The sequence below is a fragment of the Microplitis mediator genome, chromosome 2, assembly GCF_029852145.1.
Source record: "Microplitis mediator isolate UGA2020A chromosome 2, iyMicMedi2.1, whole genome shotgun sequence".
NCBI lineage: Eukaryota > Metazoa > Arthropoda > Insecta > Hymenoptera > Braconidae > Microplitis > Microplitis mediator.
The window spans coordinates 12,501,367-13,633,120 of NC_079970.1; the positions used below are offsets into that span (position 1 = coordinate 12,501,367).

Sequence of the window (1,131,754 nt, forward strand, 5' to 3'; positions counted from 1 at the left end):
AGAGCTTTACAAGGCGATTAAAGAAGAGCGAACTCGCGAATGTTTGCGGCCTGCTCGGAAACGCGATTCTAACGAATTTTCGCGTAATTCTCATAAAGATCGTCGAGACTACGACGGAGACTATAACAGACGATACTCGAAAGACGATTATCAGAGACCTCGTCGAGATTACAACGATTACGATGATCGTAGAGAGACTAGAGGACGAACGTTCAGTTACTCTAAGAATAACCACAGACGAAGTAAATATGACACAGACGACGAAGACAGTGTAGACTCTGACGCCAGTGCAGAGTCCGCAGACTACTTAACTTACGCTTACACCTCAAGTAAAGGGGGACGTAGCCAGACTCGTGACGATGATTCGACTCCACGAACGTACAAGAAAAGCACTTTACGTTCTCGTACAGAAGAGCAGTTTACAGCCAGACCAAAGACTGTGACGTTTGATCCTGCTGACATAGACGCTGAAAAACTGGAGCATCTGAAATTAAACGCTCCATGTTGCGACTGTCCGTTCTGCCCTCACCGCGATTCGAATAAATCCGCCCCAAGGAAAAACAACGACGATCATTTAAACTTAATGGGCGCTCGACAGGCCGAGGCGACTGCGAGTATGCCCCGCGAGCCTCGCCGATCCATGAGTGCCCAGCAGAGGCCTCAGACTGCGAAGGAATTCAAAATCCTTCAACGCCCGAAGCCCTCGCACTAGTAATCGGTAAAAGTCCGAGAGTCTGGATGAAATCTCCAGACCTCTTCCAGGGTGGTTGTGAAGTTCTACTGGATACAGGTTCTGACCTGAACCTCCTTTGTATCGACGCTCTGGGGGATGACACCATCGTTTACCCAGAAAACGGAGGTAAAGTGGGCGGCATAGCGACCAGCAGTATGCCAATCATTGGAACTGTGACGCTCAAGGTCTTTGAAGTAGATATTTGTTTCCAAGTAGTACCTGGATCACCTGGAGGTTACCCGGGTATCCTTGGAAACGAATTTTTCATCAAAGAACGAGCTGGCATTTCCTTTTACTGGAATACGCTGGTCCTCAAAAATCGACCTACCCGTCCTATCCCTTTCACAATGGAAGACGACCTCGAGGGAGGATATATCCTGTCGCTGGGGACAGGCCTAAAAATATTCGATTCATGTAATTCTCTTCATGGAGAACTACAATGTTTCCTCGTGGATACAGGGGGGGATGTATGTCTAATAAATTCTTCTGCCCTTAAACCCGAAATTAGAGTGGATCGTGGTGACACGATGCTACTCCGAGGTTTAAATGGGCATCCCATGGAGACGATCGGTTCTGTCGAACTGAAAGTTTTGGGATCTAAAATTCGATTTCACGTTTGTGAGGGTAATTTACCCTTCAATGGCGTGGGCATTTTGGGAAACAACTTCCTGAGAAAGGAACAGGCCGAAATCTCGTATCATCATCAATCTCTGAATTTATTGTCCAGACCTTCCCGACCCCTATACTTCAGCTTAGGGGTAAAGCCATCACGTTCGTATGTCATTCCACCCCGTATGCGAATGTCTGTCTCCGTACCTGTCGTGAATCCAAAAATCAGACAAGGCTATCTCCGTAAGGTTCCTCTTAAGGAAGGACTCTTAATGGGCGAAGCCGTTGTTTCTGTGGATGATGGCCAGGCGATGTGTATGGTGATCAACACGACATCGGACCCAGCAGAAATCAACATCGAGCCTCAGATTCTCGAAGAATTCGAATACGACCATCCAGATCTTTCAGATGGAAATTCGGAGATATCTGATTCCTCACCCGAAAGGAAATCCTTTTCCAGAAGGGAGCGTATCGACGCGATCCTTAATAAAATTCCGACGGACCATCTCAATCGACTCGAAAAAAGACAAATATTTAAACTCATACAGAAAAATCATGATATTTTTCACCTTCCTGGCGATCGCCTGGGACGATCTAAAAAGTTCACTTGTAAAATCGAAACCACGTGTGATACGCCAGTCCGAATCAAACAATACCGTTTCCCTCAAGAACATCGCGAGGAAATTAAGAAACAAGTCGATAATTTACTTAAACAAGGAATTATACGTAAATCAAAATCTCCGTATAATTCGCCCTTGTGGATCGTCCCTAAGAAATCTGACGCGCAAGGTAATAAAAAATGGAGAATGGTTATCGACTTCCGAAATTTGAATAAAATAACCATCGGGGATGCTTATCCCTTACCACTCATAATTGACATTCTAGATCAACTCGGTGGAGCGAAATATTTCAGCGTGTTTGATCTTGCAAGTGGTTTCCATCAAGTACCAATGGATCCCAGGGATGCTGAGAAACCTGCGTTTTCTACCCCTGATGGCCATTGGGAATATTGCTGCATGCCTTTTGGGCTTGAGTGCGCTCCGGCAATTTTCCAACGCATGATGGACTCCACTTTGAGTGGTTTAAAAGGCACCGAATTGTTCATTTACCTGGATGATTTCGTAAGTTACGCATCTTCACTTGAAGAGCACGAAGTACGAGTGCAAAGACTTTTCAACCACCTTCGAGAGGCTGGGCTAACTCTTCAGCCCGAGAAATGTAAATTTCTCTGCCCCGAGGTGGAATATTTGGGTCACATTATCACTAAAGATGGCGTAAAACCCGACCCAAAGAAAATTTCATCCCTTAAAAATGCGTCCCACCCCCGTAATCATACGGAGGCGCGCAAATTTATGGGGTTAGCTAACTACTACCGACGTTTCATCGAAAACTTCGCTGAAAGAGCGAAACCAATCACTGACCTTACCAGAAAAACTAAACCGTTCGTCTGGTCAGCTGATTCTCAAAAAGCTTTCGATGACATAAAGAATGCATTGTGCGAGAATTCATTCCTCGCTTACCCAGATTTTAATCGACCGTTTATACTAGCAACTAGTTCATCCGATGTTGGCATCTCGGGTATCTTGAGCCAAGAACTCGATAACGAAGATCAAACTCCTGAAAACCCGGATGCAAATGCCGAGAAAATTGTCTCATGTACATCTAGAGTTTTGCAAGAAACTGAAACCAGATATACACATAACGAAAAAGAATGTTTGGCGGTTTTGTATGCGGTGCAACAATTCCGGCCTTACCTCTATGGTAAGCCCTTCACCTTGTATACAAGCAGCCTTTGTATGTCCTGGTTGAAGGATAGCCAAACCGTTACAGAACGCCAAATCAAATGGAGATCTAAATTAAGTGAATATAAATTCTCTGTTGTTGTTCGTCATAAAATCTCCGAGCAATATGCCGAAGGATTATCTTACAATCCCGAAGGAAGATCTCCGGCAGAGATTAACTCAGAAGAAACACCCATCAAAGAAGCTGTAATGTTACCGCTCAAGAAAAATTCTTGTCCTGACGACGAAGCAATAGCAGCAGTAAAACGAGGTCGAAAACCGGGAGGTAAAAATAAACCCCGTGTCAACAGCGCTCCACAACCTCGTGATACAATCGCTTCTCGTTTACGTATGAGACGAGCCACAGAACTAAACCCAAATCGGAAAAAGATAAATTACTGTGAGATAAGTACTGCCGAACCTGACGTTTCAGGGGGTATTGAAGACGACGTATTCGAAGAAAATCAACCACCTGCATCATCAAAACCTCAAGCTCCAGTAGATCCAGAACCAGAGCCTGAAACGAATTCTGAAGAAACAGACGAGGAGGAAGAAGAAGCAGTCCGACTCATGAACGAAGAGTATCTAATGAACGAACAGGATAAAAGTTCCAGCGATCAGGGGGATGAAAATTCGCCCGAGGCGATAGATCGACAACAATTGCGGGAAGATTTGAGAAAATCATTCGAACGTTTCAACAGAGCTCTTGAATAGCGAACCGTTAACATCCCAGATAAAGAAGCGGATTGCTCTGTCCATCCAGACGACTACTACAATCCACTGCCAGTAGTCAGCCCTCAGGTAGCCAAGGAAGTCAGAGAATATCTTGAACAGAGTTACCTTCCGCACGAATATGATGAAAACGAAGACCCGGACGAATCCGAAGGAATAGAAGAAGAAGAAGAAGACGAATTTCTTCGAGATAATGAAAATACTGAAGAAGATGAAGACTCCAGCGAAGCCAACTGCTCTGAACCAGAAGTCCAAGTTGAAACAAATCCAGCAACTCCACCGTTGTCGCGAGCTACCAAACTTCGCGAAAAATATTTAAGTGGTGGTTCAAGCCCATCTACTCCCATGTGGAAACACACTGTGTTGAAAGCTGCACAGAAAGAGCATAAAGGGCTGGAATATGATGACCATTCTAAAACCTTTTATTGGAATGACGATGTAGAAGCAGACAGTCGGAATTCTACCATCACAGCAAGACCTTCTACTTCTCAAACCTTAAATACTGAAGATTTTCCAGCTGCATCTTCCAGTATAGCACCAAGGGAAACTCCCAAGCGAATGGGGGAAGTTTCTCCAAAAAATAATGATAATGACAAAACGTTGCTGAACGAAAGCCAGCAACCCAAATCACCAAATAAAAATTCTACAAAAGATCTGACGAGAGGGGAAGAGAGCTCTTCTCAATCAAACCAATCAGAGACCACACAATATGACGAAGCCACGGTGATTCAAGTAGAGGTACACCAAGAACAAGACGTCGGAAATGAGCAGGCAAATGAATCGGATCTTCGCCATGTGACACATCCGGAAGTTGTTGACGAACAACTGGGGGATGAGCCGGCTGTGAATGATGATTTGCCACCTAAATTTCCGAATCAAGCTCCATGGTGCGTCTTCGACCCTCCATCTTCGGACATAGCCGAAGATTTGAGTGGTCAAAACTACTCACCGCCCGAAGTTTCTTCTTCATCTGGCTCTGAATCTGACAGACCTCAGAAACTGCCTAAAAATCAAATTAAATTCAAAGACAGTCGAGATGGAATCACGTATGTGAGAGATCACATGGTGCATTTCCTGTCCTTGGATTGTGAAATGATGAAACCAGTTTCAAAGCTGTTGAGAGATCTCACTTTCATCAATCGAGAAGACCTGAAAGCGGCTAGACCAAAATTGGGTGACGTACTTGTCACAAAATTGGGTCAATGTTCCATCTTTACCGTTTTCGTCAAGAAAAATCATTTTGAAAAAATCGACTTAACAAATTTAATTGAAGGACTACGAAATCTACGAGCATCCATGTTCAAACATGAGATTTATACGTTCCGCATAGCGAAACAGGGGGATGACTTCGACGATTTGAACATAAAGTCTTATCTCATACAAGAGTTGGGCGATTGTCCAATCGAGGTAACTCTTTGCGAAGGAAATATAGAAGTTCCTGCCGAAGAATTACGCGATAAAATCATCGAAGAAAACCACTGTAGCCCTATAACAGGCCACAAAGGTGTCGTGAAAACTTATTGGCGAATCCGCGAGAGATTCTACTGGCCCGGCATGAAGGAAAAGATCTATAGATTTATCCAGAAATGCGAAATTTGCCAGAAAAACAAACTCACGCGAATAAAAACTAAACAATCAATGATGATAACCGATACTCCCTTCGAGCCCTTCGAGAAAATTTCCATCGATACCGTTGGACCACTTCCAATGACCAGAAGTGGAAATGTCCATATCCTGACGATCCAGGATAACTTTTCGAAAGCCGTAACCACGATCCCAATACCCGATATCCGATCGACAACAGTGGCTGAAGCCCTTGTCGATCGATATATGTGTTATTATGGGTGCCCGAGAGTCATCCTCTCAGACAAAGGTACGTCATTTACCTCGAAAATAATACAACAGCTTGCAAAAGCTTTAAAAATACAAAGATTAACGACTTCGGGTTATTACCCCCGGTCAAATGGATCCTTAGAAAGGAGCCATCAACCATTGATAGACTTTTTGCGAGTAATTTCAGATAAGTATCCGAACTGGGATCGATATGTGGGTCTTGCTGCGTTGAGTTACAATACAAACGTGCACACCTCTACCAAATTCACTCCATTTGAGTCGATGTTTGGTCGGAGAGCTCGATTGCCAACCCAATTCCCTGATTATTCCAGAATCGAAACTTATTCTGATTATCTCGCTGACCTTATGGGAAGATTATCAGAAGTTAGAGAAATCGCTGCTGATTGTCTCAATAAGGCAAAACAAGATTCCAAAATTCGTTATGATCGACACATACATGCCAGAACCTTTAAAGTAGGTGATTTTATTTATGTTCTAAAAGAGCCGAGGAAAAATAAACTCGATGTTTATTACACCGGGCCTTATGAAATTGTCGAAATTAACGAATTTGGAAGTCTTATTTACCTGAATGACAAAGGGAACCGAAAATTGGTCAACCCTAATAAGGCTAAACCTGCTGTCGATCAAAAGGCTAAACCTTTATAAAGTTCTCTGTTTCAGATCCAAGGAAATAATTTACCACCATGAAGGCTTTGTTGATATTCTTGGCCATCATCATAGAAGGCAGCCAACCCAAGGACGTCATGACCATTCAACCATTGGCGGACAACCCAGGGTTATTGTATGACCCATTTAAGAGGATTCACTTGATTGAAAAAAATTGGTGCATCATTTCTTCCATTAACGTCAAGGGGTTGGTAGACCTGTACCCCTTCGAGTTGGAACATATACATTCAACCATGCTCGCTTGTGCCAAGATCATCGACGTCGGGTCCTGCATGCATTATCTGAAAATCGACATGATAAATGAGGTACAGGTTCAAATATATCAGGCCATGCATCGCTTAGACCAACTCCTCGACGAAACGAATTTTCAAACACCGCCACTTGACCGTAACCAGAGAGCTCCATGGTTCGGTTTCATAGGCACGATTTCTCGAGAATTGTTTGGGACCATGGATTATGAAGACAAAGAACACATTAATAAGGAAATTAACAAGTTATATCAAGATAATGCCGAAATGGTGCACCTGGTACAGAACGCCACTCACATCGTCAAGAGTGAGATTAATACCATCCTTCAGAGTGAGGCTCAGATGCAGTCGAATCAGAACAAACTCGCGGACGTCACTCACGCATTCATAAACGCAACGCTCAACTCCTTAGAAAAAGTCGTTTATGTCACGAAAGTCCTCATGCTGGGGGATGAGCGCTTAGAAGTCGCCAATCACCACCTACGAGTCCTGAGAGAGGCCGAAACCATCATCGAAGAGGCAAAAGCCGGCAGACTCTCTCCTCAAGCGATATCGCCAAAACAACTTTACAAAGCAACGATCGACATCATGCGGAAACATCCTGATTTGAACCCACCTCAGCCGATTGACAGGATGGACCTCTCAACCTTGTCAGCAGTATCGACAGTAAAGGTAGCGAGGGCAAAAGGTTATTTACTCATTATAGTAACCTTGCCTCTGTTCCACAAGATTCCGCTACTATCGTATGAAATGAGACCGTTGCCAAAACCAGAAAACGTGAACGGAAAAATTCAAACTTTGACCATCTTACCATCCAAAAGGTTCTTGGTTACAGATCCAGGCCTCCGAAGATTTTTCCTGGCAGACTCTGAATATATAAATAAATGCAGAACCATCGGAGAAGATCTATCGTGTCGTCCCGATATTCCATTTCAATCTACAGAAGATCCTGAAGAAGTCGACTGCGAAATGAAGCTGCTCTTGAAATCGACAGAAGATATTTCGAGAACTTGCAACATCCGCATTATGCCCGATTGCAAAACTACGTGGATAAAGCTAAATCAACCAAACTCTTGGGCTTACTCGACCTGCAAAGAGGAAAAATTAAGTCTCAAATGTTTGGACCCAGTCGAAAAAGACTACTACATCAATGGAACAGGGATGATCCATATCCAGGGCAGATGTGAAATGAAAAACGGAAAATACTTAATCAAAAGTATAGATGAGGAAATCACCCAGCTGAATATCACGCTGCCGAAGTTAAATTTAACCTTGGAAGCACTGTCAACTAATTTAACAGCGGAGCCCAAAGTCTCAGGGTTTCTCTTCAAAAAGAACATCGACCCGTTAAACACAATCGATAAATTTCAACCCTGGGGAGCAGGACTAGAAGAAACAGAAAACCGGATGTCTGAAATATCGCTGCATCATCAGGAGGACGAGATACAACGAACGATGACGGCGGGAAATATGTCTATCCTCGTCATCTTGTGTGTCATTCTCATCGTGCCAGTTTTCCTCAAGTTTTGTATCTGCTCAGGCAAGAGGCGCTGCTTCACCTACAAGAAAAACAAGCAGCCAGTCGAGGTACTTCATAAGACAATAACAGAAACCAAACGTACCTCCAATCTCAAACCAAAGGCAGTCCAAATTAAGGACCAACCAGAGGTCATCGAACTCCAAGATCATCCGTCGACACCAACTCATGTCTCATTCTCCGCAAATCGGCGAACAACTCCAACTCGTACATCCAGAGGTCTCCGTCTCTCCGACTTCAATGCACCAATATAATCAACCTAAATAAGATAAGAGAAATGTATAATCAAACAAAAAAAATTCGCGTGGTAAAAATAGCAATCTTCTTCTAATTATTTAGGAACTGATCCAGAAGTAATTTTCGGGGCCATTATTGAAAACATCTACAAATTTTTGTATTCAGTTAAACATATCTATGGTTATCTTCGAAGAAGATTCCTATTTTACCACCTCTTTACTTTAAAAAAGAGAAAAAAAATTTTAATTAAGAGACATATTACTAGACTAGACTTAAATTTTATGATAATTTTGAAAGAAAAAGAGTAAATTTAATAATAGATTTTTACATTTAAACTATTAAAGAAATTTGAAATCACCTGAACATTCGAGGAAACAGGATAAAGGGTAAATTCCTGTTAAAAACCGCGAAATTACTTTTGAAATTTAAGCAAATTATTTAAACGTTTACCTTTCATAGCGCATGCGCGAATCCAAACGCAGATGACAGCCGCTGACAAATATTATCACAGCCTTAACAAAAATTTTCTTACAGGACGCCATTTCTCTGCCAAATTCTCCTTTTGAAAATTTAAACCCCATGGAAACTCCTTAAAAAAAAAACTCCTTTTCACCACCTATAACAAGAAAATGGAAGCAGTAAATAGAAAGAAATTTTTCTTTCAAAAACCAACTTCAGGATGTTACTCACCTCAGACTAGTCACATGTTCCATAATAAACTAAAAACACTTACCTGGCAAACTAAACAATTGTGCCGTAAAATAAAAAAAAAAAAAAAAAGGGGAGAAAGAAAGGGTGAAACTTTAAACTCAGACAGAAAAAGGAAAAACCAAGTTTTCCTTACGTATACACTTGCATATTCAATCATATCCAAGTTGTATGCGGTTATTTTAAGGAATGTGTGAATTTCTGGGTTAAAAAGAGGGAACGCACGATCTTTAAGCTGATTTTCCTTTTATTAATAAGAGAAAACCGACAGCTGAACTTGACTTGCAAGTAGTAACATCATTTCGGTTACCCAGCGAACGCTGGTGATGGCTGAATTGCCCCATTTTCTTCCTCCATCTCGAATTCCTCTTCTTCCGGCTCGTCTTCTCCATCCTCCCTAAAGAGCCAGGAAATGGATTTCCAATCCTCCATCCAATCATCCAAATCCTCGTCCTTTTCCCTCCAAAGATGCTTGCTCCATGCCAGAAAAAGCTCACGCTTTAAACGGGATGGACAGTCCGGCAGAAAACCCCGACTCAAATAATACTAGACAAACAAACCGACATTTTAAATGACACTAAAATCACGATCAACTAGACTTTTCACCTCAACACTTACGTGTAGCAAATTATTACGCACACCACAAACATTATAACACTCACAAGTATGAATGTTGGGGGCCCAAATTTCAAAAATCCTCCGAATATAAATAAATTCGGAATAAGATCTTATAAAATAATAAATGGGATCCCCAAGGTTATACTTCTGACCGAAAGACTTACACATTGTACTAGTTACAAATCAGATGACTGAATGCCCGACTTAACGCATAAACGCGTCGTCAGCAGTAACAAGACGCGCTAACCGTGAGAACGGTTGTCGAAGTCACACAAACTAAACTTAAGAATAAAACAATGAGAATGATTTTTAAAGACTAAACAAATAAAACGCTATACATTTTTCTAAATTCGTTCGCAATTTATTTTGTCAAATTCAAAACATTAGCGCCTTTTGAAAAGCCAGGCGATACTAGAGTCTTTCAGAGTAGAATTTAACAGACGCAAATCATTTCTGCATCCTCGAATGCGACGGATATATCTCAAGACTTCCATTAAATAGCTGTTACCAATTAGAACATCGTCCGTAAAATACCAATGTAAGTTGATCACGACATACTAAAATGGTCAAAAATTATCATTTTTAAAGAATGCCTTCTTATATAAAGAAAAATATGAGTATATAAAAATACCTCTAGTAAGGTAAGAGCGCGACCATCCGCTCCTATTGGGGGCAAGGGTGGTGCTATTGAATGGATCCAGTCAACCTCATATTGATGAGAAACGAACAAAAAGATTGGATCCGAATCTAGGTACCAACGAGCTCGCACCTCCATCAAAATTTCATCCAGTAAAACTGGTAAAGGATCCATTTCCGGATCAGCAATCTCGATAGTTTGACGAGTAAAACACATTTTCAGTAAATCCTGAAATTACGAGTTTCAATATATAAATAATTTTTTTTTGGGAGTTATCAAATTCCTTAATTTTAAATTGAAAATGGGTTTTTATACCGACTTACCCCTCAACTGTAACGAGCGTCCACTAGCTTTAAGAACTACTTGATGTAAAGAAATATGTTAAAACCATCTTTTCTTACCTTATAAAAAAAAAACAACAAAAACAATAATAACCGTGGCCTTGCTAAATCAGCAAATTAAAAACTGACCGTGAATTAAACCAAGCGATATATGCAAGAGCAACGAAAAGAATTCAAAAAAAAAAAAACAAAATTTTTCCATAAAATATCACTGAAATACTTATGGGTATTACTGAGAATAATCTCTAAAAATCATTCCTCATGCATGCTATCTATATAAGTGACCTTCATTCTTAATTTTCAGGTCGAATTCTTCAACATTATCATTAAAAAGCCATCAATTATTCAAAATTATTTACGATATAAAACATATCATTGATTTATACATGAAATAAGCTGTTTAGAGAATAGTCCTTTCGGGGACTGTAAGATGGAGACACTTACCGGTAAATCTAAGATCAATTCAACGGTCGATACTTAGCATCTCGTTGATGCCACACCGTCGCGAGAGTTGCGAACGCGGGCAAAGAAGAGACCGATTAGCGACAGCTGTCGTCCACGGTCGCACAACGCTCTCTCTCCATCTCACGTCCCGACTTAAATCTATCGCGCTCTCTCACTCTTACACGACTATTCCATGCGGCCAATAACACTATTTAATTAATTGGTAATTATTATCAATAGAAAAATTTATTTTTGAATAAGCTGCCATCAACATATAAATAAATAATACTAAATTAAAATTAAATTTGGATTAAATTAAAACCTAAAAAGTGCAACAAGGACAGTTCCGTTCATTCGATGAATGCGAGAAGGAGAACAGATGAGAAACTCTCTTAACCTAATTAAATTATAATTGATTAACCTAAAGATAAATTACCACTAATTACTAATTATTACTAAAGGGAGGAAGAAAAAATTTTTTTTTCACAAATCCGGTACATAATTATGAAAAATTTTGCTTTATTTTTTTTTTTCCTCCAGAATTAATTTTTTTTTGTTATAACATATATTTTTTTTTTAACATCTGATTTTGGAGCATCTCCAAACACGGGCTGGACCACCGACCGAGTACTACTCTCCCTCGTTGTCCCTGGCCAATCCAGTTGCGGATCTGAAAAAAAAAAGAAGAAAATTTTTTTTTGAGAAATATTCTTTTAAAAAAAAAAAAAAAAAAAAAAAAAAAAAAAAAAAAACACGAGGATTGTTTATCTTCGCTCACCTGATCATATCATCCGCTGTTTCCATCATACAGGTGGCAAGCACCTGCACATCCTGGATGTTGATGGCCTCTACTGGAATTCGAGGCCCCACAAAAAACCAGGTTATGCCAAATTGCCCCTCGACGATCTCCAGCTCCGGGGGTAGCACCTTCACCATTCTCCTCAGCTGCCTGAGGAGCTCCAACCCCACGAGGGGGCTAATCGGGCGTGTGAACGCCTCCACTATAACCCCGATCCTAACTAATTGCTGAAAAAAAAAGGGGGGGGAGACAGACTTATTACGAGTTTTTTTTGTGTTGTATATTTTACGAAAAAAAAAAGGAAAAAACTTACATCAAAACGACACCGGCTCCTCATGCTCTGGAACCAGGTTGAGTAGCCCGCATACTGCCGTTCAGTCATGTACATCTTGATTTTTTTTTTTTTTCCTTTGTTTCGTCACGAAGCAGTTTGCTCTTCGCTAATCGCTTTCACACTGAACGCCCGCACACGCAAATTATACCAAGAGGCAGTTGGAATGCGTACCGAGATAAGACGGTAGCCAGAGATCAAATTCGCTCGTGCAGACGCGGCAAAACGAACTCGCAATTAAACATCGCTAGATGTCGGCTCAATGCAGATTTGCAGCTAATCGCGAACTATTCTCTCCAGCTTATTTCAGTATTTGGACAAACTTTATATTTCTCAAGGTCACCTATATATCTATATATATTCACAACTATATGGGAATGCATCATATGAATGGAATTTTATATTTAATCCTTATACTTATAAATAATAATTATATTTTTCTTTGGTGATGGAAATAGTAGATTTTAGGGGAAAAACTATATAAAATTCATATTAACATATATATACATACATATACACCATAAATATTGGGAAACTCAAATGTAATCTTCTATATTTTAAATATTTTCATATATCTAGTTGTAAGTTCTTTTTAACTAAATTTGTAAGCGTTATCGCGAGCTTCTTAAAAGAGAGGACATATGTTTAGGAAAGCAAGAGAATTTTGCAACCCTCTTACTTTCCGGGGGATTGTTATGTCCAAATAATTTTTTTTTTATTTTAATAATTATTTAAAATAATTATTACTGAGCTCCTCTTTGAAAAGCGCGCGAAAACGCAGCGTCAGCTTTTTCACCTTTTTATGCGGCAAAGAATAGTGGGAAGACACCTGCAATAAGTTTAACGAATAAATAATAAACTGTCGTCACTTTCCACCAATGACGATAATTAAAAATTCCCCATCAATTGTCAAAGCAAAGTTTATAAAAAGCCTGAGCACCATGGCTCAGGGCCTTCAGTTCATTTTTAACTTCTTGGTCCGCGTAAACGGCGTCGATAGCCCGTAATCTTATTGCAGAAATCTTCCGACGTGACAATAAGTAATCGTCGCTGATTGAGGTATCCGGCTGATTAATTTCGTGTAGGATATTATTTTATCAGTTACGGTTTTCCAAATTCACTTTAAATAAATTGTAAATCGATCTAGGTATCCGGCTGATTAATTTCGTGTAGGATATTAATTTATTCATTTACAAAAATTCAAATCGATTATACCGTAAATCGATCTAGGTATCCGGCTGATTAAGTTCGTGTAGGATATTAATTTATTCATTTACGGTCATTATTAATAAATTAAATTGCCAATTGAGTTAGATACTCGGCTGATAGTCAACTATCGTGTAGAGTATAGTTCTTAATTGCAATTGAAAGATCTCGAAGATCTATCCGGTTCGAGTGAATTGTGACACAAATCACGTGAATTTGTGATCTCACTTTGTGCCGAGTTTCTGCGCATAAAACCCCTTTTGGGTGTGAAAAAGAACGCATTAATAAATAAAAATCTGTTTAAAATATCCGATAAGATAAATAATCTTATAATACAAATTACATAAAAGTTGTGAAAAACTAGAGTGAACAAGTGACGTTCTGTTAAAACGTTGTAAATTAAAATATAATAAAAGATCAAGTTCATCACTCAAGCCGTTCGATTTTCATTCGAAAGTAGTACATAAGATATCATCCTATCAACCCAGCCGCACCCATTCTACCAACCTTACAGGAAGGCCGAGTGAGCTGATTAGTTCTGGAGGGATAATAGCTGCCGCACTAGAAGAATTGACATCGAAAGGTAGGTGAAAGAATTATTTTTCTATCATCATAAAATACTTTTGGCTTAAACAAGAGCACCAGTCTCTTCGAAGACGTTTGGGTTCTTAATTTTCGAAAAGATCCACTATAAATAATAAATTATAGGAAGATAATTTCTTCCTCGTATTCTTTATTGTTGTCCGCACCCTCCAACCCGCTTGTCCAAAAATTACTATCGCTACCAAAGGGAGAAATCCCGGATAAATAATTAAAAATTAAGCGGCGGACATAACAGGCCTAAGGCCTCCCACAGTAATTAATTATTATTTGTTTTAAATTCTAAACTGAATTTTCATCACAATTAATTTTTTTCCATCCTCTTCACTCTTTAAAATTAATTAGCCTTAGGCCTCCCACAGTAATTATCATTCGCATTAAATTCTAAATCAAATTTTCATTACAATTAATTTTTTTCCATCCTCTCCACTTTCTAAATTTCATTCGCTACTGGCCTGAGACAGTAAATAATTATTATTTGTATTAAAATCTAAATTAAATTCTCATGACAATTAATTTTTTTTCTATCCCCTCCACTCTTTAAAATTAATTGGCCTCAGGCCTCCCACAGTTATTAATTATTATTTGTATTAAAATCTCAATTAGATTTTCATCACAATTAGATTTTTTCCATTCTCTCCACTCTCTAAATTTCATTCGCCACAGGCGTGAGACAGTAACTAATTATTATTTGTATGAAAATCTAGATTAAATTCTCATGACAATTAATTTTTTCTCTATCCCCTCCACTCTCTGAAATTAATTGGCCTACAGCCTCCCACAGTAATTAATTATCATTCGTTTTAAATTCTAAATTAAAGTTTTATCGCAATTGATTTTTTTCCATTTCCTCCACACTTCATATTTCATCCGCCACAGGCCTGAGTCAGTAATTAATTATTATTTGTATTGAATTCTACATTAAATTATCATTACAATTAAATTTTTTCATTCTTTCCACACTTTAAATCTAATTGGCCTCAGGCCTCCCACGGTAATTAATTATTATTTGTATTAAATTCTAAATTAAATTTCCATCACAATTAATTATTTCCCATCCTCTCCACTCCTAAATTTCATTAGCCACTGGCCTGAGACAGTAATTAATTATTATTTGTATTAAAATCTAAATTAAATTCTCATGACAATTAATTTTTTTTCTATCCCCTCCACACTCCAAATTTAATTGGCCTCAGGCCTCCTGCAGTAATTAATTATTGTCTGTATTGAAATCCAAATTAAATTCTCATGTCAATTAATTTTTTTCCTATCCCCTCCACACTCTAAATTTAATTGGCCTCAGGCCTCCTGCAGTAATTAATTATCATTCGTATTAAATTCTAAATTAAATTTCTATCACAATAAATTTTTTTCCATGCTCTCCACTCTCTAAATTTCATTTGCCACAGGCCTGAGACAGTAATTAATAATTATTTGCATCAAATTTTAAATTAAATTCTCATGACAATTAATTTTTTTTCTATCCCCTCCACTTTCTAAATTTCATTCGCCACAGGCCTGAGACAGTAATTAATAATTATTTGCATCAAATTTTAAATTAAATTCTCATGACAATTAATTTTTTTTCTATCCCCTCCACTCTCTAAATTTCATTCGCCACAGGCCTGAGACAGTAATTAATAATTATTTGCATTTAAGTTTAAATTAAATTCTCATGACAATAAATTTTTTTTCTATCCCCTCCACTCTCTAAAATTGATTGGCCTCAGGCCTCCCACAGTTATTAATTATTATTTGTATTGAAATCTAAATTAGATTTTCATCACAATTAATTTTTTTCCATTCTCTCCACTCTCTAAATTTCATTCGCCACAGGCGTGAGACAGCAACTAATTATTATTTGTATGAAAATCTAGATTAAATTCTCATGACAATTAATTTTTTTTCTATCCCCTCCACTCTCTAAAATTAATTGGCCTAAAGCCTCCCGCAGTGAATCATCATTTTATCGCAATTAATTTTTTTCCATTTCCTCCACACTTCAAATTTCATCCGCCACAGGCCTGAGTCAGTAATTAATTATTATTCGTATTGAATTCTACATTAAATTTTCATTACAATTGATTTTTTTTTATTCTTTCCACACTTTAAATCTAATTGGCCTCAGGCCTCCCACAGTAATTAATTATTATTTGTATTAAGTCTAAATTAAATTTTCATTACAATTAATTTTTTTCCATCCTCACCACTCTCTAAAATTAATTGGCCTCAGGCCTCCCACAGTAAGTAATTATCATTCTTATGAAATTCTAAATGAAATTTTCATTACAATTAATTTATTTTCATCCTTTCCACACTTTAAATTTAATTGGCCTCAGGCCTCCTGCAGTAATTGATCATTACTTGTATCAAATGCTAATTTAATTTCTATCACAATAAATTTTTTTCCATGCTCTCCACTCTCTAAATTTCATTCGCCACAGGCCTGAGACAGTAATTAATTATTATTTGTTTTAAATTCTAAATTAAATTTTCATCGCAATTAATTTTCTTCCATCCTCTTCGCTCTCTAAAATTAATTGGCCTCAGGCCTCCCACAGTAATTAATTGTCATTCGTATTAAATTCCAAATTAAATTTTCATTACAATTAATTTCTTTTCATCTTTTCCACACTTTGAATTTAATTGGCCTCAGGCCTCCTGCAGTAATCAAATAGCATTCGTATTAAATTCTAAATTAAATTTTCATTACAATTAATTTTTTTATATCCTCTTCACTCTATTAAATTAATTGGCCTCAGGCCTCCCTCAGTCATTAATTATCATTCGTTTTAAATTCTAAATTAAATTTTCATTACAATTGATTTTTTTTCATCCTGTCCACACTTTAAATATAATTGGCCGCAGGCCTCCTGCAATAATTAATTATCATTCGTATTAAATTCTAAATTAAATTTTTATCACAATTAATTTTTTTCTATCCTCTCCACTTTCTAAATTTCATTCGCCACGGGCCTGAGACAGTAATTAATAATTATTTGCATCAAATTTTAAATTAAATTCTCATGACAATAAATTTTTTTTATATCCCCTCTACACTCTAAAATTAATTGGCCTCAGGCCTCTCACAGTAATTAATTATTGTTTGTTTTAAATTCTAAATTAAATTTTTATCACAATTAATTTTTTTCCATCCTCTCCACTCTCTAAATTCCATTCGCCACAGGCCTAAGACAGTCATTAATTATTATATGTATTAGAATCTAAATTAGATTTTTAACACAATTAATTTTTTTCCATCCTCTCCACTCTCTAAATTTCATTCGCAACAGGCCTAAGACAGTCATTAATTATTATATGCATTAAATTTTGAATTAAGTTCTCATGACAATACATTTGTTTTATATCCCCTCCACACTCTAGAATTAATTGGCCTCAGGCCTCCCACAGTAATTAATTATAATTTGTTTTAAAGTCATAATTAAATTTTCTTCACAATTAATTTTTTTCCATCCTCTCCACTCTCTAAAATTAATTGGCCTCAGGCCTCTCACAGTAATTAATTATTATTTGTATTAAAATCTAAATTAAATTCTCATGACAATTAATTTTTTTTCTATTCCCTCCACACTCTAAATTTAATTGGCCTCAGGCCTCCCACAGTAGTTAATTATTACTTGTTTTCAATTCTAAATTAAATTTTTATCTCAATTAATTTTTTTCCATCCTCTTCACTCTCTAAAATTAATTGGCCTCAGGCCACCCACAGTCATTAATTATCATTCGTATTAAATTCTAAATTAAATTTTCATTACAATTAATTTTTTTTCATCCTTTCCACACTTTAAATTTGATTGGCCTCAGGCCTCCTTCAGTAATTAATTATCATTTGTATTAAATTCTAAATTAAAATTCTATCACAATAAATTTTTTTTCATCCTCTCCACTCTCTAAATTTAATTTGCCACAGGCCTGAGACAGTAATTAATAATTATTTGCATCAAATTTTAAATTAAATTCTCATGATAATAAATTTTTTTTATATCCCCTCTACACTCTAAAATTAATTGGCCTCAGGCCTCCCACAGTAATTAATCATTATTTGTGTTAAATTCTAAATTAAATTTTCATCACAATTAATTTTTTTCCATCCTCTCCACTCTCTAAATTTCCTCCGCCACAGGCTTAAGACAGTCATTAATTATTATTTGTATTAAAATCTAAATTAAATTTTTAACACAATTAATTTTTTTCCATCCTCTCCACTCTCTAAATTTCATTCGCCACAGGCCTAAGACAGTAATAACTGATTATTTGTATCAAAATCTAAATTAAATTCTCATGACAATTAATTTTTTTTCTATCCCCTCCACTCTCTAAATTTCATTCGCCACAGGCCTGAGACAGTAATTAATAATTATTTGCATTTAATTTTAAATTAAATTCTCATGACAATAAATTTTTTTTCTATCCCCTCCACTCTTTAAAATTAATTGGCCTCAGGCCTCCCACAGTTATTAATTATTATTTGTATTAAAATCTAAATTAGATTTTCATCACAATTAATTTTTTTCCATTCTCTCCACTCTCTAAATTTCATTCGCCACAGGCGTAAGACAGTAACTAATTATTATTTGTATGAAAATCTAGATTAAATTCTCATGACAATTAATTTTTTTTCTATCCCCTCCCCTCTCTAAAATTAATTGGCCTAAAGCCTCCCACAGTGAATTATCATTTTATCGCAATTAATTTCTTTCCATTTCCTCCACACTTCAAATTTCATCCGCCACAGGCCTGAGTCAGTAATTAATTATTATTCGTATTGAATTCTACATTGAATTTTCATTACAATTAATTTTTTTTTATTCTTTCCACACTTTAAATCTAATTGGCCTCAGGCCTCCCACAGTAATTAATTATTATTTGTATTAAATTCTAAATTAAATTTTCATTACAATTAATTTTTTTCCATCCTCACCACTCTCTAAAATTAATTGGCCTCAGGCCTCCCACAGTAAGTAATTATCATTCTTATGAAATTCTAAATGAAATTTTCATTACAATTAATTTATTTTCATCCTTTCCACACTTTAAATTTAATTGGCCTCAGGCCTCCTGCAGTAATTGATCATTACTTGTATCAAATGCTTATTCAATTTCTATCACAATAAATTTTTTTCCATGCTCTCCACTCTCTAAATTTCATTCGCCACAGGCCTGAGACAGTAATTAATTATTATTTGTTTTAAATTCTAAATTAAATTTTCATCGCAATTAATTTTCTTCCATCCTCTTCGCTCTCTAAAATTAATTGGCCTCAGGCCTCCCACAGTAATTAATTATCATTCGTATTAAATTCCAAATTAAATTTTCATTACAATTAATTTCTTTTCATCTTTTCCACACTTTAAATTCAATTGGCCTCAGGCCTCCTGCAGTGATCAAATATCATTCGTATTAAATTCTAAATTAAATTTTCATTACAATTAATTTTTTTATATCCTCTTCACTCTATAAAATTAATTGGCCTCAGGCCTCCCTCAGTCATTAATTATCATTCGTTTCAAATTCTAAATTAAATTTTCATCACAATTAATTTTTTTTCATCCTTTCCACACTTTAAATTTGATTGGCCTCAGGCCTCCTTCAGTAATTAATTATCATTTGTATTAAATTCTAAATTAAAATTCTATCACAATAAATTTTTTTTCATCCTCTCCACTCTCTAAATTTAATTTGCCACAGGCCTGAGACAGTAATTAATAATTATTTGCATCAAATTTTAAATTAAATTCTCATGATAATAAATTTTTTTTATATCCCCTCTACACTCTAAAATTAATTGTCCTCAGGCCTCCCACAGTAATTAATCATTATTTGTGTTAAATTCTAAATTAAATTTTCATCACAATTAATTTTTTTCCATCCTCTCCACTCTCTAAATTTCCTCCGCCACAGGCCTATGACAATCATTAATTATTATTTGTATTAAAATCTAAATTAAATTTTTAACACAATTAATTTTTTTCCATCCTCTCCACTCTCTAAATTTCATTCGCCACAGGCCTAAGACAGTAATAACTGATTATTTGTATCAAAATCTAAATTAAATTCTCATGACAATTAATTTTTTTTCTATCCCCTCCACTCTCTAAATTTCATTCGCCACAGGCCTGAGACAGTAATTAATAATTATTTGCATCAAATTTTAAATTAAATTCTCATGATAATAAATTTTTTTTATATCCCCTCTACACTCTAAAATTAATTGGCCTCAGGCCTCCCACAGTTATTAATTATTATTTGTATTAAAATCTTAATTAGATTTTCATCACAATTAATTTTTTTCCATTCTCTCCACTCTCTAAATTTCATTCGCCACAGGCGTGAGACAGTAACTAATTATTATTTGTATGAAAATCTAGATTAAATTCTCATGACAATTAATTTTTTTTCTATCCCCTCCCCTCTCTAAAATTAATTGGCCTAAAGCCTCCCACAGTGAATTATCATTTTATCGCAATTAATTTCTTTCCATTTCCTCCACACTTCAAATTTCATCCGCCACAGGCCTGAGTCAGTAATTAATTATTATTCGTATTGAATTCTACATTGAATTTTCATTACAATTAATTTTTTTTTATTCTTTCCACACTTTAAATCTAATTGGCCTCAGGCCTCCCACAGTAATTAATTATTATTTGTATTAAATTCTAAATTAAATATTCATTACAATTAATTTTTTTCCATCCTCACCACTCTCTAAAATTAATTGGCCTCAGGCCTCCCACAGTAAGTAATTATCATTCTTATGAAATTCTAAATGAAATTTTCATTACAATTAATTTATTTTCATCCTTTCCACACTTTAAATTTAATTGGCCTCAGGCCTCCTGCAGTAATTGATCATTACTTGTATCAAATGCTAATTCAATTTCTATCACAATAAATTTTTTTCCATGCTCTCCACTCTCTAAATTTCATTCGCCACAGGCCTGAGACAGTTATTAATTATTATTTGTTTTAAATTCTAAATTAAATTTTCATCGCAATTAATTTTCTTCCATCCTCTTCGCTCTCTCAAATTAATTGGCCTCAGGCCTCCCACAGTAATTAATTATCATTCGTATTAAATTCCAAATTAAATTTTCATTACAATTAATTTCTTTTCATCTTTTCCACACTTCAAATTTAATTGGCCTCAGGCCTCCTGCAGTAATCAAATATCATTCGTATTAAATTCTAAATTAAATTTTCATTACAATTAATTTTTTTATATCCTCTTCACTCTATAAAATTAATTGGCTTCAGGCCTCCCTCAGTCATTAATTATCATTCGTTTCAAATTCTAAATTAAATTTCCAGTACAATTGATTTTTTTACATCCTTTCCACTATTGAAATATAATTGGCCTCAGGCCTCCTGCAGTAATTAATTATCATTTGTATTAAATTCTAAATTAAATTTTTATCACAATAAATTTTTTTTCATCCTCTCCACTCTCTAAATTTCATTCGCCACCGGCCTGAGACAGTAATTAATAATTATTAGTATTAAATTCAAAATTAAATTTTCATTACAATTAATTTTTTTTCACCCTTTCCACACTTTAAATTTTATTGGCTTCAGGCCTCCCACAGTCATTAATTATCATTCGTATTAAATTCTAAATTAAATTTTTATCACAATTAATTTTTTTCTATCCTCTCCACTTTCTAAATTTCATTCGCCACGGGCCTGAGACAGTAATTAATAATTATTTGCATCAAATTTTAAATTAAATTCTCATGACAATAAATTTTTTTTATATCCCCTCTACACTCTAAAATTAATTGGCCTCAGGCCTCCCACAGTAATTAATTATTATTTGTTTTAAATTCTAAATTAAATTTTTATCACAATTAATTTTTTTCCATCCTCTCCACTCTCTAAATTCCATTCGCCACAGGCCTAAGACAGTCATTAATTATTATATGTATTAGAATCTAAATTAGATTTTTAACACAATTAATTTTTTTCCATCCTCTCCACGCTCTAAATTTCATTCGCAACAGGCCTAAGACAGTCATTAATTATTATATGCATTAAATTTTGAATTAAGTTCTCATGACAATACATTTGTTTTATATCCCCTCCACACTCTAGAATTAATTGGTCTCAGGCGTCCCACAGTAGTTAATTATTACTTGTTTTTAATTCTAAATTAAATTTTCATCACAATTAATTTTTTTCCATCCTCTCCACTCTCTAAAATTAATTGGCCTCAGGCCTCTCACAGTAATTAATTATTATTTGTATTAAAATCTAAATTAAATTCTCATGACAATTAATTTTTTTTCTATTCCCTCCACACTCTAAATTTAATTGGCCTCAGGCCTCCCACAGTAGTTAATTATTACTTGTTTTCAATTCTAAATTAAATTTTTATCTCAATTAATTTTTTTCCATCCTCTTCACTCTCTAAAATTAATTGGCCTCAGGCCACCCACAGTCATTAATTATCATTCGTATTAAATTCTAAATTAAATTTTCATTACAATTAATTTTTTTTCATCCTTTCCACACTTTAAATTTGATTGGCCTCAGGCCTCCTTCAGTAATTAATTATCATTTGTATTAAATTCTAAATTAAAATTCTATCACAATAAATTTTTTTTCATCCCCTTCACTCTCTAAATTTCATTTGCCACAGGCCTGAGACAGTAATTAATAATTATTTGCATCAAATTTTAAATTAAATTCTCATGATAATAAATTTTTTTTATTTCCCCTCTACACTCTAAAATTAATTGGCCTCAGGCCTCCCACAGTAATTAATCATTATTTGTGTTAAATTCTAAATTAAATTTTCATCACAATTAATTTTTTTCCATCCTCTCCACTCTCTAAATTTCATTCGCCACAGGCCTAAGACAGTAATAACTGATTATTTGTATCAAAATCTAAATTAAATTCTCATGAAAATTAATTTTTTTTCTATCCATTCCACTCTCTAAATTTCATTCGCCACAGGCCTGAGACAGTAATTAATAATTATTTGCATTTAATTTTAAATTAAATTCTCATGACAATAAATTTTTTTTCTATCCCCTCCACTCTTTAAAATTAATTGGCCTCAGGCCTCCCACAGTTATTAATTATTATTTGTATTAAAATCTAAATTAGATTTTCATCACAATTAATTTTTTTCCATTCTCTCCAGTCTCTAAATTTTATTCGCCACAGGCGTGAGACAGTAACTAATTATTATTTGTATGAAAATCTAGATTAAATTCTCATGACAATTAATTTTTTTTCTATCCCCTCCCCTCTCTAAAATTAATTGGCCTAAAGCCTCCCACAGTGAATTATCATTTTATCGCAATTAATTTTTTTCCATTTCGTCCACACTTCAAATTTCATCCGCCACAGGCCTGAGTCAGTAATTAATTATTATTCGTATTGAATTCTACATTGAATTTTCATTACAATTAATTTTTTTTTATTCTTTCCACACTTTAAATCTAATTGGCCTCAGGTCTCCCACAGTAATTAATTATTATTTGTATTAAATTCTAAATTAAATTTTCATTACAATTAATTTTTTTCCATCCTCACCACTCTCTAAAATTAATTGGCCTCAGGCCTCCCACAGTAAGTAATTATCATTCTTATGAAATTCTAAATGAAATTTTCATTACAATTAATTTATTTTCATCCTTTCCACACTTTAAATTTAATTGGCCTCAGGCCTCCTGCAGTAATTGATCATTACTTGTATCAAATGCTAATTCAATTTCTATCACATTAAATTTTGTTCCATGCTCTCCACTCCCTAAATTTCATTCGCCACGGGCCTGAGACAGTAATTAATTATTCTTTGTTTTAAATTCTAAATCAAATTTTCATCGCAATTAATTTTCTTCCATCCTCTTCGCTCTCTAAAATTAATTGGCCTCAGGCCTCCCTCAGTCATTAATTATCATTCGTTTTAAATTCTAAATTAAATTTTCATTACAATTGATTTTTTTTCATCCTTTCCACACTTTAAATATAATTGGCCTCAGGCCTCCTGCAGGAATTAATTATCATTTGTATTAAATTCTAAATTAAATTTTTATCACAATAAATTTTTTTTCATCCTCTCCACTCTCTAAATTTCATTCGCCACAGGCCTGAGACAGTAATTAATAATTATTTGTATTAAAATCTAAATTAAATTTTCATCACAATTAATTTTTTTCCATCCTCTCTACTCTCTAAAATTAATTGGCCTCAGGCCTCCCGCAGTAATTAATTATTATTTGTTTTAAATTCTAAATTAAATTTTTATCACAATTAATTTTTTTCCATCCTCTCCACTCTCTAAATTCCATTCGCCACAGGCCTAAGACAGTCATTAATTATTATATGCATTAAATTTTGAATTAAGTTCTCATGACAATACATTTGTTTTATATCCCCTCACACTCTAGAATTAATTGGCCTCAGGCCTCCCACAGTAATTAATTATAATTTGTTTTAAAGTCATAATTAAATTTTCATCACAATTAATTTTTTTCCATCCTCTCCACTCTCTAAAATTAATTGGCCTCAGGCCACCCACAGTCATTAATTATCATTCGTATTAAATTCTAAATTAAATTTTTATCACAATTAATTTTTTTCTATCCTCTCCACTTTCTAAATTTCATTCGCCACGGGCCTGAGACAGTAATTAATAATTATTTGCATCAAATTTTAAATTAAATTCTCATGATAATAAATTTTTTTTATATCCCCTCTACACTCTAAAATTAATTGGCCTCAGGCCTCCCACAGTAATTAATTATTATTTGTTTTAAATTCTAAATTAAATTTTTATCACAATTAATTTTTTTCCATCCTCTCCACTCTCTAAATTCCATTCGCCACAGGCCTAAGACAGTCATTAATTATTATATGTATTAGAATCTAAATTAGATTTTTAACACAATTAATTTTTTTCCATCCTCTCCACTCTCTAAATTTCATTCGCAACAGGCCTAAGACAGTCATTAATTATTATATGCATTAAATTTTGAATTAAGTTCTCATGACAATACATTTGTTTTATATCCCCTCCACACTCTAGAATTAATTGGCCTCAGGCCTCCCACAGTAATTAATTATTATTTGTTTTTAATTCTAAATAAAATTTTTATCTCAATTAATTTTTTTCCATCCTCTTCACTCTCTAAAATTAATTGGCCTCAGGCCTCCCACAGTCATTGATTATCATTCGTATTAAATTCTAAATTGAATTTTCATTACAATTAATTTTTTTTCATCCTTTCCACACTTTAAATTTAATTGGCCTCAGGCCTCCTGCAGTAATTAATTACACCGGCACACAAAAAAAAATAAGTTCTCTGTACTTTTGACGGGCCCGATTTATTCCCATGTATTTTGACCCGCTGAATCCGAATCCGAGGTCCGTTTAACCCGTACACCCTCAGATTTTTAGAAAACTTTAAAAAACCTCAAAAATACACAAAAATCGACCGTTTTTTAAATTTATAAATTTTTTTAACCCTAACTAAGCATGATTTTTATGTATTTCGGTCCTCTACATACTAACCTGAAGTTTATTTAAAACATTAGCCATTTAACGTCTGAGTAAATTCCAAAAAACCCCATAAAATTGCAAAAAAGCAAAAAAATTCTTAGTGTTGTGATAAAAAAAATTTTTTGAAGCATATTAAAATTTTTTTATGGTTTAGGCAAAAATATTTTTTATATATATATCACAGATCGAACAATATGATTTCTTTTATTTATTTCGATTTAAAAATTGATTATTGTTATACCAAATTTTATTTTTTTCGATTTTTTGGGAATTTTTGCCATTTATTTAAAATTTTAGAGATGTCTGAGCCATGGATGTTCGAGAATTATATGTGACAGATAAACATACATGAAAATAATTATTTATTTAGCCCTATAAAATTTTTTTCATCACAATACTAAGAATTTTTTTGCTTTTTTGCAATTTTTTGGGGTTTTTTGGAATTTACTCAGACTTTAAATAGCTAATGTTTTGAATAAACTTTAGGTTAGTATGTGGAGGACCGAAATACATAAAAATCATGTTTAGTTAGGGTTAAAAAAATTTATCAATTTAAAAAACGGTCGATTTTTGTGTATTTTTGAGGTTTTTTAAAGTTTTCTAAAAATCTGAGGGTGTACGGGTTAAACGGACCTCGGATTCGGATTCAGCGGGTCAAAATACATGGGAATAAATCGGTCCCGTCAGAAGTACACAGAACTTATTTTTTTTTGTGTGCCGGTGTTATCATTTGTATTAAATTCTAAATTAAATATCTTTCACAATAAATTTTTTTCCATCCTCTCCACTCTCTAAATTTCATTCGCCACAGGCCTGAGATAGTCATTCATTATCATTTGTATTAAAATCTAAATTAAATCCTCATGACAATTAATTTTGTTTCTATCCCCTTCACTCTCTAAAATTAATTGGCCTCAAACCTCCCACAGTAATTAATTATCATTCGTATTAAATTCTAAATTAAATTTTCATTACAATTAATTTTTTTCTATCCTCTCCACTCTCTAAATTTCATTCGCCACAGGCCTGAGACAGTAATTAATTATTATATGCATTAAATTTTGAATTAAGTTCTCATGACAATACATTTGTTTTATATCCCCTCCACACTCTAGAATTAATTGGCCTCAGGCCTCCCACAGTAATTAATTATAATTTGTTTTAAAGTCATAATTAAATTTTCATCACAATTAATTTTTTTCCATCCTCTCCACTCTCTAAAATTAATTGGCCTCAGGCCTCTCACAGTAATTAATTATTATTTGTATTAAAATCTAAATTAAATTCTCATGACAATTAATTTTTTTTCTATTCCCTCCACACTCTAAATTTAATTGGCCTCAGGCCTCCCACAGTAGTTAATTATTACTTGTTTTCAATTCTAAATTAAATTTTTATCTCAATTAATTTTTTTCCATCCTCTTCACTCTCTAAAATTAATTGGCCTCAGGCCACCCACAGTCATTAATTATCATTCGTATTAAATTCTAAATTAAATTTTCATTACAATTAATTTTTTTTCATCCTTTCCACACTTTAAATTTGATTGGCCTCAGGCCTCCTTCAGTAATTAATTATCATTTGTATTAAATTCTAAATTAAAATTCTATCACAATAAATTTTTTTTCATCCTCTCCACTCTCTAAATTTAATTTGCCACAGGCCTGAGACAGTAATTAATAATTATTTGCATCAAATTTTAAATTAAATTCTCATGATAATAAATTTTTTTATATCCCCTCTACACTCTAAAATTAATTGGCCTCAGGCCTCCCACAGTAATTAATCATTATTTGTGTTAAATTCTAAATTAAATTTTCATCACAATTAATTTTTTTCCATCATCTCCACTCTCTAAATTTCCTCCGCCACAGGCTTAAGACAGTCATTAATTATTATTTGTATTAAAATCTAAATTAAATTTTTAACACAATTAATTTTTTTCCATCCTCTCCACTCTCTAAATTTCATTCGCCACAGGCCTAAGACAGTAATAACTGATTATTTGTATCAAAATCTAAATTAAATTCTCATGACAATTAATTTTTTTTCTATCCCCTCCACTCTCTAAATTTCATTCGCCACAGGCCTGAGACAGTAATTAATAATTATTTGCATTTAATTTTAAATTAAATTCTCATGACAATAAATTTTTTTTCTATCCCCTCCACTCTTTAAAATTAATTGGCCTCAGGCCTCCCACAGTTATTAATTATTATTTGTATTAAAATCTAAATTAGATTTTCATCACAATTAATTTTTTTCCATTCTCTCCACTCTCTAAATTTCATTCGCCACAGGCGTGAGACAGTAACTAATTATTATTTGTATGAAAATCTAGATTAAGTTCTCATGACAATTAATTTTTTTTCAATCCCCTCCCCTCTCTAAAATTAATTGGCCTAAAGCCTCCCACAGTGAATTATCATTTTATCGCAATTAATTTCTTTCCATTTCCTCCACACTTCAAATTTCATCCGCCACAGGCCTGAGTCAGTAATTAATTATTATTCGTATTGAATTCTACATTGAATTTTCATTACAATTAATTTTTTTTTATTCTTTCCACACTTTAAATCTAATTGGCCTCAGGCCTCCCACAGTAATTAATTATTATTTGTATTAAATTCTAAATTAAATTTTCATTACAATTAATTTTTTTCCATCCTCACCACTCTCTAAAATTAATTGGCCTCAGGCCTCCCACAGTAAGTAATTATCATTCTTATGAAATTCTAAATGAAATTTTCATTACAATTAATTTATTTTCATCCTTTCCACACTTTAAATTTAATTGGCCTCAGGCCTCCTGCAGTAATTGATCATTACTTGTATCAAATGCTTATTCAATTTCTATCACAATAAATTTTTTTCCATGCTCTCCACTCTCTAAATTTCATTCGCCACAGGCCTGAGACAGTAATTAATTATTATTTGTTTTAAATTCTAAATTAAATTTTCATCGCAATTAATTTTCTTCCATCCTCTTCGCTCTCTAAAATTAATTGGCCTCAGGCCTCCCACAGTAATTAATTATCATTCGTATTAAATTCCAAATTAAATTTTCATTACAATTAATTTCTTTTCATCTTTTCCACACTTTAAATTCAATTGGCCTCAGGCCTCCTGCAGTAATCAAATATCATTCGTATTAAATTCTAAATTAAATTTTCATTACAATTAATTTTTTTATATCCTCTTCACTCTATAAAATTAATTGGCCTCAGGCCTCCCTCAGTCATTAATTATCATTCGTTTCAAATTCTAAATTAAATTTTCATCACAATTAATTTTTTTTCATCCTTTCCACACTTTAAATTTGATTGGCCTCAGGCCTCCTTCAGTAATTAATTATCATTTGTATTAAATTCTAAATTAAAATTCTATCACAATAAATTTTTTTTCATCCTCTCCACTCTCTAAATTTAATTTGCCACAGGCCTGAGACAGTAATTAATAATTATTTGCATCAAATTTTAAATTAAATTCTCATGATAATAAATTTTTTTTATATCCCCTCTACACTCTAAAATTAATTGGCCTCAGGCCTCCCACAGTAATTAATCATTATTTGTGTTAAATTCTAAATTAAATTTTCATCACAATTAATTTTTTTCCATCCTCTCCACTCTCTAAATTTCCTCCGCCACAGGCCTATGACAGTCATTAATTATTATTTGTATTAAAATCTAAATTAAATTTTTAACACAATTAATTTTTTTCCATCCTCTCCACTCTCTAAATTTCATTCGCCACAGGCCTAAGACAGTAATAACTGATTATTTGTATCAAAATCTAAATTAAATTCTCATGACAATTAATTTTTTTTCTATCCCCTCCACTCTCTAAATTTCATTCGCCACAGGCCTGAGACAGTAATTAATAATTATTTGCATTTAATTTTAAATTAAATTCTCATGACAATAAATTTTTTTTCTATCCCCTCCACTCTTTAAAATTAATTGGCCTCAGGCCTCCCACAGTTATTAATTATTATTTGTATTAAAATCTAAATTAGATTTTCATCACAATTAATTTTTTTCCATTCTCTCCACTCTCTAAATTTCATTCGCCACAGGCGTGAGACAGTAACTAATTATTATTTGTATGAAAATCTAGATTAAATTCTCATGACAATTAATTTTTTTTCTATCCCCTCCCCTCTCTAAAATTAATTGGCCTAAAGCCTCCCACAGTGAATTATCATTTTATCGCAATTAGATTCTTTCCATTTCCTCCACACTTCAAATTTCATCCGCCACAGGCCTGAGTCAGTAATTAATTATTATTCGTATTGAATTCTACATTGAATTTTCATTACAATTAATTTTTTTTTATTCTTTCCACACTTTAAATCTAATTGGCCTCAGGCCTCCCACAGTAATTAATTATTATTTGTATTAAATTCTAAATTAAATTTTCATTACAATTAATTTTTTTCCATCCTCACCACTCTCTAAAATTAATTGGCCTCAGGCCTCCCACAGTAAGTAATTATCATTCTTATGAAATTCTAAATGAAATTTTCATTACAATTAATTTATTTTCATCCTTTCCACACTTTAAATTTAATTGGCCTCAGGCCTCCTGCAGTAATTGATCATTACTTGTATCAAATGCTAATTCAATTTCTATCACAATAAATTTTTTTCCATGCTCTCCACTCTCTAAATTTCATTCGCCACAGGCCTGAGACAGTTATTAATTATTATTTGTTTTAAATTCTAAATTAAATTTTCATCGCAATTAATTTTCTTCCATCCTCTTCGCTCTCTCAAATTAATTGGCCTCAGGCCTCCCACAGTAATTAATTATCATTCGTATTAAATTCCAAATTAAATTTTCATTACAATTAATTTCTTTTCATCTTTTCCACACTTCAAATTTAATTGGCCTCAGGCCTCCTGCAGTAATCAAATATCATTCGTATTAAATTCTAAATTAAATTTTCATTACAATTAATTTTTTTATATCCTCTTCACTCTATAAAATTAATTGGCTTCAGGCCTCCCTCAGTCATTAATTATCATTCGTTTCAAATTCTAAATTAAATTTCCAGTACAATTGATTTTTTTTCATCCTTTCCACACTTGAAATATAATTGGCCTCAGGCCTCCTGCAGTAATTAATTATCATTTGTATTAAATTCTAAATTAAATTTTTATCACAATAAATTTTTTTTCATCCTCTCCACTCTCTAAATTTCATTCGCCACCGGCCTGAGACAGTCATTAATTATTATATGTATTAGAATCTAAATTAGATTTTTAACACAATTAATTTTTTTCCATCCTCTCCACGCTCTAAATTTCATTCGCAACAGGCCTAAGACAGTCATTAATTATTATATGCATTAAATTTTGAATTAAGTTCTCATGACAATACATTTGTTTTATATCCCCTCCACACTCTAGAATTAATTGGTCTCAGGCGTCCCACAGTAGTTAATTATTACTTGTTTTTAATTCTAAATTAAATTTTCATCACAATTAATTTTTTTCCATCCTCTCCACTCTCTAAAATTAATTGGCCTCAGGCCTCTCACAGTAATTAATTATTATTTGTATTAAAATCTAAATTAAATTCTCATGACAATTAATTTTTTTTCTATTCCCTCCACACTCTAAATTTAATTGGCCTCAGGCCTCCCACAGTAGTTAATTATTACTTGTTTTCAATTCTAAATTAAATTTTTATCTCAATTAATTTTTTTCCATCCTCTTCACTCTCTAAAATTAATTGGCCTCAGGCCACCCACAGTCATCAATTATCATTCGTATTAAATTCTAAATTAAATTTTCATTACAATTAATTTTTTTTCATCCTTTCCACACTTTAAATTTGATTGGCCTCAGGCCTCCTTCAGTAATTAATTATCATTTGTATTAAATTCTAAATTAAAATTCTATCACAATAAATTTTTTTTCATCCTCTTCACTCTCTAAATTTCATTTGCCACAGGCCTGAGACAGTAATTAATAATTATTTGCATCAAATTTTAAATTAAATTCTCATGATAATAAATTTTTTTTATTTCCCCTCTACACTCTAAAATTAATTGGCCTCAGGCCTCCCACAGTAATTAATCATTATTTGTGTTAAATTCTAAATTAAATTTTCATCACAATTAATTTTTTTCCATCCTCTCCACTCTCTAAATTTCATTCGCCACAGGCCTAAGACAGTAATAACTGATTATTTGTATCAAAATCTAAATTAAATTCTCATGAAAATTAATTTTTTTTCTATCCATTCCACTCTCTAAATTTCATTCGCCACAGGCCTGAGACAGTAATTAATAATTATTTGCATTTAATTTTAAATTAAATTCTCATGACAATAAATTTTTTTTCTATCCCCTCCACTCTTTAAAATTAATTGGCCTCAGGCCTCCCACAGTTATTAATTATTATTTGTATTAAAATCTAAATTAGATTTTCATCACAATTAATTTTTTTCCATTCTCTCCAGTCTCTAAATTTTATTCGCCACAGGCGTGAGACAGTAACTAATTATTATTTGTATGAAAATCTAGATTAAATTCTCATGACAATTAATTTTTTTTCTATCCCCTCCCCTCTCTAAAATTAATTGGCCTAAAGCCTCCCACAGTGAATTATCATTTTATCGCAATTAATTTTTTTCCATTTCGTCCACACTTCAAATTTCATCCGCCACAGGCCTGAGTCAGTAATTAATTATTATTCGTATTGAATTCTACATTGAATTTTCATTACAATTAATTTTTTTTTATTCTTTCCACACTTTAAATCTAATTGGCCTCAGGTCTCCCACAGTAATTAATTATTATTTGTATTAAATTCTAAATTAAATTTTCATTACAATTAATTTTTTTCCATCCTCACCACTCTCTAAAATTAATTGGCCTCAGGCCTCCCACAGTAAGTAATTATCATTCTTATGAAATTCTAAATGAAATTTTCATTACAATTAATTTATTTTCATCCTTTCCACACTTTAAATTTAATTGGCCTCAGGCCTCCTGCAGTAATTGATCATTACTTGTATCAAATGCTAATTCAATTTCTATCACATTAAATTTTGTTCCATGCTCTCCACTCCCTAAATTTCATTCGCCACGGGCCTGAGACAGTAATTAATTATTCTTTGTTTTAAATTCTAAATCAAATTTTCATCGCAATTAATTTTCTTCCATCCTCTTCGCTCTCTAAAATTAATTGGCCTCAGGCCTCCCTCAGTCATTAATTATCATTCGTTTTAAATTCTAAATTAAATTTTCATTACAATTGATTTTTTTTCATCCTTTCCACACTTTAAATATAATTGGCCTCAGGCCTCCTGCAGGAATTAATTATCATTTGTATTAAATTCTAAATTAAATTTTTATCACAATAAATTTTTTTTCATCCTCTCCACTCTCTAAATTTCATTCGCCACAGGCCTGAGACAGTAATTAATAATTATTTGTATTAAAATCTAAATTAAATTTTCATCACAATTAATTTTTTTCCATCCTCTCTACTCTCTAAAATTAATTGGCCTCAGGCCTCCCGCAGTAATTAATTATTATTTGTTTTAAATTCTAAATTAAATTTTTATCACAATTAATTTTTTTCCATCCTCTCCACTCTCTAAATTCCATTCGCCACAGGCCTAAGACAGTCATTAATTATTATATGCATTAAATTTTGAATTAAGTTCTCATGACAATACATTTGTTTTATATCCCCTCACACTCTAGAATTAATTGGCCTCAGGCCTCCCACAGTAATTAATTATAATTTGTTTTAAAGTCATAATTAAATTTTCATCACAATTAATTTTTTTCCATCCTCTCCACTCTCTAAAATTAATTGGCCTCAGGCCACCCACAGTCATTAATTATCATTCGTATTAAATTCTAAATTAAATTTTTATCACAATTAATTTTTTTCTATCCTCTCCACTTTCTAAATTTCATTCGCCACGGGCCTGAGACAGTAATTAATAATTATTTGCATCAAATTTTAAATTAAATTCTCATGATAATAAATTTTTTTTATATCCCCTCTACACTCTAAAATTAATTGGCCTCAGGCCTCCCACAGTAATTAATTATTATTTGTTTTAAATTCTAAATTAAATTTTTATCACAATTAATTTTTTTCCATCCTCTCCACTCTCTAAATTCCATTCGCCACAGGCCTAAGACAGTCATTAATTATTATATGTATTAGAATCTAAATTAGATTTTTAACACAATTAATTTTTTTCCATCCTCTCCACTCTCTAAATTTCATTCGCAACAGGCCTAAGACAGTCATTAATTATTATATGCATTAAATTTTGAATTAAGTTCTCATGACAATACATTTGTTTTATATCCCCTCCACACTCTAGAATTAATTGGCCTCAGGCCTCCCACAGTAATTAATTATTATTTGTTTTTAATTCTAAATAAAATTTTTATCTCAATTAATTTTTTTCCATCCTCTTCACTCTCTAAAATTAATTGGCCTCAGGCCTCCCACAGTCATTGATTATCATTCGTATTAAATTCTAAATTGAATTTTCATTACAATTAATTTTTTTTCATCCTTTCCACACTTTAAATTTAATTGGCCTCAGGCCTCCTGCAGTAATTAATTACACCGGCACACAAAAAAAAATAAGTTCTCTGTACTTTTGACGGGCCCGATTTATTCCCATGTATTTTGACCCGCTGAATCCGAATCCGAGGTCCGTTTAACCCGTACACCCTCAGATTTTTAGAAAACTTTAAAAAACCTCAAAAATACACAAAAATCGACCGTTTTTTAAATTTATAAATTTTTTTAACCCTAACTAAGCATGATTTTTATGTATTTCGGTCCTCTACATACTAACCTGAAGTTTATTTAAAACATTAGCCATTTAACGTCTGAGTAAATTCCAAAAAACCCCATAAAATTGCAAAAAAGCAAAAAAATTCTTAGTGTTGTGATAAAAAAAATTTTTTGAAGCATATTAAAATTTTTTTATGGTTTAGGCAAAAATATTTTTTATATATATATCACAGATCGAACAATATGATTTCTTTTATTTATTTCGATTTAAAAATTGATTATTGTTATACCAAATTTTATTTTTTTCGATTTTTTGGGAATTTTTGCCATTTATTTAAAATTTTAGAGATGTCTGAGCCATGGATGTTCGAGAATTATATGTGACAGATAAACATACATGAAAATAATTATTTATTTAGCCCTATAAAATTTTTTTCATCACAATACTAAGAATTTTTTTGCTTTTTTGCAATTTTTTGGGGTTTTTTGGAATTTACTCAGACTTTAAATAGCTAATGTTTTGAATAAACTTTAGGTTAGTATGTGGAGGACCGAAATACATAAAAATCATGTTTAGTTAGGGTTAAAAAAATTTATCAATTTAAAAAACGGTCGATTTTTGTGTATTTTTGAGGTTTTTTAAAGTTTTCTAAAAATCTGAGGGTGTACGGGTTAAACGGACCTCGGATTCGGATTCAGCGGGTCAAAATACATGGGAATAAATCGGTCCCGTCAGAAGTACACAGAACTTATTTTTTTTTGTGTGCCGGTGTTATCATTTGTATTAAATTCTAAATTAAATATCTTTCACAATAAATTTTTTTCCATCCTCTCCACTCTCTAAATTTCATTCGCCACAGGCCTGAGATAGTCATTCATTATCATTTGTATTAAAATCTAAATTAAATCCTCATGACAATTAATTTTGTTTCTATCCCCTTCACTCTCTAAAATTAATTGGCCTCAAACCTCCCACAGTAATTAATTATCATTCGTATTAAATTCTAAATTAAATTTTCATTACAATTAATTTTTTTCTATCCTCTCCACTCTCTAAATTTCATTCGCCACAGGCCTGAGACAGTAATTAATTATTATATGCATTAAATTTTGAATTAAGTTCTCATGACAATACATTTGTTTTATATCCCCTCCACACTCTAGAATTAATTGGCCTCAGGCCTCCCACAGTAATTAATTATAATTTGTTTTAAAGTCATAATTAAATTTTCATCACAATTAATTTTTTTCCATCCTCTCCACTCTCTAAAATTAATTGGCCTCAGGCCTCTCACAGTAATTAATTATTATTTGTATTAAAATCTAAATTAAATTCTCATGACAATTAATTTTTTTTCTATTCCCTCCACACTCTAAATTTAATTGGCCTCAGGCCTCCCACAGTAGTTAATTATTACTTGTTTTCAATTCTAAATTAAATTTTTATCTCAATTAATTTTTTTCCATCCTCTTCACTCTCTAAAATTAATTGGCCTCAGGCCACCCACAGTCATTAATTATCATTCGTATTAAATTCTAAATTAAATTTTCATTACAATTAATTTTTTTTCATCCTTTCCACACTTTAAATTTGATTGGCCTCAGGCCTCCTTCAGTAATTAATTATCATTTGTATTAAATTCTAAATTAAAATTCTATCACAATAAATTTTTTTTCATCCTCTCCACTCTCTAAATTTAATTTGCCACAGGCCTGAGACAGTAATTAATAATTATTTGCATCAAATTTTAAATTAAATTCTCATGATAATAAATTTTTTTATATCCCCTCTACACTCTAAAATTAATTGGCCTCAGGCCTCCCACAGTAATTAATCATTATTTGTGTTAAATTCTAAATTAAATTTTCATCACAATTAATTTTTTTCCATCATCTCCACTCTCTAAATTTCCTCCGCCACAGGCTTAAGACAGTCATTAATTATTATTTGTATTAAAATCTAAATTAAATTTTTAACACAATTAATTTTTTTCCATCCTCTCCACTCTCTAAATTTCATTCGCCACAGGCCTAAGACAGTAATAACTGATTATTTGTATCAAAATCTAAATTAAATTCTCATGACAATTAATTTTTTTTCTATCCCCTCCACTCTCTAAATTTCATTCGCCACAGGCCTGAGACAGTAATTAATAATTATTTGCATTTAATTTTAAATTAAATTCTCATGACAATAAATTTTTTTTCTATCCCCTCCACTCTTTAAAATTAATTGGCCTCAGGCCTCCCACAGTTATTAATTATTATTTGTATTAAAATCTAAATTAGATTTTCATCACAATTAATTTTTTTCCATTCTCTCCACTCTCTAAATTTCATTCGCCACAGGCGTGAGACAGTAACTAATTATTATTTGTATGAAAATCTAGATTAAGTTCTCATGACAATTAATTTTTTTTCAATCCCCTCCCCTCTCTAAAATTAATTGGCCTAAAGCCTCCCACAGTGAATTATCATTTTATCGCAATTAATTTCTTTCCATTTCCTCCACACTTCAAATTTCATCCGCCACAGGCCTGAGTCAGTAATTAATTATTATTCGTATTGAATTCTACATTGAATTTTCATTACAATTAATTTTTTTTTATTCTTTCCACACTTTAAATCTAATTGGCCTCAGGCCTCCCACAGTAATTAATTATTATTTGTATTAAATTCTAAATTAAATTTTCATTACAATTAATTTTTTTCCATCCTCACCACTCTCTAAAATTAATTGGCCTCAGGCCTCCCACAGTAAGTAATTATCATTCTTATGAAATTCTAAATGAAATTTTCATTACAATTAATTTATTTTCATCCTTTCCACACTTTAAATTTAATTGGCCTCAGGCCTCCTGCAGTAATTGATCATTACTTGTATCAAATGCTTATTCAATTTCTATCACAATAAATTTTTTTCCATGCTCTCCACTCTCTAAATTTCATTCGCCACAGGCCTGAGACAGTAATTAATTATTATTTGTTTTAAATTCTAAATTAAATTTTCATCGCAATTAATTTTCTTCCATCCTCTTCGCTCTCTAAAATTAATTGGCCTCAGGCCTCCCACAGTAATTAATTATCATTCGTATTAAATTCCAAATTAAATTTTCATTACAATTAATTTCTTTTCATCTTTTCCACACTTTAAATTCAATTGGCCTCAGGCCTCCTGCAGTAATCAAATATCATTCGTATTAAATTCTAAATTAAATTTTCATTACAATTAATTTTTTTATATCCTCTTCACTCTATAAAATTAATTGGCCTCAGGCCTCCCTCAGTCATTAATTATCATTCGTTTCAAATTCTAAATTAAATTTTCATCACAATTAATTTTTTTTCATCCTTTCCACACTTTAAATTTGATTGGCCTCAGGCCTCCTTCAGTAATTAATTATCATTTGTATTAAATTCTAAATTAAAATTCTATCTCAATAAATTTTTTTTCATCCTCTCCACTCTCTAAATTTAATTTGCCACAGGCCTGAGACAGTAATTAATAATTATTTGCATCAAATTTTAAATTAAATTCTCATGATAATAAATTTTTTTTATATCCCCTCTACACTCTAAAATTAATTGGCCTCAGGCCTCCCACAGTAATTAATCATTATTTGTGTTAAATTCTAAATTAAATTTTCATCACAATTAATTTTTTTCCATCCTCTCCACTCTCTAAATTTCCTCCGCCACAGGCCTAAGACAGTCATTAATTATTATTTGTATTAAAATCTAAATTAAATTTTTAACACAATTAATTTTTTTCCATCCTCTCCACTCTCTAAATTTCATTCGCCACAGGCCTAAGACAGTAATAACTGATTATTTGTATCAAAATCTAAATTAAATTCTCATGACAATTAATTTTTTTTCTATCCCCTCCACTCTCTAAATTTCATTCGCCACAGGCCTGAGACAGTAATTAATAATTATTTGTATTTAATTTTAAATTAAATTCTCATGACAATAAATTTTTTTTCTATCCCCTCCACTCTTTAAAATTAATTGGCCTCAGGCCTCCCACAGTTATTAATTATTATTTGTATTAAAATCTAAATTAGATTTTCATCACAATTAATTTTTTTCCATTCTCTCCACTCTCTAAATTTCATTCGCCACAGGCGTGAGACAGTAACTAATTATTATTTGTATGAAAATCTAGATTAAATTCTCATGACAATTAATTTTTTTTCTATCCCCTCCCCTCTCTAAAATTAATTGGCCTAAAGCCTCCCACAGTGAATTATCATTTTATCGCAATTAATTTCTTTCCATTTCCTCCACACTTCAAATTTCATCCGCCACAGGCCTGAGTCAGTAATTAATTATTATTCGTATTGAATTCTACATTGAATTTTCATTACAATTAATTTTTTTTTATTCTTTCCACACTTTAAATCTAATTGGCCTCAGGCCTCCCACAGTAATTAATTATTATTTGTATTAAATTCTAAATTAAATTTTCATTACAATTAATTTTTTTCCATCCTCACCACTCTCTAAAATTAATTGGCCTCAGGCCTCCCACAGTAAGTAATTATCATTCTTATGAAATTCTAAATGAAATTTTCATTACAATTAATTTATTTTCATCCTTTCCACACTTTAAATTTAATTGGCCTCAGGCCTCCTGCAGTAATTGATCATTACTTGTATCAAATGCTAATTCAATTTCTATCACAATAAATTTTTTTCCATGCTCTCCACTCTCTAAATTTCATTCGCCACAGGCCTGAGACAGTTATTAATTATTATTTGTTTTAAATTCTAAATTAAATTTTCATCGCAATTAATTTTCTTCCATCCTCTTCGCTCTCTCAAATTAATTGGCCTCAGGCCTCCCACAGTAATTAATTATCATTCGTATTAAATTCCAAATTAAATTTTCATTACAATTAATTTCTTTTCATCTTTTCCACACTTTAAATTTAATTGGCCTCAGGCCTCCTGCAGTAATCAAATATCATTCGTATTAAATTCTAAATTAAATTTTCATTACAATTAATTTTTTTATATCCTCTTCACTCTATAAAATTAATTGGCTTCAGGCCTCCCTCAGTCATTAATTATCATTCGTTTCGAATTCTAAATTAAATTTCCATTACAATTGATTTTTTTTCATCCTTTCCACACTTGAAATATAATTGGCCTCAGGCCTCCTGCAGTAATTAATTATCATTTGTATTAAATTCTAAATTAAATTTTTATCACAATAAATTTTTTTTCATCCTCTCCACTCTCTAAATTTCATTCGCCACCGGCCTGAGACAGTAATTAATAATTATTAGTATTAAATTCAAAATTAAATTTTCATTACAATTAATTTTTTTTCACCCTTTCCACACTTTAAATTTTATTGGCTTCAGGCCTCCCACAGTCATTAATTATCATTCGTATTAAATTCTAAATTAAATTTTTATCACAATTAATTTTTTTCTATCCTCTCCACTTTCTAAATTTCATTCGCCACGGGCCTGAGACAGTAATTAATAATTATTTGCATCAAATTTTAAATTAAATTCTCATGACAATAAATTTTTTTTATATCCCCTCTACACTCTAAAATTAATTGGCCTCAGGCCTCCCACAGTAATTAATTATTATTTGTTTTAAATTCTAAATTAAATTTTTATCACAATTAATTTTTTTCCATCCTCTCCACTCTCTAAATTCCATTCGCCACAGGCCTAAGACAGTCATTAATTATTATATGTATTAGAATCTAAATTAGATTTTTAACACAATTAATTTTTTTCCATCCTTTCCACGCTCTAAATTTCATTCGCAACAGGCCTAAGACAGTCATTAATTATTATATGCATTAAATTTTGAATTAAGTTCTCATGACAATACATTTGTTTTATATCCCCTCCACACTCTAGAATTAATTGGCCTCAGGCGTCCCACAGTAGTTAATTATTACTTGTTTTTAATTCTAAATTAAATTTTCATCACAATTAATTTTTTTCCATCCTCTCCACTCTCTAAAATTAATTGGCCTCAGGCCTCTCACAGTAATTAATTATTATTTGTATTAAAATCTAAATTAAATTCTCATGACAATTAATTTTTTTTCTATTCCCTCCACACTCTAAATTTAATTGGCCTCAGGCCTCCCACAGTAGTTAATTATTACTTGTTTTCAATTCTAAATTAAATTTTTATCTCAATTAATTTTTTTCCATCCTCTTCACTCTCTAAAATTAATTGGCCTCAGGCCACCCACAGTCATTAATTATCATTCGTATTAAATTCTAAATTAAATTTTCATTACAATTAATTTTTTTTCATCCTTTCCACACTTTAAATTTGATTGGCCTCAGGCCTCCTTCAGTAATTAATTATCATTTGTATTAAATTCTAAATTAAAATTCTATCACAATAAATTTTTTTTCATCCTCTTCACTCTCTAAATTTCATTTGCCACAGGCCTGAGACAGTAATTAATAATTATTTGCATCAAATTTTAAATTAAATTCTCATGATAATAAATTTTTTTTATTTCCCCTCTACACTCTAAAATTAATTGGCCTCAGGCCTCCCACAGTAATTAATCATTATTTGTGTTAAATTCTAAATTAAATTTTCATCACAATTAATTTTTTTCCATCCTCTCCACTCTCTAAATTTCATTCGCCACAGGCCTAAGACAGTAATAACTGATTATTTGTATCAAAATCTAAATTAAATTCTCATGACAATTAATTTTTTTTCTATCCATTCCACTCTCTAAATTTCATTCGCCACAGGCCTGAGACAGTAATTAATAATTATTTGCATTTAATTTCAAATTAAATTCTCATGACAATAAATTTTTTTTCTATCCCCTCCACTCTTTAAAATTAATTGGCCTCAGGCCTCCCACAGTTATTAATTATTATTTGTATTAAAATCTAAATTAGATTTTCATCACAATTAATTTTTTTCCATTCTCTCCAGTCTCTAAATTTCATTCGCCACAGGCGTGAGACAGTAACTAATTATTATTTGTATGAAAATCTAGATTAAATTCTCATGACAATTAATTTTTTTCCAATCGCCTCCCCTCTCTAAAATTAATTGGCCTAAAGCCTCCCACAGTGAATTATCATTTTATCGCAATTAATTTTTTTCCATTTCGTCCACACTTCAAATTTCATCCGCCACAGGCCTGAGTCAGTAATTAATTATTATTCGTATTGAATTCTACATTGAATTTTCATTACAATTAATTTTTTTTTATTCTTTCCACACTTTAAATCTAATTGGCCTCAGGTCTCCCACAGTAATTAATTATTATTTGTATTAAATTCTAAATTAAATTTTCATTACAATTAATTTTTTTCCATCCTCACCACTCTCTAAAATTAATTGGCCTCAGGCCTCCCATAGTAAGTAATTATCATTCTTATGAAATTCTAAATGAAATTTTCATTACAATTAATTTATTTTCATCCTTTCCACACTTTAAATTTAATTGGCCTCAGGCCTCCTGCAGTAATTGATCATTACTTGTATCAAATGCTAATTCAATTTCTATCACATTAAATTTTGTTCCATGCTCTCCACTCCCTAAATTTCATTCGCCACGGGCCTGAGACAGTAATTAATTATTCTTTGTTTTAAATTCTAAATCAAATTTTCATCGCAATTAATTTTCTTCCATCCTCTTCGCTCTCTAAAATTAATTGGCCTCAGGCCTCCCTCAGTCATTAATTATCATTCGTTTTAAATTCTAAATTAAATTTTCATTACAATTGATTTTTTTTCATCCTTTCCACACTTTAAATATAATTGGCCTCAGGCCTCCTGCAGTAATTAATTATCATTTGTATTAAATTCTAAATTAAATTTTTATCACAATAAATTTTTTTTCATCCTCTCCACTCTCTAAATTTCATTCGCCACAGGCCTGAGACAGTAATTAATAATTATTTGTATTAAAATCTAAATTAAATTTTCATCACAATTAATTTTTTTCCATCCTCTCTACTCTCTAAAATTAATTGGCCTCAGGCCTCCCGCAGTAATTAATTATCATTAGTATTAAATTCAAAATTAAATTTTCATTACAATTAATTTTTTTTCACCCTTTCCACACTTTAAATTTCATTGGCTCCAGGCCTCCCACAGTAATTAATTATCATTCGTATTAAATTCTAAATTAAATTTTTATCACAATTAATTTTTTTCTATCCTCTCCACTTTCTAAATTTCATTCGCCACGGGCCTGAGACAGTAATTAATAATTATTCGCATCAAATTTTAAATTAAATTCTCATGACAATAAATTTTTTTTATATCCCCTCTACACTCTAAAATTAATTGGCCTCAGGCCTCCCACAGTAATTAATTATTATTTGTTTTAAATTCTAAATTAAATTTTTATCACAATAAATTTTTTTCCATCCTCTCCACTCTCTAAATTCCATTCGCCACAGGCCTAAGACAGTCATTAATTATTATATGCATTAAATTTTGAATTAAGTTCTCATGACAATACATTTGTTTTATATCCCCTCACACTCTAGAATTAATTGGCCTCAGGCCTCCCACAGTAATTAATTATAATTTGTTTTAAAGTCATAATTAAATTTTCATCACAATTAATTTTTTTCCATCCTCTCCACTCTCTAAAATTAATTGGCCTCAGGCCACCCACAGTCATTAATTATCATTCGTATTAAATTCTAAATTAAATTTTTATCACAATTAATTTTTTTCTATCCTCTCCACTTTCTAAATTTCATTCGCCACGGGCCTGAGACAGTAATTAATAATTATTTGCATCAAATTTTAAATTAAATTCTCATGACAATAAATTTTTTTTATATCCCCTCTACACTCTAAAATTAATTGGCCTCAGGCCTCCCACAGTAATTAATTATTATTTGTTTTAAATTCTAAATTAAATTTTTATCACAATTAATTTTTTTCCATCCTCTCCACTCTCTAAATTCCATTCGCCACAGGCCTAAGACAGTCATTAATTATTATATGTATTAGAATCTAAATTAGATTTTTAACACAATTAATTTTTTTCCATCCTCTCCACTCTCTAAATTTCATTCGCAACAGGCCTAAGACAGTCATTAATTATTATATGCATTAAATTTTGAATTAAGTTCTCATGACAATACATTTGTTTTATATCCCCTCCACACTCTAGAATTAATTGGCCTCAGGCCTCCCACAGTAATTAATTATTATTTGTTTTTAATTCTAAATAAAATTTTTATCTCAATTAATTTTTTTCCATCCTCTTCACTCTCTAAAATTAATTGGCCTCAGGCCTCCCACAGTCATTGATTATCATTCGTATTAAATTCTAAATTGAATTTTCATTACAATTAATTTTTTTTCATCCTTTCCACACTTTAAATTTAATTGGCCTCAGGCCTCCTGCAGTAATTAATTACACCGGCACACAAAAAAAAATAAGTTCTCTGTACTTTTGACGGGCCCGATTTATTCCCATGTATTTTGACCCGCTGAATCCGAATCCGAGGTCCGTTTAACCCGTACACCCTCAGATTTTTAGAAAACTTTAAAAAACCTCAAAAATACACAAAAATCGACCGTTTTTTAAATTTATAAATTTTTTTAACCCTAACTAAGCATGATTTTTATGTATTTCGGTCCTCCACATACTAACCTGAAGTTTATTTAAAACATTAGCCATTTAACGTCTGAGTAAATTCCAAAAAACCCCATAAAATTGCAAAAAAGCAAAAAAATTCTTAGTGTTGTGATAAAAAAAATTTTTTGAAGCATATTAAAATTTTTTTATGGTTTAGGCAAAAATATTTTTTATATATATATCACAGATCGAACAATATGATTTCTTTTATTTATTTCGATTTAAAAATTGATTATTGTTATACCAAATTTTATTTTTTTCGATTTTTTGGGAATTTTTGCCATTTATTTAAAATTTTAGAGATGTCTGAGCCATGGATGTTCGAGAATTATATGTGACAGATAAACATACATGAAAATAATTATTTATTTAGCCCTATAAAATTTTTTTCATCACAATACTAAGAATTTTTTTGCTTTTTTGCAATTTTTTGGGGTTTTTTGGAATTTACTCAGACTTTAAATAGCTAATGTTTTGAATAAACTTTAGGTTAGTATGTGGAGGACCGAAATACATAAAAATCATGTTTAGTTAGGGTTAAAAAAATTTATCAATTTAAAAAACGGTCGATTTTTGTGTATTTTTGAGGTTTTTTAAAGTTTTCTAAAAATCTGAGGGTGTACGGGTTAAACGGACCTCGGATTCGGATTCAGCGGGTCAAAATACATGGGAATAAATCGGTCCCGTCAAAAGTACACAGAACTTATTTTTTTTTGTGTGCCGGTGTTATCATTTGTATTAAATTCTAAATTAAATATCTTTCACAATAAATTTTTTTCCATCCTCTCCACTCTCTAAATTTCATTCGCCACAGGCCTGAGATAGTCATTCATTATCATTTGTATTAAAATCTAAATTAAATCCTCATGACAATTAATTTTGTTTCTATCCCCTTCACTCTCTAAAATTAATTGGCCTCAAACCTCCCACAGTAATTAATTATCATTCGTATTAAATTCTAAATTAAATTGTCATTACAATTAATTTTTTTCTATCCTCTCCACTCTCTAAATTTCATTCGCCACAGGCCTGAGACAGTAATTAATAATTATTTGCATCAAATTTCAAATTAAATTCTCATGACAATAAATTTTTTTATATCCCCTCCACACTCTAAAATAAATTGGCCTCAGGCCGCCCACAGTAATTAATTATTATTTGTATTAAAATCAAAATTAAATTTTCATCACAATTAATTTTATTCTATCCTCTCCACTCCCTAAATTTCATTCGCCACAGGCCTGAAACATTAATTAATAATTATTTGCATCGAATTTTAAATTTAAATTCTCGTGACAATAAATTTTTTTTATATCCCCTCTACATTCTAAAATTAATTGGCCTGTCACGATCGGAGTGAGTGAAGGCGACGGGCGAAAGAGTTATTTTAATTTATTATTTAATATCGGAATACCGAATTACCTCGTTCTATAACTCAACCAAGGAGTTCGATTGAACCGTCACGTGGCTAGTGTGAGAACATACGAGTGATTGGGGACCGATTATTAATTTATAAGTTACAATATGAAATTATTTCTATTCTGTCATCCAACCAAGGAATTCGGCTCACGTGGCTGATATACGAATGTTATAATTTCGTATCGTTTATAACTTATTTGTCTATTCTTACCGAGCGGATGTACTATAGACTGTCCCGTTCAATGACCTTCGTGGCGTTAGGGTAGGTCCGGGATTTCTGAGCGAGAGGGATGTTGGGTCGTTGAATATGGGCCCTCGAGAAGACCGTGTTCTTTCTCTGTCTTACTTAAATTTACTATGACTCAAATTACAAGCACTTGAATGCCGGAGAAAAAGGATTGTAAATGAAAGGACGAATGTATATAAAAAAAAAACATGTGTAGTATATTGATAGGTTAAATTTTACATAAATATATTATAATTTTAGACTTACCCAGAAGGGTTGATATACCTGCACACACGCTCACTCCAAAGTCACCAGTTTGAATTTGTGCACACAGGAATTTACAATGTTTATGACAGTTTATTGAGATTCACAGGTTGAATCTATTCAAACGAACGCACTGCACGCTGAACCGAAAGGCCGGCTTTGCCTTCGAGTGAATTTTCTATGATTTTTAGGTTTTTATTAGCGGAATTAATTATTCCCGAACAAGAACTCCGATTTGGACGTCACGTGAAGGGGTTTAATTGATTTTAATGCGAACTCAAATGATTTTATTTTAGGTATCCAACCTAGGAGTCCAGATGCCTAAGCAAAGGATCGTCACGAGGAAAGGTTTTAAAAATAAAATTTAAGTCGCGTAATTTATAATTTTCAGTAAAAGAATCGAGTTGCGTTTATCAATCTAGGAGTCCGGTTGCCTAGGCTGTGGACCGTCACGAGAACGAATTTTGGAATCTTGCTCGCGGATAGATCCGACAAGGGTTTTAGTTGCGGCGGTAATGACTTTTAGATGTTGAATTTTAAAATAATAAAAGAATTGAATTGCGATTATCGATCTAGGGAACGAATTTTGAAGTCGACTCAGTGAGTCTTACTCTCGGATCTAGATAGATCCGACAAGGGTTTCCGTAGTAGAAGTAATGACTGAATTTGAGTATTTTTCCTGGGTTTATATATGAAAATGTTTGAAAGAAAAGTAAGACCGAAGATGAAATAAAGAATGGGTTAAAGAAAGAGGAAAAATTATATATAAGGGTTTGATTTTTGAGCAGCTGAGAATGACATATTTATTGCGGGAATTCTTGGTATTTTGTAGTAAACAAGATATGAAATAGAAAAATAAGTCCGCGGTGGGCTGTTCGAAAATAACTTTTATAAAAGATATGATGACATTTGCTGAGAAATATAATTAAAAATTTGAGAGAAAAGTTTTTCTATGGCGGTAAAGGGGGAAGTGAGGATCCGCGGGGAATCGTGGGATTTTAAAAACGACATCTCTTTGACAAATATATGATGACTTTTATGGTCAACATATTTTTGTACTCTAGAAAAATATAATTAAAAGAAAAATAAAATTGAGAGAAAAATTCGGGTGATAGAAAAAGGGAATAGAGAGGTTCTGCGGGGGACCATGTAATTTTTAAAGACAACGTCTCTCTGACGAATTTATGACGACACTTGCTACCAATATTTTAGACGGTTCTGAGAAATGTAATTAAAAATTAAGAGAAAAATAAAATTCGAGAGAGATTTGTACATTAGAAAAGAAATAGTAAGGATCCGCTGAACAGCGGGACCTATTGGTAACAGATGTAAAAATTCAATTCAAACTAGATCACGGAAATATCTTAATGAATTTATGTGACATTTACGATGATTTGAGGAACTTGCATTGGACATGTGAAAAACATTGAGACAGTGAGCTCTTCGTAAGGGACCTGCCGTAGCGGTGCAGCTGTGCATAGCGGGAGAGAGATATACAGAGTTTTCTTACTTGATTACTCCTATTTTCCTTTCTCTCTCACTCTTCTGATTTGACCATTCGTATCCACACACTCTTTCGGTGAGAATTCAGAACAAACCCAAAAAGAGCTAGATGAATTTATAGGTGTGAAAGAATATACATGTGAATATACCCTCACATATACGTATACGCATTTTTATACATATTATTGGGTGTGCTTTGAACTACGCAGTAAAATTCTTATTTTAATAAAAATAAAAAAATTAGAAGAATTGAAAAAAATTAAAGCACGGTTAAATCGCGATCCATTTGTAACGATCGTTACACCTCTTTCCCCAGAGTCGTCATCGCCCTCGATGACTTCGATTTATGCAAATCTTGCTCAAATAAGAAGTGAGGTAAGTGGACAATATGGATTGCGGTTTAACTTACATCGAATATTCCTTCCAGCTATTCCTTAAAACGATAACTATATATATTACGATAAGGTGTAGATGGTCCTGAGTGGTTGCTGCATGTTGATCTGTCTTCTATGATGATTGTGTTACTGTGAGTGTTTTCTTGTTTCTAATTTGAAAAGTAAATTTCCAGGGGGAACCATGGTTTATGCCCTCCGTCCCATTGAACATGAGAAATTACCGATCAAGTTTGGAAGTATTGTTGGTTAATTGGAATATTTTTTTTTTTCTCTTTTTTTTTTCCTACAAGAATTAAAGTTCTTTAAGTGGTTGCTTTTGTAGATGGTCAACATTGTTTATCGTTCATCATTTTGCCAAGACTTTTGAAGGACTTCAATGAAGTTAATAACGTGCTCGACTGATAGGTTAGGTGGTTGGATGTGGTGACTTCTGTACTGTTGTACACAGAGCGTCTTGAATATTTCTTGATGATGCATGCGATTATTTCAGGATGCTTGAGGCTGTCATTTTTGCTTTCACCAAGTGTTTTGATGTCCGAACCAGTCCTAGTGATTAATTCGTTTTGCAATTGATGAAGCGGTTAATCCAAGACTCAATTATTGTTCAGCGTGAACAATCGTTGCTGCTGAAGATTTACGAGGCCTATGTTCACTTGCTGGATTATTAATTGCAGGACAAGGCGTTTACTATGGTCCTGTTTTCTTGTTGCATTTTGTTGTTTATGTTATTTTGTTTTGCTGCTGACGGCTCGTGGTCGTCATGAGTGATTGAAAATTCAGAGGAATGGTCGTACAGTTACAGACTGTAGCTTTAGACTTATATTTGGTCCTGAGTTATGAACTCTTATGTACTGTAGGTCGTGGCTTCACAGAAGTTTTAAGTTGACATTGGTGTTGTTTTGGCCCAATGATGTCATTAATTTGTCTTGTTGATTCGAAAATTTCATACGATAATATGCATGTTTCCATTGTGATATTTGTTTTCAAACCTTTCGGTTCTTTTCTCACACGCTGTGGAAAGAAAGCAACTCATTGTTTCCCTTGAAAATTTACGCTACTAAGTCGATTGTTGCTTATGATGGCTCCCAATCTTCTGTTCCGTATGCGTGATGGTAACTTGTATTGAAATTACTTACAATTTATAGAGTACACGTATATTGCTTATTTATAAATATTACAATTATTTGTTAAACGTAACCGACATGTATTCATATACTTATCTTCTGGTATATTGTTTATTTAGAATAGTATTTCATTTTATAAATTTCGTTGTATCTACTGGTTTTCGTTTCTGAATACATCTTATCGAAATACTTCTAACAAAAAAAATAGATAAGCGCATGTATATATGTTCAACTTAAATAGAAACAATTTAACTTAGATATAAAATGAAATTATATTGAAATATTTCTTGTAAATTCACTTATAATCTATATGTAATTGACCTTACGCGCTATCCTATAATATAGTAGTGTGTTATAACCTAAATAAAGCTATACTTTTTGCAGTATTTCTTAACATTTTTTTAGAATATTTTACTTTCTTAACGATTCATTAAAAGATGTTGTATAAAGATATTATATATGGTTTAAAAAAAAAATTTTTTTTTTTTTTGTTTTTCTTTTGTTTTTAGTTTTTTTTTCTGTTTTGTATTTTATAGTTTTTTATTTTTTTTTGTTTTTTTTTTTTTTTCTATGTGTATATGATATATCTAATAATTATTGATATTATACTTATGTACCAGTAAATTTTCTTGTGTACTTACACATACTCATGATTAAAGGGTATTCTTTCAGTGGTTATGATATCGGTACTGAGTAGTTGATCATTAGTTAATTATTATCATAAGTATGAGTATTTACACGTATTCTTAAATCACTATGTTAATATTTTTATGTGTATATATGTATTATAACAATAAAATAAGATGAATATACATGTAGGGTACAATTTGTTTGGTATATATTGAGACAAATCGCTTATTATCTTCTCGATTTTTACCAGCAGCCACCAGAATTCGCGGGTTGAACCCTGGCTTAGGCTGGCCTCTAACAAATTTTATTTTTATGCTGGACAGAGCAGTGGGCTGGGGTTCTTGCAAAGCAAAGACCCGCACTTATTCAAACTCGGCAACGTATATAAAAAAAGCTTATCAACTTACCTCACGGCTGATAATTTTTATGCTGCTTTCTTACAGCTAATTTACTTATTATTTCTAACTTAATTAATAGTAATTTATCGTATTAAATAATCTCACCAGTATAGTAAGATAGGGATAGAATAAGGTGATGAATACAATAAGGAAATTATTAGGACAATGTGCAAGTTTATTGCCAATTATAATAAATTCAATTACTTACAATAAGAGTTCACGCAGAATACAGAATAATCGTGGTCCTGGCTGGCACGCAGGATACGCAGTAGTGAGCACGTGGAATGAATCCTTATCACACTGATTTTATTATTTAATTTAATAATATTACCGCGAATAGGTCGCCGGTAACGTATAATATTTTATATGCTTAACTTTAATTATAACTAAAAACTAATAAACAATACAAAAGATACTAATTTTGCAAGTTAATTGCCAGAAAGGAATATAAATTTCACAAAATGTAAAGTACGCTAATATTGCAAGTAGATTGCCTGATTAATAATTAATACTGAATAATAGAGACGTCTGAACGCTAATTGATCCAGGATCGAAGTGGTGACCGATAAATTTTGGGCATAGGGCTAGCCTCCTGACTCTGTCCCCACTTCCTTCAGACAGACATGCGTCGACGTGACGAGCTGTCATGTGACCACGGCACTATGACATCAACGTCAGACGGCAACGAGACGGATCAAAGCAGGAACCGCAAGGCTGAGAGTGATGAAAGACAATTCACATTGTCTCAATTCCCCCCACCAAGCCAAGGTTACCCCTTTGGATTCCCGTCTAGGTTGTCTGACTGTTATAATAATACAAAATAATAAAAAAAATATTTACATCACGCTATTTACAACGGTGCGAATAAATCGCCCGGGGGTTGCAAGTGACTTGCCAGTATTCGAAACGAATTTTTAGTTGTAAGAATCTTGCCAGAGAAAGTAAGAGGAACATTGCTGGTCAACCACCAGTATTGCAAGTCAATTGCCAGATTGGAATTCTTAAGTCGATCGCAAGCCGCTGAGAATACTGTGGCCAAATATCTGCGTCCAGCCACCAAATTTCAGGCCCACCTCAATCCTGGGACTTCGACCTGGATCAATAATTACTCCTGACAAAATAAATAAAATAATTTGTGAAATATTTCAACTTAATGCTAGGTATATAAAAAAACGTCGTTTGAAATATTTAATTTCCAGCAGCCCCTAGGCTGTAAAAAAAAATTCTTTTTTTTTTTTTTTTTTTTTTTTGTAGTTTATCTGCCAACTGCCACAGGACTCGAAGCTGTAAATGAAAGTTATTACAATTGGCAATAATTAAATGAATTAATGAGATGGATATGATTTAATGTCAGTGTGTTTATTTAGATTTACATCTAAATCGGTAACGCAAAGAGGTAATTTTATTCGAATTTTTTAGTTGCTCGCAGGTGACTACGGTGAAACTGCTCTACGTCCTCCTGGCTGTATTTCGCTGAGATCCAGTCCTTGTACCCCGGGTATCTTCGATTACAAGCATTGCAGTATGGGTCGAACAATTGACTTGGGATACCGCAACCTTGACAGCGTCCCCGAATATAATCCTTGTATTGTTTGTCATGGGGGCGGAAACACGTTGCCGTTGTGACTTGGTCTTGGTAGCAGACATGACACATGTCAGGCCGCCATGGTAACTGACATTCGGCAATTTTATGGTCCCGTTGCCGACAATTTTGACACGCGTTCGTAATATATAACGACTGAGCTTGCGTCGTTACCGTTTGTGTCCATGACTCTCTGAGCTCGGTGTGGCATACGCGAGGCTTGACGGTGACGCAGATTTTTTCAATGGCCTTGCAGAAGGTGTTGAAATCCATAAAATGGAGACCGTTGTGGATTACGACTTGTTGTGACGTATCTTGAGCCGCTGCAGTAGGGTTTGGCGATGATACGGTGTTCATTCCAGACAAAAATTGTTGGTACGCCTCTTTTGGCTGCAGTGGGACCTGATACTTCGGAGCTGCGGTCGTCTGGGAATATGGTAACGAATTGGCGAACGTTACCATTTGGATTTTGGTCTTGATGTCCTTATGAATAGCACCGGAAGCTCGCAGTGTCGTCATTTCCTTCTCGGTCAGCTCTTGACGCGCCATTCTTCTGGCGAGCAGTGACGATGGTGGAAATCTGGCATTTTCTGGTAGTGGACGTTGATACGCGCCCTCACGGATTTTAAATCCAGGATTTGGACCACACGCTGACGATTGTTGGGCCAGTAACGGTAAAACCGATTTATTGTTTGGGGTAGTACCAATATCATATTCTACCTTGGCTGGAGTAGAAGGTATAACCGGTGTCTGTGTTGCTTGGCAACCGATTTCTTTAGTGATTGGTGGTGTTGGTACGGTGACGGCTTGAAGCTTCTGCATGAGTACTTCCAGGCTTGGCATCTTCAATTCAGAGATCATCTGCTGACTTTGCTGGACTTGCTCCGATAACTGTTGGAGTTGGGCCGTGAGGTGATTGATCGAATTTGATTCGGGAACAGTTGGGGGTGTTTTTAGTGATTCCAACTGTGTCTGTAGGTCTGCAACCTGCTCGGTATTGGTTTGGATGATTAGCTGGAGGTCTTCGAGTCTCTCGTCAATACGCTCCATCCACTGAGTATCAAATCTTGATACCCCAGAGGCCGATGATGTCGCCGTAAGACGCTGACTTGTAACTCGATCAATACGAGCGTGGAGCTTACCGAACTCATCTTTCATAAACTTGGTCAGTGTTTCGACCATCACTGACGTAGGTGTTGTAGCAGGACTTGGTGCATATAGTACTGACGAGGGTCGATTAAATTCCAGACCAGTCGTAGTTTGCCATGGCGGCAACGAATTTTGGGACCCAGCGAATGATGCTGATCCAGTTGACCACGTTGATGATGGTGCGACTGTTGTGGTGATGACAGGTGCAGCCGGTGACGAGGTTGGCGATGTTGTTGCAGTGGTAGATGGTACTTCTGATGTAGATGTAGATTCGGTGTCTAATGAAAGTGACAATGAGACAGATGGTGGTGTAGTTGGATGAGTGGATGGTGTTTCTGAGTCGGATATTTCACCCTCAGACTCATGAAGTGAGACTTCGGTATCCGAGTCTCCAAAAATTTTCACTTTCATGATGAGTGATCTGGAATATATCGAAAATAATCAGTTACGTCTTCGAGACCGTCTGGGAATTTTTAAGTCATTGTAATAATATGTGCCAATATCGTTACCGGCATCATCTTGCAATTTAACTACTAGAGGACTTAAAATTTTAGACACAATGGCGGGTCCCGAATATTTCGGTGCTAATTTAGCACTGTAACCATCTACTTTTTTACTCAATTTTTTATTTAAGTAGTAAACTTCATCACCGACTTTTAAATCTATTGGAGTATCAGAGAATTTTTGTTTATTTTGTTTACGCGTACGTTCCCGAGCTTTCAACATATTTTGCTCAACAAAATGTCTTAATTCGATCGCACGGTCCATTCGGGCTTGCCAAACGGTAACGTCAGATACGTCTAGATTTTCGAGAGGGTCGGTATCGTTAATTAGTCGTGCGTCACGTCCGTGATTTAAATAGAATGGTGACACTCCTAAGGCAGTGTGTACCGAGGTATTGTACGCGAATTTTAAATCATCGAGATGTTCATCCCAATCTTTTTGATTTTGACTCGTAAACGCGACAATCATAGGTTTAATTGTGCGGTTACAGCGTTCAACAGGATTTGCACAGGGGTGACCGATAGGGGTTGGTGTGAATTTTATGTTAAATTGGCTAATTAAATTAATTATGTCTTTATTGATGAATTCTTTGCCATTATCAGAGATAATTTGACAAGGAGGGCCCCAATGATTAAAGACAGCCGTCAGGTGATGTTTTATAATTTTACCCGATTGTTGTTTCAGCGGAAAGATCTCGAGATAACGCGTATAAAGGTCTTCAATAACGAGAGCATATTGATTTCCCATAGTTGATCGAGTATAGGGACCAATAGTGTCAATCGAGATAATGGACCAAGGTTGGGTTGGTGGTCTTGTGCCGATATATCCTTGCGGTTTTGTCTGGTCACTTTTGGTCATTATACAAGTCTCACAAGCTGAGACGTAAGATGCCACGTCTTTAAACATTCCTGGCCAGTAAAAATTATCCCGTATCCGTTGGTAAGTTTTATCGATCCCGAGATGGCCTGATTGGGCTTCGCAGTGGGCTTTTTCGATAGCTGGACGAATTTCTGGCTCAGTTAAGACAATTTTCCAGGGATTTAATTCACCGAGTATTTCCTTGACAGCTAGTGGACGGTAGAAATACAATTTATCATTCTCATATTTCCACTCACGGTGATTATCCGGATATTTTTGAACAACGCGGACTTTTTCATCATACCAAGCGGAATTTTGCGCAATTACGCACAGCGATGGAGAATTAGGATCCGAAACGAGTAAATTGGCAGTCTCTGATTCTTCATATCGACGTGAAAGCGCGTCTGGAGCTTCATTCTGCGTACCCCGATAGTGAACAACTTCAATATCGTAAGCAGAAATGTCAATAGCCCACCTGGCTAATCTACCTGCAGGATCTTTTAGCGAGTGAAGCCATTTCAATGCGGAATGATCAGTATAAACCGTGACTGGTAAACCCTCGATGTAACCGCGTAATTTCCGTAAGGACCACACGACAGCAAGACATTCTTTCTCTGTTGTCGTGTAATTCATTTCTGCTTTATTTAAAGGTCGACTCAGACAGATAATTAAATTTTCTCGATCAAGTTCTGGATCATACTGTGTTAAAACAGAACCTAATCCAGTGTTGCTAGCATCGGTACATAAACGATATGGTAAGTCTGGGTGAGGTAATGACAATGTTGCAGCCTTTAACAGAGCTTCTTTCGTTTCAACAAAAGCTTTCTCTTCAACATCTGTCCATTCCCAAGGAACTCGAGTACTCGTCAGCTTGTTCAAAGGACCTTGGACTTGTGCGACATGTTTAAGATGTTTATGGTACCAGTTAACTAATCCATTAAATCTTCGCAGTTCCTTACGGTTAGTGGGTCGTTTATAATCTGCAATCGGTTCTAATCGAGCTGGATCGGGTTTCAAACCCTTTTCATTGATGATAAAGCCCAGAAAATGAACTTCAGAGCATCCAAAATGACTTTTTTCTTCATTCATTTTTATTCCAGCCTTGCGGAAGCTTTCGAAGACAGCTTGAAGGAGAATTTTATGTTCTTTTAAGTCATCGCTGATAATTATCCAGTCGTCGAGATAAGCAAAAATTTTATTTTCAGCTTCAATGTGAGAAAATTGTGTTTTTAACGAATCAACAATTTCTCGTCGTACCGTATCCGAGACTTCTTGGTAAGTACTGGGGGCATTTGTAAGACCAAACGGCATCCGGACCCATTCAAAAAGACCTCGTCCATCTACGCAAAATGCTGTATATTGACGGCTATTTGGCTCAACTAAAACATGATGAAAGGCATCACTGACATCAAGTACTGAAATTACTTTAGCACCCTGCAGACTTGACAAAATACGGTGCATGATCGGTAACGGATAAGCAGATTTTTTCGTGACTTTTTTTAATGGCCGGTAATCGATGCACATGCGCCAGGTATTATTTTTCTTCGGTACCATTACCGGCGAACATGCCCAAGCACTATTCGAAGGCTGAATATAACCCTTCGCAAGTAATTCATCTACTTTATCATGCATCGCTTTCATTACTGGAGGACTTCTACGATAAGGTTTGGTACGCACCGGAGTGTCATCAGTTAGTTCGATTCGATGTTGAACCACGTGTGTTAAACCCAACGGAACTTGTTTGTTTTTCCCAAATTCGGTTGTTAAAAATTTTTCGAGATCATCACGTTCAGCTGAGGATAATGCATTCAACGTTGCGAGATTAGTGAATCCAGACCGAGAGAAAAATGAATGAAGTACATTACTGGTATTTAATTTCCAAGTATTTTCCTTGGAATTTACTTGAATATCTGCTAGCTGCCAGAAATCAAGACCAAGAATAACTGGAGTAGATAATTCAGATAAGACACTCAACCAAGTAATGATATCGTGACCGTCAAGTTTTATTTTAAATGGCGCTCCACCACGTGTTTGCGTGGACTTGGAGTTAGCCATTGTTACCCCATGAGTGCTAGTGGGATCAGGTGTGAGATCTTGCAGCTGATTTTCTTTGATTTGTTCATAAGCAATCTCAGAAATATAGCTGCGCTCACTCCCACTGTCCAGTAATGCTTCCAATTCATATTTACCGATAGAAATTTTAGCAACCATGCGACTGACTGTTGAAGGTGCTTTAAGACTCGCTGAAGACGTCATTAGACTGTAATTATAATCATTACTGAGCATCGGCAGTAATGTACTTTGTTTAGTGTCTGCATTCAGTGATATCGTGAATTTTGGGGCATAAGCAATTTCTTCACTGGAGTCAGAGCGATACTCATCGATCTCTGAGTCATATAAAGGACTAATATCCTCCCTTTGATCACAGAGAAGGGTATTGTCTGTCTCTGAGTCGGTCTCAAACTTTGTGACAGTTTGTCGTTGCCGTTCGTCGATCTCACAGTCCAGTATTGAAATTTTAGGTGGAGATTTTAGTTGATTTTGATTAATTTTATTTTTAGAATTACGCGACGGATTTATGGATTTTTTAATTTTAGATTTTAAAGTTTTTATCGGATTTTTAAATTTTGGTGTTTTGACATTTAGAATTTTCTGTGACGCTTCAGAACTCGTCTCCCAATTGGACTCTGCATCTGCCAACCTGTCCGTAATTTGGTCGAGAGGAGTTGTGAAATCGATTAAGTCGACGTTGGAATTTTCCGAAACGTTACCGACCAATTTTGGAGCATCCGAAGCGATAGGATAATTCAAAAATAATTTTCCGTTACTGATCATAAATTCAGGCGCATCGGGATTTAATTTAGACAACTCAGATGTGACGTTCGATTTATCCGAATTTTTAATTGACACAGAGGCCCTGGTAACGTGATTGGTGTCTACCAGGGCACTTACTCGTTTTTTGGAGGTGAGGGACGAGAACGAAGGGGCAATCCCGCTTTAATACGTAACTCATCAGTTACGGGCCCACAACAAACTTCAGCAACATGACCAATTCTCCCACAACGACCGCAGACAGGAGCTTTTGGTGTAATATTTGGTGACACTGGGGGTGTACTGACTTTTCCCGGTGACGTATTAACAGTAGTTTGATTTAACTTCTCTAGAATAGTTTTCATCATCGACTCAAAGTTACTTAGTGAGGTAGAAAACTCAGAGTTTGGACTTTTGAAATGTGAATCAAATTGAACCGGGTTTTGCATGTTTTTAAAATTATTGAAATTTCTATTTTTATTAAAATTATTATTTCTATTGAAATTATTTCTATTGGGATCATTATTTGAAAAATTATTATTACCGGGGGCTGAGACAGATACCTGTGCAGTTTCCATACTGTTTAATTGGTCTATTTCTGAATCTTTGATGGAATTTAATTGAGTACGCGTTTTGATTCTACTGTTATTCTCTTTATGACTTTTAAAGTGGGGATTCAGTGCATCAGCCGTTGGCTGCCAAGCGCTGACCCGAGTCTACAACTCCGCGTACGTCATTATGGTCGTGTCCGAAAATTTTTGTAAAAATTGCGGATTGAATCGCGACGTTATAATTCGAATTTGCTTTGTCTGCGGTAACGGGTCTTCTAATTTTGCAAATTCACTTTGCATACGATTAATGAATGCAACTCCTGTCTCGTCGTTGCTTTGTTTGGCCGAGTAAATCCCCTGCAACACCGATTCATCCGTCTGTTGCACTTGCCAAATTTTAAAATATTCTTTAAACGCCGAGCAGCTGTGAAATAAATGCTCGTTGAGATAGTACCATTCCAGGACGTCGCCGTTGAGAGTGTTGGTTACGACTGCGTGAAAATTCTCAAACGAAATTTCATTACTGACCATTCGCTGCTCTATTAATTTTAAATATTTCTTTGCATCGATAGGGGAAGACCGATCACGAGAAGGAAACGGAACACCCCAAGATTTGACGAGACGACTGAGATCGTATAACCGCATAGAGTTAGAACCACTCGTGTTTGAATTTCCCGCTGGAATTGTATATGTGTTATACCACACTGATGGCTGTGTTTGTGGGTGTGTGGACGGCAATGGGGCTTGTGCGTTGATGTTCACATACGCTGGTGCATGGTTGCTGCTGTGTGCTTGTGTATGTGTGCATGGGAGCGAAGGCTGTAAATTCATATGTGGTGGTAATGTATGAACTGGTGGTGGGACCATCGAGTGCGCGTACGGTTCACGCGCAGGTAAGCTATACGTGACGGGCTGCTGCCCGCTCGCTTGCGTTGCCGGGGTGAATGCATGTGGGTATGAGTTGACATAGCTGGTAGGGAGAGGGTTTGCTGCTTGTGACGTCACAGTGGCAGCGGGAAATAATTCTCTCGGAGTCCACATGCTCGATACATTTGGCTGAATACTTGGGGGTGGTAATTGTGCACTTGAGGGTCGCAGAGCTTTAATTTCTGTCCGTAGTCCCGAAACTACGTTTTGCAATACGGCGACGGAAGTCGTATTTTGAGATTCCGAGATGGGTATAACCCCAGTAACGTTGTGAGGGTTAACATCAACATTAACACCCGCGCTGGTGGTAATGACATTATTATGGTCGTTTACAGCTTGAGTTTGAGTACATATGGTGCTGTTATGTACACCGTCAGCCTGCAAAAGCCCAACGAGGTCGTCTATTGCACTCGTACTTGCGAGGGCCGCGCCCGATGTCGTGGGGAACAGTAGAAGATCAGCGGGATTGTTAGCTGAACTGACCGAGGGGGGTGGCTGTGCGATCGGCGTCCTTGGGAACGGCATACTTTGGCCGAAAGATTTTCTTTATTCGTCAAAATAAATTCTTTGCAGCAATGACTTATCAAGATTGTATAATTGATACTTTTATTTAATCCGACTAATTAAAAGTTTTATCGGATTATAAGTAAATTTGTTCAGTCAATAATTATCGAGTTGAGATTTTAATTAAAGCTGTAAAGATTATTTATTTATTAATAATTTATTTTGGTACGTAGGGTTCTTGATGAGTCATAAATTTTAATTTGTTACTGCAAAGATTTTATTTGTAATTTGTTTAAGTGTTTATTTTAATTAGTTATGGGTAAGAGTTTTGATGAGCAAAAGCAAAAAATAATTATATTTTATTTTAAATCGGAAACGTAGATAATCTTTTGTGTCACTAAGGAATTATTTACCGTACGAACAAAGATTTTATTTTAAATTTTTAGGTATTTATTTTAATATTTACTTTAGGTGGTTTTGTGCGTAGCACAAGATCGTAGCCGGAAAAAATAAACTCTAGTATCTTGGATCACGACGTGTATAGCTTAGTATACTCTCAAGGTCAAAATGCACGAAATGTTTATGAGAACGAAGCCGGCACAAAATATTACAATGACAAATTTTATTTTATATTATTTTAGAAATAGAATAAATAATTTATAATAAGAAAAATTTGGAGATTAATTATATAGTGAAATTAGGTAATGATTATGACATGTTATGATGTGATGATTGTAAGGGAATGGGAATCTTTTTTTTTTTTTTTTTGATACTGGTAAGAATTTTATAAAAGTTATTACTGGAAATTTTATGAAATTTTACCGTAAGGCCGTGAGAAAAATTAATAAAGACTTTTCGTTACCCGTTTGAACTACTGCAAAGTCCCTGTTCGAGCGCCAGTTGAGACAAATCGCTTATTATCTTCTCGATTTTTACCAGCAGCCACCAGAATTCGCGGGTTGAACCCTGGCTTAGGCTGGCCTCTAACAAATTTTATTTTTATGCTGGACAGAGCAGTGGGCTGGGGTTCTTGCAAAGCAAAGACCCGCACTTATTCAAACTCGGCAACGTATATAAAAAAAGCTTATCAACTTACCTCACGGCTGATAATTTTTATGCTGCTTTCTTACAGCTAATTTACTTATTATTTCTAACTTAATTAATAGTAATTTATCGTATTAAATAATCTCACCAGTATAGTAAGATAGGGATAGAATAAGGTGATGAATACAATAAGGAAATTATTAGGACAATGTGCAAGTTTATTGCCAATTATAATAAATTCAATTACTTACAATAAGAGTTCACGCAGAATACAGAATAATCGTGGTCCTGGCTGGCACGCAGGATACGCAGTAGTGAGCACGTGGAATGAATCCTTATCACACTGATTTTATTATTTAATTTAATAATATTACCGCGAATAGGTCGCCGGTAACGTATAATATTTTATATGCTTAACTTTAATTATAACTAAAAACTAATAAACAATACAAAAGATACTAATTTTGCAAGTTAATTGCCAGAAAGGAATATAAATTTCACAAAATGTAAAGTACGCTAATATTGCAAGTAGATTGCCTGATTAATAATTAATACTGAATAATAGAGACGTCTGAACGCTAATTGATCCAGGATCGAAGTGGTGACCGATAAATTTTGGGCATAGGGCTAGCCTCCTGACTCTGTCCCCACTTCCTTCAGACAGACATGCGTCGACGTGACGAGCTGTCATGTGACCACGGCACTATGACATCAACGTCAGACGGCAACGAGACGGATCAAAGCGGGAACCGCAAGGCTGAGAGTGATGAAAGACAATTCACATTGTCTCAATATTCATCTCATCTTACGGTTAGTTCCGTAAAAGTTTACTTATTAATATTATTATTATTATAAATTTTTTTTTTTTCAAGTTTTCGATAAAGTCTTTGTTAGTAAGGGTTAGTATCTTTGACTTAAATTATGGTTAGCTAAGTTAAGTTTATGTGTATTAGTTTATTTTTATAAGTATTGTTAGCTTGTCAAAAATATATGTGTTTCTTTAGTATATGCTAGTAAATCAAGAAGTTTTATTACACTTATCCAAAAAATTAAAGGAACAAGAAAATTTTATAAATTTTTTAGTGATTTTTGGAAGGCTGTATTTTCGTGAAAAATGATCGTATCGAAAAAATAAAAAAAGCAAATTGAAGCTTGAAATCTCTAGTTTGAAGATCTTTCAGCAAAATATTTTTTTGAGCCACAGTTTTTGCGGAATCAGAAGAAAAAGGTCGAGACAAAATTTTTCTAAATTTTTTGGTTTTGTTTTTTAGGTCTACGGGGCCGGGAAAAATTTTTTCAAAAAAACGAATTCATGGCTTGTTTAGAAAATTTATTCAGCTACAATTTGCTTTTTTTGTTTCTTTGTACGACAATTTGCTGCTGCGATATCAGCCTTCAAATGAAAAAGGATCCATTTGTCTTTGATTATTGATATCTCAGCAAGAAATGGTCACACAGTAATTTAAAGGGCAGTTTAATAAACTTGAATAAATCCCCTACAAGCTCCATTTTTGATTTTAAAAAAAAAAAAATTTTTTTCATCCTTGATATCCATTTGAAAAACCCTTAAAAAATGGCCATTTTCTGGTTTTTTAGTCGACTCATCGCTACTCTGCAAATATTGATAAAAAAAATAATGTTGCCAGGTAATTTTAAAGCTTAATGTACCCCCAAAAACCCTGGAAATTTTCAGATTGATCCATTGAACCGTTTGTCCGGTCCGATCGCTCAAAGTTTTACAAAACAATTAAAGGAACAAGTTTTGTTCCTTAATGTGTGTAATCGTTATCAAAATGAAAAAATCAATTTTTTTCGGATTTTCTTTTATTTTTGCGTTAGTTATTCAGTAAATGTAGGGTAAAGAGGAAAAAAAAAAAATTTTCCAAAAAACGAGACCAAACAAAAATTTTTTCCAATTTTTTTTTTTTATGTTTTATTCGGGGGGGGGTTATTTTTTTTTTTCGTTTTCCGGAAAAAAATTTTTTTTTTTCTTTACCTTACATTTACTGAATAACTAACGCGAAAATGAAAGAAAATCCGAAAAAAATTAATTTTTTCATTTTGATAACGATTACACACATTAAGGAAAAAAACTTGTTCCTTTAATTGTTTTGTAAAACTTAGAGCAATCGGACCGGACAAACGGTTCAATGGATCAATCTGAAAATTTCCAGGGTTTTTGGGGGTACATTAAGCTTTAAAATTACCTGGCAACATTATTTTTTTTATCAATATTTGCAGAGTAGCGATGAGTCGACTAAAAAACCAGAAAATGGCCATTCTTTAAAGGTTTTTCAAATGGATATCAAGGATGAAAAAAAATTTTTTTTTTTTTAAATCAAAAATGGAGCTTGTAGGGGATTCATTCAAGTTTATTAAACTGCCCTATAAATTACTGTGTGATCATTACTTGCTGAGATATCAATAATCAAAGACAAAAGGATCCTTTTTTATTTGAAGGCTGATATCTCAGCAGCAAATTGGTGTACAGAGAAACAAAGAAAGCAAATTGTAGCTGAATAAATTTCCTAAACGAGCCATGAATTCGTTTTTTTGAAAAAATTTTTCCCGGCCCCGTAGACCTAAAAAACGAAACCAAAAAATTTAGAAAAATTTTGTCTCGACCTTTTTCTTCTGATTCCGCAAAAACTGTGGCTCAAAAAAATATTTTGCTGAAAGATCTTCAAACTAGAGATTTCAAGCTTCAATTTGCTTTTTTTATTTTTTCGATTCGATCATTTTTCACGAAAATACAGCCTTCCAAAAATCACTAAAAAATTTATAAAATTTTCTTGTTCCTTCAATTTTTTGGATAAGTGTATTTCCTCATGTGGTTTGTGTGATGTGAGCTTACCTCAATTACTGTTGATTGGTTACATACTTATTAATGAGTAATTTTTTGATGCCTTTCCTTCAGGACTCTTCTGTAGTATGAATATCCTTGGTGGTTGCATATTTGTGAACCGGTCGGACAAAATTTTTATGAAAAATTTATTAAGAAAATATTCGTTTCGGCTCCTCCTGATAATAGTTGAACACATTTGCTTGATTTCTGATTTTTATTGAAATATTGTTATTAAATTTGATCAACTGCAAGCTGTTCAATAATCAATGATTGTATCACAATACCTATAATAATCTAATACAACTAAAAGATAACGATAATTAAAACAATAATATGTTAATCAGATTGGATGTCAGTATTAGAGTTAGTAGAATTTCTAGTGTTACATATTTTTAACTTGTCTATATGTTTAAGTGATCGATTACCCTTTTCATCTTCTATTATAGCTGTATTATTGTCTAATAATTCAACTATAACATACGGGCCTTTATAATTTGAATCGAATTTACCTTTTCGTGGCTCTTTAATAGCGTAAACCTGATCTCCAACATTCAAAGTACTGGGGTTCAAGTGAGCGTCATAGTAACATTTAGAACGATGCTTAGATTTAATTAAACTAGAGGCCGCGAATTGTCTCATGTCATCCATACGGTTGACTAGATCATGTAAATAAGAACCATAAGTTTCAGTTTTATCAGGTGGTGGAAAGGAACTAGGTATACGGGCTCTTTTACCGTATATAAGTTCGAAAGGAGTGAAATTAGTGGATTCATGTACCGAAGTATTATATGAAAACATTGCGAAAGGAACAAGCTTGTCCCAGTCATCATATTTGTTTACATAATGTTTAATGAATTCTGCTAACACGATGTGACTACGCTCTAGGGCTCCATTCGTTTGTGGGTGATACCCCGAGGTACTGACCTGTTTTATTTTGAAGAGTTTAGCCAAATGATGAAATATTTTACCAACAAATGATCGACCTTGATCGCTCAATATTACGCGAGGTGAACCAAACTGAATTATTACATGTCGTGCAAGTGCGTCTGCAATAGTTTCAGCTTTTATGTTGGGAATCGGTACGGCTATACAGTATTTTGTGAGATTATCTTGTATCGTCAAAATATGCATATTCCCGGATGGTGTTAAGGGTAATGGACCAACTGTATCGATTGATATTTTATCAAAGGGTTCTGCTGGAGTGTCAGTGATGATCATCGGCTCTTTAGTCTTGATTCGGACTAATTTTTGCTCTTGACAACTTCTACAGGTTCGAATGAATTCTGTGACGTCATCTCGCATGTTAGGCCAGTAGAAACGTTCACGGATTCTTCGATATGTTTTGGTAATACCCTTATGAACACCCGTCAGACTTTCGTGATATTCTGCGATGATGTCTTGGCGGACGTCTTCGTCTGGCATTGTTACACTTCCATGACAAATAGTTAGTGAACATTCACAGTCGTTGAGGCATTCTTTAAAAAGGTCAGTGACGACTGATTGACTTAAACTTTCTAACATATCTCCAGGCTTTGAGATTCGTAGTGTTTTTATACTGTAATGGCTTAATACGTTTTTAACGGTTTTTAGTACATCTTTTAACTCTTGTATAGAAAAGAGTCAAAATGGATTTTCTTTAACACTGCAGTGAGGATTTTATGCTTACCGTGTGGTGTTATAAGTACTTGATTAATTTTTGGCTTTTTCAATTTTAAATCGTGAGGATCTATTTTGTCTGTCTCTATTAATAGTCGTGATGTAATAGTTGTAAATTCACAATCGGCGGAGATAAAGTGTAAATAATTATCTCTGAAGTATGTCAGATTTTCATTAGATGTGTGCAGGGTTAATTTATTCTCATTGTCTTTCATTCCAGGATAGAATAAATCACACGGAACAGTATCAGCTACGGATTTTCTTCGTATCGGTGGTAGTTGAACTTCTTCATCCGTACCTGTACTTGAAGGGCTTTCATGGATAGGCGGTAAATCAGCCCATCGTCTACTTGCTGCTTCTTGCGGTATTCTCTCCTCAACCTCTGATCCTGATGGTGATTCTTCAGAAGTAACTGCAGGGGTTGATCGTCCTGCAGGATGTCGAAAGGTTATATCAGATGGTCTGCTTAGTTGAGGTTCTGGTATTCTAATGGGAGCTTCCGTTCGAGGAGACTCATATGATGGGTTCTCACCACGTCGATCCCAGTAGTAATTTTCATTTCCTGAAGACGGTCCAGGTGACATTTCAACAACATTTTTAGGCAACGATTTTTGGACAGGTTCAGTTAGTGAGGGAGTTTCTTCATCTTCCCGATTATCTACATATGTTAGTTGATAATCGGTCGCTCGAGTTTTCGTGGACAAAGGTCCTGGTTTGTCAGAACTTTTAGAGGGTGGAACACGATTAGTTGTGAGATTAGGGAAAGCACTACTCCTACCGTGAGCTACTGGTGGTACTGGAGCCGTGGTTTGCGTAGTCTGTGACTGCTTGGGAGGTCGACCAGGCTTACGTTTTTCTGCTTGAGGTATTGGAATTCGAGTGATGGTTTTTGCACGCTGAATTGCAGGTGGCCGTGCTAATGAAGGATTACTCGCTAATCTTCGTAACCTCACTCTCTCACCTATAGTGCTAGCGTTTGCTATTGCTGCGTTTGTGGCAGATGATCGCAATCGCTCCAAATGTTTGGCGATCGAGCTAGATTGTCTTGCAGCTGTGTCAGTTTTGCCCGCAGATAATATCATGACAACAGGATTTCTTGATAATGCATCTGCATTCAAATTTAATCGACCTGGCTTGTAGTAGAAAACATACTCGTACTCTCTGAGTCTTGTTCTCCATCGGACTGAACGTTGTACAGGTGGCTTGACAGAGTCAATCCATTTTAATGGTTCGTGATCACACACGAGAGTGAATCGCCGACCGTACAGGTATGGTCAAAAATGTAGAATACCATAAATGACTGCTAAACACTCTTTCTCGGTAGTCGTATAATTTCTTTCTGCCGATTTGAGTAATCTCGATAAGTATGCTATCGGTCTGTCTTCGCCAATTTTTCCTTGACTCAGTACAGCGCCAATAGCAAGATCTGAAGCATCAGTAGTAAGTATGAAAGGTTGAGAAAAATCGGGATATGGTAGAACTGGGGTTGTGCATAATGCTTTACGCAAGTCGTCAAAACTCTCTTGTTGAGCAGAGGTCCAGACGAACTGATTATTTTTCTTTAGTAGTTCTGTTAGTGCTTTTGCACGGCCCGAGAAATTTTCGATAAAACGACGATAGTATCCGGCTAGGCCGAGAAACTGCCTGATGTTAGTTACTGTTTTAGGTCTTGGAAACTTCTCGATAGCTTCTGTTTTCTTTGGATCTGGACGTACACCACCATTGCCAATAATATGGCCAAGGTAGGCGACCTCGAGATTCAAAAATTCACATTTGTCAGATTGTAGAACTAGATTAGCTTGCTCTAATCTATTGAAAAGTCGTCGGACACGTTTGCCGTGCTCTTCGAGTGATGATGCGAAAATAACAACATCATCAAGGTATACAAAGAGTTCAACGTCTTGTAGACCTAGAAGAACTCGGTCCATAAGTCTCTGGAAGGTAGCTGGGGCATTCTTCAGTCCAAATGGCATTCTATTATATTCATAGTGGCCATTAGGTGTACTGAATGCAGTTTTCTGTTGGTCTTTTGGATCCATTTTAATTTGATGGAAACCACTAGCCAAATCAAAGACTGAAAAATACTTAGCCCCACCAAGTCTGTCAAGTATTTCGACTATGTTTGGAAGAGGATAAGCATCGCCAATGGTTTTCTCGTTTAAACGACGAAAATCGATAACCATACGCCAGCGCTTATTACCTTTAGAATCTGGTTTCTTTGGAACTATCCAAAGAGGCGAATTATATGGAGACACAGATTCGGTTATTACACCGTCATTCAGCAATTTATTCACCTGTCGAGCAATCTCTTCTTTATGAACAGGTGGAAAACGATACTGTCTGACAGATATAGGAACTTCGTCTACGGTCGGAATAGAATGTGTCATCATTGTTGTAGCTGGGAGATCGTCTCCAGGGAGATGAAAAAGAAGAGGAAATTCCCTAATGAGTTCATGTACATGCTCTCTTTCTAGAACGTTTAAATGATCGAGTCGGAGACTAGCACATATTCGCTCAAATCTATCTTGATCGGTTTCTGGTACGTCACTTTCTTCGGAATCGTCAAAGAAATCTTCAGAGCTACCATTACAATCGAAGGGAATAATTTCTTGTGGAGGTATAACTAATTCTATATCATCTTCATAGGCATTAATTGCATGAACGTAGCAAGTGTTATTATGATTTGTAACCAAAGCATTGCCAATAAAAATATTTTCGCGAGTTTCTATACGGGGCAAAAATCCAGTTTTCAAATCTGTTTTGCAAAGATTAATTGGAACTACCGTACGAGTTCGAGCTTTTAATACGATTATTAAGGGTTCGTCTTCTGACTGAAGTGTAGTTACTTGTGATGTGTCAAATGGTTCACCGTTAGTATTTTCAAGCGGAATCGGATGTATAGGCTCGGAATCTGCAACTATAGTATTATGATGAAAAGATATTTCGACCTTTTCATTTGTTAGAAAGTCAATACCTATTATTCCGTCAGTTGGAATAGGTAGCGGATTCTCGAGAACGTGAAATTTCTCAGGATTCGAGAAGAATGTGATCTCTGTTGTACCCAGAGTATCAAGTCGTTCTGTAGTGATCCCTTTTATAGATACAGAGTCCCAGGTATCGATTACTGTGCGTGGGGCCAGTGCGTCCTTCCTAATTACATTTATATCAGCACCTGTGTCGACTAGGAAACGAGCTTTGCCGTTTCGCAACTCAGGGGCTGTTAGGGTAACGACTGGTCCTCTACCCTGGACTTCGGACCACATTATGAATTTTCGACTGTTAGGAATCTGATTGTTGGTGGACGCGTTTCCGTAGGGTTCGCGCTGTTCGGCGTCGCGTCGTTCCGTCGAACCGCGTTAGAGTTTAAAAGCTCCTTAGGAGGTGCAGGGGAGTTTGGTCTCGAATTGTTTTGTTGGTTTTGTGGATTACCATTATTATTGTAATTCCCGTAATTATTTCTGTTGTAATTACCGTAACCATTGTTGCCATACCTCTGATTATTATTATCATAGTTATTGCGATTATTATAATAGCTGGGATTACTGTTAGTAGGGTTATTCTGATTATTATCCGGTGGTGGATAATTGTGGTAGTATGGTGTATTATAAGGTGCTGGAGGTGAATATGCTCCAGGAGGAGGGTATTGGTAAGGCATCGGAGGTATATATGGCATTGGAGGGAAATAACCCGGTGGAGGATAATATGGATAATAATTTCCAGGTGATCGACTTCGCGGACGGTAAGGTGAGTTACTACGCTCAGGATAGTCACGTTTATCACGTGGTGGCGTTGTGTCTCGCACCGGAGATCTACTATATGAATTAGAAGATCTAGTATTGTCTTCGCGAGCGAATCTAAACGGTATTGTGTTTCGGCGTTCTTCGTCCTGAAAGCTTACTGTTCGAGTTCTACGCGGTAGATCAAGATTTGCGGATTCGGATTGCGCGTAGGCTAAATAATTAGAGTTGCGATGAGAGCTACCGCTCAGGTCTTCCTCGAGCCGTAATGCGATTTTATATGCGTCGTCGAGAGTACCAGGATTTTGCACGCTTACTCCGTATATTAAATCGTCTGGTAGTCCGCGTTTAAATGACTCGAGTGCTAGACCGTCTAGCATTTTCTTCATCGCAGTTACCTCGACATCATTATTAAAGCTTTCGTTCAATGCGGTTACTGCATTAGCGCGAATTTTCTTTATTCGGGTATAGTAACTTAGAATTGATTCGTTTTGTTTGAGTCGAATAGCTTGGATATCCGCACAATATTGTGGATACGTTTTCTTGCTGGCAAAATATTCTTTAAGCGCGTCTCTAAGAGTATTCATTGTATTAATTGTTTTATCCGCGATCGCGTCTCTAGCTGTGTCCTTAAGTATGGACTTAACTCCGTTAAAATAGGTATTTTCGAGGTTTTCTGGTACAATTGTGAGACCATTTTCTACGTCTTGTAAAAACACTTGTAAGGGCATATTTTTACCGTCAAAAGTCGGGACTTGCATTAACGCTTGATGTAGCGTCATACTTTCCCCGAGGGACGTGATCATTTGATCTGTTATATTTGCATGCCGGGTGATATTATTGAGTTGTTGGTCGACTTCATTATTATTGCCTCGTCGGCCCAACCTATTATTGTCAATTCGCGGGTGCGGAATATTATCGGCACCTGGTGGCGGATCTTGGTGATCGTCTCCTTCATGATCATCCATTTCGATTAATTATATGAGAGAAGGTTATAAGAGTAAAAGAAATAGGAAAAGTGAGAATCCTGGTAATTATTAAGAAGCTAGCAAGGAAAAGGATATTTACGATAGTCAGACGCGAGTAAAAGGTTACGCTGATCAAAACAAAAATTTATTTATTGATTAATTGTTACCAAATTTAAATAGCCTTGTATTTAATTTATAATTGTTTATTGTAAAGTAATTAGTGTTGAAAGTATTTTAATTATTCAGATATAGGTGTTGTGTGTCAAAAATAAAAATTAAATAAGTTTATTTTATAGAACTGCAATTATTTTTCCCTTCCGAATGTGGGTGATTTATTTCCTGATTTTGTGAATTATTTTCTGGATTTTGTAAGGATAGTGGTATTGTTACAGGAGTGTATGGTAATTCTCCCCTATGGTATATTGCAACTAATTTTCGCAACTGATATTTTCTACCAGCGCGTTTACTCCGTTTCATTCGGTAGTTCTAAGTTGTGCGCACAAAGTACTTTTCATAATTGCTCCATAGATCAATTTAAAAGTAAGAATACTAAAATAACTGATCTGACGAAATATTACAAATTTTTATGTCTTCTAGAAAATGAGTGAGTTAGTGGAAAATGAATGAACCGCCTGGAGTGCAGCAAGAAGTCTGCGCAATCCCAATTGATTCGATGAAAGATTGAATAGAATTCGACAAGAAGTCTGCGCAATTCTAAGCAACCGTAATTAATGAGATGAGTAATAAGTGGATGAGTGGATGATTGAACAATGAATGAATCGCCTGGAATGCGACAAGAGGTCTGCGCAATTTAAATTGATTCGATGAAAGATTGAATAGAATTCGACAAGAAGTCTGCGCAATTCTAAGCAACCGTAATTAATGAGATGAGTAATAAATAATTCAAGGTTTAACAAAAATACTTGCAATTTCGGGTGCAAAAGTTTACCAATTGTTTGTACGCAAAACTCAGCAGTGTTATAAAATGAAAGAATAGACTTATCCTTAGAAAACCACAAATTATTTTCACTGAAATTGACTCTAAGTTCAATAATTGAATTTATCTGTAATAAATTGAGTTTTCGTCTAATATTTGCATACGTGGGTCAAGAGGCGATAATTTGTAATTAAATTTTAAAGATATTTTAGGTATATCGACTGGTATAAGTTTGTAATGAATAAAACTTTTTGATCTGTTAGCGAGTAAATATTTTTTTATAAAAGGGCACGATGGTGCGTCTTCTACGATTGAAATTAATCTTTCAATGTGAAATTTTATTTTTGTTTGTTTAGTGCGTTTTAGTGTAGATGAGTTAGGCATAAACGTGTAGTGGTAATAATTGTGTAGCTGAATAAAATTGTAGGTAACAATAAATTGCAAGAGTATTTAAAATATTAAAACTGAAAGTGCAGAACTTTACGAATAAAGTTTTTATTTTTTGAATATAATGAAAATTAGAGATTTTCAAAAATAAAGTTGCAAACAAGTTTTAAGAATAGAATAATCTAATTTTTGATTGCAGATAAATTTCTTTTTATTTTTATATAAATATAGTTTTTGGGAATACTGTGAAATTTTGATTTCAAGATTTTGATTTTATAAGGAGTAAAATAAAGATTTATAGAAAAAGGATCTCAGATAAAGGTTAAAAGTTTTGAGAGTTTAAATATTTTATTTTGAAATTATATCGAATTGATTTTTGACGCGTTCCGAGTTATCTGTGATAGATAGAATTTTTAGGAAATTATTTTTATTTTTTTTTTTTTTTTATGGAGATAATTATTTTAGTTATGATTTTTAGGAAAATAATTTTAATGATCGAATGAAGATAAATTAAATCAGAGTTATTTTTACTTTTAAAAAGGTCAAAAGAAAATTTTGCTTTTTAAACTTAATTTGTAAAGAAAATTTGTGAAGAGATTTCCTTTGGAAAAATAGTAAATATTTTTGATTTTAAAGTTTTAAAATCTCCAGGGAAGGGAAATGTAAAATTTTCGAATTTTGAGAGTTTCTAGAATTTATTTTGAGAATTAAATAGGTACTTAAAATTACAAGTTGAAATTTAACTCGGAAATTTCAACAAGGCAGGACGTTGGATTTTAGATTTATAAGAATCGAATAAAATTTGAAAAATTAAATGAAAACAACAATTCACCAGCGTATGCCACCGCTGTCACCAAATTTTTTGACTGTCACGATCGGAGTGAGTGAAGGCGACGGGCTAAAGGGTTATTTTAATTTATTATTTAATATCGGAATACCGAATTACCTCGTTCTATAACTCAACCAAGGAGTTCGATTGAACCGTCACGTGGCTAGTGTGAGAACATACGAGTGATTGGGGACCGATTATTAATTTATAAGTTACAATATGAAATTATTTCTATTCTGTCATCCAACCAAGGAATTCGGCTCACGTGGCTGATATACGAATGTTATAATTTCGTATCGTTTATAACTTATTTGTCTATTCTTACCGAGCGGATGTACTATAGACTGTCCCGTTCAATGACCTTCGTGGCGTTAGGGTAGGTCCGGGATTTCTGAGCGAGAGGGATGTTGGGTCGGTGAATATGGGCCCTCGAGAAGACCGTGTTCTTTCTCTGTCTTACTTAAATTCACTATGACTCAAATTACAAGCACTTGAATGCCGGAGAAAAAGGATAGTAAATGAAAAGACGAATGTATATAAAAAAAAACATGTGTAGTATATTGATAGGTTAAATTTTACATAAAAATATTATAATTTTAGACTTACCCAGAAGGGTTGATATACCTGCACACACGCTCACTCCAAAGTCACCAGTTTGAATTTGTGCACACAGGAATTTACAATGTTTATGACAGTTTATTGAGATTCACAGGTTGAATCTATTCAAACGAACGCACTGCACGCTGAACCGAAAGGCCGGCTTTGCCTTCGAGTGAATTTTCTATGATTTTTAGGTTTTTATTAGCGGAATTAATTATTCCCGAACAAGAACTCCGATTTGGACGTCACGTGAAGGGGTTTAATTGATTTTAATGCGAACTCAAATGATTTTATTTTAGGTATCCAACCTAGGAGTCCAGATGCCTAAGCAAAGGATCGTCACGAGGAAAGGTTTTAAAAATAAAATTTAAGTCGCGTAATTTATAATTTTCAGTAAAAGAATCGAGTTGCGTTTATCGATCTAGGAGTCCGGTTGCCTAGGCTGTGGACCGTCACGAGAGCGAATTTTGAAGTCGATTCAGTGAGTCTTACTCGCGGATGGATCCGACAAAGGTTTTAATTACAAAAGTAAAGAAAATTGAATTCCAGTTATCGATCTAGGAGTCCGGTTGCCTAGGCTGTGGACCGTCACGAGAACGAATTTTCGAATCTTGCTCGCGGATAGATCCGACAAGGGTTTTAGTTGCGGCGGTAATGACTTTTAGATGTTGAATTTTAAAATAATAAAAGAATCGAATTGCGATTATCGATCTAGGACCCCCGATTGCCTAGGCGTGGAGCGTCACGAGAACGAATTTTGAAGTCGACTCAGTAAGTCTTACTCTCGGATTAAGATAGATCCGACAAGGGTTTCGGTAGTAGAAGTAATGACTGAATTTGAGTATTTTTCCTGGGTTTATATATGAAAAGGTTTGAAAGAAAAGTAAGACCGAAGATGAAATAAAGAATGGGTTAAAGAAAGAGGAAAAATTATATATAAGGGTTTGATTTTTGAGCAGCTGAGAATGACATATTTATTGCGGGAATTCTTGGTATTTTGTAGTAAACAAGATATGAAATAGAAAAATAAGTCCGCGGTTGGCTGTTCGAAAATAACTTTTATAAAAGATATGATGACATTTGCTGAGAAATATAATTAAAAATTTGAGAGAAAAGTTTTTCTATGGTGGTAAAGGGGGAAGTGAGGATCCGCGAGGAATCGTGGGATTTTAAAAACGACATCTCTTTGACAAATATATGATGACTTTTATGGTCAACATATTTTTGTACTCTAGAAAAATATAATTAAAAGAAAAATTCGCGTGATAGAAAAAGGGAATAGAGAGGTTCTGCGGGGGACCATGTAATTTTTAAAGACGTCCAAATCGGAGTCCTTGTTCAGGAATAGGTAAGTTCGCTAATAAAACCCCAAAAATCATAGAAAATTTACTCGATGGCAAAGCCGGCCTTTCGGTTCAGCGTGCAGTGCGTTCGTTTGAATAGATTCAACCTGTGAATCTCAATAAACTGTCATAAACATTGTAAATTCTTGTGTGCACAAATTCAAATTGGTGAATTTGGAGTGAGTGTGTGTGCAGGTATATCAACTCTTCTGGGTAAGTCTAAAATTATAATATTTTTATGTAAAATTTAACTTAACAATATACTACACATTTTTTTTCATGTACATTCGTATTTTCATTTACTATCCTTTTTCTCCGGCATTCAAGTGCTTGTAATTTGAGTCATAGTAAATTTGAGTAAGACAGAGAAAGAACACGGTCTTCTCGAGGGCCCATATTCACCGACCCATCATCCCTCTCGCTCAGAAACCCCGGACCTACCCTAACGCCACGCAGGTCATTGAACGGGACAGTCTATAGTACATCCGCTCGGTACGAATAGACAAATAAGTTATAAACGATACGAGATTATAACATTCGTATATCAGCCACGTGAGCTGAATTCCTTGGTTGGATGACAGAATAAAAATAATTTCATATTATAACTTATAATTTAATAATCGGTGCCCAATCACTCGTATGTTCTCACACTAGCCACGTGACGGTTCAATCGAACTCCTTGGTTGAGTTATAGAACGAGATAATTCGGTATTCCGATATTAAATAATAAATTAAAATAACCCTTTCGCCCGTCGCCTTCACTCACTCCGATCGTGACAGTCGAAAAATTTGGTGACAGCGGTGGGATACGCTGGTGAATTGTTCTTTTCATTTAATTTTTCAAATTTTATTCGACTCTTATAGACCTAAAAAAAACCAACGTCCTGCCTTGTTGAAATTTCCGAGTTAAATTTCAACTTGTAATTTTTAAGTACATATTTAATTCTCAAAATTTTATAAATTCGATAAATTATCGAATTTCAAAATCTACACATTGAAAATTTGAAATTTAAAATCCAAAATATTTTTCTTCTTATTGTTCAAAAGAAATTTCTCTAAAAAATTTCTTGACAAATTTTCTTTTGCAATTTAAAATATCTGTATTTAAAAGCGAAATTTTTCTTTTGATATTTTTCTTAAAATAAAAATAACTCTCATTTAATTTCCTTGCAATTATTATTATAATCATTTCAATTTTTAAATAATTTCGCTGAAAAAGAAAAAAAAAATTAATAAAATAATTATTTATCGTGGAAAATTCGCAACACGTCAACATCATTCCGAAATCCTTTCAAATAATTATATCCAGTAACCTTTAACCAGGGGGTCCTCACTTGAATAGGAAAAAAAAATGTGTTTATTCCCAAGCTCGGACGTTAGAGTAGATGGCGCATTGAGCGAGCCTAACAAGAGCCATAGTATATTTATAAAAAGTTCCTAAAATTCACAAAATGCAGCTTATGTATAGGATTACATGATCTTTCCTGAATTATGTGATGGTCGTGTCGTTGCGACTAATGCAATTGTCTTTTGCGTCCAGGGTTCGAAACTGAGGCTGAAATTATTTATTTTTTTTTTTTAATTAAAATTTTTTTTGTATCATATATTATAAACATCAATGCTAATTATAATAAATAATTACTAAAGAAATCATATGTTCTTTTTTTTCAATAATATAATAATATAAATACTACCGTAATTTATTCACGAGCTATAATGATAATTATAATAATAATAATAATAATAATAATAATAATAATAATAATAATAATAATAAATACCGTGCGAAAGTACTCCAGATGCAGCTACCCGACACATCGTGTAGGGTATGTAAGCAACATCCTGAGACGCTTATGCATCTCTTGTCAGCATGTCCTGTGCTGGCAACAGGTGCATACATCCAGCGTTACAATGCTGCTCTGCGAGTACTTTATTACCACCTTAGACATACGCACGGTATCGATAAAACACCAGTGCTGCCTTATCTGCCAGGAGATATTCCGCAAGTTGTTGAGAATGACCGTTGCCGTATTTATTGGAACGTGCCATTCGCAACAACTCGGAAAATCGATCACAACAAACCTGATATTGTGCTCTTCGATAAAACCACTCGTGACATTCATGTCATTGAGTTCTCAGCACCTGCTGAGTATAATATAACGGTTAAAGAAGAGCACAAACGCAAGATATATCAGGATCTCCTGTTTGAAATTGGCAAACTTTACCCCGGCTACCGTGTCAAACTTGTCGTCCTCATTGTTGGCGTCCTTGGAGGGATGAAACAGTCTTTTGTATCTGCTTGGCTAGAATACCAACTTGTTCAGCGCAAGTTGAGCTTCTGGCATCGCGGATGCAAAAGGCTGTTATTCTCGGGTCCCTCCGTCTCCTAAGGCAACGAAACTTGGCCTGCTGCGCATGCTGATCATCTTGTTGATGATGCATCGCAGCAGTTACGATTTGGCGCTCAGCTGAGGCCCTCGGTAGAGTCGGACTACCGGGGATAACCCCCTGAGCATTTACTTAAAAAAGAAATAATAATAATATTAATAATAATAATAATAATAAATTGATCAATTATTATTTCTTTCTTCCATACGTATTTTTAGACTCTGTAATCTGCATCCAGTTAGTAATTATATTTTATATTATTCAATAATTTTGTTGAACAATTGTTCAATAGAATTTTTTTAATTAATACATACAATTTGTAAATTATGATAATAAATAATAATACAACTTTTGCCCATTTATTCATTTATATATTTATTTATTTACTTACTTAAGAATATATATGATGTTTAAACTATCGTATCTATTGATTTGGTTGAGTATATAGTTGAAGATAATGATGATCTATAATAATAGCTACAACTATGATCGATTATATGTTTTATACATTAATAAAAGCCCTAAAAAATTTTTTTAAAATCTAATCACCGTATTTATAGTAAATTTAAAATAATCATTGTAGCTAACAATAAACTAATTGGTGAATTAAAAAATCCTAGTATATGAAAATATAAAATTCTGTTAAAAATATTAAAAGTAAATAAATTGTGTAATCCATGTATAAATATAAATAATAACTGTAAAAAAAAAAATATTTTCAAAAATAAAATAAATATACTTCAAAAAACTTTTTACGAATTTTTTAATATTGATTTTCTGTAATCGTGAATCCTTTTAATATATTTCTTCATATCTTATAATAACATTGAAAACATATTTCTAATTACTAATAATAATTTTCACACGATATGTCTGAACATGCTAAACAATTTTCAATTTTAAGATATGAAATTAAAAAAAGAAGTGAATGAATTTTCAAATTTGGAAAATTAAAGGTTTATTTTTATTAACAACAAAATTTTGAATTGCTATATTGATACCTTAACGATACCCTTCAGCAATCTTCTTTTGTTTTAAGAAATTGTCAATTGTTGGGTATTTTTCCAACAGTAGACTATCGTAAATTATAAAGACAGTGAATTAATTCGTTATACCTTAAAAAATTTTTCAACAAATTGAATTTTCTGAACATTAACATTCTGATTAAACTTTAATAAATATATAAAATAATTTTTACCATGGGATATTTGTGTGTAGTATTAGGATGTACTTCAAGGACTGGTATAAGTGGTCATTATTTTCCCAAAGATCCGATTAAAGCATGCGTTTGGAGAGAGATGATTAAGTATTCACGTCAAATAAAGGACATTTCTTCTGATAGGCTAAATAAATTTCGTATTTGTTCCAATCATTTTTCGGAGTCAATGTATCGTAAAGATGGTGTAAGAAGAAAGCTAATTGATGATGCTTATCCTGATCAAAATCTAGACTTACAGTCGACTATTAATAATCTCAATCAAAGTGACAATTTTCCCAATGCTCTTACTGATAATGTCATGGTAAATATTTCTGTTCTATTTTTATTGCCTATTTTTTAACTGAGTATTCTGTGTATTGAATTTGACATTTTATTATTTAGGCTATTGTAATCGATGGTGACGTTGATGTTCTTGATTCAAATTCTGATAATAATAAGACTCTTTATGACGTTAAAAAATCTGGTGTTGATTCAATTACAACTAATCATTGTTATGCTGCTAAAAATGAAGTCGCTAAATTATTAATTGATATACGTAAACAGAAAAAAAAATATAACAGATTACAACAACGTTTTAAACGGCAGAAACAATTAAACAGAAGACTCGATTTCAAAAGACTTGAAGCTCTAACACCACTTCAACAAATTTTTATACAGATGCAGCTAAGTCAATCGCACAAAAAACTACAGGTCAGTTTAAAAATTAAAGAAAAATTGTTTTGCTACAATAAATAATAAAATAGATAATACATATTAATAGCTACACTCAGAAAATTAAATAATTGAAACTACTATCAAGTTATGGTAAAATTTCTACCATCAATCCGATAGTAGTGAATATTATCTAGATGATTATATAAATCAAAATGCTCCAATCATTCTAGATGATTGGAATTTAAAATTTTGCATAATAAACACAATTACTTAATTTTCTGAGTGTAAGATGAAGTGAAAGTGTAATTTCCGTTTTATTTAAAATTTATAGGCAAGACGTTTTACAATACAGCAAAAATTACTTGCATTAATCATCCATGAACGATCTCCCACAACTTATCGGCTGATGTCGTCTATGTTTACCATGCCTAGCTCTGGAATAATCACTAAAGTACTTGAGAAAGTTAATTTTGATACAGGGGTACCTGCTGTCATCGCTCATCATTTGAAAAATGAAGGCAAACGTTTGTCTTCTTCGTTGGACAGATTTGTCACTGTTCTCTGGGATGAAGCAGCGATATCAGCTCACCTAGATTATGATATTAAAAATGATAAAATCATAGGATTTGAAGATTTTCAAGATAAAAGGACTGCGAATTTTGCCGATCACGTCCTTGTGGTAGCAATTGCCTCAGTAAGTGGGGTTTGTTTTTACCAATTTATCATGGCTTCTGCGAAAGCCAAACTAGCCCAACAGACTTAACTCGAATTATTAAAAGAGTTTTTAATACGTTGATTGATAGCCATCTTATCCCCGTTTCTACTGTCTGCGACCAAGGAACAAACAATGTTCGAACTATAAAAAATTTAGTTCTCCAAACAAATAGGCAAAGATTTCAGCATGGAAAAAATCAAGGTAATTGTTTTTGTCAAATAATTTTATTTCACTATTTGTTGATTACTGTATTTCTTCAAGTAAACTATTTTTAATTACTTTCAGATGATACAATCATTATACGAGGACATGAAATTGTACCGCTCTTTGATAGTCCACATCTTGCTAAAGGTTTTCGCAATAATTTGTTGACAAAAGCTTTAGAAATAAACAACGGGACTAATGCTAAAAACGTTGAGTATGCACTGTGGAAATATATTCAAGATGCGTATGAAATGGACAAATTTCGTACTGATGGGCCACGAGAATTGAAAAAATTAACAGATCAGCACATTTACGCTGACAAAATTTCAAAAATGCGGGTAAATTCTGCTGTGCAGGTCTGCAGTCAAACTGTAGCTGATTTTATTGAAAAACAATCAACATCTCAAGGTAACTAACATATACGTACTTATTATTTTATTTTACCAGCTGTTTTCCTTCTTTGGGCTGTTTTCCTTTTTACTGTGAGTGATAATTAATTATAGTCTCATTATATTTATATATTCTCGCGCCAGCTCACTGTTTACTGATTCGAAGGATTTACATATCGTGATACTACACAGAAAAAAAGGATTTCTTGACGCAAAAAATATTTACTTATCCCAAGAAAATTTTTACTTGCCCTAAGAAATTTTTCACTTTATAAATTAAAAACAAAAATTTTCTTGGGGCGCGAAAAAATTTTCTTGAGTGTAGAGTTGGTGCAGACAGTCACAAATACGCGGTAAAAATAATCACGTAATGTTTTAAATGATGTTTTTTATCTTTAAATTATAATTTCATATAGTCTCCCAATTAAAATCGTCAATTAATTAATTGTAAATAGAAATAATTGAATTATATAAAAGAGTAAAAAACAATTTTACCTAGTTCAATCATTTTTATCATAATATTTATTTTATTCTAGTTCCTGTGCCAACTGTTAACGGAATGCAAACACTGCCACCACAAGCGTTACCTACGGCGAAATCTCTTCGCTTTTTTAATGATCTAATGGACTCTATGAACGGCTCTTCTAAGCAGCAAAAGAAAAAAATTTCCGTTCCTTTACGTCAGCCTGTAACTGATAAAAGCCCACATATTGCTTTTTGGAAAGCAAGTTCAATAACATTGCGAAAGATGAGATTCGTTGATTTACGAACTCGTAAAAAAAAAGCCTCAGTCCCGACACTTGATAATTGGCTATTAAACGCAAAGGCTTTTCCAAAACTGTGGGAATTATTAAAAAAAAAAGGATTTCAACAATTTTCTCCACGCGCTATTAATCAGGATCGCCTGGAAAATTTGTTTGGACGTTTGCGACAAAGGAGTTGGAATCTGAAGCCTTCTTGTTATCAAACCACGCGTATCATTCAAAGTTTGGTACTCGATGACATAGGAAGATTCAAAATTCGTCATGGTAATTGCAAAGCGACCGATGATGTAGAAGACTCCGGAGGAAACGGACCAGACATTCTTTCCACATTTGAAAACTTTTTAATTCATATACATGATGATGATAATGCTGATGAAAAGAAGGATACTAATAATAATGATGCTGCTATCGATTATATTCCTGACCTTCTTACAGAACAAGATGAGCGTACATTTAAATCTGAGCGAACCACTGTTACAGCTAGCATCAACTTAGTTTTATCTCGAACGGCAACACATCATGCAGCAAGTATTAAAATTTGCCATCCATTGTGGAAATTGTATGAAGTCTTTTTTACGTAATCAAGGGAAAACTGAGAGTGATTCTGCTTTTGAGACTATGTACTCACAGGTACTGACAATAATCAGTGATGCGATTACAAAACATTGTTTCCGTAAAAACATCAGGAGTATTTTGAAGTCAATGATTGAGAGTCAGATAATGAGCAACAAATGGTTATCATGCCCTATTCATTGCGAAGAATTACATGATAAAGCCATTACCATAATTATAAATAAATTTATTCGTGATTGGTGTGAAGCATTTAATGGGCATTTAAGTGGAAAAAGCGATCACTTGAAAAATAACAATTTTATGTTCCATAAAGCATGGAAAAAGCACCAAAAAACAAAAAAAAAAAGCTCTTCGAGAGGTGGAGGATGATTAATTTGTCAGAATTGTAATTATTTAAATCGGAAAAAAACTATTAGACGAATTACAATACGTATTGGAGAAAATAAATAATAATTGATCAATTCATTATTATTATTATTATAGTTCGTGAATAAATTACGGTAATTTTTTTATATTATTGAAAACAAATAGCATATGGTTCCTTTAGTTATTATTTATTATAATTTGCATTGGTGTTTATAATATATGATACAAAAAATTTTAATTAAAAAAAAAAAATATATTTCAGCCTCAGTCTCGAACCCAAGACGTAAAAGTCAAAAGCATCGGTCCTAGTGACACGGCTAACACAGAATTTGAATGGGCAACTGTAGTTCTATATATAAACTGTATTTTGTGAAATTTAGAAACTTTTTATAAATATACTATGGCTTTCATGAGCTTCGCTCGATGCGCCACCTACTCTAACGTCCGAGCATAGAAGTAAAGAGAATTTTTTTTTAACACGGTAGTCAAGACCCCCTGCCTTTAACCCCTACCTGACATCCTTTTTCTATATTAATCTTCATTTTACTCTTATTGAAATAAAATCCTGGAATAAAATTTCAAACTTATTTCTGAAAATCCTTCTTGTAAAATTTTTCTCTGTAATCAAAAAGTTAATTATTCTTTTCTTAAAATTATTGACAATTTTATTTTGGAAAATCTTTTCTAACTTTTATTACATTTAAAAATAAAATTTTTTTTAAATAAAAGTTCCGAACTCCCAATCTTAATACTTTATTCATTTTAATACTTCATAATAATTCAAACACTCTTGCAATTTATTGTTGCCTACAATTTTATTAGCTACACAAACTATTAATATTACACGTTTATGCCTAACTCATTGACACTAAAACGTACCAAACAAACAAAAATAAAATTCCACATAGAAAGATTAATTGCAATCGTAAAAGACGCACCATCGTGCCCTTTTATAAAAAAATATTTACTCGCTAACAGATCAAAAAGTTTTATTAACTACAAACTTATACCAGTCGATATACCTAAAAGATTTTTGAAATTTAATTAAAAATTAGCGCCTCTCGATCCGCGAATGCAAATATTAGACGAAAACTCAATCTATTACAGATAAATTCAATTATTAAATTTAACGTCAGTTCAGTGAAAATAAATTTGTGATTTTTCTAAGAATAGGCCGATTTTTCATTTTATACACTACTGGGTTTTATGTGCAATAAACTTGTTACCTTTTGCACCCGAAATTGCCAATTATTTTTGGAATCTTGGAACACTTATTACTCACTCATTACTCATCTCATTAATTTTGGTCGCTTAGAAGACCGCAGACTTTTTGTCGGATTTTATTCAATCTTTCATCGAATCAATTGGGAGACCGCAGACTTCTTGTCGGATTCCAGGCGATTCATTCATTATTCACTCATCCAATCATTTCCAAGAAGCCATAAAAGTTGTAATATTTCGTAAGATCAGTTATTGTAGTACTCGCACTCTTTAATTGATCAGTGGAGCGATTGTGAAAAGTACCTTGTACGTACAGCTTAGAAATATCTAATGAGAACCAGAAAACGTGCCGGAAGAAAATATCAGTTACGAAAACTAGTTGCAATATACCATAGGGGGGAGTTACCATACACTCCCGTGACTATACCACTATCCTTACGGAATCCAGCAAATAATTCACAAAATCAGGAAATTAATCACCCACATCCGGAGGAGAAAGAAAAATAATTGTAGTTCCACAGAATAAACTTATTTAATTTTTACTTTTGATACACAATTTAAATATTATCCAATGAAACGTGGTAAGCGCGCCGGAAGAAAATATCAAATACGAAAGTTAACAGCAATACTAGATAAGGGAACAGTGGGTCCATATCCTGTAAAAAGGAAAAATTTAACACAAACTGCAAAACTTCAAGAAAAAGATAATTCACCCAACGGCAGTATCAACAACAATCCTGAAACTAGGGATAAACAAACACAAACAGACACGACACCTATATCTGAATAATTAAAATACTTCTAACACTAATTACTTTACAATAAACAATCATAAACTGAATACAAGGCTATTTAAATTTGGTAACAATTAACTAATAAATAAATTTTTGTTTTGATCAGCGTAACCTTTTACTCGCGTCTGACTATCGTAAATATCCTTTTCCTTGCTAGCTTCTTAATAATTACCAGGATTCTCACTTTTCCTATTTCTTTTACTCTTATAACCTTCTCTCATATAATTAATCGAAATGGATGATCATGAAGGAGACGATCACCAAGATCCTCCACCAGGTGCCGATAATATTCCGCCCCCACGAATTAACAATAACAGGTTGGGCCGACTAGGCAATAATAATGAAGTCGACCAACAACTCAATAACATCACCCGGCATGCAAATATAACAGATCAAATGATCACGTCCCTCGGGGAAAGTATGACGCTACATCAAGCGTTAGTGCAAGTCCCGACTTTTGACGGTAAAAACATGCCCTTACAAGCGTTTTTACAAGACGTAAAAAATGGTCTTACAATCGTACCAGAAAATCTCGAAAATACTTATTTTAACGGAGTTAAGTCCAAACTTAAGGATACAGCTAGAGACGCGATCGCGGATAAAACAATTAACACAATGAATACTCTTAGAGACGCGCTAAAAGAATATTTTGCCACCAAGAAAACGTATCCACAATACTGCGCGGATATTCAAGCTATTCGACTTAAGCAAAACGAGTCAATTCTAAGCTATTATACCCGAATCAAAAAAATTCGCGCTAATGCAGTAACCGCATTAAACGAAAGCTTTAATAATGATGTCGAGGTAACTGCGATGAAAAAAATGCTAGACGGTCTAGCACTCGAGTCATTCAAACGCGGACTACCAGACGATTTAATATACGGAGTAAGCGTGCAAAATCCTGGTACTCTCGACGATGCATATAAAATCGCATTACGGCTCGAGGAAGACCTGAGAGGTAGCTCTCATCGTAACTCTAATCATTTAGCCTACGCGCAATCCGAATCCACAAATGTTGATCTACCGCGTAGAACTCGAACAGTAAGCTTTCAGGACGAAGAACGCCGAAACACAATACCGTTTAGATTCGCTCGCGACGATAATACTAGATCTTCTAATTCATATAGTAGATCTCCGGTGCGAGACACAACGCCACCACGTGATAAACGTGACTATCCTGAGCGTAGTAACTCACCTTACCGTCCGCGAAGTCGATCACCTGGAAATTATTATCCATATTATCCTCCACCGGGTTATTTCCCTCCAATGCCATATATACCTCCGATGCCTTACCAATACCCTCCTCCTGGAGCATATTCACCTCCAGCACCTTATAATACACCATACTACCACAATTATCCACCACCGGATAATAATCAGAATAACCCTACTAACAGTAATCCCAGCTATTATAATAATCGCAATAACTATGATAATAATAATCAGAGGTATGGCAACAATGGTTACGGTAATTACAACAGAAATAATTACGGGAATTACAATAATAATGGTAATCCACAAAACCAACAAAACAATTCGAGACCAAACTCCCCTGCACCTCCTAAGGAGCTTTTAAACTCTAACGCGGTTCGACGGAACGACGCGACGCCGAACAGCGCGAACCCTACGGAAACGCGTCCACCAACAATCAGATTCCTAACAGTCGAAAATTCATAATGTGGTCCGAAGTCCAGGGTAGAGGACCAGTCGTTACCCTAACAGCCCCTGAGTTGCGAAACGGCAAAGCTCGTTTCCTAGTCGACACAGGTGCTGATATAAATGTAATTAGGAAGGACGCACTGGCCCCACGCACAGTAATCGATACCTGGGACTCTGTATCTATAAAAGGGATCACTACAGAACGACTTGATACTCTGGGTACAACAGAGATCACATTCTTCTCGAATCCTGAGAAATTTCACGTTCTCGAGAATCCGCTACCTATTCCAACTGACGGAATAATAGGTATTGACTTTCTAACAAATGAAAAGGTCGAAATATCTTTTCATCACAATACTATAGTCGCCGATTCCGAGCCTATACATCCGATTCCGCTTGAAAATACTAATGGTGAACCATTTGACACATCACAAGTAACCACACTTCAATCAGAAGACGAACCCTCTATAATCTTACTAAAAGCTCGAACTCGTACAGTAGTTCCAATTAACCGTTGCAAAACAGATTTGAAAACTGGGTTTTTGCCCCGTGTAGAAACTCGCGAGAATATTTTTATTGGTAATGCTCTGGTTACAAACCATAATAACACTTGCTACGTTCATGCAATTAATGCCTATGAAGATGATATAGAATTAGTTATCCACAAGAGCTTATTCCCTTCGATTGTGATGGTAGCTCTGAGGATTTCTTTGACGACTCTGAAGAAAGTGACGTCCCAGAAACTAATCAAGATAGATTTGAGCGAATATGTGCTAGTCTCCGACTCGATCATTTAAACGTTCTAGAAAGAGAGCATGTACATGAACTCATTAGAAAATTTCCGCTTCTTTTTCATCTCCCTGGAGACGATCTCCCAGCTACACCAATGATGACACATTCTATTCCGACTGTGGACGAAGTTCCTATATCTGTCAGACAGTATTGTTTTCCACCTGTTCATAAAGAAGAGATTGCTCGACAGGTGAATAAATTGCTGAATGACGGTGTAATAACCGAATCTGTTTCTCCATATAATTCACCTCTTTGGATAGTTCCAAAGAAACCAGATTCTAAAGGCAATAAGCGCTGGCGTATGGTTATCGATTTTCGTCAGTTAAATGAGAAAACCATTGGCGATGCTTACCCTCTTCCAAACATAGTCGAAATACTTGACAGACTTGGAGGAGCTAAGTATTTTTTAGTCTTCGATTTGGCTAGTGGTTTCCATCAAATTAAAATGGATCCAAAAGACCAACAGAAAACTGCATTCAGTACACCTAATGGCCACTATGAATATAATAGAATGCCATTTGGACTGAAGAATGCCCCAGCTACCTTCCAGAGACTTATGGACCGAGTTCTTCTAGGTCTACAAGACGTCGAACTCTTTGTATACCTTAATGATGTTGTTATTTTCGCATCATCACTCGAAGAGCACGGCAAACGTGTCCGACGACTTTTCAATAGATTAGAGCAAGCTAATCTAGTCCTACAATCTGACAAATGTGAATTTTTGAATCTCGAGGTCGCCTACCTTGGCCATATTATTGGCAATGGTGGTGTACGTCCAGATCCAAAGAAAACAGAAGCTATCGAGAAGTTTCCAAGACCTAAAACAGTAACTAACATCAGGCAGTTTCTCGGCCTAGCCGGATACTATCGTCGGTTTATCGAAAATTTCTCGGGCCGTGCAAAAGCACTAACAGAACTACTAAAGAAGGATAATCAGTTAGTCTGGACCTCTGCTCAACAAGAGAGTTTTGACGACTTGCGTAAAGCATTATGCACAACCCCAGGTCTACAATATCCCGATTTTTCTCAACCTTTCATACTTACTACTGATGCTTCAGATTCTGCTATTGGCGCTGTACTGAGTCAAGGAAAAATTGGCGAAGACAGACCGATAGCATACTTATCGAGATTACTCAAATCGGCAGAAAGAAATTATACGACTACCGAGAAAGAGTGTTTAGCAGTTATTTATGGTATTCTACATTTTCGACCATACCTGTACGGTCGGAGATTCACTCTCGTGTGTGATCACGAACCATTAAAATGGATTGACTCTGTCAAGCCACCTGCACAACGTTTAGTCCGATGGAGAACAAGACTCAGAGAGTACGAGTATTTTTTCTACTACAAGCCAGGTCGATTAAATTTGAATGCAGATGCATTATCAAGAAATCCTGTTGTCATGATATTACCTGTGGGCAAAACTGACACAGCTGCAAGACAATCTAGCTCGATCGCCAAACATTTGGAGCGATTGCGATCATCTGCCACAAACGCAGCAATAGCAAACGCTAGCACTATAGTTGAGAGAGTGAGGTTACGAAGATTAGCGAGTAATCCTTCATTAGCACCGCCACCTCCAATTCAGCGTGCAAAAACCATCGCTCGAATTCCAATACCTCAAGCAGAAAAACGGAAGCCTGGTCGACCTCCAAAGCAGTCACAGACTACGCAAACCACGGCTCCAGTACCACCAGTAGCTCACGGTAGGAGTAGTGCTTTCCCTAGTCTCACAACTAATCGTGTTCCACCCTCTAAAAGTTCTGACAAACCAGGACCTTTGTCCACGAAAACTCGAGCGACCGATTATCAACTAACACATGTAGATAATCGGGAAGATGAAGAAACTCCTTCACTAACTGAACCTGTCCAAAAATCCTTGCCTAAAAATGTTGTTGAAATGTCACCTGGACCGTCTTCAGGAAATGAAAATTACTACTGGGATCGACGTGGTGAGAACCCATCATATGAGTCTCCTCGAACGGAAGCTCCCATTAGAATACCAGAACCTCAACTAAGCAGACCATCTGGTATAACCTTTCGACATCCTGCAGGACGATCAACCCCTGCAGTTACTTCTGAAGGATCAACATCAGGTTCAGAAGTTGAGGAGAGAATACCGCAAGGAGCAGCAAGTAGACGATGGGCTGATTTACCGCCTATCCATGAAAGCCCTTCATGTACAGGTACGGATGAAGAAGTTCAACTACCACCGATACGAAGAAAATCCGTAGCTGATACTGTTCCGTGTGATTTATTCTATCCTGGAATGAAAGACATTGAGAATAAATTAACCCTGCACACATCTAATGAAAATCTGACATACTTCAGAGATAATTATTTACACTTTATCTCCGCCGATTGTGAATTTACAACTATTACATCACGACTATTAATAGAGACAGACAAAATAGATCCTCACGATTTAAAATTGAAAAAGCCAAAAATTAATCAAGTACTTATAACACCACACGGTAAGCATAAAATCCTCAGTGCCGTGTTGAAGAAAAACCACTTTGATTATTTTTCTATACAAGAGTTAAAAGATGTACTAAAAACCGTTAAAAACGTATTAAGTCATTACAGTATAAAAACACTACGAATCTCAAAGCCTGGAGATATGTTAGAAAGTTTAAGTCAATCAGTCGTCACTGACCTTTTTAAAGAATGCCTCAACGACTGTGAATGTTCACTAACTATTTGTCATGGAAGTGTAACAATGCCAGACGAAGACGTCCGCCAAGATATCATCGCAGAATATCACGAAAGTTTGACCGGTGGTCATAAGGGTATTACCAAAACATATCGAAGAATCCGTGAACGTTTCTACTGGCCTAACATGCGAGATGACGTCACAGAATTCATTCGAACCTGTAGAAGTTGTCAAGAGCAAAAATTAGTCCGAATCAAGACTAAAGAGCCGATGATAATTACTGACACTCCGGCAGAACCATTCGATAAAATATCAATCGATACAGTTGGCCCATTGCCCTTAACACCATCAGGTAATATGCATATTTTGACGATACAAGACAATCTCACAAAATATTGTATAGCTGTACCAATTCCCAACATAAAAGCTGAAACTATCGCAGATGCACTTGCACGACATGTAATAATTCAGTTTGGTTCACCTCGCGTAATATTGAGCGATCAAGGCCGATCATTTGTTGGTAAAATATTTCATCATTTGGCTAAGATCTTTAAAATTAAACTACCTCAGGGTATCATCCACAAACGAATGGAGCCCTAGAGCGTAGTCACATCGTGTTGGCAGAATTTATTAAACATTACGTAAATAAATATGACGACTGGGACAAGCTTGTTCCTTTCGCAATGTTTTCATATAATACTTCGGTACACGAATCCACCAATTTCACTCCTTTTGAACTTATATACGGTAAAAGAGCCCGTATACCTAGTTCTTTTCCACCACCTGATAAAACCGAAACTTATGGCTCGTATTTACATGATCTAGTCAACCGTATGGATGACATGAGACAATTCGCGGCCTCTAGTTTAATTAAATCCAAACATCGTTCTAAACGTTACTATGACGCTCACTTGAACCCCAGTACTTTGAGTGTTGGAGATCAAGTTCACGCTATTAAAGAGCCACGAAAAGGTAAATTCGATTCACATTATAAAGGCCCGTATGTTATAGTTGAATTATTAGACAATAATACAGCTATAATAGAAGATGAAAAGGGCAAACGATCACTTAAACACTTAGATAAGTTCAAAATATGTAACACTAGAAACTCTACTAATTCTAATACTGATACCCAATCTGACTAACATAATTATTACTCCCTACTTGTTCTACTAATTATTGTGTTTTAGTTAAATAAATTACTACAGGTAACCAAGTAAGCTCAACTGTACACTATGGAGCTTGCGAAGTTTATTCTCTGGTTAATATCAGCGATCCAACTGGCGTACGGGTTTATCGCTTACGATTGCGGGACTCCATCAATAAACGTCACTTCATTATCCCTATTAGATATTAAAGATGGCAACATACCCATCGGAAAACCAACAATAAAAGAAACCCGAGTTCAGCTACTGCAATCTACTAGTTTTGCAAGTATTAAAATTATTCAATGCAAACTTACTATCCAGCGTACTATCTACCATTGCGGAGACATTGATCATCTATTCGGAGAAGTAAACAATAATACGGAATTTGTTCAGGAGTTAACTCACGAAACTTGTAAGACAATCCATGAAACCGGACTCTTCATGTATCGAGACGCAACGCATGCAGGTATCCAGAAAAATGCGACGACCAGATTCCCAGTCACACTAGCAGGGTCGTTTACGGCCGGTGGTTGGTGTCATAGAGGAACATACTCCGACGCTTATGGTAAATGGGACGGCGTTACCGTAACTGGATATGCCACTTTCACCTTACAGGATTACTATACTCCCGTCAATTTGGATCAAAATGAAGTGATATTAAGATCTGGAGTGCGTTGCAAGTATCAACATGGAAAATGTATGGATATCGAAGGAGGAAATACCTTCTGGGACTTGCTACCTCCAGATCAATGTAATTCACGCAAGTTTTCCATACTCTACGAAGGAAACGCCAACAAAATACAAGATCATGTCAACCAAAAATTCAGAGAGGAAGTATATTCTGTCACTACCGGAGGTGTGACATTTGCACTAACAGCTAAAGGCCAAATTTCCAACTGTGCAACTAAGTTAATCAAGACCGAGCATCCGAGACTTTTTATACTAGATTCCGACAACAGTGAATTTTTCGATGATGCTAATCATATAGATACAAAATCAATGGATCTTTTCACATACGTAAATACGAAATTTGTTTACCTCGAGCGGCATGTACAAAGTCAAGTTATGATGCTCTACCACGACATGATCAGGCAAGAATGTGAACTCGAAAAGAAAGTCCTACAAAATGCACTTATTTTAGCCACCTTAGCACCTGACGAATTTGCATTCCAGTTCATGAAGAAGCCTGGATACATCGCACACGTGTCAGGCGAAGTAATAAGGTTTGCCAAGTGCATAGCTGTTGACGTAAGGCGACGAGAGACGAAAGAATGCTATCAAGAACTGCCTGTACTCAGAGGTAACGATACATTCTATATGTTGCCACGAACCCACATATTAGTCAAAACTGGAACGCAAATAGACTGTAATCCTCTATTAGCGCCGATGTATCGACTAGAAGATTCATGGTATGAATTGAACCCGAAATTATCATCAGTCCCAAATCCAGAACAGCTAACTGCCTCAACAAATCATTCCTGGAAGTACATCCCAGCCCAAGGATTGGCCACAGGCGGTATTTATTCTGATATCGACATTGTGAAACTTAAAGACTACATGATGTTTCCGTTGGAACGAACTGCGGTATTAAACACTATCACCAGAGGAGCGACAGGTCAATACGTGGCCGATAACAGCATCAAAATTAATAATCTACTAGATGAAGAAGCCATCAGATTGTCTCTCGCGAAAGCTTGGGGAAAAGTATATAATTTCTTCAACACCGTAGGAACATTTAGTGTAACGCTCTTTGGAGTTTATCTCACGTTTAAAGCGATAAAATTCGCAATGGACACTTTAATTCACGGTTATGCCCTACACACTGTTTATGGATGGAGCGTGTGGTTAATAGGAGCACTCTGGGACTCTGTAACCAACCTTCTTTTACATCTACCAAAGACCGGAAAAAGCTCTGCACCTACAGATGCAGAGTCATCGCAAGCAAAAGAATACCAAGAAGTGAATAATATTCGACCTATCTATCCGTACTTGCCCTACGTACCACCCGATCACACTAGGGAAGTTATTTATGCTGCCCCTAGAACTCGAACGGTTAACATCCAGTCTAACATTACTGGAGAAGCTAACTCTGAAGAACCCCAGGTTCCAAATGAGAATACACGACAACTTCCAAACTAATCCCATGTATGCCGCACGTCTACATTCCTTAAGTTACTTTTAAGATTAGTATAAGTTGTCTCAACCTTCAAGAATACAGTAAGAATTTAAAAATAACTACTTTTAGCAAACAACATGGCAACATTGCAATGGATCCTCATAAACATCATCGCCATTGCGTTCAACGCAAAAGGAAGTGCAGTCCATCTAAGACCAATGGAACCCAGCGCAGGACTCTATTACGAGCATGTGAAGGATGTTCATTTTACCCCAGATGAATGGAAACTAACCACCATAGTGGACTTGGATTACCTTGAACAACAAATTCCTTCTGTTACAGACATGGGAATTCTTGGAATCTATCAAGATTGTATGACATCGATTGCAGAATCAGAATGCCGACACTACATAAGGTTCGAAGACTACAAACGCATGTCTCGAAAATTATTCGGACAGATACAGATAATAAGACAACTGATTGATCCAGATCAAGTGAATAATCACTCTTCACCTACCGATGAAAATACGAAAGCCCTCCTCCAAGATTACCTCCAAAAATTTGATGAAATCATGACTGCTTCTATATCGGTTAAGGCGTTGATATTTGAAAATAAAAAGCAAATTACTCAATCCGACCTATATGAGGACGTGATACGGCTAGCATTCCAACACAAAGACTACCATATATATTCGGAGCCTATCAAGAAAATGTCTGGTCCACTAACGAAACAAAACATATCACACTCAATGTACATCGAACGCCTTAATACTTGGAGCATGCATACCCAAGCTTGCTTCGAGGATTATCTTAACCTCATGAAAAACGTCATCGAAGCGATAAACTTCATTCTGGTCGGAAAATTCCCACCACAGCTTCTTAGCCCAAAAAGAATTTCTAAGGCTATGGAAATGTTTCTTGACAAGAATCCACAGTATCAAATCCCCATAAAAACAGAAGATCTTTATAACAAGAAGGCCTCCAAATTAATAAAGTTCGATTTCAAGTTTTTCGAGGGTAAACTATTTCTGACACTCCGCCTGCCCTTAGTGCAGTTACTCAAATACAATCTGTACAGACTTCATCCTTATCCAGTCCATCAAATTTTCGGAAATAATACTAAGGGATCTGCTTACATACAGCCACGAGCCGACTATTTGATGATATCCTCGAATCATGAATGGTACACATTAATTCAATAAGACGAACTTAAGCAATGTCAAGAATTAAGAAATCTTTATATCTGCCAACCCAATTTTGTAATATACGAAACGGCTATCCATCCTTCATGTGAAGCCGATATATTCGCAAATTCAAGACTCGATTCATTTAGCAAATGTGACATCAGGTTGAGCAGGACTCATTATTTGTTCTGGAAAGCCTTAAGGGAAGTAAAAGGGTGGATATACTCCATACCGCATTTAAGCTTGTTGCAAGTTTTACATCATGGGAGTTCCACCGAATACGTAAAAATATCCGGTATGGGAACCCTAACTCTTAGCTCTGGCTATTCTGCAAGAGTCGGTTATACCACTCTATTTGGATCAGAAGACTCTACAGTCCTGCTACAACCTCAACCGAAGATCGGACTTAATATAACGCAATTATTTCCCGGAATTCGTAAATATAAACCCCTCAGCTCAGTGAATTATAACGATGACAGTCCAATACCCATATCTCTCATCGATTCTTATGGGTTTCTTTCTTACGACTACACCTTAAAACAAATAGAACAAGAACTACAACTTGTCAATCCCATCGAAACGCATGAAGAATTGCAACTTTATTTCCTGCATGGAATATTAGTTATTACATTAGTCTTAACGGTGTATTTAATTCTTCTAACACGCAAACTAACTTACGAACTATTTCTTTGTTATACTAGGAATGATTCTCCTGTGATAAACGTTCAGTCTACTTACCGAAGAAGCATCCTAGTCGACGAAGGGGTTGACCCAAATCTTGAAGTAATAATCGGAGTTTTACCTTTGACGTCCTCAACACATAACGATGAATTATGTGTAAAGGCCTCATCGAAAACAGACTCGACACTGACCAAGAGCGAGACGCTCGTATAAACGAACGTCAAATACAATCTGAGTACCAAAGAGGTTTCGAAGATTTCCATCGACTAACTGCTCATTTCATCCTTCGAAATTTCTGGAGATCAGCACAAGTTAAGCGAGCATTTAGACAACACCTAAGATCCAGAAACGACCTAATACACCAAGACTTTTTCAACAACGAAGCTCACGACTTTGATCCAACGACAGATCTTAAACTTTACGAAAAATATTTGCAACCATATAAGATAAGAAAACCTTCTTCATTAAGCCACGAAGATCTTGAAAACGCCTGCATAGCTGGCGAAAATAAGGCTCTCAGAAATAGCTATTTGCGAGTTTATTGGTCAGAAAATTTATTGTATCGTTGTACCCGTGTCAGCTATCAAAGAAGTTCAGCTTACAATCAATTCGACGAATTACGAGACATGTTCTTTTCCTTTATTTGAAAAATTAATTAATTAAGTACTACTGTAAAATAGTATGGATATAGTGATTGACATCCAAGGATTTTGGAATAATAAAGAGGAATTCATCCCGAAAGAAGTTGCCTTGGTCGTCACTACTGAAGATATTTTAGGCCACTGGATAATAGAACAACCATTCCCATACCACAAACTGACACCACGTAATCAACAAAGAAACGACTGGGTAACTAAGAAACATCACGGTATTCATTGGGAAGACGGTGATACTCAACTCCAAGAAGTAATAAATATCCTTGAAAGTTACGCTAAAAACGCAAGAAAAATCTACACTAAAGGATCAATTAAAGCTACGTATCTACAAAAGATCCTGAATCGTGACATAGTAAACTTAGAGATTAAAGACTATAAGTGTCCTAAGTTTGACGTAATCCGCACCTCATCAATTACTTGTACGACTCACGGGCTGAAGAAAAATTATTACTGTGCTTTAACTAATGCTATCTGCATAAGACAGTGGGTACGAGATCATCAGTCAAAATCCTTTCCTTTATAAAACGAACAACATGCCTCACGAAACAACAGACGGATACTCTTCGAAAAGTCACCCCCTTGGTGTCGATACACTGTTCATCTACCTCGTCTCTTTAATTGTAATACGAGACCATTGGCATCGACGTATGCGCCTAAGAGCCTTAAGACGTCTACGTCGCAGTGATCGATATAAGGATCATCCAAATCCACGGACTTTAGAAGCAGATTTTTGCATCCCATATGGACCTTTACTCATAAAAACCACCGATAATATCAAGCCTAGCTATGAGGAAATACAAGCCGAATGGATCATAGCCCAAAGTGAAGTTATCAATAATCAAGTCATGAAAAACTACTGGGTCAGTCATCATTATCTGAAAAGGCAACGCAAATACAAGAAAATTCGAGCCCAGTACGTTCATCCTCTTTCTAACCTCGACCTACCACGGCTGTTTGAAGAAATACCATGGGCAACTGACAACATAGATCCATCTACTAGTTATCCAATTAACTGTGCTTACAGATCAATAAATTTACTGATGGTAGGACACTTCTATCAGCGAGAAAGCACGCAGATCTATCTAGATGCGATAATTGACAACTATAGGCAGCCTTATGAATCTTTAACCACCGATCTACAGGAAGCATTTTCCTTCCCCCAAATACTGGACGATCTCGTATCTTGGAGCAACGAAAGAGAAGATCTCGCGCGCCATACGCCTATCAACCTGCAATACTCATCGCCATCAACTTCTTCAAACCACAAAAGACTTCGTTACCATCCATATCCGACGCCTCAAAATCAAGCAAGACTACCAGAGTACCTTGACGATGTAGAATCCACTTCTTCCAATTCAATTTTGAATAGGAATCATAGTACCAAAAGAAGGAAAGAACAACGTTGGCGTCGACCAGTCAAAAAGCAGAACAATCTAAAGCGAGCTTTAAGACGGTATTCTCGTATGAAAACACCCCATAGGAAAAGACGTACCAAAAACACAGCACTTTATACATAAGATTTACATACTAAAACTACTAACGTTCTTTAACTTGCATGTACTATTAATATAAAAAAATTATAATAATAACAAAACCCAAAAAAAAAAAACAGAAAGAAATTTAAAAAAAAAAAAACAAAAAAAAAATATATATATATATGTATATATATATATATATATATAATAAATATAATCCTTAATTTCTTATTTACTAACCTATAATAAAACACATATTTTTGATGAGCTAACAATACTTATAAGTATAAAACAATATACATAAATTAACTAAATTAATCATAATTTGTCGAATCATTAACCCTTATTAAAGACTTTATCGAAAAGTTGGAAAACTCAAAAATATATTAATTAGACACTAACAATACTCTACATACACCTAATCAGTTAACAATAATGCATGCTAATATTACTACTCATGATGATGATTAAGTAGTTCTTAAAACTCCTTCATGGGTACAAATAGGTATATATTCAAATATTTTACCTATACTTAATTTTGAAACTGCGTAAAAGAAAAAGAAAAAAAAAATAATTGTCGATGGTTAATAGTTTTTTTTTTTTTTTTATTTAATTTTAACCGACAGTGATATTGATAAAGACAATAAATCTCAATTAAACTACTTAATTAATAATTTACAGATATTCTAAATGAGATTCTAAAAATGACTATATTCGTTCATGCACGATTATATATAATCATTGAGACAATGTGAATTGTCATCTTCTCCCTCAGCCTTGCGGTTCTCATTTTTCCCGTCTCGTTGCCGTCTGAAACCACCTAAAGCTAGTTATAGTGCCATGGTCACATGACTAGTTATCACCTCAACGCATGACCGTGAGGGGAAGTGGGGAGCGAGCCCAAAAACTCAGCCCTAAGACCCTACGGTGATTGCACTTCACTTCGATCCTGGATCAATTAGCAATAAGACGTATAATTCAATTTCACTGTCATATACTAGCAATTTATTTGCGACTTTGTTAATACGGATAACTACTTTGTAAATCGGGAAATTAACTTGTGTTATAGTTGTATTACTAGCAATTTTCTTGCGATATACTTTACTGTTCAAGTTTACTGATTATTATAAATAGAGTGAGTTCAATTAAATATTACTGTACGTCACCGGCGGTATACCCGCGATATAAAATTATACTGTGCCACGAATCTGTCTACATTATATCCAGTGCTTGCGTTTTCTTGTAAGTAATTTTGATTATTATAATTGGCAATAAACTTGCAAAGTATTCTGATTAATTCCTTTTATTCCATCTATCACTGTTCATCCTACTTATTTCTTATTTTACTGGTAAGATTATTAAATAGTCTGATAAAATAAATATTAATTAAGTTACAACTAGTAATTTGACCATTAACAAGAATATTCTATAATTTTATAAGCCGTGAGGTAAGTTGATAAGTTTTCTCATACGTTGCCGAGTTTGAATAAGTGCGGGTCTTTGCTTTGCAAGAACCCCAGCCCACTGCTCTGTCCAAGTAAAATAAAATTTGTTAGAGGCCAGCCTAAGCCAGGGTTCAACCCGCGAATTCTGGTGGCTGCTGGTGAAAATCGCGAAGACGAAAAGCGATTTGTCTCATCATATATGATCATGTATAAACAGATCAAGTTATGTATGATCAGACCTGGCCAATTTTTGGATCTGATCATATATAGACAATTATGCATGATCATATATGATTAGACAAAATCTTTTTTCATCGAGGAAGTACATAACGCAAATGCAAATGCAAATGCTTTTTGCCGGAAAAAAAAAAGTGATGTTTGTTGTTGCAGACCCGAACTTCGAAGATACAAAAGCATTTAAATCTATTATTATTAATTACGACTCACAATTAATTAATAAATTATTGGAAGATTTGAGTAAATTTTGGAAGAAATGTATTTTTAAACGATTATTCAATTCTTTATACAAAACAGAGCAATAAAATAAGATCAAAAACGTATTATTTTAAGACACTTGTATGTTTTGAATGTTAATAGATATATACATAAGCTTATTTACTGTGAATAACAAAATTTTGTAAAATAATTAATATTATATTTTTAATTAATCTCTAATGTTACTTATGTTTTTTTTATCAGTGGTCCTTGTAAATTTGTTAAAGCAGCGACGATCGTGATAATATTATCCATTTGCGGAATCAATTTAATATTAACAGATGAATGAGGTTCACAAATATGAAATTCTCTGATTCTTCTTATTAACCTTTCAATGTGAATTCGAAGGCTAGCGATTCGTTTCGTCGCAATGATTTCATCATGAGTTGGTTGCTTATTAGAGCTTACTGTAGGAGGTGTAATCAATGTACATTTTTTCGCAACTACTAAATTTTCAATATGTTTGAAACCTCTATCTGCTAATACAGCTGCACCTGGCTTTAAATAATCCAAGTATCCAGAGATTGAAACTATTCCTGCATCAGATGCTCTACCACCATAACCTGGTGATGTGAAATTAACTATACCATCTGGAGTACAAGATACTAAATATTTCAAAGTATTACATTTTTTGTATTCTGACCATGTTAATGATTGTTTAACTGGGTCTGTTGGCTTTTCAATTTCAATTTCCAAACAATCAATGATCGATTCAACTGCGGCATAACGACTCCTGAAACTCATTGGCAATTGTTGTTTAATTTTTGCAGATGGCCAAATAATGAAGTCTTTTAAATACTTAGTTATGATTGGCAAGGTCTTAGTCAATGTACGACTTACATTAGAAGTAGACATCCCAAAATCATCTGCTAAAATAGCAAAACTTTCATTTAGTCTTATTTTTTTTAATGTGAGAAAGATTTCAACATCACTTAATTTAGCAGTCCGTAAAATATCGATAATATCCATACAGTCGTTTGGAATACCGATATATTTACGAGGTGATTGTTGAATTTTTTGGAAAGTTTGTTTTAAATTTAATTTTGAAATTCTTCTTGTTGATATTGGCTTTTCCACTCATTTTCAGTGCTTGGATTTGTCGACAAAAGGTTATCTGAAGAAGTTGGGAATGAACTTACTGTTGTATTTGATGTGTTCATTACTCGATTATTACTAATTGATGAAGAACATGAGTCATCCAAATTTTTTACTTTAGAGAATATTTTAATGGGAGAAGTTGCACGGTCTTTTGTTTGAGGTTTACACTGAATTTGTGTACTCCTATACAAATTTCTTATCTTGACTTGAACTGCAGCATTAACTTTTATAGATTGAGGAGGAAAATTATCATAAAAAACATTAGATGCACTGGCTTAAAAATCTGGAGATGCAGTAGAATTTACAGTATCCAAATATTCCAGATCCATATTATTGATATTATTGCTTGAATTTCGACCTATCATTTTATCATCAAAATTGGAGCTGGATTTCTCAGAACTTTGTTCATCTACTTCCATTGGAGAAACTTCTACACTTGTCAGTTTTGATTCTTCAATGTATTTATGTGGCAAAATATTACTTTTCATCCGTTTGTTACCACCAATCATTTTCCACTCTAAATAATTTTCCATATCTATTTTTAACTAAAATAAAAATAATTAATTACTTATTTACAGTCAAAATATTTAAAAAATTTGAGGTTATAAGTTGATTATAAACAAATTATTTTGATTTTTATTATTACTTACATCAAAATGATCCTCACAACAATAAAGTCGACTTGATAAAGAATAATCACTTTTATTCCCGCATGCATCCAACCACATTTTTCGTTTTAATTTATTTGATGTAACATTTATAAAAATTTTATTTGGATTAGATTTACCGGTATTTTTACATGTTGGTACAATACACCAACAACCACTGTTTTTTAATGACATATTAAAAAGTTATAAAGTTTATGTTTTTGATTTAAAATAATTTAAACTGTTATTTTTTTTTAATAACAATCACAACAGCTGATCAGGCGTGTTTATAAAAAAATTCTGTGAGTGGATTGGCGCGAATAAATTTGAATGGAATATGCACAATGACGTCACATACGCAAGAGGGAGCTACCTATTCGTTTATAATTTAACAATTTTTTTATTGTTAAATAGTTTAAATGTTTATAAATAAAAAAAAAAAAATTTTTTTTCAAAAATTTTAAAAAATTTTAAAAAATAATAAGACATAACTATTTAATGGATTGGAAAATCATGCGAATACCCAATTACTCGTTACGGCTGGTAATTATTTATACATATATTAAAATATAAATATAATTGTGGCTTAAACATGTTAGATAATAAATCATCTGGTGGCATCTAAAGAAGTAATTGAAAACATTTTTTTTTTTTTTATCAAATTTATAAAATTTTTTTGATAATTCCACTCATGTGTTTAAACACTCATACTATTTCTAAATTTTTTAAAATTTAAAAATCATGAATAATCAACAGTTAAAAAAAAATAACATGAAGATTTTTTTTACAGTTTAATAAATATAAAAAACTCCAAATAACACTTTTCACAGCTGTACAAATTTTCTACAGGAAGTTTTAATACACAAAGAAAATTCCTCTTCGGCAATTAAATTGGTTTTGTTAAATTCTATTAAACGAAAATTGATTTAGGAAAACTTAATTTTATTATGTTGACATGATCTATTTTCTCATTTTTAATAAATGATTTAATAGACTATATTTGGTTGACATTAATAATTCTTTCTCTAAGATAATAAAATCATTTGGTTAAGTTAAGAAAATATTTATTTAATAGACAACTAAATTATTTTACAGTGCCAACAACCCCAAATATTAAAGCAACATATTATTATATCAGCTCTAATAAATATTACTTAGACACAAAAAAATATATCCATTTAGAATAAATATATATATATATATATATATATATATATATATATATATATATATATATATATATATATATATATTTGTTCGAGATTAATGAATATATATTTAATCCTAATGATTATTGATTTAAAAGTTATGATGCTAGGCAGCAGCAGCGGAAGTAGTTCAGTGCTCACCACTAGATCGCGCCCACCTTTTGTAGTGTCCCTAGTAAGATACTTATTTCAGAAGTTATAAATTCTGATCTTGAGGCATTCATGGAATGCGTTACTCGCTGAATGTTAGCAGAGAGATGATAATCCATTTTTGATAGTAATACAGGGGTATCTTGTATTACACTATGACATTAATGTTTTCTTGAACAATTTTCGTCAAAGTACAAAAAAAAATACGTGTTACGGAAATCAATTATTTTTCTAAAAAACTCTAAATGACTCTTTTGACAGCTGCACAAATTTTCTACTGAGAGTTTTATCAACTCGGAATAACTCTTCTGAAAGAGTCCAAAATCTTGGAATTACTCTGACTTTATACGTCAAATTAAAAGTTATTCCGAGTTTATAAGACTTCTTCAAACTTCGAAGAATGCTTGAACAACTTTTTTTCTGATAATTTAAAATCACCATAAAACTATAGTCAAACCACCATAAATTTACTGTGGAATCATGGTGAAATCACCATAAATTTACTGTGGAATCATGGTGAAATCACCACAAATTTACGGTGGAATCATGGTGAAATCACCATATATTTATTGTGAAATCATGGTGAAATAACCATTAATTCACTGTAAACTCGCAATGAAATCACAGTGAAATCACTACTAAATCACAATGACAAAATGGCACAAAATCACTGTGAATTCACTATGAATTCACCATAAACACACCGCAAACTCACGGCGAAAGTGAATTCACTGTGATTTCACTGTGATTTCACAGTGATTCCAAGTCCGCGAGGAAATTGATTGCACTGTCAGATTATTTAAATTGTTACTTAGCTTTGTTATCATCATTATTATTATTATTATTGTTATTATTATTGAGTTTCTCACTCAGTTATGTGCATTAGTAAATGTAATTGAAGATAGAAGTGATTTTTATTATAATAAAATGTATAAACTTAATATTTAATTACAAAATAAAGAAAGCTGTATAAATCGATAACATCGATTGAACGACACGTATATAATTTCATGAGGAATGATATGTAGAAATATAGGTTATCGTCCTTTTCAGTTTATTGACTTTGATATATCTTTATCATATTAAATTATCAACAAAAGCTGTGGCTACGGTTATTTTTTTCATAAAATAAAACTATAATTAACAAAAAAATATTATTATACAGAAATACAGTGATAACCATATGGGAAATCCACATAGAAAACTGGACACCTGCATTTCCATATAAGAACTTGAGATAAGAACTTGGATATATGTTTTGTGGGAAATTCATATAGGAGTTTGGGTTTCTATATAAGTGCCCTATCAAAAAAATCCATGTAGGATTACAAGGGAACCCATAGGGATCCATACAGGAAAGTATGGATTTATGTAATAATTTCATAAGAACTAATATATGAGTGTATGGATTTATGTAAGAATCTATGTAGGAAACAATGAGAACCTGGATTCCTATGAGAGAATCCATGTAGAAAACCATGTGTATCTGGATTTCTACATGGGAAATTCATATAGGGAACTAGGTATCTGCACAACCCTGTTTAGAAAATCTCAAAGGATCCAATAGGTTCTCATAAATTCCCATAGAGATTTTATAAGAATGAATGAGTTCTATGAGAAATGTTATAGTTAAGTATAGGGTCTTATACATACAGCTATAAGAATCTATCGGATTTTTTAAACAGAGAAGTAATTTCAATAAAATCGGGGGTATCTGGATGTCTATGTCTATCATCTATTGACACGTGTATATGAATAAAAGGACAGATGAATATTCCTATAAGCTAAGCTGGACTACCATAAGGATATCTTTTATAGGGTTGTATATTTATCTTAGGTAAAGATTTGAATGAAATGAACAAAAAATTTTTTAGTGTGAAGCCTACAAACAGAAATCATTAACGGTAATAATTAAACTTGTGAAAATTAATTATGAAAAAAAAAAAAAAAAATTATAATACTGAGAAAAAAGTCTTACTGTCACTGTTAGTTTTTTAATTTTGTGCGCGTCATAAATTGTAGAACTCAAAAGTCACTTGACTTATAATTCACTGTTTGAAAGATTTTTCTTATTGTTAATATATAAAAAAAATACACAATTTAATCTATTTTTGTGCTATGAAAAGAGTGTAGAATTGTTTTTGTATGAGTGAAATTGTCATCGTGGAAGAACCGTCAGTAAAGCACCCCTAGCGCTTTCGCGCTTGAGGTGTGCAATAAATCAATGGACATTGAAAAATAATATGATCATTTGTAAGTAATTTCAATTACTCGGTTTCAATAAACTACTTTTCAAAAACGTTAATTGTAATTAACAGTAAAAAAATAAACGAAATAATAAATTTATTTGTAATAAAAATTTAGTTAAAAATCTAGCATGGCTATTATAAGGGTCTTCGACAGAAATAATTTTTTTTTTATGATAATGATAATAAATTTTTGAATTTAAAATTAACTTAAAGAATAATTATTTGTTTCGATTGATTAAAAACCCGATGTTCAAATTATTACCAATTAATCGAAGCTATTGACAGGCAGCGCCACAATGTTGATGTATGAAATATAATATCCTTACAATTAGTATCGATTGTTTATAATAAAATTACTCAATTAATACTATTGTATCGATAATTTTAATGAACCGGCAATCACCGACAAACGATTTGCTAACAATTGGAATCAAAAAATTTGTAAAATATCGAAGTAGAGGGGTTAAATAAAAAAAAAATATAGGCTAAATTTTATTTATTTTTTTATAAATAAACAATTACCCAACAAACAATTTTAATAGACCAACATTGACCGACAAACGACCAACAAACGATTGCAATTAAAATAAATCGGATCGGTTCACAATGAGGGGCTCAGTAAGTGGAGCTCCAGAAAGATATTTCAATGATACTTAGAGGATATGTAGGTACTAATGAAATACTAAGATCCTGAAAGTTTCAGATGTCTAACTGAATCCGTTTCCAAGAATATAATTATTATGTAAAAAGTAGAAAATTTTTTTTTTCTCAGGATTGGCTTGATCGATTAGTCTAAAAATTTAGTGTGTTTTGGGGGTTTATAATAGCTTTCAAAAAAAATAATTAACAGTTTTATAGCTTCATAAGATCCTTGAGAAAAAAATTGTTTTTTTCTAAATTGTTTTTTCTAACTATGATACAATTTTGGAACAATTATGAAACTATTTTTTTTTAAAGCCTTATGTACTCCCCTATAACACATAATTTTTTCAGATTTTTAAAAATAGGTACTCCATCATTAAAAAAAATAAAAACCATTTTTCAGCTCAATTAATGCATCTATTCAAAAAGTTTAGGCTAAACTTTCTTAATTTAATGCATATTTAGATAGTTTGTAGCTATCAAAAATAATATTTTGTATTTAAAACAATGACAAAAATTTTTTCATCAATGTAAAAAATTAAAATAGTTAAAAATAATTAATTATTTATTAATTTTAATAATTATTTTTAAAAACAACTTTTTGTTTCACAGCTAGCCCGTGTAAAGAAAATTTATCCCGGAGGGATCCCGCATTTAAAACCTGCCGCTCATGAGACTGATCAGAACTTCAAGCAGAAGATTGGCGAACCCTTTTAAATTGGTAAAGAGCATATAACTAGCCTTAAAATTCTTAAGAAAAATGTTAGCATCTATTTTGAACGAATATTAGTGAATTCTGCTAGCTTTTATGATGTCTAAGATTTTAAATAGTGCCGCTGAAATTCCTGAAATCTTCCGATAAAAGTATTTTGGGTATTTTCAGGTGAAACTGCGGAATACCTAAAATACCAATACTGCCGCGTAAATTTCGAAAGGAGATCGTGGGGTACTTTCAGGTAAATCTGCGAAATACAAAAAATACCAAAACTACCGCGTAAATTCTTGGAATCTTCCAAAAAGAGTTCGTAGGGTGCTTTCAGGTGAAACTGCGGAATACAAAAATACTAATAGTGCCGCGGCAGTGTTGGTATTTTTGGTATTTCGCAGTTTCACCTGAAAGCACCCTACGAACTTTTTTTAAAAAATTCCAGGAATTTACGCGGCACTTTTATTTTAGTATTTTTTTTATTCCGCAGTTTCACCTGAAAATACCGAAAATACTCTTATCGGATGATTTCAGGAATTTAGCGGCACTATTTAAAATCTTAGACATCATAAAAGCTAGCAGAATTCACTCATATTCGTTCAAAATAGATGCTAACATTTTTCTTAAGAATTTTATGGCTAGTTATATGCTCTTTACCAATTTAAAAGGGTTCACCAATCTTTTGCTTAAAGTTCTGATCAGTCTCATGAGCGGCAGGTTTCAAATGCGGGATCCCTTCGGGATAAATTTTCTTTACACGGGCTAGCTGTGAAACAAAAAGTTGTTTTTAAAAATAATTATTAAAATTAATAAATAATTAATTATTTTTAACTATTTTAATTTTTTACATTGATGAAAAAATTTTTGTCATTGTTTTAAATACAAAATATTATTTTTGATAGCTACAAACTATCTAAATATGCATTAAATTAAGAAAGTTTAGCCTAAACTTTTTGAATAGATGCATTAATTGAGCTGAAAAATGGTTTTTATTTTTTTTAATGATGGAGTACCTTTTTTAAAAATCTGAAAAAATTACGTGTTATAGGGGAGTACATAAGGCTTTGAAAAAAAATAGTTTCATAACTGTTCCAAAATTGTATCATAGTTAGAAAAAACAATTTAGAAAAATAACAATTTTTCTATTTTTTACATAATATTTATTTTCTTGGAAACGGATTTAGTGAGACATCTGAAACTTTCAGGATCTTAGTATTTTATTAGTACCTACATATCCTCTAAGTATCATTTAAATTTCTTTCCGGGGCCGATTCACCATACTTATACCCCTATGGCCTTTGACGAAAAATTCGACGAAACTTTTGTAAAGTAAACTTTTGCTAAAGAGACTGTACTATTACCCTGTGGAAAAGGTCTTATAAAATCTCATAAAAAAAATTGGCTATGAAAAAACGATCAGTATTTGTCCACGAAAAATCTCAAAAATTCTGATACAATTATTTCCTCATAGATGGTGCATCAAAAAAATTTTTTTCTTAAAATTCTCATATAAATTATCAGAATCTATAAGAAACAGAAGCTGTAATATTGTGATTATAAGTATTTATAAGTTTTCGAAAAATGTAAAGTTTACAATTGAGTAGATTTTGGAAATGAATAAGATTGTATGAGACGATTTCTGAAGTAATCATCCAAGATTTGATACTGATTAATCAATGTGAGTACAGTTATTTTCCATATAGTAACGAAAAAATTTATGAGATTGATTAAGTTATAGTTTCTTAAGTATTGATTAAGGTTTATATGCTAAATTATTGAATTTTTTAGCATGAATTCAAAAAGTTTCTATTATGTATACTCAAGAATATTTGTATGAGTATTTACGCGGAAAATCTTTAGCAATCTATTCACGAAAAATCTATGAAATTGAGTCCGTTTATTTATTCATCAAAAATTACTCAAGTAAACATTAATATTAAATATTAAAATAACTATTGAATTCGTAGGAAATAGGACCAGGAAATAAATGAATTACTTTAAATAAATTGAACGTTTCGTCATTTATTTATGACTTCCTCAGCAACTTATTATTGTAATTCAATTGTCTATTGTATAGAAACAGGAATAATAATATAAATTATATTTGAAACCGTTGTGACATAGAGAAAACCGTAATAGTTAAAAATTTGAGTTTATTTAACAATAATTAATTTAAAATCAAAGTTTTACAATAATAATGAGTCTGATTATGGCAATAATTTTAAGATATAAGGTCTTTCTCCATAGTTTCTATACAATAGACAATTGAATTACAATAATAAGTTGCTGAGGAAGTCATAAATAAATGACGAAACGTTCAATTTATTTAAAGTAATTCATTTATTTCCTGGTCCTATTTCCTACGAATTCAATAGTTATTATTAAGTATGGACACGAATGTCAGTATATTAAATATTAAAGTCATAATGTATTATGGGATATACCATAGTACAACCCAAACAGGTACTTGTTGGTCTGTCAAATGACAGAGGAGTACTCGAATAAAATCGTATTGAAATTTGGAATATAAAACTTCTGAAATAAATGTCTTACCAGGGACACTACAAATCGTAGACGCGATCTCGTGGCGAGCACCGAACTACTCCCGCTGCGGCTGCCTAGCACCGGTGACTTTCCCCTTCTCCATATCGATCTTTTCTCCCGAGAAATTTTTTCTCTTGGCTTAAGCAACTTTTGTTATTTTGGTCGAAGAATACAAAAAAACTTGCGTGAAAAGAATAGTACTTGTTCCGAGAAATTTTATTCTGTTTAAGAAGCTGTAGGACAGTGAGGTGTTGGTAAATCCAGAGACACAGTAGTGTCTCGCGCCAAGTACGCGTTCCAAACATGTACAACATGTGTGTCGCGTCGGTGTGAGACGACCGTGTCTCTATTCTCGAACCATATGTCACTTTAACCTCACTCATATTTTAAATCCAAATTAATAAATTATTGGGCTTTGTCAGCCTATAATATTAGTTCATTTATTCATAATTATTATATTCCTATTTGATTTTCATAAATTTAAACTTTTTTTGTTAATTTAATAAAAAATTAAAATTACAAAATTTTGATGCCCCCGTTTTTCGGATATAACGAAGAAATTACTACGATAAGACGAATTTTCGGCTATTGGCTACCTTCACGTTACACTTGATGATATGAAGTTAGCTTATGCTTACTTTCTAGCTAAATTCTTCTCCTTCGATTTAATAGCAATTACACGTCAAGTTCTGTTTTTTATTTTTCTGAATACTAGTTGAGTGCAATATACAGTGCAAGTTGACAAAAAATCTCACTGCAAATCTTTTGCTGTTTTACGTCAGGTGTACATTTTGAGCAAGTTGACGTCAACTTGCAGACCGAGTCGCTTTGGGGAAAGTGAGGACATCATCAAGTTGAAAACTTAGCTTGCCCGAAATTAATACCCGACACTTGACGGCAAAATGACGGTAAAAAAGGTAAAGAGCAAGATTTGTGGTAAACTCTCTGTCATTTGCACTGTATTTCACACTAATGATGTAGTTAAAATACTAAACAACAAAAGTTGACGTATATCAACTGTTATATTGAAGAAAAATTTGTTCACCCGGGAAGAAATGTTTTTATAAAATTTTATACAATTTTGTAAGATTTTGTAAGATTTTATAAGATTTCACAGCAAAATTTTATAAAATTTTACCAGGCCATTTTCTGTATAATAACTTAAAAAAAACGTTTTTTCCCGGGCAGAAATTTTAAATTTCACCCCTGATAGCCACTTTATCCACAAATTAACTTCAAGCTACTGCTGTATTCTAAAGCCAACTTTAAGGAAAGTGTTGGAGAGCAACCAGTTACCTTTAAGTTGACAGTAAATTGTCTGTACCTTGAATTCAATTTGATTACAAATATTACTGCCAGTCAATGACGTTAAGTTGATTGAGTTTCACTTCAAATTAACGGCAAGTTTTTCTATCAAATTACATTCAGATGACGGTGGTAAATTCGCATCAACTTGCACGCAAGTATTCTCCAGCCAAGGCTTGCCAGAAATTTGTCGTTAAGTTAGCCGTAAATGTTTCACTGCAGAACTTGCTGAACAATTATCTTTAAAGTGTGGCTATCAAGGATTCCGCAGCAGTCTAGGATACCAGAGTATCAGCTCCGAAATTGAAATGATACTTTTGACATCTCGATGACTACAGTATATATAAAAAATATCAGTCTAACTTTTAGCTCTCATATCATATACGTAAAATAACGTGTACAATTGACGTGAAATTATAGCTGTTTTATACAAAGTTTATATGTGATTTTATGTGTGGGAGCGAGCAATAAATTGAAATGACAGTTTTTGCGTACTAGACCTCATCGAGATGTCAAATGTTTCACATCAAGTTTTGAGTTAGAATGTTAATCATCTAGAAAGCTAGAGATCTAGAGAGATCATTCTCGCCACCGGATTGGTCTAGTTAGATTTCCAAGTGTACGACAATTTTTTGCTAAAGTCGTTATCAGGATATATCCTCATTCCGTTGCAATGACCCTAAAGCCACTCTAGGTAGAAATTGACAGTAATTTGACGTTGAAATTACCTGAAATTTGCTGCCCGAGTTCAACTCGCCCGCAGGGTCAACCGATAGACCAATTTTTTTTTAGTCAATTTTTGAAGAGAATTTGCATTCTAATTCGGGTAGTAGATTTACGTCAAATTGTAGAGAAAGTTGCATACAAACTATCGTCAAAAACGGAAAAGTCCGAAGTTGACGGATATTTGACGAAAAATTCAAGGAAACTTTTGTAAAACTTTTGCTAAGGAAACTGTGCGATTAGGGGAGTTAATGTTTACGCTGTCAATTTAGAAGTAAACCTTATTTTCTTACCCTTTTACTGAAATTTTCTAGTTATATTCTCTGTAAAATTACCTCTTCATAAGAGGCGTAAAATTACGCTGATTTGTAGTTCATGTTGTACCCCGTATTTTTAGTCAGAAACAGAAATTTCTCAATTGGCATAGAAATATCTCAAGTTGGCACTGATTTATCGTCAAATCGAGGAGATTCATCATTATTGCTAACCTAAGCATCTGGTAACTTCAAACAATTTATTCATTCTCGTTAATATATTTGATTTGACTCTAATTAATTAATTTATAATAATACTGTGAAAAAGCAATTGATAGTTTTTTATTAATTCTGGCAGTTAACAGGATATTTTTTATTATTCAAATTTTATTTATAAGGTGAGTGATAAAGATTAGATTTATTATTTTGTAATCAATTTAAAGTGAAACTTTCAATCAACTTAACGTTATTGTCTGACAGTAACACTTGTAGTCAAATTGAATTCAAGTTACAGACAATTTACTGTCAACTTAAAGGTAACTGTTTGCTCTCCAACACTTTCTTTTAAGTTGGCTTTAAAATACGGCATTAGCTTGAAGTTAATTTGTAGATAAGGTAGCTATCAGGGTTAATGACAACTATTCCTAATAGCCACTTTAGCTTGAAATCGACAGTAATTTGACAATTGAAATGACCGAAATTTGATGCCAGAAATCGCTGACAATTTGACAACAAAAGTCAGAAAAAAAATTTGCGGTTAAATTTTCATCAATTTATAGGTAACTTTTGTTACTAGAAAAAAAACCCTGAGAAAAGTTTCCTTTCCTAATAGCCACCATAACCGCAAATTAACTTCAAGCTACGGCCAGAATCTGAAGTCAACTTGACAGCAAAAGTTAAAGAGCAAAAAGTTGCGGTTAAGTTGTCAGTAGATTGTCTGTAACTTGAATTCAATTTGACTTCTGACGTTACTGTCAGATAATGACTTTAAGTTGATTGAAAGTTTAACTTCTAATTATTAATCGGCAAACTTCATAGCTAAGACTTGATGTCAAACTAATTGCATAAAGTATGTGAAAAATTAATGAATGTTAACTTGCTATCAGTTTAGAAGCAACTTTAATTTTTTATTTGACTTTTAAAAATGAGTTGCAGATTCGGTTTATGCATATATGTATATACGTAATATAATGTGGATAGTTGTCATTGACTATCAGATTTAAGTATCGTTGAACAAATAACAAACTGTGTCTTAAGAACAGTTTTATTGTTATTGGTTTATTTGTATTTTAAAAATATTTCAGACCGATTAATTGTTCTACAAAAAGGAATGAAATCCCACCAAAAACAGATTCTCTGTAAAAAGTTGCGCCAAGTACACGTTCAACATTAATCTTAGACTACATTAAAAATAATATTCTTACAAAAAAAAATACAATCATAAGAACACCAAGTACCTTAAATTTTTTTTAATTTATTAAAAAAAAAAAAATTGTCACTATAAAAATTAAAAAAAAAAAAAAAAAAAAAAATACTTGAACGTACTTGGTGTGCGCGGTTAAAGGCAGTTTAATATATTATTCAACTATGAATTCTTTAAAAGATATAACACGACCGAATAATTAATTTTTTGCATAACGCACACCAAGTACGTTCAAGTATTTTTTTTTTTTTTTAAATTTTTATAGTGACAATTTTTTTTTTTTAATAAATTAAAAAAAATGTAAGGTACTTGGTGTTCTTATGATTTTATTTTTTTTTGTAAGAATATCATTTTTAATGTAGTCTAAGATTAATGTTGAACGTGTACTTGGCGCAACTTTTTACAGAGAATCTGTTTTTGGTGGGATATTATCTCCTAGGATAACTCTTACTAAAACTTATAAATTCTGGAAATATCGTGAATCAAGAAACATTGGTTTTGCTATATATTACAGCTAAGACCATTACAGGAGCTCATAAATTCCATATAATTATTCGAAAAAGCTACGAAACTGTATTACAAACGTTTTCAATTATTTTCGTGTTCTTTCGAAAATTTTACATTACTGATCTTTTTATAAACTAGAGTACTCATGAGCAAATATAGCTCCGTCGCTTTTTCGAAGAATTATATGGAATTTTTGAGCTCCTGTAATGGTCTTAGCTTTATTGTATAGCAAATCTAATGTTTGTTTTGCTTCGAAATAGTTGCTTTTTAATAAATAAAAACATTTATTATAACTGCTTATAAATAGCATTAACTTTTACTTACTGCTTTTAAATCCGTACTCAGAACAAAAAAATATCGAAATCAATTTATAATATGCAAGAAAAACAAGTGTACAATGTCAAAGATCGGTATTGATAATAATTTATAGCGAAAAAAAAATTTTTTTAATTTTCAAAAATCTAAATAAAATAGTAATTATGGAAGGCCCACTACCGGACCAGGCTTAAAAGTTGCAAAATGGATAGAAGTTTAAGATAGAAAATTTTCAAGAAAATCGAAGGATACATCTTTTTTTAAAAACACGGTTGAAAACTTATAATTCAAATGTCTCGATTAAAAACATTTCGTATGTTTGTTTTGTATTTTTTTCTATAAAGGCCATCTAAAAACGAAAATTTTAAGAAAAAAACCATTGAATTTCGACCATTATTACGAAAGTTATGATCAAAAAAACCATAAAAAAAGCGGTTTTTTTGAAGTTTAATATTTTTTGAACCATTGATCAAAAAAATCTCTAAATTTACCAGGAAGCCTCCTTTGAGGGGTACTAAAAAATACAAAAAAATTAAGGAAATCGGAAAAATCTATTATTGAAACCGTCCGATTTGGCGTGGAATGCCCCATCTATATACATTGTAATATACTAAACGTAATAACCCTGAATACATATATCTTATTTATTAATTACCTGCCTGCCCTTATCATCATTATTGAGCTAATTTTTTTTTTAATATTGTAATCGGTATTTTTGTTGAATAATGATATATTTAGAGAAAAGTGATCAGTTATTTAAGTTTATTAATAAAATATTATTTTTATTTTAGACATTAAATGACAAAGAAGAAAGAATGGAAGCTGTGAAAGAATTCATGAGAAAAAAAAAATTGCACTTTCAACCTCGGCCAGTGATTGTTGGACCTCTAGAAAAATTAGAATCTATTGAAGTTGTAGTCAACAAGACATTTTACCAAGCGGGTAATATTCTGGATGCTGTTAAAATTTCGTTTTTCGTTTATTTTGCACTAGGTTTAAAATACCCTCCAGAAGCTGAATCAACGTGGCTTTTAATACGAAAAGTAATATTTGATATTAATATGAACGATGATGCGAATCTCCCAATGAGCTTAATAACATTGATCGGAGATTTCAAAATAATTTGTGAACGATTACATACAAAATTAGATTAATACTAGCTTTCTTTATGAGACAAATTACGTTTGAATTTTTTTTTTAAAACAACGTTGAAGTTTTACGATAATTTATAATTTCAATATTATATTTATTATGAGTTGTCGTGTCCGTGATTTAACATAATATATAGGATATCAGGGAAGTGGACAATAAATGATGTAAATCATTGTACCAATTATTAGTTCACAAAAGGAGGGAATGATTACTGGATTGTTGGTGAGGATGGTCAGATTAAGTGATAGTCAATTTTATGAAAAAAACTTTGATATCATTCGAGCATTACTAACATAAAATAGGTACCAGAAGTCTTTTATTGATGCTATTATATTAAAATTTTAGCAGGAATTGAACAGTCGTTTGTCGTTTGTTGACTTGGCTCGTAGAAAAAACACTATTAAGTATTGTAGGGTTCCCCTTTATTGCAGGGTTATCGCACAGTGTTAATAGGTATTTGTTGGGTACGAATGTCAAACTGGCGTTTTATGATTTGTCTTAAATTAACAGCATATATACAAGATTAAAAGATTCATCAAGCAAAGAACAACAGGCTTGTGTGGTGTACAAGATTTTTTGTGCTTGCGATTTGTGTTATGTTGGACAAACGAAACAGTTGTGGGGTCGAGAGTAAAACAACATATAAACGACTGTAGGAATATTAATGTTAATAAAAAAAATCAAACCGATTTGACGACTCACCATTTTAATTTACATCACAATTTTGATTTTGACAGAGTAGAAATTCTAGACAAAGGCCAATTGGCTAAAGCGAAATATTAACGAAATTATTTTTGTTAGACTGAATGAGATAGTAAATAAAAGAACTGAGAGTAATAACTTGAGTACTTTATATAATGAAATTTTAAATGATTTTAAGTCTGCTATTAAGGAGAAGTTGTTTAACAGAAATATATTTATTTTCTTTTTAAATTGATGTATATAGCGACATCTGGAGACTGCGTCTGTAATCATGGATAATGTCTTTGTTATGTGTTTTGTTATGTGTGCAATATTACAAGTTACATGTTTATAACATTGTTTACTCTTATAAATTCATAACTTTTAACAGATTTATTAATTGTGTAATGGGATTAAATTTAAATCTATAGTGCTATGCATATGATGTTTATTATATACTGTATATTAAGGTAAATATACTGATATTTGTAAACTGTCATGTATTGGTTATGTACTATAACATGTAACATGTGCTGTATTTATTTATAGATGCCTGATGAAGGTCAAATATATGACCGAAACGTCGCTGAATTAATAATTGGTACAATGATTTACATCATTTATTGTCCACTTCCCTCATATCCTATTTTATAACCGGGTACCCCTCGACTTTCGTGGTCTTGACGACGAGGCTTGCGAGGTCACAATTTGGACACCTTTTGAACTCAAAAGTTCTTAAGGCGCCACTGAGAGTAAAATTGCACGATCTCTCAGTATCGTGTGCAAATAAAGCAGAGAATAACAGAAATCTCAAGGATGAGTCCGGAAATCTCCTTATCAAGGCTGGACCACACAGCTGCAGAGTTAAGTTCTAATATTAATTTAATCAATCACTTAATGAGTGGTCGCCAGACTCAACATCATTAGTCGATCAAGAATAACTATTTCAATAAATTAAATAAAATATATCCAAATTTATTTATGGCAATTTTGTGGCAAACAGATATGTTCTCTAATTTAATATTCAATATTTTTAACAATAATAAATCTTTAAATTTCCCGATAATGTTAACGTGTTTTAAAATTTAATTAATTTTCAGTTTAATATAAATTTCTCAAATTATAATAACAATTATCACTTCCTTTATTCTTAACAATTTGCTGGCGAGGAAAGATTAAATACCAGATCACACACACACACTCTGTCCGCAATTATAATTTTTTAATGCCGCAAGTTCTGGGTTGACTTTCCAAACCTGAATTTTATTTCAATTATTTTTTTTTTTTTAATGAATTTTATTTAAATAAAGTTTCCAGTGATGCGGTCGGTGAGACTCAGCACCAAGGTCACAATATTTAATAAGACGCTACCAACTAAATTTCAGCACCTTCTAGAGAACGGTCTGTGGGACTCAGTATCTCTAAAAGAATACCTGCTAAATTAAATCATTACTAAATTCCAAAATTATTATTTATTAATTAATTAACTAGTGGTCGTTAGACTCGACTGAATTAATTACTTAATACGATGCTACCTAACAAAGACAAACCCAGATACTTAAACAAAATAGCGACCGAATGCTCTCGAACCCACGCCGTAAAATTCACTATTTTTTTTATAATTTATATTTTTACCCTAAATAATTTAATTACCAAATTTTCCCGATAACCGAAACTTTCTAATAAAATTTATAATTTACATTTTAATTTCTCCTTTTTAATAATATAACCGGACCGTTATTTATTACCAAAATTTTCTGTTAAAACGTGGGTGACTTGCCTCCGCCATTACATGTCCACTGAACGTTCTGCTGTTGTGTTTGACTCGTCGTTGTACTCCTTAGCTTTTGACGCAGATCTTGCTTTCCTGAGTATATGCTATCTCAGCAACCAGGAGAATGTTGAATTTATATACGCGGTCTTTAGACTCAGCGTATTAATTATTTGAAAAACTGGCTTCCACTGCAGCCACAGCTTTAAAGACGTTATTTTAAAGATGATTTGTTCGGGGTCAAATTAAAACGCACCGAGACGACGATGTCCAATAAGTTAATATAAAATTGGGGTCTTTCGACTCACCATAGCAGCAACGTGATGTTAAGACTCACTCTTATAAATACTTGTGTAATGTATGGCTGATCTTAAATGAGACTGATCGCCAGCAGCACCAGGCAGTGAGTGTCGCAACTTGCGACTCTGAGTCGCTACGAAGCAGCGAAGTCCCCACTCTCGGACGTTGTCAGTACCGTATACTTCTTTGTAAAATTTATTGTCAACCTATAACAGGCGGGACTCGGGGCCTCTCATGGTACTCGTTTGTCACACGGCCGAAAGATTTTAACCAATCAATAACAGTCCCAGTATTGATTTATTTGACGGCGTGGGGGCAACGGTAATGCGTGGGCCGAGAACGCAGTCGAATAAAAATTCAAATAAAATAATTAATTTAATTAAAAAAATCCCTGTTATAATTTATTATGATATTTATTATTTATGACTAATAACTATCTAAGACGGAATAGTTTTCTTTTATATTTAATATAAAAAGTGAATTTATAATTTTAAATTCAGAAATTAGTGTTACAGCAGTAATTAAATTACAAATTTTTATATATTTTCAATCTGTTGAATATTAAAAATAATAGGTATAAATAATTATAGAAATACGTTGTTTATGTTTGATAAAATTGATAATTTTAATGAAATAAAATCCACAGCTTCAGATATAAATGTTAGCATGCAGTCTGAAAGCATAGATATCAAATTAGATACCATTAACACTCAAGTTATCAATAATGCATCTTCTTGGCGTGACATTTGTTTAAGCCCGACGAATGAATTACTAGCATATTATCAAATTTACGCTAAAGATATTGCATTCAATATGTCTCTCTTGCGGAATCGTCTGGAAAATATGTTGCGAGTTTAGAAAAGTTTAAAATTCAACGAAATGTCGTACAGCAAACTATCGACCATACTACCGATTTTTTAAATGATAGTGCTTTTTAGTTTTTTGAAAATGAAGTTATGCAGTATCTTATTGACGGTGGAATTAGTAACGAAAAGCAAGATTTCTTTTCATCTATGTTTAATAAATTTAAACAACCATTTGATGGATTAAATACAGATTGGCAACGATAAAAAAAATTTAAAGAAAGGTGCGACTTCATAACTCCTCAACCTGTTGTAATAGGTGTTGATACACAGTTGAGAAAAAAAAAACAACCAGAAAACTTCATCCTGAAAATGCAACCATTTAATAGATACCGATAGCCTCTGTATTAAAACGCTTTTTAGAATTACCATCTGTTTTAAGTCGGATTAAATTATATGTCGAATTTTTAAAATCACAAGACGAAATTGGTGTGGCATCTAATTTTATTCAATACGAATTATGAAAGAAGATTATGAGTAAAAGCTCAAATAAATTTATTCTTCCTCTTTTTATTTACAATGATGACTTTGAAACTAATAATTGTCTTGGTAGCCATGCCGGTAATGGTGGGAAACTCACGGGAGTTTATGGGCAGGTCGCCTCATTACCGCCAGAATTCGCAACTAAATTAGATAATATGTTTCTTATACAAATTTTCCAATCCCCTGATAGCAAAATTTATGGTAATCAAGCAGTATTTCATCGATGGATTAATGACGAAAGATTTGTCTACAAACGGTATTAAAGTTCTAACTCCTGAAAGTGTAGAAACTGTTTATTTTGAACTGGGTTCAATATTAGGTGATCATCTCGGAATACATGAGATACTTGGTTTCTTCACTTCTTTCTCCGCTTCTCACCCGTGTAGATTTTGTGAAATTCCGAAAGATTTGCTAAAAATAACAATAAAGGAAGTTCCTAGTTTGATACGAACTAAAGCATCCTACGAAGATGCAGTTAAATTGATTAAAAACGGTAAACATGTAAATGGTATAGATGAAAAATGCGTTTGGCATGATCTTCCAAACTTTTACGTCGTTGATAATTTTTCTGTTGATTTGATGCACGATTTTCTTGAAGGAATATGTAAAATCGTATTAGTTAAACTATTACAATCTCTTATATCTGATGCCCGGGAAAAAATGTTTTTATAAAATTTTAGTACTAACATTCTATAAAATTTTATACTGAAAATGGCCTGGTAAAATTTTATCAAATTTTATAAAGTTTTATAAAATTTTATAAAGTTTTATAAAAATTCATAAAATTTTATAAAAATTTATAAAATTTCGTAAAATTTCATAAAATTTTACCAGTCCATTTTCAGTATAAAGTTTTATGAAATTTTATAAAGTTTTATAAAAGGATTTTTTTTTCCGGGATGGGTCACCCATCCAATTAATGTCCAACCTCGATGCTGCTTAACTTTTGTTATTGAAGAATCGTAGTCTGCTCCGCTTGTCTATTGGTCACTTGTAGCTTGGGAAAATTCGTGGCTGTATTTATGATTACTCATGAATTCTTATCATCCATATTTCATAGTATTAATTTATAATTATATATAAGAAAAAGATTTAAATAATTCAACTATCGATTGTTTAATGGACATAAAATTTTAAAATTAATTAAATTTATTGATTTTTAATGATTTATATTTTTGAACTAATGGCGAAACCTTTGAACTTTTCCTTTAGTAACGACGATTTAATTTGAATTGCTAGTTGACAAAATAAAAGTTTAAAAACATTAAATTCAAAACTATCACATGTAATATATATATATATATATATATATATATATATTTAAGAGAAAGAGGTGGCGGGGGTAGGCAAAACGAGGTACTTCTAAAATTTTATAAAAAAATTTTTTTTTTTTAAATCGATTATAACCATCTCAAAATTACTTTTGTAAATATAATTGAGCATTATTTTGAATTTTTTTCGTTAAACTTTTTCAAGAATCGAGTGCCGGTCGAAAAATGTTAAAGACTTTTGTATTATAATAAAAACTATTAAAAACTTTTTTATCTTCCTTTGCATCCAATAATTGTGTAAAATAAAATTTTTCTTAATGTAAATAACTTACAAAAAATTTTAATAAAATCAAACTTATTCAATATTCAGAATTTTTTTTTTCTACATTTTTCCGGGGCTACCCTGTATATATTTAAGTAATCAATTATATTTTTTATAATATAATTTTCATATTTGTTTATCACCATATTTTGCCTGCAAAAATGAAAATTTTTTTTTTATGGCCATTGAAAGTTTTGTCTATTTACTTTGAATTTCTAACAATTTTTATAATAATTTGTAATAAACTTTATAAAATTGTGTGAAATTTTATCAAAATTTACAAAAAGATACCCCACACTAGATGCAATAGTGACATCAATTTCTTCAAAGTTTTATGAAATATTATAAAATTTTATATAATTTTATAAAATTTCATACAATTTGTGATGGTAAAATGAAATCACCGAGTGGACCAGTATGGAGGGCACCTGTGATTTTTTGTTTGTGCTGTGAAAATTAATGCTCAAAAACTATTTTACTATTACTATTTTTCTTATTACTATTTCTTATATGACTTAATAGTACTTTTTATTCGTATGACTATTTTTCCTTATATTATTAATACTTAGTATTTATTTAATTACTATTGATTTACTTGTTTCTATTAGCATTATCTAAAAGTTGTGCTTATAACTAATTACCACTAGTTTCTTATTTCTTATTACTACTTGTATTATTGTTGGATTTTGACTAATTACTACTGTGATTTACTTTTCTTTTCTACTATGACGACGTATTATCATTTATTCTGTATTAATATGGCTGTGTTTAGTTACTATTAAGTTTAAAATGAATGAAATATAAAATTATACGAGTGTACCGTACGAGTATATGAATGCGCGCTCGAGCGAAAATTATTTTAAGTCCCGAGCAGGTAAAGTCAAAGGAAAAAAATAATAACGCTGATAAAGATTTCAAATGAATCTCTTAAAAGATTCAAGAGATCGAATAGAAATACAAAATAAGGCGAAATACGAGAAATAATAGGTGAAATTGAAATTAACTCTAATATTTCAATCGTTCATTCTTTCATTTTATATCCATTCCTTGGTTTACCGTCGCTCGCACGGCTAAGTTCTCGGTATTTAGTATTTACTTAAAGTCTTAAACGAATTCTTTTTTCTTTAAAATCAGTTTTACATTTGATAAAATTATTTTTTTCTCAATCTCCTTTGATTTTATAACTCTGGACTTAAAAAATTTTACAAACAGTATATTTTCGCTGTCGAAAATAGAGGGCGATGGAATTTATTCCCGTCCATATCTACAGCGGATAGATATGATGATAGAACCGCGCATATAAGCCCGTAGAGGCAACTTAGTCTCCAGAGAGGTTGTCCAGGAAGGTCATTCCCAGTCAACCATAAGGAAGTCACTTACCAGGAGTCCGGCCGGGCCAGGTAAGCGAAATCTATTCTCTCATGGAAGGTTGAGGGACCCCACCCTGAGGCCTTCTGCCAAGGGGTGGTAGGTATTTGTGAGCCGAGTAGGTGAGGGTCTGTTGGAGACCATCCACTTACCCTCAACGGGGGGTCGGACGCGTGTATGGCCGACGGGGTAGTCGATCAGACTCCCCTTAAGCAACCGGGGAAGGGGTAGATCCGCGAAATTTGCTATTGGGGTGTGTGTGTGTATTTGTGTGTTACTTGACCGCGTGAACCGGGATAAATGGTTGAAATCATAGCAAACCGCGATAATTTGTTTAAAAGAGTTACTGTAAACCGAGATTAGAAATAATTAACCCGCGTTTAATTATTGATAATCATTGTAGAGGTAGTAGAACAGAGCATTGAAGCTCATGTAAAAAGGTTTTTGTTTTGTTTTCTTGTTTAAATAAAGTTTAGATTATCGTTTATTTTTAAAATTGTCTATACATTAAAAACCCCTTTTGAACCCTGGACTCCGGCGAGCTAAACCGAGCAAAAAGGGGTAACTGTTTATTTGAAATTATCAATGTGATGATGTACAACCCGACTAGAATTTCTTCCTGATTTGCCTAAAGTACCATAAGGACATCAGGTTAATATAAGGTTTTCCTTATAAAGGCAAACCTGACAAGTTCCTTGTCAGGACCTCATCAGGGTATCCTTATTCAAAAAAAAGTTATTTGCCATCGGGTCAACCTGACGAGTTCCTGATCAGGACCTCGTCAGGATATCCCTATTCAAAAAAAAAGTTAGTTGCGATTGGGTCAACCTGACGAGTTCCTGATTAGGACCTTGTCGGGATATCTCTATTAAAAAAAAAGTTATTTGCGATCGGGTCAACCTCACGAGTTCCTGATCAAGACCTTGTCAGGATATCCTTATTAAAAGAAAAAGTTATTTGCCATCAGGTCAACCTGACAAGTTCCTGATCAAGACCTTGTCAGGATATCCTTATTAAAAAAAAAGTTATTTGCCATTGGGTCAACCTGACAAGTTCCTCATCAGGAATTCGTCAGGATATCCCTATTCAAAAAAAAAAGTTATTTGCGATCGGGTTAACCCAACGAGTTCCTGATCAAGACCTTGTCAGGATATCCTTATTAAAAAAAAAGTTATTTGCGATCGGGTCAACCTGACGAGTTCCTGATCAGGACCGTATCTGGATATCCTTATTCAAAAAAAAGTTATCCCATTCCTTCAAATATTTCATTTACAGGGTAAAAACTTAAAAAAGTACAAAAGAATATTATATAAAAATCACGTCAATCATTGTAGCACAGATTTTTTACTTCTTCATCAGTTATTCTTTGACATCATAATGAATATTATATTTACACTTTCAAGATCACTTGTGTATGTCAGTCCAGTGGATAGCATCAAGGACTTTGAATCGAAAGGTCGCAGGTTCGAGCCCAGCAGTTATCGGGATTTTTTCATCGATAAAAAATATGTTTACTTCCTCTAATTAATGCTCTCAATACAATAGATAACATTCTCGATCGAATTGAAATTCTCTTATTTTTTTTTTGCAATTTAATATTTTTTTAAAAATAATTACTAATAAGATAATCCTGATAAGGATTTGATGAGGATATCCTGGTAAGGACCTGATAAGGCAATCCCGATAAGGATCCATGGGTCTTAAGCGTTACATCCATATCAGGATACTCGTCAGGATACCCTGATCGGGACCTTATTTGAAATAAGGTTAACCCCATAAGGACCTCGTCATTTAAAATGATTTTTCATAATTAATTTGGCTTATACGTTATACTTAATTAATAATTCTAATTTAACCCTTTACTTTACTCGTTACAAATTATATAAAATTTTATCTAATTATTACTCCCCTTTTGAAATCTTACTTTATAAAATCGTATAAATTTGTATAAGATTTTATAAGATTGGATATAATTTTATGAAATCGATAAACAACTTTATAAAATTTCATCTAAATATTACTTCTCTTCTAAGGAATTACTTTATAAAATTTTATATAATTTTATGAAATCGTATAAAACTTTAGAAAATATCATACAATTATATCAAATTTCATTTAATTATTACTTCCCTCACTAAGATCTTACTTTATAAAATTGTATAAGATTGTATAAAAATTTATACACTTATCCAAAAAATTAAAGGAACAAAAAAATTTTCTAAATTTTTTGGTGATTTGTGGAAGGCTGTATTTTCGTGAAAAATGATCGTATCGAAAAAATTAAAAAAGCAAATTGAAGCTTGAAATCTCTAGTTTAAAGATCTTCCAGCAAAATATTTTTTTCAGCCACGGTTTTTGCGGAATCATAAGAAAAAGGTCGAGACAAAATTTTTCTAAATTTTTTGGTTTTGTTTTTTAGGTCTACGGGGCCGGGAAAAATTTTTTCAAAAAAACGAATTCATGGCTCGTTTAGGAAATTTATTCAGCTACAATTTGCTTTATTTGTTTCTCTGTACACCAATTTGCTGCTGAGATATCAGCCTTCAAATGAAAAAGGATCCTTTTGTCTTTGATTATTGATATCTCAGCAAGTAATGATCACACAGTAATTTAAAGGGCGTTTAATAAACTTGAATAAACTCCCTACAAGCTCCATTTTCGATTTTTTCAAAAAAAAATTTTTTTTCATCCTTGATATCCATTAGAAAAACCCACAAAAAATGGCCATTTTCTGGTTTTTTAGTCAACTCATCGCTACTCTGCAAATATTGATAAAAAAAATAATGTTGCCAGGTAATTTTACAGCTTCATGTACCCAAAAAAACCCTAGAAATTTTCAGATTGATCCATTGAACCGTTTGTCCGGTCCGATTGCTCAGAGTTTTACAAAACATTTAAAGGAACAAGTTTTGTTCCTTAATTTAAGTAATTGTTATCAAAATGAAAAAATTAATTTTTTTTTTATTTTCTTTCATTTTTGCGGTAGTTATTCAGTAAATGTAAGGTGAAGAGGAAAAAAAAATTTTTTTTCCGAAAAACGAAAAAAAAAATTACCCCCCGAATAAAACGTAAAAAAAAAAATGTAAAAAAATTCTTGTTTGGTCTCGTTTTTTGGAAAAAATTTTTTTTTCCTCTTTACCTTACATTTACTGAATAACTACCGCAAAAATGAAAGAAAATAAAAAAAAAATTAATTTTTTCATTTTGATAACAATTACTTAAATTAAGGAACAAAACTTGTTCCTTTAAATGTTTTGTAAAACTTTGAGCAATCGGACCGGACAAACGGTTCAATGGATCAATCTTAAAATTACCAGGGTTTTTTGGGGTACATGAAGCTGTAAAATTACCTGGCAACATTATTTTTTTTATCAATATTTGCAGAGTAGCGATGAGTTGACTAAAAAACCAGAAAATGGCCATTTTTTGTGGGTTTTTCTAATGGATATCAAGGATGAAAAAAAATTTTTTTTTGAAAAAATCGAAAATGGAGCTTGTAGGGAGTTTATTCAAGTTTATTAAACGCCCTTTAAATTACTGTGTGATCATTACTTGCTGAGATATCAATAATCAAAGACAAAAGGATCCTTTTTCATTTGAAGGCTGATATCTCAGCAGCAAATTGGTGTACAGAGAAACAAATAAAGCAAATTGTAGCTGAATAAATTTCCTAAACGAGCCATGAATTCGTTTTTTTGAAAAAATTTTTCCCGGCCCCGTAGACCTAAAAAACAAAACCAAAAAATTTAGAAAAATTTTGTCTCGACCTTTTTCTTATGATTCCGCAAAAACCGTGGCTGAAAAAAATATTTTGCTGGAAGATCTTTAAACTAGAGATTTCAAGCTTCAATTTGCTTTTTTAATTTTTTCGATACGATCATGTTTCACGAAAATACAGCCTTCCACAAATCACCAAAAAATTTAGAAAATTTTTTTGTTCCTTTAATTTTTTGGATAAGTGTATAATTTTATGAAATTGTATCAAAGTTTACACAATTTTATAAAATCATAATATTTCGTACAATTATATAAAATTTTATCTAATTATTACTTCCCTTTTAAGATCTTACCATATAAAATTTTATAAAATTTTATAAAATTCTATGAAATTTGATAAAATTATATAAAATTCTATGAAATTCTATAAAATTTTGCTGTACAGTTTTATAAAATTGTATAAAATTTCATATAATTTTATACAATTGTATAAAACTTTATAAAATTTTATTACATTTTATACAATTTTATAAAATGTCATACAATTTTATAAAATAACATTTATTTATTACGTTCCTTACTTAGATTTTACTTTATAAAATTTTATAAGATTTTATAAAATTTTATAAAAACATTTTTTCCCGGTTGTATTTATTAAAGCAGAAACATTAAATAATAGAATGGCTACCTTTGATTTTACCGAAAGCTGTAAACAAAATAAGCCTCCAGATATATTACCCGGACAATGTAAAAAATTCTCATTTGAAATCATCTGCGGGTGAATGTTTGTGTTTAATGAGGCATTGGGGGTTACTAATCGGTGATTTAATACCTGATAACTATCCTCCCTGGAAAGTTTATACGACTTTAAACGAAGGACTTAATTTTTTATTAGAGAAAGTTCATCACCGTTCAGCTTATGATTTGATTGATACATTAATTACTGAACATTGAAAGCTATTTCGAGAAGTTTTTGAAAAAAATTTTGCTAATAAACAACACCACATCACTCATTATTCTAGAATTTTGAAAACAGTTGGACCTGCCTTTCAAATGTCAGGTATGAAAGGTGAGTCAAAAAATAAAGAAAACAAAACCTATGCAAATTTATCATCATACAAAAAAACTTTACCCTATACCGTTGCTTCTCAAAACTAACTTCATCAGTTTCAGTACTTTTAATCATTTTCTCCTGATAATGCAAAGACAATAATAGGACCAAGTGTATCCATTAACATTTTTTCTATAAAAAAATATGTTGCTCTATTTTCTGAATTAAAATCAATAGTAAGGAGTGACATTACATAATGTAATTGGGTTACCTATAAGGGTAATGAATATGTTCATTCCAGTATTATAACAATAAATAATGTTAAAAAACCTGATTTTTTTTTTAGTTCATGAAATTCTGCTTGACCCTTGTACTGATGAAATATTTTTTACAACTAATAAAATAGATTCGAATTTTGATCCCCATTTTCAAGCTTTTAATTGAAATATTACTAAATGTAATTAATATTACGCTACTAATAAAATATTATTAATGAAGTAGAACAAAGATCAATTATTACATGTATGAAGAGATAAATATACGTTAATGATCACGTAATAATATAATTAAAATAATGTAAGTAAAATATTTAAAAAATTAAACACAGTAGGTTGTTATTAAGTTTTTTTTTTATCAATATCACGAATTACAAAAATCAATTAATATAATTACAATGGTTAAAGCAATAAACAACTTATGATGTATAAATGAGAATTTTTAAACTTATATTTTTAAACAAATATATTTTTTGCCATTTGGTTAGGTTGACAGTGAACAAGTAACGTCTGTTTTTTGTACACTGGTCACAAAAATTAAAGGATAGAAAAAAAATTCTAAATTTTTGGGTGATTTTCAACATGCTGTAACTCGGTGAAAAATGGTCGTAGAGTATAAATAAAAAAATCAAATTGTATTCTCACGTTCATAGTTTTTAGATCTGAACTTCAAATTTTGATCATAAACGGTTCCGGAGTAATCCTAAGAAAACCAACGAAAAAAAAATTTTCGAAATTTTTGGTCGTTTTCCAACAAGTCTATGGGCTTCAATAAATTTTTTTGGATCAACTGACCTCATGACTCTTTTACGAAATTTTATGCTCTTTAATTTGACAGCCTCAAGAAGTCTCTACGACGATTTGGCGCCGAGTTATCATTGATCAAAGCAAACAAGTCTATTTTGGCTTTGATAATCAATAACTCCGGACGTATTGGTTGTACAGAGAATGGAAGTAGGGTTTTGAAAACTGCAAAACATTCTCTATAAGGCAAAATTAGTGGTTCTTGATGAAAAAATTCTTTTTGAAGCGATAATTTTTATTAAACAACAGGTAAAAATTCGCATATTTAAGGATATTCGGAAATCTTGGTCTAACTTTGGATATAACGGATGAACAAAGGATATCGTCGTTTTTTTTTCAACCTCAAAGTGTCCTGAAAAAACCCTGAAAATTTCAAAGCGCTATGATTTTTCTTTCTTAGTGTCCCGAAGCTTTAAATTTATCGATTTTGCCAATAATCACCATAACTGGTAGTTTCTCCGTTTTTGTTCATTTTTTCGGTTTCAAAATGTTTTTATCACCGATAATCTCAATTTCTTTGATTAAAAAGATTGATTATCGGAAAAATTAAAAAAACAATAATTTTGAAAAAATTTTTTTTATTATTCAAAATTCTTTTTTTCGAAAAATTTTTTTTTTCGAAATAATGTTTTTTCTCAATTTTTCCGATTGTAATTCGTGATATTGATAAAAAAAATCTGAGCTTCGGTTGGCCGTGCGGGCCAGCCCTAAAACTTCCCGCTGTTTTCGAGCTCAAGGAGCTCGAAAATAGTAGTGAGAATATATTTTCAAGCTCTTCGAGCTCGAAAATCCTCTTGCATGCTATTGTTTTTTTTATAAGCTTTTCAAGATCTAATAAGTAAAGTTCAATGCTGAAGTTTGAAAATTTAAGAATCGAAAATCATTAATGAAGAACGGCTTTTAAATTTTAATTCCTGATTATGTTCAATTAAATAAACGTATTGAGGCAGAAATCATTGTCAGTAATCAAAATCAAGATTTAAATAAGTTGTGACTCATGTCAAAGCAATAATATTAAAAAATTTCCGAGAAAAATATTAAAAACTGTGTTTTATCAATTTTTTTGTTGATGATTTGATTTAAACTAAATAACAAGTTAGATGACCATTGTATGATAATCAAAAGAGACCATAAAGAGGAAATGTTTGTATGATTTAAGACACATTTTAAAACATTATATTATGATTTATCCGGAAAAAAAACATAAAATGTAATTTATTTGAATTTTTAACGCTGATGGCTTTTGAACTAGTTAACCGATTGAGATGGTTAAGGCGGCGATCGACGAGTTTTATTAAGTTCTAGGGTTGATTTGATTTTAAAGTCGATCGTTTAAGTCGTTTCTGAGAAATCACTAAAAAACTAAAAAAAAATTTTTTTTTCTTAGTAATTCGCCAATATTTTTGAGTCTACTTAATTAAATGATCTGAAATTTTCACACTCGGACATCATTCTGAAAATCGTCAGAATAGCTTCCTAAGACCTCAAAACGTCGACATCTGATGAAAACCCGAGTTTCGAGAATCGGGGTGAAAACAATAAGTTCCCGAATTTTTCGAAAATCATCGATTTTCTGAGTGGGGCGTTAAAAAAATCAATAGAAACCTACTGTGTTCAATTTTTTAAATTTTTACTTACATTCTTCTAATTATATTATTACGTCAGCATTAAGGTAAATTTATCTCTTCATAAATGTAATAATTGATCTTTGTTCTACTTCATTAATAATATTTTATTAGTAGCGTAATATTAATTACATTTAATAATATTTCAAATAAAATTAATAATAAAGTTATTTTCAAATTTCAATAGATTAGATTTAAAAATTTACGATTGGTAAGTGACAAATTAATATTTATGCAGTAAAAATTCAATTGAAAAAATCACATTTACTCCAACAAAACTCCAACAAAAATTCAATTGAAAAAATCACATTTACTCCAACAAAACTGTAAAGCCAATATTTTATAATTGTCGAATTACTATCTTAATTAGATAAATTAAAAAAATAATAATAAATATTATTGGTTAGAGCTTTAAGATTCGCATGCCCGAATACTTATTGCTATTTGAATGGAATTATTTGAAGAAAAGAAGGTAAATATCACAAGATGAAAATGTCAAATTTACATTACATACTTGTGATATTAATATTGATGGAGACAAAGTATTTAAACAGTTGTAGTAAAACTTTTCAGATGAAACTGTAAATTTTAATGCGTATCGAGTACTTCAAGGAAATGTACGAAAAATTGCAGTATGAGACAGTAACTTGAATACATTGTGAGACTGCCCAGAAAAAACAGTTAACTTGAATCAAGGAAAATATTTTTGATTCAAGAAATTTTTTTTGATCTATTCGGAAAATAAAAATTTACTTGCCCCAAGTAAACAATTATCTTCAAATTTTTATCTAGAATCAAAATTTATTTTCTCACGTCAACATATTTTTACGCCTAAATCAAAAAATTTTCACTTGTTTTAAGAGTTTATATTTTTTAAAGTAAGAGATATTTTTTTTGGAGCAAGATAAATTATTTTTTTGTAGCAATATTGCATTTTTTTGGTTAAAGAAAATAAAATTTCTCGGAACAAGTACTATTCGTTTTACGCAAGTATTTTTGTATTCTCCGACCAAGAAAACCAAAGTTGCTTAAGCTAAGAGAAAAAATTTCTTGGGAGAAAAGATCGATATGGAGAAGGGGAAAGTCACCGATGCTAGACAGCAGCAGCGGGAGTAGTTCGGTGCTCGCCACGAAATCGCGCCTACGACATGTAGTGTCCCTGTTAAGACATTTATTTCAGAAGTGTTATATTCCAAATTTCATTACGATTTTGTTCAGGTACTCTTCTGTCATTTGACAGAACTACAAGTACCCTTTTGAATTGTACTATAGTATATCCTATAATACATCATGATTCATGACTTTAATATTTAATATTAAAGTTACTTGAAATTCAAGTCTTGAATAATTTCGCTCGGAAAAAAAACACAAAAAATTACGTTTTAAATAAAAACAAAAAATACAAAAAATCCACACGTCAACCTTTCGGAGAGAGAATACATTTTTTACTGAGAAAAATTTAAGTCTTCATTAAAGAAACAAACTTTTGGAGCAAGAAATTTTTTTTTCTTGGCCCAAGCAACTTTTATTTTCACTTAAGCAATTTATTTTTCGGAGCAAGAGAATTTTTTTCTTGGGCCAAGAGATTTTTTTTTGGCCGAAGTTAACTTTTTTTCGTTCAAAACTTTGAGTTTTTGGCGTAAGAAATTTTTTTTTTTGGGGCAAGAAAAAATTTTTTGGCCGAAGTTAAACTTTTTAACTTCCCGCTACGAAAATTGAAAATTTTCAAAAATTCGGGAAGTTATTGGTTTCGGTCTGATTTGCAAAAACCGAATTTCTATCAGATTTTGACGTTTTGAGGTTCTAGGAAGCTATCCTGACTAATTTCACGATGATGTCCGAGTGTATGTATGTGTGTACGTACGTACGTACGTACGTATGTATGTAAATATTCATAACTCTTGAATGGATGAACCAATTTTGATCTTTGAGGTGTCATTCGACGCGGCTTGTTAATATCTTGAAGCCGTGAGAATTTAAACTTAATCGGTAGGGTGCGTACAGAGATATTTCAAAAATAAAATTTTTTCGAAAATGTTTTATTTGGATAACTTTTAATTTGCTCGATGAATTGATTCCAAAATCTAATCAGCTCTAAAACTCCATAAGCCGCGTCGAATGCCACGTCAACCATCAAAATCGGTTCATTCGTTCAAGAGAAACCGCTGACGAAAGAATTGAAAAAAATTTTTTTTTTGTTTTTTCGAAATTTCTCAAAAACGACTCGATAAATCGATTTCAAAATTTTATCAGCTTTAGAACTTGATAAAACACGTCGATTGCCGCCTCAACCATCAAAATCGGTTAATTCGTTCGCAAGATATCGTGGGAGAAAGAAATGCTAAAAAATGGTTTTTTACAAAACAATGGCATACAAAAGTATTTGCGAGTTCGAAGAGCTCGAAAATGTATTCACAAAAAATTTATTCACAATAATGTTTTCGAGCTCGTTGAGCTCGAAAACAGCGGGAAGTTTTGGAGCTGGTCCGCAGGGTCAACTTATAGACCGATTTTTTTCGTTCAAAACGTTGATTTTTTGGCAAGAGATGACTTCTTTTCGGTAGCCAAGAATTTTTTTTCTTAAACCAAGAAATTTTCAATTTCGCTTCAAGAATAAATTTTTTTGGAGCAAGAGAATTTACTGTCTTGAACCAAAAGAAAGTTTTTGAATCAAGTGTTTTACTTTTATTAAATCAAGAAAGAAAATTCGGAAGACAATATTTTTCTTGAACCAAGTTAACTGTTTTTTCTGTGTGCAATATTACAAATTTAATGTATGTATTCACTCTGGATACTTTCTGGAAACACTGGGTTCACTCTAAAAAAAGGGCACAAAACCGTTCTGGAAATACTCTGGAGTCCGTATGGTTGCAAGGGTTTGTATACTGTATATATAATGGTATATAACTATATATTATTAAGCAAAATCATTTTTTCTTGGGAAATTGCACCAAATCTTCTGAATAAGTAATTATAAAAAGTCTTTAGAAGTGCCATAATACTATCAACCGTTTATACTTTTTATTTGTGAAATTCTTCTTTTCTACTAATAAAACAATTGAATAGACATTCATTTTTTTATTGCATTGACGAATAATGAAAACTATTAGAACATGGCACTTGAATTCCTTATGGAAGACTCTTTGTAGTTCAAGGTAGCTTAACTATACTATTTACTTCTTAGCTTTCTCAATTACAATTTCCAGTGGAGCTTTCGAGCTTATGTGAGCGTGCTCGGCTTCGCGACAGCAAACGAGCTTAAGTTGCTAGTAATCCAAGCCCATAGTGTTACGTTACAAACATAAAGTGAAATACTTCCCATTACATGGTTTCTATTTCAAATTTTTTCAGTTTTTCTTTGAAATTGAAGAATTTGATTGTGTTTTCGTTTTTATTAAAGCCGCGTTAACAACAAAATAGCGAGAAAGTTCATGTCAATGTAATTTATTATTTAACAATTATTACACTTTTAATAATTTTAGGTGGCTCAAAGTTTAAGGATTATCTTATGTGTTGGTGTATGATCTTATTATTTATCGTTTGATAGTTGATAGCTAATACCTCAGAATAATATGATTGAGTATCAACAATAACGATGTGATGAATGATATTACATTATGCTTCGATATATACATTTATTTAGCTGTCTAGTTGTTGCGCTCAACTAGTATGTTCTCATTCTTGGCTCACTCAACTGATTATTTTTCCCACTCGAAAAATGTCTTCCACTACATTTTAGAAATATATATATATATATATGAAACACATGAACTTTGTCCCAGTCAATAAACCGAAGTCGTTTATACTGGAAGTTCGAGAAAAACAAAGATTTATTCTTGGAAATTGAATCCACACTTTTTTTTTATTTTTATCTTCTTACCAAGCAGATATTACTTTAAAGTATCCTTAAATTCATGGTTCCATGTTAATACTTTCGGAAATGAATTAATTGAAAACCCAATTGTACTTTGAAAACTTCTAGGAAGTATTACTATCCCGTTAAAACGATAAAATAAATGGGATACTTAATTTCGATTGATTTCAGATGATTTACTTCATTTTAAGCGTTAATTTATAAATATTTAAAGCATTAAACTACTAAAATTTAGTAAGTATGAAAATTTGTGTGAAGTCAAGACCACAGTTTATTCTTAACTTGTTTATCAATACAGACACTTCCGTCGCGATATATATATATATATATATATATATATATATATATATATCCTATAATCAAACAGCTATTGCAAAATGATTAGGATAAAAGAGGAAGCAATGTCTGATTATTAAGTAAGCATATTCTTTTCTTCGAAAAACTAATTCAATTGATCATTTTTTAATGTCAGGCTTACTATTTGATTCATTTCTTTTAATGATTACGCATATTGATTATATTGTATTGATTATAAATTAGTAAGATTCTTATTGAGTTTGTTCACTCAGTCTCTCTTATTATTGCTGTTGTCTCATAAATAGTTATGAGGTGGAAATAGGCAGAAAATATGTGCAAATAATCATATAGATATTTTTTCATGTCACAGAGGGAGACGAACATATTTAAAATTTCTCGTACGTTGACTAGAGCTCTGGGGAATGGGAAAGGTAACTTTATAAGTGCATCACCGCTAGCCCCGTCAGTGCATGTTAGTAGAGGACCCATGACCAATTCATCGTTCCCCGGAGAGCGATTGCGAAATGCTATTACACGCTTTGAATATTGTATATTTTATGCATGTGAATAAGCGTTTGAAATCTCTGGAGTCTTTATCTATGGGTATTAAAAGTTTAATATTATGAAGTACCTTAAAATACTGATAGTTTTTGATTTTATTTTATTCAACCCAATTTTCTTCACTACTTCAAATTTGTATTAAACATGGTTTTGATTGATTTTTCTTTCTATCGTGAGTTTTCTATTCGACTTTTTGTAGAAGGGAGGGCAAGATATTGTGCGAAATGTGAAACGGTGCAACGGAAAATTATTTAGGTGGGACATCCGCGAGATGGGGACGCCCAGTTGGGCGCTTAGCCTCAGTTTACTGGCAGTAGTGTTTATGACGCCGTCACTGCCACGTGTGAGAACCAAATTTGAATTTATGTCCGAGTGAACTACACGCGTTATAGTTATACATATATATATATATATATATATATATATATATATTCGTAAAATTGTTGTCAAATTAGTTGTTTGTGATTAAATATATAGTTTTGTCAATTCTCGGTTCTTACTTTTATATATTCAAAGTGATTTGTCACGAATACTGTGATCAGTAAAAGACTGCAAAAAAAATATCCTCTAATCAAAAAATAATTTCGAATATAAACTAATTTAGAAAGAAAAACTCAAGAATATCAACTTATTTGATATACAAATCAATATTGATTATCTTATTAAACACAAAAATATTTCTAACGATATTCCTTTAATTACTAGAATAATCGATCGACCTTGAGTAGGGAGGACTGACCTTGTCAATAGGAAGGCGCCACCTTTGGAATAAGGAAAAAACGAAAACAATCGGAAATTACGATGTTTGTCGCAATCAGTGTCAAGAAATGACTTTATGACTGATAGTATAAAAGATTGAAACAGTGGAGCCCGTTTCATCAAGACATTGAGGAAGTAAAAATTGAACAAGCCATAACATATTTTGAAAAGTCAGACTCTTTTTTATAGAGCTAATGCAATGTTTGTAATATTCAATAAGCAATCCAAAAAGTAATGTTTTTTGATATTTATCAATTTTGTTTTTATTGATCAACCATCATTTTAAGATACTAATAGCACAATAAGATTGTGCTAACTTTTCCTCCATAAACGTATTTTATGACTATGATTATTAACTATAACTAAGACGCTGTGATCAGTTGGTGAATAGAAATTTGGTGATAAAATCTACTATACATCTAAAAATAATGTGAAGCTAGGTGTATATTTAAATAGCGTGTATATATAAAAGGTTAAAGTTGACAGACGATTCTCTCAAATCTTATATAGAGATTAGTGCAGCATTTACTTGAATGAAACTTCGCTATTTCCAAGTTATTCTGTCTGTAAAATACGACAACATGTTCTATAAGTAAGTGAAATATTTATAATTTATGGAATACTTTAGCCTTCCTGATGGGAAAATACGATTAATGGTGATTGAACATTCAAAAATCATTAACCATCTTTTATACTCATTATCATTAAGGTTTTTTACATTTAATCATCCCTAATCATCAAAATATTATTAATTGTTTGAGGATTAAAAACGATTCATGATGATTAAAAATTTTTAATCGTCATAAATCAATTTTAACCGTAAAAAAATAGAATTTTATCTGTTCACGCTTGAGAATTTAAAGCGATTCAAAATTTCAATCGTTTTTAATAGTATTCAATCATCAATTTACAATTCATGAGTATTTAAAATGGTTAAAAAATTTTTAATCATCATTAATTGTATTTTCTAAATAGGGATATGTCATTTATAAAGTCACTTTTTGCAAGAATGATTCAATCTAGGATGAAATTTGAGATCATCAGTTACAACTATAGTGAAAGCACTTTAACAAGGAGAGAATTAAAATTCGTAAATTGAAGTTACAAATTGCACGGCAGTGGTCCGATACTTCTTTTAATTTTCTATAGGAAGTGGAGGGGTTTTTAAATTTTGAAGAATAAAAGTTAGAGAGATTCTACTGTATGTTAATAACCAGACTCATAAAAAGTACCACTTCAGAATTCATATATGTATACATTTACACACACACACACTCTTCGAGCTCAAGGATTTCGAAAACAGCGGGAAATTTTGGGGCTGGCCTGCAGGTTCAACCGATAGACAGTTTTTTTCTTTCATTGCCTTCCATTTACCGAGTTGAATAAATTAATTTTTTTATTTTGACGATGATTACACAATTAAAGTGACAAATCTTGTTCCTTTGATTATTTTGTAAAACTTTGAGCAGTTGGCGTAGACAAACGGTTCAATGGATCGATTTAAAAATATAAAAAGTTCTTGGGAGTACATTAAGCTGTAGGATAATATGGTAGCATGAACCCTAGTGGCAATATTGATCAATTCTGGAGGAAATTTTAAGCAATTCACGGGGAATACTGCGAAATATTGTATCTATTAGGGTGTCTGGTATTTCCCAAATCGATTTTAATTTACCGATCGCCCCTGAATCTTTAGTTTATAACCTGAAAAAAAAATATCCAACACAAATAGGCTCTTAATTTTCACATTAAACCGTGCCGAAATCATTTTATATTTCCCATTTAAATAACATGGGATTCTTAGACTTTTAACATTTAATTTTTTTTCTCAGAAACAAACGAGAGTGAAAATTTGATCGAAGCATTATCTGGAAGGAAATTGAATGCTCTAAAAAAAAGTTATCTTATGAATTTTCGATAAAATAACTCCTTCAAATGTTATTTAACATTAAACTTGTGTTTAATGTCAATTCTATAATATTTTCAATTCCATTTTCATTTTTACCTTTTTTGACTATAAAATCATTGAAATAAACGATAATTATTATTATCACTAGAGTACCGATGATCATTTATGTAGATTTCATGGCCTAAACAGAAAATCAAGGGGAAAAAAACATTGTTTTATGAGAAATAAAAGAAATAACATACCCTTTCTCATACAGACGAACTTTAAAATGAATTAATGAAAAGTGGTGAAATAAAAATGTCAAAATTTCTTTATCTATAATATTATAAGCAGATTAATTATCATTTTTGCTTTCTTTATAATTTTTTTGTTAAGCAAGCTTTGGTCGCATCAGGATATTTTGTTTTGTACTCACTTACAACTTGTATCAAATATTGTTTTTGGTCTTCTCGTGTTGATAAAATGTTGATATCGTCTTGAGTTAATTTAATTGCTTTTTCGGCGATATCATTAATTACTTGTAAACTGTAAACAATCCGTAAGCCTTATAAATAGTCGTTATTACCCGCCCACGTTTCAACATCTAATTTCCAAAAATTTTTATCAATGTTAAATCTTTAAAAAAATTGTAAGGAATCCGAATTTACTTACAGAAAAACAGCAAACAAACTCAAAAAACAAAACTAAAAAACTTGGAAAATTTTTGTCTCGAGCTATTTATTATTGGCAGGGTGCGCGACGAAAACGACATCTGTTGATCGCATTAAATCATCCTCAAAAAGCACAGAGAGAATACGGAAAGTTTTTATAAACGAATAATTAAAATCTTAAAGATTGCGAAATATATGTGTGATACCACATTTGAGAGGTGGAAAAATATAGAGTAGATTGTACTGAAAAAAATAAGTATAAAAAATTTTAATAAAAACAAATAAATATTATTTTGAACGAAATAAGGTTAGTTTGTAATAATAATAATAACAACAATAGTAGTCATAATAACAAATGAGTTAAAATAATTATAATTATAATTTTTTCAAAGTTAAAATTATTAATTTGCATTAAGTAAAGAAATTAAAGTGATTTCAATTATTCGTAATTTTAAATTTTATAACTCAATAATTCAAAATACTTTGTGTTAAAAATTTGTAATTTTAAAAATTCCCCGTAAAAATTTTTAGCCAAAGATGAACATCATGGATGGAGATGTATAAAACTTGCAATTACTATATCTGTCAGTATTTTTGCAATTAACAACACAATAACTACTTGTTTTTATTTTTTAACAATGCTTTCATTTAACTATTCACAAGACAAGTGCGATTTAACGCGTATTTCGTCTACTGCAGGCGCTACAATCGATTCGATTGTCCCCACCCTATACTCCGCACCCTGCCTATAATTATGCAAGAATCGTGGCTCAGAATGATTTTTTGCCGAAAGATCTTCAAACTAGAGATTTAAAGCTTTAAATTGCTTTTTTAAATTTTTGAATACTCTATTTTTCTTAGAATACAGCCTTCCGAAAATCACGAAAAAATTTCTAAAATTTTTCTGTTCCGTCAATTTTTTGGAAAAGTGCACAAATCCTGAAACGACTTTTATTTTCCTTATTCATTTATGTATTCTTTTTCTTCGTTTGTTTTACTTTTCTGTATTCATTCACTACGACGGAACGTTAAGAAATGGCTGACGTTAAAATTACATTGACCCGCATGAAAAAGCTATATACTGTTACGAATATATAAAAATATATATGGTGAATATGTGATAAAGATATGGCGGCAAAAGTATATATTTATATTTTATATAGTTTTATTTTTCCAATATATTAAAAATTATATTTTTCTCGATATATTGAAAATTATAGTCTTTATATATCTATATTTTTTGAGAAGCTGCCCGATAGCACAGAAATGAAAATTACAAACTAAAATGCATGGTTTTTATTATGGCACATACCACAGTACGAAAAATATGTATAGTACCATATATTTTGCAATATACTGGAAAACGTATATAAATAATATACATCACACTGTATATTAGTGAATATACTACTTTCAATGCAATATATTAATATATAATAAAATATACGAAGATAAATATACTAAACATACATAAAAAAAGTTATATTGATAAATATATAACTAATATATTATAGCAATATATTTTTTTCAATATATTATCATATATTAATTCGGCAAAAATATAAATATTATTTTATATATTGTGCAATACATCACATTATAATATTCATATATTTTAAAGTACACTCATGCCATAAATTAAAGGAACAGAAAAAGTTTAGAAATTTTTTAGTGATTTTTGCAAGGCTGTAACTTTGTGAAAAATAATCGTGTCGAATAATAAAAACAAGCATTATGTAGCTTAAAATCTCTAGTTTCGACGCATTTTGATCAAAACTTTTTTAGACCTTCAGCCATTGCGCAAACATGAGAAATACCACGAGACAACCATTTTCAAAATTTTTTCTTTTTTTTGAGAGAGTCCACGGGCTGCGAATAAATTGTTTCAGCTAAACCAACCCGTATAAAAAAGTTGCGGTATTCCGCAGGTGATCCGCTGAATATCATGTGGAAGTCATATTTTGACACAAATATGAATTCCGGATGAATTCCTGATGAATACACAAAGCTAGTATAGAAATATACTTCTAGTGATAGATTGTATGAAAAATTCTATTACAAAAAATTTTTTTTTTCTTGCGGGGAAATTGTGAGTTTTTTTTTTAGCCGAGTGATCTCGGAGTGAAGTGGATTTTATTTCACTCCCAATTCACTCCTGTCCGGAGTTGTAACATTTTAATGAATTTATATTAAACTGTTAAACACTTCGCGAATTTTCTTTAGTGTATTGACCTAAAAGAGCTTTAATTAATAAATTTTTCAAATTCATTTTAGTTTAGAAAAAAAAAATTGTTTCTGTAGAAAATTTTTTTACAGGTGGTCCATTATGCCCCAGATATAGCAAATCAGCTTAAAATATCAGAGATAACATGATTTGACCGAAAATGAAAAAAAAAAAAAATTTACTAAATTTTTGAGGGGGGCCTTCATGCCCCAGGTTCCCCTATAACTTTGTTACTGCTGATTGGATACTCATCCGAAAATCATCTGAAATTCATATTTGTGTCAAAATATGACTTCCACATGATATTCAGCTAATCACCTGCGGATTACCGGCGGAATCCCGCAACTTTCTTGCACGGGAATGCATACACAGTAAAAAATATTGTGTATCTGTGTTAAAAACGGTCCGTGTTAAATTTTTTGTGTTGATTATTCTGTGTCAAATCAACACAATTCTTTGTGTTACTTTAAAATTTCCAATCGATCTCCTATTCAACACTTTGAAAGTGTTACCTAGTACAAAAATCGATATTATCATCATTTATTAAGTGTTACTTTAAAATCAACACAAAAAAAGTGTTGAAACGACAGTTGAATTGTGTTAAAAAAAATGTCTTCCTTCTATTCACGCGGGAAGCGCCATTAAGCATCAGTTTTGCTTGGTTAGATCATTTTTTGGACATTGATTTTATTTATTTTCAATTTGACATGAAAAAATTAAGTTGACAAAATTCATGATTCGTATAGTTTAAAAAAAAAAATATTTAAAAAATTGAATCTGTAGCTTCTTCATTTTTCTACATGCGCATATTTTTATTTTTTTTTCGTAATTGATTTGTTGATTAAAAAATTCAAAAATTGTTGACTGTCTGCTAACTTTAGGATGATGTTTACTATCACAAAATAGTTAAATGTTAAATAATAATTGTTGACACTTTTGATAACCTAAAAATAATCCATGGTACAAATATAAAAGTTAACATTTTTTTTGTGTCACCATTAACATTTAAAAAGTGTTGAAGTGACTTCCTATGTTACTCGAATTTTGTGTTGAAATTTTATCACAAATTTTGTGTTGAAATTCAACACAAATAGTCTGTGTTGAAAAATAACACAAATATTGTGTGGACCGTTTCTAACACACAAATTGTGTTGATTTTAACACAATATTTTTTACTGTGTAGATCGGTTAGCAAATTTAATCAGCTTTAATATGTATTTTTTTTAGATCCGTAGGGTATTTGTCTCACGGTATTTCTCATGTTTGCGCTGTCGCTGACGGTCTAAAAAAAATTTGATCAAAATGCGTCGAAACTAGAGATTTCAAGCTACAAAATGCATTTTTAACTTCCCGCTAAAAAAATCGATGATTTTCCAAATTTCGGGAAGTTATTGTTTTCACTCCGATTTGCGAAAATCGAAATTTTATCGGATGTCGACGTTCTGACCCGACTAGAATTTTTCATAAGGGCCTGACGAGGATTGCCTTATCAGGTCCTTACCAGGATATCCTCATCAAATCTTTATCAGGATTACCTTATTAGTAATTATTTAAAAAAAAATACTAAATTGCAAAAAAAAAATAAGAGAATTTTAATTCGATCGAGAATGTTATCTATTGTATTGGGAGCATCAATTAGAGAAAGTAAACATACTTTTTATTGATGAAAAAATCCCGATAACTGCTGGGCTCGAACCTGCGTCCTTTCGATTCAAAGTCCTCGATGCTATCCACTGGGCTAACATACACAAGTGATCTTGAAAGTGTAAATATAATATTCATTATGATGTCAAAGAATAACTGATGAAGAAGTAAAAAATCTGTACTACAATGATTGACGTGATGTTTATATAATATTCTTTTGTACTTTTTTTCATTTTTAGCCTGTAAATGAAATCTTTAAAGAGATGGGATAACTTTTTTTTGAACAACGATATCCAGATAGTGTTGACCATACTGCAACGTTATCAACTTATATATATATATAGATATCAATTATTCATACACACATACATACACAACTCTTACTATAGTACATACTAATTGTAGTGTCACCATGAGTTTAGTCGTTGTTAGCAAACCGTACAGTGCAGACGTGCCTTATACGTTACAACTAACTCTTATCATTACACCACGTATCACCATCCATATTCCTTGTAGAGATCCAACAGATAAGGTCCTGATCAGGAACTTGTCAGGTTGACCCGATGGCAAATAACTTTTTTTTAATAGAGATATCCTGACGAGGTCCTGATCAGGAACTTGTCAAGTTGACCCGATGGCAAATAACTTTTTTTTTACTAGAGATATCAAAACGTCAACATCTGATGAAAACTCGATTTTCGAAAATCGGGGTGAAAACAATAACTTCCTGAATTTTTGAAAATTTACAATTTTCTTAGCGGGAAGTTAAAAAAATTTTTTTTTAGTTTTTTATTGATTTCTCAGAAACGAGTTAAACGATCGATTTTAAAATCTAATCAGCTCTAGAACCTTATAAGCCGCGTCGAATGCGACTCCAACCATCTCAATCGGTTAATTTGTTCGAGAGATATCGTTGGAGGAAGAAATGGTAAAAAACGGTTCTTTTCGATTATCTTTGAAGTGACTCATTCAATCAATTTAAAAATCTACTCAGCTCTAGAACTCAATAAAATGTCACGATTGCCACCTTAACCATCAAAAGCAGTCAATTCGTTCGAGAGTTATCGTGGGAGAAATAAATGGTAAAAAACGGTTTTTTGCGAATATCTTTAAAACAACTGAACGAAACTTTTGATCTCTTCGAAAAGGTATCAGAAAGATAACATTTTTCTGATGTCTAAAGGTCTAATGGTCAAAAGATAAAGGATCAATTATATTATAAAGTTATTTCTAACAAGATATGTTTTTGAGGTTACTTAATTATAATCAATTTTTAAAATTTTTTTAGTTTTTACTGTTAATTATATATAAGAAAGTACTACCAATCAAAGTTATATACACTGGTCACAGATATTAAGGGATAGAAAAAAAATCCGAAATTTTTAGGTGATTTTCAACATGCTGTAACTCGGCGAAAAATGGTCGTATAAATAACTAAAAAAAGCAAATTGTAGCCTCAAGTTTCTAGTTTTCAGATCTGGACCTCAAAATTTTTTATCATGTACGGTTCCGGAGTAATCATAAGAAAACCAACGAAAAAAAAATTTTCAAAATTTTTGCTGGTCTTTCAATACCTCTATGGGCGACAATAAATTTTTTTGAATAATCCGACTGTCTGACTTTTCTCGGAAATTTTATGCCCTTTAATTTGGTGGGCTCAAAAAGTCTCTACGACGATTTGGCGCCGAGTTATCATTGATCAAAGCAAAAAAGTCCATTTTGGCTTTGATAATCAATAACTCCGGATGTATTGGTCGTACAGAGAATGGAAGCAGGGTTTTGAAAACTGGAAAACATTCTCTATAAGGCAAAATTAGTCGCATTTGATAGAAAAATTTTTTTTAAAGCGATATTGTTTGGTAAAAAACAGGTCAAAATTCACAAATTTAAGGATATTCGGAAATCTTGCTATAACTTTGGATATAACGGATGAACAAAGGATATCTTCGACTTTTTTTCTACCTCAAAGTGTCCTGAAAAAATCCTGAAAATTCCAAATTTAATATTTTTTAAACTTAACTTTCCGTTGACATTTCAAGCCCTGTAACTTTTTACTCATTCATTTGACGTATATATGATATCAGATACTTTTTGTAGGAGATTAAATTTTCTACAAGAATGTGCTTCTCAAAATTCGAAAAAAAAAATTTTTTGATAGAATAAAAATGAAACATAATTTTTAAAAAATTAACATTGAGGAAACTACATTTTTGTTGATCTTTGAAACCCAGTGACTTTGTCCCAGTTCGTTTGACGTATATAATGCTTGAACACTTTTCTGTAGAGGATTTAATTTCCTACAAAATTAAACTAGGCGGAATTAAAAAAAAAAAATTTTTTTTCATAGTCTTAATAACAAAAAACTAAAATGAAAAAATTTCGCTTGTATTTTAAATGGGAAAAGGGAACTCCCTTTTTGATAGCTCAATTGTAAAGATATCTGGCTGAAATTCGGTGAGGATTTTTTTTATAATATAAAGTAACTTTTGAGCTCATAAGACGTTGAAAAAAAATATATTTGTTTTTTTTTGGGACACCATAATAAGAATTACATTTAAATGTCTTTTGAATCATTAATAACCCTTATAATGACTGTAGGCTACTGATTTTTTATGTTTATCTTTTGCAAAGATATATTTTTGGTAAAAAAAAATTTTCTACGTATTTATTTGTACTAAAAAAAAATATAAGTTTGTTAAAACGCAAGATTTTAAGAAAAAAATGAGTTTTTAATTTTTTTTTAATTGTTCCACCAATTCAAAAAATTCAAAAAAATTCCTGAGTATAGAGGAGTATGAAAGACTGTTTCTGACGAATTTTGGTGAGTGACATATTTCAAAAAGGCTAAAAAAAAAAAGATTATAATTTTCTTTTCTCCGTTAAAAATCGGCTTTCCGTTTAAGAATCACGATCATATGATTTTTTCATGTTTTAGACTCGTAAGCATTAGGGAAAAAATCATCATTGATTAATTCCGAATTTTACTATAAAAATAAAAATAATTTCGAAAAAACAGGTTTTTTTGAAATTCTCGAATACCGTTTGAGTTAAAGAGCTAAAAATTGAGGTGAATTATTTTCATTCGACACCAAATCGACCCCCTAAGTTTGAGTCAAAAAAGCCATGGGGGCAGAATTCCTATATTAATCCGGCTATGCCCTTTATAATAATTCCAATGCTGTTTGAACTTAGCGCCTAGTAGAAATGATCGCTATAGAGATTTTCAATATGAGAGATATTCTCATGTAGAGATGGATCGATGTGAAAATAATCGTTTGTAGAGTTGTTGCGATGAAAAAATTTCTCTGTAGAGTTGACTCGTGTAGGGAAAAACTTGGTGAGATTTTATAATGTAGAGAAATTCTCTGTAGGGATGCACCACACCCGATATAGGAATATTTCATATAATTTTATAAAGTAAGACCTGAATAAGAGAAGTCATGATTAAACGAAATTTTATACCATTTTATAAATCTTTACAAAATTAGATCCTACGAATGCATCTAATGTGAGGTCACATGTTTTAAAATTCTATAAAATGTCATAAAAAATGTAGAATATTTAATTTTATAATATATTTTGATCTGATCAGACACGACTGATATAATCTCGTATATAGTTATGCATAAGTTTATACAGGATCAGACCTGATCACGCTTGATTGATACGAAACGTATATATGTTTAATTACGGATATATCTTAGAGTGGTCCATTTGGAACAAATGTTTTTTAATTTTTTTCGCTTCCACTTTGAAATATAGTTGCAGACATTGAAAAAAAATTCTCTGAAAGTTTCTGCTCTTAATTTTAGTTTTGAATACTTTACATTTGATTTTGAAGTTTTTCCATTCAAAATAGGGGAAGATTAGGCAAAACGGGGTACCCCCGAAATTTTATAAAAAAAATTGAATTTTTTAAATATTCCAAAATCACTTCTGTAAATATAATTGAGCATTCTTTTGATTATTTTTTGTTAAACTTTTTCAAAAATCAAGTGTCAATCGAAAAATGTTGATGGCTTTTGTTTTATGATAAAAACCAATAAAATTTTTTTTTCTTCCTTTGCATCCAATAATTGTGTAAAATGTAATTTTTCTTTATGTAAATTACTTACAAGAAAATTTAATTTAATCAATTTTATTTAATAGGAATACAAATTTTTTTTGTTTCAACGGTAAATGAAATTTTTGTTTATTTACTTTGAATATCATTAAAAACAAAAAGATTTAGCGTATTTGAGTCCTCGAAACCTTAGCATTTTCTGAAGTATATCCCGCTTTGTCCCCCCTTCCCTTACGTGTGAAAGTTGGGATTTTTTTTTCAATTCCCGTCCACTCAGCCACTTTTCAAATTATCAAGTCGTCGTTTGCAGTATTTCGTAGGTCGTAAGTAACATTTTTATATTAGACAAAGTGGATGAATATTTAAGAATAGTTTATTCTGGTAATTTTTAATTGTTTTTAAAAAATCACTTATCTATAAGAGATTATTTTTTTCCGAGTTATTGATTTTCAAAGTGAATGTAGACTTCCTTGCACTGATCAACGATAACCGCAAAACTTCTCAATTTCTATGGGAAGTATTTAAAAAAATCTATTGCGTGAAGTTTTTTTCTTAACGATTATTTAAAAACTTCCCTTTGGAGTGAATTTCACTACTGAGGGGAGTCAGTTAACTGAATAATATCTCTTTTGTATTCACTCCCATATCACTCCGTACTCACTTCGAATTTTGTACGGTGTAATTATTCTGGAAATCAGTAATCAGAGAAAAAATATCTTTTAATTATTCTGAAAATCAGTAATGAGAGAAAAAATATCGTCTAATTATTTTAAACATCAATAATTAGAGAACAATTATTTCCTGATTATTTGATAAATTAATAATTAGACACAGAAATTTGCTAATTATTTCTAAATAAATAATTAAAAGTAAACGATTTCCTAATTTTTGAAGTAATTAGTAATTAGAAACAAATAATTTTTAATTTTTTTGAAAATTAATAATTGGAGGAAATTCGATCCTAATTTTCAAGAAAATTAAAATTATCGAAAAAAAATTATCTAATTGCTTGTCAATTGAATAATTATCAGATGTAACAGGGTAAAATAGATTCCAATGGCTATTTATTAAGATCTAAAATTGGATTTGTTCACGGTCGATAACGGGCCCTAATTATAATTCGGTTTATTAAATTGAGTGATTCGACATGTCACCGGGTGTCGCTAATCAGTGAGACCCGAACATCCGCCCCTCTCTTTTGCTAATTAATTTAGTAGGGATGAGATTTCCGGGGGTGAATCGAAGAGTTATAAGGGAGTGCCGTACCAAAAATCAAGAGAGTTCGTTGGACATCCAGAGAGTCAGTCGGACGACCGAAGGCGATGGACGCCTAAGTGAAGACAAGAGTTAGTGAACGACAAAAGTGATCAAACACATTGTAATACAAGGTTATCTATCATATTACGAACGAAATAATAAAATTGTGACAGAAGGAATTACGAGGACAAATAAAGCCGGACAACGGAAAACCTGAAAACTCAACTAACACCAGAGAGATTGGTAGCAGCCCGAAGCAAATCATCACCTGAAATTTCCAAGGACTGCTGAAATAAAATTTGGAGGTAAATCATAATTAATTCAAGCCGCTGATTAATTTTGTTAATCTGGCAAATTAATTATAAAATATTATTTAATATCTTCCCGTTGATCTCGCGTAAAGGAACGGATAGTTCAGGCTCTCCAGCCGTTCAATCTCGTCTTCTCGAAAGTCCTATCGCGTCTCGTTTGGTCGCCATTAAGTGTTCAAAATTCTGTAGTAATTATTCAAGGCTCCACAGCCAGAATAAAATAAAATTGTCGCGTAAATAATCCGGTCATTAAAACTATTAATTTATTAATTTATTCCAGGCTCTCCAGCCGTTATAAATTAATTTATTAATTGATCTTAAGATTAATACAGGCTGGAATTTATTCCGTCGGCCGCATTAATTCTAAGATTCATTAATTCAATCGATTCACTCCATCAACGTCAAGAAAATCGGGAACCGCGTGACGCCGATTTATCGGTCGAAAATTCTAGTCAACCCGAAAACAAATTCTAGTCAGAACGTGATTACTAAATTAATTTTAAGTTGAATAAAATATCTAAAATTTAATTAAAGGATACTAGAGTTTGGGTAAATTAAATTGTGAGTAAAATTGAGAAAACGGATTATTTTAAAAGTGAAATAAATTTATTGTGAAAATTGTCAATGGAAAAATTAGGAATTGAAAATAATAATTGTATAAAAATTTTGGCAAATTAATTATAAAATTTAATCAGAGAAAGTTAATTAGAAAAATTATAAAGTGGAAAAGATTAATTAATTTATAAATTATATTAAACAAAAATAAATTAATTAATTGGAAAGGACAGTAAGTCATAGAAAGAAAGAATTTATATTGAGTATTGGAAATTATGAAGTGTTGAAAAATTGAGTGAGAAAGTTAATGAGTAGAGTCACTTAGTTATAGAGTCAAGTTAGAGTAAAGAAACTGTGTCTGTGATGTAAGTCCGGTGGACAAAGATTAAGTTAGGTTTAGGATATGTCCGGTGGACACTAGGAAATAAGAAATGCGGGTTAACGTCCTGTGGACGGTTTTTTAAAGTAGTAATTAAGAAAAATAAGGTCTAACGTCCGGTGGACGGTTTTTTAATCAAAGTGTATTAAGGTTCAAGGTTTAACGTCCGGTGGACGGTTTTTTAACGAGAGTGTGTGTGTGTGTGTGTTACGTCCGGGAGACGCTTAAAATACGTGTGTGTGTGGGAGTGTGAAAAACGTCCAGGGGACGATATTTAGTTTGTCATAAGGAAAACCGTCCAGGGGACGAGGTTATTAGTTTGTCATAAGAAAATTAGTTTGTCATAAGGAAAACCGTCCAGGGGACGAGATTATTAGTTTGTCATAAGAATATAGTTTGTCATAAGAATATAGTTTGTCATAAGCATAGTTTGTCATAAGTATATTAATTGTTATAAAAAGGATTAAATAAATAATAAGTAAGGTGCTTGAAATTGTTAAAATTTAAAAGTGAAGTTTAAAATAAAATTTATTTCAGCCTGTTCACTATTCCTCTCCTCTCTCACAAAATATAAATTTACGAACGACCCTGAGCATCTAAATAAAATCTAATTAACATCCGGTTCTGGAAGGCCGAGTCCATCTTCCAGTGGCGCCCTAATATTCGACCATAATACTTAGGTGCGACCAGACTTGGCAAGCTAAACACTCTGTCATACAGATATGAGTATGAAATTTTTCTAGAATTTAGAAATTTTTGTGAAGAAAATGATAAATACTCTGCTAATTATTAACTATAAAATAAATAATGGTTGAATTTTTCGGCAATTGAAATTTCTTTTTCAGATAATTTTAATTTTTCTTTTAATTAAAATTATCAATACTCAAATTTTTGATTTCGAGATATTTAATAAAATAAGTTTAAAAAATACTTATTTTTGAAAAAATTCGTACTAATTTTTAATAAATTATTAATTAATTGAAAATTTAATTATTTAAGCGAAAAATAGTGATGAAAATACTATTTTTACCCAACCCTGCGTGTGTGTCTTGCTGCAGATATTTTTGACCGGATCTAAATTGCAAGCCTTACCCAAGAAATTCGTGCCAGATTATAACTCAATTCCGGAGGAACACTACGGTTGAAAATAGTTGCGCATGGCTTGCTCAAGATCTGCTCAAGGCTCAAAATTGACCTCAAGTCTTGAGCAGATCTTCAGCAAGCCATGTGTAAGTACCTACTGTGAGTTACTGGTGCAAGAAATGCGTCAGACACTTTTCATCGCACGTGTTCAAGGTATCTTTAATATTCTTGCGTACGATACCATGACCAACCCTGGTGAAGAATTCCGATTGAGTCCGATTAAAATCCGATCGGGATTCGATTGAGTTTAATCGGAATGAATCGGTTTCAATCGGAAAAAGCGCATAAAAATAAAAACATTATTTTCCGGTTGAATTCCATTCTGAGTTCTCAATCGAAATGAATCGGTTGTAATCGGAAAATAATATTTTTATTTCATTGTTATTTTCCGATTAGAACCGTTTCATTTCGATCAAAAATTTTGAATGGGATTTAATCGAAAAATAATATACTTTTAGGAAATTTCCGATTCATTCCAATAGGATTCTAGATACACGATCCTGCGAAAGACACATACTTAAAATAAGACACTAGCAGCTTAGGGTCTTGCTCAAAATACTAACTCCAGAATCTTGCTCAAACACGTGTTACTAGGAAATACTCGCAGTAATAATAATATCAATGATAATAATCTTCAACTTCACTTCAACTTGTTTAGCACCATAGTCGCTATTGTCACCATTATTATTCTCACTATCATCGCTGTTATTATTTATACTACACTTCTCCAAAAAATTAAAGGAACAAGAAAATTTTGTAAATTTTTTAGTGATTTTTGGAAGGCTGTATTTTTGTGAAAAATGATCGTATCGAAAATATGAAAAAAAGCAAATTGAAGTTTAAAATCTCTAGTTTATAGATCGTTCATGAAAATAATTTTTTGAGCCACGGTTTTTGCGGAATCATAAGAAATAGCTTGAGATAAAATTTTTCTAAATTTTTTGGTTTTTTTTTTTTGGATCTACGTGGCCGGAAAAATTCAAATTATTCAGCTACAATTTGCTTTTTTTTGTTTCTCTGTACGACAATTTGCTGCTGAGATATCAGCGTTCGAATGAAAAAGAATCTTTTTATCTTCGATTATCGATATCTCAACAACTAATGGTTGCACACTAATTTTGAGGGCAGCTTCAGAAACTTGAAAAAATCCCCCACAAGCCTCGTTCTCGATTTAACCCCTGACAAGCACACTGGGTACAAAGTACCCATCCCAAAATTTTATTTCGTTATGATTCTTTGTGTATATTCAACAAAGGACTCTCCCTTCCAGCGATGTTTTGTTGAAACCTCGAAGAAGCGTGTTCAGTAGCCGTTGGTGAGATTCAGTTATTACAACGCAGTGATCGCGGAACGTTGTGTAGTCTACTTGCCCTACTACGAAACTTTGTGGTGAAAAATTAACGTAGTCAAATAAAAAATTGAATAAAATAGAGAAAAATCTCGTGAATCTCCCGGTACAAAAACCCGGCAAAAAAAGGTGTAATTTTTTTTGTTATTAACAAAAACGTTTTGCAAGTAAAGCCTCAGTCTACTTTAACGGAATACTGGATAAAGATTTTTCTCATGCAGTTAATGAAATGTACAAAATAGTATAATTCAATCTTTTATGAATCGTTTGGTCACAAATTTTATACGAAAATGTTAATTATTAATTATGAAAATAATTATTTAATTTAATCAACACAAAAAAATACTAGCCTAACAGTTGCTGTTTGTACCGATGTGGTCTGCGCATATCCATAGTGGGCAGAAGTTGTGCGCGTCGCCATGATTTATTTAAAATTCCAAGCGCGTGAATCATTTTATTTCAGGCAATTATTTATTTTAATACTATAAATTCAATTAATAAATGAGAAATTTTCATAACAATTGATGAAATTATTAAAATTATTAATATATACTGTGCTTGGAATTTTAAATAAGTCATGGCGACGCGCGCAAGTTCTTCCCACTATGGATGTGCGCAGACCACGTCGGTACAAACAGCAACTGTTAGGCTAGTATTTTTTTGTGTTGATTAAATTAAATAATTATTTTCATAATTAATAATTAACATTTTCGTATAAAATTTGTGACCAAACGATTCATAAAAGATTGAATTATACTATTTTGTACATTTCATTAACTGCATGAGAAAAATCTTTATCCAGTATTCCGTTAAAGTAGACTGAGGCTTTACTTGCAAAACGTTTTTGTTAATAACAAAAAAAATTACACCTTTTTTTGTCGAGTTTTTGTACCGGGAGATTCACGAGATTTTTCTTTATTTTATTCAATTTTTTATTTGACTACGGCAATTTTTCGCCACCAAGTTTCGTAGTAGGGCAAGTAGACTAGTGGGTACTTTTAACCCAGTGTGCCGGTTAAGTGTAGTCAGTCAAGCATTTAAGAGTTTTTTCTCGGATCATATCAGTGTTTTTTTTTTATTTACAGTAAGTAATAATTCATGATTACAATTGTAGCACAAAATATTTTATAAGCTTATGAAAATTTATGTATTTATATGCATGTATGTCACATATATACATATAACATTTTTAGAGACATTTTGAATAGTTTCATAAATTGTGATATTTGCTTTAGATGAGTAAACGAAGGAGAAATTCTACTGTGCTTGTTGAAGACGAAACAACTGATGACGAGATTACTGATGAAGACCATGGGGAAAGTGAAGGTGAAAATTATAAAATTTCATCTTTGTTAGAAAGTGAGGATGATGAGGATCCGGATTACAATATTTACCAGCTATCTACCAGTAATCTACGAGGTATTAGAAAGAGACGTCGGATTGAATAAAAGCCGACCGGTGGTCGACCAGTTTCGGTTAAAAGGGGACAAGGGGACGATAGAATCAAATGGAGTCTAAAACCTGTCATACGTCGTCTATCACAAACCAGGCAAACATTCCATTTACCTGGCGTTATTGGAGAAGCCCGTCAAGCTGAAACTCCGATTGATACATGGTCTTATCTTTTTTCAGATGATATTCTCGACATAATTGTTGTTCATACTAATAAAGAAATAGATCGTGTATGTGCTAATATAGAAAAACTTTCAAGTTATCATGGTAAAACCGATATTGTTGAAATAAAGGCTTTGATTGGTTTACTCTATATATCAGGATACAGGAAGCAATCTACAGTAGATGTGAACGAGTTGTGGGGTGAAGAATTTTGCATTACAGTATTCGAAGCTACTATGTCTTCTCACAGATTTCAGTTTTTATTGAAATGTCCTAGGTTTGATAACAAACATACCCGTAACCAACGTCGGAAACTTGATAGGTTTGCTCTGATACCAGAAATTTGGGATAAATTTGTATCAAATTGTGGAAAATATTACAGACCATATGAAATTTGTACTGTAGACAAACAAATGGTTGGATTTAAATTTAGATACATTTTCAGAATGTATTTACCGAGCAAACCTGATCGTTATGGTATCAAATTTTTGATGTTAAATGATTTTAAGACCTCGTACATGATGAAAGCTGTGCCATATCTAGGAAAAACAACGCAAAGATCATGTAATGAACCACTTGCGAATTTTTTTGTGAGAGAATTAGTAGAACCAATTAGATATTCAAATCGGACAGTTGTGATGGATAATTGGTTCACGTCAGTTAGTCTGTTTCAAATACTATCCGATGAATATAATTTAAAAGCAATAGGTACTATTCGTAAAAATAAAAAAGAAATTCCACGCAGTTTTACAGAAAAAGCATCACCATCAACCACTAAATACTGTTTCGCAAATAATCAAACTTTACTATCTTATGCTCCAAAACGAAATAAAATAGTTTTGACACTTTCAAGCAATAGTACAAATACCGAAATTGATTCGGAAACAAAAAATCCCAAATTAATATTACAGCATAATCAACACAAAGGTGGAACAGATTCATTTGATCAAGCTTGCAAATTATATTCAGTTGCACGTCGAATAAGAAGATGGCCATTAAAAGTTTTTTATGGAATGCTAAATACGGCTAATGTTAACTCAACAATTTTATATAATTTGAATCATGCAGAGGAAAAAAGACTAGATTGACTTTCATGAAAAACTTGTCATTTGAGCTGATAAAACCATTACTAATTAGACGCTATGGGATTTCACAACTACGAAAAAACATTGAAACTGCAATAGTTTAACTTTTTAACTACGATACGCCTGCTGTTTGTATTCTGAAGTCGTATCAATACCCAAAACAAGATGTTCATATTGTCATAACTCATTAGGAGTTTAAACAACCATGATGTGTCCGCAGTGTGAAAAATATATGTATAAAAGACATCGATGCCTTATGTGCGTGGAGTGTTGTAACAAAAATTCTATTTAAAATATATATTTTATGTTTATTTATATTTTTGTGCTTTAAAATGAAAACTACGATGAGTAATAGATCTCTGATTTATTGAAAAACCCGTCCTGTACCTACTTTTTAGCATACGCTACTTTAATGCATTCAAGTAGCAAAATAACTATACTTTTTGAAGCGGATCAAAAAATGAATCTCACCATCTTCTAGAGCGCTATTTAAGCTTTCCAAAACACTATAATTTTTTATATTTTCGTCTATTAGAATCAAAGATACGGCCCAAAAACAAAACAATCTCAAAAACGCACTTTTTTTAGCTTCAATAATATTTTTATCTATTTCAATTGACACTAATTAATTTAATATTGTATCTATATTATACAGAATTTTTTGAGCTTTAATTTAAAAAAAAAAATTCTCTAACTTTAAGACAGAGTGATTACACTTGCCAAGTCTGGTCGCACCTAGTATTATGGTCGAATAATGTCGACCGCAAGAGGGCCGCAAGTCAGTTGGATGGAAAGTCAGCTCGTGGTATTTTGTGCTAATTATTAATTTATAATAAAGAATTAAATACTAAATCTTTTTTTAAAGTGAAGCAATAATTTTTTGCCATTCGTTGGATATACAACTTATATTTATACGTTAAATAATTATACGCCATTCCACCAACTAAGTCAGTGTTACCTAAGCAGATTTGTGGTTACTGTTCGGAGCTTATAAGAGAAAACTCGTCCAGCATCCAATGTGCGTTTTGCAGCAATTGGATTCATGCAAGGTGCACCGGCATAAGTTCAGCCGAATTTAAGAAAATAGCCATTGACATCAAGAAGAACCATTTTAAATGGAAATGTTCATCATGTGAAAGTGAGGTTAGCGTCATAGTGTCGGATGATTTATTTGATGAAGATACCGATGATGAAGCAACAGCTGGAAAACTTGATAAAATACTTAGTAAGTACTTCTCGATGTTTAAAAGAGACTTCGAGAACCTCAAAAGCGATATTGAAAATAATTTAACTGGTATCAAAGCGGAGGTGAGTAAACTAGCCAAACACAATGCGTCACCAGCTAACCAATGCTCTAATTTAGACAGGAGAATCACTATGGTTGAAAATAAAGTAAACACGTTCAACGGTTGTGTATCATCTCCTGAAGATGTAATTGCAGAAGTCAATGAACGCAAGAAACGTGAAACCAATGTGATAGCGCTAAATGTTACTGAGTCCAAGAAATTAGATGGTAAAGAACGTCTTGAAGACGATCGTGTCCAATTATCTAAAGTTCTACCAGATGAAATAGCCGGCAAAGTATCAAGTTTTAAACTACGTAGACTAGGACGCCCTACTGATGGTCGAATGCGGCCTCTTTTGATTGGAACCGCATCCATTACTGAGGCCAGAACATTATTATCACTAAAGCCTTCTACTGATAGTGATACTCCAATATCGTTTAAGCCTGATCAAACCCCGACTCAGTTAGCTCACTTGAAAGCACTCCGTCAGGAGCTAAGTAACCTAGTAAAAAATGGAGAGGCAAACAAAACTATAAAATACGTAAATGGTACACCTAAAATCATAGATACCAATTTTCGCACGCTCAACAAAAAAGATCAAACCTCGACAAAGCCTAATAGTATACTATCAGAACTCAAGAGGCTTGAGAACAAAACTCACTAATTTTCTAATTGCATCATCGAGTAGTCAATGTGATGTTATCTGCATCACTGAATCTTAGCTGCACCCATCTATATCTGATGGTGAATTAATTGATAATACGTATGTTGTCTACAGGAAGGACAGGGACGCTGCAATTAGTGGATGTGAACGTGGTGTTGGCGTATTTGTTGCTCTGAAACGCACCATACAAGCTGATCTAATCCCAACTGAAAAAAATGAATTGGATTCCATCTTTGTCAAAGTCAAAGTGCTACAACTCTGATGTCATAATAGGATGCGTCTATATACCGCCACATTCAACTCCTGATACTTACCGTAAGTACCTGGAAGTCTTATCTCATATTATGAGGAAATTTATTGATAAAAACTGTTACTTATGGGTGATTTTAACTTACCTGGTAGTATCCAACGTGAGGAATGCGAAAAATTGATACATGAAAAATTCTCGTTATTTGAATGCAAACAACTCAACGTAATTACTAATGATTATGGCAGAATTCTCGATCTATGCTTTAGTAATATGGACATCTCAGTCGATAGAACTTCTGCGCTCACGACCGAAGATAAGCACCATCCTGCGCTAAACATTTGTCTTAAGTTCCGACCTAGATTAAAACCTGAAAATTCTCCTACGTTCGTTTTTAAGAGCCTTGACTATGTCAAACTTAATAGTTTCTTTCTTAGAACAAACTGGATTGACCTATATAAAACTGAAACGGTGGACGATAAAGTCATCTGGTTTTATGATAAAGTCCTCGAAGGTATCTCGCAATTTGTCCCGGTTTACTCGAAGAAAACTACTGACTACACATGTTGGTTCTCAAGAGAACTCATAAAGAAAATCAAGCTCAAGAAAGCTGCCCATTCTACTTATAAAAGGAGAAATACAAGATCTAACTACAAGAATTTTAGCAGTCTCAGATCAGAGTGCAAGAACCTCGGGGTTGAGTGTTACAAAAACTACGTTACTAGAGTCGAAAACCAAATGAACACGGACTCAAATGAGTTCTGGAGGTTTATTAAAAACAAAAAGCAGAAATCTTGACCGACCATCTATAATGAATTGGAATGATTTATCAGCAAACACAGGTAAAGAAGTCACTAATTTATTTGCGGCTTTCTTTGAGAGTACGTATACGCTGGACACGAATGCTGATAATGCAAATATAAATATGATTGGAGAAGGTCATAGTGATTACGATGCGAATTTGTCTAATTTTGAAGTAACTTTCGATGATGTGTTCAAGCAGCTAACTACTCTTAATATCAAAAAAGGAGCGGGGCCTGATGGCCTCCCGAATATCTTTCTGCGAAACTGTGCTGCGGGGCTCTGTGAACCAATTACACACATCTTCAGACAATCGTTACTCCGTGGTGTTTTTCCAGAGCAATGGAAGGTGTCATATGTTACCCCAATTCACAAATCTGGGCCGAGATCCGGTGTAACTAACTATCGACCTGTATGTATTCAGTCATCCATTGCCAAGTTACTAGAGAAGCTCGTTTTACCTCAGTTTACTTTTGCATTCAAAAATATTATTACCACGAAACAACATGGGTTTATCAGCGGCTGATCGACAACAACTAATCTTTATATCTATGTTAACTACATACTTAATGCTATGAATAGTGGATTTGTACACGGAATTTACACGGATTTCAGCAAAGCTTTTGATAAAGTTGATCATGATATCCTGTTAGGCAAGCTAAGTGATCATGGTGTCAGTGGGATTGCACTCGAATGGTTCCGCTCATACCTGACTGGCAGATATTTACAAGTGAGAGTGGATGGGCATATCTCAAATGAATATGTAGTTACGTCCGAGGTCCCGCAAGGCTCTCATCTTGGTCCGATCTTATTCAATATTTTCGTTAATGATATCGGCAGCAAGATTATATCCGAATACTTGTTGTATGCGGATGATCTGAAGATATTTAGAAAAATAACTGGTAAGATTGATATTGATATACTACAAAATGACATCAATGAGATTCACAGATGGTGTCAAATCAACAAGCTTAACTTAAACATAAAAAAATGTGCAGTGATGTCTTTTTCTCGGTCTCACACCAGAACTCCAACAGAGTATTTCATTGGTGACCAGCGCGTTCAAGAAGTCTCAGATATTAAAGATCTCGGCATTGTTGTTGATAACAACTAAACATTTGCCAAACACGTGGACAAGGTCACTCTTCAGGCCTACAAGGTGCTTGGACTTGTCATCAGATCCAGCAAGGACTTTTGTAACGTATACTCGCTCGTTACTCTATACTCTTCTCTTGTAAGGCCCATACTGGAGTACGGAACCATTATATGGTCTCCTTTTACTAGTATACTTAGCAACAGAGTGGATTCGCTGCAACGTAAATTTCTCAAGTCTCTATACTACTTTATCAGGCCTAAGGACCCTGCCTACAGCACTGAAGAATTGTGCTTGATGTTTAAAATCAATAATCTATCCAATCGAAGACATATAACCGACCTGACCTTCTTCTATAAAATCATTAATGGATTGATTGATTCGCCTGATATACTAGGAAGCTTTGGTATAGTCTGTAATAAACCATGTCTCAGGAGCAATCGAATAATTAATACGCTAACATCTAACAAAAACTACGTAATTGATGGACCGTACAATAGAATAGCTAACCAAGCCAACGAGTTCAATTCAGACATCGATTTTTATGGTGGATCTCTGGTGGATCTTTTTTTGGTATATCAGTATTTAACTCAAATATTAAAAATCTCTTGAATAATTAACAAAGTTTTTTCTTTCATCAGTCAAAAAGTCCAAGTTGAATTTATAATTGTATTTGTTTTGCCTCTTAATTAATAGTTTTCCTTATAATTATTACTATATATTTGTAACTAGTTGTATATAGCCGATTGGCGTTTAATATTAATAAATAATAGGGCGCCACTGAAAGATGGACTCGGCCTTCCAGAACCGGATGTTAAGTTGATTTTATTTAGAAAATCAGGGTCGTTTGTAAATTTTATATTTTTGTGAGAGAGGAAAGGAATAATGAACAGGCTGCAATAATTCAATTCAAACTTTAATTTCAATTTCTTATCAATTAAGTACCTTGCTTTTATTTATTTACCCTTTTATTAAAAATTAATAACCTTATGACAAACTAATATCTTGTCTCCCGGACGGTTACTTATGACAAACTAATCTCGTCTCCCAGACGGTTACTTATGACATACTAAATATCGTCCCCTGGACGTTTTTCTCATGACAAAACGAAATATCGTGCCCTGGACGTTTTACACTGATAGAAGGATTTAATACTGAGTACTAAATAGATTTAGTAACAAAATTTTGAGTCACTTATTTGGGAGAACAAAATATTTTGTGCCCATCAATATAATTTATTATAATTTAATAAATCATTTTTTTATCTCAATTAAATCTTATTATGGTAAAATAAATATTTGTTTCCACCAACTAAATATTTGGTAATCGGTACTAAATATTTTTTTGGTAAGTTTTGTCGGTAGATGGCTTGTTTGGGATTGAAAACTATGTATGTATTTGTAGGAAATATCAGTGTAGCGTATGTGTGTGGATATATCACCACTTTCACAGTATAGTGCGTTTCATCTCAATCGGAGTTAGTGTTGTGATTTCCAAATCAATTTAGTGATTTTAAAAACATTAATTTTCAATTGATTTCAACTGAATTATTTCAAATTATGGAGGAGCTCTTAAAATCTTTATTTTTAACATATAGTATTTTTAATATATACACGGAGAAAAAAATATCGCCAGAATGACTATCCAATGTATCCTCAAATGACGTATCGTCAGAATAATGATTCGTAAACCTAATTTAGGAATACTCTCATATTAATTTAATAATCTATAGTATCGTTAAAGTAAAGATACGTTTTTGGGTTAGGTTAAGTATTCATTTATTAATTTAACAATACGACGAATAGCATTTGTAACGATATGTAGTTTCGTTGATATAAGTATCTGTATTGCCAGCGTGAGGATCCGTATAGCTAAATTGGCTATACGTATCATCGTTCTCGTTTGCCGGATGCCCAAATACAGAGTTTGCGCAATAGTCATGTCAGCGATTCATAAAATGCCTAAAATAAGGATACGGATCGTCATTTTGACGATCCACTGTGAGGATACTCTGTATAGCTGAATTGGCTATACGGCATATCGTTAAGTAAGATGACTATACAGCGTATAGCCAGAATAGCGATACGTATACTTAATCTGGCGATATTTTTTTCTCCGTGTAGACAAAATAAAAATATATCAAACCGTTACAAACTTATTTACTACTAAATGGCTCTTATATTTCATTTCTCATCGGAGTTTAATTTAAAATTTTTAACTTATGTATTTTAAAAGTATGTGTGTTATTTGTATAATTAAAATTTTTTTAACTAAAAATTTGTTATTTATCTTAAATAAAAAATTATAACAAAATGAGGTTATTTTCTTTATAATACTGTATATTTTTACTTAAAATTATTTATTATTATCATTTTAATTTATTTTAAGTGGAACAATTAGGTTATGCGCTAAAATAAGTTAAAAGAATTAGTTCTTTAATCCTAATAAATGATTTATTGTGCCCCAATAAATCATTTCTTAAATACTACTAAATATTTATTTGGTGGAAATAAATGAGCTTTACTAAATGATTTGGTACCTGTAACCAAATATTTAGTATTGCAAGGTTCGTTACTAAATCATTTAGTAAATACAACCAAATCTTATTAAATACAACTAAATCCTTCTATCAGTGTACACATGACAAAACTAAATATCGTCCCCTGGAAGTTTTCCACACACACACACCCACGTTAAAATACCGTCCCCTGGACGTTAAACCTTAATAATCTGTACCCTGGACATTGACCTTAATTTTACCATTAAAATCGTCCCCTAGACGTTAAATCTTATTAAAACTAAACATCCCCTAGATGTACCTTAATTTTTCCACCGGACCTAAATCACAGACACAGTTTTACTTACTCCAAATTGACTCTACTAATTAATTAACTCTATTTTTAACATTACTCAGTAAATTTTCCACTTTAATTTTATAATTCCAATTTTCAATTAATTAATTAATTTTTGTTTAATATTTATTAATTAATTTATTTTACCACTTATAAATTTCCACTTTAATTTGTCATTTAATCATTCACCTTATTTTCGATTTATTCATTAATTAATTAATTTTTCCACGCATAAAAATTTTACTATTCAATTCGCCACAATAAATATTTATTAATAACTTTTAATTTATAATTTTCTCACTAATAATTTCCACAATTAAATTTAATTCACTCACAAAATAATCCCTTTCTCAATTTTACTCAATGACTAATTTATCACCAACTGCAGCGTCTTTTATTTATATTTAGATATTTTACTTGAATTACTTAAAATTTATTTTGTAATCACATAATGACTAGAATTTGATTACGGTTTGACTAGAAATTCGGCCAGTGAGTTGGCGTCACGCGGGTCCTAAATTTTACTGACGTTATTCGAGTAAATTGATCGAATTTCTTACTTAGGAATTAATGCGGCTGACGGAATAAATTCCAGCCTGAATTAATTTTAAGACACAGTAATAAATTAATCTATAACGGCCGAAGAGCCTGGAATAAATAAATAAATTAATAATAAATTTTATTTACCGGATTATTTTCGCGACAACTTCATTTTATTCCGGCTGTAGAGCCTTAAATAAATATTACAGAGTTTCGAACACTTAACGGCGGCAAAACGAGATGCGACGGAACTTTCGAGAACACGAGATTAAACGGCTGGAGAGCCTGAACTATCCGTTTCTTTACGCGAGATCAATGGAAAGATATTAAGTAATATATTATAATTAATTAGCCAGATTAATGATTTAATCAAAGGCCTTTTAATTATAATTTACCTTTAGTTTTTTTTAGCAGTCCTTGGAACTTTTAGTGATTTTCTGCTCCGGGCTGCGATCGATTGTCGATGTTTTCTTTCAAATTTCCAGGGTTTCCGTTGTCCGGTTTTCCTCGTCGTCTCTCTTCCTCTTCGCCAACAATTATAAGATTGTATTGTCAATTTAATAGATAACCTTTTGTTTTCTACGTCTGATCCTGTTGGGTGTCTGACGCTCTGTCCATTCCTCCCCGAGTCGAAATTCGAGTTCTGTTTTAATGGTAAAAGGATTCAAATCCTTTGTAGTTCAATTTGCCGCTTTATAACGTATATCTAGCCTGAAAATCCGCGACGGAGACGCGGATCAGTCGAATATAGCGTATGCGGTCGCCCACGCATGATAGATTAGTAATAATAAACGATTTCCAATATCTTTATCAAATTAAAACAGATAATAAATTCAAACGATAATTAAATAAAAAAAAAAACTGATTACTTGTTGTGCCTGAACCAGCTCCTCAGGCTGGGCTAGTGCACGCAGGCGCCAGACCGTTTTCCCAAAAACGGACAAAAATTATTCAGGGGGAAAATTACGAGGAAGATCCGAGCAAGTGACTCGTGACAAAGCGGATAACTCGAATGAAATAATAAAAAATAAGAAATAATCAGAGAAAGAAGATAAGCACAGGTGAAAAAAAACATATATAAATAATAAATTAAATTAAATATAGCAGGAAAAGACCCAGGAAAAAAAAATATAGAGTGTTTCCCCCGAGGATTGTTGGATACAATTATTTATAAAAATTGTCAAAAATTCTTTGATACAATATTTCAGTGATTACAACTTATAATCTTTAGTAAACCCCTGGGGCTGAATCTATACAATGCAAAGAAATTCTGAATTTAAATCCAATATTCAAATTAATAATGAAACATAAATAACTACCGATAATTCACTTAATTAATTAACAATCCCTCAAGATTAATTAACATAAATAAAAATGTATCGACACCTCGAACCTTGGGTTCCCCTTTACACTTTATAGGGGGAGAAAGATACGGCACACACTCACTTTTAATATAAATTTCCGAAAAAAATCATTACATACATTATGTTAAATAAATAATTATCTCTCTGTTTGTAATTATTTATAAATACAAAAATTATAATATCAATTATTTGTCCACTGGGGTAAACAAAAAAGAAAAATATAAATAATAGTTAATCGCGATTAATCAATTAAATAATAATAATAATAACTATAATAAATAATACAACAAATAGTAATAATAATAATTCCAATCTATAATTATTATTATTGGCTCAGGAATTTCTCCTCTGAATTATTACGTCGCCGGCTCAGGAATTTTTCTTAGCCGGTGTATAGCTATAGCTATAGCTATAGATATAGGTAGCTATCGATATATCGATATTTCGACCTACCTCAAACGCGCAACTTCCAATATTAAGTTATAAATTAAGCAAAATATAATTATTTAATTATCCTCAATCCCCTTTATATCTGAAAATGTATCATTCAGGGGTAGTAAAATGTACAATCTGTCGAATTATTCGACTCGCGAATTCCAACAATCCCGGGGGGGGGGGGGGGGGTTACAAGTAACAATGCGTTGGAGGACAATGCAAGAGTACTTACTCAAAATAATTTCCAGCTGATCCTAGACTTAGAGACACTAGAAATAATCGCCCGGCGAATTTATTTGACAATCGATTCAGTTCACTTATTTAATTGTTGATGAACAGAAAAGCGTAATTACGACGTATATTAAAATTTTAACTGATATGACAGCGTCCACTCTATCGCACTCACCGTACCTTTCTGAGTACTTTATGGGCCCGCCACTTGTTGGCCACCCACGTGGCGCAACAATCGCCCTTAATTATTATTATCATTGTTACTTAGCCCCGGACCTTTGAATTTATTAACTAAATTATAAAGACAATTTTACCCCACCTGAATGATACATAATAATTGAATATATATATGGTATTTATCTACCCCAAAATAATGGTTGTAAAATACATATATAATTAAATAATAATTATTTAACACTGTACGTTATCCGTCGATATGGTAGGGGAAAATATCGATTTTTCCCCTCCTCTATGGTGAGTATTTTCATTTCTCCGATACCTGGACATGAAACTAAATCGAAATAAAATAAAAATAATAATTGGGGCATAATGTGATCACACATTATGTCCCCCTGGATAACGCCAAATAATAAATATTCCCATATAAACAATAAATAATAAATGTAATTATTTTTAAATTAAAAATTAAAATTTTTGCACACACGTGCTCTCAATCATACCGCGCGCATGCGCGAGTAAACGCTGTCTCACCGGCATGGCGACGAAATGCCCGCGCAACCATTCAAATTTGAACTTGAGCACTATTTTTATAACTTATAACTAATTAATTATTAATTAATTTGAATGGTTACGTGACAGCTTCTCCAAACGCCTGTTTTGATCGTATAAGATGACGCGGACTAAAAGTACAACCAAACCAGACCTACAAAATGCTGTTTTGATTGTAAACATTACCCACATTATTTTTATTGTTATTATTTCTACAACATTTTTTACAACGAAACCAGACGTAGAATAGTAATAATAATAATCATTATTATTATTATTATTATTATTATTATTATTATTATTATTATAGTAAGGATAATAATAATAATGATTGTGCAAATAGTCTTTGAAATCTACGGATGCGGGTTCGAGTCTCACTTGGAGTCAATTTTTAAAAATAATAATAATAATAATCATGATAATAATCATCATAATTGTAATGATTAATAAACCATTAATTTATAATATATTAAAATAATAATAAGATATTATAATAATAATAAAACAATTATAATTATAATCTATATTATTAAAAGAATAAGGAAAATTTTGTTCCCGCAATATCTATATGATAGAATTAGTTAATGCTATTGCAATTGGTATCATTAGATAGGTATTGACTTGAATTCGTGCCTTTTCATAGTTTAAACTCTTTTTGTCACTGAATGTCATTGAATGACACTGAATGTCATTGAATATATAGCTATATTATTTATATCGCGTTACTCATTCTAAAATGACAGATTTTTATACTCCCTTTTGGTTTTAGGAAGCTTCTCAAAGCCAAAAAAGTGTGCATAGAAAAAAAAAGGATTCATTGACACAAAAAATTTTTACTCGCCTAAAGAAAATTTTTACTTGCCCCAAAAAATTTTTTGCATTATGAATTGGAAACAAAAATTTATTTAAAACTAGAAAAAACTACTTGGTGCAAGGAATTATTTCTTCACTAAAAAAATCTTTTTTCTACCCAAGACAATGTTTGTATTTAATTAATAATCCATAAAATTTCTTGGTGCAAATTAAAATTTTTTGCAGCAAGAAATCTTTTTATTCTACGTATTTTATAAATTTAGTAGCGATATTTGGACAGCCACGTAGTGACTGCGGGTTGCTCGTTATAACTAATATTAATAATATTATTGTATAAGATTCTTCCTAATTCAATAATCGTGATAATATTTGTAATTACTATACGGAATACTGAAAATAAAAAAAGTTGGAAAATCCAAAAGTGCACACCTCAATCGCTCATTTTATTTTTAATTATTATTTTTATTTTATTTTTATTTAATAAAATTCGTTTTTTTTTTAATCATGAATTTTTCTATTCACCTTTTATGTTATTAATTTAATTTCATTCAATTTTTTTTTTTACACATCTCATACTCCGAGTGATGGGGGTAAAAATTTACTCTAAATTCGCTCCCGCTTATTTACAGTGTGTACATAATAATTTCACATGTGATCGTGAGTTTTTATCTCCTCTCCCTTCAATATTTAACCCAATGGACTGTTCATTGTAGAGGCGTGGCTTACAACTCGGTTATATGAACTTACTAAAGTTCTCGGTTGCATATCGGTTGCGTAGCGTTGCGGTTAGCGTATAAGACTGGCGAGCGTTAGGTGATAGGTTCGAATCCCGGGAGTTGCGATTTTTCGTCGATTATTTCTTTCTACGGTAATCTTAATTTGGTTAATAGCATAGGTGTAGTAATTCATAGAATCTGATAGATATTCTGCCTCTTTCACATCCTACCTCCAGAAGTTCCTCGAACTTCAGAATAAAAAAAGTTCTACGTGAAAAATTTTTTTTGTATTTGAGTCAAATTTAATTACTTTATCATGTATTTATAATTTGGTAATAATTATGATTGTATAATTATAAAGTGGGGTTACTTCTAACATGTTGAAGTGTTTTTAGCTTCTTTATTTTTTTTATAATAAATAATAATTATTTTTATTGTTATTACTATTAGTAGTAATATCATTTAAAAAAAAAATAAATGAATAAATAATGGGTCTGAGTGGGATTCGAACCCGCGCCCTCAGAACTGAAATAATGTTAACATTGTTATTATTATATTTAATATTATGATTATTCAACGTCTGGTTTCGTTGTAAACTTGTTATATTGGGACAAAACTCCTCAAGTTACAACTAAACCTAACGTACGTTCATACAGTACCCAATAGCACAAGGTCTGTTTTGATTGTACATTTTTCTGGAATTAAGTCGAGGAAAAATTACAACGAAAACGGAACTTAGATTTCGACTCGGGTCGTTCCATTGACACATTTTATATCACGTTCCACCATTTTCGGTTCACTCCCGGAAACTTAGTCTAGGGGAGTGGCAAATATTCGGGTCTCGGTAATCGTGTGACACCCAGTGACTAGTCGCGTTACTAACTCGCAACTTACGAGGTCGTTGGCCGGCTACCGGCGGGAAACGAAATTCAAATTCAAATATTTAATTCCACAGGGAATTCTAATTCACCCTGTTACACTTTATTAGGGACCAAGATATTTGAAAATAAAATATGTTGGGTAAGTTTCACCTCCAATGCCTAAAGAGGTATACCGTTTAGATGTGTGCTTGTCAGGGGGTAAAGAACAAAAATTTTTTTTTCATCCTTAAGGTGGTTCACTCGCAACACGACTTTACTTAGAAATGCAATGAAATTAAGACATGATATTAATAAATGTCTAATATTTAAGGAAAAAAAAACCGAAATTTTTTCACCGATTTTAATACGAGATATTAACAATCGAAAAGTGCATTGTTAACATGCTGGAGATCTACCAAGTATAAAAAAACGTAAAGTTTCCTGAATATCTTGAAAACGGTTCTTACCATTTTTTTGAAAAACTTATGCACTGGTGAATAAAAAAATTATAATTTTTTTCAAAAACTCTGAATTTTTTGACCGATTTGTTTAAAAAGTATTGATTTTTGAAATATAAATAATATTAAAACACTTGACGTGTGGTGGGATACAGTGATCAGAACTTGGCAACGTTGCAGTCGTCATACTTAACGCGCGGAATTTCAAGTGTCAGTTTGTTAGGTTAATTTGTGAACATGAATGTACTGTAGGTTGAAAACTTATTTTAAAATTTTTTGAAATAATTTTTATGAGTATTAAACATTAATTCAATGATATTAAATAAACAAAAAAAATTCATTTTTGATATTAACTTACATTAATGAAGGCTTTTCCGATAGCTTTACAGTCCTAAAAGATTATGATACCGAAAGTAGCAGACATCCGGCAATTTTGTAATCATTATAAGCTAATAATTACTAGTAAGTAGGAAAAAATAATTAAAATATGCAAAAATATCTTTTTGATATGATTTTTTTTTCCTCCAAAAATTTTATTTATCTCTCTAAAAAAAAAAAAAAACATTATTTAATGTCTACTACTTTCGCTATCATGAAAAATTAATATGAGGTTATTGTCATTCAGAAAAATTAAAACAAATAAACAAATTTTCATATTTGTTTTTATAATAAGTAACTTAAGAGTTAGAATACATATTACTTTATCAACATTGCTGCATGTAATAAAATAATATCATAAAATTTATTTTCAAATCAACCATTCAATAAATTTTTTTCAACAATAAATGAATAAATAATCCCCAATTCTTTATTACAAACTATACGTTACACAAAGTAATCACAGTGCATAGGGAATGAAGAAATAAATTACGCTATCTCTTGATTTTTTATCTAAGAAAGCATTAATTTTTTTTGGATACTTAATTGAAAGGCATTCTTGGATTTATGTTTAGCTTAACCAAAAATGCAATCACATGTGATTGTCAACAATAACAAACTGTATGTACATTTAAATCACAATATATTAATATTACTACCTATACGTTAAATCTATAGACCATTCGATATGAATATTTGCGGCGTTGCCACATTTATTATACTCATCAGTGTGATTGTATTAGTATCGGTAGATTTAAAACTAAAATGTATTGGATACAGACTTTTCCAAAAATAAAATATTCTGGCATCGAGTATCTCTAACTTTTTGTAGTTAGGGTTACGCTATACTTTTGGCTACGAGTGTCGCGATTGAACTACCTTAATATCAATTTGAAAAACCTACGAAAAATTGACTTTTTATGGTTTTTTAGTTAATCAACCGCTGCTTTAAGAATATTAACGGAGAGGGAAATGTTGCCAGGTGATTCTACAGCTTCATGTACCCCGGAAAGCTCTGGAAATTTTCAAATCGATCCATTGAACCGTTTGTCCGGGCTGATTGCTCAAAGTTTTATAAAACAATAAAAGGAAGAAGTTTTGTTCCTTAATTTGTGTAATCATTACCAAAATGAAAAAAAAATTTTTTTCGGATTTTCTTTTATTTTTGCGTTAGTTATTCAGTAAATGGGATCCCGGAAAAAATAGACTCGGAAAAAATAGACCGGAAAAAATAGACTTGGAAAAAAAAGATCCGGAAAAAATAGATCCGGAAAAAATAGATCCGGAAAAAATAGATCCGGAAAAAATAGACCCGGAAAAAATAGCCCCGGAAAAAATAGACTCGGAAAAAATAGACCCGGTGTAGGTGTCAAAATTATCGGTGTTAAATTTACCCCCGGAAGCGGTGTGAAAATAACGCCGCCATCGGTGTAAATATTCTGTACCGGTCTTAAAATCACACCGCCACCGGTGTAAATATTCTAGACCGGTGTTAAAGTAACGCCGCCGCCGGTGTAGATATTCTTTACCGGTGTTAAAATATTTTACTTTGTGAATATTTTTACTTACTCGATCACTATGCTTGTTAAAAAATGATATTTTTTATTAATTTTCATATAGAACTGGCATTTTTTGTGTTTTATAATCTTTAAAGTTAATACTCCAAGCGGACGCAGTTTACCCCGCTTTTACACCGATATTACTCCGTTTTTACACCGGTTACCACGCTTTTACACCGATTTTACTCCGCTTTTACACCGGCTACCCCGATTTAACACCGGTATTTTCAACACCGGTGTAATTTTATTTTAACACCGGGCGGAGTTAAAATGAGTCCATTTTTAACACCGCTCTTTTTACAGTGTAATAATAATAATAATAGATCCGTGATTTTTTTTTTTTTTTTTTAATAAAAATACATCCTCCAAAAGTTAGATAATGGTAGATCAGGTAATCCGAAAAAATGGCCCCGGAAAATATAGGGTAGTTCATGCTGTTGCGTTCACAAAATAATAAAAAGTTTTATTTTCATCTGGGGGGCTTCGCCCCCCAACCCCCACCGGGGCTTTGCCCCTGGACCCCCTTGGAATACCTTTTTTCCACGGAAAAAATTAACAAGATCGTTAAACAGTTGAAAAATCGATTTTCCAAGCCTATTTGATCCGGGGCTATTTTTTCCGGGTCTATTTTTTCCGGGTCTATTTTGTCCGGATCTATTTTTTCCGGGTCTATTTTTTCCGGATCTATTTTTTCCGGGTCTATTTTTTCCGGGTCTATTTTGTCCGGATCTATTTTTTCCGGGTCTATTTTTTCCGGATCTATTTTTTCCGGGTCTATTTTTTCCGATTACCCAGTAAATGTAAGGAAAGAAAAAAAAAACAAAATTCCGAAAAACGAGATAAAACAAGAATTTTTTTACGTTTTACTTGGATTTATATTTTTTTTGTCGTTTTAAGCATCGATTTTTTGTGAACCCTCGCAGATTTGAATCACGGTGGAAACACCGTGGAAGCGTAAGCACCGTGGATCCACCGTGGTTACACGGTGGGTTTGTTCCATTTCACCACCGGGTATACACAGTGTATCTACTGTGATTACGCGGTGTATCCACCGTGATTCCACGGTGGCTTGACCACTGTGTATACACGGTGTTTCCACTGTGATTACGCGGTGCATCCACTGTGATTCCACGGTGGCTTTGTGCTATTTCACCACCGTGGTTCCACGGTGTATCCACCACGTAATCACAGTGGAAACACCGTGTATACACAGTGGTCAAGCCACCGTGGTATCACGGTGGATACACCGCGTAATCACAGTGGTAAAATGGAACAAACCCACCGTGTTTCCACCGTGATTCAAATTTGTGAGGGAAATTAATTAAAAAAAAATTTTATTTTTCAAAGTTATTAACTCAACTATTATAAAAATTATTTGACTAATACATAGCTAAATAAATAATGAACAGCTTAAGCGAAATGATTAAAGTTAGATAGGCCATTAATAATTTTATAGATCAAAATTTTCGCTATTTAAAAATAAAAAAATGACTGATTTTAACAATCGATTTCTATTTAAACGATTCTACAGCTTTAAAGTTACGATAAAATAATCGATATTTCACAAAAAAAATCTGGGCATCGGTTGGCCCTGCAGGCCAGCCCCCAAACTTTCCGTTGTTTTCGAGCTCTTGGAGTATAAATACATACATGAGTATAAATACATTTTTGAGCTCAAAAATACCTTTTTCCCTTTTTTGTGAGCCTTTCAAGCTCAAAAGGGTTACGTTTTATGTTAAAGTTTAAAAATTTAAAATCCAAAATAATTAATGAATGAGCGTTTATTATATATTTATTCACAATTATGTTCAATAATTAGCTCAAAAATAAGCATTTACGTGATACGTTGTATCTATATCGTGTAAGTATATCGTGATACGAGCGAACATGACGATTTTTAGGCAGTCACTTCCAATGACTTATATAAAGATGAACATATTAGTTTTGAGTAATTTTGTTCAGTACTTATGATGTTTTTTAATAAAAAAAGCAGATATAGATTTTACATTTATTATTCCAACGATATCTATTGAACGAATTATCTGATTGGGACGTTCTTGGCAGCAATCGAATGATTTTATCAAGTTCTAGAGCTACATAGATTTTGGAATTAATCGATTCGATAGTTTCCGAAATATTCGCGAAAAACAAAAAAAAACGCGATTTTTTAACTTCCCGCTAAGAAAATCGACGATTTTCGAAAAATTCGGGAAGTTATTGTTTTCACCCCGATTTACGAAAATCGAAATTTCATCAGATGTCAACGTTTTGAGGTCCTAAGAAGCTATTCTGACTATTTTCAGAATGATGTCCGAGTGTGTGTGTGTGTGTGTGTGTGTGTGTGTGTGTGTGTGTGTGTGTGTGTGTATGTGTGTGACCAGTCTATAACTTTTTAACTAATCAACCGATTTGGATGGTTAAGGTGAAAATCGAAAGAGCTTGTTGGCCATCAACTTTTCTAAAAATTTCACATCATTTTATCGAGTAGACTCGAAGATATTAGTGAATTACGAAAATAACAATTTTTTTTAGTTTTTTATTGATTTCTCAGAAACAACTTAAACGATCAACTTCAAAACATAATCAGCTCTAGAACTTAATAAAACGCGTCGATTGCCGCCTTAGCCATCTCAATCGGATAATTCGTTCGAGAGTTATCGCGGGAGAAAGAAATAGTAAGAAACGGTTTTTCGCGAATATCTTTGAAACAACTCAACTAAAAAATTCCAAAATCTTATCAGCTCTAGAACTCAATAGAATACGTCAATTGCCGCCTCAACCATCAAAATCGGTTAATTCGTTCGTGAGATATCGTGGGAGAAAAAAGGGCGCTATTTTTGACACGTTTTTTGTACGGGTACATTTTTGTAATCGTACACGGAAAAAAGAGCAATTGAAAAATTGAACTCATATCTGAGTAATTATTACAGTTTCGTATAGTAGTAAAGCGCTGCGACTTTGAAACTGTAAAAATTATACTTTTATACAGGCATAACAAATATTACAGTTTTACACTCGATATTGTCCAGTTCTCTATAGTAAACAGATTTTATAACTTTAAATTGTATTCTAAAAATTACAATCTCACACTGTAATTTTTCCTACAAATTCTTCAAATTTTATTTCCTGAGACAAAAAAATTTTATTGTTACAGTTTCATATAGTAATTAGTATTTTTTTTTGCTTGAATTTATACTTCGAAATCGCTAAAATATGATATATAAGCTACAATCTTTACAGTTTCATTCGACAAAAGAGATTCTTTTTTTTCGAAATTTGATATTTAAAATAATGATAACTATATAGTTTAAGATTAAAAAATTTACAGTTTCATAAAGTAATATTTATTTTTTTCTCTTAAATCTATATAATAAAAATTTGTATATCTATAGTACAATAATTTTTGTTTATTAGTTATTATCGGATTTAATTGTTTTAATAAATATTCATAACCTGCGATAGAAGTTGTGACAGAATCAGCTAATCCCATGTCCGGTTCGTAAATATTGTCCCAAAATGACGAAAAATATTACTATTCACGTACTTGATGTTGTAAAGCTACAATACAAGGCAAATTTTTCTTACTATAATTTTTTAGTTTCCTCTTACATTGAGCTTCTTCATCCATACATATATCAGTAATATCAACTATTGTAGATGACTAGTACCACCAAACCACCAAATAAAAATCAATTTTATCGATATAAACTTTTATTTAATAATTCAAATAATCACATAAAATTTATGACTTGACGCAATCACATCTAATAAAGAACTATCTATAAAACAGAAGCACAAAACAAACGTTCAAACTTGTTTGTAGCCGTTTGTTACTCGAGCTATGGGCAAGATGCCTCCCTGACGCTATTCGACTTATGGTCACTGCCTTAGCGTGAATGAGGTACTAAAAAGCGAAATATTAAATATTGAAAAATAACGATTTCTAACTGTAAAACTTACCGACTAAAATTTACAAGCTGCTATCCGAAACTGTAATTTTTATTTACAATATGTGAATACTCTCTTACAAATTAATTTAGTTAAAATTACATTTTCGATCGTTAATATTACTATTCCGTATAGTAGAGTTCTTCTTAAGATATAGAATTCAAAAATTACAGTGTGAGCTGTGATTTTTCTCAGATCATTTATCATTCTCGACAATTGATAACTCACAGTGTAATTTTTATATTATGAATAAATAAGTGGAATCATTTCAGAAAACAAAAAATACATCACCAATAAATCTTAATTTTTACAGTTTCACTTATCAACTATTAATTTTTAAATAAAGCAAGAATTCGAAATAAAAAGTAAAGAATACTTTGTAACGGGGTGGAATGCTCCCACATTACAATTTAAATATAATTTCGACTCGCGCCAAAAGATCCGCCCTCCTTCTTCAACAACTGTCAACAACTGAAGAAAATACAGTCACTGATGCGCCGGGGTCGCTACGGTCGAGTCCCGACTTTTGGTTTTAGGGGTTGGCCAACCTGAGTGGAGAGGTACGAGGGCCAGAGACGACGAGCGATCGGTCTCTTGGCTCGCAGCAACCGCCGTGGACGGACGTGCCTTTCTATCAACTACCACTAACATCTTGGTTTCCACAAGTATACTACTACTACTACTACTACACGTGCTGCTAGTCATCATTCAAATTGGGCCAAGAGCATATAAGCCCACGGCTCGTGGAAGCTTATTTCTTTAATTAAGTTTATTAAGTTTATTTAACGGTTATTTATATAATAATTATTGTGGATTGGGTCTGGTCGATGGGAAAGGATTGGAACGGTTTGGTGGACTTGGAAGGAAGGACTGGGTCTGGTTTTGGTCTTGGAGGAAAAGGATAGTTGGAATAAGAAGGACTGGTTAAGATTGGAGATTGTTGGAGTAAGTGAGCTCGTTTGTCTTATTGTCGGGTTAACTATTCATTTGTTAAATAATATTTTATTAATTGAGGAGTCGTTATTTGTTAAAGTAGTAGAGTTAATTTATTAGAGTCAGTAGAGTCACATTGCTGTTTATAAAATTAGTCGAGTCAGTGTCATCCGTCATTTTGGTTATTGTTCATCTCATTAATTATCTGTAAAGCGGCTTCGTCAAATAAATGCCATTGTTTTATATTTAAATTGAACATATAAATTTAATCTACCACAACCTTCCTAATAAGTTAGGTATAAGAAATTCTCTCTTCATATTTTAATACTGTGTGATCCAGTAAGGGGCTTACCCTCACCTGGAGATACTGAGTTCAGCTAGATAGGTTTGCTAGACACCTTAAGTTTTGCACATGTGTGGGACACTTATTGTATTGAGACCACAATCACAAATTAATATAATAAGTGCACCCATTACAACTTTGAAGATTTATTTAACTAAAATTACATTTTAAACTGTGAAATTTACTTCTTCAAATTGTATTAGTTTTATAACTATAACAAATTTCTAAAATTACGGTTTAAGTTTTAATGTTTAAAGATTTTTGCCGCGAAAGCCTATTTTTACTGTAGAAACTGTAATTTTTCAACTGCTCTTTTTTCCGTGTACGCATACCAAAATCGTGAAAAAAGAGCGCTATTTTTCACACGTTTTTTGTATGAGTACATTTTTGTAATCGTACACATACAAAAACGCTGCCAGAATCATAAACAGTGATGTAAAAAAGTATCAATGTTGATGACAATAATAATAAAAAATCTGTCTATCGGTTGACGCTGCGGGCCAGCCCCAAAACTTTCCGCTGTTTTCGAGCTCTTTGAGCTCGTAGAAATTAATTAGCCGCGTCGAATGATACCTTAGCGATTAAAATCGGCTCATTCGTTCAAAAGTTACAGAATATTTATATACGTACGTACATGCATACATACATACATACATACACTCGGAAATCATCGAGAAATTAGTCAGGATAGTTTCCTAGAACCTCAAAACGTCAAAATCTTATAAAAATTCGGTTTTTGCAAATCGGACCGAAACCAATAACTTCCTAAATTTTCTGAAAATCGTCGATTTTCTTAGCGGGAAGTTAAAAATTATTAATTAAATACATCTTCGTTTTTTTTATTTTAAATAAAAAAATTATAAGATCGATTTTACACAATCGATTCTGCAACTGTAAAGTTGTAAGAAAAAAAAATCGATTTTTTTGATAATCGATTGTTTAGAAACGATTAATCGCCACCATCGATTGTCTTCAGTCGATTACATTCAAATGTGAAAAATCGAATAGTTGCTACTATTTCGGCAACACTAACTGACCGGTAATAGATATCTTTTTTTAGATACTATAATGATACTTTTCCGACATAGATGCCGAACGGGTAGGAGCTCGTTTTTCATGTTAATCGATAATTTTGGGTTTTACTTTTGTTTATTGCTTTTCTTCAACACAATCTTTGACCAGTATCATGAACAGCGTTAAAATTCTCCTTATCGCATTTTTCGTTCGGTTTCAATTTACTTCAGTGCAGTATTAAAATAATAAAAATAATAAATTAATCAGTTTCAGAAACTTGCTGTTGATTTCGACGGCGTTGTGTTCCTTGGATATTTATGCAGATATACTTAACGAGAAAAAAGGTTTGATTTTTTTAATTAATTGAATCGTATATTTACGTTTATATTAAGTTGCTAATATTAAGCATAAAAGCATTCGTTGTTGTAGAAAAAAAGATCAGATTAGGTCATAGTTAAAATTTTTTGACCAGATCTGGTTAGATCATATACATCATTCGTGTCGATGCTAAAACAACGGTCTTGTGCTCGATCTCCGAACTCCGTGACTCGAAATCTAATAACGATGGCCACGGCTCATGCGCGGAATGTCGAGTGGGAGAGACGCTGAGCTAGCACGTGCTGGCACAAATCAGTAGCTCTGGGCCTTGCATCCGATACAGTCTGTCTGCAAACGCGGTTACCTTAGCTAAATTTATACGCATTAAACACAGCGCCTCTCGGCCATTCGCCTTGCTATCAATAATTATTAGTTGCGAATAATTGTCATTGTGACAACTATATCATAATAGCTAGTTCCTACACTAGCAATAAATTAACCAAGTTAGTTCCTACACTAACATTTAATAAGGCGGTTGAGCTCACCCCTATTGCGTCATAACTCAAGGCGCAATTATCATACACGCATACACACATTAGGGTGGCCCAAAAAAATCAAGTATTTTTTTTTTTCGAGTCTCTTATGAAAATTTGTTGGTTTAAGATGTTTTAAGAGGCTACTCCAAAAATCAGCTCTATAAAAAATTTTCAAGAGGTCGCTCACGAATTTTGAGAATATTAAAAATGATTGGAATTGGGATTTTTTGTTTCTAAATTTTTACTTCCTCGTGGCAGCAATATTTTATATCTATTAAATGATGACTATGCTGAAAATTTCAGCCCAATATTTAAATATTTAAACGGCGCTCAAGAATTTTGAATATTAACTGATAATATGTAATTAATACTTTGAATTAGTTTTTATATTTTTTTATCACTCAATTATTGTCATTCCACTTAAATATAACTTTTGCATAACCAACATATAAAGGACAGTCTTGAATAATAAAATTGGGTAAGTTATGAATAAGCCAAAAAACCTAAAAATTGAATTAAAAAATAAAAAAAGTATGTAAATAACTTATTATTTATATTTCGCAGGTTGTATTTTTATTCAGTATGATACAATTTGATGATAAAAAAATTGAGAAACTTTATTATTAACATTCAAGGGTCGCTCGAAAACATCCAAGAGACAATACTCGGAAACATTAAAAATTCTTGAGCGACGTTTGAATATTTCAATTTTGGGCTGAAATTTTTAGCGTAATCATGATTCCATAAGTATAAACTATAGCTGCCACGAGAAAAAAGAAATTTAGAACAAAAAAATCCGAATTTTGATCATTTTTTATATTTTCGAAATTCGTGAGCGACCTCTTGAAAATTTTTTATCGAGCTGATTTTTGGAGAGGCTTATTAAAACATCTTAAACTAACAAATTTTCATAAGAGAGTCAATAAAAAAAAATAGTTGGTTTTTTTGGGCCACCCTAACACACTTACATCATACATTTACACGATCGTGTATCTAAAAACGAAGGTTTTATTTCAGTCAAACTGAGCTTTCCTCCTCTGGGGAATAAGTTCTTTCACATCATCCCCAAACATTGTGGAATTATTTAATTATCTAACCTCACCCAATTTATTCATAATAAAAAACAAGAAGGACGAATAATAGTCTGAGTGACTATATTTCGACAAAACATAAAGAGACATGAAAGATCTTTGGACGACGTTCAACACATATAAATTCAGATATGGTCAGGTATGAAAATATATGATAAAACATACAATTTTTTTTCATGATGTCCAACTCATGTAAGATCAGATATGGTCCGATATGAACATGTATGAAGACGAATAAAATTCTTTTTACTTGTACGTGGAACTAAAATCCATGTGTGAATATATCATTGTATATGATCGTATACATGAAGTTTAAATTTTTGTGCTCAATTCATCTAAGCATCGTAAATAAACGTATCCTAAGTGATACTGCAATACCACTGTAAGTGTAGTTTGCAATCACACGTATCTACAACGATAGTAAAACTGAGTTATTGTGTTTACGTTCCGTTGAACGATTTTGACTTGATTTGAAAAAAAAAAAAATTTTTTTGAATTTTCTTCGACAACAATTTCTCTTAAAAACATGATCCGATTTTAGAAATTAACAAGCCGATCCAATTTCACCTCAAAGGTCTAAATCGGTTGATCGGTTCAAAAGTTATAGAATAACTACATACGTTCGTACATAGGTACATACCCTGATTAGAAAATACGATTCGTGAGGATTAAAAACGATTAAAAATTTAATCATCGTTGATCGTATTTGATCGTAATAGTCCTCATGGCTTTTTACATTGAATCGTCTCTAATCCTCAAATGATGTTTAATTATTTTACGATTAAAAAACGATTATTGAGGATTAAAGATTTTTAATCCTGTTATGTCCAAATAATTTTTTTTTATTTTTAATAATTATTTTAAATAATTATGACTGAGCTCCTCTTTGCAAAGCGCGCAAAAACGCAGTGTCAGCTTTTTCACCTTTTTATGCGGCAAAGAATAGTGGGAAGACAACTGCAATAAGTTTAACGAATAAACAATAAACTGTCGTCACTTTCCACCAATGATGATAATTATAAATTCCCCATCAAATCGCCAAGCAAAGTTAATAAAAAGCCTGAGCACCCATAGCTCAGGGCTAGTCGGTTCTTAAAACTTACGGTCCGCGAAGATTCGAACGTCGAAATTTCGTGCACTCTTATTGCAGGAATCCGCCCTAGGCGTTGACAAGTCAATAAGAGGATTTTTAATAATATTTAACCTAAACCCTATTGCAGGAATCCGCATCTGCGTTGAAAAGTCAATAGGGCACTTCTTAAATAATCTAGACTGATTTTTATTGCAGGAATCCGCATCTGCGTCGAAAAGTCAATAAGAAATAGTCAGAGATTGCTAAATTCTATTAACCTTACTGCAGGAATCTGCTATAGGCGTTGAAAAGTCAGTAAGGGATTTGAAATTTCAATTGAAAATCCTTAAATATTGATCTAAAATTCGATCCGACGCAACTGTAGTAATCGCTCGTCTAGTACAATATTTGTCGGATTTTAAAATCCATCCGGTTCGATTGAATCAGTGACACAAATTCACATGAATTTGTGAGTCCATCTCGAGCCGTGTTTTGCGCATAAAACCACTTTTCGGGTGTGTAAAAGGACGCATTAAATATAAATTAAAATCTTATAAAAATATCTGTTAAGGATAAATAATCCTAAAGAGCTGCAATGTTCTTAAGGGGTGAACCCTGCCGTACTAGAAGAAGTTACATTGAAAGGTAGGTGAGGAACCAATTTTTCTATCCATCATGAAATAATTTTGGCTTAAACAAGAGCACCAGTCTCTTCGCAGACATTTGGGTTCTTAATATTCGAAAAGATCCACCATAAATAACAAATTGTAGGAAGATAATTTCTTCCTCGTATTCTTTATTGTTGTCCGCACCTTCCAACCCGCTTGTCCAAAAAATTACTATCGCTACCAAAGGGAGTAATCTCGGATAAATAATTAAAAATTAAGCGGCGGACATGACAATCCTCATGAATCGTCATTAATCTTCATTCAGAACCGGAAATTGCAATATTATTTTACGAATAAAAACGATTCATGAGGATTAAAAATTTCAAATCCTTAAGAATCATCTTTAATCTTCGTTCGAAACCAGAAATTGTAATATTATTTTACGATTAAAAACGATCCATGAAGATTAAAAATTTCAAATCCTTATGAATCGTCTTTAATCTTTATTCGGAACCAGAAATTGCGATGTCATTTTACGATTGAAGACGATCCATGAGGATTAAAAATTGTTAATCCTCATGAATCGTCTTTAATCGTAAAATAATATACAGCAATTTCTGGTCCTGCATAAAGATTAAAAACGATTTAAAATGACTAAAAATTTAATCGTTCTTAATCATCAGTTGATGATTCGTGACGATTTAAAACAGTTTTAATCCTCACGAATCGTATTTTCTAATCAGGGTACATACATCATTCTGAAATTCGACAGAATAGTTTTCTAGGACCTGAAAACGTTGAAATCTGTTGAAAGCTTGATTTTCGAAAATCGGAACGATACCTATAACTTTCTTCAATTTTGAAAATTTTCAATTTTCTTAGCGGAAAGTAAAAAAATGAAACCTTAAGTTAACATTTTATTTTTTTAATTTGTTGAAAATAAAAAAAACTTTTCATTCCGGATAAGAAAACTTAAACTTCTCAAATACCATGTAAAATATCAATATAAACGTACTGATCGTTGAGATTTCTAAGATCAACATATAAACCTATTGAATAGTCCCGACTATTAAGTTCATGGTTTGAAAGAGAGGTACAAGCTTCAACTGATACGCAAAAGGATCCAGGTTCAAATCCTAGAAAAATACCGAATATTTTTTCATCGATAGAAAAATTAATAATAAGTGAACAATAGCTATATATACATAAATTTCAGTGAATGTTAATAAACAATAAAATTAAATCATTATTTTTTTAGTTTATATAATTTTTGTCAAACCTATATGTAAATCATATATGATCATATCTAATCGTATATGATCAGACATGGCCAATTTTCATATACGATTATATATGGTCAGACATGAACTTTTTTTTCTCGGGCTACCATCCCTGTTGAAAACATCCAATATAGCCCCATATACAACAATAGAATCTATCTGGAAGAGAAAATTTTCTGATAGAGTTAAATTTTGAATCTATTGGAATCTATATGTAAATCCATTATAGCGGGTTGTTTTTAATGGAATTAATCGGACTATAATGTGTAACGGGGTAAAAATTTAAATTTACAACTTTAAATCAACCTGATTTCCCGCGGTTGATTAATTACCCATAGTACCCCATATGCGTTACTATTTCATCGACTTGTCGCCGGGCGCGCTAATTTAAGGGGCTCGTCCCCAAGACCCAATAAGGAAATAAGTTGGAGTGGTGGATTTCCCGATAAGGTCCGAAGGATCGCGAACTTAGATCTGATAAGGGAGTGCACGAAGGGAAGACAGACACAGTCGGACGGACCGGCATAGACACCAGGCGGGTGACGACGTGCATCACTGCAGACATATATTGAGGAGAATTAATTTGTTGGAGAACGAACGAAGTCAGACGGGAATCGGCAGGAAGGCTGCAGTAAATAAGGACGCCACGATCGCTGGAAAAATTTAAGGAGAGGTAAATAAATCGTCGGCAAGTGGCCACAATTTATTAAGTAATTAATTAGTTAATAATAATTAAGTTAATTCGTGGGCAGTCGCCATTTCCGATTTGATTGTATTAAAATATAAATCCTCGGCAAGAAGCCCAGAATTCAAAGAATTTGTAACGCGGTCCGCCTGATCAATTCTCGGCAGAAAGGCCAGAATTTTATTAATTATAAATTATAAAGTTAATACTAAGAAATTGTTATATAGTAAATTAAATTAGTTTTATTTAATAAGATAAAAATTAAGATACTAAATTTTACAAGACGGAAAATTTAAAAGTTACTTAAGTGCGGTGAATAAAGTGATTAAAAGAATAATTAATTAAGTAAAACTGTAAATAAATGGAGGTCAGTTCGAGTCGTAAATTATTACAAATAAATTATTAACGTGAAGACAAGTTATAAGTGAATAAAAGAGAGATAGCGTCTGTCGTTGGCGTCAGGTTTTCAGCGTCACAAAATTCTTTACTCAAAAACTGATGTTCGAAAAACTGAAAATATATAGACATCATGAAAGCTAGCAGAATTTACTAATATTCGTTCAAAGTAGATACTAACATTTTTCTTAAGAATTTTATGGCTATGTTATATGCTCTTTACAAATTTAAAAGGTTCCGCCAATCTTCCACTTAAAGTTCCGGTCAGTCTCATGAGCGGCAGGTTCCAAATGCGGGATCTCTCCGGGAGAATTTTTTTTTACACGGGCAAGCTGTGAAACAAAAAGTTGTTTTTAAAAATATTTATTAAAATTAATAAATAATTAATTATTTTTAACTATTTTAATTTTTTACATTGATGAAAAAATTTTTGTCATTGTTTTGAATACAAAATATTATTTCTGATAGCTACGAACTATCTGAATATGCATTGAATTAAAAAAGTATAGCCTAAACTTTTTGAATAGATGCATTAATTGAGCTGAAAAATGGTTTTTATTTTTTTTAACAATGGCGTACTTTTTTTAAAAATCTGAAAAAATTATGTGTTATAGAGGAGTACATAAGGCTTTGAAAAAAAGTAGTTTCATAATTGTACCAAAATTGTATCATAGTTAGAAAAAACAATTATTTTTTCAAGGATCTTATGAAGCTATAAAACTGTTAATTATTTTTGTTGAAAGCTATTATGAGCTCCCAAAACATACTAAATTTTTAGACCAATCGGTCAAGCCAATCCTGAGAAAAAAAAATTTTTCAATTTTTTACATAATATCTATTTTTTTGGAAACGGATTTAGTTAGACGTCTGAAACTTTCAGGATCTCAGTATTTTATTAGTACCTACATATCATCTAAGTATCATTCAAATATCTTTCCGGGGCCGATTTACCATACTTATACCCCTATGGTTTTTATTATAATATTTCATTTTTTTTATATCTTTTGTATAATAATTTTTATCTTCAATTAACATTAATTGTGCGTATTATTTTCTTTAAAAAAATAAAATTAAACAGTCCTATAAATTATTTGTCATAACCTTACTTAATTTAGTTCATGTGTCATTTCTTTCTATTCAAATAAGCCATTTATTAACTATTAAAAAATGGCTTATTTGGCCCAAATAAATCTCATTTAATAAATCATTTATTAACTATTAATAAATATTTATTTGGCTCGAATAAATACTTCTAACAGTGCATTTTTGCAACAGCTACATTCATAACATGGGAATCATGAAGTAATTCCAGATGAGCTAGAAATGAATAACCTATTTGCAAACATCAATGACATGACTTTGTGATCTATCCCGGGTCAAAAAAAAATCTTAAATTTGACTTCCCTGGCGGATTCGTGATCACTATAAAATCATAGTAAAACGGCGGTCGAATAACCGTAAATTTACGGTACTGACATATGACCGTATACTGACTGTTAAAGAAGCGTCCCAGAAAGGGTCACTCGGGCTCTCTAGCGGCTTCCCTTCCAAGTACGTAGCCCCCTCTTAGTGAGTTCTGGGATTAGTAGTTCTGGTAGCGCGCATTCGTGCGCACGGACCATTATGAAGCTAAGTGCTACCACTGCGAGGGTTAGGCCAGCCTATGCTGGTTGGTCAGTAACCAGGTGGACAGAGGCTCATTAATACCCTTACATAACACCATCAGTGGGTGGTGGTAATAGCACTTGATATTGTCTAGGAAGGCAACTTTTAGTTGTCGTCCATATATCAAGTGCTCATAAAGTGGAGACAGCTAGATGGTTTGGGATGACGTTGCTACCCACCACTTAGTCGCAGTAACCTGCTTACCAGTTCAAAATACTGGTACCACGGGTGGACCCACCAAGCCTCACTCTGACCAGAGTCTCTCTATTTCTTGAGATGGGAGGAGTGCTAAAGGTTCCAGTTGGTGTAGGCTTCGTGGGGGCTGCTGGTGAGGCACCCACATGCACTGCATGTCTAAAAGGGTTTGCTAATGTGAGCTTATGCTCATATTTCGCTTTTATAATATATAGTGGAGTTGATTATATAAATAGGGACCACACGCAACGCGAGTATGCCCAAAAGAGCGAGGTATTGGCTTTTGTGGAGGAGGTGGACTTAGGTCCCGTTACATTAACTAATTGTTGAAGAAGCGTTATTTAATGGTGAAAGACAAGTGCCGTTGTGAAAATTCTCGATAGTAACTGTATAGTTGATGTTTTGTATGTGCATTATATTTCAGCTGACTAGTGACCGTAAATTAACAGGTAATGGACGGTCCTTCTATGGTCATTGATAAGTATAGATATTGTTAAAAACCGAAATTGGCGGTTCATTTACAGTGTTGAGTGAGTCAAACACTTGTCAATCGAGCGTATAGTGTCGGTAAGTGAAAAACTTTTTGTTAGTGAACTATCGATTAGTTGTCGGTCAGATTTTTCATTTTTTAAATGCCTCTGATAGCCAGTGATAGACTCCAAGTATACTGAAATTATTCATGTCGTAAAAAAATGTACAAAACACTTAAATAATAAAATTTTTAATCAGTATAGGGTAAGGACTTCAAATATTAATGAGTTTAGATAAGATAAACAGAAATACAGTATTAGTAAATTTATTAATTGTTAACAACAGCAGATGTAAATCATTATTAATGAATTAAACAGTTTTAAGTTAAAAATAGTACGTTCAAAATGCATTTTACTTATAAATTAATATTATACAATAAAAAGGATTATATACATTGTATTTTATTTTCTAAACTAATATTATGTATATATATATTAGGGTGTCCGTTATTTACCAAATTAGATTTTTTTACTTCGGTATGATATAAATCATATATTTGTGATCCAAAAATAATAAAAAAAAATTAAAAAGTTTATTCTAATGCCGTTTAACCCTGCCTAAGTAATGATACATTCTCATTTCAGTACAATGAGAAAAATGTAATTACTTGCTTAAATATGAGTGCACGGTAATGACTAATACATATTTTCGTCGGAAATTTTCCGCTCTTCAAAAAAGGTTTCTTATGTTTTTTTTCGTGAATCCAACTGTTTAAGAGATATTGAAGGTCAAAGTTAGATTTGTTTAAAAAAATTTGCGTTTTTGTTTGAAATTTTATAACTCTCTAACACCTAGACATAAAATTAAGCGCTGTAAACTTTCTTGTAGGAAATTTATTACTCTTTAAAAAAGGTATCCAACACTTTTTCTCTAAATCCAACCATTTAAGTGATATCGAAGCTCAAAGTTGATAGATTTAAAAATGAATATTTTTCGATTAAAATTCTATAACTCTCCAGCAAACGAATGTTTACGTAGGCTTTTAACAGTTTTTCGTCGGAAATTTACCGCTCTACAAAAAAAGTTTCTGTAATTTTTTCGATAAACTCAACCGTTTAAGAGATATTTAAGCTTTAAGTTGAAAGAAAAGTTTTACATTCGTTTGCTGGAGAGTTATAGAATTTTAATCGAAAAATATTCATTTTTAAATCTATCAACTTTGAGCTTCGATATCACTTAAATGGTTGGATTTAGGGAAAAAGTGTTGGATACCTTTTTTGAAGAGCAATAAATTTCCTACAAGAAAGTTCACAGCGCTTAATTTTATGTCTAGGTGTTGGAGAGTTATAAAATTTCAAACAAAAACGCAAATTTTTTTAAACAAATCTAACTTTGACCTTCAATATCTCTTAAACAGTTGGATTCACGAAAAAAACATTAGAGACCTTTTTTGAAGAGCGGGAAATTTCCGACAAAAATATGTATTAGTCATTACTGTGCACTCATTTTTAAGCAAGTAATTACATTTTTCTCGTTGTACTGAAATGAGAATGTATCATTACTTAGGCAGAGTTAAACGGCATTAGAATAAACTTTTTTATTTTTTTTCCTGCTGAAATCGACGATTTTCAAAAAATTTGGGAAGTTATTGGTTTCACCCCGATTTTCAAAAACCGGGTTTTCACCATATGCCGACATTTAGAGGTGCTAGGATGCTATTCTGACATTTTCAGAGCGATGTCTGTATGTATGTATGTGTGTGTGTGTGTGTGTGTGTGTGTGTGTGTGTGTGTGTGTGTGTGTGTGTGTGTGTGTGTGTGTGTGTGTGTGTGTGTGTGTGTGTGTGTGTATGTGTGTGTGTGGATGTAAACCTCTCATATCTTTTTGATGAATGAACCGATTTAGATGGTTCTTGCGGCATTCGAAAGGTTTCTTCTGAACTTAGATTTTCCAATAATATTTAGACCATTTAGTCAAATAAACTCTGAAATATTTAAGAAATACGAAAAAAAAAAAATTTTTTTTTTCGTTTTTTTTTGATATTGTGAAAACTGTTGGATCGATCAATTCCAAAATCTAATCAGCTCTAGAACTCGATAAAAGCTTTCGATTGCCACCAAGAACGTCTTAATCAGATAATCCGTTCAATAGATATCGTCGACGAAAGAATGAAAAAAAATCGTTTTTTTTTTCCTTTTTCGTGAATATTTCGGAAACTATCGAATCGATCAATTCAAAAATCTAATCAGCTCTAGAACTCGATAAAAGCTTTCGATTGCCACCTTAACCGTCTTAATCGGTTAATTCGTTCGCGGGATATCGTGGGGATAGAATTGGTAAAAAACGGTTTATTCGAAAACGATGGAATACAAACGTATTTTCGAGCTCGGAAAATGTATTCACAACAATGTTTACGAGCTCAAGGAGCTTGAAAACAGCGGGAAGTTTTAGGGCTGGCCCGCAGGGTCAACCGACAGACAGATTTTTTTTTTATTATTTTTGGATCACAAATATATGATTTATATCATACCCAAGTTAAAAAATCTAATTTGGTAAATAACGGACACCCTAATATACATATATATATATATATATATATAACATAATTATGTTATCTTATATACACTGGTCACAGAAATTAAGGGATAGAAAAAAAATCCGAAATTTTTAGGTGATTTTCAACATGCTGTAACTCGGTGAAAAATGGTCGTATAAAAAATCTAAAAAAAGCAAATTGTAGCCTCAAGTTTCTAGTTTTCAGATCTGGACCTCAAAATTTTTTATCATGTACAATTCCGGAGTAATCATAAGAAAACCAACGAAAAAAAAATTTTCAAAATTTTTGCTGGTCTTTCAATACCTCTATGGGCGACAATAAATTTTTTTGAATAATCCGACTGTCTGACTTTTCTCGGAAATTTTATGCCCTTTAATTTGGTGGCCTTAAAAAGTCTCTACGACGTTTTGGCGCCGAGTTATCATTGATCAAAGCAAAAAAGTCCATTTTGGCTTTGATAATCAATAACTCCGGATGTATTGGTCGTACAGAGAACGGAAGCAGGGTTTTAAAAACTGGAAAACATTCTCTATAAGGCACAATTAGCGGCATTTGATAGAAAAATTTTTTTTAAAGCGATATTGTTTGGTAAAAAACAGGTCAAAATTCACAAATTTAAGGATATTCGGAAATCTTGCTATAACTTTGGATATAAAGGATGAACAAAGGATATCTTCGACTTTTTTTCAACCTCAAAGTGTCTTGAAAAAACCCTGAAAATTTCAAATCGCTGCGATTTTTCTTTCTTAGTGCCCCGAAGCTTTGAATTTATCGATTTTGTCAAAAATCACCATAATTGGTAGTTTCTCGGTTTTTGTTCATTTTTTCGATTTGAAAATGGTTTTTTTTACCGATAATCTTCATTTCTTCGATGGAAAAGATCGATTATCGAAAAAAATTGAAAAAAAAAAAATTTTGAAAAAAAATTTTTTTTTTTCAAAATTTTTTTTTTCAAAAATTTTTTTTTTCAAAATTTTTTTTTTTGTTGTATCTGCAATGATTTATCATTGCCAAAAAAAATTCCTAAAATTTTTTTTACCGCCGGCATTAGAGTTACCCAAAGGGTATGTTTGTTAAGTTGACATTTGAAGCAGATGCAGTTACAGCGGTAAAAAAAATTTTAGGAATTTTCTTTGGCAATGATAAATCATTGCAAATACAACAACAAAAAAAAATTTTGAAAAAAAAAAATTTTTTTTCAAAATTTTTTTTTTTCAATTTTTTTCGATAATCGATCTTTTTCATCGAAGAAATGAAGATTATCGGTAAAAAAAACCATTTTCAAATCGAAAAAATGAACAAAAACCGAGAAACTACCAATTATGGTGATTTTTGACAAAATCGATAAATTCAAAGCTTCGGGGCACTAAGAAAGAAAAATCGCAGCGATTTGAAATTTTCAGGGTTTTTTCAAGACACTTCGAGGTTGGAAAAAAGTCGAAGATATCCTTTGTTCATCCTTTATATCCAAAGTTATAGCAAGATTTCCGAATATCCTTAAATTTGTGAATTTTGACCTGTTTTTTACCAAACAATATCGCTTTAAAAAAAATTTTTCTATCAAATGCCGCTAATTGTGCCTTATAGAGAATGTTTTCCAGTTTTTAAAACCCTGCTTCCATTCTCTGTACGACCAATACATCCGGAGTTATTGATTATCAAAGCCAAAATGGACTTTTTTGCTTTGATCAATGATAACTCGGCGCCAAATCGTCGTAGAGACTTTTTAAGGCCACCAAATTAAAGGGCATAAAATTTCCGAGAAAAGTCAGACAGTCGGATTATTCAAAAAAATTTATTGTCGCCCATAGAGGTATTGAAAGACCAGCAAAAATTTTGAAAATTTTTTTTTCGTTGGTTTTCTTATGATTACTCCGGAATTGTACATGATAAAAAATTTTGAGGTCCAGATCTGAAAACTAGAAACTTGAGGCTACAATTTGCTTTTTTTAGATTTTTTATACGACTATTTTTCACCGAGTTACAGCATGTTGAAAATCACCTAAAAATTTCGGATTTTTTTTCTATCCCTTAATTTCTGTGACCAGTGTATAATCACACTGTAAAGTGAGCGAATGCGCAAAAAAGATCTGGTTTAGGTGTGATGGAATTTTAACAATTAAAAATTACACAGATTTTATTAATAAATAATTCGGTTATTTATTTATACTTTATACAGTTAAATATGGTGAGAATTAACATTAGATAGCGAATGCGACGAGATGATAAGCGGTAGCGAATGCGACATGTAAAGCGGTTTAAAACGCGTGGTAATTAGTAAGACTGCACGGTGTAGATTGGAAATTGATACGGCGTCTTCATCCTTCATCGCCACTCAGTGGTGACGTGGCAGCATGGCTGCAGTAACGAATTTTCCCATTGGCTTAAAAGCGTGCCAACAGGAAATAGTTAGCCGCCAATTTCTCTGATTGGCCGGCTGGTAGCGGATTCTCATGCCGCCGTGGCACGGTCATGAGCAAGAAATTGTATGTGTCGGGCCCAAATAGCGAGTGACCCGGCACTATTCTGACATTCAAGTCAGTAGCGAGTTCGGCTACTCCCGGTCGTAGCGGAACTGCACGAAGCTTTTCAAATTGCCTAAGCTCGTGACTGAACACACACGTATTTTTACATTCGGTCAAAAAAGTTTTATATAATTATATAAATTTCATATAATTACATAAAATTTTATATAATTATATAAAATTTTATGCAATGAAGTTCGAAAAAATTTTATCGAATGGCAATTTCTAAGTAAATACATAGCTGTGCAGGTGTGTAAATCATAATATTTTGTAAAATAATTTAGATACAACCAAACAACGTAAGATTATTCATAAAAACTGCATAATCATTTATTAAATAAAGTCTATAAAATTTTTTAATTTATTACCGCATTCATAAATGTTATGAAGATAAACTTTCTTTTAAATTCTTGGAAATAGACTAACAAGACCCGAAGCGAGATGGCAGCTAAAAAATTTTGAAGTTTCAACAATGAATTAAGTTATAAAAAACTGAGATGTAAAATTTAAAAAGTGTTAGTTAAGTTTAAAAGAATTCAACTTCTCATTTTGCTTAATTTGCCAAAAGAAGGAATTATTGCCCCGCTATTAGTGGGTATACCGCTATTAGTCTCTTTACCCTATAAGAAAAATCTGGGCGTCGGTTGGCCCTGCGGGTCAGCCCCAAAATTGCCCGCTGTTTTCGAGCTCCTTGAGCTCAAGGAGCTCGAAAACATGACTGTGACTATATTTTCGAGCTCGAAAATGCTATTGCATGCAATCATTTTTTTATGAGCTTTTGAAGATCTAACAAGTAACGTTTTATGCTAGAGTTTGAAAGTTAAGAATCAAAAATCATTAATGAAGAAGCGGTTTTAAATTTTTATTTTCGATTATGTTCTCTAAAGTACATGTATTGAGGCATAAATCAATGTCAGTGATCAAAATCAAGATTTGAATGAGTTTTGACTTAGGTCAGAGCAATAATATATGGAATATCCGAGGAAAACATTAAAGACTGGGTTTTTTCAATTTTTTGCTGACGATATGTTTAAAACTAAAGAACAAGTTACATGACATTATCTGATGATCGAAAGAGACTATATCGAGAAAGAGTTGGTATGATTTCAGACATATTTTAGCACATTATATTTTGATTTATCCGGAAAATATAACATAAAATGTTATTTTTTTAACTTTTCAGCGCCGATATCTTTTGAACTGATCAACCGATTTTGACGTTTGAGGTAGCAATCGGCGCGTTTTATTGAGTTCTAGAGGTGATTAGATTTTGAAATTGATCGGATGAGTCACTTCAAAGATAATCGAAAAAAACCGTTTTTTATCATTTCTTTCGCCAACGATATCTCTCGAACAAATGAACCGATTGAGATAGTTGAGGTGGCATTTGACAAGGCTTATAAAGTTCTAGAGTTGATTAGATTTTGATGTCGATTGTTCAAGTCGTTTCTGATAAATCACTAAAAAACTAAAAAAAAAAATTTTTTTTTTTCGTAATTTGCCAATATTTTCGAGTCTACTTGATCAAATGATCTGAAATTTCCAGGAAAGTTGAGGGCCAACAAGCTCATTCGATTGCCACCTCAACCATCCAAATCGATACATTAGTTTAAAAGTTACAAAGAGTTTACACACACACACCGACCCACACACACACACACACACACACACACACATACACTCGGACATCATTCTGAAAATAGTCAGAATAGCTTCCTAGGACCTCAAAACGTCGACATCTGTTGAAAACTTGACTTTCGAAAATCGGGGTGAAAACAATAACTTCCCAATTTTTCGAAAATCGTCGATTTTTTTAGCGGGAAGTTAAAAAACATAATCGAATATAATACAAGTAATAGCATCAATCATTTATCAACCTTCCGTTACACGCACTTTCTCTAGTGTCGAACTCGTATTCACGCCAACTCTATTAGGTTGAGTAGTGCTGTGCGGGGAATCACCGTACAGCGCGAGTAACGAAGGGTTAATGTCTTCAATTATCTAAAGTTCATTTGTATCCAAATAAATACATACAACTAACTCATCCTCTCAAGTGTGTGATTCATCACAGTGGTTAACACGTCAGACTTCGAATCAGAAGGTCTTGGGTTCGAGTCCATAACTCGGCGAGGTTTTTTTTTTTTTTCATGGCAGTTATTGTATACATATAAATCACCATATAAAATTATACTACATTTTTTTCCCGGGCAGTCCCATGATTTTGAAAATTTCACATCTAAATGCGTGTGGTTGGAGAATTCATCTACCGTAAATTGAGCGTAAAATTTCGGTCAAAATGCAGTGCAATTATTTACATATGATTGTACTTTCGGTATCCACAGTCGGTCAATCAACTATTGTGACATTGGTGATCGACGCTCATACTTAGCGATATGTAATAAACGATTAGGTGGTGTCATTGCAGTAAGTGTTGAAAAAAGTTCGCTGAATGTTCGCGCCAGAACACTTGACAACTCTACGCTCTACTATACCAGAGGTGCTGCTATCGACGTGCCCTCTGATACTCGGAATTTCAACTCGATAGCCAGCTACGCGGCAACTGTCATTATTCTACAACACCTGTTATAGAACACCACGTGCTGTCAATATTCATAATATTCAAGTACATCGTGCAAATTATCCTGTTTCATTGATTATATCACTTTGAATATTACTCGCCAATTCATCAGGTATTATTATTTATCTATACTTTTCATTTATATTCTCAACTTAATTCATAAAATCTGTGATCATTTTTGTGTTGCCCGCGTGTCAAAATAACCTGCCGGCTATATCTATACATATACTCGCCATCACGTGACTTTGCAGCCACAAATAATTATTCTTAATTTACATTCACTTTCATTACTCATCGCTTAATTATTTACTCGTACATGATGTCAACTGGTGTGATTGATGTCATCATTCAGTCATCCAGTCATACTTAATCTCTAAAATCAATATCAAATTTTATTTGTGACTGAAAAGTAATAATTATACGTTCAGACTCGGCTCTCTACGCATCTTAGCATTTTTTACTCGGTTCTTACTCGTACTCTATGTCGCGTATTAAAATTATTTGTGACTTAAATTTATACTCGAAATATTGTGATAGTTGTAAATTATTAATTGTCAATAATTTATTTATTATTGCGCTCTATACTATAAATTAATTCACGTGTATGGTGCCGTGTAAATTTATAGAAAACTCATACTCCTTAAAACTCGAAAACTCAATCTTCAATTCAACTACGCTCTATATACAATGTATATAATATTTCATGTGTACGGTGCCATGCAATTTATATGAACTCAATTAAACTCAAATGCAATCGAATTATATGAACAAGTGCTCTAATATGAACTCGTGATCGACTCTTGTACTCTATGCTATTATCTGTGATTTATTTTTATTAAATATGGACAACACACCAAATTAGTGACTTATTATTTCTTTCACCATCCCGATCCAGCAAATAAATATTTAATGTAGTTTTTAAGTTCATATTTTACATGTCTAAAATTAAAATTCAATTTTAATTATAGCAAATTTTTTAAAAATCATTTCTGATTAAATTAAAATTACTATTAAAAAAATTTTTATTGCAATGATTTTTTTTTTATTCTGTTCCTGAAGAATTTGTATAAGCTCTGGTTTACAATATCATTCATTTTCATATTGATTAACCAATTCTGCAATAAACGTTTTATTACCTGTATTAATATAAAAACTCACCAATAGTAAATTTTCGACAGGAATCGCAAATACATTTTCAGTTACAATGAATTCATATAAGTGTGATAGTTGGAGAAGTCTGACAGGCTCTTTGAAAGGTTTTGTTTGCAGAAGAGTTATTATTGCAAAATGATGGCCAAGGCACTTACAATTACTAATTTTTTGACAATCGCATATTTTATCAATAATTTTTATAAAAGAATGAAGAAGATCAAAACGTTTTTCATTTAAGTATTTAAATGCTACATAAGAAGAATTATTTTTTAATGTTTATTATTATTATTATAATTAACAATATTATTATAACTGTCGCTAATAATTGTTACTATCATTAATTATGTGTTACTAATTATAAGTATTTTTTAAATTTACGTTGTAACGGTCTAATTTTGATTTATTCTGACTTTAATGTAACTTTTTTTGTCTTAAATCTGAATAAAATATATTTCAATTGAATCAATTTTGACTTGAATGAAACTTTTTTTAACTTAAATCTAAGTAAAATGTATAAATCGACGCAATTCTGACTTGAATGTGACTTTTTTTGTCTGAAATCTAAAGGAAATAGAGTCAAACTGAACCAGTTTTGACCTAAACGTGACTTATTTTGTCTGAAATCGATCCTAACTAAGCCACAAAAAGTCAGATCCAAGTCAAATGTTATGGAAATTTTACACTGACCAAAAAAATTAACTTAGTTGACATTTGAAGGATTTTGACTTCAATTTTAAGTCATAATTGAGATTTTTTTTCGACCCGGGATGTTATTATATGAACAGCAACGGACATAATGAAATCATTTATCCATCGGAATACCTTTGGAATTGCAGCGACAAAAGCACATTAAGAAACAACACTCCTAGTAGATTATCCAGCTTCACAAAAGAAGTTATTTTAAAGTTTTTTACCTGTAAGTCACTATTAAAAAATACTTCAAAATTTAATAGAATCAAGCGAAATCTCCATAGCCTGTGAAATTCTATTAGTATTAGTTTGTTATTATCAGACCATCCAATATTGAGATAGAAATAATTTCAATGTTTTCATCTGTAAATTACGGTTAAGAGTGCCTTAAAACAATGTGATATCAATTGGACTATCCATATTATATTTTTATGCCAGGTCTAATGTTATGTATCTGGATATAACCAAATGTAGCTGTTGGCTTCTAAAAGAATATCCAGCATTGCATTAAAATTACTTTCAAATATTTTTATTTGTAAATTACAATTAAGAGTGCTTTAAAACTTCATGATATCAAATGGACTATCCAGATGAGATTCATATTCCAAGTCTGATGTCATATTTAGATCTACTAACCTGGTGCGCTGTCTGTCAATAGTTTTGATAAGTTGTTCTACAGTTTCTAAAAAACAAGCCGTCGAGTCAACAAGTGCCTTTTTGACGAAAACCTGTTCAAGACCACCGAAAAAAATTTTAAAAAAAATTTTCTTGGTTGCTTTATTTACGTATTTCATTTTTCATAGCCTTATATTGTTAATAAAATAGTGAAAAATCGAAATTTTTTAATTTTCCTAGCGGTGATCTTTTCTAAACCCTTTCAATAATAGCTCCATGAAGTGAAAAATTCCAGGTTTTTAGTTTAGGAATGATAGGGTTTTTATGTAACATTTCAACAGATTAAAATTAACTAATTAACAAAAGCATAGTTAACAGGGGTAATCAGATATTTTCGGCTGAGTTTTTTTCGGAAACAAAATCACTAAATACATAACACAGACCACACATTGATGCACTACTGTCTAATCTAGCGAAGTGCGCTTAAATCGTTTGACAACATTCGTTTGGTTAAGAGAAAAACTTGGCCAAAGCTTCCAATTACTGCACAAGTGCAACAAAGATAGTACCGTTCGTGGACTTGTAGGCCAGTAAAAATAGACGTTTTTTTGGATCAACTTTGCACTAAATTTCCGATCCAAATTTTTTTTTTTTTAGGTTTAGGATCACTTACTGAGCATAAAATCACAAAATGCTGACAGATCTAGGTGACGCCACCATCGCTATCCTAAAAAAGAGTTTTCGGCTGATATCTCAGAAACTATGCACTTTAGGGCAAAAGTCATAGAGACCATTGTCATAGGAAATAAAATTTCGCATCTTTTGTTTCCAGTAAACTTTTTTGTAAAACTTACCGTTTACGATTTATGGCCCATTTAATGAACCGGTTTTTCTATCGCGGCCAATAACTCTTGAAATATTAGATTAATCAATAAAATTAACCAATCCATTTTTAAAGATCAGTTAATTTTCTACAACTTTTGTTTTAAACTTCTTTTTCTGATGTCCATACTTTTTGAGTTATAGGACGTTTAATGTTGGACTACCGGGCGTTAAGTTGAAAATTTCAAGATACGCTTAGAATATAATGGTACAAATTCAACAAATAAATTAAAAAAAATATCCCGCTTGTTTATTTAGTTAATAGTTAATAATAATAATAATAATAATAATAATAATAATAATAGTTAAATAATAATAAAAATTAATAGTTCAATTCCTTACCTGCAATAGTAACGAACTTTTTTTTTATTTTATTTTATTATATTTCACACAACTAAAAAATAGTTAGTAATTATGGTTAATTATGTTATTTTCCAATGCTATAATAAAATGAAAGAAAACGAAAAATGAATATTTTTAAAAAATTCATTTAAAATTTATTTTTCAAAACAATATAAATGTTCAGTCAAGAGCAAACTCGCTACCACCTGAGAACGCCGAGCCTCACCAATAGGTCGGCAGCACTTTCGCTATTTGAACTTAAGCGCGAGATCTTGGCCAATGAGGAAAATCCATCATTCAAATCAATTAGTTCCAACAATGAATAAAAGAGTTGCGACATGAAACGCACTCATTGGCTCAAGATCTCATCAAGCTACGTGGATTTTTCCTATTGGCTGAAATCTCGATAGCGTCGCTTTCTAATTTTCTCATTGGTCTACCGCTCTGACGTCACAAAGAAACCGTTGTGGGCTTTCATTTACGACGTTTTTCTCATTAATTCACAACGTGCTCTTCAAAAGTTCACCTCGTGCTTAAAACCACTTCGCTTTTATAAACGTTTTATTGAGTAATCATAATAAATCTTGTGCTGAATTATATTCAATAATTAGTCAGTATATCAAGGCTGCAATTTGTTGAATATAAATAAATTGTCATCCGCGGATAATTAATTGTAAATTAATTTCCGGGAAGTAATCGCTATCAACTACGTGTTGAGTCTTAATACGTGTTTATTACGTTGCATTCGCTCTCGCGTATTAATTAAGTTGAATTCGCTATTAATAATAATTATTTCTCCCAATAATTCTGTACAAAGTGTAAATAAATAGTTAATTTATTTTACCTAAAAAGTGTGTAATTTTTAGTTGTTAAAATTACCATCACCTACACCAGATCCAATTAGTTTATCCTCTGATTTTACAATAAAACAAATAAAAATTTGAAATTTTATTAAATTCTTGACCGTTTTCTGTGCCATCTCTGTACCAATTTGCTGCTAGGGCTTCGTACCCAGTATTCTTATAGCTGCTATAAGAGTGATTTGAAAAATCAATTTTTTAAAAATATTTCTCTTTCGTTTTCTTTCATTATATTATAGCATTTGAACATAACATAATGGTTAATTATTAATTATGGTTAATTATGTTATGTTCAAATGCTATAATAAAATGAAAGAAAACGAAAGAGAAATATTTTTAAAAAATTAATTTTTCAAATCACTCTTATAGCAGCTATAAGAATACTGGGTACGAAGCCCTAGCAGCAAATTGGTACAGAGATGGTACAGAGATGGCACAGAAAACGGTCAAGAATTTAATAAAATTTCAAATTTTTATTTGTTTTATGTTGTTTTGAAAAGTAAATTTTGAATGAATTTTTTAAAAATATTCATCTTTCGTTTTCTTTTATTTTATTATAGCATTGGAAAATAACATAATTAACCATAATTACTAACTATTTTTTAGTTGTGTGAAATATAATAAAATAAAATAAAAAAAAAGTTCGTTACTATTGCAGGTAAGGAATTGAACTATTAATTATTATTATTATTTAACTATTATTATTATTATTATTATTATTATTATTATTATTATTATTAACTATTAACTATTTATTTACACTTTGTACAGAATTATTGGGAGAAATAATTATTATTAATAGCGAATTCAACTTAATTAATACGCGAGAGCGAAAGCAACGTAATAAACACGTATTAAGACTCAACACGTAGTTGATAGCGATTACTTCCCGGAAATTAATTTACAATTAATTATCCGCGGATGACAATTTATTTATATTCAACAAATTGCAGCCTTGATATACTGACTAATTATTGAATATAATTCAGCACAAGATTTATTATGATTACTCAATAAAACGTTTATAAAAGCGAAGTGGTTTTAAGCACGAGGTGAACTTTTGAAGAGCACGTTGTGAATTAATGAGAAAAACGTCGTAAATGAAAGCCCACAACGGTTTCTTTGTGACGTCAGAGCGGTAGACCAATGAGAAAATTAGAAAGCGACGCTATCGAGATTTCAGCCAATAGGAAAAATCCACGTAGCTTGATGAGATCTTGAGCCAATGAGTGCGTTTCATGTCGCAACTCTTTTATTCATTGTTGGAACTAATTGATTTGAATGATGGATTTTCCTCATTGGCCAAGATCTCGCGCTTAAGTTCAAATAGCGAAAGTGCTGCCGACCTATTGGTGAGGCTCGGCGTTCTCAGGTGGTAGCGAGTTTGCTCTTGACTGAACATTTATATTGTTTTGAAAAATAAATTTTAAATGAATTTTTTAAAAATATTCATTTTTCGTTTTCTTTCATTTTATTATAGCATTGGAAAATAACATAATTAACCATAATTACTAACTATTTTTTAGTTGTGTGAAATATAATAAAATAAAATAAAAAAAAAGTTCGTTACTATTGCAGGTAAGGAATTGAACTATTAATTTTTATTATTATTTAACTATTATTATTATTATTATTATTATTATTATTATTAACTATTAACTAAATAAACAAGCGGGATATTTTTTTTAATTTATTTGTTGAATTTGTACCATTATATTCTAAGCGTATCTTGAAATTTTCAACTTAACGCCCGGTAGTCCAACATTAAACGTCCTATAACTCAAAAAGTATGGACATCAGAAAAAGAAGTTTAAAACAAAAGTTGTAGAAAATTAACTGATCTTTAAAAATGGATTGGTTAATTTTATTGATTAATCTAATATTTCAAGAGTTATTGGCCGCGATAGAAAAATCGGTTCATTAAATGGGCCATAAATCGTAAACGGTAAGTTTTATAAAAAAGTTTACCGAAAAAAAAGATGCGAAATTTTATTCTCTATGATAATGGTCTCTATGATTTTTGCCCTAAAGTGCATAGTTTCTGAAATATCAGCCGACAACTTTTTTTAAGGATAGCGATGGTGGCGTCACCTGGATCTGTCAGCATTTTGTGATTTTATGCTCAGTAAGTGACCCTAAACATTATAAAAAAAAAATTTGGATCGGAAATTTAGTGCAAAGTTAAATGCTATTTTTACTGGCCTATTGAGAATAATAGAGAGAAAAGTACGAACCCCTGTTAACTAAAAAATTGGGGTAAGAATTTTTTTTAGGCGGATTATTGTTCATTCATATGTTCAGAAAGTACGTTTTTTTTTTTATCCCTTAATATTCATATTTTATCGGATAAAATAATTTTTTTTTTTGATCATGCTGATGCTCAGAAGAGGTTTAGGCGCCCTCTAGGGGGGCGTCAGACCGAGCAAGTACCACCCTCTTCGCGGGTTCTGAGACTATTACTCCGACCGTTAGCGGTTCCCCTTTGTTTTGCACCTTGTTACATGTGGCAACTCCGTGGTTGCAGGAAGCCAATAGGTACCTTTGCGCGGGTGAGACCTACCCTTTTGACTGTCTTAAACTTCTAAGGTATACAAGCCCGTACAGAATACTATCACAAGCTATAGTTAGCAAATGATAATCACTTGGGGATGACGGTAGAGTGCAATCTTTATTAGTTGCCGTCCTACGATCCAAGTGAGATAATGTGGAAGAAACCCTTTTAGGGTAATGAGTTATGCTGCAACTCTCCACTTATCTGCAGCCTGTAAACCAATACAGGGAATTGGTACCATGGGGGCCCCGTTCCAAGCCCCATTTCGGTCACAGTCTCTTTATTTCCTGGGATGGAAGGAATGGGGGGCCGAGTGAGGTAGGACTCGTGGTGGCTGTGGTTAGATACCACACGCAATGGGGATTTTTGATTATACCCCCGGTAAATGTCCACTCTTGGTTTCGACTGAGAGTGTTGTCTGGGTGGAAGAGATGGGATTACGCAACGCGAGTATGCCTAAAAGGGCGAGGCCTCGGCTTCCGGTTGGCGGAAGCGGACTTAGGTCCACGTTACATTAATTAATTGATCATGCTATTGATTTGATCGACGTGCGTATACGCGCCACTATCCGTTTTTAGTAAGGGAAGCTATTCTGACTATTTTCAGAATGATGTCCGAGTATATGTATGTATGTATGTATGTATGTATGTATGTATGTATGTGTGTGTGTGTGTGTGTGTAAACTCTTTATAATTTGTTAACTAATGAACCGATTTAGATTGCTAAGGTGGCAATCGAAAGAGCTTGTTGGCCGTCATCTTTCCTGAAAATTTCAGATAATTTGAGCAAGTAGATTCGAAAATATTGGCGAATTACGAAAAAAAAAAATTTTGTTTTTTTTTTGTTTTTTATCGATTTCTCAGATCGAGAATAGATCTTTGATTGAATTTGATTGAATAGGCAACATAATCGAGAATAGAATTTTTAAAACCGCTTCTTCATTAATAATTTTCGATTCTTTACTTTTCAAACTTCAGCAAAAAACGTAACTTGGTAGAGCTTGAATAGCTCATAAAAAATAATCCCAGGTAACAGCATTTTCGAGCTCGAAAATATATTCATAGTAATGTTTTCAAGTTCCTTGAGCTCGAAAACAGCGGGAAGTTTTGGGGCTGGCCCGCAGGGTCAACCGACGCCCAGATTTTTTTTACTAAATTGCTTATAACTTTTACAATTTTCTGCCGGCCCCAAATTTCCACTTTAACATTTTTTATAGATGCCATTTCGAATCGAATGAGATCTTAATCATAATTTTCAGTGGTCTTGAACAGCGGGTGAATTGAAAGTAGACGCTCTAGATGGAAGGGGAAACGGGCATATGAGTAATAAAGAAGCTGAAACTTGCCCGCCAAAACGAAGGCGGCGCAGCCACGCGACATAAGTGAGTTGTTTGCTGAGCGTCTTATATACTTGATGTGCTGTGAGTAAGTGATTGTCTGTCATATTTAGTTTAAAGAAATAAAATCCATTGTAATAAAGGAAAGATACGTGTCAAAATTTACATTTACGGAGGGGTGTAAAAAAACTGTAAGTAAAATTATAATTATAAAACATAACTCTATTTTTTTTAACTCGATCAATTTCAAACGGTTCCATGCGTTTTGAGCACCTGACAAAATATCCCCGACAAAATATCTCTGGTCAAAATATCCCCAGTTTTGTGTCAGTTTTTTTGGCTTTCTTCACTATTTTTGCTTCCTCTTCATGGGCATATTTTTTCCGGAGATAATTTGTCGGAGATATTTTGTCGGGGATATTTTGTCAGGTGCTCAAAACGCCTGATACCATTTTAAACATCCATCATAATTGCGTAAATCTCCTAATAAATGTGAATTCCTAATTTTTTTATTGAAAAAATAAAAACTGATTTTTCTTAGTGTTTTTTGATTCAAAATGTCGCCAATTACAACGTTAGAATCCACTAGGTTCCATTAAAAAATTGATATTTTGTTGCTAGTGTATTAATAATTAACAAAGCTTTAAAAATATGACTATATTAATATTGTCTATAGAAAATTGATAGAACTGTTTTAGACGAATTGTCTCATATTTATTAGTTTATATAGTCAACTATAATTAATTGTAAAAATCAGTTTTTATTTATGTATGTGTCTTAGAAAATCAAAAATTTTTTTTTTTACAGTAGAAATTGAAGATCCCGGAAAAAAATGTTTTTATAAAATTTTATAAAATAATGTAAAATTTTATACAATTTTATAAAATTTTGTAAGATTTTATAAGATTTTACAGCAAAACTTTATAAAAATTCATACAATTTTATAAAATTTTATAATATTTTATACAATTTTATAAAATCTTATAAAATTTTATAAAATTCAATAAAATTTTATAAAGTAAGCTCTGAGTAAGGAAGGTAATAGATGAATGTAATTTTATAAAATTGTATGACATTTTATAAAATTGTATAAAATTATATAAAATTTTATAAAGTTTTACACAGTTGTATAAAATTATATCAAATTTTATACAATTTTATAAGACTGTACAGCGAAATTTTATAGAATTTCATATGATTTTATATAATTTTATCAAATTTCATAGAATTTTATAAATATTTATAAAATTTTATGTGGCAAGATCTTAAAAAGAAAGTAATAATTAGATGAAATTTTATATAATTTTACGAAATTTTATAAGATTTTATAAAATTGTATATAAACTTTTATATAATTTCTTAAAATTATATAAATTTTTATACAATCTTATACAATTTTATAAAGTAATTTCTTAGTGAGGGAAGTAATAATTAAATGAAATTTGATATAATTGTATGAAATTTTATAAAGTTTTATACGATTTCATAAAATTATATGCAATCTTATAAAATCTTATACAAATTTATTCAATTTTATAAAGTAAGATCTCAAAAGGGGAGTAATAATTAGATAAAATTTTATATAATTGTATGAATTTTTATAAAATAATATAAAATTTTATAATATTTCATAAAACTTTAGAGAATTTGATGTCACTATTGCATCTAGTGTGGGGTAGCATTTTGTAAAATTTGATAAAATTTCACACAATTTTATAAAGTTTATTACAATTGATTATAAAAATTGTTAGAAATTCAAAGTAAATAGACAAAATTTTCAATGGCCATAAAAAAAAAATTTCATTTTTGCGGGCAAAATATGGTGATAAACAAATATGAAAATTACATTATCAAAAATATAATTGATTACCTAAATATATGCAGGGTACCCCCAGAAAAATGTAGAAAAAAACAAATTCTGAATATTGAATAAGTTTGATTTTATTAAAATTTTTTGTAAGTTATTTACATTAAAAAAAAATATATTTTACACAATTATTGGATGCAAAGGAAGATAAAAAAGTTTTTATTAGTTTTTATCATAATACAAAATTCTTTAACGTTTTTCGACCGGTACTCGATTCTTGAAAAAGTTTAACGAAAAAAAATTCAAAATAATGCTCAATTATATCTACAAAAGTAATTTTGGGATGGTTATGACAGATTTAAAAAAAAAATTTTTTTTTCATAAAATTTTAGAAGTACCTCGTTTTGCCTACCCCCGCCGCCCCTTTCTCTTACATATTTATATATATATATATATATATATTACAAAATGTGATAATTTTGAATTTAATGTTTTTAAACTTTTATTTTGTCAACTATCAATTAAAATTAATTCTTCATTGCTCAAGGAAAAATTCAAAGGTTTCGCCATTAATTCAAAAATATAAATCATTAAAAATCAATAAATTTAATTAATTTTAAAATTTTATGTCCATTAAACAATCGATAGTTGAGTTATTCAAATCTTTTTTTTATATATTATTATAAATTAATACTATAAAATATGACTGATAAGAATTCATGAGTAATCATAAATACAGCCACGAATATTTCTAAGCTACAAGTGACCAATAGACGAGCGTAGCAGACAACGATTCTTCAATAACAAAAGTTCAACAGCATCGAGGGTGGCCATAAATTGGATGGGTGACCCGTCCCGGAAAAAAAAAATCATTTTATAAAATTTTACAAAATTTTATAAAATTTTATACTGAAAATGGCCTGGTAAAATTTTATGAAATTTTACAAAGTTTCATAAAATTTTATAAATTCTTGTAAAACTTCATAAAATTTTATAAAACTTTATAAAATTTGATAAAATTTTACCAGGCCATTTTCAGTATAAAATTTTATAAAATTTCATAAAATGTTAGTACTAAAATTTTGTAAAATTTTATAAAATTTTATAAAAACATTTTTTCCCGGGATTTCTATTTTTTACACTGTTAAAATCTATGCTTTTTTTGTTAAAATATTTCTGATTATTGATATAAAAACTTTTAATAACTTATGAACAAGAATTAAAGATATTCTGTATGGAACGCCAATTATAACATTAGGATCCATTAGGCTCCATCAAGAATTTGTTTGTTGCTACTTAACACTTGTAACATTTCCATCTTATAGTCACGTTCATTACTCTTTTCCATTCATATTTTTTGTATAGCTTATGAATTTTATTTCACATGCTTATAACTTATATTTGTATTACAGGATTTTCATTAAGTTGATTCTCATCGTAAAGGATCAATTATGTTTGCTGCGGTGAAGTTTAGTCCACTGGACAGAGCTTTTCTATTATTAAAACATTGCAGATAGCTAAATTAATGATTCTCTTTGAGAAATCCAAAAAGTACAAGGTCACTTATGAGGATGATTCAATTAAAAAAGCTGTCATTCTTGACGCCCGATAAAAAAAGATTTTATACAATTGTATAAAATTATATACAAAAAATGGCCTGATCCAATTGTATACAACTGTATAGAAATTGTATACAATTTGTATAGAATTGTATACAATTCCTATATAAATTGTATTCAATTGGATCGGGCCATTTTTTCTATCCAATTATATATAGTCTATATATAATTATATATAGTCCATATATAATTGGTATGTAATTCGATACAATTGTATAAAATCTTTTTTCATCGGGCGTCTGTTGTTATAATAATTAATTAAATACATGCCAGGACTGGTTGGTGGTTGGGATGTTGGAAAAATACGCATATTAAAAAATATAACAATATTTTTATTTGTCACATCACATAATATCACTGGGTTACAAAATTAAATCATTGAGCTCATGAATACTTGATAAATTGAATACAAATTCTAGAATTGAACTCGAGGTATTAATTGAAGTAAATTGAGAGAATTAATTTGAGTCTACTTGAACACTAATTTGATTGAAAAAATGTCATGATAATAAGTAACATGAACTCAAAGGTTGCCGAGCGAAGTTAATAGTTGAACACTTTGATAACTATGTATAATAGCGTCAAACGCATAAATAATTGAGTCCATTGAGATCTAACAATAATGATCACTTAATTTAATTGATTTGAATGAGCTTATAATAAATTTGAGTCTAGGTTGAACACTTAGTTGATTGTAAAAATGTCACGAGAATAAGTAACATGAATTCAGAGGTTACCGAGCGAAGTTAATGATTGAACACTTAGTAATTACTTTTAAAAGCACCAAACGTATGATATTTTAGTATATTAAATCTCGAAAAAATTGAAAACTAAGTGAGATTGATTGCAGTGACAAATATTTTATTTCCAAAATTACTAAAATCCCTATATCACGCGAACGAAAAACTTGAGCCACGTAACTAAAAGAACCTTTTTTGTAGCGAATAAAATTTCCTGAAAAATCGTCATCTGCACTTTTTCTTTAAATTTCGTTATTTAGTTAATATCAACTGAAAACCCAAACTAATATTAAAAAAATTATTTTCAGAACCAATACAGAAAAAACAATTAGAGTCCGAGTAAAACTATTAACGGGACTTTTCAAAAGTATCAAATTCCCTAAAAAATGCCGCAAACGGCGAACCAATAACTTGAAATGCGGCTGAGTTATAGAGAATTAAAAAAAAAACCCGACTTTCCTGTGTATTTTAAATGGGAAAACTTCAAAATCAAATATAAAGTACTTAAAATTAAGGGCTGAAACTAAAATTAAGGGCAGGGAATTTTCTTTTCAATGTCTATAACAATGTTTTAAGTGGGAGTGAAAAAAAAATAGTCGTTCAAATCGAATCACCCTAGTATGTGTATGGATTTGCAGCGACAAAAGCCCATTAGGTCCCACTACACGGAAAGGAAATTATGGGAAGTTTTGCTATGCATTATGGGAATGGTTCCCATAATGGTATGGGAATAGTTTCTATACTATTATAGGAATCGTTCCTATAATTTATGGGAACAGTTCCCATAATAGTATGAGAATAATTCCCATACTATTATGGGAATCATTCCCATAATGGTATGGGAATAGATCCTATACCAATATGGGAACCATTCCCATAATATTATGGGAACTATTCCCATAATGGTGTGGGAACTATTCCTATAATATTATGGGAACTATTCCCATTATGTTATGGGAACCACTCCAATAATATCATAAAATTTTTTTTTTTTGCAAAACAGTGTAGAAATTTCCCGAATAATATGAAGAGATCCAAATGAAGCTTCTTCGACGCTAAATTTGTTAAAAAAAATTTTTTTGTTAAAAATTTTAATATTTTTGCTAAATATGGATTTTTTTTTTCAATGTTTGAACTTTTGTTTCTATACTTAATCGAATTTCTGTGTATTGTAAAAGTGATTGCCACACTTTTCTTTAAATTAGTATTTTCATGATAGTATGGGAACCATTACCATAATGGTATAGGAACTATTCCTATACCATTATGGGAACTATTCCTATAATATTATGGGAATAGTTCCCATACCATTATAGGAATAGTTCCTATAATGTTATGGGAATGGTTCCCATAATTTATGGGAATGATTCCTATAACTTATAAGAATAGTTCCTATATATTATAGGAATGATTCCCATAATATTATTGAAAGTATTCCTATGAATTATAGGAACCATGCCTATAATTAGAGGAACCATTCCCATAACGTTATGGGTATCATTCCTATAATTATAGGAGATATTCCTATAATTATGGGAAACATTCCTATAATTATAGGAACTGCTCCCATAATTTATGGTTGTAATTCCTATGATGATATAGGAAAAAATTTCACAAAATTATGAAAACAGTTTCCATAATTTTCTTTCCGTGTACACTTGATTCTTATTGGAATTTATAGGATTATTTCAACAAGGAATGTATCAGTCCATACTTTTGACATATTATTACTATAATTTCTACTAGATTGCATGATGCAAGCCTGATAATAACACTCTTCAGATTTAACTAGATAACTCCTGACATACACTGGTCACAGAAATTAAGGGATAGAAAAAAAATCCGAAATTCTTAGGTGATTTACAACATGCTGTAACTCAATGAAAAATGGTCGTATAAAAAAACTAAAAAAAGCAAATTGTAGCCTCAAGTTTCTAGTTTTCAGATCTGGACCTCAAAATTTTTTATCATGTACGGTTCCGGAGTAATCATAAGAAAACCAACGAAAAAAAAATTTTCAAAATTTTTGCTGGTCTTTCAATACCTCTATGGGCGACAATAAATTTTTTTGAATAATCCGTCTGACTTTTCTCGGAAATTTTATGCCCTTTAATTTGGTGGCCTTAAAAAGTCTCTACGACGATTTGGCGCCGAGTTATCATTGATCAAGCAAAAAAGTCCATTTTGGCTTTGATAATCAATAACTCCGGATGTATTGGTCGTACAGAAAATGGAAGCAGGGTTTTGAAAACTGGAAAACATTCTCTATAAGGCAAAATTAGTGGCATTTGATAGAAAAATTTTTTTTAAAGCAATATTGTTTGGTAAAAAACAGGTCAAAATTCACAAATTTAAGGATATTCGGAAATCTTGCTATAACTTTGGATATAACGGATGAACAAAGGATATCTTCGACTTTTTTTCAACCTCAAAGTGTCCTGAAAAAACCCTGGAAATTTCAAATCGCTGCGATTTTTCTTTCTTAGTGCCCCGAAGCTTCAAGTTTATCGATTTTGTTAAAAATCACCATAATTGGTAGTTTCTCGGTTTTTGTTCATTTTTTCGATTTGAAAATGGTTTTTTTACCGACAATCTTCATTTCTTTGATCAAAAAGATCGATTATTGAAAAAAATTGAAAAAAAAAAATTTTGAAAAAAATTTTTTTTTAAAAAAATTTTTTTTTTTCAAAAATTTTTTTTTTCAAAATTTTTTTTTTTGTTGTATCTGCAATGATTTATTATTCATTCGCCAGTCAACGTCCGTACTGAGCAGACGTGTTTCTAAGTGCTCCGTTTTACGAGTGTGTTGTGCTGCTATTAGTGTGCAAGTGTTCGTGGACAATCATTACTGTTACAAGTGTCGAATAAACCGTGCCTCCCGCGCTTTTGTTATAAATTTATTTCTACTACGCGGTGAGTCTCTGTACCAAGAGATTTATTAACCGTCACAATGTCTCACCCTGGAAGTTACACCCGAGCCCTCTTAACCGAAAACCTTCCTTCTAAAGAACATGCCATCATCTTGGACTCAATCGACGGTGTACAAATCCACGAATATGCAGTCGCAGTTGGAAGCAAAATTGGACCAGAAAACATCCGACATCTCTCAAGGATCGCAAATAACCGAGTCTGTATCTACTTATCGACAAAGGAAGTTGCTGACAACCTTATCGAAAACCATAAAACGGTAAAGTTGAGAGACACTAATATCTATATTCGGCCTCTAATCTCTCGCAACAAAAGGTTAATTCTGTCTAATGTCCCACCAATAATCCCCAATGACATCATCATTTCCAAGCTAAAAGAATCCAAAATTAATCCTGTCTCAAATATTTCGACACTTCGTGCTGGATTAAACATTCCTGGATACCAACACATCTTAAGCTTTAGACGGCAAGTATTTATCAAACCCGAAGAATCCATCAACATTCCCCCACTATGGAAAATAGACTATGATGACACGTCTTACTACATCTATCCCACTCTCGACACAATGCTGTGTTTTAATTGTAAAAAGGAGGGGCACCTGGCGAAAGCCTGTACAGCAAATTCAAACCCCCAAATTGACGCAAATAAAACCAAAGAGACTACGGACCCCCACTCTCCCCCTAAAACTAATGTCACCCAGAAGCCTATTTTTCCCTCTCTGCCACCAATAGCTCCAACCCGTAGTGAGACAGATAGCACCACAATTCCAGGTGAGGAAAATGACAAAGCAAATCCTCCCACTAAACGACCAAGATCGAGCGGATCAGTCGGATCTTCGCAAGCGTCTGTGCCGACCCTAGATCTGCTATTCGCAAAACCTAAAATTGTGGAACAAATAAGACAAGCAAAAAAAGTCAAAACAAATTCGAATACCTTATCTCTGCCTTCATCAATAAGGATGGCTATGCTGAACTCTCCACCAGATTTTCCTTACACGTATACCCAGCTAGTTGCTTTCCTAGAGGACGCACCTAAAATAAAAATTATCGAGGGTCTCTTATCAAAGCACAATTTCAAGGCAGCCGACACTGTTGTGATGCTGAGAAAGCTATATGACTTCCTCGAGAATCGAAAACAAAAGCATCGCTTCACCCGTGTTATCAACAGAATCGAAGGAAATGTCATGGACGAAACTTCTTCACAAAGCTCGTATGCCTCCAATGACGAGCTTATGAACCTGGAGGAGTCGACAGTGGGCCTTGCTCCGACAGATTCTCAAGGATCAGTATAATTTCGGCACAAACACCGATAGTTTAACCTTTCCATCACTCTTAACACAATCTACCAATAATGCATATCTTGCAGTGGAATATCAATGGCTTCTTTGCGAAAAAAGAGTTCCTGGAACTTCTGATAAAGGAACCTAATTGTGACTGCATCTGCTTACAAGAAACTAACTTTAAAGGAAACTTCTGTGCTACTATCCACGGATACCAGGCGGTATATAAAAATCGAAATACCTCAACGAAAGCCAGTGGAGGCGTTGCAATCTACGTTAAGGAAAAGTGGATCATGGAACCGCTTCATCTCAACACCCCGCTAGAAGCTACGGCCGTGTATGTTCGAACCGCTCACCCCCTTACTATTTGCAACATATACCTCCCGAATAGTAGAACACTGAATAAGAACGAGCTTCGTGACCTCGTTAACCAGCTGCCCACGCCATTTATCATTTGCGGAGATTTTAATGGTCACAACTCGTTATGGGGATCTGATAATACAGATGGCCGAGGTAAAACCATAGAAACCTGGTACAACGAGCTCGATGAGGTTATCCTCCTCAATAATGGGTCAAGCACACACTTCGACGTTAAATCAGCCAGACAAACTTCCATTGATCTCACCTTTGCTTCATCTTCTATAGCTAGCGACCTTGAATGGACTGCCCGTGAAGACAATTTCAGCAGTGACCATTACCCGATCGAAATCGACCTCCATAGGACAATCAACGAAGCATCGTGCTTCCCCCAAAAATGGTTAATAAAGAATGCTAACTGGAATTTGTTCCACAACATTCTTAACGAGGAAAAACAGTCCCTTCCTGAGCCTTCGTCTTTCGTTAACATGACAGCTAATGAGATCATTGCACCGTTCATTGAAGTCATAACTACAGCAGCCAACGATTCTATCCCCAAATCGTCAGGGTTAATACGACGAAAATCTGTCCCATGGTGGAACACTGACTGTCAAGGTGCAATCAAAGACTCTAAAAAATCATTCCGTAAATACAAAAAGAATCCTAGTGTAGAAAACATGGTTGCATTTAAAAAATGTCGAGCTGTTGCTCGGCGCACCGTTAAATCAAGTAAAATAGATTGCTGGAACAATTTTACCTCCACAATCAATGAGCAAACACCTCCAGCAGTTGTATGGAATAAAATCAGACGCATTTCCGGTAAATGTTCTCCTCTTCACACACCGACCATCGCGAATCCTAATGGTAAGATAGTTGAGAACCCCCAGGAAACAGCCAACATTCTGGCAGAAGCATTCGCCTCAAATTCAAGAAGACCTAACCCCATAGGAAGTGAGTCCTGCACCTCGCCTAAGTCGCATCCTGTAGATATGGAATCAACGTGTAACCTAGACCATATTAACAACCCCTTCACTTTCGACGAGCTAATGCAAGCTATCTCCAAGTGTCGCAACTCCAGCCCTGGACGGGATGGCCTACCAAATACGCTGATTAAGAATCTCCCTCGCTCATACCTTGAGTATCTATTGTCAATCTATAATTATCTTTGGCAGTCCCACTCCTTCCCCGATCAATGGAGAGAAGCTACGGTTATCCCAATCCTTAAGCCAAATAAGGATCGGACGAAAACATCCAACTATAGACCGATTTCACTTACTTGCAATCTTTGTAAATTATGGGAAAAAATGATTTGCCGGCGTATCAGATGGAGACTCGAAAAAGAGGAGGTACTTGCACCCCACCAGTATGGTTCGCGTAACTTCAGATCTACCACTGACTTCTTAGTCAGTCTCGAAGCCGATATTTGTGAGGCTCTCGCAGACCACGCTCACCTCCTCATGGTGACCTTAGATATAGAGAAAGCGTACGAAAGAACATCGATCCATAAGGTTATTGAGATTATGATCTCATTAGGATTCTCGGGCAATCTCATAGCCTATGTCATCAACTTCCTGACTGACCGTTGCATGAAAGTAAGGATTAATGGAACCTTTTCCAGCCTAATGTCCATCAACGGATTGCCACAAGGTTCAGTACTCAGCGTCATCCTCTTCACTGTTACAATAAACCATGCCCTGCGAATTGTACAATCCCCGCTACGAGGGCGTCTGTTTGTCGATGACCTTTCGATAACGTGCTGGGGACAAAACATCGAGTTCACCTTCCACATCATACAAAAAACTCTGAACGATCTACAAGCTTGGGCTGACGGATGCGGCCTTACCTTTTCAGCTACTAAATCGGAGTATATGATAATCGGGAACCAAAACAAGGCACAAAAAAAAAACCTCAAACTCTACCTGAATGATCAACCTCTTCAAAAACAAAATGTTATTAAATGTCTCGGACTCACGATCGACCGTAAACTCACATGGAAGACTCATATTGAAACTCTAAAGAATGAGTGTCAAAATCGACTGCACATTTTGAAGGTCTTAGCAGGAAAGAAATGGGGAAGTAGCGCTGAAGCCTTATTAAGGATATACCGAAGTCTCATCAGATCGAAGCTGGACTATGGTGCCATACTATACGACTCAGCGAGTCATGCGCTTTTGAACACTCTCCAAGTCGTCACTAACTCAGCATGCCGCATCTGCCTTGGAGCCTTCAGAACAAGCCCAACCTACAGCCTTCTGGCCGAAGCTAGAGAACTCCCTCTATCTATCAGGAGGAAAGAACTATGCCTCAAGTATGCCCTCTCAATATCCACAACTCCTAACAATCCTGCATTTCACTGTATCTACACGGGCGCTGATCCCAATCGATACCTCCAAGGTACTTCACCGCAACCACTCAGAATTCGGATATCTCAATACTCTGAAGAGCTCGGGATTATTCTACCGACTGTTTATAAACGATCCCTAGGTTATTATCCACCGTGGCATTCCTTACGTATCTCCGTGAATACAGAATTAAACGACCTTGATCGCCACACGACAACTCCAGAAACCTTGCGATTACTCTTCTGTGAGCTTCGTGACAAATTTACACCATGCGTCAAATACTACACCGATGGCTCTGTCATAGATGGAAAAGCGGGATATGCGGTAGTTAACAACTCTGGCCTATTAGCGACGAAACGAGTAAGCGACAGCAACTCTATCTTTACCTGTGAGGCCAAGGCGATTTTGCATACTCTCGAAATAATCTTAGAGCGTCAAGATACTGTTAAGAGCACCGTCTTCTCCGACTCAATGTCTTGCCTAATAGCCATTAAAAACCAGTTTACTACAAATCCTATTGTCCAAATCATCCACCGAACTCTGGATCGTCTCGAATCTCTACAAAAACAAGTTAGCTTTGTTTGGATCCCAGCACACATTGGAATCCCGGGAAACGAACTCGCGGATGGGGCGGCCAAGGCCGCGACCTCCGAGGAATGCCCACCGAATTCACCCCTAACACTTCCAGAATCTAAAAAACTGATTCGCAATGCGATTAATAACCACTGGAACACAATCTGGTTGCAATCACCAAGTAAACTCCACGACTTCAGGAAAAATATCTCAGAAGCAGTCCCAATACTGAGTAGGTGGAAGCAGCGGGTAATAACAAGAATCCGAATCGGCCACACGCACCTCAGCCATTCTCACCTTATTTCAAAAAAACCTCGTACCGTGTGCAGAAAGTGTAATAGCCCATTTTCCGTTAAACACCTTATGATCGAGTGCAATGGATACCAACAAGATAGAATACGAGCTGGCCTGCCTAACGACCCCACAGGAATCTTCATGGACTACAATGGATGTAAAAAAGTTATATCTTTTCTCAAAAATGTTTCTTTGTATTCTCTATTGTAACTCTTTATTTACTTGTAGTCGCTGATGACCTAGTTGTCACAAAGCGACTTATAAATAAAATCAATAAAAAAAAAAAAAAAAAAAGATTTATCATTGTCAAAAAAAATTCCTAAAATTTTTTTTACCGCCGGCATTAGAGTTTCCCAAAGGGTATGTTTGTTAAGTTGACATTTGAAGCAGATGCAGTTACAGTGCGAGCGAAATTTTAAAAGAGAAAAAATTTGAGCAGCTCATCCTTATTCTGCGTTTCCGTGTTTTAAAGTGAAAATAATTTGATTGGAATAGTTATTAACTAATATTTTATAAATTCATAATTTCTTGATTAATAAGTTTAATAATGAAAAACGGAGATGAATTTTTCGTCTGCAATACTTGTCAAAAAAGTGATGTGTCGTTAGATTTATTAATAAAACATTGCAAAGAAGATCATGGTGAAGAAAGTAAGTTGACATAACCTATATTATCATTAAAAGATTTTCTATGACTAATATAAAATGTTTTTAAAATTAATAATAATTTATTTAAAAACTTTTACTTTTATAGATGCATCTTGTGCTTTAAAAAACATAATAACTTACGTTATTGATGATATGATTGAACCTATTGATGAGCCTTTAAATAGTCGAGACTCCATAGTTCTTGAATATAACGACGAAGATACAGAGGTGGTTATTGAAGATGTTTCACACGATTTAGCTGACAGTAGCAGTGATTCGAATGCTGATAAAATTATACATGTAGAAAAAAAAATGAAACATAGTGATGAACCAAAGCTTGAACGTAAGCTTTGGCCACCAAATATCACAGAAACTTTTGTTGAACTTGTAGAAAAATACCAAAAAGATTTAGAGTCTTTTAAAAAGAAACACGTCTGGCAAAAAATTTCTGAGAAAATTAATAATCAATATCAGAGTAAAATAACTGCACAGCAATGTGAAACTAAATGGAAAAGTGTTGTAAGAAAATACAAAGAGATTAAGCGGATCAATTCTACATCTGGGCAAAGTCGAAAAAAATGGGATCTATATGATAAAGTTAATGCAATTATGTTTATGAAACCTGAAATTGAACCAGTTGCAATATGTAGCAATAAACGAGGTCTAGTTATCAATAAGAATACTAATTCAACTTCAGACGAAGGAGCCAGTTGCTCTTATAAGACAGACCATGAATCTTTTGATGACAGCAATGATAAGGATTATGAATCTTCATTCTCAATGAAAAGAAGAAAAAGCATAACCCCTACCGAACGGCATCATCAAGAAAAACTGGAACGTATGGACAAGTACAATGATCTCTTTGCTGGACTTATTCATGCTATTGGGAAAAAATCTGATAATAAAAGAAGAAGACGTACAAGTAGCTCATCTTCATCAAGTTCTGATTGATGTTGTATATTTTATCGTTCATTCTTTCATAAGAATTACATGGCTTAATTTTAATTACAACTATTCTTAAGTATAATTTGTGCTTATTTAACTTTAATTATATCTGTTTTTCAATTTTCATACTTAGCTAAACAAGGTAGGAATAAAATATTCAATGTATCATTAAATTACTTAAAGTATATACATATTTTGTAGTTAATAAAAATTAACATACGATTTCAATAAATTTTAATTTTATTCAACATTTTTTTTTTCACGTCAGAAATTTTTGTCCTATTATCAATTAAGTGAACTGACAAAAATTGAAAATCAATATAATTATAGAAAAATTCTCATAATTATGAATAAATGACCATTTATGATATCTCAACGATGGCATTCCGTTTACGGATTCCCCTGAGACTTACTTCGTTTTCAGTAACATAATCATCATCTCCATTATTATTCAATTGTAATCCTTCTTCTTCTTCTAATTCTGAATTTACATCAATATCAAGTATATCAGTTGATAGTATACAAATATTATGTAAAATACACGCCGTTACTATTAATAATGCTATTAAATCTAGCCGAACTGTCTCCACCATTAATAATCGATGAAATCTTCCCTTTAGCAATGCAAAAGCGTTTTCAATTACTACCCTTTGCGTGGATAATTTATAATTATAGTTTATCTCTTGCTGAGTTAAAATACGAGTGTTCTTGAATCCCACCAAAAGATAAGAGCTTAAAGGATAAGCTAAATCACCAATCATGTGACTGTTATCAGGAAAATTCACTTCATTACGCTGAATCCTTTCATATAAATCAGATTTTCTAAATAATGTAGCATCGTGAATAGAACCAGGCTGTCCAGCATACACATCAATGAATAGTTTGTTGTGGTCACATACACCTTGTAGAAGAACTGAAGCAAAACTTTTGCGATTAATATACGAATTACCATTTCCGTTTGGTTTTTTAATAGGAATATGAGAACCGTCAATAGCTCCAATGATTCCTGGAATAAAATTAACGGATTTTAATGATTACTCTAATATTTATTTGAAAATATAGTAATTATACATAAGTGGGTCTCGATCTTTTTTTGCATGCAAAATGTTGTGAATAAGATATGAATGGTTTTTTTTTCTTCATTATGAAAGATTAATAATATGAAAAGAATAGACCACTTATGAAAAGTGAATATTTTAGTGATTTTTCCAAGTTTACAAGTCATAAAAATCATTATTTATTTAAATTTTAGCTATCACGTTTTTTGATGAAAATATTTGTTTCTAATAATTGATCTACTTTAATTCATCAATCTATTGCAAAGAAAAACAATTTTAAAATGAAAAATTACAAATGATTCATTTTTCGATTTTTATATGTGAAAATAGGTGGAACATCACTTGTATAATTACCAAAAAATATTAGAACAAATTAATTTTTATAATACCTGGAAAATTATTAATACGTCTAAATCCATCTATTATTTCTCGTGCACGTGTTTGAGATGGCCAACACAAAATATTGTGATGCTGATTCATTTGAAGAACTCTGTTACAAGTTCGATACAAAACTTCCCAGCAAGTTGACTTACTAATATCGAATCTGTCCGCGACTGATCTATGATTGAACAAAAAAATAACCAAAAAAATTTATTTGAACGCAAATAGATAAAATTAAGTATAAATAAATAAACATAAACATAGTATTTTATAAAAAAATTACCGAAAAGATTCACAATTTCCGAGATACCAGATCAAAATCATAGCTTGTTCTTCCAATGGCAGTTCAGTGTGACCACTCCGAAAATCGTGAGGAATTATTGAATGTAACTTTTGAAGAAAACTTTCGAATGTCTCAGGTGTCATACGAAAATGATGCTGAAATTGTTTATCTGAATATCTAGGCACAATATTCTTAGCATACCCAACGACTTTCACTAATTTCTCATTTTTTTCATCCGCATCATCGTTATAGAAAATAATAAATTCGGCACCACCAACGACACTAGCTATCATCGATGCGAGGAATGCCATAATTAATCATTTTTTTACTTAACATAAAAAGTAAACACTTTAAACTCTCAAGTTTTAACCAAAAAATAAAATTTATTAAATTTCACTCCCGTCATCAGTATTCACAAATATTTGACACAAAGAACGCACTTCTTTCGTAGGTTACGGTGTTTATTTCGTTTTTCCCGGTAAAAAAAAAAACTCAGCCTACTCTCAATCGTTCGGTCGGTAGAGCAGATCGAGCATTTTGTTAGCTCTGCTCGGGCTCCAAATTACCATTCCGAACGCACCAGATAAATCATTGCAGATACAACAAAAAAAAAATTTTGAAAAAAAAAATTTTTTTCAAAATTTTTTTTTTTTCAATTTTTTTCGATAATCGATCTTTTTGATCAAAGAAATGAAGATTATCGGTAAAAAAACCATTTTCAAATCGAAAAATGAACAAAAACCGAGAAACTACCAATTATGGTGATTTTTAACAAAATCGATAAATTTAAAGCTTCGGGGCACTAAGAAAGAAAAATCGCAGCGATTTGAAATTTCCAGGGTTTTTTCAGGACACTTTGAGGTTGAAAAAAAGTCGAAGATATCCTTTGTTCATCCGTTATATCCAAAGTTATAGCAAGATTTCCGAATATCCTTAAATTTGTGAATTTTGACCTGTTTTTTACCAAACAATATTGCTTTAAAAAAAACTTTTCGATCAAATGCCACTAATTTTGCCTTATAGAGAATGTTTTCCAGTTTTCAAAACCCTGCTTCCATTTTCTGTACGACCAATACATCTGGAGTTATTGATTATCAAAGCCAAAATGGACTTTTTTGCTTTGATCAATGATAACTCGGCGCCAAATCGTCGTAGAGACTTTTTAAGGCCACTAAATTAAAGGGCATAAAATTTCCGAGAAAAGTCAGACAGTCGGATTATTCAAAAAAATTTATTGTCGCCCATAGAGGTATTGAAAGACCAGCAAAAATTTTGAAAATTTTTTTTTCGTTGGTTTTCTTATGATTACTCCGGAATTGTACATGATAAAAAATTTTGAGGTCCAGATCTGAAAACTAGAAACTTGAGGCTACAATTTGCTTTTTTTGGTTTTTTTATACGACCATTTTTCATTGAGTTACAGCATGTTGAAAATCACCTAAAAATTTCGGATTTTTTTTCTATCCCTTAATTTCTGTGACCAGTGTAGATTTTGAGCATAAGAAATGCGAAATCGACAGTTCATTTGTATACTAATTGGTAACTATTATTTTAGAACGAATACATTATATTTTTGAGTTTTTCGTCATTAATGTCAAAGCTATTTGGATGATAATGTACGAAAATTTTATTGATTTATAAGTTTAAAATTATCGATACTCAGAAAACTGCTAGTATTTTAATTTAATTATTCTCACGAACCGATAATGAAAATTTCTTTATTTTCCAGTCGGTTATCATAACTGTGAATGTTATATTCGAAGCTAGTATTACTCATAGTTATTTGAAAAATTTTTTTAAGAGAAAAAGTATACACATACATTTTTGTATGAACTCTCGTAAACTTTAATCACATTTTTGCAAGCTCTGTTAAGAAATTCTGATTTAATTTTATAAAAAAATTTTACAAATTCCTTTAGATAAAGAACTGGTAGTTAAGAATTCAAATGCAACGTTGTAAAATTACAATCGGTAAATGATTATAAAATCTTGTCTTTTCTTGTTATCAAACCGTCAGAATTGCTAGCTACTAAATTCTGAATTCGTAACGACAAGAGACGTATCAAATAAAATACTATTGAGATATTGCTGATTAATTCCTCCGCGTACTTATATAGTTTTTGTGATATTGTGCTCGGAGTCTCCATCGGATTCTTTGTAGCTATATAAAAAAATTTATTTATATACAAAAATTTAAAATCTTTTTCTAAAAAACTGTTTTGATTAAATTTAAAACTATCACGAAAATCAAAGGAAACATCAATAACAATTTATATATGTCGAATTACCAGTTGAGGTATTAATGAGACTCGGGTCTACGTTGTTATCTTTGCCACTCATCTTATTTATTAAAAAAATTAACGAACACACACAGGTAATTACTACTCACAAATATCGTATACACTAAACAATAAGATTACAAGCAATAATATCAGTATCGGACAACTACACAATATCAAAGTATCCAAGAAAATATTAAAGATTACAAAAAATATCAAATATTACACAATATTAAATACACAAATTATTACAAGCGATTAGTTTAGTAGAGAATAACAACTATTGACAATATTCTAGTTACTGTGGTGAAATTTGCGCGGCGGTAAAGTTAAAATCGAAACGAATACACGATCGGTCGGATAGCAATGTCGTCCGTTCCTTTGCTCAATTAGAACTAACTCTCTGTACCCAATATTCTTGAGTCCCCGAATCGACCAAAACTATATCTGAGGTAATTTTTACAAACTCGTACAATTACTTCCATATGTTTGAAAACTCATTATACCGAAAATATTGCTATCTCTCGATCGTGTCTACGTTGGATGCTCAGACGGGCTCCTTCGACTTAAGTCTACCGTCATAAACGTAAATATGAAAACTAACGAAATCTTAAGTGGATTAAATTGTAAAATATTTTTACTAAGTTTTGATTGTCTAAAAACGAACTCAATATAGTTGGGACTTTCCCAAGTCTCAGGAAAAATCCAATTATTATTTTATCTCCGACATATATATATTAGGTTGGCTAAAATAAGAAAATTTTTTTTTTTATGGTATCCAAAAACTGAAAGTATACCTAAATATAACAATTTCGGTACCAATCCAAGCTCTTAGTAATAATACTACGGTTTGCGTCAATCTTTTTTATATTTTCTATTTAAATAACACGGAAAAAAAAATTTTTATTCTTTAGAATTTTCTAGATTACAAGCTAATCAACAGATTTTTATGCACGATAGATATTTTTGTAGGAAATTGAACGCTCTACAAAAAAAAGTCACATCATTTTTTGATAAATCTAACTGTTCGAAAGTTATTTGAGCTGAAAGTCAAATTTATAGTAAATTTTGAGATCTTTTTACTTTTCCGGCGAAACTATCAGTCTTATTAGAAAATCTCATAGAAACTTTTTTGTAGGTAATTTTATTTCTTAAAATCATTACAAATGAAGTTTTTCAAAAACCTCCATTTTTTCTAGTTATTTTAGTTTCAATGTCAAGCTCTTTAAGAAATAGTTTTCTGATTGATTTTTTATAAATTCTAAAATTGATTTTTTGTATTTTAAATTATATTTTTTAAATAAATTTTTTCCATGTGGGTGTTTAACGCAAGGATTTTCGTATACTTCAACTAATAAAAAAAAAAAGTTGCTTGAACCAAGAGAAAAATTTCTTACGAGAAAAGATATATATATATAGGAGAGGAAATTCACTGGTGCTAGGCGATAACAGAAGTTCGGTGCTCGCCACTAGATCGCGCCTACCACTTGTACTGTCCCTGGTAAAAAACGTAATTCAGATGTATTATATTTCAAACTTGGAAGCAATTCTGACAGAAGCACTCCTTTGTTCTTTGATAGAGTGAAAAGTGCTATGTTTGATGATAATATAGTATATCCTATACTACTTCATGACATGCAATCTAATTGTTAATATAGATTCAATGTAGATTTTAAATTATTCGATTCTTCAATTTTGATCCAATTCGAATGATTTCTATTCACTCATCCCAAGTTCCAATGTTCGAATTGATTTGAATTGTTTTTGGTAACCAGGGATAATATATAAAGCTATATAATAATTTTTTTTTCCCGGGAGTGGATAATTTCCGATTAATTTACAATCGAAACCTTCCGGATGTATCCGATTAAATTCGATTGAAAGTCAATCGGAAATTTCTGATTAGCTTTCAATCGGAATCATTCGGAAGTTTCCGATTAAATCCCATTGAAACTGATTAAAAGTCAATCGGAAATTTCTGACTAACATTCAATCGGAATTATTCGGAAGTTTTCAATAGATTTTTTTTTTATTGGCGGTGAAAATTAGTAACGGGCATTTTCTGATTCAATTCTACATGTTTTATTACATGATAGTAGTATAAATAAAGAGCTATCACTAGTACATACCGATGACTGCTGATTCAAAACCACATTAGATTCTGATAGGAAATTTTTTTTATTGGATTTTATCAGATTTTTTCGACAAGGGTTTTCAAGCTCGAGGAGCATATTCTTAACTTGATCGAACCTCTGATTATAATGGTGTTTTCGAATACGAAAACGGTACATTTTATTTTGAATTTGAAAAATCAAGACATCAAAAATACTTACTAAACAAGTGTTCTTAGGATTTTTATTCACGATTATGTTCTAAATATCAATGTGATCAGGTTAAAATCAATGTAAGTGATTAAAATAAGGATTTTAATGACTTATGACTGAGATCGAAGCATTTATGCACTAACGCAAAAAATTAAAGAAACAGAAATATTTTATAAATTTTCTAGTGATCTTTGGAAGCTGTAACTTTGTGAAAAATAATCGTATCGAGATCTTAAAAAGCATTTCATAGCTTGGAATCTCTAGTTTCGGTGCATTTTTATCAAAATTTTTTAAGAGCTTCAGCTATTGCTGGAACATGAGAAATAACGGGAGACAAAAAATGTCTAAATTTTTTTTTTTTTTCGAAGTCCACAGACCGTAGAAAAATTTTTTCAACTAAACCAATGCATAAGTCGTTTAGCAAATTCATTGAGCTTCAATTTGGCTTTTTTTTAACCTCGTAAGACGATTAGTCACAGAGATATCAGCCTTAAAAAAAAATGATTTTTTTGGCTTCGATCATCAATATTTCGGGAACCAATGGTCACACAGTAAATTTAAGGTAGGCGTTCAAAACTTGAATAAATTTCCTACGAGACCCTTTTATCATTTTTTGAAAAAAAAAATTTTTTTATCTTTAATATCTATTGGAAGTAAGTACTAAAAAATGAATTTTTTTGGTTTCTCAGTAAATCAGCCGCTAATCTGTAAATATCGATGAAAAGACTACTGCTGCCAGGTAATTTTTTAGCTTAATGTACCCCGAATAACTCTGTAAATTTTCAAATTGATCAATCGAACCGTTTTTTGAGAATGATCGATCAAAGTCTTGCTATCCAATTGAAGGAACAAGTTTCGTTTCTTAAATTGTGTAATTATAATCAAAATGAAAAAATAATTTTATTTCGACTTTTCTTAAATTTTCGTGTTAGTTACTCAGCAAATGCAAGGAAATGACAAAAAAAAAATTTTCAAATAAGGTAAAAAAAATTTCGAACATAATAAAACATGTTTTAATTCTTTTTCTTTGATTTATTTTTGACATTTTTTGGAAATTTCGTTTTTGTCCTTTCCTTGCATTTGCTGAGTAACTAACGCAAAAATTTAAGAAAAGTCAACAAAAAATTATTTTTTCATTTTGATTATGATTACACAATTAAAAGAACGAAACTTGTTCGTTCAATTGTTTAGCAAAACTTTGATCGATCATTCCTAAAAAACGGTTCGATCGATCAATTTGAAAATTTACAGAGTTAATGGGGGTACATTAAGCTAAAAAATTACTTGGTAACAGTAGTCTTTTCATCGATATTTACAGAGTAGCGGCTGATTTACTAAAAAATCAAAAAAAGTCATTGTTTGTACATACTTCTTATGGATGTTAAAAATAAAATTTTTTTTTTTTTCAAAAAATGATAAAAGGGTCATGTAGGAAATTTATTCAAGTTTTGAACGCCTACCTTAAATTTACTGAGTGACCATTGGTTCCCGAAATATTGATGATCAAAGCCAAAAAAATCATTTTTTTTTAAAGGCTGATATCTCTGCGACTAATCGTCTTACGAGGTTGAAAAAAAGCCAAATTGAAGCTCAATGAATTTGCTAAACGACTTATGCATTGGTTTAGTTGAAAAAATTTTTTTACGGTCTGTAGACTCTTCGAACAAAAAAAAATTTACAAATTTTTTTTCTCCCTGTATTTGTCATGTTTTAGCAATAACCGGAGCTCTTAAAAAATTTTGATAAAAATGCACCTAAACTAGAGAGATCATTACTAAAATGAAAAAATTAATTTTTTTTTTTATTTTCTTTCATTTTTGCGTTAGTTATTCAAAAAAATTCGTTAGTTATTCGAAAAAAAAAATAACCCCACGAATAAAACGTAAAAAAAAAAATGTAAAAAAATTCTTGTTTGGGCTCGTTTTTTTGGAAAAGTTTTTTTTTTCCTCTTTACCTTAATGTACCGAATAACTACCGCAAAAATGAAAGAAAATAAAAAAAAAAATTAATTTTTTCATTTTAGTAATGATTACACAACTAAGGAACAAAACTTGTTCCTTTAATTGTTTTGTAAAACTTTGAGCAATCGGTTTGGACAAACGGTTCAATGGATCAATCTGAAAATTTCCAGGGTTTTTGGGGGTACATTAAGCTGTAAAATTACCTGGCATTATTATTTTTTTTATCAATATGTGCAGAGTAGCGATGAGTTGACTAAAAAAACCAGAAAATGGCCATTTTTTGTGGGTTTTTCAAATGGATGTCAAGGATGAAAAAAAATTTTTTTTTGAGAAAGTCGAAAATGGAGCTTGTAGGGAATTTATTCAAGTTTATTAAACTGCCCCTTAAATTACTGTGTGACCATTACTTGCTGAGATATGAATAATCAAAGACAAAAGGATCCTTTTTCATTTGAAGGCTGATATCTCAGCAGCAAATTGTCGTACAGAAAAACAAAAAAAAACAAATTGTAGCTGAATAAATTTCCTAAACGAGACATGAATTCGTTTTTTTGAAAAGATTTTTCCCAGCCCCGTAGACCTAAAAAACAAAACCAAAAAATTTAGAAAAATTTTGTCTCGACCTTTTTCTTATGATTCCGCAAAAACCGTGGCTCGAAAAAATATTTTGCTGGAAGATCTTTGAACTAGGGATTTCAAGCTTCAATTTGCTTTTTTAATTCCAAAAATCACTAAAAAATTTATAAAATTTTCTTGTTCCTTTACTTTTTTGGATAAGTGTATGAGACAAATCGCTTTTAGTCTTCGCGATTTTTACCAGCAGCCATTACTACTCGAACAGAGCAGTGGGCTGGGGTTCTTGCAAAGCAACGACCCGCACGTATTCAAAATCAGCAACTTATGTTAAGACTTACCAACTTACCTCATGGCTTATAATTTGTAGACTATTTTCTTATTGTTGATTGGATTATCATTTATGACTTACTTAATAATACTTTTGCACAACTCATTTGCGAAGCAATGAGATGTATTCTACTAGGACTTTCTCGATCCGAGCTGATTCACTCACGTAGAAAACATTTTACACTCGTTCAAATATATTTAACAAGATTTAAATTCATACTACTTGAAAGATAATTTATTAATGAAGAAAACAAATACAATTTCCAGTCTCTTTTTTTTAAATAATAATGGAAAAAAAAAAAATATATACATTTTACACTCGTTTAAATATATTTAGCAAGATTTAAATTCATACTACCCCCACGCAAAAAATGTATATGCACAGATATATGCCAGAGATATATTCCAGCATATATGAAGTCATATACAAAAAGATATATGCAGAATATACTTAGATTCGCCCCAAGATATATGAGCAGATATATGCAGTGATCATATATGCTGGCATATATTCATATATATATACTAGTATATATGCTAGCATATATACTAGTGTATATTTTAGTATATATGCAAGTATGTATGCTAGCATATATACTTGCATATATTTTTGTATATATTACAGTACATATTCTAGTATATATCCTGGTATTTATTCCAGTATGCAATCTAGTCTATATGCTAGGGTATATTCTTGTATCTATTCTAGTATATATAATAGTATATATGCTGAAATATATGCTGGAAGCTGGAATATATACTAGCATATATTCTAGCGTATATAAGATGCAATATACGAAAAAATGTATCTTCTAACGTATCTTAGCATATATGCCGGCTTGTATGTCAGAATGTTTGTTAAAGATATGTCAGCTTATACTTTAATATTCAAATTGGAGTATGTATTTTGGTATATATTTTATTAATCGTATCATGTAATCTTCATAATAAAAAAGGAAGTTAAAAAATATTGTCATACCCTAACATATTTATATATATATATATATATATATATATATATATATATATATATATGTATGTCACCGCGCCATTTTGGTGACTTTTTTTCAGATCTTTTGTACATTTCGATGACTTTGATCCATTTCCGTGATGTCACCGAAATGTCATTTATATTTCCATTACATTTCCGTGACATCACCGAAATGTCATTCATATTTTCTTTACATTTCGGTGAAGTCACCAAAATGTCGTTCATATCCTATGTACATTTCGGTGAAGTCACTGAAACGTTTAGCGTACGTCCAGTATATTTTATTTAATTAATAAAAATATTTTTTCACTCTCCTTTGGTTTTTTTAGGTAACGTTGAATAAATTTTGACCGTTGTTTAGGTATTAAAGTTCATGAGATATGGCATTGTGGTTTTTTAAATTCTAAATATTCTAAATATTTTTCTGGAATAATTTATAATTTTACCGATGTCGTAAATACTGCTAATAAATCTTTGCAACAAGGAATTTTTCATTCTAGCATTAACATTTGCACATAAGTTAATTGTTATTATAATATAAACAGGGTATCGAAAATGACTACTCAAGAATATTGTTCGAAACTGAGTGCATGACGTTGCTTCTTAGGTAACTGTGATGGTTGTGTTATACTTGTTGTTTAATGTTTACTATAAAATCTGAGTAATTTGGAAACATGTATCAGACTCCCCAAAATAATTTAGTGCACAGCTAACATTACCAATATTATAATGGTTATAGACGTAATTTGATGAGAATTATTTGGAGTACAAAGATTACGAAAATTTTCATTTGATTTGATGCATATCAACAAATATTTAATTCCACTTTTTGCATTGTCATATTCAATCCCACTTCCTGTTTAGTTCTTTATTATATGTTAAAGTTCAATAACTATGAAAATCATTACAAAAATCTGATAACCGATAGACTCTGCGGACCAGCACTGAAACTTCCTGCTGTTTACAAGCTCAAAGAACACGAAAACATTATTGACAATACATGATCAAGCTCTTTAAGCTCGACAATATATATCTTCAAGTACTTTTATATCGAGCTGGAAAAAAAGTTAGTTTTCGTATAAATCTCCGAAAATTCGAAAGACTGAAAACCATCAATTGAAATAACAAAGGAAAAGGTTGCGAGAACTTAGAATGAAACTAGCAAAACAAAATATAAATAATAAAAAAAAAAGTTAAAACATTGATTTTTCTAGTTTTTGTTCATGATTATATTTAACGCAACTAGCCGATTGCAACACGGAAAAAAATGATTGATAATAATTGTAGTTCAACTTGTAATTATTTATGGTATGTTCAATAACTAATGTCGTTTCAATCAGTAAAATTTTGATTTTAATGTTTAAACTGCTATAATTAACAGTTAATCGTTGAAATATACAGCTTGACTATTCAAAACTACTACTTAAACCTTAAAAAACTACAAGACACTTGTCAAAAAAATGCATCTGTTATTAATTTCGTACGTTCTACTTAGTAAAATTTACTGAGATTCGGTCTAGGCGCGCTGTTGATGAGAATCTCAGTAATATTTACTATTTTTTTTTTTCCGTGAATTAATTATTAGATAAACAAAATTTTTTCTTAATTCTTTCAGCAACGAAATTTGATGATCGATTAATCCGGCTTAGATGGTGGAGGCACCTTTCGATGCAGAATATAAAGCTTTAGAGCTAATGAGAATCTAAAATAGATGAATTAACTAGTTTTCAAAATATTTAAGATCAAAAATCACTGAAATGTCATGCATATATTCTTTACATTTCAGTGAAGTCACCAAAATGGCGTTAATATCCTATGTTCATTTCGGTGAAGTCACTGAAACGTTTAGTGTACATCCAGTTTATTTCATTGAGTTAACAAAAATACTTGTTTCCCATTCTTTGTTTCTTTTCGGTAACGTTGAATAAATTTTAACTGTTCTTAAGACACACATTCATATACGTGCAAACACATACACACACACACACACACACACACACACACACACACACAGACACTAGGGTGGGCCAGAAAAAAGAACTAATTTTTTTTTATTTAGTTACCATGAAAATATCGTTCAAGACGAAAAAAAATTATGATGAAGTTTGAGCCCTTAATATTAATATTGAGAGGTGCCACTTCGTGATTTTTGATTTCCCATTTAAATAACATAGAAGAAAAAAAAACGTTTGCATTTTTATACCTCGGCTATGGCTTATGGTACAAATAAGCTCAGGATACATTTTCATAGGAAATTAAACGCTCTAGAAAAAAAGTTTCTTATCATTTTTGATAAATCCATCTGCTCAAAAGTTATTGGAGCTTGAAGTCAAATTGATAGTGAATTTCGATATCTTATTATTTTCACAGCAAAACGATCAGACTTATTACAAAATGTCATAAGATATTTTTTCTAGATAATTTTAATCCATACAAATTATTTCGATTAAAGTTTTTTCAAATTCCGCACTGTCTTCTAGTTATTTTCATTTTAATGTCAAGCTCTTAAAGAAATAGTGTTCTGATCGATTTCCTGAGCTTGACATTTAAATGAGAATAAATAGAAAACAGAGCGGAATCAAAAAAATTATTTTAAAAATAATTTGTAGGGAACAAAATTGTCTAAAAAAAAGTTCTTATGATGTTCTGTGATCAGTCTGATAGTTTCGCTGGAAAAATAAAAAGATCTCGGAATTTACTATAAATTTGAGTTCAAGCTCCAATAACTTTTGAACAGATGAATTTATCGAAAAATGATTGGAGACTTTTTTAACTTCCCGCCAAGAAAATTGTAATTTTTCAAAAATTCGGGAAGTTATTGGTTTCGGTCCGATTTACGAAAATCGAATTTCCATCAGATGTCGACGTTTTGAGGTCCTAGGAAGCTATTCTGACTAATTTCAAGATGATGTCCGAGTGTATGTATGTATGTACGTACGTACGTATGTAATAAAATTTATTCAAAAATGTTTTTTTTGGATAACTTTTAATGTGCTCGATGGATTGATTCCAAAATGGACTGGGCTCTAGAGCTTTATAAGCCGCGTCGAATGCCACCCCAACCATCAAAATCGGTTCATTCGTTCGAGAGAAACCGTTGTCGAAAGAATTAAAAAAAAAAAATTTTTTTATTTTTTCTGAAATATCTCAAAAACTACTCGATAAATCGAATCCAAAATTCGATCAGCTTTAGAACTTGACAAAACGCGTCGATTGCCACCTCAACCGTCTCAATCGGTTTATTCGGTTGAGAGATATCGTTGGAGAAAAAATGGTGAAAAACGTTTTTTTTTCCAAAACAACAGCATACAAACGTATTTTCGAGCTCGAAAATGTATTCACAATAATGTTTTCGAGGTTCTTGAGCTCGAAAACAGCGGGAAGTTTTGGGGCTGGCCCGCAGGGTCAACTGATAGACCGATTTTTTGTAGAGCGTTTAATGTCCTACGAAACTATTTCCTGAGCTTATCTGTACAATGAACTATTGTCGAGGTATAAAATTGCAAACTTGAGTGAAGTCACACTCTAAGTGTGAATATTAAGAGCTCAAATTTCACCAAAAGTTTTTTGTCATCATCTTGAACAATATTTACACGGTAACTGACGAAAAAAAAATTAGTTCTTTTTTTTGGCCCACCCAAATACCCACACAAACAGATATTTCTCTGAAAATGTCAGAATTGCATCCTAGGAAATTTAAGGAATTCCTGATTTTGGAGAATCGCAGTAGAAACAACAGCTTCCCAAATTTTGGAAAATTTGCAATTTTTTTAACGGCATGTTAAATATATATGTAACTTCGTCACTCTGATAAAAGAAAAATGACACATTCTTCTTTCCATAGACTTAAATAATTATTTATGAAACTAGGAAATAGAAACGTCTGATTGAGAAGAATTTCGCTTCCAAAACATTATGATGAAAATTTAATTGCATATTTAGAAAATTTCTGCTGTAACGGAGAAATAAAGTTTGAAAACTGTCGTTCATTACTATGCTATGACTGTTTGATAGACTTTGGAATTTCTAATTCTTTTTCAAATATTTGAAGCTTAAAAAAGTTATCAGTGTAATTGGTAGACACTTTTTGTTTACCACAACGTTTCTCTCCAAAAGTTCAATGCAAAATCAGCAGTTGATATTTTTGTCCCGTATTCTTGAGGTCTGTATAATTAGAAACAATTACCATAACAAAAAAAAATCATTCATTGGAGACTAAAGAATTCATTTTTCACAAAAAAATATTCAATTTTATGCTATCTGTAATGAAAAATGTGGATATGTTTATATATGAATTCAAAGTCACGGAAATGTACAAGAGACATTATATAGGCAAAGTCATGGAAATGTATTATAGATATATATGTAAAGTCATGGAAATGTATTTGATGTTATGAAAATAAATGTTTGAACTAATTAATTAAAGACAGCTAGTGTAAATATCAAATTTGATTGTAGCTAAACACAAAAATAGAATATTTCGTGAACTTATAGATTTGATCTATTCAAACGGCTGATTGAGATGAATATCGCTTCAATAACATTATGATAAAAATTTCATTGCCCATTTAGAAAATTTCTGCTGCAAAAAGGAAATTAATTTTTTAAACAGGAGTTCATTATTATGCTATGCTATGACTGATTGATAGACATTGAAACTTCTAATCCTTTTTCAAGTATTTGGAGCTAAAAAAAATTAACAGTGCAATTGGTAGACACTTTTTGTTAACTACGACGTTTCTCCCCAAAAATTCAATGCAACATCAGCAGTTGATATTTTTGTCCCGTATTCTTGAGGTCTGAATAATGAGAAACAATTACAATTACAAAGGAAATCATTCATTGTAGAGTTATGAATTCTTTTTTCACCAAAAAATATTCAATGTTATACTGTATATAATAAAAAATGCGGATATGTTTACATATGAATTCAAAGTCACGGAAATGTACAAGAGACATTATATAGGCAAAGTCATGGAAATGTATTATAGATATATAAGTGAAGTCATGAAAATGTATTTGATGTTATGAAAATAAATGTTTAAACTAATTAATTAAAGACAGCTAGTGTAAATATCGAATTTGATTGTAGCTAAATAAGACAATAGAATATTTCATGAACTTATAGATTTGATCTACTCATACGGCTGATTGAGATAAATATTGCTTTAATAATATGATGAAAATTGAATAGCCCATTCAGGAAATTTTCGCTGCAAAGAGGAAATCAATTTTGAAAACAGTCGTTCTTTACTATGCTATGACTGATTGATAGACATTGGAACTTCTAATTCTTTTTCAAATATTCAGAGCTAAAAAAAATTATCAGTGTGATTGGTAGACACTTTTTGTTAACCACGACGTTTCTCTCTAAAAATTCATTGCGAAATCAGCAGTCAATATTGTTAACTCGTATTCTTGAACTCTGAATAATTAGAAACCATTACTATTACAAAGAAAATCATTCATTGTAGAGTTATGAATTCTTTCTTCACGAAAAAATATTCAATGTTACACTATATGTAATAATAAATGTGGATATGTTTATGTACTTTTTAAAAATGAATCAGTAAAATTCACTTTGAATTAGTGAATATTTACTGGGAACCAGCTATAAGTTATACCACTGGTTGAATTAGTGGTAAACTTATAGCTGTGAAAAAAGTGACTATCCACTGATTCGCGAGAATTTCACTTATTCGTTTTTAGAGAGTATAAATTCAAAGTCACGGAAATGTACAAGAGTCGTTGTATAGGCAAAGTCATGGAAATGTATTATAGATATATAAGTAAAGTTATGGAAATGTATATGATGTTATGAAAATGTATTTTCAAACTAATTAATTATAGACAGCTGGTGGAAATATCAAACTTAATTGTAGCTAAACACAACGATAGAATTTTTCATGAACTTATAGATTTGATCTATTTAAACGGCTGATTGAGATGAATATCGTTTCAAAAACATTATGATGAAAATTTAATTGCACATTTAGAAAATTTCTGCGGCAAAATGGAAAGAACCCTGATTAAACAACTGAGCGACCGAATTAAATATTCTAATTCTACTCAATTCTGTTGAATTCGGTAAGACAGAATTTAAAAGAATTCGAGGATTATTTTCGAATTTAACAGAATAAAATCGATTTAAAAATTTCGAATCTGTTTTTATTCAGTTTTATTTGGAGTCAGAACCAGAAATTTAAGAATTATTTTCGAATTAAACCGAATAGAATTATTTAAATTCGTTTCAATTGGGATAAATTCTGGTTTCCCCGCTGAATGAAACAGAATTTATCTTAATTTAACAAGTTTAATTCGATCGAATTCAGTTTTTTAATCAGGGAAAGTTTGAAAACAGTCGTTCATTAATATGCCATGACTAATTGATAAACATTGGAATTTCTAATTCTTTTTCAAATATTCATTGAAGAGTGAAGAATTCTTTTTTCACCGAAAATTTTTTAATTTTATTCTATATATGATAAAAAATGTTGATATATATATATATATATGAATTCATAGTCACGGAAATGTACAACAGACATGATATAAGCCAAGTCATGGAAATGTATTACAGACATTATATATATGGAATGTCATGGAAATGTACATGATCTTATGGAAATGAATTTTCAAACTAATTAATGAAAGATAGCTACTGTAAATATCAAGTTCAATTGTAGCTAAACACTACAATAGATTATTTCACGATACTTCAATATTTGATCTATTCAGACGTCTGATTAAGAAGAATTTCCCTTCGATAAACATTACGATGAAAATTTAATTGCATGTTTAGAAAATTTCTGCTGCAAAGAAGAAATAAATTTTAAAAACTGTTGATGATTGATATGCCATGACTGTTTGATGTCCATTGGAATTTATAATTCTTTTTCAAATACACTCATGCCATAAGTTACAAGAACAGAAAAATTATAGAAATTTTTTAGTTATTTTTGCAAGGCTGCGAAATATTTTTCTCAGTTAAACCAATGCATAGGTCGGTTAGCAAATTTGATTAACTTTAATTTGCATTTTTTTGAGGTTGTATGACAACTTGTCACTGAGATATGAGCCATCAAACGAAAAATGATCCTTTTGGGTTTGATCATCGATATTTCAGGTACCAATAATCACACAGTAAATTTGAGGGTGGTGTTTAATACTTGAATAAATTCCCTACAAGACTCTTTCATCATTTTTTATGAAAAAAATTTTATTTTATCCTTAACATCCATATAAAGTGAGTACAAAAATGTGATTTTTTTTGGTTTTTCAGTAAATCGACCGCTACTTTGTAAAAAAAAAATTTCGAACACAAGAAAACAAGTTTAAGTTTGTTTCTTCTTTGATTTTTTTTGACATATTTTGGAAACTTTTTTTTGTCATTTCCTTGCACTTGCTAAGTAACCAACGCAAAAATTTAAGATAAGTCGAAAAAAAAATTATTTTTTTTATTTAAATTGTGATTACACAAGTAAAGGAACAGAACTTGTCCCTTTCATTGTTTAGCAAAGCTTTGATCAATCATTCTCAAAAAACGGTTCGATAGCTCAATTTAAAAATTTGCTGGGTTATTATTAGGGGGTACATTAAGCTTAAAAAGTACCTGGCAACATTTTTATTTATCGATATATACAAAGTAGAGGTTGATTTACTGAAAACCAAAAAAAGTCACTTTTTTGTACTCACTTCATTTGGATGTTAAGGATGAAAAAAAATTTTTTTCATAACAAATGATGAAGGGGTCTTGTAGGGAATGTATTCAAGTATTTAACACCACCCTCAAATCTAATGTGTGATCATTGGTACCTGAAATATCGATGATCAAATCCAAAAGGATCATTTTTCGTTTGATGGCTCATATCTCAGCGACAAGTAATTATACGAATCTAAAAAAAAATGCAAATTAAAGCTGATTAAATTTGATGACCGACATATGCATTGGTTTAGTTGAGAAAATTTTTCGCAGCCCATGGAGTCTCTCAAAAAAAAAAAAAAAATTTAGAAAATTTTTGTCTCGCGGTATTTCTCATAGTTGCGCAATTGCTAAAGGTCTGAAAAAAATTTGATAAAAATGCGTCGAAACTAGAGATTTCAAGCTACAAAATGCTTTTTTTCCGATACGATTATTAATCACGAAGTTACGGCCTTGCAAATATCACTAAAAAATTTCTAAAATTTCTTGTTCTTTTTATGGCATGAGTGTATTTGAAGCCGAAAAAAATTTTCAGTGTAAATGGTAGACACTTTTTGTTGACCGCGATGATTCTCTCCAAAATTTCAGTGCAACATCAGCAGTTAATATTTTTGCCTCGTATTCTTGAGGTCGGTATAATTCGATACAATCACAAAAAAAAAAATCATTCATTGTAGAGTTAAGAATCCATTTTTCACCAAAACATGTTCAGTTTTATACAATATATAATAATAAATGCGACCTCCAAACGTCAAGATCTGTTTAAAACTCAGTTTACGAAAATAGGACCGACACCAATCATTTTTCTGAAAAATTTTAATTTTTTTAGCGCAAAGTTAAAAAAAATTCTCAGAAATAACTAAAAAAGGTTTATCAAAACTTCGCTGTGTGTTATTAGTATATTGAAAAAATCGTAAGTGCGTGTACTTACGTACGCGCATCACAAGTTATAACTTTCTGGCGTGACTGAGAAAAATTTCATAACGTACGCAAATAACATACATATTTAGAGGAATATTTATATTTTTCATTGAAATTTGAAAAAAAGCAGACTCCAAAAAGGTCGCATATTTTGTCGTTTACGTTGTCGAAAAAAATTACAAAAATCAAAATCACAAAACTTAATTTATCCCTCTTCCATTCCATTTTTGTACTCGAACAAATATCACTGTCAATGTACACTGTTATGCTAAAATTAAATCGACTTATTAATAAATATTGAACTAATAAAACACGAATTCTCAAAATTTTTTATTTTTTATAAAATCATAATTTTTGCGATTATATTCGGTAACTTAGCACCTCGGAATACTGGATTTTGAGATCTTTTTTTCCTGGTTCAGTATAAAGTACCAACATTAATCTTACGCATCAGCGCATTATTATTATCATTCAATATCAATTAAGAAAAGAAAGATTGAATTGAAAAATTAACAATGAGTTTCGTTGGATACTTTGAGTCTAGTCTGTATATCGGACGATCCTTTCAAGAGATATCGTCGACGGAAGAATACTTAATGAAAATTTTTTTCCAGTTTTTTTTTTAAAGAGCTCGAAAAAATTAGAGTACTTGAAATTATGGTCGAGCTTAAAGAGCTCGAACATATGTTGGCAATAATATTTTCAAGCTCGAGAAGCTTGAAAACAGCAAGGATCAAGGCTGGACCGCAGGGTCGACCGGTTTTCAAATTTTCATAGAAAATTTATCTATCTAAAAAATCGTTCATTTAAGATTTCGTCATATCTCTTTTAGATTGACCAAAAAATTACTCATATAAACAGAATAGCATTCATAAGAGTGATACACGTTCGTTTTGCACATGAAGATTGTATATAAATTATATACAATTATATACAAGTCATCGAAATGGATAGGATATAGTAAATTTACAAAATAAATAAAAATAAATAAATTATATCCAAAATTCCGCAGGACATGAGTTGTAGGGGTAGTTTTCCTTAATTTAATGCAAAAAAAAATTCGAGTCATCAAAATGTACAAATGACATACATATATATATATATATATATATATATATATATATATATATATATATATATATATATATATATATAATATATATGTATGTATTAATGATATTATATGTATACATGTATTAATGAGCAAATGGGTATGAATATATACTAGGGTGGTCCTTATTTTGGACATTTTCGAATTTTTATGCTCCCAGAGGCTTATGTGGTTCGAAATGAATAAAAAAAAATATCCTCAAAGTTTCAGGTCTCTATCTCAATTTTAACCCGTGCTGCACAGCGATGTAAGTTTCCCATTTAAATAACACGGGGTTTTTGGCATTGAACCCGTGCTGCACAGCGATGTAAGTTTCCCATTTAAATAACACGGGGTTTTTGGCATTGAACGATAAAGTTTTTATTCCGGCTAAATTAATTGTTCGAAAAATTTGAAACTCTGTAGACTGTATCCTCATATTAGCAGCTACTCCTCAGAATTTTTACAGATTTTCAGCTACTATAATTTTGGGGGTACAGCATGATGAAAAGAAAAGACAAAAAAATTTTTTATTTCTATCTCAAATTTGTTTTAAATAACATATCAAATCAGTCTGCATCCTTATCAGAAGTTCTTCCTTTTTTTCATTGGGTGAACGGCCTATCTTTGTTGTACTAATACAGTAATCAGGAGCATTTTTTTTCAATTACAACAGAAAAAATTTCCTTAAAGTTTAAGCTCTTAATTCTAACGGGAAGAGTTACCGCAAAATTTTTTTTGTGATTTTTTCAAGAAATATTTTTGTTTATGTTATTTGACAATGTGACTTTTTCAAAAATACATAATACATTCAATTGATATCTGAGATCGGTATATCAATGCCACTAATCATATTATGTCTCAGTTTAACAGTTGATAAATATTATCAATAGATTAAATTTCTTTCAATATTTGCTTAAATAAGTTGGTCACCTTTAAGTTTATTATTTGTTTTAAGCAATAAATAATAAACAAAAGGATGATAGTTTTGTGCATTATAATATCGAAATAATTATTTTTTTACAATTTTCTAACTATGATAAACTACTAATAAGATAGATCGCTTTTATAAATAAATATAATGAACTTAAAAAATCACAAAAACAAAATTTGCGACACGTGGTTCCGTTGGAATTAAGAGCTTAAACTTTAAGAGAATTGTTTTCTGCCGTAATTAAAACCGTTTGTAAGGTAATCGTAATAAATTTAAAAAATACTTTTAAGGAACACTTTACTGCACACTTATGCAAAGTTCCTGATTACTGTATTAGTGCAACAAAGATATACCGTTCACCCACTTAGGTGCGAGAATGAAAAAAAGGAAAAACTTCTGATAAGGATGCAGACTGATTTGATATGTTATTTGAAATAAAATTTTAGCTAAAAATAAAAAAAATAATTTTTTTCTTTTTTTACATCATGCTGTACCCCCAAAATGATAGTAACTGAAAATCTGTAAAAATTCTGAGGAGTAGCTGCTAATATGAGGATACAGTCTACAGAGTTTGAAATTTTTCGAACAATTACTTTAGCCGGAATAAAAACTTAATCGTTCAATGCCAAAAACCCCGTGTTATTTAAATGGGAAACTTACATCGCTGTGCGGCACGGGTTAAAATTGAGATAGAGACCTGAAACTTTGAGGATATTTTCTTTTATTCATTTCGAACCACATAACCCTCTGGGAGCATAAAAATTCGAAAATGTCCAAAATAAGGACCACCCTAATATATACTGATATATATGTACGTAATTATTTGAAGATATATCTCATATACTGACATTCCATCATATTTGTTGAGAAATATTCCGACATATACTCTAACGTACATTCTGACATATATGCTAGCAAATATGCAAAGACAATCCATCATATATTCCAGCATATAATCTAGGATTTATTCCAGCATATACTCTAGGATATATTCCAGCATATACTCTAGGATATATACCATCATATATTCTGTGATATATACCTGCATATATTCTAGGATATATACCAACATGGATTCTAGGATATATACCAACATATGTGCTAGTATATATACTGACATATATTCTAGGATGTATTCCAGCTTATACAGGGTGTCCCAAAAGTTCCGGCCCAAACTTTAAGGCCAGATAGAGGACGAAATCCTGGGACGAAGTCCTCTGCCGTTTTTTCACCTGACGAACAGGTAAATTGTTATTAATTAAACAAGGTAGCCAATCAGAAGAGAGCATTAGCGCGAAACAGTAAAGTGGGGTGAAAAGTTTGGGGGAAGCTTCAACGCGTGAGCGCTCGGCTGTCGTTCAGCGGCTTTCACAACGCGAGATGCGCGCGAACGGAATTTTTCATTATTTAATTTTTGATCTTTTCGCAAGAATCGAGTCCTGCAAAAAAACCTATTTTTATTTTCTTATTAACTGACAAACGGTCAGCTGACTGCTACCAGTTTAAAAAATAACGAAGGATTTTTTTATGAAAATCTAGTTTCGCAATTATTAAAAAGAAATTATTTCGCACTTATCAACTGACTGGCAGTCAGCTGATTGCCAACAGTTTCGAAAAAAACTGAGAATTTTGTAAAAATAAGAGTCCAGTCTCACAAAAAAAAAAAAATTATTTTTCTCTTATCAACTGACTGGCAGTCAGCTGACTGCCGACGGTTAAACGAACGGCTGAGGATTTTATTCTGAAGTTCAGTACCGCGAAAAAAAAACATTTTTCCCTTATCAACTGACTGGCAGTTAACTGACTGCCGACTGTCTGAAGATCATCTGAGGATTTTTCAAGAATAAAAGTCCAGTCATGCAAAAAAAAAATGATTTTTTTCTTATTAACTGACTGGCAGTTAGCTGACTACCGACTGTCTGAAGATCATCTGAGGATTTTTAGAAATAAAAGTCCAGTCATGCAAAAAAAAAAATTATTTTTCTCTTATCAACTGACTGGCAGTCAGCTGACTGCCGACAGTTAAACGAACGGCTGAGGATTTTTTTCTAAAGTTCGGTCCCGCAAAAAAAAATTATTTTGCTCTTATCAACTGACTGGCAGTTAGTTGACTGCCGACAGTTAAACGAACGGCTGAGGATTTTTCAAAAGTAAAAGTCCAGTCATGCGAAAAAAAAATTATTTTTCTCTTATTCACAAGAAAAAATCCAGAGGTGTCAAGACTGGTGACCTTGAAGGCCATGGAAAGGGACCGTTTCTCCCGATCCAAGAATCGGGATACGTCGCATTCAGGTACTCTGTCACCTGCGTTGCTGTATGCATCGGTGCACCATCGTGCTGGAACCACTGAGGACGTTCATCAGGTGGTAGCTGCGCCAGAGCTTCCGGCAGCACTTTGTCACGATTGGAGATCGTGATGGGCGTAGGTACGAATTTTCGTATAAACGTATTGAATAAATGGGTACTTACATTGATCAAGGTCCAGTTCGTATGCCCGGCTACCGTTAACCAAATTCTCAGTTTATTCTGTTTACATTCAAATCGCGCCTACACAATATTGTTAAAGACAATATTGATAAGACCCAAAGCGATTTCCCATCTATGAGTGTGACTTATTTAATTTCACAATCAAACGTCGAGCGGTAAACGTAAGATTGTGTACCCCCTACTGTTAACTATCTGTCTGAGCGGCAAAACAGGTAGAAAATAAGGGATAAAGGAAGGTGGGCTGCCGAAAAGCCTCGAGAAGCTAGTATCTTATTGCTAAAGTAAAATTGTCTGAGAAATAATGGTTTTAAATGTTTATGTTCACGAGTAATTATTTATTAAGGATCAAATATACTCAAAATACAAAAGGGTTACAAATATTTAAAATAGTCAATGTAAAATAAAGTGTGTCATGCATATGTTTTATAATCAGGTTCTAAATATATAAAATAATAAAAGTATCAAATAATGATTACAATGGTTAAAACTTACCCTAAACAGGTTTAGGTGAGGTGTCAAGACTGTCAGCAGTAACACAGGACACTTATACACACGCGCTCTCGCGGCTAATTAATATGATTCTAATTGATCGATTTATTCAGTTTGTTTTAATTATTTATGCGTTTCAAAATCTTCGTAGTTTATGTAAAATATAAATTGATAATAAGTTTTCGCGTTTTTCGCGGTAAAATAAAATGTAAATTTGTTCGTAAAAACTTCGCGTATTTTCACGGTAAAATATAATTCTTCAAAATCTTCGCGTATTTTCGCGGTAAAATAATTCTTTAATCTTCGCTTTTCTCGCCGTAAAATATTCTTCAAAATCTTCACGTTTTGTGGTACAATTCAATATTGAAATAAAATAAAATGATTAAAATAAGATGAAGATAATCAGCGCTACTGGTGCTTCCGATTGATATTAAATCACGACTTACGACGATCAAGGTCCGGTTCGTATGCCCAGCTACCGTCAACCGAATGGTGAATTTAATAACACGCCAATTATTCTCCTGAGACTAGTAGAAAATGATATACCGATTATTCGAGTGCTTACGTCGATCAAGGTCCGGTTCGTATGCCCAGCTACCGTTAACCGAATGCTCAATCGGGACATCAATCCTCTAGCCACGAACACCGTCAAGTGTCCGGAGTTCAGTATGGTTCAGAGTTTGAATTCCAAAAGAACTGATGAGCTAAAGTCCATGGTCTTTTTATATGGTCTTCACCTATGAAAAGTGGTGGTAACTTGTTTCCCATACGAAAAGACTCGGACCCACTCGAAAGTTCTAGGCTCATGCACAAGTGTGATCCCTGAGAAATAGATTTTGACTATTGAGTAGGCCGATGACCTGGCGCCACTCTGCCGCCGAGGAAACCATAAATTTTGGTAGTTTCCATTAGCTTTCTCTAATTTTCAAGAATCACATGCAGGTGCACATGAGTTGGGTGGTCTATAGTTTTAAGAAGAAAATCAAAGAAAGATTACCGCTCCTATACTAAGATTCTTAAATGGGACCGGATACATAAATTTTAAAAGTACGTTAAGTAAAAATGATGAAATTTAAAGGAAAAAGAAATCGATAATACACGTGGTCCATTAGTACAACACGACCTAATTGTAAAGCGTTGACAACGCTCAGGTAGGTATATTTGTCCGGTACGACTGCTGGCGTCAGTAAGTCGGACGTCATAAAAAAGGTCTAAGTGCAAGAGATCTTAGTGTGTACTTATTTGGGAAGAAAAATAATAAAATTTTTGAATGTAGCAGCCGTGACAACTTCTTAAAGGAACGTCAGATAATTGGCGCCCTAATTCACATCTTACTAAATAAACGATCTATCATAAGAATTATGATTTACGTAAATTTCCATACTTACGTTCATAGCGTCCGGCAAAGGATGGAGAATTACGACGTTGCCAACAATGCCACCCCACTTATTAATTTTCCACTTATTTTGGAAATTGCGGTCTCAAGTGAAATGAGGATTTTCTACAGCGTACTGATGCGAATTGTGTTGATTAAAACGCCCTTCACGAGTGAAAAGTGATTCGTCTGTCCATAATATGCGCTGTAAAAAGTCAGGATCATTGGCAACCATCTCCAAAATACGGTTGCAAAACGCTATCCGCTGTTTAAAATCACCAGGTCCTAATTTTTTAACTTTAGTTGCGTGGAATGGATGCAATTCTCTTGCTCGAGTTACACGATTAATTGACGTACGAGAAATCTGCAACTGACGCTCAAGTTTGCGGACACTAGTGTTAGGATCGTTCAGCACTGCGTCAATCACACGATCTTCATTACACAGATTACGTACGTCTCGAGGACGACCTACACGCTCGGCGCGGGCTGGAAAAATATTCCCAGTGTCCCGGAGACGTTGAGCAGCACCGAGAATCACGTGATGGTTTGGATGACGAGCACGGTTTGGGTAACGTTCAGCATACGCACGACAAGTATCCCTAGCGTTATAGTGACACTCGCCGTTCACCATAATCATGTCCGCATAATCTGAAGCAGAATACTGATTTGCACGAGGCATAGCGAAAAGTAGTTTAGTTATTGAAGATTCAATAGAGACTTACGTTTGTTAATAGTTTGCATCGATAAATTTTAAAAACAAGTGAAAAACGATGAACAGAGAGAAACAAAAATTAGTAAAACGAGAAAAAGACAACGAGTGCCTTAGACACAGCGTCAAATTTCCAAGAAAAAAAATTAAATAAAGTATATTGGAGAAGGCAACAAACAGTAAGAAGTAAAAGAGATACAAATAAATACTCAGTAGCATTTGAAGAAATACTCGTAAAAATTATACTAAATAACAACATCGGCGATCGTCCTCTGGAGGCTTAGCTGTCAGCATAATACTAGAAGCGAGTTAATAATAAAATGAAAAAAAAATAATCTGTCGCGAAATCGATCTAAGATGAAAATAAATAAAAATTTCAAACGTCTTATCATATCATGCCAATCAGTTGATAAGAACAAAAAATTTTTTGTTTTCAATTTATGCGAGACTAGATTTTTATAAAAAATCCTTAGCATTTCATTAAACTGCCGGCAGTCAGTTGATAGGAGCAAAACAATTTTTTTTTTTGCGGGACTGGACTTTTATTTTAAAAAAATCCTCAGATGATCTTCAGACAGTCGGCAGTCAGCTGACTGCCAGTCAGTTGATGAGCGCAAAATGTTTTTTTTTGCGGGACTGAACTTTAGAAAAAAATCGTCGTTCGTTTACCTGTCAATTCAATGATATTTTGTAATAGGTCTGATAGTTTCGCCGGAAAAGTAAGAAAATCTCAAAATTTAGTATGAATTTGACTTCAACCTCAAATAACTTTTGAACAAATAGATTCCTCAAAAAATGATAAGAAACTTTTTTTGTAGAGCCTTTGATTTCCTACAAAAATATGCCTGCAAATTATTCCTATGACGCGTCGTTAGCTACTTATAAAAATCAGAAGACGTAAAAAAAATTTTTACCATGTTATTCTTATGGGAAATAGAAAAGTGCAATGCGGACAATGTTAATATTAATATTAAGAGCTCTAATTTTCATAGGCGACTTTCTTTATCTAAACGAAATTTTTGAACCTGTTTGGACGAAATAAAAAATTTGTTTGTTTTTTGAATCACCCTCATATATACAGTTTGTTCCAAACTACCCTAATAACCACTTTAGCTTGAAATCGACAGTGATTTGACGTTAAAATAACCTGAAATTTGCTGCCCGAATGTGTCCACAATTTGACAGCAAAAGTTGGAGAAGTTGGAAGGATCAATTAGTGGTTTATTTTTTCCCTCAATTTAGAGGTAAATTTTTACTAGAAAAAAAAATCGGTAATATTCATTCTTACCATTACAGAAGTTCAGCAAATTTATACATAAAATTGTCTACAATTTGACGGTATAAAAATACTTAAGAATTTTTCAGGTCAAATTAACAATAAATTGATACGGACATTTGCCTGAAAATTGACGACAACTTTTTTTCTAGTCAACTTTTAAAGCGAATTTGCATTTTAATTCGCGTAGAAAATTTACGTCAAATTGTACAGCAAGTTGTATATAAACTGTCGTAGAAAACGGAAAAGTCCATAGTTGACGGATATTTGACGAAAAATTCAAGAAAACTTTTGTTATAGCAAACTGTGCTGTTAGGGTAGTCATATTGAATTTTCATTGGAAATTATACATTGATTTTTTAAATTATCAACATTTTGATTTTCAATGTAAAATTAATATATTTTATTAAAATTCCCCGGCAAATTTTTTTAAACTGTTGATTGTTGAAATTTGGCTACGTTCATAACTACCACGACTCTAATTTCAAACGAAAGTATATAAATACTTATTTATTATTATTATAATTTCTTAGCAGCTTGCAGAATATCGAGCTCATCTTTCTTTGATGGTGATTCATGGGATGGTCTACGTATAATTGAAACAAGAATCGGTTCACTTTTTAATCGTAATAATAATGTATAAACTTCGTTTAAATATGTAGAAGCAACACTATAAACGAAACCTCCATCACTAATAAATATTGCAATCCTTTAGTATTACATCAAATTTTTAATTATTTATCAATCCGAGATCATTTTTTATAGTTCACGAATTAAAAAAATTTTAAATCAGTTTGATTTTGTGCGTCACCGCCAAAACATCCCACTGCTTTTGAGCGCTTGGAGCTCAATAATACTTTTTCGCACTAGTATTTTCAAGCTGTTTGAGTTAAAAAAAGTTAAGCCATAGATTGGGCTACGAAAATTTAATGAAATTAAACATAATTTAAAAAATCGTTTTCTGTTCCATTTTGATCCAAGTTAAAACTTTTTTTACTCTCCATTTCAATTACTTACATTTATTTCTGACGAACCTTGCGTTTCATAAACAATAATCGTAACAAACAATTTAAGTATTATTACTTATTCCGAATTAAATTTGATTATTTGAATTTTCGTAGTGTAAAACAAGGCAGCTTTTTTTCGGGATCTTCGAGCTAGAAAAACCCGATGCAGTAATGAATATTTTTGAACTCCAAGAGCTCAAAAGTGTATTCACAGTAACATTTTCGAGCCCTTCGAGCTCGACAAAAGCGAGAAGTGTTGGTGCTGGCCTGCAGGGTCAAAAGTTTTCCAGATTTTTATTTTGGTCATTTTTGTTTAGGAAAATGTTTTTTACTATTGAATGAGCAAATGAGTTGTGCACGTTTGGATTTTCCAACTTTTATTAAACTATTTTAGAATCTTACTAGTAAATTAGAATCTGAATAGGATGAATGGTGATAGATAGAGTAAAGTAAGTAACTAGAAAAATATGGATTCATTGCCAATTATAATAAGATTCAGTCACTTACAATCGGCGTTTTCGCAAAATACAATATAAGGATAGTCTTGGTGTGAGTACTGGATCTTTGACAATTATCCACTTGGGGCAGCTTATTTGTAATACACTGAATTGAGTGTTTTCTGGATAATCATTGGTAACGCGAGTATATCGCCGGTAACGTACAGTTATATTTAATTTGTTTAAACTTTATTTATAATAATTAATACTAAACAATAGAATGTAATCGCAAAATAATTGCCAGTAATGTACAGAATATCACAAGTTGATTGCCCGAGATATAATTAGGTTTTGCAAGTAAATTGCCGGAATCGATACTGAATCATTAATATATAGACGTCTCTACGCTAATTGATCCAGGATCAAAGTGACTGATCGATAATTAAGGGCGTAAGACTTGCCTTGGGACGCTGTCCCCACTGCACCCTTACGGACATGCGTCGACGTAATAATTTGTCGATGTGCTAAGGTGACCCACACCTACAAGTCATGATCACAATGGCGACTGGCAAGGATTACATGTTAGGCGCCACCAAGAGATTTTTTCATTATTAACAGTCAGTCCAGCCTCTTGGTACTGTGTCGACTGACTAGGCTAACTCATATATAATGAAACTGTCAGGATCGGGTATCCACCCGTTTCCTGGTCACAAGAATAATTAATTGAAGGATAAGAAATTGATCAATTATACTTTGTGGTTATAATATAGACAGTAAATCAACCGGTAATTTTATTAAATTCAAACGCTAAACAGAATCTACGTCACTCTATAATATTAATATTCAATCCCGACAATATAAACATTTCTATTTACAATAATGTTTACAGTATAAAACCGATGAACCGATTTTCCCACCACCTAATATTTACAAATCCCCATATTACTAAATATAGCCGTAACCACCCTACGCGCATGCCCATATACAAATACCGAAGCTTCAAGCTCCTCAACTCCTCTGGCATCAGGTGACGCGCCTCCCTACGCAACCCTGGCATCTCTAGAATGCTTCCTAAAAAACATTCTAAAGGCATCAACAAGGAAGGACCACCTCCCCATTGGCATAAGTAACAAATACCCCATTCGCACCGGCATCCCCGACGTGAGCACTCACGTCAGAGGCATCAACATCCCGCACCCACGAGATGTCGGCAACCTATACCTAAATACCTAATACCTTTTAACCTATTGCCTCTTAACCTATTACCTCTTAACCTAAGTCCCCGATTTCCTTCCCTTAACCTAAAACCAACTCCTAGATATCAATTCCTCTACGAACTTTCCTTACAATCTTTCCCAACCCTTCCAACGTGAACCGACCCATGACTCGAAAATTATTGACCCAAATAATCAATAACAAATTAAAAAATCTGGGCGTTGGTTGACCCTGCGGGCCAGCCCCAAAACTTCTCGCTGTTTTCGAGCTCAAGGAGCTTGAAAACATCACTGCGAATATATTTTCGAGCTCGGAAATGCTATTACATGGATTCATTTTTTTAAGAGCTTTTCAAGCTCTAACAAGTTACGTTTTATGCTAGAGTTTGAAAAGTTAAGAATCAAAAATCATTAATGAAGAAGCGGCTTTTAAATTCTTGTTATCGATTATTTTCTTTGAAATAAGTGTGTTGCGGCAGAAATCAATGTCAGTGATCAAAATCAAGATTTGAATGAGTTTTGACTTAGGTCAGAGCAATAATATATGGAATATCCGAGGAAAACATTAAAGACTGGGTTTTTCAATTTTTTGCTGACAATATGTTTAAAACTAAGGTACAAGTTATATGACATTGTTTGATGATCGGAAGAGACTATAAAGAGAAAGAGTTGGTATAATTTCAGACACATTTTAGCATATTATATTTTGATTTATCTGGAAAATATAACATAAAATGTTATTTTTTTTTACTTTTCAGCACCGATATCTTTTGAACTAATCAACCGATTTTGACGTTTGAGGTAGTAATCGGCGCGTTTTCTTGAATTCTAGAGCTGATTAAATTTTGAAATTGATCGGATAAGTCACTTCAAAGATAATCGAAAAAAACCGTTTTTTATCATTTCTTTCGCCAACGATATCTCTCGAACAAATTAAACGATTGAGATGGTTCAGATGGCATTCGACGCGGCTTATGAAGTTCTAGAGCTAATTAGATTTTGAAATCGATCGTTCGAGTCATTTCTAAGAAGTCACTAAAAAACTAAAAAAAAAATTTTTTTTCTTCGTAATTCGCCAATATTTTCGAGTCTGCTTGATCAAATGATCTGAAATTTCCAGGAAAGTTGAGGGCCAACAAGCTCATCCGATTGCCACCCCAACCATTCAAATCGATTCATTCGTTAATAAGTTACAAAGAGTTTACACACACACACACACACACAGACACACACACACACACACACACACACACACACACACACACACACACACACACACACACACACACACACACACACACACACACACACACACACACGCACACACACACACACACACACACACACACACACACATACATACATACACTCGGACATCATTCTGATAATAGTCAGAATAGCTTCCTAGAACCTCAAAACGTCGACATCTGATGAAAACTCGACTTTCGAAAATTGGGGTGAAAACTATAGCTTCCCAATTTTTCGAAAATCGTCGATTTTCTTAGCGGGAAGTTAAAAGGCCATTCGGCAGCCGAAATGGAAAAAGATTCTCATTATTTGATTTTTTTTCTCCTTTCAAATAAAAGTTAATAACGAAATAGATTTTTTTTGACATTTTCTTAAAAATTCTTAAGATGATAAAACAAAAAAAATCAAAAAATTTTAAGTATAATGCCAAAAATTGAAGCTAACTAAATGAGCTTCAGAAGAATTTTTAAGGATAATGCACTTTATGTTTTGATTTGACGTTATTTAAACATACCCATGCATATATTAAAACTATCGGACCAATGGTATTTCGGATACTATTTGAAGAATTATGATAGATTATGGTTTTATTCTTTGAAAATTCTACCGTAAGGACAAAGGCAATAATTTGCTTTCAATAAAATCCACCAATAAAATAATCTAAGATTAGAATTCGATTGTGATATATCAAAGTGTCATACTTGAAATTAGTATTGATATTTGAAATAAAAAGCCTATTAAAATATCAAACGACGAGTAGATATAGAGAATATTATTATTATAACCAATGTTAATCTTGTTATTGATATATCATATCATTTATACACTGTCTATAAAACAAAATTATATATACCCACTGAATTGAGATGTTTGGATTTCATAAGTGCCACACTGCAATAATATAAATTTAAGTAGCTCCATGAATTTACTAAGAAGTAGGAGATCTAATGCAATAGCAAAATTTCATTAAATGAATGGTAAAATAAGTAATTTCATTGGTCTAGGTACATATATAGGCATGAAAATTAAAGCTTATTTAAAGAGCTTCCAGATGAATTTGATATAAAGTCGATAAGTTATTACATTTAAAAGATATTGAAGAAAGAATAAGTAAAAATATGAATTTTGGACTTTTTGAAAATTTTGAAATGCTATAACTTCTAAACTAATCGACCGATTGAGCTTATTTTCAAACTCGAACAAGGTAGTTACCCACAAAATACGTATACCAAGTTTCAAGGCGATCGGTTTAAAATTGTGGATATAATCGAAGTGAAAACCTGCATAAAATTAGTTTTTATAATATTTTGCATATGTTCAAAACCATTCATCTATTAGAAAAAATGGTCAAATCAATGAGCTGTATAGTCAAAGTTGTAGGCAATCGAACGAGCTTTCACACAGAACAAACAAAAATAAGCTATCTCTTTCCGATTGAAAGTGACATCCAGTTAAATAAGTAAACAAATTTTTTTTGGAAATTTTGCAAAATTTCAATTAACCCTAACTTTTTAACTTATTGGCCGGATTGGCTCATCTTCGAACTCATCCAAGGTAATCGTACATAGAATAAGTATACTAAGTTTCATTAAGATCGATGTAGAATTGCGGACGCTATCGTTGGAGAACGGTGCGTTATAGTGTATCTATATATTAGGGTGATCCAAAAAATAACAAATGCCGTGGGACGATAAGTATACCGAATCGGCCCTAGATAGGGATCGGGCTCATTTTTTCAGGAAATGTTTGTACCCATGAGATACTTCGATGCTGCAAGTTTCAGGTCTTTAACTATAACCACTTCGGAGTAAATCGAAAAATACTGAAAATTAGAAAAAATTGATGTTCTCAGAGCGTACTTATTCGATTGATCTGAAAATTGGATATGTTATGGGGGTTGATGGTAGCTATCTGGAAAAAAAAATAAGAGCTATTTCGGCTCAGGAAAACCTAAAAAAAAAACGAGTTTATATTTTTAATTTCAATTTTTAAGCATCTTACCATTACGACACAGTTATGAAAATATTTTTTTTGAATTCCTCATCCAATTTCCTATGAATCTATGGCCTTTCGAAATTTTGAAAAATGGTACTACATATTGAAAAAAAATAAAAACCATTTTTTGCTCAAAAATCGGGTTTTTCTAATAATTTTACTCTTGAACTGATAAAATACAAAACTTACTCGTTTACTAAGGTAGAGAAAACCATGAAAGAAATAAAATATCCTTACATTATCAAAATAATTTCATTCAATGTACTTAACTATTATTAAAAACTCTATCAGTAACTGTAATGAGTAAATCAGTATTCATTACTATTGTTTATGTAAATCAACGTTGTTTCAGAGAACTTAGCGTTCCCGCCCAATATTCAATGAATTTAACAACCACAAGATGGCACTGTAATTCGAAATTGGTAACACTGTTTTTTTTTTTGTGAAAAGTCACTAGATCCGTAGATAACCTAAAAATTACTGAGTGTTGACATTCCAAAGAATTGGCTGTACTATTATCTATATTTAGTAATTATTTTTAATCGTTTAAATAACTATTCAAGTGAAAATCTGTCGACCCCTGAAGCTTATAATCCAAAGTGTTGTATTTGTTCGAAGTACCTGAAAAAAATGCCGGGTACTCCAAAACATATAAAATCTGACGAAGAAGCTGAAGAGTTTTCAACTGTTTTTGAGTGTCTGATTGTAGGTTGTGATATTCTTTGTTCGAATTGTCGCGTAAAAAAATATAAAAAGCCAAACTTGAAGATGAGAATCAGAAATTATCGTTAGAAGATGAACTATGAACTATGAACTACCTTCAGATAGGAGAGATCTTTCAGAAAGAACAGAATCGAGTTTATCAACGATGACTTTATTTCAATCTAGTACTGATGATCCATCTATTCATTTAGATGTTGCCTGTGATGATGAAATAGAAGAATGTATAGAAGTTCAAATGAGGAGAACTGTTGCGACTCGTAGATATTGTTGTGTATGTTCTGTCTCAAATCAGAATCTAGTCGTTGTTCCTCAAGATGCCCGTATGCAATGCTTTATAAAGAAAAGAATTTTTATTCCGAATGGGAATCGATGCTGCAGCGATCATCTCATAAAGAAACGCTTTTATACGGAGAATTTGAGCCACTTGAAAGTTTATTCTAATTGGAGTAACTTAAGATCTTCAGAATTGTCTAAAATGATGGAAAGTTTGGCTGTAGAATGTGATTCGACACTTCTCGTTAAAATGGATGATTTTCGAATAACTGATGAGCGACTTTTTATATTTACTGGATTACAACGTGAAAAAGATAATATTACTCCTGTGATTGATGAAGATAGCGACGAAGACTAGTCACAAATTAGGAGAACAATTTTATTTATCATTTGTAGTAGATCAATATATTTAATTGCAGTTTTAATTGTTTATGGATGAAATATCAGCGTTGAAATTAATAAATAAAAAAAATTATTTTAATAATGTAAGGATATTTTATTTCTTTCATGGTTTTCTCTACCTTAGTAAACGAGTAAGTTTTGTATTTTATCAATTCAAGAGTAAAATTATTAGAAAAACCCGATTTTTGAGCAAAAAATGGTTTTTATTTTTTTTCAATATGTAGTACCATTTTTCAAAATTTCGAAAGGCCATAGATTCATAGGAAATTGGATGAGGAATTCAAAAAAAATATTTTCATAACTGTGTCGTGATGGTAAGATGCTTAAAAATTGAAATTAAAAATATAAACTCGTTTTTTTTTAGGTTTTTGTGAGCCGAAATAGCTCTTATTTTTTTTTCCAGATAGCTACCATCAACCCTCATAACATATCCAATTTTCAGATCAATCGAATGAGTACGCTCTGAGAACATCAATTTTTTCTAATTTTCAGTATTTTTCGATTTACTCCGAAGTGGTTATAGATAAAGACCTGAAACTCGCAGCATCGAAGTATTTCATGGGTACAAATATTCCCCGAAAAAATGAGCCCGATCCCTATCTGAGGTCGATTCGGTATACTTATCGTCCCACGGCCTTTTTTTTTTCTCGCAAACAGGTTCAAAAGTTTCATATACATAAAAAATGACGCCTGTAAAAATTAGACCTCTTAATATTAACATTAAGAGGTTCCTCATCGCACTTTTCTATTTTCCATAAGAATAACATCGTAAAAATTTTTTTTACGTCATCTGATTTTTATAAGTATCTAACGATGCGTCATAGGAATAATTGGCAAGCATATTTTTGTAGGGAATTGAATGCTCTACAAAAAAATATTCTTATTATTTTTTGAGGAATCTATTCGTTCGAAAGTTATTCGAGGTTGAAGTCGAATTCATATTAAATTTTGAGATTTTCTTACTTTTCCGGTGAAACTATCAGACCTATTACAAAATATCATTGGACCTTTTTTGTAGACATTTTCATTCCCTAGAAGTTATTTTGAATAAAGTTTTTTCGAATTCCGCATTGTTTTCTAGTTATTTTAATTTTAATGACATACTCACAAAAAAAATAGTCTTCTGATCGATTTTAAGAGCTTGACATTAAAATTACAATAACTAGAAAACAATGCGGAATTCGAAAAAACTTTATTCGAAATAACTTCTAGGGAATAAAATTGTCTACAAAAAAGGTTCAATGATATTTTGTAATACGTCTGATAGTTTCGCCGGAAAAGTAAGAAAATCTCAAAATTTAATATGAATCCGACTTCAACCTTGAACAACTTTTAAACAAATAGATTCCTCAAAAAATGATAAGAACCTTTTTTTGTAGCGCATTCAATTCCCTACAAAAATATGCCTGCCAATTATTCCTATGACGCATCGCTAGCTACTTATAAAAATCAGAAGACGTAAAAAAAATTTTTACCATGTTATTCTTATGGAAAATAGAAAAGTGCGATGAGGAACCTCTTAATGTTAATATTAAGAGCTCTATTTTTTACAGGCAAAAAAAAATTGTTGTGCAAGTTTGAGCCCTTAATATTGATATTAAGAGGTGTACCGTTACGACTTTTAGTTTTTTGACAGATATTTTATTTTTACCCAAAACTCGTAAATCATCTGTTACGTTTCGAGAATTACCCCAAACTAATTAAAAATAAAAATAATTTTTAATTATTAAATTTAATTCAGGTTTGGCCTCATTGGAGTATCGACAGACCCCCGGTGGGCCTTGGTCGTCGATTATTTGATAAATTATTATTTAATTTAATTTTCGCAATTTAATTTATTTTCGATGCCGATTCCAACTCTATATTATTCATGACAGCAGGTGAATGGATAGAGTGTAGGTGAAAATATTGGGGTGCCAATTGGCACCCCAAAATAAGGTTGAATTAATTTAGGGTTGATTGTAGTTTATTAATTACTTATGAAGCATAGGTTCGAGCTCCAAGAGCTCGCTCGTAAGACTAACTATTTAGTCATTATAAAAATATAATAAAGTCAACAGAGTTGACAAAACGTTGACGCTGCATCTCAGGTTCTCTGTGAGAGAATCGTCGTGGCCCGAGTCTCATGCATCGTCATCTGTTTTGACTGCCCGCGAGCCACGGCGATTCTCTTAAAGGTTGATTTGTTTTTTAAATTGTTTGTTTCAATTTTGGATTTTTGTAACTACTAGAAATATTAACATTTTTTCCTAGTCAAGATACATATTCTTGAAGAAAATTTAATGCTCTACAAAAAAGGTTTCTTAACATTTTTTGCTAAATTCACTTCTTCGAAAGTTATTCAGGTTATTAAAGTCGTTTTGACTGAACTTCAACATTGAATAATTTTCGAAGGAGTGAATTTAGCAAAAAAAGGTTGAAGTTTTTCACCACCGGAGATCTACCGGGGTAAAGTCCAAATGAACTAACGATTTTGGCAACATTGTTCAAATTATTTTGGTTGGGCGTCAGGTGATTTTATAATCACCAAATAAACAATTATCGAAATGTCGGCTCAGGGTGGTGGATTGGGGAAAGGTCAGGCACTCAAGATTACGATAAATAATTGATTAGAATTACAAAATTCTTAGTCGTATATTAAACACAAAATAATTGATCGGTTTCACAAAAATAATCGGTAACAAACAAAATAATAAATTGCCGTTGTCGGCTTGACTCGATATAAACAAAAAAAAAATGTTGCTCGTAAAAATCGTACTTGATCAAAACAGAAGTCAGTTCATTGCTCGGAGAAAACACAGTTGGTTGACGAATTAAAAAAAAGATAATTTTATTGTCCGGAGACACACATACAGCGGAAGTATTAATGGAATGCTTGACGAGTGAGTTTCAATATATTACTTTCCGTCACAGTAAAATCCTGCTGAAAAGTAAAACAGTTTGTTTTTCATCTATCATTCTATGAATTTGACATCCATTTTATTCGCACCACACGACGATAGAATATTGAACTTTACACGCAGGAGTAAAAAAAAATCTAATTCCACAGATCTATTGATTTGACAACTTTTTCTCGTCCCTACCTTCAATATTCGTGCTTCTCGAAGTTAGGATCTCTAAAGAAAGCTTTATACAAAAAAGAAAGTCACAAAAAGCCGGAAGGGTATATCCAGACATGAAAGCAAATACGAGAAACATAAATATAAGTGTAAGATATACTTTTCTTGCACTAGAGGATAACCTCGTGACCTAAGGGATCACAAAAAAATCTTGATAAAAAATGCAAAAAAATAAAAAAGAATTAAATTCATTGCAAATGAAAAAAAATCGTAAGAGCATTTTTATTTCCGTTCAAAAACTTATAGACCGGTCCGAAATCGAGTGACTTCTTTCGTAAATTGACAGTGAGGTGATAAATTCATAATAATATACACTTGAAATAACTTTTAGCATTGAATCTCCACAAAAAATCCGGGCAACAGATGGCCCTGTGGGCCCTCTTTGAGCTTAAAAACATTAGTGTTAACAGGGATTATCAGATATTTTCGGCTGAATTTTTTTCGGAAACAAAATCTCTAAACAAAAAATACAGACCGCACATTGATGCACTACTGTCTAATCTTGCGAAGTGCGCTTTCATTATTTGACAATATTCATTTGTTGAAGAAAAAAACTCGGCCAAAGTTTCCATTTACTGCACAAGTGCAACAAAGATAGTACCGTTGGTGGACGAGTGTAATAGAGAGAGAAGTACGAACCCCTGTTAATCTATTTTCAAGCTTTTTAAGCTCGAAAATAATCTTACATGCAAATGTTTTTTAATAAGCTTTTCAAGCTCAAACAAATTACGATTTGTGTTAATCTGAAAATTGAAGAATCAAAAATTATTCATGAACAGGCATTTTTTAAATTTTTATTCATAATTATGTTCAATAGAATAAATGTATTCAAGATAAAATCAATGTAAGGGATTAAAATGAAGATTCAAATAAGTTTTGATTCAGATCAGAGCGTTAATATATAAAATATCCGAAAAAATACACTAATGCAAAAAATTAAAGGAGCAGAAAAATTTTATAAATTTTTTAGTGATTTTTGGAAGGCTGTAACTTGGTGAAAAAAAATCGTATCGAAAATTTAAAAAAAGCATTTTATAGCTTGAAATCTCTAGTTTAGGTGTATTTTTTTCAAAATTTTTTAAAACCTCCGATTATTGCGCAAACATGAGAAATACCGCGAGCCAAAAAATTTCTAAATTTTTTTTTTTTTTCCGAAGAGCCCACGGACCGCGGAAAAATTCTTTCAACTAAACGAATGCATACATCGTTTAGAAAATTTATTCAGCTTCAATTTGGTTTTTTTTTTAACCTCGTAGGACGATTTGTCGCAGAGATATCAGCCTTCAAACAGAAAATGATCCTTTTGGCTTTGATCTTCGATATTTCAGGTACCAATGATCGCACAGAAAGTTGAAGGGCGGCGTTGAAAACTTGAATAAATTCCCTACAAGACCCTGTCATCATTTTTTGAAAAAAAAAATTTTTTTTATTTTTAACATCCATTAGAAGAAAGTACAAAAAAATGACTTTTTTTGGTTTTTTAGTAAATCAACCGCTACTCTGCAAATATCGATAAAAAAAATAATGTTGCCAGGGACTTTTTTAGCTTAATGTACCCCCAAGACCCCTGTAAATTTTTAAATTGATCTATCAAACCGTTTTTTTGGGGAATCATCGATCAAAGTTTAGCTAAACAATTAAAGGAGCAAGTTTTGTTCCTTTAATTGTGTAATCATAATCAAAATGAAAAAAATTTTTTTTCTCGACTTTTCTCAAATTTTTGCGTTGGTAACTCAGCAAATGCAAGGAAATGACAAAAAAAATAAAAAATTTCCAAAAAATGTCAAAAAAAAAATTTAGAACACAAAAAACAAGTTTCAATTTTTTTTTTCTTCGATTTTTTTTACATTTTTTGGAAATTTTTTATTTTTTTTGTCATTTCCTTGCATTTGCTGAGTTACCAACGCAAAAATTTGAGAAAAGTCGAGAAAAAAAATTTTTTTCATTTTGATTATGATTACACAATTAAAGGAACAAAACTTGCTCCTTTAATTGTTTAGCTAAACTTTGATCGATGATTCCCAAAAAACGGTTTGATAGATCAATTTAAAAATTTACAGGGGTCTTGGGGGTACATTAAGCTAAAAAAGTCCCTGGCACTAAAAAATTTATAAAATTTTTCTGCTCCTTTAATTTTTTGCATTAGTGTATTAAAAACGGTATTTTTTAAAGTTCTCTATTGAGAATATTATTTAAACTAAAGAACTATTCACATTACATTATGTGGTGATTAAAAGATACTATGAAGATGAAGAGTTAGTATGATTTTGAACACATTTTAGGACATCATATTATGATGTATTTGAATAAAGAATATGAAATGCTATTTTCTAAACTTTTGAACGCCGAAATATTTTGATCTAATCAATTAATGAAACGAGACCAAAGTCCACCTCAATAATACCGGAAGCCATTTCCTCACCTATTTCAGGCAGACACACGAAGTTTTTTGAACTAATCAACCGCTTTCGACCTTCAATGTGACAATCGATGCGTTTTATTGAGTTCTAAAGCTGATTAGATTTTGGAATCAATTCATTAAGTTATTCCTGAGAAATTCGAAATAATCTAAAAAAAAAATTTTTAATTTTTTCGAGATTTTTAATATTTTCAGAGTCTATTCATTCAAATAATCTGAATTTTTTAAGAAAGTTTTCAGCTAATATGCTATTTCGATTGCCGCAAGAATTATCTAAATCGGTTAGTTCAATGAAAAGTTATAAAAAGTTTACAAACATACATACATGCCCACTCACCCTCACACACATACGTACAGACACTCGGGCATCACTCTGAAAATATTCAGAATAGCTTCTTATGACCTCGAAACGGTGGCATCTGATGAAATTTCAATTTTCGAAAATCTAGTTGAAAACAATTTCTTCCCGAAGTTTTAGAAAATCGTTGATTTTCTTAGCGGGAAATTAAAAAAATGTGGAATACAGTTAACCCTCCGAGCTCAAAAAAAAGTTGTCTTTCCTTGTACTATGAAATTTCCAAAAATTGTAAGTAAATGAAAGAAAACAGCTCTAAGTTTTTCTGTGCGATTATTCTTGAAGAAACGCATAGATGTAAATAGAAAGAAATGTGAATAATCCAAGTATAGTGAATGGAGGTTCGATTTAAATCATAAACTCGAAATATTTTTAATCCAGAATAAATTCATAAAACCGTACTTTTAAAGTGTTTTATTGACTAAATTTTCTGAACTAATGAACCGATTACAATAAATTATGCATTATTTATAAAATAGGGCAAACATGAAGATCTGGAATAATTATTAAAACGTTGAGTAAATTATATTATGAACTATGTGGAGAAAAGAAGAAAAATTGTTTTGAAGTTTTTCGCATCAATATCTGTCGAACGATTAATTTGATAAAGATGTTGAATAAATCAATCGACGTGTTTGATTCAATTCTAGACCTGGAATCATTTTGGAATCGATCGATTGAGTCTTTTCAATGAAGTTCTAAAAAAAACATTTTGTCACCATTTCTTTCTCCAACAATATATCTTGAAAAAATCGACCGATTTTCATGTTTGATGTGGCAAACGACAAGTTTTCTTAAGTTCTAGAGCTAACTAGATTTAAAAAACGTTTGATGTAGTTGTTTTTAATAAATTAAAAAAAAAAAAAACAAAAAAAATTTTTTTTTGGTATTTATTAACTATTGCAGGGTCCATTTGATCGAATGATCTGAAATTCACAGAGAAGTTGATTGCTGGCGAGCTTCTTCAATTCTTGTAAAAATCAGTGGAAACGATTTATTAGTTAGAAAGTTACAGAGAGTAGAAATACACATCCACGCACACGCATACACATCACTCTGAAAATTGTCAGAATATCCTTTCAGAAACTTCAAAACGTCACCAACTGATGGAAACTTGATTTTGGAAGTTCAGAGTAGTAACAATAGCTTCCTCGGTTTCTTAAAAATCATTTATTTTTATACTGGTAAATGCTAGAGGGAAAAAAGCCTCACGAAAAAGACAGAATCTATGAAAAAGATGAGATGCTGAGTAATTACGACTATAACGTTATCTCACATCATTTGGGCACTCTCCGTCTGAGCCTCAGGCACTTAAAGAGTCTTATCTTGACGATAAGAGAAGATGAATAGTACCGAATACGAAACCCCAAAATAACCAGAAACAGACATCTTTGATGACCCGATTAATAAATATTTAATTTAGTCCAGTTAAATATAAATGATTGATAATAAATCTTGTAATATAACTCAAGAAAATTAACGGTTTCTTGATGATTGGGTTGCTGATCTGGTCGGGAAAATATTATATTATCATACCAACAAAAAGACAATTCGATCCATTTCAATAATTTTGTTATAAAATCGTTTTCAAAACAGAAATGTATTTCATAGCGTAATATGATACAAATTAACTAATTTTAACATTCTTTCCGTTAAAATTTTTAATTTGTTCGTATTTGTAGTTTTGGTCTGGTAACATTTCTATGCTCTTATATTTTCGGTGATCAAAAATCTTCTGATTTCCTGGAACAAAATTGTTTTTAAAACTCACGAGAAACAGAAGTTTCTATATAAAATCGCACCTAATGTACACTGAGAAATAATTTTTCTTCGGACAATTAAAGTGGTTTTATTACATTCTATTAAACTAAAATTTATTTGGGTCAACTGAACTCGGGAAAAAATGTTTCTATAAAATTTTACAAAGTGTAAGTACTGATATTTTATAAAATTTGAGTACTAACATTTTATAAAATTTTATACTGAAAATGGCCTGGTAAAATTTCATAAAGTTTTATAAAAATTTATAAAGTTTTGTAAAATTTTATGAAACTTTACCAGGCCCTTTTTAGTATAAAGTCTTATAAAATTTTGTTCAATTTCATAAAAATTTTTAGAACTTTATAAAATCATTTTTTTTTTTTCCGAGATGGGTCACCCGTCCAATTAATGTTCCACCTCGATGCTGCTCAACTTTTGTTATTAATGGATTGTAGTCTGCTCCACTCGTCTATCGGCCATGTGGATATGAAAAATTCGTGGCTGTATTTATGATTACACATGAATTCTTATCAGCCATATTTCATAGTATTAATTTATAATAATATAATAATCTGCACATTATTGCAGATATAACTCGTTTCTCAAACACGATCAGGTTTAATCTTATATAACCATCCCTAATTATATATAAAAAAACGATTTGAATAATTCAACTATCGATTGTTAAATCTATATTGTCTATCTGATCATTCATTACTTGATCTGTCCATACATGACCATATATGATTATATATAATCATGCATGAACGAATAGAGTCATTTTTAGAATCTCTTTAAGAACATCTGTAAATTATTAATTAAGTAGTTTAATTAGAATTTATTGTCTCATCAATATAAATGTCGGTTAGAATTAAATAAAAAAAAAATTATTAACCATTAGGTATTATTTTACTTCGAGGTCACCCGTCCAATTAATGTCCCACGTCGATGCTGCTTAATTTTGTTATCGATGGTTTGTAGTCTGATCCTCTAGTCTGTTGTACACTTACAATTAAGAAACGTTTATGGCATTACTTAACTCAAATAATCAAATTGATACATCCTAAGTAAATAATGCACCTAACGATGAATTTGGTTTTGTACATAAAATACAATAGAATTCATTAGATACATATAATCAAATCTATTTATCTATAAACTTATAAATATTCGTATATCAGTCCATATCGATTTATACTTTTAAATTACTTCCGAAGCCTTTGAATATTTTTTAAGTATTGGGGATTTAAGTTTGATTGATAGTTGACTTAATAAAAATTTAATTACATTGATATTGAAAAATTGTCATATTATTTAATATATATATATATATATATATATTCAAATATTTATAGGTTTCATATCAATGAAGTCTGATCAGATTTAATCATACATAGACATATATAACTACATATAGGTTTGTATCAGTCATGTCTGATCAGATCTAATTATGTATAGGCCTATATCTAATTATATATGGGTTAGTATCAATCATGTCTGATCAGATCTAATCATGTATAGACTTATATATGATCATTGATCATGTATGAGGTTATAACAGCCAGGTATGGTTATATCTAATTATATATAGACTCATATATGATCAGATCGAATTATATATGCACGGAAAAAAATGTGTAGTTAAATTTACTACAAATGGAGTTCCATTTACTACACTGACTAGTAATATATAGGATAACTACACGTTTAGTAACAGTTACTAGTACACTGTGGTACATAACCTGTAGTACCATTTACGACAGTAAGTAGTAATAAGAACTAGCATTAAATAACCACTGTGGTTCATTTTACTCCACAACATAGTAGAATATATTTTATTCGTAATGTATTAATTAAATATCTGTTAGATAACGATCATGAGTTTTTATGATATTGAAAACGTTATAAAAATATAAAAATTAATCTTAGATTCTTCAGACTTACAGTATATCAAATTAAAATGATATAAAAATGAATTTATTAATAAATAACTTAAAATAATAAGGACTTAAATTTCAAAAGCCTACTTTTTATCAATACCCGGTAATGATAATTTTAAAAATATATTTGTAATTAATAAATTTTCGTATAAGCATAAACTTAGAATAATTAAGTATTAATTTTTATTAATAGAAAATATAAAAAACATAGATTTAAAAGTTATAATTCTAATAAATAACAAATACTCAATAGGCAATGATTAGAAAAATTGCATTAAAATCACGATTCACTGATAAGAGCATCGAAATAAAATTTAATAGAAGTTGTAGGTGAGGTAAGCAAAAGGAAGAATGACAGGTAATACAAAACAAATTTTTTTGTTTTATATTTGTTATATATATATATTTTTTAAATTATATAAATTATAATTGCACGCCTCGATTTTTAATTATGTATATAAATATTTTTAATTATATATATTATTATTTATAATGTTTTATAATATTATTTATAATAATAAATCCCTAGTAGAAATGACATCGAGTTTTTAGCCAGTAACTTGTCAGTTTAACTAGACTTAAACCAGTAACTGGCCAGTGTAATATCTAGTTTCTGTCAAGTAACTGGCCAGTTTTACTAGAGATCGAGCAAAACATGGCGGCTTCAGTGAAACTATCAATTTTGAATATTGAGGTTATCAAGGGTTATAAAAAATTGTCAAATAAAATAAAAATAATGTTAAATAAACGATATGACAAAAACGTTTAATTTATATTTATTTATATTATGAAATAAATAACATCATTAGATTAATAGAATAACAACAATAAATCTGACAATAAAGTAATTATTTTTCATTGAAGAAAATTAAAAAAATATTCATTTATTGTGTCAACTTGTTTTACCGCATCCATTTTGTAATATATTTTGTAAAATATTTCCACGTTAACATACACAAATTTTAATTAATTCACACTGTTTTTTAATATTTTTTAAAACAATGACGCGTACAGGTTAACAGAAAAAAATAAACAGACACACACACTAGTAAAGGTACAGTGACGGTGTGACCAATGTCTTAGTTGTAGGTGGCGCGATTTCGAGTTTTTACTCGATATCACTGGCCAGTTACTGGTTTATATCGAGTGAAAACTCGATTATTTCTACTAGGGATACAATGACACAAATTGAGAATACCCACAGAATGGAGTAAAAAAGTTATAGGTGGCGCTGTTATTTTCTTCTTTCAATCATTTTACCACATATTGGAGTAGATTGTACAAGTAATCTGGTATTGTATACTCCAAAAATAGTAACAGATACCAATTCATATAAAATTGTGTAGTTCCCAAAACCACAAAATAAGTATTTTATACTACATTGAGTAGTTGTGGAAACTACAAAGTTTTACCACATTACAGTGGTAAGCAGAACTCCTATAGTAGTAAAATATCACGCACCCTTTGGCTTATGTTACTACAGTTGTCATTGCGGCGACCACAAAGTGTAGTAAAATTTTTACTAGTTTGGTGTGGTAAATTCTACTCCAGCATTTTTTCCCGTGTGGGTCATTCCATGTAAAATCGACAAATTTTTTACCTGACCCCCTTTGATTTCGCTGAAAATTTTCTATCCTTTTCTACCCCCCGAAAGTTATTTTTCAGAATTTTTTCAAATTTTTTTTCCCGACTCAAAAAAAGTTATGAATTGTTGAAAAAAACCGCTCTTTTATTTTTAAATTGCCATAACTTTTTCAAAAATTGACCGTTTGGGAACTTTTTTTTTTTCAAAATTTTTGTTTTTAAATGTAGTTTTCGAAAAAAAATATTAAAAGATTTTCAGAATCCCAGATATATGAAATATTTTAGTTTTTTTGAAAAAACCGTAATTTTCTGAAAGTCCGACCTTTTTTCTTTTTTTTTTTTTTTGCTCCAAAAATACTTCAACTAATTCTGCAATGATCCCCGTTAATCAAAAGATGTGACGACAATCGCTTCTAATTTTTTTTCTTGATTATAAAAAAATTTTTGTTGAATTTTTGCTGATTTTATATAACTTTGCTATGAAATTTTTTTTATTTCCTCGTGAAACCTCAAAAGTTGAAAAATAAAATTTCATTGGAGAATTTCCAGTGATTATCGTCCAAGAAATTGTTATTTTTTTCAAAAAAGTAAAAAAAAAAGGACTTTTCATACTCTTAAATAAATTCACCGTCTCTTAACATCTTTAAATAAATTAAAAACATTTTTTTGTATGTGTTCAAATTATATTATCTTTTATTTAACATAATGCTTGATTCTAAAATTCAACATTACACCTATTTTTATTATCTCTTTTTACTGGATGATTCCCTTCTTTTCTTCATCGTACTGTGATTTAAATATTTTTCTAAAGAAGAAAACATCTTAACTTGCACCATACAATCTTCCAATGGTTTTTTGAAGTTGTCATATTTCAGTACCAAAAAAAAACGTCCATAAGAGTAAAAAAATAACGTCCCTCGCAGATTTGAATCACGGTGGAAACACCGTGGAAGTGTAAACACCGTGGATCCACCGAGGTTACACGGTGGGTTTGTTCCATTTCACCACCGGGTATACACAGTGTATCCACTGTGATTACGCGGTGTATCCACCGTGATTCCACGGTGGCTTGACCACTGTGTATACACGGTGTTTCCACTGTGATTACGCGGTGCATCCACTGTGATTCCACGGTGGCTTTGTGCTATTTCACCACCGTTGTTCCACGGTGTATCCACCACGTAATCACAGTGGAAACAGCGTGTATACACAGTGGTCAAGCCACCGTGGTATCACGGTGGATACACCGCGTAATCACAGTGGTAAAATGGAACAAACCCACCGTGTTTCCACCGTGATTCAAATTTGCGAGGGTTCAATGAGAGAAAAAAATTATTTTTTTTTTAAAAATAACAATTTCTTAGACGATAATCACTTGAACTTCTCCAATAAAATTTTATTTTTCAACTTTTGAGGTTTCACGAGGAAATAAAAAAAATTTCGTAACAAAGTTATATAAAATCAGCAAGAATTCAACAAAAATTTTTTTATAATCAAGAAAAAAAATTAGAAGCGATTGTCGTCACATCTTTTGATTAACGGGGATCATTGCAGAATTAGTTGAAGTATTTTTAGAGCAAAAAAAAAAAAAAAAAAAAAAGGTCGGACTTAGAGAAAATTACGGTTTTTTCAAAAAAACTAAAATATTTCATATATCTGGGATTCTGAAAATCTTTTGATATTTTTTTTCGAAAACTACATTTAAAAACAAAAATTTTGAAAAAAAAAAAATCCCAAACGGTCAATTTTTGAAAAAGTTATGGCAATTTAAAAATAAAAGAGCGGTTTTTTTCAAAAATTCATAACTTTTTTTGAGTCGGGAAAAAAAATTTGAAAAAATTCTGAAAAATAACTTTCGGGGGGTAGAAAAAGATTTTCAGCGAAATCAAAGGGGGTCAGGTAAAAAATTTGTCGATTTGACATGCAATGACCCATATAGACTTATGTCTAATCAGATCTGATCATATATAGACTTATATATGGGGTTATAACAGCCAGGTATGATCATATCTAATTATATATACATAGACTCATATATGATCAGATCTGATCAGATCTAATTATATATAGACTTATATATAATCAGATCTGATCATACATAGACTCATATATGGGCTTATAACAGCCAGGTATGATCAGATCTAATTATGTATGGGGTCATATATAATTATATATGATTAGACAAAATCTTTTTTCATCGGGAACATTAAAATTAAAATTGTCACATTATATAATATACATATAAATATGTAGGGAAAGGGGTGGCGGGAGTACGCAAAACGAGGTACCCCCAAAATTTTGTAAAAGATATTTTATTTCTTAAATGTATTTTAATTATTCCAAAATTACTTTTGTGAATATAATTGAGCATTATTTTGAATTTTTTTCGTCAAACTTTTTCAAAAATCGAGTGTCGGTTGAAAAATGTTAACGACGTTTGTATTATGATAAAAACTCTTTAAAAATTTTTTGTCTTCCTTTGCATCCAATAATTGTGTCAAATACAATATTTCCAATGTAACTTACCCAAAATTTTCATGAAATCAAACTTATTTGATATCCAGAATTTTTTTTTTTTTACATTTTTTAGGGGCCCTGAATAAACAAAACGATTCGTGATGAACAAAAACGATTAAAAATTTAATTATCTTTAATCGTCATGGTTTTTCACATTCAATCATCTCTAATCGTCAAAAGACGATTTATTATTTTACGATTAAAAACGATCAATGACGATTAAAAATTCCAAATCGTCATGAATCATCTTTAATCGGAAAATAATACATTTTGTATTACGATTTCTGGTCCCGCGTAAAGATGAAAGACGATTTGAAATTTTTAATCGTCATGAATCGTCCTTAAAATAATATATAGTAATTTCTGGTCTTGCATGAAAATTAAAAACGATTTAGAACGATTGAAAAGTTAATCGTTCATAATCCTCTTCAATCATCAATTGACGATTAGTGACGATTTAAAACTATTAAAACAGTTTTAATTGTCACAGATCGTTTTGTTTAATCAGGGGGGTACCCTATTTTGCCTGCAAAAATGACATTTTTTTATTTTATGGCCATTGAAAATTTTGTCTCTTTACTTCGAATATCATCAGAAAAAAAAAGATTTATAGTACTTCAGTCCTGTAAAACTTAGTATTTCCTTTAGGGTGTAGTCTAGTTGGTCATTTTTGAAGAATTATTTTTGTTTTTTTTTACATTTTTTTAATGATTATGTTGAGATAAATCGCTTATTCTCTTTGCGATTTTTACCAGCAGCCACCGGGATTCGCGGGTTGAACCCTGGCTTAGGCTGGCCTCTACGAAATTTTATTTTGCTGGGAGAATTAATTAATTAATGTAACGGGGCTGTTAGGCCTAACTCCGTTTGATGGGAGGCTGATACCTCGCCTTTTTGGCATACTCGCGCTGCGTGGACCCTATTTATATAATCAACTCCACCATATGTTATAAAAGCGAAATATGAACATAAGCTCACTTTAGCTTACCCATTAGGCATGCATTGTATGTGGGTGCCTCACCAACAACCACCACGAGTCCGACCTCATTTGGACCCAAACACTCCTCCCATCTCAGGAAATAGAGAGACTCTGGTCGAAGTGGGGCTTGGAATGGATCCCCCATGGTACCAGACTTCAGTTCTGGTCAACTGCTTGCATAGATTAGTGGTGGGACGCAAGTTCTACCCATACCCTATGTAAAGGGCTACTCCACTTGTATCTTTTGGGTTCCCAACAAGCAATTATCCGCTTGTTCTTCCCCTGCTAGATTTTCTACTTTCCCCAAGCATGTATCACACTAATTATTCAAGCCAAATCAAAGTTCAGGCAGCTTGGGGAATTCGGCTAGCAATAGTCTAGGATTCTTGCAAAGTAAGAACCCGCACTTGTTCAAACCCGGCAACGTATGATGAAACCTATTAACCCACCTCGTGGCTCATAAAATTACAGATTATACTTATCAATAATCAAATTACTACTTGTAACTTAATTAATATTTATTTTATCAAACTATTTAATAATCTTACCAGTATTTTGGGATATAAGTAGGATAAAAGGTGATAAATAGCGTAAAGGGTTTAATCAGAAAATGTGCAAGTTTATTGCCAATTATCATAAAATTCAGAACTTACAATAACGTTTCCGGAAGATACAAAAATCAGGATAGTCCTGGTATACGCTGAATACAATATATCTCCACGCAAATACCGCACTGAATTTATTATCCGATGTTATATTATTCATAAGGCGAGTATATCACCGGTAACATACAATATTTTCAGTAGAATTAAATTTACTTAGAATTATTAACTAATAAACAGTAAATACAACTTTGCAAGTTAATTGCCAGAAATGTTAACCGATATAATTATAGAGGATATAAAGATATTGCAAGTAAATTGCCTGAATAATTAATATAGAAATGTCTATACGCTAGTTGATCCAGGATCGAAGTGATTGACCGATAATTTAGGGTCTAGGACCTGCCAGTGGGGTCTGTCCCCACTTCACCCTTACGGACATGCGTCGACGTTAAGACTCGTCATGTGACCCCAGCACTATGACGTACAATTTCAGACGGCAACGAGACGGAGAAAAGCGGGAACCGTAAGGCTGAAGACGACGAAGACCATTCACATTGTCTCAATTCCCCCCACCAAGCCAAGGCTACCCCTTTGGATTTCCGTCTAGATTGTCTGACTGGAAATAATAAAAAATAATAATAAAAATCTGGGCGTCGGTTGATCCTGCCGGCCAGCCTCAAAACTTCCCCCTGTTTTCGAGCTCAAGGAGCTTAAAAACATAACTGTGAATATATTTTCGAGCTCTTCGAGCTTGAAAATGCTGTTACCCGCGATTATTTTTTATGAGCTATTCAAGCTCTACCAAGTTACGTTTTTTGCTAAAGTTTGACAGGTTAAGAATCGAAAATTATTAATGAAGAAGCGGTTTTTAAATTTTTATTTTCGATTATGTTCAATGAAATAAGTGTATCGAGGCAAAAATCAATGTCAGTGATCAAAATCAAGATTTGAGTGAGTTTTGTCTTAGTCACAGCAATAATATATGATATATCCGAGAAAAATATTAAAAACTGGGTTTACTCGATTTTTTGCTAATAATATGATTTACACTAAAGAACAAGTTAGATGACATTATATGATGATCGAAAGAGACTATATAGAGAAAGTGTTGGTACGATTTCAGACACATTCAGTACATTATATTTTGATTTATCCGGAAAAAATAACATAAAATGTTATTTTTTTAACTTTTCAGCGCCGATATCTTTTGAACTAATGCACCGGTTTTGAAGTTTGAGGTGGCGATCGGCGCGTTTTATCACATTTTAGAGCTGATACAAATTTGGAATCGATCCGCTCAGCTGTTTCGAAGATATTCGTAAAAATCCGTTTTTCACCATTTCTTTCTCCAACGATATCTCTCGAACAAATTAACCGATTGAGATGATTAAGGCGGCGATCGACGCGTTTTATTAAGTTCTAGAGCTGATTAGATTTTGAAGTTGATCGTTCGACTCATTTATGAGAAATATATAAAGAACTAAAAAAAAAAAAATATTTTTTTTCGTAATTCGCAAATATTTTTGAGTCTACTTGATCAAATGATCTGAAATTCTAGGAAAGTTGATGGCCAACAAGTTCTTTCGATTGCCGCAAGAACCATTCAAATCGGTTCATTAGCTAAAAAGTTATAGAGCGTTCACATCCACAATCACACACACACACACACACACACACACACACACACACACACACACACACACACACACACACACACACACATATATATAAATACATATATATATATACATACATACATACATACATACAGACACTCGGACATCATTCTGAAAATGGTCAGAATAGCTTCCTAGGACCTCAAAACGTCGACATCTGATGAAATTTCGATTTTTGCAAATCAGGGTGAAAACAATAACTTCCCGAATTTTTCGAAAATCTTCGATTTTCTTAGCGGGAAGTAAAAAAATTGTGTTCAGCTAAAAATTATGAACATACGATGACTTTTTAGAAAAAGTAATTAACTTATCAAATTTTTTTTTTAATTTAATAAATTTTGATAAATTAAAATAAATAGATGTCTAGAAAGATGGCTTAGTTAGAATCTTTATTATTTATTATTAATATATCCTAATACAGTTAATTTATTCAAGCTCTCCAGTATTAATTGGCACAGCTATATAAAGATATGATCACCAATGTCCATTGAAATACAAATCAATGTTAGAATCGATTCTAACATCAATTTTTTGATATCATAGTTTTTTATTTAAAAATTTTCGACTATGGCAGCCATTTTAATCTTATAGTTGATATCCCCTTCGTTCCCCTTACCTACCAACGAAGATCCGATAAGGATATCTTTCACAATTATAAAGTAGGTTTTGGAGGGTATTTTTACATTCCTGCTGACTGTAAATTTACCCTTCATCTGGTAAAAGCAGACAAAACTCCAAAAGTTAGGTCAGATTTACAGTTCTGCTCAATAGCTTGCCTTACTACTCGAATGTGATTTTACCCTCAATACCCTCATATAACCATGATTTCAGCCTCAATAACCTAATTTAGAATATGGAGGGCAAATCCACGTTTTAAATTTTGACTCGGGATATTTCATTCCGAAGTTTGAAGCGGAATTTTCTGATGGATCATTATATGCTAAATTGGATGCGTGCGACTTTTGAAGCAGGAGCTGAAGTAACTGCTATGAAATTTAAAAGAGAAGCTCTCGACTTTTGGAATATCTTGCATTATCGATCTTCGTTGTCAGGAACAATTGAATGGATTCGTGATTTTGAACAAAGGCACAACGTTAAAATATATGCTACTACAAATACTTATGACCCCAAAAGTAAACTCGAAGCTGTCAAAAAAACTCTTGATAATGTTGAATGTTATGGCCCAGCGAAATCCTCTCTCATCTTTATCATCTCCTAAGCTTCCAGACTGTCAATTTTCTACAAATTTTCGACAATGTGCGGATGTGCAAAAAAAACTGAAATTTCCGTTATCTTTCATAGAAAAACAAGAAGCGAAGTTCAGATCAGCGCTGTCTCAACTTTTAACCCAAGCTGCTACTACTAACCAAGAAGATTTTTTAAAAAAACTTTTGATGAATGACGACTGGGCACCATTCGGAAAAATAATGTATTCAAGAGACTTTGCATGGACGAATAACGTTATCGTAATTTGTACGGCTTGTTCTTTCTCCATTGAAGAGACTTGGCTGTCTATCTCCTAGTGGCAAAAATCATAGGCTGACTTTTGACAGGACACTATCAAGTCGATTTTGTAGCAATTGTTACAGATTTACTCGTCAATATCGTCAAGCAGCTGAGTGTCCTGACTGTTTTATTCAATTTTGGGAATACAAATTATTCTATAAATCATATCACCATCTTGATAATGAGCTAGATGACGAAACAAATTATTAACTAAACAATTTAATCATTTGTAAATAATACAATAAAATTTTAATTCTTGAGATTATCAATTTTTTTTCTCAATTAAGTTATAAGGTTAATAATTAAGGCAATTAAGTGTACAAATTAATTATGTTCTGTACAAATCGTCTTTCTCTTAATGGATTTATATTATTTACTAAAATGTAATTAATATTTATACACTTTTTTGTCATCAATTCAAAGTCAAAATATATTATAAAATAAATAATTCAAATTTACAAACTTATTTCTACTTAATAATAAGCTACACCTAAAAATAATCATATTTTTGAATCATATACAATGTATATGTAAAAAATTTCCGAAGTGATAGCGGATTTAGAGCGAAGGAAATTTAGAATGATTGCGGAGCGAATGAATGCTAGAGCTCAATACCAGTGTTACGTCCCAGCCTGCTCATCAGATGTCTCTGACTATTTTTAAATACTAATTAATAAGAGACCGATCTGAGACCTAACTAATTAATTAAAATGTATATTGATAATTTAGCAAGTTGCATAATCAATAAGTCACTTTATATTATAGGATATAATATAATATACAGTTCTACTCGAGCCGTCGAGATATTCACACCTAAGTCGGATCAACGAGTCTAATTATCCAGTGTGCGAAAGTGCAGTTACTTAAATATTTCTCTTATCAATTGCTATAATATAGTGTTCTGTGCCAGTAAATCTCAAGAAACTGTGGTTCCCTTTGGGGAAAAAATAAAAAAAAATGAATTTAGCAAATACTCAAAGTTGCACCTACGTTAACGCTACAAAAAGTTTCCAGGTCCCTACTAAAAAACAAGCTATTGTTATTGACTCTACTACAGACGCACAAATCCAAGATTACATTCATAGTATTGCGGCCTTCGTCAAACCAGAATTAATAAAGTTCGCCTCTCGTATCTCCAATAACAGAGTATGTATCTACCTTGCGAACAAACAATTAGTAGAAGAAATAGTCACGAAACACCCAAAAATAAAGGTAAACAACAGTATATTGCAGATTAGACCGTTAATAACAAAGAGTGTCCGTGTCGTCATGTCAAATGTATGTCCAATAATCCCACACACATTCATTGAGAATGACCTTACTAAACTAGGCATTAAATTAACGTCATCTATCACTTTTCTACGTGTGGGACTCTAAAACCCAGCCTTTAATCATATCTTGAGCTCTCGAAGACAAGCATACATCGCTCCAGAGGACAAACAAAAACTCCCGGACTCTATCCCGATAATATACGAGGATACAACGTACCATATATATCTTTCAACAGATTCTCTCTCCTGCTTTATCTGTAAAAAGGAAGGACATTTAGCCAAAAATTGTCCCTCGGGGAATGCAAACGTACAACTACCAGCACATACCCAGGAACAAGCACCTGCTAAAATTGACAGTACATCCCAAATCAAACCTACAAGCTTAACACTCAACGTAAAGTCTTAAAAAAAAACCCGAGGAATTTATAATTCCCCCTGATCCTAATCAGCTTATGCGCGCCAAACGCCCCTGCTCTCTAACAAGCTCAGAAAACAATACAGCTACTTTGCCCAAATTTGAATTAGTCAGAGCAAAAGAATCCACATCCGAGTATGACTCATCGGATAGTAGTTTTACTGATAATCCAACTAAAACGGCAAAAAAAGAAACTAAGAACAAATAGACAAAAATCCAACAACGAAAACTGGGACATTATCAATAAAACAATTAACCAAGTTAAAAACTATCCACTAAATTCATTGCAATTACAAGATTTCTACGCTAAATTATACTGCAATAGATACCCAGCAGAACTGGCCCTAGAGTACACCTTAGATTTACCTGATCTAGTTAACATGATCAAGGAAATATATCCACTCTTAAGTCAAAGCTTAAAAAACAGATCTACCAGAATTACTAATGTAATAGAAGAGTACCTCCAAGCAAAAAAGAAAGAAGAAAACATGGACCTTGAACCCAGTACCTAAAAAAAAAAAAAAAAACCTAACACGAAATATGTTTATTCTACAATGGAATATAAACGGTTTCTACTCCAAAAAAGAAAGATTAAAACTTCTAATCGCTAGTAACCAACCAGATATCATTTGTCTTCAGGAATCAAATTTTAAAGACAGACACTGCGGTTCATTGAAAGGATACTCACCATTATACAAAAATAGACTCACTACATCTCATGCCAGTGGTGGAGTGTTAACATTCATAAAGAATACCATTCAATTTCAGCCAATAGCATAGGACACCTCCCTAGAGGCAGTAGCAGCTACAGCCAGTCTCCCAGAAAAAATCACTATCTGCAATTTATATCTACCAAGTAGTAGAAATATCACCAAATCTGACCTTGAGTCACTCACAAATCAGCTTCCATCACCATTTATCATCTTAGGAGACTTAAATGGACACAATCAGTTATGGCATTCAGATAAGACAAACAGCAGAGGGAAAATTATAGAAGATTAGCTCCTCGATCATGACAATTTGATTCTACAAAACAACCGATAACCTACCCATTTTTCCACGGCAACTGGCAAGCAAAGTATTATAGACCTCTCAATTTCTTCAACATCCATTGCATCCTCATTAGAATGGAATGCTTTCGATGACCTAAATGACAGCGACCACTATCCAATCTCCATTCAACTCTTCAGCCAACACCCCCAACCTCAAAATGCAAGACTACCCAGGTGGATACTACAAAAAGCCGATTGGTACCAATTTAGGCAACTGATAAGTGCAGAAATACAAAAGCTCGACCTAATTGAGGAAAATCTTGATATAAATATCAACCAAAAACTGAATTAATTTAATGAGCTAATCCTTAACATAGCATCTCAAACGATTCCGCAGTCAAAGGACACTGATCCCAAAAAACAAGTCCCCTGGTGGAACGAAGAATGCGAAGTAACCACTAAAAAATCTAAGAAGGCCTATAGAACCTACAAAAAGACCCAAACTGAGGAAAATAAAATAAACTACAAAAGACAGAGAGCGAAAGCTAGACAGACCATAAAAGAAGCTCAGAAAATGTCTTCGCAGAGCTTTGTTTCCACTATTAATATGCATACTCCTACCTCCACTATATGGAAAAGAACCAGGGCCATGAAAAATAACTATCATCTTTCTGCAACCTTCATTAAGAAATCAGATGGTTCCTACATAATGGATCCAAAAGAAATTGCTAATTATCTTGCTGAAAACTTCGCAACGAACTCAAGTGACGACAACTACAACCAATCATTCCTAATCACCAAGAACAATCTTAACCAGCACAATAGTGAACTCCATAACCAGAGCATGAATCCCATAAACAAACCATTTACCCTCAAAGAACTAAACTCAGTCCTCAAAAGCAGCGGAGATACAAGCCCGGGCCCTGACAACATACCCAACGCTTTAATAAAACAGCTGCCATCCACAGGAAAGGAACACCTTCTTCAGTTGTACAATCACATCTGGAACGAGCAAGTATTCCCCGAATTGTGGAGAGAATCAATAGTGATCCTAATTCCTAAACCCAACAAAGACTCTACCAAAGCTACCAGCTACAGAAAATTTCAAACGTGGTTACTTTAAAAAATAAAATGGATCAAGAATATCAATGGACCGTTTTGATGATTGCTGACATAAATAAAACCTTTTTGCTACCACGTGCTTACATGAACTATTAAATCAACTTAACAAGAAAAACTCATACCCACGACCCTTCTACCTTTGAGAACTTCACCATTTATTTTATCCGGATTATCTCGAATACTTGATGATTGAAGACAAAAAGTAATAATTTTTAAAGCATCATTGCCCTCACTAATCTTACCAAAATTCAGCAAGTGTCTGTGATTTATTATATTTCCATCGCCGGTAAAATTTTTACTTTGAGGTGCTAATCTAACAAATTCAAAAATGTCTTGAATTTAAACACGCATTATTTACTGTAATAATCTTTAACACATAATAATTTAAATAAATTATCAAAACATAAATAAGCCAGTTGATTTGATGTAGTAAACATTCAAAGCATCCTACTTTAATTAGTTTATTTTTTGGCCACCAGATGACTAATATCTAAGCCACGCCCGATGAAAAAAGTTTTTGTCTAATCATATATAATTATGCATGATCATCTATATATGATTGGATCCAAAAATTGGCCAGGTCTAATTATATATAATCAGATATGTTTATACATGATCATCTATGATTATATATAATCATGCATAAATGAATATAGTCATTTTTAGAATCTCATTTAGAATATCTGTAAATTATTGATAAAGTAATTCAATTGGGATTTATTGTCTTCATCAATATAAATGTCGGTTACAATTAAATAAAAACAAAAATAATTATCCGTTGACTACTATTTTACTACGAGGTCATCCGTCCAATTAATGTCCCACGCCGATGCTGCTTAGCTTTGGTTATCGATGGATTGTAGTCTGATCCTTTAGTCTGTTCTACACTTATAATTAAGAAAAGTTTATGGCATGACAACTCAAATGATCAAATTTATACTTTATACTTTTAAATTGCTGCCGAAACCTTTGAACATTTTTTAAGTATTGGGGATTTAAGTTTAATTGATAGTTGACAGAATAAAAATTTAATAACTTAGATATTAAAAAATTGTCATATTATTTAATATATATATATATATATATATTAGGGCGTATCAAAAAAAAAAAAATCGGTCTATAAGTTGACCCTGCCCCAAAATTCCCGCTGTTTTTAAGCTCGTTGAGCTCGAAAACATTATTGTAAATGCATTTTTTGTGAATACATTTTCAAGCTCTTCAAGCTCGCAAATACTTTTGTATGCCATTGTTTTGTAAAAAACCATTTTTAGCATTTCTTTCTCCCACGATATCTCGCGAACGAATTAACCGATTTCGATGGTTGAGGCGGCAATCGACGTGTTTTATCAAGTTCTAAAGCTGATCAAATTTTGAAATCGATTTATCGAGTCGTTTTTGAGAAATTTCGAAAAAACCAAAAAAAAAATTTTTTTCAATTCTTTCGTCAACGGTTTCTCTTGAACGAATGAACCGATTTTGATGGTTGAGCAGGCATTTGACGCGGCTTATAGAGTTTCAGAGCTGAATAGATTTTGGAATCAATCCATCGAGCAAATTAAAAGTTATCCAAATAAAACATTTTCGAAAAAATTTTATTTTTGAAATATCTCTGAACGCACCCTACCGATTAAGATCAAATTTCTACGGCTTCGAGATATTAACAAGCCGAGTCGGATGAAACCTCAAAGATTAATATCGGTTCATCTGTTGAAGAGTTATGAATATTTACATGCATACATACGTACGTACACACATACATACACTCGGACATCATCGTGAAATTAGTCAGGATAGCTTCCTAGAACGTCAAAACGTCAAAATCTGATAGAAATTCGGTTTTTGCAAATCGGACCGAAACCAATAACTTCCCGAATTTTTGAAAATTTTCAATTTTCTTAGCGGGAAGTTAACAAGTATTTTTTTTTCTCGGAACCAGGCTCAAAAGTTTCGTTTAGATCCCGAAATAAGCATCTAAGAATATGATCCTTTAATATTAATATTAAGGTTGTCCGCATAGCACTTTTTGATTTCCTATAAGAATAATACAGGAAAAAAGTTTTTTTTTGTCTGATTTATGTAACTAATGAACTATACATTGCTCTGCAGTTTTCATCATCTATTATCATAGAGAATTGAACGCTCTATGAAAAAGTTCTGATGTCATTTTTCGATTAATCAACTCATTCAAAAGTTATCCGAGGTCAAAGTTAAATTCATTATTAATTTAGCCGTTTTCTTCATAATCTTCCGAATTTTATTAGTTTCAAGGTCTTAAAATGAATTGAAAGTTTATTTCTAAGGTCTTAGAGTTCAAAAAAATAAAACTATTATCTTTTGTCATTAAAGATTGCTGTAATTTTATTGAAAAATCATTTTTAAATAAATTGCACATAAAAATAAGTTAAATTTTATTCATGGCCTGAAGAGTTATTCGTGTGTCGGCGTTTTCATAATTCAGACCAACAGACAAGTGATTTTGTTTAACATTTATGTATTCATGACTAACAAATATTATAAATTGATTACTCAAAACTTATAACAAATTAAATATGTATTACTTCTCATAAATTTGAATTGTTTTTGTCTAAAAATGATTTTTACGCATTTACATGAAATTGATCTTGCTGAACAGTTGTCTTATTGTAATTGGGATATCTCTGCAGATGTTCGCGAACTACTTGCAATAAGTATTGCATTGTTTGGTGCTTGGATAGCAGAAGTTGAATTATACCATACTTTGATATAAAATAAAATCACAAAAATACAAATTCTGCGTAAATTGTTCCTTTCTTGAGCTGAAAGTTTAAACTGAACACGAAATAAAAGTATTTTTACGCTGTAAATAACCTTAGACATCCATCAAGTATGATGCATGGCACCAGGTCGTTTAATAGAAAATGATTTTTCATAAGAACTATCAAGGAACACTAAACATAAGAGTAAAAGTTCTTGATAATCATCTCGAGGCTGTGACATCTAAAAAAAAAAAACCAATTAATCAATTGTAATTTAAAGATTTGAAAGTCTCAACAAGAGTAATAAACCATTTGTACCTGTAGGCAGTTGTTAATGAAAGTAACAATTTCAGCTTTTTTTTCTATTAAAGTATTTGCTACAGTTTCATCCTCAATTCTACTTTTATAATTGGATTGATCAGCTTTGTCCCAGTAATTTTTAAATCTAACAAATATTGGAACATTAGGACCCGATGTCGTCTTCCAAAGAACTTCGAAAACTCCTCTTAAAATAATCTCCATTATGTGATGGCGACATGGAAACCATACTAATTTTCTGCCACGTTCTTTTTCGATTAAAACACAAGTTCCTTTGTAAATACCTAAATCACAAAAAGATACAAAGATAAAATCAATCGTACAAACTTTACAAAAATTCAATGAATCGTACCAGTATTTACAGGTGGCGTATCAAAACACATTGCTTTCACATATGGAGCAACTTTCCACTGATTCAAAGTGTCAATAACAGCAGAAGCTTGTTTAAAAGCACTTCCGTCATCAGCTTTTGGAACTGCGAGAAGTTGATCAACCCCAGAAACTGATAAAAGAACTGCAATACGATCCACAGTTTTCGTACTTATCAGCGATATCACTGAGAATTTTCCCCTCCCAATGCACTACATAACGGTCGTCTTTGTGAAATTCCGATTTCAGATCCTTAGCGATATCTGACCTAAATTTAATTTGCGTTCGGTAAATTGTACTGTAACTCAGATTAAGAGTTGACAGATTGATTCCTACACTTTTGTATGCAGCAGCTAAAATAAAAATGGCATTCCTGTGAGTCACTTGTGATCGATCAAGTTCAGCACAGAGTTCAGGTGTCATTACATTAAATTTTGGAGTTGGTTTCAGTTTGCTAAGTTGACTTTCAAAATCAAATACATCAGTATATATATAACTCGATGTTGTTGCTGATAGGTTAGATTGGAATAATGAAGATTTTTGAGTCCCCTCGCAGATTTGAATCACGGTGGAAACACCGTGGAAGTGTAAACACCGTGGATCCACCGTGGTTACACGGTGGGTTTGTTCCATTTTACCACCGGATATACACAGTGTATCCACTGTGATTACGCGGTGTATCCACCGTGATTCCACGGCGGCTTTGTGCTATTTCACCACCGTGGTTCCACGGTGTATCCACCGGGTAATCACAGTGAAAACACCGTGTATTTGGCTTTGCCACCGTGGAATCACGGTGGATACACCGCGTAATCACAGTGGTACAGTGGAACAAACCCACTGTGTTTCCACCGTGATTCAAATCTGCGAGGATCGCTAGAGCCACATTAGCGTCAGGTTCGTTTGTATCTAAAAATAATTATTGAAAGTATAGTGCAACAGTAATACATGAATAATTGAAACAGCAGTTGATCTAGAACTAACCAACAGACTCTACGTCCCTAGCATCTTCAGTATTTTCCGCTGAGCTCAATTGAACAACATTATCAATCAAACCGAATCTACTTTTTGATCGCTGATCTGATAAGAACAACTTTTTATCATCAGTGAGGTATTTTTTGACATTTACTTTGGCAATGTCGAATAAATTTATCAATTTTTGATGAAAAATTGCTTCATTTTTTTCTGTATTGCAGACCGTTTTCGTCGAAAAGACTTTTGTAATTGTTTGTCTTCTTCTAATATTTTTTAAAATTTTTTTAACACTTATGTTTTCCCACACGTTGGGATGCCAGCCTCTGACCACTCTTTTTCGAGTTTATCAATTGTTTTTTGAAGACTTTCTCTATAACTTACTTTGAGAATATTTTTATGATAAAAGAATACCGCAATAACCTCTTTTATTGAGGGAAGTTTACGTCCAACAAAATCCTCCACAACTTATGTAAACAAGACGTTTATTAAATAGAAATGTCAAAACAATTAACTAAACTAATTAAATGATGACATTTACACTCAGCGCCATCTAATATCGATTTTGAAATGACAATTTTGAAGTAACTGATTACCAATATCTATAGAGCTAACTGTCATCGATAAATTGTTTGAAGTACTTCGTCCATCTTTATCATATAGCAAAAAAAAGGTTAACAATCTTCAGACGTCTGATAAGTATTTTATAAAATATTTAGGGAACATTTTTTCTAAAAACAATATTTTTGCCAAATCATTAAAAAAACCAGCTAAATTGATAATGAATGTAACTTTGAGCTTGAATAACTTTTGAATGAGTTGACTAATCGAAATATGATATCAAAACTTTTTTGTAGAGTGTTCGATTTTCTACAAAAATACTTGATGGAAATTGCAGAGCAATGTATGGTTCATTAGTTACAAAAATCAGAACATGAAAAAAACTTTTTTCCTGTTTTATTCTTATAAGAAAACGAAAAGTGCGATGCGAACAACCTTAATATTAATATTAAGGGCTCATATTTTTAGGGGCCTATTTTGGCATCTAAGCGAAACTTTTGAGCCTGGTTTCGAGAGAAAAAAATTCTTGTTTTTTTCAAAACGCCCTAATATATACACTAATGGAAAAAATTAAAGATTATGAGCTTTTCAGAGCAAAAGACGTGATCCTTTAATTTTTTAAAAAATTTGATTGAGTGAAACAAATAAATGGCTGGTTGGATTGATCTGGCTCTTTGAAGGGTTTTTGTGGACATATTAAACTGTAAGATGCACCGTTAACATTATCGATTTCTACAATATTTTCGTTTCAGCGCTTGATTTTCCAAAAAACCACAAAAAGCCCTTTTTTGTTGCATTTTTAAATTCACGTGACGGCTAATTGTTGAAGGGAATTCATTCGAGTTTGTAAAACCCACTATTAACTTTCTGTGCTATCATTGGCTTCTGAGATATCGATAATCAAAGACAAAAGGATCCTTTTCCATTTGAAGACTGATATCTCGGCGAGAAATGGACGTATCAAGGTCCATAAAAAAAGAAATTAAAGCTGAATAATGAAGGTATCCGATCCTTATAGTGGTTAAGGAAAAAAAAATTTCCCCACGCCCGAAGACCAAAAAACAAAAATTAAAAAAATTTGATAATTTTTTTGTCGCTGGCTTTTCTAAGATTACTCTAAAACCGCTGACGCTAAAAAATTTTGAAGTTCTAATCCAAAAAGAAGACACTTGGAGCTACAATTTCCTTTTTTTTATTCCTTGTATGACCAATTCTCTCAAAGTTAGGGCCTGTTGAAAATCGCCCAAAAATTTTGAATTTTTTTTTTTGATCCTTTCATTTTTTCCATTAGTGTATATTTAGTGGTTCAGGTAATATTATGAATTATAAAAGCCAACTAATTATATTCAACAAATGTTATATTTAAATTACGAAAGTAACACAGTAATTGCAAGTATACAGTAAAGAAAAATGCTTGGATGCGTGTATGCAGTCCAGCGGTCGATTACTTATTGTTTCTACGAATAAGGTAGAGACGGATAAATTAAAAATCGATGTTCGACGTAAACTGCCGAAAATTATCAATCACTTCCGCTAGTAGCAACGCTACATATATACATATATATATTGTAACGTCAATATTCCTTAATACTCGATAAAACCCAATAATTACTTAAAAAAAAACTTCACTCAATAAAATTACCCAATAATTCAAAACTCTAATTGAACAAAATCGGGCTACGTTACACTTCGCCCACCAATCACCTCTCTCATCTCCTCCAGATCCTGACGGGCGCCAGCTGACTTTTATTTCTCCGGTATCAGCAACCAGTCTAAACGTACACGTAAATTAAAACCTAAAAACTATACCCTTTGGAGATAAGAGACATGACCGGTGGTAGCGGCATGTCCTGATGCACTCAGTATGCTAGGTTGTGGAGAGGGTCGCGGTTCTTTTAATGCGAAAGAAGCCGATTAATTAACCAATATAAAAGACATAAAATAGCAAAACAAAACTAAATAAAATACAATAAAGATGACGCGAGAGTGACGCGGAGGGCCCAAAAGACCCGTCGTCCAGTACTCTCGGTCCATCATGCAAATGAATACCTGAATACAACATCGGAAACCTCTCGACGACGACGACGAATCCCAAAATTCAATACACTACTAGATAAACTATTAAATAAAATATAAATAAATTATGCGGTAAATTACGACAACTATTACGACAAATGGCTCCAAGAGCACCATACGCAGAGCCACAAGCTCCAAAACGACGGCAGTCCACGGTTGCGATCGAGGTCCACCATGGCGACTCTTCGACTCTCCACTGCTTACTCCAAGACTCCAAACTCGACTACTGGGTCGACTCGTTCACGAGCGACGCCGAGTCTCAACTTCCTTCTTCAACGGTAGTTACCCAACTGTTACTTGATAATCTCCCACTCTAACTCGTTCGCTCCACTCCTATTCTTTCAATCTCACATTCTCGCTTTTCCATCCATTCTTACCTTCACAAGCATACAAGCCGTGGACTCACGGGCCTTCCCGTACTGTCACTTCCCGTAATATCCGAAGTTAGCGAATTGTTGGCTTCCTCGAGCATCGCAAACGAAGCTTGCCTTCCCCCCAATAATCGTACACATACCTCAGCTAACTCCGGGTACCAACACGAAGGGGCGGCGACATCTCAGTCGCACCTCCGCGATCACCACGTCAACCCCGAGGGCTAAGCATAGGCCTAGTCGTCATCACTGGTCGGGAGGCACGTTATCTTGGCCACTATCCGCAACACAGCTAGACATCCCCCGTTAAATCCACGCTCTACCACACAGACACTGCGAAACAGACGACGTACCGTACACGTACTCCTTCTGAGACTTAACTTACCATACACACTTATACTCCATATGCTCAGCTCACCATCTACTACACTCAACTCGACATACATAATCACTTTTTCTCTCTTTAACACACAGACTCACCCTTACTCAACCTCAAACTCCATCTCCTCGGCAATGTAACGTCAAAATATATATATATATATATATATATTAGGGTGCATCATTTCGGAGCAACATTTTTTTTTTTAAGTGCATGTGGAAAAAATCATAGTTCAACACAAAAAAAAAAATTTCGCGCAAGAAAAAAAATTCTATGTCGATTACAGACCTAGCTCATTGAAAAATTCGATTTTCCCATTTAAATAACACGGGAAAAAATTGTTTTTTAGCTTCAAGTATCGTTAACTCATTAAATTAATCAAGAGATAGAATAGAGTAATACATATTTTTGTAGGAAATTGAACGCTCTACAAAAAAAGTCTCTATTATTTTTCGATAAATCCATCTGTTCAAAAGTTATTGGAGGTCGAAGTAAAGTTGGAGATCTTTTTACTTTTCCGGCGAAACTATCAGACTTATCACAAAATGTTGTGGGATATTTTTGTTGACAATTCTATTCTCTACAAATTATCAGTAAAGTTTTTTCAAATCCCGCATTATTTTCTATTTATTTTCATTTTAATTTCAAGCTGTTAAAAAAGTGGTTCTAATCGATTTCAAGAGCTCCACATTGAAATGGAAATAACTAGAAAACGATGCGAAATTTGAAAAAATTTTACTGATAATAATTTGTAGAGAATAGAATTGTCAACAAAAAAGACCTCACAAAATTTTGTAATAAGTCTGATAGTTTCGCCGGAAAAGTAAGAAAATCTCAAAATTTAATATGAATTCGACTTCAACCTAAAATAACTTTTGAATAAATAGATTCCTCAAAAAATGCTAAGAATCTTTTTAGTAGATTTCATAGAAATCTATCTATTGCATTTGCCCTCATGGTGAAATTTCCAAAGAATTTTGCCATAATCTATCATGATTCATCGAGTAGGTTCTAAAAATACCATTGGTTCTAAAGTTTATATATATATATATATATATATATATATATATATATATATATATATATATATATATATATATATTGTAACGGGTTTTTCACCACCGGGGATCTACCGGAGTGAAGTCCGAATACACGTACGATTGTTGGCAACCTTGTTCAAAATTATTAGTTGGGCGCCAGGTGATTTTATAATCACCAAAACAAACAATTATCAAAATATAACTCGGCTCAGGGTGGCGGATCGGGGAAAGGTCAGGCACTTAAGATTACGATAAATAATTGATCAGAATTAACACAAAATAATTAGTCGTATATTAAATACAAAATGATTGATCAGTATCACAAAAATAATCGGTTACAACAAAATAATAAATTGCCGTGGTCGGCTTGACTCGATATAAACAAAACAAAATTTCTCGTACTTGATCGGAAAACAAATCAGTTCATTGCTCAAAAAAACACAGTCGGTTGACGAAATTAAAAATAAAATAATTTTATTGTCCGAAGACACACATACAGCGGAAGTATTAAAGAAATACTTGACGAGTGACGTCAGAGTATTCATACACGGCGAGGTGACAAGACTACTGTTGCGAATGAGACACGGATAAGCCGTAATTCTCAGAATTGCTCGAACGAAATAAAATAAAATATAAAATAATATTTTATTTCGGTAACGCGTTCAATTTCACGATCACACAGTTATTACGCGAAATCAATGATTTCATTAATTAACTATTATTGCACTTCACTCGTTTATTAACCAATCGGTTGTACACTTTGTTCAGTTTCGGGCCGAGGCTTCGGCTTGTTCACTTGTTCACGAACTCGGTTATTGTCGGTCGTAAATAATTGTCGCGAATTATTGTTCGTTGATCAAACTCGGATTGATCTTACATGTCGTAATTCAAATTGTTCGTACGTCGCAATCGAAATTGGTCGTTTGGTCGGGTCGGATTGTTCAAATAAAAAAAAAAGGTGGCCGTTCAGTACGGCGTCTATCCCGGATCTCCCGTTTCAATCCATGCGTTGGATCGTTTGCTCGGTCGAAGTCGAAATTTTTGCTCATAGGTGTCACCAGAATTGGCTCACCGGATAATTATTTATTTTATTCAAATAATTTCAAACCTCGGGTCGATGTCGAATTTTTTCTCATGTTACAAAACCTCCCCCCAGACATTGCCACGGGGTTTCGAGGTGTTCGGTCGGTTTGATCGAGTCGATTGGCGATTGTTCTTCATTGTCGTTGTTCGGTATCCTCAACAAGTTGAACCTCGTAACCTGTTGAGTACTCGTTGTAGTTCTTCCGATTGGCTCGGTCCGTCATTTTTCGGGAATCGTGTGATCGGCGGCTTTTGGTTGGTCTGAACACTTTTTAACCTAGACCAGTATCGATTGCAGGTCCTACATGTCGGATTTGGGCCGTTTTCGGCACCACACGACCAGCAGTAGCCGATTCGTCGAGGTTTCGGGCAGCCATGATGTCCATGACCTGTCTGTCGGCAATTGAAACACCTACCACGTAATTTCTCTTCGATGATCGGTGCTAAGTCAACTCGTCGGGTTCTATCGTTGACAATTTTTGTCGGAGTCACTGTGGCGATCTGTGCGGTCAGTCCTTGTCGGTTTTCCGAGGCCGGTTTCGGCGGTATTGTGGATGGCGTTGTTCTGTCTGACTCACTGGGTTCACGGTTGTTGAACTCATCCGCGGGTTCTGTTCGGTTGTTGTTCTTTTTCTTCGGTTTGGTCTTCTTTGACTTTTTCGGTGTACGTTGTTCATCACCGTACACGGTATCAATGGCTGCGATCTTCAGGGTTTCAATAGTGCGGTTCTTTTGTGCGTACCGATTCTGATGATACGCGCATTCCGGAATCACGCTTTCGTCCGGAGATAGTGTCGGTCGTGGTTGGTTTCGGTTGCGCGGAATGTCGAATTTACGAACTAGTTCGTATAATTGATCAAAAGAGTCGAATTCGGATCGTCGTATCGTCGAATGATATTCGGATCTCAGGCCGTTGAATGCAAAATCGAGTTGGAAGTCCAATGGTAACTTTTTCGATACTCGAGTCCACATACAAATTATCGCATCTAGATAGTTAAGGCCGGGTTCTAACGCTGAAGAACTATATAAGTTTAATCGATGTAAATACCTAAATATGGAGATCGCCAAAACTCTGGGAAGTCATTGACTAACAATCCCGGCTCACTGAATTGTGACAAATTTCCACGCAAGCCGTGCATTTTCATATATTTTTCCTGAGATGCAGGAAGCATATTTTTCTCCGAGTCTTCAAATAAATCTGGAGTTATATTAGCTCTATTTTTCTCCATAGCAACCTGTTGTTGCTTCTCAACCTCCTTACAAATAGCTATGAGTTCTTCATCAAAACCATCGTTTAATAGAGGATGCATTGCTCCTAATTCACTTGACATCATTAATATTTGATAACTTTTCACTGTAGTGCTCACTTCCAAATACAACCACTGACTGTTAGGTTTTGAATCCTCCTGCTCTCTATAGAAAATCCATCCCTGTTCCCCCACCACAAATGGCTTTACAATTTCCAGTTTTCTAACTTTTAATGGTATACATTGTTCATTTGACCGAATCTATCTCTTTTCCACAACAATATAAAGTTGCTGGATAAAAAGGAATGTAGTGCCGACCACTACCCCAATACTGTAATTCACACAACTGCATCTCTTCAATTGGTTTTTCTTCGATTTCATAGTCAAGTTTCAATGGGGGGTTTAAAGCTTACACTTTTGTGGTTGGGTTAAACTTCAATAAGTGAACAAGATATTCTAAGTCGATACTTTGAGATAATGTATCCGCATTCGCAAGGATGCTAGTGCTTGCTATGCTGCAAAGTGAAGGAGGGTGATACTTAATCTCCCATGAACTGTGTTCATAATATTCTTTGGTCATACACTCAGGTATACACAGCCTAGGTATCGCAATACACAATTCGAAAAAGTCTAACTCTTCACTTACGAAAGCTGAAAATTTCCACAGATTCACGTGAGGTTGCTTTGAACAGCCAACGCATAATTTACATTGTTTTTCACGATTTGCATTAACATTTTTTAAATCAACTATTTCTTCAATAACACTTTTATAAATGTTACGTTTTGACTAATTCCCAATATTAATTTTTAATTATTTGTATTGTCTATAAACAATGGTCACTGATCCTGGTCACAGCACCACTGTTACGTTTTGAGAATTACCGCAAACTAATTAAAAATAAAAATAAATTTTAATTATTAAATATTATTCAGGTTTGGCCTCATTGGAGTATCGATAGACCCCCGGTGGGCCCTGGTCATCGATTATTTTATTGTAATTATTTATTTTGGATAGTGAATGGATAGGTCATAGTGTAGGCGAAAATATTGGGGTGCCAATTGGCACCCCAAAATAAGGTTGAATTAATTTCAAATTAATTACGTTTATTAACTATATAGAGAGCAGAGGATCGAGCTCTATGAGCTCTTTCGAAGGACTGACTGTTTAGTCATTATAAAAATATAATAAAGTCAACAGAGTTGACAAAATGTTGACGCTGCATCTCAGGTTCTCTGTGAGAAAATCGTCGTGGCCCGGGTCTCATGCATCGTCATCTGTTTTGACTGCCCGCGAGCCACGGCGACTCTCTTATCGTAACTGATTTCCGTTACATCGAATTAAATTAATTTATGAAAAATAATTAATTTAATTTAATCAATAAAATATTACGGGAACGTAACACCTCCCGACATAAGCAAGTCGTATACAAAGCCTGAATTGTGCTTCAATAAAAATAAAATTCATATAATACATTAACATTAAATAATTTTTTGATTTCTTTATATTTAATAAGATCAAAAATAAAGCGTTAATGTCTAATCCTTTTCGGTCCAAATTAGCGCCTTTTTTCAAATATTTAATATTTTTATCATCAAATACAATCTCCGATAATTTGTATTTATCTGGAGGTTTTTTCAATCTTAACTTAAATATATCTTTCTTAAATGCAGTTATGTTGAAACAAAATCGTAAACAATTTCTAATCATTATTGACAGGCCAAATATATCTTTAACACAAAACATAATGTAAAATATATTTCTTATAAAGTCTGAGCCTGAAAACGTAGAACCACTAAATTTATTGCTCACATTATTACAATAATGTTTATAAAACATACGTTGCCTATCATTTTGTGGATTGTTTCCTTTTGAAACGACCCACGATGGCGAATCAATTTTGAGACCAATGATTGACTGTCATTATTTTCTACTTTACTCTCCACTGAGCAGTAAGGTCGTTCTGTATTTTTCATTGTTCTTAAATTCACAAAATCAACGCGGTCATTTTTACACGAATGCTCAACCTCAAAAACTCTATTGGCTCGGGTTGGAATAATTTCATTTTCTGTGGTTGCAGTAACAACAAGCTCGTCAACCCGGTTGTTTAAATTTTCGGCTCTCAATAAACCTTGAGCAGACCGAACCGAATAAGCTCCTGACATTACAAGTACAGACAGCTCCTTATTGACATACGCGTGACTCGAATTATTACTCAAACAATTAAAATCAATCCTTGGCTCCAAATTATATGAATTCTCGTTTAAAATATTTATAAGTGGTACGTTTTCAGGCAAAAATTTATTTGAATCTAATCCTGCCTTCTTATGGACAGTTTTGACTCTAATAGATCCTTTTGATCTATTCAAATAGTCAAGATTAATTTCCGACTTTTTTTGGAACTCGCGAATTGCGGCTTCATTCAAAAGATGAGCCTTCATCTTTATGGATTCAGATTCTACTAAAGGTAGAATCTCGCATCCGCTTGATTCTTGCTTTCGAAAAGCAAGCAATCGAGCCCGTAAATAATTTTGTTTTTCGCCCATCGCAGTCTCGTTTAAGAGACGGGCTTTCAATTTTGTAGATTCCGATTCTACTACCGGTAAAGTTCTACATCGGCTCGATTCTTGTCTTCGAAACGCAAGTAATCGAGCGCGTAAAAGATTTTGTTTCTCCATTACTGTTTGGAGTTCCGTCTCCGATATCGGAACATTCAATTAATTATTCATTTTAAAAGTCTATGATATCAAAATCATTGAAATGATTTGATCCTTAAATTTATATGATAATAAGCATAATTTTTTATGCATTTCAGAGAGAAATCTATATTGATGCTCTAATAAATTTTAAATAAGTTCACAACTCATTTATTTGAACTTGAATAAATTTTCCAAAGTTAATTGTAAAGGTGTTGTCGCGAGTCATAATATAAAATACTGTTTTAATGTATATTTTCATTCACAAAGACCAGCGGTGGAAAAATATTTTAATTATGCTTCATTTGAAACTAACTGAGATCAGCTTTGAGACCTGATCGTGATATGACGACTACGTCTTGGTTTTACAGTATACCGGGACATACTCTTCGTTAAATCAACGACGAGAATCTCGACTGACCCCATTGAAAAATAAATTGACACACTATAAAACATAATTAAAATATTTTCAAAAATATTCGCGCAGTATTATTTCTCATGATACTAATAAAATAGTTTTTATCGCGTAATATATTTAAATATTCTCCCGAAAGCACCTTTAAAACTCTGTAGAAACAATCTTACAATTCATAAATATTTTACAATAAGTATTAAAATCTCATAGTATCGCGTACAAATACAAAAATGCAAACGCGATATAAATTAAAAATATCCGTAGCAACACTTTCAATTTCCAAGTATCAAAATTACAAATTTTTTTTGAAAATTAATTTAAACAGAATAATAAAATTCTACAATTATAATTATTATTTAAAATTATAATGTTCTTTGTAGTTTATCCAGCGGTCATTAAACAATTAATTAGTTCCAGAAAATAAACAAATTTTCATGCACAATTTAATAATTATTAAATATCGCGTAGATATTAATAACACTCGCGAAACATTTTATTTATTGTCGGTAGCAACATTCCTTTTTTAATTCGTAAATTTACACTTTTTCACAGAAAATATTTGAATAATAAATTTAAATATTTAATTCGTAATCGATTTTATTAATCTTTAAAATTAATTAGATAATCGAACTAAATTGAATAGTGAGATTTTAATCATCACTGTAATCAATTCATCGACGTCTTCCGACGGTAAACAGTCTTTTTGGATATCACAACCACGATTGAAATCTTCAAATTTTACCTTTTTGTTGGTCTAGTAATTCCGTATAAGCGTTAGATTCACATAAAAAAATAAATTTTATAAACAATAAATCACTTAATTATTTTTTTATATGAGCACTGTATGTACACGTAAAATGTTTTAATGATCACTCAAGTAAAATCTATAACTGGTAAAAATTGATTTTTACAGTGTTTGATTTAAAAAAATGAATTCACGTGCGTAGCACATATCTTGAACAACACATAGTTTAATATTCTGATGAATGAAATTATTTCAAACAAAATTCAAGTCACTAAAAAAAATTCACTGATTAACTTTTTTTTTACAAGTTCACAAGTTCCGATGCAAATTATTTCACTTATTAATTTCTATTATAAAATCTAAATGAGTAAACTCAATGTCATTGTCAATTATGTCACAGAATTATCCTTTTTAATAATTATAAATAATCTAAGACCATCCTGGTCACAGCACCGCTGTTACGTTTTGAATAATTCCCAATATTAATTTTTAATTATTTGTATTGTCTATAAACAATGGTCACTGATCCTGGTCACAGCACCACTGTTACGTTTTGAGAACTACCGCAAACTAATTAAAAATAAAAATAAATTTTAATTATTAAATATTATTCAGGTTTGGCCTCATTGGAGTATCGATAGACCCCCGGTGGGCCCTGGTCGTCGATTATTTTATCGTAATTATTTATTTTGGATAGTGAATGGATGGGTCATAGTGTAGGTGAAAATATTGGGGTGCCAATTGGCACCCCAAAATAAGGTTGAATTAATTTCGAATTAATTACGTTTATTAACTATATAGAGAGCAGAGGATCGAGCTCTATGAGCTCTCTCGAAGGACTGACTGTTTAGTCATTATAAAAATATAATAAAGTCAACAGAGTTGACAAAATGTTGACGCTGCATCTCAGGTTCTCTGTGAGAAAATCGTCGTGGCCCGGGTCTCATGCATCGTCATCTGTTTTGACTGCCCGCGAGCCACGGCGACTCTCTTATCGTAACTGATTTCCGTTACATCGAATTAAATTAATTTATGAAAAATAATTAATTTAATTTAATCAATAAAATATTACGGGAACGTAACATAAAACACTTTTGAAATTTTTTTTTTACTAATTTTAAGTCGTTTTCGCTCCTGAAAAAACTTTTTTAAATTTATATGCCGCTGCCCGAGCGATAGGTTTAAATTATACATTTTTCAGTAAAACCCTCCCTATCCAAAAATTCCCATAGAATCCACTCAACTGCGACAAAAACCGCATAGAAACCAATACAATCTATGGAATTCTATGCGGTTTTTGTCGCAGTTGAGTGGATTCTATGGGAATTTTTGGATAGGGCTACCACACTCAAATGAAATATAACTATAAAATAAAGTTCTCAAATTCTAAATTATTTATTCCCCCCCCCCCCCCATTACCCTCCTCCTCCAGAAAATCAGACCCCTGAGCTATCTCCCCCCCACTCTTTTTTCCTACTGCGTGTGTAAGTTTTAATAGCAAATATAAATCAGTATAATTTGTGACTACACAACAATCACTTCAGAGTCATGGCATCCCAAGACTTTGTATACCAAGCTCAAATAATTTCATTAAATAAATCGAACACAAAGCAGTTACGTTGCGGCTTTAAATATTTCGACAACGACTTTAAACCTGTCGTGCAAATCATCAGTGTACAACCAAAATGTGAAATACAATTAAATCTAAGTGAGTGGCAAAAATTAAGTAGCTCCATGGAAACCATAAATAATTATTTTAACGATGAAGAAAACCCTACTTTTTATCGCAAGTTCTGTCAAATCGAATACGGGGACTTTGAAATTCAGTTTTCTGAATTCAAAAATGAACGCTGCGCTACACTATAACTCCAGAATAATCAAATTTTTTTCCTTGCGGCGACTGCTAACTTTCTCAAATTATGCAGCACGAGAGTCAATCACTGGTTAAACCATCTACAAGGATTACCTTTAAAATATTATGTCGATCCTACTATCCATAATGTATCAAAATATATTCTAAAAACTCTGATACTGAATACAAGAGAGGTTTCAAACACCTCCACAGTTATAAATTACCTAGAAAATCATTTCGATGAAATGTTTAAATTCAACGAAAGATTTACTTCGATAGAAGCAAATATTTCGATCATGGATTTTCATTCTTTTGGGAACTAATTTATTTCCATGACGATTTGGTTCAACTCATCATCAAAGAAATCGATTTACAATAAACACATCGCTCAAGCCTGAACTACTACCACACCAACTACTCCATGGGTGATGAAGTCACCATCGTATAGAATTTTATTATAAGCTTGTACTATTAAAATACATATACCTAAAATAAAATCTATGTTTTTATAAGTATGAATGTGCGTGTGAAGAAAATGATAAATAAAAAAGAATAAATAAAAACCTGTTCTTATTCAAATTTACCCTCATACACCAGTTTTCCATCTGAGCATTCCATTAAACCCAACAATCATCTCACCTGCATTCAATTAAAATTATCTAAGACGCATCTCGTCAAAAGATTTTTTTACCAACGATCTATTGTACCCTGATTTCCTGACTCTCGCCTAAATACTGCACACCTGCATTCAATTGAAATTTTCTATACTCATCTCATTAATTCTGACACCTACATTCCATTACACATAAGCATCCACCCCCATCTCGTCAAATATTTTTATACCAGCGGTCCATTGAACCCTGATTTCCCAGCATCTCACCTGAATCCTGCACATCTGCAGTCAATTACAATTTTCTATACCCATATCATCAATTTTGACACCTACAATCCATTACACCCAATCTTCCACGCCCATCTCCTCAAATATTTTGACAAGTCATTTGGGCCCCCCTCCCTCCGACGTCACGGCGCCCCTTCCCCCCTCACCCTTCCCCCTCGGGAAAACCCCCTAGGACCAGCGCCAGGGGCCGCAGAGAGGGGGTAAGTCCTGTCTCGCCAGTTATGCCCTACTCTACTCTTGTTTGAATTTTCTACATAAAAATTTATCAAACAATGAAAAAAAATGTTAATAAATACGACGAATACAAATTCTTCTTTCATTTAATAATTAGTTTATTATTTGGTTTGAATAATAAATATAAAAATAATTTTTTCAGAACTTTAAAGAGGGGACGCCATCGTTAAAAAAAATTAAAACCATTTATCAGCTCAATTAATGCATCTATTAAAAAAGTTTAGGCTATACATTTTTATTTTAATGCATATTCAGATAGTTTGTAGCTATCAGAAATAATATTTTGTATTTAAAACAATGACAAAAATTTTTTAATCAATGTAAAAAATTTAAATAGTTAAGAATAATTAATTATTTATTAATTTTATTAAATATTTTTAAAAACAACTGTTCGTTTTACAGCTCGATGATCAGAGCATTTTTTAATTATTTTTTCGTTGGCACTATGAATTTTTCCAAAAACGATTCAATTTTTTTGAAAAGATTCTCAAAATCATCGCTAGGTGGCGTCTTGCAAAAAGACAAATGATAAACAATAGATAGTTACCGAGCTTGTGGTTTCTGCGGTTTAAAAAACATTTTATTTAATAAATAGTATTATTTAAATGTCAAAAAAAATTATGTCTTCGAAGACAGTCAATGAAAAATGTTCCATTTGCTCAAAGTTTTTGAAAAAAGTTCCTGGTACTTATAAGCGTTTATGTACAAGTGAAGACATTGATGAATATTCGCTTGTTTTTGATTATGATTATTTTATTGGTGAAGGTATCTGTGGAAAATGTCGATTGGAGATATATAAAAAAATCTGGGCGTCGGTTGGCCCTGCAGGCCAGCCCAAAAACGATGAATTTAAAGCTACGGGGCACTAAGAAAGAAAAATCGCAGCGGTTTGAAATTTTCAGGGTTTTTTCAGGACACTTTGAGGTTGAAAAAAAGACAAAGATATCCTTTGTTCATTCGTTATATCCAAAGTTATAGCAAGATTTCCGAATATCCTCAAATTTGTGAATTTTGACCTGTTTTTTACTAAACAATATCGCTTAAAAAAATTTTTTCTATCAAATGCCACTAATTTTGCCTTATAGAGAATGTTTTTCAGTTTTCAAAACCCTGCTTCCATTCTCTGTACGACCAATAAATCCGGAGTTATTGATTATCAAAGCCAAAATGGAATTTTTTGCTTTGATCAATGATAACTCGGCGCCAAATCATCGTAGAGACTTTTTCAGGCCTCCAAATTAAAGGGCATAAAACTTCCTAGAAAAGTCATACGGTCGGATTATTCAAAAAAATTTATTGACGCCCATAGAGGTATTGAAAGACCAGCAAAAATTTTGAAAATTTTTTTTTCGTTGGTTAAAAACCGTTTTTTACCATTTCTTTCTCGAACAATATCTCTCGAACAGATTAACCGATTGAGATGGTTGGGGTCGCATTCGACGCGGCTTATAAATTTCTAGAGCTGATTAGATTTTGAAGTCGATCGTTCAAGTCGTTTCTGAGAAATCACTAAAAAACTAAAAAAAAAATTTTTTAACTTCCCGCTGAGAAAATCAACGATTTTCAAAAAATTCGGGAAGTTATTGGTTTCACCCCGATTTTCAAAAACCAGGCTTTGATCTTATGTCGACATTTGAAGGTGCTAGGATGCTATTCTGACATTTTCAGAGCGATGTCTGTATGTATGTATGTGTGTGTGTGTGTGTGTGTGTGTGTATGTGTGGATGTTTACCTCTCATATCTTTTTGATGAATAAACCGATTTAGATGGTTCTTGCGGCATTCGAAAGGTATCTTCTGAACTTAGATTTTCAAAAAAAATTTAGACCATTTAGTCAAATAAACTCTAAGATATTTAAGAAATACGAAAAAAAAAAAAAATTTTTTTTTCGTTTTTTTTTGATATTGTGAAAATTGTTGGATCGATCAATTCCAAAATCTAATCAGCTCTAGAACTCAATAAAAGCTTTCGATTGCCACCAAGAACGTCTCAATCAAATAATCCGTTCGAGAGATATCGTCGACGAAAGAATGAAAAAAAAACGTTTTTTTTCGTTTTTCGTGAATATTTCGGAAACTATCGAATTGATCAATTCAAAAATCTAATCAGCTCTAGAACTCGATAGAAGCTTTTGATTGCCACCTCAACCGTCTCAATCGGTTAATTCGTTCGCGGGATATCGTGGGGATAGAATTGGTAAAAAACCTGTTTATTTGAAAACAATGGAATACAAACGTATTTTCGAGCTCGAAGAGTTCGGAAATGTATTCACAACAATGTTTACGAGCTCAAGGAGCTCGAAAACAGCGGCAAGTTTTAGGGCTGGCCCGCAGGGTCAACCGATAGACAGATTTTTTTTTCATAATTTACCCATATTTTCGAGTCTACATGCGCAAATGATCTGAAATTTTTAGAAAAGTTGATGGCCAACAAGCTCTTTCGATTGCCGCCTTAACCATCCAAATCGATTCATTAGTTGAAAAGTTACAAAGAGTTTACACACACACACACACACACCCATACATACATACATACTAGACTGGGCCAAGAAAATCGACTATTTTTTTTTTTAACGATACTGTGAAAATATTATTTGGGATGACAAAAAAAAATTATTGTGCAAATTCGAGCCCTTAATATTGAAATTAAGAGGTGTATCATCGCAATGTTCGATTTTTTTTTAATGACCGGGTTTTTGTCTGATAACTCTCAAACCATCGAAATTTGATGCTCTACAAAAAAAATTAGATTGAAATTTTTCGTCAGTTGAACCGTTTTCCTATAATCATGCTTTGAATATTGGTATGATTTTAAGATTTGATTGTTCAACTTTGGAATTTTTTAATATATGTAAAAATAAGTTTCCGGAAAAAGCCAATCTATATTCTTGAAGAAAATTAGATGCTCTACAAAAAGGTCTCTTAACAATCTTCGCTAAATTCACTTCTTCAAAAGTTATTCAGGATTAAAGTTAAGTAAAACGACTTTAATAATCTTTAATAACTTTTGAAGGAGTGAATTTAGCGAAAATTGTTAAGAGACCTTTTTTGTAGAGCATTCAATTTCCTTCAAGAATATAAATTGGCTTTTTTCGGAAACTTATTTTTACATATATTAAAAAATTCCAAAGTTGAACAATCAAATTTTAAAGTCATACCAATATTCAAAGCATGATTATAAGGAATCGGTTCAACTGACGAAAAATTTCAATCTGATTTTTTTTGTAGAGCATTAAATTTCCTTCAAAAAATGTACCCAAGTCGATTTCGATTATCTCGATGGTTTGAGAGTTATGAGACAAAAACCCGGTCATTAAAAAAAAACAAAAATTGCGATGATACACCTCTTAATTTCAATATTAAGGGCTCAATTTTTCACAATAATTTTTTTTTTGTCATTCCAAATAATATTTTCACAGTATCGTTAAAAAAAAAATAGTCGATTTTTTTGGCCCAGTCTAATACATAAACTCTGACACCATTCTGAAAATAGTCAGAATAGCTTCCTAGGACCTCAAAACGTCGACATCTGATGAAAACTCGATTTTCGAAAATCGGGGTGAAAACAATAACTTCCTGAATTTTCGAAAATTTACAATTTTCTCAGCGGGAAGTTAAAAAAAAAATTGATCCTGAAACGAGATGACATTATTCTGAAGATGAATCAGAAAGTATTGTCAGTGAATTGTTAGAAAAAACGGAGTCCAGCTTATCTCAAATGACATTGTATCAATCAAGTTCTGGGGATCCATCCTTCGAAGTGAACATCACATGTACCGACAACAATACAGAGTACATTGAAGTGTTCATCAGAAGAACTGTTTCAACGCATAAATATTGCTGTGTTTGTTACATTGGTGATAAGAATTTGACAGTGACTCCTCAAAGTGCTAGAATGCAGTCCTTCATTAAACGACGAGCTTACATTCCAAATAGAAATCGATGCTGTCTGAATCATTTAATCAATAAACGTTTTTATGATGAAGATCTTCATCTTATAAAAGTTTATTCTAATTGGACTAAAATTATATCTTCCGAATTAACCAACATGATGGAAAACTTAGCTGTTAAATGTGATCCCACATTACTGGACAAAATGGACAATTGTCGTATCTCAGATGAGAAACTTCATGTTTTGACCGGCTTTAAATGGGGAAACTTGATTGAACTGCGGAATCTGTTGTCATCAATGAGAATTACTGATGCTCGGAGCATAACTCACGAACTCATTGTATTTTTAGTCAAGCTTCGCACAGGCAACTCAAATAAATTGATATTTACGATTTTACAGATAGAAGAAGAGCAATCAGTATCAAAGTATTGTGAGCAGATAATACAATCTTTTGAAAAAGACGTATTACCTTTTTATTTTGGTTCAAGTACAATGTTCAGAGGTGATTTTATTTAAAATCATACGTCTGTGGTTGCCAAAAAACTTCATGATAATCTTGATGTCAAACTCATTCTTATTTGTGATGGGACTTATCCTCGTCATGAGAAAAGTTCAAACAACGAGTACCAAAGGAAGTCGTATTCTGGAAAAAAAGTATCGTTGTGTAAGCCATTTACGATTTGTACCACGGATGGATACATATTTGACATGCTAGGACCGTATTATGCCAACTAAAACGATGCTACTATCATGAGAGATATTATAGATAATCCTGATGGCATATGCAATTTATTGAAACCTGGTGATGTGTTTGTTGTTGACCGTGGAATCCGTGATGTGAAAGAATATTTAGAAAGTAAAGGTTATGAAGTATTAATGCCAGCACTTAAGGGAAAACGAAATCAGTGAACAACAGCTGAGACCAATGCTTCAAGATATGTAACTAAAATTCGTTGGCCAGTGGAGGCAACACACGGAATGCTAAAACAAAAAATCATCTGCTAGATCAAAAAATTGACAATAAAATGCTTCCCAAAATCGGAAGTTTTTACAGAATCGCCTCGTTTCTCCATAATAAGTACAGTAAACGCCATACTTCTGATATAGAGTTTCCGGATGAGATCGTAGAAAGAATGAAATCTCAAAATGATATTGAATACATGTTAGCTGATGAAGTGGTAGCACGTAATATTACCATAGTAGTTACTAGGGTATTCTCCCCGCCGCTATTGTTCTCAAACAATAGTGTCTGGGGCCCACGTCCCCCTCGGGTGGAGGGGGACTGGGCCAGACGCTATCGATCGGAAAAGCGTGCGTGGGAGAATACCCCAGTGACTTTTATGTTAATTTTGTTAGTTGTTAGTTTTTTAGTAGTTTTTTTATATTTTAATTTTTACATTTTTATTATTTTGTAGAACTTTCAAAATTGACGTTGCTATTTTAATATTTTTTTGTAGTTTATATCATAAATTTTTATATGTTACTGAATTATCGGAGTCAAAATGATAATTTTGATAGGATGATGTTTGGGCGTTGGTTGAAGTACTGAGGTTGTTCATTGAAACATACACTGGTGTCGATGGTCGTTTAGGTTGCAGATATCCGTTGGATGAGTCATTATTGGTACTATGAACGTTAGAAAGTGGCAGCAGATAACTTGTATTTGGTACACATCTTTCTTTGATGAATTTTTTAACACGAATCGTGATGTTGAATGCACAATCAAAATTTCGATGAGGATTTGTATAACGTTTAAGAGTATGAAGAAAACACATCCCACTTTTAGGTGGGAGTAGGTCTGATGAAGTACCGCCAATATCTGATTCGATATTAATAATTTCCCGATTAAGTAAACTTGTGAGAAAGTTAGTAGAGTAAAAACCCACAGTATAAATTTTATTTGATAGTTTCACTAGTTGTCTGATATTATTGTACACACACTCTCTTTCTGTATCACCATCAAACCACTCGATTCCATGTTGCGTCAATGTAAGATTATTATTTGCTGATCGCCAAGTTTTAGTTAGATCTTCGTAATTTTCTGATGGTTCAATAATCCAATGAGCAATAAATGAGGCTTCTCGAATAGACACAGCACAAATTTCTTTAGGTATAAATGTACCTTTGTTACCCCAAAAACCTTGTATTGTAATGACGATATCCATGACTCACAAGTTATAAAAGATGGCAGCGGATAGTTAACAATGAAATGACATAATAGACCTGCGAATGGCGTCTACTGCAGCAATGGCGACTGCGGCGACAAAAAAATTAACTATCGAAGCAATGTAAACTGATATTTGAATAATAATAATATATTGAAAAATTATTATTATTAAACAAGTAGTTCACATGAAAATGTAGAAATACTGAATAAAAAAACTTGTTTCAATAGATACTATTGTATATAAAAACTTTTTCACAGTTAAAAATTTAATTTGAAATAAAATAGAAATATTTAAACTTTGATGTTGAACATATTGATCGTGGTGGTACCAACTATGATAACTTGAAGTTTTGTAAATTTTTTTTTTTTTTATTCGAATGTTGTAAAAGTTGGAGTTCTCACTTCAAACTGTTGACTTGTGTAGGAATTTTCACTATTTGATTCTGATCCCCAGCGAAATTTCGAAGTAGGTATAATTGCCAAAGCTTCCCGTGATAATTCAAAAACGTAAAAAGTAAGAAGCTCACCAAAGAAATCATAAAATTTCAGAGTACTGACATTTTGAGTATCTAGTTTTGTGACACTTGTGGTATATAAAGGCTTGAAATTATCCGTCATATAACAGGCTATTGTTTTAGGCTCCGGCAGCCTATCCATGTCGTGTTTCATTATATTTTTCCAGGTGCCCTCAGCAACAGCGTCCACAACAGCACTTTTATATTTATCAGTTGGTACTTTATTCAAACTGTCTATTTTTAGAGAAACCCAACTGCTTATATGTTTTAACTGTCTAATAGTAATAAACATCATAGAAATTTTAGCGTTATTATTTTTACTAGATATTAGAACTGATTGAGTGTCATAACTCGTGGTAAATGAAACTGTACTATTTTCACTAATTTTTAGAGGTTCAAGTTTTGGACGTTGAGAAGGCGCGATTAAACTGTTAGTATGATAAAAATAATTTAAAATAATGTCTATACTATCACACAATGTTTTCCATTCACCGATACTCAACGTGATAACTGACCGTGGAGAGGTAGCAACTAGTTGTACAATTAGATGAAATTCTTTTGTCTGTGGTTGCCACTCGTAGCCAACGCCCAAAGTCTTGGTATAAGACTTTTCAACGGGTAAGATACTGAGAGCACAAGTTCTTTATTTAAAGTAGCCATGTTGACGCTTCAGACGGTCGATTATTACTAATTCAAATGGGGCCCGATCAGTGACTTTTATTATTTGAAGTATATTTCTGTTACAAAATGGAAGGGATGAATTAATTTAAATAATAGTGGAGGGGTTAACGTTGTTTATAAAAATCAATAACAGGTAAGTAAGACGGAAAATCATTCTTCACTGTTAAAATAAAACATGGCGTCACACACGGTAGTAACAAAGGGCAAGTAGAAATTTTTTTTTCAATTATTCTTGAAAACAAAAAATGATACAAAAATTAATTTTCATGTGTTTTTATGTATAATTTTTAAGAAGAAGAAGAAGAAGCACAAAGGATTGATGCCGATTTGGTGCTATTGAAAAAGAAAAAACCATTTGATATGGATATAACCGTTAAGCTGAGTGGTAATTATACAGAGACAAAAGAAATTAAAAGTGAAAACGATAAAAATTACGATTTGGAAAAAATTGTCAATTATCTGGTTAGTGTGTTGAAGAAGACTTTCTTAGAAGTCGAAGTACCACCACCATCAAAACGTCGCCGTAGAAACGCATTTGTATTACAATGGAATAACTAATAATAGAAGAAGTATATAAGTGGCTGATCTAGTTTTTCTAAAATTTTCATTTTCTAGTATACAAATAATAGAGCGTGGTACCAGTATCGGTGCGTGCTTCAGATGTCTTTAAAAAAAATATTAAAAAAAGACGGAGTCGAAAGATTCGACACAGTGCAGTTTTTGGTGCATCGAAGTGAACATCATCCCGTAATACACTCTGTGAAATTACAGTACTCTACTAGTATTTCATATCTACCTAATCTTAATTCTAACGAAGATATACCATTTCCAAAAACCGAGAATAATTTAGTGGCGTTTATCCGGGGTGTTGATGATTACATTTCTCTTTATAGAGATAAGTACATAATTGAACGTGATATTGATCTTTTAGTAGACTTAAAACACTTTTCGCTAAGATATACTTCCCGAATTACAGAGACACTACCAAAACTCACAAGTTTAGTTTGGCAAACAATAATTAATCGTGGTTTATATAGTGAAAATAAATCAACAATAAATTTCTTGTTACGTTGCATGAAATTCGATAATAAGTCGTTGTTTTATCGCATCCCAACCACGCGTTTACCTGTGTATACGCTCGAACCATTAACTTTTAGTGAATTAAATTTGTGCAAGTGGCGCTCTGACGATATAATTATTGCAGTACGTGAATTTAAAGTTTATTGGATAGATGTACGCAACCAGAGTACCAATGCAACGTCTAACCAGGATACAGAAGGCGATCATCAGTGCTGAGAAGGATATAGCACTGTCTATCGAAGAATATTTCCATTGTAACTTTGAAGACGATTTAGTAAGGAGTAGTAGTAGTCAAGATGATATTACAATGGACATCGAGGACATCAACAAGGCGTACTCGGAGTATTTTGATGATAAAATGGAAATTCCTCAAGACGTCAAAACGCTCATATGTGAGCAATATGAGAAGCGTAAGTTTTTAAAAAGAGCTTTTTAATTATTTTAAAATTATTTTTGAATTTTAGATTAAATTATTATTACAATTTTTCAGTATTCATCGAACCTAGAAAGTCGACGAAAGCTGTTGCAGTAGTTAAACCGCAAAGGGTTCAAACGGTGCCTTTGGTAAAAATTGACCTAGGCCAACCACCAGATATCGACAACTGGTACGAGGACAACACGGAAAGCGTTGGAACCGAATATACGCTTATGACAGAAGACGAAGAGCTACCACTGATCAACAGCGATGATGATGACGGCGATGATGATGATGATGATGATGATGATAATAATTATCATGCAGATGATGGCCATAATTATGATAATAATGATGATGATGATTATATACAGTTATCAGGAGTAAGACCATTGAGCCCGAGATCTCGAGAAGCTTGGAGGAACGCATCGCCATCTAGCGCAAGGCAGTTTCTTCGGCTGAGAAGGAACGACTGGGTACCTGGGACATGGGACAGTACACCTGAACTTTCTCCTGAAGTAAGGATACCACCCTCAGGCGTAGTTAGGCGAGCCGAATCGCAAGGTGGGTCACCTGACTTGCGTACACCATCCTCACCTGATTTGTTTGCATCTCAGGAATTTACATTTGGAACACCGGTTTTACATCATAGTGAATGGGTTGAAACACCGGCTTCAAATCGTGATGAATGGATTGAAACACGTCGATCACCCAATTATACCAGGCGCTGTAAGTTTCATGAATTTATTATAAAAATCACTGATCTCTATACTAACTGGATAGCTGATACATATGGAAGAATTTCGAAAAAATAGGCCTTGCCTGGAGCGAAGCCAGCGCCGCCGAATAGTTGTCAGGGAACTAATATGAATATAAGAGCGCAGGCGTTAAATAAAAAAGGACAAACATAGGGAACGTTAAATTACGAGAATTTTACTTCGCAGTGTGGAAAGTTATATTACTAGAGTAATTATCGGCTAAAATAAATAAAAATAATTATTGAAAGAGTCGCAAATGTAATTAGCGTATTATATATTAGTAAATTATATAGTATATTATATAGTAGTAAATTATATAGTATATTATATAGTAGTAATAGAGTAATAAATTAAATAAATTCAGCTTATGTTGAAAAAATAATTATAACATATAAAGAGCAAACTTTTTAACACAATTTTTATTGCTCAATATCACGATGGTAATATATCCAGGCATACAAATTAATATAATAACAGCTATTTTCATGTACAAAAATTTTTTTTTTATTAAATACAAATAATTTCATATAAATTGCTAATAATTATTCAACTTCGGTTCCTACAGACAATATTTAAAAAAATTCAATACAGTTTTTTACATTGAAAATTTGAATAGATTACTTCTATAACTATAACCATCACTAGGTATAAAAATATTTTGTAGAATACCAATTTACAATTTAATCTTAGATAAAACCTGATTGTTATTTTATTTACAATTGAAGTTATTATAATACAACAGGATATTGAATAAATAAATAAGTTGGTCCACGGTGATGCTTTAGATGCTGTAGACTTGAAACGGCATTCTGTTACAGCGACATATAGCGTTCACAGGCCAGTATTTTGCTTCTTCCTTAAATCAAATTAATTTATAATTAATAGGACTATAAAATCACGGACAGTAAGCAAACTGGTCTCCTCCTATCCGCCACCCGGAGACGCGCCCGGTAGGCACTCAACCGCCGGGAAAAATATTGTAATCACAAAACAGATAAAAGTAATAGCATATCAGTCTTTATAAAATAGTTATAAAGAATGATATGCTATTTTCTTACATACATTCAGTAATTACAAGAAATGTAACTGAAACTATAACAAAAATAATAAAACTATTACATTAATATAATAAATTCATAATAATAATAATAATAATAACAATAATAACGATAACAAAAACAATAATAATAATAATAATAATAATAATAATAATAATAATAATAATAATAATAATAATAATAATAATTAACATAGTCACTTAATATTATGGAAGCAAATATTAACCAGAGTTAGTTTTGGTACAAACATATGAAACATGTTTACAAATTAAAATATAATTTTCAACATACATCCAAGTCAATTTCTATCGATTATAGTGAAATTTAAGAAAAAAAAAAATCAAAAACTACTGATGAGCCCAGACGATTTGCCGTGTTAAAAAATGCCGAACGTGAGTTCCCGTAATCGTAAGTGAAACGTTTTTTGTTAAGGAATACATACGAATTTCAATATAGTGGATTAAAATAGATTTTATCAATAAATATTTATGGTCTGTGCAGCTATCTAAAATGAAAGTATCGCGAAAATGTTGTTCAAGATCTGGGAAGAGATTTTTTTTTGAAAATAATAACTTCTTAAAAACCGAATTAGCCAGTATAGCTGGAAAATTTACTTCGACTGGTGGTTTTCCTGAGTTACTATTGCACGCTTTTCTAAAAAGTGATTCAGCATAAGTACAAATTGTAATCACACTGTCTGATGATAATATTAAGCCTCCGCGAGTTTTCTGAGCAACCAAAGCCAACCCTTTGCGAGAAAATGATTGATTAATTGAGGTAACCGAAGTAAGAGGTTGTCTGCAAGCTTCTAAACATTTACAACATTTAATAAGCCTGGATAGTTTTCGAACAATAAAACCCGCGATGTATCCTATAGCATTAATTGAAAATTCCGTTAAATCACTGGGCATAGCCCAAGAAAAATCTAAAAATTCCTTTAATTCTTCTACAATGGTATTAGATGAACGATCTAAGCAATATTTTTCTTGAACGCGAACATTGTCTAGTGAGTTATAAATATTTGGATCGTAACGATCGAGCGTGGCTATTTTGTTTTTTCGAGATGGAGTTATATTTAAAATTTTTGTATGATCCATCATCTTTACATTACCGGTAGCAACTTGGATATCATGTCGAACTAATAATCGTTTGTAAGCAGATATCAGCTGTGCCACGGTTGGATTTGGACACCAACCACTTCGAGCTCTTATAGCAGCGAACAATAGTTCTAGATGATCTTGGCTAAGCTTATAAGTAAGTAAATATTTTAATGGAGCATTGGCTGGTTTTACATAACGGTCAAATAATCTAATTACAGAAATGCAAGCAGTATAAAAACCTATGAATCCTGTTTTCCTTGGGGATAAATAAATTGGAACATTATTAACTGTTTTTAATTTACTTAAATAATTAATTTCATTAAGTACGCGATGACGCCAAATAGATTCATTACTTTTTCTTAATGGACTTTTATAACCACTACCCCAAGGACTTCTAACATTTAAAAAATCAAAAAGAAAATCTATGCAACGAATGAATTTTACAGTAGATTCACAACCTTCAAATTCTGGTAAACGCAAAACTGTCCAACAGAATTCTATCGCGTCTGCCACGCTCGAACTTAAAGTTTGAGCAGCTAAATAAACTTTCATTATCATTTTTTTATATTCAATATGGTGTGAACGAAGTTTGTTACCCAATCGCAACCCATCGTTTTCTTGTAAAGAAGCTAAAGCAACTATATATTTCCATTCAATTTTATTTCCATCAGCATCAATGAGTATTTTATACTCTGCTAATGCTGACCTGATATTTTTCAAATCATGGCAAGCATCCAATATTACGCAAACATCTGGTTGATTTTCAACCGGATGAGGGAAATATGGTTTAGCATCGTCATCCATACTCATATGAGCTCCTAACAATTTGACAGTATTTAAATGTGCAGGGGGGCCATCTAAAGTTAGGGAAGCGACTTCGATGTTAACATGGTGTAACCTGGTTAAAGCTTCTTTTATAAGATTTGCTTTGCTTGCTGCAGTTAAACTTTGAATTAAAAAAAAACCGATAGGTAATTTCCACGAACCGTCTAAAGGAACGATCAACAAAACTAGGACCTCAGTAGCGATCAAGTTTGAATTATCAGTAGTACCTCCACCAATATCAACATGACCGTATACCTTCCCATCCCGAGTACGTTGAACACCTTTTTTTATTCCCATTTCATCGATCATAAACGAACATACTAATTTTTTATTATTGTCTTTATACTCATCGCGTTTAAATTCTAAAGTTCTAAAACATTCTTCCGAAAATCCGGGTTCCGCGTCTACACTATTATACCACGAGCGAAGTTGACTAGGGTGAGGTAAGGCTAATTCAAAGCTATCACGTACATATTTATATGCAGCCGGGGAATAAAAATGTAATGTTAATGCAAAACAACGCAGCTCTGGTGGATATTTTTCTTTAGAAATTTTACCACGCAATGCATTATCTTGCATTCGTTTTAAAATTTCAGAAGGAATACTTCCAAAATGATCAAAAATCTTACTTTTCTCTATGTACTCACGATTACTCAAATCTTCAATAACTTCTTTCATGCTGGTGATTTTTCTTCTTCCCCGTTCTTCTTTTCTTCTTTTATTTTTCAGCTCTCTCAGCAATTCTTGATTTCTTTCTTGAACAACTTCTAGCTTGCGTTTCAGGTAGTCTGCCGATGTGTAATAGTTGTGGTCATTGCTGAACCCTAATATCTGCTGTTTCAACTGGACTGAAAAAAAAGTTACAATGTTATACAATCACTTACTGATGAATTGATAGAGATTATTTTTGTTTAAATAGTTAATGTTATTTTTATTTTTTGTAAAAACTAAATTGTTTTTTTTTACAATAAACTAAGCTTTATAACTTGTAAATACTCGAAAAAAAATACTCACTAATGATGGGTTGTAACTTTTCTTGATTTCCAGGCAATACTTGGGGAATAGTTACAGCATTACCATTTGATATCTCTTCTGCTTCCGTTGCTGCAAAAAGTAAAAATTTGTGAAAAAAAATAAAAAACAAAAAAAAAAACTATATAATTAATGATATTCTTTTTATAGAATATAATAATATATAAAATGATTAAATCTCATTTGGAACACTGAAAATCATTAGATTCTATACCTTTGCTTAATTCACTTAGCACTGGAGTTGAAGAAACATCATTTTCACCAAATATAGTTGGATTACTCCCTTTTCGTAGACGAGGTCGTTCATTCCGAAAATCTACGCAGTCTTCTGAAAAATGATCCGAACATAGTTTGGAAAACTTTGAAGGTGTCCAATTTTCCCGGCCCATATTCTTGATCCACTTGTCTGTATCTTCTTGATTCGTCGGAAATCTTGAAAATAAATTTAATAAATAAAATTATATTTTGACACAATCAAACATTTAAATAAAGATAAATATAATTAATACATTTATACTTACGAATAAAATGATAATCCTTTGTGCTTCTCTGAACGCTTTTTACAAAAGGCACAAGAAACCATTTTCACGACACAATATTTAATTAACACAAAATAAATAAATATATTGAATAACACTATTCACTAACACTAAAATTAATAGAATAAATATAAATATATATATATATATACATAAATATATATGTATATATATATATAAGAATACAAAAAAAAAAACTTAATAAATTAATTGAAAAATACTAATTTTAATAAATATTTTGAAAAATGCTAAAATAACTAAAATAAATAAATATATATTCGCAATTTAATTAAATGAAATCAGAATAATTATGTTGCTGTGCACGTGCTGATAGGAATTTTTACAGAAGACGTCTACTCTATGAGATTGCCGTAATGTGACTGTAATGCTTTTCTGACGACGTTAAAACTTACGGCTGGTCCCCGGTTGAAAATTATGGGCGCGCAAGCGCAGTTGGTTACGATTTAGTTCTCTGACAACTATTTGGAGCGCTACTGTAGGCACACATCGGTGACAATGGCGGACTATAGAATCAGCTATCCAGTTAGTATAGAGATCAGTGATAAAAATATATGTATAGTTCAAAAAACTAATCAATTTTTTTGTTTTTTTTTTTTTTGTTTACAGCTCGCCTTTCACGTCGTCGATTATTCATTTCGAGCGCTACGTCAGAAAGCGAGAACGCTGATGATGATGATGATGATGATGATCAAATGAATTATAAATTAAAAATTAAAAATAAATATTATGTAAAAATTTCTTGTAACCTTGCACAAGTATTTTTAAAAATTAAATTACAAAATAATTCAAATTTTTATAATTATTCTCTATAAATATTTTTGGAGAATGTAGTAATTTTATTGGCCTCCAATAATATAGGAACCTTCTTTTTACGCACAATTAGTATTATTAAAATTAAAACTTAAAAATACAACTAATATTAAAAAATATATTAAAGTGTATCAGACTAATATAATTAGAGAAATTAAAAAACTAGTATTAAAAAACTAATATTAAATTATAAAAGTTAATGACTTTAATTATATTAAAAAAGAAAAAAATTTGAAGAAATTAAAAACTAATATATAAAAATAATTAAAAATGGGATAGGTCGTAAAACTAGAAATGAAATTAAAAGTTTTTTTTTTTTTTTTATTTACTTTTACATCATAATAATGACATATTTTTAATTTTTTATTTTCTCTATTATTTATTTTTTTAAAAATCTACTCCGTATATAGTAGACATCCACTCCTTTTCTTCTTTCAATTCGTCTTCGTCGGCGGGTACTCTCAAGCGCCTTTCAGTCGACATTGCCCACAGCTTGAAGGACTGAAAAAAAAAAATCATCAATAAATTATCAACAATAAATCGTAAATGATAAAGCTGAAAAATTTACCTCTTCCTCCCACACTCATTGTCGACGCCAGTTCTCGGCAATATGGTGTAGCATCGCTACACCGAAGATGTCGAAGCCCTCCATGGCTTCACCTTCTTCGTCCTCCCACCGGTAATAAGTATTAAATAATCGATCGGTGTTCCGTCTGGATCGGATTTCCCAGTTCTGGAAAAAAACACAAATAAAATAAATAAATAAATAAAAGGAAATAAATAAATTTAAAAATAAAAGTATATAAAAGAATACTCACTGCTTCACGCAATGCCTCTCTCATAGCCGGTGTCATATTTCAACAATATATGAAAATGACGTATAATTTAGCTATTGTAATTTATGATTTTAGTTTAGTTAAAGATCCAAAAACTCATTTATTTTTTGATGTTAAAATATTTTTTCCGAACCATTCTTACTGTGATATTTTAAATATACTTTATCGTGAAAAACCGGTATCTAATAACTCTTTCAAAGATCATTATGATGTGCTTAAATTGCCATCCTCACTATTTTCACGGGCTTATTATTGTGAAAAATGTAACGAAAATTATAGCCAGGAAATTTATCATTCTCTTGGTGAAAATAAATGTAAATATAGATGTGATGCATGCTTTGATACAGATATATGTGATAAAACTAATCAACTAATTGTATGTAATGATTGTAATAGAAGATTTTATGGTGATGATTGTTTTAACAGCCACAAAAGTCAACCCTTAGCTGTAAACAAAATAGCTAAAAATTCTGTTTGTATGAAATACAAGTTTTGGAAATTATGTAATAAGCTTAAACTTGTCAATCAAATTCATAAATGTCTCACAGATACGAATAAATGTAAAAATTGTAATGAAATTATATCAACACATATGGCGCACCGATGCTACATTACACCACTTAGAAATAATCCAAACCAGAAGTCTAAAAAAATTTCCAAGCAAGTAGTTTTTATTTATTATGACTTTGAATGCCGTCAAGAAAATAAATTAAATAACAATGATAATACTACTATTCATGTTCCTAATTTGTGTGTAGTACAAAAAACGTGCGAGTATTGTAATGATATAAATTCACAATATAATGAGGCTGAAAAAATTGTATGTGATTTTTGTGGGGTACGTGAAATAATTTTCAATGATAGCGTGATCTCTGTACCTAGCACTTCAGCTAATTTGGTTGACTAACGTAAAGATCCTGTTGAAGATTTTATAAATTATGTTTTAGACACCGGTAAAAATGTAAGTTCTGTCATTTGTATAGCTCACAATGCAAAGACATACGATTCTCAATTTATACTATATTCTTTCATTCATAAAAGAAATTAAAATCCTGATCTACTTTTATGTGGATCCAAAATATTATTATTAAAATTTCAAAATATAAAATTTATTGATAGTTTAAATTACTTTTTTATGCCGTTATCTTCATTACCCAAGACATTTAATTTTTCGGGTGATATAAAAAAAGGCTATTTCCCACATTTTTTTAATAAAGAAATAAATTATAATTATGTCGGTAAATTACCAGATAAAAAATATTATGGATATAGCACCATGACAAACAAAACACAGTACGAATTTAATGAATGGTATAATCCTGTAGAAAAAAATAATTATATATTTAATTTTAACATTGAACTCGTGAAATATTGTCAAATAGATGTAACTATATTAAGGAGTGCATGTTCGTACTTTCGTCAATTGATGTTAAAATATTGGAATATTTGTCCTTTTACGGATTATATAACAATAGCGTCTGTTTGTATGGGAGCCTTCAAGAAAAATATTTTAAAGGACCGGGAAATTGGCCTTATACCTGCAAACGGATACCGTAGATGCGTAAATCAATCGAGAGTAGCTTTAGAATGGTTATTTTGGAAAGAAAAAGAATTGGATACAGTAATTATACACACCGGTAGACAATCAGAGTATCGAACATATTCTGGTGTTTACTTAGACGGTTACCGTAAAGATCCTACAAATAACTCGGAATATGCTTATCAATTTCATGGGTGCTACTGGCATGGCTGTCCCAACTGCTTTCCACACAATAGAGATAAATTTATTCATAAACTATCGAATGAAACATTAAATACAAGATACACTAACACACTTGATATTCGAAATAGAATAAAAAACGATGGTTATAGACTAGAAGAAATATGGGAATGCGAATTTTTAGCCTTAAAAAAATCAAACCCTGAAATTATGAAGTTTATAAAATCTTCAGAATTTTTGTCAAATAAGCCTTTAGATTCTCGTGATGCATTTTTTTGTGGTCATACAGGTAATACAGCGATTTATTATGAATGTAATGAAAATGAAAAAATAAATTATGTCGATGTGTGTTCGTTATATCCGTATATTTTAAAAACCGGTGTATACCCTGTGGGGCATCCTACAATATATTTTGGCGAAGAATGTAATCAGTTCATTCAAAATAATGATATAAATCATGTAGAAGGTCTGATAAAATGTTCTATTTTACCACCAGTCCGATTGTATCATCATGTATTACCTGTAAAATCTCATGGTAAACTTATGTTTCCACTGTGCCGCACGTGCTGTGACACTATGAATCAAGATGATTGTGAACATATAGACGAGGAACGCGAGTTAATAGGTACATGGGTTAGGTGTGAATTAAAAGAAGCATTGAAACACGGTTATAAAATTAATAAAATAGATGAAATATGGCATTATTAATGCACAAAATATGATCCTATAACTAATGAAGGGGGTATTTTTACAGAATAAATAAATCCTAGTTATAAGCAAAAAAGGCCATTCGGCAGCCGAAATGGAAAGTAGATTTTCCAATTAATCTATATAAAAAGTTACATACATACATATCTTGTGATACATGTTAGTGTATAGTCATGACATGAAATTAGGCTTGTTTTCTTACAGTGAGGGATAAAAAAGACAACGACTATTTTCGATAGCGAACTTCAGATTGCTGATTTGACAAAACATTATATAGGTAATGTATCGAACTAACCATCACGTAAACAAAGTATAGAAAATTTAATTAGTATGAGATTATAATTATAATTGCTATTACGATGGCAAGATCAGATATAATTATAGGACTACAGGTACGATTGAAACATCATAAATATTAAAAGAAATACTTTTAAAATATAAAATAGCTGTGAAATTTACAGGTTATTTTGTTCACAATTAAAGACATCTGACAAAATTGTATTATAATGGGAAATCCATAGGTTATGTGAAATGAACACCATATTTGCAACATTTGTTGATTCCATTAGAATTTTTAAGGCCATCAAATTATTGAAAGAAATGGTCAAAACATAAAGTTTAAGGTCAAATATTAAAGCTTACTAAACAAGCTTCATGATACTTTATACTGAAATTGTCTATCAGTTTTAGTTTTAATGTTATATGAACTTTAACAGTAAATAATAACTGATTTTTACGAAAAATCATAAAAAATTCCAAACAGCCATAATTTCAAATCTATTTTAACGATTCAGCCCATCTTTGAACTTGATCAAGGTAATCGCCTATAGAATAAGTGTGAAAAATTTTATTAAGATCTGATATGAACTGTGGGTGCTATCGTAATGACAAGACCAGTGATAATCATAGGGATTAGAGGTACATTTGATACATCATAAATAATAAAAGAAATACTTTTAAAAGATAAAATAGCAGTGAAATTTACAGGTTATTTTGTGCGAAATAAAATAAAGCTGACGAAACTGGATTATAATGGGACGAGCATAAGTTATTTGGAGTGAAAACCATATTTTCAACATTTTTTGATTCCATCAAAATTTTCAAGGTTATCAAATTATTGGAAGAAATGGTCAAAATATAAAGTTTAAGGTCATAAATTAAAGCTTATTAGTCAAGCTTTGAAATACTTTTTACAGGAAATCTCTATGAATTTTAGTTTGAAAGTTATATGGACTTTAAACGTGACTAAAAACTGATTTTTTCGAAAAATCGTTAAAATTTAAAACAGCCATAACCTCTAAACTAAATGACCGATTCAGCCCATTATTGAACTTAACCGTGGTAATTACACATAAAATAAGTGTAGAAAATTTCATTAAGATCGGATAAGAATTGTAGACGCAATCGTGTCCTCAATAGTCCGTTATATTACATAAATATATATATATATACATACATATATAAATTTTTTAACGAATGGTATTTTTGAACTCTACTCAACTAATTATGATAGTTTATGACGAAATCCCTTGAAAAATCGACCATGAGGACAAATACAATAGTTAGATTTTTAAAAAAATCTACCTAAAAACAGAAGCATCGGGCTATCCTTCAGAATGCGTTACTGAAGAACAAAAACAAAAATTTCTCGATGACTTTTACGCAGTAGAACGTATACGATTAGAGCCACAAAATATAGAAAATAACCCCGGTTTGAGAGCTTTAGCAAAAATAATGTTAAATTAATTGTGGGGTAAGTTTGGGCAACGTGAAAATATGAATCAATGTGAAATAGTACGAGAAAAAAGTAGATGTTCAGTCACGAGCTTAATCATTTTGAAAAGCTTCGTGTACTTTCGCTACGTACGGGAGCAGCCGAACTTGCTACTGACTTGAATCTCAGAATAGTGCCGGGTCACTCGCTATCTGGGCCCGACACCTGCAATTTCTTACTCATGACCGTGCCACGTTGGCATGAGAACCCGCTACCAGCTGGCCAATCAGAGAAATTGGCGGCTAACTATTTCCTGTTGGCGCGCTTTTAAGCCAATGGGAAAATTCGTTACTGCAGCCATGCTGCCACGTCACCACCGAGCAGCCACGAAGGAAGAAGACGACGTCTATTTCTAATCTACATCGAGCAGTACAAACTCAGCTATCCATCCAACCGCTTCGCTCAAAATATATCTCTAGTGTGATATAAGTCTGAACCGCTTCGCTAAATCTCTGTTTAAATATTCTCAATAATTAGCTAGTATATCAAGGCTACTAATTATTGAGTATATATTGAATTGTTGCTCGCGTCTTATTAATTATAAATTAATTGTCGCGTCATTAACCGCTACCGACCACGTGTCAGATTTATACGCGTATTCGTTTACAGTCGCATTCGCTATCGCGTATCTTGTAGTTGCATTCGCTATTTCTCTCATAGTTTTAGTGTACATATTGTTTAATAAAGATCTATTCTTTTATCTGTAATTTGTGTTAATTGTTAGTTATTGAATTAACCACACCTACACTAGAATCCCACAGAGCATTCGCTCATTTTACAGTAGATATGACGAATTAATGTTTAACTCACGAATAGAAGTTACATCGGTCTTTGATGTGTCTGAAACAATAATGATTATTAACTGGCGGTATCGAAATGACGATTTCGAGTCGTCACCTAACGTCAATGTTGTTATTGCTGCATATACAACAGCTCAAGCGCGTCTCAAGCTATTCAAATACCTCAGTATACTCGGTGAGCGTGTATTGTATTACGATACAGACTCGGTCATCTATAGAAGTACTTTAAATTCAAATGAATACGAGCCACCTACAGGTAATTTCTTAGGAAATTTGACAAATGAGTTAACTAGTTATCGTACAGGTAGTTTCATAAAATCTTTTGTGTCAGGAGGCCCTAAATTTTATGGATATCGTGTGAAAAACCCCCAAACTGGACAAATTTCTGAATGTTGTAAAATAAAAGGTATACGTTTGAATTCTAGTACAAATAATAAAATAAATTTTGATTCAATATGCCAACTTATACGAAAAGAAACAGATAATATAAAAATTAATACACGTTCTATAAGACGTACAAAAGACCACCAGGTAATTTCCCGTGATGAAATAAAAACTGTATCTGTAACTTCAACTAAACGGCGATGGTTTAGTGATAGTATATCATATCCTTATGGTTATAAGAGACAGCGAAATTCATAGTTGTAATATATAAATATATATATATATATATATATATATATATATATATATAAATTAATAAAAAGAAAAATAAATTAAATAAAAATGTATAGAATTATTTAAAGCTCGTGTTAAAATTGCTGTAGCATGAACATTTTCAAATAAAAAATATACTCTTTAAAATGGTTTATTTATTTAAAAAATCAAGAAGTGCTTAAGGCCCTGTAAGTCCTCTTTGTTTCCCCTAATTCTATAAATAGATGTAATTTAGTTTTTTTCATCATTCTATAATAAGTTATTGTACAGTCAATATCATCATGTCGCGTAATTCAGCTTCTGAAAATTTACGTAAATTTGGTGAAAAGGAAGTGTAAATGGTGAAAAGTACAGCGGTTCCGGGAATGGTGGTAAATACGGTGCCATAGGTAGTGAACGTAAAAAAAAATAATATGGATGTACGTTGGAAAAATCCATTTACAGCGATTGTGTGTGGCCCAACGGGGTGCGGGAAAACTGTTTTTGTTAAAAGATTTCTCAAAGAACTCGATCAAATTGTAGATACTAAGTTCAATAAAATAATTTTTTACTATGCAGAGTGGCAGTCAGGATATACTGATTACATCAACATAGAATTTCGTGAAGGTTTACCAAACTCTAGTGACTTTGCTAATGACAATTTACCAAAATTAGTGATTCTTGATGATTTAATGCGCGAAGCAGCAAACAGTGGTGGCGCTGCTGTGGTTGATCTTTTTAGTAAAGGTAGTCATCATAGAAATTTAAGTGTTATATTTATTTCACAAAATTTATTTCATCAAGGAAAAGGTCAACGGGACATTTCATTAAATACAAATTATATCATAATTTTCAAAAATCCACGTGACAGAGCCCAAATATTACATTTTGCACGTCAAATTTATCCGGAAAATTCTAAATTTCTACAAGAAGCATATTTTGATGCTACATCGAAACCGCATGGCTATTTAATGATAGACTTGAAGCAATCAACACCTGAAAATTGCCGTATACGTACATGTATTTTTCCCACCGATCCTTATAATTACGTTTATGTACCTAAAGATATAAAAACAGGTCATACTGACGATTTAGTCCCAGTTGTACGAATGTAATGGCGCGAATAAGACATAAATCACCTAAAAAATCTCTCGGTAAAAAAAATATTGCTCTACTACACGCTATTTGTTTTGCATTACCGAAGCAACGGCAAGCATTATTACGTCACGCTGATCGTGATGTTATTAGATCTATTTGTGAATGTGCGCTAAATATTTGTCGTGGCAACGTTACTTTAAAACCCGAGGAAAAAAAAAAATTAAAAAAACATAAAACTGTTATTCGTAAATTAAGTCAAAATTAAAATCCTGTATCACAAAAACGAAAAATTATCAACCAAAAAGGTGAAGCATTTTTGCCTTTATTATTAGCACCAGTTATTATTGCACTTATTTCGAAAATATTTTAATGGAACATGCGAAGAAAATGGTACTTGTACCCCAAGAAAACTTGGAGAAGGTACAAAAACAAAAAAATGATTCTACTGAAGCCAACAATACTGAAGCTGCTAATCAAATTCTTTCTCAATTGGTTCGTCAAATGTTACCGTCTTCTCAAACACCAGGTACGCCTATAACACGTTCAGACGCTGAATTGACAAATATTTTAAATTCACCTTACAATAATGACTCTGATAAAAAATGGAAAGCCTACAATGAATCATTAAGAAGATTTTTATTTTTTATTGTAAATCCCCATGCTACAGAAACGTCGTTCGAGTAAAAAAAAGACGAATATTCTACGAATACTGACTATACTGCTACTACTGATGATTCTCATAATGCTTTTGAACCAAATACATTATATTCAAAGGAAGCTATTTTAGATAAAGTACCTAAAAACATCGTCAAAATGCTAATGCGTTGATAGTCTACCTAAATATAAGTGGTAATAAACGTATTAAATGGGACAACCGTGGTGCTGTTATTATTGATGGTAAAGAAGTACAAGGTGCTAACATTGTGGATTTAGTCAATGACGCCCTCAGGTTCAGAACAACATTCAAAGCAGTAGGAAGACCCGAGTTTAGTCAGCTACTTCAAGATATAAATACACCACAAACATTGGTTGGTAACAAATTTTTTTTAAATAGAACACCTACAGCGACGCCTACAACAACACCAGGTGTTCCAAGAACGCAGGATACATTATTAAATAATAGCGATCTTATAACCGAAGATGAGGATGAGGATACACCATTCAATACTTCAGTGACAATGCAACAGCATGAAACACCACAGCACCCAACGCGTTATTCAACAAGAAGTCAAACGAAAAAAAAAACGGGATGGCTGAGCATGCGTTAAATTTTGAACAATCGTATTATGATGTAGAGCAGCCTACAGGTTATACAGGTGGGACGAATCTTGTGAAAAAATTTAAAAATAAAATGCCACAAGAAGATATTAAAAATTGGTTACAGGCCCAAGATACTTATACGCTTCATAAACCAATTCGCTACAAATTTCCACGGTTACATTATGATGTGTCAAATATTGATGATGTTTGGGAAACCGATCTTGTTGATTTACGTTCAGTAAAAACTTATAATGATAATTATTCTTATAGTTATCGATGTATTAAGTAAATATGTATGGGCTGAACCATTAAAAGACAAAACTTCATTATATGTAGAAAATGCATTTAAAATAATTTTTTCGGACAGTAACCGCCAACCTGTAGTTTTACAAACAGATCGTGGAAAAGAATTTGTAGCCAAAAATGTACAAGATTTTTTGGCACAACGTAATATTAAATTTCGAGTCGCATGTAATCCTGATGTTAAAGCAGCAGTTGTTGAACGTGTAAATCGTACAATAAAAGAACGTATGTGGCGATATTTTACTCATAAAAAAACTAATCGTTACATAGACATACTACCATTACTTATAAAAGCTTACAATAATACACGTCACTCATCGACGAAAATGACACCTGCATCAGTAACGCTGGAAAATGTAAATGAAGCGCGTAATAATATAATGTCAACTTTTAAACGAAAAAATACCAATAATAAACGTAAAAAAATTCATCCGTTTAAATATCGTGTAAATGATTTAGTTCGTATCAGCAAAACAAAAGCTACGTTTGAGAAAGGTTATGAAGCCAATTGGACTAAAGAAGTTTTTAAAATTAAAAAAGTTAAACAACGTCAATTATTGCCTATTTACGAGTTGTGTGATTTAGAAGGTGAAGACATTGATGGGTTTTTTTATGAACAAGAATTAACTTTAGTGAACAAAAATATTGACGAAGAAGAATTTGAAATTGAACGGGTTATCAAAAGTAAAGGTAAGGGCCGTAATAAACAAGTATTTGTCAAGTGGTTAGGTTACCCCGATAAATTTAATTCTTGGATACCTACTACAAATGTAAAATGACGAATCCTACGGACGAATTTACAATGATTTTACCTAGTGATAGTAGTATGGAATATTTTCCATCTAATACGGCATCTAGATTTACAACTTATTTACCGCATCAAATTGAATTATCTGGTAAATGGGTTATGGCATTAACTGAAATACAATATCCATGTAATTTTTTGCACATACGTGATCATAATGATTCGTTTGCTGCTTTTATTGGTGGCTATGAAACAGAAGAACAATTACGTAAAACAGGCCAACATAACCTAAAACGCGGTATTTATCAGAATCCTGATGATTTTATGTGGGCACTCAATCGTATACCAACTATAAAATTTCATTTTGAATTCCATTACAATTCAAGAAACGGATACGTTACTATACGAAGATACTGTAGAAGGGACGAGTGTAAAGATAAAGTTCAATTATTAAATTTGTCGCCGAAAATATGGACAGTGTTAGGTTTCAATGGAGCAGCCATCGGTATTGAAGGCGTTCCTTTTCCAGACTTACAACCAGATGACTACGAAATAATAGGTGAGCGGCCTATAAGCTTAGCCCGAGCCCTACCTGAAAATTTTTTCATCTATTGTGATGTTTGTGCACCCTACGTCACAGGTGATATACAATCATCATTATTACGTATAGTTCCATTTAATACAGCAACTAAATATGTATATGGTAGTATACGTGCAACTAATTTTGCACCTGCAAATTATATACCCCTATTACAATCATCATTTAGAACAATTGAAATAGATATAAGAGACGGTAAAGGTTATCCTATACCATTTGAATACGGGCCATTAAACGTAACACTTCATTTTAAACGTGTTGATTAGTGATTAAAAAAAAAATGAATCATTACGTTGAATATTACCAAGTATAGGCTGGTGGGGGTAACACTGAAAAATATAATCGGTTTGGACGAGTATACGTAGGTGCACCTTACCAGCGTGGCCACGGTATTGGTGCTTTTTTGGGTGGTTTATTTCGACGTGTGTTACTATTTTTGGGTAAAGCTGCTCGGGCTGTTGGTAAAGAAGCACTTAATGCAGAGTTAAATGTTGTCAGTGATGTTTCAAAACGCCGTATACCCCTGAGAGACGCTCTAGAACATCGTTTTACGGATGCTGGTTTGAATTTAAAACGTAAGGCCCAAGAAAAAATCGATAAAATAATGACAGCCTCTGGTTATAATTATAATGGGAGCAGCGAAATTATTCAGTCTCGTTTGAAGCGCCGCCGCGTACGCAAGCGTCCTATTCGTAAAAAAACGACAAAAAAACGTACTAAAAAATATCGTAAAAAGACAATCAGTAAAACAAGGAGAAAAATTAAACATAAAATTAAAAAATTAAAACGAAAAAGTGGTTCCAGAAAAAAGAAAAAACGTTCAGTGCAAGATATTTTTGACAATAATATATAATAATAATAATGGCTTTTCTACATTCTCATTCAAGCGAGTGTGCCAAGTCAGAATTGGACTTATTTACTATACCACCAACACAAACGAGCATCGAATATTCACAATGGACGCATTACAATCCAGTTTCTTCAATAACAGACGACTCACCTATTGAATTTGTTATACCGGGGCACGGTGATGAATACATCGATTTACCTCATACAATGTTGAAGGTACGAGCACAAATTATTGCTGCTGACAATACTCACGCAGCGGCCGATAAAGTTGGTCCTGTAAATAATTTATTACACTCAATGTTTAATCAGATTGATGTATTTTTCAATCAAAAATTAATTTCATCGCCTAATAATGCTTATGCTTATAGAGCATACATTGACACATTATTAAATTATAGTAGTGATGCTAAGAATTTACATTTAGGTTTAACATTGTGGTCTAATGATACAAGTGGTGCCTTTGATCATCCTGTAGGTGGTATAGGTGAAAATGACAACAAAGTTACTAACGACGGCCTAGAAGAACGTGCGGGAATTACCAGAAACGGCGCGAAATTTGATTTACTTGGGCATCTACATTGTGATATTTTTAATCAAGATAAATTTTTATTAAACGGTGTAGAAATGCGCTTTAGTACATTCAAAAGATTCATTTCGTCTTATGGACAATACAAATAAAAATAACAAAATACATTTACTTGAGGCATCACTTATTGTAAGAAAAGCTAAACTAGCGCCAGGTATACTTTTGGGTCACGCCAAGGCATTGTCACAAACAACGGCAAAGTACCCCCTGACGCGTGTTGAAATAAAATCATTTGTACTACATGCAGGTATTTTAAGTCAAACAATAGATAATGCAATATTAGGACAGCTACCTAAAAGAGTGATTATCGGTTTTGTTGATAATCGAGCATACAACGGTGACAGAACATTAAACCCATTTAATTTTAATAATCAGGGCATCAACTTTTTTTGTCTTTACGTTGATGGTAAGCAAGTACCAGGTAAAGCTTTACAGCCACAATTTTCTTACAATGATTACTTAGAAGCCAAAGCATACAACACCCTTTTTACCGGTACGGGTATACATTTTTCGGACAATGGTAACAATATTACACGAAAAAATTACTCCAAAGGATATTGCTTGTTTGCATTTGACTTGACGCCTGACCTATCTGCTCATTTTGCTACTCACTGGAATCTCGTTAGAAATGGTAGCCTAAGAATTGAAGTTCATTTTGATAGAGCCACTACTACAAGTTTAAATTGTATACTCTATGCTGAGTACGATAATATACTAGAAATTGATTCTTCCCGCCAAGTTATAGTAGACTACAATGGATAAAAAGAATATGGTTAAATGAAGAGCAGTCAGTTAGCTTAGGAGTTTTGTGCGTGTGTTATCTATCTATTCTTTTCTAGTTAGTGAGTGAGTGAATACAAAAAAAAATATTATAAAAATGACTCATCATTTAAACGAGTTGATTATAGACATACAAGGTTTAGCTGGGCCTGATGGCTTATTTATACCAAAAGAATTAGCTATACTACCTGTTATAGGTAGACATATAGGACATTGGACAATAGGTCCGCCATTACCAAAAAGTGTTTTAAGTACAAAAGTGTGTAGGCGTAATTTCTGGTTAACGACATTTTATCATCGATTAGACTGGTGCCAAGGGACAACGCCCTTTGAGTCACTCAAGTCTTTGTTATTTGAAGCTACAGCGAATACAGTATTGATATACGTCCGAGGTGAAGAAAAAAAAAATTTCTTACAAACAATTATTTCTAGACCTGTTATTGACTTGGAAAAATATTGCCCCCAGTTTTACATGCTACCTTTAAATAATTTTTTGTGCTTTTATCACGGTGAAATAAAAAAAAATACAAAGCATGAGTACACATGTGCGCTTCATAATGCTTTCAAATTGAAAACATGGATTGAAAATAATATTTTAACTGGAGAGTTAACATTAATAGACAAGTTTGATGATATAAAAAATGACGAAGACGAACAATGGATAAATTATTCTACTGCAGGGGAAAATAAAAAAAAAATTATTCAAGAAATTGAACCAGCACCACCACCAAGAACAACATCTAAAAAATCTAGACCTAAATCAATTGTAATACCGATGTCGGGTAATACAGAGCAATCATCTAATACTTGTGCTGATAGCGCACCACCAACGTATTCACTGCCATCTTACCAAGAAGGAGAAGACGAGTCTGGTAGTAACAGCTTCCTAATTCGTAGAATCAAAGCGACATCGCCGCCGCCATCTTACCAAAAGGGGGAAGACGTGTGTGGCAGAGGCACCACCTTAATTCGTAAAACCGTCGCGCCGCTAGTGTCGACATCACCGCCGCCATCTTACCAAAAGGGGGAAGCCGTGTGTAGTAGAAGCAGCAACGTTTAATGAACACAGCAGAGTTACTTGAAGTTTTACCGAATATGAATGTCACGGTCGGAGGTGTTTTCGCTGCAGATAAAATCCCATGAGTGTGGACAAGACCATGCGCGCTCATTTGCAACACAGACGACCATACCAGACCAGGAACTCACTGGGTCGCAATACATCTTAGTCAGGATGGGCATGGATTCTACTTCGACAGCTATGGATTACCACCGTTTAATGAGCAAATCACACATCGCTTTACGAGAAATTGCCGAACATATACGTGGAACCGCATCCAACTTCAAGATCTATCAAGCAATGTTTGTGGGCACTACTGCATTGTTTTGTTGCATTGGCTTAGTGATGGTCACTGTTACAAGTCGTTACTTGAAAAGTTTGGAAGAAATACAAAAATAAATGATCAAATTGTTGTGAAAATGTTTCGTGCCATTATTAAGAATAAATATGAGAAAAAGTGTTCATTGACATCAACTTCAAGTATTCAAAATTGTACGGGAAAACTGCGTCGGGATTTTTTTTAGTATGTAAGCAAATATATAATTTTTTTTTTTAACTATACGCACGCATTATATATATATATATATATATATATATATAAATATATATATATATATATATATATATATATATATATATATATATATTCGATTTTTGTTTAAGAAATGTGCACTTATTATATAAATGTTTTTTTATTTTTTAATTTTTTGTTTTTCTTTTGTTTTTTTTATTTCGGTAGAATTAATTATCTATTTTTATTCATCAGCATTAAATATATAAGTTCTAAGTTTTTATGTGCCTTTAACATATGTATATATATACATACACACACATATATATATATATATATATATATATATATATATATTGTGACATTTTAAAATTTCGCCTTCTAATTCGACGCCGACACGTGGTCATTTAGTTATTAATCCGTGCATTACTATTATTTAATAATGTAAGGTTGTATATATTTTGACAGCTGCCGTATATTGACTTGGCCGATCACGAGTTTGAATAACTTGAGCAACTTTTCCCGCGTATGACAATTTGTTTCCTTCAGTTGGCAGCTTGGTACGAGAAGGATCCGAGACCCGAGTTATTTAATAGTAATAAGTTCTTAGTAATTAAGTTAGCTTAAGTTGGTATCGTGGCGTTTTACGAAATTTAGGTACTCGTTTGCTGGTCACGAGAGCCCAAGAGGATTCGGCTACGCTCCACACGCCCGACTCGACGACAACGGCCGACAATACCCGAAGTGCGGAGAGTAAATAAGTCCGCCAGCGGAACGTTTTTGGAAGTTGACATCGTCTAGTGATTTAGCCTGTATGACGACTAACACACCCGAACGAACGGGCCAATGTCCACGAACAGTCGTAACAAAGACTTATACGACATATGGTATACTTTCGCAAGTGATTTATTTTGGAAAACTGAACCGACATCGAGGGAGTCGGGGAGCAATTGCCCGCGCCACGCATGACCGAGCTTTGCATTAGTAGCGATCGAAGCGCCGCCAACCGGGGAAGCCCTGAACTACGATCGACGAGGAGGGAAAAGGAACGACCAACGCCATTCTGGATCGTACCTTGTTGACACGTACACGTGTTTGCTTATAATAAATTGAAATTTTCGTTACTGCTGCTTATTCGAGTTTAAGATAATTAAAAATAACGATCAAGACGAATTGTGCAGATATTCTGGTGGCTATCGTTCTGATTTTCCGTGTGCGGATATATTTAATTGACCTCACGTCAAGTACGTGAGATCATCGCCACAGTATCGTGATCGGACAGGCCGATTACGTTGTTCAGCTTTTGGTGGGCACGACGCACGTGCTACAAGACTCACGCCGACCCCGGCCAGCCCATACTGGGATCATCGACCACGTGGAGACGGATCCATCAACCTTCGAGATCGTCGACCGGTGAGCGAGTCCAATTAATTTATCTCCACTGGTACCTGTAGTATTTAGAATTGTATGGTGATTCGTCACCGTTTCTTTTGGTGTCGCGATGGTCGTCTGATCGACACCTTTCTTTTTGTTGTTTGTTTTTTTGTTTTATTATTGTTTTTTTTGTTATTTTATTTTATTATCCTTTTGAGTGATCTTAAGAGTACTGCATATTCGGGTCTCGTTATTCGGTTTCTTGATTGTTCATTTCTTCCGAACCCGGATTATTAACTGTAATAATTTGCGTGTGGTTAACATTCCGACGGTAAGTCGATTACGGCCGTTACGTTACCGACTGTATCGGAGGTCTAGAAAATTGACGTCACCTTGCCGTCAAGTTACGGTGCTGAATTAATTTTAGTTACCGCGTATCGTATCCCGCGCTTCTTGGGTACTGTTTATATCGAGACACGCCGACAACGGCATTAGTAGTAAGTTTGGTGTATAAAACGAACAACGTTTGTTTTTCCTTGTTTTTTTTTTTTTTCTCTTATTGTAACACCGATTGATTTATTTTTTTTTGTTAATATACGAATTATTTTTGTCGTACAATTTGGCGTACGTAATTTTGTTCGGAACCTTAGTGCCTATCCTACCCCGATCCACCGCCCTGAGTCTACGATCAACCAGAACTTCGGTGAGTAGCACTTACCTGGCGCTCAACAACCACCGAACCCGAACAGGTAAGCCGAATAGTTGTGAGGGGACTAGTTCGCCTGACGGATTCCAGGCGAATTAAAGAGCCGGTCACAATATATATATATTAGGGTGATCCAAAAAATAAGAAAAATTTTTTTTTTTCTTCCAAACAGGTTCAAAAGTTTCATTTAGATAAAAAAAGACGCCTGTGAAAATTAGAGCTCTTAATATTAACATTAAGAGGTTCCTCATCGCACTTTTCTATTTTCCATAAGAATAACATGGGATAAATTTTTTTTACGTCTTCTGATTTTTATAAGTAGCTAACGATGCGTCATATGAATAAATGGCAGAAATATTTTTGTAGGGAATTGAATGCTCTACAAAAAAAGATTCTTATCATTTTTTGAGGAATCTATTTGTTCAAAAGTTATTTGAGGTTGAAGTCGAATTCATAGTAAATTTTGAGATTTTCTACTTTTCCGGCGAAACTATCAGACTTAATACAAAATATCTTGTGAGCTTTTTTGTAGACAATTTTATTTCCTAAAAGTTATTTCAAATAAAGTTTTTTTAGATTCCGCATTGTTTTCTAGTTATTTTTATTTTAATGTCATGCTCATAAAAAAATAGTCTTCTGATCGATTTTAAGAGCTTGACATTAAAATAAAAATAACTAGAAAACAATGCGGAATTCGAAAAAACTTTATGAAAAATAACTTTTAGGGAATAAAATTATCTACAAAAAAGGTTTGATGATATTTTGTAATAAGTCTGATAGTTTCGCCGGAAAAGTAGAAAATCTCAAAATTTAATATGAATTCGACTTCAACCTCAAATAACTTTTGAACAATTAAATTCCTCAAAAAATGATAAGAATCTGTAGAACATTCAATTTCCTACAAAAGTATGCCTGCCAATTATTCCTATGACGCATCGTTAGCTACTTATGAAAATCAGAAGACGTAAAAAAAATTTTTCCCATGTTATTTTTATGGAAAATAGAAAAGTGCGATGAGGAACCTCTTAATGTTAATATTAAGAGCTCTCATTTTCACAGGCGTCTTTTTTTATCTAAATGAAACTTTTGAACCTGTTTGGAAGAAAAAAAAAAAATTTGTTATTTTTTAGATCACCCTAATATATATATATATATATATATATATATATATATATATATATGTCTAATCATATTTGAAAAATATTTTTTTTTTGTTCTTCAAAAAGATTGTAAGCAAGGCTACGAACCCAGGGAAGTCAGTGCAAACGTTCTAAATTAATGTTTGAACTGAGTCCATAGGTTCGAAGCCGCGCATACAATCTTCATTTTTGTTCTTTTAAAGTAAAGTTTTATTTCATTTAGGCACCACTATTGACACATAAAAAAGTTATATAGCATGCGTAGCGTGCTTTGTAAGGGTCACAAGTATTAGATACACATACTATTGTGAGAGCTACACTTCTAATCGACTCCCAAATATTTTCTAGTCTTCTGATATATGTTTGCATTGTTCTCTAACGAACACAAAAGCCGGTGACTTATAAAAACATATGTTCTATAAAAACATATGTTTTTATAAAAGTACGATACAAGACCTCTCTTTAAAAATATCAAAGATAAAAAATGTTATTCGAATATGATGGATAAAAAATATTACAAATAGTACTCTAAAAAAAAAAAAATTATAAAAATTGAAAAAGTAAAAAATGTTATAAAAATGTAAAAAATATTATTAAGAAAATGTAACCATTAGACGTAAGAAATGTTTGTAAAACTATTATAAAAATATTATAAAAAAAATGTAACCATTAGACATAAGTAATATTTGTAAAAATTTATAATAAAAAAAAAAGACACTGGGGTATTCTCCCACGCCGCTTTTCCGAGCGATAGCGTCTGGCCCAGTCCCCCTCCACCCGAGGGGGACGAGGGCCCCAGACACTGTTTTTCGAGAACAATAGCGGCGGGGAGAATACCCTAGTAACTACTTACCATAACGACAAAATATCTTTGTTAATAATATCCTGGAAAAATAACTCCAGCAAAAATCCTTCAGGAAATATTATCTAACGACAAAATAACCAAAATAATACCAACCAGCGTAATAACATCAAAACTATTAAAAAACTTATGCTACACTAAAAAAAAATATTTGTCCCAGATCAATCAATTTATTTGTGGCTTTTTTAAAATATTTCTGATTGATAAGTAAATATATTTGGTACAACAAAATATGACAGTTGATTCAAATAATTTTATAATTTGACGTAAATATATCATTTATTTGTGGTAAGTATTTAATATATTTGTGGCAAAGATATTAAATTTGTGACAAATAACCTGAAATTTGACGATACTATACATCCCTGGCGGTTTTGAATCACCCTGGAAACACGGTGAAATCACGGTGGATCCACGGTGTACCCACCCCGATTCCACGGTGTACCCGCCCCGATTCCACGGTGTATACGCGGTGATAAAATGGCATAAACCCATCGTGTAACCACCCTCGATCCACCGTGATTCCACTGTGTTTCCACTCCCCGCGTATTTCCAGGGTGATTCAAAACCGCCATGGATATATCTGAAGCCCTTATTTATTTGTAGCAATTGGATCATATCTTTACCACTAATAAATCACTTATTTCATGCATTTCTTTTTGGCTATTAATAAATTGAAGCTACACTTGAAAAGAATTGAATATTTGATAAATTAACTCTAATAGATTAAGATGATTGTTGCGTTAATTGAAAAAGTTAACTGTTTAGTGAAAAGTAATGATTGATGTATTGAACCAGGTGGGGCAACGATCGGGTTCAGTGTGGCAGTAAATAAATTCAAATTTAAACATTAATGAGTATATGATTATACCTTATATCAATACGTATACATGATATTGTATAAAGTAGTTTAAAATTTAGATTTTTCTAGTTATGATATTAATGAGTTATCATTGTTTAAGAAATTATGCTTTGGTGAAGATGACTTCAGTTATTATTTTTTTGGTTATTTTGTCGTTAGTTATTGTTTTTTAGGTTATTTCGTTGCAAGTTATTATTTCTCAGGTTATTATGTCATTGGTTATTCCAATCAGATATTTTGTTACCGTGATAATATTACATGGAACCGATGAAGTACAACGAAATGGCTGGCAACGGAAAAAACTATCATTCCAGTCTATATCATCAAGTGATCTAGAAGATTTTCCAGAAATGACGGAAAAAGATCTTCAAATTTTTTTCACTGGATCTTATCAATTTAAACAAACGATATCGTACTTGTCAGAAATGATAGATGACTCGGGTGATATCACTATTCAGTATGTTAAAGACCATTCAAACATACTAGAAGCTCAAGTTCAATCACGTAATATAAGCAGAAAAGTTTATAGATGCTCATTGACTATAAACCAAATACTATTGGACACAAAAGTGTCGTCAGACACAGCTGTGAGTGTGCAAATGGTCTTAGAACTATTGGATGTTGTTCCCACGTTGCCGCAATTGTTTATTATTTGTCACACGGAAAATACTTATCAAAAATTCCAAGGCCTAATGCAATATTGAGTAAATTATTCAACAAAGACAATACTACAGTGGTAATTGAAGAGGACAGTGACGAAGATTAATAAAACTTTTTTCTGTGTAATATTTATTATATTTATACCTCTTATGTATTTTGTTTTCTTTTCATTTAATTGTTCATTTATTTAAACCTAATTTCATTTTGTATAAATCATCAAGCTATCAAACAAAAAGTTGTTTTTAAGAGTATTTATTAAAATCAATAAATAATTAAATTTTTTTAACTATTTAAATTTTTTACATTGATGAAAAAATGTTTGTCGTTGTTTTAAATACAAAATATTATTTCTAATAGCTACAAACTATCTGAATATGCATTAAATTAGAAAAGTATAGCCTAAACTTTTTGAATAGATGCATCAATTGAGCTAAAAAATGGTTTTTATTTTTTTTAACGATGGCGTACCTTTTTTAAAAATCTTAAAAAAATTATGTGTTATAGGGGAGTACATAAGGCTTTGAAAAAAAATAGTTTCATAATCGTGCCAAAATTGTATCATAGTTAGAAAAAACAATTTAGAAAAAAACAATTTTTTTTTCAAGGATCTTATGAAACTATAAAACTGTTAATTATTTTTTTTGAAAGCTATTATGAGCTCCCCAAACACACTAAATTTTTAGACCAATCGGTCAAGCCAATCCTGAGAAAAAAAAATTTTTCTATTTTTTACATAATATTTATTTTCTTGGAAACGGATTTAGTTAGACATCTGAAACTTTCAGGATCTTAGTATCTGATTAGTACCTATATATCCTCTAAGTATCATTCACATATCTCTTCGTGGCCGATTCACCATACTTACACTCCTAGAGCCTTTTAAGATGACAAACTCCATGAAGTTTTCGCCTTTTTTGAGAAAAACCGTTATTTTCTCAATGTCCATTTTCTATTTTCTGCTTTATTTTCTCAAAAAAAAACTTCAATTAATTTTGCGATTATTCCTGCCAATCCCAGAATGAGCCGACTTTTCTTTCTATTTTTTTTTATCAATCGAAAAGCTCATTAAAAAACAATTGCATGTAAGAGCATTTTCGAGCTTGCATTGAGAAGCATTGTCTTATTGAGAAGGTTATTTGCATGTTTGCATGTTTAGGTTTCCACTATATTTAAATGGTGTATTACCGTACGATGGACGGCATGGCTCAATAAGTTATAGATCAAATTGAACGGAATATAGTATAGGGCCGGATAGCTCAACTGGTAGAGCACTCGGCGCGATACCGAATTGGTCTGGATTCGATTCCCAGTTCGGGCTATTTATATTTTTCTCAATTTTTCTATAAATTGTCTTATTGAGAAGGTTATTTGCATGTTTGCATGTTTAGGTTTCCACTATATTTAAATGGTGTATTACCGTACGATGGATGGTGTGGCTCAATAAGTTATAGATCAAACTGAATGGAATATAGTATAGGGCCGGATAGCTCAACTGGTAGAGCACTCGGCGCGATACCGAATTGGTCTGGGTTCGATTCCCAGTTCGGGCTATCTATATTTTACTCAATTTATCTATAAATGGTCTTATTGAGAAGGTTATTTGCATGTTTAGGTTTCCACTATATTTAAATAAAAAAATTAATATTTTAAACAAATGAAACAAATATTTACCGTTGCTAACGATGAAATGAAATGAAGAAAACAATCATAGATTTTCAGATCCTTTTCAATAATTATTTTCCGATATCGACTTTTTTTCGGTGTTGCTATTTTGGAAACCGCATGAGTAGCAAGTAGCAAGTAGCAAGTAGCAAGTAGCTAATATTAACTTCGACTCCGCCGTCCATCTAACGGCATTAAATAAATTAATATTTTAAACAAATTAAACAAGTATTTACTGTTGCTAACGATGAAATGAAATGAAGAAAACAATCATAGATTTTCAGATCCTTTTCCATGATTATTTTCCGATATCGACTTTTGTCCAGTATTGCTATTTTGGAAACCGCATGAGTAGCAAGTAGCAAGCACGAAGAGCTCGAAAACAGCGGAAAGTTTTGGGACTGACCCGCAGGGTCAACCGCCGCCCAGATTTTTTTGTACTTACTTCTAATGGATGTTAAAAATAAAAAAAAAATTTTTTTTCAAAAAATGATGAAAGAGTCTTGTAGGGAATTCATTAAAGTTTTTAACACCGCCCTTCAATTTACTGTGCGATCATTAGTACCTGAAATATCGATGATCAAGCCCAAAAGGATCATTTTTCATTTAAAGGCTGATATCTCAGCGATAAGTTATCTTACGAATCGAAAAAAGTTAAATGCGAATTAAAGCTAATTGAATTTGTTAATCGACCTATGCATTGGTTTAGCTAAATCCATTTTTTCGCAGCCCGTGGACTCTCAAAGAAAAGGAAAAAATTTAGAAAATTTTTGTCTCGCGGTATTCTTATGTTTGCGCAATGGCTGAAGGTGTAAAAAATTCGATGAAAATGCGTCAAAACTAAAGATTTCAAGCTACAAAATGCGTTTTTTAGGTAGATTTTTTTTAAAATCTAGGTATTGTATTTGTCCTCATGGTCGATTTTTCAAGGAATTTTGTCACAACCTATGATAATTAGTTGAGTAGAGTTCGAAAGTACCATTCGTTGAAAAATTTATATATGTATGTATATATATATATATGTATATATATATATATATATATATATATATATATATATATATATATATATATATATATATATATATATGTAATAGAACCAAGTTTTGAGAACACGATTGCGCCTAGAATCCTTATCGGATCCTAATGAAATTTTTCACACTTATTCTATGGGTGATTACCACAGTTAAGTTCGAAGATGGGCTAAATCGTTCAATTAGTTTAGAAGATATGGCTATTTCAAATTCCCACGATTTTTCAAAAAAAAAAATTTTATCCACTTTCAAGTTCATATAACTTTAAAACTAAAACTCATAGATTATTTCCGTAAAAAGTATTTGAAAGCTTGTCTAATAAGCTTTAATTTATGACCTTAAACTTGATGTTTTGACCATTTCTTCAAATAATTTGAGAGCCTTGAAAATTTTAATGGAATCAAAAAATGTTGAAAATATGGTTTTCATTCAACATCATTTATGCATTTCCCATTATAATCAAATTTCGTCAGTTGTATTTTATTGTGCACAAAATAACCTGTAAATTTCACAGCTATTTTATATTTTAAAAGTATTTCTTTTATTACTTATAATGTATCAAATGTACCTCTACGACGTATGATTATAACTGGTCTTGTCATTACGATAGCACCTACAGTTCTTATCGGATCTTAATGAAATTTTTCACACTTATTCTATAGGCGATTATCTTGATCAAGTCCAAAGATGGGCTGAATCGTTCGAATAGTTGTGAAGTTATGGCTGTTTGAAATTTCCACGAGTTTTCGAGAAAATCAGTTTTTATTCACTGTTAGGTTCATATAACATTGAAACTAAAACCGATAGACATTTCCAGTAAAAAGTATTTGAAAGCTTGTCTAATAAGCTTTAATTAAAGACCTTAAACTTAATGTTTTGACCATTTCTTCCAATAATTTGATAGCCTTAAAAATTTTAATGGAATCAAAAAATGTTGAAAATATGGTTTTCATTTCACGTAACTTATGCATTTTCCATTATAATACAATTTTGTCAGTTGTATTATAGTGTGAACAAAATAACCTGTAAATTTCACTGCTATTTTATATTTTGAAAGTATTTTTTTTATTATTCATGCTGTTTCAATCGTACCTGTACGTCCTATAATTATAACTGATCTTGCCATCGTAATAGTAATTACAATTATGATCTCATACTAATTAAAATTTCTATACTTTGTTTACGTGAAGGTTAGTTTAGTACATTACCTACATAATGTTTTGTCAAATCAACTCTCTGAAGTTCTCTATCGAAAATAGTCGTTGTCTTTTTTTACTCTCACTCTTAGAAAACGAGCCTAATTTCATATCATGACTATACACTAACATGTATCACAAGATATGTATGTATGAAACTTTTTATATAGATTAATTGGAAAATCTACCTTCCATTTCGGCTGCCGAATGGCCTTTTTTTCCTTTTTCGATACGATTATTTTTCACGAAGTTACAGCCTTGCAAAAATCACTAAAAAATTTCTAAAATTTTTCTGTTCCTTCAATTTATGGCATGAGTGTATGTACATACCGATTTTAAAATATGGTGAAACCTAAACTTACAATTAACCTTTTCAATTAGACAATTTATAGATAAATTAAGAAAAAATAGATAGCCCAAACTGGGAATCGAATCCAGACCATGTCAGTATCGCGTCAAGTGCGCTACTAGTTGAGCTATTCGGCACTATACTATATTCCGTGGTGACACGACCGATGATCCGAGGACAATAGATCCGTGACAATTAATCCGCGACAATTGATCCTTGCGACGATTGATCCGTCGATAAAATGCGTGTTATCCATATTCCGTTCAATTTGATGTATAATTTTTTGAGCCACACCGACCATTGTACGGCGATACACCAATTTTTAAATATAGTGTATACCTAAACTTACAATTAACCTTCTCAATAAGACAATTTATAGATAATACATACATACATATTAGGGTGGGCCAACAAAATCGACTATTTTTAGGTAGATTTTTCTAAAATCTAACTATCGTATTTGTCCTCATGGTCGATTTTTCACGGAATTCTGTTATAACCTATCATAATTGGTTGAGTAGGGTTCAAAAATACCACTTGTTAACAAATTTATATATATAGATATATATATATATATATATATATACACTATTTATATATATATATATATATATATATATATATATATATATATACAAATTTATACGTATATATATATATATATATATATATTAGGGTGATCCAAAAAATAACAAATTTTTTTTTTTTCTTCCAAACAGGTTCAGAAGTTTCATTTAGATAAAAAAAAACGCCTGTGAAAATTAGAGCTCTTAATATTAACATTACGAGGTTACTCATCGCACTTTTCTATTTCCCATGAGAATAACATGGGAAAATTTTTTTTTACGTCTTCTGATTTTTATAAGTAGCTAACGATGCGTCAAAGGAATAATTGGCAGGCACATTTTTTGTAGGGAATTGAATGCGCTACAAAAAAAGATTCTTATCATTTTTTGAGGAATTTAATTGTTCAAAAGTTATTTGAGGTTGAAGTCGAATTCATATTAAATTTTGAGATTTTCTACTTTTCCGGCGAAACTATCAGACTTATTACAAAATATCATCAAACCTTTTTTGTAGATAATTTTATTCCCTAAAAGTTATTTTTCATAAAGTTTTTTCGAATTCCGCATTGTTTTCTAGTTATTTTTATTTTAATGTCAAGCTCTTAAAATCGATCAGAAGACTTTTTTTTTATGAGCATGACATTAAAATAAAAATAACTAGAAAACAATGCGGAATCTAAAAAAACTTTATTTGAAATAACTTTTAGGAAATAAAATTGTCTACAAAAAAGCTCACAAGATATTTTGTATTAAGTCTGATAGTTTCGCCGGAAAAGTAGAAAATCTCAAAATTTACTATGAAGTCGACTTCAACCTCAAATAACTTTTGAATAAATAGATTCCTTAAAAAATGATAAGAATTTTTTTTTTGTAGCGCATTCAATTCCCTACAAAAATATGCCTGCCAATTATTCCTATGACGCATCGTTTGCTACTTATAAAAATCAGAAGACGTAAAAAAAATTTTTCCCATGTTATTCTTATGGAAAATAGAAAAGTGCGATGAGGAACCTCTTAATACTAAAATTAAGAGCTCTTATTTTTACAGGCGTCTTTTTTTATCTAAATGAAACTTTTGAACCGGTTTGGAAAAAAAAAAAAAATTTGTTATTTTTTGGATCACCTTTGTATATATGTATATATATAACTTGTGGTTGAAGTAATATTATAAATTATTGAAACCAACTAGTTATGTTAAACAAATGTTTTATTTGACTAACAAAGTAACACAGTAATAGTAAGTATACAGAAAAGAAGAATGCTTTGATGCGTGTATGCAATTCAGCGGTATATCACTTATCGTCTCTTCGAATGAGGTAGAAACGGAAAAAATGAAAAATCGATGTTCGACTTAAACTGTCGAAATTTATCGATCGCTTCACCTAATAGCAACGCTACAGAACTCCTTTTGTATTGTTTTTTTTTTTTTAATTTAATACACGATAATCAAAGTAATGGAATATTCCCGAATGATATAAATAAATTAATAAGTAAGCCAATAAATATAATGGAAAGGTGAAATATTACTCTGTAAAAAAAAAATTTTACATAAAAAAATTAAATCGTGTAAATTTTTAAATCTTTAACCGGACTTGGCGTTTTTTGGTCTCGGTTGGTGTGTCATTATTCGGCTGGTAGTTTGTTGTCATCGTCGTCGTGTTGACTGAGTTTGCCTCGTAAACCGGCTTTAATCTGTTCATTGAAATAGCGATTTGTCGTCCACGAAAATCGACGATGAAGTGTTTATCGTGTCGGGTTATTACACGATATGGACCTTCGTACGGCAGTGAGAAAAATGATCCAACCTGGTCATTTCGTACCAGTACTAAGGTTCTTGAAACAGAAAATAGAATGCTTATCGTGACGCGACATTTTGGCTGGTGCCAATGAATTGAAATGACGTTTTAAGGTATTGACAATATCGTGAGGTGTAGTTTTGTTACTGGGAGTGAGAAACTCACCAGGCAAACGAATTGGCTCAACGTTGTAACGTAATATTTCTTAAAACTCAGTTAAACCCAATAATTACTCAAAACTTTTTACTCAACAAATTTACTCCAAATTAAAAACTCAAATTACTCAAAATCGGGCTACGTTACACTTCGCCCACCAATCACCCCTCTCATCTTCTCCAGATCCTGACGAGCGCCAGCCGACTTTTATTTTCCCGGTATCGGCAACCGGTCTAAACGTGCACGTAAATTAAAACCTATAAACTATACCCTTTGGAGATGAGAGACATGACCGGTGGTAGCGGCATGTCCTGGTGCGCTCAGTATGCTAGGTTGTGGAGAGAGAGTCGCGGTTCTTTCAATTCGAAAGAAGCCGATTAATTAACTAATAGAAAAGACATAAAAAAGAGCAAAACAAAACTAAAGGAAATACAATAAAGATAACGCGAGAGTGACGCGGAGGGCCCAAAAGACCCGCGGTCCAGTACTCTCGGTACATCACGCAAATAAATACCTGGGCAAGACATCGGAAACTCTCGACGACGACGAATCACAAACTTAATACACTACTAGGTAACATATAAATAAATAATGCGGTAATTTGTGACAACTATCACGACAAACGGCTCCAAGAGCACCATACACAAGCTTCAAAACGACAGCAGTCCACGGTTGCGGTCGAGGTCCACCATGGCGACTCTCCGACTCACTACTTCTTACTCTAAGACTCCAAACTCGACTACTGGGTCGACTCGTACACGAGTGACGCCAAGTCTCAACTTACTTACTCGCCGGTAGTCACACAACCGTTTCACTATAATCTCCCACTCTAACTCGCTTACTTTACTCCATCCCTTTCAATCCCCCATTCTCGCTTCTCCATCCATTCTTACCTTCACAAGCATACAAGCCGTGGACTCACGGGCCTTCCCGTGATGTCACTCCCCGTGATATCCGAAGTTAGCGGATTGTTGGCTTCCTCGAGCATCGCAAACGAGGCCTGCCATCCCCCCAATAACCGTACACGTACCCCAGGTCGCACCTTCGTGATCATCACGTCAACCCCGAAGGCTAAGCCTAGGCCTAGTCGTCATCACTGGTCGGGAGGCACGTTATCTTGGCCACTATCCGCGACACAGCTAGACATCCCCCGTTGAATCCACGCTCCATCACACAGGTACTCCAAAAACATACTCCGTACACTACACGTACTCTATCGCACACTTAACTTACCATAGACATTTATATCCCATATCCTCAACTCATTATCCAATACCCTCAACTCGACACACATACTCACTTTTTCTCTCGCTATCACACAGACTCCCACGTACTCCAACCTTCAACTCCATCCCCTCGGCAATGTAACGTCACAACGTATACTAGTTCAGCCGGGGTCGTCTGGATATCGTCTTACCAAGCAGCGCGTAAGCCAAGCAAAACGGCTGGTAATGCGTCATACCATGACTCTTGATGACACAAAAGTGCTGAATTAAGCTGACAATGTAAACGTTCGACTAGACCATTGGCTTGCGGATGATACGGCATGGTATTAAGGTGTTTTATTCCGTTCATTTTTATCAACGATTGGAATAACGATGATTCGATTTGCGGACCTTGGTCTGAAGTTATGCGTTTCGGTACTCCGTGGCGTGAAATCCAGTACAGCGATAGTGCATGCGCTATCGTCTCTACAGTTCCATTGGATAACGGGACAGCCCCAGGAAACCTCGTGAATCGGTCGATGATGGTCAGGCATTGATTGAAACCTCTTGATGTTTTTAAAGACACAAGGTCGACATGAATGTGCTCGAATCGTTCAGTTGGAGGTTAAAAACTGGCGATCGGTGATGACACGTGTCTGAATTTTATTTTTCTGGCAATCGATGCAAGATTTTGCCCATTCTCGGCAATCTTTATTAATCGACGGCCAGACGTATCGTTTAGAGACCAACTTAAATGATCCTTTAATTCTGCGATGAGCTAGCGAGTGCAGTGAATCGAACACCTTCATTCTCAGCGGCTCTGGAACATATGGACGCACTGTACCTGACGCGGTGTCACAATACAGCGCAGGTCCATTATCGAGTTGAATCGTCTTCAAATTTAAAACAGTTGTTTGACGTAACAACTGCTGAAGTTCATCGTCGTTTTGTTGAGCGTCTGCAAGTTCTTAGGACATGATAGCAGTAGATACTACTTCATAACGTGACAATGTGTCAGCGACAATTTTGTCAGTACCCGACACATGTCGAATATCGGTGGTGAATTGACCGATGAAATCGAGTCGACGAAATTGCCAAGGCGATGCTCTTTCGAAGTTATCAGAAGCAAACGTTAGAGCTGGGGTTTTTGTTGGTCCACAAATTAGACAAATTTTCACCGATGAAAAATTTCCAACGTTACTGAATCGTACTCAAAAAGCGAGTTGAAACAGTTTTAAAGCAGTTGTTTTTGGATTTTTAGGAATTAACAAAGCTGAAAACTACGAAAAGTTAGTTGAGAATATGCTAAAAAATTTTAAGGCCATGGGCTGCAGGATGCCATTAAAAGTACATATGCTGCATGCTTATTTGGATAAATTTAAAAATAACATGGGAGCATATTCAAAAGAGCAAGGAGAACGTTTTCATCAGGACATTATGAGTTTCGAACAACGTTATCAAGGCCAATACAATGAAATCATGATGGGAGACTATATTTGGAGTTTATTGAGAGAAAGTCCTTATGAACATAAAAGAAAAAGTAAAAGCGTGCACTTTTAAAATATTGTTCACTTTTTTGTAAGTTATTTTGATAATAAAACTTAGTAAAAATAATAAACATATTTATCTGAATGGTTTCATCTTTAAATACAAATTAAAACTACAGATTTTAAAAAATATCGTTCAATCGGTCTCCTAAACACAAAAGCTAACTTTTTCATGCCATATATTTTTTTTTCGTCTAATTACGACCTAAAATATCGAAATTTTATGCTTTAAGGTAAATGGAAGATGATCAGGCTCGTGTCCATATTTACCATCATCATCAAGCAATACTCTTTCATTAGTTCAAAACCAGCAGATGATGATGGTAAATATGGACACGAGTTGTTATTGTGTCCTACTCTCAGGCAGCTGGTGAAGTAGTCGTCTCCATATTTGGCATTTATGCACTCTTGATGGGAGTGTCCCTTTCGTTTACATCGGAGGCACCCGATAGATCCAGGTACAGATGAAAGTCGTGTCTCCGCGGTCTGTGTTCCCACTGTTCTGGTACTGGGTGGTAGTACTTCCAGTTTTTGGCATAGAGTTCGCCAATAATTCCTCCAGGTCTCTTCTGACACGGTGTTACGAATATCATATTGACTTTCGTGCTCTGATTCTCCCATTTTTATAGTTAGTGCGATAATGAATGGGACGGTCGTAAAATCGGGTGGTGTTGCGACAATGGCTGCTTACGGCACAGGTTTTACAAATAAGACATCGATTATTTCAACCAATTTGCTGTTGGGTTGCTCGTAAACGATAGTGCGTCGGTGATCCCTGGTAACATGGGATCGGTACAGCAAGTTCGGTGTGGTAGGTATATTAGGACCAACAAATGCAGGCGCCTTGAGCACGGGGTTGTTCCAATATTGGCGTGTAGCTGAGCGATTGGCAGCCTCCTCGGTCATTTTTGGTGGTCTAAACGGTGGTTTCTCGTTCTATGATCAAATACTCGGTCGAGAGTCTCGACCGTCGGCAGTGTCCAGGTGGTAAATTCTGCGAATGAAAAGGAATAATTAATTACTCAAGCACGACGGGCAGATCGTCTAGGCACTTTTAAATCAGATAATTTATAGGTGCCTATGATTTTATTGTCACTATCACAAATGGTAGCCATGCTTGAAGATACAAATTTATTGATGAAAAATGGACCATTGCGCGGTGGAACGAGCTTACCAGCGATTCCTTCTGCTTTACGACTCAGTGTTTTCGATTTAATATATACTTATGTACCAACAGTCAAGTTAGTTTCTGGTCGTATGGATTTTCGCGAGGTTGTTTGAGTGTCCTGTGCTTTTAACACTTTTGATTCGACAAAGTGTCGGATCTCGTCTAATAAATTGATGAGTCGCTCACGCTCCACAGGTATATTTATTTCAGGTACTATAGACAGGTTGCGGTGCAGTTCAAGGTATCTGGGATCTCTGTCAAAATTAAGGAAAGCAGGACTGCATGCGAGTGAACTGTGGATAGAGGTATTATAGGCGTAGGTTAGTTCAGGTAGCCACTCATCCCATTTATTATGTTTGTCTGTTAGGTAGGATCGAATCATAATTTCCAAATTCCGATTTATTCTCTCGATTGGGTTGGATTGAGGAGAATAGGGTAGTGTGAATTCATGGGTGGTCTGCGTTAAATTCAGAAATGAAGTTACTTCTTTATTAGTAAATTCAATGCAATTATCAGAGATAACAACACGTGCAGGTCCCCATCGGCGAAAAATATCACGTAAAAAATTCAACAGCTTTTTTGTCGGTTGGTTCAGATGCTGCTCTTAATTCTAAGTAGCGTGTATACACGTCGCATAACCCAAGTAAATGTGTTTTACCGTGAGTTAAACGCGGTAACGGTCCGACGGTGTCAATTGATACGCACTCCCAAGGTTCAGTGATAGGTCGGTGACCTTCGGGGATATTAGGTGGGTTTGTGTCAGGTTTGTGTAGAAGACAGGTTTTGCATTTGTTAACAAATTCACGAGTATCTTTGTACATTCTCGGCCAGTAGTATTTTAGCGTCAGGTGTTCGTATGTTTTGCTAATGCCGAGGTGTCCGGATGTGGTAGTGTCATGTACTCCCGCTAGTATGTCTTCACGATTTTCGTCAGGTATAACAAGTTTCCAGTTCTCAGGTGATTCTTCTAAATAATTGAAAGGCGTCCGGTGCCGACAATAATATAATTTATCGTCAATTATTTTCCATTGTGGGAATCGGTTTGGAAATTGTGTTACGTCTCGAACTTTACGGTTATACCAGTCGTAGCTGATTGCTCGGTATAAAGTATTGTGCTTGTGGTTTTCGATTTGAATGTTTGCGTCATCGTAAACTCTCGATAACGCGTCCGCGGCTGCATTTTCGGTACCTTTGCGGTGAGTCATGGCGATAGGGAAACATAAAAGTTCCATGGCCAATCGTGCTAGTCGTCCACGAGGATTTTTATTGTCCTTTAACCAGGTTAAGCTGGCATGGTCTGTTATTACAGTCACTGGATATCCTTCTAGGTATCCTCGTAATTTTTCAAGTGCCCACACGACGGCAAGGCATTCGCATTCAGTGGTGGTGTAGTTGGATTCGTGTTTATGTAGCGGTCGCGATATTGCTGGTATCACGTATTCACGATCGTCACCCTGTTGAGTTAATAACGCGGCAATTCCCGAGTCACTTGCGTCAGTAAGAATGGTAAGTTATAGTCGGGTACTGACAAAGTCGGAGCGTCTAAAAGAGCTCGTTTTAGTTCTTCGAACGCGTGTTGTTCTGTTTCCGTCCATTGCCAGGTCATTTTGTCACTCGTCAATTTATTTAACGGGTTTTGTGCCCGGGTAACGTCTTTCAGGTGTCGACGGTACCAGTTTACCATCCCCAGAAATCTCCGCAACTGTTTTCTAGTTGTCGGGGTTGAATATGTGCTAATTGCAGCAGTTTTTTCTGGGTCAGGTGAAACTCCTTCACTAGAAATAATGAACCCTAAGAATTTTATTGATTCTTGACAGAAGTTACATTTTTCTCGTTTTATGTCAAGTCCGATCAGTCGAAATGTATCAAATAATAATTCAAGAATTATTAGATGAATGTCAAATGTGGGGGTGGCAATTATCCAACCGTCCATGTACGATTGAATAAAATGTTCCCAGTAGTCCGGTAGCGATTTATGCTGCAATAGGCCTCGAAACGCCTTTTTGACATCCTCAATTGCAGCTTGGTAAGTCGCGGGGGCTGTTTTTAGCCTTGCGCCATTTTTACAAACTCGTAAAAACTATTACCTCCAACTGCAAATGCTGTTAAATGACGGTCTTTTTCGCGTATTAATATTTGGTAACACGCGTTACTGCAGTCAATTGTCGATCGATATTCACCCTCGCGTATAACTTCGAGTACAGTATCCATGCGAACCATAAGATATGCAACAAACTTAGTTACCGCGTTTAGCGGGCGAAAATCGATACACATTTACCAGTGTTCCGGTTTCCCCCCGTCAAAAGGTGGTAAACCCGGTAATGATTTCTTTCTCACCATAACAGGTTGACAACTCCATTCACTGGTGCTTGGCCGTATTACCCCGTCTGCCAGCATATTATCGACAATCATATGCATGGCTTGTCGTACGATTGGTGTTCTTCGGTAATTTTTAACGCAAATGGGTGTAGAGTCGGTCAGTTCGATTTTATGTTCGACTATGGTGATAGTGCCGAGCGTTGCTGTTTTCATCTTCTCAAATTCGCGATCAAGGAACTCGTTTAATCGGTCTTGTTTCACGTCAATAGTTCGGTAAATTAATCCCGGTAATTTAGTGGTGGTACTGTAGTAAATGTCGTCCGTATGTTTCCATGACCAAGTATGATTAACAGTATTAATTTTAATATGGTGTCGCGTCATGAATTTTAAACCGATTATTAGTTCGTCAGGCATGTCTTCGAAAATTTCAAACCAATCCTCGGTATCGATTTTATCGATACTAAAATTTAGGTAAACTTTTTCCGAACTGCGCACGATTGTATTGTCCGCGAGTATAAAAGTTGAGTTCTTTTTAGCGGTTCCGAATTTTAAAATATTATGAGGAATTAATTCGATAATTTTTCGCGTGATGAAGTTTTTATGTGCCCCGGTGTTAAATATCGCGGTGAATAAACGCATGAGAAAAGTGAGAGTGCAGTTTATTGATCGACTTATTGCGGTTGGAGGTGGCGTGATAATGGGCAGCTCTACAGGTGTGCTGCTTCTTGAACGCTCCGGTGTTTCGGACGGTTGCTCGGAGGCTGGTTTTTTCTTCGGTGGGTTGATGGTGCAATTTAAACTACAGCTCGCTGATGGTAAACAGCCGAAGTCAGTATTTAGTTCCGAGTGCGATAGGCATCGGATAGGAGAGCAGATGTTATTGGCGCTGAGTTGACACCCCATGCTGTCGGTGGAATAGTCAGATGTATACGAGTCGGTTGAGTAATCAGAACTGATGGTCCCGGATGTGAATTTATTATCCTGGGATAAGGTTTGTCCGATGTTGTTGCTCGGCTCATCAGTTGTCCCAGGAACGGGTGTAATTGGTTGAAGAGGCGTTAAGGGTGGTCGTTATGCGTTTGCCCCTTCTCGTGTATCGAGCATACCACTTACTCGTTTTTTTAATTGCATCCACACTCGGTGAGTAGTACTCTCACCTTACCGTATTTTATGCACAGGTCGACTCGTGGATTGGTGCAGTCGCGTATATCATGTATGCCCTTCTCTCCACAGTTTTTGCATATGTAGTTGGGTGAAATAGCAGAATTATTTTCCCCTCCAGAGGTTTCCTTAGGTGATCGGGATCTGCGTGGAATATTTTTAGGTCGATCCCGGAACTGGACTCGTCGTGGTGTCTTGATTTTCTCAGGTGGAGTATAATATTGCGATACTCGGCTGACACTCTCCTCCTGTGAATCTGAGTCTTCTGATATTGACGAAGTTGCATATTCTTGTATTCTTCGGGTGTATTTTGTAGGTTTCCGGGACTCTGCAGCTGCTTTGGCTCTCTGAGCTAGTCTTTGTACCGCTGTTCTCACCGCTGAATTTAATTGTGAGTAGGTTTTCGTGTGCGGGGCCAGAGAGTCAAGTTGTGATTGTATATCGTATGATAGTCGAGCCCTTATTACCAGTACTTGGTCTTCTTCGGATGGTGCTTTGGCCATCTCTTGGTACTTCATCATGGCTTCTTTGATGAACGTTTTGGGGTCTTCTCGGTGTTGCTGGTAAGTAGTCATAATTTCATGGCTGATATCGAGGTCAGTTTTTCCCAATGTGAAGTACTCGGTGTACGACTTAGCAAAATCGTCCCAACAATGCCATGAATGTTGGTATTGTCTCACCCAGTACCCCTCAGCCTTGATACATAGCGGTTTTGGCTAGTGTGAGATGTTCTGTTTCAGTCAACCCCACCTCTTTTCCAAAGTCGGTTAAAGCTCATAGATATTTCCGGGCTTTCAGAGTGGTGCTGGGATACGTAAGTCCACGTTGTCTCATGGTGGCTTCGGCGGCGGGTACATTTTTAGCAAAGTTCCACTGATTATTATATTCCGTCCGGTGCGTTGATTGGTTGACTGTCACGTGTGGGCAGTCGGTTCGGAGAGGTTGGTGGTAGCTGGAGTTAGCGTTGGGCAAGATAGGGCGAGAAGACGATGGTAGTGGTGGGGGACCACGTAAGTGAGAATCAGGTCGAGAATTGCATGCATTGGCAACTTCCCGAATAATTTCTGCGGTGATATCTGCAGGGTTGACATTTAAATCAGGTAATTTCTCCATATTCATTTCTTCTAGTAATCGAAGATCCTCTAGTCCCAGATCTCCACGAGTGCGAGCTCTCTTTAACATGTAAGTGGTAAAACGAGCATATACGGCGACGGTTTGGTTGGTTTCGCTTTGGTTATTATTTATTTGGGTCAGGTACGGCTGTACGTTGTTCATGCTTCTCTGAAGCTGGACTACGTTGTCTTGTAATTGCTTTATTTGTCTCTGCGAAATGTGATGACCTTGGATGCACTCGTCTATTTATAGACTCATTTGACGCATTATAGCATCATTAGTTATGAAACGATGGTCAATCGTTCTTGTCAGGTTTTGCAGGTTAAGCAGTGATGGTATTGATGACGACAGGGTACGTTGATCACGACCGTACGGTGTTACTTTAGCTGGGTCGCTTTCGATTACGCGCACGTCCACGGTGACGTGAAGTGGGGTATTTTCAGGACGATGTTCGATGTCATAGAGGTCATTGAAATCCTCAGGCATTACGTTGGGGTTGTTTTGTTGATGCCCTATATTTGTAAAGTAGGTCACACGGTGTTCAGTCTGTGATAAGTTTACGAGGTTTTTATTTTTTATTTATGTTTTATCACGTAATGTTTTATTATTGGCACACCGGTCGGGTTTATTTATTTAGTTATTATAAATTCAGTCGAATGGGTCGTCCAGTTATGTTTGTTATTCTGGTCACGAAATTCCGAGTGTTATCGTCAATTAAAATTATACGTTTCAATTACGCGTGTCTTTCCCCGCTGTATGAATTTTATTGTCGTGTGTTGCTATCTCAATGATAGCTGAATAAAAGTTATATATTATTTATTTTCTTTTTATCAAACAATAAAATGAAGTATAAAGTTTAGCTACCATTCGTGTATTATTAAATAAATGGTTTTGATACTTACAGGTTGTGGATAGGTTATTTTATATTTTTATATATTTTTTTCTCAAATAATAATAATTTTTTTTATATTTAAATAATATTCAGGTAGTGAATGAAGGATCCAGGTTATTGATCTATTAAATTAAATAAATGAAATTAGATATGAATTAAATAAATGGTAGGTTAGACCCACGTGGTGTATATAATAATTGTTACCTGATGATATTTATTATAATCGAAAGGGTTGTAGTATTTAATTATTTTGCAATAATGATTATTGCATTTATTTCAACAATATTTTTATGTGTATGAACTTTTATATTTAGTTATTTATTTTATTACGTAAATGCAAGCCGATAGCGTGGTAATGTGCTGGTAATTGTACGTTAGATGTGCTATATCGGGTAGAGTAGTATATATAGCTATAGTATCGATTTATCAAAGTTCGAGTTGGGACGCAAAAGGATTGGGTGACTACTTACACTTTTTAGTGTGTATAGGTAGATACAGAGGAAGCGGGATGCTATGATTGGCGCGCTGTCTGTGAAGCATGCACGCTCACAAGTTACACTTTACTTTCGCTTTCGCTGGGGTCACTATACTTGAACACTCAACTAGAAGTGACGACGCTGCTGTTGTTCTGCTGTGTGTACAGATCCGGAAAATATTCGCGTACGCTGAGCCGGGTCGCAGAAAGAATCTGTTACAGAGTTGCTCTGATAATTGACTTCCGTTTCCGGTACAATTTTTCCTTTTAGTCAATGGCGGTTTTTCGGGTTATCTGTAATATATCGAAAAACAGCACTCAATATGTCCACTACTTTTTTTCAGGTTTTACTTTGAATTTACGATTTTCAATTATGAATGTTTTAAATTCGGTATTTTTTTTTTTTTTTTTTTTTTATTTATATTTTTACTTTATTATTTATTGTTCAATTTTTACTGAGTAATAAAAATATTTTATTATATATTTTTTTTTCGTTATATCTCCGGTTATTATCTTTCCAAAGATTTTACAGGTACTTTGAAGTAGTTACTAGATAATATCAGATTTTATTTATTACTTGTATGTATATTGAGGTCGTAAATGTGAATTTAATATTTTCCTGGAGTTATTAAACATTGCTCTAGATTTGTTTCTCGACTCTCCTTTTTCCAAAGGGGTTATTTCAGTCGGTCACTATTATACACTGGTCACAGAAATTAAGGGATAAAAAAAAAATTCGAAATTTTTAGGTGATTTTCAACATGCTGTAACTTGGTGAAAAATGGTCGTATGAAAAATCTCAAAAAAGCAAATTGTAGCCTCAAGTTTCTAGTTTTCAGATCTGGACCTCAAAAATTTTTATCATGTACGGTTCCGGAGTAATCATAAGAAAACCAACGAAAAAAAATTTTCAAAATTTTTGCTGGTTTTTCAATACTTCTATGGGCGACAATAAATTTTTTTGAATAATCCGACTGTCTGACTTTTCTCGGAAATTTTATGCCCTTTAATTTGGTGGCCTTAAAAAGTCTCTACGACGATTTGGCGCCGAGTTATCATTGATCAAAGCAAAAAAGTCCATTTTGGCTTTGATAATCAATAACTCCGGATGTATTGGTCGTACGGAGAATGGAAGCAGGGTTTTGAAAACTAGAAAACATTCTCTATAAGGCAAAATTAGTGGCATTTGATAGAAAAATTTTTTTTAAAGCGAAATTGTTTGGTAAAAAACAGGTCAAAATTCACAAATTTAAGGATATTCGGAAATCTTGCTATAACTTTGGATATAACGGATGAACAAAAGATTTCTTCGACTTTTTTTCAACCTCAAAGTGTCCTGAAAAAACCCTGAAAATTTCAAATCGCTGCGATTTTTCTTTCTTAGTGCCCCGAAGCTTTAAATTTATCGATTTTGTCAAAAATCACCATAATTGGTAGTTTCTCGGTTTTTGTTCATTTTTTCGATTTGAAAACGTTTTTTTTACCGATAATCTTCATTTCTTCGATCAAAAAGATCGATTATCGAAAAAAATTGAAAAAAAAAGATTTTGAAAAAATTTTTTTTTTTTCTCAAAATTTTTTTTTCCAAAAATTTTTTTTTTTTCGAAATTTTTGTTGTTGTTGTATCTGCAATGATTCATCATTGTCAAAAAAAATTCCTAAAATTTTTTTTACCGCTGTAACTGCATCTGCTTTAAATGTCAACTTAACAAACATACGCTTTGGGTAACTCTAATGCCGGCAGTAAAAAAAATTTTAGGAATTTTTTTTGACAATGATGAATCATTGCAGATACAACAACAACAAAAATTTCGAAAAAAAAAAATTTTTGGAAAAAAAAATTTTGAGAAAAAAAAAAAATTTTTTCAAAATCTTTTTTTTTCAATTTTTTTCGATAATCGTTTTTTTTGATCGAAGAAATGAAGATTATCGGTAAAAAAAACGTTTTCAAATCGAAAAAATGAACAAAAACCGAGAATCTACCAATTATGGTGATTTTTGACAAAATCGATAAATTTAAAGCTTCGGGGCACTAAGAAAGAAAAATCGCAGCGATTTGAAATTTTCAGGGTTTTTTCAGGACACTTTTAGGTTGAAAAAAAGTCGAAGATATCCTTTGTTCATCCGTTATATCCAAAGTTATAGCAAGATTTCCGAATATCCTTAAATTTGTGAATTTTGACCTGTTTTTTACCAAACAATTTCGCTTTAAAAAAAATTTTTCTATCAAATGCCACTAATTTTGCCTTATAGAGAATGTTTTCTAGTTTTCAAAACCCTGCTTCCATTCTCCGTACGACCAATACATCCGGAGTTATTGATTATCAAAGCCAAAATGGACTTTTTTGCTTTGATCAATGATAACTCGGCGCCAAATCGTCGTAGAGACTTTTTAAGGCCACCAAATTAAAGGGCATAAAATTTCCGAGAAAAGTCAGACAGTCGGATTATTCAAAAAAATTTATTGTCGCCCATAGAAGTATTGAAAAACCAGCAAAAATTTTGAAAATTTTTTTTCGTTGGTTTTCTTATGATTACTCCGGAACCGTACATGATAAAAATTTTTGAGGTCCAGATCTGAAAACTAGAAACTTGAGGCTACAATTTGCTTTTTTGAGATTTTTCATACGACCATTTTTCACCAAGTTACAGCATGTTGAAAATCACCTAAAAATTTCGAATTTTTTTTTTATCCCTTAATTTCTGTGACCAGTGTATCTGTTCAAATAGCCACTGGGTGGTTAGTTGAATAAATATAAGAGAGAATGCAAAATTATACACCATGGATCAATACAGGTGTTCCTGAGAGTTACCCCAGTTCGCGAATTTAAATACATATTTTATTCGTACTTACGGTTGTAACAGGTAAACCAGGTCTCAAAAGTTTGTAAACGTTGTGTATTTGTTAATATATTAATACTCAGTAGAGTTTATTATAATCGTGAAGAACAAATGAAATTATGATAGACGGATACTTTAAGTACGATATGTACAGTATGGAGTCAGGTCAGAATATGAGGAGGTAGTAGCGATGCGCTTGATCTGTGCTCGTGACGTCACGTCAGGTGAAAAGCGGGGGGTCATTCTATAGTCTGTCAATTATAATTTTATAATGATTTAATGTACCAAATTATATACAATGGTTCTAAACCTCTTTTTTTTTTTTATACAGTCAGGAGACTGTATAAAATTCGCCAATATTTTCGAGTCTACTTGATCAAATGATCTGAAATTTTTAGAAAAGTTGATGGCCAACAAGTTCTTTCGATTGCTGCCTTAACCATCCAAATCGGTTCATTAGTTAAAAAGTTAATAGACCGGTCACACACATACACACACACACACACACACACACACACACACGCACACACACACACACACACACACACACACACACACACACACACACACACACACACACACACACACACACACACACACACACACTCGGACATCATTCTAAAAATAGTCGGAATAGCTTCCTAGGACTTCAGAACGTCGACATCTGATGAAATTTCGACTTTCGCAAATCGGGGTGAAAACAATAACTTCCCAATTTTTCGAAAATCGTCGATTTTCTTAGCGGGAAGTTAAAAAAGTAGAAAATGTTTGATTTTTGTTTGTTTATTAAATAAAATAAATTAAATACAATAAGTAAATAAATAAAAAATCAAATAAATACACCAACAAAAATATGATTGGATCGGACCAAATATGACACATATAGACACACATTTTTGGACATAGTCATAAATTCTTGGATATCCGTATATCTGCTTGGATATGAATTATTTTTGCATCTATATACCCACATAAATACAGTTGGGTTTGAGCAGATATAACTATATGTACTTATATCTGCTTGGATATAAATCTTTCTATTTGCTTATATATAGTTGGATCTGAGCACGTATAACTATATATACCTGTATATGCTTGGATATACGTATATCTACTTGGATATCAACCTTAATACATCTCTATATCTGTTTATATATGATTATATCTAGCAAGATCAAATATTTGGATGTGTTTGGATATAAACAGATATAACGAGATCCAGACATATCTGGTTGGATCCTTACGTTTTTTATCGGGATGGAATAAAAAAATGTTGAAAATATGGTTTTCATTCAACATAACTTATGCATGTCCCATTATAATCCAGTTTCGTCGGTTGTATCTAATTGTGCACAAAATATTTTATGAATTTCACAGCTATTTTATATTTTGAAAGTATTTCTTTTATTACTTATGATATATCAAATGTACCTCTACTCCCTATGATTATCACTGGTCTTGTCATTACGATAGCATCCACAGTTCTTCTCGGATCTTAATGAAATTTTCTACACTCATTCTATAGGTGATTACCTTTATCAAGTTCGACGATGGGCTGAATCGTTCGAATAGTTTTGAAATTATGGCTGTTGGAAATTTTCATGATTTTTCGGAAAAATCAGTTTTTAATCACTGCTAAAGCTGATATAACTTTAAATCTAATATTCATAGACAATTTTCGAAAAAAGCATCTGAAAGTTTGTCTAATAATCTTCAAATTGTGACCTTAAACTTTGTGTTTTGACCATTTCTTCCTATACCCGACTGGAATTTCTCCCTGATTTGCCTGAAGTATCATAAGGACCTTATCAGTAGGGTGGGACGAAAATCCGCTTTTTTTGAATTTTCATTAATAATGCCAAAAATATTTTTCCTTTTACAAAAAAAAAATTTACGAAAAACAAAAAAAATTTTAGGTCGATATCTTAGGCTCGCCAAATCCCGCTAAAGTTAGAAGTTGTTTAAAAATTTTTTTCCAACTTGTTATGATCGGAAATTTAATTCCCTACAAAAAAGGTCCTATAATAAAATTACGTGAAGTTGATAGTTACTGAGATAATTGCAATTTTGCTCTAAAAAATGAAATTTTTCAAAATATTATTACTTTTTCACGGTAAAAAATAAATTTTATAAAATACAATTCATAGGAAATTCAATTTTCTACAAAACAGACTTAATGAAAATTCATTTAAAGTTGATAGTTAAAAAGATCATAGCAATTCTTGGTGAAAACCACCAAATAACGAGAAATGTGACTATCTAAACATAAAACTGCCAGTTTCTGATTAACTATAAGTTTCAAGTTTTTACCGAAAGGCCAATTTTGTAAGAAATTTGATTTTCCATGAAATTTACATAATGAAATTCATATTTTACCCTGAAGAAGTGATAATATCTTGAAAAATTATATTTTTTAGAACAAAATTGCAATTATCTCAGTAACTATTAATTTTACGTAATTTTATTATCGGACCTTTTATGTAAAGAATTAAATTTGCGATCAAAATAAATTGGAAAAAAATTTTTAAACAACTTCTAACTTTAGCGGGATTTGGCGAGCCTAAGATATCGACCTAAATTTTTTTTTGTTTTCCGAAAAATTTTTTTTTTTGTACAAAAAAAAATATTTTTGGTATTAATAATGAAAATTCAAAAAAAGCGGATTTTTGGCCCACCCTACTTATTAGGTTAATATAAGGTTTGCCTTATTAGGGCAAACCTGACAAGTTCCTTGTCCGGACCTCATCAGGATATCCTGATTCAAAAAAAAGTTATTGGCCATCAGGTCAACCTGACGAGTTCCTGATCAGGGCCTCGTCAGGATATTCTTATTAAAAAAAAAAGTTATTTGCCATCGGGTCAACCTGACGAGTTCCTGAGCAGGACCTCGTCAGAATATCTCTATTAAAACAAAAGTTATTTGCCATCGGGTCAACCTAACGAGTTCCTGATCAGGACCTTATCTAGATATCCTTATTCAAAAAAAAGTTATCCCATCCCTTCAAACATTTCATTTACAGGCTAAAAATTAAAAAAAGTATAAATGAATATTATATAAAATCACGTCAATCATTGTAGCACAGATTTTTTACTTCTTCATCAGCTATTCTTTGACATCATAATAAATATTATATTTACACTTTCAAGATCACATGTGTATGTCAGCCCAGTGGATAGCACCGAGGACTTTAAATCGAAAGGGTTAGTTAGAATAAAACTTTGGGAATCCTTTGTTATTCTGTTGAATCCACCGCGAGAACAGAAATTGCGACATTATTTTAGAATTAAAAGAATTAGTTAGAATTCAATTTTTTCGAATGCTCTTTTGTTCTTTCGAATTCTCTACGGGAACAGAAATTGAATATTATTTTAGAATTAAAAAGGATTAGTTAGAATTAAACTTTTTGAATCCTTTTTTATTTTCTTGAATCCTCCGTGAGAACAGAAAGTTAATATTATTTTAGAATTTAAAAGAATTAGTTAGAATTAAATTTTTTCGAATCCTCTTTCATTCTCTCGAATTCTCCGCGGGAACAGAAATTTAAATATAGTGGAAACCTAAACATGCAAACCTCTCAATAAGACAATTTATAGATAAATTGAGAAAAATATAGATAGCCCGAACTGGGAATCGAACCCAGACCAATTCGGTATCGCGCCGAGTGCTCTACCAGTTGAGCTATCCGGCCCTATACTATATTCCGTTCAATTTGATCTATAACTTATTGAGCCACACCGTCCATCGTACGGTAATACACCATTTAAATATAGTGTAATTTCTGAGTTTCAGAGTTCAAATAAGTATTTAATACTTCATTTTATCAGCGTAATAAATGATTTGAGTGGAAACATTTAAAAAAACAACGATTTCATAACTTTTTTTTCCGTTTGGTTGAGAAACCCCATAAGTCAATCAACTTTAAATAAGTTTTTGAGTAGTTTCAGTTAAAAAATTAATTTTTTTTTGTTGGAATCTTCTTCAGAGACGCTAACATTATTGCATTCAATTATTTATTTATTATTTTAATGTCAAGTTTTTCCAAAAAAAAAATTTTTTTTGTGCTTCCTGAAAAATTCTGTTTTCTTGACTTATGGGGTTTTTCAAATGAACGATTCAACTGTCTTGTCATCGCGATAGCCGTTAAAAATTTTATTAGATCCTAATGCAATTTTCTACATATATTCTATGGGTGATTTTTTTGATTGAGTTCGAAGATAAGCTAAATCGGTCAATTAGTTCAAAAGTTATGGCTGTTTGAAATTCGAATGATTTTTCGAAAAAATCATTTTTTGTTCACTGTTAAAGTTGAATAACTTTGAATTCAAAACTCTTAGACGATTTCTGTAGAAAGTACCTTAAGGTTCGTTTAATGAGTTTGAATTTTTAACCTTGAACGTTATGTTCTGACTCCTTTTTTCAATAATTTGATAGCCCTGAATGTTTGGACAGAATCAAGAAAATTGAAAAATATGGTTTTTATTCCTGATAACTTCTGCATATTTCAGTATAATCCAATTCTATCAGTTATATTTTATTGTGATCTTTTTATTATTAAGGTTCGTACAACTCTAAAACTAAATATTTTAGATAATTTGTACCTAATGCATTTTAAAGATGACTTGATAGGCTTCAACTTCGAACCTTAAACTCGACATTGTTACTGTTTTATGATACTTTTAAAGCCACGAAAATTTTCTTTAATATAGAAATCCGCATCTTTTATGGTTTGGAGTCTCAATAACTGATGCATTACACATTAAAATACATTTTCGTTAAATTTTTCTTGTCGATAATAAAATAATCTTTCAATTCGTTTGCACTAAAAGATAAAATTTTGTTAATAGTAATACTGTAAGGTTATAGTCATCATCAAAAGATTAAAAAATCATTGGAGGCCATGAATATAGCAATATTTATTTGCGTAAAGGTTATACTGATATATTATCTGTACAATGTTTTGTCAAATTAACTATCTGAAGTTCTCCGAGAATGTAAGTCGTTGTCCTTTTTTACCCTCACTCTTAGAAAACGGGCTTAATTTCATACCATGACTACACACTCACATGTATCACACGATATTCAAGTACGAAATTCACTTATTCGATCGATTGAGTAAGAAATCTACCTTCCATTACGGCTGCCTAACGGCCTTTTTTTTCATTTTATACTCTGAAAAATAGGTTGGTTGACACTTCAAAAAAATTCTCTCGCCTAGGGCGGATTCCTGTAATAAGAGTGCACGAAATTTCGACGTTCGAATTTCCGTGGATCGTAAGTTTTAAGAACCGACTAATCCTGAGCTATGGGTGCTCAGGCTTTTTATAAACTTTGCTTGGCAATTTGATGGGGAATTTATAATTATCGTCATCGGTGGAAAGTGACGATAGTTTATTGTTTATTCGTTAAACTTATTGCAGTTGTCTTCCCACTATTCTTTGCCACATAAAAAGGTGAAAAAGCTGACGCTGCTTTTTCACGCGCTTTGCAAAGAGGAGCTCAGAAATAATTATTTTAAATAATTATTAAAATAAAAAAGAGCCACCCGGCCTTACCCGGAATGGAAAGGTAGATTTCTCATTTAGATACAAAAATTTGGTGAACCATAAAAAATAAAGTACTGAATAAAAAATACGTTACGGTAGTGTAATAGTAGTTTATCTATCAAGTGCGATCGTATTTAAGACGCGAGTGTGAAGATTGGTGCCCGAGCCGAAGGCGAGGATACCAACACACGAGCGTCTCAGACTCGATTGTACTAGATAAATACATTAGTTTTTGTGACAGATATTTGAAATTTACTACATTTAGTGCCTATAAATGGCAGGTTATGAATCCGTGTTAATTTATTTGGTAAGATTGTTTTGAGTATTTGTTGAAAATTAGAGAGAAGTCGGTAAGTGGACGAATTAAAAAGATAATAAATTTTGTCACAAGATAGCTCGTTAAGTTACTACGATATTTTTTGGTCGTTTGCTATCGCACATGTAACCAAAAAATATTTTTTGATCCGATGATGTCGTCACTATTAGAACGATTAGGTATCTTTTTTACCAGCTGTATCTTATCTAATATTTTTAGCTGCCGGTTATAGGCGCTAAATGTCGTAGATTTCAAGTGTCTGTCACAAAAACAATTTTATATGTTATTTCTAATAACTTCGAAATGATATGGCATAACGTAAAATTATTTAATAAATAATAAAAAACGATGATTATTATATCAAATAAGATACTTGTTTAAAGCTACAACATAAATTTCAAGAAATTGAGGTATGCCATATCATTTCGAAGTTATTAGAGGAGTAAGCTGCAAAAATAAGCTTTTTCTATTTTTTGTGGAATTTTCGAAATCATCAAATTGTTGGACAAGATCTTTGGAAAAACAAGTAATACAGTGAACATTAAAGCTAATCGTGCAAATTTTAAGATACTTTTTACAGAATTAAGTTATCATTTTCGGTTTACAAGTTATTTACAGATAAAGCCAGAAAATCAATTTCCATGACAATTAAAAAAAAATTTCAAACACCCACAAAATTATTTAATCAATACTAAAAAAATACTAAAAAAACTATGATTATTATATCAAATAAGATACTTATTTAAAGCTCTAACATGAATATTTCAAGGAATTGAGGTATGTCATATCATTCCGAAGTTATTAGAAGGGTAAGCTGCAAAAATAAGCTTTTTTTATTTTTTTGTGAAATTTTCGATATCATCAAATTGTTAGAAAAGATGCTTTGAAAATTCAGGTATTACGGTGAAAATTAAAGCTAATCATTCAAATTTTGAGATACTTTTTACAGAACTGAGTTATAATTTTTGGTTCGAAAGTTATTTTAGGATAAAGCCAGAAAATTCATTTTTATGAAAATCAGAAAAAATGTCAAACACCCACAACTTCCAAACTAATCGACCGATTGGGCTCATCTTCAAACTTGATCAAGGTAATCGTCCAATAAATAAGTGTAGAAAAATTTCATTAAGATTCGTTAAGAATTGCGGGCGCTATCGTGATGACAAGGCGCGTTATATTGTATATATATATATATATAATGTAACATGAGGAAAATTCGACATCGACCCGAGGTGTGAAATTATTTGAATAAAATAAATAGTTATCCGATGAGCCAATTCTGGTGACACCTATGAGTAAAAATTCCGACTTTGACCGAGCAATCGACCCGACGTCTTGATTGTCACGAGAGATCCGGGATAGACGCTGAACTGAACGGCCACGTTTTTTTTTTATTTGAACAATTCGACTCTGAACAATTCTCGAATCCGACGTATGAACGATTTGAATTACGACATGTAAGATCAATCTCAGTTTGATCAACGAACAATAATTCGCGACAATTAATTTCGACCGACAATAACCGAGTGCGTGAACAAGTGAACAAGCCGAAGCCTCGGCCCAAAACTGAACGAAGTGTACAACCGATTTGTTAATAAACGAGTGAAGTGCAATAATAATTAATTAAAGAAATAATTAATTTCATGTAATAACTGGATGATAGTGAAATTGAACGCGTTACCGAAATAAAATATTATTTTTTATTTTATTTGATTTCATTCGAGCAATTCTGAGAATTACGGATTATCCGTGTCTCATTCGCAACAGCAGTCTTGTCACCTCGCCGTGTAAGAATACTCTGACGTCAGTCGTCAAGTATTTTGTGTGAAAAATAAAATAAGTTTATTTTATTTCGACAACCGAACTGACTTTGTGTTTTGATCAAGTATTATTCTACGAGCAATTTCAATTTCGTTTATATCGAGTCAAGCCGATACCGGCACATTTATATTTTGTTTGTAACCGATATTTTTTTTTGTGATACCGATCAATTACTACTGTTTAATATACGACTAATTATTTTGTGTTGATTCTGATCAATTATTTATCGTAATCTTAAGTGCCTGACCTTTCCCCGATCCGCCACCCTGAGCCGAGTTATATTTTGATAATTGTTTTTTTTTTGGTGATTATAAAATCACCTGGCGCCCAACTATAAATTTTGAACAAGGTTGCCAAAAAAATTCGTTAGGGTATTCGGACTTCACTCCGGTAGATCCCCGGTGGTGAAAAACCCGTTACAATATATATACATACATATATACATATATAAACTTATGAGTGGATGGTATTTTTTGACTCTACTAGATAAAATAAGATATATGGTAGCAAAATTCTTTGATAATTCGATCATGAGACCCATTGCAATAGGCCGATTTCTTAATAAATCTACCTAAAAAGAATTATTTGGACATAACATCACAATGTAAACAATAAATTATTTCATCAAAGTATATCAGGAGACACGGTAGTGTCTCGCGCCAAGTACACGTTTAAACACACATGTATATGTGTGAAGTGTCATGGCGCGAGCCTGCCGTGTCTCTATACCGTAGACCGAACGGTATTTAGCTCCAATTTTTAAAAACTTTTTTAAAAAACAATATTTTTAGAAAATTCCTTTTTCAGTCGAAAGATGATTGATTGTTCGTCATAAAATTATGAAACTTTACCCATTTTAGTAATGAGAACTAATTTAAATAATGAAATTAGGCCAGCATATACTATAGCACCCCCATTTTTAATCATTTTACAATTTTTTTCATGCGAAAAGGGCACTGCCAGAGAATAAAAACTTATAAGAAATGCCATGATTCAGTAAATGATATATGTTTTTCTATAGCAATAATTAATTTTTTCGCCACCAGTGGAGCTCCAGTCTATATTTTTTACTATAGTTTGATATGAAATTTACCCGGATAGTCACCTCCACTGCAAATTAACTCCTCTAATAGCCACTTTAGCTTGAAATTGACTGTAACTTGACATCATTGAAATTACCTGCCCGAATTTGCCAATAATTTAACAGTAAAAGTTGAAAAGAAAAATTTGCGGTTAATTTTTGCTCGATTTAGAGGTAATTTTTTATAGAAAATAATTGTTGGTAACGTTCGTTCTTTGCATTTCAGATGATAAGCAAATTATACATAAAATGTCTATACAACTTGCAGTACAATTTGACGTAAATTTACTACCCGAATTAGAATGCAAATTCACTTCAAAAGCTGACTAAACAAAATTTTTCAGGCAGTTTTACATCAATTTATTGTTAATTTGACTTATAAAGTATTTTTTCACCCCCAAATTGTAGACATTTTTATGTATAAATTTGCTTACCTTCTGAAATAGTAAGAATGAACATTACCGACTTTTTTTTTCTAGTAAAAATTTACCTCTAAATTGAGCAAAAATTAACCGCAAATTTGTTTTTCCAACTTTTGCTGTCAAATTGTCTGCAAATTTGGGCAGCAAATTTCAGGCAATTTCAATGTCGAGGTACTTCAATTTCAAGCTAAAGTGGCTATTAGGGTGTGCTATTAGGGTCAGTAAGATTTAGTATAGAAATATACCCTATAAAAAGTGTGCTATTGCACAGTTTGCTTTAGCAACAGTTTACTTTACAAAAGTTTCCTTGAATTTTTCGTCAAATTTTCGTCAACTTTAGACTTTTCCATTTTTTACGTCAATTTGTGGGCAACTTGCTATTGAATTTGATGTAAATTTACTACCCGAACTAAAATGCAAATTCACTTCAAAAGTTAACTAGAAAAAAGTTGTCAATTTTCAGGCAAATTTTGTCAATTTATTGTTAATTTGACTGGAAAAATTGATAAGTATTTTTTTACCATGAAATTGTAGACAATTTCATGAATAAATTTGCTCATCTTCTCAAATGGTAAGAATGAACATTAACGACTTTTTTTTTCGTAAAAAGTTATCCCTGATAGCCAGAGTTTCTAATCAGAAAGTTGGTGTACCTGAGTTGCAACCAACTTGACGACAAGTTGTTGACAACTTTCAGCTCGTGTAACTGTTGACTACATGTTGGCTACAAGTTACTCAAAAACTTGGCGACAATCTACTGCCGCAACCTGTCACCAAGTTTCTGAGCAACTTGTAGACAAGTTGTCGGCAACAGTTACACAAGCTGAGAGTTGTCGACAAGTTCCTCGGAAAGTTGCCGACAACTTATGGAAATGCCAACTTTTGCGGCCAATCTGGCGACAGGTTGCGGCAGTAGGTCGTCGACAAGTTGCGGCCAACTTGGCTATCAGGGTACCTTTAAATTGAAGAAAAATTAACCGCAAATTTATATTTTCAACTTTTGCTGTCAAATTGTCGACAAATTTGGGCAGCGAATTTCAGGAAATTTGACAATTAAAATTACTAAAGTTTGCTGTCCGAATTTGCCGACAATTTGACAGCAAAACTAGAATAAAAGTTTTCTTGAATTTTTCGTCAAATATCTGTCAATTTCGGGCATTTTCGTTACTGACGACAGCTTGTATACAAGCTATTTATGTTTTTCAAGTTAACTAATTGATTGACAGATGGAGGCACTTGAGGCCACTGAGGACGTAACCACTTCCTTGAATTTTTTGTGAAATATCCGTCAACTTGAGGCTTTTCCATTTTTGACAACAATTACCCTGATAGCCACACCTTACTCAGTAAGTTCTGCAGTGAAACATTTTCGGCTACCTTAACGAAAAAGTTTCTGGCAAGCTTGGCTGGATAATGCTTTCTTTTTTAAGTTGGCTTCAGAATACGGCAGTAGCTTGAAATTAACTTGCGGTTCAGGTGGCTTTCAGAGTTAAAATGAAACTTTTAATCAACTTAACGTCATTGCCTGACAGTAACCCTAATAGCCACTTTAGCTTGAAATTGACTGTAATTTGACATTGAAATTGCCTGAAATTTTTTGTCCGAATTTGCCGACGATTTGACAGCAAAAGTTGGAAAGAAAAATTTGCGGTTAATTTTTCCTCAATTTAGAGGTAAATTTTGACTATACAAAAAAGTCGGTAATGTTCATTCATACCACTTCAGACGGTAAGCAAATTTATACATAAAATTGTCTACAATTTTACGGTAAAAAATTACTTTACAATTTTTTAAGTCAAATTAACAATAAATTGATGCAAAAATTTGCCTGAAAATTGACGAAAAATTTTTTTCTAGTCACCTTTTGAAGTGAATTTGCATTCTAATTCGGGTAGTAAATTTACCTCAAATTGTATAGCAAGTTGTGTATAAATTGTCGTCAAAAACGGAAAAGTCCGAAAGTGACGGAAATTTGACGAAAAATTCAACGAAACTTTTGTACAGTAAGCTTTTGCTCAAGCAAACTGTGCTATTAGGGAAAAAGTCCGACGTTGACGTATATATTTGACGTTAACTTTAAAGGGAACTGTCGTTAAACAACTGCAGCTCCTTGTTTTATAAAAATTGATTAATCAGATTATGATATTTAGCAGTACAAAATTACTATAGTTGTTAACAAACAATTTTATTGTTTCTACAAAATAATACTATAAACAATATAGGCTCACGTGTCTTAAATTATAACTCGATTTCTAATAGTGTAGATTAAAATCATTCTCAATCAACACGACAAAAAAAAGACAAATCCTACCAAAAACAGATTCTCTGTATAAAATCGCGCCAAGTACACGTTTAAAATTTTTTTACAATTAAGACAAGATTCTTTTTACAAAAAAATGAATCAAATCGAAAAAATACCAAGTACCTAATATAATTCGAAATCATGGAAAACATTTTCATAGAATTGAACAAAAAATTGAAAAAAAAAAATTTCAATGTACTTGGTGTGCCTATAAACTGGAAAAAAAGAATATCATTCAATTTTATTGGAAAATAATTTATATGCGAAATCAATTCTAAAAATTTTGCTTGAATAAATTTAGTAACGCACACCAAGTACATTGAAATTTTTTTTTTTCAATTTTTTGTTCAATTCTATGAAAATGTTTTCCATGATTTCGAATTATATTAGGTACTTGGTATTTTTTCGATTTGATTCATTTTTTTGTAAAAAGAATCTTGTCTTAATTGTAAAAAAATTTTAAACGTGTACTTGGCGCGATTTTATACAGAGAATCTGTTTTTGGTAGGATTAAAATATACTCTGAACAACCGCCATAAAATAATTCACGAAACGATCGGGATTTCTAATTGATAGAGATTAAATTTATGAAAATATTATAAGAATAATGGATTACAAATAAATTTTTGAACAGAGAACTTCTATAGTAGTTACTACCACGACAGAAACTTAAGTTTGTACAAATTTCGCCGAAACTCATAAATTAAATTGAAATTGTTCGAATTATTAATCAAAAACTGTTAAAATTAGTGTGTATTGAAGTTTGACGTGTTATGAACCCGGCATCCTTCATCCCTTACGCATGTATATATATGTGGGTACACAGATATATATATATGGGTAAAAATAAAGATACACAAATAAGATAATATAAATATGTTTAAATCGGATAAATTTAAACCAAATGAACATTTAAATAATTTGAAAATAACTTAAACATATATTTAAAGATTCAATAATATTTATATGTTTTAAATGGAATACGTATTTGAAGATAAATATATTTAACAAATAAGGAAAATACATATGTATTTAATTATAAATAATATATATTTCAATTGGTAAATATATTTAAAAATTCCGAATATATCTACACATATTCATATAAATTTGAAAATAATTAAAATTATGATAAATCTATAGTAAATAAATAAATATTAATAAGAATAAATAAGTACACCATCTTGTAAGAAAGAGAGCATACGAGTAGGTAGAAACATTACATATGAGTGGGCGCGAATACCGTGCTGTAACCTGAGTACCGGGCGTAGTAAAACAATAGAGCAAAGCCCAGATTTACTTAATGAAAACGCCCGCAGCAAGAGTAAACGACCAACTCACTCCTGCTGCTATCCTAATACCAAAAATCAAGAAAAGATCGTTCAGAGGGCTGTAAAACCCCCAAAATTAATAGCAAAATTATTGAAAACATTAAATTCGATAGTAATTTCAGTTTTACAAATTTTTACCTATGCATTTTGGAAAATATCTATTATTTTATTATTTATTAATGCAATAAATTAAACTGCCGATGGCAGTACTTTTTATTTTATTTAAATAAATAAAAATTGCTGATATGATATATCAGATTTATTTAAATAAACAAAGATTCAGAGAAAACCTGGATGCGTCTTTCCTCATGGCCCCTACCATGGTAGACCATCTGAAATTACAAAGTAATATAAAAGTTACTGCATCCGCTAATGAGAGGAGTCGAAATTTCATTAGTACGCGATGTTATTTCGTTACCGTCGGGCGTAAGCCCGTTCTCGTCGGGTGTGACCCCGTTTTTTTTTTTTTTATTATTATTTGAAGTTTTCAAGTATAGTATTCGGGTGTGATCCCGCTTTGCGTCCAATTAAGGATTACATATATTCAAGCTCAAGGAGTTTTTATCATTTTCCAAGGATATTTCATCTATTCAATTTCAAGGATATTTCATTCGTTCCATTTCAAGGATATTTCACTTATTCAATTTTCAAAGATATTTCAATCATTCGGCTACGTAACATTTGACCCGAAGACAAAATACCCGCGACAAAATACCCGACGACAAAACACCCGCTAACCAAAATACCCGCGACAACTATTAAATGTTGAATATCTTTAATATTGTATTTAGACAAGAAGAAATTGTAATTATAATGTACACTTATCCAAAAAATTAAAGGAACAAGAAAATTTTATAAATTTTTTAGTGATTTTTGGAAGGCTGTATTTTCGTGAAAAATGATCGTATCGAAAAAATAAAAAAAGCAAATTGAAGCTTGAAATCTCTAGTTTGAAGATCTTTCAGCAAAATATTTTTTCGAGCCACGGTTTTTGCGGAATCATAAGAAAAAGTTCGAGACACAATTTTTTTTAATTTTTTGGTTTCGTTTTTTAGGTCTACGGGGCCGGGAAAAATTTTTTCAGAAAAACGAATTCATGGCTTGTTTAGGAAATTTATTCAGCTACAATTTGCTTTTTTTTGTTTCTTTGTACGACAATTTGCTGCTGCGATATCAGCCTTCAAATGAAAAAGGATCCTTTTGTCTTTGATTATTGATATCTCAGCAAGAAATGGTCACACAGTAATTTAAAGGGCAGTTTAATAAACTTGAATAAATTCCCTACAAGCTCCATTTTTGATTTAAAAAAAAAAAAATTTTTTTTCATCCTTGATATCCATTTGAAAAACCCACAAAAAATGGCCATTTTCTGGTTTTTTAGTCGACTCATCGCTACTCTGCAAATATTGATAAAAAAAATAATGTTGCCAGGTAATTTTACAGCTTAATGTACACCCAAAAACCCTGGAAATTTTTAGATTCATCCATTGAACCGTTTGTCCGGTCCGATTGCTCAAAGTTTTACAAAACAATTAAAGGAACAAGTTTTGTTCCTTAATCTGTGTAATCGTTATCAAAATGAAAAAATCAATTTTTTTCGGATTTTCGTTTATTTTTGCGTTAGTTATTCAGTAAATGTAATGTAAAGAAAAAAAAAAATTTTTTTCCGAAAAACGAAAAAAAAAAAATAACCCCCCGAATAAAACATAAAAAAAAAAAATTGGAAAAAATTCTTGTTTGGTTTCGTTTTTTGGAAAATTTTTTTTTTTTTTCCTCTTTACCTTACATTTACTGAATAACTAACGCAAAAATGAAAGAAAATAAAAAAAAAAATTAATTTTTTCATTTTGGTAATGATTACACAGATTAAAGAACAAAACTTGTTCCTTTAATTGTTTTGTAAAACTTTGAGCAATCGGACCGGACAAACGGTTCAATGGATGAATCTGAAAATTTCCAGGGTTTTTGGGGGTACATTAAGCTGTAAAATTACCTGGCAACATTATTTTTTTTAACAATATTTGCAGAGTAGCGATGAGTCGACTAAAAAACCAGAAAATGGCCATTTTTTGTGGGTTTTTCAAATGGATATCAAAGATGAAAAAAAATTTTTTTTTTTTTAAATCAAAAATGGAGCTCGTAGGGGATTTATTCGTGTTTATTAAACTGCCCTTTAAATTACTGTGTGACCATTTCTTGCTGAGATATCAATAATCAAAGACAAAAGGATCCTTTTTTATTTGAAGGCTGATATCTCAGCAGCAAATTGTCGTACAAAGAAACAAAAAAAAGCAAATTGTAGCTGAATAAATTTCCTAAACAAGCTATGAATTCTTTTTTTTGAAAAAATTTTTCCCGGCCCCGTAGACCTAAAAAACGAAACCAAAATATTTAGAAAATTTTTGTCCCGATCTTTTTCTTCTGATTTCGCAAAAACCGTGGCTCAAAAAAATAGTTTGCTGAAAGATCTTCAAACTAGAGATTTTAAGCTTCAATTTGCTTTTTTTATTTTTTCGATACGATCATTTTTGACAAAAATACAGCCTTCCAAAAATCACTAAAAAATTTATAAAATTTTCTTGTTCCTTTAATTTTTTGGATAAGTGTATATACACTCATGAAAAAAATTGAAGAATCAAAAAAAAATTCTAAATTTTTAGGCGATTTTCAACAGGCTCTAACTTTGAGAGAAATGGTCGTACAAGAAAAGAAAAAAAAAGAAAATTGTAGCTCCAAGTATCTACTTTTTGGATTAGAACTTTAAAATTTTTTAGCGTCAGCGGTTTTTGAGTAATCTTAGAAAAACCAACGACAAAAAAATTTTCAAATTTTTATAATTTTTTTTTTTTGGTCTCCGGGCGTGGAAAAAATTATTTTTGCTTAACCACTATGAGAATCGGATAGCTTTATTATTCAGCTTCAATTTCTTTTTTTATGGACCTTGATACGTTCACTTCTCGCCGAGATATCGGTCTTCAAATGGAAAAGGATCCTTTTGTCTTTGATTATCGATATCTCAGGAACCAATGATCGCACAGAAAGTTAATGGTGGGTTTTAAAAACTTGAATAAATTCCATTCAATGATTAGCCATTGCTTTTTCGAAAAAAAAATTTTTTCCTATCGTCACATGAATTTAAAAATGCAACAAAAAAAGGGCTTTTTGTGGTTTTTTGGAAAATCAAGCGCTGAAACGAAAATATTGTGGAAATCGATAATGTTAACTGTGCATTTTACAGTTCAATATGTTCACAAAAACCCTGCAGAAAGCCAGATTAATCCAACCAGCCGTTTTTTTTTTTTCACGCGATCAAATTTTTAAAGAAATTAAAGGATCACGTTTTTTGCTCTGAAAAGCTCATAATCTTTAACAAGATGAGAACAAACATTTTTTCGGAGCTTTTTCCACAATTTTATTGCAGACAGTGCTTGAATTTCCAAAAAAGAAAAAACTTTTTTTTCGAAACAAAATTTGCAAAAAAAAAAAATTTTTTTTCAATTTAATGACTGAGAGATCAGTAAAATCACGGAATGCAGCGACGTAAACGTGCTAAAAATTATTGGGTGTTGGTTTTGTAAATTTTCTAAAATTATTCCAAAAAAAAATTTTTTTGAAAAAATTTTTTTTTTGCAAATTTTGTTTCGAAAAAAAAGTTTTTTCTTTTTTGGAAATTCAAGCACTGTCTGCAATAAAATTGTGGAAAAAGCTCCGAAAAAATGTTTGTTCTCATCTTGTTAAAGATTATGAGCTATTCAGAGCAAAAAACGTGATCCTTTAATTTCTTTAAAAATTTGATCGCGTGAAACAAAAAAACGGCTGGTTGGATTAATCTGGCTTTCTGCAGGGTTTTTGTGAACATATTGAACTGTAAAATGCACAGTTAACATTATCGATTTCCACAATATTTTCGTTTCAGCGCTTGATTTTCCAAAAAACCACAAAAAGCCCTTTTTTTGTTGCACTTTTAAATTCATGTGACGATAGGAAAAAATTTTTTTTTCGAAAAAGCAATGGCTAATCATTGAAGGGAATTTATTCAAGTTTTTAAAACCCACCATTAACTTTCTGTGCGATCATTGGTTCCTGAGATATCGATAATCAAAGACAAAAGGATCCTTTTCTATTTGAAGACCGATATCTCGGCGAGAAGTGAACGTATCGAGATCCATAGAAAAAGAAATTGAAGCTGAATAATAAAGCTATCCGATCCTCATAGTGGTTAAGCAAAAATAATTTTTTCCACGCCCGGAGACCAAAAAAAAAAAATTATAAAAATTTGAAAATTTTTTTGTCGTTGGTTTTTCTAAGATTACTCAAAAACCGCTGACGCTAAAAAATTTTAAAGTTCTAATCCAAAAAGTAGATACTTGGAGCTACAATTTTCTTTTTTTTCTTTTCTTGTACGACCATTTCTCTCAAAGTTAGAGCCTGTTGAAAATCGCCTAAAAATTTAGAATTTTTTTTTGATCCTTCAATTTTTTCCATTAGTGTAATATTAAATAAATTCAAAAATTAGAATATAAAGCCCCGTGTCAACTGACCCCCACGACAATTACTCCCATTAATATAATTGTATCCTCAAAATATTAAAATGAAGAGAAACGCAAATAATTAATTTTTTTAATTATACATTTTTTTTTCACGAAAAAATAAAATACTAATAACAATTGTATTAACATATGATATTAATAACAATTATTATTACTAAATATGACTTTTGTGTGTGTGCAATTAAAAAAATATACCCACACATAAAAAAGTGTGAAAAATAGCGTCTTTTTTTTACGAATTTCGTGTGTGTGAAATTAAATCAATGTACCCACACACAAAAGGGTGTGAAACATCGCGCCCTTTTTTCACTAATTTTGTGTGTGCAATTACAAAAATATACCCACACAAAAACGTATGGAAAGTAGCGCCCTTTTTTCATGAATTTTGTGTGCGTGCAATTAAAAGAATATACCCACACATAAAAAATGTCAAAAGTTGCACTAGGTCCCTGAACCCTACCGAGGATTTATTTGCCCCTGGACCCCCTTATTGAGATACTCTTTTTTCATGGAAAAAAAAACAACGAGATTTTTTTCTCCGTTCTTTTTTTTTTTTTAATTGATTCTCGGGATGAATTGTCTTGGTCCCAAAAAGCGTCACACCGTGTGGTGAGAGTTTTAGATTGCGGGTGTTTTGTCAGGGGTGTTTTGGTTTGCGGGTATTTTGTCGTCGGGTATTTTGGCATCGGGTATTTTGTCGTCGGGTATTTTGTCGCGGGTATTTTGTCGTGGGTATTTTGTCTTCGGGTCAAATGTCGTGTCACCCAATCATTCATTCAATTCTCAAGGATATTTTACAAGGATATTTCAATTTCGTCATTCATTCAATTTTCAAGGATATTTCAATTTCTACAACTACAAATTTTAATTCAAGAATCTCAGTAAATTTAAACTCATCCCCTGCGTTAAAATTAAAAAAGTGCAGTGATTTTAATTTACTTCTGTATGTGTGAATTTATGGGCAATTAAAATAATAAATAAAAATTTATTCGTGAAAATCTATAAAATTTTTGTGAAATTAAAACAAGTTTGTGAAATTGAAATTAAGATTTTATTTTCTAGTTACCTGCAATAAAAGGTAATGATTTGTTTATGAACGTGTTTTCTCTTTCCGACAGACAATTAGAATAACAATTTATTTAACTTTAATTGAGTGATGAGTGACTCAAATGACAATATATATTGGCCACAAATAATGTTTCATCATTGATTTTCATTTAATATATTTTAACAATATATTTTGTATCGTTATTTAATGAAGATTAATTTTTCAATTATTTTCATTTAATTGAAATATATTTGATAATATATCTTGTAACTTTACTTAAAGGAAATTAATAATCGAAATATTCATATATTTTTATAAGAATATAAGTTTAAATAATTAATTTTAGTTTGTGAATTTAAAATATATTACAAAATATTATTTTATGAATTTAAATAATAATTTTAATTTGTGAATTGTGAAACAAACTAATTTCAATGTTAATTCAAATATTACTCTAAATAATTAATTTTAATTTATAAATTTAAAATATATTACAAAATATCATTTCATGAATTTGAAGAATAATTTTAATTTGTGAATTATAAAACAATACTATTTTCAATGTTAATTCAAATATTACTCTAAATAATTAATTTTAATTTGTGAATTTAAAATATATGACAAAATATTATTTTATAAATTTAAATAATAATTTTGATTTGTGAATTATAAAACAATACTATTTTCAATAATAATTTAAATATTAATCTAAATAATTAATTTTGAGTGTGAATTTAAAATACGTTACAAAAATATTATTTTGTGCATCTTAATAATAATTTTAATTTGTGAATTATGAAATAACACTATTTTCAATAATCAATTAAATAATAATTTAAATAATGAGGTCTAGTTTGTGAATTTAAACTACATTACAAAATATTATTTTACGAATTTAAATAATCATTTTACGCTTGAATTATGAAATAATAATCAATTGTAGTCTGCGAATTTAAAATACATTACAAAATATTATTTTATGAAGCTAATTTAATTTGTGAAGTATGAAAAATTAATATTTTCAATAGTATTTCAAATATTAATTTAAATAATAAATAATTAATTAGTGAATTCTAAAATATTACGAATCTAAGTAATAATTTTAAGTTGTGAACTATAGAATAATATTATTTTCAATTATAATTCAAATAATAACTTAAATAACAACTTTTGATTAGCGAATTTAAAATATTTTATTTAAGAATTCACAATATTTATACAATAACAAATATTATAAGTTTAAAAATTAATACAAATACGAATTTAAATAATGATTTTGAAGTTAAAACAGTATAATAATTTAAATAATAATATTAATTTGTTAATTTAGAATATTTATATATAATTCGTGAACAAGTTATATTAAATAACTGAAATATAAATTTAAACAGTAATTTCTTATGGATTTAAACAATTTTAAATTTGTTAATTTTCATTAAGTATTGAATAATTAAATGTGTGATTAAATAAAATTTCAAACCACGAATTAAAATCTATTATTGTAAAATTTCACATCCATGTTTCCCCGTGAATCCCCCGAAACAAGTTATTCCAAGAAATCCATAGATTTCTAAAAATCGAAATACAAACACAATAAATTACTTAAAATTTTCACGGGGCCATAACAGACGATGAATATCTTTTAAACGGTGAATTCAATGGACTAATCATAAGAGACCATTTTTGTAGAGCAGTGAATTTCCTATGAAGCCATAAGGTGCGTGTATCATAATAATTTTTTTTGACGAGTTATAAAATTCATAAGAAAAAAGAAATCTGCCTGAAAATAATCAAACTTTAACCTTTGATAACTTTTAAACGGTGAGGTTTACAAAAAAATTGTAGGAAACCTTTTTTGTAGAGAATTCAATTTCCGATGAATCTATTTGGCGAATTTTTTTTTCCAATAATAAGGAAAAAATAAAAAACTGAGAGGAGGAAGACTCTCCTAATAAAATTAAGAGCTCATAGTTAGAGAGAATTTTTTTGAGGTGTCTACCAACCTATTTTTCAGAGTATAAAATGAAAAACAAAATAGTTAATTTTTTTGGCCCACCCTAATATATATACAATATAACGCGTCTTACCATCACGATAGCGCCCGCAATTATCAACGGATCTTAATGAAATTTTATACAATTCTTGATTGGATCATCACCTTGATCAAGTTCGAAGATGAGCCCAATCGGTCAATTAGTTTGGAAGTTATGGGTGTTTGAATTTTTTTTTTATTTTCATGAAAATGAATTTTCTGACTTCATCCTTAAATAACTTTTAAACCGAAAATGATAACCCAATTCTGTAGAAAGTATCCCAAAATTTGGACAATTAGCTTTAATTTTCACTGTAATGCTTGATTTTTTTATAACATCTTTTCTAACAATTTGATGATATCGAAAGTTTCAAAAAAAATAAAACAGAGCCATCCGGCCTTACTAAGAATGGAAAGGTAGATTTCTCATTTAGATACAAAAATTTGGTAAACTTCATAATAAATAAAGTGCTGAATTAAAAATACGTTACGGTAGTGTAAACAATTTTATATGGTATTTCTAATAACTTCGCAATGATATGACATAACCTAAAATTATTTAATAATTAATAAAAAACGATGATTATTATATCAAATAAGATACTTATTTAGAGCTACAACATAAATTTCAAGAAATTGAGGTATGTCATATCATTTCGAAGTTATTAGAAGGGTAAGCTGCAAAAATAAGCTTTTTCTATTTTTTGTGAAATTTTCGAAATCATCAAATTGTTGGACAAGATCTTTAAAAAAACAAGTAATAGAGTGAACATTAATGCTAATCGTGCAAATTTTAAGATACTTTTTACAGAATCGAGTTATCATTTTCGGTTTAAAAGTTATTTACAGATAAAGCCAGAAAATTAATTTCCATGACAATTAAAAAAAAATTTCAAACACCCACAAAATTATTTAATAAATACTAAAAAAATACTGAAAAAACTATGATTATTATATCAAATAAGATACTTATTTAAAGCTACAACATGAATATTTCAAGGAATTGAGGTATGTCATATCATTCCGAAGTTATTAGAAGGGTAAGCTGCAAAAATAAGCTTTTTTTATTTTTTGTGAAATTTTCGAAATCATCAAATTGTTGGACAAGATCTTTTAAAAAACAAGTAATATAGTGAACGATAATGCTAATCGTGCAAATTTTAAGATACTTTTTACAGAATTAAGTTATCATTTTCGGTTTAAAAGTTATTTACAGATTAAGCCAGAAAATTAATTTCCATGACAATTAAAAAAAAATTTCAAACACCCACAAAATTGTTTAATAAATACTAAAAAAATACTGAAAATAACTATGATTATTATATCAAATAAGATACTTATTTAAAGCTACAACATGAATATTTCAAGAAATTGAGGTATGTCATATCATTCCAAAGTTATTAGAAGGGTAAGCTGCAAAAATAAGCTTTTTTTATTTTTTGTGAAATTTTCGATATCATCAAATTGTTAGAAAAGATGCTTTGAAAAATCAAGTATTACAGTGAAAATTAAAGCTAATCATTTAAATTTTGAGATACTTCTTACAGAATTGAGTTATCATTTTCGGTTCAAAAGTTATTTTAGGATAAAGCCCGAAAATTTATTTTTATGAAAATCAGAAAAAATTTCAAACACCCACAACTTCCAAACTAATGGACCGATTGGGTTCCTTCAAACTCGATCAAGGTAATCGTCTAATAAATAAGTGTATAAAATTTTATTAAGATCCGTTGAGAGTTGCGGGCGCTATCGTGATGACAAGGCGCGTTATATTGTATATATATATATACGTCGTAGATGACAGAATAAAATGGGGTTTTCCAATGGGACGGGAAATTCCTATCAGTCGAGACTAGTTTTTACAGTAACAATTAAATAAAATTTAAGCTCTAGTTGTTTACAACTTAAGTAGATTATGTTTATTACGGGAGGCTTAGGCTCGCTGTGACATCTGTTCACCAAACGTAGCCACGGTCACAGGATGAATATAGTAAGACACAGAGGACAAGATAGTAAGATAATAAGATCGTTGTCCTTCTTTAAATATTTCTGACTAAAAGGTTTTTTATGAAGAGTACAGAGTTTTTGGACTAGTTGAGTCGGTCAGTTCTGATTGAGCATTCGTTGTGCGAGTACAAGTTTTCCTGTTGACCGTGGATTCGTTCTCGAGCCTAGTTTACCGTAGTACTTGTATATTATTTAATCATAGTTATTATTAATATTATCGGGGAGTTAATACCGGAGAGTTAGAAATACGTTTAATTGATCTTAATGTTACGGTACAAAGACGACCGTACCAGCTTAGCTCGGAAGAAAGGCAGGTAGTCAGGAACAGAATAGATGAATTGTTAAAAGCAAATGTTATTCGTCCGAGTTGTTCTCCTTTTTCGAGTCCAATATTACTAGTAAAAAAGAAGGATGGTTCGGATCGTCTGTGTGTGGACTATCGTGGACTGAATGATAATACTGTTACCGATAGATTCCCGTTACCTCTTATTGCTGACCAAATTGCCCGACTTAGCGGCGCAATATATTTTACATGTTTAGATATGGCAAGTGGTTTCCATCAAATCCCTGTTCATCCAGAATCTATCGAACGGACCGTGATTGTGACCCCTGATGGTCAGTATGAATATTTAACAATGCCTTTTGGTTTAAAAAATGCGCCATCTGTTTTTCAACGAGCTGTGATGAGAGCTTTCGGAAAACTCGCGAATTCATATGTTATAGTTTACCTCGATGATATTATGATAATTGCATCTACAATAGAAGAAGTATTAGAAAGAATACGAGAAGTGACGAGTATACTTATTGAAGCTGGATTTTCTTTTAATTTTTCAAAATGTTCGTTTCTAAAGACCTCAGTTCATTATCTCGGGTATGAGATTAAAGCCGGCGAAGTCCGACCCAACCCTCGTAAAATCTCAGCGCTAACAGAACTACCTGCACCCCAAAGTGTCACTCAGCTGAGACAATTTATAGGCCTTTCGTCTTACTTCCGTAAATTTATACCTAAGTTCTCTCAAATACTGAAACCTTTACACCAATTAACGTCAGGTAATAAAAAAAAATATTGAATGGACGACTTTACATGAAAATATTCGACAAAAAGTAATATCAGCACTGACAAACGAACTAGTACTTATGATATTTAATCCGAATCTTCCGATAGAATTACACACAGATGCCAGTTCCGATGGTTATGGTGCAATTCTTATGCAAAAATTAAACGGTTCAAATCGAGTTGTCGAATACTATAGTTGTTCAGTCGTGAGCTTAATCATTTTGAAAAGCTTCGTGTACTTTCGCTACGTACGGGAGCAGCCGAACTCGCTACTGACTTGAATGTCAGAATAGTGCCGGGTCACTTGCTATCTGGGCCCGACACATGCAATTTCTTGCTCATGACCGTGCCACGTCGGCATGAGAACCCGCTACCAGCCGGCCAATCAGAGAAATTGGCGGCTAACTACTTCCTGGTGGCGCGCTTTTAAGCCAATGGAAAAATTCGTTACTGCAGCCATGCTGCCACGTCACCACCGAGCAGCCACGAAGGAAGAAGACGACGTCTCTATTTCGAATCTACATCGGGCAGTCTTACTAACCACCACGCGTTTTTAACCGCTTTACTTGTCGCATTCGCTATCGCTTATCTATGTAGTTGCATTCGCTCTTAAGTATTTTTCTTACAGTTATTCGGTGTACATATTGTTAAATAAAGATCTATCCTATTATCTGTAATTTTTGTGTTAATTGTTAGTTATTGAATTAACCACACCTACACCAGAATCCCACAGAGCACTCGCTCATTTTACAATAGTAAAGCAACTAGTACAGCCGAGTCAAAATATCATTCCTACGAGCTAGAGACCCTAGCGGTATTTAATTCTGTTAAATTCTTTCGTCATTATTTACATGGTCGTAAATTTATTGTGATAACTGATTGTAACTCGTTGAAAGCGTCGCGTAGTAAAGTTGAATTGACTCCAAGAGTTCATCGCTGGTGGGCTTTCTTACAAACTTTTGAATTTGATATCGTCTACAGAGAAGGCAAGCGTATGGGTCACGTAGATTTCTTTTCGAGAAATCCTATTCCAGTAAAATCGCGGGAAGAATTTAATAAAGTTACCGAAAAACGCATTAACATCGAAGAAATTTCCGATGATTGGCTTCTCGTAGAACAAAGACGCGATTCTGAGATATCTGAAATAGTAACAAAGTTGGAAAATGACGATTTAGCCGAAGATCTTGCTAAAACCTTTGAATTGCGGGCTGGGGTACTTCATCGAAAAATTCAAAGGCGTGGTAAAACACTCTGTTTACCAATCGTACCACGTGCTTTTAGGTGGTCAGTGATTAGTCACGTACATGAGTCAGTTATGAACTTGGGATGGGAGAAAACTCTTGATAAGGTTTGCGAGTATTATTGGTTTGAGGGAATGACGAAGTATGTTCGTAAATTCGTAGACAACTGTTTTGCTTGCAAACTTTCCAAGTCAAGCTCAGGTAAAACTCAAGTTGAGCTTCATCCCATACCCAAGATCAGCATACCCTGGCATACTGTGCATATAGACATAACAGGTAAACTGAGTGGTAAAAGCGATTCGAAAGAATATGTTATTGTCATGATAGATGCCTTTACTAAATTTGTTTTATTACATCATACTCGAAAAATAGACACGGCAAATACTATCAAAGCTTTAAATCGCGCTGTATCCTTGTTTGGTCCACCTACTCGTGTAATAGAAGATCAAGGTAGATGTTTTACCGGCAAAGAGTTCCAAGATTTTTGTACCTCTCAAAATATTAAATTATACTTAATAGCAACGGGGGCTAGTAGGGCAAATGGTCCGGTTGAACGAGTAATGAGTACTCTTAAAAATATGTTTACTACAGTTGAAACAAACCGGCGCTCATGACAGGCGACAATAGATGAGGTTCAATTAGCGATGAATTGCACTACCAATCGTGTCACCAAAGCTAGTTCACTAGAATTGTTAATTGGTAGAGTAGCGCGACCGTTTGGGTTAATAGTCGATGATAATGAAAAAGAAGTCGATATCTCTGATGTAAGACAAGATGCGATTGAAAATATAGAAGAGAATGCTAAATATGATAAGTCTAGATTTGATAAGAATAAAGCAAAGGTAATTAGATTCAAGTTAGGTGATTTTGTTTTAATGAAAAACGAAGAAAGAAATCAAACTAAGCTTGATCCAAAGTTCAGAGGTCCATTCGTGGTAGTAGAAGTTCTCGATAATGATCGGTATACTTTAAAATCTTTAAGCTGTAATAGAACTTACAAATATAGTCATGAGAACTTAAAAAAAATGCCGGAAAGTCATATTCCTAGCGAGTTGGATGTTTCAGATGGAAGTGTTGATGAAAGAGACTCTGAGGCAGAGTCTTGAGCCACCAGGGGAAAGGTCAAGCACTAATGACAAAAAAAAGATCGCACTACTTGCACCAGGATGTAAGTCGTAACTGCAAACCGGGAGTGGTTTGATCAGGGGGCGATGGGCATCTGGTGAAGTGGCGGGGGTCTGAAGTTTTTGAGAAGTCGCACCATACGTATCATACAGTGGCTGTTGATAGTATGGCGGGGGCTTGGATAAAAGATTGCATAGTTGTGGCTATGGCAATATTGGACAGAAAAGATCGCACTACTTGCACCAGGTTGTAGGTCGTAACTGCAAACCGGGAGTGGTTTGATCAGGGGGCGATGGGCAACTGGTGAGGTGGCGGGGGTCTGGAATTTCTGGAAGTCGCACTACACGTATCATACTGTGGCAGTTGATAGTGTGGCGGGGGCTTGAGAAAGTGTACCTAGTTATGACAACTATGGTAGTATCGGACTGCACGTGGCATGCAGGGGTCATTGAGTGTGAGGATCTATGGTGGACGAAAATACGAACATGGTGAAACGACTGCTCAAGGGAATGATGAAAGATATACTTAAGAGATCGTATAGTAAAATAAAATATAATGTTAATGAAATACTGCTGAAACCTTTTAACATTACTATGGATTTCTGAACTGGACAATGAAAAAAATCTGTAAATTATGTTGCATTGTAAATAGTAGTTAATACAAGGAACTTATATGTGATTCAAAATAAACGTTTTAGATTCACTCGAGGACGCGTGATCGTCAGGATAGCCGTGTCGGAGATGAAAGAATAAAATGGGGTTTTCCAATGGGACGGGAAATTCCTATCAGTCGAGACTAGTTTTTACAGTAACAATTAAATGAAATTTAAGCTCTAGTTGTTTACAACTTAAGTAGATTATGTTTATTACGGGAGGCTTAGGCTCGCTGTGACATCTGTTCACCAGACGTAGCCACGGTCACAGGATAAATATAGTAAGACACAGAGGACAAGATAGTAAGATAATAAGATTGTTGTCCTTTTTTAAATATTTCTGACTAAAAGGTTTTTTATGAAGAGTACAGAGTTTTTGGACTAGTTGAGTCGGTCAGTTCTGATTGAGCATTCGTTGTGCGAGTACAAGTTTTCCTGTTGACCGTGGATTCGTTCTCGAGCCTAGTTTACCGTAGTACTTGTATATTATTTAATCATAGTTTATTATTAATAATATCGGGCAATTGTATACTACGATTAATATCATTTATTATTATTAATTTATTGTTATCATTTTATGTGTAACAAATATTGTGTTAGTTGTAATTCTGTATGTATCAACAATTGTGAGATATTATATTCGTAATACCGTTTGTTTAGTTACTACTATTTGTGAATAATACTTTAATAACAAATTACTGTTCTGTGTAATTATTATTCGTTTATATTTGTAATAAAATGACAGACATAAATAATAAACCCGATGGTCAGGGTGATGCCCATCATATTACTGGTCTTCCGACATATATATTAGGGTGATCCAAAAAATAACAAATTTTTTTTTTTTCTCGCAAACAGGTTCAAAAGTTTCATATACATAAAAAAAGACGCCTGTGAAAATTAGAGCTCTTAATATTAACAATAAGAGGTTCCTCATCGCACTTTTCTATTTTCCATAAGAATAACATGGTAAAAAATTTTTTTACGTCTTCTGATTTTTATAAGTAGCTCACGATGCGTCATAGGAATAATTGGCAGGCATATTGTTGTAGGAAATTGAATGTTCTACAAAAAAATATTCTTATTATTTTTTGAGGAATCTATTTGTTCAAAAGTTATTTGAGGTTGAAGTCGAATTCATATTAAATTTTGAGATTTTCTACTTTTCCGGCGAAACTATCAGACCTATTACAAAATATAATTGGACCTTTTTTGTAGACAATTTTATTCCCTAGAAGTTATTTCGAATAAAGTTTTTTCGAATTCCGCATTGTTTTCTAGTTCTTTTAAGTTTAATGCCAAGCTCCTAAAAAAAAAAGTCTTCTGATCGATTTTAAGAGCTTGACATTAAAATTAAAATAACTAAAAGACAATGCTGAATTCGAAAAAACTGTATATAATATATATATATATATATATATATATATATTAGGGTGGTCGTTAAAAATTAAATTTTCTCAGGCGCCCCATAAAAAGCTTCTCTTAAGTGAAAAAATACGGAGGGAATTTGGTTTTTTCGGTTTAAGTAAAAAGAACACGTGCCTCAGGACGATCAAAGTTCATTTTTCGATATAATCGCGGTTTTTTGTAAATATCTCATGAAATATGCAGATTAAAGGAAAAAGTCATAACAACAATTTTGTAGGAAATTAAAATTTTGACAAAAAAGGTCATGTTCATGTTTTGTATAAAACGTGTATTTATAAAGATATTTTAAAAAAACTTTTCTAGATCTGATGAATTGAGCGTTTTAAGGATTACAAATTTCGAAAATAACATTTTTCTAAGTATTGTAACATGAGGAAAATTCGACATCGACCCGTGGTTTAAAAATTATTTGAAATAATAAATCATTACCCGGTGAGCAACTTTTGGTGACATCTATGACGAAAAATTCCGACTTTGACCGAGCAAACGATCCAACGCATGGATTGAAACAAGAGATCCGGGACGGACGCCGAACTGAACGGCCACGTTTATTTTTTTATTTGAACAATTCGACTCTGAACAATTCTCGATTTCGACGTATGAACGATTTGAATTACGACATGTAAGATCAATCCGAGTCTGATCAACGAACAATAATTCGCGACAATTAATTACGACCGACAATAACCGAGTTCGTGAACAAGTGAACAAGCCGAAGCCTCGGCCCGAAACTGAACAAAGTGTACAACCGATTTGTTAATAAACGAGTGAAGTGCAGTAATAATTAATTAATAAAATAATTAATTTCGCGTAATAACTGTGTGATCGTGAAATTGAACGCGTTACCGAAATAAAATATTATTTTATATTTTATTTTATTTCGTTCGAGCAATTCTGAGAATTATGGATTATCCGTGTCTCATTCGCAACAGTAGTCTTGTCACCTCACCGTGTAAGAATACTCTGACGTCACTCGTCAAGTATTTCTTTAATACTTCCGCTGTATGTGTGTCTCCGGACAATAAAATTATTTTATTTTAATTTTGTCAACCGACTGTGTTTTTTTTTTTTGAGCAATGAACTGATTTGTTTTCCGATCAAGTACGAGAACTTTTGTTTTGTTTATATCGAGTCAAGCCGACCACGGCAATTTATTATTTTGTTGTTACCGATTATTTTTGTGATACCGATCAATTATTTTGTGTTTAATATACGACTAATTATTTTGTGTTAATTCTGATCAATTATTTATCGTAATCTTAAGTGCCTGACCTTTCCCCGATCCGCCACCCTGAGTCGACATTTTTGATAATTGTTTATTTGGTGATTATAAAATCACCTGGCGCCCAACTTAAGTATTTTTGAACAAGGTAGCCAAAAACAGTAAGTGTATTCGGACTTCACTCCGGTAGATCCCCGGTGGTGAAAAACCCGTTACAGTATATAGAAACTGTAACAAGTATTAATGATTGATATGTTACGAGTTACGAAGTTGTCTATATTTAAGAAAAAACGTCATTTTTAACATTCGTTATCCTTAAAATGCCCAATTGATAAGATCTAGAAAAGTTTTTTAAAAATATCTTCATAAATACACATTTAATAAAAAAAATGAACATGACATTTTTTGTCAAGAATTCAATTTCCTACAAAATTGTTTTCATGACTTTTTCCTTTAATCTGCATATTTCATGAGATATTTACAAAAAACCGCGATTGTATCGAGAAATGAACTTTGATCGTCCTGAGGCACGTGTTCTTTTTACTTAAAACGAAAAAACCAAATACCCCCCGTATTTTTTCACTAAAAAGAAGCTTTTTATGGGGCGCCTGAGAAAATTTAATTTTTAACGACCACCCTAATATATATATATATATAAATATATATATTATAACCCAAAAATTATACGCTAATCTTTGCGCTACAACTTCGTTCTCTGTCCTTAGCCTCTAGTCTCAATACCAATAGGGTGCCAGGTAATTTTTATCACTGGAATCACCAAACCAGTAAATTACGGAAATTTTGATAACTTTTGATCTGTGGAATTATCATCAAAACCACGCAGAAGTAAAATTCAAAACTAAAACTAAAATGTTCAGAACTTAATAGCAAAACAAGACAGAGACTGGAGCACTAAAAACAGAGTTACGGTATGCCGTGGTGTCGCTCAGTGTGTAGGTTTATGGAGAGACGGAGTGGTCCGGGTTAAATCATCCCAAACTCGTGTAAATTATTAAATGATTTGCAATTTTTATTTAACAATAAAACAAAACAAATACTAGGACATAATACAAATAATCTTACTCTCTATAACAAAATACTGAATCCGAAAAATACAACGATCCGGTAAATCCGAATGACAACTTGGCATCTAAATGATGCGCGTCAAAACCTTATAACTAAATTAATTAAAAATAATTAATTAAAAATAAATTAAGTAACTGGAGCCAGCCGATACTCAAATAGTACTCGGTGAACGAGAACCATAATCCAAATTCATTACTCTAAATATTTCCTTTAGCAAAATCGTACGACTAACGTACCTGGATCTCATTTTGACGTTAATTAGGCAAAAATTACCTTACTGACTAACATATTCTCTATAATTATTTTATAAAAATAATATTAACAATAGATCGCGAACATGACTCTAAACTGTAACTACTTTCTCATAATTTTCACAGATCTTACATCTTTTCTTTAACTAAAACCGTAGCATAATACCTCAAGATTCTAACTCAAACTCGATTAATTATTTATAATAATTATCTCATACCTGATTACTGATGAATCAAATATCAAGTAACGTCTCACACTGTTTAAAGCAATACTTCTGTAACGATAACTCCAACCTGTAGCTTTCTGAAGCATCACTCCTGAATACGTCTGCTCGCTTCGAGCGACCAGAGTCGAATCCCCTACTGTACTCCCCAAGCTAAAAACATCATCGCCATTTATACCGGCTCTCTATACTTAACTCCATAACTCAAACTCGATATTGAGTATGGATATCCCAATGTGTGCGCTCTCCTGGACTTGGCTTCGGTGAGATCGCAGACTAAAATTCTTAAATTTAAGTGACCAACGGTTACCCTCAGCAGCACACTGGTCAAAGCTGTCCACTGAGGCCTACCAACAAAACCCAAAACTCCAAAAATTGACCAGAAATAGCGGCTTCCACAGCGATAGTGGTCACTATACCATCGCTGAGTCCTGCCAATCATAAAGACAAAAACTGATCTCATATTCCTAAGCCATAGTCCTTATTTTGGAGCGCTAGCATTTCAGCTAGACCTCTACACTCCACCTGGAAGTCTCATAGGGTCAGGCAAGCATCCTGACATCAGATACAACCGGGTGGCAATTACCTGAGCCCCATTCCACGGTTGCTCCGACTTTTCCACATACTCAATAAATCGAAAACTGTAAATTCCAAAACTCAAACTTTATCTTTTACCGTACTCTAATCTCAACCCATATCCCATAATAAATTTCTCATATAAATTTTCTGTAGCCAAACGTTACTCCATATTTTATCCTTAAAGTATAACTCGATCACCAAAAAAAACTATATAAAAATTGTAATTTACTGTAGCTAAATTCTAAATCTTGAGTTACCATGCTCGGTTATGCCCCAAAATCAGTTGGTGCTTGTGACGTCAACTCAATCCAAGCCTCGTCCAAAAAAATAACGTCACAATATATATATATATATATACATACATACATAGATAAGCTTTTGAGTGGATGGTATTTTTTGACTCTACTAGGTCAAATAAGATATATGGTGGCAAAATTCTTTGATAATTCGATCATGATACCCATTGCAATAGACCGATTTCTAAAGAATTCTACCTAAAAAGCTTATTTTTGCAGCTTAGTCTTCAAATAACTTCTCAATGATAAGGCATAACTCATTTTCTTAAAAATTCATGTTTAAGCTTACGAAATAAGTATTTATTACACTTTTGTAGCTTTATTGTATTTACATAGAAAATCTACCTTTTCATTTCGGGAAAGGCAGGATGGCTCTTTTTCTCTGATTTTAACCAGCAGCCATCAGAGTTCACGGGTTGAACCCTGGCTTAGGCTGGCCTCTACAAAGTTTTTATTTTACCTTGACCGAGCAGCGGGTGTGGGTTCTTGCATAGCAATAACCCGCACTTATTTAAACAGGGCAACGTATGTGAAAAATTATCAACTTACCTTACGGCTTATAAATTATAATTATTTCTTAAGGAAGTCGTGAATTATTAGTTGTAATTCAATTAATAATTCTTTTACTTAATTATTTAAGAATCTTATCAGTAGAATAGGATATAAACAGAATAAAGGTGAAATAGATGTCGCAAACGGATCAACAGTAAGCATGATAGTTCATTGCCAATTAAAACAATATTTAATTACTCACAATTGAAGTTGTATGCAGAAAACAATAAAAAAGGTTGTCCTGTGGTATGCTTGGTGTTGTGCAACTACGACTGCGTGGCGCAACGTAGTTTTAGCTCACTGAATTTATTAACTCAAGTATAATATTGTCGCGAGTATATCACCAGTTATGTATAATGATAATTAAATAAAACTAGACTTTACTTATAACAAATAATAAATATGAAATACAATTATAATGCAAGTGAATTGCTATTAATGTTCAATTGTATGCAAGTTAATTGCTCGAGTTATAATGAATGTAAGCCAATTGCCCGAATTATAAAGAATCGCAAGTAAATTGCTAGTATGGTACAATAGTAAATCAACTAAACGTCTTAATACTACACGGAGAGAAATAAAGCTCAATATAAACGAAAAAATACTGTCTGATTTTCGATTTCTACTAGATCTGTTTAGAAAATCATAAATTATGATAATTTTTATGAAAAATTAGTAGAAAGTAATAGTTACGCAAAAAAAATTATAGAGAAGCATAATGATTTTAGAAGTCTTTGATTTTTAATAACCAACAAATATAAAATATGTTATGCTATGAAAGTAATATCAAAATAAATCTTGTAATATTATAAATTGAGAGTAAAGTTCTGATAAACATTTGCTATTAATCGAAATGTATATAAAAATTATTATGTGTTATATATTATAGTTTTGTAATCCCTGATTAAAAAAATTGATTAAAAATAATTTCACACGTTAAATGTCCATAAGAGACAGGATTAGAAATGATTTGAAGGATTAAAAAGTATTTAAAATGATTAAAAAACAAATCATTTTAAATACTTTTTAATCATTTTTTTTAATCAGGGATTATGGATTTGTAAATTTTTTACAATTTTGTATCAGCATAATAATATTTATTTCAAACAGTATTAAATTCGAAATAAATTCGTCACATTTTAAACTCCTGTGTAAAATTTTTCTACGAAAAAATGGTTCTTTTGTTTTATATTATATAAATTTTATAATTTTTAATCACACAAAAATTAATAAGAACTAAAAATAATAATTGCCACAATAGAATAACAAAATTTACATATTTTGTCATGATATTTATATATACTTCAATTTTTGTTATTATTAACTGGGTATAAATTCTCGAACATTGATTTAATTAAAAATTCTAAAGCTAGCATATTAAAAATTCTTAAAATTTTTAAAGTTTTAGGTTGGTCAGTTGATAAGTTACATTATGTGATCAGTAGAAATTCTACTTTATCAGTAATGCAAAATTTCTCGTGCCAGCATAATAAAATTTGTGAAATTGAAACTGATATTTACTCAGTTGAGGAACAACACTTCTAGAAAATCATTAAAGTTTAAAAAATTAATAACAGTCTTTACACTCCCCCCCCCTCTTTAGCAGACCTGAGTTACCGTAAATTCACGGTATTTTTACCGTAAATCTACCGTAGAATACCGTAAAATTCGAGTAGATTTACCGTAAATTACAATAAATCCACCGTAAATTGCGGTAAATCCACCATAATTTACGGTAAATTGGTACTTTACGGTGGATTACCGTAAATTACGGCGGGTATACCGTAAATTTAACGTCGAATACGATAAATCTACCGTAAAAAAATTCGGGTGGATTACCGAATTACCGTAATTTACGGTGGATTACCGTATTTCCGTATTTTACGGTAAAACCACCGTAAATTACGGTTAATCCACCGTAATTTACGGTAAATCGGTATTTTTCGGTGGGTTACCGTAATTTACGGTGGGTTTACCGTAATTTACCGTAATTTGGGTCCGTTAGGTCCATTTAATAAAATTTCATTGAAATACAGCTATTTATAATTTCTTGACAATAATTTTTGTTTGTCTTTGACTAATTTTTACAACGGTGTTTAAACAAAATAATCTTTCGTTCTGGTTTTGGATGAATGTTCGGATTTATTGGGTTATTTTTCTGATTAGTACACCGCAGGAATTCATTCAAGAAGCATCTATTTTATTTAGCAAGTATCAATTATTCAGTTGAGTTTTTTGGGGTTGTGTGATTGTGAAAATCTTTATTTTTATTGATTTGAATGTTATTATGCTTATGAGATTTGTTCGCATAATTATTTTCATGTTTGATAATAAATTACACACTTACGAATAAGAATACATTATATTTGTTTTTGTTTTAATAAAATAAAAAACTATTTGATGTATCATTGTCTGCAATAAATGTAAACCGCATGGATTTGAATTTGATGGAAAATTAGATGTATTTTTATTTATTTTATGTCATCCTTCTAAATGTTTATTAAGTTAGATGAGTAGTTATAAGACTTTTTGTAAAATTTATGATATTAATATTATAATTTTAACGAGACTTTTCTTTGCTATGTAAATTCAATAGTGTACGAATCGTGAAATTAATTTTTAAAATATATTGTCAACTAATTACCAATACCAATGCTGCTAAAAAAATAGAAAATTAATATAAAATAAAAAATACAGTGTTTTGTGTTGATATTCTCATATGTTTCTATCAATTTCATTCAATATTTATACTATACGTTTTTGGGATATACTGTAACGGGTTTTTCACCACCGGGGATCTACCGGAGTGAAGTCCGAATACACTTACGAGTTTTGGCAACTTCGTTCAAAATTTATAGTTGAGCGCCAGGTGATTTTACTATCACCAAATAAACAATTCTCGAAATCGGCTCAGGGTGGCGGATCGGGGAAAGGTCAGGCACTTAAGATTACGATAAATAATTGGTCAGAATTAAACAAAAATAATTAATCGTATATTGAGCACAGAATAATCAATTGATCGGTATCACAAATAAACTTATCGGTTACAAAACAATATAAATGCCGTTGTCGGCTTGACTCGATATAAACAAAATTATCAAAAAAATCGTAGTTTATCGAAAACACAATTAGTTCATTGCTCGGAGAAAAAAAAACAAAAAACTCGCTTCATGAAATTGAAATAAAATACGTTTATTGTCCGGAGACACACATACAGCGGAAGTATTAACGAAATACTTGACGAGTGACGTCAGAGTATTCTTACATGGCGAGGTGACAAGACTGCTGTTGCGAATGAGACACAGATAATCTGTGATTCTCAGAATTGCTCGATTGAAATAAAATAAAATATAAAATAATATTTTATTTCGGTAACACGCTAAATGGAACGATCATATAATTTTTACGCGTAATTAATTATTTAATTAATTATTATTACGTACGCACTGCACATTTATTAACAGATCGGTTACACACTTTGTTCAGTTTCACGCCGATGCTTCGGCTTGTTCACTTGTTCACGAGCTCGGTTATTGTTGGTCGAAATTAATTGTCGCGAATTATTGTTCGTTGCTCAAATCCGGATTGACCTTACATGTCGTAATTCAAATTGTTCAAACGTCGGAATCAAATATTGTTCATTTGGTCGGGTCGAATCGTTCAAAAAAAAAAAAAAAAAAAAAGTAGCCGTTCCGTTTGGCGTATCTCCTGGATCTTCTGTGACAATCAATGCGTCGAGTCGATTGCTTGGTCAAAGTCGGAATCTTTGCTCATAGGTGTCACTTGAATTGGCTCACCGGATAACTATTTATTTTATTCAAATAATATTGAACCACGGGTCGATGTTGAATTTCTTCATGTTACAATACATATAAGACTATTAAAGATAATTGATAGTAACATATGAGAATATCAACACAAAACACTGTATTTTTTATTGTATATTAATTTTTTATTTTTTCTAGCAGCAATGGTATTGGTAATTAGTTTACAATATATTTCATAAATTAATTTCACGAATCGTGTAATATTGAATTTACAAAGTAAAGAAAAGTCTCGTTAAATATATTATGGTAGTATCATAAATTTTACAAAGAGTCTATATAAATTTTTTAGATTAGTAATATAATTTTTATAAAAGTTAATTTAAGGAGTAAAAGAACAAAAATGAAAATTATTATTTTTTTTAATAAATTTTTAAATAATTTTGATCGTATAAGTAAAATAATTAATACAATTTTTATTATCCTAGTGGTACATTTTGTTATCATAAGACGGTGAATATTGCATCCTAGCGACACAATTTTTGTCGTGTCAGTTATTATAACTATAAAATACTTAATAATTTTTATTGTGCTCAATACGAAATGTATTATGTTCAAGAAAGAAATTTTCGTCGGCCGAATCGAAATTTTATTATGCTTCAATACAATTAGTAGCAACACGTATAATATAAAATATTGGAATATCATACGGTTTCAAGTTTAGTCGGCTAGCATAATAAAAATTTATGGATTGTCACATAAAATTTCATGGAATTTTCACCTTCATTTTTCTCCGTGCAATTGATCCAGGATCAAAGGTGATTGACCGATAATTTTGGGCGTAGGACTAGCCTTGGAACTCTGTCCCCATTTCACCCTTACGGACATATGTCGACGTTAAAATTAGTCATGTCACCACGGTACTCTGACTTATGTAGTATCAGACGGCAACGCAACGGGGAAAGTGGGAACCGCAAAGCTGAGTACAATGAAGCAGTTCACACTTTCTCAACATATTTTGCCTTAAAGTCCGAATGACCGGATCAAGTCAGTAAGTTCGCGTAGAGCTCTTAGCTCTCCTACATCTTGTGATCGACTAACTTGATTCTCTAACTCGTTGATTAGATACATTCATCACAATGTTAATGTTGCATCTCAGGTTTATGAGAGAATTTTCGTGGCCCGGGTCTCATGCATCGTCATCTGTTTAGACTATCCTCGAGCCACGGTGATTCTCTTATCGCAAGTAATTTCCATTACATTGTTGGCTGTGAAAAGAAATAATTTCTCCAACAAAGTAACGATTTATCTATTTATTTATCGTTCGAAAAGGTGTCGATCTGTTTATTCGTCCATCGTAGCAATTAAATAATCCGAAAAATAAATTCTCAAAATTTTTCTATAAATATAATTAAAGCCAAAGAATACCACTTAAAGTGTTTCATATTTAGGCGATTTTTTTTTTCTGTCCTACCTGAAAAATTAACAATTTATAGTACAAAAATAATATTTCCGCTTGAAAAAAAATTTTAAGTCAATTAGGGGCTTAGCGCATCGAAAAGTTCGATTTCCTATTTAAAAAACATAGGAAAAAAAATTTTATTTAGTTTGGAATTTTTTACCTCGGTAATAGCTTACTGTACGAATAAGCCCAGCATACATTTTTGTTGGGAATTTAATGCTCTACAAAAAAAGTCTCATATCATTTTTTGATAAATCTATCTGTTCAAAAGTTATTGGACCTCGAAGTCAAGTTTAGAGTAAATTAAGTAAGTCAAGTCAAGAGTAAATTTCGAGATCTTTTTACTTTTCCGACGAAACTATCGGACATCATAAAATGCCATGGGATCTTTTTTGTAGACAATTTTATTTACTACAAATTATTTCTGATAAATTTTTTTTAAATTCTGCATTGTTTTCTAGTTATTTCCATTTTAATGCCAAGCTCCTAAAAAAATAGTGTTCTGATCGATTTTTAGAGCTTGGCATTAAAATCGAAATAACTAGAAAACGATGCAGAATTGAAAAAAAATTTATCAGAAATAATTTGTAGAAAATAAAATTGTCTACAAAAAAGATCCCATGGCATTTTATGATGTCCGATAGTTTCGCCGGAAAAATAAAAAGATCTCGAAATTTACTCTAACTTGACTTCGAGGTCCAATAACTTTTGAACAGATGGATTTATCAAAAAATGATAAAAGACTTTTTTTGTAGAGCGTTAAATTCCCTACAAAAATGTATGCTGGGCTTATTCGTACAATAAGCCATTGCCGAGGTAAAAAATTCCAAACAAAAAAAAATTTTTTTCCCCATGTTATTTAAATAAGAAATCGAAATTTCCAATGCGCTAAGCTCCTAATTGACTTGGAATTTTTTTTCTACCATAAATTGTTAATTTTTCAGGTATGGCAGAAAAAAAAAATATCGCCTAAATATGGAACACCCTAATACCACTTCAAACTATCGTTATTTCATGTGAACTTGAAAATGAAAAAAAAAGTCGAAAAAACATTGCCACCTTACTCTATGCATTCCATTATTGTTTGAATTTCAGAAATCGTATATGATTTACTACAAGCTGCAATGGCTACAACTGATGATAAAAATCAATATATTGATGATGGATTGGATGGATTCCTCGCATTCGGATTTCGTCCAGGTTCGGAAGTAAAACAACCGTATAGACTTTGTCTTCCAGAAAAGTTACCAGCTGAATTTACAATTGTTGCAACGTTTAGACCAATGTCTTCTCGCACGAGCTATCTTTTTGCTGTACTTAATCCGTTCGATACAATTGTCCAGTTGGGTCTCCGTATCTCTGTGAGTTAATTTTTTTTTCTGTTCTCATTTCTCTTCCTGTAACTTTACTTTCAGCTTTAATTTATATTGTGTTTTAAAATATTACATCTACCACTTATCCGTAAATATAAAATCAGTAAAAGGTATTAGTCAAAAAATAAGATCATTATCTGATACAAAAAAATAGGGTTAAATATATTTGACTGAATCTGATATAAGAAATCTGCAAAACTATCGAGCCCTTTGATCGCAAAAAATGGCGATTCGTATTAATCCTCGAGAATTCGAGAAATTAAACATAATCATTAGAAATCGATTCATAAAGTCTTGTTCACGATTCTGCGTAATAAATACAATGTCTTAAAACAAGATTTAATAGAAATGGTCAAGGTGGAAAGTCATGTGAACTTTGAATTGAACCGGCAGGATAATATATGAAATATCTGGAAAAAAATCTCAGAAATAGTACTTTGTCAAAATTATTGATGATGATAATATTTGAGCTAACGAGCCGTTAATCTAGTCCTTCGGCTGAAGAGGAGAGCCCATATACATTTTGTTGGCCATTGCTCGACCAAAGTCTTTTTTACGTATTTTGAGCTAAGGATCACAAAAATCGAGTCCATTTTGTTCAAAAGTGGTGCAAATAATTGTTAATAACAATTTAATTGTTTAAATCATAATAACGCCTGAACCGCTGGTTTGTTGGGGCAGTTTATGGGAAACGGAATGTTAAAAATGAAAAAATACACAAAAAAAGTATTATAGTGTTTTTTTGTATCTCAAATATTTCGCGACCGATGATAAAAAAAAGAGCCAGACAAAATTTTTCTTTGTATTTATTAAAGGCCGTGGGACGATAAGTATACCGAATCGGCCCCAGATAGGAATCGGGCTCATTTTTTCAGGGAATGTTTGTACCCATGAGATACTTCGATGCTGCGAGTTTCAGGTCTTTATCTATAACCACTTCGGAGTAAATCGAAAAATACTGAAAATTAGAAAAAATTGATGTTCTCAGAGCGTACTCATTCGATTGATCTGAAAATTGGATATGTTATGAGGGTTGATGGTAGCTATCTGGAAAAAAAAATAAGAGCTATTTCGGCTCACAAAAACCTAAAAAAAAACGAGTTAATATTTTTAATTTCAATTTTTAAGCATCTTACCATTACGACACAGTTATGAAAATTTTTTTTTTGTATTCCTCATCCAATTTCCTATAAATCTATAACCTTTCGAAATTTTTAAAAATGGTACTACATATTGAAAAAAAATAAAAACCATTTTTTGCTCAAAAATCGGGTTTTTCTAATAATTTTACTCTTGAACTGATAAAATACAAAACTTACTCGTTTACTAAGGTAGAGAAAACCATAAAAGAAATAAAATATACTCACATTATTAAAATAATTTTTTTTATTTATTAATTTCAACGCTGATATTTCATCCATAAACAATTAAAACTGCAATTAAATATATTAATCTACTACAAATGATAAATAAAAGTGTTCTCCTAATTTGTGACTAGTCTTCGTCGCTATCGTCATCACATTCTGCAGCCAAACTTTCCATCATTTTAGATAATTCTGAAGATCTTAAGCTACTCCAATTAGAATAAACTTTCAAGTGGTTCAAAATCTCCGTATAAAAGCGTTTTTTTATGAGATGATCGCTGCAGCATCGATTCCCATTCGGAATAAAAATTCTTTTCTTTATAAAGCATTGCATACGGGCATCTTGAGGAACAACGACTAGATTTTGATTTGAGACAGAACATACACAACAATATCTATGAGTCGCAACAGTTCTTTTCATTTGAACTTCTATACATTCTTCTATTTCATCATCACAGGCAACATCTAAATGAATAGATGGATCATCAGTACTCGATTGAGATAAAGTCATCGTTGATAAACTCGATTCTGTTCTTTCTAAAAGATCATTCCTATCTGAAGGTAGTTCATCTTCCAACGATAATTCCTGATTCTCATCTTCAAGTTCACTTAAATAGTTATTTAAACAATTAAAAATAATTACTAAATATAGATAATAGTACAGCCAATTCTTTGGAATGTCAACACTCAGTAATTTTAAGGTTATCTACGGATCTAGTGACTTTTCACAAAAAAAAAAAACAGTGTTACCATTTTCGAATTACAGTGCCATCTTGTGGTTGTTAAATTCATTGAATATTGGGCGGGAACGTTTAAGTTCTCTGAAACAACGTTGATTTACATAAACAATAGTAATGAATACTGATTTACTCATTACAGTTACTGATAGAGTTTTTAATAATAGTTAAGTACATTGAATGAAATTATTTTAATAATGTGAGTATATTTTATTTCTTTTATGGTTTTCTCTACCTTAGTAAACGAGTAAGTTTTGTATTTAATCAGTTTAAGAGTAAAATTATTAGAAAAACCCGATTTTTGAGCAAAAAATGGTTTTTATTTTTTTTCAATATGTAGTACCATTTTTAAAAATTTCGAAAGGCCATAGATTCATAGGAAATTGGATGAGGAATTCAAAAAAAAAATTTTCATAACTGTGTCGTAATGGTAAGATGCTTAAAAATTGAAATTAAAAATATTAACTCGTTTTTTTTTTAGGTTTTTGTGAGCCGAAATAGCTCTTATTTTTTTTTCCAGATAGCTACCATCAACCTCCAAAACATATCCAATTTTCAGATCAATCGAATAAGTACGCTCTGAGAACATCAATTTTTTTTAATTTTCAGTATTTTTCGATTTACTCCGAAGTGGTTATAGATAAAGACATGAAACTCGCAGCATCGAAGTATCTCATGGGTACAAACATTCCCTGAAATAATGAGCCCGATCCCTATCTGGGGCCGATTCGGTATACTTATCGTCCCACGGCCTTTATCTTCTCAACCATCCAGATCGGTTGATTAGATAAAAAGATATGAAAGGTTTACATCCAAACCCCCCCCCCCGCTCATACACACAGACATCTCTCTAAAAATGCCAGAATGGCATTCTAGGACCTTCAAACTTCGATATTTGATGAAAATTCTATTTTTGAAAATCGGGGTAAATACTATAGCTTCCCGGATTTTTCGAAAATTAGCAATTCATTTGTCGAGATGTTAAAAAAAATTTTGAATGCTGTTAAATGGATGTGATAAATAGAAACTTGCAAGAACAAAATTAAATATCATTAATGATGCACAATTTAATTTTAATTGATCTTAATGCAGTTTAATAATGAATCGATACAAAAAATTTCTTTTCAGGAGGAACGAGATTCAAGTCAGGAAATCTCTTTAGTTTATACGAATTCAGATGAATACTCTCATTCAGAGGAAATTGCGAAATTTCAAGTGCCAAATTCAACAAACAAGTGGACTAAAATCGTTATTCGCATTTCAACATCCGAAGTTGCTTTTCATCTCAATTGCTATGAAATCGCTCGAAAAAAAGTTACTCGGATCCCACAAGAGCTCGTTTTCGACACCGCTAGTACACTTTATATAGCTCAAGCAGGGCCGCATATTCAAGAAAAATATGATGTGAGTAATAGCTTTTCTTTATTGGTCAATCGTAATTTTTTTACTGATGTTTACCATTATAATATTCTGAACTCTTTTAATTTCTATCATAATTAAGCCTTTCAAGTATTAATTCTTAATAATATTAATAAGTCAAAATTATTCAAAATATGATAAAATTTTTTATGATCAAGGGCACTTATTGAAAGATTTTAAAAAATCAAAAAATTATCCCAGAATTCCTCAGGATGATTGAATAAGGAGGCGCTTTTTTATATCTGATAGGTCAAACTGTTTATCAGAGTTCATGTTATAACGGGGTGCTTTTAAAGTATCATCGACGCGCATTTCAAATAATCTAATGAAACAAACACCATCACTTTACTGGTTAAAATGCATAAAAGATGTCATTGGTTGTATCGTAAAAATGTAAGTAGTAGGGTGTCCGTTATTTCCCAAATCAATTTTTATTTACCTATCGCCCCCTGCCTTTTTAGTTTATGACCTAAAAAAAAATTTCCAACACAAGCAGGCTCTTAATTTTCACATTAAACCGTGCCGAAATCATTTTATATTTCCCATTTAAATAACATGGGACTTTTAGATTTTTGACTCTTAATTTTTTTTCTCAGAAACAAATAAGAGTAAAGATATGATCGAAGCATATTCTGATAAGAAATTAAACGCTCTACAAAAAAGTTATCTCATAGATTTTTGATAAAATAACTGCTTCAAAAGTTATTTAACGTTAAATTTGTGATTGTTATCAATTCTATAATATTTTTAATTCTATTTTCATTTTTACTGTTTTTGGCCATAAAATCGTTGAAATAAAAGATAATCGTTATTATCACTAGAGTACCGATGATCATTTATGTAGATTTCATGGCTTAAACCGAAAATCAAGGAATAACAAACATTGTTTTATGAGAAAGTAATAGAAATAACATACCTTTCCTCATACAGACGAACTTTAAAATGAATTAATGAAAAGTGGTGAAATAAAAATGTAATAACTTCTTTGCCTATAATACACTTATCCAAAAAATTAAAGGAACAAGAAAATTTCATAAATTTTTTAGTGATTTTTGGAAGGCTGTATTTTTGTGAAAAATGATCGTATCGAAAAAATCAAAAAAGCAAATTGAAGCTTGAAATCTCTAGTTTAAAGATCTTCTAGAAAAATATTTTTTCGAGCCACGGTTTTTGCGGAATCATAAGAAAAAGTTCGAGACACAATTTTTTTTAATTTTTTGGTTTCGTTTTTTAGGTCTACGGGGCCGGGAAAAATTTTTTCGAAAAAACAAATACATAGCTCGTTTAGGAAATTTATTCAGCTACAATTTGCTTTTCTTTGTTTCTCTATACGACAATTTGCTGCTGAGATGTCAGCCTTCAAATGAAAAAGGATTTTTTTGTCTTTGATTATTGATATCTCAGCAAATAATGGCCGCACAGTAATTTAGACGGCAGTTCAAAAAACTTGAATAAATCCCCTACAAGCTTCATTTTCGATTTTAAAAAAAAAAAATTTTTTTTAATCCTTGATATCCATTTGAAAAACCCTTAAAAAATGGCTATTTTCTGGTTTTTTAGTCAACTCATCGCTACTCTGCAAATATTGATAAAAAAAATAATGTTGCCAGGTAATTTTACAGCTTAATGTACCTCAAAAAACCCTGGAAATTTTTAGATTGATCCATTGAACCGTTTGTCCGGTCCGATTGCTCAAAGTTTTACAAAACAATTAAAGGAACAAGTTTTGTTCCTTAATTTGTGTAATCATTACCAAAATGAAAAAATTAATTTTTTTTGGATTTTCATTAATTTTTGCGGTAGTTATTCAGTAAATGTAAGGTAAAGAAGAAAAAAAAAAAATTTTTTCCGGAAAACGAAAAAAAATATAATCGCCCGAATAAAACGTAAAAAAAAAAATTTAAAAAAATTCTATGTTTGGTCTCGTTTCTTGGAAAATTTTTTTTTTTTCATCTTTACCTTACATTTACTGAATAACTAACGCAAAAATGAAAGAAAATCCAAAAAAAATTAAATTTTTCATTTTGATAACAATTACTTAAATTAAGGAACAAAACTTGTTCCTTTAATTGTTTTGTAAAACTTTGAGCAATCGGACCGGACAAACGGTTCAATGGATCAATCTGAAAATTTTCAGGGTTTTTTGGGGTACATTAAGCTGTAAAATTACCTGGCAATATTATTTTTTTTATCAATATTTGCAGAGTAGCGATGAGTTGACTGAAAAACCAGAAAATGACCATTTTTTGTGGGTTTTTCAAATGGATATCAAGGATGAAAAAAAATATTTTTTTGAAAAAATCGAAAATGAAGCTTGTAGGGAATTTATTCAAGTTTATTAAACTGCCCTTTAAATTACTGTGTGACCAGTACTTGCTGAGAAATCAATAATCAAAGACAAAAGGATCCTTTTTCATTTGAAGGCTGATATCTCAGCAGCAAAGTCGTATAGAGAAACAAAAAAAGCAAATTGTAGCTGAAAAAATTTCCTAAACGAGCCATGATTTCGTTTTTTTAAAAAAATTTTTCCCGGCCCCGTAGACCTAAAAAACAAAACCAAAAAATTAAAAAAAATTGTGTCTCGAACTTTTTCTTATGATTCCGCAAAAACCGTGGCTCGAAAAAATATTTTGCTGGAAGATCTTTAAACTAGAGATTTCAAGCTTCAATTTGCTTTTTTAATTTTTTCGATACGATCATTTTTCACGAAAATACAGCCTTTCACAAATCACCAAAAAATTTATAAAATTTTCTTGTTCCTTTAATTTTTTGGATAAGTGTATTATAAGCAGATTTATCATCATTTTTGCGAAAGCAAATTAAGAAACCAAATTTCTTAAATACATCAACGCCCCGATCAACGATCGATACGAATATTTGCGCATCTCTTCTTCATTCAAACTCAGGCTTTAATAATTTTAATTCAACTTCCATAGGCGTTTTTACCGGGTTACATTTTTCTATATTAAACCGTTTTAAAATATCATTTGTGTACAATTGTTGTTTTAAACATACGCAATAGTCTTTGTCTTGTGAGAATTCCATACCTAGACAACGATTTATTTTTCCTAGATCTTTAATTTCAAAAAATGCAGACAAAGAACTTTTTATATTATTCATCCATTCCTCGTCTTCGCTCGCCATTAATATACACTGGTCACAGAAATTAAGGGATAGAAAAAAAATCCGAAATTTTTAGGTGATTTTCAACATGCTGTAACTCAATGAAAAATGGTCGTATAAAAAAATTCAAAAAACCAAATTGTAGCCTCAAGTTTCTATTTTTTAGATCTAGACCTCAAAATTTTTTATCATGTACGGTTCCGGAGTAATTATAAGAAAACCAACGAAAAAAAAATTTTCAAAATTTTTGCTGGTCTTTCAATACCTCTATGGGCGACAATAAATTTTTTTGAATAATCCGACTGTCTGACTTTTCTCGGAAATTTTATGCCCTTTAATTTGGTGGCCTTAAAAAGTCTCTACGACAATTGGCGCCGAGTTATCATTGATCAAAGCAAAAAAGTCCATTTTGGCTTTGATAATCAATAACTCCGGATGTATTGGTCGTACAGAAAATGGAAGCAGGGTTTTGAAAACTGAAAAATATTCTCTATAAGGCAAAATTAGTGGCATTTGATAGAAAAATTTTTTTTAAAGCAATATTGTTTGGTAAAAAACAGGTCAAAATTCACAAATTTAAGGATATTCGGAAATCTTGCTATAACTTTGGATATAACGGATGAAACAAGGATATCATCGACTTTTTTTCAACCTTAAAGTGTCCTGAAAAAACCCTGGAAATTTCAAATCGCTGCGATTTTTCTTTCTTAGTGCCCCGAAGCTTTAAATTTATCGATTTTGTTAAAAATCACCATAATTGGTAGTTTCTCGGTATTTGTTAATTTTTTCGATTTGAAAATGGTTTTTTTACCGACATTCTTCATTTCTTTGATCAAAAAGATCGATTATCGAGAAAAATTGAAAAAAAAAAATTTTGAAAAAAAATTTTTTTTTTTCAAAATTTTTTTTTTTTGTTGTATCTGCAATGATTTATCGTTGTCAAAAAAAATTCCTACAATTTTTTTTACCGCTGTAACTGCATCTGCTTCAAATGTCAACTTAACAAACATACCCTTTGGGAAACTCTAATGCCGGCGGTAAAAAAAATTTTAGGAATTTTTTTTGACAATGATAAATCATTGCAGATACAACAAAAAAAAAATTTTGAAAAAAAAAAAATTTTTTTTTAAAAAATTTTGAAAAAAAAAATTAAAAAAAAAAAAAATTTTGAAAAAAAAAATTTTTTTTCAAATTTTTTTTTTTTCAGTTTTTTTCGATAATCGATCTTTTTGATCAAAGAAATGAAGATTATCGGTAAAATAACCATTTTCAAATCGAAAAAATGAACAAAAACCGAGAAACTACCAATTATGGTGATTTTTAACAAAATCGATAAATTTAAAGCTTCGGGGCACTAAGAAAGAAAAATCGCAGCGATTTGAAATTTCCAGGGTTTTTTCAGGACACTTTGAGGTTGAAAAAAAGTCGATGATATCCTTGTTTCATCCGTTATATCCAAAGTTATAGCAAGATTTCCGAATATCTTTAAATTTGTGAATTTTGACCTGTTTTTTACCAAACAATATTGCTTTAAAAAAAATTTTTCTACCAAATGCCACTAATTTTGCCTTATAGAGAATATTTTTCAGTTTTCAAAACCCTGCTTCCATTTTCTGTACGACCAATACATTCGGAGTTATTGATTATCAAAGCCAAAATGGACTTTTTTGCTTTGATCAATGATAACTCGGCGCCAATTGTCGTAGAGACTTTTTAAGGCCACCAAATTAAAGGGCATAAAATTTCCGAGAAAAGTCAGACAGTCGGATTATTCAAAAAAATTTATTGTCGCCCATAGAGGTATTGAAAGACCAGCAAAAATTTTGAAAATTTTTTTTCGTTGGTTTTTTTATGATTACTCCGGAACCGTACATGATAGAAAATTTTGAGGTCTAGATCTGAAAACTAGAAACTTGAGGCTACAATTTGGTTTTTTTAGTTTTTTTATACGACCATTTTTCATTGAGTTACAGCATGTTGAAAATCACCTTAAAATTTCGGATTTTTTTTCTATCCCTTAATTTCTGTGACCAGTGTATCATCTACATGTACAGTGATTATTATGCATTTACCGTCTCTCTCACATATAAACATGCATGGGTTTTGTGGCATTGACTCAAAACCTAATTCATACAATTTGTTCCGTAGCTTTTTTGTGCCACTGACGTCCCGCTTGACGTAACCCATACAATGCTTTTCGCAGCTCACACACACAGTCACTCAAACTTGTGATTCTTTCTAGCCAACGCTTAGCCGTTTGTATAATTTTCTCGTCACTTACACGCGCGCACTTTGTCCCCACTGGCTCCCCACTTATGACTTGTATTAACACTTCCTTGAGTTGCTCAGGTATACTCATGTATACACTTCCTTCTAGCTCTCCATGAAGGTGTGCAGTCATGACTTCCGCTTGGTGAATTATCAATCTCCTCTCTGCTGCTAAACCTGCCAGAACTCTTATTGATGTTGACCGTGCCACTGGTGAATAAACCTCGTCGAAATCTTCTCCGGGTCTTTAGGAGCAACCACGTGCAACTAGTCTAGCCTTTTTTCTTTCAGAATTACAGTCTAACTCAGTACAAAATACAAATCTATTTCCGATGACCTTTCGATCAACAGGCCTTTCAACGATTTCCCACGTACAATTCTTTATTTGTGTCAGGTACTCGTCTTTAAACGCTCCTCTCTTTGCATCGGCGTTGAGTAGCTTGCTTGCTTGCTCCTATGTAACAGGATTAGCTGTCATCGTTAAGTTCGCTTGTTCAAACACATCGTCATCGTACTCATGTACGATTACCTCCCTTTTTCCGGGGTTTTCTTCCTCTTGATTATTCTCATTTTGCGGTCTCGCTGGCTGATATCTTTTAGATAGTCTCCCAACTGACCCTGAACGCACTAACCGGGGTCGACCTCTTCCCCGTTTAGCTGGCTGAACAAATTCGCTTCACGACACTGTAGCCCCTCTCTTTGATGCGCGTCTAAGACGTTTTGGCTCTTCTTTCTTTCGCATGTCTATAAGATCAACTTCTATTCCGGTTTCTTCTTCCATTATTTTGCGATACTCCCGTTTAAATCCTGAATAATTTAAAAATTTAACATCTCGACTCACAATTGTATTTTTACCGTCTAGCATGTACACTTTATATGCTTCGGACTTTCGAGAATAACCCACAAACACTCCGGGATCCGACCGTGATTTAAACTTTCCTTTGTTCTGTCTCTTGTTTAAGTTTTTAGTTAACACATACACTTTAGAACCGAATACTTGTAGATAGTTAAGAGTGGGGATTTTTTGCATCCACACTGTATAGGGTATTTTTCCCCCCAACGCACTCGTTGGGCATCTATTACGAGTATAATTTGCATTGTACACTGCCTCAGCCCAAAAACCTGGTGGGGCGCCGGCCTCACGCATCAAACAACGCACCATTTCCACCAGTGTCTGATTTTTTCTCTCGGCCACACCGTTCTGCTGAGGTGGATGTGGTGTAGTAAGGCGCCTTCGTATCCCGTGATTCTCTAGGAAACTGAACTCAATCGAACCGAATTTTTAATAGTTGTTTGAGAATTTTTAATAGATAATTTGGATTCAGTTATTGACTTTTCGACGCAAACGCGGATTCCTGCAGTAAGATTAAATGATTTTTATATAGATTTTTAATTTAAATATTCCCTATTGACTTTTCGACGCAAACGCGGATTCCTGCAATAAGATTCACGAAATTTTCGCGGTTTCGTTATTCGCGGTCCGTAGGGCTCAAGATCATGAGATCTGATAGTCAACTAAGGCCCTGAGCCAAGGTGCTCAGGCTATTTAAAAACTTTGATTGATGTTTGATGGGAGTAATTAAATTGTTGTCATTGGTGGAAAATGACGACAAGTTTTTATTTATTCGTCAATCGTTATTGCAAAAATCGTCGCGCTACTTTTATACGCATTAGTGATGGTAATACTGACGCTGCGTTTTCACGTGCTTTTGTAAAGAGGAGTTCCGTAAATTTATTTATGAAATAAAATAAATTAAATAAAAAAAATTTATTGGACATAACACGCTGATGAGTTACAGCTAAAATAGAATATTCTAGACTTAACTTAGTATACACATGCACTGTTGAATATCCAACAGTTAACATAAAAGAAATCGTTTTTTTATTTAATTTAATCTTCATCGGTTAAAATTATCAGAATGATAGAAATCTACTTGCAAATCGGATGCCGACGGCCTCGTTTCATTTGTCTATTATCTTGAAAAAAAATTGTGTTTTTAATTATAAGGGAATGCAGTGCCTCAAATTTTTTTATTATTGTACCATTTTTGAAACGATTTTTTTAACTTCTCGCTAAGAAAATCAAAGATTTTCAAAATTTCGGGAAGTTATTGTTTTCACCCCGATTTGCGAAAATCGAAATTTCATCAGATGTCGACGTTCTGAAGTCCTAGGAAGCTATTCTGACTATTTTTAGAATGATGTCCGAGTGTGTGTGTGTGTGTGTGTGTGTGTGTGTGTGTGTGTGTGTGTGTGTGTGTGTGTGTGTGTGTGTGTGTGTGTGTGTGTGTGTGTGTGTGTGTGTGTGTGTGTGTGTGTGTGTGTGTGTGTGTGTGTGACCGGTCTATAACTTTTTAACTAATAAACCGATTTAGATGGTTACGGTGGCAATCGAAAGAGCTTGTTGGCCATCAACGTTTCTGAAAATTTCAGATCGTTTGATCAAGTAGACTCGAAAATATTGCCGAATTAAGAAAAAAAAAATTTGTTTTTTTGTTTTTTATTGATTTCCCAGAAACGAGTTAAACGATCGATTTCAAAATTCAATCAGCTTTAGAACTTTATAAGCCGCGTCGAATGTGACCTCAACCATCACAATCGGTTAATTTGTTCGAGAGATATCGTTGGAGAAATAAATGGTAAAAAACAGTTTTTTCCGATTATCTTTAAAGTGACTCATCCGATCAATTTAAAAATCTAATCAGCTCTAAAACTTAATAAAATGCGTTGATTGCCACCTTAACCATCAATATCGGTTAATTCGTTCGAGAGTTATCGTGGGAGAAAGAAATGGTAAACACTGGTTTTTTGCGAATATCTTCAAATCAACTGAATTAAGCAACTCCAAAATCTGATGAGCTTTAGAATTTATTGAAACGCGTCGATTGCCACCTCAACCATCAAAATCTAGTCATTTGTCTAAGAGATATCACGGGAGAAAGAAACGATGAAAAACAGTTTTTTGCCAATATCTTTGAAATGTCTGAACAATCTAAAAATTTTATCAGTTCTAGAATTCGATAAAATACATCACTTGCCGCCTCAACCATCAAAATTGGTTAATTTATTCAAAAAGCTTTAAAACAGCGGGAAGTGTTAGGGCTGGCCCGCAGGGTCAACCGATAGACAGATTTTTTTTTTAACTTCCCGCTAAGAAAATTCGGGAAGTTATTGTTTTCACCCCAATTTTCGAAAATCGAGTTTTCATCAGATGTCCACGTTTTGAGGTCCTAGAAAGCTATTCTGACAATTTTCAGAACGATGTCCGAGTGTCTGTATGTGTGTGTTTGTGTGTGTGTGTGTGTGTGTGTGTGTGTGTGTGTGTGTGTGTGTGTGTGTGTGTGTGTGTGTGTGTGTGTGTGTGTGTGTGTGTGTGTGTGTGTGTGTTAGATGGTTACGGTGGCAATCGAAAGAGCTTGTTGGCCATCAACTTTCCTAAAAATTTCAGATCATTTGATCGAGTAGACTGGAAAATATTTGCGAATTACGAAAAAAAAAAAATTTTTTTTTTTGTAGTTTTTTATTTATTTCCCAGAAACGAGTTGAACGATCGACTTTGAAATCTAATCAGCTCTAGAACTTTATGATTTGCGTCGAATACGACCTCAACCGTCTCAATCGGTTAATTTGTCCGAGAGATATCGTTGGAGAAAGAAATGGTAAAAAACGGTTTTTTTTCGATTATCTTTGAAGTGACTTATCCGATCAGTTTCAAATCTACTCAGCTCTAGAACTTAATAAAACGCGTCGATCGCCACCTCAAACGTCAAAATCGGTTAATTAGTTCAAAATGTATCGGCGCTGAAAAGTTAGCAAAATAACATAAAATGTTATTTTTTTCGGATAAATCAAAATCTAATGTGCTAAAATGTGTCTGAAATCATCCTAACTCTTTCTCTGTATAGTCTCTCTCGATCATTTCATAATGTCATATAATTTGTTCTTTAGTTTAAATCATATTATCAGCAAAAAATTGTAAAAAACCAAGTTTTTAATATTTTTCTCGGAAATTTCGTATATTATTGCTTTGACGTAAGTCAGAACTCATTCAAATCTTGATTTTGATCACTGATATTGATTTTTGCCTCAATGCATTCATTTCATAGAACATAATCGGGAATCAAAATTTAAAAGCCGCTTTTTCATTTATGATTTTCGATTCTTAACCTTTTAAATTTTAGCATAAAACGTAACTTGTTAGATCTTAAAAAGCTCATAAAAAAAATGTAAAGCTCGAAAATATATTTGCAGTGATGTTTTCAAGCTCCTTGAGCTCGAAAACAGCGGGAATTTTGGGGCTGGCCTGCTGGGCCCACCGACGCCCAGATTTTTTTTCGTTTTTTTCTTCCTCTTCTGCTGGTTTTCCTTCTTCTTTTTTTCAGTTTTTTTTGTTTTCCTGCATTGTCATCTGATTCTGAGCTACGTTCCAAATTTCAACTCTCTAGCTCATCGGGAAGTTACTTGAAAATCAATTACAAAATTTCACCCGAACAGACATACATAAAAGCGAGTTAATAAAAACGTGGTGATTATACTGAGATTTATATTATAACTATAACCAAGTATAAACCAAAAATATTACATTTCATTTTTTATCTGTTTAAGTTATTTTTTAGATGTTTCTACTTATACTATCTATCAGAGTTTATATCAAATAAAAACATACTTTATAAAACCCAAAAACAAAAACCGGTTTACTTTAATTTTTGAATTATAATTATCTCTAATGATAATTTAAATTTAAAAACTTAAATAACTTCTAAATCATTATTTAAATAAAATTATAAAAATTGTTTAGAGCTTTTCATTTTGAATAATCAAAAATATTTTAAAAATGTACTTACCAGAGATCGTACATAAATAGTAAATTCATGACGTTTAGTTATTTTCGCAGGAAAAAATATTTATTACAATAAAAATAATTGAAATAAGTTATTGGTTTTTAGGAGTTTAATCCCTAATTAAAAGAAACTATTTGCATTGTTCAACTCCTATAAAGGCGATTCAAAAGTATTCAACGTATTGAAAATCATTAAAAATTATTAAAAATTTTTTTTCAAATCATTTCTTTCAATAAGAGATTTAAATATATATTGTAAACTTAATTTGTAACATTAAATCACATTTTATTTTATTTTTATATACAGAATGCGGTTTAGTTGCACACAAATTTTGAAAAATGAAGTATTTTGTTTCATATAGTAATAATAATGATACATGTTATAAAAATAAATTCATTAAATTAACTTGATAATAACTACTGATTTGTTACAATCTAAATAATACTAAATAAAAATATTTGTATAAATATTTCATTGTAATTTTTTTAAATCTTCATGTGTTAGAAATTTAAAAATATCCCTCGTAAAAGTATTTGGGAGTTGCAGTTCTTGGAAAATATCATTCGTTAAATCAATAGCATTGAATAAGAATTTTTTTCTTCTTAATGCTTTTTTTAAGCGGTAAGTCATCATTCCAGCATATAGTGGATAAATAGATTTAATGTCTAAATCTAAAATTGTACTATCACTAACATATTTTAAACTTAAAGCTAATTTGTGTACACATTTATTATAGGGGAGAGGGGCTGCAATTGTAACAAAAAAATTTATTTTTTCGATTCCATTTGTTTTTTTTTAAGATAGTAAACTTAAAAACTGTCAGAAAGTTAGCTGATAGTATCTTTTATGTGACTGACTTAGTTAATTTGTAAAAAGTCAATGTTAACTTATTAAAAAATCAATTTATTTAACTAAAGTCAGGGGCTAAGATGGCGGCGTGCGTGGGCTGCAGTTGTAACACAGTGCAGAGGCAGTTGTAACATGGAACGAAATAGATATTTTTCACCAAATTGCTTTTATTATTCAGTCTTAATACATACTATTATACTTTATTAACTCTTAAAGTCAAGTATTTAAACTCAAAGTATCACATATATTTGTATCGTTAATATAAATTATTAAACATTTATAAATATTAAACCAATCAAAAAATTAAACTACAAAACATTCATTTCAATCAGTTTAAAACTGATTAAATATTTCTTTTTCTCAGAGATTTACGCTTTGGTGTAATTTCTTCAGTGTTTTGAATTTTTAATTTGCTATTTTCATTTTCTTTGGAAAAACTAGTATTTTTTAAAACTTTACGCTTCTTACAATTATTTTTATTATTAAAAGTTTCATTTTTGGTCGACGTCATATCTAAATTCAAACGTGTTGGTATCTTTTACTTTTTTTGCTGTTCTAAAGCAAAATTTTAGCTTTTTATTGCACTCAGATATCACTGTGTTTACTAACAACCTACACGATCCCAGAGTAGATTTATGGTGCATCCAGTTTGCGCAGATTCCATACACGACTCTGAGTGTTACAGCTGCTACTCGTTCAAGTGTTACAACTGACCCTTAGGCAGAATTGTTAATAAAAATCTAATTACAATAACAAAAATCAGTAAATTGATATAAAATGCGATTATAAAATACTCTTGATATGTCCCTTAAAGTATTAATACAAGTCTCACATCATAACATTAGAAAACAAATTTGTTATTAAAGAAATTGTGAAGCGTACAAAAAAAAGTTTTCACGCGTATTTTCAACAATTCTCAATATTTTAATATCGGAACAAGATTAATAACTGAAACTTTGATCTTGTCAATGATTTACTATTTTGAGTAAGTTAAAAAAAAAATAATAATAACTTTCAGTTTTTTTAATAGTTTTTCATTGAGTGTTACAACTGTCCCTTGTTACAACTGCAGCACCTCTCCCCTACAATACATAATGATACGTTACATTACTTGTACCAACAAATGTTATCTTCATTTTTTTAATTTCGCTTATGCACTGGACGCGTAATTCACCGAATTGTTGACTATTTACGACCGCTAAATTTTCTTGATTGACATAAAAATTCGCCGCACTACATTTCGCAATATGTTCCGTAATTGCATCATCAACTTTTTTTGAATTATTTAGTCTTGAAGTAAATGCTGTTTTACCTCCAGTGTTCTTCAAATTAATATCAATACCAGCATTACGGAGTTGCCTTAGGATATTATCGTCGGTCGCATACATAATTCTGTAATGAAGTGCTGAATCTTTCACAATCTGTCACCATATGTATATCAAACATATCATGATTTAAGAAAAATTCTACTGCTTCCGAGTTTCGCATTTGGACAACAATATGCAGAAGACTTTCTCCTAAATAGTTCTTTCTAATATTAACATCTAATCCGTAGGCCAGAAGAAGTTTTATAATTGGTACATTTCCTCTAATAGCAGCATAGATTAGTGGTGATCGATATTTATCGATATCAGCATCAGCATTCGGATTAGCATTATTTACTAAAAGTAGCTCTACCATTTCTACATTCATTAAACTAATAGCGATATTTAATGGTAGAATGGCAAAACCTAATTCATAACAATGAATTATCATACTTAGACTGTCAAGGAATGATAGTAATAACTCAGGTTCAGAAGTATGATCTTCTTCATAATATTTGATAACTGCTTCCATGAAACTTCCCGATTCAGAAATTTCAATTTGATGATTAATAATACTGATAACGTCTGTTCCATAGCTAATAAGACTTTGAATTTTTGTCAGGTTATTAGTCATAACAGCAATATTAAACACTTTACTCCAGCATTTACTTTTTGAATTTATATCAGCTCCTTTGCGGAGCAGATAGTCCACTAATTTTTTATCATTATTAACAGTTGCTATATAAAGCAACGTTAAACCACTCAAGACTGAAATCACTTCGTTGATATCTTCGATCCGACCTCGTTTTATCGAGTTGGAAATGTAGGTAAAATTTGAACGTCTTAATTCCATTGTAATGAATTTGATATTGTTGATAATTGTTTATTTTTAACTAATGAACTTTTAAATAAACGAACTTGAGCACTTTACTGTTAGAGTTACTGTTCACTTTGTACAAATTCAACGTTATATTATTGGTAAAAGTTGGTTGTACTGATGTAGTCTTAAGACGAGAGTAACTGTACGACTGGCAGTCTCAAGATCAAAACTGAGTTTGAATGATGATGTCTAGGGTACCCCCGACTTTAGCAAAAACGCCCCCGATAATGATTTTTCTCGCCCTGCTTTTCAAAATCTATCGTCATAATTACAACAAACAGATAATTACTCAAAAGTAAACCCATATAGGACAATAATAGTTCTCAAGTTGTTCTTAAAATTAATTTCTTTCTATTAAAATTTAATTCGTCTATTTAACAATACGGGATTCTTGATAAGCCCATTATCTTAACTGTAATAGCTTTCCAGTCTTTCTCTCAATAACTTTATCTTCCTAATCTTAAAATTTGGATAAATTATGAGCTAATGACGATTGTATGTTATAGAAATATTTAAACTAAAACTAACTATTCATGACTTTTATAAAAATGCGAGTCATTAAATACTTACGTATTGTACTATTGTAATACAGTATATGATTGTCGTTACGATAATCTATATTTGAAGCATGAATGTTTTCTGGAAATAATTATACTGTTAAATTTTTACCTGACCCCTAATGAGCGATTTACTTACGGTCTGGGAAAAATTTTCGTATCTACAATAGACTTGAGTTAAATTAAAATATATCGTTGTCCGCAAAAATTAAATGTTTTTTTTAAGAGCAACTGAAAATTTTTCCTATTTACTTTGAATATCATTGAAAAAAAAAAGATTTAGCGTATTTGAGTCTTTGAAAACAGGAATTCTTTAAGCACCCTATTTTATCCCCTTCCCCTCTTCTATATATGTATAGATTAAAAACTAGCTGTCCCCCACCCGCTTCGCAGGGCTGAGATTAAAATTAATATTTATTTATTAACAAACTATTCTTGAGAAATTTTATATTTGTTATTGATTATTTTTTTTAAATATACTTTTTTTTTTTAATATACACCTATTTATACAATTTAATTACAATTTTAGAGTCCAACCAAATTACAATTAATTTACATAATTACATAACTAAATTAAAAAGTTATGACAATTATTAAATTGAAACCCATACGTATTATAACAGGGCTACTGCCACTCTGGTCATCCTTAAAAAGGGCGCCACTGGAAGTAATAACGGCCTCCCAGAGCCGGATCTTAGATCATCAGGGTCGGTGTAAAACTTGATTTGTAAAAGAAGGAAGAGGAAGGATAATTTATAATCATTTAACACTTTATTTAAAATAACAATTTTGACCTTCATTTATATGACCTTATAAACCTTATTGCCTTATTATTATAACGTCAACTACCTTTGACAATTTAAAACAATAATTGTTGAGCTCTTAATTAAGCCACTACCTTTGGATATATCACACACACACTCACAGTAAGTCCCCTGGACTTATTATACACACACACGCGACTTAACTAAACCTTAACTTAATCCTCCACGCGATCACCAAGACCCTCTACATGGCTAAAACCTTACATTTATCCCCGCGCGTGATTTTAACAATAAAAATTTTTAATATCACTGTTACGTTCTGGCTTTAATTAAATTTAAATAAAAATTTTTAGAAATTTTTTTTTTGAAGTCTCGAGTTATTTATTCGCCACAGTGGGCGAATGAACGGTTCGACACTTCTTATAATCATAATTAATTAATAAATTAATAAATCATTACTTAGTTGGCGATATTATTTTTATTCACCGCCAACAATGTAACGGAAATCTCTTGCGATAAGAGAGTCGCCGTGGCTTGCGGATAGTCTAAACAGATGACGATGCATGAGACTCGGGCCACGACGATTCTCTCATAGGAAACCTGAGATGCAACGTTAACATTTTGAAAATGTATAATACCAAGGAGCGACAGAATCAAGTGAGTCGATTAAAGTCAGTCGATTAAAAGTCAGTCGTTTACAGGCAGTCGATCACAAGATCTAGTAGAGCCAAGAACTCTACACAAACCTGCTGGCTTGATCCTGTCACTCGGACTTGAAGCAAAATATATATCCGTATTTTATTTAAATACGCACTCCTTATTTAAACTTTGGGCGCCGCTACGGGCAGCCCAAAAATCACATACCTCGTATTGGGCGCCGCTACTGGCAGCCCAATACTCTCACCTGTTCCGGGCGCCGATCCCGGCAGCCTGAACGTTTCCTTTCCGAATTCGAAATTCATGCTTCGAGGCCGATGACGCAGGAGGTCAGGATGTGCGGTACAGCTCGGTCGCGGGATTCGAGGTGTTATCGCGGACCTCACCGAAGGTCGTCCGAGAATTAAGTCGGAGGAAGTTTTTATTGAGCTTTCGAGCTCATGTGTTGTTGAGCCTTCGAGCTCTGGTGGTTGATCGACCAATTGGGATTACTTTCCTCTACGAAGGAACCGAGTCTTCAAAGCTCGTCTCGTTCGCACCCAGAGGACGGATCAAGGGATTATTTGGGCCGACTTATGGGGCCCATAATCCCCACCATGGTAAGTCAATAAACTTTTTTTGCATAAAATAAAAGAAGGTCAACAGCTGACGCACCTGGGGTCTATCGACACCCTAACGACGTCAACCTGGTTAAATTAAAAATATTCTGTCGGATTAATAGATAAGCCAGAATGTAACAATCACTAACATTAATTTTCACTTTTAACTCACACATTCTTTTAACAATTTTCCTTTTACCAATATTAAAATCATTCAATTCAATTCACCGTTTAAAATTACTAATCAATTAATATATAACCAATTAACCGTCCTTCATCAACAATAAAATTAATTAATTAAAATTTAATTATTTTTTTAATTAATTTTTATATATATATATATATATATATATATTTTTATATATATATATATATATATATTTGAATGATTTTTTAACTTCCCGCTAAGGATACGGTGATTTTCAAAAATTTCGGGAAGTTATTGTTTTCACCCCGATTTTTTTGGTTGTGATGACGATTGACTACTACTACTACTATTATTATTATTGTGATTTACCTATTACTATGATTATTATTAGTATTATTACTACGTATGTGATTACTTTCTACTATTATGATTATTTCTATAACTTATGACCGGTGTGATTATTACTACTTATTACTTCTTATTACTATGACTATCACTACTCTTATTGTAATAACTATTCTATTATTACAACTAAGTATTATTATTATTATACTATTACTATTTGTTGCGTAAATATCAAATGTTCGCGCCAGAACACTTGATAACTCTACGCTCTACTATACCAGAGGTGCTGCTATCGACGCGCCCTCTGATACTCGGAATTTCAACTCGATAGCCAGCTACGCGGCAACTGGCATTATTCTACAACACCTGTTATAGAACACCACGTGCTGTCAGTATTCATAATATTCAAGTACTTCGTGCAAATTATCCTGTTTCATTGATTATATCAATTTGATTATTACTCGCTAATTCATCAGGTATTATTATTTATTTATATTTTTCATTTATATTCTCAACTTAATTCATAAAATCTGTGATCATTTTTGTGTTGACCGCGTGTCAAAATAACCTGCCGGCTATATCTATATATATACTCGCCATCACGTGACTTTGCAGCCACAAATAATTTATTTTAAATTTACAATTACTTTCATTACTCATTGCTTAATTATTCACTCGTACTCGATGTCAACTGGTGTGACTGATGTCATCATTCAGTCATCCAGTCATACTTAATCTCTAAAATCAATATCAAATTTTATTTGTGACTGCAAAGTATTTATTATACGTTCAGACTCGGCTCTCTACGCATCTAATTATTATTACTCGGTTCTTACTCGTACTCTTCATGTCGCGTAATTAAATTTACTTGTGAATTAAAATTATACTCGAACTAATTGTGATATTTATGAATCATTAATTGTTAATAATTTATTCTCTACTGCGCTCTATACTATAAACTAATCCACGTGTATGGTGCCGTGTAAAATTATAGAAAACTCATATTCTATTAAACTCGAAAAACTCAATCTTCAATTCATTGCGCTCTATATATCTATGTATATAATATAATATTCATGTGTACGGTGCCATGTAATTTATATTGAACTCAACGAATACTAAACATAATACAATTACATTCAATAAGTGCTCTGATATGAACTCGTGATCGACTCTTGTACTATATGCTATTATCTGTGATTTATTTTTATTAAATATGGACAATACACCAAATTAGTGACTTATTATTTCTTTCACCTTCCCGATCCAGCAAATAAATATTTAATGTAGTTTTTAAGTTAATATTTTACACTATTCCTATTGTGATTTACTTATTACTATGAGTTACTTACGTATTATGACTAAATCTATAACTATGGCTATTACTATTATGATTATTACTATTATTTCTCATTACTATTCTCATAACTATTTCTTATGACTAGTACTATTGTTATTTTCTTATTTACTATGACTATTACTACTCTGATTATTATTGTGATTTTCGTATTATGAAATACTATTACTATTATTATTACTATGATGATTTATTATTATCATTTTTATTGCTTTGCCTGCCCGGGTCGAAAAATTTGATCTTATTTTAGTCGAACTGTACTGTATTTGGACTACTTGGTCTGCTATTGAACTTCTATAAAATTTTTAATCTGTTTTTGATCTACCCAGATCGAAAAATTTGATTTGATTTTAGTCTAATTGGACTATTTGATCTGTTTTTGATCTTTTACAAAAATTTTAAGCTGTTTTCGACCTGTTGTTTTAAAAAACAATTGCGTTACGGGCAGACAAAACTAGATTAATTCTTGAACTTTGAAAAATTTTAGTTCTGAAAATTTGCAAGGACAAAACTAGATTAAATCATGGACTTACAAAATTTTTATTCATGGGCAATATTTATGAAAAAAATATTTAGTTACAGAATTGATTTTTCTGCCCTCTGGCCGGAAAGTGACAACTTTCGGGCCGCTGCCCTAAACGAAGTTGCAACTTTCCGGCTTCGTCGAGCAGAAAAATAGTATACGCACCTTGGCCAGTTAAAAAGAAAGCCTCAGACCACATGTTTGTCAGCATCGGCTTCGCCTCGGCCAACAATTACATGTGCTCTGAGACTTTTCTTATTTTACTGGCCTAGGTATGTAATATACTATTTCTTGCTCCCCGACCCGAAAGTACGGACCTCCTGGCTGCTGTTTGCGCCAGAAAGTACAACTTTTGTGGCCTCCACAAATTACAGCGCGCTCTGGTGGGCTACGTTTACTTTCTGGCTCGGTCGCGTAACTATATTCACAAGCGCGCTTGTGTGAGTATACTATCACTTGGAATTTTCTAATATACAGTGCCGGTGAACTGACAGCTCGACATAACCTCTATTTTGTTTTGGTAAGAGACGTATAATATTTGTATGATATATCCTATAAAATATACATATTAATATTATAGTAATATATTTTTATTAATAAGTAAAATTCAAGTTGTATAATTGTTATTTTAGTAAATATGAATGATTCATCATCCGATGGTTCTCTGGACGAGGAGGAAGTGTTTAAGAATTTTGACAATGAAGCCAAATCCATTGTATGTAATTATACAATCGCAAAAAAATCTGCTGATCGGTATATGTTGGTATATACCACGTACAACGCATGGAAAGAAGATAATAAAACATCTTTACCACGATCAGAAGAAAACAATTTGATAATATACTTTCAAGATTTAAAATCAAAACTCTCCCCGCCGACATTGTGGTGCGTATGGAGTATGGTGAAAAAAACTCTCAGTGTGAATGACGACGTTGATATCACTAATTTCCTGAAATTAAAGAGTTTGATCAAAATGAACGCGAAAGGTTACAGACCCCGTAAAACTTTTGTTCTAAAATGGGAACAAATATTATAATTTATGAATACAGCTCCTGATCATGATTATTTAAATAAAAAGGTAATAATTACTCAGACTTTATTTTATTAAAAAAATTTTTTTATCAAATTTTTTGTCAATGAAATTTATTTATGTCAATTAAAATTTTCTAGGTTATACTTATTTTCGGGATTTGCGGTTGCATGAGATGTTTGGAAATTAGTAATATTCTTCTCGAAAATGTTGAGGACTTGGGAGATAAGTTCCTGGTAACAATTAATGATAATAAGAACAATTACCCTGGTCAATTTTTAATTGGAATCATGTTTTATCGTAAAATAAAGAAATATATTTCTTTGAAACCATCAGATAACTTTTCTGATAGATTTTTTATCAGATACAGTCAGGGTTAATGCTATCGTCAGCCAATTGGGAGACATTCAATAGGCAGAGTACCACAAAAGATTGCTTCTTTTGTAAATCTACCAAATTCTCGAAGGTACACAGGTCATTGTTTCTGGAGAACTGCAGCAACTCTTCTGTCGGACTCTGGTGCGAATATGCAGATGGTAAAACAATTGGGAAGATGGCGATCTGACTCAGTAGCAATGGGTTATATTGAAAACTCTATGCACAATAGAGAAATGATTTATAATGGCATTACACAAAAATCTGGACCTCATACTCAAACAAAGCTACCATCTTCTCCGCAAGTATCATCTAGTGCGGAAGTGATTAACAACCCTAGAACCAACTTCCGAGATGAACAAGTAATTGGTGTGCAGGTGATTAACGACTTAGGAACCAATTCTCAACGTGAACAATCAACTAGTAAACCGGCGATTAACAACTCTGGAACCATCTCCCGAAATGAGCAGTTAACTGATGCGCAGACGATTAACAACCCCGGAACAAAGTCTAAAGATGAACCTTCAACTATTGAGCAGGTGAATCACTCTGGAACTGACAATGGTGATTTCACTTTAGATTGGACCGACTTCGAAGAGGACTTTACTGTGGATGATGTTAATTCAATTCCACAAGGTAAAACTATTTATTCAATCACAAAAATATACTTGAGCTTTATTTTTTATTAAAATTATATACTTTTTTTCAGATCAAAGTGCACGCAGTGGTTTCACGACTGCCAGTAATCATACAATACCATTACCAGTGATAAATCAAAACGACATAAATAACAATAACAAACAGTTATTAACAAAGAAACCATCAGTAAAATTAGCTTTTAATCATCAAAAGACCATCAACGCCCCACTAAAAAAAATAGAGAACACCGATAAACGTGTTACTCATAATAACAATGACATCACTTCCATCATGAAAGGAGAAGGATTAAAATTAAAACATTGCACTTTAAACAATTGCGTTTTCAATTTAAATTTATGTTCGTGCAATAAGGAAAACTAGTCAAAAAATTAATGTTAAGAGTAGTTTTTCATCGATGATAATAATTTTTAAAAGTTAATACTTCGTGATATTAAAGTAATAAAATATATACGTTAATGTTTCTAAATATTTAATAACATTTCTAATTAAATAATTACTAATAGCTAATTTTCCAGAGTTTTTTCTCAACAATTTCTCAACAACAGGAGACGGAGGGACCCGAGTATAACAGCCTTTTGCATCCGCGATGCCAGAAACTCAACTTGCGCTAAACAAGTTGGTATTCTAGCTAATGCAAACACAAACGACTGTTTCATCCCTCCTAGGACGCCAACAATGAGGATGACAAGTTTGACACGGTAACCTGGGTAAAGTTTGCCAATTTCAAACAGGAGATCCTGATATATCTCGTGTTTTTGCTCTTCTTTAACCGTGATGTTATACTCAGCAGGTGCTGAGAACTCGATGACATAAATGTCACGAGTGGTTTTATCGAAGAGCACAATATCAGGTTTGTTGTGATCTATTTTCCGAGTTGTTGCGAATAGCACGTTCCAGTAAATACGGCAACGGTCATTCTCGACAATTTGCGGAATATCTCCTGGCAGATAAGGCAGCACTGGTGTTTTGTCGATACCGTGCGTATGTCTTAGATGGTAATAAAGTACTCGCAGAGCAGCATTATGACGCTGGATGTATGCACTTCTTGCCAGCACAGGACATGCTGACAAGAGATGCATAAGCGTCTCAGGATGTTGCTTACAAACCCTACACGATGTGTCGGGTAGCTGCATCTGGAGTACTTTCGCACGGTATTCGAGGGTATTGATTACACCGTCTTGACAGGCAAAAATATATCCTTCGGTCTCGGACATCAGGCCAGCTGACTTAAGGAAGGAAAACGTCAGCTGGGTGGACAAGCCATGGTCACGCACGTGTTTGAAGAACACGCTGTGCATGGACTTGTCCATGTGTGTACTGAGTAGTTTTTGCTGCTCAGCATTCCTGACGACACTCTTAAATTCCTCCTTGGGGAGTTCAATAAGAGGGTTTACTCTTCCGAGACCGAGGGATTTTGCCGCGTACCTTGCTGCCTTATGTAAGAACGTTCCCTTCTGCAGATTCTCATGACTATGAACAATCTGCATAAGGAAGTCGTTCTCATCTGCAGTGAAATTGACAACTTCGTATGTTAGACCCAAAACCAAACGATCGTGTAGACACTCCAAGCTCTGTAGACCTCTCCCTCCGATGTGCCGGGAAAGGTATAATCTGGTGACTGAGGACTTAGGGTGCATGCTCCGATTGATATTCATGACTTTGCGTGTCTTGATATCGAGATCTCTAAGCTCTTTTCGGGTCCATTTAAGGACACCGAAAGAGTAGAGTAGTACTGGGACAGCAAGCATGTTTGTTGCAGAGGCTTTGTTTTTCCCGGAAAGTTCTGATGACCAGATTTTCCGGAGTCTCCGCCCATACTCGCTGCAGAGAGTCGTTTTGATTTTCGAGACGTCCTGCATAGGACTCCCGTCAATCCCTAGATATTTGTACGACTCTCCGGCGTCAAGATGGTCAATGACGCTCCCATCTACTAACTCGATATCTTCGCGCAAATCAGAGCACTTACCCTTCACCAGGTTAACGACCGCGCACTTGTCCAACCCAAAAGCCATGCCGACATCCCGAGTATACTCCCCTACGATATTCAAGGCTGTCTGAAGGTGTTCCTCATCAGGAGCATATACCTTCAGATCATCCATGTAGAGTAAGTGGGTGATCGAATATTTCCGATCAGTTGGTGGGCCCACTGAGTATCCACGGGTACGGCGTAGCGCAACAGATATCGGCAGCAGTGAGATGCAAAACAGCAGAGGGCTCAGGGAATCTCCCTGGAAGACACCTCGTTTATACTGTACAACTTCGGTCACACGTTTGTCGTTGCCACATGATATGTGGAACCGTATTCGCCAAAGTTGCATCGTACACTGTATGCATCCCACTGTATCGCGATTGACCCCAAGGCATTTAAGCAAAAAGAGAATGAGCTCATGAGATGTTGAATCAAATGCCTTACGGTAGTCAATCCAGGCCATTGACAGGTTGCGCTGATAGTAGACCGCGTCTTGAATGACACAACGATCTACTAACAGATTCTCTTTGCAACCTGACAGGCCTCTTTTACTGCCACGTTGTTCGTATATCTGCTACCATACAGGATCTATCTTCTGCAGAATGCGATTATTCAAGATTTTTGTGAAAATCTTGTAAACTGTATCAAACAGGTGATAGGCCTGTAGTTCTTCGGGTCAGACAAGTCACCTTTCTTAGGGATGAGCACGGTTCGCCCTTCTACAAGCCAGCACGGAATAGGTTCGTTGCCTCTGATGAACGCTGTAAAAATCCGGGCCAGATGGCTATGGGTAGAAGTAAGTTTCTTCCACCAAAATAAGTTAATGCCATCCGGACCCGGAGCAGCCCAGTTCTTACCATTATTTAGAGCCAAACGAACCTCTTCCACGCTGACTTCAGGGCTCTCTTCACCAGCATTGTCGTTTCGATGGTGGCGACAAAATGCCTCGAAGTCGTTGAGAGCTGGAGTGTCACGATTCACGTTTGGTTGATCGCCATACAACTTGGACCAGAAAGCTTCTACTCGCTCGATAGATGGGGGATCGCCGGAAACAGATGGCTTAGGTGTCAGAAAGCGTGAAGGACTTAACCGAAACAAAGAGTTATCGGTAAGCCGCTTCAGCTTTTTTTCTAGTGACTTTTTAGCAGTGACCAGAGCTCGCAACCTGTTAAGGGAACCTTCTTTGATGTTAAGAAGATTCTCCTTATTCAGTGTGTAATGTTGATATCGTAGTCTAGCCGCAATACGGCGGACTTTAGGCGTAAACGCTTTACGAGCATTTACGTACTCAATCACACACTGAATGCGGGAGACATGTTTCCGGAGATCATCAATCTTCAGTGAAAGCTGCCCAATGCGACCTCTCATCTTAGCCTCAGGAGAAGAAGTATTATTTCTTGCCGGAGGTAAGAGTGAGGAAGCAGCATCATAGACAGCTTGATTGATGGTGAGTAGAGTAGAATCCTCTTGAATCCGAGTCGATAGCTCGTGGTCTTCCGTGTCAAGTAGATGTTTTGGGTAGTGTATCTTTTTAGAGATACATACTTGCCGTGTGTCAAAATCATTGTCGGCGTCTTCGGAAGAACGGCGTCTCTCCTGATGTAGCTGTGCTGGAAAAGACAGACGGTGAGATACTCGTCTGTTAAGTAACAGTGATCGTCGTGTTCGCCGGAGATGAGAGGCGTAATCACGCAGATGTTGTCGTGAAAAATGACTATGGTTAGGGTGCATATCGCTTCAGAGAGCATGCATCCTAGCCATATAGCCCCTCCGCTCCAGTTCTCTGTTATTATAGCACATCAGGAGATCGGCTCGTAATTCCTCCGTCCACCTAAATGCAGTTCGTTGTTCGCCAAGGTCGTCATCGTTCGGAATCTCGGTGCTCCGCCCAGCTAGTGGGTAGCCCTCATCCGAGAAGGGCCGGTTGTGGGGAGCACTTCTGTATTCAGGATTATCTTGAACTCAGTTTACTTCACATTGGGGAGTTAACCCAATGCAAAGGTTGTTGTGCGCTTTTTAGGCCAGCAGATGGAAGGCTAGCCTACTTTGCCCACGATGCGCCACGGGGTAAATAGAACCCCCGCTGGCCGCACAACATGCACCGTGGGCATTATTATTATTATTATTATTATTATTATTATTTACATTTATAAAAAGTCCTGTTTTTGTCCTTAAAAACAATTGAACACAGAGCAATAATTATAAGAAAAAAAATCTGTTTTTAGTCTAAACCCGATTCAAAACAGACTAAATATCATACGAAAGTAAGTCTGATATTGGCCTGGATAATGACTAGTACAGACAAAAACAGATTAGATTCCTATATAAAATAAATACGATTTATAAACTTGCATTAAGGGGTTATATCCACTTGTGATTTTCAAATAATCGAATTTTTTTTTTTTGTCATTTTTTTAATGTACATATATTCAAGAATATTCTCTGAAAATTTCAAATCGATCCGACAATTAGTTTCGGAGATATGAGCGTATTAGTAAGGACGTCTCCAAGCGTTCGAAAGTAGGCAGAGCGCGAGCCGGAGTAGCAGCTATTTCTCGTAGCCGCTATAATTTTGTTCTCGACTTATATTGTGTTTGGGACCCTAAAATAATAATACAAAAGGTCTAGTTTATACTTGAAACCTATGTTGAGGAATTTTAAGTTAAAAATATGTGAATTCATCATTTAAAAGTGATTTCCACGTAGACAAGTTGTGTTTGTGCTCAGTTTGTGTATTTCTCAGTGTGTAAAGTTTAATTAATTCAAGTAAATGTTATTTGAGTGCTATGGGATTATCACTTGGACCCAATGCTCATTCCTACGCGAGTAAAGACGACGTAGAGCGCATCTCAATTTCGGACGCAATAGCGCAAGGGTCGACGCGCGAGGGGAGAATGGCTCGTAGACAACAACAATTAAACATTTTGGAGGCAAACGACGAAGCAGAGGGTTCCTCTTATGATGCTGGAATAGATGACACGATGTAAGTTGAAAAAAAAAAATTTTAATTTAGTGTAAATCGTTCCCGAAACTTTAAACGCGTTTATCTCAAAACCGTGTTTTCAGAGTCGGTGAGCAAAATTTCTCCGAAACCGCTAAACCGATCGGTTTGAAATTTTTACACGACTTACTCAGATATATTTTTCAGGTAATGATCGAAGGAATAAGGTTTTGGACAATAATTTCGATTTTTTAAGCCACTTCGAAGTGAAAAATTTTCATGAAAAATTGAATTTTTTTTTTGAACAGCCGCCATTTTGTCAAAAATCAAAATTTTGACTAGACCTTCGATCATTACCTGTATTTATTTATTACAAAACTAAATATTTTTGGTTTTTGGTTTTCAGATAATTTGGACCAGAGATATCTTGCTCACCGCCAAGCACCTTTTTTTGGAGGTCTCTCCGCAGATCATCTACAGGAGCTAGGGGATCCAATATTTTTTTAAATAAACCGCTGATTGTTAAAGTACATTAAATTCTGTTTAAGTACATTTTTTCCATTAATGTATAAAATAAAATGCCTCTTGGAAAAAAATTCACAAAAAAACGCGTTTTTTCTGCCTCGCAAGTGGATATAACCCCTTAAAGAAAAAATATTTGAATTTATCATTTATTTTAAAACAGATCTAATTTTTCGACCCGGGTGTGCTCATTACTACTAAGATTTGTGTGATTGAATATTATTGTGATATTGCATTTATGCGAGTGTACGGTGTGAAGATATGAATGCGCGCCCGAGTGAAAATTAGTCCCGAGCAAGCGAAGTCAAAGGGAAAAGATAAAAACACGAAAACCGATCCCGAGCGAATCTCTTAAAGATCAAGAGATTGAAAGAATTGTGAAAGGAAACGCAATAAAATGTGAAAGATTAAAATTATAACAAGTTTTAATCGCTCATTCTTTCATTATCTTTCCATTCGCTTGTTCACCGTCACGAGTAGTTTGCTCGACCGGCCAAATTCTTGGTGTTTAATATTGACTTAAACTCTTAAAAGCATTCTTTTTCTTCCACTTTACATTTACAATCGATCAAATTATTTTTCTTTCCAATTTCCTCTGATTTTGTCACTTTAGACTTAGGATAGTTTTACTGTCACGATGCTCACGAGAGTGGCGATAGAGAGTGATGGAAATAATAATTTCCACACTTACGGTGGATGGGTCAGGTAACAAAATCGCTCATAAAAGCCCGGGAAAGCAACTTATTCTTCCGAGAGAGTTGTAGTGAAACTCGAGTATTAGGAGTCCGACCAGACCAAGGTAAGCAAATTTTTTCTCTCTCTCTGGGAAGGTTGAGGGCTCATGGACGGTGTGGCTCAATAAGTTATAGATCAAATTGAACGAAATATAGTATAGTGCCGAATAGCTCAACTGGTAGAGCACTCGGCGTGATACCGAATTGGTCTGGGTTCGATTCCCAGTTCGAGCTATCTATATTTTTCTCAATTTATCTATAAATTATCTTATTGAGAAGGTTATTTGCATGTTTGCATGTTAGGTTTCCACTATATTTAAATAGTGCTCACACCCCACTCTGAGGCTTCCTGCGAAAATAATTTTAAAAATAAAACAAAAATCAAGAGGGAAATATTTCCTATGGTAAAAAGGAAAAAGAGGGGTCTCGCGGGGGACCGTGGGACAAGGTCTTCATATCAAATATATGATGACTTTTATGGTCAATATATTATATACTCTAGAAAAATACAATTTTTTTTAATTTTAATAGTTTTCTAGTATATAGCCGTAGTAACGGCCTTTTACACTTTTTGCCTTTATATCGCAACTGCTTTACTTCTCTTTCTGCCTTCATTGTGCGGCTGTGGCCCGACTTGTGGTTATACTGTACTGCATCATTACGGTGATGCCCTACAACCTCCCTTGTACAATGGAGGTGTATTGGCGTAGGAAAACCACAGAGAAAACCTAGCCAGTACAGTTTTGGTTTGGGTGAAGCTCCAGTGATCGATACAATTCCCATTTTACCGATCACTGGATTTTCATCCCGCGCCTAACGGTCAGAGACCTTCGTTCGAACCCGACGCGTGGCTAAACGGTCACCTAGCCAAGTAGTGGCCATGCTCGATGTTACTTAACTTCGGTGATTGCCCGAGCCACGCGCGTGCCGAACGGCTGCCTCAGCCCCAACTAGAAAAATATAATTTTTTAGTAACAAAAAATTGAGCGGAAGAATTTTCGGTAATAGAAAAAGGGAACAGAGAGGTTCCGCGGAGGACCATGGAATTTATTGGTAACAGATGTAAAAATTTGAGTTGAACTAGATCACGGAAATATCCTGATGAATTTATGTGATATTTATGATGATTTGAGGGACTTACGTTGGACATCTGAAAAACATTGAGTCAGTGAGCTCATTGTAAGGGACCGGTGATAGCAGTGCAGCTGTACATAGAGGGAGAGAGAGATACAGTTTTTTTACTTGGTTACTTTTATTTTCCTTTCCCTCTCACTCTTCTGACTTGACCATTCGTATTCACACACTCTTTCGGTGATAATTCAGTGCAAACCCAACAATGAGCTAGATTAATATATCTGTGTGAAACAGTATACCCATGAAAATACCCTCACATATACATACACGCATTTCTATACATATTGTTGGATGAGCTTTGAACTACGCAGTCAAATTCTTATTTTAATAAAAATTGAAAAAAAATTGATAGAATTTTTAAAAGACTGTACGTTTAAATCGCGATCCATTTGTAACTATCGTTACTCAAGTTAACTGTTTTTCTGTGTACGATGATATAAATCATTTACAAGTTCTACTGAGTATAGATTAATCAGATTAACTCTTACAATGATTATACAACAGCATAAAGCAACTTTTAAATAGACACGGTATGCGTGATAAACGAAAGTCTTTTTAAAAATAATGAGTCATCCAATCAATTAGACAGTTGAAACTCATAAATTAATGACATAATTTATTTTGTTTTAGGGTTTAATCCAAACATTGAGACTACATTCTGGACTGCCACAAGATCTTATCAAATGTACTGATACAGAGGTAAGTGAGTTACGTAAATCTAAGATAAAAAAGTTTCATAGCAAATAACATGAGACAGTCTTCGATTTTCCTATAACTCCGAAATTTTCGGGCTCGAAAACTTTATCGCAGGAGTTGTGAATATTTTTCATGAAAAAATAGTCATGCCTCCAAAATTCGTTTTATTGAACATCAAAGAATTTTCATTTTTAAAATGACAATGCTTGCGTCATGTGACATCCTTGAGTCGTGTCGGCTTTTGGTCTGCCGGCGCGAAGTATTGGGATTTGACATGACTGTATTTCAGATACATGGGTAGTTCTCGAAAGCTCGGAATAATCTAGTCGCTGATTAAAGAATGAATAAACTTGTTTTAACTAACCATTTGTTGATAGTTATTTATTTTTTTTTTTGGCAATGAAAAAATGGCTCATCTTACGAAAAATATGCATCGCACCAATCTTTTAGGAAATTTCATACTTTACAAAATTGTCTACCACACTTATAATACTGAAGTGTATTGTTCATGAGATACAGAGTTGGCTCGAAACCTACCAATTTTATTATGCTGTCAGCCAAACATAAAACCGGAAGGGAAGCATCCAAAAAATTATTGTGCTCATTCGAAAAATTATTATGCTGTACCACAACACTTACTACGGGCGAGAAACTTATCGATAAGCTTTAATAACAATTGCTTTCATGCATTAAAATAATTGTGATGCGGCGTAGTAATTTTTTAGAAGAGAGTAATAAATTTTTAGATGCTTCACTTCCTGTTCCACGTATGGTGGACACCATAATCAAAATTAGTAGATTTTGAGCCAAAATTTTTCTCTGAGTACGGATCCAGGAAATTTTTTTTCAAAAAATCCAACGCATAGTTTAGTTAGGAAATTTCACAGTTACAATTTGCATTTTTGTTGTCCGTACGACGATTTGTTGCTGAAATATTGGTATTCAAATGAAAAAACATCCTTTTGTCTTTGATTATTAATATCTCAGCAACTAATGGTCGCATAGTAATTTTAAGGAGATTCTGAGAAACTTCAGTAAATAACGTACAAGCCTCATTTTCGATTTTTGAATAAAAAAGTATTTTGGTTCAAATTTTTCGAAAAAAATTTTTTTTTATACGAACATTTTTCACAAAAAAAAAGCTTTGTAAAAATTATAAAAAAATTTCTCAAATTTCCTTATTCCTTTAGTTTTTCTGATAAATGTATAATTAAAACTAAATTCATAACAGCGTGAACAAACTTTCTCCCCTCAGTGAGGGGGCCGCGACTAATCAAATGATAACTTAGCAACTTTAACTGAATTTTTTGTGGTGCCACGACTACATATCCGCGACAAAATATCCTGGACGAAACAACCGCTCGACAAAATATCCACGGACAAAACATCCTCACGACAAAATATCCACGGGCGAAATAATCACACGACAAAATATCCTTAAGAAAAATTTATGAGGTAATGGTCATATTTTTGTAATTGCACACACACACAGAGTTCGTGAAAAAAGTGCGCTATTATTCATAGTTTTTTGCACGACTCATGATGCGAAGCATCAGAGAGTGCTTTACGATCAAAAAATTTTTTTTCGCCCCACTTCGGCAACTCATCAATTATTATACTCCTGTTAGTTCACGGAATTCAGATAGTTTGCATACTATTTTTTGTGTGTCGGTACATTTTTGTAATCGCACACCCACAAAATTTGTGAAAAAAGAGTGCTATTTTTTTGCAGCTTTTTTTGTGTGTGAGTATATTTTTGTAATTGCACATACACAAAAGTCATAAATGACGATTGAAATGTAATTTAATCATATCAAATGGATACTCGATAATTTGAGTGTTTTTATGAATTTAAATATCTATATCATTATATTTGCAAATCATAAATAATATTGTCATATATAAAATCTATTATTCTATACTTTGCTAAGGTCTATCCATCTTTTACAAGAAAATAGACTAAATAACCGCGTTTTCCTTATAATCTGCCGGAAGTAATTTGTCGACCAGGACCAAGCAGCGATGTCCTGGTGCTTATATGATGTTAAGAGCGCCTCTTAGTTTTAAAAAGAGATAAAAACTAAGAAAATCAATTTGACTAGCTAGTGATAGAGAGAGGCTCAACCAGGAGTTCATGGGTGTGGGTTGTCCGCAGCGACTCATTATTATAAGCAATTTATAAGAGAGAAATAGAAATATATTGAAAGCAACTAATTATAGATTACAATACAGGAAGTAAATCATAACCCATACTTTGCATAGAAAAAAAGAAAATTACTCTCGCGAAGCCAACAGTATACGCATAAATTATTTTATAACTTACAGTACGTAGTTTCTTATACACTCAGATTAATTTACGCTACGGCGGTTCGATGACGAGTTCTCGTAGACTTCGGCAACGGAGAGGACTCCTCGGAGATTAATCAGGATCGGCAACTTCAGCTTCCCCTGGATAGTATGCAACCTCGTGCGTATGGTTCGTCGCAGGGGCGACAAGATCCAACCAAGTTGAATTCACCAAGTTATTGGTGTACGCAGTAACGTATACCGGTATAGTCAGAGATAGCACTCAGTGACTTGAGTCTAACTCTTGACAATGACAATTTAATTGTATAATAATACTATCACCAGCACGCGACTTGCGTCTGATGATCAGTCTGAATTTATTTATTAATTCATGCAAACTACTAGAGTAAAAACAGCGCACGTATAGCTTGTGCCTGAGGTTCACTCTTATTTATTTAATATTGAGTAATAATTCCTAATTAATCATTAAAAACTAGTTATTCAAATATATTGATTTGACGTTTTTTTGACAACTGATATTTGACCGTACAGTTATTTTATCACAGTTGCTCTTTCAACTGATTTAATTTTTCCGGTAAATTTTATCGCGCAGATATTGTGGCAAGTGGTGATTTTGTCGTAAGGATGTTTTGCCCGCGGTTATTTTGTACCCGGATATTTTGTGGTGCGGTTATTGTATCGTGTGGTTATGTCGTCTGCGGTTATTTTGTCTTCGGATATGTAGTTTCGGAACCGAATAAATGATGGATTACCGTTTTTTATCTATACGGTACGCACAGCACCATCAATCCTAGAATATTGCTCTACAATTCTTCTTAATGGTTACTATAAGAGTGGTAATTTGTCTTCTTTTAGGAGCACAATACCCCCTCCCAAAATATTGGACCGGGTTTTTTCCACTCGGTGCGGGTAATTAGTTCATTAAGAGCTCTGTGACGCTAGCAACGCAGTCTGGAAATCGCATTCAGAAAATGACGAAATTAGGTACTTTTTAGGTGCTAATTAGGTGTAGAATTTATAAATTAGGTGTTCTTTAATTTGGACCGCAATCGATCCCTTTATGTTGCGTTGCTAGCGTAACGTTATGCTAGCAACGCAATTGAAAAAGGCCATCTGGCAGCCGAAATGGAAGTAGATTTCTCATTATTTGATTTTTTTCACCTTTTAAATGAAAGTTGATGACAAAGTAAAATTTTTGACATTTTTTAAAAAATTCTCAAGACAATAAAACAAAAATCGGTCTATCGGTTAACCCTGCGGGCCAGCCCCAAAACTTCCCGCTGTTTTCGAGCTCGTTGAGCTTGAAAACTTAGTCGTGAATACATTTTCGAGCTCTTCGAGCTCGAAAATACTTTTGTATGCCATTGTTTTCTGAAAAAACATTTTTTAGCATTTCTATCTCCCACGATATCTCGAGAACGAATTAACCGATTTTGATGGTTGAAGCGGCAATCGACGCGTTTTATTAAGTTCTAGAGCTGATTAAATTTTAAAATCGAATGATTCAATTTTTCTGTAGATATCTGGAAAAAAACGTTTTTCACTATTTTTTTAATCAACGATATCTCGTAAACGAATTGACCGATTAAGACGGTTGAGGTGGCAATCGACGTGTTTTATTGAGGTCTTGAGCTGATAAAATTTTGGGAATGATTGGTTTTGTCGTTTCGTCGATATTTGCAAAAAACCGTTTCCTACTGTTTCTTTCGTCGACGATATCTTCTGAACGGATTATCTGATTGAGACGTTCTTGGTGGCAATCGAAAGCTTTTATCGAGTTCTAGAGCTGATTAGATTATGGAATTGATCGATCCAACAGTTTTCACAATATCCAAAAAAAACGAAAAAAAAAATTTTTTTTTTTTTCGTATATCTTAAATATCTCAGAGTTTATTTGACTAAATGGTCTAAAATTTTTTTGAATATCTAAGTTCAGAAAATATCTTTCGAATGCCGCAAGAACCATCTAAATCGGTACACACATACATACATACATACATACATACATTGGGGTGAAACCAATAACTTCCCGAATTTTTTGAAAATCGTCGATTTTCTCAGCGGGAAGTTAAAAAAACATCAAAAAATTTTAAGTATAATGCCCAAAATTAAAGCTAACTAAATGAGCTTCAGAAGAATTTTTGATAGTAATGCACTATATGTTTCGATTTGACGTTATTTAAAGATACATATGCATATATTAAAGGTATCAGACCAATGGTATTTCGGATCCTATTCAAAGAATTATGATAGATTATGGTTTTATTCCTCAAAAATTCTACCATAAGGAATGAAGGCAATAATTTGCTTTCAATAAAATCCACTAATAAAATGATTTAAGATTAAGATTTGATTGTGATATATCAGTGTTATACTTGAAATTAGCACTAATATTTGAAATAAAAAGCCTATTAGAATATCAAACGATGAGTAGATATAGAGAATATAATCATCATAACTAATGTTAATCTCGTTAATGATATATCATATCATTTATACACTGTCGATGAAACAAAATTGTATATACCCACTGAATTGAGATGTTTGGTTTTTATAAGTGTCAAACTGCAACAATATAAATTTAAGGAGCTTCATGAATTTACTTAGAACTAGAAGAATTAATGCAATAGCAAAATTTCATTAAATGAATGATAAAATAAGTAATTTCATTGGTCTAAGAACATATATAGGCATGGAAATTAAAGCTCATTTAAAAAGCTTTCAGATGAATTTAATATGAAGTCGATAAGTTATCACATTCAAAAGATATTAAGAAAGAATAAGTAGAAATATGAATTTAGGACATTTTGAAATGCTATAACTTCTAAACTAATCGACCAACTAAGTTCATTTTCAAACTCGAACAAGGTAGTCACCCACGTATACAAAGTTTCAGGGCGATCGGTTTAGAATTGTGGCTATAATCAAAGTAAAAACCTGCATAAAATTAGTTTATATAATATTTTGTAGATGTTCAAAACCATTTATCTATTAGAAAAAATGGTCAAATCGATGAGCCGTATAGTCAAAACTGTATGCAATCGAGAAAGCTTTCACATAGAACAAACAAAAATGAGCTATCTCTTTCCGTTTAAAAGTGACATTCAGTGAAATAAGTAAACAAATTTTTTTAGAAAATTTTACGAAATTTCAGCTAACCAAAACTTCTAAACTTATTAGCCGAATTGGTTCATCTTCGAACTGATCCAAGGTAATCGTCCATAGAATAAGTATACTGAGCTCCATTAAGATCGGTGTAGAATTATAACAAATACTGTTTTTGAATTCGTGATAGAGACGCGAACAACCCCAGCACCGTATGCGGTCACCCACGTGAAAAACAAAAAAAAAAATAATAATTTCGAAAGTCCGGAAAAATAAAATATTGATAAATGTTACTTCAATTAAATTTTAAATTTTTAAATAAATGATAGCGTTATCAAATTGCAAATAATAAAATAAGGTGTGCCTGGACCATCTCCTCAGGTTGGGTTAGTGCACGTAGGCGCCAGACCGTTTTTCTAAAACGGACAAAATATTTTATCAGGGGGAAAATTTGCGAGGGAAGATCCGAGCGAGTAGCCAGTAACAAGACGGATAAATCGAATGAAATAATAAAAATAGAAATAATCAGGAAAAAGAAAATAATAAGCACAGTTGAATATATATAAAATAATAAAATAAATTAAATATAGCAAGAAAAAGACCCAGGAAAATAAATACCGAATATTTCCCCAAAAATTGTTGGATCCAATTATTTATAAAAATTTATCAAGAATCTCTGATACAATATATTACTTATAAATATAAATTATATTTGTTATTGAACCCCTGGGGGTAGAATCTATATAATTCAAAGAAAATTCCAAATTTAAATCCAATATTTTAAATCAGTAATAAAATTAATATATTATAATAATTTACTTAAACAAAATAAATAATTCCTCAAGATTAATTAATGTCAATACAAAAATAATCACAACTTTAAACCTTGGGTTACCCCTTTACACCTTACAGGGGGAGAAAGATACGGTGTACTCTCACTCTCATTCACTAAATTTTCAAAAATTATAACATAAATTATTTAAAATAAATAATTACTCCTCTTTCAATAATTATTTATAATTACAAATATAATATAAATTACTGGTCCACTGGGGTATACAGAAACTGCAATTTATGCATAGAAAAGAAAAATATAAATAATGATTACTCGGGATTAATTATTCAAATAATAATATTAACTATAATAAATAATAAATAAATAATAATAATAATTCCACTTTATAATTATTATTATTTGCTCAGATTTTCTCCAGAGCCGGCGTATAGCTATAGCTATAAGTATAGATATATGTAGCTATCGATATATCGATACAGCGAACTACTGCAAGCGCGCAATTTCCAACGTTAAATTATAATTTAAATAAAATATAATTATTTTATCATCCCCAATTCTTTTTTATAAATTTAAATGTTTTATTCAGGGGTAGCTAAACACAAAATCAGTCAAATTATTCACGGGTGTGTGGTACACACACGTGAATTTACGTCGCGAATGCCAACAACTCCCGGGGAGGTTACAGGAAACAATGCATTAAAGGGGAATACAAGAGTACTTACTCGATTGTCTGCAACTCGAACCAATGACCATTTCACAACCCCCGGTGAATTTACCAATGTCAATTAACTAGTCACTATTCAATGACGATATAAATTATAAGCGTACTAGCAACGTATTTAGAAAATTACTTGAATAACTACAACAACAGCGTCTGCTCTATTGCACTCTCCGTACCTTTCTGAGTACTTTATGAGCCGACCACTTGTTGGCCATCCACGTGGCGCAACAATCACCCTTAATTATTATTATCATTGTTATCTAGCCCTGGGCCTTTGAATTAATTAAATAAATTATAAAAACATTTTTACCCCACCTGAATGATACATAATAAATTGAATACATATATACAGTATTTATTTTTACCAAAATCATAATTGTAAAAGATATATTTAATTAAATAATAATTAATTAAAACCGCATGTTATCCATCGATATGGCAGGAGAAAATATCGATTTTTCCCCTCCTCTATGGTCAATATTTCTCATCTCCTGAATACCTGGACATGAAATTTAATCGAAATAAATAAAAACAATAATTGGGGCATAATGTGACCACACATTATGTCCCCTGAATAACGCCAAATACTGAATATTCCCATATAAATAATAAATAATAAATGTAATTATTTTTAAATTAAAAATTAAAATTTTTGCACACACGTGCTCTCAGTCACACCGCGCGCATGCGCGAGCAAACGCTGTCTCACCGGCGTGGCAACGAAATGCCCGCGTAACCATTCAAATTTGAACTTAAATACTATTTTTATTACTTATTACTAATTAATTATTGATTTATTTGAATGGTTACGTGACAGAATTGCCAGCGCTATCGTTGGAGAACGGCGTGAAATATATATATATATATATATTGAAACGAAGTTGAGGTCCGCCCCCTATAAGAGGGGTGAATCAACCGTCCGTTACCCATTTTCAATTAAATGGGCCCGTGTCCTATTTAGCTACTGAGCTAATTATTTGGTAATTGATCCTGTATTACCCGGTTCGTAGGGACCAGACGACCGTTTGACCTTTAGATTTACAATGCGGCTGAATTACATATAAAGGATCGGGATTCGTGGGGCCAAATTATATGCAGATGGTATATAATGAATATGGAGTTTAAGTATTTGCGTAATAAGCCACATAAATATAAGTTAGTGATAGAATATGAACTAGGATTCTAATAAGCCATAATAATAGTATTATTATACTTACCTGAGAGTTGTTGATTCACTGGTGCAGATAAAAGATAAAATTACAAGCTACGACAATCGTGACGCCAGTGTCACAATTGTCTGTGATAAATACAAGCAGGTATTGTAGGAGGATGTCGCAGCAGGTATGCGCTTCTACAAGCAGGTACTGTAGGATAATGTCGCAGCAGGTATGCGCTTCTACAAGCAGGTATTGTAGGATGGGAGTGCAGCAGGTATGCACCCCTACAAGCAGGTATTGTAGGGAGACGATACAGCAGGTATGCCCCTCTACGGGGTTACCGTCTTCAATAGGCAGGTATTATAGGCTAGGATGAGGTGTAAGCAGGTTTACACTAGGATAATCATAGCAGGTATATGATTATATTATCTGAGGAAGTTCTTAGATACTACCGAATACTCAGGCGTAAACGGATGAAAATTAGAAAAAAGAAGTTAAAAGTAAACTGTATTTATTATAAAGACATAATGAGAAAGTGAAAGTATAAGTGAGTAAAAAGCTCTCGATATAGGCGCGCAGGCCTTTTTATAGATTCACGTCGGTGCTTATGCACCGACGAGATGCGCATCTCTTCTATTAAAACAGCAATTGGAAGGGGAGTATTGAATAATAATAATAATTAACATGTAAGTTTGCAGGTAACTGCGGTAACATATGGTAATTTATCTCAGGTGACAGTCTATTATCATGGTATGATAATGAGGTGGCTTAAACCTCGTTACAATATATATATATTAGGGTGGTCCGTTTGGAACGACTTTTTTTTTTTTCGCTTCCACTGAAAAATATTGTTGTAGACATTGAAAAAAAAATTCTCTGAAAGTTTTAGCTCTTAATTTTAATTCTAAGTACTTTACATTTGATTTTGAAGTTTTCCCATTTAAAATACATGGGAAAGTTGGGATTTTTTTTTTAATTCTCTATAACTCAGCCGCATTTTAAGTTATCGTGTCGCCGTTTGCAGCATTTTTTAGGTAATTTGATACTCTTCAAAAGTTTCCTTAATAGTTTTACTCTGACTTTAATTGTTTTTTCTGTATCGGTTCTGAAAATAATTTTTTCAATAATAATTTGGGTTTTTAGTTGATATTAACTAAATAACGAAATTTACAGAAAAAGTGCAGATAACGATTTTTTAGGAAATTTAATTCGCTACAAAAAGGTCCTCTTAGTTAAGTAGCTTAAGTTCTCCGTTCACGTGATATAGGGATTTTAGTAATTTTGTAAATAAAATATTTGTCAAAAATTTTTCCGAAGTTCATCAATTTGACCCCTTTTGATTTTAATGACTGGATTAAATTAATGAAAGGAAAATTATTTACCGATTTAAAAGTGAAATGAAATAGTACTTGGTGGAATTTTTGGACAAATATTTTATTTACAAAATTACTGAAATCCCTATATCACGTGAACGAAGAACTTGAGCCACTTAACTAAAAGGACCTTTTTTGTAGCGAATAAAATTTCCTAAAAAATCGTTTTTTGCACTTTTTCTGTAAATTTCGTTATTTAGTTAATATCAACTAAAAACCCAAATTATTACGAAAAAAAATTATTTTCAGAACCAATACAGAAAAAACAATTAGAGTCCGAGTAAAACTATTAAGAAGACTTTTAAAGAGTATCAAATTACCTGAAAAATGCCGCGAACGGCGACCCAATAACTTAAAATCTGGCTTAGTTATAGAGAATAAAAAAAAAATCCCAACTTTCCCATGTATTTTAAATGGGAAAACTTCAAAATCAAATGTAAAGTACTTAGAATTAAAATTAAGAGCTAAAACTTTCAGAGAATTTTTTTTTCAATGTCTACAACAATATTTTTCAGTGGGAGCGAAAAAAAAAATAGTCGTTCCAAACGGACCACCCTAATATATATATATGTCGGAGATAAAATAATACTTGGGTTGTTCCTGAGACTCGGGAAAGTCCTAACTATATTGAGTTCGTTTTTAGACAATAAAAACTTAGTAAAAATATTTTACAATGTAATCCGCTTAAGATTTTGTTAGTTTTCATATTTACGTTTATGACGGTAGACTTAAGTCGAAGGAGCCCGTTTGGGCATCCAACGTAGACACGATCGAGAGATAGCAATATTTTCGGTATAATGAGTTTTCAAACATATGGAAGTAATTGTACGAGTTTGTAAAAATTACCTGAGATATAGTTTTGGTCGATTCAGGGACTCAAGAATATTGGGTATAGAGAGTTAGTTCTAATTGAGCAAAGGAACGGACGACATTGCTATCCGACCGATCGTGTATTCGTTTCGATTTTAACTTTACCGCCGCGCACATTTTACAACAGTAACTAGAATATTGTCAATAGTTGTTATTCTCTAGTAAACTAATCGCTTGTAATAATTTGTGTATTTAATATTGTGTATTATTTGATATTTTTGTAATCTTTAATATTCTCTTGGATATTTTGATATTGTGTAGCTGTCAAATACTGATATTATTGCTTGTAATCTTATTGTTCAGTGTGTACGATATTTGTGAGTAGTAATTACCTGTGTGTATTCGTTAATTTGTTTAATAAATAAGATGAGTGGCAAAGATAACAACGTAGACCCGAGTCTCATTAATACCTCCACTGTTAATTCGACATATATATATATATATATATATGTCGGAAAGTCATTACAAGCTTGGGCGTTATCCCGAGTATTGGTCTCAATATTAATATCTCTCAATTTTATTTAAAATATAAACGAATAATAATTATGCAACACAGTGATTTAATATTAAAAGTATTGTTCACAAACAATGATACTTAGACAAATAATATAATGACAATAGTGTCGCACAAATATCAAAATACACTAAATACTAATTAATTAAATAATTGCTTGCACAGGAAATTATAATAATTGTAATACACGACAGTCCCATAATATTCAAATATCCACGGTCGACAGGACAACTTGAACTCGCACAACGAATGCTAAATAAGAACTGACCGACTCAACTAGTCCAAAAACTCTGTACTCTTCGGTAAAAACCTTTTAGTCAAAATATTCAAAGAAGTACAACAATCTCATTATCTTCCTACCTTGTCCTCTGTGTCTTACTATACCCATCCTGTAACCGTGGCTACGTTTGGTAAACAGATGTCACAGCGAGCCTAAGCCTCCCACAATAAACATAATCTACTTAAGTTGTAAACGACTAGAGATTGAATTTTATTTAATTGTTATTGTAAAAACTAGTCTCGACTGTTGGAAATTTCCCGTTCCATTGGAAAACCCCATTTTATTCTTTCATCTCCGACACGGCTATCCTGACGATCACGCTTCCACGAGTGAATCAAAAACGTTTATTTTAAAACACATACAAATTCCTTATATTTACTACCATTTACGATGCAACATGATTTACAGATTTTTTTTATTTCATTATCTACACTTATCCAAAAAATTAAAGGAACGAAAAAATCTTATAAATTTTTTAGTGATTTTTGGAAAGCTGTATTTTCGTAAGAAATGATCGTATCAAAGAAACAAAAAAAGCTAATAAAAACGACATAAAACAAGAATTTTTTCACTTTTTTTTTTTACGTTTTAGCCAGTTTTTTTTTCGTTTTTCGGAAAAATTTTTTTTTCTCTTTACCTTACATTCACTGAATAACTAACGTAAAAATGGAAGAAAATCCGAAAAAAAATTGATTTTTTTATTTCGGTAATGATTACACAAAGGCCGTGGGACGATAAGTTTACCAAATCGGCCCCAGATAGGAATCGGGCTTATTTTTTCAGGTAATGTTTGTACCCATGAGATACTTTGATGCTGCGAGTTTCATGTCTTTATCCATAACCACTTCGGAGTAAATCCAAAAATACTGAAAATTAGAAAAAATTGATGTTCTCAGAGCGTACTTATTCGATTGATCTGAAAATTAGATATGTTTTGGAGGTTGATGGTAGCTATCTGGAAAAAAAATAAGAGCTATTTCGGCTCACAAAAACCTAAAAAAAAACGAGTTAATATTTTTAATTTCAATTTTTAAGCATCTTACCATTACGACACAGTTATGAAAATTTTTTTTGAATTCCTCATCCAATTTCCTATGAATCTATGGCCTTTCGAAATTTTTAAAAATGGTACTACATATTGAAAAAAAATAAAAACCATTTTTTGCTCAAAAATCGGGTTTTTCTAATAATTTTACTCTTAAACTGATTAAATACAAAACTTACTCGTTTACTAAGGTAGAGAAAACCATAAAAGAAATAAAATATACTCACATTATTAAAATAATTTCATTCAATGTACTTAACTATAATTAAAAACTCTATCAGTAACTGTAATGAGTAAATCAGTATTCATTACTATTGTTTATGTAAATCAACGTTGTTTCAGAGAACTTAAACGTTCCCGCCCAATATTCAATGAATTTAACAACCACAAGATGGCACTGTAATTCGAAAATGGTAACACTGTTTTTTTTTTTGTGAAAAGTCACTAGATCCGTAGATAACCTTAAAATTACTGAGTGTTGACATTTCAAAGAATTGGCTGTACTATTATCTATATTTAGTAATTATTTTTAATTGTTTAAATAACTATTTAAGTGAACTTGAAGATGAGAATCAGGAATTATCGTTGGAAGATGAACTACCTTCAGATAGGAATGATCTTTTAGAAAGAACAGAATCGAGTTTATCAACGATGACTTTATCTCAATCGAGTACTAATGATCCATCTATTCATTTAGATGTTGCCTGTGATGATGAAATAGAAGAATGTATAGAAGTTCAAATGAAGAGAACTGTTGCGACTCATAGATATTGTTGTGTATGTTCTGTCTCAAATCAAAATCTAGTCGTTGTTCCTCAAGATGCCCGTATGCAATGCTTTATAAAGAAAAGAATTTTTATTCCGAATGGGAATCGATGCTGCAGCGATCATCTCATAAAAAAACGCTTTTATACGGAGATTTTGAACCACATTTTTTTTTGAATTCCTCATCCAATTTCCTATGAATCTATGGCCTTTCGAAATTCTTAAAAATGGTACTACATATTGAAAAAAAATAAAAACCATTTTTTGCTCGAAAATCGGGTTTTTCTAATAATTTTACTCTTAAACTGATTAAATACAAAACTTACTCGTTTACTAAGGTAGAGAAAACCATAAAAGAAATAAAATATACTCACATTATTAAAATAATTTTTTTTATTTATTAATTTCAACGCTGATATTTCATCCATAAACAATTAAAACTGCAATTAAATATATTAATCTACTACAAATGATAAATAAAATTGTTCTCCTAATTTGTGACTAGTCTTCGTTGCTATCTTCATCAATCACAGGAGTAATATTATCTTTATTAAATAAAGTGTTGAGTATTGCTGCTGGTCGTTGTAATCCAGTAAATATAAAACGTTGCTCATCAGTTATTCGAGAATCATCCATTTTATCGAGAAGTGTCAAATCACATTCTACAGCCAAACTTTCCATCATTTTAGACAATTCTGAAGATCTTAAGTTACTCCAATTAGAATAAACTTTCAAGTGGTTCAAATTCTCCGTATAAAAGCGTTTTTTTATGAGATGATCGCTGCAGCATCGATTCCCATTCGGAATAAAAATTCTTTTCTTTATAAAGCATTGCATACGGGCATCTTGAGGAACAACGACTAGATTTTGATTTGAGACAGAACATACACAACAATATCTATGAGTCGCAACAGTTCTCTTCATTTGAACTTCTATACATTCTTCTATTTCATCATCACAGGCAACATCTAAATGAATAGATGGATCATCAGTACTTGATTGAGATAAAGTCATCGTTGATAAACTCGATTCTGTTCTTTCTAAAAGATCACTCCTATCTGAAGGTAGTTCATCTTCCAACGATAATTCCTGATTCTCATCTTCAAGTTTGGTTTTTTTATATTTTTTTACGCGAAAATTCGAACAAAGAATATCACCAACTACAATCAGACACTCAAAAACAGTTGAAAACTCTTCAGCTTCTTCGTCAGATTTTATATGTTTTGGAGTACCCGGCATTTTTTTCAGGTACTTCGAACAAATACAACACTTTGGATTATTAGCTTCAGGGGTCGACATATTTTCACTTAAATAGTTATTTAAACAATTAAAAATAATTACTAAATATAGATAATAGTACAGCCAATTTTTTGGAATGTCAACACTCAGTTATTTTTAGGTTATCTACGAATCTAGTGACTTTTCACAAAAAAAAAAAAAAAACAGTGTTACCATTTTCGAATTACAGTGCTATCTTGTGGTTGTTAAATTCATTGAATATTGGGCGGGAACGTTTAAGTTCTCTGAAACAACGTTGATTTACATAAGCAATAGTAATGAATACTGATTTACTCATTACAGTTACTGAAAGAGTTTTTAATAATAGTTAAGTACATTGAATGAAATTATTTTAATAATGTAAGGATATTTTATTCCTTTTATGGTTTTCTCTACCTTAGTAAACGAGTAAGTTTTGTATTTTATCAGTTTAAGAATAAAATTATTAGAAAAACCCGATTTTTGAGCAAAAAATGGTTTTTATTTTTTTTCAATATGTAGTACCATTTTTAAAAATTTCGGAAGGCCATAGATTCATAGGAAATTGGATGAGGAATTTAAAAAAAAAAATTTCATAACTGTGTCGTAATGGTAAGATGCTTAAAAATTGAAATTAAAAATATTAACTCGTTTTTTTTTAGGTTTTTGTGAGCCGAAATAGCTCTTATTTTTTTTTCCAGATAGCTACCATCAACCCCCAAAACATATCCAATTTTCAAATCAATCGAATAAGTACGCTCTGAGAACATCAATTTTTTCTAATTTTCAGTATTTTTGGATTTACTCCGAAGTGGTTATAGATAAAGACATGAAACTCGCAGCATCGAAGTATCTCATGGGTACAAACATTCCCTGAAAAAATGAGCCTGATCCCTATCTGGGGCCGATTCGGTATACTTATCGTCCCACGGCCTTAAGGAACAAAACTTGTTCCTTTAATTGTTTTGTAAAACTTTGAGCAATCGGACCAGACCAACGGTTCAATGGATCAATCTGAATATTTTCAGGGTTTTTGAGTGTACATAAAGCTGTGAAATTACTTGGCAACATTATTTTTTTTATCAATAATTGCAGAGTAGCGATGAGTCGACTAAAAAACCAGAAAATGGCCATTTTTTAAGGGTTCTTCAAATGGATATCAACGATGAAAAAAATTTTTTTTTTGAAAAAATCGAAAATGGAGCTTGTAGGGAATTTATTCAAGTTTCTTAAGCTGCCATTTAAATTACTGTGCGGCCATTATTTGCGAGATATCAATAATCAAAGACAAAAGGATCCTTTTTTATTGGAAGGCTGATATCTCAGCAGCAAATTTACGTACAGAGAAACAAAAAAAAACAAATCGTAGCTGAATAAATTTCCTAAGCGAGCCATGGATTCGTTTTTTTTAATATATTTTTCCCCGCCCCGTAGATCTTAAAAACAAAACCAAAAAATTTAGAAAAATTTTGTCTCGACCTTTTTATTATGATTCCGCAAAAATCGTAGCTCGAAAAAATATTTTGCTGAAAGATCTTCAAACAAGAGATTTTAAGCTTCAATTAGCTTTTTTTGTTTTTTCGATACGATCGTTTTTCACGAAAATACAACCTTCCAAAAATCGCTAAAAAATTTATAAAATTTTTTTGTTCCTTTAATTTTTTGGATACGTGTAGTTCTGAAATCTAAAGTAGTGTTAAAAGCTTTCAGCAGTATTTCATTAACATTATATTTTGTTTTACTATACGATCTCTTACGTATGCCTTTCATAATTCCCTTGAGCAGTCGTTTCACCATGTACGTATTTTCGTCCACCATAGATCCTCACACTCAATGACCCATGCATGCCTCGTGCAGTCTGACACTACCATAGTTGTCATAACTAGGTACACTTTTTCAAGCCCCCGCCACACTATCAACTGCCACAGTATGATACGTGTAGTGCGACTTCTCAAAAACTTCAGACCCCCGCTGCTTCACCAGATGCCCATCGCCCCCTGATCAAACCACTTCCGGTTTGCAGTTACGACCTACATCCTGTTGCAAGTGGTGCGATCTTTTTTCTGTCATTAGTGCTTGACTTTTCCCCTGAGGCTAAAGACTCTGCCTCAGAGTCTCTTTCATCAACACTCCTATCTGAAACATCCAACTCGCTAGGAATATGACTTTCCGGTATTTTTCTTAAGTTCTCATGACTATATTTGTAAGTTCTATTACAGCTTAAAGATTTTCAAGTATACCGATCATCATTGAGAACTTCTACCACCACGAATAGACCTCTGAACTTCGGATCAAGCTTAGTTTGATTTCTGTCTTCGTTTTAAATTAAAACAAAATCACCTCACTTGAATCTAATTACCTTTGCTTTATTCTTATCAAATCTAGACTTATCATATTCAGCATCCTTTTCTATATTTTCAATCGCAGCTTGTCTTACATCAGATATATCGACTTCCTTTTCATTATCATCGATTATTAACCCAAACGGTCGCGCTACTCTACCAATTAACAATTCTAGTGAACTAGCTTCAGTGACACGATTGGTTGTGCAATTCATCGCTAATTGAACATCATCTATTGCCGCCTGCCATGAACGCCCGTTTGTTTCAACTGTCACAAACATATTTTTAAGAGTACTGATTACTCGTTTAACCTGACCATTCGCCCTACTGGCCCCCGTTGCTATTAAGTGTAATTTAATATTTTGAGAGGTACAAAAATCTTGGAACTCTTTGCCGGTAAAACATCCCCGACTAGAATTTCTTCCTGATTCGCCTGAAGTACCATAAGGACCTTATCAGGTTAATAGAAGGTTTGCCTTATTAGGGCGAACCTGACAAGTTCCTTATCAGGACCTCATCAGGATATCCTTATTCAAAAAAAAGTTATTTGCCATCAGGTCAACCTGACGAGTTTCTGATTAGGACCTCGTCAGGATATCCTTATTAAAATAAAATTTATCCCATTCCTTTAAATATTCTATTTACAGGCTAACAATTAAACAAAGTAGAAAAGAAAATTATATAAAAATCACGTCAATCATTGCAGCACAGATTTTTTACTTCTTCATCAGTTATTCTTTGACATCATAATGAATATTATATTTACACTTCCAAAATCACATATGTATGTCAGCGCAGTGGATAGCATCGAGGACTTTGAATAAGAAGGACGCAGGTTCGTGCCCAGCAGTCATCGGGATTTTTTCAGCAATGAAAAATATGTTTACTTCCTCTAATTAATGCTCTCAATACAACAGATAACATTCTCGATCGAATTAAAATTCTCTTATTTTGTTTTTGCAATTTAATATTTTTTTAAAAATAATTACTAATAAGGTAATCCTGATGAGGATTTGATGAGGACATCCTGGTAAGGACCTGATAAGGCAATCCTGATAAGGATTTCATGGGTCTTGAGCGTTAAATCCATATCAGGATCCTCGTCAGGATACCCTGATCAGGACCTTATTTGAAATAAGGTTAACCCGATAAGGACCTCGTCAGGCCCTTATGAAAAATTCTAGTCGGGTCTACCTTGATTTGCTATTACACGAGTGGGTGGACCAAATAAGGATACAGCGCGATTAAAAGCTTTGATAGTATTTGCTGTATCTACTTTTCGAGTATGCCCGGAAAAAAAAAATTTGAAAATTAGTGTCTAAAATCATAATCCGGAACCTGGGTGACAACATAGGGAATCCTAACATTCCAAATAATCAATTTTATAGTACATGTCATAAATTCTTCTCAATATTAAAGTTACGATTATTATCTTCATTATTATCATCATCATTATTATTATTATTATTATTATTATTATTATTTTTTTTTTTAAGTTCAAATACCAATACCTCCTGCATAGACAACAAATCTTAATCTTTATCCTATAGTGATTTACGTTTCAATTATAAATAAAAAAAATTGCTGTTCAGAATGAAAGCACTTGCTGATCACTTTATCACTATAATACTTGTCGTTTCTCAATTAATAGAGTTCATTTTTAACTTCCCGCTAAGAAAATTGTAAATTTTCAAAGATTCGGGAAGTTATTGGTTTCGGTCCGAAATTTATTTTTTATTTTTTTTCAAATATCTCAAAAACGACTGGATAAATCGAATTCAAAATTCGATCAGTTTTAGAACTTGATAAAACGCGTCGATTGCCACCTTAACCGGCTCAATCGGTTTATTCGTTTGAGAGATATCGTTGGAGAAAGAATGGTAAAAAACTATTTCTTTTCGAAAAGAAAGGCATACAAAAGTATTTTCGAGCTCGAAGAGCTTGAAAATGTATTCACGACTAAGTTTTCGAGCTCAAGGAGCTCGAAAACATCGGGAAGTCTTAGAGCTGACCCGCAGAGTCAACCGATAGACAGATTTTTTTTTTTGTTGTGTGTTTAGTGTAACAAGACAAATTTAGTGGAGAAATTTATCATAACAACAACATATTCTTTCGAATTATTTTTGCTACTTAATTTACCTGCTCTGTTTATATGCACAGTATGCCAATGTATGCTGGTCTTTGGTATGGGATTTAGTTCGACTTGAGTTTTACCTGAGCTCGACTTAAAAAAAGTTTGCAAGCAAAAGAGTTGTCTGTAAATTTACGAACATATTTCGTAATTTCTTCAAACCAGTAATACTTGCAGACCTTATCAAGTGTTTTCTCCCATCCTAAGTGCATAATTGACTCGTGCACATGACTAATCACTGTGTTATGTCCGACTACTATTTAATTAATATTCGGTTGCGTAGATTAGGCGTTTGGACTAACCAATGCAATTTTCGGCTCAAATATAATTCAAGCCTTATTTTTATTTTTAGGGATACGTTTCGATGTGGATCTTCTTTTAATTCTAGTTTTATTTCAAATAGAGTTATCTTTTCAAATGTATGAATATACTATATTGCAAATCGATACATACCATTGGGAAATTATGTCTCCCTTATTTCCGCTCAAGTTGAGGCTGATTGAAATTTGGTTATCGAGTCAAAAAGAGAAAATAACCACTTATAAATTTCTTACCTTTGCTGTGATAGTTCTTCTTCAATTACTTTTCTTATGGGAGACTCCTTCGTTGTGAATCTCTGGATCCTTGAAGTGTTTTACCTCGTTGTGGACCCTTGGACTGATTGCCGTCTCTCTCGTGCAAGCGATGTTCGAGTGAGGGTAGGTTGTTAATACTAACTAACTTATTTTTAATTAATCAAACACAAAAATTGTTTTCACTTTGGTTTTCTTTCCATTTTACTTTCAAACTTTAATTTTGAGCAATGATAAAATGCCTTTATTTTTCTTGAAAGAAATTAGAGATGATACTCTTTAAAGACACGTGTCTTTATTTTTGAACATTTATTACACTTTTTGTATGCACTGAGATTTTTATGTTTTTTCATGTTTCTAATTTTTATGTTTTATGGGAATAATATTCCTTTAGTTTTCCTTATAGGAAATAGAGATGATACTCTTTTAAAGGAGTGGATTCTTATTTTCAAACATGTATTCACTTTTTATTACAATAGTTAGTATCCTGATATAATTACATAGGACAATGCGATTAATCACTAAACCAATAACTCACAACCAATAACACTATTCTTTGGAAACTTTTATTCTTTCCTTTGTATTATATTTTTTCCTTCGCTATGCGATTTTATTAATTGCTTTCTTGGAGGTGTATATTTTAATATATTTTTCACTGGTATTACTCTTTCTTTACTTCGTTTTCTTTTTATATTTGTTAAAAATATATAGATGTATATATATATTTTAATTGATTGATAATTTTATTTTCTTAATAAAATTATTTGAGAGATTTTTGGAAGGATACTGGTGTACCTAATTGCGACTCTTCGCTGAAACTAATCAACTGGTAACCGAAATGCAAGCGGGTGCTCGGTAAAGTAACTTGCTCTTGAAAAATTTTGTAGCTGCAACCATGGAGGTCCGAGTCTAGGAAAGAGGGGGTTTTCAGCGTCTTACATAGTAAGAGATGTTCCGTTGACGGAACTTAATTTAACTCAATGTAAATTGTGGGTGTTGCTACGCATTAGAGTGACCGTAGTTACTAATAAGTGGGGACTAAGAATAATGGAATGAACGACGGGAAAATAAATCTGGTACGATGCGTACCGCTCAATTGAACTAATCTTGGTTTCTTACGAGAAAATGGAATATTTATTCCCTAGGAGCGTTCAACATGAATTTAAATAATGAAAAAAAAAGGTCGCGGAGTCGGACATAACAACTGACCACCTAAAGACACGTGGTACGATCAGTAAACAGCGAGTGTTTTACCGCGCCTTTGAATTTTTCGACGAAGTACCCCAGCCCCTAATTCCAAGGTTTTAGCAAGATCTTCGGCTAAATCGTCATTTTCTAGATTTGTTACTATTTCAGATATCTTAGAATCGCGTCTTTGTTCTAAGAGAAACCGAACATCGGAAATTTCGACAATTTTAATACGTTTTTCGTTAACTTTATTAAATTCCTCCTACGATTATACTGGAATAGGATTCCTTGAAAATAAATTTATGAGACCCATACGCTTGCCTTCTTTATAAATGATCTCAAATTTGAAACTTTGTGAGAAAGCCCACTATCGATGAACTCTTGGAGTCAATTCAACTTTACTATGAGATGCTTTCAACGAGTTACAGTCAGTTATTACAATCAATTTACGACCGTGTAAATAATGACGAAAAACTTGAAAATAATTAAATACCGCTAGTGTCACTAATTCGTATGACCGATATTTCGACTCGCATTTACCAGTTGCTTCACTATGATGCTCGACAACTCAATTTGGAACCGTTTAGGTTTTTTGTTTATGTAAGAATTCCACCAGAACCATCGAAACTAGCATCTATGTGCAATGCTATCGAAAAATTCGAATTAAATATCATAAATCAATGTAATATAAAGAATTTCTATATTTGTAAAAATTCAGGTATAAATTTACGGAAATAAGACGAAAGGCCTGTAAATTGTCTCAGCTGAGTGAGGATGCAGGTAGCTCTGTTAGCGCTGAAATTTTATAAGGGTTTGGTTGGACTTCATCAGCCTTAATCTCATACCTAAGATAATAAACAGGGATCTTGAAAAATGAATATTTGTAAAAATTAAAGAAAAATCCAGCACAATAAATGATGCTATTCAAACTTTTTAATCCAAAACACCTCTAGTGCAACAATTTGAAAATTTCATTCTGTAAAATATTAACTTAAAAACTACATTAAATATTTATTTGCTGGATCGGGATGGTGAAAGAAATAAGAAGTCACTGATTTGGTGTATTGTCCATATTTAATAAAAATAAATCACAGATAATAGCGTAGAGTACAAGAGTCGATCACGAGTTTATATTAGAGCACTTATTGAACATTATTCGATTGCATTTGAGTTTAATTGAGTTTTATATAAATTGCATGGCACCGTACACATGAAATATTATAAGTATATACATAGAGCGCAGTTGAATTAAAGATTGAGTTTTTGAGTTTAATTGATTATGAGTTTTCTATAATTTACACGGCACCATACACGTGAATTAATTTATACAAGAGAGCGCAATAAAGAGTAAATTATTAACAATTAATGATTTACAAATATCATCAATAGTTCGAGTATACATTTTGTCACAATTAATTTTGATACGCGACATTGAGAACGAGTAAGAGCCGAGTATGAACTTAATAGATGCTTAGCGAGCCGAGTCTGAACGTATAATGATTACTTTGCAGTCACAAAATAATATTTGATATTGATTTTTGAGATTAAGATTACTGGATGACTGAATGATGACGTCAGTCATACCAGTTGACATCGAGTACGAGTAAATAATTAAGCAATGAGTAATAAAGTAAATTGTAAATTGCAATAATTATTTGTGGCTGCAAAGTCACGTGATGGCGAGTATGTGAATGAATATAGCCCGCACGTTAGTTTAACACGCGGTCACCACAGCAATGAGCACAGAGTTTATATATGAAAAACCGGATATAATTGAAGAATATAGATGATAACAAATACATGGTGTATCAGCGAGTTACAATTAGAATGATGTACTTGATAGTGTAGAGTAATTAACACGATGTAATTGAATTACAATAGAAACTGGTAGCACGTGGTGTTCTATCACAAGTGTTGTAGAGTAATGCCAGTTGCCGCGTAGCTGGCTATCGAGTTGAAATTCCGAGTATCAGAGGGCGCGTCGATAGCAGCACCTCTGGTATAGTAGAGCGTAGAGTTGTCAAGTGTTCTGGCGCGAACATTTGAAATTTACGCAACATTCCGCCCGCCATCAGGAACAGAGTTGCTGATTATGATCTTGAGTACCTGATAATTGATGAGTGAATTGCCATTAAGTTAGGCATCTGGTTCTGGAGCAAGTGGTAAGAGTGCGAGCTTGGCAATTGGACGAGTGAGAGTACCAGTGGCTGTTTGAATGGTTACCACTCGAGTGAGGTTGTCCTTCCCTGGATGGAGTGCAGTCACTTTCGCGAGTGGCCATCGAGTTGGTGGAGTTCGTTCATCAGTGAGAAGGACTAGTGAGCCGAGTTTGATGTCATTGCGAGCATGATGCCACTTGGTTCGAGCCAGATGACGTTGAATGTAACTGGTGGACCAGTGATTCCAAAAATGCTGGACACGTTGCTGAATGAACTGCCAGCGAGAGAGTCTTGATACTTCTGTATCCATGAGTGAAGGTTCAGGGATCGCAGCGATTGGTCTCCCAATGAGAAAATGACCTGGAGTGAGCGATGAAGGATCCTGAGGATCGTCGGATAGAGCCTCCAATGGTCTCGAGTTCAAAATCCCCTCCACTTGCGTTAAAAGAGTCGTAAGTTCTTCAAACGTGAAGGCTGATTCTCCGAGTGTGCGAGTCAGGTGATGTTTCACCGATTTCACTGCGGCTTCCCATTTACCACCCATATGGGGAGCAGCAGGAGGATTGAAATGCCATGTGATTTGATGCACAGTGGCCCAATCGAGTAGAGCATGAGATTCTTGAGTGCCTTGAGTGAAGAGCCGCTTGAGTTCCGAGTACGCGCCTTGGAATGTCGTTCCACAGTCGCTGTAGAGTGCTGTACATATCCCTCGACGGTGAATAAACCGTCGGAGAGCTGCTATAAATCCTGATGATGAGTAGTCGCTGACAAGGTCGACGTGAACTGCTGATGTGGTCAGACAGACAAACACACAGATCCAGCCCTTGTATATCCTGGATCCTCGACCTTTCCATGATTTGATTGATACTGGACCAGCGTAATCGACTCCAGTGTGAGAGAATGGTGGCGCTGGGGTGACACGTTGAGTTGGGAGTTGTCCCATTAATTGCTGAGCCCGAACACCTCGATGACGAGCACAGACGAGACATTTGAGTATGTGTGAACGTACTGGTTGACGTCCACCAATGATCCAGTATCGGAGTCGAGTATGAGCGAGTGTGAGTTGAGTACCACCATGCATGGTACGCTGATGGGCATCAGAGATGATGAGTCGAGTTAGAGCAGCATCATGAGGTAGAATTGCAGGATGCTTCTGTTGATCTGAGTTTGGAGCATTTCCCAATCTCCCCCCTACTCGGATGATGCCATCGGTGTCTTGATAGGCCACCAACCGAGCAAATGGGTGATCCCTTGGCCATGATGCCTGTTTTTCGAGTAATTGGAGTTCAGAGTAGAAATGAATACGTTGAGTTTCCTTGATGCAGAACTGGAGTGCGATGTTGATTTCAGTTGATGTGAGTGGACGAGCGAGAGTCGAGTGTGGTATGCGTTTGATTATATCGCGTACCCTCCCACAAATTGCTGTAACTCTGAGCATACGCAATAGTGGGATTGGACGTTCCATTAGCGTCCAAGACGAGTTGAGTGGTTGAGCCGAAACATAGAGTGATTTGACTGGACGTTCTTCCAGGTGAGTATCTGCATCTTTATGAATAGGACTGGTTGGCCAGGACGGCGAGTCTTCGAGCGACCATGATGGGCCAGACCACCATAGTTGATGAGTTTTAAGCTGACTGGTTGTCAAGCCTCGAGTTGCACAATCTGCTGGATTGTCAGTGCCAGGGACAAACTTCCAGTGGCCATCTGGAATTAGTTCTTGAATAAATGACACCCTATTCCTGACAAAGTCTGTCCAGCGAGACGGGTGCGAGTGTATCCACGTGAGCGTGATTGATGAATCGGTCCAGAGATATGTTGGCACATGCGAGTAGTTGAGTGTAATCTGGCAGTGTTTGACGAGCTTTGCCAACATGTGAGCCGCGGTGAGTTCCAAGCGTGGAATCGTTAGGGGTTTCAACGGTGCCACCTTGGTTTTAGAGCAAAGCAGCGTAACCTTTGCCCTCTGAGTTCGAGTTGTTGGTAGGACCTTGATAAATACTGCTGCAGCCATCGCTAATTGCGAGGCATCGGAGAATCCATGGATTTCTAGAGCCGAGTTCGTGGACGAGTGGATCCATCTGGGAATCTTGATGATATGAATCATATCGAGTTGAGTTTTGAATGAAGTCCATTTCTGTCGTAATTCTGCAGACAATGGAGTGTCCCAGCCGAGTTTTACAAGCCAAAGTTCCTGCATGAACATTTTGGCTTGAGTTATGAGTGGTGATAGGAATCCCAGTGGATCAAAGATCTGAGCAATCTCTGATAGAATTGCACGTTTTGTGCACGGTTGAGTTGAGCATGGTGGCGAGTGTTTGAAAGAGAATTGATCCTTGTTTGAAGACCAGTACATCCCAAGAATTTTGGTGCTGACTTCTGGATCCTCTATTTTGTATTTTGTAATCGCTTCCGCACGATTGAGCTGAAGTAGTTTGCGATGATTGCTTGCCCATTTGGCGAGTGGGAATCCGCCCGCCTTGCACAGACCCTCGATATCATTTGCAACTGCTTGCAATGACTCGAGATCATCTGCGCCTCCGGAAATGTCGTCAACATACCGTCTTTTTGTGAGTGGATCGATTGCGAGTGGGAATCGATGTCCTTCATCTTCGACTAATTGCAGCAGGGCTCGAACAGCGAGAAATGGAGCTGATTTCGTCCCATAAGTAACTGTAGTGAGTTTGAAGGGAATGATGTTTCCTTCCTCATCAAACCAGAGTATTTGTTGCAGACCCTGGTCCTTTTCGTGAACCAAAATCTGTCGATACATTTTGGTAACATCTGTGATAAAGATGAACCGGTGTTGTCGCGAGCTGATGAGTACGTCGAAGATGTTAACGAGTAATTTTGGCCCGGTATGCATGATGTCGTTGAGTGAGAGTCCTGAACTGGTTGGTTTTGAGCCGTTGAAGACCACACGGATCTTGAAATTGTTGTTGTCCTCCTTCAGTACCCCATGGTGGGGTAGGAAGTATTGAATTGATGATGTAGATGATGCCGCAGGCACCATGTGCTTGAGTTCGAGATACTCTGCCATGAAGTTCATGTAGAGTGTTTTGAGCCGAGCATCATGATCAAGACGTCGCATGAGGTGTTGTAAGCAGCGACGAGCTGCTGTGTATGAGTTCCCCAGCTGGTGCGGGTCTGATATCAATGGCAGTCTGACGATGTATCTGCCAGAACTGTCTCGAGTGTGAGTGTCCCGGAAGTGAGCTTCACAAGCCTCTTCTTCGGGAGTTAATGAGCGTAGTTGAGTTGGACTGACCTCTTCTTGGAGCCAGAATCGAGTTAGTAAGTCTTGAAGATCTTGATCATGATGATTGGAGACAGCATGATGAATTCTCAGTGGTTTGTTGAGCCGAGCTTGGACTGGACCAATGATAATCCAGCCAAAGATGGTGTTTTGAGCGAGTAATCCAGGAGATTTGCACTTGATGATCTCGCCAGTGATGACCTGGCCGTAGTAATCAGCTCCAAGGATGACATCCGTTGGACCTGGGGTTCCAAACTCTGGATCTGCGAGCGTGAGATGCGAGTACTGTGCCAAGTCGGTGTTTTGGACTTGGTTAGATGGTAATCGAGCAGTTAAACCACTGAGGATGTGAGCCTTTATCGTGAGTGATTGATCCGAGTGGTATGAGCGCAGAGTGAGAGTTGCACATCCCCTGGTATGGCCAGCTTTAGCTGCACCTATCCCTAGGATGGTAAGGTGTGATCGAGCACGAGAGATATTGAGCATTCTTACCAATGAATCTGAAACAAAGGATATTTCAGAACCGGTATCTAAGAGAATGCGTATTGGATGAGTACTTAACTTGGTCACTACGTAGACTTGACAAGTCGCTAGTAACGTAGCGTAATGATGAGTTTGAGTACAACCAGTTGTTGAGTTCTGAGTAGGCGAGTGATGAGTACGAGTGCTGCGATCATGAGTATGTTGAGCTTGAGTGTGGGCAAGTGTGTTGTTTGAGTGCGATGAGCTTGTAGTAGGCGAGTGCAAGTGAGTATCGAGTGCTTGAGTGTCGTGCGGAAGCGCAAAGTCTTATTGAGTTTGAGCAGGAGCACTTTGTCTCATGGACGACGATGCTTGGAGTGAGTGGGAGTTGGAGCGTCCGTCTTAGAAACTCCCTCCCCTGTCGATTTCTTTCCATCATAATTGGAGAATATGGTGAATTGATTATAAGATTAGAGTTTATAGAATATGGGAGCACGAGTTTCGTCTGTGATCACCTTTACGCGGTTTCCACCATCCGATCCGGCTCGAAGGACCATAATGTAAAATATTAACTTAAAAACTACATTAAATATTTATTTGCTGGATCGGGATGGTGAAAGAAATAAGAAGTCACTGATTTGGTGTATTGTCCATATTTAATAAAAATAAATCACAGATAATAGCGTAGAGTACAAGAGTCGATCACGAGTTTATATTAGAGCACTTATTGAACATTATTCGATTGCATTTGAGTTTAATTGAGTTTTATATAAATTGCATGGCACCGTACACATGAAATATTATAAGTATATACATAGAGCGCAGTTGAATTAAAGATTGAGTTTTTGAGTTTAATTGATTATGAGTTTTCTATAATTTACACGGCACCATACACGTGAATTAATTTATACAAGAGAGCGCAATAAAGAGTAAATTATTAACAATTAATGATTTACAAATATCATCAATAGTTCGAGTATACATTTTGTCACAATTAATTTTGATACGCGACATTGAGAACGAGTAAGAGCCGAGTATGAACTTAATAGATGCTTAGCGAGCCGAGTCTGAACGTATAATGATTACTTTGCAGTCACAAAATAATATTTGATATTGATTTTTGAGATTAAGATTACTGGATGACTGAATGATGACGTCAGTCATACCAGTTGACATCGAGTACGAGTAAATAATTAAGCAATGAGTAATAAAGTAAATTGTAAATTGCAATAATTATTTGTGGCTGCAAAGTCACGTGATGGCGAGTATGTGAATGAATATAGCCCGCACGTTAGTTTAACACGCGGTCACCACAGCAATGAGCACAGAGTTTATATATGAAAAACCGGATATAATTAAAGAATATAGATGATAACAAATACATGGTGTATCAGCGAGTTACAATTAGAATGATGTACTTGATAGTGTAGAGTAATTAACACGATGTAATTGAATTACAATAGAAACTGGTAGCACGTGGTGTTCTATCACAAGTGTTGTAGAGTAATGCCAGTTGCCGCGTAGCTGGCTATCGAGTTGAAATTCCGAGTATCAGAGGGCGCGTCGATAGCAGCACCTCTGGTATAGTAGAGCGTAGAGTTGTCAAGTGTTCTGGCGCGAACATTTGAAATTTACGCAACACATTCAAAACAATTTTCTTAATCGAAAAAAAAACCAAGTTTGTTTCAAGAGATTTTAATCTTCCTTCTTTTTTGTGTTTTCAATGTACGTATTGTAAGTATTCATAAGTATTCATTTATTAGTCCAGTCGGTAAGTGATTTAAATGGCGGTCCTAGTAGATTAAGCGAGGCGGAGACCGATTTTGACGATTTTTTTTTTGATTCCGCACTAAAAAAGGATTTCCAAAAAAGTTGAACAGGTTTCCCGTGTTGCTTTTGATTATTTAAATATTTAAAAAAAAAAAGGCCATTCGGCAGCCGAAATGGAAGTAGATTTCTCATTGTTGAATTTTTTTCACTGTTCAAATAAAAGTTAATAATGAAATAAAATTTTTTTTTACATTTTTTTAAAAATTCTCGAGATGATAAAACAAAAAAAATCAAATAATTATAAGTATAATGCCAAAAATTGAAGCTAACTAAATGAGCTTCAGAAGAATTTTTGATGATAATGCACTATATGTTTTGATTTGACGTTATTTAAAGATACGTATGCATATATTCAAACTATCGGACAAATGGTATTCCGAACCCTATTCGAAAAATTATGATAGATTATGGTTTTAATGCTCGAGAATTCTACCATAGAGACAAAGGCGATAATTTGCTTTCAATAAAATCTACTAATAAAATATTCTAAGATTGAAAATTGATTGTGATACATCAAAGTGTTATACTTGAAATTAGTACTAATATTTGAAATAAAAAGCCTATTAGAATATCAAACGACGAGTAGATATAGAGAATATTATCATCATAACTAATGTTAATCTTGTTATTGATATATCATATCATTTATACACTGTCGATAAAACGGAATTGTATATACCCACTGAATTCAGATGTTTGGATTTTATAAGTGTCACACTGCGATAATATGAATTTAAGTAGCTCCATGAATGTACTAAGAAGTAGGAGAACTAATGCAATAGCAAAATTTCATTAAATGAATGGTAAAATAAGTAATTTCAGTGGTCTAGGCATATATATAGGCATGAAAATTGAAGCTTTTTCGAAGAGCTTTCAGATGAATTTGATATAAAGTCGATAAGTTATCACATTCAAAAGATATTAAAGGAAGAATAAGTAAAAATATGAATTTTGGACATTTTGAAAATTTTGAAATGCTATAACTTCTAAACTAATCGACTGATTGAGCTCATTTTCAAACTCGAACAAGGTAGTCACCCACAAAATACGTATACTAAGTTTCAAGATGATCGGTTTGAAATTGTGGCTATAATCAAAGTGAAAACCTGCATAAAATTAGTTTTTATAATATTTTGTAAATGTTCAAAACCATTTATCTACTAGAAAAAATGGTCCAATCAATGAGCTGTATAGTCAAAATTGTAGGCAATCGGACGAGCTTTCACATAGAACAAACGAAAATAAGCTATCTCTTTCTGTTTAGAAGTTACATCCAGTTAAAGCGGCAAACAAATTTTTTTTGAAAATTTTACAAAATTTCAATTAACCATAACTTCTAAACTTATTGGCCGAATTGGCTCCTCTTCGAACTCATCCAAGGTAATCGTCCATAGAATAAGTATACTAAGTTTCATTAAGATCGGTGTAGAATTGCGGACGCTATCGTTGGAGAACGGCGCGTTATATTATATATATATATATATATATATATATATATTAGGCTGGGCCAAAAAAATCGACTATTTTTTGTTTTTAACGATACTGTGGAAATATTATTTGGGATGACAAAAAAAAAATTATTGTGAAAATTTGAGCCCTTAATTTTGATATTAAGAGGTATCTCATCACAATTTTCGATTTTTTTTAAATGAGCGGGTTTTTGTCTCATAACTCTCAATCCATCAAGATAAACGAAATCGACTTGGAAACATTTTTTAAAGGAAATTTGATGTTCTACAAAAAAGGTCTGATTGAAATTTTCCGTCAGATGAACCGTTTCCTTATAATCATGCTTTGAACTTTGGTATGATTTTAAAATTTGATTGTTGAACTTTGGAATTTTGTAATTCATGTAAAAATAAGTTTCCGGAAAAAGACAACGAATATTCTTGAAGAAAATTGAATGCTCTACAAAAAAAGTCTCTTAACAATTTTCGCTAAATTCACTCCTTCAAAAGTTATTCAAGGTTGAAGTTATGTAAAACGACTTCAATAATCTTGAATAACTTTTGAAGGAGTGAATTTAGCGAAAATTGTTAAGAGACTTTTTTTGTAGAGCATTCAATTTCCTTCAAGAATATTCATTGTCTTTTTCCGGAAACTTATTTTTACATGAATTACAAAATTCCAAAGTTCAACAATCAAATTTTAAAATCATACCAACGTTCAAAGCATGATTATAAGGAAACGGTTCATCTGACGAAAAATTTTAATCAGACCTTTTTTGTAGAGCATTAAATTTCCTTCAAAAAATGTATCTGAGTCGATTTCGTTTATCTCGATGGATTGAGAGTTATGAGACAAAAACCCGCTCATTTAAAAAAAATCGAAAATTGCGATGATACACCTCTTAATATCAAAATTAAGGGCTCAAATTTTCACAATAATTTTTTTTTGTCATCCCAAATAATATTTCCACAGTATCGTTAAAAACAAAAAATAGTCGATTATTTTGGCCCAGTCTAATATATATATATAAATACATATATAAACTTTTGAACTGAATAAATTTCCTGACTCAGCTCATCGAGCTGAGTTTAGAGGTAGCAAAATTTTTCGAAAATTCCATCATGAGGACAAATACAATAGTTAGATTTTTATGAAATCTACTAAAAAATTTCATTAAATGAATGGTAAAATAAGTAATTTCAGTGGTCTAGGCATATATATAGGCATGAAAATTGAAGCTTTTTCGAAGAGCTTTCAGATGAATTTGATATAAAGTCGATAAGTTATCACATTCAAAAGATATTAAAGGAAGAATAAGTAAAAATATGAATTTTGGACATTTTGAAAATTTTGAAATGCTATAACTTCTAAACTAATCGACTGATTGAGCTCATTTTCAAACTCGAACAAGGTAGTCACCCACAAAATACGTATACTAAGTTTCAAGATGATCGGTTTGAAATTGTGGCTATAATCAAAGTGAAAACCTGCATAAAATTAGTTTTTATAATATTTTGTAAATGTTCAAAACCATTTATCTACTAGAAAAAATGGTCCAATCAATGAGCTGTATAGTCAAAATTGTAGGCAATCGGACGAGCTTTCACATAGAACAAACGAAAATAAGCTATCTCTTTCTGTTTAGAAGTTACATCCAGTTAAAGCGGCAAACAAATTTTTTTTGAAAATTTTACAAAATTTCAATTAACCATAACTTCTAAACTTATTGGCCGAATTGGCTCCTCTTCGAACTCATCCAAGGTAATCGTCCATAGAATAAGTATACTAAGTTTCATTAAGATCGGTGTAGAATTGCGGACGCTATCGTTGGAGAACGGCGCGTTATATTATATATATATATATATATATATATATATAAATACATATATAAACTTTTGAACTGAATAAATTTCCTGACTCAGCTCATCGAGCTGAGTTTAGAGGTAGCAAAATTTTTCGAAAATTCCATCATGAGGACAAATACAATAGTTAGATTTTTATGAAATCTACTAATTAGTACTTAGTTAACTTTTAAATATCTCGGAAACTATAGGGAAATCGGGAAAAAAATTAAGAATAAAATGTAGAGAAATAATCAAAGAAAAAAATGAGACCAATCCGAAGTCTATACGACTAATAGTTTACGAGATATGATTTTTTTAATGCAAATTAATTTTTCGCCGCGCGCGCGGGAGTAAACAATTACCTGGAACTTTTTGAAAAATGCATAAATTAATAAAAATTTTTTTCTAATTCGTAGTTCTTACAATTCAAGCCGATAAACGAAAAGTTTCAAATCGAAAAAATAATTTTTTCGATTTTTTACATTAAGAAAACCATTTTTTGGTTTTTTGGATTTAAAAAATCAAAATTACCAAAAAAATTTTTTTGATGCAAATACAATTATTCTATTAGTTAAAATATACTCCCTAAATAAAAAAATAATCTAAAAAAAAATTTTTTTCTACAAAAAACAATCGATTGAAAATTTAAAATTTTATGTCGCTGGCCCTATCCATTTAATGAGTAAGACAGAGATAGCAATATATGTCTGTCACTCTAATCGCTGGTCGAGCGCCGCTAGTGGGGGGTTCACAATAATAATAAAGATATATACGGTGGTCATAATTCGAAATATCCAAATCGTTTTATTTTTTATTAATACTCCAAACTTTTGTAATAGAAATTTTTTTTTTTATTCAAATTTTTTTTTTTTTCTTTAATTTCTTCTGTGTGTAAACAAATTTTTTTTTTTACAAAACTTTTTTTGCAAAAAAAAATTATTTTGTAAAATTAATTTTTCAGATAAATAATTTTTTTTTGCAAAAAAAGTTTTGTAAAAAAAAAAATTTGTTTACACACAGAAGAAATTAAAGAAAAAAAAAAAAAATTTGAATAAAAAAAAAAATTTCTATTACAAAAGTTTGGAGTATAAAAAAAAAATAAAACGATTTGGATATTTCGAATTATGACCACCGTATATATCTTTATTATTATTGTGAATCCCCCACTAGTGGCGCTCGACCAGCGATTAGAGTGACAGACATATATTGCTATCTCTGTCTTACTCATTAAATGGATAGGGCCAGCGACATAAAATTTTAAATTTTCAATCGATTGTTTTTTGTAGAAAAAAATTTTTTTTTAGATTATTTTTTTATTTAGGGAGTATAGTTTAACTAATAGAATAATTGTATTTGCCTCAAAAAAATTTTTTTGGTAATTTTGATTTTTTAAATCCAAAAAACCAAAAAATGGTTTTCTTGATGTAAAAAATCGAAAAAATTATTTTTTCGATTTGAAACTTTTCGTTTATCGGCTTGAGTTGTAAGAACTACGAATTAGAAAAAAATTTTTATTAATTTATGCATTTTTCAAAAAGTTCCAGGTAATTGTTTACTCCCGCGCGCGCGGCGAAAAATTAATTTGCATTAAAAAAATCATATCTCGTAAACTATTAGTCGTATAGACTTCGGATTGGTCTCATTTTTTTCTTTGATTATTTCTCTACATTTTATTCTTAATTTTTTTCCCGTTTTCCCTATAGTTTCCGAGATATTTAAAAGTTAACTAAGTACTAATTTTTAAATATTTAAATAATCAAAAGCAACACGGGAAACCTGTTCAACTTTTTTGGAAATCTTTTTTTAGTGCGGAATCAAAAAAAAAATCGTCAAAATCGGTCTCCGCCTCGCTGAATCTACTAGGACCGCCATTTAAATCACTTGCCGACTGGACTATATTTAGTAATAACCAATTAGATCTGTATCTACATTATTTGAATCGATTTTATCATTTAATTCCGATTTATGGAATGCACAAATAGTTTTACTCTTAAAAAATTGCAAAGTAATCTAAAATTATGTTAACGTCAAATCTTTGATTAAAAATTCCATGACCAATCATGACGTCGCTCTTTAAATAACCATCTTATACAACATGGAAAAAAATCTCTAATATGTGACCATTGATGGTTAGAGTAGATAACATTCGTATCATACAATTTAAAATAGCGGTTTCTATCACCTTTAAAATTATTAATTTATGTTCTCTTTTCCCTGAAAATCAAATAGCAATGCTCTCTTTTAATTAATGAACAATCTGTACAAGAATCGAAACAAAATGAAAATGACTCACCAAGTTGTCTTAAAGATTCTGATGGAGCTGCCACAGTGCAACCATTTACACAACGTTTATTGTAGTTAGTATTCTCGTTTCCAATTAGAGATGGACACTTTAAAGCAATATGACCACCCATGCTATACTTAAAATATAAACGAGCACAATTGACACGGCGACTTATTCGCAACTAGATTTTCCATTTCGGTGTAAGCGATGACAAAATACCATTTAAAAATACAGCTAAATATTTACTAATGAGCGCACTACCTTCCAACAAACATTTAGCTAAACACATATTCACTATTGAATACCGAGATTAATTTCACAAGATTCTTATTTTGAATTTCTAACAGAAGACTAAACTGTTGCACAGAAATTCCAGTTGACGATTCAGATCCCACTTCTGATGTCGGCAAGTCATTACAAGCTTGGGCGTTATCCCGAGTATTGGTCTCAATATTACACTGAGAGAAAAGTGCTTAGTAACCTGAACTATTCAGCGACAGATATAAAAATATAGTCTCCCTAACCAATTTTTATTGTTACTGGAACTATATACTAGTGTGGATCAGCACGAAAAAATAGTTACATTAACTAAACTTAAGAAACTATTTTTGCCTCATTATGGTCACTACAAAACTTCAATCTTTTTAAATCAAGGCTTAGTAGTGAACACAATATTACCTTTATCATTGGGTCGATTAACATAATATAGATACAGTAACTATGTTAGCTTAGTGACTGTATGATAGTTGGTAGAAATAATTTTAATAGTTCACTCAACTAAGAGTTTAGTTGTCGTCTCATAGAACTGCATTTATTTAGTTTCGTTTACTACTGACAAAAGTATCAACCGTACTATTTCATCTTAGTTGTCTAAACAATCAATTTCCAGTTAATTTAATAATTATAGAATATTTCTGCTGACTAATAATCAACTGTAAAAATAAATTCAAGGGGAATATAGTTATGGATACCCTTAATATTTAGTTTCCCTGGCTATAAATTCCGATCCTAATGCAAAAAGTGCGTACTGCAAAATATACGCCTTATTGGGTCTGCTGAGCCAAAGAAGCGTATCAAACATTTTTTTTGCTTATCAATCCCGAATTGTTAAAAATGTGAAGATGGATTAAAAAAGTGAAAAAAAATTTTTTTTTTGTACCAAAAGGGCGTGTAAAAATTTTTTGTTGTCAATCAACTCGGAATTATTTATTAAAATAAATATCAATCAAGATAATATATATCTTTTCTCCCAATAAATTTTCTTTTAGCTTAAATAGCTTTTTTTTTTTTTTTTTTGGTTGAAGCATACAAAAATTCTTGCGTTAAAAAAATAGTAGTTATTCTGAGAAAATTTATTTTCTTCAAACTAAAAAATGCAATTGTTACTAAAAACTAACATATCTTGCTACAAAAAATATCTCCTATATTGAGAAATTAAAACTCTTTAAATAAGTAAAAATTTTTCGATTTACGCGTAGGAATATGTTGACTAGAAAAAAAATATTTCGATTCGAGATAAAAATTCAACATAAATTTTTACTTGTTACAGAAGTTTTTATTTCTTAAAATTAGATATTTTTTTGAAGCAAGATGTATTAGTTTTTTGTAGCAATCTGCACTTTTTTGTTTAAAAAAAATAAAATTCCTCTTAATGAGTACTATTATTTAGCGGAAGAACTTTTCATGCTCCAACCAAAACAGAATAGTTGCTTAAACTAAGGGATAAATTTCTTGGGAGAAAAGATATATATGGAGGAGAGAGAAGTCACTAGAGCAAGGCAACAGCATTGGGAGTAGTTCGGTGCTCGCCACTAGATCGCGCGCACTTTTTGTAGTGTCCCTGGTAAGAAACTTATTTCAGAAGTATTATATTCCAAGTTTGAGAATAATTCTGGCATTAGTACTTCTCTGTTATTTGACAGCGTGACTAGTATCCTTTTTGATTGTAATATAGTATGTACTAAATTACATTATGACATTAATGTTTAACATTAATGTTTCCTAAAATAATTTTTGTAATAATAGAAAAACATCAAGTACATTTAATGTAATAGAAAAAAAATTTTCTGTATTTATCACATAAATGTTGGCTATTAAAGAAAAAAGAATTCAGTAACAATAAAACAAAATTTGCACTACAGATCGCTAAATAATTTTGTTTCTTGCAATACTAAATTATGGCAATGGTAACTATGAATGTTTAGTTACAATAAGTCAAATTAGTACATTCGCAGAAAGTTCGATTTTCTAGTGTGTACATCTCGACACAAATACTTATTGCTACTATTATAAATGATCTGAAGAACCAAGTGTACATTGTTTACATCACAATAATCTGAATGTTTATTAGACTAAGAATAAATTGCTTACTACAATATGAATTATAGTTATGTTAACTTTAAACTGATAGTAATAAAAACTTTCCCTAAACTAGTTATGTTCATTATTGCTATCTTAGTATATGTAACTAAAAATAGTAAGAACGACTATGTAGTCGTAGAGCACTTTACTGTGGCGTATTAGTTACTGAAACTGACTTCAATAGCTGAGTCGTCTGTGAACTACGATTCTTTAGTTCAGAAAACCGTTTTTTTCTCTCAATGTAATATCTCTCAATTTTATTTAAAATATAAACGAATAATAATTATGCAACTCAGTGATTTAATATTAAAAGTATTGTTCACAAATAATGATACTTAGACAAGTAATATAATGACGATAGTGTCGCACAAATATCAAAATACACTACATACTAATTAATTAAATAATTGATTACACAGGAAATTATAATAATTGTAATACACGACAGTCCCATAATATTCAAATAAAATCCGATCGAATAATTTACATATACTACGGCAAACTCGGCTCGAGAACGAATCCACAGGTCGACAGGACAATTTGAACTCGCACAACGAATGCTAAATAAGAACTGACCGACTCAACTAGTCCAAAAACTCTGTACTCTTCAGTAAGAACCTTTTAGTCAAAATATTCAAAGAAGTACAACAATCTCATTATCTTACTACCTCGTCCTCTGTGTCTTACTATACCCATCCTGTAACCGTGGCTACGTTTGGTGAACAGATGTCACAGCGAGCCTAAGCCTCCCGCAATAAACATAATCTACTTAAGTTGTAAACAACTAGAGCTTAAATTTTATTTAATTGTTATTGTAAAAACTAGTCTCGACTGTTGGAAATTTCCCGTCCCATTGGAAAACCCCATTTTATTCTTTCATCTCCGATATATATATATATATATATATATTAGGGTGATTCATTTTAGACCAACATTTTTTTTTTCAAGTCACACTCAAAAATCTTGTAGCATATGAAAAATAAATAATTCTCACCAAATTTGAGCTCTTAATTTCAATTTTTAGAGGTCTCTCGACGAATTTTTAGTTTTTCCATTTAAATAACACGGGAAAACTTTTTTTTTTAATTTTTTGCTTCCGCATCTCATCAAGAAATTTTTTTTTTGAAATATCATGCTGACGTTCTTATAGTAGACTAAATGCTCTACAAAAAAAGTTCTTTGAGTCGAGTCTGTAAGTTCAATATCTCCATCATAATTCACGTTACAAATTGTGATTTTTGTGGGAATTGGATTTTAATGCACTTAGAAACGAAAATATTGGTCATAGACAAAAAGTTGAAACGACAATTTTGTAGGTTATTTAATACTCTTAAATAATGCCCCCATGAATATCTCTGTACCACCAATAGTTTAGCCTCCAGACGCTCTCAAAGTTTAATTTTTTTCAAAAATATGCTTTTGATGCATTTAGAAACGAAACTAATGGTGATGACAAAAAGCTTAAATGAGAATTTTGTCGGTTATTCAATACTCTAAAATCATGCCATTATGAAAAGCTCTGTACCACCAATAGTTTAGCTTCCAGACGCTCTTAAACTTAAAATTCTCTTTGAATATATTGTGCAAAACAAAATTTTTCCGCAAGTATAATAATTACTTAAATTATTTTAAAATATACTATAATAATAAACAAAAGTATTTTATTTTGGTGAATGTGTACAGAAAATTTCAACAAAGTATCACTAAATGATTGACACGAAACAAAAAGTATGGACGCATTTTTAAAGTACGTTCATATATAGTTTTTTTAAGCCTGTAATATTAACTTCTTAATGTATATTTTTTTATTTTATATACCGCATACAAACTGCTTGAAAAGTACTTTTATTACAATTAAAATTTTTTTTCTGTGCTGTTCAACTACTTGCAATAAATTTTGCTTCTGTTCTTTATCTCCTGTTGAGCATTCATTATACTTTTGAATCAATGCTACTCCTCTTTCAGCAGTATCATTCACTACCTTCAAATCACTAAATACTTTTTTACAATTAATATAATCATTATCTAGTTCCCACAGCTGTGCATCTTTATGTAAAAATTCATGAGATAACTGATATTGGTTAAATAAAAATAAAGAATTTACGTTGACAAAATCGCTAATATTTTTTTATCTTAGAGAGTTAATATCGTTCACAATCAAACGTTTGGTATACGTCGATGTACTTTGCCGCGTTCTTATCGTAGAAGCCATTTTATTTTTTTCTTCATTTGACACATCATTATCAAAAAGTGCTAAAACGGCTAAATCATCGGATAAATACCACAAGTGTCTTAATAACTTAGAACTCGCTCGATCGGATATTTTTTAATGGACTTTGCTGTATTCAATTAATCTTTGAATCAATGTCAAGTCCTGATACGGTGATTTAATTGCAAAAGAAGTATGAAACCATGTTGTGACATAAAATTGAATTATAAATAAACAAATGTGTCTCAAACCATCGAGATCAGCTTTAGTCAAAAAGAATTGAGTCTGAAACATGTAAATTTTTAAGCAGTACAGAGCTTTGGCAAGCCAACGTGCGTGATGATTAGCTCCTGGAGCTTTAAATTGTATTCCGTAGGTTGGAGTGCCACCTAAAAATATAAATAATAACTCTAACAGCTCTTTATTGTCATCTCTAACATGTTTTTTCTGAAATGAAAACTTAGAAATACTTTAATTCAAAATATCATATGAGTCTCACGAAATATCATATAAAAAAAATAGTATATTTTAAACAAATAATTTTAGTAAAATCATGACTTAGGTTTAACCGGATTTCAAGTGTCTCCGAAAAAGCATAATTTTAGTAATTACTATTCTAACAATTAAATGGTATAACTATATTATCCAACTATTTGACGATTCATAAGGCAAGTCGTAATTCTCAATAATTTTTGACCAAATATTAACGTTTGATATCAATATTTTGGATTTAAAAAACTATCATTAATACGTTTTTAGCTTGTAGTCCTCAACATATATCAATTTTGACAATTAATGTTGAAATTTAACATAATAAATTAAATGTTTAACTTATTGCCAGTTTTCAACTTTAATAATAAAAAAATTTAACACAGTCAATTTTTGACAGTTAACAATTTTAGTTTCAATAAATTGAAGCAAAGTGAAATTGCCATGATATATTACCTGTAATTGATCATTAATAAAATCGAGAATTCTATTTTTTGACTACCAATCACATCTTATATCATTTTATCTTCGATGCCAATTTTAAAATTATTTTGATCTATTTTGTCCCAATTACTCTTGAAACGGACAAAAATTGGTACATTTGGTGAGTTTGTAGTCGGCCATACGAATTCAACAACGCTTCTTAACTCTAGCTCGTTTATGTGGTGACGACAAGCCATATATATTAAGTTTTTATCTAAATGTTTTTCCAATAAAACGCATGTTCCATTCGTTTGTCCTGAAATTTAATCAGTTGATTGATTGAAGCTTATATTGTTTAACTTAAGATTGATGATCAATATGAGATATAAAATTTGCATTAGAAAGTACTGTATTTGCATAATATTTTTTAACAGGGAATAAAAAGAAATAAATTCTAGTTACATATACGATAATTTTTCAATGTGTCCAATACCCTTAATTTCATCTTGATAAAATGGATAAATCATTATAATATAAAGAATCAACCGAACGATTTAGCTGTGAATTTTGTTGTTAAAAATTTTAAAACCATTAAGAATGAAACGAAAGCTCAAAAATATGGTTTTTTTTCTGTTTAAAAAAAAAATACATTAACCTTTAACGGCCACACGGGGTGATTAGTAACCCCAGGCTTAAAAAAAAGTGGGATTAGAGGTCTTAAACCTTTCAAATAAATACAATAAGCACCATCTGCCGGTAATAGACATGTGTGAGATGTGACTTCATTACATAGAAAGCCAAAGAAATGCACAGTGGCGTTGTGAGCGTTCGTTTTATCGGCCTGGGGTAACTAGTTACCCTAGTGTGGTCGTAACCGCAGTTCAGTCACAATATTTATTTTATTTTTATCAACTTATTTCAGTGTCAATCGATAAAATAAAAGTAAGTTGTTTATTTTTTGTGGACACCATTTAAATATAGTGGAAACCTAAACATGCAAACATGCAAATAACCTTTTCAATAAGACAATTTATAAATAAATTGAGAAAAATATAGATAGCCCGAACTGGGAATCGAACCCAGACCAATTCGGTATCGCACCGAGTGCTTTACCAGTTGAGCTATCCGGCACTATACTATATTCCATTCAATTTGATCTATAACTTCTTGAGCCTGTATTTTGCCTCCATAGTAATTTTGCAAAATAAGTATACTTTTTGAAGAATTGGTGGATACTGTTATTTTTTTGTAGTAGTGGTATATATTGTGCGGACAACCCTAAAGTTTTAGTCGTTAATATTGCAAAATGGCGGAGTAGTGAATTTTTTTGCAAAAAAAGCCATTTTTTCAGAATTTTGACCTATATGACCAGTTTTTAGAACGCCATCTATAAATTAACCAAGTTAAACCATTAGAAATATTGAAGAACTCGTCAACGAACATGACCCAATTAGTTAAAAGTCTCAAAAACATTTATACATCTTGTCTGGCCGAGTTTTTCAGCGTGGGGTAATGAGTTACCCCATGTGGCCGTTATGAGGCCTGAGGGAGGTGTGGCCGTTAAGGGTTAACGTAAAAAAATTGAATAGTTTAAAAAAATAAACATAATTCTAGATGCCTTGATCATGAAAGATACAAAGAAATAAAGATTGAAGTGAAATAAAACCGTACACAGGCTAAAAAAAAATTGTGGTCAGCTCTTGTATCTTCTGATCTACATTAAAATATTTAGACTTCAATTTTTTATCAAAACCTAGTGAATACAACTATTTAAAATAAAAAAGCAAACAATTTTTTTAAATAAATCTATTCCGATGTATTATTAAATTATAGTAGTACCTGTGTTCACTGCCGTTGTATCAAAACACATAGCTTCGACTCGTTCCGTTACCTTCCATTCATTCAATGTTTCTGCAATAATTAATGCTTGATTGGCTCACGTTGATTTATCAAGCTTAGGCACTGCTAATAATTGGTGAGTATCTAAGCCAGATAATATGATAGGAAGCCTGTCAAATTTTCTACCGCCAGTGATGTCAGGAAGCATTTTACCGTCCCAGTGAATCACTAGACTGTTAGCAGTTCGTAACTCGTTCTTTAAATCTGCAGCAATCTGCTTTCGTCCTTCTATTCGATGTCGACGAATCGTACTATAGCTTGGGATTTCATCTGTCTCTATTCCAATGGCAGAGGCAAAGGAGACCAAACGATGCCATGCATTTCTATCCGTAGTTTTTGTTCTGTCAAGCGCAGATATGACAGCTGGTGTCATAATTTTGAACTTTTTTGATTTTGGTTGCTCTGGTAACTCATTACCAAAGTCTGAAGCAGTGCGTTTTGAAGTATCAGATACGATACTGAATACCGAGCTTTGTGAAATAGGCGACATTGAATCTGAAGAATGAAGAGTTTAGAATGATGGAGCTTATAAAAATATGAAATATAAACCCAGTCATTTACATTGCAATTATTGAAAGTGAAAAAGTTACTAAATTATATCGTAAGAGGGTATTATTGTAATAATTTGCCTATGTTCTTAAGTATAGAATCTGAGAATCTTACAAATTATATTTTTAATTTCAAATTGCCTTTAGTTCACTAGTAACCTAATGTTTAATTCAAATGATCAGAATAAAAAAATGTTCATCTTAATAAATAGACCTCGAAATTAGAAAATTGATTTTTAATTTAAATGTTCGAAATCAAAAATTATTTTCTCATTTTTAAATCAGGTTTTCCAAATAGAAATTTCATTTCTAATTATCGAAGTAAAAATCAAACACATTACTAATTTCTATTCTTCACTCGTTCAATTATGACAATTATTTATTTAGATATTAATAATTAAAGACAACTTATCTAAAAATTACAAAGTCTAATTTGTGCGTAATTCACTGATTTTAAAATATATGAGAGCTTATGAATTCGAACTTTAGAAAAAAAATAGGGTTTTAAGACTAATCTATAACTATATGTTTGAAACTCATTATTACTATCAAAAAATACTTTTTGTTTGCTCTTTTCATGATAACTGAATTTTGACAGTTTCAACTTTACTTTTAAAATATGTAAATTAACTATTTTAGATATAAATTCAAATTTCTATGGTTAAAATTCAAAACTCTAAATCTAAATTATATTCCAATTTATTTTTAAGTCAATTGATTAGAAAACGAAATTTAAAAATCATTAAAACAAAACTTATTAGCATATGTTATGTCCGCCGCTTAATTTGTAATTATTTATCCGGGATTTCTCCCTTTGGTAGCGATAGTAATTCTTTGGACAAGCGGGTTGGAGGGTGCGGACAACAATAAAGAATACGAGGAAGAAATTATCTTCTTATAATTTATTATTTGTAGTGGATCTTTTCGAATATTAAGAACCCAAGCGTCTTCGAAGAGACTGGTGCTCTTGTTTAAGCCAGAAGTATCTTATGATGGATAGAAAAATTGGTTCTTCACCTACCTTTCGATGTAACTTCTTCTCGTACGACAGATTTTACCCCTCCAGAACGTTGCAGCTCGCTTGACCTTCTAGGATTTGGGTTGGGTAGGCGCGGCTGGGTAATAAGACCTTATGTACTACTCTCGAATGAAAACCGCAAAGTTGGAGTGATGAACTTTATCTTTATTTTAATGTTTCAAATTACAACGTTTTTAACTAAACGTCACTTACTCACTCTAGTTTTCACAATTTTATATTTAATTTATATCATAAGATTATTTATCCTTAACAGATATTTTATTAAGATTTTAATTTATATTTAATGCGTCCTTTTTACCCGGGTCAAAAAATTTGTGCGGTTTTTAATCTAAATAATCTATATTTGAACTTGATAATCGGGTTTTGAACTGAACAGAAAAATTCAAAATATTTTAATTTATTACAAAAATATTTTTAATCGGTTTTTGAACTATTTAAACTGTTTTTAAATTACTCCATCAATTTTAATCTATTTTTTGTCTACTGTTTTATGTAATACTTGTAATAAAAAAGATTTAAACAAGTCTAATAATGGACCTTAGAAAAAATTTGTGTCTAAAAACTCAATTGAACAAAATAAGACTAACACTCATACTTAAAATATTTTGTTAAACATTATTTGCTAGTTAAAAAAATATAAGTATAAATTTAAGTCTTGTTTTGCTCTTATAAAATTGTAGCGGACAGTTTTTTCTAAGTGTATCTTTGTTGGTTCTAATATTTGTTGAGATTAATACTGTGTGGGGGTGAAAAAATTTTGCAGTTTTTGCCAAAAAAAACTTTTTGTTATTAATATGAAGTTTTAACGGAATAAAACAAGTAGTTATTGAACCAATTCGATATTTTCTGAGTACAATTTGACTCCTATATATAATCTTAAGAGAACGGAGAAATCTTTTTTTCTCGATGATTATTTATCATGCAAAAAAACAATTTATGAAATTCTTAATCATAATCTCAGAAAAATAGTTCTGAAAAAACACAAGAGGTTTGATACATAACTGTTTCGCTTTATTTAAAGAACTTCCGGAACTAATATAACATTCTTACATATAAAATTCTTGGAAAGAATAATTTAACAAAATTTAATATTTTTTCAAAATTATTCACGTTCATGACAATTAATCCGGCATCCTAAAAATAAATTGTCATCGTCATAGATACAATAACAGACGTTTACCAAATTTTGAACAGGAATTGAGCCAATATTATCTGTTAGTTTACACTCATACAAGTAAGAAAGTTTAAGTTCTTCTCCCTCAAACGCAAATTTGACATTATCTTGGACCTGGATAAAATTTATGATAGCAAAATGGAATCCATCACATAAACATTTATTCCCCGAACAATTGCAATTAGAAATTTTAACGAAATACAGATTTTTGGCAAAATGAATTGCTTCTTCGGATTTATATTGAGCAAATGATGAATTGGTCCTTAATGAGCGACTATATGATGCTGCAGTGTATAGTAAGCCATTCTTGAGTAAACGTAAGTATTTCCTGACCGTTACATTATTATTTATGCCATTGAAATCATTTAAAATATTCAATACTGCTGGATCATTTATTGGATCATAAATTTTATAGACTCCAATACTTTGAGCTTCGTCGAATGATTCGCAGACTTTGAATTGTTTCTTCTGACGTAAAATAAAATTCCGAAGTAATCCTTCCGGTAGATTTTGGGCTTTTGTATTAAATCTTAAGTATTGCCAATGTCCATTCATAATTTGTGTCTCAATATTTATAGTTCCATTCACACTAGCAACGATTTTACCGTTCATGTCTTCGAAAGAAAAACAACTATTTACTCACGATGGTCCAAATTTTCTTACATCATTTGGTAAATGGACAACTTGGTGAATGTTGATGCTAACAAATCTTACTCCATATAAAATTTCAAAATGGTCGACAAATTTTTCAAGTAATCCAGCAGCAACTTCAGTGTCTTCGATTGAAACGACATCTTTGCTTAACAGGGATATTGCGGAAATAAATAATAAATAGTGAATGTAATATTCAGTCTTCATGATTAAAGACAAAACGATAGGAGAATAATAGTAGCACCAAGCCTTAAGTTCGGAAGCTTTCCATGATTGATACTTGGATAATTCTCGAGGTTGACGATGAGCAAAATTCGGCGCTTGTATTTTCAAAATTTTCTGATCGATAACGTCCAAAACTGGTCAGAGAGAAAAAGGGACAATCGGCAAGAGAGGAGTCTGTCCACAAATAATTGAGCTTCTTTATAACTCCTTCGTACAACGCATGCATGGAATCGATGCCTGTGCCAGTGACATAATTGGGCATTAGTTTGTCTAGAACACTGAGACCTTTAACTCCTTGAACTACGTGTAAACGTTCTGGGGTTGCGCTTATTTCTTCGTGCTTGTCTGGCAAAATTCCTTGTTTCATCCAAAGTACGATAATTTAGGACTGGCTGGTAACGATAGACTCGTATAGATTTTTGGTTTGATAACTTTGTTTTTTCTGTTTGAATATTACAGACTGAGCAGTCATAAGTTCCATTATATTGTTGAAAGTTAAGAAAAGCATGCTTTGCAGGTAAGTCACAAATACCACATAACAACATAGCTCTGATAAAAATTCGTTTAATAATGTGCTTCAAAGAGAGGTTAATTCCATTATGCAAAGTTCTTAATTCTGAATCGAAAGCTTCCAAAAATAAATGAGGTATTGGTTTATCGTTCCCAAACCATAATCCTGCGAGAATAGTGTTTTCTCTTTGAATTCTTTTGTCATATGGTAGTTCATTTATCCGTAGATAGAACGGCCATACTGATATTTTAGAGCTTTTAAATACCGGAACACCATCAGTATTCCATGTGTACGATAGTGAGCCTAAATTCGAGAAATAATCTTCGTGTTCGCGGTATATGAGACCATCAGAGAGGTCTTTTAAAATATTATTGTCATCATTTATGCGATTGTCGGGATTCTGGGTGATGAAATTATAATTTTCTACTCTATCTAAAATTAATCGAGTTTGTTCCGTGATAGATAATGTGCAGAAATATCTAGCTTTTTCTTCTTTATTACAAAGAGGGCAATGATCTTTTTCTTTCTCCAAAGAAGAGCTACATGTAGAACAAAAAAAATGCTTTTTCGTAGAATTACCATGCTTGTAAAATTTTTTATAATAATATAGATTTAATTTTTGTAAATTTTGTGGAAGACAATGCATGCTTATTGCTTCGAAAAAATCTTCAACACACGAGTCAGAGATGTTATGTTTAAGGACCAAACTCATCATGATCATCATGCTCTCCGCAATTGTCAATGGTGCATCTTCATAAACCGGACGCTCATAAAACTCATCATCATACTCGTTATCGTCTTCAAAATTTTCTCTGTTATTATTTCTGATATTATTGTTGTTATTATTATAATTAATTCTGATTTCATGATTCACTATTCCTTCTTCATCGCTTCCGCTTGTTTCTTCGCCATCATACACGTTTTCATATCTATCAATTTCTTCGTCTTCTTCTTCCTGTTCCACTATTTCTTCTAACACGTATTCATCTTCCGCCTCTGTTTCTTCATCTTCTTCATTTGAACTTTCTACCATTTCATCTTCATTCATTTCGCCATCCGTTTCAATTATTTCTTCATCTTCGTCTTCATTTATAATTATATCTTAGATATTCTGCCTTAAGATTTCTTCATCTACTTGTGTTTGGATTTCTTCATTAATCTGTCCCAATATGTCTTCTTCTCGACCGTCCTCATCATCATTTAAAGGTAGAATTATTTTAAAATCATCACTGTCGCTCGAAGTAGATGGAATCACCGGATCTAGAAATCTGAAACAAATTTTTCATTTCACAATAAATTATAGAAAATAATAACAGCAGTTGAAGTATTGAATTTTAATTGCTTATAAGTTGCAGTGATTTATCTCTCTAATTTGACTTTTCTTTATATTTAATTCCTTTGTATAGCTCATACGGGCAAAGACGAGTCAAGTAGAAAGGAAAGTCCTGTACAGTCTAATCAAATAGAGAAAAATTCTACGGTACTCCTGTTTTATAATTGATAATAATAAATTTATAACCTACCTACCTGTTTCTTTTATTTGTATTTTGTTCTGCTACTTTTTCACCACCATTATTTGAGCGCAATGATTTTTCATCCGTTGTCAATTTTATACGTTTTACAAGTTTACTTTTACCACTTCTACTTAAATCTTCAAATCTTTTTCTCATTTTAATTGAGAATCAATTAATATTCATCAATTTACTGGACAAGTGCGGTGATTTAATAATAATATGTAAGTGTGTATAAGTTCATGTGTTAAAAAAAACAGTGCGATAACTCACGTAATTATATATCTATATATCATGTATCATTGAGCACTCTTTTGTTTATTTATCAACGCAACCTACAAGCTGTCAAATATAATTTTTTTAATTATATTCACTCTGAAATGAAGTTAATCATAAATTCTATCTAATATGTCAAAGAAATTTGTATTAGTTTATTGGATAGAATCAAAAACTATTCAAACTTTAGAGTCAAATAAAATTCCAATTGCATCAAGATACGATGGAGCAACGGTAAGATTAAAAAGTCAAGACAATAATAATAATAAAGGAAGTAGAACAAAATACTATGACGCCCGGATTGTACGGATGAGTAGTAAGTTTTATCATAATTTATTGTGAATCACTTGGAGTTGATTACGCACACTGTAAAAAATTTTTTAGGCGCCATGTAGGGTAAATGCTTAGTTGTAAAATTTCGATGGAGTTAATCTTTAAGATTACACAATTGTGTGTAAATTTATAGTGATGGTAAATTTGATTTCTAATTAAATTAATTTTAGTATAAAATAATATAAATAAAATTTTAAAAAATAATTTTAATATAATATTTTTTTAAATTCTTACAAATTTTTTAAATAACTTTCTTTACAATTTTTCAAATTCCTAAAAATTTTTCAAAACTTCTTAAAATTCTCAAAAACCATTTGCTTTCAAATTCTTGAGAAAAATTTTACACCGTCATCTCGATATTACACGATCGTGTAAAGTTCTTAGGGTTCATTATTACAAACAAAATTTTTTACAGTGCAGTAATAATTTAAACTTTTTATCATATTTAGTACAAAAATTAATTTATCATTATTTGTGCGCTGTAACCTATTATCTTTCGTGATTAATAAAAGAATTTAATTCATTACTATAGATGATGCTACGGAGCTCGATCAATTGGAGCTAGAAGAAGGCACGGGACTAATCATAGATCGTTCGCAGAAGGCGTTTTCAAAGAAAGTTTTGGCGTCAAGGTTTTTATTAAAAGAAGAGAAAAAGTAGTCTGACAAGAGAAAAAATTTAGTTGAGCAGAAACGAGAAGGTGATTTATTCAAGAATAAATCGATTGTGATGGAAGAACCGAAATCCAAGAGGACTAAATTATCAAAATCCTTAAATAACGATACTTCATCATCAAAGAGCGTCACTAACAAAATCGGTCAGAAAGATCGTAAAGGGAATTGTGGAATACCCAACGTTCCATTGACGTCACCCATCCATACGGGCAGTCAAAACCAAAAAAATCAAGCTGCTGGTGCTCCTTTGAACTTAGACGCGATGGAGACCGAAGAAAGAGATGATGAAAAAATAGAAATGGATCAAGAGGAAGAAATAATTGATAATATATCACCAAAAAATGTTCACTTCATACCTGGTGGTTTGTAAATCTTATTTTTTAACCAAACCAAATTTTCGTAATAAATTTTTGGCATCTTTTGCGGTAAATTTTGATATTAATAGTTTTACAGTTTCAAAAAAATTAAACAGTAATTACAAATTGAAAATTAAAAAAGTAGAAAAAATTTCTTATATAAGTTCCAATAAAAAGTTATTAATATTATTCCATACAATTTTTTCAACAGTTACACCAGAGATTTTAGCTTTTCATAAGTCTCTTGTAGCATCGATAGAGTATTCTTTGGAACCTGGGCGTCAAGATATTCTTACAAAAATGGCAAAGGTAAGAACTTTGTATTTTTTCAGGCAGTTAAAACTTATTTATTTTTTACTTTATTAAATTTACAGCTGACTAAAGATATTCTGACAATTTCTCCAAGGAAGGTATGAAAATTTATCAAATATTTACAAATCCTATAGTAAAAAGTTGGTGGAACGTTTACAGTTTGTCAATTTTACAAAATAATTTTTTAAAAATACTTCCTGTTGATCCGCAGTCTTGAGCTTTTTCTAAGTCTCTTATTGGAGTTATTGGAGTAAATTAAAAAATATTGTAGCTGAGTCGAAGCATTTTTACTATTTTTTAAAGTAGTACCTTATTTTTTTTAAATTCAATCTGATGCTGGGCCACAATAGTATATTACATACCTAGGCCAGTAAAATAAGAAAAGTCTCAGAGCACATGTAATTGTTGGCCGAGGCGAAGCCGAGGCTGACAAACATGTGGTCTGAGGCTTTTCTTATTTTACTGGCCTAGGTATGTAATATACTATTTTAAAAATAGTTTCGGTTGATCTAGGGTCTTGGGCTTTTTTCTGTGTTTTTGGGGAAGCAATTGGAGTAAATTAAAAAATATTGTAGTTGAATCGAAGCATTTTTACTATTTTTTTAAGTAGTATCTTATTTTTTTTTAATTCAATCTGATGCTGGGCAACAAAATAATTTTTTAAAAATAGTTCCGCTTGATCTAGGGTCTTGGGTTTTTTTCTGTGTTTTTGGAGAAGCAATTGGAGTAAGTTAAAGAATATTATAGCTGAGTCGAAGTATTTTTACTATTTTTCAAATTTTTGAATTTGAATATCTAGTGATATTACATTATTAACACTATTGAATTGAATTAAATATACTTATTATTATTCATTGATTCTATTTTCTTTCATTATACAGGTAGAAATATTTCCACATACTGGTTGCTACCTTTCTAAATCAGTTATGACGAGTATCGACCTTCTCAATTCCCAAGAAAATGATTGAAAGAAACGTCTAACAAATATCTTAGTCCAAATATTTGGAGACAAATTAAAATTTATGTCACTAAAAGGCTATCGCGGAAATATAGCTTTGCACTTCAAAATTTGGCGAGCCTTATTTAGTAATCAATAGATAAATTAAAGTGTTAATTATTTAAGATCTTTTAAAAATTTAAGTATTAATACAAATTGACTTTTCAGATTTAATAAATGATAAAGCGGATCCACAAATTAGTGAGAGGGCATTTAATAGAGCCATTAATAAAGCCTGCTCGAATAGAAAGACAAACTCCACTAAAATTTGTGTCACCATTGACAACAAAGAGGAAGATGATGATAAGGACAATCAAGATGATGATAAAGTCAATGGAGATGATGATAAAGTCAATGGAAATGATGATAAAGATAATGAAGATGATGATGATGAACAAACTTTCAACAAAAGTTTTGTAAATCCAGACAACTACGATCACATACCCCGATCTTTATCGTCATCACCAAGAGTCTCACTGTCCGGATCAAGATCAGCATCACCAGCCATCGTTGAGGGAGAAGAAAAAAATGAAAAATTATCTGCAGAGAAAAATGAAAGTGACCGGGCAAAGCATCCTGATTTTCCATTTGATAACCAGGACAATACTTTAGAGCTTGACCGATCACAGACATTATTGAATCCAAGTAACCCGATTTATCCCCAAAGTATAGAAGGATCCACTATAGAATGGGAAATACCATCAAGGAACGGCGGTCAAAAGGAGTCAACAATTACACTGATATGTTCCAAGTCACTTGTCAAACATTAATTAATTAATGTAACGGGGCCGTTAAGCCCACCTCCGTTTAACGAGAGGCCGATACCTCGCCCTTTTGGGCATACTCGCGCTGCTAAATCCCTATTGTATATACTGAATCCACCATATATTATAATAGCGAAATATGAGCATAAGCTCACATTAACTTACCCATTAGGCATGCATTGCATGTGGGTGTTTCACCAACAGCCACCACGAGACCGACCTCATTTGGACCCAAACACTCCTCCCATCTCAGGAAATAGAGAGACTCTGGTCGAAGTGGGGCTTGGAATGGATCCCCCATGGTACCAGACTTCAGCTCTGGTGAACTGCTTGCATAGATTAGTGGTGGGACGCAAGTTCTCCCCATACCCTATGTAAAGGGCCACCACTTGTTTCTTTCGGGTTCCCAACAAGCAATTATCCGCTTGTTTCAAACGTCCCCTCTAAGATTTTCTACTTTCCCCAAGCCAGATAGCACACTAATTATTCAAGCCAAATCAAAGTTGGGCGGCTTGGGGGGTCACTTGTCAAACACCAGTCAGCATCTCAATCAACGTTAACGTCAATTTCTTCAATGGTGACTACAGCTAACAACTTTAATACATACCCTCAGCAACCGCCAACCACGACTACAACCACCAGAGGAGCCGATTCCGATGCCTACCTTGAAAATCAACCAATAAATAAATCAATAACTTCTCTCTCTTCCTCAAATACGGATACTGGATCGCGATCAACAGTTGCATCAAAAGTGGCTCCGACTTACCTGCATAACAACGTGCAGCAAAGAATAACAAATGTGCCATCAGTTTCATCCGTTTATGCAAATCAGTATTCTCAGGTATCTTTAATCAGTATATTATTAATTACTTCAATTAACCACAACTAAACATTACAGAACCAATCAAGTACAACTATCAACTCCTATTCATACCCTCCGCATCAGTCAACGGCTATATCAACTATCAGCCCAACTTACTTGAGTTCACATACTCAAAACCAATTCGCTACCACATCATCCGCAAACTCACCTTCCTTTTCTCAGAGTCAGTCCAGAAATACTCACTTGAATTCTTACTACCAGAATAACCAACAAATAAATGGATCAAATGTTTCAGCTTACAATCATCCGTAACTTTACAATCAACCCCAACATACTTTTGCAGGATATTATGGTGGACCTCAATGGTATCAACCTCAACAAAGCTTTACTCCAAACTATCAAAATCAATTCTATCAACAGCAGCAAAATTATAATCAGAATTATAATAATCAATAATCATAAAAGATTATTTGATTTAATTTATCACTCGTTCTTTATCGTTTTCTCAATTTTCTCATTTACTTATTAATAATTTAATGTTTTTTCATTTAATTTGATTTGTTTAATTCAATAAATAATTCCTATGTTTATCTGATAAGAATTACTTTATTAATACTCCTCGTATCATAATTATTACTATTAATGCTAATGGTTTATATCCACTAAGCAGTATTCCAACGTATGAGCTACAGCTTTGAGCTTTGAGCTTTGAGCTTTTTAAGGTGTATGAATCCTATGTTATGAAAGTAATAACAACAATAATAATAAGAACATTAAATATTTTTGATAATAATCATAATAGTAATAATAATTATTATTATTATTATTATAATTTTAACCATTTTTTTATCGGTTTTTGACCTACATGCGATAAAAACCGACTAAAAAATTATTATAAATAAAGTCTGCTTTTGGTCTAAAGGTAGTAAAGAACAATTTAGGATTAATGCCAAAAAAGTCTGATTTTAATCTGAATAAGAATGAAAACCGATCAAATATAGTCATAAAAAACCCTTAAATTGGTCAGAAATGTGAATGATACGGGCAAAAAACGACAAGACTTATAGGTAATTTCAATACAAATTATTAAACAAAATTAACTTGAAAATATTGGAAATTATCACAAATTCAAAAACAGATTAATTTTTTTGACCCGGGTACACACCTGAAAAGTGGTTTTATGCGCAAATTAACTCGGCATGAGATGGAATCGCAAATTCACGTGATTTGCGTCACTGGTTCGATTGTACCGGATGGTTTTTAAAATCCGGCAAATATTGTACAAGACGAACGATTACTATAGTTGCGTCAGATCGAATTTTAGATCAATATTTGAGGATTTTTAATAATAATTTGAATTCAATTACTGATTATTCAACGCCAAAGCGAATTCCTGCAATGATTGGCTACAAAAGATTTTAGTTTAAATGCCTTCCTGGTTATTCTACGCCTAGGGCGGATTCCTGCAGTAAGGTTTAGGTTGAAAATATTAAAAATCCTCTTATTGACTTTTCAACGCCTAGGGCGGATTCCTGCAATAAGAGTGCACGACATTTCGACGTTCGAATCTTCACGGACCGTAAGTTTTAAGAACCGACTAGCCTTCGCTATGGGTGCTCAGGCTTTTTATAAACTTTGCTTGCCAATTAGATGGGGAATTTATAATTATCGTCATTGGTGGAAAGAGACGACAGTTTATTGGTTATTCGTTAAACTTATTGCAGTTGTCTTCCCACTATTCTGTGCCGCATAAGACGGTGAAAAAGCTGACGCTGCGTTTTCGCGCGCTTTGCAAAGAGGAGCTCAGAAATAATTATTTTAAATAATTATTAAAATAAAAAAAATTAATTGGACACAACACATAAAAAAAATGATTAAAAACGTAGAATCAGGATTTTTTGTAAGCTTGCTGCAGAGAAATTTTTTTTTTTTTTTTTTAAGTACTGTACTTAGTAACAAACTATTATGCAGAACGATAATTTTATAATATTTTCAATACGAATAAAAAGTGGAGGGTATTTAAATTATTTTAGAATCGAATTATTATAAACTTACCTGCTGTTACTAACTTTCCATCCATTAAATGATGTTTCGATTCTTCAGAAACAGCTGCAATAGATACCAACTTCGGGTCGTCGATATTATTGGAATTATTTATCAAATTATCGCAATCATGAATTAAAGTAGTATGTTGTGTGAGAGCTCGGCTATTTAGTAAAAAATCGCGTAGAGGAAAGCTAAGCGATTTGAGTGCATCATGATGAGCTATGTCGAATAAATAGTCTAAAGAATTTACGAAATTATCTTCAATCGACTTTTGTGCAGTAAATTTTTTTCTTGCTGTATTTTTTTGAGTTTTTTGCCACTGTTTATATAAAGGGTATAGCCGGATTAGTATAGGAATTCTGCCCCCATGGCTTTTTTGACTTAAACTTAGGGGGTCGATTTGGTGTAAAATGAAAATAATTCACCTCAATTTTTAGCTCTTTAACTCAAACGGTATTCGAGAATTTCAAAAAAACCTGTTTTTTACGAGTCCAAAACATGAAAAAATCATATGATCGTGATTCTCAAACGGAAAGCCGATTTTTAACGGAGAAAAGAAAATTATAATCTTTTTTTTTGTAGCCTTTTTGAAATATGTCACTCACCAAAATTCGTCAGAAAAAGTCTTTCATACTCCTCTATACTTAGGAATTTTTTTGAATTTTTTGAATTGGTGGAACAATTCAAAAAAACTTAAAAGCTCATTTTTTTCTTAAAATCTTGCGTTTTAACAAACTTATATTCTTCTTTAGTACAAATAAAAACGTAGAAAATTTTTTTTTACCAAAAATATATCTTTGCAAAAGATAAACATAAAAAATCAGTAGCCTACAGTCATTATAAGGGTTATTAATGATTCAAAAGACACTTAAAGGTAATACTTATTAGGGTGTCCCAAAAAAAAAAACAAATATATTTTTTTTCAACGTCTTATGAGCTCAAAAGTTACTTTATATTATAAAAAAAATCCTCACCAAATTTCAGCCAGATATCTTTACAATTTAGCTTTCAAAAAGGGAGTTCCCTTTTCCCATTTAAAATACAAGCAAAAATTTTTCATTTTAGTTTTTTGTTATTAAGACTATGAAAAAAAATTTTATTTTCCAATTCCACCTGGTATAATTTCATAGGGAATTAAATTCTCTACAAAAAGTGCTTATACATTATGTACGTTGAACAAACTGGGAAAAAGTTACGGGGCTTCAAAGATCAACTAAAAATTCAGTTTCATCAGTGTTAAATTATTTTTTATTATTTTTCATTTTTGTTCTATCAAAATTTTTTTTTTCACATTTTGAGAAGCACGTTCTTGTAGGAAATTTAATTTCCTACAAAAAATATTTAACATCTTATATACGTCGAGTGGATAAGAAAAAAGTTACAGGTCTTTAAATGTCAACGAAAAATGAAGTTCACTTTTTCGTTTACAGTTAAGTTCAAAAATTTAATATTTTTTAAACTTAACTTTTCGTTGACATTTCAAGCCCTGTAACTTTTTACTTATTCATTTGACGTATATATGATATCAGATACTTTTTGTAGGAGATTAAATTTTCTACAAGAATGTGCTTCTCAAAATTTGAAAAAAAAAATTTTTTTGATGGAATAAAAATGAAACATAATTTTTAAAAAATTAACATTGAGGAAACTACATTTTTGTTGATCTTTGAAACCCAGTGACTTTGTCCCAGTTCGTTTGACGTATATAATGCTTAAACACTTTTTTGTAGAGAATTTAATTTCCTACAAAATTAAACTAGGCGGAATTAAAAGAAAAATTTTTTTTTCATAGTTTTAATAACAAAAAACTAAAATGAAAAATTTTCGCTTGTATTTTAAATGGGAAAAGGGAACTCTCTTTTTGATAGCTCAATTGTAAAGATATCTGGTTGAAATTCGGTGAGGATTTTTTCTATAATATAAAGTAACTTTTGAGCTCATAAGATATTGAAAAAAAATATATTTGTTTTTTTTTGGGACACCCTAATAAGTATTACCTTTAAGTGTCTTTTGAATCATTAATAACCCTTATAATGACTGTAGGCTACTGATTTTTTATGTTTATCTTTTGCAAAGATATATTTTTGGTAAATAAAAATTTCCTACGTAGTTCTTTGTACTAAAAAAAAATATAAGTTTGTTAAAACGCAAGATTTTAAGGAAAAAATGAGTTTTTAATTTTTTTTGAATTGTTCCACCAATTCAAAAAATTCAAAAAAATTCCTAAGTATAGAGGAGTATGAAAGACTTTTTCTGACAAATTTTGGTGAATGACATATTTAAAAAAGGCTAAAAAAAAAAAGATTATAATTTTCTTTTCTCCGTTAAAAATCGGCTTTCCGTTTGAGAATCACGATCATATGATTTTTTCATGTTTTAGACTCGTAAGAATTAGGAAAAAAATCATCATTGATTAATTCCGAATTTTACTATAAAAATAAAAATAATTTCGAAAAAACAGGTTTTTTTGAAATTCTCGAATACCGTTTGAGTTAAAGAGCTAAAAATTGAGGTGAATTATTTTCATTCGACACCAAATCGACCCCCTAAGTTTGAGTCAAAAAAGCCATGGGGGCAGAATTCCTATATTAATCCGGCTATGCCCTTTATTACTTTAGTTATACTGTGTTGTACTCGAGCGACTGGTATCTTAAATTTATTTCAGATTTTATTTATATCATTAATAACCTCTTTCGCACTTTCCTTGAAATTGAGTGTTTCACTAAAATGCTTATAATAAAAAAACCTAATGACCTCACGGTTTTTCGGTAACTTTGTCTCGACAATTTGACTTAACTCGAAACCAATTAAATTAATGTAAGCTTTTTTATCATTTTTTGTTATCATAGTCATATTGAAAAAAACTTCAAGATACAGTAACGTTTTTTTTAGAGCAATAGACGTGATAAAATCGAAACAATAAGACTACATTAATTGCATTAATAAGAACAATCATAAAAAAAAGTGCCGATGACGCCACACATTAATAATGAGCACAGGTAAAAAATAAAACACGAATTTTCGCACAACTCTGGATTGGCGCTGCTGTCAAATTGCCAGTGATTCAAATTTGTATTCTTTTCCGAAATTGAAAATGAAAAAAATTTATGAGATATAATTGATATTTTCTGTACACATTCACCAAAATAAAATACTTTTGTTTATTATTATAGTTTATTTTAAAAAAATTTAAGTAATTATTATTCTTGCGAAAAAATTTTGTTTTTCGCAATATATTCAAAGAGAATTTTTAGTTTAAGAGCGTCTGCAAGCTAAACTATTGGTGGAACAGAGATAGTCATAATGGCATTATTTTAGAGTATTGAATAACCGACAAAATTGCCATTTAAACTTTTTGTCCAACACCATAAGTTTCGTTTCTAAGTGCATTAAAATCGAATCCCCACAAAAATCACAATTTGTAACGTGAATTATGATGGAGATATTGAACTTACAGACTCGACTCAATATACTTTTTTGTAGAGCATTTAGTCTACTATAAGAACGTCAGCATGATATTTCAAAAAAAAAAATTTTCCCGTGTTATTTAAATGGAAAAACTAAAAATTCGTTGAGAGACCTCTAAAAATCGAAATTAAGAGCTCAAATTTGGTGAGAATATTTTATTTTTCATATGCTACAAGATTTTTGAGTAGGACTTGAAAAAAAAAAATGTTGGTCTAAAATGAATCACCCTAATATATATGTTGACGCAGAGATAATTGTGGACCACCCATAAAATTTCATAATATTTATATATATAGCATAGTATAATGCTGTATATCAGCAGAACAATAATATTTTCGAAAACTTTTTGTTTGGTTCCGTTTACAATTCATTTTTGGATTCAGATATATATTGATAATTGTCAGATCTGGCTTTATAACTCGCTTATATTAGTCACTTCGAAGACCCATTGAGACTTATGAGCCATGGATATTCTAAGCGATACTTAAGAGCCATAAATATTCTAAAAGACACTTATGAGCACATTTAGTATCAAAACGTTTGTGTTCATATCTGGAACACAAAGGCTCATAAGAAATAATAAATTAGTAATTTTTAATCAGAGTTTTTTTTTGTATCAATGTATAATTACTCGATATAATCTAATAAATGCACAATTTTCTATAAGTCTCGTTTAGTATATTTGTGAATATATACCGCAGTATAACTTTATTTTTCAAACTTTGGAAAAATTTATCATAGATCTATTTTTCACATTATTTACGTGTAAATCATCGGGTCATAAAACAGCACAAAAAATCACCAAAAAGATCTTAGTCAGCAGGTATTATATATCAATAAATATTTACTCGACCTGAGCTAGTAAATGCACAATTACACGAACAGTTTCATTAACTCATTTAGTATATTTGTGAATAGATGCTAGTAAGTAACTCTATTTTCCAACCCTGGTTAAAAAAGTGAATTAAAAAAGGATTAAAAAAGCAAACATATTCAATACTACTTAATACTCTCCAATACTCTTAATTCTCCGGAGAATTAAGATCGAACATAAAACGAATCCTTTTTAATTCTCCTTCATCTAGCGAAATATTTATTTTCATTTTAGGATTAAAAAGAATAAAAAAGGATTGAATATTTTTAATCCTAACTTATCCTTTTTATTTCTAAAATAATCTTGCGATTTCTGTTCTCGTTGAAAATTCAAGAGAATAAAAGAGGATTCGAAAAAGTTTAATTCTAACTAATTCTTTTTAATTCTAAAATAATATTAAATTTCTGTTCTCGCGGAGGATTCAAGAGAATAAAAAAGGATTTTAAATGTTTAATTCTTACTAATTCTTTTTAATTCTAGAATAATATTCAATTTCTGTTCTCGCGGAGGATTCAGGAGAATAAAAGAGGATTCAGAAAAATTTAATTCTAACTAGTTTTTTTTAATTCTAAAATAATATTAAATTTCTGTTCTCGCGGAAGATTCAATAGGATAAAAGAGGATTGGAAAAAGTTTAATTCTAGCTTCTTTTTTTTATTTCAAAGTTATGTTGCCATTCCTGTTCTCGCTGAGAATTCGAGAGAATGTAACCATAACAAAAAAAAAAAAATTTTTCTTTTAAACTTGAAAAAAAAACAAAATAATAATGAATAGCAATTATTTATTTATCAAAATTTTATTTTGGGAAAGAAAAGAAATAATAATTTTATTCGTGAAATTTTCTTTTCTTTTATGGAGAAATTTTTGGAAAAAAAAAAAGTAATTAAACGAGAAAAAGGCAACGGGAATAAATGTATAGAGTGAACGTGAGACGCTCGCCGACCGACAATCTGGTGGGAGAGAGTAAGTGAGCGAAAGATAGTTCCGCGCTCACCGCTAGAGCTTGTGGGCTTCTGGGATATAGACACTTATCATAGAAGTGTTAAAAGCATATGCAGTGGACGTTATCGTCAGTCAGCACTCCACTGCTGCCAAGAGAACGTTACGTAGCAGAGTGGAAAGTATCTACTGGTAGTGGCGCAGTATACCCTGCACCACGTCATATATATATATATATATCTGGTATAGATAATATATTATATTTGGTATATCCAGTGGTCTTCCCCATGGACAGTTCGGGATATCCATCCCAGTTCGAGCTCTCTATATTTTTCTTGGGAATAGTTCTTTATTCTATTCGAATTCTCTGAAGAGAATTAAAAAGTATTGAAAATTGCTAAATTTGAATTCTTTTTTAATTTTATTTAATTCTCTGAAAAGGATTAAAAAGTATTGGAAATAGCTTAATATGAATTTTTTTTAATTCTCTGAAGATGATTAAAAAGTATTGGAAATAGCTAAATATGAATTTTTTTAATTCTATTGAATTCTCTGAAGAGGATTAAAAAGTATTGAAAATTTTTAGATATGAATTCTTTTCAATTCTATTTAATTTTCTGAAGACGATTAAAAAGTATTGAAAATTGCTAAATATGAACTCTTTTTAATTCTATTTAATTTTCTGTGGAGAATTAAAAAGGATTCAATAATTTTTAATCCTCTTTAATTCTCTTTTTCAACCAGGAAAATCTTAAAAAAATTAATCATGGATCTATATTTTACATGAATTGTACGTTAATCAGTAGGGTAGTCAAACAGCAGAAATTTTCATAAAATAATTTTTAGTTCACGAGTTTTGTATGTCAATAAATAATTATTCGATTTAAGCTAATAAACGGCTAACGGCGAACTGAACGGCGAAACGGCGAAACGGCGAACTGAACGGCTACGTTTTTTTTGAACAATTCGACTCCGACATGCGTCTCCGGACAATTAAATTATTTTATTTTAATTTCGTCAACCGACTGTGTTTTTTTTTTAGCAATGAACTGATTTTGTTTTCCGATCAACTACGAGCAATTTTGTTTTGTTTATATCGAGTCAAGCCGGCAACGGCAAATTATATTTTGTTTGTAACCGATAATTTTATTTGTGATAACGATCAATTTATTATTTTGTGTTCAATATACGATTAAGTAGTTTTGTTTAATTCTGATCAATTATTTCATTGTAATCTTAAGTGCCTGACCTTTACCCGATCCGCCACCCTGAGCCGAGTTATATTTTTGATAATTGTTTATTTGGTGATTATAAAATCACCTGGCGCCCAACTTAATAATAGTTGAACAAGGTAGCCAAAAATCGTAAGTGTATTCGGACTTCACTCTGGTAGATCCCCGGTGGTGAATAACCCGTTACAATATATACCTAGTGATGAGCAAAGCAAGACCAAGACCAAGACTAAGACAGTCTTGGTCTTGGTCTTGGTCTTGGTCTTGGTCTTGGTCTTGCGTATTCAGTCTTGGTCTTGGTCTTGCTCAAATAGTCTGCTATTTATTACTTACTTCGTTTTGAAAATTTTTCAAGGCTTTTTATAAATATAAATTATAAATGATCAACAATCAATATCTATAATTTATTAAGCTTTATTTAACAATAATCAAAAAATTTTACCGTATTCTATTAATTTTAATACTTATATATTATTATAATATAATATACGTTACTTATACGCATATATTTATTATTTTTTATTTGGTGACCAAGAATTGATGCACAATAGCCATTGAGCTGACTCGTGATTCAATCTATTGCGATGTTTTCGGATCACAAGAGATCCTTTCGAAAACAAACTTTCAGCTGGGACACATGTAGCCGAAGTTGACAAAAAATATCGAGCCATTTTTGCCAAAATAGGATATTGAAGCTCATGACGTTCTCACCAAAGTACACTTATCCAAAAAATTAAAGGAACAAAAAAATTTTATACATTTTTCAGTGATTTTTAGAAGGCTGTATTTTCGTGAAAAATGATCGTATCGAAAAAGTAAAAGAAGCAAATTGAAGCTTGAAATCTCTAGTTTAAAGATATTCCAGCAAAACATTTTTTTGAGCCACGGTTTTTGTGGGATCATAAGAAAAAGGTCGACACTAAATTTTTCTAAATTTTTTGGTTTTGTTTTTTAGGTCTACGGGGCCGGGAAAAATTTTTTCAAAGAGACGAATTCATGGCTCGTTTAGGAAATTTATTCAGCTACAATTTGCTTTTTTCATTTTCTCTGTACGTCAATTTGCTGCTGAGATATTAGCCTTCAAATGAAAAAGGATCCTTTTGTCTTTGATTATTGATATCTCAGCAAATAATGGCCGTACAGTAATTTAAAGGGCAGTTTAAAAATTTTGAATAAATTCCCTACAAGTTCCATTTTCAATTTTTCCAAACAAAAATTTTTTTTCATCCGTGATATCCATTTGAAAAACCCTTAAAAAATGGCCATTTTCTGGTTTTTTAGTCGACTCATCGCTACTCTGCAAATATTGATAAAAAAAATAATGTTGTCAAGTAATTTTACAGTTTAATGTACCCTCGAAAACCCTGGAAATTTTCAGATTGATCCATTGAACCGTTTGTCTGGTCTGATTGCTCGAAGTTTTGCAAAACAATTAAAGGAACAAGTTTTGTTCTTTAAATTGTTTAATCGTTATCAAAATGAAAAAATCAATTTTTCCCCGATTTTCTTTCATTTTTGCGTTAGTTATTCAGTAAATGTAAGGTAACGAGAAAAAAAAAAAAAATTTCCGAAAAACGAGATAAAACCCGAATTTTTTTACTTTTTTTTTTTACGTTTCATTCAGTTTTATTTTTTTTTTTTTTTCGTTTCTCGGAAATTTTTTTTTTTTTTGCGGAATGGAATATTTGATTGAGTTTCTCACTTCTTTTAATTTTACTAAAAATAGAGCGTATTTTCGTGATTGATGTACTTGAATCTCCATTACAGTAGTGAAATGCTTAAATTTTCTTAGATGCTTACGATCGTATCATATCGTCCTAAGAAAATAGTATGAATAGTTCTCAGAGTAACGAAAACTAGAAAACTTACCCTTCCAATTCTTGAACGCATAAATTGACCTTTTAGTGGAAGAAAAAAAAGTACAAAGTACTCGGAGAAAGTAAAAATATAAAAAAAATTAGCTTAGCTCTACATCAACCATATGTTAACCAGACATCGGAAAAGAAGAGCTACTTCAAGAATATTCTTGTAGACCTTTTTTTTTAGACAATGGTAAGGTTTACCAATGCCTTTTTCATATTCGGTGTTTAAATTTAGTGGAAGAAACTAGAAATTTTAAACACTCAAAATTCCTTGTTTCGACAAAAACTCGTTCATTCTCATATATCCTATTTACAACGGAAGTTATAATTTTTAGTTTAGTCTTGCATTTTGGTCTTGGTCTTGCACTCTCGGTCTTGGTTTCAGTCTTGTTCTTGTTCATTCGGTATTGGTCTTGGTCTTGCAAAATCGCAAGACCAAGACCAAGATTGCAAGACCAAGACAGATTTTGCTCATCACTATATATACCACGTCGTCATGCCATGTTTTAAACCTGAATAAAATTTATCGTCGATCTGGTTTTTCATGATTTGCAATTTAATTATCAGGTCGCTATATAGCACAAACATTTAACAAATAATTTTACATCAGCGCGATTCAGATTTCAATAAATAATTACTGAATCTGAGCTAATGAATGCACAATTACGCAGATGGTTTCATAAATCTCGTTTAGTATATTTATGTATATATAACACAGCATCACTCTATTTTTTAAAGCTTAAAGAAAATTTATCATAGACCGTTCTTTTCTATGATGTAGGAGTTAATCATGAGGTCGTGAAATATTACCTAAACTCACTAAATAGTTTTTTATCAGTGGGTTTTATTTCTCAATGAATAATTACTTGATCTAAGCTAATAAACGGACAATTTATGCAGGTGGTTCCATAATTTTCCTTGAGTATATTTGCGAATGTATACCACGGCCTCACGCCATTTTTCAAAACTTAGAGAAATTTATCATAAACCTTTTTTTGACATGATTTGCAAGTTAATCATAGGAATGTTGTAACAGGGAAAATTTGAATTTTCCGCGTTACTATGATTACCTAGTATACGCGCCGTCGGTAAAAACTATAACTACTCCAGGGTCATCCGGAGTAGAGCGTGACTTGTCACCAGGAGTGGTAATTGTAGAGGCTTGTCCGTCAATCCCCCTCTAGTTGTAAGTAGGAGTTTCCAGATTTCCGGAAGTTGCCGAATTTAATCGAGTGGGTGCACCGTGATAAGTGTCGAAGAGAAAAATCGAGACTAGAACACAACCGGACAGACCTCCGAAGCAAGTAGACGCACAACAATCTAACAGGTAATTAAAATTATTTTACTTGGATTCTGTGATTGTGGAACCAAGCGATATCATTTCTAAATACTATAGATACCAGGCCATTAGCCGGTATCCTTTATAACTATTATTAATTATACTGGAAACGCAGGTGAAGGAGTAAAAATTGGAATTTGGGAGACGAGTACGAGAGCGAAGGAGAGTAAAGACTGGAGACAAAGGAACCAAAAAAAAGACCAGAACAAAGGAACCTGACGAGAAGGACTGGGGACAACACAACGGGAAAGAAACATCAGTAAATAACATCAGGTATTAATTAAATTAAATATTCTAGGCCTAAGCCAGGATATTAATTTAATTTTATAAAAATACTTAGTCGTTCGTCGGGTAATCCGCGTCTAGGCCCGTTATAAATTATTTAGAATAAATTTGTTAAAATTAATTTAAGCCAGACGGTTGTCTAATCAGATCCAGGCCTTTTAGCCGGATCTAGGCATCGTTGATAATTCCAGGCCATTGCCGGAATTACTGCGTCGTAGTAAATTCTAGGCCCATTGTGCTGAGCACAAGCCAGAAATTTCGTGGTCGAGTCCGCGTTAAAATTAGTTGTTAATTAAAATAAATAAATAAAATTAAATAAATTAATTAAACCGAAATTATCGAATTAAATAAATAAATTAATTAAGACAAAGTTAACAGACGCGAGAAGTCTGAGAGAAAATTTTAATTTATTAATAAATAAAATTATCAATTAAATTAATTAATAATTAAAATTATTCAATGAAATTAATTAATAATTTATCATAATCAAAATTAATAACAATAAAAGGGTTTGAACCGAAAAAGAAAGAGTCGGGAATCCAAAGTAGTCATTAACGCATAATTTGAAGCATTGGGTAAACGCGACGTTGAGTTCTCCGATGAAAATTATTATTGATACGTATAATTGTTAAAAGAAGGAAATAGTTAAAAGACAAAAGTAATTAAGTTAATTAAAAATAAATTAATTAATAAATTTTCTTTTTCAAAAATTAATTAATTTATTATAAAGTCGTGGCGGGAAAGTCGGTGGTCGGACGCCATTTTAAGATTCAATTAAAATCAGTGTGTGTGAACAAGTCCAGGGGACTAGTGTGAGTGTGCGCGTGTATAGATCCAGGGGATCAATTTTAAATGATTATTATTGTTAATTAAGGTTCGTCAGGTACGACGATTTTAAGTTGTTTTAAATAAATGCCAAAGGTAGTTGGCCAATAGTAGTAATAAAATTGTGTGCGTGTGTGTGTGATGCCAAAGGTAGTTGGCTTAAAAAGGTTTTACAACGTCACAGGTAGTTGACGATAGTTATAAGGTATAATGTATAAGGAATAGAAGTTATAAGGTTTATAAGGTATAAAGGTTTATAAGGTCAAAAAGGTTTATAAGGTTAAAAAAGGTTATTAATTAAATAAAAGGTCAAAAGGTTAAATAAAAAGTGTATTAAAAATTATTATAAATTATCCTTCCTCTCCTCTCTCTTACAATTAATTAATTTACAACGACCCTGATGATCGAAGATCCGGCTCTGGGAGGCCGTTATCACTTCCAGTGGCGCCCTTAATAAAGGACGACCAGAGTAGCAGCATAGCCCTGTTATAATGTAAAATAGGAAAATATCTATACAATAATTTTTAATTAGCGAATTTTGTATATCAACTAATAATTTTCGATCTATGGCATTAAACGAACAATTTATGCAAGTGGTTTCATAAATTCCGTTTAATATATTCTTTTAAATATACCACGGCGTCACGTCATTTTTCAAGCCTAAGAAAAATTTATCGTGGACCTACTTTTTACATGATTTGCTAGTTACTAATTAGGTCGTTATATGGCACAAAAATCAAACAAATAATTTTTCATCAGTGTGTTTCTAAATTCAGTAAATAATTCCGAATGTAAGCTAATAAATGCACAATTTCGCAGGTGATTTCATAGATCCCGTTTAGTATATTTATGGATATATAACACGGCGTCTATCTATTTTTTAAAGTTCAGAGGAAATTCATTCCGGACATTTCTTTCATATAATTAACGAGTTAATCATGAGGTCGTGGAACAGAACCTAAACTCACTTAATACTTTTTTTATCGGTGGGTTTTATTTTTCAATGAATGATTTCTCGATCAAAGCTAATGAACGGACTATTTATGTAGGTGGTTTCATGAATCCCGTTTAGTTTATTTGTTTATATATATACCACGGCGTCACGCCATTTTTCAAATCTAAGAAAATTTTTTCATGGTACTATTTTTAACATGATTTGCAGATTAATTATTAGTTCGTCATATAGCACATAAATCAAACGAATAATATTTATCAGCGCGTTATAGATTTCAATAAATAATTACTGAATCTAAGCTAACAAATGCACAATTACGCAAGTGGTTTCATAAATCCCGTTTAGTATATTTATGGATATATAAAACTGCGTCACTCTATTTTTCAAAACTTGGTAGAAAAGCATCATAGATATTTCTTTCATAAGATTAACGAGTTAATCATAAGGTCGTGAAACAGTAGCTAAACTCACTAAATAGTTTTTTATCAGCGGCTTTAATTTTTTAATGAATAATTACTTGATCTAAGCTAATGAACGGACAATTAATGCAGGTGTTTTCATAAATCCCGTTTAGTATATTTGTTGATATAAACTACGGCGTCACGCCAAAATAAAATATCAAGTAATATTTTATTTCAGTAACGCGTTCGATATCACTATCATATAGTTATTACACGTAATTAATTATTTCAATAATTAATTGTTATCGCACTTTACTTGTTTATTAACAAAACAATTCAGTCTACCTCATTCGTAGAGAGAATCAGTAATAGACCGCTGGACTGCATACACGCATCCAAGCTTTTTTTCTTTACTGGATACTTACAGTTAGTGTGTTATTTTCGTTATTTAAATAAAACATTCGTTTAATATAATTAGCTGGTTTCAATAATTTATATTATTACCCCAACCACTAAATTGGTGACCCTAACGTGATTTCTTTTGTAGAGAAGCGTCAAACACGAGTGTTACACAGTTTATAAAATTTCGTGAGTTCTCGCATAATTTTTGCCGCGAATATTTTGTCGTGTTGCCGATTAATCGGCGAGACCGTGATTTTTATTCACAGTTATCGCTGTGTGAATTAATTTTAAGTTAATTAGTGCAGTGGGTTCATTATCATTGTGTGCAGTTTTATATCATTTTTATCACCGCTGATGCATTGCTGGGCATCTTATATACGTTATGCCACATCAGTCTTAATTCAAGGGACCATTAGTGCAAATCGAGTTGTGATAAAAGTGTTCGCAAGCTGTTTAAAAAATTGTTAATTAATTTTTCGTGCAGTATCACGTATAATTTTCTTTTCGTTGCCGGAAATACCATCGAGGATTAAGCCGATTCGTCAGCTGCACATTCCTGAGCTGTGCGTCATTGATAATCTTTCGGTAGCACAATACCGAATTCAATACATTTTCAGCAGGTGATGTCAGACTCGAAAATCGACAGCGACGAAAAAGTAAAATCCAAGTCATCTGACGAAGACACATTTAAATCTAATTTATCGGGATCATCGTCGTTTACGTCAGTTAAATTAAATATGGCCGTGAACATCAAAGCACCCCAGTTCAGCACGGAGAATCCGAAGGTGTGGTTTGCGCAGGTTGAGGCGCAGTTTTCGACAAATCAGGTAGCAACAGAGCACGCCAAATTTGACCTGGTGATTCTATTGCTTGACACTCGTGTCGCCGCAGAAGTCGAGCAGTTAATCCTTCAGCCTCGTGCGACAACTCCGTACAGCGATTTAAAAGCCGCTTTAATAAAATGCTTCACGAGATCCGAAGAAGCACGGATTACTCAGCTTCTCGACAAAGAGAGACTTGGCGATCGGACTCCTTCGCAACATTTACGTCATCTGCGTACATTGGTCCCCGGCATCCATGACGCTATAATTAAAGCACGTTGGTTTTCGCGTGTGCCAAATGAAATTCAAGTACGCCTTGAATAGTACCACAAGTTGCCGCTGCTGCAGCAACTCCACCATCAACCGATGAGCACGGCGAGATTGATGCACTGTTACGAACCCAACATCCTTCATCCCTTACGCATGTATATATATGTGGGTACACATATATATGGATAAAAATAAATATACACAATTAGGATAATATACATATGTTAAAATCAGATAACTTTGAACCAAATGAGCATTTAAATAATTGGAAAATAATTTATATATTTTAAATGGAATGAAATATATATTTGAAACTAAATAATGTTTAAATATATATTTTAAATTAAATTAAATGTATACAAATTACTGACCAATATACGATTTATACATTTAAACTTTAAATAATAAACATATATATATATACATTTTTATATAAGGTTCGAAATAATTAAAGTTATGATAAATCTATAGTAAATAAATAAATATTCATAAGAATAAATAAGTACAGCATCTTGTAAGAAAGAGAGCATACGAGTAGGCGAAACATTGCATATGAGTGGGCGTGAATACCGTGCTGTAACCTGAGTACCGGGCGGAGTAAAACACTAGAGGAAGGCCCAGATTTACTTAATGAAAACGCCCGCAGCAAGAGTAAACAACCAACTTACTCCTGTTGTTATCCTAATACATGAAATCAAGAAAAGACTGTTCAGAGGGCTATAATACCCCCAAAATTAATAGCAAAATTATTGAAAACATTAAATTCGATAGTAATTTCATTTTTACAAATTTTTACCTATGCATTTTGGAAAATCTCTATAATTTTATTATTTATTAATGCAATAAATTAAACTGCCGATGGCAGTACCTTTCATTTTATTTAAATAAATAAAAGTTGCTGACATGATATATCAGATTTATTTAAATAAACAAAGATTCAGAGAAAACTTGGATCATCGATAAAATTTTTGATGAATAAACAATAACTATGGGAGAGTGTTTCTGCGTCCTTTCTCATAGCCCTTACCATGGGGTCCATCTAATATTACAAAGTTGAAAAAAGTCACTGCATCCGCTAATGACGGGGAGTCAGAAAAAATTCATCAGTACGCGATGTAATTTCGTTACCGTCAGGTGTAAGCCCGTTCTTGTCGGGTGTGACCCCGTTTTGTTTTTTTTTATTATTTGAAGTTTTCAAATTCGTTTTTACGCTTCATTACTGCCGGGTGTGACCCCGTTTTCGAAGTTTTTTTTATATAAAGTATCATTTTTGGGTGTGATCCCGCTTTGCGTCCAATCAAGGATTACATGCATTCAATTCTCAAGGATATTTCAATTCCGTCATTCATTCAATTTCCAAGGATATTTTATTTGTTCAATTTCAAGGATATTTCAATTTTGTCATTCATTCAATTTCCAAGAATATTTTTTTTTCTCAATTTCAAGGATATTTCAATTTTGTCATTCATTCAATTTTCAAGGATATTTCGATTTTTACAACTAAAAATTTCAATTCAAGAATCTCAATAAATTTGAACTTATCCCCTGCGTTAAAATTAAAAGGGTGCAGTGATTTTTATTTATTTGTGTAGTGAAATTTATGGGCAATTAAAGTAACAAAAATAAAAAAAAGCATTCGTTAAAATCTATAAAATTCTGTGAATTAAAACATAATTGTGAAATTTGCGTTTTGAACGTATTTTCTTTTTCATTCAAGTTTCTGACGGATAACAAATGGGAATTTACTCAAATGATGAGTATTACAAATAATGTTTTTTTTTTGTTACTTTGAGACATTTAACAATATCTATATTTTTCATTTAAATTGAAATTATATTTAAACATTCTATTTGAATGACTTTATTCAATGAAAATGATTTTCAAATAATTTTTATTCAAGCTTAAACATAAAATATACTTAAATAATTTATTTTTATCATTTTATTTAACGAAAGTAATGTTCAAATAAGTTTTATGAAATTTTGAGAAATCTATTGGCATCATATATTTTTATCATTTTATCTATTAATTTTTATTAAAAGTAAATTATTTTATTATTGTCATTTCCTCATGAATAATAATTTTCCATTTATGAATTTTGTTAAACTTAAATAACAAGTTTTAATTTGTGAACTTTAACTACATTACAAAAGTGCTATTTTACGAATTTGATTTTAATTTGTGAATTATAAAACAATAATAATTGGGATAATAATAATCTAAATAATAATTTAATTGGTGAAATACTAATGTTTTGAATAATAATTGGAATATTGATTAAAATAAATTTTCGTTTGTGAATTTGAAATTACTTTACAAAATATTACGAATTCAAATCATAATCTTTAATTTGTGAATTATAAAACAATAATAATTGAAATAATAATCTAAATAATAATTTAATCTGTGAAGCACTAATGTTTTTAATCATAATTTAAACATTTACTTAAACAACAATTTAATTTGTGAATTATGAATCAATATTATTCAAATAATAATCTAAATAAATAATTTTAATTTGGGAATTTAAAAATAATTTGATATTATGAAACTATACTACACTATACAAGATTAATTGTAATATGAATTCAAAGAAACTGTCAAAATATTAATACAAATATGAATTTAAATAATGATTTTGAATTAAAAATAGTATAGTTATTCAAATAATAACATTAATTTGTAAATTTAGAATATTTATATAGAATTAGTAAACAAGTTATATTAAATAACTGAAATATCAATTTAAATAGTAATTTCTTATGGATTTCAATAATTTTAAATTTGTTAATTTTCATTTGGTATTTAATAATTAAATGTGTGATCAAATAAAATTTAAAACCACGAAATAAAATCTATTATTGTAAAATTTCACATCCATGTTTCCCCGTGAATCCCCCGAGACAAGTTATTCCAAGAAATCTATAGATTTCTAAAAATCAAAATACAAACACAATAAATTACTTAAAATTTTCACGGGGCCATAACAGCACTACGCAGAGAAATTGCGCAACTCACGAATCAAGTGGAAAACTTGAAAGTTAAACGCGGCAGATCCAGAAGTCGATCACGATCACGATCACGTGTGTCAAAGAAGTTTGATTTCTGCAGGTACCATTATAAGCACGGTAAAAATGCCCGATCGTGCATTCCCGGCTGCAAATGGCAGGGAAACTCAAACGAGAATTCGTAGAGGCGGCTAATGATTCTCAATCGATTTCTCACCGCCTGTTTATCCGAGACCGAACTACAGGAACGGAATATCTTGTCGATTTTGGCTCTGATTTATCTGTATTTCCACGTGGCTGGCTGAAATCAAATAGTACACCCATAGGTTACCAACTGTATGCCGCAAACGGCTCGATAATTCAAACCTATGGTCTAAAGTCATTGTCATTAAATTTCCCCCCAAGCCGCCCTACTTTGATTTGGCTTGAATAATTAGTGTGCATCTGGTTTGGGGAAAGTAGAAAATCTTAGAAGGAACGAAACAAGCGGATAATTGCTTGTTGGGAACCCGAAAGAAACAAGTGGAGTGGCCCTTTACATAGGGTATGGGAAGAACTTGCGTCCCACCACTAATCTATGCAAGCAGTTCACCAGAGCTGAAGTCTGGTACCATGGGGGATCCATTCCAAGCCCCACTTCGACCAGAGTCTCTCTATTTCCTGAGATGGGAGGAGTGTATGGGTCCAAATGAGGTCAGTCTCGTGGTGGCTGTTGGTGAGACACCCACATGCAATGCATGCCTAATGGGTAAGTTAATGTGAGCTTATGCTCATATTTCGCTTTTATAATATATGGTGGTGTTGATTATAAAAATAGGGACCACACGCAACGCGAGTATGCCCAAAAGGGCGTGGTATCGGCTTCCGTGGAGAAGGTGGACTTATGTCCCGTTACATTAATTAATTATCATTAAATATTGAACTTCACCGTGAATTTTCATGGAATTTTATCGTTGCTGACGTCACTAAACCGATTATGAAGAAGACTTCCTAAATCATTATGACTTAACAGTTGACCTAAAACAAAAATGTCTTCGCGATGGCATCACCGGTTTATTGACACCCGGAAATTCTCACACGACATCGGCAGAAACTAATATCAAAGCAGTCGATGGTAATTCTGCGTATATGGAATTATTAAGAGAATTTACCGATATTATTTGACCTGACGCTACTCAGCGTCAAACTAGAAAACATTTAACGGTGCATTATATACGAACGTCACCTGACCCGCCAGTTTCGTGCAAAGCAAGACGCCTGGCTCCAGACAAGTTGAAAATCGCACAAGCGGAGTTCCGAAATATGATCGAGGAAGGTATTTGCAGACCATCCAACAGCGCCTGGGCTTCACCACTTCATTTAGCGCAGAAGAAGTCCGGAGAATGGAGGCCGTGCGGTGATTAACCGACCGCTTAACGATCGAACACTCATCGATAAATATTCATTGCAATATCTTGACGACTTTGCCGCATTTTTACATGGTAAGAATAAGAATAAGAATTATTTTCAGTCGTCGATTTTGCAAAGGCTTTTTTGCAAATACCTATTGCACCGGAGGACGTTCCGAAAACGGCGATAATTACACCGTTTGGACTATTCGAGTTCCGGTTTATGACGTTTGGGCTTAAAAACGCGGCTCAAACGTTTTAACGATTTATTGACGAGGTCACTCGCGACCTTGAAATTGTCTTTCCGTACAGTGACGATATTTTAATCACATCTACCGACGAAAAACAACACAAGGAGCATCTGAAAATTTTATTCGAGGGTCTTCGTGAATACGGACTGGTAATTAATGTACCAAAATGCCAATTTGGTTTACCGGAAATAAAATTTCTCGGCCATCTCATCACTAAAGATGAAATCAAGCCGTTACGGGGAAAAGTAGAGGCTATTGTCAATTTCGAGCCTCCTACCACCGTAAAAGCTCTTCGTCGATTTCTCAGCACAGTGAATTTCTACAGAAAGTTCATGAAGAACGCTGCAGAAATTCTAGCACCGCTAAATACAATTTTTGAAGGACCCAAAGTCAAAGGCTCTCATCCAGTCAACTGGACAACTGAACTTCAAGAGTCTTTTAAGTCAGCTAAACGAGCTCTCGCGGATGCTACGTTCGTGGTACACCCTAAAATCGATGCTGACTGGGCAATATTCACCGACGCATCCGAAATTGGTATTGGAGCTGTTTTACAACAGAAAGTGGATAACAACTGGCAACCACTGGCATTTTTCTGTGCTGCTACGCTTATACTTAATTATAGGAGCATGGACTGGATCAGGTGAATTCACTCAAAACACTGGTTCAGTTATAGTTTAGATAATTATTTATTTAACTAATAATTATCTAAATGCCACACAAGCACACTGGTACAAGTCTGATGATCACAGAACTAACTGCGTATGATATCAACGTTACTGTGACTAATTGCACAGGGCTTACTACCCAAATTACTCCAAATAATCGGATATTTCACCGGTATTAGTATAACACTAAATGGTTATTATAATTATTAACTAAGTGTAATAATTATACTGGTTAATCGACCTGGTTAACTAACTGTAACCAACTATAACGTTAATTAACGCTGACTCTGATTTGGTGGCAGAGTAATCACGTACGACAAATAACTACTATGATTTATACTGCACTGAGAAAAAAAAAATACTATTTTCCAAACAAGAATTTCTTGGTTCAAGAAATCCGTTCAAAATATTTATTTTATTATTATTAATTATCAATTTCTTGAGAAAAGAGCATCAAATTTATTTTTGTTATGACATGAATTTGATATTACATTATGAGTAAACAAAAGAATAGCTTTACTTGAATTAAATAAAAATTATTTCCTTCCATTCGACGAATTCTTGAGACAAAATTATATATTCTTGAAAATTATCAAGAATATATGTTTTTGTCTCAAGTAAATGTTCTTGATAAAAGTATTTTTTTTTCTCAGTGTGCGAGTAGTACTGTAAGCAAGTCGGAAGTATAGATAGCAACTCCGCTTGAAGTAAAAAGCACTGGGTACTGGTTGCACGTGCTTATATAGGCGGCAACGCCATATTGGAGCACGTGACAATCACTACCCGAGTTCAAACGGCGGCGTACGATCCCACATCGTAACAAAAGATTGCCATGAATGGGCGAAATTTTGCATCGATTGTCAGAAAAATAAAATTCAGAGACACGTGTCATCACCGATCGCCAGTTTTGAACCTCCAACTGAACGATTCGAGCACATTCATATCGACCAATGTCTTTAAAAACATTAAGAGGCTTCAACCATTGTTTAACGATAATCGACCGATTCACGAGGTTTCCTGAGGCTGCCCCGTTATCCAATGGATCTGCAGAGACAATAGCACATGCACTATCACTGCACTGGATTTTACGCCACGGAGTACCGAAACGCGTAACTTCGGACTAAGGTCTGCAATTCGAATCGTCATTATTCCAGTCGTTATTAAAAATGTACGGAATAAAACACCTACACACCACGCCGAATCATCCGCAAGCCAACGGTCTTGTCAAACGTTTACACCGTCAGGTAAAGTCAGCAATTTTGTGCCACCAAGAGTCATGGTATGACGCATTACCAGCCGTTTTGCTCGGCTTACGTGCTGCTTGGAAAGACGACATTCAGCCCACCCTGGCTAAATTAGTATACGGTGAGCCAATTCGTTTGCCTGGTGAGTTACTCACTCCCAGTATCAAAACTACACCTCACGATATCATTAACACATTAAAACGTAATTTCAATTCATTGGCGACGGCCGAAATGTCGCGTCACGGCAAGCATTCCGTTTTCTGTTTCAGAAACCTTAGTACTTGCAGCCACGTACTGGTGCGGAATGACCAGGTTGGAACATCTTTCTCGCCATCGTACGAGGGTCCATATCGTGTAATAACTCAACACGATAAATATTTTATCGTCGATTTTCGAGGACGACAAATCACCATTTCAATAGACAGATTGAAGCCGGTTTACGAGGCGAATTCAGTCAACACGGTGACTATGATAACAAACTCCCAGCCGATTAACACAGCAACCGAGACCCAAAAACGCCAAGTCCGGTTTAATATTTAAAAATTTACACGATTTAATTTTTTTATTACATAAAAGTTTTCTCTACAAAGTAATAATTCACCACTTTATTATATTCATCCATTTAATCATTTATTTATTCATATCATTTGTAAATATTCCATTATTTTATTTATCGTGTATTAAATTAAAAAAAAAAAAAAACTAAGGGAGTTATGTAGCGTTGCTACTAGCTGAAGCGATCGATAATTTTCACTAGTTGACGTCGAACATCGATTTTTTATTTATCCGCTCTAGTTCATTCGTAGAGACAATGAGTAATAGAGCAATGTGTTACTTTCGTTTATTTAAATAAAACATTTGTTTAAATATTATGAGCTGGTTCTAATAATTTATATTATCACCTCAACCACTAAATAAATATATATTTATTTATATATATATATATATATATATATATATATATATATATATATATATATATATATATACACTCATGCAAAAAATTAAAGGAGCAGAAAAATGTTATAAATTTTCAAGTGATTTTTGGAAGGCTGTAACTTGGTGAAAAATGATCGTATCGAGATTTTAGAAAAAGCATTTTGTAGCTTAAAATCTCTAGTTTTGGTGCATTTATTTCAAAATTTTTTAAAAGCTTCGGTTATCGCGCAAACATGAGAAATACCGCGAGACAAAAAAATAAAAAATTTTTTTTTTTTTTTCCGAAGAGTCCACGGACCGCGGAAAAATTCGTTTAACTAAACGAATACATAGCTCGTTTAGCAAATTTATTCAGCTTCAATTTGTTTTTTTTTAACCTCGTAGGACGTTTTGTCGCAGAGATATCAGCCTTCAAACAGAAAATGATTCTTTTGGCTTTGATCATCGATATTTCAGGTACCAATGATCGCACAGAAAGTTAAAGGGCGGCGTTGAAAACTTGAATAAATTCCCTACAAGACCCTGTCATCATTTTTGGAAAAAAAATTTTTTTTTATTTTTAACATCCATTAGAAGTAAGTACAAAAAAATGACTTTTTTTGGTTTTTTAGTAAATCAACCGCTACTCTGCAAATATCGATAAAAAAAATAATGTTGCCAGGGACTTTTTTAGCTTAATGTACCCTCAAGACCCCTGTAAATTTTTAAATCGATCCATCGAACCGTTTTTTGGGAATCATCAATCAAAGTTTTGCTAAACAATTAAAGAAGCAAGTTTTGTTCCTTTAATTGTGTAATCATAATCAAAATTAAAAAATTATTTTTTTGGACTTTACTCAAAGTTTTGCATGGGTGACTCAGCAAACGCGAAGAAATGACAAAAAAAATAAAAAATTTCCAAAAAATGTCAAAAAAATCGAAGAAAAAAGAAAAATTGAAACTTTTTTTTTGTGTTCTCAATTTTTCAATCGATATAATTTCAATTACGGATCGAAAATTCAATTTTTGATTGCAAATATTCTCATTAAAGAATTCGCAACCCTGTGTATAACCTCCCTGCGTTTAACGTAGTAGTAATGATCAGATGGTTCCACTTTTGACCACCAGATGGTGTAATTATCGAATGATATAATAATAATAGCAAACGGCAACAATAATAACAGTCATCCCATAGACTATACATTAGACAGTGTATAGCCAACATACATAGACTATACATAAAAAGGTAACGATTTTTTTTTCTCGCGTTACGGACGTTTTTTGCCGGCTAGGGTACCCCTCCGCAACGCGCCATAAGGAACTTCGTTCCAAAAATGCACCGAAACTAGAGATTTTAAGCTACAAAATGCTTTTTCTAAAATCTCGATACGATCATTTTTTACCAAGTTACAGCCTTCCAAAAATCACTAAAAAATTTATAAAATTTTTCTGCTCCTTTAATTTTTTGCATTAGTGTATATATTAGACTGGGCCAAAAAAAATTGACTATTTTTTTTTTTCATAGCTATATCGAAAATATTATTCAGGATGACAAAAAAAAAATTTCATGAAAGTTTGAGTCCTTAATATTAATTTTAAGAGGTCTATCATCGCAATTTTCAATTTTAATTCATAATTTGATGTTGTTTTACGTCAGAACTGCTAAAACATTGGAGTAAAAAAAATTCATTTCCACTTTTTCTTATGTAAAATTGAATTCCCTACAAAAAAGGTCTGATTGAAAATTTTCGTCAGACAAGCCGTTTCCGATTAATTGAGCTTAATAAATTGATATATTTTTTCGATTTAACATTTTTACTTTTGAATTTTGTAACTGACAAATCAAGAAATATCTAAAAAAGATCATGACAGATTCTTAAAGGAAATTTAATGCTCTACAAAAAAGGCCTCTTAACATTTTTTGCTAAATTCACTCCTTCGAAAGTTATTCAAGGTTGAATTTGAGTCAAAACGATTCCAATAACGTAAATAACTTTCGAAGGAGTGAATTTAGCAAAATATGTTAGGAGGCCTTTTTTGTAGAGCCTTAAATTTCTTTCGAAAATCTGTCATGGTCTTTATTAGATATTTATTGATTTGTCAGTTACAAAATTCAAAAGTAAAAATGTTAAATCGAAAAAATATATCAATTTGTTAAGCTTAATTAATCGGAAACGGCTTGTCTGACGAAAATTTTTAATCAGACCTTTTTTGTAGGGAATTTAATTTTACATAAGAATAATTGGAAATGAATTTTTTTTACTCGAATGTTTTAGCAGTTCTGACGTAAAACATCAAATTATGAATTAAAATTAAAAATTGCGATGATAGACCTCTTAAAATTAATTTTAAGGGCTCAAACTTTCATGAAATTTTTTTTTTGTCATTCTGAATAACATTTTCGATATAGCTATGAAAAAAAAAATAGTCAATTTTTTTGGCCCAGTCTAGTATATATATATATATATATATATATATATATATATATATATATATATATATATATATATATATATATATATCGGAAAATTTTTTTTTTTATTTTGAAATATTTCAATCAGATTCAATCAGAAAATAAAAAAAAAATTTTCCGATTGAATCCGATTGAGTCCGATTGAAAGTCAATCGGAGACCCCGAACGCTCTCGACTATTTCTGATTGAAGATTTGTTTCCGATTGAAACTGATAGAATTCTGATTGAGTTTCAGATTCAATCGGAGTTTCTTATCAGGGATAATTGCTCATAAGTTAAAATAATAAGTGACTCCAAACAGAAGTTTGATATTTTCTGTACACATTCACCAAAATAAAATACTTTTGTTTATTATTATAGTATATTTTAAAGTAATTTAAGTAATTATTATACTTGCGAAAAAATTTTGTTTTGCGCAATATATTCCAAGAGAATTTTAAGTTTAAGAGCGTCTGGAAGCTAAACTATTGGTGAAACAGAAATAGTCATAATGGTATTATTTTAGAGTATTGAATAACATACAAAATTGCCATTTAAACTTTTTGTCTGTCACCATTAGTTTCGTTTCTAAGTGCATTAAAAGCATATTTTTGAAAAAAAGTGGACTTTGAGAGCGTCTGGAGGCTAAACTATTGGTGGTACAGCCTTGTGAAAAAGTTCTCATAAATTCTGATAAAATATTGAATATTTTTTTATGAGAATCTATGAGCTTCGAAAATATCTATGTGTTAAATGAGCGAATGCTCTGTGGGATTCTGGTGTAGGTGTGGTGAATTCAATAATTAAAAATTACACACTTTTAGAATAAAATAAATTTAACTGTTTATTTACACTTTATACATATAATTGTAAGAATACTGTATAGCGAATGCGACTAAATACTAGATAGCGAATGCGACTTAATACACGAGTATAAAGGAAACACGTGGTACTTTGTGATTCAACACACGGAAATTACCTTGAGTAATTTATTATTAGCGGATGACAATTTATTTATATCCAATAAATAGCAGCCTTGATATACTGACTAAGTATTGAATATAATTCAGCACAAGAATTACTTGAAAAGCACAAGAAAACTTTTATAATAGCGAAGCGATTTTAGTACACGAGGTGAACTGTTCAAAAGCAAGTTGAGAATATAAGGAAACGTTGAAAAGTGAAAGCTCACAACGGTTTCTTTATGACGTCAGAGCGGTAGACCAATCAGAAAATTAATAGCCGACGCTGACGAAATTTCAGCCAATAGCGAAAATCCACGTAGCTTGTAGAAATCTTGAGCCAATGAGTGCGGTTCATGTCGCAACTCTTTTATTCAAAGTTGGAACTAATTATTCAAATGATGGAATTTCCCCATTGGCCAAGATTTCGCGCGTAAGTTCAAATAGCGAAGGTGCTGCCGACCTATTGGTGAGGTTCGGCGTTCTCAGGTGGTAGCGAATTGGGTCTTGACTGAACACTATGAGATTTAAAAAAATTCTCATATGAATTTTTATGAGAATCTATGAGTCAAAGCTTTTGATGTTTTCCCTGATTAAAAAAGTGAATTGAAAAGTATTGAAAATTATCTCAATTCTTTTCAATCCCTCGGCGGTTTTGGAAAGTATTGAATGGAATTGAAATTTCGATCGTTTGAATACTTTCTAATTCCAAAGTGGAATTCGAAAGTATTGAAAAGAATTCAATCTTTCATCATTTCAATTTAGGTATTGAGAAGGGTTCGGAAAGATTCAAAAATTTCAATTCATTTCAATCTTTTTCAATCCCACTCATGACCCGAAATGTGAAATTATTTAGGTATTGAGAAGGATTCAGAAAGATTAAAAAATTTCAATTCATTTCAATCTTTTTCAATCCCACACTTGATCCGAAATATCGGACTATTTAGGTATTGAGAAGGATTCAGAAAGATTCAAAAATTTCAATTCATTTCAATCTTTTTCAATCCCACACTTGATCGAAATATCGGATTATTTAGGTATTGAGAAGGATTCAGAAAGATTAAAAAATTTCAATTCATTTCAATCTTTTTCAATCCCACACTTGATCCGAAATGTCGGATTATTTAGGTATTGAGAAGGATTCAGAAAGATTAAAAATATCAATTCATTTGAATCTTTTTCAATTCCTCGGAAGTTCAGAAATTCTTTTATTATTTTGGGATTGAAAAGTATTCATTTTATGTCAAAATGAATACCTTGGGGTATAGAAAGTATTCGAAAGGATTCATTTCTCATCTTTTTCAATACTTTTCAATTCACTTTTTTAATCAGGGTTCCTATCATGATTTCTGTACTAGATTTTTTAAAGAATGAGTTAGATTTTTTAATTTATGAGATTTTGTGACTCGAATTCCGCCCACGATTATGAGATTGAATAAGTACTTTCACTTCTATAAGATTGTTACAGTTTATTCTAATGTATTTTCAATAATAATTGATCAGGCGAATTCCGATGTTATAATACTTACAAAATCTCAATAAGATTATTTTTTTATACGAAATTTTCAGAATTTATAAGTTTTAGTAAGAGTTATCCTAGGAGATAATATCTTATTGAATATCATAAAACATTTGTCATATTTTATGAGAAAATATTTAACATGTATTTCTTCGAAATTTTACGAGACTGAATCAGGAATCACATGGACAAATGCAGACCTTTTTCTCATAAAAATTTTATGAGAATTAGTAAGAAAATCTATAATCGAATTAACTTGTAAAAACTTAAAAGATTCAATTTTAATTTAAAAGCTATGTGAATTATGAGTTTTTGTAAGTTTTAGTTAGAAAGCTATTACTAATAAAATATTATGGAGTACTTATTAAATTTTATAAATAATTTACATTCACATAAAATATTAATTTTATCAGATTCATTCAAAATAATTGCTTCACTTCATTTTTTTTATAAGAATTTACACCAAAAATACTCCCTCGCGGTTTTGCGAATGCCGTAAATTTTCGGCATTTATAGACATGCCGTAAATTTACCGTAATAATTTGGTAATAATATGGTTATATTGGCCAGTTTTTTTCCTGTACTTATACTGTAGAGTTACCAGATTACTATAGTAAAATTACTATAAAAATGCCGAACTTTTACCAAAAAAAATGCCGTAAAAAAACTATATAAATGCCGAACTTTTACCGAAAAAATGCTATATAAATACCGCAATAATGCGATAATTTTACAATAATAAAATCGTATTTTTTTGGTAATTATACCGTAGATATCCTGCGATTTTGCCAGATTTATCCTGATCTAATGAAAAATTGTAAAAAATTTGGTTTTATTTTATATTTGCTTCTGCGGTTAAAATCATCGAAAATGTGCAAAGTGTAAAATTTTATATTTTATTCTATTAGTTCACACATTTCTTATTGAAACAAAAGAATGTATGTGAAAATAAGAATCCGGGAAAATTGAGGTTTTCAATTTTCTTAAGTTTGCTTGTATAGATATAAATACAATTAGTATCAACTTTCGAATAAGCGATTTGGCATAGTGGTTAACAGATCAGGCTTTAAATCATTAGGACTCGGGATCGAGCCCACGAGTTGGCGGCTTTTTTTTTTTTTTCATGACAGTTATTGTACATATAACTTTATAATGTTATATATAATTATATATAATTAAATAAAATTTTATATAATTATATATAATTTTTGTTCCGGGTAGAACGGTTTGATGCTGCAAAAATGCCGAAAATATGCTGTATAATTACGGTTTTAATGCTGTTAAAATACCGTATTTTTTCTGTTTTATTACCGTAAATATTCTGAATTTTTTTCGTAAATTTTTGGTAGTAATGCGGCAAAAAAACTGGCCAAAATAACTTGAATAATACCATATTTATGCAGTATTTATACCGTATAGTTCCGGTATTATTTCGGTATTTCCACAACCACGAGGGCTAATATTATCACTTTTTCTTGTACTTTAAATATTTTAACTGTTCAGAGATGAGTGAAAATATAAGTTTTTATGTGATTTCTTACAAACCCAGTAATGTATCTTGCCCCATTTTTTTTTTTTTTTTGGTGCAAGATACATTATTTTTTTGTAGCATTATTCTATTTTTTTGGTTAAACAGAATAAAATTTCTCGGAACAAGTACTATTCTTTTCACGCAAGTATTTTTGTATTCTCCGACCAAAATAATAAAAGTTGCTTAAGACAAGAGAAAAAATTTCTCGGGAGAAAAGATCGATATGGAGAAGGGGAAAGTCACCGGTGCTAGGCAGCATCAGTGGGAGTAGTTCGGTGTTCGCCACGAGATCGCGCCTACGATTTGTAGTGTCCCTGGTGAGACATTTATTTCAGAAGTGTTATATTCCAAATTTCAATACGATTTTATTCGAGTACTCCTCTGTCATTTGACGGACTAACAAGTACCTGTTTGAGTTGTACTATGGTATATCTCATAATACATCATGACTTTAATATTTAATATTAATGTGTACTTGAGTAACTTTTAGTGAATAAATAAACTGACTCAATTTTATAGATTTTTCGTGAATAGATTGCGAAGAATTTTTCGACTAAATACTCATACAAATATTCTTGAGAATACATAATAAAAACTTTTTGAATTCATGCTAAAAAATTCAATAATTTAGCATATAAACCTGAATCAATACTAAAGAAACTATAACTTAATCAATCTCATAAATTTTTCCGTTACTACACTAATGCAAAAAATTAAAGGAGCAGAAAAATTTTATAAATTTTTTAGTGATTTTTGGAAGGCTGTAACTTGGTGAAAAATGATTGTATCGAGATTTAAAGAAAAGCATTTCGTAGCTTGAAATCTCTAGTTTTGATGCATTTTTTTCAAAATTTTTTAAAAGCTCTGGTTATTGCGCAAACATGAGAAATACCGCGAGACAAAAATTTCTAAATTTTTTTTTTTTTCTGAAGAGCCCACGGACCGCGAAAAAATTCTTTCAACTAAACGAATGCATAGTTCGTTTAGCAAATTTATTCAGCTTCAATTTGGTTTTTTTTTTTAACCTCGTAGGACGATTTGTCGCAGAGATATCAGCCTTCAAACAGAAAATAATCTTTTTGGCTTTGATCATCGATATTTCAGGTACCAATGATTGCACAGAAAGCTAAAGGGCGGCGTTGAAAACTTGAATAAATTCCCTACGAGACCCTGCCATCATTTTTTGGAAAAAAAAATTTTTTTCATTTTTAACATCCATTAGAAGTAAGTACAAAAAAAAGACTTTTTTTTGATTTTTAGTAAATCAACCGCTACTCTGCAAATATCGATAAAAAAATTAATGTTGCCAGGGACTTTTTTAGCTTAATGTACCCCCAAGACCCCTGTGAATTTTTAAATTGATCTATCAAACCGTTTTTTGGGAATCATCCATCAAAGTTTAGCTAAACAATTAAAGGAGCAAGTTTTGTGCCTTTAATTGTGTAATCATAATCAAAATGAAAAAAATTTTTTTTTTCGACTTTTCTCAAATTTTTGCGTTGGTGACTCAGCAAATGCAAGGAAATGACAAAAAAAAATAAATAATGTCAAAAAAAAAATTTAGAACACAAAAAAAAAGTTTCAATTTTTTGAAAAAAATGCATCAAAACTAGAGATTTCAAGCTACGAAATGCTTTTCTTTAAATCTCGATACGATCATTTTTCACCAAGTTACAGCCTTCCAAAAATCACTAAAAAATTTATAAAATTTTTCTGCTCCTTTAATTTTTTGCATTAGTGTAGTAACGAAAAAATTTATGAGATTGATTAAGTTATAGTTTCTTTGGTATTGATTCAGGTTTATATGCTAAATTATTGAATTTTTTAGCATGAATTCAAAAAGTTTTTATTATGTATTCTCAAGAATATTTGTATGAGTATTTAGTCGGAAAATTCTTCGCAATCTATTCACGAAAAATCTATGATTTGTGAAACTTTTCTTTCAACTTAATGCTTAAATATTTCTTAAACGGTTGAGTTCATCAAAAAAATTAATGAATCCTCTTTTGTAGAGCGGTAATTTTCCGACGAAAAAACTGTTAAAAGCTTACGTAAATATTCGTTTGCTGGAGAGTTATAGAATTTTAATCGAAAAACATTCATTTTTAAATCTATCAACTTTGAGCTTCGATATCACTTAAATAGTTGGATTTAGGGAAAAAGTGTTGGATACCTTTTTTGAAGAGCAATAAATTTCCTACAAGAAAGTTTACAGCGCTTAATTTTATGTCTAGGTGTTAGAGAGTCATAAAATTTCAAACAAAAACGCAAATTTTTTTAAACAAATCTAGCTTTGACCTTCAATATCTCTTAAACAGTTGGATTCACGAAAAAAACACAAGAGACCTTTTTTGAAGAGCGGGAAATTTCCGACAAAAATATGTATTAGTCATTACTGTGCACTCATTTTTAAGCAAGTAATTACATTTTTCTCATTGTACTGAAATGAGAATGTATCATTACTTAGGCAGGGTTAAACGGCATTAGAATAAACTTTTTTATTTTTTTTTATTATTTTTGGATCACAAATATATGATTTATATCATACCCAAGTAAAAAAATCTAATTTGGTATATAACCGACACCCTAATATATATATATATATATATATATATATATATATATATATATATATATATATATATATATATATATGTGTGTGTGTGTGTGTATATATATCAATAAAACTTTTAAAATAGTCGAACAATCTCTATTGCTTTCTTAAATATGAATATTATTATTAATAACACAGGTCTACAATGATTTTGGTGCTGCTAAAAGTAAAACTGATTTCATGTACATTCGGTACCCTGATAAAAACGTGATACTTTCTTTTTAATGCTACGTATAGTTTTCGAGATTTTCATTTATTAAAAAACAAAAGAACATTTAATTCAAAACAGTTAAAAACATTTAATTACACATTTTATTTCACAGGTTAGAACCTTCTTTTTTTAGATTTTCTCCGATGGATGTCTTCAGGACATTCCCGTGTAATACTCCAACAGTAATCTGCCATCATATGCTCATCCCAGCGACCTTGGTATCTATCTTCCATCATCTTTAAATCTCAATGAAAACGTTCTCATTATAGTGCCGGATAGCTGAACTGGTCGAGCACTCGGCGCGATACCGAATTGGTCTGGGTTCGATTCCCAGTTCGGGCTATCTATATTTTTCTCAATTTATCTATAAATTGTCTTATTGAGAAGGTTTGCATGTTAAGGTTTCCACTATATTTAAATGCTGGCATATCGACGGCATATCATTATTATTAATTAAAAAAAAAATTTATTGATTATAATGACATTAATTATGATAGAATACGTTTTTTAGGTTATTATATCGATCGATACAAACCTGAACGTAGCTTCATAATTTTGACAGCTTCGCACGACATCCTGTGGGCTAATTAACCAAAATATAACCTAGAATGAGCGGCACCAAACGAAAAATTTTTTTTTATAGACCTGTGTAATCAATAATACTGATAATGAAATTAATAAATAGGTAAAAAGTAAAACTTGCTATTTCTGTTTCTGTTTCATACGCGAATTCGTATCAACATTTCCGGTACCCTATACGAACATCAGTAGACCATGAAAATTTCAATCCTAATATGAGCTTGTTATGATTTCATTGGTTTTTAAGTGACGAGTGATTGGAATATAATTAATTTAAAACATCAATTAATAATTTTACTTTAATGGCTATGAGATCTTAATTTCAATTGTTTTTTATCACAGCAGATTTTTTTTTAATGCGAAATCACTGAGAGAATTTTATTTTTTAAATTATTTGAATTTTTATGTGCAATTGCTACAGAGTCGAACGTTACCAAATAGCCATTTTATTTGCAGAATTGCAAATGTAACATTCTGACTAAATGTTAATTCATATTATTTATTATTTAATTAGATAAGAATTAAATATTTCCCAGGTAGACATCATTGGAAAATCTATAGATTTCCTGTGATGTCACTGTTCGACTCTAATAGTTTTTAAATTTTGGTTGAAGGGTTTAATTTTAAATAATACACAATTTAAAATGAATTTAAGTATATTCTTCAATAAAACATTAAATTTCAAGTCAGTCGGTCACCGGACAGAGGTCCGGGGCCCTAGATGTTCGTCGGCTGACTGACTATTCTGTCTCCGCAGATCCAGTACAAAAAAATTACAAAATTATAAATCGTCCAACGTCGCATCTCAGGTTACCCTAGAGAACGTCGTCGAGGCCCGGGTCTCATGCCTCGTCATGAGTTGAGACTACGGGCCACGACGGTGTTCGCGGAAATCGCTTATCTGCTTTAGTTACTCTGTTGAGGAATTTTTCTTCATCAGAGTGACCAAAATTTTATTATGTATTGCCCAAAAAAAAATTCGAAAATTTATATTTAAATATAATTGAAGCCAGAACGTAACACCTCCCGACTTAAATAAGTCGCGGCGCTTTAATAAAATCGGTGCGACTTCTATCATCAATAAAGTGACTCGATATAAATTTTAATTTATCATATAACTGACTCTATATAAACCAAAAGTAAAAGTCAAAATTTTTTCCTTTTATACGGTAATGAAGTGCTTGGCTTCCGAATTCAAACCTAAACCTGAGATACGATTATTCACATAAAATTGTAGTTAATAATAATAAACTTAAAGTGAAATTTAAAATTCAAACTGTTGACTTTCCAACTGTTGTTGATTAACAGTGGACGTCTCTGAAAATTCTCTTCATAAATCTCAGCGTATATAACCTAGACGTTTACATACGTGAAATTGATCCAACACTAGTCAGCACAATTAGAAACACATCTATAAATTCTAATACTTTTTAGTCCAAATTAAGGCTGTATTCCAAATATTGATTATTTATATTACTGTCTATGATATCAAATGATTCATATTTATCGGGAGGTAATTTTAATCTTACTTTACAGATACTATTTGTAAATATATTTATGTTGAGACAAAATCGTAAACCGTTTTTAATTAAAATTATCAGGTCAAATATACCTGTTATACCGAACATCATATAAAATTCATTCTTCATAAAGTTTGAGCCTGAAAACATAGAATCACTAAATTCATAGCTTACATTACTATAATAATGTTTATAAAACCTTTGATGCCTTTTATTTTGTTGATTATTTTCCTCTTTATCAATCCACGAAGTCGAGTAAATTTTCGAACCCAATGATTGAGCATAATGATTTTCTACTTTATTCTCCTCTGAGCAATAAAGTAATACTTGATTTTTAATTGGTTTTAAATTTACTAAATCAACGCGGTCATATTTACTTATATGCTCGATCTCAAAGACTTTATTGGCTTGGATCGGCATAACTTCATTTTCCGTGGCTGCGAAAACAACATGCTCGTCAACCCGGTTATTTGAATTTTCGGCTCTCCATAAATTTTGAGCAGACCGAATTATATCAGCTCCTGACATATCAAGTACAGGCAGCCCTTTACTGACACACGCGTGACTCGAAATATTTCCATTAAAACAATTAAAGTCAATCATTGGCTTCGAATTACATGAAATTTTATTTAAATTATTCGTATGTGATACGTTTCTATGCTCAAATTTACTTGAATTTACTGCTGTCCTAACACAAGCAGTCTTGAATTCATCAGATTTTTCTGATCCATTACAAACGTCGGAATTTATTTTTGGATTTAATTTTCTTTGCTCGCGTAACGCGACTTCATTTTCGCGACGGGCTTTCAATTTCAGGGACTCAGATTCTACCACAGGTAGAATCCTGCATCCGTTTAATGCTTGCTCTCGAAACGCAATCAATCGAGCTCGTAAATAATTTTGTGAATTAAATTTTTCTCGAAACTCGCGTATGGCGGCTTCGTTCAATAAATGAGCTTTTAATTTTAGGGACTCTGATTCTGCTGAAGGTAGTATCTTATGTCCACTTGATTCTTGCTCTTTTAATGCAAGTAATCGAGCCCTTATACGAATTTGTTTTTTCATAATTTTCTGGAGTTCCGTCTCCGACCCCGGAACATTTAATTGATTATTCATCTTATATTTAAAATTACATAAATTTGAAATAAAGTAAAATTATAAATGAGTTTCAAAATCAAACTCATTATGGTAAATCCGTTAGAACATCACTTAATATTCTAATCAAAAGAGCATAGTTATTGATGCCTATTTAAAATAATAACTATACGAATAACTCAATGAATTCAAATTAATAAATTTGTTTCAAAACAAGATTACAAATAAATTAAATGATTGATTTTTTATCAGAATTAAATATAAGGTGTTTCCGCGAGTCATTATGGAGCGTATTACGCTTTTAATGAATGATGATTTTCTAATGAATGAATGATAATGATCTGTGATCGTTAAAGACCGGCGTTAGGCAAATATATTTATTATGCTTTATTTAAACTAGTTGAGACCAGCTTTGATACCTGATCATAAAATAATAACAATCACGGTCTTACTAATTTATTGATGAGCATCTCAACTGATCTCGTTGCAAAATAAATTGATACACAATAAAACATAAATAAAACATTTCCTCAAAGTATCCACGCGGTATTATTTAGTGTAATAATAAAACATTTTGAATCATAATATCACATAAATATGCATAACTGGCTCAAGAAACACCTTTTGAATTGTGTAGCTATATAAATTATATGAGAAAACAAAACAAACAAAAAATATAAGATCAATTTTGAATTCATTCAATTAACATAATTCAATTTAATCGATTATTTGCTAGTATTATTTGTAATTAAATAAATTTTAAATTGTGATATCGCATCAGTATGAGACCAATATCGAGCGACACCTTATAAAATCCATTGCAACAATAAAACTATAATAAAAACAATATTTTATAACAGGAATTATTATATGGTATACAATCGCGTTTAAATACAAAAATACAATCGCAATATAAATTTAAAATATCCGTAGCATATTTTGAAAATAATAAAAATATAAAAGTAATTAATTTTTAAATAAATTTTGGTAGAATATTGAAATTCTCAAATTAAAATTATTTTTTTCAATTATAATGTTTTGGTGATTCGTCCAGCGGCAAGACATTTATACAGGTTTTTTTTTCTTTTTAGTTAAAAAAAAAAACCTTGCGAAACATAATTAATCTAGATGATCCAAACGTTTCACGATAAGATTAAACCGATGAATACCGATCGTTTTATGCGCATTGCATAGATAAAACACTCGCACATAGTTGTAAGATAGTAAAGTATTTCACCTTAACAAGAACTTTAAACAATTATATTAGATATAGTAAGCGCAGCCTCAATTGACATTTTTATAAGCACTAAGCAAATTGCCATTGGAACTGTTATTGCATTGCACTTTTATATTATAATAATATTTAGTAAATAAAACTGACTTCGTTTCACATGGAATTGTTAATTGTTATTGATAATCCAGAGTTTTCGGCTTTAAATATTCAGTTTTCTATTCTTTAGGTCCCACAACGGTGGCGAAATAAAGTTATTCGATACGAATTCAACAAAACTTTACGGCGATAATAATAAATTATCTCTTTTTATTTACTACTTCTGGCGCTAACACTAGCGAAACACATTTTAAAAATTCAAACGTCACTTTTATTTGACTATAGTTTCATAGCCGCCTAATATTATAAAATTATTTTCCATTTTGAAGTTTTGCAATTTATTTCACTTTTTGATTCATTTTATTTCATAGTCCGTAGCAACACTTTTATATTATTTGTGATTGATTAAATTATCCAAAAAAAAAACCCAGACTTTTGGAGAGTCTCACAGCATCCTACTGCACAGCACCAATGTAACATTCTGACTAAATGTTAATTCATATTATTTATTATTTAATTAGATAAGAATTAAATATTTCCCAGGTAGACATCATTGGAAAATCTATAGATTTCCTGTGATGTCACTGTTCGACTCTAATAGTTTTTAAATTTTGGTTGAAGGGTTTAATTTTAAATAATACACAATTTAAAATGAATTTAAGTATATTCTTCAATAAAACATTAAATTTCAAGTCAGTCGGTCACCGGACAGAGGTCCGGGGCCCTAGATGTTCGTCGGCTGACTGACTATTCTGTCTCCGCAGATCCAGTACAAAAAAATTACAAAATTATAAATCTTCCAACGTCGCATCTCAGGTTACCCTAGAGAACGTCGTCGAGGCCCGGGTCTCATGCCTCGTCATGAGTTGAGACTACGGGCCACGACGGTGTTCGCGGAAATCGCTTATCTGCTTTAGTTACTCTGTTGAGGAATTTTTCTTCATCAGAGTGACCAAAATTTTATTATGTATTGCCCAAAAAAAAATTCGAAAATTTATATTTAAATATAATTGAAGCCAGAACGTAACACAAACTATCTGCCAGATAGCTACTTTAAGGCTGGGCCGTAGTAAAGGAATTTTTGAATTTTACTTTTCTTTTAATCTATTAATCAATTATTTGTATAGAAATTTTTATAGATTTCGAAAAAATGTATAAGACAAACTTTTTCGGAAGGTTTTCATCATTCAGGTGACGTAATTATTCAAAACGTAATTATTATTATATATTAAAAGTGCTTATAAGAATACATCTTTAATACACTGGCGATAGGTCGACTAGAAATATTGATATGTACATAAAAATAAAAGATTAATAATTTAAAATTTAACATATCTTAAAGAACACTTTAAGAAATGTTTAAAGGATTAAGGGATCGGCTATTACAGCACTGATTTCAACACAGGTCAAACGATGTTGTTTTGTTGAAGTAGTTCAGAGTACGCTTACAGATACTTGACAAGAGCTTTGGAGCTCGTTCTAGTGTGGTCGTCAAGCAAAATTAGTTGATTTAAATTGTCGCTGTTATTCGAAGCGATTTGGAGGAATTGGCAACGGGGATTATCGAAGAGTGCGCAATCCAGTAGGAAGTGAGGCACTGTTTTATAGGCAAGATTGTGGCAAAAGCGCCAAAGCTTTGAAGGTCTTAACTTGATAATATTATTTTTCAACGTTAGGTGGTGTTATGGCCCGGTGATATTTGGGCCGATGGGGAAAGTAGTTGTTATTTTAGTATTTTTGGGAATCTACAGATTCCCAGGAATAACCTCTGATCTTTGAATTAAAATTTTATTTCTACTCACGTTGGTGGGAAAAGGGGACGTATTTTAAAAGGTACCTTTTCCTTGAATTACTCCAGAATAATCAGTTCCACGTGATCGTCGGGTACCCCCGTATATGATTCCAATTGCGAAGGTCCGGACAAGAATTGGTCTGCGTAGAAGTGGAATCGTGGATCTGCTTCGCTTATGTAGATTAAAGGTAAAGGTCTTTTGACCTCGGTGATCGGGATCAATCTATATTTTAACTTCTTTAGGATAAGAGGTTTAGTAAGGGGAATATCCCTTCTTACAAATAATAAGTTAGGTCTTATTAAAAGTCGGTGATAACGTTCACCAGAACAGATCTTAGCATACTCCGTACAGGAGTAGCAATCGCAATACTTAAGTTTTGGAACAGAGCCCTTAGGCCTGCGTAGCTTTGGCGCCATTGGCTCTGTTCGAAAACATTTTGATAACAATTCTTGTCTCGAAAGACGCTCTCAATAAAAGTTCAGAATATGGTTTAGTTATTGAGAAAGAAAATATAACAATTAACTTGTTCCGGACTCAGGATACAGGATTCCTTCACGGATTCATAAAAAAAAACAATCATGATATCAAATGATTTAATGAATTCGAGTGTTTGAACCTCTTTTCTTTACTTTATGTTCAACAAGGTTAATTGGACAGAAAGGAAATGATATAATTATAGGAAATTTTTAATACACTCAGCGAACCAACGAAAAGATCATTGACCACCTCGAGGGTCGATCTCTTAATTGCTATCTGTCATCATTGTGTTTTACGGGAGGTTTAAGATAGCTATTTTCCTGGATAAGAGGAGAGTGTAAGGAAGCAGTGTGATTTTACTTGAAATAGCATTTACCGATGTTAATCAAATTTTGATTAGTTGCAAAATTCTAATAAGAAAAAAAAAAAAAAAAAAAATGCTTCGAATAAAATCTTTGCTACACTCGAATTTTAATTTATGGGAATGAATCAGTGAGTGAATTTCCGATCCTGAATAAGTTTCCAAAGAAATAATAATCCTTCAACCGCAAACCAATCAATGAATTTTTCAGTCAAATAAAAGAGAGGTAACAACCCTTTTATAAAACTACAGAAAAATACATTAACGATAGACAGAGAAACGTTATTGGGAATTTTCAAGTAGAAATTCGGAACAAATTAATCAGAATTGAACCAATTAGACGAATTAAATATTTCTAAAAAAAAAAACTTTCAATGATTTGATCATAGAATATTAAAACAAATTTATTTGAGTACTAGAATATTCTAAGTTGAATTCAGATAAATAATTATTAATTTGAATAATAGTTCTGAGTTGAACAGATTTTAATTGTCAACGATCAATCTAACAAACCTCAACTTCGTCCGTCGGATAACTCAACTAGGTTCTAGATGGAGTTAAACGATAAAACATTGAATTTTATTAGATCCACTCGAATTAATATAAAATAACATTAGTTTTATTATATATAAAATGACTTCACTGGCAATCCAATCCAATTTCAAATATTTTATTCAGTAATATTTCGCCAACCTCCCGGGGATGGCATCTTCAGACTTCCTAAGTTAATTTACATTTTTGTTACAATTTTGTTACAATTTATCCATAAAAATTAAATAATATAATAATTTATAAAACTTACAATATTGAAACGTGGAAATTTTTAATAAAAATATGAAATTATTATTTAATTTTAAATACAATTTTACTAATTATAGATCTGTAATCAATATATATTAAAATAGAAAAGCACGTGTCTTATAGAGGTTATTTAATTATTATTTTATTTTATACCTTATTAAATGTGAAAAATTTACGTAAATGATTTTTTTCTTCTTTTTCTTTTTCATTTTTACAAGTAATTTATATTTTATAATTATTAACTATTGTTATTTTATTGTTATATATAAAGAAAAGTTATAATGTTGTACCTTCAACGATTGATGTTATAATGTGATATTTTTTGGTTAGTTTGTAGTCGGTAATAGAGTTATTTTGTTTATTTATACATTGATTTTTTATCTTGTAGTTTTCGGTAATCGAGTTATTTTATTTATCGGTACATTGATTTTTGATCTTTTACTTGTACTATTGTAGATAATGTGGTATTTTAATTTATTTGTATAAATTTAAAATTTATGACTGTTGGTGAATATTATAATTACTATTAAATTTAGTTCATTATTGTTATATCTGACTCTATTATAGTTCTACTATTGTAGATAATATGGTTTGTAATTTATTTGTATAATTTAAATTTTATGAATGTTGGTGAATATTGACTCTATTTTTGTTTAATAAGGTTGTTATAAGACTCATTTAAATTTTCTGTATCTTTTCTTTTGTTGACTGTATTTTTATCTCTTTCTATATATATTGATTCTAATATTAATCTTTTTCTGTAATTTGATTCTGTATCTAAAATTTTAACTTGATCATAATTAAAATTATGGTCTTTATTAATTCTATGAATTGTAAGCATGTTATGTTTGCTTGGGCTAAGTTTAATATTGTTTTTATGTTCATTTATTCTAGTTTTAAGCCATCTTTTCGTTTGGCCAACATAACATTTTTCACAATTCATACAATTTACTTTATAAATACAATCTGATTTTTCTAAATGATTTATAGGATCCTTTCCACTATTATAGAACTGTTTTAAACTATTTTCAATTTTAAAGGTTACCGGAATTTTATATTTTCTAAAAACGTTTCTTAGAAATATGTTCAAATTATCATCATGTGGGAAACTAATAGTTTTAGACATATCTAAATTATTTGTAATGTTTCTATTGTTGATTTTATTATTTTTTTTATCTACTAGATGTTTCCATCTCTTATTACAATATTTGTTAATGAAATCTATTGGGTAGTTATTATCTATTAAAGCATTTTTAATTAATTTTAAATTTTCTTGTTTGTATTTTTCATCTGCAGTATAAAAAACTTTGTCTATTAAATGAATACAAATAAATATACAAATAAATTAAAATACCACATTATCTACAATAGTACAAGTAAAAGATCAAAAATCAATGTACCGATAAATAAAATAACTCGATTACCGACAACTACAAGATAAAAAATCAATGTATAAATAAATAAAATAACTCTATTACCGACTACAAACTAACCAAAAAATATCACATTATAACATCAATCGTTGAAGGTACAACATTATAACTTTTCTTTATATATAACAATAAAATAACAATAGTTAATAATTATAAAATATAAATTACTTGTAAAAATGAAAAAGAAAAAGAAGAAAAAAATCATTTACGTAAATTTTTCACATTTAATAAGGTATAAAATAAAATAATAATTAAATAACCTCTATAAGACACGTGCTTTTCTATTTTAATATATATTGATTACAGATCTATAATTAGTAAAATTGTATTTAAAATTAAATAATAATTTCATATTTTTATTAAAAATTTCCACGTTTCAATATTGTAAGTTTTATAAATTATTATATTATTTAATTTTTATGGATAAATTGTAACAAAATTGTAACAAAAATGTAAATTAACTTAGGAAGTCTGAAGATGCCATCCCCGGGAGGTTGGCGAAATATTACTGAATAAAATATTTGAAATTGGATTGGATTGCCAGTGAAGTCATTTTATATAAAATTAAACACCAATCAAAGAATGTATGGATGTTATTTCATTCATACATATTAAAATATTAACAACTAATTAGTTTTATTGTTTATGTTTATAACTAGTGTTTGATCGGAAGGTTCGTTCAAGAATATGCATGCAATGTATATTTATTAGATTTATTGAAACAAACAAAAATATTCAGTGTACTTAGAGGAAAAAAAATGCAATTGTTCACAAATTGTTTACAAATTCTGAATTATTGTAAAAGGGAAAGAGAGCATACTTTCGTGAGCAAAAATCGTTACCTTTTTGTTGTGATTTTTTTAAAAGAAATCCTAAAAATGAAACTTCACAAACTTGTTTTAATGTCACTGGATTTTATAAATTTCCACTAATAAATTTTAATTAAATTATTTTAATTGCCCATAAATTTCACTTCACAAACAGATAAAAATCACTGCACCCTTTTATTTTAACGCAGGGGATGAATTTAAATTTATTGATATTCTTGAATTGAAACTTGTGGTGGTGAAGATCGAAATGTCCTTGAAAATTGTATGAATGATAAAATTTGAAATATCCTTGAGATTGAATGAATGATAAAATTTGAAATATCCTTGAAGTTGAGTGAATGATAAAATTTGAAATATCCTTGAGATTGAATGAATGATAAAATTTGAAATATCGTTGAAATGGAATGAATGATAAAATTTGAAATATCCTTGAAACTGAATGAATGATCATCCTTTATTGGACGCAAAGCGGGATCACAGCCGAAAATAATACTTTATAAAAAAAACTTCGATAACGGGGTCACTCCCGGCAGTAACGAAGCGTAAAAACGAACTGATTAATTAGCGGTTGCAGTGACTTTTCTCAACTTTGGAATATTAGATGGGCCCTATGGTAGGGGCTATGAGAAAAGACGCAGAAACGCTCTCCCATAGTTATTGTTTATTCATCAAAAACTTTATCGATGATCCAGCTCTTCCGGCGTTATCGGAGATGAAGTACCGAGAATTATTATTTATTTAAATAAATATGATATGCTTTATAAACAATCATATTTATTTAAACAAATCTGAGATGCTGTCGTCATCCGATAAATTTGTTAATAAATAAATTATTGAAAGTTATAGGTAAATTTTAAATTATACAAGACCAAAATGCTACGAGCACTAAATAATAGATGAATTTATAATTTTGGTAAAGTTATTCTGAAATTTGAGGGTTTTACAGCCCTCTGAACGATCTTTTCTTGATTTTTAGTATTAGGATAACAGCCGGAGTAAGTTGGTAGCTTACTCTCGCTGCAGGCGTTTACTTATTTATTCTGGGCCTTGCTCTTATTGTTTTACTCCGCCCAGTACTCAGGTTACCGCATGGTATTCCTGACGCCCACTCATATATGTTTGTCTCGCCTATTTGTATGCTCTCTTTCGTACAAGATGGTGTATTAAATGAATACCTACTGGATAGTAGATTAATATTATGTATATGTCATACATGCAGTATTTCTGTTTATTGATAAATATATTTGTAATTAGTTTAAATTGTATAGAGAAATATATGTATGTTTTATATCATACATGCAATGTTTATATATATATATATATTTGTGTATGTAGTACATGCACGTAGAATTAATGTATATTTACGTATATATTTTATTGTAAATGATTATTTGTGGAAATAATAATTATTTTTATATATTTTAATTACATTTATACTTGCATATATATTTCTATACACACACACATATATATATATATATATATATATATATATATATATATATATTGTAACATGAGGAAAATTCGACATCGACCCGTGGTTTAAAAATTATTTGAAATAATAAATAATTACCCGGTGAGCAACTTTTGGTGACATCTATGACGAAAAATTCCGACTTTGACCGAGCAAACGATCCAACGCATGGATTGAAACGAGAGATCCGGGATAGACGCCGTACTAAACGGCCACGTTTTTTTGTATTTGAACAATTCGACTCCGACCAATTTCGATCCCGACGATTGAACAACGCGATTTACGACTAAAACGACCAATCCGAGTTTTGATCAACGACTAGTTAAATTAATTGATCACGACAATTAATTTCGACCGACAATAACCGATTAAGTGAACAAGTGAACAAGCCGAAGCCTCGGCCCGAAACTGAACAAAGTGTACAACCGATTTGTTAATAAACGAGTGAAGTGCAATAATAATTAATTAATAAAATAATTAATTTCGCGTGTTAACTGTGTGATCGTGAAATTGAACGCGTTACCGAAATAAAATATTATTTTATATTTTATTTTATTTCATCGAGCAATTCTGAGAATTACGGATTATCCGTGTCTCATTCGTACCGCAGTCGAGTCTTACGTTTACAATACTCTGACGTCATTCGTCAAGTATTTTGTGTGAAAAATAAAATGATTTTATTTTAATTCCGTCAACCAACTGTGTTTTCTCCGAGCAATGAACTAATCGTGTTTTTCGATCAACTACGACTTTTTTTTGATAATTTTGTTTATATCGAGTCAAGCCGACAACGGCAAATTATTATTTTGTTTGTAACCGATTATTTTTGTGATACCGATCAATTACTTTCTGTTTAATATACGACTAATTATTTTGTGTTAATTCTGATTAATTATTTATCGTAATCTTAAGTGCCTGACCTTTCCCCGATCCGCCACCCTGAGCCGATTTCGATAATTGTTTATTTGGTGAAATTGAAATCACCTGGCGCCCAACCATAAATTTTGAATAAGGTTGCCAAAAATCGTAAGTGTATTCGGACTTCACTCCGGTAGATCCCCGGTGGTGAAAAACCCGTTACAATATATATATATATATATATATATATATATATATATATATATACATGCATATGTCACCTGTATATATGCGAATACAAATGTTTTATTTGAACATTAAGTTATTCTTTTATAGATGTGAAATTCTTATAGACTATTTATATTTGTATATTCTTATACGTTTATGTTTATTCCAGTTATTTGAATGTTATAATGCGTAATTGTTCAATGAAAGTTATATCTATATATATATTTATGTACAAGTATCTCCCATATACACATATATATTAGTCATATATATGCGTATACGCTCAGATACATGTATCTACCTAACAAAATTAAATTATAAAATAAAATAATACATTTCCATAGGAGCATCATACGGGGATGGTCCGTATGATTTATTCATGCTGGGCATTTCCCAAAATAATAATGCATTTTATGTGTTTTTTAAATGCCAAAATGTTTGAAGGGTGACGAGGACGTAACAGTGGCAAACGAAAAAGTATGCTATTCTTAGTTGGATCTTAGGCACAATCGTGTAGAATGCGTTCCTCAGGGTAGCACGTAATATTATCATAACGACAAAATATCTTTGTTTATAATATCCTGGAAAAATAACTCCAGCAAAAATGCTTCAGGAAATATTATCTAACGACAAAATAACCAAAATAATACCAATCAGCGTAATAACATCAAAACTATTAAAAAACTTATGCTGCACTAAAAAAAAAATATTTGTCGCAGATAAATCAATTTATTTGTGGCTTTTTTAAAAATATTTCTGATTGATAAATAAATATATTTGGTACAACAAAATATGACAGTTGATTCAAATAATTTTATAATTTGGCGTAAATATATTATTTATTTGTGGTAAGTATTTAATATATTTGTGGCAAAGATATTAAATTTGTGACAAATAACCTGAAATTCGACGATAATATACATCTCTGGCGGTTTTGAATTACCCTGGAAACACGGCGGAATCACGGTGGATCCACGGTGTACCCACCTCGATTCCACGGTGTATACACGGTGATAAAATGGTATAAACCCATCGTGTAACCACCCTCGATCCAACGTGATTCCACCGTATTTCCACTCCCAGCGTGTTTCCAGGGTGATTTAAAACCGCTATGGATATATCTAAAGCCCTTATTTATTTGTAGCAATTGGATCATATCTTTACCACTAATAAATCACTTATTTCATGCATTTCTTTTTGGCTATTAATAAATTGAAGCAGCACTTGAAAAGAATTGAATATTTGATAAATTAACTCCAATAGATTAAGATGATTGTTGCCTTAATTGAAAAAGTTAACCGTTTAGTGAAAAGTAATGATTGATGTATTGAACCAGGTGGGGCAACGATCGGGTTCAGTGTGGCAGTAAATAAATTCAAATTTAAACATTAACGAGTATACCTTATACCAATACGTATACATTATATTGTATAAAGTAGTTTAAAATTTAGATTTTTCTAGTTATGATATTAATGAGTTATCATTGTTTAAGAAATTATGCTTTGGTGAAGATGACTTCAGTCATTATTTTTTTGGATATTTTGTCGTTAGTTATTGTTTTTTAGGTTATTTCGTTGCAAATTATTATTTCTCAGGTTATTATGTCGTTGGTTATTCCAATCAGATATTTTGTTACCGTGATAATATTACATGGAACCGTTCCTCAGCAGGTAAGCTGGAACTTCATCAGACAAAGATCTTAGAATGGGTACTTGGCAAGATTTGGAGTCAGCATATCTTTGAAGGTCTTTGAGCTTCAGATGGTGATGGAGTTTGTTGAGTATTCTTGCTTTGTTACTTTTCCAGTGTTGAGCCGATAGGTTGAGGAGCATGTGTTCTTTGAGCGAGAGAATAGAGCGAAGTTGCATGGCCCAGTTTAACTTAGGTAGATTGTACTTTTCAGAGAGTTTCACTAGGCGGTGCAAGCAAATTTTAGGTAGGCGAGAGTCATTCATATGTAAAATTTTTATTACCCATTTGTACCCTTGCTTTAATATTTCCAATGAAATGTGAGGCTGATTCAGTTCCAAGCGTAGCAAGTAATGCGAAGTGCATCTGGGTAAATGGAGAATTCTCTTAAAGAAGGAATAGTGAGTAGCTTTTAGTTTCTCATAGGTGTCTTCCTGAAGTCCCAAGATGTGAGCGAGGTATAGTAGAGTTGATTTGACAAGGCTGTTGTACAGATTGACTTTGGAGGCCTTCGAATCCGCTTTTAGGCTAAATAGGATGGAGTACGTGGTACCAGAAGCAAGGTTACCTTTTCTTGTTACAATAGTCGCCGCTGAGACTCCTTGGAGATTACAGAATAAAGGTATACCCAGGTAGGTGTAGGTTTTTACCAGTTCGAGTATTTTTAGTGTTGTTCTTAGTTTGGAGGCCGAGCTTGCTAGCATGGCAATGTCGTCTGCGAATAACAACATGATGATTTGACTGAAATCGTTCAGGTTCAGACCTTCAGCGCTTCTTGCTTTGAAGAAATCTATTATGTCAGCGATGAATAGAACGCAAAGGGCTTAAGATTTCACCTTGCAGGACCCCCTCCGTCACGTCAATTGGGTCAGATAGGAAATCGTCCTTTCTGATAAGCATTGCAGATTTATCATAGAAGTTTATCAGTATCCTTATGAACTTGTTGCTAACACCTATCTTGGCTAACTTTGCCTACAATTTATCATGCGGTACTTTGTTGAGTGCTTTACGGAAGTCAACAAAGAGTACATAAGCTGATGTGCCGGGGTTGCATTTGCAACAGTCCTTGTAAGAGAGAGACATTGTCTGTGCATCCTTTACCTGAACAAAAACCAGCATGCTCATCCGGGATCAATTTTTGGTTTGTCGCCCACTGGCTTAGTTTACCGCGGAGGATTTAAGTGAATAATTTGGCTATCGAGTTTACTATAGCAATTCCCCTGTAATTCCCAGGGTTTTGGTGATCGCCTTTTTTGAACAGCATGAAGATTACAACCTTGATCCAGTCTTCAGGAAAGTTCTCTGATTCAAAAATTTTGTTGAATAAAGATAGAGTATAGCATAACCAATTATCAGGGAGCGCTTTGAGAAAGTCGTTGCTGATGGAGTCCATGCCAGGGGACTTGCCATGCTTACATTTATTGATGCTTTTGATTAGTTCCTGCATAGTGAGTTCCTGATCAAGGATAGGGTGGTATTCTTGAGGTAATCTTAGATGTTGTAAAACCTTTTGCGGGAAAGAGTCAGTGAAGTCTTGCCGCAACTCGCTAAGAGACAGTTTGTTTATAGCGGCGGGTCGGCTTCTGACTAATTTTTCGACTTTCCAGAAGTCAGATGGCTTTGTGGATCTATTGAACTGATTAATTAATGTTTCTTGGTAATCGTTGGATTTCCCTCTGAGTAAGGAGAAGTACACTCTTTTCTTCTTCAAATATATAGTCCAGAGCGCAGAGTTTCGACCGTTTGCTTTGCAATAGTTTAAGAGCTGAGAGGTTTCAGCTTTTTTTGTTTTACAGTCTAGATCAAACCAAAGTTTGGAACTATTTGACGTGGCCTTACGAGATTTTGTTGAACGCATACCCAACGTGCAGGCTGTTTCTAAAATAGCTGAGTTAAGATTGATGGCAAGTTCGTCAACCGTAGATTCAGCGAAGTTTTGGGCTATAGATGGTGACCAGCGTAGTTTTTCACGGAAGTTATCGGCGACCAGCGGATTCCATTTTAGTTTGGTGCCAGGTTGAGGTGCACAAGAGCTAGCGTGTGAAATTTCTTGGTAGGAAGGGATTAATGTGATAGTAACCGGAAGATGATCGGAGTTGGTAAGTATGTATTCGATATGCAAATCTTTGACATATTTTATGCCCAGTGTATGAATCCAAATTAGATCGACAGTGCTTTTGCCAAGAGCATTTCTGAAAGTGTGACCGGCAGGACAGTCACTAGGCGTACGGCCACTCAATTAGGATAAAGCCATTCGAACTCATAAATTCTAGTGTTTTGGTGCCTTGACGATTATTTATATTGTCACAAAAAGATCTTAGTGTGTTAATGTTAGTTCCTTCCAGCATGCCTGCATCTTCCAGCGGAGGATCACTGATTCTTGCGTTGAAGTCCCCTTCCAAAATTCCTGAGTCAAAGCTTTGGGATAAAAAAGTGTCTAGTGACATTTATAGGTTTTGAAGCAGAAGAACTAAATCTTTTTAATCAGGTTTGAAGTAAAAAGAGCCAATTATGAGTATAATCCCGTTCAAAGTACACTTGTGGAAAATCCAGTGTTTTGTTACTTCAAGAATTGTTACATCCTGGTGATTGGTAAGTGAAAGTAGACCCCCACTGCTCCGGCCGTATATTTCACTTATTGTGACTGCTGAGGTAATTTGATTCCAGTTGGAATAAAAAGGGTGTAGAGCTATTTTATTAGAGGTTAACCAGGTTTCAGAGATGCAGAGTATATTGCCAGGGGAGTTATTGAAGTCGTTTAAGTTGATTAATTCTCTGACGTTCCAGAAAGTTATCGATGTACCTCCATGTTTTGCGGACAGTGTGGTGCAGGATCCGGCATGGTCATAGAACGGGCTGATTTAACGCTGAGTTATTATCTAAAATGGAGTCTTTGTGCTTGAAATTGACGGCTGGGCTGTTGGTTTCGAGTAACTGACGGTAATGTCGCTTGACAAGACGAGTCGAATTTATAGCTGACATTGTTAACATAAATTCGCTGATGTCCAGTTTTAACTATTTTGCCTTCGCTTCTGAGTTTCCTTGCTTCAGCACGAAGTTTACCTGCTACGTATTCTTCAGAAGGTGTTTGGTCGTGATCAATGTATACTGCGACTTATAAGGTTTTTTTCTTAGCCATGATTGAGCTTTTAACGTTAGATTCCCTAAGGACAGCTTTAATGAGACATTTATTATTGTTTTTGTAGATCCAAGTAGCTGAAGAGACGGCATGATCGAGTTTGAATTGCATTTTGATGAAATTAGACAAATTAGAGGCAGCATTGTAGGCGTCATGAGTCTCGGGAGTTAAGCCTCTGACAATTATATTATTTTTACGGTTTAGTCTGTCAAGAGAATTGATGCTTTCCTTGATAAGACGCTTCTCAAGTGCAACTAGGTTGCCAGGATCGACACTTGCACCTGTTTCGTTGGTTAGCTCAAGTGCTGTAAGCCTGTCGGTGAGAGTCTGGACCTGGCGTTTTAGTATCTTATTCTCTTCTTGGAGCTTTAGAGTTTGTTCATTTAGGAGTTTGGAGTGCTCGTCCCGAGCTGCGGTTATTTCAGAAAGCAAATCATCTTTTAATTTGTTCTGCTGGAATTTATCTTCTTCTCTCCATTGCTCAAGTGTTGAGAAAAGTTTGGTTAAAAATAGGGGTGCAGAAGTTATAGCTGGTTTCATAGTTGGCAATAGTTGAGTAGATGGAGGTGATTGTGTGAGAGTCGGTGGTGAAGAGGAGGAACGGCTTACTTTGAAAGGTGGAGAGTTATCCTTTGGTGACGTTGAGATAGCAGGAGGTATAGGGAAGTTCAACTGAAAGTAGTTTTTGATTGAGCTGGTAGAGCTGGCCCGTGATTGAAGCGGTTCTATGGCCGGAGGCCATCCTCATTTACGTTTTCCTGTCAGTGGATCTACAATTTGTTTGTGAAGATCTTCTGGTTTATACTCCGAAATTCCGGAGTGTGTTTGAGGCGCTGACGGATGAAATTTTTGGATAGTAGAAGGGAAAATTAAAAATTAATAAAAAAAAAATCAGTGGAAATGATTAGAGGTAGGATAATCCGGTTTTCCCGACGAGTCGATTCTAGAGCACAACCTCTCCCACTATCGCGTCCGAGGCGTGCAAAGAAAAGAATCAGCTGATCATACAAAAACATTTTTGAATCTAAAAAAAGTTATCTGATGGTAAAATGGAAATTTATAATAACAGCTTAATTTGATGATGAACAGATCACATAATAATCAAAAGAATTTTATGCCTACTTATATTTATAAGGAAAAAAATGGCGGTTTCAGCATTGGTGAACATCATAAGTTTTTAGTTTTTAATTGACAATAAATCAACGAGAAGGACTACAGTAGTGATATTTAAAAGGATTCTACTCTACCAAAATCTAAAGCTATTAAAAAAAAATGGGTGAATGTCGAAATTCCACATAGCCAAAATGGACTAATTAGTTGAGTTATTCGTGAGATATCTTGCTCACACACGGACATCCCAATTGACGTCCAACTAGTTCCATTTTAAAAATGTTTTTCTTATTATAGTGTAGCTAAATAAAATTTTTAATTGAATCCAAATTATTCTTTAGAATTTTTTCTAAACATTGGCGTACTTTTTAGGTAGTTTTTTTTTTTAAATCTAACTATTGTATTTGTCCTCATGGTCGATTTTTCAAGGGATTTCGTCGTAAACTATCATAATTAGTTAAGTAGAGTTCAAAAATACCATTCGTTAAAAAATTTATATATGAATGTATATATATATATATATATATATATATATATATATATATATATATATATATATATATATATATATATATATATATATTTATGTAATATAACGCACTTTTGAGGACACGATTGCGTCTACAATTCTTACCCGATCTTAATGAAATTTTCTCCACTTCTTTTATGTGTAATTACCACGGTTGAGTTCGAAGATGGGCCGAATCGGTTGATTAATTTAGAAGTTATGGCTGTTTGAAATTTTTACGATTTTTCGAAAAAATCAATTTTTAATCACTTTTAAAGTCCATATAACTTTAAAACTAAAATTCATAGAGAATTTCTGTAAAAAGTATTATAAAGCTTGACTAATAAGCTGTAATTTATGACCTTAAACTTTACATTTTGACCATTTCTTCCAATAATTTGATAGCCTTGAAAATTTTAATGGAATCAAAAAATGTCGAAAATATGGTTTTCATTCCACATAACTTATGCTTGTCCCATTATAATCCAGTTTCATCAGCTGTATTTCATTTTGCACAAAATAACCTGTAAATTTCACTGCTATTTTGTATTCTAAAAGTATTTCTTTTATTATTTATAATGTATCAAATGTACCTCTAATCCCTATGATTATCACTGGTCTTGTCATTACGATAGAACCCACATTTCTTATCAGATCTCAATGAAATTTTTTACACTTATTCTATAGCAGATTATCTTGATCAAATTCAAAGATGAGCTAAATCAGTCAATTAGTTTTGAAGTAATGGTTGTTTGAAATTTTCACGATTTTTCGAAAAAATCAGTTTTTATTCACTGTTGAAGTTCATATAACATTAAAACTAAAACTGATAGACAATTTCAGTAAAAAGTATCATAAAGCCTGTTTAGTAAGCTTTATTATTTGACCTTAAACTTTATGTTTTGACCATTTCTTCTAATAATTTGATGGCCTTGAAAATTCTAATGGACTCAACAGATGTTGCAAATATGGTGTTCATTCTACATAACTTATGCATTTCCCATTATAATACAATTTTGTCAGTTGAATTTCATGGTGAACAAAATAACCTATAAATTTCCGAATATTTTATATTTTTAAATTATTTCTTTTATTATTTATGATGTATCAAATGTACCTCTAATCCCTATGATTATCACTGGTCTTGCCATCGTAATAGCGATTACAATTGTGATCTCATATTAATTAAATTTTCTATACTTTGTTTACGTGAAGGTTAGTTCAATACATTACCTATATAATGTTTTGTCAAATCAACAATCTGAAGTTCTCTATCGAAAATAGTCGTTGTCTTTTTTTACCCTCACTCTAAGAAAACGAGCCTAATGTCATATCATGTCTATACACTAACATGTATCACAAGATATGTTTGTAACTTTTTATATAGATTAATTGGAAAATCTACCTTCCATTTCGGCTGCCGAATGGCCTTTTTTTTATCTATAAAGGTGATTTATAAAGTTAGCAGAAATGATTGAAGGTGAGAAAATTTGGTTTTCACGACGAGTCGATTATAGAGCACAACCTCTCCCGCTATCGCGTCCGAGGCGTGCAATTGATGCACCAATCGCTATACCGCTTCCTGTCAATTTGAGAATCATTTAACAGTTATATCTTATATTCACTCATTGAATCAAACTGCTCCTTTTTAGCTTATTTATCACCTAAAGAGCTAGTAATCAATTCACCACCAACTTTATGATTGACGTGTTTCTTGAGCAGTATGTGTTCATTACATAATGCATCTGTCCTGTACTGCTTGCACCGTAAAACGTAGATATCGCATCAGAGGTTGATAACACGAAAAATTATAAGATGGAATACGATACTGTTTGATATGAATACTTGTAGTACAATATAGTTTATTGAAAGTCAAGTCGAATTCAGTAAGTCTGAACTTCACCTTAAACTTGATTCCCTCTACGAATAATGCTGTCTCCCGCCTGATAATATGCATTTACATGGTCCTGTTTATTTGCATCACGTATGTGATTCAACGGCCTCCACATTGTAATTCACTTTTTAAAGAAAGAAGTGCGATCGACAAGTCCTAATTTCTAAGAAATATTTACTCTTCCAACTACTAACTGTCAGACTATAACCTTTTCAACTATTTCACACTACCCACGGCGGAGTGTGGTTAGTGTCAAATAGGCGTTATGGCACTCCGTTGGTGAAAATCTGAAAATGAAATGATAAACGAAACAAATTCCTATGGAGACAAACCAAAATCCCCATCCCCAACATAGATTGCACGCCAATAGATTAGTCAAAGGTACTCACAGTCGTCGTCGTAGTATAATACGTTTATTGACTCCATCAGAAATACAATTATCAAAACCACTTTACTAATCAATTCCACAATATATGACCCAAATGGCGATTAGTAAAAATTTAACTTTAGCAATTAAGCAACTAATGGCGTCTCAAATTAATATTTCACAACAGCAGGCACACACCCTGCTCCTACAATAGATTATCCACGTCTGGCCACGGCAGCACGTGATTCTCATGCCGGCACTTCGGCCGACGACATTTTGTTTTCTATCTCCATTTCACCAATGGAGATATATCTCTGTCTCATGTTATCTCATCAAGATACTACCGATGTCAATTTAATTTGACAATGCAATCCAAGCAATCCCCAACGCCAAACGACCAACCATTCCCAATGAGATTAATTATTGCAGCTAATCATTAATAATTAGCTACTAAATATATATATAAATATTTAAATTTATATATAATAAATTTATTTTGATGCTACTTGTTGCATCCGCGCGCATGCGTAAATCAACCACGATCACAATCATAAATAATTTTTAAAACTCCTTTACTCTATACCCCCAAACTTTTATATTACCAATTAGTTCTTAAAATGTAATAATAATAATCAGCAATTTTTGCTGATTATTGTACGTTTTACAGTTTCTTAAACTAAATCTTTGAACACACACAATAATTAAATAGAAATCATAAAAATATACAAAATAATTATAATAATAATGGTATATGAGACGTGTGAGCAGCGTGTGCTGCCATCTGTTGCCCACCGACTGTGATGTGAGACTGCCACGATATTTAAATATCGTGACAAGACTTATTAGAATTCTACTGTACAAATAAGACATACCTTTAATGTTTAAGAAAACCATGTATAAGTAAATAATTTAAATTTACTTTAGTTATTTCCAGAAATTTCGGAATCAAAAGCGGATAACCCACTGGAGGGTTCTGGATTCATAGACTTCGATAAGGTAGCGATGATTTTTTCTTCAATTCAATTTTGCTTCATCATTAACCAAGATTAATGCAACTAACATACATAATAATTATTGCATCCTAAAAGTATTCTTGAATTGATAATTCAAAACCTCGATCTTTTCCAAGTACAAAAAAAGAAATTTTTAAGAAATACAGGCTCTAAGTTTGATGAGAGCTGGTGTGTTGTATCATTAACGCCATCATTTAAATTTAAATTAACTTAAACGCGAAAACATTAGATCCGTTCTATTGAAAAATTGCCATAACACAATACACTCACCTTTGGTTGTTTCTTCTCTTCTTGGTGCGCAATTGATTCGTTTTAAGCGGGATATTATAAGAACCAAAAATTACTTTGTACATGAAAATTACATTTTTACATTGAGTTACTCTAACATATAAGTTGAGAGATGTGGCTAAAAGTTTAAAACTTATAAGACGTAATCAATTAATTAATAAATTCAACTTCTTGACAAGTTTCTATCCTTTTATCGAATAATTTGATTTAAAATCAAATCAACACTCGACCAGAAATTTTGATTCGTTTTCAGGAGGTCCGAATCAATCATGCGAAATAAAACATCTTAAGGCAATCACATGGCCTGCATCACAAAAATAACGCACGTCCGATTCCCTTCATTATTAAGAAAGCTCCATTCGGCACTTCTTCGATACAATTAGCATGGCTTAAATCACTTCTCTTAATCAGAGTATGGTCATACATGACCGTGTATGATTCTACAGTGTTGATTAAATTACAAAGAAAAAAAATTTTTAACTTCCCGCTCAGAAAATCGACGATTTTCGAAAAATTCGGGTAGTTATTGTTTTCACCCCGATTTGCGAAAATCGAAATTTCATCAGATGTCGATGTTTTGAGGTCCTAGAAAGCTATTCTGACTATTTTCAGCATGATGCCCGTATGTGTGTGAGTGTGTGTGTGTGAATGTGAACGCTCTATAACTTTTTAACTAACAAATCGAATTGGATGGTTAAGGTGGAAATTGAAAGAGCTTGTTGGCCACCAACTTTCCTGAGAATTTCAGATCGTTTCATAAAATAGACTTGAAAATATTTGCAAATTACGAAAAAAAAAAATTTTTTTTTTAAGTTGTTTATTGATTTCTCAGTAACGAGTTGAACGATCAACTTCAAAATCTAATCAGCTCTAGACTTTAATGAAGCACGTGGATCGCCGCCTTGACCAAGAAATAGTGAAAAACGGGTTTTTCCAAATATCTTCAAAACGGCTAAACGGATCGATTCCAAATTCGTATCAGCTAGAGAATTCAAGAAAACGCACCGATTGCCACCTCAAATGTCAAAATTGGTTTATTAGTTCAAAAGCCCCCCAAGCCGCCCAACTTTGATTTGGCTTGAATAATTAGTGTGCTATCTGGCTTGGGGAAAGTAGAAAATCTTAGAGGGGACGTTCTGAAACAAGCGGATAATTGCTTGTTGAGAACCCGAAAGAAACAAGTGGAGTGGCCCTTTACATAGGGTATGGGGAGAACTTGCGTCCCACCACTAATCTATGCAAGCAGTTCACCAGAGCTGAAGTCTGGTACCATGGGGGATCCATTCCAAGCCCCACTTCGACCAGAGTCTCTCTATTTCCTGAGATGGGAGGAGTGTATGGGTCCAAATGTGGTCGGTATCGTGGTGGCTGTTGGTGAGACACCCACATGCAATGTATGCCTAATGGATAAGTTAATATGAGCTTATTCTCATATTTCGCTATTATAATATATGGTGGATTCAGTATATACAATAGGGATTACGCGGCGCGAGTATGCCCAAAAGGGCGAGGTATCGGCTTCTCGTCAAACGGAGGTGGGCTTAACGGCCCCGTTACATTAATTAATTAATTAGTTCAAAAGATATCCGCGCTGAAAAGTTTAAAATATAACATAAAATGTTATTTTTTCCGGATAAATCAAAATATCATATACTAAATGTGTCTAAAATCATACCAACTCTTCCTCTTTATAGTCTCTTTCGATCATCATATAATGTCATTTAACTTGTTCGTTAGTTCAAATCATGTTATCAGCAAAAAATTGAGAAAACCTTGTTTTTAATATTTTTCTCGGATATTCTATACATTACTGCTCTGACCTAAGTCAAAACTCACTCAAATCTTGATTTTGATCACTGACATTGATTTCTGCCTCGAAACATTTATTTCATTGAACATAATCGAAAATAAAAACTTTAAAACCGCTTCTTCATTAATAATTTTCGAATCTTAACTTGTCAAACTTTAGCAAAAAACGAAACTTGGTAGAAGTTGCAATGTGATTGTCGAAGCTGTTAGATCTGTCGGTTACTGAATCTCATATCAAATCAGTGAACCGCATTGGCAAAGTAAAGAAAAACAAAGGTTCTACATGTGATTCAAGAGATATTCTTATTTGACTCAATTCGAGGAAAGAAGTGGATTCTTTTATTTCAGGGATGAAATTGATGAAACAAGAAATTCCTGCTGATTAGCTCGTGCCAAATCGAAGGAATTGTTCGATAAATCCAGTATATTTGCATCGCAGTCATCCATCAGTAGCCTACAAGCTACGAATGGACATAAAAAAGAAATTTCCAAAAATTCCCCCACGCAATCTCTCGATTGCCAAAGGTGCAGTTTTTGTAAGAATTGCAAGTGATAAAGAACCAATAAAGCTCTTACCTTCTACAGGACTGAATAAAATTAGTGAATTACTGGCCTGACTTCCTGAAGTTTCATCATCTCAACAGTCTGTGAGCTCTATACCTACTCCACTCTCCAAAGTGATAAATATATGTCATCTTAATGCTCAGTCTTTACATTGTCCCTTTGATGAATTTAAAGAATTCTTTAGATGTCATAGCTTTGATGTCATTGCAGTTTCTGAGACATGGTTTACTAGCAATGTCTTGGATGAACAGTTTTCATTGCCTTCATTTACAATATATTGCAATGACAGGAACAGAATTAGTGGTGGAGTAGCATTATGTATTAAGAATAATTAATCGTCACGCTTTATACATTCATCTGAATATTGACAGAATCATCCTGAATATTTGATGGTAGAAGTCTGGTCTTTTATCAGAGAAACAATTTTGGTTTGTGTAGTCGATAGGCCACCAAATACTGGTCATATTGATTTATTAGAATCGGATCTTGAAGAATTAATGATTAACTATAAGCACGTCATTATCCTGGGAGACTTTAACGCAAATTTGAATATCAATGACTATAAATCTCAGCAGTTACGAAGATTTTGTGATGGTCTTGGTTTCAGTTTGTTAATTTTCATCCAACTCATCACACGGCAACAAGTGACACATGGATAGACATGTGCATGGTTAATTACTTCAGTCATGTGTCTTCGTTCAAACAATCAGAGGACCATTTTTATCAGGACATGAATGATCACCATCGAGTATGATTATTATGTGCCTCGTCAGAGCTCAAAATAATCCAATACAGAAATTGGAGTCTCGTTGATGAAACAACTCTACATGAAGTCTTTAGTCATGTCGATTTTGAATCATTTGAATTGGTGGATTCAGTAAACATATTAAATAATTGCATTCATATGCCCATTGATGAAGTCATTAACAAAGTTGCACCATTGAGATCGAAAAAAAGGCCATTCGGCAGCCGAAATGGAAGTAGATTTCTCGTTGTTGAATTTTTTTCACTGTTCACATAAAAGTTAATAATAAAATAAAATTTTTTTTTACATTTTCGTAAAAATTCTCGAGATGATAAAACAAAGAAAATAAAATAATTCTAAGGATAATGTCAAAATTGATGCTAACTAAATGAACTTCAGAAGAATTTTTGATGATAATGCACTATATGTTTTGATTTGACGTTATTTTAAGATACGTATGCATATATTTAAACTATCGGACCAATGGTATTCCGGACCCTATTCGAAAAATTATGATGGATTATGGTTTTAATGCTCGAGAATTCTACCATAAAGACAAAGGCGATAATTTGCTTTCAATAAAATCTACTAATAAAATATTCTATGATTAAAAATTGATTGTGATACATCAAAGTGTCATACTTGAAATTAGTACTGATATTTGAAATAAAAAGCCTATTAGAATATCAAACGACGAGTCGATATAGAAAATATTATCATCATAACTAATGTTAATCTTGTTATTGATATATCATATCATTTATACACTGTCAATTAAACGAAATTGTATATACCCACTGAATTGAGATGTTTGGATTTTATAATTGTCACACTGCGATAATATGAATTTAAGTAGCTCCATGAATGTACTAAGAAGTAGGAGAACTAATGCAATAGCAAAATTTCATTAAATGAATGGTAAAATAAGTAATTTCAGTGGTCTAGGCATATATATAGGCATGAAAATTAAAGCTTATTCGAAGAGCTTTCAGATGAATTTTATATAAAGTCGATAAGTTATCACATTCAAAAGATATTGAAGGAAGAATAAGTAAAAATATGAATTTTGGACATTTTGAAAATTTTGAAATGCTATAACTTCTAAACTAATCGACCTATTGAGCTCATTTTCAAACTCGAACAAGGTAGTCACCCACAAAATACGTATACTAAGTTTCAAGGTGATCGGTTTGAAATTGTGGCTATAATCAAAGTGAAAACCTGCATAAAATTAGTTTTTATAATATTTTGTAAATGTTCAAAATCATTTATCTACTAGAAAAAATGGTCCAATCAATGAGCTGTATAGTCAAAATTGTAGGCAATCGGACGAGCTTTCACATAGAACAAACCAAAATAAGCTATCTCTTTCCGTTTAGAAGTTACATCCAGTTAAAGCGGCAAACAAATTTTTTTTTGAAAATTTTACAAAATTTCAATTAACCATAACTTCTAAACTTATTGGCCGAATTGGCTCATCTTCGAACTTATCCAAGGTAATCGTCCATAGAATAAGTATACTAAGTTTCATTAAGATCGGTGTAGAATTGCGGACGCTATCGTTGGAGAACGGCGCGTTATATTATATATATATATATATATATATATATATAAATACATATATAAACTTTTGAACTGAATGTATTTCCTGACTCAGCTCATCGAGCTGAGTTCAGAGGTAGCAAAATTTTTCGAAAATTCCATCATGAGGACAAATACAATAGTTAGATTTTTATGAAATCTACTAAAAATTTCATTAAATGAATGGTAAAATAAGTAATTTCAGTGGTCTAGGCATATATATAGGCATGAAAATTAAAGCTTATTCGAAGAGCTTTCAGATGAATTTTATATAAAGTCGATAAGTTATCACATTCAAAAGATATTGAAGGAAGAATAAGTAAAAATATGAATTTTGGACATTTTGAAAATTTTGAAATGCTATAACTTCTAAACTAATCGACCGATTGAGCTCATTTTCAAACTCGAACAAGGTAGTCACCCACAAAATACGTATACTAAGTTTCAAGGTGATCGGTTTGAAATTGTGGCTATAATCAAAGTGAAAACCTGCATAAAATTAGTTTTTATAATATTTTGTAAATGTTCAAAATCATTTATCTACTAGAAAAAATGGTCCAATCAATGAGCTGTATAGTCAAAATTGTAGGCAATCGGACGAGCTTTCACATAGAACAAACCAAAATAAGCTATCTCTTTCCGTTTAGAAGTTACATCCAGTTAAAGCGGCAAACAAATTTTTTTTTGAAAATTTTACAAAATTTCAATTAACCATAACTTCTAAACTTATTGGCCGAATTGGCTCATCTTCGAACTTATCCAAGGTAATCGTCCATAGAATAAGTATACTAAGTTTCATTAAGATCGGTGTAGAATTGCGGACGCTATCGTTGGAGAACGGCGCGTTATATTATATATATATATATATATATATATAAATACATATATAAACTTTTGAACTGAATGTATTTCCTGACTCAGCTCATCGAGCTGAGTTCAGAGATAGCAAAATTTTTCGAAAATTCCATCATGAGGACAAATACAATAGTTAGATTTTTATGAAATCTACTAAAAGTCTCGCGTCCAATGGCTCCTTGGATTACTCAAGATATTAAAGATCTTCACATCGACGGAAAAAGCTATACAGAATCTTCAAGAGGACGGGTTTTGCGTATACTGAGTTTTCTAACAAAGAAAGCTCATTAAGAAACGAATATATAGTTAGAAAAAAAGCAACTTTGAATAGTGGTTTTCGGTTTGAATGATTTTAGAAGCTTAGGACTAGTTAAGCAAAAAAAAAAAAATAAAGGGCAACTTGATCTAGCTATTAATAAAATTAATAATTACTTCATACATTCTGCGAGCGACTTTATTAATAATGATGTTTTTGAATTTATAGAATCAGAATATAATAAAACTCAATTTAACTTTTCTATATTATCAACTAAATCGGTAAAAAAAAAAAACAACTGAATAAAACGTAAAAAAAAAAAAAATAGAAAATTCTTGTTTTATCTCGTTTTTCGGAAATTTTATTTTTTCTCTTTACCTTAAATTTACTGAATAATTAACGCAAAAATGGAAGAAAATCCGAAAAAAATTGATTTTTTCATTTTGGTAATGAGTACACAAATTACGGAACAAAATTTGTTCCTTTAATTGTTTTGTAAAACTTTGAGCAATCGGCCCGGGCAAACGGTTCAATAGATCAATCTAAAAATTTCCAGGGTTTTTTGAGGTACATTATGCTGTAAAATCACCTGGCAACATTATTTTTTTTTATCAATATTTGCAGAGTAGCGATGAGTCGACTAAAAAACCAGAAAATGGCTATTTTTTAGGGGTTTTTCAAATGGACATCAAGGATGAAAAAAAATTTTTTTTTGAAAAAATCGAAAATGGAGCTTGTAGGGAATTTATTCAAGTTTCTTAAGCTGCCCTTCAAATTACTGTGCGGCCATTATTTGCTGAGATATCAATAATCAAAGACAAAACGATCCTTTTTCATTTGAAAGCTGATATCTCAGCAGCAAATTGACGTACAAAGAAACAAAAAATAAGCAAATTAGAGCTGAATAAATTTCCTAAACGAGTCATGAATTCGTTTTTAAAAAATAAAAAATTTTCGCGGCCCCGTAGACCTTTAAAACAAAACCAAAAAATGTAGAAAAATTTTGTCTCGACCTTTTTCTTATGATTATGCATAAACCGTGGCTCGAAAAAATATTTTGCTGGAAGATCTCTAAACTAGAGATTTCAAGCTTCAATTTGCTTCTTTGGTTTTCCGATACGATCATTTTTTACGAAAATACAGCCTTCCAAAAATCACTAAAAAATTTCTAAAATTTTTTTGTTCTTTCAATTTTTTGGATAAGTGTATGTTTCAGTCAGACAAGATACGATTGGTATAATTTTACTGGCTGTAACATAGTTTTCTCCCGATATTTCTTTAGTTATTACTTCTAATGGCCTCAATACATTTACAAGATCTTTTATGAATTCTAACTGCTGTGCAGTTAGCATTGGCGGTGCTTTAGAATACTTGAGTAATATTGGCGCAATTCTTTCGGATAACTCAACAAATCGTTCTAATTGATAAAAAACAGAATTCCATCTGGTACATACAGACTGAATCACCCCCGAAGGCTTTAATTTGTGAAGCTGAGCTTTTTTTAAAGAGCCAGCAGCATTTGTATTATGCTTAAAATATGTAGTAATATCTTTAACAGCTATTAGTAAACTCTTGGCTTCTTCCAGTCCATCCTTATTTTCAAATGGGTTTGATGCTACTTAGTTTAATGTGTGGACAAAATATGGCATGTGTTTATTTTTGCCATATACATTTTTGACAGCTTTGACGATATTTGCGCCATTGTCCCTGATAAATGCTACCACTTTGGTACTTGTAATGCCCTATTTTTCTGTCATATTAATAATTACTTGCGCTAAGTAGTCTGCATTGTGTAGTTCTGTTAGAGCATTTACACCGAAAATTATACTCATTAATTTATTTTCATATATACAATGACCAGTTAAGCCTAAGTAGCTTTGACTATTATGAGAGTCGGTCCAAATATCTGCAGTTAAAGATAGTGCTTCTACTTCTTGTATTTTTAATTTAAGCTGTGTTGAAAGAATATCATATTTATCATCAATCATATGGGTTATTGTCGTTCTAGCTGGAACTTTATATAGTGGTGCTACTACTTTCATTAAATAATTAAATCCTGTTTTTTCTACAGTATTCAGGGGCAAGTCATCCTTTGCTATCATGAAGATTATTGCATTGTTTATTTGACTATGCTTAACACCATTATCTGAAAATAATAAAGAAAAACATAATTATCCATCCTGTGTGCATCTCACGTCCATGAAAATGAATTAAAACAGATTTTAGATACATGTTGTGACGTATATTTCAATGTCTTGCCTCCAAATGATTTTATATTTGTTAGGCAAGAAGTCAATGTTTGCTGTTTGACTGATACAGAGGTAGTAGAAGAGGTAGTTGCTCTCCTGGAACAGACTTCAGCTGGGATCATAAAACTTATAAACTAAGTGACCTATGACTTCCTCAGCGGTACAAGTGGTCATGGCTTGTCCTCTGAGGCCTGTCAGACTAAATGACTAAAAATGACCAAACGGCTTCCACAACAGCAATGGTCAGAAAATTACTGTTGAAGCCTGCCAAACCAAAACTCAAAACTGATCCCATTCTGCATCCGTCAAATTTCGTATATACTGGAGCGCTAGCATCTTAGCTAGACCGCTGCAATCAACCAAAAAGTCTCAGAGGGATAGAACTAGGTTCTATCATCAGATGATACCGGGTGACTAATTCGAGTCCCGCTCCACGGCAACAATGACTCGTCCACATACTCAAAATATCAAAACTGTAGATCCAAAACTCAAACTTTATCATTTTTCGAAATTTAATCTCAACCCATATCCCATAATGATTTTCCATACATTCAATTCTAATTCTTTACTATAATTATTCTTAACAATAACCCATAACTGTTGCTAAACGTTACTCCATATTGAATTCTTAAACCATAACTTTAATCAAAAATCTGGATCAAAATCGTAAATAACTGTAAACCAAATTATGAGTCTTGAGTTACCATGCACAGAAATACAATAAAACTCGTTGATGCTTGTGACGTTCACTTTGATTTGAACACCACACGAAAAATAACGTCACAACAGTTATTTTCGAATATCTTTGAAATAACTCAACCAAACAATTTCAAGATTTGATCAGCTCTAGAACTCAATGTCGTGGGAGAAAGAAATTCTAAAAAACGGTTTCTTTCGAAAACAATGGCACACACAAGTATTTTCGAACTCGAAGAGCTCGAAAATGTATTCACAACAATGTTTGCGGGCTCAAGGAGCTCGAAAACAGCGGGAAGTCTTGGTGCTGGCCCACAGGATCAACCGATTGGCTGATTTTAAACTTCCTGCTAAGAAAATTGAAAATTTTCAAAAATTCAGGAAGTTATTGGTTTTGGTCCGATTTGCGAAAATCGAATTTTCATCAGATGTCGACGTTTTGAGGTCCTGGAAAGCTATTCTGACTAATTTCAAGATGATGTCCGAGTGTATATATGGATGAATGTACGTACGTATGTACATACCTGTATCTTTTGAACAAATGAACCGATTTTGAATTTTAAGGTGTCATTCGACGCGGCTTGTCAATATCTTGAAGCTGTGAGAAATTGAGCTTGATCGGTAGGGCTCGTTCAGAGATAATCCAAAAATAAAATTTTTTCAAAGATTGATTCCAAAATCGACTGGGCTCTAAAGCTTTATAAGCCGCGTCGGATGCCACCCCAACCATCAGAATCAGTTCATTCGTTCAAGAGAAACCGTTGTCGAAAGAATTACAAAAAAAAATTTTTTTTTAAATATCTCAAAAACGACTCAATAAATCGAATTCAAAATTTGATAAGCTTTAGAACTTTATAAAACGCGTCGATTGCGACCTGATACAATAATGTTTTCGAGGTTCTTGAGCTTGAAAACAGCGGGAAGTTTTAGGGCTGGCCCGCACGGTCAACTGATAGACCGATTTTTTTAATAGTGATCACATTGAGTTGTAGGAAGGGTGATGAAACTTTAAAAACTTTATAACGTTCACTACTATTCGTCACAACCCACGGCGGAGTGTGGTGTGTGCAATATAGCCGTTATGGCCCACCGATGGTGAAAACTGAAAATAAAAATAATAAACAAAACCAAAACGTCCTTTGAAGATGCCCACAATCCCCACTGGACACACAGCTCTTCTCAGGCTGGGTTAGATAACCGAATTGGGCGCCAGTTCGTGTACGGCCACAAACAAAATATATTCAACAATAAAATAAAGAAAAGAAAATGAAAATGAAATAATAAAATACAGAGAGCAGTTTCAGGTGTTGGGAAAGGATAACAAAAAAGAGACAGTATGCAATAAATAAACAATAAAATTAAATAAATCCCAGGTTGGTAGCCATTTAACAACCCGATATATTTTAAGTTATAATGTTGTTTCAGCGGGTATTAACAAAACAATAATGTAAATAATAAAAGTCCAATTCACAATAAAACGCTTAACCACTGGTTAATTAACGCAAAACAATAATTATAAAAATGTTCGCCTTGACATCACTCACACGTAATGGCAAATAAGTATAAATAATTATAAATAATAATGTTGTGCACACCAATATAATTTAACCGCCGTTTATAATTATATAATACGCAGAAATAATTTGATGCTTTAATTAATTGTAACTATTTGCCGCCAATAATAATAATCGCTGATAATACTCGTAAATAGTTAAAGCAAATAATCACCAGTGTTTATAAATAATTATTAAATAATTGTAAAAATAATCAACGCAAAATAATAAGAAATGATCACAAATAATAATCACCAGTGTAAATATTTAGCGCGGAATAAATGATCACCGATAATAATATTTGAAAATTATTTAACTCAAATAATAAATACTGATCACCAATACGGTGTACATACAGGTAGATATTTACAGCAAAAAATAATAACTAAACACAAATAATATAATCTCAATAATGCATAAATGTTCTCAGCTAACAATTAAACAATTCGTAAATATCTACCACCATAAATAAAACGTTCAAATTATATGCAAAAATATAATGGATAATAAATGTAAATATTTTTGATATTTACCGCCGGGACAAACAAGTACGCAATTATAGATACACTTATTCAAAAAATTAAAGGAACAAAAAAATTTTATAAAATTTTTAGTGATTTTTGGAAGGCTGTATTTTCGTGAAAAATGATCGTATCGGAAAAACAAAAAAAGCAAATTGAAGCTTGAAATCTATAGTTTAAAGATCTTTCAGCAAAATATTTTTTCGAGCTACGGTTTTTGCGGAATCATAAGAAAAAGGTCGAGACAAAATTTTTCTAAATTTTTTGGTTTTGTTTTTAAGGTCTACGGGGCTGGGAAAAATTTATTCAAAAAAACGAATTCATGGCTCGCTTAGAAAATTTATTCAGCTACAATTTATTTTCTTTTGTTTCTCTGTACGTCAATTCGCTGCTCAGATATCAGCTTTCAAATGAAAAAGGATCCTTTTGTCTTTGATTATTGATATCTCAGCAAGTAATGGTCACACAGTAATTTAAAGGGCAGTTTAATAAACTTAAATAATTTACCTACAAGCTCCATTTTCGATTTTTTCAAAAAAAAAATTTTTTTTATCCTTGTGTAACGGGGTAAATTTAATAAATTATAATAATTTAAAATTTAAATTTGAATCAATTTTCCGCGGTTGGTCAATGACCCAATAACCATAAACCCCGTGATCTAGTTTATCGACTTGTCACCGGGAGCGCCAATTTTGGAGGCTCGTCCTCCAGAACCAATTAGAATTAATCAAGTGGGAAGGCACCCGATAATTGCCGAAGGGTCACGAACTGACACTTTTATTAGTGCGTGCACGAGGTGAAAACACACACAGTTGGACGGACCGGCGTTGCGATCAGACGCAAATCCAAACCATAAAATTCAGGTAATTATATATATTCTGGAGAGTTACTCGTGGAACCTTCTAGAAGCAATAATTTAAATAAATTAACAAATCGTGTATCCGGCCGGTAGCCGATACACTACAATTATTATTACTTACTTGTACTGAATTATCCACAGATATCTATATACGAATTGAGGCGAGATAAAGTTAAGGAGAGGAGAATTATTGTAAAAGAATGTGTCAGCGGAAATTGGCAGGAAGGCTGGAAAGACAAAGGACGCCACGAACAGTTCGGAGGAAAATTACATAAGGAGGTAAATAAATTGTCGGCCGGTTGCCACAATTTATTAATTAATTAATTAATAATTAAGAGATTCGTGGGCAATCGCCATTTCCGGTCGATTAAAATAAATTACGAATTCTCGGCAGGAAGGCCAGAATTCAAAATTTAATTTACACGCGGTCCGTCGGATAAATTCTCGGCAAGAAAGCCAGGATTTATTAACAATTAATATAAATATAAAAGCCAAATTTCTCGGCAGGAGGGCCAGAAATTTTTAATAAGAAAATATAATTAGTAAATTAATAATTTTATTTAATAAGAATATTTTACATTTATAAAATTCAAAAGACTGAAAGAAAGTAGAAGTGCTGTGAACTAGTGATAAAAGATAAATTAAAATAAGTAATAAAATTTATCAGTAAATTGATGTCAGTCATAATTGTAAAAATAAAATTGTTGATGCAAATAGAGAAAGATAGCGTCTGTCGCGGGCAGCAGTTTTTCGGTGTCAGTAAATTCTTACTCAACAACTTGACACTCGAAAAACTGAAAGTATAAAAGTATGAAAGAAATAAAATTACAGTCGGGAGAATTTTGAGTATAAAATAATAAAATTACAGTCGTGGAAATTTTTGAAAGAAATAAAATTATTGTTGGGGAAATTTTAATGATAAAATTTTTAAATCAAATAAAATCAGAGTTATGGAAATCTAAGTAAAAGTTTTGGAATAAATAAAAATTGAGATTAATTAAAAGTGCGAGTGAAATTAATCGGTAAAATAATAAATTATAAATGCGTGTGTGAGTGTGATACAGTCTCGGGGACTCGAATGCAAAACGTGTGTGTGTGTGTGTGTGTGAGAGAAAATTAAGTTTCCTGTGGAAACGGTTTAGAATAATAGATCCAGGGGATCAGGCAAGTTTCCATTTTATTATAAAGTCCAGGGGACTAGATTATAAATAAATTAAAAGATCCAGGGGATCAGGCAAGTTGCCTATTTTATTATGAAGTCCAGAGGACTAGATTTTTAATTAATTAAAAGATCCAGGGAATCAGGCAGGTTGCCATTTCGTTTATAAAGTCCAGGGGACTAGATTTTATTAATTAAAAGATCCAGGGGATCAGGCCGGTGGCCATTTTATATAAAGTCCAGGGGACTCATTAATAATAAGGAAAGTTTTGGTTAAATAATCATAAGAAATAAAGGTCCGGTGGACGAAATTTAGTTAAGTAGTTAATAAGAATAAAAGTCCGATGGACAAACATTGTAAAGAATTTGTAAGTGAGATAAACCCAGTGGGTAATATTATTAGTTAAAATAAATTTATAATTAATTACGTAAACAAATTGTGTAAAACAATTAATTTAATCCCTCAATTTCTTCACTCTTATAATTTTCAACGACCCTGATTTATAATATTAACATCTCCGGTTCTGGAAGGCCGAGTCTCATCTTCCAGTGGCGCCCTTATTAAGATCAATTAATAAAGGGGCCAAACTTGGCAAGGTTGAGATATACCCTGTTATACTTGGGATCCATTTAAAAAACCCACAAAAAATGGCCATTTTCTGGTTTTTTAGTCAACTCATCGCTACTCTGCAAATATTGATAAAAAAAATAATGTTGCCAGGTAATTTTACAGCATAATGTACCTCAAAAAACCCTGGAAATTTTTAGATTGATCCATTGAACCGTTTGTCCGGACCGATTGCTCGAAGTTTTACAAAACAATTAAAGGAACAAGTTTTGTTCCTTAATTTGTGTAATCATTACCAAAATGAAAAAATTAATTTTTTTTGGATTTTCTTTCATTTTTGCGTTAGTTATTCAGTAAATGTAAGGTAAAGAAGAAAAAAAAAAAATTTCCAAAAAATTAGACCAAACAAGAATTTTTTTACATTTTTTTTTTACGTTTTATTCGGGGGGTTATTTATTTTTCGTTTTTCGGAAAAAAAATTTGTTTTTTTCCTCTTTACCTCACATTTACTCAATAACTAACGCAAAAATGAAAGAAAATCCAAAAAAATTAATTTTTTCATTTTGGTAATGATTACACACATTAAGGAACAAAACTAGTTCCTTTAATTGTTTTGTAAAACTTTGAGCAATCGGTCAGGACAAATGGTTCAACGGATCAACCTAAAAATTTCCAGGGTTTTTTGGGGTACATTAAGCTGTAAAATCACCTGGCAACATTATTTTTTTTATCAATATTTGCAGAGTAGCGATGAGTTGACTAAAAAACCAGAAAATGGCCATTTTTTGTGGGTTTTTTAAATGGATATCAAAGATGAAAAAAATTTTTTTTTTGAAAAATTGAAAATGGAACTTGTAGGAAATTTATTCAAAATTCTTAAACTGCCCTTTAAATTACTGTGCGGCCATTACTTGCTGAGATATCAATATTCAAAGACAAAAGGATCCTTTTTCATTTGAAGGCTGATATCTCAGCAGCAAATTGTCGTACAGAGAAACAAAAAAAGCAAATTGTAGCTGAATAAATTTCCTAAGCGAGCTGTGAATTCGTTTTTTTTGAAAAAATTTTTCTCGGCCCCGTAGACCTAAAGAACAGAACCAAAAAATTTAGAAAAATTTTGTATCGACCTATTTCTTATGATTCCGCAAAAACTGTGGCTCTTACACGCCAATGTATATAGCACAAAGGTACTTACAGTCGTGGTTGTAGTAAAGAACGCTTACAGGTTCCATTGGTCTCAATTCCTTTAATAATAATTATTGCAAAACCCAAGAAAAACAAACACAATTTTGTTGCCAACTGGCCAATAACTTTATAATTGCAATTGTTGCCCAAATGGCGTCTCAGATAAAATTTTTAACAGCAACAGCAACACACCTTGCTCTTACAATTGTTTATCCACGTCTGACCACGGCAGCACGTGTTCCTCACGCCGGCACTGCGGCCGACGCCATTTTGTTATCTCTCTCACTTTAACCAATGGAGCAATATACCTGTCGCATGTTAATTTTCTCACCAACACCATTATGATGCATGACTTGTTTTAGTGTAATTTGCCCATTCCCGACCTTAAATGACCATTCGCACATTTCAGAGCCAATTATCAGTATCATTTACAGGTAAATCCCGCATTGATTTATTTATAATAATAGTAAATTTATTTAAAATAAATAAATTTACCGATGCCAACTGTTGCGTTGACGCGCATGCGTCAACTAACCAAAATAATAATAAGCATTGTAACGTAATATTTCTTAAAACTCAATTAAACCCAATAATTACTCAAAACTTTTTACTCGATAAATTTACTCCAAAACTCAAAACTCAAATTACTCAAAATCGGACTACGTTACACTTCGCCCACCAATCACCCCTCTCATCTCCTCCAGATCCTGACGGGCACCAGCCGACTTTTATTTCCCCGGTATCGGCAACCGGTCTAAACGTACACGTAAATTAAAACCTAAAAACTATACCCTTTGGAGATGAGAGACATGATCGGTGGTAGCGGCATGTCCTGGTGCGCTCAGTATGCTAGGTTGTGGAGAGAGGGTCGCGGTTCTTTTAATGCGAAAGAAGCCGATTAATTAACTAATAGGAAAGACGTAAAATAACAAAACAAAACTAAATAAAATATCATAAAGATGACGCGAGAGCGACGCGAAGGGCCCAAAAGACCCGCGGTCCAATACTCTCGGTCCATCACGTAAATAAATACCTGGGCAAGACATCGGGAACCCCTCGACGACGACGAATCACAAACTTAATACACTACTAAAAGATATAAAATAAAATATAAATAATTAATGCGATAATTCACGATAATTAATTAATGCGACAGACGGCTCCAAGAGCACCATACACAGGGCTACAGGCTTCAAAACGACGAAAAGTCTAGGGTGGCGGTCGAGGTCCACCGTGGCGACTCTCTGACTCACTACCGCTTACTCTAAGACTCCAAACTCGACTACTGGGCCGACTCGTACACGAGCGACGCCAGGTCTCGACTTTTCTCCTCAACGGTACTCGCACAACTGTTTCACGATAATCTCCCACTCTAACTCGCTTACTCTACTCCATCTCTTTCAATCCTACATTCTCGCTTCTCCATCCATTCGTACCTTCACAAACATACAAGCCGTGGACTCACGGGCCTTCCCGTAATGTCACTCCCCGTGATATCCGAAGTTAGCGAATTGTTGGCTTCCTCGAGCATCGCAAACGAGGCCTGCCATCCCCCCAATAACCGTACACGTACCCCAGCTAACTTCGAGTACCACCATGAAGGGGCGGCGACATCTCAGTCGCACCTCCGTGATCACCACGTCAACCCCGAGGGCTAAGCCTAGGCCTAGTCGTCATCACTGGTCGGGAGGCACGTTATATTGGCCACTATCCGCGACACAGCTAGACATCCCCCGTTAAATCCACGCTCCATCACACAGACACTCAAGAAACATACTCCATATCATACACGTACTCTATCCCACACTTAACTGATCATACACATTTATACTCCATATACTCAGCTCACTATTCACTACCCTCAACTCGACACACATACTCACATTATCTCTCTCTAGCACACAGACTCCCACGTACTCCAACCTTCAACTCCATCCCCTCGGCAATGTAACGTCACAGCATATAAATAAATACGCAATTATCTATCCCAGCGTCTATAAAATTCCGTTATCCGTTTATAAAATTCAGTAAATTTTACTGATTCAGACGCAATTTTTACCTAGGAGATCAAACAAATAATAACGACACAGTAAATAAAATAAAATAATACATAAAATAATAATAATAATAGTAATGATAATAATAATAGTATTAGAGACGTGTTGAGCAGCGTGTGCTGCCATCTGTTGCCCCTCTCCGACTTAATGCGAAGATGCCGCGATATTCAAATATCGTGACAACTTTAAAAACTTGAAAGACTAAAATAAATCAAAATTGAACTTTTAACATTTAAAAGCTTGAAATCATTAATCTTAAGAAATTAATATTATATATTAAAATTAGGATATAATAACTATATGTATTATAACTGTATTTTATAAACTGTATGGCCACAAGAAGTTGTTACATCATGGCCAAATAAAATTCATTTATCTGTCTATCTATTTATCGATTATTAATTAATAGTTTACAAGAGTTTACTTGCCATCATATTCCTTGTGTAGAAAAAGTAATTTTAAAATTTATTTAGTTTAACATTCCATTTAAATAAAGTTTATATTGCATATTGCGCATTGTTATAAAATAATAAGCATTATGTGTAAGTTACAATTGTGCCACGAGCCCACTTAAGTTCGCTGGAGTCGCTGCCAAAGAGCAGCCGAGTCATTATTATGATAAATTAATAATGCGTGATATTGTAAGTAATCTATAGTTTATATCTAGCAATAAACTTGTCCTTTCTTTTACTTTAATTTGTGCCTGTATTCTGCCTTATTATTTGATTTCTTGATTCTAAATTAGTTATTTCTATAAACTAAATAAAATAGCCGTAAGGGAATTGAGTAGGAGTTTCATCTAGTGTATGTCCGAACGAGCGCGGGTTTTTCTCTTGCGAAAACCTTATAACCGGGTACCCCTCGAATTCCGTGTTCTTGATGACGAGGCTTACGAGGTCACAATTTGGACACCTTTTGAACTCAAAAGTTCTAAGGGCGCCACTGAGAGTAAAATTGCACGACCTCTCAGTATCGTGTGCAAGGCAAAACAAAGCAGAGAACAAAAGAAATCTCGAGGATGAGTCCGAAAATCTCCTTATCAAGGCTGGACCACACAGCTGCAGAGTTAGGTTCTAATTTTTAAATTTAATCAATCACTTAATGAGTGGTCGCCAGACTCAACATCATTAGTCGATCGAGAATAATTATTTCAATCAAATGTATAAAATATATCCAAATTTATTTATAACAAATTGGTGGCAAACAGATATGCTTTCTACTTAATAATAATTATCTTTAACAATCACATCTTTATCAATAACAAAACTTTAAGTTTCCCGACAATTTTAACGTGTTTATAATTTTAATAATTTTCATATAAATTTATCAGATTTCTATAATTATTATCACTTCCTTTATTTTTAATAATTTGCTGGCGAGGAAAAATCTAATACCAGATCACACACACACATACAATATATTCGCAACTATAAAATTTATTACCATCTAGTTTCTGGGTTTTTGTTGTCTTGATGTTTCCCGCGATGCGGTCGGTGAAACTCGGCATCAAGGTCACAATGTTTAATAATTTCTACCAACTAAATTTCAGCACCTCCTAGAGAACGGTCTGTGGGACTCAGTATCTCTAAGAGAATACCTGCTAAATTAAATGTAATTTAAATTTTAAGAATTTCAATTATTAATTAATTAATCAGTGGTCGCTAGACTCGACTGAATTAATTACTTAATTCTGACGCTACCTAACAAAGACAACCCAGACACTTATACAAGATGGCGACCGAATACTCTCGAACCCACGCCGCGAAAACGATAAATTTTATCCCTAACTTATACGTATAACATACGATTTTCACAATTAATATTTTATAATAAAATTAGCAAATAATAATTAATTAATTGACCAAGATGTTTTCCACAATTACCGAAGAAGTTCCAGGAATCGGTGATGACGCCATTAGATGTGAAGGACGCCGCTCGTGCTTCCTGACGCCAGCTGCTGATGTTGCCGGATCTTTTTATCTGCTGCGATTTTAAATAAATCCTCTTAATTAATTACGCGGTTGCCAAACTCAGCGTAATTTTAGTTGTTAATAAAGAAAAGATCTTGACAAAAGTCATAACAGTCGTGGACTTCCAGATAGATGTATCCGGGGTCAAATATAGACTCACCGTTTTGATGTCAGACACGGGGTCTTTTCGACTCGCCGTTAATTTTTTTTTTTTTTTTTTATTTTGTGATGTTTTTATTTATATATGACTCACTTTTAATTACTTTTATTAACTGCTACGGGGTCTCACGACTCACCGTAAATATAAGTTTTCTTTGTTATTTTGTGCTGATAGTAGCAAGTTTACAATATTTTTCTTTTTTTTTTTTGGATGCGTCTGATTTATAGTAGCACCAGGCAGTGAGTGAGTCTCGAGTGCGTCTCGGTGCGCTGCGAAGCCGGCATCCCCACTCTTGATTCCATCTCAGGCTCGTATCATCCAAATTTCAAATAAATTTTTATCTCTAGAAATGGCGGGACTCGGGGCCCCATAGAGTACCCATTCGTCACACGGCCAAACGTGTCAACCAATCAGTTAGAGTTTTATATTATCGATCTCTAACGGCGTAGGGGCAACGGTGATGCGTGGGCCGAGAGCGCAGTCGAATAAAATTCAAATTCAAATATTTTAAAATAAATTTAAATTAAATAAAATCCTTGTTATAACCTATCTGCGTTGTCCAGGTAAATTATAAATTTCGTAGAGGCCAGCCTAAGCTAGGGTTCAACCCGCAAATTCTGGTGGCTGCAGGTCAAATCGCCGAGCATGAAAAGCGATTTGTCTCAACTGGCGTTCGAACAGAGACGTCGCAAATTTATTTTCAGATAGGCAGTCCTGAAATTCCACAAATTTCTTCATGGCTAACCATTGTAAATATTTAACTGATCAATTTGAAATGATTTTATAATCTAAAATTGGCAAAATACAGACAATTACACATTAAATCATTTATCATATTTCAAATATTATAAACATTCCATTATTCTATAACCGGTGACCTTGACTAGCTCGTATCCATTAGCCAAGAGTCCTCGTTACTAATTATATTGTTTTAGGATATCGTTTTATCTAATTTTTCAAATTTATTAATTAACAAATTTAACTTAGGATAGGTATAAGTAGTAGATTTTGTGGTTGCCGGCTTGCACTCGGGTACGTGGGATCGCTCCGTCGTTGACCGGACACGCGGCTGGAAATAAAACTTAACTCTAAGGGGTTGGTTTGAATAAAGTAGATAAGATAAATTTCGTTTCAATTACAATTTTATTTAACCAATTATCCTCAATGAATACAGATTTCCCCTGAATAATAAATAAATTGAAATTTTGCAACGACAACGTTGGCGGGTAAATCCGAGATTCCTGATGAAAGAATTTACGGAGAATTTCTATTGAAAACAAACGCACTCGGAGAGAAAAGGAAGACTAGCGTTTTGCCTCAGGGATGATAAAGTTCACTCACCGTCAGTGGACAACGTTTCATCCTGGAAATTCGACTGGGTCTCAGCAACTCCGGTAAAATTATCACCAGTAACATCCACTATCACACGACCACTTAATTAATAATAGATTTACTTATAAGATTTACTTTATGGAATTTTCTCCAAATTTATATGCGTTAAAAAAAACGATATGTTTTATGAGGCACTGATTGTCGGGTCAAAAACTCAAGTGTGCGATCACTCAATCTCTTGGGGCAGTCTGTCCCTCAGCTGACCCCACTCTTAATTGCGCAGAGGACTCGTTTACGTTTCCCTGCTGCGCGAAACGATACCCCACCGGGTCATTGGCCTGGAGACAAAGCATAGACTAATACTTAAGAAATGTTGTGAAGATGGAGAGCCTCAACTCTCACGTCTCTAAAACCAGGACCGCACTGTCACACTCCCCGTCACCAGACTGAAGTTGGGGCTCGGAAGCTGAAATAACTGAAAGACAAAAGAATATTTTGGATGGGCGTAACAAAACTTTATTTATTTCTATTACAGAAGACAGAAAGGTCTTTTATTGGCAGGGTTAGCCTTCCTTCTCAGCAAAATCAACCTCTTCGTCGATGACAAGAACGTCGTCATCATGGTCCAGGGCGGTGGTATAGCTACTAGCCCCGCTGGATGGAGCCGTGATGATGATCTCAGGAATCAGCAGCTGGGCCTGAACTGGCGCGATTGGACCTTCTTGGTTGGGGTCTATAGAGGCCCCCTCAACCCCTTCCTGAGGAGTATCACTTGGCAGACGGACAAGTTTGGGATTCGGTGGTGGTGAGTTGGCATCCACGATTTCCCAGAGATGCCGATCGCGGGTACATGAGCGGCTCAGCAACGGGTGAGAATAGGGTGGACACGGGGGATAATACCCCTTTCCAGTAATAAACTTGACCTTTACAGGGGCCCCCTTGGCCGCCTCTGCTGCTTTGGCCAACTCTGCCCTTTCTCTCCTCTTTCGACGAATCTCAGTTCGAGCTCGAGCCAAAGTGCCGTAGTAATCTGGGTCACTCAGGTACCTCTCCAGGTCTCTCCGGTCTCGATCTTCTCTCTGTAAACCAAATTAAGAAAAATTTTCCAAGTTAAGGGTTCAGTCTTTTGCTGTGCCTTGGCAACTTTAAGTCTGGAACGTAGTGATTCCCTATTATTTTACCAGCACTGGTCTTCAGTTCAACTACCAGAGGGCTAATAACTTTATTAATTACTGCAGGCCCCAAAAATTTATTTGCAAGACTAGAACTATACTTATCAATTCTTTTACTTAATTTTCTATTGGGGTAATAAACCATATCCCCGACCTTAACTTCTGGGGCTTCAGACAGCCCTTTATCATGATATTTCGCCTGTCTCTCACTCTCTACACGCATAATTTCCTCAACTTTATGTCGGAGCTGGTCAATTCGACTAATACGGTCACGCCAAGCCACGCTATCATGATCAAAATCGTCTAACTCAAGGTTAGTGAGTTTACCAGATATACGTGGTTCCTTACCATGAACTAAGTAGTAGGGAGACATGTGTAAAGACGCGTGATAGCCGCTGTTGTAGGCGAGCTGGAACTCTCCCAAATGCTCGTTCCAAGAAGTCTGTTTTTTTTCTATAAAAGCTCGCAACATTGGTTTTAGAGTGCGATTGATGCGTTCCACTAGATTACTTTGGGGGTGAGCAATCGCAGTGGGTATAGACTTTACCCCAGTTTCAATTAGATAACTCTTAACCCATTGATTCATAAATTCTTTCCCATTATCAGTTACAAGGAAAAGGGGGTATCCCCAACGAGAAAATACGCGGCGGAAACTTATCTTAACATTAAGACCAGTCTGTTTCCTCAGTCGGAAAATTTCTATGAAACGCGTATATAAATCCTGCACAATTAATACGTACTGATACCCGGACTTTGACCTGGGGAAGGGTCCCGTGACGTCAGCAGCCACGACGGCCCACGGTTCAATGGGTTGGCGTGTGCGCATTGGGGCTTGAGTTGACGACTGTTTGTATTTCACTCTCTTACAAACTTCGCAACTTTCAACATAATCACCCACGTCCCTATACATACCGGGCCAGTAATGATTCACCCGTAGACGCTGATGCATTTTATCACGCCCCAGATGACCCGCATCGGGCACGTCGTGGTTTGCTTTTAATAAATCAGGGATCTCATTTTCCCGTACGACTAATTTCCACGCGTTATTATCGTCAATGTAATCTTTTAAATAATCCGGTTTATAATACTCTAATCTATCGTCCGAATTTATACGCCAGTCACTGAAATTTTCGGGATATTTTCGAACGTTCGACTTTTTAACATCGTACCATTGACGTACTTGTATATGGGTACATGTTGTACCCTCAGTCTTTATATCATTGAGTACCTCAGACCAATCCACCGGTTCCTGAGTTTCATATAGACGCGATAGGGCATCGGGGCCCTCATTTTCAACCCCACGACGGTGTTCGATCTCAATTCGGTGCGATAAGAGTTCCATCGCCCACCGAACAAGTCTTCCATTGGGGTTTTTAAGAGTGTGAAGCCACTTTAAAGAGGCGTGGTCAGTGACCACAGTGAATGGTAACCCCTCTGAATAACACCGTAATTTTCGAACGGCCCATACTACCGCCAAACACTCTTTTTCCGTCGTGGTATACCGGGTCTCGGCACCACGAAGCGGACGACTTAAACAAATAATCAAAAGTTCTTTCCCCGAACCCGGTTCCTTTTGGACCAGAAACGCGCCTAAGCCCGTATCGCTCGCATCCGTGTATAGAATATACGGTAAATCTGGCTTGGGTACTGCCAATGGTTTCGCGTTAATCAAGGCTTTCTTTAAATCCTGAAAAGCCCTCTCTTCCTCATCAACCCACTTCCATTCTGTATTTGAGCCGCAAAGCTTATTTAAAGGCCCTTGTACTTTGGCAACATTTTGTAAGTGCCTATGCTACCAATTCACAAGTCCACAGAAACTGCGAACTTGCTTTCTAGTGGTTGGTCGTGGAAAATTGACAACAGGGGCCATTTTTTCGGGGTCAGGCCGAAGACCCTCAGCATCTACAATAAACCCGAGAAATTTAACCTTGGACCTCGCGAACTTGCATTTTTTGGGGTTTATTAATAACCCTGCTTCACGGAATATCTCGAGCACCAATAATAATATGGCATTGTGTTCCTCATAAGTTTCACTTATGATTACCCAATCATCTAGATAGGCAAACACTTTATCTGACCACGATCTGGGTAGCTTCCTGTCGACAATTTTCTGCACAAACCTTTCTTTTAGTAAATCCATAGCTTTCTGAAAAGTGGAAAGGGCTCCAGCCAATCCGTAGGGCATTCTAACCCATTCGAATTGCCCTCGACCCTCTACTGAGAAAGCAGTGTATGGTATTGATTCTGGGGCCATCAAAATTTGATGAAATGCCTCCTGAAGATCCACCGTGGAAATAAACTCTGCGTCGTGCAAAGCATTTAATATGCGTAGCATATTTGGTAGGGGATGAGCTGGTAAAATAGTAAATTTATTAATAAGCCTGTAATCCACACAAAAACGCCAATCGCCAGTAGCTTTCGTCACCATGACTGGTGAACAAGACCAAAAACTATTGCTGGGTCTGACATACCCTTTTTCTAATAATTCGTCAACTTGCTTGTTTAATTCTGCAGCAACTACAGGACTGCGCCTATATGGGCGTATTTGTATGGGTTTGATCCCAGGTTGTAATACAATTTCGTGCATTACGAGGTCAGTTAGACCCTGGTTAGGTAACTGGGAGAACTTGCTTAGTTCTAGCTCTAAAAATTTATCAAAGTCTTGTTGTTGATCTGGAGATAAGGTCAAACAACAGACGGACTTCTCATTGCTTTTAATTAACTCAAAGGGGTAACTTTCATCAGTACCCTCAAATCTCCACATTCTGGTGGCACAATCAATTTGCAAGCCAAAATGTAAAGCAAAGTCCATACCTAGAACCGCCGAGTAACTCAAATCATCCAGTATACTAAAATACTGGTCGCCAGCTACCGTACCTACTTGTATTATAAAGGGAGCGCCACCTATCGTCTTACATGACGTGTGGCGAGAAGAACACCCCTTTTCTTCGTATCGTCAGTTTGGAGCTTACCAGAACTATACTCATAAATTTGTTCATAAACTTTCGAGTTTATGAACGATCTCTCACTACCAGTATCAATTATTCCGTGAAGATAGACACCAAAAATCCACAAGAAAATTGGGATACGTGCGGTGATAACAGGGGGTGATGAACCCGTTCCAGTGAGAAATTTAGTTCGAGATGAAACTCGATTTAAAATGTGAGAGGGCAATGTTCTGCCCTTGAGTATGTCTGGTAGATATGAGGCACGCAAGGAGGATAAAGAGGCTGAGAAGGAACTCGGGGCCTGATATATGGCCCCACTTGACGTTACAGAATCTAATTGACTTTCAGGTTCAAAACCTGAACTAAATTCTTCTTCCCACGGTTCTTCAATTTCATCTCCCTCGACAAGTGGCTCCAAACCGCATAAATATGGAGTACCTGGAATATTTACACTACTAAGCTCTTCAATTTCATCAGGGCCTATTAAAGTTAATAATTCACTGTTAGGGGATAAGGATAACTCTTCAAGAGTACACAGTACCGAATTAGCTGCATGTTCGTGACTAATAGACGATAGATTGTTTAATTGATTTAAATTATTCAGTATTAAACGCGCGGAATCATCAGAGAACTTGAAAGTTTCTGACATTGGTGAGTCAACTGAGAGCGATCCCTCTACTCCTAAGGCTTCCCTCAAGTTGACATCGTCACTATTTAAAAAACTTATATTGTTAAAAACTGAAAGACCATTGATATTATCAAACATTTGACACAAATTATTAAAATGGTCTTCAGTAGAATCATTATTATTCATAATCAAATTATCAATTTTTAAAACAGGATTGGCATTATTTAAAATCGGTTTATTATTTACAAAATTGTCATGAATTGAGAAGGGAGTTAAATTAGTTTCAGGATTATTGAAATCAATCAAGTCAGCTGAGGAGTCGCTGTTACTTGACTGAATATTTACAGAAAAATTTTCTTTATCCGGATCGCCAGAATTATTTTCAATGATAACTTCTCCTACTTGTGACCCATCAGACGTATATATGGGGCCTATATGCCCATCTGAATCGAGAGTTCGCACATAGCCACTCTTGCATGAAATTTTATTAGGGCTGAGAGTACGCACCAAGCCGCCCTCATACCCGTTTGAATTAAAATCGAGAGTTCGCTCATAGCCGCCCTCGCATGGAATTTTATTGGGGCTGGAAGTTCGCTCATAGCCACCCCCACGCCCGTTTGAACCTGAACGGAGAGTTTGCTCGTAGCCGCCCTCACGTTCACATATATTAGGGCTGAGAGTACGCATATAGCCGTCCTCATGCCCAAAATCATCATCATTATCACTTAAATTTATTAACAAATCTTCCTTATTTGAAGTATTATTCAACGAATTTAACCAACGCCTATGGGTTCTTATACTGCTGGGACTCCGGATTCCCCTTAATTTCTTTCTTTTGCGTGATCCCGAGCCCTGTCTCCTCGGGGAACAGGAAGGCGATGTTAGTTTTTTGATTGATTTTTTGTTCGGTTATTATTGTTACCGTCATGGTTATTATCATTACGGTTATTATTATCGCTATTATCATTGTTATTATTACGATAATTGTTGAAGTTCCTGGACGAAAAATTGGAATTATTATTGCTAGGATAATTATTAAAGTTATTATTGTTTCTGTTCGCAAAATTACGCGTTTGGCGACTTCTGTTAGAATTATTATTATTGTTTCTAACGTTAAAATTATCGGGGTTAAAATAGTTATTAGTTGGAGCAAACGGTCTCGAGAAACCCGAGTTAGCGGTAGCAATTTCCGCGATAGCATTCTGTCTCACGTGACCAATTTTTAAGCAAGATGCACAGACATCCACTCGGTCATTGCCGCATTGTTGGAATATGTGCCCGTATTGCCCACAATTAAAACAAAAGTCCCGGTAAGAGGCCTCGTTGGGTCGTCCCCATGTTACTTGGCTGTAAGAACGCGGAGTAATATTAATCCGATGGGTATTTTCATATATGACAGGTGCATGATCGTTCGAAACATTTATATGCTGGGAAGCAAGCGGATTTACGCGAGATGACACCGTGTTTTGGGGCACATTATAGCCCCCGAATGGTTCTTCAATGGGTTGTTGAGTTACAACTGCCCCCGTAGAGGCACATACAATTAACCTGCCTTCTTCACCTTCCTTAATCTCTTCAATAATTAAAGGTTGTTTTATATGATTAGTTTCTACTACGATTGGAGTACCCGTTAACCCTTGCAATGCGGAAAATCGCGATTTTTCTCTTGGCTTACCCTGAGTTTTATCGGTAGCCAACGAATCAAACACGCGTCTACTTTCTTCGATTGATTCAGTAGCTTCGTGAAGGACCGATACAAGAGATTCATAATCTGACACAGCTCTGGAAAATACTAATGTGCGTAAGTCCTTAGATAAATGATTCTGTACACACATTACTTGTTCTTTTTCTGGCGGGGGAGAGAGCATCTCCCCGTATTTTTGTTGCATACGAAATGCAAAATCCACTGCCGATTCCTCAGATGTTGGTTTTAATTGGCCGATTCCCATCAATATTTGGGTATCCGATTTCTGAGACCCGTATACCCGTAAAAATTCGCGTTTGAATTGATTGTAATCTAACCATCGCAAGAAGTTTGCATCATACCATCTCGCGACCTTGTCAAGTAACAAGTAACTCATGATTTTTATCAAGTCATCGGTGGCCCAGCCTTCATGGAAAGCCGTTGCTTCTACCGAAGCGATAAAGTTGTTTGCGGACAGATTAGCTTGGGGAAATCGTATTGGCCACAGTTTCAGATGTTGCCTGATATCCCTCCACTTACGTTCATGAAGAACGCCCGCATCGCTAAAAGTTTCGGGGTTGTTAAAACCTCCTCTTGATTGACTTACAAAACCATGAGTTAATGGTCTACCACCGGTGTGATTCATATGAGTCTCGCCATAATTATTTTCCAAAACATTTATACGATCATTAGGGTTATAAATATTTGATGGATCAACTCTCATTGTGGTCTGATTCTCGTTGGTTCTATAGAAACCCGGTTGAGTGACAGTGTGAGGGGCAAGGGGCGTTACCGCCCCAGTTCTAACGTTCGAGTGCCCTGTACGGTACCCCCTGTCGCCAGAACTGTGAGCCACCTCATGCACAGTTTGATAATGAGAGTGTGCAGGCACTCGCGAGCGATTCAAATCTCTAATCGTCGGATGTAAAGTTAGCTGCTGGAAATATTCAAACATTTGATCGAATAATCTTCTATTTGACTCTTGGTCGGGTTGTGTGGAAACTGGAACTTGGCCAGAAAAAGCGTTTCCCACAGCAGACCTGACCTGTGACTTTGATTGGACAGTACTCGGAGGATTTGATTCAAACACGTCGTCAAAGAACTCACCACGAGGATCAGAATTTATTAAATTTATTCCGTCCATATTTAAATTATTCGACGCATACTCATGGTTAATACAGTTCGAATTTCTATCTTGATTAAGTATATTGTTGTTATTGAGGATGGGGTCGTTGTTGTTATTTACATTATTATTGCTATTAGCTAAAATTTCACCGTCACGGTTGTTGTTAACATGAATATTCGCATTAGTGTTAACTAAGTTATGACTTTGTTGGTGATTTATCCCCGAGTTATTATTTTGATTATTGTTATCCGTACTAACTAAATTTTGGATTTGTTGTAAATCATTCCCTGAATTATTTCCAGGGTTATTATCAAGAGCATTATTAGAATTAACCGCTATTTGTTGAGAATTTAAGGGATTATTATTTATTGTGTTATTATTATTAGGAGGGCTATTTTCCTTGGCTGGTGTTGTTGTAGTGATGACGACGTTTGGGATCAACGGCATACTAGTAGCATTAGATCGAGGTACATTCACACTAACTGCTACTGCCTGACTTGGTGGGGGTGGTGTATGCACCACCCTCGGGTGGTTGTTACCCGACGACGCGGCTGTACCCGCGAAAATAACGTCCTCAGATTCTCGCCTACTCTGGGGTTGTAACCCGCGTTTTGAGTTTTGCCTAGTTAACGGACGTGCGTCACCCATAGCAATAAATCAATAAATAGTTATTTGAGTCTGGTAAAATTTTATTTATAAGAAGTAATATTTTATTTAATTTAACAACAGGAATGAACCTAATCCGTAAAAATTTGTTTAAACTCGAGTCTCTTTATAGTAAGTGGATTATAATAATGACGACCAGAATTTAATTTGTTAAAATCTATTAGCAAAAGAAATATTCTGTTTTGATAACTTATAGTTTCAATCTGCTTACGGAATTGAAAACACAACTTTATATGCAATATTCAAAATTTTAATGTCATTGACTTAATCTGTCAATACTGGAATTTTATTTATTAATAGCTTAAACGCTTAAATTTATTTAACGTTGAGAATTTGTTGAAACAATTAATTTATTCACAGGTTAATTTTAAAACTTTATTATAATTAAAATATTTCCGGTAGTATGAGGCAGCCGATGAGCCCCAATGGTTTTAGGTAAAATCTTTGACAGACAGTGAGACAATGTGAATTGTCATCTTCTCCCTCAGCCTTGCGGTTCTCATTTTTCCCCGTCTCGTTGCCGTCTGAAACCACCTAAAGCTAGTCATAGTGCCATGGTCACATGACTAGTTATCACCTCAACGCATGACCGTGAGGGGAAGTGGGGAGCGAGCCCAAAAACTCAGCCCTAAGACCCTACGGTGATTGAACTTCACTTCGATCCTGGATCCGTTAACGTTTAGACGTTCCTATTACTTAATATTAATTGTTATACTTGCGATACTTACGTATTTTATATTTTGTAAAACGCATATTTTCCTGGCAATTAACTTGCAACATAGTATCTTTTGTATTGTTTACTAGTTATAAATTATAATTAAATTTAAGTACATTGAAAGAATTATACGTTACCGGCGACATATTCGCGGTAATAAAATTAGATTAAATATTAAAATCAGTGTACGGTAAGGATTTATTCCACGTGGCTGCTACTGCGTATCCTGCGTTCCAGCCAGGACCACTAATATTGTATTCTGCGTAAACCGTTACTGTAAGTAATTTTGATTATTATAATTGGCAATAAACTTGCAAAGTATTCTGATTAATTCCTTTTATTCCATCTATCACTGTTCATCCTACTTATTTCCTATTTTACTGGTAAGATTATTAAATAGTCTGATAAAATAAATATTAATTAAGTTACAAATAGTAATTTGACCATCAATAAGAATATTCTATAATTTTATAAGCCGTGAGGTAAGTTGATAAGTTTTCTATACGTTGCTGAGTTTGAATAAGTGCGGGTCTTTGCTTTGCAAGAACCCCAGCCCACTGCTCTGTCCAAGTAAAATGAAATTTGTTAGAGGCCAGCCTAAGCCAGGGTTCAACCCGCGAATTCTGGTGGCTGCTGGTAAAAATCGCGAAGACGAAAAGCGATTTGTCTCAACAGCTGTTAGTTTCAATTTTCAATTAATGGAAATTTTAATAAGTTATTGTATTGATAAAATTTATTTTTCTAATAGCGTTAAATTTATAGTCCGTCGAAAAATATAAGTTTTAATTTCAGTACAATTTTTATATATTTTGCTTATTTATTCCAGACGCAATTATTATTATGATTATTATCCTAAGTTTTTGCTGGCTAAAGGCGCGTGAGCCGGTAAGCTTTGTTTACTGCTAGTGACCGAGGGCTTATACCACGTGACGATAACCCACGCCGAGTCTCGATACTCGAATTTCGATGAGTGGCTAAACTTAACAATAAATATTTCCAATTCCTCCCAAACTTTTATACTCAAGTAATCAATAATATTTTATAAAATGCGAATTTCGATAGTGAAAAAACAAAATGATTATGAATATAATAGATATACTCTGATAAGTTGCGTGTAATGCCTAATAAATATGTAAATAACTGAGGTTTCCAAGGGATGGAAATTTTTAATTTTCGTCAGTCGAATATTATAAATGAAATAAAATGCAAGTTTCGGGGAAAATTTTCCCTCACTATATCAACGCAGTGCTGGTTCAATATGTGAAAAGAAATCACTAATATGTAAAGGACTAATTGCCCATTTACGCATGGTTCAATTTCTCTCCAAGTGGTGGAATGATTACTAATACTCGTATACAAAATATTTTAATTTCAGAAACTATTTTTTTTTTTTTTTTTTTTTTTTTTTTTTTTTTAAGTTAATTATTCCGGGCAGAGTGTACAACCACGTCGGGCGCCAAATATAACCGGTGACCTTGACTAGCTCGTATCCACTAGCCAAGAGTCCTCGTGACTAATTATATTGTTTTAGGATATCGTTTTATCTAATTTTTCGAATTTATTAATTAACAAATTTAACTTAGGATAGGTATAAGTAGTAGATTTTGTAATTGCCGGCTTACACTCGGGTACGTGGGATCGCTCCGTCGTTGACCAGACACGCGGCTGGAAATAAAACTTGTCTCTAAGGGGTTGGTTTGAATAAAGTAGAAAAGATAAATTTCGTTTCAATTACAATTTTATTTAACCAATTATCCTCAATGAATACAGATTTCCCCTGAATAATAAATAAATTGAAATTTTGCAACGACAACGTTGGCGGGTAAATCCGAGATCCCTGATGGAAAAATTTACGGAGAATTTCTATTGAAAACAAACGCACTCGGAGAGAAAAGGAAGACTAGCGTTTTGCCTCAGGGATGATAAAATTCACTCACCGTCAGTGGACAACGTTTCATCCTGAAAATTCGACTGGGTCTCAGCAACTCCGGTAAAATTATCACCAGTAACATCCACTATCACACGACCACTTAATTAATAATAGATTTACTTATAAGATTTACTTTATGGAATTTTCTCCAAATTTATATGCGTTAAAAAAAACGATATGTTTTATGAGGCACTGATTGTCGGGTCAGAAACTCAAGTGTGCGATCACTCAATCTCTTGGGGCAGTCTGTCCCTCAGCTGACCCCACTCTTAATTGCGCAGAGGACTCGTTTACGTTTCCCTGCTGCGCGAAACAATACCCCACCTGGTCATTGGCCTGGAGACAAAGCATAGACTAATACTTAAGAAATGTTGTGAAGATGGAGAGCCTCAACTCCCACGTCTTCAAAACCAGGACCGCACTGTCACAATTCTAATTATTCTACGTGAAAGGGCATAGCCGGATTAGTATGGAAATTCTGCCCCCATGGCTTTTTTGACTCAAACTTAGGGGGTCGATTTGGTGTCGAATGAAAATAATTCACCTCAATTTTTAGCTCTTTAACTCAAACGGTATTCGAGAATTTCAAAAAAACCTGTTTTTTCGAAATTATTTTTATTTTTATAGTACAATTCGGAATTAATCAATGATGATTTTTTTTCTAATTCTTACGAGTCTAAAACATGAAAAAAATCATATGATCGTGATTCTCAGACGGAAAGCCGATTTTTGACGGAGAAAAGAAAATTATAATCTTTTTTTTTTTAGCCTTTTTGAAATATGTCACTCACCAAAAGTCGTCAGAAAAAGTCTTTCATACTCCTCTATACTCAGGAATTTATTTGAATTTTTTGAATTGGTGGAACAATTCAAAAAAAATTAAAAACTCATTTTTTTCTTAAAATCTTGCGTTTTAACAAACTTATATGTTTTTTTAGTACAAATAAATACGTAGGAAATTTTTTTTTACCAAAAATATATCTTTGCAAAAGATAAACATAAAAAATCAGTAGCCTACAGTCATTGTAAGGGTTATTAATGATTCAAAAGACACTTAAAGGTAATACTTATTAGGGTGTCCCAAAAAAAAAAACAAATATATTTTTTTTCAACGTCTTATGAGCTCAAAAGTTACTTTATATTATAAAAAAAATCCTCACCGAATTTCAGCCAGATATCTTTACAATTGAGCTATCAAAAAAGGAGTTCCCTTTTCCCATTTAAAATACAAGCGAAAATTTTTCATTTTAGTTTTTTGTTATTAAGACTATGAAAAAAAATTTTTTTTTCCAATTTCACCTGGTATAATTTCATAGGGAATTAAATTCTCTACAAAAAGTGCTTATACATTATGTACGTTGAACAAACTGGGAAAAAGTTACGGGGCTTCAAAGATCAACTAAAAATTCAGTTTCATCAGTGTTAAATTATTTTTTATTATTTTTCATTTTTGTTCTATCAAAATTTTTTATTTCACATTTTGAGAACCACGTTCTTGTAGGAAATTTAATTTCCTACAAAAAATATTTAACATCTTATATACGTCGAGTGGATAAGAAAAAAGTTACAGGTCTTTAAATGTCAACGAAAAATGAAGTTCACTTTTTCGTTTACAGTTAAGTTCAAAAATTTAATATTTTTTAAACTTAACTTTTTGTTGACATTTCAAGCCCTGTAACTTTTGACTCATTCATTTGACGTATATATGATATCAGATACTTTTTATAGGAGATTAAATTTTCTACAAGAATGTGCTCGTCAAAATTTGAAAAAAAAAATTTTTTGATGGAATAAAAATGAAACATAATTTTTAAAAAATTAACATTGAGGAAACTACATTTTTGTTGATTTTTGAAACCCAGTGACTTTGTCCCAGTTCGTTTGACGTATATAATGCTTGAACACTTTTTTGCAGAGGATTTAATTTCCTACAAAATTAAACTAGGCGGAATTAAAAAAAAAAATTTTTTTTCATAGTCTTAATAACAAAAAACTAAAATGAAAAATTTTCGCTTGTATTTTAAATTGGAAAAGGGAACTCCCTTTTGATAGCTCAATTGTAAAGATATCTGGTTGAAATTCGGTAAGGATTTTTTTTACAAAGATATATTTTTGGTAAAAAAAAATTTCCTACGTATTTATTTGTACTAAAAAATTATGTAAGTTTGTTAAAACGCAAGATTTTAAGAAAAAAATGAGTTTTTAATTTTTTTTGAATTGTTCCACCAATTCAAAAAATTCAAAAAAATTCCTGAGTATAGAGGAGTATGAAAGACTTTTTCTGACGAATTTTGGTGAGTGACATATTTCAAAAAGGCTAAAAAAAAAAAGATTATAATTTTCTTTTCTCCGTTAAAAATCGGCTTTCCGTTTGAGAATCACGATCATATGATTTTTTCATGTTTTAGACTCGTAAGAATTAGGAAAAAAATCATCATTGATTAATTCCGAATTTTACTATAAAAATAAAAATAATTTCGAAAAAACAGGTTTTTTCGAAATTCTCGAATACCGTTTGAGTTAAAGAGCTAAAAATTGAGGTGAATTATTTTCATTCAACACCAAATCGACCCCCGAAGTTTGAGTCAAAAAAGCCATGGGGGCAGAATTCCCATACTAATCCGGCTATACCCTTTATTTTATTATAAAAATCAGATATATTATTGTAATATTGTGTGCCGCGTCTATACGCTTTGTCAGCGGTGACCTTGTCAGAGCGCGTCTTAAAGTTGCTACCCGAGACCGCTGAGTTTACCCCTCACGGCTTAGATACTTAAAATTATCGACAATAATGCTTTATACAAATAAATTCCAATACACTTGAATTGTGTACGTAAAATAAAATTTCAAACAAATAACTCTCATTATACATAAATATTATTTGTTATACACGAAATAAAACAATATTGCGTTTGAATTAGCTGCAAAGAAATTTCACAAGTAAGATTAAAATAAAATTTATTCTATGGAAATATTTTCTTTTGAGCAAATAAAATAAAACAAAAATAAAAATTAACCAAACTTAAAAAAAAAACAATTTTAGTAAAAATCAATTTAAAATTAATACTTGGCAACGGATTATAAAGGTTATTCGTGTTGTAAAATTTACTTTACATTTTTTGTCGATTATTATTGAGCCTAAGCATTTGTTTACGTTCGCGTCTTCGGATTGTAAGACTATCTTTCTCCGAAGAGCTTAGTCCTAAAACAAAATAAAATCTTAAGTTGTAAACACTTTCCCCAAACTAAGTATTTGCAATTGATACCGTACGGTTTTAAAAGTAAATAAAATAAAGTAGAAAAAAAATTTTAATTAAAACTCATTTGGAATTTTCTAGAATTATTCATTAGTTGAAAGTCTTATAGTAATCGGATAATCTTAAACAAAGTGCTTTGCTGTAACGCCTTAGCTGACGATTAAATTATAAAATTTGGTATTTATTATTAATCTTAAAATTCTATCATGTTGCCAAGAACACCGGTTTCCGGACCTTCATTCATTCCTGTTACCAATAATGATAATGACCATAATAATACCAATCATAATTTATTACAATTTCCACCCCACTCATCGTCGAGTACAGTAGTCACGACTACTAGTGATATTGATGATTTAGCCGACCTCACGTGTGGTATTCATAATAGCACTGTTAACAGTCATCATAATATACCTGTAAATAACATTTCAGGAAATCCAAGTGCAAGCAAAGTCAGCGGAGTTCTCCCGCTTAACGCAGCAAACTCACATGCGAGCTCAATAGAAGCCTTATCAAAAACACTTTCGCGAGCTACCAATGCGCTACTGATAACTTCTTATTCGGCAACGATATCGCAATCAGGAAATTACCCAGATAGTCAAATTTCCAGTACTTTGATGCCCCGAGAATTATTTCCCGTGACGACATCTACCCTCACCATGGGCCATTTTGCCCCATTCAGTCAATCACATGTACAATCTACTCTAGCAAGCAGCCAGCCCTCAGCTGTACAGTACACCACTGCGCGGAAACCGCACGCGCACCTCACGGTCTTACCCCCGATGTATATGATACCACAGCACACTAATGTTTAACCACTACCACAGAATACTATGTTGACATACTCACAGCCGTATGCGACTGGCTATATATAGGGGTACCCGAATTTACACACACAACCTGGGTGTGCACCATCTCACTCATACGTACAGACGTCAGCGATGTACAGTACATACACTGTCCCAATGGGGCATTCAAATACAAGCGGGTTAAACTCACTGCGCTAACATGACATTAGTCGCATAGCAAAATCGTAGAATATTTCGTTTCCACCTTGCGATTCCTTGATCTCGTTTGACGCTAGAAAATATCTCCGAATACTTGAGCAGCGTATGTTTAGGAATGTCATGCCGATTGAAAACTTCCATGCAGTTGTGATGCACACGCTCAACAGTGACGTTCTTGAGTGGAACTACCCGAACGGACATTTATTCGCGAATTGGGTAGTTTTTAAGTCTCACTTTAAAATCTGGCAAACTTATCAATCAGATGAGGTTTTATTACAGAAAATTTATTCGGCAAAATAAGGCAGTGATGAAACGGGTGTTGCTTTTGTCAATAGAATACAAGGAGCCGTTTTTCTACTGGAAGAACCCCCGTCTCAAGTTAAACAAATTCGATTAATAATTACTCGATTTAACAAAATTTGTAATTTGAGTCCCCCAGTGGATAATTGAATTAATTTGATTTTTATTATTATTATTCGACCGTAATGAGCATATTATAATTTGTTGAAATTTGTTATGAAGAATTAATGTTTAGTAAATGATATTTAATATTGTAAATGTTATTGGATTTATATTAATAAGTGTAATGAAATTAAATAATATAGAAAAAGGATTCCAGTGATAACCAACATTTGTTTGTTTATTTTCTGGATATACTATAGTAATAATTATTCCTTACTATTTTTTATTTATTATATTTATTCAGATATCTTTCCGCTTGGTGCATACATTCTCGCTCGAAATTTGGTCCCGTGATCTCTCCCCTGATTTGTGATTTTTGTCCGTTTTGTAGAAACGGGCTGGCGCCCTCGTGCACTAACCCAGCCTGAAGAGCTGGTTCAGGCACACCTTTATATTATTTGTTTGTAATTTATTATTATTATTTTGAGTCACATTTATTATTATTATTTATAATTTTTATTACACGTGAGTGACCGCATACGGCTTACCGGGTTTAATTGCGACTCCGTCGTGAATTGTAAAACGGTTTACGTTATAACTGCATGGTCGAATTAAGAAATTTTGTCGAGCAAAATATGTTAAAAGTTCGGGAACGCACCCATAAACAACACAAATAAAAATTCTCTGATATTCCAATAGATCTCAAATCGGTGATCAAGTATATTATTTAAATAAAAAATCAAGCAAAAAAGTTACGGTTATAGTCCTAAATTAGCACCAAAATATTCGGGGCCTGCCGTTGTTTCTAATATTTTAAGTCCTCTAGTAATTGAACCAAAAGACACTGCCGAAAACGATATTGGCACATATCATTACAATGATTAAAAAATTCCGATACGGTCTCGAAGACGTAACTGATTATTTTCAATATATTGCAGATCAATCATCATGAAATTCGAGATATTTGGCGACTCAGGATCAGATACTGAAACTCAGTCTCATGAATCGGAGGGTGAGGTATCTGATACTGAGGTATCATCCAGCCTCACTATCACCTCATCCAGTCATTTCATCATCAGATTCATTATCACCTTCATTAAATATTACCACGACATCTACATCTGAATTACTATTGACTACGGAAGCTGCACCATCAACTTTGTCACAGGCTGTCCCGATCATGGCTGCAACAACTTCGTCATTGACTTGGTCTACAGAATCAGTTACATCGGCTGAACCAAGATTCTTGATGCCGCCATGGTAGATATCTACAGGCTTAGAGTTTAATCGTCTATCATGTGTATTGTATCAATGGAGCGCAAACACCACGCCAGCGTTAGTCATGCTAGAAACACTGACAAAATTTATGAAGGATGAATTCACCAAACTTCATGTTCGCATTGACCGTGTCGTGAGCCGACATTCCTCAGTAATGTCTACAACATCCGTGTTATCGCGGTTTGACACCCAGTGGATGCAGTGTGTCGATGATAGATTAGATGGTCTTCAAGCGACTATTAAAACCAATACGGATAAGATCATGGACTTCAAGACACAGTTAGAGTCTCTGAAAATATTTCCAACGGTACCAAAAATTGTCTCAGCCACTGATCTCACAGCTCAGCTTCACCAGCTGAGCGAACAAGTCCAACGAACCCAGCAGATGATTGAAAAAATTAAAATACCAAGTCCGAAAGAATTTGCAAAGAAGATGCAAGCTGTCGACTTCAAGACTTAATTTATTGACACTGGAGTCAGTTGCCAGGCAACGCAAACGTCGGCCACGTTTGCACCTCCAACTAAAATTAAATATGACACTGGTGCTACACCACCCAACAAAAACGTCATCAAATTACTGGCTGTGCAATCTTCAGCCTGTGGTCCAAATGCAGGACCTCAAATTTGGGAGGGTGTTAAACAACTCACAATATTTGAAGACACTAAATTTTCCCCATCTCCACTGCTAGCAAGGAGAATGGCACGTCACGAGCTGACTGAGAAGGAAACTGAGAAGCTACGAGCTTCTGGAACCATTCCCAAGGACATAAAAGCCAAATTTCCGATAGTGACTGTTGTCAACGCGAGAAAGAAAACAATTATAATGATGATATTAATTACATTTCTAACTCATTCCACTTTAATGAAGGTGACGAAAGCCTTCCGTGTGAAGAAAGTTTAAACTCTCAGGTAAATAATATATTATTATCGTCATTAAATGAAGATAACGACTTGAACAACCAAGCTGATAAGATTGACAGCGCATCAGGACAATATCCATTATAGCACGGGGAAATCATTGTAAATAAAGTTTTTTCGGAAAAATATTGGTTATCAAATGAGGAATGTAAAGCATTCAAGTTAAAACCGGGATGGACAAATGACTTCAATGACCTATTAATAGGTAATTTACAAAAATCTGTCATAGTATTTTACGGTCACAGGGGATTTAGTCTTCGGAAGCAACAAAAGTATTATCTTTGCATAAAGAACACTTGCAAAAATTTCCTGTGTACTTCGTTTCGATACATTTGTGAGCATCCGATCGTGAGCCCTCACAAAGATTTGCCCTTGAAAATTTTTTCTGAGAGGTGAATCCTTCATGATGCTGAGGAAATACATCGCTGACCAGTAACAGGAGAAAAAAGAGCAATCATTGCTGAAAAACTGAAACAACAAAACCCATCTGTCGTTGCTGGCTCGATGCTGAAAGAAGTCCCGGAAGAAATTCTCGACGAGAAGAATAGGAATAATGCACCAAGCAGCATAATTTGCCAAAAAATTTCCAGTGAGAACAACACAGCTGGTGATTTGGATCCAAATTGGAGAATTTATTTCAAAAAATTAAGAGAAAAATTTGCATCTAATCCAAAATGGCAACACCCGATATACAAGGACTATATTCAGAATTGTTGTATTTGTCCTCTGAATATTACGTTATTTACAATCAAGTAAATTAATTACGTTATTTCTATAAGTAAATCAAAACCTCTTTTCCTGCATTTGGATGCAACGGGAAAAATTTGTGCCAAAGCTCCAAATACTAGGAAGAGGATTTTGTGTTTTGCATTAGTTTTAAAAGGGAAAAGAAATGATAAGATCAGCGCTCTACCGATAGCAGAATATCTAACTACCGAAGAAAATACTTATTCGATAACATCGTTTTTGGGGCAGTTCATGGCTGCTCTAAAAACTGGAAATAACTGCGTCAACATTGTGCGTAAAATTGAAACAGACTATTACATTGCTGAGATACAAGCGATATCTTTAGCTTGCAATTACATGAACTTGACCATGTATCTCAAAAACATGTATAATTACACTAGTGAGAAACAAATAAAAGAAAAAGTTCACGCAATAACGGTTGTTCACATGTGTTCTGTGCATGTTTCACGAGCTATGACCCAAAAAATACACTCTTTTACGAAAGAAAAAAAAAGTGTGACAAGTTGCTCAAATGCTCGTTACTGGATAAATCATGTGTGAGACGATTAAGGGCGCGGATGAAATCTTTCAGGATTTAACTATTGTCTTTGCAATCTACACGATCACGAAAGTATGACCAATGCGTTGACGAGTTTGTGAAAAATATACAATAACCTGAAGCAAGAGAAAGAAACAATGAACACCAATGGAGAAATGAAAGAAACCAATGATCCAGATGAACTAAATAGCTCTGAAAGTTCGGATGTTGAGAAGCAACAGCGACACGGTGCACCGTTTCATCTTCATTTTGCGAAATTATTCGAAGACCAAAAAATAATAATTCAAGGTAATGAAGAAAATGTGGAAGCTCCGGCAGTAATCTTGTCAGCAACATGTATTACATTCCGGAATTTTTTTCATACTTACTTGAATACTATTTTCCTTTTTTTCCGCTTTGGTCTGCGGTTATAATTTCCGAAGCTTTTGATATTTTGAGAGATTCAAATGCACCCGTTGAAGTGTGGCTTAAACATTCAAAGCACACGATTCTCGAAAAAAAAACTAATATTGCTATTTGTCGGCTAATTGGAACATTAGCCGATGAAAGTGAAAAGTCTTTATTGAAACGTAAATTTTCAGTCGTGTCAGACCGTCAACGGAAAAACCGTTAAAAAAAATAACAAACAAGAGTCCGCGAATGACGAAGAGATTCCAAGAAAGCCGGCAAAGAAAAGGAAAAATGTTCCTTGGGATTTCTCGAGTCGAAATTCAGAGCCTATTTAGAGCCTTCTAAAGTTGGACCGATTTCGGACTTAGAGGCTCTAAATAGTCTGTTTCTATGTTAAATTAGGTCCGATTTTGTTCCTTGAGGTGCTACAAATTTCCGTTTTCAGCACTTGCGGGCTCAATCTATGATCTGGTGAAAATTAAAATGAGGTCCGATTTAGAGCCTGTAAGCCCAAGTTTATTGTGATTATAATAATATTAATAATAATACTCATATTATTAATATTATTAGCATTATTAATATTGTGATTAACAATAATCTATGTTACTCTGGATTTTATTTGCGCTTACAATGCTGAAAATAATTTCCATTAAAATTATCAATATATGTAGCAAATGCTGTTAAAAGTTTAATTTTTTATAATAAATTACAATAAATTATAACTTCAATTAAAAATGGATTATTATTATTACTTATATTGTAATTAAAATAATATTATTTTTCTTTGTGTGATGCAGTTTTCATTCTCAAATTGTTTTTATTAACAATTTAACTATCGTTTTATATTTTGAAATTTCATTTGAAAATTCCCTAATCCTCATAAATGTGAATTAAATCTACAGTGACATAATAAAAAAAATCTATATGGGTCATTCCATGTCAAATCGACCAATAGTTGGAATCGACCCCTTCCGATTTGGATGAAATTAAGTCATAAGTTTGCTTTTATCATAAAACAAAGTTGTGCCAAAGGAAAAAATTTTTAAAATTTTTTTCGAAAATTAATGCAATATTTAAAATTTCACCATTTTCATGTTTTTTAAATTTAATTTTGTAATATCTCGAAAACTATTATAGTTACAGATATGGGCCAAAGTTTATTTTAAAGAGGATACTTAGAACTATGAAAAAATTTATTTTTGGGTAAAATTTTTGAAAAATCAAAAAGTGGGAAAATTTTGGAGTTTAAAAATCGTAAAAATCAAAGCCCGCTATAAAATTTTCGGCTCATATTTTTTACAGAGTATCTCTTACTAATCTTAAAATAGCCGGAAATTTTCAAGACTGTGTTTTTTTTCGAAGATATAAATTTTTGACTTTTGGAAAAATTTTTTTTTTTTTTTAAACTTCGGATGATGTTAAGTTAAATAATTTATTATTTTTGTTTGTTACGTGTGAGCTTACATTTTAATGTTCTTACTGCGTAACCGATCTTACCGTGCCTAGCTCAGCGTCTCTAGAAATTTAATAGGATATTATAAAGGGTATGGGTCGCTCAGTGAAGGAATGACTATATGTGAATTATATGGATATTTGTTTATTGGGCGTCCCCAAAATATGGGATTACCCAGAAAAGGCCCTGAGAGTCTCTTTTACAAATCTAAAATAGCATAAATGATGCGAATACAAATACAATACTTTTACTCAACAATAGCGGTATTAAACGAATTCTTATTTTGATCTGTCATAAAAGCGGTAAAATAAAGGAGATACAATATTTATGCGCGAGCAGACGACTGTCCGAATCAGCTTAACTATGGTAACTAACTCTTCTTCTGCAATTGCATCCTCTGCTTCCAAAATATCACTCCGCCGTTTCCCTTGAGAACTCTTTTCGTGCTGCATAAGAAAATATCCCTTCGCAGTCTCCAACGGAACTCTTTTCTTCCCACAGTCAAAACTGCTGACCACGCAAAACGTCTACTCGTCGCATTATCTCTATAAAAGTAAGACTTAATACAACAATGTAATGCGATATTGATGTGCAGCTGTATGGCGCCTAATGAAAGTACAATAAAATGTATTGCTTTCTGAACTTAAATATATCTATTTATTATTTGTTAATTAGTATTAGACGGATGGGCGTCAGCTCACCCGTCACATTGTTATTCTTAATGATAAGAAATAAAATTCACGATATGCTAATGAAAAAATAATTACAATATTGAAATTGCTTTTTTATTGTTCGTAGTAAATTTCAAAGAAGTGTTATTGAGAAAGTTAATTGTAACTTCAAGTTTCACTATATTTAAAAATTGGTGTATTACCGTACGATAGACGGTGTGGCTCGATAAGTTATAGATCAAATTATACGGAATATAGTATAGGACTGGATATCTCAACAGGTAGAGCACTCGGCGCGATACCAACATGGACTGGGTTCGATTCCCAGTTCGGGCTATCTATACTTTTCTCAATTTATCTATAAATTGTCTTATTGAGAAGGTTAATACTCAATATAACAGAGTATTTCTCAACCTTTCCAAGTTTGGCCTCTTTATTAGTAGATTTCATTGAAATCTATCTTTTGCATTCGTCCTCATGGTGGAATTTTCTAAGAATTTTGCCATAATCTATATATATTAGGGTGGTCCTTATTTTGGACATTTTCGAATTTTTATGCTCCCAGAGGCTTATGTGGTTCGAAATAAATAAAAAAAAATATCCTCAAAGTTTCAGGTCTTTATCTCAATTTTAACCCGTGCCGCACAGCGATATAAGTTTCCCATTTAAATAACACGGGGTTTTTGGCATTGAACGATTAAGTTTTTATTCCGGCTAAAGTTATTGTTTGAAAAATTTGAAACTCTGTAGACTTTATCCTCATATTAGCAGCTACTCCTCAGAATTTTTACAGATTTTCAGCTACTATAATTTTGGGGGTACAACATGATGAAAAAAAAGAAAAAAATTATTTTTTTTATTTTTAGCTAAAATTTTTTTCAAATAACATATCAAATCAGTCTGCATCCTTATCAGAAGTTCTTCATTTTTTTCATTTTCGCACCTAAGTGGGTGAACGGTATATTTTTGTTGCACTAATACAGTAATCAGGAACTTTGCATTAGTGTGCAGTTAAGTGTTCCTTAAAAGGATTTTTTAAATTTATTACGATTACCTCACGAACGGTTTTAATTACGGCAGAAAAAAATTCCCTCAAAGTTTGAGCTCTCAATTCCAACAGAACCACGTGTCGCAAACTTTTTTTTTGTGATTTTTTAATTTTATTATATTTATTTATAAAAGAGATCTATTTTATTAATAATTTATCATAGTTAGAAAATTGAAAACAAATAATTATTTCGATATTATAATGCACAAAACTATCAACCTTTTGATTATTATTTATTGCTTAAAACAAATAATAAATTTAAAGGTGACCAACTTATTTAAGCAAACATTGAAAGGAATTTAATTTATTGATAATATTTATCAACTGTTAAACTGAGACATAATATGATTAGTGGCATTGATATACCGATCTCAGATATCAATTGAATGCATTATGTATTTTTGAAAAAGACATATTGTCAAATAACATAAACAAAAATATTTCTTGAAAAAATCACAAAAAAAATTTTGCAGTAACTCTTCCCGTCAGAATTAAGAGCTTAAACTTTAAGGGAATTTTTTCTGTTGTAATTGAGAAGAAATGCTCCTGATTATTGTATTAGTGCAACAAAGATATGCCGTTTACCCACTTGGGTGCGAGAATGAAAAAAAGGAAAAACTTCTGCAAAGGATGCAGAGTGATTTGATATTTTATTTAAAAAAAATTTTAGATAGAAATAAAAAATTTTTTTTTTCTTTTCTTTTCATCATGCTGTACCCCCAAAATTATAGTAGCTGAAAATCTGTAAAAATTCTGAGGAGTAGCTGCTAATATGAGGATAAAGTCTACAGAGTTTCAAATTTTTTGAACAATTACTTTAGCCGGAATAAAAACTTAATCGTTCAATGCCAAAAACCCCGTGTTATTTGAAGAGGAAACTTACATCGCTGTGCGGCATGGGTTAAAATTGAAATAGAGACCTGAAACTTTGAGGATATTTTTTTTTATTTATTTCGAACCACATAAGCCTCTGGGAGCATAAAAATTCGAAAATGTCCAAAATAAGGACCACCCTAATATATATATATATATATATATATATATATATATATATATATATATATATATGTATTGAGACAAATCGCCTTTTCGCTTGGCGATTCTAACCAGCACCCACCAGGATTCGCGGGTTGAACCCTGGCTTACGCTGGCCTCTACGAAATTTTTAGTTATAATACAGAGCAATGGGCTTGGGTCCTTGCAAAGTAAGAACCCGCACTTGTCCAAACTCGGCAATGTATAAAAAGCTTATCAACTTACCTAACGGCTTATTATAAAATTATAGATTAAACTTATCAATGGTCGAGTTACTATTTGTAACGCAATTTATAAATTATTAAATCAAATTATTCGGTAGTCTTACCAGTATTTTAGGATAAGAATAGAACAGAAGGCAATGTATAATGTAAAGGATTAATTTTCTAGAATTACGCAAGTTTATTGCCAACCGTAACAAAAGTTCATTTACTTACAGTGAAGTTTCTGCAAAGTACAATAATGGTCCTGGATTGAACGCTGGGTATTCAATCAATGGCCAGGTGGAATAACGCCAATTAATACACTGGCTTTATTTCTTAATTCTAGTATTATTACCGCGAGTATGTCGCCGGTACGTATAATGTTTTCAAAATACTTAAATTTAATTATAATTACTCACTAATAAGCAATAAAAGTGTTACTTTGCAAATTAATTGCCAGAAATGAATATAAGATTTACAGAATATAGAATATGTGAATATTGCAAGTAAAATTGCCTGATTAATAATCGATACTAAATAACTATAATAAAGACGTCTGAACGCTCATTGATCCAGGATCGAAGTGATTGACCGATAATTTTGGGCGTAGGACCGGCCTCGGGACTGTCCCCACTTCCCCCTGACGGACCCGCATCGACGTGATAATTCGTCATGTGACCACGGCACTATGACGTACAATATCAGACGGCAACGAGACGGATATAAACGGGAACCGCAAGGCTGAGGACGACGAAGACAATTCACATTGTCTCAGTACATATATATATATATATATATATATATATATATATATATATATATATATGTAATATAACGCGCCATGTTGCAACGATAGTGGCCACAATTTTTAACAGATCTTAATGAAACTTGGTACACTTATTCTATGAACGATTAGCTCGGTTAAATTCGAAGATGTGAAAAATCGGTCAGCTAGTTTAGAAATGGTGAACATTTGGAATTCCAAAAAAAAACGAAAAATTCTACTTTTTTCGTTTTTTTTTGTGAATAACTTTTCAACGGGTATATCTATTCTTATTACGTAAAAAGAACTTGATAGCCGATAGAAAAAGCAATATATTCCTTTTTTTATTTTTTTTTACGATAATTGTTCGACTTTTAATAAGGGTTCAAAGTCACATAATTGACTTATGTGTTATGGTGATAATGCCATTGTTTATATCTTTAAAAATTTTTTATGGGTGATTCTTAAATAACATATACTTATTAAAAATGGAACAATTATCGTAAGAAATCTACTATTTCGGATGCCAAATGTCCTTTTTTAATTGTTATTAATAAGGCCGCCACTGGAAGATAAGACTTGACCTTCCTGAACCGGAGATAATAAATAAAATTTTAGGGTCGTTGAATTTTACAAGAGTGGGAAAAGTTGAGGAATTAAATTTATTCACACACAAGATTTAATTAATATATTTATCAAATTTCATTTATCGAATAACAAACTTTTTATATATAGTGAAACCGAAACTTACAATTAACTTTCTCAATAAAACAATTTATAGATAAATTGAGAAAAATATAGATAGCCCGAACTGGGAATCAAGCCCAGACCATGTCGGTATCGCGCCGAGTGCTTCTACCATCATCCGAAGTTAAAAAAAAAAAAATCTATTTTCCGAAATTCAAAAATTTACATCTTCGAAGAAAAAAAACACCCTCTTGAAAATTTTAGTATATTTTAAGATTAGTAAGAGGTTTTCTGTAGAAAAAATGAGCCAAAAATTTGATAGCAGACTTTGATTTTTACGATTTTTAAAATTTCAAAATTTTCCCACTTTTTGATTTTTCAAAAATTTCACCCAAAAATATTTTTTTTTTAGAGTTTTAAGTACCCCCTTTAAAATGAACTTTGGCTTATATCTGTAACTATAATAGTTTTCGAGATATAACAAAAATAAATTTTAAAAAAATGAAAATGGTGAAATTTTGAATTTTTTATAACTTTGTGAAAAAAAAATTTTAATTTTTTCCTTTGGCACAACTTTGTTTTATGATAACAGCAAACTTGTGACCAAATTCCATCCAAATCGGAATGGGTTGATTCCAACTATTGGTCGATTTGACATGGAATGACCCATGTATCTCTGTAAAAAATTATCGGTCAAAATTTAGAATTTGAAAAAATAACGGTAAGTATATAGAACAATAAAAATGATTATTTTTATATAGTGTTAACGCTGCAACAATTGAAAAGAAACTATTGTTCAAATAGTGATATTTCAGTATTTATTAAAATATAAAAAATTCAAGAACCATATTCTTAAATATTGCACGTTCTTGATTCAACTATGCACTTTAGATAATTATTTACTAATACAAATAGTTTAACGAAAAATATGTCTGAATAATAACTGCATGCAACAAAGTGGACTATTAAATAATAATATGTTAAGAAAGCAGTATTTTATACTTGTTCAGTCAAGACCAAACTCGCTACCACCTGAAAACGCCGAGCCTCACCAATAGGTCGGCAGCATTATCGCTATTTGAATTTACGCGCGAGATCTTAGCCAATGAGGAAAATCCATCATTTAAGGGGTTATATCCACTTGTGATTTTCAAATAATCGAATTTTTTTTTTGTCATTTTTTTAATGTACATATATTCAAGAATATTCTCTGAAAATTTCAAATCGATCCGACAATTAGTTTCGGAGATATGAGCGTATTAGTAAGGACGTCTCCGAGCGTTCGAAAGTAGGCAGAGCGCGAGCCGGAGTAGCAGCTATTTCTCGTAGCCGCTATAATTTTGTTCTCGACTTATATTGTGTTTGGGACCCTAAAATAATAATACAAAAGGTCTAGTTTATACTTGAAACCTATGTTGAGGAATTTTAAGTTAAAAATATGTGAATTCATCATTTAAAAGTGATTTCCACGTAGACAAGTTGTGTTTGTGCTCAGTTTGTGTATTTCTCAGTGTGTAAAGTTTAATTAATTCAAGTAAATGTTATTTGAGTGCTATGGGATTATTACTTGGACCCAATGCTCATTCCTACGCGAGTAAAGACGACGTAGAGCGCATCTCAATTTCGGACGCAATAGCGCAAGGGTCGACGCGCGAGGGGAGAATGGCTCGTAGACAACAACAATTAAACATTTTGGAGGCAAACGACGAAGCAGAGGGTTCCTCTTATGATGCTGGAATAGATGACACGATGTAAGTTGAAAAAAAAAAATTTTAATTTAGTGTAAATCGTTCCCGAAACTTTAAACGCGTTTATCTCAAAACCGTGTTTTCAGAGTCGGTGAGCAAAATTTCTCCGAAACCGCTAAACCGATCGGTTTGAAATTTTTACACGACTTACTCAGATATATTTTTCAGGTAATGATCGAAGGAATAAGGTTTTGGACAATAATTTCGATTTTTTAAGCCACTTCGAAGTGAAAAATTTTCATGAAAAATTGAATTTTTTTTTTGAACAGCCGCCATTTTGTCAAAAATCAAAATTTTGACTAGACCTTCGATCATTACCTGTATTTATTTATTACAAAACTAAATATTTTTGGTTTTTGGTTTTCAGATAATTTGGACCAGAGATATCTTGCTCACCGCCAAGCACCTTTTTTTGGAGGTCTCTCCGCAGATCATCTACAGGAGCTAGGGGATCCAATATTTTTTTAAATAAACCGCTGATTGTTAAAGTACATTAAATTCTGTTTAAGTACATCTTTTCTATTAATGTATAAAATAAAATGCCTCTTGGAAAAAAATTCACAAAAAAACGCGTTTTTTCTGCCTCGCAAGTGGATATAACCCCTTAAATAAATTAGTTCCAACTATGAATAAAAGAGTTGCGACATGAAACGCACTCATTGGCTTAAGATCTCAACGAGCTACGTGGATTTTCTCTATTGGCTGAAATTTCGTTAGCGTCGTCTTCTAATTTTCTTATTGGTCTTCCGCTCTGACGTCACAAGGAAACCGATGTGTGGTTTCGTATACGACGTTTTCATCATTATAATTCACAACGTGCTCTTCTACAGTTCACCTCGTGTTCAAACCGCTTCTAAATTTACAAGTATCTTTTTCTTTGTGCTATAAAAGTAAACCGCTCAACAAATTACTCTCAATATTTAGTCAGTAAATTAAGGCTGCTATTTATTGAGAATAAATAAATCGTGCATTCACGCGTAATTAATACGTAGAGTAATTTCCTCACAATAATTCTGTATAAAGTGTAAATAAATAGTTAATTTATTTTATCCAAAAAGTGTATAATTTTTAGATGTTAAAATTACCATCACCTACATTAGATCCTCTAGTATTATTCGCTAATTTTACAATACTCATGAAATGTAGTAAATTATTTGTATCAGACATGTACAAGGACAATTTACAAACATAATCCTCGATGGTGCAATATTTGGGAAATAACCAACTCCGATTTGGTTTGATTTATTGCTTTATACAATACACAGATTGTATTTATTTCCAAAATATCTGTAATTGCAATAAATATTGAGACAAATCGCTTTTCGTCTTCGCGATTTTCACCAGCAGCTACCAGAATTCGCGGGTTGAACCCTGGCTTAGGCTGGCCTCTAACAAATTTTTAATTCTACTAGGACAGAGCAGTGGGCTGGGGTTCTTGCAAAGCAAAGACCCGCACTTATTCAAACTCGGCAAAGTATAAAAAAGGCTTATCAACTTACTTCACGGCTTATTATAAAATTATAAATGGTATTTATATTATATATTATATTCATTAATAGTTCAATTACTACTTGTAACTCAATTTAGAATTGTGTAACGGGGTGGAATGCTCCCACATTACAATTTAAATATAATTTCGACTCGCGCCAGAAGATCCGCCCTCCTTCTTCAACAACTGTCAACAACTGAAGAAAATACAGTCACTGATGCGCCGGGGTCGCTACGGTCGAGTCCCGACTTTTGGTTTTAGGGGTTGGCCAACCTGAGTGGAAAGGTACGAGGGCCAGAGACGACGAGCGATCGGTCTCTTGGCTCGCAGCAACCGCCGTGGACGGACGTGCCTTTCTATCAACTACCACTAACATCTTGGTTTCCACAAGTATCTACTACTACTACTACTACACGTGCTGCTAGTCATCATTCAAATTGGGCCAAGAGCATATAAGCCCACGGCTCGTGGAAGCTTATTCTTTTATTAAGTTTATCAAGTTTATTTAAACTGGTTATTTATATAATAATTATTGTGGATTGGATCTGGTCGATGGGAAAGGATTGGAACGGTTTGGTGGACTTGGAAGGAAGGACTGGTTATGGTTTTGGTCTTGGAGGAAAAGGATCGGTGGAAGGAAGGACTGGTTAAGATTGGAGATTGTTGGAGTAAGTGAACTCGTTTGGTTATTGTCGGGTTAACTATTTTATTGTTAAATAAAATTTTATTAAATGAGGAGTCGTTATTTATAAAAGTAGTCGAGTCAGTTTGTTAAAGTAGTCGAGTCAAATTTGTTGTTAATAAAATTAGTCGAGTCAGTGTCATCCGTCATTTTGGTTATTGTTCATCTCATTAATTATTAACTGTAAAGCGGCTTCGTCTAAATAAATGCCATTGTTTATATTTAAATTTGACGTATAAAAGTAATTAATCACAACCTTCCTGATAAGTTAGGTATAAGAATTCTCTCTTCATATTTTAACACTGTGTGGTCCAGTAAGGGGCTTACCCTCACCTGGAGATACTGAGTTCAGCTAGACAGGCTTGCAAGACACCTCAAGTTTTGCACATGTGTGGGACACTTATTGTATTGAGACCACGATCACAAATTAATATAATAAGTGCACCCATTACAATTGTTAAATCAAACTATTAGGTAGTCTTACCAGTAATTTAGGATTAGGATAGAACAGAAAGCAATGGACAATGTAACGGATTAATTTTCTAGAATTACGCAAGTTTATTGCCAAGCGTAACAAAAGTTAATTTACTTACAGTGAAATTTCCGCAAGATACAATAATGGTCCTGGTTTGAAGCACGCAATTTAATACACTGATTCTATTTCTTAATTATAATATTATTACCGCGAATATGTCGCCGGTAACGTATAATATTTCAATATACTTAGATTTAACTATAATTACTAACTAATAAACAAAATAAGTATTATTGTGCAAGGTAATTGCCAGAAAGAAATGTACAGTATACAAAATATAACGTATATGAATATCGCAAGTATAATGTCTTGATTAATAATCGATACTAACTACTAAAGACGTATGGACGCTAAAGGATCCAGGATGGAAGTGGTAACCGATAATTTTTGGGCATCGGGCTAGCCTCCTGACTCTGTCCCCACTTCCTCCGGACAGACATGCGTCGACGTGACGAGCTGTCATGTGACCACGGCACTATGACATCAACGTCAGACGGCAACGAGACGGATGAAAGCGGGAACCGCAAAGGCTGAGAGTGACGAAGACAATTCACATTGTCTCAATCCCCCCACCAAGCCAAGGTTACCCTTTTGAATTTCCGTCTAGGTTGTCCGACTGTAATAATAATAAAAGTAATAATAAAAAAAAAATATTTACATCAAATAATTTACAACGGTGCGAATAAATCGCCCGAGGGTCGCAAGTGACTTGCCAGTATTCAAAACGAATTTTTAGTTGCAAGAATATTGCCAGACGAGAAAGTAAAAGGAACGTTGCTGGTCAATTACCAGTATTGCAAGTAAATCGCCAGTTAAAAGTAAAAAGATCATCGCTGGTCAATCACCAGTATTGCAAGTAAATTGCCAGATTGGAATTTTTAAGTCGATCGCAAGCCGCTGGGAGTACTGTGACCAAATTTCCGCGTCCAGCCACCAAATTTCAGGCCCACCTCAATCCTGGGACTTCGACCTGGATCAATAATTATTCCTAACTTATGAACAAAAAAAAATAGAATAATTTGTGAAATATTTTAACTTAATGCTAGGTACAAAAATGTCGTTTGAAATATTTAATTTCCAGCAGCCTCTAAGCTGTGAAAAAAAAATTTTTTTTTTTTTTTTTGTAATTTATCTGCCAACTGCCGCAGGACTCGAAGCTGTAAATGAAAGTTATTACAATTGGCAATAATTAAATGAATTAATGAGATGGATATGATTCAATGTTGGTATGTTTTTTAGATTTACATCTAAATCGGTAACGCAAAGTAAGTAATTTTATTCAAATTTTTTAGTTGCTCGCAGGTGACTACGGTGAAATTGCTCTACGTCCCCTTGGCTGTATTTCGCTGAAATCCAGTCCTTGTACCCCGGGTATCTTCAATTACAAGCGTTGCAGTATGGATCGAACAATTGGCTTGGGATACCACAACCTTGACAGCGTCCCCGAATATAGTCCTTGTATTGTTTATCATGGGGGCGGAAACACGTTGCCGTTGTGACTTGGTCTTGGTAGCAGACGTGACACATGTCAGGCCGCCATGGTAACTGACATTCAGCAATTTTATGGTCCCGTTGCCGACAGTTTTGACACGCGTTCGGAATATATAACGACTGAGCTTGCGTCGTTACCGCTTGTGTCCATGACTCTCTGAGCTCGGTGAGGCATACACGAGGCTTGACGGTGACGCAGATTTTTTCGATGGCCTTGCAAAAAGTGTTAAAATCCATAAAGTGAAGACCGTTATGGATTACGACTTGTTGTGACGTATCTTGAGCCGCTGCGGTAGGATTTGGCGATGGTACAGTATTTATGCCAGACAAAAATTGTTGGTACGCCTCTTTTGATTGCAGTGGGACCTGATACTTCGGAGCTGCGGTCGTCTGGGAATACGGTAACGAATTGGCGAACGTTACCATTTGGATTTTGGTCTTGATGTCCTTATGAATAGCACCGGAAGCTTGCAGTGCCATCACTTCCTTCTCGGTCAACTCTTGATGCGCCATTCTTCTGGCAAGCAGTGATGATGGTGGAAATCTGGCATTTTCTGGTGATGGACGTTGATACGCGCCCTCATGGATTTTAAGTCCAGGATTTGGACCACACGCTGACGATTGTTGGGCCAATGACGGTAAAACCGATTTATTGTTTGGAGTGGTACCAATATCATATTCTATCTTGGCTGGAGTAGAAGGTATAACCGGTGTCTGTGTTGCTTGGCAGCTGATTTCTTTGGTAACTGATGGTGTTGGTACGGTGACGGCTTGAAGCTTCTGCATGAGTACTTCCGGACTTGGCAGCTTCAATTCAGAGATCATCTGCTGACTTTGCTGGACTTGCTCTGATAACTGTTGGAGTTGGGCCATGATATGATTAATCGAACTTGATTCGGGAACAGTTGGGGGTGTTTTTAGTGATTCCAACTGTGTCTGTAGGTCTGCAACCTACTCGGTATTGGTTTGGATGATTATCTGGAGGTCTTCGAGTCTCTCGTCAATACGCTCCATCCACTGAGTATCAAATCTTGATACCCCAGAGGCCGATGATATCGCCGTAAAACGCTGACTTGTAGCTCGATCAATACGAGCGTGGAGTTGACTGAACTCATCTTTCATAAACTTGGTCAGTGTTTCAACCATCACTGACGTAGGTGTTGTAGCAGGACTTGGTGCATATAGTACTGACGAGGGTCGATTAAATTCCAGACCAGTCGTAGTTTGCCATGGCGGCAACGAATTTTGGGACCCAGCGAATGATGCTGATCCAGTTGACCACGTTGGTGATGGTGCGATTGTTGTGGTGATGACAGGTGCAGCCGGTGACTAAATTGGCGATGTTGTTTCAGCAGTGATAGGTGTCAATGCAGATGCGGTTTCTAATGAACGTGATAATGAAACAGATGGTGATGTAGTTGGATGAGTGGATGGTGTTTCTGAATCGGATATTTCACCCTCAGACTCATGAAGTGAGACTTCAGTATCGGAGTCTCCAAAAATTTTCACTTTCATGATGAGTGATCTGGAATATATCGAAAATAATCAGTTACGTCTTCGAGACCGTCAAGGAATTTTTAAGTCATTGTAATAATATGTGCCAATATCGTTACCGGCATTATCTTGTAATTTAACTACTAGAGGACTTAAAATTTTAGATACAATGGCGGGTCCCGAATATTTTGGTGCTAATTTAGCACTGTAACCATCTACTTTTTTACTCAACTTTTTATTTAAATAGTAGACTTCATCACTGATTTTTAAATCTATTGGGGTATCAGAAAATTTTTGGCTATATTGTTTACGCGTACGTTCCCGAGCTTTCAACATATTTTGCTCAACAAAATGTCTTAATTCAATCGCACGGTCCATTCGGGCTTGCCAAACGGTAACGTCAGATACGTCTAGATTTTCAAGAGGATCGGTATCGTTAATCAGTAGTGCGTCACGTCCGTGATTTAAATAAAACGGTGACACTCCTAAGGCAGTGTGTACCGAAGTATTGTATGCGAATTTTAAATCATCGAGATGTTCATCCCAATCTTTTTGATTTTTACTCGTAAACGCGACAATCATAGGTTTAATTGTGCGATTACAGCGTTCAACGGGATTTGCACAGGGGTGACCGATAGGGGTTAGTGTGAATTTTATATTAAATTGACCAATTAAATTAATTATGTCTTTGTTTATAAATTCTTTGCCATTATCAGAGATAATTTGACAAGGAGGACCCCAATGATTAAAGACAGCCGTCAGGTGATGTTTTATAATTTTACCCGATTGTTGTTTCAAAGGAAAAATTTCGAAATAGCGAGTGTACAAATCTTCGATAACGAGAGCATATTGGTTCCCCATAGTTGAACGAGTATATGGGCCGATAGTGTGAATCGAGATAATGGACCAAGGTTGGGTTGGTGGTCTCGTGCCGATATATCCTTGCGGTTTTGTCTGGTCACTTTTGGTCGTTATACAAGTCTCACAAGTTGAGACATAAGATGCCACGTCTTTAAACATTCCTGGCCAGTAAAAATTATCCCGTATCCGTTGGTAAGTTTTATCGATCCCGAGATGGCCTGATTGGGCTTCGCAGTGGGCTTTCTCGATAGCTGGACGGATTTCTGGCTCAGTTAAAACGACTTTCCAAGGATTTAATTCACCCAATATTTCCTTGACAGCTAGTGGGCGATAGAAATACAATTTATCATTCTCGTATTTCCACTCACGATAATTATCAGGGTATTTTTAAACGACGCGGACTTTTTCATCATACCAAGCGGAATTTTGTGCAATTACGCACAGAAATGAAGGATTGGAATCTGAAACAAGTAAATCAGTGGTCTCTAGTTCTTCATATCGACGTGATAGTGCATCTGGAGCTTCATTTTGTGTACCCCGATAATGGACAACTTCAATATCATAAGCAGAAATGTCAATAGCCCATCTGGCTAATTTACCTGCCGGATCTTTTAGCGAGTGAAGCCATTTCAATGCGGAATGATCGGTATAAACCGTGACTGGTAAACTCTCGATGTAACCGCGTAATTTCCGTCAGGACCACACGACAGCAAGACATTCTTTCTCTGTTGTCGTGTAATTCATTTCTGCTTCGTTCGACGGTCGACTTAAACAGATAATCAAATTTTCCCGATCGAGTTCTGGATCGTACTGAGTTAAAACAGATCCTAGCCCGGTGTTGCTGGCATCAGTATATAAACGATAAGGCAAGTCTGGACGAAAGCTTTTTCTTCGACCTCTGTCCATTCCCACGGAACTCGAATACTCGTCATCTTGTTCAAAGAACCTTGAACTTGTGTGACATTTTTAAGATGTTTATGGTACCAATTGACTAATCCATTAAATCTTCGCAGTTCCTTACGGTTGGTAGGTCGTTTATAGTCTGCAATCGGTTCCAATCGAGCTGGATCGGGTTTCAAACCCTTTTCATCGATGATGAAGCCCAGGAAATGAACTTCAGAGCATCCAAAATGACTTTTTTCTTCATTCATTTTTATTCCAGCCTTGCGGAAGCTTTCGAAGACAGCTTGAAGAAGAATTTAATGTTCTTTTAAGTCATCGCTGATAATTATCCAGTCGTCGAGATAGGCAAAAGTTTTATTTTCAGCTTCAATGTAAGAAAATTGTGTTTTTAACGACTCAACAATTTCTCGTCGTACCGTATCCGAGACTTCTTGATAAGTGCTCGGGGCATTTGTAAGACCAAATGGCATCCGGATCCATTCAAATTGACCTCGTCCATCTACGCAAAATGCTGTATATTGACGGCTATTTGGCTCAGCTAAAACATGATGAAAAGCATCACTGACATCAAGTACCGAAATTACTTTAGCACCATGAAGACTTGATAAGATGCGGTGCATAATCGGTAACGGATAAGCGGATTTTTTCGTGACTTTATTAAGTGGCCGGTAATCGATGCACATGCACCAAGTATTGTTTTTCTTCGGTACCATTACCGGTGAACATGCCCAAGCACTATTCGAAGGCTGAATATAACCCTTCGCGAGTAGCTCGTCTACTCTGTCATGCATCGCTTTCATTACTGGAGGACTTCTACGATAAGGTTTGGTACGCACTGGCGTGTTATCTGTTAGTTCGATTCGATGTTGCACCACGTGTGTTAGACCCAACTGAACTTGTTTGTTTTTCCCAAATTCGGTTGTTAAAAATTTTTCAAGATCATCACGTTCAGCTGAGGATAATGCATTCAATGTTGCGAGATTAGTGAATCCAGACCGAGAGAAAAATGAATGAAGGACATTACTGGTATTTAATTTCCAAGTATTCTCCTTGGAATTTACTTGAATATCTGCTAGCTGCCAGAAATCAAGACCAAGAATAACTAGAGTAGATAGTTCAGATAAGACACTCAACCAAGTAATGATATAGTGACCGTCAAGTTTTATTTTAAATGGCGCTCCACCACGTGTTTGCGTGGACGGAGTTAGCCATTGTTACCCCATGAGTGCTAGTGGGATCAGATGTGAGATCTTGCAGCTGATTTTCTTTGATTTGTTCGTAAGTAATCTCAGAAATATAGCTGCGCTTACTCCCACTGCCCAGTAGCGCTTTCAATTCATATTTACTGATAGAAATTTTAGCAATCATGCGACTGACTGTCGAAGGTGCTTTAAGACTCGCTGAAGACGTCATGAGACTGTAATTATTATTATTACTGAGCATCGGCAGTAATGTACTTTGTTTAGTGTCTGCATTCAGTGATATCGTGAATTTTGGGGCATACGCAATTTCTTCACTGGAATCAGAGCGATACTCGTCAATCTCTGAGTCATATAAAGGACTAATATCCTTCCTTAGATCACAGAGAAGGGTATTGTCTGTCTCTGAGTCAGTCTCAAACTTTGTGACAGTTTGTCGTTGCCGTTCGTCGATTTCACAGTCCAGTAATGAAATTTTAGGTGGAGATTTTAGTTAATTTTGATTAATTTTATTTTTAGAATTACGCGACGGATTTATGGATTTTTTAATTTTAGATTTTAGCGTTTTTATCGAATTCTTGATTTTTGGTGTTTTGACATTTAGAATTTGCTGTGACCCTTCAGAACTCGTCTCCCAGTTGGACTCTGCATCTGCCAGCTTGTCAGTAATTTGGTCGAGAGGAGTTGTGAAATCAATTAAATCAACGTTGGGATTTTCCGAAACGTTACCGACCAATTTTAGAGCATCCGAAGCGATAGGGTAATTTAAAAAGAATTTTCCGTTACTGATCATAAATTCAGGTGCGTCTGGATTTAATTTAGACGGCTCAAGCGTGTCATTGTTAATTTCGGTTGGCGTATTCAGTCTATCTGTTGATTCAGAAGCTCTGGTAACGCGATGAATGTCTACCAGGGCGCTTACGCGTTTTTTGGAGACGGAAGACGGGGACGGAGAGGCAATCCCGCTTTAATACGTAACTCATCAGTTACGGGCCCACAACAAACTTCAGCAACATGACCAATTCTCCCACAACGACCGCAGACAGGAGCTTTTGGTGTAATATTTGGTGACAGTGGGGGTGTACTGACTTTTCCCGGTGACGTATTAACAGTAGTTTAATTTAATTTCTCTAGAATAGTTTTCATCATTGACTCATAGTTGCTTAGTAAAGTAGAAGACTCAGAGTTTGGATTTTTAAAATGTGAATCAAATTGTACCGGGTTTTGTATGTTTTTAAAATTATTGGAATTTCTATTTTTATTAAAATTATTATTTCTATTAAAATTATTGTTTCTATTAAAATTATTTCTATTGGAATCATTATTTGAAAAATTATTATTACCGGGAGGTGGAACAGATGACTGTGCAATGTCCATACTGTTTAGTTGGTCTATTTCTGAATCTTTGACGGAATTTAATTGAGTACGCGTTTTAATTCTACTGTAATTCTCTTTATGATTTTTAAAGTGGGGATTCAGTGCATCAGCCGTTGGCTGTCAAGCGCTGACCCGTGTGTACAACTCCGCGTAAGTCATTATGGTCGTGTCCGAAAATTTTTGTAAGAAATGCGGATTGAATCGCGACGTTATGATTCGAATTTGCTTTGTCTGCGGTAACGGGTCTTCTAATTTTGCAAATTCACTTTGCATACGATTAATAAATGCAACTCCTGTCTCGTCGTTGCTTTGTTTGGCCGAGTAAATCCCCTGCAACACCGATTCATCTGTCTGTTGCACTTGCCAAATTTTAAAATATTCTTTGAACGCCGCCCAGCTGTGAAATAGACGCTCGTTGAGATGGTACCATTCCAGGACGTCGTCGTTGAGGGTGTTGGTTACGATTGCGTGGAAATTTTCGAACGAAATTTCATTACTGACCATTCGCTGCTCTATTAATTTAAAATATTTCCTTGCATCGATAGGGGAAGATCGATCACGAGAAGGAAACGAAACACCCCAAGATTTGACAAGACGACTGAGATCGTATAGTCGCATAGAATTTGAACCGCTCGTGTTTGAATTTCCCGCTGGAATCGTGTACGTATTATACCATGCTGATGGCTGTGTTTGTGGGTATGTGGACGGCAATGGGGCTTGTGCGTTGATATTCACATGCGCTGGTGCATTGTTGCTGCTGTGTGCCTGTGTATTTGTGTATGGGAGCGAGGACTGCAAGTTCATATGTGGTGGTAATGTATGAATTGGTGGTGGGACCATCGAGTGCGCGTACGGTTCACGCGCAGGTAAGCTAGACATGACGGGCTGCTGCCCGCTCGCTTGCGTTGCCGGGATAAATGCATGTGGGTATGAGTTGACGTAGCTGGTAGGGAGAGGGTTTGCTGCTTGTGACGTCACAGTGGCAGCGGGAAATAATTCTCTCGGAGTCCACATGCTCGATACATTCGGCTGAATACTTGGGGGTGGTAATTGTGCACTTGAGGGTCGCAGAGCTTTAATTTCTGTCCGTAGTCCCGAAACTACGTTTTGCAATACGGCAACGGAGGTCGTGTTTTGAGATTCCGAGATGAGTACAACCCCACTAACGTTGTGAGGGTTAACATTAACATTAACACCCGCGCTGGTGGTAGTGACATTATTATGGTCATTTACAGCTTGAATTTGAGTACATTTAGTGCTGTTATGTACACCGTCTGCATGCAAAAGCCCAACGAGGTCGTCTATTGCACTCGTACTTGCGATGGCCGCGCCCGATGTAGTGGGGAAATGTAGAAGATCGGCGGAATTGTTAGCTGAACTGACCGAGGGGGGTGGCTGTACGATCGGCGTCCTTAGGAACGGCATGACTTGACCGAAAATTTTTCTTTATTAGTCAAAATAAATTCTTTGTAGCAATGACTTATCAAGATTGTATAATTGATACGTTTATTTAATCCCACTAATTAAAAGTTTTATCGGATTATAAGTAAATTTGTTCGGTCGATGATTATCAAGTCGAAATTTTATTTAAAGCTGTAAAGATTATTTATTTATTAAATGTAGCAAACTAATAATTCATTTTGGTAATTAGAGTTCTTGATGAGTCATAAATTTGAATTTATTACTGCAAATATTTTATTTGTAATTTGTTTAAGTGTTTATTTTATTTTGTTATTGGTAAGAGTTTTGTCGAGCAAAAAAATATATTTTATTTTAAATCGGAAACGTAGATAATCTTTTGTGTTACGAAGAAATTATTTACTGTACGAACAAAGATTTTATTTTAAAATTTTAAGTATTTATTTTAATATTTACTTTAGGTGGTTTTGTGCGTAGCACGAGATCGTAGCCGGAAAAAAATAAACTCTAGTGTCTCGGATCACGACGAGTATAGCTAGTTTACGCTCAAGGTCAAAATGCACAAAATGTTTATGGGAACGAAGCCGGCACACAATATTACGATGACAAATTTTATTTTATATTATTTTAGAAATAGAATAAATAATTTATAGTAGGAAAAAATTGGAGATTAATTATATGGTGAAATTAGATTATGATTATGACATGTTATGATACGATGATTGTAGGGGAATGGGAATCTATTTTTTTTCTTTTTTTTTTTCGATACTAGTAAGAATTTTATAAAAGTTATCACTGGAAATTTTATGGAATTTTACCGTGAGGCCGTGAGAAGAATTAATAAAAACTTTTCGTTGCCCGTTTGAACTACTGCAAAGTCCCTGTTCGAGCGCCAGTTGAGACAAATCGCTTTTCGTCTTCGCGATTTTCACCAGCAGCCACCAGAATTCGCGGGTTGAACTCTGGCTTAGGCTGGCCTCTAACAAATTTTTAATTCTACTAGGACAGAGCAGTGGGCTGGGGTTCTTGCAAAGCAAAGACCCGCACTTATTCAAACTCGGCAACGTATAAAAAAGGCTTATCAACTTACTTCACGGCTTATTATAAAATTATAAATGGTATTTATACTATATATTATATTTATTAATAGTCGAATCACTACTTGTAACTGAATTTAGAATTTTTAAATCAAACTATTAGGTAGTCTTACCAGTAATTTAGGATTAGGATAGAACAGAAGGCAATGGACAATGTAACGGATTAATTTTCTAGAATTACGAAAGTTTATTGCCAATCGTAACAAAAGTTCATTCACTTACAGTGAAATTTCCGCAAGATACAATAATGGTCCTGGTTTGAACGCCGGGTGTCAATCAGTAGCCACGTGGAAGCACGCAATTTAATACACTGATTCTATTTCTTAATTATAATATTATTACCGCGAATATGTCGCCGGTAACGTATAATATTTCAATATACTTAGATTTAACTATAATTACTAACTAATAAACAAAATAAGTATTATTGTGCAAGGTAATTGCCAGAAAGAAATGTACAGTATACAAAATATAACGTATATGAATATCGCAAGTATAATGTCTCGATTAATAATCGATACTAACTACTAAAGACGTATGAACGCTAAAGGATCCAGGATCGAAGTGGTAACCGATAATTTTTGGGCATCGGGCTAGCCTCCTGACTCTGTCCCCACTTACTCGGGACAGACATGCGTCGACGTGACGAGCTGTCATGTGACCACGGCACTATGACATCAACGTCAGACGGCAACGAGACGGAATAAAGCGGGAACCGCAAGGCTGAGAGTGACGAAGACAATTCACATTGTCTCAATATCTCTTTGCTATTTTTCGTGAAATTACAGGTAATGATGTATTTGTTTCTAATGGGAATCATTTTGTATATGACAGTAGATCATTTTTACAAAAATGCACTGAAACTGATCGTGTAAGAGCTATCTCAGTTGGATTACTTATTACACCATGCTTTTATATAAAAATTGATAATCAACATTTCATAGCAGTTCCTATAAACAGCAAGGAACGTGATTAATTATGATATGCTTGCGGAGTGATTAAAATTTTGTTAATAAATGCAATTTTTGTATTTTTATAAGGTAAATAATTTAAATCAAAATTTTTCTTATTAAAATGGTTCACAATTTAATTAACCACCTGCTTATCTAACTATTGTTATTAATATATTTCGTCGCATGTCAAAAAAATAATGCTTACAATTAATTTAAAAAAATTTTTAATTTTTTTTATCATCATAAATTATTTAATTATAATGAATCAAAATTTATTACGAGACTAATATTGTTGGACTTGAAGGCTAAAAATCGAACCTCTCAGTGAATGTTGGGACTTCTGGGTTTAGAGTATTTGGACCATTCCGCAGAAGAAAAATCAAAAAAATTGCGTAGAAATCATGAACTTGACACGAAAACATATTCAATGAGTAAATTAAAAGAACGAGTAGAAAGAAGATACACAGTAATCAAATATTTAAATCGGTCAAAGAAGAAGAGAAACCTGAAAGTAATATCGATCTTCACAAATTGAAAACAGAGAATAAATATCCTGAAGATTTATTTACCAAGACTATCTGTTTATATGGAACTGTCTTAGGGCCGGAATCATTGGTAACGCTAGAAAAAAATGCTGAGATAGACGAGAACGTAGTTAACACCTATACTCACATACTGCAAGATGTCGCAGACAGAAGAAAATTTAAATGTATGTTTTTTGAAACATTTATTCTGGTCTTAATAATGGCAAACGGTGTTGAATCACCAGGATTTCAAAAATAAAATCAATCGGTATCCTGTATGGGTTTTACCGGTAGGGGCAGAAAACCACTGGACATTATCAGTAATAAACTTCACCCACATATGCATGAGTTTTGCCGAGCGTCACACCAATAAGTCGAAAATTTGCTGGAGCGAGAGGACATTATATTTCTCAAAGGACGTGTCAGCTCAAGGAGAGCTGCTAGGCCGATGCTAACACAGAAATAACTGTGGCGTACACATGCTCGCTTGGACATCAATTATAGCCAGCGGTACATACTGCGAGTTTAAGGAAAACGACATGCCGCAAGTAAGAAAAGCCATTGCAAGAATAATAAGTGACCAGAAGCATCCAGAAGAGACGAAAAATTGTCAACGAGAAAGAACCGTCAGTAAAGCACCCCTAAAGCGCTTTCGCGCTTGAGGTGTGCAAAAAAATGAGGTGATCGCGAAAAACCTAGATGCCATTCTCAATGCACAAAAACCAACAACTAAAATTGAGAAGAAATATACGGACTTTTCATAACTGGAAAAGTCAAGACAGCCTCCGTTTGGGTCACAATCATCAATGGAATATTGTGCATCATTGAAGCATTTAATAAAAAAAAACCAAAAGTGCACAACACGCAAAAAAAAAATCGGTCTATAGGTTGACCCTGTGGGCCAGCCCTAAAACTTCCCCCTATTGTTGTGCATACGTTTTCAAGCTCTCCGAGCTCGAAAACACTTTAGGATGCTGTTGTTTTCAAAAAAAAAGTTTTTTACCATTTTTTCTCCAACGATATCTCTCAAACGAATTGACCGATTGAGACGGTTAGGGTGGCGATCGGTGCGTCTGATTGAGTTCTAGAGCTGATTGGATTTTGAGATCAATAGATTTAATTTTTTTGTAGATGTTTGAAAAAAAAACGTTTTACATTATCTTTCTATCAACGATACCTCTAAAACGAATTGACTGATTAATACGGTAGGGGTGGCAATCGACGCGTTTTATCAAGTTCTAAAACTGATCAAATTTTGAAAATGATTGATCCAGTCGTTTTTGAGAAATTTTAAATAAAAACTAAAAAAAAAATTTTTCTTAATTCTTTCGTCAACGATTTCTCTTGAACGAATGAACCGATTTTGATGGTTGAAGCGGCATTCGACGCGGCTCATAAAGTTTTAGAGCTGATTAGATTTTGGAATCAATCCATCGAGCAAATCAAAAGTTTTAAAAAAAAAAAACAGTTTCGAAAAAATTTTTACACCATGCTTTTTCACCCTACAGATTAAGCTCAAATTTTGACAGCTTTTAGGTATTAACAAGCCCCGTCGAATGACACCTCAACGATCAAAATCGGTCCATCCGTTCAAGAGCTATAGATATTTACATGCATATGTACGCACGTACGTACACACATACATACACTCGGACATCATCGTGAAATTAGTCAGGATATCTTCCTAGAACCTCAAAACGTCAAAATCTAATACAAATGCGGTTTTTAAAAATCGGACCAAAACCAATAACTTCCCGAATTTTTGAAAATTTTTAATTTTCTTAGCAAGAAGTTAAAAAATTGATTGAAAATAAAAGTAATCTTTCCAAAAAAAAAAAAAATTTGTAGTTATATTATTCAAGTCCTTTTTAAGTCTGACAATAAAATAAACATGCATCGCCGTAAATATATTAACTAAATAAAAACACGACAATTGCAGCTTCTACCATGACTATGTGATAAAACAACCATGGTAAACCTAAAAAAAACTCCAGGCCCTCAGTTACTTAATTTTCAGCGTCCATCCAATTTATATCCGTTTCAATATATTAATTTGTTAACTAAATGTATAAACAATGGCGGCCCTGACTGTCGCGGTCTATTTTTCTACTTTTGCAGCTTAAAAAATTCCAGGCCCTTCGTTACGTTATTTTCACCGTCCTGTCAATTTATTTCTATTTCAATATTTTAATTTGTTAATTAAATGTTTAAACAATGGTGGCCCTGACCCTCACTGTTTATTTTTATATTCTTGTAGCTTAAAAAAAAACTCCAGGCCCTCCGTTACTTAATTTTCAGCGTCCTTGCATAATATATCACTGTCATCTTACTTGTACTTTAACGTATTGTTTAAATAATTGTGGCTCTCGGTAATTTTTTTTGCCTTTAAGTTATAACAAACGAGGTAATCCTACTTGTCCTTTTGTATTGTCAACAATCTGGAGTAATTTTTTATTTGGTATCATATTAACTTGACACATTCTGTGTCAATTGTTAACAAAACGGTTGGTGACAGTCTGATTATGACTGTCTAAATCTACTAGATGCTAAGTCGACATGCCAGTTTCAGTCTCATCTGGATTTGGTGCGCTTCCGATGATGTGACTGGCCATACCCTCACATAGAACTCCGAACTTGGTATGTGGACAGCTGTCTGCAGGAATATCTCACCACAACGCCGAATATCCAGCCCCATCTACGTATTTCAAATCTTTTAAGTTGCATTTATGACCTGACCGCAGAGTGACCATCCCGGATTCAAAGTCTACACGACCCATATATTTATTAATGATGATATATAAACTGGCATCCACTACCACCTTGGACCAATCTCCAAAGGGATCACTATACAAGATGCCTTCACACGTGCCATCATGACCCAGGAATCCACCCAGCATGACATGTTGGTGGTTAGTTGAATTCAGCTGGAGGCCGTTGACTGGAACGTTGTACGCGAGAGGGAACGACCCCGTATGATACATATTGCGAAATAGTGATTCGCTTAAATCTAATAAATATTTTCTACAGTAATTAGCAACGACTGAGGAATGAGAATGCATTCCACGGCGGTGTATTTGTCGATATCTCGACTATACATTCTATAATCTCTACTTCTTTGAAATCTATAGTTTGTAATAATTGTAATTCAATATTTTCAGTTTTAACTTTAGTTTCTGGAATATCGCCTTCCTCTACATCTACTAATGATATCGTTGTTAAATTTAGAGTTCCTCCGCCACAGTCGTACCCCAGTAGCCCATGTGAAGAGGGAAGGAGAGCCACAAAGACAATGGAAACTGGCCAAAACTTCATCATTTTTCCGCAAATTTATTTTTTGTATTATCTGTAACAATAAACGAGTTTTCTGCAATTTATTAGTATGAACTCTTTTTGTGAGACTCCCTATATTAATTTTTACATTTTGATCAGGTAATATTTCTACTACGTCGTGTGGACCACTACAGTGTGGGTCTCCTTCCCCCTTACGCGGTTTTACAAGTAAATAAACTTGTTCACCCATTTTTAACTGTTCGAGTTTTATATTACGATCATAATTCTCCTCAGATTTTTGTTTAGATTGTCACGTCCGGGGTGGGTATTTTAATACTTAAATTACATAATTCGCGGTTATCGATGCACAATGAAGAAATCAATAAAAGAAAATAGCGGGCTACCTTGTTCCCGTTTAATTAATACGCGGCAATTTAGACGTTAAAAATATATTAAAGCAACGTACTCAGTATCGAGGGTGGTTGCATACATGTGTCGTAACTCGCGCTTATTATGATTAGTATTTTATTTGCCTACCTTGATAGACGTGATTAGTTTGATAGTAATTCGCCGAGCGGATGCGAATTCTATCGGGTTCCCAATTTATTTACCCTGCGTGGCTATTAGGGTATTAGGAATGAAAGAGAGGTGGGCTGCCGGATAGACCTCGAGAAGTCTTATTCTCTACGATTTGGGAAAGTGAAAGGTTTTGTGGAAATGATGAAACTTGTTTTAGAGAAAGAGAAGAATATATTCTGTTACCAGTGTGTTTACAATGCTTATTAATTCCTGTTGCAATCTAGTGTTAGTAATGCGGTAGGTTTTTAAGTAGTGCGTTTGCTTACCCCTTTTGGGTGTGACCCGTGAATCTTCTAGTCACTTGCAATGAACAAGTCTATTCGCAACTCGAATCAGATTCGGAACGTACTCACAAGTTGAGCGTAATTCCTTTTTAGCGAATCGACTCCCGCACCGTACTCACAAGTTGAGCGTTGTGTGCGGAAATACTACTCACACGGAGCGTTAATTCGCCACAGAGTCCAAATGGGGTACAGATCAGTGTTTTGATCACCGAAGAACGTACTCACAAGTTGAGCGTAATTCTTTTATTAGCGAATCAATTGCAGGGTACTCACAAGTTGAGCGTTGCTGCTGCTACCATGGGGCTCAATTCGCTTGGTGAATCAACTTCTCTGTGCCAATTAGACCTGGATGATGGTATTATTCGAGCGTAGAACAGACTTGCTTGCACTACTGAGTTCAGTCTTTACTTGGTTACAACTGAGAGCGACTGACTGTCTTTGGAAGATTCTCGGGGGTTTATATACAGATTTTTAGGGGTCTACTGCGCACCCTGAGTCTCTGGAAGGGATGTTTTAGAAGGTAAAGTGAATGTATGGTACCAAATGGGGTAGATTACCCTTGGACATTCACTTCGTGACGCCACCAGATCTCTCTAATGCTTTCACCATAAGTGGGACATCCGAGAGATCTGGGTCCCAGGGTTGTTTTTCGTTAGAGATCTCAGTGTTGCGACATCAAACACCCAATGATTTTAATATTTACGTAGCAAACGTCACAAGATTTATTTAGGTTTTCAGCTGTAATTTGTTCAGCTCTGTGTATTTTATTAAATAATTTTGCTAAATATTCTTTATAACTTATATTAGTTTCATCGCTGACTGGCATGGTTGATGGGAGTCTGGCAAGCTTTCCAAATACCGATTGATGTGGGGAGAAACCAGTCCTCTTATGTCAACTGGTATTATACGCAAACGTAGCCACCTCCAACAATGCGTCCCAATCATGATGCTTATCTGTATATTGCTTTAGGTATTTTGTAAATACATGGTGTGATATTTCGATCGAACCATTACTTTGTGGGTGGTACGCTGTGGTGTGATATTGTATTATTCCAAACTTTTTAGCGACTTGTTTCATCAAGGTCGATAAGAAGTTTGAACCTCGATCAGTTAACAATTCCCCAGGTGGTCCAAAATAACAGATCCACATGGTGACTAAAGCATTGTCCACTTCTACTGCTGTAGCCTGTTCTAAAGGTACAACTACCGAATATTTAGTAAGTACGTCCTGTATCGTCAAAATATAATGATTGCCTGATGGTGCTCTGTCCAACCCCCACATTATGTCCATCGATATTTTATGGAAACTCGACCCGGGTGTTTCAGTCAGCACCATTGGCTGTTTAGTTTTGACTATCATTAATCTTTTTAATTGATAACTTGTGCATCTGTGTATGAATTTAGTAATGTCTTATTTTATGTTGTTCCAAAAATAGTCAGTTCTGATACGTCTGTATGCCTTACCCATACTCGTATGCCCAGCAGCAGAAGCTGCATGGTACTCATTAAATATTCTTTCAATATAATTTCGATCCGGTATTCTTACTATTTGTAAACAAATAGTTATTTTAATTCGTGTATCACTAAATTTATTTATTAGTAAGTTCTGTATTGCTCCCCAATGGAGTTCATCTATTTGACTCGTTTTAGCTATGCTAAATGATTTTATGTCTAGTGTTTTAGCAGATCCGTATAAAGCATCCAATACCCATTCAACATCATCCATGGTAGCTGGGTACCATTGGGTGAGTTTTACTACGCAAATAAAGCATTTTTAGCTTGTTTTGTATATTACCGGATAGATTGTTCCGTGTTCTAATCCTTTGGGTATGTGAATTAAATCGATTAACTCAACACTCCCTTTATCGCAAGATTCTCTATTTGACGTTACGATTATCCTTTTTTGTTTATAGCAAATTTTTAAACAATATGGGATAAAAATTATTAAAAATCATTTTTAAGTGGCTTATGATCATAAGAAAACGGACCAATAACAATATTATAAAAAAAATATTTTTTTCAATGTTTAATCGAGGTTGATAATTTTTTACTTCAGTAAATTGTTAATAACAAAGTGGAAATTATCAATTTTTTAATTTTTCCAGCGGAAATCTATTCTATAGACTTTGGAAAATAGCTCCATGAAAGAAAAAAAATTCCAGATTAAAAGTTTAACAATTATTGCACTTTCAATGTTGATGTTCTTGCTACAAAAAATTGTTAATTAATTAATGGATAACTAATTGAAAAATCGCGATAAAAATTTTTGATCGCCGGATTATTGTTCATTGATCTATCCTGTAGGCGCCTGCATTTTTTCATTTCTTAATTTTCATATTTAATTAGTTTAAATAACATTTTTTTATTAAAGGTCCGAAGTGGGCGGAGCTTACGCAAGCGAGAGTTCCCGTTTTCAGCCGTATTTTCAACCCTCTAGAAAAATTATAAATATTGGTCCTAGAGTTCGGGGAGGTAGGACTTTTTTTTAGGAAATTTCTTCCTCTTTTTGAATCTTTTTTCAAATTTCAAAAATTTTGAATACTTTTTGAGATATTCGCAAAAAACAAAACCCCCTTTTTTTTTTTACTAAATTGTTTATAACTTTTGTAATTTTTTCGCGCCCCACTCCAAATTTTTCAAAAAGTTTCTAGATGCGATGACGAATCGAATGACACCTCGATCATAATTTTCCGAGGCGAATAAAAAACTTTGACCCAAAAGGCACATGTTGACTAGACTATATACCACGATATCATTCATAAGTACGAAAAGAATTACCCCTTGTATTCCGATCAGCACTCGATCGAGCCATAGCTCTTTGTACGAAAGAGGTGCATTTTTAAGCCCAAATGGCATTCTTACAAATTCATAATGTTGAAGCAGAGTAGAAAACCCGGTTTTATGGCGATCATCAGAATATATTTTAATTCAATGAAACCCGCTGGTGCAGTCAAACATAGAAAATATTCCCGATTTACCTAATCAATCTAAAATTTCCCCTATATTTGGGGAAGGATACGCAGCATTACTGGTCTTCTCGTTGAGACTTCGATAATCTATTACCATTCGCCAACGTGGTTTTCCCGATGAATCCGCTTTCTTTGGTACGACCCAAATTGGAGCGCTATATCCCGATTCAGAAGGAACAATTGTTCCCTTTTCTTCTAATTCATTTACTTGACGTATAATTTCCTCCCTATGAATACCCTCGCAGATTTGAATCACGGTGGAAACACGGTGGGTTTGTTCCATTTTACCACTGTGATTACGCGTTGTATCCACCGTGATTCCATGGTAGCTTTTCCAGCGTGTATACATGGTGTTTCCGCTGTGATCACGCGGTGGATACACCGTGGAACCACGGTGATGAAATGGCACAAAGCCACCGTGGAATCACGGTGAATCCACGGTGTTTCCACCGTGATTCAAATCTGCGAGGTATAGGTGGAAACCTGTATTGTTTCTTAAAAACAGGAATATCATTAACCGTGTTTATCCGGTGCATTAAAACGTTAGAACACCCTAATATTTCCCCCTCCAAATGAAATGATTCTTGATATTTCGAAATCAAATTTATGAGATTAAGACACTGATCTTCCGACAAACTATCAGTTATATGAACTACATCAATAACGCGTTTGGCACGTTCTGCCGTTAAATTTTTAGTTAAAGGCTGTATTATTTTTAAACAATTATCTGTGTTTTCGGACGCGGGTGAAAGATGTGAGTCTGTGTTTTCAGACACAGATGTAAAACGCCCACCCAAATTCTCAGATTTAGTTAGTAATTGTAAGTCCGTCTCCGCAACGATAGACACAAAACATCCACTCTTGTCCTTAGACACGGATGAGGTTATTAACTTTGTATTTTCAGATGCACGCAAAAAACGTCCATCTAAGGTCTTGGACATAGATGGCAATTGTAAATATGTGTCCTCAGACACAGGCAAAAATCGTCCATCTCTGTCCTCAGGCGTAGACGGGAAAAATGTTTTTGCACTTTCAGGTGCAAACGAAAAAAAACCCATCTACGTTTTTAGACGTAGATGGTAAGTGTAAATCTGTGTCATCAGGCACAGACAAAAAACGTCCACCTAGGTCTTCTGACATAGACAGTGAAAAAGCGTTTGCACTTTCAGGTGCAAATGAAAAACGTCCATCTACATCTTTTGACACAGACGGTGAAAAAGCGTTTGCACTTTCAGGTGCAAACGAAAAACGTCTATCGATGTCTTTTGACATAGATGGTAAAAAAGCGTTCTCAGACGCAAACAAAAAACGACCACTTACGTTTCTAGACGTAGACGGTAAAAAAGCGTTTTCAGACGCAAACAAGAAACGCCCATCTACGTTTTGAGACGTAGATGAATGTAAATTAATAGATACATTTTTCGCGCTCTCGGTCATATTTTCATTTACAGCTCTCACGATAATCGGATCGCTGGATGAAATAGCCAAACCCGCCGTACGAATGCTTTTCGAATTTACACAGTCGGGGGTTATCCTCGTAGCGGCGCGAAGATTTGTATCCTGGAAAACCTTAATTGAATCGAATAACCACGGACATTCAACGATGGTAAGAGTTGGTACTGGAATTAGTATCGCCCGACCCGTACGGTTTATCGCTCTTATGAAGGTTTTATTATCGACGTTCATTTCGACTGTTCCACCAGCCTCACTGCCTGGTGCAAGGTGAATCGGTGGTATCACCCCGACGGACAACGAATCTTTAGTCACATTTACCATTAAAGAAGTTACCGAATTTGGTGGTAATGTAGTTGTTTTAGCAATAAAAAACGGTATTTTTACATCCAAAAATTTAAATGTATCATCATCATAACAAACGGTAGCCTAATGTGTTCTGAAAAATTCCGATCCCAAAATTCCTGCGTAACGATTCGGAAAGTCGTCATCTACGCCATGAAATTTAGTGGGGTAACCCATTACATAAATATTTATACTCCCCAATGTAACAACATGAGTTGGCGTGAAACCCAACAGACTCAACTTATAATTTTCATTTATTTTATGCAAATTAATCAATACACCCGTTTTAATTAAATTTACTTCAGCCTCAGTGTCTAACATTACAGTTATAGTTAATTTAAAATCTGCCAAATTCGATGAAATTGACGAAATGTTGGTCTGTTTAATGTTTACCGTCGGTTCTTATGACCCGTTCAGTCGGACTCGGATTTCTGGTTCTACTGGTGCCGACGGAATGATTACGTTTACTCGGGGTTCCGTCGGTTTCTCCCGAGCACCCTGCTCGTTTCCCAGATTAGATTTTCGTTATTTAATTTGATACAATTTCTCGAATTCATGGCAAACCGTAGTATCATGAGAGGTTGTTCTGCAAAATTCGCAAAAAGGTCAGGAACTAGCGTTCACCAGACCCCCTGCATTACTTCGATATCGATTGAAATTGTTGTAATTATTATTAGTGTTATATCTATTATCATTTTGATTCGAACGAATTAAATAACATTGGTCTCGTTCCTTTGTATAACACCAAAATTCTGTTTGCCCATTTCCTTGACAATAATTGCAATTCAAGTTACGATACGTATTACCGTCACCGCCTCCCGGGAAAAAATGTTTTTTATAAAATTTTATGAAATAATATATATTTTATACAATTTTATAAAATTTTGTAAAATATTATAAGATTTTACAGCAAAATTTTATAAAAATTCATACAATTTTATAAAATCTTATAAAATTTTATAAAGTAAGATCTGAGTAAGGAACATAATAAATAAATGTTATTTTATAAAATTGTATGACATTTTATAAAATATAATAAAATTTTATAAAGTTTTACACAATTTTATAAGACTACAGCGAAATTTTATAGAATTTCATATAATTTTATCAAATTTCATAGAATTTTATAAAATTTTATGTGGTAAGATCTTAAAAGGAAGGAATAGTTAGATAAAATTTTATATAATTGTACGAAATTGTATAAGATTTTATAAAATTGTATAAACTTTTATACAATTTCATAAAATTATATAAATTTTTATACAATCTTATACAATTTTATGAAGTAAGATCTTAGTGAGGGAAGTAATAATTGAATCAAATTTTATATAATTGTATAAAATTTTAGTAAGTTTCATACGATTTCACAAAATTATAAAAAATTTTATACAATTTTATATAATTTTATGAAGTAAGTCCTTAGAAGAGAAGTAATATTTAGATGAAATTTTATAAAATTTTATAAACTTGTACACAATTTCATAAAATTATATGCAATCTTATAAAATCTTATACAAATTTATACAATTTTGTAAAGTAAAATCTCAAAAGGAGAGTAATAATTAGATAAAATTTTTATATTATTGTATGAAATTTTATAAAATTTTATAATATTTCATAAAACTTTAGAGAATTTGATTTCCCTGTTGCATCTAGTGTGGGGTAGCATTTTGTAAAATTTGATAAACTTTTACACAATTTTATAAAGTTTATTACAAATTATTATAAGAATTGTTTGAAATTCAGAGTAAATAGGCAAAATTTTTAATGGCCATAAAAAATAAATTCATTGTTGCAGGCAAAATATGGTGTTAAACAAATATGAAAATTATATAATAAAAAATATAATTGATTACCTAAATATATACAGGGTAACCCCAGAGAAATGTAGAAAGGAAAAAAATTCTGAATATTGAATAAGTTTGATTTTATTAAAATTTTTTGTAAGTTATTTACATCAAGAAAAATTATATTATACACAATTATTGGATGCAAAGGAAGATAAAAAAGTTTTTAATAGTTTATATCATAATACAAAAGACTTTAACATTTTTCGACTGGCACTCAATTCGTGAAAAAGTTTAACGAAAAAAATTCAAAATAATGCTCAATTATATTCTTAAAAGTAATTTTGGGATGGTTATAATAGAATAAAAAAAAATTGTTTCTTAGAAAATTTTAGAAGTACCTCGTTTTCCCTATCCCCGCCACCCCTTTCTCTTACATATTTATATGTATATTACAACATGTGATAATTTTGGATTTAATGTTTTTGAACTTTTATTTTGTCAACTAGCAATTCAAATTAAATCGTCGTTACTCCAGGAAAAGTTCAAAGGTTTTGCCATTAATTCAAAAATCTAAATCATTAAAAATCAATAAAGGCCTTAGGGGCCGAAGTATGGTGAATCGGCCCCGGAAAGATATTTGATTGATACTTAGAGAATATGTAGGTACTAATAAAATACTAAGATCCTGAAAGTTTCAGATGTCTAACTCAATCCGTTTCCAAGAAAATAAATATTATGTAAAAAATAGAAAAATTTTTTTTTCTCAGGATTGGCTTGACCGATTGGTCTAAAAATTTAGTATGTTTTGGGAGCTCACAATAGCTTTCAAAAAAAATAATTAACAGTTTTATAGCTTCATAAGATCCGTGAAAAAAAATTGTTTTTTTCTAAATTGTTTTTTCTAACTTTGATACAATTTTGGCACAATTATGAAACTATTTTTTTCAAAGCCTTATGCACTCCCCAGTAACACATAATTTTTTCAGATTTTTAAAAAAGGTACGCCATCGTTAAAAAAAATAAAAACCATTTTTCAGCTCAATTAATACATCTATTCAAAAAGTTTAGGCTATTCTTATTTAATGTAATGCATATTCAGATAGTCTGTAGCTATCAGAAATAATATTTTGTATTTAAAATAATGACAAAAATTTTTTCATCGATGTAAAAAATTTAAATAGTTAAAAATAATTAATTATTTATTAATTTTAATAAACATTTTTAAAGAAATTTTTGTTTCACAACTTGCGCGTGTAAAAAAAAATTTCTCCCCGAGGGATCCCGCATTTGGAACCTGCCGCTCATGAGACTGACCGGAACTTTAAGCGGAAGATTGGCGGAACCTTTAAAATTGGTAAAGAGCATATAATATAGCTATAAAATTCTCAAGAAAAATGTTAGCATCTATTTTGAACGAAAATTAGTAAATTCTGCTAACTTTTATGATGTCTAAGATTTTAAATAGTGCCGCTAAAATTCCTGAAATCTTCCGATCAGAGTATTTTGGGTATTTTCAGGTGAAACTGCGGAATACAAAAAATACTAAAAGTGCCGCGTAAATTCCTGGAATCTTCCAAAAAGAGTTCGTAGGGTGCTTTCAGGTAAAACTGCGGAATACACAAAATACCAATACTACCGCGGCACTATTAGTATTGTCGTATTCTGCAGTTTCACCTTAAAATACCCGAAATACTCTTATCGGAAGATTTCCGGAAAGTAAGCGGCATTTTTATTATTTTTTGTATTCCACAGTTTCACCTCAAAATACCCAAAATACTCTTATCGGGAGATTTCAGGAATTTTAACGGCACTATTTAAAATCTTAGACATCATAAAAGTTAGCAGAATTTACTAATTTTCGTTCAAAATAGATGCTAACACTTTTCTTGAGAATCTTATAGCTATATTATATGCTCTTGACCAATTTAAAAGGTTCCGCCGATCTTCCGCTTAAAGTTCCGGTCAGTCTCATGAGCGGCAGGATCCCGCAGGAAGAAATTTTTTTTACACGCGCAAGCTGTGAAACAAAAAGTTGTTTTTAAAAATATTTATTAGAATTAAAAAATAATTGATTATTTTTAACTATTTAAATTTTTTACATTGATGATAAAATTTTTGTCATTGTTTTAAATACAAAATATTATTTCTGATAGCTACAGACTATCTGAATATGCATTACATTAAATAAGTATAGCCTAAACTTTTTGAATAGATGCATTATTTGAGCAGAAAAATGGTTTTTATTTTTTTTAACGATGGCGTCCCGATGAAAAAAGATTTTGTCTAATTATATATGATCATGCATAATTGTCTATATATGATCAGATCAAAAAATTGGCCAGGTCTGATCATCCATAACTTGATCTGTTTATATATGAACAGATATGTTCATATATGATCATGCATGAACGAAAATAGTCATTTTTAGAATCTCATTTAGAATATCTGTAAATTATTAATTAAGTAGTTTAATTAGGATTTATTGTCTTCATCAATATAAGTGTCGGTTAAAATTAAATAAAAAATAAAAAAAAAAAATTATTAACCATTGACTATTATTTTACTACGAGGTCACCCGTCCAATTAATGTCCCACGTCGATGCTGCTTAACTTTGGTAATCGATGGTTTGTAGTCTGATCCTCTAGTCTGTGATACACTTACAATTGAGAACCGTTTATGGCATTACTTAACTCAAATAATCAAATTGATACATCCTACGTAAATAATGCACCTAATGATAAATTTGGTTTTGTACATAAAATACAATAGAATTCATCAGATACATATAATCAAATCTATTTATCTATCAACTTATAAATATTCGTATATCAATCGATTTCGATTAATACCTCTAAATTGCTGCCGGAACCTTTGAATATTTTTTAAGTATTGGGGATTTAAGTTTGATTGATAGTTGACAGAATAAAAATTTAATAACATTGATATTAAAAAATTGCCATATATATATATATTTAAATATTTATGGTTTCATATCAATGAAGTCTGATCAGATTTAATCACACATAGATATATATAACTACATAAAGGTTTATATCAGTCATGTTTGATCAGATCTAATTATATATAGGCCTATATCTAATTATATATGGATTTGTATCACTCATGTCTGATCAGATCAAATTATGTATAGACTTATATATGATCATATATGAACATATATATGGTTACATATGGAGTGATAACAGCCTGGTATGATTATATCTAATTATATAGAGACTCATATATGATCAGACCTGATCTATATAGACTTGTATATGATTATCTATGGGATCATAACAGCCAGGTATGATGACATCTAACTATATATAGACTTATATATAAATAGATCTGATCATATATATATTTATGTATGATTATCTATAGGGTTATAACAGCCAGATATGATCACATCTAATTATACATAGACTCATATATAATCAGATCTGATCAGATCTAATTATATTGTAACATGAGGAAATTCGACCTCGACCCGTGGTTCAATATTATTTGAATAAAATAAATAGTTATCCGGTGAGACAATTCGAGTGACACCTATGAGCAAAAATTCCGACTTTGACCAAGCAATCGACTCGACGCATTGATTGTCACGAGAGATCTGGGATAGACGCCGAACTGAACGGCCACGTTATTTTTTTATTTGAACAATTCGACCCGACCAAACGATCAATTTCGATTTCGACGTACGAACAATTTGAATTACGACTGAAGATCAATCCGAGTTTGATCAACGAACAATTAATCGCGACCAATAATTTCGACCGACAAATAACCGATTAAGTGAACAAGTGAACAAGCCGAAGCCTCGGCCCGAAACTGAACAAAGTGTACAACCGATTTGTTAATGAACGAGTGAAGTGCAATAATAATTAATTAATAAAATAATTAATTTCGCGTAATAACTTGTGATAGTGAAATCGAACGCGTTACCGAAATAAAATATTATTTTATATTTTATTTTATTTCATCGAGCAATTCTGAGAATTACGGATTATCCGTGTCTCATTCGTACCGAGTCGAGTCTTACGTCTACAATACTCTGACGTCATTCGTCAAGTATTTTGTGTGAATAATAAAATGATTTTATTTTAATTTCGTCAACAGACTATGTTTTTTTGAGCAATGAACTGATTTGTTTTCCGATCAACTACGACCAATTTTGTTTTGTTTATATCGAGTCAAGCCGACAACGGCATTTATTTTTTTTTGTAACCGATACTTAATTTGTGATACCGATCAATTTATTATTCTGTGTTCAATATACGATTAATTATTTTTGTTTAATTCTGATCAATTATTTATCGTAATCTTAAGTGCCTGACCTTTCCCCGATCCGCCACCCTGAGTCGACATTTTTGATAATTGTTTATTTGGTGATAGTAAAATCACCTGGCGCCCAACTATAAATTTTGAACAAGGTTGCCAATAATCGTAAGTGTATTCGGACTTCACTCCGGTAGATCCCCGGTGGCGAAAAACCCGTTACAATATATAGACTCATATATAGTCAGATCTGATCATATACAGACTTATATATGGGCTTATAACAGCCAGGTATGATCAGATCTAATTATGTATGCGGTCATATATAATTACATATAATTATATATAATTATATATGACCCCATATATAATCATGCATGATTATATATAACTTCATATATGATTATATATAATCATATATGATTAGACAAAATCTTTTTTATCGTGGTACCTTTTTTAAAAATCTGAAAAAATTATGTGTTATAGGGGAGTACATAAGGCTTTGAAAAAAATAGTTTTATAATTGTGCCAAAGTTGTATCATAGTTAGAAGAAACAATTTAGAAAAAAACAATTTTTTTTCAAGGATCTTATGAAGCTATAAAAATGTTAATTATTTTTTTTTAAAACTATTATGAGCTCCCAGAACATAATAAATTTTTAGACCAATCGGTCAAGCCAATCCTGAGAAAAAAAAATTTTTCTATTTTTTGCATAATATTTATTTTTTTGGAAACGGATTTAGTTAGACATCTGAAACTTTCAGGATCTTAGTATTTTATTGGTACCCACATATCCTCTAAGTATCATTCAAATATCTTTCCGGGGCCGATTCACCATACTTACACCCTTAGGGCCTTTAATTAATTTTAAAATTTTATGTCCATTAAACAATCGATAGTTGAATTATTCAAATCTTTTTATTATATATAATTATAAATTAATACTATGAAATATGGCTGATAAGAATTTATGAGTAATCATCAATACAGCCACGAATTTTTCTAAGCTACAAGTGACCAATAGACGAGCGGAGCAGACTACAATTCTTCAATAACAAAAGTTAAGCAGCATCGAGGTTGGACATTAATTGGATGGGTGACCCATCCCAGAAAAAAAAATCATTATATAAAACTTTATAAAATTATATAAAATTTTATACTGAAAATGGGCTGGTAAAATTTTATGAAATTTTACTAGGCTATTTTCAGTATGAAATTTTATAAAATTTTGTAAAATGTTGGTGCTAAAATTTTGTGAAATTTTATAAAATTTTATAAAAACATTTTTTCCCGGGTTGCGTTAGTGTTTACACTATTATTGTTTGTGTTATTTCGGTTTGCATTATTATTATTATTATAATTGTTAACATTGCCACTTTTGTTATTGTTGTTACTGTTACTGTCGTTATTCGTATTTTGAATTGTTGAAATTTTCGCAGTCTTTTCCGGAAAGACCGTTTTGTCTCTTGTACTTAATCTGTAGACCAAAGTCGCAGCTTGATAGGGTCTTTCTAAAGTATCGTGAGGTTTTAATTGACATTCGATACGTTTTAATGGTGGTAATCCGTTGAGAAACGCTTCGATTGTGTCATTCTCTAATTTTAATTTTGTTTCTCTTGACAAGAAACCCCGCTCGCAACTTCCGCGTGTAAAATTTCTCCGTGTAAAACTTGTATACGATTCATGTAATTAATAATAGGATCACCCGGTTTAATAGTTATGTTTTCTAACTCGGCCTTATATAGATTCGTGGTTTTCTGAAGATCGAAAATGCTACACAAAAGCTGTTCTAATTCAGCAAATATATTGTACTTGCTGTTTTCTACAGCTACCCGTGCTTGGTCAGTGAATTTTTGTCGCATCAGCTCCAAGAACGTCTTTTCCATCCCCCTTGGTAGCATTTTTAAAGCTCTTTGACACGTACGAAGAAATTTCACGACGGTCATATTTTTACCATTAAATGTAGGCACGTACACGAGAGCTTTGATGGAAATTTGCCCGAGTAAAGAGTTGGAAGGACTACCTGGATTTGAAGTTTCAGCTCTTAACTCCATTCTCATAGCTTGCATCTCTTCTTGCATGCGAGCCAACGTTAACATAATTTTATTATCTACTGTAGAATTTAATCGCGACTGATGAGGTTCCGACCCCCTGTCTAATGCATCTAATTTGAGATCATATTCCCAATGTTTGGCCTTAAGTCTTCCTCCCTTTGTTTGAGACTCACCATTATTTCGAAGCACCAGCTGTGCTTCCAACTTACGTAATTCGGCTTTGTTTGTGGTGAACATTAAATGTTCTTCCCGTAACGTACGAAATTAATTGTTATAAAGAAATTAATTAATAAAAAGGAAAATGAACTCGTTGACGATATTGGTTTATCCTCAACTATTACTACTCAGAGAAAAATTATACCCAGATGCAGGGATGTACCGCACCTGGCTGACAAAATTATGAATTACAAAACTGGAGGACTCCAGAGTATACTATCGTGTTTTCATCTAACTTAATTGTGATGGTGGGGTGGTGTGCAGCGAGCAGACCAATGTTGAGGGCACCTGTGATGTTATTGGGATGTGATAATTAGTTTTAATACTATGTGCTATTGTGCTTGAATAACTATTACTACTTGTTTTATCCTACTTATTACTATATTATTACTATAACTACGGCTTATATTACTATGACTATAATTACTTAAAACTAGTATTATTATTATTACTACTCTTAAAACTAATACTTATTGGTAACTTAACTACTGTGAGTTACTTATTTCTACTCTTATAACTATTGACTTAATACTATTTTCTTATTATTATGACTATTTCACTATTCTAATTTTGTTTACAACTAATTTCTAAATTACTCGTATTATTTTATATACTATTGGGCTTTATTTTCTTATTATAAACACTATTATTTCCTACAACAACGACGTATTATTATTTATTCATATTAAAATGGCTGTGTTTATTTACTTTTAAGTTTAAGATGAATGAATTTAGCGAAATATAAAATTATATTAGTGTACCGTATGAGTATGTGAATGCGCGCCCGAGCGAAAATTATTTCAAGTCCCGAGCAGGTAAAGTCAAAGGAAAAAAAAATAAAAACGCCGATAGAGATTTCAATTGAATCTTTTAGAAGATTCAAGAGATCAAAAAGAAATATAAAATAAGGCGAAATAAGAGAAATAATAGGTGAAATTGAAATTAACTCTAATATTTCAATCGTTCATTCTTTCATTTCCTATCCATTCGCTCGATTCACTGTCGCTCGCACGGCTAAGTTCCCGGTATTTAGTATTTACTTAAAGTCTTAAACGAATTCTTTTTCTTTAAAATCAGTTCTACATTTGATAAAATTATTTTTTTTTCAATTTCCTTTGACTTTATCACTCTGGACTTAGAAAAATTTTACAAACAGTATACTTTCGCTGACGACAATAGAGGGCGATGGAATTTATTCCCGTCCATATCTACAGCGGACAGATATGATAATAAAACCGCGCATATAAGCCCGTAGAGGCAACTTAGTCTCCAGAGAGGTTGTCCAGGAAGGTCATTCCCAGTCAACAATAAGGAAGTTCACTTACCAGGAGTCCGACCGGGCCAGGTAAGCGAAATCTATTCTCTCCAGGAGGTTTAAGGGACCCCACTCCAAGGCCTTCTGCCAAGGGGTGGTAGGTGATACTATCCGCGTAGGTGGGGGTTTGTTGGAGACCATCCACTCACCCTCTGGGAAGGGAGTTCGTATAGGGCCGACGGGGTAGTCGACCAGACTCCTATGAAGCACCCGGGAGGGGGTAGAACCGCGTTGTAGACCGCGAAATTTTGAGTATGTGTGTGTTTGTATATTACTTGACCGCGTAAACCGTGATAAATTGTTTAAATAACAATAAACCGTGATTATACATTATAAAAACCGCGTTTAATTATTGATGTTAATTATTGTAAGAGGTAGTAGAACAGGGCTTGAAGCCAATGTAAATTATTTAAATAAATCTTAGTTTATTTTTTTGTTTAAACCTGTATTTTCTTTCTTTTGGACAGGACTTCTTTTTTTTCCTTGTTAAAATAAAGTTTTGTTAACTGTTTAATTAAAAACCGTCTATATTGAAAAGACCCCTTTTCAACCCTGGACTCCGGCGAGCTAAACCGAGCAAAAAGGGGTAGTTTATAATTTGTACCTTCAATTTTAATTAATTAATGATTCTAATAATTAATTTTCTTGTAGATTAAAATTAGTCATACTTTTAAATCACTAATTTCTTCAATCCAAATCCTTGTTCGTCTAAACTTCCGAGTTTCTGGTGACATATAAAATTGATTTGACGTTTTCTTCGATATTAATCAACTAATTAATTACTTCTCGTATATTTTATTTTCAAACCCAATTTTACCCGTTACATTATTTAGAACGAATATCGAAAGAAATTGTCTCCGACAAACTGTATGACAACGCAATGAATTTAATTCATGCGATTTGGTACGATCGCAATAAAATCCCACCCGGCTCACAAAATTATAAACTATAAAACCGACAAGCTCCAATGTCGTAAACCTCAGAACCCGACGCTATTTTAGCGACCAAAACGAGCAAATGAGGAACTCCGAATGTTACCCCAATTAGTTGAGACTAAGGACGTGGTCGCGGGTTAAAAAGAACGCTGTTAAAAAAATTGCGAATCCCGGGCGAAAGAACTCGTATGTATGTATTCAAGATAAAATGTTGTATAATCAAGTTATAATAATAATTAGCAGAGTAATAATATTCAATGACTCATAATCAATAGACTAATTGACAACTAATAACCCCTTACCATCAATGGTCAATGCAAGAATCAGTTAATTAACAATGAATGAATTAATTAATTCCACGATCAAACATTCGATCTTTGTCGATTAGTTAGTATCTTGTTGACTTGACCGAGAAATCATAAATTATTATCAACTGCTTTCAAATTGCCTTATAATTTTATGGTTCATAAAATAATTCTTAATTCACGACCCAAACAACTAAAAATATAACTAGGAATTGGTTGTAAAAAAATCAACTTATAAACATTTGAGTTGATTGATTAAATTTCAAATCAATTGCAAATTTATTTGTCAGTTGATTATTAAATGTTTAAGCGATTACGCGATGTTAAAAATAAATTGTAAAATACCAGAAAAGACCAATGAAATTTGACACACGAAATAAAATTTTAATTTATTTTGTTTTATATCTCCATCGAGATCAGAGAGTATCCCACCGCTGTCACTATTTTATGTTATGGCCCGGTGATATTTGGACCGATGGGGAATATTGTTATTATTATTTTGTATTTTAGGAATCCAAGGATTCCGAGGAATAATCTCTGATCTTTGAGACGAAAATTTAGATGTTATTTCTACTTACATTGGTGGGAAAAGGAGACCTGTTAAAGAGGTATCTTTTCCGGAGATTACTCTAGAATTGTGAGTTCGACGTGATCGTCGGGAAGACCTTTATATGAATCCAGCTGAGATGGACCGGATAGGAATTTCTCCACGTAGGAATCAAAACGTGGATCGCTCTCGCTGATTTAGATCAATAGTGTTGGCCTCTCGACTTCAGTGATTAGAAAGAGATTATACTCTATTTTCCTAAGTCGGAATGGCTTTGCAAGGGAAATATCCCTTCTTAAAAACGATAAATTTTTTAGTATTGTGGTCTGATATGGTCTGGTTCGATTCCCAGTTCGGGCTATCTATGTTTTTCTCAATTAATCTATAAATTGTCTTCTTGCGAAGATTATTTGCATGTTTGCATGTTTAGGTTTCCACTATATTTAAATGGTTCCACCATTTAAATATAGTGGAAACCTAATCATGCAAACCTTCTCAATAAGACAATTTATAGATAAATTGAGAAAAATATAGATAGCTCGAACTGGGAATCGAACCCAGACCAATTCAGTATCACGTCAAGTGCTCTGACAGTCGAGCTATTCGGCACTATACTATATTCCGTTCAATTTGATCTATAACTTATTGAGCCACATCGTCCATCGTACGGTAATACACCCATTTTTAAATATAGTGGAAACCTAAACATGAGATATTAATTATTGAAGTTTTCGTGGCAGTGAATTCCCATAAAATGTCAAATCGAATCTTAGAAAATATTGATTTTTTATTTGACTAATATCTCAGAAAATATCATTCTAAGTGATTCGCTGCTAAGGACCTATTTTGTAGAAAATTACATTTTCTATAAAATTGTCGATTACATTTTTTCTGTAAGTCTTGTTGTTTATGAGATAATAAGAGAAAACACAAGAATTCTATGAAAAAAATCGGTTTAGTGGTCCGTACTACCCCACCCGTATGAGTTACAACTTCACAACGATGGGCACTTTTGTAGAACATATAATTCTGAGAAAATCCCGACTTTGGGTGACATGATATCATAAAATTCCGCGGAGTTATAGAAGTTTAAAAAATAAAAACCCAAGCTTACGTGTATTTTAAATGGGAAATCTTCACCTGGTCCAGGAAAGTAAATACTAATATTAAGGGCTCAAGCTCGCAGGGAATTTGTTTAGGGGTATTTCTAACAAAATTTCGAAATGGGAGTGAAAAAAAAAATAGCCGCAAAAAAAAGCACTCTAGTATATATATATATTGAGACAATGTGAATTGTCATCTTCGTCCTCAGCCTTGCAGTTCCCAATTTTCCCCGTCTCGTTGCCGTCTGAAACTACACAATAGCCCACAGAAATTAGTCAGTTTTACCCAGTTTGGCTGTGCCAACTGGAAATTGATCGGAAAATTATAATTTCTTGAAATTTCGATAAAAAGTAGGATAATATGAAATTCCAACAAGTATCTAATGGCGGTATCAATTTGTTTATAAATAACAGGCAAACAAAAAAAAACGTAAATTAAAAATTAAATATCTCTGAAACTATCAATCTGGCAGGTTAAGTTTTCACATAAAATTTGTAGATCTTAAAAAAATCTACGATTTTGCTTTTGGGTAAATCCCCGTCAGACTGATAGTTTATTAGTTATTAACAATCGAAGTTTTATGAACATATTGAGCTAGCAAGCTGATAAATCAACCGATTTTATTTTATCTTCTTTCCACATATTTCTGGTAATAAAAGGAACATTTTTAACATTTTTCAAAATTTTTGTCTCAAAAATTTGATTTTTAAAAATCAAAAAATCACTTTTTCTTTGGATGCCAATATCTCCAAAACTAAATTTACTACAGCACTCGCACTTCTACCATCAGTCCGGGTAGCGAACGCGCTCGCTTTATCGAAAATCCACTCGCGCTCAACTCACTAGTATTTTACCCCAATCAAAAATTAATTTTTTTCAAAATAGCCAAGTTTTTTGCGATTAAATTCTAGATTTTTTAGAATAGGTGCGAGTGGTGTGGTAAATTTAGTTTCGGAGATCCCTATCCAAAAATTGCCATAGAATCCACTCAACTGCGACAAAAACCGCATAGAAACCAATACGGTCTATAGGATTCTATGCGGTTTTTGTCGCAGTTGAGTGGGTTCTATGGGAATTTTTGAATAGGGATATTGGCTTCCAAAGAAAAAGCGGTTTTTTGATTATTAAAAATCGAATTTTTGAGACAAAAATTTTAAGAAATGTTAAAAATGTTCCTTTTATGACCAGAAATATGTGGCAAGAAGAAAAAATAAAAGCGGTTGATTTTTCAGCTTGCTAGCTCAATTTGTTCATAAAATTTCGATTGTTAGTAACTAATAAACCATCAGTCTGACGGGGATTTACCCAAAAGCAAAATTGTAGATTTTTTTAAGCTCTACAAATTTTATGGGAAAACTTAACCCACCAGATTGATAGTTTTAGAGATATTTAATTTTAAATTTACGTTTTTTTGTTTGCCTATTATGTATATACAAATTGAGACCGCCATTAGATACTTGTTAGAATTTCATATTATCCTACTTGGTATCGAAATTTCAAGAAATTATAATTTTTCGATCAATTTCCAGTTGGCCCAGCCGATTTGGCTAATTTCTGTGGGCTACAAGTCATAGTGCCATGGTCACATGACTAATTATCACGTCGACGCATGTCCGTAAGGGTGAAGTGGAGACAGTCCCGAGACTAGTCCTACGCCCTAAATTATCGGTCAAACACTTCGATCCTGGATCAATTAGCAATAGGACGTATCATTTAGTACTACTGTCATATACAAGCAATTCACTTGCGATTTTGTTAATTCGGACAATTACTTTGTAAATCGGGAAATTAACTTGCGTTATAGTTGTATTACTAGCAATTTCTAGCGATTATACTGTACTGTCCACGTTTAATAATTATTATAAATGAAGTTAGTTTAATTAAATATTACTGTACGTTACCGGCGATATACTCGCAATATAAAATTATACTGTGCCACGCATCTCTCTACATTATATCCAGCGCTTGCATTTCCTCGTAAGCAATTTTTATTATTATAATTGGCAATAAAATTGCATAATTTTCTGATTAATTCCTTTTATTCCGGCTATTACTGTTTATCCTATTCATTCCCTATTTTACTGGTAAGATTCTCGAATGGTTTGATAAATTAAAAATTAATTAAGTTATAAATATTAATTCGACTATTGATAAAGATAATCTATAATTTTATAAGCCGTGAAGTAAGTTGATAAGTTTTCCCATACGTTGTCGTGTTTGAATAAGTGCGGGTTCTTGCTTTGCAAGAATCCTAGCCCATTGCTCTGTCCCAGCAAAACGAAAATTGTTAGAGGCCAACCTAAGCCAGGGTTGAACCCGCAAATTCTGGTGGCTGCTGGTAAAAATCGCAAAGTGAAAAAGCGATTTGTCTTAATATACGTTTAAAAAATATAGATTATAATTATTTAAAAGTTAAACCTTATGTATATCATACGGGATGGTGCGTATGTATAAAATCATGCTGGGCATTTCCCAGAATAATAATGAATTTTGGAAGAGTTCTTGGAAAAATGTTTGAAGGGTGACGAGGACGTAACCTTACGTAAGGAGGGTAACATCGGCTCGATAATTAAGGGTCAAGGACCTGTTGGTTAGCAACAGCACTATGACGTACAATTTCAGACGGCAACGAGACGGACGAAACGGGAACCGTGAGGCTGAGGACGACGAAGACAATCCACATTGTTTCAACCCCCCCCCCCCTACCAAGCCAAGGTCACCCTTTTGAATTATCGTCTGGGTTGTCCGACTTTAGTAATAATAAAATTAATACACTGGTCACAAAAATTAAGGGATAGAAAAAAAATCCGAAGTTTTTAGGTGATTTTCAACATGCTGTAATTCGGTAAAAAATGGTCGTATAAGAAAATTGAAAAAAGCAAATTGTAGCCTCAAGTTTCTAGTTTTCAGATCTAGACATCATAATTTTTTATCATGTACAGTTCCAGAGTAATCATAAGAAAACCAACGAAAAAAAAATTTTCAAAATTTTTGCTGGTCTTTCAATACCTCTATGGGCATCAATAAATTTTTTTGAATAATTCGACTGTATGACTTATCTAGGAAATTTTATGCCCTTTAATTTGGTGGCCTGAAAAAGTCTCTACGACGATTTGGCGCCGAGTTATCTTTGATCAAAGCAAAAATGTCCAGTTTGGCTTTGATAATCAATAACTCCAGATGTATTGGTCGTACAGAGAATGGGAGCAGGGATTTAAAAACTGGAAAACATTCTCTATAAGGCAAAATTAGTGGCACTTGATAGAAAAATTTTTTTTAAAGTGATATTGTTTAGTAAAAAACAGGTCAAAATTCACAAATTTAAGGATATTCGGAAATCTTGCTATTACTTTGGATATAACGGATGAACAAAGGATATCTTCGTCTTTTTTTCAACCTCAAAGTATCCTGAAAAAAACCCTGAAAATTTCAAATCGCTGCGATTTTTCTTTCTTAGTGCCCCGAAGCTTTAAATTTATCGATTTTGTCAAAAATCACCATAATTGGTAGTTTCTCGGTTTTTGTCCATTTTTTTTATTTGAAAATGTTTTTTTTACCGATAACCTTCATTTCCTTGATCAAAAAGATTGATTATCGAAAAAAATTGAAAAAAACAAAGAATTTTGAAAAAAATTTTTTTTTTCAAAAATTTTTTTTTTTCAAAATTTTTCTTTTTGTTGTATCCACAATGATTTATCATTGCCAAAAAAAATTCCTCAATTTTTTCTTACCACTGTAACTGCATCTGCTTTAAATGTCAACTTAACAAACATACACTTTGGGTAACGGTAATGCCGGTGGAAAAAAAAATTCGAGAAATTTTTTTTGACAATGACAAATCATTGCGGATACAACAAAAAGAAAAATTTTGAAGAAAAAAAATTTTTTTCAAAATTCTTTGTTTTTTCAATTTTTTTCGATAATCAATCTTTTTGATCACGGAAATGAAGGTTATCGGTAAAAAAAAACATTTTCAAATAAAAAAAATGGACGAAAACCGAGAAACTACCAATTATGGTGATTTTTGACAAAATCGATAAATTTAAAGCTTCGGGGCACTAAGAAAGAAAAATCGCAGCGATTTGAAATTTCCAGGGTTTTTTTAGGACACTTTGAGGTTGAAAAAAAGACGAAGATATCCTTTGTTCATCCGTTATATCCAAAGTAATAGCAAGATTTCCGAATATCCTTAAATTTGTGAATTTTGACCTTTTTTTTACTAAATAATATCACTTTAAAAAAAATTTTTCTATCAAATGCCACTAATTTTGCCTTATAGAGAATATTTTCCAGTTTTCAAAACCCTGCTTCCATTCTCTGTACGACCAATACATCTGGAGTTATTGATTATCAAAGCCAAACTGGACTTTTTTACTTTGATCAAAGATAACTCGGCGCCAAATCATCGTAGAGACTTTTTCAGGCCACCAAATTAAAGGGCATAAAATTTCCTAGACAAGTCATACAGTCGAATTATTCAAAAAAATTTATTGATGCCCATAGAGGTATTGAAAGACCAGCAAAAATTTTGAAAATTTTTTTTTCGTTGGTTTTCTTATGATTACTCCGGAACCGTACATGATAAAAAATTATGATGTCTAGATCTAAAAACTAGAAACTTGAGGCTACAATTTGCTTTTTTTAATTTTCTTATACGACCATTTTTTACTGAGTTACAGCATGTTGAAAATCAGCTAAAAACTTCGGATTTTTTTTCTATCCCCTTAATTTTTGTGACCAGTGTAATAGAAAAAGTTTTTATCTGATTATTTACAATTTGGTGGGTAGATCACCCGAAAATTGCAACTTAATTGCCAGCATTTTATTTTTTTTATTGCAAGTGTATTGCCAAATATGGAAGAAATTTGCCAGTTATAAAATTTTAAAATTGCGAATTAACCGCTAGTCGTGCAAGTAGATTGCCAGTAAGATGTCGCAAGCCGTTGGGAATATTTGAAACAATTTCCAAGCTCAGCCCCTATTATTTTTATTATTATTATTATTTATTGTTTATTGGCCATGAAGTTGTAACTTCTTGCGGCAATCCAAAACAGATACATTTAATCGTATAGTATACATTATCGTTATTAACAAAGACGATTATTTAAATTGATTTAACATATTTATATATTCAACATAATCAATATAGTCTCTATCCCAATCATCGTTCAATCATCAAATCATTATCCACACAAGTAACGCAATATAATTAGTTAGTATGACTCAAAAAATATTCATAACTTGATTCACGGAATTCCAAGAAAGTTGGCTGTTGTGTACAATTAGGTGGTAACTTATTCCAAACTCTTATAGCACTAACCAGAAATGATTTATCATATTTAGCACTATGACTATTAGGCAGTTCAAGATAATCTTGACGAATGTCACCTCTACGAAAATGAGGCTCTATAATAGATAAATCACTTCTAATAAGTGGTTTTTGCGTTAGATACAAAGCTTTATATATTAGACATGATAAGAAAAACTCACGCCTTGATTTTAACGTCAACCACCGTAAGTTTGTATAATAGGGTGTTACATGTTCATACTTAGATATCCTAAATATGTACCGAACGCAAGCGTTAAGCTTTCTCTGTAGTCTAATTTGTTGTTTATTGGTGATATCGGTATAAATTGCAGCACAATAGTCAAAAATTGGAAATATTAAGGTCACAACCAATTTCTTTCTTAATTGTAAATTAAAGATATCACCATTCATTTTCAGTTGCGCCAGTGTCCTCATACTGCTCTTACATGTTTCCGTAATTTGTAGTGACCAAGTAAGTGTATCATATAGAATAACACCTAAATATTTTACCGATTTACAATGATCAATTTGAGTACCATCGACAGTAATATTAGGAATCACGATACTTTTTATGTCAATTAATTTAAACGAGGTACCAAACATTATCGATATAGTTTTGCCAGTATTAAGTTTTAGTCCGTTTTTCCTACACCACTCCGTAATAATCATAATCTCATTATTTAGAATTCTAATACAATTTATAATATCATTTAGCCTACATTCACGATATATTACCAAATCATCCGCATAATATAAATGCTTGCATTTATTTAATAATAATCCTAAATCAGATACATAAATTGAATTAAGCAACGGTCCTTGTACACTACCTGGCGGAACACCACTAAAAATTTCATTCCACTCAGAAATACCGATATCGTTTACTTTAACCGCTTGTGATCTTCCTTTTCAATAAGATATAATCCAATTAATCGAAGTACAATCAAATCCCATACCTATTAGCTTAGAAATTAGGACATCGAAAATAAGTTGGTGGATTGTAAACAACACCTAATAAAAATTTTTGCCTTGTTGGATGCCAAACTTCCAGGAAAAGGTATTCTGGCTGTTCCCGAATATAAGTTGAGTTTAGAACAAATTTTGATGAAAGTGTGTTCTTAATGTAAAGTGCGACACCACCTCCATTTCTATTGACTCTGTCGTTTCTGTATAATGTTAATGACGGTAATCCAAATTGAGCATCTGACATATTAACATTTAATCATGTTTCGCTTACAGCGATGATGTCAAAAGAATGTATTCTAAAAAATTCCTTAAACTCACTGAAATTACAATTGAGTGAACGAATATTAGCATGACAAATATTTAACGGTAAACGTGTAGATGAAGAGAATGATTCTAATTGATCCGAAAAAGCTGATGATTGGGTATTTGAATGCTATTTAAGTTTCTGTTTTAAAATTTCCAGTCCTGATGATGGTAACAGCTTTAGAGGTGGATCCTCCGAAGAGTACCTGACGCAGCAATCCACACATTTTTCGCTAATAGTTTTGGGTAACTTTTTAGAACAAGCTATCGAAATTTGTGAAGAGATGGTGGATGTCGCCGATGAAGCCGAACTGAATCCGATGATACATCACTACCTAATAACAGTCTATTACTTGGAATAGTAGTAGTTTTCGAGTTACCAATAATTTTGTTTAAGTTTTCACCAGAGTATTCTCGAAGACCTGAGACAGATAATTCATTTTCCAGAGCATTAGTTTCAATGAACAAAGCTCGCTGCTCTAAGTTGCAGTCGATTATTAAATCAGCTGCCTTCGTTACTTTATCAGCAACATCTTTTAAATCTTTTAAATCTCTGGGAAGCTTATTTTTTTCCAACTCAATTACACGTTTCTCTAGTTTACAATATTTACCAGCTAACTGTGCCTGCTTAATTTTAATGTCATCAACTTTATTATGCAAAAGTTCAGCTGATTTTTCTAAAACATCCAGTTTATCTAATTTATCTAACTTAGATCACTGATTAGTGACTGTAATGGACGACATAAAGCTCATCAAGCCATTCTTGACGTAAGCCGGACATTTGGTTTTAACAAAATTAACTGCCTCAACAACAGTACCAACATTATGTTTTAATTTAATACAATTCGGATGAAACCTGTGCTTGAGTTGACAGTCAGGTTTAATACAATGTTCTGGGTTATCAGCCAGGCTAAAACACAACACACAGCACGACATCATATAGCAATCACTTGATATCCGCAGAGAAAAAATCTATAGATGACAGCACTGATAGCTGAATTAATAAAACGTGGTCCAACCTCAAAAAAAGTTATAAATAAAATAATTCCATTTATGTATTAATGTAAATAACTCAACAACAATTAATATTTCCGATTATGAACAAAGATTTTTTACACCTAATAGTAGTTAATAAACAATTTTAGCGAACACTAAATAGCAAATCTAAGACCAAATACAGCAGAGAAAAAAATTACAATATTACAGCAATGGATACTATGCAATAAGCCCCTAATATCGAGAACACCCCGACCCTGGGACCTCGATCTGGATCAGTAAATATTTCTGACTTACGAACTAAAAAATAAAAAAAATCATTTGTAAAATATTTTAACTTAATACTAAATACAAAAGCAAAGAAATATAATTTTAAATATTTTTTTTTTCTCGGCAGCCACTGAGCTGTACAGAAATAATTATATGTTTTGTCTGTCAACTGCTACAGGACTCGAAGCTGTAATTGAAAATTATTACAATTGGCAATGACAATAAAATGAATTGATGAAATGAGTATGATTATGTACGTGTTTATTTAGATGTACATCTAAATCGGTAACGTAGAGAAAATGATCAATTTTATTCTGGTTTCTTGACTGCTCGTAGATGGTTCCAGTAAAACTGCTCCATTTTCTCTTGACTGTATTTCGCCACGATCCAGTCTTTATAACCTGGGTATCGGCGGTTACATGCGTTGCAATGTGGGTCAAATAATTGGGCTGGGATGCCGCAGCCTTGACAACGTCCCCGAAGACAGTCCTTATACTGTTTCGGGCGGACGGAAACAAGTTGCCGTTGTTACTTGGTCCTAGTAGCATACGTGACACATATCAGGCCGCCATGATAATTGACATTCGGCAATTTGATGACCTGGTCGCTGACAGTTTTGACACACATTCGTGATGTATAATGACTGAGCTTGAGTTGTTACTGTTTGCGTCCATGATTCTCTGAGATCAGTGTGGCATACGCGAGGTTTGATGGTAACGCAGATCTTTTTGATGGCCTTGCAGAAGCTTTCAAAATCCATAAAATGAAGGCCGTTGTGAATTACAACCTGTTGTGCTGCTTCTGTGGCAGCTACAGTAGAATTTGGTGTCGGGACCGATTTTAACCCAGACAGAAATTGTCGGTATACCTCTTTTGGTTGTAGTGGAACCTCATACTTCGGTGCTGGAGTAGTCTGTGAATACGGTAACGAATTAGCAAACGTTACCATCTGGATCTTAGTTTTGATGTCCTTAGGGATGGCACCTGAAGCTCGCAGTGTCGTCACTACTTTTGCAGTTAATTATTGACGAGCTATTCGTCGGGCAAGCAGCGATGATAGTGGAAATCAGGCATTTTCAGACGATGGGCGTTGATAGGCGCCATCGCGGATTTTAAGTCCAGGATTTGGACCACTAGCAGAAGATTACTGAGCCAGTAATGGGAGCACTGATTTATTATTTGGCGTAGTACCAATGTCGTATTCCGTTTTGACTGAAGTTGATGTCGTAGCTGGTGTCTGTGTGGTCTGACAGCTGACTTCAGTGGCCGTCAGTTTTGATTCTAAATTAACTGCCTGAAGTTTCTGCACTAATTCTTGTGAACTTGGTGGCTTAATTTTAGATATCATTTGCTGGCTTTGATGGAGCTGCTCAGTCAACTGTTGAAGTTGGGCCGTAAAGTTTATAACAGTGTTGGATTCTGGAGTAGTTTGAGACATTTTCAGAGACTCCAGCTGTGTCTTGAGTTCAGTGACCTGATCAGTGTTAGTTTGTATAACTATTTGGAGATCTTCAAGTCTCTCATCAATACGTTCCATTCACTAAGTATCGAACCTTCATACCCCAGATGCCGATAACGTCGCCGCGAAACGTTGACTTGTGCTTACTAAATTCATCCTTCATGAACTTAGTCAGTGTCTCGAAAATTACTGACGTTGGTGTGGTAGTTGCACTTGGTACAAATAGTGCAGACGATGGACGATCAAACTCTAGACCCGCGGTTGTTTGCCAAGGCGGCAACGAAGATCAGGGCCCAGTCGATTGTACTGACCCCATAGACTTCGTTGGTGATGATGCAATTGTTGTTGAGATTACAGGTGCAGCCAGTGATGAAGTTGTTGGTGTGGTTTCAGTAGTAGGTAATTCCAATGTAGATACTGATGCAGTGTTTAATGAAGGTGATAACGAATCAGATGATAGTGTGACTCCATGAATTGATGGCCATTTAAATATAGTGGAAACCTAAACATGCAAACATGCAAATAACCTTTTCAATAAGACAATTTATAGATAAATTGAGAAAAATATAAATAGCCCGAACTGGGAATCGAACCCAGACCAATTCGGTATCACGCCGAGTGCTCTACCAGTTGAGCTATCCGGCACTATACTATATTCCGTTCAATTTGATCTATAACTTATTGAGCCACACCGTCCATCGCACCCCGTATGAAAAAACAATATATGGTTAAAATATATAAAATCGTGTATGTTTGCAACAAAAAATTATATGATATATTATATTGTATATTATAAAAAGTCATATAGAGATTTTGGCTGATTTAATGTAAAATTATATACAGTAGTAAATATATGTATTCATATATGTTACTTATATGTTTTTTATATTAAGCTATCCATACATTTACATTTACCTTATAATGTATTGTGTTGATATATTTCCTTTTACATTTAAAAAATATACAATTTTCATATGAAATGAAATATATGATAGCATATGTTTGATATTATATATGGCACCATATATTTTCTTTGTTATATTTCATTCGGTGTATGTGTATGTATATGGGTGTATATATTCGCATTAAATTAACTAATTTTAAAAATTTTAACTGCAATTTAAAGAGTATATTAAAATTTAGATCTGATTTAATTGGAGTTGGTCATACGAATAAGAAAGTTTTCTTTTCCATACACAATATAAATATATGTTTTCATATATGATCAGAATATATTTTTCGTCTATGATAGAAATATATATTTTTGTGTATGATAAAAATATAGTTTCCGTACATGAAAAGAATATATATTTTCATATATGATAAAAATATATTTTTCGTCTATGATAGAAATATATATTTTTGTGTATGATAAAAATATAGTTTCCGTACATGAAAAGAATATATATTTTCATATATGATAAAAATATATTTTTTGTATATGATTGACATATATATTTAATACATGCTAAACATATACGGACTCGTATATAATGAGTATTATATTTTTTAATATAAAAAAAATATATCAAAAAATATAGTTAAATTCGCCACTTATATTTTCTGATATTTATCATATATTTTGACCATATATGTTATTTTCATACGGAACGGTAATACACAATTTAAATGTAGTAGAAGCATGATGAAACTTTCAGTATTAGATACTTCATCCTCAGACTCATGAAGTGAGACTTGAGTATCTGATCCTGAATCTCCGAATAATTTTACTTTCATGATGAATGATCTGATATCTATTGAAAGTAATAAGATACGTCTTCGAGACCGTCTAGAAATTCTGAAGCCATTGTAATAATATGTGCCAATATCGTCACCGGCATGATCTTATAATTCAACTACTAAAGGACTTAAAATTTTAGAAACAATAGCGGGTCCCGAATATTTTGGTGCTAATCTAATACTATAGCCATCAATTTTTTTACTTAATTTTTTATTCAAATAATATGCTTGATCACCGATTTTTAAAATCTATTGTAGATAGTACATTTAATGTTGCTTGATTTTACAATCCGGAACGAGAGAAAAATGAATGAATGACATTTCTGGAGTTTAGTTTCCAAGTAATCTCCTTGGAGTTTACTTGAATATCTGCTAGCTGCCAGAAATCAAGACCAAGAATTACTGGAGTAGATAATTCAGGTAAAACGCTTAACCAGGTAATAATATCGTGACCGTCAAGTTTTATTTTAAATGGAGCTCCACCTCGTGTTTGTGTGGACTTGGAGTTAGCCATCGTTACTCCATGCGTACTAGTGGGACCAGATGTAAGATCTTGCAATTGATTTTCTTTGATTTGTTCGTAGGCAATCTCAGAAATATAACTGCGCTCACTCCCACTATCCAGTAATGCTTCTAATTCATATTTACCAATAAAAATACTTGCTGAAGTAGTCATGCAGCCGAGTCTATTATCATTACTGAGCATTGGTAGTAATGTACTTTGTTTATTATCTGGATCAATTTGTATAGTCAGTTTTGGGGCATAAGCAATATCTTCACTTGAATCGGAGCGATACTCATCGACCTCTAAGTCATATAAAGGACTAGTATCCTCCCTTAGATCACAGAGAGGGATATCGTATGTCTCCGGGCCATTCTCAAGCTTTCTGACAGTTTGTCGTTGCCGTTCGTCTATTTTAAGGTCAAGTAGTGAATTTTTAATTGGAGAATTTAATTGACTTTTATTCATTTTAATTTTGAAGTTACGCGTCGGGATTATAGATTTTTTACTCTTTGATTTTAAAGTTTTTATCAAGTTTTTAGTTTTTTATTTTTTATTATTTCGAATTAGCTGTGAAGCTTCAGAACTTTTCTCCCAAGTAGACTCTTCCTTCTCCAACTTGTCGGTAATTTGATCGAGAGGAGATGTAAAATCAATGAGATCAACGTCTAGATTTTCTGAAGCGTTACCGACCAATTTTGGAGCATCAGCAGCAATCGAATAATTTTAAAAAATTTTTCCATTGCTAATCATAAATTCAGGAGCATCGGGATTTAGTTGAGACGACTCGAGTTTGTCATTATTATTTTCAGTGGACTTATCCGATTCATTTATTGACGCAAAAGCCCTGGTAACGTGATTGGTGTCTACCGGGGCGCTTACGCGTTTTTTGGAGTCGGGGGACGAGGCTGAAGAGGTAATCCCGCCTTGATACACAACTCAGCGAATTCAATCATACCGAAATTTTGGGTATTTTTTGAGTGTGTTTTGGACATAGTATACATTTGATAACATTTGGGTACGTTTTACGAATAATGCCCTAATCATACCGAAATAATACCGACATTACCGTAAATGTTGGGTATGTTTGTGAACTTTTCATACCCAAATTATACTGTAGAAAAATAATTTTTAAAATATAGTATAGATGGCGTTTATAAATGAAATGCATTTTGGCTCTCTTAAATTAGCGGGGACAAATTAATTTTTTTAACTTTTTTTTTTTTGCTAATTCGTTTATTTAAATAATAATAATTATTAAAGTAATAATTATTATAATAATAATTATCATAATAGTTATTATTATAATAATTATTATTATTATTTAAATAGACCGCGCAATTGATTCGAAATTCGCGCATGTGCAGTAGGATTTATTTGAAGATATACAGTTGGGTGGGTGTAATTACATTAAAAAAATTAATTACAAAGAAAATAAAATCAAACAAATGTTTTTTTTTATCGAACAAACAATATCTAGTTGAGATTGATAAAAAAAAATGTATGTCAGTACTACATTATCAAGAGCCAGGTTCAAGTCAAATTTTTAAATATTATTTATAAAAAAACAATTATCGAACAAAAATTAATTTTAATCAAACAATCAAGAACAAATGACGAACAAACGAATTAACAAAAAAAAGTTGAAAAAATTAATTTGTCCCTGCTAATTTAAGAGAGCCCCTTTAGCTCCAGTCTGTTACTCTCGGAGCAAATAGTGTATCGTCTCCATACTGTTTTACAGTTTTGCTCCATTATACTATTGATTTGATTGTTTAATAAAAACTTTATATTCTAAATTGTTTTACTGGCGCTGGTAGTGAAAGTTATAAATAATTGTGTCAACTAATAAAAAATAATGGAAGTAGCTATAAAAAAGAAGCATTAAAAAAAAAAAAATTAAAGCATACGAAGAAACATAACCCTGAACATAATATTTATCGATGGGTCACAGACTTTCTTAAAAACGATAGATTTGCTCGAAAGAAGCAGAACAAGAACTCTGAAATATTTCCTAACAGGCAGCGAAGAGCGAAATCTATTTAAAAATAATTAGAAATTATTTTTATTTTCTTTATTAATAATATCAAAAACTTTTTCATTTTTATTGCTCTTAAAAAAATTTAATAAAATAACTAATTTATAATTTAATAAAAAATTCAAAATTTGAATAAACATGTATTTTATTTCTCTCCTATCAATTTCTTATTTATATTAATAAATTAATTTTATTGGTTAATAAATTAAAATTTGACTGCTAAATTTAACAATTAAAAAAAAAATTAGAGTACTTTTTAGGTATATAATGTTCACAAACATACCCAAAATAGAAGCATTATTTAGGTATAATTTGGGTATTTTTTTTGGTATATTATCGAAAAATGACCGGAACTGGGCTAAAACTCAGTGGATATTTTCAGTATTTTTTAAGTATGACCGAATTTGCTAGGGAAGTAATCGGTTACGGGCTCACAACAAAGCTCGGCAACGTGACCAATTTCAGCGCAAGGACCGCAGACAGGAACTTTTGGAGTTGTATTTAGTGATACTGAAGTTGAATTAACAGGTTTAATTTATCCCGGTGACGTATTTACATTAATTTGATCTAGTTTTTTCAAAATAATATTCATCATAGACTTGAAGTTACTTAATAGAGTAGAAGACTTGGGGTTTGAATTTTGATTATGTGTATCGGACTGTACTGGGTTTTGAGTGTATTCGGACTTAATGAAATTTTTATTTTTATTAAAATTGTTATTTCTATTAAAATTATTATTTGAAAAATTATTATTGGATGATGAAGTAGACGACTGTAAAGTTTCCATGCTGTTTGATTCATCTACCTCTGAGACTCTAATAGAATTTAATTGACTGCGAGTTTTACGGTTTTGTTGGTTACGAATGCGTGGAAATTTTCAACAGAAATTTCACTGCTGACCATCCGCTGCTCAATTAATTTTGGACATTTCTTTGCGTCAATTAGAGAGGATCGATCACGAGACGGAAACGAAACATTCCAAGATTTAACAAGACGACTGAGATCATACAACTGCATAGAATTAGAGCCACTCGTATTTGAATTTCCCGCTGGAATTGTATACGTGTTATACCACACTAATGGCTGTGTGTATGTGTAAGAGAGTGTAGGCAGAGCGTTCATATGCAACCCTAACGTATGAATTGGTGGTGGGACCGTCGAGTGCGCGTACGGTTCACGCGCAGGTAAGCTAGGCATGGCGAGCTGCTGCCCACTCACTTGTGTTGCCGGAATGGGTGCATGTGGATGTAAATTAATGTGACTGGTAAAGAAAGGATTTTCTGCCTGTGACGTCACAATGGCAGCAGGAAATAATTCTCTCGGCATCAACATGCTTGACGCGTTTGACCGAAGATTTGAAAGCGGCAAATTTGTTCTGCAAGATACAATATCAGAGTCGTTCTGGTATACGCTGAATATACAATATCACTCCATGTGAAACAATGCAATACAGCACTGAATTTATTATTTAACTTTAATATTATTTTTAACGTACGAAATATGAAATTGCAAGTAAAATTGCCTGACTAATAGGTAACTTTACAAGTGGATTGCCCGATTTATGATTATAATGCATGTATATTGCCTGAATAGATATTGATTAATAATAAAGAAAGATGTTGTACTCTAATTGATCCAGAATCGAAGTATCAGCTCGATAATTAAGGGTCTAGGACCTGCCAGTGAGCTCTGTCCCTACTTCACCCTTACGGACATGCGTTGAGGTAGAAACTAGTCGTGTGACAACGGCACTATGACGTACAATTTCAGACGGAGAAAAACGGGAACCACGAGGCTGAGGACGATGAAGACAATTCACATTGTCTCAATATGTAATATAACGCGCCTTGTTGCGACGATAGCGGCCACAATTTTCAACGGATCTTGATGAAACTTGGCACACGTATTCTATGAACGATTATCACGGTTAAGTTCGAAGATGAGAGAAATCGGTCAACTAGTTGAGAAATGGTGGACATTTGAAATTCCAAAAATAACGAAAAATCCTAATTTTTCGGCTTTTTTAGGAAATAACTTTTAACGGGTATATCTATCCTTATTATGTAAAAAAAACTTGATAGCCGATAGAAAAAGCTATATTATTCTTTTTTTATTTTTCGTTTTACGATAATTGTTCCACTTTTAATAAGGGTTCAAAGTCACATAATTGACTCATGTGTTATGCTGATAATGCTATTGTTTATATCCTTGAAAATTTTTGAAGGGTGATTATTAAATTATATATACTCATTAATAATGGAACAATTATCGTAAGAAATCTACTTCCATTACGGATGCCGAATGGCCTTTTCCAATTTATTTTTGCTTCCGATTATAACTCTACATAATTATTATTTATAGGATAAGTAAATGGTAGGAAACTGAGAGGAAACCCGAACTACTGCTCAGCGCACAGGGCTGTAGGACAGAATGGAACTACTATCAAGCGCTCGCCTCTATAACAATAGGTTTATGAATAGGTTATAGTGTAGGTAAAAATATTGGGGTGCTTATTGGCACCCCAAAAATAAGGTCAGAATATATATTCTTAGGTTTATTATATAATTAATAGAGAGTTATAAGCAAGCTGATAGATTCGGATTCAGCAGAGTTCTAGATTTTGCTGAGACTTCTGGTTAACTGATTTTATTTTCAGACTGCATTCATTATATATCAAATATTTTTCCAGAGCTATATCTCAGGGTCCTTATGGTAACGTCAAGGCAGTCCAATTCTCATCTACGTAGACACTTTCTTTCGTTTATAGGTGGACTGCGTTGACTTTCTAAAAATGCTTATCAGTGATATTTCTGTTGAAACGGCTCAGAATTAATTTATCGTAAATTATTATTAAATTAATCATATTGATTCAATTAATAAATTTTACGAAAACGTCACACAACCTAGTTTGGATACTGTTTGGCATGCCATGTTTTAAATTTCCTCATCATGACGAACAAGGTTTGAATTAAGCTTACCATATTATAGTTTTTCTTGTAAGAATGAAACAAGAATCGAATTAGGCTCACCGTAAGCCATAAAGCCAAATTCAACCAGAACAGAATAATAAATTTCGCCACCTAAGTTGATCAAGATTATGATTTATCAGCGGTATTAGTATGGGTCTTCAATCTTTTCTTCATTTAATTTACGATAGTCAATTACTATACGCTATTTTTTATTATTTTTTAAGTCAACCTCCTTAGGTACTATTCTTGAAGGAGAATTATAAAGAGAGGTTGAAGTTCTATTTTGTCCATTAATATTCATTTCACAATTTGTTTGTTAATTTCGTCTTTTTGTGCAGGCTGATGTCTACATTTATTAGCATTCACCGGTGCATTATCGTTGGAATATATAGTGTCTGTCACTGTTTTTGTTGCACACAAAGGTTCTCCCAGACTGTGAAATAGGTCAGCGTATTGTTCTAGTAGAGAAAATATTGCTGTACACTCTTTTTCATTCGAATGTTCTAAACACAGGGGACACCACCTTATCAGCACTATTTATCGGGCCCTGTACTATGATCACATTTTCTTTAACATCTTTATTGAAATTATATATTGCATTCTAATGAGCGATTTCACCCGGGTAAATAACGTCATCAAATTTTATACGAGGTTCATATCCTTCATTAAGTTCACCATTACCTTGAAGAAAGATTACTCATTTTTCTCAAGCTTTAAAAACGAAATCTTCTGCTCCAGTAGATGATAATTCTAAAGTATTACAATGTTCAAAAGTTATAGTATCTTCCACTAGATCAGTTATTTTGTGTTTATGTAGAAATTCTATACCGATAAATCCATTATAATCTGAAGATAATTCATATGGAATGACGCGGAAGTATGTCGTTGTATTGAAAATTTGCATTTTAATTCTACCTAAAGTATTAGCATTAGGTACACCAATTAACTTATGAAATAAGATTCAATGGAAATTTCATATTGGCCGTGTTTGGCCGCAGTAAGTCTTGAGTAAACTTCCCAAGTCAAAATTAAAATCATAGATTAAACATACTAGCCGTTGAGAACGTTAATTCAACATTTGAAGACGTAAGTAGCTATAAAAACGTACTTTAGACATAGTTGACGTACGAAATTGTAAATAAGACTTGCGTAATCGTAGTAAAAACCTTTCAAAACTTGCAATAAAAACATGAAACTACGTAATAATTGAAAACGAATGCAACTAGAATCATACGCGATAGCGAATTCAATAACTTAGATCACGTAGATACTCGACCTGATGAAAGAAGAGAATAATAACTGTATCAATTCATTATTCATCTTAATAACGTTTTTATTTTCAAAATAATGTTATATTATATTATGATGTGTACTTGTAAATTTTGCTAAATTATCGACCGACAATATAATAAGATCGATTTTAGTTCGATAATTTGGTAAATTGAAAATTCAAACCTCACATTATCTTGCGTTCATGCTGGGGCATATCATATACACTTACGCAAAAAATTAAAGGAACAGAAAAATTTTATAAATTTTTTTGTGATTTTTGGAAGGCTGTAAATTGGTGAAAAGTAATCGTATCGAGATGTTAAAGAAAGGATTTGACAGCTTGAAATCTCTAGTTTCAGTGCATTTCTTTCAAAATTTTCTAAGAGCTCCGGCTATTGCGTAAACATGAGAAATACTGCGAGTCAAAAACTTTCTAAATTTTCTTTTTTTTCCAAAGAGCCCACGGACCGTGGAAAAATTCTTTTAACTAAACCAATGCATAGGTCGTTTAGCAAATTTATTTAGCTTCAATTTGACTATTTTTTTAACCTCGTAGGACGATTTGTCACAGAGATATCAGACTTCAAACAAAGAATTATCCTTTTGGCTTTGATCATCGATATTTCAGGTACTAATGATCGCACATTAAATTAAAGGGCGGCGTTAAAAACTTGAATAAATCCCCTACAAGGCACTCTCATCATGTTTCGAAAAAAAATTTTTTATTTTTAATATCCATTAGAAGTACAAAAAAATGACGTTTTTTGGTTTTTTAGTAAATCAATCGCTACTCCACAAATATCGATAAAAAAATAATGTTACCAGGGACTTTTTTAGTTTTATGTACCCTCAATAACCCTGTAAATTTTCAAATTGATCTATCGAACCGTTTTTTGGAAAAGATCGATCAAAGTTTCGCTAAACAATTAAAGAAACTAGTTTTGTTCCTTTGATTGTGTAATCATAATCAAAATGAAAAAATAATTTTTTTTCGACTTTTCTCAAATTTTTGCGTTTGTGACTTAGGAAATGCAAGGAGATGACAAAAAAAAAAAATTTCCAAAAAATGTTAAAAAAATCGAAGAAAAAAAAATTGAAACCTTTTTTTTTGGATCAAAATTTTGTTTTTGACATTTTTTGGGATTTTTTTTTTCATTTTCCTGCATTCGCTGAGTCACCAACGCAAAAATTTAAGAAAATTCGAAAAAAAATTTTTTTTTTATTTTGATTATGATTACACAATTAAAGGAACAAAACTTGTCCCTTTAATTGTTTAGCAAAACTTTGATCGATCATTCCCAAAAAACGGTTCGATAGATCAATTTGAAAGTTTACAGTGTTATGGGTAGTACATTAAGCTAAAAAAGGCCGTGACGTACTTCTAATGAATGTTAAAAATAAAAAAAATTTTTTTTCAAAAAATGATGAAAGAGTCTTGTAGGAGATTTATTCAATTTTTCAACACCGCCCGTCAATTGACTGCACGATCATTGGTACCTGATATATCGATCATCAAAGCCAAAAGAATCATTTTATTGTTTAAAGGCTGATATCTCTGCGACAAATCGTCCTACGGGGTTAAAAAAAAGCTAAATTGAAGCTGAATAAATTTGCTAAATGACCTATGCATTGGTTTAGTTGAAATAATTTTTCCACGGTCCGTGGGCTCTTCGGAAAAAAAAATAATTTAGAAAGTTTTTGTCTCGCGGTATTTCTCATGTTTACGCAATAGCCGGAGCTTTTAAAAAATTTTGGAAAAAATGCACTGAAACTAGAGATTTCAAGCTATAAAATCCTTTTTTTAACATCTTGATACGATTCTTTTTCTCTAATTTACAGCCTTCCAAAAATCACAAAAAAATTTATAAAATTTTTCTCTTTCTTTAATTTTTTCGCGTAAGTATTTATGGGGGTTATAAATTTAGTATACTATAGATTTCATTTAATTTTTAGTTGATTGGTGAAGATGATGGTGAAAAAAACGAAAGCAATCCTCCTCCACTCATTACTCCTCCACCACCGGATCCAAATGGTGAGTAAATATCTATTGTTATTATGTAAATTACACTTTAGAACTAGTAACAAAGCATTTTATCGACAAAAATTAAAAAAATTTTTGTAGCTTCAAATTTTAAAGGTGCTAAAGGTGACAAAGGTGATAAAGGTGACAGTTCACGGGGCCCACCAGGTCCTCCTGGGCCACCTGGCAATAACTACGATTTTAATGACGAGGTATAATATTGCATATTTGTTTTTGAATAATACATTTATACAAAAAAAAACTCTTTCTTTTTTATTATTTTCTTAAGTAAAATATCCTTCAGGTGTGACTATGGTGTGATTTAATGCTAGGAGGCCATCAATATAGTGGAAGCGTAACAGTTACAATCTATGCATACAGTTTCTGCGCAACTGTTAGTACGGTAACTGATACCCTGATTAGAAAATACAAGTTGTGAGATTAAAAACAATTAAAAATTTAATCGTCATTAATTATCGTCAATAGTCATAATCGTCATGGTTTTTCACATTTAATCGTCTGTAATCGTCAAAAGACGATTTATTATTGTACGATTAATGACGATTAAAATTATAAATCGTCATGAATCGTTTTTAATCTTCATGTGGGACCAGGAATTGCAATCTTATTTTACGATTAAAGACGGTTCATGACGATATGAAAGTTTTAATCATCTTTTATCGTAAAATAAGATTGCAATTCTTGGATTGACTCATAGGAGCTCCCTTCTTTTCACCCTATCGAATGAATACTCCTTACTCACTCTTTCTCACACTAGCGCAGCAAATAAATTTTCAGTCCCCATTTTCATTTTAAATAAATTAAAAATTAAATAACTTAATTATATTATTATAAAAAATTAAATAACTTATCTACAGATTAGTTATAATTAAACAATATTGAAGAATTTCTCAATTTTTTTTGTAACTAAATTTGTTTTTTGAAAACGTGTTTATTTTTATGTCGAAGTATATTTATGGACGATTCATATGATTCGTTTAGTATTTTGGTGAAATGTCGGAACTAAAATTTTTCTAAATCATTGGCGATAATATTTTTAATCTAAATTTTGTGCTTAGGTTTTAAAATGCGATTGAGCATAATGCTAGTGTGGTTTAGTATATGTGGGGAAAATAAACGTAGCCTAGCAAAGGCTGGGATGGCTTAGTTGGTAAAGCTCTCGCGCACCACCGAATCGGTCTGGGTCCAATTCCTTCGTTAAGCGATAATTGTTTTTCTCAATTTGTTTTAAATATTCAACTTATTGCGGAACTTGCCTATCCCTTGTAAATGTATCGAATAAAGTATTTATTTGCTTCACAGCTTTGTTCGTAAAATTTCAACAAAAGAAAAAAATTTTTTTCACTTAAAAAACCTCAAAAAAAGAAAATTATTTTAGCTCGATAAATTCATTTGCTCAATTGAAGAAATTCATTTCTCGGTTGAAAAGTTTTTTGTTTGCGACAAAAAAAAAACATTTCTTTGCCCAAGATAGGTTGTTGTTGGTTTAAAAAATTATTTTTTCAATACAAAAACTTTCTTGTTTTAGCCCAAGACATTGTTTCTTGAATTGATAAGGTAACAGTCTTAAGACAAGAAAAATATTTCTCGAGTTAAGAACAAACTTTCTTGGCCCAAAAAATTTTGTTCTCGGTTTAAAAACTATTTTTCATGGTTCAAAGACTTTTTTGTTACAGCTCAAGACGTTTTTTCTCGACTCAAAAACGTAGCAATCTACAGCCAAGAAAAAAGTATTTTGAATTGAAAAAAAAAAATGTTCTCGAACCAAAAACAAAATTTTTTCGATCGAGAAAGTTTTTTCTTGATTTAAAGAATTTATGTTTCAGACTAAGAAAATGATGTCTTCCGCGAAGGAAATAATTTCTTGATCCAAGTAATTTATTACCTTAATAAAGTAAGAAATTTCGCTTAGTTCAAGAAAAAAATTTCGAAGACATTTTATTTCTTGGTTCAAAATTTCATTTTTTCCGGGTATTGATGAGATTTTTAATAAATTGAACTTTGCTATATATTTTGTAGGATTGGCTAATGAAACAACTTCAAGGGCCGCCAGGTCCAAAAGGTGAACCAGCCGTTTGTATTTGTAATGCAACAGATTTGAAATCAAGTTTTATGATGCCAAAAACAATTGTGGGCCCAAAAGGTGAGCCCGGAGTTCCTGGGAAAGAAGGAAAACAAGGACAAATGGGTCTTACAGTACGTTTTTACTCTGTATTCATAAGTAATTAGTAGACTCTAAATTTTACTTTCTTATGAGATCTTCATCGGAAGTGGAAGTTTTTTTTCTATATGTAGACTAAATAACAGTGTTATTCAAAATTACAGTTAAACTTAATGAATGTCAAATAATGTGATGTTTGAAAGATCATAAACATTGCAGTATTTCCCGCAGGAACAAATGATTTACACATTAACTGGAATATATTCGTTAATTGTTGTAAGGATAAGACGTGATCAAAATGGCATGCGATTGTCGCATCGTTTAAATAATTATAAGTACTCGTGGCTTTTAAGCACCTTGAGTAAACCGTAATATTTATTCTTACTATCGTTTTTCGCGTAGCTTATGACCAATTTTATGTACTGAGAGAAAGTTGAATGTTGTAATGCATGCCTGAGTATTGTCAAGTTCAAATAATATGTAATCACCGATTTGATAGTTTGAACAATGAGAAATTTCAAGCAATTCATTCCATCCTTCATTATGTGACCTTAAGCAACTGTAACTATCGTTATTTCGAGTAATGAGAAATTTCAAACAAAAATCATTATTTCTATTTACGAGGTAATGGACGATTTATTATGTTCCCTAGCAGATCCGAATTACGGTAAATTACCGTAGTTTTCCGTAAACTACCGCAAATTACGGTAAAATGCTTATTTTACGGCAAATTTACGGTAAAGTTGCGGCGATTCACCGTAGAATCTGCGGTAATACTGCGGTATTTTACCGCAAATTTGCCGTAAAATACGCCATACTACCATCAATTACGGTAATCTACCGTAACTTACCATAATATACCATAACTTGCGGTAATCTGCCGTAACTTACGGTAAACTATCGTAAATTACGGTAAAATACCGTAATTCGCCTTAAAATGCGGTTATTACCGTAATTCGGATCTACTAAGGTTATTGCTGATTATAACAAAGAATGGTCCGATCTTAATAAATTCTATATTGTTGTTTTTTATTTAGAAATTTATTTTATTTCTTTGTCGTACATAGAATTCAAGTTTCGGTTCGTCAGATACGTATCACCAATCAACAAACAACCCCTCTACTGTCCGTAGTCAACGAGTTGAACAACGTGATTCATGGTTGAGGTAGTTTCTCTTGGATCGAACTTGGCATATAACAATAATTTTATCCGTTCTAGTTATGCAAACTACAAACTTACCTGATATTTACATCTGGTAATAAAGAATTCGTTACAATATATATGGGCAGATCCATTACTTTTCGAAGAAAATGTGCGCGCGTGGATCACCGATTTGGACGCGGATTTCTTTTCTCGGAAGTAGGTCAGAAAAGAAGGTGATCCTGAAAATTTGAGCTTAATATCCCTAAATTCGGCCACACTGAGAAAAAAAAACTATTTTCTATACAAGATCTTGTTGGTTCAAGAAATCCGTTCAAAATATTTATTTTACTATTATTAATTATCAATTTCTTGAGTAAAGAGCATCAAATTTATTGTTGTTATTATATGAATTTAATATTATATTATGAGTAAACAGAAGAATAGCTTTACTGGAATTAAATAAAATTATTTCCTTCAATTCTACGAATTCTTGAGACACAATTGTATATTCTTGAAAATTATCAAGAATATATCTTCTTGTATCAAGTGAATGTTCTTAATAAAAGGATTTTTTTTCTCAGTGCACTGAAGAATTCTTTGAAATTTGAAAAAGGTTAATTTTTCGGCTAGCCGCCAATTTTTCTCATTGGTCGGCTGGTAGCGGCTCTCATGCCGACTGACACGGCCATGACGAAGAAATTTTATGTACTGGGCCCAAATAGCGAATGACCCGGCACTAATCTGACCTTGAAGTCAGTTGCGAGTTCGGCGGCTCCTGGACTTAGTGAAAGTACACGAAGCGTTTAAACTAATTAAGCTCGCGACTGAACACTAGAGCATTCAATTTCCTTCAAGAAATGTAATTAAGTCAATTTCGTTTGTCTCGATGGCTTGGGAGTTATGAGACAAAAACTCGTTCAGTAAAAAAAAATCAAGAATTGCGATGATAGAACTCTTAATATTAATATTAATTTCAAGGGCTCGAATTTTAACAATAATTTTATTTTGTCATCCCGAATAATATTTTCGATATACTTAAAAAAAAGTAGTCAATTTTTTTGTCCCAGTCTAATATTTATATTAAATTATTTATTTATTCAGACCAGCTGCAAAAGTTTTACTTCTATCGTGACCTCATGTATGTGAGGCTCACTTGTTTTTTTTTAGCATTTTTAATTGTTCGAATCTTTACAGATCGAGGCAAGAAATAATTTTTTTCGAGCTCAGTGAGCTAAAAAAATCCAATGCATGAAAGAGCATTTTTAAGCTTGAGAAATTTAAAAATTAGTTCATGGTACTGTTTTCGAGTTTAAAGAGCTTTGAAACATTGGGAAGTATTGGGGCTGACATGCAAGGTTAACGGCTTTCGAGGTTTTTTCTTGTTGTCACCAAGCTAAAGTAGCTCTTTGTATGATCATTGGTTGCAATAAATATCTTCAAGTTATTAATAGAGGATTTGAATTAATTTATACTTAGGGCGCTGCAGGACCACCTGGGGAGCGAGGACCAGCGGGACCCAATGGTTCTAAAGGTGATAAAGGTGATCTTGGGATGACAGGTCTAGAGGGAACACAGGGTCAAAAAGGTGAACCTGGCCGAGATGGAAACCCAGGTGAAAAAGGAAATGAAGGAGCACCTGGACCACCTGGAAAACCGGATGAGTTCTCCCCTCATGACGTAAGGATTGATTTTTTAGTCATACGTAGAGTTTTTCAATTTTAATTCGACGATATTCTGTGTATTATAGTAGTATAAGAAAGGAATCCCAATTTTATAACGAGACTTCAGAGTTTTAATGAATTAGGATATAGAGGTCATTTGATTTATTTTTTCAAATTCAAGCGTGCCACATAAATTAAAAAATTACACTTATTATGTACAATAGCTTAAAATTGAGACAAATCGCTTTTTTTGCTTTAGCAATTTTTACCAGCAGCCACCAGAATTCGCGGGTTGAACTCTGGCTTAGGCTAGCCTCTACAAAATTTATAATTACTTGGACAACGCAGATGAGTTCTCGCAAGAGAACTTGCATTATTTTAAAAAATTAATTAATAGAATGGCATATATCGGTATGAATCAAAAAGTTAGTACTCCAACGAGAGTGACTAAATATTCTGCAACCTTAATTGATTTAGTTGAATTAATTTAAGGACACAGGTTTTAAATACGCCAAAGATATCGGACCATGACATAGTTCAAATTATTTTGAATGACGTAAAAGTAGAAACTAAAGACAATATGGTTTTATATAAAGACTATAGAGATTTTGACGAAGTTGAATTTCAAACTGAATTCATTGACAAGTTTTTATATTTTAAATCATTAAAGAGCAAAGTTAACCACGAAAACAATTTTAATTTGTATGTTGACCAAATAAATCTAAGTATTATAGATGTAATTAATACGGTTGTACCTGTCAAGAAAAAGTATGCAAAATCTAAATGGAACACGAAACCGTGGATAGATACTAGTAAAGTTAAATTAATAAGAAATAGAGATATGAGTTTAAAGTTATTTAGAAAAACTAACAATGTGTCAGACTATGAGCAATATAAAGTCATTCCTAATTTAGTCATCAATCTAATTCGTGTAAAAAAAGAACCAACATTATGAAACTAATATTGATAATCACAGATATGATCCAAAAAAATTGTAGGTTACTCTGAAAGAATTAATCGGAGACAAAAAAAGTGATTTTAAACAACAAAATTTTTTAATTATTATTATTATTATACATTCCGAATTATATATTCTCATCCATGATCATACATGATTGAATATCACTTTGTATGAATCAGGCATAGTCATGCATGCTCATGCAAAGTCATACTCAGTCATGCAATCTCATGCATGATGATTAATTTCCCGTTATATATAGTCGTGCATAATCGGGCATGATGTTACATGGTCATGAATGACGTTGCATAATTCATGCAGTGTCATGAATGATCATTCATGACTGAGCTTGGTCATGCATGACGTTGCACGAATTATGTGTAATTATTCTTTCCTCGTCATGCATGCCCATGCATGATTGAACATGGATTTGCATGGGTATTAGACTGGGCCAAAAAAATTGACTACTTTTTCTTTTTTTAGCTATATCGAGAATATTATTCAGAATGCCAAAAAAAAATTTCATGAAAGTTTGAGTCCTTAATATTAAGGGGTTAGGGGTAGTCAGAATTTTCAAAAAATCGATTTTTTTTTTTTTGCATTTTCTTAAAGTATAATATTTTAAAAATATTGTGTGAAAATTTGAAGTGAATCCGACAAATTCTTTTCGAGTTATTTAACAATGACCAAAGGACGCTCGGGTGCTACGTGGCATTCGAGAGCAGGTAGCTAGAAACAGCTGCAAGCAACCGACCTTTCGGGTTTCATTGTCATGAATATCTCCCCATTTTAATGTATTTATAATTATATATATATATATATATATATATATATATATATATATATATATATATATATATATATATATATATATATATATATATATATATATATATATATATATATATATATCCTTCTACATATATTCACAATTTGTAGGTAGTACAAGAACTGAAAAATAATTTTTGGTTGCCAGTATACCTGTAGTCGTTGCACTGATCAGTCGATAGTTTTGTGATAAATTATTTCTCAAGTGAATTAAATTATTAACCATGGGACGTGATTCTAGAAAGGTTTCAAGAGAACTTCGGAGTTCTGAAAAAATTAATAAGTCGCGTTCAGTCAAAAGAAAGAATGTTTTTAATCCGAAAACAGCCGAACGTGATGAAAGTATTCAGAGTACATCTTCTAAAAAATTAAAACAAAACACTGAAGATGATGTACCTGAAGACAGCAGTACTGAATTTCGAATAATAAATTTTATTCAGGTATTCACTGCAATTTCTGCTCTTATAAAATGTAAAAAATGTGATGGAAATGTAGTGTTTCAAACAGCAAGTACACGTGGGCTGGGATTCAAAATTGTAGTTGCATGTAATAACTGTGGAAATGAATATATTCCTTCCTGTTCTTTCGTTGGGCATTCTTATGAAATAAACAGACGTTTCATTTTTGTAATGAGAATACTAGGAATAGGATACGAAGGATTGTGCAAGTTTTGCGGCCTGATGGACATGCCGTCTTTTTTAGATAAATCTACGCATACAATTTTACTGAAACAGATTTTGAATTGTAGTAAAGCCGTCGCAGAAACCTTCATGACGAAAGCTGTGAATGAAGAAAAGCAAGCAATGCCAACAACTGAAAATGAAGATATAAATCATCTAACTGTATCGGGAGATGGAACCTGGCAAAAACGGGGATATACATCGTCATTTGGAGTTTCTTCTATAATTGGCTATTTTACTGGAAAGATTCTTGACATAAACATTAAAAGTGCATATTGTAAGCTATGTGAGTATTGGAAAAAAAAAACAAATACTGTTGAGTTCGAGGAATGGTATCAATCGCATGAAGATGTGTGTTCTGCTAATCATCAAGGGTCTTCTGGGAAAATGGAGGTGGATGCGATGGTCGAAATGTTTTCGTATTCTGAAACTAAATATGGAGTTAAGTATGCCAACTATATTGGTGATGGTGACTCCAAGACCTATTCAGGAATTATAAAATCAGATCCTTACGAAAATACAACTGTAAATAAAAAGGAATGTATAGGGCATGTCCAAAAGCGGATGGGGAGTCGATTACGTACGCTGAAGAGTAAACAAAAAGGTCTTGGTGGTCGAGGTAAGCTCACAGGAAAATTAATAGACAAACTAACTGTGTACTATGGTTTAGCAATACGCCGGCATTGTGATTCTATTGAAAATATGAAATCTGCTATAATGGCAACCTTTTATCACTACGGCTCGAGTGATGAAAAACCGAATCATGATATGTGTCCAAAAGGCGAAGAATCTTGGTGCTCTTACCAGCGCGCTGAAGCAAGAGGAGAGCTTGATACCTTTTCTCACGATTATTCTCCTTTACCTTCTGATGTTTTAAAAGCTATCAAGCCTATATACGAAGATCTTAGTAATGAAAATTTACTTTCAAGATGTGTAGGTGGATTCAATCAGAATAATAATGAAAGCTTTAACCAACTAGTATGGAAAATATGCCCAAAAACGGTAAATACTAGTTTTACCATCGTACAAATAGCTGCATACGTTGCTATGTGTATATTTAATGAGGGTATAAATTCATTATTAGTCTTGATGAATACACTAGGACTTAATTGTGGGCCTAATTCTCATCGGTATGCAGAAAGAATGGATGCTGCACGTATCAAAGTAGCAGATAAGCGCGCTAATGATAACACCCGAGAAGGTCGATTGCAACGTAGGCACCAGCAAATCGATATTTTGGAAGCTGCTATGTCGGCTGAAGAGCTATTATATGGTCCAGGAATAGATGACTCAGTGTAAGTTATTAAATAATTCTTATAATTCGACATAAATCCATAGCAAAACTTTAAATGCGTTTTTCTCAAAACTATGTTTTCTGAACTGGTGATCACTGTAACTTAAAAACTGCTCGGTAGATTTCAATAAAATTTATTGTACTTTTGAAAAACATTAAAAACTCGTGCCTGATCGAAGGATTTTTTTTTTTTTTCAAAATTTCGATTTTTTTTTAACAATAAACTGTCGGTTTTTTTCTCGAAAATTTGAAAAAAATTTCCTGAGGCCGCCATTTTGTTAATTTCGAAAAAAAAAAAAAAAGCTTCGATCAGGCACAAGATTATCTATTAATAAAACTAATTTTTCTTGTCCGATTGATTTTAGATGAATCTCCAAGGACTTATGATGATCACCGCAAAGGACTTCGGGAGGAACGGGCTCTACAAAAACAGCGATAACTTTTTGAATTATTAATTTTTTTTTTTGAAATTTTCGTGAAGTCAAATCGAAACGTGTTCTAATAAAGCTATGTTTTTATTTTTGTCAAATAAAGTAATTAACTACAAAAAAAAAATTATTGAAAATCATCATTTTTTCATACCCCTGAGTACCCCTAACCCCTTAATTTTAAGAGGTCTATCATCGCTATTTTTAATTTTAATTAATAACTTGATGTTTTACATCAGAACTGCTAAAACATTGGAGTCAAAAAAATTCATTCCTACTTATTCTTATGCACAATTAAATTCCCTACAAAAATGATCAGATTGAAAATTTTTGTCAGACAAGCCGTTTCCGATTAATTAAGCTTAATAAATTGATATATTTTTTCGATTTAACATTTTTACTTTGGAATTTTGTAAGTGACGAATCAATAAATATTTAAAAAAGATCATAACAGATTTTTGAAGGAAATTTAATGCTCTACAAAAAAAGGCCTCTTAAAATTTTTTGCTTAATTCACTCCTTCTAAAGTTATTCAGGTTATTGAAATCGTTTTGACTCAAATTCAACTTTGAATAACTTTCGTAGGAGTAAATTTAGCAAAAAATATTAAGAGGCTTTTTTTGTAGAGCATTAAATTTCCTTTGAAAACTTGCCATGGTCTTTTTCAAATATTTATTGATTCGTCACTTACAAAATTCCAAAGTAAAAATGTTAAATCGCAAAAATATATCAATTTATTAAGCTTAATTAATCGGAAACGGCTTGTCTGACAAAAATTTTCAATCTGATCATTTTTGTAGGGAATTTAATTGTGCATAAGAATAAGTAGGAATTAATTTTTTTTTAACTCCAATGTTTTAGCAGTTCTGATGTAAAACATCAAATTATGAATTAAAATTAAAAATAGCGATGATAGATCTCTTAAAATTAATATTAAGGACTCAAACTTTCATGAAATTTTTTTTTTGTCATTCTGAATAATATTCTCGATATAGCTAAGAAAAGAAAAAATAGTCAATTCGTTTGGCCCAGTCTAATGGGCATGCATGCCTTTGCATGAATCATGCATGACTATTATTGTCTTGTCATGCACGATTGAACATGTCATTGCATGATCGTGCAAAATCATGCCTGGATCATGCACGATCATGCATGATCAAGCATGAACAGGCCTGATGATTTTTTCCCGAGGTAAGTCATGAGCAAACCTGATCTAGAATGAGTCATGCATAATCATGCTTGATCATGAATGAGTTACAGATGATCGAGTATGAACCATGTATGGTCATGCATAACAGAGCATGCTCAATCATGGCCTTTTCTGATAGATCATATCTCTCTAGACAATTATTCCTAACGTAAGTCACAAGCAAGTCTGATCTAGAATGAGCCATGCATGATTATGCTTGATCACGAATGAGTCATGTCTGGCCATGAATGAGTTATGCATGATCTAGTATGAACCATGCATGGTCATGCATAATAGAGCATACTCAAGCATGACCTTTCCTGATAGATCATATCTCTCTAGACAATTATTCCTACCGTGTCACAAGCAAGTCTGATCTAGAATGAGCCATGCATGATCATGCTTGATCACGAATGAGTCATATCTGGCCATGAATGAGTTATGCATGATCGAGTATGAACCATGCATGGTCATGCACAATAGAGCATACTCAAGCATGCCCTTTCCTGATGGATAATATCTCTGGATATAATTATTTCAAACTTAATGCATGCGCAAGTTCGATCTAGAATAATTCATGCACGATCAGGCACGAATCCTGCATGATCATAGATGATCATGCATGGTGATTTTTTCCCGGGTGTTCATATTGTTATAGTTATTTCTAAAACAAACGTAGATATGGGATACTTTAGATTGCAATAGTCACACAGTCCCCATGGTCCGTAACTGTCAGTATCTCTGAGATAAAGTTGGCGTAAAAGTGAGTGAAATAAATCCAATTCATTGTTAAAAAAAATTTTCAGCTGTTTAGACGAGCTACAGCATCTCACAGTGGCTTACAGCACAAAAGTGGCCCTTTGAGGGGTCGACCCAGTGCAAAATTTTTTTCCGTGGACTGAATGGCCTTAAATTGTTTTCACATCATCTGTTGGCATGAAAATGAGTAAATTAAATTCAATTCATGGTCTAAAAAAGTTTTCGGGTGGCCCGCGATGAGTTACTGCATTTCACAGCGGCTCATTTAACTCTACATGAATGTCCATGTAGAGGCCATTAAGCACTAAAAATGGGTGAAAACTGCCATTGCAGCCACTTGCTCGTACCTAAAATGTTTCATAATTGGTCTCTAATTAATTTCAACTGCTACCCACTTGATGTTGATTATAATTTAAATTCAATGAATAATTTCTTATTAATGAAATTTTTTTTGTTATTATGATTTATTTTCATTAACTTCAATTTTTTCAATACAAATTTATATCTCGGTTGCGTTTTTTTTTGTTTTTTTAAATATATGTTAGATGGCATATCTATATCTTTCTAAACGGTAACGTTAATCGGCTATAATTATTTATGATTTTTTAATGCAGCCTCTTTGGATTCCACGAAGCATTTCTCGAGTAAGTATAAGAATGCTGTAAATATAAATGAATGATGAAGAAGAATCAAGATTTAACTAATTATGCTTTTTATTATTGAATTTTAAATAGTATATTGTGTGACGAGGGATGAAACAAGACGGTTTCAAACTAGGGTGAGGTTGGCTGCCCGAGCCGCAGGCGAAGGTTGACATCACCCACAGTCTGAAATCGTGTTTTATCCTAAGTCACACAATATATTTTTTATGAATACTTGCATCGAAATTTCAAGATTCAGTGTCAGCAGCCAGTAAGAACCAAGTAAATTTCAAGCTGATGATTCGGAGAACTGTTGGAGAATGAGAAATATGTGATTTACAGTCACCTATTGAATAGTAAAAAGACAAAAATATTATTTTTACTCATTTTTTAGTAATTTTATTTGGTAAATTTAAACTGTCACTTGAAAAGTGAAATAAGTAAACTGAACACGCATGTTTCTGCCCGCTGTATGAAGGTATTTTTGAATTACAAATTCGCTAGCAGTTGTTTGCACCATCGGTTTGAAATTAGCTTGTTTTGACGGGCTATAGAGGCACTGAAACTTCAAGTTTCGATAATGGTATCATGAAAAGAATTTTGGAGGCTAAAATTTATTTTGAATAATGCTGTTAAGCCGAAAAGTACGTGTTCACACACACATACAGGACTTACATGTGAAGCGTTCCACACTTGTGTATTATGAGAAAGGAGAATTAGAATAAGAGGGGATTGGTATCGATAAGGGAAGAACCTTCCTTAGAAAGGAATTACTAATCACCCCATAGTTAATATAGTAAGTGTAAACTGAGTTATTTTATCGACAGGGTAAAATGAGTTATTTTATCGACCAAAATCGTAATATTTCGACTACCCGACTATCCGACTACCCGAACATTAGGTAACTACCTAAGTCGAACTAGGCTTCTAATTGTGGAACCAAGCGATTACTCCAGATTCTTAGTGTCGGATACCAGACACGGGGCCAGTGTTCGTTAATATTTCATTACTAATTAATCTGAATAAGCAGATATTGGAGTAGTAAGATCAAGAGTATAAATTGCGAGAGTACTGAGAAGGAACAAGGGAAAAGAACACAAGACGACCTGGACCAGTGCCGACAACCCGAAAATATACCAACGAGACAGAACCAAGACGAGGACAAAATACAAGCCGTCGCTGGAGAAATAACAGTCACACAAAATCGTACATCGTGTCCGTAACGTGATGGTCGCGTCTAGGCCGAACAAGGTAAATTAATTATTAATTATTAATTAATCAACGTGGAAATACGTTCGTCAGCCAGACGCTAAAGAATCTAGTGGTCTTGAAACTTCTTGAAGAATCCAGCCAAAATAGCCGGATTTACTACGTCATAGAATTTTCCAGGCCATCCAAAAGAACCGCGTCCCGAAGAATTTATTCTCAATCTAGTCAATATTCTAATCTTTAAAATAAGAATAATTTTAATTGTAATTAAAAGAAATAAAATCAATGAATTTGTTAACGTTGAAAGTGCCGGGAAATTGACGTGAAAATTAATGTTCGAGTTTGAGTATTAAGTCATAGAGTCAGTAACGAAATTTTAATGCATAAGAATAAAATATAACAAATCGTAAACCGGCTTAAACAGATTTATGAATTGATTGATAAAAAAAAATGTTAGCGTTTGTAAGACAATCACTTATATTAATTGATTAGTGATTATAAAACGGTAAATTAAATTAAGGGATTTTGATATTGGTTCAATTAAAATAAAAGAAAAAGTGTTAAAAGAACATTTGAGCTTAAGAGTAAAAATTAGTGTTAGTGAATTAATTGATTAAGGATGTACTCACGTAGAGGGTCCAGGGGACTGCGTGAGAGTTGTTTCGTCGAGGAGAGGGTCCAGGGGACCGCGTGAGAATAAATAGGTTTTAGCCACGTAGAGGGTCCTCGCGTGTGTGTACATAATAGTACAGGGGACAGTGGTGTGTGTGATACAGTTATAAGGCAATAATATTATGAGGGTTCAAATAAGTATTGTCAAAAGTAATTGACCAAATAATAAAGGTTAAAATTTTTTTTTTAAATAAAGTATTAATTTATTATAAATTATCCTTCCTCATCCTTCTCTTACAAATCAATTTTATAACAACTCTGATGAATTAAGATCCGATTCTGGAAGACTATAATACTTCCAGTGGCGCCCTGAAAAAGGACGATCAAGGTAACAGAAACCCTATTATAAGTGTTTAAAATATACTCAATTTGCGGTGTTGAAGTCCTGGTTATTTATTATGCCGACAAAAAGTATAAACTATTTGGATTGAGGCGATGATGAGCCAATATCTCAAGCAAAGATTGCACCTCTTTGGGAAAAGCAACCAAAATTAACGATGTATAGAACAGATGTTAAACGTGGATTAAAAGAGGGAGAGGCAATTATGTGACAGATACATAATCGCAGTTAGTAATTACGAGACAAATTCGCAACCGCTGAAGATGTGAAGACTGATTTCATACTGGCATCTAGCTATAATGACAGATATTATAATCAGGTATCGACCTTAGCAGATCCAAACTATGGTAAGTGCCGCATTTGACGGCAAATTTACGGTAAAATTGCGGCAATTCGCCATAAAATTTGCGGCAATACGGCGGTATTTTATGGTTAAGGCGGCATTGTCGGCGGAAAATACGGTAAATTGCGGTAAAATCCCTCATTTGACGGCAAATTTACAGTAAATTGCAGCATTTTGCGGTTAAATGTGGTAATTTACCGTGAAATACGGGAATTTACCACAATACAGATCCGCTCGGGAATAGCGAGACAGATTCGAAGTCACTTCCGATATAAAGGTAGATTTTACCCCAGCATCTAATTATAAAACAGATTTATAATTAGGTATCGTCAATGAGACAGATTCGACAACGCTTCGGATATAATAAGATATCAGACTGGCATCTAACTACGACGACAGATGTTATAATCAAGTTAAAAAGAAATACGTAAGACAGATTTACGTGAATTAATATTTATTCAAACTACCTAAACTTAGGTCTTAGATCCTTCCTATTTCTTCAGCCGTGAACGGGTTAAAAATGTTAAAACCGCGGTGATGAAATTTCACAGAAGAACTACATTTTAATAAAGTATAAAATAATATATTACTGAGCAACATATAAAGGTAGATTTATACATAATAAGTAATTGAGTTATGTATGGAAAAAGGCATCATAAGTTGGTGCGCAGGCCTTTTTATCGATTGTCCAGGTGGATCTCGCGCACACATTCTGCGCATCCTTTCTGCAATATTTTGGGAGGTAATAGGGATACAATTTAAATAATAATGATAATACTTAATAAGAACTATAACTAGGTCACATCAGGTAAATTGCTGACAGAAACAGGTTATCACTGCCTGATAATGAGATGTCCTTCAGAACTTCGTTACACAAGTGAATACTGATATTAACGTAGCGATCTTGATCCAGCTGCAAATTCTTTCTTCAGTGCTGCGTCTTCTCTTACAAAATTTGTACCACAGTTCAAGTATAGGGTATTTTAGGCGCCTCTTCGATCAGTAATTCTTCTGAAACCTGCGACAAAAGTGTTAGTAGAGTAATTGGTGCCAAGTTTGATCTGTATAGTGAATGTAGCCAGGCACATAAAATCAGTAATCCATCCTTTATAAGTTTTCACACCTCGACCTCTACAGTCTTTAATGTTACTATCAAGTGTAGTCTATACCACTATGTAAAAATGCTTTGGATGGTCTTATTTGAGTAGATGGCATTGTCCTAATCATTGTTGCGCACGTGGACCTCTGTATCTCACACACACTCGCAGCGTAATATGAATGATCTGAGTGAAACTCATCTGCCTTCTGTCCAGACAGAGCTCCTCAAGTCAATGAATGTCAGTCGAGTTCCCCCATCAAATGGCCTCTGATGCACGTGGTCACCATGTAGTTGTGTCAAAAAAGATAAGCGTGGTAGTATCGCCGGATTATTCTGCAGATTATCCAGTAGTGAATTATTCTAGCAAAGTCACGATTTTATCGATCAATTCACTCCCAATTTTTGACATGTGTCGAATACTGACAGTATTGTCAGTGACACATTGTCACGAATCAAAGCAGAATCTACTGCTATTACATCGGAAGGATTTTAAGTGGTTACCACGTCAAACATCTGCCTTCCTTTTAAAAATGATGTAAATCAATAATGGCCCTGCACTGTAATGTGACAATGTGTCGGCAACGCACGTCCATACGTACCAAAACTGCTCAAGATAAAAGTGTTTGACTCACTGTAATCGCTAGCTCATCTTGGAATTAAATTATCACAGAACATAATTTTGGAATGATACGTCTGGCTGTCGATTGATAAAGATTGCCGCAAGTGTGCTAAATTGTGCATTAAGTGCCAGAAAACCAAAAGACAAAAACACGGATCATTGCCGATCACCAGTTTCGAATCTCTAAGTGAACAATTTGAGCATATTCACATCGACAGTGTTTTGAAAAATGCCAAAAAGCTTCAATGAGTGCGTAACGATTACTGACCGAATCACATTCACTAATGCTTCACTAGATTTCATGCCACAGAGTACCGAAACACATTACATCGGATCAAGGCCCAGAACTTGAATTTCCGTTATTATCGTCTTAACCCTCCAAAAATTCCCATAGAATCCAATCAAATGCGACAAAAACCGCATAGAAACCAATACAGTCTATAGGATTCTATGCGGTTTTTGTCGAAGTTGAGTGGATTCTATGGGAATTTTTGGATAGGGAATTGAAATCAAATGGTATTAACAACCTACAAAACATGACCCTCAGGTGACCCCGACTGCACTAGTATTAGGTGAGCCTATCCGATGACCTGGCGAGTTACTTACTCCCACCAATAAACTTATTCCTCATGACATTGTCAATTTATTAACTTGTGATTTTAATCCGTTGACACAAGCTGTAATCTCGCGTCATGGCAAGTAGCCTAGTTTCTATTTCTGGAACCTGAGTACTTGCACTCTTGTATTAGTGCGCAATCACTAGATTTGGCCATTTTTCACACCACCATGTGAAGGCAAATATCATGTCATCAGTTAATATAATAAATACTACGTCGTGAAATATTGGTGAAAGATACCTACTATATTTCAGTGAAAAAAATTATTCGGTCAATGAAGCAAATACGATCGACACGGCAAACTCTCAGACAAGTAACAGCACAGTCGTCGTGACCCAAAACGAGTTTAATCGACTATTGAAATAAATTCACGTAATTCAAAATATTTTTTCCTTATTGGAAGTCTTTTAATAAATTAATTATTAACCATAGTATTGCGTTCATTTGCCTTTTCATGCATTCATACCATTTGCAAATATTTCATTTCTCTAATTATCACGTTGTGAAAAAAAAAACAAAAAGTCATGTGTTATTTATTACATACTAGAATTGATAGATGAACGATCAAATTTGACAACTGCCGGTCACGACCACCGTTTATTTATAGCTTTCACTTTTTAAGTACAAGAAGAAATAATTAGTTTCTCGATTATAAGTATTTTTTATCCATGTAGTAAAAAAACAAGCTTTCGGTAGTATTGTTGTCTCAGCCTGCCTGTCAGATAAATCTGATAATTTTGGAATATTATGTAATAAGAGCTTGACCTGAGACCTATTAAGTTGAAATACTCAAATAATGGGATTATTAATAATAATATATTTTCTGTATACCTAAATATAGTCGAATGGGTAAAATATATTCCATAAAATAGTGTATTTAGTTATCTTCGAGGTATTTTCTAAAGAAAAGTTGGCGAGTAAATACAGACATAAATGACTTGATGACAAACAGCGAACAGCAGAAGAGTGAAAAAAACGTAACTAGTTTTTTCTACGACATTTGGGAATCCAAGCAGGATCGTTCTACTATTCACGCAACTGCATTGGCATTGAATGATAATATCAATCTTCTACTTTTCATAGGGATAGGGACTTTTCAAAAAGCAAAATCCTCATGCATCACTCTTTTAAATTATCAGAAATTCTAGTAGTGCAGTTCAAAATACGTAAGAATATTTCGAACTCCTGGATTCGTTCAAATCAAGACGTTTTTTTTTTGCCTTAAAGTTATTTATCAATAGTAATTGTAATATCGAAGTAAATTCTTCACATAAACTCTCAGATCGATTTTTATTATTTGATCAACGACTAAATTATTTTGAGCTTTCGAGGACTGCCTGGTATAGGACTACGTCCTATTTGAATAATTCACGCCGGTTGATCACAACCCGGCACGATTCCAAAACTAGGGATGGTAAAGTCGACTTCGATTTTAATCGAAAATCGATTTTTCACTCAAAATAATCGATTTTTTACAGTCGAACTATCGTCATCGAAATCGATTGATAATCGACTTCAAGCTTCCGACTTTAGTACTGTTGACGTCGCAACAGCAGCGCACCAAAGTCCGCAGATGCTATTTTCATGCAAATGGAAAATATAAAGACGAGATCTGTTCACGCAGAGAATTTTACAGTATTTTTTGCATCAAAAATTTATACACAAATTACTATAGTCATAGTAACATGAGGACAGTATGGAATTATTGTACAAATTACCAATACTGTAGAAATTTTTGAAATACATCGAACAGAATTCACAAGGTGCATTGTAATTTTGACAAAGCAACAAGTAAAATTCATACCAACTGCATAGTAAAATTTACCAGGCTAAATCAGAATATTTAGTATGCAGTTGGTATAAATTTTGTCTGTTGCTTTTTCAAAATCACAATGCACCTTGTAAATTCTGTTCGATATATTTTAAAAATTTCTACAGTATCATTTGTTACTATGATCAAAATGTCCTCATGTTACTATGACTATAGTTATTTTTCTATAAATTTTTGATGCAAAAAATACCGTAAAATTCTCTGTGTGTGATTATGCCTAATAACTTATCGCTAGTAACACATCACTGTTTACATTTTTTTAATAACTCTCTCATGACTACATATTTTTTAGGACTAATAGTCTTTTTTACCGCTGTTTGCAATTTAAATTTCCAAATAAGTTCCTGTGATTCATAACAAACACCAAATCAACAAATATGTCAAGTATAAACGATAAGTACGGAGAAATCATTTAGATCTAATAGGTTTAAGTGTTTGTTTTCGAATATTTTAAATTGTTGTTCTTGTATGTTGATATAGCTTAAAAGTATGGATATGTTGAAATAAAAGTTACAATATAAATATAAGTTTTGAATCTTTGTCTTTTAAGTAAATTATCATATTGTATGCAATAGTTTGCTTGAATGATAGAATAACCGAAAAAATCGATTAAAATCGATTGTGAACAACGATTAATCGATTCTTATAATTACAAAAATTACGATTAATCGAAAAATTGAAAATCGATTTTTTGAATTCCGTTTCCATCCTTATCCAAAACGTAACCGTTTCTTTGGTAAATGGAAATGACGTTATTTCTAAAACAAAAAAATTATACAAAGTTTATAAATATTTATTTTTATAACTGTGTTTGTTCATTTTCCATGCAATAAATTTTGTTTAAAGAAAATAGTAGAGATTCTTTATTCATTAACATATTCTTATATTTTATTAACAAATACTGAGGTAATGTGTATTTTAACAGGATGGAATTACGATGAGACCCGGGTTACCAGGTCAAAAAGGTGATACCGGTGCTCCAGGTACTCCTGGATTAAAAGGGGAGCCTGGTATACCTGGTTCTAAAGGTATTAAAGGTGAAGTCGGCCAAAAAGGAGCAAAAGGAGAACATGGTAAAGAAGGAGCTCGCGGAGTTCAAGGTTACAAAGGTGAACCTGGTGCACCAGGAATAGCAGGACTTCCTGGAGCCTCTGGCGAAAATGGGAAACCTGCTGAGAAAGGTGAAAAAGGTGATATTGGTCCAGAAGGAAAACCAGGTGCCCCGGGCCCACCCGGACTGCCTGGAACTGCTAAAACCAATGGAAGCAGCTTAGGTACTATCTTACCTTATACCACAAAGATAACTTTAAATAGTTTTTAACCGATGAAATTAAAGTTTCAGGGATAAAAGGTGATAAAGGTGACCAAGGTATTCGTGGGTATAAAGGAGAAATTGGACATAAAGGTGAAAAAGGTGAAAAAGGAAATCCAGGAGCCACTGGTATACCTGGTATTAACGGTGTGCAAGGACCTCAAGGGGATAAAGGTGAACCCGGAAAAGATGGATCTTCAGGAATACCAGGTCCTACGGGAATCAAAGGTGAAAAAGGAGATAGAGGGCCACCAGGAATCACTGCATTTGCCGGGGCTGGAGAATATGTGACCATTAAGGGAGAAAAAGGTGCTGAAGGTAAGAGAGGCAGAAGAGGACGGCCAGGTGCCCCTGGTCCGATGGGACCACCTGGCAAACCAGGGAATACTGGGGAATTAGGACTTCCAGGATGGTCGGTAAGTCTTCTAAAAAATTACTAGATTTCGGGAATAGTTAAAAGTATGCAAATTCATAAAATTAAAATATCAGTCAAAATCGATGCATTCAGGGTTGTCTTTATATTCAAGGTGGTTGTTACTAAAATGAAAAATTTATAGTCAATAATATAGTGCCGCGAATACATATCCGCAAACAAAATATCCGAAGACAAAATATCCTTAAGAAAAATTTATAACGTACTAGCAATAGTCTAGAAGTGGGGCTTTGCCTACTTTTGGCGATAAAAACACTTGTATTTCAAATTTTCCAATTTTTTAAACTTCCTGCTAAGAATAATGAAAATTTTCAAAAAAAAGGAAGTTATTGGTTTCGGTCCAATTTCCGAAAATCGAATTTCTAACAAATCTTAACGTTTTGAGGTTCTCGGGAGTTATTCTGACTGATTTCAAGATGATGTCCTAGTGTATGTATGTGTGTATGTACATACACACGTATGTACGTACATATGTATGTAAATATTCTGTAACTTTTGAACGGATGAACCAATTGGGATCTCCATAATGGCATTCGACGCGGCTTGTTGATTCCTACAAGTTGCAAGAATTGAACTTGATCGGTTAGCTGCATTCAGAGATATTCTAACAATAAAATTTTTTCAAAAACGTTTTTTTTGGATAACTTCTAATACGTTAGATGAATTCATTCCAAAATCTAATTGACTCTAAAGCTTTGAAAGCCGCGTCGAATGCTTTCTGAACCATCAAAATCGGTATATTTCTTGAAGAGAAACCGTAGTCGAAAGAATTAAAAAAAAATTTTTTTTTAGTTTCTCTAAAATTTCTCAAAAACGACCAAACTAATCAATTGCAAAATGTATTCAGCCCTAAGTCTCAATAAGCCGCGTCGATTGCTACCCCAACTGTCTCATTTGTTCCTTAAAATCGATTAATTCGTTCGAAAGATATCGCGGGAGGAAGAAATGTTAAAAAACAGTTTTATCCAAATATCTTTAAAACAGCTTAACTGATCGATTTCAAAATCTCATTTGCTCTAAAATTTAATAAAAAGTGTATATACTCACATTGAATGTCAAAATTGATCGATGAGTTCAAAAAATATCAACGACGAAACGTTTGAATATCAGTTTTCGTTACTATTACAATAAAGAAAATTCGAGATTTGTCAATATGAAGAACGTTCATGAGACTAAAAATAAGATAGACTTTTCTACAGCGTGATGTTTGGTTTATACACTCATGCCATAAATTAAAGGAACAGAAAAATTCTCTAGGGTAACCTGAGATGCGACGTTAGAGATTTATACTTTTATAATTTTTTTGTACTGGATCTGCGGAGACAGAACAGGCAGTCAGCTGACGAACATCTGAGTCGGCAGACCAAGGTCCAGTGACTGACTGACTCAACCTTTATTTTTATTAATTAAAATATACCTGAATTTAGTAAATGTAGTGTACCACTTATTATATAACTCAAATCAAATATTTATTAAAAATTCTTAATCACTAATAATCGACGACGGACATGCCTGGGGTCTATAGACAATCCGATGATGTCAAACCTGAACATTTAAATTAATAATATAAATTTATTTATATTTTTAATCAATTTGGGGTAATTTCCCGGAATGTCATACGATATTTACAAAGTAGCGATTGATTTACTGAAAAACCAAAAAAAGTCACTTTTTAACTTCCCGCTGAGAAAATCGATAATTTTCAAACAATTCGGGAAGTTATTGGTTTCACCCCGATTTTCAAAAATCGGGTTTTCATCATAGGTCGACGTTTGAAGGCGCTAGGATGCTATTCTGACATTTTCAGAGCGATGCCTGTATGTATGTATGTGTGAGTATGTGTGTGTGTGTGTGTGTGGATGTAAACCTCTTCTATCTTTTTAATGAATGAACCGATTTAGATGGTTCTTGCGGCATTCAAAAGATCCCTTCTGAACTTAGATTTTCAGAAAATTTTAGATCATTTAGTCAAATCGAATCTGAGATATTTAAGAAATTCGAAAAAAATAAAAATTTTTTTTTCGGTTTTTTCAGATATTTTGAAAACTGTTGGATCGATCAATTCCACAATCTAATCAGTTCTAGAACCCGATAAAAGCTTTCGATTGCCACCAAGAACGACTCAATCAGATAATCCGTTCGAAAGATATCGTCGACGAAAGAAATAGTAGAAAACGGTTTTTTGCAAATATCGTCAAAACGACTAACCTAATCATTTACAAAATTTTAACAGCTCTAGATAATCCGTTCAAGACATATCGTCGACGAAAGAATGGAAAAAAATCGTTTTTTTTTTCGTTTTTCGTGAATATTTTAGAATCTATCGAATCAATCAATTCCAAAAACTAATCAGCTCTAGAACTCGATGTAAGCATTCGAATGCCGTCAAGAACGACCCAATCAGATAATCCGTTCGAGAGATATTGTCAACGGAATGATAAATGTAAAATCTATATCTGCTTGTTCCATTGAATAACATCATAATTACTCAAAACTAATATGTTCTTCTTATATAAGTTGATAAAGTGATTGCTCAAAAATCGTCATGTTCGCTGGTATTACGATATACTTACACGATGTAGATACAACGTATCACTTAAATACTTATTTTTGAGCTAATATTGAACATAATTGTCAATAAATATACAAAAAACGCTCATTCATTCATTATTTTGGATTCGAAATTTTCAAACTTTAACATAAACTGTAACGCTTTTGAGCTCGAAAAGTTCATAAAATAGGGATACAAAGGTATTGTCGAGCTCTTAGAGCTTGAAAACAGCAGGAAGTTTAGGGGCTGGTCTGCAGGGCCAACCGATGCCCAGATTTTTTTTTTGGTTTTTTTTAAATTTTTCAAAAACGACTGGATGAATCAATTTCAAAATATTATCAGCTTTAGAACATGATAAAATACGCTGATTGCTGCCTCAACCATCAAAATCGGTTGATTCGTTCGCGAGATATCGTGGTAGAGAGAAATACTAAAAAATGGTTTTTTACAAAATAATGGCATACAAAAGTATTTGCGAGCTCGAAGAGTTCGAAAATGTATTCATAATAATGTTTTCGAGCTCAACGAGCTTGAAAACAGCAGGAAGTTTTGGGGCTAGCCCGCAGGGTTAACCGATAGACCGATTTTTTGTCCTCACTTCATATGGGTGTTAAAGGTAAAAAAAATTTTTTTTCATAAAAAATGATGAAAGGGTTTCGTAGGGAATTTATTCAAGTTTTCAACGCTGCCCTCAAGTTTACTGTGTGATCATTGGTACCTGAAATATCGATAATCAAACCCAAAAAGATCATTTTTCGTTCGAAAGCTGATATCTCAGCGACAAGTTGTCGTACAAATCTAAAAAAAAATTCAAATTAAAGCTGATCAAATTTACTAACTGGCTAATGCATTGGTTTAGCTAAAAAAAATTTTTCGCAGCTCGTGGATTTTCGCAAAGGAAAGAAAAAATTTAGAAATTTGTTGTCTTGTGGTATTCCTCATGTTTGCGCAATAGCTAAAGGGATGAAAAAATTTGATTAAAATGCGTCAAAACTAGAGATTTCAAGCTGCAAAATGTTTTTTTTCGATACGATTATTTTTCACGAAGTTACAGCCTTGCAAAAATCACTAAAAAGTTTCTAAAATTTTTCTGCTCCTTTAATTTATGGCATGAGTGTATTACATGGGACTAAATATATTTTATTCACCTTAATCTATATAGTTAAATGTAAACAGATATAATACTACCAATGTATAATAACTTATTTTCGGAGAAATTTATATCTGCTTGGATAAAAATTTTTAATTTTCGTATATTACTCAGATATTCGTATATAATTAGACAGAAAAACTCTGTATTTACTGTCTTATTCGCAGTAGAACCCCGACAGTTCGACGATTCAGGAGCCTTACCTGTATTTAAATATTATTGGATTTGACCAAATATGACTACATATAGACACTTATTTTTGGATATAGTCATAAATTTTTAGATATACGTATATCGGCTTGGATATGAATTACTTTTGCATCTATTTACACTAGGGTGTGTCATTTCAAGGCTATATTTTTTTTTTACTGTTATACCAGAAAATCTGGTAGTATATAGAAAATAAAAAATTATGCCGCTGGGTTAAAGGGTTTAAGTCCAATAGCGGCTTAGCTCATCAAAAAATTCGATTTCCCATTTAAATAACACGGGAAATTTTTTTTTTTAACTTTGAGTATTTTTAACTCGTGAACAAATTAATAAATTGAATTAACTAATACATATTTTTGTAGGAAATTGAACGCTCTACAAAAAAGGTCTCTTTTCATTTTTCGATCAATCCATCTGTTCTGAAGTTATTGGAGCTCGAAGTCAAGTTATAGTAAATTTCGATATCTTTCCACTTTTCCGGCAAAACTATCAGACTTATCACAAAATATCATGGTGTCTTTCTTGTAGACAATTTTATTTCCTACAAATTATTATCAGTAAAGTTTTTTCAAATTTCGCATTGTTTTCTAGTTATTTTCATTTTAATTTTAAACTCTTAAAAAAGTAGTGTTCTGATCGATTTCAAGAGCTCGACATTGAAATGAAAATAACTAGAAATCAATGTGGAATTTGAAAGAACTTTACTGATAATAATTTGTAGAAAATAAAATTTTCAATAAAAAAGACCCTACAACATTTTATGATAAGTCTGATAGTTTTGCCGAAAAAGTAAAAAGATCTCGAAATTTACTATAACTTGACTTCCAGCTCCAATAACTTTAGAACAGATGGATTGATCGAAAAATGATAAGAGACCTTTTTTGTTGAGCGTTCAATTTCCTACAAAAGTGTGTATTAGTCAATTCGATCTATTACTTTGTTCACGAGTTAAAAATACTCAAAGTTAAAAAAAAAAATTTCCCGTGTTATTTAAATGGGAAATCGAATTATTTGATGAGCTAAGCCGCTAGTGGACTTAAACCCTTTCACCCAGCGGCATAATTTTTTATTTTCTATATGCTACCAGATTTTCGGGTATGGCAGTAAAAAAAAAATATAGCCTTGAAATGACACACCCTAATATACACACTGTTGGGTCTGAGGAGATATAACTATATGTACTTATATATGCTCGGATATAAGAACATCTGCATGGATGTTAATTTTTATATCTGCTTATATATAGTTGGATCTGAGCAGATATAATTATATATGCTTATATCTAGCAAGATCGAATATTTGGATGCATTTCGATATAAACAGATACAACGAGATCGAGACATATCTGGTTGGATCCAAACGTTTTTTATCGGGATATGGTTGAATTATCAGTTAAACACTTCAAAATGCGTCAAAGTATGCTCTTACAAAAAAAAATAGAATTTTCAAATAAGAAAAATTCTTGCTCTAAAATTTCAATTAATCGATTGCAAAAAATTGTTAACTTTATGAAAGAAAATTATCTATTTGTTAAAAAATTGTTAATTATATTGTTGATTATATCGTAGGGGAATTACCAATTTTTTAAAATATGGTTATTTTAATTGAAGAAAATCTTTCATTTCTGAAGAAATGGTTAATTTTATCACCGGAAATTATCTATTTTTTAAAAAATGACTTATTTATTATTCAAAAAAGTGAAAGTTGCTAAAGATAAGATCAAGTGAATATATTAACAAGTGAAAATGAGTCATTTCTTAGAACTTATAAGGAATACTACCCCCTCTACATATCTTAAAGTTAAATCTAAGACAATATTTGAACAATATGATAATACCATAGATCATATTCCCACCTAGAATCTAAACCAATATCCCCACTCCAAACAAGGCCCTTTTTATCCACATTATGAAACATTAATCCACCCCTCCCCAGATCTCCATTATCATCCTCAAAGACTAATTATTAATAAGCAAGGTCCACTATATCCACATTATCAATCTTATATTCCCCATCCATTATACAGGTCCCGCCTCTGCATTATCAACCACCACTAAGAAGTCCCATCTGTTGATAACCCCCCTTCCACAGATAAAACAAGTAGCACCATTTTGGCTGTCGATAAAGAAGATACCCTAGCCCATTTCTTCACAATGGTGATGCAGATCCCTATTGCTGGAGTAGTACTCCCCCCAACCGCTCCTCTGACCTACTGTTTGGTACGGCAAGATGTGGTGATGCACGCAGTGGGTTTCAAATTCAAATTTGGAATGTGACATTTAAAATCCCACTCCGTCAAGGTCATAGATTATTTTGAATTTATCAACTATCACGATTTAACTTTATTGATCCGATCTCAACTAGTGATGAGCAAAGCAAGACCAATACCAAGACTAAGACAGTCTTGGTAACGGTTTTTGTCTTGCTTGTCCGGTCTTGGTCTTGGTCTTGCTCAAATACTTGTAGTCTTGGTCTTGGTCTCGGTCTTGCGTATTCAGTCTTGGTTTTGGTCTTGGTCTTGGTCTTGGTCTTGCGTATTCAGTCTTGGTCTTGGTCTTGCTCAAATAGTCTGCTATTTATTACTTACTTCGTTTTGGAAATTTTTCAAGGCTTTTTATAAATATAAATTATAAATGATCAACAATCAATGTCTATTAGAATGTGCCAAATGAAATCGATATTTTTTTTTTTTTCGGTCCCATCCGAAAATTAGGTGGTCTCACTAAAAAAAAAAAATCCTGAAAAAATTTCAGCTAGATATGTCTATTTTTCAGTTAGCGCTCGCGTAAATAAGAATTTTCTAATAAAATTGTTTTTTATTCCAACTTAATATTTTACAACTCATTAAATATAACTGATTGAAAAATGGCCAAGGTGCCATTTTGTAGGGAATTAAATTCTCTGCAAAAGGAACTTTTGATCGAATGAAAAACATGAGCCAATTTTTTTCTGTAGCCATTTGAACCTAATTTTTTTTCAAAATTTACATTTATATTTACTATTAAACGCTTAGAAAACTATGTTGCTATGTATGAAACTTATTGAATTCGATTTCTCTAGGAACCTTTATGATCCCAAGGAATAGCTTTCATACTTAAAGTAATAAAACTAACATTAAACTATTGATATTATCGATATTTCTAACAAGACTTTTTCTTCGTTTCGACATTTTTCGCATTTAATCTTTCTAGTAATTTTTTTCTGCACTAGAATATCGTTCGTAATTTTAATTTTGAAATTCTCATACTGCTTATCAAAAATTATTACTTTATTGATAAAAATAGACATTGTTTATCATAATAAAAGACTTATAAAAATTTAAAGAACGAAAAAAGTGATGTTCTAATTGTGCAGAAAAGTTTTTATCCATTCTGGTACTACCCGGGTCGAAAAAAAATCTTAATTATGACTTAAAATTTAAATCAAAATCCTTCAAATTCAACTAAGTTAATTTTTTTAGTCAGTGTAAAATTTCCATAACACTTGACTTAGATTTGACTTTTTCTGACTTAGTTAGGATCGATTTAAGACAAAATGAGTCACGTTTAGGTCAAAACTGGTTCAGTTTGACTCTATTTCCTTTAGATTTAAGACAAAAAAAGTCACATTCAAGTCAGAATTGCGTCGATTTTAATACATTTTACTTAGATATAAGTTAAAAAAAGTTACATTAAAGTCAGAATAAAACCAAATTAGACAGTTACAACGCAAATTTAAAAAATACTTATAATTAGTAACATATAATTAATGATGGTTATAATTATTCAAGGTGTTTATGGTTTAGAATACTTTTGATTATTATTAAATGGTATATTGTTTATATCAAAAAATTATTAAGAAACATTAAAAAATAATTCTTCTTATGTAGCATTTAAATACTGGAATGAAAAACGTTTTGGTCTTCTTCTTTGATAAAAATTATTGATAAAATATGCGATTGTCAAAAAATTAGTAATTGTAAGTGCGTTGACCATCATTTTGCAATAATAACTCTTCTGCAAACAAAACCTTTCAAAGAGTCTGTCAGACTTCTCCAACTATCATACTTATATGAATTCATTGTCACTGAAAATGTATTTGCGATTCCTGTCGAAAATTTACTATCGGTATGTTTTTATATTAATACAGGTAATAAAACGTTTATTGCAGAATTGGTTAATCAATCTGAAAATGAATGATATTGTAAACAAGAGCTTATACAAATTCTTCAGGAACAGAATAAAAAAAAATCATTGCAATAAAAATTTTTGTAATAGTAATTTTAATTTAATCAGAAATAATTTTGAAAAAATTTGCTATAATTAAAATTGAGTTTTAATTTTAGATTAGTTTAATTAATAAATAAGTATAAAAACCACATTCGATTTGACTTAATTTTTAAGTTAAAATTAAGTCAAATATAGAACTAGATTTAGAATCGATAACCAGTTGTTTTTTTAAGACAAAATAAGTCAAATTTAAGTCAATGAAATAATTTAAGTCAAAAAAAGTCTAATCTAAGGCAAAAAAGTTAAAAAAAGTCAAGATTAAGTCAATATTAAGTCAAAAAAAGTTTAAAAAGTTGAAATGTAGAATACAGTTGTCGGAATATCGACGACTTCAAAGGAAATTAAGTTAAATCAAGTCAAATTTAAGATTTTTTTTTGACCCGGGTAGTTTTTAAGAGCTTATGATTTGTCAGGAGAACCTATTGCAAACAATCTGAAAGTTGCCTACGATGGGCAGCAACAACTTGTAGTAGAAATTATTTAATTTATCTATTTATTGATTAATTAACTAATGAATTAATTAGTTTGGAGCAAGTACAGTTTGTATTCGCAATAGGGTCTCCTGACATATCATAAACTCTTAAAAACAAGTAACAGAATTGAAAGAAAATTTTCTGCACATTAGAACATCAATTTTTTCTTTAATTGAATTTTTATGGGTATTTTATTATTATAGACAATGTAAATTTTTATCAATGAAGTAATAATTTTTGATAAGCAGTATGAGAATTTCAAAATTACAATTATGAACGATATTGTAATGCAGATAAAAATTACTAGAAAGATTAAATGCGAAAAATGTGAAAACGAAGAAAAAGTCTTGTTAGAAATATCGATAATATCAAAACGTTCAGTCACGAGCTTAGGCAATTTGAAAAGCTTCGTGCATTTCCGCTACGATCGGGAGTAGCCGAACTCGATACTGACTTGAGTGTCAGTATAGTGCCGGGTCACTCGCTATTTGGGCCCGACACATACAATTTCTTGCTCATGAAAAATGTAAAATGAGCGAGTGCTCTGTGGGATTCTGGTGTAGGTGTGGTTAATTCAATAACTAACAAGTAACACAAAAATTACAGATAATAGAATAGATCTTTATTTAACAATATGTACACTGAATAACTGTAAGAAAAATACTTAAGAGCGAATGCAACTACATAGATAAGCGATAGCGAATGCGACAAGTAAAGCGGTTAAAAACGCGTGGTGGTTAGTAAGACTGCCCGATGTAGATTCATTATTGAGACGGCGACTTCTTCCTTCGTGGCTGCTCGGTGGTGACGTGGCAGCATGGCTGCAGTAACGCATTTTCCCATTGGCTTAAAAGCGCGCCAACAGGAAATAGTAAGCCGCCAATTTCTCTGATTGGCCGGCTGGTAGCGGGTTCTCATGCCGACATGGCACGGTCATGAGCAAGAAATTGTATGTGTCGGGCCCAAATAGCGAGTGACCCGGCACTATTCTGACATTCAAGTCAGTAGCGAGTTCGGCTGCTCCCGTAAGTAGCGGAAATGCACGAAGCTTTTCAAATTGCCTAAGCTCGTGACTGAACATTCTCCCTAGCGCTGGCGACGGTGTCGACAGGATTGTCTTCTGGAGAGTGAACTGGTAGCACACACAATTCAGAAGTTAGCGGCTAAATCTGCAGGATCTTCGAGTAGCGGAGCGATCGGTCTTTAATTTAACACAGCCTCAATCTGTGTTAACTGTAGCGAGTTGGTCGTAAGTCAATAGCGATTCACCAATAGTTCGTATAAAATGGAACTTGATTGACTTTACGGCTGCTTCCCATTTGTCACCAAAATGGGTAGCGTTTGACGGGTTGAACTTGCAGTCTGTGCCATCTGTAGCGAGTAAATACTGAAGTTCCTTTAGCTGTCTCGATCCTGCTGCGAATTCTTTTCTTAGCGTGGCGTCTGCTCCTATAAAATTTGTACCACAGTCCGAGTATAGGGTACTGCAGGCGCCTCTCCGATTAGTAAATCTTCTAAATGCTGCGGCGAAAGCGTCAGTAGAACAATTCATGATAATTTCAATATATATATCGGATGCAGCGTAGAATGTGAGACCTGGCTGGAACTTGCCCACCTTCTATCCAGTCAGATCTCCTTAAATCAGCGATAGTCAATTGAGTTCCCCTATGAGATGTTCTTGGCAGTATTACTGGACTATTTCGTTCATCATCCAGTAGCGAATTCTTCAAGCGACCGCCGACTCTGAGTACTTCATTGTAGTCGACGTAGGGAATCAATTTAGCGAGACGATGATTTCGTTGTAGAGAATCACCATTTTTCAGTAGTTTCAGCTCTTGCGAATAGTACTGACGTTGCGTATACTTGATCAGCAAAGTCTTTGCGAGTTCCAGGTCAACTGTAGCGAGTGGTGTGGCCAGTGTGGACTGTGGCACTTTTTTTATTTAATTTAGCGATGGCACGTAGACAGATTCCAAGCGTGTGAAGTAATGGTGACAACTTAGAGAATTTATCCAGTAGCGTGTATAGCGGGTGTGAATTTGCCTTGTAGATGGTAAAAACCAGACCTGGACGTTCTTCAAGATGTGATACCGTCTGCGAAGGGATGTCAAAATATGGCCAGTTTTCTTTTGATTGACTGAGCCATTTAGGTCCCGTCCACCATAGCGAATGCTGTTCTAGTTTGGCTGAATCATTCATTAATTAATACCAAAATGTAAGATGAGCGAATGCTCTGTGGGATTCTGGTGTAGGTGTGGTTAATTCAATAACTAACAATTAACACAAAATTACAGATAATAGAATAGATCCTTATTAAACAATATGTACACTAAAACTATGAGAAAAATAGCGAATGCAACTTCAAGATACGCGATAGCGAATGCGACTGTAAAAGAATACGCGTATAAATTTGACACGTGGTCGGTAGTGGTCAATAACGCGATAATTAATTTATAATTAATAAGACGCGAGCAACAATTCAATATATACTCAATAATTAGTAGCCTTGATATACTAGCTAATTATTGAGAATATTTAAGCAGAGATTTAGCGGAGCGGTTCAGACTTATATCACACTAGAGATATAATATTTTGAGCGAAGCGGTTGGATGGATAGCTGAGTTTGTACTGATCGATGTAGATTGGAAATAGTGACGTCGTTTTCTTCCTTCTTGGCTGCTCGGTGGTGACGTGACAGCATGGATGCAGTAACGAATATTCCCATTGGCTTAAAAGCGCGCCAACAGGAAATAGTTAGCCGCCAATTTCTCTGATTGGCCGGCTGGTAGCGGGTTCTCATGCCATTTTGACATGGTCATGAGCAAGAAATTGCAGCTGTCGGGCCCAGATAGCGAGTGACCCGGCACTTTTCTGACATTCAAGTCAGTAGCGAGTTCGGCTGCTCCCGTACGTAGCGAAAGTACACGAAGCTTTTCAAAGTAATAAAGCTCGTGACTGAACATTCTCCCCAGCGCTGGCGACGGTGTCGACAGGATTGTCTTCTGGAGAGTGAACTGGTAGCACACACAAATTAGCGATTGGTAGCGTAAGACACTCTTGCACCAATCTCTGCGTTTTCCCAAGCACGTACTGTTGCTTCAAGCATATCGTGCAGCTGTTGATAGGTAGGAAATTCATTGGAGAGTCCCAGCGAGGACATCCACTTCACTCGGAGATCTTCAGGCAAGCAATGTACAGTCAAGCAAATCAGAAAGGGATCTGATTCATTGATTGGGACTCCCAAGGCAGCGATAGCGTCTAGCGATTTTTTGTTAGCGAGCAACAGAGCGTTCAATTCAGCAGCGGAGTGACCAGTTAGCGGTTGCCTGTATAGCAAACCATCGATGTGCATGTCGAGCAATCGACGTGGATTTGTGTAGCGAGTATTTAGTAATTCCCATGCAGGTTGGAAAGCGTCATCAGTTACCTGCAGGTTGGCGAGTAGTGCAGCGGCCTCACCTTTTACTTGTGTCTTCAGGTAATGCATTTTTTGTGACCCAGTTAGCGCATCTTCATTTATCACCAGCGAGGTGAACAGGTCTTTAAACAAATCCCATTCGTCATAATTTCCTTAGAACGTGGGTAATTTGATTTGCGGCAAATTAGTTTTACGCGCGCCTCCAAAATATGCAGTTTGATCATGATTGACCGCATGGGCATCATGAACAGGTTCTGGAGCGGGTCTTGCAGCGCTGAGTCTCACTAGAAGCTCAGTATACACTTGAGTAGCGGTACCAAAGGCGTTACCAGTATGGTATTCATTGTTGATGATTTCTGGGGTGTCATCAAAAACTCTCTCATGAGTTGTGTTGAAGCGAGTCCACAATTCATTCAAGAAAGCGAGTTCAGCATCTATAGCGGCGGCACCTTGAGTAGCAAGTATGGCGTCAGTCAAGCGGTTAGACATATTACGCATCGTGTCGATGCGGTTCATCTGTAGAGCGACTTGGGCTTCAGCGGCCATCTTGACTACACGTTGCACACAAAATGGACGCGATGAAAGTAAAACCGACGCTAAGTTTTCGATCGATTGCAATTAGAATGTCTTTTTACATCGGTGTGTAAATTGATCACCACAGGCAGCACTCTAGTAGTGCTCAGCAATGCCCATGGAACTTAGCGATTTTCAATGCACAATTTTCACTGCACTTTTTACTCACAATTTTTTTTTGACTTTTAATTTGTGATAATTATTAATTATTGAACCCACACCAGATCCGGCTCGAAGGACCAAAGATATAAGAGGCTCGATGGACCAAATGTAAAATGAGCGAGTGCTCTGTGGGATTCTGGTGTAGGTGTGGTTAATTCAATAACTAACAATTAACACAAAAATTACAGATAATAGAATAGATCTTTATTTAACAATATGTACACTGAATAACTGTAAGAAAAATACTTAAGAGCGAATGCAACTACATAGATAAGCGATAGCGAATGCGACAAGTAAAGCGGTTAAAAACGCGTGGTGGTTAGTGAGACTGCCCGATGTAGATTAGATATAGAGACGTCGTCGAGTGAACTGGTAGCACACACAATTCAGAAGTTAGCGGCTAAATCTGCAGGATCTACGAGTAGCGGAGCGATCGGTCTTTAATTTAACACAGCCTCAATCTGTGTTAACTGTAGCGAGTTGGTCGTAAGTCAATAGCGATTCACCAATAGTTCGTATAAAATGGAACTTGATTGACTTCACGGCTGCTTCCCATTTGTCACCAAAATGGGTAGCGTTTAACGGGTTGAACTTGCAGTCTATGCCATCTGTAGCGAGTAAATACTGAAGTTCCTTTAGCTGTCTCGATCCTGCTGCGAATTCTTTTCTTAGCGTGGCGTCTGCTCCTATAAAATTTGTACCACAGTCCGAGTATAGGGTACTGCAGGCGCCTCTCCGATTAGTAAATCTTCTAAATGCTGCGGCCATCCGGCTCGAAGGACCAAAATGTAAAATGAGCGAGTGCTCTGTGGGATTCTGGTGTACGTGTGGTTAATTCAATAACTAACAGTTAACACAAAAATTACAGATAATAGAATAGATCTTTATTTAACAATATGTACTCTGAATAACTGTAAGAAAAATACTTAAGAGCGAATGCAACTACATAGATAAGCGATAGCGAATGCGACAAGTAAAGCGGTTAAAAACGCGTGGTGGTTAGTAAGACTGCCCGATGTAGATTAGATATAGAGACGTCGTCTTCTTCCTTCGTGGCTGCTTGGTGGTGACGTGGCAGCATGGCTGTAGTAACGAATTTTCCCATTGGCTTAAAAGCGCGCCAACAGGAAATAGTTAGCCACCAATTTCTCTGATTGGCCGGCTGGTAGCGGGTTCTCATGCCGACATGGCACGGTCATGAGCAAGAAATTGTATGTGTCGGGCCCAAATAGCGAGTGACCCGGCACTATTCTGACATTCAAGTCAGTAGCGAGTTCGGCTGCTCCCGTACGTAGCGAAAGTACACGAAGCTTTTCAAAATGATTAAGCTCGTGAATGAACATTTTGGACTTCGAGCCGGATCTGGTGTGGGTTCAATAATTAATAATTATCACAAATTAAAAGTCAAAAAAAAAATTGTGAGTAAAAAGTGCAGTGAAAATTGTGCATTGAAAATCGCTAAGTGCCATGGGCATTGCTGAGCACTACTAGAGTGCTACCTGTGGTGATTAATTTACACACCGGTGTAAAAAGACGTTCTAATTGCAATCGATCGAAAACTTAGCGTCGGTTTTACTTTCATCGCGTCCATTTTGTGTGCAACGTGTAGTCAAGATGGCCGCTGAAGCCCAAGTCGCTCTACAGATGAACCGCATCGACACGATGCACAACATGGCTACCCGCTAACAAATACCCGCTATGTTGACAACATCTATGGAGGCGCAGATGAACTCGCTGAGGCAATTCAAGTTGCTCTCGACATAAAAAAAAATGTGTGCCGCAGGATGTTTCCCGCTTGCTAAGTGGGCAAGTAATTCAACGGAATTACACGCTCAAGCCGCTCCAGTGAATTTACACTCAACTGGGATGCTACGCTATCATTGTTGCTTCTTCTAGAATGGAATTTATGTCGAGATGAAATACATCAGATTTCGAAGATTCAGATACCTCGCTAGAATCATGTACAAAATGATGTATCAATTGAACTACATGGATTCTCTGACGCTTCTCAACTCGCTATGGCTGCTGTCGTATATTTAAAAGTTACTGACGCTACTGGAAGCTCCAATATCTCGCTAGTGTGTGAACTTAAACAAGTTGCTCCACTGAAACCCACTACAATACCAAGAATGGAGCTCAATGCCGCTGTGTTACTCGCTCAACTGGTACTCTACGTCAAGAAAATCTTGAAACTTGAAAATATATCAATTTTCTTGTGGACAGACTCCGCTGTATCTTTTACGGGGATACGAATCAACCCAGCTGACTGCGCTTCAAGAGGTTTAACAGCAGCCAAACTAGAACAGCATTCGCTATGGTGGACGGGACCTAAGTGGCTCAGTCAATCAAAAGAAAACTGGCCATCTTTTGACATCCCTTTGCAGACGGTATCACATCTTGAAGAACGTCCAGGTCTGGTTTTTACCATCTACAAGGCAAATTCACACCCGCTATACACGCTACTGGATAAATTCTCTAAGTTGTCACCATTACTTCACACGCTTGGAATCTGTCTACGTGCCATCGCTTAATTAAATAAAAAAAAGTGCCACAGTCCACACTGGCCACACCACTCGCTACAGTTGACCTGGAACTCGCAAAGACTTTGCTGATCAAGTATACGCAACGTCAGTACTATTCGCAAGAGCTGAAACTACTGAAAAATGGTGATTCTCTACAACGAAATCATCGTCTCGCTAAATTGATTCCCTACGTCGACTACAATGAAGTACTCAGAGTCGGCGGTCGCTTGAAGAATTCGCTACTGGATGATGAACGAAATAGTCCAGTAATACTGCTAAGAACATCTCATAGGGGAACTCAATTGACTATCGCTGATTTAAGGAGATCTGACTGGATAGAAGGTGGGCAAGTTCCAGCCAGGTCTCACATTCTACGCTGCGTCCGATATATATGTTGAAATTATCATGAATTGTTCTACTGACGCTTTCGCCGCAGCATTTAGAAGATTTACTAATCGGAGAGGCGCCTGCAGTACCCTATACTCGGACTGTGGTACAAATTTTATAGGAGCAGACGCCACGCTAAGAAAAGAATTCGCAGCAGGATCGAGACAGCTAAAGGAACTTCAGTATTTACTCGCTACAGATGGCACAGACTGCAAGTTCAACCCGTCAAACGCTACCCATTTTGGTGACAAATGGGAAGCAGCCGTAAAGTCAATCAAGTTCCATTTTATACGAACTATTGGTGAATCGCTATTGACTTACGACCAACTCGCTACAGTTAACACAGATTGAGACTGTGTTAAATTAAAGTCCGATCGCTCCGCTACTCGAAGATCCTGCAGATTTAGCCGCTAACTTCTGAATTGTGTGTGCTACCAGTTCACTCTCCAGAAGACAATCCTGTCGACACCGTCGCCAGCGCTAGGGAGAATGTTCAGTCACGAGCTTAGGCAATTTGAAAAGCTTCGTGCATTTCCGCTACGATCGGGAGTAGCTGAACTCGCTACTGACTTGAGTGTCAGTATAGTGCCGGGTCACTCGCTATTTGAGCCCGACACATACAATTTCTTGCTCATGACCGTGCTACGGTGGCATGAGAACCCGCTACCAGCCAGCCAATCAGAGAAATTGGCGGCTAACTATTTCCTGTTGGCGCGCTTTTAAGCCAATGGGAAAATTCGTTACTGCAGCCATGCTGCCACGTCACCACCGAGCAGCCACGAAGGAAGAAGTCGCCGTCTCAATAATGAATCTACATCGGGCAGTCTTACTAACCACCACGCGTTTTTAACCGCTTTACTTGTCGCATTCGCTATCGCTTATTTATGTAGTTGCATTCGCTCTTAAGTATTTTTCTTACAGTTATTCAGTGAACATATTGTTAAATAAAGATCTATTCTATTATCTGTAATTTTTGTGTTAATTGTTAGTTATTGAATTTACCACACCTCCACCAGAATCCCACAGAGCACTCGCTCATTTTACACAATAGTTTAATGTTAGTTTTATTACTTTAAGTATAAATCTATTCCTTGGGATCATAAAAGTTCCTAGAGAAATTGAATTCAATAAGTTTCATACATAGCAACACAGTTTTCTAAGCGTTTGATAGTAAATATGAATGTAAATTTTGAAAAAAAATTAGGTTCAAATGGCTACAGAAAAAAATTGGCTCATGTTTTTCATTCGATCATAAGTTCCTTTTGTAGAGAATTAAATTTTCTACAAAATGGCACCTTGGCCATTTTTCAATCAGTTATATTTAATGAGTTGTAAAATATTAAGTTGGGATAAAAAACAATTTTATTAGAAAATTCTTATTCACGCGAGCGCTAACTGAAAAATAGACATATCGAGCTGAAATTTTTTCAGGATTTTTTTTTTTTAGTGAGACAACCTAATTTTCGTATGGGACCGAAAAAAAAAAAATATCGATTTCATTTGGCACAGTCTAATGTCTATAATTAATTAAGCTTTATTTAACAATAATCAAAAACTTTTACCGTATTCTATTAATTTTAATACTTATATATTATTATAATATAATATACGTTACTTATACGCATATATTTATTATTTTTTATTTGGTGACCAAGAATTGATGCACAATAGCTATTGAGCTGACTCGTGATTCAATCTATTGCGATGTTTTCGGATCACAAGAGATCCTTGCGAAAACAAACTCTCAGCTGGGACAGATGTAGCCGAAGTTGACAAAAAATATCGCGCCATTTTTGCCAAAATAGGATATTGAAGCTCATGACGTTTCCACCAAAGTACACTTATCCAAAAAATTAAAGGAACAAAAAAATTTTATAGATTTTTTAGTGATTTTTAGAAGGCTGTATTTTCGTGAAAAATGATCGTATCGAAAAAGTAAAAGAAGCAAATTGAAGCTTGAAACCTCTAGTTTGAAGATATTCCAGCAAAACGTTTTTTTGAGCCACGGTTTTTTCGGAATCATAAGAAAAAGGTCGACACTAAATTTTTCTAAATTTTTTGGTTTCGTTTTTTACGTCTACGGGGCCGGGAAAAATTTTTTCAAAGAAACGAATTCATGGCTCGTTTGGGAAATTTATTCAGCTACAATTTGCATTTTTTATTTTCTCTGTACGTCAATTTGCTGCTGAGATATCAGCCTTCAAATGAAAAAGGATCCTTTTGTCTTTGATTATTGATATCTCAGCAAATAATGACCGCACAGTAATTCAAAGGGCAGTTTAAGAAACTTGAATAAATTCCCTACAATTTTCGTTTTCGATTTTTTCAAAAAAAAATTTTTTTTTTCATCCGTGATATCCATTTGAAAAACCCTTAAAAAATGGCCATTTTCTGGTTTTTTAGTCGACTCATCGCTACTCTGCAAATATTGATAAAAAAAATAATGTTGTCAAGTAATTTTACAGCTTAATGTACCCTCGAAAGCCCTGGAAATTTTCAGATTGATCCATTGAACCGTTTGTCTGGTCCGATTGCTCAAAGTTTTGCAAAACAATTAAAGGAACAAGTTTTGTTCCTTAAATTGTTTAATCGTTATCAAAATCAAAAAATCAATTTTTTCCGGATTTTCTTCCATTTTTGCGTTAGTTATTCAGTAAATGTAAAGTAAAGAGAAAAAAAAAAAAATTTCCGAAAAAAGAGATAAAACAAGAATTTTTTCACTTTTTTTTTACGTTATATTCAGTTTTATTTTTTTTTTTTTTTTCGTTTCTCGGAGATTCTTTTTTTTTGCGGAATGGAATGTTTTATTGACTTTCTCACGTCTTCTAATTTTACTAAAAATAGAGCGTATTTTCGTGATTGATGTACTTAAATCTCCATTACAGTAGTGAAATGCTTAAATTTTCTTAGATGCTTACGATCGTATCATATCGTCCTAAGAAAATGGTATGAATAGTTCTCAGAGTAACGAAAACTAGAAAACTTACCCTTCCAAATCTTGAACGCATAAATTGACCTTTTAGTGTAAGAAAAAAAAGTTAAAAGTTTTAAACACTCAAAATTCCTTGTTTCGACAAAAACTCGTTTATTCTCATATATCTTATTTACAACGGAAGTTATAATTTTTAGTTTAGTCTTGCATTTTGGTCTTAGTCTTGCACTCTCGGTCTTGGTTTCAGTCTTGTTCTTGTTCATTCGGTATTGGTCTTGGTCTTGCTAGTGTTTGTATGATCTTGGTCTTGGTCTTGGTCTTGCAAAATCACAAGACCAAGACAGATTTTGCTCATCACTAATCTCAACGGTCATATGACATCGTAAAGATCATGGCACTTAGATCGCGATTTCACTATCAATTAATCAAAATTTTATACATTATTTCTATTATTGAAAGTACATCCAACAATTTCCCGACAATTTAGTTGGACTTGCTCTGATGGCAATAACATTATACCGCAGAAACAGAATTGAAAAAGAAAAAGAGATAGACAGATAGAAAATTGTCAGTCTCTCTCTTCTCCTGTTGACGACTTAAAAACTATAAATTAAAAATAATCATTTAATACATCTTATTCATTTAATAACAAAAACGGGGACGTAACACTGCATACCTTGAACTGTACATCTATTAATACTAATTAAATATTTCGATATTATCAATTACAAACGATATATTTTTTTTAATATAATGCTACTATGTGTAGAACACGATGCACAAGGTACGTTCATAAGTCACCTTTCTTTTTACAATCATTGTGCTTGATATATTTATTCGTAAAAATTATAATTATAGGGTCGACCAGGAACTCCCGGAATACCAGGAAACATAGGACCTAAAGGAGAAAAAGGTGAAGCCGGTGCACCAAGTCCTTACAGCAACACAGCAGGAGTAAGCGTTCATTATATTCCAGAAATTTAAATTTATTTTCAGTAAATTAGAATAAAACTATTGAAAAGATAATCCAATGTATATACATATTTTAAGGTGTCCGTTATTTTCCAAATTAGATTTTTTTTAGGCATGATATTAATCATTTATTTCTTACCGAAAAATAATTATAAAAAAATAAAAAAGTTAATGCCAGTGCCGTTTCACTCTGCCTAAGTAATGATACTTTCCTACTTAAGTACAATAAGAAAAATTTTATTACTCGCTTGAAAATAAGCCTACAGCTAAAATGAATATAAATTTTCGTATGAAAGTTATCGTCTTTCAAACTAGGTTTCTTGCATTTTTTTTCTTTGTGAATTCAACCATTTAAAAGATATTGAAACTCAAAGTTCGATTTGCTTAAATAATTGGCGTTTTTGAATGAACTTTTATCACTCTTTAACACATAGATACAAAATTAAGCACAATCAATTTTTTTCTAGGAATTTTATCGCTCTTCAGAAAAAGATTCTTATGCTTTTTTTCGTACATCTAATGATTGGGTGGTATTGAAGCTGAAAATTTGACATATTTAAAAAATAATATTTATTGTTTGAAATCCTGTAACCCCTTAGTTAAGGGATAAATACCTATGCAATAAACTTATTTTGTCAGAAATTTACGGATCTACAAAAAAGATCATAGGTCAACGTCCGTGGTGTCTAGTGGCGTCTCTAAGTTCAATTACTAACAAAGAAGTCTCTAAATCAATTACTAAGAAAAAATTCAAGATTTCGTTTCATATTTCTAGCGGTATGAAATATATTTTGGAACCACTCTGGAACCAGAGTCAGAATGGAACCATACTGATTCCAGCGCGGTTTTGTGCCCTTTTTTGAGTGTGATACCAGACTTAAATCAGATTGAAACCAGAGCAAATCCAAAGTATTCCCAGAGTGTATTCACAGTAATTCAAGAGCATAAATTCAGAGTGAATCTAGAGCAAATTCTGAGCGAATCCAATGTAAGTCCAGAATGAAACGAGCGTCTTTTCAGAGAGAAACCAAAAGTTTTTAGAACGAATCCAAAGTGTTCTTTAGGGTAGAACCACAGTTTTACCAGAGCGAATCTAGAGTGGAACTGGACTGCATTACGTTTGGCCTTAGGGTGTATCCAAAGTAAATTAAGAGTAAAAATTCAGAGTGAATCCTGAAAAAGTTTCACAAAGAAAATTTTAAATAATGCTCAATTATATTTACAAAAATTATATTTTAGAGTGTTCAGAAAACATTTCAAAAATTAAATTTTTTTTCATAAAATTTTGGGGGTACCTCGTTTTGCCTCCCCTTCCCGATGTCTTAAAATATATTAAAAATAGAGATATGAAAATATTTTAAAAAATATATTCCAAGTACATAAAAAATATATAATTTTGTTATATTATTTTTCTTATGTTATTGGTTTAATTAACAATATATTTTCATAATTATATTTTTTATAAATTTGAAATATATTGTTCTCATTAATTTTTTCATATTTTCAAACATGTATCACTGGTGGATCCGAATACGGTAAATTACCGTAATTTACGGTATCCGGCAGAATTACCGTAATTTACGATAAAATTCGTCGATTTGCCGTAAATTTGCGGTACTTTACCGTGAATTACAGTATTTTGTCGTAAATTACGGTAAAAGATTACAATTTACCGTATATTACGGTAAGTTGCCGCATTTTACCATAAATTTGCGACGAATTACCGAATTTTACCGTGTATTACGATAACTCTGCCGGGTACCGTAAATTACGGTAACCTACCGTAATTCAGATCCAACAGGGATTTCTTATCCATTCTAAGATATATTTTTAATATATTTAAAATATGCACAAGAATCGGACAAAAAATAGCTGTTAAAAATATAATTATTATACATATTTAATATGCACCAACGCAAAAAATAAAAAGAACAGAAAAATTTTTGGAAAAATCCAAAGTTTCGTTTCGATTCAATAACTTTTTTTTTTATTGGCTAAAAAGTATTTTCTATTTTTGTATAGTAAGAAAAATTATTCAACGGAACTTTAATGGCATACTGTAATTGAGCATCTACTATATGACCACTAAAACTGACACTTTTCACTCTGTCTAATATCAGAGGAGTACCTGAGCCAAAATTGTTATCAAGTATAAAATATAACAACTCTGAAATACATATCTACCCAGGAACAGCACAGAGGTTGAGTGTGATCTAGTGGCGAGCACTGAACTTCTTCTGCTGCTGCTTAGCACCGGTGACTTTCTTCTCCTCCATATATATCTTCTCCCAACAAATTTTTCTCTTAAGTCTTTTACATTAAAAATCAAAGAAAATAAAAAAAAAATTGACAAAGTGTCAATACTACCAATCGTCATCATTTTCTCCGAAAAGAATTTCTATCATATCTTCTAAAGAATATTTTTTGTTTTTTGTTAACTAATGTTATAAACAAATCGATACGATAGAAATGCGTTTCAAAAAATAATGCTGTCGATCAGTGGTATCGTTCTTTTGTTGACTTTTCTCATCGGCACTAAAGTTTGAAAAAACCCATTTGTTTCTAACATTAGTGAATAAAAAAAAGGTTTCTGGACAATACGATAAAAATTCGATTAAGAAAAAATACCGGTATCAACAATTTGTCAATTTTTTATGAATTTTCATAAATTTCAAACCAAAGTTCGATCATAAATTTTTTTATGAAGTTATTCGCTTGCAATTTTAACGTAAACCTGAGATGCGCTATTATTGTATATAATTATATAATGTTTAAGTAATCAAAATTATTACTATTTTTATGGCTTAAGTCATTTATGTAATCTAAATTTACTTTTTCCAAAGCCTCCCGACATAAGTCGGTTACTATTTCTATTTTGAACATCTTATAGTATGGAATTCAATTAATTTTAACACAATAGTGAAAATAACGTACTTTCATTTAACTGATTTAATTCGGCAGTCGAAATAATAATTGTGATTGATTAGATCGGCTGACTAATATCCTAATCTTCATTTCCTAAGATCGAAATCTTGATCCTTGGTTGATTCGGCGACGACCTTTAAGGCGTTGATGTACATAGTTGGAATCTACATTCCAACTGTTTCTGCTAAACAGTGGAAGTCTTCAAAATTAATAGAAATAAATAACTTGACGTGTATAAATTTGATATTTATACACGCGAATGAACTGATTGTAGGTGCCTTGACATCACTCGTAGAACTGGAAGCACCGTTGCTGGTTGATTTTGAAGATTTATTTCTCACACTGTAGTGTTCTTCCGTCAGGCTCCGATGGTAATGTTTGAAATTCGCCCAATCAACCCAATAACACCACCAGATTAAATCAGTTTCATAAAGTCGTATACAAAGCCTGAATAGTGCTTCCATAAAAATAAAATTCATATAATACATTAACATTAAATAATTTTTTAATTTCTTTATATTTAATAAGATCAAAAATAAATCGTTAATGTCTAATCCTTTTCGGTCCAAATTAGCGCCTATTTTCAAATATTTAGTATTTGTATTGTCAAATTTAATTTCCGATAATTTACATTTATCTGGAGGTTCTTTCCACCTTACTTTACAGATACTCTTTTTATAAATATCCATGATAAGACAAAATCGTAAACTGTTTTCAATTAAAATTAACAGGTCAAATATACTTTTCATACAAAACATAATGTAAAATATATTTTTTATCAAGTTTGAACCGGAAAACGTAAAACCACTAAATTTATCGTTTACATTATTACAATAATGTTTATAAACCTTTTCTTTCCTTTCATTTTGTGGATTGTTTCCTTTTGAAATAACCCACCATAGCGAATTAATTTTTGAGCCCAATGATTGACTGTAATTATTTTCTGCTTTACTCGCCACTGAGCAGTAAAGTAGTTCTGTATTTTTAATTGTTTTAACATTCACGAACTCACCCTTGTCATTTTTATCCGTATGCTCGATCTCGAAGACTCCACCGGCTCGGATCGGCATAATTTCATTTTCCGTGGCTGCGAGAACAGCAAGCTCGCCAACCCGGATATTCAAATTTTCGGCTCTCAATAATCCTTGAGCAGACCGAACCGTACGAGCTCCTGACATTACAAGTACAGGCAGCTCCTTATTGACATACGCGTGACTCGAATTATTACTCAAACAATTAAAATCAATCATTGGCTCCGAATTATATGAATTCTCGTTTAAAATATTTATAAGTGGTACGTTTTCAGGCAAAAATTTATTTGAATCTAATCCTGCCTTCTTATGGACAGTTTTGACTCTAATAGATCCTTTTGATCTATTCAAATGGTCGAGATTAATTTCCGACTTTTTTTGGAACTCGCGAATTGCGGCTTCATTCAAAAGATGAGCCTTCATCTTTATGGATTCAGATTCTACTAAAGGTAGAATCTCGCATCTGCTTGATTCATGCTTTCGAAAAGCAAGCAATCGAGCACGTAAATAATTTTGTTTTTCGCCCATAACAGTCTCCTTTAACAGAAGGGCTTGTAATTTTGAAGATTCCGATTCTACTACCGGTAAATTTCTACAACTGTTCGATTCTTGTTCTCGAAACGCAAGTAATCGATCCCATAAACGATTTTGTCTTACCATTTGGAGTTCCGTCTCTGAAATCGGAACTTTTAATTGATTATTCATTGCGAATATTTACAATATATTCCAATGTCCATTATTATGAGCATAATTATTTATGCACTCATTATATTTAAAATGCAACAATTGAAGCAATCAATAGAATAGTATATTACACTAGAAGAGCCGAAAGCTGGGGATTCCTGTACTGCGTGTCACGATGCCCGAGGCGAAGCCGAGGGCATCCGACGCGCAGTCCAGGGCTCTCCAACTTTCGACCCGTGCAGTGTATACTATTTTTCTTTATGCCCGGCCGAAAGTATGTCGACGAATCAAACTTAAATACGTTATATAACTCCTTTTCAACGCGTATTGATGCCTGCCCCGACATTTGCGGCACGAGCGAAGCGAGTTAATTTATAATAAGATAATTTATATTAGGTCACTTTAAAAACTCATCATATTAAAATCTAATTGTTTTTGATGCTTTTTGTTTTTTTTCGAGCTAATTGCATCATTGGTAGTTAAATAGAAATTATTTATAATATTGCTATGATATACACAATTATCATTTCTGACATTTGGATTGTTGTTTATTGATGAATTCGCTGATAGAGACTTTGATTTTTGGTAACTTGTTTGAGATCTAGCTTCTTCAATTTTACTTCTTTTTAATGGTGGTTCATTCTCTGATCTTTTTGAAAGAACCGAAACCGGAGGTAATTCAGTAAAATGTGTAGATCGCGTAGAATGATTAGTAGTTGTAAGTATAGTTTTATTTTTTCGTGCAGTAGTAGGCATTGTGGATTTTGGTACTCCTAATGGAACCGAATTTTCAATCGTGGCTAGAGTCTCATCATCTGCAAAAAAGTCATCTGAAAAATCATCATTTTCGACGTCAACCCGGTTAGTGTCTTCAGTCTCATTGTTGTTATTCGTGGAATGTTGAGGATTCACTTCAGAATCAGATCCAGCTGCATGGGTTATACCCTCAAAAATTTTTTGTCTGTTGTTCATCGAATTTTCGATATAACCTGTAAAGTCGTATACTATTGATAAATAAAGTAATAATAAATAAAAATTATTTGAGTGTGAATACATTTTTCACAGCGAAACAAGTTCAATCATATTTAAATTTTATATATAATAGGAAATTTAGATTTTTTTTTAAACACAAATAAAAATTACCGTGTGCTATTCCAGTCGACTTCCACCCTCCTAATTGCTTGAGCATGCTAGTATTGGCTCCAGAATTTAATAAAAGCGTAGCCGACGTTCTACGGAAACAATGTCCCGTATATCGTTCTGGATTTTCCAATTTCAAATAGGTACCCGATGTAAAAAGATTTTGTCTAATCATATATGATCATGCATAATTGTCTATATATGATCAGATCCAAAAATTGGCCAGGTCTGATCATACATAACTTGATCTGTTTATACATGATCATATATGATTATATATAATCATGCATGAACGAATATAGTCATTTTTAGAATCTCATTTAGAATATCTGTAAGTTATTAATTAAGTAGTTTAATTAGGATTTATTGTCTTCATCATTATAAATGTCGGTTAAAATTAAATAAAAAAAAAAAAAAATTTATTAACCATTGACTATTATTTTACTACGAGGTCACCCGTCCAATTAAAGACCCACGTCGATGCTGTTTAACTTTGGTTATCGATGGTTTGTAGTCTGATCCTTTAGTCTGTTATACACTTACAATTAAGAAACATTTATGGCATTACTTAACTCAAATTATCAAATTGATATATCCTACGTAAATAATGCACCTAATGATGAATTTGGTTTTGTACATAAAATACAGTAGAATTCATTAGATACATATAATCAAATCTATTTATCTATAAACTTATAAATATTCGTATATCAATCGATATCGATTTACACTTTAAAATTGCTGCCGAAACCTTTGAATATTTTTTAAGTATTGGGGATTCAAGTTTGATTGATAGTTGACAGAATAAAAATTTAATAACATTGATATTAAAAAATTGTCATATTATTTAATATATATATATATATATATAGATATATATATATATATATATATATATATATATATATATATATGTTTAACTCGGTCTTTGAAGACTCCAAAATGACCGATATATATCATGTATATATATAGGTACTACTTAACGTCCTGATGTATATAACACTAAGTTTTTGAGTCTATTTTTTGGTATTTCAGTGATATTTTGGATTTTTATGATATAGTCCGACTTTGAGAACATCTGATATATATAGCTCTTACCATCTCAAAAATCGACATGTTATACGTCGACTTCGGGGACATGTGCGATATATATCTGACTTTGGGGACATATTTTCATAATATACTCTGACTTTGAGGACATTTCTATCCGACTATTACTTGAAATATATATCAGACTTTGGGGACATAATTTCATATTATACTCTGACTTTGAGGACATTTTGTTTCTTACTATTGCTCGCGCATATATCTAACTTTGGGGACATACGTTCATATTATACTCTGACTTTGAGGACATTTCTATCCGACTATTACTCGTTATTTTTATCCGACTTTGGGGACATATTGTCACATTATACTCTGACTTTGAAGACATTTTTTATCTTACTATTACTCGCGATATATATCCGACTTTGGGGACATATTTTCATTTCATACTCTGACTTTGAGGACATTTCTATCCGCTTATTACTTGCGATATATATCTGACTTTGGGGACATATTTTCATATTATACTCTTACTTTGAGGACAGTTCTATCCGACTATTACTTGCGATATATATCCGACTTTGGGGACATAATTTCATATTATACTCTGACTTTGAGGACATTTTTTATCTCACTATTACTTGCGATATATATATAATTGTGGGGACATAATTTTATATTATACTCAGACTTTGAGGACACTTCTTTCCGACTATTTCTTGCGATATATATATCTGACTTTGGAGTCGTATTTTTATATTATACTCTGACTTCGAGGACATTTTTTATTTTACTATTACTTGCGATATATATATAATTGTGGGGACATAATTTTATATTATACTCAGACTTTGAGGACACTTCTTTCCGACTATTTCTTGCGATATATATCAGACGTTGGAGACATATTTTCATATTATACTCTGACTTTGAGGACATTTTTTATCTCACCATTACTTGCGACATATATCTGACTTTGAGGACATTTCTATCCGCTTATTACTTGTGATATATATCTGACTTTGGAGACATCATTTCATATTATACTCTGACTTTGAGGACATTTTTTATTTTACTATTACTTGCGATATATATATAATTGTGGGGACATAATTTTATATTATACTCAGACTTTGAGGACACTTCTTTCCGACTATTTCTTGCGATATATATCAGACGTTGGGGACATATTTTCATATTATACTCTAACTTTGAGGACATTTTGTATCTCACTATTACTTGCGATATATATCTGGCTTTGGGGACATATTTGCATATTATACTCTGACTTTGAGGACATTTCTATCCGCTTATTACTTGCGATATATATCTGACTTTGGGGACATATTTTCATATAATACTCTGACTGTAAATTGCGTTAAACAATTTTTCCTATTTTTTATATTACTAAAGAATAGATAGTTGGCGTTTGAAATAATTATTGTAATAAGATTCAGATTAAATATATGGTTGGATATTTATTCAAAATTGACTCCGCACTATATAACTTTACACTGTTTTTTACAAATTAATTGATCGGTATAATATGAATTTTGAATTGAACAACTATGATTACAAACAATATAGTTGATAGGTATAAGAATAAGATAGGTGTATGAACAAAGGTGTAGACTCAAATGTAGGTATACGAATAAATTAGGTGTATGAACAAAAATACGTGACCAGCTCTCTCGAGTGGTAATTCTCTACTAACTATCTCAAGCAATTTCGTTAAGTTACTTCAAGTTCGGAAAAAGGGCTTTTTTCGTTGGGAGAAAAAATCGGCTTATGATTGGTGAAAAAACTCATGACGTGGAGTAGTAGGTAGGCACTAGTGGAGGTATAAGGTAATTGCAAAGTTTAGGAAAAATGGTACGTTCAAAGGTGAAACGGATGGGTGCTAAGAGGGAAGAGGCGAAGAAAGTATAAATATTTTTAAGTTACAGTAATTCTTTTATAAGATGTCCGAGGACCTTCTATCTTTAAGTGCATTTATGGAGGGCCATAAAGCACTTGAAGAAATTTGTTATTTCAAAAATATAGGGATTAAAGTAATAAAAAATGCGTATGAAAACGTTTCGGAAGGATGAAGCAAGAACGAATCAAGGATAAAAAAAAAGGTCGAGACCTTGAAGTAACAATAATGTGCAAAAGTTTTAAAATACATATTGAACAAAAATTTAAAATACATTAAAATCTAAAATAAAATTGTAGTCTCAAACATACTCCCCAGGTTGAGAGACTAGCGATCAACTAACACTACTAATATAAAATAAAACCTTGGATAAAGAATAAATTATAAAGCCACTGTAAGTCTCCATGCCGAATTTTGGCAATTTTTATGATCTGCAGTCTCAACAAGAAGTGGTGCAAGCCTCTTGACATTCCTGGTGATTTCTTCTGTGGATGTTTTCAATCGTACGACTCGGATGATACTATCTTCCCCCGGACTGGCTTCGATGATACGTCCCAACCTCCATTTCATAGAAGGTAGATTGTCACTTGTATTATAACAATCTTACCCGGACTGATGTCATGGTCTCCGTCACGCCATTTGTGACGCACGTTCAACTTACTGACGTATTCTTTACGCCAGCGCTCCCAAAAATCTTGTTTGACTTTCTGAATATGTTGCTACGACGATAGCCTGTTGACTGGTGTATCTGAAAAGTCATACTCCGGCAAACTCGATAAAGTATCGCCAATGAGGAAATGGGCAGGAGTTAATACAGAAGGATCATTAGGATCAGCCGAAAGAGGATTTAAGGGTCGGGAATTAAGTATAGCCTCGATCTCAATGACTAAATCATAAAATTGCTCAAACGTAAAAACGGAAACACCGATCACCCTTCTTAAATGATGATTGAAAGATTTGACAGCAGCTTCCCAAAGACCACCAAAATGTGGGGACAAAGGAGGATTAAAATGCCACTGTATATTTTTATTTGCAAGAAAGTCATGAATCTTATTGGCGTGCGCATCAGATTTCAAAAATTCATATAACTCCTTTAACTCGTTGTTCGCCCCAACGAAGTTCGTACCGTTGTCCGAGAAAATATTGGCGCATCGTCCTCTCCTTGATATGAATCTTTTCAGAGCGGCGAGAAATGCTTCAGCTGTTAAGTCCCAAACAACTTCCAGATACACGGCTTTAGTAACGAAACGGACAAAGATAGACACGTAAACTTTTACAGTCCCTCTATTTCTATATTTATTTTCTTTTACCTGAAAGGGACCACAGTAATTCACTCCCGTATTGGTAAAAGGTCGGCATTCGTCAATACGTGCCTTGGGTAAGCGACCCATAGGATAATTTACTTTGATAGGTCTCGCGCGTGCACACACAACGCACGCGCGGACTACCTGACGGACCTGGTTTCGGCCGTCTATCAACCAATAGATCTGTCTTACTGCGTATAGTGTAGTTTGTACCCCTGCATGTAAATTATATATATGCTCTTGTTGTATTATGAGCTCGGTAACATGTAGCGACTTCGGCAAAATAATAGGATGTTTTTTCGAATAATTATATGCCGAGTTGTGCAATCTGCCACCCACTCTTATAAGACCATCTTCCGAGAGTATGGGACTTAGCGAAGCGAGAGAACTTTTACCCGATACCGACTCGCCCCTTCTCAATTGTTTGAATTCCTCCTTGAATACCACTCGCTGCGTCAATAAAATAATTCTCTGGGTTGCAGCTCGCAATTCTTTGACTGTCAGAAATTTATTCTCACGTCTCTTTATCAAATTAGCAAAGGATGAGAAACTAAATAACCAAGCAACCATACGAGTAAGCTGGCATAGGGATGAGCATTTTTCAAATAAACTCAAATCAATAGGTGTTGACAGAAGTCATTTGGGCTGCCGGACCTCAAGTACCTTTTCAGGTATAGACCACAGTTGTATAGGCCATCTCTCTTCTCCATCTGATAGCCAGTCGGGACCCTTCTTCCACAAGGTAGAATTTTTAAACTCCTTCGGTGACACACCACGTGATAACAAATCTGCTGGGTTGTCATACGTGCGTACATGTCGCCAGTTCTCGTAGTTTGTTTTTTCCCGTATTACGGACACTCTCCTAGCCACAAAGGTTTTTAATAAATGAGGCTGAGTTCTAATCCAATATAAGGCGATCATAGAATCAGTCCAAAAAAAGATATGTTCGATATCGATACGAATGGAATTCTTAACAATGACATACAATTCCGTGAGTAAAAGTGCAGCGCAGAGTTCTAATCTCGGAATCGTCTGAATGTTTTTAATCGGAGCAACCCGCGATTTTGCACAATATAACTCTATGGATATACGACCATGAGCGCTTATAGATCGCAGGTAGATGCATGCGCCATACGCCTTTTCACTCGCATCACAAAATCCATGAAGTTCTATTCTTTGAGCACCCGTAACAACCTTTCGATCGAATGAGACCTCGTTCAGCGCAGGTAGTTGACTAACAAAGTCTCGCCATTGAGTATCCAACGCTGCAGGTAGTCTTTCATCCCAATCTAGCTGCAACTTCCATAATTCTTGGATAAGCAATTTTGCATTTACAATGACCGAATTGAGAAGACCCAGGGGATCGAAACTTTTTGCGACTTCTGAAAAAATTGTTCTTTTTGTGACACTTCCCAGCACAATGGGCTTGACGGTATGAACTATGGTATCCGATGTGGAATTCCAATGGACTCCTAAAGTCTTGAGTGTCGCGGAGTCATCTCCTTGAAGTTGCAAATTTATATTATGATCAGGAATTGTTTTTGATATCTCCGCCGTGTTCGACGTACATTGCCTTAAATTAAATCCACCAGCTTGTAACAATTTTGTGAGCTCTGCTTGAATCTGAATGACCTCCTCGACGGTACCCGCTCCCGTTAAGGCATCGTCCATATATAGATCTTCCTCTAATATACGTGCAGCCAAAGGAAATAGATGTTTATAATCGGCAGCTAATTGTTTTAAACATCGGGTAGCAATGAAGGACGCTGGTTTTAAGCCGAACAAAAGCCTATTAAACTCGTACACGGCAACAGAGCCATCCTCCTTTAACCACAATATGCGCAGGTAGCGACGATCTTCGTCAACTACCACTATCTGCAGGTACATTTTTTCAATGTCGCCCGTTAATACATGTTTATGCAATCTAAAACGTAACAAAAGCGCCAAAATATTATCTTGTAATGTCGGGCCAGCTAACAACGCATCATTCAGTGACACTCCAGAACTCGACGCTGCCGACGCATCGAAGACGACACGAACTTTCGTGGTCAGGCTCGTCTCTTTTATGACAGCTTGATGCGGTAAGAAAAAACCATCTCGAACGTCATCCGAGAATTGTCGCATATAACCCAATTTAACATATTCTTGCAATACATTAGTGTACTGCACTATCAGTTCACTGTTCCGCTGGAATTTCCGCTCCAAACTCCGCAAACGTTTAAGCGCCGTGCGATATGATTCTCCCAACTGTGCGTGTTTGTCATTAAGGGGAAGACGTATCACATAACGACCCTCAGCATCTCGTTTAAACGTCTCTCTGAAATGATTCTCGCATAATGTTTCTTCTTCTGACCACTTAGTCACAGTTGCAACTTCTTCTATCTCCCAGAAACGCGACAGGTCATTTTTTATACTGAGCAAATGACATTTTACACTTGGATTCTCTGGTGACGCCAGTATAGGGCAGCTGCCTGCAACGATCCAGCCGAAATGCGTCTTTTGCAGTAAGAGATCGGGCTTTTGATTTCCTGAAAGTTTAATTTGACCGATACATAGAGACCATAATGCAGTACCGGCTCCTATCAATAGGTCTACAGGAGCAGGTTTATGAAATTCAGGATCTGCCAGCTGAATGTTCGAGGGTATATGAATCCCAGCACGATTCATTTGTTGATCTGGGGTAAGAGAAGTAATCGAAGGCACCGCCAGAAACTCCGATGATTTTTTGAATCCATTACATCGTGATGCCACGTCAGTCGTCACGCTGTATTTAGACACTGTAGATAACTCATTAAGAGCACCAATCGGAATGTGATGACGTTTTTTTATTAATTGCAATTTATTAGCTAACTCTTCGACTATAAAATGTTTTGTAGAGCCAGTATCAATTATAGCGCGACATGGTATAAATTTATTATTTTTTTCTGCGATGAAAATTACGGCCGTAGGTATAAGATCGTCCGAACTAGGAGTATCCAGCGTTAAAGATTTTACCGGGCCCGATTGTAGTCATGCCGATGTATTGTTTGAATTATTAAATATCGACCCATTTACTTGAGCAGGTAGCTGCCGACTGTCCCCGCTCACAGGATAAAGAAAGGTGTGGTGCTCACCACTGCATAATCTGCATGTACCACCTTTACAACCTTCAGGCCCATGTTTTTCCCACAGACAATTATGACAAAGCCTTGCATTATCGACCGCCTTTTTCCTCTCTAATATAGACATATCACGGAACGCATAACATTTATAAATAGAGTGTTTCCCTTGACAAATAGGACACGGTGGGTATGAATTCGTCATGTTATTAACGTGATTGTTTCCGTTATTCTTAAAATTATAACCATTATTATTAGAACTGATGCGATTATGATTATAATTATTATTCCTGTTATTATTATTGCCATTAGCTCTAGCTACTAACGCATGCGGGCGAGAATAAAATGGTTTCTTGACGGTCGCAGATTGTAATTATTTTTTACATTTTTATCAGCAGTAGTTCTATCCACAGAAGAATCAGTACAACTACCACGTTTTTCAATAAACTAAAGCAGTGATTCATATGCTGGCATCTTGTTGTCCTGCAAAGTCGTCTCCCATTGATAACGCTTATTTTCACTAATTTTACTGAGTATTAAATAAATGACGCAGGTGTTCCAGTGCTCGATTGGTTCCCCGAGGCTCTTCAACGCGCACAAATGTTGCCGAAACGTGTCCGTGAGGTCATCAAAAGATCTTGGTGAATCTTTAGATATTGACGGTACATCATGTAGGATGGACCAATGTCGTAAAATAGCTTTACGCGAGTTGTTATATTTTTTGTCCAAAATATCCCACACTTCATTGTAATTATCCTCGGTGCTTTCTAACCACTCAATTGCATGCTTAGCCTTGCCCGCGAGCGAATTTTCCAGATATTGCAGCTTATCTACTGCTGATAAATTATTATTATTGTGAATTCTTGACATAAACTTGTCTCGAAAAGAATTCCAATTCTCTATGTTGCCATCGAATGTTGGCAATCCCAGTTCCGGTAATTTTACGATAGCCACGGCCGGTTGCTGAATTGTAATATGCGGTATCGCGGAGCTGCCAGACCCGTCAGAATTTTGATTTACTACAGGAACAGCTACTAAAGGACGATTTTTTTCGATTATAGCATCAATAAGCGTTGCCGCGACTGCAGTGAAGTATTCCTCCTCGATACTTTCTAATTCTGCATTATTAGTAGTTTGCTCTTGTTCCTCGGCCTGGATCCCTTGGATCTCATCGTGAATCGCATAAATAGATTTAAAATGGCTTTCAAGTGTTGTTAATCGGATCTTAAGTACATTCAGATCCGGTGCAGCGCGTGATTTTTCGAGAAATGTGTTATGCCTTGTTATACGAGCTTTAATGTCACCGCGTTTACGTTTGAGAATTTAAAGATATTCTTTGGGCTCCATTACAGGTTTTGCGAAATACATTCAAGCGAACAGGAATTATATTAGGATATTGGCGAATAATTAACGAGCTTACCTTTGTTATGCTTCAGATGTCGATTCTGACGGAGGTACCACTGCTGTTGATGCTTTTCTCTGCTTCCGAAAGTTGAATGTTGAATAAGTATGGATCAGCGTCTCAGATGGTCGGAAAATTTCGTAACCTCGATGCACTTTACTCTATCGACACTAACTTTAAATTTATTGTTTATTAAATTATTTTTAGACACTAATCCGGCTCGAAGGACCAAAATGTAAATTGCGTTAAACAATTTTTCCTATTTTTTATATTACTAAAAAATAGATAGTTGGCGTTTGAAATAATTATTGTAATAAGATTCAGATTAAATATATGGTTGGATATTTATTCAAAATTGACTCCGCACTATATAACTTTACACTGATTTTTACTAATTAATTGATCGGTATAATATGAATTTTGAATTGAACAACTATGATTACAAACAATATAGTTGATAGGTATAAGAATAAGATAGGTGTATGAACAAAGGTGTAGACTCAAATGTAGGTATACGAATAAATTAGGTGTATGAGCAAAAATACGTGACCAGCTCTCTCAAGTTGTAATTCTCTACTAACTATCTTGTCACGATCGGAGTGAGTGAAGGCGATGGGCGAAAGGGTTATTTTAATTTATTATTTAATATCGGAATACCGAATTATCTCGTTCTATAACTCAACCAAGGAGTTCGATTGAACCGTCACGTGGCTAGTGTGAGAACATATGAGTGATTGGGCACCGATTATTAAATGATAAGTTATAATATGGAATTATTTTTATTCTGTCATCCAACCAAGGAATTCGGCTCACGTGGCTGATATACGAATGTTATAATCTCGTATCGTTTATTACTTATTTGTCTATTCGTACCGAGCAGATGTACTATAGACTGTCCCGTTCAATGACCTGCGTGGCGTTAGGGTAGGTCCGGGATTTCTGAGCGAGAGGGATGTTGGGTCGGTGAATATGGGCCCTCGAGAAGACCGTGATCTTTCTCTGTCTTACTTAAATTTACTATGACTCAAATTACAAGCACTTGAATGCCGGAGAAAAAGGATAGTAAATGAAAAGACGAATGTATATAAAAAAACATGTGTAGTATATTGATAAGTTAAATTTTACATAAAAATATTATAATTTTAGACTTACCCAGAAGGGTTGATATACCTGCACACACACTCACTCCAAATTCACCAATTTGAATTTGTGCACACAGAAATTTACAATGTTTATGACAGTTTTATTGAGATTCACAGGTTGAATCTATTCAAACGAACGCACTGCACGCTGAACCGAAAGGCCGGCTTTGCCTTCGAGTGAATTTGCTATGATTTTTAGGTTTTTTATTAGCGGAATTAATTATTCCTGAACAAGGACTCCGATTTGGACGTCACGTGAAAGGGTTTAATTAATTTTAATGCGAACTCAAATGATTTTATTTTAGGTATCCAACCTAGGAGTCCAGATGCTTAAGCGTAGGACCTCACGGAGAAAGGTTTTAAAAATAAAATTTAAGTCGCGTAATTTATAATTTTTAGTAAAAGAATCGAGTTGCGATTATCGATCTAGGAGTCCGGTTGTGGAGCGTCACGAGAGCGGATTATGAAGTCGACTCAGTGAGTCTTACTCGCGGATGGATCCGACAAAGGTTTTAACTAAAAAGTAAAGACCTTTTATGTTAAATTTTAATATTCAAGTCCGTTTATCGATCTAGGAGTCCGGTTGCCTAGGCTGTGGACCGTCACGAGAACGATTTTTGGAGTCTTGCTCGCGGATAGATCCGACAAGGGTTTTAGTTGCGGCGGTAATGACTTTTAGATGTTGAATTTTAAAATAATAAAAGAATCGAATTGCGATTATCGATCTAGGACCCCCGATTGCCTAGGCGTGGAGCGTCACGAGAACGAATTTTGAAGTCGACTCAGTGAGTCTTACTCTCGGATTTAGATAGATCCGACAAGGGTTTCGGTAGTAGAAGTAATGACTGAATTTGAGTATTTTTCCTGGGTTTATATATGAAAAGGTTTGAAAGAAAAGTAAGACCGAAGACGAAATAAAGAATGGGTTAAAGAAAGAGGAAAAATTAAATATAAGGGTTTGATTTTTGAGCAGCTGAGAATGACATATTTATTGCGGGAATTCTTGGTATTTTGTAGTAAACAGGATATGAAATAGAAAAATAAGTCCGCGGTGGGCTGTTCGAAAATAACTTTTATAAAATATATGATGACATTTGCTGAGAAATATAATTAAAAATTTGAGAGAAAAGTTTTTCTATGGTGGTAAAGGGAGAAGTGAGGATCCGAGGGGAATCGTGGGATTTTAAAAACGACATCTCTTTGACAAATATATGATGACTTTTATGGTCAACAGATTTTTGTACTCTAGAAAAATATAATTAAAAGAAAAATAAAATTGAGAGGAAAAATTTGGGTAATAGAAAAAGGGAATAGAGAGGTTCTGCGGGGAACCATGTAATTTTTAAAGACAACGTCTCTCTGACGAATTTATGACGACACTTGCTACCAATATTTTAGACGGTTCTGAGGAATGTAATTAAAATTAAAAGTAAAAAAATGAAATTCGAGAGAGATTTGTACATTAGAAAAGAAATAGTAAGGATCCGCTTAACAGCGGGACCTATTGGTAGCAGATGTTTTAACTGGAAAAGTCGTAAAAATTTGAGTCGAGCTAAAACAAGAAAATGCTTTGACATATTTATTAAGACTTTTACGATGACGAGGGACTCGCGGTCGCGGAAGACCCAGAGAAATCCTTGCGTGGGACATCTGGAAAACATTGAATCAGCAGGTTCTTCGTAAGGGACCGGCCATAGCGGTGCAGCTGTGCGTACTATTTTCTATTTGCTTGTTTCTTTTAATCTTGTAACTTGACCGTTCATACTTGTACACTAGTCTGTGGGAATTCAGAGCAAACCCAAAATATGTCAGTACCCATATACGGGCAGCATACATATATATATATATATATATATATATATATATATATATATATATATATATATATATATATATATATTTATATAATATAAACACATGTACATTACGCATGTACGTATCATCATGCATTATTGTATTCTGGTGAGTGAGCTCCGAATTCTCCAAATTAATTTTATATAAAATAAAATGAAAAATTTTGAACTTAAGGTTCGATTGAGTGGTGACTCAGGTGTACCGATTGTTACAATCTCAAGCAATTTTGTTAAGTTACTTCAAATGCGAAAAAAGGGCTTTTTTCGTTGGGAGAAAAAATCGGCTTATGATTAGTGAAAAAACTCATGACGTGGAGTAGTAGGTAGGCACTAGTAGAGGTATAAGGTGATTGCAAAGTTTAGGAAAAATGGTACGGCCAAAGGTGAAACGGAAGGGTGCTAAGAGGTAAGAGGCGAAGAAAGTATGAATATTTGTAAGTTACAGTAATTCTTTTATAAGATGTCCGAGGACCTTCTATCTTTAAGTGCATTTATAGAGGGCCATAAAGCACTTAAAGAAATTTGTTATTTCAAAAATATAGGGATTCAAGTAATAAAATATGCATATAAAAACGTTTCGGAAGGATGAAGCAAGAACGAAGCAAGGATAAAAAAAAAAGGTCGAGACCTGGAAGTAACAATAACGTGCAAGAGTTTGAAAATACATATTGAACGAAAATTTAAAATACATTAAAATCTAAAATAAAATTGTAGTCTCAAACACTGACTTAAAGGGCATTTCTATCCGACTATTAATTTCGATATATATCCGACTTTGGGGACACATTTTCATTCCATACTCTGACTTTGAGGACATTTCTATCTACTTATTACTTGCGATATATATCTGACTTTGGGGACATATTTTCATATTATACTCTGACTTTGAGAACATTTGTCATCTTACTATTAGTTGCGATGTATATCGGACTTTGGGGACATATTTTCATAATATGATCTGACTTAGAGGACATTTCTATCCGACTATTAATTTCGATATATATCCGATTTTGGGGACACATTTTCATTCCATACTCTGACTTTGAGCATTTCTATCCGACTATTACTCGCGATATGTATCCGACTTTGGGGACATATTTTAACATTATACTCTGACTTTGAGGACATTTTTTATCTTACTATTACTTGCGATATATATCTGACTTTGGGGACATATTTTCATATAATACTCTGACTTAGAGGACATTTCTATCCGACTATTAATTTCGATATATATCCGACTTTGGTGACACATTTTCATTCCATACTCTGACTTTAAGGACATTTCTATCTTACTATTACTAGCGATAGATATTTGAATTTGGAGACATATTTTCATATTATCCTTTGACTTTAAGGACATTTCCATCTTACTATTACTCGCGGTATATATCCTACTTTGGGGACATATTTTCACATTATACTCTGACTTTGAGAACATTTGTCATCTTACTATTAGTTGCGATGTATATCGGACTTTGGGGACATATTTTCATAATATGATCTGACTTAGAGGACATTTCTATCCGACTATTAATTTCGATATATATCCGACTTTGGGGACACATTTTCATTCCATACTCTGACTTTGAGCATTTCTATCCGACTATTAATTTCGATATATATCCGACTTTGGGGACACATTTTCATTCCATACTCTGACTTTGAGCATTTCTATCCGACTATTACTCGCGATATGTATCCGACTTTGGGGACATATTTTAACATTATACTCTGACTTTGAGGACATTTTTTATCTTACTATTACTTGCGATATATATCTGACTTTGGGGACATATTTTCATATAATACTCTGACTTAGAGGACATTTCTATCCGACTATTAATTTCGATATATATCCGACTTTGGTGACACATTTTCATTCCATACTCTGACTTTAAGGACATTTCTATCTTACTATTACTAGCGATAGATATTTGAATTTGGAGACATATTTTCATATTATCCTTTGACTTTAAGGACATTTCCATCTTACTATTACTCGCGGTATATATCCTACTTTGGGGACATATTTTCACATTATACTCTGACTTTGAGAACATTTGTCATCTTACTATTAGTTGCGATGTATATCGGACTTTGGGGACATATTTTCATAATATGATCTGACTTAGAGGACATTTCTATCCGACTATTAATTTCGATATATATCCGACTTTGGGGACACATTTTCATTCCATACTCTGACTTTGAGCATTTCTATCCGACTATTACTCGCGATATGTATCCGACTTTGGGGACATATTTTAACATTATACTCTGACTTTGAGGACATTTTTTATCTTACTATTACTTGCGATATATATCTGACTTTGGGGACATATTTTCATATAATACTCTGACTTAGAGGACATTTCTATCCGACTATTAATTTCGATATATATCCGACTTTGGTGACACATTTTCATTCCATTCTCTGACTTTAAGGACATTTCTATCTTACTATTACTAGCGATAGATATTTGAATTTGAAGACATATTTTCATATTATCCTTTGACTTTAAGGACATTTCCATCTTACTATTACTCGCGGTATATATCCTACTTTGGGGACATATTTTCACATTATACTCTGACTTTGAGGTCATTTTTTATCTTACTATTAGTTGCGATATATATCGGACTTTGGGGTCATATTCTCATATAATAGTCTGACTTAGAAGACATTTCTATCCGACTATCAATTTGATATATATCCGACTTTAGGGACACATTTTCATTTCATACTCTGACTTTGAGGACATTTCTATCCGATTATAACTCGTTATTTTTATCCGACTTTGGGGACATATTGTCATATTATACTCTGACTTTGAGGACACTCCTTTCCGACTATTTCATGCGATATTTATCAGACGTTGAGGACATAATTTCATATTATACTCTGACTTAGAGGACATTTCTATCCATTATTAATTTCGATATATATCCGACTTTGGGCACATAGCTTCATTTCATACTCTGACTTTGAGGACATTTCTATCCGACTATTACTCGCGATATATATGCAACTTTGGGGACATCTTTTTATATTATGCTCTGACTTTGAGGACATATTTTATCTTACTTTTACTCCTCATATAGATTCGACTTTGAACTCATATTTTCATATTATACTCTGACTTTAAGGACATTTTCATCTTACTATTACCTGCGATATATATCTGACTTTGGGGTCATTTTTTCATACTATACTCTGACTTCGAGGACATTTTTCATCTTACTATTACTTGCGATATATCTGACTTTGGGGACATATTATCATATTATACTCTGACTTTGAGGACATTTTTTATCTTACTATTACTTGCGATATATCTGACTTTGGGGACATATTTTCATATCATACTCTTACTCTGAGGACATTTCTACCTTACAATTACTTGCGATATATGTCTAACTTTAGAGACATGTATTTCTATCATACTTTGACTCTGGAAACTTCAAATTCCACTACCACATGTAGTATATATTGGTGATTCTTGGATAACTCGGATATCTACTCGGATCACTGTCAAAATTTCCAGGGTTTTTCAGGGATACATTAAGCTGTAAAATTATCTGGTAACATAGTTTCTGCAATCGATATTTTCAGAGTTGCGATGATATGACTAAAAAACTAGAAAATGGCCATTTTTTAAGAGTTTTTCAAATGGATATGAAGGATGAAAAAATATTTTTTTTTCCTGAAAAAATCGAAAATAAAGCTCATAAAGTATTTATTACTTTTCTCAAACTGCCCTTTAAATTACTGTTCGACCATTATTTGCTGATCCATCAATAATCAACGACAAAAGGATCTTTTTTCATTTGAAGGCTGATATCTCAGCATTAAATTGTTGTACAGTGAACAAAAAACAAGTAAATTGTAGCTAAATGAATTTTCGAAACGAGTCATGAATTCTTTATTTTGAGAAAATTTTTTCTGGCCCCATAGACCTAAAAAGCAAAACCAAAATATTTAGAAAAATTTTGTCTCGACCTTTCTTATGATTTCGCAAAAACCGTGGTTCAAAAAATTATTTTGCTGAAAAATCATTAAACTAGAGATTTTAAGCTTCAATTTGATTTTTTTTATTTTTGCGATACGATCATTTTTTACGAAAATACAGCCTTCCAAAAATCACTAAAAAATTTAAAAAATTTCTTTGTTTCTTTAATTTTATGGTTAAGTGTATATCACGAGTCCCCGATTATTAACGCCAATAGAAAATTATCGATTGCGCTATAAATCTTATTAGACTTCTATCGGACTTCACAGGATTCCTAAGGTCGATACGAATGGTCAAGGAAGCGTTCCAATAGACCAATAGGATTATGCAAAAGTTTGTCTATAGTACTAAAAGATAGCTTCACAAACGAATATATCTTTTTTATAGTGAATTTATACACATAATTATCATCTGATATAATTAACAGTACTATTCTTTATACATTTTTCAATACTGTAGAAAGGGTATCACTGTAGCCGCATAATTTTACGATTTTGATGTAGCTCTTGTTCTGTAACAGTTGCGGCAGAATGACCTTAATTCTGCGTGCATAATTGGAATAAAAAAATTCTGAAGTTACGTGTCAAAAATTTTTCAAATTCTGAAAAATCTCGGACGTGGTTATCCGAGTTATCCAAGAATCACCAGTATATACTACATGGGGTTCTGGAATTTGGAGTTTCCAAAGTCAAAGTATGATATGAAAATAGGTCCCCAAAGTCCGATATGTATCGCAAGTACTAGTAAGATAGAAATGTTCTCAAAGTCAGAGTATAATATGCAAATATGTCCCCGAAGTCAGATATATATCGCAAGTAAAAGTAAGATAAAAAATGTCCTCAAAGTGAGAGTATAATATGAACATATGATTCCCGAGTCCGATATATATCGCAAGTACTGGTAAGATTAAAATGTCATCGAAGTCAGAGTATAATATGAAAATATGTCTCCAAAGTCAGATATATATTGCAAGTAATAGTAAGATAAAAATGTCCTCGAAGTCAGAGTATAATATGAAAATATGTTCCCAAAGTAGGATATATATCGCAAGTAATAGTCGGATAGAAATGTCCTCAAAGTGAGAGTATAATATGAACATATGATTCCCAAGTCCGATATATATCGCAAGTACCAGTAAGATAAAAATGTTCTCAAAGTCAGAGTATAATATGAAAATACGTCTCCAAAGTCAGATATATATCGCAAGTATTAGTAAGATAGAAATGTCCTAAAAGTCAGAGTATAATATGAAAATATGTCCCCAAAGTCGGATATACATCGCAAGTAATAGTTGGATAGAAATGTCCTCGAAGTCAGAGTATAATATGAAAAAATGATTCCAAAGTCAGATATATTGCAAGTAATAGTAAAATAGAAATGTCCTCAAAGTCAGAGTATGATATGCAAATATGTCCCCCAAGTCAGATATATATCGCAAGTAATAGTAAGATAAAAAATGTCCTCAAAGTCAGAGTATCATATGAAAAAATGACTCCAAAGTCAGATATATTTCAAGTAATAGTAAGATAGAAATGACCTCAAAGTCAGAGTATGATATGCAAATATGTCCCCCAAGTCAGATATATTGCAAGTAATAGTAAGATAGAAATGACCTCAAAGTCAGAGTATGATATGCAAATATTTCCCCCAAGTCAGATATATATCGCAAGTAATGCGAAGATTGAAATGTTGCCAAAGTCAGAGTATTATATGAAAATGTTTCGAAAGTCAGATTTATATCTCTAGTAATACTGAGATAAGAAATTGCAAAATTTAGAGTATGATTTACGAATATGTCCCTAAAGTCAGATATATATCGCAAGTAATAGTAAGATAGAAATGTCCTCAAAGTCAGAGTATAATATGCAAATATGTCCCCAAAGTCCGATATATATCGCAAGTACTAGTAAGATAGAAATGTCCTCGAAGTCAGAGTATAATATGCAAATATGTCTCCAAAGTCAGATATATATTGCAAGTAATAGTAAGATAGAAATGTCCTCAAAGTCAGAGTATAATATGAAAATGTTTCGAAAGTCAGATTTATATCTCTAGTAATACTGAGATAAGAAATTGCAAAATTTAGAGTATGATTTACGAATATGTCCCTAAAGTCAGATATATATCGCAAGTAAAAGTCAGATAAAAAATGTCCTCAAAGTGAGAGTATAATATGAACATATGTCCCCGAAGTCCGATATGTATCGCAAGTACTAGTAAGATAGAATTGTTCTCAAAGTCAGAGTATAATATGCAAATATGTCCCCAAAGTCAGATATATATTGCAAGTAATAGTAAGATAGAAATGTCCTCAAAGTCAGAGTATAATATGCAAATATGTCCCCAACGTCAGATATATATCGCAAGTAATACTGAGATTGAAATGTTTTAAAAGTCAGATATATATCTCAAGTAATACTGAGATAAGAAATCGCAAAATTTAGAGTATGATTTACAATTATGTCTTCGACGTCAGATATATATCGTTAATAATATTGAGATCTAGTGTCATGAAGTCAGATTACGAAACTCAAAAATGTCACTAAAATCAGAGTCGGATATAAAATATGTCCTTGAACTCTGATGTATATCACGAGTAATATTTAGATACAAATTTGCCAAATTAAAAGTATAATATCAAGATACGTATTGATGACTCCGCTCTTATGCGTCGTATCTTACATTCAGAATTTTTTTCAGCAAGTGATAAAAACTGGTTATTGCTATAATTACTTAGATAAGATCTAATAAATTATTAAATTTTTGTAAGTTTTGTAATTAAACGATTTCATTTTTATGAACATTTACATAAGCTATTAATCCAAGTGCTCATGAACGAAAAGTCATGTAAATAATCCATACATACTCAATGTCCCCGAAGTCCGAGATAAACATATACTACGGTTTTCGACGACTGTTCCCAAAGACGGAAAATGTCCTCGAACACCGTATTATTCATGACAAAATGTCCTTAAAGTCCGAGTTACCCATATATATATATATATATATATATATATATATATATATACATATATAAATTTTTTAACGAATGGTATTTTTGAACTCTACTGAACTAATTATGATAGTTTATGACGAAATTTCTTGAAAAATCGACCATGAGGACAAATACAATAGTTAGATTTTTAAAAAAATATACCTAAAAATGAACAAAAACCGAAAAACTACCAAGTATGGTGATTTTTGACAAAATCGATAAATTTAAAGCTTCGGGGCACTAAGAAAGAAAAATCGCAGTGATTTGAAATTTTCAGGGTTTTTCCAGGACACTTTGAGGTTGAAGAAAAAAAAACGAAGATATCCTTCGTTCATCCGTTATATCCAAAGTTATAGCAAGATTTCCGAAAATCCTTAAATTTGTGAATTTTGACCTGTTTTTTACTAACCAATATCGCCTTAAAAAAGATCATTCTATCAAAAGCCACTAATTTTGCCTCATAGAGAATGTTTTCCAGTTTTCAAAACCCTGCTTCCATTCTCTGTACGACCAATACATTTGGAGTTATTGATTATCAAAGCCAAAATGGACTTTTTTGCTTCGATCAATGTTAATTCGGCGCCAAATCGTTGTAGAGACTTTTCCAGGCCGCTAAATTAAAGGGCATAAAATTTTCTCAAAGAATCGTAAGATCGGATTATTCAAAAAAATTTATTGACGCCCATAGAGTTATTGAAAGACCAGCAAAAATTTTGAAAATTATTTTTTCGTCGGTTTTCTTATGATTACTCCGGAACCGTACATGATAAAAAATTTTAAGGTGTGAGATCTGAAAACGAAAAACTTAAGGCTACAATTTTCTTCTTTTAATTTTCTTCTACGACCATTTTTCAATGAGTTACAGCATGTTGAAAATCACCTAAAAATTTCGGATTTTTTTTCTATCCCTTATTTTTTGTGACCAGTGTATATAACGCATGACTCTCAGAAGTTCTTTTTCAGATCAGTTCTCTCTGTTTGCTCTAGCTTCAACTGTGTATACAAATTCATTTACTGTCAAGTTGTCTTGAGGGTAAAAAATATTACTTATTTTCAGACTTTGTATGATGTCTTGCCAACGTCTGTCTTCCACAGAAGGTGAACCACTCCTGCCGAGATTCCGTTGATGTTGTTGTGTAGGTGCGGGTTCTCTTTTCCCGACACTGAATCTTTGATGACTGTTTTGGTTAACCGGAATCTGGTCCACTCGTTGTCTGTTGTTGTTGACTTATTTGTAGTTGACGCAGTTGTTCTTGGAAATTATTTAGTTGATCAGTGACTGGTACTTGTTGTTGAATTTGTCCAGGTTGGTCTATTTGATGCTGAAGATCAACTGATTTAGATGATTGTTCTCAACTCGTGGCTGAAACTGCTGTTGGTTTTGTAGTTGAGGTACCTGCTATCGATTTTGAGGCTGGATCGCTTGCTGTTGTGGTCTTACTTCAGCTGGAACCTCCCTCCTCACCAAACCTTGACCCATCGGGGCGACGGTTGTACCAAATTGGAGTTCAGCTGCTTTCCAATCTACTGGCGAGTATGAGCACCACGAGTTGTCATCGGAATCAAGTCTGTTAATGACTTCTCTTTAGGCTGTCATTATTTCATTCAGCATTCTGGACAGTTCATCCATTGATGCTGAGTTTTCTTCATTAATTGCCCGTTGTGTTCTTGTCATTTGACGGACTTGTCTCGAGCTTTCGTCCATACGATTGAATAGGACACGCATATCCGGTGGTTTGTCCTCCCGAATAGGGGGCGTTATTCACATATTGTCCATCTTCTGCTGGTAGATTAGGTGGATTACCTCCCGACCCATTTGCGTTGTCCAAGTCACCTCCATTTCCTGCCGGCGAATTGAGTCGATTACCACCCGACCCACTTATGGCGTTTGAGATTGTTGAGTTAATCATAGAAGGAGCTGATGATTAACAGCTGCTAGTTGTAGTTGTTATTACGTTCGTGGTGTTTGTAGTTATTGATATCGTTGGTACTGGTAGTGTTGCTGATGATGAACCTGGATTCTGTGTACCATTCCAGCGATTTTGACGTCTACCGGCCGAAAGCCTTCTCAATTCTGGATTTATCCACGTTTCCCTTGTTAGGTCAAAATTGTTATTACCGTTAAACATTTTTATTTTAATATTTCAATAATTTCGTTGTTATGGATCAAATTTAAGTGTTTAAATATAAGTAAATTGACGTCAGTTCTTGTTTGTATGCTACTACGTAAAGTCTTTGATATTTATCTTTAATCCTAAAGCACAGTAACAACTTACATTATTAATCTCTATTAGAAACTTATTGATGCTAAATTTAGACTCTACCACTCCAACTTAAAATTCGTTACTTAATTTTACAAAAGTATTAATTTAATTTATGTAAATCCAGTAACTTATTATTTTCACAACGATAATTTTCAGTACGAAGAGTATTACTTAATTATTAGTTTCAAATCCAGTAATTTTATTTTTTTATTAATTTGATTAACTAAAATTATAATTTATTAATTAATATCTATTAAATTTATAAGCTCTGTTATTTTCACTTCTATCTAAATCTTTTACTATTCACTTTACCGTTAATTACTTTTTCAATTTATACTCCAAATTATTACTTACCTTCCAAAATTTATTTATATATAGGTTTTACTATATTTAAAAAATTGCCAAGTTTACTTGTCGCACTCAAATTTACTTGTCGCCCGCAGATTATCGTATAACGCACACAAATGTCGTGGAAACAGTTGAATGGGCCAACAGCTATTTGGTGAATAAAAGAGCGTGCGCTAAGGTAGCACTTATATTGCATGAATGATAAAAACTACTTATGCGCAGTGATATACGGTGACTACATTTTCAGAGTAGTGGCGTTGACTATTAAAAGAGGTAACGGGAACTATTAGATGATTAACAAACTAAAATAGTCACTGGTACATTCTTTATTTGAGGGGTTGTAACAGGGTAAAATAGATTCCAATAACTATTTAATTATTTTTAAAATCGGATTTGTCCACGGTCGATAACGGGCCCTAATTATAACCCGGTTTATTAAATTGAGTGATTAGACATGTCACCGGGTGTCGCTAATCAGTGAGACCCGAACATCCGTCCCTCTCTTTGACTAATTAATTTGGTAGGGATGAGTTTTCCGGGGTCGAATCGAAGAGTTATAAGGGAGTGCAGTGCCAAAAATCGAAAGAGTCAATCGGATGACCGAAGCCGATGGACGCCTAAGTGAAAGTTAGTGAACGACTAGAGTGATTGGACGCATCATCTACACCATTCTATACGAGGCAAGACGAGGACCTTAATAATCTGAAGAAATAACAAACCCGACAATCGAGAACCAGAACAGCAGATTTACCTGTAAGTAAAACTGGACGACAGTTGGAGAAATAGCTGGACATCAGCTACAAGTCTCATCTGGTTGCTGCTGCAAAATTCATCAAGGTAAAATTATAATTAATTAAGGCCGGAATTTATATTCCAATGGCAGAATTAATTATAATTAATTTAATTAATATCTTTCCGTTGGTTCTCGCGTATATAAATTGGAAGTTGTAGGCCGTTGGCCATTACAACCACGCGTCTCGTCTTTTCAAAAGTTGTCGCGCCGCTCTTATTCGCTATATTGTGTTTATAACTCCGAATTATTTTATCCGAGGCCTTTGGCTGGAATAAAAAATTTTCCGCGTGAATTATTAATTAAATAAATTATAATATAGCGTCAATAAATTAATTGAGGCCGGAATTTATTCTATTCTAGTGGCTGAATTAATTCATAAATAAACTTTAATTTACTTGAATCCGTCAGTAAAATTCAGGACCCGAGTGACGTCAACTCAATGGCCGAAATTCTAGTCAATTCATAAGTAATTCTAGTCGCAATTTAATTATAAATTAATTTTAAGTTAATTAATTAAAATATCTAAATAAAGTGAAGTCATAAAAAGGTCGCTAGAATTGTGATAAATTGTTATTGAGTAAAATAGAAAGAAACGGATTATTTTAGTGTGAAGTAAATTAATGTATAAAAATAGTGGTAAAATTATTGGTAGAAAATTATAAGGAAAAATTAATTAATTAATACTTAATTTAAACAACAAATTAATTAATTAAAATGTGTAAAATCAGTGAGTTAATTGGAAATTATGGAAGTGATAAATTGTAATCAGAATGAGTTAAGGTGAAAATTTTATATTGGACTTTTAGTTGAATTAGAGTCATGAAATTTTGGGTGAAAAGATTGTGATGACATTGGAAGTACAAAAGAAAATAGAGTTTTAAATAGAGTCAAGTAATGTTAATTAAAAGAAATTGTGGTTGTGATTTAGGTCCGGTGGACAAAATATAAGTTAGGTTTAAGATATGTCCGGTGGACACTAGAATTAAGAAAATGCGGGTTAACGTCCTGTGGATGATTTTTAAAATTAGCAATTAAGGAAAATAAGGTTTAACGTCCGGTGGACGGTTTTTTAATCAAGGTTATTAAGGTTCAAGGTTTAAAACGTCTAGGAGACGGAATTAGTTTGTCATAAGTTTAGTTGGTCATAAGGTTATTAATTGTTATTAAGGAAAAATAAATAATAAGCAAGGTGCTTGATTAATAAGAAATTGGAATTAAAGTTTTAAATAAATTTATTTCAGCCTGTTCATTATTCCTCTCCTCTCTCACAAAATTATAAAATTTACGAACGACCCTGAGCATATAATAAAATTACATTAACATCCGGTTCTGGAAGGCCGAGTCCATCTTCCAGTGGCGCTCTAATATTCGTCTATAATACTTAGGTGTGACCAGACTTAGCAAGCTAATCAGTCTGTCATAGGGTAAACCAGAACAGTATTGTTATTATTATTGTTGAAGTTTAAGTTCTGAGAAATAATATTAAATAGTTACCATAACGATGCAAAAACTTTTAGTAATGCTTAGTTGATATTACCACTTTCTAATACACTTATCCAAAAAATTAAAGGAACAAAAAAATTTTATAAATTTTTTAGCGATTTTTGGAAGGCTGTATGTTGGTGAAAAATATTCGTATCGAAAAAATAAAAAAAGCAAATTGAAGCTTGAAATCTCTAGTTTAAAGATTTTCCAGCAAAATATTTTTTTTGAGCCACGGTTTTTGCGGAATCATAAGAAAAAGGTCGAGACAAAATTTTTCTGAATTTTTTGGTTTTGTTTTTTAGGTCTCCGGGGCCGGAAAAAATTTTTTCAAAGAAACGAATTCATGGCTCGTTTAGGAAATTTACTCAGCTACAATTTGATTTTTTTGTTTCTTTGTACGACAATTTGCTGCTGAGATATCAGCCTTTAAATGGAAAAGGATCCTTTTGTCTTTGATTATTGATATCTCAGCAAATAATGGCCACACAGTGATTTAAAGAGCAGTTCAAAAAACTTGAATAAATTCCCTATAAGCTCCATTTTTGATTTTTTCAAAAAAAATTTTTTTTTATCCTTGATATCCATTTGAAAAACCCTTAAAAAATGGCCATTTTCTGGTTTTTTAGTCAACTCATCGCTACTCTGCAAATATTGATAAAAAAAAATAATGTTGCCAGGTAATTTTACAGCTTAACGTACCCTTAAAAACCCTGGAAATTTTCAGATTGATCCATTAAACCGTTTGTTCGGGCCGATTGCTCAAAGTTTTACGAAACAATTAAAGGAACAAGTTCTGTTCCTTAATTTGTGTAATCATTACCAAAATGAAAAAAACAAATTTTTTCGGATTTCCTTTCATTTTTGTGTTAATTATCCAGTAAATGTAAGGTAAAGAGAAAAAAAAAAAAATTTCCGAAAAACGAAAAAAAAAAAATTGAATAAGACGGAAAAAAAAGTAAAAAAATTGTTTTTTTATCTCGTTTTTCGGAATTTTTTTTTTTTTTTGTGTAGGTTCGAGCACTATGATATAGTATAAGAAACTATAAATATTAGTTACATTTTTCTCATACTCATCCCTTTATAGTTACCAGAACCATGCACTTTTCTCTCAGTGCGTCCAATAAAAACTAATTTCGGAAATAACGGACACGGTTTTCCATTTGGGATATAACGCGGCTTATAAGCGTAGGTTTGTGGACACGATAGCGTCTACAATTTTATATGGATTTGAATGAGACGACATAATTTTTTTTTTTTTTTTGTGTTAGAATCGAGGTTAGTTCAAAAGTTGTGGGTATTAAAAGTTTTTCAATAAAAAAAAAGAAGAGCCATCCGGCCTTGCCCAGAATGGAGAGGTCGATTTCTTATGTAAATACAATAAAGCTTCAATAGTGTAATTAACACTTATTTTGTGAGCTTAAACATGAATTTCAAGGAAATGAGTTATGCCTTATCATTTAGAAGTTATTAGAAGACGAAGCTGCAAAAATAACCTTTTTTTATTTTTTGTGAAATTTTCGATATCATCAAATTGTTAGAAAAGATGTTTAAAAAAATCAAGTGTTACAGTGAAAATTAAAGCTAATCGTCCAAATTTTGAGACATTTTTTACAGAATTGAGTTATCATTTTCGGTTCAAAAGTTATTTAAGGACAAAGCCAGAAAATTCATTTTTATGAAAATCAAAAAAAAATTTCAAACACTCACAACTTCCAAACTAATCGACTGATTGGGCTCATCTTCGAACTTGATCAAGGTAATCGTCCAATAAATAAGTGTATAAAATTTCATTAAGATCCGTTAAGAATTGCGGGCGCTATCGTGATGACAAGACACGTTATATCGTATATATATATATATATATATATATATATATATATATACATACACATACATGTTTAAACTTTTGAGTGGATGGTATATTTTGTCTCTACTAGTGATGGCAAAATTCTTTGATAATTTGATCATGAGACCCATTGCAATAGTCCGATTTCTAAAGAAATCTACCTAAAATCGTTTGTTGTCAATTCCCCTCCAAATAACTTGTTTTGAATGAAATGAAATAGCTCATTTCTGTTAAAGATACCTAAAAACTTATGAAATTAGATTTGATTGTTGTTGCTTTACTCTCTCTTTCAACAATTTTTTGGATCAAATCAATGATTTCGAAAAGTATTGAAAAATTTTTGAATAATACATTGCAGGACAACTCCGTTCATAGCATCTCTTAACTTAGAAAGTAAGCTTCAAATTACGCAATTACTAGTTAATGTAAAAATGATACTTCATTCATTATAACGTTCTAACGCAACTAGATGATTATTATAAATGTTAAGCATTGTAGCCTTGATAGCGCTTACAATTTTGGTTCAATGGTTTTTTCAAGTTTGGAAATAAGCTACATCAGTTAATCAGTTTGGAAGTTGTAGCTGTTCGAAATTTATCAGATTTAAGAAACAGATTAAATCATCATTCGCTGTTTTATCGATAATTAGTTCCGAACTTGTGGTCTTGACTGTTTTACATAAAGGCTTCTGGGCTTGAAAATCATGAAAAATTTCTAAGCAAAGTTTTGTTTTGAAGGTACTTTTATCTGGAAGCTTGAAAGTTAATCATTTAGTATTGAGAAATTTACTCCCATTTCGGTTGCCAATTAACTTTTTTTCATTTCAATATTTGTTAACTTAATTACAGCTGAAAGGAGATAAGGGATTAGATGGATTACCTGGAATACCTGGCAAAGATGGTCAAACAGGGCCACCGGGACCTCCAGGTCCTCCTGGTTTATCTCTCGTTGGCCAAAAAGGCGAGCCAGGAATCAGCAGAGGTCATATTTATGGGGATAAAGATTATTATAGATCGCATCAAGGTATATTTTTTCATGTTATAACCTTCTACTAGCAAGTTTATTTTCACTGTGACCCCAATAAGCTAAAACTTGATCTTACACTCACTATTATCTTGCGTAGAATCTGAATGAAAAATCAAAATCAATTTTAAAATATTTTTCCGATGATCTTCAATCTTTTTAGATGATTTTTCTTAGAAAAAATGTATTTTCGTTTTTTATACAATAGCATAAAGTTTAAAGCAAGAACGAAAAGAAATGTTTTTTATTGAATCAAATTATAATTTTTAAGTGACTTTAAAGAAATTTCCTTTACAATAATTCACTTCAATATCGATGGCTTAAGTTACAAATGTCGTAAAACATTGAAGTTACAGTCAGTCGGTCACCAGACAGACGTCCGGAGATGTTCGTCAGCTGACTGAATGTTCTGCATCCGCAAATCCAGTACGAAAAAATTAAACAATTATAAACCGTCCAACGTCATATCTCAGGTTATCCTAGCGAACGTCGTTGAGATACGGATCTCATGCCATGTCGTGAATTTAGACTACGTGCCACGACTATGTTCTCGGAAATCCTTTATCTGCTTGAGTTAATCTGTTGAAAAAGTTTTCTCCATCTGAGTGACCAAAGTTTTATTATATATTACACAAAAATAAATAGATAGTACTGATTAGTGTTCTGAGCAGTAATCGACGGAATATATAGAGAAAAATAGATTCTCATATGACTGATTCAGATAAGAACAGGAGTAAGTCATTGCTTAACACGGACTATTACTTTTGAAACAGTAACCAGTGCTGTGCTATACAGTAAATAAAATATATGACTGGTTACTGTGAAAAAAGTCGTCGTTCATGGTTCAAGAGTATATAAACCTCTCAGCACAGCTCTTGTTGTTGTATAAAATGCGATAGCTTACTATTTAGTGACAGGAATGGTTACTTAGATCTCGAAGTTCTTATAAACCTCCAGAAAAATAGTCAGTCCTGTTTGAACATGAACTATTACTAAATTCATGTGTGTCTTAACTATTCTTGACACATCAGACACATATGAAGTTAGTAATGACGACTATTTTAACAGTAACCGGTCATATACGCTCGTGTCAAAAAAAATCGGTTTATCGGTTGACCCTGCGGGCCAGCCCTAGAACTTGCCGCTATTTTCAACCTCCTTGAGCTCGAAAACATTATTGTAAATACATTTTTGAGCTCGAAAATACTTTTGTATGCCGCTGTTTTCGGAAAAAAACGTAAAAAAAACAAATTCCAAAAAATGTCAAAAAAAATTTCGAAAACAAAAACTAAGTTTCAATGTTATTTTCTTTGACTTTTTTTTCAACATTTTTCAAAAAATTTTTAACTTCCTGCTAAGAAAATTGAAAATTTTCAAAAATTCGGGAAGTTATTGGTTTCGGTCCAATTTTTGAAAATCGAATTTCCATCAGATCTTGACGTTTTGAAATTCTAAGGAGCTATTCTGACTAATTTCGAGATGATGTCCGAGTGTATGTATGTGTGTATCTACGTACCTATGTAAATTCTGTCGAACGGATGAACTGATTTTTTATCATCAAGGTGGCATTCGACGTGACTTGTCAATATCTAAAAGCTACCTCAAACGTTAAAACCAGTTAATTAGTTCAAAAGATATCGGCGCTGAAAAATTTAAAAAATAACATAAAATGTTATTTTTTCCCGATAAATCAATATATAATGTGCTAAAATATGTCTGAAAACATAACAACTCTTTATTTTTATAATCTCTTTCGATCATCATATAATGTCATTTAACTTGCTCTTTAGTTTAAATTATATTATCAACAAAAACATTAAAAAAAACACAGTTTTAATATTTTTCTCGGATATTTCATAGATTATTACTCTGACCTTAGCCAAAACTCATTTAAATCTTGATTTTATAACGAAAACCGTCTTACAAATCGCGACGGAGACGCAAATGTGTCTGGTAAACCGTATGCGGTCACCCACGTGTGTATAATTAGGTTATAAATTCAAATCTAAAAGAAAATAAAAATAATAATTCAAAATAATTAATTTTAAACGATAATTATAATATTAGATTAGAGATTAAATAAATGAATGAATGTATATTTAAATCAGGTGTGCCTGGATCAGCTATTTAGGCTCGGTTAGTGCACGAGAGCGCCAGCCCGTTTTTAAAAAACGGACGAAAATAATTTATCAGGAGGAAAACTTGCGAGGAAAGATCCGAGCGAGTAGTTTATAGCAAGGCGGATGGCAATCGAATGAAATTATAAACAATGAAAATATGCAAGAGATTTACAGTAAGAGATGACAGAAATAATAAGAAAATGAAATTAGATGAAAGGGAAAGGACCCAGGAAAATAAATATTAAATTTTCCCCGAGAGCTGTTGGTTTACACTTATTTAATTTCTTATAAGAATATCCAAATTTCAAATATAATGGGTGTATCACAAATATAAATAATTAAGCCCCTGGGGGTAGAATCGATACAAACTCAAAATCCAAATTTAAATTCAATATTTAAATTAATAATAATAATTAATAAACCATAATAATTTTCTATAAACAAAATAAATAGTTAATTTATTAAAATTAATAAATAAAAATAATTTATCACACCCTGATTAAACAACTGAATTCGACCGAATTAAAAATTTTAATTCTGTTCTATTCTGTCGAATTCTGCGAAACAGAATTCAACTGAATTGAAAATTTGAATTTGAATTAAACAGAATAAAAGCGATTTAAAAATTTCAAATTTGTTTTAATTCAGTTAAATTCGGATTCAGAACCAGAAATCGGAGAATTATTTTCGAATTAATCAGAATTAAACCGAATAGAATTATTTTAATTCGTTTTAATTTGGACAAATTTTGTTTTTCCTGCCGAATTAGACAGAATTCATTTTTAAGTTAGGTACCGACTTAACAGAATTTATCTGAATTAAATAGAATTAAAAATTTAATTCTGTTTAATTCGATCGAATTCAGTTGTTTAATCAGGGCAATAATATACCCGGGTTACCTCTTTACAATTTATAGAGGGAGAAATATACGTAGTTCTAGCGTAACTTACGGTATAGCTACCGTAACCTACGGTGGTGTAACGGTAGCTCCACCGTAAAATTACGGTAGAACTACCGTAAGTTACGGTAAACCTACCGTAAGTTATGGTAGAAGTACCGTAAGCTACGGTAAAAGTACCGTAAGTTACGGTAAAAGTACCGTAAATTACAGTAAAAGTACCGTAAATTGCGGTAAAAGTACCGTAAATTACGGTAAAAGTACCGTAAATTACGGTAAAAGTGCCGTAAATTACGGTAAAAGTACCGTAAAATTACCGTAAGTTACCGTAGAAGTACCGCAAGTTATGGTAGAAGTACCGTTAAACTACCTAAGTTACGGTAGAGCCACCGTAAAATTACCGTAAGTTACGGTAAAAGTACCGTGAGTTACGGTAGCTTTACCGTAAGTTACGGTAGCTCTACCGTAAGTTACGGTTTTTCATTGTGGTGATCATCATTAGGTGTCACGTTGACCCTCCTCTCGAGTGCATATTTCCTTTAAAATATTTACATGCAGTTATAAATCGAAGTACAGTTATTAGGCAAATGTAATACCGTTAATTTATAATAATTAATTTCCATATACCTCACTCGTCGATTTTGCCAAGCCAAGATATCATGATAAGTCATCTCATGTAAAAATATTTCTGCATCACCGACCTGAGAAAGTTTTTGTACCTGTTACATTAATAACAATTAATTAATCACTCGATGCATCGATGAAAAAAAGTTTTTATAGAAATTGAGTAATTTTTTATGCTATTCTTCAGTTACGTTGGTTATATAATATATATATATAATTATGATTATAATATATATATAATTTGTAGCAAATGATCTATTTATCTTCAAATTTGGCTTCCGTGAATGAAAAAAATTTATTAAAAATATTCAATTTCATCGGCACTGTTATAAATAATAAGTTTTTAAAATTTATAAACATTAACATAATCTTAAAGTTAGTTACCTTGTAAGAAAATGTTTTCGTAAAATCACCCAATTGCTGTACAATTTCATAAATTAGTACAGAATAACCTTTGAGTCACTTTTAGTTCTCTAACTTATTATTTTGGGAATTGATGCTTACTTAGGATTTTATTACTTGAATCGAAAATTTACATGGCGCCATCTGCCAAGCAAAGACAAAATGAATCGATAGAAATGGTGTGGAAATAAGGCCCTTACATTTACGCAGCGTGGATTTATCAGAACTTCTCAAGTATGAACAAACATGTCCTATAATTAATCGCGTAAATTATTTACCGTGAACCACCGTAATGCGGCAGTGTATGATAGCTAGTAGGCTGTATTGTAATCAACAGTAAAGATATTACTCATAATAGTGAAGAACCAGAACTTTGTTTTGATGATCGCACAAATAGGTACCGTATTTTTATCATAGTTCTACCGTTAATTTACCCTATCTTGCAGTCATGAAATGGCAGGATTGAGGTAGAATTGCGGTAATATTATGGCAGAGGTACGGTAAAATACGGTAGAACGACCGAAAATTACGGTAGGATTACGGTAAATAACGGTAGGGTTACGGTAAATTACGGTAGGGTTACGGTAGATTACGGTAGGGTTACGGTAGATTACGGTAGGGTTCCGGTAAATTGCGGTAGGATTACGGCAGGTCTACGGAAAGACTACGGAAGGATTACGGTGAATTACACTAGAACTACGGTAGGATTGCGGTATGACTACGGTAGGGTTACGGTAGAACTACGGTAAGATACGGTATGTTACGGTATATTACCCTCGTACCGTAATCTACGGTAACTTACCGTAATTCGACCTTAATATCGGGTCCGCCAGGGATAAATTCATTTGTATAAATAATTATTACTCTTACAATAATTATAAATCACCAAAAAAACATAGTAGTTAACTGACCGCTGGGGTAAATAATAAATGTAAATTATTCTCACAGAAAATAATAAATAACAATACTTCGGGTATAACAGCTTAAATAATATTGATAATAATTTAGAATTATAATTTAAATGATAATAATTCCGATTATAATAATTATTATTCTCGTCCAGGAATTATTCGTCTGAACGATCACGTCGTGGTCTCAGGAATTTTCTTTCCCGGACACCGCGTTTTAGCTATAAATATAAGTATAGATATATATACGTATATATCTATACAGTAAAGCGATGTACGCGCGCAATTTTTAATTACAATTAAATATTAACTAAAATCTCACTAATAATAATTTTCCATTACTTATGTTGCGGGTATATGTATCATTCAGGTTATAAAACAATGCAATTAAATTTATTGCGTGAGGTGCGATTCACCCACTTGAATCTTTAAAACACGATGACCAAAAACTACCGGGGAGGTTAAAGGCGACAATGCACAAAGAAAAAAATGCAAAGTACTTACTTTTTACTGCGATCAGATTAATCCCAATGAAATCAAACCAAAATCACCCGGTAGATGTCAGTAATTCTCGTCAAACTTAAGTACTGCATACTCAAACCACAAAAGAAAAAGCAAGACGTATTCAAAACGTATTTATTCAATTATCCCGTGTACAGCGGTTGCTCTGTATCATTCTCCGCACCTTTCTGGGTACTTTTTGGGCCGGCTACTTGTTGGCCACCCACGTGGCGGAACAATCGCCCTTAATTATTATAATTATTATTTAGCCCGCAATTGAATTTAAATTCAATAAATAAGTTATACAAACGTTTTTCCCTAGCCTGAATGATACATAGTAAATTAAATACATATATCTAGTATTTATTTATGGAAAAATTACAATTTTAAACTATATAATAAATAAAATAATAATTATTGAAATCATCAAATCAGTATCCATATCGTAGAGGAAAATATCGATTTCTTCCTTACCCTGCGGCCAGTATTTGTGAGGACCTCGATACTTGGATAAAAAGTTTTCCCAAAATAAGAGAATAACAATTATTGGGGCATAATGTGACCACACATTCTGTCGCCAAACATTGTAAAATTATAACTGTCAACTTATAACTAGTAAAAATTAATGATAATTATTTTTAAATTATAAATTAAAATACTTGCACACACGTGTTCGCATTCACGCTGCGCGCATGCGCCATTCTACGAGCAAACGCTGTCTCCGCACCGGCGTGATGAGAAAATGCCCGCGCAACGACTCAAATTTGAACTTAAACTAAAATAATTATCAACTAATTATAAATAAATTAAGTCGTTACGTGACACCCCCCCCCCGCCAGGCCGTGTTTTAGCCCTCTAAAATACGGGCGAGACTCTGCATTTCCCTCGCCGGCACAATCACCTGAAAACCTGAAATTCAACATTTATACCTGGATCTTTTATACCGGGTATATAAAAAAAATCAAAATCATTTCAAATCAAAAGAAAAGTAATGTAACCAAAAAAACCTTAAACGAAATGTTGGCTAACCTGTCACTCACCCACTCGCTCGAACCGTCAGTGGAAGGGAAGGGGTGAACAAGTTCTACTTATCTCGTCTACAAAGAAAACACTCAATAATTGATGGGTTGCACTGTTTTCATTTTTTTTTTTTTGCAACAAAAACTCATCGATAACTAGTACACCAGGCGTCTTACAACAATAATAAATACATAATAATGAAGAAAAGAGAGAAAAAAATGTAAAGTTATTAATAAGGGTGCAGTAGCTCGCTACCCTATGCTGCCTCAAGGCCGGCCACTTTGAGATCACTAGGCCCCACTTCGTTCAAACAATACACACGCCGCATGCGCTCGTCGTTGGTTAACCATCCAAGCCATGGGAGGGCACTTAATTGGTCTTTCGCATCCCCGTGGCCTCTTGGGCATGTTCCATTTTGTAGCCGTTGTGCACAAACCATGCACCGCCCACGCGCCGCTAGATGGAATTGGCCATGAGCTCCTCGGCATTCGCCGATATGAAAACACAGGCATTCATCACAGAATGGGCGGTCCTCCAGGGGTTGGTTGATGCATAACCTCGCCGGATGTCCAGGTTGCCCACATCTGGCGCACCCCGGTTTCAGGTCCGCCCGACGCGTCGAGTGGCTTTTGATAGCTTTCACCTTCTGCTGCAGTAGGAGCGTGAGATGTGCCTTCCAAGTGGCGGAACCACGAGGTATCATGCCGATACCATTCTCCTCGTGGTAGGTCTAGACGTACCTCATGGTCTCCTTTTTGGTCAGTGGCATTCATAAATAATCGTCAATTATTACATCAATCCCCTGAGGTAATAATAGTATAGAATAAACAAGCGACAGCGATAGTTATAGATAGTAGTAGACAGTAGTGAACAGCAACAGAATAGTGATAGTGATAGATAACAGTAGATAAGCATAGATAAAGTCAAGTAGCCACTATAGATAAAGCATTGAACCATGCGACTGCGTCAACCTGCCTCTGAAGGATGTTTTCAGCTCGTTTAACCAATTTTAAAAATTTTACGTGGCTGCATCCGATATATTTGCCCTCGGGGGTCTCCATTTCGACAATTACTGGAGTTTCCACCTTCGCGATGACAAATGGGCCCGCATATCACGGTGCTAATTTACCCACTACCTGCTCACTCTTTTTTGACAAGGCGTCAGTAGGTTTATACACCTGATCACCAATCTCAAATATTATATTACGTCGTTTTTGGTTATAATAAGCCGCGTATCGTTCGGACGACCGTCGAATACGTTGATTCACAATATCTCGTAATTCTACCATACGATCCATACGCTGTATCCAACCACTGCGATTGACGTCATTATCAACGATGACGTTACTATCGCCTGCAAGTTGACAATTTCGGATAGTACACGGATTATGACCCAAATTCAAAAACGCGGGACTCACACCCAGTGACTCATGGACTGCGGTGTTATACGCGAACTGGAATTCATGGATATTTACATCCCAGTTGACCCTTTGAACCGGGTTAGCTTGGGTATGATACGGTGGGGTGGTAGTATGCTGGATATCACACTCTTGAATGAGCTCCACGACGTCTCGATTTAAATATTCACGGCCATTGGCGGTCCAAAATACGCGCGGTACGCCCCAAAGGTTAATAACGAACTGTCGAAAACTTGTAGCAACAGTTTTTCCGTTTTTATAACGTGAACGGTAGTGTATCGTCAGGTGTGGATAAAACAGGAGCTTCCCCAAGAGCTCTTTTAAGTGACTGGAAAGACTCTTTTTCAGCCTCAGTCTATCTATGGGACATTGTGAAAGAAAGTAAATTCTCAAATTAAAGTGTAATAAACCATCAATTTTACTATGGTTCTGTAATAAAAATCACTAAAAATACTAATCATTTTTAATTTTCATTTATAGCTAAATTTTATTTTTTATTTATTAATAGATGAGATTTTCAAATTTACTATGGGTCGTTACAAATAATCAGTGCTACAATACGACTTGAGTGTATTTCCACTGTAAATTTCTACAACGTATCAGTATAGTTCACAGATAATATGCACCCATAGTAAATTTGCCTGTAAATTTTTCACCGTGCATCTGAGAAATACTTGATTAATGTAGATAAGCTTCTGATTTGTTTGCTAAGAAAATCAAGTACTTATTGATAAGAAATGAAGAATGTTCAGGACCAATCATTTAAAAAAAAAAATCGGTCTACTGGTTAACCCTGCGGGCCAGCCCCAAAACTTCCCGCTGTTTTCGAGCTCGTTGAGCTCGAAAACATTATTGTGAATACATTTTGAAGCTCTTCGAGCTCTAAAATACTTTCGTATGCCATTGTTTTCTAAAAAACCATTTTTTAGCATTTCTTTCTCCCACGATGTCTCGCGAACGAATTAACCGTTTTTGATGGTTGAGGCAGCAATCGACGCGTTTTATTAAGTTCTAGAGCTGATTAGATTTTGAAATCGAATGATTCAATTTTTTTGTAGATATCCGAAAAAAAACGTTTTTTACTATTTTTTAAATAAACGATATCTCGTAAACGAATGGACCGATTAAGACGGTTCAGGCGGCAATCGACGTGTTTTATCAAGTTTTAAAGCTGATCAAATTTTGAAATCGATTTATCTAGTCGTTTTTAAGAAATTTCAAAAAAATAAAAAAAAAATTTTTTTTTGAATTCTTTCGTCAACGGTTTTTCTGGAATGAATGAACCGATTTTAATGGTTGAGGTGGCATTCGACGCAGTTTGTAAAGTTTTAGAGCTGATTAGATTTTGGAATCAATCCATCGAGCGAATTTAAAGTTATTAAAATAAAACATTTTTGGAAAAATTTTATTTTTGAAATATCTCCAAACGCACCCTACCGATTAAGCTCAAATTTTTTCAGCTTTAAGATATTAACAAGCCGCATCGAATGACACCTCAAAGATCAAAATCGGTTCATCCGTTTAAGAGTTGTGAATATTTACATACATACACTCAGACATCATCGTGAAATTAGTCAGGATAGCTAGCTTCTTAGAACCTCAAAACGTCGAAATCTGATGGAAATTCGGTTTTTGCAAATCGGACCAAAACCAATAACTTCCCGAATTTTTAAAAATTTTCCATTTTCTTAGCGGGAAGTGAAAAAAAAAAAAAAACTCAAATGATCTAAAAAATATCAGAATCACGGTAGATTATACTGGTTGTCCTCCTAGATGGTAACAACATCCATCTAGATTATACTCAGTTACATTTCAGCAATTTTTTTTGTAGCGCATGCGCGTTTAGTATACTAGATACGCATGCACTACAAAAAAAAATTGCTGAAATGTAACTGAGTTAAATCTCAAATAGTACTGAGTATAATCTGAGATGGTACTGAGTATAATCTGAGATGTTACTGAGTATAATCTGAGATGTTTATGAGTATAATCCAGATGTATGTTATTACCATCTAGGATGACGACTAGTATAATCTAGCGTTGTATAATCTGAGATGTTACTAAGTAACATCTGGGATGGAACTGAGTATAACGTCGATGCAACTCAGTATAATCTAGAGTTTACTGAGTACTATCTGAAATTTTTTTTACGTCGGATGTAACTGAGTGTAATCCGGGATGGTAGCCAGTACTATCTTGTTCTGTTCATGTAGCTTCGTAAACTTCCCGAGGATACGTATTAGCTTCGGTGACAGTGTAAATGAGGGATTCAGTAAACACAGTCAGCTACGATAAATAAAATATAGCACGCACAGAATACAAATTTTATAAAGAACATTATATTAAATTAAAGCTATACACTGGACATTGTATGACTAAAATCGTAGTAAACTTATCATTAGGCTCACCCGTTTAAGTTCGTAGGGAGCTCTGAAAGTAGAATAAAGACCTCACTAGATGTCTTCAATCCTACTTTCTTGATTTATTGTAGATGTTAGCCAGGGCTTAGGTTCCCAAGCTCACTCTAACTCGCACTTTTATATCCTAAATTTGATGAGGCCGTATTTGTCAAGCTACCGCCTATAACAAAATTACATTATGGTCTAACGGGCCTCTGACAGAGCCTAGGGTAAATTGAAAAGGTTCAAAATTCAAAACGTACTGTTACAACAGCTTTTTATTACAGTTTCCTACTTTTCTTTCAATATTCTTAGGAAATACAAATTTCTCTAAGAAAATCATCAATATCACGTGTTGTTTGAGCAATATAATTTATGTATTTGTATAAATAATAGCCATGTGGAAGGGTGAAAGCTCAACACTACCTGTCATAAGCTACTTTTTTGATATTCGATATTTTCGACTCAATTTCACCGTTTATCTGATCAGAGTAACAAACTAATTAAAGTATAAATATTATTTAATATAGATAGTGGTATTGGAGAAATAAAATATGTTCATGAAAGTACGACAAAAATTGTTCCTGGTGCTGTATCATTTCAAAATACGGAGACGATGATAAAGGTACCCGTAGAATAAATCATTACAAATCTACCAACTTGATGAATTTTTTTGGAATTGCAATATTGTTTTCTCTCCTTTTTGTTTCTAGATGTCAACAATAAGTCCAGTTGGTACATTAGCTTATATAATTGACGAGGAAGCATTATTGGTTCGAGTTAATAATGGATGGCAATACATTGCGGTAACATTTTCAAACTATCTTGAAAGTATTAATTTCACCATTTTCTCTAAACTCTATCTTTACGGATTCCAGCTTGGATCTCTCCTACCTATATCAGCATCCCCTCAAGCGACCACAAAACCTTCACCATCACATCCTCCATTTGAAGCTTCGAATCTCATCAACCAAATACCTATAAAAGCGGACAGTAAAGCGGTCAGTATTTTTATTAATTATGTACATATTGTATAACTCAAGTCTTAAAAAATTTAAAACTACACCACAAATATATTTTCAATTCAGCTCCCTGCACTCGCGAAATACAAATCTATTTTTTCCTATGAAAAACAAAACATACACTTCTCACAAAAATTAAGGGAGCAAGAAAAAAATCCAAATTTTTGAGGGATTTTAAACAAGTTGTAACTTGTAAAAAAATGGTCGTGCAGCAAATAAAAAAAAGCAAATTGTACCTCTAAGTGTCTAGTTTTTGGATCTAAGTTTGAAAATTTTTTTTTGAAATTATTTTTTGAGTAATCTTAAGAAAACCACTGAAAAAAAAATTTTAGAAATTTTTTTGGTTTTTTTTTTAATCTACGGATTTGCAAAAAATTTTCTGAGTTAACCTCAATATGGACCGGATAACTTGTTTATTCAGCTCTAATTTGTTTTTTTAAAGATCTTAATACCATTATTTCTCGCTAAGATATCGGTGTTTGAATGGAAAAAAATCGTTTTGTCTTTGATTATTAATATCTCAGTAACCAATAATCGCACAGAAAATAGAAGGTTGGTTTCGAAAACTTAAATAAATACTCTACAAAATTGGCTATTGATTTTAGAAAATAAAATTTTTTTTGACATTTTCTTAAAAATTCTCAAGATGGTAAAACGAAAAAATTTGAAAAATTATAAGTATAATGCCAAAAATAAAAGCTAACTAAATGAGCTTCAGAATAATTTTTTATGAAAATACACTATATGTTTTGATTCGACGTTAGTTAAAGATACCTATGTATATATTAAAACTATCGGACCAATGGTATTTCAGATTCTATTCGAACAATTATGATAGATTATGGTTTTATTCCTCGAAAATTCTACCATGAGGTCCAAGGCAATAATTTGCTTTCAATGAAATCCACTAAAAAAATAATCTAAGATTAAAATTTGATTGTGATATATCATAGTGTCATACTTTAAATTAGTACTGATATTTGCAATAAAAAGCCTATCAGAGTATCAAACGACGATAGGTATAGTAGATATAGAGAATATAATCATCATAACTAATGTTAATCTTGTTATCGATACAACATATCATTTATACACTGTCGATAAAACAAAATTGTATATATCCATTGAATTGAGGTGTTTGGATTTTATGAGTGTCACACTGCAATAATATAAATTAAAGTAGCTCCATGAATTTACTTAGAAGTAGGAGAACTAATGCAATAGCAAAATTTCATTATATGAATGGTAAAATAAGTAATTTCTTGATGTAATGCTTGAAATTGATCAGAAGAGTATTTTTTTTGTGAGCATGACATTAAAATGAACATAACTAGAAAACAATGCGGAATTCGAAAATACTTTGTTTGGTATAACTTCTAGGGAATAAAATTGTCTAAAAAAAGGTCCCATGATATTTTGTAATAAGTCTGATAGTTTCGCCGGAAAAGTAAGAAAAACTCAAAATTTAATATTAATTCGACTTCAACCTCAAATAACTTTTGAAAAAATAGATTCCGCAAAAAATGATAGGAATCTTTTTTTGTAGAGCATTCAATTCCCTACAAAAATATGCCTGCCAATTATTTCTGTGACGGATCGTTAGCTACTTATAAAAATCAGAAGACATAAATAAAATTTTTCCCATGTTATTCTTATGGGAAATAGAAAAGTGCAATGCGGACAATGTTAATATTAATCTTAAGAGCTCTAATTTTCACAAGCGTCTTTTTTTATCTAAACGAAACTTTTAAACCTGTTTGGAAGAAAAAAAAAAAATTGTTTGTTTTTTGAATCACCCTAATATATACACACATATATATATATATATATATATATATATATATATATATATATATATATATATATATATATATATATATATATTAGGGTGTGTCATTTTAAGGCTATATTTTTTTTTTACAGATATACCAGAAAATCTGGTAGTATATAGAAAATAAAGAATTATGCCGCTGGACTAAAGGGTTTACGTCCAATAGCGGCTTAGCTCATCAAAAAATTCGATTTCCCATTTAGATAACACGGGAAATTTTTTTTTTCAACTTTGAGTATTTTTAACTCGTGAACAAATCAATAGATTGAATTGACCAATACATATTTTTGTAGGAAATTAAACGCTCTACAAAAAAGGTCTCTTATCATTTTTCGATCAATCCATCTGTTCTAAAGTTATTAGAGCTCGAACTCAAGTTATAATAAATTTTGAGATCTTTTTACTTTTTCGGCAAAACTATCAGACTTATTATAATATGTTATAGGGTCTTTTTTGTTCACAACTTTATTTTCTAAAAATTATCATCAGTAAAGTTTTTTCAAATTCCTAATTGTTTTTTTGATATTTTTATTTCAATGTCGAGCTCTTGAAATCGATCAGAACAACACTTTTTTAAAAGCTTGAAATTAAAATGAAAATAACTAGAAAACAATGCGGAATTTGAAAAAATTTTACTGATGATAATTTGTTGGAAATACAATTGTCTACAAAAAAGATTCTTTGATATTTTGTGATCAGTGTTGACGGTATATGGATGTGAATATGGATATTGATACGTGGTAAATAAGAACGAGTGCTGAGTGTTACGTCCCGGTGGTAATTGGGACAATGGGGGAAAGAGATTTTATATTTTAGGAATCTACAGATTCCCAGGAATAATCCCTGATCTTGAAAATAATTTAAAAATTTTATTTTTACTTACGTTGGTGGAAAAAGGGGACCGATTTTAAAAAGGGTACCTTTTCCTCTTGCTGTTATTCCAAAACTATCAGCTCCACGTGGTCGTCAGGAACTCCCTTGTACGGCTCCAACTGGGAAGGTCCGGTCAGGAATTTATCCGCGTAAAAGTGGAACCTTGGATCTGGGTCGCCGATGTAGACGAGAGGTATGGGCCTCTCGACCTCAGTGATCGGGAACAGTTTATATCGAAGTTTCTTGACCTTAAAGGTTTTTGAGAGTGAAGTGACACTCCTTACGAAGGACAAGTTAGGTCTGATTAGTGGTTGGTGGTAACGTTCACCAGAACACAACTTGTCATATTCCGAACAGGAGTCACACTCACAATATTTGGGTTTTAGATCAGAGCCCTTAGGCCGGCGTAATTTTGGCGCCATTGACTCTGTTCGAAAACATTTTATAACGATATTTTGTCTCGAAAGACGCTCTCAGAAGTAATTAAAAGAAGAAGATAAAGTAATCAGTCTGCTCCTGACTTCGTGACGCAGAATTCACTCACTGACTCGTAATACGAAACAAAGGAAAATAGTTAAATGTTCTACTTGATTTGAATGATTGTGATCCTTTATGTTTAGTGTCTTATAGGTAAGAGGGAGGTAATGGATTTACAGGAATTTTTGGATGTACTCAGCGAATCAACGAAATGATCATTGACCAACCCAGGTCGATCTCTTGTTGCTATCCATCATCATCGTGTATCCTTTTGGGAATTTTGGGATAGCTATTTTCTTTGGTAATAGGAATGGGTGGAAAACAAGGTTTGAGTATCGGGTACAGGTGGGTTGAGTGGGATTGATTTTACCTTGAAAGACAAAAAAAAACAAATATGAACTGACAAGAAAACTTGATTTTGAGTGCAAACTTTGTTTTATAAAAATTTTAATCAGTAAGCAAATCTCTGAGTCTCGAGTAGGATTTCAAATATAATAGGTTTCCAATTATAATCTAATTGATATGTTTCTTAATCAAATAAAAGGGTAGAAACCTTTTCTTTTATTAAACTTTCAGAAAACATGTCAATAATCATAGGGAAAAGAAAATTATAATTTAAATATTACCAACTGATTACAATGAATTGAAAGCTCTCAAATAAAATTTGTGAACAGAGAAAATAACTTAAAATAAATTATATATTCTTGTCTAAATTGAATCCTTTGAGAGAAGCTCAAAATGTTAATGACCTCGAAAATAATATTATTAAAAGAAATTTTATTTAATATATTTTGGATAAATTTAAATGAAAAAAAAAGAAAAAAAAAGAAAGTTTTATAAACAAATTTGAATTAAATTTAACTGCATTAAATTGGATAGAATTTAATGAACAACTTCAGTAAAACGAGAATTTTTATATTTGAAATTTTCTTGTAAGTTAACTGAATTATCAAAAAAAACAAAATAGTGTTTCGCTGAGATAAAATAATGATTATGAAACTCCTTAATGTAAAACAAAATTTCTATAGGAAATGTTTATGTTTTAATACAATATTTCTCCAACGACGATTCTGAATTAAACAAATAACAATAATGATATTTTCTCTCAATCTAATAACCTCCGATTTTGTCCGTCGGATAACTCAACTAAGATGATTTAACTAGCGAAACCTCAAATTTTATTAGATCTTATTATTTAGAAATTAATGTTAATTCCTAAATGATTAAATTAATGGTTGTTGTCCGTGTGGAAGGTCTGTTTTAAAAATTGACATGCAAAGTCTGTTTATTAAATTTATTCATAAAAATTATTTAAAGTTTTAGAAGAAAAAGAAAAATAATTGTTTCACAAATGTTTCACAAATTCTGTGTTTTGTTATTATATAAAAGGGAAAGAGAGCATACTTTCGTAAACCAAATAAAATCGTTACCTGTTATTGTGGTAAAACTGAAAAGAAATTCTAAACTTTAAATTTCACACACTTGTTTTAGAATCACCAAATTTTTATAGATTTCTCTCGAGTAATATTTTAATTTATTTGTTTTAATTGCCCATATATTCACAACACAAGTAGTAAAAAAAAAAAAGAAAATCACTGCATGCTTTTAGCTTTTAACGAAGGGAAAAGAAAGGATTTTTAATTTTGATGTTAAGCGAACTTATTGAAAATTTTGACTGCAATTTGCTATATCCTTGAAACAATCCGTGGGACCTTGAAATCCGTAATTTGAAATCTCCCAATGAAAATTTGAAATCCTCGAAATACTCGTAAAAATTAACAATTGAACTCCTTGAAATAGTATTCGCAAAATAAAGATTGAAATCCTTGAAATATTAGTAAGATAAAAACTGAAATGAAGGCGGGATCACACCCGAAAACTGTACTCTGTAAGAAAAACTCAAAAGCTGGGTCGCACCCGGCAGTAACGAAGTGTAAAAACGAACTAATTAAATTAGCGGCTGCAGTGACTTTCTTTCTACATTGTAATCTTAGATGGCCCCCCCATGGTAGGGGCTATGAGAAAAGACGCAGAAACGCTCTCCCATAGTTATTGTTTAATCATCAAAAACTTTATCAATGATCCGGCTCTTCCGGCGTTACCAGGAATCTTTATTTATTTAAATAAATACGATATGCTTTATAAGCAATCATATTTATTTAAACAAATCTGAGATGCTGTCGTCATCTGATAAATTTATTAATGAATAAATTATTTAAAGTTATAGATAATTTTTAAATATTTCCAACCCAAAATATAATAAATACTAGGTAATAATCAAATTTACTATCTTGGTAAATTTACTTTCAAATTTGAGGGTTTTACAGCCCTCTGAACTGTCTTTTCTTGGTTTTTTAGTATTAGGATAGCAGCAAGAGTAAGTTGGTCGCTTACTCTGGCTGCGGGCGTTTCTTTTCATTATTCTTGGGCCTTGCTCTTATTGTTTTACTCCGCCCGGTACTCAGGTTACCGTATGGTATTCCTAACGCCCACTCATGTTTTGTTTCGCCTTCTCGTATGCTCTCTTTCGTACAAAGATGGTGTATTTAGGAATTGTTATTATAAGTATTATAATTAATTAAATTATGTTTATGCATCCTGCATTTTAAATGTTTTGTGTATGTATGTCATACATGCGGTATCTCTATATTATAAAAAAAAGTATATTTATAAATTTAATTGTATAATGAAGAGAAAAGAAAATATTTGTATGTTTTCTGTCATACATGCAAATTTTAGTGTATGTCGTACATGCACATATTGTTTTCTTAAATTTTATATGTATGTTCATATCAATAATTAATTTTGGAACTAATTTTTATATATTTTTGTTGCATTTATACCTACACATATATTTCTATAAGTACATATACATAATATTGTATATGTACGCATATGTACATATGTCATCAGTATATGTACAGATATAAATGTTTGTTTTAACCTTATTTATTTATTGGTAGGAAATTCCTATAGACCTGGTTATCTTCTTAATATATATTTTTATGTATGTCGTAGTTATTTATGTTTGAATGTTATTATGCATTTTCTTAATAATAATAAAAGTTATGTATAAATATATATATATATATATATATATATCCATACATATATATAGTTATTAACTTAAACTTACGTTTTTCTCTGAGATATAAGTTTTGTGAAAGTATCGTACGGGGATGGTCCGTATGAGTTGTTCATGCTGGGCATTTCCCAGAATAATAATAATAATTTTGGTGGGTTTATTTGAAAAAGGTGTTGAAGGGTGACGAGGACGTAACACCCTCCCCCTTAGTTGAACACACGGGGTTATGGATCGTGTGTTCTACGAAGTTTACTTAGCAAAACGGGATCGACACCCTTCAAGACATCAGATGTTGACCCGATTGACCCGCTATCTCTCAAGTCGTATAGACTTCTACTGGCTGCACTATAATACTGTCTTGGTGGTGGTACTGGTGGGGTGCTGATTGGCTGGTTGACGATGACTTCTGTTGGTGGATCTTCAGGTTTATTCGGTTGTTGAGAATTTCTTTGATGGTGCCTGTGTAATAGATATGAAGTGAGTGCGTTCCAAAGAGCACCGAATATCTCTTTTCCGCAACCATAAGTTTCATGCAGCGCTTTACCCTGGATAATCGTATCGGCCACATATTTGAAAATTTTAATAATCATTAGTATTGCCATTATCCCCGCACTTACTGACCCGAATTCCACAAAACCACCCCATATCTTCTGTGCAGTTGACTCCGCAATTCTGTTTAGTGCGTTTTCGTCCAATAGTCCTATCAACGATATTTGTTTGTCTCCGGTTGATCTTCCCGTTACACCCCTAGCTAATGAATTCAATAATGCTTCTCTTTCCACCGGAAACATGATGCGATCTCTTAATTTCTCCAAATCTTCTTGTGAATAGACTCCGCTTTGAGCTAGATGCATTGGTTCGTTATAACTCCAGCTGGGTTCTGTTTCCGGCTTTAGGCTTTGTGGTAATGGAGCTGTCGATACCTTTGGTAAAAACTGGTACCACCTTCCATCAATATCAAATTGAATGGGCAGGAATTCGTTACATTCCACAATAGTACCCTTTTTAGTTAAGGTTCTTGATTTTGGAGTCAGGAAGTAACTTTCATTTTTGTAAGTAACAGGTAATTCTTGATAACATACCTCTGCTTGACGTTTCTTAACCGGTACTCCGATGCACTTGATGACATGCACAACTTCACCAGCGATGACTGTATAATACCCGGGTACTTTCATTAATGCGTAGCTGAACTGGTCTGGGTTAATTGAAGACAGGGCCAGGCTATTCATTAATATTCTTCTCTCCAACTCACAGCGATGGACCAATATGTCATGATATAGATTTTCCATTTGCAAACGGATGTGCCTTTCAACATATACAAATTTTGAGTTGATGTAGGTGAAGATGTCCATGTTGTCGACTTTAACTTTTCCATCATTAGGTGCCCCTCCTCCTTCGACGATGAACAGCTTCGGATGCTCTGTGCTGATGACCCTGAACCCACAAAGGTCATGTACCACCTTCCTGGCCAATGCGAATGTAATATCTTCTGTAGTGACTGTATATACATCTGGATTTGGTGCGCTTCCAATGATGTGAGTGGCCATCCCCTCGTATAGAACTCCAAACTTGGTGAGTGGACAACTGTCTGCAGGGATGTCTCTCCAAAACGCTGAATATCCTGCTCCATCTATGCATTTCAAATCTTTTAAATTACATTTATGCCCTGACCTCAGAGCAACCATTCCCGATTTAATGTCTACACGACCCATATATTTATTAACAGTGATATATAAGTTGGCATCCACTACCACGTAGGACCAATCTCCAAAGGGATCGCTGTACGATGTGCCCTCGCACGTGCCATCATTACCCAGGGAACCACCCAGCATGACATGTCGATGATTGGTTGCATTCCGCTGGAGACCATTGACTGGAACGTTGTACGCAAGGGGGAATGACCCCGTATGATACATATCGCGACATAATGATTCGCTTAAATCTAGTAAGTAGTTTCTACGGTAATTAGCGACGACTGAGGAATGAGAATGCATTCCACAGCGATGTATTTGTCGATCAATCTCGACTCTACATTCTATAATCTCTACTTCCTTAAAATCTATAGTTTGTAACAATTGTATTTTAATATTTTCTGTTTTAACTTTAGTTTCTGGAATATCACATTCCTCTACATCCAGTAATGATATCGTTGTTAAATTTAGATTTCCTCCGCCACAGTCATACCCCAGTAACCCATGTGCAGAGGGAAGGAGAGCCACAAAGGCAATGAAAATTGGCCAAAATTTCCTCATTATTCCGTAAAATTTATTATCTGCAACAATTAACGAGTTTTTCGCAATTTATTAATATGAACTCTTTTTATGAGGCTACCGATATTAATTTTTACGTTTTGATCAGGTAATATTTCTACTACGTTATGTGGACCGCTATAGTGTGGGTCTCCCTTCCCCTTACGCGGTTCTACAAGTAAATAAACTTGATCACCCATTTTTAATTGTTCAGGCTTTATATTTCGATCGTAATACTCTTTAGATTTTTGTTTAGATTTATTTAAATTTTCAGCTGCAATTTGTTCAGCTCTATGTATTTTATTGAATAATTTTTCTAGATATTCTTTGTAACTTATATTAGTTTCATCACTGACTGGCACGCTTGATGGGAGTCTGGCAAGTTTTCCAAATACCAATTGGTATGGAGAGAAACCAGTCCCCTCATGCCGACTGGTATTATACGCAAACGTGGCTACCTCCAACAACTCATCCCAATCATGATGCTTATCTGTGTATTGTTTTAAATATTCTGTAAATACATGATGTGATCTTTCAATTGACCCATTACTTTGTGGGTGGTACGCTGTGGTATGATATTGTTTTATTCCAAACTTCTTAGCAACTTGTTTCATCAAGCTCGATAAGAAGTTTGAACCTTGATCAGTTAACAATGCCCCAGGTGGTCCGAAATAGCAGATCCACCTGGTGACCAAAGCATTGCCAACTTCAACTGCTGTAGCCTGTTCTAGAGGTACAGCTACTGAATATTTAGTAAGTACGTCTTGTATCGTCAAAATGTAATGATTACCCGACGGTGCTTTGTCTAACCCCCACATTATGTCCATTGAAATTTTATCAAAACCTGAACCGGGTGTTTCCGTCAGTACCATCGGCTGTTTAGTTTTGACTCTAATTAATTTCTTTAACTGGCAACTTGTGCATCGATGTATAAATTTAGCAATGTCTTGTTTTATGTTATTCCAAAAATAGTCGGTTCTAATACGTCTGTATGTCTTACCCATACCTTTATGCCCAGCAGCAGGGGCTGCATGATATTCATTTAATATTCTTTCAATGTCATTTCGGTCAGGTATTTTTATTATTTGTAAGCAAATAGTTATTTTAATTCGTGTATCACTAAATTTATTTATAAGTAAATTCTGTATAGATCCCCAATTAAGTTCGTCTATTTGATTTGTTTTAGCAATGCTAAATGATTTTATATCTAGTGTTTTAACAGATTCATACAAAGCGTTTAATACTCGTTCAACGTTATCCATGGTAGCTGGGTACCATTGGGTGAGCTTTACTACACAAATAAAGCATTTTCTGCTTGTTTTGTATACTACGGGATAGACTTTACCATGTTCTAAATTTTCGGGAATATGAATTGAATCTATTAACTCGACACTTCCTTCATCACAAGATTCTCTATTTGACGTTACAAATATTACGACATTGTCTTTAGCCATGATTAATCTGTCACGCGTTTCAACAACATTTTCCCCAATTTTCCTTGCTAGCGGGTTATCCCGAAAATCCCATTCATCTTCTGTTTCACTACTTTCTACTTCTATGTCTGATATGTCTGTTCCGTCATTGTCATTATTTATACTGTCAATGTCCATATTTTCATCATTATTGTCACCATTTTTGCAATAACTCTGATTTCCAATAGGTTCAGTCAGTGACATGTCTTCTACAGATCCTTCATTGTCTGGTACGCGGTTGTCAACCGGTATTTCTGTTTCGTTAAATAATTCATTAATATTTGATGGTTCCTGTATTTGCGTTTTTGTTTTAGCTCTGATACGTGCGGATCGCCGAAGTATCCGACTTGGTCCAGCTACAGGATCACCTGTTTGTCTGACAGGTGTTTTCCTCTTTGGATTCCAATCAGAGACTTCAGAGTCCTCAGAGGTTGTACTATCGTTAAGTTTTAATTTAGTCCGTTTTTTCCGCCGCGCCATAAAAATTTCTACCGATTCTACAAAGTTTTCGTCGATATCTGTTATTATCGGATTTCTAGATAATGCGTCTGCATTAGAGTTTACTCGTCCCGGTTTGTAAACGACTTTGTATTTATATTCAGCCATACATAATTTCCACCTCACTATACGCGAATTCGGAGAGGTTACTGAATTTATCCAAGTTAAAGGGCGATGATCGGTAACTATTGTGAAGAACCTTCCATAAATATAATGTCTAAATTGATTGACTGCATAAACGATTGCTAACATTTCCTTCTCAATGGTCGAGTAGTTTCTCTCGGCCCTGTTGAGAACCCTAGAGATGTAAGCAATTGGTTTATCGTTATTTATTTCACCTTGACTAAGGCATCCACCAATCCCATAATCACATGCATCAGTTGTTATAATGAATTCCCTGGTAAAATCAGGGTATTGTAAAAGAGGTGACTCACATAATTTGTCCCTCAAAGTTTCGAACGCTTTAATTTGTTCTTCTTTAAATAAAAATGGAACATTCTTCATCATTAGTATTGTAAGGGGTTTAGCAATTTTTGCGTAATTATCGATGAACCGTCGGTAATAGCCCGTTAGACCCAAAAACTGTCTTAACTTCTTTAAATTTTTAGGAATGGGAAATTCTTTTACCGCTTTTAATTTACCGTTATCCGGCTTAACTCCATCTTTATTTATAATGTGACCCAAATAATTAATTTCTGTTTGAAAAAGTTTACATTTATCCGGTTGTAATTGTAATCCAGCTTTCCGTAGCCGTTCAAATAATAATTTTAATTTTTTCAAGTGTTCTTCCACGTTTTCGCTATATACCACGATATCATCCATAAATACGAAAAGAATTATCCCCTGTAACCCAATCAACGCTCTATCCATAGCCCGTTGGTAAGTGGGAGGTGCATTTTTAAGCCCAAATGGCATTCTTACAAACTCGTAATGTTGAAACGGAGTGGAAAACCCAGTTTTATGACGATCATCGGGATGTATTTTAATTTGATGAAACCCACTAGCGCAATCAAAGATAGAAAATATTCCCGATTTACCCAATTGATCTAAAATTTCCCCTATGTTTGGTAGAGGGTACGCGTCATTAATGGTCTTTTCGTTAAGACCTCGATAATCTATTACCATTCGCCAACGTGGCTTTCCCGATGAATCCGCTTTCTTCGGCACCACCCAAATTGGAGCGCTATATCCCGATTCGGAAGGAACAATGATTCCCTTTTCTTCTAATTCTTTTACTTGGCGCATAATTTCCTCCCTATGAATAGGTGGAAATCTGTATTGTTTCTTAAAAACCGGAATATCGTCGACCGTGTTTATCCGGTGCATTAAAACATTAGAGCACCCTAATTCTTCCCCATCCAAATAAAATAATTCTTGATATTCCGTTATCAAATTTTTGAGATTAAAACACTGACCTACTGGTAAACTATCATTTATATGAACTACATCAATAACGCGTTTGGCACGTTCTGCTGTTAAATTTTTGGCTAAAGGTTGTATTATTTTTAAATTATTATCCATGTTTTCAGACACGGGTGAAGGATGTGAGTCTGTATTTTCAGACACAGATGTAAAGGGCCCGCCCAAATTCTCAGATTTAGTTGGTAATTGTAAATCTGTCTCCCCAACGACAGACTCAAAGCATCCACTCGTGTCCTTAGACACGGATGGAGTATTTAACTTTACGTTTTTAGACAAAAACCGTCCATCTATGTCTTTTGACATAGAAGGTGGGAAACCGTTTGCACTTTCAGGTGCAAACGAAAAATGTCCATCTACTTCCTCAGGCGTAGACGAGAACTGTGCGTTTGCATTTTCAGACGCAAACGAAAAACGTCCATCTATGTCTTTTGGCATAGACGGTAAAAATGCGTTTGCACCTTCAGATGCAAACGAAAAACGTCCATCTATGTCTTTTGACATAGACGGTAAAAATGCGTTTGCACCTTCAGATGCAAACGAAAAACGTCCATCTATGTCTTTTGACATAGACGGTAAAAATGCGTTTGCATCTTCAGATGCAAACGAAAAACGTCCATCTATGTCTTTTGACATAGACGGTAAAAATGCGTTTGCACCTTCAGATGCAAACGAAAAACGTCCATCTATGTCTTTTGACATAGACGGTAAAAATGCGTTTGCACCTTCAGATGCAAACGAAAAACGTCCATCTATGTCTTTTGACATAGACGGTAAAAATGCGTTTGCACCTTCAGATGCAAACGAAAAACGTCCATCTATGTCTTTTGACATAGACGGTAAAAATGCGTTTGCACCTTCAGATGCAAACGAAAAACGTCCACCTATGTCTTTTGACATAGACGGTAAAAATGCGTTTGCACCTTCAGATGCAAACGAAAAACGTCCATCTATGTCTTTTGACATAGACGGTAAAAATGCGTTTGCACCTTCAGATGCAAACGAAAAACGTCCATCTATGTCTTTTGACATAGACGGTAAAAATGCGTTTGCACCTTCAGATGCAAACGAAAAACGTTCATTTACGCTTTTAGACGTAGATGATGATTGTAAATTAGTAGATAGAATTTTTGCGCTCTCGTTTGTATTTTCCTTTACAGTTCTCACGATGATCAGATCACTGATTGACATAGCTAAACCCGCTGTACGAATGCTTTTAGAATTTACACAGTCAGGAGTTTTCCTTGTGACGGCGCGAAGATTGGTATCTTGGAAAACCTCTATTGAATCAGATAACCACGGGCATTCTACGATGGTAGGAGTTGGTACTGGAATTTGTATCGCCCGATCGGTGTGGTTTATTGCTCGTATGAAAGTTTTATTGTCGACCTTCATTTCGACAGTACCACCGGCCTCACTGCCTGGTGCAAGATGAATCGGTGGTATCACCCCGACGGGCAACGAACCTTTGGTTACATTTACCATTAAAGAGGTTACCGAATTTGGTGGTAGTGTAGTTGTTTTAGCAATAAAAAATGGTAATTTTACGTCCAAAAATTTAAAAGTATCGTCATCATAACAAACCGTTGCCCGATGTGTTCTGAAAAATTCCGATCCCAAAATTCCCGCGTAATGGGTTGGGAAGTCGTCGTCTACTACATGAAATTTAGTGGAATAACCCATTACATTGATGTTTATACTCCCCAATGTAAGAACAGGAGTGGGTATGATACCCAACAGACTCAACTTATAATTTTCATTTATTTTATCCGAATTAATTAGCACACCCTTTTTTATTAAATTTACTTCCGCCCCAGTGTCCAACATTACTGTTATAGTTAATTTAAAATCTGCCGAATTCAATAAAATTGAAGGAATATTGGTCTGTTTAATGTTTACCGTTGCGGTTCCTATGACCCGTTCGGTCGTAGTTGGACTTCCGGTTCTACTGGTGCCGACGGAATGATTACGTTTACTCGGGGTTCCGTCGGTTTCTCCCGAGCACCTTGCTCGTTTCCCGGATTAGATTTTCGTTGTTTGATCTGATACAATTTTTCGAATTCCCGGCAATCTGTGATATCGTGAGAAAACGTTCTGCAAAATTCACAATAAGATCGGGAACTAGTATTCACCGGCCCCCCTGCGTTACCTCGATATCGATTAAAATTATCATAATTATTATTAGTGTTATATCTACTATCATTTTGATTCGAACGATTTGAATAGTATTGATCACGCTCTTTTCTATAACACCGAAATGAGGTGTGCCCGTTTCCTTGACAATAATTGCATTTCAGGCTACGATACCCATTACTGTCACCGTTTGCGTTATTGTTACCGTTAGTATTTACGCTAGTATTATTTGCGTTGTTCCGATTCGAATTATTATTATTATTATTGTTAACGCTACTACTTTTGTTATTGCTATCACCATTATTATCATTATTTGTATTTTGGATTACTGAAATTTTCGCATTCTTTTCTGGAAACACCATTTTATCTCTTGTACTCAATCTATAGACCAAAGTAGCAGCTTGATAAGTTCTTTCTAAAGTATCGTGAGGTTTTAATTGACATTCAATACGTTTTAATGGTGGTAACCCGTTGAGAAACGCTTCTATTGTGTCATTCTCCAATTTTAATTTTGTTTCTCTCGATAAGAAAGCCCGTTCGCTACTTTCAGCGTGTAAAATTTCTCCGTGTAAAACTTGTACACGATTTATGTAGTTAATGATGGGTTCGCCCGGTTTAATAGTTATGTTTTCTAGCTCGGCTTTATATTGACTCGCTGTCCTTTGAGGATCAAAAATGCTGCGCAAAAGTTGTTCTAATTCCGCGAACGTATTGTACTCACTGTTTTCTACAGCTACACGCGCTTGATCGGTAAATTTTTGTCGCATCAGCTCCAAGAACGTCTTTTCCATTCCCCTCGGTAGCATTTTTAAAGCTCTTTGACACGTACGAAGAAATTGCGCGACGGTCATATTTTTACCATTAAATATAGGCACGTACGCGAGAGCGTCTTTGATTGAAATTTGTCCGAGTGAAGAATTGGGAAGAATACCCGGATTTGGAGTTTCATTTCTTAACTCCTGCCTCATGCCTTGCATCTCTTCTTGCATACGAGCTAATGTTAACATAACTTCATTATCTATAGTAGAATTCAATCGCGATTGCTGGGGTTCCGACCCCCTTTCTAGTGCATCTAATTTAAGATCGTACTCCCGATGTTTAGCTTTTAAGTCTTCTTCTCTCTGTTTAAGACTCGCCATTATTTCCGCGATCTTTTCTGCATCGATTTCTTGTTCCTTTTGTTTTAATTCGAGTTCATATGACTCAAGCTCCTGCTGTCGAACCACCAGCTGTGCTTCCAGCTCACGTAGTTCGGCTTCCTTCATGGCAGACATTAAATGTTATTCCCGTAACGTACGAACGGAATTAATTAGCAAATAGAAAAATACGCTCTTAGTCAATATCGGTTTATTCCGAATTATTAGTACTTATAAAAAAAAATTATACTCGGGTGCAGGATGTACCGCACCTGGCAGACAAAATAATGAACTTTAAAACAGATGGACTCGATTAGCTATCAAGAAAGCAATTGTCTATGACGACTTGTATTATTTCACGTGCTTTAGTACAAATGCAGTAAAATTGGAAACTCCAAATACAAGATCGGAAGTAGTTACGCAAGAAAAAACTTTACAAATTCTAAATGAACTAACGTATACGTATTCCCGATAAAATACTGTATACTCGAATTATAATAATAATGAACAGAATGATAGTTTCTTAAATTGTGTTATAATTTTTGTATTTTATAAAATAATTCATAAAATATTACTCAAACAGCTGAGAATAAATAGCAATCGATAAAGAAAAAAAAAAACACAAAATTAATTAATAACTTTTAGATTAATTAATTAATTTTTGGATTGATTACAGATTTATCTGTCAGATAGTTATTAAATTATTGGAATGATTACCCCCAATTCAAAAATAAATTGTAAATTACTGGAGAAAACCCCTTAAATTTAACGCTTGAAATAAAATTTTTAATCTATCTTAAATCTATTTTAAATCCCCATATAGATCAGAGACCATCCCACCGCTGTCACCATTTTATGTTACGTCCCGGTGGTAATTGGGACAATGGGGGAAAGAGATTTTATATTTTAGGAATCTACAGATTCCCAGGAATAATCCCTGATCTTGAAAATAATTTAAAAATTTTATTTTTACTTACGTTGGTGGAAAAAGGGGACCGATTTTAAAAAGGGTACCTTTTCCTCTTGCTGTTATTCCAAAACTATCAGCTCCACGTGGTCGTCAGGAACTCCCTTGTACGGCTCCAACTGGGAAGGTCCGGTCAGGAATTTATCCGCGTAAAAGTGGAACCTTGGATCTGGGTCGCCGATGTAGACGAGAGGTATGGGCCTCTCGACCTCAGTGATCGGGAACAGTTTATATCGAAGTTTCTTGACCTTAAAGGTTTTTGAGAGTGAAGTGACACTCCTTACGAAGGACAAGTTAGGTCTGATTAGTGGTTGGTGGTAACGTTCACCAGAACACAACTTGTCATATTCCGAACAGGAGTCACACTCACAATATTTGGGTTTTAGATCAGAGCCCTTAGGCCGGCGTAATTTTGGCGCCATTGACTCTGTTCGAAAACATTTTATAACGATATTTTGTCTCGAAAGACGCTCTCAGAAGTAATTAAAAGAAGAAGATAAAGTAATCAGTCTGCTCCTGACTTCGTGACGCAGAATTCACTCACTGACTCGTAATACTAAACAAAGGAAAATAGTTAAATGTTCTACTTGATTTGAATGATTGTGATCCTTTATGTTTAGTGTCTTATAGGTAAGAGGGAGGTAATGGATTTACAGGAATTTTTGGATGTACTCAGCGAATCAACGAAATGATCATTGACCAACCCAGGTCGATCTCTTGTTGCTATCCATCATCATCGTGTATCCTTTTGGGAATTTTGGGATAGCTATTTTCTTTGGTAATAGGAATGGGTGGAAAACAAGGTTTGAGTATCGGGTACAGGTGGGTTGAGTGGGATTGATTTTACCTTGAAAGACAAAAAAAAACAAATATGAACTGACAAGAAAACTTGATTTTGAGTGCAAACTTTGTTTTATAAAAATTTTAATCAGTAAGCAAATCTCTGAGTCTCGAGTAGGATTTCAAATATAATAGGTTTCCAATTATAATCTAATTGATATGTTTCTTAATCAAATAAAAGGGTAGAAACCTTTTCTTTTATTAAACTTTCAGAAAACATGTCAATAATCATAGGGAAAAGAAAATTATAATTTAAATATTACCAACTGATTACAATGAATTGAAAGCTCTCAAATAAAATTTGTGAACAGAGAAAATAACTTAAAATAAATTATATATTCTTGTCTAAATTGAATCCTTTGAGAGAAGCTCAAAATGTTAATGACCTCGAAAATAATATTATTAAAAGAAATTTTATTTAATATATTTTGGATAAATTTAAATGAAAAAAAAAGAAAAAAAAAGAAAGTTTTATAAACAAATTTGAATTAAATTTAACTGCATTAAATTGGATAGAATTTAATGAACAACTTCAGTAAAACGAGAATTTTTATATTTGAAATTTTCTTGTAAGTTAACTGAATTATCAAAAAAAACAAAATAGTGTTTCGTTGAGATAAAATAATGATTATGAAACTCCTTAATGTAAAACAAAATTTCTATAGGAAATGTTTATGTTTTAATACAATATTTCTCCAACGACGATTCTGAATTAAACAAATAACAATAATGATATTTTCTCTCAATCTAATAACCTCCGATTTTGTCCGTCGGATAACTCAACTAAGATGATTTAACTAGCGAAACCTCAAATTTTATTAGATCTTATTATTTAGAAATTAATGTTAATTCCTAAATGATTAAATTAATGGTTGTTGTCCGTGTGGAAGGTCTGTTTTAAAAATTGACATGCAAAGTCTGTTTATTAAATTTATTCATAAAAATTATTTAAAGTTTTAGAAGAAAAAGAAAAATAATTGTTTCACAAATGTTTCACAAATTCTGTGTTTTGTTATTATATAAAAGGGAAAGAGAGCATACTTTCGTAAACCAAATAAAATCGTTACCTGTTATTGTGGTAAAACTGAAAAGAAATTCTAAACTTTAAATTTCACACACTTGTTTTAGAATCACCAAATTTTTATAGATTTCTCTCGAGTAATATTTTAATTTATTTGTTTTAATTGCCCATATATTCACAACACAAGTAGTAAAAAAAAAAAAGAAAATCACTGCATGCTTTTAGCTTTTAACGAAGGGAAAAGAAAGGATTTTTAATTTTGATGTTAAGCGAACTTATTGAAAATTTTGACTGCAATTTGCTATATCCTTGAAACAATCCGTGGGACCTTGAAATCCGTAATTTGAAATCTCCCAATGAAAATTTGAAATCCTCGAAATACTCGTAAAAATTAACAATTGAACTCCTTGAAATAGTATTCGCAAAATAAAGATTGAAATCCTTGAAATATTAGTAAGATAAAAACTGAAATGAAGGCGGGATCACACCCGAAAACTGTACTCTGTAAGAAAAACTCAAAAGCTGGGTCGCACCCGGCAGTAACGAAGTGTAAAAACGAACTAATTAAATTAGCGGCTGCAGTGACTTTCTTTCTACATTGTAATCTTAGATGGCCCCCCCATGGTAGGGGCTATGAGAAAAGACGCAGAAACGCTCTCCCATAGTTATTGTTTAATCATCAAAAACTTTATCAATGATCCGGCTCTTCCGGCGTTACCAGGAATCTTTATTTATTTAAATAAATACGATATGCTTTATAAGCAATCATATTTATTTAAACAAATCTGAGATGCTGTCGTCATCTGATAAATTTATTAATGAATAAATTATTTAAAGTTATAGATAATTTTTAAATATTTCCAACCCAAAATATAATAAATACTAGGTAATAATCAAATTTACTATCTTGGTAAATTTACTTTCAAATTTGAGGGTTTTACAGCCCTCTGAACTGTCTTTTCTTGGTTTTTTAGTATTAGGATAGCAGCAAGAGTAAGTTGGTCGCTTACTCTGGCTGCGGGCGTTTCTTTTCATTATTCTTGGGCCTTGCTCTTATTGTTTTACTCCGCCCGGTACTCAGGTTACCGTATGGTATTCCTAACGCCCACTCATGTTTTGTTTCGCCTTCTCGTATGCTCTCTTTCGTACAAAGATGGTGTATTTAGGAATTGTTATTATAAGTATTATAATTAATTAAATTATGTTTATGCATCCTGCATTTTAAATGTTTTGTGTATGTATGTCATACATGCGGTATCTCTATATTATAAAAAAAAGTATATTTATAAATTTAATTGTATAATGAAGAGAAAAGAAAATATTTGTATGTTTTCTGTCATACATGCAAATTTTAGTGTATGTCGTACATGCACATATTGTTTTCTTAAATTTTATATGTATGTTCATATCAATAATTAATTTTGGAACTAATTTTTATATATTTTTGTTGCATTTATACCTACACATATATTTCTATAAGTACATATACATAATATTGTATATGTACGCATATGTACATATGTCATCAGTATATGTACAGATATAAATGTTTGTTTTAACCTTATTTATTTATTGGTAGGAAATTCCTATAGACCTGGTTATCTTCTTAATATATATTTTTATGTATGTCGTAGTTATTTATGTTTGAATGTTATTATGCATTTTCTTAATAATAATAAAAGTTATGTATAAATATATATATATATATATATATATATCCATACATATATATAGTTATTAACTTAAACTTACGTTTTTCTCTGAGATATAAGTTTTGTGAAAGTATCGTACGGGGATGGTCCGTATGAGTTGTTCATGCTGGGCATTTCCCAGAATAATAATAATAATTTTGGTGGGTTTATTTGAAAAAGGTGTTGAAGGGTGACGAGGACGTAACACTGAGTACGTGTGACTGCTTTGGAGCATTTATTAATACTAAATTTTATAGCAGTAATATTGTCTATATTTAGTTAGGATTAAGATAAGGAATATAGAGAATACATATAATAATATATAGTTAGATATGAGTATATATAAATGTGGGACAGTGACAATGTTGTTGTATGTCCAACAATCAGTCTGATAGTTTTGCCGGAAAAGTAAAAAGATCTCAAAATTTACTATAACTTGACTTCGAGCTCTAATAACTTTTGATCAGATGGATTTATCAAAAAATGATAAGAGACCTTTTTTGCAGAGCGTTCAATTCCCTATAAAGATATGTACTAGTCAATTCGGTCTATTTATTTGTTCACGAGTTTAAAACACTCAAAGTTAAAAAAAAAATCGGTCTGTCAGTTGACCCTGCGGGCCAGCCCCAAAACTTCCCGCTGTTTTCGAGCTCGTTGAGCTCGAAAACATTATTGTGAATACATTTTCGAGCTCTTCGAGCTCGCAAATACTTTTTATCTATTGTTTTGTAAAAAACCATTTTTTAGCATTTCTTTCTCCCACGATATCTCGCGAACGAATTAACTGATTTTGATAGTTGAGGTGGCAATCGACGCGTTTTATCAAGTTCTGAAGCTGATCAAATTTTGAAATTGATTTATTTAGCCGTTTTTGAGAAATTTCAAAAAAACCAAGGAAAAATTTTTTTTTGAATTCTTTCGTCAACGGTTTCTCTTGAACGAATGAACCGATTTTGATGGTTGAGGTTACATTCGACGCGGCTTATAGAGTTTTAGAGCTGATTAGATTTTGGAATCAATCCATCGCGCAAATTAAAAGTTATCCAAATAAAACATTTTCGAAAAAATTTTATTTTTGAAATATCTCTGAACGCACTCTACCGATTAAGTTCAAATTTTTACGGCTTCAAGACATTAACAAGCCGCGTCGAATGACACCTCAACGATCAAAATCGGTTCATCCGTTCAAGAATTATAAATATTTACATACATACATACATACGTACGTACGTACAAACATACATACACTCGGACATCATCGTGAAATTAGTCAGGATAGCTTCCTAGGACCTCGAAACGTCAACATCTGATGGAAATTCGATTTTCGTAAATCGGACCGAAACCAATAACTTCCCGAATTTTTGAAAATTTACAATTTTCTTAGCGGGAAGTTAAAAATATTTTTATTTTTTTAACGTCTTATGGGCTCAAAAGTTACTTCATATTATAAAAAGAATCCTCACGAAATTTCAGCCAGATATCTTAAAAATTGAGCTATCACAAAGGGGGGTCTCCTTTCCCGTTTAAAACACACGCGAAAATTTTTCATTTTAGTTTTCCGTTTAAAAGACTATGAAAAAAGTTTTTTTTTAGTTTTGCCTAGTATGATTTTGTAGGAAATTAAATTCTCTACAAAAAAGTGCAGATGCATTATGTATGTCAAACGAACTGGGAAAAAGTTACGGGGCTTCGAAAATCAACAAAAATTTAGTTCAATCAGTGTTCAATTTTTTTTTTATTATTTTTCATTTTTATTGCATCAAAAATTTTTATTTTCCAATTTTAACGATCACGCTCTTGTAGAAAATTTAATTTCTTTCAAATAGTATCTGTTATCATATATACGTCAAATGAATGAGAAAAAAGTTACAAGGCTTTAAATGTCAACGAAAAACGAAGTTCACTTTCCGTTGACATTTTAGTTCAAAAAATTAATGTTTTAAACTTCACTTTTCGTTGACATTTAAAGCCCTGCAACTTTTTTCTCATTCATTTGACGTATATATGATAACAGATACTATTTGAAAGAAATTAAATTTTCTACAAGAGCGTGATCGTTAAAATTGGAAAAAAAAATTTTTTGATGCAATAAAAATGAAAAATAATAAAAAAAAAATTGAACACTGATTGAACTAAATTTTTGTTGATTTTCGAAGCCCCGTAACTTTTTCCCAGTTCGTTTGACATACATAATGCATCTGCACTTTTTTGTAGAGAATTTAATTTTCTGCAGAATCATACTAGGCAAAACTGAAAAAAAAATTTTTTCATAGTCTTTATAACGAAAAACTAAAATGAAAAATTTTCGCGTGTGTTTTAAACGGGAAAGGGGACCCCCCCCCCGTTGTGATAGCTCAATTTTAAAGATATCTGGCTGAAACTTCGTGAGGATCCTTTTGATAATATTGTAGTGGTTGGTATCTTAAATTAATATCACTTATACACTACAATGATAACACACTTATATTAGAAATAACAACACCACAATTAACAGCAGTAAAAGAAAGCAAGAGCAATATATAGTTTATTGAGATACAATGTTTGCTGTTTAACTGTCAATATAAGACTGACTGACTTTAATCGCGCATCTATAAAACAAGAGAAGAAGGCATTTGTTTTCTAGCTATTCAAATATTTAAAAGATCAGTTTCACATTCGTTACACTACCCCCTTCTCAATAAAATTATCGTCCCGATAAAATTTGTGTTGGAAGAATCGAACTTAATTGAAATTAAAACTATTTACAATCTTCGTTCGATTCCGCTATGGTCCCAACACACCCTATCTATCACCCTACAGGGAAAAAAACACCATAGCCCAAAAACAACCCTGTAGGCTAACGCAAATATAATAAAAAAATAAAAAAAAATAGTCTATAGTTTAATTGAGCTAAGAATTTATAATAAAAAAATAAAATATTCTGCTAAATAGTTAATCGATACGCGTGACTCTATTTTCCTATTCAGCGAATCAAATAAATAAAATTAAAAAAATGTAACCCTCCTCTTGATTGAATGGACCTTCAATGGGAATGGGAACAGGTACGGGATGGGAACAGAAACTCCTTCCTCTCCTCCTTGAAGGACTAGGAATGGACTCCTTCTCTCTTTCCCCAATAAAATTGGAAATATTATCTGCACATAATAAAGAACAAAACAAGTATCTCCAACATTTTATTAAATTTTATAGCTAAACATATTTCATCGTTACATCCTATTATTTATCAGTTGTTAATTATCAACTTTTATTATCGTGATCAATTCAATAATTTTGATCTTATATGCTCAATGTTCTGCCGTTCGATTCATCCAGACCATTCTCCGATATGTCATCTATAGCTAACATATCAATGATACTGAATAACACACGTTGCAACGAATTTCATTTTTCTCCCTAAAAGCTCCTCGGAAACTCTCCAGGGCATCCATCTATCTCTCAGAAGTCGTGGCCATCAACAAAAGAGAAATGTCGACTGTGTCAACTCCGGATGGATCCCAAAGCTCCAGTCAGGTTGCTCTTAGCCATTGATAAGTCCTCAGAATCAAACTTTTGACCCTCGTTGAGCTCACTTAGATCAAAAGAAATATCCAGTCTCCGATCAATGACTGAGGAATCTCGGGAACCCCGCAACGATTAATCGTTCAAGGCCCACGGCCAGACTTCCCTTCAGCTAATATACTCAAACCCAGAACATTTCCAGTCCTTATAGAATCCCGGGAATCCCTTGAACAACGTTACCACCGAGATCGTTCAGAGCCCTCAGCCAGACTTCGTTCAGAATCTCGGGAACTCTTCAGCAACGTCTACAGTGTGGCTATTCAGGGTCCACTGCCAGATTTCTCTTAAGGACTATACCAGTCTTTAGCAGTCGTTCAGACATCTTCAATTCTATCAGTTTGCAAGATATCCTAGACTTACTAATTGACTACAGAATCCCGGGAACCCTTTACAACGTCTACACTGAGATCGTTCAGGGCCCCAGCCGGACTTCTCTTTTATTTTTCTTATTGATCACAGTACGGTGCAAGACGGTTTACATGCACGATTTTATATTTCCCGTTAGGAATTTTTCTGATTCTATAAACTACGTTATTTAGCCTATTTTCAATTTCATAAGGACCCTCCCAATCGCATTGAAGTAAATAAATAAAATTATTTCCGTTAATATCGACTTTTCTTTTTTTTTTTTTTAATTTAACTCATGATAGTAATCTCAGCAGTTTCACAAAATTTTCCTATTTATCCATATAAAACTTATTTATTGACTTCATAAAATACTTGAGGTATTATATAGCCCAGATAAAAATTTTCAAATATTACTATCTATACAAAATCGTTTATCTATCGTTCTTCATCATAGAATCATCAAATGTACCCGGTTTATTAATCATGTCAATCGATTACAAAACAAAAGAGCGGTTAGATGTCACGATATTTTTAGCTAATTTGTACTTTTTTTTTTTTTTTTTTAATTGTATCTAACTTTAATTATTATTGAATAATGATACATCACCAAATTTATCCTTTCCCAATTGTATTTTGTCCACAAGTTCAATTTGAACTCCTCAATCAATTCTATGAAAATTTTTACCGTCTTTACTTTTTCCTGTTTTAAAAAAAAAAAAAAATAAGATTATCCGTGGTTTGGTGTTTCGATCACTTTTATTTTATATTTTTATCACACGCGTAATTACTCAGACTCGCACTAACACAAATTGATAGAAATATTTTCACAACACTAATTCATTAATCACGAACTTTTTTTTTTTTTTTATGTAGTACATCACACAAATAAATTCAAATATGCACTTTGACACCGATTAAGAAAAATATTTTCACAAAACTTAATTATTTAATCACTGAATTCGTTTAAATTATTACACGCACTTGAAATCTATATTATAAAATATATTCACAAATTTTAATTAATTCATCACCGTATTTATTTATATTACTACGCGAACTTTAACACTATAACACATATCCACAGAACTTTTTTTTTTTTTTTTTTTTTATCACCGAATTTACTTATTTTACTACACGCACTTTAATATAATAACATATATTCACAAAACTTATTCAATTCATCACTAAATTTATTTAAATTCACACGCACACTTTATCACAAATTTAAAAAAAATATGTTTTTACTAAACTCGTTTAATTGATCACTGAATTTACGTCTTTTTTTTTTTTTTTAATATCAAAAACACGATCGTTTCAAACTTTTGCCTTTCCCGTCGCGTCGCAATATTTTGACAGCTATTTTTATTTTATATTTGTAAATACACACGAAGGTTACGCGCACTTCTGACACCAAATTGTAGTGGTTGGTATCTTAAATTAATATCACTTATGCACTACAATGATAACACACTTATATTAGAAATAACAACACCACAATTAACAGCAGTAAAAGAAAGCAAGAGCAATATATAGTTTATTGAGATACAATGTTTGCTGTTTAACTGTCAATATAAGACTGACTGACTTTAATCGCGCATCTATAAAACAAGAGAAGAAGGCATTTGTTTTCTAGCTATTCAAATATTTAAAAGATCAGTTTCACATTCGTTACAATATGAAGTAACTTTTGAGCCCATAAGACGTTAAAAAAAAAATATTTTTTTATTTTGGGACACCCTAATATATATATATATATATGTATTAGGGTGATCCTCATTTTGGACATTTTCGAATTTCTATGTTTCTAGAGGCTTATGTAGTTCGAAATAAATATAAAAAAATATCCTCCAAGTTTCAGGTCTCTATCTCAATTTTAACCCGTGCCGAACAGCGATGTAAGTTTCCCGTTTGAATAACATGGGGTTTTTGGCATTGAACGATTAATTTTTCATTCCGGGCAAAGTAATTGTCAAAATATTTGAAACTCTGTAGACTTTATCTTTATAGTAGTAGCTACTTCTCAGAATTTTTACAGATTTTTAGCTACTATAACTTTGGAGGTACAGCAAGATGAGGAGAAAGAAAAAATAAAATTTTTTATTGTTATCTAAAATATTTTTAAATAACAACAAATCACTCTGAATCCTTATAAGGAGTTCTTACTTTTTTTAATTCTCGCACCCAAGTAAACGGCATATCCGTTGCACTTATACAGTAATCAAGAATTTTGGCCGAGTCTTGCTCACAAACAAACGAATATTTCCGAAAAATTAACGCACACTTCACTAAATGAGGCAATATTGCATCAATGTGCAGTAGAGTGGTCCTTTGAAGGATGATTTTTGAGATAGTGTGCCGCAAAAATTTTTTCCAGATTTTTTAAGTCTATTGTATTTATTTAAAAATAGATCTATGTTAGGAATAATTTATTATAGCTATAAAGTTGAAATCAAATCACTATTTTGACATTATAGTCCACAAAACTAAAAACTTTTTGTTTATTATTTATTGCTTAAAATAAATAATAAACTTAAAGTTGACTAATTTATTGAAGCAAGTATTAAAAGAAAATTAATTTATTTATATTATTTATTAAATGTTAATATAGGCATAATATGATCAGTCACATAGATATACCGATCTCAGATATCGATTGAAATCATCATATATCTTTTAATAAGACACAAAATCAAAAAATATAAAAAAAAATTTTTCTGGAAAAATCACTAGCAAATAACGAGCGAAATTGCCTCATTTAGCGAAGTATGCGTTAATTTTTCGGAAATATTCGTTTGTTCGTGAGCAAGACTCGGCCAAAATTCTTGATTACTGTATAAGTGCAACGGATATGCCGTTTACTTAGGTGCGAGAATTAAAAAAAGTAAGAACTCCTTATAAGGATTCAGAGTGATTTGTTGTTATTTAAAAATATTTTAGATACCAATAAAAAATTTTTTTTTCTTTCTTGTCATCTTGCTGTACCTCCAAAGTTATAGTAGCTAAAAATCTGTAAAAATTCTGAGAAGTAGCTACTACTATAAAGATAAAGTCTACAGAGTTTCAAATTTTTTGAACAATTACTTTGCCCGGAATAAAGAATTAATCGGTCAATGCCATAAACCCCATGCTATTCAAACGGGAAACTTACATTGATGTGCGGCACAGGTTAAAATTAAGATAGAGTCCTGAAACTTAGTGGATTTTTTTTTTTATTTATTTCGAACTACATAAGCCTCTAGGAGCATAGAAATTCGAAAATGTCCAAAATAAGGACCACCCTAATATATATACACTGGTCACAGAAATTAAGGGATAGAAAAAAAATCCGAAATTTTTAGGTGATTTTCAACATGCTGTAACTTGGTGAAAAATGGTCGTATGAAAAATCTAAAAAAAGCAAATTGTAGCCTCAAGTTTCTAGTTTTCAGATCTGGACCTCAAAAATTCTTATCATGTACGGTTCCGGAGTAATCATAAGAAAACCAACAAAAAAAAAATTTTCAAAATTTTTGCTGGTCTTTCAATACCTCTATGGGCGATAATAAATTTTTTTGAATAATCCGACTGTCTGACTTTTCTCGGAAATTTTATGCCCTTTAATTTGGTGGCCTTAAAAAGTCTCTACGACGATTTGGCGCCGAGTTATCATTGATCAAAGCAAAAAAGTCCATTTGGCTTTGATAATCAATAACTCCGGATGTATTGGTCGTACGGAGAATGGAAGCAAGGTTTTGAAAACTAGAAAACATTCTCTATAAGGCAAAATTAGTGGCATTTGATAGAAAAATTTTTTTTAAAGCGAAATTGTTTGGTAAAAAACAGGTCAAAATTCACAAATTTAAGGATATTCGGAAATCTTGCTATAACTTTGGATATAACGGATGAACAAAGGATATCTTCGACTTTTTTTCAACCTCATAGTGTCCTGAAAAAACCCTGAAAATAATAAATCGCTGCGATTTTTCTTTCTTAGTGCCCCGAAGCTTTAAATTTATCGATTTTGTCAAAAATCACCATAATTGGTAGTTTCTCGGTTTTTGTTCATTTTTTCGATTTGAAAACGTTTTTTTTTACCGATAATCTTCATTTCTTCGATCAAAAAGATCGATTATCGAAAAAAATTGAAAAAAAAAGATTTTGAAAAAATTTTTTTTTTTCTCAAAATTTTTTTTTCCAATAATTTTTTTTTTTCGAAATTTTTGTTTTTGTTGTATCTGCAATGATTCATCATTGTCAAAAAAAATTCCTAAAATTTTTTTTACCGCCGGCATTAGAGTTACCCAAAGCGTATGTTTGTTAAGTTGACATTTAAAGCAGATGCAGTTACAGCGGTAAAAAAAATTTTAGGAATTTTTTTCGACAATGATGAATCATTGCAGATACAACAAAAACAAAAATTTCGAAAAAAAAAAAATTTTTGGAAAAAAAAATTTTGAGAAAAAAAAAAAATTTTTTCAAAATCTTTTTTTTCCAATTTTTTTCGATAATCGATCTTTTTGATCGAAGAAATGAAGATTATCGGTAAAAAAAATTTTTTCAAATCGAAAAAATGAACAAAAACCGAGAAACTACCAATTATGGTGATTTTTGACAAAATCGATAAATTTAAAGCTTCGGGGCACTAAGAAAGAAAAATCGCAGCGATTTGAAATTTTCACGGTTTTTTCAGGACACTATGAGGTTGAAAAAAAGTCGAAGATATCCTTTGTTCATCCGTTATATCCAAAGTTATAGCAAGATTTCCGAATATCCTTAAATTTGTGAATTTTGACCTGTTTTTTACCAAACAATTTCGCTTTAAAAAAAATTTTTCTCTCAAATGCCACTAATTTTGCCTTATAGAGAATGTTTTCTAGTTTTCAAAACCCTGCTTCCATTCTCCGTACGACCAATACATCCGGAGTTATTGATTATCAAAGCCAAATGGACTTTTTTGCTTTGATCAATGATAACTCGGCGCCAAATCGTCGTAGAGACTTTTTAAGGCCACCAAATTAAAGGGCATAAAATTTCCGAGAAAAGTCAGACAGTCGGATTATTCAAAAAAATTTATTATCGCCCATAGAGGTATTGAAAGACCAGCAAAAATTTTGAAAATTTTTTTTTTGTTGGTTTTCTTATGATTACTCCGGAACCGTACATGATAAGAATTTTTGAGGTCCAGATCTGAAAACTAGAAACTTGAGGCTACAATTTGCTTTTTTTAGATTTTTCATACGACCATTTTTCACCAAGTTACAGCATGTTGAAAATCACCTAAAAATTTCGGATTTTTTTTCTATCCCTTAATTTCTGTGACCAGTGTATATATATATATATATATATATATATATTAGGTTGGGCCGAAAAACCGCTTTTTAGTAGATTTCACAAAAATCTAACTATTGTATTTGTCCTCATGATGGAATTTTCGAAAAATTTTGCTACTTCTAAACTCAGCTCGACGAGCTGAGTCAGAAAATACATTTGGTTCAAAAGTTTATATATGTAGCGTTGCTACTAGGTGACGCGATCGATACACTTCGACAGTTTCCGTCGAACATCGATTATTTCATTTATCCATCTCTACTACATCGGTGGGGACAATTAGTAATAGACCGTGGGATTGTATACACGCATCCAGGCTTCATTCTTTTTACTATATACTTACAATTACTGTGTTACTTCCGTTTATTTAAATAAAACATTTGTTTAAATTAATTAGTTGGTTTTAATAATTTGTATTATCACCTGAACCACTAACTATATATATATATATATATATATATATATATATATATATATATATATTAGAGTGGTCCTTATTTTGGACATTTTTGAATTTTAATGCTCCCATAGGCTTATGTGGTTCGAAATAAATAAAAAAAAATATTCTCAAAGTTTCAGGTCTCTATCTCAATTTTAACCCGTGCCGCACAGCGATGTAAGTTTCCCATTTCAATAACACAGGTTTTTTGGCATTGAACAATTAATTTTTTATTCCGGCCAAAGTAATTGTTCGAAAAATTTGAAACTCTGTAGACTTTATCCTTATATCAGCAGCTGAGAATTTTCACAGATTTTCAGCTACTATAATTTTGGGGATACAGCATGACGAAAAAAAAAGAAAAAAATTATTTTTTTTATCTTTAGCTAAAATTTTTTGCAAATAGCATATCAAATCAGTTTGCATCCTTATCAGAAGTTCTTACTTTTTTTCATTTTCGCACTTAAGTGGGTGAACGGTATATCTTTGTTGCACTAATACAGTAATCAGGAACTTTGCATTAGTGTGCAGTAAAGTGTTCCTTAAAAGGATTTTTTTAATTTATTAATCATCATATATATATATATATATATATATATACAATATTACGCGCCGTTCTCCAACGATAGCGTCCGCAATTCTACACCGATCTTAATGAAACTGCCCTCGCAGATTTGAATAACGGTGGAAACACGGTGGGTTTGTTCCATTCTACCACTGTGATTACGCGGTGTATCCACCGTGATTCCACGATTGCTTGATCACTGTGTATACACGGTGTTTCCACTGTGATTACGCGGTGGATACACCGTGGTACCACGGTGGTGAAATAGCACAAAGCCACCGTGGAATCACGGTGGATACACCGCGTAATCACGGTGGATACACCGCGTAGTCGGAGTGGATACACTGTGTATACCCGGTGGTGAAATGAAACAAACTGTTACGTCCTCGTCACCCTTCAACCCTTTATCCGAAATTAGAGGCCGACTAATAAAAAATTTCATAAGACGACGTTGGGTTGCATCCTACCACAAGCAATAATGTGAATTATCATCCAAAGTCAACATCCAGGCACCACCGGAGTCTTCCTGAAAATTTTGTTTAACTATATATGTTATTATTGTACATGGATCTGGTGCATAATGCCAGGCCAAATATTAACAATACCCGTAATGATTACATTAATTTTCAATTATGTTAATTTCTTTATTATACGCATAAGTATTTGCAAGTACGCATTTCTTGTGTATATATATATATATATATATATATATATATATATATATGTATACATACGTATGTATGTAACTGGGTGAATATGAGCTTGAGCGCATATGTCATATCCGCGGGTATGGGTATGCCCTCACGGCCGTTCACACATGTACAGAAATATATATATGTATATATATATATATATATATATTTGTATATCATACAGTTATGCTTTAGTCATATATATATATATATATATATATATATATATATATATATATATATATATATATATATGTATTGTAACGGGTTTTTCACCACCGGGGATCTACCGGAGTGAAGTCCGAATACACGTACGATTTTTGGCAACCTTGTTCAAAATTATTAGTTTGGCGCCAGGTGATTTTATAATCACCAAAACAAACAATTATCAAAATATAACTCGGCTCAGGGTGGCGGATCGGGGAAAGGTCAGGCACTTAAGATTACGATAAACGATTGATCAGAATTAAACACAAAACAATAATCAGTCATATATTGAACAAACAAACTAAATTGATCGGTTTCACAAAAATAATCGGTTACAACAAAATAATAAATTGCCGTGGCCGGCTTGACTCGATATAAACAAAATTATCAACAAAATCGTAGTTGATCGAAAACACAATTAGTTCATTGCTCGGAGAAACACAGTCGATTTACGAAATTAAAATAATATAATTTTATTGTCCGGAGACACACATACAGCGGAAGTATTAAAGAAATACTTGACGAGTGACGTCAGTGTATTCTTACACGGCGCGGTGACAAGACTGCTGTTGCGAATGAGACACGGATAAGCCGTAATTCTCAGAATTGCTCGATGGAAATAAAATAAAATGTAAAATAATATTTTATTTCGGTAACACGTTAAATTGCACGATCATATAATTTTTTACGCGTAATTAATTATTAATTAATAATTATTACACGAACGCGGTTCACTTGTTCACTACTAAATTCACTAGAACACGTTGTTCAGGTTTCGGGCCGAGGCTTCGGCTTGTTCACTTGTTCACGGAGTCGGTTATTGTCGGTCGAAATTAATTGTCGTGATCAATTAATTTAACTAGTCGTTGATCAAAACTCGGATTGGTCGTTTTAGTCGTAAATCGCGTTGTTCAATCGTCGGGATCGAAATTGGTCGGAGTCGAATTGTTCAAATACAAAAAACGTGGCCGTTCAGTTCGGCGTCTATCCCGGATCTCTCGTGACAATCAATGTGTTGGATCGTTTGCTCGGTCAAAGTCGGAATTTTCGATGCTAGAGGTCACTAAAATTTGCTCACCGGATAATTATTTATTATTTCAAATAATTTTCAAACCACGGGTCGATGTCGAATTTTCCTCATGTTACAATATATATATATATATATATATATATATATATATATATATATATATATATATATATATATATATATATATATATATATATATATATATATATAAGTATACACTTATATAGTCTAAATAGGAGTGTATATGGGTATATGTGTGTATAATGCACTTATATATTATGCATTTATATATTATACATTTGTACGCATACATTTATACGAATACGTACCATAAGCTACTATAACACGATTATTGCCGTAGTGATAGAATGAAATAAAACGAGAATAAGCTCTTCAGGGTTTATTCTCGCCTAATACCTTCCGATGAGAATCAACGTCTGAGAGAGTCCATTTCACCCTTAAAAATTTTCTTTTTTTATATAAACAAGGAATAGGTGGATGTTTGGCACCCTGAACAGTTTTTTTATGAAAATTTTATAAAATTATTGTATCACGTGTGCTATCCATCTCACTTATTCCTTGGTTTTTGCATTAATAATTTAAACAATATTTACTGCTGACGAGATTAAATTTAATAATCAAAATTTTAATGATTCAAACGAAATTAAATATTTTGAATAAATAATAATTCTTAGAAGAATAAAGTATCGAGATAACCAAAGTTGCAGTCTAAACAAAAAGCTGAGACCTCATCTTGGCGTTGATTCTCACCACCTCCACGCCACATATAGAATTTAGGGGGGGGGGGGGGGGAATGGGGAATTAGCAAAGGGAACAAAGGAGTCAAGAGAATTAATTAGCAGTCGAGTGACAGATTTTAATGAGTGAGATCCGCTGATGATCTTGGAAGGAAAATTAATCTATTAGAATTTTACAAAGGCTTTTGAACGATCCAACAGTAACGGAAGTGATATACTTCCCAGCAACCCCAGTTCCTGAGGTAATAACGATTGAGTGATCTACGGTGGCGTTGCCGTTTTATACAATTCAGAAACAACAAAAGGACCGACAAAGTAAGTACCTCCCGGTACATTTCACATAAAATTATAATTTCAACATCCATCTAATTTAACCAGAGAATATTCCCTGGGATCAGTAGATTCCTAAAACGTTCTAAAAATTCTAACGATTCCCCTAATTTGTATAAGTATTACCGACAGGACGTAACACAAACCCACCGTGTAACCACGGTGGATCCACGGTGTTTACACTTCCACAGTGTTTTCACCGTGATTCAAATCTGCGAGGGTGAGTATACTTATTTTATGGACAATTACCTAGTATGAGTTCGAAGATGAGCCGATTCGGCCAATAAGTTTAGAAGTTATGGTTAATTAAAATTTTGTAAAATTTTCAAAAATAATTCGTTTGCCGCTTTAATTGGATGTAACTTCTAAATGGAAAGAGATAGCTTATTTTCGTTTGTTCTATGTGAAAGCTCGTTCGATTGCCTATAATTTTGACAATACAGCTCATTGATTTGACCATTTTTTTCTAATAGATAAATGGTTTTGAACATTTACAAAATATTATAAAAACTAATTTTATGCAGGTTTTTATTTTGATTATAGCCACAATTTCAAACCGATCACCTTGAAACTTAGTATACGTATTTTGTGGGTGACTACCTTGTTCGAGTTTGAAAATAAGCTCAATCGGTAGATTAGTTTAGAAGTTATAGCATTTCAAAATTTGCAAAATGTCTAAAATTCATATTTTTACTTATTCTTCCTTCAATATCTTTTGAATGTGATAACTTATCGACATTATATCAAATTCATCTGAAAGCTCTTCAAATAAGCTTTAATTTTCATGCCTATATATATGCCTAGACCACTGAAATTACTTATTTTACCATTCATTTAATGAAATTTTGCTATTGCATTAGTTCTCCTACTTCTAAGTAAATTCATGGAGCTACTTTAATTTATATTATTGCAGTGTGACACTTATGAAATCCAAACATCTTAATTCAGCGGGTATATACAATTTTGTTTTATCGACAGTGTATAAATGATATGATATATCAATAACAAGATTAACATTAGTTATGATAATCATATTCTCTACATCTACTCGCCGTTTGATACTCTGATAGGCTTTTTATTGCAAATATCAGTACTAATTTAAAGTATGACACTATGGTATATCACAATCAAATTTTAATCTTAGATTAATTTTTTAGTGGATTTCATTGAAAGCAAATTATTGCCTTGGACCTCATGATAGAATTTTCGAGGAATAAAACGATAATCTATCATAATTGTTCGAATAGAATCTGCAATACCATTGGTCCGATAGTTTTAATATATGCATAGGTATCTTTAACTAACGTTGAATCAAAACATATAGTGCATTTTCATAAAAAATTATTCTGAAGCTCATTTAGTAAGCTTTTATTTTTGGCATTATACTTATAATTTTTCGATTTTTGTTGTTTTACCATCTTGAGAATTTTTAAGAAAATGTCAAAAAAATTTTATTTCGTTATTAACTTTTATTTGAACGGTGAAAAAAATCAAACAATGAGAAATCTACTTCCATTGCGGCTGCCGAATGGCCTTTTTTTTTTGAGTAGGCGATTGATTTTCCAAAAAACCACGAAAAGCCCTTTTTTGGTTGTTTTTTGGAAATCATGTAATGATTGAAAAAAAATTTTTTTTCAAAAAATCAATAGCCAAATCTTGGAGATAATTGATTCATGTTTTTGACCCGACCGTAAATTTTCTGTGCGATCATTGATTGCTGAGATATTGATAATCAAAGACAAATGATCTTTTTCTATTCAAACACCGATATCTCAGCGAGTAATGATCGTATCCAAGATCTTTAAACAACAAATTAAAGCTAAATAAACAAGTTATCCGGTCCATATAGATGTTACGTCAAAACAAATTTTCCAAGTCAGTAGATTAAAAAAGAGAACAAAAAATTTTCTAAAATTTTTTTCGGTGGATTTCTTACGATTATTCGAAAAAAAATTCTAAAAAAAAATTTTCAAACTTAGTTCCAAAAGCTAGACACTTAGAGCTACAATTTGCTTTTTTTATTTGCTGTACGACCATTTTTCTACAAGTTACAGCCTGTTGGAAATTCCCCAAAAATTTTGATTTTTTTCTTGCTTCTGTTATGTCCGCCGCTTAGATTTAAATTAATTATCCGAGATTTCTCCCTTTGGTAGCGATAGAAAAATTTAACGAGCGATTTGGAGGATGTGGACAACAGTAAAGGATACGAGGAAGGTTTTCACTTCCTCTATTTATTATTTATTGTGGGTTTTTCGAAGAGTATGAACCCAAACGCCTTCGAGCTTGGTCACGTTGCATTTAGATATCGATCAATAGAGAGAAAATATTTTAAATGTCTCTCACTTACCTTTAGATGAGTCTTTCTTCTAGTACAACCGGTTGTTTCCCTCCAAAACTTTGCAGCTCACTCGGCCTCTTTCTGAAGGAGTTGGTTGAATGGGCGCGGCTGGGGAAGTAGGATAGAATCTTATGTGCCATTTTCGAATAAACTCACTAAGTTAAGATTATTATCTTTTGTCTTGTTATTTACTTTCTCAATTACAGCACTTATACACTATAACTGTTACAATGGTTTGCACTTATAAAAGATATAAAACCATTTAATTTGGTTATTTTTAATTTTAATTATTTTTACTTATTTTTAAAATGCGTCCTTATGTAGCCTTATGGCTTTTTTTGCGCAGGTTATCTTGACCCGAGATCGGACTACAATTACACTTGATTTTTGTGTCACTATTCGATCGAGTCGGAGTGATTTTTATAATAATTGTAAATAACAAAATAATACCGCTTCACGATATGAAAATATCGGCCAAGTACCTTAATCAATTTACAATTTAACTGAATCTAAATATAAGATAAACCGCTGTTAATAAAATAATACTGCTACACGATAGAAACTATCGGCCTAGTACCTTTTATTAAGGACGGTTACTTATTGCCTTGTCTAGGACAGATTTTTGCAATAAGATTACGGGCTATCGACGCCGTTTACGCGGACCGTAGGACTCGAAATTCTAAGATCTGATCAACAACCACGACACCGTTTATACGATACCGTAGGACTCGAGATCTGAAAATTTGATCAACAACTAAGGCCCTGAGCCATGGTGCTCAGGCTATTTAAAACTTTGATCGATGGTTGATGGGAGAAATTAAATTGTTGTCATTGGTGGAAAATGACGACAAGTTTTTATTTATTCGTCAGTCGTTAATGCAAAAATCGTCGCGCTACTTTTATACGCATAAGTGATGGTAATACTGACGCTGCGTTTTCGCGTGCTTTTGTAGAGAGGAGTTTCGTAAATTTATTTATGAAATAAAATAAATTAAATAAAAAAAAAAATATATTGGACATAACACTTCCTTAATTTTTGTGAGAAGTGTATTTAGCCATGTGTAATAATCCGTAGGTGGTCATGTATAGAATCTAGCGATTAATGGCCCTACAACAAATAGCGTGGTCATACATTGTAAAATATAACTAGGCTTACGCAAAAAATTGAAGGAACAGAAAAATTTTATAAATTTTTTGGTGATTTTTGGAAGGCTATTACTTAGTGAAGAATAATCGTATCGAGATTTAAAAAAAAGCATTTTATAGCTTGGAATCTCTAGTTTTGGTGCATTTTTATCAAAATTTTTCAAGAGCTCCGGCTATTACGCAAACATAAGAAATACCGCGAGACCAAAAATTAAAAACTTTTTTTTTTTTCCGAAGAGTCCACGGACCGCGGAATAATTCTTTCAACTAAACCAATGCATAGGTCATTTAGCAAATTCATACAGCTTCAATTTGGTTTTTTATAACCTCGTAGGACGAGTTGTCGCAGAGATATCAGCCTTCAAACAAAAAATGATCCTTTTGGTTTCGATCATCGATATTTCAGGTACCAATGATCGCACAGTAAATTGAAGGGTGGCGTTAAAAACTTGAATAAATTTCCTTCAAGACCCTCTCATCATTTTTTGAAAAAAAAAAAATTGTTTTTATTTCTAACATCCATTAGCAGTAAGTAAGTTTCTTTTTGTCATTTCCTTGCATTTGCTGAGTGACCAACACAAAAATTTGAAAAAAGTCATAAAACAATTATTTTTTCATTTTGATTATGATTACACAATCAAAGGAACAAAACTTGTTCCTTTAGTCGTTTAGCAAAACTTTGATCGGTCATTCCCAAAAAACGGCTTGATAGATCAATTTGAAAATTGACAGAGTTATTGGGGGTACATTCCTAGTCCCTGATTAAAAACAGCGATTTAAAACGATTCGAAATAAAAAATTTTAAATACTTTTTAATGCTTTCGAATACTTTGAATACTTTTGAATCCCTCTTCTTATGAGCATTTAACATTGCAAATCGTTTTAAATCGCTTTTTTTAATCAGGGAACACATCAACGTAACAGGGATGTCACATTTATTTCAGAGAACATTATCGATAATAAAAATTTAAAAGCCGCTTCTTCATTAATGATTTTCGATTCTTAACTTTTCAAACTCTAGCATAAAACGTAACATGTTAGAGCTTGAAAAGCTCATAAAAAAATGATTCCATGTAATAGCATTTTCGAGCTCGAAGAGCTCGAAAATATATTCACAGTGATGTTTTTAAGCTCCTTGAGCTCGAAAACAGTGGGAATTTTTGGAGCTGGCCCGCAGGGTCAACCGACGCCCAGATATTTTTTTTTAGTATCGTCCCATATGGGTTGATACCAGACAAACATAAATCCGTTGGACTTGTTACCTCGAATGTGCATTAGATTGAGGGATAAAAGGTGGATCATATGTATCTTTGGAGGAACAATTTGCGTGCCCATGAATATCTTAGTAGTGGATTCCTGAACTACTAAATATTTATTGTGCAGCGACTGTATGTTCTCACGTCAGACATTTTATTAATTTTTCCGCCTGCTTGTAAATTATAACAGGACTAAGCTGCTACTCTGGTCGTCCTTACAAAGAGCGCCACTGGAAGTAATAAAGGCCTGCCAGAGCCGGATCTTAGATCGTCAGGGTCGTTGTAAAATTGATTTGTAAGAGAAGGAAGAGGAAGGATAATTTATAATTAGTTAATTTATTTCACTTTTAACAATTTTAACCTTTATTTACTTAATCTTGACAATATTTTATACCTTTATTTTGTAACCCTATAAACCTTATTACCTTATTAAACCTTATAAACCTAACGTCAAGTACCTTTGACAATCTTAAACAATAATTAATAAAGCCGACTACCTTTGGCTGTAACCCATACACACTCACACTAAGTCCCCTGGACTTATAATACACACACACACGCGACTTTTAATAGCATTTTCCACGCGGTCGACAAGACCCCCTACGTGGCTAAAACCTTATATTTTCCCGCACGGTCCCCTGGACCCTCTACGCGATATAAAACCTTTACAACGAATTCACGCGGTCATCTCGACCCTCTACGTGATAAAACCTAATTTACGTATCCATAAATTTCATAATTACACTATCCACACTCACACACTTTACAATATAAAATTTCATTACACCTATTTTCTGATTAAAATTAATTCCTATATAATTATTTATTACTTTAAAATCACTAATCAATTAACAACTAATTTCTTATAAACGTTAACCTTCCTTTTATCACCAATTTTGTTAAGCCGGTTTTAGGATTTATTTTAATTTACCGCTTAACATTTTATTCACTGACTCCATATCCAATACTCAAACTGAAACACGTCTTACTTCACGACACATTTTACGTTCATAATTTCATTAATTGATTTATTATTTAAATTTATTTAACTTAATTATAATTCATTTATCCTATTATTAATGACTAGATAATTTCGACTAGATTACAATTGCTTTTCTGGTGAATGCTTTACACAACCTGCCTGGAAAATTCAGATGAATTTTCCGGCGATGCTTTACACAACCTACCTGGAAATAACAAAGCTAATTACGTTGAGACCGGTTTTTGATTGAATATTACACGAAAATAGACACGACAATACTTCGCGGACACGACGTTTAATTATATGTTTTAATTAATAAGTATTACGGCTTCCTGTCTGGGATATTTTACAGAATACCTTTTATGGTTTACGTTGAATTCTTTCCATCGCTCGTCCAGTATTAGTTGTCCTTGTCCGTGTAGTTGTCCTGGTCTGTGTATTGTTTTGGTCCTCCCAGCTCTATCTTTGGATTCTAACTTTGGGCGTCTGGATGTTTGCCCGATCCTACTGACTCTGTCCCTGGGAGCGTCTAGGACGTTGCCCAGTCCTGCCGACTCTGTCTTGAACGTCTGTTCAGTCCGGTCGTTCCAGTCACTACTGTTCTTTTTCGCTGCTGTCTTCTAGTTTTATTAATTCTGCTCGATTATTTTTGGCAATGATCGGAAAACTCCTCCCTTAATTAATTATGATTGGGCCTAGCGTGAGAGTTTTTTCTATTAGCGCGCCCAGCAACAAGTCAAAAAACTTAATTGAATGCTCATTTGGGGTAGCAGGTAGGGTAGGTGATCATCAGTGACAAATCACGATTTTGGTCGATAAAGTAACCCAATTTACCCCGTTACAAAATAATTATTTTATAATTATTTTTATTGTTATTTATGTGTATTTAATTTAATCGAAAAAAAAAAAAACAACAAAAATTAGAAAAACCAAATAAAATAACTAATCATAAAATAAATATATTAATGACAATAAAAATAATTATTTTAATTATTTATAACCAAATGAAAATAAAGATGTAAATTTATGTAAATAAATAAAAAGGTTACTCCACCGATTCGACATAGACCTCAGCGGGTTTCAATATCAAATATTATTTTTTACATAAATTTAATGTAAAAATATTAATTATAACAAATACAGAATTTTTATGCATAACCCTTTCTATCGCAATGCCGTCGAAATACGTACATCATATTAAAGTAAAATTTTTTACATAAATGTGATAAAATCTTTCGATGTAAAAAAAATATAACTATTTTTTATGTAAGAGTGCTGTAACAATATAACTATATCCGAAACATTACATTGTGATGTAAATGTGACGATAAAATAGAATCACCAAGATTATGTCACTTATAAGTCGATTTACGATTTACGTTGAATTTGTTACGTTACATGTTCTTTAGATGTGATATCACTGTTACGTTGGTGTGTTCCCTAGGTTATGTTGAAAAAGTCCTAGGAAACATCCTTTTTTTCATCGATATTTGCAGAGTAGCGGTTGATTTACTGAGAAACCAAAAAAAGTCATTTTTTTGGACTTACTTCTAATGGATGTTAAAAGTAAAAAAATTTTTTTTTTTTTTCAAAAAATGATGAGAGGGTCTTGAAGGAAATTTATTCAAATTTTTAACGCCGCTCTTCAATTTACTGTGCGATCATTGGTACCTGAAATATCGATGATCGAAGCCAAAAGGATCATTTTTTGTTTGAAGGCTGATATCTCTGCGACAACTCGTCCTACGAGGTTAAAAAAAAACCAAATTGAAGCTGTATGAATTTCCTAAATGACCTATGCAATGGTTTAGTTGAAAGAATTTTTCCGCGGTCCGTGGACTCTTCGGAAAAAAAAAATCTGGGCGTCGGTTGACCCTGTGGGTCAGCCCTAAAACTTCCCGGTGTTTTCGAGCTCAAGGAGCTTGAAAACATCACTGTGAATAAATTTTTGAGCTCTTCGAGCTCGAAAATGCTATTGCATGAAATCTTTTTTTTATGAGCTTTTCAAGCTCTAACAAGTTACGTTTTATGCTAGAGTTTGAAAAGTTAAGAATCGAAAATCATTAATGAAGAAGCGGCTTTTAAATTTTTATTATCGATTATGTTCTCTGAAATAAATGTGTTGAGGCAGAAATCAATGTCAGTGATCAAAATCAAGATTTGAATGAGTTTTGACTTAAGTCAGAGCAATAATATATCGAATATCCGAGAAAAACATTAAAGACTGGGTTTTTCAATTTTTCGCTGACAATATGATTAAAACTAAGGAACAAGTTATATGATATTATCTGATAATCGGAAGAGACTATAGAGAGAAAGAGTTGGTATGATTTCAGACTCATTTTAGCACATTATATTTTGATTTATCTGGAAAAAATAACATAAAATGTTATTTTTTTAATTTTTCAGCGCCGATATCTTTTGAAATAATCAACCGATTTTGACGTTTGAGGTAGCAATCGGCGCGTTTTCTTGAATTCTGGACCTGATTACATTTTGAAACTGATTGGATGAGTCACTTCAAAGATAATCGAAAAAAACCGTTTTTTATTATTTCTTTCGCCAACGATATCTCTCGAACAAATTAACCGATTGAGATGGTTGAGGCGGCATTTGACGCAGCTTATAAAGTTCTAGAGCTAATTGAATTTTAAAGTCGATCGTTCAAGTCGTTTTTGAGAAATCACTAAAAAACTTTAAAAAAAATTTGTTTTTTTTCGTAATTCGCCAATATTTTCGAGTCTGCTTGATCAAATGATCTGAAATTTTCAGGAAAGTTGAGGGCCAACAAGCTCTTTCGATTGTTACCTCAACTATCCAAATCGATTCATTAGTTAAAAAGTTACAAAGAGTTTACACACACACACACACACACACACACACACACACACACACACACACACACACACACACACACACACACACACACACACACACACACACACACACACACACACACACACACATACACACACACACACACACACACATACATACACTCGGACATCATTCTGAAAATAGTCAGAATAGCTTCCTAAGACCCTAAAACGTCGACATCCGATGAAAACTAGACTTTCGAAAATCGGGGTGAAAACAATAACTTCCCGATTTTTCGAAAATCGTCGATTTTCTTAGCGGGAAGTTAAAAATTTCGAAATTTTTTGTCTCGCGGTATTTCTTATGTTTGCGCAATAGTCGGAACTCTTAAAAAATTTCGATTAAAATGCACCAAAACTAGAGATTCCAAGCTATAAAATGCTTCTTTTTTAATCTCGATATGATTATTTTTCACCAAGTTACAGCCTTCCAAAAATCACTAAAAAATTTATAAAATTTTTCTGTTCCTTTAATTTTTTGCGAAGTGTATTTACATGTATATGTTGTTATGTCCGTCGCTTTGATTTAAATTAATTATCCGGGATATCTCCCTTTTGGTAACGATAGTACAAAAATTTAACGAGTGATTCGGAGGATGCGGACAACTACACTGGTCACAAAAAGTAAAGGATAAAAAAAAATTCTAATTCTTTGCGTGATTCTCAACATGCTGTAACTCGGTGAAAAATGGTCGTAGAGTAAAAATAAAAGAAGCAAATCGTAGCCTCACGTTTCTTATTCCAGATCTGGACTTCATATCTTATTAACATAAAAATCTTTTCGAAGATCATAAGGAAGCAAACTGTCGGAAAAAAAATCATTTTTTTAATCCAATTTACTCTGTTATGTTTGCCGCTTAATTTTTAATTATTTATCCGGGATTTCTTTCTTTGGTAGCGATGGAAATTTTAGGCATCCGGGATGGAGGGCGTGGACAACAATAAAGATTACGAGGAAGAAATTATCTTCTTATAATTTATTATTTATAGTGGATCTTTTCGAATATTAAGAACCCAAACGTCTCCGAAGAGACTGGTGATCATGTATAAGCCAAAAAAATTTTGCTGAAGGATGAAAAAATAGTTATTTTACCTACCTTTCGATGTAACTTCTTCTAGTACGGCATGTATTATTCCTCCAGAACGTTGCAGCTCACTTGACCTTCCTCCTAGGATTTCGGTTGAGTGGACGCGGCGGGGTGGTAGGATAAGATCTTATGTACTACTCTCGAATGAAAACCGCAAGGTTGAAGTGATGAACTTTGTCTTTATTTAGATGTTTCAATTACAACAATTCAACTAAACGTCACTTATTCAGTTATTTTCGATAATTTTATATTTAATTTGTATTTTAAGATTATTCATCTTTAACAGATATTTTGAAAAGACTTTAATGCGTCCGTGTTATACCCAAAAGAGGTTTTATGCGCAAACTAACTCGGTACGAGATGGAATCGCAAATTCACGTGGTTTGCGTCACTGTTTCGATCGCACCTGATGGTTTTTATGATCCGACAAATATTGTACTAGACGAACGATTACTTCAGTTGCGTCAGATCGAATTTTAGATCAATATTTGAGGATTTTTAATAAATAATTTGAATTCAATTACTGATTATTCAACGCCGAAGCGGAATCCTGCAAGAATTGGATACAAAAGATTTTAGTTTAAATCCCTTATTGATTACTCTACGCCTAGGGCGGATTCCCGCAGTAAGGTTAATTAAATTTTACAATCTTTGACTATTTCTTATTGATTTCTTCGACGTCGTAGCGGATTCCTGCAATAAGGATTACTCTAAATAAATTAAGAATTGCCTTATTGATTATTCAACGCCAAAGCGGATTCCTGCAATAAGGTTTAGGTTGAAAAATATTAAAAATCGTCTTATCGACTTTACAACGCCTAGGGCAGATTCCTGCAATAAGAGTTCACGAAACTCCGACGTTCGAATCTTCGCGAACCTTAAGTTTTAAGAACCGACTGGCCCCGAGTTATGGGTGCTCAGGCTTTTTATAAACTTTTGCTTGGCAATTGATGGGGAATTTTTAATTATCTAAATTTTTTTGAATTACGTCTAGATCACAGGTTCCAGATGGCTTTGATATAAAAATGTACAAAGTTTTAGCTCCTTACTTTATACAGTCTATTACGAAATTATTTAACTTATCGTTCTCTACAGGATGCTTTTCGTCGGCTTAGAAACAATCGTACGCATTACCGTTGCCGAAAGTACGCTCATCAACTGAGCTTTGTGATTATAGGCCAATATCGTTACTTTGCACGCACTCTAAATCTCTAGAAAGGTGTGTTCATGATCAAATCATGAACTACTTGACTAGCAATAATATCTTTGATGAATATCAGACAGCTTTTAGGATGAGTTTAAATACGCAAGATGCGATTTTGGAACTTTGTGATGATATTCGGCTTAATATGAGTGATTCTATGATTACTATTACCATATTCTTCGATTTTAGTAAAGCATTTGACTCTGTTGTTTTTGAAATTATGATTCATAAATTGAAGGCTATGGGATTTGCGAATAAAGTCATAAAATGGGTTGAATCTTATTTAACGGATAGATTACAAGCTGTACGAGTTAGCGATATTAATATGTCCGAGTGGAAATAAATTGTGAGTGGTGTGCCACAAGAAAGTGTCCTCGGTCCGCTACTCTACTCTATTTACGTCACAGATTTGGGCAGGTTGTTGAGACATTGTAAGCATTCATTTTATGCATATGATTTAGTCATTTCCTTGAATTGTAAACTTAGTGATATTAATAACTGTGTTGCTACTCTTAATAATGAAATTGTCATAATTTCGGAGTGGTGTGAAAAGAATGGGCTAAAGCTAAATTCAGATAAAACTAAGTCGATAATTTTTGGTACAACTCAAAAATTAGTTGCTCTCCAAAACTTTATGGTGCCAAATATTGCTTTAGGAGATCAAGTTCTACATTATTGTAACTCAGTTAAATACTTAGGTATTATACTACAAGATACATTAACTTGGTCACTCCCGATGAAAAAAGATTTTATACAATTGTATAAAATTATATACAAAAAACGGCCCGATCCAATCGTATACAACTGTATAAAAATTGTATACAATTCTATACAACTGTATAAAAATTGTATACAATTCTATACAAAATGTGTACGAGTCTATATAATTATATCTAATTTTAAACAAATTATATACAATTCTATATAATTATATACAATTCTATATAATTGCAATATATAGAGTTGTATATAATTATATAGAATTGTATACAATTTGTATAGAATTGTATACAATTTCTATACAAATTGTATACAATTGGATCGGGCCATTTTTTCTATCCAATTATATATAGTCTATATATAATTGTATAAAATCTTTTTTCATCGGGCTACAAGTGAACGAAGTATGCAAAAGCAGCATGAGAATCTTAGCTCAGCTGAAAATGAACAACAAAGTATTTCGTTTTCCAATAAGAAAAAAGTTAGTTACTACGCTAATTTTTCCAATTTTCGATTATTGTGCAGCGGTATACACTGACATTACAGGTCCACAACAGATAAGACTTCAGCGAAAACTAAATGCTTGCGTGCGTTTTATTTGTAAGATATCTAGATATGAGCATGTCACATGATATTACAAAGAACTAAATCGGCTTACTTTGAAAGACAGACGTGAGTTTTATTATCATGTCTCGTTTATAAGGCACTATATCTGAACTAAAAGCTATTAATTAGTCAAAAATTGCATATCTCGAGCCTCAATTTTGTAGAGGTGACGTCCGCGAAAATTATATTGCATTACCAAGCTATCGCAATGTCAAGTGTGAGAAATCGTTCTTAATATCGGCGATACAAGTTTGGAATCAGCTGCCCAATGATTGTACATCTAAGCCTACACTGAATGAAATCCGTATTTCTTGTTATGAGTATTTTCTTAACTCAAAAACAAAATGTTTTGATTATTGTTGTGCTTTGATTGTTGAATATTGATTTGATAAGTGAGCATTATACTGTTATATTGTCATATTGTCAATAGGTTAAAATTTTAAGTTTATTATATTTAAGGTTTATTATGTTTTATGTTAAAATTATATACTATACTTTGTAATTATTGTATCTTCTGGATGGTCGCAAGTAGTTTCGACTACATGGTCAATAAAATAAATAAATAATAATAATAATAATAATAATAATAATAATTATCGTCATTGATGGAAGGTGACGACAGTTTATTATTTATTCATTCAATTTATTGCAGTGATCCTCCCACTATTCTTTGCCACAAAAAAGTGAAAAAGCTGACGCTGCGTTTTTGCGCAGTTCTGACAAGAGGAGTTTAGAAATAATTATTTTAATAATTATTAAATAAAACAAAATTTTATTTGGACATAACATCTCAAAAAAAAAATTGTTTGGAAAAAAAATTTTTTTTTTTCAATTTTTATCAATAATTACAGTTTTTGATTGAAGAAATAAAGCTTGTTGCTAAAAAAAACTTTTTGACATTGAAGAAATCATTAAAAACCAAAGAATCGCTCATTACGCGATTTTTGGCACAATCGATAAATTTAAAGCTTCGTAACACTAAGAAACAAAAATCGCAGCGCATTGAAATTTTTAGGGTTTTTTCAGGACACTTCGAGGTTGAAAAAAAACCGACGGTATCCTTTGTTCATCGGTTATATCCAAAGTTATACCAAGATTTCCGAATATCCTTAATTACGCGAATTGTTACCTGTTTTTTAATAAACATTATCGCTTAAAAAAAAAAATTTTCCATCTAAAGCCACTAATTTTGTGATATGGAGAATGTTTCAGTTTTCGAAACCCTACTTTCATTCTCTATACGACTAATATGAGACTTTTTGAGGTCAGAAAATTAAAGGGCATGGAATTTCCTAAAAAAGTCATAATATCAGATTATAAAAAAAAATTATTGAAGCCCATAGACTTGTTGGAAGACGAGCAAAAATTTGGAAATTTTTTTTTTCGTCGATTTTATTAGGATTACTTCGGAACCGTGCATGATAACGAAAATTTGAAGTCCAGATCTGAAAACTGTAAACTTGAGGCTGCAATTTGCTTTTTGCACACCTCAAGCGCGAAAGCGCTGAGGGTGCTTTATGATCGCTCTGAATTTTTTGACTCATTCACTCACATTAAATTTTCTCTATACTCTTTTGATTACAATAAAATGGGTCCAATTGTATACTAACACGAAGACAATTTATTAAAGAATAATATCGACCCAATCATAAGTCGATATATTATTCTATTAAGAAAATGTAAATTATTTTAATCCCAGCGACACGAGTTGTCAATTGTCCTGTATGAAACTTAGTAAACCAAATAAGTCTCGATTGACACAATTAATCGGCCTAGCCTTTTTTTTTATTATCTTTGTATCATTAATCACAAGAACCCTATTGAAAATCACTATCTAAATCCGTCTTGTTTAATTGTAATTAATCAAAAACGTAGAACTGATTATTCACGAAAAGTTAAGCGGCCATTTTTTCTTTTGACTATTGTTATTCTTACAAAAGTAAATTTTTTTTTCTTTTTTTCTCCCCATCAACTACTGGCAGCAGCACTAGCGTAAAACAGTAGGATTGAAAAAAAAGAGCGGCATCTACAACAAAAATGCGGGATATTTAGAAAAAATTTAAAAAAAAAAATTAAACTGGAATTAAGAAATAAAAAAAAATCAAATTAATATTTTAAAAGTTGAATAAAAATTCATAATAAAAAAAAAATAAATAAAAGTAATGATTAAAAATAAAATAAGCGATTGAGGTATGCAATTTTGGATTTTCCAACATTTTTTATTTTCACTCTACGACCGTTTTTCACCGAGTTACAGCATGTTGAAAATCACCCAAAAAATTAGAATTTTTTTTATATCTCTTTATTTTTGTGACCAGTGTATAAAGAATACGAGGAAGATTTTCGCTTCCTATATTTATTATTTATTGTGGGTTTTTCGAAGAGTACGAACCCAAACGCCTTCGAGCTTGGTCACGTTACATTTAAATATCGATCAATAGAGAGAAAATGTTTCAAATGTCTCTTACTTGCCTGTAGACGACTCTTTATTCTAACACGGCAGGCTTTCATCCCTCCGGAACATTGCAGTTCACTTGGCCTCTTCTTGAAGGATTTGGTTGAATAGGCGCGGCTGGGGTTGTAGGATAAAATCTTATGTGCTACATTTGATTAAGACTCTGAAGGTTGAAGTTATGATCTCTGGTCTTTTTATTCAACGTTTCAATTACAATATTTTGAATTGAACTTCACTTACACAGTATACTTTTCAAAAATTTTAGAAATACTATTTTATTGTATTATGCGTCTTTGTTGGGCCCGAAGGCTATTATGCGCAAAACTGAATCGACTCGAGATTGGATTAAAAATTATTTCTGTTTTTGTATCACTAATCAATCGAACCGAATTTTTAATCGATGTTTGAGAATTTTTAATAGATCATTTAGATTTAGTTATTGACTTTTCAACGCAAACGCGGATTCCTGCAATAACTGTATCTAATAGAATTTAAGTTTAAGGATCTTACTGACTTTTCAACGCGAACGCGGATTCCTGCAGTAAGAATAATTGATTTTTAATGAGATTTTTATTTACATATACCCTATTGACTTTTCGACGCAAACGCGGATTCCTGCAATAAGATTCACGAAATTTTCGCGGTTTCGTTATTCGCGGCCGGTAAGACTCAGGATCACGAGATCTGATTTCGACTAAGGCCCTAAGCTATGGTGCTCAAGCTATTTCAAAACTTTGATTGATGTTTGATGGGACTAATTTAATTATTGTCATTGGTGAAAAATGACGACAAGTCTTTATTTATTCATCAATCGTTATTGCAAAAATCGTCGCGCTAATTTTATACGCATAAATGATGGTAGAAATCACGCTGCGTTTTCGCGTGCTTTTGTTAAAAGAGGAGTTTCGTAAATTTATTTATGAAATCAAATAAATTAAATAAAAAAAAATTTATTGGCCATAACAATGTAATAGACTGCTTAATAAAAATGACTTATACTGTGTAAGTTTGAGCTCTTAATCTTCAAATTAACAACTGCCGCATTGTAATTTTCTGTTTCCCGTTTGAATAACATTGATATTGTAAAGTCAATTAAGATTATATTCATTTTGTAAATTAGATTCCAGCTCAGTATTATGATATAAATTTGCTTGTTCATACTGTTAGCCTATTTATCATTTCTTAAGTTTATGCCAACATTACTTACTGCATTATTGAATAGTTCAGATATTAGATAATTAATATGATAACGGAATACAGAGCTATTGTAAATGTAACTCAGCTGCAATAAACAAGAAATGATCGATCTATTCTAAAACCTAATCAACTGTTGATTCAATAAAACGAGTCGATTTTCGCAGGGACTATTTGTAATGCGTTAAAACAATTTTGGCAACAAAACGGGGAAAAATTACTGTTTTTTGAATTTTCCTCAAATAATTTATACTCCAATGTTATGATCTTATTTACAATCCTTTTTCATATTCCTATTAATTACTCAAATTTATTTCTGCCTTATTCGACGAGTAGTCTGCCGGTTTGATAGTTTTTCTATTTAAGAGAATTCGTACGTTAGATATAGTTGGTGGCCTTGAAAAAGGCCGGTTTGGTCTTAAAAAGACCGTTGAGTTTTTACATTATGACGTGAGAGTTTGCGATGGAGGTCCTGAGAAGAACCGTTACGATAGTGAGAAGTCTTACGTTTGACCTGGAGGTCTGATTGACTAGCTCTGAAAAGAGCGAAGACAACTGTAGCCCTGACAAGAGCTAGGTGGTGAAATAAAAGTTTTTTACGAGACCTGGAGGTTTTGTTGACTTGCTCTGAAAAGAGCTAAGCCAACGTTAGTTCTGAAAAGAACTAGTTGGTATTGAGAAGTAGCTGGAGACTATTCAAGCCTTGCTCGCTTGAATAGGGCTTAGTAGTTAGTCGCTGATAGCCTTGCTCGGTATCTGCAGAGGTATTTTTTCAGTTAGACTGATCAAGAATGAATGGTCCACCGCTTTCAGATTCCCTCCTTTTATACCTGAGAGCCAGGTTCTAGAATGTTCGGTGCGGAGTGGGAAAATTCGGTACCTGCGCTTCAATAAGATGGCTGGATTGAGAGGAGAGGGGTTAAAGTTAAGAGTTGGCCAATGAGAATTTTCGATTGAGGCAGGAGAAGCTAGATTTTGCAACTGCAATGCTGTTCAGTCCATGTTCAGTGAGACTTTGAGTCATTGCAGTCTTTCTCCATAGTCCGCGCGATGTTAACCACTTACTTTTGAACATTCCCCCTCTTCCCAATTTCGCAATTATGTGAGGAATTCGAACCTTCTTCTAGCGAGTCGTCTCGATAAGGAGAAATTGGCAGTAAAGCGAGCTTTACAATCGGTCGAGTAAGAGTTGAAATGGCTGTTTTGACGGTTGCTACTCGATACAATCGATCACTACCAGGATGGAGCTGAAAGAACCGAGCGAGAGACCACTTTGATGGTGGAAACCACTCGTCGGTAAGAAGTACTAGAGAGCCCACTTGAATGTTGTCTTGAGTTTTCTGCCATTTAGAGATCGAATGATGAGCTTAAAGACATTTCGTCGACCATCTATTCCAGAATCTTTGAAATCGTTCTTGAATTCTTTGGAAATGAGAGAGTCTTAATTCTGGTCAGAGCTTCTCCACGAATGATATGTCGTGGCGTTAAGGCAGAGATGTCTTCAGGATCATCTGATAGAGCACTGAGAGGTCGTGAGTTGAGTAGCGCTTCCACTTGAGCGAGAAACGTGGAAAGTCTTCGAAAGTGAGAAGAGTATCTGAGATGGTTCGTTGCAAATTATGTTTTATGGACTTAACCGCTGCTTCCCACTTTCCACCCATATGAGGCGCACCAGGTGGATTGAAAACCCACTTGATGCCATCGTTGGCGAGAATACATTGAAGCTCTTGAGATTCCTTTCTTGATTGTTGAAATAAGTCTTTGAAAATAGCGTCAGCACCTTTGAAATTTGTGCCGCAATCACTTCCAAGAGTCTTACAAATTCCACGACGACTGGTGAAACGTCTAAAGGCTTCTAGAAATCCTTCTGTTGAGTAGTCTGAAACTGCTTCTAGATGAATTGCTGAGGTCATGAAACAGAAAAAGACTGCAATCCAGCCTTTGAAGCTTTTTGCACCTTGACCTTGAAATGGTTTTAATGAAATAGGACCTGCATAGTCTACTCGAGTATTTTCGAACACTAGAGATGGTGTTACTCGAGGAGTCAGGAGTGGAGCCATGAGTTGTTGAGCTCGAACCCCACGTATTCAAGCGCACACGAGGCATCTTTGAATGAATGATTTGATTGGAGCTTGGTCGCCGATGATCCAGCAAGTCTTTCTGACATGAGATAGAGTTAACTGAGTGCCGCCATGAAGAGTTCTTGAGTGAGCATCTGCTATGATGAGATCTGAGAGTTTACTGTACCGAGGCAGTATCGCTGGATGTTTACTGTCCTCGGACAGTTGAGAATTCTAGAGACGACCTCCAACTCGCAATATACCCGTATGGTCAACTATTGCCGTCAGTCGAGAGAGAGCATGATTTTTGTGAAGTCCTTTGTCAGCTTGTATAGTTTTTGTTTTTGAAGAGACGTATGCTTGTTGAGTTTCCCGTATTCAGAACTGCATAGCAGCATCTAAGTCAGCTGGATTAATTGGTGAGATGGCCAAGCTAGAATTCGGAACCTTTTTAAATCTTGAGATGGCTCGCTGACAAATTGCAGTGATTCTGAGTAATTTCGAAAGACCTTTATTAAAAGATTCGACTTGAGGTAAGTCAATGAAATCCCATAATACTGGTGGAGACGTTCACTGAGAGTGAAACGCCTGGTCTTTTTTCCAAGTCATCTTCTGGAGATGGTGCTACGGCAGATGGCCAGAATTCTGGAGGTTGAGAGAGCCATGGTGGCCCAGTCCACCACAATGCGTGTTCGATGAGTTGAGAAGCGCTTAAACCCCGAGAAGCGTAATCAGCTGGGTTGAGTTTTCCTGATGTGAATCTCCAATGAGCATGTGGAGTAGCATCATGAATCGCTGATACTTGGTTGCCCACAAACTCCTTCCACCTCATTGGATTGTTTGTTACTTAGCAAGAGTGACTGAGGAGTCTGTCCAAAGAAATACTGGTACGTCATTGGGATTGAAAGTCTTCTGAGTATGTTTTACGACATTCGCAAGTAGAGCAGCAGCGGATAATTCCAGTCTTGGGATTGTGAGACGTTTAAGAGGTGCCACTTTGGTTTTTGAGCAGACTAGAGTGACGACTGATGAGTCGTCTCGTTACTCTGAGATAGACTGCTGCTGCCATTGCTAGCTGAGGAGCGTCTAAGAATCCATGAATTTGTATTGAGTAGGCCTGAGAGTGCAAATGTAGCCATCTGGGTATCTTAATGGTCGAAAGTGTCTTGTGATATCTTCGCGAAATTTAGCTCATTGATGAATGGTGTCTGGCGTTAGTGGTTAGTCCCAGCCTATTTTTTCTAGCCGGAGTTGTTGCATCAGTATTTTTGCACTTATCACCACAGGGGATATAAGTCCGAGTGGATTAAAGAGTTGAGCGACTTCGGAAAGAATTGCGCGTTTTGTGATGGCTTGTTTGAATGAGATGTTCCCTTGAAACGAGAATATGTCTTCGTGAGGGTGCCATGAGATACCTAGTATCTTCGAAGTGAGATCTTCAAATGCGTGAACAGGCTGAGCTTCTTGAGTCGACATACTTGGTGGTGAGAATTAAGGATGATTACTTTTCCACTTTTCAAATGGTAAGCAAGCTGAGAGGAACATGTTATTCAATTGCGTAGCAACAGTCTTGAGTTGCTCGAGAGTTTCTGTGCCACCTGAGATGTCATCAACATAACTACCTTTGAAAATTGTATCCACTGCAAGTGGGTAGTTAGAGCCTTCGTCAGCTAATAATTACTTCAGAGTCGACAAGCAAGATATGGAGCTGACCGTGTACCATATAATACGGTAGTTAATTGATATGCTCGAACATTTGAGTCTTGATCTAGCCAGAGGATAAGCTTAAGGTCCCAATCATGTTCCTGAGCTTTGATTTGATGGAACATCTTGACTATGTCTGTAATGACGATATATTTTGAGACAATGAAAATTGTCTGTCGTCCTTAGCCTTGCGGTTCCCGTTTTCCTCCGTCTCGTTGCTGAACAGGAACTTTGCAGTAGTTCAAACGGGCAACGGAAAATTTTATCAATTTTTCTCACGGCTTTACAATAAAAACTTCATAAAAATTTCCAGTAATAATTTTAAATGAATTTCTTACCAGTATCAAACAAAAAAAAAATATTTCTCTACATTTATCATTTCATTCCATTCCATTCCATAATTTATTACCAGCATCTAGTTTCATAAAATACTTAATTGTGTTCTAATTTCTATTATTTATTATAAATTATATAAAATATTATAAAATATTATTTGTCATTGAAATATTGTGTATACAATTCGTATACTTTGAGAGTATACTAATCACGCGCTCGATAACACTAAACGCTAGCATTTATTTCTTTACAGTTTACTTGACAAGAACAACGCAAAATAAATACTTCAAATAAAACTTTTGTTCGGATATCTTCTAAGTGTAGTAAATAACTTAAAATCTTTTTTTGTAATACCAACGATTACTATACTCGTTTCCGGCGTAACATAGAGAATCTTTCGCTCGACAAAATTCTCTTCAAAAATAAATTAAGTACTGAATAATTTATAAATAAAATCTTTGCAGTAATAAATTAAAATTTATTAGTCATCAGGAATTCATTAATTAAAATAAAATAATTTATTAACTTGAAGGTTTACTTATAGTAATCGGATAATTTAAATAAATTATTATTTCTGCAAAGATTTAGTTGAAGATTAAAATTATATTTGAAATAAAATTTCTGTAATTATTAGTAATCTTAATAGCTTAATCCGTCATCACATCATGTTGCCGAGGATACTGATTACTAGACCACTTCCAGCAACTACTAGTAATAATTATAATAATATTGGTCACAATCTACTTTAATTCCCACCTGATTCAGAATCAAGTTCAGTAATCCCTACCACTAGTGCTATTAATGATTTGCTTGACCTTTTGGGAGGTATACATAACAATACAGTTAATAACAATAACGATATTCCTGTAAATAATATGATTGGCAATTCAACTGCATATGTAAATAATGCGAGCTCAATAGCAGTCTTGGCAAATGCTATAGCGCAGCTACAAACTGAATCTGCAGCATTGCAAGCCACGTGCCAAGAGCGGCTGCTGTTTCACAAGCGGCGAATCCCCTCACGGCTGGTCATTTTGCCCCGCAATCGTATGTGCAGTCGTCTCAAGCAAGCAGCGAGTCATCAGCTGTACAGCAAGCACCTGCGCAGGAACCGTACGCGCAACAAACAATCCCACTACCAACTGATACGTTACCGTCGTACATGCACACGCAGCCACTACCATCTAACACGATGCCAGCGCATACACAGCCATCAACGTTCTATTACACATACACAGTGCCAACTGTGATGATTGTAATCAAAATTCAAGGCAGTCTGACAATAGAGTGAATGATCCAAATTTAGAGCTCCCAGCTTCACTAAATAATTTTAAGTTATTCATGAATTCATTCCTGTAAAGATTAGAACAAATAAAGTCAAACAGTTCTTCGGTAAATACAACTCCGGCACAACAAACTTTTGTAAAGAATACACCTGTCTGCGGTCGTTGTGGCTGAATTGGCCCCGTTTCTGATCTATGCTGTGCACTTATAATTGATCAATTACGAATTGAAGCAAGATTAAAAATTCGACAAAAGTCTACGAAAAATTTGGACAATCAGGCTAATATAAAATGCACAAACAAGACCGACGGCGACTTTCAAAATACTCAAGTTGAAGAAATCTTCATTGAATAATTGAGCTTGCGTCTCCGATGAATAAAGTTAAAAGTAATTCCAAAATATTGGATCATCGTCAAGTAACAAGAATGAACAAATCAAATAATACCAAAACACCTGAAATAAAAACGGAACATCCAAAAGCGCATACTGCTAAGGTTAAAATTAAAACTAGGCAGAGCTTAGCTTCGAAACTTTACATTCAGTCACTAACTATCACTCAGTACCTTTTGGTACTAATTTCGTTGGACCTAGCAGTAAGTTTTCTTCAGCGAGTCTTAAAGCTCCTTTAAGAATCAGTCAGATGGTCACCAACATATTTATTGGTCAACATCAAGTTGATGCACTACTGGACAGTGGAAGTAGATGCAGCAACAGTTCGGAAGCTACATACGAACGCATTAAAGAAAAACAACTGCACGAATTTATATCAGGCCCCATGGATGCTCGTGAGGTCATTATGACTAATTCTAAACCAACATAAACACGAGGTGTTGCGCCTTTCCGAATAAACTTAGACGGCTACGATATTATCACTTGGTTGACCGTTGTACCAGGATTGTCGACTCCTGTCATCCTTGGATTAGATTTTTGGCAGCTAGCTGACATTCAGGTGAACTCCAAAGAAAACACGTGGAAAATGAATTCAAGTGAAACACTCACACATTTTCCTCAAGGACACGTCAATTTAATTCAGCATCGTTAAACTCACTGGCGTCAACTGAAGAGGCTAATGGTAATAAAAGTCTCTTACTCATACAATAAGAAGAGATTACTTATAATAACCTGAGTATATTAATATATTAAGTAGTTGATAAGAAAATTAATTATACGTTACCGAAATGGATATACTCCAACAACAATTTCTATTAAAATCATACTCATCTCATTAATTCATTCTAATTGTTGTTGCCAATTATAATAATTTTCAATTACAGCTTCGAGTCCTGTAGCAGTTGTAAGACAGCACTATCAATTATCTCTTTACAGCCTAGAGGTGGCCGAAAGAGAAAACAAAAAGAAATTTTTAAATATATTTTTTCTTTCGTATTTAGTATTAAGGGAGATAGCCACTGTGAGGATCGAAAAAATAAGTGATTTTCGGGAATTTTTTTGACTGGAATAATAAAGGAATTTTGGGATCGGGTTTTTTTTTGTGTTATAAAGTATACATTGAAGATAATTCTCTTAAATTTTTATTAAAAAATATCATGTTGTTAAAAAGTTATAAGCATTTTTGTGGAGCACTAAAAAAATTTCCCCCACCACGGTGTCATCTCTAACTCAAAAACGGATTATCAGAAACAAAAAAACCAAACAGCGTTGTAATCTATATGCATGTGGATATCGTTCCACGTAAAGGATTTTGAAAATTTGGATTTGAAAAATAATGGCGACACATTACAAATTTTTTTTCTCATTTTTTTGGATTCAAACAGCCCTAAAAAATCTTAAAAATTGAAATTTCCAAAATCCTCTACGTACAACTTTTGCTACTGACTAGACGAATACGAAAAAAAAAAAGTTGTGAATCGGTTCATATTTATGAAAATTACAGATGCCACCAGTTCAAAAAAAGTAGTTTCGAGAAATACGTGTTTAAAGTTTATAGTCAATGCAACGGTCAGTTGACGTGCTGTCACAAAAATGACTATAACTTGAAAAATATTAGGAATTTTCATATAAAACTCTAGATACATATTTATGAACATATAAACGTTGATTTAATAAAAAAAAAAAATTTTTTTTTTTTTAAATTTCACAGTGGCTATCCCCCTTAAGTGTTAATATTATGACAGAGTGTTTAGCTTGCAAAGTCCGGTCGCACCTAAGTATTATAGTCAAATATTAGGGCGCCACTGGAAGATGTACTTGGCCTTCCAGAACCGGATGTTAATTGGATTTTATTTAGAAACTCAGGGTCGTTTGTAAATTTTATATTTTGTGAGAGAGGAGAGGAATAGTGAACAGGCTGAAATAAATTTTATTTAAAACTTTACTTTTAATTTTAATAATTTTAAGCACCTTGCTTATTATTTATTTAACTCTTTTTTCACAATTAATTACCTTATGACAAACTATATCCTTATGACAAACTAATATTTCCTTATGACAAACTAATTTCGTCTCCCGGACTTTTTCTTATGACAAACTAAATTATACCTCGTCCCCTGAACGGAATCTTATGACAAATTAATTTATACCTCGTCCCCTGGACGGAATCTTATGACAAACTAATACGTCCCCTGGACGTTTCCACACACACACACACTCCCACGTTAAGAAACCGTCCCCTGGACGTTAAACCTTAATACCAATTAATAAATTGTCCCCTGGACGTTAACTAAAATTATTATAATATCATCCCCTGGATGTATAATTATTATTTAATTGTCTACCGAACTAAATCACAGATTTCCTTTAACATTAAATTTACTTTACTCGAATTTTCTCACTCAATTCCTCTAACTCGAATTTTATTCCAATACTCTATATAAAATTTCTCATACTATAATTTACTGTCTTTTTAATCAATTAATTTATTTTTGTTTAATGTAATTTATAAATTAATTAATTTTTGCCACTTTATAATTTTCACTAATTATTTTCTCTGATTAAATTTTTATAATTACTTTGCCACAATTTTGATTCATTTATTACTTTCAATTTCTAAATTTTTCACTGATGATTTTCACAATTAAATTTTATTTCACTTTCAAAATAATCCGTTTTCAATTTTACTCACAATTTAATTTACCCAAACTCTAGTATCTTTTATTTAGTCTTTAGATATTTTAATTAACTTAAAATTAATTTAGTAATCACGTAATGACTAGAATTTGATTTCGGCTTGACTAGAATTTTCGGCCAGTGAATTGGCGTCACGCGGTTCCCGATTTTTATTGACGTTAATAGAGTAAATCGATTAAATTTATGAACTATAGAATTAATGCGGCTGACGGAATAAATTCCAGCCTGTATTAACCTTAAGATAAATTAATTTATAACGGCTGAAGAGCCTGAAATAAATTTATAAATTAATAATTTTAATTACCGGATTATTTACGCGACAACTTTATTTTATTCCGGCTGTAGAGCCTTGAACAAATACTACAGACTTCGAACACTTAATGGTGACAAAACGAGGCGCGATGGAACTTTCGAGAACACGAGATTGAACGGCTGGAGAGCCTGAACTATCCGTTTCTTCACGCGAGATCAACGGAAAGATATTAAGTAATATATTATAATTAATTAGCCAGATTAATAAACTAATCAGAGGCCTTAATTAATTATAATTTACCTCCAATTTTAATTTCAGCAGTCCTTGGAACTTTTAGTGATGATCTGCTCCGGGCTGCTACCAATCTTTCGATGTTAGTGGTGTTTTTTTCCAGGTTTCCGTTGTCCGGCTTTCGTCCTCGTATTTTAGCTTCCGTCACAATTTTATTTTTTATTTTGCAATGTACTAGATAACCTGTCAATGATCAGTACGTATAAGTAATTCTGTATATATATAATTGATTGAGATAATGGCCTCTAAGTGCCAGGTAACAATTAATAATTAACAAGTTAATCGCCTCGTTTCACGTGAAGCGGACGCAGACTTTTATATTTACTTTTGATTTATTCGGTCTGATCCCTTTGGGTGTCCGATGAACTCTCTTCATTCCTTGTTCCGTTGACACATTTTATATCTTGTTCCACCATTCTTCGGTTCACTCCCGGAAACTTAGTCTAGGGGAGTGGCGAATATTCGGGTCTAGGTGATCGTGTGACACCCAGTGACTAGTCGCGTTACTAACTCGAAACTTACGAGGTCGTTGGCCGGTTACCGGCGGGAAACAAAATTCAAATTCAAATGTTTAATTTCACAGGGAATTCTAATTCACCCTGTTACAATATTTTACAAATTTTTTTTTTCTCTAGTTCGTAAGTTGTATATATTCATTCGTCCAGATCGAGGTGGGCCTGAAATTGGGGGCTGGGCTTGAAAATTTGTTTTCAATACTCCTAACGGCTTGCGATACATTACTAGCAATCTAATTGCATATAGCATACTCGAAATGTTGTAAATAATCTGATAAAATTATTTCTTTAATTATTATTTTTTTAATCGCAGTCGGACAACCCAGACGAGAATTCAAAAGGGTAACCTTGGATTGGTGGGGGGGGGGGGGGTGAGACAATGTGAATTATTTTTGTCGTCCTCAGCCTTGCGGTTCCCGTTGTTCTCCGACTCGTTGCTGTTTGAATTTGTACGTCATAGTGCCATGGTCACACGATAAGTTTTCACGTCGACGCATGTCCGTAGGGGTGAAGTGGGGACAGAGTCCCGAGGCAAGTCCTAAACCCTTAATTATCGGTCAATCACTTCGATCCTGGATCAATTAGCAATAAGACGCATAGCTTATTGTAATATACTAGTAGTTTACTTGCGATTCTGCTAATATATTACCAAGTTACTTGCGGTTCTATTAATACCGGCAATCAACTTGTGATATTCTGTACATTACTGGCAATTCTCTTGCCATTATATTTTACTGTTTAGTCATTGATTATTATAAATAATATAAAGTTTACTAAATATTACTGTACGTTACCGGCGGTATACTCGTGTTATAAATAATCTTAGAGCTAAATAATAAATTCAGTGTGCTGTAACGACGTTGTGCACGTAGATAATTATTGAACCTCCAGCGTTTATACCAAGACGATTCTTGTATTGTATCTTGCGGAGACGTTTATTGTAACCTTAGTAGCAATTTGGTAAAAGCCTTGTACCAGCATGGATCAAGATACTTAAGAAAGATTTTAGATCAAGAATTGTACAAGAATGTGTCCAGATTCTTGACCAAGATTATTGGTCAAGACATGAGCCAGACTGTGGTCAGAATTTGTCAAGAATATGAACAGAAATCTGGGGCCATCAATTATTAAACTTTGGGACTATCCTATAGAGGTTCTCATTCTACATTAGTTTTATTTACAATACTGTAGTCGAGAAGTGATTTCTCCGAGATAATAAATCTAGTTTTTTTTAAAATACGAGTGACAGCTTATTGAATTCATCATTAAATTTGACAAGACATTTTTTTTTACAAATAAAAATAGCAATTTTTATAAGTCATAATCAAATAGAAAAACGAGAGACTCTGATTATTAGCAATAACTCAAAAATGAATAGAGGAAGCGTAAAATTAAAAAAATGATTTTTAAAGAAGAAGCAATTTTCTATGAAATTGTCACAACTTCCGGAATTCCATTCCCATTATTTATAATTTTAATTATTCATCCTAATCTATTAAAAACTTCCGAAATTTTTTAAGTGCTAGAAAATTCTGGAAACCAATTTTTCTAGGCGTTACTACAAACTCAATGCGTAATTGTAAAAAAATAACATTTTTAAACTTGTTGACTAGACTATAAATGAGAACCACCGCAATACTATACTTTTCACATTCAAGTGGAAAGGAGGGAAATAGGTGCGCTCGTTGTCTTTTGCGTTTCTCGCGCAAGTCTATGTTAAGGCTCTGGGCCGAGGATCTGGTCAAATTCTGGTCACAGACTGGCCCAAGTCTGCCGCCAGTCTGGATAAAAAATCTTGAATAAGTGTCTTGGTCAAGAGTTGTCCAATTCTTTACAAAGTGTTTCTCCAAGTATCTTGCAAAAGAATCTTGCCCAATTCCATTGCTACTAGGGAAGTACTTGAATCTTATTATAATTGGCAATAAACCTGTACTTTTCTAATTAATTCCTTCTGCTCTATCTATCACTGTTCATCCTATTTATATCCTATTTTACTGGTAAGATTCTTAAATAGTTTAATAAAATTATTATTAATTAATTCATAAATGATAATTCAATCAACAATAAGAAAATAATTTATAAGTAATAAGCCATGAGGTAAGTTAGTAAGTTGTTAACATACGTTGCCGTGTTTGAATAAGTGCGGGTATTTGCTTTGTCAGAATCCTAGCCCATGCTCTGTCTCAGTAAAATAAAATTTGTTAGAGGCCAGCCTAAGCCAGGGTTCAACCCGCGAATTCTGGTGGCTGCTGGTGAAAATCGCGAAGACAAAAAGCGATTTTTCTCAATTTATGTTGCCTGATGTAGAGCAACACGTCGAAGATGTCGGAATAAGTCTTGGGACCAGTATGCATAATGCCATTGAGCAATACTTTAGATGACGTTTTGCTGGATCCATCCAATACTACTCTGAGTTCTGTTGATGTGCTCTGCTCACGTAATACTCCATGATGCGAGAGATTATATGCATGAGAAGGCTCTGGAGCGTTCAACGGTACAGTAACCATATGTCCAAGGTCTTCATATTCTTGGAGGAACTTGATGTATTGTTCCTTAAAAATTGCATCAGAATAGAGTTATTTAAGAAGACGTTGAAGGCATCGTTGAGCTGTTGCCTTGGAACTTGGAGCTTGGAATTGCTCGGTCGTGAGACGTCTGAATTAAGAGGTAGTCGTTCGATGTAGTGACCTGATATGTCTCGATAATGCGTCGTATTGAAATGCTCTTCACATTCTGACTCAGCGAGATTAAGGTGTGTCTCTGATGTGGTTGGAACTTATTCTTGTACCCAGAATTTAGTGAAAGTGTCTTGTAAGTCCTCATTGCTAGTCAGATGAATAGACCGAAGAGGCTTCGTCTGAGAGTCAGTACATGCATGACCCAGAAGAGCCCATTCACAAATGGTATGCATAGCCATGGGTTCAGATGGACCTCTCATGACTAAACGAGATGATCTGAGTATACTTTTGAGATTGTCCGCACCGATGAGGGTGTCAACTGGACCTAGTGTTAGAAATTTTGGATCAGCTAACTCTAAGTTGTTAATGTGATGCCAGTCTTGATTAGTTAGCACTACCGATGGAATTTGAGTAGTAATACGTGGCAATATATGAGCATCCAATTGCACCTGAGATTGCGAATGTGTGGACTGTAATTCAAGTGTCGCAAGACCTTGAGTTGTTCCAGGCGAGGCGCTGCCAACTCCAAGTATTGGAATTGCTGATGACTTTCTGAGAGGTCCAAATTCATTGACTAGTGTTGATGAAACCAATATCAATTCAGATCCTGAATCTAAAAGAATACGTGCTGGATGTTGAGTGTTATTCGGAGATATTACTGCTACCTTGCATGTGGCAAGTAGCACTGCTGCTCGGGATTGGACTGCTGACACTGGACGAGAAGTTCGTTAATTGACTTAGAAGTCGGTTGTTGAATTGATTGAGAAGTCGATTCTTGAATTGTTTGAGAAGTCTCTTGTTTATTGATTATTTGAGAAGTCTTAGAGACAATAGTTGGAAATGTCAATTCAGTCTGAGTAGACGCGTTGCACTGTCTCTTGAAAAGTCTACGTGGGCTCCGAGAAGTTCTCCCTAACCTTCATTGTGGTTGAACTAAGCTGGTGGTAGCTGGAGCATTGTCTTGAGAAAGTGCTGAGGCGACTTGAGTGGCGGCGGGTGTTGTTGTGGCTGATGGAGTTGCCTTAGATCCTTGATGGAGCAGAGTATGGTGACGCTCTTCGCAAATTTTACATCCCTTGGCGATATTACATTTGCGCAAGTTATGCCTGCCAAGGCAATTGAAACATAGTCGCTCTTGTCTCACTATGTTCATGTTGTCCTCATAGCTGAGTAGATTCAAGGCTCGACAAAAGGCTATGTAGTGAGATTTAGAACAAGCACTACAGTGATTGTTCAAATCTGGCCTGGTTGAGATGGTCTGAGCAGTCGTCGATGAGTGAGAAGGCTGTGGGAGTTTGGACTGAACGAGATGAACATGAGCTGATGGAGTTCACTGAGATGACCGCAAGTCCGGACATCAAAGAGTTGTACGATGTCATGCACTATAAGATCATCCCATTGCTTTACGGAGCAACCCAAAGAGGTGAGGGCGTTTAGACACTCCGATACCGCAGTGAGAATATGGTTCAGGTCTTTGGCTGACCTGGTCTCCATCTTGGTGAGTGATCTTAATTTTGTGAGCTGAGCTGTCTTAAAAAAGTGCTTATTCTTATATCGAGATGTGAGAATATCCCAGGCTGCCGCAAACGAGTTGGCCGTTATCTTGAGGTTAGCGAAGAGACTAGCTGCATCTCCTTCCAAGCTTGCACATAGGTAGTGCATCTTTTCTAGCGCTGAGATTGTCGTATTTTCTCCGACGAGAGAGACGAAAAGATCTTGAAAATGTCGCCATTCTGAGAATTTCCCCGAGAACCGTGGTATTGACATGCCTGGCAGAGATTGACGATGGAAAGAGGTCCCCTGAAGACTCACATCGGCTAGTGAGGCTCCAGCTGGAGGTTCAGTGGCTTCTAACTCAGTATTACGAGTAGTTAAAGCAGCTTCAGAGAGAACATATGTCTTCATGGCTTCTTCATACCACTTCCTTTTAAAAAATAGAGATGTAGATAAGTCTACTCTCTTGTAGTTCTAATTTTTCCGTTGAGTTGGCCATGATGAGATGTCGTTGAAGATTTCAATCAACCTGAAACGCCCCGCAGCACTTTGTGCTCCGCAATGCGTTGAGTTTGGGTTGATTGATTTCTTAGAAATGTTCTTAGCCTCTTAACGTTGGTGCCGAGAAATTCAACTTCAAGAGAAAACTATCTGGCTCGAAGGACCAAAAAATGTTCGACGAGTAGTCTGCCGGTTTGATAGTTTTTCTATTTAAGAGAATTCGTACGTTATAGTTGGTGGCCTTGAAAAAGGTCGGTTTGGTCTTGAAAAAGACCGTTGAATTTTTACGTTATGACGTGAGAGTTTGCGATGGAGGTCCTGAGAAGAACCGTTGCGATAGTGAGAAGTCTTACGTTTGACCTGGAGGTCTGATTGACTAGCTCTGAAAAGAGCTAAGCCAACGTTAGTTCTAAAAAGAACTAGTTGGTATTGAGAAGTAGCTGGAGACTATTCAAGCCTTGCTCGCTTTTTTTTTGTTATTATTTTTTTTGTTATTAATCAAAATATTTTGAATAGGTTCTTTTATGATTGTCAAAAAATACTTATATAATTAAAAAAAAAAACAACAAATTTTAATAAAAGAAAATTGTATATATTTTTTTTTAAATTTATTTTCGTGCTTTTGACTTAAATTTCACTTTAATCAGCATACTTGATAATTCGTACATTTTATTTTATTTTATAATTATTATTTTATATTAAATGAGCATTACGAGTCGTGCACTTTTGGATTTTCCAAACTTTCTGTCAACTTTTTTGTACTACTCTTATTCTTTTAATTGCAGTTTTATAAGTGCTACCCATACTAGAGCTGCATAGAGAAGGGTGGGTTTGATCAAGGATTCATATAGTATAAGTTTATTTTTCGTTGATAACTTACTATGGTGACATATTAATAGGTCAGAAGATTTTTTATCTGATATGCTTTGGTACAGGCCTTTTTATATGACTAACATAAGTTAATTTCTTATCTAAGGTCATACCTAAATATTTTACTTCTGTCTTTGGTTCTACTAGTTCATTATTTATTTTAATATTCAAGTCTTTTCCTCTTTCACTTTTTTTTAATTTATTCCTTCTACTAAAAATTATGAGCTCGGTTTTCGCGGCATTGACCTGAATTTTCCACTTATTATACTATTTCATACAGTTTTTTAATGCATTTTGAACTCTATCTAATAGTAATCTTTTGTTTCTCGAAGCTGATAAAATACCAGTGTCATCAGCAAAAAGAGTCAGTATCGTGACGTTATTTCTTGAGCCTTGGGGAACTCCTGCAACTCCTAACTGTAGTTCTGAGAAGGCTTCATCAACTTGTACTTTAAATGTTCTGTTTCCTCAATAACTTTATAGGATTTTAATTAAATATAATGGTATACCTATTTTATGTAATTTGTACACTACTGGAACAAATTAAAGAATCAAAAAAAATTCCAAATTTTGCGGCAATTTTAAACAGGCCGTAACTTCGAGAGAAATGGTCGTACAAGAAATAAAAGAAATGGAAATCGTAGCTTCAAGTGTCTACCTTTTGGATTAGAACTCTAAAATTTTGTAGCGTTAGCGGTTTTTGAGTAATCTTAGAAAAACCAGCAACAAACAAATTTTCAAATTTTTTTTATTTTTTTTTTTTTTTTTGGTCTACGGGCGTAGAAATAAAATTTTTTTGATTAACCACTATAAGGATCGAATACCTTTATTAATTAGCTTTAATATCGTTTTTTATGGACCTTGATACGTCCACTTCTCGCTGACATATCGGTCTTCAAATAAAAAAGACTCCTTTTGTCTTTGATTATCGATATCTCAGAAACCAATGATCGCACAGAAAGTTAATAGTGGGTTTCAAAAACTTGAATAGATTTTTGGAAAATCGAGCGCTGAAACAAAAATATTGTGGAAATCGATAATGTTAAGTATGTATTTTACAGTTCAATATGTCCACAAAAACCCTACAAAAAGCCAGATCAATCAAACGAGCCGTTTTTTTGTTTCAATCGATCAAATTATTGAAAAAATTAAAGGATCACGTTTTTTGCTCTGAAATGCTCATAATCTTTAACAAGATGAAAAAAAAAGTTTTTTCTGAGCTTTGTCCACAATTCTATTGCAGGCAGTGGTTAAATTCTCAAAGAAGATAAAAGTTTTTTTTTCAAAAAATAAATTTCCTTTTTAGTAGATTTCATAAAAATCTAACTATTGTATTTGTCCTCATGATGGAATTTTCGGAAAATTTTGCTACCTCTAAACTCAGCTGGACGAGCTGAGTCAGGAAATACATTTGGTTCAAAAGTTTATATATGTATTTATATATATATATATATATTGAAACGAAGTTGAGGTCCACCCCTCTAGTAGGGATGAATCAACCGTCCGTTACCCATTTAAATTAAATGGGCCCGTGTCCCTTTTAGCTAGGAAGCTAATTATCTGGTAACTGATCCTGGTGTTACCCGGTTCGTAAGGACCAGACGACCGGTTGGCTATAAATTTATATATGCAAAAGGCATATAAAGGATCGGGAGTCGTGGGGCTTGTAATAGGGTATTAATATACCAAAAGGAAAAGATAGACTACAGGTGTTTGTAAATAAGCCAAACTAGTGAGAAGCACAAGAATTACAAATGTATAATAATAGTGTTATTATCAGGGCCCGAGACTTTGTGCTATAAGGTTAGCTTCAAATTCTTCTCGGTAAAATGACCAATAATTGTTGAATATGTGAGCAAGTTCACTGTATTTACTAAACTATACTATATGTGTTGGAATGCGGAACGCGGAATTGGAAATTCGATTCCTAAATTTAGCCTGCTAACCATTCCGTGGTTTGTGGAATAGAAGTGTTGTTTACTAATATTAAGGGTAGAGATAGAAGATAGTATATATGCGATTAGGGCCAGTTTTTTAAACCGGGTTAATTTTTAATCTGGGTTGACATTATTATTGCTGGTATATCTATATTATAAATGTATGGAAGTATGCTAGCAATGTTAATTAAAACCTGAATTAAAATAAACCCGGTTTAAAAAACTGGCCCTAACTAAAAGACTAAATCGTACTAAGTTCACTTAGGACTCAGTTCGGCCAAACATGCCCGTAGATTGTAAAAAATATTGTTGATTTATATTTTTAGGTGGATGGATTTTTAGCCAGATGAGAATTTTTTTAAAACATAATTTCCAAAACATATTTTCCTACGTTTTTCCCTTATTGTAAAAAAGTTAAGAAATCGCTAATTTAGGTGCTTTAAAATAAAAGCAAAAAATTGGAGTAAGTATAGGGGTCATTCCATGTCAAATCGACAAATTTTTTACCTGACCCCCTTTGATTTCGCTGAAAATTTTCTATCTTTTTCTACCCCCCGAAAGTTATTTTTCAGAATTTTTTCAAATTTTTTTTCCCGACTCAAAAAAAGTTATGAATTTTTGAAAAAAACCGCTCTTTTATTTTTAAATTGCCAGAACTTTTTCAAAAATTGACCGTTTGGGAACTTTTTTTTTTCAAAATTTTTGTTTTTAAATGTAGTTTTCGAAAAAAAATATGAAAAAATTTTCAGAATCCCAGATATATGAAATATTTTAGTTTTTTTGAAAAAACCGTAATTTTCTCAAAGTCCGACCGTTTTTTTTTTTTTTTTTTTTTGCCCTGAAAATACTTCAACTAATTCCGCAATGATCCCCGTTAATTAAAAGATGTGACGACAATCGCTTCTAATTTTTTTTCTTGATTATAAAAAAATTTTTGTTGAATTTTTGCTGATTTTATATAACTTTGTTATGAAATTTTTTTCATTTCCTCGTGAAACCTCAAAAGTTGAAAAATAAAATTTTATTGGAGAATTTCAAGTGATTATCGTCCAAGAAATTGTTATTTTTTTCAAAAAAGTAAAAAAAAAAGGACTTTTCATACTCTTAAATAAATTCACCGTCTCTTAACATCTTTAAATAAATTAAAAACATTTTTTTGTATGTGTTCAAATTATATTATCTTTTATTTAACATAATACTTGATTCTAAAATTCAACATTACACCTATTTTTATTATCTCTTTTTACTGGATGATTCCCTTCTTTTCTTCATCGTACTGTGATTTAAATATTTTTCTGAAGAAGAAAACATCTTAAATTGCACCATACAATCTTCCAATGGTTTTTTGAAGTTGTCATATTTCAGTACCAAAAAAAACGTCCATAAGAGTAAAACGATAACGTCAATGAGAGAAAAAAATTATTTTTTTTTTAAAAAATAACAATTTTTTGGACGATAATCACTTGAAATTCTCCAATAAAATTTTATTTTAAAACTTTTGAGGTTTCACGAGGAAATGAAAAAAATTTCATAACAAAGTTATATAAAATCAGCAAAAATTCAACAAAAATTTTTTTATAATCAAGAAAAAAAATTAGAAGCGATTGTCGTCACATCTTTTAATTAACGGGGATCATTGCAGAATTAGTTGAAGTATTTTTAGGGCAAAAAAAAAAAAAAAAAAAAAAACGGTCGGACTTTGAGAAAATTACGGTTTTTTCAAAAAAACTAAAATATTTCATATATCTGGGATTCTGAAAATTTTTTCATATTTTTTTTCGAAAACTACATTCAAAAACAAAAATTTTGAAAAAAAAAAGTTCCCAAACGGTCAATTTTTGAAAAAGTTCTGGCAATTTAAAAATAAAAGAGCGGTTTTTTTCAAAAATTCATAACTTTTTTTTAAGTCGGGAAAAAAAATTTGAAAAAGTTCTGAAAAATAACTTTCGGGGGGTAGAAAAAGATAGAAAATTTTCAGCGAAATCAAAGGGGGTCAGGTAAAAAATTTGTCGATTTGACATGGAATGACCCATAGGTTTTCAGAGTAAGGTTTTAAAAATGTTCTCACCTCGCATAAAATTTTTCCACATAAAGTGCTTTATCCACTATATTTGTTACTATTAAAATCTTAAGCGTTAAAATAAAGTTTAACTTAGGGCCAGTTTTTCAAACCGAGTTTATTTTTAATCCTAGTTTAAATTGATATTGCTGGTATATCTACATGCTATTAGGGCCAGTTTTTCAAACCGAGTTTATTTTTATCCGGGTTTTAATTAATATTGCTAGTATATCTATATATTAATAATATATAGATATACCAGCAATGATAATCAAAAACCAGATAAAAATAAACTCGGTTTGAAAAACTGGCCCTTAATGTAGATATTCTACCAATATTAATTGAAATCCGGATAAAAATAAACTCGGTTTGAAGAACTGGCCTTTAAAATTTTAATTTGTATTGAATTAATTTAATTTATTTTTTTATTTAGAACTTTGGCATGTCAAACTTTTTCAAATTTCTTTACAATAAATTTTATTTACGTGGAAACGTATTGAGTTTTCATTTATTGAGGTTAAAAACAAAAACTAATAATTAAATAAATTCCAATTTTAATTAAAATCTTTTTTTTTTCAATTAAATTCATTTTACTTTTTGATATTACTAGAATTGACCTATCAAATTGATGTAAATTATAAATTACAAATATAAATACCTAATGAAAATTATATCTTTAATTAAATTCACACCTTATCTCAATTTTTAATTAAAAATCAGTTTGAACAAAAACATAATTAATAATTACTGGGTTCATGACTAGTATTTTAGATCATTTTTTGAAAACTTAAACTCAGATTAATAATGATATGAATTAAATACGATGAATAAATTTTCATAATGTGAAGAATTAAGCGATTTTATAATTTACAGTTTGATTTTTGAGAGCTTACATTACAATAAAAACGTGATAAAAATAGTAGAATTTACAAAAATTTTTGTTCAAACTTTTTGTTTAAAGCATTTCATTCTCCCAGCAAACGAAATCGCATTCAGTTTTCTATCCGATTCAATCCTGTTTTTGGAATGGCCGTCTTGTCAATCCGAATCAATGCGATTCAATGCGACACGTTGATATAGGCTGAGTAGGAAATATTTTTTACCGATTAACCCAAAATTCTAGATTACCGATAGCCGAAATTTAAAAATTTCAGTACGATTATCATATGACTCAAAAATAATTTAGAGAAAAAAAATTATGTTAATACAGAGTGTAAATAGAAAACATCTAGTGAAATTATAGATTTTGCAATCATTTTAATGATATCAAATTTGTTTAGTAAAATGATTCACTAAGCACGAAAAATTGAATGACTGTGAAACTAATTAAGTTTAAAGGCATGCATTTATTTATTTAAAAAAAACAAACTATTGAACTTTGTTAAAATATAAATATTAAGGGGGATAGCCACAGTGAGGATCAAAAAAATAGGTGATTTTCGGGAATTTTTATGACTGGAATAATAAAGAAATTTGGGAATCGGGTTTTTTTTTTGTTTTATAATGTATACATTGAAGATAATTCTCCTAAATTTTCATCAAAAAATATTATGTTGTAACAAAGTTATAAGCATTTTTTTGGAGCAACAAAAAAATTTTCCCCACCACGGTGTCATCTCTAACTCAAAAACGGATTATCAGAAACAAAAAAAACAAACGGCGTTGTAATCTGTATGCATGTGGTTATCGTTCCACGCAGGGGATTTTGAAAATTTGGATTTGAAAAAAAATGGCGACATATTAAAAATTTTTTCGCATTTTTTTGGATTCAAACGGCCCTAAGAAATCTTAAAAATCAAAATTTTCAAAATCCCCTACGTACAACGTTAGCTACTGAATAGACGAATACGGCAAAAAAAAGTTGCGAATCGGTTCATATTTATGCAAATTATAGATACCACCAGTTCAAAAAAAGTAGTTTCGAGAAAAACGCGTTTAAAGTTTTTAGTCGATGCAACGGTCAGTTTACGCGCTGTCACAAAAATGACTATAACTTGGAAAATATTCGGAATTTTCATATAAAACTCTAGATACATATTTTTGAACATATACATTTTGATTTGATAAAAAAAAAAAAATTTTTTTTTTGAAATTTCACAGTGGCTATCCCCCTTAAAAATGTCAGATAGACAAATAGTCTAGTCGAGAAGTGAGTTTTCTGCGAAAAATCGTTTAGACACTCTTCAAAATATGGCGGTTGGTGCATTGGATTCAGAATTGAATTCTGGGAAATGGGTATTTATCAATTTATCCTTTGTACAGACTTTTTAGGACGTTCACCAATTTAGCACTCAACCCAAGCTTAATTAACTTGACCCAGAGCATATCATGCGGTACGGAATCGAATGGAAGTGTCGCACAAGAGTCGCAATAATGTCGCACGTGTCGCAAAAATGTCTCACCAATGTCACCCAAGTGTCGCACAAATGTCGCAAAAGTGTAGTGCAAATGTCACACAAGTGTCGCATAGATGTCGCACAAGTGTAGCAGAAGTGTTGCACAAGTGCCGCGCAAGTGTCAAACAGATGTCGCACAAGTGTCGTATAGATGTCGAGCAAATGTCGCACAAGTGTCGCACAAATGTCGCATAGATGTCGCACAAATGTCGCACACGTGTCGCACACGTGTCGCACATGTGTCGCATAGATGTCGAACAAGTATCGCATAGAGTTCGCACAAATGTCACACAAGTGTCGCAGAAGTGTAGCACAAGTGTCACATAGATGTCGCACAAGTGTCGTGCAAATGTTGCTATAGTGCCGCACAAATGTCGAGCAAGTGTCGCAAAAGTGTCGCGAAAGTGTCACATAAATGCCGAACATATGTCGCACAAGTGTCGCAGAAGTGTAGCACAAGTGTCGCATAGATGTCGCACGAGTGTCGCATAAGTGTCGCACAAGTGTTGCGCAAGTGTCACGCAAATGTCGCGCAAGTGTCGCATAAGTGTCGTCAAAGTGTCGCACAAATGTCGAGCAAGTGTCGCACAAGTGTCGCGAAAGTGTCACATGAATGCCAAACAAATGTCGCAGAAGTGTAGCACAAGTGCCGAACAAATGTCACACAAGTGTCGCACAAATGTCACATAGATGTCGCACAAATGTCCCACAAGAGTCACATAGATGTCGCACAAATGTCCCACAAGAGTCACATAGATGTCGCAAAAATGTCGCACACGTGTCGCGGAAGTGTCGCACAGTTGTCGCAGAAGTGTTGCACAAGTGGCGCGTAAGTGTCGCACAAGTGCCGCGCAAGTGTCGCACAAATGTCGAGCAAGTGTCGCATAGATGTCGCGCAAATGTCACACAAGTGTCGCACAAATGTCGCATAGATGTCGCACAAATGTCGCATAGATGTCGCACAAATGTCGCATAGATGTCGCACACGTGTCGCAAATGTGTCGCATAGATGTCGCGAAAGTGTCACATAAATGCCGAACAAATGTCGCACAAGTGTCGCAGAAGTGTAGCACAAGTGTCGCATAGATGTCGCACGAGTGTCGCATAAGTGTCGCACAAGTGTTGCGCAAGTGTCATGCAAATGTCGCGCAAGTAGTGCACAAGTAACAAAATTTACAGTAAAAACGCCGATAACAATTTTATAGAAAATTTGATTCTCTAAAAAAAAAGTTCTTTAAGTTATGTGGCTCAAGTTATTCGTTCATGTGATATAGGGATTTTATTAATTTTGTAAATAAAATATATTTTTTTTTAAATTCGATCAAATGCCTTTTAATTTTATCTTTAAATGAGTAAATAATTTTCTTATTATTAAATCTATCAATGAAAATACGAAGGATTGAATTTTATAAGCTTCGAAATAACTTTTTAAAAATATTTTATTTACAAAATTAATTAAATTCCTGTATAACGTGAACGAAAAACTTGAGCCACTTAACTAAGAAAACCTTTTTTGTTGAGAATAAAATTTTTTAAAAAATCGTTGTCTGCATTTTTACTGTACATTCCGGTATTTAGTCAATATCAACTAAAAACAAAAATTATCTTTAAGAAAATGCTTTTCAGAACCAATGCACAAAAAACAATTCGAGTCTAAGTAAAATTACCGAGGAAATATTAAAGAGTATCAAATTATCTACAAAATGCCGCAAACGGCGAGCCGATAACCTAAAATGCGGCTGACTTATAGAGAATTAAATCAGAATGTCTACAACAATATTTTCAAGTGGTGAAAAATAAGAAAGTAGCCGTTTCAAGCAAATCACCCTAATTTCTATACATTTATAGAATAAAGATATACCAGCTATATTAATTTAAACCCAGATTAAAAATAAATGCGGTTTGAAAAATTAGCCTTAAGTTGAACATTATTTGAACGTATAGGATTTTAATAGGGAAAAATATAGTGGATTTAGCACCTTATGTGGACGAATTTTATGTGAGGTGAGAATATTTCGAAAACCTAATTCTGAAAACCTATACATACTCCATTTTTTCCTTCTATAATAAAGCTGTAAAATTAGAGATTTTTTAACTTTTTTACAATAAAGAAAAATTGTAGAAAAATACGTTTTGATAATTAAGTTTCAAAGAAATTCTCATCTGGCGCAAAATTCATCCACCTAAATAAATCAAACATATTTTTCACAATCTATGGGCGAGTTTGGCGGAACTAAGTCCTAAGTAAAATTAGTACGATTTAGTATAGTACGGGCTAGTTATTCAAACCAGGTTGATTTTAATCCGGGTTCCAATTAATATTGCTAGTATACTTCTATACATTAATAATATAGATATACTGGCAATAATAATATAAACCCAGATTGAAAATAAACCCGGTTTGAAAAACTGGCCCTAAAAGCATATCTACTATCTTCTATCTCTACCCTTAATATTAGTAAACAACACTTCGATTCCACAAACCACGGAATGGTTAGCAGGCTAAATTCAGGAATCGAATTTCCAATTCCGCGTTCCGCATTCCAACACATATAGTATAGTTTAGTAAATACAGTGAACTTGCTCACATATTCAACAATTATTGGTCATTTTACCGAGAAGAATTTAAAGCTAACCTTATAGCACAAAGTCTCGGGCCCTGGTTATTATACTTACCTGTGAGATGTTGGTTCACTGGTGTTGTTATATGAGAGCAATAAATAATTAAGACAATTGTGAGCTCTGTATCACAATTGTCTGGTCTAGCTACAAGCAGGTATTGTAGATGATTATCGCGGCAGGTACGCGCTTCTGTAAGCAGGTATTACAGGATAGGTCGCGGCAGGTACGCGCTTCCACGAGCAGGTATCGTAGGAAAGGAGTGCAGCAGGTATGCACCTCTACAAGCAGGTATTGTAGGCAAATGTCGCGGCAGGTACGCGCTTCTACGAGCAGGTATCGTAGGAAAGGAGTGCAGCAAGTATGCACCTCTACAAGCAGGTATTGTAGGCAAATGTCGCTTCAGGTACGCGCTTCTACAAGCAGGTATTGTAGGAAAAGGATGTAGCAGGTATACATCTTCACGGGGTTGCCGTCTTCTACAGGAAGGTATGTAGGCTAGGAAGTGTAGGTAGTTCTACGAGAGAATAATCATTGCAGTTAATGATTATTCGATTAATTAAAAGGTATACTTAAATACTACTGAATACTCAGGCGTAGACAGGTAAAAGTTAAAAGAAAAGAGTTAAAAGAATAAACTATATTTATTATAAAGTCATAGTGACAAAAAGTTGACGTATAGGTAAGAGCTGATTAATTATCGGCGCGCAGGCCTTTATATAGATTCACGTCGATGCTCATGCGTCGACGTGTTGCGCATCCCTTCCATTTAAAATTCAAATGAAGAGGGATTATCAAATAATAATAATAATTAGATATAATTCAGCCGGTAGACCAGATAACTCGTGGTAACTACCCCAGGTAACGGCCTATTATCATGGTGCGATAATGAGGATTTATAAACCTCGTTACAATATATATATATATATATATATATATATATTGTAACGAATGTGAAACTGATCTTTTAAATATTTGAATAGCTAGAAAACAAATGCCTTCTTCTCTTGTTTTATAGATGCGCGATTAAAGTCAGTCAGTCTTATATTGACAGTTAAACAGCAAACATTGTATCTCAATAAACTATATATTGCTCTTGCTTTCTTTTACTGCTGTTAATTGTGGTGTTGTTATTTCTAATATAAGTGTGTTATCATTGTAGTGTATAAGTGATATTAATTTAAGATACCAACCACTACAATTTGGTGTCAGAAGTGCGCGTAACCTTCGTGTGTATTTACAAATATAAAATAAAAATAGCTGTCAAAATATTGCGACGCGACGGGAAAGGCAAAAGTTTGAAACGATCGTGTTTTTGATATTAAAAAAAAAAAAAAAAGACGTAAATTCAGTGATCAATTAAACGAGTTTAGTGAAAACATATTTTTTTTAATTTGTGATAAAGTGTGCGTGTGAATTTAAATAAATTTAGTGATGAATTGAATAAGTTTTGTGAATATATGTTATTATATTAAAGTGCGTGTAGTAAAATAAGTAAATTCGGTGATAAATTAAAAAAAAAAAAAAAGTTCTGTGGATATGTGTTATAGTGTTAAAGTTCGCGTAGTAATATAAATAAATACGGTGATGAATTAATTAAAATTTGTGAATATATTTTATAATATAGATTTCAAGTGCGTGTAATAATTTAAACGAATTCAGTGATTAAATAATTAAGTTTTGTGAAAATATTTTTCTTAATCGGTGTCAAAGTGCATATTTGAATTTATTTGTGTGATGTACTACATAAAAAAAAAAAAGTTCGTGATTAATGAATTAGTGTTGTGAAAATATTTCTATCAATTTGTGTTAGTGCGAGTCTGAGTAATTACGCGTGTGATAAAAATATAAAATAAAAGTGATCGAAACACCAAACCACGGATAATCTTATTTTTTTTTTTTAAACAGGAAAAAGTAAAGACGGTAAAAATTTTCATAGAATTGATTGAGGAGTTCAAATTGAACTTGTGGACAAAATACAATTGGGAAAGGATAAATTTGGTGATGTATCATTATTTAATTATAATTATAGCTAGATAAAATTAAAAAAAAAAAGAAGTACAAATTAGCTAAAAATATCGTGACATCTAACCGCTCTTTTGTTTTGTAATCGATTGACATGATTAATAAACCGGGTACATTTGATGATTCTATGATGAAGAACGATAGATAACCGATTTTGTATAGATAGTAATATTCGAAAATTTTCATCTGGGCTATATAATACCTCAAATATTTTATCAAGTCAATGAATAAGTTTTACACGGATAAATAGAAAAGTTTTATGAAACTGCTGAGATTATTATCATGAGTTAGATTTACAAAAAAAAGAAAAGTCGATACTAACGGAAATAATTAAAAAATTTATTTACTTCAATGCGATTGGGAGGGTCCTTATGAAATTGAAAATAGGCTAAATAACGTACTTTATAAAATTAGAAAAATACCAAATGAAAATATAAAATCATGCATGTAAATCGTCATATACCATATTGTGATCAATAAGAGGAAATAAAACAGAAGTCCGGCTGGGGCCCTGAACGATCTCAGTGTAGACGTTGTAAAGGGTTCCCGGGATTCTGTAGTCAATTAGTAAGTCTAGGATATCTTGCAAACTGATAGAATTGAAGATGTCTGAACGACTGCTAAAGACTGGTATAGTCCTTAGGAGAAGTCTGGCAGTGGACCCTGAATAGCCACACTGTAGACGTTGCTGAAGAGTTCCCGAGATTCTGAACGAAGTCTGGCTGAGGGCTCTGAACGATCTCGGTGGTAACGTTGTTCAAGGGATTCCCGGGATTCTATAAGGACTGGAAATGTTCTGGGTTTGAGTATATTAGCTGAAGGGAAGTCTGGCCGTGGGCCTTGAACGATTAATCGTTGCGGGGTTCCCGAGATTCCTCAGTCATTGATCGGAGACTGGATATTTCTTTTGATCTAAGTGAGCTCAACGAGGGTCAAAAGTTTGATTCTGAGGACTTATCAATGGCTAAGAGCAACCTGACTGGAGCTTTGGGATCCATCCGGAGTTGACACAGTCGACATTTCTCTTTTGTTGATGGCCACGACTTCTGAGAGATAGATGGATGCCCTGGAGAGTTTCCGAGGAGCTTTTAGGGAGAAAAATGAAATTCGTTGCAACGTGTGTTATTCAGTATCATTGATATGTTAGCTATAGATGACATATCGGAGAATGGTCTGGATGAATCGAACGGCAGAACATTGAGCATTTAAGATCAAAATTATTGAATTGATCACGATAATAAAAGTTGATAATTAACAACTGATAAATAATAGGATGTAACGATGAAATATGTTTAGCTATAAAATTTAATAAAATGTTGGAGATACTTGTTTTGTTCTCTATTATGTGCAGATAATATTTCCAATTTTATTGGGGAAGGAGAGAAGGAGTCCATTCCTAGTCCTTCAAGGAGGAGAGGAAGGAGTTTCTGTTCCCATCCCGTACCTGTTCCCATTCCCATTGAAGGTCCATTCAATCAAGAGGAGGGTTACATTTTTTTAATTTTATTTATTTGATTCGCTGAATAGGAAAATAGAGTCACGCGTATCGATTAACTATTTAGCAGAATATTTTATTTTTTTATTATAAATTCTTAGCTCAATTAAACTATAGACTATTTTTTTTTATTTTTTTATTATATTTGCGTTAGCCTACAGGGTTGTTTTTGGGCTATGGTGTTTTTTTCCCTGTAGGGTGATAGATAGGGTGTGTTGGGACCATAGCGGAATCGAACGAAGATTGTAAATAGTTTTAATTTCAATTAAGTTCGATTCTTCCAACACAAATTTTATCGGGACGATAATTTTATTGAGAAGGGGGTAGTGTAACGAATGTGAAACTGATCTTTTAAATATTTGAATAGCTAGAAAACAAATGCCTTCTTCTCTTGTTTTATAGATGCGCGATTAAAGTCAGTCAGTCTTATATTGACAGTTAAACAGCAAACATTGTATCTCAATAAACTATATATTGCTCTTGCTTTCTTTTACTGCTGTTAATTGTGGTGTTATTATTTCTAATATAAGTGTGTTATCATTGTAGTGTATAAGTGATATTAATTTAAGATACCAACCACTACAATATATATATATTAGGGTGCTCCGTTTGAAACGAAGATTTTTTTTTTTTCGTTCCCCATCAAAAATCTTGTTCTACATGTAAAAATAAAAATTCAGTGAAATTTTGAGCTCTTAATAACAATTTTAAGAACTGGAACAACGTCGTTGAAGTTTTCCCATGCTAAAAGCATGTAAATTTTGATTCTTTTCTTTTTATCGAATAAAACTCAGCCCCATATTCACGTATCTTATCGGTTCAAAGTTTTCTTGGAAGAGAATTGTATGCTCTCTGAAAAAGCCTGTATGTGTTTAGCAGTACCTTCAACTACAGCCCTCGTGGAAGCCTTGAAAGTCTAATTTCCTACGAAATTAGTGGTTTTTTGTTGTTAACTTGTAAACGGTTGACTTTTGGGAAAAAAAGTACATGACATTTTTTGTATGAAATTTAGTCTTCTACAAAAAAGTTCTCATAAGTCAAATCTCTGAAATCAATATTTGAAAAGATATGTGAACTTTAACTAAGTAAAATTCGAAATTTTAGCTAAATGTCAAGATTAACGGTTTTATAATTCAAAACCATTACATAAACCATGTTTTTTTGAACATAATCCATCTGTTAGGTCCCAAGGACATCGAAAATTCGAACGAGATTCTTCAAACCTGTGTTTTAATCATTCAATATTTCAAAAGAATTACAAATGAGGTTAGTACTTAAGAACAATTTCGATGAATAATTACGGGCATTTTATATTTTATATAAATATATATTAATCGATACTTACCATAAGTTAATAACTGAATATATTGTATAGTATTGAACATTGACATTTAGCTAAAATTTCGAATTTTACTTAGTTAAAGTTCATGTATCTTTTTAAATATTGATTTTAGAGATTTGACTTATGAGAACTTTTTTGTAGAAGACTAAATTTCATACAAAAAATGTCATGTACTTTTTTTCCCAAAAGTCAACCGTTTACAAGTTAACAACAAAAAACCACTAATTTCGTAGGAAATTAGACTTTCAAGGCTTCCACGAGGGCTGTAGTTGAAGGTACTGCTAAACACATACAGGCTTTTTCAGAGAGCATACAATTCTCTTCCAAGAAAACTTTGAACCGATAAGATACGTGAATATGGGGCTGAGTTTTATTCGATAAAAAGAAAAGAATCAAAATTTACATGCTTTTAGCATGGGAAAACTTCAACGACGTTGTTCCAGTTCTTAAAATTGTTATTAAGAGCTCAAAATTTCACTGAATTTTTATTTTTACATGTAGAACAAGATTTTCGATGGGGAACGAAAAAAAAAAATCTTCGTTTCAAACGGAGCACCCTAATATATATATATATATATATATATTTGACTGGGCCTAAAAAATTGACTATTTTTTTTTTTTCATAGCTATATCGAAAATAATATTAAGAATGACAAAAAAAAATTTCATGAAAGTTTGAGCCCGCAATATTGATTTTAAGAGGTCTATCATCGCTATTTTTAATTTTAATTCATAATTCAATGTTTTACGTCAGAACTGCTAAAACATTGGAGTAAAAAAATTAATTTCCACTTATTCTTATGTAAAATTAAATTCCCTACAAAAAAGGTCTGATTGAAAATTTTCGTCAGATAAGCCGTATCCGATTAATTAAGCTTAATAAATTGATATATTTTTTCGGTTTAACATTTTTACTTTTGAATTTTGTAACAGACGAATCAAGAAATATCTAAAAACGATCATGACAGATTCTTGAAGGAAATTTAATGCTCTACAAAAAAGGCCTCATAACATTTTTTACTCCTAACAAATTCACTCCTTCGAAAGTTATTCACGTTATTGAAATCGTTTTGACTCAAATTAAATCTTTAATAACTTTCGAAAGAGTGAATTTAGCAAAAAAGGTCAGGAGACCTTTTTTGTAGAGCATTAAATTACCTTCAAAAATCAGTCATGGTCTTTATTAGATATCTATTGATTCGTCAGTTACAAAATTCAAAAGTAAAAATGTTAAATCGAAAAAATATATCAATTTATTAAGCTTAATTAATCGGAAACGGCTTATCTGACGAAAATTTTCAATCAGACCTTTTTTGTAGGGAATTTAATTTTACATAAGAATAAGTGGAAATAAATTTTTTTTACTCCAATGTTTTAGCAGTTCTGACGTAAAACATAAAATTATGAATTAAAATTAAAAATAGCGATGATAGTCCTCTTAAAATTAATATTAACGGCTCAAACATTCATGAAATTTTTTTTGTCATTCTGAATCATATTCTCGATATAGCTAAGAAAAAAAAATAGTCAATTTTTTTGGCCCAGTCTTATATATATATACAATATAACGCGCCGTTCTCCAACGATAGCATCCGCAATTCTACAGCGATCTTAATGAAACTTAGTATACTCATTCTATGGCCGATTACCTTGGATTAGTTCGAAGATGAGCTAATTCGGCCAATAAGTTTAGAAGTTATGGTTAATTGAATTTTTGTAAAATTTCAAAAAAAAAATTTGTTTACTTATTTAACTGGATGTCACTTTCAAACGGAAAGAGATAGCTTATTTTTGTTCGTTTTATGTGAAAGCTCATTCGATTGCCTACAATTTTGACTATACAGCTCATTGATTTGACCATTTTTTCTAATAGATAAATGGTTTTGAACATCTACAAAATATTATTAAAACGGTTCCGTAACAAATTGCCCCCGGACAAACAACCTCGACAAAATAACCCCGACAAAATAACCTCGAACAAAATAACCTCGTAACAAAATAACCTGATAAAAAATAACCTGAAAAAAATAACTTTTTTATAAAATAAACTGAACAGAACCGTCACTTATTATCCGAAGGCAAAATATCCACGACAAAATATTCGAATACATTTTATCTGATACACAAAATATCCCCGGACTAAATACTTGATAGATAAAATATCCCTGACAAAATATCTTATAATATAAATACTTTTCATATGAATAGTACGGTACCATTTTATCAGAAATGCTTAATATATTTGCACATAAAATTTTAGCCTTTTTTTCACAGATTTTAGGTGGGTATTATTTTGGAAATAAGTCCACATATGCTTGGAATGGTACGGTACCCGCTTATCGAAAATCATTAATTATTTTTTCATTTAAAATATATTTTTCTGAATAATATTTATTAACAGGATATTTTGTCACGAATTTTTGTCTCTTGAATATTTAGTCCGGGGATATTTTGTCTATCGGATAATTTGTATTTGGATATTTTATCACGGATATTTTGTCGCGGATATTTTATCCGTGAACTATAAATTGTGCTACCAACCTGAACAACAATAACCTTCAAATACGAATTTTATCGTTAAAGATTTATGTGAATTTTTTCCGATTATTGTTGTTCAGGTTATTTTATAACAAAGTTTTTTTTTCAGGTTATTTTGTTACGAGGCTATTTTGTTCTAGGTTATTTTGTCGGGGTTATTTTGTCGAGGTTATTTTGACCGAGGGTAACCGGTCGCGGCACCATGAAAACTAATTTTATGCAGGCTTTCACTTTGATTATAGCCACATATTTAAACTGATCACCTCAAAACTTAGTATACGTATTTTGTGGGTGACTACCTTGTTCGAGTTCGAAAATGAGCTCAATCGGTCGATTAGTTTAGACGTTATAGCAATTCAAAAATTCCAACTGTCCGAAATTCATATTTTTACTTATTCTTTCTTCAATATCTTCTGAATGTGATAACTTATCGACTTTCTATAAAATTCATCTGAAAGCTCTTCAAATAAGCATTCATTTCCATGCCTATATATGTGCCTAGACCAATAAAATTACTAATTTTACCATTCATATAATGAAATTTTGCTATTGCATTAGTTCTCCTCCTTCTTAGTAAATTTATGGAGCTACTTTAATTTATATTATTGCAGTGTGATACTTATAAAATCCAAACACCTCAATTCAGTGGATATATACAATTTTATTTCATCGACAGTGTATAAATGATATGATATATCAATAACAAGATTAACATTAGTTATGATGATAATTTTCTCTATATCCACTCGTCGTTTGATATTCTTATAGGCTTTTTATTTCAAATATGAGTACTAATTTCAAATATGACATTTTGATATATCACAATCAAATTTTAATCTTAGATTATTTTATTATTGGATTTCATTGAACGCAAATTATTGTTTTTGTCATTATGGTAGAATTTTCGAGGAATAAAACCATAATCAATCATAATTCTTCGAATAGGATTCGAAATACCATTGGTCCGATGGTTTTAATATATGCATAGGTATATTTAACCAACGTTAAATCAAAACATATAGTGCATTATTATCAAAAATTCTTCTGAAGCTCATTTAGTTAGCTTCAATTTTTGGCATTATACTTATAATTTTTTTTTGTTTTATCATCTTGAGAATTTTTAAGAAAATGTAAAAAAAAAAATTTATTTCGTTATCAACTTTTATTTGAAAGGTGAAAAAAATCAAATAATGAGAAATCTACTTCTATTTCGGCTGCCGAATGGCCTTTTTTTTTTATTTTTTTTACGATCATTTCTCTCGAAGTTACGGCCTGTTGAAAATCGCCCAAAAATTTGGAATTTTTTTTTTGATCCTTTAATTTTGTCCAGTAGTGTATAATAATCATCCATGCCAAACAGAATCAAATGCTTTTTTGATGTCTAAAAGCGGCATTGCTGTTGACATTTTTGTATTGAAATTAGTTGAAATGTAGTTTGCTATTCTAGCAAGCTGTTGTACTATAACAGGGTATTTTTCAACCATGCCAAGTTTGGCCCCTCTATTGATTGATCTTAATAAGGGCGCCACTGGAAGATAAGACTCGGCCTTCCAGAACCGGAGATGTTATAATATGAAATCAGGGTCGTTGAAATATATAAGAGTGAGGAGGTTGAGGGATTAAATTAATTTTTACACACAATTTTAATCAATATAATTTTAGATTTTATTCACCAATTAACACTTTGCCCACCGGGCTTTTATTCCTTATAACTATTTATAACAAAACTGTCCACCGGACTTTATTAATTACACGAACGAGTCCCCTGGACATTTACACTAAATGGCCACCGGCCTGATCCCCTGGATCTTTTATTAATTACGACGAACGAGTCCCCTGGACTTTTATACGAAATGGCCACCGGCCTGATCGCCTGGATCTTATTTAAAATATGACGACGAGTCCCCTGGACTTTTATGACGAATTGGCCACCGGCCTGATCCCCTGGATCAAATTTAATTAAAATGAATTGGCAACTTGCCAGATCCCCTGGATCTAATATTAAAATATTTCCACAGGAAATTCTAAATTTTCTCACACTCACACACACACACACGTTTTAATACTTGAGTCCCCAGGACTTTATTCACACTCACACACACACGTTTGCAATTATAATTTTACCGACTACTTCACACACAATTTTATTTAATCTCAATTTAATTTTTTTGTCCACTGGACTAAATTCCTATCCGTAATTTTCAATTTATAAATTTACTGACGCTACAATTTTATTTCTTTTACATTTAAATAACGACACTTTTATCAACACGACAATTTTATATACTTTCAGTTTTTCGAGTATCGAGTTTTGAGTGAAGAAGTTACTGATACTGAAAAACTGACGCCAACGACAGACGCTATCTCTCTTTAATTCATTTACAACTAGTTTTCACGTTAATAACCGAATTTCACATCAAGGACTGATTTCCATTACTAATAAATTTAATTAATTACCGTTTTATCGTCATCACTATTTTCACTGCACTTTTAATTTTCCCTTAATTTTGAGTTTTGTAAATTTTTTATTATTATATTATTCTTTAATTAAAAATATTAATTTACTATTTATAATTTCTGGTCCTCCTGCCGAGAAATTAAACTTTTTAATTTATAATTAATGTTTAAGAAATTCTGGCCTTCTTGCCGAGAATTTATCAGACGGACCACGTGTAAATTTATTTTGAATTCTGTTCTTCTTGCCGACAATTTATATTTTAATATAATCAAATCGGAAATGGCGACTGCTCACGAATTACTTGATTATTATTTAATTATATTTTCAATAAATTGTGGCCTCCTGCCGACGATTTATTTACCTCTGTATAATTGTCCTTCCCAAGCGATCGTGGCGTCCTTTATTCCTTTCAGCCTTCCTGCCGATTCCATTTTCCCGTTGCTCGTTACTGTCCACCTCGTAATCCTTCGCAATAGTTCCCGTGCGGTCACCCGTCCAACTGTTCCGCCGGTCCGTCCGACTGTGTCTGTCTTCCCTTCGTGCACTCACTTATCAAATCTAAGTTCACGATCCTTCGGCCCTTATCGGAAAATCCACCACTCCAACTTATTTCCTTATTGGGTCTTGGGGACGAGCCCCTTAAATTTGCGCGCCCGGCAAAAAGTCGATGAAATAGTAACGCATATGGGGTACTATGGGTAATTAATCAACCGCGGGAAATCAGGTTGATTTACAGTTGTAAATTTAAATTTTTACCCCGTTACAGTACTGTACTTTTATGATCCCGAAAACCAAATTGTTCTTCAATAAGTGTTTTGTTTTGTTTTTCTAAGTTACTGAGTCTGTTAGATAAAATTACTTTGAAGATTTTACTGAGGGTATTCAGAAGGCTTATAGGACTGTAATTCTGAGGAAATAATTTATCTTTTCCAGGCTTTGGAAAAGCCAGTACAACAGCTTGCTTCTAATCTTGGGGAAAGTATAATAATCTAAGACATTGATTTATGATGTATGTAATTTGCACCAGTACTTTACGCGGTAAGTTCTTTTGCAATTCTGAATGCCGTGCAGCCCTGGAGCTTTTTTCGATTTAGTTTTCTTAATTGCTTCAAGAATTTCCCTAGGTGAAGTCAAGTTAATGTCATCTAGATCTATGTTTTTTTTTTTTAATGTCTATGTATGTCTTGTTAACTTTTGTTGCTGTTGCTTTGTCTCTATTATCTTCTGTAAGATGACGTACTCGTTCAAAATTGTTAGCTAATGCCTCAGCTTTATCTTTGTCAGAGAAAACTAGGCCGTTAGTACTATGCAAAGTTGAGGATACATTATCAAATTTTTTGGTGAATGATTTGGCTGTTTTTCATATAGAGTTGTCTCTGACATTAAGGTTTTCAAGTTTTTTATTCCATTTATTATTAAAGTGCGTTTTAATATTGTTATTCAATATATTGTAAAGTCTATTTTTTTCTTGTTTGTATAAGTCTAGTCTGTGTCTTTAATATTTTCGCCGGTAGTAGTTTCTAAGTTTGATCAATTGTGATATGTCAGTTGGTAATGCTTGTTAGTATGTTTGTTGTTTTCGTTTTGGAATCGTTATGTCATTTGCTTTATTTATAATTTCCGTTAAGTTTCGTATCGAGTTATCAACATCTTGTCTTGTTTTTATGTTAATGTTAATATTCAGTTCTTTCCCTAGCGGATCCGTTTACACCGAAAACACTGAAGTCACACCGTGTAAATGTGAAAAAATTACATCATATTTACACTGGTGTAACACGGTGTGTTACAGTGAGAATTTAGTGTAAGTCCAGTGGCAATATAAAATAACTGATTTACACGATGATTACACCGAGTTCCCCCTCTAAAATTAAGCAGCCTGGGTTACACCGTATCTACACTGAAATTTTACCGTAAATTTAAAAATGCATGTGTACACCCTATCTACACTGGAATCTCGCGGTAAATGTTTTTAGAAAACTGGTATTACACCATACTTACACTGAAATAACCCTTAATATTCCGAAATCAGGATGCAGCACTTTAGTTTTCTCAAATATATTGACTTTTGTATGAATTGAAATATTTTTTTGCTGATTCGATTAACAATAGATCTATTTTGAAGTAACAATTAAGTAATGTATTGCTTTTATAAAGTAAGGAAATTTTTAAGTAAACCTGCTTACCTTCACGATTTTGTACTTAATTTAGTTATAACAATAAGAAAGTCTTAAGACTACCTATAATCTGTTCCATTTTAATTTTTATAAAAAAATAAAAAGTTAATAAAATTATGCTTTAAACAACTAATTTTATATTCAGTACGAAAATAATTCAAATTTGATACAATTCCATGAAGAATTTAAAACGTTCTGTCAAATAATGGTAACTTGTAATTTTCAGAAATATTTACAAAATTTTTTATTTTAATTAAAATTTAATGTATAACAGTAAAGTAATTTTTTCTAATGATAATATTTAATAGCTTATAAAATAGTAGACAGATAAAAATTCATACAAATTCATATAATTCATACGAATTGTATTATTAGATATACATTTTTTTATGATTATCGAAATTTAAATAAAACCTAAAAAGTACATTTTCAGTCTTATTACCGTGTTAATTAATGTATTTATTTTAGAAAAGTAAAATTTTTAATGCTTCTTGAACTTACTCATATTTTAGAAAATATCCTTTTAAATAAATGTTTTTGTATCTATTTTTACCTTTAATTATCTAACAATTTTATAATAATTAAACCATAACTAGTCATTTTATTATCAATCAGTTTCCCAACAATTTGGGAGTTCAAAAACAAAGATTCCAATGTCTGTACAGATTTGAGTAGCTGGCCTAATTAATTTTAAGTTGTTTACAAAATTTATATCATTGCTTATTTCCACTTCTTTTATATAATGAGTACCATACGCATTTTTTTTCACTCTATATACTCTTACAAAGAAACCTTGAACTTTACGATCATCTTCGTTTTCAAAATCTATAATCGCTAATATTTCTCCAAAACTATTATTGTAGGATATTATTGAATTACAAAATTTATTATCATTGTCGTTTTTTCTGGTGTATTCAAGTCCATTTACTTTGATTTTAGCGTATGAAGTTGGAGAGTTTTTTGGCACATATCCCATTTCTTGAAGTATGTTGAGTTCTGCTTCTTCCAGTGTTATAGCATCAGGGCTGCTTATGATTTGAAAATTTTTATTTATTACGGTGTCATCATTTAAGTAAGGCATTTTCATTGTGTCACATATGAATTTCTTTGTATCAGCAGAAATGACATCACTATAAACTGCTGATTCTATAAACTTGCTCATTAAAAATCTTGTTACTATTTGGTCGGCTCTTCCATGAGGACTTGTTACTTTGTCCATAATTTTCTTGTTCCAAGATTCAAATATTGCAGCGTTGTGTACCCACATTGGACCCAAATTTTCAATTGTCTTGACCAAATGAGTTAATAAATGAATATTGAAACTCATGTGCTCCAACCCAAAAAATTCTTCGAATTGTGTTACATATCTTTCTATGAGATTTTTAGCGTTCTCAAGATCAGCTCTTGTTATAGAATCACTATTTAAGTAATGTACAGCTTGAGAGAGAAGAGCAAAATGTTTGATGTATTTCGAGTCCAATATGCCATCCAAACATGGTGCAGCATAGTCCAACCAGTTTCTTAGCTCTGAACCTTTCCAATTATTAAAAGTATCTAATGTCCGTGGCAAACGAGAGCGGCGCGAAGGAGGTTTTATAGACAACAAGCGTCTGTCAATTCTCGCTTTAGAAGTCGGATCTCCAGTATAAAATTCAGAATCTGTTGTTGTAAGGAATATGTTTGTATGTTGTTTTGCAGCTCCTAAGAAAACTGCATGCAAACTATCAACGGCAAGACCATTACTCAGATCGAATTCTGGTAGACCAACTAAAGAAGAAATTCCTTTAATACCACGAGTAGTTGTCTGTGTTTCAAAGGCTGTCAGCATGTCATCTCTCATTTCTTCATCCGTCCGCAGATTTCCGAAACAGTGATTTGTAGGATATATATGTTTGTTCCCGTGATGTTCTCCTTCGGCGTAACAAAACGAACATCCATTATAACCGTTAAATTGTTTCATTCTCATTATCAGAGCTCTAGCGGGAGAATCTACACTACAGATTGTCACATTGAATCTTTTAATTTACACAAAATTATAATAAAAAAATTTTTTATAGCTTATCCTATTGAATGTTTTAATAGATCCAAACTATCCTAAATTGAAATAAAAGTTGACAGTAGTGGCATTAATTTTAAATATTGAGTATTCTATCAAAAATATTTACATAATTATTAAATCTATGAACGCCGAAAAAAAACTGAATGTTACCAATTGATAATGAAAATAGTTGAATATTATTCTTATTTTCCTAAAACTTTACATCCTTTATGAACTAAATAGAACGAATAATACAACGTGTACTTTATTTTGCAGTCCACGACATTAAATATGCTGTGAACATTATGTATTGCTTTTCCTCAAATGTTTCTAAAATACTTAGAAGAGATATTAAACAATTATGTAACATTTAAAAAATCAAAAAAAAAATATTGACTCCAAATGTGAGTATTATACAAGTACGTTGTGAGTATATGAAATGTATTCAACCATTATGAATTAAATACATGCACGAAACATAAATATTTTATCCGCGACAGGGTTCTAGACCTCAAAAAATATCTTGTATTAAATCGTTAATCGTGGTAACACTCCGATTGTCGTAAGTTACTTTGGAAAAAAAAAAAAAAAAATAGGGAAACGGTTGACCCTGAAGGTCATCCCTGCAACTTCCCGCTAATTCTGTTGATACCTAAGCGCTGAAAATTGCACCTACGAAGTTTTTGAGCTCTTCGATGGTAATTCAATTTTCGAAAAACGGGGTAAAAACAATAACTTCCCCATTCTTGAAAATTTTAAATTTTCTTAGCGAGAAGTTAAAAAAATAATAAAAAATTTTTAGCTCAATTACCTCTCTCAATTCAAAGACAATGATTGAAATGATTGAAGTGAAACGAAAATATTGTTTCTCTCATTGATTAATTACGTTTTTAAGAAAAAAAACGTCGAGATATATTTTTTTTCAGGCTCAATAAAGTTATTGAATTTGAAGATATATCATTGCTTATTGCATAAATTTTGAAAATATACAACGTTTAATATAGTTTTATAAAATTCTGCTGGATTATGTGAGATTCATAAAATTTAATTTTTGACTAAAAAGTGTGTCATTAGATTTCCGAACATATGAAGTTAAACAAATTTTTTACTATAATAATAGCAACGATAATTTAAAATTTGTGCTTAGCTTGTGTTAATGTTTATTCCGTAGAAATTCAGTGTTCATACGGTGTTAATCAAGTGTTAAAACTCAGTGTAATACAAGTGTAAACTACAGTTAAATTTTTCACAAATCCACCGTGCAAATTGATCGTTTTTTAGGTGAAAACTGAGTGTAAACGCAATTATACCCACTTTACACCGTTACACACCGTGTAAACGGATCCGCTAGGGTTGTTAATGAATTCTCTAAACAAAGGCCAGTTTGCATTTTTATAGTCTAAGAAGTACCGTTTTTCTGTTCTTGTATTTGTCATATCACCGAGGTTCAACAGGATTGGCATGTAGTCGGAATCTAATTCATCTAATGTTACAATTGTTGCATTTGTATTTTTAAGTATTGCAAAATCTACTATGCTTGGTTGATTTGAGTTACATGGGTACAATGTATATCTGTCTGGGGCTAAAATTGTTAACTTATTTGTGTTTGCATAATTAAAGAGTATTTTCCTGTTTCCGTTATTTGCTTTACATTTCCACGTAGTGTGCTTAGCGTTAAAGTCACCTACAAGAATGTTGAGGGGCAAGGTTCATAGCGCTAGTATATTCCAGATTAAACCAGAATGTATTAGCTATACTAATGACCATTGCCAATCTATCTATAGTGGTTAGTTCTTACCAGTACACCCCTGGTGGACGACTACGACGTCGCACTATATAAATCAGAAACATAGCTTAGTCGTATCATATCATACAACAATAGAGTAAATTAATAATAACAGAATTGAAACAACTTCAGAAATTTTGAAAACTAATAGAAAACACATTCATAATATCGCGGTTCCAACTTCCCACGTCTATCCAAAGTCGTACGACTTAGAAAGCGACATAGAATTTTTAATAATAACGTGTAAGGAAACAATTAATAATTTAACTTTTAGTAATTGAAATTCGATTCTATCAGTGAGATTGAACGATTGACGTCGATCCGAAGTCGTACGACTCAGAATGCGACATGGAATTTTTCTGTAACAGGGAAAATTTCAATTTTCCGCGTTCAGATTTCCATAATTATCTATTATGCGCGCCGTCGATAAAAACCATAACCACTCCAGGGTTATCCGGGGTAGAGCGCGACTTGTCACCAGGAGTGGTAATTGTAGGGGCTTGTCCGTCAATCCCCCACCCCCTAGTTGTAAGTAGGAGTTTCCAGATTTCCGGAAGGTGCCGAATTTTAACGACTGGGTACACAGTGATAAGTGTTGATGAGAAAAATCGAGACCAAAAGACAACCGGACAGACCTCCGAAGGATTGAGACGCTGCACTAATTCAGCAGGTGAAGGAGAGTACGAGTAAATTTGGAATTTTGAGAGACGAGAGTAAAGGAGAGTCAAGACCGAGACAAAGGAACCTGACAAGACGAGATAAAGGAACCCAATAAGACGAAACGGAGACAAGCCAGAGAAAACTACGCATCAGAAATTAACATCAGGTATTAATTAAATTAATTGTTCTAGGCCCAAGCCAGAATATTAATTTAATTCTATAAAAATACTTAGTCGTTCGTCGGGTAATCCGCGTCTAGGCCCGTAATAAATTAATTAGTTATAATTGTGTTAAAATTAATTTAAGCCAGACGTTGTCTAACCGGATCCAGGCTCTTTAGCCAGATCCAGGGCGTCGTTCATGATTCCAGGCCATTGCCGGAATTATTGCGTCGTAGAAATTTCTAAGCCCATTGTGCCGAGCACAAGCCAGAAGTTTCGTGGTCGAGTCCGCGTTAATTAGAAGTTGTTTAATTAAAATAAATAATTAAAATTAAATAAATTAATTAATTAAAATTAATCGAAATAAATAAATTTGAAATTCATTAAGAGACTGAGAAATAAATTAAATTCAACAGACGCGAAAAGTCTGAGATAAAATTTAATTAATTAATAAATAAAATTAGTTAATAATTTACCGTAATAAAATTAATAACAATAAAAGAGAAATAAGAGTCGGAAATCCAAAGTAGTCAGTAACGCATACTTTGAAGTATCGGGTAAACGCGATGTTGAGATCTCTGATGAAAATTTATTGTTCCCTTGCGGTATTAAAAACATTCTGGATACACTCTGGAAATATTCTGGTAACACGATGCAACCATACGGACTCCAGAGTATTTCCAGAATGGTTTTGTGCCCTTTTCTGAGAGTGAACCCAGAGTATTTCCAGAGCAGACACGGAGTAAATCCAAAGTGTTTCCAGAAAGTATCCAGAGTGGATACATACTGACACCGGTATGCATCCACATTGAATACAAACTGATACCAAAGTGGTTCCAGAATGTTTCCAGAGTGGGATCAGAGTGAATACATACTCAAACCAGAGGGTATTCAGAGTAAATGAATACTGAAAAAAAAAAAAAAATTTACCGAAATATATTATTTTAAAAATATTCAAGAACATTTATTGAATACAAAAATCAATTTTTTTTTTCTTTAACTGAAACGTATTTTATGTTTCTGGATTGTAAAAACAATTTTTTTAAGAAAACAAAAATATTTGACATTATTGTCAAAATGTAATATAGCATCTACTATATGACCATCGAAACAGGTACTTGTCACTCTGTCAAAGAACAGAGAAGTACCCGTGCCAGAATTATTTTTAAGTATAGAATATAAGAACTCCGAAACACCTATCTAACCAGGAACAGGACAATAATAAGTTGGGCGCGATCTAGTGGCGAGCACTGAACTACTTCCACTGCTGCTTAGCACCGGTGACTTTCTCCTCCTTCACATATATCTTATCCTAGCAAATTTTTCTCTTAAGTCTTTCACATTAAAATCCGGGTCAAAGCTGTCAAAACTTTCATTAACTGTCGACATTTTTAAACAAAAGACACTAAATAAATAGTAAACAAAACACAATCAAATCTGTAACTTAATATATTTTTTATAAATATTGCCCATAAATAAAAATATTCCAAGTCCATAATGTAATCTAGTTTAGTCCTTGCAAATTTTCAGAACTAAAATTTTTTAAAGTTCAAGAATTAATCTAGTTTTGTCTGCCCGTAACGCAATTGTTTTTTAAAACAACAAATCAAAAACAGCTTAAAATTTTTATAAAACATCAAAAACAGATCAAATAATTAATTAATTGATAATTAATTTTTACTTGTTGAAAGTTCACATAAAAACTCTGATTATATCTAAGCTGATACCCCCGGATTTTTGTTTACTTCTTGGAGCTATTCTTGTAAGGGTTTAGAAAAGATCGCCGTTAGAAAAATTAAAAAATTTCGATTTTTTACTTCTTTATTAACAATCTAAAGCATTAAAAAATAAAAAACGTGAATAAAGAAATCAAGAAAATTTATTTTTTTGTTTTTTCATTGCTAAAAGCTATACAACAATAATTTTTACTTGCATTATTTAAATAATTGTTATAAACAAATTCATTGTTAATAAGATTTAATAAAATTTTTTTTTGGGATAAAAATACTTAATGAAAATAACAATTTTTAAGAAAACAATTGTTTCTTAAAAAATGTTATTTATTGCTAAAAAGCGAATTTGCTAATTAACAATTTTTTTGTATTTATTAAAAAGTATTCATAAAAATTACTTTTATTCATAATTCATTAGGCAATTGAGTTAGAGCTTCGGTTGCAAGCTCAATTTGTTTAATGATTAATGGATAATAAAAAAGACTTGAAGTGTTGTAGTTGTGTCTTCAATAAGTTATTTTGAAAACAATGAAGAAGAACAGAACGGTAGCGACAAGTCCAAGTGTACAATAATTTAAAAAATTATATAAAAAATAAAAAAAAAATTTTTTCTACAAAAAGAAAAACGCATGGTTATTTTTAGTAGTTGAAAAAAAATATTGCGTAAAAATTTATTTGTTTATAACAGAACATGATAAATGATAATTTAAAAAAAAATATGGTTCCTTAATATCAATATTGAGTAAAAAAAAAATTGTTAATTAGCAAATGCGCTGTTTAGCAAAAAAAAATTTTTTTAAGAAACGATTTTTTTTTTAAAAATCCTTATTAGTATTAAGTGTTTTTTCCCAAAAAAAAATTTTATTAAATCTAATTAGCAATGTATTTGTTTATAACAATTATTTAAACAATCCAAGTAAAAATTTTTTTCAAATTATTTTTATGCAGCTTTCAGCAATAAAAAAAAAAAATAATCAAAAAAATAAAAAAAAATAAATTTTCTTGATTTCTTTATTTACGTTTTTTATTTTTCAATGGTTTAGATTGTTAATAAAATCGAAATTTTTTGATTTTTTCACCGGCGATCTTTTCTAAACCCTTTCAAAAATAGCTTCAAGAAGTAAAAAAAATTCGGGGTTTTTAGTTTAGAAATAATCAGGGTTTTTATGTAAACTTTCAACAAGTAAAAATTAACTAATTAATAAAAGCATAGTTAAATAGAAAATTGGGGTGAAAATTGTTTTTCTGTAGATTATTATTGATTTATGTGTTTAGAAAGTACCAATTTTTTTTTATTCCTTAGTATATAAATTTCATCGACTCTGGGCCCATTTTGGAAATACTCTGATTTCATCCTGTACTCATTTTGAGCCCATTTTGAAAACACTTTGATTCCATTCTGGACTCACTTTGGGTCCATTCTGAAAACACTTTGATTTCATTCTGGATTCATTTTGGGTCCATTCTGAAGACACTTTGATCTACTCTGGATCAATTCTGAAACCACTTTGGTTTCACTCTGGAAAAAGGGCACAAAACCACTCTGGAAACAAACTGGATTTAGAATGTTTACATTCTGACTATGATTCCAGAGTGTTTCCAGAGTGGGTTGAAGGTCGCAAGGGTTGATACGGATAATTACTAAATGAAGGAAATTGATAAAAGTAAAAGTGATTAAGTCAATTAAAAATAAATTAGTTAATTAATTTTCTTATTCTAAAATCAATTAATTTATTGTATAAGTGTGGCGGGAAAGTGATGGCCGGACGCCATTTTAAAATCAGTGTGTGGAAATAAGTCCAGGGGACTAGCGTGAGTGTGCGCGTGTATAGATCCAGGGGATCAATTTTAAATGATTATTATTGTTAATTAAGGTTCGTCAGGTACGACGATTTTATATTGTTTTAAACAAATGCCAAAGGTAGTTGGTTAATAGTAATAATAAAGTCGTGTGCGTGTGTGTGTGATGCAAAAGGTAGTTGGCTTAGTTAAGGTCTAGGAAATTGTCAAAGGTAGTTGACGAGAATAAGGTTTTAAAGACGTCAAAGGTAGTTGACGGTAGTAATAAGGTTTATAAATGTTATAAGGTCATAAGGTTATACGGTATATGGTTATAAGGCTTATAAGGTTATAAGTTATAAGGGTTATATGGTTATAGAGTCATAAAGGTTATAAGGTTAAAAGGTTTGTCAAAGGTAATTGACGTAGATAAATAAAGGTTGAAAGGTTAAATAAAAAGTGTATTGAAATTATTATAAATTATCCTTCCTCTCCTCTCTCTTACAATTAATTAATTTACTACGACCCTGATGATCTAAGATCCGGCTCTGGGAGGCCGTTATCACTTCCAGTGGCGCCCTTGATAAAGGACGACCAGAGTAGCAGCATAGCCCTGTTATATTTCATTGCCCATATAAAATAAGATTATTCGTAATAAATGACATGGTCAATTTAATTTGACTTTATCCGCAAAAAATAAAAACAATCAAATTCCCAAAGTGCATAGATAAAATGGACCATCTCACCATCCCTGTCGTGACAGTACTATTGATGTCGATCCCAAAGTCGTACGACTGGGAAAGCGACACGAAATTTATGATTGCCCATATAAAATAATATTTTCATTAATAAATTTTATGCTAATTATAATTCGATAGTAATAATGGAACATAAAAGTACGGAGATCCGAAAAGCTGTACATAAAATTGACTAACATATCATGCGTGTCATGACACAACTGGTGAAGTCGATCCAAAGTCGTACGACTGGGGAAGCGACAAGAAATTTTTTACTGCCCATATAGAACGAAATTATTATTGATAAATTTTATGCTAATAATAATTCGATATTAATAATGAGACATTAGTGTACTGAGATCCGAAAAGCCATAAATAAAATTGACTACCATATCATGTCTGTCTTGACAAAAGTATTAAAGTCGATCCAAAGTCGTGCGACTGTGAAAGCGACACGGAATTTATTATTTCATATATGCAATTAGATTATTATTAATAAATTTTATGATAATAATAATTCGATATTAATAATGAGATATAAGTGTACTGAGATCCGAAAAGCCATAAATGAAATTGACCACCATATCAAGTCTGTCTTGACAAAAGTATTAAAGTCGATCCAAAGTCGTGCGACTGTGAAAGCGACACGGAATTTATTATTTCATATATACAATTAGATTATTATTAATAAATTTTATGGTAATTATAATTCGATATCAATTATGAGACATGAGTGTACTGAGATCCAATAAGCCATAAATGAAATTGACTACCATATCATGTCTGTCTTGACAAAAGTATTAAAGTCGATCCAAAGTCGTGCGACTGTGAAAGCGATATGGACTTTTTTACCTCCATTTAGAATGAGATTTTTTTTTTCGAATTTTACGCTAATTATCATTCGATACTAATAATGAGATATAAGTGTACTGAGATCCTAAAAGCCATAAACAGAAATGACCACCATATCATGTCTGTCTTGACAGAAGTATTAATGTCGATCCAAAGTCGTGCGACTGTGAAAGCGACACGGAATTTATTATTTCATATATATAATTAAATTATTATTAATAAATTTGATGCTAATTATTATTCGATATCAATAATGAGACATAAGTGTCCTGAGATCCAAAAAGCCATAAATGAAATTGACCACCATATCAAGTCTGTCGTGACAGAAGTATTAATGTCAATCCAAAGTCGTGCGACTGTGAAAGTGACACGTAATTTATTATTTCATATATACAATTAGATTCTTATTAATAAATTCAGTGCTAATTGAAATTTGATATTAATAATGAGACATAAGTGTACTAAGATCTAAAACGCCTAAAATAAAATTGACCACCATATCACGTCTGTCTTGACAGAACTATTTAAGTCGATCCAAAGTCATGTGACTGTGAAAAGGACAAGGGATTTTTTATCCCTATATAAAATAAGATCTTTATTAATAAATTTTATACTGATTGAAATTCGATATTAATAGGGAATTAGAAGTTTACTGAGATCCAGAAAGCCGTAAATAAAATTGACCATCATATTATTTCTGTCTTGACAGCACTATCGAAGTCAATCCAAAGTCGTGCGACTGTGAAAGCGACAAGGAATTTTTCATTAGCGGTACAGAATACGATTTTTTTAATAAATTTTACGCTGATTATAATTTAATATCAATAGTAAGACATTACTGTACTAAGATCCAAAACGCCAAAAGCGAAATTGATTGATATAAGTGTACTGAGATCCGAAAAGCCATAAACAGAAATGACCACCATATCATGTCCATCTTAACAGAAGTATTAAAGTCGTTCCAAAGTCGTGCGACTGTGAAAGCGACAAGGAATTTTTTATCTCTATAAAGAATAAGATTTTTATTAATAAATTTAGTGCTAATTGAAATTTGATATCAATAATGAGACATAAGTGTATTGAGATCCGAAAAGCCATAAACAGAGTTGACTAAAAAATCATGTCTGTCTTGATAGCACTATTGGAGGTGATCCAACGTCGTGCGTCTGTGAAAGCGACATGGAATTTTTTATCCCCATATAGAATAAGATGTTTATTAATAAATTTTTTGCTAATTATAATTTGATATGAATGATGAGACATAAGTGTACTTAGATCCGAAAAGCTGTACAAAAAATTAACCAACATATTATCCCTGTCTTGACAGAACTATTGAAGTCGTACGACTGGGAAAGCGACAAGGAATTTTTTACTGCTTAGATAGAATTAGATTATTATTAGTAAATTGTAGGCTTATGATAGTTCAATATCAATAATGATACATGAATCTACTGAGATCGAAAAACTTATACATAAAATTGACCAACATATTATGCCTGTTTTCACAGAACTATTGATGTCGATCTAAAGTCGTGCGACTGTGAAAGCGACAAGGAATTTATTATTTTTCATATGCAATAAGATTATTGTCTTGACAAAACTAGTGAAGTCGTTCCAAAGTCGTACGACTGGGAAAGCGACAAGAAATTTTTCACTGCCAATATAGAATTAGATTATTATTAGCAAATTTTATGCTACTTATAATTAATAATAAGCACGACTGAGAAAGCGACATGGTATTTTTTAACGCCCGTATAGAATAAGATTATTCTTCATTAATTTAATGTTCTTATCAATTTGATGTTATTTGCGAAAAATGAAAACAATGAAAATCCCTCAATGCATAGATAAAATAGTCCAACACACTATATCCCCGTCGTGGCAGATTTATTTACGCGTATCTAAAATTGTACAACTGAAGAAGCGACATGGAATTATTTATTGCCCGTTTAGAATAAGATCATTCTTTATCAATTTTATAATAATTATAATTTGATATTATTAGTGAGGCATCAGTGTACTGAGATCCAAAATGCTGTAAATATAATTGACCAGAACGCTATTCCTGTCGTGAGAGAATTATTGACGTCTATCCAAAGTCTTATGTCTGAGAAAGTGGAATAAACTTTGTTATTGCCTATACAGAATATGATTATTCTTTGTTATTTAAATTTTATCAATTTTATCAACCGGTGACGTTCAATTGTTGTACGTCATTAAGTATGACTCCGGCAAAAACGAATCGTATATGGTCATATGGCTATATGTGGATCATATATGCCCGTGTATGACCATATACGGCTCGGACATAGTTCCCAAATGATTTTATATATGTTTATGTATGGTCATATATGACTATTAGGAAGGCCAAAACAAAAATAATTTTTTCTTTCTTTACTTGCAATGAAAATATAGTTAAAGATGATGAAAAGAAAATCTGGTAAAGTTTGAGCTCTTAATATTAATATTAAATGGTACCGCTTCGTAATTATTATTTTCCCTTTCAAAGAACATAGAAAAAAAATTTTTTACGGTTGGAATTTTATACCTCGCCAATGGCTCATTGTACAAATATGTTGAGGGTGTACTTTGATCAGAAATTAAGCGTTTATGACAGAGTGATTAGCTTGCCAAGTCTGGTCGCACCTAAGTATTATAGTCGAATATTAGGGCGCCACTGGAAGATGGACTCGGCCTTCCAGAACCGGATGTTAAATTAATTTTATTATATGCTCAGGGTCGTTCGTAAATTTTATAATTTTGTGAGAGAGGAGAGGAATGATGAACAGGCTGAAATAAATTTATTTAAGACTTTAATTCCAATTTTAACCAGTATAAGCACCTTGCTTTTATTTATTTTCCCTTAATGACAATTAATAATCTTATGACAAACTATGCTTATGACAAACTAAACTTATGACAAACTAATCGCGTCCCCTGGACGTTTCTACACTCCCGCACACACACACTCTCATTAAAAAAAAAACCGTCCACCGGACGTTAAACCTCTAACCTTAATAAACCTTGATAAAAAAACCGTCCACCGGACGTTAAACCTTATTTTCCTTCATTTCTACTTTAAAAAACCGTCCACAGGACGTTAATCCGCATATCCTATTTTCTAGTGTCCACCGGACATATCCTAAACCTAACTTAATCTTTGTCCACCGGACTTACATCACAGACACAGTTTCTTTACTCTAACTTGACTCTACAAATTAATTGACTCTAATTTTAACAATACCCAATAACTTTTCCCATTTAAAATTTTACAATTCATAATTCACTGTATTTCCAATCAATTAATTTATTTTTTTTTGTTTAATGTAATTTATAAATTAATTAATTTTACCACTTATAAATTTTTCACTAATTATTTTGACTGATTAACTTTTTCTAATTAATTTGCCACAATTCTTATTCATTTATTACTTTCAATTCCTAAATGTTTCACTGACAATTTTCACAATTAAATTTATTTCACTTTCAAAATAATCCGTTTTCTCAATTTTACTCACAATTTAATTTACCCAAACTCTAGTATCTTTTATTTAGTTTTTAGATATTTTAATTAACTTAAAATTAATTTAATAATCACGTAATGACTAGAATTCGATTCCGGGTTGACTAGAATTTTAGGCCGGTGAATTGGCGTCACACGGTTCCCGATTTTATTGACGTTGATAGAGTAAATCGATTGAATTAATGAATCTTAGAATTAATGCGGCCGACGGAATAAATTCCAGCCTGTATTAATCTTAAGATCAATTAATAAATTAATTTATAACGGCTGGAGAGCCTGGAATGAATTAATAAATTAATAGTTTTAATGACCGGATTATTTACGCGATAACTTTATTTTATTCTGGCTGTGGAGCCTTGAATAATTATTACAGAGTTTAGACCAGATATTAACGACAATTGACGCGACGGAACTTTCGAGAACACGAGATTGAACGGCTGGAGAGCCTGAACTATCCGTTTCTTTACGCGAGATCAACGGAAAGATATTAAGTAATATATTATAATTCATTTGCCAGATTAATAAAATTAATCAGCGGCTTGAATTAATTATAGTTTACCTCCGATTTTATTTCAGCAGTCCTTGGAATTTTTAGGTGATGATTTGCTTCGGGCTGCTACCAATCTCTCGATGTTAGTTGAGTTTTCAGGTTTTCCGTTGTCCGGCTTTCTTTGTCCTCGTAATTTCTTCTGTCACAATTTTATTATTTCGTTCGTAATATGATAGATAACCTTGTATTACAATGTGTCTGATCACTTTTGTCGTTTACTAACTCTTGTCTTCACTTAGGCGTCCATCGCCTTCGGTCGTCCGACTGACTTTCTCTGGGTGTCCAACGAACTCTCTTATAATTCTTCGATTCGGATCTCTTTGATTTACCCCCGGAGAACTCATCCCTACTAAATTAATTAGCAAAGAGAGGGACGGATGTTCGGGTCTCACTGATTAGCGACACCCGGTGACATGTCGAATCACTCAATTTAATAAACCGGGTTATAATTTGGGCCCGTTATCAACCGTGGACAAATCAAAATTTAGATCTTAATAAATAGTCATTGGAATCTATTTTACCCTGTTACACGTTCTACAAAAAAAGTCTCTTATCATTTTTTGATAAATCCATTAGTTCAAAAGTTATTGGAGCTTGAAGTCAATTTATAGTTAACTCCAAGATCTTTTGACTTTGTCGACGAAATTATCAGACTTATCTCAAAATTTCATGAGAACTTTTTTGTTGAAAATTTTATTCTCTACAAATTATTATCAGTAATGATTATTTAAATTCCGCATTGTTTTCTAGTTATTTCCATTTTGATGTCAAGCTCTCAAAAAAATTGTGTTCTTATTGATTTTAAGAGCTTGAGATTAAATGGAAGTGACTAAAAGACAATGCAGAATTTGAAAAAAATTATCTCGAAATAATTTTTAAGGAATAAAATTGTCTAAAAAAAAGATTTTAAGAAATTTTGTGATGTCTGATAGTTTCAACGGTAAAGTTAACAGGTCTCAATATGTACTATACATTTGACTTCGAACTCTAATAACTTTTGAACAGATCGATTTATCAAAAAATGATAAAAGACTTCATTAACTTCTCGCTATGAGAATTGAACATTTTCCAAAACGAACCACTCTCATCGCGAGAAAACTATTGACATCGATCCAAAGTCGTACGATTGATAAAGTGACATGGAATTTTTTATTACTTATATATAACATACACTGTAAAAAATCCGGAGTGAATTCGGAGTGAAATTAAATCCGAATTCACTCCGCCACTCGGAGTTCCGGAGTTTTGAAAAAAATCACTCCATGCGGAGTGAATTGGGAGTTTTTTTTAGCGGAGTGATCTCGGAGTGACGCGGATTTTATTTCACTCCCAATTCACTCGGTTCAGAGTTTTAATACTTAAATAAATTTATACTAATTTATATTAAACTGCTAAACAATGTGTGTGTGTGTGTGTGTGTGTGCGAGTGTGTGTTTGCGTGCATGTGTTACGTTTTCGCTGCACGATGTTGATGTTGAGCTCAGCTAGTTCTATAGTATTTCTAGGTATTGGATTCACGACAGCAAATCACCTCACGGTGACCCGAAATAACTGGTGTTGTATGTTAGATGTAACAATAACTTTATTCACAATTAATAGTTATAAAATTTAGAAGTTGTATAGTATACACTTATTATACAAATGATATATGTTCAATAGTCAAACTTACAGAAGGTATGACTATGGAGTCGACAGTTTAATAAGCTCTGATATCAAAGATCTGGCGTTCAGAGTCTGGCTAAGAGTGTCACTAAGTGTAAGCTTAAGAGAGTAAGAGTCTAAGTACATAAGTGTCTAAGTGTGTCTGCGTGCTCCTGCTCTGAGAGCGAGGGTTTTTATAAGGTATTCTAATCACCAAAAATAGTGGGATTGAGAGTTATTAAGCGGGGTTGAATTGTTGATCAGAGTTCACACTTAATGGTCATTGAACTCGTCCTTGCTTATCAGCGCGAGGCGATTGGGCATGAGACCCATGCGTTGAGCGCGAGAAGGGATTTAATCCTCGGCTGATGTAATTTCTGAGAAAAGTTATTTATTTGAAAGTCAAAGTCCATTTTCATATCATCTGCGTTTGTTACAAATTATTACTAATAGTTTATACAGCTGTGTTTTAAAATGATTAAATTATCTCTAGTTGAATATACTTGAAGATTATTATGAAAAATGTTCTCATACGTGGGATTAAGTACATCCGGTGATAGTTTATTATTTGATTATTGATTTGGAAAATACACGTATGTTAAAGATATTCTTATTTTATACAATTTAAATAATGGAGTAATTCTTATGATATATAATATTCGTACGTTATTATAATTATCTACTTAAGGTACTCTAATTGTTGGTAATTAGGGTGCCTTATTTTGGGAATAGACTTTAGGTCGGTAAAATAATCTAGTGAGCTGAGAACGAGGCCTGCTTGACAGCCAGGATATAACACATGTGTGTGTTTGGGTGTGTGCAAATGTGTGCGTGTGTGCAAATTGGTGCGTGTGTGCAAATGTGTGCATGTGTGCAAATGTGTGCGTGTGTGAAAATGTGTGCGTATGTGCAAATGTGTGCGTGTATGCAAATGTGTGCGTGTGTGCAAATGTGTGCGTGTGTGCAAATACTTACTTCGGCCAAACACGCCCATTATATTATTCACTTAAATAATCTATTTCTTCATTCTGTCGTAGCTTTTTTCTCATTTTAATAATGCGACGTCGCACTGACGCACACTGCGACTAGTCGCGCGACGTCGCAGTCGTACACCAGGGACCAGCCTAAACGGACGTGTATCTTGTACATATACATTGTAATGTACGTGTAATATACTTAACGTTATAACCACGGATATATATCTATTATTTATCAATAACCCGCCTGTCTTTATCATCAGGTTATGGGCCCAGGTAACGCAGGCAAGCCATTGTAAGAATTAAAGTGGTTATTAATTAAATATAAGTAATTAATTAGAAGCACGTGCAAAACGCGCGGGAAGCATCGAGAAGTTTCAATAGCGTGTAGTGGCGTGAAGTTCGCCATTGTGAGACACTAGACGTAAGATCTCGAACAATTTTGGCGGGAAAACCGTTGTGTGCTGTGACTAGCGTAAAAGTTGATAGTGTCGCTTTCTGTGGTTGTTAAGTGATCAGTAAAAAATAGCTTTTTCAATAAAAATAGATCCTTTTATCAGGGAGAATTACCGGTCGTGGAAAACATAGATAAAAGGAATTCTCATGAGTCGTGAAACGTGGGAGTTTGTCATTGGCGAAAAAACCAAACTAAGATCAGGAACAGAAGAAACTGCAGCGTGTGTCAAAAAGGTCAGAAAGACGATGGCAGATCTATTGATAGCGTTGGGGACAGACGAGGCAGCAGAGAAAAGAAAATTATTATCTATTTTTTTAGCCTCTTTGAAATATATCACTCACCAAAATTTGTCAGAAAATGTCTTTTATACTCCACTATACTCAGGAATTTTTTTGAATTTTTCGAAGTGGTGGAACAATTCAAAAAAAGTTAAAAACTCATTTTTTCCTCAAAATCTTGCGTTTTAACAAACTTTTATTTTTTTTTAGTACAAATAAATACGTAGAAAATTTTTTTTTATTATAATTTTTTTTTCTGTATCAAAATTCAAAATATTTCCCAATAGTATGAAAAAATATATAAGTACCAGGGTGTCCCAAAAAACAACAAACATATTTTTTTCAACGTCTTATAGGCTCAAAAGTTACTTTATATTATAGAAAAAATCCTCACCGAATCTCAGCCAAATATTTTTAAAATTGAGCTATCACAAAGGGAGGTCCCCTTTCCCATTCAAAATACACGCGAAAAATTTTCATTTTAGTTTTTCGTTATTAAGACTATGAAAAAAAATTTTTTTTCAATTCCACCTAGTATAATTTCATAGGGAATTAAATTTCCTACAAAAAGTGCTCATACATTATGTACGCCAAACAAACTAGGAAAAAGTTACGGGGCTTCAAAGATCAACGAAAATTCAGTTTTATCAGTGTTAAATTATTTTTTATTATTTTTCATTTTTGTTGTATCAAAATTTTTTTTTTCACATTTTGAAAAGCACGTTCTTGTAGGAAATTTGATTTCCTACAAAAAGTATTGAATATCTTATATACGTTGAATAGATAAGAAAAAAGTTACAGGTCTTTAAATGTCAACAAAAAATAAAGTTCACTTTTTCGTTGACAGTTTAGTTCAAAAATTTAATATTTTTTAAACTTAACTTTTCGTTAACATTTCAATCCCTGTAACTTTTTAGTCATTCATTTGACGTATATATGAAATCAAATACTTTTTGTAGGAAATTAAATTTTCTACAAGAACGTGCTCGTCAAAATTTGAAAAAAAAAATTTTTTGATGGAACAAAAATTGAAAATAATTTTAAAAAATTAACATTGAGGAAACTAAATTTTTGTTGATCTTCGAAACCCCGTAACTTTTTCCCAGTTCGTTTGACGTACATAATGCATGAACACTTTTCTGTAGAGAATTTGATTTTCTACGAATTTATTTTAGGCGGAATTGAAAAAAAAATTTTTTTCATAGTCTCAATAACGAAAAACTGAAATGAAAAATTTTCGGGTGTACTTTAAGTGGAAAAAGGGATCCCCCTTTGTGATAGCTCAATTTAAAAAATTATAACATTCACTACTATTCGTCACAACCCACGGCGGAGTGTGGTGTGTGCAGAATAGCCCTTATGGCCCACCGATGGTAAACTGAAAATAAAAATAATCAAACAAAACCAAAAATATCCCTTGGAGATGCCCACGATCCCCACTGGACACACGGCTCTTTCCAGGCTGGGTTAGATAACCGAATCGGGCGCCAGTTCGTGTACCTCACGAACAAATTATAATAAACAATAAATAAAGAAATGAAAATGAAAATGAAATAATAAAAAAATAATCAGAGAGCAGTTTCAGGTGTTGGAAAAGGAAAGCAAGAAAGAGATAGTATGCAATAAATAAATAATAAAATTTAAATAAATCCCGGGTTGGTAGCCATTTAACCCAATATATTTTAAATTATAATGTTTCAGCGGGTATATAAAACAATAAACAATAATATAAATAATAAGAGTCACTTAGCAATATAAATTATTGACCAATAGTCAAATAACGCAAAACAATAAACAATATTCGGCTTGCTATCACTCGCACGTGAAAGCAAAAAATATAAATAATTATAAATAATAATTATTATGCGCACACATACTATTTTATCCCAACTACTAATTATATAATACGCAGAAAAATAATATTACTTTAATCACGGGTAACTATTTGCCGCCAATAATAATCGCTGATAATTTTTGTAAATCTTTATAGCAAATAATCACCAGTGTGTATAAATAATGAACAAATAACTGTAAATAATCAACGCACAATAACATAAGTGATGTCGATAATAACAATTATCGCAAGTAATAAGATTTAGTTGTTTAACGAAAAAATGATAAATAATAATTATCAAACAATGTTATCGCATTAATTAATTAATGTAACGTGGACCTAAGTCCGCTTCCGCCAACCGGAAGCCGAGGCCTCGCTCTTTTGGGCATACTCGCGTTGCGTAATCCCATCTCTTCCACCCAGACGACACTCTCAGTTGAAACCAAGAGTGGACATTTACCGGGGGTATAATCAAAAATCCCCATTGCGTGTGGTATCTAACCACAGCCACCACGAGTTCTACCTCACTCGGCCCCCCATTCCTTCCATCCCAGGAAATAAAGAGACTCTGGCTGAAATGGGGCTTGAAACGGGACCCCCATGGTACCAATTCCCTGTATTGGTCTACAGGCTGCAGATAAGTGGTGAGTTGCAGCATAACTCATTACCCTAAAAGGGTTTCTTCCACATTATCCCACTTGGATCGTAGGACGGCAACTAATAAAGATTGCCCTCTACCGTCATTCCCAAGTGATTATCATTTGCTAACTATAGCTTGTGATAGTATTCTGTACGGGCTTGTATACCTTAGAAGTTTAAGACAGTCAAAAGGGTAGGTCTCACCCGCGCAGAGGTACCTATTGGCTTCCTGCAACCACGGAGTTGCCACATGTTACAAGGTGCAAAACAAGTGGGCACCGCTAACGGTTGGAGTAATAGTCTCAGAACCCGCGAAGAGGGTGGTACTTGCTTGTTCTGACGCCCCCTAGAGGGCGCCAAAACCTCTTCTGAGATGTTATCACATTAAATTAGAATGTTTCCAAATAATAATTAATTGGCTGTATATATCCACCGCAATAAATAAAATGTTCAAATTATATGTGTTATGTCCGCCGCTTAGATTTAAATTAATTATCCGGGATTTCTCCCTTTGGTAGCGATAGAAGAATTTAACGAGCGATTTGGAGGATGCGGACAACAGTAAAGAATACGAGCAAGATTTTCACTTCCTATATTTATTATATATTGTGGGTTCCCGATGAAAAAAGATTTCATACAATTGTATAGAATTATATATCAATTATATATGGACTATATATAATTGGATAGAAAAAATGGCCCGATCCAATTGTATACAATTTGTATAGGAAATTGTATACAATTTGTATAGGAAATTGTATACAATTCTATACAAATTGTAAACAATTCTATATATTGCAATTATATAGAAATGTATATAATTATATAGAGTTTCATATAATTTGTATAAAATTGGATATAATTATATAGACTTGTATACAATTTGTGTAGAATTGTATACAATTTCTATACAGTTATATACAATTGGATCGGGCCATTTTTTGTATATAATTTTATACAATTGTATAAAATCTTTTTTCATCGGGTTTTTCGAAGAGTACGAACCCAAACGCCTTCGAGCTTGATCACGTTGCATTTATATATCGATCAATAGAGAGAAAATATTTTAATTGTCTCTCATTTACCTTTAGATGAGTCTTTCTTCTAGTACGGCAGGTTGTATCCCTCCAGAACTTTGCAGCTCACTCGGCCTCTTCCTGATGGAGTTGGTTGAATGGGCGCGGCTGGGGTCGTAGGATAGAATCTTATGTGCTAATCTCGAATGAACTCACTAAGTTAAAATTATGATCTTTTGTCTTTTTATTTACTTCTTCAATTACAGCACTACACACACACATACACTATAACTGTTACAATGGTTTGCACTTATAAAGGATATAAAACCATTTATTTGATTATTATTAATTTTATTTACTTTTGCTTATTTTTAAATTATGCGTCCTTATGTAGCCTTATGGCTTTTTATGCGCAGATTATCTCGACCCGAGATCGGACTACAATACACTTGATTTTTGTGTCACTATTCGATCGAGTTGGAGTGATTTTTATAATAATTGTAAATAACAAAAGAATACCGCTACACGATAGGAACTATCGGCCTAGTACCTTTTATTAAGGACGGTTACTCATTGCCTTGTCTAGGACAGATTTTTGCAATAAGATTACGGGCTATTGACGCCGTTTACGCGGACCGTAGGACTCGAAATTTAAAGATCTGATCAACAACCACGACACCGTTTACACGATACCGTAGGACTCGAGATCTGAAAATTTGATCAACAACTAAGGCCCTGAGCCATGGTTCTCAGGCTATTTAAAACTTTTGATTGATGTTTGATGGGTGTAATTAAATTGTTGTCAGTGGTGTAAAATGATGACAAGTTTTTATTTATTCGTCAATCGTTATTGCAAAAATCGTCGCGCTACTTTTATACGCATAAGTGATGGTAGAACTGACGCTGCGTTTTCGCGTGCTTTTGTAAAGAGGAGTTTCGTAAATTTATTTATGAAATAAAATAAATTAAATAAAAAAAAATTTATTGGACATAACATATGCAAAAAAAATATAATGAATCAGAAGTGTGACTATTATTAATTATTTACCGTCAAAAAATATGAACGGTCACCAATAATTATTTAAAATAAGAAATAATAACTGTGAATATTGATAACTATTTACCGTCAACAACACATAAACGGTCACCAATAATTACTTAAAATAATAAATAATAAATGTGAATATTAATGATTATTTATCGTCAACAACACATAAACGGTCACCAATAATTATTTAAGAAGAAAATAATCCGTGTTAACTTCCAAGTCTTGGATAAAAGTTTATCGCCAGGACAAACAAGTACGCAAATATCTATATCTATATTGAACGTTACTGTAAGCAGTGCGCTCTCTCTCACTCTCACGTGAGAGATATACGAATAGCCACCAACGCGGGACAAATTACACGCCAATGTATATAACACAAAGGTACTTACAGTCGTCGTTGTAATATAATATGTTTATTGGCTCCATTGGTATTAACTCTTTATCAATAATTACTCCAACAACCCAAAAGACACAATTTAATTGACAAATGGCCAATAAACTCTATAATTATGCAATTGTTGCCCAAATGGCGTTTCAATAAAACTTTTATTTTGTGGCAACAGCAGCAACAGCACACCTTACTCTCACAAGAGATTATCCACGTCTGAACATGGCAGCACGTGAGTCTCACGCCGGCACCTTGGCCGACGCCATCTTATAATTTCTCTCACTTTAACCAATGGAGCAATATACCTGTCGCATGTTAATTTACTCATCGACACCAACACGATGCATGACTTGTTTTTGGTGTAATTTGTCCATTCCCGACATTAAATGACCACTCGCATATTTCAGAGCCTATTGTGAATGTATTTTATAGGTAAATCTCGCATTGATTTATTTATAAACATTGTAAAATTATTTAAAATAAATAAATTTACCGATGCCAACTGTTGCGTTGACGCGCATGCGTCAACCAACCAAAATAATAATAATAATAATAATAATCAAATAATTCGAATAAATAGATACGCAATTATTTATCCCGGCGGCTATGAAATCCAATTAGCAATTCATAAAATTCAGTACATTTTACTGATTTACCCGCAATTTTTACCTAGGAAATTTAACAAATAATAGAAACACAGTAAATAAAATAAAATAATAATAATAACAGTATGGTAATAATAATGATATGGGAGACGTGTTGAGCAGCGTGTGCTGCCATCTGTTGCTCTTCTCCGACCTGATGCGAAGATGCCGCGATATTTAAATATCGTGACAAAATATCTGGCTGAATTTTGGTAAGGATTTTTTTTATAATATAAAATAACCTTTGAGCGTATAAGACGTTGACAAAAAAAAAATATTTGTTTTTTTGGGACACCCTAATCAGTATTACGTTTAAGTGTCTTTTGAATCATTAATAACCCTTCTAATTACTGTAGGCTACTGATTCTTTATGTTTATCTTTTGCGAAGATATATTTGTGGTAAAAAAAAGTTTTCTACGTATTTATTTGTACTAAAAAAAAAAAATATAAGTTTGTCAAAACGCAAGAATTTAAGAAAAAAATGAGTTTTTAATTTTTTTTTAATTGTTCCACCACTTAAAAAAATTCAAAAAAAATTCCTGAGTATAGAGGAGTATAAAAGACATTTTCTGACGAATTTTGGTGAGTGACATATTTCAAAAAGGCTAAAAAAAAAGATTATAATATTCTTTTCTCTGTTAAAAATCGGCTTTTCGTTTGAGAACCACGATCATATGATTTTTTCATGTTTTGGACTCGTAAGAATTAGGAAAAAAATCATCATTGATTAATTCCGAATTTTACTATAAAAATAAATATAATTTCGAAAAAACAGGTCTTGTAATTCTCGAATACCGTTTGAGTTGAAGAGCTAAAAATTGAGGTGAATCATTTTCATTCGACACCAAATCGATCCCCTAAGTTTGAGTCAAAAAAGCCATGGGGGCAGAATTCCCATATTAATCCGGCTATATCCTTTAGTGCGTTTAAGCCTAAACATGCAAAGTTGAGCCTGGCAACTGGTAAAAACACTAAAATATTGGGAACGGGAAACGTTTTAGTGAATGTGTCAACCGGTAAAAGACAATGGGACATCGGGTTTAAAAACGTGTCATACGTACCAGATTTGAAAACGAATTTATTCTCGGTGGCACGAGCCACAGACTTTGGACATAAAGTAACCCTCAGGAAAACTGAAGCATTGGTGATAAATAAAAACAGTGATGTGATTATGCGCGCGCAGAGACGCGGGAACTTGTACTTTATAAAAGACGTTAAAGACAGTGTTAGCAATGCCGAGACTAGTGAAAAACTGGGGATAAATAAATGGCATGAAAAGTTACCGCATGTAAATGAGTGAGGCGTGAAGCTCATGGCCACAAATAAATTGGTGTGTGGCTCGGAAATAAACGACAATGATAAATTATCAGAGTGTGAGGTGTGTATACAAGAAACAAACCAGATTACCTTTTCCCAAGACCAGTGAACAGAGAACTTAGACGTTATTAGAAATAGTGCATTCAGATGTATGCGAACCAATGCGACATGTATCTGGCTCAGGGAAGAGATATTTCGTCACTTTCATTGATGACAAGTCAAGATGGTATCAAATATACTTGATGAAAAATAAATCTAAAGTCCTGGAGAAGTTCAAGGAATACAAGGACGAGGTGGAAAACCAGACTGGGGAAAGGATAAAGGCGTTACAATCAGACAACAGAACAGAGTATTGTACGGGGAATTCAATGAATGTCTACGGAAAAATGGAATTCGGAGAAGATTGACTGCACCTCACACCCCCTAACAGAACGGCATTGCAGAGAGAAAAAACAGAACAATAATAGAGATGGTATGATTTATGTTGCGGCAGGCAGGGGCACCCCCTCACCTGTGGGCCGAGGCATTAAGCAACGCAAATTATACGAGGAATAAATGTCCGACCAGTGCGTTGAACAGAGAAATACTGTATTGTGTGTGGTGGGGAAAACCTCTCACGGTTAAACACATACAAGTGTTTAGAACAAAAGCTTTCGTCTTGGATAAGACGCAAAAGCGCGGGAAACTAGATTCCAGGTCAGTACCAGGAGTATTCGTAGGATATGCATATCGTATCTACTTTCCGCGAGATAGATCAGTGAAAACTACGCGGGATGTGAAGTTTGTCGACCAGATTGGTTTTAAGAGCAAATATAAGGAAATATTTGAAACTGAGAGAAACACTGAGGTAATAAAAGAGTAGTGCGAAGAACTCGAGATGCCGAGTGAAGAGCCGGAGAAGCCCGAACCAGAAACGAAACAAGACAGACCCCAAAAAAAGAGAGGGGCAACAGAGTCTTGGAAAGGCGTACATTTACCCAGCAAGAGAGGCCGGGGACGACCGATGTACATTCGGACAGGATCAGTAGGAAGAACGAGGAAAGTATACGTCACCGTACCAGACGAACAGAGTGGGGAGAACTACATAGCTGCTACGAAGAGGAGAATGAAGAAATAGAAAATGATGCGATGGACGAAGATGTATTCGCATATTTTACAGTGACAGAAAATCCGACTACATGGAAACAAACGAGCAAGACAGAAAATGCAGACTCGTGGAAGATAGAATTAGAAGAAGAGATGCTAGCCTAAATAAAGAACAAGACATGGGAAATCGAAAAGAGACCCAGGAACAGAAAAGTAATCGGAAGTCGCTACGTATTTTGTACTAAGTCTGATGGCAAAAAAAAAGGTCAGATTAGTAGCAAAAGGATGTTTTCAGAGGCCAGGAGAAGATTTCACCGAGATATTTTCACCAGTAGTGAGGTCAACGTCGGTGAGGATCAGAGCGGTGATAGCAGCAGAGTACGATTTGAAAATTCACCGAATGGACATAGTGACTGCGTATTTAAATGGTGAATTGCGCGAAAGTGTATACATGGAAGTGCCCAAGTGTATGCATGAGATTACCGAAAAGATAATTGCGGGTGAGCCCATCGGTTTAGGCGGGAAGGTAATACGTGACGGGAAAATAATAGAAACCGTAACGCGCTGGAGAAAGGGCTTGAAAGCGGGGAGTGACAGTGTGTGCGCTCTGAAAAAGTCGTTGTATGGGTTGCGCCAAGCCGGGGTTGATTGGCATAGAAAATTAGTCGATAGACTAAATTTATTAGGATTTAATGCAGTGCCACAAGACAATTGTTTGTTTGTTAACCAGAAAGGTACCAGAGTTATGTATATAGCTATATACGTAGATGATATCTCATTAGCTAGTGACGACGAGACCTAATAGGTGAAATAAAGAAAGCGTTGTCAAAGTCACCCGAGACTAAAGATCTCGGACTAGCTAAAAGTTGTATAGGTATCTAATTTGAGCGGGACGAAAAGTCATGTGTGTTCTTGAGACAGAGACAGTATACCAGGGCCGTACTTAAACGTTTTGGGATGGATAAGTGTAAACCGATAGACACACCCATTGAGGCTAAAAGTAATTTAGTAAAACCAGAACGTGTGAGTGAGTCAGAAATGAATAAGTATACGTACCAAAGTTTGTTCGGAGCGTTGTTGGATCTTGCGATAACTACTAGGCCAGATATAATTTACGCGGTTAATTTTTAAGTCAGCTCAATACCAACTACAATGTCGATCATTGGGAAGCCGCAAAAAAGGGTTTTGAGGTATTTGAAGGGTACGATAGACTACGTGTTGAGATTTGAGCAAACCGGGCTAACTCTATTTGCTGTTGTAGATGCTAACTGGAGAGGGGACTCGTCGGATCGTAAGTTGTATACGGGATATGGATTCATTCTGGCGGAATGTGTAATTAGTTGGGAGGCGCAGAAACAGAAAACAGTGGCGCTCTCAAGTACAGATGCAGAGTATATGGCAGTAGCGGAGGCTACCAAAGAGGCACTATACTTCAAGGGCTTACTAATTAGTTTGGGTATATAGGAAGACTCAGAAACTGTCACGATACTAAACGATAATCAGAGTGCAATCAGTATGATCAAGAACGATGTATATCCCCAGCGTACTAAGCATATAGATGTTAGACATCATTTTGTAAGGAATGAGTATGCGTGTGGTGTGATAGATATAAAATATCTGTGATTAGAAAGAATGCCGGTAGATATCTTTACAAAAAGTCTGAGTAGTAATAAACACAGAAAATGTGTGAGCAATATAGGTATTGTAAATTAGTGTGTGTGAGAGCTTGGATTAGTGTGCACGCACTATGTACCTTGAGAGAGGGTGTTGAGAGGTAAGGTTCATAGCGCTAGTATATTCTAGATTAAACCAGAATGTATTAGCTATACTAATGACCATTGCCTATCTATCTATAGTGTTTAGTTCTAACCAGTACACCATCCTAAACGGACGTGTATCTTGTAAATATAGATTGTAATATACGTGTAATATACTTAACGTTATAACCACGAATATATATTGTTACGTCCGATTAATGTTTATACTTTTCAAAATAATACTTTTTTAATTCATGAAGTTTTATAACATACAATGAGCCACGCGAACAGCAAAATACCTGTCAAGAAACATCTTAGTGGGTAGAATAATGCGTGCGCCGATCAAAGTGAAAAATATAGAGGGGCAGATAAGGAAATTTTGGGCCCCAGGAACAAAAAAAAGGCTCGCTCTCTTCTGGCTGCAATCATCAAAGTGTGAACAAGTTTTTTTTACAATGAAGAAAAAGAAAAGGAAAAGTGTTAGTATAAGTACATCATCATGTGTTCACTCAGGAAAACCAGGTATGATTAAAATATTAAATAAAATTTAAAATGTTCAGTTTAGAAATATTCGAATTACAAAATTATAATTTGAACACTTGTAGTTTAAAATTAAAATATTAAATGAAAGTTTAAAATGTTCAAGTTCAGTTTAATTATATCAGAATTACAAAATTGAAAATTCGAAAACGTGTAGTTCAAAATTAAAATATTAAATTAAAGTTTAAAATGTTCAAGTTCAGTTTGATTATATCAGAATTACAAAATTAAAAATTCAAACACGTGTAAAGTAAAGTACCCAGTACTTGAACACTTCTAAAAATGGGACCAGTAGTTGAACACACTTTTAGAATTGTTGTTATACAAAATCCGTATTTATATTATGAGTAATATGCGCATCTTATAATTATTCAATGATACAGTATTTAATTTCTGTAATTTTTTTTAATTATAAATCAAAAAAATTATATATTTTGTAACTTTAAAGTTGACATGTCGAGAATAGCCGATAGGTGCTATTTTTTTCATGAAAAAAATACTATACCGTAAACCGTACAATCAGTTAAAAAAACGCTATATCATCATTTTAAGTAAAAAAAATTGTACCACCCAATGAAGTAGTCTTTTCTAAATACTATATATTTTTTGCAAAGACATAAACTAAAATTTTTATATTAATTTTAGCGTCTAACTAAACCTCCCAAAGTTCAAAGCGGTACCCAAAACTTGAACAAGATGGCGTTACATGTTCAAGTATTGAGTCCATGTTATTTTCATGGCAGCACTAGGTGAACAGCGTAAAATTTATTCTAGTACAATAACAAATAATTTAATTTAATTATTTATTTTTTAAAAAAGTTATACAAAAATATAGTATGAGTGATTCATCAGCAATCAGTGTGATAATTTTAAGTGATTTCGTGTGAAAACGTATCTATTTCATCGAAATAAATTTTTATTATTTTCTAACCAAAAAAAGTTCATAACATATAGGTAAGATAAAAATTGTGAATAACATTTATTTGTTAAAAAAAAATAATCCGTTACAATTAGTAAAATTTACAATAAAGTTTGTTAAATATTTAAAAACTTTAAAAATTAAACAAGAAACTATTTAGATCTAAATGATTAAATTATTGTTTTGTCCTTGTAATAAAAAAATTATATTTATAATAAATAAATCAAAGTATTTATGATTTTCAAATCAGGTAACAGTTCATTATTTGTGTTGTTTTTAGTTTATAATAATCAATTAATTAGTAATAAAAAATGTAATTGAAAAATTAAATACAAATGTTTCTTATTTTTAAATGATCATATCAAGTATTCACAGCATTATTTTTAATATAATTCAATAATTTGTAATAATTCTTTTGATGTTTCAATGAAACGTTGAAAAATTTTGGTGTGTCTATTGCTATATATTTTATTAGTTTAACTACTGCTCCCGGAGTGTTAAACTACTGCGGCTTGTCAGAGTTGATTGTTTAACTACTACTCCTTTCATAGTCTATTTTAAAAACGTTGTCAAAATATAAATATTCAATCATCTGCATTATTTTGCGCTTCAATCAATTCAAAATTGTTTATATTTTCATGAAAATCATTGATTTGAACTAATCATTACAAATTTATATATTAAAAGTAGAGTCAAATACGTTTTACTTTGAAACCTGTTCAACTACTGGGTACTTTACCTTAATTTAAAATTAAAATATTAAATCGAAGTTTACAATGTTCAGTTTAATTATATCAGAATTACAAAATTAAAAATTCGAACACGTGTAGTTTAAAATTAAAATATTAAATGAAAGTTAAAATGTTCAGTTAAACTATATCAGAACTACAAAATTAAAAATTCGAACGCGTGTAATTTAAAATTAACATATTAAATGAAAGTTTGAAATGTTCAATTAAATTATATTAGAATTACAAAATCAAAATTCGAACACGTGTAGTTTAAAATTAAAATATTAAATGAATGGTTTAAATGTTCAGTTTATTTATATCAAAATTACAAAATTAAAATTCGAGCATATGTAATTTAAAATTAAAATATTACATGTAATTTTTGAATTTTGTAAATTAGAGTCGGCTGACTAGCCACCTATTTTTGGATCATAATCAAAATCTATTTGAGTTAGGATTTAATTCCAACATTGTTATTAGAAACATAATCTCCTAACCTCAACAATTTTGTAATTGAGTTAACAATATAGCTAGAAATTAAAATTTAAATATCGTTTTATTAATTTCAAAATAAACCTATCCTCCTTCATAAAAAATCTCTGGGGTTCCCGGTCTATAGGCTTCGGCTTGGGCCAAATACCTTCAAAAACATTCATTTATGTCAATTCCTGACATAACAATATCTATTATTTATTAATAATCTGCCTGTCTTTATCATCAAAGAATTACTTTATTGTTATTTTTTATTAAATTATCCAGCTCCGTTGTATTCACCTTATTTGTGACATTCCCGATTTTAGGTCTAAGATATATAAAAAATAGTGTCATTATTTAGTTTGATTCCAAGTATTTTAATTATTTTAAAATTATGGTCATCAACACCTAGCTCGTTATGCTTAGTTCTATTATTAATAATAATCAAGAGTCCACCACCTGAGTGGTTACCTGGTCTATCTTTTTTATAACAAGTATAACCGAATAATTTAAAGTTATATGTATTGGATGTCTTTGTTTTGTTAATTAACATTATGTCAATGTCGTACCTTACAATAAAATCTTTTAATTCGTTCGCTTTGTGTTCTAGACCATTAGCATTCCAATGTCCTATTCTTATATTTTGATTAGTTAAATTACTATCCATTTATAATTTGATGAAATTCTAATAATGCTTATATTTTTTGTGTGTTATCAGTACAATTATCAAGCTTATCATTTAGTATTTTTAAAGATTTAAATTATATTTTAAAATCAAAAAGACTGTTTAAAGTTTCAAATTCATGGAACAATTCACTAATATCTGCTAAGATATCATTAGTTTTACTTTTACTACTATTTGGCAAAGTATTATATTGTCTTACATTATTTTTATTACTAATTAAAGATGCTTATTGTTGCCCTGTTGTTGCTGGATATTGCGTTGGCTCTGGTTGCTGAGTAATCGCTGCTTGGGTTCCCATGAACCTACGGATTGGTAGTGTAGGATAATTCTCTTGGTTGTTTACAGGTCGTCGGTGCATATGTTTCGGTTTAGTTGTAGTTGTTCGTTGAAGCCTTCTCGGCTCAATTTTCTCTACATGTTTTAAGTATGTTGAGCTTTTTGAATAGTTAGCGGGATGTTCACCGCTGCAGTTAACACATTTTGGTTTATCTTCAGGCTTTTTGTACAGTCTTTCATCTGGTGATTTTCTGCAAATTTGACACAATGCGATTCGTAGTGGCAATGAATTGTGCCATGTCCATAGCTTCGGCAATTATAGCATTGTGTTACTTGCTTCGGGTTCTTTTATTTCTCCCATCTGACCAATATGCCACAAACGTCTTTGATGACTCCTACTTTTTCAGTCTCAGTACCATATCGTATAGACATATAATAAGTTGCTGATTCTGATTGTATACTGTCTCGTGTTTTCGTTTTAATTAGTTTCTTCGGAGTGACTCCTTGTTTTTTGAGGTCTTGTATCATATCATTTATTTCCAAGGATGGTAATTCTTTAATGACAAATTTTTTGTGGACTTGTTTTCTTCGTGAGTAGGTGTGGTATTTCAACTGCAGTTGGGTGATGCTGCCGATAACGTCTTTATATTCGATCTCCGAAGTTATTGAAAAAACGATTTTCCCAGGTGAATACTTCATTTTCATCGTAGGAAGTGTTTCTTTTACTAATTCAAGAATTGTTGCGATCGGCTGTTGTGTTATATCAGTAAGTATTGATATTACTTGTTTTTTAGTTTGAATTTTACTAGATCCTCGTGGTTGCAAGTGAACTAATTCTGTCTCCATTTCTGATTCTGAGTCCTCTTCCGATGATAATACTTCGTATTGATTGCTTAATGGGATGGACGTATCTGTAGTTCGTGAGGTTTTGTTTTTCTTGGACATGTTGTTTTGATTTTTCCTTTTGACAGGTTTAAATTGATTCAATTGATTTGTCTTTACCATGATGAGCTAGCAGCCCATCGGCTTGAAGCTGGTTTAATGATTTTTGGGCCTGCTGGGCACTACCCATTGGTCGTCACTTCCCAATCAGTAGCACAAATGAATTTTCGAAAGATGCAAGATATTATAAATAAGGCTGTTTACTAGCACTTTGAAGATCAGAATGTCCGAGGAGAGTCAGGTGCTACCCCTTTGACAGCTCGTAATCTGGTCTGCCGCTCTTAGATTCCCTCCTTTTATACCTGAGAGCCAGGTTCTAGAATGTTCGGCGCAGAGTGGGAAAATTCGGTACCTGCGCTCCAATGAGATGGCTGGATTGAAAGGAGGGGGGTTAAAGTTAAGAGTTGGCCAATGAGAATTCTTGATTGAGGCGGGAGAAGCTAGATTTTGCAACTGCAATGCTTTTCACCATGTTTAGTGAAACTTCGAGTCATTGTAGTCTTTCTCCATGGTCCGCGCGATGTTAACCACTTACTTTTGAATATGCCCTAATCTATGCGCTTTATTACCAATAATCGTAAACATAACTCTAAGATTTCTTTGTTTCTTTTTAATTATTTTTGGTTTTTTTATTTATTGGAGCGCTAGACACAACTTTTTTTGAGCCTGACAAGCTCAAAAAGCCCGATGCGTGAAAGAGTATTGTTAAGCTCCAAGAGCTCAAAAGTTTATTTACGATAATGTTTTCGAGTTCTTTGTTCCAAAAACAGCGGGAAATTGTAGGGCTGGCCCATGAGGCCACCCTTTTTTCAGATTTTCGTTTATTTAATCCATATACTTCATTGTTTAATTCCCTAAACTACATCTTTATCTTTCAGTTTTAATTTTTCACATTTTCAAATACTAATTGAATTTGTTAGTATAATCATATGAATGAATATAAATCGATGACGGTATTAACACCACATGCTAAGGAGGGGGGGAAAGGGCTAAAAATCAAATTTTTTCGGTTTTCTTATAGCTACACATTTTGAGAATATAGTCTGCAAATTCGAAGTCGATCATAGCAAAACTCTCGAAGTTCTTAACTAGTTGGTCTTCTTTAAAACTGTAGCTTCGATAGCTGCGGGCGGTCGGAAAGGGAGTGCAGGTATACAGTTTATTCACTTGATGATCGTTCCAATCTATATTGTTCTGTTTTAAAAAATTTTTGTATAAGTCAAAAAAAAAAATTTTTTTTTTTTCGTTTTTAGCATTTAAAACTTCAAACACATTTTCCTCGAAACTACTTTTTCAAAGTCCGTGAGCACTGCTATTTTAAAACTACATTACCGTTTTTGTTCAAACTTGGTACACACTTTCTACGTACAAAATACCTTCCCCCAACGTTGAGCTTTAGAATTTTTTTTACATCAAGGGGGTTTTCCACCTCCAAAATAGTGCAAATTTCGTAAAAAATAGCAGTTTTTACTTTAAATGACCACAAAAAATTAAAAAAAAAATAATCAGACAACGTTGGGAGGAGGATTCAACAATGCTTTGACTAAATATCAGTGGTTTTTTATCTTAAATATTTTCCAGCTGTGATACAGTGCTCACCACAAATCGTCTATTTTAAAAGACGTTCTGGGAAAAGTTCCGTCACCGGCTTGTTATCGGATACTTTTGCATAAAAAAATTACTTAATGTTGTTGAATCTATACTTAATAATGTTCGAAAGGTGGCAATAAATTAGCTTAATCCATAAGCCTAAAAAAAATTCGTAACAAAGCGTTTTTTTCACGATTTAGCCTTTACCCCCCCCCCCTTAAACCTTATGTTAATGACCGGGTATCCGGGTGCCCACCGCGACTCATTAGTATAAAAAATTAAAGAAAAAAATCAATATTTCATTTTGAGCTTCCGGATTGTTGTTTTTCAGCTCAAAAGCAAGTGAATTGTGATAAAAAAATTTTTTTGTTACTTTCTTTTATTCTAAAAATAAACTCAAACTTGAGCTATCGCTTCATTGGCAACCAGGTACCCACATTAGAAAGCATAGAAATAAAATTGAAAATGATAACTAAAAATGCATGAAAGCAAATATTATTTAAAAAACGAATAAATACAATATTTTTTTTTATAATTAATGAAATTATTCGTGACATTTTAAGCATTGCGTGAGATCCCAGTTCGGGCTATCTATATTTTTCTCAATTTATCTATAAATTGTCTTATTGAGAAGGTTAATTGTAAGTTAAGGTTTCACTATATTTAAAAATTGGTGTATTACCGTACGATGGACGGCTTGGCTCAATAATTTGGAACGTGTACCTCCTCCTTGAGGTGGATAGCCACGAGGACAGGCAACCGTTCGATCTCAAACCGATCTCGATACACGTTGTTTTCTACGCAGCGTTATTGTAGTAACAGATCGGATACTATTCGCTCGACTTTACCTCGGTCCTCGAGCTGGCCTCCCCAGGACTCTGAAGGTAATTTTGATTGAGCAGTAAAGTGAAGCAGGACTTACCTTTCGTTGAGGACGGGCAAGTCCGTACCGCAAACCCTCAGCAACGTTGGTGAACAAATTGCGCAGCGTCTCACTTAACTAGTAATTACTACAACTAATTATTACTATGCGAGTTTGAGGTTCAATTAATTTAATCCAATTTAATGCACGACAAAAGAAAAAATTTATTTCAGAAAACACAATAACTTGCCAAAGGCGTTCAAAATACTATATAGCTTTAACAATAGAAAAGAAACGTTCCTACAACGTTGGATTTATATTATAATTCTCAATTTACGTACAGCAGGAAAAATATATATCCGTACCGCGTGGCGCGCTAACCAAGAGTGACTTCAATCCAAAAAGGCCCTCTGGTTCTTTTTGGTTACAGTTGGCCAACCTCAAGTTGCCTAAGGAATCGCTAGGGCTTATCTGCACCTCAGTGGCTGTAACAATGGAGCGAACCCACACTCCTTCGCTTAATGAAAGATAGAATGACTAGATGTTGAGTCTCCCCCCCCCCCCCCAGAGAGGGCGCCACATAGGCTAAACTGGCCTCATTTGAATAATGAGCTAGCCACGTATGTCCCTGCAAGGTGAACTGCAGGGCACTGGACCAAAGTCTGTTTCAGCGGGTCGACTTAAGATCTTCTGAGGTGGAGCATTGCGCCTCCGGGCAATTATAGCAGACTTCACCCGTCACTTGGTGATGGAAGTCTGCGCAGATAACTCGTACGATTACAAATCGCATGGTCGTTGATGCCTCTTGGTTGTCGCGACGTCGGTGAGTTAAATTATTAAATTCACGGGTAGCAAAGATCGAGGCACAAAGAACGCCTCGTCACAAAGTTATAGATCAAATTGAACGGAATATACTATAGGACCGGATAGCTCAACTGGTAGATCACTCGGCGCGATACCGACATGGTCTGGGTTCGATTCCCAGTTCGGGCTATCTATATTCTTCTCAATTCATCTATGAATTAGCTTATTGAGAAGGTTAATTGTAAGTTTAGGTTTCACTATATTTAAAAAATTGGTTTCACTGCACTAAAAAAACCAGCAGCTATTCAGCTCCAAACAATAGGACCAGCTCTACTACCTGTGTGCCCTAAATTGGTTTCAGTTTTTATTCACAATTCTACAGATTTTTTTTCTGATAATAGTCCGTAACTATTGATATTTGAGAGAAAAAAAAATTTTAGAAAAATTTTTTTCTTAGTAAAATAAACGAAAATTTTTAACATTCAGGTTCGTGGGTACCTGGTCGCTAAAAACCGTCTGTCAAGTCAGAAATTAACATAAGGGTAAAAGAGTAGAGGTGCAATTTAATGTTTTCGAAAATTTTCTAATTACCCAGAAAAATGATTTGCCTAATTATATATAATCACTTATATATGATCAGATCCAAAAATTGGCCAGATCTGATTATATATAATCATGCAGGGACGAATATTGTCATTTTTGGAAATTTCATTTAGAATATCTGTAAATTATTAATTAAGTAATTTAATTAGGATTTATTGTCTTTATTGATATAAAGGTCGGTTAAATTTAAATTGAAAAAAAAAATTTACATTTATAAGTAATAAAAGCTTATGGCATTACTTAAGTCAAGTAATCAAATTGATACATCTGACGTAAATAAGGCACCTACTGATGAATTTGGTTTTGTACAATTGCAATAGAATTCACTAGATACATATAATCAAATCTATTTATCTATAAACTTATAACGTTATAACTATTCGTATATAAATCTATATCGATTCATACTTTTAAATTGCTGCCGAAACCTTCGAACATTTTTTAAATATTGGGGATTTAAGTTTGATGGATAGCCCTGATTAAAAAAAATGATTAAAAAGTATTTAAAATGATTTGTTTTTTAATCATTTTTAATACTTTTTAATCCTTCAAATCATTTCTAATCCTGTCTCTTATGGACATTTAACGTGTGAAATCGTTTTTAATCATTTTTTTTAATCAGGGAGTTGACAAAATAAAAATTTAATAACATTGATATTAAAAAATTGTCATATTATGTAATATGTATATATTAGACCTATATACATAATTAAATATTTATAGGTTTAATATCAATTACGTCTGATCAGATCTAATCATACATAGACATATATAACTACATCATATAAGTTTATATCAGTCATGTCTGATCAGATCCAATCATATATAAACTTATGCATGCCATGTCTGATCAGATCTAATTATATATAGGCCTATATCTAATTATATATGGGTTTGTATCCGTCATGTATGATCAGATTTAATTATGTATAGACCCATATCTGTTTATAGATGGGTTTATATCAATTAGATCTGATCAGATCTAGTCATGTATTAACTCATATATAATTTATTTGATCATATATAGGAAGATATAATTCAGGTCTGGTCAGATCTAATTAGATATAGACCTATATATAGCTTTATGCATAGTTCGAGACATAATGTATTGGTCAGACATGATCAGATCAACCCTAGCGAATTCGGTCATACTTAAAAAATACTGAAAATATCCACTGAGTTTTAGCCCAGTTCCGGTCATTTTTCGGTAATATACCAAAAAAAATACTCAAATTATACCTAAATAATGCTTCTATTTTGGGTATGTTTGTGAACATTATATACCTAAAAAGTACTCTAATTTTTTTTTTAATTGTTAAATTTAGCAGTCAAATTTTAATTTATTAACCAATAAAATTAATTTATTAATATAAATAAGAAATTGATAGGAGAGAAATAAAATACATGTTTATTCAAATTTTGAAATTTTTATTAAATTATAAATTAGTTATTTTATTAAATTTTTTTAAGAGCAATAAAAATGAAAAAGTTTTTGATATTATTAATAAAGAAAATCAAAATAATTTCTAATTATTTTTAAATAGATTTCGCTCTTCGCTGCCTGTTAGGAAATAGTTCAGAGTTCTTGTTCTGCTTCTTTCGAGCAAATCCATCGTTTTTAAGAAAGTCTGTGACCCATCGATAAATATTATGTTCAGGGTTATGTTTCTTCGTATGCTTTAATTTTTTTTTTTTTAATGCTTCTTTTTTTTAGCTACTTCCATTATTTTTTATTAGTTGACACAATTATTTATAACTTCCACTACCAGCGCCAGTAAAACAATTTAGAATATAAAGTTTTTATTAAACAATCAAATCAATAGTATAGTGGAGCAAAACTGTAAAACAGTATGGAGACGATACACTATTTGCTCCGAGAGTAACAGACTGGAGCTAAAGGGGCTCTCTTAAATTAGCAGGGACAAATTAATTTTTTCAACTTTTTTTTGTTAATTCGTTTGTTCGTCATTTGTTTTTTATTGTTTGATCAAAATTAATTTTTGTTCGATTATTGTTTTTTACAAATAATATTTAAAAATTTGACTTGAATCTGGCTCTTGATAATGTAGTACTGACATACATTTTTTTTATCAATCTCAACTAGATATTGTTTGTTCGATAAAAAAAAACATTCGTTTGATTTTATTTTCTTTGTAATTAATTTTTTTAATATAATAACACCCACCCAACTGTATATCTTCAAATAAATCCTACTGCACATGCGCGAATTTCGAATCAATTGCGCGGTCTATTTAAATAATAATAATAATTATTATAATAATAACTATTATGATAATTATTATTATAATAATTATTAATATAATAATTATTATTATTTTAATAAACGAATTAGCAAAAAAAAAAGTTAAAAAAATTAATTTGTCCCCGCTAATTTAAGAGAGCCAAAATGCATTTCATTTATAAACGCCATCTATACTATATTTTAAAAATTATTTTTCTACAGTATAATTTGGGTATGAAAAGTTCACAAACATACTCAACATTTACGGTAATTTCGGTATTATTTCGGTATGATTAGGGCATTATTCGTAAAACGTACCCAAATGTTATCAAATGTATACTATGTCCAAAACACACTCAAAAAATACCCAAAATTTCGGTATGATCGAATTCGCTAGGGAAATCATACATAACGTCATGCATAATTATGTATGAAGGTAGATATGATTAAATATAATCATACATAAATTCATATATAATCATATATAATTATATATAATTTCATATACAATCATACATAATTATATATAATGAGGCAAAATCATTTTTCCCTGGTAATACGCTAACCATTCAAATTTTTAACTTTCTAATACAACATTTTAAACGCAGCAGTGGTACCCTAAGAAGGTAAAGTTATTGTTACACTAAAACAATTAAATATATAACCTATATACAGAAAATAAACATTTTATAAAAATAGATAAGGTAGTGACCAATATATAAAAATTATAGCTTCGCCTGGCTGCACTCAATGAACCAACTACTGGTGATATGCACGGGTTGAGTGGAGCTGATTTTGCTTGCTATCGACAAGCAAGACGGGCTGGATTGAAAGGAACATTTCGAGCATTTTTGAGTTCAAGACTACAAAATTTGGATAGCATAGTAAGATCGAGTGATCGAGATTTACCAATTGTAAATATAAAAGGAGATGTTCTATTTAATTCGTGGAAGGAGATGTTTAGTGGAAATGGAGCATACTTCTCTTCTAATCCAAGAATTTACAGTTTTAACGGCAAAAATATTCTTACTGACTTCACTTGGTAAGTTTTATCAACCATTTACACATTAAAATTCTAAAAAAGTAATGTAATTATGATACGCAATCACGTGCCCAAAAATTGAATTAGTAAGAATATTTTATTCTTCACACCAATATTTAAATCGAAACATTTGAATGCATATTAAAGTTGTGAACAGATTTTTAATTTCCCGCTAATAAAATTGAAATTTTCGAAAAAAAGGAAGTTTTGCGTTCAAGAAATATCGTTGGGGAAAAAAATGGTTAAAAACGTTTTTCTTTCGAAAACAATGGCATACCAAAGTATTTTGAAGCTCAAAGAGCTTGAAAATGTATTCAGTAGACTGTTTCAAATTAGGGGACTATTTTTTTTTTTTTTTGATAAACATTGAAAAATCGAAAGGGTATCTTAAAATATGGCGACAGTTGAAATTTTGGCTCTCAATATTGATATTTAGAGGTGGCTGTTGATGATTTTCGATTTTTCATTTAGTAACATGGTAAAAAATCCATAACTTCCGAAAAAATCAAGATACAACAAATCTCATTAAGAATATTTTGTAGGAAATTTACTGATCTACAAAACAGATCTATGATTTTTGCATAAACTCAACCATTCAAAGATATCCGACGTCAAAGTTTGATACAATTCAAAGAACTTATTTTTGCTCGTTCTGAATTTTATAACATGTCAACCAATGAGAAGTCAGAAATTCTCAAAACAGTTTTTTGTAGGAAATTGAATGCTCTACGAAAAAGGTCAAATTCAAAATTTTCGCAGATTCAAAAATTTCGAAGACATTCGCATCACAAAATCACACTGTCTGAAAATCATGATATTTCTCAATTTTGAACATTTTTTAATTTTTGTATCGCTTCAAAATTCAAATTACCATTCAACGAAGCTCACGTCGTTAAAAACATAGTAAAAAATAATTTTTATAAACTCAAAAAGACTAAATATTTTATTGTTCAATCTTAATCTTGATTTAATAATGTCATTTTTCATCGTTAATCACCATTCATTTAATCGATTGTATTTTTTTTTTTCATTAATGAAGAATTTAAAAAAAATTTTATTTCAAAAAAGTTATTATAAGACCTAGAAAATTTGCTAAAATGTACAAAATTTGTTTTTTTTTACGTTAGAAAAACAAAGAGCAATGCAGTTGAATCAAATTTTCGATAAATAATGGCTTTTTAGTAGATTTCATAAAAATCTAACTATTGTATTTGTCCTCATGATGGAATTTTCGAAAAATTTTGCTACCCCTAAACTCAGCTCGGCGAGCTGAGTCAGGAAATACATTCACTTCAAAAGTTTATATATGTATTAATATATATATATATATACATATATATATATATATATATACAATATAACGCGCCGTTCTCCAACGATAGCGTCCGCAATTCTACACCGATCTTAATGAAACTGAGTAAACTTATTCTATGGACGATTACCTTGGATGAGTTCGAAGATGAGCTGATTCGGCCAATAAGTTTAGAAGTTATGGTCAATTGAAATTTTGTAAAATTTTCAAAAAAAATTTGTTTGCCGCTTTAACTGGATGTAACTTCTAAACGGAAAGAGATAGCTTATTTTCGTTTGTTCTATGTAAAAGCTCGTTCGATTGCCTACAATTTTGACTATACAGCTCATTGATTGGACCATTTTTTATAATAGATAAATGGTTTTGAACATTTACAAAATATTATAAAAGCTAATTTTATGCAGGTTTTCACTTTGATTATAGCCACAATTTCGAACCGATCACCTTAAAACTTAGTATACGTATTTTGTGCGTGACTACCATGTTCGAGTTTGAAAATGAGCTCAATCGGTCGATTTGTTTAGAAGTTATAGCATTTCAAAATTTTCAAAATGTCAAAAATTCATATTTTTACTTATTCTTCCTTCAATATCTTTTGAATGTGATAACTTATCGACTTTATATTAAATTCATCTGAAAGCTCTTCAAATAAGCTTTAATTTTCATGCCTATACATATGCCTGGATTACTGAAATTACTTATTTTACCATTCATTTAATGAAATTTTGCTATTGCATTAGTTCTCCTACTTCTTAGTAAATTCATGGAGCTACTTAAATTCATATTATCGCAGTGTGACACTTATAAAATCCAAACATCTCAATTCAATGGGTATATACAATTTTGTTTTACCGACAGTGTATAAATGATATGATATATCAATAACAAGATTAACATTAGTTATGATGATAATATTTTCCATATCTACTCGTCGTTTGATATTGTAATAGGCTTTTTATTTCAAATATTAGTACTAATTTCAAGCATGACACTGTGATATATCACAATCAAATTTTAATCTTAGAATATTTTATTAGTAGATTTTATTGAAAGCAAATTATCGCCTTTGTCCTTATGCTAGAATTTTCGAGCATTAAAACCATAATCTATCATAATTTTTCGAATAGGGTCCGGAATACCATTGGTCCGATAGTTTAAATATATGCATAGGTATCTTTAAATAACGTCAAATCAAAACATATAGTGCATTATCATCAAAAATTCTTCTGAAGCTCATTTAGTTAGCTTCAATTTTTGGCATTATACTTATAATTTTTTGATTTTTTTGTTTTATCATCTCGAGAATTTTCAAGAAAATGTCAAAAAAAATTTTATTTCATTATCAACTTTTATTTGAACAGTGAAAAAAATTAATTAATGAAAAATCTACTTCCATTTCGGCTGCCGAATGGCCTTTTTTTTGTAATGAAATTTTTTGACGTCAGATATCTTTAAATGGTTGAGTTTATGCAAAAATCATAGAAGACCTGTTTTGTAGATCAGTATATTTCCTACAAAATATTCCTAATGAGATTTGTTGTATCTTGATTTTTTCGGAAGTTATGGATTTTTTATCATGTTACTGAATTAAAAATCGAAAATTATCAACAGCCACCTCTAAATATTAATATTGAGAGCCAAAATTTCAACTGTCGCCATATTTTAAGATACCCTTTCGATTTTTCAATGTTTATCAAAAAAAAAAAAATAGTCCCCTAATTTGAAACAGTCTCGCATTCATAGCAATTTTTGCAAGCTCACAAAGCTCAAAAATAGCGGGAAGTTTTGGGGCTGGGCCACAGGGTCAATCGACAGACAGATTTTTTCAGAAAAAAGTGCTTAGGGTAAGTCTAATGAAAAAAAGTAACGGTCATTATTTTTGTTGGTTAAATCACAAGCAAACGCTTGTCCATTAACGACATTCTTTTTTAACTTTCCGTGATGGAAATCAACGATTGCCGAGACGTTTGAAAAGCCTATGTTATTACCCCATTTTTTGGAAATCAAGTTGAGATCAGATGTCGACTTCTTGAGATACTAAGAAACTATTCTGATTATTTTCATAGTGATGTCCGAGTATTTGTATGTAGCCAGGTGCGCGCGCGTGTGTGTGTGGGTGTGTGTGTTAGTTTGTGTGGGTGTGTGTGTTTGTTTGTGTGTGTGTACGTGTATGAGGATATAGATGAAAAAATTCCATATCTTTCCTGATTAGAAAATACGATTTTTGTGACAGACACTTGAAATGTACGACATTTAGCACCTATAGCCGGCAGCTAAAAATATTAGATAAGATACAGCTGGTAAAAAAGATACCTAATCGTTCTAATAGTGACGTCATCAACGGATCAAAAAATATTTTTTGGTTACATGTGCGATAGCAAACGACCAAAAAATATCGAAGTAACTTAACGAGCCATCTTGTGATGAAATTTATCATCGTTTTAATTCGTACACTTACCGGCTCCTCTCTCATTTTTAACAAATACTCAAAACAATCTTGCCAAATAAATAAACACGGGTTTATAACCTGCCATTTATAGGCACTATATGTGTGGACGTGAACGCTTTGTAACTTTTCAACTAATGAACCGATTCGGGTGTTTAAGGTGGTAATCGATAGAGCTTGTTGGTCATTAACTTTCCTAAAAATTTCAGATAATTTTGGTCGAGTATTCTCGAAAATATTTCCGAATTATGAAAAAAAAAATTTTTTTTTAGTTTTTTTTTTATTTCTCAGAAATTATTTGAACGATCGACTTCAAAATCTAGTCAGCTCTAGAACTTAATAAGCCGCATCGATCGCCGTCCCAACCATCTTGATGAGTTAATGCGTTCGAGCGATATCATTGGAGAAAGAAATGGTGAAAAACGGTTTTTTCCAAATATTTTCGAAACGACTGACCCGATCGATTTCAAATTTTAATGAGCTCTAGAATTCAATAAAACACGCCGATTACCACCTCAAACGTCAAAATCGATTGATTAGTTCAAAAGATATCAGCGTTGAAAAGTCAAAAAAATAACATTTTATGTTATTTTTTCCGGATAAATCATAATATAATGTACTAAAATGTGTCTGAAATCATACAAACTTTTTCTCTTTATGGTCTCTTTTGATCATCATATAATGTCATCTAACTTGCTCTTTAGTTTAAATTATATTATCAACAAAAAATTGAAAAGAAACAGTTTTCAATGTTTTTCTCGGATATTTGTAGTATTGAGCGAGCCTGCCGAAGGCAGGCGAAGCTCAATATTAATTATAACGATAGCTTCGTTCGAAGAGATCACTCTGTAGTACCGTTCATGTACGCTATATATATCACATATTTTAGTATAAACAAAAGCAAATCATCATCTTAGCAACTGCCTTGTTTATTAGTCATTTAGTTCAGCTGAGATCTGTAAAGTGAAGAGATCACAGGGTGGGAATGAAAATAATATATAATGATGGGAGGGAGTGATCTCTTCGAACGAAGCTATCGTTATAATTAATATTGAGCTTCGCCTGCCTTCGGCAGGCTCGCTCAATACTACAATTATAACTCAAGCTTCGTTCTCAGGATCACTCTGTAGATGTTCAGAGCAACAATGAACATTATCAACAATATGGTTAATATCGAAATAGATTTTATCTAAAAGTAATAAAAAAATTGTAGAATTATTAGAATTTAATAATTTATTTATTATTATCATTATTTTTTTAAAATTAACATAAACATTTAATTCAAAATTGAATTTGCAAATACATTTTTATCAGCGATGATTGGTCGATTATAAAATCTTTCAAAAGTCTTTGAATTTTCCGACCACCCAGCTAAATTTTTAATAATTTTTAAATCTACCCCTTTTTTAAGGGCAGAAGAAGTAGAAGCATGTCTTAAGCTATGTGAAGAAAAATTGTTACCAATACAATCTTGTAAGAAAGCTCGAATCCATCTACTTATAGTATCTTTTGAAGCATTCTTATAAGGTTTAACAGTTGTTAAAAATAAATTAACTGGATTTTTAACCAGTAAAGAATTTTTTTCTAAATAGAACTCTAAAGTTGAGACAACACATAAATTTAAATTATTATGATATTTAGGTAATAATAATAAAGGTTGTAAAGCACCTTGCTTAGAAGTTTTAATTTTATCCGGGATTTCAATTTCATAATTATCATTATTTTTAATAATATTAGATCTTTTGATAGAAGCAATTGTTTGTACTCTGTGTGCAGTGATTAAAGCTAGTAGAACAGCTAATTTAGTTGTAAGTTTAGGAAGATCAAGCTCAATTAAAGGGCTTAAAGCTTCCAATTTTTTTAAAATTGGATCTAAACTATAGATTCGGTCATAACGAGGTTTAGCAGGATTAATATTATAAGCACCTTTCAAAAGGCGGGAAACCAAAGGGTTTTTTCCTATATTAATATTGCAGATAAGTGATAGGGCAGAACGAACAGTGTTGAGAGTACTGTAGTTAGCACCCTCATTAAATTTATGTGTTAAAAAACAAATAATATCATTTTCTTGAGGATGAAAAACATTAAGAGCTTTCGAGGAACAATAAGAAGCCCAATCCATTATTGGTTTAGAATATTGTCGTAGAGTAGAGCTTGAAATCGAATTAACGAGTAATTCAACAGCGCCATCATTTAAACCTCGTTGCTTGAAAGCTTGCCGGATAATCGCGCAGCCATTAAAGACATCTTTTGAGCCAGAGGATGATGAATCTTTCTACATGGAGATCGAAGAAGATTAACATCTGGATGAAAGATGATTGGCTCTGAGTCTAGTAATGATAGCCATAAAGGATACCATGGCTGACCACACCAATTAGGAACAACCAAAATTCCACAGGCCTGGTCCGTTTGAATTTTCTTTAAAGTTTTTAAAATTAAAGAAAAAGGAGGGAAAGCGTAAAAGTAGTACTCGTTCCAGTCAACAGTAAAAGCGTCAATACAGAAAGCTAAGGAATCTCGGTGCCAGGAGCAGTATTTTTCACATTTATTATTGAAATTGGAAGCAAAGAGATCAATTTCTGGTTGGTTGAATTTGGAAACAATGTTTTGAAAGGCAAAGGGAGATAATTCCCATTCTGTATCGATATTATCGATACGTGAAGCCTCGTCTGCCTCATTATCCTTGGAAGGAATATATGAAGCAAATAGCCAGAGATTTCTTTGCTCACACCATTCCCAAATTTCGTAAGTGAGATCATTTAAGTATTCGTATTTTGTTCCACCCATTTTATTAATATATGCTATTGCAGTAGAATTATCAACGCGTAATAAAATTTCACAACCAAATAAGTTGGATGCAAACGTTTTTAAACCATTAAAAACAGCTAAGAGCTCTAAATAATTAATGTGAAAAAATTTTTCATCATTATTCCAGTGTCCATATACTACTTGACCTTCGCAAGTAGCCCCCCAACCAGTGGATGACGCATCAGAAAAAATAATTGTTGAAAATTTAGAAATTCTTATCGAATTATTTGAGATAAAAATATTATTTAACCACCAATTAAATTCAGAGGTTAAAGAAGAAGAGATTTTCATGATGCAGTCATAATTGTCATTAGCTTTTAGTAATTCGAGGTAACGTTGACGTTCGAATTTTTTAGAGTGAAGCCAACCGTAATTAATTGCTGGACAAGCTGCAGTTATATTGCCCACTAATTGTGAAAATTCCCTGATTGAACAATAAGTAAGATTTTTAAATTTTAAGAATAGACCGTGTAGATTATTTCTTTTTTCCTGAGTTAATTCAATAGTCATTTGCTGTGAATTAAAAATAAAGCCTAGGAATTTACAAGAAGTTGAGGGATCAAGATTACTCTTTTTTAAATTTAATATAAAACCCAAAGATTCCAAAAGTTCTCGCGAAACTTTTAAGTTTTGCGAACAGAGATATCTTGAAGTCCCAACAAGCCACCAGTCGTCTAAATAGACAACAGATGACCAACCTAAAAGACGTAAATAACTAATGACAGGCTTCATAATTTTCGTAAAAACCCATGGAGCAGTACTTAAACCAAATGGTAAACAAATAAATTCATAGAGACGACCTTGCCAATAAAATCTTAAAAATTTCCAAAAATCTTTATGGATTAGAATCATTAGATAAGCATCTTGTAAATCAAAGCTAGCCATAAAACATCCTTTTGAAATGAGTTTAAGTACAGTACGAAAATCCTCCATTTTAAAATGGATTGTCTCTATAAATTTATTTAAATTTTTTAAATTAAGGATAAATCTCATTTTACCATTTTTTTGGGAACAAGGAAGATACTAGACAAAAATTGTCCAAAATCCTCAACACACTCTTGTACTGCTCCTATAGATAAGAGATCATCAATAGCTTTCTGCATTTTAATATTGTCATCGTCAGAAAAATTATTGTTCATAGGTATAAAAGACTGTGTCGGAGTAGAAATAAAAGGAATTTTATAACCTGATATTGTCTCCAAAATAAAAGGATCAGTGGTTATATAAGACCAGGCGTGTAAAAAATTTTTTAGACGACCGGCGATGACACTCACTTCTACTTCGTGGTCGGTGTTGGATTCGTTTGAGCTGGATGAGTCTGACTCTGAAACCGAGCTCGTGATCGGGTCGAAACTTGGTTCGTCTTGCTGGAAGCTGGTGCCACAGGTTGAAAACGGTGGAAGCCCGCCTGACTGTGGTTCCCGCGTGTCGCAGACGGGCCTTTCCAATTTAAAAAAGTTTTCGACGCAGGAAAACTTTTCTTTGGAGTTGGAGTCTTAATTGACAGTCCAGTTTTTTCGACAGCAACAGAATTTTTTATGCGTTTACCAAGATCATTACCAAAAAGGAAATCATCGGTGATTGAATCCTCGAGGACAGATTTTCGTTTCTCATCAACGCAAGGATAAATCTGCGAGTGTCTTGACTTGCCAGTTTGATAAAAGGATTCGCACAACAAACTGCTGGAGTCACAAAGGATCTGTAGCAGGTCGTTTTTATCAATAGGATCTTTGTCATCATTGAAGATCATTGAAATAGCTTGTCCCAAGCCAACGAGACTACGACCGCATAGATCTTGATTCGATGATAAATATTTATCTCGAGATTTAGCCGTCTTGTGTAAGAGTGGAATTAATTCAGGGTTAAGGATGGGAGGTGATAAGGAACAATTTCCTTTGTTAGGATATTTTTCAATCAAAGATGTTTTAACATCTTTTTCTAAGCCTGATACTATAATGTTATTCCAGCAAGCAGCCAGTTCAGAATGGATTTTATAAGTCTTATCTTTCGAAAGACGTTTCTCCGTACCGAGCATCTTGAGTATGGAATCACTGAGGATGGGATCTTCAGAACCCTGCGTCTCAACAGACTCGTCTGACGCCTTAGAAACGTTTGGTGGGACGTTTTGGGAATCAGGATCAGAGAGGTCAGACTGCTCATGGTCGTCATCATTAAAGTCTGTAAGAGCAAAAAGAGCTAAGTTAAGAAAAGCGACCAGGAAATAAAATAATAAATTTCCTGATGCAAAAGTGAAATAAGGATTAAGAAATCCAATATCACTTAAATTTTAATTCTTAACCCAGTCAAGATAGGTATAACAAAATCAATGAAGATTTGTTACCCAAAAAATATGTTAAAAAACATAAATAATTACCCTCAGAAGAAGAGTCATTGCCAGAAAGGTCATTTGACTTTTTTGATGCTTTTTCAATATCAATTAGTTCTTGATATTTCTTTAACTTTTTCTTAAGTTCGTCAAGAGAAAGACCGCTTTCGTTTTTACGTTTATTATTCATTTTAAAATGAAAAAATATTCAAGATTTATATTGATTATATATTATATATAAATTCAGTTGTTTACTTAAAGCGCACAAAAAACGTAATGGCTAATAAACAAGGCAGTTGCTAAGATGATGATTTGCTTTTGTTTATACTAAAATATGTGATATATATAGCGTACATGAACGGTACTACAGAGTGATCCTGAGAACGAAGCTTGAGTTATAATTGATATTTTATTGCTCTGACCTAAGTTAAAGCTCATGTAAATCTTAATTTTGATCATTGACATTGATTTCTGTCTCAATACATTTATTTTATTCAAAATAATCGGGAGTTAAAATTTAAAAACCGCTCAATCATTAATGATTTTCGATTCTTATATTCTCAAACTGTAGCATAAAACGTAACTTGTTAGAGTTTAAAAAGCTCATAAAAAAACAATCGCATGCAATAGTATTTTCGAGCTCGAAGAGCTCGAAAATATATTCTCACTAATTCTTTCGAGCTCCTTGAGCTCGAAAACAGTGGGAAGTTTTGGGACTGGTCTGCAGGGCCAACTGACGCCTAGATTTTTAACTTCCCACTAAGAAAATTAAAAATTTTCAAAAATTCGGGAAGTTATTGGTTTCGGTCCGATTTTTAGAAACCGAATTTCTATCAGATTTTGACGTTTTGAGGTTCTAGGAAACTATCTTGACGAATTTCGCGACGATCCCAGAGTGTATTTATGTGTGTACGTACGTACGTATGTATGTAAATATCTATAACTCTTGAACGGATGGATCGATTTTGATCGTTGCGGTATCATTCGACGCAGCTTGTTAATATCTAGAAGCTGTTAAAATTTGAGCACAATCGGTAGGGTGCGGTCGGAGATATTTAAAAAATAACATTTTTTCAAAAAAGTTTTTTTTGGATAACTTTTACTTTGCTCGATGGATTGATTCGAAAATCTAGTCAGCTCTAAAACTTTATAAGCCGCGTCGAATGCAACCCCAACCATCAAAATCGGTTCATTTTTTCAAGAGAAACCGTTAACGAAAGAATTAAAAAAAAAAAATTTTTTTTTAGTTTTTTCGAAATTTCTCAAAAACGACTGGATAAATCATTTTCAAAATTTGATCAGTTTTAGAACTTGGTAAAACACATCGATTGCCACCTCAACCGTATTAATCGGTCAATTCGTTTGAGAGAAATCGTTGGAGAAAAAATAGTAAAAAAGTTTTTTTTCGAAAACAACGACATCCGAAAGTATTTTAGAGCTCGAAGAGCTTGAAAACTTATTCACAACAATGTTTGCGAGCTTAAGAAGCTCGAAAATAGCAGGAAGTTTTAGGGCTGGTCCGCAGGGTCAACCGATAGACAGATTTTTAACTTCCCGCTAAGAAAATTGACGATTTTCGAAAAATTCGGAAAGCTATTGTTTTCACCCCGATTTGTGAAAATCGAAATTTCATCAGATGTCGACGTTTTGAGATCCTAGGAAGCTATTCTGACTACTTTCAGAATGATGTCCGAGTGTCTGTATGTATGTATGTATGTATGTGTGTGTGTGTGTGTGTGTGTGTGTGTGTGTGTGTGTGTGTGTGTGTGTGTGTGCAAATACTTACTTCGGCCAAACACGCCCATTATATTATTCACTTAAATAATCTATTTCTTCATTCTGTCGTAGCTTTTTTTCTCATTTTAATAATGCGACGTCGCATTGACGCACACTGCGACTAGTCGCGCGACGTCGCAGTCGTCCACCAGTGTGTGTATGTGTGTATGTATGTGTGTGACCGGTCTATAACTTTTTAGCTAATGAACCGATTTGGATGGTTAAGGCGATAATCGAAAGAGCTTGGTGGCCATTATTTTTTTTGGAAATTTCAGATCATTTGATCGAGTAAACTCGAAAATATTGGTGAATTATGAAAAAAAAAAAAATTGTTTTCTAGTTTTTTATTGATTTCTCAGAAACGACTTGAACAATCGACTTCAAAATCTAATCAGCTTAATCAGCTTAATCGGATAATTCGTTCGAGTTATCACGGGAGATATAAATGGTAAAAAACGGTTTTTTGCGAATATCTTCGAAACAACTGATCTAAACAACTCCAAAATCTGATCAGCTTCAGAATTTATTAAAACGCGTTAATTGCCACTTTAACTATCAAAATCGGATCATTTGTCTAAGAGATATCACGGGAGAAAGAAACGATAAAAAATATTTATTTGCGAAAATCTTTGAAAAAACTGAATTAAACAATTCCAAAAATCTGATTAACTTCAGAACTTATTAAAACGCGTCGATTTTCACCTCAACCATTTAAATCGGGCCATTTGTCTAAAAAGTACCGTGGTAAAGAGAAATGGTGAAAAACGGTTTTTTGAAAATATCTTTTAAATGACTGAACCAAATAATTTCAAAATCTGATCAGCTTTAGACTTTATCATAACGGGTAGATTACTACTTCAAACAGAAAAATCAAATCATTTATCAAAGAAAATTCGTGGGAGAAAAAAATGTTAAAAAACAGTTTTTTCCAAATATCTTTGAAATGACTAAAGCCATTGATTTCAAATTTCAATCAGCTCTAGAATTCAACAAAACGCGTCGATTAAAACATTAAACGTTTGAATCGGTTGATTAGTTAGAAAGACATCAGCGTCAAAATGTTAAAAAAATAACATTTTACGTTATTTTTTACGGATAAGTCATAATATGATGTACTAGAATATGTCCAAAATCATACCAACTCTTTGTCCTTATGGTCTCTTTCGATCCCCATTTAATGTCATATAACTCGTTCTTTAGTTTGAATCATATTATCCCCGATAAAAAATATGTAGATCCAAGCATATATGATTGGATCCAAACAGTCAGATATGCTTGGATCCAAATTTTGGCACGATCCAAGCGGATCCAATCAGATCTGACAATATCCAAAGAGATCTCACAATATCTAAGTATATCCAAACAGATCTTAAAAAAAGTTTGGAAAATCCAAATGAGCATGTCTCAAGCGCGCGTGTCACACACGAATTATTTAGATTAAATGTTTACGTTACGATTTGTTAATTTTTTCATAAAGACTCCGATACTTTTTTTTTTTTGATTTTTTCTTACAGCTGTATCCAACCTCTAAAAAATTAGAAATTTGAACTGTGTGCTGCGCGTGCGCTTTTATTTTCACCAATCAGAAATCGGAGGCCGCAACATTTTAAGATATTCGATACTAAACAACTTCATGTTTAATCTCAGCCTCTAACCCGATGAAAAAAGATTTAATACAATTGTATAAATGTATAAAATTGTATAAATGTATAAAATTGTACAAATGTATAGAATTATATACAAAAAATGGCCCGATCCAATTGTATACAACTGTATCAAAATGGTATACAATTCTATACAAAATGTATACGTCTATATAATTATATACAATTTTATGCAAATTATATACAATTGTATATAATTATAGATAGTCTAGATATAATTGTTTAAAATCTTTTTTTATCGGGAATTAAGATATTTAATTTAAAAAAATGACGGATCTAAGTATGAAGAATTTGAGTATAATTGCCAGTCAAAAAATTTAATTACAGCTAAACGATACTATATCCAGCTATGATTTTCAATACGCTCATTCCCTCTTATATAATGTTTTTTTTTATATAAAAAAGTCATTAATGGGTAAAAAATAAATTTTAATAAGTTCAGCGATCATTTTACTTTTCGAAAATACACTAATGCAAAAAATTAAAGGAGCAGAAAAATTTTATAAATTTTTTAGTGATTTTTGGAAGGCTGTAACTTGGTGAAAAATGATTGTATCAAGATTTTAAATAAAGCATTTTACAGCTTGAAATCTCTAGTTTTGGTGCATTTTTTTCAAAATTTTTTAAAAGCTCCGGTTTTTGCGCAAACATGAGAAATGCCGCGAGACAAACAATTTCTAAATTTGTTTTTTTTTTCCGAAGAGCCCACGGACCGCGAAAAAATTCTTTCAACTAAACAAATGCATAGTTCGTTTAGAAAATTTATTCAGCTTCAATTTGGTTTAATTTTAACCTCGTAGGACGATTTGTCGCAGAGATATCAGCCTTCGAACAGAAAATGATCCTTTTGGCTTTGATCATTGATATTTCAGATACCAATGATCGCACAAAAAGTTGAAGGGCGGCGGTGAAAACTTGAATAAATTCCCTACAAGACCCTGTCATCATTTTTTGAAAAAAAATTTTTTTTTTTTTTTTAACATCCATTGGAAGTAAGTACAAAAAAATGACTTTTTCGGTTTTTTAGTAAATCAACCGCTACTATGCAAATATCGATAAAAAAAATAATATTGCCAGGGACTTTTTTAGCTTAACGAACCTCCAAGACCCCTGAAAATTTTGAAACTGATCTATCGAACCGTTTTTTGGGAATCATCGATCAAAGTTTAGCTAAACAATTAACGGAGCAAGTTTTGTTCCTTTAATTGTGTAATCATAACACCGGCACACAAAAAAAAAAAAGTTCTCTGTACTTTTGACGGGACCGATATATTCCCATGTATTTTGACCCGCTGAATCCGAATCCGAGGTCCGTTTAACCCCTACACCCTCAGATTTTGAGAAAACTTTAAAAAACCTAAAAAATACACAAAAATCGACCGTTTCTTAAATTTATAAATTTTTTTAACCCTAACTAAGCATCGTTTTTAAGTATTTCGGTCCTCCACATACTAACCTGAAGTTTATTTGAAATATTAGCCATTTAAAGTCTGAGTAAATTCCAAAAAACCCCAAAAAATTGCAAAAAAGTAAAGAAATTCTTAGTATTGTGATGAAAAAAATTTTATAGGGCTACATAAATAATTATTTTCATTTATGTTTATCTGTCACATATAATTCTCGAACATCCATGGCTCAGACATCTCTAAAATTTTAAATAAATGGCAAAAATTCCCAAAAAATCGAAAAAAATAAAATTTGGTACAACAAAAATCAATTTTTAAATCGAAATAAATAAAAGAAATCATATTGTTTGATCTGTGATACATATATAAAAAATATTTTGGCCTAAAACATAAACAATTGCACTATTTACATTCTCACCTTTCACACTTTCCTAAAAATCTTGGTGACTATAGTGAAGAGCAAGGTGAAAGATTCCATCAGGACATCAGTGTAATGAAAAAACGTTATCAAGGTAAGTGGGATGTCAATATGATGGCAGATCACTGTTGGACACTACAGAGAGATCTACCTGAAGAAATGAGGAAACGAAAGAGAAACCCTTTATGTAGGACATTTGAGGACAAAAGGGTTAGATATAAGAGGAGAACGAATTAATATTGAAATAACGTTTAGATAAAGATTTTTTGAAGCATATTAAAATTTTTTTATATTTTAGGCCAAAATATTTTCATATATATATCACAGATCGAACAATATGATTTCTTTTATTTATTTCGATTTAAAAATTGATTTTTGTTATACCAAATGTTATTTTTTTCGATTTTTTGGGAATTTTTGACATTTATTTAAAATTTAAGAGATGTCTGAGCCATGGATGTTCGAGAATTATATGTGACAGATAAACATACATGAAAATAATTATTTATTTAGCCCTATAAAATTTTTTTCATCACAATACTAAGAATTTCTTTGCTTTTTTGCAATTTTTTGGGGTTTTTTGGAATTTACTCAGACTTTAAATGGCTAATGTTTTAAATAAACTTCAGGTTAGTATGTGGAGGACCGAAATACTTAAAAACGATGCTTAGTTAGGGTTAAAAAAATTTATAAATTAAAAAAACGGTCGATTTTTGTGTATTTTTGAGGTTTTTTAAAGTTTTCTAAAAATCTGAGGGTGTAGGGGTTAAACGGACCTCGGATTCGGATTCAGCGGGTCAAAATACATGGGAATATATCGGTCCCGTCAAAAGTACAGAGAACTTTTTTTTTTTTGTGTGCCGGTGTAATCAAAATGAAAAAAATTTTTTTTTTTTTACTTTTCTCAAATTTTTGCGTTGGTGACTCAGCAAATGCAAAGAAATGACAAAAAAAAAATAATTTCCAAAAAATGTCAAAAAAAATCGAAGAAAAAAAAATTGAAACTTTTTTTTGTGTTCTAAATTTATATTATCATTTAAAATCTCGATACGATTATTTTTCACCAAGTTATAGCCTTCCAAAAATCACTAAAAAATTCATAAAATTTTTCTGCTCCTTTAATTTTTTGCATTAGTGTATGCAATGAAATCTGCTTCAAATAAAAGTGATTATTACCAATAAAAATTACGTAATTTTAGTCGAGAAACAGTGCTAAACATAAAAAAATTTCATAAAATTTTTGTCAATACGTAATCGGACTCATCAGTAAAGCAATTTGACGTAATTAGTAACAGACTGCTTTTAAATATGAAAAGATTTAATTAAAAAAAGAAAAAGTAACTAACCACGTATTCGGAAAAAATCATGGTTTAGTATGCTACAGTTTCGTCCTAAGCACGTTATTCTTAACGGGCTCTGCTTTAGACTGTGATAACGCGTTCTGCAAAAATGAATTATACACAAACGCAAAAATATACTACATACATAACGATATTACTAAGTAATTTTTTTTTAATTATTTACTTTCAAGTAATAAAGACAATTTTCATAACATTTTGTTTCATTTCATTTTTAACCACTCTCTAAACATGGATAAGTGAAAATAAGTGAATATTCACTAATTCCAAGTGCAAATCGAATCACTAATTTCAAAAAGTCCGAAAACGTTTCACTGCAGAACTTGCTGAGCAAAGGTGTAGCTATCAGGGCCGCTTCCCATAGCCAAGTTGGCCGCAACTTGTTGGGAATTGACAATCTACTGCCGCAACCCGTCGCCAAGTTATCCGCAAAAGTTGGTATTTCCATAAGTTGACGGCAACTTTCCGAGAAACTTGTCGACAACTTTCAGCTTGTGTAACTGTTGCCGAAAACTTGTCTACAAGTTGCTAAAAACTTGGTAACAGGTTGCGGCAGTAGATTGTCGCCAAGTTTATCAGCAACTTGTAGCCAACTTGTAGTCAACAGTTACACAAGCTAAAAGTTGTCGTCAAGTTGGTCGCAACTCAGGTACACCAACTTTCTGATCATAAACTCTGGCTATCAAGGTTACTTTTTATAATTAATTATTTAACTATTTATTTTTTTATTTTTTTTGCTTACATTTAAGGAACTATTAAATTAATTTATTATAATTGAAAATTATTATAGAAAATATTAGAAAATTCTCGCGAATAAAATGGAAATCTTTGCTAACGCCATCTAGCACGCTCCGATAGAAGAGGCAGGTCTTCACTAACTCTGTTTATATATTTTTTTCATATATGGCAGCCTGAGGTAAATTTTTTAGCTTCAACAGTACACATTTTATTATTTTATAATCAAACGAATAGTAATAAAGTTGTGGATTTTTAATCAGTTTGTCACAATGAATTTACGGATATATTGAAATGAAATTTAAAAGAATTAGTTTTGTTTTTCGAAAGTTATGGAGATTACAAGAAGAGTGTTACATGTACTTTACAGGATTTTTTTCTGAAAAATTCATTTTTTATCTAAATTGTGGGTTAGACCAGCTGTTTATTGTTTAGAAAAATGACCATTGATGTTTTCTTTTATTGTGGTATGAAGGCTGACCTACTTTAACCACTATATTATTATTTATTTTAAAAAACTCTAACGGAACCCAGTTTTTTAATTTTTAGGCGAGAGTAGAGCACACCTACGCTTGCGCTTAAGGCATGCAAAATATCAAAAGAGATCCAAACAGATCTCAAAACGTCCAAAGAGCGCCAAATAGATCACACTATATCCACGAATATATAAGTGTATCCGAGCAGATCTGCGTAAATTTCGATCGTTAAAGAAATCTACATAGATTTAAGCACATTTATCTAAAGAAGTTTCACTACATTCTAATGAATGAATAAATAAATATATTATACTTTAGACCATTCTAAAAACAATATCCACTCACATCTTGAATCTTATTGCTATTACCTCTTAATGCTTTTGATAAACCTTATAACGTTCACTACTATTCGTCACAACCCATGGCGGAGTGTGGTGTGTGCAAAATAGCCGTTATGGCCCACCGATGGTAAAAACTGAAAATAAAAATATAAACAAAAACAAAAATATCCCTTGGAGATGCCCACGATCCCCACTGGATACACAGCTCTTTTCAGGCTGGGTTAGATAACCGAATTGGGCGCCAGTTCGTGTACCCCACGAACAAAATATGATAAACAATAAAATAAAGAAATGAAAATGAAAATGAAATAATAAAATACAGAGAGCAGGTTCAGGTGTTGGGAAAGGATAGCAAGAAAGAGATAGTATGCAATAAATAAACAAATAAGATCAAATAAATCCCAGGTTGGTAGCCATTTAACAACCCGATATATTTTAAATTGTAATATTGTTTCAGCGGGTATTAAAAAAAAAACAATAATGTAACAAATAATAATAGTTCACTTCAACATAAATTCTTAACCACTTGTTAAATAACGCAAACAATAATTATAAAAATGTTCGGATTGGTATCACTCGCATGTGATATCAAATAAAAATAAATAATTATAAATAATAATGTGATGCACACAAATATAATTTAACCACAAATTATAAGTATGTAATACGCATGAATTACTTTAGTAGTTAAACAATTGTAACTATTTATCGCCAATAATACTGATTGCGGCCGATAATCATAAATAGTTACAGCAAATAATGAATAATACACATAGTATTTACACAAATAATCACCAGTGTGCCTAATTAATAGTTAATTAACTGTAAATAAACACCGCAAAAATAATACAGAATGATCACAAATAATATTTACCGGTATAAATATTTAACGCACAATAAGTGATCACTGATAATAATATAAAATATTCAATGCAAAATAATACAGAAAACACTGATGATATATAAATAATTGTAAAATATTTTTCAAAATAATAACTACTGATCGCAAATGATAATTTACATACGGGTAGATATTTACCGCAAAATAATAAATAAACCCAATTATTATTATTATCGCATTAAATCATAAATGTTCCCAGATAATAATTAATCAATTGTAAATATCTACCGCAACTACCCAGTAAACACATTGACGTAAATTTGACGTCAGAGTGACGTTACGCTATGTCATCATTTACGTAAGATATAAGTCACGAATGAGTCAGGTGTGCCCTGGTTAAAAAAGAGAATTAAAGAGGATTAAAAATGAATCGAATCCTTTTTAATTCTCTTCAGAGAATTAAATAGAATTAAGGAGAATTCATATTTAGAAATTTTTAATACTTTTAAATTCTCTTTAGAGAATTAAATAGAATTAAGGAGAATTCATATTTTGAAATTTTTAGTACTTTTAAATTCTCTTTAGAGAATTAAGGAGAATTCATATTTTGAAATTTTGAATACTTTTAAATTCTCTTCAGAGAATTAAATAGAATTAAGAAGAATTCATATTTTGAAATTTTTAGTACTTTTAAATTCTCTTTAGAGAATTAAATAGAATTAAGGAGAATTCATAGTTTGAAATTTTCAATACTTTTAAATTCTCTTCAGAGAATTAAATAGAATTAAGGAGAATTCATATTTTGAAATTTTTAGTACTTTTAAATTCTCTTTAGAGAATTAAATAGAATTAAGGAGAATTCATATTTTGAAATTTTTAGTACTTTTAAATTCTCTTTAGAGAATTAAATAGGATTAAGGAGAATTCATATTTTGAAATTTTTAATACTTTTTAATTCTCTTCAGAGAATTAAATAAAATTAAGGAGAATTCATATTTTTAAATTTTTAATACTTTTAAATTCTCTTCAGAGAATCAAATAGAATTGAGGAGAATTCATATTTTGTAATTTTTAATACTTTTTAATTCTCTTCATATTAATCGAAAAGAATAAAGAACTATTCTCAAGAAAAATATAGAGAGCCCGAACTGGGATGGATATCCCGAATTGTCCATGGGGAAGACCACTGGTTATACCAAAAATAATATATTATCTATACCAGATATATATATATAGGACGTGGTGCAGGGTGTACTGCGCCACTACCAGTAGGTACTTCCCACTCTGCTACGCAAAGTTCACTTGGTAGCAGTAGAGTGAAGACTGACGATTAACGTCCGCTGCATTTGCTTTTAACACTTCTACTATAAGTGTCCATATCCAAGAAGCCCGCACGCTCTAGCGGTGAGCGCGGAACTAACTTTCGCTCACTTACTCTCTCCCGCCAGATTGTCGGTCGGCGAGCGTCTCACGATCACTCTTACATTTTTTTCCCGTTGCCTTTTTCTCTTTTAATTACTTTTTTTTTCCACAAATTTCTCCATAAAAAAAAATAAAATTTCACGTATAAAATTATTATTTCTTTTCTTTCCCAGAATAAAATTTTAATATATAAATAATTACTAATCATTATTATTTTGTTTTTTCAAAGTTTAAGGCCATTCTCAGACAGTGCCCCCCACTTCTTAAAAATTTTGAATGACTTTCAACTGTTATAAGCGTATCAAATTTTTAGCAATTAATTAAAAAAAAATTGAAGCATTAATTGAAAAAAGGACAACGTAGTTGTAATTTCGCCGATATATAGATATAAAAAAAAAATTATTTACACTTGATCAATTCGAAGTTAAACAAAATTCGTTGAATAAATTTTCGTGAAATCGTCCTGTCAATTTTATAATTAGAATTTTTTAATTTTGTTGGGTAAGTAATTTTTTCTAAATTCTATATCGCAACGAAATTACGACTACGTTGTCCTTTTTTCAATTAAAATTTTGATTTTTTTTTAATTGATTAATAAAATTTTAATACGGTTATGATAGTTGAAAGTCATTGCATATTTTTAAAAAGTGGGGGGCACTGTCTGAGAATGCCCTTAAAAGAAAAATAATTTTTTTTGTTATGGTTACAATTCTCTCGAATTCTCAGCGAGAACAGGAATTGCAACATGACTTTGAAATTATAAAAAAAATGAGATGGAATATAACTTTTTCGGATCCTGTTTTACTCTCTCGAATTCACGGGAAGAACAGAAATTGCAACATTATTTTAGAATTAAAAAGAATTAGTTAGAATGAAATTTTTCCGAATCCTCTTCTATTCTCTTGAATCCTCTGCGAGAACAGAAATTGAAAGTTATTTTAGAATTAAAAAGGATTAGTTAGGATTAAACTTTTTCGAATACTCTTTTATTCTCTTGATTCCTCCTCGGGAACAAAAATTTAATATTAATTTAGAATTAAAAAGGATTAGTTAGAATTAAACTTTTTCCAATTCTCTTTTATTCTCTTGAATCCTCCGCGAGAACAGAAATTGAAAGTTATTTTAGAATTAAAAAGAATTAGTTAGGATTAAACTATTTTGAATCCTCTTTTATTCTCTTGAATCTTCCTCGGAAACAGAAATTTAATATTAATTTAGAATTAAAAAGGATAAGTTAGAATTAAACTTTTTCCAATTCTCTTTTATTCTCTTGAATCCTCCGCGAGAACAGAAATTAAATATTATTTTAGAATTGAAAAGAATTAGTTAGGATTTAACTTTTTTTAATCCTCTTTTATTCTCTCGAATCCTCCTCGGAAACAGAAATTTCATATTAATTTAGAATTAAAAAGGATTAGTTAGAATTAAACTTTTTCCAATCCTCTTTTATTCTCTTGAATCCTCTACGGAAGCAGAAATTAAATATTATTTAAGAATTAAAAAGAATTAGTTAGGATTAAACTTTTTTGAATCCTCTTTTATTCTCTTGAATCCTCCGCCAGAACAGAAATTCAAAGTTATTTTAGAATTAAAAAGAATTAGTTAGAATTAAACTTTTTTAAATCCTCTTTTATTCTCTTAAATCCTCCGCGAGATCAGAAATTAAATATTAATTCAGAATTAAAAAGAATTAATTAGGATTAAACTTTTTTGAATCTTCTTTCATTCTCTCGAATCCTCCACGGGAACAGAAATTTAATATTAATTTAGAATTAAAAAGAATTAGTTAGGATTAAACTATTATGAATCCTCTTTTATTCTCTTGAATCCTTCGTGAGGACAGAAATTCAAAGTTATTTTAGAATTAAAAAGAATTAGTTAGGATTAAACTTTTTTGAATCCTCTTTTATTCTCTCGAATCCTCCACGGGAACAGAAATTTAATATTAATTTGGATTTAAAAAGGATTAGTTAAAATTAAACTTTTCCAATCCTCTTTTATTCTCTTGAATCCTCCACGGGAACAGAAATTAAATATTATTTAAGAATTAAAAAGAATTCGTTAGGATTAAACTTTTTTGAATCCTCTTTTATTCTCTTGAATTCTCCGCGAGAACAGATATTCAAAGTTATTTTAGAATTAAAAAGAATTAGTTAGGATTAAACTTTTTAGAATCCTCTTTTATTCTCTTGAATCCTCCACGGGAACAGAATTTTAATATTATTTTAGAATTAAAAAGGATTAGTTAGAATTAAACTTTTTCCAATCCTCTTTTATTCTCTTGAATCCTCCACGGGAACAGGAATTAAATATTATTTTAGAATTAAAAAGAATTAGTTAGGATTAAACTTTTTCCAATCCTCTTTTATTCTCTAGAATCCTTCACGGGAACAGGAATTAAATATTATTTAAGAACTAAAAAGAATTCGTTAGGATTAAACTTTTTTGAATCCTCTTTTATTCTCTTGAATCCTCCGCGAGAACAGGAATTCAAAGTTATTTTAGAATTAAAAAGAATTAGTTAGGATTGAACTTTTTAGAATCCTCTTTTATTCTCTTGAATCCTCCACGGGAACAGAAATTAAATATTATTTAAGAATTAAAAAGAATTCGTTAGGATTAAACTTTTTTGAATCCTCTTTTATTCTCTTGAATCCTCCGCGAGAACAGGAATTCAAAGTTATTTTAGAATTAAAAAGAATTAGTTAGGATTAAACTTTTTCCAATCCTCTTTTATCCTATTAAATCCTTCACGGGAAAAGAAATTAAATATTATTTTAGAATTAATAAGGATTAGTTAGAATTAAACTTTTTCCAATCCTTTTTTATTCTCTTGAATCCTCCACGGAAACAGAAATTAAATATTATTTTAGAATTAAAAAGGATTAGTTAGAATTAAACTTTTTCCAATCCTTTTTTATTCTATTGAATCCTCCACGGAAACAGAAATTAAATATTATTTTAGAATTAAAAAGGATTAGTTAGAATTAAACTTTTTCCAATCCTCTTTTATTCTCTTGAATCCTCCACGGAAACAGAATATAAATATTATTTTAGAATTAAAAAGGATTAATTAGAATTAAACTTTTTCCAATCCTCTTTTATCCTATTAAATCCTCCACGGAAACAGAAATTAAATATTATTTTAGAATAAAAAAGGATTAGTTAGAATTAAACTTTTTCCAATTCTCTTTTATTCTCCTGAATCCTCCGCGAGAACAGAAATTGAAAGTTATTTTAGAATTAAAAAGAATTAGTTAGGATTTAACTTTTTTTAATCCTTTTTTATTCTCTTGAATCCTCCACGGAAACAGAAATTAAATATTATTTTAGAATTAAAAAGAATTAGTTAGAATTAAACTTTTTCCAATCCTCTTTTATCCTATTGAATCCTCCGTGCGATCAGAAATTGCAATATTATTTTAGAATTAAAAAGGATAAGTTATGATTAAAAATATTTAATCCTTTTTTATTCTTTTTAATCCTAAAACGGTAATAATTTTTTTGCTCGATGAAGGAGAATTAAAAAGGATTCATTTTATGTTCGATCTGTATTCTCCGGAGAATTGAGAGTATTACAGAGTATTAAGTAGTATTAAATATGTGTGCTTTTTTAATCCTTTTTAATTCACTTTTTTAATCAGGGTGACTCATTATTTCACACTTTTTTACGTAAGATTATGATGTAAAACTAATGACGTATGCATGATGTAAATGTGATGTCTGTGTGACCTTCTATGACGTCAATATGACATATGGGTGATGTCAAAATTATCAATTCGGAAAAAATATTTTGAAAAATAAAAAAATAAAATGAAATACCGAACTTTTGATTTGATTATTACCGCGCGAACGCATTGCGAATTCTGAAACAAGATTAGATAACGTTAAATGATGAAAAAATCCTGGGCGTCTGCTGGGTTCGAACACGGCTCCTCTTGGCTGGTAGTCCTGAACGTTGCCCACTGGTCCACATCACGAGAGTTCAAATCTCGTGCTTAATTGATGTATTTAGAGTGAAATGCCGTAAAAGACAGAGTTAATAAGTTTTCATGATGGATTTTTACAAAATTTAAAAAACTCCATGAACTTATATGAAATTTTATAGAAGTAATATTTGTTGGCCTCGATGATAATTGTATGAAATTTCATTAAGTTTCATCAAATTTCTTAATTTTTTGTTGTGATATGAAATTTAAAAAATCTTATATAAAATTTTGCTAAACATTTAATAATTTCACAAAATCGTATGAAATTTAATCGATTGAAAAATTGTGATACTAAATTTTAAAATCATAATAGCAAAAGAGTTCAAACTGTCGTTATATTTCCTTTGTCATCCTAAATGATATTGCACGACTCATGATGCGAAGCATCAGAGTGCTTTACGATCGAAAATTTTTTTTCGCCCCACTTTTTTCGATATATCATTTAAAAAAATAAAGTTAATTTTTTTATGCCCACGCTAATGTTTTAATCTAAAACGTTTGAATGATCTATTATCGAGTTTATCGATTACTTTGACCCCAAAAATGTTCGACGTTTAGTTGTTATTTTTACACATTTACACATATTTGAAAATTCATTCTATGATTGTTTTATTTCAATAAATAGATGATAAAAACTATGACTCGGAAATTACATCAGCATTGCGTAAAATACTGACTTGTCACTGATGTAAAGATATGATTTAAGAGTGACATCCATATTACGTATAACTGTGACTTTGCTACTGACATAAATGTATGATTTTAAAATTACGTCATTATGATATACGGATAATGACTTTATTACTACATAACAATGTGATGTAGATTCTATGTCAAACGTACGTAATACATAAGTCATAACTGTGACGTCGTATACAAGAGTCATGCTTACATCAATATGATGTCACAAGCTTTACATCATATTAAAGTCATGTAGAACGTCAGATTGACATCAAATTTACATCAAATGTCGTGACATTGCTATGACCTACGTATGACGTCAAAAAAAGGTCATGTGTTCACTGGGTAATATAAGACGTTTCCAATAACATTCAAAACTCGGATGAATAATAAATGTAAATATTATTAATTATTTACCGTCAACCCATATAAAACAGTCACTAATAATTATTCAGTAATAAAATAATAAGTATCAACTTCCAAGTTTTGGATAAATGTTCGCTGGGATAACAAGTACGCAGTTATATATATATATATATATATATATATATATATATATATATATATATATATATATATATATAAATATATATATATATTGTAGTGGTTGGTATCTTAAATTAATATCACTTATACACTACAATGATAACACACTTATATTAGAAATAATAACACCACAATTAACAGCAGTAAAAGAAAGCAAGAGCAATATATAGTTTATTGAGATACAATGTTTGCTGTTTAACTGTCAATATAAGACTGACTGACTTTAATCGCGCATCTATAAAACAAGAGAAGAAGGCATTTGTTTTCTAGCTATTCAAATATTTAAAAGATCAGTTTCACATTCGTTACAATATATATATATTTATATATAACTTTTATTATTATTAAGAAAATGCATAATAACGTTCAAATATAAATAACTACGACATACATAAAAATATATATTAAGAAGATAAACAGGTCTATAGGAATTTTCTACCAATAAATAAATAAAGTTAAAACAAACATTTATATCTGTACATATGCAGATGACATATGTACATATGCGTACATATACAATATTATGTATATGTACTTATAGAAATATATGTGTAGGTATAAATGCAACAAAAATATATAAAAAGTAGTTCCAAAATTAATTATTGATATGAACATACATATTAAATTTAAGAAAACAATACGTGCATGTACGACATACACTAAAATTTGCATGTATGACAGAAAACATACAAATATTTTTTTTTTATATATACAATTCAATTTATAAATATACCTTCTTTTTATTATATATATATATATTTAATAGAGAGATACCGCATGTATGACATACATACACAAAACATTTAAAATGCAGCATGCATAAACATAATTTAATTAATTATAATACTTATAATAACAATTTCTTAATACACCATCTTTGTACGAAAGAGAGCATACGAGTAGGCGAAACAAAACATGAGTGGGCGTTAGGAATACCATACGGTAACCTGAGTACCGGGCGGAGTAAAACAATAAGAGCAAGGCCCAAGAATAATGAAAAGAAACGCCCGCAGCCAGAGTAAGCGACCAACTTACTCTTGCTGCTATCCTAATACTAAAAACCAAGAAAAGACAGTTCAGAGGGCTGTAAAACCCTCAAATTTGAAAGTAAATTTACCAAATAGTAAATTTGATTATTACCTAGTATTTATTATATTTTGGCTTTGAAATATTTAAAAATTATCTATAACTTTAAATAATTTATTCATTAATAAATTTATCAGATGACGACAGCATCTCAGATTTGTTTAAATAAATATGATTGCTTATAAAGCATATCGTATTTATTTAAATAAATAAAGATTCCCGGTATTCCATCTCCGGTAACGCCGGAAGAGCCGGATCATTGATAAAGTTTTTGATGATTAAACAATAACTATGGGAGAGCGTTTCTGCGTCTTTTCTCATAGCCCCTACCATGGGGGCCCATCTAAGATTACAATGTAGAAAGAAAGTCACTGCAGCCGCTAATTTTTTTAATCAGTTCGTTTTTACATTTCGTTACTGCCGGGTACGACCCCGCTTTGAGTTTTTCTTACAGAGTACAGTTTCGGGTGTGATCCCGCTTTCATTTCAGTTTTTATCTTACGAATATTATTTCAAGGATTTCAATTGTTAATTTTTACGAGTATTTCAAGGATTTCAAATTTTCATTGGGAGATTTCAAATTACGGATAAACGCTAAAAGGGTGCAATAATTTTCTTTTCTTTTTTTTTACTTGTGTTGTGAATATATGGGCAATTAAAACAAATAAATTAAAATATTACTCGAGAGATATCTATAAAAATTTGGTAATTTTAAAACAAGTGTGTGAAATTTAAAGTTTAGAATTTCTTTTCAGTTTTACCACAATAACAGGTAACGATTTTATTTGGTTTACGAAAGTATGCTCTCTTTCCCTTTTATATAATAACAAAACACAGAATTTGTGAACAATTTGTGAAACAATTATTTTTCTTTTTCTTCTAAAACTTTAAATAATTTTTATGAATAAATTTAATAAATAGACTTTGCATGTCAATTTTTAAACCGACCTACCACACGGACAATAACCATTAATTTAATCAAACAAAATTAACATTAATTTCTAAATAATAAAATCTAATAAAATTTGAGGTTTCGTTAGTTAATTCAACTTAGTTGAGTTATCCGACGGACAAAAATCGGAGGTTATTGGATTGAGAGAAAATATCATTATTGTTATTTGTTTAATTCAGAATCGTCGTTGGAGAAATATTGTATTAAAACATAAACATTTCCTATAGAAATTTTGTTTTACATTAAGGAGTTTCATAATCATTATTTTATTTCAACGAATCAGTATTTTGTTTTTTTTTGATAATTCAGTTAACTTACAAGAAAAATTTCAAATATAAAACTTCTCGTTTTACTGAAGTTGTTCTTTAAATTCTATCCAATTTAATGCAGTTAAGTTTAATTCAAACTTGTTTATAAAACTTTCTTTTTTTTTTCTCATTTAAATCTATCCAAAATATATTAAATAAAATTTCTTTTATTAATATTATTTTCGAGGTCATTAACATTTTGAGCTTCCCTCAAAGGATTCAATTTAGACAAGAATATATAATTTATTTAAGTTATTTTCTCTGTTTACAAATTTTATTTGAGAGCTTTCAATTCATTGTAATCGGTTGGTAATGTTTAAATTATAATTTTCTTTTCCCTATGATTATTGACATGTTTTCCGAAAGTTTAATAAAAGAAAAGGTTTCTACCCTTTTATTTGATTAGGAAACATATCAATTAGATTATAATTGGAAATCTATTATATTTGAAATCCTACTCGAAACTCAGAGATGCGCTTACTGATTAAAATCTTTATAAAACAAAGTTTGCACTCAAAGTCTAGTTTTCTTGTCAGTTCATATTTGTTTTTTTGTCTTTCAAGGTAAAATCAATCCCACTCAACCCACCTATCCCTGATACTCAAACCTGGTTTTCCACCCATTCCTATTACCAAAGAAAATAGCTATCCCAAAATTCCCAAAAGGATACACGATGATGATGGATAGCAACAAGAGATCGACCCGGGTTGGTCAATGATCATTTCGTTGATTCGCTGAGTATATCCAAAAATTCCTGTAAATCCACTACCTCCCTCTTATCTATAAGACACTAAGCATAAAGGATCACAATCATTCAAATCAAGTAGAACATTTAACTATTTTCCTTTGTTTCGTATTACGAGTCAGTGAGTGAATTCTGCGTCACGAAGTCAGGAGCAGATTGATTACTTTATCTTCTTCTTCTAATTACTATTATTATTCCTGAGAGCGTCTTTCGAGACAAAGTATCGTTATAAAAATGTTTTCGAACAGAGTCAATGGCGCCAAAATTACGCCGGCCTAAGGGCTCTGATCTAAAACCCAAATATTGTGAGTGTGACTCCTGTTCGGAATATGACAGGTTGTGTTCTGGTGAACGTTACCACCAACCACTAATCAGACCTAACTTGTCCTTCGTAAGGAGTGTCACTTCACTCTCAAAAACCTTTAAGGTCAAGAAACTTCAATATAAACTGTTCCCGATCACTGAGGTCGAGAGGCCTATACCTCTCATCTACATCGGCGACGCAGATCCAAGGTTCCACTTTTACGCGGATAAATTCCTGACCGGACCTTCCCAGTTGGAGCCGTACAAGGGGGTTCCTGACGACCACGTGGAACTGATAGTTTTGGAATAATAGTAAGAGGAAAAGGTACCCTTCTTAAAATCGGTCCCCTTTTTCCACCAACGTAAGTAAAAATAAAATTTTTTAATTATTTTCAAGATCAGGGATTATTCCTGGGAATCTGTAGATTCCTAAAATATAAAATCTCTTTTCCCCATTGTCCCAATTGCCACCGGGACGTAACACTTGACGTTTGGTTTTAGGGGTTGGCGAGCCTGAGTCGAGAGGGGTACAAGGCCGAGAGTCGACGAGCGATCGGTCTCTTGGCTCGCAGCAACCGCCGTGGACGGACGTGCCTTACTACGACTACCACTAACATCTTGATTTCCACTACAATTTCTACCTACTACTACTATTACTACTATTACTACTACCCGTCCGCTTTCGGGGGAGAAACCCAACTCCTACCGAGCGCGTCCCCGGGTGGCGGATAGGGGAATGTCCTCACCGGTCATCAGACTGGCGGATAGGGGTGAAATATAATAGCCTCCGCGGACCAAACGTGGTGCGAGGAGAAAGGAATTCTCCATAATCACCTAGGGGTTGTGACCCGAATCAACACTAAAATGATGAGTCATGTAGGAGTAAGCCTCGGAAAAAAGCCGCTTCCCGGGGACCGCCAGGCACGCGCACTTGGAGCTGATGCTGAGTGCCGTGATTTAAAAGCCATCAGTGGTGAGTCGTCGAACAGGCGGGCGCTCACCGGGACACCCGATCAAACTACAGTCGATGACACAGTTGTTATGCACTTGGCAACTGGTGTCAAAAATGCTACAAGTGACAACTCTGAGAGATCAAACAGAGTAAAGCCAAATATCCACCTAATATCCCGCGATGAAGCAATAGGATAGAAAGATGAGAAACTCAGCGAGATACAAGAAATCCTCAAGGAGACGCTCAAAACAATACGCGCGAAACGAACTGTCGCTACGGAAGTCACCGCTGGAGTAAAAGACGCTTTCTCAACTCTCACGGATATCTTGGCGTACCGCAAGATGTGGAAAGATGCGCAGCGAGAGCTCGCTGCAGCTGAAGCAACGGAGAGACAAGCTCTACAGGCCGAGATCCAAACAAGGCAAGCAAAGCTAAACCAGATTAACCGCACAGAGAAAACCCCACCGCGAAACCCCAGTAAGAAGAGACCAGCGCCTAGCCTACCCATAGGCCCTGAAGAAAGAACCTACAAACCCAGTTCAGAAGGCTTTGTCGAAGTAACCGCAAGGAAGAAGAAGACTCGAACTGCATCGCAAAGCGTCCAAAACGACCGACAGCAAGCAATCAGCCAGCCAGCAGTGAACGATACTGGGCTACCTCACCGAAAAACCAAGAGAAAAAAGGTACTCCCTGCACCCAACCGAGCCAACGCTATCATTATCAAGCCAGCACAAGGAACATCATACACTGACCTACTCAAAGGCATCAGACAAAAGGTAAAACCGAATGAGCACAACGCAGAGATCCGGTCTATTCACGAGACTAAGGATGGCTCGGTCCTGCTCGAACTCGACAGTAAATCTGAATGCAATGCGTCTTTTACCAATGCTGTCAAAGCGGCTGTCGGTGCAGAAGGTGAGGTGAAGGATCTGACACCCACAGTCACAGTTTCAAATGAAGAAGACGTACGTGCCGCACTGACGAGAGACCTTGGCGAAGCTGTACGCATAAAAAGGATAGGACTGTCGAAAGCAATTGTGCGCGGACAGCGAATGGCCTTCGTCGAGCTAGATGCAAAAAGCGCGCAGAAAATTCTAGAGACAAGCTGTATCAAAATAGGCTGGGTCAACTGTCGTATCAGACATCGAGAAATCATCAAGAGATGCTACAAATGCCTTGGGTATGGACATATATCGGCAAGGTGTACCGGCCCTGACAGAAGCAAGCTGTGCTATAAATGCGGCGAAGCTGACCATAAAGCTACCTCATGTGATAAAAGCCCGCACTGCATACTCTGTGCATCTGCTAAGGACGAACGCATTGATTCCAGCCATGTGCCTGGTTCTGGACACTGCACTATGTTTAGAAGAGCGCTTACAGCTAAGACTAACCCTCCAAAATGACGGTGATACTACAGGGCAATCTAGGAAGAGGCTGGACTGCACAAACACTGTTGCACCAGCACATTCACGAGCGGAAGGCAGATATCTGCATCCTTTCGGAGCAGCATTCAAGGATATCGTCGACCAGGTGGCTCGCTGACACCTCAGGCACAGTGGCTATGTGGTTTGTGAACCCTAGCATTCGAATCCTCGAAAGCGGATGCAACGATGGCTTTGTATGGGCCAAAACCCCACTCGTCACTATTTTCAGCTGTTACCTATCTCCTAATGAAGGCATCACTGTTTTTCGGGCGAAGCTACAGAGCCTTGAAGATACAGCCCGTCAGATAGATGGCGAAATCCTCCTTGCTGGAAATTTCAACGCAAAATCCACGGAGTGGGGCATGGACTGGAGCGACTCGCGCGGCAATGAAGTCGCGGATATGATCACCAGGCTAGACCTTACAGTCCTGAACAGTGGGAACACAACCACGTTCAGAAGACCAGGGTGCAGGGAAAGTATTCTAGACATTACACTGGCTACGCCCAACATCGCCACGTCCATCTTAAATTGGAATGTCCTTGAGATGTATAATGCTAGCGACCACCAGTACATAGAGTTTACACTGGCTGGCTCAGGCCTAGCAAGACATGAATCCGGAGGATTCGCTAAGCCTAAAAGGTGGAACGACAAGAAGCTAGACGGGGAGAAACTTACTAACTTCCTTATGGAACGGTGGACTTCTTGTGTGACAAGAGATCCCTACGACGTAACAAGAGAATACGTGGAAATGTTCGTAGAGAGAACAATGGATCTTGTTGCTGCAGCATGCGACGTCGCGATGCCCCGCAAACCCAGTCATAGCAAGAGAAGACCAAATCACTGGTGGACTATCGAAATTGGTGAGCTTCGGAAAAAATGCTTAGCGGCACGTCGCAAAGTCATACGAGCTAATCGCAAAAACCAACCTGGACAGTCTGACACCCTACTCGTCGAGTACACGAAAGCCAAAAAAACGCTCAAGAGCGCAATCAAAACCAGCAAGAGGGAAAGCTGAAGAAAACTCTGCAACGAGCTAGACAATGACCCATGGGGGCTCGCTTATCAGATCGTCGTAAAGGGTGTAGGAAAACAGAGGCCCGTACCAGAAATGGCACCACCGCTTATCGAAAAAGTCATAGCTGACTTATTCCCACGCCACCCATTGAGAACCTGTAGAGATACCCAGCACTCGGAGGACATACCACTGTTCACCACACGAGAGCTCCAAGACGCTGCAAAAATGCTGAAACCTGGAAAAGCTCCAGGCCTAGACGGGATACCCACAAGCGTCATCAAGGAAATAGCTAAGAGATGCCCGGCCATCCTCTTGAATATGTATAATGCATGCCTCTCTACAGGTATGATCAGCAAAAGGTGGAAGCGGCAGCGCCTTGTCCTCCTTGACAAAGGCAAAGGTCCACCAACTACATCATCATCATACAGGCCTTTGTGCATGCTTGATGTAGCTGGAAAATTACTTGGAAAGATGGTTCAAGCACGGCTCACAACAGCCATTGAAAGAGCTGGTGGATTGTCAAACAACCAACATGGTTTTAGAAAGCATCACTCGACAATCACAGCTATCAAGCAAGCCTTAAGTATTGTCGACGAAGCGTGGGCGGGGAACCATAGATCCCGGAAGGTGTGCATTTTCCTCACTTTTGATGTTCGCAACGCGTTCAACTCTGGTGGCTGGAAAGACCTACTCAACGCATTAGAAAGCGACTTCAATGTAGAGCAGTACTTATTAGACATAATGGATGACTACTTCTGCGAGCGCAAGCTCGAGTACAACACGACAGAAGGAGTGCGCACAATGGATGTAACAGCAGGCATTCCGCAGGGCGCGGTACTTGGACCAGATATGTGGAACATACGCTACGACGAGCTTCTTAGAGCAAATTTCGCGTATGACATCCACCTAGTGGCCTATGCTGATGATGTTGCTGGACTCGTCTTGGCGAAAAATCCAGAAGAAGCGCGTAAGCGCATACACTGCCTAGTCAGACGGCTTTGCAACTGGCTCAAAGCACATGGGTTAGAGCTGGCAGCAAACAAAACTGAAATGATCGTGCTCACCAGACAGCGCGCATTCGAGAAGCCCTTCGCCGTAGATATCGAAGATGTTACAGTGGAAGCCAAGCAACCATTGCGATATCTTGGAGTGCAGATCGACGAGAAGCTTACGTTCTGGGAACACCTATCCAGGACAGCCGACAAGGCTGGTAAGGTCGTAGCAAGCTTGTCAAGGATATTGCTGAATACAACTGGACCAAGATCGCGAAAAGACGAATCCTGCTAAGTGTGGTACATTCTATATTACTATACGGCTCTGAAGCCTGGTCAGACCGACTGGCCTATGAGAAGTTCCGCCGAAAATTAGCCTCAGTCCAGAGACGAGCCGCCCTTCGCGTTGCCTGCGCATACCGCACAGTCTCAGAGGCCGCAATACTCGTAATATCGAAGGCGATTCCCATCAATCACTTGGCAAATGAGAGGAAATTGCTCCACTCACATCGAATGGCAGGCACGCTAAATGAGAATGCGAGAGCAGCAGAGCGGAAAAGTACGATTAACAACTGGGAACAAAGATGGCATGACTCTTCAACAGGACGGTGGACGGCAAGACTTATTCCAAAACTTGAGACGTGGCTAAAGTGCAATCATGCTGACACCAACTACTATCTGACGCAATTCCTCGCAAACCACGGACAGTTCAACGAGTACCTTCACCGGATGGGACTAAGAAGTAGCCCTTTCTGCGTATACTGCCCAGCATTCATTGATGATGCCAGTCACACCTTCTTCCATTGCCACCGATGGGCCAATGAGCGGAGGAAATGCTGGCACGTCCTCAAGGGAAATCCAAGCCCGGAAAACATCGTAAGTCTTATGAGCGAGTCACGCACTAACTGGGAAGCCATTATAAACTATGCAGAATGCGTTCTGAAGGCCAAAAAGCTTGACGAGAATACCAGCAACGTATGAGCACAAAAGAGTGCATCCACGGCCAGACTGAAGTAATGCGAAAGCGGTTTCCGGTCTGGCCACCCTTCTCGAAAGGGTGAGATAGAGGTGGATTGTTTTTAGTGGGTAAAAATCCCACACTACCGAACATCTTTCTTCAAATTCCCTTGGTGTCTTTCGAAGATTTTTCAACCCCTCTAATAAAAAAAAAAAAAAAAACTACACGTGCCGCTAGTCATCATTGAAATGGGCCAAGAGCATATAAGCCCACGGCTAGTGGAAGCTTATTCTTGCCTGGTTAAAAAAGAATATTAGAGAGGATTGAAAATGAATTGAATCCTTTTTAATTCTCTTTAGAGAATTAAATAGAATTAAGGAGAATTCATGTTTTGAAATTTTAATACTTTTAAATTCTCTTCAGAGAATTAAATAAAATTAAGAGAATTCATGTTTTGAAATTTTTAATACTTTTAAATTCTCTTAAGAAAATTAAATAGAATTAAGGAGAATTCATATTTTGAAATTTTCAATACTTTTAAATTCTCTTTAGAGAATTAAATATACTAATGCAAAAAATTAAAGGAGCAGAAAAATTTTATAAATTTTTTAGTGATTTTTGGAAGGCTGTAACTTGATGAAAAATGATTGTATCGAGATTTTAAAAAAAGCATTTTACAGCTTGAAATCTCTAGTTTTGGTGCATTTTTTTCAAAATTTTTTAAAAGCTCCGGTTATTGCGCAAACATGAGAAATACTGCGAGACAAAAAATTTCTAAATTTTTTTTTTTTTCCGAAGAGCCTACGGACCACGAAAAAATTCTTTCAACTAAACGAATGCATAGTTCGTTTAGCAAATTTATTCAGCTTCAATTTGGTTTTTTTTTTAACCTCGTAGGACGATTTATCGCAGAGATATCAGCCTTCAAACAGAAAATGATCCTTTTGGCTTTGATGATTGATATTTCAGGTACCAATGATCGCAGAGAAAGTTGAAGGGCGGCGGTAAAAACTTGAATAAATTCCCCATAAGACCCTGTCATCATTGTTTGAAAAAAAAAAATTTTTTTCATTTTTAACTTCCATCAGAAGAAAGTACAAAAAAATTACTTTTTTTGGTTTTTTAGTAATGTACCCCCAAGACCCCTGTAAATTTTTAAATTGATCTATAGAACCGTTTTTAGGGAATCATCGATCAATGTTTAGCTAAACAATTAAAGGAGCAAGTTTTGTTCCTTTAATTGTGTAATCATAATCAAAATGAAAAAATTTTTTTTTTTTGACTTTTCTCAAATTTTTGCGTTGGTAACTCAGCAAATGCGAGGAAATGACAAAAAAAATAAAAAATTTCCAAAAAATGTAAAAAAAAATCGAAGAAAAAAAAAAATTTTAACTCGTTTATGTTCTAAATTTTTTTTTTTACATTTTTTGGAAATTTTTTGTCTCGCAATATTTCTCATGTTTGCGCAATAAGCGGAGCTTTTAGAAAATTTTGAAAAAAATGCACCAAAACTAGAGATTTCAAGCTGTAAAATGCTTTTTTTAAAATCTCGATACGATCATTTTTCATCAAGTTACAGCCTTTCAAAAATCACTAAAAAATTTATAAAATTTCTGAATTCTCTGAAGAGAAATAAATATAATTAAGGAGAATTCATATTTTGAAATTTTTAATACATTTAAATTCTCTTCAAAGAATTAAATAGAATTAAGGAAAATTCATATTTTGAAATTTTCAATACTTTTAAATTCTCTTTAGAGAATTAAATAGAATTAAGAAGAATTCATACTTTGAAATTTTCAATACTTTTAAATTCTCTTTAGAAAATTAAATAGAATGAAGAAGAATTCATATTTAAAAATTTTTGAAACTTTTAAATTCTCTCCAGAGAATTAAATAGAATTAAGGAGAATTCATATTTTGAAATTTTCAATACTTTTAAATTCTCTTTAGAAAATTAAATAGAATGAAGAAGAATTCATATTTAAAAATTTTTGAAACTTTTAAATTTTCCAAAGAGAATTAAATAGAATTAAGGAGAATTCATACTTTGAAATTTTCAATACTTTTAAATTGTCTTCAGAGAAATCGAATAGAATAAAGAACTATTCCCAAGAAAAATATAGAGAGCCCGAACTGGGATGGATATCCCGAATTGTCCATGGGGAAGACCACTGGTTATACCAAATATAATATATTATCTATACCAGATATATATATATATATATAGGACGTGGTGCAGGGTATACTGCGCCACTACCAGTAGGTACTTCCCACTCTGCTATGCAAAGTTCACTTGGGAGCAGTGGAGTGATGACTGACGATAACGTCCGCTGCATTTGCTTTTAACACTTCTACTATAAGTGTCCATATCCAAGAAGCCCGCACGCTCTAGCGGTGAGCGCGGAACTAACTTTCGCTCACTTACTCTCTCCCGCCAGATTGTCGGTCGGCGAGCGTCTCACGATCACTCTTACATTTTTTTCCCGTTGCTTTTTTCTCTTTTAATTACTTTTTTTTCCAAAAATTTCTCCATAAAAAAAATAAAATTTCACGTATAAAATTATTATTTCTTTTCTTTCCCAGAATAAAATTTTGATATATAAATAATTACTAATCATTATTATTTTGTTTTTTCGAAGTTGAAAAGAAAAATAATTTTTTTTGTTATGGTTACAATTCTCTCGAACTCTCAGCGAGAACAGGAATTGCAACATGACTTTGAAATTAAAAAAAACAGGATGGAATTAAACTTTTTCGAATCCTGTTTTATTCTCTCGGATTCTCGGGAAGAACAGAAATTGCAACATTATTTTAGAATTAAAAAGAATTAGTTAGAATTAAATTTTTCCGAATCCTCTTTTATTCTCTTGAATCCTCCGCGAGAACAGAAATTGAATATTATTTTAGAATCCCTAGCGAATTTGTTTATACCGAAAATTTAAGTTTCTTTTGGGTTCATTTCCGGTGTAGTAGAAATTGATAAATATTTCGGTATGCTCTACGAATTATACCCAATGAATACCCAGATTATACTCAAATCGTCTCATGTTTTGGGTATGTTTTAGAATTTTTCGTACTTAAATGATACTGAAAAAATGTCTATTACAAGCACGATTTAGACTCAAATTATACCGAAATAGGAGAGGTTGAGGACAATATCTATCTATATAAGTCTTTACCTGGTAAAAAAGAAAAATGTTTCTTTGAAGTTTGAAGTAAATAAATTTATTGCCTACATAGAAAATTATAAAAATACTATTTCAATTAAGTGTTTAGTATTATAATGCTTTTGAGTAGTAAATACTTATTTACTTTTTTTTTTATTTTACCAAAATAAAAAAAAATTTCACTGTTATAGGAAATGTTTCTATTTGTGTTTGATAGACATACAATTATCATCAATTTATTATTTATTTGATCCCTTGCGGTTTTGCGAATGCCGTAAAAATGCCGTAAATTTTCGGTATTTATACACATGCCGTAAATTTACCGTAATAATTTGGTAGTAATATGGTTATATTGGCCAGTTTTTTTCCTGTACTTATACTGTAGAGTTACCAGAATACTACAGTAAAATTACTATAAAAATGCCGAACTTTTACCAAAAAAATGCTGTAAAAAAACTATAAAAATGCCGAACTTTTACCGAAAAAATGCTATATGAATACCGTAAGAATACGATAATTTTATAATAATATAATCGTATTTTTTTGGTAATAAGAGACTTTTTTCTCCGTTTTTTTTTTTTTTTTTAATTGATTCTTAGGATGAATTGTCTTGGTCCCAAAAAGCATCACACCGTGTGGCGAGGGTTTTAGATTGCGGGTGTTTTGTCGGGGGTGTTTTGGTTTGCGGGTTTTTTGTCGTCGGGTATTTTGGCATCGGGTATTTTGTCTTCGGGTCAAATGTCGTGTCACCAAGTCGTTTTGTTTATTGTCGGGTTAACTATTTTATTTGTTAAATAATATCTTATAAATTGAGGAGTCGTTATTTAGTAAAGTAAGTCGAGTCAAATTGTTGTTAATAAAAGTAGTCGAGTCAGTTTTGTTAATTTAGTCGAGTCGATTTCATCATTTATTTTGGTTATCGTTCATATCTCATCAATTTTTTGTAAAGCGGCTTTGCTCAAATAAATGCCATTATTTTTTATGTTTAGATTTAACATATTAAATTAATTTATCACAACCTTCCTGATGAGTTTAGGTATAAGATTTCTCTCTTCTGATTTTAATACTGTGTGGTGCAGTGCGAGACTTATCCTCGTCCTGAGGTACTGAGTTCAGCTAGACAGGTTCGCAAAACACCTTAAGTTTTGCACATGTATGGGACACTTCTTACATTGAGACCACAATTCAGTTTAATGTAATAAGTGCACCCATTACAACTTTTATCGGATATAAATACAATCAAAATACCGTTTCGCAACACACTAGTAATTGATTAAATCGTCTTGTTATTAATAAAAAATGTTTCTTAAAAATATTTTAATTTTTTCAATAGTTTCGCTCGCTGAAATTAAGGTAATTATTTATTTTTATTATAAATTTTCAATATTCTGGGCAGAAATATTCATATAAAATTATGCAATACACCTTTTTTCGGTCACGCGCGTTTTGGTCCCCAGACAACTGATCCCCCGGATATTTGATCCCCTTGACGATTGGTCCCATGACCTATTATTAAAACGGATAAAAAGATGCATTGTGGGGTGATGTAACATGTGAACAATGAAAAAAGTCAGCCGTGTACACAGAGATTGCGTTATTTACCTACGTGTAGCCGATAATTTAAAATCTTGTAATAGATTAAATAAAAAATTGAAACATTTAATAATTAATTTTATTTAAAACCCTACGATGGACGGTGGTGTTATAGGTTCAACCCATTTATAATTTTTTGGTAACTTCAGTATTAGGTATTTCACCAACACATCTGGGATGAAACCTAATATTGCTAGGAGTCTATTAAACTAAAGTTTGATAAAGATTATAAGTTGGTGAATTGACGTGGATTGTTACACATTTTAATTTACACGATATCCACTAATTATTATTGAGTATTTAGGCAGATATGTAAGTGTACACGTCCCAGTTATACATCAAAATTAGCGTCCAACATGTAATCGTCGCTACACATGCATACACTATCAATCATTGGTTTGGAATTTCAACTCGAAACGAGATTCCGGGGTCTTGGGGATGAATTGTCTGGGGATGGGTTGTCGCGGGGGTGAAAACGCGGTCGACCCCTTTTTAGGTAGATTTTTCTAAAATCTAACTATTGTATTTGTCCTCATGGTCGATTTTTCAAGGAATTTTGTCACAACCTATCATAATTAGTTGAGTAGGGTTCGAAAATACCATCCGTTAAAAAATTTATATATGTATGTATATATATATATATATATATATATATATATATATATATGGGATATAACGCAGTTTTGAGGACACGATTACGCCTACAATTCTTATCAGATCTTAATGAAATTTTTCACACTTATTCTATGGGCGATTATCACGGTTAAGTTCGAAGGTGGGCAAAATCTGTTGATTAGTTTAGAAGTTATGGCTTTTTGAAATTTCCATGATTTTTTGAAAAAATCGATTTTTTTCCACATTCAAGTTCATATAATTTTAAAACTAATACTCATAGACGATTTCCGTAAAAAGTATCTGAAAGCTTGTCTAATAAGCTTTAATTTATGACCTTAAACTTTGTATTTCGACCATTTCATCCTATAATTCGATGGCCTTGAAAATTTTAATGGAATCAAAAAATGTTGAAAATATGGGTTTCATTCCACATAACTTATGAATTATCCATTATAATCTAGTTTCAACAGTTGTATTTTATTGTGCACAAAATATCCTGTAAATTTCACAGTTATTTTATATTTTAAAAGTATTCCTTTTATTACTTATGATGTATCAAATGTACCTCTACTCCCTATGATTGTCACTGGTCTTTTCATTACAATAGCACCCAAAGTTCTTATCGGATCTTAATGAAATTTTTTACACTTATTCTATAGGCAATTACCTTGATCAAGTTCGAAGATGGGCTGAATCATTTGAATAGTTTTGAAATTATGGCTGTTTGAAATTTTCATGATTTTTCGTAGAAATCAGTTTTTTATTCACTGTTGAAGTTCATATAATATTAAAACTAAAACTGATAGACAATTTCAGTAAAGAGTATCATAAAGCTTGTTTAGTAAGCTTTAATATTTGACCTTAAACTTGATGTTTTGACCATTTCTTCCAATAATTTGATGGCCTTGAAAATTCTAATGGAATTAACAAATGTTGCAAATATGGTGTCATTCTACATGACTTATGCATTTCCCATTATAATACAATTTTGTCAGTTGAATTTTATTGTGAATAAAATAACCTGTAAATTTCACTGCTATTTTATATTCTAAAAGTATTTCTTTTATTATTTATGATGTATCAAATGTACCTCTAATTTCTATGATTATCACTGATCTTACCATCGTAATAGCGATTAAAATTATGATCTCATATTAATTAAATTTTCTATACTTTGTTTACGTGAAGGTTAGTTTGGTACATTACCTATATAACGATTTGTCAAATCAACTATCTGAAGTTCTCTATCGAAAATAGTCGTTGTCTTTTTTTACCCTCACTCTAAGAAAACGAGCCTAATATCATATCATGTCTATACACTAACATGTATCACAAGATATGTATGTATGTAACTTTTTATATAGATTAATTGGCAAATCTACCTTCCATTTCGGCTGCCGAATGGCCTTTTTTTTTTATATATAAAATTATTTGTGGCGTATGGTAAGCTATACATGATCATATCTGATGTCACATATGATGACATGTATCAATATCTGACCATATGTGTGAATATAAATTTATAATACTTAATTTTGCGAACTAATAAGACTAGATATTGATATTATCAGATCTGAGTATTCATATATGATCATGTATGAACAGATTTTAAAACATGACACTCATATATGACCATATCTAAACATATGCTCCAGAATGTTGGCATATATGAACAAATATATATGAGGGTATGTAATTATGTGTCAAATCTTGATATTTATACTGGATCATATAGGATCATATAGGAATAGACATGAGTGTAGGTATTTATGACCACATGTGATCATTTGTACTCATATACGATCATAGTGAGCAATATATGGTTGTATGTTTACATATATAACCATATATGACGGTATATGATCAGGTAGGAGTTATTATTAGATGCGATCAAATTCAGATACTCATCGTTTTTTGTAAATAGACATGAGCATAAAAAACCTTATATGATCACATATTATCATTATGATCAAATATTGTTATATTAAATGCTTATATATGTCGCTATGGGTGATCATATTAAATCAGATAAGCCTTATCACTGGTTTTAATCAGGACTTACTGTTTGTTCATGATTATATATGATCAGATAGGGCCAATTGTTAAGCATGATCACATAGGCGTATTAATGTCAGCCATATATAAACATATGGTCATATTTCAGTCATATATAAACATATATGGTCATAAAAACCAACATATGACCTTACATTGACATTTCTGCTCATATATGCGGTTCTATATGATCATAAACAATCAGATATGTCGATTTTTCAATTTTAACCAGATTCTAATGCTTATATACAATCATATATGATCGTATCAGATTATTTTTCACCAAATATCACAATAACAATATAAAACAAAAATCTGGGCGTCGGTTGGCCCTGTGTCTTCGAGCTCAAAAATGCTTTTACATGCAATTGTTTTTTTTTGAGTCTTTTAAGCTCTAACAAGTTACGTTTTATGTTAAAGTTTGAAAATTTAAGAATCGAAAACCATTAAGAAACATGCGGTTTTTAAACTTTTAGTTCTGATTATGTTCAATAAAGAAAATGAATTGAAGTAGAAATCAATGTCAGTAATAAAAATAGAGATTTAAATGAGTTTTGACTCAGATCAAAGCAATAATATATAAAATATCCGCGAAAAATATTAAAAACTGTGTTTTTTCAATTTTTTTGTTGATCAAAAAATTTGATAAAGATGCGTCGAAACTGAGATTTCAAGCTACAAAATGCCTATTTTTCTTTTTCGATACGATTATTTTTTATGAAGTTACAGCCTTGCAAAAATCACTAAAAAATTTCTAAAATTTTTCTGTTCCTTTAATTTATGGCATGAGTGTAGATAGAAGTTTACGAAAATATTCATGATTTTTTTGATTATATGTAATTGAATATAAACGTAAATAATTGAATATAAAAGTATTGAATTACGCATTGTTTATAAATTATTTATCTATTTTTTTTACTTAAATATCAATTGATTTTTTATATATGTTACACATAGGTTGTCACGATATTTGAATATCGCGGCATCTTTGCATTAGGTCGGAGAGGGGCAACAGATAGCAGCACACGTTGCTCAATACGTCTCCAATATCATTATTATTATTATTATTCTATGTATTATCTTATTTTATTTACTGTGTCTTTATTCTTTGTTTGTTTTCTTAGATGTAAATTACGTCGGAATCAGTAAAATTTACTGATTTTTATAAACATATGAATGGATTTTATAGACGCTGAGATAAATAATTGCGTATTTGTTCGTATGTTGATTATTATTTTGGTTGGTTGACGCATGCGCGTCAACGCAACAGTTGGTATCAATAAATTTATTTATTATAAATAATTTTCTTGGTTTTATGAATGAATCAATACTAGCTTTACCTGTAAATTACATTAATAATTGGCTCTGAAATGTACGGATGGTCATTTAATGTCGGGAATGGGGCAAATTATACTAAAACAAGTCATGCATCATGTCGGTGTTGATGAGAACATTAACATGCGACAGGTATATTTCTCCATTGGTCTGAGTGAGATAAATTATAAGATGGCGTCGGCCGAAGTGCTGGCGTGAGAAACACGTGCTGCCGTGGTCAGACGTGGATAAGCAATTGTAAGAGCAAGGTGTTTTGCTGTTGCTGATTATAATTTTATTGAGACGCCATTGGAAATTATTAAAATTTATAAAGTGTATTGGACTCTTGGCAATCAGGATTGATTTGAGTTGTTGCAATGGTTATTGCCAAATTAATAATTGAGACCAATGGAACCTGTACGAGTTCTATATATTGACGATGACTATAAGTACCTTTGTGCTTTATACATTGGCGTGTAATTTGTCCCGCGTTGGTGGCCATTTGCATATCTTTCACGTGTGAGTGAAAGAGAGAGCAATACTTATTAGTACAGTATAGATATATATATATATACCCTCGCAGATTTGAATCACGGTGGAAACACGGTGGGTTTGTTCCATTTTACCACTGTGATTACGCGGTGTATCCACCGTGATTCCACGGTGGCTCGACCACTGTGTATACACGGTGTTTCCACTGTGATTACGCGGTGGATACACCGCGGAACCACGGTGGTGAAATAGCACAAAGCCACCGTGGAATCACGGTGAATACACCGCGTAATCACAGTGGAAACACCGTGTATACACAGTGGTCAAGCCATCGTGGAATCACGGTGGATACACCACGTAATCACAGTGGATACACTGTGTATACCCGGTGGTGAAATGGAACAAACCCACCGTGTAACCCCGGTGGATCCACGGTGTTTACACTTCTACGGTGTTTCCACCGTGATTCAAATTTGCGAGGGTATATATATATATATATATATATATATATATATATATATATATATATATATATATTAGGGTGATCCAAAAAATAACAATTTTTTTTTTTTTTTTCCAAACAGGTTCAAAAGTTTCATTTAGATAAAAAAAGACGCCTGTAAAAATTAGAGCTCTTAATATTAACATTAAGAGGTTCCTCATCGCACTTTTTTATTTTCCATAAGAATAACATGGGAACAATTTTTTTTACGTCTTCTGATTTTTATAAGTAGCTAACGATGCGTCATAGGAATGATTGGCAGGCATAGTTTTGTAGGGAATTGAATGCTCTACAAAAAAAGATTCTTATCATTTTTTGAGGAATCTATTTGTTCAAAAGTTATTTGAGGTTGAAGTCGAATTCATATTAAATTTTGAGATTTTCTACTTTTTCGGCGAAACTATCAGACTTATTACAAAATATTGTCAGAGTCTTTTAAGCTCTAACAAGTTACGTTTTATGTTAAAGTTTGAAAATTTAAGAATCGAAAACCATTAAGAAACATGCGGTTTTTAAACTTTTAGTTCTGATTATGTTCAATAAAGAAAATGAATTGAAGTAGAAATCAATGTCAGTAATAAAAATAGAGATTTAAATGAGTTTTGACTCAGATCAAAGCAATAATATATAAAATATCCGCGAAAAATATTAAAAACTGTGTTTTTTCAATTTTTTTGTTGATCAAAAAATTTGATAAAGATGCGTCGAAACTGAGATTTCAAGCTACAAAATGCCTATTTTTCTTTTTCGATACGATTATTTTTTATGAAGTTACAGCCTTGCAAAAATCACTAAAAAATTTCTAAAATTTTTCTGTTCCTTTAATTTATGGCATGAGTGTAGATAGAAGTTTACGAAAATATTCATGATTTTTTTGATTATATGTAATTGAATATAAACGTAAATAATTGAATATAAAAGTATTGAATTACGCATTGTTTATAAATTATTTATCTATTTTTTTTACTTAAATATCAATTGATTTTTTATATATGTTACACATAGGTTGTCACGATATTTGAATATCGCGGCATCTTTGCATTAGGTCGGAGAGGGGCAACAGATAGCAGCACACGTTGCTCAATACGTCTCCAATATCATTATTATTATTATTATTCTATGTATTATCTTATTTTATTTACTGTGTCTTTATTCTTTGTTTGTTTTCTTAGATGTAAATTACGTCGGAATCAGTAAAATTTACTGATTTTTATAAACATATGAATGGATTTTATAGACGCTGAGATAAATAATTGCGTATTTGTTCGTATGTTGATTATTATTTTGGTTGGTTGACGCATGCGCGTCAACGCAACAGTTGGTATCAATAAATTTATTTATTATAAATAATTTTCTTGGTTTTATGAATGAATCAATACTAGCTTTACCTGTAAATTACATTAATAATTGGCTCTGAAATGTACGGATGGTCATTTAATGTCGGGAATGGGGCAAATTATACTAAAACAAGTCATGCATCATGTCGGTGTTGATGAGAACATTAACATGCGACAGGTATATTTCTCCATTGGTCTGAGTGAGATAAATTATAAGATGGCGTCGGCCGAAGTGCTGGCGTGAGAAACACGTGCTGCCGTGGTCAGACGTGGATAAGCAATTGTAAGAGCAAGGTGTTTTGCTGTTGCTGATTATAATTTTATTGAGACGCCATTGGAAATTATTAAAATTTATAAAGTGTATTGGACTCTTGGCAATCAGGATTGATTTGAGTTGTTGCAATGGTTATTGCCAAATTAATAATTGAGACCAATGGAACCTGTACGAGTTCTATATATTGACGATGACTATAAGTACCTTTGTGCTTTATACATTGGCGTGTAATTTGTCCCGCGTTGGTGGCCATTTGCATATCTTTCACGTGTGAGTGAAAGAGAGAGCAATACTTATTAGTACAGTATAGATATATATATATATACCCTCGCAGATTTGAATCACGGTGGAAACACGGTGGGTTTGTTCCATTTTACCACTGTGATTACGCGGTGTATCCACCGTGATTCCACGGTGGCTCGACCACTGTGTATACACGGTGTTTCCACTGTGATTACGCGGTGGATACACCGCGGAACCACGGTGGTGAAATAGCACAAAGCCACCGTGGAATCACGGTGAATACACCGCGTAATCACAGTGGAAACACCGTGTATACACAGTGGTCAAGCCATCGTGGAATCACGGTGGATACACCACGTAATCACAGTGGATACACTGTGTATACCCGGTGGTGAAATGGAACAAACCCACCGTGTAACCCCGGTGGATCCACGGTGTTTACACTTCTACGGTGTTTCCACCGTGATTCAAATTTGCGAGGGTATATATATATATATATATATATATATATATATATATATATATATATATATATATTAGGGTGATCCAAAAAATAACAATTTTTTTTTTTTTTTTCCAAACAGGTTCAAAAGTTTCATTTAGATAAAAAAAGACGCCTGTAAAAATTAGAGCTCTTAATATTAACATTAAGAGGTTCCTCATCGCACTTTTTTATTTTCCATAAGAATAACATGGGAACAATTTTTTTTACGTCTTCTGATTTTTATAAGTAGCTAACGATGCGTCATAGGAATGATTGGCAGGCATAGTTTTGTAGGGAATTGAATGCTCTACAAAAAAAGATTCTTATCATTTTTTGAGGAATCTATTTGTTCAAAAGTTATTTGAGGTTGAAGTCGAATTCATATTAAATTTTGAGATTTTCTACTTTTTCGGCGAAACTATCAGACTTATTACAAAATATTGTCAGACCTTTTTTGTAGACAATTTTATTCCCTAGAAGTTATACCGAATAAAGTTTTTTCGAATTCCGCATTGTTTTCTAGTTATTTTTATTTTAATGTCAAGCTCTTAAAATCAATCAGAAGACTATTTTTTTATGAGCATGACATTAAAATAAAAATAACTAGAAAACAATGCGGAATTCGAAAAAACTTTACTAGAAATAACTTTTCGGAATAAAATTATCTACAAAAAAGGTCTGATGATATTTTGTAATAAGTCTGATAGTTTCGCCGAAAAAGTAGAAAATCTCAAAATTTAATATGAATTCGACTTCAACCTCAAATAACTTTTGAACAAATAGATTCCTCAAAAAATGATAAGAATCTTTTTTTGTAGAGCATTCAATTCCCTACAAAACTATGCCTGCCAATCATTCCTATGACGCATCGTTAGCTACTTATAAAAATCAGAAGACGTAAAAAAAATTTTTCCCATGTTATTCTTATGGGAAATAGAAAAGTGCGATGAGGAACCTCTTAATGTTTATATTAAGAACTCTAATTTTCACAGGCGTCTTTTTTTTATCTAAATGAAACTTCTGAACCTGTTTGGAAGAAAAAAAAAAAAGTTTGTTATTTTTTGAATCACCCCAATATATATATATATATATATATATAAATATATATATATATATATATATATATATCCATACATATATATATATGTATCTCTTATGTACGCATATATAAATATATATATATATATATATATATGTGTACACTTCTCGAATCATATATATATATATATATAGTTATTAACTTAAACTTACATTTTTCTCTGAGATATAAGTTTTGTGAAAGTATCATACGGGGATGGTCCGTATGAGTTGTTCATGCTGGGCATTTCCCAGAATAATAATGATAATTTTGGTAGGTTTATTTGAAAAAGGTGTTGAAGGGTGACGAGGACGTAACACAAGGAACTTGACCACAGCGATCCAGGCGCATAAGTGGCTATACTGACTTCCGTATTGGCAGTTGTTGACGAAGGAGGCCCGGATCTTTTGGCGCGAGTCGAAATTCATTTTAAACAGATTGCTAAAGCATTCAACCCCGTTAGAAAATATTTATCACTATAAAGTTACGAACGAAAACATATTTCATTTAATCTCTTAGTGAGATACTAGACGGATGTGTACAGTAATATAATAGTAAAAAAAAACACCTGTTTACATTTAATAGTTGTTATAATTTAAAAAAAAAACACAGATAATGTAAAAATGGACTGATTTTCTAATAAATTTTTATTATAAGTTTTCAAAATCAACTAAGAGATGAATTATTATCTCTGCGCTCAAAAATAGGTCTTGTTGAGTAATGATGTCATTATAGTCCCGGAATGAAAAAATTATTGGGCCAGAATCAGCCCAGTTTTCAGCTGTGACTCGAAAAAAATTGATATAATCCGGCGGAACTTTTAGACTTATCACGAAATGTTATAAGACCTTTTTTGTAGATCATTTTATTTCTCTCAACTTATCTCTAACATACTTTTTAAAATTTTTGAAAGCTTGTTAAGTATAACCTTAAATATATTGTAATTCATTGATTCAAACACATATTATTTTCTTATAATTTTTATTGTGTATTAGGATATTTATTACATTTACAATTCGCGGTATACAATTTTTATTATCGATATCAATCGTAATTTTGTTACGTCCTGGTTGATGTTTTAGCGCCAGCGTAGTTTGGCGGTCGATTTAAAATAGACGTAATGTAAACTTACATATAATTATAAATAAAAATTTGCATATGAACAGCCACCATTTGGTGGTTGAAATAAACTAGTTGCTTGAATATATATTAGACTGGTTCAAAAAAAATCGACTATTTTTTTTTTTTTTCAAAACCCGCAGTGAAATATCTTCCTAGTCATGAAAAAAGAAGCCTGTGGAAACGGGAGCTCTTAATATCAATTTTGAAAGGTCGCTCATCGTATATTTCTATTTTACGTTTAAATAACATGGAAAAAAAAAACTTTTTTAGTTTGGAATTTTTCACCTTGGCAATGGCTGATTGTACGAATAAGCCCAGCATATATTTTTGTAGGGAATTTAACGCTCTACAAAAAAAGTTTCTTATCATTTTTCGACAAATCCGATCAGAACACTATTTTTTTAGGAGCTTGGCATTAAAATGGAAATAACTAGAAAACAATGCAGAATTTAAAAAAAATTTATCAATGATAATTTGTAAAAAATAAAATTGTCTACAAAAACGTTTGAATGACATTTTATGATAAGTATGATAGTTTTGCCGGAAAAGTAAAAAGATATCAAAATTTACTCTTACTTGACTTCGAGCTCCAATAACTTTTGAACAGATGGATTTGTCGAAAAATGACAAGAAACTTTTTTTGTAGAGCGTTAAATTCCCTACAAAAATATATGCTGGGCTTATTCGTACAATCAGTCATTGCCAAGGTGAAAAATTCCAAACTAAAAAAGTTTTTTTTTCCATGTTATTTAAACGTAAAATAGAAATATACGATGAGCGACCTTTCAAAATTGATATTAAGAGCTCCCGTTTTCACAGGCTTCTTTTTTCATGACTAGGAAGATATTTTACTGCGGGTTTTGAAAAAAAAAAAAATAGTCGATTTTTTTGAACCGGTCTAATGTATATATTATTTTATATACTCTTATCCAAAAAATTAAAGGAACAAGAAAATTTTATAAATTTTTTAGTGATATTTGGAAGGCTGTATTTTCGTGAAAAATGATCGTATCAAAAAAATAAAAAAAGTAAATTGAAGCTTGAAATCTTAAGTTTATAGATCTTCCAGCAAAATAATTTTTTAAGGCACGGTTTTTGCGGAATCATAAGAAAAAGGTCGAGACAAAATTTTTCCAAATTTTTTAGTTTTGTTTTTTAGGTCTACGGGCCGGAAAAATTTTTTTCTAAATCACTAATTCATGGCTTATTTAGAAAATTTAATCAGCTACATTTTGATTTTTTTGTTTCTCTGTACGTCAGTTTGCTGCTGAGATATCAGCCTTCAAATGAAAAAGGATCCTTTTGTCTGTGATTATCGATATCTCAGCAACTAATGGTCGCACAGTGATTTTGAGGGCAGCTTCCGAACTTGAATAAATTCCCTACAAGCTCCATTTTCGATTTAAAAAAAAAAAAAATTTTTTTTATCCTTGACATCAATTTGAAAAACCCACAAAAATGGACATTTTCTGGTTTTTTAGTCAACTCATCGCTACTTTGCAAATATTGATAGAAAGATCAATGTTGCCAGGTGATTTTACAGCTTTATGTACCCTCAGAAACCCTGGAAATTTTCAGATTGATCCATTGAACCATTTGTCCGGTCCGATAGCTCAAAGTTTTGCAAAACAATTAAAGGAACAAATTTTGGTTCTTAAATTGTGTAATCGTTTATAACAGGGATTTTATTTAAATAAATAAATTTTATAAAATATTTGAATTTGAATTGTATTCGACTGCGCTCTCGGCTCACGCATCACCGTTGCCCCCACGCCGTTAGAGATCGATAATATAAGACTCTAACTAATTGATTGATACGTTTGGCCGTGTGACGAATGGGTACTCTATGGGGCCCCGAGTCCCGCCGTTTCTAGAAATAAAATTTATTTGAAATTTGGATGACACGAGCCTGAGATGGGATTAAGAGTGGGGATGCCGGCTTCGCAGCGCACCGAGACGCACTCGAGCGTCACTCACTGCCTGGTGCTACAACAGATCAGACGCATCGAAAAATAAGAAAATATAAATTTGTTGCTAACAGCATAATAAAAAAAAGAAATAAATTACAATTTACGGCGAGTTCGTGAGACCTCGTATTAGACAATAAAATAAGTGACAGCGGGTTTTATATAAACAAAAGCATCAGATTTAAAACAATAAAAAAAATTAACGGCGAGTCGAAAAGACCCCGTGTCTGATAATCAAAAACGGTGAGTCTACATCTGACCCCGGATACACCAGTCTCGAAGTCCACGTTTGTTGTGACTTTTGTCGAGATCTCTTTTTAATTAAACTAAAATTGCGCTGAGTTTAACAACCGCGTAATTAATTAAGAAAAATTATTTTCATCGCAGCAGGAAAAGATCCGACAACATCGGCAGTCGGCGTCAGGAAACACGAGTGGCGTCCTTACAACATCTCATGGCGCCATCGTCAATACCTGTAACTTCTTCGGTAAATTTGGAAAAGCATCTTGGTCAATTAAATTTATTATTATTTTCTTATTTAAATATAAATTATAATTTGGAAAATCGTACATTTATATACGTATAACTTTGAGATAAAATTTATCGTTTTCGCGGCGTGAGTTCGAGAGTATTCGGTCACCATTTTGTTTAAGTGTCTGGGTTTGTCTTTGTTAGGTAGCGTCGTATTAAGTAATTAATTCAGTCGAGTCTAACGACCACAGGTTAATTAATTAATAATTAATAATCTTAGAATTTAAATTACATTTAATTTAGCAGGTATTCTTTTAGAGATACTGAGTCCCACAGACCGTTCTCTCAGAGGTGCTGAAATTTAGTTTGGTAGAAATTTAGTAAACACTGTGACCTTGGTGCTGAGTCTTACCGAACGCATCACTGGAAACTTTATTAAAATAAAATTTATTAGAATAAAATTTAAGAAAGTCAACCCAGAACTTTAGGCGATTAAAATTTTATAATTGCGAACATATTGTGTGTGTGTGTGATCTGGTATTAAATCTTTCCTCGCCAGCAAATTGTTAAGAATAAAGGAAGTGATAATTATTACAGAAATTTAAAAAATTTATATGAAAATTTATTAAAATTATAAACACGTTAAAATTGTCGGGAAATTTAAAGTTTGATTATTGTTAAAAAAAATTAATATTAAGTAGAAAGCATATCTGTTTGCCACAAAATTGTTATAAATAAACTTGGATATATTTTATTTAATTTATTGAAATAATTATTCTCGATCGACTAATGATATTGAGTCTGGCGACCACTCATTAAGTGATTGATTAAATTAATATTAGAACCTAACTCTGCAGCTGTGTGGTCCAGCCTTGATAAGGAGATTTCCGGATTCATCCTTGAGATTTCTCTTATTCTCTGCTTTGTTTGCCTTGCACACGATACTGAGAGATCGTGCAATTTTACTCTCAGTGGCGCCCTTAGTACTTTTGAGTTCTAAAGGTGTCCCAATTGTGACCTCGTGAGCCTCGTCGTCAAGACCACCGAAGTCGAGGGGTACCCGGTTATACGTTATCAAAATGAAAAAATTAATTTTTTTCGGATTTTCTTTCATTTTTGCGTCAGTTATTTAATAAATGTAAGGTAAAGAGAAAAAAAATTTTCTGAAAACGAGATAAAACAAGAATTTTTTTACTTTTTTTTTACGTTTTACTCGGGGTTTTTTTTTCGTTTTTTAGGTTTCCACCATATTTAAATGGTGTATTACCTTACAATGGATGGTGTGGCTCAATAAGTTACAGATCAAATTGAACGAAATATAGTATAGTGCCGGATAGCTCAACTGGTAGAGCACTCGGCGTGATAGCGAATTGGTTTGGGTTCGATTCCCAGTTCGGGCTATGTATATTTTTCTCAATTTATCTATATATTGTCAGAATATTTGCATGTTTGCATGTTCAGGTTTCTACTATATTTAAATGGTGTATTACTGTACGATGGATGGTGTGGCTCAATAAGTTATAGATCAAATTGAATGGAATATAGTATAGTGCCGGATATATTTAAATAAAGTGAAAACCTAAACATGCAAACCTTCTCAACAAGATAATTTATAGATAAATTGAGAAAAAAATACATAGCCCGAACTGAGAATCGAACTAAGCATGGAAAACATGAGATATCGATAATCAAAGACAAAAGGATCCTTTTTCATTTGAAGGCTGATATCTCAGCAGCAAACTGTCGTACAGAGGAACAAAAAAAGCAAATTGTAGCTGAATAAATTTCCTAAACGAGCCGTAAGTTAATTTTTCTGAAAAAAATTTTCCCGGCCCCGTAGACTTAAAAAACAAAAACAAAAAATTTAGAAAAATTTTGTCTCGAGCTATTTCTTATGATTCCGCAAAAACCGTGGCTCAAAAAATTATTTTACTTGAAAATCTTTGAACTAGAGATTTCAAGCTTCAATTTACTTTGTTTAATTTTTTCGATACGATCATTTTTCACGAAAATACAGCCTTCCAAAAATCACTAAAAAATTTATAAAATTTTCCCGTTCCTTTAACTTTTTGGATAAGTGCATTATATTATTATTATATATTATATCATATCCTATAATATAAAGTGACTTATTAATTATGCAACTTGCTAAATTATCAATATACATCTTAATTAATTAGTTAGGTCTCAGATCGGTCTCTTAATAATTAGTATTTAAAAATAGTCAGATACATCTGACGAGCGGGCTGGGACGTAACAATTTATTCAGAAAAAAGATATTTAGATATGATTATAAATTTTCATGAATCAAGAGATATAATATAGTCAAGTCTGCAAAAGAATGTACTTTTCACCCACTTTGTTTCTACGATCAAGTCATTACTGCGCATGCGCGTTAGTGCAAAGTCATGGACCTCATAATAGCTAAGTAGTGGAAGAGAAGCCTATTCGTTTACAGACTTAACTATATATCGTGGTCCCAGTAAGAGAATAGACCTCGGAAATTACCCCCACTACCAAACACTTCTGAACTGCGCATGCGTACAGAAAAGTGGGAGAACATTTAACACGTAAGCATTCAGAGTAGGAGTAAAAACCGACGACACCCGAAGTCCAATGTCTTGTTGGGACCACAATATATTATATATGTGTTCATACATAACCATATAATATATAATATCACCTATGATTACACGTGCTCATATAAGATCATATATTAGTTCAATCATCATCTCAGTTAATTATCATACATCTCTATTTTCACAACTTCCCAATCAAAATTTCGAATAAAACAATGAAGGAATATTTCAAGTTTTTATCTTCCTGCTAAGAAAATCGTCGATTTTCGAAAATTTCGGGAAGTTATTTTTTTCACCCCGATTTTCGAAAATCGAGTTTTCATCAGATGTCGACGTTTTGAAGTCCTAGAAAGCTATTCTGACTATTTTCAGAATGATGTCCGAGCGTCTGTATGTGTGTGTGTGTGTGTGTGTGTGTGTGTGTGTGTGTGTGTGTGTGTGCGTGTGTGTGTGTGTGTGTGTGTGTGTGTGTGTGTGTGTGTGTGTGTGTGTGTGTGTGTGTGTGTGTGTGTGTGTGTGTGTGTGTGTGTGTGTGTGTGACCCATCTATAACTTTTTAACTAATGAACCGATTTGAATGGTTAAGGCAGCAATCGAAAGAGCTTGTTGGCCATCAACTTTCCTGAAAATTTCAGATCATTTGATCAAGTAGACTCAAAAATATTGGCGAATTACGAAAACAAAAAATTTTTTAATTTTAGTTTTTTATCGATTTCTCAGAAACGAATCAAACGATCAACTTTAAAATCTAGTCAGCTCTAGAACTTAATAAAACGCGTCTATTGCTGCCTCAACCATAAAAATCGGTTAATTCGTTCGCGAGATATCGTGGGAGTAAGAAATGCTAAGAAATGATTTTTTTGAAAACAATGGCATACATAAATATTTTCGAATTCCTGAGCTTGAAAACAGCGGGAAGTTTTGGGGCTGGCCCGCAGGGTCAGTATTCCAACAAACAATCATAGATGAATTATAAATAATTTATATACACGAATACTATTTTCCATATACTTAATTGACCATAATCATATGTCATCATATTTGACTAATTTATTTTCAATTATTACTCTTATCAATTAATTAATTTGGTAGTCAGTAAATTAGTGATTAGGAGCATCAATTGTCATGATATTATTCCCCCCAGCGAGATTAAATTGACGAATCAATCTTCCTTGTCCTTTAACAGATACCTCATTTTCGTTATTCTGAGCATTTCTAATCTGAATCTCTTTACTATCACGATTAACAATTATTTTGCAAACGTTATTATTTTCATTCCTAATTATTACCTTTTCACTATTACCGGCAATAGTTAATTCAAGATGATTATTGTTACCATTATTGACAATTATACTTTCACTTTTACCGTTAATTATTATTTTATTTTTATTATTATCTCCGCTATCAATTCTTATTTCTTTGCTGTCATGATTAATAGTGATGGTATTTTCATTATTGTTTCCATTTTTAATAGTAAGCGAACCAGTTATACTGTCGAAGACACAATTTTTAACTTTGTTATTATCGTTATTAATAGCAATGATTTCGTTGGTTTCACTTGGACATGATTCCTCTTCATCGCTGTCGTCGTTGTCATTTGAATCGGCACTAATACTATTATTGCTTTCAACATTCTGACCACCGAGAGTAACTACACCGTCGATAATAGATATATGCTGATCATTATCATAGTATCTAGTAACACATACTAATGTATTACTGATATTCAAATCGCATGTTTGCACTGACACTATTGATCCATCAATGACCGTTTTAACTGACTGTAATAAACAAAATATATTTTAATATTTATTATTTCGCGCAATACGTGTTAAAAGTTCCGCACGAAAAAAATATATATTGTCCTGTTAAATAGTATATATGCGACTTATATCTTTAGTATTTTCCTATATAGAGTAGCGATGACATTTTTGGCCACTTCAGGGCCAGTTTTAGACAATTAACCCTCGATGAATCAATTTCAAAATTTGATCAGCTTTAGAACTTGATAAAACGCGTCGATTGCCACCTCAACCGTCTCAATCAGTTAATTCGCTCGAAAGATATCTTGGATGACACAAATAGTAAAAAACGTTTTTTTCGAAAACAATGGCATAAGAAGTATTTTCGAGCTCCTTGAGCTCGAAAATAGCGAGTCGTTTTGGGGTTGGACCGCAGGATCAACCGATAGACCGATTTTTTTTTTCTTAATAAAGAAAAACTCAAAACGAAAGCAATATTTTTTTACTTTTCCACGTCTTCCAATATGGGGCATTCCACGTCAAATCGGACGGTTTAAAAAATTGATTTTTCCGATTTTCTTAATTTTTTGGTATTTTTTAGTACCCCTCAAAAGAGGCTTCCTGGTAAATTTTGAGATTTTTGTTATCAATGGTTCAAAAAATATCAAATTTAAAAAAAAACAGCTCTATTTATGGTTTTTTCGATCATAACTTTCGTAATAATGGTCGATGTTCAATGTTTTTTTTGCAAAATTTTCGTTTTTAGATAACCTTTACAGCAAAAAGTACAAAACAAATATACGAAATATTTTTAATCGAGATTTTTGAATTTTAAGTTTTCAACCGTGTTTTAAAATCGTCATGTATCCTTCGATTGTCTTGAAAATTTTCTATCCTAAACATCTATTCATTCTGCAACTTTCAAGCCCGGCCCGGTAGTGGATCTTCCATAATTACTATTTTTTTCCGATAGTTGAAAATTGACAAAATTTTTTTTTCGCTACCCTGGTGGATCCGTTTCCACCGTGGGTTTCAGTGTTCCCGTATGAAAAAGCAATATATGAGCTTCAGTATAATTCAAAATATATGATAAATTATATGGAATTATAAGAAGTCATATATGGAGCCATATACAAAATTTTGCCGAAATATTATATGATTTTATAATTTGCAACATATATATCGGTAATATATTTTTTTTACATGCTAACTTATAAATATTGCTTATAATATTTTATACTATACTTTAAGTTACATGATAAGTTATATGATTTAATTATATGACTGAGATATAATATTTATACGTGTAAATATATAATTATATAAATATATGTTCACATATATTTCCCTGATTAAAAAAAGCGATTTAAAACGATTTGCAATGTTAAATGCCCATAAGAAGAGGGATTCAAAAGTATTCAAGGTATTCAAAAGCATTAAATAGTATTTAAAATTTTTTTTTTCGAATCGTTTTAAATCGCTTCTTTTAATCAGGGTTGTATAAATGTATGTAAATATATATTTATATAGATATATGTTCATATATATTTGCACAAATATAAAACTAGAGATTTCAAGAGCTGTAAAATGCTTTTTCGTAAATCTTGATACGATTATTTTTCATGAAGATAAAGTCTTGCAAAAATCACTAAAATTTCTAAAATTTGTTTATTCCTTTAATTTTTGGTGTGAGTGTATTTTTTACATTATTTATGTATAATAATATCGAAATTATTATAATATTGAAATTATAAGTTTATATATAAAACGAGAATGAATTTGAGATGTAATATCAAATGTATACAATTACATATATTATAAATTATATGGATTATAATAATATTGAAATTATAAATTAATTTATAAGATAAAACATATATTTTACGTTATAAAGTAATATATAAAGCGGACATATAATTTTTGATACAATATCACATGTATATAATCACATATATTATAAATGATATGGATTATTATAATATTAAACGTATAAATTATTATATATGATATTATTTTATATGATTCACGTGTATCACAAGGTGGGTTTGTGAAAATTTCACTTTTAGTTTACCCTTGTTTCACACTAATCTACTGACACTCATTTTACATTCTATTACCATTGAGTTTCTACTGTATATTCTAGTGGTTCAAGCGCCACCGTACAAACTCGCTAAAAAATCGACGTATCAACGGAGTTTCGACGGTGTTTTTCTTTAAAAAACGGTGTTTTGTCTACCATGATTACAAGAGGTTTCTACTGTGTTTCCTCGGAGTTTTTACGACGTATTGTCTGCGTTTTCTAGCGTATTTTTAAAATTTTAAAATTTTTGGTGTAATTAGTATGTAAAATAGTTATTTTCACGTTAAAGGAGTTCGTGCACTGAAAAAAACCGTATAACATAGTGTAATTTGAGCGTAAAATTGAAATTCCCACTAAAACTGCCGCCGTGTAAAATAAGTGTAGTTTTGGTGTACTCTTTCTTTCATCGAAGCTCCGGTGGGAATAGCATGTAAAAATCATGTAATACGATGTAATTTAAGCGCCCGAGTAAAAAAAATTATATGTAATTTTTTATGACAGACACTTGAAAATGTACGACATTTAGCGCCTATAGCCGGCAGCTAAAAATATTAGATAAGATACAGCTGGTAAAAAAGATACCTAATCGTTCTAATAGTGACGTCATCATCGGATCAAAAAATATTTTTTGGTTACATGTGCGATAGCAAACGACCAAAAAATACCGAAGTAACTTAAGGAGCCATGTTGTGACAAAATTTATCATCATTTTAATTCGTCCACTTACCGACTTCTCTCTAATTTTCAACAAATACTCAAAACAATATTACCAAATAAATAAACGCGGATTTATAACCTGCCATTTATAGGCACTAAATATAGTAAATTTTAAATATCTGTCACAAAAACTAATGTATTTATCTAGTACAATCGAGTCTAAGACGCTCGTGTGTTGGTATCCTCGCCTTCGGCTCGGGCACCAATCTTCACACTCGCGTCCTAAACACGATCGCATTCGATAGATAAACTACTAATATAATTCTACACTTATTCAAAAAATGAAAGGAACAAGAAAATTTTATAAATTTTTTAGTGATTTTTGGAAGGCTGTATTTTCGTGAAAAATGGTCGTATCGGAAAAAGTAAAAAATTTATTTTGCAGGTCTATGGGCCCGGGAAAATTTTTTTCCGAAAAATCAATTACTGGCTTGTTTAGGAAATTTATTCAACTACAATTTGCTTTTTTTGTTTCTTTGTATGAGAATTTGCTGCTGAGATATCAGCCTTATAATAAAAAAAGAAAAAAAGTAATTTCCGAGAAACGAAAAAAAAAAAAAATAAATAAATAAAAAAACTCCGAGTAAAACGTAAAAAAATTCTTGTTTTATCTCGTTTTTGGAGATTTTTTTTTTCTTTACCTTACATTTACTGAATAACTAACGCAAAAATGAAAGAAAATCCGAAAAAAATTAATTTTCTCATTTTGGTAATGATTACACAAATTAAGGAACAAAACTTGTTTCTTAGATTGTTTTGTAAAACTTTGAACAATCGACCCGGACAAATAGTTCAATGGATCGATTTGAAAATTTCCAGGGCTTTTGGGGGTACATTAAGCTGTAAGTCACCTGGCAACATTCCTCTTTCCATCAATATTCTTGAAGCAGAGGTTAAGTAACTAAAAAACCATAAAAAGGCCATTTTTTGTAGGTTTTTCAAATTAACATTATAGTCCGGGAGCCAGCGACAGATGTACATGACCAATTTTCCTCTCAAGCGATAATTAGTGGAATGCATCTGTTGTAATAATAATAAAATAAATGCATGCCAGGACTGGTTGGTGGTTGGGATGTTTGAAAAATACGCATATTTAAAAATATAACAATATTTTTATTTGTCACAGCACAAAATATCACTGGGTTGCAAATTAAATAGTTTGTTTAATTTATAAATACTGTTAAATGTCTGAGCTCATGAATACGTGAATGATTGAATACAAATTATTGAGTTGAGCTCGAGTAAATAAACGAATTAAAAATAATCAAGTTGAGTTTAATTGAACACTGAGTTGATTGCAAAAATGTCATGATAATAAGTAACATGATGTCAGAGGTTACTGAGCGAAATGAATTATTGAACACGTAATTACTATTTTTAATAGCACTGAATACATAAATAATTTTGTTATTGAGTTTTAATAGTATTGATCACTTAATTGAATTGAATTTAATGAGCTCATGATAAATTACACTGATTTTAATTTATTTGTTGAACACCTGGTAGCATGATAGCAGAGGCTACTGAGCGAAAAATAACTTCAAGTTTAATTAAGAAATTGAGCATAATATCAATCAAATAAATAATAAAACTGAGTCTTTTGGTTTGATGAACACTTGAATTAATTTATAAAGTAGAAATTCAGCACCTGTACGATTCTCCGTCTAAAATAACCTCCTCAGGAACAGGTTGTAGAACACTGGATTTCTTGATGTTGTTTTTTATTTATTTTTTAAGCTCTGGGCTCGCAAGTATAAAAATAATTATATTTTTATATAGAGTTATGAACCCTTAATGTAGTTTATTGATTACTTTTAATTATTTACTCGAGATGAGCGCAATTTTAATAGATTATACAAAAACACGTGGTGACACTTGAAATTATATAAACGTAAGATAATGGCGACGGTCTTCTCAACACGAGGCAGGAAAAATCGATGCGCATGCGTCGCACTGCGCTAGTCAAGTTTGAATTGATAGACACTAGGCCCCAGTAGGTGCTGCCTCTATTTGCCGGAAGTTCAACTACATTCAAATTTGAATGTAGTTGTGATTACGCAACAGCATCAGAGTGTTGTGTTATAAAGCTTCGTGAACGTCAGCTTGGGTTCCGTGGGTGGGTTGAGCGGTGATAGCCTCCCACGCACGAAAAAAAAAAAATATATTCAGTCATTTCCTCCTACCTGAAAACACGTTAAATTGTCACTAATCCAACATCTTGAAGAAAGATAACAATCAGCTGACTATAGCACGGTGGATTATACATCAGCTGATCACTCGAACGCGAAAAAAAAATTTTTACTTTCAGTCATTTCCTCTCAACTAAAAATTTACCTGATGGTAGCTTATACACAACTATGAATAAGTATACATGTCAGCTGGCTGTATCCCGGTGAAAAAACCGTTAGCTGATACTTTGAAAGTTATAACGCAAGCGTTCCCTCGCGGATTCGGGGTTACTGTGAAATCACAGTGAAATCAATTTTACCGTAAGTTTACTGTGTATTGATGGTAATTTCATAGTGAATTCACAGTCGTTTTGTGCCATTTCGTCACTCTGGTTATATAGTAATTTTACAGTAATTTTATGGTAGTTCCATAGTGATTTCACTTGTGATTTTTTTGTAGGTTTAGAATTAAATTACCTTTTATGATAATTTTACTGTCGATCAGCTATCCATTTATGGTAACCCAACAATGGTAACACTGAGGCTTTATCATGGGTTCACAGTCAGTTTATCGTGATTTCACTACGAATTCACTGTGATTCCATAGTAATCTGATAGTGTTAACTCTGTGACTTTACAATAGTTTCACAGTCAGTTCATAGTGGCTTAACCATGAATTTACCGTGATCCCATGATCCCATGAATTCACTGTGATTCCATAGTAATCTGATAGTGTTAACTCTGTGACTTTACAATAGTTTCACAGTCAGTTCATAGTGGTTTAACCATGAATTTACCGTGATCCCATGACAACCTAGTAGTATTAGCACTGTGACTCTATGATATTTTCACAGCAAATTATTAGTGTTTTTTCCATGATTTCACTCTACTTTGATAGTGATCTGATACGGTACATCTATCATTAATCCAATTTCAAAATCAAAATTTGAATTTTTAATGTCATTAATCGATAGAAATGGAATTAAAAAAAAATAATATCAATTATTTCATAAATGCTCCTATAATTATTTGTAAGTTTAGCCAATATTTGGGCACATATGTATTTTATTTATTATAAATTTAGCTATTTTAGGAATTTTCGAGCGAAACTTTATCTGTAATTATCTAATTTAGTTAATTTTATAAAAGCTTAAGACGGTAAAATTCTTCAGAATTATGAAAAAAAATAAATAAATAAAAAAATTGAATAACTTTTTTTTTAAAACTGTATAAATTGAATTAAACTACTGCAAAAAATAAAGAGAACATCATTTAGATTAATATTTCAATAGTAAATATTTATTATTTATCATAATTTAAAATAAAATATTCTTAAATTAAGAAAACTTCATGATTTACAAATGAAGGCAAAAATTTTTTTTGATAAATATCGAATTCTTTTAATTTTATAGTATTTAATAAAATAATTTTTCTTATAGCTTAGTCTTGAGTATATATAGTATTGAATAGCATGAAGTAACAGATTAAATATTTAGTTCCGAATGCGTGTGGTGGGCGAGCGGGCTAAAGTACATGACTTAAGCTACTCTCAATCGAAAGGTCGGCAGTTCGAGTCCCATCATGCGTTAAAAAAAAATAAAATTCCTTCTTTACCGAGGGTAAAAAAATAGCAGTTAATCCTCCAGAGGAATTACATGAAGTCGTACAAAGGGATACTAAATAATTTTTTTAAACAAGAAAAATTATTTATTGAAAAACCAAGATTAGGATTATTGTTGCTATTATAATATTATTATTATCTTTGAATCAATAAATATAGGATCTCAATATTGCCCCTAAATCTCGATGAAAACTAAGCAGATCCAGGATTAAATGATTAAGAAATCACAGTAATATTACTGTCAATTCACAGCGATATTATTGTGATTTCACAAAGAATCTATAGTAAGACTGCTGTGAAATCACTGTATGATCACGGTATTATTACTGAGAAAGCATGACTGAAGCACTGCAGATCCAGCATAAACTGATAGTGAAATCACTGTAAATACACAGTAATACTACTGTCAACTTACAGCTATACTACTGTAAATTGACTGTTATGCTATTGTGATTCTACTATGAATCGATGGTGAAATCATCATAAAATTACCATCGGATGATAATTATCACACAGTAAGCAAATGGCACAAAGTTACAGTGATTTCACTGTCATTTCACTATGGGTTCACTATCTTTCCACTATGATTTCACCGAAATTTCACCATGATTTCGGAGTAATCCCGAGTCCGCGAGGGTTAGGTGGGAGCATCTAACGCCTAATTAAATACATCAGCTGACGAGGTTTCCCTCGACTTACCGCCAGCTGATTTTTTTTATTAATTACAGCAGAGTACTAAAAATCAGCTCATAAATTTTTATCTGAGAGGAAATGACGTATCTCGAATTATTGGGTATTACACTCTAATGAAATAAATATTCCATATAAATTAAGGTGCTTTTTTTGCGACTATTTTTTTTTCGCTCCTATCTCGAAATTTTGTTAGAAATACCCCCAAAAATATTCCCTGAGAGTTTGAGCCCTTAATATTAATATTAAGTACTCGACCACAGCGTGTGAAGGTTTCCCATTTAAAATACAAGTTAACTTGGGTTTTTATTTTTTAAACTTCTATAACTCCGCGGCATTTTATGATATCATCTCGCCCACAATCGCGATTTTCTCTAAATTGAATGCTCTACAGAAGTACCTATGGTCGCAAAGTCGTAACTCATACAGGTGGGGTAGTACGGACCGCTAAACTGAGTTTTTTCATAGAATTCTTGTTTTTTCTCTCATTATCTCATAAACAACAAGACCTACAAAAAAAATGCAAAAACAACTTTATAGGAAATTTAATTTCCTACAAAAAAGGTCCTTAGCACTAAATCACTCAGATTGATATTTTTTGAGATATTAATTATTGAAGTTTACGTAGCATTGAATTCCCATAAAATGTCGAATCAAATCTTAGAAAATATTGATTTTTTATTTGACTAATATCTCAGGAAATATCAATCTGAGTGATTCGGTGCTAAGGATCTTTTTTGTAAAAAATTGATTATGAATTTATTAACTATAAAATTATTGTTCACATTTTTTCTGTAGGTCTTGTTGTTGAGAGACAAAACAAGCCACTTTAGTATAGTACAGTTAGCTTTCCCAAGAAAATTTTTGCGTTGGGCCGTGAACGCAGTTGCTGTTGGTCCAAACGTCTACTCTTACTCGCCGCAACACAACAAAATACTTGAACCAAGATATTTCTTACCATTGAGTCGAGTACTTTTAATTCGTGACTCGAGTCACAAATTATCTCGATTCAAAATAAATTATTCTTAAACAAAGAATATTTTACTTTTCGGACAATTGATTATATATTGGGGCAAAATATTTATTTTTCTCACTTTAAGAAAATATTTCTTACTTCAAGAAACATATATTATATCAGTTGAATAAAAAAAAAATCTTATGCCAAGATGACTAAATTAAAGAAAATTTTGTTCTTGAACCAAGAAAATTTTCGTTTTCATTCAAAATTGCAAAAAATATTCTTGCGGCAAGAAAACATTTCTTGCGCCGAGATATCTTTTTTTTCTGTGTAGACCCAAAAAACAAAACCAAAAAATTAAAAAAAATTTTGTCTCGAGCTATTTCTTATGAGTCTGCAAGAACGATGACTCAAATTATTTTGCTGGAAGATCTATGAACTAGAGATTTCAAGCTTCAATTTGCTTTTTTTTTTTTTTCAATACGATAATTTTTCACGAAAATACAGCCTTCTAAAAATCACTAAAAAGTTTCTAAAATTTTCTTGTTCCTTTAATATTTTGGATAAGTGTAGAATTATATATAATTATATCGAATTATATATGATTCATATCGAATTGTATATAATTATACAGAATTATATATAATGCCACTAAAAAAAAATCACATAGTTATATATCTAATCTTACACAATTATATATGGTTATATATAATTAACAAGTAATCTTCACACTGAGAGAAAAGTGCTTAGTAATCTGAACTATTCAGCGACAGATATAAAAATATAGTCTCTCTAACCAATTTTTATTGTTACTGGAACTATATACTAGTGTGGATCAGCACGAAAAAATAGTTACATTAACTAAACTTAAGAAACTATTTTTGCCTCATTATGGTCACTACAAAACTTCAATCTTTTTAAATCAAGGCTTAGTAGTGAACACAATATTACCTTTATCATTGGGTCAATTAACATAATATAGATACAGTAACTATGTTAGCTTACTGACTGTATGATAGTGGGTAGAAATAATTTTAATAGTTGACTCAACTAAGAGTTTAGTTGTCGTCACATAGAACTGCATTTATTTAGTTTCTTTTACTACTGACAAAAGTATCAAGCGTACTATTTCATCTTAGTTGTCTAAACAATCAATTTCCAGTTATTTTAATAATTATAGAATATTTCTGCTGACTAATAATCAACTGGAAAAAAAAATTCAAGGGGAATATAGTTATCGATACCCTTAATATTTAGTTTCCCTGGCTATAATTTCCGATCCTAATGCCAAAAGTGCGTACTGCAAAATATACGCCTTATTGGGTCTGCTGAGCCAAAGAAGCGTATCAAACATTTTTTTTGCTTATCAATTCCGAATTGTTAAAAATGTGAAGATGGATTAAAAAAGTGAAAAAAAAATTTTTTTTTATACCTGTGACGTCACGACGTCGTATTCTTGCTGTCAATCAATTTATTAAAAATCGTAGATGCTATGCCATCTGGCTATGCATAAATTAATTAATTAGCAAATGACTTCCAGCCATTATTACGGCTGATGATTTTTAAATTTGAATTTAAATTCAAATTATTTTTATGAAATATTTTTTTTTAATAAATATAAATAAATATGATAATGAAATATCGAATGATAAAAAAAAAATGATTATAAAATTTGAATATAAATTCAAACCTATATATATTGTAATTAATAATAAAAATTGAAATTATTAATAAATAAGTAAGTAAAGAAATAATGAAATAATGAAATGATAAAAATTTATAAATATGAAATATGAAATAATGAAATGAAAATGAAATTATATGAATGAATAAATAATGAAAATAATGAAATAAATATGAAATGAAAATTTTGAAATTATTATTATAAAAAAAAATATGAAATGAATTTTGAAATATCTTTAAGAGATAAAGATATTTATTGTTAAAAGAAAAAGAAATAAAATTAATTATTAATGATATGTTTATTAATAAAGAAATGAAATAAGAAATGAATAAGAAATGAAAATTATGAAATGTTATAATAAAATATAATTAAATAATAATTATTAATAAATAAGTTATTAATAATTAAAAATGAAATGAATTATAAAATGTTTAAATAATAAAAGAATATATTGCAATAAAGAGAAAAATAAGAATCAATAAATATTGATTTATGAATTCGACTCCAATGCTTTATGCGTGTTTTAATAGTTTAGTTAGTTTATTAATGTTATATATAGGATACAATCCTTGATACATCATATCATACAGAGTGAGCTTTGGTATAAAAGAACAACAAAGAGAATGTACATGTTAAATTAATAAAATGGTAATACAAATTAAAATTACAAATTAATTAAAAAAAAAAAAAAATAAAAAATACGTATAGACCGTGAAAATAAAAAGAGCTTGCATAGGCATCAATAAAAGCACTCATGGAAAGGGCTTAGGCAAGACCGTAGCTTAGTTTTTTGATGTGGCAAAGTTTAAGGTAGGCGAATAATTTTTTAAGATCCGGGTTCATGGTGACACCCAGCATTATCCCAACAAGGTTATAGCCCTGATTCGAGGCCATGTCCATACTCCAAAACTCCCATCTAATATCACTGTAAAACGGACACTGAACTAGAAAGTGATATGCCGATTCCTCCACATCCAGATGACACAAGCTGCAGTTCCTCATGGGAGTAAGTCTGAGTATGTGCCGGTCGATTGACACATAGCAAGCGTATTTGGTGGCTAACCTCAACTGGATGAGGGGTTTAAGAAGATGCTGGGGTATGCCTTCAAGAGAATTAGCGAAAGTTTTGCAGAGAGGAATAGGGAGATTGAATAGACCAGCACTGGAGCAAGCGTATCTCCTTCTGTCAAGATCTTTAAGATGCATTGAGTACTTGCTGATAATGTCAGTTCTTCTTGCCTTCCAGACAGCGACATCAAGGTTATCAAGCATTTTCTCCTCTGAGATGGTCATAAGGATATCCTTGAGTTGTTGGGCCCAGTTGTGCTTGCTTGAATTGAATGGAGTTTTGGTGAGAGCAGTCAGACGGAGAAGGCAGATTTTAGGCAATCTGTCATCACCCATCTCCAGGACTCTACACACCCAATTCGAAGCTAGGCTAAGTATTTTCACAGCAATATGCTCGATATCTAGCTCAATGCGAACCGCATAATTTGGGGTTCCTACGGGTAAGGTGAAGAGCTTCTTGTAGAACATCAGATATGCAGACTCCAACTTGTCAATGTTACTCGGACTAAGACATCAAAGATGAGCCAGGTAAAGAAGCATGTTACGGGACATGCTGTTATACACATGCACTTTCCCGTCCCACGCATCAGATTTCAGTTTTCTTAAGATGTTAAGCACAACAGATGAGCTCACTTTGTTTTTTGTGATTGCCGCAGCAGTAGCTACATTGCCTTGTAGTGATGTGTTAAAGTAAATTCCAAGGTACAAGTAAGAGAAAACCATTTCAACTGTTTCCCCCCTGTAATTGAATACTTCGTTCCTACGCCCCGCTCTGCCACTGGAACTGGTTCGAAGGATTTTCGTTTTGGTGACGTTAACAGTTAAACCATTGATCTTGCAGTACATATCAAGACAGTTCAGCCCTTTCTGCAGGTGCACAGGAGAGCGAAAGAGCATAACAATATCATCAGCAAATTCAAGACTTAATATTTCTTTGTTAGAACCTACACTGACCCCTTCCAGACCTTGATCATTAAAGAACTTATTTATGTCGGAGATGTAGAGGATGAACAAGAGAGGGCTGAGAACCTCCCCCTGCAGCACCCCCATAGTAATGTCGATAGGCTCAGTGAGCTCACCATTAGATTTGACTTGCATGCAGGTAGAACTGTAAAGATCCATTATAATATTCAAGATTTTGGAACTGAGACCCAGGCAACGAAGCTTGGCCCATAACTTATCATGAGGAACTGAGTCAAAAGCCCTTTTGAAATCAATAAAGAGTGCATACGAGGGCACACCCTGGAATCTAACCTGTATTTGTAAGGCAGCTAAAAGTGAAAAGACATTGTCCCCGCAACTTCTTTTTTGACGAAAACCAGCTTGCTCTTCAGGGATTAATTTTTCCTCATCGGCCCATTTTTGGATGCGTAGATTAATTATTTGATTGAAGACTTTGGCAATGCAGTTGACTAAGGCAATTCCCCGGTAATTGCAGGGGTCTTTCAGATCATTTTTTTTAAAGAGCATGCTCAGTATTACATTGGACCAATCTTTCGGCACTTTTTCGGTGTTAAGAATTCTGTTAAACAAGGTGAGAATATAGAATAGCCAGTTATCGGGAAGTTCTTTAAGAAATTCATAACTGATCCCATCGGTGCCGGCTGCTTTCCCTCTCTTGCATTTTTTTAAGCTATTGAGGAGTTCTTCAAACGTGATTTCGCAGTCGAGCGTCGAATGTAATGGCCCATTCTCCATTTTCTCAAATGAAGTGCGCAGCGGATAAACATTTTTATAGAACTCTTCCCATTCAGTAGTTTGAATTTTGCAGCTTCCAACAGAAGTGTATCGTACCGATCTTACCGCTCCCCAGAATTCGGTGGTATTCCTGACGTTGGTAAACTTGCTATGTATAAGCTCCTCGTAGCAGGATTTCTTGTCCCTAATAAGCTGGAAATAGCTTCTCTTCATGTTATAATAATCTGCCCATGGAGCACAAGTGGGCTGCGAGCTCTTACACAACCGTAGGAGACTCGATGTCGATTTCTTCAGGGCTTTACAGTCGTCATCATACCAGGACTTTTTTGTAATTGAACTTACAACACCGCGAAAGGGCTTGTGGGTCATATTAGAGGCTGTGGCAGCATTATTGATTGCCAAGCAGAGTTGCGAGTAAAGTTGGTCAGGCGCAGCGTTGTCCTCATAGGTAGCCACCAGCGGAGACCATAGCATCAGGTCCCTGTAAGTTTCCATATGTTCACGGTTCCAGCGTAAGCTGCGATGGATAGGAGCAGGTGAATGTAAAGCAGCACCAGATGTGTTAAAAGGTGGTATAAGCTCCACAGTTACCGGTAAATGATCAGATCTGGTGATCAAGGGAACAACCCACATGTCCATGACTAATTCAGCACCCACCAGACTAACCCAAATATAGTCAGAAGTACTCGTACCCAGTTTGCTGTTGAAAGTGAAGCACCCATGCTGATCACTCTGAGTACGGCCATTCAGAAGAATAAAATTATTCGCCTCCATAAACTCAATAAGTTGGTAACCTCTACCATTGCAAGTATTATCCATGGAATTTCTGGTACCGGATAATGTAGAAGAGCCAATCAGAGAGTTGTCAAGATAACCAAGGTTCCCCAACCTCGCATTAAAATCACCCCCTATCAAAATCAAGTCAAAAGTTTCTTGACAGTAAATGTCATCCAAGGCTTGCTGAAGTGTTTTGAGTGTAGCTTTAAAATCAAGGTCGGGTTTAAAGTAGACCGTAATTATTATACTGTGTAGGTTCTCAAACGTGGCTTTAGTGATTATCCAGCAACTGGATTTTTGAATCAGGTTGAGGACCCACAAATCGTTTGCAAGTACCAGCAGTCCACCGCTCGCACGCCCCGGTCGCCCAGGCGTCTTATCTGCCTGTTTGGTTAGTTGTTGCCACTCATGAGTAGAGGGTAAAGAGTAACATTCAGGATTTACCAACCATGTTTCACAAAGTCCAATAAAAGAGGAGTCAGCCAGCTCAACAATGTCAGGAATGTTACTGTGCCCGTGTATGTTCCAAAAAGTAAATTTAAGCCCATTATGCTTTTTGTTGGGGAAATGCCAATGAATTAGTTTTTTGAAGTGGTGAGTTGGGTATTAATGCCATCTAGGGCGTCCGATGCCTGCGTTCCATGGCTACTAGGCGGGATAATAGCGTCCTGACCGCCAACTCCCGAGATAGGTTTGACTGGTACCAGTTTTTTCAAAGCATTATCGTAAAAGTGCGAGATACCATCGATTATAATATGCTGAAACTTGTATTTAATTACCCTCCCCTCAGCTTTAAGCCGATTGCCTTCAAGTCTCAAGATTCTCGCTATCTTATCTTGATCTGGTGTTAGGTCAGGATCAATATATACAGGAACCTTCAAGTTGCTTTTCTTTTTCATGATCTGGGATTTAATAGCATTGTTTGTGAGTGTAGCCCTGATTTTGTTCCCACCTGCCCCGATGGGGGTAGCATCCGCGACACAATTTTTAAGTTGAAAGTGCTCTTCAAAAAAACCAGATACAGTGCTGAGTACATTATTGTAATTGTGAGAGATGCCTCTAATAATAACATTATTGCGTCGAAGATGTTTTTCGATTGAGTTGATGCTAGAATTGATTACACGTTTTTCAAAATTTGCGAGAGTAGTACTTGCAGTGTTAACATTTGAGGCAGCAGTAGCCGAATTACTGCACAGGTCACTGGCCAAACTGATGCAAGAATAAGGTGACTCAAGAGAAGCTACACGCTCCTTAACAGCTTCCAGATCAGCTTTAATTGCCGAATTTTCTGAAGATAATTCTCTCTTGACTTCTTCCAACTTTTTGTTATACACTTCGTTGCATTCCTCAATTCTTGACATTAATCTCGATTCCATAGCAGCAAGATAGGCACGATCCTCTTTCCTAAAGTCAGCGAGCTTACTGAAAAGCTCATCAATAGAATTGCATTTAGCAGGTACATTATTATTTACAGAATTGGCTTGACTTACAGCACTGGCACCTAGGTTTTGCTCATCCATTGTTACGGCGAAGGCTGTACTGCGAGGAATTTTACCAGGTGATGAGATATTTGCTGCAGGTGAGCTGGAGACTTGTGCAGATCTAGGTCTTTTAAATCCCGCTTTGAGAAAGAGTTCTGGGAATGAGGCAGATGACGTTGGTTTTGTCAATCTTTTACTGCTATCTTTAGGAGGACGTCCTCTCCTTCGCGGAACCTTGCTATCTGTATTATTGCTGCACTCTGCGAGAGCTTGAGAATTAACAACAAATTCCGTGGCGTCAGGATTTAAATTCGTATCTGAGCTTCCCTCAGAATTATCGACAGATGCAATGCAACTAGGTGAGATGTCACCCTCCAACATGCTATATAGGTTAAAACTAACCTCACAAATCTGGTCTTTTAAGAAACGGAAGCAAACAAGAGAAAATATGACCTAATAAAGTCACAGCACATTTAGAAATTTATAGCTTAATGATTGAATTCAATTTAAAACCCCAATTTTAATTTATTAACAATTTTCGACACGATTTACCACAATAAAATTTAACAATTACAAAACGTGTCTACACGCTATCGTGGCGCCAAAGTCACTCGCTTTATGCGTGTTGCTAACTGCATTGGAAGTCATGAAAAATATATATATATAAATAATAATTATAAAAAAATATTGATTCAATTATGACCAATGAAATAATTGGTATAATTAAATAATTATTGGAAGGGATGTTACTACCTGGTAACAGCTCTTCTGGAAATCGAAAAAGATTTCAGTTTCCTAAGTGAGCTCATTCGTCATTGACGAAATTTTAATTATTTAAAAGGCAAAGTCCTAAATTTTATTAAACCATTAATAATGGTGATTTAATTGTTTGTAAACTGAATTATTAAAATATAATTCAGAAGTTTTTATAAAATAATTGTTGAATTATTCAAAAGTAGTAATTCATTTAATTAATAAATAATTTTGATAAACATTCCATCGATTATCAAATCTAATTTGAATTATTTAAATATAATTCATTTAATGAATAAAATTTAATATTGATAAAATTACATCAATTATCAAGGGTTGAGAAGGAAGAATAATAAATAATAAATCAAATAAATAATTATTGATAATAATAATAATCATCAAATAAATCAAGGTAACAATTTAATTAAATAAATAATTAATAATAAATTTAAATAATAAATTGATTGTTTAAATAAATTAAATAACAAGTGAAATCGAGAGCTAAATCATTTTATAAAGCGTTAAAAAATGTAAACCGCATTTAATTGTCTAATTCAATTTTAATTTTGTTTGTAATAATTTTTAAATAATTGTTTTGATTTAAATAAATTTGGAAGTTGTTTTAATTTTGCTTTTATTATTTTACTAAATTAATTAAATTTTATTTAACTTAATTTTTAATAATTTTAATTATCTCTTAGACAATGAACAGTAAGTAAATTTATTTTTTTTTAATTTTATTTTTAATAAACAGTCATCCTTATAGCTCCGTCCCAGTTATTTCGCTCGGCGAAGGCTAAACAGGAGCACAACTCTTAATATGTGTTATTTTGACGTAACAATACCAAAAGGGCGTGTAAAAATTTTTTGTTGTCAATCAATTCGGAATTATTTATTAAAATGAAAATCAATCAAGATAATATATATCTTTTCTCCCAATAAATTTTCCTTTTAGCTTAAACAACTTTTTATTTTTTTTTTTTTTGGTTGAAGCATACAAAAATTCTCGCGTTAAAAAAATAGTAGTTATTCTGAGAAAATTTATTTTGTTCAAACTAAAAAATGCAATTGTTACTAAAAACTAACATATCTTGCTACAAAAAATATCTCCTATATTGAGAAATTAAAACTCTTTAAATAAGTAAAAATTTTTCGATTTAAGCGTAGGAATATGTTGACTTGAAAAAAAATACTTCGATTCGAGATAAAAATTCAAGATAAATTTTTACTTGTTACAGAAGTTTTTATTTCTTAAAATTAGATATTTTTTTGAAGCAAGATGTATTAGTTTTTTTGTAGCAATCTGCACTTTTTTGTTGAAAAAAAATAAAATTTCTCTTAATGAGTACTATTATTTAGCGGAAGAACTTTTCATGCTCCAACCAAAACAGAATAGTTGCTTAAACTAAGGAATAAATTTCTTGGGAGAAAAGATATATATGGAGGAGAGGGAAGTCACCAGAGCAAGGCAACAGCATTGGAAGTAGTTCAGTGCTCGCCACTAGATCGCGCCCACTTTTTGTAGTGTCCCTGGTAAGAAACTTATTTCAGAAGCATTATATTCCAAGCTTGAGAACAATTCTGGCATTAGTACTTCTCTGTTATTTGACAGAGTGACTAGTATCCTTTTTGATTGTAATATAGTATGTACTAAATTACATTATGACATTAATGTTTAACGTTAATGTTTCCTAAAATAATTTTTGTAATAATAGAAAAAACATCAAGTACATTTAATGTAATAGAAAAAAAATTTTCTGTATTTATCACATAAATGTTGGCTATTAAAGAAAAAAGAATTCAGTAACAATAAAACAAAATTTGCACTACAGATCGCTGAATAATTTTGTTTCTTGCAATACTAAATTATGGCAATGGTAACTATGAATGTTTAGTTACAATAAGTCAAATTAGTACATTCGCAGAAAGTTCGATTTTCTAGTGTGTACATCTAGACACAAATACTTATTGCTACTATTATAAATGATCTGAAGAATTAAGTGTACATTATTAACATCACAATAATCTTAATGTTTATTAGACTAAGAATAAATTTCTTACTACAATATAAATTATAGTTATGTTAACTTTAAACTGATAGTAATAAAAACTTTCCCTAAACTAGTTATGTTCATTATTGCTATCTTAGTATATGTAACTAAAAATAGTAAGAACGACTATGTAGTCGTAGAGCACTTTACTGTGGCGTATTAGTTACTGAAACTGACTTCAATAGCTGAGTCGTCTGTGAACTACGATTCCTTAGTTCAGAAAACCGTTTTTTTCTCTCAGTGCAGATTCTATAATAGGTACATGTGTTTTTCTACAACTTGAATTTTAAAATAACTGGTCATTTTACTATATTTTGCTTTCAATTGTTTGATTAAAAAATACAATTCATTTTCACTTTTAACGAAAAACTTTCTTCAAAATAATATCTCTCATACTAAGAAATAAAAACACTTTGAGCAATTGAAATTATTTCAATTTAAGCATAAAAACATGTTGATTTGAAAAAAAAACATTTTGACATAAGATAAAATTATCAAGATAATTATTTACTTGATGCAAGATTATCAGATAATTGTAAAATATATTTGTAATCAATACTAAAAGTTGTAATTATTTTATAATATAATAATTAGGGTGTGCCGGAAAACAACATTGTTTTTTTCTAGGTACCACCAGAAATTGATGAAATATGTTAAAATAAAAATTCTGTCAGAAAATTGGCTCTTAAATTCAAGTTTTAGAGGTAGTCTATCGCATTCTTCGATTTCTGATTTAAATAACATAGGAATAACATTTTTTCACAGTGTAGAATTTTATCACTAACCACGGAATTAGTGTATCGGAAAAATCAATGAATACTTGTGTTGAAAATTGAACGTTCTACAAAAAAGTCTCTTATAATTTTTCGATAAAGTTAATTTTTTGAAAGTTATTCGAGGTCAAAGTTGGATTCATAGTAAATTTTAGTATTATTTGACTTAATCGGCGAAACTATCAGACTTCCCGATGAAAAAAGATTTTGTCTAATCATATATGATCATGCATAATTGTCTATATATGATCAGATCCAAAAATTGGCCAGGTCTGATCATACATAACTTGATCTGTTTATACATGATCATATATGATTACATATAATCATGCATGAACGAATATAGTCATTTTTAGAATCTCATTTAGAATATCTGTAAATTATTAATTAAGTAGTTTAATTAGGATTTATTGTCTTCATCAATATCAATGTCGGTTAAAATGAAATAAAAAAAAAAAAAAAAAATTATTAACCATCGACAATTATTTTACTACGGGGTCACCCATCCAATTAATGTCTAACGCCGATGCTGCTTAACTTTGGTTATCGATGGTTCGTAGTCTGATCCTCTAGTCTGTTATACACTTACAATTAAGAAACGTTTATGGCATTACTTAACTCAAATAATCAAATTGATACTTTATACTTTTAAATTGCTGCCGAAACCTTTGAACATTTTTTAAGTATTGGGGATTTAAGTATGATTGATAGTTGAAAGAATAAAAATTTAATAACATTGATATTAAAAAATTGTCATATCATTTAATATATATATATATATATATATATATATATATATATATATATATATATATATATATATATATATATATATATGTACGTTGAATAGACCTTTGTGTGACCCCCCGTTTTTGTTTGCTATATGTATCCTCAAAACTGCATATTTTTTCGTCCTTCAAGGATTTTTGTTTCTAGACAGGACTTTTGACAGGATATCGAATTAACTATTATATAGTCCCTTGTGTGACTTATATGTATACTATATATATAAGTCACAGATCGGTACGTCACATAGATAATATACAAAGATATCTCCCATGAAAAAAATTTATAAAAAAAATATAAGTTAAAATATGAAAAAATATATTTTTCATATAAAAAGAAATACATAAAAAATATATAAATATATATAAATTATGTATAAAAAATCTGTTAATCGGTTGACCCTGCGAGCCAGCCCTAAAACTTCCCGCTGTTTTCAAGCTCGAGGAGCTCAAAAACATTGTTGTGAATACATTATCAAGCTCTTCGAGCTCCAAAATACTTTTGTATGCCATTGTTTTTGAAAAAAACCGCTTTTTAGCATTTCTTTCTCCCAGCTGATCAGATTTTGGGATTGTTTAGTTCGGTTTTTTCAAAGATATTGGCAAAAAACTGTTTTTCATCGTTTCTTTCTTCCACGATATCTCTTAGACAAATGACTCGATTTTGATGGTTAAGGTGGCAATTGACGCGTCTCAATAAATTCTAAAGCTGATCAGATTTTGGAGTTATTTAGTTCAGTTGTTTTAAAGATATATTCGCAAAAAACCGTTTCTTACCATTTCTTTCTCCCACGAAAACTCTTGGACGAATTATCGGATTGTGATAGTTAAGGTGACAATCGACTCGTTTTATTAAATTCTAAAGCTGATTAGATTTTGAAATTGATCGGATGAGTCACTTCAAAGATAATCGAAAAAAAACGTTTTTTACCATTTCTTACTCCAACGATATCTCTCGAACAAATAAACCGATTGAGATGGTTGCGGTCGCATTCGACGAGGCTTATAAAGTTCTAAAGCTAATTAGATTTTGAAGTCGATCGTTCAAGTCGTTTCTGAGAAATCAATATAAAACTAAAAAAAAAATTTGTTATTATTCGTAATTCGCCAATATTTTCGAGTCTACTTGATCTAATGATCTGAAATTTTTAGAAAATTTGATGGCCAACAAGCTCTTTCGATTAATTAAAAAGTTATAGACTGGTCACACACACACACACACACACACACACACACACACACACGCGGTGACACGAATCGTAATCCGTGGACAATAGATCCGCGACGTCAAATCCGCGACATGAAATCCGAAGATATTTTATCCGATAGACAAAATGTCCTTGGACTAAATATTCAAGAGACAAAAAATCCGTGACAAAATATCCTGTCGATAAATCTTATTCAGAAAAATATATTTTCAGTGGAAAATAATTCATGGTTTTCGATAAACGGGTACTGTACCATTCCAAGCATATGTATTGACCTATTTCCAAAATAATACCCACCCAAAATCTGTGAAAAAAGGGCACCATACGATTTCAAGCATATGTGTTAATCTATTTTTAATATTTCACACTCAAATTTTATGTGAAAATATATTAAACATTTCTGATAAAAGAGTACCGTACTATTTATATTATAAGATATTTTGTCGGGGATGTTTTATCTATTGAGTATTTAGTCCGGGGATATTTTGTCTATCGGATAAAATGTCTTCGGATATTTTGTTGCGGATATTTTGTCGCGGATTTAATGTCTTCGAATAACGAGTGACGGAATCCACACACACATACACACACACACACACACACGCGCGCGCGCACACATACATACGTACAGACACTCGAACATCATTCTAAAAACAGTCAGAATAGCTTCCTAGGATTTCAAAACGTCGACATCTGATGAAAATTCGATTTTCGTAAATCGGACCGAAACCAATAACTTCCCGAATTTTTGAAAATTTTCAATTTTCTTAGCGGGAAGTTAAAAATATATAAAATTTCGATAAACAATATATTTGTTATATACACTAATGCAAAAAATTAAAGGAGCAGAAAAATTTTATAAATTTTTTAGTGATTTTTGGAAGGCTGTAACTTGGTGAAAAATAATCGTATCGAGATTTTAGAAAAATCATTTTGTAGCTTAAAATCTCTAGTTTTGGTGCATTTTTTTCAAAATTTTTTAAAAGCTCCGGTTATTGCGCCAAGATGAGAAATACCGCGAGACAAAAATTTCTAAATTATTTTTGTTTTTTTCCGAAGAGCCCACGGACCGCAGAAAAATTCTTTTCACTAAACAAATTCATAGCTTGTTTAGCAAATTTATTCAGCTTCAATTTGGTTTTTTGTTTAACCTCGTAGGACGTTTTGTCGCAGAGATATCAGCCTTCAAACAGAAAATGATCCTTTTGGCTTTGATCATCGATATTTCAGGTACCAATGTTTGCACAGAAAGTTAAAGGGCGGCGTTGAAAACTTGAATAAATTCCCTACAAGACCCTGTCATCATTTTTTGAAAAACAAAATTTTTTTTATTTTTAACATCCATTAGAAGTAAGTACAAAAAAATGACTTTTTTTGGTTTTTTAGTAAAATAACCGCTACTCGAAAAATATCGAAAAAAAAATAATGTTGCCAGGGACTTTTTTAGCTTAATGTACCCCCAAGACCCCTGTAAATTTTGAAATTGATCTATCGAACCGTTTTTTGAGAATCATCGATCAAAGTTTTGCTAAACAATTAAAGGAGCAAGTTTTGTTCCTTTAATTTTGTAATCATAATCAAAGTGAAAAAATTATTTTTTCTGGACTTTTCTCAAATTTTTGCATTGGTGACTCGGAAAATGCAAAGAAATGACAAAAAAAATAAAAAATTTCCAAAAAATGTCAAAAAAAAAATTTAGAACACAAAAAAAAAGTTTCAATTTTTTTTTTTCTTCGATTTTTTTGACAATTGTTGGAAATTACATTCCTCAAACGATAAATAAGTTAGAAATGGCAGGATATATGTCAGCAGAAAAAGTTATATACTTAAAAAATCTATCACTAACGTTATAAATGTAACAACCTAAAGAGAAAAAAAATCAATTACGGAGTGGGAAATTATACACTAGACTCTATCAAAAACATCGACTAGTTTTTTTTTTAAAATACTCTGAAAATATTGATTAAAATTACGGAAAAATGATCCTGTTAAAATGACAGCTCTTAATTATTAATATGAATGGTTGCCTAATCGCGATTGTCTATTACCTATTTGATTAACATGGGATTTTTTTTTTTGAGTGGAATTTTATCACGCATTAGAAAATCAAAGCATCCGTAAAATTGAAGAACATTTTTTTAAGGAAATTGAACGCTTTACAAAAAAGGTATATTATTATTTTTCGATAAATTTGAATTTTTAAAAGTTATTCAAGGCCAAAGTTTGATTCATAGCAAATTTTACCACTATTCAACTTTTTCGGCGAAACTGTCAGACTTATCGTAAAATGTTATGGGACCTTTTTTGTAGACAATTTTATTTCTTACAAATTGTCGCCAGAAAAGTATTTTGAAAATCTACATTGTTTTCTAGTTATTTTTATTTTAATGTAAAGCTCTTGAAAAAAATGGTGTTTGGGTCGATCTCAAGAACTCGATATTGAAATGGAAATAACTAGGAAACAATGTGGAATTTGAAAAAACTTGACTGGAAATCATTTATAGGGGATGAAATTGTCTACAAAAAAGATCCTCTGAAGTTTTGTGATAAGTCTAATAGTTTCGCCGGACATGTAAAAAGGTCTAGAAATTTACGATAATTTGACCTAGAGCTCCAATAACTTTTGAACAGATGGATTTATCAAAAAATGATAAGAGACTCATTTTGTAGAGCGTTCAATTTCCTACAAAACTATATTCTAAATATATCTGTACATATATAAGCCAGGGCCGAGGTATACAGTTCCAAACTTAAAATTTTTTTTCCTAAGTCATTTAAATGATATAAAAATCATGAAGAGGCATCTCTTTTTATTAATATTAGGAGCTCAAACTTCACCATAATTTTTTATCATCATTTTTAACAATTTTTTTCACAGTAATTAAAGAAAAAAAAATCGGTCTATCGGATAACCCTGCGGGCCAGCCCTAAAACTTCCCGCTGTTTTCAAGCTCCTTGAACTCGAAAACATTATTGTGAATATATTTTCGAACTCTTAGAGCTCGAAAATACTTTTGTATGCCATTGTTTTCTAAAAAAACATTTTATAGCATTTCTTTCTCCCACGATATCTCGCGAACGAATTAATTGATTTTGATGGTTGAGGCGGCAATCGACGCGTTTTATTAAGTTCTAGAGCTGATTAGATTTTGAAATCGAATGATTCAATTTTTATGTAGATATCCGAATAAAAACGTTTTTCACTATTTTTTTAATCAACGATATCTCGTAAACGAATGGACCGATTAAGACGATTGAGGCAGCAATCGACGTGTTTTATCAAGTTCTAAAGCTGATCAAATTTTGAAATTGATTTATCTAGCCGTTTTTGAGAAATTTAAAAGAAAACAAAAAAAAATTTTTTTTCAATTCTTTCTCCAGTCGCACATGTTAAATTCTCATCTTTACATAGAAAAGCATCTTTACGTAGAAAAGAATATATTAGTTGCTCGTTTTTCAATTAAAGTTCTCGCTAAACTATGATAGATACCGCTACAATAAATCAGTTCTATTTTTTTAGAAAGTTCATTGTCTATATAAAAGTTTCTGATATCATTGCTTGTAAACTCAATAGTTTAGCTGTACTTTTTAGTCTTATGAGGTAATGAAAAATTCAGTTATTTAAAAAAATTTGCCAGCTTGTCAATCAAACTTCTCGCTAGACTATGAGAGGTACGTCTACATTAAATTAGTACAATTTTTGTCAGAATTTATTTCGTCTGTATAAAAATTTCCGATAATATTGCGCGTGAACCCGATAATGTGCCTGTAATTTTCAGTTGAATGAGGTAATACGAAAATTCGAGGAAACATTCAGTTATTTGAAAATCCGCCAGCTTGACAATCAGAATAGTCGCTAAATTATGATCGATACTTCTAAAATAAATTCGTACAATTTTGTCAGAAATTATGTTGTCTATTCAAAAGTTTTCAATAACATTGCTCGGAAACTTAATAGTTTAGCTGTAAGTTCTAGTTTAATGAGGCAATGACACATTCTGTTATTCAGAAATTTGCCAGCTTGTCGATCAAAACTCTCGCTAATCTATGAAACATTCGTCTGCAATAAATTAGTACGATTTTGTCAGAAATTACTTAATTACTTTATTCGAGCTCAAAAAGATTGAAATTATTAACATTTTCTGTAGAAAGTTTTGATTCGTAAGTTCAACCAGTTTAAAATTTTTTTCCCAACCTTAAAAGAAATTCCGATAAATGTACTGCAGATAAACTGAAATCGTCGCAAAATAATTGAACTACAATTTAAATTCTCTACAATTTCAATTCTGATTAATCTTATCAAATTTTAATTAGTTCAACGAACAAAAAACCATGGATTCAATGTTTTATTTTAATCTTTTAATTTAAAAAATTTTCAAATCTGTTCTTTATGAAGATATTTCTCTTGTCAAATAATTTTATTAATTTCTCGATGTCTAATGAATCGAAATGAATTATTTCACATTCATCAAGTCTTTAAAGATTTTGTTTCACAAGGCTTAACGAACAATAAGGTGTGTCACAGTAAGGTACAATTGATAGTTAATAATATTTTGTACACTCTACTTTTCTGTGACCGTCACACAAGCGTTATGTATAATATAAAAACCTGTATATATAAAAACCTGGGTGTAACGTCACAGAAAGGTATCAAAGTCACACAAGCGTAATAAAATATAACTGAAAATCTCTTTCACATTTTTTTCGAAGGTTCAACAAATTTACCGTCTGATCTAACTGAAAATTTATTTGACTCTATTTTAATCACTTCTTCTGATTTCCGTCTGAATATATTGAGTTCATCAAGCATAATCATAAACATAAATTGTAAAATCATTTGTTTACACATCGATTATGTTCTCTAATTTTTATAATGAAGTATAAATCGATACTTTTCTCCAGCTCATACGCAGAAAAAAAAATCTGGGCGTCGGTTGACCCTGCGGGCCAGCTCCAAAACTTCCCGCTGTTTTTGAGCTCAAGGAGCTGGAAAACATTACTCTGAATATATTTTCGAGCTCTTCTAGATCGAGAATGCTATTACCTGCGATTATTTTTTATGAGCTTTTCAAGCTCTACCAAGTTGCGTTTTTTGCTAAAGTTTGACAAGTTAAGAATCGAAAATTGTTAATGAAGAAGCGGTTTTTAAATTTTAATTCTCGATTATGTTCAATGAAATAAATGTATCGAGGCAGAAATCAATGTCAGTGATCCAAATCAAGATTTGAGTGAGTTTTGACTTAGGTCAGAGCAATTATATATGAAATATCCGAGAAAAACATTAAAAACTGGATTTTCTCAATTTTTTGCTGATAATATGTTTTAAACTAAAGAACAAGTTAGATGACATTAAATGATAATCGAAAGGGACTATAAACAGAAAGAGTGGGTATGATTTAAAAAACATTTAGTACATTATATTTTAATTTATCCGGAAAAAATAACATTTTATGTTATTTTTTTAACTTTTCAGCGCCAATATCTTTTGAGCTAATGAACCGATTGTGACGTTTGAGGTAGCATTCGGAGCGTTTTATTGAGTTCTAGAGCTGATTAGATTTTGAAATTGATCGGATGAGTCACTTCAAAGATAATAAAAAAAAACCGTTTTTTATCATTTCTTTCGCCAACGATTTCTCTCGAACAAATTAACCAATTAAGGTGGTTGAGGTAGCATTCGACGCGGCTTATAAAGTTCTAGAGCTGATTAGATTTTGAAGTCGATCGTTCGAGTCGTTTCTGAGAAATCACTAAAAAACTAAAAAAAAGAATTTCTTTTTTTTTGTAATTCGCCAATATTTTCGAGTCTACTTTATCTAATGATCTGAAATTTTCAAGAAAGTTGAGGGCCAACAAGCTCTTTCGATTGCCACCTCAACCATCAAAATCGATTCATTAGTTAAAAAGTTACAAAGAGTTTACACACACACACACACACACACACACACACACACACACACACACACACACACACACACACACACACACACACACACACACACACACACACACACACACACACACACACACACATACATACACACGGACATCATTCTGAAAATAGACAGAATAGCTTCCTAGGACCTCAAAACGTCGACATCTGATGAAAACTCGTCATTCGAAAATCGGGGTAAAAACAATAACTTCTCAATTTTTCGAAAATCGTCGATTTTCTTAGCAGGAAGTTAAAAATTCTCCACTGAAGGTCAATATTATATTCTTGATTCAAGAAAATTTTTCTGAAAACCTAAATTTCCTCACATAAAGTAGAAATCTTCTCCGACTATGACGAATATTTTTTAATAACCAAGACAAATTCTCTTGGCTTAAGAAAATCTTGACTTGGTTCCTGAAAACGTTTGTCTTCCAAAATATTTTCTTGACTCAAGATAATTTTTTTTTTCTGTATAGAGATCAAAATTATCAATGTTTTCTCTAGAAAGTTTAGATGCTGATTTGGAAGTTCGAAGTGTTATTAGGTTCCTTTTCTACCCTCATCGCGAATTCCCTACATTTTCAATTCAAATTAATCTTATCAAATTTTAATTAGTTTAGCAAGAATATTCATCTACAATTATCAATATTTCAACGAACAAAAAACCCTGGATGCAATGTTTTATTTTAATCCTTTGATTTTAAAAATTTTCAGAGCTATTCTTTAACAAGATATTTCTCTTGTCAAATACTTTCATTAATTTCTCGATGTCTAATGAATCGAAATGAATTATTTCACATTCATCAAGTCTTTAAAGATTTTGTTTCACAAGGCTTAACGAACAATAAGGTGTGTCACAGTAAGGTACAATTGATAGTTAATAATATTTTGTACACTCTACTTTTCTGTGACCGTCACACAAGCGTTATGTATAATATAAAAACCTGTATATATAAAAACCTGGGTGTAACGTCACAGAAAGGTATCAAAGTCACACAAGCGTAATAAAATATAACTGAAAATCTCTTTCACATTTTTTTCGAAGGTTCAACAAATTTACCGTCTGATCTAACTGAAAATTTATTTGACTCTATTTTAATCACTTCTTCTGATTTCCGTCTGAATATATTGAGTTCATCAAGCATAAGCATAAACAAAAATTGGAAAATCATTTGTTTACACATCGATTATGTTCTCTAGTTTTATTATGAAGTATAAATTGATACTTTTCTCCAGCTCATGCACAGAAAAAAAAATTCTCGACTGAAGGTAAATATTCTTCATTCGAGAAAATTTTTTTGAAAACCTAAACTTTCTCAAATAAAATAGAAATCTTCTCCGACCACGACGAATTTTTTTTAACCAAGACAAATTCTCGTGGCTCAAGAAAATCTTGACTTGGTTCCTGAAAACGTTTGTCTTCCGAAATGTTTTCTTGACTCAAGATAATTTTTCTTATGTGTTGAGATCAAAATTATCAATGCTTTCTCTGGAAAGTTTGGATACTGATTCGCAAGTTCAAAGGGCTTTTAGTTTTTTTTTCTACCTCTATCGCAAACTGCGAAAAATGTACTGCAGATAAACTGAAATCGTCGCAGATCAATTGAACAATTATTAAAATTTTGTACAATCTCGATTCTTATTAATCTTATCAAATTTCAAACAGTTGACCAAGAATATTATCAATCTCCTATCATCAATCTTTACACATCATAAATGCAATATTTTATTTAGATCTTTAAGCCTTAAAAATCCTTGGAGCTGTTCTTCAAAAAGTTGTTTCTCTTTTGGAAAAAATTTGTTAATTTATCGTAGTCTAATGAATCAAAATAAGGTATTTCACATTCATAAGTTCATTAGAAATTTTGCTTCACAAGGTTTGACTATCAGTAACGTGTGTCACAGCAAGGTATAAATGATAGTAAATAATATTTTGTGCACTATACCCTTATGTGACCGTCACACAAGCGTAATGTATAATATAAAAACCTTTGTGTAACGTCACAGAAAGGTATTAAAGTCACACAAGCGTAATAAAATATAACTGAAAATGTCACACAAACGTCTATACAACATACATATATATGTATATTAGGGTGGCTCATTTGAAACGACTATTTTTTTTTGCTCCATTGACGGAATATTGTTCTAGACATAAAAAAAAAATTTTCCACGAAATTTGAGCCCTTAATTTTAATTGTAAGACCTCGCTAATTGAATTTGAAATTTTCCCATTCATTTAGCATGTAAAGTAGAGGTTTTTTTTTTTTAATTATCTATAGCTCTGCTGCATTTCACGTTTTTTTACTGTCCATAGGCAGAAGTTGTAGGGGAACCTTTATACTTCAAAAGTTTCTACAGTAAAATTTATGTGACAGGAACGGGGTCAGAGTTAAAAAATGTAAAAGTCGATTTTTATCGATTTTTGCGTATTTTTTGAGTTTTTCGTAGAAAATATTGTAGTTACCGAAAAAAAGTAAATGACAAATTTGTAGGAAATCAAATTTGCTACAAAAAAGGTTCTGTAAGCCAAGGCTGTAAAATCTGTTGTTTCTGAAATAAATTGAATTATACATATGAAAATTCAAGATATCTTTGCAGTAAATGGTTTGTTAAATTAATAATTTAATTTTCATTTATTAAATGTTTTTTTTGGACATCATATTATTTGTTCATGAAAATATAACTTAAAAAAAATGTATCTATATGGGGCATTCCGAGCCAAATCGGACGGTTTCAAAAATTGATTTTTCCGATTTTCTTCAATTTTTGGTATTGTTTAGTACCCCTCAACAGAGGCTTTCCGGTAAATTTTGAGATCTTTTTGATTAATGGTTCAAAAAAAATCGAATTTAAAAAAAAAACCGCTCTTTTTATGGTTTTTTGATCATAACTTTCGTAATAATGGTCGGAATTCAATGTTTTTTTATTCAAAATTTTCGTTTTTAGTTGGCTTTTACAGACAAAAATGCATAACAAATATACGAAATATTTTTGATCGAGATTTTTGAATTTTAAGTTTTCAACCGTGTTCCAAAATTTCATATAATTATTCGAAAAAGCGACGAAGCTATATTCACTAAGGAGTCCTCTAGTTCATAAAACAATCGTTAATGTAAAATTTTCGAAAGAACACGGAAATAATTAAAAACGTTTGTGATACAGTTTCGTCGCTTTTTCGAATAATTATATGAAATTTTGGAGCTCCTGTAATGATCTTAGCTGTATTGTATAGCAAATCTAATGTTTCTTTTGCTTCGAAATAGTTGCTATTTAAAAAATAAAAGTATTCATTATAACAGCTTATAAATAGCATTAACTTTTACTTACTGCTTTTAAATCCCTACTCAGAACAAAAAAATATCGGAATCAATTTATAATATGCAAGAAAAACAAGTGTACAATGTCAAAAATCGGTACTGATGATAATTTACAGCAAAAAAAAATTTTTTTTTAATTTTGAAAAATCGAAAAAAAATAGTAATTATGGAAGGCCCACAAGGACCGGGCTTAAAAGTTGCAGAATGGATAGAAGTTTAAGATAGGAAATTTTCAAGAAAATCGAAAGATACACCCTTTTTTAAAAACACGGTTGAAAACTTAAAATTCAAAAATCTCGATCAAAAACATTTCGTATATTTGTTATGCATTTTTGTCTGTAAAGGCCAACTAAAAACGAAAATTTTGAATAAAAAAACATTGAATTCCGACCATTATTACGAAAGTTATGATCAAAAAAACCATAAAAAAAGCGGTTTTTTTTTAAATTCGATATTTTTTGAACCATTAATCAAAAAGATCTCAAAATTTACCGGAAAGCCTCTGTTGAGGGGTACTAAACAATACCAAAAATTGAAGAAAATCGGAAAAATCAATTTTTGAAACCGTCTGATTTGGCGTGGAATGCCCCATATACATAAATTTTTTTTAAGTTACATTTCCATGAAAAAATAATATGATGTCCAAAAAAAACATTTAATAAATGAAAATTAAATTATTAATTTAACAAACCATATACTGCAAAGATATTTTGAATTTTCATATGTATAATTCAATTTATTTCAGAAACAACAGATTTTACAGCCTTGGCTTACAGGACCTTCTTTGTAGCAAATTTGATTTCCTACAAATTTGTCATTTACTTTTTTTCGGTAACTACAATATTTTCTACGAAAAACTCAAAAAATACGCAAAAATTGATAAAAATCGACTTTTACATTTTTTAACTCTGACCCCGTTCCTGTCACATAAATTTTACTGCAGAAACTTTTGAAGTATAAAGGTTTCCCTACAACTTCTGCCTATAGACAGTAAAAAAACGTGAAATGCAGCAGAGCTATAGATAATTAAAAAAAAAAACCTCCACTTTACATGCTAAATGAATGGGAAAATTTCAAATTCAATTAGCGAGTTCTTAAAATTAAAATTAAGGGCTCAAATTTTGTGGAAAATTTTTTTTTTATGTCTAGAACAATATTCCGTCAATGGAGCAAAAAAAAATAGTCGTTTCAAATGAGCCACCCTAATATATATATATTTAAATATTTATAGGTTTCATATCAATGAAATCTGATCAGATTTAATTATAGACATATATAACTACATATAGGTTTATATCAGTCACGTCTAATCAGATCTAATTATATATAGTTGCTACTTGCTACTTGCTATTTGCTACTTGCTACTTGCTATTTGCTACTTGCTACTTGCTACTTGCTACTTGCTACTTTGCTACTTGCTACTTAGTAGCTTTTCCAAAATTTCGACATCGGAAAATAATCATAGAAATGGTCATGAATTCTATGATTATTTCCTTCCATCATAGCATTCTTAGCAATAGTAAATATTCTATTTAATTGTTTTAAAATATTAATATATTTAATACCGTAAGATGGACGGTGGTGTTTGAATTTGATATTTGCTACTTGCTACTTGCTACTTGCTACTTGCTACTTGCTACTTGCTACTTGCTACTTGCTATTTGCTACTTGCTACTTGCTATTTGCTACTTGCTACTTGCTACTTGCTACTTTGCTACTTGCTACTTAGTAGCTTTTCCAAAATTTCGATATCGGAAAATAATCATAGAAATGGTCATGAATTCTATGATTATTTCCTTCCATCATAGCATTCTTAGCAATAGTAAATATTCTATTTAATTGTTTTAAAATATTAATATATTTAATACCGTAAGATGGACGGTGGTGTTTGAATTTGATATTTGCTACTTGCTACTTGCTACTTTGCTACTTGCTACTTAGTAGCTTTTCCAAAATTTCGATATCGGAAAATAATCATAGAAATGGTCATGAATTCTATGATTATTCCCTTCCATCATAGCATTCTTAGCAATAGTAAATATTCTATTTAATTGTTTTAAAATAGTAATTTTTTTTTTTTTTTTTTTTTTTTATTTTAAGCAGTAATAAATTTATTTGCCTATATCTAATTATATATGGGTTTGTATCAATCATGTTTGATCAGATCTGATCATATATAGACTCATATATGGTTATATATGAAGTTATAACAGCCAGGTATGATTATATCTAATTATATATAGACTTATATATGAATAGATCTGATCATATATAGACTTATGTATGATTATATATGGGGTCATAACAGCCAGGTATGATCATATCTAATTATACATAGACTCAAATATAACCAGATCTGATTAGATCTAATTATATATAGACTTATATACAATCAGATCTGATCATATATAGACTTATAACAGCCAGGTATGATCAGATCTAATTATGTATGGGGTCATATATAATTATATATGACCCCATATATAATCATGCATGATTATATATAACTTCATATATGATTATATATAATCATATATGATCATATATATGAACATATATAATCATATATGATTAGACAAAATCTTTTTTCATCGGGTTGTTTTAAAATGTGATAGAGTCTATTATGTAAATCATTTCACTTCCTACAACTTATTTTTCACAAAGTAATACAGTTCACTTGAACCAAGAAAATTAATCTTATACAAGAGATTTTGTTTAACGATTCAGAAAATTGAAATTTTCTTGCACCTAGTAAATAATTATCTTGAATCAAAATTTGTTTTTCCTCAAGTCAACATATTTTTATGCTTGAACAAAATAAGTTTTTTCCGGTGGGAATAGCAGGTACAAGTCGTGTACCCCGGAGGAGTACGGTGTAATTCAAGTGTACATTGTGTGGAATTTTTTCACATTTACACGGTGGGATTTCAGGGGATTCAGTGGAATCGGATCCGCCAGGGTATAAATTATTGTCAGTATCGATTTTTGACACTGTACACTTGTTTTTTAACTTCCCGCTGAGAAAATCGACGATTTTCAAAAAATTCGGGAAGTTATTGGTTTCACCCCGATTTTCAAAAACCGGGTTTTTATCATATGTCGACATTTGAAGATGCTAGGATGCTCTTCTGACACTTTCAGAGCGATGTCTGTATGTATGTATGTATGTATGTGTGTGTGTGTGTGTGTGTGTGTGTGTGTGTGTGTGTGTGTGTGTGTGTGTGTGTGTGTGTGTGTGTGTGTGTGTGTGTGTGTGTGTGTGTGTGTGTGTGTGTGTGTGTGTGTGTGTGTGTGTGTGTGTGTGTGGATGTGTGTGTGGATGTAAACCTCTCATATCTTTTTGATGAATGAAGCGATTTAGATGGTTCTTGCGGCATTCGAAAGATATTTTCTGAACTTAGATTTTCAAAAAAATTTTAGACCATTTAGTCAAATGAACTCTGAAATATTTAAGAAATACGAAAAAAAAAAAAATTTTTTTTTTCGTTTTTTTTGGATATTATGAAAACTGTTGGATCGATCAATTCCAAAATCTAATCAGCTATAGAACTCGATAAAAGCTTTCGATTGCCACCAAGAACTTTTCAATCAGATAATCCGTTCAAAAGATATCGTCGACGAAAGAAACAGTAGGAAACGGTTTTTTGCAAATATCGTCGAAACGACAAAACCAATCATTCCCAAAATTTTACCAGCTCAAGACCTCAATAAAACACGTCGATTGCCACCTCAACCGTCTTAATCGGTCAATTCGTTTACGAGATATCGTTGATTTAAAAAATAGTGAAAAACGTTTTTTTCCGGATATCTACAGAAAAATTGAATCATTCGATTTTAAAATCTAATCAGCTCTAGAATTTAATAAACGCGTCGATTGCCGCCTCAACCATCAAAATTGGTTAATTCGTTCGCGAGATATCGTGGGAGATAGAAATGCTAAAAAATGTTTTTTTAGAAAACAATGGCATACAAAAGTATTTTCGAGCTCGAAGAGCTCGAAAATGTATCCACAATAATGATTTCGAGCTCAACGAGCTCGAAAACAGCGGAAAGTTTTGGGGCTGGCCCGCAGGGTTAACCGATAGACCGATTTTTTTTTTTGCATACTATAAATTGATTTCGATATTTTTTTGTTCTGAGTAGGGACTTAAAAGCGGTAAGTAAAAGTTAATGCTATTTATGAGCAGTTATAGTAAATGTTTTTATTTATGGAGAAGCCACTATTTCGAAGCAAAAGAAACATTAGATTTGCTATACAATACAGCTAAGACCATTACAGGAGCTCAAAAATTCCATATAATTATTCGAAAAAGCGACGAAACTGCATTACAAACGTTTTTAATTATTTCGATGTTCTTTCAAAAATTTTACATTAACGATTGTTTTATGAACTGGAGTACTCCTTAGTGAATATAGCTCTGTCGCTTTTTCGAATAATTATATGGAATTTTTGAGCTCCTGTAATGGTCTTAGCCGTTTTGTATAGCAAATCTAATGTTTCTTTTGCTTAACTCTAGCGAATTTGTTTATACCAAAAATTTAAGTTTCTTTTGGGTTCATTTCCGGTATAGTAGAAATCGATAAATATTTCGGTATGTTTTGAGAATTATACCCAATTCATACCTAGATTATACTCAAATCGTCTCATGTTTTGGGTATATTTTTTAATTTTTCATACTTAAATGATACTGAAAAAATATCTATGTCAAGCACGATTTATACTCAAATTATACCGAAATCAGACAGGTTGAGGACAATATCTTTCTATATGAGTCTTTACCTGGGAAAAAGGAAAAATGTTTCTTTAAAGTTTGAATTAAATAAATTTATTGGATACATAGAAAATTATAAAAATACTATTTCAATTGAGTGTTTAGTATTATAATGCTTTTTAGTAGTAAATACTAATTTACTATTTTTTTTTTTTTTAATTAAAATAAAAAAAAATTTCACTGTTATAGGAAATATTTCTGTTTATGTTTGATGGACATACAATTATCATTAATTTATTATTTATCTGATTCTATTGCAATAATAGCATAAATAGTTAACACAAATATAATGCATAAAATAATCAACCATAAATAAAAATATAATTTTTCGTTTCATCAAGACCTGTGACAGCGCCATGAGAACTTCACGAGACTCTCAAGTGAGAAGTCACAAGTTCGAAACCTCAAATAATTATCCTTTTTTTTTAAATTATTTATTAAAAAAAAACATGTAAATAAATTATTAAACTAATATACTTAAATACATTAAATATATCGATGACTGAGAAATTATTTTCGGGAAGTTATTGTTTTCACCCCGATTTTCGAAAATCGAGTTTTCATCAGATGTCGACGTTTTGAGGTCCTAGGAAGTTATTCTGACTATTCTCAGAATGATGTCCGATTGGCTGTATATATATGTGTGTGTGTGTGTGTGTGTGTGTGTGTGTGTGTGTGTGTAAACCTTTCATAATTTTTAAACTAATTAACCGATTCAAGTCGTTCTTGCAGCAATCGAAAGAGGTTGTTGGCCACCAAATTTCCTGAACATTTTAGATCATTTGATCTAGTAGACCGGGAGATAATTGAGAATTACAAAAAAAAAAATTTTAATTTCCCGCTGAGAAAATCGACGATTTTCTAAAAAAATTCGGGAAGTTATTGGTTTCACCCCGATTTTCGAAAATCGAGATTTCATCATACGTCGACGTTTGAAGGTGTTAGGATGCTATTCTGACATTTCCAGAGCGATGTCTGTATGTATGTATGTGCGTGTGTGTGTGTGTGTGTGTGTAGATGTAAACCTCTCATATCTTTTTGATGAATGAACCGATTCAAATGGTTCTTGCGGCATTCGAAAGATATCTTCTGAACTCAGATTTTCAGAAAATTTTAGATCATTTAGTCAAATAGACTCTGAAATATTTAAGAAATATTAAAAAAAATTTTTTTTTTCATTTTTTCTGATATTTTGAAAACTGTTGGATCGATCAATCTCAAAATCTAGTCAGCTCTAGAACTCGATAAAAGCTTTCGATTGCCGCCAAGAACGTTTCAATCAAATCATCCGTTCGAAAGATATCGTCGACGAAAGAAATAGTAGAAAACGGTTTTTTGCAAATATCGTCGAAACGACTGAACCAATCATTCACAAAATTTTATCAGGTCTAGACCTCAATAAAACGAGCCGATTGCCACATCAACCGTCTCAATCGGATAATCCGTTCGAGAGATGTCGTTGACGAAAGAATGGTAAAAAATCTTTTTTTTTTCGTTTTTCGTAAATATTTTGGAAACTATCGAATCGATCAATTCGAAAATCTAATCAGCTCTAGAACTCGATAAAAGCATTCGATTGCTGCCAAGAACGTCCTCATCAGATAATCCGTTCGAAAGATATCGTCGACGGAATAATAAATGTTAAATCAATATTTGTAGTCTAGTCGAGGAGATGAAAACCTGCGAAAAATAGTTACAGGTCTCCTAAAAATATGGTCGATGGCTTGAACGATTAGGAAAGGCGTCTGGACAAAAACGATTTTTTTTTTTTCTGGAAACGAAAATTACAATTGTTATTAACAAAAAACCGTTAAAAAAATTAGACGTCCAGCTTTTTGGCAAAATCTCAAAAACTATAAGTGATAGCTCAAATATGAAAAAAGTTTCTGAAAGAGCAGAAAATTTGAGTAAAAGAGTTCTCGACTCCCCCATTTGTAGCTTCAATATTTATAATTTTAATTTAACGTTGAAAGTCGGCTTTTGCGCGGTAGTTTCGGCATGCGCGCGCCGCCCCTCTAGCGAGCGTAGTCGTTAAATAATTTTTTTATACAATTATATATTAATTAAAAAATTAAAATATTTTTACTCGCATTTTTAGGATGTCCGAAGTATTTTAGTGTTTGAAACTATTAATTTTTACTGTTTATTATATCGTTAAAGTCAATCTCACGATTTTATTCATTATTACTCATATTGAAGCATAGATTATGATTGTTGAATTGAATTGAATTGAGGTGAGTTTGACTCCCCGGGAAAAAATCATCATGCACGATCATGCTTGACCCTGCATGGATCATCCATGATCGTGCATGATTCAGACATGATTGTGCATGATCCAGGCATGATTGTGCATGATTCAGGCATGATCGTGCATGATTCAGGCATGATCGTGCATGATTCAGTCATGACTTTGCACGATTCATGCACAGGCACGTATGATCATGCAAAACCGTAATCAATCATGCATGACGAGGAAAGAATAGTCACGCATGATTCATGCATGACCAAACTCAATCACGAATAATCATCCATGACACTGCACGAATAATGCAAAGGTATTAATGACTATGTAAAATCATGTTTAATCATTTATTAACATGCATGACTAGGAAAGAATAGTTGCGCATAATTCATGCTATGTCATACATGACCAAGTTTAATCATGGATGACCATTCATGACACTGCACGAATTATGCAACGTCATGCATGACCATGTAAAATCAGATTTAATCATGTATGATCATGGATGAGAATGTATAATACGGAGAGTGGTCATGCACAATTGAGAATAACTTGGCATGAGCATACATGACCCTGTATAACTCATGTAAAGTCATGTTTCGTGTTTTATCACTACTCTAATCAAAAAAATCTATATGAAATTGTATGGAAACAAATCGGTTTTCTTATAAAAAAGTATGGATTTATGTGAGAATCCATAGGAATTAATAGAGGAGTGTACGGTATTATATAAGAATCTATGTAGGAAACCATGAGTATCCGGATTCCCACATGGGAAATCCGGATAGAAAACTGTCGGAACTTGGATTCCTATTTTGACATAATACACATTCCCATGGGAAATTGAGGCGAAAATCCACATGAGATTCCATTCTATTCCCATATGGCTTTCACATGGTGTGGATTCCCATAGGAGCCCATGTGAGAGTCTATTTTGGGATCTATGCTGGATAAGTATATAGGAAACCATATGGGAATCTACTTGAAAACGCCATGTGAGAACTCACATAGAAATCTAGACTAGATTCCCATATGGATTTTTTTGATAGCTCCCGGAAAAAAACCAGCGTTCATGATCAAGCATGATTTAGGCAAGACCAAGCATAGTCAAGCATGAATCGTGCACGGTTAACCATGATTTATGCAAAGTCATGCCTGATCATACAAAAAAAATACAATCAAAATCCGATCGAGCTTCAATCGGAACTAATTAAAGTTGTTAATCAGGGATAATCAAAAATTTTTTATGAAAAAAATTAAATTATTAAACATTTATTTTTGTCTTGACGTTAGTAGTTATAATTTTGATCTAATTAATAATTAAAATTAATCTTTTTTTTCCAAAAAATAATTAAAATAGATATAAGTAAAAAATTTTTCTTTTAATTAATTGAAGAATTGAATTAATAGATTCTTGCGAAATTGAAAATGATAATCAATACAATTGCATTTGTTATTTTTTCAATTCATATTTAAGATTAATTTAATTGTTAAATTTGCTTGTAATTTATAACTAAATTTTTTTTTGCCGCAAGAATATTTTTTGCAATTTTGAATGGAAACGAAAATTTTCTTGGTTCAAGAACAAACTTTCTTTAATTTAGTCATCTTGGCATAAGATTTTTTTTTTTTATTCAACCGATATAATATATGTTTCTTGAAGTAAGAAATATTTTCTTAAAGTGAGAAAAATAAATATTTTGCTCCAATATATAATCAATTGTCAGAAAAGTAAAATATTCTTTGTTTAAGAATAATTTATTTTGAATCGAGATAATTTGTGACTCGAGTCAAGAATTAAAAGTACTCGACTCAATGGTAAGAAATATCTTGGTTCAAGTATTTTGTTGTGTTGCGGCGAGTAAGCGTAGACGTTTGGACCAACAGCAACTGCGTTCACGACCCAACGCAAAAATTCTCTTGGGAAAGCTAACTGTACTATACTAAAGTGGCGGTAGTGTAGACTCTACATTGTACAGTGTGCTTACTGAATATAGGTAAAGTAAACAAACGTTCAGGGAATGATCGGATAGCATAAGTGGTGAAGCTCTCGCGTGATGCCGAATCGGTCTGGGTTCGATTCCTACCATGAGTAAACCATTTATTTTTTCTTAAGTTGTTCATAAACCATTAATCGAGGATGTTTATTTCTTATCCCCTCTACTGCCGTATCGTGATATTCTGAATATACACATATAATTTCCTGCTTCAAAACATTTAATATTTATACTAGGTTAAATTCACTCAAAAATATAGGACGATATATTTTTTCAAGTAGAGTCATTTATATTCTTGAATCGAGACTACATTTTTTTTAAGTCAAGAAAAAAAATCATCAATGGGAGAATTTTATGTCTTCCGTGAAGTAAATATTTGCATGATTCAAGGAAAGTTATTTTATCAAGTTAAGATTATAATTCATTTAAATCAAAATTAAAATTTTCTCATTACAATAGACCGTTGTCTTGAGTCGATAATGTAGTTTTCTCAAACTGAGAGTAAATGTTCTTCTGCCACGCAAAAAAAGTTCTTGGTTTGAGATGTTGATATATATTGTGACAATTTACTATACTCACCAACCAAGACAGAAAAGTATCTTGTTTCGATAGTTTTTTTTACTTAGTTGGAAACAAAATAAATTTGATTTAAAATAATTATTCTTGAATCAAGATTATTTAACTTGAATTAAAATTTAATTATTCTTGACACAATATTTTTATAATATTAGTCGAAGAAAAATGTTCTCGGATTAAAAAAACCCAATTACTCAGCCCAAGAATAAAAAAATGAAGGCAAAAATTATCTTGGGCCAAGTCAACCTTTTTTTCTGTGCAATCAAATCGAGATTGAATTTAAATAATATTTTATGTTTTACAACCCTGAGTTTTTCTGGAACGTGGTCTAGTCGGGACGATAGCCAATAAAAAAAAAAAAACCTTGAATTTTTGAAAGATGTTAAGAATCGTCGTAACCTGAACGAGACAGGTCAGCCTAGTGGACAGCGGTCGTGCTTCATAATACGACGGTCTTGGGTTCGAGACCCGTCACGGGTAAAATTTCAATAGTACTTTTCAGCCAGTAAACATTAACTATCCATCAATACTAACAAAATAAATTCATTTAAAATTGAATTATCATTATTTTTATTTTTTTTTCAATAATTCTAGGGATTGTGCTTGATCAGGCCTGATCATGCTTGGTCAAACATGATTATGCTTGCTCAAGCATGATCATGCCTGAATATTCGCCAGCCGTGAGCATGCGTGATCATGCATGAGAAAGCATAATCATCCCCGGCCAAGCATGATCACGCACGCTTATGGCTGGCGAATATTCATGCATGATCATGCATGATCATGCATGAGATTAACGCATAATCATGCACGATCAGGTCTGATGATTTTTTCCCGGGTCCTTTGTTTGGTGTAGAGCCGAGCACTCAGCTCTTTTGAACCATTGTACTCGGCCCTACTAGGTCAATTCTCGTTAAAATTAAGGTTGGGTTGGCAGATTTATGGATTTCGAGAATCGCAGAAATCTGCCCATCCCAACCTCTAATAGGTTAGGCCGAGTACCATCACAGATCCCCAAGATGTCTTTCCTTACATCCTCTAAGACTCTGCATTGGCTCAGCAAGTGAAGGGGAGTTTCATCCTCTGAATTGCATCTGGGGCACACCGAGTCATCGGTGATGCCCATGAGCTTCAGATGCCTCCCGGTAAACCAGTGCCCTGTGACGAGCCCGACAATAATCCTCAATTTGGATCTATCGAGCTCTACTAGACTGGTACCAAGCCACTTCGATGGTCCTTCAACTAGTGCCCTCGTATGTCACATGCCTCCGGCCTCAAGCCACAGGTCCCAGAACCTGTCACAGGTCCATTGAGCCAAGTGGTTTCTTATAAAGCACATAGGCACCGGAATTGAACAGACTGGCTCGGGGCCATTTGCTATGTTATTCCCTTTAATACCGCTATGACCCGGTACCCAAATGAGATTGACATAGTTGGCGCTCGCTAGTTTGTTAGTGAGTGTAATGCAGTCCCGTACAAGCTTTGAAGTCACCACGACAGATGTGAGTGCCTTGAGAGCTGCACGGCGGTCACTGCATATGTATATGTGTTTGTTCCTGTAATCTAGCTCTAAAATGTGCTTTACACAGGCCCAGATCGCATATACTTCTGCCTGAAAAATAGAGGCAGTGTGTCCCAGTCTGAGGGATATCTCAGTTTTGGGTCCGCCGCTATAAATTCCTGCACCTGCTCCCTCTACCCTTTTGGACCCGTCCTTAAACCAGACTAGCCCTTGGGGTGATAGGATTCCATCGCTCCCTACTTCCCATTCCTGCCTGTTTGGAGAGAGGACTTTGTATTTGTGTCGGAAGTGGTAGCTACGAGAGCCATAGTTCCCTCCTTGGGCCAGGACCTCTTCGAGATCTCTGTTCCGTAGGATGGACGCATGTCCCGTCCTAGCCTTCGACCACAACCCAACAAAATGCAGTCTCAAAGCCGTTTTCACAGCCAGAGATTCTACAGTTATGTTTGGAGGAACTATATTCAGGAGTGCTCCCATAGCTAGGGTAGGATTTGTTTTAAGTGCTCCTGTTATGCCTAGCAAAGCAAGTCGGTAGACCTTATTTAATGCCTTAATGTTGACGTCCCTTCGTATTGCGGGCCACCAAATGACAGAGGCAAAGGTTAACTGGGGTATCAAAATAGCCGTGTAAATCCACTTAACTAGTTTTGGTTTTAGACCCCCTCGTTGTGCCAAATATTCTACTACAGGCCCAAAAAGTGGCAGTGGCTTTTTGAGCTTGTTTCCCTATATGGCTTCTCCACGTGAGCTTATTGTCCAGAGTTACTCCAAGGTAGCGTACCTCTGTTGAAAACTTCAGCTCAGTGTCGAAAATTGAAGCCGCATTTAACTTATGCTTCCTCTTTTTAGTGAAGAGCACCATCTCTGTCTTGTTAGGGTTAACCTTCAGAGATCTGTCGGTGCACCAATTCTGTACAAGATCGAGTGCTCTTTGCATCCTCCATCTTATCTCTACTGGGCTACTACCTCTGATCATCAAAGCAACGTCATCCGCGTAGCCCACTGCGTGTACTCCTAGCTTCTCCAGCCGTACTAGGAGCTCGTTAATGACTAATAGCCACATAAGAGGAGAGGTCACGCCTCCTTGCGGACAACCCCTTCTAACACGGGCCCGTACCTCAGTGTCACTAAGTTCGGTTATCACTATTATGATTGTTGGTTTGATTTTATTAACTATTCGATGTTTGCCGCCCGGGAAAAAATGTTTTTATGAAATTTTATAGAATAATGTAAAATTATATACAATTTTATAAAATTTTGTAAGATTTTATAAGATTTTACAGCAAAACTTTATAAAAATTCATACAATTTTATAAAATCTTATAAAATTTTATAAAATTCAATAAAATTTCATAAAGTAAGCTCTGAGTAAGGAACGTAATAGATAAATGTAATTTAATAAAATTTTATGATATTTTATAAAATTGTATAAAATAGAATAAAATTTTATAAAGTTTTACACAATTGTATAAAATGATACAAAATTTTATACAATTTTATAAGACTGTACAGCGAAATTTTATAGATTTCCATATAATTTTATATAATTTTATCAAATTTCATAGAATTTTATAAAATTTTATATGGTAAAATCTTAAAAGGGAAGTAATAATTAGATAAAATTTTATATAATCCCGGGAAAAAATGTTTTTATAAAATTTTACAAAATTTTAATACTTTATATAAGATTATATGAAATTCTATAAAATTTTGCTGTACAGTCTTATAAAATTGTATAAAATTTTATATAATTTTATACACTTGTGTAAAACTTTATAAAATTTTATTATATTTTATACAATTTTATAAAATGTCATACAATTTTATAAAATCACATTTATTTATTACATTCCTTGCTCAGATCTTACTTTATAAAATTTTATTGAAATTTATAAAATTTTATAAGATTTTATAAAATTGTATAAAATATTATAAAATTTTATAAAATTGTATGAATTTTTTTAAAATTTTGTTGTAAAATCTTATAAAATTTTACAAAATTTTATAAAATTGTATAAAATTTTATATTATTTTATAAAATTTTATAAAAACATTTTTTCCCGGGATTGTACGAAATTTGCAAGATTTTATAAAACTGTATAAACTTTTATACAATTTCATAAAATGATATAAATTTTTATACAATTTTATAAAGTAAGATCTCAGTGAGAGAAGTAATAATTAAACGAAAGTTGATATAATTGTATGAAATTTTGTAAAGTTTTATACGATTTCATAAAATTTTATACAATTTTATAAAGTAATTCCTTTGAAGGGAAGTAATATTGAGATGAAATTTTAGAATGTTTTATACAATTTCATAAAATTATATAAAATTTTATACAATCTTATACAATTTTATATAATTTTATGAAGTAAGTCCTTAGAAGAGAAGTAATATTTAGATGTATACGATTTCATAAAATTATATGCAATCTTATAAAATCTTATACAAATTTATACAATTTTATAAAGTAACATCTCAAAAGGGGAGTAATAATTAGATAAAATTTTATATAATTGTATGAAATTTTATAAAATAATATAAAATTTTATAATATTTCATAAAACTTTAGAGAATTTAATGTCACTATTGCATCTAGTGTGGGGTAGCATTTTGTAAAATTTGATAAAATTTCACACAATTTTATAAAGTTTATTACAAATTATTATAAAAATTGTTAGAAATTCAAAGGAAATAGACAAAATTTTCAATGGCCATAAAAAAAAAATTTCATTTTTGCGGGCAAAATATGGTGATAAACAAATATGAAAATTATATTATCAAAAATATAATTGATTACCTAAATATATACAGGGTACCCCCAGAAAAATGTAGAAAAAAAAAAAAATTCTGAATATTGAATAAGTTTGATTTTATTAAAATTTTTTGTAAGTCATTTGCATTAAAAAAAATTATATTTTACACAATTATTGGATGCAAAGGAAGATAAAAAAGTTTTTAATAGTTTTTATCATAATACAAAAGTCTTTAACATTTTTCGACCGGCACTCGATTCTTGAAAAAGTTTAACGAAAAAAAATTCAAAATAATGCTCAATTATATCTACAAAAGTAATTTTGGGATGGTTATGATAGATTAAAAAAAAAACTTTTTTTTTATAAAATTGTAGAAGTACCTCGTTTTGCCTACCCCCGCCGCCCCTTTCTCTTACATATTTATATGAATATATATTACATAATGTGATTATTTTGAATTTAATGTTTTTAAACTTTTATTTTGTCAACTATCAATTAAAATTAATTCTTCATTACTCAAGGAAAAATTCAAAGGTTTCGCCATTAATTCAAAAATATAAATCATTTAAAATCAATAAATTCAATTAATTTTAAAATTTTATGTCCATTAAACAATCGATAGTTGAATTATTCAAATCTTTTTTTTATAAATAATTATAAATTAATACTATGAAATATGGCTGATAAGAATTCATGAGTAATCATAAATACAGCCACGAATTTTTCTAAGCTACAAGTGACCAATAGACGAGCGGAGCAGACTACAATTCTTCACTAACAAAAGTTAAGCAGCATCGAGGTTGAACATTAATTGGATGGGTGACCTATCCCGGAAAAAAAATCATTTTATAAAACTCTATAAGATTTTACAAAATTTTATACTGAAAATGGCCTGGTAAAATTTTATATATTTTTACAAAGTTTTATAAATTTTTATAAAACTTTATAAAATTTTACCAGTCCATTTTCAGTATAAAATTTTATAAAATTTTATAAATGTTAGTACTAAAATTTTATAAAAACATTTTTTCCCGGGCGGAGTAGTCTCTGTCTCATGCTCATCATTTTTCTTAAAAATGTTGCTTATCATTCACACGATTTATCCCAAATTTCCTGCTTTCAATTTATTTCGAAAAAAAATGCGAGTAAAAATAGAAAATAATTGAAATAAATTCTAAAATCACATAAACAAATAAAGTTAAAAATATAAAAAAAAATGTATTTGTACAGTTTAATAATCAGGTAACAAAAAAGTCCTGAAGCATATTTGTCATAACATTATTTGTTTATGAGATATAAGCATTGTAAGAAATAGAAAATGCAACTTTTTATAAATAAATGCGTGTAGTTAGAGAACTATAACAGATAAACATTAGGTTAAAAATTAATAAGAAAGCTTAACTCATACTGTACAAAAACGACATGAAGGTCAAAAACTGTATCTGCAATAGTTGCAAAGTTACAGCAATTTGTTTGTTGACAAATCGAGTCAGTGCTTGGACTTCGTCGTGCTTAAAAATCCATATGATTTTTAAAAAATTGAAAAGAATTTATTTTGCCATACTGTTGCAGGTTGCTGTTTTTGTACATTTTTTATGTTCTAGAAAAAAATAAAAATGAAGAAAAAAAATTGTTTACAACAAATTGTTAAATAAATAAATAACTAAATTGTTGACCAAAACAATTTTTTTTTTTGCCACTATATATAGAAATGCAAATAATGATTTTTAAGAAAAAAACGATTCCTTAATTATTTATATAAACAATCAAAATGTGAAAAAAACGATTATAAACAATAAGATATTGTTTTTAAGAATAAGATATTGTTTTTATGAAAAAAATTTTTTTTTTTAAATCATTATTTTGTTACGCTAACAATATGGTGAAAAAAAAATTTTCAAAAATATTTAATTAATCCATTGTTTATAATAAATTTATAAACAAATGGCATGAAAAAATTAAAAAAATAATCATATAATGCCTAACAAGAATTTGAAATCAGTAATAACTTAAGATTTAAAAAAAAAAATTATTTAACATACTTTATTTAAATTTTTAATTTTTTTGGTACTTCAAAAATTAATAACTAATGAAATAAAAATATTTTATAAACTTACATCATGTCATCTTGTTGAGTATGTTTATAAAAAGGGCTCCAAGAAACAAAAAATTTATAGATTAATTATTTAAACTTTTATACCGCCTTTTATGACAACACATACCCGTAAAAAAAACGTTAATTAACATTTAAATAACTTTTTGAAAAATGGTGATACAACTTCTATTACCACGGAATCATATTCTTTGAAGTGTCTAGATGAGACCAGAATTTTTTCAAATTTTTAGGTTGATTTTTCTAAAATCTAACTATTGTATTTGTCCTCATGGTCGATTTTTCAAGGAATTTTGTCACAACCTATCATAACTAGTTGAGTAGGGTTCGAAAATACCATCCGTTAAAAAATGTATACATGTATGTATTGAGACAAATCGCTTTTTGTCTTCGCGATTTTTACCAGCAGCCACCAGAATTCGCGGGTTGAACCCTGGCTTAGGCTGGCCTCTAACAAATTTTATTTTTATGCTGGACAGAGCAGTGGGCTGGGGTTCTTGCAAAGCAAAGACCCGCACTTATTCAAACTCGACAACGTATATAAAAAAAGGCTTATCAACTTACCTCACGACTGATAATTTTTATGCTGCTTTCTTACAGCTAACTTACTTATTATTTCTAACTTAATTAATAATAATTTATGGGAAATTTTTTTTTGCTTAAGTAACTCTGAGGGCCAGTTTTTCAAACCGGGTTTATTTTTATCTAGGCTTAAATTATTATTGCTGGTATATCTATGTATTATTCATTTTTTTTTTTATTTAGCTCGCTCCAATTTTAGAATTTAATGAAAAAGTATAGGTTTTAAGCATAATTTTCGTATATTATCTGTTTCCAAGAACTAGCATAAAAGTAAATTACTATGAATGTTTGAAACCTGAATTTTTTAGTTAATTTTATTTTTCAAATGTGTTCATTTTCAATCCGGATTGATAATCTTGACAATTATAATTAAAATATACTTTCAGTACTAAGGTCCAGTTTTTCAATCCAAGACTTTTTTCATTCGGGATAAAATTGTTATTGTTAGTGTATATATACACTATATTTAATGAATATGTATACCTCTATAGATACATAGTCGATAATTATTTAATGCCGAATTTGAGAAATTTCAAATTACAAAACTGGCCTCGAGAGTTGAAATGTTTGTTAGTTGAACTATAATTTTATATTCAACGTTTTATTGAACTTAGGGTTTATTTAATTTCAGAAATGTATTATTTTCTATTAACTACACACAGAGAATTTTATTATTCAATTTATTCAAACATTTTAGTTACCGGTCAGACATTTCCATATTCTTTAAAATTATCCTATCTGTTTAAGTAATTTTTAATGAAATTGAATTAATCTTCATAGCACAGGTTGCTTCAGCAAAAGTTTACTTTCCAAAAGTTTCCTTGAATTTTTCGTCAAATGTCAATCAACTTCGGACTTTTCCGTTTTTAACGAAAATTTATATACAACTTGTTGTAAAATTTGACGTAAATTTACCACCCGAATTAGAATGCAAATTCACTTCCAAAGTTGACTAGAAAAAATTTATCCTCAATTTGCAGGCAAATTTTTATATCAATTTATTGTTAATTTGACTTGAAAATTGTTAATTATTTGCTTACCGCTAAAATGTAGAGATTTTTATGTATAAGTTTACTTACCTTTTGAAGTGGTAAGAATTAACATTACCGTCTTTTTTTTTTTCTAGTAAAAAGTTACCTCTAAATTGAGCAAAAATTAACCGCAAATTTTTCTTTTCAACTTTTGCTGTTAAATTGTCAGCGAATTCAGGCAGCGAATTTCAGACCATTTCAATGTCAAATTACTGTCAATTTCAAGCTATAATGGCTAATAGGGAAATTACGCTCTACAAAATAAATATAATTCACACACAGCATTGAAAATTTTTTTATGTTTCAAAAAAGCTATGACTTTATTTTAATAATTACAATAAAAAATAACCAAAAAACCTACCTGCAACGAGAAATTTATTACATTAATCCAACTAGGAATTTCATTGGCGATGCTACAACAATTAAGAAAATACATGTAATTCAATCAAAATAGATAAAAAAAATATAATAATTGAAGGTTCACGGCCTTCAACACATAAATTATACTTTTCGAAAACTCTACAATCAGACTAATGAATGTTGATGCTCCATTTGCTAGTGTAAATGAAAGCTTGGAAATTAAGTCAAACCCCTTATTAAACAAAATGATTAAAAAGTATTTAAAATGATTTGTTTTTTAATCATTTTAAATACTTTTTAATCCTTCAAATCATTTCTAATCCTGTCTCTTATGGACATTTAACGTGTGAAATCATTTTTAATCATTTTTTTTAATCAGGGACCCGCCATCGGTATGGAGAATTAGTTCTGCAACCTATCGTTTACTGAACTTGTAGAATTTAATAATGACTATCGCGGCTTCGAACACTATCTGTCGCAAACACCGAAATCTGGTGAATATTTTAATGCTCGGTTTAGTTATGTAGAAAAATTGAGTAGATTTATATAATTCATAATTCGGTACCCTGCTTGAAAAATCCGATAGATTTTTATACTGTATGTATAAGACCCTATACTTAACTGTAGCACTTCTCATGGAACTCATTAGTCCTTATAAAATTTCTATAGGAATTCATGAGAATCTAATAAATTCTATGAGATTTTCTAAACAGGATATATAACATAAATTATACCAACTTGCTTACAATAGAATTACAGACTAAGCGTCATTTGTGCGACGCTTCAGTGACATCTCAAGCGACACTTGTGCGCCATTTGTGCGACACTTCAGTGACATCTCATGTGACACTTGTGCGACACTTTGTCGACATCTCTGCGACACGTAAAGTATGTGTGCGACACTTGTGCGACACTCCGGTAACATTTGTGCGACACTTGTGCGACACGTATGGAACACTTATGCGACACTTCGGCGACACTTGTGCGACACTTCGGCGATATCTGTGCGACATCTGTGCGACACTTCAGCGACGTCTGTGCGACACTTTAGCGAAATTTGAGCGACACTTGTGTGACACTTTAGCGACATTTGAGCGACACTTCGGTGACATCTATGCGACACTTGTGCAACATTTCGGCGACATCTATGCGCCATTTGTGCGACACTTTGATGACATTTGTACAACACTTGTGCGACATTTGAGCGGCACGTGCAAAACCGGCGGCATTTGTGCGACACACTGTCGACATCTCTGCGACACTTGGTGACATCTATGCGACACTTGTGCAACATTTCGGTGACATCTGAGCGTCATTCGTGCGACACTTCAGTGACATCTCATGCGACACTTGTGCGACACTAGTACCATATTTGTGCGACACTTCGGACAAATCTCTGCAACACTTGTGCAGTATATGTAGGACACTTTAGCGACATCTGAGAGACAATTGTGCGACACTCTAGCGACATTTGTGCGACACTCCAGCGACGTCTGTGAGACAATTGTGCGACACTCTAGCGACATTTGTGCAACACTCCAGCGACATTTGTGCGACAATTGTGCAACACTTTGGCGACATCTGTGCGACATTTGTGCGATACTTGTTCGACACTTCAGTGACGATTGTGCAACACTTGATCGACATCTGTGCGACACTTCGGCGACACTTGTGCGACTCTTGTACGACATTTGTGCGACACTCCGGCGACACTAGTACCATATTTGTGCGACACTTCGGACAAATCTCTGTGACACTTGTGAAGTATGTGTGTGACACTTTGGCGACATCTGTGCGACATCTAAGCGACACTTGTGCAACACTCGCGCGACATTTGAGCGACACTTGTGCGACACTGTTGACATTTGAGCGGCACTTGTGCGACATTTGAGCGACACTTGTGCGACATTTGAGCGATATCTATGTGACACTTGTGCGACATTTCAGTGACATCTATGCGCCATTTGTGCGACACTCCAGTGACATCTCATGCGACACTTGTGCGACATTTTAGCGACATCTGTGCGACACTTTGGAGACATCTGTGCGACATTCGTAAGGGACTTATGCAAGACCTCCTTTCGTATAGTTGGGATACTTGCAAGACATAAACTATCCAACGGTCACGACGCTCGTAAAATACAGCCCGCCATTTTGTTACGATAACTAAGTTACGACAACAATTTACTATAGATTCTCGGCCCGTGTTGGACTCCTATTTTACACAACCTACTAGCCAGTTGCCTTACGTTTGTGACACACACTTTCAATCGGCGACAAAACGACGGCGGAAATTGAAACATTCATCAATCACGTGCGTAGCGCCCGACTTTTTACTCACGACTTGTGATAAAATGTCTGCGACACTCATGCGACATCTGCACGATACTTATCGGCCAATAAAAATTGCCATTGCTGAGCCATTAATCGACATTCTTGGCCTAGTAATGGCCTGATCTAGGGCCGATTTCCAAACTTTGTATGGGTTGCTGATAATTTAACAGCAAAAATTGAAAATAATAATTTGCGGTTAATTTTTGCTCAATTTAAAGGTAATTTTTTACTAGGAAAAAAAATTGGTAATGTTCATTCTTATCATTTCAGAAAGTAAGCAAATTCATACATAAAAACGTCTACAATTTGACGGTAAAAAAATACTTTACAATTTTTCAAGTCAAATTAACAATAAATTGACGTAACAATTTGCCTGAAAATTTACGACAAATTTTTTCTAGTCAACTTTTGAAGTAAATTTGCATTCTAACTCGGGTAGTAAATTTACGTAAAATTATATAGCAATTGTCGTCAAAAACGGAAAAGTCTGAAGTTGACAGACATTTGACGAAATATTCAAGGAAACTTTTGGAAAGTAAACTTTTGCTAAAGCAAACTGCTATTAGGATTAATTCAATTTTATTAAAAATTACTTAAACAGATGGGATAATTTTCTAGAATATGGAAATATTTGACCGTTAACTAAAATTTTTGAATAATTTAAATAATAAAATTCTCTGCATCTAGATAGTAGAAAATAATACATTTCTGAAATTAAATGAACCGTAAGTCAAGTAAAACGTTGAATAAGAAATTATAGTTCAACCAAAAACCATTCCAACTCTCAAGGCCAATTTTAAATCTGAAATTTCTCGAATTCGGGATTGAATAATTATCGACAATGTATCTATAGAGGTATACATATTCACTAAATATCGTGTATATATACACTAACAATAACAATTTCATCCCGAATGAAAAAAGTCTTGGATTGAAAAATTGGACCTTGGTACTAAAAGTATAATTTAATTATAATTATCAAGATTATCAATCCGAATTGAAAATAAACATTTGAAAAAAAATATTTAACTCAAAAATTTGGGTCTTAAAGATTCATAATACTTTACTATTATTCTAGTTCCTGGAAACAGATAATATACGAAAATTGTGCTTGAAAAAAAAAAAAATTTATTTATATATCATTTAAGTGTCAATTGGGGCCAGTTTTTCAAACTGGGTTTATTTTCATCTGGTTTTCAATATTGCTAGTATTGATTATATTCATTATTAAATATACATTAATAATATATAGATAGACCAGCAATAATCATTTAAACCCAGATAAAAATAAACCCGGTTTGAAAAACTGGCCATCAAAGTTATTTAAACAAAAAATAATTTCCCGTAAAAGATTTACTGGCAGTTCAATTATTCGTTCAAAATCAGTATTGATAAAGGAAAAAAACCTACTAAAACTGATTTTAAGTCATTCCTTCTACATGTATATACGACTTACATACAATATTGATGATCGTGAAACTAGCCATGTTTTGATGAATAACCCATTTAATATATCTAACGTTGACAGCTAAATTAATATAATAAATGTGATAGCTCTTATTCATTACAAAAAAAAAAAAAAAAAAAAAAACACTTTCAGAGAACAAAGAAATACCAAATCTAGGGAAAAGTTTTAGCCAATCAGAAAACTTGGATCCGCCCATCTTCTATCTCTCTTTTTTAGTGAAACCAAATTCCCGGCCCTACTTATCACACACTGATTTTATTATTTATTTTAATTTTACTACCGCGAATATGTCGCCGGTAACGTATAATACTTTCAATGTATTTAAATTTAATTATAATTAATAACTAGTAAACAATACAAAAGATACTATTTTTCAAGTTAATTGCCAGGAAATATGCGTTTTACAGAATATAAATTACGTTAATATCGCAAGTATAATAATTGGTATTAAATAATAGAAAACGTCTAAACGTTAACGGATCCAGGATCGAAGTGGTGACCGATTATTTTTGGGCATAGGGCTCGCCTCCTGACTGTCCCCACCTCTTCCTAACCAGCATGCGTCAACGTAACGAGTTGTCATGTGACCACGGCACTATGACATGTGACATTAGACGGCAACGAGACTGAAAAAAATGCAGGAACCGCAAGGCTGAAGGCGACGAAGACAATTCACATTGTCTCAGTATATATATATATATATATATATATATATATATATATATATATATATATATATATATACATACATGTATACATAGACCACCCTAATATATATATATATATATATATATATATATATATTAGGGTGGTCCTTATTTTGGACATATTTGAATTTTTATGCTCCCAGAGGCTTATGTGGTTCGAAATAAATAAAAAGAAATATCCTCAAAGTTTCAGGTCTCTATCTTAATTTTAATCCGTGCCACACAGCGATGTAAGTTTCCCATTTAAATAACACAGGGTTTTTGGCATTGAACAATTAATTTCACCGGCACACAAAAAAAAATAAGTTCTCTGTACTTTTGACGGGACCGATTTATTCCCATGTATTTTGACCCGCTGAATCCGAATCTGAGGTCCGTTTAACCCGTACACCCTCAGATTTTTAGAAAACTTTAAAAAACCTCAAAAATACACAAAAATCGACCGTTTTTTAAATTTATAAATTTTTTTAACCCTAACTAAGCATGATTTTTATGTATTTCGGTCCTCCACATACTAACCTGAAGTTGATTTAAAACATTAGCCATTTAAAGTCTGAGTAAATTCCAAAAAACCCCATAAAATTGCAAAAAAGCAAAAAAATTCTTAGTGTTGTGATGAAAAAAATTTTTTGAAGCATACTAAAATTTTTTTATGATTTAAGCCAAAATATTTTTTATATATATATCACAGATCGAACAATATGATTTCTTTTATTTATTTCGATTTAAAAATTGATTATTGTTATACCAAATTTTATTTTTTTCGATTTTTTGGGAATTTTTGCCATTTATTTAAAATTTTAGAGATGTCTGAGACATGGATGTTCGAGAATTATATGTGACAGATAAACATACATGAAAATAATTATTTATTTAGCCCTATAAAATTTTTTTCATCACAATACTAAGAATTTTTTTGCTTTTTTGCAATTTTTTGGGGTTTTTTGGAATTTACTCAGACTTTAAATGGCTAATGTTTTAAATAAACTTCAGGTTAGTATGTGGAGGACCGAAATACATAAAAATCATGTTTAGTTAGGGTTAAAAAAAATTTATCAATTTAAAAAACGGTCGATTTTTGTGTATTTTTGAGGTTTTTTAAAGTTTTCTAAAAATCTGAGGGTGTACGGGTTAAACGGACCTCGGATTCCGATTCAGCGGGTCAAAATACATGGGAATAAATCGGTCCCGTCAAAAGTACAGAGAACTTATTTTTTTTTGTGTGCCGGTGTTTTTTATTCCGGCTAAAGTAATTGTTCGAAAAATTTGAAACTCTGGTAGACTTTATCCTTATATTACCAGCTACTCCTCGGAATTTTTACAGATTTTCAGCTACTATAAATTTGGGGGTAGAGCATGATGAAAAAAAAGAAAGAAATTATTTTTTTTATTTTTAGCTGAAATTTTTTCGAATAACATATGAAATCACTCTGCATCCTTATCAGAAATTCTCACTTTTTTTCATTCTCGCACCTAAGTGGGTGAACGGTATATCTTTGTTGCACTAATACAGTAATCAGGAGCTTTGGACGAGTTTTTCTTATGACCAAACGAATATTTTCAAAAAATTAAAGCGCACTTGGCTAAATAAGACAATAGTGCGTTGATGAGCAGTACAGTATATCTTAAAAGGATTTTTCGAATTTATTACGATTACCTCTCAAAATAGTAACATTCAATAAATATTATCAATAAATCAAATTTCTTTCAATATTTGCTTAAATAAGCTGCTCACCTTTAAGTTTTTTATCGGTTTGGAGCTATAAATAATAAACAGGAGGTTGATAGTTTTGTGTATTATAATATCGAAATAATTATTTATTTACAATTGTCTAACTATAAAAAATTATTAATAAAATAGATCTCTTCTATAAATAAATTTAATAAACTTGAAAAATCACAAAAACAAAATTTGCGGCACGTGTTCCCGTTGGAATTAAGAGCTCAAACTTTTTGAGGGAATTTTTTTCTATCGCAATTGAAGCCGTTTGTAAAGTGATCGTAATAAATTCAAAAAATCCTTTTAAGGAACACTTTACTGCACACTAATGCAAAGTTCCTGATTACTGTATTAGTGCAACAAAGATATACCGTTCACCCACTTAGGTGCGAGAATGAAAAAAAGTGAGAATTTCTGATAAGGATGCAGAGTGATTTCATATGTTATTCGAAAAAATTTCAGCTAAAAATAAAAAAAATAATTTCTTTCTTTTTTTTCATCATGCTCTACCCCCAAATTTATAGTAGCTGAAAATCTGTAAAAATTCCGAGGAGTAGCTGGTAATATAAGGATAAAGTCTACCAGAGTTTCAAATTTTTCGAACAATTACTTTAGCCGGAATAAAAAATTAATTGTTCAAAGGCAAAAAACCCGTGTTATTTAAATGGGAAACTTACATCGCTGTGCGGCACGGGTTAAAATTGAGATAGAGACCAGAAACTTTGAGGATATTTTTTTTTATTTATTTCGAACCACATAAGCCTCTGGGAGCATAAAAATTCAAATATGTCCAAAATAAGAACCACCCTAATATATATATATATATATATATATGGGATATAACGCAGTTTTGAGGACACGATTACGCCTACAATTCTTATCAGATCTTAATGAAATTTTCCACACTTATTCTATGAGCGATTATCACGGTTAAGTTCGAAGATGGACAAAATCGGTTGATCAGTTTAGAAGTTAGGGCTTTTTGAAATTTCCATGATTTTTTGAAAAAATCAATTTTTTTCCACATTCAAGATCATATAATTTTAAAACTAATGCTAATAGACAATTTCCGTAAAAAGTATCTGAAAGTTTGTATAATAAGCTTGAATTTATGACCTTAAACTTTATATTTCGACCATTTCATCCTATAATTTGATGGCCTTGAAAATTTTAATGGAATCAAAAAATGTTGAAAATATGGGTTTCATTCCACATAACTTATGAATTTCCCATTATAATCCGGTTTCGTCGGTTTTATTTTATTGTGCACAATATAACCTGTAAATTTCACTGCTATTTTATATTTTAAAAGTATTTCTTTTATTACTTGTGATGTATCAAATGTACCTCTACTCCCTATGATTATCACTGGTCTTGTCATTACGATAGCACCTACAGTTCTTATCGGATCTTAATGAAATTTTTTACACTTATTCTATAGGCGATTATCTTAATCAAGTTCAAAGATGGGCTGAATCGTTAAAATAGTTTTGAAGTTATGGCTGTTTAAAATTTGCACGATTTTTCGAAAAAATCAGTTTTTATTCACTTGTTGTTATTCACAAAGCTTGACTAATAAGCTTTAATTTATGACCTTAAGCTTTATGTTTTGACTATTTCTTCCAATAATTTGATAGCCTAGAAATTTTTAATGAAATCTAAAAATGTTGGGAATATGGTTTCTTATTCCACATAACTTAAGCATTTCCCATTATAATTTAATTTCGTCAGTTGTATTTTATTGTAAAGAAAATAACCTGTAAATTTCACAGCTATTTTATATTTTAAAAGGATTTCTTTTATCACTTATGTTGTTTCAAACGTACCTGTACGTCCTATAATTATAACTGGTCTTACCATCGTAATAGCGATTACAATTATGATCATATTAATTAAATTTTCTATATACTTTGTTTACGTGAAGGTTAGTTTGGTACATTACCTATATAATGTTCTGTCAAATCAACTATCTGAAGTTCTCTCTCGAAAATAGTCGTTGTCTTTTTTTTACCCTCACTCTTAGAAAACAAGCTTAATTTCGTATCATGACTATACACTAACATGAATCACAAGATATGTATGTATGAAACTTTTTATATAGATTAATTGGAGAGTCTACCTTCCATTTCGGCTGCCGAATGGTCTTTTTAATTAATATTTAATTGCATAATAAAATTATTTAACGACTACGCTCGCTAGAGTGGCGGCGCGCGCATGCCGAAACTGCCGCGCAAAAGCCGATTTTCAACGTTAAATTAAAATTATAAATGTGGGAGTTAGGCAGGGATTGAGTGAATGTAAATAATATTAGAGCAGAATTTAATATAAACGACGTATGAATTTATTCAGTACTTAATTATAACGGTAGAGAAAGAAAAAATATGACTTCACTCGACAACGTGCTAATAGATTATTGTGTCTTGAGTATACAATGTTACAGCGTGACTGCATGTGCAGTAGATCAACGCGTCGGCGTGTGTGTGTGTGGTGTACGTGTGAATATTACTCGATTATTATATCTCCAACAATAAATATTGGAGCTACAAATGGGGGAGTCAAGATCTCTTCTACTCAAATTTTCTGCTCTTTCAGAAACTTTTGCACGCCTCGGAAGCGAAGCGGAGAGGTTGTGCTTTATAACCGACCTGTCAAGGTCACACGATTTCCACTCATTAAAGTGCATATATTTTTTTTCGATTACTCTTACACATTATGAAAAGCACATCAATATAAAGCTGAAACACTAATAAATAATCCTGATACTTTTTTTAATTTGTCTAATATGTATTAATATAGAAAAAAGTTCATTAAAAAAAAATTTATCGTGGACGTGCATTAGTCTGTGGTTCAAAAAAACGGCGTGGTACGGATATTTCGAGAACGACTTGACGAAACTACTTAATTTTTTTTTCAAAATTTTCAGAAATAAGCAAAGAAGGTTCCTTTCGAAAATCACTACTGTAGGCCTTCTCGTTTTTTTAAAAATAAATCATTACGGTTAAAACCGGCAATCTTACATGTAAACAAACACACACTGCCGCCATTTTTCATTAGGAATGTTCTCCTTATTTATTTTTTTTTTACTTTTATTACCGTATATTTACCATGGAAATTTCTATGGGAAAAGAGCGGGATATTCAATTTTATTCGAAATTTAACTTTTAAAAAAAAACATAACATGAGCGTTCGAGGCGTGCACTTTTGGATTTTCCAAATTTTGTTTTTATAATTTTCATATTTGAGCTGTCACTTATAGTTTTTGAGATTTTGCCAAAAGCTGGACGTCTAGTTTTTTTAACGGTTTTTTGTTAATAACAATTGTAATTTTCGTTTCCAGAAAAAAAAAAAAAACGTTTTTGTCTAGACGCCATTCCTAATCGTTTAAGCCATCAACCATATTTTTAGGAGACCTGTAACTATTTTTCGCAGGTTTTCATCTCCTCGACTAAACTACTGCTGTTTTCATTGAATAACATCATCATTACTGAACAAAATTACTCAAAACTAATATGTTCTTCTTTATGTAAGTCATTGGAAGTGACTGTCTAAAAATCATCATGTTCGCTCGTATCACGATATACTTACACGATATAGATACAACGTATCACGTAAATACTTTTTTTTTATCTAATTATTGAACATAATTGTGAACAAATATAAAAACCGCTCATTCATTAACTATTTTAGATTTAAAATTTTTAAACTTTAACATATAAAGTAACCCTTTTGAGCTTGAAAAGCTCATAAAAAAATCTGTCTATCGGTTGATCCTGCGGGCCAGCCCCAAAACTTCCCGCTTTTTTCGAGCTCCTCGAGCTTGAAAACATTGTTGTGGATACATTTTCGAGCTCTTCGAGCTCGAAAATACTTTAGTGTGCCGTTGTTTTAAAAAAAACCGATTTTAGCACTTCTTTCTCCCACGATATCTCAGGAATGAATTGACCGATTTTGATGGTTGAGGCGGCAATCGACGTGTTTTATTGAGTTCTAGAGCTGATTAGATTTTGAAGTTGATCGTATTAGTCGTTTCTGAGAAATAAATAAATAACTAAAATAAAAAAAAATTTTTAATTCTTATTCTTTGTTTAACTTGTAAACTACATGACCGATTTACCCCAAAATCTAATCAAGACTAAGTTTTGGTGAGCTCTTTCGATCGCCACCAAGTACGTTCAAATCGGTTTATCCGTTCCAAAGATATCGTCGGACAAAAAAAAGTTCACACACACACACACACACATACACACGGACGTCCACCCGGGAATAGTCAGAATAGTTTCCTAGGACCTCAAAACGTCGACATCTGATGAAAACTCGATTTTCGAAAATCGGACCGAAACCAATAACTTCCCTTTTTTGAAAATTTGCAATTTTTTTAGCGGGAAGTTAAAAAGGAAACAAAGGTATTCTCGAAAATGTATTTATACTGAGCTCTAAGAGCTCGAAAACAGCGGGAAGTTTGGGGGCTGGCCTGCAGGGCCAACCGATGCCTAGATTTTTTTTTAGTTTTTTTTTAATTTCTCAGAAACAACTCGATCGATCAACTTCAAAATCTAATCAGCTCTAGAACCCAATAAGGCGCGCCGATCGCGACCTCGAACATCAAAATCGGCTTATTCGTTCGAGAGATATCGTCGGAGAAAGAAATGTTAAAAATCAGTTTTTTATGAATATCTTTAAAATGACAATCAAACGTTTCCAAAATCTAATCAACTCTAGAATCAAATAAATCGCGTCGATTTTCACCTTATCCATCTCAGTCGGTTTATTAGTTCAAGAGATATCGTCGGAGGAAAAATGCTAAAAAACAGTTATTTGCGAATATCTTTAAAACATTTCAACCAAACTATTCCAAAATCTGATCAGCTCTAGAACTCAATAAAATGCGTCGATTGCCGCCTCAACCATAAAAATCGGTTAATTCGTTCATGAAATATCGTGGAGGAAAGAAATGCTAAAAAACGGTTTTTTTCGAAAACAATGGCACACAAAAGTATTTTTGAGCTCGAAGAACTCGAAAATGTATTCACAATAATGTTGTCGAGCTCAAGGAGCTCGAAAACGGCGGGAAAGTTTGCGGCTGGCCCGCAGGGTCAACCGACAGACAAATTTTTTTATCTCAGTATAACTTCGGTATAAATTGTTCAAAAACATACCTTAATTATTATTATGGATGAGTATAATTTGAGTATGCTTCTAGAATTCTACTGAAAACATATCGAAATCATACTCAAATACCAGGTATGTTTTAGATATTTTTTCGGTGTAACCGAATTTGCTAGGGTTCGAAATAATGGCTTCTCCGTAAATAAAAACATTTATTATAACTGCTCATAAATAGCATTAACTTTCACTTACTGCTTTTAAGTCCCTACTCAGAACAAAAAAGTATCGAAATCAATTTATAGTATGCAAAAAAAAAAACAAGTGTACAGAGTCAAAAATCGATACTGATAATAATTTATAGCGGAAAAAAAATTTTGTCAATTTTCAAAAATCGAAAAAAATAGTAATTATGGAAGATCCACTACCGGGCCGGGCTTAAAAATTGCAGAATGGATAGAAGTTTAGGATAGAAAATTTTCACGAAAATCGAAGGATGCATGAAGTTTTTAAAACACGGTTGAAAACTTAAAATTCAAAAATCTCGATTAAAAACATTTCGTATATTTGTTTTGTATTTTTTGCTGTAAAGGCCACCTTAAAACGAAAATTTTGACAAAAAAAGCCATTGAACTTCGACCCTTGCAGATTTAGCACCACGGTGACCTCACAGTAAAAACACCGTGAAACGACTGTGAAAACATGGTCGTAATGCAGTGGAATCACGGTATTTTTTGTGCAGTCACGCCACTGTTTCCCGACCGCGTTCCCATTGCATTTAAAGAGTGTTTCCACGGTGTTTCGACCATGAGGTCACAGTAATCTCACGGTGGTTTTACGGTGGCTCCACAGTGGTTTTCAGCGATCTCCACGTTGAGTTTACAATGGCTTTCCGATGGCTTGACAGTGTTTTAACCGTGAATTCACCGTATTTCTACGGTGAGTTCATCGTTCCATGGTGTGTCCGTAAATTTTATAGCGAAAAAAAAAAAAAAAAAAAAAAAATTAACGCTGACTCGGAGGATCGATCCCAGCGTCTTCGCATTCAAAGTCTGATCTGCTACCCACTGTGCCACATCGCACACATGAGTGTTCGGATTGATTGTATTTATATAAACACAAATGAACTTTAGAAAATTAAAGATATCTAATAAATGATTGATTGTCTGATTTGTATTACATTAAATTATATAATTGTTAGCAGGGTAACGAGACCAATAGCGGTATACCTACTAGTAGGGGGGCAATAAATACTTTTTTTAGTAAAGTATGTAAATGAGAAGTTGAAATTTTTCAAACTCAACCATACAATATTTTAAATTTAATATCTCAGTTTTTTATAACTAAATTCATCATTGAAACATCGAAATATCCTTAACTATCTCACTGATGGTCTTGTTAGCTTATTTTCGAAAATTTTAAAAAAGTTTGCGTACTTTATAACATTTATGAATGCGGTAAATTGAAAAATTTCATAGACTTTATAAGATTTATGAATCATTGTAAAATCATTTTTTTCGAATAATGTTACATTATTTAGTCGTATCTAAAGTATAGTACAAAATGCAATGATTCACATACCTGCAAAGCATATTTGCTCAGAAATCGCTATTAAATAGAATTTGCTAGAACTCAAATATATAGAATTTTGCATTACAGAATAAAAACAAAATTTACTTTGGGACTAGAAAAATTTTTGACGCAAAAACATTTTGTTTTCGCCTAAAAAATTTTTTTCTTTCTTTAATTAAGAAAATTCGTTCTCGCCCCAAGAAAATTTTTGTTTTCAATTCATTATGCAAAAATTTTTTAGGACAAGTCAAAATTTTCTTGGTGTGAGTGCAACTTTTTGGTGCCAAGAAATTCCTTTTTTCTGTGTACTTATATTGATAAGATAACTTAAAATGATAAGCTTTGTTCATTTTAATAATTTAACAATACACTTTAGAAAAAATAATTATCAAAAATACTGAGAAAATAAGAAAATATGATTGACAGAGATTTGGAAACTATAAGAAAAAAATATATCAATGTTAACCCTCGCAGATTTGAATCACGGTGGAAACACGGTGGGTTTGTTCCATTTTACCACTGTGATTACGCGTTGTATCCACCGTGGAATCACGGTGGATACACCGCGTAAGCACAGTGGATATACTATGTATACCCGGTGGTGAAATGGAACAAACCCACCGTGTAACCCCAGTGGATCCACGGTGTTTACACTTCTACGGTGTTTCCACCGTGATTCAAATTTGCGAGGGGAAGAAACCATGAAATCATCGTGAAAACGGTTACATGACTAAATAACTAATTCAAAATATCTAATTTAAAATATCAGACGACAAAAGATCTAATGGCAAAATATTTTAATCAACGATCATCGTTTTTAGTTTTAGATCAGGTTTTAATTCTATTATGGTACGAGATATTTTTGGATTAGATCTAATTTCTTAGATATTTTGATGTTATATATTTAGGGTCAAATATTTAGTCGTGACACCGTGAAAACAACGAGGAAATACCAAACTAACACAGTGAAAACGCTGAAAAATCGACGCGAAAATACTGCAAACCACTGTGAAGCCACCATGAGAACACTGGAAATTCACCGTCAGAACACTGTGAACTCGCTTTCTAAACACCCTTAAACCACCGTAAAAACACAGTGGGGACACGGTCGGAACATAGTAGCGTGACTGCACAGAAACCACCATAAATTCACCGTCGAATGTCCTCCGCTTCACTGTCAGAACACGGAAGGCGTGTTTTCATGGTAAAAACACAGTGATTCGAGCGTGTTTTCACCGTCACGGTGAGACTATAAAAAAAACCATCAAAAGAGCGGTTTATTTTTAAATTCGATATTTTTTTAACCATTGATCAAAAAAATTTCAAAATTTACCAGGAAACCTCTTTTGAGGGGTACTAAAAAATACCAAAAATTTAAGAAAATCGGAATAAATCAATTTCTGAAACCATCCGATTTGGCGTGGAATGCCCCATATATATTTATATATAAGAAATTTTTATCCAGTTGTATATATCGCTAATACATATAATTATCAATATAATAACTTTTAAATAATATTACTAATTATAATAATTATTGTAACTACCCTCATTTCGGCGATCCCGATCAAGAAGAAAAGAATCGATAAACATTTGAGAGACATTTTATGAATCATTCTTTATATGAACCGGAATAAAAATTAGTGTTGGCTGTTCTGACGCTAACTATTTTTTTTCATTAAATATTGTCGTATATATACTCAAACTAATCGTGATTATTATTGGTATCAAGGTCATGATGTCACCTCATGACGTCAAAAAAATTAAAAGGATTCTTCACATGCTACCATTAGCACGAAATTTTGGCCCTAATGATCATTTTTAATATTATTTTGTTATCACTATTTGTCATTGAATGCCTTCAGCAATGGAATTTAGTCAACCAAATTCCCCGAATTATTGACATTATCATTTTGTCATTATAAATTATCGTTTTTTTACGGGAATTCTAATTTAGTCACACTGATATGATAAGTATATTTTTTTAATGGTCAAACGTTCTGAATATTTTTAGCCTATCATTAAAATTACAGAAGACATTAAAAACTCTGCTTTCAAGTTTATAGTTTTTGCGTATTAAATTAAATAAATAATTTTTTCTCGTGAGATCTTAAGAAGGTTGAGATAGATCAGAGTTATTACGAATAGATACATAGAATTTCATGAGCAAACTATTGATATCTTTTTGTGGGAAATCGAATTTCCTATAAAAAAGGTATAGGGGAAAGTGGGGCAGAGCGGCTCCCTGGGGCAGAACGGCCCCCCTGAAATTTCGATGAAAAAAAAATTTTTTTTTCGTCTAATTACTATAAATCCAATATATTTGCACATTTTCAGCCCTACGCATGACACCTGGGGCAAAACGGACCAGCCGAGAATTTTGAAAAAATAATTCTTTCAAATTTGATCGTCAAATTAAAAAAAATTTAATATATTTCCGCATTTTTAGCCCTACCCGTAACACTTAGGGCAAAATGGACCATCCGAAAATTCTGAAAAAATAAATCTCATATTTTTATCGTTCAATTATAACAAATTTAATATATTAATCCATTTTTCGACTGATTATCTATAGCTGGGGCAAAGTTGACCACTAAAAATATATGAAAATAATAATTTATTTTTTAATTGATGAAATTTTTTAAATGATGCAAAATGATCTGTAATCTAAAAAATCAAAAAACACGTTTTTTGGGTTCAAAATAATGAAAAATAAAAAATATAGAATTGTTTTTTGTGATTAAATAACAATTAGTAATTAAGCTAATCGAGGAGGAACGATTAATTACACCTTAAAGAATGTTTTTCGAGTAATATAAAACTAAAAATAGTTGTCAAGAGAAACCCAGTGAACACAACAACATAACAGTGATATTACATCTAGAGAACATGTAACGTAACAAATTCAACGTAAACTTTACATTCTGATGATATAAATTGGAATGTAAATAGTACGTCAAATTTGTGACGTAAATGTGACATTAAGATTACATGCATGTTACTGACCGAGTGATATCACATTTTGATCTAAATGTGACGTTATATTTATATCACATACTGTTAGCTTTACATTCTAGATATTACCTCAAAATCACGTAACAAAATCGACTTATAAGTGACATAATCTTGGTGATTCTATTTTATCGTCACATTTACATCACGTGTTGCTATAATTGCTATAATTAATAATTTTACATTTAATTTATGTAAAAAATAATATTTGTTATTGAAACGTGCTGAGATTCATGTCGAATCGGTGAAGTAAACTTTTTTTTTTATTTATATAAATTTCCATCTGTACTTTCATTTGCTTGTAAATGATTGAAATAATTATTTTTATTGTTATAATATATTTCTTTTATTATTAGACATTTTATTTGGTTTTTATAATTTTTATGGTTATTTTATTCTTTTTTATTAAATTAAATACAAATAAATAACAATGAAAATAATTATAAAATAATTATTTACAAGCAGGCGGAAAAATTAATAAAGTCCCGGAAAAAATGATTTTGCCTAATTATATATAATTATATATAAGACCTTATATATAATTAGATCTAAAAATTGGCCAGGTCTAATTATATATAATTTATATATAATTATATATAGGTTATATATGATTATATATAATACGTTATATATAAATAGATCTGAAAATTGGCCAGGTCTAATTATGTATAATCATATATAAGTTATATATACTCATATATAATTAGATATGATTATGTATACTACATATATATCATATTTTATATATAATTAGATCCGAAAATTAGGCGGGTTTAATCATATATATGATTATGTGTAATTTATATACAATTACGTATGTTCATGTACGATTAATATTGAAGTATTCAGAGGGAAGTTTTTTTTTAATTATGCGTTTGCAATTATTCATAACAAATTATATTTCCCTCAAAATATAAATACAGAGTATAATTAACGACTGTGCTACTACATTTATTTATTTTTGTTATATAACATTTTATTATGTATTTATAGATAGATAATATAATCATGTCATTAGACTATTAGTACTTACAAACGAAGATTACTAGAGTCATTTTTACTTATATATTAAAGACTATATATTCGTTATTTTTAAAAGTATATTTGGTGAAACTTCTTAACGTTAATTTTATGAGATCTCACTTATTATAATTAGTATTATAATAAGTATAATAATATAGTAATTATTACTTCTCAATAATATACACCTAAAACTATAATGCATTTAACGAGTATTGGTCATTAAATATCAATAAAGACCATAGAGCATCTAATATATTAAATAAGAAAAACTAAATATTAAATATATTCTATAAATAAAATATTAACTTATGTATATATATATATATATATATATATAAATAATTAATTTATATTTGATTATATACATAGATCTAAAGATCTAAAATATAATAAAAATTACTATATATGGGTCTATATAGGTCAGGTCTAATCAGATCTAATCATATATAGACCCATGTATAACTATATATGGGTATATACTATGATATATACTATTATATATATATTCCATATACAATCATATATAATTAGGCAAAATCATTTTGTCCCGGGATATAATTAGATCTAATTATATATAAGGCTATATATACTTATATATAGGTCTATATATAATCATTTATAATTAGGCAAAATAATTTTTTTCCCGGTATAATTAGGTCTAATTATAAATAAGACTATATATACTAATATATAGGTCTATATATAATCATATATAATTAGGCAAAATCATTTTTTTCCCGGTATAATTAGGTCTTATTATATATAAGACTATATATACTTATATATAGGTCTATATATAGCCATATATATTCTATATATAATCATATATAATTAGGCAAAATCATTTTTCTCCCGGTATAATTAGGTCTAATTATATATAAGGCTATATATACTTATATATAGGTCTATATATAACCATATATAATACCATATATAATTATATATATTCCATATATAATCATATATAATTATATATAATTAGGCAAAATCATTTTTTCCCGGGGTGTCTGACGTGCGAACATGTAGTTGAAGACAATATTGAAAATTACCTAAAGCGATTTCCAATTTATGATGTAACTGATTTAATTTCGCAATCGAACGTCGAGCGGTAAACGTAAGATTGTGTACCCCCTACTGTGAATTATCTGTCTGAGCGGCTAAACAGGTAGAAAATAAGGGATAAAGGAAGGTTGGCTGCCGAAAAGCCTCGTGAAGCTAGTATCTTATTGTCAATGTAATATTGTCTGGGAAATAATGTTTTTCAAATATTTATGTTCACGAGTAATTATTTATTGAGGATCAAACATACTCAAAATACAAAAGGGTTACAAATAGTAGTATTTAAAACAATTAATGTAAAATAAAATGTTTCATGCATATGGTTTACAGTCAGTTTCAAATATATAAAATAATAAAAATACGAAACAATGGTTACAATCGTTAAAAACTTACCCTAAACAGGTTTAGGTGAGGTGTCAGGACTTCCAGCAGTAACACAGGACACTTTTTCACACGCGTTCTCGCGGCTAATTAATGTGATTCTAATCTATCGATTTATTTAGTTTATTATAATTTGTTGTAATTATTTATGCGTTTCGAAATCTTCGTATATAAAATGTAAATTGATTGGAAGTCTTCACGATTTTTGCGGTAAAATAAAATACAAGTTTATTTTGTAATCTTCGTGTATTTTCGCCGTAAAATATTACACAGGTCTACAAAAAAAAATTTTTTGTTTGGTGCCGCTAATTCTAGGTTATATTTTGGTTAATTAGCCCACAAGATGTCGTGCGAAGCTGTCTAAATTATGAAGCTACGTTCAGGTTTGTATCGATCGATATAATAACCTAAAGAACGTATTTTATCATAATTAATGTCATTATAATCAATAAATTTTTTCTTAAATTAATAATATTGATATGCCGTCGATATGCCACCATTTAAATATAGTGGAAACCTAAACATGCAAACCTTCTCAATAAGACAATTTATAGATAAATTGAGAAAAATATAGATAGCCCGAACTGGGAATCGAACCCAGACCCATTCGGTATCACGCCGAGTGCTCTACCAGCTGAGCTATCCGGCACTATAATGAGAACGTTTTCATCAAGATTTAAAGGTGATGGAAGATAGATACCAAGGTCGCTGGGATGAGCATATGATGGCAGATTACTGTTGGAGTATTACACGGGAATGTCCTGAAGACATCCATCGGAGAAAATCTAAAAAGAGAAGCTTCTAACCTGTCAAATAAAATGTGTAATTAAATGTATTTAACTGTTTTGAATTAAATGTTCTTTTGTTTTTTAATAAATGAAAATCTCGGAAACTATACGTAGCATTAAAAAAGGAAGTATCACGTTTTTATCAGGGTACCGAATGTACTTGAAATCAGTTTTACTTTTAGCAGCACCAAAATCATTGTAGACCTGTGTTATTCAGTGTCTTTAAATTCTTCGCTTTTCTCGCGGTAAAAAAATTCTTTAAAATCTTCGCTTTTCTCGCGGTGAAATATTCTTTGATTGTTCAAGTTTTCGTGGTACAATTCAATATTAAAATAAAAATGAAATTAAGCGGATTACAATAAGATGAAGATAACACCGTCAAACAAAAAAAAAATTGGTCTGTACACCGGGCGCCACCTATCTACGGGCATGCTTTTCGACCCTCTGAATACGAATTTCAAGTCAGTTTAGGCCGTCCAGCCTTCGATTTCGAGTAAATTGCAAAAACCCCCAAAAATAGCGAAAATTCGATGTTTTGGCAAGAAAAAAAATTTTGAGATCTAAAGCAAGCATAATATTCATGTATTTTGATCTGTTAAATACTAATTTCGATCTTACTTTAATCATAAACCGTTTTAAATCTACAAAAATTGTAAAAAATCATAAAAAATTGCAAAAATCGACGAAAATCGGGATTATCTTGGTATAAAAAATTTTGTGGACCCGGATTGACGAAGATTTTCATGTAATTTAATTTGCTTGATCTGATTCTGCAATAAATTTGGCCCATAGTCCCCTCCAACATTCATAAAACTGCATGCACAAAACATGCATAAAACATTCATAAAACGATAAAATAGCAGAAAATTGCTGCTGAAAAAATGGAAAAAAATCTTTTAAATACAATTAAATAAATTTCTTGTATTTTTTATTAACAAAATACAAGATTAAAATCTGAAAATGCAAAAAAATTGTTAAATCTATGAAAATGACGTATAAACAGAATTAGAAGAATGATTTTCCCAACTCTTAAACTGTTTTCCGGTGGTATCGAACTCTTATATTTTCAAATAATCTACGGAGTGGATTTCTTTTTCGTTTGTTATTTTCTTTTGGTATATCTCTTTTGAGTGTCCAGCAATAGTCTGCCATTATGTTAATATTCCAATTTCCTTGATACCTAGTCTCCATTTCACTTATGTCTTGATGTGAAAGTGCTCGATGTGAGAATCTAGAAAGTGTAATTTTATATTCATTAAGCATCCTTTGTCTGCTTATTTCACCCCAATTTTTAAATATAGTCGAAACCTAAACAAATAAATTGAGAAAAATATAGATAGCCCGAACTGGGAATTGAACCCAGACCATGTCGGTATCGCGCCGAGTGCTCTACCAGTTGAGCTATACTATATTCCGTTCAATTTGATCTATAACTTATTGAGCCACACCGTCCATCGTACGGTAATACACTATCTAAATGTGGTGGAAACCTAAACATGCAAACCTTCTCAATAAGACACATGAAATGAAGTCTGCACATCGAAGAAGTTGAAATCCCACCACGATGGTAAATTTTTATTAAATAAAGGAAAAGGTGGAAAAAGAGGTATCCACGTCGTAGATCATTTGAGAATGAAACAGTACAATACCCTCGAAAAACCGTTAAAAATCCAATTTGTGTACATTCTTGGATCATAATCTTGTATTTTAGAAATAAAAAATACAAGAAATTTATTTAATTGTGTTTACAAGATTTTTTTCCATTTTTTCAGCAGCAATTCTCTGCTATTTTATCGGTTTTTTGAAGTTTTATGAATGTTTGAGGGAAATATGGGCCAAAAATATTGCAGAATCAGATCAAGCAGATTAAATTACATGAAAATCTTCGTCAATCCGTGTCCACAAAATTTATTGTACCAAGATAATCCCAATTTTTCACGATTTTTGCAATTTTTAAGGATATTTTACAATTTTTTTAGAATTAAAAAAGTTTATGATTAAGGTACCATCGAAATTAGTATTTAACAGATCGAAATACATGAAAATTATACTTGCCTTAGATCTCAAAATTTTTTTTTCGCCAAAACATCGAATTTTCGCTATTTTTTTGGGGGTTTTTTGCAATTTACTCGAAATTGAACGGCCTAAACTGACTTGATATTCGTATTCAGCGGGTCGAAAAACATGCCCGTAGATAGGTGGCGCCCGGTGTACAGACAATTTTTTTTTGTGTGCCGGTGTAATCAATGCTGTACCGGCGCTAAACGGTTAATATTAGTTCACAATTTACAACGATCAAGGACCAATCGTACGATCTGGGCTCACGTGATCGGATGCTATACACTAATATCGCGTTGATCATACTTCTGAATGTATGTATGTATGTGTGGGTGTGTTTGTGTGTGTGTGTGTGTGTGTGTGTGTGTGTGTGTGTGTGTGTGTGTGTGTGTGTGTGTGTGTGTGTGTGTGTGTGTGTGTGTGTGTGTGTGTGTGTGTGTGTGTGTGTGTGTGTGTGTGTGTGTGTGTGTGTGTGTGTGTGTGTGTGTGACCGGTCTATAACTTTTTAACTAATGAACCGATTTGGATGGTTAAGGCGGCAATCGAAAGAGCTTGTTGGCCATCAACTTTTCTGAAAATTTCAGATCATTTGATCAAGTAGATTCGAAAATATTGGCGAACTACGGAAAAAAAATCGGTCTGTCAGTTGACCCTGCGGGCCAGCCCCAAAACTTCCCGCTGTTTTCGAGCTCGCTGAGCTCGAAAACATTATTGTGAATATATTTTCGAGCTCTTCGAGCTCGCAAATACTTTTGTATGCCATTGTTTTGTAAAAAACCATTTTTTAGCATTTCTTTCTTCCACGATATCTCGCGAACGAATTAACCGATTTTGATGGTTGAGGTGGCAATCGACGCGTTTTATCAAGTTCTAAAGCTGGTCGAATTTTGAAATTGATTTATTCAGCCGTTTTTGAGAAATTTCAAAAAAACCAAGGAAAAAATTTTTTTTGAATTCTTTCGTCAACGGTTTCTCTTGAACGAATAAACCGATTTTGATGGTTGAGGTGGCATTCGACGCGGCTTATAGAGTTTTAGAGCTGATTAGATTTTGGAATCAATCCATCGAGCAAATTGGAAGTTATCCAAATAAAACATTTTTAAAAAAATTTTATTTTTGAAATATCTCTGAACGCACCCTACCGATTAAGTTCAAATTTCTACGGCCTCAAGACATTAACAAGCCGCGTCGAATGACACCTCAACGATCAAAATCGGTTCATCCGTTCAAGAGTTATGAATATTTACATACATACATACGTACGTACGTACATACGTACGTACGTACGTACGTACGTACGTACGTACACACATACATACACTCGGACATCATCGTGAAATTAGTCAGGATAGCTTCCTAGGACCTCGAAACGTCGACATCTGACGGAAATTCGATTTTCGTAAATCGGACCTAAACCAATAACTTCCCGAATTTTTGAAAATTTACAATTTTCTTAGCGGGAAGTTAAAAATTCTTTTTTTTTTAGTTTTGTATTGATTTCTCAGAAACGATCGATCAACTTTAAAATCTAATCAGCTCTAGAACTCAATAAAACGCGTCGATTGCCGCCTCAACCATCAAAATCGGTTCATTCGTTCGTGAGATATCGTGGGCAAAAGAAATGCCAAAAAACGGTTTTTTGCGAATATCTTTGAAACGACTTAACCAAACAATTTCAAAATTTGATCAGCTCTAGAACTCAATAAAACACGTCGATTGCTATCCCAACCATTGAAATCGGTCGATTCGTTCGTCAGATCTCGTGGGAGAAAGAAATGCTAAAAACGGTTTTTTTTCGAAAAGAATGGGATACAATAGTATTTTCGAGCTCGAAGAGCTCGAAAATGTACTCACAACAATGTTTTCGAGCTCAAGGAGCTCGAAAGCAGCGGGAAGTTTTGGGGCTGGCCCGCAGGGTCAACTGATAGACAGATTTTTTTTTTACTGCTATACCAGAAAATCCGGTAGTATATAGAAAATAAAAAATTATGCCACTGGGCTAAAGGGTTCAAGTCCAATAGCGGCTTAGCTCATCAAAAAATTCGATTTCCCATTTAAATAACACCGGAAATTTTTTTTTTTAACTTTAAGTATTTTTAACTCTTGAACAAATCAATAGATCGAATTGACTAAGACATAGTTTCGTAAAAAATTTAACGCTCTACAAAAAAGGTATTCTATCATTTTTTGATAAATCCGTCTGTTCGAAAGTTGTTAGAGCTCGAAGTAAAGTTGGAGATTTTTTCAGTTTTCCAGCAAAACCATCAGACTTATCATAAAATGTTGTAAGGTCTTTTTTGTTGAAAATTTTATTCTCTACAAATTATTGTAATCAAAGTTTTTTCAAATTCCACATTGTTTTCTAGTTATTTTCATTTCAATGTCGAGCTCTTGAAATCGATCAGAACACTTCGTTTCTAGACTATGTCGATGTGGATATGCTCGAAACGTTGCGTCGGCAATTCACAACGAGCGTAAGGTGAAGACACGTGACTATGAATCTTGTTTCGCTGACAGTTTATGCAAGCTTTTGCCCATTCTCGACAATCTTTTTGGATTCATGGCCAAACGTAGCGTTTGCTCACCAGTTTCTAATGCGCTCTGGTACCAGGATATGCCAGTGAGTGCATCACAATAAACTGTGACCGGATGGTCGTTGAAGACAATTCGTTGCCACTATAGTGACGTTGCTGCGTTGTTGAGAAGATCTCGAAGTTCAGGATCGTTCTTTTGGGCATTTACCAGCTCGTGCGGGGTAATCAGTGTTGAAATGGCTTCAACGCGCGACAGCGTGTCTGCAACGATATTCTCATGTCCAGAAATGTGTCTAAAATCTCCTGTGAATTGGCCAATAACGTCTAGGCGACGAAATTGCCACGGTGATGCTCTTTCAGTACGTTGCTGAAAAGCAAAAAAAAGCGGCTTATGATCGGTGTAAATTGCAACTTGCTTACCTTCAAAAATATGACGGAGGTGTCTGACAGCTTCATAGATGGCGTGAAGTTCACGATCGTACGTCGATAATTTTTGAATGGATGGCTGTAGTTTTCTGCTGTAGAAAGCAAGTGGTTGCCATTCTCCGTCAACTAGTTGTTGCAGAACTGCTCCAATGGCTGTGTTTGATGTGTCAGAGAAAATAGCCCAAGTTGCGTCGTCGTTCGAATGCGTAAACATTGCAGCGTTGGCTAATGCCTGCTTTGTGTTGTCATAAGCCTGTCGGAGTTCTGGTGTCTCGACAATCAGTGTTGATCCTTTCATATATAGATGATTATGCATAATTATATATAATTAGACAAAAACTTTTTTCATCGGGCCCTCTAACCTCCCTGGCGGATTCGTGATCACTGTAAAATCATCGTAAAACGACGTTCGAATTACCGTAAATTTACGGTACCGACAAATGACCGTATATCGACTGTTAAACAAGCGTTATTTGATGGTGAAAGACCAGTGCCGTTGTGGAAATTCTCAACAGTAACTTTATAGTTGATGTTTTGTATGTGCATTATATTTCAGCTGACTAGTGACCGTAAATTAACAGGTAATGGACGGTCCTTCTATGGTCATTGATAAGTATAGGGATTGTCAAAAACCGAAATCTTGGCGGTTCATTTACAGTATTGAGTGAGTCAAACACTTGTCAATCGAACGTATAGTGTCGGTAAGTGAGAAACTTTTTGTTAGTGAACTATCGATTAGTTTTCGGTCAGATTTTTCATTTTTCAAATGTCTCTGATAGCCAGTGAAAGACTTCAAGTATACTAAAATTATTCGTGTCGTGAAAAAATCTAAAAAACACTTAAATAATAAAATTTTTAATTATCTAAAGTTCATTTGTATCTAAATAAATATATACAATTAACTTCTCCTCTCAAGTCTGTGATTCAGCACAGTGGTTAACACGTTAGACTTCGAATCAGAAGGTCTTGTGTTCGAGTCCATAACTCGGCGAGGTGAATATTTTTTAACTTCCCGCTAAGAAAATCAACGATTTTCGAAAAATTGGGAAGTTATTGTTTTCACCCCGATTTTCGAAAGTCGAGTTTTCATCAGATGTCGACGTTTTGAGGTCCTAGGAAGCTATTCTGACTATTTTCAGAATGATGTCCGAATGTATGTATGTATGTGTGTGTGTGTGTGTGTGTGTGTGTGTGTGTGTGTGTGTGTGTGTGTGTGTGTGTGTGTGTGTGTGTGTGTGTGTGTGTGTGTGTGTGTGTGTAAACTCTTTGTAACTTTTTAACTAATGAATCGATTTGGATGGTTGAGGTGGCAATCGAAAGAGCTTGTTGGCCCTCAATTTTCTTGAAAATTTCAGATCATTTGATCAAGTAGACTCGAAAATATTGGCGAACGACGAAAAAAAAAAAATTTTTTTTTTAGTTTTTCAGTGATTTCTCAGAAACAACTTGAACGATCGACTTCGAAATCTAATCAGCTCTGGAACTTTATAAGCCGCGTCGAATGCTATCTCAACCATCTCAATCGATTAATTTGTTCGAGAGATATCGTTGGCAAAAGCAATGATAAAAAACGTTTTTTTTCGATTATCTTTGAAGTGACTCATCCGATCAATTCCAAAATCTTATCAGCTTTAGAACTCAATAAAACGCGCCGATTGCCACTCCAACCGTCAAAATCGGATGATTAGTTCAAAAGATATCGGCGCTGAAAAGTTAAAAAAATAACATTTTATGTTATTTTATCCGGATAAATCAAAATATAATGTGCTAAAATGTGTCTGAAATCATACCAACTCTTTTTCAATATAGTCTCTTTCGATCATCAGATAATGTCATGTAACTTGTTCCTTAGTTTTAAACATATTGTCAGCAAAAAATTGAAAAAACCCAGTCTTTAATGTTTTTCTCGGATATTCCATATATTATTGCTCTGACCTAAATCCAAACTTATTCAAATCTTGATTTTGATCACTGACATTGATTTCTGCCTCAACACATTTATTTCAGAGAACATAATCGATAATAAAAATTTAAAAGCCGCTTCTTCATTAATGATTTTTGATTCTTAACTTTTTAAACTCTAGCATAAAACGTTACTTGTTAGATCTTGAAAAGCTCATAAAAAAATGATTATATGTAATAGCATTTTCGAGCTCAAAGAGCTCGAAAATATATTCGCAGTGATGTTTTCAAGCTCCTTGAGCTCGAAAACAGCGGGAAGTTGTGGGGCTGGCCTGCAGGGCCAACCGACGCCCAGATTTTTTTCTTCTTCATAGCAGTTATTGTATACATATAAATCACTATGTAAAATTATACTATATTTTTTTTCCCGGGCAGTCTCATGAATTTGCAAATTTTACATCTAAATGCGTGTGATTGGAGAATCAATCTACCGTAAATTGAGCGTAAAATGTTGGTCAAAATGCAGTACAATTATTCACATATGTTTGTACTTTCGGTATCCACAGTCGGTAAATGTACTATTATGACATTGGTGATCGACGCTCATATTATCGATATTTAGCGATATATAATAAACGATTAGATGGTGTCATTGCCGTAAGTGCTGAAAAAATATATGATGAAGATTTTTCACAACCGCACTCGGAAACGTTCGTCAAATCACTCCATGCAGTCGAATGTTCGACGGCAGAACTTACGACGATTTAACATTAATAAACGATAATTTTATCGTGCCGCTGAAACCGCTAGGGCTAACATATTGCCTTATTGGCAGGGAGCCTAGTATATGGTGGGGACAACTGAATCGATCGCAGCGCTCACTGTGGGCGAAATTTCGTTGAATCATATGCTCTCGTTGAAAATAAACACGTGAAAATTAATAGCCCACAGAAATTAGCCAAATCGGCTGTGCCAACTGAAAATTGATCGAAAAATTATAATTTCTTGAAATTTCGATACGAGGATAAGTTTAAAAGTTACGAGGTATACCGAGTGCGGACAAACAGCTATTCACTTACGAATGCACACGAACTGGCCCGAACGTTACCGAAAGTAAATTTTGTTTGTTACATCTATGATCCCGTGATGAGAAGAATGCTCAAAATTTCCGACGCGCATGAGAAAAATAATTTTTTATAAATTATATATAATATTCAGGCATTTCAAAAGTTCATAATTTAATGAATATGTTTATCATATTTTAGGTGAATATGTGATATATGGGGTAAAATGGACCACTCGAAAAAAAGAATTGTAAAGAAAATTAACTTGACGGAAAATAAAAAAAATGTTGGAAAATCCAAAAGTGCACACCTCAATCACTCATTTTATTTTTAATCATTACTTTTATTATATAATATAAATGTATTTTTTTTTTTATTATGAACTTTTATTCAACTTACAAATAATCAATTTGATTTTTTATTTCTTATTTTCAGTTTCATATTTTTTTAATAACATTTTTTTTAAATATTCCGCCTTTTGTCTTGGATGTCACTTTTTTTTCAAACATATTAATACGCTAGTGCTGCCACCAGTAGTTGATAGAGAGAAACAATGAAAAAAATAATAACAACAGTAAAAAATAGCAGCTAAATTTTTCACGAATAATCACTTTTACGTCGTTAATTAATTACAATTAAACTAAAAGGATTCATATAGTAATTTTCATAAGGGTTCTTATGATAAAAAATACAAAGACAATAAAAAAAAAGTAAGGCCGATTAATGGTGTCTATCGAGAGTTAGCGTGCTTACGAAGATTCATACGTAACAATTGACAGCACTAGTTTCTTGGTTTAAAATAATTAATTTAAAATCAATGAATTAACAAATCGACTCAACGTTGGGTTTAAATTATTCCTTAATAAATTATCTGCATGCGAGTACACAATTTAATAATTTTTTGTGCTATAAAAAGGCTGTAGAAATGTTTTTGGATGAGAAAAAATTGTCAACGAGGAAGAACCGTCAGTACTCACCCCTAGCGCTTTCGCCCTTGAGGTGTGCAAAAATAATTTTTTCGTTACAATTTTTTTTTTCGAGTGGTTCATTTTGCCCCACGTATCACATATTGACCTAAAGTTTAATAAAACCACTATAAAGGTCATAATTTGACGGAAAATGGAAAAAAAATAATTTTTTTGTTATAATTTTTTTTTCGGGTGGTCCATTTTACCCCACATATCACATATTGACTTAAAATGTGATAAAAACACTGTAGGGGTCATAACTTGACGGAAATCAAAAAAAATTTTGTTACGTAATTTTTGAGAGGGGCCTTCGTACCCCAGGGGGCCAAAGCACCCCGGTCTCCCCTATGTAGAATCGTAAACTACAGATCAGTCCGTATTTATGAATATTTGATAAACCGCCGATCAATAATTGATAAACTGTTTATTGATATTTAATAAACACGTTTACTAATATTTAATTAGCTGTTTATTGATATTTAATAAACTGCACGGAAAAAAATTAATCGTGAATGCAACATGATGCAGTCTTGGTAAATAAACATGATGAAATCATGTTGCATTCACATGATTTGTCATGTTTCGGCTACATGATAATCATGTTGCGGTAACATGAGAAAATCATGTTGCATTCACATGATTTGTCATGTTTCGGCTACATGAAAATCATGTTGCTGCCACATATTGTCATGTAGCCGAAACATGACAAATCATGTTGCTGCCACATGATTTTCTCATGTTACCACAACATGATTATCATGTAGCCGAAACATGACAAATCATGTGAATGCCACATGATTTTCTCATGTTACCGCAACATGGTTATCATGTAGCCGAAACATGACAAATCATGTGAATGCAACATGATTTTCTCATGTTACCGCAACATGACTATCATGTAACCGAAACATGACAAATCATGTGAATGCAACATGATTTCATCATGTTTATTTACCAAGACTGCATCATGTTGCATTTACGTTTAATTTTTTTCCGTGTGTGTATTAATATTTGATAATGACCGACTTGGGAACAATCTAAGTAAACCGTTTATCAAATATTGATAAATTTTACTAATATTTGATAAATTCTTTTCTCAGTACAGGAAAAGACATAACTTTCAATAATCTCGAAGAGCTTAAAATACAAGTATACCCAAAAGTGTTTTCGAGTTCAAAGAGCTTGAAAATGTCTTCATAACGAGGTTTTCGGGCTCGAAAAAAAACAGATAATTGTGGAACTTGCCTGGAGAGACACCCTTTTTTTTTAGATTTTTGTTCTTTTACAGGAAATAAGCTTCTTGCATGTTCCTGATTAAAAGAAACGATTTGCGATTTTAAATGCCTATAAGAAGAATGATTCAAAAGTATTTAAAATTTTTTTTCTAATCGTTCTATATCGATTCTTTTAATAAGGGGTATGCTGTACTTTGATTGTTTATATCAAATTTACTGAGGACGAATAATTTTCATGTCATTACTATATTTTTCAGGCAAAAAAAAGTGATTTGGCATGGCTCCCACAAATTCGGTGATCGTGCTATGGATACCTACTGTGATGCCTGGAACTCTGATAGTTCTGATCGATATGGATTAAGCTCTTCAATTACAAGAGGTCAACTTTTGGAACAATCTCGATATTCATGCGATAATAAGTTTGCTTTATTATGTATAGAAGTAACTAGTGAAATAATGAGAAAGCGACGAAGTTCGAAAAATAATATAAATAATGCTCATAAAGAATTCTCAGAAGAAGAGTATTTAAAATATCTTGATCATGTCATGAAAAATTAATTTTTTTTACTACAGCACACCTCAATCGCGAAAGCGTTGAGTGTGCTTTACTTTCACTCTCTCGCTCTCGGCCCTTTCAATGACTTTAAAACCTCTTTACTTTCTTTATAGTACACCAAGGTTGTTAATGGTATATACCATTTTAAAGGAAATTTATTAAGGAACATTTTTCAATGCAATCCTTATTTGATTCATGGTGTGATTATTTTTAAAAAAATATTTAGTCCGAAGCCCTCAGTGCGTCAATTGTGGTGTTCGGACTCATCATAACACGATAACTTTCGAAAAACAAGACTAATCGACTTTTTATTTTTTAAAACGTTTTATTTTTTATTATTTGTGTATTTTTCATCACAAGAACCCTTTCAAAAATTACTATCTGAATCCTTTTTGTTTTGGTGTAATTAATAAAAAAACGTGAAAACTGATTATTCGTGAAAAATTTAGCTGCTATTGTTACTGTTGTTATTATTTTTTTCATTGTTTCTCACTATCAACTACTGGTGGCAGCACTATCGTATCAATATGTTTGAAAAAAAAAGCGAAATCTAAGAAAAAAAAGCAGGATATTTAGAAAAAAATATTAAACTGAATATAAGAAATAAAAAAATCAAATTGATAATTTGTAAGTTGAATAAAAGTTCATAATAAAAAAAAATACATTAATATTATATAATAAAAGTAATGATTAAAAATAAATTGAGCGATTGAGGTGTGCACTTTTGGATTTTCCAACATTTATATCTTCTATTATTTTGGACATCATGATAAGCTACTCTAGCGGATTCGCCAAGCCGATTATACGGGACTTAATTTAGGTTTCGGTTGAAATCAAGTTTCGACAGGGCTTATCGAGTTTTAAAACCTATCTTGAACTGAAAGTAGAAGTTTCATTGTGTGGATAACAATGTTGAATAAAACTATAATTAAACCAGTTTATTTTAATTTCTCAGTTGTAAGTGATCTGAATCCAAAGTGATTGTAAACAAAAGAATATTTCTAGCTTTCTCTAGCAAATGAGTTAGCCCGTTTAAAATTATGTTAATTTGAATTTTGGTTCAAGTAAGGTTTAAATAGCGTTTATTCCAAGTTTTGATACCTGTTTATATTTAGTTTAATTTTAGTTTGGTTCAAGAAGAGTTTAAAATTAGTTTATTTACTGTCTTCATAATTGTACAGAAAAATTTTTTCAGTTTAAATCAGGTTTATCTTTGGTTGTTTAATTTTTGTTTAATAGTCTTTTATTTCTAGTGTTCTCATTCTAAGAAATAGTTTATAATCGGTTTGATAAAACTTTAAGTCAGATTTGGTTTCAAGAGGGTTTTGAATCCGTTTTTATGCAATCCCTGCCTCAGAAGTTCAATTTAAGAGTGTTGGATTGCGGTGAACAAACGACGAATTCCTGATGTCTACACTATGTCACTTTATTATTTTATTCGGCACTATAATAGAAAACATTATTGCATAATCTATACTATTATTCCACTAACTTACAAATATTATGGTTCGTTTTGGTTATGTAGATACTTTAAGGATGTAGTCTAGTTCGTGGGCTAAAAAAATAGTCTATTTTTGGAAATTTCTTGCGAGCTTGCTCTGAAAGATAAGTATACATACACTGTTAGGGATGATTAACGAAGTCTTGAATTATAGAAAAAAATTTTTTTTTATTCATTTTTATAAGTATGTTCATATAAAAGGTGTACTCTAACGGAGCGCCATAATTTAAAGGCAGGTCGGCTCAATCACGATATTTCAGCAACGACTTATCTGAAACAAAAAAAATCGAAGTGTTTTTAATTCGGTACGGCAGTGGCTACGAGACAGACTAGCGATATTAATTTTGGACCATTTTTACTAATTTTAACAAATGAAAATTTTAAAAAATGAAAAAAAGTGTTTTTTTTTTCGCTGTTATTTGTAAAAAAAAATTAGTTGAAATTAAATTTTTTATATAATTTTCGTCTATCCTGTAAGTACTTATGTGTAGAATATCTGATTGAAATTTCAGAAGGATCAGTCCACGGGTTCCGGAGAAATCGTGATTGGCGTCGGCGAAATCGTAGTTTCGAAATAACACTTTTCAAGTTTTTTTAAATAAAAAAAAAAAATCTTACCAAAATTTAATCTGAGATACCTGCACCATACGAAGCACTTTTTTCTTGTTCAAAACTTTCGTTTGCTTTTAATTTGGCCTTCTTTTTTTCCGTGCTGCTCTCTCTTGATGTGTCCATCCTGTTTAGAAAACCTCATAGAATCCAATAGATTCTCATAAATTCCCACAGAGATTTTATAAGAATGAATTTCTATGAGAAGTGTTATAGTTAAGTATAGGGCCTTATACATACAGCTATAAGAATCTATCGGAATTTTTAAACAGGGCAAGCTGTGCTCTCTAAACATGAATCAGTGATTTTTCACTAATTCCAAGTGAATATTCACTTTTTGTCAATGCTACAATCGTACCACGCAGAATTAGTGACTATTCACTAAATGAATATGTGATTATCACTGATTTGATAAGTGAATATTAGAATTCACTGATTTGATAAGTGAATATTTGAATTCACTGATTCGATAAGTGAATGTAAGAATCCACTGATTTGACAAGTGAATGTCAAGTATCAAAGTAGAGAAATCAAACCACTAATTCAGTAAGTTAAATTCACTGAACATAAAGTATGACTATTGTACTGACTTAAGTAGTGTAAAGTACTATTTGGACTAGTAAAACTAACTCGTTAAATTAGTACGATGGCATAAAAATGTTAGTGATAAAAATATAGTAAAAAAAACTATATAATTCGAAAGACCGAATCGTATTGAATCTGGCAAATAATAATTACTATCTGTCATAAAGTAATATAAGATATACTATATTACTACCAAAAACGGCACTTATTACTCTGTCAAATGACAGAGAAGTACTTGTGTCAAAATTGCTTCCAATTCGCAATATAACACTTCTAAAATAAGTTTCTTACCAGGGACACTACAAGTGGTAGGCGCGATCTCGTGGCAAGGACCGAACTACTCCCGCTGCTGCTGCCTAGCACCGGTGACTTTCCTCTCTTCTATATGATTCTTTTCTCTCTCAAAAAAGTTATTCTTATGGTTTCAAAACGATTCATTTTCATTCGCACTTAAAAAATGATGTCGATTAAGTCGATTCAAAAGTATTTAAAACGATTAAAAAAATTTTTTTTTAAATGTTTTGAATCGATTTGAATTGTTTCTTTTAATCAGGGGTGACATCAATATTAATAGTGGAATTTGACTAGTGAAATAGTGAAATTCACAAATGAAAAAGTGCATAACAGCTTCACTTGTGGAAGTAATGAAAATGTCGCTAGATCATTAGTGAAAATCATTAATGTGACTAGTGAAATTGTAAAATTCACAAATTAAGAAGTGCATAATAGCTTCACTTGTGGAAATTATGAAAATATCGCTAGATCATTAGTGAAAATCATTAATTTGCTAGTGAAAATTATAGATCTAAATTTATTAGTGAAGATTCACTAATTTATTGTTGAAATACACTTATTATGAAGTGAGTACTGCTTCACTAACGTAATTAATGAAATTTTCACTAATTCATGTTTAGAGAGTGACAATTTACATATTGAATACGCGTAAAATCGTGTTTGTCGACCTTCAGATTCAGAAAAATACGGTGTCACGACTAAATATCCGCGACAAAATATCCAACGACAAAATAACCACGACAAAATAACCGACGACAAAATAACCGAATGACAAAATAACCAAATGACAAAATAACCGACGACAAAACACACAAAAACCATGATAAAAGGGCGGTTATTTTGTCATTTGGTTATTTTGTCGTCGGTTATTTTGTCGCGGTTATATTGTCGCTGTTATTTTGTCGTTGGATATTGTGTTACGGAACCGAAAAATACACTTACACTGCTTGGATCTCCATAACAATTAGGCACAATATGCTTGGATATATAGACATTAAAAAAATTAAAAAAAAAAAAAAAAAATATTTCAAAAATGATCAACTAGACTACACCCTTAAAGAATGGAATTTCTTTTACCGACTGACGTAATGATGTATACCTATTTGCACAAGGTTACTAGTGGATACTCTTGAGGACTTGTGCGCTCTGTGTACCACGCATTAACCTGTGATAATTTTTTCAACCGTGCAATATACGTGTAATATTAGTTATTAATTACAAATAATTTCCCCTATGAATTAAACTTTGGAATCATGGATTGCATAAAATATTGTATGTTATTTGTCTGATAAGTGACAATTCTGGCACAATGGGCTCTTTCAGATAGAGGAAGATCCCAGGGCCCCCAGATGTTACTTATTTTCTGATGCCCAAAATATATATAATATAGTAGTATTAGGGTGTACAGTGAACGTATACATACCCGCTAGTTTAGGCCCACGGCCAATTCTCAGGTATCAAGTGCTACAGGTACGTAAAAATTGTACTCACTTTACTTACAGTCTGAGACTTGATTTTTATTTATGATATTTAGGGGGCTATTTTAAGACATTTTATAAGCTGCCAGATCAATCCTTGGGGCCAAACATTCCCTAAGCGTATTTAAAGGGTTGCTGTGAGTAAGAGCGCGCGCATGGTAATCAGGTGCCTTTTTAATAGAGCTTCATTAAAATCATCTTGTAAGTAGTCTAATGGCAGCCTTTAATAATAATTAAATAATTTCTTATTATTTAGATACTACAATTATTGCTAAATTACCCTGAAAATTTCAAAGCGCTGCAATTTTTCTTCCTTAGTGCTGAGCAAACTCACGTCGAGTGGATCCCCCATTTTCCACTTGATCATGACAATTAAGTCTATGTATTTTTTTCTTAAGTAGTCATTATGAAAAATTAATCCCCCTAACGATTTTTCAAAACTTTCATTTTAACAACAATTTTTTTTTACAATGAAAATTTTGAATACTTCCCTAGTAGCAATTTGGTTAAAGCCTTGGGCCAGCATGGATCAAGATACTTTAGAAAGATTTTAGATCAAGAATTGTACAATAATTGGTCCAGATTCTTGACCAAGATTATTGGTCAAGACTTGAGCCAGACTGTGGCCAGAATTTGTCAAGAATTTGACCAGAAATCTGGGGCCATCTATTGCTAAACTTTGAAACTATCTCATAGAGTAGAGGTTCTCATTCTACATTAGTTTTATTTACAATACTGTAGTCGAGAAGTGAGTTCTCTGTAGAAAATGAATCTAGTTTTTTTTTTAAATACGAGTGACAGCTTATTGAATTCGTCATTAGATTTGACGAGAAATTTTTTTTACAAATAAAAATAGCAATTTTTATAAGTCAAAATCAAATAGAAAAAACGAGAGACTCTGATTATTAGCAATAACTCAAAAATTAATAGAGAAATCGTAAAATTAAAAAAACTATTTTTAAAGAAGAAGCAATTTTCTATAAAATTGTCACAACTTCCGGAATTCTATTCCCATTATTCATAATTTTAATTATTCATCTTAATCTATTAAAAAACTTCCGAAATTTTTTAAGTGCTAGAAAATTCTGGAAATCAATTTTTCTAGGCATTACTACAAACTCAATGCGTAATTGTTAAAAAATAATATTTTTAAACTTGTTCACTAGACTATAAATGAGAACTACTGCAATACTATACTTTTCACATTCAAGTGAAAAGGAGGGAAATAGGTGCGCACTCGTCGTCTTATGCGTTTTTCGCGCAAGTCTATGTCAAGACTCTGGGCCAATAATCTGGTCAAATTCTGGTCACAGACTGGCCCAAGTCTGCCGCCAGTCTGGATAAAGAATCTTGATCAAGTGTCTTGGTCGAGAATTGTCCAATTCTTTACAAAGTGCTTCTCCAAGTATCTTGCCAAAGAATTTTGCCCAATTCCATTGCTACTAGGGTTTTCATTTAAAAATAGATTCCAAAACAATCGTTAAAGATGAATTAATAAATTTTTCAGAATTTATTATAAAATATCTATATATTTTATTAAAACATAAATAGCTTAAAATTTTCATTCAGGGTAATTTAGCAATAATTGTAGTATCTAAATAATAAGAAATTATTTAATTATTATTAAAGGCTGCCATTAGACTACTTACAAGATGATTTTAATGAAGCTCTATTAAAAAGGCACCTGATTACCATGCGCGCGCTCTTACTCACAGCAACCCTTTAAATACGCTTAGGGAATGTTTGGCCCCAAGGATTAATCTGGCAGCTTATAAAATGTCTTAAAATAGCCCCCTAAATATCATAAATAAAAATCAAGTCTCAGACTGTAAGTAAAGTGAGTACAATTTTTACGTACCTGTAGCACTTGATACCTGAGAATTGGTCGTGGGCCTAAACTAGCGGGTATGTATACTAGGGTGATTCGTTTTGAACGACTATTTTTTTTTTTTCACTCCCACTTGAAAATATTGTTATAGACATTGAAAAAAAAATTCCCTGCAAGTTTCAGCCCTTAATTTTAATTTTAAGTACTTTATATTCGATTTTGAAGTTTTCCCATTTAAAATACATAGGAAAGTTGGGATTTTTTTTTAATTCTCTATAACTCAGCCGCATTTTAAGTTGTCGGGTCGCCGTTTGCGGCATTTTTTAGGCAATTTGATACTCTTCAAAAGTCTCCTCAATAGTTTTACTCGGACTCTAATTGTTTTTTCTGTATTGGTTCTGAAAATAATTTTTTTAATAATAATTTGGGTTTTTAGTTGATATTAACTAAATAATGAAATTTACAGAAAAAGTACAGATAACGATTTTTTAGGAAATTTTATTCGCTACAAAAAAAGTTCCTCTTAGTTAAGTGGCTCAAGTTCTTCGCTCACGTGATATAGGGATTTTAGTCAAATCGAATCACCCTAATGTATACGTTCACTGTACACCCTAATACTACTATATTATATATATTTTGGGCATCAGAAAATAAGTAACATCCAGGAGGCCCTGGGATCTCGGACTAAGAATTCGCTCCTGGTTGTGTTGAGTCTGTGTCACAAGAGAACTCATGAAAAGTTTATCGTCCTCGCTTTGCTCGGGCGCTATGATCTCCCCTGGTTCTCTTATGACACAACGCAACCTGTCAGCTCATTATGGAACCAACCCATGCTGTAACAGAGAGAAAACTTCAGTCTTCTCTCTGGCCGTAATCTGTTACTTATCCCTGATTAGAAAAATTCATTGAAAAGAATTGGAACTTATTTCATACTTTTGAATTCATTTTAATTCTCAAAGTTATATTAAGAAGAATTGAAAATAATTCAAACCTCGGCAACTTTAATTCTTCCCAATTCTGACCGCAGTATTGAATAGTATTGAAAAGGATTCAAACTTTCTTCGTTTAAAATCATTTCCATTCTCGAAGAAGTGTGATTAAGTATGGAAGTAAATTAATAATTTTGGATTTACTCAATTAATTTTAATATTAATTTCTGGCTTTGCCAATAATTAAAAGGAATTAAAATGAATTTATGACGTTCAATTCATTTAAATTTCTTTCAATCATTGGCGAAACCAGAAATTCAATATTATTTACCGATTGAAATGAATTCAGAAAAATACGGAATTTTCAATGCATTTTCACTATTTTGAATTCTCTACGAGACCAGAAATTCAAGAATTATTTAGTCATTGAAAAAATTGAGGTAAATTGGTTTCATCGACATGCAGAAAAAACTGAGGAATTGAAAAAATTCTCAAATGAATTGATATTTTATCATTTTTAATTCATTTCAATGAATTTTTTGAATCAGGAATATTCGAGTTGTATCATAAAAAATTATTTTCGCACATTTTAACCGTTTGATTAAAATTTATAACGCGATTTTTCAAATCCACTGGGGTATCTTGAAATAATTAAGCTTTTGTTTAAAGTTTCAAATACACTTATCCAACAAATTAAAGGAACAAGAAAATTTTATCATTTTTTTAATGATTTTTGGAAGACTGTATTTTCGTGAAACATGATCGTATCGAAAAAATGAAAAAAGCAAATTGAAGCTTGAAATTTCTAGTTTAAAGATCTTTCAGCAAAATCATTTTTGGAGCTACGGTTTTTGCGGAATCATAAGAAAGAGGTCGAGACAAAATTTTTTGGGTTTGTTTTTTAGGTCTACAGGGCCGGGAAAATTTTTTTCAGAAAAATCAATTCATGGTTCGTTTAGGAAATTTATTCAGCTACAATTTGCTTTTTTGCTATCCAGTAAATGTAAGATAAAGAGAAAAAAAAAAATGTCCAAAAAACGGAAAAAAAAACCCGAGTAAAACGTAAAAAAAAAGTCGAAAAATTCTAGTTTTATCTCGTTTTTCGGAAATTTTTTTTTTTTCTTTATCTTACATTTACTGAATAACTAACGCAAAAATGAAAGAAAACCCGAAAAAAATTAATTTCTTCATTTTGGTAATGATTACACAAATTAAAGAACAAAACTTGTTTCTTTGATTGTTTTATAAAACTTTGAGCAATCGATCCGGACAAACGGTTCAATGAATCAATCTGAAAATTTCCAGGGTTTTTGGGGGTACATTAAGCTGTAAAATCACCTGGCAACATTAACCGTTCCATCAATATTTGCAAAGTAGTGATGAATTGACTAAAAAACCGTAAAATGTCCATTTTTTGTGGGTTTTTCAAATTGATACTAAGGATGAAAAAAAATTTTTTTTTTTTTTAAATCGAAAATGGAGCTTGTGGAGAATTTATTCAGTTTCTCAAACTGCCCTTTTAATTACTGTGCGACCATTAGTTGCTGAGATATTGATAATCAAAGACAAAAGGATCCTTTTTCATTTGAAGGCTGATATCTCAGCAGCAAATTGTCGTACAGAGAAACAAAAAAAAAGCGCATTGTAGCTGAATAAATTTTCGAAACGAGCCATGAATTGATTTTTCTGAAAAAAATTTTCCCGCCCCTGTAGACCTAAACAACAAAACTAAAAAATTTTGTCTCGACCTATTTCTTATAATTCCGCAAAAACCGTTGCTCAAAAAATTATGTTGCTGAAAGATTGTTAAACTATAGATTTCAAGCTTCAATTTGCTTTTTTTATTTTTTCGATACGATCTTTTTTCACGAAAATACAGCCTTCCAAAAATCACTAAAACATTTATAAAATTTTCTTGTTCCTTTAATGTTTTGGATAAATGTATGTTAATACAATTTCAATTTTTATAAGTTGAAAGTTAAACTGATTCCTGGTGTGCATAACTTCTTAAATTTTGCTTCAATATTTACTTAAAAAATTGTTATTCATATTCATATTTATGAAAAGACTGGTAGTCATGATGTATATTCAATGAAACTTTATATAAATCTATATATTCATCATATTATTATAAATCATTGATTTTTTACAAACCCCGATTTTTAAAATTATAAATTAAAAAAAAAAAGGATTTGATCAAAATTTGTGGTGTTCATTTATTTTATTTACATACAATAACCCAGTAAACACATTGACGTAAATTTGACGTCAGAGTGACGTTACGCTATGTCATCATTTACGTAAGATATAAGTCACGAATGAGTCAGGTGTGACTCATTATTTCACACTTTTTTACGTAAGATTATGATGTAAAACTAATGACGTATGCATGATGTAAATGTGATGTCTGTGTGACCTTCTATGACGTCAATATGACATATGGGTGATGTCAAAATTATCAATTCGGAAAAAATATTTTAAAAAAGAAAAAAATAAAATGAAATACCGAACTTTTGATTTGATTATTACCGCGCAAACGCATTGCGAATTCTGAAACAAGATTAGATAACGTTAAATGATGAAAAATTCCTGGGCGTCTGCTGGGTTCGAACACGGCTCCTCTTGGCTGATAGTCCTGAACGTTGCTCACTGGTCCACATCACGAGAGTTCAAATCTCGTGCTTAATTGATGTATTTAGAGTGAAATGCCGGAAAAGACAGAGTTAATAAGTTTTCGTGATGGATTTTTACAAAATTTAAAAAACTCCATGAACTTATATGAAATTTTATAGAAGCAATATTTGTCGGCCTCGATGATAATTGTATGAAATTTCATTAAGTTTCATCAAATTTTTTAATTTTTTGTTGTGATGTGAAATTTAAAAAATCTTATATAAAATTTTGCTAAACATTAAATAATTTCACAAAATCGTATGAAATTTAATCGATTGAAAAATTGTGATACTAAATTTAAAAATCATAAAAGCAAAAGAGTTCAAACTGTCGTTACATTTTCTTTGTCATCCTAAATGATATTTTCGATATATCATTTAAAAAAAAAAAGTTAATTTTTTTATGCTCACGCTAATGTTTTAATCTAAAACGTCTGAATGATCTATTATCGAGTTTATCGATAACTTTGACCCCAAAAATGTTCGACGTTTAGTTGTTATTTTTACACATTTACACATATTTGAAAATTCATTCTATGATTGTTTTATTCCCTCGCAGATTTGAATCACGGTGGGAACACCGTGAAAGTGTAATCATCGTGGATCCACTGTGGTTACACGGTGGGTTTGTTCCATTTCACCACCGGGTATACACAGTGTATCCACTGTGATTACGCGGTGTATCCACCGTGATTACGCGGTGGCTTGACCACTGTGTATACACGGTGTTCCCACTGTGATTACGCGGTGTATCCACCGTGATTCCACAGTGGCTTTGTGCTATTTCACCACCGTGATTCCACGGTGTATCCACCGCGTAATCACAGTGGAAACACCGTGTATACACGGTGGTCAAGCCACCATGTAATCACGGTGGATACACCGCGTAATCACAGTGGTAAAATGGAACAAACCCACCGTGTTTCCACCGTGATTCAAATCTGCGAGGGTTTCAATAAATAGATGATAAAAACTATGACTCGGAAATTACATCAGCATTGCGTAAAATACTGACTTGTCACTGATGTAAAGATATGATTTAAGAGTGACATCCATATTACGTATAACCGTGACCTTTGCTACTGATATAAATGTATGATTTTAAAATTACGTCATTATGATATTGGCAGGGTGCGCGACGAAAACGACATCTGTCGACCGCATTAAATCATCCTCAAAAAGCACAGAGAGAATACGGAAAGTTTTTATAAACAAATAATTAAAATTTTTAAAGATTGCGAAATATATGTGTGATACCACATTTGAAAGGTGGAAAAATATAGAGTAGATTGTACTGAAAAAAATAAGTATAAAAAATTTTAATAAATACAAAATAAATATCATTTTGAACAGCATAAGGTTAGCTTGTAATAATAATAATAACAACAATAATAGTCATAATAACAAATGAGTTAAAATAATTATAATTATAATTTTCTAAAGTTAAAATTATTAATTTGCATTAAGTAAAGAAATTAAAGTGATTTTAATTATTCGTAATTTTAAATTTTAAAACTCAATAATTAAAAATACTTTGTGTTAAAAATTTTTAATTTAAAAAATTCCCCGTAATAATTTTTAGCCAAAGATGAACATCATGGATGAAAATGTTTAAAACTTGCAATTACTATTTCTGTCAGTATTTTTGCAATTAACAACACAACTACTTGTTCTTATTTTTTAACACTGCTTTCATTTAACTATTCACAAGGCAAGTGCGATTTAACGCGTATTTCGTCCACTGCAGGCGCTACAATAGATTCGATTGTCCCCACCCTATACTCCGCACCCTGCCAATACGGAAAATGACTTTATTACTACATAACAATGTGATGTAGATTCTATGTCAAACGTACGTAATACATAAGTCATAACTGTGACGTCGTATACAAGAGTCATGCTTACATCAATATGATGTCACAAGCTTTACATCATATTACAGTCATGTAGAACGTCAGATTGACATCAAATTTACATCAAATGTCGTGACATTGCTATGACCTACGTATGACGTCAAAATAAGGTCATGTGTTCACTGGGAATAACCCTGCAATACACATTTATTACACCTTTAATAATATAGGGACCTTAGAATGGGCGTGGCTTAGAAATTAGTCATCTGATGGCCAAGAAATAAACTACTCAAAGTAGGCTGCTTTGAATGTTTATTATTATATCTAATCAACTGGCTTATTTATGTTTTGATAATTTAGTTAAATTATTGTGTGTTAAAGATTATTATAGTAAATAATGCGTGTTTCAATTCATCACATTTGTCAATTTGTTAGTGAAACACCTAGGGATGGGCGATATTGAAAAAAAACATCGATATCGTAGCATCGATAGTTTTAGTTTTTTATTATCGAGTATCGATATATCTTGTCCAAAAAATATCGATAGAAAACATCGATACTTTAGAAAAAAAACATTGATAGTTGAAACATCAACAGATATCGCCCATTCCTAATTAAAAAAAAACATCGATAGTTTTAGTTTTCTATTATCGAGTATCGATGTATCGTCTCCAAAAAAATATCGATAGGAAACATCGATACTTTAGAAAAAAAAATCGATAGTGAAAATATCGATAGATATCGCCCATCCCTAGAAACACATGAGTTTTTTTTGTTAAATAGGTGATGGTTCATGTAAGTGCGTGGTAGCAAAACTGTTTTATTTATACGAGCAAACATCAAAACGATCGGATTTTTCTTCTTGATCCAATTTATTTTTCAGTTACAACGATTTCAATTTTTCGAGGAACATGAAAAAGCGAATAACTGTCATTTTTAGAAGCACGACTTTTACAACCATACAAACAAAATATGTTACTTTAATTTGTTGTTGATGGAAATCACATGTTTATAAATTAGAAATTTTTTTTAAATTAAACGAAAATAATTTTTTAATTCATAAAAACTCAATAATTAAGTATTTACTTATATCAGCTGATGGACGTATAGACACATAGAAACATCCATGATTTAGCCTGCTTTGAGTAGTTTTAGCTTTAGCCACCAGTTGGCGTGTCAAAATTCTAAGGTTCCCATATTGGTTCCCGTGACCCAAAAAAATAATTTTTTGAGTCACGGTTTTTGCGGAATCATAAGAAATAGCTCAAGACAAAATTTTTCTAAATTTTTTGGTTTTGTTTTTTGGGTCTACGGGACCGGGAAAATTTTTTTCAGAAAAATCAATTTATGGCTCGTTTAGGAAATTTATTCAGCTACAATTTGCTTTTTTTGTTTCTTTGTACTACAATTTTGTCTCGAGCTATTTCGTATGATTCTGCAAAAACCGTGACTCAAAAAATTATTTTACTGGAAGATCTTCAAACTAGAGACTTCAAGCTTCAATTTGCTTTTTTTATTTTTTCGATACGATCATGTTTCACGAAAATACAGTCTTCCAAATATCATTAAAAAATTTATAAAATTTTCTTGTTCCTTTAATTTTTTGGATAAGTGTAGTATACTTATTAATGATTGTATTTATTTAGTAATGAACTTAAAATTAACTGATAAACCTTATTTAGGTATTATTATTAGAAAAGTTTTAGATAAATGATAAATTTTAAAGTATAAAACAAACACCGCTGTTTTGATATTCGGTATTGATAATTACAAACTAAATTTACGATTTAGAGAAAAATTTTATAATATTGTAAAAATTATTGCGATGTGTCTTTGTCTTCAATGCACTGATATATTTGTAAGCTAAAAATTATTTTATATATAAAATTTAATAAATAATTAATCAGTTAATACAATAATTCGTTCAAAATGAAAACCTAATGTGGATCATTTAGAAATTATGTATTAGTCTAAATCCAAAAATCTTGTTCAATTGGGTAATTGCATGTTTTTTATATCCCTGAAGTTGTGATATTTTAATTTTCCTTATAATTAAAAAAAAAAAAATTGTTCTTGCTCATGAATCTTTAAACTATTAAATAAATAAATAATAGCTGATATTTAAACGAATAAGTAACGCCATCTCAAGTATGCGGGTGTCATTTTAAAGTTTACTCTAAGCATAGTACACTCGTTGTCATTAATGCCTGGTCCCCCAGGCTATAGAATCTTAGCCATGCAGGGGACCAGGCATTAATGACAACGAGTGTACTAACCGAAGGAAAAGCATTGAACCGAGGGTAAGGTAGTTGTCTCAATGAAAACGCGAGACCTTTTACCCTGATAGCCAAGTTGGCGAGAAACTGGCGTCAAACTAACAGCCGCAACTAGATGCCAAGTTGACGGCAAAAGTTGGTATTTCCAAAGTTGATAGACACTTTCTCAGAAAGTTGGCGGTAACTTGTAGCCAAAAGTTGCAAAAGCTAGAGTTGTCGACAACTCATCGTCAAGTTGGTCGCAAACTAATGAATACCAACTTTTTGACGAGCAACTCGTGCTATCAGGGTTTTTGAATCGGTTTGTTGATTAATTTGGTAATATGTTCAGAATCACCGTTATTAAAACTGTACTCTTGTAAGTTTCGCCGGAAGACATTTCGGTAATATTTCTAATACAGTCGTTTCATATTTATGCCGTTATTTATTTTGGTACGTTTACAATTATTGATTCTAGTCAAATTGAATGTTGTTACTTTTGGTAGACCCATTATTTAAATCGATTTTCTTAAATCTCCGCCAATGAGATCAAGCATTTCGTTAAAGCTGTGGTATAATAGATCCAGTACATGTCCAGAAATGTTTTTAGGATGAAAGTATGGCACCCAATGTAAGACCACTTTTATTTAGTTATTTATTTAAAAATTATTCGTTTAAATTAGTTTTTGATTTCATTTTCAAATTTTATAAACATCAAAGAACTGTTTGATTTAGTTTTTAGAGTTATATTGTTTTCATGCAAATACCCAATTGAATTTGGCAGTCTTCGTCTGTTAATAAATGATGATATATAATTTAATGAGACTTGATTTAAGAATATAATTATGATAATAAATATTCAACTATCTGTTCAATTTATTTGTTATTTAGAGTTATAATTAAAAAAATATTGAATACAGAAAATGATTGAAATTAATATTTGTTTTACCTTACACTGTTTGTAAAGTTGCAAAAATACAAAATAACAAAACTTTAGTATATTTATTTTACGATTTTAATACCGCAACTGCTTCATTGAAATTTAATCCTTCTAAAATGTAGGCCAAATTTTCGACAGAAGCATCTTCATCGGCATCTGCCCAAATCTCCAACATTGTCTTACATTGTTCGTATTGAGTAGGTTTTCCACGAAAAAAATCAATCTAAAAATATTAATTAAATTTTAAAATACATCAAAAACATTAAGTTTAATAAATAAATATCTTTAAACCTCATCTGCAGCATATCCTAGTTTTGTAGCTAATTTTTCCCAATCATTTTTCAATACCTCTGAAAGTTTTACAATCATTTCTACGTTGACAAAATTTAATTTACGAGTTTTAACCTCTGAATTTTCACATTCAACTTGTTCTGATTCTTGTTTCAAAACATCTTCATTAAATTCTTGTTCATTTGATTCTGGAGGAGGAGTTTCATCAGTTTCCGTTTTAATCATGTCTGATTGAAGCTAAATAGAAGCAAATTAATTCATTATATTTGATCAATAACAAAAAAAAAATTTAATGTAAAAAAAAATATTGTATAGTCATATACTAACTGGTCGATCTTTAGCAATTTTTTTTATCATAGTCTCTAAGTACTCGGGTAATTTGTTGATAGGATTATTCCCATGAACAAAAAAGTGTGGACTTCGTCTAGCTAATAATCTCAATGCTCTCCAACCAAAGTTACCATCATTTACTTTTCTAAAATAAATGATAAAATAATACTGGATTGAAGAAAAATGAATTTTTGAATTTAAAATACCTACTTATATTCATCATCAACCATAGCAGCAGGATCTGACTGCATTATGGCTTCTTCGAAGTATGTTTCTAATAGTGGTAAGAAGTCTCTATCTTTGGATTTGCAAGCTTCTAAATTATTTGGACAAAGGTTCCATAGTTTAGTGAGCTCAGAGCTAAGAAAAAGTAAAAATAAATGTTATAAAAAAGTTATAATGATTTAGGCTTAAAGATTACTTACTTTCCCATATTAAATTTTCCAATACACTGCGCATCTCGAATAACATCACCTATACGTCGTTTAAGTTTCTTTAATTTTCTTGGTTCATCATTTCCACCGGAGTTGTACAACGGTTTTTTAAAAGCTGGGCAGCCATCATTTTTCCAAGTATTCCAATGCTCTTCTCGTTTTAAAATATTTTTTACAATCTCTGTGAATACTCTACCATCTGGGGGAGTTTCAATCAATAAAGCATAAACTTGATCCGTTGTGGCTTTCACCCATTCTACTTGATCCAGTTTCAATTCATGAGTTTCACTATAAAATAATTAGTTGAAAAAAAATTAATCAAAAAAATCTATAGAGCTTGAAAATAAATATATCCTTTGATATTAATTTTTTGATTACTATACCCAAATAACACATGCTTGAGCAAGATTCTGTTGCCAGTGCCTTGAGCAAAACCCCTGGTCACTAGTATCTTTTTCTACTATGGGTCTTGCGCAAGAGCATGTATCAAAAAATCGTCATCGAAACTTGTGCATGACTTGTCAAGGGATTGTACACAAGAATATTGAAGATATCTTAGATACAGTACAGTCGAAATGTTTCTGGCGCATTTCTTGCACCAGCAACTTACGGTAGGTACTTACACATAGCTTGCTCAAGATCTGCTCAAGGCTCAAGGTCAACTTTGGGCCTTGAGCAGATCTCGAGCAAGTCATGGGCAACTATTTTCAACTATAGTCTTTCTCCAGAATTGAGTTATAATCTGGACCGAATTTCTTGTGTGAGGCTTGCACTGGAATTGCTATTGAAATCTAGCCATAAGTATCTGCAGCAAGACACTTAGGTAAGAAAAGACACTAACGTCTATCGAACTTGGGACCAGACTTGATCAAGCCTTGAACAAGATTGTTATATGGGTATTGACTACTCCAAGTCTTATTAAATTAAATGTCATACGACTAACTTACGTTTTGAATTTAACGGTGCTGTTGAGGTATTGAAACAGAATAAGAAATTGTAAAAGTACATAACGTCGAAAGTTTGAATCTGATAGTTGTAATTCAAGTAATTTTTGATTCGTAAGATATTTGGCAAAGTAATGAGTTTCTTTGTATATATTTTCCACTGTAAATTCCTTGTTAACTCCGGTCACAGAACAAGTACGCTGATCTTCTAATTTGAAAGATGAAAATGCAGAAAGAACACTAGAAGCATGCTAAAACACGTCAAAGTAATCATCCATTAATATTGGGTAATTGAAAATTGATATATTGTGGAATACAATTAATATTAAAAGATATAAAAATGAGTAATGTCAACATACAGCAGAAAAAACTTTCCAGTGCATCTTATTATAACATTGGTTAGGATTTCGGAAGAAATCCTGAAGTGCCCAAAATTTTCTATACAAATTATAATCCATTTGTATTTTATTTTCACTTTTATTGTCTTCTTCCATTGGTTCTAAATCATTTTCAAGTTTTTCAGTTCCAAATTCAGTATAATTATCTAAGTTAAATTCACTGACAATGTTAAGTCCAGATCTCTCTGAAAATGGGAAAAACTTTGCAAGAAATAATAAAATTCTTCCACAAAATACTGTCTGTTGAGACCGCGATAATCGTCGTAATAAATCATTACACATTCGTAATAAATTGTTTTTACAAGCACTAAAAAATAAATCTTCTTTCCAAATTCCAACATTATTTTCAACATATGTAAAGAGTTGTTCACACTTATCTAGTGTCATTGCATCGAAAATATCACTAAGAAGCATTACAGGCATACTAGAAGTTGCTAAATCTCTTCTGCAGAGATCAATTGTAAGTGTAATGTAATTTTCAAGAACGCCGACATTTTTCGATGTATTTTCATTTAAAATCATTAATAATGTATCACGTAAAGCTTGATCAACAGCTGCTTTCCGATCTACATCATTAGTACAAGCTTCGATACATTTTTTTTGAAAATTTACAACATCAGAGTTTCTTAAACATTGTTGTAAAAAAATCTGTAAACAAAATTCACATCATAACCTATAGAAAACTTTATTTTTTAAATTTCAAATAGTATAGATTAATTTTCACACTTACGCTAAAATCTTCTCTCAATCTTTCAAATAGCGTCATTATTGTTAATTGTTTCTATGACCAAATATTATATATTTATAACAAATGTAAACAAATAACTAATAATGTGTAGATAACTTAAGCATCGAAGTGAATTTTACTGATTACTGAGTTTCAATAGCGGGTCCCTAAGAGAGATCCGAACGAAAATGTAGCCAACGCAACAAATGCAAACAAATTTAAAAGCAAAATTGTTATGTCCTGGGAGGTTACTAGGATCGGAGCAGACGCCACCTCCTGGACAGTGGGCAGTTCGTTGTCACGCGGGACCAATTTTGAATTTGAAAAGTGATAAATTTATTGTTGACTATGATGATGATGATGATTATGATTATTATTTAATGAAATAATGAAATTATGGATAAGGATAGATGTAATTGATAAAATAACTTTTATCTGAAGACTGAGTTTTATTATAAAGTGTAGATTAGATTTGATCAGTAATAACAGTTGTGCTCGTCAATAGTTCTCGGAGAGAAGTGGAGTTACATCAGCTGGCAGAGAGATCTCTGACTCTTTACTCTTCGACTTCTCCCACCATTCTCATACTCATACACATACTTGTGCTATATATGTACTTATACATATCAACGTTCTTTCTAGTTATATACTTATACATTTATACTTCTTACTAATACACGTACGAGATATGAGTTTACACATCTACGTTCTTTATTTGTCCGTTCTATGATTTTACTTATTACTTACATTATTTATATTCCATTTTCCTGTACTTAAATACAATCTTTTAGTTAATTATTCTATATTTAATTATTCAATACGATTGACATTATTATTTATCATGAAACACCATTATAATTATTCTAATGCTATATTTCTATATTTCTCTTAATTTATTTATTATACGAGTCACTCTTTATTTAATATGTATATATATTAACAATAATAATTGAGTTCTTGTGATATGGTTTTTATTTATAAGTAACATTTATTTATTAAATATATCTTTTCTTATTTGATTATAGAGTATGCATTTGTTTATAACCATATTTACTGTTAACTATAGAACAAGGGCCTATTCATGATTTTTATGTGTGTTATTGTAACAAATTGTTACCTTACATTTAACAAAAAGGCAACAAGTTTTTTTTGTGCCGTTTGGGATCAGAATTAACTAGCAGGTGTAGCTTTTGAATTTTGAAAAATATGAGTCAAAAATTCGATTGTCATAATCGATTGTGCAACTATACAGTTGTTTCAAAAAACAATCGCTTTTTATGAATTTCAAATAATCGATTCTTCGAAAAATCGATTATTTGCAAACGATTAATCGGCTCTGTCGATTATTTCAGTTGGATTATAATCGATTGTTAACAATCGATTATTTCATTCGATTGTTGCAACACTTCTGAAAGCCTTTTTGGCTGGAAGCCTGGTTGGCTCACCGTCAACATATAAAAAAGTGGCGCTTCTCTCGCCCACAGGTTAACTAGTGCACGAGTCCACAAGTGAACTTGTGGGGCCGTGGTGGCGACGCGACATTATTGGAAACACACTTTTTGGAGATATCGCCATTTCGTCATGCGCAGATTACAAAATAACGTCGTATTGTTTACATTACAACATTACGTTACAACAATGTGACCACTGTTTAAATGTAAAGACGAGTAAAAACTTGCTTAAGAGGGTGTACTAGGTGATTTTCAAATGAACCGTTTTCACAGGTAAAGACACAAATTATTAAATAAAATATGTCATTCGATGCGTAAACTTATTATTTATCGAATGAAATGTTTCTCGTTCGGAAATTGCAGCTTATATCTGAGAACGGCTCATTTGAAATTTCCATTTGCTAATGTAAGTGCAACAAAGACAGTTCCGTCCGTTCACATGTGTGTAAGAAAGAGAATAGATGGCACATCCTCTTAAGCTTGCTAAGAATTGCGTATAAGCTAAAATTGAAAAAATATTAAAATTAAAAATTCATATTAAGTTATGAATTATTAACTGCTGAATCATGATTAGACTTTCTTACTGCAATTTAGTCAAATTCCGAATTTTACTAGTCATTATCGATTGAATATCAATATTTACTACTTGACATACACTATAATATTATTGTTTATAAAATGTTATTTTAGCTTTTATATAAATAAATACGAGTCACAATACGTTATGTAGGGGAGAGGACGGTAAAATAGGTCCCCTCGAATTTTAACATATTTCTTATAGAGCCCATTTTGCCCCAAATTTTAACTTTTCATTTTGGGAGGGTATATTGATTACGAATACATGGTAGAAGACTAGAAAAAGTAAAGGGGTAAAAAAAATCATATATTAAAAGGTTTTTTCGGGAGGCCCGTTTCGCCCCAAAATTCAAGATTTTTAATTTTCAAAAGATGCTGCAAATTAAGCCAAAAAATATAGTATGGGGCTAGAAAGAAGTAAAACAAGCAAGAAACAATGAGGATATAAGCCATTTTTTCTTAAGGGGCCCATTTTGCCCCCTCCCTCCCCCTATGTAATTTAACCACGGTAGTAATTAATAAATTAATATAAAATTTAACTTTTTATACTAATGACCACGTTGTTGTAACATAACACAAACAATACGACGTTATTTTGTAATCTGCGCATGACGAAATGGCGATATCTCCAAAAAGTGTGTTTCCAATAATGTCGCGTCGCCACCACGGCCCCACAAGTTCACTTGTGGACTCGTGCACTAGTTAACCTGTGGGCGAGAGAAGCGCCACATTTTTATATGTTGACGGTGAGCCAACCAGGCTTCCGTAGTACGTCGAAAGTAGTCGACAACTTGTCATCAAGTTGGTGGTAACTAATGTAGATACATCAACTTTCTGATCAGAAAGTCTAGCTATCAGGGTGACTACAAGTTACGATCAAAACTTACACTTCAATTCTTACAGTCATTTTGACGTCCAAATACAGTATGTTTACCGCAAGTTGGAACCCGTTTGACGTCAACTTGCAGCCATAGTGGCTGTCAGACACCTAAAATCGTGTAGATCAGAGATACTACCCTGATAGCCACACTTTAAATATAACTGCTCAGCAAGTTCTGCAGTGAAACATTTACGGCTAACTCATCGAAAAGTTTCTGGCAAGCCTCGGCTGGATAATACTTGCGTGCAAGTTGATGCAAATTAACTACCGTCATCTGAATGTAATTTGACAGAAAAACTTGCCGTGAATTTGAAGTGAAACTTTCAATCAACTTAACGTCATTGTCTGACAATAACACTTGTATTCAAATTAAATTCAAGTTACAGACAATTTACTGTCAACTTAACTGCAACTTTTTGCCCTCCAACTTTTGCTGTTAAGTTGACTTCAGATTCCGGCCGTATAATGTTCATTCTTACCATTTCAGAAGGTAATTGAATTTATGCATGTGTATGTCTACAATTTGAGAGTAAAAAAATACTTAACAATTTTTTAAGTCAAATTAACAATCAATTGGTTCCATGATTCTTGATCCCCCGACAAAATATCCCAAAAAAAATATCCCTGGACAAAATGTCCCCGACAAAATATCCCTATGACAAAAAAACCCTGACAAGTTATCTGTTATGTCCTCAGTGGCCTCAGGTGCCTCCACCTGTTAATTAATTAGTGAACTTGAGATCCATAAATAGGCGCGCATTTAAATTTCATTTGAAATTATATATTAACATCTTACAACACTTATTGCGTCTTATCAATATTTAGTCAATAATTTAAATAATAAATCGTCGTGGCACATACTTATTAAATTATATATTTTTATTATAAGAAACTTTAAATAAATAGATAAATAAATCTTTATTTTGTATTCAGAGAAATGTAAATACAGTTTGAGTGGTCTTGGAACGTTTCCTGTCACCCGATACTTAAAACCTAAACAAAACACACGCATAAAAATCATGAATAGGCCCTTGTTCTATAGTTAACAGTAAATATGGTTATAAACAAATGCATACTCTATAAACAAATAAGAAAAAGATATATTTGATAAATAAATGTTACTTATAAATGAAAACCATATCACAAGAACTCAATTATTATTGTTAATATATATACATATTAAATAAAGAGTGACTCGTATAATAAATAAATTAATAGAAATATAGAAATATAACATTAGAATAACTATAATGATGTTTCACGATAAATGATAATGTCAATCGTATCAATTAATTAAATATAGAATAATTATAAAAGAATACACCTCTGATAGTCTAGAATATTTAACTGAAAGATTGTATCCAAATACAGGAAAATAGAATATAAATAATATAAGTAATAAGTAAAGTCATAGAATGGGTAAAGTAAAGAACGTAAATATGTAAGTTTATGTCTCGAATTAGTATTAGTAAAAAGTATAAGTATATTTGGTAAAGAACATGGATATATATATATATATATATATATATATATATATATATATATTAGGGTGCTCCGTTTGAAACGAAGATTTTTTTTTTTTCGTTCCCCATCGAAAATCTTGTGCTACATGTAAAAATAAAAATTCAGTGAAATTTTGAGCTCTTAATAACAATTTTAAGAACTGGAACAACGTCGTTGAAGTTTTCCCATGCTAAAAGCATATAAATTTTGATTCTTTTCTTTTTATCGAATAAAACTCAGCCCCATATTCACGTATCTTATCGGTTCAAAGTTTTCTTGGAAGAGAATTGTATGCTCTTTGAAAAAGCCTGTATGTGCTTGGCAGTACCTTCAACTACAGCCCTCGTGAAAGCCTTGAAAGTCTAATTTCCTACGAAATTAGTGGTTGTTTGTTGTTAACTTGTAAACGGTTGGCTTTTGGGAAAAAAAGTACATGAAATTTTTTGTAGGAAATTTAGTCTTCGACAAAAAAGTTCTCATAAGTCAAATCTCTAAAATCAATATTTAAAAAGATTTATGAACTTTAACTAAGTAAAATTCAAAATTTTAGCTAAATGTCAAGATTAACGGTTTTATAATTCAAAACCATTACATAAACCACGTTTTTTTTAACATAATCCATCTGTTAGCTCCCAAGGACATCGAAAATTCGAACGAGATTCTTCAAATCTGTGTTTTAATCATTCAATTTTTCAAAAGAATTGCAATTGAGGTTGGTACTTAAGAACAATTTCGATGAATAATTACGGGAATTTTATATTTTATACGAATATATATTTATTGATACTTACCATAAGTTAATAACTGAATATATTGTATAGTATAGAACATCGACATTTAGCTAAAATTTCGAATTTTACTTTGTTAAAGTTCATATATCTTTTTAAATATTGATTTTAGAGATTTGACTTATGAGAACTTTTTTGTCGAAGACTAAATTTCCTACAAAAAATTTCATGTACTTTTTTTCCCAAAAGTCAACCGTTTACAAGTTAACAACAAAAAACCACTAATTTCGTAGGAAATTAGACTTTCAAGGCTTCCACGAGGGCTGTAGTTGAAGGCACTGCTAAGCACATACAGGCTTTTTTAAAGAGCATACAATTTTTTCCCAAGAAAACTTTGAACCGATGAGATACGTGAATATGGGGCTGAGTTTTATTCGATAAAAAGAAAAGAATCAAAATTTACATGCTTTTAGCATGAGAAAACTTCAACGACGTTATTCCAGTTCTTAAAATTGTTATTAAGAGCTCAAAATTTCACTGAATTTTTATTTTTGTATGTAGAACAAGATTTTCGATGGGGAACGAAAAAAAAAAAATCTTCGTTTCAAACGGAGCACCCTAATATATATATATATATATATTGTATGAGCCTGAGTGTGAACATGAGAGTAGTGGGGAGAAGTTGGAGCCCAAGTGGCCAAATGTTAACTTTTTCGTATCGAAAAAGTTAACAAAAAAAATGTTAACATTTATATTGAGATGTAAAAAGGCAAATTTTTATCAACAAATATCACTACTAATGTCCAGCAAAATGTTAACTTTTTTCTGTCTCAAAAAGATAACTTTTTGGTAACAAATTGTTAACTATTTATTGACATTTTCATAACTTAATGTTGACATTTTTCAACTTTTTGTTAACAAATCACAATGTGTTTTTGGTTACCAAAAACATAACAAATTGTTAACTTTTTATTGGTAACAAGTTGATGGAAAAAAGTTGACTTTAATTTAACAAATCAGTCTTATTTTAGTTGATTTAATGTTAACAATTTTAAGGATCATTAGAGGTTAGGGGTAGTATAAACCGCGGGAAATTTGAAAATTTACAAATAAACAAACATAAATTCTAAAAATATTCTATCATGAAATGAAATATTTATTTTTTCTTGTTTATATACATTAGGGTGGTCCTTATTTTGGACATTTTCGAATTTTTATGCTCCCAGAGGCTTATGTGGTTCGAAATAAATAAAAAAAAATATCCTCAAAGTTTCAGGTCTCTATCTCAATTTTAAGCCATGCCGCACAGTGATGTAAGTTTCCCATTTAAATAACACGGGGTTTTGGGCATTGAACGATTAAGTTTTTATTCCGGCTAAAGTAATTGTTCGAAAAATTTGAAACTCTGTAGACTTTATTCTCATATTAGCAGCTACTCCTCAGAATTTTGACAGATTTTCAGCTACTATAATTTTGGGGGTACAGCATGATGAAAAAAAAGAAAAAAATTATTTTTTTTTATTTTTAGCTAAAATTTTTTTCAAATAACATATCGAATCAGTCTGCATCCTTATCGGAAGTTCTTTCTTTTTTTCATTCCAAGTGGGTGAACGGCATATCTTTGTTGCACTAATACAGTAATTAGGAGCATTTTTTTTCAATTACAACAGAAGAAATTCCCTTAAAGTTTTAGTTCTTAATTTTAACGGGAAGAGTTACCGCAAATTTTTTTTTGTGATTTTTTCAAGAAATATTTGTGTTTATGTTATTTGACAATGTGTCTTTTTCAAAAATACATAATGCATTCAATTGATATCTGAGATCGGTATATCAATGCCACTAATCATATTATGTCTCAGTTTAACAGTTGATAAATATTATCAATAAATTCAATTTCTTTCAATATTTGCTTAAATAAGTTGGTCACCTTTAAGTTTATTATTTGTTTTAAGCAATAAATAATAAACAAAAGGTTGATAGTTTTGTGCATTATAATATCGAAATAATTATTTGTTTACAATTTTCTAACTATAATAAATTATTAATAAAATAGATCTCTTTTATAAAGAAATATAATAAACTTAAAAAATCACAAAAACAAAATTTGCGACACGTGGTTCCGTTGGAATTAAGAGCTCAAACTTGAAGGGAATTTTTTTCTGTCGTAATTAAAACCGTTTGTGAGGTAATCGTAATAAATTTAAAAAATCTTTTTAAGGAACACTTTACTGCACACTAATGCAAAGTTCCTGATTACTGTATTAGTGCAACAAAGATATACCGTTCACCCACTTAGGTGCGAGAATGAAAAAAAGTAAGGACTTCTGATTAGGATGCAGACTGATTTGATTTGTTATTTGAAAAAAATTTTAGCTAAAAATAAAAAAAAAATTTTTTTCCTTTTTTTTCATCATGCTGTACCCCCAAAAATATAGTAGCTGAAAATCTGTAAAAATTCTGAGGAGTAGCTGCTAATATGAGGATAAAGTCTACAGAGTTTCAAATTTTTCGAACAATTACTTTAGCCGGAATAAAAACTTAATTGTTCAATGCCAAAAACCCCGTGTTATTTAAATGGGAAACTTACATCGCTGTGCGGCACGGGTTAAAATTGAGATAGAGACCTGAAACTTTGAGGATATTTTTTTTTATTTATTTCGAACCACATAAGCCTCTGGGAGCATTAAAATTCGAAAATGTCCAAAATAAGGACCACCCTAATATACATATATTAAACAAGAAAAAATAAATATTTCATTTCATGATAGAATATTTTTAGAATTGTGTTTATATTTATTTGTAAATTGTAATCACTCGCAGTTTATTGTGACAAATATACAATTTTTTATAATTGGAATGCTTAAATTTATTAACAATTTCTTTACAACATTCATAGGTTTTATATTAATAACAATAATAGTAATAATAATTGTGAGCTTAATATCAAGACTAGTTGTTGTGACTAGCGCACTGGTGACACTAACTTATAGTTTTATTTTTATCTGATAAGCTTACTTTTATGTTTTGAGATCATTAATTTAGGCTTAGAGAACAGAAAACTCTTTATACTATTAAAAAAAAGTTTTTTGAAAACAACTTGTAAATATAAAGATCGTAACTACAAATTATTTGGCAACTTTTTGCTTTTTGACAGAACCATTTGTAGGATCGGTATTCTTATTGGCTCGGTCACTACCGCGTTGAAACCAGGCTTTCATTTGATGTTCAACATCAGGTTTTGTAACGTTCAAAGTGCTTAATAAAATTTCTAAAAAAGAAAAAAAACGAAGAAAAATTAATGAACATAATAATTTAAATACAGCATTTATTTATAGCTTGTTTGGTTGTAAATTATTTTACTTTGACAGTAGAAAGATCAATCAAAGGCTTCAAAAAGCAAGTTATTGCTAGAACTTGAAGAGTAGATACCTTGCTTAAAAAATCTCATAGAATCCAATAGATTCTCATGAATTCCTAGAGAGATTTTATAAGAATAAATTTGTTCTATGAGAAGTGCTATAGTTAAGTATAGGGCCTTATACTTACAGCTATGAGAATCTATCGGATTTTTTAAGCAGGATAGTTAATCTTACAATATTATTTATCGCTCTATTACCACTAATAATTTCTACGAAGAAACATGCTGAGATTTTAATCTCACTGTGTAATCCGGACCATGTCACTTGTTTTGCCAACTCATCAGAAATGAATGATTCCAATGCAAAACGAGTGGCTTTTTGTACATTGCGACCACCAGCTTTCCGTATCATGTCTTTCTGTAATATTTTTATGATAGTTATTCAAAAATTATGAAATATCAACAGCTAATTAGTACTTACAAATTCATTTTGCATAGAAACATTGTTCTTGAGACTATGATTGAAGTTTGCGTAAAAGTTCGTCAGTCGCTTCACGTGTGATTTTATGTTTAACATGCCACTCTTTTATGAACTCAGTAAGAATCGAATCATTATCACCACTAGCAACTTGATTGTTCACATGGAAATTAAGTAACTAATACTCTGATCGGGTTACTGGTTGATCAAAAAAGTTAAGCCCATCAATCAATGGCAAAGGCTCATCATTAGCTTGATCGACAGCTCCTGAAAAACGGCTAGGATCATCTGAAACGTCTGAATCGCGGCTACTGTTATCGTCGTCATGGTCGTTGTCGTTATTGTTATTGTTGTAAATATTAATGTTAGTGTTATTATTATTATTATTATTTAAGTTAGATAACAAATATTCCAGTGCAAGTATTTGTTGCGTACGTCGTTTTAGTTGTCGTGGTCCAAGCAAATCAAGCGGTTTTCGTATCCGCTGTCGAAAATTTTCCATACTTATATATAAAATTTTACCTTTTATGAACCGTTGAGTATTGTTAATCAATAGCTATAAATTATATTATAAATTATTTCACAGTAATTAAAAGACAAAATAATATTAGGTTATGTTGTTCACATCACACCCGAGCGTTTATATATATATATATATATCCGAAATGGCGGCTTGTACAGCGTTTACCGCCTTTTTTGTGGTTGAAAACATCTAAATGTCAACAAATTGATAACAAAATGAAATACTATAATATTAGCAAAATGTTAACCCAAAATTGTTAGTAAAATGTTAACAATAAAATGCTATCTTTTGAATAATACTAAAAAGTCAACATATATGTAACATTTTAGCGATGATAAATTATCAACATTAAATTGGTAACTTTTATTTATCTCTAAAAAGTCACCATTTATAACTACATTTTATGGTAACATTTTGCTAACATTTTCATATTATATTTTGTTAACATTTTTATGTTAACTTTAAGACAACTTTTAAAAGTTATCTTTTTCAAAAGTACTTTTTGTTACCATTTTGATAACATTTAGAAATAGCAAAAAGTTGACTTGGAATAGATAACTAAAAGCCAACAAAAAGCTGAGCTGGCCACTTGGGAGAGTAGAGGTCAGAGATCTCTCTGCCGTCTGATGTAACTTCACTTCTCTCCGAGAACTATTGACGAGCACAACTGTTATTACTGATCAAATCTTATCTACACTTTATAATAAAACTCAGTCTTCAGATGAAAGTTATTTTATCAATTACATCTATCCTTATCCATAATTTCATTATTTCATTAAATAATAATCATAATCATCATCATCATCACAGTCAACAATAAATTTATCACTGTTTTCAAATTCAAAATTGGTCCCGCGTGACAACGAACTGCCCACTGTCCAGGAGGTGGCGTCTGCTCCGATCCTAGTAACCTCCCAGGACATAACATATCCTTCGAATTCGTTATAGTTTTCGAAAATTTAAATAAAAAAAAAAATTATGAAAGGGTACAATGATAAAAGGGCACAACACGGTAACAAGCGTATATGTTGGTCTAATGTCGAATAAACCCTGCTTAAAAAATCCGATAGATTCTTATAGCTGTATGTATAAGGCCCTATACTTAACTATAGCACTTCTCATAGAACTCATTCAATTTTATAAAATCTCTATGGGAATTTATGTTATGTCCTCAGTGGCCTCAGGTGCCTCCACCTGTTAATTAATTAGTGAACTTGAGATCCAGAAATAGGCGCGCATTTAAATTTCATTTGAAATTATATATTAATATCTTACAACACTTATCGCGTCTTATCAATATTTAGTCAATAGTTTAAATAATAAATCGTCGTGGCACATACTTATTAAATTATATATTTTTATTATAAGAAACTTTAAATAAATAGATAAATAAATCTTTATTTTGTATTCAGAGAAATATAAATACAGTTTGAGTGGTCTTGGAACGTTTCCTGTTACCCGATACTTAAAACCTAAACAAAACACACGCATAAAAATCATGAATAGGCCCTTGTTCTATAGTTAACAGTAAATATGGTTATAAACAAATGCATACTCTATAAACAAATAAGAAAAAGATATATTTAATAAATATATGTTACTTATAAATGAAAACCATATCACAAGAACTCAACTATTATTGTTAATATATATACATATTAAATAAAGAGTGACTCGTATAATAAATAAATTAATAGAAATATAGAAATATAGCATTAGAATAATTATAATGGTGTTTCATGATAAATAATAATGTCAATCGTATTAAATAATTAAATATAGAATAATTAACTAAAAGATTGTATTTAAGTACAGGAAAATGGAATATAAATAATATAAGTAATAAGTAAAATCATAGAACGGATAAATAAAGAACGTAGATGTGTAAACTCATATCTCGTACGTGTATTAGTAGAAAGTATAAATGTATAAGTATATAACTAGTAAAGAACGTTGATATGTATAAGTACATATATTGCATAAGTATGTGTGTGAGTATGAGAATGGTGGGAGAAGGCGAAGAGTGGAGAGTCAGGGATCTCTCTGCCGTCTGATGTAACTTCACTTCTCTCCGAGAACTATTGACGAGCACAACTGTTATTACTGATCAAATCTTATCTACACTTTATAATAAAACGCAGTCTTCAGATAAAAGTTATTTTATCAATTACATCTATCCTTATCCATAATTTCATTATCTCATTAAATAATAACCATCATCATCATAGTCAACAATAAATTTATCATTGTTTTCAAATTCAAAATTGGTCCCGCGTGACAACGAACTGCCCATTGTCCAGGAGGTGGCGTCAGCTCCGATCCTAGTAACCTCCCAGGACATAACATTTATGAGAATCTATCGGATTCTATGAGATTTTCTGAACAGGGAACACACAAAAACCACGATAAAAGGGCGCAACACTATTACCCGCGTTTGCGTTGGCCTATTACCGAGAAAACATACCCAAAAACCATGATTATACCTTGATTGAAATACTTGGCTTAGACTAGGACACATTGACAAAGATACAAAAAATTTTCTAATCACACACAACGGTACTTTACCAAGAGCATATGCATTACCTAAAATTCATAAACCCAACATGCCTTTTCGAATTATCATTTCATCAGTAAACTCTCCGATATACAATCTAAACAAATGGTATTATTTTAGCATTACAATCAAAATAAATTGATATACATCTTTGCCTGAAAATTGACGAAAAATTTTTTCAAGTCAACTTTTGAAGTGAGTTTGCATTCTAATTCGGGTAGTAAATTTACGTCAAATTGTATAGCAAGTTGTATATAAATTGTCCTCAAAAACGGAAATTGACGAAAAATTCAAGGAAACTTATGTAAGTAAACTTTTGCTAAAGCAACCTGTGCTATTCGGGTATTAACAATTTTAAATGAAGAATATTGGGAACTGACACGGAGGCGTGGCTTAAAAAACATGTCGGACAGTAGCTTACACTTTTAAATGCGTAACCCATGTGATAGTAGGATAAATAAATGAAATGTCATTAAATTTCATAAACATATTATCTTAGGCGGGTAAAAACTTGAAACAAAAAAATATACATGATCCCGAACAAATTTTATTTGTCAGCTATTTAATTAAATGTGGAATAAACCGCGAAAAAAGTGATAAATATGAAAGAAAACCCCATGAAATTAATGCAATAATCTAAAAAAGTACAGAATAATAAGAACATTATTATCATTAAGGGGGATAGCCACTGTGATATTTAAAAAAAAAATTTTTTTTTTTTTTTTTATTAAATCAAAGTTTATATGTTCAAAAATATGTATCTAGAGTTTTTCATGAAAATTCCTAATATTTTTCAAGTTATAGTCATTTTTGTGACAGCACGTCAACTGAGCGTTTTGCATCGAATAAAAACTTTAAACGCGTTTTTCTCGAAACTACTTTTTTTGAACTGGTGGCATCTGTAATTTTCATAAATATGAACAGATTCACAACTTTTTTTTTTATTCGTATTCGTCTATTCAGTAGCTAAAGTTGCACGTAGGGGATTTTGAAAATTTTGATTTTTAAGATTTTTTAGGGCTGTTTGAATCCAAAATAAAGGCCATTCGGCAGCCGAAATGGAAGTAGATTTCTCATTATTGAATTTTTTCACTGTTTAAATAAAAGATAATAATGAAATAAAATTTTTTTTTACATTTTCTTAGAAATTCTCGAGATGATAAAACAAAAAAAATCAAATAATTATAAGTATAATGCCAAAAATTGAAGCTAACTAAATGAGCTTCAGAAGAATTTTTGATGATAATGCACTATATGTTTTGATTTGACGTTATTTAAAGATACGTATGCATATATTCAAACTATCGGACCAATGGTATTCCGGACCCTATTCGAAAAATTATGATAGATTATGGTTTTAATGCTCGAAAATTCTACCATAAGGACAAAGGCGATAATTTGGTTTCAATAAAATCTACTAATAAAATATTCTAAGATTAAAAATTGATTGTGATACATCAAAGTGTCATACTTGAAATTAGTACTAATATTTGAAATAAAAAGCCTATTAGAATATCAAACGACGAGTAGATATAGAGAATATTATCATCATAACTAATGTTAATCTTGTTATTGATGTATCATATCATTTATACACTGTCGATAAAACGAAATAGTATATACCCACTGAATTGAGATGTTTGGATTTTATAAGTGTCACACTGCGATAATATGAATTTAAGTAGCTACATGAATGTACTAAGAAGTAGGAGAACTAATGCAATAGCAAAATTTCATTAAATGAATGGTAAAATAAGTAATTTCTGTGGTCTAGACATATATATAGGCATGAAAATTAAAGCTTATTCGAAGAGCTGTCAGATGAATTTTATATAAAGTCGATAAGTTATCACATTCAAAAGATATTGAAGGAAGAAAAAGTAAAAATATGAATTTTGGAAATTTTGAAAATTTTGTAATGCTATAACTTCTAAACTAATCAACCGATTGAGCTCATTTTCAAACTCGAACAAGGTAGTCACCCACAAAATACGTGTACTAAGTTTCAAGCCGATCGGTTTTAAATTGTAGCTATAATCAAACTGAAAACCTGCATAAAATTAGTTTTTACAATATTTTGTAAATGTTCAAAACCATTTATCTATTAGAAGGAATGGTTAAATCGATGAGCTGTATAGTCAAAATTGTTGGAAATCGAACGAGCTTTCACATAGGACAAACAAAAATAAGCTATCTCTTTCCGTTGGAAAGTTACATCTAGTAAAATGAGTAAACAAATTGTTTTTGGAAATTTTACAATATTTCAATTAACCATAACTTCTAAACTTATTGGCCGAATTGGCTCATCTTCGAACTCATCCAAGGTAATCGTCTATAGAATAAGTATACTGAGTTTCATTAAGATCGGTGTAGAATTGCGGACGCTATCGTTGGAGAACGGCGCGTTATATTATATATATATATATATATATATATATATATATATATATATATATATAAATACATATATAAACTTTTGAACTGAATGTATTTCCTGACTCAGCTCATCGAGCTGAGTTTAGAGGTAGCAAAATTTTTCAAAAATTCCATCATGAGGACAAATACAATAGTTAGATTTTTATGAAATCTACTAAAAATGAGAAAAAAAAACGAAAAAATTTTTAATATGTCGCCATTATTTTTCAAATCCAAATTTTCAAAATCCCCTACGTGCAACGATAACCACATGCATACAGATTACAACGCCGTTTGGTTTTTTTGTTTCTAATAATTTGTTTGTGAGTTAGAGATGACACCGTGGTGGAGGAAATTAATTTGGTGCTCCACAATAATGCTTATAACTTTGTGACAACATGATATTTTTTGATAAAAATTTAGGAGAATTATCTTTAATGTATACTTTATAAAACAAAAAAAAACCCGATCCCCAAATTCCTTTATTATTCCAGTCAAAAAAACTCCCGAAAATCACCTATTGTTTTATCCTCACAGTGGCTATCCCCCTTAATGACCCTGAAGTTAGCCGACACCCACCATTTTAAAAATAAAAGATCTTATAACTTTAGAAAAAAAAAAAATTATTTAATTTAAAAAAAATGCTTGCGTAGATTTTTCAATTTTCTTGATAAGTATTTTCTTAAAGAAATTAAGAAATAAAAACTCGAGATAAAATTTGAAATTAAATTTTAAGATTACTTATTATTTTTTTTTTTAATTTTTACAAACCTATTTACTTTTTGATTTTTATATACAATTTTTTTAAATCTTGACAAGTAGTTTTTTAATTTTTCCGTTTACCGCTATTTTTAACCGTTACCAGCTATTTTCAAATTAAATATCTTGTAATTTTAAAAAAATCAAAAATTTTTGAATTATAAAAAAATGCTCGTGTAGATTTTTTAATTTTGTAAACGTGTATTTTTTTTTGGAAGATCAAAAACACTCGAATTGTTATTTAAAAAAAAAAAATCATATATTTATAAGTAGATAGATATATAGATAAATAATTTTTATTTGATCCTAGAGCCGTAGCTCCTGAAGGACTATCAATTTAAAAGTTTTCAAAATTACAATAGGTATATTTATTAGTTAATTAGTTCATCACTTAATTAATTATTGGTTGATAATCAATAACTACATATTTTAATTGCAGTCATCAAATATTAGATATTAAATATTAAACATTAAGCATTAGGCATCTAATTGACGTTAATTAATAATTATTTAATTATCAATCACACATCCTGTTTAAAGAAATCGTTATAACACGCAGATTTGAATTTTTCAAAATTGTTTATGTTGTTATACTTAGGTAATCTTAAATAATCTTGCCTAATGTCACCTCTACGTAGTGTAATTGGCAGTAATTCAAAGCTAATTCGTTTTCAAAATTTTTTGGAGCTTGAACTCAAATTTATAGTAAATTTCGAGATCTTTTTACATTTTCAGCGAAACTATCAGACTTATCACAAAATGGGATCGGCCTCCACTCATAGTCATAAATACGGGAGCCTCCGACTGTAAATTTTAAAAAAGAATTAGCTTTTAATTAATTATAAATTTATGAATTTTTATTTAAAATAAGAATTCGGGTATTTTTGATCTTTCCCCTGATTAAAACAAATGATTAAAAAGTATTTAAAATGATTTGTTTTTTAATCATTTTAAATACTTTTTAATCCTTCAAATCATTTCTAATCCTGTCTCTTATGGACATTTAACGTGTGAAATCATTTTTAATCATTTTGTTTAATCAGGGTCACAAAAAATACACGTTTAGAAAACTAAAAATCTACACGAGTATTTTTTCAAAATTCAATAATTTTTTTTTTTTTTTTTTCCAATGACAAGATATTTTATTTAAAAATAGCGGTGAACGGAAAAATAAACAAATTTTCGTCCAGATTCCGAAAAATTGTATATAAAAATAAAAAAGTAATGAGGCTTGTAAAAATTTTTAAATAAAAAATAAGTAATCTTAAAATTTAATTTCAAATGATACCTCGAGTTTTTATTTTTCAATCTTTTTAAAAAAATACTCGTCTAGAAAATTGAAAAATCTACACGAGCATTTTTTTTAAATTTATAAATTTTTTTTTTTCTAAAGTTATAAGATTTTTTATTTTTAAAATGCCGGCTGTCGGCTAACTTTAGGGTCATTTATAATTAATATTTATTTACTTGAAAAAACAAAAACAATATTTTAAGTTTTTAAGTTTTAGCTTAAACTTCACAAACGTATCTGGCAATATATAATCGGATTTTTTAAAATGCAAGGAGCAAACTTTCATTTAAGGAGAAATTTTCTTTATTTTTAATAACTACTTCCACGTATTTCATTTATAAATTTTTTCCAAATTATCAAAAAAAAATTCTAGTAACACTGAACGATCATCAGCTTCCGGAAATCTATAGAAAACCGCGTTTAAATTTTTTACTTGCTTTACTACGATAATCTCTTACTGCACAAAATATTAAATTTTTTTATTTTTTATGTTCTCTAAATATTCCAACTTTTATTTTAATTTTTATTTCTCAATAATTCGTTGTATAAAATTTATTGATGATGTTGACAGCTTCATTTTGAGTATTTACTTGACAGTGTAAGCTATTATTAGTTTGATGTTTGACCACTAGACTGCGTAACCCAGTTTGTCAGTTCCCAATAAGTGTTAACTCAAAATAAGTTAAGTAGCGAAATGTAAGATGGCATGGTCTGCACTTGTGAGTTAGTGGATGATCCATTTTTAATGTATTGAAATATTACAATCTGTATGTTTATTAATTTTACAACTCTGGTGTATTTTGTGTACTGTAATCCTTCAGCACCATGGAACTGTGTTCTAGAGCGTTCTTGTAACTTTATTCTCTTCTCAATAAAAAAAAAAGAAATATATACATATATATATTTATATAAATGAAACAAAGTGGATAACATTTAACGGCGCAAACTCGAACGCCATTGAACTTATACTACTACTACTACTACTACTACTACTACTACTACTACTAGTACTACTACTACTACTACTACTACTACTACTAAGTTGTTGGTTTATTATACCGCATGGCGGGCGATGACCTTACCGGATTTACGTGTACAGCGTTATGAAAAATATTGTGAAATGTTTATTCAGAAAAATAGTAATTTGTTTACTCTAGAATAATTTACTATCGAAACCAGAACTATACCTACAATATAGACAAATTTAATTACACTCCAAAATAATGTAACTTTGTGAATAAATTTATTTATAAGTGTTTGATGCGCAGATAAGCAATGCGCAAGTCTTGTTATGCCCAACTAGCTAAGGGGTGTTCGGAGACGGACGAATGATCACTGAGCATGGCGTGGAGCTTGGACAAGTAAACAATTTATGTGCGGATCATTATATCTAATTCTTCACTTCTGTTAAATAATTGACTAATATCTAATAGACATTATTAAATATTAATATTCTTCCAACATGAGATTCATGTGGATTGTAACAAGAGTTTGGTGTACTGGTGTTTTACCATGAATTGTTTTTTTTGTCTTTTATTGTTCGACTTATACGTGAGATTGTGACGTGAATTTTTGGAGCACAGCGTGCCATGTTTCGGTAAGTGGCTATTTACTATTTACTTACTGCTTTTCTTTACAATATTCTCTTGTTTTATCACTGCGGCAAATAAGGTTCTTTTTTTTCCAATGTATTTCTTTCTTCTTTTTTAATGTATTCGGATTAATACACTGGAGATATATTTTAATAACCCAGCCATCATACAAATTTGTACGATAAATCAAAAGAACAATGTTATTCTAAGAATTATCAATGGGTTAGTTTATTAATGTTTTGTTGTTTTGCTTTTCTTACTCTATCGAGCTAAAAGTTTTTGAGAATTGTTAGGTAATAGTTTACTTTTCTTTATAATGTAATTTTACAATTTTTTAAAATTACTGAACTATGTTTCAGTTCGATTAAATATTTAAGCTGTTAAATCATTAGATGTAAACTGCTTGTATATCTTGCGCTTATCTTATGGTGCATAGTTCGGAAAGCCTTTTATTTCTCTTAGCATTGAACCGATACAATTTCAATAATTTATGATCGAAATTCCTAATAAAATAATGGTTTTAACAAAATTTACATTTACCCTATTATAAATCATATTCATCAATATAAGAATACTTTAAGAAGTGACATAACTCTCTCTAGGATTATGATATATAATGATTTGTTATGTTCAAATTAATATATAAAAATTTAGCTGAAATATTGATAATTTATAATGACAATTATGTTCAATAAAATTTAGCGCAAGAACAAGAACTTAAACATTGACTTTAAGAAAAATTGTCACACTAATATCTACAAGCATTCCAGGATATTTTTATATAGTCAATGACCGTCGTAGTCTGGCTGTCTCGTCTCACACAGTTTAACTTCGCAATCTAACACATTATATTTACATGTTCTCTTCATCCCGCGTTTTGTACCCATCCCTATCGCCGTTTCTATATGATACCTTAATCAACGCATGCGCCAGTAGAATTTTTTTATTTCATTATTACTTCACTTTTACGTATTTATATTTTTATACTATTTTTTTTTTTTCCATGTAAGAAATACTCATTTCAGACTTGTATAATAATTCGCTTAGTAGGAAAAAGAGTAGTTGTATGTTAATTTTACCCCGGAAAAAAGGATAAGATCTACGCAGATCTAATTTGTCTTATTTTAGAAATCTATGTATATTTAAGTAGACCTACTCAGGTCTCCCTACTTAAAAAAAAAAAAAACGATGAATTCTCATAGCTGTGTGTGTATAGGATGTACCTGAAGATCAGAACGTTTTTTGCGGAATGAAAATAAAAAAACAAAATGAAAAGTAAACAATCTACTGAATCTAAATTTCTGTAATGTTTCCCACAGGCACTAGTATGTTAGCCGAAAATTGTAGCCACCCCCAATTATCACTCAAGTCACCCTTAAGGAGTAGAATTTCATAAATTTTTTCATTTTCGTTGCGCGAAAAACGTTCCGATCTTCAGGAACATTGCATAGGACTTATACTTGAGTATAGTACTTTCTCATAGAACTCATTCATTCTCATAAAACCTCTATGAGAATTTATGAGGATCAATTGAATTATACACTGAGAGAAAAAAAAATTTTTTTCAAGTATTTTTTTTACTTATATCTGTGAATACTTAAAACAAGAAATTTTTCCTAAATTGAAGTATAATATTTCTTATTTTTAGCAACTATTGCTTCGATCTAGTAATATATTACTAGATACATGAGTTACTTGTAACAAGCAATTATTTCTTGAATTAAGTTGACATATTTCTATATTCAAGAAAGCAATTACGTAAGCCAAGAAAAATCTTTCTTTGACCAAGCAATTTTTTTCCAAGTTCGAGAATATATTTTCTCAAGTCAAGAAACTTTATTCTTGGCTAAAGACATTTTTCGTATTGAGTCAAATAAAAAAGTTCTTGAACTAAAACAAAAAAAATTTTAAACTTAGTAAAAAATTTCTCATCTTAAGTGATTTTTTTTTTCAGTTTGAGAATATTTTGTTCTCAAGTCAAGAATCTTTATTCTTGGCTAAAGACATTTTTTGTATTAAGTCAACAAAAAAAGTTCTCGAACTAAAACAAAAAAAAAGTTTTAAACTAAGTAATAAAATTTCTCAGCTCAAGTGATTTTTTTTCCAGTTCGAGAATATTTTTTTCTCAACTTAAGGAATTTTTTATCATGGTGTGACGAGTCACGATATTTTCATATATAAAAAAAAAAAATTATTAAAAGAAAAAAAAATAAACGCAAAAAAATATAATGCGTGTAAAAAAAAATAAATAAATTTAAATGAATAAAGAGATAGAGAAAAAATAAGGCGAGTGAAAATAACAAAGTGTGCAAACGCAGAGTGCGAAAGAAAAAATTAGTACCAGGAGTCACCGCTAGGCGCAGAAGAGCGCTGCAACATTTTCCTAGTTGGACAGTTAGAATAGAAGTAATAAGTTCCGTTCAAAGGAATGAAAAAGTCACTTTATGGGTTTTTGTATTTTTTATATGGGTTTTTGTATTTTTTATTTTCCCATATTTAACGCAGATCGATTATTTCTTTTAAAAGCTCTATTGTGTAAAATATATAATAAATTTCTACTAGGTAAAAGTTCTTAGAACGGGAACTAGTAAATACTTAAAATTTGTAATACATTGTAAAATATAATGTAGAAGTTAAAGAAAATTAATAAACATAATTTGAAACTGAAACTGAACTGAAAAAGTCACTCTCTCAACTACTCCCAACAGGATAATATCCTAGTAGAAGAGTACAAGTACTCTTGAGGTAAATACTTGTGAGTAGATTTTTGGAATGCTTTTCAGTCATAACTATAACAGCGCAGGGGAATCCGAAGAAGCATCCATACGGATTAAATTTAAATACTAAATATAAATAATTAATTATAGAATTGATCATTTCATATACTAAATAAGAAGATTTAATTATTAAATTTAAGTATTTTAATTACTAAATATAAATTTTGAATTACTGAACTTAAGTCGTTCAAATACTGAATGAAAATTTTCAATTATTATACTTTAGTGTTTTAAGTAGTAAATAAAAACTTATAATTATTAAATTAAAGTATTTTAAATACTAATCTTTAATTTTTAATTATTGAACTTGAGTATTTTAACTACTAGATGTGACTTTTTATTATTTAATTGGAGTATCTCAATTACTAAATTAAATTTTTTTCATCGTTTATTTCAAGTATTTTAAATATTAAATTTTAGTTTTCTATTATTTAACATTAGTATTTTTTTATTAAACCTAAGTTTTTAGTATTAATAGATTTCACAAGTATTTTTACTAGAATTAAGAAATTATTTACTCGGTACTATTTAAGTATCTAAAATACTTGAATCAAGTATTTTTACTTGAAAATATGCACTTTTTTCTCTCAGTGTATGAGATTTTTTAAACCGGGCTATGTAAACCCACTTTTTTTTATGCATTATTATATCTATGTTAGAACTACGTAGATCTAATGTAGCTGATGTATATAGATGCATGTAGATCTGCGTAAATCTATGCATATCTACACTAAGGGGGAAAATACACTAGTCACAAATATTGAGGAATATAAAAAAAATTTTTAATTTTTCAGTGATTTTCAATATTCTGTTACCCGGAAGAAAATGGTCGTACAGTAAAAAAAAAAGCAGCAAATTGTAGCTTCAAGTGTTTGGTTTTCAGATCTAGACTTCCAAAATTTCTGCTCGTTACGTAAAAACGGTCTATGTATAATAGATTTTTTTTGATAATCTTACTCCAGAGATCTTTCAGGTTATTTAATGCCCTTTAATTTGCCGCCCTAAAAAAAGCTCAACGAGGATTTGGCATAGAGTTATCGCCGATCAAAGCAAAAAAGTCCATTTTGACTTTGACAATCAATAACTCAGGACATATTGATGGTACAAGGAATTAATTAAGGTTTTGAAAACTGTGAAATATTATCTATCATACACAATTGGTAGCTTTTAATGAAAATATTTATTTCGAAGTGACAACGTTAATTTAAAAAAAAAGTTATAAATTTACATATTTCAGGATATTTGGATAACTTTGGATATAATGGGTGGACGAAGGTTATCGTCGGTAATTTTTTAACCTTAAAGTGTTCCGAAAAAACCCTGAAGATTTCCAAGCGCTACCATTTTTTTTATTAGTGCCCCGAAGCTTTAAATTTATCGTTCTCGCCAAATATCGCGCAATCAGCAATTATTCGGTTTTCATTAATTTTTTCATTTTCAAAAAGTTTTTTTTAGCGATCATCCTTAATTATATCTTCGATCAAAAACGTTGAGAATTAAAAAAGTTGAAAAAAAATTGGTTTATTCTTTTACTTTTTCTCCCTTCCCTAGCGGACCTAATTTACCGTAAATTTGCGGCAATTTACCGCATTTAGGTAAAATACGGCAAACCCGCCGCAATTTACGGCGACTTAACGTAAATTAATGGTAAAACCACCTATTTCACGGTAAAGTTTACGCTGGATTTACCGTAAATATACGGTAGGTTCACTGTAACTTTTAATAAATGTTCGCGTATTCTCACGGAGCTAATTTACCGTAAATTTATGGTATTTTACGGTAACTTTATTTTCATAAAGACTGCTTACAATTTCGTGGTTTCACATGTACCTGAATATTGTAACGTTTTTCGCGCAACGAAAATGAAAAAAATGATGTAATTTAACTGCTCAAGGGGTAGTTCCGAAGGTTGGGACCGCCCTAAGATTTTCGACTGACATACCAGCATCTATATAAGAAACATTTCTAGAATCTCATTATCCAGTAGATTTTTTATTATCAAATTTTTATTTCCGTTGCGCGAAAAACGTTCCAATGTAAACGTTCCACATAATTAATGAAGGGAAAAGAACGACAAAATTCGGTTTATTCATAATTTTAATTATACATAAAATAGATTCACCGTACACTGAGAGAAAAAAGTGCATATTTTCAAGTAAAAATACTTGATTCAAGTATTTTAGATACTTAAATAGTACCGAGTAAATAATTTCTTAATTCTAGTAAAAATACTTGTGAAATCTATTAATACTAAAAACTTAGGTTTAATAAAAAAATACTAATGTTAAATAATAGAAAACTAAAATTTAATATTTAAAATACTTGAAATAAACGATGAAAAAAATTTAATTTAGTAATTGAGATACTCCAATTAAATAATAAAAAGTCACATCTAGTAGTTAAAATACTCAAGTTCAATAATTAAAAATTAAAGATTAGTATTTAAAATACTTTAATTTAATAATTATAAGTTTTTATTTACTACTTAAAACACTAAAGTATAATAATTGAAAATTTTCATTCAGTATTTGAACGACTTAAGTTCAGTAATTCAAAATTTATATTTAGTAATTAAAATACTTAAATTTAATAATTAAATCTTCTTATTTAGTATATGAAATGATCAATTCTATAATTAATTATTTATATTTAGTATTTAAATTTAATCCGTATGGATGCTTCTTCGGATTCCCCTGCGCTGTTATAGTTATGACTGAAAAGCATTCCAAAAATCTACTCACAAGTATTTACCTCAAGAGTACTTGTACTCTTCTACTAGGATATTATCCTGTTGGGAGTAGTTGAGAGAGTGACTTTTTCAGTTCAGTTTCAGTTTCAAATTATGTTTATTAATTTTCTTTAACTTCTACATTATATTTTACAATGTATTACAAATTTTAAGTATTTACTAGTTCCCGTTCTAAGAACTTTTACCTAGTAGAAATTTATTATATATTTTACACAATAGAGCTTTTAAAAGAAATAATCGATCTGCGTTAAATATGGGAAAATAAAAAATACAAAAACCCATATAAAAAATACAAAAACCCATAAAGTGACTTTTTCATTCCTTTGAACGGAACTTATTACTTCTATTCTAACTGTCCAACTAGGAAAATGTTGCAGCGCTCTTCTGCGCCTAGCGGTGACTCCTGGTACTAATTTTTTCTTTCGCACTCTGCGTTTGCACACTTTGTTATTTTCACTCGCCTTATTTTTTCTCTATCTCTTTATTCATTTAAATTTATTTATTTTTTTTTACACGCATTATATTTTTTTGCGTTTATTTTTTTTTCTTTTAATAATTTTTTTTTTTTATATATGAAAATATCGTGACTCGTCACACCATGATAAAAAATTCCTTAAGTTGAGAAAAAAATATTCTCGAACTGGAAAAAAAATCACTTGAGCTGAGAAATTTTATTACTTAGTTTAAAACTTTTTTTTTGTTTTAGTTCGAGAACTTTTTTTGTTGACTTAATACAAAAAATGTCTTTAGCCAAGAATAAAGATTCTTGACTTGAGAACAAAATATTCTCAAACTGAAAAAAAAAATCACTTAAGATGAGAAATTTTTTACTAAGTTTAAAATTTTTTTTGTTTTAGTTCAAGAACTTTTTTATTTGACTCAATACGAAAAATGTCTTTAGCCAAGAATAAAGTTTCTTGACTTGAGAAAATATATTCTCGAACTTGGAAAAAAATTGCTTGGTCAAAGAAAGATTTTTCTTGGCTTACGTAATTGCTTTCTTGAATATAGAAATATGTCAACTTAATTCAAGAAATAATTGCTTGTTACAAGTAACTCATGTATCTAGTAATATATTACTAGATCGAAGCAATAGTTGCTAAAAATAAGAAATATTATACTTCAATTTAGGAAAAATTTCTTGTTTTAAGTATTCACAGATATAAGTAAAAAAAATACTTGAAAAAAATTTTTTTTTCTCTCAGTGTATAATAGAGTAGAGTTTAACGGAAAACATAAATTGCTCAACCATCACGATTAAGACCATTAGCATTGTTATGATTATTGAGATTTTTATGATAAATATATAAACCTTCAAAATAATTGTAACAGTAATGTGATTGTCTCAGTAATCACCAATAACTTTTCATTGATAAAAAAAATTATTTAATAAATTTAAACTATTCATAAATACCAATGAATCAATATGAATAGTAATCTAAGAATATATGAGTGGATCACATTTTAACTTCCCGCTAAGAAAATTGTAAATTTTCAAAAATTCGGGAAGTTATTGGTTTCGGTCCGATTTACGAAAATTGAATTTTCATCAGATGTCAACGTTTTGAGGTCCTAGGTAGCTATTCTGACTAATTTCAAGATGATGTCCGAGTGTATGTATGAATGTATGTACGTACGTACGTACGTATGTATGTAAATACCTGTATCTTTTGAACGAATGAACCGATTTTGAACTTTAAGGTGTCATTCGACGCGGCTTGTCAATATCTTGAAGCTGTGAGAAATTGAGCTTGATTGGTAGAGCTCGTTCAGAGGTATTAAAAAAAAAAAATTTTTTCAAAAATGTTTTTTTTTGATAACTTTTAATGGGCTCAATGGATTGATTCCAAAATCGACTGGGCTCTAGAGCTTTATAAGCCCCGTCGAATACCACCTCAACCATCAAAATCGGTTCATTCGTTCAAGAGAAACCGTTGTCGAAAGAATTAAAAAAAAAAAAAATTTTTATTTTTTCGAATTCAAAATTTGATCAGCTTTAGAACTTGATAAAACGCGTCGATTGCCACTTCAACCGTCTCAATCGGTTTATTCGTTTGAGAGATATCTTTAGAGAAAAAATTGTGAAAAACGTTTTTTTTCGAAAACAACAGCATACAAACGTATTTTCGAGCTCGAAGAGCTCGAAAATGTATTCACAATAATGTTTCCGCGGTTCTTGAGCTCGAAAACAGCGGGAAGTTTTAGGGCTGGCCCGCAGGTTAACTGACAGACCGATTTTTTTTATCGTATTACACCATCGATATTAAGGAACAAGTGTATTATGCTTATGACACTGCAAATACTAAGAACACGAAAAGCACACGGAGAAAAAAGTATAGTAAAAATTAAAATACTATAGTAAAATTTACTAACAGATGTGAAAAAATACATTCTGTATTGTAATTATTACTAAACGTTTAGTAAAATTTACTGTTCACAATTATGGTCAATAATTAGCTCAAAAATAGGTATTTACGTGATACGTTGTATCTATTGCGTGTAAGTATATCCTGATACGAGCGAACATGACGATTTTAAGGCAATCACTTCCAATGACTTATATAAAGAAGAACATATTAGTTTTGAGTAATTTTGTTCAGTAATTATTATGTTATTCAATGAAAAAAGCAGATATTGATTTAACATTTATTATTCCGTCGACGATATCTCTCGAACGGATTATCTGATTGGGACGTTCTTGGCAGCAATCGAATGATTGTATCGAGTTCTAGAGCTGATTAGAGTTTTGAATTGATCGATTCGATAGTTTCCGAAATATTCTATTATTATATCTTATTATTATTATTATTATTATTATTGCCTTTATTTAGACCCAACGGCAAAAATTTGCCAATAAAGGGACACAACATAGTTATGCATGAAGAAAAAATATACAAAGATGACTAAACTAAGCTAAGTAAAGTATACAATAACTGATAGCTAAAGAATACAATCAACTAAAAATATATAAGAAAGTAAACTTAAGTTGTAAATCATTAAGGTTGATTAAATTACTAAGTTTGAATGATACTAAGTTTACATATTTAATTATTTAACGTAAAGAGATCAGGATGGATGCAATTATGCTGGCTGATAAAGGCTGGTTATAGCCTAATAAATCAAATAAACAATCAGAATTACTAAGAATAAAATTACCTATGGATGTGAGCCTATATAGCGGTGAGGACTGCGCAAAAACCGATCTAGCTGTTGGAACATAAAACAGGTTCACAGACCTAGTGTTACATGAAGGTACATGAAACGGTAATAGAACCAAAAAATGCATACAATCGACATAATCTCTGCAAATATTTTTAATAAATAAGATAGACACTAACTTTCTCTTTTCCTCAAGTGTGAGCAGTTTTGCGTCATAGCATAGTCCTATGTATTCGGAGCCCCTCAAGGGATATACTCCAGATGTTTTAAATGCCAAATACTTTAGAAATCTACGTTGAATTCTTTTAATACTCAATATGAGTTTCTTGTAAATCGGTGACCAGACAACTGCAGCATATTCCAGTTTGGGGCAGACAAGAGCAGTGTACAGTGCTTTAATGGCGTTGGGATTTCGAAAGTTCTTCGTTGATCTTATGACAAAGCCCAGTGTTCTAAGAGCAGATTTGGTAATGAGCGCAATATGATCTGTAAAAGTCAGGCTACAATCAAAAGTAACACCTTAGTCCCTACATGAGCAAGTAACTTCCAACTGAACGTTATTAATCATGTAGGAGTAAGATATTTTAGATTGCAAACGGCAGAAAGTTATGACTTTACATTTATCTTCATTAATTGGTAGTCTGTTATTTTTACACCAAGACGACAGTGCCTCAAGGTTAGCTTGTAAGTGCTGACAGTCCAATAATGATCTGATTTGTAGATAAAATTTACCGTCATCAGCAAATAATTCGAAGAAGCACGAGATAATGTAAGTAATTGGATTTATAAAAATCAGGAATAGCAGAGGACCAAGATTAGAGCCTTGTGGTACCCCAGACGTTGATAAATATGGTGCAGAGCAATGACCATTAAAAATAACCGAGTTGCGTCTGTTAGTCAAATAGGAAACAAATACGTTGGTTAGCATTGACGGTAATCCTAATTGACTTAGCCTGTCAATTAATGAATATAAATCAACCTTATCAAACGCTTTGGCAAAGTCCGTGTGAATGACATCCACCTGGCTACCTTCAGAAACACATTTATAGAGATATTGCGTGTACGTTATAAGATTGGTGACTGTTGATCGGCGTCTGATGAAGCCATGCTGGTACTCACTAATATTAGGTTGGAAGTAAAGCAAAAGCTGATCTGCCAGATACATCTCAAATACTTTAGCAAAAGCAGAGATAAGTGAAATTGGACGGTAGTTGGAGACTACCGCTGAATCCCCAGATTTTAGTATAGTGCAAACTTTCGCTTTTTTCCATTCCGAAAGAAATTTACCTGATCGCAGGCTACAATTGAAGATTAGGGTTAATGGCTTACTAAGGTACTGATAGCAGTCCCTCACGATCACACAGGAGATACCATCAAGACCCGCTGACATGTTGTTTGGAAGTTTATTAATGTATCTGCGTACCGTAATCTCGTCCAAAGGGGTCATATCACCAAGATGCATGTAATTATCACCAGAGCAATTTGTATCAATTAACGGGTTAATTGGTGAAAACACTACTAAAATAGAATGAAAAAGCTTCAGCAAGAATTTGCGAATCAGAGCAGTCACAATTATTAATTGTAAAGTTAATTGAGAACTGATTTTGTTTTTTACTAGACTTGATAAAATTCCAAAAACTTTTAGGATTAGTTGTGAGATTATTCTTCGCGGTTCTAGGCCAGAATATCCGATGTAAAAAGATCCAATGCAAAAATAACCATGAAAAATATCCAATGGAAAAATATCCAGTAGAGAAAATATCCATAAGTAATAATTACCACTTGAAATAAATCCGTGTTCAAAAATATCCATAACCGCTTTGCTGATCCGTATCCACTAACTATAAGATTTATTATCAGTAATTATACATTAAATACATTCAAATTATAATAGTCCGTCAAAAATATCATATTATTAACATGTTCTATATTTATTTCACGGGCCATTAATAAAAAAAATACCCTATTTTCTAACAGTTACAACACATTTGTTTTATCATTATTGCATATATAAATATTCATTAAAAAATCTATATTTTTACAATAATGGTATTAAAAATATCCATACCCGGGAAAAAATCACCATGCATGATCACGTATGATCATGCAGGATTCATGCATGATTCGTGCCTGATCGTGCATGATTCATGCATAATTCAGGCTTGATCCTGCATGACTCATTCATGGCCAGGCATGACTCATTCGTGATCAAGCATGATCATGCATGACTCATTCTAGATCAAGCTTGCGCATGCATTAAGTTTGAAATAATTGTATCCAGAGATATGATCCATCAGGAAAGGTCATGCTTGAGCATGCTCTATTATGCATGACCATGCATGGTTCATACTTGATCATTCATGGCCAGACATGACTCATTGGTGATCAAGCATGATCATGAATGGCTCATTCTAGATTAGACTTGCTCATAACTTACGTTATGAATAATTGTCTACAGAGATATTATTTATCAGGAAAGGTCATGATTGAGCATGCTCTGTCATGCATGACCATACATGGTTCATACTTGATCTTGTATAACTCATTTGTGATCAAGCATGATTCATTCTAGATCAGGCTTGCTCATGACTTACGTTCGAAATCATTGTATCTTGAGTTTTTTTATATATAGTGGAAACCCATTTAAATATAGTGGAAACCTAAACATGCAAACCTCTCAATAAGACAATTTATAGATAAATTGAGAAAAATATAGATAGCCCGAACTGGGAATCGAACCCAGACCAATTCGGTATCGTGCCGAGTGCTCTACCAGTTGAGCTATCCGGCACTATACTATATTCCATTCAATTTGATCTATAGCTTATTGAGCCACACCGTCCATCGTACGGTAATACACCATTTAAATATAGTGGAAAACTAAGCATATTAATAGTTAAATAAATAAAAAAACAATTTGTATTCATAAATATTAATTGTTTAATGCATTAAGTGAATAATATGTTAAAAATAGTTTTTAATGAAAGTTCAAAATAAAAGAATCAATGAAAATTGATAAATTACTCTCTATCATTTGTATAGTACGATTAATTATATACCTTAGTTTCTAATACTTACAGCAACATCTTTCAAATAAATAAGCTATGGGAATGCGTGTGCATGCATAATAACGCGTGCTCATGTATGGGAATGCCTGATCGTATTTTTCATAAGCAGCCAATATTTAAATACGACCAAACGTGCTCGAGAGGAATCACAGATTATAAAATCATATGCCTGCTCAGGGAAGATCATGCATGATAATGTATGATCATGCATGATAATGTATGGTCATGCATGATCATGTCTGGCCAAAATCCAGGCCTGATCATGCATGACTGGACACGATCATGACTTCTCAGGCAGAATCATGCATGATCATGACTGCTCAGGCAAAATCATGCCTGTTCATGTCTGGCCAAAATTCAGGCCTGATCATGCATGAGATTTAAGCCTGCTCAGGCATGATCATGCATGCTGATTTTTTCCCGGGTATATAAATTGTTGTTTTCATATCAATGAACCACTTTTGCAAAGAATTATTATTCGCAACCGAATGACCTAAATATCAAATAATAAAAATTTTTGTATGATCGCAGTCCTGAGCGTATTTAACGCTTCAGACATGGAAAGATATGACCAGACATGAACAGGCATAGACAGGTATGATCAGGCCTGATCATGTCTAATTTCAGGCCTGATCATACATGAACAGGCATGATCAGGTCTAATTTCAGACCTGATCATACATGAACAGGCATGGTAAGTTCTGATCATTTTTTCCCGGGTTCCTTAACCTTGATCCATAATCATTAACATTATGGCAAAAACAGTTCCAAGAATTGCTATTTTGGATATTTTTGAGAATTGATTATTTTCATTTGGATATGTTTATTTATGGATAATTTTTTCAATGAATATTATTGCATTGGATATTTTTATGATGAATATTCTGACCGGTCACTATTCTTCGCATCGGACTGATATTTATTAAATGCTGCTTGGATTCTCGATTTTAGTGATTTTCTAAGTCCTCTATACTGGGACGAGAAATACGCAGATGGATTCTTCAGGAGTTTCAACCTCAATTTTTCTTTGAGTCTGCAGTCATTGATGATATCCCACGTGAACCAAGAGGGGTATGAAGCCTTACATTTATTAGGTACGTTATTTGCCTTAGGAATGGCTTCATCAAACGCTTCAAAGATGACATGATGAAAAACTGAGCACATCTCATCCGGTGAAGTTTCCTCGAACTGACTCCAATCTAATTTTTGTAGTACATATAAAAGTTTGTTTTTGTCATAACGATGGTAGTTATATCTGCTAACTGGAAGTTTGTGAAGTTACTTGTTTCTATATAGCTCTATATGCGTCGAGATAGAGAAGGCTGGATGGTAGTTGTCCAACTTAAGGAAAGGAGAATTAATGCGCTCAACATGACAATCAATTGATGCGAAGACTAGATCCAGCGTTCGACCCAGACAGTTAAGCACATTATTACACTGAGTAATATTCAAAAGTGATGCGAAGGCGCAGACTAGTTCAGCCTTAGCACAGAACTTCCCACTATTGAAGTGTACATAGAATTGAGGTGAGTTGAAGTCTCCCTCTATACCCTAGCGGATCCAAATGACGGTAAATACAGTGATTTACCGTAATTTACGGTGCCTAGCAGAATTACCGTAAATTACGGTAATCTACGGTAAATTACGGTAGTCTACGGCAAATTGCCGCAATTTACGGTAATTCTGCTAGGCGCCGTAAATTACGGAAATTTACCGTAATTTGCCGTAGACTAACATAATTTACGGTAATTCTGCTAGGCACCGTAAATTACGGTAAATCGCTGTATTTACCGTAATTCGGATCCGCTAGGGTAACCAACCTCGCTTCTTCCAGCACAGGGTGAGACGAAAAGGCATCCAGGAAGTCAGAATACAGTGGCAACTCGAGATCAGGTGGAATATAAACCACTATTAAATTAAACTTGTAGCCAACATCTATGACAACACCAACCACGTCAATTTGGAGAAATTGAGTAATAATGCTGTCAAAATTAATACATTGAACTGGTATTGTATTACGAGAAGCTATGAGTGCACCACCACCCGACACCCTGAACGCCTCCCGTCTATCACACCTAAAAGCATGAAAGTAATTGTAATCGAACTTTTCATGAGAGTATATACTATTATTTAGCCACGTTTCCGTGAAAGTGTAAATATCATAATCAAAATTTAATGAATATTGAAAAACAGAGTGTAGTTTAGATCTAAGACCTCTTACATTTTGATAATATTTACTACGATCTGTATAAGTTAAGCTTAATTCAATTTGTTGTTCACTTCCTGCGATTGAGGACGGTGAGGAGGTATCTTGACGATGTTGGTTGACCCATTCCTCGTCACTATCTTCAGATTGGGTTCGCCCTTCTGTATTCGACTCTTGAGCTCGGCCTGGACTTCCCTCATTTGTTCCCTCTGGTGTAGTGTGCGATCCTTTGCTACTGATACATTGAGCAGCAAGGGTAGTAGCTGATTGTTGCGTTTCTTTCTGATGAAGTTCTGAATAAATATGTCAGCAACAACAGGATTAGTGAATGAGATCTTAATGTGCCTCGGTTTAGGAAGCGCTGGAGAGTATTTACCGAGACGAGCAAATGTGGAAGCTGAAGCGTTAACATCAAGTACCTGACAGATGTTGGTAATAGTGTCCGTATCATGTTTTTTCCGGGCTTCCTGCTGAATATCATGAGACTCGGCGATAGAAAATAGTAACACATTGCCACGTCTGGAGATTCTATCTTCAACCTCCTCTAATGTCACTTTTTCATTGGCTGGACCACAGGTTGAGGATTGATCGGTAATAGAAGTTATACTTGTTGTATTATTGGAGACCTCAGTTTGCAGTGCCTCATACATTCCTTTCAATTCCTGCGTGTCTTTTTCAACCCGTGAGAGTCTAGCATCAAAGGCTTTGGTGGTATTGTCCAAAGATTCCCGAAGTGAGTCCACACTAGATTTAACAGTAGCTAAAGAGTTGTGCAAGTCTTCCTTCAGTAGCATATTTTCTTCCCGTATGAGATCACGAAAGTCATCCAGAAAAAATGACTTTTTAATACCACAACATTTCTGGTAGCTGCCTGATGGAAGCAAGCTTGCAAGCTTAACACAGCTAGGCTGGTATGGAGCTTGACACTTAGGGCAACTCATATAGTCAGTTACAATTATATTGCTGCAACCTCGACATTTACAGGACATGATGATGTTTTTGTTTACAATTCACCCAGACGATAAAAGATGACATACAATACTTAATAACTTTAACTGAAGATGTCAGGAAGTGGTAGATTAGTATTTATGAATTAATTCAGTGAGAGACAGTCGATATAGCAGAATCAAGTGTAACGATTGATCTTCTGAGAGATAACTAAGTCACTAAAGGCTACACAAGTGGCAGCAAGTTATATAACCGCAACACACTGATATCCAGTAATCGCAAATCCACAAAACTTCGAGTAAAAAAATAATAATGAGCCCACAAATTCAATCCTCAGTTTTATATCTCAAAATGATCACTGAGATTGAAACTATCAGGTAGACTCACTTTGCTAAATTAGGTTCACTGATTACACAAGATTAACTTCTTTTAAAACAGATACACCAGAACATGACTGTTAGCTATAGTCGCCATCTAGTATCCTCGACCATTCTTTTAAACAAATTGATTTTATGATGAATAACTGCTTATAACTCAAATAAATTTTCTTACCTATGGAAGTATTTTTTACTCTAAACTGCAGAGTAATATTCCAGTAGTCTCCGTTAATCTTCGGTCAATATCGGCTTTGATTAAATGTCTTTTAATTTGCTCGCGTCAACTTACATGTTACGCACACAAATGTAGGCTTGGAAAAATAGACGATCCTTATATCTCCCTATAACTTAATGTTTATTTTAAAATTAAAAAAAAATTTGTATCTTTTCTTTTTCAACACAATACGACTAATTTTTTTTTTATATTTTTTTTCAAAATATTTATTTGAAGTCATATTCTAAGGTAATTAGATGGTTTTTAGATTTTTTGTAGAAATTTCAGCCTATTAATTGTAATTTTTATAGTAATTCACTATAAATTTTATAAATAGAATCGTCAACTTTTTATCATAATCTACGAGTAAAAATTGAATTAGAGAGAATTTATTTAGACAGCCGCTAGGTGCAATTTTTACTCGTAAGTGTGAGTAAAAATTAATCTGATCGATATTTACTCACTGAAAGACTAAAATTTCGTAATCCGAAAGTAAAAAGTCGTAATAGCCCAAGATTACGCGATTTAAAGTAATTTTTAGAATAAATAACATTGCAATATTCATACGAAAATTCTTTCCGTGTAAACGACTTGTAAAATATGCTTATCTGTTTATGAATTTTTCATATAAATCATAAGCGTTCGACGATTACTATCCAAATTCAGTAATTATTCTCATATTTTTTAGTGAAATTTACTATATTTTTTTCTCCGTGCACTAACTACACTAAACCAACTAATGACACTGAAGCATTAATGCGCCAAAATGTCAAATTAAAAAATGTCAAACAAAAAAAAAATATCAAATTTTTAGTTAAATATAAATTTTCATAACGATTATAAAAAATTAAAAATTTACTGATTTTTTCTTTAATTATTGTTTTGGATTATGGATCTGCCATAAATCAGAATAATTTGAGACAAAAAAAAAAAAAAACAAATAGAGAATTTTATTTTTTTTAAATTTAGTATAAGAATTTCAAAATAATTGTGTGAACTCTAACAACCAATTCCATAACAAAAAATATTAATACAATCACGCGTACTTTGTGATTTTTCTAACCATATTTTTAATTTTAATATTAAACGAACGTATTAGTTAGAATACACCTTTTTGACTGCAGCATTTTTTTTGTCATTTTTAGACTTCGGCTAAGCTTTTTAATAAATTTTCCAAAAAAAATATTCATACGCCCTTTTAGCTCTTGGTCGCAAAATTTTCAAATTCCGAAAGCTAAAAGGGCGCATTATTAAAGACTTACGTCTTTTTAGCTTTGGGAAAACAGTGTTTGATTTTTAAGCGTAGAAAGTGTTTACTAATCTAATACTAGTCTAATTTATATTTCTTTTTCTATGTTGTTGATTAACAGAGAAACATATTTTTATATAATTTTTTGATATTTCTATAATTATATTTTTTATAAATTTAAAATATATTTCGAATATATTTTTTTATCTCACCATACCTATATTTTTGTTATATTTAAAAATATATTTTTATACATGTATTTTTTATATATTCTAAGATATATTTTTAATACATTTTTTAATATGAAAAATATATTTTTTTTATAAATTTTTTTCATGGGAGTACACGGCCATATATAGAGCCTATATATTTTTTGAATAATTTTATACATAACTATATAACCAAAATTACACATATCACAATTACTTACACACAGGATTATTATTATTATTAATATATTTGATTGGATAGAATAGGAATAATTGAATTTATCAAATAGTGATTTAATTGTCCGGTAAAAGTGAATTATATATGGCCATATATTAAAATTTCCAATATATACAAAGGCATGTATAAAAATTTCAACTAAGTTAAAAAAAAAACACTCCATTTCTGTATTTTATTTATTTTTTTTTTTGATGATGTGGAAATCAATCAGATTTTCGATCATGTTAATTTCTAACCGAGTAGAAATTTTTAATTTAGGGAAAAAACGCTATAAATATCAACCGAGCGCACACGATTTAGTGGGATTCGAACCCGGGACCTAACGAACGAAAGACCGACGCTTTAACGACTAGGCTACGCTACCGACAGTGACTGCTGAGTTTACTTGTGCTATATGAGATTGTAAGAATAACTCACTTTCAAAACAGCAAAATATAATTGAAAATCTATTATTAGTAATAACAAAAAAATTTCTTTTTTTTTTCGTGTGCTATATAATCCTGTGTGTAAGTAATTGTGATATGTGTAATTTTGGTTATATAGTTATGTATAAAATTATTCAAAAAATATATAGGCTCTATATATGGCCGTGTACCCCCATGAAAAAAATTTATAAAAAAAATGTATTTTTCATATTAAAAAATGTATTAAAAATATATCTTAGAATATATAAAAAATACATGTATAAAAATATATTTTTAAATATAACAAAAATATAGGTATGGTGAGATAAAAAAATATATTCGTAATATATTTTAAATTTATAAAAAATATAATTATAGAAATATCAAAAAATTATATAAAAATATGTTTCTCTGTTAATCAACAACATAGAAAAAGAAATATAAAAAGTTTATGTAAAAAACATATTTTTTATATGTTTTTCCTTACATTGTTGATTAACTTAAAAATATATTACTAATATATTTTTATACATGTATTTTTTTATATATTCTAAGATATATTTTTAATATATTTAAAATATAGACCAAAATCGGCCAAAAGTTAGCTATTTAAAATATATTTTTTATGTAATTTTAATATATTTTTTTCATGGGGGTATAGGTCATATGTAACTCATTTTTTCTGTATGATTAACTACTATGCTTACACTGTAAAAAATTTGCAGATTAAAAGCGGAGTAAACGTGGAGTGAATGATTTTCTATTTCTTTAATCCCCAGGAGTGAATTTCATTCCAAAGGGAAGTTTTAGAACATATTAATTATAAAAAAAATTACTAATACGTATAGTGAAGTTAGGTCTTTTATATTTAGACATTTATATTGACTACAGAATAGTTACGAGCTCCCTTTACATATGTTCATAAGAAATAACTGTTTAAAATTATAATCTGTTAATAATGAAAAATCTTGTTCGTATAAAGTTAAAGAAATCGATTTTTCATTTTTGCTCATTAATATATTTTCACTGAGCCACGAACTGTCACATAACTTACAACAATGATACCACGAAAAAAAATTTTATAGTGTACCAAAATATGAACTATTCCCATAAAAACTATGCTTCTCTAATTATTAAATAATTAAATGTTTCCACTATGTCTTATATAAAATTATAACTTAAGTTATACTACACTAAATAGTGAGTTACTAAAACATTTTAAAAATTGAAAACATAATTTTTCTCAAAAGTTTCAAATACATTTTTAAGTTTCAGAACTTGAAAATTTTATATGTTCTATTTTAAGTTGCATAAAAATTTTTTTAAGTACCATGATTTTATAAAAAAAAAAAAATACTATGGCCGAAAGCAAACCGATTAAACTGTCGGCCAAAGTTAGGCCTGTTTTCGGCTAAAGATTTTTACTCGCGATAATTTTATTGAAAAATAAATATTCTGGCCGAAAAAAGGCCGATTCAACTGTCGGCCAAATATCGGCCTGTTTTCGGCCAAAGATTCTTACTTGCGATAATTTTATTGAAAAACAAATATATTCTGGCTGAAAAATGGCCGATTCATTTGTCGGCCAAATATTGGCCGATTTTCGGCCTCTTTATAAAGAATAAAAATTTTTCGGCCAATTTAATAACATGGAAAATTTTTCGGCCTCTTACAATAAAATTTTATAGTTTCGGCGTGATTTCGACCAAATTAAGCTGTTTCGGCCTATTTTCGGCCAAATATTTTCACCCGGGTTTTCCTCCGTCAAGCGTGTATATGTGTAATTTATGATAATTTTGCGTTTAAAGCAAATAATCATGAAAAAATTAAAATGTTCAAAACACGAGTAAATATCTAAATGAAATTTCTTAAACTAAGAGAAAAATTTCTTGGGAGAAAACATATGTATGGAGGAAAGGAAAGTCACCAGTACCAGGCAGCAGTAGCGGAAGTAGTTCGATGCTCGTCACATGATCGTGCTCAGCCGCTGTGTAGTGTCCCTGGTAAGATATATATCTCAGAACTGTTCAATTCCAAAGTTAAAAACAATTCCGTCATCAGTACAACTCTGTCATTTGACAAAGTGACAATTACATTTTTGGATTGTATTATAGTTTATTTTTGGATTGTATTATAGTTTATCTTATATTACATCAAGACATTAATATTTATAATTAATGGTTCAATAAATAATTTATCTTTGAAATAAAACTTGAACTTTTAAAAGAAAAATTAATTCTAATTAAAACTCTATAGAATCTCTATTTAATAATTAAAACCATGTGAATGGTATATTTGTACGAAAAAATGTAACAGGGAAAAATGAGTTATTTTATCGACCAAAATCGCGATTTTTCGCTGATGGTCATTTACCCTGCCCGCAACCCCAAACGAGCAATTTAACGAGTTTTTCAACTTGTCGCCGGGTGCGCTGATTGAAAATACTCTTACGCTAGGCCCAATCATAAATTGGTAGAGTAGTGGTTTTCCGATAGCAACCGAAGATACTCGAGTGAAATTATTAAAAACGTAAGACAGCAGCAGAGAAAACACAGAACCGGCAGGGCCGGGTAGCCATCAAGACGTACAAAGACAGAGTTGGCAGGGCCGGGTAACCATCAAGACCTACACATACAACCGGACAGACCAACCGAGGATTGAGACGCTGAATTAACGCAGTAGAGTACAAGTAAATTTGGAACTTTGACGACTGAGACGGAGAGCCAAAGGAACCTGACGAGACGAACCACCAGACGGAGACAAAGCCACCGGAAAACATCAAAAATAAAATCAGGTATTAATGAAATTAATTGTTCTAGGCCCAAGCCAGAATATTAATTCAATTCTATAAAAATACTTAATCGTTCGTCGGGGTAAATCCGCGTCTAGGCCCGTAATAGATTAATTAGTGTAAATTTTGTTAAAATTAATTTAAGCCAGACGTTTGTCTAACCAGATCCAGGCCCTTCAGCCGGATCCAACGCGTCGTTCATAATTCCAGGCCATCGCCGGAATTATTGCGTCGTAGAAAATTCTAGGCCTATTGTGTGACAACACAAGCCAGAACTTACGTGGTCGAGTCCGCGTTAAATAAAAGTAATTTATTAAAATTAATAAATAAAATTAAGTAAATTAACTAAATAAAATTAATTGAATAAATAAATTGAAATTTATAAAGAGACCGTTAAATAACTAAATAAGACAAAGTTAACAGAAGCGAAAAGTCTGAGATAAAATTTAATTAATCAATAATTAAAATTATTAAATAATAGTAAATAATAAATTAAAGTTAAAGAAAATTAAGTGTCTGAACAGAACGGAAAAGAATCAAGGAAAGTCAAAAGTAGTCAGTGAAGCATACTTTGGAGGATCGGGTAAACGTGGTATTGGAATTTCTGACGTAAATTTATTGTGGTTACAGATAAAATGAAAATGGAAATAAAAGTAATAGTGAGGCAGTTGATTAAAAATTAATTAATTAATAATAATGTCTTTAAACTAAATTTTAATTAATTAATTTTATTGTTGGTGAAGGACGGTTAATTAGTTGTATATTAATTGATTTGTAATTTTAAACGGTGAATTGAATTGGATGACTTTAATATTGGTAAAAGGAAAATTGTTAAAAGAATATGTGGGTTAAAAGTGAAAACAGTGTTAGTGATATTAAAATTGTTAGTGTTAAAATCACGTAGAGGGTCAAGGTGACCTCGTGAATTTGTTGTAAAGGTTTTATATCACGTAGAGGGTCCAGGGGACCGCGTGAATGAATTAATTGTTAAGGTAAAAGTCGCGTAGAGGGTCCAGAGGACTACGCGGGAATAAATATAAGGTTTTAGCCACGTAGAGGGTCTTGGTGACCGCGTGGAGGATTAAGTTAAGGTTTAATTAAGTCGCGTGTGTGTGTATAATAAGTCCAGGGGACTCAGTGTGAGTGTGTATGTGATGCCAAAGGTAGTTGGCTTAATAAAGGTTTAGGAAATCGTCAAAGGTAATTGACGAGAATAAGTTTTAAAAACGTCAAAGGTAGTTGACGGTAGTTAATAAGGTTTATAAGTGTTACAAGGTATAAAAAGGTTTATAAAGTCATATAAATAAAGGTTAAAATTGTTAATTGTGAAATAAATTAATTAATTGTAAATTATCCTTCCTCTTCCTTCTCTTACAAATCAATTTTACACCGACCCTGATGATCTAAGATCCGGCTCTGGGAGGCCGTTATTACTTCCAGTGGCGCCCTTAAAAAGGACGACCAGAGTAGCAACATAGCCCTGTTATAAAAAAATTATTTATTTAATGGATTTAACTAAAAAATATTAATTGAATTAACTAAAAAACATTGTAATGATACTTAATATTTTTGTTTGCTTTAATGAAAAAGTTATAGATGAATTAACTACCTAAGTTCAGTTTAACAAATTAAAATTCCTAATTGAATACAAGTTTAAAAATCAGTTACATTAACTATTTATATAGTTAATTGAACTAAAAGATATTTAACAGAACTACTTAGAGATATTTATAATAACTATGTATTGGTGTTGTAGTAACTTAAAAAAATAGTTGAAGCGCTATTTAACTGTCATTTTATAGTTAGATTTACTGGATTTTTCTCTCAGTGCATAAATACAAAATTTCTCAGATGCAATAATATTATTTACCGAAGATTCGGAAAAATTTCGAACTATTTGAATCTTCCGAATTATTCGAATCTCTCGAACTATTCGAAATTCGACTCGAATATCGAATCTTTCGAACTATTCGATATTCGACTCGAATATCGAATCGAATCTAACTATTCGATTCGATTCGAGTCGAACAAGATTCGCACACTCCTAGATTAAATATATAGTTCACCTGAATAAAGTTTAATAACATCAAATAAAAACCCAATAGTCCCAAGTAAATCTATTTACTTGAATTAAATAAATTGTTTTTTCGGTGTATATGAACGCTCTAATCTAATTTAAAATTTATTTAACTTTTCATCTATCCAAGTTCCATTGATATCTGTTCAAAAATTCATTCGTTTCATGAAGCATACTCGTGTACAAAAATTCAAAAAGCGCTTGTGTTTTAATTACTTGCAATTTCTCGAATCTCGGTATAGTTTTACACAAGATGTACCTTTATTCGCACTCGAAGATCCCAAAATACCAGTGTACTAAAGAGTATTCTTGACTTCAAAAATGTATACACAATAATGTTTTCGAGCTTCTAGAGCAGCAGGAAGGTTCGGGCTGGGCTTGCAGGGTCAACCGTTTTCCAAATTTTTTTCGTCTAACGTTGCTTGGAACGTCTTTATAACTTATTAATAAAAATTTTTGTGTACATGAATAATTTTACCCCACTTACGATTTGAACGAAGGCCGATCACGGGAGACTTATGACCTACACTGGAGCACGCCCAGCCTCCATGGCTTATTGGAAATCATGGTTGTTATAAACTTTCTTTTGTTATTCATCGATGTTTGTCATGTTGATATTAATTTATTCAACTGAAGGATCAAATTTAAATATTTAATAGTTTATGAATCTACACCTCGCGAGAATGAAACATCTCATATTTTATTAATACCAATGAGAAATTTTAGGCAGATAAAAATTTAAGAAATTCAAAAATTTTTTAACCTTAAATAATATAAAATAAAACTAAGTAAGATTCGCGTGTGTATAAATTGTTTTTTCTCGGTGCAAATCTATCCTAACCCAAATGAAAATAAAACAATAACTTCCCGAAATTTTTGAAAATCATCGATTTTCTTAGCGGGAAATTGAAAAATCTGTCTATCGGTTAACCCTGTCTTTCGATTGCCGCCTTAACCATCCAAATCGGTTCATTAGTTAAAAGTTATGAAGAGTTTACACACACACACACACACACACACACACACACACACACACACACACACACACACACACACACTCGAAAATCATTCCAAAAATAGTTAGAATAGTTTCCTGTGACCTTGAAATGCCGTCATCTGATAAAAACTCGATTTTCACAAATCGGGGTAAAAACAATAACTTCCCGAATTTTTGGAAAATCATTGATTTTCTTAGTGGGAAGTTATAAATAATGCTCAGATATAAATAAAAATATATTAAAACATTCAATTATAATAAAAAATAGCTTAAGGTAAAAAGAAACTGTTTCAGTAGCTAAACTATTTATCTATCATTATTATGTAATCTTTGCGGTTTCCGCAGTTTATATAGAAATGCGGTAGTCATACTGTGTAAATGCAGCATTTTCAACGCATTGCCATCGTAGTTTTTGTTACTTTTTAAGCACGATTTAATAACCAATATTAGGTCGAAGTATGTCTCGTAACCCAATCAATTTATAACTGTCATACAACAGTTTATTTATGAAATAGTTACGGCATTGAGACGTTATTTTATAAAATTAATTTAGTAATAGCCTGGTAGTTTTTACTCTGTTCAAACAATATATTACTAGATTTTATTTCATCTTCATGTGCTTCTTTGAATAATTTTTCTTCAGATATTTGATTCGAATATTCCAATTCGTGATAAAATGGTAACAGCGCAAGAATGTCTACTCTTTAAAAAAGTCATACTTTTCCATAAAGTCATACTCTTTAAAAAAAGTCATACTCTTTTCTCAGTGTATATTTATGCAATGTATATATTGACTCGAATTTAAAACTGCATCGTTACGAAAATTGAAAATTTTTTCTAAAAAAACTGAAACAAATTTGATCCTATCCATATATTTCCAATTCCAAATCACTTAGCTTTGGCAGGCCATTGTAGTAAGAGACATGTTGTTGACGCCCTTGTCAAGCAGGGATATAATTGGCTATTAAAATTAATTTTAAGCGATTGCTTTCATGTTCATAAGGTTAAGTATCGATGAATAGTACTCTGACCTTCTTATTAAATACGTCGGATTAATTATAGCTTGTTACGAAAAAAATTTATGACCATCAAAGAAATATTATTTGACTACTGTTATTCAAAAAACATTTTTTTGAACAATAAGTTCGTATAAGCTGTAATTGAAGATCGAAACGTTTTTCAGGCTATCAAAATGAAAATAATTAATGTAATTTGACTCTAAAGGCAACTTAAGGGGCTGACGAGTGAAACATTTGAGCAATCTAGATCCAGTAGGTTTTTTACTTTTCATTTCTTTTTCTTTATTTTCGTTCCGCAAAAAACGATCTGATTTTCAGGTCCATCGTACAAGATTAGTTTTAATTGAAGGTATTTTTGAAATTTCATACTCTAAAAAGATCGATAGTTTGAAATTAATGAAATTAGTATTGTTGGAATTTGCTTAGAATAAATAAGTAGATTTCTTACTTTTATTCCAAAATTGAATGTTAAAAATGAATTTGAAAAACATGAACAATCATGAGAAGAATATAAACGTTAAGATATAAAATTGTCATTACAACGTTCTCAGATTTAAATTGTCTTATTGGGTTACCTGCGTTAATATCCCCGGACAAAATATCCCCGACAAAATATCCACGACAAAATATCCCCCGACATAATATCCACGCGACAAAATATCCCCGCGACAAAATATCTCCAGTCAAAATATCTCAGGATAAAATATCTTCATGACAAATTATATGTAGACAAAATATCCACGAATATTTACGTTGACCAAAATTTTTAATAAAAGCAATTTAAAATAATAAGAAAGAAATAAGTATAAAACGTTAAAGATTATATTGAACTTCTTTACTAACATTAATAAAAATAATTGAATTGAAATACAAAAAAACCTAAACTTATTGATTAATTTAATTACTGTAAGTAATATAATCTATTATCAACTATTAGTAATTACCAACTATTTAAGGTCACTTTTCATCAATAGTTTTAGTCAAATTTAATATTAATCATAAATATCTGAATGCATCCGTTTGCAATAAAATTGTGCTCTTTTTTCAGAGGTTTTGGGTAAGTGTAATTACAAAAATATATTAACACACATACATGCAATAGTACGTGTTCTTTTTTTCAAGCATTTTGTGTGTGTGTAAATACATAAATATCTGAATGCATCCGTTTGCAATAAAATTGTGCCCTTTTTTCAGAGGTTTTGGGTGTGTGTAATCACAAAAATATATTAACATACATACATGCAATAGTACGTGTCCTTTTTTTCAAGCATTTTGTGTGTGTGTAAATACATAAATATCTGAATGCATCCGTTTGCAATAAAATTGTGCCCTTTTTTCAGAGGTTTTGGGTGTGTGTAATCACAAAAATATATTAACATACATACATGCAATAGTATGTGTCCTTTTTTTCAAGCATTTTGTGTGTGTGTAAATACATAAATATCTGAATGCATCCGTTTGCAATAAAATTGTGCCCTTTTTTCAGAGGTTTTGGGTGTGTGTAATCACAAAAATATATGAACACACATACGTGCAATAGGACGTGCCTTTTTTTCAAGTATTTTGTGTGTGTGTAAATACAAAAATATCTAAACGCATCCACTTGTAATAAAATTATGCCCTTTTTTCACAAATTTCTTCATCGATTATTTAACGATAGGGATATTTTGTCAACATATATTTTGTCATGAAGATATTTTATCCTGAGATATTTTGTCTGGAGATATTTTGTCGCGGGGATATTTTGTCGCGTGGATATTATGTCGGGGGATATTTTGTCGTGGATATTTTGTCGGGGATATTTTGTCCGGAGATATTAACGCGTGTCACCGTCTTATTGAGAGGTTTGCATGTTTAGGTTTCCACTATATAAAATGGTGTATTACCGTAAGAAGGACGGTGTGGCTCAATAAGTTATAGATCAAATTGAACGGAATATAGTATAGGGCCGGATAGCTCAACTGGTAGAGCACTCGGCGCGTTACCGAATTGGTCTGGGTTCGATTCCCAGTTCGGGCTATCTATATTTTTCTCAATTTATCTATAAATTGTCTTATTGAGAAGGTTATTTGCATGTTTGCATGTTTAGGTTTCCACTATATAAAAATGGTGTATTACCGTAAGAAGGACGGTGTGGCTCAATAAGTTATAGATCAAATTGAACGGAATATAGTATAGGGCCGGATAGCTCAACTGGTAGAGCACTCGGCGCGTTACCGAATTGGTCTGGGTTCGATTCCCAGTTCGGGCTATCTATATTTTTCTCAATTTATCTATAAATTGTCTTATTGAGAAGGTTATTTGCATGTTTGCATGTTTAGGTTTCCACTATATAAAAATGGGAAGCTCCATTAAGCTGGTATTGATCAGTCAACAAAAACGAGCGAAATAAGCATGTGAATTTATTGCTAGATAGTTGCCATTAGTTGCTGCTAAACCCGATTTTGCTGTTCGAACCGATTCCACAAAAATCAAGTTACTGCTATCTTTATCATGAGCAGTGAAATCACAGAATCAGTGTTAAATGAGACAACTAATTGGTCAAAATTTGTTGCTTATTTAATGCTAAATAACTGCGTGGAAAAAGTATTGACTAATTGAAATCCGCTGAACGTAGTCACCGGTAACTAATGATCAATGTGCCTGGTACCTTAACACTCGGTTTTTATAAACAAAATGCAGTTATGAATTTTGTTGTTGGTTACGAATAGAATCAGAGATACTCAGAGACCTAGCAACAAAATACATACTGGCCTGGAAATTTAATTATGACATTTAAGGACGCTGCTTGCTTAATGGGCATTTAGTGAAGCTTAGTAATGCATGTGACTTTTTTATACGTGATAGTAGTCAGCAACTACAAACAAGTTGGCCTGGAAAATTGAATATAATTTTTAAGGACCTTGCCAGCTTATCCGGTACTCAGGGAATCTTAGCAATGCATCTGAGTTTGTTTATTTTCACGATCAGACTGATCACTACGATTGGGGTCTGCAACAAAACATCAATTCAATGCATGCTTGCCTGGAAAATCGATTATGACTCTTAAGGAACCTGCCAGCCTAACGGGCACCTAAATAAAGTCAGAGATGCGTATTACTTTATTGCTCTCCAATCAGCATTCAAGACAATACGATAAGAGTCAGCAACAAATTAGCAACTAAATGCATGCTGGTCTGGAAAATCGATTATAACTTTTAAGGACTCTAGCTTTGCAAAGCAAAAAGGGCGCATAAATTTTTTTTTCATCGCCAATTCATTAGTAAACACTTTCTACGCTTGGAAATCAAACATTTCTTTCCCAAAGCTAAAAGGGTGTATGTCTTTAATTATGCACCCTTTTAGCTTTAGGAATTTGAAAATTTTGTGACCAAAAGCTAAAAGAGCGTATAAATTTTTCTTCTGAAAAATTTATTAAAAAGCTTAGTTGAAGTCTAAAAATGAAAAAAAAAATGCTGCAGTCAAAAAGATGTATTCTAACTAATACGTTCTTTTAATATCAAAATTAAAAATATGGTTAGAAAAATCTCAAAGTACGCGTGATTGTATTAATATTTTTTGTTATGAAATTGGTTATTAGAGTTTATAAAATTATTTTGAAATTCTTATACTAAACTGAAAAATCAAAAAAATTTGGAGAAATATGTAATCGGTTCATTTAGGTACGACTCCCATACCCTCACTCTCCATATCTGTTGTTTTTTTTTTTCAAATTATTCTGATTTATGGTGGATCCATAATCCAACACAATAATTAAAGAAAAAATCAGTAAATTTTTATTTTTTATAATCGTTATGAAAATTTTCATTTAATTAAACATTTGATATTGTTTTTTTAAAATTATTTTACTTTTATTACATTTTGAAAAAAAAAAGTGTAGGATACTGTTTCTTTCATTTAACTTGTCTTGTGAAACTATTTGTCAGTATTTTGTATTAAAACTTGAACTTTTTTTTATGCGCCCTTTTAGCTTTTAGGCACTACTTTTCAAAAGCTAAAATGGCGTATGAAACTTTTATCGTACATTTTTCTCTTTTTTTTTTTTTGCAAATGAACATTAAGAGTCGTGCACTTTTGGATTTACCAAACTTTTTTATGATATGATATAATATTAAATAATTTATATTTTTCAAATTAGATTTCTTAATTAGGATTTCTCATCAAATCAGCGGTTCGGGAGTTATTTTAATTTAAATAATTACATTGTTATTAATAATTTTTTACACCACTTTTGAACAAAATGGACAAGATTTTCGTGATCCCCGGTCCAAAAGACGTAAGAAACCGTTGGAAACAGCCGGGGCCAGCAAAATGTATACGGACACTCCTTTTCAGCCGAAAAACTAGTATGAGATATCTGACACTAAACAAATATTAAAGCCATACAACTAGTAATTAATTATTTGTTTTTCAATGAGTTACTAATTAATTATTCATTTTTGATTAATAATGTTTTTCATTATTGTTCAATTTTTTTCTCTATTCAAAAGTTTGCCGCTAGTATCTTCTAAACTCTTTAGTTATAAGGCAGCGCCACTAGTACCCATTGCTGTCAGAAAACGGACGAAAAGTTCCCTTTCCCAAGCAACACTTTAGCATCACGTACAGCTCAAACGATGCTTGGGAAGGGGAATTTTTCGTCTGCGTTCTGGCAGCAGTGCTAGTACCTCAAGTCATTGCTGATCTTACTTCTATTTTGAAACGAAGTTACTATAAAATCTAGAAATGATAGATTTCATGCCTTGAAGTTGATACCGATTTCGTCCACAGAATGACAAAATTCGCTCCTATCTTAAAGCATCAAGAGAACGGCCACTGACTTATCCTAACGTATGCGAGAAAAAGTGACTAAACTATAGTTGGTCGAGTACCACATACTTTACTCAAATAAAGTATAGCTTGAAAATCTAACTTTCACGGTTAGTTTTATAACAAATAAAATTACTTCCAAGTTTGAGCGCTTAACATAAATTTTAAGTACTTACTTTATCATTAAAAATTTTTTCCATTTAAAAAGCATAAATTGAGTTACTTTTTTTTTTTAATCGCTATAACTTAGCCGGATTTTCAGCTATCATTTTAAAAACAGTTTTCATTTGTAGAGTATTTGTTGCTTTTTGAAAGTCTATAAAACGATTTTGCTCTGCCTCAATCCATGTTGATTGTATCAGCTACGAGTCAATTTTTTCACTTGCTTGTCAGTAATTCTAATTAAAATGTCTGTGCAACCTTACGTAGGCGCCAGATTACTTGGGATCTCGAGCTGAGCCCGAACAAGACATAACGCCCCTCGACATTCTTGCATTTAAGAGCGAGCTCCTGATTACCCTGCTTAAAAAATCTGATAGATTCTTATGGCTGTATGTATAAAGCCCTATACTTAACTGTAGAACTTCTCATACAACTCATTCATTCTTATAAAATCTCTATGGAAATTTATGAAAATCTATAAGATTTTTTAAGCAGGGTAATTTCACTCCATTCCCACGAAAGACCAAAACAACTGGATTGGTGCCCTGTTGCGATCCGCACCCTCGACTATAGACTTGCGTCGCCGTGTTAGTCCTGCGTGAACTGTCCTTTCAGTGAACCCGAAAGGTACTGCACAATTTCTACGCCTCTGAATCGCTTACTCAATTGAGAACTTTGCGATAAAAAACTAATCGATCTGTACTGCTACATTCATTTGCAATAAATAATTGAATTTTTATAACATAAAATATCAGATAATCCCGTGCAAATCAGTATTTTGAATACTTTCGTCTAGTATGTTTATGTATTTCATTTTATCTTTTTTTTTTTTTTATTTTCAGAGAGTGAACATTTCTAAACGTAAAAGAACTAATCAAGTGCGATCCAAGTAAAAATGTCTGAAACCTCGAATATTTAATCAACTAAGAAATTATGAAATCACTTCCATGACACAATCAATTTCGATTCAACATCTATAAGAAATTCGTGATTTTGAATTGGGGAAAAAATCAATAGAATTTCGCTTTTTATTGAAGATTATAAATTCAATTAACATGACTCTAATCAAAAACATATTGGTGGCAAAGTGGTTTACAAGAAAACTTCGTTAACCCATGATACTTGAAGCATTGCTTTAATTAAGGAAACGTATCATGAAAATTTTCTTTGTTTCAAGGTTCATACTTGAATGTAATTTAGACCAACTCAATATAATTCAAAATGTCGATGAGTCTCCAAACAATAAAACGATGAAGACAAATTTGTCAATTATACTTCAATTTGAAAATATTTTAGAGTAAATGACATATTCTACAAGAGCTGAGAAAAACAACTCTCTTGTCCCAATGAAGTCTTCCGTTATGAGTAAAAAAAAAGAAAAAGACAAAACAGAGATCATGTTAGGCTGTCCAAATTGCTTGGTCCATCTAGAATTGTCAACTACTTTTACTGATCAATGTCAATTATGCGATCGCCTATGCAATGAATCTGAAAGTGTCACATTTATTATTCAGAAGAATAAATCAAGTATGAATGATAAATCTCGAGTTAACACTGATTGGCGAAGTGATGAAGTGACACTGCTTAATCGTCAGTGTTTTATGAAACCTATGTATCGGTGTGGAATAGCAAAAAGTGCTGCGAGTGTCGTGCGATGGAGTTTTGAAGGTGGAACGTTTTCTTGGTTTGGTTTAATTTGGATAATTTTAATTTTATGTCCAATTGTTACTGCCAGTTTCACCGAAAGAACTACACAAACGTTACATCCTACGGAAGGAGAGGGTAAATATACTATTTTTATTTTTTATTTTTTGAAAACCAGCATTTTTCAATTAAAACAAAAAAAAAAACATCCAGTACTACAGAGCTTTGTTTCCTCTTACCGAAAATTAGTTAAACTGGTCTAATATAATTGATTAATGCCAATTAAAAAGTTTTTATCTAAAAACTAGTACCGAATTTCGGCAATTCAATTGAATTAAAAAAAAAATTTATACATCGGTTGACTCTGCGGGCCAACCCCAGAAATTCTCGCTGTTTTCGAGCTCAAAGAGCTCAGAAACACAATTTTTAATATTTTTAACTTGGCAATACCTCTGATTACAATGGTGTTTTCAAACTTGAAAACGGTACGTTTTATATTGAACTTGAAAAATTCAAGACATCGTAGATACTTAATAAACAAGCGTTCTTAATTAGCCGATGATAATGATTGAGGCGGCAATCGACGCGTTTTATTGAATTCTAGAGCTGATAAGATTTTGGAGTTGATCGTGCAAGTCATTTCTGAGAAATTAATAAAGAACTAAAAAAAAAAATCTGTCCATCGGTTGGTCCGGCGGGCCAGCCTCAAAACACCCCGCGGTTATCGAGCTCAATAATCTACTTGAGCTCGAAAACACTAGGGAAAATACATTTTCGAGCTCGTCGAGCTCGAAAATACTCTTGCATGTAATTGTTTTTTTTTATGAATTTTTCAAGCTCAAACAAGTTACGTTTTATGTTAAAGTCTGAAAGAATTTGTGAATCGGAAATTATTAATAAACATTTTTTTTTTCATTTTTTATTCCCAATTATGTTCAATAAAATAAATGTGTTCATGCAGAAATCAATGTAAGTGATCAAAATTAAGATTTAAATTAGTTTTGACTCAGATTGAAGCGTTAGTATATAAAATATCTGAAAAACATATGGGTCATTCCATGCCAAATCACCTGATTTTAAAAATCATATTTTTTGATCCGGTTGAATTTTTTATATGTTTTTGTACATATAAAAAGACACCTAATCCTAAATTATGAGCCCTTAATCTTAAAGATATGAATTTTTGAAAATCGCGAAAAAATAACGATGAGGTAATTTTCAGAAATTCATAACTCCTGATTAAATTATCGTAATTTAATTTCAACAGTGGCTATTTTCTTCACGTTTAAATGTAGATATCGAAAAAAAAATTACAAAAAAAACATTTTTTTCTTTTTCCCCGTTTTTTCTTGAAGAAAATATATGTTTTACTAGACTGTAAAAAATTTTTTTTAAGCCCTTTGTCAAAGTGGGATTCAAATATCTTCGATTTTTTAAGCAACTTTTTGCCATTTTTTTAATAAAAAATTCGAGTTTTTTTAAGACTTTTTAATTTTTCACCAAAATTTCAATGCAAATATAAACAAACAATATTTTCCTACTGTGCTAATTATATAAATTGAAAATCTTTAATGATGTGTCGCGACAAAAATTTGTTCATTTTCTATTTTTTTGTCGCAACGTATCAATAAAGATTTTTAATTCAATTAAAAAAAAGTCAAAATTTGAGTTAAAATGTAAGAAAAAACGGGGAAAAAGAAAAAATTTTTTTTTTTGTAATTTTTTTTTCGATAGCTACATTTAAACGTGAAGAAAATAGCCACCGTTGAAATTAAATTACGATAATTTAATCAGGATTTATGAATTTCTGAAAATTACCTCATCGTTATTTTTTCGCGATTTTCAAAAATTCATATCTTTAAGATTAAGGGCTCATAATTTAGGATTAGGTGTCTTTTTATATGTACAAAAACATATAAAAAATTTAACCGGATCAAAAAATATGATTTTTAAAATCAGGTGATTTGGCATGGAATGACCCATATTAAAAAAGGTGTTTTTAAAATTTTTTGTTGATAGTATGATATGAACTGAAGAACAAGTAATATTTCTTTGTAAGGTGATCGAAAGAGACCATAGTGTCGAAAATTTTGCATGATTTTGAACATATTTTAGCACATTATATGCTGATTTATCGGGGAACAGTGACATAAAATGTTATTTTTCAAATATTTCAACGCCCATATCTTTTGAACTAACCAACCGATTTTGACGTTTAATGTGCCAATCGATGTGCTTTATTGAGTTCTAGAGTTGTTTAGATGTAGAAGTTGATCAGATTAGTCACTTCAAAGATAATTTAAAAAAACTGATTTTTATCATTTCTTTCTCGAACGATATCTCTCTAACGAATTAACCGTTCGAGATGGTTGAGACGGCAATCGACGCGTTTTATTGAGTTTTAGAGCTGACAAGATTTTGAAATCGATCAATGGAGCCGTTTTTTGAAAATTTCCAAAAATAAAAAAAATTATTTTTTTTCGTATTTCTTCTATATCTTCGAGTCCATTGAATCGATTGATCTGAAATTTTCAGGAAAGTTGACGGCCAACAAATTCTTTCGATTGTCGCAAAAAACATCTCAATCGGTTAATGCATTAAAAAATTTAGAGCAGTCATAAAGCACCCTTAGCGCTTTCGCGCTTGAGGTGTGCAAAAATATCGAGAGTTTACATCAATACATACAAACACACACTCACACACAGTCAAAATATCAAATATCTGAGAAAAATTAAGAAAACTGTTCACGGAAAGAAAATTCCACAAAAATTTACGGTGTTAACATCATAATAGTGGACTATACTTTCATTAGCATCAATTTTCAAATGTCTTATTTTAAAATTTACTATGTAGGTTACATTTTTAACTATTTAACATCGTTATTTTAACAAAGACTTTTTGGATTAAAAATTTTTTTCAAAACTTACAATGTTAACATTGCAAAAAGAATAGAATAAAAATTACAATTTAAAAACTATATCTATTCCTATGTTTATCTTTCTATTTACTTTTGAATAAAATAAATATTACAGTCTCTGTTGTAATACGATGTACGTTATAAAAATGACGATTTTGCGTCGTAATTTTTAACTAGTAACTGTGCCTACCTTAAGAGGCGTTCTTGTGACTTATGACTGTGTATTAAAAAGTACCGAGATAGTCCTTTCGCCGCTATTCTTATGGCTGTGTGCAAAATCAGGTCGATAAGATTTTTCAACGAGTGTTTATGAAATTTGATGCGAGGAAACCGATTTTGATAATTAAAAAGTTCCACGGTGGTCTAGTTTTTTGTTATAAACAATTTAATTGTTTAAACTTAAATTACAAGAAAACTATAATTGATAGCTCTTAAATAATGACAAAAATAGCTTTTTGCATTAAAATACAGGAGTAATGCCTGAATCATCTTTAGTCTATCTCTATTATTTATTAAGATATAGCGTCTTAAAAAATACAAACTTTTTGCCAGGTCCGTTTGGCTAAAAATTGCGTGCGCATCCACAGCGCAACGAGTATTTATTTCATAAATACTCGTTGAAAAATCTTATCGACCTGATTTTGCATACGGCCATAAGAATAGTGGCGACAGGACTAAGACTCGAAAGGTCTCGTGTTCGAATCTAACACTCGAGTGATTATTATTTTATACTTTTATTTAAAATTTTTATTGCATTAAATTTTACGCTGCTCACATCGTAATTTATACTAAAAAGCTTAAGTCTTTGCGGTATTTGTCTAAAGTATTATTTCTTAAATAAAACTTCCAATGCCTTATCGTAAAAATTATGATTTTATAGGTATAGTCCACCACTACAATAATCAATAAGAAACATTACGACGATAAAATCGTAAAGGGTATAGCCGGATTAATATGGGAATTCAGCCCCCGTGGCTTTTTTGACTCATAGACCAGTCATTTTACTCCTAGGCTACCTAAAACTCGATGCCATGTGAAATTTTTTTTTTTCAAAAATTTCTAAAAATAAAAAGAAATGAAAAAATCGAAAATGTACAAAAATCGGTGAATTGCGATTTTTGTTATTAGCAAAAAACTCCAAAAAAAAAATTTCGCTCACTTAAAATTATATTTTAAACCGATTAAATGAATTAAAAAAAAATATATGAATGGCTGATATTGTAAAAAAAATATCAGAGATAATATTTAAAAAAAAACATTTGCCCTAAATGCCTTTGTTTATTTATTAAAAATGTTTTTAGGTATTATTTATTAATGCTAAGCTGAAACTTTTACCGACATAGACTATGACGTCAAAGTGGCGCTGCTTTCGCACGGGGGGCGTGGCTTAGATTCAAATCGCTTAAAACTCCAACACTTAATTTAAAAAATTAAAATTTCTTTTCTTAACTTTTAAACAATAATAAATAAATATTAATAAGTTTAAATGAGTAAATAAATAAATAATTGGATGTATTATATATAATATATGATATATTTCATTAATTTACTTATCTTGAGCCATGAAAATGATAAATTTTAATTTCTAAAAAAGATTTATTATCATTAATATAATAAATAATATTTTTATTTAATTAAAAAAAATGATTTTAAAATATTTCAGTACTTATTATATACTTAAAATTTTAAATATTATTTCAACTTAAAATTTATCATTTTCATGGCTCAAGATAAGTAAATTAATGAAATATATCATATATTATATATAATACATCCAATTATTTATTTATTTACTCATTTAAACTTATTAATATTTATTTATTATTGTTTAAAAGTTAAGAAAAGAAATTTTAATTTTTTAAATTAAGTGTTGGAGTTTTAAGCGATTTGAATCTAAGCCACGCCCCCCGTGCGAAAGCAGCGCCACTTTGACGTCATAGTCTATGTCGGTAAAAGTTTCAGCTTAGCATTAATAAATAATACCTAAAAACATTTTTAATAAATAAACAAAGGCATTTAGGGCAAATGTTTTTTTTTAAATATTATCTCTGATATTTTTTTTACAATATCAGCCATTCATATATTTTTTTTTAATTCATTTAATCGGTTTAAAATATAATTTTAAGTGAGCGAAATTTTTTTTTTGGAGTTTTTTGCTAATAACAAAAATCGCAATTCACCGATTTTTGTACATTTTCGATTTTTTCATTTCTTTTTATTTTTAGAAATTTTTGAAAAAAAAAAATTTCACATGGCATCGAGTTTTAGGTAGCCTAGGAGTAAAATGACTGGTCTATCATACTTAGGGGGTCGATTTGGTGTCGAATGAAAATAATTCACCTCAATTTTTAGCTCGCCCTCGCAAATTTGAATCACGGTGGAAACACGATCCATTTTACCACTGTGATTACGCGGTGATTCCACGGTGGCTTGACCACTGTGTATACGGTGTCACGCTTAAATAACCGCAGACAAAATAACCACGACAAAATAACCGTGACAAAATAACCGACGACAAAATAACCAAATGACAAAATAACCGAATGACAAAACAACCGGCGACATAACACACAAAAACCGTGATAAAAGGGCGGTTATTTTGTCGTTCGGTTATTTTGTCATTCGGTTATTTTATCGTCGGTTATTTTGTCGCGGTTATTTTGTCGCGGTTATTTTGTCGCGGTTGAACTGTTACGCAACCCTTTTTTTGAAACGTAATTAATTTTTATGGTAAAAAAATGTTTTTATGAGTGAATTTAGAGTAAAAAAAAGACGTTCATGAAATTTGTTTGATATTTTATATGGACATTCCAAAAGAGCTCCATGATGACCACTTTTGTTCTTTTTCAGAAGCTAAAAAAGTCGTTCCAAAAACATTTAAAAATGGTCTAAAAATCGTTACTTTGCAACCTATTATAGAACTAAAATAGACGTTCTAAAAACATTCCAAAAAATTTCCAGAATCACCACTGTTGATTTTTTTATTGACTAAAAATGGCGTTTCAAAAACTTTCCAAAATCACTTCTTTCGCATCGTTTGTAGAATAAAGATATTCTAGAAACATGCCAAAATAGTTCAAAAATCACTACTTTTCAATTTTTTATAGAACAAAAAAAACGGCCATAAACAATTCCAAGTATTTCCACGAACGTCCTTTTTTGACTCTAAATTCGCTCATAAAAACTTTTTTTTACTATCAAAATGACTGACGTTCCAAAAAAGATCCATTCGAAATTCTAATTTGTCTCATGTTTAAAAGTTCCACATGCGAAACTTTTTTGGAATCTTGTTGGAACGAATTTTTTTTATAGGGGAAACTTACACTGGTCACAGAAATTAAGGGATAGAAAAAAAATCCGAAATTTTTAGGTGATTTTCAACATGCTGTAACTCGGTGAAAAATGGTCGTATAAAAAAACTAAAAAAAGCAAATTGTAGCCTCACGTTTCTAGTTTTCAGATCTGGACCTCAAAATTTTTTATCATGTACGGTTCCGGAGTAATCATAAGAAAACCAACGAAAAAAAAATTTTCAAAATTTTTGCTGGTCTTTCAATACCTCTATGGGCGACAATAAATTTTTTTGAATAATCCGACTGTCTGACTTTTCTCGGAAATTTTATGCCCTTTAATTTAGTGGGCTCAAAAAGTCTCTACGACGATTTGGCGCCGAGTTATCATTGATCAAAGCAAAAAAGTCCATTTTGGCTTTGATAATCAATAACTCCGGATGTATTGGTCGTACAGAGAATGGAAGCAGGGTTTTGAAAACTGAAAAACATTCTCTATAAGGCAAAATTAGTGGCATTTGATAGAAAAATTTTTTTTAAAGCGATATTGTTTGGTAAAAAACAGGTCAAAATTCACAAATTTAAGGATATTCGGAAATCTTGCTATAACTTTGGATATAACGGATGAACAAAGGATATCTTCGACTTTTTTTTCAACCTCAAAGTGTCCTGAAAAAATCCTAAAAATTTCAAATCGCTGCGATTTTTCTTTCTTAGTGCCCCGAAGCTTTAAATTTATCGATTTTGTCAAAAATCACCATAATTGGTAGTTTCTCGGTTTTTGTTCATTTTTTCGATTTGAAAATGGTTTTTTTTACCGATAATCTTCATTTCTTTGATCAAAAAGATCGATTATCGAAAAAAATTGAAAAAAAAAAAATTTTGAAAAAAAATTTTTTTTTTTTCAAAATTTTTTTTTTCATAAACTTTTTTTTTTTTCAAATTTTTTTTTTTGTTGTATCCGCAATGATTTATCATTGTCAAAAAAAATTCCTCAAATTTTTTTTACCGCTGTAACTGCATCTGCTTTAAATGTCAACTTAACAAACATACGCTTTGGGTAACTTTAATGCCGGCGGTAAAAAAAATTTTGGGAATTTTTTTTGACAATGATAAATCATTGCAGATACAACAAAATAAAAAAATTTAAAAAAAAAAATTTTTTGAAAAAAAAAATTTTGAAAAAAAAAAAATTTTTTTCAAAATTTTTTTTTTTCAATTTTTTTCGATAATCGATCTTTTTGATCACAGAAATGAAGATTATCGGTAAGAAAACCATTTTCAAATCGAAAAAATGAACGAAAACCGAGAAACTACCAATTATGGTGATTTTTGACAAAATCGATAAATTTAAAGCTTCGGGGCACTAAGAAAGAAAAATCGCAGCGATTTGAAATTTTCAGGATTTTTTCAGGACACTTTGAGGTAGAAAAAAAGTCGAAGATATCCTTTGTTCATCCGTTATATCCAAAGTTATAGCAAGATTTCCGAATATCCTTAAATTTGTGAATTTTGACCTGTTTTTTACCAAACAATATCGCTTTAAAAAAAATTTTTCTATCAAATGCCACTAATTTTGCCTTATAGAGAATGTTTTTCAGTTTTCAAAACCCTGCTTCCATTCTCTGTACGACCAATACATCCGGAGTTATTGATTATCAAAGCCAAAATGGACTTTTTTGCTTTGATCAATGATAACTCGGCGCCAAATCGTCGTAGAGACTTTTTGAGCCCACTAAATTAAAGGGCATAAAATTTCCGAGAAAAGTCAGACAGTCGGATTATTCAAAAAAATTTATTGTCGCCCATAGAGGTATTGAAAGACCAGCAAAAATTTTGAAAATTTTTTTTTCGTTGGTTTTCTTATGATCACTCCGGAACCGTACATGATAAAAAATTTTGAGGTCCAGATCTGAAAACTAGAAACTTGAGGCTACAATTTGCTTTTTTAGTTTTTTTATACGACCATTTTTCACCGAGTTACAGCATGTTGAAAATCACCTAAAAATTTCGGATTTTTTTTCTATCCCTTAATTTCTGTGACCAGTGTATATTTTTTTTAGTACAAATAAATAAATAAATAATCTAATTATTATTTTGATTATAATTTTTATTTTTTCTGTATCAAAATTTTAAATGTTTCCCAATAGTATGAAAAAATATATAAGTATTACCTTTAAGTGTCTTTTGAATCATTAATAACCATTCTAATGACTTTAGGCTACTGAATCTGTATGTTCATCTTTTGCAAAGATATATTTTTGGTAAAAAAAATTTTATACGTATTGGGAATTTTATATAAGTTTGTTAAAACGCAAGATTTTAAGAAAAAAATGAATTTAAAATTTTTTTTTAATTGTTCCACCACTTCAAAAAATTTCTAAGTATAGAGGAGTATAAAAGACATTTCCTGACGAATTTTTGTGAGTGACATACACTTATCAAAAAAATAAAGGAACAAGAAAATTTTATAAATTTTTTAGTGATTTTTGGAAGGCTGTATTTTCGTGAAAAATGATCGTATCGAAAAAATAAAACAAGCAAATTGAAGGTTCAAATCTCTAGTTTTAAGATCTTTCAGCAAAATATTTTTTTGAGCCACGGTTTTTGCGGAATCAGAAGAAAAAGGTCGAGACAAAATTTTTCTAAATTTTTTGGTTTCGTTTTTTACGTCTACGGGGCCGGGAAAAATTTTTTCAAAAAAAAACGAATTCATGGCTTGTTTAAGAAATTTATTCAGCTACAATTTGCTTTTTTTTGTTTCTCTGTACGACAACTCGCTGCTGAGATATCAGCCTTCAAATGAAAAAGGATCCTTTTGTCTTTGATTATTGATATCTCAGCAAGAAATGGTCACACAGTAATTTAAAGGGCAGTTTAATAAACTTGAATAAATCCCCTACAAGCTCCATTTTTGATTTGTTCAAAAAAAAATTTTTTTTCATCCTTGATATCCATTTGAAAAACCTTTAAAAAATGGCCATTTTCTGGTTTTTAAGTCTACTCATCGCTACTCTGCAAATATTGATAAAAAAAATAATGTTGCCAGGTAATTTTACAGCTTAATGTACTCCCGAAAACCCTGGAAATTTTCAGATTGATCCAATGAACCGTTTGTCCGGTCCGATTGCTCAAAGTTTTACAAAACAATTAAAGGAACAAGTTTTGTTCCTTAATCTATGTAATCGTTATCGAAATGAAAAAATCAATTTTTTTCGGATTTTTTTTCATTTTTGCGTTAGTTATTCAGTAAATGTAAGGTAAAGAAAAAAGAAAAATTTTTTTTTCGAAAAACGAAAAAAAAATAACCCCCCGAATAAAACAAAAAAAAAATTGGAAAAAATTCTTGTTTGGTCTCGTTTTTTGGAAAAAAATTTTTTTTTTTTTCCTCTTTACCTTACATTTACTGAATAACTAACGCAAAAATGAAAGAAAATCCAAAAAAAAATTTAATTTTTTCATTTTAGTAATGATTACACAAATTAAGGAACAAAACTTGTTCCTTTAATTGTTTTGTAAAACTTTGAGCAATCGGACCGGACAAACGGTTCAATGGATCAATCTGAAAATTTCCAGGGTTTTTGGGGGTACATTAAGCTGTAAAATTACCTGGCAACATTATTTTTTTTATCAATATTTGCAGAGTAGCGATGAGTAGACTAAAAAACCAGAAAATGGCCATTTTTTAAAGGTTTTTCAAATGGATATCAAGGATGAAAAAAAATTTTTTTTTTTAAAAAATCAAAAATGGAGCTTGTAGGGGATTTATTCAAGTTTATTAAACTGCCCTTAAAATTACTGTGTGACCATTTCTTGCTGAGATATCAATAATCAAAGACAAAAGGATCCTTTTTCATTTGAAGGCTGATATCTCAGCAGCAAATTGTCGTACAGAGAAACAAAAAGACCAAATTGTAGCTGAATAAATTTCCTAAACAAACCATGAATTCGTTTTTTTGAAAAAATTTTTCCCGGCCCCGTAGACCTAAAAAACGAAACCAAAAAATTTAGAAAAATTTTGTCTCGACCTTTTTCTTCCGATTCCGCAAAAACCGTGGCTCAAAAAAATATTTTGCTGAAAGATCATAAAACTAGAGATTTCAAGCTTTAATTTGCTTTTTTTATTTTTTCGATACGATCATTTTTCACGAAAATACAGCCTTCCAAAAATCACTAAAAAATTTATAAAATTTTCTTGTTCCTTTAATTTTTTGGATAAGTGTATATTTGCGTACGTTCATAATGACTGCGCACGCATTTCTCTGTTTATTACTGTTAAGAAAAAGTGGGGTCCCTCTCTAAGAAAAAATTCTTAGAATTTTAGCCCTGAGTTGGGAATTATAGAGAGGGAGCACTGTATTAGTAATTTTAACTGTTTTTAATTCAGCATGACCAGAAGTAAATTTTCATGGTGGCCACATTTCTGGAAAACCTGGAAATAACAGGGAATTTCATCACAAAGTTGGAAAAATTTTCACGTTCTTTTTTTTTGACTGAAAAAATCCGATAAATTTTTGTTTCTGTCAAAACTGTTCGAATATTGGCGCAATTTGAATACCGCTATTTGAATACCGAAAAAGCAAGGCAGTTAGAATTAGAAAGGCTGTTAAAAGAAATAAAAGTCTTAGTAGAAACCAATCGTCAGGATCTTCAAGCTACTTTATTAATACTTTATTAATACTCTATAAAACGTTCTTATTTACTCATTTGCCTTGTCATATGTTTAATCATTGTTGCCTTGGCCAGTTCTGTTGGTCTTCACGGCTAAAAAACTTTAGTTTTTTGTAAAACTTAAAATTTTAATTGATTTGGATTTTAATCATTTAATTTGTATTTGTATTTGCTTTTATTTTTTTTATATATACCAAAGGCAACTATTATAAATTTATGGCTTAAACTACTATATTGGCTTAGTACCTTTAATTATTCCAATAAAATTTATTCAAAAATAATTTCTTGTTACTTTTTTCCTTTTCAAGTTCAAGTGATGTTATTACAGTGGTCTTCGTAGCTAGCTCATCAGCCCCAAATACCAGGGTCCAAAGTTACTAATAGGCTGGACAGCCAGGTTTATTAAATTAAAATTAAAGACGAATTCGCCTCGTATCCTAAATGTGTCCTGTAATTTAAGAAAGACAAAAAGGAAAGAGGTATTCGCTGATAAACTTCAATAACGAATTCAAATTTTGATTTATAATAAAGGTAGAATTTTATTTAACCAAATTCCCCAAAATTTGACATAAAGAATTTTCCCCGAATCAGTACTTCAATTAAATTTATTAAAACAAATTAATTATTTAAGTCTAGCAGTTAGTTTACGCGCGAGAAAAGACCAAGAGATATTTTAATGGGTTTTTTAAACCACTTACGCTGTGTCGAGGTACTCGTTCCATCATAGAGGTGTAGGATTCGGAATTACGGAGAAAGGACCAGCAGTCACACGTGAAGGCAGAAAGAGCAGCGTAGAAACACGACTCTTGGCGCTGAAAACCCCAGGAAATGAACAGCAACAATGCAGCTCTCTAAATTTTTTTGGCACGACTCACTTGATTAATTTTCTAAACTATATAGCCGCGTATAAAAATTTTATAACTGAGACCCCCAGTCCAGGGTGTGACCCCCTGGCCAGGAAGCCAAGATTAGATTCAGTTGATAAAATCAACTGTTTTGTGACTAGCTCTTCTACAGGGCGGGGAATACCCGATCCTGGTCACAAGGAATATTTAGAGATCCTGAGAGTATAGGAAGCTTGTAGAATAAGAGACTTGTATAGGTGATATATATATATATATATATATATATATATATATATATATATATATATATATATCACCTATACAAGTCTCTTATTCTACAAGCTTCCTATATATATATATATATATATATGGGCAGATCCATTAATTCTCGACGAAAGTGTGCGCACTCAGGTCAACGATTTTGAGGCCGATTTTTTCCTCAAAAGTACACCTTAAAAAAAGAAGATCCTGAAAATTTGGACCCGATATAATCAAATCTGGCCGCTGGAGAATTTTTTGAATTTTTAAAAAAGTCGATTTTTCACTGATTTTCGAATATTTGTATCTCAGCTTCTATATAACTTAAAGACTCCTGCCCAACGGCATTTTTCTTAGTAGAATCTCTACTTTTAAGAAAAAAATAAGTATTTGGTCTAAACTCAAATAGGGCTTAGCTGACAGCCTCTAACTAACGAACTGTTTTGGTTAAATTTTACCTATTTGTAAAACACTAGTAAACATTTTACCCTCAAAAGCGCTATCGTTCTTATATTGTTTGAATTTGTTTCAAAAGTCGCGCTCGGGCTACTCTGTTACTCAATTTATCCGCTTCGTGGCGTGACTGAGGTACCAATGTTATCATACGCTCATGAAAGCATTGGAATCTACGTTGAAGTTCTCTAGGTATAAAGGTCTACAGTATTTAGAAATTTTTATGTGTTTAATTTGGAGTGTTTAAACTATCAAAACTTGAAACAATGGATAAGTGTTATATTGGTCAGCCACGCCACGAAGCGGATAAATTGAGTAACAGAGTAGCCCGAGCGCGACGTTTGAAACAAATTCAAACAATATAAGAACGATAGCGCTTTTGAGGGTAAAATGTTTACTTGAGACGTTACTCAAATGGTTACTGACAGCAGCTATATCTATGGACAGAGAATATTAATAGTTCACTTGTCTATAAGATATGAATAATTCGATAGATATGTAAGAAATTATCAGCAAATATTATATTCAACAACGCAATTTTGGCAATATTAAAAAATTCATAACTTGAATACAAGCTCGATTCCCTAGCCCCGATTTTCAGGGCTTTTTAGGAACATAATAAAGCAACTTTCCTGAAAGTTTGAAGGAAATCGAAGTTCCGAGAAAAAAGTTCTAGCCATCTGAAAACTGCAATTTTTTAAAATTTGATTGGTTTCAGATGGCTATAACTTTATTTAATAAAAGCAATGAAGTAAAATTGCATAGATTCTACTAAAGTATACCCCAATAGAAGACATTAGCTGCTGGTCGATCCTCAACTTCGAACACTGTACGTATACTAGTGTTTTACAAATAGGTAAAATTTAACCAAAACAGTTCGTTAGTTAGAGGCTGTCAGCTAAGCCCTATTTGAGTTTAGACCAAATACTTATTTTTTTCTTAAAAGTAGAGATTCTACTAAGAAAAATGCCGTTGGGCAGGAGTCTTTAAGTTATATAGAAGCTGAGATACAAATATTCGAAAATCAGTGAAAAATCGACTTTTTTAAAAATTCAAAAAATTCTCCAGCGGCCAGATTTGATTATATCGGGTCCAAATTTTCAGGATCTTCTTTTTTTAAGGTGTACTTTTGAGGAAAAAATCGGCCTCAAAATCGTTGACCTGAGTGCGCACACTTTCGTCGAGAATTAATGAATCTGCCCATATATATATATATATATATATATATGTCGGAAGACTAGTAATATGATGGGCATCACCCTGACCATCGGGTTTATTATTTTTGTCTGGCATTTTATTACAAATATAAACGAATAATAATTACACAGAACAATAATTTATTATTAAAGTATTATTCATAAATAGTAGTAACTAAACAAACGGTATTACGAATATAATATCTCACAATTGTTAATACATACAGAATTGCAACTAACACAATATTTGTTACACATAAAATGATAACTATAAATTAATAATAATAAATGATATTAATCGTAGTATACAATTGCCCGATAATATTAATAATAAACTATGATTAAATAATATACGAGTACTACGGTAAACTAGGCTCGAGAACGAATCCACGGTCAACAGGAAAACTTGTGCTCGCACAACGAATGCTCAATCAGAACTGACCGATTCAACTAGTCCAAAAACTCTGTACTCTTCATAAAAAACCTTTTAGTCAGAAATATTTAAAGAAGGACAACAATCTTATTATCTTACTATCTTGTCCTCTGGGTCTTACTATATCCATCCTGTGACCGTGGCTACGTTTGGTGAACAGATGTCACAGCGAGCTTAAGCCTTCCGTAATAAACATAATCTACTTAAGTTGTAAACAACTAGAGCTTAAATTTTATTTAATTGTTACTGTAAAAACTAGTCTCGACTGTTAGGAATTTCCCGTCCCATTGGAAAACCCCATTTTATTCTTTCATCTCCGACAAGGCTATCCTGACGATCACGCGTCCTCAAGTGAATCTAAAACGTTTATTTTGAATCACATATAAGTTCCTTGTATTAACTACTATTTACAATGCAACATAATTTACAGATTTTTTTCATTGTCCAGTTCAGAAATCCATAGTAGTGTTAAAAGGTTTCAGCAGTATTTCATTAACATTATATTTATTTTACTATACGATCTCTTAAGTATGCCTTTCATAATTCCCTTGAGCAGTCGTTTCACCATGTTCGTATTTTCGTCCACCATAGATCCTCACACTCAATGACCCCTGCATGCCACGTGCAGTCCAATACTACCATAGTTGTCATAACTAGGTACACTTTTTCAAGCCCTCGCCACACTATCAACTGCCACAGTATGATACGTGTAGTGCGACTTCTAGAAATTCCAGACCCCCGCCACCTCACCAGTTGCCCATCGCCCCCTGATCAAACCACTCCAGGTTTGCAGTTACGACCTACAACCTGGTGCAAGTAGTGCGATCTTTTCTGTCCAATATTCCCATAGCCACAACTATGCAATCTTTTATCCAAGCCCCCGCCGTACTATCAACAGCCACTGTATGATACGTATGGTGCGACTTCTCAAAAACTTCAGACCCCTGCCACTTCACCAGATGCCCATCGCCCCCTGATCAAACCACTCCCGGTTTGCAGTTACGACCTACATCCTGGTGCAAGTAGTGCGATCTTTTTTCTATCATTAGTGCTTGACCTTTTCCCTGGTGGCTCAAGACTCTGCCTCAGTCTCTTTCATCAACACTTCCATCTGAACCATCCAACTCGCTAGGAATATGACTTTCCGGCATTTTTCTTAAGTTCTCATGACTATATTTGTAAGTTCTATTACAGCTTAAAGATTTTAAAGTATACCGATCATTATCGAGAACTTCTACTTCCACGAATGGACCTCTGAACTTTGGATCAAGCTTAGTTTGATTTCTTTCTTCGTTTTTAATTAAAACAAAATCACCTAACTTGAATCTAATTACCTTTGCTTTATTCTTATCAAATCTAGACTTATCATATTTAGCATTCTTTTCTATATTTTCAATCGCATCTTGTATTACATCAGAGATATCGACTTCTTTTTCATTATCATCGACTATTAACCCAAACGGTCGCGCTACTCTACCAATTAACAATTCTAGTGAACTAGCTTTGGTGACACGATTGGTAGTGCAATTCATCGCTAATTGAACCTCATCTATTGCCGCCTGCCATGAGCGCCCGTTTGTTTCAACTGTAGTAAACATATTTTTAAGAGTACTCATTACTCGTTCATCCTGACCATTTGCCCTACTAGCCCCCGTTGCTATTAAGTGTAATTTAATATTTTGAGAGGTACAAAAATCTTGGAACTCTTTGCCGGTAAAACATCTACCTTGATCTGCTATTACACGAGTAGGTGGACCAAACAAGGATACAGCGCGATTTAAAGCTTTGATAGTATTTGCCGTGTCTATATTTCGAGTATGATGTAATAAAACAAATTAAGTAAAGGCATCTATCATGACAATAACATATTCTTTCGAATCGCTTTTACCACTCAGTTTACCTGTTATGTCTATATGCACAGTATGCCAGGGTATGCTGGTCTTGGGTATGGGATGAAGCTTAACTTGAGTTTTACCTGAGCTTGACTTGGAAAGTTTGCAAGCAAAACAGTTGTCTACGAATTTACGAACATACTTCGTCATTCCCTCAAACCAATAATACTCGCAAACCTTATCAAGTGTTTTCTCCCATCCCATATACGCCATCCGCTAGCTAAGCGGCTGCGTTTTTTGTTGTCATTTTTATATTGAGTTATTTGGTGCTATACAGTTCTAGTTTTTCCCAACCTTGATCGGAATTTAATTCGAAATTTTTACTTTTTATTTGGTGATAATAAGTTTTATTGGATATTGCCGTAATATATTATTAATAATTATTTAATAACATTTTGGTGTGATTTTGAGGTTAGCAAAATTATTGGTTTTATACCGGCAGTGTTGCTGTCATCTGCAGTCTAATTCTGGTACTCTAATAATTATCGACATGTGGTGTGGTATCTGCTGTGCAGCTATTGATGAGTCAAGTCAGATGGTACAGTCGTCTGATCGATGTAAACATCGATTTCATTCGCAATGTGTCAAAGTAAGGCTATGTTTAAAGACTCGTGCAGAAGCCAAGGATGCTATTACTACATATCCTGTTTGTAATCTTAAATTGTCTGAGGATATTGAAAGTAAACTTGCTAAATTAAGCAAGTTAGATAATCTTAATAAATTAAATAAATTAGATAACTTGGACAGTCTGGATAAACTTGAGAAATTGGATGATCTTGGTGATATTGCTTCGTCGATACAGTCTGTGAATGAAAAGATTGGTAAATTAATGGCTTCTTATGAAACATTAAATAATAATTATGTTGATCTTAATAATCGTGTTTCAAAGTTGGAGGAGGCTGACTCTGCAGGATCTAATCAGGTTCTAAAGCAAGTTGAGAAGGCAGCTGAAATCATTACAAGTAATAATTTGGAATTACGTACTTTGCTACTGGAGACGCTAGCGCTTGAAGATCAATTTGTCATATCTGGCTTTCCTGAGAGAAACAATGAAAAACTAAGTGAAGTTGTTTTAGGTCTCTCAAATACTTTGAAGTTGACAATCACTGAACAACAAATTAGATCTACTGTGCGAATGGGTAAATCAAACATAAGGCGTGCAAATGCTCAACGGCCAAGGGATATCATAGTGAAGCTGAATTCGAAACATCAAGTCGACGAATTTATCTCTGGCATTAGAAATACTAAGCAAGCGACTACTGCTGATCTTCTTATGCCTAACCTCGAACTACCAAAAAAATAAGATTTATATACACCGTCGATATCCCTCTGCACTTTATAAACTTCGTATGGAAATTAAGAAAAAATTTCCCAGACTTGCATCGAGAAATTTGTGGTTTGCTAACTCTGCAGTATTTGTAAGAATTGCTGATGATCAAGAGCCTATCCGAGTTTTGCCTTCGACTGGTATAGGTGAAATTAGTCGTCTTCTTGCTTGACTTGTTGCAGTTCCAGTGTCACCAACTTTGCCAAATGTTTTGCCATTATCTACCTCAGTTTCTAAAGAATTACATCTATGCCATCTTAATGCGCAATCACTACATAGCCATTTTGCAGAATTTAAAGAATTTTTTCGAGTGCATTCCTTTGATGTAATTGAAATTTCAGAAACTTGGCTGACTGATAATGCCACAGATCTACAATTTCGTCTACCGTCATATGTGTTGTATAGAAATGATAGGGGGCGAATCGGAGGTGGTGTTGCAATATATGTTAAAAATACGTTGTCTTCACGTTATATTTTGTCATCTGGAAACTTACTACCGAAGCATCCTGAGTATTTATTCATCGAGATATGGTCAGCTGTCCGACACAAAATTTTAATTGGAGCTGTTATCGGCCACCAAACACTGGACACTTAGATGTGCTTGAGTCAGATTTGGAAGATATTATGCCACACTATAAAGACGTAATTTTAGTAGGAGATTTTAATGCTAATTTATGTGTAAATGATTATAAATCTCGAGAATTACGACGATTTTGTGATAATTTTGGATTGCACTTTGTACCTTATCTGCCAACTCATCATACTTCTACGACGCATACGTGGCTAGATGTTTGCATGATTAGTGATCCTGTTAAAATTATATCTTCCAAACAATCATTGGAGCCATTTTTATCTGGACATGATTTAATCTCTATTAGATATAATTATCAAGTACCTAAACACTGTCCACGAGTCATACAATATAGAAACTGGAACTATGTTGACATTAATATTTTAGAAAGAATGTGTAATGATAATTCAATTAATATTTCAATTAATGATAACTTGGATTCAGTTGATGCTGTAAATGAATATCTTCACACATCGATGAATAATATTTTAGATAATGTTGCACCACTTAAATCTAAGTTGGTGAAGCGTAAATCTGCACCCTGGATTACAAACGAAATTAAAGATTTTCAGCGAAGGCGTGGCAAATTATACAGAATTTACAAAAGGACTGGGTTTGCATATGCTGAGTACTCTAATGTGCGAAAATTAATCAAAAAGCGTATTACTGTTGGAAAAAAAAATTATCTTGAAAATAGATTCATGACTGAAAAGAATTCGCGATCATTATGGAATGACTTCAGAGAACTTGCTTTGATAAAGACACATGAAAGTGAACACTTATTGAATCTTAATATAGATGAAATGAATGACTACTATATAAATTGTGCTGAAACTGGTGACATAAATAGTGATAATTTAGATTTATCTAATCAGTTTACATCTCAATTACAATCACAATTCAATTTCTTGCGTATTAATAGTGTTTCAGTTAAAAAGTCAATTATGAGAATAACATCTAGCTCTGTTGGCGCTGATGGTTTCTCAATTAAATGTTATAAAATAATGTTACCTTTTAGGTTGTATCTATTCACCTATTTATTTAATTTGTCTTTATCTACTTGTAAGTTTCCATAATTATAGAAAAAATCATTTGTAGTGCCTGTCCCTAAAAAGCGAGATTCTGAGAAGTTTTCAGATTATCGCCCGATATCAATTTTATGTGTATTAAGTAAAGCTTTCGAACGTTGTGTATATGATCAGATATTAAAATATGTTGTTGATAATAATTTTATAGATAAATTTCAAACAGCTTTTAGAGAAGGCATGAATACGCAAACTGCTATTACCAGATTGTTAGATGATATTCGTTTTGCAGTTGATCATTCAAGAGTCACAATTAGTGTTTTCTTTGATTTCAGTAAGGCATTTGACTCAGTCAATCATATTAAATTAATTAATAAACTAAAAGGTACGGGATTTTCAGATAATTCTTTACAATGGATAGCTAGTTACCTTAATCAAAGAAAACAAGCAATACGTGATAATCTGAATGGTACAACGTCGAATTGGAGAACAGTACTTAGAGGTGTTCCTCAAGGTAGTGTTCTAGGGCCACTATTATACTCTCTATATGTATCTGATTTAGGCAAATTACTTCGCTGTAAGTATTTATTTTATGCGGACGATCTTGCAATTTATTCATCATGTAATATTGCTAGTATTAATGCTACAATCAGAGAACTTGAACAATGAAATAATAAAAGTTATTTGTGAATGGTGCAATGATAATGACCTTAAGCTTAATTCAGATAAAACAAAATGTCTAATTTTTGGTAGTTCATACAATGTTAATCTTGATCAATGTAAATCTTGTGATAAAATTATTGTTAACCAAACGGTGATTGACTTTGTAAGCTCTGTGAAATATTTGGGTGTAATACTTGATAGTACGCTTTCATGGAATGATCAAATAGATAATGTATGTAAGCGAAGTATGAGAGTTCTTGCGCAATTAAAAATGAATAATGAATTTTTTAGTGAAAAAATACGGAAAAAATTAGTGACTACACTTGTTTTTCCGATATTTAATTACTGTGCTCTAATCTACACAAATATCACTCAAAAGCAGCAATGTAAACTACAACGCAAGCTACATGCTTGTGTACGTTTTATTTTTAAAATTAGTAGATTCGAGCACGTTACACCTTACTATAATAAGCTCGGATGGCTTACATTGAAAACGCGAAGAAACTATTTTCTCTCTTGCATACTGTACAAAGCTATTAACTTAGATCAATGTCAATTATTCCGTGATGAACTAATTTTTCTGCAACCTATGTTGCGTAGAGGAGATGTAAGACTAGATTATTTAAGACTTCCAACTAGCCATCTTGCTTTTTATAATAAGTCATTTATCGTATCAGCAATACGCATCTGGAATACATTACCACCGAATCTTACAAATCTTGATACTTTTAATGAATTTCGTAACGCTGCATTCAACTATTTTCGTAGTCAAGAGTCGATTAATTAAGAAATTATATAGTTATTTCTAACCTGGAACTGATTAGATTAAATTAATCTAATTTAACTTAGCCCTTATTAAAAATGTTCACTTCAATCCTTCTGAATGAGTATTTTTAATCAGGAAAATTTAAATTCATATTTTATATTTATATTAATATTAATATTATGTACTAAACCAATGTAAAAATGTATCTATTCTTATGTATGGCCACAAGGGATTATGATCTCATGGCCAAATAAATAATATATCTATCTATCCCAAGTGCATAACTGACTCATGTACGTGACTAATCACTGACCACCTAAAAGCACGTGGTACGATTGGTAAACAGAGTGTTTTACCACGCCTTTGAATTTTTCGATGAAGTACCCCAGCCAGCAATCCAAAGGTTTTAGCAAGATCTTCGGCTAAATCGTCATTTTCTAACTTTGTTACTATTTCAGATATCTCAGATTCGCGTCTTTGTTCTACGAGAAGCCAATCATCGAAAATTTCTGCGATTTTAATGCGTTTTTCGGTAACTTTATTCAATTCTTCCCGCCATTTTACTGGAATAAGATTTCTCGAAAAGAAATCTACGTGACCCATACGCTTGCCTTCTCTGTAGACGATATCAAATTCAAAAGTTTGTAAGAAAGCCCACCAGCGATGAACTCTTGGAGTCAATTCAACTTTACTACGCGACGCTTTCAACGAGTTACAATCAGTTATAAAAATAAATAAAATAAAATGAACAAAAAAGCCTGTTTTATTTCCTACTTAAAAAATTATTACATTGTGTTTTTTGATTTATTGACTAAATTTATGTACTTAGATATTTTACTAGTTTTTTTTTTTTTTTTTTTTTTTTTTTATATTGATATCTGCTTAGTATATTTCCTTATTATTTTACCTATTAGCTTGTTAGCTTATCTAACATAATTTAGTTTTAATTAGACATATTTTGTAGGACCCCCATTATTGGGTGAAGGCCTTCTCCAAAGATACCCAATTGTCTCTGTCTTGTGCAATCTGTTTCCAGTTTGGACCGGCTGTCCTTATGATCTCTTTATCCCAGCGTGTTAGTGGTCTTCTCCTGCTCCTTTTACCTGGAGGTCCTCTCCAAAAAGTCACTTTTATGGTCCATCTCTGGTCTTTAAGCCTTGCTACGTAACCAGCCCATTTCCACTTAAGTTTTTGTGTGTACTTCAGTGCGTTTGTTGCTTTGGTTATTGCCCTTATTTTTGTGTGTTGTATTTTATCTAGTTTCTTTATTTTTAGCATGCTGCGCTCGAGTCCTCTTTGGCAAGTAGTGATTAGGTTTTTTATTTTTGTAGTGAATTTCCATGCCTGGCATCCGTACGTCAAACTTGATAGGAGGCTAGAATTCATAACTTTCGTTTTGGTGGATATAGGGAGGTTACTTTTAAAAATTTCTTTTAGGCTCCAATATTTGTTCCACATTTGTTGTATTCTTCTTTTCACTTCTAGTTCGTTGTTTATCCGATCAAAACTGATTCTCTTCCCTAGATAGATGTATGAATCTGTATATTCAAGTGGTATTCCATTTATTATTATTGATCTTTTCCATCTATTGGTCATTGCCATAGTCTTGGAGAGGTTCATTTTTAAACCCACCTTGTCGCTAGCTAGTTGTAGAGTTTCCATCATTTGCTGTAGCTGGGTGCTGGATTCTGATAGCAATACTAGGTCATCTTCGAATCTTAAGTGACTTAGGTATTCTCTATTTATATACAGGCCGGACTTACTCCAGTCTAGCTTGCTGATGATAACCTCTAGTATGGCTATAAATATTTTTGGAGATAAGGGGTCGCCCTGCCTTACGCCTCTTTCTATAGCAAAACTTGGTCCAAGAGTTTCTAGCTTTATTCTGCTCTTATTATTTTTATATATGCTTTTTATGACTCTTATGTATACATCTTCTACTCCCTGTTGTTTTAAGCTTTCCCATATACTTAAGTGTGTTACTGTGTCAAAAGCTTTTTGATAGTCAATATACGCTATGTATAGCGACCTTTGTTGCTCTTGATATTTCTCTATAATTAGTTCAAGTGTGTGGATATGGTCAATTGTAGAGAATCCTTTTCTGAAGCCTGCTTGCTCTTTTGGTTGTTTTAATTCCAGTTTTCTGCTGATTCTTTTATTTATGATGGTCGAGAAAAGTTTGTAGAGGCTCGGTAACAAGCTTATTGGTCTGTAGTTGCCAATATCCTTCGGGTCGCCCTTTTTATAGATAAGTATGATATCTGATTCAGACCACTGTACTGGTGTTTCAGAATTTTGTAAAATTAAGTTGAATAGTTCCGCTAATGGTCCGGCTAGTATTTTGTGTGCAATTTTCAATGCTTCATTTGTGATGTTGTCCGATCCAGGGGTTTTTTCTAATTTCAAGCTTTTAATTGCTTCTATGACTTCCGTTTCCTCTACTGGTTTTATATAACATTCGTCTGTACTTTCTTCGATGCTTGAGATGTTGTTGTTTTGAATCTTATCGCTGTACAATTCCTCATAGAAGTCTGATGCCGTGTTGATAATGTCTTCGCGCTTGCACAAAGTTCTGTCTTGTTTTCTTAGTCCCTCTATCCAAGTCTTGTTCATTCTAAGTTCCTTAAAGGCCTTTTTTGTGCTTCCTGTGTGTTGTAAGTGTCTTTCTATAATATCTTTTCTATATTTAGCGTAATCTTTTTTTATATATTTGTTCGTTACTTTGTAGAGGGCAGAAAGCTCGTTTTTCATGGCTCGAGATTTATTTTTTGTTTCTTGTAATTCTTTTCTTCTTTTCAATAGCAAAGCCGTGTGATCTGATAGTATTTTGTGATGTCTATGCGGCTCTCCCCCACTTCCTCGGGCTAATTGCAAGCTCTGACTGATAATCTTTACTAGTTTATCGTGATAAGTTTGTACTGATATGTTTTCCAGGTTGCATGTTGGGTAGGGTAGCTTTGACATTAGGTTTTTATTGTATCTTGTTACTTCGTCTTTGGTCTTTGGTTGGAATATGTTTTTATTTGTAAATTTCTCTCTACTTTGCTTTTGTTTGGCTATTTTTATTGATGCCCTAATTAGTCGGTGATCTGATGGATAGTTTGAATTAATGACTTCATAATTTTGGAATATTTTACGTTGGTTAGATAGTATATAGTCTATCTCATTTTTGTATTGTCCATTTGGGGATCTCCATGTCTATCTCCGGTTACGGTTTTTCTTGAAGCATGTGTTGATGATAGTTAGATTGTGTTCAAGTGCGTAGTCTACCAGTCTCTGCCCCCTATCATTTCTTGCGCCGTCTCCATATTTTTGAACTGTTAAGTATTCGCCTGCCTTGGGCGCACCTACTTTCGCATTAAAGTCGCCCATTAGTATAGTGTTTTTATATGTTGTTTCCATAGCTTTGTCGATGGTTTTATAGAATTCCTCTACTTCTTCATCATTTGCGGATTCGGTAGGCGCGTATACTTGTATAATGAATAGCGTAAATTCTTGGAGTTTTAAGTTTAGCAGTGCCACACGATCTGTTAGACCAGTGAAGCTTTCTATATTGTTTCTTAGAGTCTAGTTAATTATGCAGCCCACACCGTATTTACCTGGTGTGCAACCTATGTGGCAGAGTATTATGTTGTCGAATTCGTCTATTTAATTACCAAGTCGTCTCACTTCTGAGATACCGATTACATCGTAATTTATTTCCTTAATTGCTTCGTTTAGTTTCAGCAGACGTTCGTGTGACGATAGAGTCCTGACGTTATAAGTTGTGATTTTTAATTGGGTTGATCTTTTGTTTTGTCTGTTCTCCATCTGGGTGTTTTTGTTTGGAGGGTTTTGGTCATAATCTTCCACGGTGACCAGCCGGGTTGGAAGATGTTTGCTGTTGTTTCTTTCCTGTTGTCTGTTTATAGTATTCGTGCGGGAGGAAGGAGTTGATTGCTATATGTTGTCTTTCTTGGCAACATTTTTTTGCTCCATTGATGAGCTGTTGATATTTTTGTTGGTCGAGAAGTTTAGCATACTCAGTTTTACAACCCCTTCAGATAAGCTGTTTGACCTTTGTACTGGTTTACTTGGATTCTGCGTTCGGTTCTTTTTATAGACTTGTGTGTTGGTAGTTTTTTGCCTGAGATACTGCGGTTGGTGCGCCTTCTGGTGATGTTAGGAGTGACCTTTTGTTACTAGATTTTAATATAACCAGTTTGTCATATTTTAGTCTCACATTGTTACCTTTCTCTCTTTCCATTTTCACCTGTTCTTGCAGCTCTCTTCCTTTTTTTCAAAACTTGCAAGGGGTAGTCTTCTTTCACACAGTATTGAATGTCTTTTAGTGATCCTTTTTGCTTCATAATATTAATTTTTATTCCAAGAGTTGAAAAAATAACGATTATTGGGCGAGGTTTGTCGCCTTTTATCCCTATTCGTCTTACCTCTTGAATATCTCTGAGTTCTATATCGGTGATAAAGTAACATTTTATAAAGCTGACGATATTGGTTTGAAGGTTGTCGTATGATGATTCGTTTTCTTCAATACCAAAAAATACTACATTTCGTTGTCTTGCCTGTTTTTCCAAAAAGTATATTCTTTTCTCTTGATTATCTACCCTTTCCTTCAGCTTATCGTGTTGATCCTGCAGCTTGGAAAACTTTTCATCCAATATTTTGTTGATGTTCTGTGTAACCCGTTCTGTTACCGTGTCTGCACTTTTACGAATTTCAGATTTTTGTTCATCAAGTTCTTTTTGAATGTTTTTAAGTGCAAGCATGACTTCTTCCATGATTATCGATTAATTGATTTTCGCTGATGAGATAGGAAAGCTCATGTGGTTATAGAAGTTTGGTTAAACACACTATTTGTAGTTGAGTTAAAAAAAAAAAAAAAAAAAAAAAAAAAAACCACTTGTTCTGCTGTACCCAGCGGGGTTAACCTCACTTTTTGGCGGCTTTACCAAAATTAGCATAACTGTATGTCGTGAAGTACAAAATGATTGTTAAAAAAGTAAATTTATGCACTTTAAGCCAGATTGAAGAGTAAGATTTATATTAACTAAAGCAAAATCTGTTAAAATACTAAATAAATCACAAGCACTAAAAAAACACGTGAATGCTCAACAGCGTCACACAGCCTTACAATCAGTTATCACAATAAATTTACGACCATGTAAATAATGACGAAAGAATTTAACAGAATTAAATACCGCTAGGGTCTCTAGCTCGTATGAATGATATTTTGACTCGGCTTTACTAGTTGCTTTACTATAGTATTCGACAACTCGATTTGAACCGTTTAATTTTTGCATAAGAATTGCACCATAACCATCGGAACTAGCATCTGTGTGTAATTCTATCGGAAGATTCGGATTAAATATCATAAGTACTGGTTCGTTTGTCAGTGCTGATATTACTTTTTGTCGAATATTTTCATGTAAAGTCATCCATTCAATATTGTTTTTATTACCTGACGTTAATTGGTATAAAGGTTTCAGTATTTGAGAGAACTTAGGTATAAATTTACGGAAGTAAGACGAAAGGCCTATAAATTGTCTCAGCTGAGTGACACTTTGGGGTGCAGGTAGTTCTGTTAGCGCTGAGATTTTACGAGGGTTGGGTCGGACTTCGCCGGCTTTAATCTCATACCCGAGATAATGAACTGAGGTCTTTAGAAACGAAAATTTTGAAAAATTAAAAGAAAATCCAGCTTCAATAAGTATACTCGTCACTTCTCGTATTCTTTCTAATGCTTCTTCTATTGTAGATGCAATTATCATAATATCATCGAGGTAAACTATAACATATGAATACGCGAGTTTTCCGAGAGCTCTCATCACAGCTCGTTGGAAAACAGATGGCGCATTTTTTAAACCAAAAGGCATTGTTAAATATTCATACTGACCATCAGGGGTCACAAACGCGGTCCGTTCGATAGATTCTGGATGAACAGGGATTTGATGGAAACCACTTGCCATATCTAAACATGTAAAATATATTGCGCCGCTAAGTCGGGCAATTTGGTCAGCAATAAGAGGTAACGGGAATCTATCGGTAACAGTATTATCATTCAGCCCACGATAGTCCACACACAGACGATCCGAACCATCCTTCTTTTTTACTAGTAATATTGGGCTCGAAAAAGGAGAACTCGTATGAATAACATTTGCTTTTAACAATTCATCTATTCTGTCCCTGACTACCTGCCTTTTTTCCGAGCTAAGCCGGTACGGTCGTCTTTGTACCGTAACATTAGGATCAATTAAACGTATTTCCAACTCTCCGGTATTAACACGAGTATTTGGAAAGCCTTGAATAAAAGATTCTTTAAACTCTTCCAAAGTAGATATAAGTTTAATTTTATTATCACCGGTTACGTCTGTATCTACGTTATTGTAATCGATTTTATCATTTAACTCCGATTTATCACACGCATAAATAGTTTTACTCTTAGAAATGGTAAAGTGATCTAGGGTTATATTAACATCAAATCCTTGATTAAGAATTTCACGACCAATCATGATGTCGTTCTTTAAATAATTATCTAATACAACATGACAAAGAATCTCTAATGTATGACCATTTATAGTTACAGTGGACAAAATTTGTACCGTACAATTTACACTAGCATTTCTTATACCTCTTAAAATTATCAATTTATTTTCTCTTTTACCTGAGAATCTAGCAGCAATGCTCTCTTTAATTAATGAACATTCTGCCCCAGAGTCGAAACAAAATGAAAATGACTCACCAAGGTGTCTCAACGATCCTGATGGAGCTGCCACAGTGCAAACATCCACACGACGTTCATTGTTGTTGGCATTCTTGTTTCCAATCGATGATGTGCATTTTGAGGCAATATGACCGCTCACGCCGCATTTGAAATAGGTAACAGGCTTGTAAGGTGTAGTGATCTTATTCACAATCTGATTGTTAAGAACTGATTCTTGTTTTCTAGTCTCGGGCCTCGAACGACATTCTGATTTCTTGTGCCCCGATTTTCCACAATTAAAACACTTAACTGGCGTTGACGGCTTCAGTCGTTTCGTATCAGATGATTTTCAGTCTTCTTGCATCGGTGCCGACCTTTTTCTGGAGTACGAAAAAGCTTTTAACTCGTTTTGCAACTGAGATTGAGTTTTTATGTCGGTAGTGAACGATAAGCGCTGAAGTCGGCTATCAAACTGTGAAGCATGAGCTAGCACAATTGACACAGCGATTTCATCTATATTTGAATTTTTCCACTTCGATGTGAGTGATGACAAAAGACGGTTTGAATATGCAGCTAAACATTCACCATCTTTTGGGCGACTATTTTGAAGATTTATCAGTGTAGCTGCCGATGTTTCTACGCCGCCAAATCTTGTCAGGAAAAAATCTTTGAATTGAGTCCAAGTTATTCCCGGTAAACATACCTGGGATAGCTATTGAGATGCAGTACCCTGGAGAGCTTCACTTAACACAATAATAAGTGCACTACCTTCCAGTGGACGTTCACTTAAACACATATCTGCTGTCGCGCACCAAGCAACAGGATCTGCACTCGAGTTTTCCGGGTTGAACTTTGGTAGAGAGATATTCTTAATACTTGACTGCGGCTTTGTCACGACTTTCATCAGCTCGATAAGATTTCGATTTTGAGCTTCTAACAGAAGACTAAACTGCTCAGCAGAAACTCCCGTTGACGATCCAGATCCCACTTCTGATGTCGGAAGACCAGTAATATGATGGGCATCACCCTGACCATCGGGTTTATAATTTTTGTCTGGCATTTTATTACAAATATAAACGAATAATAATTACCCAGAACAGTAATTTATTATTAAAGTATTATTCACAAATAGTAGTAACTAAACAAATGGTATTACGAATATAATATCTCACAATTGTTAATACATACAGAATAACAACTAACACAATATTTGTTACACATAAAATGATAACAATAAATTAATAATAATAAATGATATTAATCGAAGTATACAATTGCCCGATAATATTAATAATGAACTATGATTAAATAATATACGAGTACTACGGTAAACTAGGCTCGAGAACGAATCCACGGTCAACAGAAAAACTTGTACTCGCACAACGAATGCTCAATCAGAACTGACCGACTCAACTAGTCCAAAAACTCTGTACTCTTCATAAAAAACCTTTTGGTCAGAAATATTTAAAGAAGGACAACAATCTTATTATCTTACTATCTTGTCCTCTGTGTCTTACTATATCCATCCTGTGACCGTGGCTACGTTTGGTGAACAGATGTCACAGCGAGCCTAAGCCTCCCGTAATAAACATAATCTACTTAAGTTGTAAACAACTAGAGCTTAAATTTTATTTAATTGTTACTGTAACAACTAGTCTCGACTGTTAGGAATTTCCTGTCCCATTGGAAAACCCCATTTTATTCTTTCATCTCCGACATATATATATATATATATATATATATATATATATATATATATATATAAATATATATATATTAGGGTGTGTCATTTTAAGGCTATATTTTTTTTTTACTGTTATACCAGTAAATCTGGTAGCATATAGAAAATAAAAAATTATGCCGCTGGGAAAAAGGGTTTAAGTCCAATAGCGGCTTAGCTCATCAAAAAATTCGATTTCCTATTTAAATAACATGGGAAATTTTTTTTTTTAACTTTGAGTATTTTTAACTCGTGAATAAATCAATAGATCGAATTGACTAATACATACTTTTGTAGGAAATTCAACGCTCTACAAAAAAGGTCTCTTATCATTTTTCGATCAATCGATCTGTTCTAAAGTTATTAGAGCTCGAAGTCAAGTCATAGTAAATTTCGAGATCTTTTTACTTTTCCGGCTAAACTATCAGTTTTATCATAAAATGTTCTAGGTTTTTTTTGTTGACAATCTTATTCTCTACAAATTATTTTCAGTAAAATTTTTTCAAATTCCGTATTGTTTTCTAGTTATTTCCATTTCAATGCCGAGCTCTTGAAATCGATCAGAGCACTACTTTTTTAAGAGCCTGAAATTAAAATAAAAATAACTAGGAAACAATGCGGAATTTGAAAAAATTTAACTGATGATAATTTGTAGAAAATGAAATTGTCTACAAAAAAGATCCTTCGATATTTTGTGATAAGTCTGATAGTTTTGCCGGAAAAGTAAAAAGGTCTAGAAATTTACTATAACTTGACTTCAAGCTCTAATAACTTTAGAACAGATCGATTGATCGATAAATGATAAGAGACCTTTTTTGTAGAGCGTTCAATTTCCTACAAAAATATGTATTAGTCAATTCAATCTATTGATTTATTCACGAGTTAAAAACACTCAAAGTTAAAAAAAAAAATTTCCCATGTTATTTAAATGGGAAATCGAATGTTTTGATGAGCTAAGCCGCTATTGGACTTAAACCCTTTAGCCCAGCGGCATAATTTTTTAGTTTCTATATACTACCAGATTTTCTGGTATAACAGTAAAAAAAAAATATAGCCTTAAAATGACCCACCCTAATATATATATATATATATATAAATAAATGACAATTTTATTTAACCAATTTTACCCAAACAACAGACCCCACTTTACAATAATTAATTAAATAAAACCGCGACAATAATTTACGACACAAGCTAGTGAGAGTGAAGTTGATCTTGATGAATTTACTGCCGCCAAAATAGCGAGCACAAAACACTGACTCGACTTTATAAAAACTTCAAATTTATTTTAAACTCTCCAACTGAGAGAAATTATTTATAATAAATTTAATTTATGTAATCCAAATGATAGTATTAATCTTCCCAGAGTAAGAATATAATTTATATAAAACTTTATTACTGGAAAACACCTACGTCTCGTGATTCTGCCATCTTGGCACGTTTGGCGTCTAAGTCAGCACAGGACCACATCTCCAAATTTCCGGTTATGATAAATAAAATTCCGATTTCCCAAAGAACTCCAACAAAACCAAAACTCCACTTCAACAAACTCCACAGGTCTTCCTGGACTCCAAAATGACTTCCTTCAATTGTCGGATAGACGTAAACTGCTTCCCCAACATTAATTAACGGATATCGAGTAGAAATTTGTAACGTGATGATGCTTGTAATAATAGTAAGCGATGTGAGCTGTACTGCTGTTCACTCAGAATTGTCCGTTCTGTAGTGTTGCAAAAAAACAATCGATTAATCGAATAATCGATTTTTTAGTTTGAATAATCGATTTTTTTAAATCGATTATATATGCTTCGATTAATCGATAGGAAATCGATTAAAATTTCAAAATACGATTTTTAAAAATCGATTTTTTTCATAAAACAATAAAAAAAAGTTTTTTTTTTAATTACGTAAATCAATACCTACAATTATTTTCAATTAATTTAATAAGCGCATTAAACACATATTTAGGGAAAATTTATTTTTAATGAAAAAAAAAACATTTTTTTCCACAATCGACTACAATAATCGATTATTAGCAATTCGATGGCGCAACTTTAAAGTTGTGGTCATTGAACAATCGATTGTATTAAAATCTTAGAAAAAAAAAAAAAATTAATAGAAAAATTAGAATTTAAATAGTAAAAACAAATAAAACACTCTCTAATGCTTCGAATTATGAGTCGTGCAATTATGGAAAAACCGTCGTCTATCATTTAATCCATTGTAAGCATTTCCAATACTGATATTTTAAAAATATGAAATCGATTATTCCACAATCGATTGTTTATTATACGATTTTGCAACTTTAAAGTTGGGTTTAAAAAATCGATTGTTAAAAAAAAATTGTCAAAAACATTTTTTATTATGTTTATAATGAAATTATCTTCAATATTCACATATTAGTTGTCTATTATTTCGATAACCTAATCGATTTATTCAAATCAAAAAAATAACTCGCTATAAAAATGTAGATGTCTCCCATACGAAAAAAATATATATCCGGATATATCCGGGCAAATCTGCATATATGAGATATATATATTTATATATATGTTGCATATATGCGACATATTCCAGATTTGCCCGGATATATATTTTTTTCGTATGGGCTCTAGAAGTCATCAGCTTTTTATGTGTGTTATTATGACAAATTGTTACCTTACATTTAACAAAAAGGCAACAAGTTTTTTTTGTGCCGTTTGAGATCAGAATTAACTAGCAGGTGTAGCTTTTGAATTTTGAAAAATATGAGTCAAAAATTCGATTGTCATAATCGATTGTGCAACTATACAGTTGTTTCAAAAAACAATCGCTTTTTTTGAATTTCAAATAATCGATTCTTCGAAAAATCGATTATTTGCGAACGATTAATCGGCTCTATCGATTATTTCAGTTGGATTATAATCGATTGTTAACAATCGATTATTTCATTCGATTGTTGCAAAACTACCGTTCTGCGCCTCGGCGAGTCGGTTACTACCTCGTACTCCAGGCTAGCGCATGCGTCCTGCAACTTTGCCTCGTGGCAATTTCCAATTGGTGTAAGAAGATGTCAATTTATCCCTCGTTGTCCAGTTACCGTAGGCAGCCACCAGGTTCTAGTTATCTCCCGAGCATGATGTTGTAATAATAACCAAATCCCGGTTACAATTTCACTCCAGGCATATTCGTATCATTATGTATATCTAGCTTAGGATAACGTTCTTGGAAAAATAATCTTAACTTATGACTGCAGCTATTAATGCTTGGCGACCAAACTCAAATTTCATACACAATGTTAAAATAAAACTGATCACCGGGAATTAACTGACTAGATTTGACTAGACTTATTGTTAAAAAATCCGAAACACACGGTTACAATTTTTTTTTTTTATTTATTTATTTATTAGATCATGAAGCAATTGCTCTCTGTGATCATATATCAAAAAGAATAATACAATTATTAAGTATAATCTTAATTGTATATAAAGCATAAACATTGTAACGGTTTCTTCACCACCGGGGATCTACCGGAGTGATGTCCGAGTACACGTACAATTTGGTAACCATGTTCAAAATTTTTAAAGTTTGGCGCCAGGTGATTTTATAATCACCAATAACAATTATCAAAAATCGGCTCAAGATGGTGGATCGGGGAAAGATCAGGCACTTAAGATTACGATAAATAATTGATCAGAATTAAACAAAATAATTAGTCGTACATTAAACAAACAAAATAAATCGATCGGTATCACAAAAATTATCGATTACAAACCAAATATAAATTGCCGGTGTCGGCTTGACTTGATATAAACAAAACTGTTCGAAAACACTCAGACTTGATCTAAAACACAAAGTCAGTTAATTCGGTTGACGAAATAAAAAAAAATCAGTTTTTTTAGTGTCCGGAGACACATACAGCGTAAGAATTAACGAAATACTTGACGAGTGACATCAGAGTATTTTTTACGGCAAGGCTTTACTGCCGCACGAATGAGACACGGATAATCCGTAATTCCCAGAAAATGTCGAGTCAAATAAAATGAAATATAAAATAACATTTAATGTCGGTAACGCGTCCAATTGTACTATCATAGAATTACCACGCGTAATTAATTAATTAATTATTTCTGCACAAAACGCACTTCATTTGTTCATTAGCACAAAAAAATGGGTTATACACGTTGTTTAGTTTCGCGCCGATGCTTTGGCTTGTTCACTTATTCACACGAACGGTGGATTACGGTTCAATAGAAATTAATTGATTACCGGTTAACTGTTCCTTGATTAAACTCGGATTGATCTTAATAGTCGTAAATCGAATTATTCAAAAGTCGGAAACGAATTGTTTGTTTGGTCGGAGTTGAATTGTTCAAAATACCGAAACGCGGCTGTTCCGTTCGACGCCTCAGCCGGATCTCTCGTTTTAATCCATGCGGTGAATCGATTGCTCGGTCAAAGTCGGAATGGTGATCATAGATGTCACCGAAATTTACTCACCGAGCAACTATTTATTATCTTCAAATAATTTAAAACCACGGGTCGATGTCGAATTTTTTATCATTTTATAGTAGTTGTTGGACATTCTCACATTATTATTATATCTCACTCAAATCGTTCACTCATAAACTGACTTAAATACTAATTTCCTACTTCATTTTCCTCAAACTTTAATTGATACAAATAACATCGATTACGGAACTCATTTAGTGTCTCAACTGAGGTGAGTAGTATCTAAAACACAAGTGAGTTCCAGAAATTGCAACCTATCGTAATAAAAGACCTTTGATATGATGTTGTACGTGCAAATCGAACTTTTACGAAAAGAGTGGCTGTTTTCGTATAATCGCGTCTAGAAGCAATATTTGCTTTAAGCATCAGCTGACCACTGAAAAGATCTGGCCTAAGAAGACACAGAGCCTTATAAAATTCACATGAAATTAGCTGTAATCTGCGGCTTTGTGCACGGAAAAGCAAATTATACAAGCCCGGTTCATAAAGTTTACGATACGAGTATCGTAATATTGAACAGCCGATAATGTAAAATTTCCGCCCCTCCGAACGAAAAAGAGAAGGTTGCTGACTGATACAATGAGAGAGAAAATAGAGAAAGAGAAGAATTAAAGGAAGATTGTTGAGGACACGTGACGTCATTTCATCATCCAAGGATTTCACGTCATGGCTCTTGACCAGATTTTCAAATGAGTATGAAGTGTAATTGTTATACATTGAAACAGGCATAAATATAAACACTTGTGAGAAGCGTAGATGGTAGTGCCATCGCGTACGGAAAAGCCGAATCCCAATATACATTTATATATTCCCATTATATACCCATATTGTTTAGTCACGAGCTTTATCAGTTTGAAAGCTTTGTGTACTTTCGCTACGTCCAGAAGCTGCCGAACTCGCTGCTGACTTGAAGGTCAGAGTAGTGCCGGGTTACTCGCTATTTGTGCCCGGTACAGACAATTTCTTATTCATGGACGTGTCAGTCGGCATGAGAGCCCCGCTACCAGCCGGCCAATCAAAAAAATTGGCGGCTAACTACTTATTGTTGGTGCGCTTTTAAGCCAATCGGAAAATTCGCTGGGACAGCCATGCTGTCCACGTCATCACTGAGTGGCAACGAAGGAAGAAGACATCGCCATGATAAACATTCTACCTCGTGAAGTTTTACGTATCGCCACGCGCTTTACTATTGCTTTGAATCTACAGCCGAAGCTCCCTACAGTTGCTCTCTCCGTACAGGACCATTCTCTAAAGTTGCTGTTTTCCCTTCTCCCTTCTCCCCACTCTGCCTTTTCGCTAGGATAATTGATTCTCCTATGCGCGTTTCGATGAGTCACAAAATCAAAATAAACCATGTGATATATATGCGTTGAGGCTAACCTCAAATCGTGATTTTTAAATTATTTTTAATATTTTAATATTAATAAATAAATAATAAAGAAATAAAATGAAAACTACGTAGAGTTTATAAAATAATCACTAATTTGAAACATTGACTGAACTATTATTTGCAATGACGAAAAATAAACTAACAAAATTTATTACATCTCGAAAATACTTTTGTTCATTAATTATAAGTTGCTCGGATAGTTTTATTAATGATAAAAAAATTTTATTTCTAGGTTACCTATCTCGCATAACAGAATATGTATTCAATCAATTATAGAAGTTCGAATCGCGCGCCAGAATCTTGAATTCTGATTCGTGTAGTAAAAAGAAGAGTGGGAGAAAATCCGAGCAACTTTACAGAGCATATCCTGTTAACTTTAGGGAGCTAGCAACTTTAGGGAGAGCAACTTTAGAGAGCTTCGACTGTATTTGAGCTTACTATAATTATTCTTGTGTGATAATTCCGCTGAACTTACGCTAAAACATCCTCAATAATTAGCTAGTACATCAAAGCTACTATTTATTGAGTATATAAATAATTCTTGCTCGCGTGTAATCAATTCTAAATTAATTATCGCGGTCTGAACCGCTACCGACCACATGTCAAGTTTGTTATGCGCGAATTTTATATAGTTGCATTCGCTATCGCGTATAAATCAGTTGCATTCGTTCTATAAATATTATTTCTCACAGTTTTTAAGTGTAAATAGTGTAAATAAAACATCTAATTTATTCATCTATTAGTTTTGTGTTGATTTTTAATTATTAAATTAAACCACACCTACACCAGAATCCTTTTGAGTATTCGCTCATTTAACATATACAAACATCTTATCATAGTGTAGGTAACTCATACACTGGACACTCATATGTACACTAGCGCTATGCACGACAAATATCACTAACATCAATTTAGAAATACTCCGATTTGAGTATCGTAAAATTTTTTACTTACTTTAGAAAGATACAGAGACAGCACTGGAAAGTTAAAAAAAAATAGAAGAATAATTATGTTTTTATATCTTATTTTTCATTCCTATGCTTTTTACGATACCAATATTCTATGTTTTTTTAACTTAACTTGATACAACAATCTTTTGGTAAAATTACGATATTAAATTGTAAAAAATCTTTTGTAAACAGTAAGTTTTCATATAAAATATCTGATAGTTTACGGTACAACGAGTCGGGTCCAGAATTACAATACTTGTATAGTAAATTTTCATAGAATTTTTTTTCCGTGTGATTTAAGCCATCTGAGGTGTCGCATATGTCGTGATATATGCTTATCTTTTCTAATTTTCAAGATCATTCGTTAAATTCGTGAATACGCAAGTACAATAGTCATAAATAGGCAATACTAATACTGTTACAAGCTTACGTTTCAACGATTTACTTAAAGTTGTGTCATTCATACAAATTCTGTACAGCGCATAGGCAGAATGTTTCTTAACCCTTCAGAACATACGTCTCCCGTACCACAGGCATTGCTATCGTGATGAGAGAAAATCTCACGCCTATTGCGCAAGCGCCAAGAGCGAAATTTAAAAAATATTTAAACAATTTTAGGTTATATATTAAATAAAATATAATATTAAATATTATTTATTATATTTATTGATAATAATATTATACTTATGATCAATCTAATTAACATAGTAATTACAACAGTTTAGAAGTAAAATATTATAAAACATTGTATCAATGTTTAGTCAACGATAATATCATTTGATCATTAACTAATTACTAATTTTTGGCGATAAAGACAAGACTAATTTTTTAATTATCACATGTTGATTTTAGTATTATAAGTCGTTTCTTGAAACAAGATTTAACTGGCAATCACAGCAAAAACGAACCGTATGCTTATTGCAAATTGGAGCATAATAATACTAAGAATATCAATCAACTCACCATTTAAGTATAATCTTAGGTTATTTTCATTATTTACATTTACATTTAGTCTAAAAACATTAATTGCGCTACCAGATATCATAGCTTTAGTTTTCGATCTGTTCAAATGAAGTTTATTTTCAAAGCACCAATCAACTGTACGCTGAATATCTTCATTTACGCACTTGAAGCATTCATCTAAATTATTAATTTTACAAGATAAATAAATGACAAGGTTATCAGCGTATAGCAGGTACGAACAGTTATTGAAACATTTTGATAGATCGTTTATAAGTATCGCAAAGAGTACCGGGCCAAGAATGCTGCCTTGCGGAACGCCTGAATTTATATTAGTCCACTCCGATTTATTCTCATTAACAAAAACTGATTGAGATCTACCTCTGAGATAGGGATGAAACTACTTAACAGTATTCATTGAAAAGCCAAGTTCTATAAACTTTATAACGTATACCGTTTTCGAATTCGCGACGGAGACGCGAACAAATTCGGTAAACCGTATGCGGTCACCCACGTGTATACAAAATTATAAATTATAAATATATGACTCAAAATAATAATAGTTAAATATTCCCAAATAATAATATTAAACAATAATGTGCCTGAACTAGCTCCTCAGGCTGGGTTAGTGCACGAGGGCGCCAGCCCGTTTTTACAAAACGGACAAAAATAATAACAAATCAGGGGAGAGATCACGGGACCAAATTTCGAGTGAGAATGTATGCACTAAGCGGAAATATAACCAAATAAATATAATGAATAAAATAAATAAGGAATAATTATTACTAAAATATATCCAAGAAATAAACAAATAAATGTTGGCTATAACTGGAATCCTTTTACTATATTATTTAATCCAAATATATTTATAAGTATAAATCCAACAAAATATTTTTTACATTACCAAATATCATCTACTATACATTATTTCTTTATAGTCAATTTCAATAAATAATAATATACTTATCACAGTCAAATGATAATAATAGTAAAAATCAAATTAATTAAATGATCCACTGGGGAATTCAAATTACAAATTTACTCAATATACTCAATATAAAATTCATATAAATAAAAAAACTAATTTCTTTCTTTATTTAATATTATTTACTCTGGGGAGAGAAAGACGCGGGAACTCAAAATATATTTGGCAACACTGGGTTGCATACCATCAAATTACAAAATAAATTTTACCCAGAGAAATAATGTTTTAAATACTATTGTAAGACAAGGAGTCAAATACGCTATCCTTGTCTATAATCCACTAAGGAATTTATTCGACGCGTCTACGCACGTATACCAAACTCTGGGACATACGTCGAATATACTGAACTTATTATTATAAATAACTCAGGTTCAATTATTAAACAATTACATATCGCGATCAACTCTACCAAGGGTCCAGCGATAGCTGATGCAACAAATGATAATACAATTGACTTACCGGCGTTGATAATAATTTACTTCTGGAGTCTATCCACAATAAACAATATACAAACTACATACTTTTAATATAACATAACAAAATTAATTATATTTTATTACTTTTATTACGGCAACTGGGCCAGAATAATTTTACTTAAAAATTGCGGACAACAACACGTCCTACCTTTACAATAGCCCGGTCCTCTCTAATTATTTTTCCGCGGCGGTTTTTCGAGGGATGGGTATCACTTACGTGTTATCCCCTCTAATGACCTCGGACCCGAAATTATCAATTAAAATGAAATATTTAAACATATTTCCCGACCTGAGTTATAGGATAATAATAAATTAAATAATATTTTCCATCAATTAATTAAAACAATATCAATACTTAAATAATAATATCTTATAATAAATAAATGCGCTTTATTAGCTAGGAGGTGTTGTTAAATTCACGGTGTGATGGGAAAGCGCGCGCAGCGATTCACGTTTGAATCGCTACGTGACAACTTTAATATTAATAATAAATGATCTACATTATCGAATGCCTTTGTAAAATCGAAAAATACTGCAATAGTGATTTCATCTTTATCAATTCCTAGTCCAATATCATCAGCTAACCTAGGAACAGCAGTTTGTGTTCCCATACCTTCTTCAAATCCAGTTTGTCTATTATCTAACAAATTGTGTTCTAAAAGATATTTTATAACTTGATTATGAACTACTCGTTCTAATACTTTTGATAAGGCATAAATCAAAGATTTGGAGCTGTATTTGGATGGTGACAATGGATATCGTACCTTTGGTAACGGTTGAATTAAAGATAATTTCCATTATGACGGAAAAACACTTTCATTAATCGAAAAATATTAAACAACTCTATATTAAATGGCATAAAAATATCTAAAAGTACTTTATACACTATAATAGAGTTACCATCTACCCCTTTTGCATTAGTACTAATACGGTTAATCGCACTTTTTACACTATAAATATCTGTTTCATATAAATTAAACTGTAGCTCTTAGTTAGTAAAATAATTATCTGAAATACAATCAGTAAAATTCGGCAGCGGGCGAGAAGGAGAAACAAAAGCAAAAAAGTTATTAAATTCATCTGAAAGTATCGTTGGTACATGATTAATTTGGGTTCTTTTTCTGGTTAATCCAAGATTATCAATCTACCTCCAAAAAATTTTCGTATTACCGTGAACATCAAATTTTGATTGTAGATGAGCATTTTTGGCTGTTGCAATTCTCCGTTTCAATTCACGACGTAAACAAACATATCTAGCGAATGTTACGAGAGTTATGAGGCTTTGCTGAACGATAGCGGGCATCTCTTTTCTTTTTTAGTGCACGTAAATCAGAAGTTAGCCATGGAATTGGCGACCGATTAATAGTAAATGTCTTTACAGGAGCAGTGGCATCGAAAACATCGTTAATCATTAAGTTAAAAGTAGTTAGCTTCATGTTGACGTCGGACTGAATATTGAAATAAGTGAGATCATGCGTTGATGAAAAATTTACTGCTACATGACTATCAATATTCTTCAAGGATCTGCAAGTTACAGTTTTAGGTGTATTTATTTAATGCTTCGTCTTTAATGGTTAAATATGTAAGATCGTGTTAAGATTGAATTTATTTATTCAAAGTTAATACATTTATTAAGATGAATACATTTTTTTTTAAAACGAGAACCTTAATTTACTTCATTTAACCACAATGTCTTTTGATTGAAGAAAATACATTCGATGGACTAACAAAATTCTACTCTCTTGTTGTTCATAAAGTTTCTCCAGGCAAGCTGTATAGCCAACTTAAACCTAGAGTGAATTTTCTTGGCTGAAAAAAATTGTGTTCTTAAGGAATGAATACTACTTACTCTCTTTCTCGCACTAACATAGTAAATGGATACCGAGTCTACATTTTTATTTGAAATAAATTATAATTAAATAATTGCGTAAAAATAATTAAATCAATTTATCCAGTTAAATAATATTTAATTATTACTTGATTTTTTTCTAACCTAGTTTTTGTGGACTAAAAATTTTATTATTTTAATATCGAAGCTGTTTAATGCGAGATTCATATAAGTCTACTTCCCACAGTACAAAACTTTGTGGAAATAAATTCCCAAAGTCAATTAAAAAATTGAATAGAGTAGAGAAAAATCTGACGAATCTTCCAGTATATAAACCTCAGGCGAGGAGTGAAAATTTTGTTTTTTATCAACAAAAATGTTTTGCAACTAGAGCCTCAGTCGACTTCAATGGAACACTGGAAAAGGATTTTTTATGCAGTTATTTTAATGTACAAAATAAAATAATTAAGTCTATGAAAACTACACGGAAAGAATTTTCGTATGAATATTGCCATGTCGTTTATTCTAAAAATTACTCTGAATCGAGTAACCTTGGGCCATTACGACTTTTTACTTTTGAATTACGAAATTTTACTCTTTCAGTGAGTAAAAATCAATCAGATTAATTTTTACTCACAATTCCGAGTAAAAGTCACCCCTAGCGGCTGTCTTAATAAATTCTCTCTAATTCAATTCTTATTCGTAGGTTATGATAAAAAGTTGATGATTCATTTTATAAAATTTATATTGAATTAAAATAAAAATTACAATTAATAGACTGAAATTTCTATAAAAAATCTAAAACCATCTAATTGCATTAGAATATGGCTTAAAATAAATATTTTAAAAAACAAAAAAAAATTACTCATATTGTGTTAAAAAAGAAAAAATACAAAATTTTTTAAAATTTTAAAATAAATATTAAGTTATAGAGAGATAAAGAGATCGTCTTTTGTTCCAAGCATACGTTTGTGTGCGTAACATATGTAAGTTGTCGCGAGTAAAATAAAAAAAATTTAATCGAAGCCGATATTAACCGAAGATTAGCGAAGACTACTGAAATATTACTCTGCAGTTTAGAGTAAAAAATACTTCAGTAGATCCGAATTTTTATTTGAAGTACAAGTAATTTTTCATCGTAACATCAATAGGTTTAAAGAAATGCTATATTGGGGAGTAAAAATTAATACACGTAGAATAAAAATTTGTAGATTCAGATAGAATATTCAAAATAACCGATTCAATATGGGATCTCAACAGAGTATAAAATCTCAAGAGTTAGAAAACGATTCAAGAACCGACTTCTCAATCCGTTCAACTACAGACTTCTCAGTCAATTAATGGCTCGACTTCTCAAACAAGCAAACAACGGACTTCTCGTCCAGTGTCAACAGTTCAATCACGAGTAGCAGTGCTACTGGCCACATGCAAAGTAGTTGTATTATCTTCAAACAACACTCAACATCATGCTCGTATCCTCATAGATCCAGGATCTGAATTGACACTGGTCTTATTAGCACTAGTCATGAAATTCGGGCTCCTTAGAAAATCATCTGCGATTCCAATACTTGGAGTTGGTAGTACCTCACCCGGAACAACTCAAGGGCTGGCGGCACTTCATTTACAGTCCACGCATTCGCAATCTCAAGTACAACTAGATGCGCACATATTGCCAAAAATTACCACTCACATTCGATCAGTAGTGGTAACCAACCAAGACTGGCATCACATCAACAAATTAGAGCTAGCTGATCCAGACTTCCTAACACCAGGTCCAGTTGACATCCTCATTGGCGCAGACAATCTCAGAAGTATACTCAGATCATCTCGTTTAGTCATGAGAGGTCCATCGGAACCTATGGCGATGCACACTATGTTTGGATGGGCTGTTCTTGGGCAGGCATCTACTGAACCTCAGACGAGGCCTTTGCGATCTCCTCATTTGACCAGCAATGAGGACCTACAAGATACTCTCACCAAATTTTGGGTACAAGAGGAAGTTCCAACTACATCAGAGCCACACCTCAATCTAGCTGAGTCAGAATGTGAAGAACACTTCACTGCTACACATTATCGAGACGATTCTGGTCGCTACGTTGTACGACTACCTCTCAATTCCGACGTCTTACGGCTGGGTAATTCTAAGTGAACAGCACAACGATGCCTTCAACGTCTTCTCAAACGACTCTCCTCTGATGCAGCTCTTAAAGAACGATACATCAAGTTCCTTCAAGAATATGAAGATCTCGGACATATGGTTGCTGTACCGTATATACGTATTATCGTATATACGTATTATCTTCCGCATCATGGAGTATGACGTGAGCAGAGCACCTCAACGAAACTCAGAGTAGTTTTTAATGGATCCAGCAAAACGTCATCTCAAGTCTCACTCAATGACATTATGCATACTAACCCAAAGACCCAAAGATGTCAGTCTGACATCTTCGACGTGTTGCTCTACATCAGGCAACATTAATACATCTTCATTACGGACATAGTCAAGATGTTCCGTCAAATAAAAGTCCAAGAAGATGATTGGGACCTTCGACGTATCCTCTGGCTAGATCAAGACTCAAATGCTCGACCATATCAATTAAATACTGTAACATATGGTACACGGTCAGCTCCATATCTTGCTTGTCGAGTACTGAAGCAAATAGTAGCTGATGAAGGCTCTAATTACCCACTTGCAGTAGATACAATTCTCAAAGGCAGTTACGTTGATGACATCTCAGGTGGTGCAGAAACTCTCGAACAACTCAAGAACATTGCTACGCAATTAAATGACATGTGCCTCTCGGCTTGCTTACCACTTGACAAGTGGAAAAGTAATCATCCTCAATTTTCACCACCAAGTACCTCAACTCAAGAAGTTCAGCCTGTTCATACATTCGAAGATCTTACTTCATGAAATAATTCATCAATGGGATAAATTCAGAGACGATCTTAACACACTCTCGACAATCAAGATACCTCGGTGGTTACACTTGTACTCTCAAGCCTATTTAATACAAATTCATGGGTTCTCAGATGCGTCTCAGTTAGCAATGGCAGCAGCAGTCTATCTCAGAGTAACATATTCAGACAACTTATCAGTTGTCACGCTAGTCTGCTCAAAAATAAAGGTGGCACCTCTTAAACGTCTCACTATTCCACGACTGGAATTATCAGCGACTGCTCTACTGGCAAACCTCGTAAAACATACTCAGAAGACCCTTAATCTCAATGATGTGCCAGTATTCTTATAAACTGACTCCTCAGTCACTCTTGCATGGGTAAGAAACAATCCAATGAGATGGAAAGAGTTTGTGGGCAATCAAGTATTAGCCATTCTCGATGCTACCCCACATGCTCATTGGAGATTCACATCAGGAAAACTCAACCCAGCTGATTGTGCTTCTCGGGACTTAAGCTGTTTTCAACTCATTGAACACGCATTGTGGTGGACTGGACCACCATGGCTCTCGCAATCTCCAGAATTTTGGCCATCAGCGGTAGCACCATCTCCAGAACATGATTTAGAAGAAAGACCAGACATTTCACTTTCAGTAACGTCTCCGCCAGTAGTATGGGATCTCATTGACTCACCTCAAGTCAAATCCTTCAATAAAGGCCTTCCGAAGCTGCTCAGAATCACGGCAATTTGTCAGCGAGCCATCTCAAGATTTAAACAAGTTCCAAAATCTAGTTTAGCCATCTCACCAATTAATCCAGCTGACTTAGAAGCTGCAAAGCAGTTCTGGATACGGAAGACTCAAGTGCATACTTCTCTTCAGAAATAAAGACTATACAAGCTGGCAAGGAACTTCATAAGAATCATGTTCTTTCTAGACTGACAGCAATAGTTGACCACACTGGCATATTGCGAGTTGGAGGTCGTCTCCAGAATCCTCAACTGTCTGAGGACAGTAAACACCCAGCGATACTGCCCCGGCACAGTAAGCTCTCAGATCTAATCGTCGCAGATGCTCACTCAAGAACTCTTCATGGCGGCTCTCAGTTCACCCTATCTCACGTCAGAAAGACTTGTTGGATCATCGGTGGCCGAGCTCCTATAAAATCATTCATTCAACGATGCCTCGCGTGCGCTCGAATACGTGGGGTTCGAGCTCAACAACTCATGGCTCCACTCCCGACTTCTCGAGTAATACCATCTCTAGTGTTTGAGAACACTGGAGTAGATTATGCAGGTCCTATCACATTAAAAACCTTTCAAGGTCGAGGTGCAAAAAGTTTCAAAGGCTGGATTGCAGTCTTTGTCTGTTTCACGACCTCAGCAATTCACCTAGAAGCAGTTTCGGACTACTCAGCAGAAGGATTTCTCAAAGCGTTTAGACGTTTCACCAGTCGTCGTGGAATTTGCAAGACTATTCGAAATGACTGCGGCACGAATTTTAAAGGTGCTGACGCTATTCTCAAAGACTTATTTCGACAACAAAGGAATCTCAAGAACTTCAACGGATTCTCGCTAACGATGGAATTAAGTGGATTTTCAATCCACCTGGGGCGCCTCATATGGGTGGAAAGTGGGAAGCAGCAGTCAAGTCCGTAAAACACCATCTGCAACGAACCATCTCAGACACACTTCTCACTTTCGAAGACTTCTCCACCTTCCTCGCCCAAGTGGAAGCGGTACTTAACTCACGACCTCTCAGTGCTCTATTAGACGACCCTGAAGACATCTCAGCCTTAACGCTGCTATCGAAGAACTCGAAAATATATTCACAGTAATGTTTTCAAGCTCCTTGAGCTCGAAAACAGCGGGAAGTTTTGGGGCTGGCCCGCAGGGTCAACCGACGCCCAGATTTTTGTTTTCATTTTTAGCATTTAAAACTTTAAACGCATTTTCCTCGAAACTACTTTTTCAAAGTTCGTGAGCACTGCTAATTAAAAACTACATGACCGATTTATTTCAAACTTTGTACACACTTTTTACGCATAATATACGTCCCCTCAACGTTAAGTTTTAGAATTTTTTTTTACATTAAAGGGGTTTTCTACCTCCAAAATGGCGCAAATTTTCGTAAAAAATAGCAGTTTTAACGTTAAATGACCACAATAAAGTAAAAAATGAAAATAAAAAATAATCAGAGAACGTTGGGGGGGGGGGAAGATTTAATAATGCTTTAACTAAATTTTAGTGGTTTTTTATTTTAAATAATTTCCAGCTGAGATATAGTGCTCACCGGAAATCGTCGATTTTAAAAGACGTTCTGGGAAAAGCTCCGTCACCGGCTTGTTTGCGGATACTTTTACATAGAAAAACTACCTAATGTTGTTGAATATATACTTAGTAATGTTCAAAAGGTTTTAATAAATTAGATCAATCCATACACCTAAAAAAAATTCACAAAAAAGGGTTTTTTTACGATTTAGCCCTTACCCCCCCCCCTCCCCCTAACATGCTTAAGCAAACTAGGATTGATCTAGGCGGTGATGGAATCGACATTCCTCTAGTATCATCAGTTAGAAACCTTGGAGTCTATCTTGATTCTAAACTAACGTTTGAAGACCACGACAAGCATATAGCTGCTAAAGTAAATTCTGCTCTATACCACTTATATAGTTAACGCAGCTATACTGACTTGGTTTCTCGCAAGATACTAGTCAACGCGTTGATACTGCCACACATCAACTACTGCTCTGCAGTGCTGCAGGAACTCGCGGTGAACTTGAACATCAAGCTACAGCGACTAGTCGATAAAGGAGTCCGGTACATTCTTGGACTGCTGTAGGACTCTCCCATCTCGAGAGCCAGATCTGAACTTGAGTAGCTAATGATCAGCAAGGGTAGGACGTACCCCTTCATACCTAGCGGAGCTCCTTGCTGTCTATACTGCACCAAGATCACTACGCAAACAGTCTTCGGCGATAAATCTCGTTGTACCAAATTATCGGTCCAAGGCTTACAGAAATGCCTTTGCAGTTGCTGCACCATATCTCTGGAATGGCCTACCAGATACTCTCAAACTCATAACAAGTACTGATGTTTTCAAGACTGAACTCAACAAATGGCTGCTTACCTGTGATGATAACTGCGTGACTGAATTCTACAATTAAATTATAAACTGTGTTAGCTTAGTCTAGCGTATTGAATGTTTTATATTCGTTATCCCATTAATAATCTTTATACTCTAATTTTCATTTTTAACTTCCCGCTGAGAAAATCGACGATTTTCAAAAAATTCAGGAAGTTATTGGTTTCATCCCGATTTTCAAAAACCGGGTTTTCATCTTATGTCGACATTTGAAGGTGCTAGGATGCTATTCTGACACTTTCAGAGCGATGTCTGTATGTGTGTGTGTGTGTGTGTGTGTGTGTGTGTGTGTGTGTGTGTGTGTGTGTGTGTGTGTGTGTGTGTGGATGTAAACCTCTCATATCTTTTTGGTGAATGAACCGATTTAGATGGTTCTTGCGGCATTCGAAAGTTATCTTCTGAACTTAGATTTTCAGAAAATTTAGACCACTTAGTCAAATAAACTCTGAGATATTTAAGAAATACGAAATTTTTTTTTTCGTTTTTTTTGGATATTGTGAAAACTGTTGGATCGATCAATTGCAAAATCGAATCAGCTCTAGACCTCAATAAAACGCGCCGATTGCCACCTCAACCGTCTCAATCGGATAATCCGTTCGAGAGATATCGTCGACGAAAGAATGAAAAAAAATCTTTTGTTTTTGTTTTTGGTGAATATTTCGGAAACTATCGAATCGATCAATTCAAAAATCTACTCAGCTTTAGAACTTGATAAAAGCTCTCGATTGCCACCTCAACCGTCTCAATCGGTTAATTTGTTCGCGGGATATCGTGGGGAAAGAATTGGTAAAAAACGGTTTATTCGAAAACAATGGAATACAAACGTATTGTCGAGCTCGAAGAGCTCGAAAATGTATTCACAACAATGCTTACGAGCTCAAGGAGCTCGAAAACAGCGGGAAGTTTTAGGGCTGGCCCGCAGGGTCAACCGATAGACAGATTTTTTTGTACACAATTTGATGTATACCAAACTACAATTATATAATACTGTTTGTTTGTAATTATACTTTGTACTTTACATTTTGTTCAACGACCACTGAACAATAAAATATCTATCTAATCTAATCTAATCTCTCTCTCTAATTAAATCTCTCAAAGTTCAGTGCAAATTCGTTATCTGATATTTGTTAAAATCGGCATTGGCCAAAATGGGCCTAACGACACTTAATTAATTGATATCGCCGTGTTCCACGTGAAGCGGACGTAAACGTGAATAATTACCTGATAACAGCTGAACGATATAACCTCCAGTAGCTGGACTGCCTCTTCTCAATTATTGTTCCACACTCACTTAATATATTCTTCGGTCAACCCTCGGAAAACTCATCCCTACTAATTACTTAACTCAAGAGCTTGAAATTAGTGAAAATAGCTTAAGAGCTCAAAAATAGCGGGAAGATCTTGGGCAGGCATGCAGGATCAGGCGGTTTTCAGATTTTTTTTAATTTTTTGTCGACGGTATAGTACACATTCATTTCATTAACGTAATTTAAACTAAATGATCTATCTTCCATCCGCACTCCGACGATAGTATTTTTTATCATTCATGTTCTTCTGTTATTACAGTGTGCCAAAGCATAGACATAAGAAATAGTGTGACTCAATTTTCAAGACTGAAAGGCTGTCGAGTTGTAGAAGGATTCGTACAAATATTATTAATTGACCATGCAGACGATTCAGCCTACGCTAATCTTACATTTCCAGACTTAGTAGAAATTACTGGATATCTTTTACTATACCGGTGAGTATTCTATTTAGAAATATAACATTTAATTATGTTTTAATTGATGAAAATTGTTATTTTAAGAGTAAATGGCTTACGAAGTGTTGGTCAACTTTTTCCTAATTTAACGGTCATTCGTGGTCATTCTCTCTTCATAAATTATGCACTGGTGGCTTTTGAGATGATGAACTTACAAGAAGTTGGCCTGTACTCACTCACCGATATATTACGAGGTTCCGTTCGTTTTGAAAAAAATCCAATGCTTTGCTATGTTGATACCGTCGATTGGGATATAATCGCCAAAGCTGGGAATGGAGAACATGTCATAGCGGTAATTTTACTTTTCATTTAAAAATCTACATTATGCATATAGAAATAATTACATATCATATTACCACTATATATCTCAAGCACAAGCATTCAGTGTAATCTATCCTCGCGTAATAGTACATTGCATAGTTAGGATACCAAGATAGTCTCTATGTGGTGAGGGCAATGTTTTCAGTACGAGTCACAGGGCTACAAGCACGGGCCGAAGGCTTTTTCTTATCTCTACAATTTATCCACTAGACATTCCTATATCTTAATTTATAATCACAGATAATACCTTCATTATCAACCTTAATTTCCGTTATTTTCTAGAACAAAATTTCACTTTTTTCTTAACAATTAATTATTTCACTCAAGCTACATTTCTAATTAAATAATGATTTTATCTTTTCCAATTTATCATTAACTTCTGTCCACACAATCTCTTAAAGATTTTTCCTGATTATAAATTCTCAATAAATTTTAATCAATACTCAATACTTAGTTCACAAAACCTCTTGTCATAAATTTGTTCCGTTACTTTTATACTTTAGAATTTCTATAACTTATATAGTTATCAATTAGTAGTTATTTACAGGACTATGACGCTAAATTAATTTGGCCGATTAATTAATTAGGTCTGAATATAATTTCCTCACGTGAGTAGATCAAGACGTAGTGATTCGGCCAATTAAAATTATCAATACTGAATATAAATTTTGGACACGATTAGGCGAAATTAATTTATTCCAGCTTCAGAGCCTTGAATCCAACAAATATACGATTATTAATTTATTAATTTTATATATATATATATATATATATATATATATATATATATATATATATATATATATATATATTAGGGTGTCCCAAAATAAAAAAATATTTTTTTTTAAACGTCTTATGGGCTCAAAAGTTACTTCATATTATAAAAAGAATCCTCACAGAATTTCAGCCAAATATCTTTAAAATTGAGCTATCACAAAGGGGGGTCCCCTTTCCCATTCAAAACACACGCGAAAATTTTTCATTTTAGTTTTTCGTTATAAAGACTATGAAAAAATTTTTTTTTTCAGTTTTGCTTAGTATGATTTTGTAGGAAATTAAATTCTCTACGAAAATGTGCTGATGCATTATGTATGTCAAACGAACTGGGAAAAAGTTACGGGACTTCGAAAATCAACAAAAATTTAGTTTAATCAGTGTTCAATTTTTTTTTTTTTATTTTTCATTTTTATTGCATCAAAAAATTTTTTTTTCAAATTTCAACGAGCACGCTCTTGTAGGAAATTTAATTTCTTTCAAAAAGTATCTGATATCATATATACGTCAAATGAATGAGAAAAAAGTTACAGGGCTTTAAATGTCAACGAAAAGTGAAGTTCACTTTCCGTTGACATTTTAGTTCCAAAAATTAATATGTTTTAAACTTCACTGACGTATATATGATATCAGATACTTTTTGAAGAAAATTAAATTTCCTACAAGAGCGTGGTCGTTGAAATTTGAAAAAAAAATTTTTTGATGCAATAAAAATGAAAAATAATAAAAAAAAAATTGAACACTGATTAAACTAAATTTTTGTTGATTTTCGAAGCCCCGTAACTTTTTCCCAGTTCGTTTGACATACATAATGCATCAGCACATTTTCGTAGAGAACTTAATTTCCTACAAAATCATACTAAGCAAAACTGAAAAAAAAAATTTTTTCATAGTCTTTATAACGAAAAACTGAAATGAAAAATTTTCGCGTGTGTTTTAAATGGGAAAGGGGACCCCCCTTTGTGATAGCTCAATTTTAAAGATATCTGGCTGAAATTTCGTGAGGATTCTTTTTATAATACACTAACGCAAAAAATTAAAGGAGCAGAAAAATTTTATAAATTTTTTAGTGATTTTTGGAAGGCTGTAACTTGGTGAAAAATAATCGTATCGAGATTTAAAAAAAAGCATTTTATAGCTTTAAATCTCTAGTTTTAGTGCATTTTTTTCAAAATTTTTTAAAAGCTCCAGTTATTGCGCAAACATGAGAAATACCGCGAGACAAAAAATTTCGAAATTTTTTTTTTTTTTCCGAAGAGCCTACGGACCGCGGAAAAATTGTTTCAACTAAACGAATACATATCTCGTTTAGCAAATTTATTCAGCTTCATTTGGTTTTTTTTTTAACCTCGTAGGACGATTTGTCGCAGAGATATCAGCCTTTAAACAGAAAATGATCCTTTTGGCTTTGATCATCGATATTTCAGGTACCAATAATCGCACAGAAAGTTGAAGGACGGCGTTTAAAACTTGAATAAATTCCCTACAAGACCCTGTCATCATTTGTTGGAAAAAAAAATTTTTTTTTATTTTTAACATCCATTAGAAGTAAGTACAAAAAAATGACTTTTTTTCGTTTTTTAGTAAATCAACCGCTACTCTGCAAATATCGATAAAAAAAATAATGTTGCCAGGGACTTTTTCAGCTTGATGTACCCCCAAGTATATTTTTGTCATTTCTTCGCATTTGCTGAGTTACTAATGCAAAAATTTGAGGAAAGTCCAAAAAAAATAATTTTTTCATTTTGATTATGATTACACAATTAAAGGAACAAAACTTGCTCCTTTAATTGTTTAGCAAAACTTTGATCAATGATTCCCAAAAAACGATTCAATAGATTAATTTAAAAATTTGCAGGGGTCTTGGGGGTACATCAAGCTGAAAAAGTCCCTGGCAACATTATTTTTTTTATCGATATTTGCAGAGTAGCGGTTGATTTACTAAAAAACGAAAAAAAGTCATTTTTTTGTACTTACTTCTAATGGATGTTAAAAATAAAAAAAAATTTTTTTTTCCAACAAATGATGACAGGGTCTTGTAGGGAATTTATTCAAGTTTTAAACGCCGTCCTTCAACTTTCTGTGCGATTATTGGTACCTGAAATATCGATGATCAAAGCCAAAAGGATCATTTTCTGTTTAAAGGCTGATATCTCTGCGACAAATCGTCCTACGAGGTTAAAAAAAAAACCAAATGAAGCTGAATAAATTTGCTAAACGAGATATGTATTCGTTTAGTTGAAACAATTTTTCCGCGGTCCGTAGGCTCTTCGGAAAAAAAAAAAAAATTTCGAAATTTTTTGTCTCGCGGTATTTCTCATGTTTGCGCAATAACTGGAGCTTTTAAAAAATTTTGAAAAAAATGCACTAAAACTAGAGATTTAAAGCTATAAAATGCTTTTTTTTAAATCTCGATACGATTATTTTTCACCAAGTTACAGCCTTCCAAAAATCACTAAAAAATTTATAAAATTTTTCTGCTCCTTTAATTTTTTGCATTAGTGTATGAAGTAACTTTGGAGCCCATAAGACGTTAAAAAAAAAAATGTTTTTTTATTTTGGGACACCCTAATATATATATATATATAAATATAAATATATTAGGGTGTTTCAGGAAAAACAAATTTTTTTTTGGTATTCAAAAATTGAAAGTATACCGGAAAATAAAAATTTTAGTGCCAATCAGGGCTCTTAATAGTAATATTAAGGTTCGCCTCAATCCATTTTTCTATTTTCCATTTAAATAACATAGGAAATAATTTTTTTCTTTTTTATAATTTTCTAGTTTACAGACCACTCGACGGATTTTTATGCGCAATGAAACTTTGTGTAGGAAATTGAACGCTCTACAAAAAAAGTCTCTTATTATTTTTTGATAAATCCTACTGTTCAAAAGTTATTTAAGTTTCAAGTCAAATTTATAGTAAATTTTGAGATCTTTCCACTTTCTGGCGAAACTATCAGTCTTATTACAAAATCTCATAGAAACTTTTTTGTAGATAATTTTATTCCTTACAAATTATTACGAATAAAATTTTTCGAAATTCCGCATTGTTTTCAATTTATTTTCATTTTAATGTCAAGCTCTTAAAAGTAATCAGGAATCTATTTTTTTAAGAGCTTGAAATTGAAATGGAAATAACTTGAAAACAACGCAAAATTTCGAAAAACTTTACCTATAATAATTTGTAAGGAATAAAATTATCTACAAAAAAGTTCCTATGATATTTTTTGATAAGACTGATAGTTTCGCTGGAAAAATAAAAAAATCTCAAAATTTACTATAAATTTGACTTGAAGCTTAAATAACTTTTGAACAGTGGGATTTATCAAAAAATGATAAGAGACTTTATTTGTAGAGCATTCAATTTCCTACAAAAACATTTGATGTTCATTAAAATCCGTTGATTGGTTTATGAGCTGGAAAATTCTAAAAAAAAAAAATTTTTTTCCCGTGTTATTTAAATGGAAAATAGAAAAATGGATTGAGGCAAACCTTAATATCATTATTAAGAGCTCGGAATGGTACCAAAATTTTTATTTTTAGTTATACTTTCAATTTTTGGGTACCATAAAAAAAAAAAAATTTTTTTTTTTTATTTTTAAACACCCTAATATATATATTAGACTGATTGAAAAAAATCGACTAATTTTTTTTTTCTTCATTATATCAAAAATACTGTTGGAAATGACGAAAAAAAATACTGTGAAAGTTTGAGCTCTTCATATTAATATTAACAACTGCCGCATCGCAATTTTCTATTTCCCGTTTAAATAACATGGGAACATTTATTTTTTAAGCTTTGGAATTTTGTAGCTCACGGTGTGACCAATACTTTTGAATGTTCAAGACATATTCTTAGGAGAAATTCAACGCTCTACAAAAAAGGTCTCTTATAATTTTTCGATATTTTTATTTCTTCAAAAGTAATTCGAAGTTAAAATTAGATTGACGATAAATCTTTACATTATTTAAATTTTTTAACGCAACCATCAACTTTATCCGAAAATTTTAGAGGATATTTTTTGTAGAGCATTTTATTTCCTACAACTTATCTCAAAGAAAATTTTCGATATTTCACTTAAGTCGTATGTTATTTGCAATTAACTGAAAATTTTCTTAAATAATCTAAATTTTGTTGCTTAAAATTAATTATATTAAATTTTCAATTAATTGCGAATAACTTACGACCTATGAGAAATATCGAAAATTTTCTTTGAGATAAGTTGTAGGAAATAAAATGCTCTACAAAAAATATCCTGTAAAATTTTCGGATAAAGTTGATGGTTGCGTCAAAAAATTTAAATAATGTAAAGATTTATCGTCAATCTAATTTTAACTGCGAATTACTTTTGAAGAAATAAAAATATCGAAAAATTATAAGAGACCTTTTTTGTATAGCGTTGAATTTCCCATAAGAATATGTCTTGAACATTCAAAAGTATTGGTCCCACCGTGAGCTACAAAATTCCAAAGCTTAAAAAATAAATGTTCCCATGTTATTTAAACGGGAAATAGAAAATTGCGATGCGGCAGTCATTAATATTAATATTAAGAGCTCAAACTTTCACAGTATTTTTTAACTTCCCGCTGAGAAAATCGACGATTTTCAAAAAATTCGGGAAGTTATTGGTTTCACCCCGATTTTCAAAAACCGGGTTTTCATCATATGTCGACATTTGAAGGTGCTAGGATGCTATTCTGACACTTTCAGAGCGATGTCTGTATGTATGTATGTATGTATGTATGTATGTATGTGTGTGTGTGTGTGTGTGTGTGTGTGTGTGTGTGTGTGTGTGTGTGTGTGTGGATGTAAACCTCTCATATCTTTTTGATGAATGAACCGATTTAGATGGTTCTTGCGGCATTCGAAAGATATCTTCTGAACTTAGATTTTCAAAAAAAATTTTAGACCATTGAGTCAAATAAACTCTGAGATATTTAAGAAATACAAAAAGAAAAAAAAATTTTTTTTTTTGTTTTTTTTGGATATTGTGAAAACTGTTGGATCAATCAATTCCAAAATCTAATCAGCTCTAGAACTCGAAAAATGCTTTCGATTGCCACTAAGAACGTCTCAATCAGATAATCCGTTCAAAAGATATCGTCGACGAAAGACACAGTAGAAAACGGTTTTTTGCAAATATCGTCAAAACGACTGAGTCAATCATTCCTAAAAATTTTATCAGCTCTAGACCTCAATAAAACGCGCCGATTGCCACCTCAACCGTCTCAATCGGATAATCCGTTCGAGAGATATCGTCGACGAAAGAATGAAAAAAAATCTTTTGTTTTTGTTTTTCGTGAATATTTCGGAAACTATCGAATCGATCAATTCAAAAATCTACTCAGCTCTAGAACTCGATAAAAGCTTTCGATTGCCACCTCAACCGTCTCAATCGGTTAATTCGTTCGCGGGATATCGTGGGAGAAAAAATTGGTAAAAAACGGTTTATTCAAAAACAATGGAATACAAACGTATTTTCGAGCTCGAAGAGCTTGAAAATGTATTCACAACAATGTTTACGAGCTCAAGGAGCTCGAAAACAGCGGGAAGTTTTAGGGCTGGCCCGCAGGGTCAACCAATAGACAGATTTTTTTTCCTTATTTCCAACAATATTTTCGATATAATGAAGAAAAAAAAATTAGTCGATTTTTTTTAATCAGTCTAATATATATATATTAGGGTGATTCAAAAAACAAACAAATTTTTTTTTTTTCTTCCAAACAGGTTCAAAAGTTTCGTTTTGATGAAAAAAGACGCCTGTGAAAATTAGAGCTCTTAATATTAATATTAATATTGTCCGCATTGCATTTTTCTATTTCCCATAAGAATAACATGGAAAAAATTTTTTTTACGTCTTCTGATTTTTATAAGTAGCTAACGATGCGTCATAGGAATAATTGGCAGGCATATTTTTGTAGGGAATTGAATGCTCTACAAAAAAAGATTCTTATCATTTTTTGCGGAATCTATTTGTTCAGAAGTTATTTGAGGTTAAAGTCAAATTCATGTTAAATTTTGAGTTTTTCTTACTTTTCCGGCGAAACTATCAGACCTATTACAAAATAATATGGGACCTTTTTTGTAGACAATTTTATTCCCTAGAAGTTATACCGAATAAAGTTTTTTCGAATTCCGCATTGTTTTCTAGTTATTTTTATTTTAATGTCAAGCTCTTAAAATCGATCAGAAGACTATCTTTTTTATGAGCATGACATTAAAATGAAAATAACTAGAAAATAATGCGGAATTCGAAAAAACTTTATTCGGTATAACTTCCAGGCAATAAAATTGTCTACAAAAAAGGTCCCATGATATTTTGTAATAAGTCTGATAGTTTCGCCGGAAAAGTAAGAAAAACTCAAAATTTAATATGAATTCGACTTTAACCTCAAATAACTTTTGAACAAATAGATTCCGCAAAAAATGATAAGAATCTTTTTTTGTAGAGCATTTAATTCGCTACAAAAACTTGCCTGCCAATTATTCCTATGACGCATCGTTAGCTCCTTATAAAAATCAGAAGACATAAAAAAAATTTTTCCCATGTTATTTTTATGGGAAATAGAAAAGTGCAATGCAGACAATGTTAATATTAATATTAAGAGCTCTAATTTTCACAGGCGTCTTTTTTTATCGAAACGAAACTTTTGAACCTGTTTGGAAGAAAAAAAAAAAATTTGCTTGTTTTTTGAATCACCCTAATATATATATATATATATATATATATATATATATATATATATATATTAGACTGGGCCAAAAAAATCGACTATTTTTTTTTTTTAACGATACTGTGGAAATATTATTTGGGATGACAAAGAAGAATTATTGTGAAAATTTGAGCCCTTAATTTTGGTATTAAGAGGTGTATCATCGCAATTTTTTATTTTTTTTTAAAGAGCGGGTTTTTGTCTCATAACTCTCAAACCATCGAGATAAACGAAATCGACTCAGATACATTTTTTGAAGGAAATTTAATGTTCTACAAAAAAGATCTGATTAAAATTTTTCGTCAGATGAACCGTTTCCTTACAATCATGCTTTGAACATTGGTATGATTTTAAAATTTGATTGTTCAACTTTGGAATTTTGTAATTCATGTAAAAATAAGTTGCCGGAAAAAGACCATAAATATTCTTGAAGGAAATTGAATGCTCTACAAAAAACGTCTCTTAACAATTTTCGCTAAATTCACTCCTTCAAAAGTTATTCAAGGTTGAAGCTATGTAAAACGACTTCAATAATCTTGAATAACTTTTGAAGGAGTGAATTTAGAGAAAATTGTTAAGAGACTTTTTCTTGTAGAGCATTCAATTTCCTTCAAGAATATTTATGGTCTTTTTCCGGCAACTTAGTTTTACATGTATTAAAAATTTTCAAAGTTGAACAATCAAATTTTAAAATCATACCAACGTTCAAAGCATGATTATAAGGAAACGGTTCATCTGACAAAATATTTCAATCAGATCTTTTTTGTAGAGCATCAAATTTCCTTCAAAAAATGTATCCGAGTCGATTTCGTTTATCTCGATGGTTTGAGAGTTATGAGACAAAAACCCGCTCATTAAAAAAAAATAAAAAATTGCCATAATCCACCTCTTAATATCAAAATTAAAGGCTCAAATTTTCACAATAATTTTTTTTTTTGTTATCCCAAATAATATTTTCACAGTATCGTTAAAAAAAAAAATAGTCGATTTTTTTGGCCCAGTCTAATATATATATATATATACTAGCTGACCCAGCAGACTTCGTACTGCCTCAATCGATAAATAAAAAACCTAAACTTTTGTTAAAAATAAACTTAAAACAAACAAAAGGAATGCGTGATTAATAAAAAAAGGCCATTCGGCAGCGAAAATGGAAGTAGATTTCTCTTTGTTTAATTTTTTTCACTGTTCAAATAAAAGTTAATAATGATATAAAATTTTTTTTTACATTTTCTTAAAAATTCTCGAGATGACAAAACAAAAAAAATCAAAAAATTATAAGTATAATGCCAAAAATTGATGCTAACTAAATGAACTTCAGAAGAATTTTTAATGATAATGCACTATATGTTTTGATTTGACGTTATTTAAAGATCCGTATGCATGTATTAATACTATCGGACCAATGGTATTTCGGATCCTATTCGAAAAATTATGATAGATTATGGTTTTAATGCTCGAGAATTCTACCATAAGAACAAAGGCGATAATTTGCTTTCAATAAAATCTACTAATAAAATATTCTAAGATTAAAAATTGATTGTGATACATCAAAGTCTCATACTTGAAATTAGTACTAATATTTAAAATAAAAATTCTATTAGAATATCAAACGACAAGTAGATATAGAGAATATTATCATCATAACTAATGTTAATCCAGTTATTGATATATCATATCATTTATACACTGTCGATAAAACAAAATTGTATATACCCACTGAATTGAGATGTTTGGATTTAATAAGTGTCCTACTGCAATAATATTAATTTGAGTAGCTCCATGAATTTACTAAGAAGTAGGAGAACTAATGCAATAGCAAAATTTCATTAAATGAATGATAAAATAAGTAATTTCATTGGTCTAGGCACATATATAGGCATGAAATTAAAGCTTATTTAAAGAGCTTTCAGATGAATTTTATAGAAAGTCGATAAGTTATCACATTTAACAGATATTGAAAAAAGAATAAGTAAAAATATGAATTTTGGACATTTTAAAAATTTTGAAATGCTATAACTTCTAAACTAATCAACCGATTGAGCTCATTTTCAAACTCGAACAAGGTAGTCACCCACAAAATACGTGTACTAAGTTTCAAGCCGATCGGTTTTAAATTGTAGCTATAATCAAACTGAAAACCTGCATAAAATTAGTTTTTACAATATTTTGTAAATGTTCAAAACCATTTATCTATTAGAAGGAATGGTTAAATCGATGAGCTGTTTAGTCAAAATTGTTGGAAATCGAACGAGCTTTCTCATAGGACAAACAAAAATAAGCTATCTCTTTCCGTTGGAAAGTTACATCCAGTAAAATGAGTAAACAAATTGTTTTTGGAAATTTTACAATATTTCAATTAACCATAACTTCTAAACTTATTGGCCGAATTGGCTCATCTTCGAACTCATCCAAGGTAATCGTCTATAGAATAAGTATACTGAGTTTCATTAAGATCGGTGTAGAATTGTGGACGCTATCGTTGGAGAACGGCGCGTTATATTATATATATATATATATATATATATATATATATATATATATATATATATATATATATATATATATATATATATATATAAATACGTATATAAACTTTTGAACCAAATGTATTTTCTGACTCAGCTCGTCGAGCTGAGTTGAGATATAGCAAAATTTTTCGAAAATTCCATTATGAGGACAAATACAATAGTTTCTATGAAATCTACTAAAAAATGGTCGGTATGAATAATCGTAAATAATAATAAACTTTAAGTTTATCATTATTTTCGATTATTTACACATGATGTCGCTTACTTACAAAACAAAGTTTTCCTGAAATACTGGCTATTTATAAGATTTAAATTTGATATTGACAGACACACGCAGTTATGATAAGTTCGGGCTATCTATCTATATTTTTCTCAATTTATCTATAAATTGTCTTATTGAGAAGGTTTGGATGTTTAGGTTTCCACTATATTCAAAAAGTGGTTTTTAGATATATTTTAATATTTTTAAATATAGTGAAACCTAAAAATGCAAACCTTCTCAATAAGACAATTTATAGATAAATTGAGAAAAACATAGATAGCCCGAACTGGGAATCGAACCCAGACTATGTCGGTATCGCGCCGAGTGCTCTACCAGTTGAGCTATCCGGCACTATTCTATGTTCCGTTCAATTTGATCTATAACTTTTTGAGCCACACCGTCCATCGTACGGTAATACACCAATTTTTAGGTAGATTTTTTTAGAAATCGGCCTATTGCAATGGGTCTCATGATCGAATTATTAAAGAATTTTGCCACCATATATTTTATTTTACCTAGTAAAGTCAAAAAATACCATCCACTCAAAAGTTTATATATGTATGTATGTATGTATTAGGGTGGTCCTTATTTTGGACGTTTTTGAATTTTTATGCTCCCAGAGGCTTATGTAGTTCGAAATAAATAAAAAAAAATATCCTCAAAGTTTCAGATCTCTATCTCAATTTTAACCCGTGCCGCACAGCAATGTAAGTTTCCCATTTAAATAACACGGGGTTTTTGACATTGAACAATTAATTTTTTATTTCGGCTAAAGTAATTGTTTGAAAAATTTGAAACTCTGTAGACTTTATCCTTATATCAGCGGCTACTTCTCAGGATTTTTACAGATTTTCAGCTACTATAATTTTGGGGATACAGCATGATGAAAAAAAAGAAAAAAATTATTTTTTTTATTTTTAGCTAAAATTTTTTTCAAATAGCATATCGAATCAGTCTGCATCCTTATCAGAAGTTCTCACTTTTTTCATTCTCGCACCTAAGTGGGTGAACGGTATATCTTTGTTGCACTCATACAGTAATCAGGAACTTTGCATTAGTATCCAGTAAAGTGTTCCTTAAAAGGATTTTTTGAATTTATTACGATCACCTTACAAACGGTTTTAATTACGACAGAAAAAAATTCCCTCAAAGTTTGAGCTCTAAATTCCAACGGGACAACGTGCCGCAAATTTTGTTTTTGTGATTTTTTAAGTTTATTATATTTCTTTATCAAAGAGATCTATTTTATTAATAATTTATTATAGTTAGAAAATTGTAAATAAACAATATATATACAATATAACGCGCCTTGTCATCACGATAGCGCCCGCAATTCTTAACGGATCTTAATGAAATTTTATACACTTATTTATTGGACGATTACCTTGATCAAGTTCGAAGATGAGGCCAATCGGTCGATTAGTTTGGAAGTTGTGGGTGCTTGAAATTTTTTCTGATTTTCATAAAAATGAATTTTCTGGCTTTATCCTAAAATAACTTTTGAACCGAAAATGATAACTTAATTCTGTAAAAAGTATCTGCAATTCGCACGATTAGCTTTAATGTTCACTATATTACTTGTTTTTTTAAAGATCTTGTCTAACAATTTGATGATTTCGAAAATTTTACCAAAAATAGAAAAAGCTTATTTTTGCAGCTTACCCCTCTAATAACTTCGAAATGATATGGCATACCTCAATTCCTTGAAATTCATGTTGTAGCTTTAAATAAGTATCTTATTTGATATAATAATCATCGTTTTTTATTATTTATTAAATAATTTTAGGTTATGCCATATCATTTCGAAGTTATTAGAAATAACATATAAAATTGTTTACACTACCGTAACGTATTTTTAATTCAGTACTTTATTTTTTATGCAGTTCACCAAATTTTTGTATCTAAATCAGAAATCTACCTTTTCATTCCGGGTAAGGCCGGATGGCTCTTTTTTTAAATATAGTGGAACCTAAACATGCAAACCTTCTCAATAAGACAATTTATAGATTAATTGAGAAAAATATAGATAAGCCGAACACAGAATAAACTATTCTTTCAATTTGATTTCTGAACGACGGGGGACACAAAAAAAAAAAAAAAATTGTTGTTTTCATTTGTTTCCAAGCATTTTCATATTTATTCATCTTTCAAACCTTTCCTGGACTTCCACGAATAATTCAAGACCAAAATTAGCCAAATCGGTTCAGCCGTTCTCGAGTTTTAGCGAGACTAACAAACAGCAATTGATTTTTATATATATATATATATATATATATATATATATATATATATATATATATATATATATATATATATATATATATTGTTAATTAATGTAACCGAACCAAAGTCCACCTCCGTTTTACCGGAGGCCGTTTCCTCGCCTATTTCAGGCATACACGCGCTGCGATATTCTTTCTTTTCTACCATAATATTATAAGAGCGAAATATGAGCATAAGCTCACATTAGCTTACCCTGGGATCAATGATCAGATCAAAGATCCTCTTACGTGTAGGTGCCTCACCAGCAGCCACCACGAGTCGGTACCTCTCTTGGGCCAAGCACTACTACCATCTCAGGAAATAAAGAGACTCTGGTTGGAGTGAGCTTGGAAAGGCCCCTCGTGGTACCAATTTCCTATATTGGTTTACAGGTGGTATAGATTAGTGGCGAGTAGCAACTTCACCTCAATACCCTTAAAAAGGTTTCTTCCACTTAAAATCACTCAGATTTCAGACATGCTATTATCAAAATTTGCTCTCATTCAGCACGAAGTGATAAACTTATCTTTAAGCTTGTGTACCCCCTGATTTTATAAACAAAACAGAGTGGTGAGGCATCACTCGTTCGCAGAGGCATTTGTTGGCTTCTTGGAACCACAGCATTGCAACGTGTTACATAATGCAGAGCTTTATATAGTTAATACTGCTAACGGTTGAAGTAATAGTAGCGAAACCCGCGGAGAGGGAAGTGCTTGCTGGTTTGGCGCCCAATGAAAGGTGCCTTACCTCTTCCACCATTTATATAATTAATTAATTAATTAATGTAACGGAACCTAATACCTCGCCTTTTTGAGCAAATTCGCGCATATAACTAACAAAAATAACTTTATTCCGGCTTTGGGGCCTTGAGTAAAATAATACTGAGTCGCGAATACGAAATGACGGCACTGAAATGCAACGCTATTTATCTTTACAGAAATTACTTTGCTAGAACGAGACGCTACAAAATTTATCATATTACTCGAATATGACGGCCAGGTGTCCTGAAATAAGCCTGAACTAACGCGAGACTGACTATTATTTGTAACAAGTGATTACAATTATTCCTACCAAGTAGGACCTTGAATAAATTTTATTTACCTTTATGTATAAGTTCTTGCAACAACAAAAATTGTACAACTCATATAATTAGTAATTTACTACTAATCAATGGACTTAACTGCTAAATTAATTCGACTAATTGAAAAATTAATTAGGCCTGAATATAATTTACCACCGTGACTATATTGATGAAGTTAATTCGCCCAGTTGAATCAATAAGGCCTGAATATAATTTTCAAACGCATTTATTTTTAATTGACTAGGACAAATCAATTTATTTCAGTTAAAAAAGCCTTGAATTAATGTCCACGCGTTTAATAATTTATCAGTTGATTATAGAGCTGACGAAAATTATTTTTTTCGGCCAGGAAGCATTAAATTTAAATACTACCGAATTGTCAACACGAAACGCTAATGTTGGCTAGCGGTTGCCTGAATATTTTAGTATTTACTTCATAGATACGAGACGCTAATTATTTTGGTTTTATCAGGTGTAATTGATGATTATAATTATTCAGGCCAACTAATGCTTTGAATTAATTGTAATTTACCTTGATTATAATACTAGAAGATTTCCACGTTGATTCATGAATCCAACGATGACTTGTACTTTCCTCTTCCGTTCTCGCTCTTGTATTCAATCTCGTTCTCAATATTAATTAATTCCGTTACTCGGTGAATATTCAGTACAAATTAGTATATTTTATAATTATTAAATTCCATCGGCCAATATAAAGACCTGATGATAAGATTTAATTATTATCGCTCCGTTCCATGTGAAGCCGGTTAAGATTGTGATAATTACCTGATCAGCTGGTAGCGTCTCATGTTTCCAGTCGGTGGACTGACTCTCCAACTCATCCTTCTTCAGGATGCACTATATATATTACTTTGTATCAGGTCCCTTCGTTCAACCCCGGAAAAATTGTGCCTACTTACTTACTTAGCCGACGGGCGGGTCAGATGTTCAGATATCTGCAATTAGCGCGACATCTGGTGACACGTCGCATCATTGAGCATCACTCGACCAGGTTGCAGCTACGACCATTATCAACCGCGGAGAATCAATTTAAAATCAATTAAATAATTATAGAAATTTATTGTACCTTGTTACAATGTAAAATTTCAGTGCAAGTGTGGTGAAAAATAATTTTTCTCCCCACTGATAGCCAGGCTTTCTGATCAGAAAGTTGATATACATTAGTTGCGACCAACTTGACGACAAGTTGTCGACAACTTTCTGCTTTTGTAAGTGTTGGCTCCAGGTTAGCGCCAACTTCCTCAGAAAGTTGCCATCAACTTATAGAAATGCCAATTTTTGCGGCTAAATTGACGACAAACTACTGCAGAAAGTTGTTGCCAGTCTGCTGTCAGCTTGGCGATCAGGGCATATACTATTTTTCAGTTGTTGTCGACTACCCCGAGAACTATCAGATAAAGTATCTTAATTTTTTTTAACTTTCCGCTAAGAAAATCGCAAATTTTTATAAAGTCACACATGCAATTGTTAGCCGAGGCTGATAAATATATAATCTAAGGCTTTCTTTTTTACGGGCCAAGGTGTGTATACTATTTGTCTGCTCGACGAAGTCGGAAAATGGCAACTTTGTTTAGCGCAGTGGTCAGAAAGTTGCCACTTTCCGGCAAGAGAGTAGGAAGTTTATTTGCACTCAGTAATTTCAAAAACACTGATATTTTCGAGCTAGCAAAGCTTGAAAACATGAAATGATGATGCTTTTAAGCTCTACGAGCTCGAAAATCGCGGAAAGTTTTAGAGTTTTTGCCTGCAAGATCAATCATTTTCCAAATTTTTTTCCTTCGTACCCCTACATTATGGCTTTGTTATAACTACTTTCTTATGATGATAGAATATTGTTTTAATGTATTCTAACTTTCTAATTCTTCAAATTGAGTAGTTCCATGAGAATGGAATGATTTTTTTATTGCTTGTTTTCCAACTCTATGATGAGATCACACTTTTGGCTAATTATATAACGCATTTTTGAAACTGCTCATAGGCGTAAAATATATAAAAGTACAAAAATGCAAATAATGTAACAAACATAAATTGTCCGCAGTCAATAATTGAAGGCATGGATGAATAATTGTCCTTGATATAACAATTTAAATTTAATCAAAGTTCCATTCTCTAGACAAGTGATTCGTTTGAAATAATTGTTCTTAACTAACAGTGACGCCAGATTATGACATTTATAACCTTGATGACCGTGTTGTAATTTATGTAGCTTTAAAAATACCTATAAAAATTTTTTAGTTTTTTTTATTTACCTTCAAATTCATTTCAAGCAAACATTTATGAAAATGTTATCATTAATATAAAAGAAAAAAATCTGGAAACTGGTTGGCTCTGCGACCCAGCCCCAAAACTTTCCGCTATTCTTAAACTCCTTGAGCTTAAAAACATTATAGTATATATTTTCAAACTCTTTGCACTTGATAATACTCTTAAGTACATTGATCGTGCTTAATGACCCACGCCTCCAAGCCACGATCGCAATGGTCGCTGGCAAGCATTTAATGTTAAGGGCCACTAAGAGATTGTTTTTATTTTTCACAGTCAGCTCAGCCTCTTGGCACTAAGTCAACTAGTTAGGCTAACTGATAATAAAACTATTAGGATTGGGTCTTCACCCGCTTCCTGGTCACGATAGGAATAATCATTTGAATGAAAAGAATTTATTTTATTATATTCAGCAGTTACAACGTGACCATGTCGCTGAAATTAGCTAACAAAAATAGCAGATTAGTCAGAAAGGTATTCCAAATTTTTGGACTAGACTGTATTAAAAGATGGTTTTTTCTAATGTGGTGGCTTTTGTAAAATTTTGGAAGATTTTATAAAATTTTAGGAAATCATTACGTTTTATCTTTGCATAATGTTTTATTAAACTTTATAAAACAATATTTTACCTATATAATTTTTCTATTCCAAAATAAAATCAAACTAATTTGAATTAAACAGTTAATTTTAATAAATTTTAGGATAACAAACTCAAGAATTTATGTCCTGTATGCGAGAAGCACTGCCCACTTCGCTTAACAAAATTAGACGATAATCTATGTTGGAATGGACAAAATTGTCAGAAAAGTAAGATTAATTAATTTATCCATATTGTGTGATATTATTTGTTTGATGTTAATCTTTGAAAATTTATAGTTTGCAAATGCGGTAATGGTGCTTGCAATCCGTCCGGTGAATGCTGCAATCCGTTATGTTTGGGAGGATGTACCGGACAGACAGCTTCTGATTGTAAAATATGCCGAGATGTAATATTACCTGATAATAAATGCGCGAAACAGTGTCCACACAATATGTATGAGTTTTTAAACCGTCGATGTATAGATGAACATAAATGTAGAAAAATGAGAAAACCTTTAGAGGCATTTGGTAACGTAAAAGAGTATCCATATAAGCCTTTCAACAATAGCTGTGTGATAGAATGTCCAGCTGGTTATATGGATGATGAAAATAACGGTAAAGCGTCATGTAAAAAATGCGATGGTGCTTGTTCAAAAGTATGTTCAGGAGCAAGTGTTGATAGCATTGCTTCTGCTCAAAAACTTCGAGGTTGTACTCGGATTGAAGGCAGTTTGGAAATACAAATTAAAGGTGGTAAAAATATGGTAAAAGAACTTGAAGATAATTTAAACATGATAGAGATAATCGATGGCTATTTAAAGATCGTTCGAAGTTTTCCTCTAATATCTCTAAACTTTTTAAAAAATTTAAAACTAATAAATGGTTCTCAATTAGAAAATGATAAATATACATTAGCAGTTCTTGATAATCAGAATCTTCAAGAATTATGGGATTGGGATACACATCCACCCATTACAATAAAATCTAAAGACGGACCTGCCAAAGTATTTTTTCATTTTAATCCGAAGCTCTGTATCCACAATATAGAAAAACTGCGTGATGTAGCTAATTTATCTCAATTTACGGATTTAGAAGTAGCACCGAATAGCAATGGTGATAAAGTTGCCTGTAATGTTACCGTGTTAAAAGTACAAGTAATTAAAAAAACTGCAGAAGCAGCACTTATAGAGTGGAGAGCATTCGAACATCACGATCCTAGATCTCTACTAGGTTACGTTGTTTATTTTATAGAAGCACCTAATCGAACTGTCACAATGTATGACGGTCGTGATGCATGTGGAGGAGATGGTTGGAGAGTTGATGATGTTGCTTCAGAATCTTCAAACGATTCATCCAATCTTATTATCACAGCTTTACTCACTCAATTAAAACCATACACTCAATATGCATTTTTTGTTAAAACTTATACGATTGCCACAGAAAGGTCAGGAGCGCAAAGCCAAGTACAATATTTTACGACTTTACCTGGTGAACCAAGTCAACCAAAAGCTTTCTCAGTTTGGAGTAATTCTAGCAGTGAATTAGTTATGTCTTGGCTTCCGCCACTACGAAAAAATGGAAATTTAACATATTATAAAATTATTGGCAAACGTGAAGTCTACGATCCTAACATTCTTGCTAAAAGAGATTATTGCGATAAACGTAAGTGATTGGAATTTTATTATTATTATTATTATCAAGATTTTTTAGTGCTTATTTTATGGTGCTACTCTGGCGAATCTGATTTGCGATATGGTACGGATTTTTTTTACTGTACACTACCATTTTTCATAGTGCACAACCCTGCTGGATCTGAATTACGGTAACCTACCGCATTTTGCCGTAATTTACTATAAAATACGGTAATTTCGCGGTAAACTTACCGCAATTTGCGGCATTTTTCACTGTAAGCAACGTATTTTCTTATTTTTGCAGTTTTTTAGTGCTATACTTCACTTTACGATAAAACACGGCAGGCTTGCCGCAATTTTACAGTAAATTACCGTTCTCTTACTGCAAACTTTTGGTAATAATACCGTACTTTTGCTGTGGAATACCGTATTTTACCGTAGAATACCTTCAATTATGGCAAATAACGGTAATGACCGTAATTCGGATCTGCCGAGGTACTATAATACGGTAATTTACCGCCAATCAGATTCATTAGGTTAAGATTTTACGCTAGCTTTTTATCATTCTCAAATAATATCAAATATTTGCTCAGAATTCCACTGTGTATTCTATAGTTATGTATTCGAAGACTTCGTTCGATATATTTGAACTACTATACTGCATAAGAATATTAATTATAACTTATCGAGTTAAATGTTATTATCGGTAACATTTTAAATGATTGTTCGATATTAATATGCGATCGTTTTATAATCAGACTTATTTGAAACCGAATTGAATTTCCAAAACTGCCATTCGATCATCAGATTGGAGATTGGATTTCTTAATATAAATTATATTTTGTGAAATCCACTGATTTATTAAAAGAAATATAAAAAAACATTAATTAAATACTATTTTCAAACAAATTATCAGAATTATCAAGTTTTTGTAGTTTAAGAAATTTTTTTCGGACAATTGTAAAACTGGAGTTCAAGTTTGTCCTCTAATAGAGCAAGAGCCCGTGAGTGCCAGACCTTCGGATTTTTATAAAAGCTGAAAATTTTTCTATGTGTGTCCCTAGTACAGGTAAGAATGATCCCCACCCATGAAGCTGAGGCAGCGGTGGCTTTGGCAGGTAACAGGTCACAAAGGTGTATAAAATTCCATCTCAAATTTATCATAAAATAAAACTGAATTTTTTTATATTTGATTCATAATAATGTCAAAACTCGCGTTGCTCATTGCCAGACAGTTAGTATGGTTGCAACCCTCTGCCGGACACCCTTAAACTATTATAATTTATAATTATACTTACGTTATATTATAAAACCTAAATTTTATATATAATTTTTTGGGGGACTATTAATCTATGTTTACATAATAGCCGGACAGTTTCGACGGTTCTATCATCTTGCCAGACGCATTCAAAGTGAGCAGTAGTTCGGAGAGCAAGGAGCGTATACAGTAACTAGTGCGAGTGAGACAGAGCGCTTGGTCTATTACGGCCCTTCACTGCGCATCCACTGTTATTAAGTTCAAATTGTGCAGTTTATTTTTTTTTTTAATCAAGAAATTTCATTAAATAAATTTTTACAGTTTGAATATCAAATATTTAAAACAATACTCAGTAAAATTGTTCTAATACAACTTCAATCATATCGAAACTGTAATAATTTTATTTACACTAATGCAAAAAATTAAAGGAGCAGAAAAATTTGGTGAAAAATGATCGTATCGAGATTTAAAAAAAAACATTTTACAGCTTGAAATCTCTAGTTTTGGTGCATTTTTTTCAAAATTTTTTAAAAGCTCCGGTTATTGCGCAAACATGAGAAATACCGCGAGACAAAAAATTAAAAAAATTTTTTTTTTTTTTCCGAAGAGCCCACGGACCGCAAAAAAATTTTTTCAACTAAACGAATGCATAGATCGTTTAGCAAATTTATTCAGCTTCAATTTGGTTTTTTTCTTAACCTCGTAGGACGATTTGTCGCAGAGATATCAGCCTTCAAACAGAAAATGATCCTTTTGGCTTTGATCATCGATATTTCAAATACCAATGATCGCACAGAAAGTTAAAGGGCGGCGTTGAAAACTGTAATAAATTCTCTACAAGACCCTGTCATCATTTTTTGAAAAAAAAAAATTTTTTTTATTTTTAACATCCATTAGAAGTAAGCACAAAAAAATGACTTGAACGATTAATAATATGATAATAATATTATTTTTACAATACAAACACACAAGTTATGATATTCAATAAGAATAAGAAACATATGATCACTATGCAGGTTTCCAATTGTCGTCTTTCTATTTGCGCATGTGCGAATTTCAGGATAAATGCGACAGTAGGAGTATATGGAGAAAAAAGTATCACTATCTTTTTCTAACTCGAGTGAACGACGGTTGCTGATCCAACAGCTGATTTTTCGACATCGTTCTATACTTTCGTCGAGCTATCGAGAGAAAGACCTATTTTACTCGCGCCACACGACGCTCGAATATTGAACTTTAAAGGCAGCAGTTATAAAAAAAAAGTTTCAATTTTTTTTTCTTCGATTTTTTTTGACATTTTTTGGAAATTTTTTATTTTTTTTGTCATTTCCTTGCATTTGCTGAGTCACCAACGCAAAAATTTGAGGAAAGTCGAAAAAAAAAATTTTTTTCATTTTGGTTATGATTACACAATTAAAGGAACAAAACTTGCTTTTTGAATTGTTTAGCAAAAATTTGATCGATGATTCCTAAAAATCGGTTCGATGGATCAATTTCAAAATTTACAGGGGTCTTAGGGGTACATTAAGCTAAAAAAGTCCCTGGCAACATCATTTTTTTTATCGATATTTGCAGAGTAGCGGTTGATTTACTAAAAAACCAAAAAAAGTCATTTTTTTGTGCTTACTTCTAATGGATGTTAAAAATAAAAAAAATTTTTTTTTTTCAAAAAATGATGACAGGGTCTTGTAGAGAATTTATTCCAGTTTTCAACGCCGCCCTTTAACTTTCTGTGCGATCATTGGTATTTGAAATATCGATGATCAAAGCCAAAAGGATCATTTTCTGTTTGAAGGCTGATATCTCTGCGACAAATCGTCCTACGAGGTTAAGAAAAAAACCAAATTGAAGCTGAATAAATTTGCTAAACGATCTATGCATTCGTTTAGTTGAAAAAATTTTTTTGCGGTCCGTGGGCTCTTCGGAAAAAAAAAAAATTTTTTTAATTTTTTGTCTCGCGGTATTTCTCATGTTTGCGCAATAACCGGAGCTTTTAAAAAATTTTGAAAAAAATGCACCAAAACTAGAGATTTCAAGCTGTAAAATGTTTTTTTTTAAATCTCGATACGATCATTTTTCACCAAATTTTTCTGCTCCTTTAATTTTTTGCATTAGTGTAAATAAAATTATTACAGTTTCGATATGATTGAAGTTGTATTAGAACAATTTTACTGAGTATTGTTTTAAATATTTGATATTCAAACTGTAAAAATTTATTTAATGAAATTTCTTGATTAAAAAAAAAAATAAACTGCACAATTTGAACTTAATAACAGTGGATGCGCAGTGAAGGGCCGTAATAGACCAAGCGCTCTGTCTCACTCGCACTAGTTACTGTATACGCTCCTTGCTCTCCGAACTACTGCTCACTTTGAATGCGTCTGGCAAGATGATAGAACCGTCGAAACTGTCCGGCTATTATGTAAACATAGATTAATAGTCCCCCAAAAAATTATATATAAAATTTAGGTTTTATAATATAACGTAAGTATAATTATAAATTATAATAGTTTAAGGGTGTCCGGCAGAGGGTTGCAACCATACTAACTGTTTGGCAATGAGCAACGCGAGTTTTGACATTATTATGAATCAAATATAAAAAAATTCAGTTTTATTTTATGATAAATTTGAGATGGAATTTTATACACCTTTGTTACCTGTTACCTGCCAAAGCCACCGCTACCTCAGCTTCATGGGTGGGGATCATTCTTACCTGTACTAGGGACACACATAGAAAAATTTTCAGCTTTTATAAAAATCCGAAGGTCTGGCACTCACGGGCTCTTGGACTATAAAGGGCATAGTCAGATTAATATGGGAATTCTGCCCCCATGGCTCTTTTGACTCATACTTAGGGGTTCGAATTTGGTGTCGAATGAAAATAATTCACCTCAATTTTTAGCTCTTTAACTCAAACGGTATTCGCGAATTTCAAAATAACCTGTTCTTTCGAAATTATTTTTATTTTTATAGTAAAGTTCGGAATTAATCAATGATGATTTTTTTCCTAATTTTTATGAGCCCAAAACATGAAAAAATCATATAATCAAGAATCTCAAACGGAAACCCGATTTTTAACGGAGAAAAGAAAATTATAATCTTTTTTTTTTTAGCTTTTTTGAAATATGTCACTCACCAAAATTCGTCAGAAAATGTCTTTTATACTACTTTATACTCAGGAGTTTTTTTGAATTTTTTGAAGTGGTGGAACAATAAAAAAAAATAAATACTCATTTTCTTCTTAAAATCTTGCGTTTTAACAAACTTATATTTTTTTTTTAGTACAAATAAATATGTCTAAAATTTGTTTTTACCAAAAATATATCTTTGCAAAAGATAAACATAAGGAATCAGTAGCCTAAAGTAATTAGAAGGGTTATTAATGATTCAAAAGACACTTAAAGGTAACACTTATATATTTTTTCATACCATTGGGAAATATTTTCCATTTTGATACAGAAAAAAAAAATTATAATAAAAAAAATTTTCTAAATAATCAACTGATTTTGCTCACCTTCAAACACGATCAATTTATTGTGATCCGGTAAGAATTGGTGCCGTGATATTGTGATGACAATAAGGTGCTTATATTGGATATACACTATAACACAAAAACTAGACGCTAATTTCTGCGTTACAGCTTCGTTTTCTGCCCTTAGCCTCCAGTCTCAATACCATTTAAATATAGTGGAAACCTAAACATGCAAACCTTCTCAATAAGACAATTTATAGATAAATTGAGAAAAATATAGATAACCCGAACTAGGAATCGAACCCAGACCAATTCGGTATCGCGCCGAGTGCTCTACCAGTTGAGCTATCCGGCACTATACTATTTTCCGTTCAATTTGATCTATAACTTTTTGAGCCATACCGTCCATCGTACGGTAATACACCATTTAAATATAGTGGAAACCTAAACATGCAAACCTCACAATAGGGCGCCAGGTAATTTTTAATCACTGGAACCACCAAACCAGTAAATCATGAAAATTAGATAATTTTTAATCTGTGGATTTATCTCAAAAACACGCATTGATAAAACTCGATAATTTTTGATCCGTGGAATTATCACCGAAACCACGCATAAGTAAAATTAAATCTAAAACTTAACAAAATGCTCAGAACTTATAAGCAAAAACATAACGGAGACTGGAAAACTAAAAACAGAGTTACGGTATGCCATGGTGTCGCTCAGTGTGTAGGTTTATGGAGAGAGGGACTGGTCCGGGTTACATCATTCCAAAGTCATGTAGATTAATATCGAATTTGCAACTTTTATTTAACAACAATAATCTCAAAACTCTATTTAACAATAAACAAAATACGGTAGCTTAATACAAATAATATTTCTCTCTATAACGAATGCTGACTATAATAAAATTAATCTTAACAGAAAGTAAATTGACATCTAAATGATACGTATCGATATTTTATAAATAAATTACTTAATTAACTAGAACTAAACGATAATCAAATAATATTCGGTAAACTAGAACAATTATTATGGATTCGATACTGTAGAACGTTTTCTTTAGCAAAATCGTAAAACTAACGTACATGGGTCTCATTTCGATGTTAATTAGACAATAATTGGTTCAACAATCAAACATGTTTCTTATAATTCTTTTATAAAATAATATTAACAATAAAACGTGAACATGACTCTAAAAATGTAACAGTATTTTCATAATCTTCTCAGATCGTAAATCTTTTCTTTAATTAAAAACACTAGCATAATACCTCAAAACTTTTGACTCGAACTCGATTAATTATTTATAATAATTATTTCATACCTGATGGCTGATGAATCAATATCAAGTAACGCCTTACACTGTTTTAAATAATACTTCTGTAGCTATAATCTTAATCTGTAGCTTTCCGCAATGCCTTGAACTGTAGCGCCATTACTGCACCCGTCTACTCGCTTCAAGCGACTAGAGTCGAATGCTCACGTCCGTACTTCTCGAAGGTCTCCCTTCGACCTCTCTCTCTCAATTCCCAATTCTAAAACCCCAAACTCAATCCTATCGTTATCAATAACTGACCTCTATATTCTAAATTCCTAAATCCAACTCAGTCTTTACTATATCGGTAACTAGAGGCTCAAGTCCTCACTAAACGTACTCAATAAACCCATTCTGAGTATGGATATCCTTGGCAGTTGCTCTCCTGGAACAGACTTCAGCTGGGATCATAAAACATAAACTAAGTGACCTATGACTTCCTCAGCGGTACAAGTGGTCATGACTTGTCCTCTGAGGCCTGTCAGACTAATAATTTAAAAATGACCAAATGGCTTCCACAACAGCAACGGTCACAAAATTACTGTAGAGGCCTGCCAAACCAAAACTCCAAACTGATCCCATTCTGCATCCGTCAAATTCCTTATACGCTGGAGCGCTAGCATCTCAGCTAGACCTCTGCAATCAACCAAGAAGTCTCAGAGGGATAGAACTAGGTTCTATCATCAGATGATACCGGGTGACTAATTTAAGTCCCGCTCCACGGTAACACTGACTCGTCCACATACTCAAAATACCAAAACTTTAAATCCAAAACTCAAACTTAATCATTTCCCAAACTTTAATCTCAAACCATATCTCATGATAATTTCCCGTTAATTTAATTCTGATTCTAATTCTTATTTTTCTTATCAAAAATCCATAACTGTAGCCAAACGTTACTCCATATTTGATTCTTAAACTATAACTTAATCAAAAGTTTGTATCAAAATCGTGAATTACTGTAAGCTAAATTATAAGTCTTGAGTTACCATGCTCGTAAATACAATAAAATTCGTTGGTGCTTGTGACGTTCACTTTGATTTGACCTCCATACGAAAAATAACGTCACAACACATACGTGCGTATATCAATATTCAATCGAATACCCGCTGTAAGCCTTTTTAGGGACGGAGGGGAAATTTTTCTTAGAAATTCAGTTGTCCCACTGCCGTGTGTTTAATTTTATCTTTGACTACCCAATATAAGCCTGTTTAATTTTATATGATTTTAAACTTTAAATATATATTTACGTTTTGTCACACGCCGTTATCTCGATTTTTCTAGTACTTATAGTGCTAAAATCTTTGCGAAATATAGATAATAAATTTTCCTCATTAATTTGTCTATTTTTTCCTATTCTTAGTTTATAACTTTGGCAATTTTTACGGAGGTTTATATGGGTATGTTTAGTACAAAACCAAAAAAGGGGTTGATTAATTTAATTAATGTAACGGGATCGAACTATCACCGTTTTACGGGAAGCCGTTTCCTTGCCTTTTTAGGCGTACACGTGCTTCGTAATACCCCTATCCTGCACCATAATGTAATGATAGCAAAATATTGCGTGTAGGTGCCTCACCAGCAGCCACCATGAGTCAGTACCTCTCTTGAGCCAAACACTATTACCGTCTCAGGAAATAAGGAGATTCTGGTCAAAGTGGGTTTGGAAAGGCCGCCCGTGGTACCAGTTCCCTGAACTGGTGATCCAGGTTGCGTAGATCATTGGTGAGACACAACTTCTCCTCTACACCCTAAAAAGGGTTTCCTCCATTTATAATTGCTAAGATTTCAGACATGCCATCACAAAAATAATCTCATTCATCACTAAGTGATAATCTAATCTGCGAGCTTTTATTCCCCGTGATTTTCTAAAACAAATCATGGTGGCGTGGAAACACTCTTTAATTAGTTCGTAAAGACACCTTTTGGCTTCCTGCAACTACAGCTTTTAGGCTGCTAACAGTTGGAGTACTAGTAGCGAACCCTACGGAGAGGATGGTGCTTGGTGATCTGGTGCCCAATAAAGGGCGCTTGACCTCTTTCGCCCAAAAAGGGGTTAAATGAAACAAGTTGTTTTGGACTCAGTAACTATACTAATCAAGGGGAAGACGATAGATCCTTATACATTTTAGGCTTATAACGTGTGGCCGACTGTATGATCATTCAAATCGGTAACATTCAATTCTACTCGACTAACTAGTCGCAGAAATTAACGGATATAAATAAAATTCCAAATTTTTAAGCGATTTTCAACATACTGTAACTCAGAGGAAAATGTTCGTACAGTAAAAAGAAAGAAAGCAAATTGTAGCTTAAAGTGTCTACTTTCCAGATCTGGGTTTCAAAAAATTTTATCATGCACGGTTCCGGAGTAATCCTAAGAAAATCACCGCAAAAAAAAAATTTCTAAAATTTTGCTTGTCTTAAAAAAGATCTATAGGCTTCAATAAATTTTTAATTTCCCGCTAAGAAAATCGACGATTTTCGAAAAATTGGGAAGTTATTGTTTTCACCCCGATTTTCGAAAGTCGAGTTTTCATCAGATGTCGACGTTTTGAGGTCCTAGGAAGCTATTCTGACTATTTTCAGAATGATGTCCGAGTGTATGTGTGTGTGTGTGTGTGTGTGTGTGTGTGTGTGTGTGTGTGTGTGTGTGTGTGTGTGTGTGTGTGTGTGTGTGTGTGTGTGTGTAAACTCTTTGTAACTTTTTAACTAATGAATCGATTTGGATGGTTGAGGTAGCAATCGAAAGAGCTTGTTGGCCCTAAACTTTCCTGAAAATTTCAGATCATTTGATCAAGCAGACTCGAAAATATTGGCGAATTACGAAAAAAAAAAAATTTTTTTTTTAGTTTTTTAGTGATTTCTCAGAAACGACTTGAACGATCGACTTTAAAATCTACTAAGCTCTGGAACACTATAAGCCGCGTCGAACGCCACCTCAACCATCTCAATCGGTTAATTAGTTCGAGAGATATCGTTGGCGAAAGAAATGGTAAAAAACGGTTTTTTTCTATTATCTTTGAAGTGACTTATCCGATCAATTTTAAAATTTAATCAGCTCTAGAATTCAATAAAACGCGCCGATTGCCACCTCAAACGTCAAAATCGGTTGATTAGTTCAAAAGATATCGGCGCTGAAAAGTTAAAATAATAACATTTTATGTTATTTTTTCCGGATAAATCAAAATATAATGTGCTAAAATGTGTCTGAAATCATACCAACTCCTTCTCTTTATAGTCTCTTTCGATCATCAGATAATGTCATATAACTTGTTCCTTAGTTTTAAACATATTGTCAGCAAAAAATTGAAAAAACCCAGTCGTTAATGTTTTTCTTTGATATTCCATGTATTATTGCTCTGACCTAAGTCAAAACTTATTCAAATCTTGATTTTGATCACTGACATTGATTTCTGCCTCAACACATTTAGTTCAGAGAACATAATCGATAATAAAAATTTAAAAACCGCTTCTTCATTAATGATTTTTGATTCTTAACTTTTTAAACTCTAGCATAAAACGTAACTTGTTAGAGCTTGAAAAGCTCATAAAAAAATGATTGCATGCAATAGCATTTTCGAGCTCGAAGAGCTCGAAAATATATTCACAGTGATGTTTTCAAGCTCCTTGAGCTCGAAAACAGCGGGAAGTTTAGGGGCTGGCCCGCAGGGTCAACCGACGCCCAGATTTTTTTTTGATGTTCTAACCTTAAATCTCTTTTAGATAATTTAATGTCCTTCAATTTGTCACCCTCAAAAAGTCTCTACAACGATTTGGCGCAGAGTTATCATTGGTCAAAGCAAAAAAGTCCATTTTGGCTTTGTCAATCAATAACTCTGGACAAATTTGTCGCACAGGGAATGAAAGTAAGGCTTTGAAAACAGCAAGACATTATCTATAAGATACAAATAGTGCTTTTAATGAAGAAATTTTTTCGATGCGGCAGTGTTGATTTTAAAAAACGACAAAATTCGCATATTTAAGGATATTTGGAAATCTTGGTAAAACTTTAGGTATAACGGATGAACGAGGGACACCATCGGTAATTTTTTCTCCTTAAAGTGTCCCAAAAAAACCCTAAAAATTTCAAAGCATTGCGATTTTTTTCTTAGTGCCCCGAAGCTTTAAATTTATCGTTTTCACCAAAAATAGCATAATGAGCGTTTCTTCGGTTTTCAATCATTTCTTCAATTTCGAAAGGTTTCTTTTAGCGACAAACATTATTTCTGCAATCAAAAACATTAATTATTGGATATAATTAAAAAAAAAATCTGTGTATCGGTTGACCCTGCAGGCCAGCCCCAAAACTTGCGGCTGTTTACGAGCTCCCTGAGCTCGAATACTTTGTCGTGATAAATTTTCACGTTTGTATGCCATTGTTTTCGAAAAAAACCGTTTTTTAGCATTTCTTTCTTCCACAATATGTCGCGAACGAATTAACTGATTTTGATGGTTGGGGCGGCAATCGACGTATTTTATTGAGTTCTGAAGCTGATCAAATTTTGAAAACGTTTGATTTAGTCGTTTCAAAGATATTTGTGAAAAACTGATTCTTAAAATTTCTTCCTCCCACGATATCTCGCGAACGAATGAACCGACTTCGATGGTTGAGGCGGGAATCAACGCGTTTCATTAAGTTATATAGCTGTTTAAATTTTGGAATTGATCGAATGTGTTCCTTCTGAAAAATTTGAAAAAAACTAAAAAAATTTTTTTTTTTGTATTTCTTCTGTATCTTAGAGTCCATTTGATCGATCGATTTGAAATTTTCAGAAAAGTTGACGGCCAACAAACTCTTTCGATTGCCACCTCACCCATCTCAATCGATCAATTCATTAAAAAGATATTAAGAGTTTACATACATACACACACACACACACACACACACACACACACACACACACACACACACACCTCATAGTAAATAGTCAGAATAGCTTTCTAGGACCTCAAAACGTCAACATCTGATGAAAACTCGATTTTCGAAAATCGGGGTGAAACCAATAACTTCCCGAATTTTTGAAAATTAACAATTTTCTTAGCGGGAAGTTGAAAAATTTTTTTTCAAAAATTTGATTTTTTCGATATTTTTCTTCCATATTATCTTCACAATTGATTTTCTTAACATCAAAATCATTTTTGATAATGTAAATTATATAAGTAAATTATTTTAAGTTCTAGACGAAAATTAAATTTATTATTATTTTTTTTTTGAATTATGAATTTCTCATAATTTTTAACTTCCTGCAAGAGATATGTGTGTGTTGTGTGTGTTTGTGTGTGTGTGTGTGTGTGTGTGTGTGTGTGTGTGTGTGTGTGTGTGTGTGTGTGTGTGTTTGTGTCATTCATGTATTTGTGTATCTAAATATAATTACTAATCTTTTCTAAATATAGATAATATCTATATTTAGTATATTATTAAAATACATTGAGTGATCGGGTACCAGATCTTTTACCTTAGCCTTCAACATTTATAAATGTTGAGAGTATCTAAATGTTAAATAAGTGCTAATGACATCCAATCACTTCACCCATGTATTATTAACTGAGCCATCATGTAATTATACACAGTAAAAAATATTGTGTTAAAATCAACACAATCTATGTGTTAGAAACGGTCCACACAATATTTGTGTTATTTTTCAACACAGACTATTTGTGTTGAATTTCAACACAAAATTTGTGTTAAAATTTCAACCCTTTTTGTGTTGATTTTAAAGTAACACTTAATAAATGTTGATAATATCGATTATTATACTATTAACTATTTCCATTCAAAGTTGTAAAAATTCTTAACTAAGAATGTGTGTGCGGGCGAGTGTGCGCACCCGTGTACATGTGTGCGGGTAAGTGTGCGCGGGTGTGTACTTGTGTGCGCAAATGCGCGGGTAAGTGGACGCACGTATGCGGGTAAGTGTGCGCGCGTGTGCGGATAAGGGTGTGTATGTATGCGGGTAAGTGTGCACATGTGTGCGGTAAGTGTGTGTATGTGTGCGGGTAAGTGGACGCAGTGTGCGGGTAAGTGTGCAGATAAGGGTGTGTATGTGTGTGGATAAGTGTGCGCATGTATGCGTGTGTACATGTGTGCGCACGCGTGTGTGCATGTGTGTGGGTAAGCGTGCGCATGTGTGTGTACATGTGTGCGCGAGTGTGATGGTAACTTTTAGCATAAAATTCTATCCGTGTGAGTAACACTTTTAAAGTGTTGAAGAGTAAATCGATTAAAAATTTTAAAGTAACACAAAGAATTGTGTTGATTTGACACAAAATAATCAACACAAAAATTTTAACACGGACCATTTTTAACACAGATACACAATATTGTTTACTGTGTAGATGAACTATTTCTATTTATTAAAATAATTATGTTAAAACTAAATTATTTGTACATGTACATTAGGGTGAACCAAAAAAACCAACCTATCGAATTTACGTCTTAAAAAGGACCTATATATCGAGAAAAAAATTCTCCCATTGGGCAAAATACTTAGCTCAATTTTAAAAGGTGTCGGTAGCCATTTGAAATTTCTCATTTAAATAACATGCAAAAAAATTTTTTTTGATTAAAAATATTATAGCTTTTGAACCGTGGGAGACGAAAATTCGGCTCCAGAATATTCTTGTAGGGCGTTAAATTTCTTGAAAGAAAGTCTTGGGAGTCGAATTTGTAAACTTGAGATTTCGTATACTAACAGGCTATCAAAGTCTAGAGTAAACAGAATCATACAAATTTAAGGCTTTATTTGGATTTTCCAAATACTTTTCTTTTATTGTGATCGATAACAAAATATTATTTTTTACAACGCGGATATTGTTGGTGATTTCATTGCACTACATGTAGAACAAATTTTCTCGTAGTATTGATATTTTTAATAATAAAACCTTAAATTTGTATGATTCTGTTTACTCTAGACTTTGATGGCCTGTTAGTATACGAAATATCAAGTTTACAAATTCGATTCCCAGGATTTTTTTTAAAGAAATTTAATGCTATACAAGAATATTTTAGAACCGAATTTTTCACTCCCACGGTTCAAAAGTTATAATATTTTTAATCGAAAAAAATTTTTTTGCATGTTATTTAAATGGGAAATTTCAAATGGCTACCGACACCTTTTACAATTGAGCTAAATGTTTCTTAATGGGAGAATTTTTTCTCGATACATAGGTCCTTTTCAAGGCATAAATTCGATAGGTTCGTTTTTTTGGCTCACCCTAATGTACATGATTCATTTTTATGAACGCTAAAAAAAAAAAGATTCATAATATGAAATTACAAATTTCCGTACTTTTGTATTATGAATATTTTTTTTCTGATTAATATATATTAATATAGTTATTACATTTACTATACTGATTTCCATCAAATATTCCACAAAAGATTCTTTCTTCTTAAGCAAGATATTAGTTATGGTCAGAAATTCTATGACAACTTTTTTCTGTTGAAATACTGCAAAATTAACGTGAAATTATTGTGGAACGCATGTAAAATGATAGTAAAAATAAGGCAAGGTATCCTTGAACATCTGATTTCTATATGAAGAATATCTGTTGTAGAGTAAAAGTTGATTATATTTATGATTAAATTAATGCGTGTTGAGGGCAACACTACAATAAATTCTCGGTATATCGATGGTCCATTAACGATCAGACATTTTCACAAGTATACCGTATGATTACCGTATAAATTCTATGAATTAACCTGATTCTAGCGGAAAATACGACGTCAAGTCATCGTGAATTCAATGTATTTTTGTGATGACCGCAAAGCTGTAAGGGAATAAAACAATGTAATTATTTTTTAAAGCTCTGCAATTCCCGGAAAAGAAACCGATAGCTGAGATAGCTGAAGAAGAACGTAAACGTGCTGAAGCTGAAAAAGAACGCACTCAACCAGATGTAGCTACTTGTGAATGTGCTGATAGAGAATCAGATCAATCAATAAGAGAAAAAGAAGTATCAAGCTCAATTGCTTTTGAAGATGCGTTACACAATCAAGTTTATGTTAAAAGAGTTGGTGGCAATAATAGACGTAAGCGTGATATCTCTACTGTCTTCAAACCAAATGACTCAGATTCTCTAATAAAGGTAAAGATACTCCCTAATATTATTAAGATTGAATTATTACTGTCGTATTTTTTAATATTTATCTGTAAGAAATTCCATGTAAATTTATAATTTTTCTTTTAGAATGAAACGGAAGAAGACAGTGAACAGAAATTTGAACGTTTGGTACCTAGTTCAAACCTTTCATTTGTAATGCGAAATTTAAGACATTTTGCTACTTACAATATAGAACTCCAAGCTTGTCGTGAACCTGTACCAGATGATGTAAGCCAAAGGTGTTCAACAAAAATAATACAAAACTGTCGAACTTTACCCTTTGAACATGCAGATGATATTCCAATGGGATCATTAAAATTAGATAAAATCCATGGTAATACCAGCCGTCCGATAGTGAAGTTGCAGTGGGAAGAACCGTTAAAACCCAACGGTTTAATTGTTGCTTATCAAGTTGAATACAAGAGAGTAGGAATGCCAAATGTAAGAATAACAAATTATTTATAATGAATATTATATCGATTAAGATGCATGAAATTTGAAACAAAAATTTTTGGAGTTTACTCCTTAAGAATCGATTTTCATATAAGGAGCCCGGTATGGAAAAAATATGAGGAGTAAAATACATTCAACGAATGACCTTGTTACGACTATTCGCGTTACAACTTTCACTTTTCAGGCGTGAGTGTATAGGGTATGGAGACTATATATGTATATAGTCTCCATAGTATAGGGTATCCTACGAGGCAGCGTACGAATGCATTGTATGTATACAATATACCTATATATACATATATAATATATATAGGTATATAATATATACTCTACGGCGTCTTTAAATGATAAATATATATATAGTATATCAGTCGTACTCTAATGATACGTACAGTGAGCATTATTATTTTGTATTCTCAAGTGTTTTTTTTAATTTTAAACTATTACTGATTTCATATTCTTGTTAGGCATTATATGATTACTTTTCAAATTTTTTCATGCCATTTTATAAACTTTATAATCTTTTTATAAACAAATGGATTAATTAAATATTTTTGAAAATTTTTTTTTCACCATATTGTTAGAGTGAGGAAATAATAATTAAAAAAAAAAAAATTTTTTTCTTAAAAACGCATTTACAATTTTTATAAATAAACGCGTGTTGTTAGAGAACTATAACAGATAAACATTAGGTTTAAAATTTATAAGAAAGCTTAACTCATACTGTATAAAAACGACTCGAAGGTCGAAAACTGTATCTGCAATAGTTGCAAAGTTACAGCAATTTGTTTGTTGACAAATTGTGTCAGAGCTTGGACTTTGTCGTACTCTAAAACCCAGATGTTTTTTAAAAATTGGAAGAATTTTTATTTGCCATATTGTTGCAGGTTGCTGTTTTTGTAATTTTTTTATGTTCTAAAAAAAATTAAAATAAAAAAAAAAATTGTTAAACATACAAATGAATAAATCGTTGACAAAAAAATTTTGTTTTTTTGCCATTATATGTAGAAATGCAAATTATAATTCAAAAGAAAACGATTCCTTAATGATTTATTTAAATGATCAAAATATGAAAAAAACGATTATAAACAATAAGATATTGTTTTTAAGAAATTTTTTTTTTTTAAATCATTATTTTCTTACGCTAACAATATGGTGAAAAAAAATTTTTCAAAAATATTTAATTAATACATTTGTTTATAAAAAATTTATAAACAAATGGCAAGAAAAAATTTGAAAAGTAATCATATAATGCCTAACAAAAACATGAAATCAGTAATAGCTTAAAATTAAAAAAAAAATTATTTAACATACATTATTTTAATTTTTAATTTTTTTGGGTAGTTCAAAAATTAATAATTAATGAAATCAAAATATTATATAAACTTTCATACCGTCATCTATTTGAGTATGTTTATAAAAAGGGCTCCAAGAAACAAAAAATTTATAGATTAATTATTTAAACTTTTATGCCGCCTTTTATGACAACACAAACCCGTAAAGAAAATGTCGATTAACAATTGAATAACTTCTTGAAAAATGGTGATGCAACTTTTATTACCGCGAAATCATATTCTTTGAAGTGTCTAGATGACACCAGAATGTTTTCAAATTTTTTAATTGATATTTAAATGCAAAAAAAAATTATTTAAAAACTGCGCTCACTAGAGTGGCGGCGCGCGCATGCCGAAACTGTCGCGCATGAGCTAATTTTCAACGTTAAATTAAAATTATAAATATTGGAGCTACAATTCGGGGAGTCAAGAACTTTTCGACTAAAATTTTCTGCTCTTTCAGAAACTTTTTTAATATTTGAGCTATCACTTATACTTCTTGAGATTTTGCCAAAAAGCTGGACGGCTAGTTTTTTGTTCATAACAATTGTAATTTTATTTTTCCAAAAAAAATCCAAAAAATGTCTTTTTCTAGACGCCATTCCAGATCGTTTAAGCCATCAACTATATTTTTAGGAGACCTGTAACTATTTTTCGCAGGAACTCAACTTCTCGACTAGACTAAAATAGAATAAAAATACATTATTTAGGTATTTTCATTGATTCGTTTATTTACCATTTGATATGGTATTAATCTTTTTCTTAGACTAGTAAGCCTTTAATTCTGTGCCTATTTAGACAGTCGATCTGAAGGAGTAAACTCCAATCGTGCGTTGGTTGTTACACACTTTTTTTTATTCTATGAACTTGTAGTCCGAAAGTTCGTAAAGATCCAATAAAATTATTTTAAGCATACGACAGGAAATCTAGATTCAAAATTCAACATTATATTTCATTTCGCTTCTTAATATAAATTAATTATGTGCTTTAAATGCACAACTTTTACAGTTTCTTACAATGGTTTACCTTCTTTCACCCCAAGCTCTTTCTTTTTTATACTGCCTAAACTCTTTTATCCTTTATGTTTGTGGCTGTGGCCCAACTTGTGCTTATGTTGCACTGCACCATTACGATGATGCCCTACTACCTTACCTTGCGGTGGAGGTGTGGCGGCTTAAAAAAACCACAGAGAAAACCTATACTAGCACAGTTTTTCGGTTTGGGCGAAGCTCTAGTGATCGATAAAATTCCTATTCTACAGACCACTAGATCTTCATCCCGCGCCTAGCGCTCAGAGACCTCCATTTGAGCCCGACGCGTGGCTAAGCGGTCATTCAACCAAGTAGCAATCATGCTCGATGCTACTTAATTTTGGTGGTCACCCGAGCCACGTGCGTACCAAACGGCTGCATCTGTCGCTTCGCTTGGCGGCTTATAAATTCCTACGATTTGTGAAGAATAAAACTTACCAATACACTATGTTTGGAGTTATTTGAAAAATGAAATTTTTATAGTCTCTAAGTAAATAAAAAAAAAATATTCTCCAAGTTTCAGATCTCTATCTCAATTTTAACTCCTGCCGCTCAGCGATGTAAGTTTCCCACTTGAATAACATGGGGTTTTTGGCATTGAACGATCAATTTTTGTTCCGGCCAAAGTAATTGTTTAAAAAATTTGAAACTTTGTTGACTTAATCCTTATAATAATAGCTATTCCTTAGAATTTTTGCGGATTTTTATCTTTTCTTTTTATTTTTATTTGAAAATTTTTTCAACAGAGGTTGTCATATATTCTCGACTAAGTTTTCCTCGGAAACAAAATTGCTAAATACAGACTGCACATTGATGCACTACTGTCTCATTTAGCAAAGCGCGCTTTAATTTTTTGATAATAATCGTTTGTTTATGAGAAAAACTTGGCCAAAGTTCCTGATTACTGTATTAATGCAATAAAGATAATACAGTCCATCCACTTGAGTGCGAGAGTGAAAAAAGTAAACGCTCCTGATAAGGATGCAGAGTGATTCGTTATAATTAAAAAAAAAGTTTCAGATAAAAATAAAAAATTATTTTTTTTTTTTTTTCATCTTGCTGTACCTCCAAAATTATGGTCGATAAAAATCTGTGAAAATTCTAAGGAATAGCTACGATTATAAGGATAAAGTCCACAGAGTTTCAAATTTTTTGAACAATTACTTTGGTCGGAATAAAAAATTAATCGTTCAATGCCAAAAACCCCATGTTATTTAAATGGGAAACTCACATCGCAATGCGGCACGGGTTAAAATTGAGATGGAGACCTAAAACTTGGAAGATATTTTTTTTATTTATTTCGAACCACATAAGCCTATGAGAGCATACAAATTTTTAAATGTCCAAAATAAAGACCACCCTAATATCCATTTAAATATAGTGGAAAACTAAACATGCAAACCTTCTTAATAAGACAATTTATAGATAAATTGAGAAAAATGTAGGTAGCCCGAACTGGGAATCGAACCCAGACCAATTCGGTATCGCGCCGAGTGCTCTACCAGTTGATCTATCCGGCACTATACTATATTCCGTTATACTATATACATATACATAATTTGCTGATTAATTTAATTTTATTTTTAGATTCAACCTATTGTAGTTTGCATCAGTAGACAAAAATTTATCAGTGATAATAAGTCTTGTATCACTAAAGATTTACCCGCTGGCAATTATTCAGTGATAGTTCGAGCTACGAGCTTAGCAGGGAGTGGTGCTGATTCGGAAGTACTTTATGTTTATATCGATGAAGATAGCGCAAAAGAAGTATTTTGGATTGTTTTTTGGTCAGTTTCCAGTATAGTTATCTTGATAACATCTTTGACTACAGTTTATGTATGCAAGCGTAAGCTCTTGCAGAATGTACCAAGTAGAAGATTGATAGCAACTGTAAATCCAGAATATGTCAGTACTGCTTATGTGCCTGATGAATGGGAAGTACCAAGGAAAAAAATTCGTCTATCACGAGAATTGGGTAATGGTTCATTTGGTATGGTTTATGAAGGTGTTGCTAAAGATATTAGTAAATTAAAACCTGAAATAAGATGTGCTGTAAAAACTGTCAATGAAAATGCAACCGATCGTGAACGTATAGAATTTTTAAATGAAGCATCGGTAATGAAAGCTTTCAATACTCATCACGTTGTAAGATTACTTGGTGTCGTATCTCGAGGCCAACCTCCTTACGTTATCATGGAATTGATGGTAAATGGTGATCTTAAAACATATTTACGAAGCCATCGACCTGATCAGTGTGAAAATATGTCAAGGCAGCCTCCTACACTCAAACGAATTATACGAATGGCCGCCGAAATTTCCGATGGGATGGCTTATTTATCAGCGAAAAAATTTGTTCACAGAGATTTAGCAGCTCGTAATTGTATGGTAGCCGAAGATCTTACTGTAAAAATTGGTGACTTTGGTATGACTAGAGATATATATGAAACTGATTATTATCGAAAGGGAACGAAAGGTCTTTTGCCTGTTCGGTGGATGGCGCCTGAAAGTTTGAAAGACGGTGTATTTACTAGCTATTCAGATGTATGGAGCTACGGAATAGTATTATGGGAAATGGTCACGCTTGCATCTCAGCCATATCAAGGATTATCGAACGATCAAGTATATTTATAATTATTTTATTAATAATAGTTTAATTAATGGGTATTTATGTACCAATTCTTAATTAATTTTTTATTTTATAAACTTAGGTATTGCGTTATGTAATCGACGGAGGAGTAATGGAACGCCCCGAAAACTGTCCCGATTCTCTTTATCGATTAATGAGAGGCACGTGGAATCAAAAAGCTGTGCGACGACCTACATTTATTCATATCACTTCTATACTTTTAAAGGAGGCACCTTTAGAAGGCTTTGAAGCTGTCAGTTTTTATCACAGTCCGGAAGGAATCGAAGCTCGTAATCAAAACAGTTCTCTTTCACCACTCAATGACAAGTAAGTAATTTTTAATTTTTAACTGTATTCATCAAAAATATCGACCGATGATTTAGTATTCTCAAAAATTATCAGAGTTTTTAAAGTTTTAATTTTACCTAAGATTATCGTATCAAGATATAAATGCTTTCAAAAATCTAAAAGTAAACACGTCAAAACGATTATGCTATAATAATTATAAAAATCCATCAATTTGTTACGTCCGAGTTATTTTCTAGTTTTAATATTATTATATCGTTTTATTTTATTTTTATTATAGTTTTTGAAATTTGTCTGAACACGTAATTCGTGGTCGAATATCATATTAATTGAAAAATAATTTTAATCCTAACCAGGGTCAGAGTGGAAGCTGACGCACTTTCTTATCACAACTGCACTCTAAAATAAGACTTGAAGTAAATAGTACCTCGGAAATGAGTTTTAATATATTTTCTAAATTGAAAAATACTTAAAAGTAGATTCAAGCGGCAGAGACAGCCGATCGGTTCTCGTGTGGCTCGGGCGATCACCGAAGTTAAGCAGCATCGAGCATGGTCGCAACTTGGCTGGGTGACCGCTTAGCCACGCGTTGAGCTCGATCGGAGGTCTCTGGCCGTTAGGCGCGGGATGAAGATCTAGTGATCGGTAAAATGGGAATTTTACCGATCACTAGAGCCTCACCCAAACCGAACTGTACTGGCAATGGTTTTCTCTGTGGTTTCCCTTGTCCCTATACTCCCACAGCCAAGGTGGGGGGTAGGGTATCACCGTAATGGTACAGTACAGTATAAGCACAAGTCGGGCCACAGCCGCACAATGAAAGTAGATAAAGAAAGGAAGCAGTTGCGATGTAAAGGCAAAAAGTGTAAAAGGCCGTAAATGCGGCTATACACTGGAACAATTAAAAAAAAAAATACTTAAAAGTAAATTATAGTGTCCAGACTAATGAATATCTAAATAAACAAAAAAAAAAACAGGGTAGAAGTATCAGTTAGATAATAAAATTTAACAGTTCTAAATATTCTTAAGAGCAAAAAAATAAATAAAGACAATAAAATAAATTCCAGTCAAATATTAATCTAAGAATAAAGTAAAGTATTAAAATATTAATATTTAAATTAAATAAAATAAAAAGTTTAAAAAAAATAATAAAATTTATTAGATTTAAGTGAAATAAAATACAAATTTAAACAAAAAAATAGTAAAATAAAGATAAAAAATTCATAAGGTTAACAAAAGATCAATTAAATATTTAATTAAAATCTATCAAATTAATAATAATGGTTATTATTATTATTATTATCATTATTATCATTATTATTATTATTATTATTATTAAAATTACAAAAGAGAATAATTGTTGTTATTAGAATAGAGGGGCGAATTGTGAAGGACCGAAAGAGAGGTCCGAAGCAATTACGTCAACGGAAAATCAATGTGGAAAGGATAGTGTGGCCCCGAAACAATGGTTTTCCGAAAAGTGGTAGAAAACTTTGGGTAGAGATAGAAGAGCGTGGGAGCGGAATTTCCCCTGACTACAGGAGATTGGAAAACCACCCAATCTTCCGAAGGTCTAATACTCAGACCCAAAATTAGTCAGTTAGAGATGAGCGATGTTGAATAAAAGAATCGATGTTTACATAATCGATTATTGACGAAAACAATCGATGTTTTTTAACTTCCCACTAAGAAAATTGTAAATTTTCAAAAATTCGGTAAGTTATTGATTTCGGTCAGATTTACGAAAATCGAATTTTCATCAGATGTCGACGTTTTGAGGTTCGAGGAAGCTATTCTGGCTAATTTCAAGATGATGTCCGAGTGTAGGTATGTATGTATACATTTACGTACGTACGTATGTAAATACCTGTATCTTTCGAACAGATGAACCGATTTTGAACTTTAAGGTGTCATTCGACGTGGCTTATCAATATCTTGAAGCTGGGAGAAATTGAGCTTGATCAGTAGGGCTCGTTCAGAGATATTCCAAAAATAAAATTTTTTCAAAAATGTTTTTTTTGGATAACTTTTAATGTGCTTAATGAATTGATTCCAAAATCTACTGGGCTCTAGAGCTTTATAAGCCGCGTCGAATGCCACTTTAACCATCAAAATCGGTTGATTCGTTCAAGGGAAACCGTTGTCGAAAGAATTAAAAATTTTTTTTTTATTTTTTTGAAATATCTCAAAATCGACTCGATAAATCGAATTCAAAATTTGATCAGCTTTAGAACTTGATAAAACGCGTCAATTGCCACCTCAACCGTCTCAATCGGTCTATTCGTTTGAGAGATATCGTTGGAGAAAAAATGATGAAAAACTATTTTTTTCGAAAAGAACGGCATTCAAAAGTATTTTCGAGCTCGAAGAGCTCGAAAATGTATTCACGACAAAGTTTTCGAGCTCAAGAAGCTCGAAAACAGCGGGAAATTTTAGGGCTGGCCCGCAGAGTCAACCGATAGACAGATTTTTTTATCACGTGATGAAAAAAGAAATGCTAAAATTTGATTCAAATTTTTAATATAAAATTTGATTGTTTATGTGATTATCGAATAAATAACAAGTATATGCTTAAACATATTAAAATAAAAACATTTTCAAGTTTAAGTATTTATTAAAAAGTTCCAATCTTCTTCAGAAGTAGAGTTCAAAAAACTAAATCATTTAAATGAGACCCAGTTAATCGACTAAGCCTTCTCTTTTAATGTCTCCTGCTTTTGAAAACAAATGTTCCAATGGGACGGAAGTTGCAACCATACACAGGTATTTCATTGGAACATAAAATAAGTTTAGAAAATCATTTTTCTTAGGCAGCCAACATTCTATTAGGTCACTATCCATCGGAAATTCCAATGTTTAGTTTACTCTGAAGTTAACCTGATAAACCGTATCACTTACGTATGACTGTTGAAACACGAATTCAAATTCACTTGATTCATAATTATTAATATAAAAGTAAAGAATATTATGAATAACAATGAATAGAAAGATACCGAATATTAATGTCGAAATTACATACAAAAGTGTAATGAAATGAGAAATAATCATTATTGAGCACGCGTCAGTAGAATGGTTGATTTTAGCATTCAAAAAGTTAGGCTAAATGAGTTAAAAGTACATCCTTTTTTTGTTTTAAATATTCGAAAAAATTATTTCGATTTTTTTCGATTATTAAAAAAAAAAAATCAAATAATCGATTCATCGATATTTGAGAACATCGAGAAAAAATAATCGATTATGGAAAAAAAATCTGGGCGGCGGTTGACCCTGCGGGCCAGCCCCAAAACTTCCCGCTGTTTTCGAGCTCAAGGAGCTTGAAAACATTACTGTGAATATATTTTCGAGCTCTTCGAGCTCGAAAATGCTATTACATGGAATCATTTTTTATGAGCTTTTCAAGCTCTAACAAGTTACGTTTTATGCTAGAGTTTAAAAAGTTAAGAATCAAAAATCATTAATGAAGAAAGAAGCGGCTTTTAAATTTTTATTAAGAAAAATTCTCTACCAGTCATTTCAACTAGTGTAGGCTGGAGTATTACTCATTCAAGTCACCTAGTTGATGGCACGTTTAAAATAATTGGATTTTTGTAGTGCATAGCGTAAAAGAAATAACTGTCAGTCGTATCTAAAATCTATTTAGTGTTTGTTAACAAGTTGAATTTCGAATAATTCTGTAGTATAACCTTGACTTCAATATTTTCATTTTATCCATATCTAATCGAAATTCATTTGTAACAATATATGTATTTATTTATTTATAATATAAATTCATGTTTTAATTTACATATTCCTTCACTAAGATTTCTTGTTCCCGGTCTATTGGTCGAAAGACTAGGATCAAACATCGCATTTTATTGAGTTCTAGAGCTGATTAAAATTTAAAATTGAACGGTTCAGCCGTTTCAGAAATATTTGGAAAAATCCGTTTTATAGCATTTCTTTGTCCCACCATATTTCTCGAACGAATTAACTGATCAGGATGGTTAAGGTGGTAATCGACTTTTTTTTTGAGTTCTACAGTCGATTCAATTTCAAAATCAATCGATCGAGTCATTTCTGGAAAATTTTTAAAAAAACTAAAAAAAATTTTTTTTTCGTGTTTCTTCTATATCCTAAAGTCTAATTATTCGTTCGATCTGAAATTTTCAGAAGTTGACGGCAAGGAAGTTTTTTCGATTGCCACGAACACACACACATATATGGGGCATTCCATGCCAAATCACCGAGGTTTTGACTCGACCTCTTTCGATTTCGCTGAAACTTTTTTATCATTTTTTATCCTACCAAAGACGTTTTTCTGAATTTTTTCAGATTTTTTTACCCAGCCCAAAAAAAGTTACGAATTTTTGAAAAAAACCGCTCTTTTTTTTTAAATTGCTATAACTTTTTCACAAATTAACCTTTCGGCACTTTTTTTATTTAAATTTGTGTTTTTAAATGTAGTTTTCAGAAAAAAATACAAAAAATTTTTCGGAAGTCACGATATATGAAATATTTCAGTTTTTTCAAAAAAACCGTCATTTTTTCGAAGTCCGAAACCTTCGATTCTCAATTTTTTTATCTCAAAAAAAACTTCAACTATGACAGTATTTAACCCCGCTATTCCCATTTTGTGCCGACTTTCCTTTATATTTTTTTTTTCGATTGAAAATAAAAAAATTTCTAAATTTGGCTTATTTTTTATGACTTTACGCTGAAGTTTTTTTGGATTGTTTTTAAAAGCTCAGAAGTTGAATAAAATTGTACAAAAACAATCGTAAAGTGTATTAGGGGCAAGGATTAATTTTTTCGGAGGAAAATTCCCAATTTTTAAATATAGTAAAACCTAAACTTACAATTAACCTTCTCAATAAGAAAATTTATAAATAAACTGAGAAAAATATCGATAGCCCGAACTGAGAATCGAACCTAGACCATGTCGGTATCGCGCCGAGTGCTCTACCAGTTGAGATATCCGGTACTATACTATATTCCGTTCAATTTGATCGAAAACTGCCTATAAGGCTATCTTTATTTTTCTCAGTTTATCTATAAATAAACTAACTTTTTTTGGGTTGAGTAAAAAAATCTGAAAAAATTCAGAAAAACGTCTTTGGTAGGATAAAAAATGATAAAAAAGTTTCAGCGAAATTGAAGGGGGTCGGGTCAAAACCTCGGTGATTTGGCATGGAATGCCCCATACATATACTGTAACATGAGAAAAATTCGACATCGACCCGTGGTTTTGAAGTGATTGAAATATAATTAATCGTTACCCGATGAGCAAATTCTAGTGACATCTAGAATCGAAAATTTTGACTTCGACCGAGCAAGTGAATCAACGCATGGATCGTCACGAAAGATTCGGGATAGACGCCGAACTGAACGGCCATGTTTTTTTATTTGAACAATTCGACTCTGACCAATTTCGATCCTGACTATTGAAAAACGCGATTTACGACTAAAACGACCAATCTGAGTTTTGATCAACGACCTGTTAAATTAATCGATAGTGACTAAATTCTGAGTGAACAATAAACCGCCTTTTGTGAACAAGCCGAAGCCTCGGCCCGAAAACTGAACAGAGTGAACGAGTGAATTTGTTAATAAACAAGTGAGACGCGGTCGCGTAATAATTAAAAATTAATTAATTAACTACGCGTACAATACTCTGACGTCATTTGTCAAGTATTCTGTGTGAAAAATAAAATAAGTTTATTTTTATTTCGACAACCGACTGTTTTCTTCGAGCAACGAACTGACTTTGTGTTTTGATCAAGCACGATTCTACGAGCAATTTTATTTTCGTTTATATCGAGTCAAGCCGACAACGACATTCATATTTTGTTTTATAAACCGATTACTTTTGAGTTGTGATACCGCTCAATGATTTTGTTTAATTAATATACGACTGATTATTTTGTTTAATTCTGATCAATTATTTATCGTAATCTTAAGTGTCTGACCTTTCCCCGATCCGCCACCCTGAGCCGACATTTTTGACAATTGTTTATTGGTCATTATAAAATCACCTGGCGCCCAACTTTGAATATTTTGAACAAGGTTGCCAAATAGTACGTGTACTCGGACTTCACTCCAGTAGATCTCCGGTGGTGAAAAACCCGTTACAATACATACAAGCATTCGGTTATTATTGTGAAAATAGTCAAAGTAGCTTTCTCCGATCTCAAAGCTTCGACATCTGATGAAAACTCGATTTTTAAAAATCAGAGTGAAGACAAGAACTTCCCGAATTTTTGAAAACTTTCAATTTTCTTTGTGGCAAGTTAAAAAAAAATCGGTCTATCGGTTGACCCTGCAGGCCAGCCCCAAAACTTCCCGCTGTTTTCGAGCTCTTTGAGCTTGAAAAAATTGTTGTGAGTAAATTTTCGAGCTTGAAAATACTTTTGTATGCCGTTGTTTTTTAAAACAACCGTTTTTTACCATTTTTTCTCCAACGATATCTCTTAACCGAATTGACCGATTGAGACGGTTGAGGTGGCAATCGACGTGGTTTATTAAGTTCCAGAACTGATTAGATTTTAAAATTGATTGATCTAGTTGTTTTTGAAAAATTTCAAAAAAACTAAAAAAAAAACTTTTTTTTTTAATTCTTTTGTTAACGGTTTCTCTTGAACGAATGAACCGATTTTGATGGTTGAGGTGGCATTCGACGCGGCTTATAAAGTTTCAGAGCTGATTAGATTTTGGAATCAATCCACCGAGCACATTTAAAGTTGTCCAAAAAAAATATTTTTGAAAAAATTTTATTTTTGGAATATCTCCGAACGCACCCTACCGATCAAGCTCAATTTTCCACAGATTTTAGATATTAACAAGCTACGTTGAATGCCACCCCAACCATTTTAGTTATCACGACTAGAAGATTATATTTATAATATCCATAACTTTTATTCTGTTATAATTTTGTGTTTAATTTAACTAGTAATATTAAAGTTATTGAATGAAAACAAATTAAACTTGTTGTCTGATATTATATTTTTTACTTTCAATATAATATCATTAATAAAGTTATTATATCGAGTCATTCAATCACAATAAAAGATTCCAAAAATATTGACCATCCAAAGAAGTACTTGGTACCCGGTCGTATAGCAGGAGAGTATTGGTGTCAGAATTGCTCTCAAGTTAGAATATAATACTTCTGAAATAAGTTTCTTACCAGGGACACATGGTAGGCGCTATCTAGTGGCGAGCACCGAACTACTTTCATTGCCGTTGTTTAGTAACAAGAAATTTTTCTCTTGGTTTAATCAACTTTTTTTTCATAGTCGGAGCATACGAAAATTCTTGCGTTAAAAGAATAGTCCTTATTCCGAGAAATTTAATTTCTTTATGTCAATTCAACAAATATTTTTTTGATCCAAAAAATTTTCGATAAAGTAAATAATTCAGTTAAATTCACGAATAATTTTTGCAGTAAGCACAGTTAAAGAAAACGTTAGATTTTTGTTAAATTGAATTTAACAAGATATCAACAAGTATTAATTGTTAATTTAAATTAAATATAAAACTACCAACTTTACTTTGTGCCGCTTAGATACTAGTTAAATATTTTGACCTTAAAATTTTTTACTAGAATAAGTGCATACTCACTACACTTTTTTACAGATGAAATCCGTCATTCGGCTGATATAATAATCAAAGACAAAAATTTTCGATACAGTTTAATGCGACATAAAAGAATTTTCATCCATTTTTCACGAAAATTGCGATTTTTTTTTCCAAACAATTAATTTTAATTACTTGTATCTGTTGAATTATAAGGTTTAAAAATAATTGGATAACATTATTTGATGGATAATAAAATGATCTACAAAAAATTTCCTAAATTTTTGTTTTGTTACATACAACAAAATTTTCGTATGGAACTAAAAAAAAAATATCGATTTTATGTTACACAGTCTAATATATGGGGGAGGAAGGAGTGAAACGGGGTAAAGGAAATAGTAAGTTTTTGGGAACTCAAATACGTTAAATAAATTTTTTTGTTTTTTTAAAATATTTGTAGTAAATGGAAAAAAATTTCCGCTGCTGTGAAAAAAAAAAAACTAGTATCATTTGCGACGATTTAAATAAGTATTCAATCACTGTAAATAAATAATTCGTGCAAACGTCGATTTTTGTTCAAATGAATCATTATAAAATAATTGAAGCAACAACTGAGTTGTTGTTCTTTTTTGCATTTTTATAGTTAGTATAGTTATGAGATTGTTATTTTAACTACGTGATGGTTGCAGTTGAAATCATTATTTTACTCATCATAATTGTAATCAAACAATTCATAATGCTGCGTTGTTTTGTTTCATTAATACTAATTCGTTTAGTTAAAATAACTATAAAGTTATAGTAAAATAAAGCTTCAACTAAAAAATTTTAGTTTTAGCAATTAACTCGATAGTTAGAATAACTATTTAATATTAACTATGAATCAACACTTGCGATTGAAACAATTTTTTAGTTACTTGAACTAACGAAAAAGTTGCTGTAATTACTTAAAATTTATTTAAATTTAACTTCATCTCAGTAGTTGCGATAAAAAATTTTAATCACTATCAAATTTTAGTAGCAACAATAAATTTTATTATGTTTCAGCAATTAATGGATAGTTAATATAACTATCAAAAATCGTATTAGGAATTAATTTTAAATAGTTGAAGCTTTTTAGCTAACATGACTATTGACTTTTCTCTGAGTGTACATACACTCGGATATCATCTTGAAATTAGTCAGAATAGCTTCCTAGAACCTGAAAATGTGAAGACCTGATAGAAATTCGATTTTCGAAAATCGGACGGAACCAATAACTTTCCGAATTTTTGAAAATTTTCAATTTTCTTAGCGGGAAGTTAAAAATTTATTAATTGAAGAGTCTGGCGATAAAAAATAAATTTTTGACAGTTGCCCAAAGGCCAACGGGAAAAATTTTTTCACGAAATTTCATAAAATTTTATGAAGTTTTGTAAAATTTCATAAAATTCCACAAAATTTTATGAAATTATACTAATGAAATTTAGTGAAATTCTGTGAAATTTTATTTTTATAAAATTTAATAAAATTTCATGAATTTTGATGAAATTTTATCAGGCCATTTTCAGCATAAAATTTTATAAAATTTCATGAAAAAAGTTTTTCCCGGGCAGTTTTTCAAACCAGGTTTATTTTTAATTTGCGTTTTAATTATTATTGCTGGCTAATCTTTAGAGTATTCCATACCAAATCAACCCAGTTTTTGACCAGACCCCTTCAATTTCGGTCTTTTTTTAATATATTTGGGTAAGTATCTTAAGCACACTGAGAGAAAAGTCGATAGTCATTTTAACTAAAAAGACTTCAACTATTTAAAATTAGTTATTGATACCAATGCGTTAGTATGGCTAGCTATTCAGTAGTTGCTCAAACAAAAAAAAAATTAATTAAAGTAACTAAAATTTTTCAGTCTACGAAAATTGTTGTTTTAACTAAAAAAATTTAGTTGATAGTATATGAATTTTAAAATTAACTATAACTTAATTTTTTTAGTGTATGTAAATAAAAATTGTTTTTATTATGACTGCTGATTTAAAGTTAATATAAAATAGTTGTTATAAATATAAATATAGTTAATGGAACTAAAATTTTGAAGTTACTGTAATTGAGTTAAATGTAGGCAGGAAATGGATTTTTAAAAACCTAAATGCGTTCCCTCGCGGTCTTGAAACCCCAATAAATCCACCGTGGATCCACCGTGGTTTCGTGACATTTATCCACCGTGGTTCCACGGTGAAACCACTATAAATCCACTATAAATCCACGGTGGATCCACGGTAAAACCACAGTGGATCGACGGTGAAACCACGGTGGATCCACGGTGGTTTCACCGTGGATTCATAGTGGTTTTATGGTTTTTTTGTCGTGTTTGCAGTACGTTTTCAACGTACTTTTATGGTATAGTTATACCGTTTAATACATAAGCGCTAACTAAAAATAGATTTTACCAACTATCAAATAAAAAAAATGAAAAATTCGAGAGTGAAACTACAATTGAATTACGATGTGAAGCTATAAGTCTTAAAAAATTAAATTTACTATAAACTAGATTCATCTTTGCTGGGTTGATAGTAAGTGACCGAAGACCGATTTTCACATGCCTTAGCGCGAAAGCGCGTATGTATATTTTGGTCTCACCTCAAAATTTATTTTTTGTACTTTGACAAAAATAGTTCAAGAAAACATTAATGTCATAGTGTAATACAAGATACCCCTGTATTACTATCAAAAATGGATTATTATCTCTCTGCTAACATTCAGCGAGTAACGCATTCCATGATTGCTTCAAGATCAGAACTTATAACTTCTGAAATAAGTATCTTACCAGGGACACTACAAAAGGTGGGTGCGATCTAGTGGTGAGCACTGAACTACTTCCGCTGCTGCTGCCTAGCATCATAACTTTTTAAATCAATAATCATTAGGATTAAATATATATTCATTAATCTCGAACAAATATATATATAGATATATATATATATATTAGGGTGGTCGTTAAAAATTAAATTTTCTCAGGCGCCCCATAAAAAGCTTCTTTTTAGTGAAAAAATACGGGGGGGCATTTGGTTTTTTCGTTTTAAGTAAAAAGAACACGTGCCTCAGGACGATCAAAGTTCATTTCTCGATACAATCGCGGTTTTTTGTAAATATCTCATGAAATATGCAGATTAAAGGAAAAAGTCATGATAACAATTTTGTAGGAAATTGAATTCTTGACAAAAAATGTCATGTTCATTTTTTTTATAAAATGTGTATTTATGAAGACATTTTAAAAAAACTTTTCTAGATCTTATCAATTGGGCATTTTAAGGATAACGAATGTTAAAAATGACGTTTTTTCTTAAATATAGACAACTTCGTAACTCGTAACATATCAATCATTAATACTTGTTACAGTTTCTATATACTTAGAAAAATGTTATTTTCGAAATTTGTAATCCTTAAAACGCTCAATTCATCAGATCTAGAAAAGTTTTTTTAAAATATCTTCATAAATACACGTTTTATACAAAACATGAACATGACCTTTTTTGTCAAAAATTTAATTTCCTACAAAATTGTTATTATGACTTTTTCCTTTAATCTGCATATTTCATGAGATATTTACAAAAAACCGCGATTATATCGAAAAATGAACTTTGATCGTCCTGAGGCACGTGTTCTTTTTACTTAAACCGAAAAACCAAATTCCCTCCGTATTTTTTCACTTAAGAGAAGCTTTTTATGGGGCGCCTGAGAAAATTTAATTTTTAACGACCACCCTAATATATATATATATATATATATATATATATATATATATATTTATTTATTCTAAATGGATATATTTTTTTGTGTCTAAGTAATATTTATTAGAGTTTATATAATAATATATTGCTTTAATATTTGGGGTTGTTGGCACTGCAAAATAATTTATTTGTCTATTAAATAAATATTTTCTTAACTTAACCAAATGATTTTATTATCTCAGAGAGAGAATTATTAATTCTTTAATTAATTATTAAGAATTATCGAGGTTTTATTGTTTACTTTCATTTTTACAAATTTTGTTAATTAACAAATACACAATTAAAAAGAAAATTGGGATAAAAATTTTTTGAATTTCGAAAGACTTCGTCCACAGAATTTTTTGAGCAAATCAGCTAATTATTACATGCTTTGCAACATTTGATATCGTGTTTGAATAAAATTACTAGTTAGTTTTCAGGAATTGATCAATAAAATTACGTAAAAGTTATCACTCCAAAACAATGTTATAGATAATTTTATTCGTGAGGTTGTTGAAAATCAACGAGGTAACGTTAATTATTATTTACAGAAAGTTGGACAAAAAAAAAGTCTTATGATTGCTGCATCATATTTTAGGTTAATTAAGTCGATAAAAAAATTATGTAAAGTGTCACTATTATTTATACATACTAGAGTGGTCCAAAGAAAAAACTGCTTTTAGGCAAAAAAAAATTCCCTTCAAAGCACAGCTTTATATCTCAGTTCTTAATGAGATTCAATGAATTTCTATTTTTCCATTTGAATTACACGCGTACAAAAATTCATTTTACGTTTTCATCCGGTAAAACTACGGAAAAAAATTTTTTACTTGAGTTAGATTTTTAGAAACGTCTTCATTTATCACTATTTCAACTGAAAAATTCATGTCAAGATCTCGCGTCAAACCACGGTAAAACCAAGGAAAAACCACTGTGGATCCACAGTGGATCCACAGTGGATCGACGGAAAAACCACGGTGAATCCACAATGGGTCTACTGTGGATCCACTGTGGATCCACCGTGGTTTTGTCGTGGATTCACCGTGGATCCACCGTGGTTTTGTCGTGGATTCACTGTGGATTCACCGTGGATACACTGTGGATTCACCGTGGATACACTGTGGATCCACTGTGGATCAACTGTGGTGAAATGTCACGAAACCACGGTGGATCCACAGTGGTTCCACGGTGGGTCCACGATGTGGTGGTTTCACCGTGGATCCACGGTGGTTCCACGGTGGTTGCAGGACCGCGAGGGTCTTTCAAATTTTAGTTTCTCTACACTGTAAAATATTATTAGACTCGGTGTAGTGTAAATATTTGTGTAAAAATTGTGGTGTGAAAATTACACTATCGTTATAAATTTAGGCGGTGTGAATTAGAAATTTGTCCTCCGTCAAGTGTGTATATGTGTAATTTATGATAATTTTGCGTTTAAAGCAAATAGTCATGAAAAAATTAAAATGTTCAAAACACGAGTTAATATCTAAATAAAATTGCTTAAACCAAGAGAAAAATTTCTTGGGAGAAAACATATGTATGGAGGAGAGGAAAGTCACCAGTACCAGGCAGCAGTAGCAGGAGTAGTTCGATGCTCGCCACGAGATCGCGCCCAGCCGCTGTGTAGTGTCTCTGGCAAGATATATATCTCAGAACTGTTAAATTCCAAAGTTAAAAACAATTTCGTCATCAGTACAACTCTGTCATTTGAGAAAGTGACAATTACATTTTTGGATTGTATTATAGTTTATCCTATACTACATAAAGACATTAATATTTATTATTAATGGTTCAATAAATAATTTATCTTTGAAATTAAACTTGAACTTTAAAAAAAAAAATTAATTCTAATTAAAACTCTATAGAGTCTCTATTTAATAATTAAAACCATGTGAATGGTATTTTTGTACGAAAAATAATTATTTATTTAATGGATTTAACTAAAAAATATTAATTGAATTAACTAAAAAACATTGTAATGATACTTAATATTTTTGTTTGCTTTAATGAAAAAGTTATAGATGAATTAACTACCTAAGTACAGTTTAACAAATTAAAATTCCTAATTGAATACAAGTTTAAAAATCAGTTACGTTAACTATTTATATAGTTAATTGAACTAAAAAATATTTAACATAACTAATTAGAGATATTTATAATAACTATGTATTGGTATTGTAGTAACTCCGAAGAAATAGTTGAAGCGCTATTTAACTGTTATTTTATAGTTAGATTTACTGGATTTTTCTCTCAGTGCACCTTGCGTACCAATTTTTAGCTTCCTATTCGAACTGGTCTTGAATAATCGATTTTTTTTTATTTTTGAGTGAAAAACTTTTGACTCATGATAAAACAGTTGTAAATATTGATATCGAAAATAAGTTAGGTATCATTTCGTTGGTCTTTAACGAAACTAATAAAATCATTTAAAAGCAATATTGAAGTTTTACAATGATTTTCTGTTGTACCTTGATACGATTATCTTAGTCAGAGTAATATTATTCAAAAAACTAAAGTAGTTTTTTTAAAGGTAAATAATCATAAGTCAATTTATCTAATGAATTTATTTGTAATTTACAATATTTATTTAAGATTGAATGATATTTTATTATTATTAATATAGTGACTTCGAAATGGCTCCACTAGAAGATTTAAGAGAAGATGAACAAGAAGGAGACGAAGATTTACCTTTGCGTGAAGATTTCGGTGACTTCGCAACCGTTGAACCAAGTTGCTTCAAAAACAGTCCAGATTTAAGATATGATTTAAAACCATACGGAGATAATTCAAAAATTCCCGCGAGCTTCCATGATTTAAACTCTTCGAAAATACCTCTTAAAGCTGGTTTTGATGACTTTGACGGTGTATCAGTTGGGTCTTTATGCTCTAGTAAGGATACACTAAATTTCCCATTCGCGGAAGAAAGCCTCAAATCAGTTAAAAATTCCCCGTCCATAAAGAACAATAGTACGACTCGAAGAAACATAAGTCCATTATCGAGTAAAAATTCTTTAAGCCCACAAAACAAGAGAAATCAAATAATCTTGCGGAATCGAGGACAGAATATATCACTTCATAATATTAATGATATGGATTACGAAAATCAAAGTACTGAACTAATGTCCAATGCTGAAATGAAAGATATAAATTCCACTCAATTAGATTATCCTTCATTAGATAATGTAGATGTCACTATTTCAGTTCAAGAAGCGGAACCACAATCTCAGACTGATTATTTAGAAAAATGTGAAAGTCTGAATAATGGATACATTAGTAGAACAACTACGTAGTTTAAAGAGCATTTTGTGGTGCGCAACAAAAGTTTATTGTTTGTTATTAAAATATAAGCTACATATGGGAAGCTTTTTTTCTATAAAACTTTTAAATTATAGAATCGGTAAAAGCATGGATGGTTTATAATTGATGAAGCTTCTGAATCATAAATAGATAAAGGTTTTTGAGACTTTATGTACACTACAGTGTATATATCTGTAAATGAATAATACTACATTTATTTTTTTCCTAGTAACTATTTCAATTAGTATATCGTATTAAAGGAGTCGTTACTCTAGAATTATTTCTATTCTTTTTCTTTTCTTTTTTTTTCTTTCAAATCAAGATTTTCAGTATCTTTCGTATTAACAAATTCATTGCCTTAAGTCGTTAACTAATCAATGTGCATAGATTCATAATTTCTACTACTTAAAAATTAAATTATTAAATTTTTACATTCGATTAGCCCTGTAAATATCCTACACACATATACACACTCCCGTAAATGTGAATAATTATAAATATACATTAAGGTAACTTAACAATCTTCATTTTTTAAATTAGTAGGCTTCAACTCAAAATATGTTCATTCTTATATAGTATACAGGCTTCCATAAAGTTAAGCAGGACTTGATAACTTTAAGAGATCGATCAAAATTTTTTAATTTTGTAAATCATAAAAATAACTTTTTTTTTTATTTGATTGCTATTTACATAATGAAACTTAGTTAAATGCTTGTTATCAAAGTGAAAAACTGTTTTTAAGCAGCCATTTTGAAGTTTCGAGTATCAAGGGTGTATTCAGAAATGCTCTAGCTCTCGCTATATGACAACGCTTGGCTAGAGTTAGAGCTAGAACATTTCCAAATGCACCCAAAATTATAAAATATATTCTTCATTTTAGTATCTTATGTCTTTTTAAGTTTTATATTAACTCATAAGAATTCATGCGTGGCTGCAGGCAAAGATAAAAGTTAATTTACGGGTGTGAAAACTATTTTTACAAGATTGATCCATCATGAAAATAGTAATGAAGACTTTATTCCGATAAGAATTAACATAGTTTGGAATTTTAATTTGAAAACAAGTGATAAATTTACAACCATAGTCCTTAAAAGTTTACTTTCTCTTAAAATTTAATTTTATATTTTATTAATTAAAAAATCAAAATTTTCACAAAACTCACCAATCTTATTTTATAGCTAAATATTTTTTTTAAAGAGTACTAATGACTTTAACTGTAATTTTTTATTAAAAAATAAGAGTCCGAAAATAAATGAAATATTCCGGAATCCACCCTGACCTTTGTTACGTATTTGTGACAGAAATTTCAACAACTAAATAATCAAGTCATGTTGAAGTTTATTGATTAATTTTTTTTTATTTCTATGTAATAATTTTAACTAAACTAATAGCTTTTTATACTTTACTAATTTTTTCAAAGTCATGACATTATTAGTAAAATTTCTTACTGCTCTGGATGTATTTGGCGACATTCTTGCTCTGCTCGAAACTATACTCATATGCAAATGCATTTACTCCAAGCAAGCACCCGTATATGCTATGTATGGAATCCAGATATATTATGAATGTATATTTTGTAGCAGTTCATAAATTAAAAATGATTTTGATTATAAATCACGATTATTTTAAAATTAGTCAAATATCTAGAGTAGCGACTGCCTTCCATTTGATAAGTAATTTTTAACTTAAAAACTAATTTTTATATAAATTAAAAACTTTAGTTTTATTGGTGCAGGTTCAATTGAGTTATAAATTAAATCTTTTTATATACCTAAGGTTGCTATGACTGTAAAATTCATGTTCAAAGTGCGTTGCTGAATTCGACATTACGATACTTGATCACTTTATTAATAAAATAGACTTTTGTTATAACTATTTTTTATGAGTATATTTTAAAAATTTTCAAGTGCACACCTCAAACTCTCAAGCACAATAAAATATATCAATTAAAACTCAAAATTCATTTCAATTTTGACTTTCGATATTTATGAAATCTTTCAGTCAATAAATTATAATGAAAAATTACCATTTTTATGTTCCACAAGTTACATAAACGATAAACAATTTTAATTTAGTTAATTAATGTGCGTGACATTGTACTTCTCAGCTAGAGCACCTAAGCAGGCGTAAGTGACTGATAAGTTTTTAAAAAAGTACTACCTTGGTGGATCCAAATTACGGTAGAGTACGATAATTGCCGTAATTTACAGTGTTTGGAAGAAATACGGTATTTTATACACGGAAAATAAGTTGTAGTAGCGGCAACAACAACAGGAGTTCCATTTACCACAGGCTATAGTTTGACATGAGACAACTCCAAATTGTGGTTAGATTTACTGCAATATTGTAGTTAAGCGTCAACTATCGAAAAAAGTAAGATATGCCACAGCATGCGGTATTTGTAACTGCAACTGTAGTTCAATTTACTCGATATGCGGTTACGTAATAATAAACAGTATATAACCTAAAATTTTTACAAATGATTTTTAAAAATCGCTTACTGAGTTATTTATATATAATAAACATGGTAATTATTTACAAGTGGAATCCACCCATGCTGGGCCATGTTAAATTTTTTTTGATCAAATTGATCAATTTTTTTTTTTAAATTATTATTTTTTTTATGTACTTTAAAATATATATAATTTTATATATATAAATTTAAAATATATATCAAAAACATCAAAAAAGATAAAATAGAAATTTTATCCAAAAACATAAAAGCCAATTTTTTTTCCAACTTTTAAAGTCAAAGAAGCTATCGAAATCTTCATTTTTTTTCTCACGACATTTTTTATCATAAATGCGACTTAAGAACAAGCAGAATAAAAAAAATTAAAAATTGTTCATTTTTCACCAAGATATGGCCAAAAATAGGGTGGACCCCACTTATAAATAATTACCCTAAATATTTTTAGGTTTTAAAAAAGTATAAATTAGAAAAAAAATGTCTGTATTTTTTTTATTGTTTATTTTTAACGTCAAGTATTTATTTTACAACGGTTTAACGCCCTGTAGATCTGGAATTATAGGTCTCGTTGCAATATACTCTTTTGAAAATTTTTCAATGTTTAAACAAGGAGTTTTTATAGGAATTGAGTCATAATTCATGTAACGTATATCGGTCCATCTTCCATTTCACTGAGATATTGAAAATCAATTATTTAATTTTCAATAAATTGTCAGATGATTATTTATGAGACGCTGTAATAAACGAGTATACACAACAGATTAACCCCAAAATGGCGAAATAGCGGGAACTGCTCCTTCTGTAGTACTCTCAACTCCCGCCTGGAGTATTTGTTACTGCAGTGTGCAGTAGAATTAACCGCAAGACAGAAGTAAATTCAACTTATTAACTTAGTAAAATTTGACGCATATTTAGTAACTGTTATCATTTATATGATATTTTTAACTACAAAAACATTTACTGCAATTTTGTGATAAATGATACTACATATTATTTTCCGTGTAGTAAAATACCATAATTTACGACAAAATACGGTATTCTACGGTAAACGTACGACATTTCACAGCAAAAGTACGGCAATTTTACCGTATATTTGCAGTAAGAGAACAGTAGTTTTCTGTAGAATTATGGCAAGCCTGCGTTACTTTACCGCAAAGTGAAGTATTGCATTGTAAAAACTGTACAAATAAAAAACTATACGGTAAAAACGATGCAAATTATAGTAAATTGCCGTATTTTACTGTAATTCGTCAGAAAATGCCGTAACTTACCGGATATTACTGTAAATTACCGTAACTTGCAGCACATTTGCTGTAGAAATATCGTATTTTACAGTAAATTACGGCAAAATGGGGTAAACTACCGTAACTTATCGTAATTTGGATCCGTCAGGGTACTTGGAAAAAATAACTAAAATCTATTTTTTAAGTATCTTCTTAGTCTCTTACATCTATTTTCGACCGTTGTTTAAATGTTTTGACTTGATCTAGTGAGTAGAGAGTAAAAGTAAAAAGTACCAACGGCTAATGTCCTCAAGACATCAATTTATTGTTATTTAATTTATCATAATGAAACGAGATGGCTCTCAGAAGAGATATTCAATGGAATAATACTTTAGAATAGTTTAAAACTAATATTAATAAAATAAAGTCGATTCATTCTGTATTCTAGACGTTTACTACGATACAAACGAATGAACATAAAATTGGATACATAATTCTGTCGAAACTTAATCGACCATTTTTCATAGTGTTGGACAGGATTTATCAAACTATAGTGTAATCTACTATAAAGTGTAGCACATCGTATTTTAAAATGAGATATTTATTTGAAAATCTAATATTAGAAAATTTCTTCTAATTCTAATTTAGCATTAATTAACTTACAAAATGCTAATTATACATTTCATTCCATTTGAATTTATTCATCAGGGAAAAATGACAATTTATGGATTCACATAAATATTTCAAACAATTACTATGCAAATATGTAAACAGATCAGTCAATGTCATTTTAATTAAAAATTGTATTTACTTTTTCGAGATGAGTATCGATATTAATCGGCCTAAAATTACATTAAATTTATTCAATATACATTTTTTTTCGTGATAGCGTGATTTTTAGGCGATTTTATTTATATTATACTATATTTACATAATAATTTATTCCATCCCTCGCAGATTTGAATCACGGTGGAAACACGGTGGGTTTATTCCATTTTACCACTGTGATTACGCGGTGTATCCACCGTGATTCCACGGTGGCTTGACCACTGTGTATACACTAGGGTGATCCAAAAAATAACAAATTTTTTTTTTTTTCTTCCAAACAGGTTCAAAAGTTTCATTTAGATAAAAAAAGACGCCTGTGAAAATTAGAGCTCTTAATATTAACATTAAGAGGTTCCTCATCGCACTTTTCTATTTTCCATAAGAATAACATGGGAAAAATTTTTTTTACGTCTTCTGATTTTTATAAGTAGCTAACGATGCGTCATAGGAATAATTGGCAGGCATATTTTTGTAGGAAATTGAATGCTCTACAAAAAAAGATTCCTATCATTTTTTGAGGAATCTATTTGTTTAAAAGTTATTTGAGGTTGAAGACGAATTCATATTAAATTTTGAGATTTTCTACTTTTCCGGCGAAACTATCAGACTTATTACAAAATACCATTGGACCTTTTTTGTAGACAATTTTATTCCCTAAAAGTTATTTCGAATAAAGTTTTTTCGAATTCCGCATTGTTTTCTAGTTATTTTTATTCTAATGTGATGCTCATAAAAAAATAGTCTTCTGATCGATTTTAAGAGCTTGACATTAAAATAAAAATAACTAGAAAGCAATGCGGAATTCGAAAAAACTTTATTAAAAATAACTTTTAGGGAATAAAATTGTCTACAAAAAAGGTCTGATGATATTTTGTAATAAGTCTGATAGTTTCACCGGAAAAGTAGAAAATCTCAAAATTTAATATGAATTCGACTTCAACCTCAAATAACTTTTGAACAAATAGATTCCTCAAAAAATGATAGGAATCTTTTCTTGTAGAGCATTCAATTCCCTACAAAAATATGCCTGCCATTTATTCCTATGACGCATCGTTAGCTACTTATAAAAATCAGAAGACGTAAAAAAAATTTTTCCCATGTTATTCTTATGGGAAATAGAAAAGTGCGATGAGGAACCTCTTAATGTTAATATTAAGAGCTCTAATTTTCACAGGCGTCTTTTTTTATCTAAATGAAACTTTTGAACCTGTTTGGAAGAAAAAAAAAAAGTTTGTTATTTTTTGGATCACCCTAGTATACACGGTGTTTCCACTGTGATTATGCGGTGGATACACCGTGGAACCACGGTGGTGAAATAGCACAAAGCCACCGTGGAATCACGGTGGATCCACGGTGTTTACACTTCCACGGTGTTTCCACCGTGATTCAAATCTGCGAGGGATTGCACTGTGTAAACTATATAGACACGAATTGATGTACCAATGAAAAATTTTTAAACGAGAGTACGTCACATTTAATGCTCTGCGCTTGAGGTGTGCAAAAAATTTTAAAGCGAATTATGACTAGAATTAAGATGTTACTTCATTTATCTGTTTCCATGATAAAAATGTCAAAGAATAAATTTAATTCGTTAGTGATCATACAAAGTCAACAACTAATTTTTTTTAATTTCTTAAATTATGAAAGGAAAAGTTTTTATATTCAGATATTTCAATTAGGCGGAATATTAACATTTATTACTTGAAGGAACCTTTTAGTGATCATTGTATCGTAATGGAAACCCTCGCGATTTTGATTATACCTGCCATTTACGGTAACAATACGGTATATCTGCCATATATCCAAGCTCAAAATATATTAATTTATGCAAATCTTAAATGACACTTATGTAAAAGTATTATTGTATAAAATGGTATTTATGTTGCCCTTTTACAGCTCGGATAGTTAAACATATGCATGTCTTTAAAACACATCTATGTAATTTTATCACCGTATATTTGAGGCAGACTAATTAGAGAAGTCATTGAATTTACACTCTATAAACCCAGTTTTAACTGGTACCTATACAGTATAGATTCAGTAAAAAATTAACGAAATAAATGTATTCGTTATGAATATGCAGTAGATATACCGTGATAGACTAATAGTGTAGATCTATTGTATAATCAAAACCGCTTGGAAAAGATTAATGTAAAGGATCTTAATAATTTATTTATAAAACCGTAATATACATGCAACTCAATACCGTTAAAAATAGATAGAATAAGCCTCGAAATACAAGACTGATTAGCTAAATCCATCTGTATAATCTCGCAATTTATAATGAGTAAAAGATATCCAAGAAGTTTTGCAAATTTTTATTGTTTTATCTATAAATGCCATTTCGTTCTATCCGGAAACAATCCTAATTAAATGTATGTTAATAACTTTTTATTCGTTCATGATGATGATGATAATGATGATTACACTACTTCAATAACAATACTGCTGCTATTTCTGATATTACTACTCCTTTTTTTACGAAACCAGCTTATAATTGAAAATATCATTTGCTTCAGAAGGTTTTAACTTGATTTTTACTTCTATTTATATTTATATAAATTTTGAGACGAGACGCTCATCATTTTTGTTAGTATTTATTATTCAAACTATCCACGTGGCTGTCCAGAAGAGCCCTTTTCTATTTTACGGGTTATCTGATGTTGGTCTTGTAAGCTGGATAGTGAAAGAAAAGGGTTTAATAACAGTCGTGATTCTCTGTATAAATATTTCTTCTTTATTCAGCCTACACACTTGTAAACTTTTATACCACCCATACCTAATGCACTCTGATCCGTTACCAACTACCTTATTACTTATCGCTAACT

General features: G+C 32.5%; 10 protein-coding genes and 3 long non-coding RNA genes across 22 annotated transcripts; 6 read left to right on the forward strand and 7 right to left on the reverse strand.

Moving 5' to 3' along the window:
- Window positions 1-11,652: 11,652 nt before the first annotated feature.
- Window positions 11,653-12,415, reverse strand: LOC130663769 (uncharacterized). The gene is made up of 3 exons (XM_057463209.1): window positions 12,258-12,415; window positions 11,924-12,171; window positions 11,653-11,815 (listed from the first exon to the last, which is right to left on the reverse strand). The coding sequence occupies exons 1-3, from the start codon at window positions 12,330-12,332 to the stop codon at window positions 11,776-11,778; spliced, it is 363 nt and encodes a 120-aa protein (XP_057319192.1). The 5' UTR covers window positions 12,333-12,415; the 3' UTR covers window positions 11,653-11,775.
- An 84,575-nt stretch (window positions 12,416-96,990) lies between these two features.
- On the reverse strand, window positions 96,991-97,773 carry LOC130678502 (uncharacterized). Its single transcript, XM_057485749.1, has one exon. The coding sequence runs from the start codon at window positions 97,771-97,773 to the stop codon at window positions 96,991-96,993; it is 783 nt and encodes a 260-aa protein (XP_057341732.1).
- A 33,343-nt stretch (window positions 97,774-131,116) lies between these two features.
- On the forward strand, window positions 131,117-957,839 carry LOC130664099 (collagen alpha-1(XVIII) chain-like). Of its 5 annotated transcripts, XM_057463858.1 has the most exons (23): window positions 131,117-131,333; window positions 131,696-132,341; window positions 171,463-171,539; window positions 376,571-376,836; window positions 380,078-380,353; window positions 408,579-408,647; window positions 514,816-514,887; window positions 617,574-617,652; window positions 617,743-617,852; window positions 619,681-619,857; window positions 622,442-622,642; window positions 629,377-629,406; window positions 637,059-637,407; window positions 637,470-637,861; window positions 657,294-657,308; window positions 657,383-657,478; window positions 689,630-689,804; window positions 700,625-700,719; window positions 700,808-700,900; window positions 700,973-701,095; window positions 824,202-824,219; window positions 824,325-824,635; window positions 956,287-957,837. In XM_057463858.1, the coding sequence occupies exons 2-23, from the start codon at window positions 132,283-132,285 to the stop codon at window positions 956,585-956,587; spliced, it is 3,384 nt and encodes a 1,127-aa protein (XP_057319841.1). In that variant the 5' UTR covers window positions 131,117-131,333; window positions 131,696-132,282; the 3' UTR covers window positions 956,588-957,837. The 5 variants fall into 5 exon arrangements, with proteins under 5 accessions (XP_057319841.1, XP_057319844.1, XP_057319843.1 ...); XM_057463861.1 differs by lacking the exons at window positions 131,117-131,333; window positions 514,816-514,887 and having other exon boundaries at window positions 131,347-132,341; window positions 956,287-957,839; XM_057463860.1 differs by lacking the exons at window positions 131,117-131,333; window positions 629,377-629,406 and having other exon boundaries at window positions 131,347-132,341; window positions 956,287-957,833.
- Window positions 208,323-209,269, forward strand: LOC130664102 (uncharacterized). The gene has a single exon (XM_057463866.1). It carries the CDS (start codon window positions 208,340-208,342, stop codon window positions 209,135-209,137), a length of 798 nt encoding a protein of 265 aa, XP_057319849.1. The 5' UTR covers window positions 208,323-208,339; the 3' UTR covers window positions 209,138-209,269.
- Window positions 299,109-370,511, reverse strand: LOC130664107 (uncharacterized). The gene is made up of 3 exons (XR_008989305.1): window positions 370,452-370,511; window positions 299,307-299,471; window positions 299,109-299,239 (listed from the first exon to the last, which is right to left on the reverse strand). It is a non-coding gene; the product is annotated as an uncharacterized LOC130664107 (long non-coding RNA).
- LOC130664103 (uncharacterized) lies at window positions 399,759-401,069 on the forward strand. The gene is made up of 2 exons (XM_057463867.1): window positions 399,759-400,624; window positions 400,698-401,069. Exons 1-2 carry the CDS (start codon window positions 400,141-400,143, stop codon window positions 401,006-401,008), a joined length of 795 nt encoding a protein of 264 aa, XP_057319850.1. The 5' UTR covers window positions 399,759-400,140; the 3' UTR covers window positions 401,009-401,069.
- LOC130664104 (uncharacterized) lies at window positions 499,945-501,643 on the reverse strand. Its single transcript, XR_008989303.1, has 3 exons — window positions 500,515-501,643; window positions 500,363-500,440; window positions 499,945-500,280 (listed from the first exon to the last, which is right to left on the reverse strand). It is a non-coding gene; the product is annotated as an uncharacterized LOC130664104 (long non-coding RNA).
- LOC130664106 (uncharacterized) lies at window positions 501,713-503,727 on the forward strand. Its single transcript, XR_008989304.1, has 3 exons — window positions 501,713-502,026; window positions 502,101-502,178; window positions 502,261-503,727. It is a non-coding gene; the product is annotated as an uncharacterized LOC130664106 (long non-coding RNA).
- LOC130664101 (uncharacterized) lies at window positions 624,519-626,944 on the forward strand. Of its 3 annotated transcripts, none has more exons than XR_008989302.1 (3): window positions 624,519-626,094; window positions 626,177-626,387; window positions 626,752-626,944. XR_008989302.1 is itself a non-coding variant. In XM_057463865.1 (2 exons), exons 1-2 carry the CDS (start codon window positions 624,637-624,639, stop codon window positions 626,753-626,755), a joined length of 1,755 nt encoding a protein of 584 aa, XP_057319848.1. In that variant the 5' UTR covers window positions 624,519-624,636; the 3' UTR covers window positions 626,756-626,944. The 3 variants fall into 3 exon arrangements, 1 of the variants encoding a protein (XP_057319848.1); XR_008989301.1 differs by having other exon boundaries at window positions 626,195-626,387; XM_057463865.1 differs by having other exon boundaries at window positions 624,519-626,387.
- On the reverse strand, window positions 703,881-721,008 carry LOC130664100 (uncharacterized). 3 transcript variants are annotated; one of them, XR_008989299.1, is made up of 4 exons: window positions 720,870-721,008; window positions 717,267-717,504; window positions 707,434-709,654; window positions 703,881-704,068 (listed from the first exon to the last, which is right to left on the reverse strand). XR_008989299.1 is itself a non-coding variant. In XM_057463864.1 (3 exons), exon 3 carries the CDS (start codon window positions 709,632-709,634, stop codon window positions 707,607-707,609), a length of 2,028 nt encoding a protein of 675 aa, XP_057319847.1. In that variant the 5' UTR covers window positions 709,635-709,654; window positions 717,267-717,504; window positions 720,870-721,008; the 3' UTR covers window positions 707,282-707,606. The 3 variants fall into 3 exon arrangements, 1 of the variants encoding a protein (XP_057319847.1); XR_008989300.1 differs by lacking the exon at window positions 720,870-721,008 and having other exon boundaries at window positions 717,267-717,764; XM_057463864.1 differs by lacking the exon at window positions 703,881-704,068 and having other exon boundaries at window positions 707,282-709,654.
- A 13,608-nt stretch (window positions 957,840-971,447) lies between the features above and the next one.
- Window positions 971,448-974,814, reverse strand: LOC130663479 (THO complex subunit 1). The gene is made up of 8 exons (XM_057462724.1): window positions 974,657-974,814; window positions 973,888-974,574; window positions 973,532-973,779; window positions 972,576-972,872; window positions 972,361-972,510; window positions 972,148-972,295; window positions 971,821-972,057; window positions 971,448-971,752 (listed from the first exon to the last, which is right to left on the reverse strand). The coding sequence occupies exons 1-8, from the start codon at window positions 974,690-974,692 to the stop codon at window positions 971,597-971,599; spliced, it is 1,959 nt and encodes a 652-aa protein (XP_057318707.1). The 5' UTR covers window positions 974,693-974,814; the 3' UTR covers window positions 971,448-971,596.
- Window positions 974,815-982,632: 7,818 nt separating this feature from the next.
- LOC130678779 (uncharacterized) lies at window positions 982,633-984,296 on the reverse strand. 2 transcript variants are annotated; one of them, XM_057486240.1, is made up of 4 exons: window positions 984,150-984,296; window positions 983,631-983,894; window positions 983,408-983,567; window positions 982,633-983,059 (listed from the first exon to the last, which is right to left on the reverse strand). In XM_057486240.1, exons 2-4 carry the CDS (start codon window positions 983,724-983,726, stop codon window positions 982,917-982,919), a joined length of 399 nt encoding a protein of 132 aa, XP_057342223.1. In that variant the 5' UTR covers window positions 983,727-983,894; window positions 984,150-984,296; the 3' UTR covers window positions 982,633-982,916. The 2 variants fall into 2 exon arrangements, with proteins under 2 accessions (XP_057342223.1, XP_057342224.1); XM_057486241.1 differs by having other exon boundaries at window positions 983,631-983,905; window positions 984,150-984,254.
- A 7,541-nt stretch (window positions 984,297-991,837) lies between these two features.
- On the forward strand, window positions 991,838-1,127,640 carry LOC130663847 (insulin-like receptor). Its single transcript, XM_057463354.1, has 11 exons — window positions 991,838-992,766; window positions 1,023,057-1,023,996; window positions 1,071,273-1,071,447; window positions 1,071,514-1,071,760; window positions 1,088,402-1,088,507; window positions 1,088,577-1,089,941; window positions 1,103,766-1,104,046; window positions 1,104,149-1,104,502; window positions 1,108,467-1,109,498; window positions 1,109,588-1,109,832; window positions 1,123,732-1,127,640. Exons 2-11 carry the CDS (start codon window positions 1,023,516-1,023,518, stop codon window positions 1,124,396-1,124,398), a joined length of 4,953 nt encoding a protein of 1,650 aa, XP_057319337.1. The 5' UTR covers window positions 991,838-992,766; window positions 1,023,057-1,023,515; the 3' UTR covers window positions 1,124,399-1,127,640.
- The last annotated feature ends 4,114 nt before the right edge of the window (window positions 1,127,641-1,131,754 follow it).

What these genes read in the sequence shown, in the direction of transcription:
- LOC130663769 (XM_057463209.1), bottom strand. Translation starts at nt 12,332, where the DNA reads ATGTACATGACTGAACGGCAGTATGCGGGCTACTCAACCTGGTTCCAG. An exon ending in GGAGCCGGTGTCGTTTTGAT is followed by an intron (nt 12,172 to 12,257) that starts GTAAGTTTTTTC and finishes TTTTTTTTTCAG; the next exon opens with CAATTAGTTAGGATCGGGGT. An exon ending in ACAGCGGATGATATGATCAG is followed by an intron (nt 11,816 to 11,923) that starts GTGAGCGAAGAT and finishes TTTTTTTTTCAG; the next exon opens with ATCCGCAACTGGATTGGCCA.
- LOC130678502 (XM_057485749.1), bottom strand. Translation starts at nt 97,773, where the DNA reads ATGGATATTATCGATATTTTACGGACTGCTAAATTAAGTGATGTTGAA.
- LOC130664099 (XM_057463858.1), top strand. Translation starts at nt 132,283, where the DNA reads ATGAAACTTCGCTATTTCCAAGTTATTCTGTCTGTAAAATACGACAAC. An exon ending in ATGAGTTCTCCCCTCATGAC is followed by an intron (nt 622,643 to 629,376) that starts GTAAGGATTGAT and finishes TTTTTAATGCAG; the next exon opens with CCTCTTTGGATTCCACGAAG. An exon ending in TTCCACGAAGCATTTCTCGA is followed by an intron (nt 629,407 to 637,058) that starts GTAAGTATAAGA and finishes GTATTTTAACAG; the next exon opens with GATGGAATTACGATGAGACC.
- LOC130664102 (XM_057463866.1), top strand. Translation starts at nt 208,340, where the DNA reads ATGATTGAACCTATTGATGAGCCTTTAAATAGTCGAGACTCCATAGTT.
- LOC130664103 (XM_057463867.1), top strand. Translation starts at nt 400,141, where the DNA reads ATGCAGATGGTAAAACAATTGGGAAGATGGCGATCTGACTCAGTAGCA. An exon ending in TGTTAATTCAATTCCACAAG is followed by an intron (nt 400,625 to 400,697) that starts GTAAAACTATTT and finishes ACTTTTTTTCAG; the next exon opens with ATCAAAGTGCACGCAGTGGT.
- LOC130664101 (XM_057463865.1), top strand. Translation starts at nt 624,637, where the DNA reads ATGGGACGTGATTCTAGAAAGGTTTCAAGAGAACTTCGGAGTTCTGAA.
- LOC130664100 (XM_057463864.1), bottom strand. Translation starts at nt 709,634, where the DNA reads ATGAGGAAATTTTGGCCAATTTTCATTGCCTTTGTGGCTCTCCTTCCC.
- LOC130663479 (XM_057462724.1), bottom strand. Translation starts at nt 974,692, where the DNA reads ATGACGCTATTTGAAAGATTGAGAGAAGATTTTAGC. An exon ending in ACTGGAAAGTTTTTTCTGCT is followed by an intron (nt 973,780 to 973,887) that starts GTATGTTGACAT and finishes GACGTGTTTTAG; the next exon opens with CATGCTTCTAGTGTTCTTTC. An exon ending in AAATTGCTAAAGATCGACCA is followed by an intron (nt 972,058 to 972,147) that starts GTTAGTATATGA and finishes GCTTCTATTTAG; the next exon opens with CTTCAATCAGACATGATTAA.
- LOC130678779 (XM_057486240.1), bottom strand. Translation starts at nt 983,726, where the DNA reads ATGTTAAACATAAAATCACACGTGAAGCGACTGACGAACTTTTACGCA. An exon ending in TTTCTATGCAAAATGAATTT is followed by an intron (nt 983,568 to 983,630) that starts GTAAGTACTAAT and finishes AAAATATTACAG; the next exon opens with AAAGACATGATACGGAAAGC. An exon ending in CTTCGTAGAAATTATTAGTG is followed by an intron (nt 983,060 to 983,407) that starts GTAATAGAGCGA and finishes TTTCTTTTTTAG; the next exon opens with AAATTTTATTAAGCACTTTG.
- LOC130663847 (XM_057463354.1), top strand. Translation starts at nt 1,023,516, where the DNA reads ATGACATATTCTACAAGAGCTGAGAAAAACAACTCTCTTGTCCCAATG. An exon ending in ATGGAGAACATGTCATAGCG is followed by an intron (nt 1,071,761 to 1,088,401) that starts GTAATTTTACTT and finishes AATAAATTTTAG; the next exon opens with GATAACAAACTCAAGAATTT. An exon ending in AAGAGATTATTGCGATAAAC is followed by an intron (nt 1,089,942 to 1,103,765) that starts GTAAGTGATTGG and finishes TATTTTTTAAAG; the next exon opens with CTCTGCAATTCCCGGAAAAG.